This window comes from Drosophila ananassae, chromosome 3R (assembly GCF_017639315.1).
Source record: "Drosophila ananassae strain 14024-0371.13 chromosome 3R, ASM1763931v2, whole genome shotgun sequence".
In the NCBI taxonomy this organism is placed as follows: domain Eukaryota; kingdom Metazoa; phylum Arthropoda; class Insecta; order Diptera; family Drosophilidae; genus Drosophila; species Drosophila ananassae.
In genome coordinates, this window is record NC_057930.1 from 23,930,150 (window position 1) to 25,022,680 (window position 1,092,531).

Below are 1,092,531 nucleotides of genomic sequence, written 5' to 3' on the forward strand. Positions count from 1 at the left end.
GTTTTGTCAGAATTTGGAAAATCTTTTCTGGACAGGCAGCAGCAGGACATTTGTCACACGCTCGCTTTCACCAGCTCCATCATCATCTTGATTCGGGTGGCCATTCAGTCGGTCACTCATTCATCCATTCGCTACCCTTATCCAGATCCTTATGCTGATGCTGGTCCTGCTCCTGCTCCTGGACCTGTTCTTGGTTCTGGGAACCCCAAGTTTTTCAATATTAATTGCAGCGCCTCGGAGGGCAGACGAAGACGGATAAGATGGCGACGGGTCAGGTCTGGGGGTCAGGTCAAGTCGAAACCAGCACAAAGGACCCGCTGACTGACCCGTGTCCTTTGCTTGGCGTTTGACTTTTGATGAATGGACAAGAATTCGGCATGACATGAATGGGCATTTTAAATAAATTAGTTGTATTCGAGACGCATTTTCTTTGGCCTGATTGAGTCCTTTGATTAGCTGACTATAAATCAGAAGAAATCAGAAGGCACACTCGAAGAAAAGACCTTTAAATCCCTTTCGAGGATGAAATGTTTCTAAAATACGTATTAGATCTAATCCCAGGCAAGATGTATGGCTGTTATTAATTAAGACGATAAGGAGGCATAAAAATTGTTATAAGTTAATTAAGCCAAATGAAAAGCTCTTAAGCGGGGAGCTCCGAGGTATAAAAATGCCAGAGATACTACCAACATATCCCGACTGAGACGAGAGAAAGACAAATGTCTGGCAATTTGGCTAAATGGCAAACTTGGCCAAGTAAAACATGCACGGGAGCATAATCAAGACAATAATTATTATTGTCATGTGTGTATTTTGGGGCTGAGAAAACTTCTGGCCAAACTTTCGTTTATCCTTCTGTCTGGCACTCTGGCACTCCCTATCACTCCACATCGGGGCTCTCATTCGCTCTCGACCAGACTGACAACGTGTGTTAATTATGGCCATCTGCTGGAGGAGACTCCGGCCGAGCCGAGAGTTGAGTTTCGTTTCGCTCTGGCCCGAAATCGCATTAGGAAAATTACCCTGAACGGCGAATACCTGGGCAGACATAAATAGTTCTGTTGTTTCGGCCATTGTCTGTCTGGGAGCCGCTTAAAGGCTTTCCAGCTTATTTCCAGAGCCCGATACTTGGTCCTAGGTCTTGGCCAATTAGGCACTGGTACTGGCATTGTCTTGTTGGCGAAAAGACTTTAAGGAATTCATAACCGAATTACGTACACTTGGCCTGAAATTCTGATTAGCAGGATAATTGGCTAAATGCTTATTAAGTAGTACGTTAGTTAGCCTTCTTCGGTTGCCGAATCTTGAAAACCTTTAAGACCGACTTGGCCTACTTTGCTTTCGGTTTGCGTACACATGTTACCAATCTTAGCACTAAAGACCCGAATCGAAGGCATAAAGCCAGTTGTGGAGCTATAATTAAATTGATGTACGCACTGTCACGCCTCCGGCGTAATTGACTTGTCTTGACCCCAGAATCCAGACCAAACATCCACAAAACCAAAGCCCGGCACTTTGGCCGAGTCCGAGCCGCAGCCCGCCCCCACTAATTGCTATTGACAGTTATGGCTTGGCCATGGCCCGGATGATTAAAAATTTAATGAGTCTAAGTGAGGGCCAAGTGGAAGGGGTGTATCCTGGGGCTAACCACAATCCATCAGTCTCGGTCTCAGTTCTTCGAAAATCAAAGATTTTAGCCAAAACGGAAAATTGGCCCGAAGGCAGACCCATTTGACCCTCGTCGTGGCCTGTTTGATTTCCCATCTTTGGGGCAACTATGGAGATTTGTTGTTCAACTTGTTGCCAAATACACAAATATAATTTGATTACAAACTTCGCCGGAACAGCCTCAGAAGCTGTGTTTGCCGTGAAACTTGCCAAATTGTGAAATATCTGAAGGTGTTTGGTAAGTGCAGCCGCAGGCTATCCAAAATCTCCGGCCGACAGCTGCTCGAGTGCTCTTTGCAGCTTAATGAAAAGTGAAATGATATTTTTCGGTTGCAGGAGGTGGCAGGAGCATTAGCACAGGACACTGCCTAAAAGCCAAATATTTTCCCATTGTCGGTATAAAATATTTCACATTTTGTAAGCTCAATGTTGCTTGAAATAAGATTTGTGATACTCTTAAAAGGGGCATTCATATTTTGAGCTGGAACTTGGAGAAAGACTTCAATAAATATGAAATATATAAGGGTATCCTTAGTCTTTATCCTTCTGTCTCCACTTGAATCCTTGGCTGATGTTTGTAATTCGGGCTTAGTGTAATGGAATTTTTAAGCGAATGTCACAGAAATGCACAAAGTACAATGAGACAACAAGCTGCTCAAATATGCAAAGACTTTTGCTCCCGAAACCCACGCAGACACCCGCAGACACACGCAGGACACCTTGCAGCTTATTACGTTCGCCCCCTCAAGGACTCCCCGCAGGACTCCTTGCAACAACATGGGGAGCTGGGAGGAAAAAAATGGAACTTATTTTCGTAGACAAGAGCGAATCTTGTGTTTATTTGCGCTTATATGCACATCATCTATCATCTATCATCATGTTCGTGTACGAGTATGTGCGTCAAGAAGGGGAAACTCCCGGATCCCGACTGTCGACTTCCTTCCTGGGACTTTCGCTCACAGCTTTCGCAGCATCAATTTTCCCGTTGCCATTATTATGATTGTTATTAACTTAAATAGAAAATACTTGACTGTTTCATAAATCTCACCCACTCGAGTGGCCCGCTGGGAGGGAGAAGGGTCCAGAGTTGGGGCCATGCTGCGTCAAGTAGATTTATGTGGCTGCTGCTATTTTGTCGTGCGGTGATGAGTTCCCTTTTGATTTATTTTTGCCAAGAAAACTCACACAAAGGCGGTGGAGTTAACCCACGCAGGGCAGAAATGAAGCATCTGTGCAGATAATATTTAAATCATATAAGAAGTTGACTAGACTGAGCTGGCCAGAACACCAAACTATTTCCACACAATAAGTTTAGAAGCGCTTCCCTCAACCGTCAACCATCACCGCAAAATTCAATTAAAGCGTTTTGCGTTTCACCTCAGGAATTAGGCTAACTAATTGGCCGCAGTCTGGGCCAGAAACATAGCCGAGGACAGGCAGCCTTTTTCAGTCAGACAAAGAGTGTGTCTGAAGGCGCTGAAAACTTTTAATAAATCCGCAAATTACTTTATAAGCAACTCGTTTTCGGGTTGCTGCTTATTTTGTTTGCTTGGCGTCGGGTCGGCCGACTTGGCCGAGTTGGTTGGATGACAATAAGCGCGATAAGAACTTGGCATAAACAAGTCCAAAGCCGTAAAGTAGCAGCACCAGCAACAGCAGCAGGAGCGGGATGGACACAAAATTAAGGCAGATGGCAGGCGGATGAAAGGAAAATGCGTCCAGCCAGGATAACCCACACACCCAGCCCTGCCGCGTTGGCAATTTTTATTTAGCTTTTGTAAGTTAATTTGTGCACTATTGTCCTGCAGGACCCGCCAAATGAAACGTTTGCCTTTTGCACTTTCCTCCTCGTGGCTTCTCTCTTTTATTTATTTTTTCTTTTTAATGTAATTCAATTTCAATGAAATTTAATCGTCCGTACATGGCAGTGACCATCTCTCCAGCCTCTGCTCCTGCTCCTTCGTCCTTTTAACATTATTTGCGTCATTTTGTGGTGGTTAATTCCAGTGCAACGCTTTTACTATTCAATTATGTTGCCGCTTGTCGCTTCGTTCGCGGCATTTTTTATGCACTCTTGTTTATGATGAGAGCTGTGTTCCCTTCGAACTTCCTGCTCTATTGTCCTGCTAATACCGGCCCTGTCCTGTTTGTCATCCTGTGTGTCCTGCTCCGGGTTGCTGTTGTTCTTTCCTTCTTTTTTCATTGTTATGAAAAATTAAATGGGCATAAATCATGCTAATGGCGCATTCAAAATTTATTATGCTTTAAAGCCCCGGCCGGCAACACAGAATCCACCAATCCGCCATCAACTTATTTATGTATTTGCAATTATTTCTGCACGAGGGTGGAATCAGTTCTACTATTGAATGGCTTTTTTTAGTTTCCCGCTCCGACGTTAGTACGGTTGATCTCATCTCGATTTCAATTAGATGATTGTTGGGATGTGAGGATATTTTAATGGGCTTCCCCCTCAAAAAGCTGATGATGTCAGCGATGTTTTTTTTACTTAGGGGGAAATGTATCTAGTCCAATGTAGACTAATACAGAAATAATTGTGTAAAGTGCTATTGGGGATCAGCGTATCTATTTTATCTCGGTACCTACAGGTTTGAAAATATTTAAGATATCAACCTGGACCATCAGGTCCAGGAAACTAAAAAAAATGGTTTGAGGTAAACTTACAGAATCCATATCTTCCATTTGTATCAGATACAAGAATGTTATACCTTCCCGATCTTGGCTCTTCGAGTACTATCGTTTTCAATCAAAACCTGTCACCAAAAATTTGGACCCATTTTTCGAAATTTTTACAAGGGGTAACATCATGATTTTGGTTAAAAATTTGAGAAAAATTTTATTGTTTAATTAATTATGTCTTTTGATGCAGATTGAAGCGGATTGAAACTGTGATTCATAAATGGTATTTGGTTTTCAGATCTGTTACGAAATGGTTAAAATATTCACTAAAAAGTGAAGCAAAAGTATAGATTTTTGAGAAATAACGAATATCAGAAACTCAATGCCATAATTTTCACTTTTCGTAGAGGAAGAATTTGTATATCTCGGTTAATACTTAACAGATCCTAGAATGTTATGTCTTCAGGATCTTATCTTTTCGAGTCCCATCATCTAGCGCAAAAAAATAGCAACAACATTTTTGACCCGGTTTTCACAATTTTTCCTTTTGGAAATCTGATGTTTTATGGCTGAAATATTGCCTAAAATGTGTTTTAATCACATTAGATATGTATAATCTAACAATAGTGAATAACTTGTTAACATTTTCTTTAACAAAAGTTAAAGTTCATTCTTCTTTTTGTTTGCAATTGCACTTTAAATTAAAATCCCTAAAACAATGCGTAACCAGTTACCAACTAAAAGGCAAAGAATATGCGTATATATTTACCCACTTTTCCGCCATAACTAACTCGGCAATCTAAAATTTCATTCGCCACGCAGCTGGTAACAATGTGGCTCGCTTAATCCGCAACATAAAACGTGGGGCAGGAGGCAGGAGTCTGTGGGGCAGGAGAATTTGGGGCCAAGGACCGCCCCACCCACATAATGCAAATTGCTCTTATAATTTGCACAGCAGCAGCGTCATTCATCAGCCTTAGTGGGTGTGGGAAAATTTTTGGATGGAGTTGCGGAAAAGTCGAGGAGACAGGGTGGAAGTTAGACAAATTTCCCAGGGATTATCTGGAAGGATGCGCTACTGCCGCTCATGCAACATTCTCTTGCAGCTCAACGCTTTGGCGCTTCATTCCATTTATTATAACAAGTTTTTTCTTTTTTTTTGAGTGAGTTGGGGGGTTATTTTCATTGCCAAAAATATATTTCAAGTGGGTTCAACTGCAGAGCGCATTTTATTTGGTTTTAGGATTTTTCGCCAGGAAAATGCACGAGTTTGTTGCAAACTGTTTCACACACATATAGATACAATGGCAGTGCAGATACAGATACAGTTCAGCCATTGCAGTTGCAGTTCACAGATACAGTTACAAGCGTAACTCGACCTCCCGCAGAGAAGTTTTCATTTGGTTTTTAGCCCAGTGAGTAAAGCCATCAGGGAAAGTTTATTGTTTCAGCGGGGTATATTGGTGTCAGGAGATTGAAAACGCAACCAAAAATCTATTATATTTATAGAGTTTGTTATTTTGGCTTTAAAATTTGAATAGTGTAATTTGAATATTTTATAAAATTTTTTAAAATTCCTTACCATTTTATATGTAGTTCCTTTTACAGGTAATTTTTATTTCGTTCTTAGCTCTTGGTAACCACAATCATTCTCGGTCGATTTTTCTTTGAATTTTGGGATTTTCCTTTTGTTTTTCCGGCTGTCTCCCTCGGCCATTTCCCATTGCCCTTCACTGCCCTGGGCTAGCTCTCAGTGAACCCACCTAGTGTGTGTTGTTTACATGTTCATTCGCGGGATTTTTCACTTGAAATTGGAAAGTCGACCGACGTCGGCACAAAGAGTTAAGTCCTTACATGGACGGAGAAGGAATCCGGCGGGGGACGCCTATTGTCCTGCCCCACACATTGTTGCATTAAATGAAGGATTTTCCCTTTTTTTCGTTGGCTCTTTGCGGTTGTCTTTGCATTAAGCTTGTTATGGCTTTAATTTAGAGGCATCCTTCGCGGGAATCCCATCAACGCAGCTGGATATCGTTAAATAATTCATGTCAGGCCGCTCCGAATGCGAAAATCGGAAAGTGGGGCCAGGAAAAATGGCCAGAAACGAACCGAAGCAATGAAAGCCAAATTAAGCAGTGGAAAACGTTTAGCCAGTCTTGGCTTGGAGAAAAAAAGTATAAGGGGCGGAAGCAGGATAACCGGGAGCCAGACTGCCGGGGGATTCCCAGCTGGGCGCCTCAGGAGCGCCTGATTTACGTTGCAATAATTTTCATCTCATTTTCATTACGTTCTCTGGCTTATCCGGCCGGAGCTGCTTCTTTTTCGGAGGACTGTCTTCCCCTTGTGGTCTTTGCATAAGGCTAAAAGGTGAGAAGCTCGTTTGGCCTGCAGGTCGCCTTTTGCCGGGGTAGCCACTTGAGCCCGGCTATTTATCATTCCCCAAGAGCTTATACATAAGTTTCGGCTTGCCCATAGGCTTCTGCATTCGGCGCTCCTTGGTTGCCTCGGTAATCCTCCCCTCTGCCGTCCCACAACAGCTGGGAAGTTTCCATAAAGCAGATGTATTTTTTTTTTAGCTTTGCAAGGGCCATCAAAAGTTGTGAACAAGTTGCACGTTTTGAAACAACACCAGGAGCCGGAATAAAAGGATCAACAAGGCACTCAGCACCAGAAACACTAATGGGCGGGACTGTGACACTGCACTGTGGTGACAGATTTTCATCAATTATTGAACAGGTTCGGGCTAACAGGTTGTTCAGAAGAGAAAACCTTGCCAGGAGATTCAGTAAATAAAATACGAAGAGCTTTAACAGTTGTTGGAACTATTTTAAAAGTTAATAACGAACTACATATATTTTTGCTTTTATTTCGATTGAATATAAAGAACTATATTTAAAGTATTATGCCATTGAAAGAAAACTTAATTGAAGATTCTAAATCCCCCAATTAATTATCTCTCCTTCAAAAAAGATTAGGACCTACCCCCACCAAAAAGAACTTCAAGAATGCCTAACTTTTTGATTTGCGTGAAATTTGTTTGTGCCTTTTACAAAGTCCTCACATTCGCTTCATTAAGTCCTGAGCCCCTTCCACAGGCTTGAAAGAACAACGAAAAGAACAAAAACCATTTATCCCCAGAAACCAGAAAGGATTTGCAAATTCATGAGTCAGAGAGAAGTCCGGTTGCAGGCAACTCAATTAGTTGCACGCACCCATTAGATATTCCAGGCACAGAACAAAAGAGTGAGACGATTGCAAAACCATCAAATAGCCGAAGGCCGCATTCGAATCCTGAGGATCCCCCAAAAAACAGGGGGAGATGGGGACCAAGAAGGGATGGAGATTATTTTTTGGGCCACCCAGGAGGTCAAACCACAAACAAAGATGTCACGCAGTGCGTTGCCCAAAGGGATTTGGCCATTGGTACGCCCAAAAATATTATATATGACATTTTGCCATGAATACTAATGCCGGCTGGAGGGACGGAGGAAGGTCCTTTCGGATAGAGCAGCTTACGGCCGGGCTGAGAACCTTAAAAGTCCGTCCTAAGGACTGCTTTGCATAGACCAAAAATAAAATATTTATTGAAAAGTGGAGAGAGGTACCAAAAATACTCGAGAGCACACAATCCTTTCGGAAATATAACGAATTTGTATTTATGATTTTTATTAAGTAAACGCATTGCGAAAATGGCATAAGAGCTCTTAGTTTTTAGCAAAGCTCCTACCACATTCGATTTAATAAACCCCCTGCCTTTTTCTGTATTTTCTACCATTTGCTGGGAAATAATCAAATCAATTGCCAGACAGGGAAGGCGCAGACAGCTCGGCCAGCCAACTGCGACTAATGCGTCGCCATCAGATATGCAAACAATAACGGCGAAGAAGACGAATCTCTTGGAGTCAAAACGTTTATTAAGCGGACACTGTACGGAGGGGAATGTTATTTGGGGAAGAGTGGAGGTTAACAGTTGTGCTCCTTGGCGTGGGAGGATTTCCTGCAGGCACCGCGCAGGACATCGGGCAAGGGCCGCCCCGAAAGACTCATCACAGTACCCGGCTGGATGTTGCTCAGCAAATTGTAGAGTCGCTGGTGCTGATAGCTGTTCGGCGGTGACCCGTTGTAGATCCTATCGTCCACGTAGACGATATCGATGCCCTCGTCCATGACCCGGGCATGGTAGTGATGGTTGTGGGGAAAGAAGTTCAGCTCGCTCCCCAGCTCCTTGGTGATCAGGGTGTTGGTGTCCCTGGCCGGCTGCTTTACCAAAAAGACAACAATTTCCGAATCGCTATAGAGGCTCTGTCCAGCCGGCAGGGCTGTCAGTTCCACCACAGACTTCTCACAGCAAATGAACTCCGGTTCATACGGTTGCAAGGCATGAAAAGTCAGAAGAGTGGGATCCGGCTAACAAAGTCACAAGATTAATATTGTATATTATGATAAAGGCAGTCAGACTCACATTAAAACGTTTTCGGTAATTATGAAGAAGTTCTTCGGTGCTATAAATGGTGCCATGCCACTTTGGTGGCAAAAAAACCTCAAAGTCCGCCGATGTCAAAAGCTTAGTGCCATGCTTTGGGTGATATTTCGATTATTCCTTCTGGTTGCTTACAACCTCTTGAAAAACTTACCAGATCGTATGGGTATTCGTGGAGATTGTCAGGTGTCACTTCGATGGGAGTTCCAAAAGCGTCGAGAAACATGGTCTTTTACCTTTTTACACTTTTTTGCCTACAAACTCGAATACAATTTTGCACATTTATTGCTCTGCAAGCGTGTGACCGTTTCAGTGTCGACTTGACAGTCGAGTTGTTTTTTGTTATACAGCACTGCTTTTTTGTCTGAAATACATGTTACAAATACATATTTTAAATGAAAGGCTTCTCGATTTGGAATTTGATCAGAGAGTAATGCTACTTTTTAGTTGTAAACTCCTTAAAAGTTTTTAGTTAAAACTATCCTTAGTAAACAGGAAGTTAAAAATTATGCTGCCTTTCAGCACTGGTTAATATTCGATAATTATAACAGGGTCTGATTCGATTATTTTTATAACTTTCAAAGTTCAAAGTTATCGTTGCATTTTAGGAGACACTTCCTGCGGGAAGAGAGCTGCATTCTAATCCACAAAGAGATTCCGGTGGAGATGCTGGCAACCGTTTCCAGAGATACCAAGGCGATTATCTCGTTTTGCTGGGCCCATAAATTTGTCCACGCCCATAACTGGGCTGACAACTTAAGTGCGGTCATGTTTTTGGGGTCCTGGCTCCCCTCCATTAGGAAAACAATTACAGACGACACTGACAGGCTCGCAATGCCGGCCGAAACCAAGACCCCGGACATATCCTTGTGGCAGGAGTTGCAGGAAGAGATAGCATTCGGCGTCTGGCCGGGATATGGCCATAAATTATGAGTTTGTCGTCACATGCCGACGGTCTTAGCCGGTGGTCATGTCTATTAAGTAGCCTTTAGAGTCTCCCATTGTGGCTCTGTCCAAATTTTTGACACTGCTGGGCCGGGCTTAGTTTGAAAACCCTTTTCGCATGTAGATTTCACCAAACTGCATTTCTGGGATAACATTTGGTTGTCGTTTTGTTTGCGAATTTGTTTACTTTCCCTAGGTGTGCTCTGGGCTGGTTTGGTGCCCTCCCTCCAGTTATCCCCGAGACATAAATTATGGCCCCGCAAATTCCTTTGGTTTCAGCTCCATTTTCGGGCTCACGAACTAGAGAGAGCGTCACATGTGTGTCTAAGTGATTTTCAATAAGTTCTCCGGGTCCTGGGGGTTCGGTCAAAGTTTTTGGGGCACGATTTTTCACAGCTCCAGATGTCTATATATATACATATAGGAAGTAACATAATTTATGGCGCCTTCACGGCTAAGGACATGTGGATGGGTGCGTGTGGGTGGGTAGCGGATTTTCGCAGGCGCCGATAATGACGAGCGATTTCTCATAGCCTTGTGTGTGGATGGGGGTCGGCGGTGGTGGTGGGGGATAGACGAACTCATTTCGCCAAAGCACCAGCCATTTGCAGCAGCTGCGACCGACCTTTGACATCCCCCAGGCCCAAGTCTGCCACGTCTGCCCCGTCTGCCACGAGGGCCAACTAGGATTACATGGCACGTAAAAACAAACTTGATTCTCGGCCATCAAAAAACGCCATCCGTCTTCCAGCAAACGTTCTCGTTCTCGTCCTAGTTCGATATTCGAACCAAAGCAACTGCAAAGCTGCCAAGTACGCGACGTGATTCAATATTTTTGCGAAATTATTTTTTAATCATAGTTCGACAGAAGTCGGTCGAGGAATAGACAGTGGAGCTCACAAATAAAATATGAATTGGAGCGAAGGTCTTTATTTAATTTCCAAAGTGATTCTAGGGCCTGTAACTATTGTTTATTTGTAGACTGTCCCTTATTTAAATCTTTGAAATATCCTTTTCAATTTCTGTGTGCCACAACAAGTGTCAACCCCTCAGACAAAAGATGACAGCTTACATGTGTACAAATCGGAAAAGTCCCCCACATAAACCATAAAGGCAACAAAGTGAAAAAGTGGAAAAATGGCAGCGAAAACTTTTGCAATTTGAAAGATTTGCAGCTGGCCGCCTCGGTCGCCACCATCTCACAGCCATTAACGCAATCGAATGACGGCGTTTTTGGCTCCAATTCGGATTGGGATTCGCCTTTCTCTTTATGGTAAATGCCCGCAAAATGTTTGCAATGCTCCAATGGCGAAATGGTGAAATGGCAACCAAATCAGCGGATCCCATACCCATTCCTTTCGAAGAATTGCAATTGTGACAATGCTGACAATCTGCAGGCGACAGCCAGGACCAAAAGGAGCTCCAAACGGAAGTCAAAGTGAAAAGGGAAGCCACTGGAGATGAGGGGAAACAGACGGCAATGCCAGTTCCGTCTACATCTCTACCATCTCTTTGATACATTCAGAAAAAAAGAATCATTCTATCAGAAAGAATGGTGTTTTTCTCTTTAGAAGGAGATACAAGTTCTTATATCTTGTTCATGCATCTGGCTTTAATTTAATTTTGTTTATCTTATAATTTAGAGAATCTTCCTGAATTCCTTCTGTGTATTTCCTTCTCAGATTCGTCCACGTCTGGCGACGTCAAGAAAACGGCGACACTTACAATCAGTATGAAATTTACGCGATTTTCATTGCGGCAAATGGTTCGCTTTTTTCGGTATTAACATTTCTGGCCAAGATTTGGAAGGCAGTGGATAGAGGAGCGGTATCCATGGTGTGGGTGGCAGTGGCATGGGCAGGGGAGCTGCGTAGCCCAGCTGAATCTGTGCCAATTTTCATAATTCCTTCCTTTTTTCAAATGGGCATATTAGGATTAATGGAATAGAAAAAGATATTACATTGTTTAAGGTTTTATTAATTTTAATACAAGGACTAATTTAGTCTTAAATTGATCTTAGCCAAGGACTTTGATTTCTTCTTCTTAGATCAAATGCCAGACAACTTAAACTCGAATGCTTTTAAAATTGTAAAAGATTCTTCAGCTTATCATTCTTTTAAGATCATTGCCTTTAAATCCCCGGTGACCATTAGTCTGAGCGATATCCCTGAAGAGTGTAAAGCGAGTTCGTTGTGTTCCCAAAGCAATATGACTTTGCGCGCAGTTTGGTGCCTTGGCTCCATCCCATAACCAGGATAACAACAAACAGGCAAACAGCTCGCGGCTGCCACGAGCCAAAAGTGGCATCAGCTGCGGCAGTTGGCGCGGATATATCTTGCCACTCCCTCCCCTCTATCCCACTCATACCCGCCAGGACATTTATCCCGTGCTGACTGACTCTAGCCGAGGATAATGCAATAAGCGTTGCCAACAAGCACCCAACGTCTTCGTCCTTTAACTTTGCGCCTCACAGCGAACTGCGTTTCGTGGGTGGCTGGGATGCTTGCCAGGGAGGAGAAGAGGCATGAGGCATGGCAGGATATCCAGGGATATCCAGGGGGTTGCACATGTGTGCCAGACAGGTTATGCGCTATAAAAAATTTAAGAAATTGCTACCAGAGCCAGCGCCAAAAACGACAATACTTACGAGCATTTCACAAATCAAAATACTTTCAAGGGTCACCCCTCCTCTCCATATCCTTTGTTGTCTGCCACGAGTTGTTATTGTTATTGTTCTTAATGTTAGCTTTCTTGTTCAAGCGAGTCCTTTTCTTCCTCATTTTTTGTTAGTTTCGAGCAGCTGATGTCCCAAGGAGCTATCCGAAAAACAATGTGCTAAATAAATAAATTTGGCCATGATTGCAACATCAAAACAAGGTGGAAAAACTTGCAATACGGCTGTGAAAATGGTTACTTTTCATGACGTGGTAGGTGAACTTTTCCGATTTTTAAGATGTCATAAAAATAATCATAGCAGCAATAGTTATTAGGGGAAGAAATTGTGTGTTTTTCGATTGTAATTAAGAGTTTTTCTAGATAATTTCCTTTATTTCCTGGTGTAGCCTAGACTCGGCCATATCTCAGGTTTAATGGCTCGACTATACAAGGTCCTGGCCAGGGCAGTTTATGTGGCAGTTTGCGTGTGCAGGAGCACACGAGCAGTTGCTAATATCCTTGGAGAGTGGCATGCAAAAGGACAAGCAACAAAAGCGAGCACAAATTGCGTCATGTTTTGCAATTCCCACGCATTCTGTGGAGCTCCCCACTTCACTCCAGCAATCTTTCCCCCGGTTCCCACGCACTCACTTGGGTTAAAGGTCGCCGGAGTGTGTCTCCACCCACTTGATGTCGCTGCTGCTCCAGCTGTCCTCGCCTGAATGTTATTTAGCCGACAGTTAGTGTTATCCCCTCGGGGGGATCGGACTCCTTTTTTATGTCAACTGTTGATTGCAGCCGTCGCTGAACCCAAAACCCAAACAAACCCGAACTACAAGCCACCACAGTCCTGGACAACTGCAACAATAATCGGAATTAATTCAATTTTGGTTGCAGGCTTTAAAGGTAGCCACTTAATTAAATGGCCCCACGCATGCTCATGAATATATGCCGGCGTATCCTGTGGCCAGGACACTGATTTTTATGCATTGGGCCAAAATTTCAGTTTAAATCAAATTACATTCAACAAAATGCGCATAAAGCGAATGAATAACCGCAACATATTCGAGCACTTAAAATGGCCAAGTGATTGAATTGTGGGTAGCATTTCAAAAGATGGCACGTGAAAGGAATGTCATTTTTATTAAATATTTTTATACATTTTTTTATAACTATAAAAAATAATAAATTACACCTAAACCTAATATTAAAAAAAAATAATAGGTTGTTATTATCACAAACTCATCTCTAATTGTCACTTTATTTTTCCGACAAAATACAAAACAGTGACACCTTCCAATGGGGACTAACCACAGTATATATTAAATACTCCAACCTCCTGTGTAAATCAAATTTATAATTTAATGATGTTATTAAATATAAAATTTAAGAGCCTATGCTAGCAGGACCCTCCTGACAACTGCCACAAAGTGCAGCACGCCTTTGTTTTCGGCCAGAAACATATTTGATGAAAGCTGCACTTATGTCCTGTAATAACCGTCCGGCTAAGGATAAAGGCCGATGGCCAGCTGGAGGCTTTTGGCTGCCTTTGATAAAATTATCCCTGCAACAGCACCACCCTCGGGTATTGCACCTGTTTTTAAGCTCAGATGTCCGGCATATGTGTACATATTTTAAATTTAATTACTACACGCTGCCTGCAACAAACAGTGGCAGGAAGCAGTGGCGGCAAATCCAAGCCGGGGCCATCCATCCATCCAAATGGGGCAGACGGAATCCTTTCATGGGGAAATACGCTATAAATTCTCATTCCCAAATAGTTGGCTGGCCATTCAAAATCTGCGCTAGCCGCAAATATATAAAAACGTCCATATCTTCAAAGGGGTGGATTTTATTTTAATAAAAACAATAAATAAAAATAATATTTATTATTGTTAATTAAAATAAATTACCTTTAAAATATAGAGTTTAAGAAACATCCTCCGATTGCTACGAATTACTTAGTTGAACTTTTTTATCCACCCTCTCTGGAACATATATCACCTGACTATATGTACCTGTCTCTCCTCCATGTCCTTTCATTCAGACAGACTCTTTAGCGCTGGTCCTGCGGGCTTTTTTGCACATTTAACTCAATTTGTGGTTTACATTTAATTAATTTAATAATATATGCTGGAATGCGTTTTTCCATCTTCTGGGAAGCAACGAGAAAAACCACAAAAATCTTGCCGTTTGTCAACAATTTTCCTGGCCAGGATATATCCGAGATTCAGGTTAAGAGCCAAGGAAGACCCGAATGCTCCAAATTGTTTGTCCATTTAACATGGCTGAGACCAAAGCGCTCCACAGATGGCGGTAGCGTACAAGCGAGGAAGCCATCTCAATAGATGGCGCGCAAACAGAATCCACATGATGAAGAAAAGCTCTTCATTGATAAAAAGGTTTTGTTCCGAGTGGATTATATTTACAGCAATAAAAAATGTTTATTTTTTAACTTTAAACTAGTAAAAAAATATAAAAATACTTTGAGTTGATTTTTAAAGTTCTTAAGTAGGAGATACAAACAGTTTGTTGGTAATTGCAAATGCCATCAAAAGTATCTTTTGAGTTCCGAGGTCAAAGCCAAGAAAAAGATTAAGGTGGGCTTAAGCTAATTTTTATGGTCATTAACCTTGAATATGCTAGTTAGCCAGTTGTTTGTTTTAAATAAAAATTAAAAATTAATGGGAACTTAAATTCAGTTATAAATGAAATTTTTAAGGGTTGTAAGGTTAATAAGGTTTAATAGAGTTAAGAAGATGAGTAAAAATGAACTTATTTAATAAGCACTTAACCCTAAATAATTAAGAAAAAATAATAAATAAGTACAACTTCTCTCATAGTCTGTCAACACAAATTTTATAGCCCATTCTTAGGACATTGAACTAATTTTATAAACGATCTCTATAAATGCAATGTAAATATTAGCGGAAGCCCTTTTATCGATGGCAAATTATCGCGATGTGCATTCGTGAATTATGTAAATAATGCAATTATAGTCTCCTCGCACATATAGAGTTTTCGTTTATTTGTGCCTAGTGGGTGTAACGAGACCCATGGCAGACTTATCGGGGGCTAGGTGCCCCCTCCGCCCATTTCATTCAACTTTCATCCAGATCGTTTGGGCTTCACTTTGTTTACATTGGCAACTAGCGTCGGCGCAGAGCGAAAAAGCTTTAAAATAAAAACAAAGCTCTGGCAGAACGCTTATAAAAGATACAATGCATCTGCAGTCGGACCTCAGTTCTAGGCAGAAGTAGAACAGATTAAGTTTGGTTTCAGAGTACTTAGCAGTCAAGAATCATAATGAATCATCGCTCGGGGTTCAAGTAAGTAAACACTTATTTAACTCATTAAGATGTATGCAAATTACTTATTTTTCGTTGCAGTTTGCACTTGTGGCTACTAATTTTGGTGGCATTTAATGGGGTCTGGCTGGGAGAGGCTCAGGTGCCATTTCCCGGCAAGTGCCCGGATGTAAAAGTAATGGACACCTTCGACTTGGAAGCGGTAAGTTGAGATACGAATTATTAATTGTTATTATACAATATCAATATCATCAAATTAATTATTAAACTATTTTTCAATAGCCTGATAGTACTAAGAATCCAATTAAAAACTTTGTAAACAAAGATAAGATAGGTTGTAAATAATTACCTATCTTTCACGCGTGCAAATAACATACTCCTAACAAATAAAAATATTTTAATCTTAATTAAAAATATTGTTATATAATTCCAGTACTTGGGAGTCTGGTACGAATACTCCAAGTATCCCTTCGCCTTTGAGATCGGCAAGAAGTGCATTTATGCCAATTATGGAATCATCGACAACAGTACGGTCTCTGTGGTAAACGGAGCCATTAACCGATTGTTAGTATTTACTAAAATATATAAAGAATCATTTTAAAAACTCTAATCCATGCAGCACTGGAAGCCCCTCAAACGTAACTGGAACGGCCAAGGTCATTGCACCTGGCCAACTGGCAGTGGCGTTCTCACCAAATCGTAGGTTCTCCAAAACCGTATTTGCACAATTATTATTAAGTTTTTGCCACCCGTTTTAGAGCAATCAACAAGGGCAAACTACTTGGTCTTGGGCACCGACTATGAATCATACTCAGTTGTCTACAGCTGCACTAGTGTGACAACCTTGGCCCACTTCAGTAAGTAAACTAGGAAGCCGGCTCAAAACATTAAAAATTCACCCAGCGTAATGACTTGTCATCCATTTGAGACACAATTTATGCAAGTCTCCATAATAGTGTTACTTTTTCCATTTCAGAAGTCGTTTGGATCTTGACTCGCCAGCGTCAACCTTCCAACGAGACAATAGAAGCCGCCAAAAAGATCCTCGACGACAATTCGATATCGCAGACCTTCCTTATCGATACGATTCAGAGCAAGTGCCCCCAGCTGGATGGCAACAGCACTGAACTGATCGGAGACGATACGGATGTGGATGACTTCGTCACCACTGTGGTGCCAAATGCCATCGAGAAGGCATGAGAATGGCTGCGACGCTTCTACGAGCGTCTCTTCGATATTTTTATGAACTTTCTGAGTTACTAAACTTATTGTTAACGAAATGTACATAATGGTTGTTAATAATATCTAGTTTTTAGAAGCAATAAAAGTCAAAAGATGGCTGCGTTCATTCATATACGGTAAAAATGGTGTTTAAAGGAACTAAAATCTTTAAAGGGGGTTTTCGATTAACTCTTTTTGTACGCTTATTAAAATTTTAAGCCAGAACTTTATGGGTACAGGCATTTATAATTAAATTAAGAAACCCCTATTCCTATTTTTCATAGTAAGAGTCTTTATTTCTATTTTCGATTTGGCAGAATGATAAAGTGGAGCATATTCACGTTAGCATTTTTAACTAATAACCAAAACTAATACTTTTAATATCCTACTTATTTCAATAGAATTTTTATATGGATTCCATTTTCTGCTGCATTCAAGGCGGAACATGGACACTGTCCCAATATCACGGCCGTAGGGGACTTGGATATGGATCGCTTCAAGGGAATCTGGTATACCCACTCTATATATGCCCCTCTCTCTAGGAAAGTGCCCCGATGTCAGTCAACTGAATTCATCCACTACGATGAGCATTTCTACAAAATCCAAGCACGTGAACTGAGCAGCCAGTAAGTTATACAACCTATACTAATTTTGATAAGAGTTTTTAAAAACCAATTCCCCCAGAACTGATACAGTGAAGGTGAGAGAAGAGCTAATTACAAAAATATTTCCATCAGAGGGAAGGTATATTCAAGCAACACACAATAAAGGTAATACATACATATATATAATTAGTTTTAGTTTTAAATTAATTATAAAACTCTTGTTTGAAAGCTTTACCTGAAGGAGCACAGATCTATGTCCTGGAAACAGACTATGACAACTTTGCCATTCGGTACATGTGCTTTGATGCCGTTAAGATTTTCAGTTATCGTATGTATTTTAGCAAAAATGATAGATTTATAAATAATTTATACACTAATTTATTCCAGATTGGGCTGTTATTCAGTTCAGACATCGTTTACCCAGCTCTGGTATCATCTACGTGGCCCAAGAGCTGGCCAAACGGTCTGGAATAACTATTTCTGATATGAGCAAAGTTCCTCAAGAGTCCTGCCCACGAGATAGTTAGTTATGATATTAAAAATAAATCAGTTAAAAAAACAAAAAAAAATAACATGAAATCTTAAATTTCATGGAACAATTAAAGATGGAGACTTTTGAGATCAATCTTTAAACATGTGACACCCTTGAGAGTAGTATTTGAAATATCACGTAGTCGTATTATGTTAGTTTCGTTTAAAATATCCATTATTTCCTCAACCTTGGGTTTGCCTTTTGCTTCCAAAACAAATGTTGGCCAACGGGAGCTGGCATAAATCACAAAACCGCACTTGGAACGGATGCGCATAGATAAACTTCACCCACTGAACCACCCGACCTCCCAATCACCCTATCGCCCGACTACTCGGCTCCTTTTCATCTCATTCCCTGGACAGAAATAAAGGAAAAAGGACAATTGTAAAATTAAACAGCGAAAAGGCAGCACGGAGTATCCTTCCAAACAGAAAACTCGGAGCGTCCATTGGGGAAATTTTATGGTACAACGATTTTTAGAAGCTGTACAAATATGTATATGTCTATATTTTATTTGCCGACTTTTCTATTTTTGTTTTCCACCCGCGGCTGTTCGAGTCGGGTGTGCAACGTTTTGTTGCAAGGGTCCAAAGGATCCACATCCTCCATCCCTCCAGCCTCACCTCTTTTCGCCATCCTACCGAAAATCTAGCTAGAGACCCCGACGTCCACGACGACTACTCGCTATGCATACAAAATTTGTTTTGTAAACAAAGTAATGCCATTACAAACAAATTGGACTTTGTGCCCATGTTTTATTTCCAGCCACCCACGTTGCCGGCCCCTTGCCACATTGTTGCACTGGGGACCCGTTGGGAAATCGCTCAAGAGAACGTCGTGATGATTGAAGGAATATGTGACTGACATTTGAGCCTCCCATGCACATAGATGGATAGCATTTATTGAGTGCCAAAGGATGACTTTGCTTTGCAGTTTCTGTGGCCTGCCCGCCAGCTATTGGATTACTCTCCGGCAGATTATATCGTCTACTTTTTATTCAATTTGGGTGTCTCTATGGGTAGCCTGAAGTTTGGGGTCTTTGGGGAATTCTTTTAAAGTTTGTTTATCAATTTCAGTAATCTTATTATTAGGACACTACTACTTATAGTAAGGAAGAGGAAGATCTTCTATATGCTTACCTATACCTGTACCTGAAAGACATCCTTTTGGAAATTAACGTTCCCCCATCATACCCTACCAACTCATTCAATCGAATTTAATTTCTTGGTGATTGAATGGAAAAAGCTAAATCAGCTAAAGCAATTTGCTGTCAGCATCAGCAAGGTACAGGCGATAAAAGTCGCCCAATTTCAGAAGCTCCCACCACTGCCAGTCCTGCCAGAGCCCCTGCCAGAGCAGTGAGTTTCCCGCACTCCTGGCAGTCAATAAAATGCCTTTTAATTAATCGGACGAACAGTGTCCGGACGATGTGCGTCAGCTGTTGTGGCGAATCGAATGGGAAACAGGACTCGAGAACAGGACATTCGAATGCAGCGACGAATTGTGCGCATAAATTATGCATCCAACCATTTGGGATCCCCCTGCATTTATGGTTTCTCTCTTGTTTTTTTTTTTTTGGTTGTGATGTTCCCACTCCGTTGTCCAGGGACAATATGTTGTAAACGTTTAATTTGAACGCGCCTCTAATCGCTGTCCTGGCAACGTTCGCCTCCACCTGCCCCGAAATCTGGCTGCTGTAATTGCGTTCATTGAATTGTTAACCGGTCTGGTTGCCAGAATTTTAGTACCATCCCCGGAAAACCGCAAACTTGCAGCGACGGCGGCCAAAAGCCGTTGTTATCCTTGTGGTCCTTGTGGCTGAATGTGGCCAATGTGTGTGTGTGTGTCTCTGGGCTGATGTCCTGGTGTGTGTCGGTGTCCCCTTGAGCTGATTTCCACCGACGTGGACAGCGATTCGGTTGAGTCCGCCTCCTGTATTCCAGTATTCCGGTATCCCGGTCAATGCGCATCAAACTTTTTGGCTCTCCCTTTCGGCCATCTGCATTTGGCATTTATTGGTATTGTTCCAATTAAAGTTGGACTTGGTCATAAAATATGCAAGCTCAGCGAACCAGTTAGCCAGCCATTCAACCAACTTCTGGTTCTGGTTCTGGTTCGATTTTGGCGGCCACAGGACATTAATGCGTTGCGGTCAATGGTTTTGACTGCAGCAACTGAGGCGACGTTGCCAATAAAAGGTAATAAAAGTGCTCCACTTCGAGGGATCGACTTCGAGGGGATACTTTGGTAGTCATTCGATTGATGCATCCTTTGAATTTGGATTTTTGTGGGAGCTTTATTAGTATAACAAAGTTGCAATAAACCCTGTAAAAAGGTTCTTAAAGTCATACGAAAATTTTGGAACTCATTTTGACGAAAATGTAATCTGACTTTCGTCTTTGTTAAGATTTTCCCTTTTATCCCAAATATTGTCTTCAACTTTTTGGTAAGATTATAAAAAAGTTAACCCTTTCGGTGCCACCTTGATTCGCTCGCCTGTCAAATTCCGTCCGGATCAAGCATCGCGATGCATTCACCTTTGACCCACCGCCCCAACCATCTGGCAAGCCAACTTTGGCTCCTCACCCCCAAAGTCTTGTGGCACGTATTGGCCAAAGTCAAAGTTTTGGCAACGCGTCTCCTGCGGCCTGGCTGGCAACTGCTTAATCAATTACGCAACTTTGTAACAACAGGCGGTGGAAATGTGAAGAGCGGTGGTGCCCGGATGGGAGTGTGCACCGCATGCATTAGACTTAGTCAAATATATAAAAGTGCCACTATCCCCCCACCATGACAGCCAAGCACGAAACCAAGGAACTCTGAATTAGCTGCAACTTTTGGGTTAAAAGGGTTTTTTCAAAAACTGAAAAAACATGAAATCGAGGTAACTTTTCCTTAGCACTCTCCAACATCACTTCCAAAACACATTTTTTCCTTGGTTAATTTTTGAATTCCATCCAAATTATCATCAAAATTATGCATGTTTAATGGCAAGCACCAATAAGGATCTTAAGAATGGCTGCTAATCGGTGTTTCCGGCCAGTCACCCATGTCATCTTTGACTGCGACGGAACCTTGCTGGGTATTTTAAAATAATTACCAAAAATCAGACCAACCTGGCTTATGTTTTTAATATTTTATGTTTTTTTAGACACTGAAGCATTGTATCTTAAAGTCGTGGGTGACACCCTGGCTCCGTACGGATTTAGTTACACTCCGGAGGACCAGGCTCGTTACATGGGAAAACCTTCTGGGACGCTGGCCCAAGCTGTTGTGAAAGACTACAAGCTGCCCATTTCGCCCGAGGAGTACCTCGAGGTATTCAACGTAAAAGACCAAGAATACATGAAAAATGTTCCGCTAATGCCCGGAGTTAGGGACTTGGTTCTTCACTTCCACTCCTTCCGAGTACCGCTCGCCATTGCCACCAGTTCCAATAGGGATATATTTGATGTAAAGTTCGGACCGCACAAGGACATAAGAATGGCCTTCCATCACATCGTGTGTGGCGATGATCCGGACTTATGTCCCGGCAGGGGAAAGCCAGCCCCCGATATCTACCTTCTGGCCGCCTCACGATTCTCGCCTCCTGCAGATCCCAAGCACTGCCTGGTGTTCGAGGACTCTCCGAGCGGCTTAAAAGCCGGACGTTCTGCCGGCATGCAGGCTGTCTATATACCCGAGAGTGCCGTCACCAGGGCTAAGGGAGAGGATCCTACGCTGGTGCTGGGTTCGATGGTTGAGTTCGAGCCCGAGCTTTTTGGACTTCCTGCCTTCGACAGCACTTCCTTTTTTCAATTTGGCTAACTATAAATTCAGTATTTCATTAATTTTTGACCATTTTTTAAGACATTCCCAAGAAACATTTGTATAAATAATAAAAACCACCTCAAACTAAAACCAACCATTTGCAAGTCTATCCAACTGTTACCTTCATCAAAGTAACCTTTCCTTAGCCTTCCCTTACTAGGATAGTGAAACATACAAATTTTATTCTTTTTATTTTTCAAATGCATCGAAATTACAATGAAAATTAAGAAGTGGTTCTGGTAGAGGCCTATAGGAGTTATAGGAATGGCTTCCTGTCGGTGTTACTGCCCAGTCACCCATGTCATCTTTGACTGCGATGGAACCTTAATGAGTATTTCATGAAAATAGCCAGAAGTAGCAACGAAATGTCACCCTTTTTTTCTTAGACACCGAGAGCCTGTATATGAAGATTGCGATCGAGACCTTGGCTCCTTTTGGTAAAACCTACACTTTGGAGGATCAGGCACGATACTTGGGAAAATCGTCTTCTGTAGTTGCCAGGGAAATTGTCGAAGATTTTAATCTTCCGATCACGGCAGAGGAGTACCACAAGTCATACAGACAATCAAACTATACATACATGAAAGATGTTAAGCTTCTGCCTGGTGTTAAGGACTTCATCCTCCACTTGCACGAATTCCGAATACCCATCGCTATTGCCACCGGCTCTATCAGCGAAATGATCGCCCTAAAGTTTCAATCCCACCCGGATATCAAAAATGCCTTCCATCACATAGTGTGTGGCAATGATCCGGAGCTGGGGCCGGACAGAGGCAAGCCGGAGCCGGATATCTATCTACTGGCGGCCTCCCGCTTCCACCCTCCAGCAGATCCCAGGAAGTGTCTGGTTTTCGAGGATTCGCCAGTTGGCTTAAGATCCGGACAAGCAGCCGGCATGCAGGTTGTGTTCATACCCGAAAGTGAAAACTCCCGGGCAAGGGGAGAGGATCCTACGATGGTGCTGAGATCCATGACAGAGTTCCAGCCCGAACTTTTTGGACTGCCTGCTTATCCCAACTGTTCCAAATTTGAGTTCGGCTGACTATTTTAGGCTTACGATTATGCAAATTTCAAATATAGTTTTTTTCAGAATATGTTAAGGATCTATGTAATATCTATGGATATAAGAATCTATGAGAAGCCCTTCAATGAGCTGGCTCCTAGCTTCCGAATTCATCAAAGTAACTTTTCCTAAGCCTTCTCCATTTAAGATATAGAAATTCAAAAACATATTTTGAAATGCATCAAAATTATAGTTAAACTTGCGTCTTTTTTTGGTAAAGGTCAAAAGCGATCGTGGAATGGCGTCCTGTCGATGTTACTGCCCAGTCACCCATGTTATCTTCGACTGCGATGGAACCTTGTTGGGTATTTTAAAATATTTATTACCAGTAGCAGCGAAAATCGTACCTTACTTTTATATTCAGACACCGAACATCTTTATATAAAGATCATAAAAGAGACCCTGGCTCCGTTTGGAATTAATTACACCCATGATCCTCCACCTGCACGAGTTCCGAATACCCTTCGCCATTGCCACTACTTCGATCAGCGAAATAATCGACGTGAAGTTTCAGTCCCACACGGACATTAAAAGTGCCTTCCATCACATAGTGTGTGGCAATGATCCGGAGCTGGGGCCGGATAGGGGAAAGCCGAAACCGGATATCTATTTACTGGCGGCCTCCCGCTTCCACCCTCCAGCAGATCCCAGCAAGTGTCTGGTTTTCGAGGACTCGCCAACAGGCTTGGAAGCTGGAAGAGCAGCCGGCATGCAGGTTGTGTTCATACCCGAGAGCGAAGCCTCCCGGGCAAAGGGAGAGGATCCTACGATGGTGCTGGGATCCATGGCAGAGTTCCAGCCGGAACTTTTTGGTCTGCCTGCTTTTCCCAACTGTTCCAAATTTGAGTTCGGCTGACTAGTATTCTAGGCATCGGCTTTCCAAATAGTATTCTAAAAAATATATGTATAAAAATCCTCTGTCCAAACTATCAGATATGTCCGACAACGAACATGAGGACAGTCGCGGTTCTAGACACTGCTTCTTCCAGCCCGTGACCCACTGCATTTTCGAATTGGATGGCCTGCTCATCGACAGCGAACGGCTAAGAACCGAGTCCGTTCAGAAGATCCTTGATACTTATGGGCACACCTATAGCTTCGACATAAAGCTGCGATGCATGGGTAAGCCGGAGTCGGATCTGGCCGACGTGGTGGTGAGCAGTTTCAACCTGCCCATCGGACGGACGGAGTTTGAAAATCAACACGAACTCCAATGTCGTGGCAATCTGGGAAAAATAAATTTAATGCCGGGTGTGGAAAGGCTTCTGAAACATCTTCATGCGTCCAATGTCCCGATGGCCATCGGAAGTAACAGCTCTCGGGATTCATTTCGCATCAAAACCCGTCGTCATTCCAGGCTCTTCGACGCCGTTTTCCACCACGTGGTTTTGAGCGGTTCCGACGGCGAGGTGAAGAAGGCCAAACCAGCTCCGGATGTTTTTCTCGCAGCCGCTTCAAGATTCGAGGATCCTCCGGAGCCGGCGAAGTGCCTTGTTTTCGAGTCCTCACTGCCGGGCATGGAGGCTGCCTTGGCCGCTGGAATGCAAGTGGTCTTAGTCCCGGATCCTTTGGTCTCTGTTCGTATGAGTGCTGCGGCCACTTTAAGACTGCGCTCGTTGAAGGACTTTAAGCCTCAGTATTTCGGATTTCCTGCACTGTAGGTTTCTTTTAATATTTGAATAAATTTTAAGTGTTTCGATATTAGTTTTATGTTTACTTATTTAAAGATCCTCGTGTTCAAGGCGTATACGTAATTTGAGGGGAAAGATCACGTATCCGCCACGTATGTTCGCCGTCCTTTACCTGATTTCCATCTTCAGCGTTTTTGTTTAATTTAAAAAAATATTAAACTATGATTTTTAAAAAAATTTTGATTCAAGCAAAAACTTACTGCTTAGAATTTTAAGATCACCTTTCAAACTTTTTTGGGGAAAAGCCTCTAAAGTCATTGTTAGATCTAAATTCGGAGAATGCTAAACGTAAATTGTACAAAATTTGGATACATCTTCCAGCCATAGAATCCATTTCGTTTCGCTGAAAAATGTGCAGCCCGTCGTGTAAATCATGCAAAGCCCCTCCCCAATGTACTCGATGTCCGCCCATGTGCTGTAGCCCCGGCATAAGCTACTGTATTTTCGACCTGGAGAGTGCTGTTTTCGGTAAGGCTATGACCTCCATCTGGAGCACTTTTTATAAATTCTATCCAACAGATACCCGCCACGTCTACCAGAAGGCTCTCATTGATCTGGCCACTAGCTACAATAGGATAATACCGGAACTACTACTGATACAAATCGGACCCATGGAGACGGCAGAGATGGCGGAGCTAATCTGCCGGAAGTTGAACATGCCAGTCAGTTGGGAGACCTTCCGATTCCAGCTAAATGAACTCACCTCAGCGATGATCGCCAATCCGCCGCTGATGCCGGGAGTGGAGCGGCTGGTGCGCCACTTGTGCAAGTGCTGCATGGGCCTGGCCCTGATCACCTCCTGCTCGGAGAGCATGTACTGCAGCAAGATCAGGGACCGTGAGGAGTTCTTCGAGCACTTCTCCACGGTACTCTTTGGGGATGATGCTGAGGTGAGGGCTTCCAAGCCGCAGCCGGACGTGTATCTGATAGCCATGTCTCGGCTGGGCGAGGCGGGGACGGACTGCACCCTGGTGTTCGAGGGCACCCCCCAGGGCGTCCAGGCGGCCACCGATGCCCGCCTGCCGGTCGTCATGCTGGCGGAGAGCACGCTGCCCTGCTGTTGGTCTGAGCTGGCGACGTTGCGCCTGGAGACCCTGGAAGAGTTCGATCCGGAGGAGTTCAACATGCCGCCGTACAGCTGCACGGAACCGCCGCCCAAGAAGGTGAAGCGCAAGAGCCGCCGCAGCTCCCAGACCTCCAGTCGTCGCAGTTCAGAGGCGATGAGGGCGGCCGCCGAAGCCGCCGCCGCTGCAGCGGCCGAGGAGGGTGGGGAGGAGGAGCAGGAAGAAGCTGAATAGTGATTTTATGGAAGAAAAAGTTGGTGGATTTTACCATGTTGGATCTGGTATGAATTTGAAGTTCATTTTGAGACTAGTGATTTTAAAAGGACTAATAAATCTATGTATTATAGTAATCTTTGGTTTATAGTATTCTTTATACTTGAAAAGGTGCTATAATCAGGCCAATTCCATTTCAGTTCAAACTTATTGCACAACTCAACAGATTTGCGGTTGAATATTCACACAATCCATGCTAGAATCTAGGCAATCTGCCTAAAAGCTTTTCCAACTCACTTGAATAAAGCAATTTTTCCCACACCTTTCGAACCAACTTATGCAAGAACTTTATTATTTTATTTCGGAAAAAAATCTGTTGAAAATCATTCAATGAAAGCCAGGCAGAATCGTTTGACCCCAAAATTGATTCCAAAAACTTTGAACCGATAAGCCGGTTTAGAAAAGAGCATTGTTGCTTTATCTGCTGAATAATAAATATCGTTTAATTGAAAGCGTTTTCGTGATGACAAGGAAATTGAATCCTATCAGCGAGTAAATAAATTCGCCAGCATTCAATGACACAAACAAACAGCAAAAAAATGAAATGCCGAATGCAAATGCAAATGGAGATTAAAAGGCATTATAAATAATGCCAATTGTTCTGTCCATTGTTCGATGCTCGTTGGCATTTGGCTAGCTCATCAAGTGCTTTCAATTAAAGATGATTAAGCGTTTTCCATTCTATGGCCCAGGATATGAGGACACTGCAAGACAATAAATCCCAGTTACGTTCAACATTTTCTTGTCGTCATCTTCTCTCCGACTCTCTGCCAAAAGCCAATTGTTTGACAATTTAATTATTCAACACATTACGCATACGTGGTGTATGCCTGTCTGTCTGCCTGACTCCAGGACTATGTGAGAGTGTGTGGGTCGACAAGGATGTAGACATGCAATATGTTTGCCCAGATGCAGATGCCAACTTGCAACTTTCATCCAACTTCAGGGCAACTTATAATTACTTAATGTTAACTACGGAGAATGTGTCTTCAACCCCAGGACTCGGTTTAAGCTCAATTTTCTTTGAAAAAGATTAATTAAATAAACGTTCAATTCTTTCAACATATTTTAAAGGCCTGTTACCCTTTTTTCTGTTAAATAAAGGAATGAAAATAGTAATTAATTAAGGATAAAGAGAGTAGAACATTTTAGTAGCAAGCAGATCCTAAAAATGAAATTTTATACTCATTTAAAAAAAAGTAGACTAATAATACCCTCCTCTTATTACTTTATTATTGTACTCCCTATGCCTTCACTAACTTAGTATTTTGGAACTTCAAAGAAAGCAATTACAATCACAGGGATTAACATGTGTCGTCGAATCCTGAAAGGCTTTTTCTAGTCTCCAGCCGTAGTTCACAGGATTAAGGCTAAAATGCAAGGACATTGGCGACACTCCAGCAGGAGTTGTTCGGTGGTTGGCGTTGCCAGTCGGTGGTTGGGTTAAGTGTGGGTGTGCATTCAGAGCATGCTTTGTGCGAGCCTTGTTATAAAGCATTAATCAAGCATACCTGCTGGGCAGCCACGCCCGCCCCGCCTCGCCTCTCCCCGCTGCCGATGCGGCTTTTGCCTTTGCTTGTTTGCGGTGGCGACAACGCCGGACCACCTAACCAGCCACCCGCCACTACAGTGGCTCAGCCACCACCCATCCACCGCCATTCAAAAGGGCACTAAATTGCCGCTCATTATGATGGGCTGGCAAAACACGTATGTGCTAGTGGTGACACCATGATGGTCGTGATTAGTATATTTCCTTCCAAAAATTGTAGATTTTTTTAATCGTAGTCATCTTTCATTAAAAAGCCTTTTCTACTTAACATTTTAATCACACTGTACACTGTATTCTGACACAAGGTAAAAATTCGAAAGTATTAGCAATGTGCGAAAGCCTACCGGAAATAGATCCGAAAGACGTCACTTGCTGCTTGGGGGTGATAAATTTAATTTTTGGAATGGTGGCGACGCTCTTTTGGTTCTCATTCATAGTCCTTTACATATTTCGACTGGGTAAAGTTGACGCTAAAATCTATGCTATATAACTATGCTATTTTGGATTTATGTTTTTAAAGACCTCAAAGAACTCGAAGGTGGCAAAGTACCCTCTATAATCACCCTTCAAGGACTTGTGATTCTGATACTATGCTTCCAAGTTTGTGGAATCTTATCCGGTGCTCTGTTACTCGTCGGAATACAAAGGGTAATCTTATGAAAATATATAATAACAAAAAATACTATATATATATATTACCAAACCAAAAAAACATTTTTTACCATTTTGCAATATCTGCAGGAAAATCCCCTCTTGCTAGTCCTTGGAAGAATTTTCGGATTTGTATTCGCAATAGCTAACTTTTTTGTTGGGTATATAAGTAAGTTATACTCCTAATATATATCTGTACTCCTAATATATATCTTTTAGTTATATATGGCCTCCTCTCCATTTATATAATAAGATATAAACGAATTTTGGATGGAACTGCACCTATTTTGGCCTGTACGAATATTTAGTTTCTAGAGCGTCAAAAAATTGGTAAATTTATTTTTACTGTTGACAGCTGGAAAATTTTTAAATTGTTTACAAATAGTAAGAAAAAATTTACCAATGGTTTGATGTGAGGAATGATTCGGAGGAATAAAATTCACTCAATAGAAAAATATAATGAATAAAATTGAAAATAATGCCTTATTCTTTGGACACAATGTACTCATTATGGTTCAAATTATTTTCTATATTTTTTACCTTTCCGATCACAGTCAACTAAAATACTTCAAATAATAATACAGATTCTAAATTCTTACGATGTGTGAAAGCTTACCGAAAATAGATCCAAGAGGAGTTACTTGGTGTGTGGCTGTTACTACTCTAGTTTATGGATTTATTTCAACAATATTTTTTATGCTTTTCTTTGTGGTTTTTTTGGGTAAATTGGGTGAGTCTCAAAATGACATACTTTTTGTATAATTCTAATTTATAAAATTCTATAAGAGTGGAATAAAAATCATGACGCAACCAATATCGTACACATATTTATTTTTATATTATATCTTATAATTCAAATAACTGGTATTCTATCCGGCGGTTTCTTGATCTATGGGTTGATAACGGTAATGTAGAAAGTCGACGGTAGCCATTAACAAATTAATACATTTTCTAAACTAAAAAAGTTTCCATTACTTGGTGTGACAGTTGAAGGAAATGTATACTTAATTTATATAATATTATTTTATTTTTTGAACATATCCTACAGAGACTCCCTCGGATGCTTTTTATTGGCAGAGTTTTGGGATTTGTATTTGCATTTTCAAATTTCTATTCCCTTTACCTAAGTAAGTGCAATAATTTCGTTGTATGTGATTTATTAAGCTTTATCATTTTAGTTATTTACTCAATATTATCAAATTATACTCTAAGATATATAAAGTTTCTTAATTTTAATGAGCACCAAAAGTGATTTTAAAACAAAGAGAGTTATAACTTTCATCAGGATCTTGTAAAAAGTAAGTTATTTATTTATAAGGTTATGCTCTATTAAAATATATTTTTTTAAGGATATGAATAAAAGGACTTCATCACGTTACCATCTCTAGCTCACATGCCAATTGGTGTAGTTGAGTGTGTGTGGGGGCCTTTTGCAATTTTCCAGCTAAATGGCATACATTAATTAACGGTTTTGTGCGACAGACGACTCGGGTCCAGGTTCTGGTTCTGGTTCAGATTCGGATTCAGCTTCAGGTCCAGACCCCGGGCTTCACATTCATTTTGACCCTCACGCTCTTGGCTCACGAAAAAGATTAATGGTGCGTTATTAATGTGTAATGACAAATGTTAGTGCCCCCCCTCCCACTACCACTGCCCCTTCGGTATGCCACGCCCTCTTGCCCATCATGGCAACCGCCGCTGTGTATGTGAGATCTCACTTTGGCGCTAAATGGATTTACGTAGCTCGGCCATGGTGTCCATCCATTTGCCTGAAAATGATTGAAATAAATATTTAATTAAGGCGCCAGAGTGCAGCGGCAGTCGAAACAAAGAAAAACAGCAACTTTGCTCTAAATTTTCATAAAAAATTCAATGCCACGTTCCGACAACAGCCGACAACGATATGCAATAAAGTGCGGGCGGCAAAATGTGTCACCGTGTTATAAATAAAACCAAAGGATGGGTAACAGGACGAAAAGATGCCCTCAAAATAATTAAACTTAAAAAGTCATTGTAAGCATAAAAAAGCTATCATTTTGCACTTGGAAAGAGATTGTTTTTGTTAAAGTTTTTATGTATTTTTAGTATCCTTTCCAGGATCATGTAAATGCCAGTGTACTCCGCCATCCAAAAGAAACCACATCAACATCAGCGTCAAAGTGACAGGACCAGAAGCTGGCAAACACACACGAAAAACTCTGACCAGATCGTTTCAAGGGCCCGATAGATATGGCCCAGAAATCGTAGGTATTGGAGTGGGTATAGGGGCAGTCGGGCTTACCGGCTAAATGTTGTTGTGGCAAACAAGTAAATAAATGACAAACTAAAGCCAAATTAAGTAAATAAAATTGTTGCCGCTGTCAGGGGCATAAAGTGACGCCTGACACGGACATGGACACGAACACGAGCACAAACTTCCAGGCAGGACATGGGACATGGTAGCTGACAGGACACCGGTCCTGTATCTCAGAGTCAGGACTACAGGACTTCAGTTGAAGCGCCCTCTGTTGTCAGAGTCATGTGACAGTCCTGAAAATGTCAACAAGTTGAATGCAACAACATGGCCAACTGAAATGAGACGAGGCCCAAAGTGAGGTCAAAGATGAGGTAAAGGCCATAGGTGCGGGCCGACTTTAATGCGGCAGTATACCAAAATTGAAAAAGGTTTGATAACCCCGGAGGATTTTTTAGCCCAGCCTAGACGAGCCAAAGAGAGCTGCTCGCGTCGAGGACGAGGTCCTTCCTCGGTCGCATTGGGCAGACAAACGCTGACATGTGTCAAAACGAAAAGTGTACAATTTATCAAAGGCAACAATAACGAAAATAGAAGCAAGACCCGCCATTGAGCAGATCCGGAGTGGAGACAATGAAGCAACCAAAGAATAAAGGAACTTTTCGACTTTTAAATACCATCTACTGGAAAACAAATCTTTATTCCTTGTTCACTGTAAAAAAAAGTACAATAAGTACTAGAATTCTTTTTTAAAAATAATGCCTACCATAAGGTATTAAAAGGTAACCACAAAAAAATATAAGACAGCCATCAAAGCGTAAAGCTTTGGAGGACAAATAGAAACAAAGAGAGTTGCAGATGGACTCACAAATCCGTGTCCAAGCCAAGACAAGGGCTTAGAAGTGGTAACGAGAGGAAAAAGTGGCCAAAGGGCAGGTTCAGAGGAATGGGGAGACAGTGCCGTTGAGGACAATGGAATTGGTCAGGCAGAGATATCAGCCAAACGGAAGAGAGCGAACCGACATGAGACAAGTCCTGGTTGATGATACGTAAGCCAAATGAAAAATCGACTCCCAAGTGGGCGACTTCTGCATGTGCTCTTGTGGGGACTCATAGTCCCATTCATCACACTCGGCCTGGAAAGAAAAAAACCGAAAAATATGAAGTGGCATGCAACTTCCGCCGAGGAGCAATCCCAAATCTTCCTTTCATTCCGTACCTTCCGGCTTGTCTTTCTTGTGATTATTTTTGCGTAAGAGGCCGATGGAAAAACTATTATATTTCTAAATAGTTGTTGAGAGCTTATCTAAGCTCTAACCATTTAAATATATTTTGCCAATTGTAACACAAAATTTATATAAATATTTACAGAGTACATTTGGTGCGCTGCATGGGGGAACTTTTTCGTTCTAATTTTCGGTACAAATTCGTGACATTTATTTTTTGTTTAATGAGCATTTGCTCTGACTTTTTATACCGTGTGGTTTTTATTGTTTGTTTGCTATATGTTGGGTTTTCCGACAACCAGGACCCTCTGCCACCCCCGCCTTGTTTGTGTTTCATTAAGATTTTTTGTCATTGTCGAGAGTTCGCTCCTCTCGACTCGGTGCTGTGATAAAACTAATGTTGACTTTGTACTGACCCGTTTTTCTGGCATACCCTACATACACATATATTCATGTGCCTGAAGAGCAGCAAAAAATGGCAATAATTATAGCTGCTGAGGTCACAAAAAGTTTACATATCCATGTGCGTATGTTTCTGTGGTCGGTTTGGTTGGGTTTGGTTAGGTTTCGTTTGCTTTTCCTAGCCCTAGCCCTCTGTCCAAGTAAAATGCAATTACACTCGTATCTATTGCGTTCGCAATTGTTCCGCTGTCTGTGTGTGTTCAAGTTATGTTGTGCAATTTTATATTGAGGTCACTGCTGCTGACAGTAATTTATAAAAGTTTTGTTTATTTTTCAGCACCCCCATGGTCCCCCGCGCAAGAAAAAAAGGTCAAGAGTTTTGCTCATTTGTAGTCACTCGATGCTGGCTGCGGAAGGCGAATGAGATTAAATTGGAATTATGTGGCAACAACAAAAAGCTTGGAGTCTGCAGAAAATAAAAGCCTGAATTATAGACTCATATAAGTTGTATATCTCAGCGAAGATTTTGTGAATGGTTTAATTTTCTTTATGACAACCAAGATAAGGGTATTAAATTATAAGAATACAGAATGCTTTTCGCCTCAAAAAGTTATATCTTTTTCATAGTATATTATTTTGTGTATACTTTTTGGAAACTTAATAAAACTAAGAATCATAAGAAAGAAAATTGGGAGTTTCAAATACTTGCACTTTGTTTCAAATTTAAATAATAGGTTCAAAAACGTTTTCCAAATTAGTCGGAGAATCTTAATTTCAAACTTCTCGCTGGCGCCATCTGCCTACTCGTCGAATTGAAACTCCCTTTCGTTCTCAGTTTTCCATTGCGCAGACTCAACATATCTCGGAGTTGGAAATCCGCTTCTCATTCAGCCGCTGAAACACTGGATAGCCCTAAAGCCATTCACTTGAAACATGAAAGATGCGGGAGAAGGATGCGAAGGCGGCGCTTAAAGGCAGACGCATTTCAAAGGATTTCCAAACTCACGCTTTTGTTGGGGATTTATTTTTTAATGTACAAATTCATAAAAAAAATATTTTCCTGAGCACATAAACGTAAAAAATATTAATAAAGGTTTTGTTGAAGAGAGCGTAAAACTGATTGCGAGGCAGTTAAATATTTACGGTCGGCCTTATCCTTAAAGTGTGGCATTATTTTCAGCCGACTGTTTGTATCCTTCGGTGTATTTAAGCGGGCCATGAAATATGCATGAGAATCTGTCTGACTGACCGATCCCCATTGAAATGCGGATGCAGAAGTTCGGGAAACAGAAGCACCAGCTGTCGGGTAAATCGGGGGACAAGGCCAAAAGTCGTCGAACTGTAAAAGCGGCTCAAACCAACTATAACCACCACCCACAGGACCCAGCATTTTCATATGTTTGGCCCGCCAGCCAAGTGTGTAAATGTATTTTTCGCAAAAATATACGCTTTCGCCGGTTGCGAACTTTATTAATATTATTTTTATGATTATTATTGCGGCCCTGGACGTGAGCTGGCATAATTACCCCAACGATAACCTGTCCGAAATTGGCCAATCGCTGTGATAATAAAAACGCATGAATGCCAGGGAGACGACTCTTCTCTGGCGCACGGAAACGCCATGGACATCGACAATATTTTAATTAACTTAATTAAGCAATTTTTATTTGCCCACAGCCAGGTGAGGCTGGCTGCAACAGAAGCAGGACACTTGGCCCCATTGTTTGCCTTGTGATGAACTCGAAAGGATATTATGAATGCTGAAATTAACCCAAAAAGGCTTATATGATGTTTTAAGTTCTGTCCGAATGATCAGATAAAATGAAAGGGCTTGTTAAAGGGCAGCTTTTTTTAAAGGATGGAATGGGGTGTTTACTTTAAAATTAATGAGCATTTACTACCTGAAAGCTTTAAATTCACGCCAAAATCAATAAGCAAAGTGGAGAGCAATAAATTTAATAGAACATCGGAGTAGAGGAGTGTAGTTTAGAATTTGGAAAAGAAAATTCCAGCACGGTTTTGACGTCGTGTTTTTGTTTTTTAAACTGATTTTGGGTATTGAACTATCGAACCGAAACTTGTAAGCCGCCAGATACAACAGCAATATCGCAACGATCTATCCACCAGATTTAGGCACTGGGCCTCAGCTTGAAACAAACTTGCCATTTCAAATAAAATAAATACGGGATTATCGATGGAGTTTGGTTTCCTTCAATATTTTTGGTGGCGGGTCCGTCTAGCGACTATAGACTAGCCACTCTTGAAGAGGAGAATGGCCACCTGACCCAGATAAAAGTAGATAAAGTGACGCGTCTCATGAGTGACATACGATCCAAAATTGCGGCCAACAATACAGTGCCAGGTGGGGTTATACTTCTTATCGAACTCCTTCTTGACATAGGCAGCAATGTCCTTCTCGATATTGTACTTCTCCAATGCCTGGGTGGCGCAGTCAACAGCATCCTGCTGCATCTCCTCGCTCATGTCAGCATTCTTTATCACAGCCTTGCGATCCGACATCTTGGTTCCCTTTTTAAAGCAGGCCTACGTCCCCTTCACCCTTCAATTTGCCTCTGTAGAAATAATGATTAGTTAGTCCTTTTGATTTTAATCTTTTCATCACTTGCCCTTTAAACTTGCGACGTCCAACTGTGGAAGTCTCCCTTTCTCTTCATCCGTGTTTAGCTCTGTTTTAATTTTTTGTGTGACAACTCTGCGTTTCTTGTGTTTTGACGGCTAAATCATTCCTACATTCTCTAAATATATATTGTACATGTATGATTTATAAATGACACTTTCAAGAAGTGATGGGAAAGTAAGGTGTTATCGAAATGGCAGCAGTAACATAAATTTCCCAGCACTGTTTTTAGAATCTCATTGAACAGTTTGCTTAAAACTTGAAATATTTTCAATATAAGAAGGTGTAGATTACCCTCTAAAATAATCTTCTAGTAGTTGATATATTAGCTTCCCATTAGACCGATTTCAAACCCTGTCCCGCCCCAGTTCACGCGATAAAAATGCAAATGGCGGAGTATTAGGGGAAAAGCTTAAACTCTCCGAGCTTAGAACGCCATCAAATCACAATCGCATGACACGGGTTGGATGCCGGAATTTGCACTTAATATGAAATTCGTTAATTTCCTTTCTGTTCCTGTTTCCATATCCTCCCAGCAAAAGGTTGTTAAATTCGATTAGACATGCAATCAGCGCACGAGACTTTACCAGCGGAGGGTAAAATTTTAGATTGAATTTTAATAATAGCATTGCGCGGACACTAATCAAGTAATGCAACCAATTTGGTGAGGGATGGCTGCCTTAACATACACACTCATACACTTATGCTTATGTGAGCCAAAAACGACAACATTGTGAACAAATTTAGCTTGTTCTCCTAATGAAAACGCTAATTTAGTGGACACACGCTAACTTCCTGGCCGAGACTCTTTGGGGCGTTAGCCTTGATTGTCTAATTTATGGCATGACCGGAGTAGCGCTTGAAAAATGGGTTCAATCTACTTCCGGCTGCTTTTCTCAAATTTACACTAGGTTCAATGATTGCATACTTAGGTTTAGGTGAATAATTAGAATGTAAACCAGGATTGAACAAATCATTGTTTAAAGGATAAGCCTATGAGGTTAATCTGTTATTGCCGTGCTTTAAATAACTTTTAAAATAGCTCAGACTTTATTTGCAACACTCTCAAAGGCACCTTTCAAGTGGAATGCCTCTTCAGCTCCCCAATAAATACCCAACAAAAGTTGCACTCTCTGCCTGAGCTGCATTTTCTGACAGGCCTCAATAGCGAAAATGAAAAATAACTTCATAACCGCATGTTAAATCTTGGCCGCCCTGCCACGCCCCCACTTTCCTGCCATGCCTCCAGAGGCAAGGCGGGCTTTGTGCCACATCCGCAGAGCACAAGCAACACAATCGCACAATATTTCCGGGCAAAGGTAATAAATAAATTGCATACGTAATTAAAATCGACGACTCTGCTGCACAGGACTCTCTGTGCTCCTTCGACTTGGGCGACTCCTTCTTCTGATGCAAACGCCCGCCAATTGTTATAGCAATTACACCAACAGCAACAACAATACCAACAACAGGACAAAAGTTTTCCGACTTGGCTTAAATGTATGTATATATGTGTGCGAGTGTGTGCTTCCCCTTTAACGTCAACTGTATTTCTTTTCCTATTTTCCCACTCTGCTTTCTGGCTTTTGTTGCCGCTGTTGGCAGCTCTTTTGTTTTTTCCTCAAGTTGCATGCGAACAACAGGGAAATGGTTAATGGAGGTGATGGGGCAAATGGGGAAATGGGCTGGAAGGTAAGCAACGCGGCGTTGAGTTCCCTTTCTTAATCCGGGCATATCTCGGCTTATATTGGTTTCTTCAAAAGTGAGGTAAGAACGTCCTCAGCTAACAGCGTATTTCACGAGAATCTTGGTCTTGGTGTTAAATTTATTTTATAGATTTTATAGATTATTTTATAAACAATAGGGCATTCAACTTTTCGACTCTTAAACTTGTACCTTGTTTGCTTTTAATTTGCCTTCATGAGCAATCAACGTCACCGTCATCGTCCGTCTTGCTTGTTGAACAATTTGCATGACAAAAGCCACGGCTGGGCCCCCGAATCCCCACGTATGTATCATCCGCGATCCTGTATTGTTGTTCTCATATTTGACAAGGGCCGAGTAAAATTCAAAAAGAACTCTACAGATGATCAAAAGATTCGGTTACAACATGTTAAAGCTTCGGCTTTAAGATAAGAGTTGTAAAAAGCATAAATGCGCTTGTTGCTGTCGTCAGGCAAGCCATTAAAAAATCAAAACAAGTTAGCGGCAACGGCAACCGTACTAGCCGAGGCGATGGCGAGAGCCGTCCCGGAAACCGGAAGTGAGAACAGGGCTCAGTGCCGCAAGTTTGCGGTGGCGGCATGCGGTGTGTGCAGGAAGTATATACACACACACACACTCTCACAAAAACTCAGCAAGGAGCAAAACCCGGACTCAATGTTGTGGTTTCTAGCTTAAAAAAATTATTTCACTCTAACTATATATTAAACTAGTTAATAAGTGCGTCTAATTTAAAAGATAAAAAAGTGAGACTAGTGAGTTTTTATACATAAACAATTGTATAATTCTTTAAAATATTCTCATACATTTTGACTCATGATAATTAATTCAATATACACATAGCTATTAGCTTTTTAAAGGAAAAATGTGTAATTTAATTTGAGTAATTCTTACATGTAGTAAATATTTTTAATCTAATAATATCTACTTCAATTATTCATTTTACAAAATATAAAGGCTATCACAAAATATTTCTCATAGTGCTACATTTAATACATATACTGTGGCTTCATATCTACACAAAAAATAAATAAAGATTATGGGTAAAGGACTCTTGTGGTCTGGGGATGATGGTTGTTTGTCTGTTTCTGATTCTGGCTTCGTGTGGGACTTGTGTTGACATCAGTGACCCTTGTACGATACGCGGATCAGGACAACAAACAAGGTCCTGCCTGTGTCTCCTTTGGGGCAACAAGTCATCGACAAGCGGAACTGAGTAGCAAGGCCATATCTTCCTTTTAAAACCTTCAAAATTGTTGAGCCACTTCCCTTGCCCTTGGCCAACTAGAATGCTACTCTCCACTTGGCTGGGGCAGATGTCAGCGTTTTGGCATTATAATGCCATTAACTTTGCCATAATTCAGTGCAGCAACGCAGCTTCAGAGCTGCGACAATTTATGCATAATGAGCACGGTCTTGTCCCGCTTCTTGCTCCTTGCCACTTGCCACTCCAGTGCAACTGGCAACCCAGTGAACATTCTTCATGGGCCAAAACGATGTCTTCCACAATATAAATACAAGTTCACTCGAGCTTGATAGTTTCTGCCTGAACTTTACCTGTTGAAGCTCCGCCTCACCCGATTGTTGGCTGGGTGAAGCGGCTGTCCTTTGAAAATGAGCTTCTTGTTTGCAATGTCGCCCGCTGGGTAACTAACTGTAGTCAGCAGTAGTTGGCAGAGTCATATAGCCATGGCCATGTATAGCTGGCAGCCGCCTGACATCCACTAAGCCAGCCCGGCCATATTAGCAGGAATAAATGGAAGCAACTCGGTCCGTGTGTGCAGCTGCAAGGCAGGTGCAATTTCTTGGAAACTTCAAACATGGAGTAGAGTTCTGGCTCGGCTTGGTTACCTCATAAACTAGCACTGGCTGAAGGCTTAAATTTCCTTCAGCGGATATTTTTTTAGTTATTTGCATTTCATGGTTTTCAGGGTTTTTACACACGATTCCAAAAATTTATGACGCCACAGACTCGCACAGAGGAGGAGGCTACTGGGGGAATATATCCACATTCTGCATATTTGCATTGGCCAAATTAATTTTGCTGCCATATTTACATTTCCCTCTCGCATTTGGCTTGTTCTCTCTTTTCCTGTGTGTGTGTTGTAGATGTCTGCGTTGCTCACACACACAACCAAACATATTTGGTTAATTAAAAATGGCTGCAAAATTATTTGACTTTTATTGTAAAATGCCTGTTGCTGGTTTAGGGCCAGAACTCAGCTTGAGGTCTCGTGTTGATTAAATTAAACTCATATTTCTCATGCCGCACATAAATCATTTCTGTTTGCAATTGCATGGATTTGGGGTTGGATGTGAAAAATTAAATTATTAGATGCTTAAATTGAGGACCACCGAAGAGGAAACCTATTTGCTTTCCATTAGAAATATTTATTCCCCCTTTGACTCGGCCTGATCCAAGTTAAGAAGTTTAAGGGCTAAGAACGCATTGCCAGGCAAATAGAAGAAAAATACCAGCACATGCCATTGTTTGCATGTCCTTTACATACTTCGGCAAACTGTTTTTCCTTCTACTTTCGAGTGCATCGGAAAACTTTCACATTTGTCTCTGTCACAGAGGCAGCGATCAAAGTTTTCGGCTTAAATTTCTGCATGCACTTCAAACACGCAATTGGCATGTGCCGGCCAAACATACGATTCCCATTTTTCTTATCTTCCTGTGCTCCTCCTCTGTCCTGTCCTGGGATATGTGTATTTTTTTTATCCTGTTGATATTTCAATTTGAAAAGTTTGGCTCAGTTTTCTCGGTGTTGTCAGCTTTTCGATTAAAGTTTAGCATGCGGCAGATTAAAAACTTTCCCATCCCAAGTTGCATCAACTTTTGTTCTCTCTTGCATTTTTTCTGTGGCATTTTTAACATTTCTTGGCTACATTCGCAGGTCCTTGGTAGCATTTCGCATTCACTTGCCAAATGGCACAGAGACAGGCCGCACAAAGTAAATGTGGGCATTCAATGGGTTACTAGAACGCCCACAGAGTTCGCTTCTGCTTCAATTAAAGCCAACTTTTCAAATCTTTTTATCTCTGTCAAGCTTTAAATATACAAATTTTCAAATGCTGACACCCCAAGAAAAGCATTTTCCTTTTAACGTCATTTACGACTTGTTGGCGTTTACGCTTTTGTCGGCCCACAAAACGTTGAAAAGCTGGCTGGAAAAAATTTAAATTTTTAATGCTTTTTCAGCGTAATTTGGCAGTTCGTTAGTCCTGTTAAGGAGGCGCACTCACACACGTAGACGCATAAATATGAATAAGAACAAAAGGCGGCGGCAGGCGGAGGAAGCACAAAGTGCCATATTTGCGGGAAGCGCTTCTATGTGTGTGCGCCGCTTGACACATCGTTATGCCTTGTTAATGGACTCTGGGCCCGGCCTAAACAATGTGCAGAGCTATATTCTGGGTGGGGGCATCGTGCGTGGGAAGGCTGTCTCAGCCGGAAAAGCACATAAAATTATATTTAATTATTTAGATCACGGTAATTTGCATACATTTAAAAGGATGATGGCGGAATTCGTCAATTACACTTGGAAAATAGATTTTTTAAATGGATTTTTATGTTAGGTATTGGTTCTAAAAACTAATTTCTTCTTAACTATAGCCGGTCGTTGCCCAATTTTTGATGTTGTTTGGCTTAAAGCCACCGTCCTCCTCCAGCCGCCATCACAAACACACTCACCTAAGCAAATACGCCGAACATTTGGCCATGTCTGGATGTGCCACCCATTTGGCTCGGCCCTCCTGCCACAGATGAAATTCTAAAATGTAACTTTAAACTGCCAGGAGCGAAGGCAACAACATCAAACACTTTGCTTCGAAAACTGCATGCGTGTGTTTGCTTTGCGTTAATGAAGTTGTGCGCCGGCGGAGGATGAGGGCGAACGGATAGGGCTTGGCAAAGGGGATTGCCACGGGGATAACGGGGCGGATGGGTAATGTCTACGCAGGCAGACAGCTTAGCGCCATCAACGCAAAGGTAAATGGCAACTGTAACGTTAATACCGTTGCACATGGAGCGCCAATGAAATGAGACTCGAGTCAGATAGACAGAGATATATTCCAACACTCCCGGTCTAGCTCTCGCCCGCCGGAATCAGACATCAATGTCAGAAGCGTGTCTTCTATGCAATTAGTGCTTTTGTTGATTATGCTGCAAATGATGGTTTGGGATTTTCGCTCATTTTTGTGGGCCTTACCAGCGAGGTATCTGCGAATGTTGGCATAAAAATGAAATTGAAATTGCAAAACTAAAAGTTTAAAAACTTTAAAAAATGCATAGGAGAGGCAAGGAAGTAGATTATTTTCCGTCCAACTTCAGGCACCCTCACCAAAAATAATAACAAATTATAATAAATTGTTAAACAAAAAACATATTTATAAATATTAAACCTGAAACTGGAGAAGAACTGGAGAAGCAGTTAAAGGGGCGGACAAAAAATGGGAAAACATTAAACAGATTTAAGCAAATTTGTTTTGGTGCGTATGCCATCAATAACTTTGGCAGCATATTTGACTTGTTACCCTCGGTTTCCCTGCAGGCTCTTTTGGGGGGTTGCTTGCCAAAGGGTTACAAGAAATATTTCGAAATTTGCTTTGCTTTTTTTTTGGCGGCACCCACCCTGCAGTCGTTATCTGACTTGGGCTAATGTTTGCTCTTCCCCAACTCCAGTTTCATGCAAATGTGCTCCACTTCCATCGAACTGCGTTTTTCCGAAGGCAAGCGGTGAGCAGGATGTCATAGAATTATTATACCAGAGAGCTAGAATCCAAACATCTGGCCAGAAAATAGCTAAGGCAGCAACACGGCTGGGAAGGTTCTCGGGTTGCCCAAAAAAGTAGGCAACACTTGACAGTCTTTGGTAGCGACGTGGGCCGGGCCGGGCTAATTTTTTGTTTCCTTTGCAGAGCCTGGCCTCAACTACAAAGCATGTAATTTTCAAGTCGATAAGCAACAGCGTAAAGAACCTAGTTCCCTACCAGCTTCGCCTCCGTATTCTTCTGCTTTGGCATATATATTTTTGCATGGGAATCACGAAGTTGATGTCAAAAAAACATTTTCATACTTTATCGAATTTCTGCTTTGGCCCAAGCGGAAATTCGTAGGCAACACAAAAGTAATACCACAACGGGTGGGTGTGGGTGTGGTCGGTGTACCCCTGTTGCGGCATAAACAATTTCCAAAGTTGTCAATAAAAAATACAAAAAACCGTCAAGGCGGTTGCAAACTGCTTGAATATCTGAGCAGGTTGACTGGAAAGGCCGAAACCCTTAACGGGGTCTGTGGCAGGATATTTGTTGTACTCTACCTGACTTGTCACTAGCAGTGAGGTGAGCGACAGGAGCGACAAAGGATTGACATATTTCTGGCAGCGACGCAACCGCATTTCGTATTCATGAGAACGCAACTTTGGGGATACTTCTTTTTTGATTGTTTTGCATTTTAGGCAAGTAAAGTAATTGATTTTCATGTTATTATTAAATCCACCATCTTGAAATAATTTTTCCTTACTAGTTGGATTTGAAAATGTCGTAAAACTCATTTGAATTAGCTGGTTGGTTGGGTTTAAAGTTGCCTGCGTTTTAAAATGTAAATAGTCGACAATTAGCGGGAAAACTGCGGCATATGCAGGCTGAAAATGTTCCTGCAACATACATACAGTACACAGGAACACAGCGGCTGGCACGGACACACACGCACCTGCATAGTGCCGTCTGTCACCTGGCATCAATGCCCCAGATGCCGCTGGCAGTGTTTCCTTGCCCCCTATCCCCTGTGTCCCTCCGCGGTCCACCCTTAAACTGAGAACCAAACAATGCAGGCAGCCAAGTGGGAGAGCTCGAGAGTAGGTGGGTGGGTGGTGCAGTGCCATTGTGCCATTGTTGGCCACTTTTTTTTTGCCCCCACTGTGTGCGAGAGTGTGTGCCGAGGCCTGTGTGGCACGGCACGGGGGCATTGTTGAAAGTGATGCCCGACTCCGACTTGTTGCCACATCATCATTATCATCATTAACATCGTCGTCATCGTCAGTGCAGTCCAGTACTTGCCTTGTAATGAGTTTGCCATTTTATTTTATTTATTTGTCCGCGCTTTGTTTCTGACGACAAACAACGACAGCCGTGGAAAATTCTTTTCTGCATTTTAAATACAAATTAAATAATGATTTAAGTGCCCCAAGAGGCTTTGTCGGCACACAGACGCAGCTGAGTGTGATTGAGGATTTTCTCGATGGCCTCAGGTGTGCCATAGTCAGATAGTGGCGACATTCTTTTCCGGGCATAGTGGAAGCTTGTTGGCCAATTTAATCTTTAATCCTTAAAATTATTCTACAGTTATTTAATGGAGTTTCATAAACGCATGTCTTTGTTGGAAGTGATTGACCCAGTTCGAGTTATAAAGCTTGAATCGCGCTTATTCAGTTGCCAAATACGCAACTGACGGCTCCCAGGCCAAGAACCTTTCCGGCATGCGAATAGATAGATAGAGATAGAAGTGCTATTCAATTCGGTTTTAGACAGAGACGGGTATACACAATAGAAAGAGATAGATGCAGAGAGTTGGACAGTTGGTGGCAAAAGGCAGAAATCAAATTACAATTTCAATATGCGATGCGTACTAAATGTCTGCTGGTGGCAGTTTTGGCTTCCAGTGTGCAACATGCAACTTTCAACTTGATGTTAACAGTTTATAGATATGTACATATGTGTGTGTGCGTGTTGTCATGAGTCCATGTGAGTGTATCTTGTTGCTACATTTTGATTTGGTGCCATATACAAAATGGATTTCTTGCCTGTCCGTTTAAAACATTTCTATGCCAGGCCACTACAATTTAGAGATGGAAGCTCCCTTCTATGGTTAAATAGCTTCTTAAAAATTCAAAATATCAACTGCCTTACTTTCTGCCTCGAAGCAGAAGATATTAAAATAGTTGAAAAATATATATTTAAGTAGAATAGTGGCATATTTTTGGCCATCTCTATGTGCAAATACTGTTTACGTTTGCATTTTGTGAGCGTTTCTCTGTCACTTAATGGAATTTATCACATTTTAACTGCGTGACAGGAGGCAGGCTGCCAGTTGCAGGTTCAGACAGTTGCTCCTGGCTCACCCCGAAGGCTCCGTTTCCTGCCACATTTTGGGAGTCCTGGGCCAGCTCATCTGCATCAGTCACTGCCATCATGCATGGGCTATGCCGGACCGAGTGTCACAGTTATTGATTCGATCCATAAATAATGCATGACCAACAAGTGTGCCGGCCGGCTTGTTTATTTATTACATGATTTATTCAAGCAAACAACGCTCCAATTAAAAGCCTTTTTAGCCGATTAAGTATAATGTCAAATTCGCTGAACTATCCGGAGAAACTTTGCCACAACTTAACGTCTCCAGACAGCGATTATTAAATTAAAACGTGCTTCGAAAACTTTCATAGCCTACCAAAAGATGAAAAACTTTCAACTCTTTTCCTCGCTCATTTTCTTTTTTCTATAATTTAATTGAAGTTCCTTTTTTTTGGGGCACCCCACTGCGTCACATAATTTATTATTCGAGGCAGAAATCTGCTTCACCAAATTTGTCACATGGGATAAATAATAAGACGAAAACTTTTTCCGCAAAGTGCGGATTCAAAAAAAACTATAAAGAGGAGTGGAAGCTGTTTTCTTATTTTTTTGAGTAGAGAAGATTACTCATACGCCGGGCTGGCAATTGCCAAGAGAATTAGGTTTATTTTTTTACGTAGAAATGACCAATAAATATAAAGAAGAATAAATATATGGTATGAATAATATATTTATTTTAAAAATATATTCCAAATTTAGTACCGCAAGGTCCCCAGTTAAGCTTCGGGGAATAAAATTGCTACAAAATTTCTAATGAAATACTCGAAGCTTGGATAGCTATTACTGCTTTAGCTTAATATTCGTAAAAAAAAGGCAAAAACTCTTTATCAATTAGTAATATAGCCATACCATATATAGTACTTCAAGTTGATAGTTAAGTTTAGAGGAAATGTAGATTAAGCAAAAATTTATATTAAAATACCAAGAAAGTACTTTTTTTAGCTTAAAATACAAAATAATAATAAATATTAAGATGGCAAAAGAGACTTAAAATCTAACCAAAATCGTTCTCCCCTTCCAGCGGTCTCTAAATTTTTGTATCTATATGGCCATTTAATAGAGTAACGAGCAAATCTGAAAGATATTTGCGAGGTTTTTATCTCAGAGACCCTATTGTCTCAAGACAATCTCGGACCCGCCACTAAATATGTCAAAATAAGGGCAAATTTATACACAAACTGATAAACAGGAATAAAAGCCGGAAGTAGACAAAAAAAAGCAGTGACGAAAAAAAAACAAGAAACAGGGAACGACTTTTTGCTGGAGGGGTGCAAAAGCAAAGCTGCAACAATTCTTATCTTGACACTGTCATCTATCCGACTGAAACCGGGGAAATTGGCCCGACACCGAGGCTTTTCCTCTTCGAAGCCCCCCGCGCCGTCGTAACCGACCCAACCGCCTTCATCTCCGTTTCCATCTCGGGCCGTTTGTTGTTGTCTTGGCACGCCTATCACTCGAATTGAATCAAATTACCTTGTAATCTTAACCTTAAGGTTATTTGCCATTGCCCACAAAAAGCGCTTTGTGCCCGACTGCGTTTAGTTACTATTTGAGTGGAACTCTGGATGGCAGCCCATAAAGGAATGAAATCCCTTCCGTCCCTGAGACTTTCACCTTTCACACTTGTGCGAGTTTATATAAATGGAAATCTAACATTACAACCTATCATGATTGCAAAGTTTAAGTGACTTGTATGCCAAAGGCAAAGCTGCACGAAGTTCATGGTTTTTGTTAGGCTTTCTAAGATCTTGAGTATTTGAGAAATGAACTAAGTCATTCAAGGGTTGAAGTTGATGGTAGAGCTTATCATTGCTCCTCAGATTGATAAGGAGTTCTTAAGATCAGATATATTTTAAATAATTTTCAAAAAATTCTGTTGAAAACACTTGAGAAATTTGAATGCTCGTCACTAGCTAAAAACTTGTATTTAAAAAATTACTCAGAAGCCATCTTTAATAGCTTCATGAATAGACTTAAATTTTAAAACAGATTTACTCGTTCACGTCGTACAACATCCTCATCAATTCCGGCACATAATCATCCCACCTGGACTGGAAAATGTTTCCGGCTACAGGTACACCCAGTTCGTATTTCTGTGCGAATTTCAAAACATCGAAATTGCTGTGACCATCGGCATTACTAAGCTCGATTTTCTTCTCGTCAAAGTCCAGTTTATCCGATTGCTGGTAGACCAGGATCAAATAGCGTTGCATGCCACTATCCTTGGGTGGCAGAGGTCCGAAATAGTCCGATATAGACTGCCCTTTCATTACATCCAATCCAGGGACATTGACCACCAGCCAATGGAGCCACGACCTGTACATTGGGTTCTCGCGGTTCGGGGCATCTGGACAAATCATGACCACGGTGTAAAAAGATCCGGAATCTGCGTTCCAGTCGAGTTTTGGCTGGAATTTGAGTTCCTTTGGTGTGTAGGTTTTTCCCTCCTCAATGTCAAATGCATTGTCATACTTAATCTGTATTTTGGTAACAATATTTAAAAAATAAAATTAAAAAAAAGGAAAAAAATAGAAAGTAGGAAACTCACCTTGAGCAGCTCCTTTGGCGGCTCATCTAAAATCTCCGGAACGACTTCCATTTCCTTCATTATCCTTCGAACATTTTCGTTCTCGTCCTGACAGCGGGCGGTGGCAACGAAGCCAAGGAGCAGCAATATCAACCCGACCAATTTCATTTCAAAACTGGATAAAAACAAACTCACCACCGAAGACACCGGTCTTCTTATATTCGGTTTGTCAATAGAGGGATGTAATTACCATAATTGGGCACAAACTATGGTAATTTTCTAAAATAGTTTAGAGCTAAGTGACAGTCAAACAAATGTTTACAGAGTATTTTCGTTGATTGGTCCAACAATAGTTCTCTCATATGTACCTTCACTATATAATTGGCACTCTAGAATTTATATTTATTCGGCAAATATAATGGAAAAATAATAGTCACGCAGCACTCCCAGTTTCGGCTCTGCAGCGGAATTTATGACCTCAAATGCAATCGAGTTTGAGGTAGCTCAAGCTTGGGCAATTATTTCAAACTAAGTCTTAATGAGTTCTTTGTAATTCATTTGGCCTTGCTCACATGAAGAAAATCAAGGTAGGCCCGCAAAGTGTAATGCCCATGCTTTTCATCCGGAAAAAGCAGTTACATGCCAATTATAAAAAATATTCCATACCAAACTCAAGAAAAATAGCGATGAGAGGGAAAAACGAGCACAATTCAGAAATGGCTTTCGAATTGGCAACATGTGCGTATAATGTGCGCACATTAGCAACACAAATGCAGCCCAGAATCAAGGAAGAAGGACGTAGGAGTAAGCCTGGGCGGAAGCAAAAATAGGAGACGAGACATGAGACGAAGGGATCGTAACAGGAGCAAGGATTCGAGCTAGAGCCAGAGTCTGAAGCCAGGACCAAAGCCACTCAAGCAGACGAACGCACTTAATTTATGCAATTTGGTTAACAACGTTAAAATAGTAGACGAGGCCAAGAGGGGGCCAAGGATGCCAGACATAAATCAAAATGGGAAACAATAACCCGCCAGCGCAGAGCTAGTAAGATAAGTGCACTGAGGAAAAAAATGTGAGACATGTGATGGAAGATGTAAAGTGAATTGTGAATATTTTTTATGACACTTTCACCGATAGTTTCTAATCAAAATAACTTATGTATGATAAATGAAAGTAGTGAGTTAAATGATAAGCTAATGAAATATTTGTTTCAGTGTACACACATATGAAGAGTACGGCCTGGGAGATTGGGGGACTGTAGCGAAAGGAGTAATAAGGATAATGAAGCGGCAGCATTTGCGGCATGCAACCATAGGGTACTTGCCATGCAAACGATGGTGGGCACAATAATGACGGCGCTTTCAATGAACAAACACTCCGGCAACCGAGTATTTTCTGTCGCCAATGTCGCAATGTTAATCTTGCGTCAATATTTGCCCAAATAACATCTCATTATTCGGCATTATTATAGATTAATCATCTCATTGATGGCAGGAATGCCGGAATCTTTACACAAAAATTAAACATATGGTAAGGTAATGAAAAAATCATCGCAAATAGTTGTCGAAATTTAAATCTAAAGCCAAGAGTGTCTACTTTGTTTGTAATGAGCAGTAATGAGCATCCAGAAGCAGTCTGAATCCCGAGCTGGAAGTTATCCTATTTGAGGAAACTTTTCTTTAGCAGCCAGTAGCCTGTTACAGCTCTAATTTGCTTGATCTTTTTGGTAAAGGGACGAACTATCCATCTGAACTAGGTGATTAGTTAATAAGCTCGACTAATTTGAAAGCTAGTAAAGTCAATGTTGTGGGTTTTTATTCATTTTCTTAATAACAATTTCGAAATTTCTTAATAATTCTTTACAATTATTCCCATACACCATAATGTAATGAGTCATATCTAAGTCTCTCAATAATAATTAAGTCCTTATATAGGTGTTAATGTAATGCCTCATTTCCTCAGTGAGTAAGAGAAGTGCATCTGCACCTGGTGAGCATAGTTCGCCTTTGATTGATTCCGTCACTATTCCAACCATGCAACTATAATGATCATTTTTTTTGACCACTCCACTTCCACTGTCTCCCTTACAGAACTGATTGTCTGTCAGTATATTTATCTTGGTGCCTTCCTTACCGACTATTTTCACTTGACTAGCATGCACCTCCTTTAAAGTTCCTTCCGCGTTCCACGAACTTACTTTAATGCCACGGCTGTCGGTGGGATCCGTATCCTCATCGCATAAACAAATAGTCATGTGGTTTCGATATACCTCCCTCCATTTCTTCAATAAGATCATCCCCACATCGTTCGAATAAGTGTCATTGTTCTCAAAGTTTTCTTTAAAAAAGCTGAAAGACGAATTTGTTTTTGTTAGTCGTCGAGCCTTTTTCACACGAACAATTACCTATGAGGTTCCATTTTCGCAACCAAATTCTCGTCACTGACATTCTCAAGAGTCAATATGTGATTAGACTTATATCCAACAATCAAATCGGATTGCAATGATTTTTCAATGCAATGGGCAGCAGTCACCACAATGTCCTGCCGAACCAGGTTTCCATTGCAGATGAATTCCAGTGAGTTTGTGGTGTGGTTTTTTCGATAAATGGGCACAAGCCAAGGAGAATCTATTGAATCATTCGTTTCTTGTTGAGTTGATAGTGGTTGATTTTCTAGACGAACTTCGTTTTTGCAGTTGTATTCACAAATTCGGTACTGTTTGGTGATAATTTCATCAATTTTTGACCATTCTCCAGATTCCAAGCATTCCGAAGTTTGGATCTTTTTGCTATTTATGAATCCAGATTTGCAGTTAAATTCCACTGTCGTCCCTGGAATCAGTAAATTCTCGTCCAAACAGTTAATATTTTGTTTAGAAGGTCCGCTGCATTTCATTGAAATAGTATTCAATTCCGCCAACTTAGTGGGGCTGCATAATCCTGAGGGAAAAAATTATTTAATGTAATTACGAATAAAGAGAAACTTGATCTAATCAAAGAAGGAATATTGGCTTAGGGAGATATTTTCGTATGATCTTACAAAGCATATACTCCTTCTTTGAAGTTTGAATTTTAATAATTACTTGTGCAACTGGGTATCTGACCGTTTTGCCAAGTTTTGTTTGGAAGGCAAAGGGCCTTTTTGTTGCGAAAAGCACTTGGAACAATTTGGTAATTATCAGAGCACCTCAACTCCACCAGTTTATCAACAATCGGAGGTTGAATTGTAAGCATTGTACCACTTTTCTTAAACAAAATCGTCATGGTCCTATTATCATACATATCAATTGGGCAACCCTTGGTACCGTTTGTGTCTGGATCAAGATTTTGAGGCTTGTATGGCCTCTTATTCGAACAGAAGTCGTGAAGCCACATTCCGTTCTGCAAGCACACGTTCCACGACGTTTCCCCAGCATTGTAGCAATTAACTTTGGCGGCTTCATGGGCATACACGAATCGCCGTTGGCCGTCTGACTGATAGCTAGTTTCATCCGTAAATTTTAAGTTATATGGTTCGTAACATTTAGTTAGCGTTTTGTCTGAATAGTTGCACATTGTTGGAAGCTCGTCAGAGCCGTCGAAGCAGTCGATCCGACCGTCGCACACTTTCGTTTCGTCAAGGCGAACGCCGTTGACGCATCGCCAACAGATTCCGTTGTTAAATTTTTCTTCCTCAAGACAGTCTTCCCAACACGCCTCTAGGGACTCATCCCGGCCGTTGTCGCATTCGATAATCTTATTACACTTGGCGCTATATGGTACGCATTGGCCCGGATAACACTCAAACTCGTTCCTGGTGGATTGTCAAAGTGAACATTTGGATGCCTCCATGGTAATGAGTACTTACTCAAGGCACTGCCCTTGAAGTTTCTCGATCAGCAGCGTTTTGTTGTCAGGATGACACAGTTGGACCCATTCATCTGATCCGTCAGGACAATCGATCACACCGTTGCAATACGTCCCGTTTTTTATTATAGGACCGGAGACGCAGTGAATTGCGTCGGGGAACAATTGCATGCTACTTAGTTCCAGCTTACATTGCGGGTAGGACTCATCACTGCCATATTTGCAGTCTTTGAAACCGTCACATTTCATATAAGGTTCAATGCAGGTGTTGTTTTCGAAACACCTTTCAACACATTCCTTGGCTGCGATGAAAGGCATTATCAGAGCAAATGCCAGCAAAATAAAAAACCAACGCGAGCTACAGAAACTCATGATTATTGGGGTTCCGGCACTAAACTGACGGCAGGGCAGAACTTTTTAAGAATAATGTGGAATTTGTATGAGAAATACTTTCAGATAATACTAATTTAGCTCATTATGCTCTTTGAGAACGTATGTTTTGTGTTTCTTAGCATTATGTTTAGAGAAAAGTTGCTAAATGGATTATCATTTGAGTATTTCAGGCTCTCTTTCGTGAAATTAAGATAAAATTTTAAGTAGAAACTATTTTAGCGCTCATGAGCTGATTTGCATATGTGTGTATAAATAATAAATCCATCTGATTAAAAGCATATTCGTAAAGCACGATCGACTAGCCCACACTCTTTCGAGAAAATGTATAACAAAACGATTTTCCACTTGACATAAGCTCAAGTGGCCCACTCCTCGACGGGAGGAAACTCAATCTGCTGTTTCCGTTTAAACAATTTTCCAAAAAACTTGTTTATAACTCAATTTTTGCACACCAAGCACCAAGCACAAGCAAAGCGAAATAACACTTAAATAAATAAACACAAAAAGTGCTTACCCAATGCCAAAGTTGGAAAATGAACAATTCCATTTTGCGATTCTGAATGTGTTTGATTGTGAATGGAAAACTCAACCGGGGGAAAAGCTGGGCGATGGTGGTGATAGTGGTGGATGGGTGGAAAAGCTCTCTGTCTGAGTTCTGGTTCACACGCATGTAATACACAATGGCGGTACTTTTTCTATTGTTGTTGTTGCAGCTCTTAACATGGCACGCGAAGAATCCTCCAAAAACGAAATGGATATATCCAGGGGCTTTTAGTGTCCCATCCCCATGCCCATTCCCCCTTTCACTAACAGTGGGTTTGAACATTTTCAAATGGCATTGCATACATACCTATATACAGTGTATGCGTGTGTGTGTGAGTGTGTGTTACTTTCGGCAGGATTATATGAAAGGACACACTAATATCTCGTTGCAAAAACTTTTGTCACAGAGAACATACAAAATTTATTCAGAACATATCTAAATCAATTTATTTCACTTAACTCTACCTAAAATCTAAAAATATTACTAAACAAGAATATTACTAAAAAAGAATGTGTATCCTTTATAGAGCAATGCCTGTAAAAATATCATTATGCCTTTTCGCTTTCAATCATTCGTATTCATATCTGTTATTGACATTTTATGCATGACATTCTTTTAGTTGGGGCGGAGGATCCTCCTGCAGCACATCAGCAGAGCCGCTTCGTCCTCCCACTCCTGTCAACATCCTTTTTCCATGTCAAGAGAGGCGGGCAAAAAATTTGCCTGAAAATGACGCGAGTTGTCAACGTGAATTAAAATAATTGATTTATTTTAACGGAAGTTAAGCGAATAAACAAGCTGCCGGGTGAATCTGCTGCTGGCAAAAAAGGCAAAAACAAAATAAAGAACAAAAAAAATTACAAAAAAAGAAAAGAAAACCATGAAAAAGGCAACCGCACTTGAAGTTGTCAGCTGCAGGACAAAAACTGAGTCCTTTTTGGAGCTAGAGCGGGAAGATATAAATAAATAGAATTTTAAAGATGAGAGCCGGGTTAAATGTTCATTTGATGAAATTATTGGGGAAGCAGACAAATTAGGAAAGGGTTTCTTAAGAAAGGTCCTGCGTCCTTATCGCTACTGATGCGCAATGTTGTGTAAATTGTCAAAAATTATTAATTGCCATCGTTATTCTTGACTTGATGGCCCAGGGCTGGTTTTTTGGAGCTGGCCCCCTCCCGACCACTTTAATTAGCCAATAAATGCCGCTGCGAATGAGAATTAATGCCGCTTGTTAACCGTTTGCGATTTGTTATCGTTAACAGCAAAAATTTTCTTGTTATTATCGCTGAATGTTTCTGGGTCTTAGGCTCCACTTCTAGCAGGAGTGGAGGACTGTTGGGATCCTTCGGGGTTAATCGTTTTGTTGCCTGCTGGTTGGCAAATATTTTACTCACTCTTTTTATTAGTCGTCATTAATATTTTTATTGGATTTGCTTGGCAACTTTCGGTTGCGGTTCGTTAATAAAAACATAAACGCAAGTTATGCGCCCTAAAAAAAGGGAGCAGGATCCTTTTTTTTTTGTATTTATAAACAGGTACCTTTAATGTAAAAATGTGCAGTATCCTTCTTACCCCACTTGAGTGGATTAATGATCCAATAAATAAATAAAATTATATGACTTTAAAGTTGCTGACCAATTTCCGAGGAAAACCACTCTAAAAGTTAAAGACTTATTTGGCTTCGATGCCATATATTCAGTCAGACATTTCATTTGGCCATAAGCCTTGCCTATTGCCTTAGTTTTTATCTCGGCTTTGCCACAAATTGCATTCAAATGCAAGCCGCAGGAGTCACATTAGGATGCAAGGAGTCGTAACCCAATGCGGCCGTACTTTGTCTTCCAAAACCTCTCCGCAACATCCACACCCACTCCCCCAATTGCGCCCAATTCTTGGCCAAAACTGGAGCAGAGATGCAGACCGAGATGGGGAGTCTGGGTGAAAGAGACGGAGACGGAGCATTAGATAAGGAAAGCACTAGAGAGAAAAGCGAAATTTCTGTTTTATTGCGGTTTATGAAACGGTTCATAAATAAGTATATGTTCGGATGCATTTTCGGTGCATGTGTGTGTGGGATACAGTCCTTTCTGTACCATAAGGTTCATACATGATTTATTAAAAAAAATATTGAAGAGCTGTTCCCACAAAATCGACTCCCAATGTTTCAAGATTAAAAAATAGAAGAAGCAAGTGCTGTCTGGAACGCCTTACAATGCCGAAACGCAGTGTATGCGGTTAGGTATGTAAACCCAATTTACGTCAGCATAACTGAATTTCGGCGTGGGGAGCCAACTGAGGGGCAAATGAAGAATATGGCCAAAAAGTTGAACGTATGGAGCTGAAAATAGGTTACATTCGAAAAATGACTGAGATTCTGGTTGTGGCTGTTTCGGGGGCTATAGCCCAGCCTCATTTAAACTTTTTCAAGCAACAAATTTGCGGATATATTAAAAATTAAAGACCAATTTGGAGAATCCTTTTATCGGAACGAACTTCGAGCCAACAGGCGCAAAACAAAACTTTTCACCAATAAATAATGAAGAAAAAATTGAATCATACTTGCCCCAAAGACACAAACTTGGCCATTATCAGACATTAGCGAAAGTTTCTCTTTCAAATTTCACAACGAATTTAACATTAATTTGACAATTTACATCGCAGCCGCCAAATGGCCCGAGGGCGGCCACGGAAACCAAATAAATTGCCAAGAAAAGTGCGGAACCAAATGAATATTCAATTTCAACTTGATTCTGCAGCGGAAGTTGAAAGTTTCTGAAAATATCTACAGCATATTTGAAATTGTTTAAATTGTATCGTAATGACCCTCAACTTTAATCCATAACACTGAACCACTATCCATCAATAACCCTTCATGGCGGGCACTCAAAATATTTATCACTGCATAGCCAAAATAAAGCAGAGAAAAAATGGAAATTTGTGTGCACTTTCATTGATTGAACGCTGGGCCGGCACGACTGGACCTCTATTAGGGGGCCATTCACAGAGTTCTATATCAAATTTCACATCTATATTTTACCAAGCTCGCATGCACAATTCCCAAAGTGAAAAATCTCCCAAAAAAGAACCACACTGGATCTGAATAAAAAAATGAATGAAGGTAACGCCGGACCATAGAGACCATAAATTTTCCAGTCTGCCTACGCTCATTTGCACAGCGGATTAAAGGGTCTCGTCGGGGTTTTGCAACTCCCACCACCCATACCAGACTCCAGCCATCCAGCGAACCACCCAGACCCATTCCCTTGTCTCACTCACCATTTATTATGCCTTTGCGTAGGGATTTTCTTGGTTTTCGTTTCGCTATTTCCTTATTTTTTTCGTTGTTTGGTTGCTGCTCGGAGCGGAAAGCTTGCAAAAGTGATTAATGCAAAAGTCGGAGCACAGGACTGGGCGCAGGACCTGCCTGTCGATGGTTGTGTTGCGTCCGAATCCGAGGCACCCGGCAAATTTGCCAGCCCGAATAGAAAACGCCGCACCGCTCTGGCATTTTTATTGAATTGCGAGCTCTGGAATGCGTCCTGGCCCCTATGGCCAGTCCATTTACCTGAAATGCCGAACGACACCAAAGGGTTGTCCGGGGGTGTTGAAGTTGGGCTTTGACTACAGCTGCGCGGATTAAAGCATGAAATACTCCGAAAATCGGCTTTCGGCAGCAAAGAGTACTCGGTACAGGTGGCAGCTTTCACAATTGAACATTAAAGCTGGACAAAAAAGGAGAATAATACACAGATGAGAAGTGTACTAAAGGAGAAGATGATACTTAATATTTCTTAGCAGTTATAGATATAAGTCATTATTATTTTGTAATTCCAATTGCCAAGAACTTATCAACCATTATTAAATAGCTAGTGAAAACTTTACTCTCAATATTAAATGTATCAGAGTACTCCAGTTTAAAGCCTCACAAACAAACAAATTTTCAATAAATACTAAACGAGACGGAGACAATAAAATGTCAACCAAATCAGTAATCAAAGATTCCAGACCAACCACTCACCCTCCGCCCCAAAAATAACAAGGGATGGGCACTGAGGTCTGATGCCTATCAAGCCATCAAACTGGCAAACGAGTCCCTGTCGCTGGGGCTTAGACAAAAGTCAAAGGACCAAAGGACCGGGCCAAGTGTCACTGACATCGGAAATCCGAGGAGGAGCGACGACGAAATGGAAGGTGGAACCCGCCCCCTCAGAGCTCTGCTCAGCTACGTCCTGGCTGATTTTAGTCTGCATTATTGATGGTAATTTTAAAACGTGCCCTACAATATTTTACACATTTGCCGGATTTACAGTTTTCGTTCCGTCTAAAAAGGGAATCAACAAAAGTGGGTATGGGGGAGGATAAATATCGAACCACCCTCCTGATATCCACGTTCGATACCGTACACCTCGCCACCCAACCGCCCTTTTGTTTCGTTCGATTGACGCTTATCTTAATGGACCAAACATATGGCAATGTCGACCCTGGCGTGGAGCTTCGAGTTCCGAACGTGTTGATAATTTAAATAAGCTACTTTCCAGCTCCAATCTTCTTCACATTGCGCATACGCAGCGTTGGCCCGTCAGGCGACCTGACTGCCTGTCGTCGCTGCGATAAGCGACGGTAAATGATTTTTCGATTTCATATTAATTTTCGTTCGTCAAATCCCAGAGAGATTTGCCCACGGGGCGTGTGCCGGGCTTCATTAAAAAAATCTTTTGCATTTTTCCATGCATAGACACTCCTCTTGGGGGGGAAACAACATATCCTGACGGAATTTACACAAATTCCCAACATATTTGGATAGATGGGAGGGATGTGTTTTGATTTTTAATAGGGCTTTTGGAGGGTTAGCCTCAATTGATTGGATTTTATCAGTTATTAAAACATAAATGGCAATATTTAAAGGAATTTGGTATAATTAAAGATAACCACTTCAGTTATCGAAAACCTAATCCACCTATTCCTTCGCAAATTAAAGTTCTCTCCCCCTTATTAGCAGAAATGCCACAGATGCCGAAGAGACAAGCTGGCCCGAATATGTGCAATTTAAGCGTATTAGGAACGACCCAGTAGCCAAGGAGCTCACACACACACAAAAATCAAATCAATTTTAATTTTGGGGGAAAACAAGCAGCCAGAAAAGCGGGGAAAATGCCAAGGCATGCGAAAAGCAAAGGAGGGCAGCAAACAAAACCCAAGTCGGACACTGACAGGGACAGGGATAGGAAAAATCCAGACCATGGCCGGAAGTCGGAAGTGGGGATCAAACAACACCCCGTATCTGGAACCCAGATTCCAACCCCTCAAATGCCTGTACTTAGCATATGTGCATAAATCTCAGGCCAGCCAACCAGGGGCCAAGGGGCGATTCTGGCATTGGTCTTTAGAACAATCTAATAAAATGTCTAAACGCTTCAATGACAATTCGAGCATGTAAAGTATCCCCGCAGTCTGCGTGGGGGAGCTGGCAAGGAAAGCCAGCAAAGAAGGCATACATGTTGCATGTGGCGCTTAAACCTTGTTGTACACTCGCAATCAGCTTGGACCGCCTTTATTTCCCGGTTTTCCTGTCGTGCCCATCCCCCTGAAAAGTAGGCAATAATCGTAAGTGAAACTCTGAGGGGGAGTAGCCTGGATGGGGTGCAGTGGCAGTGGCTGCTGACCCCTCAAGTCCTTTGTCTGCTTTAAGTTGTGGCGCTTTGTAATTGAATTAAATGAGATTTCAATATGCGGGCTCATGCTTCAATGGATTTTATCTTAACGGAGGGAGAAATAATATCGAAGGGCGGAGCTGATTGCGTCTTAAAGTTACGCTTTCTCTCGTAAGGTAATCCAAGTCTGTCCCTCCCTTTGAAACATAAATTTCAAAAGAAGTTACATTCAGGTCACTAGTTGCGTTAATTATAATGTACTATGAACAATGGTTTTAACTATTGATTAAAGTCCATAAATTCAATTCGTTAACTGTCAACTTAAACAGAACTATTTAAAACTTTTGATTTCTTCCCCTGTTTTTCTTGATAGCCGACATGCAAACTTCAATCAACACCAGCAAATATCAACTGGGCAAATAGTGCCCAGGAATGGCCAGGAACTTGCCTCTTCAAACTGTAATTTTTCAACTTGAGACTGACAAAATAAAAAATGTAGAGAAGACCCAGGGAAAAGTTTTTGTGACTTCTTATCGTTTCTTCTCCTGTGGTAAAGGTTTATTTGTGAAGACAAAAAAGGCCAAAAAGGGGGGTGCTGACTTTGACCATTGTTTTATTTACCTGGCCACCAATTTTTTTGTCTCAGTGTGTGTGTTTGCTTATTTATATCGCATGATTGAATCTTGGCCAACAGCAACTTTTTCTATTAACTTTAATGCCAAGTAACCAGCAGGTCCTACTGGAATCAAGAAAAAAAAAAACACAAAGCAGGTGTGTCTATGGGTATGTCTGTCTTTGATTTTGTCCCTGACTTCAATTTTATTTTTTGTGCCATCCCCCGAAAACTTCGCCTCTTTCGGTTCGCCAAATGAACTTGATTTTTATCGTTTTCGTCTTGCATTTCCACTAGTCTCCTTTTCTTTTTCGCCAGGTTTGTGTATATTGATTTCCAACGTCTTCCACTTGACTTGGCCCGGCTCGTTCAAGTGGCTGTCATTACTTATACCCTTAAACGGGGGTAATTACTATAAACGCTTACTAGCCAGACTAAGAAGCAGTCTTGACATAATTAAATGTGTTTTTGATTCTGATACATTTCAAATTTAAGATTTTATTTAAAAATGTATATAGTTTTTTTTTCAGTACCCAATACACTAATTATTTCAAGTAGACCATCAGAAACTTTGGGAAATCCCCTTCAGTTGTTTTCATGCCACAAAAAGCTAATGAAAAGTAACTAAAAGTCAAAGCTTTTTTGCTGATTCCACTCTTTCCCGTTTGGGGGTTTTCCGGTTTTTTCCGTACTTTTGGACAATTTTCAATGAATTTCGCAGGTTGATTGGCAGCTCAATTATTGATGACTTGTCAAGTTTCGCGAACGAAGGAACCGCAAATAACTCGGGTACGAGTTAATTAACTTGGAAATGTCCCGCCCCAGTGCCTCTATAGGAACTGAGCGTTACGCAGAAGACTTTCAAGCTACTCCTTGGGAATAGAACGCAATTATCTCAATTTAATTGCATTGCTTGAAGCAGGATTTCAAGTGCATTATATAATTTACTCATTAAAACCATTACACATTTGCCTCGAGTACACAATGCACATGTCAAACATGTCTCTCTGGGTGTTTGTTTGGATGTTTGGATCTGTGTGTTGCGTGTGTGTTTAATGTAAAATATTGGCATTGTATGACAAGCTCATTAATTATGCTGCATATCGCAGTTTATCAACACAATCGTCTACTTTGAGGAGCCTAGCGAGGAGTCCGACCCTTTGCGTTTCCTCCAACCCCCTCCACTTTGGCCTGGTCTCGTATTTAATTTATAACCCGAAAACCCAAAGTTATACATTTTAACAGGATATGAATAAAGTTGAAGACAATAAAAGCAAATAAAGCAGACAGACAACTCAACAGAAACAGGCACAGAGATAGGCAGAAACAGGCAGGGCCCGGAGGGCCAAGAAGACTCGGAAGATTCATTATCTGGCACAATATAGCTCAGAGTGTGTGTGGCCCTTATGGTATCACGGTATCAGAGCCACTATAAAGTCGGAAAGGGGTCAGTCAGTATAAATTTGGGTGTTCTATGGGAGGATTTTCCGGTTAAGTGAAATGTCTTTATAAAGCAGCTACTTCTACTTAGTCTATTTATGCAACAGACTCTGCATCTCAACTGCATTTAAAGCCCCTTTCAAGGAGTCACCTGCGCCCCTGGCAGAGAACATCTATTCATTTCGGTTTTACTTCTATGCGTATTTAATGAGCAGACGTGCGTGCAAATTTCAGCTTAGACCAGCTGCGAGTCCTTACAGCGATGCTGTCCTGCAAGTGTTACATGTGAATGGGATTGGAATGGTGAATAGTGTGTATGTGTGTGTGCGGGTATGTGAGTGTGAGGTTGTGGGTGCAAATACGTGAACGGCTAAAATGAAACCAAAACTTTTCATGCTCGATCGCTGAGGAAACAAAATAAGCAGCAGAAAACGTGCATTCTTCTCCTTGGCCACTTAGAGAGCAAAGGACTACGTGCAAAAGTTTTCCATTTCCGCTTTGGCAAACATTAAAGCTGCCAGAACGAATTTACAACGAGCTGAGAGATACAAAGATACAAGGATATACAGATACACAGGCACAAGGACATACACGCACGCACGCCTGAGCCACACGAAGCTGCATTGAGATAATCAATGGCCAAAAAGGAAATGAGACGCGCAGATAAATCAAATGCGAAAGAGAAGCCAAATAAATGAAATACTGAGCAAGTTTAATTGCCACAAAAAAAAACAAAGAAATAAGATATTGGAAAGGAATTTGGGCAGTTCTGGGCAACTTAGAGTGATAAATTCTTCAAGATTCCTGATAGCTTAATTCCAGAGGAGAATTTATTCCTCACGCTTATTTATAATCTAAAAAATATTTTGTTCTTGGATTTTGATGGAGAATCGATCCACAAATCGTTTAAGGTATTCCACTCAAGAATCGGATGGAAATTGGGGAAGATATGGCCATCGCTGGGGGCCATATTGTCCTTTCATGCATTTCTAACAACTTTTGAAGGGATACCCCGTGATTTTTGAGAAAAAATATAATAAATTTTTTGTTCTTGGATTTTGATGCAGAACAATGAAGAATCGATCCCCAAATCGTTTAAAGTATTCCGCTCAAGAATCGGATGGAAATTGGGGAAGATATAGCCATCGCTGTGGGCAATAGGTGATGCTGAACTTAAATATATACATACATATACTTTTTATGAGATATATTTTTTACTGCGTTGCTCACTTCTGACCAAAATTCGAGTACCCTCTGCAAGGGTGTACAAATGTAATGGTAACGTATTGATACACCTAATCCCCTTTGATCCCTTTGTGTTTGTCTGGGCCCTTGGCTAATCTTCCGAATAAACCCTGCCCACCCTCAATTAGCGCCTTTTATTCCGCGGCGCCCCCAATTAGAGTCTTAGGACGCTAACCAGAATCCGTCGCCTTTCCGCGATTGTAAACAGTTTAGCCGCTGGCCCATAACTCTAAGCCAACATGGGAAAATAAAACAAAAACAGCGGCCAGACGACACACTTGACGTTGGGGGTTGGATCCCGGCTCGACTGGGGACTGTAAGGGGAGCAACTTCAAATTTTGAACAATAGCAAAATGAAGCAAACGAAGCAACGAAGCCACTTTAAGCCCCGCAAATCCATAAGGCAAACAAAATGGATTTCGAATGGAGGAGCGCGACCAGGACGAGGATGAGATGCCCGCCAGAGTCCTAGCAGCCATGGCCTATAGTGCGGGGAATTCGACATGGGTGCTGAAGTAAGCTTGGCGGTTGCCATTGTTACTCAAGGCACAGTGGTTTTTATTTAAAGAAATATTACTTTAAAATAAAACGTTAACACATATAAATGTATTAGCTTTTATATAAAAATAAAATAAGTAAAAAGCTTGGTAGTTTCTTAATTATGATAGTTAATAAGTTTTTAAGCATTTTGTGTCACTGTGCAATGTCGATAATGCCACACAATATTTTCACAGCGGTTACACCAAGAAGGCAAATTGCCATAGAGTCCTGGGAGGGCGGAAAACTGGATCGGAAAGGGAAAAAGCCGCCATCGGGTGTCAACATCGCCAGCAGCACAAAGTTTGTTTTCCACCGATTTTTTTTTCAATTTCTATATTTTTTTTGTAGCTTTGTTCTTTTCCGCATTTGTATTGAGCCAGAGGCTGTGTCGTTGGTCTGACATTTCTGCCAAGGAAAATTGAAAATTTTCTACTAATCGCAATCGATATGCCTTGCCAAATGTCACTCAACCGGGGACGGGGCGGCAAGTGGCATGGAACCGGAGTGGGCTTCTACTTGGCTGGCTGACTGGCTGGCTGTCTGAGATTCGTTTTTGTGCAAACAAATAAATTGAAGAATACTCGAAAATTAAATAAATATTTGGCATTTTTCAGCTGGCAAATAAATTACAATAATGAATGAGTCGCAAGCGAAGGAATAGAGCACTGTCTGATTCCGATCCGAGGAGTGAGTCAGATAAATTACAGTTGAGTTGACAAATTAAGTTGCCAGCAGCTGAGGCGCTTATAAATGGCCAGATAATAAGATTTCCGACTTGGCCAAGTTTGTAGTGGGTCCTAGGAGACAAAGTATTAAGAGAAACAGGATAAAGACCGTGTATTTGGACAGGAATCTTGATAAGTGGTCTTTAAAGTGGAGTTGGCAACACCTTTAAAGACCCAATCTCTTGAAATTGCCAACATCCGCTCTTTGGCCAAAAGTCACACACTCCACTGACGCCACAGCGAGGGCAAATTAAAATCGACGCCCAATAACGAGGCCATCATGCCACGCCCACCACTAACGTCACATGCGTCCATTCATGGCTGCCACTGCCACTGGATTCCGCCAGAAGGACCTCTGTCAAACAGGCGTAGGTTGAACTGGTGTAAAGGGGTTCAAGGATGCTATTTAAAATGGACATTGCCTTTGCATTTTTGTTAAAATTGTGATAATTTCATTCAAGTAAACTAAGTCAGTTACTGCATTCCATTGACCCCTCCTGGACACCGTCTCTGTCCAGAATTCACCCTTCAGCCGGTTCTCCTTGGAACAAGAACAACACTCCGCGTCGTGAGCATAATTCACAGCTGAGTGAATTTTAAGTGGTTATTGCAAAAGTTGGCAAAAAGGCGGCGTCAAGAGCGAAAGTGTTGGCCTTTCCTCCGTTCCTTACCGGGCATATTGAGCACACTTTTTATTGAGTTACATAAAAGAGTCGCAGGATGCGAGGGCGATGAGGAGTGCTCGGGGAAGGACTGCAAGGACTGACGTTCGTCTAGGAGAAATTAGGTTAAGCATTATAAATAATTTGATTAGCCTTAATTGGCATGAACTTGCTAGCTTCCTTCGATATGATTGGAAATGCCAATATGATAGAGATGACAGCGTGCCACGGGATATGAGTCCTTAATATCCTGTTGAATGTTTTGTGTAAAGTTTAAATCATGTTTTTTTACTACCAACTTTATATAGATTTTTAATAAATATTAAATTAAAAAATATTTCTTTTACTAATCAATCACTAGACGTCGTTTTACGCCAAAGTCTGGCAGTTATGATTGACAGGCACGCGCTCTCCGGGAAATTCTATGAAAAGTGTTCGAATCTGCGCCGCCAGACGGATGTGATTATTATTACATAATTGAAATTGATAGAGGGGAGTGGGTCACTGCTTCAATGGCTTGGCCCACTTCAATTATTCACGGAGGCTATGGAATCCCATTTAATTCCAATTAAAGATGCAAAAGCAGCTGTGCTCCCCGTTTAGTAATAAGCCGAAATCCGACATGGATGTCCTCGAAGGAACAGCTTTCACTTGTTCCAGCACGGAACCAAAAAGCCCCAGAAGAAGTAGAGCTGGAGAGAACGTGCTCAAGCCGGTGTTGGAAGAGCGCCAGTTGAGAGGGAAACCCTAAGGTTAAAGGTGACATCAGGGTGGAGAAAGCAAATAGGACACGGAATGCAGTCTAAAACAGAGTTTCAGAAAGTAATTGAACGAGCTCCACGATTATTAAATCCTAATCTAGAACTCAAGGTCTTTAAGGAGGTCTTTAAAGTTTTGAAGGTCCTATTACCTATTCAAGTCCAATTTCCGACTAACTACAGCATCTGTTGGACGCCAAAAACTCATCCGATAAGTAGTTCGAATCGGTTATTGCATTTCACTTGTCTAACCCATCAATAAGAAAGGCAGTAGCAGCTGCCCGGAGCTCCAGAACCCCGCACCACTCTATTTTTAGCCCCAAAAACAAACCCTGCCACCGGGAGGACAGAATTGATGATGCATACGGCAAACAGAGGGAGGCACAACTACAACTACGGGGCGGACAGATACTCCTTCGGTCGGCTGGGGGGAAAAGACAATGACAATTGCATTGACATTTCGACATAGAGAACTACTCGTACTGGAAGCCTCATCTCCATGGCCATCCCAGAGACATCTCCCTCTCGGTTCTCGTTTCGTCCTGGCAGTCAGACCGAAACATGACCATTTACTGTGGAAGCTATCGATTGCCATTGCTTGATTTTGTCATTGGGATTTGTTGTCAGTTTGATTTTTGTGGGGTCTGTTTCAAATGGATGGATTGGGAAATGCACTGAGAAAAAAAGGTTGTGCAAGTTAACATAGACCTATCATTTAAGCCAAACTATTTCTCGCTGTGCACCATAGAGTAAATTTGTAGTGCACTATATCTAGCATATTTCTCTTGGTTTTTGCCGAGTTTATTTAGTTGTCATTGCAAAAATGTTTGCTCATTGTTAGTGCGTTTTTGAGCCAATAGTTGCATCTGCCTTGAAGCTGCAGGGCATTTAATATCATCACTCTGAAACTTTGCCATTTTCCCAAAAAGCATTTTTCATTTCATATTCAATTTGGACAGGCTATACAAAAAAGTGCTTGCAGGCAGGCTGCATTTTCAGTTCACTTTCCTATGTAATTGACGACTGGCAATTGGAAATTTTACAAAAGCCTTACCCTAGCCCCTCCTGATACTCCGATTTCATACCACTACCACCACCACCACCCACATCATTCGATCCATTTCACATTGTATTCAATTCGCTGATCAGGTCATTTAATTTCTGATTCGCCAATTTGCTGGCCATTTTAAAGCGAAAAGTCTCTCACTGTCCGGTATCTGGTTTCATTCTCTGTTTAATGGTAATTGCATTGCGATTTAGTTGCGGAACTGCGATAATTAAAACGAAAATCGCAAATGTTTTGGTATTTTGAAATTGGCATCAAATTGATTTCAAAATAATCCAGTTAAATTAAAATAATCCATCACATCACATTTAAGCTTCAGGCAAACAAGGCAAATGAAAATGTGCTGCTTTTGAATTTGTATTTAATGCCAAAATAAGCCAAATAGTGACAAACATTGAATAGACTCTTGATATCCATACTACTTCTTATAATCTATCCAGTTTGATTTTATGCCATTTTATGCAAGGACACTGATAAGCCCAATTAAGTATCAAACAAACTTTAAACATCCAATTACTCAGACAACTTTTTAAAGCATTATCACTTAACCACGAGTGTTGCCACTGGCGGCAATCATGGGTTAAGGGATTAGTACGTCTGCAATGAAAACGAAAATAATTTTACCGAAAATTTCCATCGCCATGGTGACCAAAAATTACTGAATTGCTTGGCCAGACGCTGTGTTTTCCCCACATATCCTTGGAGCTTTCACTTTTCCCCCGCTTACGCCCCGATCCGCCATAAGCCGCTTAAAAATCCTGAAATGAAAAAAAAACCGTACAAAGGTGGGCATTCAAAAATCGCACTCGAAACTCATTACAACAAAAGGTGCTTCATCAGGGACAGGGACCTGTGCCGGAGCCGCTGACTCAGACCGCCCACTTAAGTCCGCCCATGGGGCGCTGCCATAATCAACTCGTTGCAGCTACCATTCTCTCACATTTTTATGCCCTTTCAACCCCACTGTCAGCTTTTTTTAACACCTTCAGATGCACTGAAGGGATAACTTTAACTTTAATTCATAATAATATTAATACTATTATTTGGTATTTATTTGGAATTTATTTTTAAGTGAATAAAAGTCAGATAGAAAAACTATTGAATACCGAAAAGTACATAGCGCTGCAGGGAAAACTGTATCATGCCTGTAATTAATTTAATTTAATTTTTTTTAGGTGCACAGGACTCCATCGAAGGAGCACCTTCATGTACACACAACAACTCCGGGCGTACTGTATGGAAGGGAAAAAATTGTGAAAAGAACAATGAGTGACACGACACTCCTGCAGCAGTCCTGCAGCACAGTCCCCGTCCGTCCAGCGCTTCAGGGACATCCCCCTGATCCTCCCCTCCGGACACATTCTGCTCCTGTCAGCCTCACAATGCCAGGGCACTTAAGCCATTGCTTTCTGATGCTTCCAGCCCGGCTCCGTTTTGGTTTGGCGGGTGTGCCCGTGGGCGAGGGCTGGGGCGGACTGGGGCTGGGCGGTTGTAAGGGCATTGGTTTCTGATTTAAGCGGGGTAGATGGCTATATGCGGAGAGACAGGGCGGAGAGTTGTGATTGTCCCAGTTTCCGGTGTCCTGCGGGTGGGGATTTTTCTCATTTTGCTTTGAGAGTTCAGCGTGTCAGGGGGCGAAGCCCATTTGCCTGTCTTCTAAAACGCCCCCACCCATCTCCCGGTCTCTTTCTCTGCCTCTCAGGCTGTCTCTGTTTGTGTCCCACACCTGCAGTCACTTATTCTCTTTGTGTTTGGGTCTCGGTCATGTGGACAGCTACCAATAATTCTGATAATGCACTGAGCGAAAAATAACAGTCTATAGTTGATGATTACCTAAAAATTAAATAAATAAAATATAATTATTTTTGGTAAGATTGGTTTTTATTTATAAAAACAATAATTAAGTGAAATAAATTCCTATTTAGAGTGTCCCTGCAGTCTCCAGCCACCTGCAAGCTTCGGCTCCGCTGACGTTGTCAGCAGGTATATGTCCTGGCTAGGACTCGACATTGTCCTTAGTCTGGATGCTGAGGCCCAGTCCTGTGTGCGACGGCTCCAAGACGTGTGTGAGTGTGTGTATCTATGACAATGATGGCGGTGGCATTGACGTCATTGGCATTGGCGTTGTTTGAACGCTGCCGTTTGGCACCCAACTCAGTGACTGGGGCCCGGGAAGAGGTCCTGCTGAAGCATACTGTTGAAATGCAGCCCCATTATTTATGCTTTTTAGGTACGTGCCATAAGCAGAGTACGGGATGGTAAGAGGGGTAGGCACCTGCTCGTTATCTGCCTAGCAGGTGCTGCTCCTTCAATAGGCTTCAATAGCTCCCTATTCCCAAACCCGAGGCCCAGTCCGATTATGTGTGCCTGCAAACATCTTCAATTTGCAGTTGTCGTACATTTTAATTGTTATTGTTATGCATCCCTGGACTGTCCTCAGTCCGATGCACAGGATAATTGTCCTTCGGATGCCTCTTAATTTGAATAGCCAGCATTTGAGGGCACCATTGTCCGGCAATTACTTAGCATCAGATTCTGGATTGGCAACAGGATTCAATAAGCCAAGACTATAGTTCCTTTTGGGATTCATAAAAAAATGAAAAACTTGGCCAATTAGACTCATAATTTTGGCCAAATTTTATCTCCAGTTAACGAAATAAGAAAAGAGCTAAGAAAGAATCCTTTTCCTTCCATAATTAAGCAATTCAATAATACAATGAAATATCCTCTGGCTATCCAGTTTTCTTTGCCTTCATTCAAATGATCCTTGAAAATGGGAAAGCAGAAAACGCAAATAAAAGGAGAGATAGTTTGGAAAATGAATAGAGAAGAATTATGGAGAAGGAGCAGGAGCAGGAGCAGGACGAGGGCCAGGACGAGGAGGATGCCTCAAAAACTTATAACAGAAATTCAATAGGGCATGCAATTCAAGAAATTATTGTGCAATTTCAATAACTTTTCAATTGGGTTTTCAATTTGCTGCACACTTTGCCCCCTAAAATTTTTGTGTTTTTCATTTTTTATTTTTGCGTAGTGAAAACTTTATTTTATCTGTTTCTGTGGCCCTCTTCTAAAGAACTTTAACAACTTCGCCATCTTCGTTATCTCGTTCATTGTGCGCTAGTGTCTATGAAGAAATTGACGATTTCCGTCCGATGGAGAGCTATTCGAGAGCTGGCCGAGAGGGTCAAGTTGGCCAAATTACGAGGGTGTCTGGTCCCGGGGTTATATCTGGTCGGTAATCACAGAATATGGCGCCATTAGGCAGCAACTTTGAGGAGCTTAACTAGGCAAACAATTCTTTCATAGTAATATGGCGATGCATAAAAATTGCATAAAGTATCTGGCCCGGCCACAAGCCGGAATCCAAACAGCCAACGTACTACCAGTCCTACCTGGCTAGGGCCAAAAGGCAAACAATGCAATTTCAATGTTCAGCGAAATCCACCTAGCTGCCCCGGCTCTCCACGAAAATATGCGGCATGGGAAAACTTTTTCACTGCCTCCTTCCATTACAAACATGAAAAACAGCCAACAAAGTTGCAGAAAAAAAACATGGCATAAAGCAGCCAGATACCTTGGCTGGATAATGCATGAAAACAAAGGACATGATATATCTGTCATGTGCATGGAGAATATTTTCAAATTTCTTCCAGGTTTTTATTTATTTGGAGAGTGCATTGTTCACATGAACTAAACATGATAGATACATCCTGGTCACAGTCTTCTGATTTTAATCGCAAACTTCATAGCTATTTCGATTTTTCAAGTGTATATCCTGTAGAGTCACGGATGTGTGTGGGATATTTGCATTTGGCCGGGTGCTGCATCGGCAGAGATACGTGAGCGTATCTAAAAGATACTCCTTCTAGGCCAGAAGTCTGGAGTTTGTCTGTGGCCGTTGGGTAAATGTTGCCGTCTTAAAAGGTAAGTTTCGGCATTGAAACAATATTTGCGCTTTACATTCAGCCGTGGGGGCGTCTGCGCCTTCCGGGGATGGGCTAGGCTTGAGATGGGTGCGTGGGTGGCTGGCTCAGTGGGTGGCTGGCCATGCTGGTGATGGTTCAGGGGTGAGTGGTGGCCATAGCCACTCATGTTGGCCAGCACGTGCCGCGGCTTTCGCAGTTTCGCTAAACCAAAACCATTAATCAAACAATTAGAGCTGCTAGAAGTTCGAAGCTACAGCCGGAGACCTTTTCCCCCAGCCCCTCTATACTGGGTAACCCGAAGCCCCACCCTTTCATTTGCATAAATTATGGCTTCATAATAACCGCTATTTATAATTTTCGACGCGGCTGCAAATGCGTCTATGGGGTGTTTGTCGGACACGCCCACCGTCAACACCCCCGGCAAACACTTGAAGTGCTTGAAAAGGATTTAACTTAATGCTAGTTGTTTGGTCAATTGTGTCGGGTGGTGGGTCTATTGTTAGAACAGGTGGTGGACTAATTCCACATTTTTAAAGAATATAGAAGGAATCGTTCCCCAACTCCTTAAGCCTTTCACCAACACACATCTTCCAAAACCAATTTAATATTTTGAAAGTTTATGTAACACACCATGTGTAATAGAAAATTATTTGAAACCCAATAAGCCTATCTATGATCCTTTTTCCAATCCAACCACAAAAGCCTCTTCAAACCTGTCATTTCACATCAATCTCCTTGCCAGCATGGCCCTTTCGAAAATGTGTTCATATTTTTTATGCAAATTGTTGAGTCATTTCAAAGGCAGCATACTCGATTACCTTGCTGCACATTTACAAGCCGAATGAAATTAATTCATAAATAACACGTCCTTACACAAATTTAGCCGAGCAGCAGACAGGCAGACAAACAAACAAATGTATGAGAATTATGCAAATGATATAAACGCTAAAATCAACTTGGGGCTTTTCAATGAAATTTCCACAGCGCACGCAGAAGGCCAAAAAGGATTTCCACATTCACATGGCATGGCCGCGCGAGGGGCTAAGGACGTTCCGCCCGTGAGTGGCAAAGTGGCAGAAAAGACGGCCCGAAAGTCTTTCGAGCGGGAAAGCGAAAAACCCGCAAATGAAATGAAACGAAATGTTTGCATAAACGATTTAATCGAATTCCAATGCAAATTCAGTTAAATTTCATTTCCCGTACGGCGAGACACGCCGCTGGAATCGGATCGTTGCAGGAGGCAACCGGAGGCAGAGGCCGGGGGTGGAAGCTGGCATTCCGGTTCCGGAAATTAGCATAACACTCGCGGTAATACAATAAAAAGAAAAGGATACAGATGCCTGAGATATCCAGGCCAGGCCAGGCAAGGCAGGCGAACGGAACGAGCACGGCGCCAGGCCAAGTGTAAAGTTCATTTTCAAATTGCTGATATACGAAATTGAAATAGGAAGCTGGAATAGGAGTTTTCCCTCCACAGGAAGGATTGCTGGGGTGCTGGGGGAAGGAGCAAAATGAAAGGAGCTAATGTCAATAGTGGGCTGACTTGGTATTTAGTATAATTTTCAGTTCAAGCTTAAGGGTATCCAGCAATCACTGCACCCCTTCCTTGATCCTTTCAAGCAAAAACCCATTTTCGGCACAACCAAGAACCGTTTATATTTATAGGAATTCTTTTTGTTTGTTTGAATTTTTTAATTGTTGTTTGCTTCTCCACTGGTCGCTGGCTGCCTAATAGAGCGACTCAATTAATGAGGCAAACTTTTTCCGGTCTTCGTTTCCCCGGAACTTGCCATTCCGACATGCATTGGCCGAGCTTTGCTGTTGGACAAGGACTTTAATGAAATCTTGACACGGAGTCGAGGTACCACAGGTCCTTTCTCCTAAAAAGGCCCCCTTCCAGCCAATTGTCGCGCAATGAATTTTATTTTGCTCTTTACAAGTTGTAAAAAATTAAGCAAAGAATGGAGGCAAAAACTTGGCTTTTTCCTGACTTTTTTTTTGGTGGTTGGGGGTTTATTTTTTTTTTTTTAACAAGTTGTTGGCAAAAAGCCAAGAACTTTATATGGCATGCCCATAAAGGGAAAACTTCCCCTTGAGGAAAATCCGTTAGCCGAATGGAAAAAAAAAGTGGGGAAAAAGTTTATTTGCCCGCTCCCGTTGCATATTCAAAGCATTCGTTCTCTTTCTGCCCGTGTCCATGTCTGTCTTTTTTGGTCCTTTTGTAGTGGGGCAGGCCCCCCCATTTCCATTTCCATTCCATTTTCTCTCTCTGGTCTCTGGTCGCGCATTTCCGTTACATGCCAAACACTTTTGGCCTTTGTCCCGGGACCACAAAAGTCACCGCCTGGCGCATACAAATTAATCATTCGGTCAAAAAGGTTTGAGTGCGAACGGAACGATTTCGCGAAGGACTTGCCTCCTCCCCCATATACTTATTTTTTTGCCAGAGCCCCGTGGCAATATTTTCGCCAGTTTTTGGATCTCATCTGGCCTTGGGATTCCCATCACGTACGCGACGTTTTTATGATATACCAATTTTGACATAATCCACGTGGATTACGAGCCAATACTCATGCATATATTGGGCCCAGGGGCGGAGGTTGGAGACTGGCAGTTCGTTATTCGATTTGTTTTTTGGCACTAGCTTCATAAAAAGTGCCTGTATAAGTTGATTGAACTATTTCCGCTCTAGCACTTTGATCCGCGTCCGGGAGGGAATTCTAACCAAGCTTCAAGATCACTCTAAATTTGAATACTCCCAGAGTTCTGTTCCTGCTGTCCAGCATTTAACCCTATCGAGTTAACCTTTTGCGATTTCATTTAGTCTCATAATTTTATTCCACCACTTGCCCCCGGCAACAGCAGTGCCAAAGGTTAATGCACCATTTGACTGTATCCCCCCTTTTGGCCGTTTCCAATGAACGTTTTCAAGTGCAAATGACCAGGGGTAGAAGCCCGGAAAATGGACAGTGGGGGTGGGGTGGCAGGAAGGTGTAAAGCAATGCCAAAGCCGGCGACGACAACGTCATCATCCTCATCAACATCATCCTGAATCCCCTGAAACCCAACCCCCATGTGGCATATGACAAAGTTTAAGTGCTTGCTAAATCCATAGATTTCATGCTGGCAGTCGTGGCAAACATGGCCACATATTGTGCGAGACAACCAACCAACAGCAACAAAAGGCAATAGCAACAACCAACAAGGGCAGCAACATCGGCTTCAAACACCAAACATCGAGGTGTTGGGTAATGTGCCAGGCAACAACAAGGCAACAATTGCTGCAACAATAGTATCGCATTTCAGTGTTTTTACTGTGGCATAAAAACAAAAGGCTAAAGCCACAGTCAAACAGCGAACTAACACCAACAGCAACAGCAACATAAGTGCAACTGCAGCAGCAACAACACACAGGACTCGAAAGGCATCAGCAGCAACAACTAGTTCTTACTCAGCAACTGCGGCGAATAAATGTTACCTTTTAATTCCAAAACCTTAAGATTAATACTATTTGATAAATAAGTCATAAGTCATAAGTCAAAAATAAAAAATGAAAAATTGTATTCTGGCTAGCCTTTTTTCAAGGATATTGCATGTTGCAAGTTGCAAACTCTCTATGATAAATAATATGCCCTGTATTACTTTATTTACCAGGTAGTATCAGAACCATTCTTGTTTTACTGTCTGGAAAAGTTTTCATACATTTTGCCACTCGTTTCTGCCACTATTTTTGTTGGCTGATGGTTGCACGTAATTTTGTTTTTGTCGCGACGCAAATATGTTGCCCATAACAAGGTGGCTGCCACCCACTCGCCACCTTACAGCCACTTTCTCTGTCTTACCTCAGCATTATGCAGGGCGCCACATCATCGCACTTGTCACTTTAACCTTGCAACGGCCTGTCAGTGGCACCCTGGCTCTGTCTCTGTTCCCTCCATCGCGCTCCGGCTCATGGGCTCTGTAAATTTGCGCAAAGCGGCGTGGAAAATGAAAAGAAAAGCCATAAAACCAAAGACGACGCGGCAAGCAAGCAAACAACGCCATGAGGAAAAAAAAACAATGACGGTGAGCGGAAAATGGCAAACAAAAAAATTTTAAAAAGAAAAACTTAAGCAACGACTATTGGATTATCTTTCAAGTATTTTATATAATTTGTAAGAGAACCAAATATTTAAATTTTTAATGCAAATATCAACCATTTTAATCACAGCTCAGTTAAAATATTTTTATATCTTTAATAATATTATTATCAATTTTTCTGAATACTCTTATGAATATCCTTTTTATCCAAGAGTATCAAAAGTAAGCTCGAAACGAGCGTAAATATGCCTGTCATCATTTTGACATCAGCTTCCTGTTGTCGGCAGGAGTACGGGTAGTTTCCAGTCAGGCCATTACCATAACTATAATGCATATTTCAGCATCGAAGTCAAACATAAGACTCGCTCTTCGTCCTCGTCCTTGTCTCGCTCCTCGCCGTCGTCCACCGCCCCCAGGATCCATCCCCATCAGCCGAACCGAAAAGTCTCCGCATCGTGTCATCATCATCATCAGGCAGAGTGACAGGACCGATTCCCGCTGTCTACTCTGGGCCTTCTGCCACATCGTGTTGCCGCTCTGGAAAATCCCGGTATCACTTTCGCTTGCGCCCCTGTTGACAATCTCGGTTTCAATGTGTGTCCACACACTCCCCACCACCACCTCCTTGAGTGTCTGGAGGCATGCCTGGGCATATTTATACCCGCTTTTCTTGCTTTTCCACAGGCTTTGAATGAATGACAAGGTTTTAGCATAAAAGTTTATTGAACTAACGCAGAAATAGCCCATAAAACAAAAAAATAAACAACAAGAAAGTAGCAAACAGACTGTATGGCATACAGGATAGATTCTTTAGGTAGAATTTAATGAAAGTCCTTTTATTTGAAAATTTTAATTCTTGATGTTTCGGACTATACTTTTTATTTATCTTTTAATATTTTATGTCTGAGGCTGATCAGGATAATATGGAAACCCTTTATTTTGTTTTATAAACTTTATACTCAGCAAGAATCACAGCAAAGAGTCACCTTGATATGAGGTATCCATAGTTTCCAGATAATTTAATATTCCTAATTTAAATTTGTATCCTCCAAATGTTGATCTATTTTTGCTGAAAAGAGCCTAATTCTTTTGGCTCCTTGTTCCAAAGATTTCAAACTATCTTTCATGAACTTGAATCCATTTATATTCATTTTAATTATAGACACGCTCCTATTGCATTAGTCAACTTGATCGCCATTTTTCTTCAACTGAATCTCTTTCCTGTGAATATAATTTTCATTAACACGAATAGCCGCAAAAATAATACACTTTTTATTTTGATACTCTAGTGTTGTGGAAAAAATTAATAAAATTAATTAAACGTCAGCTTAAACGACGTATCAGTGCAGCATTAATAAATTAACGGCAAAAAAAGGTTTAAACAAATATAAAAAAAAAAAATAGCCACAAAAAACAACATTAAACAGGAAAAAAGACAAAAATAAACAACTTTCATGGAAGCCATAAACAACAAACTAATTAAATATGCATGAAAAAAAAAATTATTTATTAAAATGAACATAAAAATATCGAATAATGAATGCTCTGTGGGGAGTTTTTATGGGATTGCAACAAAGGAAATAAAAGCAGTTTAAACCGCTTGATTGATTAAATAGCTGGAAAAGATAGCTCCATTTTTAATAATTTATCTACGTCCCTACATGATGAAGTCATAAAATACAGTGATTTGTCTATAAATATATTTGGGTTGCCTACTCATAGAGTTTTATGATTAATATTGTTAATCTCTCTTAATTTTTCTTTAAAAAAAATGCTTAATCAGTAAGTGTATTTAACATTCCTTCATCTAATTAGGAAATACTTATTGCTCCGCCCTTTGAACCGCCCAATCACTTTGGACAAATTAATTTGTCAATTATTGGCAAACAACCGGGCCACCGGGCAGCTACCATCGAAAGTCATGCGACCTGGCCCACTAAGTAAAGCAGCTAACTTTCGATAGGCCATCGCCATACGCGCCCTAAACCACAAAGCCCGGCATTTGTTTGCTTTTTGGTTGAGTGGAAAATATGCAAGCTTCAACCACAGCTTTAACCAGCTCCCGACGCATTTGTCATTCTTGGGGCCAGGACACCCGACCAGTGCAAACACAATCAAAAGTGCATCCGGGGCTGGGGGAAAAAGAGAGAAAGTCCTGCGCCAGGCATTCGCAACCGTTTGCCAATATTCAAATAGCAAAAAGTCAGACATATTCTCATTAACATAAAACATAAATATTTACTTATGCCACATTCACACACAAGCACACACCCACTCGGTTCTGGACATTTCTATTCGAGTTGGTCGAATGGGATTTCCCGCCACCCATAACCGGCTAACGAAGTCGAGCAGACATTTCCTTGCCTTTTGCATTTTTACGCCATTACGTTCTGTCTGAGGGGTGCCGGGTGAGATGTGTGCTAAAATGCCATTTCCATAAATGCAAATCAGTTTGTTTACTCCTCCCACCCTCCACGCCCCATCGCAAATATATATTATATATATGGATATACCACCAATAGTTATAACTTTTGAGGCGTTGCAGCTCAGCGAATAAATTTCTCTACTTCTTTCGTTGTTGGCCAAGTTTATGGTATTTTTATTCCTCTGCGATGGGGCGTAGCTGAAGTGTAACATGCAACGAAATTGATATTTACTGGTTAGTTATGGGTGGCAGGTAATTAAAGATGCCATGGATTGGCTTGATTTGGAAGATTTTTGGCTTCATTTAAATATTCCGCGAACTTGGCTTTCAAAATTTTATTCCGACTTTATTCCGAAAATTTCAACCCGATTACACTAACTTCCGGACTGGATTCAAAATTCTCAAAAAACTACATTACTCAAGAGGCAACTACTCAAGAGACAAAAAACTACATTACTCAAGATGGGTTTTATTCTTATGAGTTGCTCATTTTTTATAGTTCATTTCTGAGTAGTTTTGAGTGTGCGATAAGCATTTCTGAAAAAATATAAGCGCTCACATATATGTTCCCAAATCCATTTTTATTTTGATCTTCGGAAGCTACGGATCGTTTGTCGTATTATTTAAATTAAATTTTCATAATTTGAAACAATTATATCATAATGGTTAAAGAGTTAAATTGTTGCTTAAAATTCATTAAGGCTTGGATCCTATTATATTGCTTTGCAAATACTGTGAGTATTAAGGAACAAACTATCTAAATATTAAAAACAAAAAAAATTAATTAACTGGAAATAGTACTCTTCAATTACTCTTGATTCCTTATTAATTATTATTACTCTTTTAGGCTTTTGGCCTCATAGTATTATTCATTGGCGACCTAATTCGAAGTGTAATCCAGTTTATAACTGAAAAAATACATGTGGGACCATACATTTTTGGATGTCTAGTTCTTGCAATGTCTATAATTTGTGTTTATGGGATCATTGGAGACAATTCAATAGCTGTTTCAATTGTGAGTTGAATTATTTACAAACCTTTTTTTTTCTTATTCGAAATAATCCTTTTATTTTTCAGTTCGGTTTATACTTTTTAGTTTTCCTGTTCCTCTTCATATTTAGGGCTAACCACAAATATTTAGAAACTGAAGACATTGTTACTATATGCGCACTTCTGCTGGGAGGCAGTATTCCACCCTTCATATTAGCTTGTAACTTGTAATTATTATAATTTGAGTAATGTTATGGGTTTTATTAACCTTTTAAGAGAAAATTATGTCCTGATGGAGTATAATATTTTTCTATTGAAATGTTCCTTTTTATTTTAACTCTTTGGATTAATAATATATGCGCTAAACCGATTTTGTAATTAAGATGGTACGAAGAAATATTCACAAATAAAAAACTCCCTTTCGAATAATAAGAAAAGAAAATTTTATAAAATCGTTGAAATATTTTTTGTTAAAAACTTAGTTGTCACGACAGCATCAAACAATTTTTAAAAATAGAAACATTGCCTTCCAATCAAAACCACTGAGCAAATCATTTTGTTAATCAGTCTAGTAGCCCTGCCTCAGTACTCAGAACCAAAAAGAGCTCAACCTTATCATGAATTTATTTTCTGTAATCAAGACTTGAATTTTAATTGCTCCCTTCGAAGACTGATAAATGGGCTAAATGCTGCGAACAACGTCACAACGTATTTATTGAAAACGTCACTTTCGAATTAAAAATGTTCTTATCAGAATTTAAATAAAATCATGTTATTAAGTATATTTTTTCGTATGATTTATTCATTATTTAATAATTAAAATGATTATTTTAAACAACCTGCTTATTGAAAAATTGACTTAGTTGTTGTCACGACAGCATCTCCCCAAACAATTTCTAAAATTAGAAAAGTTCTCGCGCAAAAAAAACCACTGAGCAGATCATTTTGTTGATCAGTCTACGTTCTGCCGGCTCTGCCTCAGTTCTCAGAGCAAAGAAAAATTCACTGAAAGATATCGTAAATTTGTTTCAAATAATAATGAATCAAGACCTGAAGTTGAGTTGCTCCCTTCGAAGTCTAAAAAACGGGCTAATCGCTGCGAACATAGTATTCATCGTAAGTACAATTTAACTCATTGTATTGCTTCCTATCAAATAATATTTGTACAGTTTCATGTGCTGTGTAGGAGAAATATATAAATGTATAAAAAACAGCTGATATATAGAATTATTGAGCAGAGAGAACTGATTGTTATTTACAATATTTGTTTGTGTTTTTCAGTTTCTTGGCATATATTTTCTCTTAGGGCCTTGGGGCCCCCACTTTGTCTTCACGGGAACGGTTATGCTCGTAGTGGCTTCTTTGGGAATTTTTGGATTGGTGAAGCAATATGTTTTCTTCATTCATTTGGTGAGTTTGTTTTGGATTTATAAATACAATTTTATTTTAATATTACGCTATCAAAATAATTATTTGTAGTACGCACTGATGCAGTCTATTTATCTAGTCCTGGAGTTCCTCAGATTCCTCGAGTGCTACGGAAAAAGATTTTCCTTCAAAAAGTATTTCCATACTGTGGTCCCCCTTTTGGTAATAGCCTTTTTTCAGGTAATAGCTGTGATTTGTGCCATTATCTTGGCCAGAGCGGTGGAACGCCGCAAGTCATCCTGTTCCCAAGCTATTGATGGCGCCAAAGAGTTGCAAGTATAGATATTGAGAAAAATTGTTGGAAGAAGCCATTTAATCAATAAAATAATATTTCTACTAAATTAGCTGAGAGCCGACATACATACATACATGCATTCAGTATCATCCAGTATCTGAAACGAAAGTAAGTTAATTGCTTAGTTCGAGGTAATCGTTTGTTTATCATCGAAAACTATCGAAGGTACGCCCCGTACATTAACATTTCATTCGGATTGTGTCCCTCGGGGCTCGCGGACAAACACACATTCCCAATCACTCCGTACCATTATACGCTGCCATGTCTTCATTTCCCCAGACCAACTAAAAACCAAGTAAGGGCATTCCCACCACCGTCATTAAATCAGAAAGCAAACAAAATATTATAGACCAAAGTGAACAACTAACCGCACACTCAGACACACACACAAAATAGTTATGTTGGCAAAAACCGAGACCAGACCGGGACCAGACCAAGATTTTTGCAGCAACGCCCAAGTCATTAGAATTCCTTTTTTGAAAATTGTATGCACAAAACTTGGCAAAAAGGAGCGAGACCAAAAAGCAAAACGAATTTCATTAAATTAGACGTAACGGAAACAAAGTCGTTAAAACTTGGCAATCCCCAGCACCAAAGCCCCTCTTCCAGGACCTCCTTCCTCCTGCCACACTCTGCACTCTCCATTTCAAATGCAATGCTAACGATCTACCAAACGAGCGTTTGTCTTGGTGTGTGGTTCGGGTGTCCATGGTCGGCGAAAGGACCCAAAAGGGGTCCTGTCCTTCTCGGTGCGTGGCACAGTGCATTGTCCGTCCAAAACCACTGGCCAACCATCCAACCCATGCAATGGCATTTTAATAAAACTCTGGTGAAAATCCCTTAACTGAGGCACACTCACCCGTGCACACTTAAACAATTTTCCTGAGCGCATTTAAAACGATTGAGCGGGAAAAGTGAAATGAGAAACCTTTTTGACTTTTTTTTAATTTTAAATTTAAATATAATATATAAAAATTTCATGATAATGTGATTAAAATAAATAAATTGAAGCAAATTGTGTTATGACAAAAAATATTAATTTAAAAAATATAAAATCTGTAATTATAGTAAGGTATTTATCCTCAAGTAGTACCCTTTACTGTAAGTTTAATTCACTTTTGACCCCCATTCGACCATTGCCTTTGCTATCCTGTAACTAACGCCCATAACTACCTTTTCCATATGTATTAGAAGACAGTTTTGTTGGCCACGTTAGAGAATCAAACCAGAGCCAGTTTCGTTGCGATGCCCTCTTCTGTGTTCCTGGAGCCCTCCAGAGCATTGTCTGCTAATAGAGACTTGACTGAAGTGGGATTTTGCTGCTGTGGGCGGACTTCTAGCAGGGGTGGCCAGAAGGACACACCCTGTGCGGGCCACGCTCATTTCAGGCAATGGCAAATTGCCATTTTTAGTTGGCCATTCGATGTAACCGAAACTGGCGACCATTGCCATCCTACAAATTAGTATAATAAAACGTTTCATAAAGTGGAGCCACACACAGGGGAATCCAGGGAGTTTCTGTCCTTAGAGGGGTCACTGTGTTGGGATTCTGTCATTGGGCTGGGGTTACTGTTACAGATTTTGATTCCCCTTCTATTATTATACTTTTTTTGTGATTTTTCAGAGTATATCTGACCGTATATAGTGTTATTTGATAAATTAATTGATTTAATTTATATTTAAATGACTTAAATATATATTTTTTTGCAAATAAGATGTGGATTTTAAATACTTAAAACATCATCTAGGGTGCTTCTATAGTCCATATCTTAATCTTTAATCTTTCTTTTTTTTATGCTCATTTAATAGTTTTGTTTGAATTTTTGCGCTGGGAGCTCTTCTTCTCGACTGCCGCTAAGTATCCATTACATAACGAGGCGGGTTCAAGTGGGGTGGTGGCCCCTGCCACTCCCCCTTGGAGCCCTGCCGCCCGTCTGCTAGATATTTATTACAATTCTGCTCCGAAAATGTCATTCGAAATTGTATTATCCCCTGGCAGCCAGTCCAAGGGGCGTCAATGTCCTTAACTTCTTTGAAATTGTCGCCATATTTTGCAATTAGAATAGACGTAAAGTGAGTTGGCCAGGGGTAGAGTGGAAAAGAGAGGGAAAAGGAGCAAAAGAGACAAAAAATGACAACGTCGACGGCGACGTCTGACACATTCAAGAAATTACAACGCCAAAGGCCCGCGGCAAAGGACTCACAAAAGGCGTCCAAAATGTATTTTATGGCCTGTTGAAATGTCTCACGCTTTGTCTTCTCGTCCTTCCGGCCGCCATTCCCGTCGAGTGTCCAGGTTGTCATGTCGCCTGCGTCTAGGAGCCAAGATACTTTTCATCCTTCATCCTTTTCGCCAGGACAATGTAATGTGTTGATTGAATAAACGAAAAGTTGTGTCATAAAACCGTTTTATGTATTCGGAGAGATAAAGCTGTTTATTTGTTGCAGTTAAGTAAAGATAACTTCGTTATTGGATGCTTTGAATTCGGGATTATCTTCAGAATATAGAACATTTATTTTCCTTCTAAGCAGGTAGCTTCGCTTCAAGTAACTTTAAATTTTCCAGTCCTGCAGTTTTCCTCCTGCCCTCCTGCAAGCTCATTTATTTTAATGCATTTTACTAATTACTCACCAAAGTCAAAGGACGACGACGACGATGGCTAAACAAGAAGAAGTAAAAGTGGAAATCGCTCCAGACGGCCAGGGACAGGGACTGGGACAGGGGAAAATTAAACTTTTTGACTAACTCGACATGTAAGTTTAGCCATTTAAAGCCGAAGCCACGACCAGAATTTCATTTTCTGGCCAAAAGTTTCTGTTGGGGGCATTTAATTAGTGTGCGAGTGAGATGTTGGCCGAAACTTGGGGGCCAAACTGAAAGAGAAATGTGTAATCAACCCTTGAGACTCCCCCAACTAAACAGGACTGACCATTTTCAATTAACTTGAATGTTTGCTCCTGTGGAAAATTCCGAGCGAAAAAGTCAAAAAATCAAAAATAACATAATGGACAAATTAAAATGTTAGCCGGTCGGGACTGGGCCTTTACAATAAACGAAAATTCCCCACTAGATTTTCTTTTTTTCTTGGTTGGTTTGTTATTTGGAAATTCCTGAAAAGTTTTTTCTATTTCGATCCCGTGTCTGCGGCACTTAAATTCCGATTTTTTGTTGTTTTCCATTGGGATTGCCGAGGCTGCAAAAGGCAATTTACTAAATTTCTTTGCTTTGCATTCTGGGTGCGGAGGCAGAAACAATAGCAAAGGTCCTTTTAGTCAAAGGATATGTGCAGCCATTGCAACCCTTTGGACGTGCCCTGGCTGCCATCCAATTTTGAACTTTGATTTCTGAACAATCGGAAGATAGGCTTAACACATCTAACCCATCTCCTTGTTACTTTTTATTCAAACAACCATCCTTTTTTTAAAGAGTTCTTTTAAACATCCAATTATAAGAAAATTTCACCACTAAATGCTCTTGGCTAATCGCATTAAATAGCTTCTGCTCCATTTTGTATCAACAATCAACCACTGTTCCCCCAATGCACCCATATTAGCCTTGTGTTATCCTTGTGGTACGCAGCCGGAAAGGACACTCGAGTGGAGTCCATGGAGCATTTTTATGGTCACTCAAATGGGCATAAAACTTTGTCTCCGCATGTGAGTCCGTCGCTGTTTCTTTTACGAGCATTTTTTGCGATTCTGCCAAAAGCTGCTGATTAAACTTTATGGCAAATTTGCTGAATCAGTGCCTGGCAGGCAGCACCATCCCACCCACTCCTCTCCACACTCGACTGCCTAAATACAATCGAATCAAAAATTCCAGTCCTCACTTCCCCGCCCAAATGCTTTTATGATGCACATAGCTTTGGGGACACTAATTTGGCGCAAATATGGCTAATAGGAAGGATATTCATATTCACGAGGAGCGCAAATTGGGGGTTTTAGAGCCTGAACACTCACATTTAAAACATCCTTTGCCAAAAATTACGATACCTACTGGCCAAACATATGCTTTCCATTCAATAACAGAATCAATACAAAATTATTTACCAAACGCATTTAAATTTTATTTGTCACATGTGTTACATCGATAAAGAAGGATAGAGGAAACTTTTTAGTTGGGAAAATGGGAGAAAGCATTTTGCAGCATTATCCTGTATCATTGTCCGGTTCACTCGGTCCTCGGTCCTCGGCTCGGATCGGGCAGCAGCTGGCTAAACAAATTGAGAATTGATTCTTTATAGACCATTAGTTTTGATTATACAATAGTTGGTGGGTGTTTTGGGTCTGGTGGGCGTTGAGGACGACGAACGGAAAGGTCTTCGGCTAGACGACATTCAATTGAACGCTTCAACGCCTATCGGACAATTTTGTGCCAAAAATTATGAGCCTGCCATGGCTATTATAGTGCCACGATATATGGCCCAGTGTCCGAAGCCCAAGCCTCCAATGCCAGTGGGTGTGGGTGTGGGACTGTGTGCTTCATGTTCATGATAAATTTGGGCTTATTTATCGGACTGGCCAGTGGCAATTGGTAGCGGCCAGGGCCAACACGCACTGCCAGCGAGTGTTTCGGACACTGGGGCTATTTGTAGTTTCGGTTTGGCTGGCTAAGCTCTACATATATACAATATGCGGGGGCTGTCCATTTGGGGGTGTTGGGGCTAATGGCAGGGGTCCGGTCACTGATACATTACACTGAGCACTGACTGCAGCTGGTGTTATTCGAGCGGCAAAAGCTTAAAGTTCATCCAAGGGTAATAAGCTGGCAGTGCAGTTAAAGCCTTCAGCCGTGAAAATGCCAAATAAAATTTCAATTTCGGTTTAAACAGATGTAAGAACTATCCCAAAAACACAAAGCTATATACGCTCTGAGCCTGTCAAGGATATTACAACTAATTAGTGCAATATCACAACATTATTAAACCAAACAACTGAAACGATAAAGTGGGGTTCTCTCAATAATATCACGCTCCGTTTAATCAAATATATATATTTTAATTTCAATAGCCTTTATTTTGCCGCCTCATTTGGCCATATATTCGATGCATAAACTGTCAGTAACAATTTGCAAAATTGTTTCGCCTTGCCGAAAGGAGCAAAAAATCAATAGAAAACAAAAATAGGCAGGAAACTGAAATCATTCGTGTTTATCATGAATTTGCAATTGCAGCTTTTTGCATTTTGCAGCAGGATATGATGGGGGGATGATGGCCAAAACAATGCCTCAATTGGATCTATACATTAATGATTTTGTAGAACAAATTGGACTTTTGGGCGGGGCGACTACAAAGTGCATAATTAATTAGCTGGTCGGACTGGAATATTCCGCCGCTCGCCGGAAATCAGTTGAAAGTTTTGTGGCCCAGCCGCAAAATAGTTGGGTTTACCTGGTACGAGGCTCCCTTGGAATGGGGCTCAAATCACAAAATCCATGGAATTGTCCAGGACCATATAGGCAGAACTGTGTCGACGCCAAATGGTTCTGGCCGCTGAAATGGAAAATTTCCGCACAAATTAGAGCCAGTTTGTCCGCAAATATTCAGCTATTTGGGCAAGGAGACTACCAGCTAGGGGTTTCTATTAAACACTATTTGAAAGGGAATTTTTAACCAGATCTTTAAACGAATGTCTGACCAATTAAATTAGCCTTATTATACCCAAAAACAACACTTTTGCGGTCAGATATTTTTTCCATTTAGTATTTTGTTTTTATTTTTTGTCTCATTGCATAATTTTTCAATAAATTGATTAATTTAATTTATATTACCTTTTTTCAGCTATACGCATAGTGGTTGTAATCCCTTTACTTCCGCTTTATTCGATTTTTTTTTAGCTATTCAAACTAATTCTAGTGTCAGTAAATTACATTTTAATGCTTTAATTACACGGTTTAAATGTAGGTTTAGTCGCTTGGTATTGAATCATTTATGATATTTTACATTTAACAGCCTTATTATTAGCATTTAATTACCTCTTTCGTGGCGGTGACCTTCTGTTACCTTCTCTCAACTAATTATGCATCGTGCGTCGTATAAGTTAGGGTTTTGTTCGTTAGGGTTCGGTATTCTTGTTTGGCTTTAACATTTTTCTCATTTTTTATTCTTTCTTTTAAACTTTCAAGTTTCTTCTAAAACTATGCAAGATATCGGTTGGGGGCTCTAGGCTGTACTTACTTTAACTACTTCTGTGCTATTTTGACTCGGTTTCGGTTCGCGTGTAAATTAATATTAAGGTTTTGCTTGCTCGAAATGCAATATTATTAAATGCTTTAAGGGGCTACGATTATATATAGAGTTATGGGAACTGTATTTACAAGCCAATATTTTCATGTATCTCTTTACATACATTTCGTTGTTGCTTTTCCATTTGGGGGTTTTCCGGGAAAGAGTTTCTTGGAGACATAGCCGGGAGTCTATAGCTATAGTGAAGGATGGATTCTGTGAGGGGTTCTATGTAGGTAAAATAAGAAAAGGATATGCCTTCCTAAGCTACACCTCCACTCTTTGTGCCTCTGGGAAAATGTCACAAGTGCGTCGTTAATTTATTGAGCAACTCTCTGGTTTTAGTCAAGCTTTTGTCAATGGGTTTCAAACTAGGGCCTAGACATTGGAGCTAGAGCCGAAGCTACTCAGGAATTTGCTATCGCCAGCTAAGCTGTTGACACTAGCTAAGGACTTGTTGTTGTCACCTGAGCCGGCCAGGAATTGGTGGTGTTGCTGGTGCTGCTGTTGCTTAAAGGATTGGTATGCATCCGAGCTGACTGCCGACCAAGTTCCATCTTTGGCCTTCACGTACAAGTGCTGCTTGTTCGGCTGCTTGCTGCCGAAATGATAATCCCCCGGAGCCGCGATCGAGGCACTCGAGGCCCAGTCGTTCAGCAGCTGATTGGTGGAGTTGCACAGACCCAGGCCGGAGAAGTCTCCACCCTCCGACGGGGGACCGCCGGTCAGGAAATCCATAGTCGCATTTGCATTAGTGTTCAGTGCGTTTTGCCTCAAACCGGATTTTCCCAAAATGTTATTTTCGCTTTTGTAGAGCGTTTTCGGCTGCCGTTGCCGTCTCAGAGTCCCGGCCCCGCCGCCGTTCGCCATTTGGGCCACCAGTGTGGTATTGGCATAGGCGCCCAGACCCTGTTTCAATGCGTTGCTGGCCAAAAGTAGTTGCTGCTGCTGATTGAACGGATTGGTTCGCTCCGTTTTCACGTCCATCTGATCCATTTTGTTCTCGGTTATGTTGATCTTTTTCAGCTTGGCAGGTGAGGCCGTCAGAATGGCCGTGGATGCCGTGGAAGTGGTCATCACATTTGGTTGCTGTTGCTGCTGCTGTTTTTGTTCCAGGCACCCGTAATGAGCACTCGGTGGAGCCGAATACATCCCAGTCGATTGGTAATCATTGCCCTGCTGGTTGTTGTTGATGGTGTTCTGGGTCGGTTTTGTCGCATAGCGGTTCTGGAATAGCTTCACATTGGCCACCACATTGGTGGTGGCATAGGCCCCACAGCTATCGTAGAGGGAGGCCCCACCACCCACCGACGGCTGTGGTGCCCCATGGGTGGGACTTTTGAATGTCGAGCAGGCGACTTCCGCATAATCGGGCATGTTCAGGGGCGACAGTCTGCAATGGGAGAGAGGTGGCATAATACCGGTTAAAAATTGATTCAATGGAGAGATCAGTGTTGTGTGTGGGATGATTCTCATTATTTGGATACACTGAAAAAAACTACAAGCGAATCTAAGCCATAAAATAAATTTAAAAAAAATTAGTATGGAAAATGGTTGATTAATCTCTAAGCTTTTTTTCTCAAGGATAATTTTCTTGGCAACCCCAACTCGCCACTTAGCAACCAACTAATTCCTTTTTCAAAGTGTATATAATTTACCGTTCATTTATGCCTGTCTGGGACTCCCATCACTCATTTCATAAATCATTCGATGTTGTTGCTGATGATGGGAGGAAATTGCTTTTGTTAGGCTTGTGAATGCAACTCCGGAAATTGTTCCATCTCACACCTACTCATTAAAAATTTTGCTGCAATTTCCCTTTGCGATAGCAATTGCAATTTGGTTAAATACACCAAAATACAATACAAAAATTTCGCCATTAGCATTTCAACTTTCTAATTAGAGGCGCTCGGGTAGGGGGAGTGTGGGTTTTGGGAAAAGCGGAAAATCGGAAAAGCAGTAAAATGAGGAGCCACAAGAAGAAAATCAGAGTGGTTTGGGGTGAAAAAACAACCGGACTCTGAATTCGAATCAAACTTTTCTACATGCGAGTTTCTGGGCAAACAAAAAAACTTTTTATTGCGCAAATTTTTGCACACTAATTAGCTAATGAGATAATGCTTATCTATGGAACCGCGTTTTTTTCCAATGAGTTCTCGTAAAAATTTACTTGAATGTTTGTGGGTGGGTGGTGAAAGTTTCTAGAATAGTTTTGGCAGTTCAGTGGTGGTTTTTCCTAAATTTCTAATTTTTCTTATTAAATCTTTAAAATTTACTTCTAAGATTTACTTAAAATATGATTATTCTTCAAAAACAACCGCGCCAAGCCAATTAAATGGCGCTTTTAAGAATGACGCTCATAAGTATGCTACGGAATTTGAAAAGTTTCCAGCCATTAAGCTGCGGCCTTAAGGACATCAGGGGAATATGAAAAATATGCAGATCTGAGGAGTCTGTTTCCTCCCCGAGGACTATCAATTTTTAATTGTTAATTTAGCGGTGAAAATTGCGTTTTTCAGGAGGGCTGGGCTCTAAGAACTCACGCATTCGACAACAACCGGCGAAAGAAATTAAATATTTTAATTGGAAATTTTTGGTAATGACGCCACCGCCGCCCGCACGTGTTTCAAGTGGATTTGAAGGGCGGGGAACGGTGGGGAGTGTTTATGTAAACAAGGAAAATAAAAGACGATTCTGTTTTTGTATTTCTATCTGCTTATGTTATACTTTTTACGACTTTACAAGGTTGTTAAAAGTGAGCAACTGAGGAAAAAGTTCGCTTCGCGGGAACACAACGGAAAAATTGAATCGGAAATAATGAAAATCGCGTAACGGAAGTGGCAACGGCATTGAGAGGGTGGGGCAAAAGAGGGTGAGGCAGGAAGTGTTCCGAATTGTAAGTGAAGTGGAAGTGAGGGCGGGGGTTAAAGGTGGCGGATATTTCATCCAAACAGCTATTGTGAGAGGGAAGTCTAAACAAATAAATGCGTAAAATGCCGCAAATAAATACGCGAAAGTTTTCCGGGCTATGATGCTGGGAGGCTGTAAGGTGGGAGTGGGACAGGTGCACCGAGAGCAGGATAGCAATATGTCGCCAGCAGTTGCCACTTTTTATTGCGTCTTGTTTGGATTTTGGTTTCATTTTTGTTTTATTTTTTTTTGTAGTCCTTGCTGCGCGTTACTGTTCCTGTTTTATTATTGTTGCCGCAACGGTACATTAAGCTTTAAGGCAAGAAAGGACCAAAAAAAACAAAAGGACTTTTTTTCTGTACATTTCTGAGTAGAAATAATAAGGAAAATAATAAATAAGACGAGGGAGAAATGGCCAGTTTGAACATGGAACTGGGATTAGGCTCAATGGAATTAAGGCGATTAAGGGAAAACATTTTAAAGTTTGAAGAAACTTTGTTGAAATTTTTCAGGAATCATTTGACAAGCCGAGGAAGATTTCTTTTTGCGCTGAAAGTCAAAATTGGGATTGGAAAGTTCCCAAGAATTCACTCACAATTTAAGCCTCTTCAAAGCCGAGGATGTCAACAGAATTTCTGGACCATGTTCGAATTTGTCAAGTAAATAAGATCTTTTAAAGTTGAATATGCTTTTCTTATGATTTCTGCTTTTTAAACTTAATCCTCCTCCGAGAAGGAAAACTCCTCTGGAGTCTCTTTAAGGGAAACCCACAAACCCAAAGAACAACAACGGAACAAAGTAAATTCCGGATAAAACAGCCCCGGGAAATTTCGAATGAAATGCGTATATGGAAATTAAATAACGCTACCGCTGCATGTAAAAGAGTGCAGCCCCCCCTCGTGCCACGCCCGAAAACATCGACCGCCCCTCAAATAACGTAAACAGTTCCAGCCGGCGGTAAGTTACCATGGCCCAAAGTAAAACCCGTTCAAGTGTAACAATTTAATGGCGTTTGTTGTTGTTGCGGTGCTCTTGGAGGGGGTTGGGGATGGGGGATGATGTACCGAAGAGGGTGCTCCTGTCCTGGGGGTGGTTCACCATTGGCTGGGGGTAGGGGGAAGAAATTTTTATGGAGGCAGCGGTTGCAACTCCACAAAATATATTTTACGAGCCGGCTCGTAAATAGTGCCATGGATCTGTTTCTCGTGGCAGGAAAGCCTCCCACTGCCAACCCCCACTATTCTACCCAGCTTTTGACCAATTTAAGCCTTCTGCTTGCCAATTTTTATTGTAATTAAACAGTCACCGAAGCGTAGACAGGATATTAAGGCAACCAACCAACTTCCCGAGCAGATAAACAAACCGAAGGAGCAGCTTACCTCTCGTAATCGGGCAGTAGGGTGGGCGGGTGCTGTCCCTGCTGGGCGGTGGCCTGTGCGTATCCCGGAAGTTGCTCCTTTGTCGAACATGTGCCGCCACCATTGCCGGCTCCAGTGCTACGGTCGCCCTGTCGCCAAACGCCACCGGTGGGATCGATCCAGAGCCCATTGGGGCCAGTTGCGGCGACTGTCGAATTTGAGCCAACGGCACCGACAGCTCCGCCTCCATTTAGCGGCAATGTTGGAAACTTTCGCACGGTTCCGATTGCGTGATTGCCTGAAATAAAAAAATATGTGTTATATACCTTATGCCAGACAGAATATATCGAAATGGCAATGGTGCTGGGCCGGTGCTGTGCCGGTGCTGGGCTGGCAATGATTACGGCTCGTTAAAACTAAAACCCGACCAGACCACACCAGTTCAGAGGGTAACGTGCAAATAATAAAAGACGGAAATTACTTTTTATATTCAATTGGCAAAAGCTCTTGCCCGCCCTTTTCCAACAAGATTGTAAATGCCCTGGAGTTGTTAGACCTTAGGGGTATTCGCACTGAATGAGCTGCCTAACCAAGTTTGTTTGAAAAACTGATGAGAAATCCTCGAAATTCAAACAAATTGAAGAATCAGGATACCCACTAGCCCCTCTAGTATTTTATTTCTTTATTTAGAGTACTCCCAGCCAGACAATTGATGTGATTTTCACGTGAGCATTTGTCGTTTTTATGCTCTTCGCTACAAAGTTCCCATTTCCCCCAAAAGTTACCATTTTTTGGGGCCCCCAACTGGTGCTCTAGTTATCGTGACTTGTTTATCTTTTTTATAGTCGGTTTAACCTTGGCGCTGTGGCTTACTGCCAAAGATTATTACCCGCGAGTCTTTACAATGTTATGAGTGCGTGTCCTGATGGCTGCAGTTATTGTGGCTTACAAAATGGCAACCTAATTGAGACCGACCATAAATGCTCAAGTCATAAATCATAGATTACGCAGAGGAGGAGCTTGTGGAGCTAAAGGAGCTGAAGCAAAATGCTTGCATGTCCCGGACCGGAATGAAGATTGTCCTATCAAAGTAGGGGGAAAATAATTCATGATATAGTAGTTGAATAAAGCAAGTACCATCTTTATTCCACAAAACCCAGTAGTCTCTTTAACAATTCATTCAAAATTTAAAGAATATCCCCCATTTTCAACCAAATTAAACCTCAATGCACCCATAAATCCCCAAACAAAAAAGAACAAGCAATTACCAGACACCCTCCCACCAAAAAAAAAAAAAAGAAGAAAATAAATATAAATTTAAATTAAAGTTCACTCACCATGTAAACTGCCCAGCGAAGTCTGCTTGATAAATTGATAGCGCTTGAATAGAACCAATGCGCCCAATAGAAACACAATTATGGCAATGATGGAGCCCAGCAGGACGATAAACCAGGTCTGTGTTAAAAAGTCATCGGCAATATCACGACTGATGGGATATCTGCAATAGACAACACAATAAAGAGACCGGAATGGAGAACGGCTATCGGAGGATGGAGCTGGAGCTGGAGCTGGAGCTAGAGCATTGTGTACGTGCCCGGGCAGAGGCTTAGTTTAATGGTCGTTGGTCGCAAAAGTCGTTGGCCATTGTCGTTGGCCGTTAATGGATTGATGTGGACCTCGCTGCGACACTTGGCAGTCAAATGAGCAGCATCACAATGCCCCAGCTCCGCCCACTAACACAAAAGGGAAATCCACTCGAAAAAATATTTATTTAAATATTCAATATAGTTGTAAGAGAAAAACTTTTAAAGATATTAAAATAAAAGCTACAGAAACTTTTAAAATTTATATTTTAAATCAACATCCTACTCCCTTTTCTCCCAGTGCTTTCAACTCACCTCGTATAGCCCGTGTCCAGGGACTGGGTGCGTGCATCGATGCGAAGAACGGCGGGCTTGCTGAAGGGTCCGACTCCCACCCGGGTGGCCGCCGCCACGGCAATGTAATAGGTGACTCCCGTGGTGAGATTCGCCAGGAGCAGTGTGGGGGTGGCCGCATCTATGGTCATATTTTTGAATATCCGCGTCGTATTGTGCACGTCCAGGCCTTTGACGACCACATTGTAGCTGGTGAGGATTCCTGTTCAATGGAGGGTTGGACGGAAGAATGGAGTCAGAGACGGAGACACACGCAAATGAAATTAAATGTAAACAAAGAAGGAGAGAATTCATCCGCATCGCGTTGGTTTACTGGCGGTATTTTTACAATCAAATTGTTTGAGGTGGTGAGTGCGATAAATCAGAGAGTCCTGCAGGACGTTTCAGTCTAGCGCATTTTCAGCGCAAACTTCTCAGGGGCTTAGGTAATCGTTTTTTAAATGAAAGGCATAGCTCAATATGTTTATTTAAGGGATTTGAAACAAAATATTTATCCTCAGGACCTAATCATACCATTAATAATCTTAAGCTTTCCCCAAAAAGGACTCTTACTTACCATTGCGTGTCCGATTCGGTTGCGGTGGCAGCCACTTCAGGAACACTGAGGTGCGATTGAATTGAATGGCCTCCATGCCATAAGGTGGCGCCTCGGGGACTGTTAACGAAAATGGAGAACAATGAATCGCAATTAGTGGCCGGAATCCGAATAAGAAAAACGCAAAAATAAGTAACTGGCTCAGGAAACTAACTACAAAATAAACCTTACCATCTTCCAGGGTGCGGACACGTCGGGAGTTGGAGGGCTTTCCTACGATGCTCTTGTAAAATGGCACAAGAAAAAACTCGTAGGTGGAGGCTTTTGCCAAACCGGGAACCGTACAGGAACTGAGTCCTTGGCCCTTGTTCAGCAGAGTGAGCATCTTGTACTCGGTAGAGTGCAGTTCCCGAGCATACAGGTAGAAGCCCTCGATGTATTGGCCACTGTCGATGTCCCAGGAGAGTCGCACGGTGGTGGAGTCACTGGCATTGGCCTCCAGGATCTCCACAATATCGTTGGCCTGCAGCAGGGTTTCCACGTCGCTCAGAAGCAGCTGCGAGGTGCCAGAGTTGTCGCTGCCGTCCCGGACCCCAACCAGTTTTCCGGCCGTTATGGGCTCCGAAATGGGAGAGGGCGGGGAGAAGCCCAGGGAGTTCTCCGCCCGAACTATGAACATGTAGGCCGCTCCTTGGGTCAGACTCTCCACCGTGAAGATGGGCTCACTCAGCCGGGAGGCAATCGGTATCCACGTCTTGCTCTGGTTCGTACAGTACATTTCCACACTGTATCCGAGGAAGGACGAAGCTCCTGCCTTGTCACTCGTCGGCCAGACAATTGTCAGGGCCGAGGATGTGGCATTCAGGACCTTGGGCTGCCCGGGCGCCGTGGGGCATTTACTCTGTTCCGGGGCTCTGTAGAACTTAATGTTCGGATTGGTGGGCAGCTCGATCCGGAGGAAGCCACTCCAAGTGGACTTTCCCGCCCTCGAGCTGGCCACACAAGTGTATAGCCCCTGGTCCTGCTGCCGATCGAGGTCCGATATTATCAGATCCCCGGCCGTAGTGATATTCAGCTTCGAACTGGGCTGCACGGGAATTCCATCGCGGTACCAGGATATCGTGGGATTCGGAAGGCCTATGGCCTTGCACTGGAGCGTGGCCAAGGACTTGATGGGCAGGGTCTGGTTCACAGGACCTGCTATGATGATGGGTGGGGGGCGATCCTCCTGAGAGTCCAAACTCAATTGCACGCGGGACGTTATGCTGGCCACCTCGTTCATGGCATTGCACAGGATCACCAGGTCCTTGTCCGTTCTTTGGAAGCGAGTCAGGGTCAGAATGGAGTGTCCTTCCTCGGTGTTCAGACTGTGAAACCGATCCAGCGGTGGGGCTCCCGGAAAGATCAACGTACTATTGTTCTTGATGGTCCAGAAGATAGTCGGCTTTGGGTTTCCAGTGGCCCGGCACTCGAACGAGGTATCGGCGCCGAGCTCCACGGACTTGCTCGTAGGACGTTGGATGAATTTCGGGGGGGCTATAGTGTGAGTGCGGGGAGTAGGAGGAGCATGGGTAGACTAATTAGCTAACAGTGCTCGACTAGCGGTTGTCTAAACCAGAATTCTAGGATACTAGCATTTATGACTTACCGTAAACCGTCAGGGTTCCCATGGCGGTGATGGCTCCCACAACATTGTCAGCCTCGCAACTATACTCGCCCTCATCGGCGATGGTTACTCGCTCCAGTCTCAGACTTCGATCCTCCAAAACACTAACGCGATCTAGGATACGAAAGAAAACTTTCTTTTAAGGACACTCTTACTTATTTCTTTTCCTTTGAACTTACCCAATGGCATGTTGCCACCAGAGGCGGTTCTCAGCCAGAGAACATCGGGCATGGGGTCGCCCCCCACCCGGCAGGGAAAGGTCACCGAGGCCCCCTCCAATACCGTTTGATCGTGTGGCCCTCGGATGATGTACGGCTTGACTGCAATGGACATACGCAAACATGGCAATGATAAGCGGCAATTTAATCAAAAGCCCCAAACCAATAAGGGCGCCACAAACCAAAGCCCAACCCAAGTCACATTCCAGCAAATTGGACATGACACATTGATTGGAGGTGCCTGGCTTGGGTGGCGGTCCCTTTTTCTAACCTTTAACCCTAGAAAATATTTAAAGCTTAGAAATAAAAGTCTAAAATTGCTCTTCCCTCTTTAATGCCAAGTTTAATTTCATTCAAAATATTTTAATTTTGTATAAATAAATTTAAAATAAAACCCATCCCTTTGTAGTGCCTTTTTATGCCACAGTGGCTGAAAAGGGTTAAGGACTCACCGTGCACTTTGAGCGTGGCCAGCGAGGACTCGCGCACGCCGACAGGATTCTTGGCTATGCACTGGTATTGACCCTCGTCAGTCTGCCGGGCATCCTGGATGGCCAAATTGCCGCCGTCAACGATGCGTATACGCTTCGAGCCCTCCAAATCCAATTTCTGGCCGCCCTTCTTCCAGGTGACCGTCGGCTCGGGAATGCCCCGGGGCGGGGCGCACTCCAGCAGGGCGGTATCGCCCTGGGCGATCCGTGTGTTTTGCGGCTCCAGGCGGAACTCATCACGGAGCACTGAAATGGTGGACAGGGACATGGGTGAAAGGGCATGTGAGTGGAAGAAAGATGAGCAAATGATTATTACGAAGAGTATGTGTGTGTGTGTTGGAGTGTGCGGCTTGGCCCCTGTCCATTTGTTGGTGGTTATAAATTATCCCGGGGTTTTTGCATGATAAATGCCCCACGTCGGTGTCGGTGTCCTTGTCCCCTGGCCCTCACCATCGCCCTACTAGCTACTCCCTATCCTGCGGCTTTCTCTTTCCACTTTCACCGATGTGGGTATGAGCGCGTGTTTGCGGCCTGACAGCAAAGATAAATTGTTGGTAAATGGCATAAATGTGATTTTTATACGAGGAGCCACTGCAGGAGAAGCAGGAGCGGGCAAAAGGGGCAGCTCCCAAGAAAGATGGCCTTCTAATTTGTAAAAAATTCCAGAGGAGACACCATTTTCTACGCAGCTTTTAAGCTAATTTAATTCCATTTGTTATTGATTGTAGGGACAAAAAATAAGTGAGTATATTAATTTGATAAATGCCATCAGGAGCAAACGCTGATGAAGTGGAAAAATAAATGACAGCTGCTATCCATGTCATTACACAAATGTTTGCATTAGCATTGAATGAATAAATTCCATTTTTTACTAAAATAATATTTAAGAAAGTAAATGGAAAATAGGAGCTTTTTTAGTGTTTAATGAATAATTTATTAAATAAACACAAGGTGTGTATTTTTACATTCAAATAGAGTTTTTATTGCGGATTAATATCTATTAAAAATAAGTATTTTAACTTGAACAGCAATCTATTTCTATAGTAATATCTTTCTAAAGGACTCCTGATTCAACGTTGAGCCATTCTACTTTTCTATCATTACTTTCAGCCATTTTCCTGTCACAATCCGGCTGACTGCATTTATTCCTGAAACGGAGAGTCCTTTAGCATAGTAAATCAGAGTATTATCAACATTTTGCTTTAGCATTCGCAGATTTGGAGCGACTAAAGCGGAGAGCAGTAATTCAGCCGGCTCCTCCTTTTATCGTCCTTTGTAATGGTGTGGTCAGAGGGGAATGCCGTAATTTGCACACACCTCAGAGCTCTATTTGTCCTGTGTGCATATCACAGAAAGAAGTTTTCTTTTCCATTCACTTTTTTTCGGCTAAAAAAGAAGTAGTATAGAGGTAGAGGGCAGGCAGCTCAACTTCAGTGTAATAAATCAAGCAACTTTCAAGCACTTGAAAAGCGTAGCCAAGTAAATTCTCTGCTTTTTTCGACTCTGCTCCTTTTGGCCTCAAAAGCAACCTTTTGTGCAGCGAAAAAATATAGTATATATAGTACATATATATGCATGGATATTCATCGTATAAATCCATAGCGAAAGCAGCTTTTACGTAAATTAAATTTCGCTTTTCCTTTATTTCCCTGCTTTTCTTTTTTTTTTTAATCTACAAAGTGAATAAGCGAATTCTTTTACATTTTAGGGTGCTTTTTGTTGTCGGTCGAGATTTCTTTTTGCCGTGGCTTAGTTTTTGCCTTAGTGGTTATGCAAAAATGTGCTGAAACCATGACTTTTATTAAATTTAAAGTTGAAGCGTAATAAATCAGCATGAATCAAAGAACTCACGGAGCCAGCAACCATCCCGGGCGGACGCAATTAAAGTCGGGGCCAAAACTTTTAATAGAAGTCCGGGCCGAGCTGGAAGTCTCGATCCGAAAAACACACACAGCAGGAAACACGCCAACCATCAATAAATTAATCAAAGTCATAATCAGTGTCAGGTTCAGTGCCATTGGGCGAAAAGTTGTGTAGGCCTCGGCGTCGTCCTCGCTGCTGGTCACGGACACGGACTCGGCAGGCAAAAAAAATAAATAAATAGCTGCCGAGGAAAAGGTGCAAAACGCTCTCAGGCGTACCGATTCGGACAGCTCCCGATAATGAGTTAATAAATGACCGTTTATCTATATTTATCACGGCCGGTATTATGTGTGAGATTTATGATAGGAGGATGCCGGATATGGCAACTACTTCAAGTCTGCGACGTGATCGATTAAAGCTAATGAACAAACTGTCCTGGGATAATTGCGAGCCACTAAGAGAAAGTTATGCGATGATTACAATTAATTGGATAATTAAAGGTGCGATGAGGGGAGAATGGTTTCCCTTAAAAGGATGTAAGGTGTAGCCTTTTTTAAAGGCTCTGCGAAACCCTAATAACCATAATCTGAGCAAGCAAAGCTTCTAGAAAATAATATATATGGTTGCTAAAACGTCAGAGGAGATAATTCCCCACAATTTTTCAACGCCTACTCTGCATATGGCGGTTTTCGTTCCTCCCATTCTCCTGCGAGGGTGTCCTTTAATGTTGGGTCAGAAGTCTGCGTTGACAGCGTGGCTCAAAGCGAAATTGCGCTGACAACATCAAATATATATACTTAAACACACACAATGTGCAACTTATGTTTACTATTGACAAACCCCCAATAAAACCACACAAAAAAAAGGAATAAAAAGCACGTGAACAAGTGTGCCCGCCTACGAGCGGAGGTCCTGTTCCTTCAGCCGGCTGCCTCCTGGCTTCTGCCGTTTGCTGTTCGCTTTTTTATTGCCTAACCCAATCAATGTGAACGCCTTTCGCCTTCACCAAGTTCTCCGTATACTTGCTTTTTTTGTATCCACCCCAAGCCGCAATAACGACGTTTTAACCAAGCAAACAAATTTGACGTGCTTTTCGTGATTTACATGCAAATATTGAAAAATATTCCCCAAGGATATACCGCAAAAAGCAAGCCCCACTCGGTGTTCTGGCTAAACAAGACTCGCAAAAGGATCCGAGTGGGAGAAAAATACAATCCTAACATGAAGGCAAAATAAACTCCACGAAGCAATATCGATTTTCGTGTGGGAGGAGATCCAGGACATGACAGCCAGAAGGACAAACAGACAGACAGAAATGAAAAGGCAGCGGCAAATAAAAGAAATATTAGCCAACAAAAGACAAAGTGGCGGTCTCTATCGACAGGAGCGGAGAACACTCGGGTGGGGGGAAGGATTCAAGATATCCTGCTTCTTGATCCCAATATGTAATTGCAACTGTTGAGAGGACTTATCCCTAAAACCTTTGAAATGAGAGAGGCGAAAATATAATAATTCTGTGAATGCTAGGATTATTTTATTTTAAAATCCATCCCCGTAGGACAGGCCTTAATTGCCAAAATATTTGCCTCTGACACAGGCCATCAAAATTCTGGCCAGACCTATCCTAACTAACAATTTTTTATTTCGACCATATGCCTCAATAAATCCCCACATATCCACAAAAATACGGCCCAACCTCACTCTTGAGGGAAAAAAATGGCTAAGGCCATCCGAGTAAGCCTTTTTGACTTCAAAAACCAAAAAAATGCCAAAGCAAAAAAATCCCCAAAAAAAGTTGGGGGAAACTGACACGAAAACGGCAGTATTGGAGGCGGCAATAGAGCGTGCAGAGAGTGATAGAGATGGCCATAGAATGGGGGAGGGAGAGGGCACGAGTCCTCTGACAAGACAAGTGGGTGCGTTCGAGCGTAAAACTTGTAAACGCAGCAGCTCCACAGCTAGTTAGTTAAGTGGGCGGGTGCTGGGCGGCTTCAGCTGCTGGTTGGCAAAAAGGGCAAAGCTGGTAAGACCCCTTTTCCCCGCACCACTCTGGACAACAACAACATGAACAGCAGCAAAAATCAACATCAATTTAGAATATTAAAAACGCACACCACACATTTCAAGGATGGAGTGTAAGGACACTTGAAAAAAGTGATATAGAAAAGGTAGCTATAGTCGGGATTTTATAAAAAAATATATACACTGTAGACTTTAAGAGTAATTAAAGATAAATGGATTACCCAAAAATTACATTCTTTAACAAGTCTTATTATTTTAAAGGATATGTGTTTGTTTTTCTTTGTGTATTTTGGACTGTGGGTACTGGGGATTTAAGCTGACTTACCCGCTACTTGCAGCGTGGCATTCCGACTCCTTGCCACGCCCAGTTCGTTCTTGGCCTCACACCAATAGACGCCGGCATCTGTTTCGCGACGTGAATTGACAACCTGGAAAAAAAATATGGTGGCATAAGAATGAGTTTTGAGCTGCCAAGACAAGATGGCTAAGAGGCAGTAATGGCAAGTGGAGGTGGGGGCTTGAGAAATGAGTTGGAGTCAAGGGCCAAATGCGAGTAATTTTAATTGAAATGAGCAATTCGTATTCATAAAAGGATAAAAATTGGATGGAGTATGCTTATACATAATTAAAAACAAAGATAAAAATATAAATGATGAAGAAATTATATACTTTAAGGCACATTTTTATTTCAAATTTCCAATTCCCTTCAGCGTATAGTGTACTTTTCATTCTTATGAAACTCTTTCCAATTTGTAATTTCACAAATGGAACTGAAAAAGAACTCAAAACTACATCCAGATGGAAGCTTTCTAAGACGTTGAGTTGCTAGCTGCTGCTTCGGATGTTGTTCCTTCATGGAGGACCTCCCACTTTTGGCTTTTTCTGGCCATAAAACAGCCAGCAATCTGTTGTCTGTTGCGCGTCTGCTGCCTTCAAGTGCTCAAATCATAAAATGTCTCTGGAGCAACTTTATAGTTACTACATGTCCTGCCATCCCTTTTTGCTCCTTGGAGTTCGCTTTTTGCGAGGGCCCTTCCCCTTTTGTGTTTGTTGTCTACACTGTTTGTTTATTTGTTTTTCGGAACACAAAAGAATTCCCCAACATGCGCTTAAAATTAAATGTCAAACTAAGTGTGTTTGTGTGTGTGTGAGATGCTGTGCCATATTTATCTGGTCCTTGCAGCAGGAGAAAATGAAAGAGAAGCAGCCGGCAGTGGCAGCAGCAACAAAGTTCGCACAATTTACACAACTTCTGCTCGGCGCTGAGCCTCATCCAAGTGAAATTAAGTGTTGCGCTAAGTGAAGATGACAAAAGGGTTCTTCATCTGTATTATTCTTTCATTTAATCTTCCTTCCTCAGCTGAATATACACATGTGAGTTCGAGCCGCGGGTGCGCTTTATAAAACAAATAAGTTGAAGCGCCTCGGGCCTCGGGCCTCTCGATTGTCGTACTTCATATGTGCGGGTTACTAAGGAAAGGCGAACACAACAACCAGTCTGGCAAGAAAAGCAGAAATTACAGCTCAAAGGCAAGAAGATTACGTGGCACAAAGTAATAGTAATGCGCATTCTAGGACATAAATGCGGGAAAGTTCATTAAAGATGCTAGAAATTTCTAAATTATCAGAAACCATGCTATCTAGATAAAAACTAAGTTCTTAAATCAAGCAGGGCTTATAAAACCCCTAGGATTTATTTCATCCTAGGAAGCCTTCATCCTATTCTTATTTAAGAAAGCCGCAACCTTCCACCTCGCCCTGAAAAGGAGGCAACTTTCTTTCGTTTTGCCTTTAAAAGTCAGATTAAAGTTTTTAATTCTTAAACTTTTCGTTTGATTCTGCTCAGATAACTTTGAAAAGTAAGCCAGACTCCTTTAATAAACTCAATCCAACCACTGACCCATTTTGCAAAGTCATCAACTGTTGAGCAGAATATTACGCATACGCCACGTTGGCCCGGAAAAGGTAATCCTGACCTAAGCTTATTAGCTAGGCACAGGGCGGATTGCTATTAAAAATTAAAATGAATTACGAAGGGAATAGTAGATAAGGCTACCTACCTAGAAGCACTTTTCCCTTTGCCAGATTTTCTGAAAAATTTAAAGAAAAACTCTCTTCTCTGAGATAATAAAATTAATCCGTACTTTGTTCAAAATTCTAAAAATTTAAGAGATAAAAATAACTCCTGTGTATATTTCCCCCTGTTGCTGCAAATTTAATTTAGATTTTGCAAAATGTCTGACATGGCTGGCGGAAAAAAGAGCAAAAGCCGAGGAAGAAAACATGGCGAAAAGTCACATACATTTATTTATATCTTTAATGACTTGAGCCGGGCGATTCGCTGCGAATTGGTTGCGCTCAGCGGATTTGCTGTTTTCTTATATTTATTGTTGTTATTATAGCATCCTTTATTTTTGTTTTTGTTGTTGTTGTTGTGCGTGCAAACATTGGAACTGATTTGACACCAAAGAGCAGTAGAATCAGCAGCAGTAGCAGCATAAAATAAAAAAAACCCAAACCGAGCCAGCAGGGGAAAAATATTTGCCGTGTGCTACGTGCAACTTTATGGTGGGGAATTTTTTCAGAGGATGGGGCAAGGACTTTTCCACCGGCAAACAGGGGGGGAAGCTATAAAATATATTGGCTGTATCTGTGTGACTGCCACTGCTGGTGGATTCGCGGGTGTGTGTGAGTGTGCGAGTCTGCTGGAGGAGCGCGCTGAAAACACGCTTCCGTTTTAATTTAAAATACCCATAAATTTTCAAACATTTCATTTGGGAGCCATTCCCGTTTTCATGTTGTAACATTTTGTAATTGTCTGGTGCGTGTGCCAGAGGGAGATAGCCAGCCATTCAGCCATCTCTTTTCCGCCACTTGCCCCAAACTCTTGAGTGTTTTATAATTTGGTTTAAATTTTAAAGCTCGTGCAGAATGTGACGTGTAAATGGTTTTAATTGAGCCTGAAAACGAGTCTGGAACGAAATGGAATTAGGAAAATCTACAAAATGGGCTCTGGGCTTTGATGGGAGTTGGGTTCGAACACTTTTACTTTCTACTACAGGTGGCAGAGCAACAGGCAGCATAGGAATTCTATATTCTAGATTCTTACTATAGAATTTAAGCTATTAGGCGAGGAGACTCAAAAGAGATAAACTCTATAAATGATGTTATATTTCTTAATCCATAAACTTAAAATCCCTGCTACAAAAACATAAAATTAATTACTTTACTTTTCCTCTCGCAAAATAAAAAATAAATCTCTGTTTATTCCTTTTAATAAGAAACACTCCCTTCTTTTTTTTTGTTAATCTCCTCATTAAAAATCCTCTTTCCTTCCGCATATTTTAACCTCTGCTTCTCACTCCCTTAACTAATTCAATCATCCAGGGGGATTTCTTAAGCCCTGCCTGCCTCGCCCTCGGCTTCCTTCCGCCCATTCATTAAACGCGGCTCAAAAGCATGCCTCACTCACACCTCCAGTTAATAAACCGCCCCGAGGAAGCTGGCGTAAAAAAATAACATGACGCGAAAATCGTCGCCTCGTTCATAAAAACATAACTCATACGCCGTGTTGGCCCGCCAACTCACTCCACTCCACTCGGAGCATCCACTCAGCAAGGCTTAAGTCCCTGTATTTATTTATTTATGCATGCATATATAGAGAGAACGATTTTTTTATGGAGCCGCGAATGTGTCGAGCGTTTGTAAACTCATTAAAATGTGCTCATTGTACAGGGCAGTGCACAAAGTTATTTTTTCCCCGACGCTGGGTAGCTGCGGAGGAGGGAAATCGGCATTAACTTTTGAGCCTCGACTGCTTTTTAATTAAGATGCTGCCGGATAGCACCTCGAAAATGCAGCCAGCCCGGGCCGAAAGCCACGCTTTGATTTATTTTGCCACCCCCTGGTTGATTGCCTTTTTAAAGTTACCGCTTCCGCAGGATAAACGATTCTGGGGAAACAACTATTGCCAAATGTGGCAGACATTTAAATAAACGTTAGGGGGGAATTCAAGGGGGGTTAGCAACTCGGAAATAGGGGAAAAAGCATTGCGAGCAAACACTCGAGAGTCAGACATGGCAAATATAGAGCCGGGCTTTAGTCAAGGACATGAAAAAGGATGCTGTTGGTTGCCATTGGAGATGCGAAACGTTAAGCGATATATAGAATTTTAAATATTTTTAGGATAATAATTATTTAAGGTTCTTTATGATAAGAGAAGTATACATTATTCGCACTTTCTCTTCAATTTATCTTACCCAAAAGTAGATCACTTCTATGTAGGTGGAATCCTTCCACTTCGTGACTCGGAAAAAAGTGCGTTTATCAAGAGTTGAACGCCGGCTTTAAGGACTTTCCCGCCACACGATGGGTGGCAGGCGAGCCAAAGTGCTCCTCACAACTACACACTTAGACGCACACGCAAACATTTCCAGCAGACGTGTGTGTGTAAGTGTGTCTGCCTTGGCTTCATTTCTTTCAGCTTTCGCCTCCAGCCCCCAGCCCCAAATCCTTCTGTCGTGCAGTTACGTAAATTATTGTCTGTCTTCCCATCGCTCGCTCCTCCATGTCACTTTTGACTACGCTCCCACAGTTGGCGCTCCTTTTTTCGACCATTTTTTTTTTGCTCTGGCCCAAAACTCCTACACACTCGTCCTTTCTATGTACTTGTATACATTTTACATGCTTTTGTATTTTATTGCATATTCCCTATTCGCTTGTACATTTTTCTCCGCTTTTCTCCGCTCCCTCAGCACTTAAAGCTCCCCCGAAAGAAGAAAAACTTTCTTAAAGGGGGACTTGCGAGGGAGCAGCATTTGATAGTGTTGCATACTTTTAGGGACACCGCCTTTTTGGCAGGACTCCCTAGTAGTGAAGTAATAATGTCTGGTTGAAGTTGCCTTCGAAGTGGTCTGGCACTTATAAGTAAGATGAATTGTCCTTGGTGGCGGAGTGGGAAGGCGGCCGGAATTAGAATTTAAATTATGCCTCCGGGGAGCAATGAAATGATGTGAAATATATTTCTGTTTGAGTTTTGGAGGAACGTTTTCGGAGAGTTGTACATACAGAGAGTAAATAATGAAAAAAATACAAGATAGGTCAGGGACCTCACAACTGGAGTGAAATATTAAACACAAGACTGCCTTTTTTCGGGAGACTTCAGGACGGAAGTAGGTCCTGAACTTTAATATGATTATCCTCAAAAGCAATACTATTGCTGTAAAATATCTTCTTGAAAAAATACATAAAACAAAAATCCTTCTTGCTGTTTCTTTTTGCCACTAATTCCATCAAATACCAGGCAGCCAAGCCAAAGGACACATTAGGAGCCAGGATGTGGAGTCTCTAGGAGAGCCGTGGAATTAATTCATTTAAAAGTCGTTAGAGGGCGCAACAAAAAAAGAAATAGATGGGGATGGCAACATTTCGCAGACAGGCAGCGGAAACTGAAGTCTGAATATGCCGGAGGCAGCAGCGGAGGAAAATGCTGAAATCCCTTTTTGCACTTAAGTGATAAACAAATACAGTGGCATGCGGCAAATGTGCAAATACAAATGCATAAACACAGACACCAAACACAAGGCATGCCAGCAGATCGAGTGTGAAAAGTGGCAAGCTCAGAGAGTGCCCCCGCTTCATGGCGCCCTGGGTGGGTCCTTCGCAGTTGCCACCAGCTACCCACAATTGAGACTGCGATTTCAACTGCATCATCAGCATAATCAACGCGGCTCCCGTTGGCTTTTTGCGTCGTAAATTTGCTGAGTGCTTTTGCTCGGCTCAGGCGAGAGTCCATTCCGGTCCAGGGAGTCACTCATAGCAGTCACTCATACTTGAAACACTGTTAGAAAAAATGTCTGATCTTTGGAGGATTTAATTAAGAGATTTTATGACTCAACAAATAAATATAATGCGAATTAAGCATAAATAAATAATAATTTATTCTTAAAATGTTTCAAATTTCTCTCAGTGCTTAACTATCTCTCCCTCTCCTTATCAGAGCTCATCAGACTGCAGCTGACTTTTGCCAGATCCGCCTCTGCCAACTTCCGTTACGTCTTTATTTGTCTGTCAGTCTGTCGTTTTTTCTTTCCGCTCTCGCCTGTCTCTCTCTCTGACGCTTACTTTCTCTCGCGTTTATTTTTTGTTCATTTCTCCCTGCCTCCCTCCCCCGCTTAATGTTTGTTTACCTTGCGTTAATGAAGTTGTTGCCCCACCGCCGTCCCCCCACCACGAATTTTTGCAAAAATATTTTTTGCTCTCGAATGATACGAACAGAGACATAAAGGCCAAATGGGCGTAGCGGGAAGTGGGCGGACAAGAGTTAAAAATAAAAGCAATTAGTTTGCTCATCACTCAACAGATGGCCTGGCAAAATGAATATTTTTTTAAGCCCCAACTTCACGGTCTTCTCTTACTCTCTCCCGCTCTTTCTGACTCTCTGAGTTTTAACATCCTTCCGGGCGCTATCTCCTCCATTATGAATGGAAGCATGGAGCAGAAATAATAATTATGCATGCAAATAATAAAAAATAAAAGAATAAAAGAAGAGGAGGAGGAACTGTTAAAAATATCGCAAGCCAGGGAAAATAATGTAAAACACCGCAGGACATTCGGATAGTAAAGGATTAATTGTAGGATCTTAGGGGTGATGGGGTTTGATCTTAAAATTTAATATTTTTAAGCTTTAATATTATAATTATTATAACTACTACCTTTATTACAAATTTTTCTACCTTTATTAAATTTTTTAACTTTAAGAAGGATAAGTAACTTAAAGGACCTTATCAATATTTCTATAATTTATGGAAAATATGATACACCAACTTGCAGCAGGTTGCTAAAACTTTTCAATTTCCAATTTTTCAATTTTTCCCGCCCCGCTTACCTTGAGGAAAAACAATCCGCCAGCTGGCAGGGTTATGCGATGCGAACCCGGCAGGATCTTCAGGGGAACGCCGTCCTTGTACCATTGGATGGTGGGCGTGGGACTGCCCTCAGCTTTGCAATTAAGCGTGGCTGGCTCGTGGCGGGGCACCGTCGTATCTATGGGATGCTCCACTATTCGCGGCGGATGCGAACCTGCCGAAGAGAAATGGGGGGATGGAGACAATGTTGAAAGAAATGTGAAATACAAAAATTTTAGGGGGGTGGGTGGAGTGTACAGAGGGTCCTTCCGTTTTCAGTTTTCCGCTGCGTCAGTCGACATCATCATCGTCAGCGGTTTGTTGAAATGAACGAAAAAATTTAAATAAAAAAAAGGAGGGGCAGAAATGGAGGAAAACGAGGAACGCTCGTTTGCAAATGAAAACAATGTTAATGCGCATTGCCGTTGACGTTGCAAATGAAGTTGCAGTTGCAACTGCAGCAGATGGAGGCAGCATGGTTGTGGGCTGTGGGCTGGGGGGTGGAGTAACTACTGCCTTCTCAAAGGATTCAGCTTGGAATTAATTTGTTTAGATTTGCATATGCGGCAAAGGACAGAGCAGCCAGGCAGCCCTGCAGCCCAGCAGCCCAGCAGCCCAGCAGCTTAGCTGCTAAGTAGTTTTTTTCTCTGTATAATTTAGCTCTTTTTGTTTTGTTTAGCATAATGCAACGTTGGAAAATTAACTGGGTTGCAAAAGGTAGAAAAGGGCTGCCACGATGGTTTAGATAAGCCAGGGATTAGCATAGTCCTTTGTTCCAGCTTCACTGCTCAGGACTTGGCATTTTAAATGAAAACTTAAGCTTCGAGATAAGATTCTTTGGGTTCTATTGGTGCATTTTGCTTCTCAATTGTTATCCTTTCCGGGTGGCTGAATCTCGGTTAATCTACAAATGGAAGGCTATTGCCACGCCATTTACCAATCTCAATTGTTCAAATCGATCTGAGCTTGTTTCCTGTTCCGAGTGGCAGTGGCAGTGGCAGTTCCACCACCCACCCACAAATAGCCGAAAATCTATTCCGGCCCGGCAAGTTGCGTTCACAGCTCAACACCCCATCGAGGAGGAACACTCGCCATATCGCACAATCTTTATTTGTGAACCGCAAACCGACTTCAATGTTAGCTGCAAGCCATCTGTCAATGGCAAGGACATAAATTTCAATTTTCATGCCATATCTAAACAATTTTCTGTCACCCGCACACTTTCGAACTGGAGTAGTGGGGACATTCAAAAGGAACAAGATTCAAAACTTTATTCATATCGCAGCTGGAATCTATAAATATACAAATGCACTGAACATAATTTACTATGAAAATTTAATCTAGCTAGCTTCCAACACAAACCTATTTTCCTTCTATAGCAGATCTTCTTTGAAAAGGAACTTTTATGACTTTTTCTCAGTGTTATCCTTTCTATATCTATGCCGGCCATGCCGCGTGAAAATTGATATGTCAGAAAATGTTGGAATATTGAAACGTTATTTAATAAAAGGCAGTCGAGGCAACATTTGTTGCTCTTCGACTTTGTTGTTGTCGCTTGCAACACGACAGCAACGACAGCAACAAACAGCTCGGGGCAAAAGTTGCATGTCATCCAGCCAGAAAAAACAATAACAACAACATCGACAGACGTTGCAGCAACCCAGTCGCAAGCTGGAAATCGAATTTCGGATCGGAGTTCGGAGAAAATAGTTAAGGAGGTGGGAGCGGCAGACGTGTTGCATGTCCTTCCCTGCCAGAGGGTGGCGAAAGTGTCGGGGAGTTGGGGTGGCGGCTGGGTGGCAGGGTGTCGAGCCAGGGGCAGGGGTCAGGGGTCAACCAGCAAGACGGCATGTCAATGTTATTTCAACAAGAAAAATGAAAATAAAACATCAAAGTGGTCAGGGGGAATGGAATCGGAGTTATGGCAGTCGAAAAATCAACATGCAACATGGAAAAAAGCGAAAACAAATAACAACCCAACATGGGGGTGAAATTAAGGCATTTAAGAATCGAAACATTAATACCTCTTAGTTAATGAAAAGTTAAATATTTCTTTAAGGAAATAAACTATTGGAGAGCATAGAAAACTAAACTTTAATATTAAAGGTACTATATACCGATACTGCCAATGTTTCCTCTATTTTTGTTGGATCTCATAAATTTTTAATATTTTCACAACAAATCCCCAGCAAAGGGATAACAATTCGTGGGCAAGTGTAGAAATTCAATGTGTCCTGCGAGCACAATTCGAGGGTTAAATGTCGCATGTGGGGTTGTCCAAGCACCAAAAAAAAAAACAAAAAAGGATTCGGGGGTGTAGAGGGTGTTCTCACAACTGAAAGTTGCTCAACCATGGACACAAATTTTTTTTTCCCAGCTCCTGTTTGTGCATATCTTTGCTGACCAGGCACAAGGACCACGACCTGAAACAGGACCAAAGTTGGCTTGTGCGGTTTGGACCCTGCGGTGATGTTCAACACCTAAAAAAAAGGGTTTTCGAATCCTGTGAGGCTGTGGGCGGGACAATGTTTTGATTACGCTTCATTTTCCGGTTTGTTGGAGAACATCCTACGCCTCGAACTTTGGCGACTAGCCGCTGAATAATTCAATTAGTAAACAGGGAACCCGAACATCACCGATTGTTGCCGGGCAGATGTGGCCCAGAGGCCTACTAATTTAGTTTTAATTGCATGCCAACGAAAGTTGCAGACATTACAGGGCCAACACAAACACACAGACGTGCATGTATGCATTTATGGGCAAAACTAAAACACGACCAAGAATGTAACGACATGGAAAATGCAAGAAATTTGCATAAAAGCAGCAAAGGCATTTGCCCAGCGCTTATGCAAAATGCATCAAATAGTGTAGGGGGCGTGGACGTGAGTGAGCTCTGGAGTAAGAAACTAAAATCCAGTCCTAGGGTACCAGGACCAGTACCAGGACCAAGGACCAAGGACCCAAGACGTTGTCGAAATGCCTCAAGAAATTGCTGGGGAAACGTTTCGCCAAACTGGGTTTCACTTAACAAGCAAAATATTTGCTGCAATTTCCTTAAACATTTTCTTTTCCTTTTAGCCAGACAGAGGGGGAAGCCAAGGGGTTAAGGGGTAGTGGGTGAGTGTGTGTGTGTAAGGATAATAACACACATTTGCTTGGCTAGCTTTTGGGCAGCTCTAGCTCAAGTGGAGATGTATAGAAGTTCAAGTGATCAAATATTAGAGATCAGAGTCGGTCTTTTAGGAGAGAATTACTATTTTAACCTGTTCTTCAGTTAACCTTTATGCATTTTTATAATAAATTTATTTAACTTTAATGTATTTTATTTATTTATTTTTCTTAGCTAGTCAAGAGTATTAAAACTTCCCTTAGCTGTCTAAACTTTTCCCGCCGATTCGTTTTGTTGCTTCTTGTGGCACTGCATAGTTTGTTGCTGTCGTAGCCGGTGCCGGCGGGTCAAAAAGAAAACAAAGACCCATAGGCAGTGCACCACCCCCTCGCCCTTCTCCACCACCGACCACCACTCTCTGTGTGGCTTTGTGTGTATGTGTGTTACTTCAACGCCTTTGCAGCAGGCTTATGTGTTGCATACTTCAAGGAGTCGACTTTAGCCTTAGCTGCTTTTGCATCATCAATCAAAGGCAGCCCCATAAGAAGGAAGTTCCCTCCACCATTTCACCCCGGCCATTGTTGTTTTAATTATAGCCCCGCTCCGAGACTTGCTAATTGTTTTAGTAGCATACTTTCGACACACAACTTTTGTTGTTATCCTTGTTCCTTGTTCCAGCTGCCTCTGGCCAAGGAACTATGTTAGTCGGTCCCTCCACACTCTGCACTTCGCTTCCCGACTTTAGGCCAAAGTAGAACGGCCAATGGTATAATTAAATTTTAGCTATAATTTACGTGAAAAGCAGCACAAATGGCAACAGCTGTTACTACGAAATTTGTCTACTTGGAAAATAGCAACTACATATAATGGATAAAAGTCAGTAGGGCAGTTTCTAATGGAGAAGCTCTAACCAGATACACAAATTTGCAAAAATCTACAGAAACTTTGTATAAATTTAAATTGAAATAAACTACACATCAAAATAATAACCACTAATTAAAGTGATAACACGTTTATTGCCATATTTAAATTTCAAAAGGAAACCAAAAAAAAGGTGTTATTTATAATATTTTTTTTTCTATTTTTTCCAACCACATCATCCACAAAAAGTGAGTAAAATTAAACTTTTGTAAACGCCTCGTGTTCGTGTGCCACAAATTGTTTCCGGGGATGTTGTCGAGAAGTTCTTTCGTTGGTCTTGTTTAGTTATGAATCATAACGACGCACACCCAACAACTGCTATAACAACAGGAGAAACAACCCGAAACAACCCATAAATTGTACCATTTTATTCTCCTCTATCCCAGACAGAGGGTGTTTGGCAATGAATCACTTATATTTTTTTGGCTATCCTGTTGTTTTTTTACATTTTCGAGGGGGTGTGTTGAAGTGACACTCTTTCTAATTGCTGCCAACACCCCCACCATCCTTTGGATTTTGACCACAGAAATGTTCAAGAGTCATGATGCATTCAAACATTCCTGGATAACTTGCGTTTTTTTTTTAGCTTCCATTTTATTTTTGGACTTTATTTTTGCTTAGACAACTTTGACTTGTGCATATAGAGTGAAAATGTAATAAATAATTCAGGGCGCACGGGAGAGTGCACACATTTGCATCGAGAGCCGGGCAGAAAAGTTTTGTGCCCCATGGTAAATGCATTACAATACTACCACTAGAGTGGGGGAGTCTGGAGTGGCACACAAAAATGTGGTGCAAATACATGGACCTCAAGGAGCAGATATATGTTAAAAGAAAAATGACTATCAAAGAAGAAATAATAATAATAATGTAACTTAACAAATCATTCAAAACATAATCATATTTTTGAGACCTACAAAAAGTCTAACCTAAAACAAGTCTTCCTAAAATTAGTTTTTAAAGTTTAATTCAAAAATTGTTTAATAAAATAATTTACAGTGTAAGGATGTACATATCTATTGCTATTCCCACATGTGGGTTAGTTTGCCTAAAAAGAATCATTGCCAACTATTGCTCCACATTCGGCAGGCAGTCACTTCTACTCCCACTCCCATTACGGGCTACTCTTGTTTCCCTTTCTAGAACTTTCAGAAAGCATGTGTCCAATGGCTAAAATACATATGTATGTATGTACGAATCCATGTCGATGCAACTGCACTTGGCTCAGTCTCTGGCTCTCGTTGGAGCCTTAACGGCAGCTTAGTCTCCAGCCAGCCATTCCTGACACTGTGCCACCTGCCCCAAAACAAGCACACTTTCGAGCAGCACACATGGAAAATGCAAAGTTTTCACATTGAATTTTCCGGCGCATCGCATCCGGTGACAAATCCTTGGATGGGCTTATATGCCAGGATGTATGTGCCCGTGTTCCCCGAGTGTGCGTTGGTGGAACGATAAAAGTGTCAGTTTTCTCAGTTACAATTCCCATTTGGATCCTCCTAGTGAATTGATGCCGGAATTGCAGCTAGAAGATTTTAATTTTTAAAAGCATTTTGGAGCCAATATACGAAGTCTAAGCAAATGAAAATTTAATTGAAACCATTCGAAAAATTGGTTTTTATTTGGTAAATTGTTAAAATAGGCAGTCTAAGAAATAAACAAAACTAAATTGGACCCAATTTGGTAAGGGTATTTACTGAAGAACCAGATTTATTGTCAAAGGAAGAGTTCATATTTCACAAAATCACATTTTACAAGGGGCTCCATCAGTTTAAGGGGAAAAGTATCGATAGAAAATGTTGTTCTCATGTTTTGATGCAGATTGATTAGGAATCAAAATACAAATCTTTTAAGGTATTCCGCTCAAGAATCGGATACAAATTGGCGAAGATATAGACATGGCTTGAGGCCATATATGAACATCCTGGATTTTACAAGTGGTTCCATCAGAAAAATTATAAAAATTTCGCTAGAAAATTTTGTTCTCATGTTTTGATGCAGATTTATTGGGAATTAAAATACAAATCTTTTAAGATATTTCTCTCAAGAATCGGATGCAAATTGACAAAGATATGGACTCGGCTTGAGACCATATATGAATAATCAGGTTTTTCAAATTTAATTTAAAAACCAAAGAACCATTTGTGTAGCTCTTGAAATTAGTTGATTATCCTGACTCTTTAAAATGCAAACATTTCTCAAAGGATTCAATGGTGGGTAGTCTTAACTTTTCCCTAGTTTACGTTTAAGAAAAAAATGTTCTAGTTGGAAAAAGTTTAGTTTTCATGGCACCAAACTTTGTCGAGCGTAAAATGTTACGAGGCGAAGCTGCTGTATCTTTTTTCTTGCCCTCTTGTTTGCTCGGGACTTGCCACAAGGATATTTTTATTTGCACACGGGGACATTTGCAATTCGAGTTGTGTGATGGCTCATTAAGCAGGAGCAGCATCAGCGTCAGCACCAGGAGATGGAATGCTAATTAAAATCAAGCGCCATTCGCTTGTTCAAACACAAATCCCATCCGGGGACAGGTAAACCTGTGAGCTGAAATCAGGAGACAGGCAGGACACCCTGACCAGGCGCCATCATCATCATTATCCCTGTCATCGTCAACAGCAATCAAGATAAAAGATAAGTTAAATGCCACGGGGATGGCGGGGGCTGAGTAGTTGGGATGCTGGGATTCTGGGAGTTGTGGCTCCTGCCACACTGCCACACTTTGTTGCTTGTTTGTTTTGTAATAAAGTCCTGCAGGGTAACCACGCCCCACAACGCCTCCACGCTGTTCGCCCCTTTTTCATCAACCGCTGCCACGCAGCATCAAAGAAAACTTGGGCTTTTTGGGGCTAGTGATTTGAACGCTTGATTGCTTTCAGTCAGGAACAGGACCAGGACCAGGACCACGACCGGGACCGGGACCGGGAACGAAACCGAGACCAGATCGAGGACGAGGACGAGTACGTGCCAAGCACCCACGATGGCTCCTGGCCCATCCGCCCCAGGACTGTCTCTCCACCATAACAGTGTGTTCATGTTAATTTCTATCTGCCTGATTGCCGGGCCCTGTCCTCAGCCTCTTTTCCCAACACGTTCGTCTCATAATTTCGGAGTGAAAATTTTCAATTAAACTTAATTGCATTAAAAGCGAAGGGTTCAATCTGTCGTTACAGTCGTTGTCCCGCATCCTGTCCCCCCCAGTTATCCCTGTTTTCGTGATAAGGAGTCCCCCTTTCATTAGTTTGTCCCCGGCTTTTGTTGTCAGCTTTTTATGGTCTCGGAAAGTTTTTATGCTGCAATGCGTTTTATTTTTCGGGATCGTGTTTTTTGGAGCGAGAGGTTTTTCCCATTTATGGGGGTTGGTGGCTGTTGGGCCTGCCGGGGCTGCCAGGGCGTTGTGTGGGCGTGACATGGGCCTCTTAAAAATATGGGATAATTTAGTTTCGGTGCGCTCATAAGTCATTAAGTTTCTGTCCGCACGAATATTATTTTGAATTGCTCGGCTCGGCTTGGATGGGAATTTTTGATTAAACTTTATCGCATAATATGTTTCGGGCTTAATGGCGGCATTCAAAAATATTTACCAATAAAAGTTTAATGTTTCCCCGTCGAGGTGATACAAATATACGAGGGTGTGAATTTAGTTTTACTTATTGGATTTTTATAACTTGTGGCTTAATTACTCGAATAAAACCAATTTATTAGCTTTAAGTTTTAGGAATAAATCTTCCAAGCACTCAACTCAACACTCTGATGAATAAATATTGCCTAGGAAACAACCATTTCGGGCAGGACAATGCGAGGACTCGTACTAGAGCTGGCTGGCACTTGAAAAGGATAGACCTGGGAGTGAAAGAGAGGGTCCCTGAGTCCTCTCCAGTATTGGAATCCGTTTCAACACCTACACAGTGCCCACAAAAGCAACTTCCACTCAATCTAAGCGTCGGGCAAACATTCAGCCGCACTTTTTTCATGATTCCCCCGCCTCCCAAAACACACACTTTTTGTTTCTGTGTAAATTGCAACGCATAAATCTTTGTGACAAACAGACAGGGAGGGAGCGACCAGACCCGAAAGAGATAGAACCAAATGAAGAGGATGAAGGACAAACACTCAAAAACACAATAGAAGTGACGCGACAGCCATTTTTCAAAAACAAAACATGCATCACAAAACAATCTAGAACACAGAACATAAAAAAAAAGAAAGTGTCCTGCAGAAAATGGAAGATGGAGAAGTGAGAGTGGAGGCATTTCGAAAAAACACTTGGATTCACAAAAAAAAGAGGGGATGGGGCTAGCCGGGGGAGAGAGAGTACACATGATTGTCTTAATGGCTTCGACATGTTTGCAAAACGACTGTCAAAAGCAGGCAATGGCAGTGGCATTGGGCTTAGGCATCCATCTGCACGGTCACAGCCATGGCGAAGGACATGGAAATGGAAATGGCAAGGAGCTGAAGCTGAATCAGAATCAGAGCCCGAATCTGAATCTGAAGCCGTAGCTGCATCTGGATCTGGGGCTTCTCTACCAAACGAAGTAGGAAAGCTCCTCCCTCCATCACTGGGCGTCAAATCACGGATTCTAGCATTCACAGTTTCGCTCCAGTCACTCAAAGTCTTGTCCTCGCTTCGATTCCGGGTCCGGGTGTGTCTTTTCGATTTCTCGCTTCGTCTTCCACTCCTCGGGAGGATTAGAGATGGCAACTATAAAGTGGTTCTTTCCTAATTCATATCCTTTTAAGACCTTAGTTTTAAAACAAATATAAATAGGCCAGCAAGGATATCCTTTTTTGAGGCCTTAACAATTAAAATATATATAGAAATTTCCCAGATTCCTGACTCGAAATCAGCACCACACTTGAACCTGTCATCTGTACTCCTTTGTTTCCCCTTTTCGGTGGCTCTTGCATCACAAATCTATGTCCTGACAGCAAAGTCACTCAGTCATGCAGCCACACACTTGATATTTCCTATTCCCCGAGCCACGCACATCCCCCACCAATAAATCTTCGCCAAAATGGAGAAAAAGAAACCAAAGGAATCCTGCCCCGGCGAAACCCAATCACACACTTAGACATGTTCTGCCTGGCGGGCCTATATAGACGTTGCAAATTGAATTTTTCACCTGAATGCGTTTCGCAGGAGCGAGCATGGTGAGAGGGAAGTGAGGGACTCGGCCTGTCTGCATGTGTAATTATCGTTATCGATATCGCTCATACGCCCAGTTGGCTTCTGTTGCTCCTGCTACTCCTGCCACTGCCACTGCCACTGCTGCTGCTGACAAACTCTGACAAGTTGAGTTAAATTGTTGGAGCGAGACGAGCGTTTAACCCTCGTTAAGCAAAATCGAAATTAACGCCGCCACATTCGTCCTGGCCATGTGAAAAAGGACACTTTTAATGCTTGCCCGCCCACCCTTTTTTTAAGCCCACTCTATCTCTCTCTCCCGGTCGATGCCTATGAAGTTATTAAAAGTAAATTAGGGTTGCTAACCAGCAGAGACCGAAACCGAAACCGAAACCAGTTTTCCTCCACCTCACAAGTGGGTGGATGTCCTGGCCCCAGCACCCCATCCACATCCTTGTTTTATCCTGTTTGGTTAGGGTTGCGTGCCTTTGACGCATTTCAGTTGCCTTTGCTTTTGTTATGCCAGCGTCTGGTTTTGTTTGCGACTCTCTACGGCCGCCTTGTTGTGCTTTCTGCTTAACTTAATTGTCAACAAGGGAATTTTAAAAACTATGCCATAGTTTTCCAGCCAGACGGCTATGCTTGTTTTTTGGATTTATTCAGCAAAGTTTCAATTATTTTCAGATTTGTTTAATTAGAGTCCTCTAGAAATTGATTTCCAAGTGGGGAGCTGCCCAAATTGTCTAAAGTGATGTGTCAATCAGTGTCTAATTTAACATGCAACTGGGTTACGGACATGGTTTATGAATAATTCAAAGGATAAGGTTGAATACCTTAAATTGGGTTACTCAAAGGTTATTTTAGAGAGGGGTGTTGTGTGTATCTTTAAGGAAAGATAGAACCAGTTTCCGTATCATCTTCAAACATCTCTTTCCCAGGGTATCCTCGAATCTATCTTTGTTTCTTTGTAACTTTTGCTTCCATTTCTTTCCAATCAGCCGCAAAAACGCATCTTACACACCTTTGAGTGCAAATAAGTTTTGTCCTGACAAAGCCGCAATAGAAGGCGGAGAGGCGTGGCAATCCCATACATACACACTCCAAAAAGAGTCCCAAATACATAGACAGAAACCTAGAGACAGTGAGGTAGACAGGCACACCTTTGAAGTGCAACGCAGAGCCCCGAGCCAAAGTTGAAAAGTGCGCTTGTTAACATTCCTTAATTGCTGTTGTTGTCACTGCCGCAAGGGGCGAATAGCGGCGAGGCGAGAAGGACGGGGATATAGAGGTGCGAAAGAGGCAGCAGCACACCAAGTGACACGGGCGAAGGGCAAATGGATCCCCCCTGACAGCAATGTCGACGGCGACAATGACGAGTGCAATTATACAAAAACTACTTAGGCGCACATCCTGCCTGCCAGGAAAAGAAAGCCGGCGGAGTGGCGAAGGTGGAGCGACAGAGGCGATACTAGGCAGGACGAAGGATACGAGAAGGATGGGAGTAAGCAGTTCTCTGCGCTGGCGTTGCAACAAAATTGAAAGAAAATTCACTTTCGCGTTTGTAAATTTGTCAACATCCTTGAGAAAAGCAGTTGGCAAAGAAGAAAATAGCTGGGGGCTGGCGGTGACGGTGACAAGTGCAGGATGCAGGCCACAATGCAATTTCAGTTAAGTCCCTTATAATAGGAAACTCGAGCACTTTGGCTCACAAACAGAATCGGAGGAGCCCGGGCACTAGGAGAGCACAGGTTTAAGGAACAGGATAGCGAACAGGATAGACACGTTAACAAATTAAGAGGGTTAAGAGATAAGATTTTAATAAAATAAAAGAACATATCTAGCATATGTAGAGTTTATGCATATGTAAGACATGTATTATTTGAGATAAAATAATAATTTTTGATGCTAAAGTTTCTTCCAGTGCATTGGCACTCATTGTCCTGCCTAACTACATCTGTCATTAAGTCAATAAGCGCATTGTGCTTAAATGCACATAAAATAAAGCCTACAATGGTGAGTGCCGGGCCAAAGCCATAAAACGACCAGAACCTGAGAACCTAACGGAAAATTAACAAGGACGGCAAATTCGGAGAAGGAAAAGGTCCTGCCTGGCAAGGATCCATCTCATGTGCCGGCGACAAAGCCGATTTATGCCCAATTGGATTTGCTGCTAAGAGCCACAATTCATGTTTTTATGACCGGATGCCTATTACCCCAAAAAAACCCCGAAACGAAACGAAATATCTTCGTGTTGTTGTTGCTTCTGCTTTTTTAATAAATATAAAATGTCCTTCCAAACTGTCCATACAAAAGGTAAGTCAACAAAAGCGAGGGGCCTGAAACGGAATGGAATGCTTAGCTTAGACCATTGATAAGCAGCTTGGACTCGGGTCAGCAGGCAAGTCCTTTTCTTTTCATTTCATTTCTTTTCTTTTCGCATGGTATATAAATATATATATTTTTTCTTTTTGTTGGCTCATATCAGGAATATCCCTGTCGTCGTCCTTTCATTCGATTTGCTTGTTAAAAAGCTCAAATTTTATGGCCTTTTCCCATCTCCTTGTTGGCTTTTCTTTTTCGGTTGTTTCGGGGGCAACAAGTAAGTTTATCGATTCTCCGAAGAAGGACAATAAAATGGACTTGGCCGAGGGGAAAGGTTACAATCTGCTGTCCTGGCAATTTTCGAGCGTTCATCATCGGGCCAGCTTTGACATTGATAAATTATGCAGACTACTAGCAGGATATTTTCCAGCGCAACAAATGGCCGACTCGGCGGGCACTGTGATTCCCTTTTCCTCGAACTCAAAGCCAATGAGTTGGCAAAAATTATAAGTCATAAAACGACGGCAAAAGGGTTAACAAAAATGGCATTTAAAATTTAAGTGCCCTAGAGATGAAGCCGCTTAAGGATTGCCACTGGGACTGCGTCTTGGAGGTTGGGATTGGGGATTGGGATTGGGTAGATAAGAGTTTTCAAGTTAAAGTTTTATGGAGCTGCGTGGACAGCACAGCTTGAATGGGATCTAAAAAACCAGAGGGGGAATATTCAAGTTCATTAAAGCTGTAGTTAAATTTAAGAGGAGACTTGGTTTCGGCAAGGATATACATTGAGGAGGTCAGGCATTCGGTGAGCCCTCTTAAATTTCAATTTGTCCGCTGCATCCGCTTTTATTTCCCAGCTGCACTCTAAATTATAACCTACATTTAACATTTCCTCCACCCAAGTATAAAATGTGGAAAAAAGAGCTCTATAGAAAAGCAGCTTACCCTAACGCCCTGAAATTTTGTTCGTGAATTGACAACTTTGACATAATTGACTGCAAGAGCACTAAAGGACCTACATAAATAAAAGAGGAAAGCTGAAACAGAAAAATAAATAAAATTGCAACAACCCATAAACACCGCAAGTCCTTGAGTAGAAAAGTATGAAAAAAAGCACCCGCAATGCAATGACGATAATAATGGGGAAAATGGTATAAAAAAAATTACTAAGTGGAGCAGGGACAACGGAGGTCCTGGCCTGTCAAGCTGGTCATCGGCTACCGCCGACTATTTTTATAACAATTTGATTATATTATGAACTTAAGCATTTTTCTTCCGCTTTTTGGGGTCGTCATCTTCATTAGCACATTAAAATGTCAATGACACTTGGTCCGCGGGTCCGTGGGTCCGCAGGACCTGGTAACCTTTTCGCCAGATGCCTTTGCCTTTCGCGGAAAAGGGTAAGTATTTGAAAAATGCGCGAGAAATGTGAACAAGATGGATGGTCTGGGGGGCGGCCAGGGAGCCATGGAGGTGGAAGTGCCAGACATCATCACTGACCGCATGGCATTCTTTTCTTTTTTTTACCACACTTTTCCCGCCGCCTTTACAGTGCTTTATGATTCCTCGGCGGCGCCACAAAATTGGGGGCGGAAAGGTCTGGAAAATATCAAAGTTGTCATAAAAAATATGCTCGACACTTGTTTACGTCGCCATGTTCGGACACTCTGCTCTAGAAAGGATACAGTGGTCTGGTTGAGATTCAGGATAAGGGTTTATAATAAGGGTTTATAAAATAATAAATATTTATATCTTTAAGTGGATTATAAAATAATAAACTTTGAAATCTTAAAACCCAAAGCACATAATCATATTTCTGTTATAGATTATTATAGCCAATTTCCTATTATAATTTATTTTCAAAAACTAAAACTCATTTTTTGTTGAAAAGTTTTATGAAAATAACCGTGCCTTTTGTTGATGATTTTGTTTCTGGCTCCGGTGGCAGTGTTAATTTTTTCACTTCTTGCATTTTTAATGGCGAACTCAAGCACTTTAAAGTTTTGATGGCCGCCCAGCGCCTTGGCAGCTGCTTCAGCCACGTTTACTATGGCAATTCATTAGGCTCAATTGCCTCGCTTCAAGCGGAGCTCCTTGCTCCTTGTTGCCTGCTCTTAGCTGTTGTTATTTTTATTGCAGTTTTTTGTTAGTGTTCTGCCCGCTGTGCCCTATTGTTGTTGCTGGCCTAGTTCGGGGCCATAATGAAATGAATTATGTTTTCACATGGTAAACACTCGGAGCTCAGCGGGTAATCGCTGGGTGGATGGGTCGTCGGATGAATTTGTACAGAGAGGATTAGCTTTTATAAGCATTGTACGTTCGTTCGACATCGACGTCGAGCAATCGCTTAATTAACTTAATCAAAATACGGCGATTATGAGTGGCCAGGGAAGCGCCTACGCACACCAGGACATGTCGTCCTTTTGTGCCCATTGTTTGCTTAGTGCGTTTGCCCCACAAACAAATAAACAAACGCACTTGTATCTGCGTGTATTTTCGGACACATCTCTTTTATTTGTATTATGACAGCCGTTCAATTGATGCAGAAATTAATTAAAATTTTCCCATCGCCAGGATGTCAGTATGTGTGTGTGTGTGCGTGAGGGCTTTTGTAATAGGAATATCTGGCTGCATTGTCCTTTGGCCCAAGGCTAAGATAAATTACAATTTGCCAGGATCAACGTTTGTGAATACAAGTGGAAACTGGTAATTGCTTTCCATGGAAATTGTGTGTGCAAATGCAGTAAAAATTCGCTACAAATAGCTGAAGGCATTCAACTCAGAAAACTATATTTATTTTCTTTGTTGCATTACAAACTGGGAGCCACAAAATAAACATTTTGCTTCTATTCCAACACTTTACCCTTTCTGGACTATTTTTCCTTTGTCAATTACTACTGTGCCGAGTAAATATTTCAGCCTCGCCAGTGGCTGTCAATTTGCAAATATTTCTATATTTAATAGACTCGAAATTAATTCCATATTACTTTATTATTTGCCGGTCCAGTCCCTTTACCTTTGGGTGGAAATACCTCGGCCTTTTCAATTAACTTGCGGCCGGCCAAATAATACCTATTCTCCCGAGAAACCCGGCAAAGTCTTAAAGGCAAAGCAAAGGACCTTCTCCTGGCACTCCTGGAACGACTAAAATAATTCAACCCTTTTTCCTTTCTTTTAAAGTAATTTAATGCCTGAGCTGGAAAGGAGGAAACCCCTTTCCCTGCCACACACACACACACATTCCGCAGAGATGTGGAAAGTTCGGCTGTCTGCCATTGATGGCCGCAGGGCCAAGAAAGCAGAAATAGATTCGGAACCAGCAACATGGGGAATATTTCATGGCACTTATCAAAGGCAGCAACAATTTAGGTTAAATACTCATTAATATTCCGGTCTGCAAAACTTTTTTGCGCCCAACTCGGCTCGGCACAGGACTCTCCTGTGTTTTTGCCAAATAAATTTATGCCCTTTGCTGTTGGCCGCCGCCAGGCACGAGCCCCAAAATAAAAGACTAGAGAGTTGAGTCCCTTTCGTTGCTTTTCCCAGCCAAATAAATAAGCACACGCACATGCCCAAGAAACACACACACATTTAGGGATAGGAGGGCCCATACAGATACACCGCTATATGTAGAAATTAATTTTGCTTAGCCCACTTTCTTGGGAGCCGACCAAAAATGAGCGAGAGCCGCCCAACAACTTGCCATGAAAATGATAATTGCCTGGTAACGGAGTCTACCAAATGCATAATTTATAAATTAAGCAAAGTTAAAGAAAGTTGAAACGAAAGTATGGCAAACAACTGGGAGCCGTTATGGCAAGGATATGGCAGCCAAATTGGGCTAAAGGATGTAACAGATATGGCCGAACGAACGAGGCTAAAAGGAAAGCAAGGAAAATTATAAAATCATATTTAATAAACTTCTTGTTTTCAGGAAATTCTGGTAAAGAAAATTAAATATATTCAAAAAAGTAGCAAACTTAAACCTCTGACCTCTGAAGAACTCCAACACGATTCAATTTGCTCAAAGAGAAATCTTTCTGAAAAAGTATTTAATTTTCTTTTATTGGATATACCTTTCACACACACATACACACAGGCAAAAACGCACAGGACACGCTCGCTGGAGCAGCAGCCAAGCCACTAAAATGCCAATATATTTTTTGCTCGAAATTTATTGCATACTTTTGAGCGATCCTGACGAGAGGGAGCGAGTGTCCTGATGCGGGGAGCAGAGCACCGGAGCAGAGACACGCGTGTTGTCGGGATTTATTTATTTACTCCTCCGTATCCTTCATCCTGCAGTGGCGGATTTTGTGCGCTGATAAAAATTTTGACAAGCCAAACGAGCGGTGGGGATAATGGGTAGCCCGGCCCAGAGAGGATGTAACAACAAAATGACAGGATATTATTCAATTGAATTCGTTTACATGCATGAACTACATAATAAAAATGCCCTTAACCAAAAAAGCAGAGTCGAGCGTAAAGAACGCAAATTGAACAGCGGCAAAAGGGAAATGTTTACAAATACATATCCTACAGATACCCCAGGATATACACACACTGTACACTGCTCACTGTATATGTATGTATATGGGGAATATGAAATATTGTATCTTTTGTATCATTTGTGGCCGGGGCCGAAACGTTTTTTGTTGGCCACCATTTACATATTCATTTTGTTCGCTCATGGGCTGTGGGTACTCCCTTATTAAATGCGCATATTTTATGCAACAAAAGCGGCCTGAATACTGGCCCTGAGTACTGAGCACTCACTAGTATTCAGGCTCACGACTCGTATTTCGTACTCAGACTTATTTCGGTTAGTTAGCCAGCCCGGGAGGACTGAGTCAGCCTGTTTCTTGCCAACATTTTCCACTAATTTGTTTGCCCGAATATGGGAGAAGGGATCTGGAGCGGGAGACCGGAGACAGGGAACTGCGGAAATTGTTTTGCGTCTGGCGTAAAAGTTTTCCTCATACGGATTCCCATTTGATGGCAACAACTTAATGGTGAGATAAGCAAGAGTTATGAATTATTGTTGGCGAAAGTTTTTCGGTTTGCCGGAGTGGGCCAGACGGGAAAGACAGGAAGTAATCAATGTGTGATCGGGTGTGTGTGTTCTCCAGGAGGATGAAATGCCTTTTAGTTATTTGGAAGTTTTAGCCAATAAATGCAAATCAGGAAATATGATAAGTTGCCTAAATCTGAGATGAGCCAGAAAACTTACCAGACTTATTAAATAGTTGGAAATATGGATAGACTCCAAAAGAGTCCGACACTCTTTTAACCTAAATTTGTACACCTTTATGTTCCCAGGCACACCCAGAGTATCAATAATCCTGCACTCGAGTGCATCCAGGCATGACATCTCTGGGATGCTTCGGAAGCAAGCTGGAGGCTTGCTTGGCCCATTCAGCACCTTCCGGCCATCATCATAAATACTCAGGACTACCAAAACATCTCGGCCAAGTTAAATGCAACTCATTACGAGATCGCATTGCTACACAAATGTCCCATACATTCGCCGGCGAGCACTTCTCTCTGCTGAGCAATTTTCTATGGAATGGAATATTTGCAATTGCAGGCCGAGTGAATTGCACTTGAGGGAAGTCTCCTACCCCGGTTTCGCCCCCCGAATGCCAGCTTGTGGCAGCTGCACAAACAGAGAATGCCGGGCAAACACACACCCAGGATGTTTGGAAGGATGGCAAGCGGAGAAGGGAAATCCCTGGCCAGGGTGGGTTTTTATTCAGTTGGAGCTTGTATTTTTTTGCGCTTACCTTGTGCATGGGTCCACTTGAGCAGGAAAACGATGAATACGAAACGTAAATCCATTTTACAATTTTTTACAGTATTTCGCCTTAAGATAAACTGGCTAAAAAAGCGTTGCAGGAGCATTTATTTGCCCTGTCGGCACACACACAATCACACTTCTGGCCAACACACTCGCTCGCCCACTCGCCCACTGTTAGGGAGGCGAGTGACTCCCGCAGGGATATAGAAATATATATAAATTCTATTCTCGCACACAATCGCCACACAGTTGCAGTTTGTACGTCATTGTGCGGCTTAAACGCTTCCGCTTCCTTTCGGCCAGGCCAGGAACTTCTGGCCAGAGTCTAGCTGCCACATGTTCGTATATCAATTAGCAGGCCTCGAAAAATCGCACTTCGTTTGTTTATGTTTTCAGCCAATTGCCCACGAAGTTGCGTTGGCCAGGCCAACAACACACAGAGCCCTCTGTAAGCTCGGCACGCGCTCACTTTCGACTTGTTAACCGTTGGCGGCAGAAACCAAAACTCAACTGAACGGAGTCCAGCGCCCAGAAGACTGGTCCTTAACAGTCCACAGCAATGTTCGCAAGGGTGGTGAGTACAAGGACTTCGGCGGCACTCGGCTCTTCAAGTTTGTCTGGGGAAATGGTTGCTTTTTCGGAGTAAATTCCTGCAGGGAAAACAGCTGTTTTGTGCGGGGAAAGTTTTGGGGAAAGCTAACGAGAGAGAGTGCCTTTGCCGGGGCTAACTGATAAGGAAACTAAGGATATCATTATGATTTTCTAAAAGAAATAAGATGAAACTGTGACTATTAAATATATTTAAAAATGTTGTCACTACAACTTTGATTTGGCTTCTAAAGAAAAAGCTTAGAGAGGCTCAAAATACTTCAATACTCAAGAAACTTCTTATATCTTATTATATATTTCCTGAAATAAATTGTAAAATATTTCCAACTCCCTTTTTCCTTGTTTTCTAATCCCGGCTAAGTTGTTTATCATCAGGGTCCTGAACATAAACATTTGTTGCTGAATCCAGCCGGCAAAAGTGTTGAGTCTGCGCACTAAATGGAAAGTAATATTTTTCGGAGTTACAACCGAAATTCCTTCGCTCTCGATTTGCTTACAAAAATATTTAGGAGAGTAAGGATAGGAATTTCTTAAGAGAAACCATATACCATTTGAGAGTTACTGAAAGTAACGAGTAGAATTTGAATTTTAATACAGAGCCGTTAAGATTCCGATGCAGATTAAAAATATAAAATAATCTTATGATGAACTTATACAATATAGTTAAAAAAAAGTTTAATTTTTAGAAAGATATAACTTTCAAATTTTGTTAAAAAGGAACTTCCTTATACTTACTTTTCCTTTATAATAAAATAAGAACAAAGAACAAAAACTATGCCTGTCTATTTCTATTACATCTCATTTGATTTACATGACTCCTGGCATATGATTCAAATTCCCCCGCAGTCATTAACCATTTAAGCTTCCTACTAACCCGCATTTGAGGCCAATCTGTCGATTCGAGCCAAACATCAGTGGCATAGTTAATTAGCAGATGAGCTAGTCGCTCACCTGCTCTTTCACCTGTCCCAGCAGAAGCCGTTCGCATGCACCGCAATCGAAATTAGCTCGGTGGCTAGCGGCGGTAGTAGTGCTTCTTGTGCATCTTGTTTCCTTCTTCTTGAAGCCAATCAACTCACCCACCCATCCATCCATCCACCTGCCACTGAGGATCCCATAAACAACAATTAAAATGTTACAAATTGCACATACAAACAAATAGCTTGAAAGGGATGTGTCCTCCTGGTTTCTTTATTCTTCCCCTGATAAGTATTCTCCTGCTGCGGCAGCAGGTCCTTTCTTCCTTTCTTCATTTATTTCCGATTATTACCAGGAGGAAAAAAGCCGGCGAACCAAGGACTGAGGAACCTGGCTCTGAGGTGGATGCTTCAAAATCCATGTTAATTGCTATTTTGCTCCCATTGGCTTTAAAAATCCTTGCAAGGAAACTAACAACCTGGGGGTCAGATTTTCCTGATTTTTCATTCAATCTTGCAGTTGCAGCAGCCAGGACAATAACAACTCTGAGGGAATATCCTTGTTGTTCCCCTAATATACTTTCCTTTTGCTTTTACTCGTGTGAGTAACAGGGGGCAGCGTGAAAGCAAAACCGAAAGAGACGGCCAGACAGATTAAAAAGAGAGGCGGCTAGATGGGGAGAGTGAGATAGAAATTACAGTGTCGACCCAGTAAAGTAAGTTCCGAAGATAAACTGCAATCGAAGGACGTTGACTGAATGATAAATTACACTTGACAATGGCCACACACCCCACTCGGAGGACTTGCTCAGGACGACAGGACAGGCCGGCACGTGTATGTCAGTGTCTGTGTGTGTGTGTGTGTGGGTGTTATTCCGAGTCCTGTCCAGGATTTCATTTTTTCCTGCTACTGCTGCTTGTAATGTTTTTCCTTTGCTCGTTTGTCATAAGTTTACTTTTAATATAAAAGTTTCCTCGCTTTAGAAATGTTGAAAAGTGATCATCGTGATAATTACACGGCCTTAACGATAGGGCTGTTATACAGTGGGACGGAATCAGATGAAATGGGGATGGTTTTTTACTAAAAATAAGTTTTAAGGATGAGATAACTATTTAAAGAGAAAGGAACAACATTCTATCCCCAACATTGTATATTATTTGTTTTTATTTGTTATACTTTAATATGCAACTATGTAGTTTCCATTCCCAGCTTATTTTTCATTAAAAGTTTAATAAGTTTTCACACTCGCTGACACCTTTCCAACCACTGTGGTTGCAGGCGACGTCCATCAGGAGTGCCACAGCCACCGCCACCGCCACCGTCCCCGAAGATTTATGTGCTCATGTGGTCAGAGATAAGGAAAAGCAGCGGAACCCCCCGCCAGGAATTCGCAACTGTTCGTCCTGCTCCTCGGTTTCTTAAGGGCCAGAACCTCGAGTGTGTTTGTCAGCTGGGTGGGAAGGAAGTGCGTGGGTGGGAGAGAGGCTCATGATCCAGGGGGTGGGGTAATTATGATGGTTTGCTGCTCTTGTGGGTGGCAGCTGCTGTTGCTGTTGCTATCGTGGGGCGGCAGGACGAAGACGAAGTGAAAACGAAGAAGCAGTGGCAAACAGAAATAGAAGCGGTAGCCCAGTTTCACTCATTAAGGATATCCGTGCAGGAAAACAATGCCAAGCCCAGCACTCACCCACAAAAGCCGTTACACAGTAGCCGCAGAGGGAGAAAGGACCTCACCCTCTGCACTCCACACCACTCCACTCTCTCACGTAATGCATTTAGTGGCTGCGGTTTTTGAGCTCTGCTAACTCCCAGGCATTGTTTGCTCTTTGGCCTCGCCGCTCGCCCCCAGACAAAACAATACAAATTTATTTTGCTGCCACGCCCCCACACCTAACACTCGCCCAGACACGGGCCAGGGAGGAGCAGGACGCAGATTCCTTTCAACCGAAGCCAAAGCGGCGGCCCAGAACTTGAGCAGTGCACGGAAGTTCCGGTAGAACTCGGGTCTTTCCCCTTTTTTCTCTCTCGAGAAACTTTTCAGCCGGGAATTATATCAAAAAGTTGGGGGTAGTGGTGGTGGGGAGGGGAAGGATGCTGCGGGGGGAAGGAGGATCACAGAGTACCGAGGAATGTATACCCAAAAGTGTTAATTCATTTGCCTTGGCATAATTTTATTCATTCGGGTTTTGCTGTTGAATTAAAAGTTTGGCCAGCAACTGGCATAACAAATTATAAGAAAATTGCTCCGAATAACTGCCGAAATCCATTGAGAATTATTAAGGTAAGTCCCAAAATAAATGCTTAAATATGGAAAATCCTTAAATAGCAATTAGACAGTGGATAGAACTTTTAAGGAAGGACTTGGTCCTTATTTCATATTTATTCCACTGTGACATATTTGATATTTTAAGTCTCAAAGTCTCGACGAATAAAATCAAAAAGTTCATTTAAATGTTCAATACTTCAGACGAATGATCAATGGGAAAATCACTTAGCATAGTCCTGAAAAGGGAGGGAAATGGAAAATGTTTTTCCACTTTCTGGCTCCTAAAGGATGTGGAGAAGAGCTTCTCCAACTTTGAGTTTGATTGATTGCGAGGGAATCGTAATTGAAATGCCGGCGAGCCCTAGACAGGACTACAGGAATCAGAATAGACAGTGACAAAAAGGGAAAGTTTCCAGTCAGCTTTCTCCCCAGTGCCCGGCGGAAGTTGCGCCACCATAACCCGGCTAGACAGCCGGCAGACATCGCCTGTCATTGTGCATCCACAAGATGCATATCTTTGTATCTCTGGCTGGGCGTAAAATCATAAATAAAAGGTAGTGGGAATCCGAGCCGGCATGCAAATGCGAAATCAATCCAAGACTTGACATTAAAAATGCAACAGCATGGGTATCACAATGAAAGCGAAATCTCCACACTGAGACAAATCATAAAAATCCGTATTGGGGGCAATAAAATTGCCAGACATAAAATACATCTAGATTCGAGTGTCCTGGCAACTGGGGGACGGCAGGACGCGCCCGTTGATGTTGCCACTTAGCTGCAACAAATCGTCAAATAAGTGGAAAATATTGCAGGCCACAAAAATTGCTACATCTTATCTCAAGTCCTGCACAGGCAGGAACGGAGAAACCAATTCCGATGACCTCTTTAAATATTAATACGCTCTCCGTGATTGCACTGGGAATTGTGATTGACTTTTTAGACCTGCCCATCCACCCTTATGCAGTTGTCCTTCCTCCGTATCCTTGACATTTGAGCTTCCCCCTCGGCGTTTGAGCGGCTAAATGCACAACCCCCAAAGAAAACATCATAGACAGGAAGGAAGACTCCACTCAGGCGATACCAGTGGTCCCAGGAGATCCTTTTCCTTACGGCCCAAGGACTCAACTTTGCACTTCACAGTGTCTGGAGGGGAGACTCGCAGCTCAGAGTTCAGAGTTCGCCAGAAAAGGTGGCAAAGTTTTTATTTCCGATTGATGGGGGAGGCATTTCGAGTCCCGGCCCGATTCCTCGATCCATCCAATTAAAAACTTGGCTCATTGCACATGCAATATCCGTCCATACCTGTTGGCCACGTTTTCGCGCTGGTTCTCGCCCCGGTTTTGTCAATTAGCGCACTGAATTGTGTCGCAAAAAACACGAGTGCAACCAATTAAATGCAAATTTATTGAAATCAATGCCAAATTAGTTGCCAATAAATGCTCAATAAATGTTTGTTTATTTAAGCAATCAAGGCATGAAGTAAAAGTGTGCTAAATGACGTTTAAATTGTTGTTACCTTCAACTATCGTTCAGTAATACCAATTTCTTAAACCTGACTTCTCAGAGTTAAGCTCTGAAATGTTTAGCTTCAGGACTTCACTCAGGGCCATTAAACGAACACAAGCATTCCCCTAAATGCTGGATCTATGGGATTTATTAAGCCTCTTCTCCTGGTTTATATCTACAAGGAATGTTTTTGCATATTCCATTAGTCCGAGGGTCGTCCGACAGTAACAACAAACATCAACTGTCCCCGCACTCCCGATTCCTGTAACTATTGGGGGCGAAATTCCCATAGACCATAGCCAGTTTTATGCCCACTTAATAGTTTTGTTTTTGTGCTCCGAGTGTGTGGTTTAGATATTTGTGTGCTTGTGATGGGGGCAGGCAAATGACTAACCAGAAATGTGAAGATGGCCTCGGTGTACGGCCCGGGCCCTGCCAAGTGTCTGGTAATTTATGGGACTGAGCGTCAAATGGCAGACGCGGCGGCTACTTGACAAACCCCAAACTCAGCAGCAGAAGCGAGACAAATACCTCTTGATATACTATATAAATGTGTGTCTGAGCTGGTATGTGTTTAGGTTTAAATTATATTAAACTGCCAGCGTGGCATGTGTCCCATTTCAAATGGTGGAGACCCCCAAGTACTTCAAATCCGGACTCGAAATGGCAGCAACAGACCAGGAGGATTTTAGAAATTGTTTCCATAACGCTGGCAAGGACACTTAAAAAAACGTGGCTTTAAAAGATTAACTAAACAATTAAATAGAGACCTGTGAACAAAAAAATATATTAATTTCTGAGTTCTAATCTACTTTAGAACTAGAAGAAATAACATTTATCTGCTACTTAATAGTGCCTTGTTTATATTATTTTGATAATTTATATTTCTTCCATTTGATTTATTTTTTCTATCCAGAAAGCCCCAAGAATCATTTATCATTGCTTCGTTTTCCATTTGGACATTTTTCCTAATCCTGGCCAGAATTTCCATTTAGTGCAATGCAAATGTCAAAAGTTGATGCCAAAAGTTTTCAACACTCTATACCCCAAAGCCCCCAAATGAAAAACTGTGAGTGGGTGGATCTTCTTCCCCCAGCCCTCGCTAGGGGGTGAGAGGGCAGTCTAATTTAAATTGGTTTGTTTTTGTCTGCTGGCATTGCGCTTTTTCCCGGTCTATCTCCCGCTACCGCTTTTGCCAGGTCCCCAGCAATTACGACTGTCGCCCCTTTACTTACCTTCCATTGCGTTTTCTATGGTTTTTTTTTATTCGTCCTGTGACTCGCTTCACTTGGAAAACTTTTTAACGCTCTGGGGATTTTTTTGAAAATATTTTTTTTTGTTTGCGGAAGCTTGCGGGAGTCAGCGGTAAATGGTAGCGTTTACTACCTTTTCGTATATGCTGTCGCACATTTCATTTTTGCTACGTCGAGTGAAATTAAAATGCTTGTTTTCACTTTATGCAAATTCTTTCTTAAAAACGACCAGAAAAAAGAAAAGACAGGATAATAAAAAAATTATAATGGTTCGACTGGTAGAGTACCGTGGAGAAAAAGAGATATAGACATAAGCTATGATACTAAGCTAAGAGGTGGAATTATAAGTAACCTCTTTTTTAAGAAAAATACTCTGGGAATAATGTCATTACTAAGTAATATTTTAATGGAGAATTTAATGTTACACTTCTGATTAATCCACTTATATCCTTTCAACTCAATATCCTCGATAATGAGCCAACCTTAATCCACCATACCCCTCATTATATTTTATTCAATTACAGGGTGAATACAAAAACACAGCAAAGTTACATTGAGTGCCCAAATATACATTGAAACAAAAAGAAACGAAGGACAAAAATAAAAAGCTCGTGCTGCAAATAAAAATGGCGCGTATTTACGTTTGGGAATATGTAAATAAGCGTCCGTTGTATTTATTTTCTTTAGCTTGACGTGGCATCCGGACAAAGGAGGGTCCTGGCCCAGGGTCCTGGTACTGGTACTGGGAACTGGTGGCTGGGTGGAAGGTGTTCGGTTTGCTCAGCTTGCAGGGGGAAGTTTTTGGTGTTCTGGTGTACTCGTGGGGCTTACAAGCTATTAAAATGTCGCTGCAAGTACTTAACTGCTTGATGTTGTCAATTTAAATTAAAACCACTGCCGCAAAAGTTACGCAACCCGACGGAAAGGCAGACTTATAGACAGAATAGCCCCCCCAACCGATACCCGAAAGCTGTGAAGAGTTTGGGGCCAAATGGATATTGCACAGGGGCATGCGTGGATTGACAATAAAGGAGCGTTTTTTGGAAGGGGCAACGAAACTTTTCTTTATGACTGCACTCTCCCAGGACGAGTGCCAGGAAGAGTCGACTGTTCCGCCTTCCAGTCTATATGCTAATGGAGGCCGGATGGGCAAACTGGGAAATTAAAAAGTTGCCGGCTAAGGATCTGAAAATGTCTTGTCATTAGGGAAAGTGGCTTATTACGAAGGTGCCCATTCCATCCCTCTTACCCGTTTCGAAGGAGTTGCAAATGAAAATTTCTAACACTTGACGTAATTGTTTCCGAAAAAGTTTCGACTTCCCACGCATTATCTAATTGAAAGTTTTCCTTCAAGGATGACAGTTCATTTTGTACAAACTTTTCCCATTGTTATGGGAGTTATGATTCTTGGTGGCTTTTCATTCAAGGCATGTGGATTTCCAATTAAATCGCACAACAAATGGCTTATAAAAATCTAAGGCTATCGCCAAATATAAATACATTTTTATGCCGAAAGCAATTTCTAAGAAAAATGAAAATTTCTTCAGACAACCTGCCTTGGCTTCCATCCTGTCAACAACTGTCTACCCGCCTCTTTCTTGCTGGCCAGGACTATGGGCCAGGACTCTTCTTTCTCTCTTTGTGGCGTAATAAGCGATTCGGTTGAAGGCATTTTAGTGCAAACACACACACACACACATTGAAACCTCAAAAACACACACGTAATCACATAAAAGCAGAGCTCGAACGTGCTCTGATTTTGTAAATAATTGCAGTGACGATGTCTCCGCCCCAGGATTTTGTTCGTATTCCGCAAAAACAAGCTCCGGGCGCCAAGTCAACGCCAGAGAAGGCGACGACCAAGCACATGATAATATTAATAATAGTGGTAATAATCATACGCACTGTATGACGGCGTACACATCCATAAAAAAGGAACAAAAGAAGTGCGGAAGAAGTCCCCAGCCTCTTCCTGTTTAATATGATTAATGCTCCGAGCCGAGCAGACTTGGCAAAATATTTACACGTATTCGCGTTTGCCAGGACTGTTGGGGAAACGGAGGGAGTCGTGTTAGGTTCAGGCCCCTTTTCAGCAGTGAGCTTAGCGGGGCTTAGACCTGACAATGTTCAAAGTAGTTCTGAAATGCATTTTCAACGAAATTTCAAAGGAAATTGAGCCAGAGGGTGGCGCGAAAGCTTAACTCATAATAAAAAGGTGCAGTTAAATAAAATTTGAAGAACATCCTTCCTATCTGCCTTTTTCCCCACCCCTGTATGTATTCATCCATATCCTTTCCAGCCGATAAAAAAACCATCCATGAGCCCCAGACACCCCAGCATCCTTACAAAGTTTCCTACGAATTCAATGAACCAAGCAAAATTTGTCTGACAATTAAACAGCTTGAGATGCCAGAAAAAAGTAAGAAAGTGGAATATTTCATTCATTCCACGGCTGGCAAAGCAAAAGTTTATGCATCAAACTTGGGCTGTGTGGCGCCCCAAACTTGTGTAAGCGATGCGATCTGCAACTAAAAAAAACTCCACAAAAAATGCAAAGGAGTAGAAACCAATTGGAAAGTTTTCGCTCCAAAGGGAGATGAGATAGAGCTCTGAAAAAGGTAAATCTGTCTCCATTTTTTGGCCCAAACCCTCGCTTATTCCCAACTCTTTCTGAATTTATGCCTTTTGGCAGCGAAACGGCTGCATCGGGAAAAGTTGAAAGGAAATAGTAATGGCAGCAAAGGTAGTCGCTGCAAATGCAATAGCCCAGAAATTAAAGAATAATATTTTCTTAGGTCCGCCAACGAAATGCAAGCGAGCGTTAACTAAAGCAAAAAAAAAAAAAAAAGTAAAAGATAAACAGAAATTGGCAAGGGCGGTCTAGGAAAAAGGGGGAGGCTACTGCCATCCGGAAGGACTCTTTAAAAACGCATAAATTGTCATTGGATATGCCGAGGGGTGGTAAGTCCCAGTCCCCCACTTCCAGCCACATCTTTAAGTGTTATTCTTTGACAACTAACCCCTGTGAATGGCATTGGGGTTGGAGCCGTAATACGATATGTTTACTTAAGAAGAAAATACGGTTGCTCGAGACAGGTAAAAAGCTTTTGTCAATCAAAACACGGTCTGACAGTTGACAGAGTTTATGTTTTTAAAGGCTGCATAAATAAGCCATAAACGGGATGATCACAGGCATTAACAGTAGCAACAAAAACGGCATAAAACAAAGCAATATTTAAATAACTTGGCTGGAACATAAATCTGCATGCAAACTAAATGACAACATGCGTGGCCCGAACAACAATTGCATCATCAAGTCGTGACGTTTGACAAATGAGCCTTAACCTCCCCCATTTGGCAGAGTAAAATATTGCAAGTACCCCCGACACACACTTGTGCAGGACTCCCACTAGCAGACACTCGAACACTCACACTCAGATACTCAGTGAGTATTCAAGGTACATCGAATGGGTGTAACAAAAGCAAAAAGTCATCAGAGAAGTCCGACATTTGTATTTTGGGGATTCTAGACCTGAAAAAAATAATAGGAGACTTCAAAAATTCTTTCTTTGAATTAATATTATAAAATAATCAAACCCTTATTCATCTTTCTCAATTTAAAGAAAAGTTAATAGCTCCAACAACTTATTTTAAAATAATATGAATAATAAAATATTTATTTATTCAACCTCAACACTGAATCCCATAAAACTGATTCACGCAGCCAACACCAGTTGGGATACTTTTGGTGGCGATGAGGAAAAGTCAGCTCACCTCCATGCCCCCTACATCCTTAGCCAGGACTCATGGCAGAGTCAGCACAAAATTCAGACAGAATCCAGTGCTCTGCAGTCCTGGGTTGCTGTCGCTTTTTATGGCAAATTGTCAGCGCTGTCGTAATTTTTAAGTTAAAAAATTGTTAAAAAATTTTCGTAGCATTCATTACCATGCCACCGACTGCTACGCCTGCCACTCACTCGCTCAGTTCAGTTCTGGTTGAGTTTCGGTTTGGGAGTCGGAGTCAGAGTCGGACTCGGGCCCCACTGTGATGTCTGCGTGTTGCACAATAATTTATTGCCGCACAATTGCAGCTGCCACACATTCCAATGCACTTGGCGCCCTGGCAGCCGCCCAGAGTTGGGGTCTTGGGGGCCGGCAGCCTTTGGATTCCCATCCATATCCCAGTGGCGTGGTGAAATGGAGGCGCATCCCAGTCCACTCCTTGTCAGGGCACCCGCGGCGCTTGTAAAAGCAACTCACATTTGGCGTTGATTTCCAACGGAGGATGCCGGCTTGTCGTGCTGTCATGGCACCGCATCCCCACCCAGGACCTCCCAGGAAAATACCCATTCCTATTACACAAACGTAATGTAATTTTAAATTTATATTCCCGACTAGATTAAGGCACTGCTCTGGCAACGTGCACGGATGCAGGAAAAATGTATATTCTAATGAACTCTTTTACGAGAGGGATTGGAAGGGATAAGTATTTCCTGGAATTCCTTTTAAGAGGAAATAAATGACTAACAATTAATTGTAAGCTATGGAGTATTCAGTTTAAAATTTTAACAATTTCTTACCCAATAGTTCCTCGAAAAATACCCTTTTAAAAGGACAAATATCATGCCAATTTATAGAATTACATTGACTTGCTAAATTGATTTAATACAATTTATATTTCTGTCCATCTCGATCCGAATGTGTCTGCATTACATTTAGCAATAATCAAATGCAAATGTAATTGGATATTTTGCAAACATTGCGCACTCGTAGGTCTACGACTAGAAACTGCTGTCATATACTACAGAGCCATTAGGGTTGGATTCGACTCCATCCCTCTTATGATAGATGGATGGTGGGGGAATGGATTTCCTTTTGATAGAGATTGCGGTCTGACAGTGGCTTTTGCGGTCTGGTGTTCGGCGTCTTTGTCCATTAGAGAGCTTGCGAAAAGTGTCAATTACAACAGATGTCAGAAACAATCAGCCGCGTAAATAAGTCATAAGGCGGCTCCGGCCACACACGTGACATCGGATCAGAGACTCCTTAGCCCAATATCCTATTATACCTGGCCTTCCTTCAATAGTTTACCTATAGAAGGTAATCGATATCCACAAAGAAAACCAAATTGCGTGCGGCTAATTAATGGTTGGATGGGTGACGCGGGAAAAGGTGTCAGATACAAAACAAAGACATCGCGGGTCAAAACTGTTAACAGCCAAATGGTCGGAGGCCCTGGCGTGGTCATTGTGCGTGTGTGAGGCCAATCAATAGCCAAATTATGGTAATCAATTTTAATTAGAGAGTGGGTCTGTAAAAACGCACAGCCCTCGCGCACACACAACGCACAACCCTTCAGGCTAGAGCTTCACTCGCTCCTGTCCAAAACTCAACTGAACTGAAGTGGATTGGAGCTGAATGGACTTCTGAATCTGAATGGACTCGACTGCAATTGACGTAGTCAAAGCGCAGCTCATAATCCCATCATCATTTTGGGGCAACACTGAGCGAAAGGGGGCTTAAAAAGCTCTCTAATTATGTAAGCCAGAAACGACCTTTTCCGCAGTGCATGCAGCACAATTGGCATTGAGTATTGAGCTAGGATTTTTGCTTATGTCAAAATTCCAACAATGGCCAAGTGGTATGCCCGAAATTGAGGCTGACAGCCCTCCTGAGCACGAGCCTTACCCTCGACCATAAATCTGACGGACAGTCCTGCATGCAGAGGGGTGGGGTTCAGAAGCCAATTGAAGCTGAACAATTGCCAGAGGCGTTGGCTTCAAATTCCATTATTTGGATTAGACCAATTGTTGCTTTGAATTCGAAACTCTATGAAATATGAATGAAATTTCTGAAATTTCAATACCAGCACTCAAAGTGGGCTTTCGCAATGAGGCCGTAATGATTCTAGAAGGCTTAATCAATTAGGCCTAAATATAAAAAAACAAAATGATTTATTTTGGGAATAGTTTTCACATTCATGTCTTAAGCTTATCTTTCAAGTTAATTACTCTTACTCCTCTTTCAGGGCCTTTAAATATTATTACTGGTAATACAGTCCTTCTTGGCCATTTCCAAAAATTACAAACCAAATTGTAGCAGAGTCGGAGTCTGTCTTGGTTGCCAATCTGCTCAGGTCAGAGTTGGCAGTGCAGAGCAATTTGAAAAGTACACAACATCGGGCAACTGGAGCAGCTGCTGCTGCCAACTGCTATTAACAGTAAATGACTGGCCTAATTTATGCACCTTGGTCTAATCCACACACACACTAGTGCATAGAGGGGAGAAGGGGGAAATTACAATTGTATTGCAGTCAACATTTCCATTGCCATTTTCCATTTTGGCGGCAAGGGGAGAACATGCCGCAATGCCGTAACTTGATGGAATAGCTAAGCCAAAAACCAGCCACAGACAGGGCTAGAACTCAACTGAAACTAGTGCCCTCTTCTCCTCATTCATCACAGACACTGAGAGAAATATCTATCAAAAATTAAATGATTAGATTATAAGATTGGAAAAATTAAATGCAAGATGTTATAGTCAAACAAAGCTTGCCTTCTCTATAACTTATCTCTCTTTTGAAATATATCCCTTTTCTTATAAGAATAATCTTATATCCTCAGTGTAATAATTTTTTTTGTGTTCCTGCATCTAGAACTGGGGGAAATTGCTTTGCACAATCGAAACGCACGAAATGACAATATAAATCGAGGGGCGGAACTAATTTTGGCAAAAGACTCGAAATAGGCCGGGCACGACCACAAAACCCGAAATGATGATACTTCAAGGGATGGGATGGGCTTTGCCAAAAGTTCTGGAGGATGATGGGAGATGGGGGAGCTACGGCAGAGGGGTGAGCAATTTCAGCTGGTGCCCCCTTGGCCCGAAGTGAAGGTCTGAATTGGCCAAAATTAACGCAACGAGTAGAAAACTTTTTGTATACGGAAATTGCGTAACTACGCATTAATGAAGAAAAATTGCAGTACTGGATCGGCTGGATGGGATGGAAAACTACTAGGAGGGGTAGACCATTGAGAACAGTCAGAAACTTACTGGGGAAAACTTTCGGAAATTGGACGACACTTTAGGCCATAAAGGAGCTCTGATTTATGCCAATTGAAGCTCGTCCAGGTAAACTGCCACATAATGAACTGAAAGTCTGAAATGAATCTCCCCTGTTAGGGGGTGATTATGGAATCTCGTACTGCCAAGGGTGTGTACATGGGATTAGGAGACTCCTTTGATCATCACCGTCATCTAATCATTTATTATTTGCAGACCAGGACCAAGTCGGTTGGTAATTCTTTTATGGCCAGTCATTAAATCCAATGCCGGACAAATGGAGACATCTTCCATTTATGGCCTAGCAGGCTGCTGTCCAGAATACTACAGTTGTCGTTTATCATCTGGTGGCTAATTAATTGTAAAGTTTTTCTCTCCCAACTTTGAAGTCTTTGGCGCCCATTAATATTGTCACAGATGTCATAATTGCTGGGACAACAGTGCGGATGATTAATACATCAAAGTTTTGCAATTGTATTTGCGAAAAGGATCTCTCTTCCTTTCCTTCAAATTTTCGGTTTCTTTCCCCCAAAAGACTCTTTAAAGAATTTTCGGTTTGAGTAACGATTTCAATTTATAAAATTAGTTTTAATAACATTTAATAATATCATCACTTGGCAGCAGGCGGAATACTTTCCGGGATTGGCTTAGACTCCCACTCGCCATAAGCCGGCTTTGGTTTCGGCCCTCGACTTTGGCTCTGACTTGGCTTTAGCATTTTGGGTCATAGTTCAACGCGTACAAGGAATTTGCACAAAGGCACCAAGGCAACCAAGGCTCCGGCTCCCCGGCACAATTTTGAGTTTCATCATCACCAGCACCCCCGCTCCGGATGGGGCTTATGCCCATTGTTTGCACTGTTGCCAGTGCCAACCATCAAGAACATTATGCAAAAGGCTCCCGGGCTAAGATCTGGCCACAAGTTATAAAACTGCCTGGTGGGGACTACCACATCCCATCATCTCCTGGTGGTTGGCTACCCGCCCACCTCCTATCTGACAAATTTCTCTCGCTTTTGTTTCAATTTTGCGCTCCGGAAATTTGCTTATCGCCGCGTTTCAGTTGCGGCTCTCGATTCCAGCGGCGGCCGAGTACAAATGTGGCAAGGGGGGAATGGGCGTGGGATGGCCATGTTTTTAGAGGGGCAGCAAAGTCAATAGGGAGATTAGTGCGGCGAGCATTGAGCCGGCACAGAGCTGTGCTAATTGAGCGACGGGTCATGGCAACAGCTTAAATCAATAGGACCTCCCCAGGCTCATTCCACATGCAACTGGAACGAAAGAGAAACTTTTCCCGGGTTCATGCGACAGTTGAATTAATGATTAAGTTTGCCCCAAATCAAATTCTTAAAGTCCACTATTCAAAGAAAAATAACTATACTTCTATAAACTCTTATTTTCTTTATTAAAATATCTTCTTCAAAAATCATTAAATTTCAATGTAAGGTCCTCACAAAATCCCCAATCCAAGACCACCAGGTCTCTTGCCTTTTGCAGGACTACTTCCACGAGACCCACCTCCACCGCCTCCTCCGACAAGGCCGCCCAAGCCCAAAGTGTTACCCAATCCGCCCACAGTCTGACCCAATCCACCGCCCAGCTGGCCCAGGACGTTGCCCAATCCCTCACAGGTCGTGGAGCTCAAGGGCGAGAGGGAGGCACCCAAAACGGACAATTCGCAGAAACGGAAGTCATTAGAGGTCTCCAGCTTGGTGTCGATCTTTATGAAAGGAGTTGCCTTTCCCGTGACACTCTGGAAAAGGGATGACCCGCTCTTGTTGCCCTTGTCCTTGTCTCTGTTGGCAAACTGAACCAGGAGATCGATGAGGTTGTGGCGCACTTTGAGATCCTCAGAGCTGGTCAGGCGGGTCCCCTCCAGGGGATTCCCAAAAATATCGTTGGCATCGAACATGTAACCTATTTCGTCGCCATGAGCCACTGTCTCCGGCTTGTCATTCGCAGATTCCGAAACAATCGGCAGGCCCCGGAGGAAGTTGATGCCCTTGGACTTGGTGCCATTGTACTCGAAGCTGTACATAAAGGCGGGAGCCAGCTTGGACCAAACCTGGGTGGTCAGGACGGCGGGCAAGTTGAAAAGGACATCCGTCGTGGACTCTACCACCTTCGAGAGAACCTGATCCAAATTGAGGGTTTGTGGCACTTTCCAAACGTCTTGCAGTGTGGGAGTTAAGACACTAGTAAGTCCCGGAAGTTGAGGTTTAGCTATTTCCCCAGTTAGCTTGTCTATTTTAAGAAAACTGGTCAGCTTGTTGAGGGAATCGCTGAGGGAGCCCAGAAACTGCTCCGCCGATCCAAAGACTTTGTCGATTGTTTCCACCGACACCGAGTTGGCCGTCTCGTGTTTCGTGACTCCTGTCAGCAGAGGAATGCCTTTGAAGTTAGAGTCATTGAGCTGTTGCTCTGGCTCTCCAATGATAATACTGGGCAGTCCGCGACCATCGTCCTCCGACTCCACATGCGGCTGGAAGCCCACGTTGCCAGTGAGTCCTTTGACGAGAGCCCTGCCCGCCAAGCGTTCAGTCTGGACTTTGTCATCATTTTGAATGATTTCCACGGCACTTTTCTGGAAAGGATTGAGAGACGAATTAGTTTTTCTCTTATAGTATTATTACTCAAATCTCACCCCCCTCATGCACTTGACAATCTCCAGCTCATTGCCTGTGGGACATCCATTGATCTTGGCCACCTCCTGGACACTCTGGACCGGCTCCTTGTCCATAGCATACTGGGAGAGAGCTGTTCCCGACATGGCCACCACGCCGTGGACATCGCCACCGCTCTTGGCCGACTTGGACATGGACAGATACATGGCACTGGCCGCTCCCGAGCCATGGCCTATGGCCTGGACCTGCTTGGGATTGCCTCCGAAGTAGCTGATGTAGTCGGTGACCCAGCGGAGGGCAGCTGCCAGGTCGAACATGGCCAGGTTTCCGTCGAACTGCTTCGTGCCATCACCTAAAATTCCCAGTGATCCCAGCCGGTACTGGGGAGCCACCACAATGGCGCCCCTCTGGGCCATGGGCGTGGCGTCGTACTGAGCGGCGGAGCCGAAGCGATAGCCGCCCGGATGAATCCACACGAAGACGGGCAGACCCGTGCCCTCATCCGGCATCTGGGGAGTGTAAATATTGAGGAGCAAGCAATCCTCATCTCCGATGATTCTCTGGGGCTGCTGGGGATGCGGTTGGATGCACGGTGGACCGTGACGCGTGGCATTCATATCCCCAGCGAGTCGCTTGTAAACCGGACGGGAATACCGCAGCGGGCCGACCGGGGGCTCGGCGTAGTGGACGCCCAAGAAACTGTATATACCCGTAGTGGGATTCCGGAAGCCCTCCACCCGGGCATCCCGATTGAAGAGACGTGCAAACACCACCGGATCATCGACGGGCGGAGGCTTGGACTGCTTGCCGCCCACAATACGCTTCACTCGCACGTGGGAATCCTCACTTGAGTCACACCTGGCCAAGGTCACCACTAGCAGTAGTAATATCCCGAAGTTCCGCTTCAGCAGCTTTAGCATTTCGCTTCGTTCGATTGTCAACTGGGAACTGAGAAGCAATAGCAGAAGCTGTAATCCAAGCCCCGGCTCAAAACTGAACAGCGAGGCCGGCTACTTTTGCTCAGCTTGGCGATAAACAACAGCAAAAAATAAAATAATAAAAAACAAAAACAAAAAATAAATAAAAATAGCAAATGATAAAAAACGAGATGCGGCGTGCTTGCGTGCTTCTCCAGACTGGATAAGACCATGTTTGGGGGCATGAGAGACTCCTTCATTCTAATCACGTACTTTATGCCAGTTATAGTTCACTGAGTCACTCTGAATTTAGCAGGGTGGGATATTTGAATAACTTTTTAGTGAATAAAAACTGAAGAAAACTTAACAAAACTCAACAAAACTCTCCACATAAAGCCTAAAGTCGTCTTTAGAGTAGACTGGACAGAAAAACCTGTTCATGCAATTCACAGTCCGATTAAGCCCCAAGATTGATGTCTCTGCTCATCTTTTTGATTTGAATGAAGGCAATTAAATCGGAGACAATTCGCTATATTACCTTATTACTTTTGTTCCCAACGTGCTATGTATTTACCCCCCCTGGCCCATCGTTGTAAACTGGTCTGTTTGGTTTTTCCCATCCATACTATTGTTTTTGCTTCCGATGTTGCAGTTCGCAGAAATTCGATTGCATGAGCAAAATAATAATGAGACTTTAAAGACGACATTGGGCATTGTCTGTGTGAATTGGCTGAAAAGTTCAAAACACTCAGTGCCATATTTTACAGCTGTGCGGCACTATCTTTTTGCCCAGATGAGTTATATTCTTCAGCATATTTACAGCCAGCAGAGGAGAGCCAAACTAAGGCAAAAGGGCATCCCGGAAACGGAAACGGAAGTTGGAAAATATCATGAGGCAAACGCATGTTGAGATTTAGAGTTAGTGGGGGTACGGCGACGAGATAGAGGGTTCTCTGTCCAGGGACTTGGTCCGAAGCACGCGTTGCTGGCCAGCCTGACTCTGCGGCATGAATCTCAATGTTGCTGGACAGTCGCCTGTTTTTCCCAGTCTGGTCTAGACCCACTTCTTTCTCACTCCATTTCCATAAATTCACTCATTAAAACACTGAAAACTAAATTTATACCATGTATTTATAAATCATTTAAACTAGAATTATCATATAGTCACAAAATCATAAATGAATTGTCGTTTTATAGTAAAAATAAAAAGCATACCTTTTAAAATATCAGTCCCCTAGTTTGTTACAGTGTAATACTTCTCTCATGTGTCGCAGACAATGGCCAAATGACATTTAAAGTTACGGCAATATAATTAAGTATACAGCTGGGAGTTGACGCCATCAGAAGCCGGATTGGCAGTCAGGACAGAAAGCTCAGGGCAGACGCAGGAGCACTTGCCCTGGCCAAGGAATCATTATATATGTATGGAAAGGGGCCAGCTTCCAGCTTCCCTCTCCCTCCCATCCGTCTCTGAGAGGCATGCAACACGCAAAGTTCGTCCAGATGCAGCAAGTGGAGCCAGAGACCAATATCAGAGACCCATTTCCGGGCCTTCCAACTGCCCGGCACGCCTCAGCATTTAACGAGATTAATCTTTTTTTGCCCCGACTATCTGCTGCCATCCTGCTAGGATCTGTCCCTGTCACAGAGCAGTCCTTAAAAAGTTATTAATCTTAGGGCTATCGAGTAAATATTTTTCATTTAATTGAGTTTGAATAAGCCATCAAAGTGATTTGCATAAAAGTTGACACTGTATCTGGGAAGGGAGATGTACTCCAAAAATAGATTGTCCTTGTCCGAGAATTGAACATTTATCCAGACGCATCAGAAGCGATTACAAAGCTTAATTTAATTTTTAGCTAGACAAAGTATTCAGTTTTTACGCCAATCACTATGGGACTCCCTTGAAAATATTAAAGGCTGCTTGCCAATGCCACTGTGGCCCCCAACGGAAGCTATATCTTTGCTAATTATCATCCGATTCTTGAAGGGAATACCTTAAAAGAATTGCGGATCGATTTTCTTACAATCTGCATCAAAATCTAGAAACAAAATATTTTTTAGATTTTTTGTTCATTTTTCCGATGGGACCCCATGCAAAAGTTGGGGAAAGCATGGGAAAGACACATGTCGCCCACTGCGGTGGTTATATCTTGGCCAACTGACATCCGTTTCTTGAACGGAATACCTTTAAATAATTGTGGATTGACTGTCTTTCAATCTGAATCAAAACCTAAAATAAAATATTTTTTTAGTTTTTTCATTAATTTTTCTGGTTAGTCCCCTTCAAAAATAAACTTTTCTCTCTAGGTATTGGTAATCTCTTTAGATCTTTGTATTTCTTATTTATTTACAAGCAACGTTTAATTTGATCATCTGTCTTGTTGCCCTCGAAGTCCTTATTAATTATCCTGCTTATCATTTATCCAACTAACACATTTTGCTGCCTAATTTATCTTTATATTTTCGCTGCTGCGTATTGTGTGCCACACGCAAGCCTCTATGATTTTTCCAGCTGCCCCCCTCCCGTTCGATAGAATTTTCCTCATTTTCCCTGCCATATACTAAGAATTGCGTGTGCCACACCCATAAGTCGACGAACGCCTCCGTGGAAATTAGTGGCAGCTTCCCAGCTGCTGCTGATGCGATTTTGATGTGCAAAATATTAATTATAAAACAATAATTGAATTGTGCTCTTGTTCGTGGCAGCTGAAAGGTGAGTTCCTTCGACTTGGGCCTGAAATCCGCCACACACGCCAAAAGTTCATTATGCTGAAGCTATTTTTCTTCAGCCCCGACCCTAGCAGATGTTGGTATTTGTTTTGTGGAAAACAAATTAGTTTTCCATGATTGCTGTTTAATGGGATAAATCAGATTCTCATATTCAGGTGGGCAGGGATCTCATCTCATGGATGTATTCCATTAATATTTATTTGGCAACTTTTTACGCTTCGCACAGTCCCTGCATAATTTCCATTCGCAGTCAACTATAAAAACGCATAAAAGCGTAAGTAATACAAAAATAAAATTGTATATATAATAAAAAATATGGCCAAAGGAAACAATATAAAACATGGGGGTTCGCAAGACCAACACAACAAAAAAGTGGAGAATCGAAAACAAAACAAAGTTAAACCCAATACATTAATGGTATTTGCATTTGTACTGATTTTATTTGGTTTTTATTGAATTGATAAAATCACAACGAACGAGCAGGAACAAACAGGAGTTGAGGGCTGGTTCGATGGTAGGTTGGTTGGTTGGCTGGTTGTCCTTCGTCCTTGTTCTCTTCCTGTTCCACCTTCTCGTCCCCCCAACTGCCAATTTGATATTCCGATTGCAATTTATGTCCTCCCGCCAAAACACACGCATACACTTACTTACACATAAGCTGCTTGTCAGTGTGTGTTCGTGTGTATCTTTTCTGTAGATGTGTTTGTGTGTGTATGGGAGAGAATCTCTGTGATTCTTTGCCCCCTGCCCCATGTCGGAGGCTTTGGGTTTAAACATCTGCAATATGCTCCGTGTTCCGGGTAGCTGGAAACTCTGGACTGGGTCGAAAACGTTTTGGAAGCTCACTGCAGTCAGTACCAGGAAGCGAGTCCTGGCGATGTCCTGCGGGTAGTCAGTGTGGCTGCTACGTGACACGAACCCTTTCTAGGCTAACCAAAAAAAAAGGAAAAATATCGAACTAAAGGTTAGGTTTTTTGTCTAAGAGTATTCTTTGAAATGTCCTTTAAGGACTCACGCTATCATCTCCAGCTGGACTTGGGCGCGTGTTTATTTGGCACCACAAATGCGTTTCCTCTTCTGCGGATCGGAGTGGGTTAAGGGGTGGTTGCGTTTGGTGTCCTTTCGTGGGGCTTTCGGGTGGGTTTGGTTCGGTTTGGTTGGGTTTTCTCTGTGGCAGCGACGTCAGCGGCGTTGTGGTTGTCGCTTAATGGAATTCCGTTCTTGCATTAAATGTGACACACAGAGGGAAGCTGCCAATTGGAATGCCACACACTCGCACACTACACACCCACACACACACACACACACATGCATATAACACACCAAGAGGAAACCCCAATAGACAGTGACAGTTGCCGTTAGCAGGAACAGTTAACTGTTACGAGTTGTCCTGCGGTTTGGCTTGTTTAAGTGTTAAATTAACGTTTTAACAGTTTCGATTATTCCGCCAGTTAATTTTTAATGTTTCCCCTTTCGCAGGCGAAACAAAAAATATGCCATGTCCTGCGGCTGATCCGGACAACCATATCCTTGGGCCTGTACATTTTCATTAGTTTAATTAAAATTTTATTCGCCCGCACGCGTCGCCTTGCAGGATATTTCCTTTTGCAGTTTCCTTTTCAAATTGAACCGCAAAAGTTTCTGGACAAAGGATTATTTCTTTGGTCGTCCTGCGAGCTGCACTCGAAATTTGCTGTCCTTGCTGGCCGCAAAACTTTTGCCACACGCATTCATATCAATTTGCCTTTCTTTTGTCCTTCCCCCGCCTCTGGCCATGTCCTTGCTGCATGTCCGGCCGGCCATTGACATAGCTTCCTTTTATCCTGCCAGGCTGCTCAACGGCCACCCTTTACATATCCTTTTGTGGCTAGTTTTGTGAAGAGGAACTAAAAATAAATGTTGCCCGAACGCATGGCCACAGAAATTATTGCGGTTTCCATCGAACATCGACAGGAAGTTCGGAACAAAGTCCTTGCTTGGAAAGTTAAAGGACATTAAGCATTGATGTGAACTTTCGGTGAGTTGCAGGCCAAGCCTAGGGACTAGGAGTAAGGGGACTTATCGCATTAGAACTTGTGGTGGTCACCATTAAGCCGCTTAAAACATTGATAAATCTGGTCTATCAAAGAAGTTCAATTACGACTCCAGTTCTAGGTTAAAAACCACACGTTTTCTAACTAAATTTATGAGTTTTAAGCCCAAGCATTTCTCATCAAAATCTGTTCTTTATCCATCTCCTAAGGACATCACGGCCGAGGAGATAAATGGCCAAGTTGATAAAGTCCGAATGTGCTCACCTACCCGCATCAGTAGCCTAATTAACTCATTAGACAATGTCATCCGGATAAAAAAGGGAAAAAGTCCTGTGATCGCAAACAAAAAAAATGTTAAATGAGCAACATTTACACATTCGTTTGGAAAGTCCACCCCAATTTGTTGACAATCAAATTACAAGACGGATTTACTGCAAATTACGCCCAATTTTTCTACACTTTTTCCTTCAAATCCAAGCAAACAAAAGGATGCCCCGCAAGATATCCATTCGAGTTGATTCCCGGGAACTGGTCGAGAATAATTCGGGATGTGTACATATGTCCCGTGAAATTTAATTTAATCAAAGGCCAAACAAGGGCGCAGCCATCAAAGGGGGTCCCGAAAACCGACGCAAATCAATCTCGGCGATGCAGGCAAGAAATCCCCAAAAGGGAGAATCTTCTTTTCGCCAAAAAAAGGCAAAAAAGGACACTGAGTGAGGGCGTTCCCTAACAGGAATTGATTAAAGCGAAAAGGGGCTGATGGGCCGAACGCACAATGCAGGCCAGTGTCCTGCCGACCAGCGAGTCCTTTTTTACGTTCCTGATTGTCTGACCGTAACTTGTTTGCTCGCCTTTAATTTCATTTGCGCGGAGCATCTACCAGAGTCCTTAGCCGTCTTCGATTCTTCCCGTCGACACTGTCCTGCCGCAGGACCTCCCCTTTTTTGTGCCATTTCTGGTACTGCTTTCATTTACATGCTCGAATTGTCATTGTAGCGTTTAGCAATTTTATTGTCCTTGTGGGTGGGATTTTGTCTGGCCTTCCTTGGCCTTCTGATTTTTTTTCGGTCTTCGGCTCCTGCTGCTGCTCTCCCCTTCAGCATTGTCCTGTGATTTATGCGCATATGCTAAGCGAGATGGTGAGGGGGACTCACTCGCCTTCATCTCTTTACCCCCCAGCGAACTTTGACCCTGGGCCAAGGGTTGCTCCGATAAGAAGAACTACGTCTTTTCTTTTATTCCCTTTGATTTGGCAAGGGTTTGTCGCCTTGGCGAAAAGAGAAATGGAACTTTAATTTGCCGCTGCCGATTGAATTAGGCAAGGATGGCCAGGATAGCCAGGATCTGGTGGCAGATAGAAGTCCTAGACGGAAGTACAGATGGTTACATGTGGAGTCTGGGAAATGGAAACGTTAATGCATTTAGGAAACCCATTTGGTGGCCATAAATTATTAAAGTTGTATTTAAAATTGAAATATAATATATTTTAGATTCTCTAATATTTTGTAATATTTTTAAAGTTTTAAATTTAAATTTAAATTATCATTTTTACCCCACCTAGGATATCCAAATCCTGCGGTTTAGTCTCCCAAAGCACTCCCCAGAGCAGGACAATCGAGCGGAACTGCAAATCCCCCAGACTGGAGGAATGGGAGGGATCCGGGCTCGAAGGATGCACATGCATAGATAGCTCTGCGGCTCGAACACACCACACACATTAACCATATCCATTAACGGGGGTGTGGGGCAGTGACAGGCGACAATGGGCGACCCTTCAGACAGCGGATAATAAATGGCGTCGCGACAGTTTCCTTTCCAAGCAGCAACAAAAAAAGAAATACTGGAAGAACTTACCGTATCCGGAGCTAAGAAAGGTTCGTGTCTAGTACTTGGGGGCGTGTCGAAAAATAGAGGAAGTCCTCGGAGGGGGGAGTACAACACCTGGGTCCAGTCTCAAAGCGGGCACGCCACATAAATTCCAATGGTTCGCTTGCTCTCGGGCTTACAAGTTTGGCAAATTTGTGAAAATTACTTTTTGTTTATTGTGCTGAAAGCAGACTTGGCGGGGAAGATGGCTAAGCTTCAAGCTAAGGCCAAGGATATGGAGAGTCCTGCCCAAGGAATCGTAGCCACCCTAGTAAATTGCCACGCCCACCTCCCTTAAGCTCGGCCATTAACATTGAGTTGTTCTCGTTGAGGTTTTTCCTCTCCTGTTTTTTTTTCTGCTATCCTGCACAGTAAAAATATTATTTTATGAAAATAAAACAATAGGACTATAAGGACATCTTTATGAATATTATTTTGCTCAGTGTAATCCCGTTGTTGTTTTAATAATTTGTTCCTCAAGTCTCCACCTACACATGGCTCGTAAATATTCCCGGGAACTGTGCGCGTTGTCCTTTTTTTGCGTTGGATGGGAAACAATTGTTGTTTTCACACCATAATCATAAAAGGTACAAGCATAATTATTATTTTTATGTCCTTGGCACTTATTGTAAAGCAGCAAATTGCCTGACCACACATAAAATAGCAACCCCGACTGGATCCTACGTGGGAGTCGTCCTTTACGATGAGACCAGGCAATGCCAGACTCTTCCAGAGAATCTCAATTGTCTGGGAACACTAGCTCGGGAAAATTGCCCGGGAAAAATTGTAATTTTGGTCCTGTCCTCGCCGGCTAACTAATGTCCTCGCCCGGCACATCCTGCTCTCAGTTAGTGAATATTTATGATTGCCGGCCAGAGAGGAAACGGAAAGGAATACAAGAGCAGTCCCTTAACTCTTTTATTTTTCATTTTCTTGCAGTTTTATATTTTTTTGGAGCTCTTGGCTCTCCAAAGAGGTTTATGGCACAACTAAATTATGAAAGATATGAACAGAAAGTCTATTAAATGGTAGAAAAGATTTAAAGCCTTTTAAAAAGCTACTTTTCGCATTAAATTTAAGGCATTCCCCTTGAGAGTTGAAACCAACCACTCCAAGACCCCCACCTAGCAACTCCAATAATATTACTTAAAATTCTTTTTGCACTCCAAAAATAAATAAACTGCGCACCCATCACAGCTTTTATATCGCCCGTCCTGCGACCCACTCTGGGGCTTAGAAAATCATTCAATTGTGCAGGTAAATGGACTGCAAGCGACAGTCCAAGACCTCCCGTACCCAGTCAGACCCATAAAAAAGGGTTAAAAGTCCTGAAACGATTCACATACAATTGCACAAACATCACCGAAGGAAAAAAAATCCCTCCCAATGAAGAGTGAGTGCAAAAAAAAAACAAACCAAAAAGGACCAACCAACCAAAAAAAAAGGTATCCACGTCGTGGTCAGACTTAATCACTCTTATCCGGACGGGCCTTCGATGATTCGTAATCCTTTTAAATGCCCCTCTCGGGTAGATTTATTAGCTGCACGTGATAGTGCCCTCCTTTCCAATTCAGCCCCACACAAAAAATCGCTACAAAAATCATCAAAATCCACGCCCCGAGCTCGTTTAATGCTAATTTATGAACGGGGCTGAGTTCGCATGAGGAGAGCAACTTATTCATGAGCTGCCTGAAATATGGTTCCGAATAAATGTATATACATATATATATTTCCTTTCAGTGCATTTGCAAATCGTTGGGGGAATTATAAACTTTCGGCGAGGGAATGCCGCAGTGGCAGAGTCAGCGGAAAAACCATTTTAATTAGTAATCCCCTCCAACCAACACTGCGTATACGTAATATTTATTTTGGTATGGTCGAGCATTTGATGAAAAATTTTTGGGTGTGGAAAAGGAAATTAAAACGAATAGGTGAATTATATTCTTCTTTTGTTGGCTATTTGTGTAAAATGAAGTCTAATAAGTGGTTTCTGACGAATAAATATCATTTTCGTAATTGCCAAAAGTTCAAAATATTTTTTTTAATAATTTACAAACCTCCAAAAATTGCCTTTCTTTAAATTTGCATTATTTCAAAGCCCTTTTGTTTGGGTAGATTTTAAAAATAAAAGAGTGCAGTGAAAAAATTTGGCAAAATTATGGCAAAACTTTTCAACAGTTTCGAACAATAAAAAGCAAATGGCGCTGGATAGAACTTGCCACCAGGATGACACACCCACCTCCAGTGCCGTCCACTCACCTACCTCCAACTCCTCCTAGCCTCCTAGTCTCTCTGATATTTTGTGTATGAAGGGAACCGCACATTAGTAGTTAGTGCAAGCAGGCGGTGTTCTAACTTTTGAATAAATACAATAAGAGGCGGCGGGGCAGAGGTTCTCCCTGGGCGCCACTTTAGACAATGAAGCGTATAATGCTAAATATCGCTCTGGTAACCGCATCCAGCTGTCGTATGCCAGCACCACCCACGCTCCATGCCCCACCTCCCACTCCCCATCCTTGGCCATTTATGGTGTCTCTTCCAACAACTATGCTGAATAATTTTGTACGTTGCGCGGTTTGGCAACAATTGCTTTCATTATGGAACATTTTTTGTTCGACTGGAGATGCTGGTGGGTATGGTGGTGGTGGGCAGGAGGAGGCTATTGGATACTTTAGAGTAACAACAGGACGAGGCGGGGTTGGGCGAGCAAAGTGGTTAGCTCCACCTTGGGAAACCCCTTGATGTTGTTACATCTGCTCCTGCTGCTGCGATTGTTTGTGTTTGTGCTTGTATTTTGTATCCTGCGGCCGCAGATACATTATCCAAAATTTGCATAAAATAAATAAATTAAATATGCCAGACATGCGGTGCGCCGTTGGTCGCCAGGACCAACCGAAGTTGGCCAGGCCAAGACCACTTGGGGAAAAATAATAACAATAGAGTCTGGCCCTAAAAGAATGGAAAAGATTTCAAGTCTATCCTGGAAGTAACTTCGTCTTCTTGAAGTTTTTTTCTAACCTTTTTTGAAACTTTGTAGTATAGTGTAGATTTTCTCTCAGTGTCGACAATCTTTCTTCATTCCTTCACTTGGACGTTCAAAGTTTTCATTTTATTATCACGCTGAACTAGAGAGCGGGTGGCAGAAATAGTAGAATAGCCTGGATAGCCTGGGATATCCCAGGAGCTTCGAGTGGAGGTTTCGAGGATGTTGTGCCCATTGAACAGATGCAGCATTTTTGAAGTTGTCCAGGAGTCCAGGAGACTCAAAAAAAGGATGCTCGGGTCTGAGGCTGGAAACGTGGCAAAAAGGCAGCCAGGATGCGCTACGTTGCGTTTGCTTGTCATGCTCTGTTGCGTGATTTTTGTCCACCCCCGCCCTGTTCCGGGTCCAGGATCCACTCGCCCTCATAGCTTCATGCACGAGTTGTTGTCCTGGCTGCTTTTTGGCATCCGCTGCCTCATAGAGCCACATGGCCATAGTCTGCGGCATTAACTTCATGCCGCTTCATTTTGTTTTCCACTTTTTGTTTTCTTTTTTTTTTTGGTTATATTTCGGAGCTCCCTGACTCCCTGAAATGGCCGCTACAAAATTGGTTCGTTTGGTCGCCGAAGGCACTTAAATTTTCCCTCCAGCGGCATTTTGGGCGGCCTGATCCTGATCCTGATGTTGATGAGGACGAGGATGGTGGCGATGGCGGTGGGTTTGTTGTAGTTCAATTTGTGCGCTGCGGTTTAATGAAATTTAGTTGTTAGTTGCTGCACGTTTAGCTTTGCATAGATGCCCCCCCCAAAAAAAGGCACCAACCAGTTCAAACGAATGGGCGGTGCTCGGTGGCGTATACGTGATGTGGAATTTGTGTACGTTAAAGGGTAATTGTTGTGGGAAATGGGTCTACAATACAGATATGGAGTAGCCAGGGGCAGTAGCCAGCAGTGGCAGGGGCAGATTGGTTAGTTTGTGTTCTTTTCGAGCTGATTGAAAGGATTGTGATATATGAGCGAAGAGTCTTATATCGACGTGATGTGAAAGTAAATATGAAAGAAGAACTTTTATGCTTAATTAACGAAACAGAACTTTAATTTACCAACTTTCCAAATAATCTCAATTACAAAGAAGCCCCTAAAACTACTTTTAAAGCTTAACCCCTCAATCATTTCAATGGGATTATCAGAACATTTAAAATTTAATTAAACTTCCATATGCTCTGCAGTAATTAAAACAATTTTAGCTGACAAAGTTGTGGAGCTAAACCGCAAAAACAGTTTCCAAACCCCGTGTAATAGTGACTCTGTTAATCCTGGCTCTGCAAATCCCTCGGAATACATTTAACTCTTGCCTCGCACTAAGTACATTGTAACACTCACACAATCCCCAAAAAAGCCAGAGACACAGGGCACCAGGACTCACTGCGAGGGAAGTGTGGGGTAGTAGTTAGGGGGTGGCGGGCAAATTTCGACACATGTTGCCGCAATAAAAATGTCAACACACACATAAAACATCTTCTAAAATGGCATTTGCAGAAGGCAGCAAATTCCGAGAAACCAACGAAAAAAATGAGAATATTTTTGAAGCATAATAAATGGAGCTCTGTCTGATGTGGGATAGGAGGATGAGGGGTAACTCCAAGGATATCCCCATCCTCACGTGCTTAAAGCTGCTCCCACACACACACACTCACACACGTGCACAATGCCGGCCATTAAACACGCATTCTTTGGCCATAGAAATTTATAGACCAGAAAGGCAAGACGACGGAGAAAGTGTGAGAGAGCGAGTGAAAGAAGGGAAAGCGTAGCGAGAAAGTATGTACGTGTAAGTGTGTGTGTATGGGCGGGGAGACAGGGGGGAGGTGGTAGTGCGAAATGTGTCGCGCATGGAGTCGCGAGTTTTACTTTCACTTTTGGCAGAACTTTCATTCAAGGACATGGAGCAGACGACACCACGTCAGCCATTAATGGCAATACCCGGAAACTAAAGGATACTTTTTGGATATATACTCTAACTTGGGGTATTACTAATATCTTTTGAGGCTTAAGGATTGTCCTTTCAAGGCCAAGGAAGTGTATTTATTGTTCCTCCTTTGTCCTTGAATTATTTTCCTTTGCTGCCAACATATTTTTAGTTTGTCAGTTGAACTGATCTCTCCCACCATCCATCCATCCATCCCCTCTGTGAGCTGAATTTAAAAAAGTGGCCCAAAGAAAAAAAGCTCTGGTCGAGGGGGGCGGTTCGTCTTTAATGAGATAATCTGCGCTTCTCGTCGTTATTTTACGTAATTGAAGGTTCACTTGCAGACAAGCCCCATTCTTGATTACCAAGTTGGGGGCTTGGGGGTGGCAACTGGCCGTAATGATAGTGGTGGGCCTGCAGCCTGTACGTGCGTGTAACTCCGAGAGGGATGGAGGTTGGAAAGGACCCCCTCCACTGAGTCGTTGTCTGCATTTTTCGGTGGAGCTCCCTGGGATGGTAATCTGCAATAAATGAGGCATGTTGGAAGATTTATTTGATTGCTTTATTTAATATTTTAGAAAAGGCAGATGTTCCGCCCAGCTCCCGGCCGGAGAAGATTCTGAAGTGCTGGAGTGAGTTGACTTTAGAGTTGGCGTTGAGTGGCTGGCTATGAATTATGAGTGATATAATGAACAATATACGCATTGGGGGGGTGAAGGTGCCAAGGTGAGCATAGAAAAGGTGAAAAGCAATTGGGCTTTGCGTTGAAAGGGAGTGATATACGATTTGGATGTGCATGTTCCAAGGACGATAAGTTATGGCACATATGTCTGAGGGTTCTGCCATTTTAAAGTAATATACCGACAATTGTGCGAATTTTTGTAATTTATGCAAGCTAAGCTCTAAATAGGAGTTAATACTTTTTCTTTTATTGTCGTTTGCCTGAGACTTTCAGCGTAATTGAATATTTTAAGCCTAGTCTTAGCATTTTATGTCTTACCTTTAACAAATTTCCATTCATCAATTCTGATTAATCCCAGGCCAGGACGAGTAGACCCCATTTGCCAGGTGGCCCCCGAAGGACAATCCACAATTAAATGCTGCGCTCATGGCGACATCGTTTATCACTTCGCGGACTTCTCAGTCTTGGATTCGCTAGGCTCTCTGTCGACCATTATGGTTGCTTCATTACCAGCGATTAATTTTGATTGTTTCGACCAAGAGACGAGCAAAAAGGAAGCACTACAAACTCCAAATCTTTCCAGAGCTTCGCTGTTAATTTTTTTTTGTATATCCTCCCAAAAAGAGGGCCATATTTCACCCAACAGGAGACAGACAGTGCCAGGATGCGGAGTGGGAACTGTGACCGAAATTAAGCACACAGGACACAACTACACGAAAACGTAATAAAATCATAATCGTCGGATCAACACAGTCATCAGCGGTGTCACAACAGGCCACCAGGAGATGATGACAACAAACACACACCAGCCATCCCGCAATCCCGCCAACCGACTTCGGAGGACTCCGAAGGATGCCACAAGGCGACCCAAGGAGCCCCAGCCGTCGTGGCAGAAGCAATTGCCAGGCGAAACTCAACGGTAATTACAGTAATAATTCAAAAGAGATTTGCCCCCAACTCCTCCTAGTCCTCTTCCTCGTCCTCCAAAAAAATAGAAAAAACAAGAGCCAAGCTAAAGGGAAAAACTGAACAGGAACAGAGAGCTGAGAGACAATGAAGACGGCGTTGCAAGGACTAAAAGTGGCAATTGCCAGGACGAGGACAGAGACAGAGGACAGTGGTAGGAACTATATTTTTTTGGTAGTTTTCTTAAAAATAATTCTAAAGGAATTTTATATTTAAATCATAAACTAAAAATTACAACAATTATATCCTGTTATAATAAGCCTCTATTATAATTATACCTAGTACTCTTGAAAGCTAAGAAGTACCGGCTATCATGTACCCTCAAAAACTTATTCTTTCCAGAAACTATAGACCAAAAATCACTGTATCCCCTGAAAGAGACCCGGACCTCATCCGCCCACGCACATGAAGAGCTGATGTGCAGCTTCCGGTCCTAAGCGACGCACAGGTGCAGGCTAACGGTAAAGCTATAGCCAAAGCAGGGAATGAAAGAGAAGGACCAAGGGCTCCACTGCCAACCGAATCCAGCCAAGCACGGCGAGCCATAAAAACTTTGGGCTGGGAGTTAGGTTGGGCAACTGGAGGTGATGATGAAAAATGCGACAATGAAAATAATGCCCGGCACACGCATCTCCAGCTCCATCTCCATCTGAAATCTCCTTCCACATCCTTGACTACGTTCACATCCAATCCGGATACCAAATGAGGGCTGAGCCACCGCCGACGTCCAGCGGCGATGTGAAGCTATATAGAAGCCATTCGAGGCACTTAAAGACACGGCGGCGGGTCGATGCCATTTTTGGTGTCTGGGTGTGAAAAAGTTTAAGTGGCAACAAGGACAAAATCCCTGGATTTACTTTTATGCACTCTCACACTCCGACTCCCACTCACTCGCTTTCTGAGTGCAATCTGAGAGGTGAATGTCGAACAGTGTAAGCTTCCCCAAAAAGCAAGAAAAAAAAATAAAAATGAAAAAACAGAAAAGTGGAAACTTTGACTCCACTCCCTTTATGACTTTTTGGCGGCGTTGAAAGTCGTTGAAAGTGTCAATATTGCGTTATAGCATCACGTGGCAAGCTCTGCACCTTTAGTTACACTCAGAGAAATTATATTTAATAATTAAATTTTAATAGTAAGGCTCTCTAATGATGAAACTTGTTACTCAAGGAGCACTTCAAGTCCGACTATCATATAGTCTTAAACTGAAATCTTGATATACATTTTTCCAAGTGCACTCTCCACCTGCACCATTGTAGCCAATCCCAGCTGTGTGTTGATGATGATGGCTGTTGGCTGTCTAGGATTAGCTATGCGTGTGCCAGTCCCCGGTGGAAGGGGCAACCACTTTAGCTACTTATTCCCGCCTTGTGCACTTTCAAAAAACGCAACACGAAACTTTTTTTTAACCCGGCACGCTGCACTCCGTGGGGTGTACTGCCTCCCACCCAGCTATAGCATACACTCTCGGATCTGCTCTGAAAGTTTGGGCGCAAATGATACCAATAAACAAATCCCATTATACACGGTGTATCAGCTTTACGTTGGCTGCTCGCCGGCTACGTGAGATGACTTTCAACAAAAATGTAATACAAAAGATGCCAACCCCTAAAATTTTCATCAGGCTATTGTTTCACTTTTTTTTTCTGTCTATGAGTTTTGCTTTTTACTTCCCCGGAAGGCGTGAACATTTCAGATTTCAACAAAGAATGCCTGCACATGAATTCAGCTTCAGATAAGAATAGAATGTGATTTTCAAGTAAATATCCTTAAAAATAGTTGCCCAGATTAGACCTAAAAGGCTTTTGATTTTCATTCACTTTCCGAGGCAAAATGTGAAATGGAAACTACTTTGAGGAAAGCCAATTTTCGAGTCCATTATGGGCCAGGACCGGACAGCTCTTGGCTAATAACATAATCCCAACACTTAAGCCACTTTGCATCATGGCCCTGCTCGCAAATCCCTAGTTGAAAGCGATAAATGTTTTAAGATTCCAGCCGACTCAAACGAAAGTTGCCTTTTAATGAACTCGGTGCATTAAAAATATGTGCCCAACTAAGAGCATTCATTAAAAAAGTTTTTCCTTTAAATGCGAGCGCAAAAAAAAAAAGACCTAAACTAAAAGAGGGGCGGAAGAGAGGGCGTGGCTGCCACAGCCGTTACAGGCAGAAGAGCCGTAAATCCCCAAGAAAAGCTGCAGAAAGTTTGCGACTTTCCCCATTCATCTTACAAGTAATTTCTGACTGGACTCACGCACTCTGGACGCAGGATTCGGACTGGGGAGCCAGGACATTCCAGGCAGGGCCAGTAGTCCTTTTGGCTTTGCCACTTAAGTGCTTAAATATTTTTCTTTGTTATTCGACCAGAAGACACTTCAGTTAGTGGCCATCTCCGCTTTACGCTTGCCTAAATATTATTTAAGCAAAATATAACTTTTGATTGTGTGCCTTCTCTAATCACATTTCCATGAAGTCTCCGGTTCTCCAGCTCTCCGGCTCTCCCTCTGGTCAACTTGGCCAACTTTCTGCTGATTAAATGTTGGCCAAGTCCACTCCAAGCTGATAGCACACACTCGAAAGGCGAGTGAGACAGATTTTCTGGCCGAAACTTTAAAGTTGGCCAAAGCCTTTATCTAATTGCTTTGAAAAAGTTTTCGGGCGACTCGATGCAAAAGTCACCTTTGGCTTGTGGCCTAAACTTTGGCGATGGAACAAGGATAACGGAAGGATTTCTGGCCAAGCCAAGATGCTGGCCAAGCCGAAAGTAACTGTTCGCCAGGTGGGCTCATCCACATAAGTATGCTATGGCATTGTGTGTCGGTATGCATGAAATGATCCTGGCATGTCATCATCATCATCATCTCTTCACCCGAAACGAAAAGAAAGGCCGGGACTTAACCCGACCTCATCCATGACAGGCCAAATATAATTTCAATTAAAATGCTTGCCATGGTAACTGGAGCAGGGTCGAGTGTCAAAGGGCATGGAAAGCCACTGAAAGAAATGATTGCCAGTTGCCGGGAAGTGCATGGAAATTGATGAAAGGCTGCACACAATGGAAAGATAATACCGGAATACTAAAGCCCAGCAGGTTGTGCCAAAATGTACTGAACAATAACTTATGTGTGCAACAAAGGGATAAGGAAGAAAAAAATGACTGTCGGGGTATCCTTGAAGCCATCCCATTCCGATCGCCCGCTGGGATCTTTGTGCCCCGCGGCTTCCATTGATTAAACTTGAAGTTTTCGGCCACCCGCCGTTCGCTCTTTTGGAAGTTTCTTAATTTTCTTGTAATTTCCCCGACACTGTTGGAATTTCTATCTGCGAATTTATGAGCAACAGCGTAAACTATTTTTATTAGATTAAAAACACACAAACCAAAGAGAAAGCAGGGAAAAATGCGTTCTGAGTTTGCTGCGAGTTGTGAGTTCTGTCCGCCTGGCTGGCCTGGCTGGCTTTGCTTTCTCCCATAATTTGCTCTAACAATTTTAATCGCATTTACGCGAGTCGAGAAGGGAAAATATTAACAACAATGTTGGAAAAGCGCCCAGTAGAACCCAGTAGAAGGCGGGGTACTGCCAGAGCCCAGTAGCTCAGTGGGCGAAGCTTTTCATTACGGAATTGTTCGTGCGTAAGAATGTTGCAGGCGGCATTTTCAATTTTCCCCTCAGCCAGTGTTCTTTTATTATGAATTTAGCAATTCGTGTGCAAAAATATACTTCATGCTCAACAAAAATAAACGAAACAAAGAAAATGTCAATTGAACTTTTGCATAGCAAGCCTTTGTTTTTTCAGGCCCGGGAGAGAAGAGAATAAATGATTTATTTGATATCGAAGGGTAATTTGGTTATGCCACATAGCCTCAATATTAAATTATACAAATATTAACAAAAAATCAATATAGCCAAGCCAAGATACACAGAGTCCTTTCCACTCAATCACTTATTTACCAAGCTTTCGTTCTATGATTATATATCCTTTTCGGAGATGGCAGCTATCCATCAGGGTCCTGAGTTAAGGTCTCCGTCTGGTCATGACCGTCACTCGTGCAGAATTTTTATTGCTTGATTTAATTATTAATGCGACTTGCAGATGTCACGAACAAAAGTCCTCCATCCTCCACAAAAAGGATCCCATCTAGTCCACCTCAGCTTAACCCTTTCGTGCCACAACGCATTTTGATGCGTAAAAACAAAAAAAAATTGAGCCATATTTTGGAGGCAAAGGGTTCATTGAAGCGGCAACGGATTGCATTTTTTATTATTTATTTCGGCCAAAGGCTTGGAGGCGGCTAGGCCAAATGACTGCTAGATACCAAGAAATTCATAATGAAATATTTATGGTCATAAAGCAATGCGGAAGGCAAATGGTGGCCCCGGCTGCTCCCGTCCTCCTGTAACTCCAATTTTTTGCTCCTCCATCACCATTATCGACAGAAAGGGTCGCCGGGATTGGATTGTTTCTGGAGTGGGATCTGAAATAAAATAAGCAGAGTGAGATGGGGGCCAGTCTGGAAAAATCGTTGATGGGCGATCTGTGCGGTAAACGGAAGTCAACGCAGCTGCCTGGAAATGATTATGATAAGAACCCCGCCGAACATTGTCCTTCGTCCCATGTCCTTTTGTTGACTCGCATTTCTGGCGGTAGTTTATACAACGCCGGTTTATGGAGGTAGTTCTGCGGACGTTTTTATGGCAAATAAATTGCTTAGGTACCGGGATATGGACAACCGGGGAGCTCATAAATATCACAGCAGCCGAAAATCACGAAATTGAATACGAAAGGATGGGAATCATGGAAAAAAGTGTGTATTTTACATTCATGGAAGCTATATTTTTTATGGCTATACTTGAGACTTAAATTGAGATTACATGCTAATACTTTTTAAAGAAAAAAAGATATAAAATTAAATAGAATATCTTTTAATTCATTCTTTAAATTCTCTTGAAAAGCCAAAGTCCATTGCTTAACCTTCAGAAAACCTAGGTGGCAAGTCCTTAACATTTAATCCTCGCGCTCACGCTAAGGAAAAAAGGAAGAAAAACATAAATAATGAACAGTTTACATTGGGCATTAAAATGGCTGGCTGGAATGGCCACAATAAATATGCAACTAAATCAAGCTTAAATGTGCTTAACAATTTTGAACAATAATGTCCAGACCACAAGTGCGAAACCTGCCCCTAACGAGGACCTCTAACAGTTGGGTGAAACTCCAGTAACCGTAGTGCCATACACCTTCCCCATGTTTATTCTTCCGAAGCAGCCCATCCATACATGTGTCAAGGGTAGAGAAATATTACGCAGCCGGCGGAGAGCTCATTAGGAAAGGGCGGACGGACTTTGCGGATGTCGGGATGTTGGGATGCTTGCGTACGGAAAAGGTTTCATAGAAATAAATTTGCACCTTAACGCCTTTAAATGAGCAACACACCCGTACAACCGTACACCCTCACACACTTAGAACTGAGAACATGGTGTTGCCAATTACCCGGAAGTATGCGAAAAGCTTATGCGATAAATTCGGTAAAAGTGCCAAAAAGGTATGCATCGAGGAGTCTGCTGTATGTTTCCAGACGAAGGTAAAACCGAAAAATTCCCAACCCCAAGGCCCACTTCCAAAAGTCTGAGGTTCAGTCTGGTTCGGGTCTGGTCCGGACTCCGGACTCTGGAGCTGTGCTTTTGTGGCTTCTCCAAGTCGTCTTTGGCGTCTTTGTTGCCTTTCCACGCCGGCCACGTACCCAACACCTGCGTCCAAACCAAAACCCAAAGCCCCCACCACCGTGGACCATAACAAAAACTCGAGTGGGTGTTGCCGCAGAGTCAGAGCCAGGGGTAAAGTTTATGTTGTGCCACCATATTGAAGGTTAAGTTGAGGCTTTAATAAAATATCATGCGAACTTTCGCAGCTGTCCGGGGATTGGCCAAGTCATATATAGACTTGGCCAAAAGCATACGCAGGCATATATCAATATAAAGTTGTATTTACGATCTCCCCCCCTGACACTGCACTTTAAACATATTTCATTAAAATGTAGGCTCGATGGCAGGGCTTCTGTTTTTCGCGGCCTTCAGGTAATTCCCCGGCTTTTGCTTTATGGCTGAGATATAAAATTTTATATGCCGGCTTTTGGCCAGGTCTTGTTGCGTTGTCTGTTTGGATGAAGCAAAGCGTGAAATATGATTGTGATGCCCTACAGAGGATTTGAGGGGCTTCTTGGTTAAGTAAGATTATTTTTCAAACAATATATGATGACTATAGTTTTCAGTTTTCTGAGAAACAATAAATATTTTCGTACAATTTTATTTTTAGATAAAGCTTAATATTAAAGGACATCTGAAGACCTTAAAGGACAGCTAATATATCCCCGCTTTATTACCTGGGCATCATTTCATGCTAACGTAAGCGCGAATTTGCTACCTAAGCTCCCCCAGACACACACACACTCACTTGGCACACCCCCACAACCGGGGGAGGAAAATGCCTCAAGTAGGAAAACAAGTGTAGCTTCCAAAAAATGGGCAATCAACTCCAAAATGGCCCACCTGTCCTCCGTCCTCCAACTCCAAACTTGTTACTTTTTAATACTTTTTACGATTATAACAATGTGTAAGTGTCTGCTTAGTGAGACAAGGGAAAGGAACTCAGACAGTGCAAAATAACTTCTGTTTTCGGTGGAAGAACAACCCTCCTTAATGAAAGTCTAAAGGACCACCCCGGCCACCACGTGAATGTTTATCCCTTTTGCCACTTATGTTTGGTTGTTTTCTTAAGTTTACACTAAACAACCACCCAAAAACAAAACGCCGATGAAAAAAGAAGGACACCCAGCAACAAAAATCAACAACAAGCAAATATCATAACAACCCTTGGGAAGTGGAATTATTTATTTTATTAAGTATACGCAACGTATTAACCCGACAAAGCCGCCTCACAACCACTTCCACATTCTGATAGTCTTTTCGTGTAACTCCGTTTGTCGTTTGCCGGCTCCGTTTAATTGTTAACATTTCATTTAAGCCAACAAAGTGGTAAGTGAGGGGCAAGGGAAGCGGAGGGAACGGAGGTCCTGGGCAAAAATTCATTTATCAAAACGCTGCCCGCATTTCCGCGATGAAACCCCTCAGGATAAACTGACTGGCGCCAGCAGAAATGGCAGCCGAGGTTGAACCCAAAATCTAAATCGTTGTATGCAGAAGCACACATGCAAAGCGGGGGGAAGTGGGGCTCCCACACAGGCACAGTGCTTCGAGGACAACAGAGAGTGTGAGATATGAGATGGAAAATTTCTGTTGCCCACTTTGCAGGGCATTAAAGGAAGGGTCCTGTCTTTCGATTGTAAACTACTCTTAAATTGATTTTCCTATTCAATATTTTTTATAAAATATTTAAAAATCAAAAACTAGTTTTTGAATCCACTGTGTGTGTCTCCTTCCTTGCCATGACGTTTGCGTATGTCAAAGTTATCTAAATGAAAAATTGACTTTCATACAGAGCACAGAGCATGCTGGGGTGGGGGCGTGGGCGTAGAGCGCAGAACTTGTGGGCGGGGCAAATCATCAACGTTTCGTTTGCGCATCGCTTTCAGTCGAGTTTCCGTTCTGTAGGATTTCGCATTTACGCATTTCCTATTTTAGATGATATTTCATACTTTTTTGCTGACAGCAGCAGCGGTCGCGGCAGTGGCGGGGGAAAGTGGCAAAGGAAAGAAAGTGGGGCGCTTCCAATGCATGGGGGAGGGAGGAGGAGAGCGGAGGGGCGGTATCAAACCGCTGCCGTCGTTGATGATGATGATGTGCGTTTATTATTGTTGCTTTATGGCTTTGCATAGATAGATGCCAGTGAGTGTGTTTCCGCGTGTATGTGTGTGCCACTGACATATCCCTCCCCCCACTCACCCGCTCAGCTTTTTGCCATTTGTGTATTTGCCTTTGGGATTATCAACTCATTGTGTCAGCGGATGCAAGGATATATAAATTTTCTCATAGGGATTTCCCCTATGGATGCCCAATGCCCTGGTCAGCTTGACTTCTGACATTTGCCAATTTGGATGGCCAGACTGGACTCTATTCTAATTCTTTTTATAGACAGATCACATATAAATGGGCTATAAATAAATAGAAAATTGGTTAATTTCGTCACTGGAACTTATCAGTGTCTAGGCTACCCGAGTGCCTTCTCAAGCCTTTTGTTTATCTTCTAAGAAATTCTTCAACCATCTTTAAAAATGATTTAGCCATTTAAGCTTAACGGCTCCTACGTGTCTACTTAAGTGCCGCCCCATTGGCTAGCCTAAAAATTATGCTGCAAAATTGTTGCAACATCAATCATATCTCGCCGCTCCCATCTGGCCATGGCCAAGACAAACAGAAAGGGCCAACACTGTAACACTCAGCATCCTCGGCAGCACCCACGCAGAACGTGCCAATAAATTGCAGAGGAAAAATAAAATAAATTGAAAAACACTTTGATGCCATCAATAAACGCTGACAAAGCCAATGCCAGTCGACCAGCTGAGGCCAAGAAAAGTTCACGACATTACCGTGAACTAATGTTGATACTGGGCCTGACCCCACGTCGTAGAATCTACAACTTCAACGACACAAACAACTCAAACAGACATAAAGTATAAAAATCATTTTGGGGGCAACTGCATTCTGGCAGCCATTTCAAAAAAAAGACACTCGGGAAAATTATTTATGAAATATAAAAAATATTAAGATATTGAATTGAATTAAAATCAAATGAAGTATTTAAAATATTTTCCGTAACATATATTTACGTTATATCGCTTTTTTATTCAATTTTTATCAGTGTAACTCTGTAGCCTTTTTCCTTTGATTTTTTTTTATATTTTTCTTGGCAGCTGTTCCCTTTGTCTCAACTGTCTGTTGTTTTTTTGGCCTCTGACTGCTTTTCTATATACGGCTTTAAATTAGAACACATTTCTATGATTGCTATTAGGAGAGCGGAAGGAAAGAGCGGCAGGATAGGGCAGGCTCGTCATAAAGTGCGACAGGCGCCACTTTGTTCAATAGTTTTGTCCTTTTTTCCGTGTTTTTGTTGGCAAGTCGGCAATATGCCAAACTGGCAACAGCTGCGACTTTTCAGGCCTACCAGTCCGACCAGGCCGACCAGTTTTCTTCTTGGCCATTTCTGCTGGCCAAGCTACTGTTGCCATTGTTTGTTGTTTGCTGTTGGCAAGGATATTGGGTTGAGCCCTTTTTGCCGTTTGGCCTACTATCGGGCCTTAGTCCTGGCAGTAAATGTCATAGGGATATGTGAGTGGGTTAAGCTTCAAGCTGACTTTGGCTTTTGTCTTCCTAGTTTTTGCTGCGATTTACTAAAAAATCCCTTCCGTTGTGACCTTTTTTGCTATTCCCCCCAATGGCAAGTGTATGTAATGGGGTATCCTTTTTTGCTTATGACACATTTACATTGAAAAACTTTACCCTAGGCAGGCTAAATCGATGACAAAGAAAACATCATAAATTCCGGGGAAATATGGCTTGCATATATGGGTCACGGATTAGGAGATTAAAATACTTCAAGGTAATAATTCAAAAAGAGTAATAAGTATTAACTCTTCTAAAATTTGAAAAATATCAGAAACTACAATGAAGCAAGTCCTTTTGAGAAAACAATCCCTTTAACCCTTGACTAGTTCAACCAATTTCCCTTTCCCCCAGACACATTTAGTCCCAACACAGCTTCTGTTTTAGCCAAAGTGAACTTTGCACTCATATTGGTATTAAATATTTACGACAATGTTCTGCTGGCAGCGAAATTTCAAGAACAAAACCAAGAAAAAGTGAAAAATACGAAAGTGAAGTGAGCCTGGAAAAATCAGGCTCTCCGGCAAAGTGAAATCCAAGCTAAATGGAATTCACTTAGCCATGGCAGATGATGATGACAGGATGAGGATGAGGATAAAGATGAGTCAGTTCCAGGCTCTGAAGCTGAAATCTGGCTACTGGATTCTTGAATCTGCCAAGTAGCCGCCATTGGAAGAGTCTATTTTTTGCTTCAGCGACGCGGTTGCCACGAATCGTTCTGTTTGAGTATCTCCTGCAGGCGTCGTCTTTCCTTGGCGGTGAGTACCTGGACGGAGATATCCTTTAGCCTGGGCATACACCTGAGATTTAAACAGTGTCTCACCTGTTCGAGGGTCTCCAAAGTCGAGTTTATCTCCCGCTTCGAGTGCAATGGTAGCCACAGTGTTGTTATAGCGAAAGTTCTACCCGAAAGTGAAAATTAAATATTATTGAATATTATCAAAAGTATTTCAAAAGATTGATTTTCTCCCAAGGACTCACCTGTGCACTCTCATGGCATCGATGGCACATCGCTGCATCTCCTCGTGCTTGGCCATTTCCCGGCGGAAACGTTCGTTATATCGCCGGAAGGAGGCCGCGTAACGCTTACGACAAACATCGGAGCTATTCAGGTGGATCCGGGTGGAGATAGGGAAATTGTAAAATGTATTAAATCAACGGGAAATTGCAATTTTCACACAATTTGATTTGAACGAAGCGCCAACTTACTAGGTTACCTCCTTCTCATCCGGCGGCGGGCGTTGCCCGAATCCCACTCTCCTGGCCAGGAGGACGCGATACCATTGCTTCTGCAGGGCATTCATTGGCCGCTTGAAGGGATTCTCTCCGCCGGCATTGTTGGCTCTCAGCTTATCCATCCCGAATGGTAACAAGTTTTTCCCGTGTTTCCCGTTTTCCGATTTCCCGTTTTTATGCCGAGCACTTAGTCAGAGATTTTCCACAGAAAAGCTGCTACCAGGCTTCCCAACTCCACGGAACTGAGCCCTCGACCCAAGGGGTAGGAACCGAGCACTAGTAGGTGCAGCTGGGACTGGGATTTGTTTGGCTGTTGGCAGGGAGCTGAGTTTATCGAACCAACAAGAAGCCAAGTCAACAATGGCTCGAATAATAGGACACGAGACGCCAAGTGGGTAGACATCAGCAACTGTTGCATATGGGAATAGATGGCACTACACTTGAAAATTATATTTATAGAAAGGAGACTATTAAAATGGACAAATATTTACTCTATTAAATGTAACAAAATCTTTTATAGTATATATTTTAATCCTATATCTTATCCTTCTTGAAAGAGAATTCCCTCAGTGCATCACCCAATTTTCCCCCACTTTCCTATGAGCATTCGAAATGAAGTCGTCTAGCTGTGATTTGTCAGGAAGTAAGCTTCGAATGTGGGTTAAATAAGAGAATAGATTGCCAGGCAATCGCATTCGATGAGTTTGTTTCCACTTTCCAGCTCCATATCGAATGCACAAAGTGTGCATTTAGTTGATTAAACGAGATACGAGAGTGCATATTTGAAATTGAGATCGCAACTGTCATTCGCATTTTTCTAAGATCTAGGGAGCACACTTTAAAAAACAACATACAAGTGACTGGTATAGGAAGCTCTTGACTTTTGACATTTCTTTAAAAAATTAACCCATAAATATGAAATGTGAAAAGCCCGACCTAACCATATGCGGAATACATAATGGAACCGTCAAGACAAATGTCTTTCAAATTTAAACCCGCCTGCTGCTGCCGATGGCCTCATTATTAACCCACATTCCTGCATGGCAAATGCAAAAACCACACCCGCAAATCCACAGAAGCCCACGGCCCGGGCAATTTCTCATGCCAACCCAGATACGACAATGTCTATACATCATAGAACAGCCCCACTCCCGGGGAAAAACCTGGGCCACCCCTCTCTGGGAAGCGGAAAAGGGAAAACATCTTGCCGTAATGCGCGACGCTGAGAAAGTAGTTTCCATTTCCCGGCCCCCAGCCCAGCTCCGGAAATCTCCAGAGGGAGGAGCGCAAAAAAAATTGGATTATATTAATTTGAATTAATAACATATTTTCCGTTGCGGGGCCTTCCGTGGAATGTTGTTGCTATGCCTCGGTTCCTAGATGAGTTTTCCTCAATGGAAATTATTAACTCAGACTGGGGGGCGGGAGTAGAGTAAATAGAGAACGCCCAGCTACTCGCCCAGCATTTGATCTTTAATGAGCTTTTAATTTGAGTAAATTTGCAGTGGAATTTGGTTTGTTTGTGATGTGGGGCTCGATGGAATTTCCAATCGGAATTTTCCTTTCAAATGCCTTTGGACATTATTTAATCAAGTGCTCGGATGACCATCAAACGGGAATTGAGTTAACTTGGCCCTTCTCAGAGGCAACTTGGCCAAATTCCGTGGTTCCAGGAAGCACCTGTAAAGCCGGAACACTTCCTTTATTTGGCAATACAGATGTGGAGATATTAAGAGTTGTTTAAGTTTTTATTTGAAGTTTACTAAAATCACATACCAATCACTATTAATTCTCCGGCTTGTGTGAGACTCCATCTTTTAGAAAACCCCCTTCTTTTCCATTCTTTACCGCCGCCTCTGCCATTCTAAGCAGCCAAACGCCGCCGCAATTTATCGAGTGTATTGAGTTGGTCTACGTGCTGCACATAAACCGCACTTATCTGGCTGACTGACTAACTGACTGACTGACTGAAGGATGTGGAGTGCCCGTCCGTGTATCCTTTACCCCTTCCCGGGACTCTGCTTCCTGCCATTGAAAGGCGATAGCCAAGGGAGCGAGCCGGCAAAGAAAAATTGCATGCGGTTAGAGGAGCGAGCAGTAAAATTAATGTGTCTGTACCGGCTAAAGTTGCCTCAAGCTCCAGCTTCAGCTCCAGATTCAGGGAGCCTGGAGTCTGGACCTTGTCCACATCCATGGACAACCCCCATCGACTGGGGCATCCATCCTTAAGCAAATATACGGACGGAACGTGTCCGGGGCCTGATATCAAAATGATGCATGTGTGTTAGATTTGTTATAAATTTTATTTGCTGTTTGCTTGATTTCATCCCGCACCCTCCACCGCATCTATTGGAAATCAGCATCAGATGCACTCAATTATTAACCACTTGAGTGATTGCGTACTACTATTTTTAAAAATACATTTCCATAGACTCGTAGCATTTATGGACTTATTGGTGCATCCCCCATTGGGACTTCCATAACTAGCATAACATAGTTTAATCACAACCTGACTAATGCTCGAAAAGGTCTATCAACTAATGCGTATTAACCTTTTCCGATAAGATAAGACTTTCAGATTGCAGAACCTTATCGAAAAACACAAACACAAACCCCTGTTTACAACTAGTATTGACGAAATGATTAGTAATACTCGTGCTTTTAAAAATATAAATAGCTAATACATCTCTGATATGTTTATGAAATATTTATAAGCAATTTTGATGGCCGGACAATGCAAAGTAATCAATAAAAATTTCAGTTAAGCATACATGACATTCGAATAATGCGATAAACTATTTATCAGCAACAAATCGGATGATTGATTGATGGTCCTGATAGCTTGGGGTAGCCAACAAAATTACTATGCGGAAGATTTGAGTAATTTATTAGCTTCAGTAACATATTTTCAAACATAAAGACTTATAATGTATTCCAAAAATAGTCAAAGTTAGGAATAGTTATTCCCCAACGAGTATGACACCTCATTGGGGTGGGAGTGGGACTGCTATCTTTATGGAGTCCTATTGGGAATTCCGAAACACCTTATCGGGTGAGCCGATAAGCTTTGGGTTGTACTTGAAATAATATTCCGTATATTTCCGTATAAATGGTAAGCCAAAAGTGGCCAAGTTCAGTACACGATTGTGGTTTAACCAGTAAAGATGCCGCCGCCACCACCGCACCACCACCACCCGCCCGGACCTCCGCACCATGGACCTCCGCACCATGGTCCTCCGCACCATGGACCTCCGCACCACGGACCTCCGCACCATGGGCCGCCACACCATGGACCTCCGCACCACCATGACCATCACCATCATGGACCTCCGCACCACCATGACCCTCACCATCATGGACCTCCAATGCATCCTCGCTAAGGATTAGGTGCTGAAGGCCCGAAAGGCCCGAAAAGGAATTTAGATAACGACTGTTTAACTTTTAGTGTTTTAAATTATGTGTGACTGAAACCGTCAGTAAAAACCCAACAAAAATATAACAAAAAAATTAAAACCACATTGAATATATTCTTCAATTCCAAGTACATCTAAGGAGTTTCTAGTATCCCTTGCCGATCAAAATAAATGAGGTTTTTCTTGATCCTCTGACGCACCTCTTCGTTGGCGTACATGAGACCACGTTTCTTCAACATTTCTTCTGGATTTAAGAAAGTTTTGACATCAAAGCCATCGGTGGCCTCTGGAGGAGCCCGGCAAGTGGGGAACTCACAGACGGCGGAGAAGTATCCATAATACAAACAGCGATGCATCTCGTCCTGTAGTTGGCCAAAAGTGGGGAGCTGGCCTTTAAATTTACATTCTTTTAAGGTATCTGTGAAGTGTCTGAAATAAAAGTCCAGGAGTTCGTCCTGTCGGTTGAAGAGGTCCTCCGATTGCAAACTTGTATAGAAGAAGAAGTGCAAGTCGATGGCTGGGCTGCCAAAGAAACTGCCCTGAAAGTCCAACTTAAAAAAAAATTTCTTTAATTTAATTCCAATTAAATTTTAGTTTATGGATCTTACCAGGACAGCCTTTTCCTCTTTCCTGTTCACCATTATATTATTCAACCAGGTATCTCCGTGGATTATTGTATTCAAGTTGGACAGTTTTGGATCAACCACTTTCTGCATTGAATTCGAATAGATCTCCGGTATTTGGGCTTTCATTTTTCTGGAAATCTCCGGGAGTTCTGCGGCAAATAAATCCGCAACATATGTGGTGCCATCTAGTAAGATAGCACTAGTAACCGGATCAGAGATACCATTCGTGTAATGAGATGGTGAAAGTTTGGCCACCAAATCAGGCTGCTCCTCGCACAGGACCTTAGAAGCTCCATGAAATTGGGCTATCTTTTTGAGGCACACCTTGGCTTCTTCTGTAGACAGGCCTTGAAATCGGTTCAAAGATGTGTAGCCCAAGGCTCCTAGATCTTCAAGAATGTATATCTCCTTGCCAGGAGCTACATCTGCAAAAAAGCATCTGCAATGGGAGTTTTAAATAAGATTATTTAATATACATATCCCTCTTCATGCCACTTTTATTAATTCTCTTAAATAAACAAATTAACAATTCTTCTCTTTACTATTCTCTTAATTAAACAAATTGATAAATAAACTCTTGGATGTAAAAATATATCTCAAGAGAAACTCACTTTGCACTCAGTTTATGTTCGCCGAGATGAGCTTTTTCGAGAATGGATTCCATTTCTGGGAGTATTTTCTCAAACATGTACTGTTCTTTGGATCCCAAATCAGCTGCAACCGGGAGCAGGTCTTTGATTATATACTTTCCAGACTCCAGAGGAGAACCAGAAGACCGGCGAAACTCCAGAGCCACTCTATAAATAATACTGCAAAAGTTAGCCCCACTGGGAGTCACTACATTGATGGAGAATTCCTCAATGCTCAGATTAGGGCAACTGTAGGCTTTTGACAAAGCTCTTTGAAAGAATGCCGCATCGTAGCTCTTCCCTTCCATATTGAAGACGAGTCTGCTCTCTTCAACAGCCCGCCACGTACTGATTAGAATCGAGAAGTCTACATTTGAATCTTCTTTATTGGTTTACAAGCTAAAGCTTTGCCAGTTATCTAATTTAAATGAATTATTCCCAGGAATTTTGGTGGTCAACATAAATTTGTTCAGATTATCATAACTTTTTTAATATAAAAATATTTTATTTAATTTTTTTATGCCAACTTTTAATTCACTTTTAATTTAAAACTAAAAATACTTCACATCCACAATCTTATCGAGGATGCATGGGTGGTCCTGGGGCCACATAGCCTGGTGGGTGATGAGGACCGTGAGGAGGAGGCGGATTGTAGCCCGGTCCGCTTTCTGGGCCGTGTCCTGGCTCGTAATAAATAGGATGCACGGGGGTCTGGAACGGAGGATGTGGTCCCGGGTGGCCAGGAGGATTGTGGTGGTGCGGTGGTGGTGGCGGCATTCTGTCTTCTCTAACTACACTTTGGTACTGGAAACTACTAGGCTTGGCTATTTATTTAAAAATATTTGAAGTACGCAAAAATCTAATCAGCTGGCCAGATAAGGTATGAGCTCATAAAAGTATTGGACTTTCCGGCCAAAATCGATAATGCCAAGTTTGTTTACTGATTAATGTTTTTGTTTGTTGGACTATCTTATGCACTAAAAAAAAAGAAACCGTTTTTTTTAAATTATAAAATCCATTTAATTTAATTTCTTTGGCATTTTATTTGTGGAAAGAAGTAATTCCAAGGATATCCTCTAAGTTAGAGATCCGTAATGATCCTTGATTTTGATATCCATCCAAATATCTTAATGATGTGGCTTTGGTGGTCCGTGAGGTGGGTGCGGCTGTGGGTGGTGATCACCAGGACCATGATGGCCAGGACCCTTGGGTGGACTGTGAGGATGTTGTGGTGGTGGCGGCATCTTTTAGGTTTCAAGTATAGCTCTCGACTGAACTATGGCTTCGATTGCCACCCTATATATACCATGGCTAAGTCCTTATTGGTTTTGCCATAAAAACATTTTATCAACTTGCGAAACGATAAGGTTTTGGTTTCATATCGGATTTTCCCAGTGACACACGGTTGGGAAACCATAGAAATCAAGTTGGCTGTCACTGTTATGATACATTTTTCGGATTTTTTCATTAAAGCAAGGGGATCGGTTTCAGACTGTGTATATTTTCATATAATTTTGATTAAAATTATTTGTTCAAAATGTATAAAAACTGTGTTTGGGAAACGTTGCAGGCTGTCGAACAGGTCGAGGTGTCTTTCAAGGAAACGCTAAAAAACATTCGAAATATCAACAATCGGTACAAAATGGTATCCGCCCTCAAGAGGAAGGCCCAGAAGCGTCAGGATGCGTTCGAAGCTGAAATCCATGCGGCCATTACCCAACCGAGTTATTCAAAAGCTTCAAAAGTGTCCAAGAAGGCTTCCAAGAACAAGAAGCACAAGGGTATTAGCAAAGCCAAGCGAAACTCCACAACCAAGATATTCCAAGGTATGGAGTACATTGAGAGCCCCTTTCTCTTGCCACCCACCTCGTCCGAAGAGAATATCTCGAAGATGGACGCTCCGTTTTTGTGCGTTCAGACCAACTGTGTGTATGAGATTCATAATAGCACCACCACCCAGTTGGTCGCACGGAAGCCCTATCAGAATTTCATCCGGCGGCTTTATCGGGCGGCGCGACAGAAGTCCCAGAAGGACTCCAGGATGCGGGAGCAGGATCAGGCGGTGTGCCCGGATTGTTCCATCTCCTGCTCCTGCTCTTGCTCCTCCAGCTGCTCTGTGGCCACGTAAATTGTTAGTATGAAGTATGCATGTGAGCTTTTATTTTCTGCCGCATCAAGTTGTTGCATACTTTTTGGCATTAACATCGCAAATTTTCTTTAAAAATTGTGTATAATTTTAATAAATTATTGTAATGAGTAAAGAATTTAATAAGAACCCATGAAAAGGAATATTAAATGAAAAATCCGATGGATCCAAAATATGAATCCCTAGGAAGGATATATCTCGGCCAACTTTCATCCGATTCTTGAAAGGAATACCTTAAAAGAATTGTGGATCGATTCTCTTTCATTCTGCATCAAAACCTAGAAACAAAATATTTTTAAGATTTTTTGTTCATTTTTCCGATGGGACCCCTTGCAAAAGTTGGGGAAAGCATGGGATGGACACATATGGGCCAATGCGATGGCTCCATCTCGACCATCTTTCATCCGATTCTTGAACGGAATACCTTAAAAGAATTGTGGATCGATTCTCTTTCAATCTGCATCAAAACCTAGAAACGAAATATTTTTTAGATTTTTTGTTCATTTTTGCGTAGGGACCCCTTGCAAAAGTTGGGGAAAGCATGGGATGGACACATATGGGCCAATGCGATGGCTCCATCTCGACCATCTTTCATCCGATTCTTGAACGGAACACCTTAAAAGAATTGTGGATCGATTCTCTTTCAATCTGCATCAAAACCTAGAAACGAAATATTTTTTAGATTTTTTGTTCATTTTTCCGATGCAAAAGTTTGGGGAAAGCATGGGAAGGACACATATGGGCCACTGCGATGGAAGAAAAGATTCTTAAAAGAACTCCTCATTAATCTGCTTTGAAACTTTGGATAAAGTTTATCGATGGATATTTAACTCAATCGTTTTGTTAAATTTTATTTAATTCCCTCTCATACCTACTATATTTTTTCAATAACTGGCCGCAGCATCGATTACAAATTGCAATGACAACAACAATGACTAAGGTCCCAAAAAATTGAAAAAAAACAGAAAGGAAGCCAGAACAAAGGAGCTGCGACGCTTGCTTACTTACGAGTCGCATTTTGTATGGGCAACTTAAACGCTAATGGCATAAACATCCGAGACGTGATCGAAATGCTTAAAAGCCGCTTCAAACAAACAGGACAACGAGACGGAAACTGAGGTTAGCGACTGTAATGTGGTCGCCGCCCAAATCAAATCTCAAATCATGCACGTTGCCGGTCGAAAAAAAGGGGAGGGAGAGCAGAATTGTAAAGCGCCAGGAACAGAAACTGAAACCAGGACGCGGCTGGCTCTAAGCCCGAGTACAGTGACAAGGACGAGGATGGCAACTGCACTCTCGAAAGTTTGGGGGAAAAATTGTTTGAAAATTCAATTCACACATTTGCCAGTTGTCGATGATTTTCTGTGATTTTGAGTTGGCCCCCTCGGATTCCGGCCCGCAATGGTAATGGCATTGGCATTTTCTTGCTGGCTCATCCGCAGCCTCAGTTACGGCCTACGGTTTTGAGGTTTTCCCTCGAGTTCCGGGTTTTCCCTTAAACACTGAAAAAAATAACAATTATTTTAAAGTTCATTAATAAAGAAACATGTCGAAGATAAGCTAAAGTTACTTGGAAAAGCCCCTTCAAGTCTCAAAAGTTATTTTTGCTTTTTTTAAATTATTTTTGAAGTGCCAACTTTTCATTTCTCTTTTTGGTTTTTCAGCAAATAAGTGGAAAATTGCAACGAATTGTTACAGAGTCAGTGGCAGAGGTCTGTGGAGTGTTCCAGGCACGTGCAGATCGAATACTCGACGCTCGTATCCATGGCGCAGAGCTCATCCTGGACGCTGCTGATGATGCTTCTCCAGCTCCTGTTCCTGCTCCAGCTCCTGCTCCGGCTCCTTTCAGCGTCCTGGGCATGTGTTTGAAATCGGAGAAAGCGCTTGAATCTTCTTTTTTTTTTTGTTGGCCAAGCATTCCTTCTTGCTGTTTTGTATGCAAAGAGTTGCTCAAAATTTAATTTATTTACTTTGCCCTCCAGTTGCTGTTGTTGTTGGTAAAACAGGATGACTGTTTATTGTCTGAAAATGAAATGCGTCTATGTCCTGTCTGTCGCTGGCTTTCTTTTTAAACGAATTACCATTTGCCAGCTTTGATGTTGTGGCTCTGGTTCTCCATTCTTCAGCCGACTTTCTTTCCACCAAAAAATAAAAAAATGTTTTTTCCAGTTCTCCTCCTTTTTTTGGGTTAGTTCTGCTTTGAGGGAAACTTTGCAGACCATAAAGTTTTGACTTCATGCAATTTTAATGACTTAACGAGCAGCATTCCGTTTGACATGGGAGTCCTTTTTTTTTGGGTGCGAGGGCGTCTGACTGGAAACGGCAGCTAATTAGCCAAACGCTTTGCGATTACCAAACGAAAATTTCACTTTTGCCCAGGACTTTGTACTTTTATTTGTTGGGAAACACTTTGGCAATTTATAAACATGACTCTGCACTTGAAATTGGTAAACACTTCCCATACCCCATACCCCCAAAATATCAATCCATTAAATCTAGCTGGATATTTTGTTTCTCTTCCACAAGTATTTTGTTCTGTGTTTGTGTGTAAATTTATTAAATGTATCTTTAATTTAGACAAATAAATTAAGAATTAATGATATAATAACTATGGTCAACATAACATTCATGTTCGTGGCGCAGATGAGCAAAGCCGATGGGTTAGAGAAAAGATCCTGTAGTTGAAATGGGCAATTGTTTTCTTTTTTTTTCTCTGAACACAAAAACAAGCAAAGTGTGAGGAAGACCTTGATGCGATGTTAGGACCATGGATAGAAGAACATAGAGAGAAATATGGGTGCTGTTTTTAGTGATATGACTGACTATATCCGATGTTAGCCGGACTTTGTTTTGTGGGTGTGTGTGGTGAGTCTGAGTCGTTGCTGGTGGTGGTGGTGGAGTTTCTTTTGAATCCTCCTCATAACATATCCCTGAGGACTTCCTTTTGAGCAGCAGTCAGTTTCTCCGGGAACTGGATGTCGAAGGCCACCAGGAGATCGCCCTTGCGCGACGTGTCCTTGGGGAAGGGCAGACCATAGCCCTGGATTCGTTTCACCGTGTTCGGCTTGATGATCTCCTGCATGGTGCTGATGCGTAGCTTATCGCCGGACATGGTAGGAACTTGGAAGACAACGCCGCAGAGAGCCTGAAAATATACAATTTATAAAATAAATTTAAAAAACATTTTCATGGCTTTAAGACAAAAGCTCCTTTCCTTATCCTGCTTACTATCCGTTGTATTTATTTTAGTTCTTGCCTTATCAATCAAAATGCTCTGCAAATACCCCAGAAAAGAACTCAATTTTCTTTTTGGCCAAAACCCGAAATGAACAAACACAACACATGAGTCCTACTGTCGAGTGGGATCTATCAATCTTTTTTTCGCTTAATCCTGTTTATGTCCACCCTCCCCATAACACTGGCTTTTTTTGTCCCAGCTCCTTCGAGCTTCCTTAGTGCTGTGTTTGCCTTCGAATCGAACATAACATTTGTAAATCCTTTTTTATGTTGCCTAATTCGTGTTTAAACATCTTGTTGACACGCCTCGATGTCCTCCAATTGATTCCTTTGTTTGCTGTCCTTTTCCCTGAGCCGACATTTTGGTCGATACTTCGTCCGCTTCGATTCCTTCGCTTGACATACGATTTGTTTAATTGGCCCACTAAGAGATGGACATCAATCAGGTTCTGTCCGAGCTCGGAAGACCAGACACTGATGTGGCTTACTCAATTAATACGACCTGGCCACGGATTTGGCCAAAACTTGGTCCGAATCAATAGATTCTGCCCCCTGGGGGAAATCTTTCTGATAGGTTAAAGATGATTTAATTAAATCACGGCAAATGGGAAAAGTTTTCTGTATTATGGATGGTGAAGCCAACAGAAAGTATAAGCAAAGTATTGAAATATCTTCTGAGAATTTATGATTTTATTTTGACTCGACTTGTTAACTTGTCCTCAAGAATTCCAAGAGTGACAGATTATCTTTGGTAATCCTTTTTGGGATCGAATTCCAAACCTTCATTTTTCAGACAATAACTGGATTGTCAAACCCTTCCCCGAGTATGATTTATTATAGGCCAGAAAAAGGCTTCATCCAATTCCGAGCCAGAGCCAATCCCAAAAAGATATCCATCCATGGAACGAGTGATATAATATTTTCGTTATCCCATAACATGTCAGAAGTGATTTGTAACCAAAGAACTTGCCGGACACGTGTTAAATAGTTGTCACAAGTGTTCTGGGCCTCACCCAATAAAATACAAATAAGATATAAATACAAAAATCGAGAGAAATAAAAATCATTGCGACAAGACCAAAGTGCACACCTTATGAATATTTAAATACATATATATGTGTGGGGTAGATGTAAGTACATTTATATCGCGGATCGGACATTGGCGAATTTAAAGCGATGACAACATAAACTGATGACGACAGACCCAGAAACAACAACTACTATGTACATTCTGCGATAGCAACCTGTCCCCCCGATGACGACGACAATGTGGTCGGTCGGTTGGTCGGTCGACCAGCATCAATATTTTTTTTAATGGAAATGTTGAAAATGTTGTCGCAGCCAAAAAAAAAACGCTGTAACGCTTAAATACTTGGCTACCTTTTACGGAAACTGAGGCATACAAAAAAAATCTCCCCCGCCCCTTGAATCGAAAATAAAGGGAATAAAAATGCGATACGGCGCTTCGATAAAATTTTGCGAGCATCGCATCGGTATCTGGACCGAAACTCGTTTCCAAAGCTCGGATTTGGGCATTAACTATGAGATATTGCCGGCCAGATGATAAATTTGAATGCCAGCCTCGGCTAAAGGGAAAATGCCAGGCCGTGAATATAAATTCTACTTTTATATTTTCTCCCCCTCTGATAAAAAAAAAATAGAATCTGAGCAATTACTCTCGTTGAAAGAAGCGAAAACTTTGGTGGGGAAAAAAACAAATCAACAACATTCAATCGCATGTCATAAAGCATTATTCTTTTGAGTCTTATTTTTTTGCCCGGGCCAACTCACTCCATCTGACAACTGTCATCAAAATGCAAACGAAGTTTTCGACTAACCAATGCTTTTGTATGAAGCTTCCCCCCTTTTTTTCTAAACTAAAAAATAAAAAAAAATAGGGGAAGAGTCCTAGTACCAAATCATTTTGCCGTAGACCAGGACTACCAATCGAATGACAATACCAGTGGGCAGACATTGACAACTGAAAGTACAACAACGTCTGGCCATCAGTTACAACCAGTTGTCCTACGTCCTGTGTCCTGTGTCCTGCGTCCTGCGTCCTAGCCATGCTTGTACATCCTTGAATTGTTCATCAATTTTAGTTTGCTGCATTTGCTAGAATTCTGACGCAGACACTTGAAAACAAAACCATTGTCAAATCTGATACCAACCCACCACCGCATCCCAGCACCGGGTAAAAGTGAAATTTAAATTTCAAATATATATCACACTCTGAGTTAAGTTCATACATCACCAGAATAATGTAACACCAAAAACGTAAAGTCGAAAAATTAATTCGAAACTCATTGACTTTTATTTTTATCGTAAACGATGATGTAATTTATGGGTCGCATTAAATTTATGACTGAAAAAATTGAAATTTTTGTTCGCAATTATGTGTATGGACATATATGGAGCTTCAATTGCCTGATGGCGGCTATATTGCGGCAAACAAAGTGATACGAACGAGTATGTGTGAATTAAAATTAAGATTTATTGCCAATTCGAAACAGACTCAGACTCATCAAGTTCTATAAAGTCCCTAAAAAACAAACAGAGGCAAGAGGCCATAAAATCCCATCCTTGTCAGGACTATCAGGTTGCTGAAAATATTTCAATTAAATCAATTCCCAGCGTCAACAACATAGCCAAATAACCGTGTCAAATATTTCTATATAGAAAGAACAACATGACACTTTTAGCTCACAACCAAAATGGAATTCATAAATTCAAAACAGAGGCAGACACCAGCTATTTGGCCAACTATGCCATACGTGGCCAGGGGACCGAGAGAGAAGACCAAAAATATTTACTAAATTTGTCGCACTAACAAGCAATAAAATGTTAAAAATCCCCAAACGAGCCAAGTCAACTATTTAATCTACTTAATGCAATTAACAATTTTAACATGACTGCCAACTCAGTGGCGTGTCATTTCAGTTTGTTTTTTTGTCTGTTAGTTTTTGAGTATTTCAAAATTTTCTAATATTTTTTTTTTACTTTTTTTCAGTTTCTGTTTGGTTCGAACCATATCGGATTTAAGTTTGTTAATAAAACAAAAATAAAGAACGAAATTTTGTGCGAAGTTTTGCGCGCTGGAAACTGTGTAAAAATTTAACACCTCAGTGCTGGCCAGAAAACTCAATCGCCGAGTCTCTGTCTTTGTTAATTGAAACTTGACCATGTTGACCAATTTGGCTGGTCGATGGCTTGGCGGGTCATCGCGTATATGGTAAATTTTGCCATAACCATAATGCCCGCCTGATTTCATTACAATTTGATTTAGGCACTGGCTGCGCCACTAATTGGGCGCCATACGGTGAGAACCCAGCCCGCAGGTAGAACAGGTGACTATCAACTTTTGGCAACGATCGCTTTGGATCCAGTTTCATAAAATAGAAAGGGTTATAGGTGACTAAGAGGTGATTAAATAATCATAAGTTAAGACTTTAAAGGGCCCTTGTTCAAAGTATATATTAACTTCTATGACTCCCACTAGCCAGATTATTTTCCTTTTAATCTTCTATCATTTTATACCCATTCCTAATAAAATAAAAAATATTTTAATAAATTTTTCTCACCTGCTTTAGCGTCAATCTCGCCGTGTATCGCAAATCGCTGCCCTCGCGCTTGAACATGGCATGCGGCTTGTCCCGAATAATGAACACTATGTCGGCGGGGATTTTTCCTGGCCCCTGATCGCCCTCCTTTTGGAAGGTGACCTTGGTCCCGGACTTCCAGCCTGGCTTGATGGATATCTGAAGGGTCTTGTCCTCTTTGCGGGAGCTGCCATCTGGCTGGACGATGCGTCGGGAGATTTTCATTTTCTTAACACAGCCATGGTAGATCTCCTCGAGCGTCACATAGAGATCGTGTTCGATGGGCGGATCCTGTTTCTGCTCCTTCTTGAACGGCGTGTGCACATTGAAGGAGTGTGATCTGAAAGAGGGCCTGCGAAAGATTAGCAAAGGACTAAATTTTTATTTAAAATGGACCAACCTGAAGGCACTGCCAAGACCATGTCGTGAGCCTATGCCGCCAAAGGGCGATGAAAAGAAGTCGGGTTCCGTGTCCAGGTCGAAGACGTTCTTGTCGAACAGGTTATCGCCCATGTCGAAGAACGAGGCGAACGGATTGCTGTTGCCAAAGAACTGGGCAAATGTGGCACGCGGATCTCCATGGAACTGATATGTGAAAGTGTTGCTCGAAGGACCGCCATTTCGAGTGCCTAGAAAGGATAATAACATTATAATTGTATTACTAGAACATGGTATAAGACGTACCTCCACTTTTCAGGCCATCCTCTCCGTATTTGTCGTACACCTCCCGCTTGCTCTTGTCTGACAGGACCTCGTAGGCCTCTGCGACCTCTTTGAACTTCTCCTCCGCATTGGCGGCTTTGTTTTTATCAGGATGATAGCGCAGAGCCAGTTTTCTATAGGCCTTCTTGATCTCCTCATCGGTGGCAGTTTTTGGCAGCCCTAAGGTTTTGTAGTAGTCCTTAGCCATAGTGTGTGTAAGCGGGTTCTATATATGTAGGTAAAAGATAACTCTTGAAACGTGCTCTAAGATCTGAAACGTTAAGACAACAATCCTTTAGAATACATAAACAAATAATGGATTAAGTGTACTTACAAAAAGTGTGGTATATACATATATATCAATATCTTCTTAGTGGCTATGATACTGCTCCTAAAGTTTGTTCCCGATTTCCTCTATAATGGCACATGCATCTTGTCCTTCTGCCTCATTCATTTGCTTTCTCGATTATCAGCAAAGATCTGCAAAAATCAAATAAGAATTTATATATCTATTTATTTAGCTTTTGGCTGTTTTGGCAGTGCGTATATAATATAAAGTAGAAAGTTTCATTCGGGTTGGGACCATAAGACGCGTCACAGACCCTGGTCATGTTCAATGCTGAACTGCCCACGCCTTTCACTAAATTTAGCACTTTGCCTCGCTAGAAATATTTTTTTGGTCTTTCCGGAACATTGGAAATTTCTATGCGCACTTCTCACCCTTTCCAAATTCTAAGAGTTTGTTTTTTTTTCTTCTGCCAGCCCGTCCATTCTCATTGATGGACACTTTCAAATTAAGTATTCGCCGGACTCGTTCGAGATCAATTAATTCCCTATGTGTTTATCCCATTTTTTTCATATTCCCAAGCAAACATCAATGAACAAGATAAGTCCCATAAATATCTAAGAACATACGTATATATTTTAAAATTGAAAATTGTTCTCGAGCCAATTTGCATTGACCTTAACATTTCTGAGAGATCTGAAGATCGGGGTGCCCAATTGAGTTTAACATGAGCCACATGAATTAGAATTGACGATGACATTTATGAATATTTCTGTGACAACCCCCTTCGGGTTCGGGATCACTGGGGGTTGGAATACTTGGCTGGGGAGACCCATTGGGATGGCGACAAGTCGATTAGAACTTGATTAGTTGACATGTCTATCAAGAGGCGTTGGGCAAGATGTAATTCAAAACGGTTCCTGGTTCGGCTAGGAGTGCGGTTTTCCGAACAATCAGGCCGCAAGTGATAGACCAGACCTTTCATCGTAAAAAGTTAATCAAGTCGGGGCTTTGGGAATATTATGTGAGATTCTAGCCACAACAAACGGACCGCATTGAACAAATATATGCGTAGAAAGTTTGCTTTTTCAAATGAATATTTATTTTTCGCACATTGTTTTCAAATATCATCTAACATGCCATAAGCCATAAGCCATAAGCCATAAAAACATGGATATCGTTGAGACCCCTAATTGCACTGAAGGTCTGTCACGGATCAAGTTCAAGATCGCGTATCCCGAAAAAAAAAAACATTAACATTCAAGATGTCAACACTCGGGGCGGCAATCCATACTCAAAACAGTTTCCAGCCTTGGAACTAACTGATTTCATCTTGGAATATTATTTCAAACATATAGCTGAGAATACTTATACAGACTTTGACAAAAAAAAAATGATTTGACGCCAAATTGCCGCAAAATGTCTGCCTTGAGTTGCGATTTTGGGGGGGAGTATTGACAGGAGACGATTGATGCGATCAGCGATCGCCGTTCAGCGCCATTCCAGACATTAGTCAGCTGCAGTTTGCATATAATTCGCGGATCGTGATATCTATTCCGGGTCGGTTCATCGATTTCGTGCCAAATCTGTGCCACATTGAGCGCGTCGTCATTTCAAGGGGGAGTGGAAGCAAGGTTATTCGAAAAAAAAATAAAATACATATCCGCTCAAATTGAAATGTGCGAATTTTTCAACATTTTCTCTCGCCCGAAGAAAGTTTTTCTCTTTGCCGAAAAACAAGAAGAAAAACAAATAATTATTTCCATTGAAAATACAGATAAATAAAATATGATATATGTGTGTTACGCAAGGCGATTATGTTATGTTTTTTATACGATTTCTCTACATTCCTCCGATTAAATTGAATATTTTTGTTTCCGAGATTTTCGCACGCGTTTTAATAATTCTTTTTATGGTTCTTTATTGAATTATTGACAATATATTGCATTTTATCGTGCAAAATTACGAGCTTAAGGAAGGTGGAAAATAAATTCATGCTGAAATCGAAATTATTGCCTTCAATGTGCGACCATATAAAGAGGATTTTTTTATGACACCGCCCAGCCCAATTGACAGTTACAGCATGTTTTCCTGTTGTTTTTCGAATAAGTGGGCGGGCTTTGGAACGTTTTGGGTTGGACTTCCGCATGAATAATTTACCAGACACCGGCGGGGCGAGAGAGAGCTCATTTATTGATTACAGAATAACATTTGTTTAACAATTTATTGGAAACTCGCATATTGTGCATTATTAGTGGATTGCTTTTTCAATGTTTTCATTGTACTTATTCCAAAAATTTGCATTTCAATTTCTTTCTATTTCTGCGAAACATTATAAATTGTCGTAGGTCGTATGGGGGGCCAACTGAACGTGGAGGTTGGGGAAATGAAATTGTTTGTGTCGTCCCCGGATTGCACTAATTGAATTGAACTTGATTTATTAATGCCTCGGCCGGGCAAACTTTAATTCCCATATATGCTTGCGTAGAGATACAATTTTCATGTGAAATAAAAAGAAACAAATATAATAATAAACAAATACCAAGATGATTTATGTTGGGGCTATTTGAATGCGTTATTTATAGCCAAGAGATCAAAGTCAAGTGTCTGGAGGCTGGAAATTGCTGATTAAATCGGTTACTAACACGACAGACAGTATCTATGTCAATGGATAATGGTTTCTCTCTTTTTTCTAACTTTTTTTTTCAAGTCAACTTCAACTCAACTCTATTTGCCTTTAGTTTTTCAAGGTTGATCGACTGACTCTCGTTCAACTTCAACTATTTATTGACAAAGTCCAACCATTCACTCTCGCTCTCAAAGATTCAAAGCCCAAACCCATGAATTGTTTATTTTGTTTCTCTTTTTCAAAGTCAACAGCCAACATGTCATTCATTGTCAACCCAATCGGTTTTTTTTTTTTTATGGTTCCTATTCGAAATCTGATCAAGCACCATGAAGTTTATTCACCCACACTTGCCGAAAAGCTGCCGAAAAATGGCAAGCAAAATAAATAAATATGGAGAAAAACGAGTACGACAAGAATCATAAAGTTAACCCTGATCGTTTAGGCAAATCAACATTAGATGACCAAAAAAAAAACCATCAAGACCAAACCATAGGTGTTTCTAAGCCGAAAATCTTTTGCAAAAATAGGTCCAATGACTAAGCGTCTTTGCCGCAGTACAGTAAAAACTCCCACACAATAGCCCCAACAATTTGGATTTTGGAGAAATTACGTTTCATAAATGATTCATCAATTTCATTGGATTTTACATTCGATTGAATAATACCTTTTTTTGCAGATGAGCCACGACTTACTCTGGAATTTTATATCAATTTGTTAAGAGCATTGATTTCAAAGACTGAAAATATGTTTGCAAATATTTCATTTCCGAAACAAAAACACAAACAACGATTTGCATAGAATAACTATTAAAACAGGCATAGTGATGCGAAGATTTTTGAATTTGAATTTTAGTCTCGAACGAAATTAGCATATGAGAATGAAAATGAAAAACTTGTTTCAGTCAGATGGTTTAGAATAAATTTTTGTTTCCGTTGATGGGATGACTTTGTGCGGAAATTGTTGTTTATTTTTGTTTGGTAAATTGATTAAAATGTTGTCGAAAATGAAATTTAATTAAAAGGATAAATGCAAATAAAGAGCATTTAGGCAGATGCCTTGGGGATTATGGTTTAAACGGGTTCAAAAAATCTGAAATTTGAGTGCCCATTCTTAATTGGTTGAGTCGCTCTGCTTCCGGTCGTATTCGAATTATTCATTAATTTATATAATTAAAACGGTTTTGTTTTTAGCTTCACGGACAGTGAAAAATGAAATTAATCAATTGTAAAAACAAAGGCGCGAAAGTGTATTTCCTTGTGTTTTCTTTCTTCCCTCATAATTACTTTGTTTAATTGCCTCGGCTCTCGCTCTCTTCTGCCAAATGACGAATTTTGCATGTGTTTGCTGGCCATGCCCCCTCGTCTTCCGCCCACCGACCAGCTGTTCACATTTGAAGAGTTGGGCCCCCACTCCCCGAGAAGAATTGAGAAACGTGAGTGGCGCTCCGAATGCCTCTCTGCGGCTCTCGAATGTGTCATAATTTATAAATACAAATAAAGAAATAAATAGAAAATCCGAAGAAACGCTGGTGGAAGAGTCTTCTGGGCAGAAGACCAAAGTCTTCTAACTGTAGAAACAGACATGTTCCAAGTGTGACTATGATTAGCAGCAATCATTAAAGTTTTCTTTTATTTTCGTACATTTTTTTTTTGGCCATTATTTTAGTGGTAATTTGTTGCCATTTGGCTTTCTTGCTCCCCCATTTTTGGTATTGGCCATTTGTCGGAGACTTTGCATTTGGAGGCCAAAAAATCAAAACTTTGAAAAACAATTTTTTTGTCTTATTCAGATATATGCCTTCAATCATAATCGGCTGCCTTGGGTGTTTACTATTTATTTATGAATTGTGGCCAGCAAAATTTGAGTGTTTGAAAAATGAGGCAATTCACGAAAAAGATACCACAAAAAAATGGTCATAAAAAGCAGACATGACCACAAGAAACAGACAGCTTCTTCGGAGATTTCTTTTCGATTAGTCTCACGCCCTGATGAGTTAATGGTTCTTTAAATTACTTTAACAATTTGTGAATATAATTAATCCGGGGAAGAGGAAACTATGGAAAATCCCCAGAAGAATTCCTAGCTGCAATGAAGTATTTCCAACATTTATGCACCTTTTCTCTTAACCGAAAATTAAACACAAATCTTTTCACACTTTTCTCACACATTGTGTGTGTACACAAAGTGGAGCCCATGAATTGTTCCAAAGAATCGGCATGAAAATTTCGAAAAATAATCGGCCAAAACGCTGGGCAACAGCAAAAATGGTGAGAAACGAAGAACAAAAAAAAACATATACACAAAAATAACTAAAAATGCTAAAAATAAAACTTATTTAAAGAAATGAAACCATGAAATTTCAAAAACACACAGGCCAAAGCCAAAAACGATGGCAAATACAAAAATATAAATAATAAAGACGACGAGCCAGGAGGCAGTCAGGCAGGCAGAATGTGAAAAGTCGCTTTTGGACTTTGCTGATATACATGGCGTATACTTTATATAAGGGTCAAGAGGTATTCCAATGCGATCCTGAGGGCAGACAAAGGCGACAAACTTCAAAAACCATAAAAAGCACTTTAAAACGCACAATTGTTTATGGCCTAAGTGTATGGGTGTATCTTTATATATATACAAATTTATATATATATATTATTTGTTATTTGGCTTTGACCACATTTGGCAACGATATGCGACTATCACACACACACACACACACTCCAGCAGCCCCACACAAACACACACACTGAAAAGCACTGCAAGTCCGTAATTAATAAGCCAATAAATCGGGGAACTCCTTACAATTAACTGGCGGATCGGTGGCGTATACTCAATATGGATTTCCGATCCTCTGATTGAGGTTTTTGTTTTGTTCTCTTTGATTAATTGAAAGAAGTGTATTATTAGCGCGGACTCCTTGCTGTCAATTAGCTGCCAGATGCGATGCAGCAGCAATACCGTTAGACAACAAGCAACAAAAATTAAAACCGACAACCGATGACGGCGAAATATATCCACAACAACCGACAGAAATCAGCGACACTCGGGAACTCACTAAATTCGCACCACCTCACTGAATTCGCACCACCCGACTGGGCACCGACTGGCTCTACGACCACTGGGTACACCAGTTGCCCCACTTGCCCCACTCGTTCACTCTCCAACGATCTCTTCTGAGAGGCCGAGAGGCAGCCGCCACCACCGAAATATCAGTTCAAAAAAAAAAAAGAGCGTTCCGAGAGATCCGAAAATTAAAAGTGAGAGGGGTCTTAACGATCGCTTTTGTTTTTATTTTATTTATTTGTATATATTTTTTTTTGTTCTCCGAAGACCAACACGCCGCCACATGGGTGCCCTAAGTACTCGAGCAATCGAAAAAGAAGCGAGGAAAAATACGAAAAAGAAGTACAATTCAGAAACTGACTGGCTGGGTCGGTTGTTCCACGCAAAATCCACGATCGCTACCTTGCGCGTATGCGTCATACCGGCCGTATAGCTTTTTCCCATAGGTAAAAAAAAGAGCTTTACGCGGGGGAAAAAAACTTGGCAAAACAGAATCACAAACCAGTATTTTCTATACCCTCTAGGTGGAGGTATATCAGACAAGTACATTCTTAGGGGTTGCAAAATTATATGTTATGTATATTACAATTATTAACAAATTGTATTTTTATGGTGTTCATTTATACATTTTTCTTAAATTTAAAGGGTAAGGTGTCATATTTTCTTATAACTATATTTTTTGTGCTTTTAAGTTTTCAATTCATAGATATTAGTTAAGTAAATTAGCTGACAGCCCCTTCTAGCTAGCCTCTTTCTCTTGCTTCTTTTCTGGTCTTGACTGCTCCTCTTGCTCCGTTTTGTCCTGCACGGGATCGGCAGGCAGTTCTATCCTTACTGCTAATAATGACTCCCTTATCCAGGCGGGAATGGGTTCAGATTTGAAATGCCTCGCCATAAAGTCTCGCACAAATTGTGGGAATTCGTCCCGCTGGATGGCCTCCCGCATACTCCGCATCAATCGGAGCTGGTAGGCCACGTTGTGGATACTTAGCAGAGAGCAGGACACACTTTCATTTGTGGCAATGTGGTGCAGATAGGAGCGTGTGTACCGCTTGCAGGTGGTGCACTCACAGTCTTTGTCAATCGGTTCCATGTCCGTTTTGTACTTGGGCTGCTTCAGGTTCAGTTGGCCACTATCCACCAAGGCGCAGCCAAAGCGAGCCGTTCGAGTGGGAAAGACACAGTCGAACATATCGATGCCGAGCGCCACACAGACCACCAGATCTGCCGCAAATCCTACCCCCATCAGATAGCGAGGCTTCTCCTTGGGCAAGTGATCCGTACACACGTCCACCATCCGCCAAAAGTCATGTTTGCTTTCCCCACCACTCAATCCTCCGACAGCAAATCCTCGCACCTGTCGCTCCATCAAGGCGGATACGCAACGTTCCCGCAGAGGCACGTCCAATCCTCCCTGAACAATCGGAAACAGCGACTGATCATCATCGCGAGCATGTGCCTCGATGCAGCGATCCACCCATCGAATGGTTCGCTCCATAGCCTCCTCCACTCGCGGACCCGTTGTTGTGGTTTTCACCACATCGTCCAACTGCATCATAATGTCCGCTCCAATGGCATTTTGGATCTGGATCGAGTGCTCCGGCGTCAGCATGCACTGGCTATTGTCGAATGGTGAACGAAAATTAACGCCATTCTCATCGATATCGGCCAGCTGCAACAAGGAGACCATCTGAAAGCCACCGGAATCCGTCAGGATGGCTCTGGGCCATCCCATGAACTTGTGCAGTCCTCCGGCTTTTTTCAGAGTTTCAATTCCTGGACGCAAGCCCAAGTGATACGTGTTGCCCAGCAGGATTTGGCAGTTCAGCTCGATCAACTGATCCGGCAGGATCCCCTTCAGGGTTCCCTGAGTGCCCACGGGCATGAATACTGGAGTGTTTACCTCACTATGCCTGGGGAGAGGGGTTGTATGTGAATAAGTCTTGGAACACTATCACAATACTTACCTTAACGTCATCAGTCCTGCTCTGGCTTTGGAGACGGAGCACTCTGCCACGACCTTGTAGGTCAAAGGGGGTATTTTGGTGGGACTCATTAATAGTAGTATTATTTAAAATAAATAATTAGATGTCCAATGTTTACGCAAAATAAGCCGGTGCACGTTTTTTAATCGCCAGCAATGTGACCAGATACTCATAGCCACAACGGACTAGAAAATACTACACTACCCGCGTCTTTTAAAAATGTATCTTTAAGATTGTAGCTTACTTTTATTTATTAAATTAAAAAAACTAAACTTTTTAAAATGCCTTCTATTCCCTTAACTTTGTGACCTTCTTTATTATATATTTACATGTTAACTTCAAAAGACATTCTAAAATGAGCTAAAAGGTGAGGTAACCAATGCCTAAGTAATTCTATATCTAAGAAAATTAAAATAAGCCACTAAATTAAAAGGCCTAAGCATTATCATAGCGCTGCTTCATCATCTTCTTAATGTAGGATTTGTAGTCATTGCCAGGAGGCATTTTTCCGGACTGGTTTCCCAGGCCCACATTGTTGCTACGTCCCTCAGCCTGGAAATATTTAAAGTTAACTCAAGAAACTAAGGATAGAGAGATGCTGATACAGTACCTCTATTATTTGAGTACGCCCCTGGTTCTTTCTACCCAATCCCTGACCCTCCGACCAGCCCATTTTCTGCATCAGACGGCTACCCACGTTGCTAGAGCTGATGGGCACGGATGGAGTGGACGCAGATGTGGAGGACTGGAGAGTCTTCATCTGCTGCTCGAAGTGCTCTCGGCTGCGGTTTGGTGGCGGAGGATCACTCTCCCCATACTTCAATCTCCGTTCCTTGGCACGATCGCGGTAGCTGCAAATTATAATTTAAAATTTTTTAAATATTTTCATTACAAGCTTGAGCTTCAAGCTTACGAGAATCCCCCATCGTTGTTAGCTCCTCCTTGGCTTTGTTGAAGCTTCGCCAGATTATCCTTGTGAAGATTGGACATTTTTAAATGTTTCTGGAGTATATCCTGTGATTGAAATGCACGCTTGCAAAGCAGACAAGTAAGTTTTTGAAAATCAACGTAGTCTGTCTCATCGGCACCACCTCCCCCGGCAACAGCCAAAGTTTGCGAACTCTGGGTAGCTCCTGTACTATCCTCCTCCGAATCCGAAGCTCCCCCATAGGCATTCATCAGCTTACTTATTATAGGAGTTTCCGGGAGTGGACCACTTTCAGCGCCCTTGGCTCTTTCCTTCTTCTCGAGTATGGAAAATCCCACATCAGCATACACCCCTGCTGTGGATCGAGAAGTGCTGGGACATTCGGTCCCTTCTAGTATGGGTTGCGGTGCCACCACCGGCGTATAGTCTTTTTTCTGATTGAGTTGCTTGGCCCACTTCTCCATGTCCTTCACGATCTTCTTGGCCACCTTGACTTTGTCTTGCTTGCCACCCTCCTTGTCCTTCTCCTTCTCTTTGGCCTTCCTGGCCTCCTCCTCCTTGGCCTCCGCCTCTGCGATAACCTCTTGCAGAGCCGCCTGCGTAGAGGCTGGCGTAGCCAGAACGTAGGTTCTCCTCCTCTGATCCCAGTAGAGGTAGGCTCCCGTCTCATTATTGTAATAATACTGAGAGTGGGCGTCGTAATAAAGACCTGTAGTGGCGTCGTAATAGTAGCCAGAGGTCTCATCATACTGGTACTTGGACACATCGGGCGTAGCTGCTTGCGAGAAGAGTTATACATTTTTGAAACACTCCAATTGTAGGATACAATCACTCACGGTATACTTTTCCATCATTTCCCCTGGGCGCAACGATCGCTTCGGCCTTCGGCAGAGCTGGAGTCGAGGTCACTGGATCAAAGTTTCTTTTACGGTTGCGCTGCATGGCGGAGAGAGCCACAGCTGCTCCGGAGTTGGCCTCTGTCAAGTTAGCATCTCCACTGGTCTTTTTGATTTCAGCGGTATAGTAATCGGTATAGTACTGGACAAAGTACGTGTGCTCCGCCGGGTTAGTGGCATAAAGAGAAGCGCTATACTCCGCTAGCCGTGGAACATCTGCCATGGTGTAGTTGCCAGTGCTTCCAGAAGGAAGCACTGCCGCAGTGGGTCCAAAAGACTTGTAGGCATGGGAATTGGGATCAGTAGGAATTGGTTGACTGTTTTCGGTATCAATACAATACGAAATGATAACTGTAAGAAAATAAATTAACATAATTGAATAGGAAATGTAGTTCATCGCTCGTACCCGCTCTGTCATCCAGTTCCAGAGGCGGGTCCAACGCAGTCAGCCCGTTGTACACCTCCATCGAGTCAACGAGTGTGTCAAAGTGCAAATAACAGATGCCCCTAGATGCCTGGGTCAAGGTGTCACGACTGATCAGCACCTTGCTGACTGTTTTGGCCAGTTTGGGCAAGTGCTTTTGGAGGGCAGTGAGCACACCCTCCTCATTTGTTAGCGCGTCCAGGTTGCGCAGCATTATCTCTGCATTGGAAAGCGTGGCAGATTAGTGGGTTATTAGCTGATTAGCTGGGGGAAACGGCATGGAAAGAGATTTCTCTTGGTGGATATACTTTTTGTGAGGATGCGGCTGACTTCGTCGATGCCCTCGCCGGCTCCGGAGAAAGTGCCTTCGCTCTCAGATCGTGCCGAGCTGCACACAAAGCACTGGAAACGTCTCTTAAAGTTGCTAGCACCACACTAAAAAATCAGAAATGTATATTAAAAATGTAATATTAATTAATATAAATGACAAACCTTAAAGCAAGTCCAATCCGAGATTCGAGTGTGGCTGTACTGCATGGCTACCCGATGATCGCCCAACTGGAGCACGCCCTGACCGGGAGAGATGGAAGAGAAGGGAAACAACATAAATTAGAGGTAATATTCGTTGCAAAAAAAATAATCAAATTGTTCCACAAACTACACAGTCACCACAGGTTGCTTCTGTGTTTCGGAAACGCGCAGATGTTGCTGATGCAGTTGATTCGAAGGACCTCCTTTGTCTGTGGTCAGGAATAACATTAAGTTCAGTTCTTGCCATGGACTATTGGGAACTGCAGCTATTATGCTATAAGTGTGATGCCAAAAATGAAATATCAAGAACCAGAAAAGAACTGAACTTAAAGCCCTCTAAGTTAGTAACTGACGCGAAGCCAGAGATTAAGATATAAATCCATTTTTCTAATGGCCGATTCACACTTCTTGATGGTTGGTGGGGGCTACCTGAGTTAAATCCATCCATTGTTTCGCTTCCTCAACGGTTTTAAACTCGACAAATGCAAAACAGCGTGAGGCACCTAAATTTTAGATAGAAGCAGATACGAAAATGTTTTTGTCAAAAAATGTTGGTTGTTTCAATAGCATTGTAACGTTTTTTGGGGAATAGTATTTTTGTCTATATATATTTTGTAAATCTTTTTTTTGTGGAATTTTTTTTTTTGTTTGCTGATGTCGTATAAGCCAAGTATTTTATGATAATCTTTTTAAATCCTTTCCGAACATTTTTCTGGGCACACAATACTCACGCTGCGCTTTTAAAGCATATATTTTCGTAAAATTGACAGTTTTGTAACCCACCTGTAGGTTTCTTCCTCATGACACGTATGGAAGCTGGCTCCAGGTTAACCTTGATGAGTTCGCCCATTATCTTTTGGAATATAAGATTGTATTTTAAGCTTATTTTTTTAGAATTTGATGTCTTACGTCTGCCTCCGTGATGTGTTTCTTAAGACCGAAAATTATTATATTATTAAGTGCCTCGGTGCTATGCCCATTGTGCGGCCAGTTCCGATGAGGTGTTTCATCAGTGGCCTCACTGTCATCCGAGGAGTAATGGGATTCCCTCTCCTGGCCTCTATTGCTGTGGCTGCCACTCCGGCCTCTGTGACTGAGTACATATGTTTTTAAATACAACAAACCATTACTACTAGAGTAGAGTACTATTTTTAAAACCAGAAATAAACTTGTTCCCTTTTATCTTTCATGTACATTTTAGACACACCTAAGCTCCCCGAATCAATTAAAGCGTATCCAGCCCCCTTCTCACCTGCTGCGTTCAGACTCTTTCTCGTTATCTTCATATTTCCGATGTCTAGATTCTCCATCATGATTCCATTGCCGGTGATCCTGGTTGTCCTCATTATGATGCGGCCGCTCAAAGGATTTGCGAGAGTTGAAGGGACGCTCGTCGTCTTTGTAGTCGTCGTTGATGAGATCCCGGTAGAGATCACGGTCTGGGCTCTGGCCATGTCTGTGATGCGAAAACCTATCCCGGCTGTGGGACCGGGAAGTTCGTCGCCTGTAAGCTCCGCGCTCCCGGCTCCTTTCCCTAAAAATCGATACCGTCAGGAAGTTAATTAAACTGGCGCTATATGGCTACATGTAGCCACTTACCGAGATCGGGATCGAGAGCGACTGTATCCTCGGTATCTGGAATCGTTCCCATTGCCCCCTCGTCCGCGTCGAGAATCCATTCTGCACCTATCCAATGCAAATCGATGGTAATTATCTAAAATTTTCACACAATAGGACACGCTGGCCCATATAATAGCCCTTTGCCTAGAACGAGCTAGACTACACCATCTTACTTGAGTACCGCTTCCAATATGAAATCTCAGCTCGAATAGATGACAATTGAGAAACAAATGAGCTTCCCGTTCGAAGGTAGCAGCAAAAAAATATTCGGCCTCCTTTGTCATTCACCGGGAAGCAGGTATATCGATAACAGTTTCAATTCCGGTGTTGTAAAGTGCCAGGTAGGTGCCTGTTTTGGGGAAAGCACCGGAAATACAATTACCTCAAAATGTAACGTTTAATATTACACGAAGACTTTATAAAATTCCCCAAAAAATGAATTAAGGTGCAACTGCAGCTGCAAATCAGAAAACTTCCCCCAAATTAGACGTTCGTGGTATTTATAATTTTTACAAAATAATGAGAGTATGAATTTTACTAATCATAACTCAAACTATAACCTATTACATTATTATCTTAAAATGTATAAATGGAGAACCGCCTAGTGGCCCTAGGCGTTTTCATAACGTTGCTTCATCATCTTCTTGATGTAGGATTTGTAGTCATTACCAGGCGCCATCTTTCCTGACTGGTTGCCCAGGCCAACATTGTTTGTACGGCCATCAGCCTGTAATTAAAGCGTTGTAAGTTAATAAGGTGCTTGTAAACATCAAATCCGACTTACCTCTATGATTTGGGTGCGGCCTTGGTTTTTCCTGCCCAACCCCTGTCCCTCTGACCAGCCCATCTTCTGGAGCAGTCGGCTGCCCACGTTACTGGAGCTAATGGGCATGGCTGGCGCCGCAGAGCCGTCCTTTTGCCTGGACTGCAAGGTCTTGATCTCCTGCTCGAAGCGTTCCCTGCTACGATTCGGGGGAGGGGGATCGCTTTCCCCATACTTTAGCCTCCGCTCCTTGGCCCGATCTCGATAGCTAATAGGAAATAAATAAGTGAATCTCGGAATAGGCTTTATGCTGTACAACTCACGATAGTCCTCCATCCCCGCTAGAAGCAGCTCCGGAGTTTTGGGTGAGCTTGGCTAGATTCTCTTTGTGTAGGTTGGACATCTTCAAGTGCTTCTGCAGTATGTCCAGTGATTGGAAGGCCCTCTTGCAGAGCAAACAAGTAAGCTTCTGAAAGTCCACGTAGTCCAATTCGCTAGAGCCACCGCCACCAGCTACGGCTGAAGTTGAGTTGTTCTGGAAGTTTGGAGCACTTTCCTCTTCTGAGTCCGATGCTCCACCGTAAGCATTGACCAGCTTATTCATTCCGGGAGGAGCTGTTGAGGGCGCTATGTAGTCCGTAAGCTTGGCTCGCTCTTTTTTCTCAAGGATTGAAAAGCCCACATCGGCATAGGCCCCTTGGGCAGGACGTGATGTGCTGGGACCTTCATTTCCTGCCAGTATGGGCTGCGGAGTGGCCACAGCCGTGTAGTCTTTCTTTTGGTTGAGCTGCTTGGCCCACTTCTCCATGTCCTTCACTATCTTCTTGGCCACCTTGACCTTGTCGGGCTTGCCACCCTCTTTCTCCTTCTCCTTTTCCTTGGCCTTTCTGGCTTCTTCCTCCTTCTGTTCCGCCTCAGATATGACTTCTTGCAGAGCTGCCTGCGTGGAGGCTGGTGTGGCCAGGACATACGTGCTCCTTCGCTGATCCCAGTAGAGGTAGGCTCCCGTTTCGTTGTTGTAGTAATACTGCGAGTGAGCGTCGTAGTATAGCCCCGTGGACGGGTCATAATAGTAGCCAGAAGTCTCATCATATTGATACTTGGACACATCAGGAGCGGCTGCAAAGAGGAAACACATTATATAGCTTAAATGCGAACATTTTCTTCTATCGAATACTTACGGTAGACCTTTCCATCGTTGCCTCTTGGAGCAGTTACGTTCTTGGCGGCAAAGGCAGCCTTCACCTCAGCAGCTGCTTGGGCGGCAGCTGCTGCCGCTGCTGTAATCGTGGTCTCGATGTTGCTCATCTTCTTCTGCTTGCGTTGGATAGCCGATAGAGCCACGGCAGCTCCGGAGTTAGCTTCTGTCACCTGAGTGTCTCCCTTCTTCTTTTTTATCTCGGACGTGTAGTAATCTGTATAGTACTGAACATAATGGGCGTGTTCAGCAGGATTCGAGGCATACAGCGAGGCACTGTACTCAGCCAAGCGCGGCACGTCGGCTAAGGTGTAGTTCTCACTGATTCCGGAAGGTGACATTGGTTCGGGTGCTCCACTTGGATTGTCTCTGTCACCTGCCGAAGTCGCATTCGAGTCCTGCGGCAACTTTTGACGATCCTCCGAATCAATGCAATATGTAATGGCAACTAATATACGAATTAATGAAAGGTCGAAAGACCGTAATTCTAGAAAATGAAGCTACCATTTCTGTCATCCAATATCAGTGGCGGCTGCAGCGCAGTCAGTGCATTGTATGTGTTCATTGAGTCGACCAGCGTGTCGAAATTGAGGTAGCAAATGCCTCTCGATGCCTGAGTAAGAGTGTCCCGACTAATCAGCACCTTGCTGACAGTCTTGGCCAGGTCCGGAATATGCTGCTGGAGGGCAGTCAGCACGCTCTCCTCATTCGCCAAAGCGTCCAGGTTGCGCAGCATGATTCCTAGACGAAATCAAGTCAGTACTTTTTAATTAAAAATAGAGAGATTCTCTCGTTTACTTTTGGTAAGGATGCTGCTGACTTCGTCTATGCCCTCGCTGCCACCAGAAAATACAGCCTCTCCCTCCTCTCGAGATGTTTTACACACAAAACAATAGAATCGAAACTTGAAGTTACAAACACCACACTAGAACAGAAAGAAATTGCTTAAATTAAGAAAAAATGAATTTTTTAAAATAGAAACCTTGTTGCAGTTCCAATCCTGAATGCGTTTATGACTGTACTGCATGGTGAGTCTTTGATCTCCCAGAGAAATAACGCCCTGCGGCAGCAGACATGGAAAAAAGAGAGAAAGTTTCAAGATCAGTATGGCATCGAAAAATGTTTAGATTTTTTTTCACACTCTACACAGTCACCGGATTGCTTCTGTGCTTTCGTAACGCGGATGGTGTTGCTGCAGATGCTCATCTCCATGACACTTTCCGTGGCATTTATTACGAAATAATAGATTTCTAGTAAAGTTCCTAATCTTTGGATGGGTTCTCTGATTGTGAAGTAGCTACTTTTCGGTGCTATAGCTTAGTAACTATACTGAGAAATCCCAATATTTTCAAATAACTGCCACGGAAAGATCCTTAGCTGTTTGATGTTCAAAGGATCATAAGTTGATTGCGCTGATACCTGAGTTATATCCATCCATTGCTTTGCCTCCTCAACGGTGTTAAACTCGACAAACGCTATACCGCGTGATGAATCTAAATTTTCGGATAGAAGCAGATACAAAATGTTTTCGTCAAAAAATGTTGAATGTTTCGATAGGTTTGTAACATTTGTTGTGGGAAATTGTACGAGTATTCTTTTCGATTCTTTTTGTGGCCGGGTAATATTCGTTTGGTATACTTGTTTCCATTAGAAGTTGTACTGATTATCGTACACACACTTTTTCCGCCTAGCTCTCGCCTGGGCTGTAAGGGCACTTGCAAAGATTTCTTAACCCACCTGCGCCATGTTTCCGGATGATCCGAATGCATGCTGGCTCCATGTTCACCTTAATCAGTTCACTCATGATCTACAACAAAATCGTACGTTATTAAAATACATTTTCACCTTCTTTTTTGTACGACTCTTACATCTGCCTTTGTTATTTGCTTCGAGAGTCCAAAGATAATTATTATGTTGAGCGCTTCGGTCACATGTCTACTTTGATTCCGCCGCATCTGACCCTCATCACTGTCCTCTTCCGACGAACCTCTCCGGTCGCGCTCTCTGTCCCATTCGCGATCCCGTTCCCGGTCCCTGTCCCGTTCCCGATCTCGGCTGCCCATCCGCCCATTATTTCCACCACCGTTGTGTGACCGATTATCTCGGGAACGCCTAAAAGAGATAAATAACATGATAAATAATAGGACTACTTAGTAGCAAGGAGTTCCTTACATGTTCCTTTCGTTGCTCCTGCCTCTATCATCATGCTCGTAGTTTCTGTTCCAGGGACGGCTTTGCTCTCTTTCTGGAAACCTCTCCATGGGGCTCCTCTCGCGGGAATCTGCATCCCGCCAGCGATGCTCGTTCTCAAAATTGTTCTGACCTCTATCCCTGTCCCTATTCCGATGCTCAAAGTTCTCCTCGCGGCGGAATGGCCGATGTTCGAAGTTGTTTCGGGAGTTGAAGGTGCGCTGGTCATCCCGATAATCATCGTGGATCAGGTTCTGATACAGATCAGGGTCCCCGCCACCTCCAGCTCTACCACCTCGTTGGTCGTGCCGGTAGTTCGGTGACCGATCCCGACTTCGTGACCGGGAATTTCGGTGCCTGGATCCGGCATACCCGCGATTCCTTTCTCTGTTAATACGCACACAATTAGATTAAAGAAAAAAGAGGGCTTATAAGTTATAACATGTATAATTAAGGAATTACCGTGAGCGGGACCGGGATCTGCTGTAGCGCGACCGGGACCTCTGGTAGTTGCCCCTTCCCCCACAGTCACTTCCACCACCCGACGAAAAGCCTCGATTACGCGAGTCCATCAGTCCGGATATGGGGAATTTTTTGTTTTTCCAACAGACCGGAAGTCATTCAATGCAGGCGCGGTTATCTGTGGCTCGGCAGTTTCCTATAAATTATCTAATTAACACTTAAGCCCCGGTGCCCTAATCCGTGCGTATCTTTTTTCCGAAAAATTCTTGCCATTCTCCACGGGAACAATGTTATCGATAACTGCATAAATCGCAGAACTTGACACCTTTAAAAATTTGGTTTTTATATTTAGGTGAATAAATATTATTATATTTATTTTGTATTCTTAATATATATTGTAATTAATTTAACTTTAATGCATACAATTTTTATAAATACATAAAAAAAAGCTCTCCGTTTATTAAATTTTAAACTACCGTCTCTAAAACCAGTGCTGGAAAGGACCAACTACTGATAACTTGCAACACCGTGTGCCATTCCACGCTGCTTGTTTGGGGAAACACCAAGTTTTATTTTTTTGAGATCAACATAAACTGAGACTTCCCCCGTAATTGTTGACAAACAGTGGCATTGTATCGAGTCACTTCCTGGATTAGCCGAGCAGTATATAAGAGCTTTCCAACGATGAAGAAGGTTCTGTTAACGAAATCGCAAAAGGTCGAACGGATCGCATCCGGAGGGGAATTATTACCGAAGAACCCTCTAACGCCTCCACTTCCAATCCGGGTCATTGCCATGACCAGTTCGGCCCCTGTCAGCAGCAATACATACAACCAGCGAAAATCATTCAAGCCCTTTTTTGAGGACATTTTCAAGTCCCTAATGTGCATACCTGATAAGGCCCTCCAGCAACGCGTGATCAACGCGATCAATGGCCACAACAATAACAGCTCCGATAAGGACACTATCTCGCATCAAGGTAAACAATGTTCTTGCGGAGCCCCAAAAGTAGACGCCTCCACGCAAACACACTGGGAATCGGATGACGGGACGAAGATATCGCAGGGCCAATATGTGCCCCCAAAATCCGAGAAAAACCCAGCGATAAAAAATGAATCAGTCGAACCAATGAAGAACACTAGCCCCACGGATTCCAATTCCAATTCCAGTCACACTTCCACGCCCATTACGTCACCAGAGGTGCCCGTAAAAGTTCCTAAAAAACGTGGAAGGAAACGGAATACATGTGTGCCACAGGTGGTGAAGCGATCGGCAGCCGAAATGGCGCTGCAGGAGCGCGAGGAGAAACAGTTGACACCGGTGGTTACCAAAAAGAAAAAGCTGGAAGTTACGGTGAGAATTCATTTATATATAGAGTTGGTATACACTTCGAACGAAGACCTTTCCTTCAAGTTCTTATCGGAGAGATAAAAAGAGTGGGGATCATTATGATTATAAAATTTTGCATTTTCTATTGTTATTTCCCATCAAGACAAGAAAAACGTTTAATTTGTTAATTATACTTGATAAGTATAATACTATTTTGTCTGAAGAAAGTAAAGCCTCTCAGGGAATAAGATCGCGAAAAAAAAATGCATTACAGATTCGGTTTCGTTTTTTTACAGATAAGTATTTCGGTTACGGTTGCATTTACGGTTTTCAAAATAATTATATTTTATACGCTTACGGCTAATGGTAAATATATCCACCATCCAACCTATTAAACAAAAAAATAATACAATAACTCGCACTAATCCCAGAGAGTCAAAAAAGAAAAATTTGAAACTTTATTCTAAATGTTGTATTTTTTAATTTCAGAACATGGCTGAAACACAAAGCAATATGTTTATAAAAACTCCAGAACGACGAAACTCAAGCATGTCTGATATATCTCTTAGTCTGGAGGACATCGGCCGAGTCCAGGGCTATATAGACGGAACCAGTGCGGACTTAATACACAATGTGATGGCACAGGAATTTGTGAAAGCTAAAGTTAAATCTGAGGAGGGACTGTTGTAAGAATAATACACACTATTTGATGAGTCCTTTAACTTATATTTCTTCCTCCATTAGTCCCATCCATGATTACATATTGCGTGGCGATGTCTTCGGGGTGAAGCGCCAGGTATTTGTCTTTCCCCACGTTAATGCGGACATCAACGCTCTGCTCAGCACCGATGGCGAGGACTGCCTGCAACTGGCACTAACCAACAACGTTGATGCAGAGATTGTGTCCATTATTATCTCAGCGGGATGCTTTCTGGATCACTTCTACGAGAACTCGAACACAGTCATTCACCTGGCGGTGATCAACAACATAAATCTCGAATCCGTTAGAGTTCTGATGAAGCACATCGATTTAAATCTTCTCTTGGAGCCCAACGACGATGGGTACACGGCTCTGCATCTTGCCGTGCGCTACAACCAGTTCCATATGGCAGAAGCCATTCTAGATTGTATAGACGAGCGGGATTTGGGCGAGCCGATCTATAGGAGAACAGCAGAAACTCCAAATACTGACGGACGGGACGAGAAGGCCTTCTCAAAGTACTACGACCGTGCTTGCGACAACTTGGAGCAGACTAAATCAAGGCTAAAACCCCGCAGAATGAAGCTGGAGGTGATTAATGCCTCCGAAACGAGGGCGGGGAACACGCCTCTTTTCTACGCCATAGAGGGAGAGCTCGGTACGTTTTAAGATTGTGTTTATTTTCAGGGAATCCCCTGATTATTGACCTAAATTTCAAACTTATTACTGCTTCTCTATCGCAATGTATATATTTCTGTAATTTATTGATTAATAACAAGCTTTATAATCTTATCTATCGAATTACAGAACACTTTTGCTATTTCCTGCTAGCCCACCTCGCCGATCCCGACCAGGAGAACTTTATCGGGCATTCCCCGAAGTCCTACCACTACGATTATGCGCGTAACTTGCGCATTAGCTTGAAAGTGTCAAGAGTTATGGACAAAGTAATTGGATTATTGAATTCATAATATTTATTGTACATAAGTGTAGTTTAAATAAACTATTTTAAATAGGGCAGCTATTAACCCCAGTTGAGTTCGAAATTGCTTTTCTTAAGCAGGGTCAAGTTAATGGGTTGCAGGGACGGAGGAAGTCCTTTTTGGGATAGTGTCTTCCATGGCCACTTCCTGGGCTTCTGCTTTTTCCGAGACTCTCTTCTGTTTTGGGTTAAAACTGAGAATTGAAACAATAGGTTAATGCCTGAAAGTGGGTGAAAGAACAAAAACATTACCCAATTTTTCCAGCTTTTCCAACTGCTTTTTGGTGAAATGACTGTTTTTGCAAAACAATTCGAATTTGCAGTAGCCACTGAAGTAGCGCAGACAAGGCTGCTTGAGGCGTTCCTCCATCAATACAGTTCTTGGATCTAAAATTAAACTCATTTTAGAAGGCAGGCCTTGAATATTTTCCGGGGAAGTCCCTACCTTTCAAGCGCAGCACATAATTGGCTTTGCAAATTGTGTGGGCGATGCCACTGTTGTGCAGTTTCCGCACATTTATATCGTTTTTCATGAAACAACAACAATAGTCGCAAAAATAGCTCTTTCCACCCATTTCCTTCCAATTGTTTCGAATAAAAATCTAAACAATAATTATTCTATTAGAGATGGCACAAGCAACTATCGGTATCTACATATTGAAATTATTTCAATTTTTTTTTTTAATACAAAATATTGTAGGTTGTCTCGTTGACTTTCTTGAATAATCCATTTATCAGTTATCCTGTGGTTTTTGGAATGCAATTGATTGACCTTGAATCCCTCATCCCTACCTGAGTCTGCAAATTTTTTGCACACTATCGTTCGCTGTGAATGGCTAAATTATAATACTTAGTGGCATTTTTTGACAGCCGGCGAGCTAACACAAAGATAAACTTAAGTCTGATTCAAAGATTGAACAACAGCCAGACATGGAGCCATCACTGGATAATTTCAAGCTGAGCTGTGAACTGCTGGGGCACAGCATGGACGTGCGTGCGGTAGCAGCTGGAGGAGTGTCTCCCGAAGGAGGTCAGCTCATTCTCTCTGGATCCCGGGACAAAAGCACCAAGTTGTGGCGTCCCAGTGGGTTAGTATAATAGACTCTTTATTAGCTTGCCCCCTTTAATCCTGTATCACCTACAGGAACGAGTACATCGAGAGTGTGACCCTGCAGGATCACAAGAACTTCATATCTTACATCTACTATCTGGAGTCTGAGAAGTGGATATGCACCGCCAGCAATGATTCGACCATCTGTATTTATAAACAAGACGGTTTTGTTCCTCTGATCACCCTGAAGGGTCATGGGTCGACGGTGTGCGCCCTTGCTGGAGGATTAAAGCCCCGCAGCCTTGTCAGTGGCAGCTGGGACAAGACCGCCCGTGTGTGGTCCATCAGTGAGACGGGCGATGTTAGGTTCATAGCCCTGGAGGGGCATGAGGCGGCGGTCTGGGCTGTCGCCACACTGCAAGAGCAGCAAAAATACGTTACTGGGGGAGCGGACAAATGCATCTACTACTGGAACGAGAAGGGCGAAAAGTTGCGACTGCTCAAGGGCCACACGGACTGTGTTCGTGGCCTGATCGCCCTGGAGGCAAATACCTTACTCTCGTGCGGCAATGACGCCATTCTACGCTTTTGGAACGAGGACGGCGAGTGCGTCCGGGAGTTGAGCGGGCATTCCAACTACATCTATTCGATGGCCAGGAACAAAGCTCTGGGCGACCAGGTTGTGGTCTCCTGCGGCGAAGACAGCACCCTGCGTATGTGGAATGTGATTACAGGCGACCAGCTGGGTGCTCCTATTCTGCATCCGGCCATTTCAGTGTGGTCCGTGACGTGTTTGCAAAACGGAGACATAGTCACCGGAAGCAGCGACGGTGTAGTTCGTGTCTTCAGTCAGGAACCGGCGCGACAAGCCAGCGAAGGGATTAGAAACGCCTTCGACCTGGCAGTGTCCACAAGAAAATCGCAGATGAACGAGGAGATTGGGGGTGTGAAGAAAGATGAGTAGGTCTTATTATTTTCCATAATCTATATAATATTCAAAAACTGTTTCCTTTGAAGACTGCCCGGCCCCGAAGCACTGTTGTCCAATGGAACTCGCGAGGGCCAAACAAAGATGGTGCGCCATCCTGACGGCTCGGTTAAGTGCTACTCATGGGAGATGGGCAATTGGAACTTGGTCGGTGATGTCATGGGAGGCACTGGGGGAACACAAGCCAGCTCCGGCAAGAAGATGCACGAGGGTAAGGAGTACGATTTTGTGTTCAACGTAGACATCTCGGATACGGAACCACCCATTAAACTGCCCTACAATCGTGGCGAGGATCCCTGGCAGGCAGCTCAGTCCTTCATTCACCGGAACAACCTGCCGCAGGCTTACCTGGACCAAGTCGCCAACTTCATAGTAAAGAACTCGGAGAGTGCACCCGTGCTGAACCAGGCCCCCACCGGCTATCAGGATCCGTTCACGGGCGGCAACCGCTACGTCCCCGGAACGAGTAACACTAACGTGCGCAGCGGTGGCAATGTGGATCCATTTACAGGAGCCTCGAGCTACTCAACCGGAAACAGCGCCAACCAGTCCCGTGTGGATGTGAATTTCGTAAAGTCCGGAGACAAGCACTTCCCAATTAGTAGCTACCGCACTTTTGATACTTGTGACGCCAGCAAGGTGCTGGAAAAGTTAAAGTTCGTATGATTTTAAAAAAACATCATGTATTTGCGATCTAATCATCCTTATTTTCCAGAGAGTTCAACAACAAGATATCCACCAGCGATGGAAAAGTGGGAGAAGAGCTGCTTCTGGCTGTAATCAAATTCACAGAGCCCACACCAGAGCTGGACCTGACCTCGCTGGAAGCTCTGATCGTTCTGTTAAAGTGGCCTGCGGGCATGCTCTTCCCCGTCCTAGACATTCTACGTCTGGCCGTGAGAAACGAGGCAATTTTTAGTGTTCTGAACAACACCCACAACTTTCTTAGCATTGTGATTCCCCACCTGGCCGGATCAGCAGCCAACCAATTAATGGTGATCCGTTGTTTGGCCAATAGTTTGGGCCACACCACCGGACGGCTGCATATCGAAAAGCAGCTGCCGGAGATAATTGATTTGGTGGCCGGGATTAAGGCGGGAAGTGCCAATCTGCAGATCGCCGTCGCTACATTCTATCTCAACGTCACCATTTCACAGATCCTCGGCGTGGCAAAGGGGGAAGTGTGTCATGTTGTTACCTCGGGTGTTGTGGAGCTTCTTAAATGGGCCAAGGATCTGGAGGCCTGCTACCGCTCCATGCAGGCCATCGGAAACTTGACCACCACTCCCTGCGGCCAAGAGACTATCGCCCAGGTGATTTCCGTTGACTATGTGATGGATAAGCTGCGGGAGCTGACCAACACTCCGCAGGGTGAAAACTTTAGTAAGGTTAACTCAGTCGGCCAGGCCCTTTTGGCCGCCTTTTAGGATGCACTGTTTGTATCACGGTTTTTATGATCTGTCTAAATTATACATATATTGGAGAATGCTTTTTTAAAATAAACTTTCAAGTCTAATCTATATGAGCCTTAGAATACTGCGGTTTTTCTGTTGCCGTGGAATCCTGTCCAGATGGACGCTGTCGGTTGTTTATTCGGTCAAGCAGCTCAAGCTTCCAACGCTCCTCGGGAACTCCTTTGGCCCAATCAGGCACTGTGATGTTGGGCAAGGAAATGGTGGACATGGCCTTAAGGATCTGTAATGGCATTGAAGGTTACATCAGTTATTTCACCCACTTTGGTCACCCTTTATCTCACTTGCTCGGTTCGCGTTTTGTCCAGCTCTATTTGTAACTCCTTCGGCCTGGGCTCGTTCCAAACCTGACGTTCGATTTCCACATCTGCTGCCTCGATAGGCGGCATGTTAGGGTCTCCGTGTGTCACTGGAGCGTTGAGTAAATCAATATCCTCGTCCGCTGTCCCATCCCCTGTTTCTGGTGCCTGCACCCTTGCCTGCTCCTCGGTTGCTAGTCCCTCGTTTCCCTCATCCATGGCCAGTGGCTGATAGCCCTCGTACGCATCCGGGTCGTCGCTGTCCTCACTATCCGCTCCCACCCGTGGATGGTCAACTGCTGGTGTTGGGAATACCTCATGACCAGGATCCGTGGGAAGTTCTGGGCCACCCATTGTTATGTTTTCTTTGCAAACACAAATATTCTCTCCGATAACGATAACGATAGACGGGGTGCTCAGTGTTGTAAAGTGACATAAAAGGCATAAGATAATTCAAAACGATATAGATCTTCGGAGAGCAATTTTTTAAAATTATTCCTCCTTACATCTTACATGGGAATATGGGCTATTTAATTTTCAAACAACGATTTAAAATAAAACTTTAGTTTATTTAATACATATATCCGGGGGCAGGGGCGCTTCCCGCTTCGGGTGCTCCCTTCTGTAATGGAACAATCGTGGACTTTATGTCTCTATTCGAAGTTTTCCGAAGCTCTGTAGCAGCATGTTGCAGCTGCAAGGTGCACTCACTACTAGCCCCATTCATAGTGAGATGAGCACACTCCTTCTCCAGCAGCATGGCCAGTGCTTCCAACAATTCGACGAATCCCAGGGCGAGTGCAGCTCGCCTGATGCGATTAAGCTCCTTGTAGAAGTGCTGTGTCTTGTCGGGCATCTTTTTGGCATGCCGTAGAACCTTCTGGACATCCGACTGTAGGCTAGCTTGCCGGATCCAAACAACACTACTCTGGGAATATGACCGGCGATCGGCTCGCACTGGAAAACTGGCTGTCTCTCCTGGCGCTAGGTCCTCGGCGAACCCGAGTAGTTCCAGATCTCCGATCCACGGTATGACATTTGTTCCGGGTGGAAGTACGTTCAGCATAAGATTTGACTTCTTTTTGTTGTCAGTATAGGCATAGATGAATCCATACCACTTTTCACCCACTAGCACCAACGCGGCCATGTTTTCCAGTTTAAGAGCCCCATGAAGCAACACGCAGATGTTTTCCTTTTGCTGCTCGGTCGGAGGACCAGAAGAATGTTTCATTACAATGGTGACATCAGCGTCATCGCCACTTTCTTCCGTGTCCTTTGGATCCTTGGCGTAAAAGTCACGTATATCGTTTTCCAACTTTTCCAGCTCAAAGTTGGGATTGTTTGCGTCCAAAGTTAGCTTTGGTGGCTTGGTTGTGACACCTCCTCCTCCAGACCGACGACTTGCGTTCTTTTCGCGCTCCACCTTCGGCAAGACCCAATGACGACTCAATGTGGCTGGAGATCCGATGTCAGAAAGAGCCAGAAATCCGCAGACCTCAATCTTTTGGTCGATGTGACGAATTGTGGGATCTCGCCCAAAAACAGGAGAAGGTTGTTCGTAAGGAGACGTGGGTGGCCAGAGCAGCACTGGCGCCTCCATACGGAAATAGCTGCCGCACTTGAGAACCACCTCGGTGGACTTGTAGCTGGCTTCGCACAAACGTTCAACTAGCTCGAAGACAACGGTCCGCCCCAGTTCACTCTTGTGGCTGGAGTTCGAAATGGGATTTGATGTTCCGTCAGTGGTATCAGCTGCTTTCGTCGGTTTGGGCATAAACAACTGACCTAAAATATAGCAAAAACAGAATAGAATCGACAGAAACTGCATATCCTAGTAGTTCCTACCCTTCAAACCCGCTTTGTCCAACAGCTGCTGGTACACCGCTAATCCCCTGGTGAAGTAGTGATCCCCATGTAGACCGAGACAAATGAAGTTCAGATTATAGTTGGTCAAGGTTGTCAGCCAGGCGAACTCCGGCTCCTCCTCCTTGTCGGCGAGGGTGGTGTCCAGGAAACTAGATATCGAGGTGCTTCCAAAACCCAGGCCGCAGTCAGTGAACACAACCAGCTGGAGAATGTTAGGGGCTCCGCCCCAAGTGGCCATTATGGAAACTGAGGTTTTCAGCATGGTCAGCAGACAGGCCTTGTCCACTGGCTCCACCTTCTTGACAGCCTGCCGGATCTGATCGTAGTCCCTGGTAAAGTCCACCTTTAGTTCCGCTGTGGTTGTGTACGAAAGCAGAGCAAGGTGCTCCAGTTTTCCGGCGGCTGTGAGATTGTCCAGCAAGTGCTGGATTCCCTTGATGGCCAGCGATAGGTAGGTGTGATCATTTCTTCCTGGAACTGGACGCAGCATCGACAGCGATGCATCCAGGGCTATAAGCGTGGGCATCTTAATTTCAGAAATAAAACGGATTGAAGATTTATTTTGTTTTCCGCAATCCGGATTCCGGAAGGTTTTCTTTTGTTTACAAGTCTTCTTCTTTCATTCCAGGTGAAGTGGCAGTCACCACGAAACGTTGCATGAGTTTGGCGCCAAACCTATATTTAAAAATCAGAAGCACCCTGACTTCCTAAACTTCTATATTTGTTAGCAATAAAAAATAATGATAATTAATATTAAAAGAATTTTAAGATTTCATGTTAATAAAAATATATACAATTTTAAAGTAAAATTTAATGAATTTGTAGGAACTCTCAATTGAATTGTGCTTCTAGGTGTCTTTATCAATCGTTTTGAGATGCAACATATTTGCTTTTATTTTTTCCGCTTAGGATCATAAAGTTCGTCGTTCATATCATTTGTTTGCATTGCAATAAATGATTTTGTATTAGAATAAATTGAATTTTAATTCCCGCATGCAGGCCGGGAAGTGATCTCTTCTCTTTTTTTAATTACATTTTATTAAAAACATATGAGAGGCGCCGAGCATCTCCCCGGCAAACTCAAGAGACAAACGCAAGGCAGCGTCATTATCGGGGCGGAATACGGAGAATCCAGAGCCACTCCGGAATAGAACAGCCAGCATCACTCCAAGTTCTCTGCTCGAGCAGTGAAGACGTCCACTTAACTTGCTCCGGTTTGGAAAAAATAATAAGTTTTTAAAGTGTCGCCTAGTGTTTGACAGACTTTTTACGACTGGAAATAAAAACTATTCCGAGCCCAAGTGAGTACATATTTCGCCTGATTTCGCTATAAATATTTAATTAGATGGTGCTTACTATATACAGCTCAATTTATCAACCTTTAACCCAAGCCAGTGTCCTTATCATCAAACAATAACATATATATACCTAGACTTTTTTTATTGTTGATATTTTTATTCATTAAAGTGTTGTTTTTAATGGCCGTTAAATTCACTCGCATATTTCTGACCCAATTTCCCAGATACCAGATGCACTTCCTCTCCCTTTTGAAGGAGAATCTGGCACATGCAGTCCATTGGATATTTTTGCGTCATTTGTTTATCGCTCCAAGAACAATATCGCTCTATATATTTATTATTTTTCATCGAGGTCTAGCCGCACAATGGACAAGGAACCAATTTGCTTTGTTTGCAATTGTTTCAGCTGCCAATCTTTATCACTTGTTTGCACCCCCATAAATACTGGTCATTAATTCAACTCTATTTGTTTATCCTGTTGAAAGTTATTATAAACAGTCCTGATGTAATCCATAAGATTTTACCTTAAAACTAAAAATTCTTGGCGCAACGCCATTGCAGTTTGCAGTATTATTCCTTCATTTATTCGGTTTCCGTTCGACTTTCCTTCCACAGACTCGATAAAGATCAAATCGGATCAGAAGTGCACCATGGCCGGAGGAAGTCGGACACTCCAATTAGTATTCCTGGCTCTAATTGCCATCGCTCAATGGCAGACAATTGCGGCGGGACCCGTCTCGTAAGTATTCATTTAAAATGTTCCAGTTTATTCTTCTAATTAGGTATTCAGAACCCTTTAATTTGGGTTGGAGTTAAGTCTTCGTAAAGCACTTCATTGGGCCATATTTACTCTTCTAATCAGGTGTAGGAACTTCTGTGCTTTGTCTTTGTTTATGATAAAAATAAATCCACTTCAAATTCATTAAATTGTTTAAGATAAACCCTTAAAAACCATTAGTATTTCAATGTTTCAAGTATCCAATTACTGAATATAGAGGGGGAGTTGTAATTGAATGCTCAAACTCTCAAAAACCCCCCATAAGTTTCATTTATATTCAAAGGAACCATATTTCTAGTTCCTCCCTGAGAAGTTTTATGACTATGACACATGTCACACATTCGTTCGCACTTCCTCCCATCCTATCCAATTGGATCCAGTCCGATCCGATCCACTGGAAGTTTTTAGCGAAATGTGCGAGATCTCAAACAGTGAGCAGTTGTCGGCGCCTGGCCAGGCACCGCCTCATCCACATCCAGACCCACTAATGACTAATGCCTTCAAAGGGAAGCCAAGACGTTGGCTGTTCTGCTTAGTTGTTTGTTTATTTTGGGATAAGAGATGCAAATGGCAGGAGGGTGACTTGTACACGGAGTGGGAGTAGGAGTCGGAGTAGGAGTGTTAGGCATGGTGCAGCATGTGGTGTGTTTTCCCCATGTTTCCATAGTTCCATCCATCAACATCAATGCATTTCACACAACATACTTACATATTTCGAATGGGATTAGGGTTCCTGACCCTGACAGAGGGCCCATTATCCCTCTACGATCGTGATCGCGCCCCTCAATATTTATAGATGCACATGCACTCATGGCGGTGGTCCCACCAATCCGGCACCACCACTCCACCCCCCATCCGATGATTAATGGTCCACAACGAGGCTAATTTTAAGTAATCCCCTTATCTTTCGATCACAAAATTGTTTCCAGAAACGAGGAGCTGCACGGTACCATCAAGTCCCTGATCTACTCCTACAACCAGCTGGACAATAAGCTGGAGCGGCACGAGCACCGGGAAAGGGCTCTGGGAGAGCTCTTGAAGAAGGCGCTGCAGTCCCTCCAGAAGGGCCAAAAGAGCTTGGAGCCAATCAATGGAATATTTGCTCGTTTGGACGACAGGGTCAGCCAGATAGAAACCATGCTGATAACGGTACGTTTTTATATTTGATTAATGAAACATTTTCAAAAAAACTAAACAAATATTAACGGAATAACCAAAAGAAAGCTTGGGAAAATCCAGGCCCGTAGAACCTTCAATATTTTTAAATTTTTTGTGCTGTATTTTTTGCTAATCCACATTATTCACATTTGGCCCCAACCCGAGTCCATATCTTTGCCAATTTTCATCGGATTCTTGAACGGAATACCTTAAAAGATTTCTATTTCGATTCCCCATCAATTTGTGTTAAAACTTCACAACGAAATTTTCGATCGATATTTACCTCATTTTCGGGATTGTAAAATCCCGATTCTTCATATATGGCCCCAACCCGAGTCCATATCTTTGTCAATTTTCATCGGATTCTTGAAAGGAATACCTTAAATGATTTCTATTTCGATTCCCCGTAAATCTGCATCAAAACCTCACAACGAAATTTTCGATCGATATTTTTCCCATTTTTCTGATGGAGCTCCTTGTAAATTCCAGATTTTTCAGATATGGCCCCAACCCGAGTCCATATCTTTGTCAATTCTTGAAAGGAATACCTTAAAAGATTTCTCTTTTGGTTGCCCATCAATCCGTTAAATAGTATATCCAATTTATTTTTTAATCCAATCCGTAGCAAGAGGAGAAATATAATCTTCAGTCCGATCGCTACAATCAGGCCACGGAGCACATGTTCAAGTGGATGAGGGAGAACGACGAGTGCTTCAAGCGCCCACCGGTTAGCGGTAATCTGCTGGCTCCGCCACCTCCTCCTGCTCCCCCTGCCATTCCTGAAAAGTTCCTGCAAGAGCAACAGCGCTTGAACAAGCAGCTCTTGGAGGAGATCCAGAAGCTAACAGCTAGCGTGGCGGCCTTGAAGGAGAGCAGCCAGAAGGCGGCGGACCAGACCCAGAAAGACATCCAGAGCCTACCCAAGGGCAAGGAGCTGATCGGACAGATTGAAGCCAAACTGCAGGAGCACTCCGCCAGCGTGACCACCGTCGCTCCGCCCAAGAACAATGAGTTTGAGGTTCAGATCGTGGGCCTTCTTAGCTCCTTGGGCGGACAAGTTACCCAGTTAAGCGAAAACGTCCAGCGTCCTGCTCCTCCAGTTGGCCTCAACGAAAAGGATCGCGCTTATATCCAGGAACTGAACAACGAAACTCTCAATGCTTTGGCTCAGCTCAAGAGCGAGTCCTCGGCGGTGCAGAAATCTGGTAGGTGCCCCATTTCTTCCTCGAATTATAAAAACTAATTAAATTTTACGAGCAGCATTGACTGAGACCACGGAACGACTGCAGCAAACGGAGGCCAATATTCAGGCGGATGTCCGCCAGCTCTCAGCGGATGTTGGCATCCTCAACAAGTACTTCGCCTCGGCCAACGAGAGCACCGCCAAGCTGCACCAGGGACTGGAGGCTCTGGACAAATTCAATAACATAACGATGACCAATTCGGAGGTGGTCCTGGAGACCCAGCGGAAGGTTGAGTTCGGAACACTGAGCATGGTGCAACGGGTGGGCATATTGCTGGGCGAGCAGGTGACTCAACTGGTGGCCCTGCTTAAGGAGCGCTTCTCAGCTCTCGACACATCCGTGGTGAAGACCCAGCAGGAGGCTAGCAAGAACATAACAGGACTGCTGGATACAGAACTGGGCCAGGTTTGGCATCGCATCGAAATCATGGCCAATGAGATTAGCCAGAACAGGGAAATTCTGGGTGTGATCCAAGCCGGATCGGATGGCTATATCAACAGCACTCTGGCCACAATGATGGGACTGGGCAGCAAGGTGGAGGACACCAAGAAGCACATGATCGACATGGACGGCAATCTGAACTTCTTGCTGGGCAAACTGTCTCTCATGTCCGGGGAGTTTGCAAAGATCAAGATCGGTCTGGCAGATTCGCTTGAGAATCTGCGCAACTCCTTCCATGACCTTCACGAGCGGATGCCGACGGGTCCCGGGCCCCACAATATCGACAAAAATAAGTACGAGACCGATGTTAATTTGCTCTCCAAACGCCACGCCGAACAGGAGTAGAAATGGTAGCCTAGGATGGCCCTGAAAAAAAGAAATTACAATACTCCTAACAGTAGAACATAAGTATCCCACTTACTTACCTGTAATCCTTAGCTTGCGTTCAAAGTGCCATTACTCTCAACGCATTTCTGCAATATTTATACACAATGATCTTAGAACCCAGCCTTGAATACACCCACTATTTTATGAACAATACACTTTCGCAGTTTATTCTTACGTGCTAAAGGAATTCCTGGCCATAATTTACATACAGTTAAGGTAACTAGTTAAGATAGGGGGTTTCTCTTCGGGTGTACTAAGTACCCCAGCGCTGTTCGCATCGCGAGTACTTGGACAGGATGTTGGCAAACGATTCCACATTGAAGTAACGTCCACTTGGATGCGTGTGGAACTCCGTGAAGCGCACATGCCACGGCAGCACACCGTATGTGCATGTCTGCCGTGCAAAAATAATTCCCAAATCCGGTTCGGGTGCAACGTAACCCAGCCGCTTTGTCAGCATTGAGTTAATCTGCTCGGTTAGCGCTTCGCGCTTCTGGCTGAGCAGATTCTGCACCACTTCCGAATTCCTTTCCTCGTACAACTCCCGACAGACATCAGCGATGAGGGCATGGCCGTCGGCGGCGCTTATTTGATAGAGCTGATGGAACGGAAAAGCCAAAAACCCAATAAGTGGTTGATAAGACAAAGATTAGTTCCGGGAATTGCTTGAAATACTCTAAACATGGGGAATAGATCACTTGTTGTAAGGCTTTCTGATAAAATACCAGTAAGAGTAATAGAATTTCTTAACTTTCAAGTCTAATCAGAACTATTAAGGTTTCTTATCAATACTTTCTCATCTTCCGATCAGCGCTATGTAACCACTGCTTAACAGATTAAATTCATTGCCTTTAGAGTATTTCAAGATTCGTATTTTGTAGCTATAAAATAGTTCCTTCATATCAGTTCCCGCCACTCACCTGCAATTGATTAGAACACGAACTGTTGTCCCCTGCACCATTGACATAACCATTGGTTTTTTGTCCATTTATTGGCGCGCTCTCAGGCTTCTTGGGCTTCGCTGGCCACTTAAAGTGGCTGCCGGTTCCCTCATCATTGGATGGCTGACACAGCTCAGCCAGCTCCACATAGCCGTCTCCCTTAGGTCGCCTGTCGTATACGCTGACATGCTGGACACCAACCTCCAAGGCAAAGCCAAAGATTCGCCGCAGCAGCACCGAGTCCACGTAATGGTCGCTGGGGGAGATGACAAGCACTAGGTGCTGGGGCGTTTTTGTAAGCTGGGAACGGCATTCAGTGAGAACGCGCCGCTCATGAAGCTCACGTGCCGCGGCGGTACGCCAGAGGTCATATGACCAGTTTACAAATGCATTCAGTCGCTCGCGGAGTAGCCAGAGCAGCTCATAGCCTCCTATCAGGAGCAGCAGCAAGCGGCTCAGCAGAAGGCACAGCACCTCGATCATACTGGGGTCACGGGCTGGTGGAATGTGCGCTTATTTGGGCTTGGAATCCGCTCCTGTTGCTTCTTCGAGTCCCCTTCGCAGTGTACACAAGCTAACATAACCTGCAATGCCCGAAAAGGGAGGTGGATAGTGGGTCAACAGTATTTGAGGGAGCCGGTGGTCTACCTACTGCGTCCTAGTGTCAGTTTGCTTTCCGCTTAGTCACTTGGGAGCCGGGATCATCATGTTTTTTCAAGCTTATTCCTTTTTGACCAAAGCCCTCTCAGAATTAGAGGTACGTGTTTTAATGCAGTGGGACCAAAGCTTACAAAAATGTTCCGATACGTAATTGTTACTGAGTCACGAGTCACTATTTAACGTTATGGTTTCATACGTTTGCTTTTACGTAACTATCGATACCATTCCCCCTTAGGTGTGGGTGTAATAGAAAGTTCTAAGAAAGAAGCACAACCACTTCTGTAAACGCAGAGTGACTTACTAAATCCAAATGGGAGCGCGCGGCATGAAATATTTGAAAAATTTAGGAAAATCTCAAAAATATCGCACTATCGATATATAAGAAATATCCTTCAGACGATAAAATATATCTATTTCATACAAAAAATATCGATATATTGATACAACAAAACCCAACCTACTTGACCACTTGCCGGTTTCTGCTAATTTATGTCGTATCGTCGGGAAGTTCTTGTGGAGTGAAATTTTCGATCAACAGCAACAACTCAGGTGAGTAATGCACTTCTCGATCGCCGCTCTGTGTTGCATTTAGGCGGGTATTGCCTTTATTGTGTTTATTTATTGTATAAATCGCCGGCCAGGCTGTCTGGCGAATTTGTGGACGCGGGGGTGTCCCTGCTGCATCTCTGTGTGTGTGTGTGTGCATGCTGTGGGTGGTGGTACTTGTAGCGAAACGAAAAGACGAGAGACAGCTGTGGATTTTAGATACTTGGATGTGGCTATTTTTGTGTGATTCATCTTGTTTGTAAAATTAAATTCCCACAACCCATACAGTCGCAACGATGGATATATATCTTTCCCTCCCGTCTAATTGGGTGTATTTTGAACGATGATTTCATATCCGATTCCATGCTACGAGACAGCAATTAATGGCCAGCAAGTGTATGCAAATTAACCCCACCTTGCCAGCGAGGAGCTTCGTCTTAACCCTTGATAACAATAACTAACATACACTCAGCTGTTTTTGTTTTCTGACTCACTCCCACACACACACACTGGCAAGACCCATCCTATTTGTGTGTGTGTGTGTAAGGTTGGTGACTCAAATAGTTGGCCAAAATGCGCTATCAGCAAATATATATAAATAATAAGCACGCCCGGAGAGATTACAATGTATGTTCGATCCAGGTGGAAGAATATTTTGCCTTAAAAGGCAGCACAACTCCTGAAGTAATTCGAGCCAGTTACCAACACTAGCGCACACTACTAGTGCGTGTAAGATAACGGTGCCTCAGCTGCAGACATTTAATCTGCTTGCATTCTAGTTTCTTCTTCTTCTAGTGTTACTAGCACGCATCTGCCTCTGAAGAAACCTGGGCGAAAGTTGAATCTCAGCTTAGCTTCCCCCATTTCCCACTCTAATTGCCAGCCATTTGTTTTAAGCTACTTAAGATGCCAAGGCAACAAAAACAACCACTTGCCCGGTGCAATAAACTCATTGCATTGCATTGCAAAAAAAAATGTAACTTTGTAGTGCGCAGAGTTTGCTCTCAGAGAGTTTTTCCTTCAATCTTGAAGCTTTCTCCGCTGCACAATGTCCAAGATTTCCAAGCTTGCATTAAATCCTGGCCAAAAGCGAGCATTAATGGAAAGCCATTTTCATTGTCACTCGATAACTGGCCCGAAATGGTCAAAAGCGTCGGCTTGGCCAAAAAAGGAGGCTAACTTTTAACAGAAAATAAGTTAACAGAGCAGATAACAGACGAGTTAACAGAGTAGTTTACAGAACAGCTAAGAGCGCAACTTTTCAAATGGCATTTGTTTTTTAGAAAATTTCTTAAAAATACAAAACTAAAAAATAATACATAAAAATCTAAATAATTGAAGAGAAAAAATATTCTGCCATCTGAAGGGTTAATGTTAACAGAGGTAAACAAAATCGCAACTCCGAATTCGAGTCCGGAATCCGAACCCCAATCGGGCCGCCGGAGTGTGTGGGCGTGCGCCTCGTTCAGGGTGTGTTCTCTGGTGTCCTTTTGAGTATACACGGGTGCGGGTGTGCGTGCGTGTGCGTTTAAATCGCATTTCTGTGTCATTCGGCAGAGGTCCTGTTTTGGCAGTCACTTGACCCAGTTGGTGGTCCTCGTTCGTGGACCAACTTCCTTCGATTCCATAAATGTGCCAACGTTCGGGCGAGGTGCGGAACATACATAAATACCTAAATGAGCAAGGAGTGGCCTTCTAGTGGAGCTCCAGTTCCTGTTTCTACTCAGCGGCTTCTGCTAACCAAACCATTTGTATGGCTGCTGTTGCTACTGCTCCTGTGATGCCAGTGTTGTGATTGTAAGAGAAAAAATGTCAGAAAATGTGGACATAATTACATAATGTGCTTGGTTCGTATTTAAAGTGTTGAGCGTCCTGTACCCACAACAACTACGAAAACAACGCCATAATGTTCTCCTGCTGCCGAGCGACGCCCCGGACCGGAAAGAAGGAAAAGAAGAGCATCGAGGATGCCGAGAAGATTGAGGAGCCGACAAAGGACGATAAGCAGGAGCCCCAGCTTAATGGGAAGCAGGAGGTGCCGCCAGTCGAGGCTGAGCCATCCAAGGAGCCGGATAATCCGCCGGACACTGGTATTGACACTCTCCCCCAGTTACTTCACACACACAGCTTTGTGTACTCCGTGCCACCCCCACTACTGCTCCGGCTTTCAAGCTCAACAGCTGTGTTCTCTCCGGGACGAAATGCAACCCGGATTCCGGCCGGCTCTTCATGTCCGGCCGGCCTGAAAGCCAAGTTCCTTTTATTTTTTCATCACTGAACTTTCAGATGCTTCCAGTGCGTGGTTCAGTTCACTTTTAAGTTGTTTTTCCTGTACTCTCTCTTGGCTATTTTTATAAACACGAGTGATGGTCAAGGAATAGTGCCGATGCCGAGTTGATTAATGATACTTTTCTACTTAGTTTTAACAAAAAAATAATCAAGTTAAAGCCATCCATCAAGTGGACAAAATGATAAGAGACATGTCTCTCTAGAAAACACTAATTTCTTTGTAAAATTTAATTGAAAAAATATATTTTATGACGGCTACTGTGAGTCATGATATCTTACATCACATTAAAACAATCATTTAAAGCAATAATAGATGTTAAATCATTAAAAAAACAAGAAAGGAAAGCTAACTTCGGGCGGAGCCGAAGTTTATATACCCTTGCAGTTCAGTCGCAGTCCGATAGGTGGCGCCACGCATCTATATTATTAGATATACAGCGGATCGTATATAGTCGGCCGATCCTTATGAAATTTGGCATATCGAATTATTTTGACCAAAGAAGCATACAATCCCATCCTTCTAACTTGAAAAACAACGAAGTTATGCCATTTCCGATCAATCAGTTATATGGCAGCTATAGGATATAGTCGACCGATCTTTATGAAATTTGGCAGATCGTATAAGTTGGATCAATTAAGAATCCATAGAAAGTCCCAACCTTCTAACTTGAAAAACAACGAAGTTATGCCATTTCCGATCAATCAGTTATATGGCAGCTATAGGATATAGTCGACCGATCCCGGCCGTTCCGACTTATGTACTACCTGCAAAGGAAAGAAGGGTGTGTGCAAAGTTTCAACTCGATAGCTTTAAAACTGAGAGACTAGTTTGCGTAGAAACAGACAGACAGACGGACAGACAGACAGACGGACAGACAGACAGACGGACAGACGGACAGACGGACATGCTTATATCGACTCAGGAGGTGATCCTGATCAAGAATATATATACTTTATAGGGTCGGAGATGTCTCCTTCACTGCGTTGCACACTTTTGACCAAAATTATAATACCCTCTGCAAGGGTATAAAAACAGAGGAAGTGTCATTATGACTAAAGTGAAGTAATCAACTGAAGTATCGGCGCTTTCCTTCCTAATCGCTTCTGCAATTAAAGCTTCTTGTAGAGTAATCTTAAGCCACACTTCCACAGCCAAACCGACTCTGGCTGAAGCACCATCAGCAATAGCACCACCACCACTACCACTACCAGTACCAGTTCCAGCTGCAGAAACTGGCAAAGAAACTGAAATCGAAACTGTGGCCCGATCGACGCACTCTTCCACTTCCACTGCACCGCCCACCTCGATGACCAGCGCCGTAGCCGAGGAGGAGGGACACCATGTGACAGTGGCAGAAATAACACCCACCTCCCAGCCACCACCAACCAAAAGCTGCCTCTCCCGACACAACTCCACCCATCAGTCAATTAAGAAGAAGGTCAACATCAGCAACCGGGCGGAGATAATTGAGCCGGAGGATCCCCTGCCCCTGCTGGTACTGGCCAGCCAGAATCAGGGCTCTCTGCTGGACGACGACGAGGTGTTCTCGGACTCACTACCTCCGCCCAAGCGGGAGAGCATGTGTGCACCATATATCGAGGGGGATCTTGTCTCGGAGACGGTGGCGTTCGTCCATGGACTGCCCGCTTGGTTCGACGATGAGCGCCTGAATGAGATGTACGATGGATACAGTTTGTCCCATCCAGGGCCTGATCTGGTTATCATTCAGATTCCATTTAAAGCAACCAGATCAGGCCCTTGAGATAGTAACTCTCCCCTGTTGACCCACTGAGTACTGACCTGTGACCTCTGACCTCGTTCCATGTGCAGCGGCTGTATCGAACCGCCGGTGACGCCGGTCGGACGCGACGAACTGGAGCTGAAGCGCCAGCGCCTCTACACGGAGCTCCTCCGAGCAGCCCACGCAGCTGTGGAGCACAGCGTGGCCGTGCGGGGTATGGGCAGTTCTCCTAGTTATCTTAAGTGGTTCCATTCCAGATTCTTATTAGTTTCTTGGGGGCTGGCCATCCTGTCTCGAGTTTATTTGTTCAGTTTTGTGACGTGTTTGCATGTTTATTGTTACCAGTCTGAGTTCCAGGGCCCACCTATGTTGGCTCTTTGTTAATTAGTGTTTGGAGCACCAGTCCATGAAGGGCGCTTGTAGATCTTAATCGTTCTTCACCACTTTCTACTTATTTTGTTTCCAGTCCACTCGCAAGGGAGTCACTCGCTTTTATTTGAATACTTTCTCAGACTTATTATTATTTCTTTTTTTTTAAATAAAAATATTCCCCACTCAAGAACTCTTTTTAACAATTTCTTGTAATCTTCCCTTTCGCGTTCAGATAACGTGCCGGAAGCCAAGCCCACGACCGAGCACTTGGAAAGCATTTGCGAACGTCTAGAGAACCTCGTCGACCGCTTGGAACGGACTCTAGCAGCGCCCCATCCGCAGTCGCAACCACCGACGCCCATTCTCCCGCCCCCGCCAGTCGAAGTAGAAGACGTTCTTCCACCAACAGCTGAAGCAGAAACACCACCACCACCAACACCTCCTCCACCACCAAGCAGCAGCAGCATGAGTGTCCCAGGATTCGAGGATATTGTGGCGGGTCCACTGAGCCAGTATCTGTCGCTATCCGCCAAAATTGGCGGCGATGTGGCCCAGCATGCCGAGCTCGTGAAGAGCGCCTTCGGGTGAGTCATCCGGCATGAGTAATCCATTAAAGTATCCACTTAACTCGCTTTCTTCTTGGATAGTTCCCAGCTGCAGTATGTGACGCTGGCCACCCAAATCGCCCAGCCGGTCCAGCCCAAGCAGGCCGAGCTGCTGAAGCCAACCTCCACGCAGATCAGCGCCATCCAGGACTTCCGCGAGAAGCATCGCTCCTCGCCCTTCTTCAACCACCTGTCGGCCATCAGCGAGAGCATTCCCGCTCTTGGATGGGTGTGCGTGGAGAAGACCCCTGGTCCGTATGTCAAGGAGATGAATGACGCCGGCCAGTTCTACACGAACCGTGTTCTCAAGGAGTGGAAGGAGAAGGACGCCACGCATGTGGAGTGGGCTCGCTCCTGGATCCAGACCCTGACCGAGCTGCAGGCCTACATCCGGCAGTATCACACCACTGGCTTGGTGTGGTCCGGCAAGGGGGCTGCCCCTGCTGGCGGTGCTCCGCCACCACCACCACCCGGTGGTCTGCCCCCACCGCCGCCACCACTGGATCTGAATGCCCTTAAGCTGGACAGTGCCGGGGATGATCGTAGTGCTCTGTTCGCCCAAATCAACCAGGGTGCCGACATCACCAAGAGTAAGTAGCCACATCTCTTGAAAGCTTCATGCCATAAATCCAATCCTTCATCCTGCACAGACTTAAAGAAGGTAACTGGGGACATGCAGACCCACAAGAATCCCTCTTTGCGCTCCGGCCCTGCTCCCTTCAAGGCACCAGCTCAGTATGGCTCGGCTGCTCCAGTCGCCGCTGCCGCTGCCGCTAAGGAGCCGGTGTTCACCCGCGACGGCAAGAAGTGGATTATCGAGTACCAGAAGAACAACACTGGCCTGCTGGTCGAGAATGCCGAGATGAACAACGTGGTGTATGTGTTCCGCTGCGAGGGCTCCACGCTGACTGTCAAGGGCAAGGTGAACAACATCGTGCTGGACTCGTGCAAGAAATGTTCTCTGCTGTTCGACTCTGTGGTGGCCTCCGTGGAGTTCGTGAACTGCCAGAGCGTTCAGATGCAAGTGCTCGGCTCAGTGCCGACTGTGTCCATCGACAAGACCGACGGCTGCCAGATGTATCTCTCCAAGGACTCACTGGGCGTTGAGATTGTCAACTCCAAGTCCTCCGAGATGAACATCCTCTTGCCCCAGGACAATGGCGATTATGTAAGTGTGCAGATTGGAATTATGTACTTGGTTATTAATGATTTTGCTTTGCAGACCGAGTTGGCTTTACCGGAGCAGTATAAGACCACCATTGCTGGCAAGACCCTCAAGACTGTGTGCGTGGACAGCCTCGGCTAAAGTGGTTCCCCTGGCATGGGATTGGATCTGTTGCTTTTCCAACTAACATTAACATCTGTAGCAGCATTAGCCAGTTAGTCAGTCAGTCAGCAATCGTAATTGTATTTAGGCTTAAGCGCAAAGTTTTCGTAATTCAGATATTTTGAGATCAAACTTTTCGTACCCGAGTAGTAGCGATTGTAATGAGGATGTTGCCAAACCACGCTATCCTGGCTAGTGGCTAGAAAGTATTTATATAATTTATTTCGATGGAAAAGCGATGAAATCAAAAACAAAACTGAACCCAATGTATTTATGTCGAGAGTGTGTAACGAACCTGAGCACGAAATTCGAAACTTTTTTTAAGCAGACTCTTCACTCGATCATCAGAAGCAACTCCTTTTTATATTTCTATTTAAATAAAAATTTAAACATTTTTTATCAGATAAAAGTTGGATTAACTAAATCCTTCATCGGTCATTATTTTATTTTACTATTTTAATACAATTTCAGCACTTTTTATCAGATAAAAAAATGAGAACGACTTTAATTGCTACGTACATTTACAATTTCTTGAATAAAGCCAGGCTCAGAATGAGATAGAGATTGGGGATGGGGATCTTGGGTCTTAGGAGTTGATTGGAGGAGGAGGAATGGCTAAGCTCCTGGCTAATACTAGGCCTAGATCTTCTTGTACTCGATCCGCTCCACTTTGACCTCGTCACCGATCAGTTGGTACACGTATGTGACCACCGTGGTGCTCTGGATGTCCATGAGAACAAACGACGGCACCACATTCGTGTCCAATGGGTTGAAGGCTCCCGTGGCTGATCCCGGATTGATGTAGAACTTATTACCATGCTCGTACGCCTCGAACTTGTACGTGTGACCAGTTATCAAGATGTCCACGTCCAGTTGCCGCTGGATGAGGGCCAACGCCTCGGGATCACCGCGGGGCACAACCTGATGGCCATGGCACAGACCGATCCGGAACTGGCCCACCGTCACCACCTTCTGCTCCGGGTAGCTGAGGTTCTCATCGAAGTCGCCGCGCACTATGTGCACGTCGTTGGCCAGGGATTTGAGATAATCGTACGATTCCTTGGTGCAAATGTTGCCGGTGGCCAGGATGTGGTGAATGCGGCCGGGCACCAGCAGCTTCTTGAACTTGGCCGGCAGGCTGCTGCAGCGGTGCGGAATGTGCAGGTCCCCGAGTACCAGAACGAGCATTGTGTCCTTGGTGGTGCTTTGTTTTGTTTTTTTCAAAAAACTATGAAACGCCCTGGAAATCCCAATGGCTAGTGGTGACACCAATGCAGCTGTTACAAATCGGTATCGATATTATTATTTTCATTTTAGTCTTTGTATTTAAAAACAATTATATTCTGTGTACAATTAAAACACAGCATTTTATATAAAAAAAAACTCATGTCCTTACTATATAATGTTTTTTTATAAAATAAAATTGTCATTGGTTTTCTGCATTTATCGAAAAGGTCGCATCTCTGCCGATACCGATGCCGATAAACTGCCGGCGAATATGGAAGCAGAAACATCAAGCAAAGAAGGTATTTAAACGGTTTTTAAAAATCCCCAGATCTACATAACATTCAACATTCTTTATAGCCGAGTCGAGCATCGACTTACTGGTCATCGTGCTGGACACAAATCCATCGCAGCATATAGTTCGCCAGAACCCACAGAACCTCACTCAAATCCTGGAGGCAGTGATTGCATTCGGAAATGCACATCTCATGCAGAAGGCCCAGAATAAGCTGGCGGTTTTGTCCTGTTCCCACCATGCCACGTAATAGTCCCTTTTTTTAAATTCTTATATATATTAACGTGAATCGTTGCCAGAAATTTCCTGTATCCTCTGCCGAGGCGTCAAGTAGAACTTCGTCAAGTCGATGGTCAGTATGAAGCCTTCAGTCTCGTGGAGAAGACTGTGAAACAGCAGCTGGGCAGCATTCTGATGAACGCACCACGTCTAAATGGTCCTAGCGAAAGTCTCCTGGCTGGCAGCATGTCCATGGCCCTTTGTTATATCTCCAGAGTATGTTGGAATGCTTCAACTCGAAGAAAAAACTTACCATGAATTCCGATTTTGCAGCTCCAGCGCAACGTGACCTCAGGCGTAAAGATGCATTCCCGTATCCTGGTTTTGACCGGCAGCAACGAGTGTGCTTCACAATATATGACATTTATGAATGTATTTTTTACGGCCCAGAAATTGGGCATTGTGATCGACACCTGCGCTCTGGACAAGACCCTAAGCTTGCTCCAGCAGGGCTGTGATATTACCTCCGGCCAGTTCCTCAAAGTCACTCAGCTGGAGGGCCTGCTACAGTATCTACTCTGGGTATTTCTTCCCGCACCTCAGATGCGTCATAAGCTGGTTCTGCCGCCGCCTCCAAAGGTGGACTACAGAGCTTCTTGTTTCTGTCATCGTGAACTGATTGACATTGGATATGTCTGCTCGGTTTGCCTATCCGTCTTCTGCAAATACAGTCCTATTTGCACCACTTGCCAGTAAGTATGGTAATTTCTCTCTAAGGAACCTATAATACCGTTTTTATAATTGCAGCACAATATTCAAGACTCCTGGACCATTGCCTATCAAAGGAAAGAAGAAAAAGAAAACCGATAAGCAGTAAAGATACAAAACTTGTTAACTTTTCATCTTTATTAAAAAACATCAACAAATCAGTCAACAAATGTTCAAGAATTTCTCGTTATTTTACTGAAATACATGGGGCCAAAGTTGGCTGGGAGATAGGGGACCACCATCTGTCCGTACTTGAGCCCCTTAGGATGCTCGAACTTAAAAACATCGCTGAAGAGCGCTGTTTGCTGGCTCAGATCCTTGATAGTTGCCGTTATGTTATGCTCCGCAAAAGCCTTTTGCAGAGCCATGTGAACCACACCATCGTTCTGAATGGGCGATAGCGAACAGGTGGAGTAGACTAAGCTGCCACCAGGCCGAAGAAGCCGCAAGCAATTGGTTAGGATACCGGCTTGGAGTTCGGGGATGCGCAGACGTTCCTTGATTCGCGTGGGTTTGAAAATATTGTTATCTTGCTCGTTGAGAACGTGGCGATCCGTCGTGCAAGGCACATCCACCAGGATCTTGTCAAAACTGTCGTAATCGCCAAGATTCCGAGCATCGCTCTGGCTGAAGATGAGGCGCTTGCCTGCCCAGCGTTCCTTGAAGTCGAACAAGTACTCCTGCATCACCTTGCGCAGTTTGTTCAGGCGGGATTCCTGGATGTCGTTACACACCAACTGATCGACGTGCAGGGTCTGCAGCATGACTAGGGATTTGCCTCCAGGAGAAGCACAGGCGTCTAGAACTCGTTCGCCGGGTTGAACCTGCAGGAAGAGCGGCGGCAACGTGGACCCTCCGTCCATCATGAAGTGGGAGAGCACGCCGGTGAGACACTTTTTGGGTGCCTTGAAGTCGGAGCAGTTGCCCATCTCATAAGTATAAAGTGAGAGGTGCTCTGGGTACTGAAATGAAGTTTCCTGCTCAATTTTTAGTGGAAAATCCGCACTGGTTTGATAATATTTGTAGTGCTCCGATTCGGCCACCCAGTCCTCCATTCCCTTTATGCTGTGAGCGGGCATGTACTCGTATAAGCCGCCAGTGCCGAACTGGGGATCTACTAAACGGTTTTCATCTAACCGGACATCCTCCTCCAGGGCCTTGGTTAGGCTCTGTTCGAAAGGTAGAATTTCCTGAAGCTCATCCTTTGGCTTTTGCTCCAAGTTATCAAACTTTAGTTGCTGTGGCAATGTTCCAGGGAGACCATCATCTCCGAGACTTGGATATATTGAGGAGACCTCTCGCTCCTGTTGCTTTCGCAGCAAGGTATCTAGTTTTCCTTCAATCTCATGACGAGATTGCCCCTGAGCCGGCATGGGCTCGCTACTAGTTTCTTTTAGGCGTTCCTGGGCCAAATTAATCAGTGACTTCATATTGATAGCCCCGTCCATTTCCAGCATGCTGCAGGTCTGCTCCGTGTCCCCAAAGTTGTTCACCAAAGCGATGTACTTGTGCCGGGTAAGTAATGCTGCCCGCATGTTTTTCCACCGGCTGCCGTACACGGATCCGTAGAAGTCATCAAAGTTCTCCAGCGCCCTGTCGCAGTTGTTCTTCTTGTTCTGCAGGACATTCCATCGCTTTTTGGCCCCGCTCTTCCATCTTCTTGGCAGCAGGACGATGCTGCGTACCCTCAACATTTTAATTTTCTGAACTGTTTTGCAACTGATGTCCAGTTTTCAGTGGGGCTATCGAGCATCGACTATCGTGGCGGCAAGTTTATCGGAATTCAAAAATTGATAAGAAATTATTTAAGTCGGTCGTTGTGGAAATAGCGGCTAGAAATGGATTCTCTTACTCGGTATTACTCTTAATCTGTGGTTCTTTTCCCGATAATTTTACTATATAATTTGATATTATGATATTATACGTTATGACTTTTGTTAGATTCAAGCTCTTTATTAAAATAATAGTTTCTATATAAAGTTTGTAGTTAGAAGGCACATCTTTCAATTATAAGCAATGTTATATAAAATATACATTATATTTGTTGCAACTAATTTAACAAAATGATCAAGCCTCGCATTTCGGTTTGGTTGTTTCCTTCAGAGGAATCTGTTCCACTTCGTTTTCTTCTGTTATCTTGTTCCAGGACTGTTCTCTTGCAGAACCGAAAATAATAAAGACCAGGAACTCAATGGCGAACAATACTATGGTAACTCCGAAAACAATAAGCCAGGATCCAATATTTGTCTGGAATTATAAAAAAAATGTGAATAATGGATATGAAAAAATATACAGACATCTTCCTTACACTATCCGAGGTTATAACCCCCACAAAGATTGGCACCACAATGCCAGGAAGAGTAGCCACAGTATTGGTCAGCGCCACCAGGGTTCCGGCGAAATTGGGGGCGATGTCGATGTGGTTAGACATGAATCCCGGAATCTTGGCTCCCATGGCCACAATTCCCACCGTCATTAGGGCCACAACAACGTTTTGATTGCTTTTTACAAAGCAAAGGATGATAAGGCACGCTCCCGGAATTAATGCGCAAATAGAAGTGGCAATTTTGCGGGCACATGTGGCGCTAATCTTGCCATTGGTTTGGAGATAGTGCAACAGCATTCCGAGGAAAACCATAAAGATGATCAAGTTTAAATAACACATTTTATAATTGTTCTCTTCAAATCCTCGATCTAGGACTGATCTTATGAACCAAGGAATGTCGAAGAACATGGTCCAGCCAAAGTTGGTGCAAGTGTGAGCAATCAGGATGGCCCAGAATGGACTGGACTTGAAGATCTTCTTCCATGGTACCGCCCGGTTGTGTTCTTCATTTACTTCCGTGCCAAGAGATCTGTTTATCATTTGCCGCTCCTCAGGACTGATAAATCGCTGCTTGTTGGGATTATCCTGAATAAGTATAAGCCAAAAGCCCATCCAAATGTAGCTGGGAGTACCCATCACGTAGAAGACGGATTCCCAGCCCCACTGCTCGGCAAGAAACGTGCCCATTATAATGGAGAGAGCACTACCGACGTACGTTCCCACGTAGATGATGGTGGACATGGCCGTGCGTTCTGTGGGTGGTGTCCACGAGGCAATCATGACGTGCATAGCCGGGAAAGAGGCTCCTCCGCCGATTCCTTGTAGAACTCGCATCAGGATAAGGCAGCCGTAGTGCAGTTTGGCAAGAACCGGGGTTAGCAGGCAGGGGACCACATTGAATGCCACGGAGAAAAACATGAGCCACTTGGCCGAGAACTTCTCGGCGATGCGGGCAAGTGGAATCTGTACAAGATACCCCAAAAAGTAGCAGGTCAAAAGGTTTGCCTGCATCATTGAATGCCAATTAAAAGGGCCGTCTTTTGGACGATTGCTTGTCGAGTTTGTCGCATAAGCCGCATCTGGAGCTCCATACATTGCTGTGTAATTTACCATATAACGCATTGCCACATTGAGATTCACGTTTAGGCCAGAGATGATGGCCATGCCAATGGATCCCAAGACGGCCATCACGCACCGGGCGGGTACATATTCTAGAAGTAAATATGTATGTCAAATTTTTTATACTATATACTTCAACAACATTAATCTTGACTTGATATAAATATGTTGAAATTATGTTTAAAAATTTTTGAATCGCGGCGGTTTATTTTTGAATTTATTTTTCGATATATTCGATATATTGAATATATTCAATGAAAAAATACTATTCCAAAATTTTTTAGGGAGTGGAAATACTCACTGCCCAATATACTGCCTCGGGCAAAAACTTCCGCTGGCATCTTTGAGATACTTTTAGTTTAATCTTGATAATCAATTTACTTATTGTTTATTTAATAAACTTTAGATATTATTCACGAATTTTGTCTCACAAAATCCGAATACCGAAGCGTTGACCCGATTTGAACACGTGCGTTGCTCCAGGAGGTGGTTCTCTAACTAAAACGGCTAGCAGAAATAAAATAGATAGAAGTTATCGTTAGAAATTGAATTTGTAGTGTTTTTTTTGAATGAGTATCTATCGAAAAACTAAAATCAATAGTGATGATATCATTGTATCTTTAAATCCGAACTTATATTCCATTCCGATTAAGGATATAAGGATTAATCCCAAGGTATCCTTTTTATGTTATCCGAAGTCTCTTGATCGAAATAAATCATTAATAAAATCATATTTGTTTAAAAGCATTATATGCTACGAAATGCTCTTAGAAATATTTCTATATGCTCTTAGAAATTAAGATAGAAATATATATCTGTGATCTAGAAACCACGGAATACCCAGAAATAAAGTGCAAAAAGACTCCACTACGACATCGGTTTATTTTTAGACATGAATCAAGAGTGTTAAGTACATTGATCGGGCGCTGAGTTTTAAATCCGTAGAAAAGTCTGCGATTATCTCGGCCGATGTCGGAGGTCTCCCATAGCTCCGCTTATCGCTTTCACTCCAACATCTGCCTTGGGGTTTTAGAAAAACTAAAAAATTACATTTTGTAGTTGGTATATACAGTCTAGTGATGACCTCTCTATTAGATGCAAGCTGTATCCAAAAGGCTTCCAAATAAGCAGCACTTCTTAGAAATAATATTGTTAAGGGATCGAAACTAGGTTTTTAGCTTGGTTATGTTCTTCAGCGGGGTCTTCTCGTCCTTATTTTCGGCCTCTGATGTCTTGTTCCAGGACTGTTCCTGTCCTGAGCCGAAGATAACAAAGACCAGGAACTCAATAGCGAACAATACTATGGTTACTCCGAAAATGATACGCCAGGCTCCAATATTTTGCTGTAAATACAAGAAAAGTGTGAAAAAAGGATGTTTAAAAACGGACTGATGTTCCTCTTACGTTTCCTTTGGTCACATATCCCACAAAGAGTGGCACCACAATGCCAGGAAGAGTGGCCGCGGTGTTGGTCAGCGCCACCAGGGTTCCGGCGAAATTGGGGGCAATGTCGATGTGGTTGGACAGGAAGCCCGAGAACATGGCTCCCATGGCCACAATACCCACTGACATGACTGTCACGGCCTCGTAGTGGCGGCATCCAATGAAGCAAAGGACGATCAGGCAGGCTCCAGGAATTAATGTACAAATAGAAGTGGCGGTTTTGCGGGCAAAAGTGGTGCTGATCTTGCCCTTGGCCTGGAGACTGTCAAGCAGCTTTCCGAGGCAAATACTGAAGATAATCATGGGGAAGTATGGCATGGCACTCAGGGTCGCATTACTGGCCACGTTGAACTTAAGGACCTGCTTCATGTAGAACGGAATCTCGATGAGGAACATGTACCAGCCAAAGTTGCTGCAAGTGTGAGCAATCAGGATGGCCCAGAACGGAATGGACTTGAAGACCTTCTTCCATGGCACAGCCGGGTGGTGTTCCTCCTTAACTTCCGTGCCAAGAGAGCTGTTGATCATTTGGCGCTCCTCGGGACTGATGAATCGCTGTTTATTGGGATTATCCTGAACGAGAATAATCCAGAGAACCATCCAAATGCAGCTGAGAGCACCCATCACATAGAAGACTGATTCCCAGCCCCACTGCTCGGAGAGAACACCGGCCATCAAAATGGAGAGAGCAGTGCCGGCCGAAGTGCCCACGTAGATGATGGTGGACATGACCATGCGTTCGGTGGGTGGTGCCCAGGAGGCAATCATGACGTGCATAGCCGGGAAAGAGGCTCCTCCGCCGATACCCTCCATAACTCGCATCAGGATAAGTCCGCCATAGTGAAGATTGGTGAGCACCGGAGTCAGCAGGGTGCAGGCCACATTGATTGCCACGGAGAACAGCATCACCCACTTGGCCGAGAAGTTCTCGGCGACATGGGCCAGTGGAATCTGTGAGACCAGATAGCCCCAGAAGTAGCAGCTCAGCAGGGTGCCTTGAAGGGGCTCGCTCCAGACAAAAGGACCATCTTGCGCAGCAGGTGCTGCGGTGGAGCCTCCTGGCGGGAGGCACACCTCATATTCATTCGCGCTGGTCGTGTTACTAACAGTTTTATTTGACGCCAAATTGTGGACTGCTGTGTGGTTAACCATAGCCACCATTGCCACGCTGAGATTCACCTTTAGGCCGTAGACGATGGCCATGCCAATGGACCCCATTATGGCTAGCACGTAGCGGGAGGGCACACATTCTGGAAGGAAGTATGGGTTGATTATTTAACGATCATATGGAATATTGTTTTGCAAAATTGAAAAAGTCAACTCAATTTGATTAATTCCGCGATATTGATTGGCCAGTTGAATTGTTGTGCGACGAGTTTCGTTTAGCGTTGATATGGAATGCTAATGAATTCCATTTAAGCAAATTAAGGAATTAGGTTCCTGGTGGCTTCTACACTCTTCGGAATGTAAAAATAGCTATTGAAAGAAGTCCAACAAGCAATTACCATAAAAGTAACACGGTAGCTGGCAGAGACATGACACATTTAGGGACTGGCCGTGGCACGAGTTCCACCCAAAGTTTGGCCACTGATTAGTGCCAGTTGGGAAGGGTCAGTATATCAGGCCCCAGCACGCGCATCGATACCACTCCGATTGTAATCCGCCCTCCCATTTGGACAGTGGAGCCGCGGGGGCAGCAGCATGTCTGGCAATCATAAGAGCACGTTGCGATAACAAGTCGTATAAATTTGTGGTCTTTATTTTCAATTTCACTTTCACGGCTGTCAAGAGGGGGCCTTCGGAGCTGGCAACACGATTATTTATGTGGGATAATTGCTCTATTGAAAGTGATTGCCTTAAGGATACCCTAACAGTGTGAGCAAGTCCTTCCTTTCCTTAAAGCTATCAATCAAGTTAAGACTTTAATAGAACAAATTTCATAGAAAATAGGGCATTCTCACTTCGGTATACCTCTTATTTTCAAGCTTAATCTTTATTTACCTTGGCCTATTGGAAACTTTTAATAGCTATTCATATTTTTACGCTTCCAGACTTATTCACTTTTCTGATTAGGTGAGGTTCGATAGCAAAGATCAAGTGCTTGAGCTAATCTCTGGAGTGTTTCAATAGGAACCATTGATCCTGGATAATTTCTTCTTGTTTTTTCTGGCTAGAAACTCGTACTCGTGTCTGTGATGTGTGAAATGATTCACAATGGCTTGTAAATTGAACAGAAAATCATTGTATTTACATTGACTAATTTGATAAGAAAGTTATAGAACCATAATGGCTTGTATTTCGTCTGAACAACTAGAGGTTTCTAAACCAATACCTTTCGAATTGTTTACAGTCGCCACATGGTATTTATTCGTATTTTTTTGAAGAGTAAACTTTATTATTTACACATTCAAAAAAGCTTGGCAAGCGGGTTCTATTTTTGTTAGGATAGGCCACGAGAGATTCGTGACGTTTAGAATGAATAGAACACCGCGCCGGTATATCTTCGCAGTTGTTTCAGAATGAATATATGCGAATATTGTTTGGATATATTTGACCTTGTCCGGACAGCGGGCCCTGGACATAAAAATGCCAAAAACAAATCAAGTATGCTGCCTGGCGTGGGCGGCAGTCTAAAAAAAGCGACAGCTACCCAAAAGCATAAAGGATATAATACAAACACAAACGCACAGGACACAGGACACAACCACACGCACTTTTATTTCCTCCAAGAAAGATTTCTGGGTCTCACGCATACGAACGACCTTTGAGCCGGCTTTGAGGTCAAAGTCTTATTTTGTCCTTGCTTTTTTCAAAATTTCGCACAGTTGCCAACAATTTTCGTCACACGCCCACCCACACCCAATCCCACACCCACTTGTTGCACGTATGCACTCTCGCCTGATGCATCTGTCGGATGCAATCATGAAATAGTACCAGATGGACAGATACTATGCCAATTTATTTTTTGGCGCCGGCAATACTCACTGCCCAAAATGCTGCCTTTGGCGGCAACTTCCTCCGGCATCTTTGAGATACTTTGTTATTGCTCTTTGGAATTGTTCAAATGTTTAGTTAAAAAGATTAAAAAATCATCCACGAAGTTTGTCACAGAATATCCAAGAACCGAACTGATAAACCGATTCCAACGCGTGCGTCGCCACAGAAGGTTGTTCGCCAACTGAAACGGCTTGCAGGAACCCTCGCTTTTTGTGCGTCGGTCCCCAAAAAAAAAAATTCCCCATGAATTCGAGTTCGTTTGGAGAACTGGCTGCCTCGCTGTATCTGTGTATCTATGAGTTTCGGGGTGTTGGTGGTGGGTCTACATTTTTGGGATCTTGTTCTCTGGCTCTTGCCTGTCGGCCGGCGCGTAGTTAGATTCCATGGCTTCGTGTCTCGACGTACTCGGAATTCGTTCGTTTCGCAAGCCCGGTATCTTTGAAATACTTTCCATACCGGTAGTGCCCCAGTCGCGTGCCCCCCAGCCCGTCGTACTGAATAAATTTCATTTGGCTTTCCCTCGATTGCGTTGACTTGACCTGGGGCGAGGTTCGGATCTTGGTTAACAAGGTAAGTGTCCCAGCTACTCGAACTTTTTACATTTTTAGACTTAATAGGTCCTACTATTTCTGACCCACTTGTCACACCGCCCACGCACTCTGTGAGCATACCAATGCGCCAATTTCAAAACGATTCATGAATGGATAAGACATAACAATTTGTGCCTTAATTTATGACTCTAAAGCAACTCAGTATTTCATATGAATTCAAATTTCACAGGCTTTTTGAATTTAAAATTATAAAATTGTTAGGTCTTATTCCAAAGTCACAAAATAATCCAAAATAAAATAAAAATAGAAGGAAGACGAAGCCCCAATGTCGTACATTTGAATCATATATGTATATAGTTATATACATCTCGAGATAATAATTTTGAGAGCAAAAAATTCTTAATTATATATGTATGTATAGTATGTCTGTGTTTGAAATCGTCAAAATTCCATATTGTTTAGATGTGGTAATAGACCATCTACATATTAAAAATTAATTAAACATTCAAAACGCGTGCATAAAATTAGTATAACTTGGCAATCTTTTTTAAGAAAATTGGGTCTTTATTCATTTCAAATTAGATTTTATATTTAAGACAAGTAATTTTGAGCATTTACTAATACAAATTAATTTATTATTTGGGATGTTAATTAACGTTAAGCTTACAAATTTTTCGCTGGCTCCGATCTCATGATAAGAGGTGCGAAATCGTGCTGCCCGTGGGGGGAACATCTAAAACAAATGCCATTGAAAATTAATCACGAGAGTTAATCCCGAGTGCTTGAGAATGAAACGGAAACTTGTATGGAATTTATTCTCATTTATTATCAAAAAATATATATAAAATTGTTTGCTTTCTAGCTGGCGTTTTCCTCTCTGGTCATTGCTCATTTGCTGATGAAATATGCAAATGCCATTCAAGCCCGTATCCGTATCCCTCACTTTTCAGCTTCAGGCTCCAGTGCCTCTGCACTCGTTATCCATCCATACATATTAATGGCTGCTTTTTTGCCACTTTCTTTGTTGTTTGTACTTACTTAGTTTTCCTTGGCCATATGGAAAATTAGGGCTACAAAGGGCCAAATGGTAAGAGTGCAACAGAGGTCTGAGAAACCAAAAAATATATAATAGTAGATAAAATATACAAGTAATTTCTTTAATTCATGGTGAATAAAAACTTAAAGTGCCACATTTTAGATGCAATAAATAAAGGGTAACCTGCAGTCAGTTACAAATGCAGTTAAGTATCTGCACCTCACAGATACGTTATTCAATGTGTTTTGTTTATTTGCCTTACTGTTTATGGTGTTGTTTATTGCTGGCAAGGGTCTGAAGGTTTGTTTTTATTAAGCTGTACCCTAGTCAGTGTCCGGGACAGAACTTTTTGTTTTCAATTTTCCAGCAGATAGCCGCTTTTTTCCTGGCCACAATGGGAGACTTCATGGCTGCTTGGACATGCACCGGTGTCATTGGGTTTGCCATGGAACATTAAAGAAAAGTACCATAAAGACCAAATGCTTTCCAGTCCAGAACATACAACATCATAGTGATGATGAAACCCGGTTGAATTTCAGTCGATGTCAACGCGTGTGGGGAGGCCAATTGGTTTTTATTAAATTTTCGGCGCACACTTCGATGGCTGTCGCCTCTTTATTCTTTCACTTGGTGTGTTTTTAGTTGTTAATTGGCTTTCATTGAATTGTCTCCCAATTTTCAATTATTCAACTTTTCCCGGATTCGCTTGACAACCGACACTGGCGGAGGAATAATATATTTTATGAGTTTTTCATTGAGAAGCTGTTGCTGCGCCATTTCTAGCACTTCTTATAAAGCAATTCACTCTGTTGCCCCCCAAAAATAAAGCCACTAATTGTTACTTTAGACTTCTTGTAAGCCGAATTGACACATTTTATTGAAGGAAAACCTAATTGTACTGATTCCCCATTCAATCGCCTGTTCAAGTTTCAAGTTTCTGGCATTTTCCAGGTCAATGTCCTCTCCCCATCCTCTCCCAGGTATTAAATAGTACTTCAATTGGTTTCCAAACCAAAAACATATTTATTTAATGGTAAATCAGTTGTTGGTAAACAAATATATTGTATTTCAAGTTTCAAATTAAGCTCGCGAAGAACCTAAGGCGTAAAATGAAAGGCCAAAAAGTGTAAGGGAAATGATTCTTGTAAAATTACTTGAGTGTTTAAATATATTTCATATTGTATTGTATACACACACACATAATAATGCATTTTAAATACTTCTCAATTAGGTTTATCCATCCGTATAAGTAATATAATTTATTATATCCATAGTACATATGTATGTATATTTGATTATTACCAAAAACAGTCAGACAATGTCATTCAAATTAAATGTATGCCTCCCTTCTGCATCAAATATTTAAAATATTTACGCTGTGTACCACTTTTTAAATTTTATCGATCAAATACTCTTGCATATTGTATACATATAGTTATATATATTATTACCAATAATTTAGCTGCGGATATTCAGTATTTCTGTATAAGTTATATACGATTAAAATCCTCATCAAATGTCCATTTGATCGTCTTGTCCCCAAGTCGGCGTGTTGTCCTTAAAAAATGATTACCTCATGTAGCACAGAATAGGTGGAAAGTAGCGCGATGTCCTGGCGCCATTTCCAAGGGTGTTTAGAAAAAATATCTGGTTAAACTAAAGCGGATTAAGCGGACAATTGTCGCATATGAGCTCGATTAAAGTTTTGGCCACATATATATAGTTTCCATATCCTTTTTTGTTTTGTACTAGTCGGGAAGCCTCTAGTTCGATTAGTATTACACAAGTACATACTGATAGTTTCGGTTTCGTTTGGGTTTTCGTAATTGTACATTTAGTTTCCATAGATTTAGTTAGATAAGTTAGCTTAGGTTTCGTGGGACAAAATGGTTGCCTAAAAACATTGATTTGATTATGTTCGCGACGTACAATATAATGTTCATATGCATATTACATTAGTTTTTAATTATTGTTAGCTGTTTAAAATTGAAATTCTACACAAAAATTGCACACGAGTTGACATTGACTCTATCGCATTACTATAATTGAAATGGAAATTTCGGATATTTGTCTCTCCCTATTTTAATTCATTTAATTGGATTATGTTCAATGTTCAAAGAAAACGTTGATTATTCCCCGGAGGTTTCTGGGTATCTCGCCATTAACTACTACAAAATATCGATAATTATCGATATCTAGTAATATTTCTCGCCATTATAGCTGGAGCCACGATCGCCCACTGGCTCGTTCAGGAATTGGCTCTGACTGACCGAACGCTTCTTTTTGGCCACCATGTATCGCTGTTTCGAGGACCCAAATCCTATGGATTAAAATAGACATTCTTTCTTGCATATATTTTGGTTGAAGATTAGGATTAAACTTACGGCTGTTGACTCCGCTGTACTTGTGCTGCCGTGGCACATACTCGTATTTAGGGATCACTTGGTTCTGGGCTTCCAGGGGCATTCCGTAGTAGTCCACCAACGAGGGCTGGGCCTGCACGGGTGCATCTAGCCATGTTCCCTGAGGCATGTATTCCAGGTCGTCGGAGGCAATCATGGGCACTGGTCCGGAGCTCTCCACATCGCTCTCCTTGCGCGCTCGTTCTCCGGCTTCCACCAGAGCAACCAGGGCCAGCATATCGGCGGGATTCAGTTTGGTGGTATCTCGTTTCAGGCTAAAATGGCGAAAAAAGTCTTCATTGGAGGATTTTCCAACACTATATCACTCATACGCAACGTTGGCAATGAAGTTTATTTATTTTTCCTATAGTAAGAAGGAATTGCTATCCTTCTTACTTTCTAAACATCCATATTAACTTTTTGTCATTAAATAAATTAAATATTTCTTTTTAAAAGTTATTATCCTTAAGCCAAGACACTCACCGCATATCGTTGAAGCGACGGTATTTGCTCAGATTGATATTTTCGCTATTGTAGCCACTGCCACTGCTAGCACCACTTCCGGCAGAGTTGCCCAGGTTGTAGTAGATTCCGCGCTTGTTCCGGTCATCCAAGTTATAGTTCCGGTTGGCATAGGCCAGAGGAACTGAGAGGGGAATGCTCTCGAGATAGGCCTCGGCATTCAGAAGATTTTGCAGATTATCGTAGGCCTTGTTTCGACCCGTAGAGCCACTTACTGTATTAAAAAATATTAAAAATATAAAATAAATGTAATGATCGTAGAACAAACCTCTTCGCTCTGGCACATAGTCATCGATCTCCTGGAGATCACGCTCCCCGTAGCTGACAGGAACCGAAGTCTCGTAGTCGTCGGACCAAACGCCGCTGGGCACATCGCTGCCGTAGTCCGAGACAGTGCTGGCGGGCAGGTACGGGTTGTACTCATAGTTGATGCCCCGCTTGCGCATCGTGGAGCTGGCCACTGCCTCCTCCAGGGCGGTGGGCTCCTCCTGCAACTGTTGCTGGCTATTCTGAGCGGCGGCAGCGACAGCGGCAAGGATCTCTTCATTGCTGGGCAATGCATAGACTCCGGCGGGCACCTGTTGCGACGGGCTGGCACCGTTGCTGCTGGTCCTGGCTGCGGGGGCGTTGCTAAAGGATGCGGGCACAATTTCCGGACTTGACTTCTTGTTGGCCGATGGCACGGAGGTTGTCTCCTCGGCTGAGCGTTTCACTAGAAAGTCACAAAGGTGGAAGAACACAAATTGAAATTGAAATTTTCCGTTGCCTACTTTCAGGCACTCTAATTTCCCATTTCCCATTTCTCCGGGCTGATTCAATAAATTTGCAAGCCCCAAGTACCCAGTGACCGCAAAACCAATTAGCCGCCGTCCACCAAACGAGTTCCATAATTGTTTTATACACTCGAACATATTTCTCGGCGGGCGCTAATTGCTTTTAGCGTTCTGACAGCCGGCTTTATGTTTATGTAATCCCCATCGGAGCGGCCACCCACCGGCAGCTGTGCCCTTATCCTTATCCCTGTCCTGTCCTGTCCTGCCGGCCCGGCCCGGCGGTCCCCACTGGCTTGACCTTATTAATTCTAATCATATTTGCCACAGAAGCCAATCGAAAGGGGTGCTCTTTACGCAACAGCTGGCCTGCTAATTGGTTCGAGCTTAATTCCTCAGATTAGTCTTATGATGTTCCAGTTTGAGCCGGAATTGGATTGGGATCAAGCTCGGCCAGCTGCTGGCAATTAGATCTTGGTTAACACTTGACATGAGTCTGCCACATGCTGGCCAAGCCATCTCTCAGTTGCAGGCATCTTCGGCGTGACAGAAGTTTTGGGAAGCCCCCAGCAAACGGCTTTCATATCATATCGTATATGGGCTATCTATTTAGGGGTAGAGGCCCTTTAGATAATCGTTTATTGGGAAGTGAGATATCGGGCTGATAGCCAAATGGTTATGATTTATACAATCGCAATGATTAATGTGTTATTAACTTGCCCCATCAGGTGGTAATAGCACTGGAGCAATCAGGAAATGATGACTAACAGAAAGTATATTTCGTATTGGATGTAACAATTACAAGGAATAAGTAAACACTGTTTCCATGAAACCATATTTTTCAGAATTCAAAACCCATAACCCATAAAAACAAAAACCTTATCAGCAGAAGAGCTCCATAGGAGATAACTAATTTTAGCCACATTATCTGACGGACAAAACAGACTAAATAAACAGTCTATGAAATAATAAGACCACCTCTTGACCATTTATGTTTTTAGAGACCATCGAATATAATTATTCCCCAGCAATCTACAGAATTCAGTCTCAAAATGCCAAGTGCTGACTCATTATGGCACACATCTGGGACATATTTGTCTTGTGACTGAAGTTACTTCCAAGAACCAAGGTCCTGGCGCTCTCCATGAAACTCTAGCCGTGTTGCAAAATGTGTTGCTTTAATGTGACACCATTTGTGGATTACCCCGTAACCCAGTCAGCAAGTCAGCAATGCCCCAGAGTCCTTGGGGCCAACTAGCCGGTCCTGGTACTCTCACTGGCTAAATGATTCCAAGAACCAGCAGTTATTTTATAGGGACCAAGCCAAGTTTCTGCTAAATGTGTTTATACGAGTCCTGCTGCTCTCTGATGTCCATCAAAATGTCATGGAGGCGGAGGTGCTAAGGGGGTGTGTTGCCATAAATAAATAAAAAAACAACAACAACAAAAAAAAAAGAAAAACCCAGTCAAGAAAATTCCATGCTCTGACGTCGGCCTTGTCGTTATTGTGTTGTTTTTTTTTATTTGAGGTATAAATTTTCTTCCGAGCCGACATGAGAGTGTTCACTGAACTGTAAAAGTATCAACAAGTTGTTTGCTCTCCACACACACACACATGCGCAGAGATTAAGCCTTAGGCTGGGGGGACGGTGGGTGGATGTATGTAAGTGGGTGTTGGCCGGGTCGGTGCTGAGTCCTTTGAGTCCTCCGAGCCAGCAGCTGTTCAAAAAGCCGATTCGAGACAACGCGACATGAACATGAACACAATTAACGCCACGGCAAAGTGAAATGCTCCCTGGCAACCTTGAGCTCCCTGCTTCTTGCTTCTTGGTCCTTGCAGGCTCCTTCTTCCTTCTTCACCAAATAACTTAATAACAACGGCATATGGAAAAATTGTTGGGTTTTGTTTTTGCTGTTCGGTTTTGGGCGAGATTAATGGCAAGAGAGCCTGCGGTTGTGGTCCAGGGACTTGAATTGGAATTAGGATTGGGATCCAGGATTGCATTCCTGGAACTGGTAGAGATATGGCCAAAGGATCGGGACCTTTTTCTGAATATTTTATGGCCTGTCGATGAGTGACAGGCCGGGGCCAGCGCCATTGCTTTTATAAATATTTAATGTGCACACTTGACTGCCGCCGCTGCTGGTGCGTAAATTAAATGCCTGCCACTCCGGGGTGGACCCTGTACCCGCTTGGCTTTTGCATTCTAAAGAGTGTCAAGAGATGGACTGTTTGCCTTAGTCCTTAAGCTGCCATATGTAACTCAATCAACACCCACAGGACGACCACCATGGCACTTTATCCGCCGCCTTAATAAATCTATTTATGGCTAGCTGTAGGATATCATTTAGCAGCTTCCGATTCCCCAGAGATTTAGAAATTAGGACTAAGTATGTGTCTCTAAGTATGAAGGAATTTCGGAGAAAGGACTTAAGACACTTAAGGACTACATTCCTTTTATAAATCTTCTTTATTTTCCATCCCATCTTGTATACACAACTGAATAATAAAATTACAATAATTGCATTTCCTTAACATCGCAAGGACTAAACAGTCTATTAGTGAATAACGAAAAAAAGGACGATTTTTAAAGGCAGACCTTGCAACCATATGTTCGTTCTATTCACAAATTAATTGGATTAAAGTCAATGGCTGCCAGCCAACTGTCCACCCTAAACTCAATTTATTAATTTTTCCCGAAGGTCCTGCATTTGACATTTTGATGTGGCCGCCGTTCGCTTTGGGCGATTGACATTTGAGCCGAGAGCCTGTTTGGTTTTTGGCCTTTTGTTTCTGCGGTCTTGTGGCCGCCAAACGAACGTGTTGCACGTCCAAATCCTGAGGAACGAAAAGTTCACGAAATATCGGTAATGGCGGGGCTTAATAGATTCAGCCAGCTTTCAACTTAGAGGCTCCAAAATCCTGCGGTATTGTATATTTTTGGCTTGGTTTTGAATCAGGGTCGGTGGGTTGGTGGGATGATGGGATGGTGGCTCAACTTGGCCCAAGATGTGGTGAAAGGCGCTGCTAGGAAAGGAGCAGGAGGAGGAGGCTAAAAACTTTTGCTTAACTCGCTGTCTAAAAATAGAAATGAAATCGCGCGCACGTACGCACACTTTGCCAGCATTGAGGGCCAAAACACACACAAACACACATAAAACAGGCCCACACGTACGCCAAGTGTGTGTGAGTGTGTGCACAAAGGAGGCTGGCCGCCATTTTGTGAGGCGAACGCCTACGCGATGTTTAACGGCGATATATCCCCGTGTATGTGTGTCTGTATCTTTGGTGCGCTTCTAGCTGCACATGTATGTGTAGAAATGCACAAGGAGAAAAAATCAAGTGCCTTTTATATTTGAAAGTTATTTCAAAATTAGACCAAACATATGTCTGAGTTTATTTCAAGTTTTTCTTATGAAAAAATATTCCTTCTTTTCACCCACTTTTATACAATATGTTTGACTTCCATATATGTATCTATAATTTTTTCACAGTGTTTAGACAGTAATGATTCACTAAGCCAGTGTAAAAACAACAACCACAGGATGGAAATTTGTGAAAACATGCAGAAAGAGGGACAAAGGGCACCCTCCTCCAGGACAGGAGCAGGAAAAAAGCAGGGACGGAATGGAAGCGAGTGAGCGAGAAAAGACAGCGACAGCTGTCGTCCTGGCGCAAAACACCTACGCAATTTCCTGCCAAACGGCTAAGGACGAAGGCAGGCGGTGAAAGAAGGGCGACGGGAAATGGGAAATGGAAAATGCTAAATGAGATGAGCCCCAAGATGGAGCCACTCAAGCGGATGGACCCGAAATTGAGGCGAAAGAGCTCAACCAAAAAAATATGATAATCCTTAAATTGATAAATAAGGATACGGATCTTAAATCTATCACAAAATTAAATCACATTCTGTTATTTTTCACCTCTTAAATATTTCAACACTTTACATAAGATTTTTCCATATTTTTTTATTGTTTATCCTCTTACATCAGAGGGAAAAACTATTTCTTTCAGTGCAGGCAAAGCACCCACGCATCCTTATCCGGAGAACAAGAGGTAACAAAACATAACATGAACACATTTTGGCCTGGGGCCTGGGGCACATTGGGTGTATTTTTTCAAAACTTGAAATTTCTCAATGACCTTTAACATTAACTGCGTCGAGTGTGGGCGGAGCTCGCACGCCCACGCCATGGTTCCTGAACTTTCCCACCTTGACTTCACTTACCTGCTGCCGGCTGTTGCTGCTGCTGTTGCTCCTGTAGCTTCTCCAGTTGTTGCTGTTGCTGGTGCTTGTTGTTGGCGGTGGTGGAGAGCTCCGTGTTCTGGGCCAGCACAGAAGCGGGCACAGCCCGGATCTCAACGAGAAACAGCTGGCTGAGGCACAGGATCAGTGCCAGCTGCACCACCGGATTGCTGTTGTGTCGCATATTGCTCTTAACTGGTTAGGCGACTGTGTCCCAAATAGGATTCTTGACTGGGAGGTCAACTCCTTGCGGCTCCTGGCGGATTTCTTCTTAGAGGTTCGCGCCCTTCGACTGTTCTGAATGAACTGACGTCCTACTGCCGCAGTGCAACAGTTTTTAACGTTCTGGCCCCGATTCCGTGCCGTGCTTTGGCTCGTTTGCAGACCCAGTCCCGGTCTGCCCAGTCCCCAACCCCACGGATGTCTGCACACAATCTACGTCACTGTCATTGATAAGAATTGCGGCCCTCAGCAGAGCCTGCTTACGTATTTCCATCGTTCGGGCGGCCAATGGACTCCTCCAGTGGGCATGCGCCATGTCTGCACAGAGCTCGACTGCGCCACTACTCGGCCATGTCTCGGTGTCAGTGGATTATGCCCGTATGACACTAGTGCTCCACTATATTATTACGTAAAAAAAAATCAGTCTTATAATATGTTATGATTTAATTATTATTTTATAATTATTATGGAATGATTAAAGAAATTATTATTTCATATTTTATTATTTTATAATTGTTATTACTATTATTTTATTTTTATTGTTGCTGATCATACTATATTGCGTAAATAAAAAATTAAAACACATATATACAGTAGGGAGCAAAATTGAGTACATGTTGAAAATTTGATGTTTAGGTGCTCATAACACATAAACGCGAAAGTAAATGGTAACACCTTTTTTTTCTAAGATTATATATCTTATTCATAACAAAATGGCATATTTATTTTAACCATTAAAGAAGCCGTTTACTAGATATAAATTAAAATCAGTAGCAACATGCAATATACTCAGACTAAGATGATATGACACAAAAAGGAAACAAGATATTTTTAATACTTGGTCCAAAGACCCTGGTTTTTAATGACATTGTTTAGTCTCCTTGGCATGCTCTCTATCAGATTTTGGATAATTTCTTTTGGAATTTTTTTCCATTCGTTTTCTATACGCCTCCAAAGCTCGTCCAGATTGCTAGGGGCTGCCTCATATCGTCCTAGCCGTCGCTTCACAATTGCCCACAAGTTTTCTATTGGATTGAGGTCGGGACTTTGAGCAGGCCAATCCATAAGTGTAAAAACTTGATTTTTCAGCCAACCTTTAACGATTTTGGCAGTATGTTTCGGGTCATTGTCATGTTGAAAAATTAATTCCTGTTCGGGATAGGCGCATTTTTCTATGAAATCGGGTAGATTGTTTTTCAGGATTTCTAGGTAGTCTTCTTTATGCATTATGCCATCGATCTTGATAAGTTTCCCTGTGTTCCACCATGTAAAACACCCCCAAACCATAACATTTCCCCCACCATGCTTCACACTTTCCCTGATATGGGTTCTATTTAGCTTTTCCCCAGGTCTGCGCCAGCAATACTGCTTTCCATCCGATTGCATTCGATTAAATTTTGATTCGTCGGACCATATCACACGTTTCCACTGTTCTGTGGTCCAATTTTTATGATCTCGTGCAAATTTGAGGCGAGCCCTAGCATTCTTTTTGGAAATAGATGGTTTATTTTTTTTCACGGCTGCCTTATACCCTATTTTTTTTAAAGCCCTTCTGGCTGTCCATCGACTGACATTTTTTTGGATTTCCGTCGAAGCCTCTTTCGGGGTTAAATTTCTATTTTTCCTCATTCTTTGCATCATGAGCCTAGCATCAGAGTCCTTTAAAAGGCGAGGGCGACCACTTAAATTTTTTGACTTCACATTTTTCCTTTTATTGTACATATTGTTTATTTAATTGAAATTCATGTTGCCTAAAAAGTCAAAAGAGTAAAGAAATCCAAAGTAATTATTCAACATAATGCTTGCACAGCAAAAGTAATTCGAGGAAATTGCTGAAAAAATCAAAAATATATAATTATTTTATGTAGCTACCAAAGGCTGTTTTCAGTTATACACTGGACTCTGAATCAATCGGGTATAATCGAGTATAAGCTTCGAAATGCCATCCACCAAGTGGAGATATTTTTTCATCGCCATCTTCATCGAATTATCCCATCAACAAGTCATTAATTATGAAATGGACGACAAGCCAATGAGTTTTAGAGGATTCAACAACGACCTTGGAGCTTTGGTGGAATACGAAGGAAGGGCAGCTTTGGCCATGGAGGACTGGACTATCATCGCAACATTTAATTTAAGCAAGCACCTTGAGGCGATCAAATGGCTCCAAGGGCACAAGCTTTACGCTAGTCCCAAGAATGTACTTCCGGATTTGGATAAGTTCAAAGAGGCCACTCTTCTAAATGGTTTCATACAAAACATGGATACTTTGGACTTTCCGCTATCACCTTCACCAAAGGAAATCGCTGAGTTGTACAAGAACTATACGTCGGTGATCAGCAGCACAGTCAATATACTACATGGTTCGAGCTTCCAATCAATAATAGATGATCTCGAATTCGATATTTGGGCTTATAATGATAAAAAGGGTCCATCTGAAATGCCAAAAGGTGCGTCTCTAGATTTTAGTTTTCTGGCGGATCACATAAGACTTTCAGAGGCCGCCATTCAGGAAGCCTTAATGTCCGCCTATCAGGGGCAGCTGAGTCCCAGGGTCCTAACCCTTCAACAATTTGAAAAGGAAATCCTAAATATTCAGGCCCATCTTCCGAGTCGTCGGGGACTTTTCTTTGAACATTTCACGATGTCCGACATTTACCGAATTGTGAAGATTTCCACTTTTAGAAGAGACAACCACATAGTGTTCAAAATCTTGGTGCCTCTCGTGGACGTGGAGCAGTTTAATCTGTACCGCTTAACGCCCATTCCGCGAGTTCTTGAAAATGACAAGATCGAACTGGTGGACATGGAAGTACCTTATTTAGGGATTAACGATCACCTAGACAGGCATTTCCCGCTACAAGACTTAAGGGACTGCACCGAAATGATGCCAGAGAAATTCATCTGTCGGCGAATTCAAATTACTTACGGAAAAGATGATGCCAGAACTCCCTGTTCTCTAGCTGCCATTCGGAATAACACACCCGATGACTGCGAAACAAGGCAGAAGGATGGGAGGTCCCTTTGGACACCGCTCCTAGCAGCCAACTCGTGGATGGTGGCCCTCTCCCAGGAGCTAACACTAATAGGTGTCTGTTCCGACGATCGCCAGGAGCTAAAAATTAATGGAAGTGGAATCCTTCAAATCCGGAGTGACTGCATTGTTAAGAGCCAAGATATAAAATTACAGGGGAATTCGCTTAAAGGACATCCCTCACTTGCCAGCTATGCATATTTGTTTTTGCAAAGAAATAAAAGTGTTCCAAATGATCCATATGATAACTTCTATCAACTCCGAGACATAATCAACCACTTGAAAATTCAACAGGATAATCTATACCAGAACGAAGGAGTTAAAATAGCTATAATTGCCGTGTGCCCACTGGTGGTTCTAATTGTCCTGTTAACTTCCTTGGCCTGGTTCTATCGTTCTTACCGCAAAAAAATAAATATACAGAAAGCTACTCGAGTGGAAGATCCGCGCCAAGGAAACAAAAACGAAACACAAACCACCAACCTTCCCCTTCTGGAGAAGGAATCTGATCAATAAAATCCTGTTTTTATCAACTCAATAAAACATTCTTAAAAAAAATTTATTTCATTTAAATCAGTATGTCATTTTATGGGAAAGAACTATATAAATGGTAAGCCAGAGAATCAATATACAAAAAATTTCAGGTTTACCAGGTATCTGGTATTCCGCTCAAAAATCGGATGAATATTGACTAAGATATGGACATGGTTAGGGTCCATATATGGAAAACAAGGATTTTGCAAGGGGTACCATCAGAAAAATTTGAAAAATAGGGATTGAAAATTTCAATCCCAGGTTTTGACGCAGATTGAAGGAGAATCAAAGTACAAATCGTTTGGGGTATTCCGCTCAAGAATCGGATGAATATTGACCAAGATATGGACATGGTTGGGGTCCATATATGGAAAACAAGGATTTTGCAAGGGGTCCCATCAGAAAAATTTGAAAAATAGGGATCGAAAATTTCAATCCCAGGTTTTGATGCAGATTGAAGGAGAATCGAAGTACAAATCGTTTGGGGTATTTCGCTCAAGAATCGGATGAATATTGACTAAGATATGGACATGGTTAGGGTCCATATATGGAAAACAAGGATTTTGCAAGGGGTCCCATCAGAAAAATTTGAAAAATAGGGATCGAAAATTTCAATCCCAGGTTTTGACGCAGATTAAAGGAGAATCGAAGTACAAATCGTTTGGGGTATTCCGCTCAAGAATCGGATGAATATTGACCAAGATATGGACATGGTTGGGGTCCATATATGGAAAACAAGGATTTTGCAAGGGGTCCCATCAGAAAAATTTGAAAAATAGGGATCGAAAATTTCAATCCCAGGTTTTGACGCAGATTGAAGGAGAATCGAAGTACAAATCGTTTGGGGTATTCCGCTCAAGAATCGGATGAATATTGACCAAGATATGGACATGGTTGGGGTCCATATATGGAAAACAAGGATTTTGCAAGGGGTCCCATCAGAAAAATTTGAAAAATAGGGATCGAAAATTTCAATCCCAGGTTTTGACGCAGATTAAAGGAGAACCGAAGTACAAATCGTTTGGGGTATTCCGCTCAAGAATCGGATGAATATTGACCAAGATATGGACATGGTTGGGGTCCATATATGGAAAACAAGGATTTTGCAAGGGGTCCCATCAGAAAAATTTGAAAAATAGGGATCGAAAATTTCAATCCCAGGTTTTGACGCAGATTGAAGGAGAATCGAAGTACAAATCGTTTGGGGTATTCCGCTCAAGAATCGGATGAATATTGACCAAGATATGGACATGGTTAGGGTCCATATATGGAAAACAAGGATTTTGCAAGGGGTCACATCAGAAAAATTTGAAAAATAGGGATTGAAAATTTCAATCCCAGGTTTTGACGCAGATTGAAAAGGGATCGAAATACAAATCGTTTGGGGTATTCCGCTCAAGAATCGGATGAATATTAACCAAGATATGGACATGGTTGGGGCCATATATGGAAAACAAGGATTTTCCCATCAGAAAAATAAGGATCGAGAATTAGGAAACATTTTTTCTTCGATTATAATACAGGTTTATTGATTTGGTTTTAATTGCAATAAATATTAGTTACTCTCTTCATGTACACGTTGTAAGTCTCAAGGCGTCAGTTAAGGTTTCCTTTTCTTTGCACTTAGAATTTTAGAAAATCTGGGCCGAGGGCAGGGCATGCTAGCAGTTTGTTTTGGGACATTCACATTCTTCCCTTGGATTTCGGACATTGCACCAGTGCTCTATTTTACAATTGCATTGTGGCTTCTGTTTACAATAAGTACTACAATTTGTCATCTACTACAAGGAAAACATTGCCAATTAAAAACTAGTTACAGGGCTCTCACCCGCGCATTGCACATTTCTTTGTAATTTTTTTTTTGTTTTTCGTATTTGTGTATGAAATAAAGCTTTATGCGGGGCGGGAAACACGAAAAGCATTTCGGAGATGTGCAGAACATCTAATTGGCGTTATCCAGCACCTTCACTATGTGCTTCGATACCAGCGCCGTTGCCTCGGCAGCGTTTGGGATGAGAAAGCGGTCCATATCCGTAATGAGCAGGCCATCGCCATCAGGAAAGCCATACTTAAAGGTGATCAGGTCGCGATGTCGCTTCTTTGCCGTAATTTTAACGATGCTGGCTAATGGGCGACGCACCATAATCTGCGCCTGGCCGCGGCCCAGTTCCCGGAGCACCACCAGATGGCCGGGCGTGATGATCAGGTGACTGTCATACATATAGCCGCTCATGTGGACTTCCTGGCACTTGAACGCATTAATTATGTCCGCCGTCTTGAAGTAGTGGTTCAGATTAACGATCTCCTTGCCGTCGCCAGCCAATTGAGGGGCATCCCGTTCCGCTGGACCATCGAAAGCATCGTCGTTCTCGTCGTCGATGCTAAAAACAGGTGCTACGTTGCGGTATCGTTTTCCGTTTCTTTCTTTGGCACTGACATGACGCTCCTGAGACAATGTCGCCTGGGCGCCGTTGCTGTTGGAATTGGATCCGCTTGGAGCAGCACCACCGTTTGCACTCGGATTCACAATAATGTCCAGTAGTTTACCCTTCACCTCCGCTGACTTGGACTTCATGGCGGCGGAGAATTTGCTGAACAAGTCTGAGGAAGACGGCCCGCTTGAGGCCTTTAGCGGCGCGGATTTAGTCTGAAAAAATAAACTCAGCTTAGAGGGAATCCCAGGATACAGTCCAACTACTTACCTGCTGGACATTGTGCTGCTGACAGACGAGGCACTTGCGCACATTGTGATCCTCGAGGCAGTCGGCCATGTGGTCACCGAAGTAGTCGTGGATGGATGCGTAACCGCCGGTCAGCAGCGAGACGTAGTGTGTGTTCTTTTGCAGGAACGAAGCCACCACCATGTGCGTGTACTGATCCTCCTCGACACGGCCACTGCCCATAAAGCAGAGGTGCTCTCCACCAGCATTCGAATTGGCCTCGATGGCCTGTCGCTGGGCAGTGAGCAGGCCCTGGACGGCGGTAGCGAAGGCGATTGGCTCCTGGAGCATAAGGTTGCAGTCCAGGTGGAATGCCGTCGAGAGATGACCGGCGTTGTACTGCTCCGCCGGTCGGCAGTCGACAAGGAAAAAGCGCACTGCATCCGGCACTGGGAATTCGGTGGCGGAGTTTTCCACCAACTCGTAAACGGAAACGGGCAGACACAGGGCCTGCGACACCTTGCTGGCCTCCTCCTGACTCCGCGGTGAGTCATTCTGTTTGCCGTATAGCGCCTTAAGATAATCCGTTTTGAAAGAAGTAGGCGTTTTAAGGGCGTAGTACTGGGCCAGGGAGCAAAAGTCAGGCACATCGTCAACCTCCAGAGCAACAGGCATATTGCTCAGGAACTTGACAATCTCCTCCTTCGACGAGCTGCGCATCTGAAGGATCTGCTCCCTGCCGTTAATCAGAATTAACAGCGCTAGGAAAAACACCATGAAGGGATCGGCGTTCTGAAAGTACAAGTCCCACATGGCAATGATCACCGAGAGGCTGCTGCAGGAGGCGAACAGTGATTGGAACCATGTCAGCGAGTACATATCCGGTGTGATTTTCTTAGTATCCAAAATGGTGCATAGTTCGGGATCATGATAAAGCAACAACAGACGGAATACATGGAAGACATTGCCCTTGGGTCGACAGCCCTTGGGTATATAAGTGTCTCGAATCGATTCAAAAAGGTTGAAGGTATCCGATCTGTTAAGTTTTAAGGCAAAAAGAGGGAGCAGTAGTTCGATCCATCCATTTTCCGGCTCGTACTGCAGATTCCGATTTTTGCAATAAAACGTAATTATGGACTCCAGATCAGACACCACCGACACCTTGTCCTCTTCGTCGTTACCCATACGGTCGACATGCCGCTGGCAGTCCTCGCGCAGCTGGCTTTGGAAGGGCAGGTCGTAGATTTCGTTGAAGAGCGACATCTGATCGGATTTGTGGCGCACGTCCAGGCACACTTGCCACACATCCGGCCGGAGTGCCTCCGGCAGTGCCTTGCCCTGACAAATGCCATAGATGTCGTTCACATTGCAGTCATCCAGCAGCGCCGACTCCAGCTCTATGATCCTGTCCAGATAAGAAATAGGAATGTATTACTATCAACGGTGGTTTAAATGGGGGAAATGGGTCCGTGTCAACGTGTCTGGTTAACAAGCAGCTGTTTGTCAACTTCACTGATAAGGGGAGCGCCCACCTTGGTAGCTCCACCCCGCAGAGCCCCACTAATTAGGCTGCTGACTCAATCAGTGACAAACAGACACTGGTCACTATCGGGGAAAACTATGCATCTTACTCAGATCTGGCACAATCCCCGTCTGGGTATTCAGTGGATAACCTTAATTGTTGACGTAGCCCCCCAATACCCCACAATGTTTACTATTTACCACATATTCTCTTCCATTTTGCTGGGGATTGTCGCTTCGCTGGCACTTTGCTAGGCTTTCCGTTTCCAAATGCTTCCCTTAATGCACTCTCTTTAGCTGCAGTTGGCCAGGCAAATGCATTTTCCTATAATTCCAGCGGGGCGAATAAATTTTTATGATATTCCAAAATTATTTTGATCGAATTTTTTTTTGTGTTTAACACTGCGAATGTATGCAACGAGGGATGGCGAACGCTAGGTGTGGGATTGGCGCGTGATTTGTTTATTTCCCTTAATGTGTCAACTAGTTAAAAAGTTTGGAAATTAATTAACTGGTTCTACTTAAGCCCAATAAGTTATAATTAATGTTGAATTCTTATTTTCAAGAGTAGTGTTTTGATGGAAAAACTTAATCACGAATGCTGTTAACTAACAGAGTATGTTAACTAACATAACTTTTACCAGGGAGGAATCGTTATGGTAGCTGCATCTCCAGCTACTCATATAAAAATATTTATATAAATATAAACAGAAATTTATATAAATAAAGCTATGAAAGCTATTTAAATCATAAAGAATAAATATTAATATAAAAACAATGTAAAATTAGTATCCACTTATCGATTAGTGTTGCCAACTGCTTGCAACAACACTCTTCCATCTCTAGTTGCCAGCAATTTGCATGCAAAGTTTTGTTTTAATTAAAAATTCATTAATTACAGCGGCTGGCGCCTAAATTTGCAATAGACCCGTGTTCGAGTGTCCTTCGAGTGGCTGGCACCAATAAAAGTAAGTGAAAACCGTGCCAACCGTGCTGGTTTCCAACCCATCCACAAATCGCATTGGCAAAAACAAAAATAGAAGCAACAACAACCTCAACGGAATGCAACTGCACACGCACACCAACACAACGACGACGGTGGGCAGGCAGAGGCAGGCCTTCACCCAAATAAATTGCATCTTGCATCTATTGATTTTGCATATTGCACACCCAAGGTGTTGCAAGCCGTGAGGTGTGCACTGATATGTGTGCGCTGGCAGCAACAGCTGGCCCGCCAATACCCTCCCCTCCCCCTGTCCCAACCAATACCTGCCCCAACCAATACCTGGCCCCCCTTTTTATCGCCACCTCTGCCCAGTGGAGCCAAAGCCAAGACTGTGCATTTTGAGCCACGTGTGAGGTTCGCTATTTGCATAGAATCACGTACGCGAATTGCCCAACCTTCTTCTCTAATTGCGACTCTCTTTTTTTGTCTCCAAATACAGATGAAAACTGGCAATGGCAGCAGCAGCAGCAACAACAACAACACCACCATTCCCGGAAGCAACAACAACATACTGACTGCACCTCTGACCCAAGCTCGATCCTCGACTGTATCCGTTGCCGCTGCCGCTTCGCACATCGTCACCGAGTGGGAGGACGGAATCATCTTCGATGTGGATGATCCAGACTTTTGTAATCTCGCCGCCGACAAGCTGAACTTCATAGGTGAATACTTGAGGGTATAATTAGCCGCCAACTGTGCCACTGTATTTATAGTCTAGACATTAAACTAATCTATGTTATTTACGATTAGCCAAAGGCGACCAACAATCGGGAAACTGTTCTCCTTGAATAGAGGAATATTTTCGCACCTTTGTACCAGTTGCAGTTGGGGAGCTTATTGGAGGGCTTATCGAGCGTCGGCGGTTTTCCCGACTGGTCAGTTGACACACTTGTGGGTGGGTGGTTGCTCCACTCGAACGCCCGGCTGTTGTCTGATCGGGCGGAAACTGCCATACACTTTTATTAATGGCAATTGCGGGCCATATTCGGCTTTATCATCGAGTGCCTCTGATAATGGCCGTGCATATAACGCTCCAAACACAATGGCCATCAATTATACAAGTGTTCGAGTGGTATATATTCTAGAAATAGGAACGCTCTGTCTTCCCAGCGATTCCCCCAACAAAATTAGACCCGGTTTGCGCTGTTTTTAGAACGTGCATCCCACGGAAAATTGGGCGAACCATCAATTACCGGCGAAACAGTGGGTGTGGGTTAGCTAATTGTTATGTCGCCGTCGCCGTAGCCGTCTCCGTTTCAGTCTATTTATCTGCGATCTGATTAGAAGTACTAGGCGAGTCGTGCGACTAGCCTATTCACACGATCCTCTTGTCACCGGCAACCTCAACTCACGCGTCGGTCATGTGACTCCAAATCTTCGCTCAATCATCGGTGCCAAAAAAGCGTGCAAATATCATCTGTCATTCAAATCGAGTGGAATATTTCCCCAATTTTGGGCCAACAATAACAGTCGTCGTAGTTTATGGCTAGCGTGAGCTGTTTATTTTTTTTTTGCATGCATACTATTTAAGCGGCCCGGCACGTGTCGCTCGTTAAAGGCTTTTGGGGAAGTTCTATTACACATGCTGGGCCTGGTTGCTTCACCTCCCCCACGGATATTGCGTGTGAACTAAGCATGAGGGCAGGAAATTATGTCACAGATCCGGTCTTAAATGAGTTAGTTAGTAAAAAGGGTTCTTACGAGAATCTTTAGTTTATAGCTAGCCACAATTTGCAACTCTCGCCATAATGGAGTTGCAAGTTTAGCTAATCATTCCATTATCCATTATAGACACCCATGGGTAAATAACCCCTATACTTGAAAAAGTATTTAGCTTCGTCTACATATTTGCGATCGATTAGCATATTGCATCAGACTGTTTGCAATCAGCTTCGTCTGCTAGAGTTACGCGTTCCATTTCACGCTGGATGTTGTAAGTACTCAACTGTATCAGAACCAGAACCAGACGGTTTCAAGTCAATTAACAAAGTATTGGATGATTTATCTGGGCTATATATAGCTATATATAGGCAACTATAGGTTAGCTTTATCGGGTTATGACTCACCCTAACCAGATTGGATCTTTCTCCCGAAGTCCCCTTGGTTATCATGATGGATGTCGTGGAATTTTATTATCTCAACTGATCGCTCTTGTGGCTATCTTATTTGGTGGCTTGAGTCATACCCGTCTAGACCCCACGATTCCTTATAGAACATTAATTATATTTTTAATCGTTCCCCGTCCCCCGCTGTTGTGTCCGGTGGGAAAGCACTTGGGATTGGATGTAGAATTCACTTATGGCTCCCATGCCCAGACATAGTGCTTGCATAAGCGATTCGCTTGCATAAACTGCTTTGCTTATTAAAACGACAAACGTAATGACAATTTTTAAAAATAAAACGGTTTTCGATTTCGCAATCCCTCTCTGGCCTCCCCGTGTGCGGTTCGTGGTTTATGTTCCCATGCTCATTATTTTGTAGAACCAAACGCCACGCGCAGCCTGTTCGCTGGCGCTGTTTTGGTCAATTTGTCAAGTCCGACCAGCACTGGCTCGTCTCGTCTAGCGTCTCTGTCTCTGTCTCTGGCTGATAAGTTCCACGCCCGGTGCCTCGAATTGCGCATCAGCCCCTCTGCTCCGGCACTCGCCGGACCAACCACCCAGTCTCCCCACCGTAAGTGTGGTTCTGGTGTTTCAGTCAGAAAACCGATAACCCGCAATGGAGTGGAAGTGTGCTGGTCGGCACAGGTACGGAACATATGTCTTGCTGGGCAGTGGCGTGATGGAAAATGCCCAAATGCAATCCGATCGCCATCCATGGGGATTCAAGATCTGGCTTTGGGGCTGGGATTGGCTTGGCTTGGCTTGGCCGGCGGTTCGAGGCGGCTTCAGTTGACCGCCATCCGATTGGTTTCGGTCTTAACCAGTTGAAGGTGACTCGATCACGTTTTCTGGCTAATACGACACATGGAGAAAATATTTCAACTAATATACATATATTTTATTATCATTAATGTTAGTTCTGGAATTTCCCAAAGAGTCTAAACACCTTGTGCTTGATTGATTAATTGAACTATTGTTTGTTGACAACGGAAATCGTTGTGTTACATTTTTCTGGCTAATCCGTAACCCCTCCAAGTGCAGTACCACTCGACTTTGAGAGGCCTGGCCTGGCCTGGCAACGATCTCTGGCCAATCGATCGCTGGGTGTGTCCGTGTGTCGAGGATTGATTTCAATTCGAATTCCGCTCGTTCATTCATTCATTGTGCTGGCTTCGCTTCGTTCTTTTTTATTAATTTACAATTTTAACGCACACCACTGGGGTGGTAGTATGCCTGTACGGACTGTACGGATCGTATCCCTTGCCGGCCACTAGGCAGTAGGCACTACGGCAGTCGTAATCGGTTCAAACCGGTACCGGTTGTCTTGGTCTGTTTACACTGAACAAATGTTCCGTGCGACGCAAATCTAACAATGATGTCGACGCTACTGCTACTGCGGCTGCTGGGGGCTGGGACTGGGACAGCCATTGATGATACTATAGCAACCATATAGTATTCCCTCAACGATGCTGATGACGACGTTGTCAAGTCTTACGACGTCAGTTAGTCGCTCGCGCCACTTTATTGACTAAATTCTGTCCCCGGATCCCCCCTTGGAACCTGTTGTAAATTCCGGACATTAGCATAGCAAACAGTAGTTGCCGCAAAGGTAGATACCCTCAAAGGGTTGAGAACAAGTTTCCCCGGAATTTACCCACAGAATTTCAATTATTTTCGCTTATTTTTAGACTTATTAAGTAAATGGAATTCTAGGCTGCCTTTGAAATCCCCGGAACATCAAAATAATCAACTATCTTCTTGGGAAAAATGGTAATCAGATGTTCCCAGAATGAATCTAATACTAGTACATCTAGTTCTAAGTGAAGCGCTTTAAGCTGATAATTCTGATTTATATTTTTATAGCATTATTATCAAGAAGTCTGACAAAAACAGAAGCCTAAGCCCCCCATATTTTTTCCCAGTTTTTCAAGCTAATGAACTATTCCAGTTTTATTTTATTGACAGACTGCCACAAATTTGTTAATTAATGGACAGTCTGGGGCAGTCTGTGGCTTTTCCGGAAAAATGGATCACCCAAACCAGATTAAACTAAACTTTTCTTCGAGTAATTCATGATCTTTAGAACCTTTTGGGGAGTGCACGGAACCTGTTTGTTTGTTAGCCAGGCAGATGCTAAAAATTAATTAAATATTGGCCAAGGCAAAAACCTAAAATTCAAACTTTATAAATTCATTGAACAAATTGAGACCAGAGACCAGAAACCAGATTGAACTGAAATTAATTTTCGAGTTGGACGCGAAAACCACAACATCTAGGGACAGTTCCTCGGCCGGCCGGCCTCCACCACCACCCAGTAGCCCGTGTGGAAATCTCTCGTGTCACGTGTAATTAACAAACTGTTGCATTATGCAAATTGCTAATTAGGCGTTCTCCAGACTTCCACAAGTGTTAATTGTCTCCCTGGCCCTGTTCACTTTCCCTCCCAAACCTCCATTATAATGCCTCCATTTCTCCGGTGTGTTCTAGTTTTGTCGATTCCGGGGGGGATTGCGCACTTTGTCTGCGGTTGGGAATTATTTTTTTGATACCTCGATTTTGCGATTCAAACCTTGGACTAGTGTTCAATGAGTCGCGCTTTGTTTTGCACTCTAATCCCATGGGGGGGAACTCGCCGATCAATGTTCCTGACTTTCTATTACGCCCCATAGATTAGCTCTAGACCTCTACAGAGTAAACAATAAATAAATACTGTGGCGGTTCCATTACAATTCCCACTAACCGCACCTGATATAAGGAAGTTTTGATTATGGCTCTCAGATATAAACAGATATTTCAAATTAGTTCCATTTCACTTCCCACTAATTTCGGCGAACATTTGGATTTTCTGATCCCTGTTGTTTATAAATTAAGGGGAGTTTTTATTGCGCGGAAATTTTCAGTGCATAAAAGTTCAAAGTATTAAGGAAGTTTAATGGAATTCCTTAGCTTTATGATATCATCTTAATAGGAAGCATTCATCCGCATTTATGATAACCTTTTGGAAAGTTTTTATTATATAGTTTTGATATTTTTTTTATCTTGGAAATAGCAATGTAAACTGAGAGTTTCTTAGACTGTTTGGTAGTTTATAACTCTTACGTATTAATTTTAAACCTAATCTAAGTTTAGGGGCTTTTATCTTCCATCATTGCAATCAACTTTGGCGAAGGCTAGCCAGAAGTTCGAAGCTGACAACGCCATTTAAACCGAATAGAACATAATCTATTTTTAACAATTTTTGCAATTCGGCGGACTCCCCAAATTAGTAACTGTCGCTTGTTATAATTTATTGAATGGTATTTAAGGTGTTGTTTTTGCGACTGTATTGATTTAATAGCCTTCTTTATGGCAAACAATAATGGAAATTGTCAGCCAATAACTCATCGTGCTAGTTATCGAGTAATGCAGCTCCCAGAGACAGCTTACAGAGAATTACAAAATCCTAAGGCTAAGGTCGAGTACTCAAGATCGCAATGTGGCTGGCCCACCTGGTGCAACCTTCTTCGAGGCGATGGGGGTATTCAGTCATGGACGGGGACGTGACTTTGTAACAGAGAGTATCAGTCATAGCTGGGAACCCTGATCTAGAGTAACCCAGGGCTATATGGGGTGTATATTGCGAGATAAGCTGTCATCAGCCTATTTATAGGGCCTCTTCTCCCAGAGAACATTGAGAATATCAGTTTATCTTTCACGGTATGCAAATTCATTATGCGGAACTCTTACAAAACACAAGGGGAGCACAGAGGAGGCCAAAGGTCAGGGTCAGCCGGCGGCTAGCTGGCTAGCTATCTAGCTATCTAGCTTATCCAAACCGCGACAGATTTTTGCGCCATTCTAATAATTGCCCTTGTCAACAGTATTGTATCCGACGACCCCGAAAATGGGGAGCTCGTAAATCTTTCCATGCAGAGATACAAGGGGGGAGGTGCTCTCTAAGTGCACTATAGAACTTATACGTCTCGGTTTTAATGGCCACTTTCATTGACTGGCGATGATCAGACAGAGACACGCCCTGTTTTGGCAGTTTACCCAGATTTTCGAATGGGTACTTTTCCCCCATTAATTAAGTAAACGGTTTCCATAGTACAGCCGCAGGTTAAAATTCCGAATTCGGGTTGTTTACACTCGCAAGTCGATCTCGGGGCGGACGAGGAAATCCCGTGGAACGAGTTTGTCGCATTCAAGCGAAATCATTAGCATCACCATGTGATGATGGAAGCCCCAATCTGAAGTCGATGGAGTATTAAACTGAGGCGGCAGACTCTTGCCAAAGATTTGTAGATTCCCCGTAACAAGTATGAATGATTCAGCCGCCCACCTTACCAGCTCATGATCGATATTAAAATCGTAAAAAAAACAAAGCCAAGCTTCGTCGAAATCGTATTAAAAATTGGTTTATTCTTTTTTATTTTTGGGCTCGGTTCCTGATTTTGTTGGGTATTGACGTCAAAAGCGGCCAGCAGTGCCTTTGTTTTTGCATTTGACTGTGACGGATCCATCCACATGTGTGCTGCTGTATTTACACACCAGCCACAACATCCATCCACAACACAACAATTAACAGATACTTTCAGGAGCAGCTTTGTTTGCATAGCTGCGGAGCACCAACCAACAGAGATCCATTCAAAACAGAGAGTTGAAACCGAAGCTCTGGCCGGGGCCAAATCGAAAAGAGGAAGCGCATGTCTTTGAGCAGCACTCGACGAGTGGCTTATTGTAGTATATTATTTATTTGTGCATAATTCCAAGCAGTTATCTTGGCAAACAGCAACTAGCTGGCCTGGCCTGGCAGTGGCATTAGCGAACTAGCAATACCCTGATACCACACCAGCCAGACCAAGCTGGGTAAATAAATTGCATTTCCAACTGAAACAATGCCAGTTTTCCTGCTTCATGATTTCTACCACTTCTGTTTATCAAATAAAAATAATAATACAAATTAATTAATGGTGTTAGCAAGCCAACTCAAAAGTCATGATCCACATATTAGTTAAAATGTGCGTATTTATCTCCTCAAAGTTAATTAATTAATTTCCCAGAACACAGAACTAATGGGAGGTGTTAGGACGTCATTTTTTTTTAACTATCTACTTCAAAATATGTAGTAAAATAAAAAAGCTATGAACAAAACTTAACAAAACAAAGCTTAGCAACTAAAAAATAATAAAAATTACAGCAATGATGTTGTGTTGATTTATGTCTATTAAATCATGGGTTTGTTTTTCAAATTACAAATCTATTTGTTCAGTAACCACTAAATATTTTATATTTTAAAAACTTACTTCATCTCTAGCTCTCTCTATTATATTTGTTTGGCTTTCAAAAATGGATCAAATATTAGCATAACCCTATGAATTCCAAGAATTCATTCAAAAAACCCCTTTTAGATTAAATATTTTAACAAAATCCATCCATAAACATTTATTTGTTATATTGAATACTTGTAGTTTTTAGCAGCCTTATAAATCAAGCGATATCTTATCTTATCTAATAGCAATATAAACTAACATTTGTGGTCTTTTGTTCCAATAGATCATCCGGTTGTGAAATAATTTTTATTCGTACATAAACAAGAGTTTATATTGAGGAGTATAACTCTCGATATCTGGGCAGACGGTTGGGATATATGTTTAGCCGGAAATCTTTGATCGGGTCTTTGGGGTAGAGTATAAAAATATACACAAAAGCCGGGCCGCAGTACTTAATAAGTTTTTAAAAGGTTTGCGAAAAAATATTGTTTAAATATTGTTATTTTCGGACTAATATCCTCACGTTGTCTGACGCAATTTCCGCTGAGGTGGAACACTGTCCCTTGTCTTCGTTCGGTTCGCACTGTTTTTGTGTGAATTTCTCAGGCCATTTTTGCCCATCAATTGCCGTGCGACCTTCTCAGATGACAATGGTCCCTCCACACATACACTTAAAATCAAAGTTTAGCCATCTGACCCCCCCTATTATGCAATTTGCCAATATTATACAATTTAATATTTAAATTATAGCAGACGATCATGTAATATATTTGCATTTCTCATGGAAAAGTGCTCTCAAATGTAATTTGATCCGAGTTCTACACTTTAAACTTTGATCATATCAAAATCGAATAATCTGATGTAATTAGCTTATTAAATTAAGGAAGAATAGTAATACATTTCCCGCAGTGTACTTGATGGGCGAAACTGCGCCTCGACACTAAAGTTGAATGCCAGGGGAAAAGCGTGCCCGGATCGCGAGGGTTCTGTTCTTGCTTTCTAAATAAACATTAATTGTTTATAATATATGTGCCAGAGTGTGATTGCTGTCCGAGAATATACGAATATGAATATGAATATATATTCATATTCGCCGCTTGTGGCAGTTAAGTTGACCGTCGTTTCGGACGCTGAATTGCATTAATTTGGCGAGGGTCGTTGGGGGTTTTGGCTTTTGGATATATAGCCCCCAGTGGGCTTTGATTTTTTTTCGGGGTGTGTGCTCCCTTTTCGTTGGTCTGGCGAAATTTGAAACGCCTTTTGAACGACGCGCGCGCCTTCACAGCTCGGTTTATATAAATAAGTGTAGTCGACTCGACTCGATCGCCGTCTAGCTGCACTTTGGAAACCTTTTTTCCTATTAACATGCCTACGTTAGCAAAAATTTCCATTCTGTTCCCCCATTGGGGCAATGGGTTGGGGACTCTCCGGGACTTACCCTGTCTTTGTAATATGCATACCAAATGTGTTCTACCGTTACACTTTTTTTTTTAAATATAAAAAACATATGTACCTCAAAAAAGGGGAGGGAGGCTCTGCTGATAAGATTGGCGATCGATTGATAAGCGAGTGAGGTATGCGTGCATATGTACCGTCTTTCGCCTTCTATATTTATGGCGGGGAAAAAACCTGCACAGCAAAAAAAGGTTCTAAAATCTTAAAAAATATTTTCCATTTTAGATTATTGTGCTTTCTATGTCTAAAAAAAAACATGTTTTTATTATAAGTTGCTCTAAAAACAAATGGTGGCAGCTATTTTTAATAATTGGAATGGAATTTTCCATTTAGGATTCCCGGGAATAGGGATGTGTTGTTACCTGTGGACTCTTTTTGAGGATCACACCTTAGGCCTACCACCTACCTCTGATCTCTGCCCTTGGCCATTCACTCTTCTTTTCCACCTGCCCACCTTGTATTCACGGACTCTTGCCCGAGAACCCGAACCCGAACTATCCACGTCCCTGCCCGTGTCCCTGTCCTTGCCCGGCTCTTGCCGCTACCTGTCAAAGCGAGAAATGATTTGTTATTCAAATGAAATGCGTCCGTCGATGGTGGTGACGGTTGCCAAGTCGCATCTTGTTGTTGCCGTCTTCTTGGACGGGCCCGACGGGCATGCGTCAATAACCCTCCTGACGATTACACCTAGTCAACGTACTAGTGTCCGTCCCGTCCGGTCCGGTCCGGTCAATGTGTCGTATACGTACTGCAGCTATGCAGATAGGGGTGTAAGTGTAGGGGAAGGTGCCGTCCGCTGTGCTTGACCGTTAAATGTTCACCCCTCGCTGCCCCTCGCATCACTCACACTAGGGAAGTCCCCAAGATACTCTAAAGGTGAGGGGAGATCAGTTTCGTTTTTAATATATTTTATTAATAGAAATCTAAATAAATCGAAAATCTTTATAGTTCTATATTTTTTGACAACTAAACTAAAAGAAAACTATCTTATCTGTCGAGATACAAAAGTATCTGAACCTCGTACCGGGTATCTCACATTCGTTATCACTTGTCTTTCTTTCTGGTTTTGTTTTGATTTGTTATCACTGCTGCTGTCCCTCTCGCTCTCGCCAAGAGAGAGCCGCTCTTTGTCTCTCAGAGGCTCCAGCCTGTTGGCAACTACCGCTAATTTGGTCAGCATCTGACTTTGTTTTGGCTTTTGATTTGCCCCCCAAGCCCCTTTCACCCACCGCCCAACGACCCCCTGATCCACCCCTCCCCCTTGTTTCGTCGTGTGTGCACGAGTGTGTGTGCGTGTTGGGGATGTGGCAAGTTCGTTAGCTTCGCTTTGTCATGCGAGGCGAGCAATATCACTTGGCGCTCTCTTGTTCTCTTGCTCTCCCTCTCGTTGGAGGCCCCCCAACTCACGCCTGCCCACCACCTCACCCTCCCACTCTCAGCTCTCTCAGCTGGCCGCGGGGCCTATAAAAGCGGGCCGCACTCGGCGAGCGTCGTTCATTTGAGTTTCGCGGTTTGTCGTGCCTGCCACTTGGTCTTTCGGCTCTGGTGAAAATATATATCCGAATCTGGAGAAAATCAATTCCCAAGCCCAACTATAAAAGTGCGCTGTTGCCTCTGTCAAATCGAACACAACCTGGATACATGTTCTAAAATACAAAACAAAAAAAAAGCTGATATATAAACTGCATATTGCATTTTTCATGAGCTAACTGTCTCGCATCGCGTGTGAAAAGTTACTAACTGACTACTCTATACGGTTAATGTTAATTTCAACAACAATTATAAAGAGTAATTTTATTGTCTGGCTTACGCAAGGCCAACTACAAAAGCCATAACAACAAATCACATACATCCCAATTTGGATTTATAAATAGCTTAATTTTTTATTAAAAAAAATAAGCAAAAACAACGTTGCTGTAAATAAAAAAACAACAAATGTAAGTATTTCCGTGCCCCAAAAATAACACAACAGAAATAAAACAGAAAACAAGTCGCGCCTGTCTGTGTCTCGAGGGGGCTCTGGTGTATGAGTGCGCCCTTCTATAAATAAATAAAATCAAATTAAATGCAACTAGTTGTGTGCGGCACAGTCGGCTGCCTCCTTGCCCCATGCCTCTCGGATAAATTACAGCAATTTCGTATTTGCGCCGTGGCCTGGCAGCCTGGCCGCCGTTGAAATTGCGGCCAAGCGAACTGAATTTGCAGCCAAGTCCCCAACCTGGTCGTAATTCGCCTCCCTCCTCCTCATCCGATCCATCAGATAAATATAGAACGTTGAAACGGATGGCCGCATAACAACGCAGACTACTACTTATATCCTATATCTGTGATTTTATTTATTATGATGCCAAAAAGCCACCAGCAGACGCTCTAGGCAGTCATGTGCTCTTCATGGCATCACAAAAATATACATATTTTTTTGCAATTTTGCCAAAAATCGTTCCCCAACAATGTAGACAGGTCGTCTAAAACACACTATACATTATAATATAAATGAGATAGAGTGTGTAGAGCATGGGACAGTATTCCCCCAAGGAGATACACAGCCCCCGGGGCAATTAACGTTTCGCTTCCAATTCCAAATAATTCGCACATACTCGTCCGTATACTTTTTTTTAATTGCCAGTCCAAAAACAATTGAAACTACATATCTCTATGGAGATGACGCACTGATCATCTGAAGCTCTCGGCCTCGCTTCGCCTTAAGTTTATGGTTGTTTCAACCGGATTTTAGCAGTTGTGGTTGCTCCAACCCCTCTCCTTCCTCCGTGCTCCACTCTATGCTCCAATAGTTGTTAATTTTAGCCAAGAATGTCGTCCGAGTAGCTGCGGAAAAGTATCTCTATATCGATCGTATTTGAATGATCGTGATCTCTGGTAGTACACCAACTGTCGTACAGTCTACTACGCACCTGCACAACAAGCTCGTTTACCTTCGCCAGAAAATACTTAGCTGCTGGCCCCGTCCAGCATTGAACTCCTCGGCTTGCCGTGCAATCGATGAACTTTAACTGATTTTTGGTTTCCCCATTTTCTTGTTTTTAATTGCAGTGCCATCAACAGCAGCCAATATGTCGATCGCCAGCGTTCACGGTCCCCAAATCACCGACATCTGCAGTCCCCTGTCGTAAGTATTCAGATTTAGACGCCATCTATAGAGATCAGCCATCGCCATCATGATTCATTTTAGCTGGAAATACTCTGTAGCGTTTCCGTTTACGAATCCCAATTCGCAAAAATTTCAATGTAAACAATGTCAGGGTGATTTAGTCGCTGGCGTCGAACGGGAAAGGGTTGTGGGGCTCATTCATGATTTTTTTTTTTGCAATCTTATCGAAGGGGGCAGAGTACATCGGAGCCACAATAAAATAGAGAATCAAACGCGAAAGCCACACCTGCGATTTGGCCGCGAATTTGGCCCATTAATGAAAGGGGCCAGCACCTTCAGCTCAACAGTTCGGTCGTCAGTCTGTGTTTGTTTAAGTATTCGTAGTCGCTGTCGCCGCAACAGTCGCCGCCGCCGCATGTCGTATCATTATCATTTCGCATTTTGGGGCCGCATGAAATAAAAAAAAAAAAATAAAATAAAAAATAAACAACAAAAGCCCGTCGCCATCGCGATTGCTCACATGATCGGGCGAAAGTCTCACACCGCAGTCGGGGTACAGTTTGCCAATCATTTCTCCTCCTCCAGGCCCATCTCCTCCAATCATTATCATAATCACGCCAGCGCATGCCGCCACCCACTTGACAAGGTCACGGTTGTCAGCTCCCCCCCAGATTATTAATCATGATTTCTCCCCCATCCTCTCCGCTATTTCCAGGCACCACACTCTGGGTCTGTCCGCCTCCCTGCCGGACTTGGTCGGCAGCCCTCTGGAGATCAGCATGGACAACGTGCTGACCATCGAAGAGCTGCGCCAGCACATGGGCTCCTGTTTCACCTGCGGTGTCTCCTGGACGGACGATCATGTGTCCCTCGACTGCAGCGAGTGCGGCGGCTACAGCCTGGAGCGTCCCTGCCCCCTGTGCGACGGCCAGTGCGGTGTCCAGTGGAAGCGTGACTTTGCCATGGTGAGTTCGCCTTTCAGTCCCTCAGCTCCCAGCAAAAAGCTCATCAGTCTCAACTGGAATCTCTTTTTGTCACAAAATATAATTCACTTTCAAAAGCCGCTTGATAGATACTAACTTGTAGCGAGTATATTAAGTAATTTGATAATAAGTGACACCAGATAATATGCAAAGTACATTTGGTTGACACCTCCGCATTTTTTTCGATAAACTAAAGCAAACAAGCTGGTGCCAGTCTACCAGTCAGTTTGGAAATTAGCATTGAAGTTTTCCAGCCCCGCTGTTTGATCAAATTTTTCGAGTTCTTTGTCTCTTTTATCACAAAGTAGTTTTTTGCGCAACAACTCCATGCCGGAAACTAAAGAAACACCTTTTTCTTAAAACGCTGCAAAAGTTGAACTGACTCTATTATTAATTTTTATCAACTTCGAGGACTAATTTAACTTTTATTTGTTTTTCTTTACAGTCCCATGCCTGCAGTCAAGCCCGTTGGGTGGGCGTGTGCATCAGCTATCCGGAGGCCGTGGCCGGTGTCCAGTTGCCCGTCGGAGGAGCCGGTGGAGCTGCCACATCGTGTGCCGCCGCCGCTGCGAATCAATTGCGCCTGGCCCAGGAGCTGTGCTCCCGCCTGGAACAACTGTCCACGTCGACGGCGAGCAAAAGCGGACGCATCTAGAGTGCACCGAACGCATTACAGTTCCTTTCGACAGCCAGACTGCAAACCACGCCTCCACATCAGCCACCACATCAGACCCTCATCCGGATAGCAGATAGCTAATAGCCACCGCCACCTTCCACACCACCGCCTCCTCCACAGTCTCTCACCCGTAATTTAGGGCCTAATTGCTAAGCTTTTTAGTTGTTAGTTTTTATTGTTGTGTCGCGTTTTAGTCTTTTAATTTATGAGATTGTGTGTGCCTTTTTTTTTTGCACAAATTTCCATTAATGATTTCACCGTTTTCGTTTTCGGTTTCGGATTCGTTTTGTTCGCAGTGTGACTATGCATAGGTCTAGCGGCTAAGTTAGTTCCTTTGTTTACCTTTTAATAGCACCATTTTGTTAGCACACATGACCGACATATTCTATCCAGGAAAAGACTTCTTTCTGCTTAGACTTAAGCCGAGTTTAGGCATTGCAGTGATAACGGTGATATTAGCCAGAAAGAATCGTGAACAAATAGTGAATTTATAATGTTGTAGCGAATGTCTAACGATAGCTCTAGCGATATAACATACAATTTTTGTATCAAACACTAAAAAACACACTCTGAACAGACCGTGTAACCGTCGTGTAGGGATTGTTGTTAACAATTAAGTTAGTTGTTGTTGCTTAATGCCTTCTGTCAAAGCTACTACCCGAAGAGCACAGATCAGAGTTTATGTATGTAGCTCTAAGATGGTGCCAACGGAGTAAGCGTAACAAAGAATCTTCCAAAAAATGCAAATGCTCAACAAAGTAACTAAAAAGGATTGAAACAGTCTCTATGGGAAATCATGAAAGGATTAAAGGATAGAAACGGAAATAGAGAAGAGCGCACAAGGAAACAATTAAAAAGCATTACTCAAAAGTGTTAAGATTTTCTGTGAAAATCCATATGACATGTAGAAGTTTATACCTAATATATACACCTATATATTATATACCATATAAATCTGCATACAATATACATAAATCTATATATATATATATACATATATTTTTAATGTAGAGATATGTTTTGTAAAAGACAAAGGCATATTTTTAAAATTAAATACCTAAACTATGAAAAATCAAAGCAAGTGACTGTCTTTTGAATGACTTTTGGGTGAGGAATGTGTTGCCAGGCGGCATTATCTGTTTGTTGAGAACTGGGAGCTTCGCTCAACCCGGTTGCCATTGACCAATGACGACTGGGAGGTCGTCCGCATGCGGTGTAATCCGGATTCCGGAATCTAATCATCTTTTACGGCCCACCTGGTGGGCGCCGCTCCAAAGCCACAGCCACTGCCACTGCCACTGGCATCACCTGCCCTGCTAAGTGACTGGCTAAATGGCGAGTAAACAAAGTTAACGCTTCTGGGATTCTCTTTTTTCGACAAAAATATAACATCTTTCCTACACGTCATAAAGTGGAATTTCACCTGCTTTCCTGCCGTTAATTTATCGCCCTTTGTCCATGTAAGGAGTAAACACTTTGGATTTCATCATTCTCGAGTCGCGAACTCTCTCGATTTGTATTTTTGGTTTAACAGCCTTTGTGCTCTTTGATGTCCTACATTGCCGTGTTTATCGTTTCTGGGAATAAAATTTTATCGTCTTCCAAAGAGGTGCTCAGTTATCATTGAAGCAATTACATTCGATGACTCTTATATGGATTTGAAATCAAAGTTTCCCACTAACTTGTGCTTTATCGGGTACAGGTTTCCACTTCCTGGACATAGATACCAATTAACTAGTGCTTTGGTTCTTGGAACTATATGTTGGAAGGTGTTTTATTGCCACTTTTTAATCTCTTAATAAGTTTTGGCTCCATTGTTGGCCAAACAGCAGCACAGACTGCGACTACGGCTCTTGCAGCTCTTCCTCCGCTGACGGGCATACCAGGCCGGGGTGTTCAACGAGATCTGGCTACTTTCCGCTGCAAGATGTCCAAAATTAGTTACTTTTCAGACATTATTGGACTTAAAGAACCTACATTTCTGTGCCTGATCCCATTCAGAATCGGGAGAAGCCTCTGGGAGGGGCAAGTGCGATTGCAGCTCTTCCAGAAGCTCTCCTAGCTCCTGAGAGTCCTTCACGATGCTGCACAGCTCCTCCTGCTGGAAATCGGGATTAATCTGCTTGCACAGCAGAATCTGACTAATGACATTGCCCAGATTGGAGGGAGCAGTGCGGGAGGGAGCTGTGGCGATCCATTAATAGTTACCATTAAGCTGTAATTAGGAAACTGCCGACTCACCATAGTACTCTGTCATATCCAGAGGCACTAGTTGAATCAAGCGATAGCTCTTGATCAGTTCGTTCTGAAACTGCTGGGTGAGATGGAAGAGCAGGGTCAGGTGCATCCTTTCACTGCCCAGACAATGGCGGGGCTGGGGGGTGATCAGGTGAGCCGTGTGCTTGCAGGAATCCACACAACTGCGCCGCAGTTTCCTGATCTTCTCCCGCAACTCGGGGGAGTCACGGGACTGACCAATGAAGATGAGCAGCTCCCGGAACTGGGCCACATGGCAGTTGATTTCGGTGATGAGCTGAAAACCATTTAAGAGGACACTCTTTCTTGTGGGAACTCTTTAAAAAGGATTACTTTACCTTCTGAGGGTCACGGGACGGAAGGAGTAGTTGGGGCAAGTATATGGAGAGGCGATGGGCGATTATGGTCGAGTTCCGAATGGCCAAGGCTGTGCTGCTGGCCACACTTGCTGCTGGCTTCTCGCCCAGCACGGCTGACGAGCAAATGCCATCACCAGGACCGACATGGGCCATATTTGGATGCAGACTGCAGCGCCATTTTTAGCTCGCTGGCATCCTCGAAAGTATGCTACATAAAAGGGCAGGCAGGCAAGCAGGCAAGCCGCCAGGCAGGACATGCAACTGCCATGTGCAACTTGTGTGTGGTTTCCGTCTTATGTAAGCAAATTGCGGCTGTCCTGTCTCATTACCTTGTGTCAACAAGTCACGCCAGCTAACCAGCAACAAATGAGCCAAGAAGGGTGACCGCCATTCCACCTCCTCCTCCCACCCGTGCCATTTACCCTTGGTGCCCCAGATGAAGCTATTATGAGAAGAGCAGAGCGCCCATTTAAGCCACACGGAATGTTGGATTTTATTGGTTCGCAATCACCGCACTCGAGAAACACACACACAAAAAAATATACACAATCAATTGATGCTTCCCGCCTCCTCGACAAAATCCTCCGCCGACTGACAGGGAACGTCAATAAACAAATCGATGGTGTCCACGTTGATGGCATCCAACTCCGTAAAGATCATTTCATCATCAATGCTGCGATCCGGTTCCTTTCAAAGAATATTAGATGAGCCAAATAGGAATTAAATATCTTATGGATACCTACTATCTTGGCATACTTCCAGCACTCTATGGCCTTGTAGTTCTGCCCCATTCTCAGGTTAAGTAAAGCTAGGAACCCCCAGACATTCGGCACATGGGTCTCCGCCGTGGTGCACTTTGCAAAGCAATGCAGAGCCACCTCCAGATGGTCCCTTTTGTAGTAGGACTTGCCCATCAGGTAATCCGCCACGAGGGTGGTCATTTTGCCCGAGAAGGGATTGTTCAGAGCCTCGATGCACTTGTAGTTGTCACCCATTTCGTAGGAGATGTATCCCAGCCGCAGTTTGCCGAGCTCGAAGGGGTCGCGCTCATTCTCCTCAAATGGCGGCAGTGTGAGGCACACCTGGTAGTAAAGGGCGGCCTCCTGTTTTCTACCACGATAGTACTCCACATTGCCATTGACCTGGGCATTCATGGCGGCCTAAGAAATATAAATTTTTAGTTAAAAAATAAAAAGAACCATTTAATCACGAAACTAACAGCCCTATCCGCCTCGAGTCCCTCGCCAAAGTCATAGGATGACAGCTCAAAGTCATAGTCCAGTTGGTTGAGAAAAATGGCCAGCTGAGTCTTGACCATGTACCTGTCGGACTCGGCACAGATATTCTCGATGGCTCCAAACACAACCTGAGCAAACTCGTACAGCCCCAACCGAACGAACATCTTGAAGACCTCGAAGAAGAGTTGGCCCCGTTTCGAGGGGATATTCGGGTTGATGGCAAGGAACAGGCCCCACAGGCTGTGCGGAGCCGTTGGGGAAGTGGGTCGATTGTGTCCCTGATTGTCCTCGAATCGCCAACGGGCATAGGCACATCCTGGCTCGTACCTAAACAGCTTGTAGTAGCAGTAGAGCAAGATCCAGGCATCCGGCTGTCGGAGATTCCGCTCCGCAAAACTCGTAATGCTCCGCAAAAGACACTCCGTGCAGTCGGCTTCGGTTTCCGGATTGGCACGTGAGTCGTAGTAGTTGAGATACAACTTAATCCAGTTCCTGTGATATCAGTCCATTGACATGGTATCTATTTAGGTACGGAGTGACGACTAGATATATGAATGGGCCAATGCTTACGTATAGTACTCGTAATGGTTGGCCAGGTGACTCTGTCCGTAGTATTCCTTGGCCAAGTCATAATTCCCGAACTCCATGTGCAAGATAAGCATATAGAAGTTGAAGCGTTCATCGCTCGGATTTTCGGTTTTAGCCTGTTGGAATATAAAAATTGATTAGCCAAGAGATATCTCCGCTTTTCCGCATTGTTTTCGATTAATTATTAATTTCATTCCAGTTCGAAACGAGTAATACTTCATTGAAAAGTTAATCAATTAGAGAGATTAGGTCCAACAGTCATAATGAATAATGCTACCGAGAAAGGGACGACTGATTTTTTCATTCAAAATCTAATCAAATTAGCAAGACATCTGAATCACTATCCGGGTTTCTGATTAAACCCCTTCCTTCCGGTAATTCATTGTTTTTTTTGTTAAAATATTTAAAAAAAAAAGGTAAAGCTTTAAATATTCGAATGTGAGTAAACTTTCTAACAAACCATTACTCCTAGTTGAGTAATTTTATCAATGAATCACTTCGCCAGCGATTAGATTTCTGACCTTGTCGAGGAAAAGAGCCGCCGTCCGAGTATCGCCTACTGCTCGGAGCAACTTAATGGTGTTCAGGTAGTCCATGATACGATCCGACTGCTCCGCCCGACCACCTCCGAACGTCTCGAAGCCATCGTTCTCCGCCTGCTCCACCAGTGCGTGCACCCGCGGCTCCAGATCGTTGTAGGCCACGGCGCAGAGATTCTGAAAAGCGAATTAAAAGCTAAAAAGTGGAACAAAACGGCCAATCTTACCGAGAAGTCGACATTCGTGGAGGTGGGAGTGCGGGTGTTGTAGACACTGCCAATCACTTTCATCAGGATATTGGCCAGGTTCTGGACAGCACAACAAAAGTGCTGTTTTCGATCCTCGATCTTATTGACGCGCTTCTGAATGATGAAAATAATGCAGTCCCGGATGAACTTATCGAAGCGGGCAAACGAATCCGCTTGGATCTCCTCCAGGGGTATACCGACTTGCGGGACTAAAGGATGATCGCAGAACAGGAGACGATTTTGCCGGATGAAGCTGTCGCGGAACACCTGCAGCTCCTTGTAGATCTCCCCAATGGGCGCCAGGAGACACAGCTTGATGATGGCGAATGTCGGCGGTCGGCTGACATTGTTTTCGGTCCTCTGGCTGCTGGCGATGCTCACCGTTCCTTGCCTTTTCGGTGGCGGCCTCAACTTTCCCATATAGTCCAGCTGGACGGCGAATCTCATGTTTTGCACTGTTTCAAGGACACTTAAAGTTCCATGATAAACTCCTTATAATGTCATTCACTTACCTCCCGGATAGGCCATTATGGATGGATCCAAAATACCCTGGAATACCTTCTGGGGCTTGGTGTAGCCTATAGTTTGGAAGACCTCCACGGCCAGGACATACTGCTGGCAGGTGATGGCATACGACAGGATGTCGGCCATTTTCTGGGTGAGGATGAAGCGGTGGAAGGAGTTGCACACCAAGGCATCGTCCCCACCCTGGTCAATGTCCGAGAAATCCACAGTCATGCCATCGGTGCAGAGAAGTTCATCGAACAGACGGTACGTCTCCACCTCCATGGTGGACTTCAGACCAGTGACGTTCGACGGCTGGACGGCGCGACGAAAGGACTCGAAAACATGATGTAGCGGCTGCTGGGCGATGCACAACCGCTCCAAGTATTCGAAGTCACAAAGTGGGACATTCATGTCATTGCGATCGCCGGGTATCCTGGAGCGGAAGCTAATCACCACCCGCATGCTGGACGCGTCCAGGATGTACTCCTCCCTCAGGTTATAGATGCTCTCGAACGTCACAAAGGACATGTTGGTGAAGGTCAGTTGCTTGGCGATGGGCAGCAGGGTGTATAGGTGCCATTCCGTGTGGACAGTGCTGCGCAGAGACTCCTCCACATCGGGCATCGGATAGAGGTAGAGCTGCTCCCGGACCATGCTGCGCGAGTGGCCAAAAAGCTTGATCACATCCAGGTAGCCCACGCAGAGCAGGACCATCTTGACCGTCACCCTGGACGTAAACTGTTCCGGAACCGAGTTGTGATGCCGGTCAATATTCTTGATGATTACCTGGAGGTGACAAATGGTAATAAAACGGCAATATGGTGGAAGTCAACTTACCTCCACTGGGGTACTTGAATTGGAACTAATACCTATTTTGTCGCCATCTTCCTCCTCCTCACCCTCCTCCTCCCCGTAGGCACCATCAACACCAAAAATCGACCTAAATGGAGTTACCCGCATGAAGAGCTCGACTAGCAGTGGATTATCCGCGGCATGGTTAATCCGGTCCACATTGTCCTGCTGGAAGATTAGCGTGAAGGTGGGTCTCGTATCGAATTCCCATTGCGGGATAATGCCGTCCGTGTTATAGTGCTCTGTGCATTTCACTATCAGGCTGCCGCCCTGGCTGATGTGGATCTCCAGTGGGTGTCTCGTCGTCGGCAGGCGACTGATACCGGCCAGTTGGATGTAGAGGAATACATTCGGCGGCTGGGGGCCTATTTTCTTGGGCTCTGCTTCCTTGCCCTTCTTGCCCTTTTTTGGCGGCATTTTGGCATATGTGTTTTTTTTCGATTTGAATTGTAACAGTTAAGTCGGAGCAAGCAGTTTCTTCGACGAGAACATTCGAAGTCGAAAACAGTGTTTGAAAATACCGTATGTGGTCTACCAAGCAGTTTTTACACTGCTTCCCCATGAAACAGCTGATTTGCACTACAGTGTTACCATACTTTTAGGGTGTACCAACGACCCCACATCCCCCCTGCTCCATACCATTCACACGTGAAGCGAAATCAAAACAACAAATTGGACAGGGTCGGGTATTGTGTATTATGCAAGCGATTCCTGTGTGAAAACTGCCGAATACTTCGATAACTCGAGGCGATTTGCAGGGATACGAGTCAACAACATTGACATGTACCGTTTGCTGACCGCCAATCGAGCGGGCGCCGTCCGCAGGGCCATCCGAGCGCCACACACTGCCCATCCAACAACAACGCAAAATGCGGTGTGCTGCGACTGCGGCGGTTTTGCGCCTCAGAATTTCGTCAATTATCAGCAGTATTATCAAATGTTGTACCGCCAAACGCCGGCCGGTGAGTTGCGGGAGTAGGGAAGAGTGGTCCAAGACATTTACTTAACCGGCCATGTGCTTTCTATTTGCAGTCACTTCAGCTGCTCCCCCAACCACTACAGCGGTTCGTCCACAGACAACAACACCCACCCAAACAGATGCCCTGGAACAGGCCAAAAAAAAGAGAATGCGCAAGCCACGATATGCCAAATATGTGGAGCTTCTGGAGGGTAAGAGATTTTACAGAGTCCTTCTTACTTGTGTAATAATGTCCTTATACTTCTTCTCCAGTCACCGAGCAGGCCATCAGTGAACGCCGGTCGCGAGTGAAACGATTAAAGTCTAAAAAGCTAGCCGAGTTTATACAGAAAACCCAGCAGCAGATCCTGGAGAGACGTGCCCGGGAGGACAGGAAGGATAAGAAGACCAAGACCGCCATGGAGCTGCCACAAAGACAACCTGTGGAGTATCAGAAAATCGATATAGACACGCTGGACGGATCTCTCCTGGAGTCTGGCATTTATGACGACCGACCTATGCTGTTCTTTGGCAAGGACAAGTACACCAAGAGGGTTATAGCCAACCCGGATGAGGTGCAAAATATCCTCAAGAGCTTCCACAACTTTCGCGACATAATTGAGAGCATGGGAAATGAACAAATGGAAGCGGACTTTGGGTGGGTTCTAATCGAATGTAAAAGATTTCTTTGTTAATTGGTTAACTTCTGTTTCAGGCTAACAAATTCGAAAGCTTTGGCGGAGGAAACAGAACCGCACGATCCTTTCGAGGCCATTGAACCCTACATTAATCCCCTGGACAAAAGCAAACCCTCTTCGGTAACGGCGGTGGCTATGCCAAGCGCCACTTCAGTGACTACCAAGTCTAAAAAGCGGTAAGTTATAACTGAAATTGGATTAGAGCGATACTAACTTGCCCCTTCCTATAGTTTCAAGAGCAAGGTGCATGTCAACGAGGAGCAGGAGCGCCTGGCCAAGCAGCGAGCTCTACACATGAACCTAAACACCTACTTGAGTGTCTGCGTTTCCGCGAATATGTTAAGCCGGGCACTGTCCACCATAATGGCGTACCGAGGGCGGGTGAAAAAGAGTTCCTTGCCCCATTTCTCAGAGGGCCTCATCACCATCGATCTCTACAACATCCTGCTGCACGGGTACGCGGGCAAGGGATACTTTGAGCGATGCCAGGAGCTCTTTGGACTAATTGAGGAAGACGGCCTGTCGTTTAATGAGCAGACCTATGCAGCCATTTTCGAGTGCCTGGGTCGGGTTGAATCAGATGAGGAGAACCTGCAGCACATATCCGATTATATTAATCAAGCGGAGGCTGCAGGAATCAGCCTAAACCAAATCATGGATCGTTCCAAGTTTGTTGCCGATCAGCGGGATATAGCTCTGGATGCCATTCGTCGACTGCGTCCCGAGTTCACACCCGTTTATGAGCCACCGCAGCTGGGTTACGATAACGAGCTACTGAACCACCTCAACGAGCACCTAACTTCGAAAAAGGAGCCGGACTACGCCATAATGAACTCCAAGTACGGTTACACCAAAGAACAGTTGGAGCAGCTTGCTCGAGATCAGCTCCAAGTGGAGCTGGACGGCTGCATCACCATCAAATCAATTGAGAAATCGAAGGAGTTTGCCAATGCCAAGCTATGCGTAAGGGCTACTATTTTCTTTTTATTTATTTCTTGAAAATAACTAATTAAAATATCTTTCAGAGAGAGAAACTCAACGATCTGGAGCAGACATGGCGCAAACAAATATCCGCTGCCATTGTCAGAGATCTCAATACCCTTCGCGTTCAGGTTCGCTTCAAACCACACGGCTACATGAACTACTACACCTACCTGAAGACCATGGACACCTCGCACTTCGTGGATATTCTCATCAAGGAGCTGTACAAGTTGGCTGCTGGTTCGGAGACATTCAGTCCGACGGTGGGGCAGCTGTACAAGGAGCTGGGACAGAAAGTTCAGCAACGCTATCAGATCGAACAGAAGAAACAGAATGGGACGCTGGAAAAGATTGGCGAGATCTACAGTTCCTATTGCGATATATGGGACAGCGGGAAGACGCAGGACAACACTCGGCAGGCATGGCAGCGTTTGGTGCACGAACAGCGGACAAGTGGCCCCAGTATGGATCAGCCGGAGGTACCATGGCCATCGAATGTCCTCACCGGAGTGGGTCGGTTCCTGTACAACATCCTGATGCGCGACATTAAGATTGATTCTCACTTGATGCGCACCAAGAGTAAATCCAAGACAGCGTCACAGCCTCAAAACTTGCTGCCCGCCTTCTACACTCTCTTCCGGAATCAGGGACGCCTTGTCAAAGAGGAAGTTAAGCCACATCCGGTCCTGGCCAGATTGCTGCGCGCCTCGCGACAGCAGACGCTGACCTTTGACTCGAATCTGGTGCCTATGCTGTGTCCCCCGCAACCGTGGAGTACCCCGCACAACGGTGGCTACTTGCTCAACAAATCAGAGCTGATTCGCCTGCCCCACCAGGCGGTCCAGCAGTGGGAACGTATCCGTGCCTCCAATCCCCAGCAGCTATACCCCGCTCTGGACTCCCTCAACCAGTTGGCCAGCGTCCCATGGCGCGTTAACACTCAGCTATTAGATGTCATCATCAAGGTCTTCCAGAATGGAGGCGATGCTAAGCTGGATGTGCCCCAGCCGCCTAGTTCCCTGCCTCCACTGTCCAGTTTGCCGCCCAAGAATGCCGAGGGCAGTAATGTTTCCAACGCAGATCGGGCGAAGCAGTTCCGGGACAAGTTGGTGCACCGAAGAAGGCAGGCGGAGATGTACAGCTTGTGGTGCGATGCCCTCTATCGGTTGTCCTTGGCGCAGCATGTAAGTAATATTATTTTTTAACTTAAGAAAACAATATTTATTTCGTAATATTTTTAGTTCCGTGATAAAGTCTTCTGGCTGCCGCACAACATGGACTTCCGTGGGCGGGTGTATCCAGTGCCACCGCACCTTAACCACCTTGGATCCGATCTGGCGCGTTCCATGCTCATCTTCGACCAGGCTCAGCCTTTGGGTGTGGATGGTTTCAGTTGGCTGAAGCTGCACTGCATCAATCTGACTGGCCTGAAGAAGCGAGACTCGGTCAGAGAGCGCCTGCTCTACGCGGAGGAGATCATGCCAGATATTCTGGACTCTGCCGACAATCCCCTCACCGGTCGGATGTGGTGGGCCAAATCGGATGAGCCGTGGCAAACTCTAGCCTGCTGCATGGAAATCGCCAATGTCCATCGCTCCCCGGATCCAGCTGCATATCTCAGTCGCTTCCCGATTCACCAGGATGGCTCCTGTAATGGACTCCAGCATTATGCGGCGCTGGGAAGGGATCAGGCGGGTGCCTGCAGTGTTAACCTGGCGCCATCGGCTATACCGCAGGATGTGTACAGCGCAGTAGCCGCTCTGGTGGAGAAGAGTCGCAAAGCCGATGCTCAAAATGGTCTGCACGTGGCAGAAGCTCTGGCGGGATTCGTGCGGCGTAAGGTTATTAAGCAGACAGTGATGACGACTGTGTATGGCGTTACTCGTTACGGAGCTCGTCTCCAGATAGCCCGTCAGCTGAAAGACATCGACGAGTTTCCCAAGGACTGGGTGTGGCCAGCGTCTACCTACTTGACCACCAAAACCTTCGAGAGCCTGCGCGAAATGTTCACCTCGACCCGTGAAATCCAAGATTGGTTTACGGAGTGCGCCCGTCTGATTTCTGGCGTTTGCAGCCAGAACGTGGAGTGGGTTACCCCCCTGGGTCTGCCGGTAGTTCAGCCGTACAATCGCCAGGATGTAAAGCACACCGCTCGCACCGGACTGAAAGTGACTGCCAATTTGTCGATGGACATGTACGAGCGGCCCAACATCCTTAAGCAGAAGAACGCCTTTCCGCCAAATTTCATTCACTCCCTGGACTCCTCGCACATGATGCTCACCTCGCTCCATTGTGAGCGGCATGGCATCACCTTTGTGTCCGTCCATGATTGTTTCTGGACGCATGCCAACACAGTGCCGGATTTGAATCGGATGTGCCGGGAGCAGTTTGTGGCCCTCCACTCGCAGCCCATCCTGGAACAGCTGTCCGAGTTCATGCGACACACCTACAGCTTTAAGGAAAAGTGAGTTAAAGCGAAGTAAACTTAACTAACTTTTAATAATATTTATTTTAATCTTATAGCGACTTCACAAACGATGGTTCCGTGGAAGACTTGTCCAAGCGCCAGCTGAACCGCACCCTCAAACAAATGCCCCAGAAGGGAGACTTCGACCTGCGCAACGTACTCGACTCTGTGTACTTCTTCAGCTAAAAAGACACCTCAAAGAACAAGAACAGTGCCTATTTTTAATCTTAGTCATTAGTGTAACTTATCATAGCTGTTATAATTGTTGAACGGAGCTGCTTTTAAAACCAAAAAGATTTGAGAAAAAGCTTAAAAGGCGAAATGCCAATTGTGATTTTGTAACCATTTACTGCAGAAAATTGGTAATAAAAATGATTATTAAAATGTTTCGAAAAATATAATTTGCATTCATTTAAATTCTTCTATTTCTTAATGTAGATTGAGATTGGTCCGTAATTTATAAATGGTATATTATATTATTATAAAAATGAAGTGAAAAACTTTTTTTAAAAAATTAAAAGAATATCGTAAAAGCTGTTTCCATTTTTTCACTTTTTCTAGAGGAAAAAGTTCATAACTTTGCCAATATTTGTCAGAATCTGATATGTTATACCTTTCCGATCTTAGATAATCGAGTACTATCATTCTCTATCAAAATCTGTCCAACTAAAATTTTACCCTTTTTTTGCAATTTTTCAAAGGGGTAACATCATTATTTTGGCCAAAAATTGGACCAAATTTTTTTTATTTCCATTTTTCCATATTTTGATGTAGATCGATGGGGATTTAAGTTCTGATTCATAATTGGTATTCGGTTTATTAATCGGTAGCGAAATGGTTAAAATATTCACTAAAAAGGGAGTCAAAAATTTAGATTTTTTAAGTTAAAAGAATATTGAAAACGCTTTTCCAATTTTGTCGCTTTTCGTAGTGAAAAAAGTGCATAACTTTCCTTATACTTGTCAGAACTTGAAATGTTATACCTTCCTGATCTTATATCATCGAGGACTATCATTCCCTATCAAAAACTGGCCATCAAAAATTTGACCCGATTTTCGAAATTTTTCAAAGGGGTAATTTGGTCTAAAATCGATCAAAAGTTTTTCCCTCCCAAATTTCTCTTTTTTTGATGCAGATCGAGGGGGATTGAAGCCCTGATTCATAAATGGTAATCCCTTTCCAAATCGGATCAAAATCGGCTGAAATATTGGATAAAGGGTGTCTCAGTTCCTTCACTCCCGAAAAAAGATATGACCCTCAGTAAGGGTATCAGAACACCACTCCCGGATTGGCCCGGTTTGGTCCACTTTCGGCCACTTTCGTTTTCACTCAATGGCTTGCCTTTGAGTGCTTTTTGAGAGGAGCCAGCACACCTACACGGTGGGAATCCCTCCACCCCCATTACATGCTCGGTTGTGGTGCCTCTGCTACTGCCTCAGCTACTGGGGCTTCTGCTACCGGCGACCGGCGACGTCGTCGTCGTCATCCGTCGGCTTTCTTTGGCCACTCAGCTGTGCTCTCATTTCGTGGCTCGGCTGGCGATTCGCTTCCGATGTGCCGCTCAGTCTGAAAAGTGGCGCGTCGAGAACGCATCGTATTCCGTATTCCGTGTTTCGAATTCCGAGCTGAAAATCAAGCGTGCTCCGAGGGAATTCCACTAGAATCTGCATCGGTATCAGCATTCGACATCGGCATCTGCATCAGCTGCACCACTTGCACCGTGTCCAGGTCGCACAGGTGGATCGCTCAGGTAACGAGAGTGGCTGCGGTTGCAGCACCACCAGCAGCAGCAACAAAGGCCACTGGCTCGATTAGCATTTTATCGCACCTCTTCAGCATAATGGGTAACTGATCCGCGATGCAGGGAGTGAAGTGCTGCCAAGGGTGTGATGCATTTTGTTTTTTTATTTCAACCACAAAAGTGCAGTGCAAATTAAATTCGAGCAAGACACTAACCAGCCCCCCACACTAAATACTTTTCTGTTTGCTCCGCAATTCGTGCTCTTTGTTTTTCAATGTTTTTGTATTACTCAGGCATTTTCGGAAATTTTCCTCCTCCTTCTCAGATGTTCCTCAAGAGATATTGTATCTTTGGGATACGTTCGTGTGTGTCGCCTCTTGTTTGGGTAATTGCAAGTGAATTGTCCGAGTTGCAATTGATAAACGAGCTTCCATAAACGGATAAAGGAGCTATCTGGGTGTCGGTCTTATCACCACAGAATATCGCATTAAAACTAATTCAATTACAGGGCGAGTGTGTGATGTGTGTGTGTGTGCCTGGGCATGCAAATTAGAAGGCATAATAACAACACCAGGCCAGAGAAGAGCATCAACAGAATCAGGAGCAGTGGCAGTGTACACATATATATAGATAAAAAACAGTTTGTAATTGGGCCAAAGTTTCGCAACACAGCAAAGGGGGCTGGGTGCTGGGTGCTGGGGGTTGTCCAACAAAGTTGGAACTCAGTTTTCTGTTCGTGATAATGCCATAATTGACAGCCTGTGGACGGGTTTGATTGAATTTACATCGGCAAATTGAGTTGCAAATGAGTTTTGTTCAGGCAGTGACAAAATTGCTAAATAGTCTGTGATAAAACCTGATAAAAGCCCCAACACCATTCCAGTTAAAAGCGTTCAACAATCGGGGAAGTAATTGATTGAAGTGATTTGTTTCTCCAACAAGCAAGAAGAACAAAGCGTGAACCCCCGTGCGTATACGTAATATTTAAGATTTGCCAGAGCAGAGCAGGGCACACAACACACAAATGATACCTGTCAGCAAGTAATAACTTTTGATAAAGACCCAGTAGCACGATTTCAATTAAAAACAGTTAACAATCGCCACAAAATAGGGAAATGTGTTTTATGGGCCAACCGTGCGTATGCGTAACCCGAGCGTATGTGTGCGTAGCGCCATAAGTTACGGCCGTAAAAGTGTTCAAGTCCCGGCTCATATAATTCCGACCCGGGCACTTCCCATTTCCGATTTCCCTGCCTACCATCTTTAACCATTTAGGCCCATATTTTTCCGGTGTGCGAGCATCGCGCATTGTATTCGGGTTTAATGGAAAAAGTGTGTCCATGCCGCAGATGGGTTATTAACCATTTTGCCACACTGGAAATGGCCATTTAAATTTATAGTCCGTGCGGCCGGCCATGTGGCGTGCAGCACGATGTTGCAAGGCTAAGGATGGAGTGGTTAAGTCATCATGATTGCGATGCATACGAAAATGTTATGTGACCATATATTGGGTGTTAACTGTAGGTGTATAGTTTTATTTTATTTGTAAAGCTTTACGGGCCTTAAGAGCCTTAAAAAGAGATAAAGTTTGAGATAAATCCAGTGTCTGGATGCTCTTATTTTTCCAGTCTCTGATCTTGAAGCATTTTTGTAAACATCTCGGAAGCTCCATCTCCTACAAAATATTTACAAATACTATGGCCTTTATGGCCTGGAATAGTTTTTGGAAAAATGCACAGAAATGTACAAGTTATGGATCAATAATTTAGGCAATGTCAGAGCTGTCAATGCCAGTGCTCTTCACTCCATCACCACCATTTATCATAACCACTACGAGCTCTAGTCATTTATAATCCCGATCCCGAGTGGAACAGAAAAAGATGCCGTGACTCAGCAGTGCTCTGAATTCGCTATGCGAACACATTATTATTTATTGCATATTTAGTTGGAATGCTCTGTATTCCCGATAACTTTCCAATTCATTGTCAAAAAAGGATTTTCCCGAGCTGGCTGACACAGCCCTGGGGCAGGAGATAAGAAGTCAGTCAACTACAAGCCCGCCAGCTGTCAAAGCCACCTACCACTTGCCCCCTCCTCCAGTTTACAGCCCAACGACCCGGGCCGCCACCCACCCACCAGCCTTGCGTGAGCCGGGGGCATTATCGGGCACAGAATGTGAAAGCAAGTCAAGTGCGAGTGCAGCCAGAGATTATGCTGTTTTGGTAGCTCACTTTTGGTCAGAACTATGTACTGAGGACACTGGAAAAGTATACTATATAGTCCTTCCAGTATAAATATTCCACTCAAATGGTAATATTTCCTCACCATTAAAGGGATACCCAGAACTCTCATTGAATTAATATTATTTTTAATAAAAAAAACTTATCTGCAAAATTTAAATATAGCTTCCTTAATGACTCAGTATCAGTTGAAGCCCTTGTATTTATTCATAAAAGTATTTTTGGAATACTTTACATTTATAGAATGATATTTCTTTCTCTGTAATCACCACTCAGTAATTTCCCCATTTATCATTCGGTCGCCCAACGTGAGTAATTAGTAACAATACAAACAACAACAAAAAAACACAAATCAGACAATCTGAATCAAGAAAGCCTATATTGCTCCCCCCCTGGTCTTAGTTTTTTGGCCCTATTCCTGCACTCCATTTCGACTGCATTGATTTCCACTTTGCCAGGTGGCTGGCTCTATTTCTTTTTCGTTACTGTTATTTATGAATTCGAATTAATGTACCGTTAGCATGCACAACAACACTTTCAGCCAGGAACTGGGGACAGGGACTTGGCCAATGCCAATGCCACAATTCCACTACCAACCGCCTCACTTTGTTTGGCTAAATGCGGCGTTGTCGTCCATTTTGGGTGCCATTATTACGACCGTTTCCGTTTGGAGATTTCCGGTGATTATTTCCATGCTGGCTGCCACGGCAAGTGAAAGTGAATGGGAAAGTGAAAGGAGCTCCTAGGAGCGCTAGGATGGCTAGGATTCCGGAGAGGGCCACCCATTCCGGAGGGTGGTGGCTTGATTGAATTAAGCACGAAGCGATCCCGGCCAGCAATTCATAATGACACGCAGCCTAATTATGCTCCGCACAGCTTGTGGCCCAAAACACCTGCCCCACTTACCCTAATTGAAATTGATTGCGATGGAATACCAGGCTCTGAAGGTTCTCGCTCTGGGTCTGTAGTTCCTCCACATTCATACCGATTCGGAGACTCAAAATTCAACATGACAGCCAAACAATCAATGGCCCCGGAATGCACTTGTTATTGCCGCTGATGTTTCCAATCGATTGGAAGTAACACAGTGCCAAAAATTTATATTCCCTGCCCTCCGGGGCCAGAAGAGAAGGCAGTCTGTTTTTATCGTTTTCTGAAATATTAAAGGCATGTCAAAACAATGCGCCAAAGGCGGCTCAATAAATGATACGATACGACAGGGCAGGGCGAGTTTCAGAGGGCAGAGTGGAAGGTGGGATAGCCACGACCCGCACGAACATATGACAGAGCACAGGAATGAGATACCTCCGTACTCGGAGGCAGAAGCTACTAATGCAAAGCCGCAGAGAAGCCAACTGGCGGAAATACTAGTAGAAAACAAATAAAAGCAGAAACCAGAACAGGAAAGAAGACAAATTAAATTGTGACAATGCGAATGGCTAATACACTTGGCAGATCAGAAAGTAATACTTACTTTGTAGAGTTTTTAAGGGGAATTTCTCTTACATATCATGCTAATAATAAGTATTTTTTATCCTCCGATTTTTCTGCACGAAAAGATTTTCTAAGCCAGAAAGGTTACTGATTCTAGATAGTAAATTCCATTATATTATAATAAATTAAATTAAAAACAAATAAATTAAAAACCTTTTCATAAATTTTTGTTTTTAAAGGTATATTTGAGTTTTTAGAACTCTTCCATCATAGCTCATGTACCTTTTCTATATTTCTTTAAGTTTTAAAAGAATTTTCCAAGTTAGTAATCGTAGAAACTTTCCTAAAAACTCATACAAGCTATTATGGCTTGGCGGAATATTTGCATTTTATGTTTTATTTTCCCGCCCAGTACCATCTGCATGTTGACACTTTGCAACTTTCTTTCACGGCCAATGGAACAAGCTCTTACAGCCATGTTAACATGGTCACTGGCTCCCATCTCCCACCTTAGCCAAGGTCGGCCAGAGGTTGGAGCTTATGAATATGCAGATATAGCGATACTGCTCCGATAGTAATCTGCGAACATATCTCAAGTCTTCAATCTTTAATCTTCAATCGGCAAGTCAAGCAACTTTTTTTAGGGTATGACTGACTGACATATGAAAAAAAAACAACGGAGGAGGAAAATAAAAATTGTAACAAGTTGAACGTGCTGCTGAGCTGGGCATTAATAGGTTTTTGACTTGCCATAAAAACGACACACACATCCCCTTACCCAGAGCCACAACAGAGTTGTCTATTCTATTTTCTGGGGCATGATAGCCAAGAAAATCCGCTCCAGACTACATAGAGCTTAAATTGCTCGTTGGCCTTTAAAAAATGATTTGGCCAAAAAAAAAAACAAAATGATAGAAGCAGAAATACAAACACAGACGTAGATGTTCACGTAACTCGATTCAGTTCAAGTTGAACATTTTTTGGCAGGTCTTGGGCCTTGATTAGGTTCGCCAGCACCATCGCCTAGCCGGGCCATTGCCGGCCCATTGAGGGCCCATTGAAGTTGCTCTTGTAATTGGCCTGTTGCGGGTCTGTGGCTAATAGCATTTGGCCCGTAATTGGCCGGCGATGGGTTGGTTGGGAAATTAATGCGATTCTCCTGCACCGAGAGCGGACGTTGCCATGCCACTTAATAATTATCATGGGATTTCATCTACCCGAAAATAAAAAATATAAAATAAAATGAGACTTGACGCAATTAGGTTTGTTCACATCGTTTTTCAAACATTTTTGGAGACAATATTTGGTGGGAGCTTTGGGGAAGTTACGAAAAAGGTGAAACTCACTAAACGAACTCTTTTGTTTTCCATCCGCTCAAGCTTTTAATGGGAATTGAATATTTATGAAAAAATTAAAAGTCAATCAGAAGTTGTAGTTCGCAAAAAATAGTTTAATTGAAGTGTGAATCAATTAATTGATTTTAATTGAACCAAACCACAAACAAGAGCCACAAACACTTTTTCAAAAGAGTTCCATTAATTGTGATTAATATGCGTCGGAATAAATTACATTTTTCTATTTTTTTTGTGAATATTAATTTAATTTCCGGTGTGTACTTGATATATCCTTGGGTCCTTGGCTCTACCTGTTACATGTCCCTCGAGCTTCGCTGTCAGCCTTGAACTCTGAAGGGTAAACAAATTTGTTATCAGTTTACTTTACATTTTTCTATTTCTTGGGACGTTTGTGTATTTCCATTGAAGTCTATTCATTTGTTCATCAGATACTGCCATGTATTGGTATATTGACGAGATGTTTTTTGTACACAAGTTGGATGGAAGTATTGTTGGAAGTTCCATTGAGAATCCATTAACATTCCTTCGGCGAGCAATCAATTTTGTGTGCTTTCTCGTCCTTCACTTATCTATTCAATCAGAAAGTCGACCTCAGTCACAAGTCCCTCAACCTCAACCTCAACCCATCCCGTTTTCAATTTTCTATTTTTTTTTCCTATGCCCCGAATTGAACATTTTAAGCTTACGGTGACTCCTTCAACTTGTTTACCCGTTCCTAGCCCCCCGAAGCATACGAGCGTTTTTTTCAAAAATTCATTTTTCTCAGCATTTTTCTATTTGCCCAACTGCCTGGTACTGCCGCTGGTACTCTGGCACTTTTGGGGGGGAGTAGCCTGCAGTCTTTTTAAATTTTGGACTTGTGGCTATTTGCATTGCTACTCGTAGTTTCTCTGCTTTTCATTTCCATGGGTTTTCCATGGAATTTTCTTGTTGCTCTTCCCCCAAATCACTCTATCTGGCCGGCTCTATCTCCCACAAGCGTTTACTTTTTTCCACCGTTCGCTTGCTATTTTATTTGCTGATTTAATCGCGTCTTGAAGCTTCCTTCCTGTGACTGATTCCGGAGAGGGTTGGACCTGAGGAGGGATCGAGCGGAGCCATGTTTATAGGCTAGTGGCATTTTGTGAGGCGTAGTTGCCGACACGCGCACACAGTCTCATAATCAAATGTCGGGTAATGTGCTGTGAGGCAATCTATAACCACGGGCCATGCAACAGCTTGCCCCGGAACGTAGCAAATGGCAGGGGGCAGATGGCAGAGGGGACATAGCAAATGGCAAGTGAAAGATGAGAAAATGATTACGAAACTCAAGTGGCGAGAAAAAAATGAAGATGTTTCGAGAATAATATAAACACGAGTGTCTTATCGATATTGCACGGGGATTCTGGGAATTCATAGTTCATTTCGATAAAAGGGATCCATGAATATTGAGAGCTATTGATAAAGAGACGACACTTTTAATAAAGACCTGAATTCCCAGAAGATGTTAGAAAGGTTAGAATATAGAGGCATGTTTCATTAGATTCTTATCATGGGTTTAGGACTCTCTATTCCCTAAGCCGCATCGAGATTAGCCATTACATCATAATCACACTAGTTGGCAAACAATTTAAGGCTGAGCCCACTTAACCAAATGATGTAATTATCGCATCACTTGTCCAAACTGAGAAAGTTTGCTTCCGAATGCCAAGTTTCTTGGATTCTCCTTGAGGAAATGGGCAACTCATTAATCCAATTAAACAGATCAATAAAGCAAAGGGTTACTGGCGAACCAAACTATCCACTGACTAGTGGACAGAGTAATGCCATAGTAAGAACGTCTTGGCCCTGCAACCCGCAAGTGTTGCAAATTGAGTAAGCCGGACTCATGAGGCATTGACCAGTCGTGTGGCAGACAGCACAAGTCTTTGACTTGATCTCCTTCTCGGTCGTGGGCTTGTTTATTTGTTTTCACTTTTCACGTTTTTCACTTTTCTATTTGCTTGTCTGTCCGAACAGAAGCAGTAACCGAGGCAGTGACACCCACAGAACCGAATACATATGCCAGCGACCAGTGTTTGCTCAATAAGTCAGCCCATGAGGGCGTCGACGGGGCGTATACTTGATGTTCTAGTTGAGTGAGACGTATACGCCCTGTGTGCTGTGTGCGCCTGGATATGTCAGGGTGTGCGCCACGCGAACAGACAACAAGTCGGTGGAATGTGTCGAAACTGTAATAATCAGCTTCAAGGCGAAATGAGTTGACAATTCTGGCTTACTTCCTCGCTTTCGGGCAACAAGAAATGGAGCACGTTACGGCACAGGAAAATTACACGAAATAAAAGGCTGTTCGCTTAAGGATCTCCTTCATCCCATATCTCTTGCGTATGTGTTATATACTCACAGCTTCCATTGCCGGTGGCAGGTGCCATTAAACAAACATTATACGTAAAGTTTTCGGTGCATCGAGTTTTTCACAGCAGCTGACAAGGGTTAAGGGTACGACACTAAGCCTCTAGGAGATGCCTCCAAGGCCAGTCCCCAGCCCCAGCCCCAGCCCCAGCCCCAGCCCCAGTCCCAGTCCCAGTCCCAGTCAGTCTCATCCGTTACCTCGACGTCAGACCCCTTGTCGCTCCTCGAAGCTTCTTATCAACCGAATTGAGCTCTCATTCGCACGCAGAAAATGAATTCCAAGGAAAAACACAAACAAATCCGAAGGGGAAAGTACACTCTAAATAATAATAGAACAACAATAGACTATTTTCCCATTAAATATTGAAGGTCTGGACACTTTGAAGTCTGTCACTTGAACTGTAACAGCTTAGTGTTCGGTCCAGACACCTGGAATAACAAGAATACCAATTGACAGATGCCCGCATCCCAAAAATAGAAACGAAAACACGGCCCGACGAGATTGATACGCTTTTTTTTTTTGGTTGAAACAAAAGGTAGTCTGACAAATGTGTGCGAAAACGATACAGATAAGCTGGTGCTAAAAGCATTGGCAAACATTTATTCTTCAGGCTTATTGAACTTATACCCCCCGATAGAGTAAAGTACAGTAGCTATAGCAAATATTTGTAGTACACATGTAGTGCGAAAGATTACCAGGGGAGTGAGTCTAGCGAGGTAGGGAGACTGCACTTAATGAAGTCTTCCCTGTACCCCATACCCGTAACGTCTAAATTGACTTTATTGTTGTGCAAATAGGCGATCTCTCCTGCTCCCCACCAGCCTGTCGCACTTCTTGTTAAGTACGTATTATAATAATATATTTACATACTCCCCCCGGGAGAGGCCCGACCGGAGGCCTACATAAGCATTCATTGCCAGTGCGTGCGTCTGCTCATTGTAGTACTTAAACGTTATAAATAAATAAAGCACGGCCGACGCTTTCCTCGCACACTGTAAACGCTCTATAAATATTTCATGGGCTCCCCCTAGTCGCAGGCACTGCCGCTGTCATTTAAATAAATAATTTTCAATAAGGTTTAAATAAATTAAGTGTAAATTGAATTAAATTTTTCGCATGCAACCCTCCATGTCAAGCCAAACGCAATTATTTGCCTTTCAATGTCCCTCCCTATTTCACCTAAAGGGTGAAATATGTATATTCTGTGGTTTTCACAAAAATTTTAAATATAAATCTCAGTGGTTGTGTTGATGGTTATGGCCATTTTTAATGTAAACATTTTCTGAATAAATATAACCATCCATCTGCACATATACTCACCCAGTTAGTTATGGCTATTTTTTTATAGAGAAGTTCAATAACTCTTGGAAAGTGTATAAAAATAGGTGTGAAAAAATATTCAAACAAACATAACAATATTTATCCTGTCAAAAGCAGGAAATATATTACAAATAATGGCATTAAAATAATGAAAACTCAATGTAAATAATATTGAAATACGTAAACAAAGTATTCTAATGAGAGAAAATTTAATTAAAGATAAATATGACCCAAGTTATCATGCCCACATCCTAATCACTCAGCCCAGATATAGCCTGAATTCTTAATTTGGCATTTTTTTGGCAACCATATACCCAATCCGCCGACGCATATCTGATAAGCCACGTTTACAAGCCGCTTATCTAAACATAATAAATTATATGGAAGCGCGATTTGTGAATGAACTTTTTCGCAAAAACGAAAATAATAAACATGGGAGCACTTACTCCATCAATGATAGCCATTCATTACCCTGAATATGGCCAATAAAAACCACAATCGGATATCGAGTTTATTTGCATTAGATCGAAGTCTCATGACAGACAAAATGACTAAATTTCCGAGGAAGCTAAATAGAATTTTAATATTATTAAAACGGCAAAGATAAACATAAATTTGTTATGTTATTAAAGGGAAGTGGAGAGATGAATTTATCCTCCCAGATGATTAATATTGTGTAAACCAGCAAGCAATTTGAAACGTTTGATTAAACAGCGAAGCATAAATCCAGTTTTATTAGGATTACAATGAATCCTGACGCAGGGATACTGGGAAAAAGGTTAGTCGCCTTCACGTTCATGACCGGTCATTAATCTTCAGCATTTTAACAGAATTTTCACGCATTTGCACCCAGATACCCGGACTGCTGATACCAGAACCCACCCAAAACCCACATCACATCCGTAATCCAGGCGTGTGCGAATTTCTGCTACTCCTTACCCCTTTTCCCTGCAGTCTTAAAGCTCCAAGCGAAAACTTTGCGAATTGCTGAAATGATTGTAAGAGCCACGAGCGCGTTTAATTAATATTAATTTGCATACCATGACTCTGACACTGACTGTGACTCTGACTCTGACTGTGACTGTGACGACACTGGAACTCACATGTGTATGTGATTCTGTTGGTCCACTGAATCCATTGCCGAAGGTTGCCAGTTGGGGCAACAAAGTGATCAATGGACCCAATCAAAAGCTCTGACACGTCAGCGAAGCGAGGAAATGCTACTTTGTATTTGGTTAGAACGAAGGTCTTTAAACTACTCTTTCTTTTAGGGAGCTCACTATTAATTCTTCTCATAATTCTTCTCTATTCTTTTAGCAAAAAACCTTAAACATTCAATATCTTTTTATAATATTTCTAAACAAAAATGTTAAACTAAAGCAGACTTGTAGAGAATAGAGCTCAAGCTGGCGCTCCCCCGGCAATGATTATATTATTTTTATGAGGGTGTACATGGGTATGGGGGTGTACTCTACGATGGCTCTATGGGTAGACGGGTGTGCGCCTTTTAATCGCCTCAATAGATTTGACATTCAGTTAACAGAAGCGTCGCCACGACCCAAAACAACAATAAAATTCAGAGTATTTCGCTTTTCGTCTGGGGGATTAAATAAAATAGACACTGGAATGGACGGCACTTGATGGCGCTTAGCGGTGCGTGGCTCATAATTTAACTTTTCAGCGGAAATTCCCACAAGGTGTTCTCTGGCTCCTCCCCACCTTCCCCACCTGGACAGAAGTGGAACTCAGGTGAAACAACCTGGGCACAAATTGCACACACGAGGCAGCAAAGAAGACAGCAACCAAAAAAACTCAAAAAAAAAAAGCGAAAATAAAAGCAATTTAAAATTTACGACATTCCACACTCATTACACCTTAAGGGTTTTGTTTTTTTTTTGTTCTCATACCTATGCTATATTGGTATATATTTTTTCGGTTTTGGCCATTCCGGGGGAATGGAAATGGTGTTGCGGTGGGCCACGCCCCCTGCGTCCAAGTGCGCCCATGCGAAATTTCGCGTACAACTTCCGCGCGACTTTTTTGGGTTTTTGTATGCAAATTTCCGTTTCTTGGCTCTTTGTTTTTGTGCTGGGAAATTTTGCGCTGTTGTCGACGTTTATTCTTGACTTGAGTTGAGTTGACTTGACTTGGGCTTGGCTTACAGCTGTCCGTGGAAAGAAAAACATAAAAAAAACACAGGCGGAGAACGAAGAACTAAACAAAACAATAGAGGTTGAAGCAGAAATTTTCCTGCCTTATCGAAATGTTTGTATAAAAGTGGCCAAGAGGTATGTTCTGGCCATTTCACCCCCGCATTCCATTCCCATTACCCGGACCCAGGCCCAGACCGGCCCAGCCATTCTACCGAGGTCCAAGTATTTGCATTATTCCTATACCCTGGCTCTCGCTATGGCTCTGACTCTGGCATCGGGGAATTACCTATAATGACGGTCACTTTGGTCTCCGACTGATGGATGACTTCCTGCGAGTGAGAATTTCACGATCATTAGGCAGCAAACTTCGCCTTAAATTGCAAAATTAAATTTGACATTTCCCGAAATGTAAGAAACATCAAACTGAATGCCTCATTTAATGCCCAGGAGCCTGTGATTCCGAAGAAATCATTAAAATGAATAAACATTGCTGTCTCTCTGGCTTCTTAGGCAACTTTGAAAACTTTTTCCACTCAAGTCTTATGAAAGAATTCTTATGAAAGAAGGCTTTTAAAGTTCATAGAATTCTCCCTAACAAATGACTCTTAAATTAATTTAATTAGTCTTCCATTTTGCAATTTAATTTTCATTAAATAAGAACTTTAGTTACCCAACTGGGTAACTCGCAGTCACTATTTTCTCGTTGCAGTGCAGGACTCTTGTTCTCATTGTCCTTGTTATTTGTTGTTGGTCTTGTAAGTGGCTCAAATAGAGGAAATGGAAGGGGGGTTCTGTAACGACATCGTTCAAGTTGAAGGACATAACTGAATTTTGGTTGTTGTAGCTGGAGTACTCTATGAAAGTTCTTTATGAATTTCAAATTGTAAATGCGAATGGAGAACTGAGAAATGAGAACTGAGGAGAAAAAACAGCAAAGGAATCCGTAATGACTCCCCGACTTTATGTTTTACGTAGAAACTAATTAATTACACGTGGAAATTGCCATAAATTCCCCCTTTTGCCAGCACTCCTTTCTCTCTAATTATTCCTTTTTATTTCAATTGGGTTTTCCATAATTCCATTTACTTATGGGGACTCTTACAATGTAGAAGCTATTTTACCCATGCAGATTTTCATCGATTTCTTGGTGGGTGAGGGTGGCGGGTGTTTATGATGATGATGTTGCACTGGTGACCAGACCACAACAAGTGTCCTTGCACTAGTTTTCCGTCTCATTTTGGAGCACTTTCTATTTATATTCATTGGCCTCTGGGCGGTCGGTCACAGCTGGCCAACAGCCTCCGCTCTTTTTTTTTTTTAGCCACTCCCCCACTTTATAAGCAAATTGCATTATGCGCTGTTTTGTTATTTTTAATCACAACATCCACGCACGATGTGCGATGTCTAATTTTGAATTGCATTCAAGCAACAGTCTGAGAGATATTTTCATCCAAAGGGGCTTTTAAGATCTCATCTCATCCCATGGCATTTGAACTTGAGAAGCCAAACAAGTGCCAAGTCCTTATAATTAATGCCTGCAGTTGAGCTTGACCCCAAAAATAGAAAGAGAATAATATTCAGAGGCTGATGCCAGAGAAGATGCCAGAGGAGGCAATCCTCTTATCCTTTAAGAATGTGGGGGAGGCATCGTTTCCAAGGACTAGCCATGCCTTAAATTGTGAAACTCTAAACCGTTTGTCTGCCTGATTTATGGGATGAGAAGCAGGGCCCAAATGGGTCAATTGGAATCTCTTGAAAATATTACATAAATTTATGGCCTCTACTCGAAGTGATAAATAATACTGGCTATTTGTTATTAAATTTAAATAGATCCCCTCAAAAGATGTAGTGGGGCTTGTAAGTGCGTCTCAATTGAATATATTAATGCAAATATTTGTCCATTTAATTAACGCAAGTGTGTAAGCAGATAATGGTAATTGCTGTGATGGCTTAATGGAAATCAATGTGCTGGCATGTTTATTCAAATTAGAGTCCATAATGGGCATAATGGAATGTTTAAATATGAACATATCGTGTGATTGAAATTGGCATGTAGGAGAGCCTTGTTGATTTTATGGAAGTACACATCTCGTAATTGGAATTTCCCAAGAATCGATTTCCTTGAAAATTAAATTGCCAATACTCGGTTGTATGTTTCAGATTTCTGAATAGTTCCTATAGCTTATGCATATACAAGTTGATGGATTTTGTGTGAAATAGACTGTTTTCTGCCACCGAGTTGTGACCCAGTTATGTGATTCCTTTCAGTTTTCCAGCCGAACAGAAGCTTGAAACGCAACACTCTCTGGGCCGTGTCTGGGCTCTTTATTTTTTGCCATCTCTATCTTACTGCCATCACTCAAATGGCAACAAAGTTACCAGAACTGAGTCGCTTCTGCTTTCGTTTGATATCAAATGCATTCATGTTTAGTTTTGTAATTAAAACTGTAATGCCACACACAGAGAGATACAGGGAGTGGGTGATGGGGAATGGGGTTAGGGTTGTCATTAGCATGCATATGTATGCGTGAAGGGGGGAGGCCAAGGTAGCCCCAACTCCAGGCCCAACCACACACCCACCCACCACCAGAGTCTGTTTCGGTTTGATAAGTGGGAGAGTGTAAAAATTTCGTTGCATACTTGCGAGCGTCGAAATGAAATTGCGGCTCCTGCGGCAGCTGTGACAGCTGGCACGAAATATTACGTATACGTCATACGTACTGTGTGCGAATGTAAATGTGAATTTAATTGTGCTACCCACACAGCCATGGCAAAAATAATAAGACCGACTTTCCAAATATTTATTTTTCATTAAAAACATGCAAGTAATTTTGATATTACATCTTTAATAACCTAAGATTAAGGATGGTTAGGCTGGTACTTTAAAAATAGTTTAAAGTTGAAGAAAAACTATTAAATCGCCTGCCACTGTGCCTGCACGCTCAACCGCAATCCACATCCTCAGCATGTTAAAACCACTCGGAGGCGAGTTGCGGCCGTCAGTCAATCGGAGAGATGGCGTCGCCTGTCGCCGGCTTGCCCCAAAAGTTGGGCAGCTCCTGCGGCTTTTATAATAATTTCAAGTGTTTATAGTTGAAATATATATATATATACAATGGGTGTATGCATGGCATGGCAGAACACTTTGAAATGTATACATTTTATATGCGGGCACTTGGAAACATATCTCAGTGAACGGCTTGTCGCCTGGCCGGCTGAGTTCGAGCTTAGTCGAGGCTGCCTTCTGCCGGTTGCTTCCTTCCTGGCCGACTTCCTGTCACGCTTTTTGGGGGCGGCATGAGCCCGGCCCTCGGCCCGTCCTGGCCGATTGCTACATAAACATTGCCCCGATCCCTGGATCCTCCTCTGTCCGTGTTTGCCATTTCTGTGTTTTATTTTGACGTGCAGGAAATTTGAGCAACGCAGGCAAGAAGCAAGGAAAAGAAGGAAAATCCATTTACGTAATTACTTCGAGTTAACTTTTGCCGCTCCAAAAAGGATGCGCGCCGAGCGAGCCCTTTTCCTTATTGAATTATTGAAGAATTGCTTATTCGCTTATTGGAAATCTGTTCGCCTTCGCGTCCAGGACCTGCCACTAGTTGAGTTACAGCCGGTGCGGTAATTGGATGAAACAGGGTCCAGATACTTGGCTAGTATTGATTGCATTACGGCCAAAAGTTTTTGCCATTTTGCCATTTTCCTAGCACTCGTTAATTATATTCTGCCAGCAAACACTTTTCCAGCAACGTTTCGTTACATTTAATTATCATAATTCATGGTTTATTATCCAAAGTTGGTTATATGAGTCCAAAATCTATATTTACGTGGCTTGGGTTTAGTTTTTTGGGCGAAAAATTGAAAATGAATTGCCCGACACGCCAGTTGCTTGACCCAAAACTCATTAGGGATCATTTATTATTTTCATGCGAACCAAATTGCCAAAAGAAAAGTATTTATCATAATTATTACCCCAGGCGGTAATTTTTTTACATTATTATTATTTACGGCCGTGACTTACGGGCCAGCAATTTATGAGATTTTTTTTTAGGGAGTGTGTATGTCCTGCAAGGCTCCTGTAACTCATGAAACTTGCAAACTAAATTGACCGCAGAAATACGGAGGAAAACAATCCTCTTACATATCGAATTGTGCTGTAACACTATTTAATTGAATAAGAAGCTTACCGTCCAACTGAAGTCAACTGGGCTTAACTCTTCCTTTGTAGTTACCAACTTTCCTCCGTCTTTTGTATTTGCAGGCGTGGCAATTTGCGAAGCGAGTGCGCAGACAAGGCATTTAATAATGTAAGACTGCCCCTCTGTCTCTGTCCTGGAACTAAGACTTGCCGTTCTGTAATTATACACGAGTTGGGGAGCCAGGCGCGAGGAGCCAGGAATCAGGCCAGAAGTCAAGTGTCAGCATTCAGGGGCCACGAGCCAGGACAAAAGGACCAACAAGTTGCCAACCCAACCCAACCAAACCCGATTCCATTCAATTCTCGACTGCCCGGCACTCCGGCAGCCCGGACGTGAAAAGCAACAAAACGGCAGCCGTGGATTCGAACACGCGGCGCAGCTCAGCCACTGTGAAAGCGACGTCGGCGCCCCCACAGCCGCCCACCACGTCGCTGACAATTTGCCAACCGCCCCCGCCCACCCCGCCCTACCAGCGGCTAACCAAAGCGCTGCAATGCGATCCGCGCTGCGGCCACGAGGTAAGTGCAAATTGAAATGCTTGTGGGAGGCAAGAGTGGCGGACAAATCGGGGCGGTGTTTGATTGGGGGGGGGGGGGCTATCGCACTGTTCCTTTCCAGGAAATTTAACTGTTCTTTGAGTTGTGGCAATGGTTTTTTCTATTTATAGGTTTTTGTACAAAAAAGCACAATTTGGAATTAACTTTTTCACTTTTTACTTAGCTCACAGTGGAGCGACAGTGCGTATGAGCAATTAGAAGAACGATTCGTATTTCGATTCTCTGTAAATCTGCATCAAAACCTGGGATTGAAATTTTCTATCGATATTTTTCCCATTTTTCCTGATGGGACCACTTGTAAAATACTGGGATTCCAAATATGGCCCCCAACCATGTCCATATCTTGGTCAATATTCATCCGATTTTTCAACGGAATACCTCAAAAGATTTGTATTTCGATTCTCCATCAATCTGCATCAAAACCTGGGATTGAAATTTTCGATCGATATTTTTGATATTTTTCTGATAGGACCACTTGTAAAATGCTATGTTCCCATATATTGCCCCCAACCATGTCCATATCTTGGTCAATATTCATCCGATTCTTGAGCGGAATACCCCAAACGATTTTTATTTCGATTCCCCACCAATCTGCATCAAAACATAGGATTGAAATTTTCGATCGATGTTTTTCCTATTTTTTTGAAGGGATCCCTTTGAAAATGGTGAGTTTTCCATATGTGGCCCCCAACTTAACCTTTATCTTTCCCCTTTATAAAATTCCTCCGAGCAGTAACCGGAAGAATTTTAATGACTCATATAAAAAAAGAAATCTTTTAACTAAACGGGGTCGTCATGGAAACTCTCTCCTAAAGGAATCTGAAACAAATTTCCTGTTTTCGTAAGGAACACTCTTATAACTATGCAAATTTCTTGGAGCTCCACCCTCTTGGTGTCATATCTGCGAAGGTTGCAAATTGTTATGTTTGAATTTATCTCCGGCAGTGTCATGAACTCATTGTGCCAGATTTGCGTGTCCTTGCGGATGATGAATTGCATCTCGTGTGGGTTTCAGTGCAACCTGTTTGGCAGGCGGCAACAAACTAAGAGTGTTTGCCACCGAGGCTCTGACGTCACGGTGAAAGCCAACGCCAGCCCGAGCTATTGTCGCTTGTTGCCGTTGTTTCAGATTATATATGGATGGGTGTGACAGCGTGGGTGTGCCGGGGTGTCCGTGTGTGTTAGCTAATACACAAACCCTCTGCTGCAGCGCTGCAATTATGTCGGGGTTCAAGGCTAATATTCTTGTGCACCACTAGCACCACTGGAAGTGCCGTGGGGGTGGTGGTGACAGGCTGGGATTGCTTTTGTGTTTGTTTTTGTGGCGCTCATTCACCGCTTGTTTGGGGCTAACGTTGCAAAATGCGCGTGTGACCGAATGCGAGGCATCCGCATCACGTATACGCCGCGTTGCACCCACCTCGCTGCTTTCATTTCGTTCATTCCTTAATTAACGCTCGCTCGATAGCTGAAAAGGTGGATTAAGAACAAAACGAAAAAGAAGGTGAACTGGTGAACAGGTGAAGGAGCAACAAGCAACCACGTCAAGTGCAGTTGAAAGGGAAACAGCGGCACAGTTCAAATTACATTAACAAAAATGCACGGCACTTGACCTTGGCTAATTGCAAGACCGCCCATTGGGGTGCAGACGAGGGCATGAATTACGGGCAACTAGCCGGAGTGGTGGCCGGAATGGGCGCAGTCAATGTTAATGGTTAGAACATGTGTACATTGGAGTATCAAATAATCGCTTCATAGGATTGCCCTCTAACCTCAGGGGCGAGTCATGTCCCTGAGGGAAGTATTAGCGTGAGTTTCATAAAAATACAAGCCAAAAATATATCAAAGGGGGTTTATTTTTTGATGGTTAAGATAAGACTAAAGGTTTTAAATCTTTTTTAGGTAACCATCGGCCGGCGCATCGGCCTCTACAGATTTTGTGGCGACATCGGACGCGGCAACTTCTCGAAAGTCAAGCTCGCCGTCCACCAACTCACGCGTGGTAAGACAATCACAAGCTATAGCTTTCCTCGGATTATATAGAAACCATGCTAAATTTCAGACAAAGTGGCCATTAAGGTGGTGGACCTGGATCGGGCCGGTCTAGATGCCAAGGCACTTCGCATGCTGTCCAGTGAAATAGCCACTCTCGAGTGTGTTCATCATCCAAATATACTGAGGTATGTTCAGATATCCCTAGAATTTAGTGCGGCATTTAAATAGTATAATTTTTATAATTTATGGTTAGGCTTTTTGAGGTGGTTGAGACTTTGGGGAGGGTCTATCTGGTCACCGAGTGGATACGCGGAGGGGAACTTTATAATCACATTACCCAAGGAGGACCTCTGAGGGAGATTCATGCGGCTCCTTTGTTTAAACAGCTACTGCTGGCCGTTAAACATATGGTAAGTGTGTCTGCAGAATATAATCCATAAGGATTTAAGCCAAGTTTATATTGTTTTCCCTCCTTACAGCACAGCCTGGGCTATGTTCATCGAGACATCAAGGCCGAAAATGTTCTACTCCTCTCGGAAGATCGCCTGAAGCTAGCCGATTTCGGTTTCAGTACACAACTTATCAATGGTGCGTTGAAAAGTCCTTCCGTCGGCATCACACTCCCTTCACTGTAAGCTAATCAATTTCATCCTGGCTGACAGGTGCCAATCAGAAGCTCGACACTTTTTGCGGCTCGCCTCCGTACGCCGCGCCGGAACTCTTCTCCGATGACCATTATATTGGAGCGCCGGTGGATGTATGGGCCCTGGGCATTTTGCTGTATTTCATGGTGGTTGGCAACATGCCGTTCCGAGCCCCCACCATTCCCGGCCTCAAAGCAGCCATTCTCAAGGGCGACTACCTGCTGCCCGGGCAGCTCAGCTTGCCCTGCATAAGACTTATACGTAAGTTGGTTGTTTAGTTTTAGGTTTAATTATATAATTCCTTTTTTTATCGCCTTTTTAGAACGCATCTTGATCCACATCCCCGCCCAGAGGCCCACCATCGACGACATGCTTAACAGCCAGTTCGTAACCTGTCCCAAGCTGAGCGCCGACCTGATGCAGTGGGAGATCAACCAGCACAGCAAGCCCGCCAAGCGCTCCATCTTCTGGGTGCGGAGCAAGTCACATCGTCTGAGGAAGACCGCCTCGCTTAGGGATCGGTACGCCGAGGTGGTGAAGAAGCCAGCCATAAGTATGAACACCCGCCAGCAGGACGAGATGTTTGTCCAGAATTTCCTTCAACCAATTGAGCTGAATCACGAGCTTATGCTCCAGGGATCCGGTCAGTTGAAGGACACAGCCCAGCAGTCAGCGGAGCAGGCCAAGCGACCCACCAGACGCTATTTGCTCTGCGGTAGTCTCAAGAAGAAGGTCACACCCATGGAAACCGAGCCGGAGAAACAGTTGCCCAACGGTGGGTCGGCCAAGATTAATCCGTGGAACGTGGAGGTGGCCGACGACTGTCCACTCTTCAAGAACTATGACGCGGAGACGGGCAGCTGCATCATGTTGCCCACGAACACGGAGGATCTCAGTCAGCTGGGCGCCCTCGAATTTGAGGCCCGGCAAATTTTGGCAGATTTCGGTCTCACATCCGAAATGCTGATCAACTCGAGGCAGAGTGGACCCCGCTCCGACATCATTGGCGCCTATCGGATTGTGGTCAACCGACTGCAGAAGCAATCCTGGCTGGCACGCAAGCACGTGGAGATGGCCCTGCACATGGAGCCCAAGGCGGAGAAGCGAGTGGAACGCTCGTGTTGCATACTTTAAGTGAATTAGTCTTTCAGGATCCGGTTCCAAGTCCGCGGATAGTTGTTGAATGTTTATATTACTCACTTGGTTCTAGCGGGTCCTAGGATATCCCTTTGAAAGGAAAGGCAGACTTTGGTTTCTAAAGGCGCCTCAATAAGTCAGGCTCTCAAAAATGTTAAGTTAGACAAATGTTTCTTAAAGGACACCGAAGAAGATTATAATAGAAAAATAATAAAGAAGCTTGAAGAAGTTTTTAAAAAGAATTTGAAATGGCTAAAAATAACCAAATAGATGATCCAAAAAAAAGGACATCCAAACATTGTTAGCCAAGTTTGCCTTTCCGAAGGGATCAAGCCAGGACACCGCAGGATAAACCCAATTAGTGTCAATTTGCCAACTGCATAGGCGCGATTTTGCTGTTAACGTAGTTTCCAAAACATTTCCTCCTTGGTTACTCACTCGAGAAGTTCCTTATTTTGTGTGGATTGAGTTTGTCCAACTGTTGAGTCCAGATACGGATAGCGAAGTTAATATATATACATACATATATATAGAGATATATACATATAGTCCAAGTATTATGTATTTAGTTGTTGGTCCATTTTTGAACATATACAGACGAATTATACGAAAACGAATATGAAACATTATGAATACGTATTACGTACATACATATATACACACTTAGCAAGAAAGCGATAGATCGATCGAGTTTTAAATGTATAACGTTGCATAAAAATGTTTAATTGATCATCAAAAAGCTTGTGGGTCTGTCTGTATGTCCGTCTCTTAGTCGTCTTGTGTGTGTTTTTTGCCCAATTGTCTCCCGTGGAGTCAATCGCGTACAATAAAGCAGCATTATGAATCGCAATTGCATTCGTACAAATCGTAAACATTCTACAAACTAAATCTCAACCACTCGTCTAATTATGCACTTTAGCCTTAGTTTATTGCATTCGCAGCATCCGCAGAGGCGACTCCTTCCCTTCTCCTCCTCCTCCTCATTGCGTCCTCATCTCACACCCCTCGGACCACGGATGCTCCACTTTTACCTGGTCCGGTGTTGCTGTTGATGTTGCTGTTTCTGGTGCGGCGCAGGCGTTGCGAGAGGAGCACTCTGCCCTATTCTGCTGCCGGTGACCCTCTCAAACGGCGGTTCTCTCACTGGGATTTTTGCTGCTGCCGGCGTCGCCGCTCTCTTCTGTTGAGTGAAGGGATTGATAAGAAACGGGGTTTGAGTGAAAACGGAGTGGAAATGACATGGAAACATCTATTGACCTTATGCACGCCTTAACTTTATTAAAACACCAACAAATTTTAGACGTATCAGGCAGATATCTTTGAATTATTCTGTTACACATCAAGAAATATTTGTGTCCCCTCACTTACCCACAAAGGCAAACGAATCGGAATCCGACGTACCCGCCGGCCAGTCAATATCCGGCATAGTGGGCCACTCAATGTCTTCCGCCGTATCCCAATCGACAGCCCGTGTCTGGCTAATTTCAAAAAGCGCAGGGGAGCACAAGCCGAGAACTTCCTGTCGGAACTTTGTCAGGAGGGACTCAAAGCTATCACTGGTCTTGCACAGAAAACAAACAGCCAGGGAGGGATCCATTGCGGAGAAGTTGAGACGGGCAGCGTGCTTTTGATGATAGGTTTCGTCGTATTCCTGTTCACCAACGCCGGTCTTCTGACCCACCGTCCCGGTTCGTTGTGTTGTGTGTGGATCCAGGTAAAGAACTTCATCGTCCACATAACCTAAGAAGTACAGAGCCTGATTGGGGCGACCGCCAATCATTCCGCAACTACTATCGAGTTCAAGGCATCGCTTTAAGGCTGGCACATACATCGGGTTGATATCTGTGATTCCCAAACGCAGTGGTATGACTAGCAGAAGTGGCTTCCATGAATCGCCCTCGCGACAAAGAGAATCTAAAAAAAATGGTTATATTTTCAAAAACAAGCTTTGATTTCTCAGCCACCTACATATATCGTCGAGAACCACTGTGCTGTCCATGGCAACATGCACCGCCAGGGAGCACCAATCATCAAAGCGCACAAGTTTTCTGCAAAAAAAAAAAAAAATAAGTTATTTCAGTCTAAAATATCAGTTAGTTAGTTGCCTTGCTTACTTGAGGATCTGGGCTACTGTATTTGGTCCAAGCCACTCGCCTACGGCTTTATTTTGAGACTCCCCCATTAAGGCTATTTGGTGTATGGAATAGCAACTGTTCTTAACGTCCTCGAACCGATTCACAATCTTGAGGTAGGTAGCATCCCGACACTCCGGCGTCCAAAACCAGTCGCGACCCAGGTGAAGATCAATCAAGGCCTGAGCGAGGACCATTTGGCCACAACGCAGCATGCAGCCCCAGCCTTTGTCGGTGGTGAGCTGGACTTCTCCAAGTGGCGCGAATCCACATCGGTAGGTGCACCATAGACGGGACTGAATATCGCGACGGATGAGCTCGAGTTCTAGAAAAAAAAAGATTAAGCTTATTGATGGACAGTACTAGGATGTAAGTGGATGAGTGTTTAGAAAGCAACCACATGAGTCATCTTGTTCGAGATATGGTAATCGGTTGGCATAGATTAATAATAGTACACCAACTGGTTTCGACCTGTCTCCTCACCCTGTATGGCATTGTAACGCTTTCCCAGCACCCAGACATCTGTGTTCCGTCTGGGTATATCCTCCGACTCGCCTCCGCCAACCGCCTGGCCAACGGCACTGGCGAGGACACTGTCAGGACCCAGATATGCCTCGAATACGCTCTCCATGATCCGCGAAAGCTGATCGCTGAGCCCAACCAGCATCTACGGTGGTAAGGGGGAGTGGGGAATGGGAGACCAGCAACGCCTCCGCCTTCCGTTAATTGGCTGCCAATGACGTTTTGCGTTTCCGCTGGTGCGGGTGCCTTTGTTTTGGCCTTTGTTTCTATTTAGCTGGCAGTGCCTGCTCCTGCTCCGCCCCGAGGTCACAGCTTATACATTTGTTATTGGTAGTTGGCAGTGTCTGGTGCCGATTACAAACTAAGCGAAAACGTTGGATCAGTCTGTTGTGCTGATAGCTTCTTTTATTTTCTTTTATTTGTTGATTACAACGATAACAGAGAATGACGTCGAACAACGCTATGGACAGTGCTGCCAGACCATCGCATATTCTATTGACAGTTTTCGTGGTTTTATTTGTTTCAGATTAAAACCATTGAAAACATTTATTTGGAAGGAATTTTGTTTTATATACTCAAGGAAATTGCTTTTAGAAATTCCTTAATTTTTATCACCCTAAAAACCACGAGAAGTATGGCATCCTTGCGTTTAAAACTAAGACATTTGGTATTTTTTTGAATGTTAACATGACTGTTACCGTTATTTGACATACATTAGAATTTAAAATCTTCGGTTTAACTTAAGGGGGCAGGATGGTTTCAGGGGCTGGAAAAAAGCACATTTTTGCGATTTTTTTTCTCATTTCTGAGTGAATGAAATGATCCAATTTTTTTACACGATAAATGGCCATATTTGTAGAGTATTTAAGAATATTTTTTATTAAGAAATAATTATTATTTATTCCGTGACGGCAGTCGGCCGGAGTCGCTTCAAAAAATTGGTCTCTTGCGGTGCGTAAAGTCTGGCCTTACAGTGTTATCTAAAATCAAAAAATTGAATTGATTTACTTAAAATATTTGTTTCTTGTGCGGATGAACGAAACCATTTTGAAAAATATGCAATTTTGGATTTTTGGCGCGGTTTCAAAGTCAAAAGTGCCATTTTTACATAAAAATCCGCCCATTTTTGCCCCAAAAAAAAGTAAAAAAAATTAAAAAAAAAAAAAAGCGTTCGTTCATCCGCAAGTATTTATTGTATTAAAGATGTGTACAAAATTTTATTAAGATCCGAGCATTACTTTTTGAGTTACGTTACGCACCGACTTGAAAAAGTTGTTTTGAGCAAAACGCGTCTAAAGTTTTTAAAGCAATGGAAAGTATATGGAGAGAAAACAACTAGAAAATCGGCATCTCAGCAAGTTTTAGTCCGATCGACATGAAACTTTCACAGGAAATTCCTAAGATAATGTTCTATTATATAAAAAATTTCTGAAAAAAATTTTTTTTTGAAGTCTCAAACCATCCTGCCCCCTTAAAATACATTTTTTTAATCTTCCATTTGTTATAATTTTAAATTTAAACTAAATATATGTTGTTTTAAAATTTAAAATATTCATTTATCTTTCAACAGTTTTGAACTTTATAACTACTTAAAAAATTAAAACATAAGAGCTCAATTTTCTCATTAATAAAACATTATTGCACTTCCCTTCAACTTAGGCAACTTTTAGCCCGCAGAATTTGTTGTTCAAATCTAAAAAGTCCTCATCTGGCTCAGCAGACTTTACCAAGTCAGCATTGGGATCCGCAACTGGTTTCGATTCCGCTTTTCTAGCTGCCTGACGCTCTTTCTTTAGCCTCTTTTTTTGTTGGGCTTTAATGGCCGACTGATCGACTTCCATGGCCTTCCAATCGGGAATAAACTCCACACACCAATCGTATAAATAACAATAGAAGTCAAACATTAGCTTGGAGTCGGGCAGCAGGAAATGCTCTACGTGATAACGAACGTCCGTACGGTTTTTGAGTAGATCGTACATATTGTAAACGAAAGCCCCGCAAAACAGTTGATTCATCCTAGGATTCAAGAGGGGGAAGTCCAGAAGGGCGTTCAACCCACTAAGCTGAAACACAACCGCCTGAAACTCAGCGAAGCTATGGATGACCGTTGAAGAATACAGATCGAATTTCTTCTTAAAAATCTCCTGCATGTGAAAGTGGGGTAGCAGACGTTCCTGGGTCAAATAGCAGTCAGATTTCGGAACGTGAGGCATTCTGTCGGGGATGGGAAGCTCCAAGAGGGATGGTTTAATGCCACGCTTGACTCCTTCGGCCGCTTCCTTATCTCTCACGGATCGTTCCTGTTTCAGGATTTTTCCGAATCGTTTCTTAAATGATTTCACCTCTCTCTCAGCAGGTATGGTAACATCAATGGTACGGAGGACTACCAGGCTCAGCAGCAAGGAGTGAAGATGCAATTGATCGCAGTGCTCAGATCGATGTATCCAATAGATAATAGACAGAAAGTATAGCCTCAGATCCTCAGGCAGCTCATCCAGCTTCTTGAAAAGCTTATCCGTTTCGGCATGCGGTACAAATGATTTGAAGACATGCCTCAAATGCCTGGGATCGGGTGAAGATGGGTTGAATGGATAGGGGGGTTCCTTTTCAATAGGTATTTTGTAATACCGCACATTAGTCACTCGAAGCGCTCTTGTGAGGTAGGTAAACTCGATGGGTAAAGGTGATCCCTCTTCGTCCAATGCGGGCTCTGTTTTCTCCCCCTCAACGTTGTGGAGTAGGGAAAAAACGTAATTGAGGATGGGCAGAGCCAGTTCGTTGGAGTCAGCATAGGGAAAGTGCTCCATTTGTGGGTTGTTGATGTATTTTCTCAGGTGGACAAGATCCACAAAGAAGCGTGACAGGTGCGCTGGGTAGAGCTTCTTTAAAAACCATGGCGGGAAAAGTAGAGTCTTATCTTCCACTTCTAATTCTTCTTCTACCTCCTCGTCATCATCCTCATCTTCCTCGGGATCTTCTTCTTGTGCATGTTCTTCTGGCTCTTGATCTTCGACCTGTTCCTCTTCTCCTACCTCATCTTCATCACCTTCGGATAGATGTTCTCCAATTTCTTCTTCCTCCTCGTCGCTGAGTTCCTCTTCGCTTACAGGTTCTACGTATGGAAAAACATTCTCATACTGCTCTTCAAAGAAGTCGTAGGCATGACACAGCTCATTCGAGTAACCACAAATGGCGGCATTGACTTGAGAAGCCAGAGATTCTCGTTGGGCCTGCAACAAATATATAATCAGTAAAAATTGGTAAGGAAAAAGTCAACCCACTTACCTTTTTCAGCCTGGAGAGTACTTTTGCCAAAGCCGTCTCGGCGGTCTCCTCCTTGAGCCATTTGAGAGTAACCTGTATGCGTTTTTGTTGCTGTTTCAATTTGCGACTCCTGCCCGCTTTTCCCATACCACTAGCAAAGAAGTTTCTGAAGGCACTTCTGGCAATGTAATCGTTACCTAGGAGGGCAGCAAACAGCGGCAACTTTTCGGGGCTGAGAGTGCCACGACCACAGAGATGTTCCACTCGGTAGATGCAACAATCAAGGTATTTGTATGTCTTTATATTTGATTTTGGAGGTGTCGCTTTTGATTGGGTTTGTATGCCATTCAAAATTTTGTTTGCCTTTGTACGCTTCTCCACGTGTTTGGCTTCATTGCGTCGCAGCTCACGAGCCTTTATTTGAGTGCTCTTGTCCTTCACTTGCTTGGTAAGAACCTAAGAGTGAAATAAGCATTTAAAAATTGTTGAGGAATAGTGAATTGTAACCTACCTTCACAGTCAAAGTTATAAGCGGGATGTACTTCACATTGTGGATGTAGAAATCCGAATCGTACGAGAGTACCGGGCAGTTCAGTTTCCTGGCTAAGGCCGCCAGCTCGTCGTCTGCCTCAAAGACACATCGCATCACTGGGACTCCGCAATCCCTCACAGCATCCACAAAAACCTCTTTGAGGTGCAAGGGAAACAAAGTAATGGAGGCATTGGGGTTAATCTTCTTAATAACGCTGATTTTTCCTCTTAACCGCGTGCTGACCGTCCGAAGCTTTTTCTCCTCATATCCTCCGTCCATCAGGACATATGGACGGATATTACACTCCGCCAGAACTTGGAAAAACTGCACCACAGCCCGGTAGAAGTCATCGTAATCTCCTCCAAAAGCAGAGTAGTTCCCAGACACATCTTTGTACAAGTTGCAAGACAAATTGTCACCATCAATGACCAGCGCTGTGGAGTGGAGTTCGTAGGGCTTTAAATAGATCTCGGCGCGTTGGGCAATGTAGCTAGTAAGGCCACGGACTCCCATTTTATTCTTCCGGCACTTGTGGCTCCTGATTTGTTTATTTTTTGCAGCTAGCGCGTTGGCTGGCAGTGTTGGAAAGTTCCGTAAAATGATGTAAAAAAGGTATTTTTTAAAAACCATTATGTTGTTAATAGAGAAACTAATGTATATATTAAAATAATACAGATTTGAATTATTAAATTGAATAGGAATTCTGATTTAGGAATGGGTAAGAATAATAAGAAAAGTTTCCAAATACATCAACCAAACTTGTGCTGCCAGATAGTAATTCACCGATAAACCAAAATCGATAAAAAAAGTAACTTCCACCTCTAACTCAAGTCGCCCACTCTTTCTATTCTTCGAGACCACGTGGTGAAAGGTATTGCGATCCGCTTGGATCAGAGAATATTCCGAATTTCTTGAACTGTTAGTAACGAAATGTCGGAAACTTCAGAAGACGATCAGGACCTGCTGCAACCCAGCGACGAGGAGGAGGAATTGAGTGGCAGCGAAGAGGGAGAAGATGACGAAGAGGATGTTGAGGCGGCGGAAGATGGTTCAGAGGCTGAAGAGGAAGATGCACAAAATGGAGATGATGCCGATGACAGCTCCGAAGCTGAAAACGAGGACCAGGATGAGAACGAAAAGCTGACTTGGAAGGATCTCGTATGTTAAACCCACCAGATTTATTCGGAAATGTTCATAATATGGCTAATCTCTCCACCAGGGTCTCAACGACACGTTGTGTCAGGCCTGCGACGAGCTGAAATGGAAGGCGCCCTCGAAGATCCAGCGAGAGGCTATTCCAGTAGCCCTGCAGGGCAAGGATGTTATCGGCCTGGCGGAAACTGGCTCAGGCAAGACTGGTGCCTTTGCCCTTCCCATCCTGCACGCGCTCCTTGAAAATCCGCAGAGGTTCTTCGCTCTGGTGTTGACCCCAACACGTGAGCTGGCCTTCCAAATCGGCGAGCAGTTTGAGGCTCTTGGTGAGTCCATAGTTCATTTCATGTAAACTATTTCCCCCTCAATGATGTTAACCCTGTTTTGATTTTGTTTTTCAACGAAAACATGAAATTATAATTTCTTATTCGTCACTACCTCTGAGTTTCGTTCACAATCATCCTCATTGTGCTTGAAAAATGACTTGTACTGATTTAAGTTCCTTTCTTTAACGCTCCCTAGGTAGTAGCATTGGAATCAAGTGCTGTGTCGTCGTCGGCGGCATGGACATGGTGGCCCAAGGACTCCAACTGGCCAAAAAACCACACATCATCATAGCCACACCCGGCCGCCTCGTGGACCACCTGGAGAACATGAAGGGATTCAACTTGAAGTCCATCAAGTATCTGGTGATGGACGAAGCGGATCGAATCCTCAACATGGACTTCGAGGTGGAGCTCGATAAGATCTTGAAGGTATTGCCACGTGAGCGGCGCACTTTTCTGTTCAGCGCCACCATGACCAAAAAGGTGAAGAAGCTGCAGCGCGCCTCCCTTAAGGATCCGGTCAAGGTTGAGGTGTCCAACAAGTATCAGACAGTGGAACAACTGCAGCAATACTATCTGTTCATTCCGGTGAAGTACAAAGACGTGTACCTGGTGCACATCCTCAACGAACTGGCCGGCAACAGCTTCATGATATTCTGCAGCACCTGCAACAACACCGTGAAGACGGCGTTGATGCTTCGGGCGCTGGGATTGGCTGCCATTCCCCTCCATGGCCAGATGTCGCAGAACAAGCGTCTGGCGGCTCTCAACAAGTTCAAGGCCAAGGATCGTTCCATTCTCATATCCACCGACGTGGCATCCCGCGGCCTGGACATCCCGCACGTGGACGTGGTGCTGAACTTCGACATACCCACGCACAGCAAGGACTATATCCACCGGGTGGGTAGGACGGCCAGAGCAGGTCGCTCTGGCAAAGCCATCACCCTAGTTAGCCAATACGACATCGAACTCTACCAGCGCATTGAGCACCTTCTGGGAAAGCAATTGCCGCTCTACAAATGCGAGGAGGACGAAGTCATGGCTCTGCAGGAGCGTGTGGCTGAGGCCCAGCGCACCGCTAAGCTGGAGCTGAAGGATCTGGAGGACACCAAGGGCGGCCGGGGACACAAAAGAGGCGGCGATAACCACGATGATTCCGAGCACTTCACCGGTGCCCGCAAGCGCATGAAACCCATGGGCGGAGGAGGAGGTAGCGGCCCCAAAGGAGGCGGCGGCAAGAAGGGCTTTGGCCAAAAGAGCTGGAACAAGGGGGGCAAAAAAAGATAGTCTAGATAAGTTGTGTGATTAAGTGTACTTTATTATTTTATTTTATACGATAATACAGAGTAAAATTAAACCAAGGATAAAGTAGTTCTTTTAATTAAACATAACTTTGCTTGGGAAGTCATGATTTTGAATTTAAGAAAATGAGGAGCTCCTAGCCATCTATCAACTATTGGGGCTTAAACTGATTGAATGGCGCATCGAAGCGTCCTCCAGATGAAGTGCTCGGCACATTCGGCTGCTCCTGCCTTCGAGACTGATTCCTTGCCGGAAAACCACTTGGTTGCGGTCCCATCCCTGCTTCAGTAATCGGCCCGAAGCTGGAACCTGCAGCCTGACTCATGTTGGGGTCTGCTACATGGCCCATGTGGGCCACTGGTGTCGGACCCCTGCTGGAACCATGATTCGATCCCATGTTTACAGCTGAAGTCTGCATGTTGGCAGCTGGAGTATATCCCACGTAGGAACCTGGGGCTTGACCTACATTGGTAGCTGGCGGCGGACCCATGAAAGAGCCAGGAGCCTGACCCATGCTGGCAGCAGAACCTGGAGCCTGACCCATGTTGGCAGCAGGAGGCGGAACGTGCATGTTGGGAAGGGGTTGCTGTCCACCGTAAGAACCTGGAGCCTGACCCATGTTGACAGCAGGAGGCGGAACGTGCATGTTGGGAAGGGGTTGCTGTCCACCGTAAGTACCTGGAGCCTGCCCCATGTTGACAGCAGGAGGCGGGACGTGCATGTTGGGAAGAGGTTGCTGTCCACCGTAAGTACCTTGAACCTGACCCATGTTGACAGGTGGAGGCTGTCCACCGTAAGAACCATTAACCTGCATGTTGGTAGCTGGAGAATGTCCTCCGTAAGAACCCTGAACCTGCATGTTGGGAGCTGGAGAATGTCCTCCGTAAGAACCCTGAACCTGCATGTTGGGAGCTGGAGAATGTCCTCCGTAAGAACCCTGAACGTGCATGTTGGGAGATGGATGCTGCCCACCGTAAGTACCTTGAACCTGTCCCATGTTGGCAGGTGGAGGCTGTCCACCGTAAGAGCCCTGAACTTGCATGTTGGCAGCTGGAGGAGGAGCGTCGAACGAACCAAGACCCATCCACCGGTTAGATCCCGGAACAACACCTTGGTTAGGACCGGAAATCAGACTAGGGCTTGTTCCTGGGCGAGCATCTAGAGCGGCCCTTGAATCTCCATCTGACTGGCCGTTCTGATTAGATAATAGATGTTGAATGGATGGGAGATTGGCGGATGATGGACTGTTTTTGACTAACGTAGTTAGAACGGCAATGGCTTTCGGATTTTGAAGCTCGACCACAGATCTGTTAATCATCAAGAGCATGCCGGGATGGGCCAGTTCCTGGCGACTGTCTTTAGCAGCTTCTAAGATGAGATATACCAATTCCATGGGTATGCAGAACTTGTACTCTATTCCCAGTTGAAAGATTTGATCCACATAGTCCAGCCAGTTAGTTTTCGACAATATTTCAAGTATTGAAATTGTCAAGGGCCGAAACTTGTGCGCCTTGTTCGGCATCCAGAGATCGGTCATGAGCACGCGCGCCATCTCTTTCTCCATGCCACACTGCTGCAGGATACCAAAAATGGAGCCTATCAAGGGCCCGGCGACGTGCTTGTAGAAACGGCAATCGGATATCATTTGCAGAACTTGGCGGCTGTGATTGCGTCGCACGAATATCTCGGCGAACGAAACGAAATAGTTTTTGAAGATGACAATACTGCGGAGTGACAGGCAATAGGTTTTCTTAAGGATCGACTCGTCCATTTGCATGAGGCGCCTCTGGACTTCGCCCACGCTGCTCATCTCATGGCTGCAACCAACAGCTGTACACCTATCGTCTAAAAACTGCAGACACTTGATTCCATAAACATCAGTCATCCAATTGTTCGTTAGAACGCTTTCTTGCATTCTTGGTGGAATCTCTTGGAATGGTGCAGAGGATCCTTGCGATACGGGGGCGGTAGTTTGGTAAAGCGGTCCAAACACTGGAGTCTTCACCTTACTGTGGCGCGCAGCTGTGGCTTCCTCCCGTTGCCGGTTCACAGCTTTGGATGTCGATGGGACCGGTGGCTGCGTCGGTTCTGGCTTTCGAGCCTTCTCCTTTTTCTCTTTCTCCTGCTGATCATATAGCATCTTCATGACGGATGGCTGCGCTTCTAGCTGAGTCTGGCTGACCTTGGGAATGCGAAATGGCCCCTTCTGATTCTCCGTGGTAGCTCCTGACTTAGCCTGATCCTTGTCTTCTCCGGTTTTCGGTTTAGGTGGTGCTGACGTCTCCGTGGCAGAGGGACGTCCTGCTGTTGCAGTCGGTATGGCTACTTGTTTCTCATTGGGCTTCGGCTTTGCTGCTGATATCTTCGACTCTGAGGGATGAATAGCTGTTTCAATCTGAATAGATTCCGGCTTAGCATACTTACGTGTATGTGCCGATCGTGTTGCTGTTTCAGCGCTTCTTGTTTCTTGATTCTCCTCGGGCTTCGGTTCTGTAGCAGTGTGAGAATTGGTTGCGACCTCTACAGTTTCTACTTTGTTATTGGACTTTGTTTTACCCTTAGTAGGTGGCTGGTTTTGGAACATCTCGTCGTCCAGTCCGTCCCACGAGGTTGCCACCGATAGAACATCATCGTCATCTTCGTAGTCGAGCTCTTCCGGCTCAGCGGCGATCAGGCCCACTAAATGAGACTTATCCACCTCGACTGTTGAGAGCACCGGCAGTTTGTCAAAGAAGTCGGATGTACCAGCCATCTGCTGATGAATCTCGATGGGTGACTTGCTGTCTACGAGATCTACCTCAAGCATGGGTTGATCCAGGTCCATATTAAATACATCTACATTGTTGACCACGTTTTCCTCTGGGAATTTGAACTCTTCAATGATGGGGAATGAATTTTCAACGGCCGGATCTGCCATCACCATGGGATCGTCCAGCAATAGGTCCTCCATCTTTAAATCACAAGTACCCATGGCGTTTCCATCTATCAAGTTATAGTTGTGGTCGTTGAGAATGCTGTTGAAAAACGAAGACCGAGACTCACATCTCTCAGGAATATTTTCCGTCAAATGCAGGTTCTCGGCGGCGCATTCGTCGTCCTCCTCCTGCTTCTGCTTCTCTTTCTGCTGCTCGTTGTTGGGCTGGCATATCAAGTTCATGGGGGTCGGCGGCATGTGGGCGGGCATCGGCGTGCCCTCCTCGCTTATCTGTGGCAACAAATAGGGGTCGTTAACTAATGAAATTTCCAGACTGCTTACTACCATTACTAAGCCACTTGCTTGAGTCCGTTTCTTGGCTAGCGGCGAACTCCTGGCGAACTCATCTTCTCTTAGGTTGGCCGCCCTCTGACTACGGTTCGGTTGCATCCGCTGCGGAGATTCTTCTATAATTTGTATAGTCTTGCGCTGCTGCTGCGATGGTGTAGCCTTTTGGTGCGACGGTGTTGCCTTCTGTTTCGATGGTGTAGCCTGCTGCATACCCGGAGTTTTTGGAGACCTTCGATACTGCTGCTCAATTGCTTTCAAGTGTTTTTGGGACGCTCTGATCAACGGATTATGGTATACTTTCTCCTTTTTCTTAGGTTTTTCCTCAGAAAGATCATGTGTTACCAAGCTCGGATTCTTGGAAGAGCTTGGCAGCTCTTGAGCTTTGTACGCAGCCTGCAGCTGCTCCCTCTGGGCTTTCTCAGCCAGCGATGGACGCCCCCTCTTGCGTTTTATGGGAAAAATAACGGGCGCTACGGGTTCCTCTTTTCCTTTAACTTGGTTTTCCTTTTGGGCACGCTTCTGCCACTCAGCTAGGGGCAATGATTCGTCAAGGTCGTCGCCAGATTCATCTGATGAAATGATCTGTGTCCTGATCAATGAAGAAATCTTGCCGCGACTTGGCGCACTTGGCTCTCGGTGCTGGGAAAGTTTCGAACCAGATTCCTTATTAGGATCATGTTCAGAATCATTGAAATTGCCAGTCGAGGTGGGTGTTGCAATTGTTTCAAGGCGCTTCGGAATTGTACCAGTATATTTGAAGGCCTGAGGGGTCATAGGTGAAGCAGCACTGGCTACAGAGGAACTAGCAGCAGCAGCGGTTGGTAGCGAAGAAGAACTGGAAGGAGCACTGTTAAGGACGATGGGTCTTTGCTGCATATGATTTCGGAGTGGCAAAAGATCACTCTGCCAATGGAAAACCGTAATTAGACAATGCATGTGGCCATTTAGACAATTTTTAATTCTTACTCTGGTGTGCCGGATGTAGTAGGTCCTCCTCCAGCTACGCATATAGTCTTGGTAGGCATGCGCCCACTCCTCCTCCTCCATGGCATCGATCCCCATCGTTTCCAAGATCTGTTTCCAGCATCGTATCTTATCTCGTTCACGCATATTTTTAGTTTTCTCAATGAGAACACAGTCTTTTTTCGAAAATTCACTCGCGGAGCTTATTAGCGGGTTTTTACAAATTCACGCCATGTGCCGTTATTTTAAAGATGGAACCTAGCATTTCGATAAAAACTTTGATAGGCGGAACAATTGGAAGTGGAACAGGGCGGGGGAAACTCGAATAAGCTTTCGCTGGTTTTAACAGAATGATTAATCAAAAATACTAATACTATCCTTTTAGCTTGTCATTCCACCCCATTATTGACCGCTCGATTATTTTTTTATTTAAAAGTTTTTATTTCTCTTAGTACTCATACAACTTATCTATAGACATTATATACATAAACTTTTGAATCTAAAGTTTAGATAAATAAGTTATTTATTTTAATCTAAATTTAGGTAATAGATTTCCTCTGTCAAAATCTTTCTCTGTCTTTTGAAAATAAAGTACACTTAGTCACAAATCTAAAAAAGATCCTTTTTTAGAACGAGCTTAAGGAAAAAATCCATAATTTAATAAAAATCAGTTTATTTTTTATTGGTAAAAATATAAGTGTGTGCCTTTCGACCCAAGAGCACTTATAGCTTATTAATTTATTGTTATTTTCTGTAAGAATGCCAAAATTACATTGAATTAAACTAATTAAAACGTCTACATGGTATTAAGATGTTTAAAGGTCAAAATTGTACTAATCATAAATATTTGCACAACGCACGCGGCCAGCTTAAATACAATTTGTTATTTGTAAGTCCCGTCCCGCAGTTATGAGCATTGTACGTCAAAAAGTTCGCAGATACCTTCATCGCTCTTTAAAACAAAATTAAAATCATCTTGGGGTGGATTTAGCTGAACCAACGGAGGGTTTTCTAAAAAAATAAGAAGAACGTTTGTAAACATAAATTAATTAAATAGTTATAAGTTAACACACCTAAATTGGGATCGTCGGGGTAGAATCGCCGCAGCGAGTGCCCCGACAGGTAATTCTGAAAGATAATCTTCGCGGTCAGTTCATTCTCCAGCAGTTTCATCTCGTCCTTCATTTCGGGATTGCAAGAGTAGGTGTGTTCGTCGGTTATAACGTTACCCGAACCTGCCGGCCCAGAAGTATGGCCATCGTCGCTGGAGTGTGACGACGTGGAGGGTGAGGGCGTGTCGAGTCTGCGGTAGTCAAAGAACCCTCCGGCGTCGTGCGGATTGGTTGTGCTTTTACCTTGATTTGTCACCAGACGAACGTCGATCGTGCTGCCATTGTCCAGGGAGACACGCAACTCACTCTGCGAAGAAAAGTTTTTCAAATTTTATTTTTATTAGTAATTTTTTTAAGTTGTGAAAATAATTTGAAGTAGGACATCTTACATCGTTGCGTTGTATCTCAACCTCCTCGTCATAGTTGGGTATAGTGAAAACGGAGTCATCACCATAGACCTCCAACAGATCGTCACGTGTTAAATACGCATAGGATCTATTGGAAGGGTCTTGCATCACATAGCCCAAGTTACGTTGAGCATACTCCAGTTGTTTGTCCAGATCGTCCTCCAACTGTTTTAAGTGGCTGGTGCGACCGCGGGCTAAGTCGTAATCCTCTTGGTCCTTGGCATTGTTGAAGCCCCCTCCGCTTTAAGAAGTAAATAAGTTGGTAAGGTTATTAGAAAGTGGGGAAAGGTCTACAATTTATATAAATAAATATCTTCAAACGCATTATCGGAAAACACAACTAAATGAATAAAGATATGTGCCGTCATCTATCTGACTAAAACCTTCCATCTGAAGGCTACTTATTGTTCATTTCCTTAAAACTTAACATGGGAATCGAGTTGTACATATAAGCCCCCATAATGCAAATGAGCACCTACCGCCACCGCACTAGGGCGCTGTGTCTGCCTTTATCAATCAGGCCAATGCCCTCCAACACATTGGTGATATCGTATATGCGCCGCTTCTGAACATCCAGGATTTTGGTGGCCTGAACAAATACGGTAATATTATTAATATGAGGAAAAAACAGACATTTTAAGAGTCTTACCGCTTTGAGATCTATAGAGCCGCCGTTGGACTTCATCAGCTCCACGAATTTTTGGGTGAGCGAGACCAGCGAACCCACGGAACGTTGCTGGCTAGGCACAATGTGAGATTGCGAATGCGACGGGGACTTAAGCGGCGTGGGCGGATCCATAGATATTTCCATATGGGCGTCATCCATATCCACATCCAAGTCGGCGGTGTTGTTTCCACTGCTGGCGCTCATCGTGGTGGTGGACTGGCCTGCAACGGAGGTACTGTCCCTTTTCACAATACTCGTCGATTTGCGCTTGTACATCGCCGGCAGTCGATTGGTCCTCTCAGCTTTGGTTTTGATGACACTTCGAATAGCTGCAATACTTCAACACTTGAAGCTACTGTATGGTTGGTGCGAAAAATCCAAATTAAATCCAAATGTTGGCGCTTGAGGTTTCCGCCATTTATGTCACTTTTTTCATTCTCCCTCTATTCCGACTTCAGTTCAGTGTGGTAAAGTGACGCTGCCGCTGTGCGATAGTTATCGATCTATCGATATGTCTGTTCTTTGTAGCACTGCCTCTAAAATTCAAACTGTCATTTTAAAATAAGTGTATATCCATACAAAATAAGATAAATTAATAAAACTAGTCGAAATTAATCAGTTTGCATCAGTCGGATTACTTTATTTGGGTTGAATTTTTATAGGCTGCTTGTATTTGAGTCATCTGCATTTGTCCCTTCGTTGTCGCGAAATAAACGCAATTGTTTTAGTTGTGTGTCCCGCAAGACATCAAGGATTTTCCACTTGGCCTCGAAAAACAATTCATCACTGAACTGCTCCAAGTCAATCCGAATTACCTAAAGGGATAACTTTTGAATGAAATTGCTTTGGAAGATATACAGGAGTTATTTACCTCACACAGATTGGCAATGTGCTGGGCCTTATTATTATGTTCCAGCTCCTGGTTTTCAGTTAAGACCAATATTTTAGATTCAGAGTTTGTTTTATCACTGCCAGATCCCATGCGATCCTTTTGTCCATTGCTTTCATCCGTTAAAAACGCGAAATCCGGAAAATGCAGCATTTTGGGCAACGGAGACTCCTTTAAAGCTTCCCACTTATTTCTTAGAACTTGCACCTTCCGCTTCACCTCAACCACTGGCATGTTGACATCTATTGCCATGGCTATATTGCGCCAGACTTGCTCCTGATACTCTGCGCTCTTATAATCCGGACAGTTTGGATTCCATAGACATTCGTTCTGGCGATAAAGGTCTATCAATTGAGACACCACTTCCTTTTGTGCGAGCAGGAAAGGAAATTTGAGCCTTCGATTCAACTTCACATTGAATGCATTGGGTCTCTGAGGGATTCTCTCAGTGTCGGAATCGGATTTTGAGAATATATGGATCAGACTGTTGTAGTTCTTCTTCATGCTGCCCATGAAACTAGAGTGGGACATTGTTTTACATAATTAATTTTGACAGGATATACTTTGCCAACTAGTCAGCGAGCTTCATAAATTCGATGCCAAGTTCCAGCTAACAAATTTTTTTGAAGGTTCAGGAACTATTTGATCCGGTACGGTCTGATAATCACGATCAACTCCTCCTTTTGACCTTTGCATTATCAAAAGGATCTTCTTTTGGGTATGCAAACGAATATATGACGGAAGTTGAGAAAGTTCTTCCCTTAGTCTATTGCAAAATACCGTTAAATCATCCTCGCCCTGTGTGTTGTTTTTGGTTTGGAGATTATTTTCCGCCGTACTTTGACAAAATCCTAAACAGCTCTCCTTCAACTAAAACGTGAGAAATATAAATAATAAATGCTTTAAATTATTATTTTTTTCATTTTTTGTACCTGTGCATTTGGCATAAGGAACCAGAATTCATTCAGAAGGTCAAAGTTAGATTTTCCGGGCAATCCGTTTTCCTGACATCTATGTATCCTATTTAGTTCCTGCAAAGCTTGTTTGTGTAGAAACTTTGCCTCATATTCCACCTGGTGTCTGGTCAGTTTTCCGCCAAATTGTCGAGCAATCCATTCCCAAAGAGCTTGTTTCTTGTTTTGGTTAAAGTAGTCTTCGCTCTCACGATTCCATAGGCACTCGTGTCCTGCATAAAAGCGAATCAATGTAACTGCATTTCCTTTTTTGGCAAATATACTATATGGATTGGATCTATATCTTTGGCTGGAAGGATAAAGAGATTTCGCTACTCGGATAGATTGATGATTGCTAGAACGCTTTGATTTGCTCATCTTGAGGACAGTTTTTATTTTCATAAAGGGCCAAAAAAGAAAAACGGAAAAACGAAGCTTGCTTTTGTTATTGTAAAATGTATTAAATGAATATTTTTCAATGTTTATAGGACTCTTTTAGGAATTTAATTTTAAAAAATAAAAAAAAAAAAAATGTTTTAAGCTTTTTATAATTTAAATCTTTAAGTTGACTTAAAAATGTGATTATGGTTGTGAGCTGAATCATCATAAATTAAAAATAAATCTCAATTGATGTTTCCGATATTCAAAAACGCATTTTTAAATATTTATTTGAAACATCCACGTGCCGCCACGTTTTCTTTCCCCCACCACCGTCATTTTCCAACACTTTTTTGCGTTTGTTTTGTTCCCAAGTTCTGTTTTTACGAAAAACAACGTGCCTGGGCCAGATTGTTAGTGGAAAATACTTCATCTATAAGTTTATAAGTGACAATTAAAATGCCTTCCAAATCTAAGCCGAAACTTTCCCGCGGAGTGCTGGACATGAAGTTCATGCAGCGCACCAAGGCGAAAGTGGACAAAGAGACCGCCGATGAGCAGAGCCGGGCACTGTACTCCAATGAAATTAACGAAAAGATGCTGAACTCCAACTCGAATTATATCGTGGAGCCGAGTTACTCTATCTGCGCTGGTCTCATCGACGGCCGTCTGAGTTTTCGTGGAATGAATCCCGAAATTGAACAGCTCATGGAACAGGAGCAGACTGAGAAGCAGAGGCTTAAGAAACCGGAGCAACCCAAAGAGGTTTCGGACCAGGACATGGCCAAGACGTACTACGCCAACAAGGCGCCTGCCCTAACCAGTAGCATGGGCAAGAAGTTCAGCACTAAGAAGGACCTCAAGAGAAAGCAGAACGGCGACTCAGACAACCACCCCCATAAAAATCACCACAAGGCACAATTCAGAAAACCTCGTCCGGACGACGATTAATTTATGCACTTCCTATTTACTCTGTTATTCTGATCTAGAACTAGTTAAAGTTAACTAAAATATATTTGATTTTAATTACAATCGCTTAGCGGCTGCTTCACTGCGTGTAGGGCGTAGCACATCTGGGTGCTGTTTATCCAGCGCCAGGTGTTGCTCCAAAAGTCGTAGGTGCTGCCATTGACCAGTATAGTCTGGCAGTTCACTGGGGGTTAGTTTGGAATAAATTGAATACGTCTAGAGGATAAAATCTTGAGAAGAAGCTTACTTGTATCCAAAATACGCTGCACATCCAGGGGCGATATCATCTTGTCCCAGTGATGGGTTCCCTTAGGCGCCAAACTGAGCACATACTCGCCCAGAATAACGCCGCCAAACCACATGGGAAGCGTTTTGTTCAAGGTTGTTATAAATATTGAGCCACCCGGCTTCAAGGTTCGTACGCTGGCCTCCAGCAGTGCCACTTTGTCGTCCACGTGCTCCAGCACCTCGGATACAATCACAGCATCATAGCACTCGCAATTGGTCTTGGCGTGCTGGTCCACCGGCTCTATTATGTAGGCCACATTGTTGGTCAGTTCGGGACTGGAGCACTCGAGGTGGGTGCGAGCCGCTTCAATGAGTTTCTCTCCAAGATCTATGCCCGTAACCTGAGCACCGAGGCGCGCCAGTTGCTCTGTTAGCAAGCCGCCACCGCAGCCTACCTCTAGAATGCGCTGTCCGTTCAAAACTCTTGTGGTGTTTACGTAACCAGGTTTCACTGTCCCGCGCGCCACCATGCCATCGCGTATGAAGGGAACTCTTTAAGGAATTGGATAGTTAGTACTCTGAAGACTCCAGATCTTGTGGCTTACCCACCGTATCTCATTGAGAGCATGCAGAGCACTCATAGTGCCATTTTGGTTCCACCATTCTGAAGCATGATTCTCGTGATGTCGCACCTCTTTTTGGGTGCCGGCGTCGATTGGTGGCGGCGTCGCTGTGCTGCTGCTCTTTCTGGCGGCTTTTGTTGCCAGAATACTGGACAACGATTGTCTCAGCTTGCTGGAATGCCAGAATTGTAATTTGATATTTATATTTATTTTAAATTATTACCCATTGGCGAACAGCGAGCTTCGCAGCATTTTGAACAAAACACAAATGCTCGATAAAAAACAGCTGACTTTTGTTTTGTTGCAACTGTAAACACAAGAGGCGTAGTCAGAGTCCCCCTTAAAAAGCCTATTTTCTTAAATATTTTTAATTTTGTTCCAATTTTAGTTAAACTCTCCATAAGATAAAACTTTTTTTTATATTTTGTTTACCTTAACTTAAGTTTTTTCGAGATCTTTATATTATTTTTCTATTTTTACTTATTAAAATTCTATAAGCCTAATAGTATGCGCTTTTTTTTTTAAAGTTTGTTCTAATATTCCCATTAAATAAATATCAAATCCTACATACCTAAGTAGCCCTTGCCATAGTAGCCACATCAATCCTAACGTATATTACATAAATATATTTTCGAAGCTTGACTTCCTAGTCGATCATCCTAACCCTTTACCACCTGCGCCTCTGAACTAATATATACATACATACATACGTCGAGAGAGAGAGTGGATGGACTCCGCTCTCCAAAGTTTTTGAAAGCGGAGCTGCTCCGATCGCCGGTTCTTTGTCATTATTCTTTTTGCAGTTATTCAAGTGTGAACTACCAGCTTATCACCTATCATATCGATAAAGATAACACAAGAAAATTTACAATAATCGCGGATCGGACGAATTAACGCCATGGTGCAGTACAAGACCCTGGAAAACCAGGAATCAGATGTGGAGAATGCCGTTTCAACCCCCAAGGACTCGGAGCCGGAGCCGGTACGGCCGGCACCCGCCACAGCCAATCATCACCAGGCGGCACAGATGATGATGGTGACCATGTTTTTGCTTCTATTCCTCGGATCCTCGTTCTTTCAGCCGCGTCCCCGACTTCATCAATATCATGGCGGCAGGGGACATGGATTGGGCGAAAAGTTCGACTGTGATATCCAGCTGGTAGAGACCATTCCCATTGGACTGACCTATCCCGCCAACAGTCCGCGATTCCTGAGTACTTATGAAGCCTGGCAGCAATTGCTGGGAAACGCCAAAACTTCCCTTGATATTGCTTCCTTCTATTGGACCATGACAGCCGCGGACACGCCCGGGGAGACGGACAACAGTTCCCAGCCGGGCGAAGACATATTTTCTAAGCTGATGGCTAACGGTAATGGAGGCAGCCAAACGCCTAGGCTTCAAATTCGTATAGCCCAGAGCGAACCGTCCAGTGTGTCCCCCGACTCTAATACAAAAATGCTTTCCAGCAATGGAGCTGCTGAGGTGGTGACCCTCTCCTTTCCCAAGTATTTTGGCAGCGGAGTTCTTCACACCAAGTTGTGGATCGTGGACGACCAGCACTTTTATTTGGGAAGCGCCAATATGGACTGGCGAGCACTAACCCAGGTGAAGGAGATGGGTGTGCTTGTCCAGAACTGTCCGGCATTGACCCGCGACGTAGCAAAAATCTTTAAAGCTTACTGGTACTTGGGTACCCACGAGGGTTCAGGTGTGCCTTCGTCATGGGACTACGACTATAGCACCAATTATAATGTGAAAAGTCCTATGTCCATTAATTTAAACAGGAACACCAGTATGGAGGGGTATTTATCCAGTTCCCCACCACCTCTTTCGGCCTGGGGACGCACCCATGACCTGGACGCCATTCTAAACACCATCAACACGGCCATAACGTACATAAACATCGCGGTGATGGACTACTATCCGTTAATTATCTACGAGAAGAACCACCGCTACTGGCCATTCATAGATGATGCTCTACGTCGTGCGGCTGTGGAGCGTGGAGTAGTTGTCAAGCTGCTAATCTCATGGTGGAAGCACTCTAATCCTAGCGAAGATCGGTACCTCAAGTCCTTACTGGATATTGCCTCGAAAAAGGACAACATTGATATACAAATTGTAAGTCTCTCGCAACTTTTTATCCAAACATATTTAATAAGAGTATTATTTTAGCGACGCTTTATTGTGAATGGGACTGAGAACCAGGAAAAGATTCCATACGGCCGTGTCAACCACAACAAGTACATGGTAACGGATCGCGTCGCCTATATTGGCACCTCTAATTGGAGCGGAGACTACTTCACGGACACTGCGGGCATTGGCTTTGTGCTGAGCGAAACGCACGAGACGGAAAGCACAAAAAATCTGAGGAGCGATCTTCGCGATGTGTTCGAGCGTGATTGGAGTAGTCCCTATGCCCATCCATTTGAATAAACACCCATTCATATCGTTATTACACTCTTAAATTGTTGATTGTATTCTTAAACATTGATTGCCAATCAAGTCCTACAAATTCTATAACTTTATCCATTGCTTTTATTAACTTTTGATTATGCGTTAAATAAAAAATTCGTTTTATGATTGCAACAGAAAATACAATTCAATTGGTGTACTCTGAAGTGGAATATTTTAAGTTTAAATACTATTTACAGAAAATAAGTTGTTTGTTTTTAAATAAAATACGTTATACATGGATCGGTTAATAATTTGTACCAGCCATTTCCGATTAAGCTGTCTTGGTAATCACTACATTCCGATTTCAACTTTAACTTAAATACTTTTTTTTAGGCGGAGTATACGTCCCTTCCGCTGCGTGAGAGTCCTGCTGCAAGATGAGTTTAGTTGCAGATGATGGCGCCTCATTTTACGTTGGCGCCTCGCTTGAGAAAATTGTTGGTAGCGATGCTCTTCTCGATCACCTTGTTCAGCATGGGGATGCGAGCTTGCAGGGTTTTGAAGATTAGAAACAAGCACCGGGCGTCAATGGCTGTGAAGTATGTTTCAACATATAGATAGGAAAGTGGATAAAGGTCAAAGTTCGCACTCACCCGCATAGATTATCTGTTCGTGGCGCAAGGGTCGATTTGTCCAGTTGGAGCACTGGTTGGATTTGTTCAGCTTTTTGCCGAGACACAGAAACGAGAGATCCGAAAGTGCCCCACCGGCCCTGTTTATATTGCCGAAGGGCAACTCCACGCCGGTGTGCTGTTTTTTTAGCTGCAGCCAGAGGCTACGCAGGTCCAAGTAGTGATGCGGAGTATGCAGACGCAGTTGTAGCGGAAGGGATCGCTGCAAAACGCTAAGATCGCAGGCCATGGAGAAGCCCACCTTAAGGATATTCACATTGTTGAATACTTTGGATCCTAATAGGCGCCACTGCTCCGGTTGGATGCTCTCGCGAGCCAGACAATCAATGAGATAAACGAACTGATCGGTGGCGATCTGGAGCAGGCACAGTTGACTCTCTCCGCATATGTTCTGCAACCACTCCGAGTCCAGATATATGGTTTGCTGGCGCTGAAGATCGTTCAGCATTTCGTCGAACTTCACCGCCGTATCGATGATGATGAGCGACTCGACCGGCAAGTCAATGGTCAGGTACACTTCACAGCTGTTGGCTTCCGTTCCGTTCGAAGATGCATTCGGGACATGGTGGGCAACACCTCTTCCCATATTAGAAATGTGGGCTTTGATATCCGGAGGGCAGTCGCTCGGATGCAGTTTGAACTCTTTGTACCAATAGATGGCCTCATTACGCGCCTGGGCCGCGGCCACGTACCATACAAAGTCCTTGCGCAGAGCATAGTTGTAAGCGTGGACGTTCACCAGCTCTCGGAAGCTGGGTTGGTTGATTCGATCCTTAGCGTAATCTCTGTATAGAAAGTGCAGGTAGCCGCAAGTTTTGGTCAACTTGTAATTGGGGGTCACTGAATCGTCGAAGCCGTACTTCTTCGCCAACCGGGCCACAACTTTGGCAATCGGCCGGTATGTAAGCACCTGATGGGAGATCTTTATGTTCTTGTATCGGCTGAAAAGAGGACAAGTGGACTTGAAATAATAGTTTAGGGTAGTTAAGGACTCGTTTATTACTCACTGTAGAAAATGCTCGCACATTTCGATGACTGGCTTGTCCATTTGTAGGAGCGAGTCGAGAAACTTGACAAACGGCTGACGTTGCTGGACGGCTTGGTCCAGTAACTCCTCGGCCAGTGGCAGCTTCTCCACGGCTACAAGTGGAAAGGCCAACTCCAGCATATCGAACTCGTGCGTCAGCCGCAGGCTTATGGCCCAATGGGTGACTTCTTTGAGATGTCCTTCGCCAAGAAGTTCGCGCAACTTTGGCAGCAGCAGGTCACAAATCGTGTGCAGGCTATATGCCTCAATCACAGCATTGTTTAGGGCCAGCAGATTGGAGGTCTTCACAAAGTTGAAGGCCGTCATGCTGGTGTTCGGATCACACTTCTCCCCAATGTGCGGATAGTCCTTTTGCAGTTTGCACACTGTGTCCAGCACAAAGTGCGACAAGCTTCTGGGCTTGATGTGGCTGCTGTCCGGGCAGTTGGCGAACAATTTAAGGGCCAACAGTAGTGGATTGTGATGAACGAGGAGCGCATTCCCGAACTCCGGACCAAAATGCGGCGACTTGTTCCTGCAGTACTTGTTCCATTTCTCGCGGAACTCCTCAAAAAACAAATGCGCATCCAGGTCCAGCGATGCATCAAAGTCTCTACCGTTGATTCCGGCACCTGTTGTGATGTCCTCCAACTTTTTGATCTTTAAGTTACCCATCATGCCGTGCAACTCCTCCTCCTCCTCCTCGGACTCGAAGCCGGCAGGGATAGCTTTCCGCATGTGCTTCTTGTGCGCCATTGCACCGGGGGGCTTTCAAGCCGAAACGAGATGATGAAAAAAGTGCAATAATAAATTCGTGTTTTAATCGACAGATAAAAGTTTCGCAGCGACTTGCCGAGTCGCACAACAACAAAATCGGGGCTGGCAACTTGACAGAATTGGAGAGTGCTACGCGACGAGCTGTTTGATGAACTAATTGAAGTCCATATGAAGTTATTTTTATTTGACAGGTTATTCTATCTTATTTCTATCTATTTATAAAGTTTAATCTATTTATTTTGATTGCTTTTTCTCTTGTAATTGTATTTGTATTTTCCAATGTTTTGATTTTGTCGATACGGCAACACTGCCACCCAAAACATAAGTCTGCCTACCATATGGCAGCCCTACTGGCGGCACACGTGCATTTTTGTTTTAGTTCTGTGGCGTAAAAATGAAACTGTCTACGAAAAAATCAAAGGTTTTGGGCAAACCTAAGCCAGGTATCTCCAAGAAGAAGCTCCCCAAGGAAGCCCTTAAAAAGGCCGTATCAAAGAAGGCCCGAAACACTACCGAGGAAGAGGTGATCTCCAAGAAACCAAAACAGAAACCCACTTCCGTAGTTAAAAATGGAAAAACTGCAAAGAAAGGATCGAAGAAAACACACAAGGAGGAATTGGAAGGACTCAAGGACTTAGATCCAGAGTTCTACGATTTCCTTAAAAAGAACGACCAGCAACTTCTGGATTTTAACCTGCTTGATAGCGACGACGACGATGAGGAGGATGAGGAGGCGAAGCCGGAGACTGTTAAAGAAAAGGCTGATGAAAGCGAGGATGATGAGGAGGATGAAGAAAAATACCACAAGCCCAATGAGGACTTGGCCGTGGCCAGCGATGAGAGCGATTTTGAGGACGAGGCAGAAGATGACGAAGCAGCCAGTGGAGGCACGCAGAAAATCACTCTCAACCTGCTCCGCCAATGGGAGCAGCAGTTGGCCCAGCCCAACGTCTCCATAGACATAGTGCGCAAGGTGATACAGGCCTTCAATTCCGCCTTGGCCAGCATATCAGCCGATGGTGCTGATGGTGGCGAAAACCAGCCAAATGCCGCCGCGTTTAAAGTCGTCGGAGCATCCGCTTTTAACGGAGTGATTCAACTGTGCGTCCTCCACCTACAGCCCGCCATCATCCGGGTGCTGGGTGTGAAGGCGAACAGTAGCCTGCCCCTCCACAAGTATAAGAAGTGGGTTAAGGTGCGCGGTTGCCTCCGCTATTACCTTACGGACTTAATTCGCCTCGTGGAGCAGGTGTCGAGCGCCAACATTCTGGGTGTGCTTCTCAAGCACTTGCATCAAATGGCCGGCATGGTGACGCCCTTCACTGCCCTCGGCAAGACGATTTTGAAGCGTCTGATCGTGCTCTGGGCCACTGGGGACGAAACTGTTCGAGTTCTCGCTTTCCTCTGCATTTTGAAAATAACAAGAAAGCAGCAGGTAGGTGCATTCAAATTGATCCAAAGCTCGTTACTAATATGTTTTATGATTTTCAGGCCACTATGCTGAACCACGTGCTCAAAGCCATGTACTTGGCTTACGTGCGGAACTCGAAATTCGTATCCCCGAACACTCTGCCGGGCATAAACTTCATGCGACGTTCGCTGGTGGAGATGTTTGCTCTGGACCTGAATGTGACCTATCAACACGCCTTCCTCTACATCCGACAACTAGCCATCCATCTGCGAAACGCAGTCATCCTAAAGAAAAAGGACAGTTTCCAGGCAGTCTACAACTGGCAGTTTATTAATTCCCTCCGCCTGTGGTCGGATCTTCTGGGTGCGAGTGCCAACAAGCCACAGCTTCAACCGCTAGTGTACCCGCTTGTCACTATTGCGACTGGAGTGATTCGGTTGATACCCACAGCCCAATACTTTCCACTGCGTTTCCACTGTCTGCAGACCCTCATCTCATTGGGCAGGGAGACGAACACATATATACCGGTGCTTCCTCTGATTGTGGAGGTTTTAAAGAGCAATACTTTTAACCGCAAGCACACAGCAGTGTCCATGAAACCTCTGCAGTTCACATGCGTGCTGAGGCTTAACAAGGCGCAGTTGTCGGAGAACGGGTTCCGGGACGAAGTCATCGAGCAGGTTTGTGGCCTATTACTTGAGTACCTTGCCCATGAGTCCGCTTCTCTGGCCTTTGCCGATCTGGTTGTGCCCACCGTTATGGCCATTAAAGCCTATCTGAAGACTTGCCGGAATGCAAACTATACCCGCAAACTGAAACTGCTGCTGGACAAGGTGCAGGAAAGTAGTCGCTTTGTGGAGCAGCAGCGTGGCAAGAGCAGCGTAAACTTCGACCTTAAGGACTCCTCAGCAGTTGCTGCCTGGGAGCAGCAACTCCGGCTGAAACGCACTCCCTTGGACATCTACTACTCCAGCTGGCAGAAGACACACGAGACCAAGAAACGTCGCCAGGCCGCGCAAACGGATGAAATTAACGCCGACTACGATGTTCCGAAACTGAAGAAGCTTCCCGCCAAGTCAGGACTACCCATCCGCAATGAAAATGGCGAGGTGGAACTGTTCCCCTCAGATTCTGAAGATGAAGAAGAAAATAATTTCCCGGCAGCATCAGATGATGAAGATGAAAAGGAGGAGGTGGAGGTGGAACCACCAAAGTCCAAGAAGGCAAAGAAGGAGAAGAAGAAATCCGACAAGAAACCCCAACCAGTGGCAGAGGAACCTGCTGGCGATGACTACGACGAAGCTGGCGGAGCAGTAGACATAGTTAAGGACTTGGACTTGAACGATTGGTAAACATTTTAGGATCATTTAACTATATTTACACATTAAATTCTCTAAAAATACAAAGTACTGTGCGTGAATTACTTCTCGGGGGGCTCTCGGCCTGGTATAAACTCGTACTCCTTGTACTTTGGGTAGGTTCCAATGGTAGGCCCATCGACTTGCTTGGGTATTGCTTTGTCATCCTTCTGCTTGGAGTAAGTGGCCTCCAGTTCAGCGGCATTACGTTTCTTCATTTCCATGATCTGAAGATTCTTCACCAGCTCCTCGCGTGTTGGTGGCTCCTCCCGACGTCCTCGCAGCCACGCCTCCCACTCAGCGGTGAGTTCCTGATCAAAAGCTTCCTTGTCTGCTGGTTCGAACCAGCGGGATGCCTTTCGTTTTCCGATTGAAGGATTTGCCGGAATCTCGTAGTATTTGTTGCCAAAATAGTCCTCGCCAATATAGTTTCCACGGAACTGACGCGGTCTCAGGGACTTCCAAAAGTTTTGGAATATGATCCCAAGAACGTCTCTTGTAGGCTTATTTGCCATAATTTTGTTTATTTAATTTTATTCGAGAATAACTATAATTTAAACCTTATTTTAGCGAGAGAAATTATTTGAGGTTGGGATTTACTTTTGTTATGACATGAACAGCTGATAGCCGGGCAGTGTTGCAAAGTTCAACGTTTTTTGACAGCCAAATTCAAATTCTAAGATTTGGCTTTAATGGCAGAGCGAAGGGACTGAACCAATCCCTCTGGAAAACGGACAATAAGTCTGTGCGGAGGCTGTGGTTGGTGTATTCCAAGTCCTCCAGAAACAATCCTATTCCGGCTGCGTGGCTGAAATGCTCTCCGGACCAACTGGAAGTGCCAATAACAACGCGGTCGTCCGTTACCATGTAGGAGTTGCAGCTTACTCTTCCGCCAGAAATCTTCTCCAGCTCGTCTGTGGTGGGTACGACGTATCGGCGCTAAGGAAAAGGGTGAGGCTAGTTAATAAGCTTAACAAAGACTCTGGGATCTTACAATTTCTATGTCCACCTCCTCGTTCATTTTGTTAAGAGCTTGTAGCGAGCGTAAGAAGTGATCCTCGGTAGGATCGGAGTACTTCCACCAGGAAATGAGGAGTTTGATTGTCACACCTCTTTCCAAGGCAGCTCTCCGCAGGGCATTGTCCACGACAGGCCAATATTCAACCTTGCTACCACGTCTCAAAAGCGGATTGTAGTCCATTAGAGACAAACAAATAAATTCAGAGGCTTTTTCAATGGACCCCAAGATAGCATCCAACTCTAGAGTCCTACCCGAGGCCGAGATTGCTGGCGGGGAACTGGCTACAAATGCCCGCATCGTGAAGTTCTTATTTACATTCAGCAGAAGAGGCCTCTTTTGATTGATGTACGTGTGATAGAGCCAGGGCCAGTACTCGGGCACCTCGTTGCTTCCCAAATACCAATAGGCCTTGAAGATCTTGACCAGATCCTGGGCTAAATGCGGGCAGTTTAGGGCCAAGACACCTAGTTCCTTCCTCTGGGTAAGCGACCGCCAGTCCATGTCAGCGCTACCCAAATAAAAATGCTGGCCATCGACCAGCCATAGCTTGGAGTGCAGGAAGTTAATGGCCATAATCTCTGCAGCACCGTAGTTGGATAGGATGCGGGCATCCGCATGCCACATGCTCTGCTGGCTGCGGTTCATCACTATACGAAGACGCAACTTAGGTTTTCCGGCATCTCCATTAGACAGCAGGCGCTGGAATAAGTGATCTCCTGGCAGAGTGCTGCTATCGTTAACATCCAACCCCCGGAGTGTCCAGTGGGGGGCGGCAATGTCCAGCGACGTCCTCGCCTTACCCAGTAGCAGCTGCCAGGCCTCGAATGTGCTTCTCAGTCGGGGGTGGCTATAGTTTAAACTAGAGGGCAGGCTCTCCACCAATTCGAGTTGGCATGGCAACGGATTCTCCACTGGAGAGGGGCCGTTGGCATTCTCGCGTTGGTGATAGGTTTCCCAGGGCAACAGGAGTACAATCATAACCAGTACGAAGAGCACAAAAACTGGCACCATATACCCATGACCGCAGCAGCACACTTTCCGCTCATCGCGGGCTGCAAAATTGCAATTGCACGGTCGCCTGCAGCAGGATACGGAGGATGCTGGGGGTTCACCCAGTTGATTGGGCACTGGCTGGTATTCCACCGGTATTTCGTTTACGGCGCGTCGCTCGGACATGGCGAGGGAGTCGAGACTGACTCTAACTGGGCTTGGTCAAACATATTCCCAGCCAAAGCTATTTATTATTCGGGCAGTTGTTTCGAATCGCCGCCCGCCTACGCAAACAACCAGGCCAGTGCTGAACAGCGAACCAGTCACTCGAAGACTTCTGTTTATATTAGTTTTTATTAAGGTTTTCGCATCAATATGTTTTTAAGTAACTTTATTCAGAAATATAAAAAATGTTGAATATTTGAATTAAAAAATATCCTTTCCCCTTTAGCTTTTTATTCTACCGCTAAAAAAGCCAAAGTGGCTGCAATGGCGCTTTTTCGCGGCACCCTCGCACACTGGCAGAGCGTCGCAGCGGCCGTCGTCGGGAGCAAATAGAATCAGTCTGTATTAAAATCTTCCGGCTGAGAGGGCTGAAAATTTTGATGACGGCTTAAACGTTGCCTGTGCAATTCCAATTCCAACGAGTGTCAAACGTATTTGAGTTCCGTATCGCCTAATAAGGACGCGAAGAATGGCCGCAAGATTGATGACCGCCCAGGCACAGGTAATGGTCATATCTGGAGCCCTTTTCCGTGGTTGTGATAATCCAACGAAAAAGTATATATAAACGTGAGACACCAGCGACCAAATCAAAGCTGCGATAACGACTGGAACACTGCTCAAAAAAAAAAAAAAACGCGAAAAATAGTAAAAAACTATGTGAGAATTCGACAGGATGTGGGTGGCGAAAAATCGGGAACTTTTTGCATTGCGCTTTTCTAACCTAAAAACGAAATCAAAAGTTGTTAGGTAACCGAGTACATTGTGATTGTGATTCCGAACGGCAGCCACTAGCTGCTGCCCCCTGCATCCAGAAGGGGGTGGGATATGGAATGCCTTGCCAATCGGGAGCATCCAGCAATTAACAGAAATTTGCAATGCTCCAAGGCAGTTTTCCATTTACATAATCGCCGGGGCGAACAGTTATTTAACCAGGAGTGGTGGTCCCTAGCATATATCTTTGGTGGGAGGTCCGTCTTATCTGTGACAGGTTTACTTACACTGCGATAGGGTCGTACTAAATATAGCTTAATTAAGTTTATAGGCTGTTTTCCTCCAACTTGACTATCACGCGCACTCCGCCGGAGAGTGGGACGGAGTGAGTAGTCCATTGGCCCCATCGGTGGGGGTTTTTTCCATGGCTAATTCTCGGGCTTTCGAGTGGCTTCACTGTACTTGTAAGCTTGCCAACAAGTTAATGACCTATTTGACGTAATTGAACTGCCATTTAAATGAACTCGAATTGTTTGTCACGTGCTTTGGATAATTGCGATGCATTCTAGTAATTTGCAACTAAAGTGATTAGGGTTTAAAGATGTGGGATTATATTTAAATAAACTACAGCACTTCGAAGTTGTGTTAATATTTGAACAAATGTTTTCAACAGAGGTTGTTATTGCCACTGCCTGGCTTCTAAGATAGAACTACCTCATATTTAAAGACTTTTTTTCCACATTTTAATAGTTTTTGAATTAAAATATAGAAAGTTTTCGAACAAACCATGACTACCTCTTTTAGAAATCCCAGCTAATTAAGATTTTATTCAGTTCCTGATAAAGTAGCGCCAATCTAATTGAAGTTGAGAGGGCCCGTGACATGATAATCAAGTGTTTATTTCGCAACCTCTCGAATCAATCAAATCTGAAAAGAACAGTGTTCACTCCAAATAAAGGACTTCTGATAAAACATGCTTATGAAGAGCAAACATATGAGTCAACACTGTACCCAATATGACATCTAAACTATGCTCTGACACCATGCTAATTGCTTAATCTTGACTTGTTGACTTTATTTCCACACAAGAGATGCGAATGTTGATGAAACGACTTTTGTTTCAGGTGTGCCGTCTGGGCAAGCATGTGGCTACCGAGGGTGCCATGGTGCGCCAGTTCCATGCCTCCTGCTACTCCGCCTCGAAGGTGGCTCTGTCCAAGTTCGACTCGGACGTCTTCCTGCCCTACGAGAAGTTGAACAAGCGCCTGGATGTGGTTCGCAGCCGCCTGAACCGCCCCCTCACTCTCTCCGAGAAGGTGCTGTACTCCCATCTGGATGATCCGGCCAACCAGGACATCGTCCGCGGTACCTCGTACCTGCGCCTGCGTCCCGATCGTGTGGCTATGCAGGATGCCACCGCCCAGATGGCCTTGCTGCAGTTCATCTCCTCAGGACTGAAGAAGGTGGCTGTTCCCTCGACGGTGCACTGCGATCACTTGATCGAGGCCCAGATCGGCGGACCCAAGGATTTGGCCCGTGCCAAGGACCTCAATCGCGAAGTGTACGACTTCTTGGCCTCCACCTGCGCCAAGTACGGTCTGGGCTTCTGGAAGCCAGGCAGCGGTATCATCCATCAGATCATCCTGGAGAACTACGCCTTCCCCGGTCTGTTGATGATCGGTACTGATTCCCACACCCCCAACGGTGGTGGTCTGGGCGGTCTGTGCATCGGTGTCGGTGGTGCTGATGCCGTCGATGTCATGGCCGACATCCCCTGGGAGCTGAAGTGCCCCAAGGTGATTGGTGTCAACCTCACCGGCAAGATCAGCGGCTGGACCTCTCCCAAGGACGTGATCCTGAAGGTCGCCGACATCCTGACCGTCAAGGGTGGCACTGGAGCCATCATTGAGTACCACGGCAAGGGTGTGGACTCCATTTCCTGCACTGGCATGGCCACCATCTGCAACATGGGTGCTGAGATCGGAGCCACCACCTCGCTGTTCCCCTTCAACCAGCGCATGGCCGACTACCTGAAGTCCACCGGACGTGGTGGCATCGCCGCCGAGGCCCAGAAGTACCAGGGCAAGGTCCTGTCTGCCGACAAGAACTGCGAGTACGACGAGCTGATTGAAATCAACCTGGACACTCTGGAGCCCCATGTGAATGGACCTTTCACTCCCGATTTGGGACACCCCATCAGCAAGCTGGGCGAAAACTCGAAGAAGAACGGCTACCCCTTGGACATCCGTGTTGGTCTGATTGGCTCTTGCACCAACTCCTCGTACGAGGACATGGGTCGTTGTGCCAGCATCGCCAAGGACGCCATGAGCCATGGTCTGAAGTCGAAGATTCCCTTCAACGTGACTCCCGGATCGGAGCAGATCCGTGCCACCATTGAGCGCGATGGCATCTCCGAGGTGTTCGACAAGTTCGGCGGCACCGTGCTGGCCAACGCCTGTGGCCCTTGCATTGGTCAGTGGGACCGTAAGGACGTGAAGAAGGGTGACAAGAACACCATTGTGACCTCCTACAACCGTAACTTCACTGGCAGGAACGACGCCAACCCAGCCACCCATTGCTTCGTCACCAGCCCGGAGCTGGTCACAGCTCTGTCCATCGCCGGTCGCCTGGACTTCAACCCGCTTACCGATGAGCTCACCGGATCCGATGGCAAGAAGTTCAAGCTGAAGGCTCCCTTCGGTGATGAGCTGCCCGCCCAGGGCTTCGACCCCGGCCAGGACACCTACACCGCTCCCCCCGCCGTAAGTAAACAATAATCATTTTAAAAGAGCAAGTATAGAAATTAACATTTTATTGCAGAGCGGCGATGGCGTGAAAGTCGCTGTGGACCCCAAGTCGCAGCGCCTGCAGCTGTTGGAGCCCTTCGACAAGTGGAACGGCAGCGATCTGACCGATCTGACCGTTCTTATCAAGGTTAAGGGCAAGTGCACCACCGATCACATCTCGGCCGCCGGCCCTTGGCTGAAGTACCGTGGTCATCTGGACAACATCTCCAACAACATGTTCATTGGTGCCACCAACTACGAGAACAACGAAATGAACAACATTAAGAACCAGCGCACTGGCTCTTGGGGCGGAGTTCCCGATGTGGCCCGTGACTACAAGGCCAATGGCATCAAATGGGTGGCCGTCGGTGATGAGAACTACGGTGAGGGCTCCTCCCGCGAGCATGCCGCCCTGGAACCCCGCCATCTTGGTGGACGCGCCATCATTGTCAAGTCCTTCGCTCGTATCCATGAGACTAACTTAAAGAAGCAAGGTCTCCTGCCTCTCACCTTCGCCAATCCCGCTGACTACGATAAGGTAGGACTTAAATATTCATATTTTTCATTGAAAATTATAATGAAATTGTTTATTTTGAACAGATCCAGCCCACTAGCAAGATCTCCCTGCTGAACCTGAACTCTCTGGCGCCCGGCAAGCCCGTGGAATGCGAAGTGAAGAACGGCGACAAGGTGGACAAGATCAAGCTGAACCACACCCTGAACGATCTGCAGATCGGTTGGTTCAAGGCTGGCAGCGCCCTCAACCGCATGAAGGAGCTGGCCCAGTAAACCTGGGTCCTGGACCTACTTAAGACTCCCTGTCCAGAATCTAGAATCCTTGATCCCTGCCCCTGATCATAACCAAACACACTCAGACTCAAAAGGAGACACAGTCACGCAATGCAAGCAATCGAGTTATGGTATTGTTATTCAATTTTTTTCTCAGAATGTGTAGATTTTATTTCGAGTATACCGAGTGTGCTGTTTTCAAAGTGAATTATGTAACCTCTAGAAATACCGAGCAATTGTAAAAGTTTTATATATATACATATATTATACCCAATTGTTTTTAATTCTTGCTATGTATGTTGCCTTCGATATTGATTTTGTTTTTTGCGAATTTGTCCAACTGCTCTGAATTTGGTCACGACGATGAATATGATATAAAGTGCGAATAAAACTCAGAATGATACGTATTAAAGTCGTTTAATTTATTTACCAACAATTGAAAACCAAAAATCTGACAATAATGTTGATTATTTGCTTAAAAGCAGATCCCCTAGCACATCCTAGTTCCTTTTCTATGTTACCCGCGAGTAACTTAATTGTATCAATTATAAGATGTAAGACACGAAGTGAGTTGATATTACAAAGTAGAGGAAAATAAAGAATAATACCGATATTACTTTCTTGGTTTACTGGAAAAATGGAGGATCATAGCACTCACATGTCAAGGTATAAGTTTAAACAATAATAGCTCTAAAAAATTATCAGTTTTTACACAAAAATTAAAAATGAATCGCGGGCAGCAGGATTCCGAAGAGCAGGGCTCTCTATCGGAGTACACGTATACCTATGGTAGCTCCACCTCAATGGACAGGAGCACCATTACCTTCATTCATCGACCTGAGATCATAGCCAAGGCTGGAACCAAACTGAAGCTGATAGCCCTCTACGCCGATCATGAGTGCTTGTGGAATCAGTTCCACAAGGACTTTTTCAATCTGCCCCTGAAGGATCGCATTTGGGAGGCGATTGCTGAGGAAATGAAACCGGATTCACCTCCTGATTACTGGAAGCATATGATATACCGGCTTCGGTATAGTGTGTCACTGCAGCGCATCCAAGCGATGGCAGCGAAGCACATGGGCCAGACCCAATCGAAAAAACTGTTCTACTCTGACAATTTCCAGTTCTTAAATCACATGTTTAGTCGCGAAAAGAAGGAGCCTTCCAAGGATCTTGTGGGTCTGATAATTATCCATCCCGGCACCTCACTTATTACTTTTTTTTGTTAGTCTTTGTATGCTCCGTCGTCGGGAGTCACCCTAGAAAGGAAGTCGTCAAGAGGAGCAAAGCCCGTTCGCGAGCAACCTAAGCCGCGTGTCTCCATCATTAAGAAAATGGCAACATTCGATCAACTGCGAAATCACAGGCATTCCAACTTGGTCCTCTCCCAGGAGGCGTTCCACAAAATGCAGAGGGTAACCAGCGAAGGAGTCAAAGTATTTGGCAAGACGAAGGCAAAGGGCAAAGGCAACATTAAGGGGGTACATGGAACTCCAAAAGATCATTAAATAGCTTTTTCGTTTTATTACATTTCTTGTATCATCATAATCGTTCTTGTTTTTGCTTCTGGGTTCGCCATTTTCTTTTTTTTTTTTTTAAATATAGACGTTATATAACAATTCATAATTTTAGCTTACAATATTTTTGTTTCGTATTCTTACAATTTTTGTATGCCTTTTTGCCACGAAAACACTTTCGCACTCACCTGCTGCAAATATACAATTTTCGAACTTTTCTTTGTATTGTTTTGCAATTATTTAATATCTGTATGTATATATAATATATATTTTATGTATATAACTAAAAATGCGTAAATTAATTGTTTTTGTTTGTTACGTGGTTTGTGGGCACATTCCTTTTCACAAAAGGAACAAAACATGAAAATGTACATAAGTATAAGTGGCAAATTGTTTGCCGTCTGTGTTACAAATCGATTCGCTTAATTCCGCATTAATTACACATACACATGTATTATCGATATTATGAACCTGAATTGTTTTCCATTTCGAAGCGGCACTCCGGTTGTGTTTAGCGCCTCCTCAATTGCTCGTTTTACGTGTCTCTCTAAAAGGCTGGAGCAGCTACAACGCCCCCGACGGCTAGGATCGACCCATCCGCTAATCGATCTGACGATCGATCCGCTATTGTCCTCGTCTCGAGCGCCCGCCGCCTGCGATGGTTGATTGGTTATTGTTTATCTCATCTACTTCTATGAAATGGCTCTTGAAAGATTTGGTTTGAACGCATCATTCCCACTCGGTGGTGCCCGGTGGCTTGGCCGTCAAGTCGTACAGCACCCTCGAGATTCCATCTAATTTGGATATGTCGCGTACAATTTGATTTAAAACCTGCGAAATACCAACCTAGTCTTTAAGTATTCTTTAAAAGAAAGTTAATAATAGCTAACCTGCAATGGGAGTTGAGCAGAGCCAGGCTCTGCTGGAACACCAGTCATGAAGTCATTCGTTATGAACGGTCGCAGCACCACCGACCTTCTGCAGGAGGGCGTACGATTAATGGGATCTCGGTCAAAGTGCACGGGTATGAGAACAACAGGCATCTGTGAAATTTTCCGGTATAGACCGGCTTGCATAATGATCTAAAAACACATAGAAATAGTAAGCCAATAACTCTATAAATATTTAAACTAATTTTTAACCTCATTGGCTATGGCATCCGCTTGCCTCAACTGCGACAAAATCACCGTGTTCAATGTGGTGTGCGTGATATCCGTCACTAGATACTGCACGGGCTCTCCAAAGACGTAGCATACCCTGTTGACGTTGTGCAGAATTCGGGGTATGATCTTTGCAAGGAAGAGCAGATCCTGCCAGTTGGGCTCCTGACTCGTCGATAGGCCCACCACATAGCTGTAGGTGCGCTTGTCGCCCTGGACGCCAACGGAACGGATGGGCAGTAGAGTGGCCTGGATTTGCGAGTTGGCCGAGATGCGTAGCAGATCCTTCTGCTCTGATTCGCTAGTGGCTTCCGTTACCCTGTTGATCAGAGCATGATTCTTTTGCAGCTTGTTCTTGTAGTCCACGATGACTCGAGCAATGACCTGAAAGTATATCTTTACATAAGCAATCGAAAGCATTAATAATATTTTACTTGCCTGAGTTTCAGAATAGTCCTTTTCCATGTAAGCCTCCTCAGCGCAGAGAACGCGGATGGCGAGGCCAGGGCCGGGGAATGGTTGTCGCTCTACCAGTTCTGGAGGCAGTCCAAGATCATTTCCCAAATCCCGCACCTCATCCTTGTGGAAGTCGCACAAAGGCTCAACAACACGTCCCGCATTCCGAAGTTCCCTGTAAAGTAATTGGATTATTAATATTTTTATTTAAAATATTAAAAATTTTGTAATACCTGATCAGATCCGTATCGTTGTGATGGGTTTTGATTGTTTCTGCATTCGTACTGACCATGTTGGAGGCGGACTCGATCAGGTCTGGCCGGAGGGTGCCCTGGGCTAGTAGTACATCCTCGGGCTTCAGTTTCAGCTCAGCAACCACATCGTTTGTCACCTTGACGAATATATCACCAATTATCTTCCGCTTCTCCTCTGGGTTATAGGTCTGGCAGAGCATGGGCGTTTCCACCACGGAGTACTGGCCGGGCCGCTTGACTTGCGTGGTGCCCTTGAGGAACGTGTAGCCTTCCTTCCGGACGATCAATTCAATGCCGATCTCGCGCAGCGAACGTTCCACCTTTTCGCTTTCGTCCTTGCGCATGAAACCTTCAAGAATAATATTTAATTTTTTAATATGTACTCTTTTCTTATGAATATCATCCTTCTCATACCATTATCCACATGCACGGCTATTATCTGATTAGGATATAGGGCTCTTCGGAGCAAAGCTGCACACACACTCGAATCCACACCGCCGCTGACCAGCAGCTGAAAAAATAATACTTTATAATAGCTGATCCTTAGAAGGCATGAATTTTCCCACTCACCAACACCTTATTGCTTCCCACTTTCTCTCGGATGTATCGTATGCACTCCTCTTTCCTGCTGCCCATGGTGAAGTTGGGGGTCAGTTCGCAGATCTCGTACAGGAAGTTTGACAGCATCTGTTTGCCGTTAATGGTTAGGTCGACCTCTGGGTGGAACTGGACTCCGTAGATTCTAAGAACCTCGTTATAGATGGCCGTTACTATTCGGTTCGTGGACCAGCCACCCACCTTCAGGGTGTCGCCCACCCTTTCCACGCTGTCTCCGTGTGTTAGGAGCACGGATTGTGTGCGACTAAGGCGACTGTTGGAATACAAAAATGGGTATAAGTCTGAGGAATCTTAAACTTCATAAAAGACTACATAATTTTCAATAAATCTAAGTAATGTACGACCACGTGTAGTTCAGTTTACGGGCTAAAATAAACTGAAATGTTCTTGGCCCCGACTTCATTCTGGCAGCATTGTATCAGCACAGGGTTAAGCTTAGCCAACTGAAGTGCTTTCTTGTTGCTGCCTTGTCTGAGACTCCTCCGCTAATGCCACTGCTTATGCTCACCTAAAAAGCGGGCATGAAGTCTCTATCTCGATGTTCTGCTGACCATCCTCCCGCACATTCTTTTTGAGGACTGTTCCGCCGAATTCTTTGTTGATCAACTGCATGCCGTAGCAGATGCCCAGCATGGGAATCTTCAGCTTGAACAGATCAGGGTCGTAGCTGGGTGCATCCTCCGCATAGACCGAGTTGGGTCCGCCGGAAATGATGATTCCCCGATAGCCATTGTTCCGTATCGTAGTCGCTGGCGTGTCCAAAGGCAGGATGTCCGATTCTACGAGCAGTTCACGTACTTTCCGATCGATTACCTTTGGAAAAAATGAGAATATGAATATATTCTTCGCCACACACTTAGAAGAATGTATACTCACCTTGCCATACTGTGCTCCGGCGTCCAGAATAACAATCTTATCGTGCCGCAGGCCATTCTCTGCTGTGCCCAGAAATATATTTGAATTCATTTCTTTATCGTTGCAGCACTGAAAAGAGCAAAAAGTCGAGTGTCAGTTTAGCAGCAGCTAGCGGAGAATCTCGACTGGTCGAGGGATCGATTGAGCGGCTTATTTATGCTCCAATTGTGGCTGCAATCGAAGCTGGGAATGCAAGGCTATGAGCTGGGCTAAGAGGCAGGGTATATATTTTTCTTATCTAGTAATCTGGGGGAATAGAGTGGCTCACCGTACCGGCAGTATCTTGTGGAGCACTCGCAGAAACATTCAACATGCAGCCGGCCAGGACGCTCTACGGTAGACAACAAACATTGGCAAACATATTCGTCACGTCACAGAGGTGAAAAGTGCAAGAGGGCGAGGAGCTCCGAAGCGAGAAAAACAAGGCCAACAACAGGCGACGCCTACCAAATGTGTGTGTTTCTTTGGACGGGGTGGGGTTTTATTCTGATTTTAAATATGATTTTTCTTATTTTTTTTGTAAAATTAAAATTTGACCAAGAGCCTGGGAGGCGAATGCGGGGAATGGGGGCGCCGGCTACTGACCGCCACAGATGACAGGCGAAAACGTAAATGCGAAATGAGCGGAATAGAGAAAGAGAGCGAAAGTACAAGAGAGGAATTGGGTTGGGGGAAAACAGAGATGGGAAGGAAAATGCGCAAGGAGGAAAATAAATAACAAAAACAACAGTGTGCCAAATATTAAAGGCAAATTGTATTTTCTAAAAAATCTATGTTTATTATTTTTGTTTAATTTTTAAAAAATAAATTTAAGCATTCATGCAAAAAAAATCTAAAAATATCTAAAGTATCTAAGAGAACTCGGTCGGATGCAGTGGAACATCAAGGCCATGCCAAGGGTTAAAGTTGCATTAGGTCACTGATGCGATGCGAAGCCTGTGATGTAAGCTGGAGCATTGCTCTCCTTGCCGCCCCCCCTCACCAACCCCACCGCTGCTCCGCAAAAATGTTGATAAGGCCGCCGTTCAAGATGCGAAAGGTTATCAAAAACAACAATAGCAACAACCCGGGCCCTCGTGGTGGGATGTAACTCAATATGTGGGCACAACCACCAACACAAATGGCACAAATACACGTGGAAATAGCGGCCCGCAAGCGGCGCTTATAACCACAAAATGGCCACGAGATGTTTGCAAAATAAATCAGCTAGCAATGGGCAAAAAAGTGGCAAGAAAAAAAGGGCGAAATGTGGTTGAAGCAGATTGCACATGCACTTTGGGGCCAGGTGGGGCTGCGGCGGGGAGCGGCGTGTGTGGGTGGGCCATAGCCATAGCCATAGCCAGAGTCAAAGCCAAAAAGTGCTGAGCCGCATGGCAAAGTGCGATTCCTGTGTGTGCGAGCGTATCCTTCGTTCGCACTCTCTTACCTGCTGTGTGTCGTCGTCGTTTTGGCCGCGTAAGGCTCAAAAGTTGGGACGGGAAGTCCGTGGAAAGCCTCTGGGGGAAAACAGTGGAAAACTTTATGCTTAAACACTAGCTCGCGATCCGTTTTGTTAGCGGTCCCCGTTCTCTTCTCTTCTCTTTCGCCACTTTATCTGTTCTCTTTCTTCAGCTGCTTCGCACCGCAGTTACGCGTATTAGCCACAATTTCCGCAACGATTTACTTTCGTTACCCATTAACGGCTGCAAATTGGGGCGTTATATTGACCGCTTTTAGGCACAATTATCTATTTTTCTTCTATATTGCAATTTTTTCGTGAATTAAAGCCGAAAGATGACTTATTGACGAGCAGTGTGACCGTAACTTGCTACTGGAAAAAGTGGCGTTACTGAAAAATACTAAACGCGCAAAATTTCCCATTTTTAAATGATGATAGTTACCATAATATATATTGTAAAAGATTAATCTTTATCTTTATGATTAATCTTCTAAGGGATCAATAGTTAGTTTACAATTTAAATATAAGGATATACAGTTCAAAAATATTATATTGAAGTTATGGATTTGAGATCAGACTCGGATTCTTTAAAACTGTTTAAATAATACCCAATCTCAAGGTTAAATTACAAATTATTTAAAGACCACTTACAGTTATTTTCGTACTTAATTCAAATTTAATATTTAATTTTAATTAAATATTCAAAAATACCATCTCTAAAAATGCAGTTTCAAAAACAACAATAACATCAACGGTCACACCTAGCCCGCCAAAAGTGATTTGTTTTGCGCTCGTTGTGGAAACTCGCGGGGAAATCTCTATAATTGCATAAAATTCTTTGTATAAAACTGATCAAATGACTCCTGCAAATGTGTCCCAGACAGATATTAGTATCGAAGATGAGGACGAGATTATGGCCCTGGAGAAACTGCTGGGTGCAGCGGAAAACGACGATGCAGAATCAGCAAAACCGGAGAAACCGAAACCCGCACCCACTTTGGCGAATGCTGTTCCAAAACTCCGAGAAGACAGCACTTTTGCAGATGCCTTTAGTTACGAAAAGACCGTGAAACCGACGAAGGAGAAGCCATTGGCTATTAACGAACCGGAACTGGACTCGTCCGACGATGAGGAGGTCAAGAATTACCTGGAACGCAAGTATAATGAGTACGGAAGCAATATAAACAAATCGCTGAAGCAGCAGCGAGAGACTGCTCATGAGTCAAAGGTGGCTAGGGAGGTGGATAATGCCCTCAAGAGCAGCAAGATGGTGACATCCACTCCGCAGCCTCTCAAAAATCCTCACAATCCCATCAAGCGGCAGTCTACTGTTAGCAGCTCCTTTCAAAGGCCTCCGCCTGCTGCAGCAGCAGTGGCCGCCTCCTCTCAGCCGAGTGCTCCTGTGTCCGCTGTTTTTACGGATCCTGTTTTCGGACTGCGCATGATTAACCCATTGATCTCCAGTTCGCTCCTTCAAGAGCGTATGGGGGAACGGAAGGCAGTGCCCTTCTCCGGAGTGGCGTTTCACATTGAGCGTGGTGACCTGGCCAAAGATTGGGTCATTGCTGGCGCCCTGGTTTCCAAGAATCCCGTAAAGAACACAAAAAAAGGTGATCCCTACTCGACATGGAAGCTATCCGATCTACGAGGGGAGATCAAAACCATATCTCTGTTCCTCTTCAAGGAGGCTCACAAAGCGCTGTGGAAAACCGCTGAAGGCATGTGTCTGGCCGTCCTCAATCCTACCATTTTCGAGCGACGAGCAGGAAGCTCCGACGTGGCCTGCTTGTCAATCGACACCTCCCAAAAGGTTATGATCTTGGGACAGTCCAAAGACTTGGGCACGTGTCGCGCAACCAAAAAGAATGGTGAAAAGTGTACTTCAGTTGTTAACATAACCGATTGTGACTATTGCATATTTCACGTGAAACGGGAGTACGGAAAGATGTCGAGGCGATCAGAGCTTCAATCGGCCACTGCTGGTCGTGGCCTGAATGAGCTGAGAAACAAAGTATTGGGTAAGTATTATCAGAATTCATTATCCACAAATCTGTTCATTTATTTGTTATTCTTTCCAGGCAAAACGGAGGTCTTTTACGGCGGACAATCTTTTACGGCAGTGCCGGCCAAAAAGAGCTCAAAACTAATCAACAAGGAACGCGATCGGCTAAGCATGCTGGCTGGCTACGATGTGTCGCCTTTCGCTCATACAGCAGACCACGCCTCCAAGCCGAGATCAGCCACGCCGCAGTCTGTACCCTACGCTGAACGTACGGGTCCGATTTCCCGATCAGCAGGTGGCGTAGAAGCCTCTTCTAAACAAAGAAACAAGGATCTGGAGCGGTTGCGTATGTTGAAGGCTGAAAATGAACGGTTTGAAAAGGCAAACGAAGCCAAGGATCATGTATTGGGGGAAGCCAGTAAAGTGGAATCCACAGTGACACCTAGTACACCCACTACACCGGTTAACGTGCCGGACAAGTTCAAGAATCGGGGGTTTTCTTTTGACGCCAGTTTGACGCCGAAACTGTCTGGCAGCGAGAACTTCTCCTTTGATATCAATGTAGGAGCACGACAAGCTCAAAGTGCCAAAATGAGGGCAGCTGCACTGTTGAAGAAGAAACCCCTGGAAAAGGTCAATCCCAACTCAACCAGAGGCACTGAAACGGGCAAAAGGAGAGCTATCGATGAGCTCAATGACAAGTTCTCTAGCAGCGCTAAGCGGCAAAAAATAGAGGAAGAGGAGCGCGAGCTGATGCGTAAGTCTCGTATTGAGCGAATCATGGCGGCCACCTCGTCGCACACGAATCTAGTGGAGATGCGAGAGCGGGAGGCCCAGGAGGAGTACTTTAACAAGCTGGAGCGGAAAGAGGCCATGGAGGAGAAGATGCTGGGTACCTACAAGATGCCCTGCAAAGCCGTCATCTGTCAAGTGTGCAAGTACACCGCCTTCTCCGCCTCCGATCGCTGCAAGCAGGAAAAACACCCGCTTAAGGTTGTCGATGCCGAAAAGCGTTTCTTCCAGTGTAAGGACTGCGGAAATCGCACAACCACGGTGTTCAAGCTGCCCAAACAGAGCTGCAAGAACTGCAAGGGTTCGCGCTGGGAAAGATCGGGAATGATTCGGGAAAAGAAGGTCCTCACCGGCAGGGAGTCCTTATCCATTCGAGGCGATGAGGAGGTGTTCTTGGGGAGTGTGGCCAATAGTGCCAACCTCAATCTCTTGGTACCCGACGAGGAGTAGGCAGTTAATTTCCCCATTTTTGTTGGCGTAAAGTTGTTTCTTTATTTGCTTTATGTGGATTGTTTGCACAAGTTTACATTTTATTTATATAATTTAAAGTTTAATGTTTAATAGCATATGCAATACGTACAAATATTTACAGTCCATTGGTTGATCGCTATTTGGCAGTTAAAAATGAATCTTAGATAAATAAGTAAAAGCGCCCAAAAGCCTAAAAATCTAAAGTGCCTGTGAGATTGTGGGTGCAGGTTGCTTGTAAATTTAGTCAAGTACCAGGTGTACCAAATAAACCTTTTATGAATGTGAATTTTTTAATGTGATGAAGATGAATGCAACTCTTAACCTATGACTGAAAAATAAAATTCAATTTTAACCTAAACATTTAAAAAATCGCTTAATCACATTTTATAGAAGACTAACTAAAAGGAACACTAGGAGATGTATTAAAAAGTAATTAATTAAAATTAGGCACACTATAAGCTCTTGAAATTAAACGATATACGATCCCTATATCTAGATTTGTACAAAAAGTATTATTTATTATCTTAAAACTTTAAAATATTTGTTCACTGCATAAGCCTTGTTAGATTTTATAAAAATTGGCATAAAAAGAATGGATTTTTAAATGCATTTATGTAATTGAAGGTCAAAAGGTTATGATTTAATTGGAGTAAGTATTATTTACTTTCTTATAAATGCTTTGGAGTATTCGAAATCTAATTCGATTCGTTTTCAATCTATTTTTTGGCATTGGAATAAAGCTATAAGATTAAACGTAAAACTAAAACTAATCAACAAACACTTTGAACTGAAAAACAGGCGCCATTGAGACACTGTGGAACTTAGTAGGTGGGAGAAACTATACACATCGAAGGATGGAAAAGAATCTTGCTCTAGACAGCATTTTCCTCCTGCTGCTGTCCCGGAGATGCTTCTGTCGTCTCCTTTAGATTCAGCAAACTGGAGAAGCGGAAGGAGATCGTTTTCGAAAGATGCTTTTCAAAATCCCTGCTGTCCAGATTATCCGGAATGAGACTCTTGTTGGTCATGTCGAGATAGGAGTGATTCCTCTTAACAGGCACTGCATATTGGGGCAGAGCTGTGGCCACGGGAGAGCCACTTGTCATGTTGCTGTAGCTGGGAGTGCAGCTGGACTTTCGGATATTCAAAGGAAACCTCAAATCGTTCTCGTATCTCAACACCTGCTCCTTGGAGTTGGTGTCAATCAGGGGGCGTGGCAAGTCGTACCCAGGTGGTGCCATGGAAATGGTTGGCATCTCTGCCTCAGACTGGTCGTAGCTGGTTCCCTGATCGTGGATATCGTAGGCAACCTTGGGTGGCCACCACAAATGCTGCAGGGAGTCCGGCTCAGCCAAGTCGCTGGGGGTCATTAGTGCGGCATCATCGCCGCAATATAAGGGATTCGAAACGGCATTCGTCTCCAGGTCGATATACTTAGCATTGTTTCCGAGCAGTTTTTCGAACTCCGAGGCCAGAAACTTGAACGATGGTCTCCCATTTGGTTCGTCCGCCCAGCAGCCCCGCACAGTAGAGTATACTTCCTCCGAACAGTTCTCCGGCCTCTCCATCCTGTATCCCGTCTTCAAAAGGGACCACAAATTCTGAGGCGCTATGCCAGGATACGGAGAAGCTCCCAGGGTTATTAATTCCCAACAGAGAACGCCGAAGGCCCAAACATCCGATTTGCTGGTGTACACATGATCCGCCAGGGATTCGGGGGCCATCCACTGGAATCGATACAATTTATAGAAAATGAAAATTTGTGCGGGCTTGAGACACCTACCTTGACAGGAACCCTATCTCTGGAACGTTTTAAGTAGGCATCATCCTCGTAGACATCTCGGGTCAGGCCAAAATCGGATATTTTACAAATCTTGCCATCCGCCAAAAGGACATTCCGAGCGGCCAAATCCCGGTGAACCAACTTTTAAATAGAAATTGGTAGAATAATAGTTTATAATGAAAAATAAGCTAACCCACCTTGAGTTCCGTGAGGTAAGCCATTCCCTTGCAAATTTGCCAGGCAAAGGTAAGCATCATCTTGGCACTGACGGGCTCCACCCCGTCCGCGAAATCCACACCACAAAACTCAATTTTGCGGCTCAGCCGAAGATAGCTCCTTAGGGAACCATACCGGGCATATTCGATGATGAGAAGCGGTTCCGAGGATGTTGTGCAGGCTCCTAAAAGCTTGATTACATTCGGATGTGAGACCTCCTGGAGCAGCTGGAACTCGGACAGCAGAGCCATGTACTCCACGGAATTAGCGCCCTTCTTTAGCATCTTCACCGCCACAGTGGTTACATCCGGTAGTCCTGCTATCTCCGTGGCATAACCCTTCAGGACTTGACCGAATTCACCCTCACCCAGCACCACATCGAGGGTGAGTTTTTCCCGGGGAAACTCCCATTTGCCATCGGAGCTCTCAAACTTGAATCCACTCTGAAGCGGCATTAGGGGAAGATCTCCATCGCCAGGCTCTGCGGGAGCTTGTTTGGTGGATGGTGTCAAGGACTGCTTGCCCAGACGCCGCTTTATCATCTTCCGTTGGGTCAGGAGCAAGCAGAGGAGCAGGAAAACCACAACCAACGGGCAGCTTATGAGGAAAAACATGCAGGATCTATTGCATTCGAAACCGGCTACGTTTAGGACACCCAGGAGCACAGGATCCTGCATGGATTGATCTCTAGTGGCACTCTTTCTCGCCAGAAGGGTTTCCGCATCCGTTTCGTTCTTTCGCTTCCGTGGTTTCTTTGTCTTGGGCTCTTCGTCCAATGGAGCACAGGAGCACCGGCCGTTGTCCTCGCAAATGCAGGTCCCCGATCCACTAGAGATGCCCCGTTTGTTCTCATTCGTCGAATGGGGGCCCACTATCTTGTTCGCTGGTGTACAGTCTTGGGGGCAGGCCATCGGATTGAGCTCCTCTAGAGGATCGCACACACGATCCGGACAATATCGCGCCTCGGGAACACATGATCCATAGCGGATGCTAAACATTGCCGAGCTGGAGCCTCGCCACTGGCAGGATCCGCCGCCGGTGGCCAGGCCACAGAACTGATTGCACTGACTCCTGTACTTCACCTGGGCGCAGGTCTGCGAACGAGATTTAAGCTGCAGTTCGCAGCTAGTGTTCTCGGGCCTTCCCTGGACCAGATGCACATTGATCACCCGGACGTGGGCGAGTTGCTCCTTGTCCATCCAGGTCACGTTTAGGAAGTATATAGTCTCGGGCGCCTCCGCCAAGGCCTGGGGATTCCTCACATACACAATCCCCGCTGTCGGGGTGATGTCAAAGGCCCCGCTCCGATCCTCGACGATGTTGAATCGAATTGAGCGCATCCGCATCAGGTCCTGAAAACTGTCCGGCTGAGCCACCCTGTTATAAGCAGATGCAGTCCGGTACACAGAGACGTCCTTCTCGTAGTCCACTGTGACGGGACCCCGGCCACGAGACCCCGAATCCCCGTGGAAGTCATCATCGTCGAATATTCTGCGTACCGGGGATCGCAGCGGAAGGGCCTGGGGTAGCGCCGGGTGCGTCCCATGCAGGTTTCTCAGGTCGATGTGGATGCAAATGTCGGCAGTAGCTGACATTTGAACGTTGTGGCCTACGATGGTGTGATCCCGGGACTCCAAGGAGACGCAGTAAGGAGTTTCATGGAACACTCCACTGCGTGAAAAACGAAGTTCTGAAAAGAAAAGGGAAATCCTCACTGTCCTTACTCTGGACAGGATGTAAGGCCATAATTACTATACTCACGACAACTGACTATGGTGTGGGGGCGGCCTGTGTGATCAGCCTCGTAGGCGTGACAGTCCGGACGGAGCAGATCTTTGGTGTCATTGTGGACGGCGTAGACCAGTTGAGCATTCGCTGCCAGCGTGTCCTTGTCCAGGTAGATGATTTTCTCGCCCACCTCCTCGTTCTGGGATTAGAAATGGTGGGCAGGGGTTTTGAATTAGTGGTAGCTTCATTAGCATTTACTGACCAGTGCTAATTAAATTCCACTTGGCACCCCCATGGAAAATTGCAGTTCTGCCTGCCCTCCAAGGATGCGTTATTTCATTTGAGCGCAAGGTCAGGTTGGGGTTTCGCATCCTCGGGGACCTGACATTTCTCCCCTGCATGGCCAGGACATTCTCGAACCCCTTCGCCTTTTAATGTATCCCAGGGGCAAGGACATTAGCGAGGTGTTTTCTAGCGAGGACTTGGGCTTTAGTTGGAAAACCATTGTTACTCTTGTTAAGGTAGGAAGGACATATAATTTGAATAATATGTGGGTTAAGTTTCGGAAGAAACCCTTTTGGGACTTGGCTTTTAATTCTTTAATTTAATTAATTCTATGTCAGAGTTTCGAGTTGAATCTAATGACTTAAACTGTCTTTAAGAACTGTTATTAAACAGACATTCCAAATCCCTATTATCTATTTTTACTGAGGTATCTTAGGTGTGTCCTTTGAAAACTTATGTCCTTTTTATGGCCAAACATGTCGCCTGTAATTTTCTTCCAAATAAAATAAAATGTCCATTACACTTATTTAAATGTACCGCCATATAGAGCAATTTGTAATGGAGGGACTTTAGTGCAAAACCAATTACTCCACCTGGATGGAGGACGAGGAGGAGGAGGAGATACCACTATCTGCTGCCAAACTGACACACTTCGCAGATCCTTGGGGATAGGCTTGGCTTGTTTCGAACACGACAACATAACTTACTCTATTGTGGCAACTTTAAGGCACTGTGTCCGACTTCAACTAGTGCCGTCCCAGCTCCTCCTGCTCCTCTATCCTGTCTGTCATGCTCCAATCATAAAAGCCCATAAACGTTACGCGTTTTTAATGGCAACATAGGAGACGAGGGGCGAGGGGCGTGGCAAGGAGTCGCGGATGTGGCCAAGTTTATCTATTAGGCACTGAGTCTCAACCCCCAAAACAAACTCGGAAGGACCCAGACGCGGTAATGGCCAAATAATGGCAGGGTGACCGAAGCAGAGACTTCATTCTGACAGTGTCTTTCAATGCACTCGGAAATATTTTTAAATCTTTTTGGAAATAAACAATATTAATTTTCCTTCTATGGGATATCCTTTGAATCATAAAATTTGACTTCCTTTTTCTATATCATAATTTGAGAAGCAATTTATAAGTTTCTTTCAGTGCATGGGACTTGGTTGCGTGCTCTTGGGGCGTTCATCATGCCAGGATTCAATAAGCCCGCACCCAGTGAACTCCCAGACAGCCGGCAGACAATTGTCTGGGCAGGGTCTAGTCGGTACAGTCCGACTCCATCCCCCGCCAGGTCCTGTACCACTAAAAACCTGTGACCCCCGAACTCACCGCCTGGAAAAAGGGATGATCCATAAAGAAATCGAACTTGGAATCGCTCTCCTGCAACTTTGGTCCATTGTCGTTGCGATCGAGGAGCTTGATGTCGAAGGCGCGTGAGAATTTCTTCAGCTCCTTGTTGAACAGTTTGGCGGTGCAGGTAATCCTGGTATAGAGCTCACCCGCTTTGGCGTTCAGGCCGTTGAGTTCGTCGTGATCCAGAGGCTTCCGGGAGTAGAGCCGGTTTTGTTTCAGGATGAAATGGGAACTGCCCGTCGTGATGGAGTAATCCAGAGTCACGTGGCAAAGGTACCTGGCTGCTCTGGAACTTAAAGCTCCTATGAGCACCGGTTCGAAGGACTCTCGTCTCCTGTACTCCCCATGCGATTCCGCTATACTGTACTGGGCACTGCTCCAAAAGCAAACGTTCTCCAACTCTTCGCAATAGTCCTCCAGTGATTGCGGAACAACCTCCAAGGTGAGATGGGTTACGGGCAGCAGTTCGTTCTCCGGCTGCTCTCTGGGAAAGGCAGTGACCACATATTTCACGCTTCCGTTCAGGGGCTTGTAGTCCGTTCGCATGAATATCTCCCCAGAGGTGATATTGATTCGCAGCAGGGAGTTGTCCTCCAGGCTGTAGATGTAGTCAGTGGCCAGTTGGTTGCTCTCCATATGCAGGACTTGGAACTGGGCCAGCGGCATCTTCGAGAAGAGGCTCTCCGATTCCTCGTTTATGGGCAGATTGAGTTTCACCTCCTTGCTGGGAAAGTAAACATTGTCGGCTGCAAAAAAGGATAATAAAGGGTGGAAAAAGTCAGTCAATAGGAATGGCGTCATGTGGCACTGTATAGGGGTGGGGGTTGGCCATTGTGTGGGTCAGTGGTGTGTTTCCTGATGCTGCCACAAGTGGTTGCTGGCCACTCACTTCAAGAGGGATTCATTTCCATTTACAATAATCCACCCAAAGAGTCTGCTTTCAAAAAAGGAAATATACTTTTTGTATAACCTCAGGGGTTGTGGACTGACAGTCGCCATCAAATCCAATCAAATGATTTAGTTTAATAAGCCCGCGATGACCTTAATATAGTAGAACCCCCCAAAAACCAACCCTCTCCAACACTCAGCCTACACGGCGTATGCGTAATTTGATAAGATTTCCCTCCTAACGAGCCACGATTGTTGTCGGGCCTGTTTGCATGCGAGTCAGAGTCCAATACAGGCGATAAATAAATATAATATAGATATTAGTTATTAGCATATGGGTTATCAAAATGACGCCTGTCCGTCCCCGTCCAGGGTCCTTTGCTCCCCCTATCAGCTCGAGTGTCGGCGTCATCGAGTTGCGTATTGATTTTGTGATAGCGATAAACTCTTTGTGGTGCGGAAAAACTACAACCCCGAGCATAATTGGTTACAAATTTTCCTCTTCATATCCTGGGCCCAATTTTATGCCACAGAATGTAGAACAAATATTTCCGAAGGGGTATCTGGAAAACTCTTGTAATGTTATGGTGTGAATGAGTTTCAGGTTTTTTTTGTGGGGGTGATAGAGTAAACAGAAATTAAACGGATAGAACTATTTCTGATTTGTACAAATAGGAGTTCCCAAAATTATTTATGCTGTTTAATTAGGGATGAGTTTTGTTTTATTATTCTTATCGCAGCTATTGATTGTCCCTATAAAGTTTTAATGGGCGTTATATATGCCCAGTTTATGTGATAATTTCCAGCTCCCCCTTCCATCTAGATATGAATTCTTTCTTAAAATCTTTTTAAAATAAAGTTGATTAGTGTGCACAAGGATCGTATCCTTCCTCCTTTCCATATTTCCTTCCTTAAATGTCTTGCGAGCTGAAGGACTTGGCACTAAATCTCGAGCAAGCGTTTCTCACATAAACAGGACTGGCGCCACCATTTGCCAGGATGGCTTAATCCTGCGAGAGCCACACATAGCAGCCCCCCCTTCCGCTCAGTATATATTTCATTAGGAACGCTGACAGCATTAATATACTCGGTTTTTTGTGGGTGAGTCCTTGCCATGCCGGGCAAAAATCCCTCGCTGAACGCCAAGGACACGCTCCTTCCAGCATTTAAAATGCCATTATAAATGCGCGCTCCAGTATATGAAGACACCAGGAACCACATGCCTCATCTACATATTTTATCAGCATTTTTCGCATGCCTGAGCGTCAGCAATTGTAATGAACAATTTTTATTATTTATCATGTTTGCCGGGCCGGAGGCCATATCAAGGAGCTATTTTCCCACCATAGTTTTTGGTTGGAAGGGAGCCATGGAACCCTCTCTATGGAGTGTTTGTTGTCGAGGGGGTGTCTCTATTTGGTTAACTCTTGAAAAGCTTGGTCATAATTATGACAGGCATTTAGTTGAGCCGGCTGGAGGCTAGCCTACCTTTTGGGGCGTCCAATTAGCGGCTTTTTTATTCATTTATTCTAGGTGTTTACATTTCCCTGCCGCAAGGTGTGAGGACTAGATTCTAGACTGCCGACAGACCATGACAGCTATTAAGTGGAGTTTGGGGATGGAAAATAAATATTTTATAGGATTAGGACTAAATAAACTCCCCACTCTTCTCTGAGACCCTTATAAATTAAAACTCCCATGAATATAATATTTTTTTGAATGCCTCTGATAAACGGTCTTTAAAGTATCAACTACCAATCTGTACTCGATTTAATTCAACTTGACCCCGACTACTCCCCAAGGCCCAGAGCTCTATAAAACCAATAAAAAATTCCACTCACCCACAACCCAAACAGCCCACCAAGCCCAGGACGAAAGTCAACAACCGTAAAACCCAAAAAAGCCACAAAGGACAGGACGAATAAAAGCGTAAACAGGGAAGGACTAAGACTATTAGGTTATCTATTAGGTTGACAATTAAAAAACGAGCAAATGGCGCATTAAAAACTCCCACCGACAGTTGACAAAACATGACCTCAACAGGACATACTTTGTGAGGCGACTAGACTTGTTTGAAGTAGCACTTGAAAATAAAATTGTGAGAAAAAGGATTAAGTTGCCTTCTATACCTTTGCCTAAAGCTTCCAAAATTTTAAAAAATATACAATTAGTCAGTTGTTTTTCTCCATGTAGCCAACACGTTAATGACAGCACTGTCAACAATTGATGGGCGGCGACCTGGGCCCTGGCATTTGGCCATTAGTTGGGCCTTTGCCCTCTGAACTTGGTGAGCAGTGAGGACTGGCCAGGATACTGGCAACAGGACACAAAAGGTAACTGAGACTTCAAAATGAGGTGCGGCCGTGGCGGCGGATGAAATGTCAACTAGTTTCCCCATAAACTAATTAATCTGCTCGAATTAATTGACTTTGCATCGAATTAGGTCGACAGTTGTTTGTCTGTTTGATTATCCTGTCACCCCTCAGCCTTTGCAGTTTCCTGGGCAGGGTTTATTGTCCTTGTTTTTTAGTGTTTGGCTCGGAGGTCATTGGATGACTCATTTGGAGTTTTCCAGCATCCAAGACCCATTTGTCTGCCACCGCTGCGTAATGAAAACTTTGTCTTTGTTTGAGGATTCTGTTTTTTGTTTCTTGAAATTTTCCGACAATTTTCTTGTCTTTGTGTTTGTTGCACTTTGTTTTGTTTTATTTTCTTCATTACTCATACGTCGCGTATGCCAGACTTTGTTTTCTATTTGCCTTGGCACTGACATCCATTGTGTATGTCCTGTTCTCCTTCCTGTTCCTGCTCCAAGCCAATCTTCGGGCCTGGCTCTATTTCCTTAGCTGTAGTGGATTGGCAATATTAAATTCATTTCTCTTGGCTTTCTACTTTCACTCGACTGAAGTGTGTGGAGAGTGGAAGTGTCTTGAATGTTTTCCCATTTCCTCACCAGGCTGGCCCTGAAAATTTGTCTTTGCCGGTGCCAAAGAAAATTCAATTGAAAATACTTGGTTTGTTCAAGACATTACAGAGGTAGGATAGTGTATGCTCTTTTGCTTAAAGTTTAGTCCCAATATTCCCCTTTCTGATAGTTAAAAAAGAACTGAACCCCATCTTTGTTAGAGTATATCCACTAACCATAAAAAAACTGTTGTTATTGATTTAAATGTAATTTTCATTACAACTTTTTCTCCGGTCTGGTACAAAGAAGTGCACAGTCAGTGAATGGGATTTGAAAAAAGAGAAAATAAAAAAAGGAAATTGCAGAATAATCGCAGACTAGAAGTCACCAAGTTGACTTCAAAGACTCTGTCCATGGCAGGGGATTCAGGGTGAAATGAGGCAGACACACCCGTGTCCAAAAAGCCAAGAGCACGTCCACGAAAAAGCAAGTGACCCTCGGGGGTGATCGATGGGCTGCTCCTCTAATTGCCCCCTGTCATCACCACAAATAGCATTTGCCAGCCGGGAGAGCATTAGTCAAAGTCAGACCTTAAAGTATATGCTAATTAATGCTAATTAATAGGGTCTATAATTAGTCAAACTGCAAAGGACTATTTAGAATACTAAAATTTATAAAATATTTAAAAAGAAATCATATATTTATAACCATTATTCGACTGGGAAGGACTGTATCTTAAGCCGGAAAACGTTTCCATAAAAAGAGTCATCAAAATTAATGCAGATTGCAGACTAGAAGGTCTGCAACTGGTACTGAATGGGATTGCATTATAAACTCGATTTCTGGATCTGAATCATGGCAGTTCTGGGATCCCAGCCTGGGTGCGACAATCCTACAGACAGTGGCAGAGACAGATCTCATAAATGGATTTCACTTTTTATACCCTTGCAGAGGGTATTATAATTTTGGTCAAAAGTGTGCAACGCAGTGAAGGAGACATCTCCGACCCTATAAAGTATATATATTCTTGATCAGGATCACCTCCTGAGTCGATATGAGCATGTCCGTCTGTCCGTCTGTCCGTCTGTCCGTTTCTACGCAAACTAGTCTCTCAGTTTTAAAGCTTTCGAGTTGAAACTTTGCACACACCCTTCTTTCCTTTGCAGGCAGTATATAAGTCGGAACGGCCGGGATCGGTCGACTATATCCTATAGCTGCCATATAACTGATTGATCGGAAATGCCATAACTTTGGTGTTTTTTAAGTTAGAGGGTTGGGACTTTCCACACATGTTATATTTGACCAAAATATCTTGTGTGCAAAATTTCATAAGGATCGGCCGACTATATCCTATAGCTGTCATAGAACGATCGAAATTGGAATAACTTTGGTGTTTTTTAAGTTAGAAAGATGGGATTTGGTACAGATTATTCTTTTGGCAAAATAATTCGATATGCCAAATTTCATAAGGATCGGCCGACTATATACGATCCGCTATATATCTAATAATATAAGATGCGTGGCGCCATCTAGCGGACTGCGACTGAACTGCAAGGGTATATCAACTTCGGCTCCGCCCGAAGTTAGCTTTCCTTTCTTGTTTTGTTATGATTTTTTGTTATGCAAATTTAAAGTTCTCTGCAAGACAAGACAACAACCTTGGTGTCTGATAAATGTGTCAAGCCCGCTCATAAATCTATTCATGTGTGAGGAAAATATGAAATAACTAGCTGGAACTTTTGGCAAATACAATAATTTGTAGATTGTTTGTGGCACTCTAAGTGATAGAGAACTAAAATAATAAGTAAGAGGATTTCGCACGAGTACTTTTTATCTTTTTGGCGAATATCTGAAAGTACCAGTTACTGAACAAAATACTTTAATTGAAGTCATGGAACAGCCGGAGGCGGACTTGCGAGCCACTTAAATGTTCGTAAAAAAATACTGGAAATAAACTCGGAACGGAGGCACACACCTATTGACTTAATTGATTGCACATAAATTCTTAAAGTCCGCAGGGAAGGGGCTGGCAGGCCGCGACAGCTGGCAGGCATTTCGACACCTTTAACCCGGGTGACTGATTGACCGATGAAGGCGTCATTGGGCAGAATACAGTGCATTCAACTTGACGGGCAAAAAACAACTAAAAATACAATGCATTAAAGGACCATGAGTGTCAGCTGTAGAGGAATATAAGTAAGTCATCCCCCAAAAATATATATCATATCTGGCGTCTGCACAGCGGGATAAAAAGTGGTATTGGGTGTGTTTTGTGCTCACTCTGCACGTCATACACAAAGAGAAATATGTTTTATTTATCAAGTAATTATATAGACTATCTACTACCCTGTACTGCCTTACAGAAATATTTCTCCTCCTGTTTAAACTCTTAGTTTCAAGCCCACTTTTTTTCAGTATAGTCCCTGAGGCCTTCTCGGTAGTAGTTCCGTCCATCACCATCCGTCAGTCAGCCAGACAGGCACAGAGCCAGGCCCACATATCGCTTACCAACTTGTCAAAGCTGTCTGTTGAATAAAGCGTCAGTTCACACCTGTGCCAATCGAATAAACCTTGTGGGCTTCATAGAACGCACTGCAGTTGTAATTATGAGCTCAGCAGTGCATCATAAACCAGATAAAAGAGCTCCGATCTGAACTCCAGAGCTACTCCCTTTGAGGAAGGGTCATAAAAGTGGCCTGATATCTTCGTCTGGATTCCCACGCACCGCGATTGTTTGAATAAAAGTTATCTTTGGGGTTTGTTGGCTGCCACTCGATGCAAATAAGTGTAATTGCATTTTATGGCGTTTTTATTTACCCAAATACCTGGTGAGGGGCAGAGAAGGGGCCTAATGGGTGGACCATATACCCCAGATAAGTCGATTTTAATTACCAGACAATCGGGTATTAATTGGATTAGATAAATAAAAAGGGGAGCAGGGTACCTGAACTTTTATTACCCTTACTGAAAATGCAAAAAACTGGTTTTGGAAGAGAGTTTTTTTACGAAATATAATTTTAACAATTTTTTAAATCAATATGAACTCAACACATAAGACTCTTGCTTTCTAAGCACTTTATTTTCTTTAATAGTTTGGAGTCCCTGAAAGTCGTAAATCTTTCCCAAGTCTTAAGTGTTTATGCAAATATATTTATTGTAAAGGTAACACTAGAGTAGAATTTAAATTATTTTACTTGTTGAACGTATGACTCTATGCCAACAATTTATTTTATTATTCAATAAAAAGTAGAACTGCCTCGGCTTGAAATTTTTCAAGAATTACTCAATTCATTGTGGGTTGTATGAGTTTTTTGGGGCTTTGTCTTAATATTTTTTTTTACTAAATATTTGTCTTACTTACCCAAACAATAGTGTTGCCTTTGTTGAATGACAATTGTGAAAAGTGTCACAATAAGTGTACTAGTAGTGTACTTGAAAGCCATCTCAGTTGTGGTTGGTACTTTCGGGCTAAAAGTCTGTAATCACTTGGCCAATTTTGGCTTTTTTTCTTCACTTGTTTAATTATGAATTATTTTCACAATTATATAGTTTATTTTTATTTTTTGCCAAACCTTATACAGTATATTTTTATTCATTTTGTTTGTTGTTTTCAGTTTTTATCTGCGCTGGTCTTCTTTTTCAATGATGTCGGCAATTAGCCACGTTCGGGTCGTCAGCCAAGTTAATTACTTTGATCACAAATTGATAAGCTGAATTTTTCAATTAATGTGCGAAATGTGTGAGCCAAAGCCGAGCAGGAAATGTGAAAAAAATAATAGTAATAATAAAGAACAATGAGTACAAAAACCAGCCAACATCAAGTGCCCCAAAAGTCGTCGTGTTCTTTCAATTTTTGTTTGTTTTTGTTTTTGAGGGCCACTGGAGTATTATTAATAAAAATTCTTTTTATTGATAGCGGCGCCCACACTCCCGGCTGTTATTTAATTTATCATTCGGTTAATTCCGCCAACAAATTCTAAAATGCCTCGGGGTCTACGAATTTTGTGATTATTGCAATTCAAAGTGAGCTTCGAATTTTTTTTCTTTTTATGGAATTACAAATTTATCGATATTGTTATTAAATGGTGTTTGGTTTCTATTTTTGGTTACCGCCAGGTCTGAAAGCTTATGGTATTGACTTTCTGGGGAGTGGAGTTTTTTATCTATTTTTTTAGCAATTCATTTTGTTGCGAATCATTTGTCTTGTTTTAATTGGTTTTTAAATGGAATAATTTAATTAAGTTATTTGGGCAAGTAATTTGTTTTGTATTTGAGAGATTACTTCATTGTCTGTGGGTTTAGACTTAAAAAACTTAAGAAATTGGCACATTATTCTATGTAGATGTTTGCCAACTCTGAGCTAACGCACTTTAATTTAAAATACTTGACATGATAGTTAATTTGCCACTTGAAGGAGAATAAAAATCAAAGACTGACATGCGGCAAACCCAAAACTAACGAATTCCAAGCAAGTACCAGCCAAACACTCGAGGAGGACGTGCCATGAAAAGAGCCAAACAAAGTGGAAGTACGTGTACTCCATGGAGTACTCCACTATGCTCCACTCTACTTGCCAGACGAATAGTGTGTGTGTGGCGTGTGTGAGTTGTGCTAGGTGTGCGGTATCCAACGGTGCACGGCAGGTGTGATAAAAAGAGCCCGAAAGAGACAATTCCCCCAGCTCACCGGCTGGGGGAATAGGAATGGCAATGGAAGATAGCACGCATAATTCAAACGAGCCCCAAAGTCAAACAACGTGATAAGTAATTCACAAACACTAAAGGGAAAAGTTTGAAAAAACTGTGAGTTTTAATAGTAAAAAGAACATATTTATACCCGGTACTTTGAGAAGTTGTCACAGGGATCTTAGAGATCTTAGAGAATGGAGGGCCTAACTACCAGGTGTTTAGAACAGGTAATTCTTTAATTCCAAATATACAAATTGTTCTATATAGTTCCACCTTTCCCTCAGTGTACACAAAAACAGAGCCCGTCAAAGTGTCTGCTGTCTACTTTTCGTCTGCCCGAGCTCCTCGCCACCTGAGCACTTTAAAGTTCAAATTATTTGACACACTGGGAACACCGTCGGCGGATGCTAATGACACACGACTGACACAAAGAGGCTTAAAGCATTGCACGTACTACACCAAATACTCCAAAACTACACACTATACACGCCGGAACAGACTCAGGAGGAAGGCAACCGGTTGCCAATTTTAGAGAGAGTTTGAAAGGCCTCGTCGGCGGCGGTGGCAGTGCCTGTGTTTTATATGTATATTTTCCAATTAAAGGTTATGCGACCCAGGCCTGGATCGGGCCGGGATCGGCATTTAAGGTGCGTCCTGTTGCGCCTAAAAAGGCAGTTCAGAACCGGCAACTAACAGCCGAGAAACAAGCAGCAGCAGCGAACAACCGACGACCGCAGAAGTCAAAGTACGACTGTGGAGGTTCTTCAGTGTCAGTGACTGCCCCCGACTGTTTTTTGCTGCACTGCGACAAAAATGTATTTCTAAAATTAGATGTTGGGTTGTCACTTTACAGGAAAATGCAGAAATTTTCTTAGCTTGCGAGTCAAAAAAAGAAAAACACTTGAAAAATAGTTGAAATTCTTGGAAAGAATTTGGAAAAGTAGACCATTTTTCTCAGTGCTGCCCGCCTCGTTAGTTGTTTCGGTTTTATTATTTTTTTCCTTCACAGTTATTGGCAAATTGGAAAAGAATGCGACTGGGAGCATCAATACCTTTTTGGCCCCAAGAGCTTAGAATTCGTGTTTGGCTTCCACGAAAAAGGGTCTGCCAGCCGCTGTCAAGGTGGCGTATACGTGATGTTCTGCTGGACCAGAACAAACTGACAAAAAGCGAAACCAACTCTAATTGATCTCATTGTTGGAGTTTCTAGACCTGAACACTTGCCAAGTCATTTCAAATATGCAAATTAATCTTTTAATTATCATTTACATATGTTCACAATTAATCTTGTGTCAGCGAGGCAATTATAAAGAAATATATTATAATTACAATTATATTTTACGACTTGTCCAGCATTTTCCAATAAATTTATTAAAAGCCCGTAAAGCCGTCAACATTGGTATTTTTTAATGATGAGTTGGCTACTAAATGTTTAAGATATTTTAATTAGTAGTTGCTTAGTTGTCATTAGAGAAACATTAAGATGTTTCAAGTAGGTTAACTACACTTTGAAAATCGTTTACAGATTTTTTATAATTACAGGTATTGGGTATCTACAAATTAGCGTAGACACGCACACCTGAACCACAATTATCCGCCGATAATCTGAGCAAAAAATCTACACGTTTATATTGAGTTGTCTGAGACTATACTGTCCAGGTGATGTGAGGATATTTTCCAAACATGGAATTCCGACCAAATCTGGTAAATCCGACCATAATTGAGTAATAAATTGCAACACTCGTAGACACGATCTTGATTTTCCCAACTGCAATTTATGGATGCCAGGCAGCTGCCGCCAAAACTGGCCAAAAATCGCAGTCTCCTTAGTTTTAATTTTTTCCCGGGTGACAATTATTTATGTGACAGTTTAGCTTGGCAATTAATTAGCCACCTTTTTTGTCGCGGAAACCGACTGCTTTTGGAAAACGAATTGAACCGGCTGAGCCACCGAACGAACCGCTTTGCTCGGGCTCCGTTCGAAAAATGAAACTGAAACCACCAGCCGGGGACTCCAAAGCCTCAAAAGCCGCAGAAAACCACCGACGCCAGCACTTCGTATTTCCAACCGACGAAGAGTTTTCCTCACGATGACACCCTCACGAGGTTTTTCATTTCCCAACGCAGCAACAGAGCTGCTTGGTTATTATTTGAATTTTATTTTTTCGCCCTAACTTCCCCCTATTATCTACTAACTGATAGAGGATCTGGATATGACCAAATGAAATTGTGAGATAATCGCACAGATATGTCTGTCTGGGATGGTTCTGAGCTCTGTTTTCCATGCTGATGATTTCATTTTCCTTGCATCGGGGTTACCTTTGGAAATATGATCTCATGTCGGGCACTTTCCCTGACAGCCCCAGCAAATATTTGACCAAAATTGGGAAAGGGTTTCGATAAGGTATCTCTCGAGGGAGGCTGTGGGAAATGTTGTTAGATGGTAAACACATTTGTTTGCCAACATCCAAGAAAGTTCAGTGGCTGCATTCTAATTAAGATTATCACTTGTTTGCTGAAGCAGCAGATTGGGGATATCATGGAAGAGTAGAAGAGTAGAGATTGTCAAAAATCTAGAGGTTTCTGGGAAAAAAGAAGGAAACATCAACTATATCTCTGAAACCTAATATATATAATATTAAACCTTAAATCCTAGTAAGAATAACCAACAAATATTACCCTCATAATCAATAAAAACAACCCATCTTTTTATTTTTTTGGTTGTGTCGTTTTATTTATTTGTTTGGTTCGTAGTGAGTTCTGAGTGTGGTCTTAACATTATAAGTATCTCAAGTCTCTGTTTAGTCAAAATTGATTTATCTGATTGAATCGTTCCGAAATTCTGCCATTAACATACATATCCGCCGAGTTTTAACTAAAATTCTCCATACGCATTAAACGAGCTAGTGCTTGAAACTTCAAGTTGTGGGGTGTCGGTTTGTAAATAGATATTACCGAGCAAGTTGTTTTAGTTTTTTTTTTTAGGATCTCCTGACAGCTCTGACTGCATCTCTTCCATTTGCAATTCCCGATTTAGCAATTGCAGGCCGGGCACACCGGCTTATCCCCTTCGATGGTGAAGGTCTGCGTGGTGATGGGATTCTCGCATTTGTTGCAACGGAAGCAGTCGCGATGCCACTTGACGTTCATGGCAATGACGGCGCTGTCGGTGATCGGCTTCTCGCACTTGGCGCACCTGGCGGCGAACATATCCTCATAGTCCTGCTTGCAGTAGGCCTTTCCATCGCGCTCGTAGAACGGCTGATCGGCCAGGGGCTTCTTGCAAGCTCCGCCGCAGCAGAAGCATCCTTCGTGCCAGCTCTCGCCCATGGCGCAGATGGTCCGCTCAAGGATCGGCTTCTTGCATCCGGCACAGGTGTGGGTGTAGCGCTCCACGAAGCACTTGGAGCACACCGGCTCCCCGTCCTGGATGTTGAAGGTGGCGTCCTCGATCTGCTCCTCGCAGTGGCGGCAGAGGAAGTGTTCCGGATGCCAGGTCTTGCCAAGGGCGGTGATCATCCTCTTGGTGATGGCCTCATTGCACTTGTGGCACACAATGTTCTCAGACATCTTGAAGTGTTAGTGTTCTACAGCTGTGCTAACGAAAAATTAAAAGTAATGAGTATTCTATATTGTGGAATATTGTGAGCAGAGTGGAGGCGGAAGTAATATAACTAAACATTAGGATCAAGGCTAACTAAATTTATAAATATTTGAAAGGTTCAATTAATTGGCCTACTTGAAATAAAGTTATGGTTATGAAGAGCTACCCTCGATTTTTCCGTCACATAAATAAGAAAGGATAACCAATTGGTAATAGATTACCCTCTAGGATCCTTAACGTAGTGGTGTTCTTGCTCCTCGGTATCTCTGCAACTCACACGTAAAAGGTGTTTCTGTGTTTTATTTTTGCACTTAAATTGGTTTTTAGAACGAACACACAGAATGATTTGACAGAAAATAAAGGGAGCCGATGGAATCAGACGAAATTTACCACTATTTTTTTGTAGAATTTTGATGATTTTTTCAAATAAACGAAACGAATGAAAACGTATGAATTTTGCAAGACTCAAAAACTAAATGAGAAAATCCACGCACACAGTCCGGCTACAGTTTGACAATTTCAAAATTCGAGAATCAATGCTACTACGATCTTTAATATTATTACTTTATAAAAGTTATTCGACTGAAATACTTTCTCAATTATTAAGAGATACCTTCCCTGTTTTTGGTGGTTGATTTCGTTCTTACTATCTAATAGATCATCGTTTATAACTTTTTCTTTGAAATTCAAACTTTTGGATTAGTCACACCGGATGCCAGTCGCAAATTGCCTCGAGAATGGGGAACAAATGACTTCTAAGGGTGGCAAGCGCATCACATTTCTTCAAGGCGTTTGCAAAAATGTTTGCCATTTATAGACATTTTTTCGTATTTATTAAAAAATTTAATTAAAGCAAAAATTCTTAGAAGCTTCCGCTTCGCCGGCAATTAACAATCGCTACACATGCGTTGAGGTGGCAGGAAAAGGCGAATGCCTGGAAGGGGATTTTTGCTTCTTCAAAGGACCCGCCCATTACACTGGCAACAATTTCCGTATATGGCCCTAAATATTGTCCATTTCTTAATCAATATACATACTTCCGATTCTGGAAAGGTAGACATCAAACGACTTGCATTTCGATTCCCCATCAATCTGCATCAAAACCTAGGATTGAAATTTTCGATCGATATTTTTGATATTTTTCTGATGGGACCCCTTGTAAAATGCTGGGATTCCATATATGGCCCCCAACCATGGCCATATCTTGGTCAATATTCATCCGATTCTTCAACGGAATACCTCAAAAGATTTGTATTTCGATTCTCCATCAATCTGCATCAAAACCTGGGATTGAAATTTTCGATCGATATTTTTGATATTTTTCTGATGGGACCCCTTGTAAAATGCTGGGATTCCATATATGGCCCCCAACCATGGCCATATCTTGGTCAATATACGTCCGATTCTTGAGCGGAATACCTCAAACGATTTGTATTTCGATTCTCCGTCAATCTGCATCAAAACCTGGGATTGAAATTTTCGATCGATATTTTTGATATTTTTCTGATGGGACCCCTTGTAAAATGCTGGGATTCCATATATGGCCCCGAACCATGGCCATATCTTGGTCAATATACGTCCGATTCTTGAGCGGAATACCTCAAACGATTTGTATTTCGATTTTGCGTCAATCTGCATCAAAACCAGGGATTGCAATTTTCGATCGATATTTTTCTGATGGGACCCCATGTAAAATGGTGGGTTGCCATATATCCCAACCATGTTTTTTGTCAATATACAACATTTTCGATCGATATTTTTCATCTGAAGTTAAAATATATTAAAATTATTTTCAGTGTATTGCCACTTCCTTTCTCACATCGAAATGGCCGTTTGGTGGGGCACTGCAGCATTGTTTAAGGTCGCCAGCGCAGTGGGTGGTAAGTTGTGGGTGCGGGTGTGTCCTGGCGGAAATGAATTTGGAATAGGGATTGGGGTGATACTGGAACAGGACATGTCACAATTCGGTTTGCGCTTTGATGCGTTGCAAGGAATTCGAAATTGCAGCCCCTTTCGAGAGCTGGAGAGCTTGTTGTGTAAGTTGAAAGGGAATTTGTGTCAGCCAGTGGTGGCGACTGTCTGCGAATGCGAAGTGCGTTCCCATTTCTTAGCCACCACACATCCTCCCAAGCAGGTTCTAATTATTTGATTAAAATAACGCATATTTGCGGCATATTAGTCGCCTCAAATATTCTATAATTGCTTTCCGTTTTCGCACATTTTTAATTGCTCTAAATGGGGTCCTGTTTTCGGCACGTTTCTGGGACAAGTTCAAAGAGTCGCTCCTTGGGGCCACATTAATATCCTTCAAACTTTCCCGTAAATGCAAAACGCAGTTGCATGACCCACAATAATTTATTTGGCTTTCCGGACTGCACTCGGGTGGGTTTTGGTGAGTAAATTTAATTAGTTGCATGATTAGATTAGGCCAAGTGGGGGAAAGGGCTAAAATGGCCCTAAAATGGGGTAAGAGAAAAGCAGTTTATCGCTTACAAAAAATATTATGAAAGAGATAAACGAGTTGTGGGGATTATTGGGTCATTTTGGATGGTATCTGGGTTAAAAAAGGCTTTAAATTACTGTTTTTAGAGCAAGCATTTGAACTCCTTTTCAGAGAGACATCACCAAAAATCAGACACAGGAGCAGAAAAGGAACAGTATAGACATTAAATCCTGAAATCCTGGAATCTCTGTACCCAATTACACGCCGCAACTGAGTCTGATTAATTATAAATTGAGGGTTAAACATCCGGGACACAGGATACGGGTCAAAGGATGGCCGACAGGGCGCATTGAACTTTGATTTCGGAACCCATCAGAGTCAATTGAAAAGTCATTCGAATTGCAATTTTTCGTGTAAACTATTTTAATGGATGATAATACCGACTAGAACAGACTAAATGCTAAATAAATGTACAATTAGAACGAGGACAACGACTTAATTAGCTTTTGGGGACTAGGAGTTAGCTTAGGATCTAGTTTTTTTTCTTCTTCTAATCGATGATAATGACCTCCATTGGCGGGTTGTCCTGGGAACGGGTGTACTCATTGGTGGGCATCTGACAGTGCTTGTACTTGTCCTTCTTGCTGGGCTTCTTGGAGGAGATCAGGGTGCGGCGTTTCAAACGCTTCAGCTTCTTCTTCTCTCGCTTCTTCATCTTCTCCTGGGCCACCTCCACAATGGTGCCCCTGAGCGCCAAGCGATAGTTCTTCAAGTGGCACAGCTCTCGCTCCAAAACATCCTCAGCGCCCGCGGCCGGAGCTCGGTTCTCCTCATCTTCTTCGTCGTCCGACACTTCAATGGTATCGAAATTGGTCCAGGATTTCGTAGGGGGCTGCCGGTTATGTTTCCTCAAGAGCTCCTCGGTGAGTAGGAGCTTCGAGGTGGCCCACTTCAGAAGCTGGTGCTTCTTGCAGCCCATTTGCTGCCTGTAGCTGAACAAGTGGAATGTCAAGTTCGGAACCAACTCCTGGGGCTGTTTATTATTTTTCTTTAGCTCTGGATCCAACTTTTTCTCCTGCAAGGCGGCAGTTGGATCGGCGACGGAAAGGGGTGGCGGCGATCCGGCATTCACGCTTCTTGCCTCCGCGCAGGACACCTTGCGATCCATGACATTGCCCATGTTGTTACTGATCCGATGGTTCGATTCTTTCTGACAGCTGCAATTGCTCGCCCCTTAAACTTATAGGCCACGGCTGGAAGGGTTCACCGAGATCCAGATCGCGTTACCTGACCACGAGCTTTACCTGGGACTGGCCTTCTCGCAGGACTCGGGCGAGCAATTAGGACAGGTCCTTACGCTGGCTTAAACTTGTCGTTGCTTTATGGCCGCACACCTGGCATGGATTTGCAAAAACTTGGATTACACAAGCCTGCTCAGGTCCATATAACCATTCGAATCCCTTTCGGAATTTCTTATAGCCAAAAAGGGCTCGCAATTTCGAAATTACCTGGTATAATTGGAAAAAAATATATTTTTAACCTAGTTATATTTTTCAGAAGGGTTTGATTTCTTGATTTTAGTTTTGAAACTGTCAGATAAATTATTGGGAATTGACAGCCTTTAAATATTTCAACAAATGTCTCATGGCACAGGCTACTATGATGATCGGTTTCTTGTACAAAAGTAATTTCTTCAAAAATATTTTCTTTTTAAAATGTTTTTAATTGTTTTTTTATGTTTCTTATGCTATTACTTCTTTTTAAGTTTAGAGTACTATCTAAATAGGAATTCTTTTAAATTAAAATTATGAAAGTTATATTAGCTTTTGAATATTTATTAAAGAAAAATCTTTAAGAAACATCATCTAAAACTTTAAAGGTTGAGTCATATTCAGCAAATGGTATGAGAGCTTCAAAAAAATAGGAGTTTTATCGAATAGATATAGAATATAGCTAATAGGTATACAAAAAAGATGATATATGTAGATGTTTAGCATTTTCTTAGGTTACATTATTTATATTTAATCTCCGGACAAGTATAAAAACTTCATTGGCTTCTCGATAAATGTTTTATTCATGTTCGAAGGTAGATTGGAATACCAGTACTCTGCATACTTATATACTTTACTTACTTATAATACTTTAAAAATTAAATACAACTAATTTTCCATTTAAGTTTAAAGTCCTTATGGCTGCCCAATTAGTCAATTTATGCAAACTATTTAATTAGTTAAACTTGCGATAGGGGTTTGGCTAAATCCTCGGTGAGTAGTTACTAGTACTTGGTTTAGATAGCATGATGGGAAATTGGATTCAATGTAAGCTATATCTGTGAAAACTTAAATCCTTAGATCCTAATTATAACTAAGATCCTTGGTAGCATTTGCTGAAATTGAAGTCCCTTAATAGTTGGTAGGAAACAAGGCCAGGGCAAGTCTAGGCAAGACTCTCTTGAGCCTAGAGAACCTTTTGGAAAAAATATAGACCTATAAGTCTAGCTAATAAGGAGGTCAACTGTACCTACAAATAAAATGCAAATTGGTAGACAATATGGACGGTTAAATTTGCAATGTAACAGATGGTCCGTGTGTCGTATACCTGGAATTAAGAACTATTAGAATTTATAAGCTCAAGAAATCCCGGAAAATGTGACCTGCCAAAAAAGCCAACCGTTACGAAAGAAGGATTTCAAACGGACTCAGGTCACAAGTTCACAGGTAACCTTATTTCTAGTCCTCTAAAGCAAACTACCTGACTGATTATATAAACTCATCGAAGTGACCAGAACAGTATCATTCGGTTTTCAATACTCGTTGGACATGGACAAGCCTGTAAACTCTCAGAAGCTGCTGATGTTCCGTACTCCCAACGAAGAAGCCACCCGCAACCAGATCTTCATCTTCAACTCGCCGATCGACTACAAGGACCAGCAACTCGTCGTCTACCAGAAGCCCAGAAACCCAAACATGGCAGCCGGTGATCAGGGCTACAGCTACTGTGTGGTCTACAAGAGGGATCACTACGTCCTGAACAATCCGCCCAACTTCCAGAGCCCCACCAAGCGCAGCTTCCTCAGCGAGTGCATCCGCCAACTGTATCTGATGAACGGAATGGGTCACAAGATGTACTGGTGCACCTCCACAGCCACAGCCCTGTGCACCCAGAACGAGATCTGGCACCAGGTGAACAGCTGCCTTCGTCCGGAGAGACTCTCGCCAAGAACAGAAAGCCTGAAGCGGGTCAAGAGGCAGCTCTTCAGGGATCCCCGAGCAGACCGCAAGAACCCAAAGCCAGTGAAGGGAAAGGTCTGGGGAACCCAGGTGTTCAGCTTCAAGGCGATGCGTGAGAAGCTGGGCAGGAAGCACATCCGCCGCGGCTATCTGAGAATCGCCCGAAAGAACGCCCTCCACGAGATGGTCCGCGAGCATCTGAGACGCGAAATGATCACCACTCCGATCACCATCGGCAATACTGTGATCAGTGCCAACGATGGAATTTACAACACGAATGCCGGCGTAATTGGCGACATCTGCAACTACCACGACAACGCCGCCCGTCATCAGCCCGCCGTGGAGTGTCGCCTTACGGCCGGAGAAGCTCGTCTACGGAACAACGAGGCCTGCCGACTCACCCAACGGGCAAAGCGACTGGAGGCCATGTTCATCCATGAACAGGTGCGACGTGCCGTCCAAAACCACCAGCTCATCCTCGAGGAGTCCGTGCGATCTATCTACTATGCCAAGGAGCTGTTCCGCCTCATCGAGGATCATGAGGAGTTTGTCTACTCGGACAACAAGATCCTGGGGAAGGCATAGCCTGGCATATCCTTGAAATTTCTGATAGTTTTAATTTTTTTTTCATTTTTGTACATTGCATGATTTAATAACAAATGTTAAAAACATTTTAATAAATAAAAATCACAAAAAAATATATAATCTGTTTCCACAATTTGAATTTTTTAACTTTTTATTTTAAAAACAGTTCCCCCATCAATATCCAACAACTTTTTAAATATTATGAGGTGAAGGCACACCATTTATTCTTATAACATTATTATATATTTTCAAATAAATTTTTTCCAAAATTCGTATAAAGTTTATACTAAACTAACATTAAACAAGTTTTGATTTTATTTGTAAAAATTTTACTCAAGCAGCAGGTATGAAATTATTAGGCGAGTTTAGATGATAGATCCTTGATGGACTGTGGGTTACGTTGTCTTTTGTTGCTCTATCAACTTGGAGTGGACATCCATAAGGCTCTGAAAAGTAGAAAAACCATTTCTAATTAAAACAATTTGGATTAAATATTATACTAAATTAATAAGCGCACGTTTATAGTTCAAAATCAACCCAAATTCATTCATTTCTTTTACAAACATATTATTTTCTGATTTTCTTTTAAAAGTGTGTTCTTTTTATTTTATTTTATTAAAAATATCTCAGTTTATAGTTCTTTGTATAAGGCGTATATATAAAATCCAAAATAAAGCCGCAGGTTGGGTCTTAAGTCACTTCTCCAACATCCATTTCTCTGGAAGAACTTTTGATTTTGCTTTTGAGTCTTACATTTCATTTTGCTTAACCATCTATAGATCATTATTATTAGTTAAAACATTTACTTAAATATAAGAAATACATAATGAAAAAATAATATAATGTGCATAAGGAGTAATTCAAAACAATATTGAATATACATTACTCGAAAATCAGTTTGTGTAGCCCTCCTGAAGAGCGCCCTCGTCTAGGTCTCTTAGAATGCCCTGCGAAATTGTGGGAGTGGCCGATCAGCCAATCATTAACAGACTGTTCTTTTTAACTAAGCCTTATTTTCTAGCCAAAAACCATCAAGCCCCATGTAAGTTAAAAGTCAGCAAGTAACTCTACCGGTTAGACCTTAAAAATATTCAACAACCATTGAAGTGTAAACGAAGCTATTTTGGGGAACTATGTTGGAGTACCAGAACCTTTAAAAACCACTTAAGCACCCAGTGTTTAATATACTTAGATATCCTGAAGCGATGGCGGGCATACCTTAAAGTACTTCACAGTCTTGACGCGCAGCTCCAAAGTGGCGTCCTCGTCGCAGATCATCAGGGTATTGGCGTGCTGCTGGAAGGCACTTACAGTCCACATGTGGTTCACCCCCTCCTCGATGGCCTTGTAGAGGGCGAAGGCCTTGTGGGCACCGGTGATTAGGATCATTACTTCCTTGGAGTCCATCACAGTGCCCACGCCCACAGTCAGCGCCTGCTTGGGCACCTTGCTCATGTCATTGTCGAAGAAGCGGGCATTCGCCTCGAGCGTGTCCTGTGCCAGTGTTTTCACTCGGGTCCTTGAGACCAGCGATGATCCTGGCTCGTTGAAGGCGATGTGGCCATCAGGACCGATGCCACCGATAAAGAGCTCCACGCCGCCTGCTTCTCGGATCAGATCCTCAAACTTATTGCACTCGGCCACCAGATCCGCGGCATTTCCGTCTAGGATGTGGACGTTTTTGGGTTCGATGTCGATGTGCTTGAAAAAGTTGTGCCACATAAAGTAGTGGTAGCTCTCCTGGTGATCCCGAGGAAGGCCTAAGACAGATTCGATTACTAAGGAGCCTAGAAAAATAAATTGCGAACTTACCCACATACTCGTCCATGTTGAATGTCTTGACATATTGGAAGGACACCTTTCCCTGTTTGTAAAACTCAATGAGCTCCCTGTACATACCCAGTGGTGTGGATCCTGTTGGCAGCCCCAGCACGAAGTATCTGAAATATACATGTAACCTTCAGTTATCCGTCAGGGGAAAAAAATTATACTGTTTATATTACCTATCCGGACCCGGTTGGAAGTCATTGATCCTCTTCATCACATATTTGGCGGCCCACTTGCCCACCGAATCGCTGGTCTCCAATATCACCAATCTCATATTGCTGCTGCAAAGGATTTGATTTCAAAAATTCATAATTTTAAACAAATAATTTCTGTAAACAAAGAGCTAATAGATAAGTTATTACTGAAAATAAATGCCTGCTGTCGACTACATATCTATATATTTTTGCAAGTGTAAAACAAAGACCTTATCGCGAAAGTCCACAAAACCAGCTTGTGGCCACACTGCCAAGGATTTAGATTAGATTTCTGATATGCCGGATAAGATACATTTCAATCTGCACTGTTTTCGGGATATTTAAAGACGAGTGCGTATTTGTTTATTGTTGCACTCGACTGATAAGTCGCTCCCATTCACCAATTATTGACAATTAACCCATTTATGGTGTTGTGCCCACAAAAACTGAAATAACACTTTCGTTCTCACTTGGCAACACGGAATGTGTGTACTTGAACCTCACGGCTACTTTGGTTACTCACCTCCAAAACTAAATACCCAGGCGAATGCAAACAGCTGGTTGTGTTTGTTGTTAATATTACTTCCAGATACTTTAGCAACTGCTTAGCTGCTTCGGGCTTATTTTCAATTTGAGCTCCGGACTGAAACTGTTCAATTGTTCATTTGGGCTGGCAATTTATGTGGCGATTATCTCGGTTTTGAGTTTGTTTTGCGGTTCTGCGGTCGAATAACGCTCTCACTGATAAAGAGAATAATCGCAAGCCGGCCAACTGCATTCGACAGTCAGGCAGCAGAAGCAACCTTGAGATACTTTGCTCTTATCGCAGGTCTTATGGTCAGGGATTGCATCTGAGAGATACTTTAGGTTCTCCCCTTGTGTATCTCTTGGATGGATTCTCTTCTTCTGCAAATGCAGTTGAATGAACCCATTTTCGAGTGACTTTGTTTGAGTGATTTATCGACCAAAGTTGCCACATCGTTCGAGTAATGTTGTTGGGGGCGGGGGCGGCACTCGTTGGGGACACCCCAAAGTCAAAAGCCGGCTAGGAGTTAAAACACTCACTGTTTTTCTTGATTGATAATTCACTCAAAAATCAAATGTTGAGCTAAATTCTGTTACATAGCCCGCATCGCATACATACACAAAAGAATAATTTTCTTTTCTAAAATCCAAAAATAACTCGTCTTAGTGAAGAAAAACCCCAAAAAAAACAAGTCAGAAGGGCCGAGGGCGATGGCGAAAGTGATGGATACCCTACGTGACTAGAATACCTAAGGGCGTATGGGTTTATAGAACTGATTTGTCATCATTAGAAATATCTGAAAAACTCGTATTTTAAACATGGTTTTTATTAGTTTTTATTATCAAATAGCAATTACATAAACATAGGTGTACTTAAATTTTAGTCTCCCTTCTTCTCAACATCTTGTGTAAAATAGTTTGTGGGCGTAGAATTTGTTTGGCCGGCGTATAACGCGACCACGCCCACTCATAAAAATGCGACGCATCGCTGAGCCATATAGTTCTTAATTCCTTCTTTTTTTTGTATTGTTTAATTGTTGTACATGTTTTCCTGTTACAGTGTTTGTTTCAGTTGCTTGTCCGGTATAAAAAAAAGCGGCTGCAGGAAGCCCGAAACCGGTTGGGACCGGGTGAAAGCGTTCAGGGAGCTGGGGGCTGGGAGTCCAAAACCCTATGGCCATGGCTAAGAATCATACATATGGATATTGCTGGCTTTCTGTATTATTTGCGTAGGCATGTTTCTAAATATATATATAATGTATATTGTATTTTATGCTGATTGTACAAAAATACTTAAATAAATATGTCTGTTGTCAGGAGCATCTCTTTGTTAATTTTGGATAATCTTAACGATTTCTCATTGTTCTGCTCGTTGTTTCGTGTAATCTGTATGTGTATCTCGGATATTTCTTACAATTCTAATTTGTTTTCTTGTTTTTTTTTTTTAAAGGTGATCCGCAAGTCCATCAAAAATATTGTTCTTTTGCAATATTTTCAAAGTTCTTGACGGCAAAAATCTACAAAAGTGTTAGGGTGTGTAAGCTTATATGTGGCATCTACTGGGTAGATGGCCACCTTTGTATGCCACATAGAGTTTACAAAATGATCTTTAGCTTAACATAAAACGTGGAAAAAGTTTTGTCATTGAAACAGTAAATTACAGTGTTAATGAAAGTGCTTTCGGTTTAAAGGGATTAAGGGGCGAACAAAAGTGAAGTAGACGAAACTAGGATTATCGCTTGGCTGCTAAAGCAGATCCACACAAATATTTCGGTTTTGATTAAATTAATGCCGTTGCGGGCCACAAAAAATATCTTAACTGATTACTACTGTATCTGTATCTGTGTTTGTGTGAGTTGAGTTTTGTGGATTTTTTTTTCTTCTTTTTTGTTTTCATTTTTCTTGTTTTTGTGTCTGAGTTGGAAAAGAAACGTGGGATTACATAATGGCGCACTTTTCGCCGGTTTGTTGGGGATCACCTTGCTGGTGATACAGCTGCTCACTGCCATCAACGACACTAACGCTGCGACGACGACTTAGCCGTGAGGAGGAGACGTGTGTGGACACTACTCTCTTGACGCGATCCAGATTGGCAACAGCCTCGCCATCGGCATTCAGCAGCACCGTCCTTGTATTGTCGCCGGCGACCCACTTCTGCGACTTCATCACGATATTCGATGGCGGCTCGTGGGATGCCTTGGTGTCTGACGACCAGACGGTCACCGTTGCACCAGGCTCAATCTTCACCGACCGATGGAACTTGTAGGTGGTCGAGGGGCCACTCTCGTTGATCAGTCGCTGCAATTGCCAACCGCCGATGGCCACCTCATCGGTGCCCTTGTTGAACAGCTTCACGAACTTTCCCTCGGGATCGATCTCCTTGATTTCCACGTTGCCCTTGGCACTGGCCGACACATAGTAGTCCGAGACGCTGCGATCCTCGCTCTCATCCACCATGGCACGCTTGCGCTTCTGAGCGCCTGAGGGAGTGCGACGCGAGGGCGTGGCACGGGTGCTGCTGCGCAACGACTGGCTGAACGATTGTACGGTGGCCGAGTTTGCCGGGGTGATGTTCAGGCGTGCCTCCTCGCCGACCAGCAGCTTGTCGTAGGCAGCGATTTCCAAATCCAGAGACACCTACAAGAAAGATCATTTAGTATCCCTGTTAGAAACCGGCTTAGTGCATATTTACCTTGATGTCCATAAGATCCTGGTATTCTTGCAGCTGCGTTGCCATCTCATCGCGCAAACGGATAAGCTCCTTCTCGAGCAGAGCCACCTCCTGGCCATGACGCTCGCGATCGTTGTCCAGCTGCTGCTCCAGCTCCCGGATACGGGCGTTGAGCACGGCATTGGTCGACTCCAGATCGTTGATCTTGGCATTAAGACCGTCGATACGAACGCGAGTGCTGCGCAACTCCTCAATCGACTTGTGTGTGGTGTTGTGCGTGCGATTGGCAGCGTCCTGCATCCGCCGGATCTTGTCCTCGTAGAGAGACTCGATGTCATCGCGATTGATGCGCATCTGCTCCTCATACTGAGCGCGGAGCTCCTGGAGGGACTGCTTCAGTTTGGCATCATACTCGGAGCTAAGGCGGCCGTCGATCTCACTGTACTCGGTCTGGCGAATGCGGCGCGACTCATTGATCTCCTGTGTATGGATCTGGTCCTTGAAGGACAGCTCCTCCCGCAGACTCTGAATGGTGTTCTCCAAATCGACACGAGTCAACGTCTCTTGCTCGAGACCCTTGCGCGTATCCTCGTATAGCTTACGGAGTCGCTCCAGCTCTTTGATGGTCTCGTTCAGCTCATCATTAATCTTCTTCCGTTCGGCGTTTGCATCTTTGTATTTGTTTCCCAGCTCATTGGCACGCGACTCGTACATGCGGGCATTGCCTAAGGGGTGAGAAAATCAATCAATTGTAGCTTGGGATTAAAGTGGTTTTTGCCCAGGGTGGGATGATCATTTTATTAGAGGAAAGTGAGATTTTAGATGGGGATGGTTTTTTTTTAAATGATCATAATTCCAGCTCTGAAATATGCTCAAAGATAGTACTTTATATCTTATCTTTTTTTTCTTAAATAGCCTACAGATTACTTACCCTCTGCGGTGTTGCATTCCTTGGTCTTCTTCTCCAGCTTGGCCTTCAGCTCCTCGTTTTGCTCCCACAGCCGTTTGTTCTCGATCTCAGCACGAGCTCGGTCCCGGGCCTGCTCGTCCAAAAGACGACGCGTCTCCCCCAGCTCGTTCTCGAACATACTCTTCATGTTGGTTGTCTCCCGGGTGACGGTGTCCCTGGTGGTTTGAACCTCGATGCTGAGACGAGAGTTCTCCGTCTCCAGGTTGCGCACCCGGTCAATGTAAGTGGCCAGACGATCATTCAGGTTCTGCAGCTCCACCTTTTCGGCCACACGCGAATGGCGGGTGGGACTGAGGGGGCTGGCGGCTTGCTGGGACTGGGATGGAGGCGGCTGGTGGTGGTGCTGCTGGGGACCCGCCGACGGCGCCCGTGGGGTGGACGTGCCGGTGGGCTGCGGTGTGGCGGTGCCAGCTCGTCGGGATTTGCTCGACATTTTCACGCTTCAGTTAGGGGGAAGAGAAGAATTGGTAATAACACGTGAGCAGGCGGTTTTGACCTCGTTTCACTTTTTTTTTCTTATTTTTTATAGAATACGTTATTTTTGCGCGCTTTAGCTGACCCTGCCTGATAAAATTCCAAACAGAACAGAACAACCGAAACAGAAATACAAAAACCGCTCAAAAACAGACCCCAGCAAACGAGTTCTCACGCACACACCCAAACATCTTTCCACTCAAGCGACTGTACTAAAGCGGACGAAGCAAAAAGCGGGGTGAGTGAGTTTGGCGGCGTTTGTTTATGGGCGTGGGGCAAAAAGGCGCGGGTGCGGTCGCCTAATATGAATCTAATCAAATGGATTACTTAATTCCAACAAGTATCTTAATTACAGTAACTTGATTAATGTTTGGAAATTGCACAATATGGCGTTTTTCATTCAATATTTCCGGCATTTTCTCACAGAGGGGGCATTTCTCGTTCGAGTGAATCAACAGCGACATTTTCCGGACGCTCTTCTTCAACACTTTGAATATATTTTCCGCGGATTTTCAATTTCTTGCGATTGCGGCACAACTTACCTGTGTTTTGGTAATGAACGGAAGATTCACAAATCGGAAAATTAATTAATTCGCTGCAATAAAACGCGGCAGACGCCAATCTTGAAAAATTGTGCTTGCAGTGCTGCCAGATAGTGCCACTAAAATCTTACTAGCGCAAAGATACCAGATTTTTTAGGCCCTTTGTTGATGGCTTCCTAAAAACATACTAAAGACACCTGGTCTCACTATTTTCCGAAAACTGCTCTTCGTCACGTTAAAATTTTCGGCTCGACAAAATAGCTCTAAAAAATAATAAATAAAAGCGAAAAACGTGAGCAAAAGGTAGGTCAAACTCTGTGCAACACCCAGATACTAAAGAAATAACCGGGTAAAGCGATTCGAGGCATGTATTTCGAATTACAAGATGTGGTGAAAAACAAGATGGCGGAGGGTACGCCGGTTCCGCAAAAGCGGCATTTTCCACATGTAATTTTACACATTCTTTTTCCTTTGTGCGCTTCCCCACAGCATTTTCTTTTTAGTCCAGGTATAAGCAGACTACCCGAAGCAATGGCCGACAATGACGATCTTCTCGACTACGAGGATGAGGAGCAGACTGAGACCACTGCCGTTGAGAACCAGGAGGCACCGAAGAAGGACGTGAAGGGAACTTACGTCTCCATTCACAGCTCCGGCTTCCGGGATTTCCTTCTGAAGCCAGAGATCCTTCGTGCAATCGTAGACTGCGGTTTCGAGCATCCCTCCGAGGGTAAGTACGCATTACACCAGATTGCCGAAATTCAGAGGTACAGTTTGCATATATTGCCCTTCCAGTTCAGCATGAGTGCATCCCGCAGGCCGTCCTGGGCATGGATATTCTGTGCCAGGCCAAGTCTGGTATGGGTAAGACAGCCGTGTTCGTGCTGGCCACCCTGCAGCAACTGGAGCCCTCGGACAACAACACTTGCCACGTCCTAGTCATGTGCCACACCCGCGAGCTGGCCTTCCAGATCAGCAAGGAGTATGAGCGCTTCTCAAAATACATGCCCACTGTTAAGGTTTGTGATTGATTTTGTCAAAAAATTCGAATCGTTATATAAAAAAGTATCTGGGTTTTTGTAGGTTGCTGTCTTCTTTGGTGGACTGGCGATTACAAAGGACGAGGAGACTCTGAAGAGCGGTACTCCGCACATTGTGGTTGGAACTCCCGGACGTATTCTAGCTTTGATACGCAACAAGAAACTGAATCTGAAGCACCTGAAACACTTTGTTCTAGATGAGTGCGACAAGATGCTGGAGCAACTGGGTAAGTTTAAATTTTTTAAAAAATTCATTTGACGGTAAAACTCATTGAAAATTATTTATTTTGCAGACATGCGTCGTGACGTTCAAGAGATTTTCCGTAGTACGCCGCACGGCAAACAAGTGATGATGTTCTCTGCCACTTTGAGCAAGGACATTCGTCCAGTTTGCAAAAAGTTCATGCAAGATGTAAATATCAACGTGTTCATATCCAAAATGCTCGTACTTCTCCACCTCGCATCCACCGCTATCACGACAATTAGTTATTATTTTATAAACGCCACCCGATATACATTTTTCAATTTTAATTGCCATATAAGCCAACAACCATATTACAAATGGTTAAACGCGTAAACACAACCGTCAAGCGCTCTGTGGGCATAACTTAAACCGAAAACCTTAGTTGATAACTACCAGAAACCATTTTCTAAATGGTTAAACGCGTGAAAAGCAAACGTTCAAAAAAGCATAAACTACATCCAAACCCGCTGCACAACTCAATTAAAATCTCAATGATTTAATGCAAAATGACCAACAAAAAAAATACACAACAAAATAAATTCGAAACTGCGAAATTCAGCAAATCACGACGACTGGCCGAATGAGGTTAAGCGAATTCGATGAAAAATGGCGCTCATCCGTAAGCCGCACACTTCTCAGAGCGATTGTCGATCCTCGGGAGCTGTTCAGAGTCTAGTTGAGATGAGATGTGGTGGTAGCGTGGCCGTATGTAAAAAATTATAAACATAGTTTTGTATGTTCTGAGGCGAGCCTAGTCTAAGTCTGTCCTGTTTTCCCCCTCATAATTGTCCCCTTTAAAATACGCTAAATTCTATTTCCGAAATCTAGCCTATGGAGGTCTACGTGGACGATGAAGCCAAGCTGACCCTTCACGGACTGCAGCAGCACTATGTCAACCTCAAGGAGAACGAGAAGAACAAGAAGCTCTTCGAATTGCTCGATGTCCTCGAATTTAATCAGGTGCGATTATAATATATGCCTTTATTTGACAATTTTGATTACATTTTGTTAATATTACAGGTTGTTATTTTCGTCAAGTCTGTGCAACGCTGTGTGGCCCTGTCCCAGCTTCTGACTGAGCAGAACTTCCCCGCCATTGGTATTCATCGTGGTATGACCCAGGAGGAGCGTTTGAACCGCTACCAGCAGTTCAAGGACTTCCAGAAACGTATTTTGGTTGCCACAAACCTCTTTGGTCGTGGCATGGACATTGAACGTGTCAATATTGTGTTCAACTACGACATGCCCGAGGATTCGGACACCTACTTGCATCGCGTGGCCCGTGCCGGACGTTTCGGTACCAAGGGATTGGCCATCACCTTCGTGTCGGATGAAAATGACGCTAAGATACTTAACGAAGTTCAGGATCGTTTTGATGTCAATATTAGCGAGTTGCCGGAGGAAATCGATCTCTCCACATATAGTAGGTTTTTCATTCTCTTAAAGTGTTACTTTTAACTAATTTTCTTTTAAATAATCTTTCAGTTGAAGGACGTTAGATGGGAAATGTGCATGAGAACAAAATGGCAAGAGAAATGCACTTCTAATAGATATAAATAAATCTTTTATAAAACTCTACTTTATAACTAAATAAACAAAACATTCAGACAATGTGTTGACCTACTAAAAACAATTGATTTTTTCTTTCCTTTTAATTATTAATTACTCTTTTTTATACATTACATTATTAAACCAATTTAAGACATAGATCTAACATTGTTTCGAAAAAAGTAATGATTTATTTTTAAGGGGTTAACTACATAGTTTTTTTTAAATATATTGGAAAACCGGAACCCTTGGATAGTTTAGTGTGTCCGTTTCAGGACATGCGCAATAGCCGGGAGCTTCCGGCAGTAGCTCAGTCGAGGGAAGGGGATGATGTAGGGGTTGTCCTAGGAGAAAGGAAAAACAGAAGTGAAAAGCAAAGCCAACAACCAAACAATGTGAGAAAATGCATGCACGCGAAAATGCTGCTCAAAAAATACGTAAAAACACGGCGTAAGTTCAAGATTCTTCTGCTGCTGGCCATCGTGGGACTCCTGGTGATCACCATCATAGTCCTAGGCTCTACAGGACGCAATGCAGCCATCGAATTGCTCCTGGACGAGCGATTCATCGCTCGGGCCTACAGGCCAGGGGATCAGCCGGAGAAGTCCCCTCAGCCGGCTGCCCTGCTTGAGCCACAACGGGAACATGGTGTCATTGTGCCGGAGAAGTATGACGAACAGAAGATTAAGGAGCGCATCATCCAAAGCAAAATGGATCTCATGAAGCTGCAGCAGCAGCGCGACCACGAAGCGGAACAGTCGGTAACGTTACATTATTACAGAATTGTTTATAAATAGGACAAGATTATAATGACTTGTAATTTATAGTCCAGGACTACCTTGGATGTCATTACCACGGCTGTGCATATTTTCTACACTGCTCCGGTTCCGTGGTACAAGTCCAAGAAACCACCTCCGCCAGCGGAGCATCCAAACGATGTGCCATTAACAACTCCCAGGCCAGTGAGAATCCTAAACACCGCCTTCTATCCAGCATTGGGATTGTACAAGCCGAGCAACACACTCCTCTCCCAGCACTTTGAGAACATTAAAAGCTGCGGGGTTGGAGTGCTCATTCTGAGCTTTACGGGGGGAAAACCAGCGGAGGCAGCCCTAATCCATCAGATCCTGGACTTGGCTCCGCAGCATAATCTAAGCGTGACTTTTGAACTCAGCGTAGCTGGGAACCAAAGTGTCGAGTATGTGCGCCAGCAGCTGCAGGAGATTGCCACGTATGCCAAACTCCCGGGATTCTACAGGGTGTGGAGTCAGTCGAGAGGTGCCTCCTTACCGGTGTTGTATGTGAGTAATGCCTATAAATTGAGTGATAGCCTTGGAAGGCTGCTGTGTCGGACGCCTTCTCTGGTGGAACCAGATGGATTAAGAAGGATTCTCGATGCCTTCTTCATAGGACACATAAGGTGAGTGATGATCTTTATGGGTTTACTTTATGATTATGAGTTCCTTTCACAGGCTTAAAAGTCATGCTGATGTCCTGCGGCGGTTGTGCTTTGATGGCTTCTACAGTAAACTGCCCAGCAATGGAGCTGTCTTTTCCAGCACCTGGAAGAACTGGTCCTATCTCAAGTCGTTTGCACTATCCTACAAAATGCTTTTTGTACCCACTGTGGGACCAGGATTTGCAGAAAGGAACAAGTTTCCACGGCATGGAGATATCCAAAGGCACCGGAGCAATGGAAGGGTGAGGAACTATAACATTTCCTAAATGAAATATTCTAATCTTCTAATCTAACATAATTTTATAGTACTATGGAGTAGCCTGGAGGACAGCCATATTAAACCATGTGGGATTTATAAACATTGCCAGCTACAACAATTGGCCCGACGGCAGCCAGATCGAGGAGGTCATGCCGCGCGCTGGATTCCTGGACTACAATCCTGGCTCAAGGACCAAATATCTGGATCTCACAGCCCACTGGGTGGGCAACTTTCTCAAGACACGCCAAGAGGCGGCGGCTGCAGCAGCTCCGGCGTCGCCACAGAACTGCTACGAGCTCCTAAATGGAACCATTTGCTAAACGCACAGGGCGCGACTTCCGCGAGGAGATAATCCTAGTTACTTTAGAAGCAATAGCAACAATTGCAGGCCACAAAATTACTTTCTAACTGTTAACGAGTCTTCTGCTACATATTTATACACTCACATAACATATATCGTTTTGATAGTGATATTTTTTACCACTTTCGTTTAATTGCAAAATCTGAAAAATAACCTTTTTCTAAAGAGAAATTATGTCAATCAATTAATGAAAACTCTTGTAGAAAAAGTAAATAAGAAAGTATATAACAATTAAAAGCAATTAGAAATTTATATCAATTATAAAATAGTTATAGAGCCAGAAGTAATTTTTGACTAAATCTATACTAGCTTTCAATTACGTAGTATATAGACGAGAACAATATCATAACTTAATGCCATGCCATATTATGTAGACACCAAAGATATTATCTATGTTATAACATATATAAACTACACACTTGTTAAACAATTGGTACTTAACAAATTTTAAATTTATTATCGATACAATATATGAAAACTTTATCTAAGCTTTAATAGTTTAGTGCCAAAAAAAAAGAGTAGTGTTGATCTGGGTTATGTTAAAAAGGTAACATTCTGACCTTAGCAGTTGGCTAAGAATGTTAACCTTTTACCTCTTCTATGTTACTTTTGACAGAAGAATTTAAGGTGTCACGGGAGTGAGATCCCAAGGAAATTATAAATTATTGAAATGCCAAAGATGCCAAAAATGCCTAAAATTAATATCTACGAGAAGAGTCGAGCTTCAAAGAGCTCTAGAGATCATCATGGTCATGGCCAGAATCGCGGGCATGGTCAAGGGCAGAACCATGGAAACAACCAGAATCATGGACAGAGCCAGAGTCACGGGCATAACAGTGCTCTGAACCATAATCTTACCAACCTTACCATTAGTCACCACAGCGCGGGCCATGGCATAAACCATAGCTTGAACCAAGTCTTAAATCACGCCCTAAATGGCCAAAACCTTATGCCAGCCAATGCCCAGATTCCAGTCCAATGCCAGGCCACCATGAAGGGTTGCTGCTGCAAGCGGTCTCAGTGCATCAAAAACTACTGCGACTGCTATCAATCCATGGTGATTTGCTCCAAGTTCTGCCGCTGTGTCGGTAAGTATATGTTTCAAAAGGAAACCTTTAAGAACTATAATAAGTTTAAATCAGGTTGCAGGAACACAGAAGTGCGCAAGGCCGTGGACTCCAGCACACCAGCCAAAAACTCGAGTGCCGCCAAGCGAGAGAAGGCGGCTGCCATGAGCGCCAAGGCTGCTGCTGCAGCGGCTAAGGCTGGCATCCATGTGCCCATGAAGCATATTCCTGGATCCGGTCCAGGAGTACCCGGTAAACCTTTTGGCTTTCCACCTGGTCAAATTCCGGCAGCAATCCCAATGAATATTAACAAAAAATCACAGCAAGCGCAGTTGGTAGCAGCTGGTCGTGAAGGGATACCCGTTGCTCGTCCCCATTTAAATGGGCCAGCTTCCGTAAGAGCGATGAAGGCAGCAGGGCATGTTCAATCCGTGGGCATGGTCAATCCCGGCAAGATCGAACGTCAGCATCCAAATTTCTTCTCGCAGCCGGTCAATGCCGCTCTGTTGGAGTGTGTGTTGGTGCAGGCTACCGAGGCGGAGCAGATGGGATTCAACGACGTCCAGGTGGGACAGTTGATTCTCCTGGAGTTTATGCGCGGCGTGAAAGCAATCTATGAAGCTACATGTGAACATAACATAGCATCATAATGGTGAAATAAATGGTTGAAATGGTTGTAACAAAATTTATTAGTTGTATGTAACAATATCTTATTTCTAGGGTAGTTTAGGTTTTTAAGTACAATTTTCGGTGGTCTAAATATTTGAGTTGGTTTCCTATTTACAATTATGAACACATCACCAATCTGGTGGCTGGAATATTAGCTCCGTCACAAGCATATCGCAGCTGGTCGTCCTTTTGCTGAGACGGGAGCTCGTGGGTTTTGATTTGTGGCGCTCTAGCGGCAGCTCATTGTCGCTGTCGCTCTCTCCATCCGCCGAATGAGGATCTCCTTCCGGATCGCCATCTGCTTCCGCGTCTTCATCCATTCGCCTTTTCTTCTTTCTGCCTCCCTTTGGAGTCTTGGCAGAGCGGTACTTTTGCCAAAACTGTGCCGGCTGAGCAAACTCAATGTAATTGGGGAATCTCATAGCCAAAGACCGGCAAAAGGTGTCCATGGAATGCTGTAACTCCGAAGTCATAACGCATTTCAAATTGCGATGGGTTTCTTCCACATAACGTAGGCATCGCTCCAGTTGCTTGAGCTATAAAAAAATTATATAATTATATATATTTTGGATCACCAATGACGGATTTTATTTCTTACAGGTTCCTCAGAGGAATCCGCCTTTCTCCCTCTTCCCCTTGGAGTTGAAGCCTGACCTGCTGCAGCCGTTTCAGCGGCTGGCTTGGATGGTGCTGGTGATATTGGTTCATCCTCACCGACGTCTTCTTCACCTTCTCCGCGACTGCTTTTCTCCTTGCCCTTTCCCTTGGTGAGAAAGCAAATGCGACGCATGATAAAGAGCATATCCTGGACTATGGTTAGAGCGCCTGGCGAACTAACAAAAGCGTTGTCCTTGGTTTTTTCTAAGAAAAGATTAGCATTTCAATGTATTAACAATTTAATAGTTGATATAAAAACTCACCCGCTAGCAACTTAAGCTGCCCAAAGTAAAGTAACAACGTATTGTCATCCACAGAAGACATAATGTGATTATAAAGTAAGCGGCGACTTTTTTCCTTTTCAGGACCCTTTAGCGGCGACTTGTAGTTGGAATCCGATCGCACGCCTCGCAAATAGGCCAGGCCATTCAGATCGAAAGGACATTCCTTAAGGCAATGATCGAACAACAATTTGTTGTACAATCTTCTGTAGCGAATAAAGAAGGCATCCGCCTCCCGTGCTACTTCGGCGCTCTCATCCACCAGAGCAGACAGCATGGAGATTAGAATTGGACCCTTCAGCTTAATGGTGCCGGAGAGTATAATGTCCTTAACGCAGCGAAAGGTCCTTACCCTAGTCATGGCGAAATTGGAGTGCAGTTTGGACAGAATGCATTGGAAATTACTCTCTAGAATTGAAGGGTGCTTCTTTCCCAGATCATTTATGGCAATCAATGTAGTATTGATGATCTGGGGGCGATCGTTTTTGGTTAGAATAATTCTATACAACTTCGACACGCTATTGGCCAAATGGGTATCCCTGAGGCACAGACGCCCCGCTATCACAATCATCCAGTTTGTCATGCGCTCGTTGTCCGTATCGAACTGGGACTCACTAAGTCTGGTGCACTCCTGCAGATACTTGAACACAATCTCCACAATCCGATTGTCCACCTCCTTCGGCAGCATCACAATTATCTCTGTATAGGTTCCCAACAGGCACTGCAATCTGGTGTGTTCGTTCTGGAAATTCTCTGCGCTGTTTAAGATTTCAATGGTTAGATCCTCCAGCAGGCTCAGCTGCCATTCGGGCACCTCGGAACCCATTGACGGAGCTTGACTCATGGACAGGTGGTAGATCTGGTTCAGTAGATTGACAGCACTTGATATGAGACCCAGCCAAATGCTTCCAGTTCTGAGGGCGGTCAAAAGTTTTTGAAATAGTTGATTCAAAGCCGGTTTGGAAAAGTTCTTCAAGCAACCAATTATCAGCTGCAGAGCCAGAAATTGGTTTGACTTCATGTTGTAAGAAGAAAGGCTGTTGAAAATGCCGATCAAGGCATCCATGTTGTTGGTGATGCGGCTGGAAAGGAGCAGGAGCAATCCCCAGGCATCTGTAGCCATGGATGTGGACAAATGTGAGATTATAACATTGACGAGTTTGGGCCTACAAGGAAAATACTTGAAATAAGAGTGCTTTAAGGTTATAGATTTCGTAAACTTACGTAACTATGGACTCGCTTTCCATGAGGATGGAAAATCTTTCCTGTAGATAGGCTCTGGGTTGTGTCATTAAAAGAGTACTAATGATTCGCCAAGGCATAAAGTGTTTAGCGGCATTGGAATACTCCAAGGGTTGAATATTTTTTAAAACCATTCGATTGAAGCTCTGGAAATATAATGAATCATTAGTAGAGATACTGGAAACTAGGTTTATAAATTTTAAAATACCTGCAAAGCCAGCTTCTGCAAAGCGATGTCCTCATCGCTCATTAGGCAAGCCCAGATCCTGCAGTATACACAAATCAACGCAAAACAATTTGAATATGCTTCCAGAAGGGTTTCCATTGTTTCTAGTCCAGACTTCCTAACAGATGCCAGCCTGTCCACAGCCAGCAAGGAGGTTTCCCTCACAAAATTCGTATTATAAATGATTAAGGGATTAACTAAAACCAATCGTTCAAGCAGGGCAATTCCTGCTGTTCGGGCTAGACCATTATCTGCAGCCAGAAAACGCTGGTACACCATATGAGGAATGGTCTTGACTTCCTCTTCCAACATTTCATGGCCCTCGAAACTAAAAGCGTACTGAACTATTCCTGGCTTTTCGAATCGCAGCTCATGCTGCTCCACCAAAGGCTCGTGAAGTGCCTCGACGTTGGCATCCTCGAATTGGACAAACCGAATACTTTCGTCCAGAATTTTGGTGGTCATGGGCGATCCCTGTTTTAGAGCTAGGACGAGTACTTGGCAAGCTTTACGACGAACAGTGAAAGTCCTATCATTTAGGCAGCGTATCACTTCACGAAGGAGTAGCACTTCCCGCGGGACCTTGGACACATCGTACCGAAAGATAGTCCATTCTACTTCGCTCTGATGGAGAAGAATCTTCTCAATAAGGTCCAGTGCTCGAGTTTGAATTCCAACAGCATCGTCAGCCTTTACAGCCTCTAGGACGAAATCCGCACAGGACTTGTTGCACTTGGCAAATAGAATACTGTCATATTTGGCAGCGTAATTAATAGCCACCTTTTCATCCGTGCTCTTCCACTAAAAGAAAGGTGAATTCGAACAATATTCTATTATAGTTATTAAAGATTACTTACAGCCTTTATGGGGTTGGATACCACGCACTCAATGTAGAAATGCAGAATACGGGTAAGAATGTCTGGGTATTTCTCTATTAACTGGATGAACCAGTCTGATATGTGCTCTCCGGACTGCATAGCTCCTCCGCGACGGCCAGCGCCGACGTTATGAGGACTATCCGTGTATATATGCATGGGAAACGTCTGACGCATTATGAGATGAAGAGTCTCATATACGTCCCCATTGTGTTCATTAGCGATCTCTCCAAAAAGTTCATAACATTTTGTATGCAAGGCAGGGGCACCTAAAAAAAAAACACGAAAATGATAGTTAATTGATGATCTATTTAAAAATAAAAGGCAATCCATTCAAAAATACGTTAAGTCGATAATTAATCGAATTCCGACAAAAAACTTGCAATTTCTTCCCGATAAGTATCGATGCTAAAGGTTTCATCTCTAACCGCACGACGAAAAGAATTAAATAATTGTTTAACGAACGAAAACTTTGCATTTCCAGCAGAAATGCTTGCCTTTTTAAGGATACGCAGTGTGGCTTTGCCCGCCGGAAACATTCGTGTGTTGTCCTCCAAACTCTTGTCCACCAAAAATGGCACAGATTCCATCGGAAGCCGGTCGGAATCGACAAAAGCTCATTATGATATTATCATTGGCGGTGGAGGACTAGTTGGCACCACTTTGGCCGCAGCTCTGTCCAGCAATCCGACCCTGGCGGACAAGAAGGTTCTGCTCCTTGAAGGAGCTCCCGAATTTAAAGGCTTTGATCCAGCTGGGCCGTACCAAAATAGAGTTTCCGCCATCAACAAGAACTCCATCGAGTTGTTCAAATCCATAGATGCTTGGTCGCACATTGAGGCCGCCAGGTACAAGCCGGTCAAGCAGATGCAGGTGTGGGAGTCCAACACGGACGCCCTCATCCAATTCCAGCACGACAACTTCGCAAGCGATGTGGCTTGTATCATAGAAAATGATTTGATTCTGGACGCAGTCTATGCGAAGGTAAAGGATGCCCCTAATGTGGAGATCCAGAACAAGGCCAGGATCCAGTGCGTCCGCTTGCCGAAGGACTCGCAATCTCAACTCTCTGAACTGGAACTGCAGGACGGGCGTACCTTTTCCTGTGACTTGCTAATCGGAGCTGACGGAGCCAATTCTGTGGTGCGAAAGGAGATGGGCGTGGATGTTTTCTCCCTCAACTATGAGAGAATGGGTCTGGTGGCCACTTTGGACCTGGGAGATGATGCTTGTGATAACTCGGTGGCCTGGCAGAGGTTCCTGCCTACTGGTCCTGTCGCCTTGCTGCCCTTGACCGACAGACTAAGCTCTCTGGTTTGGAGCACCACCAATGAGCAGGCGAAGAAACTGCAATGTCTTCCTCCGAATGAGTTTGTGGATGCCTTAAACGAGGCCTTCTGCCGGCAGTATCCGAGAGTGGAGCTGGCCGATAAGGCAGTCCAGGCACTAAACACCTTTTTCGGGCATAATGCCACGCAGCACCAAGTTCAGTATCCCCCGAAGGTTTGTGGTGTCAAGGAGAAATCGCGAGCCACATTCCCTCTTGGATTTCTCCACGCATCCTCCTATGTTTGCAGTGGAGCAGCTCTCGTAGGAGATGCGGCCCACCGAATCCATCCACTGGCTGGTCAAGGCGTCAATCTGGGCTTCAGCGATGTGAGGTACCTTGTGGAGTGTCTGGCAGCTGGTGCCTATGCGGGATTCAAGCTGGGCGACAAGCAACACCTCATCAAGTATGAGCGTAAATGCCTCAAGAAGAATGTGCCTATCATGCTGGGTGTCCATGGACTCCACACCCTCTACTCGACGGATTTCAGTCCGGTGGTTCTGTTCAGGAGTCTGGGCCTGCAGCTCACGCAGAACCTACCGCCCATAAAGAACTTATTCATGCGCGGCGCAATGGGGCAGTAAAAGGTTGACACACAAGGGGGTTTACAAATCGTTAGTTTTTATAGTTTTTCACATTACTGGTGAATGGAATAAAGTGAGATTTTGTATCAACTACCGTGTTTAAAATATCCCTAAAAGTTAGCTCATTGCTAACGCTTATCTTAGATCTTAAGTTCAAGGTAGGAAGATAGGTTGACTATCGGCTGGTAATTAACTTTTATCTCAGTTTGTATCAGTTTTGGTTCTTTAGTTCCACTTTCATATTAAATTTAGTCTGATAGGAACAGTTTTGAAATAAACAATAAAAAGTATTCGAGCAAGCTCTTAAAATCGTCAAAATAACTCAAACTACTTAATGAGTTGAGAAAACGTAAGCAAAAAATATTAAAAACATACTTAACTACGGTTAAAAACTTATATCTAATTTGATCTTTCGTTGTCAATAGCTTTGGATTTGGATATGAAGGCACTTTTGGCATTTGGAAGAATTAGGCTAACTTAGTCTAATTAAATTTGGCATTTGGTATTTGAATGTTTCCATATATCAGAGTTCCTGGTGGCTCTTGGTGCCAGATATGCTCTCGCCCAGCTTTAGTTGCTGCTCCGAACTGTCCTCGACCTCTTTGAGAAAGACCTGCTCCCTATCACTTTTCAGCCTGGCTTCGCCTTCATTGGATTCCACATTAATTTGCTGGGAATCTTCCGTGTCGGAAATGTAGCCGAAATCTCCAGTGTAGTAAACGGGATACAACAAAAGCGGAGCGGCACTGAGAGCCACAAGATCTCGTTTCTGGTAGGCCTCGCTCCAGGTCTTGTTGGGATGACGGTTAAACATCACAGGCAGGAATTCATCTACAGGTATAAGTTTCTCCAGCGGCTTGGCTGCCAGCAGCTTGAGAGCACCTTCGTAGGATAGGACATATCCCAAGGTCCAATAGGAGTAGCCGGCATGGACCAAGGTGTCAGTATCTGCCACCCAGGGCTCACTCTTTTCCTTTAAACGTTTGCGTCCAAAGTAGATAAGGTCGTATTCCACCACATTCCTAGCCTGGTTCAACACTCGAACTGCATTGCTTCGGAAGTAGGGCTCGAAGCGTATGTCATCTTCCAGGATGAGAACCTCCTTTAGTTTTTCCTGCACCATCTTTACCCAGATTCGATAGTGACTAAGGAAACATCCAATCTCACCCATGGTCATGGGTCTATGATGATAAGGGTCCTCGTAGCCCGGCATGAACGTGATGCCCATTTGTTTTACCCGCTCGACATTCAGCTCCTTGCCATCCACAGCTGGGAAGTGTTCCACGTCCAACCCAATTTCGTCGAACAGCTTCTCCATTTTCTCCCGTCTCTCGGGACGCCTCTCCAGATTGATCATGAAGATGTGATCCAGTGTTAGTTTCGACTTCTCCGGCTTGGTCACCAAGTGCTGGTAATAGTCGTGTAATGGAGGCACCTCTCCCAGGTCAGTGATCATGCTGGCCCTGATATGCACCAGCTGCTGAATATCGTTGTCCAACGAATCACCTGGCTCCAACGGTTGCAGAATGTAGCCGAATGTGATCTCATTGCAGATGTGCAGTGGAATTCCCGAGCTATTGGCCGATATGGCGAACACGATAATGTCATCAGACGGACCGTCGAACAGTGGCTCCTGCTTCCTGTTTTTCTGCATTTCCTGCAACTTGCTCTTATCGAAGGTGAGACTTTTCACGCCCTTGTAGTTCATGTCAACCAGGACGGCTGTGTGGACCATGGGCACTGGGAAACTGCCCACCTTCTTCAGGTGGTATATCTCCTTGTACTCATCCGTGCGCTGGTAGTAGTATTCCTCGCTCATGCCGCACCAGAAGTTGGAGTACAAGCTCTCCGACAGCAACATGGGAGCCACAATTGGCAACCGAAGCTGGGTGAGCTTAGTGAGGGTATCTTGGGAGGTTAGCATGACGTCAGCGTCCAGGAAGAACACATAGTCTGCCCAAATATCACGAGCATAGCCGAAAGCCTCCTCTTTCAGACTAATCAGATTCTTGAAACGTGACGAGGACCATTCGTAAGGAGAGCTTTCATTGGGATAGCTCTTCTCATCCGTTTCGAAACTAAAGTTGACACTGTGATAGGATTCGGCAGAGTGATCCAGCCACTGCTTGAGAACATTTACGCTGTCATCTGCGTTGTGATCGGAACGCAGCCTAGGATTTTGTGACATTATAGCATAGGACTTCCTGTTTAAAGAGCAAATACCCACCAGAAGGCGATCCTCTGCTTGGGATAGTCCTGCTGGTCCAGATAGCTTAGAAACATTGGTAGAGTGTGGGCCTTGTTTCGGACCAACAAGGCCACCAGTATAGTTGGTGGTTCCCGGTCATCCGTCGCATCGTTACCAAAAATGCAAACCAATGCACTGGCTAGGAAAAGGCTGAGAAGCACTTGCTTGTTCATTTCCACGTCATGGGTTAAAAGGGGTCACTAGGACGCTATCTGGAGCGGCGGAAGCGTTCGCCTCTGTTTCTGAGATTGCCGGAGAATGAGTCTTATCTATTAATAGTCCGGAACGGCGTCCGACGGGGATGCCGGTGGTAGAGCTGGAGAACTATCGATAACCCTATCGATAACAAAAATCGAATTCTGCTGAAGGTTGGCGGTTGTTCAAATTGTGTTTGAATATCATTCCTAGTCTTCTGCCGGCTGTTCACATATTTAAACATTAAAATCATATATTTTTTTTTATCTAAAATGGTCTAGATTTATAAATGTCATCCTCTATCTCAGTTTCTCATTAAAAATTTTTATAACAAACATTTATTTCCACGTAATAAAGTTTTCAACATGTCATCATTTTTATGCAGCTGCATGAGGTTTTGCATAGTTGGGGAAGTTTAATTTCAAGCCCTCTCTTGCCTCAAAAAATGTGTAGGAGAGGGTGATGGTGTCGCAGTGTTCCAGCGCCGGATCTCCCGTGATTTCCGGATCAATGTAGAAGAAAACCGGCATATCGACCTCCTCGTGGGGGTTCAATTGCTGCTCCTCAAAGCAGAAACATTGAATCTTATTGAAATAGGCACCTGCTTCGAAGGGAATCACATTGTAGGTGCTGATGCCTATGACGGGTTTGTCCGTAGGATTGCGGGCTGTGTAAAAGGCCAGAGCGGTTTCGCCGGGAGCAACTTTGATCTCATACTGCTGCGGCTTAAAGTTCCAGCGCATGGAGGAGCCAATGTCGGCATTGAAACGAATCTTTAGTATCCGATCCTTGACTTTGTGCATGTGCTCTACCTTCTCGGAGTCGTGGCCCTGGGAGGTTGTTCCGCCATAGCTGTAGGCCTGACAGAAAATGCTATACAACGGCACCGCAGCATAGCTCAATCCCACAATCAGCACACCTCCGGCTGTAATGTAGTAGAGGGTAGACTTCAGTCTCAGTTTTCGAGCAGCTTCCTCCGGCGAATCAGTGGACTTCATCCGCCAAATCTGATTTGGTTTCTGGCGCGGTATCGAGCTCCTCAGCAGCTGCTGACACTGCCCACGAAGGGCGTTGAGGGTGCGTAACATACGTAATTAGTTACTTTGCGAATTCCGGAGATATTTTTCTCAAATTTCATTAAATAAAGGCTGTTTGTATAATCTTTCGGTAATAAAGTGTGTGCTACAGTGTGTACACACCAAGTTCCATCAGCTGTTGAAAAACTAAAAACAATCGAGTGCTTGGGTAATATATTCGATAAACATCAAGGATCGGCGCCGAATTTAGTGTTAAATTGACTCTTAATTATAAAATATAAAATAATTTTAATAAAAACTCACATGAATTTTGGTAGCCCATTTTAAAGTTCATGTAGAGAACTTCCATGAGACATCGAATGATCCTATCTCTCGCCTTTAGATGCTCCTTAAAGTGCACATAGCGAAACACCAGCTTCAGATCATCGCAGATCGTTAGAAAGAACATCCAGATGGTGTTGGCCCGAACACTTTTGTTGGCATTCTGCTCCAAGAGCCGAAAAATCTTCAAAACCTGCTCGATAACGTCCTCATCGAAAACCCCGTAGCTCTTGGATCCAGGAATGGTCAGAGTGAGCAGATATGTGCTCACAGCATTCAGCGACAGCTGAAGATTTAAATTATCGTTTAAAACAGAGGGAGCAGCTTGCCCGACATGTTCCGGAGGAACGGCCAGACCAATCAATGCGTAGATGTAGGAAAGGTAGGAACTGGCGGGGGATATCGTGATGATACTGGCCCAGTTGTCATCTGTGTTGCTATAGGTAGTCTGGTTTTCATCCCGCATCGCACGGAGAACTCCCGACAAATCTCGCAGAACCTGTAGCTGCGCCTCCTGTTTGTGAATCTCTTGCTTGCACATGGTCAGTGACCAGAACTTTCGAGCCCGTTCCAGAAGCACCTCTTCGCCAGCTTCCTCGCCATACAGCATCTCTTCCACATCCACCCATTGCAGACCAGGCACGTAGTTCCTTTTTAAATCACCAAAAATACGATTCAACTCGGACATTCTCACATTTTTAGCGTCCTCTTTTCCGATAACAAAAACAAACAAACCGATACCCAAACATTACTTCGATAAGCGATAGAACAAAAAGAGCGGGTTTTTCAAAATCGTACAAAATCAGGGCTGATATATTAATGCATTTACTTGGCTTATTATTATGCAATTTAGTTGTTTTTTCGTGGTTACATACGCGCACTTAATTTCTAATTTCGCTGATAGCTAGAAATCCAGCGAGGCCGTGGCATTGGAATTGCTCAAGATACTGGTACTGCAGCTATCCGGTTTGGGGGACTCCTGCAGCTCCGGTGGCAGGTGGAACTTCTCGATAACGAACTTCTTGCGGCGCAATTTGAAGGCCAAGTCCGTGGTATCCGGCATGTGGACAGCCAGCGTATTTAAGGCTGACATCTTGTGCAAGTGGAGTAGTCCGCTATACTCCTTGAAAGCTGGATGCGTTTCCTTTTCGGATCCAGCAAAAGATTCCAGCTCGATAGCATAGTCCACCAACTGACGAATCTTAGGCACCAGGCTGGCATCGTACTTGGCAATCAGATGCATTGGCATGGTGATGAGGCACACCGAGTTGCAGTTCCGAACACTCGCCATCAGAAGGGTGAGGAACTTGATCAAGTCCTCCCCAAAGTGCTCGTCGTACCATAGAGGCGATCCTAAAGACGTCAGGCACACTCGACACAAGTTCTTCTTGGTCCCGGCCACAAAACTCTCGTCCCGAAGCAATTGCTGTATGTCGTTTAATAGTCCTCCGTAGCGGGCGTTATGAAAGACCTGGGACTCCTGGCTGGCAGTTTTTGTGCTGCTGGCGACGGTTGTGCTACTATTGTTATTGTTGTTGGCGTTTATCTCTTCCTTGGTCTTCACTTCCTGGATGATCTCTTCTCCTGCTCCCGGAATGGGTGGATCGTCCTCCATGTCCCGAAGCATTTGATGTATGTAAGTTAATTGTTCTTCGCTTGTTTTAAGAAGGAACTGGTCTTCCTTGGTCTTCACTTCCTGGATGATCTCTTCTCCGGCTCCCGGAATGGGTGGAGCGTTCTCCACGGGCTGCTGCTCCAAGGAGCAGGAGGTGGGGGAGCTGCTTTTGGATAATTCATCGCCGAAGGCAATAACAATGTCGGCCTCCTTGTGGCTATCGTCCCACATGGTGGTGTTGGCATAGTACAGCATTATCGAGTCCATTTGCTCCATTAAATTGAAGTGGTGCCCGATCTTGGCAGTGGCGTGCTCCGAGTTAACTAGTGGCAAGTCATTGTACCTCCAGGCAATCCGTAATCCGTTCTCGGCCCCGGCACCTGCCGCTGCCTGTTCCTCCTCACGCTGCTCCACCTCTGACTCCAGATCGGTGAGAGGCTTTGGAAGACGGCGCAGCATCTCCGCAGGGATGTCGTCTAAGCTGCCCAGAAAGATCTCCTGCTTGGACAGCACGCCTTCGGCGAGAAAGTACTTGGCCAGCACTTTAGCATGGGTCATGAATCGATCCTCCTCGATCAGGCAAATAGATCCCATCGGCAAGCCGCCGCCAATAACCACATCTAAGTAAGGGTTCCCGCTGGAGGTAATCACCTGTGCCGTGTGCGGACTGGTGCGGGTGCCCCGGATGGGCTTCTGCACGGTGCGCTTGCGAAAACTGGTCATGTTCGTTTTTGTCGTCTCTGACTAACCTTTATTAATTGCCTTTATGCTTTTTATTTTCCTTTCCCGAAGCTCTTCAGTTTAGACAGGGCAAAATCCTTTCCGAAAAGCTGGCAATAGGCATCACCAGTGATGGCATTCCGATTAGTAAGTATCGATAACAGAACAGCTGTTCGGTCAGTGCTTACAAAGCCCTAATAAGAGTTGAAAAACGCGTACATCCACAGCTGTTACTCCCAATCGTACCAGTTAATTTTGGAAAATTAGGAGAAAAAACTAAAAAATAAAAAGTCTGGGATGGCCACGCACTCTGAGGTGTCGTCGCCGCAGATGACGGAACAACTCGACAACGAGGAGGTGAGAGAGATCCTGAAAAACACAACGGATCTGCGCCAGTACTCGCGACAGATTGAAAAGGAGTTCAAGGAGGTCGAAAACAAATCCATCGAGGGTAAAGGATCCCATTCCTCTTTCTGATGTATACATATGTATATAATATTATTTTCCCATTGCCAGACTATATCGCCGAGTCCCAGAACATAGCAAATCTCCACAATCAAATAAACGATTGTGACGATGTCTTGGAGCGAATGGAAAATATGCTTATGAGCTTTCAGAGCGTTTTGAACAACATTAGTACAGAGATAACCCAGCTACAGAGGAAGTCCGTATCCATGTCCCTCCAACTAACCAACAGGCAATCAGTCAAGGCTCAGTTGTCGCAATTTATCGAGGATATGGCTGTGTCCGAGGAAATGATAAATATAATCATGGAAACACCAGTCACGGAACGTGATTTTAGTACTCAGCTGAATGTTTTAAACCACAAGCTGTCTCTGGTCAAAGAGCTAAGCTTTAAGGAGTCCAAGTCCACTAGCGATGTGAGCGACGTACTCCAAAAGCTCCGACTAAAGGCCATGACAAAGATACGCTCGTATCTGTTGGAACAGATCTACAAGTTTCGAAAACCCATGACAAACTACCAAATACCCCAAAATGCCATGCTAAAGCACAAGTTCTTCTTCGAGTTCATACTGTCCAATGAGCGCCATGTAGCCCAGGAGATATGCAGCGAATATATCGATACGATGAGCAAGATTTACTATAGTTATTTTAAGGTTCGTAACTGGATATGAAACTGTTTTGTTAGTTGACTACAGCTTTTCTTAACTTTACAGAGCTATTCCACCCGTTTGACAAGTCTCAAGTTCGAGGAATCCTGCACAAAAGATGACTTAATGGGCATTGAGGACAATGCTTCAAAGGGTTTATTTTCCAAGACCACAAGTCTAAAGCACAAGAGCACTATCTTCACTATTGGAAAGAGGGGCGACATTCTCAACCAGCAATTGGAGGCAACTATAATAGTGCCACATGCCCAGCTTAAAAACAGAGTAAGATTTAACTGTTTAAAAATGAGTAGTTTGTTTCTAAATTATTTATTACTCTTTGCAGTACACTGTTGAGGCTCTCTTTAGATCGGAGCAGTATGCTCTTGTGGACAATGCCTGCCGGGAGTACCTATTTGTCACAGAATTCTTTATGGTTCGCGGCACCCAAGCACAGGATTTGTTTAACCAAATTTTGGGAAAAACCTTAACATTAATGATTGTAAGTAAATAACTTTAAGTAACGCATTAAAAACAAATTTTTTTATGTACTTTTAGAAAAATCTAGAGACTTCCATTCACGACTGCTATGATACCATAGCCATGTTTCTGTGCATTCATCTCATATTCCGGTATCAATTGATGTGCCACAAGCGCTGTGTTCCTGCATTGGACAAGTAGGTTTTTCTTGCATACATTTTTATGAGAAAGTCATTACCAGTTTTATTAGGTATTGGGACTCTCTTCAATCGGTTATTTGGCCCCGTTTGGAGCATGTTTTTCGTCTAAACATACAGAGCATTCATGATTGTGATCCCACCAAATTCAACAAGGAAATGGGACCGCACTATGTGAGATTTTCTAAACTGATCAGTACAAATACCAAAATCTAATGATGACTATTTTACAGATAACTCGTCGGTATGCAGAGTTTAGTGCTGCCATTGTAGGAATCTCGGAACACTTTCCCAATGAGTTAGTAAGCCGCTTGCTTCTGGAACTCCAAAATGAGGTTGAGTGCTTTATACTCCGCATGGCCGCTATATTCCCCACCCGCAAGGATCAGCTTATTTATCTGATTAATAACTATGATTTAGTGTTGGGTGTTCTGATGGAGCACACCAGGGACAACTCAAAGGAAGCGGAGGCATTCCGAGAGCAGCTAAATGCCCGTAGTGCTGAATATGTAGAGGAAATTTTGGCTCCCCACTTTGGCGGCATTATCCAATTTGTGAAGGAGTGCGAACACTTTTTCGAAAAGGAGCAGATGGACGAGCTAAGGAAACAAGAGCGAAGGAGCCTGGCCTTGGTGGCCAGCTTCTCGGCGAACTGGAAGAAATCTCTGGAGGAGCTGAACAGAGAGGTCCTTCTCTCTTTTCCCTCACTGCTAACTGGCTCTCAGCTTCTCCAGCTGGCTTTGGCCAGTCTTGTGCAATACTACCATCGGTTCCACAAACTTCTCACGCCCAATGCTCGCGCCCAGCTGACTAACATCCATGTGGTCATGGTGGAAATTAAAAAGTACAAGAGTAATTATTGAGCGGCGCTTTAATCAGACGTGTGTTTAGGCTTCTGTGTATTCCAAATTGAGTAATATTCCAAAATAAAAGTATATTTAAGTAAAAACGCCTAGTCCTCATCCTCGAACATCATCTCAACCAGATCCTTGTTGGAGCAGCGCTCGCCATCCAGACGCTGGGGTTGCTTCCAACGCAGCAGAGTGGGCAGAAACACCAAGTGAGTGTTGGGGTCCTTGCGGAACGGACAGTTCAAATCCTTCCAGCTGTACAAAAGAGAAAAATGAATTCATTGTTTACTGTGGTTTTTGATAAGCGGCAGCATTGGGGACAACCAGGGCCGTCGAGAAGCCATGTCGGGCCCCGGGGCATGGATTCCTCACGGGCCCTTTTTCGTTTTCGTCCCGCTGACGCCCCGGTCATTAGACCCCGCTGCCGGGCCCCTGTCCATTGCGGGCCCCGGGAAAATTACCCGGCTAACCCCCCCTCTCAACGGCCCTGGGGACAACACTCAAGAGCATTGTAAAGCACGGTCAGTTATCACTGCTTAATGGTTACTTTTTTATCATGAATGTTCTGGGTGTTTCAACCGGCACTCGAGTGTTTATTTCATCACACACAACTGTGGCTAAGATACTAGGTCCAAATTATTGCCAATTAGACTTGGTATCAATAAATGACGTCAGCTATGACATTGTACTTGTACTTGTATTATGGTTAGCCAGTATGTATTAATAGAATTTTAAAATCAAATATCCACTATTCCACTGACCGCAAGTGTCATTATATCTAAATGTTTGGACTTACAAAGCACGCTCACCCACATCAACATGCACAAAGTGGGAGTTGTCGGGGGCCTTCTTCAGGGCATCGTGTATCACAGGCTCCGCTGGAATCGGACACCAATACGTATACGTTATATGTAAGTATTAATGCGATAAAGTTGGGCAATCTGATACCCAATCGGGTAACCACAATGGGACCACCTCGACTCACCTTTAACGCAGTAAGGGCACCAGCTGAGGCCGTTCTCATCCTTGCCACCACTGAAGAGGACATGGACGGCTCCGTTGCCGCTCTCCAGTTCCTCCATCTTCTTGGAGAACTCATCATAGCCCTTAACGTTGTGTGTGACCACCATTATGTTGCTGGGATTGGGATTCACCGAGTAGAGGCGTCTCAAAAAGCGACCGAGTTTAGTTGGGAGCGACGTGATGCTGGGCTTTCCACGGAGTGACTGGATTAAAAAAGTTATGTTCGTTTTATCACCGGGTTTCGCCGACTCTTTGACAGAAAAAAATCTTGTTGTTGGCTTGAGTAGGGTTGCCAACCTGCGCGGTTTTGGAATCATTTTCAAGCTAAATCTGGCTTGAAATTCTAATGACATCTACACTTTAAAAAATATCTAAATTGTTACTAGATTATTATAAAGAATGAAAACTCTTTAACAAGCAAATTTATTTAAATTTCAATTGCAGAATTCCACGTTTCAAGTTTTCATCCGCCTGCCAGACACTTTCGCTTTGAAAGACATTTCCCTCTGTGATCTTTTCCACAAACTGATCGAGACCACCGCCCACGCCAAAATAGTAGGATTTTGCGGCAACTAACACGATGCCCTCCGGTTTCAAACGACTAGCAAAAGTGTCCAATAGCTTCTGCTGGTTATCTATGTTGTAGATAGTCTCCGATGTGAGTATAACGTCGTATTTCTCAGACTCCTTAGTCAGATCCGTAAAATGGCTCCAGTCCCCGGAATACAAGCTTGTCTTCTTGTCTAAGTACTCTAGTTTTTCAGTTTCCGTAAGTTCTTCGTCTAAATTTAGCAAAATGTTGGCATATGTAATATACTCCAAAACGTCCTTGTTCTGCAAATATTCAATGTTAAAATTATAGCATATCTGCTACACTCTTACCTTATTGATCGTACATAGTCTTGGAAATCCGAATGTGCACCTAGTTTCATGGCATATATACCCAGTAGTCCTGAACCACAGCCCAAGTCAAGGACTCTTTTGTCCTGCCAAAAAGAATCCTTAATCTGTTCGGACAGATATTGCAACAGGTCGGATGTGCCTTCCCATATTTTAGCGCCGCCCTCATACACCCCGGCTAACAGGTCGGAATGGCTGTCTTCAGATTTCTTTATATCCAGATTTTCGAGACCAGATTGGGATCTTATATCCTCGAGCAGAAAGCCGGCTACTAAATGCCGCAACTTTGTTCTTCCCACATCTAAATCCTTGGCGTTAAGTTCGTAGAAATCGAGTGTGGATAATAAGTTTTCCGGGGCCTTGACTTCAAAGGACTTGTACCAAACTATTTCCTGGGTGTCTTTTAATTCATCCTTATCTTCGGCATCCTCGTTTTGTTCTTCAAAAGGATTTTTAACGGCTACAGCATCTTCTGAGGGTTCCGCTTCCACATCGAAATTGAATTTAAACATAATTCAAGGGAGTGATGAGTTTTTGGCGCTGAAATTCAAAACACGAACTTTCTTATAATCAGAATTGTAATTGTTTAATTTTATTTAATTTGTTTATACCTCTTTTTTTATTTAATTAAATAAATAAACTTTTCAGATGAAACCACGTTTGTTTTGTTTATCGTAAGGATGCATCGATACTTTATTTGTTATCGATGTCCATAGTATTTTTTTAATTAGTTAGTATTTTTCTTCTTTTCTCATCGCTAAAATTGTTTTTTCGCTGGTGGATCTGAGGCTGTTTAACAATATTTTTATTTATGGCGGACCAAGCAAACAATGAGGTGAGTTATTGAAGTAAAGATGTTGCTGCTTCGTGCCTAAGTGCTTACTTTTCCAGGGCGGCCAACCAACGCCGCTGATGTCCATCCGCTTCGACCAGCAGCAGCACGAAAACGCTGCGGCTAATGGGAATGAAAATGGCAACGGCAACGGTGATGCCGGCGAAGCTACAGAGGAAAGCGGCAATGGTGATAAATCACCTGAAGAGTTGGTGCTGCCCAAGGCCCTGGAGGACGTGCTTGCTTTGAAGGATCAGCGCGTGGCCGAGTACAATGTAGACGGCGACTCGCAAGGCGGCAGTGGCGGCGGGGGAGGTGTTGACGGCGAGGACGCTGATGTGGGTGAGGACAGCGATGATGATGCCGAGAACCAAGTCAACGGCAGCGGAGGTGCCAAGCCCGGCAAACAGAGCAAGGCAGAGAAAAACAAAAAGAAAAAGAAACGCAAGAAGCAGAACAGGAAGATCCGCCAGCAGCTGGAGCACGAGCGTCAACAGCAGTTGGCTCAGGCGGATGAGAATGAGGCCACGGAACAGGCAGGAGAGGAGGCTAAGGCCCCAGGAAGTGATGATGAACAACCTGCTGAAAAAGATAAGAAGGAGAAACACAGAGAGAGCCGCAGCAGGAAAAAGAAGGATCGCAGTGACGACAAAGACAAGGATAAAAAGGCTGCGGACGCTACCGACGAAAATGTAACAATAGAGTAAGTGAAGAGTACTACAAATTATCCACTTTTATCTAATATTCTAAATTCTATCCACAGATATGTGCCGGAGAAGATTACCATTGCTGATCTAGCACCTATGTATCGTCAGTTCTACCGCGTCTTTGAAATATTTAAACTTGAGAACAAGCCGAAACCTGCAGAAAAGGATAAATCAGCTAGCGATGCAGATAATCTTGCCAGGGACAAAAAGGCCAATTCCAAGCTGGATGATGAAGACGATGACGGCGACGATGATGATGAACACAAGGAGGATAAAGAAAAGTTATCTAAACGAAAGCTCAAGAAACTAACCCGTTTAAGTGTGGCGGAGCTGAAGCAGTTGGTCTCTAGGCCCGATGTCGTTGAGATGCATGATGTGACCGCCAGAGATCCAAAGCTTTTAGTACAACTGAAGGCCTACAGAAACACTGTACAGGTGCCGCGGCATTGGTGCTTCAAACGAAAGTACCTGCAAGGCAAGCGCGGCATTGAGAAGCCACCATTTGATCTGCCGGCATTTATCAAGAAAACGGGCATCATGGAGATGCGCGAATCCCTGCAGGAACGTGAAGATGCCAAAACGCTAAAGGCCAAAATGCGTGAGCGCGTCCGCCCTAAGATGGGCAAGATCGATATCGACTACCAGAAACTCCATGATGCCTTCTTCAAGTGGCAGACCAAGCCGCGTATGACCATTCATGGCGATCTCTACTACGAGGGAAAGGAGTTCGAAACGCGCCTGAAGGAGAAGAAGCCAGGAGATCTGTCCGAGGAATTGCGCATTGCTTTGGGCATGCCTGTGGGCCCAAATTCTCACAAGATTCCGCCACCATGGTTGATTGCCCAGCAGCGTTATGGGCCGCCTCCCTCATATCCCAACCTGAAGATTCCTGGCCTCAATGCACCTATCCCCGAGGGTACTTCCTTTGGTTACCATGCCGGTGGTTGGGGCAAGCCGCCGGTCGACGAAAATGGCAAACCATTGTACGGAGATGTGTTCGGAACGAATATATTGGACTTGGATGTAAATGGACTATTCTTGTTAAGCTATTAAGATATTAATCTTTGCAAAACTAATTTCAGAATGGCATCGACGAGGCCGACATTGAGCGCAATCAATGGGGTGAGCTTGAATCCGAGTCAGAGGAGTCTTCCGAAGAAGAAGAAGAGGACGGCGAGGACCTGGGCGACCAGCAGGATGAGACTGGCTTAGTCACACCAGTTGAGGGACTTGTCACTCCATCCGGACTTACCAGTGTGCCAGCTGGAATGGAAACACCTGAAAATATTGAACTCCGTAAAAAGAAGATCGAAGCCGAGATGGAGGAGTAAGCGGATACATATTTAAACAAAAGAATTACCATAACAAATCATTTCCATTTTTTATAGCAATGAGACACCTGTTCTTTATCAAGTACTACCGGAAAAGCGCACGGACCGTATCGGCGCATCTATGATGGGATCAACTCATGTGTACGACGTTACCGGCAGCGGAGCCAATAAACAGCCGCCGGTTAGGACGACCACTGATCGAGAGGGCATCGTGGAGTTGGCACTGGATCCCAGCGAATTGGACATGGATAATGACGCCATGGCTCAGCGGTATGAGCAACAGATGCGGGAACAGCAGAACCATCTGCAGAAGGAGGATCTGTCAGACATGTTGGCAGAGCATGTGGCGCGACAGAAGTCGAAGCGCAAGCGTCAACAAACTGATCCAGCCAAGACAACCAAGAAGTACAAGGAATTCAAGTTCTAGTTGTATTGCAAGAGAAGCTTCTTTCCCATTTGTGCGATTGTCGGACAGATTTAAGTTGAGAATGTCATTAAAAATAGTAAGCTAAATGGAGTTTCATTTAATTTCCAATTACCAGCAGAGTTAAAAAAATTTCAGATTCGGAGGAAAATTTAGAAAAAAAAACTATTTTCATTGAATTAAATTTATTTATTCTGCTGTAGAGACTCAAAATAGTTTGTGTGTAATTTAAAACTTGACTTGTTTGCTTTAGTTCTCATTTATACATTCAAACTTATCGTTCCTAAAAATTACAATAATTAGATCTTAACAAAGCAAAGGAAATACAGCAGATTGGGACCAGGATAAGCTTGTCCAGCAACCTGGCCCCATATCGACTGATGCTCCTGAACCTCATTTATCGGGAGCTGGAGCTACCACACGTTGTCTATGTTGGCTAAGGTTCAGTGACCGTCCGATGGTCATTCGTCCAGTTGCTCGCTCAATTGCGCCAGAAGTGCCGCCCGCTTTGATTCCAGCTCCCCGTCACTAAGCGCCATTTCCTCGTTGCGTGATCCCGCCGAATCTATTGACTGGGTCGGACTAAGGGGCGTGGTGGAGCGATTGTGTCGGTTGTGCCGCTTGCCATCTTTATCCTTCTTGGCTCTTTTTTCTTTCTTCTTCTTTTTAGCCGGCGAATGCGAGTTGGGATCATTTTGCAGGAGAGCTTGAGTGCCAGGGGATTGATTGCCAACTAGCTCCGACTCACAGGAGGACTGAAATAAATTATTTTAATATAATACTAGCAGTGGAAGAGGGATCAGAAAGTACTTACGCTTCGCAGTTTGTTTTTGCGCTTCTTTTTCTTCTTCATAAGCTTCTCGCTTTCGATACTTCCAATAGAACTCAGGGAATGCTGTTTGCGAGAATAACATTAATATTATAATAGCTTAGAGCAGGGAGTGTTACTAACCGATCGCGACTTGGATCTTCTCCGCTTCGACTTCTCAACCTCCAGTTCGTTTTCTATATCCGATCTCGACGTGGAACGCACTCGCTTTTTGTGTTTCTTGTTTTTCTTTGACTTTCGCGATCGCGAGTGGTGATGACTGCAGGCGTCCTCGCTCTCTTTAATAAAGTCCTCCCAGATCTTTTCTACCCCGATTTCCTTTTCATATACTGCAAATGCTTCCAGGTGCTCCACTAGCTTCTTAGCACTCTCATACGGTTCAGCCACCGAGACATTCGCTTCCAGCCATTCGTTCTTAATTTCGTTCTCCAATTTTCGCAGCCTTCGGACTTCCTCCTTCATACGCTCCTTTTCGATGGCTTCCGCCTAATAAAAATTAATAAATAATCATATGTAAGATATGTTTGTATAAAACTACTCGATATGTATACCTTTTCCAGCAAAGAATTGTAAGTAAGCTTCACATTTCCCGCATCCAAGCTGGCGGATCGTTTGTCTTCACATACAATAGTTGCAAAGTCCTCGAAGGAAGTTTTTGCCTGGACTACAAAGGACTTCTCCTTGAGGATCTCTCGGATGATCTTCTTTTCGTCGTGGAATCGGGCCTTCAGATTCTCAACGTAGAACTTGAAAAGGTCCAGCGGTGTGGAGCCGCTCTGGCCAAGCATGGCAGAAAAGCGCAAGTCGGCTGATATGATCGGATACAGTTCCACCCAGAGCGACATGGACGTGAGTTTGCCTTCTTCATGCAGTGAATCGAGTAGAGCAAGGAAGGAGTCTCTGTTTTTCCGCTGCTGTCGCTTCATTCTCTTCTTCTCCCGTTCGCGCTCCTCCTCCTCTTCCTTCTCCAAGGTGCGAATGTGCTCCTCAAACACAATGAGAGCATCCTCCTTATCCATTCCAAGAAGGGTCACATCGTTCTTGAACGCAGAATTGTCCAGCAGCATGACCTGCGCCTCCGACCAGGTGGTGGCATGATTAATCGACGTCATCGACTCGAGAAGTTCGCCCAACACCTTCATGTTTCGCTTCTTCAACACTCGCGCCTCCTCCTTTTCCCGCTTCGCCAGGTTGAATATGCAATCTTCGTATATGTCCCTCCGATCGGGTTCCGGCACCACCGTCCACGTTCGATTCCCAGCGAAAACCTCCTCGCAGCGGAAGTACTTCATCTGTGAGTTCATTTTGTCGCTCGACATAAGGAACTGCTCAAGATCCTCCTTTGCTTTTTTTGCTTTCAAACGCGACTCTTCGCGTTCATCCTTCAGCTTTTGCGTTTTGTAGGCATTGAAGGTTTGCTTGCGTTCGTTGAGGTTCTTGAAGGCTGCATAGCGCGGGTCCTTCGAAATAATCTTCACACACTGGTCCCAGTTGGCGTTGGAGGGTACGTTGCGGTCTCTCAAAAGTTCCTTAAATGCCTCGATCGCCTCGCGCTTGTCCTTAAATACCATGGGACTGTCTGCTAACTTGTCGTCCTTCTTGGCTGGAATTAAAAGTAAAACACATTAGCGAAATGGTCAGGAGCCTACAAAAAGCACTCACCATTCGGTTGGGGAACCTCAATGGCCGCCAATGTGGCAGCCATAGCCTGATCTAGAGCAGAGGAGGAGTTCTCATTACTGCTGGGCGTTAAGGGAGAATGGATTTCCGGTGTGGGTATCCGTGGGGCTGCTGGCAAGGCAGCAGGAAGAATACTAGCTAGAGCAGCATGCGGTACCATGCCCGCCAAACTGGAGGATGTCATGGCCGCCACCGCTTTGGCGGCTGCAGCAGCTCTGGAAAAATACAATATATGAGTATACGCTTTACCAATTTAGTCAGAGATTAACTTACTCCTCAGCCTTGGCCTTGGCCTTCATGTCAACGTACTCCGGTGGGGGCTCCCAACATGTCTCCTTGGTAGCCACATTGTGATAGTATACCTTTCCAGTGTCCGATCGATACTCCTTCCAGGGGCACTGGTTGTGCAGCAGCTCAGCAGGTGTCATCAGAGCCTCTGGTTTCTCCCATGAACTCTGCTTCGTGTTCTGGTTGTAGTAGTATGGTCGTCCATCTGGAGCCTTGTGCTCGGTCCATTCCGTGTTCGATGGCAAAACTCCAAAAGCAGCCGCTAGCTCTGGAGGTGGAGGTGCCGCGAATCCCGGTGGTGGAAACTGAGGGACCATCCCAGCCGGCGGCGTGAATCCAATGCCCCTGCCGCCCCCCGCCACCACAGCGACTGCTCCATTTCCAGCGCTAGGAGGAACATTCATTTCACAACTGTTCTATATGAGTAGAGTGAAAGCAGTACTACGTCTACCGGTCTTTACGTTCGCTGCGCCGGCCAAAACACCGTAAGTTGGTCAAAATAATTAAGAAACTCGCAAATTCCGAATGCAAACGCCGCTTTCAACACATTTTGCTGTTATCGATAATTTTCTCCTCCCTGGCTACCTAGTGGTGGGTAACTTGTTATTATTTTTCAGGGGTGGTTGCGTGAAAGGTGTGTATTAATGTACCTTGGGAAATTGTTTTTATTTAAATTCAAAATATTTATAATTATTTTTTATAAACATAAGTTTGTTCGCCTGCCGTAGAACTTGAAAAGGTCCAGCGGTGTGGAGCCGCTCTGGCCAAGCATGGCAGAAAAGCGCAAGTCGGCTGATATGATCGGATACAGTTCCACCCAGAGCGACATGGACGTGAGTTTGCCTTCTTCATGCAGTGAATCGAGTAGAGCACGGAAGGAGTCTCTGTTTTTCCGCTGCTGTCGCTTCATTCGCTTCTTCTCCCGTTTGCGCTCTTCCTTCTCTTCCTTTTCCAAGGTGCGAATGTGCTCCTCAAACACAATGAGAGCATCCTCCTTATCCATTCCAAGAAGGGTCACATCGTTCTTGAATGCAGAATTGTCCAGCAGCATGACCTGCGCCTCCGACCAGGTGGTGGCATGATTAATCGACGTCATCGACTCGAGAAGTTCGCCCAACACCTTCATGTTTCGCTTCTTCAACACTCGCGCCTCCTCCTTTTCCCGCTTCGCCAGGTTGAATATGCAATCTTCGTATATGTCCCTCCGATCGGGTTCCGGCACCACCGTCCACGTTCGATTCCCAGCGAAAACCTCCTCGCAGCGGAAGTACTTCATCTGTGAGTTCATTTTGTCGCTCGACATAAGGAACTGCTCAAGATCCTCCTTTGCTTTTTTTGCTTTCAAACGCGACTCTTCGCGTTCATCCTTCAGCTTTTGCGTTTTGTAGGCATTGAAGGTTTGCTTGCGTTCGTTGAGGTTCTTGAAGGCTGCATAGCGCGGGTCCTTCGAAATAATCTTCACACACTGGTCCCAGTTGGCGTTGGAGGGTACGTTGCGGTCTCTCAAAAGTTCCTTAAATGCCTCGATCGCCTCGCGCTTGTCCTTAAATACCATGGGACTGTCTGCTAACTTGTCGTCCTTCTTGGCTGGAATTAAAAGTAAAACACATTAGCGAAATGGTCAGGAGCCTACAAAAAGCACTCACCATTCGGTTGGGGAACCTCAATGGCCGCCAATGTGGCAGCCATAGCCTGATCTAGAGCAGAGGAGGAGTTCTCATTACTGCTGGGCGTTAAGGGAGAATGGATTTCCGGTGTGGGTATCCGTGGGGCTGCTGGCAAGGCAGCAGGAAGAATACTAGCTAGAGCAGCATGCGGTACCATGCCCGCCAAACTGGAGGATGTCATGGCCGCCACCGCTTTGGCGGCTGCAGCAGCTCTGGAAAAATACAATATATGAGTATACGCTTTACCAATTTAGTCAGAGATTAACTTACTCCTCAGCCTTGGCCTTGGCCTTCATGTCAACGTACTCCGGTGGGGGCTCCCAACATGTCTCCTTGGTAGCCACATTGTGATAGTATACCTTTCCAGTGTCCGATCGATACTCCTTCCAGGGGCACTGGTTGTGCAGCAGCTCAGCAGGTGTCATCAGAGCCTCTGGTTTCTCCCATGAACTCTGCTTCGTGTTCTGGTTGTAGTAGTATGGTCGTCCATCTGGAGCCTTGTGCTCGGTCCATTCCGTGTTCGATGGCAAAACTCCAAAAGCAGCCGCTAGCTCTGGAGGTGGAGGTGCCGCGAATCCCGGTGGTGGAAACTGAGGGACCATCCCAGCCGGCGGCGTGAATCCAATGCCCCTGCCGCCCCCCGCCACCACAGCGACTGCTCCATTTCCAGCGCTAGGAGGAACATTCATTTCACAACTGTTCTATATGAGTAGAGTGAAAGCAGTACTACGTCTACCGGTCTTTACGTTCGCTGCGCCGGCCAAAACACCGTAAGTTGGTCAAAATAATTAAGAAACTCGCAAATTCCGAATGCAAACGCCGCTTTCAACACATTTTGCTGTTATCGATAATTTTCTCCTCCCTGGCTACCTAGTGGTGGGTAACTTGTTATTATTTTTCAGGGGTGGTTGCGTGAAAGGTGTGTATTAATGTACCTTGGGAAATTGTTTTTATTTAAATTCAAAATATTTATAATTATTTTTTATAAACATAAGTTTGTTCAGAGAATCTCATTTTTATTATTCATTTGACATAAAGAAAAGAGGTTTGTTCAATAATAAATGATTTATATTTTTAACATTGAGTAATTTAAAATTATAAAACTTATTTGGTGGCTTCACAAAAATGTAAATACGCCCTTAATTATAAATATATGTAACTGACGTAGTGAGATATCGGGTAATCTTAACACGCCCCATATTTACATACAATGTTTCATTAACGGCATCTGGTCATACAAATACTGTTTTGTTTTGGTCTGTTCTTAAAAGACGCTGTCGATTCTATGAGCCACTATATTTAATTTAATCTAGTGAAACGATGTGCTGATTTACACTTAGTTAAATAGCGGTTATTCGGTGGGTACCAAAATCTTTTTTCTTCCAGTTGAATTCTAAATAGACCCTCTGTTTGTAGAATCGTCATGCTCCTGCGCCTGCCTTTGTTGGTGGCCCGTTTCCTGCACAATGGAAGACTGCGTCTGTTATTTGTGGCCCTTATCGTTCTGCTGATCGTTGGCTTACTGCTGACCTATGGCAGACAGACTGACTACCAGCTCTGCTTCATGGACGGAGAAGGACGGTCGGCGACTCAGTCAACGGGTTCTGTTGGTGTCGACCTCTTGGATGATGTGCTGCAGGCTGATCCAAAACCGACGCCCGGCAAGACTATTTTCTTTCATGAGACGAGTTGCCACCAAAAGGAGAATAATAGATACAAGGTGCTGGAGCTGACTGCACGCCAAGCCTGCGCAATAGAATCGGCAGCATTGCATAATCCGAATTTCCAAGTTTTCGTCTTATTTGCCGGCCCCACATATCAAATCCCTACAGCCAGACATAACGATAGCCATCCGCAGACCTTGGTTGAAGCAATCCTCAGCTACAGCAATGTACATCTGCGTCGTCTTAACCTTTGGAGCTATGCTGCTGCCACGCCTATTGAGGAGTGGCTAAAGGACGGTCGCTTATTTCGTTCTAAGTGAGTAACTCGCTCGCCAAGTGAGGCGACTGATGTTGTTAAACACAATATTTTATTTGCAGATATTTGTTTTCGCACATATCGGACTTTCTGCGGTATTTAACGCTTTATCGGTATGGCGGACTTTATCTGGACATGGACGTCGTGGTGCTGCGCAGCATGGAAGAAGTTCCTCCCAATTATACCGGAGCAGAGTCTGATACCCACCTGGCTGCAGGTGTGATGAATCTAGAGCCGACTGGCTTTGGACATGGGATCGCCGAGTCCTGCCTGCGCGACTTTCAGCATAACTTCGACGGCAGGGATTGGGGCAACAACGGACCGGGTGTCATTACGCGAGTAGCTCAGAAAATCTGCCAAACAAATGACATACGTCTGATGCAGGAAGATCGCAAACGCTGCCTAGGATTCACCGTATTCGGTCGGGCGGCATTTTACGCTATTCCTTGGAAGCAGTGGAAGGACTTCTTCGAGCCGGAGAAAATGGAAGAGACGATGGCCCGCGCCAAAGACTCGTATGTGGTGCATGTGTGGAATAAACACTCTAGTAAGCTGCCCATTAAGCACGGATCTAGTAACGCCTACGCAAAATACGCCGAAAAGAACTGCCCTCGAGCCTACAAGGCGGCAGGAGATTTTTTTTAGGGTAATGGATGGGTTCTCAAATATTTTTTTGTATTTTTATATGTGTATATAGCGCTGCTTACCAAAGATATCCCCCATTAAAGGGGTATGTTACTGTTTTATGTTTGCTTCTCTACAATTGCTAATCTCAAAACGAAAAACAGTCAAAAGTCGTACAATTATCAAGGAAACGCACATCACTATCAAGGATATAACATCATTAGGACTTGTGTAAGCACAATTATTATTTTGAATATTTCTAAAAATGTGTGAACCCGTTTAGCATTTTGCAGCAGTTATAAAAATCAAAAATGTAGAATATAGAAAATCATACATTAGTGCGATCATACAATAGGAAACAAGTATTCCCTAACCAACGAACAAATAATTAAAAAATGGCTTAAATGTATTCCTCAACCTGTTTGGCCCAGATTGAATGTAAAAAGAGTTCCATATATCATTGAATACAAATGTATACTTAAACTCGCTCGAATAATTTATTCAAAATCGCATATCCGTGTACATATTTCAATTGAATAAAAAATACATTCTATGGATATTTAGGTAAACGGGTCACTACTAAAAAGTCTGTATGTATAAGATACTGAAATAATATAAGAAAATGAATTTGTGAACACTTATTATGAAACCTATTGACTACTTTTTTACACATACACTTTTAAGAATTATATTTTGGGTCTAGAATCTTTCAAAACTTACATACACTGTACCTGAGAATAGCGCAGACAGGCTCCCACATTATCCTCTGCATTGGCCTTCCCAGCTCCCATCCCATTACCGAAATGGACGCCAATATAAAATGGCGTAACAGTGCTCTCAATACGACATGGCCACGTTCCCGAGGAGCAGAACTGGGAGCCGCAATGGATGGGCTCGCAGCCTGGCAGCGGTCCCAGACCCGTCCCAATAAAATCCTCAATGATGCAGGGCATCGTTATTCTGTCCGTGCAGGTGCTAAAGAACTGCCGAGCTTGACGGCTGCGCCTCCTTAGTTGCAGATCGAAAGCGTTGCGCAGGAAACCGAGGATGTCAAAGCCGCCACTGGATCCTCCACCAACCGGACGGGGGCGTCGTGAGAAGCCTGGTTCCTCTGTGGTGGGCGGGCTTCGGAAGAACAGAAACCCGCCATCATCATCGTCATTTCCAACTTCCCCATCCTCACCTCCCGAGCCCTCCACATCGTCGCTGGCTGGTGAGGATGCAGGCGCCTCTGAAGAGGTGGATGTTGATGCCACGGTGCTGGACCGCAAGGGAGTGGGGGTTGTGGATGTGGTAGTTGCAGTTGTAGCTGTACTCATTGCAGCGGTGCTGCTGCTTGCTGCTGACGAATTGGAACTGGAAGCTGTGGTGGAGTTACCAGACATCATGGACATTAAGGTCGTGGTAGTGGAGTTGGCCATACTGGCCAGCATTTGCATTAGGGTGCTGGAGGTAGGGACAGGCGTAGTCGTGGCTACATTACCTGCTGTTGCTCCTACTCCTGCCATATCGGATTGTGCTGGTGGACTTCCTGCGCCCTGTTCGCTCACACCACCCCGTGTTGCCATCCGTCCGCCGCCGCCGATGCGAAAGGATTGCTGATCACAGGGCTGATACACAATGGAGCACATATCCAGTTCTTGGCGCATACAAATCCTATAGTTTTGGTTAGCCAAGTGGCGGCCATTTTCGGCAAAGTTAAAAGTCTGCAGGAGGCCCTCGGTTCCTGTGTGATATTGCAGGCATCCAGCCGGAGCTCGTTGGCTGAACGGGATCTGTACTACGCTAATCTCCCAAATGCGAAGTGGCAGGAATCGATTGGCAAGATTGAGATCAATGTTGATGAAGCGATCTCCCGTCGTGTTGCTGTTGCTGCTGTTACTGCTGCCATTCAGAGGACGCAGACTTCCATATAGTGTGGACTGTCTTGGAGTTGCTCGTGCTCCTACGTCGTAATACACTATAAGTAATAAGTAAATTAATTAGTTATAATCTTAATCTTACTTCTAGTTTAAAGACTTAACATATTAGGTGCAATCTATACAATCTATACCTACAATGTTGCCCACTGTTTTGACCACAAAGTGATATATTTCCCCCTGGTCCACCACCGATTTGAAAGGCATCTCCATCACAGACTCCTGTCCTCCGATTCGGTTGTCCCAAGGTGAAATGATGAAAATCAATCCGCACCTGACTGATGTCGTCAGTCATCATCTTGACCCGCAAGTTGCAGCCACTAAAGTTGCTGGGCATGAAGCTGGGGAAGCCCGGCGACACAATGTAGGTGATGTTGTTGGAGATTGTGGTGTTGCAGTTGGCCACAAAAACGCAGCACACTCCGAATCCCATGGCACATTCACCTCTGGCTTGACCATCCTTCTGACGGCACTCGTAGGCATTCAAACAGTTTCCCATCCGGCGGCCATCATTGGACAAGCAATCTCCATCCACGGGCACAGGAAACAGGTGGATCACTGAGAAGCCAATGGAACAAGGATGTTTATAGAATTTTAGTTAATATTTTATAATTTAAACTTACCCTTTCCCTGTCTGTTGGTGGTTTCATTCTGATAAATTGTTTCCTTTGGAAATGTTCCCTCATCCATCTCCATCTTCTCATCCATATTCAGTTCCAGTTGCCTCTGCAAGTCCACCTCTTCCGGCAGCAGATCCTCCTGCCTGTTGTCCGGCTGGGCAGAGTCATCGCCCCAGATATCGTAATGGCGCATGGGTGGCCAGGCGGTCTCGTTTGGCGGCGACATGGAGCGGATTGGAGGAACCAGGCTTAGCTCGAAGATCAGCATGCAAAGTGCGGTGACGAGGAAAGGCAGCTGCGCCAGGTTGCCAGAAGAACGGCAACAACCGGCTCCAATAACTTTCTTTTTTCTTTCAAAGCTGCTGGGGCTGCTGCTCCTCTTCTGTTTGATATTGCAATTGCACTTGGATATGCAGTTGAACTGGGACTGGTTGGCTTGATCTGCTTCGGTTCGGTTCGGCGATAGCATTTTTATGGCCTCCATGTCCATGTCCATATCCATGCCATATGTTCGCGGCGCCGACTCCTTCCACTTCGTTTTTTAGCGGACTCCGATTGTTAATATCGCGCGTGCGTTTCGCTGCGAAGTTGAATGAAAAGTGCGCCAAGATGTGCGGATGCTGTGGATGCTGGAATCTGGTGACTTTGCGGTTGTCGGAAACAGCTTTTCTCAGCCCGCTACCTGGTCGTCGTTTCTCTCCTCTAATCTCTGATTATTTGCTATTTTCGGCGGTGTAATGTTCCATTTAGACGGCTTTTAACAGAGGGGGACTGGATGTGTGTCAAGTATTAGGAGCACACAAATCGGTTCGACAGCGAAAGAGATCGAAACGCCACTATAATATATAACTTTAACTTTTGGCGTAGATCTCTGAGGAGCAACTGTTCATGCAGAAGATTCATAAATTATACCAATAAAAGCTTCAAAAGAAAAAACTAAGCCTCGTTTAGTAACCATTTATTTATCAGGGTGTCAGCATTAAAATATTAATTGTCATCGTATGATTATGCCATTTTTTCCCCTTCACTTCCCTCGATAGCTAATTAAAAACTCAAATTCATTTCTTTTCCATAAAATTTATTGTAAATTCAAACCTCTTAAAAAATATTAAAAGTAACTAAATGTTAAACTATTAAAACTAAAACTGCTATAACTAATCCTTAAATTGTGTACCCTCAGGACTCTGTTGTAATAAGTCAGGTGCGCCACAAGGGTAGCTGCTTCATTGGGTCCAATCCTATATTTTACTGCAACTTCCGGGACATCAGCTGGAGAGCACCTGCTACACCTCCTCCTGCTGCTCATCCTGCTGTTGGACCTCCAAGACTGTACCCAAGAATTTCGTCCTGAGAACAAAAAGGCCTAAGAGGCCTTTGTCATTACCATATCTCCGCCAATTTATGTCATATCGGCAAATGTTATACCATCCCGATCTTGTATCTTCCAGTACTATCATTCTCAATCAAAACCTGGTCACAAAAATTTTGACCCTATTTTCGTAAATTTTCAAAGGGGTAACATCATGATTTTGGCCAACAATTGGCCCAAAATTTGTTTCTTTAATTTTTCAAATCTTTTGATGTAGATCGATGGGGATAAGAGTCCTGATTCATAAATGGTATCCCGCTTTTAAATCGGTTGCAAGATAGTTGAAATATTCACAAAAAAGTGAGTCAAAGCTATGATTTTGGCCAAGTTGAGAATATCAAAAACGCACTTCCTATTTTTTGATTTTTTGGAATAGAAAATGTGTATAACTCGGCTAATATTTGTCAGATTCGCAAATGTTATACCTTCCCGATCTTGTATCATTCAGTACTATCATTATCAATCAAAACCTGGCCACAAAAATTTTGACCTGATTTTCGTAAATTTTCAAATTTTCATTATCATCATGATTTTAGCAAAAAATCGAGAAAATTTTATTTCCCCTATATTTCCGTTATTTAAATGCAGATTAATGAAGATTGAAACTCTGATTCATAAATGGTGATTTTAAATCGGATGCCGTATTCCTGAGATATTGGCTTAAAAGTGCTGAAAAGTTGGCTTGTTTTTTACAACGGCCTTCAAATTGGAAAAAGTGATTATTTTTACAGTAAACATTTCCAAAATCAGCGAAGAATCATCACTGACATATACCCATCAACAGCCTTTGTTCAATAATTGTTAAGAGGCTGTCCGCTTTAAGATTGGATCTCCCAGAGTGGAGATATATACTTCCACGAGTCCATTAGGTCCTCCGAAATCCATGAATTGAAAAAAAGAGCTCTCATTTGGCAATTCTGCAGAAAGATATCAAAAAATTATAATACCCTCTGAAAGGGTCTGAGTTGTGCCATTTGTTGCTACATCATCCTGTCCTGCAAGCGGCTGTCTTTCTGAATGAATGTGATACGGGCCAATTGGCCAACAGAAATCAGGTTAAACACCTCTGCGGTAACTTAATTTTGTATTCCAAAAAAAAAAGAGGCTACCTACTTACATATAAGATATATATATACCATGTAGTTGATCAGGTAACGTCCAGCAAAGCGTAGAAAGCGCAAAAGAAAAGGCATGTAATGCGCTTAGATGCCCATATTGCAGGTAAAGTTAATTATACGAAGGTAGGTTCGTAGAACCCCTGCACCAGTGACTCAGCAGTCCACATATCATACAAATTAATTAAAAACCATTTAATGAGTTTGGAAATATTTGTTGCATTATATTTTGAGTTAGCAAATTTTTCGTCAAAGATAGAATACACTTCTGTCTCTCGGCAATCAAAAATAACAGTCAAAGATTTCAATAAAGTACAAAAATAATTATGAGCATTCTCCATCAACCGATCAGCTGTGTTACAAACTAATTAAATAGAGTGATCCAATCAAATATTGTCCAAAATCGAGAATAAGCAACAATACCATTGATTATTTGATTTTGTAAAGTCATCGGGCAGAGAAATCGATCGATTCGCATCCAAATCTTTGAACTTTAAAACCAGTTAAAACTCAATTTGGATGCCGAATTCTGAACAGTTTTTAAAATATTTATAGACATTTAGTAAGCTATCTTTATAGTTAATAGATTAGTGATTAATATCAGATCAGTTGGTGGAGAAATTCAAGTATATTTTTTGAGTATTCTTTCGCTTTTTGTGGTGGCTTAGCTTAGGTTGTGGTTTGAACTTTGTACAATGTTTAGGGTTAAATATTACGGCATAAGTTAGCATTAAACATTAGAGTCTAGGGGTTAGCCCTTCAGGGTATCTCTCGGTTGCTGGCTTGGAGCTTAGAGTGGCTCCAGGGCCGTGGGTCCGTGTGGACTGCCCTCCAGCTTGCGCCACACCACGTTGCACATCTCCCGCACCAGCGCCTTCTCGCCGTCGTCCATCTGATCGATGGCACTACCGGCCAGGTTGCCCAATCGATCTCGTTCGAGCTGCTCCCGCACCTCCAGGACCTGGAGGGCCCGGACTACGGCCTCGGGGCGACCTGCAATCGGTTCCGGCAATTGGATCGCAGCAGCTGCTGCCGCTGCAGCGGCCACAATGTCCTGTTGCTGCTGGGCCGTCTGCTGTTGGTTGGCGAGGTGGGGCGAGGGCGATGATTTGGTGGCTGCTGCCGCTGCTGCTGCGGCTGCTACTGCTGCTGCTACGGCTGATGCGGATGTGGGCGTGGGCGTGGGGGTGGTCCTGGCCTGCGGCGTGGTCGTCGTCTGCTGCTGATGTGCCGTGGGCGTGGTTCGCTCCTCCTCCAGCTGCTGGATGCGCCGTTCCAGCGATCGCACATACTGAAGCGTCTGGTCGTTCAGCGAGTGGGCGTGACGTAGATCCTGGCAGGATAATAATTATTCAAATTAGATTCTAATCCTTGAAAGAAAAGCTCTCTCTGCTCACCTGGGGAAGCTGGCGCTGCTCGGCATAGTTTCTCAGCGCGGTGATGGTCTCATCAGCGTTGGTGCTTGAGCTGGAACCATCGCCGTCGTCTCGCAAGGCGTTTCGGGTGGCTGCTCCGCATCCGGCGCACAGCGCATTGGCCGCCACATGGGCGCGCTCCTCATCCAAGTACAGGCAGAGCTCCTTCAGCTCCAGGTTGTCGGTGATTAGCTCCTGCTGCTTATCATCCAGTTGACGTAGTTTGTTCTTCAAAAATAAATAATTTTTTAAATAAGAGTGTAAATTATTAATTCTGGCGGAGACCCACCTGGTAGGCGGCCACCTCCTGGCGCATAACGCTGGCGGTGTAGCGACCGAATCTCTGCCACTCCCGGGCCAGCTTGCGACCCTTCTGCCGGTCATCGTCGAGGAAACAGCAGAGGTCCCTCAGCTCTTGGTTGTCGTCCAGCAGCCGCTGGTTCTGCTCCTTGAGGGCCCGCAACTCGTTCACCAGCGACTGGAGCTGGCGGTTCTGCTCGGCCGTTAAACGACCTCCGCCATTGGCCGTGGGAATTCCCGTGCCGCTGGACGTGACCGAGGCATTGGGCGATGGATGCTCCTGATCGGGCTTCCGCACAAACTTCAGCATATCCTGTGCCGCTCCGCCCTTCCCCGTCGACTGGTGTGGCAGGTAACGCGAGTGTGGCTGCTGCTGTTGCTGTTTGATCGAATCGGGTATGTAGATGCTCGATAGCTGCGGGATATCCGGCGGATATTTAAGTGGCAAGTGTGGCTTGAGGATCCCGTTGCTTGGCTGAGGGGGTGGCTGGTATCTCGGTGGTATAGAGTGGGCTGGAGCCGGTACCTTTAGCTGTGGGCTGCGCAGAGATTGCTGTTGCTGTTGCTGTTGCTGCTGTTGGTGTTGCTGTTGCAACTGGTAGAAGCTGCGACGCTGTATAGGTTGCTGCTGTGCTGGCTGGTGTTGCTGCTGTGCTGGCTGGTGTTGCTGCTGGGCAGTGAGATTAGGTAATTCCTTGCTAGATTGCTGTTGAATAGGCAAGCGAGAAGTCAATGTCTGATGATGATGCTGCTGTTGTTGCTGCTGGTTTGAGTGTTGCTGATGTATTGTGGCCACAGTCTGCAATTGGTGTGATTGCTGTTGCTGCTGCTGCTTTTGGCTGCCTGGCGACAGCGCTGCTGGCGTTCCGCTTTGTTGTTGCGATGAGTGTTGCTGGTGCGTCGTGGTTGCTGCCGCTGATGTTGCTGGCAGTAAAGAGCGTCGCTGATGAATATGTTGCTGTTGCTGTTGCTGCTGCTGCTGTTGCTGATGTTTGTTAATTGCCTGCGTAGCTGTTGGGGCTTTGCCTATTATTTTGTCAACACTATTTATTTTTATCAAATTATTGTTTAAAGTGCTTGTTGCTCCGTTTGTAGTTGCTGCTGTTGTTGCTGACGATGTTGCTGTGTTAGTTAATGACTTCTGTTGTAGTTGTAGTTGCTGCTGTTGATTGCCGGACATTTTTGAGTCGGTTCCTTGTTTGCCTTGTGTGGTTTCGGTTTTTCTTTGTCATCCCCCTCCGAACACCGAGCAGTTGCCTTAATTTTGCGGTGCCTACGACCTCACCGCCATAATGTCAAGTCACTGCAAGATAGCAAGTAAAAAATGGGCAAGGCATTAGCAAAAATACAAAATGGAAAAACAGGCACAACCATAAAAAAAAGGAGAAAAAAAATAGCTATATAAACAAACAATAAATCAAGGCATTGCTGGGTGTAATTTATGCGACAGGCGAGGGCACGCCGCCAGCGTAGCATAATTAAACCTCCATTAGACTGCCGCGAGACGCTGATAGAAAGTGAAATGAGCATTTATCGCACCACTGAAGCCATGACATGCCACACGAGGCACATACGCCAATCTGCCACGGAATCGCTCAGCAAAATGCACCGAAGCGTCGCCAAAATGTCGCCGGCCCACAGAGGAAAAATATCATATCCTACCTGGACTTGGTTTATTAATATTTTTAATGTTTTCAGTTGCCAACTTAATATTTATTTTCTGTGTATGGCTGGGTCTTTGTGGTTTTGATTGGCGCTGAAGCGTCTAATCACCAGATGACGACTCCATAGACGATGGCCTAAACGATGGCTTCCGCTTCTGGTTTGGAAACCGAAAGCCAAGCCCGATGCACTGAATCGCATATCGCCACATTTGTATCTCGAAAGTGAAATTGTTCATGCTTTGATGGATGCAGACAGTCGCCCTCCGGAGGGCGGGAAAATTGAAATGTTTCAGAGTTCAGAGCCTGACATGATTATGGTTATTTTGAGTTGGTGTTTTACTCTGATTGCTTGTAATGGATGGGTTGCATCAGAACCATTTGGAAAAGTGCTTTCTAGGTCTTAGATATTCATCAGCTGTGTGAACAGCTTAGAGCCTTGAAAGTAAGAGCCTTGAAGCTTAATTCAGGCTAATCAATTTAATTTAAATTCTTCGCAGAGAACATCTGCATATCAGTTACTGATCCTAGGGATCTCTTCCCCCATTTTGATCTACTTAGGCTGTCAACTTGCCACATGGCTCAGCTCAGGTCCCGCCAATTTCCGCCTGAATACAAATATCTGGGGGAGAAAAATGACAACAGGTGTGAAATGTAAGATTCCCGCGAAAGAATTTACACGCAACGGGCCAACCAACCACTTCCCCCAAACCATTCAGATCTTTGGGGGTATGCAAAAATTACAACAACAAAAAAGGGCAAATAAAAACCAACAAATAATAAAGAAAAAAGTTCTGCGAAAATAACAAAAGAATGTGGCTAAGGTTGGGCCCTTCATTGTTGCACTCGCGTTGCACTGGGGGAACACAGATACGGCCGGACAGCGAGTGGGATCTGTGGCATTCTTTGGCTCTTACAACAAAAAGAAAACTTACAAAACACGGCAACAGTTGTAAATCATCGAATTACCTCAAAATAATAGCAATCGCCCTCTGCCCGTTTGGGGGGCCCGTTCAAATTGGCCAAAAGCGAAGCGAAAATGCAAAAACGAACAAAAAATGGTCGAAAGGGAAGGCCAAAGTTGGCAGAGGATAATGCAAATACACTGCCTTTAGAGGGTTAATAAAAAAAGAGGATATACTATTTAAAAAATTCTCCCTATGAAGATGATGTTTATGATATTTGTAGGCTTAGATTTGAAAAGAATAGAGACTTCTTTCAGGGATAATGGGTGTAGGGACCTCTTTTAGAAACTATTCACATCTCAAATATTTTATTTAAATTCTTAAATACCCTTTAAAAGTGTATGAAAACAATGCAATGCACCGGCAACAATAACAGCAACAGAAGCCGCCGAAGACACGGAGGAAGAATGAAGACTGGAGGGCGAAATCTTGAGTCACAGCCTCTGCCAGAAACAGAAAAAAAAAAAATAAGAGACCTCTGTCCCGTTGGCGTAGTTTTTTGGGGACTTGCGAAATGAAGAAACCCTCCAAAAAAACTTCGTGTGTCAGTTACGCTTAATGAGCACAAATATTGCTCTCATTGTTGCTGTTGCTGAGTTGATGTTGCTGTTGCTGGGTTGCTGTTGCTGCTGCTATTCTCGTTTTTGGTGTAGATTTGCTGGCTTTGATTGCCATGCCGTGTGCAAGTTGGAACTGGGATCGAGACTCGGTCTCAGTTTGAGTCTCAGCTCGATTTCAATGAAGACGAGTCTCGGCGGGTCTCCCGCCAGTCGGAAATGCCAATACTTAACCCTCAACTGCCCCATACCCCAGTGCCCGCCTCCTCGTCACCCCAGCGAGTGAATCTCCCTTTATTTTTTTTTTTTGTATATTTTTCGATTGGACCCTGAGAAAACAAGGGGAACAGCAAATGAAAAGCTTCGCGGGCAGCAAATAAAAATAAAGGAATGATATTCAACTTGAAAATGGTAGGCAGCACTTGGAATGCTCTTTCTTTTATTAAGTTTTTATTGTATATAGTTTATAGTACACGATATAAACCACATACGATATGGTTAATAAATACATACCATCTTTTATTTAAAGCTCTGGCCTTATGGCTAATTAAAAACCTTGCCAAGATCCATAATCCCCAAATTTATGACCAGATCCCTGGGCCTATGAGTTCGTAAGGGTACACCCATAAAAAAGCCTTCAATTTGTAGCTCATGTACATATACTGCGACTTAACCTTTTCCAACCTCCCTCTTCCAACTCTGAACCCTTCGCGAGAGTCTCCTGGCCGGCAAATAGCAAATCATCACCTGGTTCCAACTCAACTTCAAGTGGAATAAACGAAAAATAAATGGAAAGGAAAGGGGAAATAAAAAATAATATAAAAAAAATAAATAAACATTTATTTCAATATGCGTGTGTAAGAGCTTGTTTGGCCTTCGGCGATGAATGTATTCAACGCACTTAACCCAGCCTATTTATTCTTTTATATTTTTAATTTTAATATTCGTATTTTTTTTAACAACCTATGCGTGAGTGTTGCCGCCCTCCAGATTCCTACCTCTCTGCTAACAAACTCTTGATCTGGCTAATGGTTGCCATTGTGTAAGTCTTTAAAAGGCTAAAAAAAAAACCACTTGGGATCATAGGCGTTGGCCTCAGTTCGGTTTCGCATATAACAAATTGCCATAATTAGTGGCATTTTAATATGGGGTTCCGCAGCTCACAGCTCGCCGGGAAGACCTATGTATGTAAATCTTGGCTAATAACGAGCTGAGACAGATTTTCCCCCCGAGGGTTAGCTTCTGTTTTTCAAAGACAGAAGACGGCAAGAGGTGTTGGAGTGCAAAATTATGAAAATTACTTTTCCCATTCTTAGTGGGTGGCTTAGTTCCTCTGTCTGTCTGGAGCTGGGAAGCTCTCTTGAGAGCAGGTCCTATAACCCGACAATGGACAATAAAACTGGAGTGGCACACAAAAAAACATAATAAGTTTTTAATGGGTCCAGCCATGAATTTATTTGTTATAGATGGTAGCAGTCAGATATCCAAGTTAATGGAAAATAGCCTGGAACCTGAAGGGTTCCTCAACTGAAAGTAACACGCAACATGAAGACCTGACTTGTGCAGAATAATGCAAAAAGTTCAGAAGATCTAGTATTTCAATAAAAATATTAATATATAACATAAATGTAATGACTGGGCAACTTTTTAGTAATCTTGATAAGTGCTTGCCATCGATCATTTTTACATAATCTTTTATTTTCAACTATTTTTTTTTTGCCGTCCGATCATTATTTCTGCAAATGAGCTCCATCAACTTGATTTTTTGCTAATCTTTGCCATTTTTTTTATTGCCATTGGCCAGCAGATACCATTATTTTATAATACCTTTTCGATGTCGGCGTATTTTGTATTATTTTTTAGCTTATTCGCCTTATGAGATTGCCCAACGGACCGTGAAACAAGTGTTTAATTAAGGAAATGAGCGTAGAGTCAAGTACGCAGACACGCACACGTGCAAACAGTAATTTAATAAACCCAAAAAAATACAATCGGCGAACAAAAAATTGGTTAATAAATGTAAAGCCAAAAGGGAAAAAATAAATAAATATGGATGGCTAGATAGTACAAAAACAAAAAGCTCTCAAAGTCACTCAAGGTTAAGAAATCTCTTTGCGCACGCACACTAACATCACACATACGCACCGTGGTACCGCACCGGAGACACCAGATACCAGATACCAGATCCCAGGCAATGACAGCTTTTTTGGAAGCGATGACAGCTAAAGTCAGAAAACGGAGTCTCGACCGTGTTTTAACCCACAGCAAACGGCACGCAGCAGTGGCAAGTGAGCAGTGAGAAATGAGAAAACCGCAAGTCATGTGGGTTAAGTACACTTACTTAACAACAATCCAAAACTGACCGCGCGCCCAGACAATGAGGTCCGTAATGAAAAGGCAAACGGCGACCGATGCCTCCAAAATTTTGTACGGGTCGCACTGAATCGAATGTGAAATAGGATAGACCAGACCAGCAGAGGTGGCGAATCAACAGCGATATAAAAATAAAACAAAACAAATAAAGGAAGTGGGCTGTACGCAAATTAGGTTTACTTTTCAGATGAGCCACGACTGGGTTTACTCAAAGCTCTAACCAAAATGCCAATGGACTCTGTCTTTATTTATTGTACTCTTGGCCAAAAGTTGACAAAGCAGGAAAAAAATCAAAGCTACAGGTATGCGTTTGGGAGTGAGAATTAATTGGAAAAGATATACCCTTTGCGTAGGGAGATTTCGGAAAGGTTCATATATAGAACACAACAGGGGTCCCATTAGAAAAATAGAAAAAATATTCATAAAGAATTTGGATCTAAGGGTTGGATACAGATTCATGGAGAATCGAAATACAAATCGTTTGAGGTATTCCACTCAAGAATCGGTCCAATATTGGCCCAGATATGGTCATGGTTGGGGGCCATATATGGAAAACATGGATTTTGCAAGGGGATCAGAAATCAGAAATATTTGAGAACTATGGATCAAAAATTTCAATCCCAGGTTTTGATGCAGATTGAAGAAGAATCAAAATACAAATCGTTTGAGGTATTCCGCTCAAGAATCGGATGAATATTGACCAAGATATGGATACGGATGGAGGCCACATTTGGAAACCAGCATTTTACAAGGGATCCCATCAAAAAAATTTGAAAAATATGGATCGAAAATTTCAATCCTATGTTTTGATGCAGATTGATGGAGAATAAAATTAAAAATCTTTTGTGATATTCCGCTCAAGAATCAGATATAAATTGGCAAAGATATAGGCATCATAGCAAGCCATATGTATCCCCCATCTATATTCAAATTTATCACAGAGTCTAACAGATAAATGAACAGAAAAACCTTCAAGTTAACTTGCAGATTATATTTACTTACTATATCCCACACTTAAAAACAAGACAAGAAATAGAGACCACCCACACAGTCAATGGCGGCATATAGGAGATCCGAAAGTCGTCCCCGATCGAGGCTTCATGCTCCATTGCAGTTGGATTGGATTTGCATTGCACGCACCAAAAAACGCGTGGTATAAGGTGGTATAATACGACGAAAAAAACAGCGTATCCGCCATTTCCATTTCCATATATCGTTTTTCAAACGCTACTCGACAAAAACCGGAGAAAACCGAATAAATATCCAAATACGCCTTCACTCCTCAGATCGAATGACAAACGACAGCGACGCTGTTGCTGTTGCTGTTGGTGTCTCTGGCACCGTCGACGTTGAATTTAAGTCAGACAGATGGCTTAAAGTTTAAAAAATGAAAGAAGAAAAAGAAACACTCGACTCACAGTTTGGCGGAAGAGCGAAAAATTTTCATGAATGAACGAAATGAATGGAGGCCGCAGACAAAAGGATCCGCACATTGAAAAGACTCACCTCCGAGCCCCAAGTTCAATTTATCAACGGCTGGTGGAGAACGGCTGGAGAAGATTTGTAACCATCAAAAGACGATTATGTTGCACGTGACACTCTGATCTGGGATTCTTCGCGACTTCGAGTCTTCTGGGAATGGAACCCAAGCTATGATTGTAAATTGATATTCTTGAAATGCATATGCCATGTGATTATAGACCAAAATCAAAGCTGATTCGAGTATAATTTTCAAGCTGGCATCGAGGCCACCCACATCACTGGCTCTTTATGTTTTGGCCATAAAGCCAAAGAGCCATGTGTAGCACAGTAGGCTTCCAGCTAACCAAAAAACTCAAAGACAATGCAAAAAGCCAACCATAAAAAACAAAAGGCCTCAACTACACGGCGATGAGGAATTATAAGTGAGTGAAGGTTAAGTGATAAGTCAAGCCGGTGGTGAGAATTTAAGTGGAAGGTTTTGGGGCACCTGAGGGGTTAAGTTCATTACAAATGAAATGGCTTTTTCCTTTCAGCTAAACTAGAGCAGTAACTGTGGGAATTATTTTAGTTGTAGAATAATGTAAGCTATCCAAGAACATGTCTGAAAATAATTTAATTAAATTAGTAGCTGGCATACAAGTAAGATTTCATTTATTAACTTCCAAGAGTCGATAGAATTTTGCTCGCTTTCTACACTCGCTGGAAGACCAATCTCCGGGGGTCTAATAGCCACTAATCTGCTTAATTATGTGTGGAGCTAAAAAGAACCCAACAGCATCATCAGGGAGAACTAAATTAATATGTAGATTATTTTATGAACCCAAAATCCATGAAGGTTTCGTTATCTATAGGTGGACTTAAGACCTGAATCGATTTCCGTGACACTCCCCAAAGCAAATACAATGCGAGAAACTATAGCTCCGCCAATCCCTCAAATCGGCTGAATACAACTTCCATTTCTCAGCTTTCCGTTGTTATGGTTTATGGGTATCATTTGCGTCAAGTCTACGTCGCATATTTGATTTTTACGACAGTCGAGTAGACGAGTCTCCGGATCTCCCAGTCTACCAGTCTCCAGTCGACCGCCCGTCGATAGCTATAAACTTGGCCATTTCATGCCGCAGAAACCCCCAGCGACCAACCACAAAACCAGCAAACACTTTTGTGCAAATTATTTATGCATGTAAATTAACAGACTCTGGGTGGGTTTAGGGAAGAGCACGGATAAAGGGAGGGGTCCTCAAAACTAGCCAACAAATGAAACAACAACAAAAAAAAGAATGGTTTCGGTAACTTTCGAATTTATCGCAGAACGAGAATCTTTTTGGCAAAGAACTCATTACCACGCCCTCGAAAGAATGGAGGGAGGATCTAAAAAACAGTTACAACATCCCCATTAACAGCCACAAAAGAACAAGCCAACAAATTGTTGAAATATGCAAATTTTCAAGAGTCTCCGGCGTACAGAAAAAAAAAAAAACATTAATCTTGCGGCCGGGCAGCGAGTGAGTGGAGCGACTTGTAAACACAATTCTGGCCAAAAGCGAAAAGCACAAAAAGCCAAGATCAAGCCGGGCTTAGAAGCGTCTTCGGTTGCCCTCCTGCCCTTGCTATATGAGTATATATTTTTTTTTTGGTGGCCCGGTAACCCAGTAAAGTTCTCTGCCATATGTACAAATATTTAATTATCATCTGGCTGAGGGCGGTCTTAAAAAACATTCCTCATCAGACATAACTAAACATTTTCTCCACTTCTCCGGCCTGGGCCTACAATTTTTGTTTCATCATGCCTCTCTACACATCACCAAATATAAAAAAACAAAAAATTAATAAAGGAAAATAAATTCATGTATGCTAATGTTCGATTTCTACATCATTTCTATTCTTTTGTTATTACTGGCAGGCATTTCATTAATTTTTGAACTGCCGCCGAAATTCTTTTCGAAACCCGACCGGCTACTTTCGATTTTTTGTTTTGTTTGTCTAACTTTATTAGAAAATGTCTATTTGCTCGCAGTTCACACTTTTTCGAAAATATTTGAATAAATGTGGGCGGGTGATCTAAATTTTGAAAGAGTGGAGAGCACGTGCTTTATATGGTGTGATACTTGGGGATTACATAGGGAGTGTGGGTTTAATTTTAGACTTCTTATAATCGGATTTATAAGAAATTTATTTTTCTAAATATTTCTCTTAAAAAAATATATTTTCTATGATCTTTTCATAACTTTCCCAGAACTACCAACCCAAATTATATCAAATGATCCCTATTTAGCCCAAATATTTCCCAAAAAAGTGATTTATTTTTTTCAGGAACTTATCAAAGGCAATCTTCAATTATTTACCTTCAAGAATAGGCTGAAAATTTTGACCCTGGTCTATATGGGTTTATGGAAACGAAAAGAATAATTTATGATGCCCCAAATTGTCGTCATCGCTTACACCAATTTCTACCAAGTCGAAGACCACCTCACGTACAAAAGACGTGCAGGAGAGAGATAGAAAAAAAAAAAACAATAAAAGAAATCCGAAAACAAAGCATTATGTAAGCATTAGCACGCTTTAACCTCTCCCCCTCCCACACAGGTAACAACAGCAACAAAAAAAGAAGGTATGAAGCGTGAAGAGACCATAAAAAACAACAACAATTAGCGACAGGGGCAAAATAAAGTCGCGCATGCGCAATAAATGCCACAGCGCCTGAATGGCCCGAGCAAATAACCAATATCCCATAGGCTCCACAGGCCCACCATAGGTCCAATTAAATTTCTATTAATTTTCCACCAATAATAATACCCAGGCAATGCCATAAAAAGCGGAAACCATTAAAATTACTATGAGAATCTCGAATCTCTTTGGCCAAAAGCAGAAGAAAAGCAGCAAAGGGGGGAAAAATTCTATTTCCTTTCCTGGAGACAAAAGCCGCTTAGAGCAGCCAAAGGGGCGGCACTTCTTTTGTTCGGCAGCGCAACAAACTTCCGGAATCCGGATTGAACGATTTATTTGTAAAAGACCAGGACAGGAAAGGGAAGGGGAGATGGGTGTAAAAGAGAAAGAGAAGGGGAGCAGTATGGGAAGGAAAGTCTATCGACTGGAAGACTGGAAGGAATTGCGCTGCAGCTTTTTACATTAAATTTATGGACTAATTAAAAGACAGTTCGTAAAGCGGCGATGTCAAAGAGGAGGGGGTAATGTTGAGATTGGGTGTACCAGGTAACCCAATACGAATCTGAGATATACACAAGGAGAAATTGTTTCATAATTGATCTCTTGAAAAAAGATGACTACTCTTTCGTAACCCCCACCCCAGTATTAATTACAAATCGGATTTTGCACAGTGTATCTTTTGGTCATTGAGGCATGTCGAACGGTCTGTTGTCTTCCCAACAGCTGGAGCACAGAGTGGATAGGAGGCGAACCAGGAGGAGGAGGTGGTGGCGGCCAGTCTTCAGTCCATTGGATGCTGTGTTGCCGCTGCTCTTGTTTATAAATCAAGTCACATTAAATGTAATAATAAACGCAGATCGAGGCGAACTTGAAGCCGGTTCTCCGGCTGGTTGTTGCCACTTTTGGTGCGGTTCTCATACACGTACTTATATATATAAGAAATTCTTTTTGCGGAGAATTGAATAAGTCATAAACGGAGGGCGGCCAGCAAGGTGGGAATTAATAATGAAAATCGGACCAAATTAAGGCACCACAACGGAGGACACCGCGTTCTCCGCTCGGATAATTATGGAGAGCATGCCAAAAGAGAGAGGCCTCGAAAGAAATGTCAAAACTTACGCTTCATTGCCCGTCTTCCAGTCTTCTGAAGACTGTGAGGCTTTGAGGCTTTGCGTCTTCTGGTCTCTCACTCGCTTTGCTAACGATAACGACAACAAAATGCTGATGGCACAAATTATAGTCAAGCAAGAAAGAAAAGCGGAGTTGAAGCCGGAGACGGAGACGGAGACGGAGACAGAGCTGTAGCTGGAGTTGGAAAAAAAAAAGACACAGCTGAAGACCGGCAGTAGAAAGCTAGCCAGAAAGCCTCGGTCCCCAAGCCCGCTTTGTCTCGAGCCCCACAATTTCCGCCATTTATGACAGTCACAAATCGAGTTATACTCACATACCCACCGCCTAGGCTTTACCTTCAGCTTCAGCTTCGGCTTCAGCTCCGGCGATAGCTATGGCCTCAGTTTCAGCTTCGGAATCAGCTAAGGCCTCTCCTGAAGCCCGCGTACTTTCTAATTCCTAAGCGCACTTTTTTCTTCTCGTTGGCTTGCTCCCTGGCTGCCGTTTTTGATGTTTAATACTCTAAGAAAGTCTGGGGAGTTATGTGCTTAGAGAAAAGCCTAGAAAAACTATTCAAATCGGAACAATCCTATTTGGAAAAACATGTCCTTTTTCAGAAAAGAGTTCTAACAGTCTTTTTTGAGAGACTAGTATTTTAAATACTAAATAAAATCCTAAAAAATTCCCTCCCATGAAATAATTTCCCTCCTTTAGAGTATCCCCTAGTGGCTATCCTTGGAAAGTAATCTTTTGTAAATATTTTTTTCTGTCATTTAGTTTTTTGTTGTACAAACAAGTTTTGGTTTATTTTTTCTATTTTACCACGTACATCTCTTCACCGTCCGCCAAGTGTTAATGTTCATTTGTGCATGCGATATTCCCCAAATTGCATGCAATAGAAATTTGTTGTCGAGGTCACACTGTAGTGTGCCGCCAAGCGACCGTCAAAACAGTCACAATAGGTGCCCCCGTCCCGGGCCCAGCCCCAAAATGGGGGGCTCCTCCATAACCATAACCATTCACAATGCCAGAACCGCAACAGAGGCAACAAAAAATACAAAAAAAAAAATAAAAATAAAATATATAAAGAGAGAAAAAAATAGACGGAAAACTGTGCTTTGGAGGAGGTTTTTGGTAGCTAAGTGATGGGAGGTCAAATCAGTTACAGTTACGTGAGGCTCTTTTTTGGCCAGCAGGAGAACGTTGCCGGCCAGTTTTGGCCAGAAGCAGATCGAATGGAAAGTAAAGGAGGCTTTTGGCTAATGAACTTGAAGTGGAGCGTTTCGCAAATTGAACGGAAAATGCCGTATCCCATTTAGGCACTGATGATCTAATGGCAGCTCCAATCAGTTGTTGGTCTAATTTACATTCTTTTCTCATTAATGGAGAAACTCTGCCATTACCAAGATGAGCTCCTTCCAAGCCAAGATTTCATAATACCACACTTTATACAAATTTCCCAAATTACGAGCCAGTGAAATTCATAAATTATAACTAAAACCAAATGGCTAGTGGCAGATGCATCGTCTGATATAATTTTTTAAACATCATATGTCGATCTAGATTCCAGATCAGTTAACGTAATGCTCAACCGGTCCCATTTCGATCATGCATCCGAGGAAGAATGCATCCCGGCGGAGTTGGAGTTCTTGGGCGTTTTTTTTCCTTTTAAATTCTGATACAGTTATTCTGAATCAATTTAACCGAGAGAATGCTTAGAATATTTTTAGATTTCAGTAATTTAGTGGAGCTCCACTTGCGACGCCCCCTTAGCCACGACTTTGGTCCGCCAGCTCCCATGGCCGTTTGTCATTTCCAGAGGCGCGCCAATTGCAAAAGTGGCCTGCAGAGCATTTTTTGCTCTCTGTGTGAGAAAATGTGGCCAAACGGTTAATAACAGGGGAGTAAGTTGGCTTAGATGCCAGGCGGTTAAAAGGAGGAGGCATGTGGCAGAGGCAGGAAGATGCGGCAGCCGCAGTAAAGTCCACCTAACTGGGCCTAAAGGAATAGTGTTTTCAAAAACAACAAATTTTAATCTTTTGGCTTATAGATATAGAGAACTTTTCAAAAACTGTATGAAACTTTTAGAAAATTTCAAAAATACTAAAAGCAATAAAGATACTATTTTTTCAACCACAACTGTATGCACAAGTATGTGACTATGCGGAGGAGATGCAGTTGGGAGGAGATTCCAGCGATGGCTGTTGCTGTTGGGACAGGAAACTTAAACTAGTTCTAGTGCGAGTAGCTGGCTGGCTTCTAACCGGGCCATAAACTGGGACACTTGTTGCGGCAACTTGGACAGTCGATTGTTGTTGGACGGATTGGATCGCATCGGGGGCAATCAAGTCGCCAGCCCCAAAGATGACAAACGAAATCTTGGATCTTCCCACGCAGCTGGGGAGCGGTTGTGGTCCTTCTGTTGGCACTCCTCCTCCCTTTCACGGTTCGGCCCTATACTACTCCCTCTGGAGAAAGAAAACAAAAAGTAGCCAACCTAAATTGTCTTAATGGACCATGAAGAGCCGGAGGAGATACAGAGACCGAAAAACACCGGCCCGAAAAGCCAGAAACCGACGAAAATACCTGATATTGCAGATGGCGGCAGGCGCGTAAATCTAAAAACCGCCCAATTAAACAACGAAAAATGTGTATAAAAAAACAAAAAAAAATAAAAATAAATAAGGCGACACAGAAATACAAAATCACGGCCGGGTAAGAGAGAAATGGAAAGAGTGCGAATGAAAAGGAGAAAGAGCCGGCAGCGATGCTGGGTTGGATAAGCCCAAAAGAAAGTTTTCTTTCATTGACAAAAATTTTTTACTCGACGCGGCGGCAGTCTTTTGTTTTCCGCCGCAGACAACGAACTTGGCCGCTGGCAGAGATCTTAACCCCATAGAGGTTTTAATCTTAAAATGTTCTTATACAAGATTCATAATGAATTTAAATTTAAATCCTTATTTATAAACATAATTGTGTTAATTGGCAACTCTAGAAATTTGAAATCTTTAGATTTAGTATTATTTTAGTATTATGATAACGGTTTATTTTTCGTAACAGCTTGCAAAAATCCTTTTTGAAATCCTAGTTTATTTTTTAGAAAATGAAACCTTTGCATTTAATGGGTTAATGTTGATTATACCGCTGCTGACGCTTTGGCATTAGTTACAGTTTTCCGATACACGAAATTGACTTTACATATTTCTGGCAGCGCGCTGCAGCGGTCGATGTAACAGGTTGTTGTTGCTCCTCTGCCCGCTGCCTGGCTCTTTCACTCTCTCATACACACACAGATACACCACATTCGAAAGATACAGATACAAATGCAGACCATATCGATTGCTGAACATTTCGAAATGCGCATGCGCCCGGCGTCGCTGCTTTTACCTGTTGCTGCAGCAGTTGCAGTTGCAGCAGCAGCAGCAACAGCCGCAGCAGCATCGCTCGTTTCGTTTGATCTTGTGTCTTATTGTTGCGCGTTGTCGTGTATCTTTCTGCTTGTTATTTGTTGCCTTTCCTCTCTTTCTTCCCATCTCTCTCGGCATCGGCCGCCTGAATTTATTGGCGCATATAAATGCCTCAAAATTGATGTTATTGTCGCTGGATACCCCCTGTCTCCCAGTCATCCCGTCCATTCCGGCCATCTATTCTCCAAAAAGGCTTGTGTTTTTGTCCTGCTTGTTTTGAAAATTGATTTTTAGTCGGATTTTTATGGCCGTAGTGTCCGAGAGATAAGGCGGAGGAGGTAGGGAAAATGCTTGGGATTGGGAAAATCAAAGCAGAGCTGAACACATCCAGAGAGACAAAAGAAGAATAAACAAGGAAGGGTGGGCGTAGCGCTGACAAAGTGGGCGTTCCAGGGCCTCAAAGAGAATAGAGCAATTTTCGGTGCATTCGGTTGAAGGGTGAGGAGATTGGACCGACGAGGGGCAATGCAATGAGTTAATTTCGAGTGGGCTGAGCCCAGGTATTTTTACTCCAAGTTACGTGGGCAACTGGCATCGGCAGGGAGCAGCAGCAACGTGGGCCGGAAAATGGAAAATGCAATGGCCAAATCTAATGGCTAAACTTACATTTCGCGAAAATCTCTCAAAGGCTGGGGGTCTATTCCAAATTGGTCGCCTCCTTTTGGTTTCTCCACTTTCCTATTTCATTCTCCTTTCAAAACAAATCACAAATATTTGCGCGTGCGCAACTGCCGCATTCCAGGGATACACACTTGCGCACACAGATGCATCCACCAGATACATTCGCATTCGCAAACAGCGGCGTTTGTTTTGCGGCTAATTGTTTGAACAGCACAAATTATTTTTCACACTATGCAGTTTTATTTGTTTGCTTTACAACTCCGCACTCTGCACAACTGAGATCTTTTATCTTTTATGTGTATCTTTTATTGGCTCGAGTTTTCCAGCCTGCCCTTTATGGGATGCCTGTTTTTATTCCTTTTTTTTTTTGCAGCACGAATTTTTTTCGCCTTCTCAAGGAAGCTCAATGGAATTTGAAAGCTACGACAAGGCTTCTAAAGACTTTGGTCAAAAAAACACTCGCGACGCCAAAGCCACCCACTTGGCAGGCCGATGCCTCACCAAAACATTAGCTAATTTCGCAAAAAATTAGAATTTCAGTTGCCTCAAAGATCGGAGGACGCGCGCAGAGCTCCATCCGCGTCGGTTGCCCGTTGTACCTTACAGATACTCGATCTTACAGATACTCGATCTTTCAGATACTCGTTCGGCCAGTGTGGTCAAATAATAGTTGTAGACCCCCCCTAAAAACCAAAAATACCAACATAAAAAAACTGGTATTTTTTGCGGTATAAAATTTGAATGGTCTATCGATCTAAAAACATCTGATTTAAAATTTAGAACTCCCACTGAGCTGCGAAATATTTGTAAACGTTCCAATAGCATTAATAATTCAAAAAAGAACAACTATTACTGCTGAACAGAATGGGTCTCTGCCGCTTCTTTCAGACGGGCTCTTGCCGCTATGGAACCAAATGCCACAACGAGCACTTTGATGTCAAGTAAGCATATGAAGAAAGCCGGCAAGAAACCGATTTAAACAGATATTATTTAGGCAATACCTCAAGTCGGACATGGAGTCCGGTCTTAATGGAAAAATGTGGCCATTTTCCGGCTATGGACCCTTTAAGGATAAGCCAAACTTCCCCAACTTCATCGAGGACCAGTCATTCGAAGAGGTCCGTTTCCTTTGCTACGAGGCCAAACGGACCAACAACTTCGAGCAGTTCCATCAGCAATTCAACCGTGAGGTCATGGAGGCCACCAACAAAATGAAAGCCATGCTACAAATGTCTCCCCAAATATTAGACATAATGATCAAAATTTACGACACTCCCGAAGGGGCGAATGTCTCACAATCGCAACCCAACAATCCGTTTGCAGCTGTACCAGCTACTAATCAATCTGCATCCATTTTCGGAAAGCCTGCCCTAAGTTCTGGGAACATCTTTGGTGGCGCTACCGCTCAGGTGAACAACTCTAACAGCATCTTTGGAGGCGCCATGGGCGGTGGTGGCAACACCGGGAATGGGATTTTTGGAGGAGGGGCCGCCAGTGGAGCTAATCCCTTTGGAGCACCACAGCAACAACCGGCGGCTCAAGCTTTTCAGGGAGGAAACCTCTTCAGCCAGGCTCAAGGACCAGCCTTTGGTGGCTTTCAGCAGCAACAGCAGCAGCAGCAGCAAGCTCAGCCACCAGGAGTTTTTGGACAAGCAACTAATGCGAATCAGGGAATATTTGCCCAGGCTGTTCAGCAGCAGCAGCAGCAGCCACAACAGCCGCCCGGTGGATTGTTTGCACAGGCCTCCAATGCATTTCCAACTCAGCAACAGCAACAACTACAAATGCAACAGCAGCAACAGTTGCAGATTCAGCAACAACAACAATTGCAAATGCAACAGCAACAACAGCTTCAAATGCAACAACAGCAACCCCAGCAGCAACAACAACAACTGGCCCATTCCTCAGTCTTCAGCCGCATGGAGGATTTGAGTGCTGGAGAAATTGAAGCCTTCAAAGCCGAACAGTTCATGCCGGGTCATCTGCCATTCAATCCACCACCCCGCGAATTTTGTTAAACTAATCATTTTATTATTAAAACATAAGACTAAGAATGTACATAAGACTAAAAAGAGCTGATATTAAATAAGTATCAAGAATATAAACTAGTGCATCATCATGTTGAGACGTTCCATGTTGATGGAATAAACGGCATGGGAGCCGATCAGATTGCGATCCCTGAAGGCCAGCTGGCAGTCTTTCAGGGTGATCACTGTACGCTCGCTGGGGACGCTATAAAAAAAAATATATTATTAAAAAATGTCACATTTTAAATCAGAATTTTATACATTTCTTCGCAGGCTGACAGAAAGACCACATCATCGTTCTGCCTCCGCATAAAATTAGCGGTATTTAGCTCTTTGTCCAGCTCCAACGGAGTGTCATCAACTTTTTGCCGGGTAACAGTATTCCGCAGGGAAGGATCCCGAAGTGGAGCGCCCACGTCGTAATAAAAGTTTCCTTCGCCACTGGTTTTGTAGTGTTTGCGTTTCTTGATGATGGCTGACAATAGGTCCTTGAGCAGCACCTGCACGGCCATGGCCACATACTCCGCAACATTGTCGTCCACAGAGACGAGTCCAATCTCCCAGGCGCCAATCAGGAAGCGACCCATTATAAAACCGGCGTCGGGGAGGAAGAGCTCTTGGGCGCAATAACGCTGTGACGGCAGCTGCTGCTGCATGGGCTGCTGCTGATCACCACCAATACTTGGCGGCGGCCGAATCACCTGCATGTTGTCCTCGCCCACAAAGTCCAGCACTTCGCACATCTCAAAGTTAAGGCGCTCGGCAAAGGTGCGCGAGCTCCTCTTTCGTCTCTTGCTGCGATTGCCTCCAGAGCCGCTGCTGCTCGCCTGAAGATTGGCTTGCGGCGTAAGTTCGACGGGAGCAAAGGCATCGATCTTGTTGAGTAGGGCCAGCAAAAACTGATTGTGAAGATGCAGTTTGTCGGGCGAAAGAATTTTCCGAGACTCCGCATCAAACTCTTCCTTTGTCCATCGGCTGCGAAACCAGTTCTTCATGTTAGCCCGGTACCGCTCCCAGTTGTCTCCCAGCGCCACCACCAGCGCCTCCTTGGTGGCCAACACTCTATCCGTGAGCATTTTATTCAGAAATAAGGATAAATAGTCGACAGAGTGCAGTTTCGAAGACAAGATACTTTTTCCAGCTGGTTGTATGACCGTTTGATGAAGTTTAGAAAATACCACGGGTGATAGGAATTTATTTGTGCTGCTCTTTTTGCGCGCGATTGTTTCAAATTATTTAAATCATTTAAAAAAAATTAAAGCCACTTAAATACATATATATTTGTAGAGGATATGTCAATAAAATAATATATAATAAACTTACAAAAAATAAACCCACACAAAATAATACTTTTCTGTATTACCTAAACATAAAATACAAACAATAAATACCTTTAAGTGGTAAAATAATTTAAAACACTAATTAACGCGATCCCAGCGCCACACGGTGCTGTCATCACATACACAGACTAGAATAGAACCATCCTTGGAAAACGACGTCTGTCGAATCGTAGAGTTACTTTTGGGATGAACTAGCTGGCTGCACTTGGTCATGTTGGGGTCGTTACAGTCCAGTTCCCAAACAAATGTGGTTCCCTGCTGATTTCCCAGCGCTAGAACTTTTTGCCACGCATTGAATGCGAAGCGCACAAACCAAATCTCGCACATCTTATAATCGAAATGGTGTAGTACAGTAGTAGCCGTTTCCTGCGGCTGAATCTCCTGCCACGAAGCTGAAAGCTTGCCCGGCTTCCAACAAACTATAGAATTTTCACAAGACTTTGAGAAGACAAAGTCGCCGAACCACTGAACACAATCCACATAGTTTCGGTGAATGTCACGGGTCGAAAAGTCCGGAAAGTGCTCCTTGATCGTGGGAAAGGGACCTGTAGTCTTATTTGGACTGTAACCAGAACTTAGCTCAATGGCTTCCTTAATGTCCGGCTTGTCCAGCCGCCATAGCTTCAACGAATGATCCATTCCGCTGGACATTATGCGGTCTCCCCGCAAATCAAAATCGATTGATAGCACCTCGTCGCGATGCCCCTCCACGCCACCGAAAACGGCGACGCAGACATCTGACTGAATGTTCCAAAGTCGCAAGGAATGATCCTTGCTACCAGACAAAAGTAATTGCGGACGAACCGGATGGAATTTGAGCTCGTTGATGGCATGTCCGTGTCCAATGTAGTTTTTGGAGCACTGATTCTTGACAGGATTAAAGATTCGTATCACTCCACGATACCCAGCAGCAGCCAATACCGGATCACCGGTCGCGACGTCATAAGACCAAGCACATGTATAGAAACTCTCGTCAGTCTGTAAAAAAAATTGATTAGGAAAACTGAAATCGGCCAGTTTAATTCCTTACATCTGGATCTGCGTAAACCTGGAGTAGCCGGATGCCTGGACAAGATTCCTCCTCGCTTTCGCAGCTATAGTCCCTTGTACACTCGTAGATGGACACCCGGTCCTTGCCGACGGTTGCAAATACCTGGGGCTGGCCTCTGTCCAAAAATGGATTAAACTGCACCCCAAATATCTGATGATTGTGATCCTCCCGTACATGGCAGCTGCAAGAAATAAGACAGGACTAAATACTCAAAAAATTGTATTTTTTAAATCGTATACCTTACCCATACTTGTATAGTGGCTGCACTAACTTTGGTGCCCTGGCCCGGCGGCACAGTCGGTTCAGTTTTCGGGTGTTTGGCGATTTACTTCTGGTGGTGGTTGTCGTGGAGCTGAACAAACTGGCGGAATCTTCCCTATCCACTGAATTACAGTCGTTTTCATCCTCCGCATTGAAAGCACTACCGGCGTTTGTCCCAGCAGTGGCTTCAATTAACTCTGATGTAGATTGACCTGTTGAATCTTCCTCCGGTGATGGATTTTCCCCGTGAAAATCCGTTCCACCTGAGTTTGTCTCTGTCATAATTGATTTAATATTTAAAAACTAATTCCGAAGCTTCTTTTGTTTACAATTGGCGGCCGCGTTGCCAACTATTTGTGAGCAGAGCTGCCAACCTGGATTCTAAAAGCACTAAAAATTTAATTTTATATATTTATAAATTAAATTTTAATTTAAATATATTTAATTTAATGGTGTTATATTTGTTTATTAATCATCTCTAGTTCGACCTATTATCTATTACATATTTATGTTAAAAATTTGAGTTATGTTCTTAAAACTAATTGAATTCTATTTTTCGAGCTTTAGTTTTTGATTGAAATATTTTTTGAGGCCAGCAGCTCTTCCAGGTGCGCCTCTACCTCCTTGTGCGCCTTGACGCTGTGGTCGGTGATTGTGGCTGCTTGGTGAACAAAGAAACCGCGCAGCAGTTCCGCCTTAGTTTGAACGAGTTGCGCCTGCGCTTGCTGCAGTTTAAGTTCATTACTCAACTGTGGCCCCAACTTCAGGTCAGCAACACCCTTGAGAAGTGAGCACTTGCGTTCCTGCAGATCCACCAGCTTCTCCAGACTGCTGCGGTGCTCTTCCTCCAGCTTCATGATCTCCTCTTGGTCGGCACTTAGGTCCGCTTCGCGAGCAAAAGCATCAGGGAACTCCTGCCGTATTTTTTCGCCCAAATCTACAATTGGTTGCAGAGTGTTCCTAAGTTGGGCGGAGAGCTTAGTTCGAACCGCCTTACGATCGGTGTAGTTCAGAGGTGGGAAGCTGTTGAAGACCTGAAGATCTGAAGGCAAGGAAAGAGTGAAATTAAGAAAACAGGTAAATCGCCGTTCAGATGATATTACCCAGGAGATGCTCCTGACCATGGCTCTCGCCCAGGCGTACGTAATCACCAATAGAGATTAGTTTCAGAGCTCTTTTGATTTCAGGACTCTGTTGCGAACCCAAGTCCAAGCGGCGCAGCTCATCCAGGACGAGTTTCATTTTGAGAACATTCTTAATCTGGACTTCGCGTGCATCTCTCAGATCGTTGTTGTCGGGGGGAAGAAGCGTTGCAGATGGGTCCAAGTTATCCATAATTGAAAATTATAATTCCTTTATTATTATTCGAATAGGAACGCGTCCTCCAGAGTGCCCAGATTTCATGTATACTTTTCCAACCATCACGACTATCGATACATTTCATCGGAATGCATTCAAGTCTTGTTTAAAGTAAACCCGCTGGAATAAACAATAATATAGTATGAATTCGTTAATAGAATTTTTAAGACAAAACTCCACAATGATACAAATCGCCGTCGTCGCTGTGGCAACTGAGGCGATATGGATCGGTGTCAGGTTTAGAAAGAAACCCATTCCAGAGACGAAATGTCGACTTGATAAGATTTTGATTTTCAACGAACTGGGCGACAGTTGTGCCTTATTTCACAAGAGATATAAGGCACCGGGCTCCGCAAGAAAGTGCCCTAACAAGTACTGCTCCGTGGCGCACATGGACACAATTGTGGAGCACATTGACAAGGCAGTGTACTCCATTGACATATCCATATATACGTTCAGCTCGTTAACTATCTCGGAAGCCTTCAAACGTGCTTTGCTCCGTGGGGTGACATTACGGATAATCAGCGACAACGAAATGGTCTCATCGGCCGGATCTCAGGTCAAGGTCTTGGCTGATCTCGGGGTGCCCGTACTAGCAATTGAAACAACGTACATGATGCACAACAAATTCTGCATAATCGACGGCTTAGAGCGCGTGGAGGAGCTCAGACGCCAGAAGAACAGAAAGTTGGAGCATACTCCTTGCAGCATTGTAATCACTGGATCGATTAATTGGACCCGACAGGCATTTCATTTAAATTGGGAGAACATTTTCATCACCGACGACGAGTATGTGACAGCCCAGTACCAAATGGAGTTCTCTCGCATGTGGGAATTTTGCGGAGATCCTGCGAAAGTTCCCATTTATCAATATAGAAAGAGTTTTCTCCGCATTATCTTTGATTGGAGTCTTTACTGGTTTCAACGTATCTTTACATGGAAACTAGACGATGTTCATCATGAACAACTAATTCTACGTGATCCCAAAGCGTGTGAAGAATATCAAGCGCCTGGAGAATAGAAGGGACATTGGTTGCACGCGACTTGGAGCGTTTTCCGTGGTACAGGGATTATAGATGAAACAACCTCTTTTTTGTTATTAAATACCAAAGAACTACTTTGTTATTTTTTTTTTACAAGCCATAAAATACGTATAATGTGAGCTTTTCTCTTATTTCGAACTTAGAATGGTACATAAATCTTTAAAAGCTACTTGTCTTGTTGTTTTAATTTTTCCACTCGTCTCGTAAATGACTCCTTTAAGCCATTTAGTCTCTCAATCTCCCCTCGTATTTCCTGATATTCCAGGTATGATACTTCTGATTTTAAAAGGATCTCCTGTTTCAGAGCGAGCACGCGGGCGACTTCTTTCTGCTTTCGATGCATCGCTGTTAGTTTGATGGAAACGGCGGAATCCTTTGTTTGCTTCGATTTTTTGCTGCGTTTCGATTTTTTAGACTTCTGTGAATAGTGTGTTTAGTAAAAAGTCTAAAATAAAAGTTGTTTTACCTACTTTAGAGACTTGCATAGCTTGTTATCTTTTTGGATTCCTCGTGGTAATGTTATTGTTTACAAAATTGTAGTGTGGCCATATTGCCGTGTGATAAAAGCTGACAAAGATTTAAAATTTCGAATTTTTGATTTCTAATATATGTAAATAAAATATATAGTGAATAAAATTATAAATATATTTTGTAAATAAGGTTCATACTTTAAATAAGTTTATAATTGTATTACTAGTTTATTGATTTTTAGTACTTTTAAATACATTGTAAACAAACTAAATATTAAATATTTTGGTTTCTAGATAAACCTTCAGGCTTTCAGGTTTTATTTCTAGATAAACCTTTTATATTTGAAAGGTTTAAATTTTAAATGATTTGTTTTTTATCAGTTGGCAGACCTCTCAGCTGTGACAAGTTTTGTGCTCTAGCAACACCGGTTCCGCAAAACTTATCCATCACTGGCATACCAACGCCTCACAACACTTTCCCCTCACCTGTAAATAAATCGGAATATTTTCATCAATTTTTTGCCAAAAATTATTGAAACCAAAGTGATCCTCAAGCTGTTGAAACCGTTCCCGCTGGTGGCCCGGGCCCAGCGCCAATCCGTGTGCAACGGAAGTAACTGGCGGACGCTGCCCGCAGCGAGTCTAATTGCCAAGAAATGGCTCAGTGATTAGAGGCTATATTGCGATTGTGATGCCCGAAAAATTAGCATAAAGAGTGAGCAATTAAAATGCGAAAAATGTACGCGTTGCTGGCAACCTTGACATTCTGGACGCTCACGCTGCTTTTGCCTCTGTCGTCGGAGCAGTTGCACGTCCCGCCTCCGGTGCCGTGCGATCGGAGCCGAAAGGTCTTTACGGAGCCCTTTGGTGAAATCAGTGACGGCCCCTCCGGTCACAACTACACCCAGGATTCGCACTGCGAGTGGCTTATCAAGGCGCGCAACGACAGCCAGTTCATCACCTTGACCTTCCACAGCATGGGCACAGAGTGCTCCTACGATTATATTTACGTTTATGACGGTGACTCCTTCAACTCGACGCTGTTGGGGAGCTTCAGCGGGCGGACGCAGCCCCAGCGTCTGGTTGCCCGTAGTGGAAGTGTAAGTAGAGCTATAGGATGTTTTAGCCAAAACAAAGAGAATTAATTATTTAGTGTAGTAGTGTTTTTTATATTTTTTTTAATCGATTAAAAGGGTAATCTTTACATAAAAAGCTTTCTCTTATCAATTTAATCTTTTTGGCTTGACTGGGATGCCGATTAATACTGCGATTATTCCCAATTAGGCGCATTATTCTTAAGTAGAGCCTAGTCTATAAATAGTAAAGCAATCTTAATAAACTTTCTTCTCTTCTTATCATAACCATCTGCAGATGCTGATCCTTATGTACAGCGATACTAACTACGTGCTGGATGGCTTTCGCGCCTCTTACTACATATCAAATTGCTTGAACAATTGCCACAACCATGGAAAGTGTGTGGGCCATCAGTGCGTGTGCCACGGCGAGTGGGTGGGGCCGGACTGCGAGGATGAGGCCTGCCCCAAACGGTGTGGCGAGAGCCAGGGCCGCGGACAGTGCCAGAAGAGCATCTGCCACTGTTCACGGGGCTACAGTGGCCGGCTGTGTGACTTGAGCGACCACCCGGCGGGCAGCAGCTGGCGCTGGTTGGCCACCGATGCCGAGGGAATGACTCCTCGGGCTGCCCACACTGCCGTTTATATGGAGGACGAGGATGCTCTCTATGTTTTCGGAGGATACGATCTGAACAACGTGATCAACACACTGCAGGTAAGATTCGGTCTCTACACTTTTATATCACTTCTAAAAATGTTTCTCTTCTCAGATATATCGCTTCAGTTCCAGCCAGTGGGAGGACGAGTGGGGCATAGCCCTGCAGAGTCGCAGGCATTTCTACCATCCCCATAAGATAGACCACACGCTTCTCAAAGCTGTGCTGCAGCACAAGAACGAGGACGAGGCGAAACTGTGGGGTCTCAACAGCGATGTTAGCTTCTTCAGGAACATTCTGTACACACTGGCCGAGTCTAATCTCCACCAGCGTCGCACACGCTCGTCACTGCCGCTTACCATCGTAAATGCCAACTCAACGGACGAAGATTTGAAGGGGTATCTGGGGGACATACTGGGAGGGGACATCCTGGCTGGTGACATACTGGGCAGGGTGACGGATCACAAACCCAATGGTCGTTATGGACATGCAGCAGACCGGGTACCGGGCGGATTTGTGATCTATGGCGGCAAACACGCCAACGGCAGCTTCTACAGCGATCTTTGGCTGTACAACAACACTGAGAGTGGACAGAAGTGGAAGCAGATGGCCATTCGGTCGGTGGTGAAGCCGCCGGCGGTTGCAAGGCATACTCTGAACACGGCTGGCAAGTATCTGTACCTCTTCGGCGGAAGTTTAGAGACGGGCGAGTTCTCCTCCAGCGTCTACCGTATAATCCTCCCGCTGACTGAGGACTCACAGTGGGAACTGGTGCAGCCGAGGGGAGGAAAGACCCTGGATGTTCGCCTGGCAGCCCACTCCACAGTCTACTACAAGGCCACCAATTCGCTAATTGTGTTTGGAGGAATTATGACCAGCTTGGCACGCTTCTCAAAGCTCTCAGATCGAATATTCGCCTTTCAACTGGACCAATTCCATTGGACCGAAATCCTGTATCCGCGAACGGCTCTGAGAGACACGAATATACCCAGGGAGCGGGCCTTCCACACCGCCACCATCTCCGGGAACTACATGGTCGTCTTTGGTGGCTACACCCACCGCCACAACAAGGATGAGATATGCTACGACAACCAGATGTACTGGTACCATCTCAGCTGCCACATCTGGATCAATCAGGTGGTCTCCACCGAGGACAGCTTGTACCCCAAGCCCCAGGGAGTCTTTGCCCATGCGGCTGCACTTCGGAGGAATCATACGTTGCTGATTGTTGGCGGCTACCACGGGAACATGAATGCGGATCTGTTTGCCTACGAGCTGCCTCAGGTCTTGAGGGTGGAGGACACTCTGTATAACCCGGAAGTATCATGCCGATTACACGCCTCACACACCGCCTGTCTTTCGAATCCGGAGTGCGGCTGGTGTTCCGCGGACAGCAGCTGCTACGGCCGCACCATTGGGGCCAACTGTACCACCAATCTCCAGACGACCAGGTGCCCGGGAATCTGTCCCTCGCTGGGCGACTGCCACTCGTGTTTGGTGCACGGATCCCAGTGGGGCAAGTCCCCAGCCGCTTTCTCCGTGGCCAGTAAGCTGGGACTCAACGAGTGCACGTGGTGTGTGCAGAATGCGAGGTGCCACCATCGAGACGACAACTACGGCATATGCGGCGACAGTTCCGGCTGGTGGGGCGACCAGGGCACCGAGATACGACGTCCCTCGCTCTGCACCAGCAACGACCGACGACCGGGTCTGACCTACATCAAATACCACTATCCGATCAACTACACCATGCCGGACTATGTGGGCATTGTTAACGCCACCATGGTGGACTTTGCGTCGCCGCCGTTTACTACATACTTTGAGCACAAGCTGGAGGGCGAGATGCTGGCCAGGCTGTTGGGATTCGTCCGACCGCAACACCAATGGAACAACTCGGCGATGCAAGTCTGCACCAGCTACTCCACGGCTTTGCTGCGTGCCGGTCTGGGCCTCAACCTCGACGAACTCGTTAATGTCACCTCGCAGACCTCCAACCAGAGCTATTGCAGCAACGTGCAGCTCCCCACCACAGAGCAGCCGTTTCTTATTGACTTTCAGGTGAGGATTAATTATTTTTTTTTAAAAGAAGCAAAAATGATAACCCTTTTGACCCACAGGCTCGACGTAGGATTGGCGGTAATGGGATCTACAATGCCTACCAAAAGACCAAGATGGAGCTGCAGCACCTGCACAATGGTCAGCTGAACGCCTTTACATTCGAGTACTTGGAACCGTACTACTCCGGGGACTGCACCAAGTACGGCAACTGCTTGCACTGCCTGACGGACGCCTCCTGTGCCTGGTGCCCCCTGACGAGCCGGTGCCACTTGCGATCGGTTAATGAGACGGAGGTTTGCCGGCAAGAACCCGATCACTGGTCCTATCTGATTAGCCAGCCCAGCCAGTGCTCCAACTGCACCAACTACGTGAGCTGTGAAGCCTGCGCGGGCAGCAATGAGTGCGAGTGGTGGACGGAAGATGCTCGATGCGGCCGATTGGGAAAGTCGAACAGCAGTGTGCGAGCTGTGGAGCAGTGTCCGCGATCCTGTCGGGAGCGTCGTGGCTGCCAGGAGTGTTTGGGCGAGCGAGGAAGATGCGTTTGGTGCGAAGCCAGTGCCCAGTGCTTCAGTTTCTCAGTGTACACCAGTGAATACCAGTTCGGAATGTGCCGTGAGTGGATGGACCAGGTCATCAGTCGCCAGCCGCAGGACCAACAAGTGTCAGATGTGCAGAGGCTACAACCAGGACAGCAGCAATGCAAATCTTGCGAGCAGCATCGCAACTGCTCCTCCTGCCTGCGAACCTTAAGTTGTGGCTGGTGCTTCGACCGCGACAATCCCATCGAGGGCATTTGCATGCAGGGCGACTTCAGCTATAGTTCCGGCAACTGCTCTCTGGCCCTGAACAGCTCCTCGCACCACGATGCCGAGTGGGCCTACGCCCAGTGCCCGGATGTGGACGAGTGCGGACTGGGACTACACGACTGCCACAAGGAGGCCAAGTGCACTAACACCCAGGGCAGCTACAACTGTCACTGCCGGCGGGGCTATGTCGGCGACGGACGCTTCAGTTGTGTCAGGACCTGCTACGAGACATGCCAGCATGGGAACTGCTCCGGGCCACCAGACTACCAGTGTCGCTGCGATTTGGGATGGACTGGCGCCGACTGCGGCTTGAGCTGTGGCTGCAACAATCACTCGACATGCGTGGAGCGGCTGGGGAAGTGCGACCAGTGCCAGTCGTGGACCGAGGGCGAGAAGTGCGAGCGTTGCCGCCAGGGGAGCTACGGAAATGCCACCGCCCTGCAGGGCTGCCACCCGTGCGAGTGCAATGGCCATGGAAACCAGGATCTGGGTATTTGCAATGTCAGTAACGGCGAGTGCTTCTGCAAGGACAACACCCAGGGTCTGAGGTGCGAAGATTGTGCCGCCGGCTACTATGGGAATCCCCGGGACGGAGGCCAGTGCTACTACCAGTGCGAATCGAGGGGCATCCTGACCAACATCGGCCGGAGTGCCATCGGTTCTTATCAATCGTACAGGTCGCCGTGGGGTGCCAGCCTAGAGGTGCGCGAGTGCCTGTGGATCCTCCAGCCGAAGACCCTGCACGCCGAAAAGTCCTTGCTCCAGCTTGAGTTCCAGTGGAAGAACTTGGCCATGGACTGCGACGAGAACGCCGTGTACATATACGACAGTTTGCCGGACCTGACCGGAGCCACCCAGCAAAATCAGCTTCTGGCGGTGGTGTGTTCCCCCTACAGCTCGGCAAGGATCATCGAAGCCCGCTCCAGCCATGTCACTGTTTACTACAAGCAGGGCAGCGAGCGCCGCCACTTCGGCTTCAATGCCCTGTACTCCGTCAAGAACTGCATGGCCGGGACCTGTTTGCCGCCTCACATCTGCGATGACCGGATGCGGTGCGTCTGCCCATCCGGATATGTTGGTGCTCTCTGTGAGATCGAGATCTGTCCCAGCAACTGTAATGCCAAGCGGATGCAGGGCTACTGCGACATGGAATACGGCCGGTGCATCTGCAATGCGAACTATGCTGGCGCCGATTGCGGAACTTTGGTGCAGAGGAGTCACCTGGTGCTAACGGAGCTGTTCAATACGCAGTTCCTGAACGAGAGTCTCGAACACCTGCGGAAGACCATTCCTCGATTCGGGCACTCGGTGAACGCCGATAGAAGGGGCTCGCTGTGGATGTTCGGTGGCTACTCCCCCAACCATGGGCCGCTCAATGATTTCCGGCAGTTCGACACCAAAAACGGCACCTGGCTCCAGGTGACTGTTGAGTCCTCCACGCCGGAGGATCGCATGCCGCTGGGTCGCTACTTCCATGCCTCCGAAATCTATGTGAAGAAACAGATCATCTACATCTACGGAGGCATCAGTGTCAACTCGCAGCTTCTGCGCGATTTTTGGATGTTCTCGATACAGAACCAGCGCTGGAGCCAGATCAAGGTGGAGCTGGAGTCGGCTGGAGGTGACTACCAGGTGAGTTGATACTATAACCATACTGGTGCTATTGAATATCATTTATGTTGTTTAGGAGGAAGTACCGCCGCCATTGGCTGGCCATACCTTAACCCATCTGCGCTACCAAGAGCACGAGTCGCTCTTCCTCATCGGCGGCTTGACCCTAAACAAATCCCGACCGCTGGAGTTGTGGGAGTTCAACCTGGACACTGGCCGCTGGCAGCAGCTGGCGGCTGTGGGTGCTCGGATGCCCGTGCTGTACGGCCACAGCACTGTCTACCATGCAGAGACCAACAGTGTCTACCTGTTCGGAGGCTATGCCAGTGAACCGCAGAGCAACCTATACGCCCTTGACCTGCAGAAGCTGAGCTGGACAGAGCTCCCTAGCTTCCGGGAGCTGAATGCCCCGGCAACGCAACTACCCCGGGCTCGCTACTTCCACTCGGCAGTCAGCACGGAGCACTACATGATCCTCTACGGAGGGAGGACCCAGCCGTTCAATGGATCCGACGTTTTGATTGCCTATGTCTATGCCTGCAATCAGTGGGTGCGTCTGACAGAGGATGTGGAGCTCATTGGTCGCCTGCCGGCTTCCAGCTATGCCGAAGACATGGCCATCGATCCGGACACGGGTGTCATATTCGTAATCGGCGGATGGGACGGCAGCTCCACGCACAGCCACGTCACCAGGATAACATTGCCGGATGACATCTGCCAGTTGTGGAGTGGCGGAAAGTTCCAGTGCCGTCACTACATGGGCTGCAGCTACTGCACCATCCAGAACACATACAGCTACAGCAGCCACTGCTTCAGCCACGGCCGGACACCGTGCGCCAATCACAACGGTACCCTCGTGGTCAACAACGGTGCGGCCTGTAACGACGAGTGGATGGCCAACCGGAACTGCTCCATTTTTAACACCTGCGGCGCTTGCCTGGCCGCTTGGCCGTCGCACCAAGAGGTAGCTCCGGTGTGCCAGTGGTGCGATGAATGCGGAATCAGGGGCCGGTGTGTCCCGGCCGGTGTGGACTGTGGCTGGCGCAGTGCTTGGTGCAACAAGGAACTGAGCGTGGGAGTGCTGGGACTGTGCCCGCTGCCGCAGTGCTACCAACTGAGCTGCGAGAGCTGCATGCTGCAGCCGCAGTGCAACTGGGCGAGAAACGAGCTGGGCACCGTGGAGTGCATTGCCAGGGAGCTGGTGGAGAAGAACCAGTACCGCCTGGTGGAGAACTGTCCGGCGCCGTGCCACACTCATGCCAACTGCACCAGCTGTCTGAGCCAGACCCTCGTTCCCAACGAGTGCAAGTGGTCCACCATGTTGAATGCCTGCATGGCCCCGAACTCGCAGCCCCTGCTCTGCGCCGGCGGCGTTTGCGGCCTGGTGTTGGAGGCCAGCGAACTAGAGCGATGCCCGGAACCGTGTCACGTCTACACCCAGTGTTCCAGCTGCCTGGAGCACGCCCATTGTGGTTGGTGTGCCCGCGAGGGTCACAACGGCGACGGCATTTGCACTGAGGGGGCACTGGAGCACAAACAGGAGCATCCATCTGGTTCGACGTGCGATCTGATCTACTCCAGCTGGCGAAACGATTCCCAGCTGACCAATGCCGACGTGGTCTCGTGGCACTACGTTCAGTGTCCTGCGGAGAACGAGTGCATCAACGGGCACCACAATTGCGATGCTGTGTCGGAGCAGTGCATAGATTTGGACACCGCCGTTGGCTACAAGTGCGTGTGCGCCCAAGGGTACCGCGAGGAGCACGGAAGCTGTCTGCCCGTTTGCAGCCAGGGCTGTGTCCGGGGCAGTTGCGTCAGTCCGGATCAGTGCCAGTGCGACTTTGGATACGTGGGCGCCAACTGCAGTATTCAGTGTCTGTGCAACGGGCACTCCAACTGCGAGTCGAGCAGCCGGCTGGACATCTGCCTGAAGTGCCACAACAACACCATGGGCGAGCAGTGCGAAAAGTGCCAGCCCCTGTTCGTGGGCAATCCCCGCGAGGGCCACGCCTGCCAGCCGTGTCTGGACTACTGCCACGGCCACAGCGACGTGTGCGTGGCCTATGACGCCGATCCGGCCTTCTTCAACATGACCCGCTCCGAGCTGGAGAGGATACTGCCCGAGGGTCCTGCCCACAATGCCACCTGTCTGCGGTGTGGCAACCACACTGCCGGAGATCGGTGCGACACCTGCTTGACTGGCTATTTCCGGGGCAGCGAGGATCTGCAGAAGGAGTGTCGGCCCTGCCAGTGCCACGGGCATGGAAACGTCTGTGATCCGGTCACGGGCGAGAAGTGCAACTGCGCCAATAATACGGAAAGCGATGCCACCTGCACGGCGGGCGGGGGCAAGAACTCGGCCCAGCTGTGCTGGATGGTGCAGTGCTCCAAGTGCCGGGACTCCTACGCAGGCAACCCCACGGATGGCCACCAGTGCTACAAGCAGATCACTGTCGAGTCGCGCATGTGCTTCGATGCCAAGCCAATCGGTAAGTGTTTGAGGGATAGTTGATAGAACCTAAGACACCAATCCCATCTCATGCTTTTCCAGAGGAATGCAAATCGAAACCAGCTGCCCTGAAGCCCGGCCAGACGGTGTTCTTTGTCATCCAGCCGCGCTTCATGAACGTGGACATTCGCATCACCATCGACGTGACACAGGGGGAGCTGGACGTGTTCATGTCGCCGCAGGACGATTCCTTCATAGTGGAGACTAATGAGACGACCGGCTACCATGAGATCTTCCTGGACAATCGCTACAACTGGGGACCGAAGGTGAAGCGGGAGCATCCACTGAATGTGGCCCTGCCCCGACACGACAATGCCACCATCCAGAAACTGTTTGCTCCGGAGCGTCGCATCGGAGGCGGAGGGCTTGGCGTTGGCGGAGGAGGAGGAGGCGAACGGATTGGGTCCAATCCGTACTACGTTCCGCAGTTGCAGGACTGCAAGAGCCACGGGGGCCACAACTTCATCGTGAAGGACCAGCACGCCAAGGACCTGAGTACCCATGTGACACTCAACCACTGCAACACGCTGCTCCGGCTGTTTGGGCTGAGGAACCGCCTGGTTCTCACTCTGCCGCAGCATGCTCACAATCTCAGTGCCACCCGGTTCTTCATCGCCCTGCGAGCCAGTTCGGGGCCTGAGCCGAGCTATGGGTCCGTGGTCTTCCGCCAGGACCAACTGCACATCGACTTGTTCGTGTTCTTCTCGGTGTTCTTCTCCTGCTTTTTCCTCTTCCTCGCCGTCTGTGTGATCGTGTGGAAGGTGAAGCAGGCGGCGGACCTGAGACGAGCCAGACGGCAGCATGTGGTGGAGATGCTGCACCTGGCCAAGCGTCCCTTTGCCCAGATTTTTCTGGCCTCCGGCAGCCTCGACATGGACAGCCCCCAACCGACCGCCTCCTCCTCCTCGTCGCGCGTAATGCGCCAGCGCGCCCGCCAGGCTCTGCTCCTCCAGCAGACGGAGCAGGCTGGTGGAGACTTCCACGGCAATGTCGTAATGCATCACCCATCTAGTCGCCGCGGTCACGACCCCCACATCATGCTCGTGGCCATCGAGCCCACATCCGATAATATGGCTGCCGTGGGCACGGTGTTTGTCAGTCTACCCGGTCGCTCGAGGGCTCCGCTGAGCATCGCTCTGGGCTCCACCCTCATATCCTACTCCCGACAGTACCCCCTGAATGCCCGCCACTTTATGCGCGCCCAACGGGTTCAAAACGTGGCCAACCACCCAGCCTAAGCGGATGGCAGCTCCCAGCTCCCAGCAGCAATCTCTCGACTATGTATCGAGGTACATAAAGACATTCGAATAGATATTGGTGTGTATGTAATAGATTAGGTAATTTTTGTACATAACGTTTAGATAAACGCGATAAACGAATAACGATATTCCCATGGGTGTACATAAATGTGCAAAAGATATATGTGCTGAACGGATAGATACTAGCTACTGCTTGCACAGATCTTCTAGAATTATATTATTATGATATTTACTTGTCGATAGATAAAGATACAGGAAACGGAAACGGAAATGGATGGATAGGATTTTAAGCATACTCAAGCTCAAGAATATTTGGAATCGGAAATCTATATAACACAGAACAAACATTTGGACTGATACAATTTTTTATAAAAATTACTTTCGCTAATCGATTAATAATTATTTGAATTCTCGTCGTATTTGTTAAATAAGAACAGCAATCTCATAATCAAGTTTGAAGCAAGAATATAATATATATGTGTACTTCCACTAGAGCAACAGGAATTTAATATACGAATGGATATACTTTTAAGAGTGTCAATTTTTGTCGCACAAACTGGAAACTGGAAACATTTAAGAGCCATATGAAAAACAAAACAGAAGAAACTAAATCAAGATATACGTATTTATTATATAATAGCATACTGAATGTGTCATAGCAATTAGACGTTATGTATGTGTCGAACTCGAATATGTTTTCCTCGAATATGATTTCTATTCTCGCGTACCTAATATTACGTATATATATATATATATTGTATAAAGTATTAACGATATTCCTTCCCCTGTTGGTGGTCAGCATTTGCTCAATTAGTTCGTTAGTTCTCAACGGCGCACTCTTACGCACCCAAGTACCTACTATTTTAAGTCTAAGATACTATTTTTTCACACAACAAACAAACACACACACTCGTTATGTTTACACACAAAAAAGCTCCGGAACACAAGAGCTGCCGGAGAACGATAGATAGGATTGCTTCTCCGGCAGCTGGAACACTATAGACGAACAAATCCTACAGAAATAACTCAACTACACTAATCTCAGTAACCAAAAGGTTGTAACAAATTCTCACTACATCGCTTTAGTTTAAAACTCTCCCTCCTTACGTATATATGTGGTATTTTGTTTTTTTTTTAATTAATTAAATATATATACTTTTCGGTTTACGAAATTAGCAAAATTTTTAGAACTGATGTACATTTTAGTGATTATATACAAGTTGTCCCATTTTTTGCAATATATATATTTATAATTCGAGTTATTATTTTGTATTTGTGTTTGCAATAAAGATGAAAGTTTGACAAATAAAATATAAATGTGTTTAAATAATTAATTAGTTAACAAGGAAGGAAGAAAGAGATAACACCGAGGATTATTTTAATTCATTGTGCAAACGAATAATTTTTATTGATTAAATAGTTTTATGTGATAAATATATATTTATGCTGCATGGTTTTACATATAAGCACACCACTGCTTCGAGGAGTTCTAGGTGTTAGTTGGTTAGGATCTATCATTTAACTAGAGCTGGTTGAAGGCAGGGATGTGAGGATGTCCTGGATGAAGCTGTCCGGCTGTTCGATGAGATGTAGAAGACCTGCAAGGAATCAAAAGGGATTATTAATTATAGGAACTATTATTAAAATAGTTACTAAGTTACTAACCTGCCACATCGCAGAATTCACCGAAGGAGGTGCACGGCAGGAACTCATCCGTTAGGGTTTGCAGGATACTGTCAGTGGACTTCAGCATGGCCTCGTCGTTCTTGCGCAGATAGTCGAACAGCGACATCGGCCAGTCCTCCTCCTTGGGCGTGCTGACCGTCTTGAAGAGATTATTATAGCACAGATCGATCAGCGCCCACATCATAAGGAACGGCTTGTACACACTGTACTCCTTCTCCTGCCGATCGGCCGGGGAGAGGAGAGCCTTGCACAGAACCGAGGGGGAAATGTGTCGGGCCTGGGCCACGGCAATCAGGCGCTTCAGATGCGCCACCTTATGCTTGTTCCACAGATCGCGGCTGTGCAGGGAGAGCGACATGGTGCTCATGTAGAGTGGCCCGTCCACTTCGTAGGCGCACTCGAGCCACTTCTCGCTGGGCGGTGCCTGCAGGTAGGTGAGCAGGGTCTTGCTGTCTCTGGCCGCTGTCCGGGAGGACAGTAGGAGGTACACGGCGTAGAAGAGCAGATATGGCACAAAGTGCATATTGGACTGGGGACCGCCGCCTCCGGCGTCGTCGTGGAAGCTGCGCTCCCAGGCGAATCGCAGCAGCAGCAGCTTCAGGTCGTGAATGCTGCTGGGATACGAGATATCACAGCGCTGGGTGCTCTCCTGCATGTAGCTACTGTGACGGGTCATGCACCCGGAGAAGGCCGCCTCGCCCACAGCCGGACCCCAGAGGGGCAGCAATCCATTGCACCTGGTGTTGGCGTTCTGCAGACTGGCCCGCTCCCACTCATCACGTCCGCGGGTCAGCCGTATGGCCGAGGTGTGGCAGTCCACGTGCACCACATTGAAGTGCGTCACCGTGGTGTATCCTACGCTCTTGCGCGACTTCAGCTCGAACTCCTCCACGTTGCAGCGCTTCGTAAAGGTGTAGATGCCAAGGACCTTCTCCGGTTGGCAGGCATAGCCCTCGCGGCAGATGAAGCACGTCAGTCCGGTCTCATCTCGCAGCTTCTCGATCTTCTGGAGGATCGAGCCCTTGGCCGTCACCTGTCCCTTCTCGTTCGTACGCATGCCCAGGGCGTCCAACTGCTTCTCTCGGGTGGCCATCGCCAGGCGCTTCTTCTCCGCGCGCGTAAAGTCGCGAACTTGCTGGACCCGTGCCGCCGTAGCAGCATCGGTCGACAAAGCCTCCAGGAGGTTCTCGGCCAGGCTGCCGACGTGTTCGTCGCTTGACACCTGCTCCAGGCGATGTATAATCGGTATTATATCCTTGCTGATAGCGACCTGCGTGGCCTCGTGGTGATTGGAGAGACCGGTGAGGAAGCGCAGGATGTACTTCAAGCTGGGGCGAGAGATGAACTCCTTGAGCTCGTCGGAGTCAGTGCGCAGGAGGGTCGGCTTGACGCACGGAGCATGCTCGGTGATGTAGGCCAGCGATCGCTCCACAATTCCCATGCTGACGATGTAGTCCTTGAGGGTGCCGCCGATGCAGTTGTGTTCGATTTGGTTGGTCAGGACGCAGAAGAGTTCCATCTTGAACTCCTCCTCCGGAGTACGTTCAATGTCGAATCGCTTGAAGTTCAGAGTGTCCTAAAATATTTATGATTATAATTATTTTTTAAGAAAATATTAAAAAGAAAACAAAACTTACCTTGAAGTGCTCGCACAACAGGGCCATCTTCACCTCATTTCCGTACACCAGGGCGGCTAGGACGCGAATCAGATGACGGAGCACGGATGGGTTATTTCTCACATTGGGACAATCCGTGCAGGAGATCAGGGCGCTCACATACTCTGGGCCACCGAAGGTGAGGGAGAACTGCAGGAACGAGTCCAACGTATCGCTGGCTGCCTTGGATAGGATGGTCTCCATTATTTCCAGCAACTGCTCGGTCACCGCCGACTGTATGGAATCGTTCTCAGACTGCAGACACATCTGCAGCACCTTCAGCAGTGTGTTGATGGCTCCAATTTCCGGCTGGCAGAGCACCTCTTGACAGCGACGCACCTTGACGCAGATGAGGAAGAGCTTGAGCAGCACCTGGATGAGTTCACGATTGCGGGAGATGCGCTGCAGGCTGCCAATCCTGTCCAGCATGACGCGCAACCCATTGCAGTCGGCCAGAACGTTGGCCATGCGATACAGCTGCTCGGTGTCCACCTGCTCTTGGCTCTTGTTGTTCAGCGTCTCCACAAACTCCTCGGTGGCATCGCCAAGGAGACCGCGCATGCGATACACAATCCGCATGGCATCCCGATCGCCGCCCTCGGCCAGCCAGACCTTCTTGTACACATCCTTGACAGGCAGATCAAGGCTGATGATCTTGTTGTTGACCAACAGCTCCATGCCGTTGTCGTCCTCCAGAAGAGCTATCAGCTCGCAGTCCGTGCAGATCTTGTTCTTGACATCGCGCATCAGGGGCCCCAGACCCATTTCGCCGGACGGGTAGGGATTGCCAAGCATGCGGCCTTGGAGGAAGTCTTCCTGCTGCGGATCCTTCTCAAGGGTCATATAGAACTCGCTCTCGTCGTGCTCCTCCGGATGGATAATGGAGTACAGGCGCTCGAATATGAAGACCGGCGTCTTGATGTCGTTCATGCGGGTCTTCTCGACCGTATCGATGAGGATCTCCATGAAGGCACGCGTCTCCTCCTCGGTGCCACTGGTCATATCCTCGAGCATCTCCAGCAGTTTCTCCTGGGCGTCGTCGATCAGTCGGGTGCGTTGCACCACCAGGCTTCTTAAGGCCAAGTAGCTCTCCAGTACGGGGCCCAGCATCCTGGTCTTGTAGGTCCGGCGTATGTTCGGACACTCGAGCAAGAGCCACAGGAGCTCCACGTACTGCCTCAAGGCATAGCCCAGCGACAAGTCCGACGACAGCGAGTGCTCTTCCATGCGATGCACCTTGCTGATCTCAACGGCCAGCAGCTGGGATATTTGTCCAAGGACTCCCCTCAACACGAGGTACTGCAACCAGGGGCGTTCGGTGGCCATGCTCTTGTAGAGCATCAAGTACTCGGCGCTGGCCTCTCCGGCATCGCCCACGTGCTTCAGGAACGAGGTAAGCATGTTGAGTGCCTGCTGGCGCCTCTCGTTCGTCCGGCTCAGGCTGCTCAGCAAGGAACAGGCCAGCTGGCGTCCGAACCTGGAGTTCGGGTTGAAGAGCAGCGGCTGGATCCACTTGGCGTTGAATACCAGAGGCTTGACCACCCGTTGCTTGTCCAGCACTCGTTCGCGCCACCGTTTCCCGTACTTCTCGCTGAGGTAGAAGGCCCTCACCTCTCGCTTGCTCTTGGGCGGGGTTTCCGGCGCCGGTCCTGTTCCGGTGGCAGCCTGCTCCTTGGAGCTCTTCTGCTTGGTCTGGGCCAGTGGCTGTACGTTGTTTACCGGCATACGACTACACCAGGCCGCGTACTCGTGGTTTCGATCCGAGTTAAGCCAGGCCCTATAGTCGACAGTGTTGCCCTCAAGGACCTTCATGCTGCACAGGTCCTGGTGAGCCGCTGCTTTATCGTTGGGCTTCCGGGCTGGTAGAACGGGACAAATCAGATTCTGCATGATGCGCAAACAGGGATGCAGCACCGACGTCACTGGTCCGCGAGGGAGTCTGCGAAGGAACACCAAAGATCAGTAAGGAACACCCTAAAGGAGCTGCAACCCAACTCACCTGCAATTGCTGATGAAGAGTTCAAAGATGACCTTCAGCTTGTACTCCCAGCAGACGTCGTCCTGGCTCAACAGAACCTCCAGCAGCGTCATCTCCTGGTGCACTGCTGCCTCCATGCTGATCAATGGTATGGCGCCCATGAGAGCGTTCTTGACGCGCGTGGTCACCAACTGGAGCAGATGCATACAGGCCTCGGCATTGTCCTTGGTCAGCACTACGAGCAGGTTGCGCACCTCCTCCTGGATCTGGGGAGTGCCGCGGCGCAGATTGTGCTCGGCTAGCTCGCTGACTAGGCCCTGGCTGTACAGGCCCACCCGGCAGTCGTAGTTGTAGGCCATGGCCCGCAAAAGGGTCAGGCACTGCTCGGTGGAGGCAAGGGCGCAGCCATAGCACCGGTTCGTGGTGGTGTTCTCGGCCCCCGATCCAACTCCAGGGTTGGTAGGGGGCTGGTCCTGCTGCTGACGATCGTAGGCCACTAGCTCACTGGAAAAAATTATCAATTAGCGTCTACCCATACAGATCTTGGAGGAAGAACTCACCTGCGACAGGCCTTCACCTTCTGTACGATCTTGCTCAGCTCCTCGAAACTGGTACGCGACTCCACGCAGTACTTCTGGGCCAGCAGCTGGATGATCTTGTTCACCTGCGAGGTGCTGTGCACACTGGCCATGTTGTCCTCCACCAGTCGGTCGCTGCTTCGGTGCTCGGCCACCTTCTGGATAAGCAGCTCCAGCATCTGCTTGTTGGTCAGCAGCTGGCGGTAGATCCGATCGGCTCTCTCCAAGGAACTGTGTATGAGGGAGACGGTCTTGGCCCGATCCTCGGCCGACTCGATGGGATCCACGGCGCAGCAGACACGGGCGTGCATGCTGAAGTCGAACTTGGCGTACTTGCAGAAGCCGCACGAGTGACACAAGAAGGGATCCTTCTCGTCGTAGTTGATGGCTCGGCACTTGTGACACTGAAACACGTTCTCTCCACAGTTGCCGCAAACACCCGGATAGGCCGGCACGGCTGCACTGCATCGCGGGCACTGCAGGTTCTCACTAGAACCGCTAACAGTCTCGAAGAAGTCCGCAAACTCGATCATCAAGTTGCAGGCGGTGATCGGCAGCGGGAAGTCGATCTTCAGCTCGGTCTGGGCCGATTGCAGGGACACGGAGCGGGCCTTGTGCCACAAGGCTGGGCGATTCTTCAGCTCCACCACCGCCTGGACACTACGGTTGTTGTAGTAGACATTGATGGTGCGCACCATCTTGGTTCTCTTCAGGTCGGCGATCCGCACAATCAGCTTGGATATGGTGTGGCACTGCACCAGCTTGTAGATCATTGTGGTGGTCGTGTACTTGGAATCCGACTTGACGGATGGCAGCTTGATGTTAGCCATGGGAACCTCCGGGTTGTTGCACACCAGACACGGCTCCGATTCCAGGTAGTAGCCGTTCACCTGCAGTATGGACTCCAGAGTGGTGTAAATGGGCGCATTGGGATGCTTACAGAGCAGCTCATTCTGCTGCCGGAGGACGTCCACCGCTCTGGAAACCAGCTCGGGCAGACGCTCCGTAATGGTGCGGGTGCTCAGGGTTAGGTAGCCCAGCAGATCCACAAACTGGGCCGTGCGCCGTCCATAGGTGGGCACCAGGGGCCACAGGTTCCAGAAGATGTTGAGAAGCTTCTCGCGGTGGCGGTCGTTGGCGTGCTCGAAGAGGCCGGTCATGAACGAGTGCGCCTGCCAGCGCAACTGGCTGATGTTGTTCTCCAGCAGGAAGATCCTGACGAAGCGAGTGATCAGCGGATCGCAGGCGTATCTGAAGATCTGGTGCACGAACGTGCCGCACTGCGAGGGATCGAACTTGGAGTAGTAGGCGTCGGTGTCCTCGCTCTTCTCTCGTTCGCTGCGTACTTTCCCCGACGACGAAGTCGATGCTGCGGGCAGTGGTTGCACCTGCTTAGACCCGTTCGGAGCGGGAAGATTGCACACGGCAGCCTGCAGCAGTTGGATTATAATGGGAGACACCCCGTCGTCCAGCTGGTAGCAGGCAATCTCCATCAGCATGGCCAGGGCGTCTTCGTGGACCACGCAGAACTTTTGCCAGTTGCCGGTGCGCAGCTGGCTGATCTCCTGGCAGGTGCGCAGGTGCTCGGTGAGCTCAACCAGTGCGTCGTAGCTCAACAGCGGAGGATTGGCGTTGTACGGAGCTCCCGTCTAAAGAGAAAAATGATCCACATTTAGTTTCCAAATACAAACAATTACTAATCCTCTAAGCTCACCTTGCTGCTTACGATGCTGCACACCCGCTTGACCACTCGGAAGTGGGCGTCCAGGGAGTGACCGTCGCGGTACATGCGGAACTTCTCCTTGCTGCCGCAGATGTACATCAGCAGCTTGCGCACCTGCCTCCGGAGCAGGGTGTTCAGGTTGAGCATCATGTACTCGCAGAGGGTGAAGGTCATGGCCTCGCAGAAGCCGCTGTCATAGTTGTCCGGATGGGCGCTGCTCAGGCGCAGGATCTGGTACGGCAGTCGCACAATAATCTCTGTGAGGAGGGCGTCATAGGACTCAAAAATGTCCGGGTAGTTCTTCAGGTAGTTGTGCGGTATTAGGATAGAAATGTCTGGTTTCGGGCCGTGCTTGATGGGCTTCAGCAGTTGAACTCCCGAGCCGGATGACGGCTGCGCTGGCAGGGCAGCAGCTCCACCGGCCGCATAGGGATCTCCCAGTACAGTCTTCCAGTGGGCCAGTAGCGTGTTCAGTGCCTCCAGGGCATATACGAAGGCTCCGCTCTTACTAAGCACATTCGCCGTAGTGCTGGCCACAAAGGAGCTGTTGTCCTTGAACTGGTGCGGGGGCGAGGTGGTGCCCGTCTGCTTGGACTTGGTCTTGCCCATCATCACGCCGAAGAGGGAGAGCAAGGCGAGGCGCACCTCGTTGCCAGGACACTTGGTTTCCATCTGCAAAAAGGTTCTTTCAGATTAATAAGTCCAAACAGATGTAATGATGAAGTGGCTTACCCTGGAGGCTGCTCCTCGTTTCCCTATTTCCACGTACTCCACCAGGGCGGTCAGCAGATCCTGCAGCACTTGCTGATCCCGCTCATTGTTGCCATTCAGGTCTGTGGTCAGCATAAGGATCACCTGGATGAGTGGTATAGCCTGGAGGCCGTTGCACAGGTCGAAGGTGCTCAGGTGATTGATGATACTTTCCAGCACAGCAAGTCTAAAAGGAAAAAGGATCAGCTTATCCCCAAAACACAATTCTGTTCATCCTACCTTAGGTCGTGCAGCTTGCTGAGCTTCTCGTCCTCGTTGATCTCGTTATCCTCGCTGCTGCTCATGGCACTCAAGGCGGACACCCCGCTGGCGCCACTGGGGCCCGGCTGTTCCTGGTCGTCCTTAGCCGAGCTCTGGCGCGGCGGCGAGGAGTTGGCGTGGTCGCCAAAGTTGCTGCTCCTCGCCGAAGTGCCGCCGATGCTCTCAACTCCGCTGCCGCCGCTCTCGGAACCTCCGCTTCCTGCCGGCTCGGCAGGGGAAGTTCGCAGTGTAGAGCCATCGGTGGCCACGTTCGAGCCTTCGTCGTCATCCGAGCCGCCGGCGGACACGCTGGCCGTAACATTAGCCGCTGCTGCCATTGCCGCAGCCTGGCGGATGCCCTGCAAGTTGGCCAAACCCTGCTGGAGGCTCTGCAGCGCATTGGCGTCGCCGCCGTGCTGCTGGAGACTCAACGCGATGGCTATGTCCATGATGGCTTCATCGTCGGCGTCTTCCGGAAGCCCCAGCAGTCGGGGAAAGCCGCCGCCCATGAAGGCCTCTAGGTTGAGGAGCTGCTGGTGGCCCGCCAAGCCGGCGGCTCCTGCCACTCCAGCCACTCCAACGAGCTCTACTTCCGGGTGTGGATCTGGGGGCAACGCAGCTGCTCCAGCACCTGCTCCTCCCACTCCTACAGCAGCTTCCACAGCTGCGGCTGCAGCCTCCTCGATGATGTCGCTGGCTGCTGATCCGGCCACCGCCTGGAGGGCCTGGATGGCGGATGTGGAGGGCGTGGGAGTGGAACAGGCTGGGGGCGTGACAATGGCCACTTTGCGCCTCTTCAGTCTGGGACTGAGTAGCAGGATAAGCGCCTCCTTGGCGCTGTGACTGATCACGCTGGCGTCGTGCTTGAGAAGATCGATAAAGTACTTGGTCATGCGGCCGACCTGGCCGAGATCGGCGAGGGCAAAGCCGTACATTATCTCCACCAGGCAATGGACTATGGTCTCCGCCTGGCAGAGGCCTCGTCGCACGATGTTGGTTGGCTCGTCCAGATTAGGGGTGACCTTGTGCAGCTCCAGCACAATGGCCAAAAGCGACGGGACAATGTCGTAGTTGTTCTCCTGGCAGATCTTGGCCAGCGACTGGGGGCGCGCGTTGGCAATGCCCCGAACCAGGAGAATCAGTCGGTAGAAGGCCTCCGGATCAATGTCCTGCAGAGACTCTAACTTCTCCAGCTTCGGCTGCATGGCCTGCAGCTCTCCGTTGACGAACTGCAGGAGGACTCCGTCCTTGTACATGTGATAGGATGGCCGGCTGCCGTAGAGGGTGGCCAGCACATACCGCGCCTGCGTCTGGACAGGATTGGGTGTGGGCAGCAGCAGCAGGGCACTCGCCGTCTTCACCGCTTTCTGGCGCAGCGGAGCAGGGACTCCGGCTCCGAGCAGGTGCAGAGCACAGTCCATGACCTCCAGGAGATGGTTGACCATCCTGTCCAGTTGCGTGATGCAGTTGAATCCCTCGCCGAAGTTGGCACTGCTAGTCTGGGACGAGGCCACCGGCGGTACACTCGATCCTGGGGCAGTAACCTCCTCACTGTCGTCCGGCCAACCCACCAGCTCCTTGGACTTACCGTACACTTCAATCGAGTCCAACAGAGTTACGTGCTCCGGGTCTAGGGAGGTGGCAAACACCACCTTGAGCAGCTTGTCCGACTGCAACATCTCGTCGCGGGTTAGGGGTATGTCGAACCATCGGGCTCGCCTCACGGGAGTGGTCACCGTGCGTCCCAAGATGGTCACCGCCAGCGGAGCGCGCTGCACGTCCTGGGTGCCGATCAGCACACGAATGCCCACAATTACCACATTCGGGTCGTTGTTGATCACCTCCAGGGTGAAGCCATTCGCCCTGGTGCTGGCCACGAACATGCCGGTGGAGAAGAGGCGCGTCTTGAGCTTCTGTTTGTTGTAGATCTGGAGGAGATCGTTGCCGCCGAACTCCACGTCCGCTAACATGTTGCAGTGCTCGAAGAAGTCGATGGGGAAAACGTGCTGTCCGCCAGCCGTGAGTTGCTTCTGCATCTTCTGCTTCGGCTTGCCGCCTCCAGCTCCTGCGCCGGTCTTGGACTTGGCTGAGGCACTGCCTCCACCGCCGCTTCCCTTGGCCATGAGGGTGGAGGAGTACAGCTGATTGCCGAAGGGCTGCACCTGTGGCGAGAGCCAGAAGCTGGTGTGCTCTGGCTGGGCCGAGAAGATTCGCAGGCTTCCGTCCTCGCAGAGGAGCAGCAACGTGGTCTTCTCCACTCCAGCGACCGCATGCCGAATTCCCACCACGTCCATAATGCGTGACTTGGCCGACTGGGCCTTGATCTCCTGCATGTAGATCCGTTCCGGGGTGAGCATCAGTATGATCGGGTTGTTCGACGTCTGCATGCTGGCGTACACCAATCCCGGATGCCCTGCCACCTCTGTCCACTGGACGAGGGGCTGGAGCGGGCCTTTAGAGGCCGATTTGCTGGCCGAGTTCGTGTCCAGGTGGTAGATGCCCCTGACGCCCTCGTTGACGTTGGTCAGCGGCGAGAAGAAGCTCCGGCCGGAGGAGTAGCTGTAGAAGAGCAACTGGAGGGCGTGCGAGTAGTAGACGGAGACTCCGCCGCCGCCCACCTGTCCGTTTATATCCTTGATGTGCTGATGGCTCAGCTCCAGAGTGTTGGTCACGTAGAAGTCACCGTGCACGGCCAGGCTCTGCTGGTCCAGCTGCTGGGTGTATATGTAGCCGGAACTGGCGAAGCTCAGCATGTAGTAGTTGCCGTCCTGGTACATGAAGGTGCAGTCCCTTATCTTTCCGACGGCCACCAGGTAGTAGTACTTGGGGCTGTAGGTGTCCACGGCCAGGTCGTAGATCTTGACGTAGTCCGAGGTAACAATGGCCAGCAGGGTCTGAGATCCCGGCAGCCAGACGGCCTTCTTGATGTAGTTGCCGTTCTCCAGCTGGGGGCTCACCACAATGTGCTCGTTGGTGCTGCCGCCGCTGGAGAAGGTGAGCACGTGGCACTCCTTCAGTCCGCACACAGCCAGGCAGTCCTCGTTGCACGGATTGGCGGCCAGGGAGAGCACCGTGCAGGCGATCGGTGCGGAGCTGAGCTGGGTCAGAGTCAGCTTCCGCTTGGAGGCATCTGCCTGCTTGAGCAGCGCCGACAGCTGCAGGATGGTCACCTTGCCCTTCTCATGGGACACGGCCAGCTGCTGGCGACGACCGTGCGGCGAGGACAGGCAGCAGAAGGCGACGCGGCGGACCACGCCGGAGGATATCAGGTGCTTGATGGTTTGGCCCTGGTCGCCGGAGTAGTTCATACGCACGTTCTCGAAGGCGCCCTCCTGGGAGCCCAGCGTGGCAAACATCAGTTGATCCGTCACCTGGAAGCTCTGCTCCAGCTGATGCAGTCGCTCCAGGGCAACGGTGGCTCTCTTGTGGCAGCCCACGATGGAGTAGAGGGTGCAGTTCTCCTTGATCGAAGGCAGCAGCACATCGAAGTACTCCAGAATGCAGCGCACCACTAGCAGCCACTGATCCTGGTGCTGAAGGGTCTCACGGTAGGGCTCCAATAGTTTACTCAGCAGCAGGATGCGCTCGCTGGTCACTGAGTCCTTGCGGGCGGCAATCTGTTGGATCACCGGCGGACTGGAGCGCTTCTTGCAAGAGAGCAGGGGCAGGTGCGACGGCAGGTAGCCACCAGGCACACCCACTGCATCCCTGGCCTCGCTGCTGCCCAGCCGGCGGCTCAGTGCCTGGCAGGATCCGTCCTCCTTTGCGCCGCAGTCGCAGAAGAAATTGCCGTACTTGGCGTAGCTGACGTCGTGGCCCTTGTGGCAGACGCGGGCGCACACGGAGCACACTCCCACCGTGTTGATCATGTTGCAGGTGTGGCAGTGGTACCAGTGCTGGTTCATGAACTCCTTCTGGGTCTGCGAGAAGGTGCACAGCTTGTTGTTCAGCGTATCTTCGTCAGAGTCGTCCAGGAGCGAGTCCTGCTCCCCGTCCTCGGCCAGCTCGTCGTACAACTCGTCCATGTCGCTCTGGAACTCGTCATCCCACGGCGGGATGTGCTGGCGACTGCCCCGATACCCGATGCTCTGCAGGAGTTCGCTCAGATACCGGAGCAGGGCACTCACGTTCTCGGCGTGCCGGAGCTGCTTGTCCGGAAGCTGCAGCTTGGCCAGTTCCAGCCAGAGGAGCGTGGTGTTGAACAGCGCCACATGGCCGCGCGCTGGACTGGCATCCGCCAGGGTGATCATTATCTGCAGGACATCGGCAAAGTCACAGCCGTCCTGGGGTGGCGAGATGAGGGTCTGGCCCAGCTGGAGCAGAGCCTGGAACAGCGGAGGAGCTATCTGCGCCGCCTTCTGCTGATCCTTGACTAGAGATTTCACGAAGCTGAGCAGCAGTGCGCCATTTCGTTCCCCTCCAGGGGCGTCACAGGCCTGCGAGGACTCTTCCGAGAGATTCGGCTGGGCAGCTTGCCAGAGACTGAGGATCTGTGATCCGGTAGTGGCAGCTCCTCCAGCGCCGGTTCCCGCCGCTCCAGAGCCACTTGCTCCGGCGCCACCACAGTCGTAGTCTATGTCCATGGCATCCAGTTGATCGGAGATGCTCGGCATGGCCGAAACAGTGGCCATGTTCGTCGGCGTCTGGGCATTGCTGCTGGAGCTGCTCGACGGCTGCATGATGCTGGTGAGGAGGCGGCAGGTGGTGTCCATGGCCTCGGAGCTGCTCACATCGGCACTCACGTTCGGGCCGTAGATGATGTGCGTCAGCCAGAGCTTCAGGCGAGCCACGTCCACCGTGGCCAGTTCGGCAAAGCACTCGACCAGGTCCTCGTGCTGGAACTGGGAGTCGGTCTGGGTCGATTGCTGGAAGAGGCGCTCCACAAACTGCAGCATCTTGCGGGCGTAGCTGACGGGCAGGCTGGTGCCGGTGAAGGAGAGCAGCAGGGTGGTGAGGCTGCCCAGGTGCTGGTCCTTGAAGAACTGGCGCATGGCCTGCACCGCCGTCGGCTTCTCCAGCATCTTGATCATCGTCTTGAGCACCGCGAACAGCATCGACTCATTGAACATGGCGCGATCTTGGTCCACGGCTCCGCTTCCAGTGCTGGCTGTCCCAGCCTGCGGCTGCTTCAGGTCGGCCGCAAAGTCGATGAGCATTCGGTAGCAGTAGCCGATCATGTGCTCGTAGAGGAGCAGTTTCTGGGCCTCCAGCGTCAGGCCGCTGAGAATCTCCCGCAGGCACTGCTCGCTCTGGCCCTGCAGGTAGTCGGTTCGCATGTCCAGCATGGACGCGATCAGCAGCATCTTCAGCTGCGACTCCACCTCGGCATTGTTGGAGCAGAGTGGTAGCAGCAACTCAAAGAGATTCAGGATCGTTTTCAGGCAGTGCTTCACGGTGTGCAGGGTGGAGTAGTTGGCTCCATGCGTCAGCTCCGTGATGTGGGCATCAATCACGTTGAGGGTGTAGGGCTCCACGGGATGCTGCTTGCCGTCGAAGGCTGAGTCGTTGACTATCAGGCACTTGGGCCACTCGTTGGCTATAAGCTGCTTGTCCTCGTTCGGCAGGACCTTCAGGAAAGCGGCGTGCAGCTCCAGCATGATCGCCGGCTTGTCACTCACTATCGGCACAATCAGGTTGAGAGCCTGCTCCGGGGTGGAGCTGGACAACTGCTTCAGCATCTGGGCGCGCACAATCACAGACAGGAGTCGGTAGGAGGACATCAACTTGAGCATCAGCTCATTCACCATTTGGTTGCGTTCCTCCACTTCTACGGGCATCAGACCCTCATCCTCCTGCTTGGACTTCTGCTGATCTATGGACTCGTTCGAGGAGTATATTTCGGGCTCGTTTGAGCCGCCAGACGCCGAGGCTCCTGTGATGGAGGATTGTTCACTGGAGGAGTCATCGCACTCCTTGCGCGGCAGCTTGTAGTCCTCCTTGTGGGCCCAGGCCACGGCCTGCATGTGAGCTACCAGAGCATCGAACAGGATGAGGTCGGAGAGACGCGGTGTGCCTTTTCCGTTCATCTGGGTGTTGAAGGCCTCCACCCCCAGGATGGTCTGCTTCAGGCTGTACTTCATTTCGGCGGCTATGTCGCCCACTTGGGTCCACAAGGACTCGGCGAACTGGGTGTACATTCCCTGCTTGATGAGGCTGTTCACCACCAAGTACTGGGAGCTGGCCAGCGGGTAGCGAATGCTCCAGATCAGCGAGTGGAGATTGGGCACTCGATCCACCTTGATCGACTCCACGTGCGAGGTGGAGGGCGGCAGACCGAGGAGCAGCTTCCAGGCAATGCTGAAGCAGTACTGCATGGCGCACAGGTTGTGCATGCTCTCGTCCTTCTCCTTTTCCTTCGAGAAGGCTGACATGTCCGCGATGGCCAGGATATCGGTCAGGGCATCCACCAGCAAGGGATACTTCAACTTGTCCGGCGTGCACAGAATAAAGTTCCATGCCAGGCCATCCAACTTGAACTCTTGCGCCCAATAGGGCTTTTCCGGATCTCCCATGACCAGGGAGTAGAAGGTGGGGCGAATTGCTGTAAGGGATCGGGTGGTTGTTGGTCAATAAGTAGAATATAAATGTCAAATAAAGAAGAAACTCACATGATCCATAATCACCCGTTGATTTGCGGAACTTGTCCTCGATATCCTGCCGGCAATAGGAGTTCAACTTGGTGCGGCTGTTAAGGAGATCTGTGATCTTTTGAGTTTCAGGCATGCTGCTGACACTGAACAGGTTCCAGCGCACCTGATCCAGCAGCTCTGGTGGGGCGTTGTACAGGTGCTTCATGAGGTACTCCAGGAAGAGGAGCAGTCGCGAGAGCAACATCATCTGGCTGTTCTTCACGGGTCGCTCGGCAGTGATGCCGCGACAGACCTCCGCACAGCGGATTACCCCTCCGGCTGTGAGCAGCAAGATCGACTTCTTCTGCATGAGATTGAGGGAGTGGAACAGGAAGAGCAGCATCTGGGCATGCTCAATGTTCAGGTCCTCGTAGTCAGAGTCACTGGCAGCGTTCCAAGTGCATACCCCCTCCACCAAAGTGTTGATGAGGCGGTGCCACACGGACAAGCAGGCCGCTTCCTTCTCCTGCGTGGTCTTCAGCAGCAGGATCTGAACGAGCACTGACAGCGTGCTGGGATAGACTTGCAACGGCCAGGTGTTGGTATCGGTGGACCAGGGCGAGATGGCCAGGTGCTGCAGCAGATTCGACTGCAGTTGCTTCGAGAGCAGCGATGTGGAGATCAGATTGTGGATGTAGCGTCCAGCAGCTCCCGAGAAGCGAATCATCGAAGTCTGCCACTTGGTGGAGGCCCCAGCGGAACCGGCCGAACCGGCATTGGCCGGCTGAGCAGCGTTTCCAGACCCCTGCTCGCTATCACTGCGCATCACATCCCGGTCAAAGTCCTTGATTATGTTGGCCATCAGGAGCATCTGTTGGTCACTGACGCCGGCCTTCACGTAGCGCTGCATGTAGGCATGCCGGTTGGCCAGAAACTGGTCCAAGAAACAGAAGATGTCCGCCGCCAGATCCAGATACTCGTGTGGCTCATCCAGCTTCGGCACTAGAGCACTCTTCTGCTCGTTTCCTCGTTCTTGGGCAGATGTGTTCGCATTATCGTCATGGGTTTCCGGCGAGAGGGTCTCCTTGAACCAGTGCCCCAGATAGCTCTCGCTGTCGTCCTCCTCCGAGTTGTCGGAGCAGGAGAGCGAATCGTTGAAGTATGTGGTTGAGTCCGAGTAGCTGATCGGATCGCATTCAGTGCGATCCTTGGCCGAAGCTCGTCGCAGAGTGCAGGCCTTGCGATATGCTACGGTGGCCAAGAAAGTAAACAGTTGATGCAGGGTGGCCGTGTTGAGAACCCTCACAATTCGCTCCAGCGAAGTGTAGTTCTTCAGAATATCAAACTGGGCCGGCTCTGGGATGTCCCCGGATTCGGAGCTCTGCCCGCAGGCGGACTCGATCTTCAGGTCCTCGATTAGCTCTGACAAAAGCTTGATACTGTGGTTGGCAATAGCCGCGTTGAGTTCTCCGAATCCCTGTTGGACTTTGAAAAGATTTACTCTAGCGATGGGTGTGCCGGGTTCACTCCCCGTTGTTGTAGTCTTTGCAGCTTGTGGCTTCGATTTGGATGAGGAGTCCGTGGTACTTCCAGTGCTGCCTGAAGCACCCATGGCTCCCTGAATGCCGCTGATGAGCAACCAGCTGCCGTAGCAGAGGTGATTCTGGTAGACATGCATCCGGGCCGAGCTCTTGAACAGTTCACCAATGCTCGAGTAGATCTCCAGGGCCTTGCTGACAATGCTGCAAGCCTGTTCCTCGAAATCGTCGTGCTCCTTCGACGTCTGTCCACTGCTGGATCCGCCGCCTCCGGCACTGCCCTGGCTGGTGGACGCAGTCTGCTGCTTCTGGGAACTGCTCGCCTGGGACATGCTCAGCACACTGGTGGTGATCGAAACGAGCACTGCATTGTACAGAGCGGTGATGCCGCACATTGAGAGCTTGTCGATGCGACTCGGCGTCAAGGGCTGAGATGCGATCAAGCCCTGGGCCTGACTCAGAATAGATAGATCCGTCAGCATGTGATTCATGGTCGACTTCACTGATGTGGCCTCCACTTGCGTGAGTGGCAGATACAGTGGCTTGCCGCCGTTTATGGTCTCCATGTACTTGGAGCGGTATCGGTTCAAGATGGGCAGGCCTACGCACACGTTCAGCAAGGTATCGGCGCCGTTCATCTGCTGGAAGCACTGCAAGTTCACGGCCTGAAGTTGGTCCTGCAATTACACACAATTAGAAGACTATTGACCCAACCCGATTATGATTCATTTACTGTGCAATCGGTGACCTCCTCGCTAAGCGGCACCCAGGTCATCTTTCCCGGCTCCAATGGCGCCAACAACTGCTGAAGAATAACCGAGGAGAGGTCCGAGCGCGATCGCTTGATCTCCGACTTTGGCGATTCCTTGTCATTGCTGTTTCCACCGCCTGCCGATGTACTACTGCTCCCAATGATGCTCTTGTTGCTCGACTCGGGGTGCTTGCAGCTCTTCAGTACACTGGCCACGGCATTGTAGTCGAATTGCGCCGCCGAATTGGCGATGCTCTCCCGGCCTTCGCAAAGCATTTTAAGAGCCGCCAGCAGCCATTTGGTCTCGTACACCGAGACCAGAGGCAGCCGGTGGAGGATAAAGGAGGTGAGCACGGCGGTGGCATCGTGCAGCTGACAAATCTGTGTCTGGCAAACTAAGAAACGATAAACTTTTACACAAAGGACCTTGCTAATATGAATCACCCGATTTCTGGGCAAGCAATGATTTTTTTGCACTATTCGCTGAAAAAATCATCAGGGCGGGTGAAGAAGACTTACTCGACTTGATTTGGACAAGCTTATCCGCCGCCAGAGCCGCAAAGGCCGTGTAGAATTGCATGTAATTGCTTTCCTCGTCGAAAAATTCATGTTCGCTGCACGAAATAAAGGCAAACCGATTTGCAAAATTAAAAATTATTTGAAAAAGCTTTTCGTTTCGTCATTGGTCGGCCATTTTGCAAGTCACTTTTTTGCACTTTGCAGTCCCCAGTCCCCCGAAAAATTTTCACTGCGCCATTGAGGCAACAAAAGTTCTGGCCATCCCACTAACTTACCATCGATTGATCGCCTTCAGCAGGTTAACCACCTCGTTCTTATTGAGAGCTCCGGTGCGGTTCACTAGCAAAACTTTAACCACGGAGTTCCAGTCCGTTCCGCCGCTGTGGGCCGACATTATTGTTTAAATATACGTCTATTTGCCCCAATATTGCCCCAAAAGTACTCGGTCTAGGCCTACTGTGTGACCAGTTACATTAACCGTGGGATAGTGTTGCCAACTCAACTAATTTTATGTAGGAATGTGGATTTTTTTTAACCCTAGACGGTCATGCTTCGTCGATTCGACGACGCATGGTCACATTTGTTCGATTATTCCAGTATTTTTTTGATTCTTTTTCCTCGTTTTTCGTACAGCTGTTGTCGATGCTTAGACGCAGCTGTGTGCAAACGTACAAATCCGTCGGTCGCATGTAAGTATCATTTCTGAGAATTAGCGTCGTCGAAACGACGAAGCATGTCTTTAGTGTGACTTTTTGGTAATATTGCATATATTTTTCTGCAGAAAATTGGCCTAGAAAATGAATAGAGGCAATGGTTTAGACGAGATTGCGATTGCAAACCTTCTTGAAGAGGACGAATCCGATGTGGATATTGAAGATTCTGGTGAAGATCATCCAATTTTGGGCGAATTAGTTGAGGAACCAAGTTCTTCAGAAGACTCTTCAGATGACGAAAACACACCATTAAATGTGTTGTTTAATAAGTCCAGTATTATTACTTTTTCTAAAACTGGTCTTCGCGGAAAGGATCGTCATAAGTGGGCAACTCAAAAGTCAAAATCCCATAAATACGGGCAATCCATTATCCATCAACGTCGCGGACCGACAAGAAACTGTAAAAGCTTAAAGGATCCACTGGATCCTTATTCCCATATTGTTATTTATTCCCATAACATGTTAGAGTCGGGTAGTAAACCACTAAGCCGTAGAAATTATATGAAAAGCCTACACTCAAGCCTCATTCAAAAACAGTTAATGAATAGGCTAAGCCGAGTTACATTGCCCAATTTAGCTCGGGAAAATATCTCAAGCGGCTTAATTGATAAAAATGAAAACAATAATGAAAACCAATTTAATTTAAATGCAAAAAGAAAGATCTGCGCTTTTTGTCCTTCCGCAAAACGTCGTATGACCAAAACCATTTGTTCGAAATGCCAAAAAAGCCTTTGTGGAGAACACAAATTTGATCTGTGTGCCTCTTGTGTAAAAAAATAATTTGCAACATCTTGATTCACATTTTTGTTTAGTTTTAAGCCTTAATATTAAGATTCGACTGAAGTAAAGAAACTACTTGTGATTTTTGTTATCTAATTTGGCCAAAGAAACAAGGCCCAAAAAAAAAAACATGAAAAAAAGGTTGTTTATTATTTTTTAGTTTTTAAGTGTATTATTAATGTAAAAATGAATTGTTATTTCTTATTTTGAACTGATAACGTTATGAATAAAACGCAGTAAAAAAATTTTTTACAATATTGTTTGTTTTTTATCAATTATACTTATTTTAAAATTGGCGTCGTCGATTCGACGAAGCATAACCTTAACGTAGGAAAAATAAGCATGACCGTCTAGGGTTAATGACAGGTAACTAAAAGCCACCAAAGTTAAGAGGATATCATTGTATTGGCTATATAATTATTTATTATAGATTTTGTTAAACCTAGTAGCCTATATATAATAAATTCTTAAGATGTCAAAAAATACCGTACCGGCTTTTCTGATTTTCCCCGGTGAACATTACCCTTCGCCGGGATTAGTGTGACCTTACCAAAGTCCCATCTCCCATCCGCGAATCCCCCGGAACTGCTGACATTTGTTTATATTCCAACGACATGCAATTCCATTTTAAAGTCTCGGATGCTGAACGGGACAAGGGTACGGCGGCCACCAGTAGCAGTGCCGCCACCAACCCACATACTGCCCTCCAGCCCCAGCAGCCGGCGGCGCTGGTGGAACCCAAAGATGCCCAGCACGAGATCCGGCTGCAGTTAGTATCTGCTGGTCTGATGCAATCCGCAAGGAATAACTGAAACTCATTCGAAATTCACAGGAACATAGTGGCTACCTTTTCGGTGAACTGCGAACTGGACCTCAAAGCCATCAACTCCCGGACGAGGAACTCGGAGTACTCCCCAAAGCGCTTCCGAGGTGTGATAATGCGAATGCATTCGCCACGCTGCACAGCCCTTATCTTTCGGACCGGAAAAATCATCTGCACAGGTGCCCGTAATGAAATCGATGCTGATATTGGGTCACGGAAGTTCGCCCGCATCCTCCAGAAGCTGGGATTCCCCGTCAAATTCATGGAGTACAAGTTGCAAAACATTGTGGCCACGGTGGACCTGCGGTTTCCCATCCGCCTGGAGAACCTCAACCAGGTCCATGGCCAGTTCAGTTCCTATGAGCCGGAGATGTTCCCCGGACTCATCTACCGCATGGTCAAGCCACGTATCGTCCTGCTTATTTTCGTTAACGGAAAGGTGGTCTTCACGGGCGCCAAGTCCCGCAAAGACATCATGGACTGCCTGGAGGCCATTTCCCCCATCCTGCTCAGCTTCCGAAAAACGTAGGCGCGTGACACTCTACTGGCTCTAATTTATTTTAGCAATTTTTTTTACGAACAAACCGACAAAATGGAAAACTATTCCGCTATGCATTAAAAAATTACATTTTTATAAAGCATATGTTACCATTTAAGATATTAATTAAAACAGAAGACCTTTGTCTATATGAAAAAGAAGTATTTTTAGATAACTTTGGGCAACTATGGTATTTTCGGGCTCCCAAATGGGCTCCCCATGCACTGCTCTATATTTTTAATGGGACTGGACAAAAAATTTGAAATAAAATCTAAAAAAACAGTTGTTCTTATATTTTGATACAGATTGTTGGAGAATCGATGTAGGAATCGTTTAAGGTTTTCCGGTTGGGAATCGGATACGAATTGGCAAAGATATAGCCTTAGCAGAGCCCCCAAATGGGCTCCCCATGCACTTCTCGATATTTTGAAGGGGACTGGCCAGAAAAATAAGGAAAAAATCCTAGAATAAAAGTTGTTCTTAGATTTTGCTGCAGATTGTTGGAGAATCGATGTACGAATCGTTTAAGGTATTCCGCTTGGGAATCGGATACGAATTGGCAAAGATATAGCCATCGCAGGGTTCCCAAATGATCCCCCTCATGCACTTAGCTAAATTTTGAAGGGGACTGGCCAGAAAAATTGAGAAAAAATCTAAAAAAAAAGTTGTTCTTAGATTTTGATGCAGATTGTTGGAGAATCGATGTACGAATCGTTTAAGGTATTCCCCTTGAGAATCGGATACGAATGGGCAAAGATATAGCCTTCGCAGGGCCCTCATATACAAGATAGAGAGATATTTGTCTATATTTTGATGTGACTCCCCCGACAAAATATCCAAGGGAGGAGGAGGAAAATAATTTGATCTTGTTTTAAATCTTGTATAAATAAAACACCCAGATGGTTAAACATTACTTTTCATTTATTTTCATTTTCATTACAAAAGAAAACACGAGTTACAAAGAGATTCGATTCTTATGGTAGTGGAGGGATAATAGACTCTACTCAGTTATACAAACGAGGGCTGTAGATCCTCGCTAACTCCTCGTGGGCTTCGAGTACATGGCTGGGTGAGTGATAATACAAACTATTTGTGGTTTGAAGTGGGAGGGGATAAATACGTATAAAACTTACAGACTATGCAGATTCGTTAGTTGCATAAATTGGACGGTTCTCATTTCGTTACAAAAATATTCAAGATTAAGTTTAGATTTAGGTAATTTTCATTCGATATTCGATATGCAGATGCAGATATCGTCAAGATATGTTTGCTTAAGATTTCTAAAATCTATTAAAGGCATTTTGTGAAAGACACATTGGTTTGATGATTCCTCATAATTCCGCACTTGAAGCCCGCTCTATGATAAGGCGTACTTTTATTCGTTATAGACTTAAAATATACATTTCATTTAGGATGCTACATGCAGAAGGTTCTTTGTTCAGCGATATAAAATAAAAATATGTATGTTTAGCTGCTGCTGCTGCTTTGTACATTTCAAGTATACAGCGGGTCAATGGAGTACTACTACGCAAAAAGAGAAAGCCAAAAAGTTGACCAGCATTTTTGGACGGAATGCAATTTCGTTTGGCAAAAATAAAAACTACTACAACTCAAAAACTAAACGTAAAAAAAAACTAAAAACAGACAAATCCTAGCAATGCGTTTTCGTGGGTGACTCTCTGTTTCCTTCTGTCCCTTCACTATGTGAGCAAGTGCAACATGTTGAGGACCAGGTGCGTGCGACTCCTCAGCAGGTAGATGAAAACGCTGAAGAATAGCAGCGACATGGACATGGAGGCGCGCCATCCCATATTGTATATGGAACAATAGGGACACTGCGAACTGCCGCACACCTCGCAAATGTTCAGCAGATATGTGGGCAGGGCATCAAATATTGATTCGTTGAATCGCTCTGCAAGATACATAGATTAATTACTTATTTCGATTAAAAAGGATAGAAAATAGTCACTTACCCGGCGCATAGTAGTCGTAGACTCTCACCGGCAGATAGCGCGACATGTTGGCGACTGGATACCAGCGTTCAATTGTGAAATTAACGCAAATGTCTTCACGATCAAGCTGTTTAAAGATTACAATTAGTTTTTCTATCGTCTAACTTCTTGGAATTCTTATTAGTCTTACATAATCAAAGTAGAAGATAATCTTGCGCTCTAGGTACCGTGCCCTTCTCAGATTCCTGACTCGATTGCTGAGCACATAGGTGTCCAGTTTCTGCTGCTGAATCCAGTAGCCCGTGGGTATGGCCACGTCCAACACAGCCATGCCAGAGCGCTCCGACTCATTGGTATTTATCCAGCTAAGTTTTGGATAAAAGAAGTTTAAGAAAGAGCTAAAGTTTAAAACTATTTAAACACTCACTTCTGACAGGCCACATAGGAGATGTGCGACTGATTCCTGCCGTGGAAGATGGCCTTGGTGTGCAGGCCGAAGGCTGGCACTGGCGGCTTCGTCTGGAACTTCTCAATGTCCACGTTGTACTGGACATGCATCTGTAGGATGGCGTAACCAGCGCCCTTGGCTTGCACCTTGATGGTGCCCCATGCATCAGGGATCTAAAAAGAAAAAGAATAAGATATGAATAATTTAAATATTGGTAACAACTATGTCTTACCTCTATGCTCTGCAACCTGGCCAGGTTGGTGTCATCTATCATCAGCGTCTGGGTCTTGCCGCCTTGCGAGGAGGCCTCTATTTCAACAGTCAGGGCGGAAACCTCGCGCAGACGTGAGCGCACAGTGTACTCGACTAGAGCCTTCAGAGCGGCACTGGTGTCCTGGGTGGAAGCCCACCCTCCATCGTTGAGGCGCTGCGAGTTCAACCACCTCACGATTGGATCCACGAAGAACTCGCGCCGAGCCACATAGACCAACAAGGCATAGGCGGTCGTCTCTATGTTGAGGGAATCGTATTCGTACGGCAACCGGGGCAGGGAGAACCACTTCTGGTTCTCCAGCTTGCGAGGCGGTTGCGGTATCTCCTGGTTGCCCCAGTACATGAAGTCACCTATGTTGCGGGCATGGCGGCGCAGAATGGCAAAGACTTCCTCGGCGATTGGTGAGTTGCACAGCTGCAGGGCATAGGCCGTGATGGCAATGTCGTACGGTTCGGCATGGCGCTTCAGGAAGTCCATGTTCCGTTCGATGTAAGCCAGGGCCCGCTGAGTGGCCAGAGCCACTCGAGATCCCATGGTCCCTGAGATATCCTTGACCGTGGCCAGTGTGATGAGCACGTGAGATGTGAGCGTGATGTTCTTGTCGAAGTTGGTGCGGTTCAGTTTCCTATCCGGCAGCCATGTGACTTCGTAGAAGGAGCCCTGGACCGTCTGGTGCTGGAGCAACCAGCGCATGTTCTTCTCCACAATGTTGGCATCGATCCAGATGAAGTTCTCCCACTCGTAGAAGCTGGCCTCCTGGAACACCCTCAGGCAGTAGCTGGTGAGCCAAACGGAGGAATCGGAGTTGTTCCAGTCGGAGCGGAAGAGCGAGAAGCTGCCATCGGGCTTCATGAAGCTCAACTGGCGCTGGTAGCCAATGTTCATGTGGTAGAAGGCCTCCTTCTCCATCGTCTTGTTGCGCTGATTGATCAATCGCATGTACATGATGGTGTAGAGATTGGCGGCGAAGCTGAAGGCGTTCTGCTCCCCAGACTCCATGGGCAGGTACAGGAGCGAGCTGGCATTCACCGGCATGGTGGGGAAAATGGGTCCCACAACGTCTCCCACCACGGATATTCTGGCTCTGTTGGAGCCGTACACGAAGTAGCGATCCACCTGGTAGGGAATCTCGGGCGTTTGGGTCACGTTCACATGCATGTATTCCAAAACATAGGCGCGATTCGAGAGATCCAGAAGCACGGCCTGATGACGGTACTGCGGCAGACCATCCGACTCCACGTGCAGTCTCCTGGTAATCGTATCTGTGCCCAGCAGAGTGGCTACGTGCAGGGTGACATCCACATCGCCCAGCCGCTGCGGCACCACCGGGACATAGACCACCGTTGTGCCCTGAGCATCCAAGTAGATGAAGAACTGATGCTCGCCAGAACTGGTCCGGGGGTTGTACGAGCGCACGATTCCGTCCTCCTCCACATGGACGAACTTGTAGTCCGGACTGCCGTGCAGGACCACAGTGGCCTCAATTGGCGTCGTCATATAGTTGAATACTGTGACACGGATGCCCACCTGCTCGCCTTGGCGGCAGGCCTCCGGCATCTCCACGTTGATGAAGAACGGCTGCACGCCGACGTACTCCAGGGCCTTGTTGATCATCCCGAATCCCTTCGAGGGACTGACACTGAAGGCACTGACCATCCAGTAGGCGGGGCGATCGGGCACCTCTACGTTGAAGATGTACCGACCATGGGGACCAATGTTCACGTCCTTCCAGAGCCAGACGTTCTCGTAGTGGCGGAGGACGCGGTTGAACCGGTACTTGCGGTAGTTCAGTAGCTCTGTGTCATTCCGAACATGGCATCCAATCTCATCCGTACCGTCCTCGCAGTCGAACAGGCCATCGCACTGCTTCTCCAGCCGATAGCACCGCCCACTGAGACACTCGCCGTAGCCGAGGGTGCGGTTGCACGTGTCCTGCCGGCGGGGAACATAGCCGTCTGTGAAGACCACCAGACCGGAGTACTCGAAAGTTCTGTTCGCATCAACGCCGAACGATGAGGCCGGGAAGTAGACCAGCTCGTCGGGATTGCCCTCGTGGGAGTACCAAATGTGCTTGTACGTTCCGTTTGTTTGCTCGTCGAAGTTGGACATCTTGGTGATGATCTTGGCGTAGGTCAGTTCGTTGCCCGCCTGCATCGTGTAGAAGGCGCTGTCGATGCCCGAGAGTCCCACATACGAGCCGGGCTCTCCGAAGATGGCCACCTCCACCTTCTCGCCGGTCCTCGCCTTCCGGTTGTTGATGTACACGGTGAAGTTGTTCCTGGAGATGCCATTGACCGGGAAAGTCAGAGAATCGGCCACCACCTGGCCCTGCTGGGTGATCTTCCACACCACCAGAGTGGCCACGGGAGCCATCTCTGCACTCAGAACCACGGCAATGGTCTTGATGCCCTCCGTGATGGTCTCGCGATCGTTCACCAGGATGACACCCTTGGACATGATCAAGTAGTTGAACTCCTCCAGGTAGAAGTTGGTTCGAATGTGGAAGATGATGTATTCTCCGACAACTGGCTGCTCCGTGCTGGTGGTCACCTTGATGTGCTGATTTCTTGGGGAGTAGTGGGACACCAGGAGGAGATCCGTCTGCAGGCGCTCGCCTCGCGGATCCACAAAGTTGGCCTGCAGCCGCATGTTCTGGATGCCGTTGAGGAAGTCTCTGGACTGCGGCCGGTCGTCCAGGTTCAAGTCGTTCCGGATGTCGATCTTCACCTCCCAGATCCCGTCGCTCTGCAACGACATTTGCAGCCTCTGCGTGGGCCAGTCGCGGCGGCCACCATTCCGGCTCTCCACGAACCCGGAGACCTCCATCAGACCCTGGCGCAAGAGATTCGGATCGATGGGGGAGCCATCGTGGTACTCCACCACCAGGTACGTGGTAAACGGCATAGCCGGCTTGAAAACCTGCGGCGACTCTCCCAGGAATGCCACTCGCAAGCTGGAATTATAGACCCTGGCCACCGAGTAGCCGCTGATGATCTCGTCGTAGAACTTCTCGCCCACAGTGGCTGTGATGAGGATCTCCGAGTTGGCCAGATTCGGCACCAGGAGCTCCAGCTCCCGCAGTGGCCACTTGAAGTCAAAGGTGCCGTTGAAGAAGCGCAGGTATGGCAGCGAATTCCTGTACGAGGTCGTCCACGAGTTGTAGTTGTCGTAGTTCTCCTGGTACTCGGGTTTCTTCAACCAGAACGGCCAGTCCTCCTCGAACTGGTAGTGCCGCTCCACCACATACTGATTCCTGTACAGTATATCCTGGGAGAGATCTGCTCCATCCTGTGGCAGTTGGCCTGGCACATTGTACTGTATCTGGGGATTCTGGTTGGGATTGTTGTAGCGCCAGCGCTCGTTATACCGATTGGCCTGCTCCAGCGGGGATCGCCCCAGGCGGTACTTCTCGTTCAGCACTTGGTTGCTGAAGTAGCCGATGGGTCGAATGGTGGCTTTTAGAGTCAGGTTGCCCCTGACGGGCAGCCCGCTGGTGAAGTTGGCCATCACTCGGCCATAGATGAATGGATCTGTGGTGAAGAAGTAGGCGGGCATGGTCACGTTCACTTCGAACCGGGTCTGATAGTACTCCTCCACTGTAAAGTGGCTCTCCTCCTGCTGGCCCTGGGCAATCACCCGGATGGTCCACTCGCCGAAGGTGGGCTGATCGGAGAGCTTGTACTCCAGCGACACGGAGCCCAAGTTGGATTGCCTTGAAAGGAAAAGGAAGCATGAACAGGAGCCGAGATTAATGAGGCTATTATATACTACCTTGACAGCCAACGCTTGAGGATGTGCCTGTTGGGATCCAGCATGTAGACATCCACGGGATTGTCGAATCCCTTCAGTTCGGTGGTTATGGGAATGGCCCTGAACCGGACCGTCTCCCCCTGCATGTAGAGGGGCTTGTCCGTCTGCACGAATATCGTCATGGAGCGCTGGGAGAAGTCCAGTTTCGTCTCGTTGAGGAAGGCCAGTCCGCCGAAGACGTTCTGGAAGAAGCCCTCCACCCTCAGCTTGTACTTTCCGATCACACTCGTGGGCGGAATCCGCATCAGCAGCGTCTCGGGCACTCCCTCCTTCACGTCCTTGGAATCTCCGCTTATTTGGACGCCATCGCAGGAGATACTGGCGTGCACTGTGATCGGGTACTGGGCCTGGAGGATGGAGACGGACACCTGGTAGATGAGACCCGGACGCACCATTCGCGAGGCGACAATAAAGTAGGTGGGCTCCCGCGAGTGCAGCGACTCCAGGAAGGTGGCCTTCACATTGTAGGATGACTTTCCGCGCGTCAGACTCGGCTCCTCCTCCGGAAAGCCAACGCCCTGCTGCCTCTTCCCGAACTCATCCTGGCCAGTCAGGTCGTTGTAGCTGCCGGCATCCGTCCTGTAGGGCGGACGATCGTTGGGATTCGTCTGGGGGTTGTTGCCAAACTGATTCGTCTGGGGAGAGTTGCTGTCCAGACCGCCGTACTGGTTGCCATACTGATTCGTTTGGGGTGAGTTGCCCCACTGCTGGGTGGGAAACTGTGGATTCTGTTGTTGCTGCTGCTGTTGATTCTGGTTGTAGTAGGGATCGATTTGGCCAGCCGTCGGCTGCAGTGCGTCCAAGACGGCGGCTACCACGAGCAGGGAACGCAGCAAGTGCCACATCGTTGCTGCTTGGCTGCACGGAGGAGAAGTCGAAAAGTGAATGAATTAGGGAATCATTACATTTGGCTGCTCGCTGCTCTACGGACTATAAATAGAGGGGCTATGGATTTGGATGGCTGTCCATCAGGGTGGCTCTATTTCGGATTGAAATTTAAACAAAAAGTGAAAGGTGTGTCGGGCGAAGTGTAAACTAAACAACAGGCTATTGGGAATAGTTTTAAGAATCTTTGGATTTCTGTCATGGTCTGACTTGGTCTACCCTAATGCCCATAGATCCCCACCTGCCTGGATAGCCTTAGAACCACCCTGATACCATTTCTTGTTCGAGGATTGCTTTTCGGTTGATTTCCGGCGCCGATGTTTCGGTATTAATAGACCCTATAGACCCGATCTGGCAGGAGCAATGAACGCTTCTCTGGCCAGACAAGGGGGAGGTGGCGGACCAGCTCTATGGGATAGGAAAGTATGTCAAACATTAAGTAAAATGTCATTCAAGTGGGAGCGCAATTAGTCTTGGACGACGAGGAGATTTGGGTCTGGCAGGGATTTGGGGAAACAAAGTGTCTTTTTAAAGACTTTGTGATTTATTGTCGAATCGGAAGGAGATTATGAGAGGCCCACAGAGCAACTACTTTGATCTCTGATGAAATGTTTATGTTTTATGTTTATGTTTATTGAGTTATAAACATTTCTGGCTTGGTTATCACTACTCATAGAGTGGCCTAATTATGTTTTCTTTCTTTTATTATTAAGTTAAGAATATTTTTATTATGAACTCATTAAACATTCACTTTTAATTTATTCCACTGCCCGTTAGAGTCCATGAAGTTTATTGCCCGCGAAATTGCAGTTGCGGAATATTTAGACTCAAAAAGTGCTTAAAAATGCACATATTTTAAGAGTCAGGCCTATCAGGACACAATCAGCCGACCATACATCATTCCTGGAGGGACAAAAGGACCAAGGATCTGTGAAAAACTCTCTTTTCTATAAAGGCATTAACTCCGAGACCAGGTAAAAAGTCAACATGCCAAGGGAACCTTATAGAAGGGTCGGATCTGGCAATAAGGTACCGGTCTACACTTGACCCTCCTCGGCCGGGGGAAGGAGAGGTTTGAAAAGAACCTCTGGGATGCAGAGGGGAGTGCATTTGAAATGCAGTTTGCCGGCCAGGAAGGGTACATACATGGTATATGGTATATGGTAAGGTAAGGCAACACACTGGAACCGAATGGAACAAAACACGCAAACGAAACGGACGCCTACCTGACCATACAGATGCAGATACACATGTGAGCACAATAATAGTGCGAAGATTAGGAACTAAAGCGCTTAAAATAATACTTTTATTTCAAAATTAGACATTTCTTTAAACCGATATTTTAGATAGATAGTTTTGAAGTTAATATTTAATATTTAATTTAACCTTTGATGCTATTTTTTTGAGGGGGAGTGTATTTACTAGCGCTATTCTGTTCACTGAAGCAGCAGAAGTTACTGGCCTAGGGTTCTCCTCCAGCTACAGCTACAGCTCCAGGTCCGGGCCAGTGAAAACAAATACTGGGCGAGAAGACCTGGCCTGACAATTATTTCCAAAGCGACTTTTGTAATCCACCCTTCACACATTACACATCACACACACACACACACACCACAGAGACACAGTCACCCGCACAAGTGTTGTACGGCCGTAGACATGTAAAGTGGTCATTAATTAGCCGAAGAAGACCCATTCGAAAGTATTGGGAGGGCAAGAGTGCAATTGAAATGGCAGGCAGGACTTTTGGGCGGGCACAGGACCAAATGGCATTGAAATTTGAGTGCTTCTCGAAACAAAAAAAAACAAAAAAGGAGCGAAAACAACGCCGGAATCCAATTGGACAGCAGGTGGCTTCAAGTTTTTTCTTCATCAAGGAACTGATGCCTAAAAACGTCATCAGGACCTTTTAGCTCCTTCGTTTTTTTAATGAAAATATCATAGAAAATGACTAAAAGTGACGCCGCCGAGCGCACTTGTTTAACTTTTTGGTCAACGCCCATGTGCCAACAACAACAACGCAAGCAAAGACTCTGGCTTAGGCATTTTTTTGAGCCACCAAACAGACAGAAATTGGGCGGGTCGTCCGCCAGAACTCCTCTCACACGCCACACTCACCTCGTATTTAGTTTAATTCCTTTGTCTCGCTCAGCAGGCGGCGTTCATAGTTTTTAACAACAAAAGATGTAAATAAAACAAACCCGAGAACTTAAATATTCGAAAAAATGAAGCAACACAAAACCCAGTCCACACCCCGCTTTGATGACTTTTTTTTAACAGTTCAGTGCTGTAAAATACTCCATTTAAATTTAAGTGCTGTAAAGTCGTGCATGTTTATGAAACATAGGTGTTATCGATGTATGGTAGGGTCCTTTTGGGGCTGCCACCATACCCGGTTCGTTGGGTAAAGACTCCTTTTTACAGGATTTATCGCTTAAAAGCTAATATAATCAGAGATTATGCAAATATTCAAACTATCAATGCCAGGCAACCGGTAGCTTTTAGAGATGGAACCACCAAATTATCCTTGATTAGTGTTGGAAAGTTCGATAAGATCGATTTTCTGGTATTTTTTGTGCGGTATTGAAGGCAGCCAGCATTGGTAACACCGCCAGTTGTCTGTGTGTGTGTGTGTATCGTATGCGTGTGATGTAAGGTCATTCGCGTGAAAATATCAGCGAGGAAAAAATCGAATTTTTGTGTTTTGTGTGCTAGGTAAATGCAATAAAGAGTGCAAATCGAAGAGTTTAATACCCGTTCCGTGCGTCAGCGGTGAAAGTGTGAGGCCCCGCGGCCGGTGAACATGTGAAAAATCGCCAGGAAATCAAAGGTGCTAGGTTGCCCAACGCAAAAATTGTGTCGAAAAGCACACCACAGTACCTCTCTCTCTCTCTTACACACACACAAATTCCGATACTCTCGAGAACCCCGCACACACACACAAACACATATATGCATATACGGCAGAGGAGCTGGGAGAGCTAGGAACCTAGAGTTGTCAACGTTGTGCGAAGAATTTCGTCATTGAGCGGTGCATGTGTGTGAGTGTGCGTGTGCGAGCGAGAGAGGTAGAGTGCGTGCGGGTGTGTGTGTGTTGGTAGTTTGTTCTCTTCTTTGGTAGTAAAACACAAAAGGAAAATCATCGGGGAAAAATGTGAAAAATGTACATAATTCGTATCGTACACCAGCTCTTGAGCCCAGTGGCCGAAAATGTGAGATGAAACCGTGCACCGATCGAAAAACTATTACATAAATAGTGCAAAGTGTAAATGTTTTTGAAGACAAAAGCAGCGAAAAAAGCGCCGCCGCGCACGCTGTCGTCATCGCAGCTAAAAAAAAAAAACGAAAAGAAAGAATCGAAACGTAACGGCGAAAAACGAAAAGCGAAAAATGGGGAAAACGAGGAGTAGCCCCAACCTATCGCATCAAAAAAAAAAAAAAAAAATCGCGTTCCTAAGCCGAAAATTTTAAAATTCCAATTGTCAAGTGCCTGTGTTTGTGTGTGTGTGTGATGTACGATGAATGATGTATGAAAAATAACTGTAAATAAACTAATAACATTTAATGGTGCACGGTGGGTGGTGGGGGAGTGGGAAGTGAGGTTGTGCGGGTGGTGGAGTGCCTGTGTGAGTGACCTCGTGTCCATGTGTCGCGTGTATCTGCGAGTGTGCGTGAGTGTGCGGCGGCAAGGAGTGTCATGCGTATATTTTGCTACCTCCCCCCCCCTATATTACCGCTGACCCACTGGCAGGGCCTATCCTCACAATAACAACAACAAGAACAAGAACAACAGAAGGCGGCAGGCAGCAGCAGCTCCTTTGCTCCAACGAGTTTTATCTTGTTTTGCCGTTTTAATCATATGCGGGCGGAGAGAGTGGAGATGGAGAGTAGAAGAGTAGGAGAGTAGAGGAGAGCTGAGAGGAGACAATCACGTCATCCAGCTTGCCATGACACACCAACATCAACATCGATACAGTGAGCTCTCGGCCCTCGGCCGGCACTCGGCTTAATAAAACGTCTTAAATGGCCAGAAGCAGAACCAGAAGCAGAACCCAGAAGCAGCTGAGAGCTTTCTCCTGCCGTGGCAGTGTTGCATACTTCTAGGCTATTAGTACAGTGGTAATAGGCCTAAGAAGAAAGTTCTTCTCTGACTACTAATTCTATCTCTAATCGTTTTCTTCGATTTTAGCTAGGAAGGATGTCCTTTAAGGACTTGCTTCACTGTATCAATGACTACATCAACAAACACACACGCGCTGGCCATAAAGTCATTTGAATGAACTTTATTGGCCAGCCACGAAGCCGAGTTCTCCATCAGGCGCGCGTGAACTTGATTGTTATGGTGGAGGAAGAGGGCGGAAGAGGAGGCAGAGGAGCAGCAGCGCAGCAGAGCATATTCCAAAGGCTTTTAATTAAAAGAATTAAATTAGCGCCCCCCTATCAGTCTCCCCTTTATTTAAAGTCGAGCTTATTAATTTTTGTGATCATGATGTTTGCTGGCCAGCCGTTTGATTTTTTGCCAAAAACCCCAAAAAAAACAGCATCTCTCTGCGTGTCACTGTGTCAATGTTCTAGGGGGTTGGAGGGTGGGAAGTATCCAAGTGGGGGGCTGTCGAATGAATGAGTGTGAGTGAAATGCCGATTTTGAGTGCTAGTGCGAGTGTGAGTGTGTGTGTGCGAGAGAGCAAATAAACTGAGTCATGGCTGACGATGACGTTATGCTGCTCTTTTCTTTGCTGCTGCTGCGGTTAGGGCAATTTGTCTCCAAAGTGTTTATGCTCAAAGTTTGCCAATAAAGTGCGGAGGAAAAGAAAACTTTTTGCAGAAATGCTTGCAAAACACACATAGCGCGCACTCTGTGGCTGGCCCACAAATGCCATAACATTTAGCATTCGATTGACCTCGAGGCTCGAGTCTAGGCAGCAAATCGATAGCATTGTTTTTTTTTTTCTTGCTCTTCCTCCTCCACCTCCACAATCGATAACATGCCACTACGGCCTCCCATCATAAGTGCCATAACTGGTTTCAGCTTCTTCTTATGCTTCTTCATAAATCTGATTAGAAATCGATTGAACTAATCGAATATGAGATCGATTTGGGAAAATTGGCAAATATAGCAGCATAAGCATTAGAAACAGACAATACCTATTTCTTTTGTTCCGCCTCACCTCCGCCCCAGACCGAATTAGCAAAGTGTTCTGTTTAAATAGATGGATAATTCATGTGCAGACCGAACCGAACTGCCCCAAACTAGTGGTGGCCGGGTCTGAGAACGAAATGGAGGATCTGAGCGAGACAGTCGGATAATATTTTCGGGCCTCAAAGACTCCCCGGGCTGTGATAAAGAAATATTATTATATTTTAATCGGTACCCAGAAAGTATTTATTTAAAGTACTGCATTGAGGCTAGGGCTTTATCTAGAACCGGATCACCTCTACTGCCGTCTCCACACGTCGCCTAACGGTAAACAAATCACAGTGACTGCGACTGCGACTGTGACTCTGCTGTGATTTGGAAGCTGTTATCTCCAAGTATTTCCAGTCACGAAGTTGTGAAATCTTAAAATCAATAAAGCACATTTTTTGAAGCTTTGTTTGTTTCACTTTTTAGTTGAATTATTAACCTCACTGTTGATTGTTTTTCTGCCGCATTTGATAAGATTCGAAATAGTTGTGCCGTTCCTCATCCGCAGTACGAGATTCTGGAAGAGTATAGGATCTTATCACCCCGACTGTTGACGTCATGCAGCGAGATAAAGTCGAGAACTGGAATTGGAATGTTATTCTTTGATTAATTATCAATTAATTTAAGGCAATTTAAGCCTGGCAATATCAATTGTTTAGGTTCAGAGTTCGATTGGGGAATTTAATCCTTATATTCCACATCCATTTTAAAATTGAAAACTAAAAAAACCTTTCTAGTAATGTGTTTCCAAGCCATCTGCTTCTTGTTGGCCACTCGTAATCGGCCTGGTCAAGATAACGCCTCAACTATTTAGATAAGCCCTCTGGGTGTATATCACTTGGGTGTTCCGAAATCACTGTGCGTTGACTGCGCTGCTTGTGCGCCGACTGCGACGGTGGCAGCGACGGAGGAGGCTACTCTCGCCCACAGTGGGGTCGGTGTTCAGTCTGCTCGTCGAATTCGCTGTGTTCGCTCCGTTCGCTCTGCCTGTCTGCCTGGCCTGGCCCGTTCGCCGCTCGTTCCGTGTGTGTCCGCCTATGTTCCATAGATAGTAACTAAAAAAAAAAGTACAACCAACTAGCCTAGTAGGTCTTAGATTAGCAAAAAAAAAACAGTATCCTGGGGAATTGTTGCGCACATCTCCTCCACCTTGGGCTCTCTCTCTCTCTCTCGTGTCTAGCCAGAAAAAATAGTATTTTCGTCGTCAACGTGCCATAATTTCTTTTTCGGTTCTGCCAAGCAAAAAATAAACCAAAAAAAAAAAGAAAAAAAAAAAACATAAAACCCAAGAAAAGAAAATTTTTTGGACTGGGACAGAATTCTGGTGGATGCGTACATGTGGGGGTGTCGGTGTGGGCTTTTCCGTCAGTGCGTGAAAATAAAAGCTGTGAAAGTTAACGTTGAATAAGCAACACACACCCCCGCTCCCCTTAAGTGGCAAGCACGTGTGCGGCTAGCACAAAAAAAAATTGAGAGAAAAAAAAAAAAACAAAAAAAAAAATTAAAAAAAAAATCGTATTTAGTTGAATGTTATATGTTGTTCGTTCGGCTTTCGTTTTGCTTTTCGTTTTTTTTTTTGGATTTGTTGGCTCTTTGATTCCTCATCGCCCCCTCTCCTCTTTACCTTGTTTATTTTCAAATTTATGTATTTTCAAAAGTTTTCCTCTCTTGCTGTCTCTCTCTTCAATTTTCCACTGAATTTTCATTTAAAAATATTTGTGTTTTAATTTTTTTTGCAAAGAAAAGCATAAAATAAAAACCGAACGAAACACACACAAAAATAGAAGAAAATAATTAAAAATTGAATTTCCATTTTTATTTATGAAAAAAAAAAAAAATAGAGCTAAATGAATTAAGAGAAGAATAGAGCCAAGAGGAAGCTTGGATGAAAATTCGTATTCGAGCAAACACACAAAAAGGAAAACCAAACAAACAAAAGCAACAAACAACATCAGCCGCATCCAACTATAATATCAAACAAACAAAATAGAGTAAAGATTTCAACATCAATTTATAACTTAATATTTACCATAATGATTTAGTAAGTTAAGCTTAAAGTACAAAAAAAAAAAATTAAAATTAAATATAAAAAATAAATACAACAAATTAAAATCATAAAACGGAGTAAATTAAACAATAAATAAATGCAAATGACAAGAAAATAACGAAAATCCGACAACAACAACAACAAGTCACACCATACCCAACAACAACAACAACAAAAACATCAGCCAGCAGTTGCAGCAGCATCAGAAGAAGCAGCAGCAGTAGCAGCATAATTAATAATTACAACAAATACCCGACACCAACAACAACAACGGATCAATACCAAAGATGGAGGCAAAATTCTTGGCTAGCGCTCTTTCATTCCTCTCGATATTTTTAGCGGTTTATGCTCAATCACTTGGTAAGTACACCCACAACTAACAACAAACATAACATGACAAAAAACAACAACAATATCAATAATAAAAGCAACAATAACAACCATCTATGCACCAAGTACAATAAGCATAATAATAAACAAAAGAAAGCCCCTTTAACCTATAAGCAGACCCATCCCTCCCCTCTCTCTTCTCTCTTCAAAGCAGCCCCCTCTAGGGTGGCCCCAAACCCCAAAAACAATATTGAAAATGTATGTGCAGGACTGCAGCTGTGATAGCAGAAATTGCAAAACACAAAACAGAATAGAACAGAGCCCCAACAAAGCAAAACAAAAATGGATAAAAAAGAGGAATAAAAAACAAAAAAAAGAAAGACAGAAAGCAAACCGCAGATTGTATGTGGGGGGGTTTACTTTAACACCCACCAGGGGCCCCTCCCTTAAACTGAAGGTGCCCCTAATTGGCCCCTTCTCTCCCGAAAAAAAAAACAACAGCACCACCCACACGTGAGGGAGAGGGTTTCACGCTCTTGCACAGGCCACCTTCCCGCCCATCGCTAGCAGCAATAACGGTGGGAAATATTGAAAAATAGGTGTCCAGGTATAGGTCCAAAGGATAGTGGAGCCATTACCCAAATTAAATTCCTTTAAATTTTTAAACTTTGAATTATTTTTGTATGATAATAATAATAAAGGATAGGTAAGGGATTTATTTTTATAATGGATTTAAATAAGGACAGGTGAGGGAGAAGGGTTATCGTGTTCCTAGTTCACCTTCCCATCGCTAGCAGCAATAACGGTGGGAAACATTGAATAAGAGGTGTCCAGGTATCGTGTCACGAATCAATGGGGATATTCGGAATGCCTTTGGAGCCATTACCGTAATTAAAAAATATTTTCAGTCTTAAAATTTCGGCAGGTGTATGGAATTAGTAATTGATGCTAGGTAAGAGATTTCTAGTTATTCTGTATTAAAAAAATAACTATCAGGACATGTTTTCTTTTCTTAAAAAACCACACGTGCAGGAGAGGGTGTAGTATCGAGTTACAAGTCCACCTCTCGCCCATCGCTAGCAGCAATAAAGGTGAGAAATATTGAAAAAGAGGTGACCAGGTATCGTGTCACGAATCAAAAGGGATATTTGAAATTTCCTAGAGCCATTACCGTAATTAAAACCCTTTTAAAAGCCTTAAAATTTTGGCCAGGTGTATGATAATACTAATTACTGCTAGGAAAGGGATTTCCTGTTATTACGGATTAAAAAAAATAGCAGGACACGTTCTCTGCTCTAAAGGAAACCACGAAATGGACATCGCGTATATAGCTCCCCAACAAAAAAAAAGAAAAACAATTCTTTTGGCTTAGGTTTATGTATTCCCTTTTCATATTGCAAAGCACCCAACTACCACGTTGTTCCTGCCACCCACTGGGGCATGGACGGACGAGGTCTCGTCTTGTTTTTGGCCTTTTGGTTCAAGCGGACTTTGATATTTTCGTGTTGCTTTTTATAGTTCATATTGTTGGCTTGGTTAGACTTGGGATTGGATTGCCGGTCGGTCTGCCACACAATCGACAATGTTGCTTATGCTTTTTCCTTTCGCACTCGTGCGCTTTTCTTTTGCCTCTGCTTCTTCTTTAGCTTTTCCTCTTTCTCTGCCCGCGCTCGCATTCATTTGATTTTCAATTTTCCACACAATTGCAAGAAGCGAACGAAAAAGCTGAAAGTAGAAGCTCAACAACAGCGGCAAAGAGTATCAAGTTCATTTATGTGTGTGCCAGTTTTGGGGCAAAAAAAAAAAAATATTGAAGAATTCTCTTTTTCTTTTTCTTTTTCTTTTATTTTTATTTTTTTTTGTTTTTGTTTTTGTTTAACTTTAAGACGATTTTACATGCGGTTCAATAATTACGGGCTGTCTCTGCTTTTTCCAAACGATTCTTGTTTATATTAACTTCAGACCCGAATCGAAGCGAACCGAAACGAACCGATTAACCGATACAGATACACAGATACATCTATAGATATAGATACTCTGGCAGATACAGATACAAACCGGCGGCAGCGGCCTGCATTTTGTTTACATTTGGAAGGCTCTCTCCCCCTCTCTCTGTACCAACCCACCTCCAGGGGCTTATCTATGATGGCCGGGATGGTGATGTTCCATCTATTTATTATTCTATGCATACTATCCATTTACCTATTCTATACTTTATTCCATACATCCATCTATCCGTCGGATAGTCGGGGTCTGGCTCACTACCAATTCTTACGTATGTTCATGAATTTTAATTCTTTTTTGTTTTTTGTAGATTATTTAGCCCCATGCAGCTATTTTCACATTCAAGGTGTATTAATTGAGTTTTATTTTTTCATTTTTCTTCATATGCCCGATTTTATTCATAGTTGATTGAGGGTATTCGTGGTAGATGCACTGTATCTGTATCTGTATCTCTATATAGCTACCTCTGGGCATAAATTATTTAAGGCTATTTTCATGTCTTTATTAGGCACTCTGATTGATTTATTTAATTATTTATGCTGAAGTACAAGTGGGAATAATTGTTATGATTTTAAATCTTTAAAAGAGTACTCTTCTTTTAATGAAAACTAATGGGTTTTTATTTAAAAACACTTTGCTTAGCACTTTTAGTGATTTTTCTAAATTGTTTACGTAAATACTTTTCATACTAGAATTTCCCTCCAGGGATAGTCCAGTTTTAGAGCACATATATGTATCCACATGAATCAGTTTTGTGTCGGCCTGGGGCCTAGGGAATAATGACAGATAAAAAGCCAATATAAAGTAGCATTCCATTGTCTACCCCGCACTTTTTTTTTCACATGCCACTTCAAAGATATTTTGCTGTGGAGGAAAAACCACGTGTTGTCCAGGTGTTTATGCGAAAAAGTCCCAAAAATAATGCCCAGCCCCACCAGTAGTACCATCTGAGTGAGTACCTCCCCTGGCATTTTTTTTTAAATATTTTTTTGAGAATATTCCCTAGGCCATGTCACATGTAGAGCCGAAGCAGCAGCTGAACAGGTGCAAGTGTGTGTGTTTTTAATTTCGACTGTTGACTGGCGCACATTTGGCCAACCAGTTTCATTTCGGGCATGTTTATTTAATGACATTTTCATTACATTAATAAATGTCAAATATTTAAATTTCGGCTCACCCAGCCAGCCACCCGAAGGAAGCTAAGCAAACAATGAGGCCTTTTGCACAGTGTCCTTGGAGTTGTTAAAAAAGTTCAGATTCTTCCTTTAAGGTCTAGATTTATTTTTCATTTCTAAGCTATGGCAGAGATTGTCTTGGGTTGCTGCATTTTGCATTGGTTTCTGACATGATTTGTGATGAAGGCAGAAGACCAGGCTGTGGCAGGGGGAGAGAGGGAGTGGCAGCAGTTGCAGGTGTGAGGATGCTGGGGCTCTCTGCCTCTTTTGCAAAAACATTATTTTTATTAAGACAATAAACATGAAATGTAATTTCCCTTTCAATGTCCTAGGACCAGGACCAGAAAGGCTTGCCTGGCATTTCAGATTTCTATGGGTGTGGCGCCTCCTACTCCCACTGCCACTCCTCTGTTCTGATTGCAGCATTGTCTGGAGAACTACCAGCGAGCGATTGCAACGAAACTCTGTGTGCCTTTTGACTGCTTGTGGCACATAAACTACACGGCTGCCCCTTGTTGTTCCTGGCCCTGTGCTTCCGGCAAGGGGCCAGATAATAGGGCACGTCCTTAAAAATGTCCGTATCTATGAGGTATTGTGAGTGAGGGTCTGCCACACTGGAAAAAGATACTATTAACAGTCTAGATATCTAGTAATTCTCACTTTGACCTTGACTTTCTTGTAATTTTTCTCTCAGTGTATGCAAATGCGTGTGCACTGCTGCTGCACTGGCCTGCTAATTTACTGAATCATCATCAGGAATGAGGAGCAGGAAAACCGGGCCAGAAACAACCGAGGAACAAAGTTGTACTTTAGCGCTCTTATCTATTTATCGCTGAAGTCCCCCCTCTACTCCCCGCCTCAATTTTATGGCCGTGTTGCTCTTTTATTAGCAGGTACCCGATAAAAGCTTAAAGTTCACACATTCTACGAACCTTTCAGACCCCCCTCTCACACACTCGCTCGTATCTCAGCGTGAAAATATTTTGCCTTTGTTATAGGCACAGAGGCATTATATTTAAAAATAAATATATATAGTCTTATTCCGACCTGCGTGAGAACAATAAAAATATATAGAATGTGTGTATGGCCTTCTCTTGATTTCTGCTCTTAAAGATATATACTTTCTCAGTGGCGAGAAATGTCAAGTTTTCGTTCGATTGTTCGTTCGTTGTTCGTTGGCTGTGTTTTGTTTTTATTCGCACTTAGAGACAATTGCGTATTGCCCCACTGTGCATATAGTATATCTGGTATATATAGAGGGTGTATATATGGATATATATATATTGGAGAATGTCTGACTGTCTGCCAGCAGGCTTTTGTTGTTGCTGGGTGTTTGACTTTTCATCGGCAGTAGAGCAAAAAAGCAAAAAAAAAAGAGACTCTCCAACAACGTCACTAAAAGAAAATGCTTTGTGCCACAGTCCTCCACCTCCTCCTCAACCCTTACACCGCCGCCCCAATCAATCAGCCACCCCCTCGTGAGGCAGGAGGGGATGTTCTGCTTTTCACAAATATTTTCTTTTTTGAGTGACTGTCTGGGAATTATTGTCGCTATTTCCACGAAAAGCCACTGCAGACAACGAGAGAGTGAGGTATTTTTCCATTATGATTATAGCTATGATGTAGTGTATGTTATAGGAGGAATATATTAGGAATAAATGTAGCTATTAGTTAGTTCCTGATAAGAAATAAAGTCTCGTTGTTTTTTAATTCCAAGGTTCAAAAGTACAATCAAACTGCGATAAAAAGACGTCAATTTCTACAACAATTGTCCGAACAATTATCAATTAAAAGGCGTTTCAACATCCAACCGAACAAATATTACTTTACAGCCCCCCCATAAAAACATAAATAAATTGGCATCTTATGGTATATTCTACGTGGCTTGTACTGAGATACTTTTGTATCTCTATCTTCGACTGGGATATAGTTTTTGTTTCTTGCCATCAATTTGCGTTGCGTCTTGTTTCCAAAGCCAATTGTGCCAAAGCCAATAATAATTGACATAAATGGGGGAATCGAAAGCAGGGCATTCAAATGAAATATTTAAGCAAACTGCCACTGCCACATATATTATATATGCTGCGGAGCATATAGTATTTATTGATCGGTTGCGATGCCCAGTGACGTATGCCGTCATGATTTTATTCGCATTCTAGAGACAATCAAAAAGTATAAACAAATTAACGAGTCATTTATTTTAGATTAATGGCATATTTTTTTTTTGACATTTCAAAATGTGATGTGACATGTCTATCTGATGGATCGGGAGATGGATGTAATATATCCATATACTCTACAGTATTATGTCATTGTAGCAAGTATCTTTGTATCTATTAGTTGCCAAGTTCGAGAGCTTCTGTTCCGGGTTCCATGGCCACCGCCACTAGAGAGTCTGAGAAATTAAATTTAGACCATGTTTATTTCGTTTAATTAGACACACCAACTGCAAGCAAATAAAATATTAATGTACAGGCAGGCAGGCAGGCCCAAGAGGCAGATACAGATACAGATACTATTCCTTCTGTTATTTCTACATACTTGAAAATGTTAAACAAGTGTTTTGTTAATGTTTGTTTTCTTTAAAGACTCGGTCTAAATGTGCATTTGTTCGAATTCGACTAAGCAAATCAGAGCCAGAAGCCCAAAGATAAATGAATGAAGAACATTTTTCAAGTTCCTTTCATTTAAAAACCCATGTGCCCATCGAAATTGTGTTTTGTACTTGTACTCTTATAGTTTAAACTCAACTATAGGATCTGCGGTATATCAGCAATTAGGAAGGCTGTTCCACCTATTATTTCTAGTTAGATTAGATTAGCAATTAAGATTAGTTCGAAAAATATAATTAAACGAGCTTATTGTAAGTTATATATATAATCCTAATATAATTTGTGTTTTGGCTTTATTTTTAATCCATTTTTTCGCTAGATTTTGTATGAAACTTTACTACAAAATTGTGATATTAAATGGAGATATTCATAACTAAGGTTTATATAAAGTGTTTGTCCTTAAAGTTAAGCAAAACAAGTCCTGAAATTGAAAATAAAACTGTTGCCGGCTTCTGTTTTGGGGGGAGGAATATCTCTACATCCCCTGATGTCCCCAGCCAAAGCTCTTCTGTGGGGTTAAACTGCAACAAACTTTTGAACATGCACCTCGCATGCATGAGATACATATACTATATAGTATATATAGTACTCTATACGATAGTATCTAGTATAGAAAGAGGGATGAGAGCTACGGGAGCTCGCCTCGGCATTTTCATTTTGGTTGCTTTCGCTAATTTTAAAATAGACAAACAATTTTTTATTTCAATTTACAGCAGAGCAGCAGTCTCTGGCTCACACACACACACATTAGCCCCCAAAAGCAAACACACGCACACCGAGATCTATCCCCCAGCTAGACACATGACTCGCCGCCGCTGACATGGCGAGTTCCTCCCGTATACCCTCCCAATCCCATTGTGTTTGCTCTTCCTCGCGTAACTCGGCTGCGTATTTAAATATTTATTTATAAATCTCTGGCTGATTATGATAAGCATGATAATAATAATCACAATAATGGTTAGTTGGCGCGTTTTAAAAGTGACACTTTACCTTCTGTCCTCCATCCGGTCGGTCCGGTCGGTCCTCCCTTCATTATCTTTCGAGGCTTCTATTTCCCCATTTAAATTGCTTTGTTTTCGCTCCCCAGAACTGAGCTCCTTTGTTTGTCAAGCCCCGAGTGTGGCGAGTTCTTTGCATCTAATTGCCATTTACCATGCAATTTACTTAATGAACTTTTCGTATCGCCGGCCGTTCACTGACCCGTCCATTCCCGTTGCCCGTCGATCGGGTCGAGTGCGCTTCTCGACAAGACAATTGAATCAATCGGCAATCGGCCAGTCACTTGGCGTATTGAATTTTAATTTTTAAAAAGAAAACGATTACGTAATTGGTACATGAAATGATTGGGGGTTCTTTTCAACGAATAACTAATACAATTTTAGGCATTTTTAAAGGCTTGGAAGCCAGAAAGTATGGCTAAAAAGTCAGGTTTAGTTATTTCTCCTATAATTTCTGCCTAATTTTAGGGGGAGGATTCTATTATAGACCTATAACTAATTGGCAATTGTTTTCAATGCATAAAAATTATTAAAACATTCTTATTTGAGTTACAAGTCAGTTCAACTATCGTATAAGAGTTGTGGCTTTCTTGGTAATACCTGCTTAATTTTGGAGAACAATTATATAATAGATCATAAATTGATTAGAAATTGTTTTTAACTCATAATTAATAATATGTAAATTATCTCCAAGCTACAAAGTCATTAACGCTTGGGTACCAGTTAAACTATCGAATGAAAGTAGGGACTTACTTGACTCCTAATTCTATAAAATATTCAAAATTTTGTAGAAAGAGTATTGCATTTGTTTTTAAGGCATAAAAAGTATTACTATAACCTTATTAAAGCTTCAAGCAAAATAAAACTCGCACGCCATTTAAACTATCGTATAAAAGTTGTGGCTTACTAAGCTATCCTATATTAAGCTAACCTGCTTAATTTTGTTGAAAAATCTATATAATAGCTCATAAATCCATTAGGAATTGTTTTCAACTCACAACTAATACTATTTAAACCCTCTCTAAGCTACAAAAACTATTAAACTCAACCGCCAGTTAAACTATCGAATAAAACTCATGGCTAAGTTGGTTATCCTGTAATGTAAATACCTGCTTACTTTTTGGCTTAAACAAAAAGTGCAACTGTTAATTGCTGAAAATGTCAAACATGGTGTGAGTGGTGGGATACACACAACTTTCTATCCAAACTAGCCAAAAGTTACAAATCAGATTTTTGTAAAGCTCCTGAAGTTTGGCCCGAAATTCTCGACAAAACTCTCTGGATCTATGGGCAGTGCCTTAAAAACTATGGTTTCACGTGCACAACGTCCGCTAAAAATAAATAAAAATATGTACAATTAGCTCACAGGTACATATTAACAATTTCAGCTTGGTGTTAATTAATTTTGCTTACATATCCATGTCCCCCCCATCCTTGTAGTAGTATCTATTTTTTTTTTCTGACTAAACTGTAAGTATAATTCTCGTGCAGTTTGCGGTTGCTTTCGCGGGCTTTTGCGAATTCTCTGTGTAAATTTAATTTTAATTGCTTTCGGCTATTACAATTTGAACCAAAAACAACAGCACGCTAAGCGGCAATAAAGACAAGAACAGCACACTACACTCGGCACTGCAATGACATGACGGTCATTTGTTTATCCGAATGGGTAGAGATATATATGTAGAAGTGAGTGAGGTAAAAAATAATAAAAGCTTGTAGCTAGTGAGAAAAACAAAGTTGTTTTAAGTGCAATAATTAGCATTTAGACACATTTATGCTAATGATCTGGGAAAAAGGATATTTTTTTTTGTGTGTTTTGAGATTAAAGAAAGATATAATCTAATAATATTTATACAATCATTGTAAGGGGTATATAGAATATATTTTGTCTCTGTTTTTAGCCAATTTGTACGCATATAAAACCAGAGACAAATGCCTTTGTGTCACAAGTCTGCTATTTTCAGGGAGGAAGGGGGAAAGAAGTGTTGCACAGACTACTGGCAGAGTCCCATAAATTTGATTAAATAAAGTTTTAGTTTTGCGCTTTTTTAGACACAGCCAGACGGGGGGAGAATGCGACAAAAACTATGCTAGATGAACAAGCAATAAACCATAAATTTCTTGTCGGGCGACAGCAGCAGCACAAACAGCAATGGCATCGTGGCGTTTAAACGTTTTGGGCTTGCCGGGCACCGGGTACCGGGCCTGGGAAAACAAGCGATGCACAGTGGGCGATTTGGTCCCGCTAGCGGCATTTAATTAATAACTTCTAAACTAAAATAGATTTTTTCAGTCGGTTTTTTTTCACTGATCAGAAACAAATCATAGAATTTTTTAAGTTAACAAATTTTTTTTTTTAATTTTTTTTATTTTTTTTTTAATTAAAAATTTTTTTTTTAAATTTAAAATTTTTTTTAAATTTTATTTTATTTAAACTTCAATTAACATATTTCATAAATAAACTTTATCTAAAAAAGGCCATAAATAAACTTTGTTCCTGGCTTCAAGAGCTTCCTCGGGCATCATACCAATTGGAAGGCAAAAATGGCTTATAATATCTGCTCCATGAATTAAAATTCTGTGAACAGAAGATGGCATATAAAACCAGGAATATGATTTTACAAACAATTCGGCAGTTTGCAATGCGTAAGACCGGAATGCGACCGAATTTATTTCGTGGCAGCATGCTAGTGTTCGTAAGACCTCACTGAATCGATGTATTAAATTATAGCTTACTCCTGTTATACGAGCAGCCAAATTTGGTTGTTTGAAAAACCTCCTTGCAGTGTTTTTGTTATTCGTACTGCCAGCAGTAGCAATTGGTATATCTACCAGCAAATGAATCTCTTCCCTCAGCTTCTGCTGAATAATTCTTTTATTTTCATCGACAACATCTTTGTCAACACCACGAGCTTGCCACTTTTGAATCGGAATTCTATATGCAATGTGCAAAACACAGTCGAAAAACCTAATCCAGGCGTGAAGACTTGATAACCCATATTCAAAGAGGTTTCATTAATAGACAAGCTCTTCACCAAATTCAGATCGTTCATATTCTTAGGAGTTGCCTTACATATTCCGCATGTTTGCGAAGAAGATCCCGATATAACACTGAACGTTTTGCCATCAAGCATGGTCATATGGAATTGGTGATCAATTCTAAAGCCACTCAATAATGTTGGTAAAATATTTGAAATTTGGCTTTTAATAAAACAGTACCAAATACAAAGTTTTCCATGGCAGCAAACTTCTTTGTTGGGATGACTTCTGAGTGCCATACCATAAAAAGCACCCTTTTTGCTACTGACATTGTTCCTAAAAAGTACCATAGTTTGAAGGCTAGCAGGTAATAGCAGTTGATATTACACATTTTGGACGGCACTGAATCACACTTTCGGCTAATAAAAGAGTTAGACTGAATCCACTTGAATCCGGTAAGTTCTACTCCACGAAAGACAGGTGTACGCTAATCCAGGCTAGTTGTTAATACCCTGAATTACCACTACGTTTTATGAGCTACACATTTATAGACCGGTCACAAACATTGACTTTTTTTGTAATATATACCTTGAAGATAATAAAAAGCAAAACTTTTAACAAATTCACTAAAAATTGTAAATTTCCGAGGAACTCAAATTCAATGCGCGCAAAGAGAAAAAATTGTGTAAAGCTCTTTGCAAAATCATATGGTGTGTTTGACCGCTCACAGCATATGACCAGCTAATCGTACAGCATTTAAAAAGCTTTTAAAAATCTAATCAAAGCATTTGCTATCCATATGTGAAGAAATATTAACAGTTTTTAAATTTGAAAATTTTAATTAAATGCCGCTAGCGAGACCAAATCGCCCACTGTGCGATGGACCGATATAGACAGAGTGAAAAAAGGGCCTAGTGGTGAGATGGGTGCGAAAAGGAATTCTAAGGTGTGTTCCTCTCGAGACCAGGGCTGCAAGACAGTTCAAATTATTGGTGTTGCGGTTTTGGCTTTTTGAAGACTAAATATTTGCCATTTCTTTGCCAAGAAATTGTTTCAAATTCCCAGAGAATTACGTTAGAACAAAATATGTTAACATGGCGTATGCGTAATATCGCACACATATCAAGTATACGCCTAGCATGTCCAAGGAATAAATTATTTCCATAAATTACTTTATTTTATAACAATTTTTAAATTTTTTTTAGTATTTTTTTAAGTCCAAATTAAGACATTTCTCAACTGTCAACATGGCGTATACGTGATATCTCGCATACATATCAAGTATACGCCTAGTATGTCCAATGAATGAAGTCATTTTGATTCGTGACTTTATTTTATAACTATTATTCATAGTTTTTAGAATGTTTAATCAATTTTAAGACACTTTTCAACAGCCATCTTGGCGTATACGTAATATCTCGCCTACACATCAAGTATACGACCCATGAGCCCCATAAATGAAGCTTTTGTGTATTTTTTCCATAACATTTTGCTTAGTTTTCTGTATTTGAACTCAAAAATGTAAAACACTTCCTCCCCCCGCACTCCGTGTACTTGAAACATGGCGTATACGTAATTCATATCAAGTATACGCCCAGTGGCCCTCTGCTCGTTTCTTGAATGTTTTGAATTGAAATGATACCGTTTTGACTCTTGACTTTATTTGCAAATGTAAAACGTATCTTTTGGATAATTTCATTTGATTGTGAGGAGCCGGAAGCCCTGGCACCTGTAGTGGGGTAGATACACGCAGACATGTATGTAACATGAATGTGTCTGTGTGCGACAGTGTTGTATAAATTTATAATTTTCTTCAGCTGCGTCCGCTGGCTTCCTCTTCCTCGTTCTCTTTCTCTTCCTCTTCCTCTTGTTCTTGTTTTTGTGATTCTGTTTCTGCCGGCTGCAATATGCTCCATTTCGTTTGCCTTTGTTGTTGTCTGCATGTTTTGCTTTTGTATTCCTGTCTTTTTCTCTCCCATGTCCATTCTGTCCAAAAGTGACAGAAGCATTTTCGGCTAGCAAAGGGCGAGGTGGAAGGTGGGCGGATGGGTGGATGGGTGGATGGGTGGAAAGTGGAGAGATGGAGAGATGGGTGAGACTTAGCGGCAGCTCGACTCGTGCATGTAACATTGTTGTTTCTCTTCTCGCGCTCTTGTTCTCTCTCCTGTCGTCTCTGTGACGTGCCTGTTCGTGTGTCTGTGTATGCGGAAATAAATACATATCCCTGAGCTTAACCCATGGAGGTAAAAAATGATACGAATCAAAATACAATAAAATAATATATTTTTTAAATGAAAAATTTTAATAAAAAAGTGTAAGCTTAACTAGTAATAGGTAATATTTAACCCTAATAATAATAAAAAAAAAAAACAAAATTATCAAAAGTGGTTAATTATAATAGAATATGAATAATAACTGTGAAGAAAGCAACACAATAAAAAAAATAACCACCAGGAGGTTAATTCAGATGCCAGTGACAGAAGAAAAGACAGCAGCAGAGCAGCAGAAAGGAGAAGGAAAATGTCAGCAGATGGCAAAAGAGACGTAAACATAATTTAACTACACTTATGTAGGTGCGACTGTGTGAGTGCATGCATGTAGAGAGTACACTGTACAGTACACATGTGTTGACATGGCAGCGATAAGACTAAAAGATAAAGACATTGTCCGACCGCTCGCTGACTGTTTTAATAAGCTGATAAGATTGTGTGCTTATGCTTTGCTCTGTTCTGTTTTCGGTTTACTTTTTATCAAGCTTGACAGTCCATTTTGCAATACATCCGGCAGGCAGTCACACACATACACTATATAGTATATACCCTTTGGACATGTAGAATAACATGGGTATTTATGACACTGCCTTGTGTTATCAAAATGGTACTTGACGATAACCAACAGGCTTCGCGCCACCAAACAATTCAACAAGTATAGTCATAATGCCTCAAGGCCCCAAAGGCTTTGGAGAAAACAGGTCCCAGTTGACATTTGCAGTTCAAACCGGTGAACGCGGACGTCATCAATGCAGTCAGAACTAGTCCTTCAGCCATTGACGTCATCATTTGGAAGCTCTTACTGCTTTCGGGTGGAGCGACCCGGATTTCCATGACTCTCAATCATAATTATCTCTTATTTAGAAAAAAATATAACCAAATAACTGATAAGTCATGGTGATTAGAAATTAATAAGCCATGATTTGACATAAAAATATTTTTAAATTTTTTTAATTTTTAAGTGTCTCTGGCCAATACCAATTAAGTTACAATAAAACACCCCACTGACGTAAAAAAGATAACACTAACATTATGTATGAAAACATAAATTAATGTTGATTTCTTTCCATATTACGTAAACAACGAGTATCGGTTTTGTTTAAGTTTGTTTTTTCGATTCGTTCGGTTTCTTTGTGTTTTATTAGCCCACCCCTCCCCCTCTCGATAAATTATCAACATTTGATATATATTTTTTTGCAACTTGGCGCTGAAATCAAATAATCGAATCGCTACTGGATCAACAAATACCATATAAACGCGATGAAAACACACATAATATAAGCCACCACCACGTAGCCTTATTATTATTACTTTTTTTCTTGATTTTTTTGTTGGAATTTCAAGTTCTGTGTTTTGATTTTCAATCAATTGACATTGAGCTGATGAACAATGGATCAGAATTATTTTATTTATTTTGTTGATCAGATCAGATCAGATCATAAACTCATAGATTCTATCTAAGTAGTAAGTTTGTAGCATTGTATGACCCCTGAAAACTCTATAACTCTTCGTTTGCGAGAGCAGCCAATGACCTGAGCGAGGAGTCCACAGAGTTCGAGTTGACGCCGGCCATCTACTATGGCGATCGGGAGGTGATCGTGGGCGAGCCCTTTGCGATCACCTGCATTATCTCCATCACGGAGCAGATCCATTGGCTCAAGAACGGGGAGCCGATCACCCGCCACAATCTCCGGCACGGTCGGGACGATCACGCCTATGTCCTGGCGGAGAGCGCCATCGAGGGTGAGTATATGGCTTCATGTGGCAATCTCCGACTGACATTTGTGACTACTCCTGCTGCACTCTGAAAAGGTGAGAAGCACAAGATTGAGGCCCACCTGAGCGTACGGCACGCCCTCAAGGTGCACGAGGGCAGGTATCAGTGCAACCATCGCCGCGGGAGCTACCACATGCTGTACGTAAGGGAGACCAAGGGCGGCGAACCCACCGAGTCTGGCTATCAAACTATCGATGAGCTGACGCCCAACTCGGCGGATGATTTTTTCACGCGGACGTGGCTAGAACAGCAGCAACAGCAGCAGCAGCCCCCGGCGCCCCACCAGCAGTCCCATAAGCAGCACAAGTCACATTTGGCCTATACCAATGCCAGTGTATCCAGTGCCATGCCCTGGCATCCTTCGGCGGGAGGAGGTGGAGGTGGCAGCGGTAGTGGAAGTGGAAGTGGCATGATCCATCGGGTATATTCGGCAACACCGCCAGACTTTCCACCACCACGCTTGAACCTGCTGGAGCACACGGTGGCACCGCCAGAGCCACCCACCATATTGTACAATCAGACGCGTCAGCGTCCCACTGCCACCGCCAGTGATAGCATCACCACCACTGCCATTGCCAGGGCCACCGAACCCAGCCTGTTGCTGACGACGACGGCGCACCACCACGCCCACCACCAGCAGCAGCAGCAACAGCAGCAGTCTCAGCATACGCTGAACGCCTTCCAGCTGCCACTGCCACCGAGACCGAACCAGAATCTTGGCCAGAGCGAGAAATACCAGACATATGCCCCGCACTTTGTACCGCCCGCGGTGGGTGGTGGGCCGCCATCCGGCAGCGGGGAACAGACCACCATATCGGCAGCCACCAGCACAATAGCCATGTCTGGTCTGGGTGCTGGTGCTGCTGGTGGTGGCTCCGTGATGATGGGTGCTGTTAACCACATGATGATGGGTGGTGGTCAGTTGCTTCAGCCCTCCCAGACGCTCTTGCCTATCAAACAGGGTGAGCCACTCATACACAGACACACACACACACTACACGCACATGAAGACACTCTCACACCCACACACAGAGACACGCACTCAGACACACACTCACACACACACAATTACAGTCACTTATTAATGTTCTACTTGTAACTTGTCCACTTTGTTGTTGTTTGCTTTTTGGCTTTTATCTCGCTCGCGCCTCTTGAAAATGATAACGTTGTAATTGTTATCGTAACAAAAAAAAAACCATAAAAGTTGCAAAAAAAAAAAAAAAAAGAAAATAAATCAGCCTCGTTCCCATTTTCAATTGTTTGCCATAAATTTTAACCGGTTTTTAGAGCTTTTTTTAATGTTTTTTTTGGATAGAACCTAAATTTTACACCGGTTCTACTTGTTCTCTTTCTCTCACTCATTTGAGAGAGTTTTAAGAGATTTAATTACCAAAAACCGTTAGAATTGAAAATGGGAACGCCGCCATGTGTCATCCTGCTATCGTTGCTCCACCATTACCCCCACCATCGGTCTCTTTCGAACTGCATTGAAGACACCACACCCAGCTCATCTTGCTCGCTCTCTCATTATCCGTTACCCATCTCGCCAACCCACCACCCCCTATCCCCCCATTCAGCCTTGCGCCCTTGGTCTTGCTCAGTTCGTCTCTCTCCATTGCATTTCACCTCGCTAGTCTAATTTCGATGTGTTGTTGTGGTTTTTAAATTAAACGTTAATCGCCCGCCTATCTCTCGCCGTCTTCCTCCCTACCCCATTCGTTCAATCAGTCTGACTTTGACAGCTCGCTGTTGCTCTTTCTCACACACATAGCCACCCCAGCCACCCGAGCCACCTAGCCACCCACACTTTCACACACAAATACCAAATCAATTTAAACCCACACACATATACGGTCACACCTTTAAGTTGAGCTTGAGTTGTTTGCTTAAACTTTTCTTTGTCTTTTCTGCTTATTCTTGCTCTTCTTCTTCTACGATTTACTTTTTCTTGATTTCATTTGTGTTGTAATGCCAGTCAGTAGTAGTTGCCTTTGTTTTTTCGCTTTCCTTTCCTTCGATCTCCTTGGCTTTGTTTCTTTTTCTACTCCCAAGTCCCCCTTTGTCGCTTTGGTTGTTTACTCTGATTGTTGAAAACACACTGGCTGGCAGCAGGTGCACAGCAGCGGCGTCAATACCGATTTGATTCGACTCAATTCGATTCGATACGATTTCAATTTCAACTTGATTGGCAGCCAGTTGCGATGACGCATAACTTTATAATTGGCAGCGTTTGGCTTACGAGCTGATTACAAATCAGTGACTGTCGGACTGCCATATATGGCGAACAAAAAAAAAAACAAAACAATCGGCACGTGATGAGTCGCTGATTCTCATTGCCTTTCTTTCTTCTAGAATCTAGACTTTCTCGTTATTATTCTCTCCTTCTCTCTCACGCTCTCTTCGTTTTGCGATGTCTCTTTTTCAAAATCAGAGTTGCTTTTTGGCTTTTTGCTTTTTGATGTCGATAACATCGATAGTATCGATAACATATTGCATTGTGTAGCTTTAACTGTACATGAAATAAGTATAAACTATTGCTCTATCTTACATTGCAGCTAACTCTATGAATAAATTATCGATAATTATATAAAACATACCCAAACCGATGGAACATAATCGTAATTAATCAATAAAGTAATCTCAATTTGCAGCGTAATATGAAGTTTATTTGATTTCAGTCCAAGTTTCAAAATAGTTCTTACAAAAAAAATATATATAATGCGTTTTTTATATGCGTCAGGATCAATAAAATTCGATTGACACCAAAATGTATGCTCTTTTGTTTCATTTATACGTATTTATTTAGTTATAGTTTTTAGTTTTACGAATCAGTTTTTTTATCCTCCTTTGCTCCACTTATTATTTAGTCTTTTTTTTTAGCGTCCTTTCTATATTATTATTATTATTATTATTATTATTATAATTATTACTCTGCTAAGCAATTTAGAAAGTATCCAAAACAAAATTTCAAACTTTCATTGTTTCGCAAAACATAAAAAAATTTATCAAAAATTCTCAGCTCAGATTCTCAGCCTCCACCTTATACCTTTCATATTTTAAGCTCGTTCTCAATTTATTCCTATAAGCCATACATAATTTATCTCCATATACTAGTTTCTAGTTACTCTAGACATTAAGTTCTCTTTACCTAAACGTTTTCTTGTATCTGAAGATTAGAATGTTATTCCTTTCCACCAATATACCACTAATCCTTACCATCCGTCTATACCATCTCCAGATAAGCTGGTGCCAAACTATGACAACGTCGAGCAACAAATGAAATTCTACGAAATCAGAACTCCATTGGTGCTCAGCTGCAATGTGAAATCCGAAACGACCACTCCACTTATATGGTAAGTAACTCCCCCAACCACCTCTACGCCCCAAAAACCGGCCCTGGGATATGGGATGTGTCTGGCATAGTTAGTAGTTATAAGAGCAATCATTTTAATACGGCCCAGCTAAGCACTTTTGCTTAATTATGTTGGCCCGACTGCCTAACTGACTGCTTGACTGACATAACCTGGTAACAAGACTAAGGACTACCTCAAGCCGAATAGACAACTACCCTAACACCATAACTTTTAAACTATTTTTCAACCAAAAGGTAGTAGTATCTTGACTTGGATAGTTTTAATTATTATATTTTCTGAGAACCACTTTTTATTTTCCTTACAAACTTCTTGGAATATTTAATATACCCTAGAAAGAGTATAAAAAGGTCCTATTTTGTGCGAGTGTTTATGGTTGAGTGGGGTCGGATGGGTTTTGGTGGCGCCTCTCTGGGGGACGAGATGGTTACTGAAAAGTGCCTTCCTGTCTGGGACTGGCTAGTGTTAGTGGAAGCTTCAAGCTCTGAGCTCTGGGCCCTAGGCCTGGTAATGGTAATGACACTTTTGTTCATTCCGGGACCTGTCCGGGTCTTTGGTTCTTAGTTCTTGTTCCTGAGGCCAGGGCCAAAACTTTGCGTGCGGAATTAGTCTTTGAATAATTGGCAAAAGGAGCTCAGGCCGTGGGAACGTGGGAGGCATTGAGAAAGTGGCCCCTTAAGAACACTCTACAAGGCTATATCCTAACTATTATATTATTTCGTTTATCAGGAAAAAGAACCATACCAATGTGATGGAGGTTGATTCCCTGAAAGGTCGCTACAAAATAATTGAGGCCGAGAGGAAGTTCATCATCGAAAAAACGGATGCAAGCGACGATGGCACATATAGTTGTGAGATTGAAGGAGAGTCCAAGACTTTCAATGTGATTGGTGAGTAGAGTTTTCTTTACAACTATATTATATAATATATTAATAATAAAACCTCTATGATCTATAGCCAAAGTTGCTGTACGAGTGCCTTCAAATACAGCCGTTGTGGAGGGTGAGAAGATGTCGATAACCTGCGTGGTTGTGGGTACTGCACCACAATTGTCCTGGTCTTTTGGTGAGTATCTATCAGATTAATGGATTAAATAGATATCAATAATAATCTGAAATTTTTTGGCAATACAGGCAACTTAACGCTGACAAACAGCACAGGCCGCTACGTCCTGAAGGAGGACAACAATGTCCAGAACGCCATCCTGACACTGGAGAATGTGACATTAGAGGACAGAGGCGAGTACAAATGCATTGGCCGGAATGCGGCCAATGAATACGGAACGAAAATCGAAATCGCCACCGACGCCTCCACTGTGCGTGTTAAGGGTAAGTTTGGCTTTTAAGCCAGGAATAGAGGAGTGTCTTCAGGGCCACCGGAAAGACTAATGTCGCCTTGCTTCGTCGGCCGAAGGTCCTGGCCAAAAAAAAAAAAATGTGTCTAATGACTGGCAGGCCTTGTGACGAAGCTTGGCTGATATTTAGATTCGATTATAAATAATATATTTTTTTTTTAGGCAAATTTGCCGCCTTGTGGCCTTTCCTGGGCATCTGTGCTGAGGTGCTGATTCTCTGCGTCATCATTCTCATCTACGAGAAGAGACGCAACAAGAGCGAGCTGGAGGAGAGTGACACTGATCCTCAAGAACAGTAAGTTTGTGCCTTCACTCCAAAAAACTCAACCAACAAAAAAAAACACAAACCTACCAACCAACCAATCAATACCACAACCAACAACAAAACAAACAACATAAACTGTCAACACCAAATATTATTAAAGGAAAGAAAAGATGAACAAAAAACAAACATCCAAAAAATAGCAGCAGAAGAGTTGAAAAAAGTTGAAATTTTAGTTATATACTGCAAATTAAAGACGTTGAAGCTGCAGGCCCATGATGCAGACTATTATAGACACCATCATACACAAAATACGATGACCGGACAGATCGTACAGAAGATAAAGTACTTACGGACGGATAGGCGACACGGACACGGACACGGATACGGATACGGAGAATGAGCAGCAGCAGCTCCAACAATTAGTGAAATTTTCTTAGTTAACATTTTCTAATAGTTACCCCGAACTGGCAAAAAAAAAAAAAAGGAAAGGAAAATCAATGAATTTTTGTGTTTGACGCAAACGGATACGCGATAATTTAATGAAGTTAGGAGACTATAGTTTTTGATAATTTTTGTATTATAAAGAAATTGTATATGCCAATGCCTGGAGCGTCGCAAAACTCGTGAGGAGTTATGGAATAATCGTGAATAAAATTAACGAATCCCAGGAGAAGTGAAAAGTCGACAAAAAAAAAAAAAACATAAAAAGCTAAACAATTAGATTTCTAATTTCTTCAAACTGTGTGCTAAAAATTCGACAACAAATATATTAGTGATCTGCATATTTGTTACGTCGTCAAATCTGACAAACACAAAACGGAAACGGAAACGTAAACGTAAACGTAAAACGGAACCGCAACCGGAAACGGAAACACAAAACGAACGCACACAGACATAATACTATAATACTATAATACTATAATACTACATACAAACCCCTCAAAAAAAACACACACCCCCCAAAATTAAAACTTAATACAAAATATGTAGTTCTATAGCTATAAATACTATAATTATAATTCATCGTAAATATGCCTTATAATTTCTTGCTTTTCTTCTCAAATCGAAAATTCATTTTTTCGCTATGCTTGTTTCTGTTGCCTAAAAAGTAAAAAAAAAATAAGAAAACTATAAACACAAAATCTGAAGATAATATAAAAAAAAACATATAATTGAAACTTTTCTTCTATATATATATTATGTCAAAGTCCAGTCCATAATATTATTATTATTATTACTATCATGTAAAAGAATACGACAAGAAAATGTTATCAACTTTGTTTTTAAGTACTTATTGTTTAATAATATACATTTACAAAAAAAAAAAAAATGCAAAAACACAAAAACAAAAACACCGCAAATGAAGCAACAAGTTTTCATTTTGCTTTGAAAAGGAATATGAAAACAGATATAATCGTTACTTATGTATATTAAAAAAAAAAACAAAAATCACCTATATAAGCTTATTAATTTCTTGGCAGTGAGTCAAACATACATGCGAACACACATAGAAATGTTAGCTCAACACTTTTGCATTGATTTGGAATTATAATTAGAATTATATTTGTATATTGTACACAACAAAAAAAAAAGAGTATTTTACACCGCCCCTCCAAGAAAAAAAAAAAAAACAAACGCCCCTATTTGCCCCGCCCCCATATAATTTTGCGCACTTTACGTTTCATTTTTGTTCGCCTCCGTTGAATAGTTTTTTTTGCTGTGTATAAACCTGAATGATTTTTAATTCTTTGTATCTAGTATCTAAAACACTCTTGTGCTATTGTTTACCGATTATCTTATCCATTATGATTTTGTGCGTTTTGAGATTGATTTCTACCGAAATATAAAACCAACACCAGTAAAAAAAAAATATATAAAAAATAAAAAAAAAAAAAAACAAAAAAAGAACAAAACAAAGTATCAAATTGCATTTTTATTTTAGTATTTAATTTTTTATTTTAGTGCAAAATATACCAACCACCCTACCAATATTATTGTTTCCTTAGATCCTGGTCTCTATAAGTTACAAAATGCTTGCCCGCCTGCCTGCCTGCCTGTCTGCCAAAAAAAAGGATACACTATTGAATATCCTTCGAGTACTGTACATTTTGTGTTAATTTTGGTTTGCTGGTTGACTTTTGATTTGCTGAACTATAGACGGTATTTCTGGTATTTGTGAGTCGTGACTCGTTACTCGTTACTCGCCCAAGTCTCGATACTAACATGGAAAGCTAATCAAATGTTTTTTACCATTCTTTTCCTTTTTTCCCCATAAATACCTCAATATATCCACATATATGACTTCTAAAATGAACCAACATTTCTTTTGAGTAGTTGATACAATTCACTCTCTAGTTAAAACTAAATTGTTAGAGAAATCACTAAACAAGAAAATCACAAATGGGATAACCTGCCGCTTGATTCGTTCGATTGATTGGTTGACTGTTTTTCCGCAATCATCATTAAACAAAAAAAAATAAAATAAACACCAAACTAAAAAGAATATCCAGAAATAAAACTCGCCTTTGATCAAATCTCCATCAATCCGCCTTGACTTGAAAAAATACTGAAAACCGACGGCCTCAACAACCATTCTGACCTAATCCAAAATAACATCAACAACAACTACTACAACTCCAATTCCAACAACAACAATCACAGCAATAATTTATTAAAAAAAAAATATAGTAATAATAAATAGATAAAGAATCAAATCTAAGCTGCAATAGTAACAACCTACAGCATCTGTAACTGCAACCACCAAAAGTAGCCTAATATTTTTACTAACAGTGTACTTTCATTTATTATTAATCATAGTTTAATTTTGTATTGAAACATAGCAAAGTTTATTGATTGATTGATTGATTGATTGATTGCTGCTCTCCCTATTGAATACAAACTTTTCAGTTGAAATATTATTTTCCAAAAATCTGTTGATCTGAAATACCCAGAACATCCCCGTTTCAAATCACCAACATTAACGACAAAAAAAAAAGACCTTAAGAAACTAATTACAGTGATTTTTTGCGATTTATTCTTTATTGCAGGAAAAAGAAAAGGAGAAATTATGATTAAAATTCCTAAACAAATGAAAAACAACACACCGTATTACATATAAAAACGTAAAAGATAAAATCACTTTAAATATGAGCAAAGAAATAAAATTAAAGAAAGCGCATTGAAACATTAAATAAACTGAAAAAGAAAAGAACAGTCACAGGAGAAAAAGTTGTGTAAACTTCTCACCGCCACCCTACTCACTACTCACCACACAGTACTGTACCCTCTACTGTAATCCCCTTCGACCCAATCCCCTCCCACCCCATCGCCCCAGCAAAATTGCAAAACTTTCTTTAGTGAAATTGTATTTTAATAAACTAAAAAAAAAAAAAGAAAACCAAAAAAGATTAAGGGAAAACAAACAATTAATATTAACGAAAAAAAGGAACAAGAAAACTAAAATATTATTAAAATGGAAAGTGATAGCAGTTAAACGAACACTAAAATGGGAATATTGGTAAACGATAACAGAATAATGGAACTTTAGCAATTAACTATAAAGTCGCACATGCCACGCCCCTGTCTCCCACGCCCCCATCTCACAACTCCCCCTAACCTAATCTCCCCCCTGCCACTAAGAACAACTTCAAACAAATATTGTACATAACCTAAAAAGTTGAACAAGCTATACATAATTAATGGGAATTATCCTTTCCCAGTACTGTACTGTAAACGCAGCCAATACTCTGTCTCTCTCTCTTTCCTAGCAAAAAGGACTCTTTATAAAGATATGATTTTTAGGTAGCCATATTTTCAAGTTAGTTTTTATTTCATATTGGAAAAGAAAAAGAAAGAAGGAAATATAATAAAAAAAAAATCGGATCGGCGGCAGCAACTACAATAAGAGGATGATGGAGAAAATGGAGGAAAGGATAGTGATGGTGCAGCGCAGCAGCAGCGACAGCGGTAGCGGCAGCGGAAGCGGAAGCAGCAACATCGCATCTGCTATCGATATTTGTTATCGGAGATGATGTTAATGGAAATTTTGTTTATTTAACTTAGTTAATACGGAATAATGAAGAAAGAAAGAAAAACTGAAAAAATGAACTTTTTAAACAATTAAGTAGCGCGTTATGAGTATATTTTTAAAGGATTAATACCACAACTAGTAGCTGATGAACGATGATGATGATGAGTCGGAGTTGAAGTTGAAAGTGGAAGTAAAAAAGGAGCAAGAACACTGTATATTGCATAATTTAAGGAGGAAAGGACGATAAAGATCAGATGCGTACTGCCAAAACTTGTAAAGTTCAGTACTATTTGCTTAGCCTCATTTTTGGTAAACAAAAACTAAAAAACCAAAATCAAAACAAACATAAACATTAAAAAACAAAAACAAATTGAATACATAAGGAGCTCTGTTTATTGATTTCTGTTATTAATTTCGGTTGTTTATGTATAATGTATGTAGTATGTGTATAAAAAAAATCGAAATGGGAAAGAAGCTCGTAACTCGTAATCATACACAGTATATATAATTAATATATACATAGATATTATATTTTAATGTTTTCATTTTATCATTGTCTTGAAAAACAAAACAAAAAATCATAAATATGTCGTAACTGTAATTTTGTTTTAAATTTGATGTATATTATTTTTTTTTAATATTATTTTTTGTCATTGTGGAATTTTTGTTGATTTTTTTTCGCCGCCATCAAAGCTTTAAATATTTACATAGTAAACTGTGTTCTCAGTAAATGATGATGTATTAATATAATATCAAATTATGTTAAAGGATGCAAAACGAGACAATTTGTATAGTAAACTAAAAATGAGAATAATAAACGGAACCCTTGATAAAAAAAAAAACAACCCAAAAACTAAAAAGTTCTTGTTATATATAAATAAAAACAAATAAACATATATATATATATGAATATATATAATTGCTATATATATATATTTAAATCACGTGTGTGTGTGTGCATGTTCGATTACATAGTTATATACATATACGAAAATTATGAGGAAAAAAAACAAATTATGAAGCGAGGGAAGGTTTTTGAAAAAAAAAACCTACAGAGGAGACTTTTTGGAAACCGTCGATAAATTCTTGTGCATAAGTTTTTTATTCATGTACAATTGTTGTACAGTTTTTGTGGCTTATTTGTGTATAACAACAACAACAACAAACAACAAACAACAACTACTACTACTATTACTATAACAATATATAGATTGATCTATTTATGCATAAATGTACATTAAACTGGACACTCACTCTCTCTCTATCTCTCTTATTTAAACCTATCGTTTGAAAATTGGCAAACTCTATTTTAATTATGGTTTCGAATTCTGGGTTTTTTGGGTTCTATCCAAAAGTTCCCCAACAAACTTTTTTATCCACAACAAACACACTGAAAGATAAAAAATAAATAAATTTAAAAAAAAAAAACGAACCTCTCTGAACTGAAAAGCGAACCCAACAACAGCAACAAGAACAACAGCTACGATACCTATTTACTGCTATATTGTATGACGTAATGTTACCCACAACCACAACAACAACAACAACAACACACGTAACTAACTTAACAGCAAAAACCAAACCAAAATCAAGTTCGAAATTCGAATCACTCGTCAAAAAACTATTGCTATACATACATTTATACAAATAATACTAACGAAAAAAACGAACTTATACATATATATACACCTATATACAAGTAACTACATACGCAGTATTGTATGTCCTTTTTGTACAGATAACAAACGACAACAACAAGAACAACACAGAACATAAACAAAGCCTGACAAGAAACAAACAAAACAACAACAAACAACCGTGTATCCTAAACAATTCCTCAGATAACAAAAAAACAAAATACTGTCTCGTACGACTCCCTCATTTGTACTCCCATTTCTACGTTTTCTCCAACTGATTTAGGACTCCTCCTGGTCTCGTTACCAGTCTAACATGGCTTATCCAACAATTGTTGTTAACTATCGAACAATATAATCAGCAATACAGAATTTCTTGGCACACACGTTTGACTCTCACGCATTAGTCGCTTTTTTTGGGCAGCAACTAAAAGTGAACATCAAATGAAGCTATATAATTTATGTTACAAGAAAGAACCTTATATATATTATATATATAAAAGAAATATATACATAAATAATACTAATAATAATTACGCGTAATTTTAATTAGTCAAATAAGCCAAAAAAAAATATAAGTTACAAAATCAACATACAACATCACCCATACAGACTAAAAAAAAAATGGTTCATGTTTGGTGTTCCCAAAATGGCAGCCATCTTAGTTAAAATCTTTAAGAAATAGACAAGTTACTTATGCATTATTTCAAGTAATTTTATTTAATTAATTTTTTATTTTTTATAAGTTTAAGGAGCAGATATAATGTTGGTAATAAGCCTTAAAAAATTTGTAATTTAAACCATAAGCGCCTCTTTTCAAATTTTATCATAAAAAGTGCTTGAAAAAATCACTTTTTATTAGAGATTGCCATTTTTTCAAACATTTCCAATTACTAGACGACTCTACAGAAGATCACTGGCAAGTCACACCTTTCGTATGAGTTCCAGCTCTGGTTTAGAGTTATGACTTCCATTACAGAAAGGCAGTGTCTAAAAGGCAGTAAATTATTTTTATTTTTATTTTTTTTTTGGCCTATAAACCCGCATCTAAACTATTTTGTTTTCCGCAGGCGCGTACAGAAAAATTGTAAAAAAAAAAACAAATATGAAAATCAACTGTAGGAGAAACTGTAGGAAAACAGAAAATTGCCTTAGGGTTTCAGTAGAAATATTAAAAAAAAAAATGAAAAGAAAACATAAAAGAGAATTAACAAATTGTTTACCTTTTAAATCATTTCCCTTATCGGCGGCTTCGAGCAAAATGTGTGACTTTGCCTTAATATGGGGGTGTGACATCAACGCCTGCATGAAACACTCTATAAACCAATTATGACTACGGGTAAACACAGATCGCCATAAAAATTCAAGAACCGCAAACAGTTAAGTATTCTGTAATCCAAGCTAGTAACCAAATGTCGAAAAAATAAGAAAAAACTAACATACACACACACACTGTTGGAAGCTGTTGGAAGTATGTGGAATCTTTTTTGGATGAGCATAGCTATTAGGCTAGTCCCCTTAGGAGAGTTAGAGAACAAATAAATCAATTAAGTGCCAGTCCTCTCCCGCCCCTGCCTGCCCCCTAATCTGCCGAAGAATAGATCACCGGAAACGAGCTCCAAACAAATTCCAGCCCAAAAGGAAGATTCCACCTACTTTGATATGCTTTTGCGAAAAGTCTTCAACTAAAAATCTAAAAATAAAAAAAAAATTAAAACACAAAACTGTTTCAAAATGCTAATCGATAAACTATGATTTTTAGTAATTTATATAAATTACATATATACATACATATACATAGATAAAGATAATTAAAAAAATTGAAATTAAACTATAACTAAACATAAATCTAGACAGAAAACAAATCACAAACAAGTCAACAGGGCACAGCGCTTCTTAACTATGTTAATTTCGAAAAGCCGAACTTTTTCTAAACCTAAACCAAAAACCAAAACCAAAACCAAAAAAAAAAAGAAAGAAAAACCAACGCTAATCTTAAAACTATAACTAACTTTTTAAACTAATATTGAAATTGAACCCAACAAAGTGTTCATTAAACTAAAAAAACCAAATAATTGCATATATACACGAAATGTATATGTACTTAAAGTTAAACTTAAAAAAAAACAAAATTTTGTATGGCTATGGCAAAAATAAATCCGTAAAAAAATGCAAAAAAAAAAAATATTTAAGCAAAGGATGGTGAGAAGAGAACCCAACAATTTAGATAAGTAATTTAATGTAAAGAGTTTATTGAATAAATTGAAAAATAAACAACAAATCTTTCATCAGATTTCTAACGAACTTTTCGAATTTCCATTAAGAAGAAACAGCGCTCTTTACGCCTATCTACCGAACTTCTCTATACATAAACATTATATGATATAATTATAAATATAATGGAGGGAAACCAGCCCGAAAAAAATCGAAAATCGAAAACCTAAAAACCGAAAACCGATACTTGAATACCTACATAAGCATACACTTGTTTTTAGCACTAAATTAAATAATTTGCGTTACTTTTGTTTCAAAGACAAAAACTAATTAAACCAAAAATAAATGAATACATACATACTATATATACATACATACATAACATATATATATTAATATATATATATAAATAGAGTTTTTTAGATCGAAAACCCGAGAAAGAAAAGAAAAAATCCAAAAACCCAAAACTGAATTCTAAACACTCAAAATCTCGTCTCATCTCATGGATGTGCTACACTAAAAATTAGTAACTAAAACTAAAAAAACTAAAAACTACAACTAAACTATTGTTAAACCGTAAAACACACGCATACATACACACACACATAAAATCCATTAAATAAATAAATTACATACAACACTAAAAACCAAGTAAAACTTCGAGAATAAGTAAAAAAAAAAAAAGAAAAAATTTGAAGCGAAAGGCTTTCAGTTAGAACTTGAAAAAACAGCCAGGATGAAAATTAGGTAAAGTTGGTAGCTAATCCCACAAGAGCTAGGAAGAAAGAGAAATTTAATCCACGCGAGATCGTTAGTGCAGTATAATAATAAACAACAAATTGTATTATATCTAAGCCCGAGAAAAAAAATTTAAAAAAAAACGAAGTTAAACATAATAATACACAACAAAGAAATGGTTAATTACATGCGCTAAAAAAAAAACAAACTAAATAGCTAAACCAAAACGTGAATAAGATCCCAGGATGGCGGCTATTTAATAAAGTGATTGATAGGGCAGAGTTGAAATCCAACTTTCAGCTAATATAGATTAATAATAAAATCTGAGAAAAAACCCAAAAAAAAAATATTTTAAAGCAAGCGCTTGGATTGTACATTTTTACAAGGCAACTGTACATTAAGCGCCCACGGCATTAAGTAAAAAAAAAAAAACAAAAAATAAAACCAAAACCAAAAAGAGTTGACAAGCACATAAAAAAATATACATAAAATAAAAAAAAAAAAATATATATATATATATACGAGAGAGCAACAGAGTGTGCGGCCATGTGAGGAGCCCGACACACAAGGAGTTGCCTAGCCAGAACGGAAATGAGTTTATTAAATATATACATTTAAAAATTCATAAACAAAAACAAAAAAAAAATCATGAGAAGGAAAACCCAAAAAATTCGTTGCATAATATTTAAAAACGAAGGTAGTATTAAACTCGATTGCCTAATTCTAATATTAAAACCGAAAGAAAACAAAACATAAACTATAAAAACATTAACATTAACAGTAATAATAAAAATGAAAACAAGAACAACAAAAATGTTATTATACTTATTATACCGATTAAAATGAAAACAAAAACAGAAAACCGACAAAAAAAATGAAACAAAACAAATTAAAATAAAAATTTTATTTAGATTAAAATTTTTGGGTGCATTTTGATAAATTAGAATTCTTAAGGAACATCTACGGTAAGTAAAGGTTAAGAATATTACGTATACGCTATTACGTGATTTGTGTTACGTGATACATATCACGCATACGCCATGTAAAAAATGTAACATATCACGCATACGCCATGTTGTTTCAAAGAACTGCTGTTTCTTGGTTCTAAACAAATTAAAGCAAAATGCCAAAGCAAACTATTACCAAATACCCGCAATGGTTGCCGAGTCAGAAATATTTTGGGCCAGCTCCGGGTTCAAGGTGCCATTTTGTTTAATGCGGCGGTGGATGCGATAAGGCTAGCCCAACACGAGATGTGTGTGCTCAGGTAGCCGGCGACACAAAAACCTGTTGACAAGCACCCGCCCGTCCAAGTCCATCTCCATCCATCAGGTGGGCTGTTATAGCGGCAATCTGACGTCATAAATAAACTCAGCTTATCAAGTTGGTAATAATAAGTTTTGCTTTATTTAAAAACGTCACTACAAAGTTGGTTGGTTGCATCATGGTTAAATGGTTAATATTTGATTCAGATAACACGCAAGTCGTTACTTTAAAATGCGCTACACAAATAGATCGTAGTTAGATTTGTATATGTGTATAGCTATAGCTATTATAGTTCTTTGTCTTTGCGTCTCGAAAAGGTACTAAAGGAATCTGCTGTCTGCGTTTCCGCCGTCTGCCAAGCGTTTCATTGGGTTTTCTTTTTTTTTTATCTTGGTTATTTGGCCTCTTTGTTTCGGCAACGCCGAGTAGACGACCTATACTATATTCTTTATAGCTCAACTACAAAATACTTTTACAAATATATATATATATACGCATAGGTATGTGTGTAAGTACATAGATGGTGTCTCGTTACATCTATGCAGGGGAGGGGGCTAAGATTAACATATATAAATTATCCACAAAATAAATATATATATATATTCAAACGGTTCGCACTTAAATATCTAAGACAAAACATCGCACAGCTGCCTCCGGTCTGGATCCTCGATCCGAAACTGGCTTTGGATCAAACTTTTGGTCTCTGGGTATCCCTAGGCATACTTTCACTCTTGTCCATTCGATTGTATTGCGTTGTCGTTGCTGGCGGAGGTGGAGTTCGTGCCCGTGCAGGTGCGCGGTGCCTGCAGGAGATCCGTGTACTGGAGCAGGGCTTCGCGCAGAGACCGTGACACCTCCGGGGATGTGGTTGTAGTACAGTCCACCAAGTAGGGATACAGGCCAATGAGCTGATCCCAGGCTGGCTTGTTTACTGTTTTTGGAAAGTGAATTAGTTTAAAGATGATTTCATGGATGTATATTCCTACCCTTTGAGGCCGGAGCTTTCTTCATGGACACAACGAGGGTGGCAATGGCTTTCAGCACAAAGGATATCTCAGACAACCGGAACCTATGAGAAAAATGATTCCCATCAATATTGAGCGATAAATAAACATCAAGACATATACCTGGGCAAGGGACATTTCCCACTCTGCCGCTCATCGTCATTGAACCGTTTGAGAACCTCTTGGAAGCGATGCAGCAGGGCAGTGACCGCTAGACGGCCGGCAAAGTCCTTGCCCCCCAATCCTGCGGCACCAGCAGTCCCGACGACTGGCAAAATATTGGCATTAAGGCGATTGTTGTTGCTGGCCGAGGCCTGATCCTCCAAAAGGGAGAACTGCAGTAGCGTCTCGAAGCACGTCTTGGCGAAGATTTCCCGCAGCTTCCAGTCAGATTCGTAGCAGATATTCGTGTCCGAGGCGGAGTGGATGGAGCCTTTGTTCAGCAGCACCACGATCTGCATTATGAACTGATGGGGCATCTCGTGGGCATACGGCAGAACCTCGTCCCGGAGCAGTTCGATCACTTGACAGTCAATCGTTTCATCCAGCACAATCTCCTCCAGGCCCCTATCCTCCACGGTGCAGACGCTGGCCGGGAACAGGAATTTGTCCAATGTATCTGCGAGGTCGTCCCAGAGGCTAGTGAAATGCTGAGGCTTGGCCCGGGCCACTTTCAGACCCGTGTGCAGCACACCAATGAGGCTTGAGATGGCCAGCTTCCAGGTGCTGGAGGATAGGCACTTGTACTTCATCGCCAGCGGTGTGCGCAGTGCCTTGACGATGTCGTGTAGGATCTGCTCCTGCACCACCGGCTCCTCGGTGGCCGTCGTCTGATAGAGCTTCACGGAAATACTGATGGACTTCTCGCCGAACGGTATGTAGTTCATGCTGACCACCTCCACGGAGGCGTTGTTGGCATAGTGGCCCGAAGACTTGGCGTACTTGTGCTCGACGCTTTGCTGGAACGTAGGTGGGGCGCAGGCGAACTTGCTGAAGATCAGCAGTTGCCGGAAAATGGCGGGAATTAGCTGGCGGATGTGCGAGTCGGGCTTGGTGGCCTCCTACGGGAATAAATCAAAGAAAATTAGGTACTTCGACTCAGAACCCTTTAAGAGTTTCTAACCTTTTGTATTAGTTCCATGCAATCAAGGATGCCGTCGTGCAGCGGCGTCAGCAATGTGTCCGAAACTGTGGACATAATGTAGGGCACAGCATCGGTTTGGACAGGAATGCAAACGGCATTCGTCAGTACGGTGCAGAACTTGTCAAAGTCTTCCGCGCTGAATCTGCCAAAACATAAGCTCCAATTTAGAGATTTATCTTTTATTTTTCTAAAAGTTTACCCACTTGACTTGGATGTGCTGAAAGATGGCGGGGAAGATTTGAATCAAGGCGGTGAGGAAGGCCTGACTGGGAATGTAAAAGTCCTCCTGGTTGTCGGCTCCGTTGCTACTCTGTTGCTGCTGCTTAATAGTCGACGTGGACATTTTGGTGCTCTCAGTGCCAATGCTCAACCAAATATTCCAGGCAATCTGATCAGAAAGACATGATTCCATTACAAATAAACCCACATGCGTATTATTCTTTCTTACAGTCCAGATCTCATCGTCCTGTTCCTGTGACGTCTGAGGATCTTTCAGCGAGCGCTCTGCCCGCTCCGTGGTAGTATGGTACATGATCTCCTGCAGTGACTTGAGGGCTGCCAGCGACACCTCGCCGTTCTTGCTTAGCGCCGCATTCTGGATGAACTCCAGGATGAGAGACCAGGCCCGCTCAAAGTCGCCCAACATCTGGAGCAGTTCCCGCTTGGTGTTGAACACCCGACAGACCCCCGATAGCGTCAGCACCTGTGTCTCTGCCCATTGCTTTTGCGCGGTGTTGCGTGAATGATGGATGAGAATGTTGCCGCTGGCATCCACCTTCTCGTTGCTGGCCGAGCTGCTCAGAGCGCGGACATTATCCAGCAGCGGGAAGAGCACCTGCCAGACCAGAGCCTGCCAGGTAGGTGGATTTAACAGGCTGCCGTGGGCCGAGATGGTGGAGAAAAGCGTCTGGCCGGCCGACTTGCGAACCGCCGGACGCAGATCCACACACAGCTCGCCCAGTTTGGCGTACAGGCACATCCACAGCTTGTCGAACTGCGGCATCTTCACCGTGCCCGGAAAATCGGGCAAGATGGCCACGTCCTGCAGCTGCGTGGACATGAGCTTGTCCTGATTTTGATTGAAGAAATCCGAAATGTTCCACTGCCAGGATTGAATAAAAATTAGCGTAAAAATAAACAATAAGTTTCTTAAAATTAAAATCTTTTAACAGACACAGTACCATCAGACCAATAGCCGTAAGAGAAATATTCAGCTCCTGGGTTTGGGAACCGAACTTGGCCGCCGTGCTTATGCACAGGGGCAGACACCGCCAGGGCATCACTGTGAGGAAATCGGTGATGACCAACTGCAAGCACTGGAAGGCTGTCCGGATAAGTGGCTCGCCGTGGTGTTCGTTCACAGCTCCAATGATCTCGATGATAGCCGGCCAGCCAAAGGAGAGAATCTCCCCAGCGGTGTTCAGGATCTGGAGGACGCAGTCCAACTGGCGTTGTCGTACATCGGCGTGCAGAACAGTGGATAACTCAGATAGTGGACTCAGCAGCATGGTTTGCAATTCCATATTTTCCTTTAAGGGCGTTTTGTGCTTGAACTGAAGAGCAGACTTGACCAGGTAAGTGATGGCCTCTACACCCCATTCCCGCATCCGTATGTGTCGGTGCTGGCACACTTCCAACAAGTGGTTGGTGAGTGGCCGCCAGAGGACCTTAATTCGCGGCATATTCACCAGGCCCGTCTCCAGTAGCTTGGCCACTGCGAACAGCGAGGGCTCGCGATTGGCGTAAGCAAGTTCCATGGCTTCGTGGGAGAGCTTGCAGAGCGCATCGATGAGATGGTGGAGGGCCACATCGTCCAGGTACTGGCTGGACTCGAACAGCTGGCTCAGCATTTGCGACAAAACCGGCAGATCGGCCATCACGGCGGTTTGTATGCCCACATTCGCTTCAGCCGCCGGCTTCGGCATGGCCTGAAGACTGCCTCCGGTGGAGGGTTTCAGGCCCAGAATCCACACCAGATGCTGAAGGGTTTGCAGCACAATGTGCCAGGAGGTACCTAGAATTCCGCCGTTGTTGTGCGCCAGAAATAGGATGGCCCGCATGCACTGTAGGTTCTTATTGGTCAGCATCACCGGCGCCTGCATCACGCTGTGCGGAAGTGAGGCAGACGGGAGTGGAGTGCCCACTGCCACGACGTTGGGCCTAAAGTCACCAGAGTCTCCGCTGCAATTGTTTATAAACTGGCTGCTCAAGTCCTGGCTGCCGCTGCGAGTGTGACCTGCGGATATAAAAAGCAATCATTTATTAACAAAAAAGATAGATTAGTCATAGATATACTTACATCTCAGATCACCATCTGCCTGGGTGGTGTTGGCGAATATGGACATGGCATAGTGGGGCGGAAAGGAGGCTCGGCACATGGCCATTATAAAGGCATCACGTGGGTGCAGGTGCTCCAACATACCGCACAGAGCCGCGTAGTTCTGCATCGCCTTGAGAATGTTCTCGGTGGTGGCCTCATCAATGGAGGTCTCAACCAGCGGAATGAAGGCGCTGAGAAGGGCAGACCAGCTGGAATCGATAAGCTGCAGGCACAGCGGCTTGTGCTCTTCTTCCGTAATCACGGCCGTATTATGACTCGGGTGCAGTTCCGGTGTGCGCTGAATGACACCGCCAATGGAGCGGGTCATGTCCAGGAGTATGGCATGGCCCACGGAGATGCCATAGCTGTCCGGTATGTTTGGAGCATCCAATTTATCTAGCATTTCCAAGCTGGAAAAAAAGAAATATAAATTACTTGAAATGCTAACGAGGAAAGGGTTTCTGGATACTTACTATACTGCCTTAGGCACTCCCGGGGCGAATGTGGCCACCAGCGGCAAGTAGGCGCCGCGGAACATGAAGCCGCACTGGTTGTTCCCCGACAAAGCCGTCAGCGTGGAGGCCATTCCATTCTGTTGGCCATTCAGCATGGTGGAGGCGTTGAACAGGGAATATCGCACATAGCTGCCCATGGCGGCAATCATGTCGTGGACAATGTTAGTGGCATGATTCTTCAGGTCGTACGACTTGCAGAAGAAAGCTATCAGCGAGGAGCGGGTCACAAGTTTGTGGATAACCTCCAGGGCCAGGGCGCGCTGCCAACTCGGCTTGTCCGGATCCAGAAACTTAATGATCAGGGATAGGAATATCTCGCATTCGGTGACCAGGATAGTGTGGTACTTTTGAATAAGAACCGCCACAAGACGCAGTAGTCGCATACTGATCGGAAAATATGGTTTCTCTGCTGCGGCCGGTGCATTTCCGTTGCTGGGGGCCGGGAGTTGTCGGTGCTTTACGTTCGGGGAGAAGAGCTTGATGACCAGGGCGCATACTCTCTCCTTCAGCAACAGTCGGAAATCGTTGCTCTAGAAAAGGAAAGATAAGATTTGTAAATAAATCGCTTCCAGCTAAACCGTCTACAGTATTTGTAAATAAACATACCTCGTGGAACACGGCACTGAAGTTAGTAAGCACCGCCTCCAACAGCTCCAGGCCGAATGTTCGCGTCATCTCAGTCATGCCCACCAACCAGAAGGGCTGCTCCACGTTCACCAGCTGCACCAGGTCCTGGAACAGCAGGAAAGCATCCGAAGCAAACGTCTGGACATCCTGGCCACCGCTAGGACTATCGCCCTCGGACGATGGTTGCTGTTGCTGGTGTTGGAGACTGCTCACAGAATCCTTCTCCAGATAGACGCGTTCGAAAACCAGGGACACCAACTGCCGAATTGTGGCACCGGCTGTGTTCACAATCGTGGGATTCTTGTGGTAGTGCAATCGAAAGCACAGGACTAAGGCCTTGGCCAACGTGTCGCCATGCACCACGGTGTTAGTGGTCAGCAGCAGGGTGACTGTTTGCAGGACCTTAACCTCCTCGATGTTGTTCTCCATGAGCGTCCACAGAGCGTTGGTGATGTACAAGGCGCCCTTTTGATCCACCACCTGCTGGGTGATAAGACGCTGCATCATTCCAAGACAAAACTGAAAGGGAAGTAATTTTTTAATAATAAATTTCATTCAAAAATCGAATAAAATATTGTGCTTACCTTGATGATCTTGAGGTCCTTTGTTTCGCATCCTTGGACGAGGGGATAGAGTATCTGATTTACGGTGTAGTACACAGAGTTCTGCTGGCTGCTACCGGCGGTGCAGAGCTTGGAAATGGCCTCCTCGCATGCCTGCCGATTGATTTTCGGGGGGGGGAGACGGTGAAATAAAATGGAGAGAGTTAATGGCCATTTGAAAATGTCATAAAATCAATTTCATTTACGGCCGCTATCAGTTTCATAATTGCGTAGAATAAGCACAGGTGGAACCAGAGCAAACCAATGCCCCACCCCCACCTCACCGCCGCACCACCTTGCAAGTGTAAGTGGTATGGGGTGGGTGACACACACATCGTGAGACATAATAATATAACAAATGCAAATAGCACACGTCAGCAGGACTTGCGGGTGGCTTACCTCCTTGATCTGGGGATACTTTTTCTTGGTCTCCAGCGAAAGGGTCTTGAAGTCCGCCTGGAGTGCCTCGACGAACTTGTGGACATCCTGACCACCGCCCCCCGTGCCAACGAACGACATGTTTCTCTAGCTGACCCACTCAAATGGCTAGCACTGCGGCCCAATGACGAACGACACTCAGTGTACGGCAGGCATAACAATGCCCGGTGTAAGTACGGCGACCGATCAACGCATATGCATATGCTCAACTTCGGGAAAAGCTTGGAAAACTGTAACAATAATACCAAAAAGCCGTGAAAATTTGTGATTCGATTTGACAGCTGACGTACACAGTGGAGGACAGTGTTGGTATGCGTTGCAAAGTTAACAGCGCTGTTAACAGCTGTTAAACATGAAAACCTTCCACTGTTAATAAAGTGGGTCGTAGGACATAAAGGATAATGCCAGCTTTAAACGTTAAATACCATACAACTTTCAATTTAAATAAAAAATATAAGCTTAATAATAAATAAAGTAAATGAAAAGTAAAAAATGGAAATAGAAGAGTATCGAAAAGCTCACAACATAAAATATTTAAAAACATGAAAGTAGGTTGTCGAGTATGCTTTTTAATTTTTGATAAAATTATTGAAAGCTTGTGATCAACATGACTATTCGTTTTCCCACAGGTAGAAGGCCAATGCCAGATTATATCCTTTGGTCACAGAAGGGTAATCCTTCGGCAGGGAGGTGGCGCTCTTAAATATGGTGATGCGCCTATTGCGCTCCTTGGTTATCCTTATCTTCGTCAGCTTGATGGTAATATCATATGGATGGTATTCACTAAAAATCCATAAGATGGAAAAGCTCTATCCGACAAATCCATCGGAGCTCGATCTCCCCGGACTAAGCTTTGATAAATCAATGAATGTGAATCTGATGGAAGAATTTGGCGCTCTTCAGACAACTCAATTTAGTAAGAATATACTCATTGAATTATTTAAATATTTACTCAGTATTATACTTTCAGACAGCACCAAAAATAAACTGAATGAATCTTTGGACGCAACTTCCATTGAAAATAATATAACATATTTATTTAAAAACATATTGAACAGTTCCGAAAATATCCCACGGACGACAAAGCCTCGTAAGAATTAAAAAATTCTTTAAGTATTATTATTCTATAAATTTGATAAAAACTTCCATAATTCCAGGTGAAAATAGTGAAGAGCTTTTGCATTCATCACTTCAAATCAAAGGTAAATTAAACATTAACCACAAAACAGAAAATTATGAACTTTTCCATTCTAAATTTCACAATATCATTGGGCTATTATTAGCCCAATCCTTGAGGGGCAACATTTATCCCAACATATAGCCCCAAACCATGGCCATATCTTTGTCAATATTCATCCGATTCTTGAGGGGAATACCTCCATCGATTTGTATTTCGATTCCCTATTAATCTGCGTCAAAATCTGCACTACAAATTTTCGATCCATATTTTTCAAAATTTTCTGATGGAACCCCTTGTAAAATCTGGAATCCCCACATATGGCCCCAAACCACGGCCATATCTTTGTCAATATCCATCCGATTCTTGATAGGAATGCCTCAATCGATTTGTATTTCGATTCCCTATTAATCTGCATCAAAATCTGGAATACAAGTTTTCGATCCATATTTTTCCAAATTTTCTGATGGAACCCCTTGTAAAATCTGTAATCCCCACATATTGCCCCAAACCACGGCCATATCTTTGTCAATATCCATCCGATTCTTGAGAGGAATGCCTCAATCGATTTGTATTTCGATTCCCTATTAATCTGCGTCAAAATCTGCACTACAAATTTTCGATCCATATTTTTCAAAATTTTCTGATGGAACCCCTTGTAAAATGCGGAATATCCACATATGGCCCCAATCCACAGCCATATCTTTGTCAATATCCATCCGATTCTTGAGGGGAATACCTCAATCGATTTGTATTTCGATTCCCTGTTAATCTGCATCAAAATCTGGAATACACATTTTCGATCCATATTTTTCTAAATTTTCTGATGCACCCCCTTGTAAAATCCGGAATATCCCAATATGGCCCCAATCCACGGCCATATCTTTGTCAATATCCATCCGATTCTTGAGAGGAATATCTCAATCGATTTGTATTTTGATTCCCTATTAATCTGCATCAAAATCTGGAATACAAGTTTTCGATCCATATTTTTCAAAATTTTCTGATGGAACCCCTTGTAAAATCCGGAATATCCACATATGGCCCCAAACCACGGCCATATCTTTGTCAATATCCATCCGATTCTTGAGAGGAATATCTCAATCGATTTGTATTTCGATTCCCTATTAATCTGTGTCAAAATCTGCACTACAAATTTTCGATCCATATTTTTCAAAATTTTCTGATGGAACCCCTTGTAAAATCTGGAATCCCTACATGTGGCCCCAATCCACGGCCATATCTTTGTCAATATCCATCCGATTCTTGAGAGGAATGCCTCAATCGATTTGTATTTCGATTCCCTATTAATCTGCGTCAAAATCTGCACTACAAATTTTCGATCCATATTTTTCAAAATTTTCTGATGGAACCCCTTGTAAAATCTGGAATATCCACATATGGCCCCAAACCACGGCCATATCTTTGTCAATATCCATCCGATTCTTGAGGGGAAAACCTCAATCGTTTTGTATTTCGATTCCCTATTAATCTGCGTCAAAATCTGCACTACAAATTTTCGATCCATATTTTTCAAAATTTTCTGATGGAACCCCTTGTAAAATCCGGAATCCCCACATATGGCCCCAAACCACGGCCATATCTTTGTCAATGTCCATCTAATTCTGGAAGGGAATGCCCCAAATAATTAATGTTTGGATTTCCTCGCAATTTTTAATGAAACCTTAATGGTTGGATTTGTACATTGATTTAATTTGTATTTTCCATTTTCTTTTTACTTAGTAAAATTTTCAAATATCTTATCTAGATATACATTCTGAATATCGTACAATCAGATTCTTCCATCCAAGCGAATTTTGGGAGTATCTTAGATACAAAGAGCGAGCCACCGGGATTCCATGGGCAAGTGCCACCTATGAATCGGGTCATCAGGACAATGAGATTGATGCGGAGAGGATATGTCCCAAAAGTGGAGCTTCCATTAAACTCTTGGTGCTAATTGCCTCGGCACGGGATCATGAGAAACAAAGAATGGCCATTAGGCTGACTTGGATGCACTACGGCAGCAGGAGGGACATCGGTATGGCCTTTGTACTGGGACGTGGTAACGACACAAATGTAAATGAACGCCTTGACGGGGAAAATATGATGTACGCGGATATGATAAGGGGAAACTTTGTAGACTCTTACAATAATCTCACACTCAAGACGATCTCCGCCCTGGAGTGGACGCACTGGCACTGTCCCCTGGCAAAGTATGTCCTCAAAACGGACGACGATATGTTTATCAACGTGCCCAAGTTAATGGAATTTCTTGACACTCTCAAGGCAAAGCGAAAGATCTATGGTCGCAGAGCCGAGAACTGGATGCCAGTGCGGAATAAGCGATCGAAATATTATGTATCCTACGCCCAGTATAGCTCAAGATATTTCCCTTACTTCACGACTGGGCCCGCCTATCTGCTCACCGGCGATATCGTGGCCGAATTATATGCCCAAGCCCTGGCCACTGCGTTCTTGAAGTTGGAGGATGTCTTCATGACCGGCATCGTGGCCGACGTTTTAGGTATCGATCGGATTAATGTCAAGGCGATAGCCAACGTTAATACGAATCCGTCGGTATGTCGCATTCGTAGTAGAATCACGGTTCACATGGTGGAACCCAATGATCAGTTTGATTTGTGGAAGAAGCTGTTCGACACGGCCATTCGGTGTAAAGAGCAATGATTCATGGAATCTTTTCTCTAGTTTCCATTTGCTTTGTGAAATTTTCAAATATTGTATCCAGATAGAAATTCAAAATATCTTCCAGATTCCAGTTCTTTATAATCCAATATTGAGGTTCTAAATGTAGAAAACGTATATTTAAATAACAAAATTGAATTGTAGATTTAATCTTGTACAAATTTTTTTTTTTAAGAATATATACCTTTATAAAAACTGAATTTTCAGTTAATAGACTGTAAACAAATGGTACGAGCTATTAAAATATCATTTTGTTAACGATTTACAAAAACGAGTATTGTTATCCTTAGCTACCATTTAACAGATTTTCTGGAAGACCAACAGCTCTCAAAGGGCACTGGTTGCACGGTATGAATAAAACTTCTCGTTTTCCGAATCAATCAAGTTTAGTTTTCCCTCCTTGGCCAACTTACTGAGGTGGTGGTCTACATTGTAAGCGGCTGCCGGCCATAGGTTTTCGGGGGTTTCTTTGTACACCTCCCGAACAACGTCCATCGCTTGCCACCGATCTTTGGGACGCTGGACAAAGTATTGCAGTATTTGTGCCTCTCGCTGGTTGCGATGATTGATGTAGTACTCGATCTTGCCGATCGGTTCTTCGATGACATTCCCGTGGCCTGGGAAAATCCTCTGCGGTTTGATATCCAGTATCTTCTCCAGACTCTTCATGTACTCGAAAAGATCCTCGAAAACGGCAGTGCCCTCGCCCAGGATACAGTCGCCGCTGAAGAGCGTGCCCTCGCTCATGGCCAGCACTACGTGATCAGTGGTGTGTCCGGGGGTATGCACTACCTTCACTTTTGCTCCCTCGGTGGCAAACTCCTGGTTGTGGGCCAGTGGGTGGAGTTTGATGTGCGACGGGATTTCGGGACACACGTCGGGGGCATCGGTTCGTCCATACTTAAACACCCGGCAATCGTTGTGAGCCAAAGCTGTGCCCAAGATGCTCTTCACTCCGCCAACATGATCGTGGTGCCAGTGGGTCAGCAGGATGGTGTCGATGGAGGCCTTTTCCTGCTTTAATACGTCGTTCAGATGCTCAATATACTGAGGCACGTCTTCGTCGCCAGTGTCGATCAGGATTCGTCGGTTTCCACTTCCTAGAAGGTATGTGTTGGTTCCTTGGAGGGTCATCGGACTGGGATTGCATCCCAAAATCCGGATTACGGAGGAGCTGAGGCGTGTTACGGCGGGAATCAAAGCCATTTTGTCATTAACAGAACCTTGAAGAAATAATCTTAACAATGATTACTTGGCACAAAAATGGTGATAAAAATAAACAAATACTTAAAGTATTGAAATGAGTTATGTTGCAAAAATACATACACAAATGGAGGACAAGGACAATCAATTGTAGTGAGTTAATCTTTTTTATTTCTTGACTTTATATTTAATAGAGAAACTCTTAAAATTTTAATTTTAAACCTTTAATATTATGGTGATAGACTAAATTGAACTTTGGATGCAGCTTGTTTGCTTTAGATTTGAACAGCTGTAAGGAACAGTGTTGTAAATGTCGTGAAATAGAAATATCAAATATACCGCTATTAAATAAGCGTATTTATTTAAAATGATCAAGTAATTGTTGTTGTAAATTTAAACTTTTTATATTAATCTAAAAAATATTACTTGCTAAAAACTTTTTAAATTTTAAGGTTTTTTATTAGTAATAAAATGAATTACAATTTTATTTGTAATAAAACTGTAACAAGAAATGCTATTTCTTGACCCTCTTTCGATCGAAAAGATATAGAACATTTGAAAGTACGTGTGCTACATCCTTCTTAGGCCACTTGGCCACACTAATAATTTGTAATATTTTCCAGCACTAACCACTAGCATTCCCCGTACCTGGTCACTCTGTCGCTAATGTTGAGCTAATACAAATCGTTGCGAGTGGGAGTAATGCATGGCCCACAAAAAAAGAGGAAAAAAAAATTGGAATACGTGCGGGCGCTGTAACGCAGCCCCAAAAAGTGTGTGTGCAAAAGGCAAAGCCTCAAAAGTGTCATAAAACGGCAGTCGGAAAGGCCGCCACTCGTCGCGCAGAATAAAGTTTTTGCGACCGAAAAACTCAAATCGAATGCGAAAATAAATCAGTTTCTGTGGTTGGTCGGGGGTCCATGGGCAGCAGTAGCAGCAACAACAACATAAACGCGACTAGTTTAACGCATTGTGGAACGCTGAGGCGTTAATGCTGCTTATTTATTTATAAAACATGCTTCGCATGACTAATGAAACGGGTTGACGGGTTATTAAAAACGAAAATACTCACTAAAGTCGATAAAACAGAAAAAAAAAAACTCCCAAGGCTTACACATACACATCCGAAAATAATATTTGTGGTGGCGCCTGGGGTCCAACAATTAGCCATAAAAGGAGGATTACAGAAATACCAACAATATCAACAGTAAACAACCTACAATTCATCATTGTTAATTGTCAACAAAAGGCAAATTTATTAACGCTAACTAAACACTAAAAATAAACGCAGCCAGGCCAGGCAGCACCCCAGAGCCCACAACCCACAGCCCAGAGCCAGCAAGTAATTATGCTTGACCCTGGTCCAACAATAGCTATATCCAAATCCAAATCCGCAGCCGCCGCATCTCCGATTCCCGCGACGGAGAGACACCAAAGCTGAGGCGAACAAACAAAAAAAAAAATTCAAACTGAAAACTGGGAGGTAAGTCGTGGTTAGTTGGTCGCCCCGACAGAGACACCTAAAACCTAAAACCAAAGGCAACCGTAACAGAGACAACAAACGCAACGATGACGGTGCGTTGCCTAGGGTTTTGTTATTTTATTAACACACAGCTACGGTGGTGTTGGGGGTTGGGCAACCAACCACCAGCTAGCTAGCCTTAGCCAAGCCAACGGTCATCAGGCATTTCCAAATCCCACGGCCGGACATTGCACCACATGGCCCAGCGCAGTGAGATTTCATTAACACCAATTAACCAGTCTTTGGTCGGCCTTTGATCTTCAAGATCTCAAATAAATATTTATTTATTAGAAAAATAAAAGAAAGCTCCCCGGAAAGGCATGAATATTTAACATTTCTTTGCAATTTGTAAGACAGATTAGTCTCTTTCGTATCTCATGGATAGATAGTGAGAAGAAAAAATGACAAATCACATTCCACATTACTTTGAAAAATCAGCATAAAAATGTTACTTCCGCAATTAAATTAATATTTTGTTGTTAATAAAAATTATTCTCTTATTATTCTGTTCCTAATCAAGGTATCAAGACTAGTCCTTCAAAAAATATGTCCAGTTCAATAGACTGAGAGATGCTGGCATCTGTGATTGATAGGAAAGCAGCTGAAAGATAGTTTCGAGAGGCCCGAAAACCCGTTTGCAGACTAACCGGCGATTATCTCCGGTTCATTGTACTTATTAGCAGAGACGTCCAAGTGGGGGCCACGTACAAAAATACAGAAAAAAAGAAAAAAAAAAAAAAAACAAGCATAACCGACCGACCACCAGGCAGATTGAAAGCTCGAATCCACTTCCGCTCTCCCTCTGGGTCTCTCGTACTCGAGAGCAATCTCGACTTGTGGCCGCTTCTGGGGAATACGAGAGTTACAACGAGAGTTACTCCATCAAGTTACAAGCTCTTGTCAAATTTCACGGCTCTTTGGCCAATTTCGCGCACAATTACTAGGCAATAAAAAGCAGAAAATGTCTAAACAAGCAATTTAACATTTCATTCAGTATTGTACTTAATGTTTTAGTAAAAAATAATGATTTATAGTTCTATGAATTCCTAAAGGAAGTGGCATTCCCCCGATAAGCCCCATTCGGCCGATTATAATATAAAATTGTGTGTCAAACACCCCCACGAATTAAAAATAAAACAAAAAATTGGCATGACCTCGAGGGTGAATCATCTATTTGCCGATAAGGAGAGCACTTTCACTTTTTATTTAGAAAAAACAATGGGCTAATCTCTTATCAATCCGTTGCACGTCACGCTGCGGCTTCCAATCCACAATCCTCTTATTAGCTTTCGGGCTGTGCGTCTATTCTTTCGGCCCAACGATAAGCGTTGAGAAAAAAAAACACGATACCGCATCATCATGAGAGTAAATCTAAAATAAAAAAAAATTCCATTATAATTGTAGTCGTTTGGGTGCTTCTTTCCAGTTCCAGTTCCCAGAAGGGGCGGTTCACGGACCAGATCGACCGTCACGTCGATAAAGCCCCCGACGGCCCCCGCCGTCCGTTGATTACGTTTATCATCAAATTTAGTTGATTACCCCCAATCGCCTGGCCGAATATTAATGCGAAATTCTGTTTAATTAAACATCCTAATTATTTGATTTTTATAGTTATCTTTTGTTTTTTATAAATTTAATAAATTATTAATTAAGTAATTGGGGGTTTAGGAACCTTGTTTTAGACTCTATACCCCCCAAATAAAATATAATAACCTGAAAGATCCATTCAGATTTCTTTAGGATTGTCCCTTATACCTCCCAAGTGGCTGTCGAATAATAGCTATCTTATCGCCCGGCAATTAAGTAATTCCCAATGACGCATTTGGGGTTTTCATTGGGCAGCGGGTGATGGTTCGGAAAGCGCTTAAAAAAAAGTTATGAGGGCCTGTCCTTAAGTTTTATTGATTTCCATAGCGAACTGTCGCGCTCACCTATTTTTGGTTCTATTTTTATGGCAGCCCCGCAAAGGTAGTTTATTTTTTAAACAGCTACTACCCACTGGCTTGTATACAACTCCTAGCCCTCTTCCCAGAAATCAATGAACGTTGAGATTCCGATCGTCCGATATGCAATCTAATCGTCGGCCCAAGACCAAGACTTCACCTCAAGTGGCTCCAGGGCCCGCTGGTCAAGAGCCTGGCCGAAGTTTCTGCGTTGTTCTGTTCGCCTCTAAAACTTTTTACTGCCCGACGACGGTTGGGGGGTTTCTCTTCACATTTTCGGAATCGGGTCAAGAATTCTGTTGAGCATGCAAAGTGGTGGATACTGGGGGCCCAGAGCGATGTCGTGACAATTCTGGATGCTGTCTGTCCGGCCCCACTCCCTGGGTGCGTGTTCTCCGCTTTTGGGCCAATTCATTAGCTCCACAAAGTGTTTCCCCCATTCGTCAGTCAGTCTCATTACCATATAAATCACTTACCGATTTTACTGCCATTTTTTGTGGCTATTTTTTCAAGTGGCTTACTTAGGAGTTGAGTTTCTATATCGTGTGACTCTTTATTGCATTTTTGCCATTCTGTAAGTGTAGAAAAGTGCTATCTGTGGACGTAACTCCACCTTGTTCACTCTCTAAGCAAATATTTACATTTTTGCCACCTCCGCTCGAAGGTGAAAAATAGAAGCTTTTTCCAGCTTGAGCTTCGACTTTTCCATACCTTTAGTGGATCTATGGATCTATAATTTTTGCAATCTATCTATGGCAGTGTATCCCCTTCCAATGCCCTTTGAAAATAAGATATTTTGAGGGGTTACCCAATCCCTCCCATTTCCTCCCATTCCCTAGACATCTTCCTCAGTGCTCTGGGTATAGGAAGCACTTAACAAATCAGCAGAATCAGAATCAGTTGTTTACCATAATGTCTCGTCTGTTCTTCTCATTGCAGTCGCATCGCAAACGTTGCAAAGTTCGCAAGCGTTCCATTCTCAACCGTAATACTCACAGATCGGGGGGAAAAAAAAGGAACAAAATACGAAAAGATACAATACGCAAAAGAAACAAACATTTAAGGTAATAACAGATCGAAAGCAGAGTCCAGACTGAAACTGAAGACCGACACTGCGACTGAGATTCCGGAGATTAGCTAACGACAGCAATGATGGCCGGCAGTGTGCACAACACGCGCATGCTGCGCTTCCTCTTGGTCCTCATCGTGGTGATACTCACTATTTTCATCTACGCCTCGTACTCGGCGACGGGGAATCTAACGCCGAACCACATCCACCCGGCCGCCTCGCCTCCTCAGCAACTCATCGCCAACAATCCCGGCCAGCAAATACTCCAGACCGCCAACAACAGCACCGACAAGGAGTACGGCCACCGGCAGGCTGCCAAGGAGACTGCCAGTGGCAAGATAGTCAGCATAAAGGCGGCGGAGATCCATGAGATTCATCGAAAACACTCGCAGCACCGGCTACCCACAATCGACGAGGATGCCCTGCTGGATGGTGGCTCTGCCGGAGCCAGTCCCCAGGTGGGAGGCCCCGAGCTGACGCCCAACATCATGGCGGAGGAGCTGCTGGAGGAGCAGCAGTACGGCCAAAGCGTTGATGGCGTTACCGGTGAGTCTATTGGTCTAGAATGCCATGCGAGCTGTTATCATTCCCCCGCTAATCATTGCTAATAAATTGAATTGAATCCCATCTCCAGGTAACATCAACAGCAGCACCAACAACAACATCAACAACAACAATATCAACAGCGTTGGCAACAACACTGGCGACACGTTGCTTGTGAAACAATCAGTTCCTGTCCCACAACAACAGCAACCACCTCAGTCCCCATCCCAGTCGCAGTCGCAGTCACAACCGCAGGCCCAAGCCCCACAACCCGACGCAGAGATTCTCATTCCCACTTCCAATTTGCAAAAGTTCATCGAGAACGCCGATAAGATTCTGAAGAACATCACCTCCAACAGTAGCACGGGCAATGGAGCTTCAGCAGCCGCTGCAGGAAATGACCAGAATACAGGTGAAGCGTCTGATCAATTACAATAAATTAATTGATTTTTGAATGGAGTTGTCATTCTGCGCGTCGTTCCGTTTATTGCGCCACCAACGAGCTACGTAAAAGTCTAACATTTGTTTATCAAAAAGGTATTGCCGATGTCGCACCCAATTGGGGGTTACTCCCCGGCAGTGGGGCACAGTCAGCTCGTGTGCAGTCAGCTAATATGGTCTGGTATCGTCTTTCATTATGGCAGCGCTGTAAACAATCACAAGTACGGAAGCTATTGGGTTGCAGCTGTCCAGTAACCATCTGGCTACGGGGATTAATTAGAATAGGGTTTCGCTTTGTCATTTTTATTTACAAATTAATTAACAATTTTACGGCAGGCACTTAACGACTCTTGTTTTTGTTTCATTTGCAGAGAAGGGCAATCAACCGGAGGTGGTGCAAATGAACTTGGCGGACGGCAGGCTGGAGGTCTTTGAGGCCGAGTCCGAGAAGAAGGAGCAACCGCCGCCGTCAAAGGCGATCCAGGAGATCAAGGATACGAAGGGCGATGCAAAGTTAGAGAAGTCCGAGAAACCACCGGCGCCCATTGTGCGGACAACGAAGGGCGGCGCTGGCAGCAAGAGTCCGGCCAAACAGCCCGGTGCTCCAGTGGATCCGTCGAAGGGAGTGCCCACCGAGCAGCTATACGAGCCAGGTCACCTGGACGACGAGATCGATGCAGAGCGCATTTGCCCGAAGGAGGGAAAGTTTATCAAGCTCCTGGTTCTCATCAGCTCCGCCATGTCACACGAGGCGGCTAGGATGTCCATACGACAGACCTGGATGCACTACGGCACAAGGCGGGACGTGGGAATGGCCTTCGTCCTCGGACGGGGCAACAATGATACTCTTAACAAGGCCCTAACCCAGGAGAACTTCATATACGGAGATCTGATACGGGGCAACTTCATCGATTCCTACAACAATCTAACATTGAAAACGATCTCGACGTTAGAGTGGGCGTATCTGCACTGTCCGCAGGCCAAGTACGTACTGAAAACCGATGACGACATGTTCATCAATGTGCCGAAGCTGCTGGCCTTCCTCGACAAGCACAAGGACAAGCGGACCATATACGGACGGTTGGCCAAGAAGTGGAAGCCCATACGTAACAAAAAGTCCAAGTACTACGTGTCCGTGGATCAGTTTGCGGCGGGCGTGTTTCCATCGTTCACGACAGGACCTGCCTATGTCCTCACCGGGGACATTGTGCACGAGCTGTACGTGCGATCGCTGAAGACCGTCTACCTGAAGCTGGAGGATGTCTTCACCACGGGCATCGTGGCCCAGGCACTGGGCATCAAACGGCTGCAGGCCAACGAGTTCGTTAACCGGCGCATCTCGTTCAATCCCTGCAACATCCGCAACGCGATCAGCGTGCACATGATCAAGTCAAACGAACAATTCGATCTGTGGAAGAAGCTGCTGGACCAGACCACCAAGTGTAAATAGTATTTTAAGTTTAGGGTTTAGTTCTTCGGCTTAAACGAATCGATAAGAATCGGAAATGTAGTAAAAACAAAAAAAAAACAATAGGGAGGTCTGCAAATATATGTAATATGATACGAGTATAGATTGTTTAGCAAATGCAGCTATAGAATTATAGGAGATAGTGTAGCCTCTAAGTCCTAGGAATATCACAAATTTCGCAACCTGAAGCGTTGCGAATACCTTTTAAAAGATTCTAGTTTAATTTTAGCATTCTGAATGCCATTATTTAAATTATAATTACTGAGCGATAACTGTGGTTATATCTTAACACTGAATATATGTCTGTATATCGAGCGAAAATCCCAATTGTGTTTCAATTGCTGCGGCCCATTAATCACCCGGAAATCGGCATAAAGATCTGCGTAGTAAATTGGTGACTAAGCACTCCTATTCCTCTCCTATGCTTGTACCTGCCAAATGTTTATTGCGGTTATAAAAAAAAACAAAAACAAGTTAGACGGAATTCAAGTGCTCAACTTTCTTCGAATTGGCCAAGACGGGCAGGCCAGCTGGCTCCATGTTTTTCTTTTCGGCGGCTATTTAGATTTTTGCCTGATAAGACTGAAGTTGAGGGTCTCCCGGCTAAGCACCTAGACTATATTTATTGTTAAGAAGTGAATGGAATTTTTAGGAAAGTGCAAGTAAGTGCGAATATTTGGCATGATTCCCTAATATTGAAACGATTTAGCTGACTGTTGTTCACGTTGCTCCGGATCTACGTGACTTAAATGCAATTTATTTGATTTCAGGTTTTCGGTCGATTACTCATTTAAAATAAAAAACCGGCTAAGTAAATTATACAAGTTATTAAAGTTAATTGGCAAACTGGAGCTCTTTGGGATGAGTGCTTCAGTGTATTGAATAATATTTACGATGCTAATTTTTATTATGAAAAAAGTAATAGTGGGTATAAAAATATTTCGATTTGATTTTAAAAAGAGCCATTTTTCAAAAGAAAATGCATTTTTCTCACAGTTTACTCTATTCAAGTGGTTATTGGTTGTGTAAATAGTAGCCAGACACTGAAGTTCCTGTTAATTTAACAACTTTTTTTTATTAATCGACGAAGGTAAATATAATTATTGTATTTGTTGCTTCTGGTAGTACAAAGTTAGATAAGTAGTGACATCCGATTGATAAGCTTCAAGGGTTTGGCGGTTTTTAGCTAACGATCGTGAGTATGACAAGGGGATAATATATCTCAGAACGAATGGGGAGTGGGTTAGACATTGAACCTTTTACTACAGACGAATTATGGGAATCCCCAAAACCAGAAACTGGTTTTGGAGGAGTAAGATTGCCGAGGACATTGAAGGGAAATAGAAGGAAAGGAAGGGGATATAGAAGGGAATATAGAAGATATAGGGATGGATAGTGATTTCAGTGGCCAGAGGGGACTTGATATCCCTTACGATATTTATAGTTCTTTCAAGGAAACTCCTTCCAATCCACAAATCGTTCGAAACAAGACATGTTGCTCCTCTTCTATTTGCTTTACAAAGAATCTAGAGTTCGAATCACGGATTAAGATGACTCTCTGTGTCTATCTACGTCATTTTTATTAATTGATTGAGATAAATCTTAGTCCATACCTCTGTAGCTCCTGGTAGCTAACAAAAACGAGATAATTTGATAGCTTACATGTTGCTTAAATAATGACAAATGTTGAACAAGGTGATGACATCGGATTGATAAGCCCCAATTGGTTTCTTTTTCAGATAACAACCATAAAGGGGTTAAAGAACAAGTTATTTTGGGGAAAGAGCTACAGATCAGTGTAGTTTGAGAATATTTTTTGAATTAAACCGCCAAAAATTTCAAAAGATTTAGAAATATAACGGTCTAGACCACTATAACACTCGATAGACGATAACTAATTTAAAGGATTGTGATCGAAGCAAGCTTTTCATTAAAAACTAGCCAAGACAAAGCTGTCAAGTCATCTGCTCCTCCTGTCATTCAACTAATTATTTAGTCGAAGGACAACTTCTGTTCAGAAAACCAAATACTGTGAAAAACTAAATAAAATCAACAAACTTTTATTATAATTTAAATATATTTTTAATTCCAATCGCATCACCGTTATGAGTTCTAACGGCACCGGTTACGACTTGTCTGCCTCGCAATTCTCCCCGGATGGACGCGTCTTCCAGATCGAGTACGCCACCAAGGCGGTGGCTAAGAGCGGCACCGTCATCGGTCTGCGGGGCAAAGACTGCGTGGTCCTAGCTGTGGAGAAGATCATCTGCAGCAAGTTGTACGAGGACGATGCTGGTGGACGCCTGTTCACGATTGAAAGGAATATCGGAATGGCTATAGCCGGGCTATTGGCCGATGGAAACTTTATTGCTGACATTGCCCGCCAGGAGGCGGCCAACTATCGTCAACAATACGAACACACCATCCCATTGGAGCAACTGTGCGAACGGGTTTCCGGCTACATGCACGCATACACTCTATACAGCGCCGTCCGGCCCTTCGGACTTACCGTCATTTTCGGCTCCTGGGACGAGATGCAGGGACCCCAGCTGTACAAGATTGAGCCCTCTGGTTCCTTCTACGGTTACTTTTGTTGCGCCAGCGGAAAAGCCAAGCAACAGGCCAAGACGGAGATGGACAAGTTGAGGTTCAACATGAAAGCGGAAGAACTCATCAAAAGCGCCGGCGAAATCATCTACAAGATTCATGACGAGCTAAAGGACAAGGACTTCCGATTCGAAATGGGTGTTGTGGGCAAGGAAACGAACGGCCAACATTGCATTAATCCTAGCGTCTATACTGAGATGGCCAGGAACGCCGGTGATGCCGCCAGCAAGGAGGAAGATAGCGACAATGAGATTAATTAAGCATATCTTTCGGAGGAACTGACTCTGTGTATAATTATTCGAAAAAACAAGTTCTTTTATACTTTAGTTTTAACGTTTGACTTTCCACATTTTTCTATCGGATGGATTAATGGTTTATAAATACTAGAGAATATTTATACTTTCAAATCAATTTAATATTCCAAAAAATAAACCAGAGATGCATTTAATATTCAACTTCCACTAAGAATCCTACAAATAAATATTCAACTTTTAAATCTTTTTGTGGTGATCCCCCGTCGCGGGCATGATGAGCAAGGTTGCCAGACCTAAGAAATTAATACCAAATAAAATACTTCCTTAACAGAAAATTTACACATTCTTTAAAGAAATTACGCTTAAAAAACTTTTATTATTTCATAAATTATATAAAAAAAACCTACTTTTTTGTTAAAAATGTTATTTTCTGTTTTTGTAGAGTGACCAGCCGACGAGAGGCAGGAGTCTCATCGACGCTTAAACAGCGTTGGCCACACTCCGCGACCAATTCTATATCACAAAAAAAATTTTCTGCGGCCAAATTCGCGTTTTCGAAAACGAGGATTAACCGGAGAATCAACGCATGGAGAACGGATTAGAGAACGGAGCCCTGGCCGAGGGCGAGCCGGTGGACGAGGCTTCGGAGAACCAGGTGCTGAGCAGCTCAGACGGCGAAGGCGATGTTGATGACCGGGAGGAGGGGGCAGTTCAGCAGCAGCCGCCGCCGCCACAGCAGCCACAAACAACAAACGATTCAGCGGCTTCGAACCGGGAAGGGGGAGGCGAAGGTCCTGTACCCATGGATCTGGGACTTTCGGAGTCTGGGGCACCAGCATTGGATGCAGTTGCTCCAACGTCTCATCTGGAGGACAACCTGTGCGACAAAGACGTGGACAGCGATGCCGCCGACGATGACAATGATGATGAGGTGAGAGTTTTGAGGGTGAAGATGTGATTTTCAAAGAAATGGTTCATAACTAGCCGAGTTTAATAGATAATAAGATATTTTATCATAAAAGTACTGTTTAATGTGTATTTCTGGTCTCTTCCTACCAGACAAAGGAGAACTACGAGGGCTTCAACGGAACCGGCCGCACTGTCACCTTGCAGACGCTGATGGCCGCCAATGTGCTTCAGCCGGGTCTGGGTCTGATGACCATCGAGTACCTGGGCCAGAAATTTGTCGGCGACCTGCTATCCGATGGCAAGATTAAATCGCACGAAACAGAGACAGTTTTCCTGACGCCCAGCGCCTGGGCCATGCACTGCAAGCGGATCATAAATCCGGAGAAGAAGAGTGGCTGCGGTTGGGCCTCCGTGAAATACAAGGGCAAGAAGCTGGATGCCTACAAGAACACCTACTTGCGAAAGTGTGCTCTGCAAAAGGACATCTCGCCGTTGGACGACAGTGAGTTAGGTGAGTACTACTACCGCGTGTAAGTGAATTCAATTAATCATTCATTCGTCAACCTTTAAAGATGCCGAACGGAAGTCCGATTCCCCAGAGATTGTGATCAAGAGAACAGTATTCGCCCACAACACCGTTTCCAATCGCAACATAGTGCAGTAAGTAGAAAGGATTAAAGCAAAGGATCCTAGCAGGCAAATAACTGTTTTTTCTTCATAATCTCCTAGCGATGCCAACATGCTCATCGAATCGGTGCCCTTCACATCGGTGGGCAAGCTACAGCCCTTCCTCATCACCCTTAATTCTTCCGCCCTGCTGCTAGCCGACTTCCACAGTCATTTGACGGTTCGCGAAGTATGCGGCTACCTGGGCGGCACCTGGGACATGAACACGCACAGTGAGTCCGGCTCGACACGGCGATGGCCTCTTGGCTTTTGCATTCCTAAATCTGCCTTTTCCATTTCAGCTCTGTCCATAACAAAGACATATCCTTGTCGGAACACACGCTTCGATAGGCAACGGGCCGGGGAGGTGGAGCATGATATACAGAAGATGATGATCCAGGATCAGTTGCTTCTGGTAGGCTGGTATCATTCGCATCCAAAGTTCCAGGCGGAACCCACGCTACGGGATTGTGATTCGCAACTGGACTATCAGATTAAGATGCGCGGTGCCAGCGATTTGACATACACGCCCTGTGTTTCCTTGATCATATGTGAGTATTTTAAATGATAGGACATTTTTTGAAGTAAAGCTCATTCTATAATCTTAACAGCTCCTTATTACGACGAGAATCCCACACTGGAGTCGGTGGTTAAGTGCATATGGATCGTGCCCCCAGGCGAGAGTAAACAATCAATGGAGTACGGGCGGCCCATGTTGATGCAGTATTCGGTGTTGCCCGACAAGGAGATACCTGAGGAGGTGCGCTCTGAGATTCAGCTGTGCGTGGATTATTATTCGCAGTTCCGGGGTGAGGTGGTCCGCTTCCGGAACATCTACAACAACGAGGTCACCTACAACGAGAAGCTCAAGAACACCTTATACCCGAAGTTCCCAACAAAACAGAGTGACAAGGCACTTTGGAATTGGATTTGCGCGGTGCTCGACTGCGAGCAGGAGGACGACTTTATACCACCCAAAACCATCAAGATCATTGACAATGATGAGGTGGAGGTGAAGGAAGAGGAGAAGCCTGCAGCAGCACAGATGGATGTGAAAATGACCCCGGCGAAGGAGGAGACATTGAACGAGGCGGTGACCGCCTTGGAGGAGAGTGTCCGCAAGGCCGAGGAAGAGTCACAGCAGGCTCAGGCAGAGCAGAAGGCGAGCGAGCTGAAAGTGATGTCGCTGCAGGAGCAGCTCTGCATGCCCTCTGGCTTGAATATGAATCCGGTGCGAATGCTATCGCCACTGGCCACGCCGAATCCCACATCTGTGCTGCCGAATTTGGCAGCGCCGACTACTGGGTTGCTTCCGCCGCAAACCCCAGCCACCGCCAGTGTTCCAGCCGCCGCTATCCCACCTGTAACTACACTGAGTGCTTCGCCCCGCGACAGTCCCATCACCATTCAGTCGAACTCCGCCAGTCCAGCCAAGTTTGAAGTACCAGTGCGAGCATCTCCGTCGCCCGCCAAGTCCGACACCTCCTCTCACGCCTCCACATCCGCCTCGACGTCGCGCACCCGGAACTCGCCTGCCCCCAGTCCGGGCAAGTTTAGCGTAAGCGATATTGCGAGGAACAGTCCGAGCATCACGCCGAACAAATACGAGGTGGTGCCCTCAGCTGCTGCATGCCTGCCCACGGCCAATGATCTGATGGCCGCCAGTCTGGCCCAGCTGGCGGGGCAGCTGCCACCGAACTTCCTGCAGGGCGACTTGGCTGCCCTCTTCCAGCAGCAGCGGAAGGATTATGGCAGCTCCTCGCTCAATCAACTGGCTGCAGCGGCGGCCAAAGTGGGTGGCTCTAAACAGGGAGGCAACTCCAATGCAGCTACCGGCCTCAATGATCCCAATGTGGCGGCCGCCGTGGCTGCCTACTCGAATAGCTTCAACATGCCGCTGCCCACCGCCGGTGTAGGAGCAGGGTCTGGTGGCAATAGCAATTCGCACAGCAACAGCAAGTCCAAGTCGGAACGGTCGTCCAAATCCTCGTCTTCGTCCTCGTCCTCGAACTCCAGTTCCAACTCCAACTCATACAAGACTAAGCTGATGAAGGAGCTAGATGAGCTGAAGAACGATCCGCTGAAGATGAGTGAGTTGATTCGCTCGCCGGAATATGCAGCTTTGCTGCTCCAGCAGGCGGAAGCATTGGGCGCCACAACACTGGGAACTCTGGGCTTTGGCTCGGACTACAGCTACTTGACGGGAGCGGGCTTGGGAGTGCCCACACCTGGCGGCCAGCCGTCTAATTCCTCGAGCGGAAAGTCCTCGAAATCCTCGCCAGCTGCTGCGGCGGCGGCTGCCCTCAGTGCCGACTACAACAACTTGATTCAGGCCTCGAAGCTGCTCGGCTACGACTCCTACATGCAGCAGAGCAAGCAGAGCAACGACCTTAACGCTTTCCTGCAGCAACAAATGGCGGCTGTGGCTGCGGCGGCCATTCCTCCGCCAGTGTCAGCTGTGGGTGGCTCAAACAGCAGCTCCTCGAAGAAGCAGCAGCAGCAACAACAGCAGCAGCAACATCAACAGCAGCAGCAGGCGGACTACACCGCCCTCCTGCAGACCTACACCAAGTTGTTCGATCCCAACAACCAATTTGCGGCAGCGATGTCGTCAAACAAGCACATGGCTGGAGCCCACAACGAACTCTCCGCTCTGCTGTCCGCTGGCGTGGGAGTGCCAGGAGGAGCTGCGGGTGGAGGTGGAGGAGGGTCGAAGCAGAAGCAAAAGGACATTCAGAGCGACATGTTGAATCAGCTATTGCAGTTGGAGAAGCAAGACTCTGAGATCAAGGCGCTACTTTATCGTCAAAATAAGGCCGCCGCTGATCTGGACGCCCTCTTTGCCACGCCCACGGGAGCAGGAGCCCCGGGTAATTCCATGAAGGCTGGTGGTTCCTCAGCTGCTCCCGGAGCACCCTCACCATCATCGCTCTCAAATCCGGCTGCTTATTACAATGCCCTCGCCCAGGAGAAGATGCAGGACTATGCCGCCTTCTTCCAGCAGCAGCATGGAAAGTATGGAATACCCGACCCATTGTCCAAGTCCACCCTGGCGGCCAACAACATGTTTATGTCGCCGTCGGCGCTCTTCAAGATCCAACAAGAGTCGCTTTCGGCCATGATGATGAAGCCACCGAAATCAACGACGCCATCGTCGGCACGCACCCGGGAATCGTCGGCTTCGCCAGCTCTGGAACGGCTGACGCCTACCAAGTCGGCCAGCAGCGGGGGCGGCGGCAACAGCAACTCCAACTCCGGTGGCAAGTACAACTTCAGTGCCGTCGACTTGGCCATATCAAGTGTGCCCTCGAACACGCCATCGCCGGCACCTTCCGACGGCAGCAGCAGTTCATCGCATCGTCGCCCCTCTCCGGATTTGAGCCGTCTGTACGGCGAGCTGGCGCCTCCGGGAGCCCTTCTTGGAAGCGGTGGTGTTGGGGTGCCCAAGAAGCGCATGGAGTTTGCGTCTGTGGCCGATCTGGCCGCCCCGCCTCCGGCCAAGATGCCCAAGAACAGCATGGGCGATGATATACTCAACCTGTCGCACGATTAGGATGATCGGAGTGGCAGCATTTCCCCAGCAGTATCTATTTCCATACGTAATCCATTAATGTACCAGTGTCCGGTGTCATTTTAATCGCCCAATCAGTATCCATTCGGTACAAGTATTTCATATAATTTTCCTTATTTCCATAAGTTACTTTTCGCTAAGTGTAAAGTCCATTAATCAGAGTTAACCAACTGATGGCAAGTAATCGTCATTCGAGTATTTCATTTTGGATACATAGATGTATTCGTCGCAAACCCAGATATGCTGTGCATATCTCACAATCAAAACCACAATCATTATGATTCGAAAGAGATGTCGCCAGTCCTACGAGTGAATCTCCGCTTTTACTCACTTTACGAGCGCCGTATGTCCTTTAAACATTTAATTTAATGTACTCGTACTAATTTAGGTTTAATTATCGTACTTTAAGTATTTTAATATACAGACAGAGCACAACACATCAACTGTATTGTATTGCCGACAGCATTACCTATAACTTTGAATCTTTGCCGCAATAAATTAAACGACTAGTTACTTAGTTTACAAAATCCGGCGTTTTGAGTTCTACGGGATTACCTTTGAAAACATATAGCCCCCATATTCGAAAAAAACCTGTAAAACCTCTGTGCAAAACGTATCGGTTATAGCATCCAGAGTGGGTTCAGTGCTGCGGGTTAGTTGGTAACAAAATCAAAACAATCCCCCACCGCTCTCCACACGCATAAACAACAACTGGGGGGCAGGTGTTTGCCTCTCATATCATTTGGCACATTTTTAGGGGACTGGCCGAAGACTAGTTTCTCCGGCCAGTATTCAAAACAATCGCTATCTTGTTTGCCGGAGAACCAGTGGCCTGACTGGACCCGGTCTATATAAATAGAGGCTCTTGGTCGTCGTCGAGCTTCAGTGATACTTTTAACCAGAGCAGGATCAGACATCAGACATGGCGCAGTATAAGGTAAGCCTATCAACATTTCTGGAGAGGATTATTCGTGACAATAACGTGAATGGATTATATAAACTATTGCTAGAAAATGTTTTGTTAAATCTTTATTTCAAGATGAATTTTTTAATTAATTAATATTGTCTATTAAAATATAAAAAATTAAGCAAGTCATTGGATTAATCTTCTTCTCAGGGCGCGTGCCTTTCAATTTGAATATATATATCATCCAGTTCCGATATTAAAAACAAGTTTCTCCAGCATCATGCATCTTATAAGCTTCTGCAGATAGCTTTAGTTTAGTGTTTAATAAAAAAAGATAAAAATATCTTTCAGGCTTTCTAGTTATCAAGAAATCATAAAGATAATTGCACAACAAACTTATCTGTGGAATTTATTAATTGTGTACTTCTTATATTGCAGTACCTCTCCGGCTTCGGCTCGCACTTTTCCTCGGAGGATGAGCGCTGTCCCAATGCCCTGCCCGTGGCCCAGAACTCTCCCCAGGTGTGTCCCTACAATCTGTATGCGGAGCAGCTCTCCGGGAGTGCCTTCACTGCTCCCAGAACTGAGAATGTGCGCACCTGGCTCTACAGGAAGCTACCCTCAGCCGTCCACCTTCCCTTCCAGCCCTTCAGGGGAGCCAAATACTTTCGCCAAAACTGGGATGAACAGCCTCCAAACCCGAATCAGGTAAATATCTATGAAGTTATCTTTTTATACAACATTTGTTAATCCATTTCTTAAATATTAGATGCGTTGGAAACCCTTTGATTTGCCTGAGGATGGCAAGACCGTAAACTTTGTGGAGGGCTTGCACACTGTTTGTGGCGCTGGAGATCCCAGATCTCGTCATGGCCTCGCCGTGCACATTTACTCCTGCAATGGCTCCATGGACTCCTCAGCTTTCTACAACAGTGATGGGGACTTCTTAATCGGTGAGTGTAACTTTATATCATATGGAATCTTAAGGTTTCTAAATAAAGATTATTTCAGTGCCCCAGGAAGGAACCTTGAATATAACCACGGAGTTGGGAAGAATGACGGTGGCTCCCAATGAAATTTGTGTTATTCCCCAGGGCATTCGATTTGCCGTCAATGTGAATAAACCTTCCAGGTGAGCCCATTCTGATGAAATCTTAAAATATAGTAATTTAATTGATTGTTAAATCATTTTTTAGGGGCTACATTCTTGAGGTTTACGATGGACACTTTGTGTTGCCAGATTTGGGACCCATTGGAGCCAATGGATTGGCAAATCCCAGAGATTTTGAAACTCCAGTGGCTTGGTTTAGTGATAAAGACATAAATGGTAAGTAATAATCGGTTTAAATAAAACATCTAAATTAAACTAACCCCACTCTAACCTTTACAGATTTCCAAGTCATATCCAAGTTCCAGGGCAGCCTTTTTGTGGCCAAACAGAAGCACACGGTCTTCGATGTGGTGGCCTGGCATGGCAACTATGTGCCCTACAAATACGACTTGGCCAAATTCATGGTCATCAACTCGGTCAGCTTTGATCATTGCGATCCCAGTATTTTCACCGTGCTCACCTGTCCCAGTTTGAGAGCCGGAACTGCGATTGCCGACTTTGTGATCTTTCCCCCACGCTGGTCTGTCCAGGAGCACACTTTCCGACCGCCCTACTATCACAGTGAGCTCTCACTTCATATAGCTTTAATGTGGTTTTCAGAAACTTTTATTTATTAAACTAGGAAACTGCATGAGTGAGTTTATGGGCCTCATTCTGGGCAAGTACGAGGCCAAGGAGGAGGGATTCGCCGCCGGCGGGGCCACCCTCCATTCGATGATGACTCCCCACGGACCGGATGTCAAGTGCTTCGAAGGTGCCTCAAAGGCCAAATTGGTTCCGGAGCGCATAGCCGAGGGCACTCAGGTATGGGCCATAATATAGCTGGAAATCTTTAATATATTTAACAAATATTTTTTAGGCTTTTATGTTTGAATCATCTTTAAGTTTGGCGGTTACCAAATGGGGAGAAGAAACTTGCCAGAAACTGGATGCCGCCTACTACGAATGCTGGCAGTCCTTGAAAAATAATTTTAAAATTTCTGAAAACTAATAAGCGATTATATTTAATAAATTTATAGAAGAAAAAGGATAAAGTATTTTGAACGAGTATACAAAATGTTTGTTTATTGTTATACAAGTTTTGGACACTTATTTATGATTCTACCAACAGACTGAGTTAGGATTTATGTATTATTTCAAAATGAATACTTCTGAATCACAGTACAAACCTGATTGGACGGATAAATTGAACATTTTTGAGTGATATGGTAATAAAAGAAGGATGTCATTAAGCTAATGTTAACTATTATTCCTGGACGAAAAATCAAGATCCTAAATGCAGTTTCTTAAAACTTAAAGAACTCTTAAAATTCATTAAAACCTTTCATGATTATTATAATATTTTACAAGAACTTACTCAGTCCGTTGGTAAAATAACATTAACATTTAGAATTCGGCTTTATAATGCCAGCGGGGAAACCTTAAGTCTAATATAATTGAACTCTTATATCTTAAAAGTAATACTCGGAGCCGATCGTGGACTTCGATTATTAAAAACCTGGCTGCCATTTAATCGGCAAACGCACAAATTGTTGCAGTTCATCGGCGTGGGTTCGCTAATTTTTTGAAACTCCGGAGTGTTGTGGGAACTAGTGACATTATCGTCGGATCGGCGGCTATATAAAAATTTGGTGGCACAATTGCAGGAACTCAAACGGGAGGAGTTCGTGGCTGATCCGCAATATTGGTGTGGGGATGGCTCCAAACTAGCTCTGGTAAACGCACAGTAGCTGTCCAGAGTTTCTACTGTACTGATAAGATCCGGTGTCAGCTCCGAATGTTGTTGATTCGTCAGCCAATAGGTTCGCATGTCGCCTTTTCCCTAAAAAAAGGAAGGTGTTCTTTTTTCTAAATTTTCCGAGACCTTTTAAGTTACCTTAATGTTGGTTAGCCCCCTTTCGATGCAGACGTAGCCTCCAATCGTCTGGAGAAGTTGGTTAGTCGCTTCGGAAATATGAATCTTCATGGACTGTCCGGTGCTTTCCATCCTGGAAGCTGTATTCACAGTGTCTCCAAAAAGGCAATATCTGGGCATCTAATTGAAGGATTATACCCACTGTTTTCTGGGTTGAATTGCGGAGTAAACTCACCTTGCGACCCACAACACCAGCGGCACAGGGACCAGAGTGAACTCCAATACGTAGCTGGACAGTCTCCGTGGGTTTGTGTCGGATCTTTAGGTTTCCAACTGTCTCCAAAAGATGAAGTGCCAAGGAGGCTATTTCGCCGGCATGTCGATTGCCGTTTGGCAATGGTAGACCCGAAACAACCATATAGGCATCCCCAATGGTCTCAACCTTGTAAACATCATAGTTGGAAATAATGGAGTCGCAACAGGTGTACCATTCATTTAGCATTTCGACCACCTGGAATGGAGTGCTGGTGGTACAGAGTTCGGTGAAGCCCACAATGTCACTGAACAGTATGGTGACACAATCGAAGCACTCTGCCTCTACGGGATCTCCACGTTTCAGAAGTTCGGCTACAGGTCTTTAATTGATAGTATTTATAAAATTATTTGAATTTTTTCATGATTAGTTTAGTAATATTACCTGGGCAGCATTTGGTAGAGCAGCGTATCGGTTTTCTTTTTCTCCTCGTACAATAAATTAGTACGTTCCTGAACAAGACCCTCGAGATTATAGGCATACTTCTCCATTATAGACAGCATATTATCAAATATATTGGGTTTCCTTTAAAAAATAGTTGATTTTAAAAGAGAATTTTAAATCCACAATTTGTAAAGCTTACAAGCCTGCCTGGAGTTCCTTCAAGCGCATGCGAATTAGTCGAATATCTGGCCTGGCTTCCGGATCCTCATCCCAGCACTCACACAAACACTTGCGAATATATTCCGGTATTTCCAAGTGTGTGTGCGTCAGAGCCGGACGAAATACGCCGTGCTGCAGCAGTTCCGGGCATTTGACAAAATGAATTATCTCTAAAAAGTGTAAAATACAATTTTATTTCGGGACAAAATCATTTCTCAAGTGCCTAATGTCCTACCCTCCTTTGAGTAGGTGGTTTCGCCCCAAGGACCCTTGCGGCCAATCATCTCGTAGAGCAGTATCCCAAAGGAATAGACATCCCCCTTCTGGGTGCCACGAGGAGGTCGATAGTCATCCCGCAAAAGCTCCGGCGCCATGCAGAGGGCACGTTTTACTTCCAGTTCACTCCTGCGACACGGCATTCAGAAAATGTGATTATTTTTATCCATTATTGTAAAGAGCAGATGGAATACAAAATGGCAATAAAATGAGGTATATTTTGAGCTTACTTATTAGGCTCATCTTGTCCCGCCTTCAGTTCGTGAAGTCCAAAGTCCGAGATCTGACAAACCCACCGGGAGTCGATCAGGCAGTTACTGGATCTCAGGTTGCCATGGGAAATGATTTCCGAGTCATGAAGATATATCATGCCCTTCAATATATCCGCCACCAGCGAGGAGATGAACATGTGGTCTAAGTAGAGGTCCTCATTGGCCAGCACATCCTCGAGACTGCCCCGGGCACAATAGGTGGTAAACAGGATAACCGATCCATGATCCGTGGAGGCCCCAATAAAGTTAATAATGTTCTCGTGGCGTACCTTGATATTATTTAAAAGGTATTTGAAATTATCCATAAAAAGTTAGCTTTTGAAGTTACCTCTCGCATTAATTTGAGTTCCTTGCGAATGGATCGGGTTATGTCCACATTCTTTTTGTGAATCTTTCTCATGGCCACAATATTGCCACGAAAAAGAGCTACAAGATTTTAGATATTTAAAAATAATATTATAATAACAATAATATTTAACTGTAATCTCTACCTATATTTGTAAAGGACCTTTTGTTGGCTTCACCAACTACCAGAAGGCTTTGTCGACAAACTTGAAACTAAAATGGGAAATAATATAATTGATATAACTTAAATATGCAGGTAATTTCTTGGGGAATTTACAATATTTTTGTTGCTTGGATTATTGTATTCCCCTAGGTTTATAATTGTAACCTCCTTCATATCCACTTTCCACAAAAGTCCCGCCAAAGTTTGTTCGTAGCGGTAATGCCTTTAAAAATTTTTAAAAATGTTTAATATATTAAAAAAGCAACAATATTTAAAACCTACTTAATCAGCAACGCAATGGCCACCACTACGACCAGGGCACATAAAGGACCAGTTACCAGGTATCGCCAATCAAGTCCTTTCCTAGGACACAGCTCGCCATTAAATCCGCAAAGAGGCTCAGCTCTGGGGGGACGACCGTTAAGCCATTGAATAGGTCTGTCGTTTTTTATATAACGAAACTCCTAGGGAATATTTTAAGATATTTATTTATAACTTATACTTAGTCCTTTATGTTTAACCAACCGGTATTAGGGAATTCTTATCATATGCGAAGAAACCCACTGGTTGCATCGTCATCTTGGCCAGGGAACCACCTGAGGCGGCACCTACATCGTTTTGCAAGGTTATTACAGTATAATTACCCTCCGCATCGCCATTGGAATCAATATACACCTTTGCCAGAATCAAAATAAGATTTATTTATCCCTTAAAGAAACCATACTCACATCGAATCCTTGTATGGAGTGATAGGATCTATTGAAAATGCGACTCATTACCAAGTTTCCATCGTAAATATCTCCTCCAAATTGTAAAACTTCTGATATGGCGCGGACATAGATCATAACACTGTCGTACAGGTGCAAACCGTAGATTGGAACCTAGTTTATCATAAAAATGTTATAAAAATAAAATTTTAAATGTTACTCATTAGAGTTTGGAAAAGAAAATAATACCGATATGTTGTCGAACACACGTTGGTGATATGGAACCAGAAATGGAGTTTTCCGAGCATAGTCTTTTATTTTTGAACAAATATCGCTGTAAAATAAAAGAACCACCAAAGCTAAGTAATGGGTTTCGAAATATTTTTATTTGCATTTCATGCTAAATGACTAACGTTTCAAAACAAAGATAGGTTTTCAATACCATTTATAGATTTGAGAAGAATTTATAACAAAATGTTAAAGGTTTCTGTGATAATATTAAGAATCATGCTTTTTTAAAGAAAGGACAACGTCACTATTTAAAAATTCACATTAAAATTGAAAGAGAAAGACGCAACAAAAACACTGACAGTTATAGTTATAACTAAGAGTCAGATAAATTACCGAATATGGGGGTTTTGTGGATATGTCATGCTTATTTTTATAACTGAACGAAATGAGATTTTGTCCAGTGATTTGCTCTTTTCTTTTCTAATATAAGGATCTAAATAATCTGGAATAGATGGTGCATGCATTAGAAATCTAGTCCTGGTCCACAAGAGCCATACAATTCACTTACTACGTTCCATAAAGTTAACTCTCCGATTTGAATCGTAGATCTCATCATCCACGGACACCACAATGTAGTCCCCACTTTCCAGGAGTCGGCGATTCTGAAGACCCCGCACAAAGTCAACCATGGCGATGTGCTCTCCAATGAATACGTAAACTATTTAGGAAGTTTTAGTTAATTAAAATGTTTTAATTTCTAATAAAGTTCTTTAAGTTAAAGCACAATTAAAATCCTTACTGCGAGTTGTTAGGTATGTTTCTTCAATAATTTTATCGATTTGCGATAGAGTCTTCGTGGTTGGTATATAGTCGGATATGTATTTAAAATGGCTGATGGTGAAGTTTCTTGCCTCAGCCAGTTCCTGTTTCATTGTTGAAGAAAATTTCATAAATCCTAATTAAATAAAATTAATACCTCACCTGAATGGCCCGGGCTACGTCAGAACCAAAGATTGGTTTGGAACTGACAACGATGGAAAACTTTTCCCAATGAAAAGCACTCAGCAAACTTATGACACTTTTGGAAACCTTGGTAATTTTGAAGTCATACATAAAGTATTTTTTTTTGCAAATTAATACTCTACCTTTGAGGCGGGGGCCAGAGTTCGAGCAAAGGTATGAAATGTACTCTTATTGGAGACTATGGAGTCGGCGCATTTCTAAAATAAACATTTGTCTTAAGTTGTTTTAGTTTAAAGAGCTTTAATTTCGAGTGGAGTTTAAAAGTTTTATTGGTTTTGATATGTTTTTGCAAAAGTTTTGTAGGTTAAGCACTCAGGCAATCTTTAAACACACTTAATCCTGGAAAGAAGTGTTGTTTTGGCAGTTTGAGTTTAAGCGTCCATTAAAGAGTGAGTTTTTGAAATAAAATCCAGTTGCTTGTCAAATGTCAAGATGAGAAGCACTTTGAATTGAACCTATGTGACCCAGTTTATGGTTCACCTGTCATAGTACTCACAAATGATAGCATGGGTGTGTTCCATGCGGAAGCCAGCAGTGCCTCGGAGGTGCAGCTCTCGTCCGGTCCAATAAAGGCGGTCACCCCAGCCTCACGCATCTGCGTCATTGCCCTAGGAACGGAGTATTCATATGAGGCAACCATTTCAAAGGACAAAGGAGTCGTGGGTTAAATTGCATGAATTACCTCAAAGGCCTCACACGGTAGGCGCTCATTTTGTGGCCTATGTCGACGGGCTTGAAGGCCAATTTTTTTCCCAACAACAGTTTCGGATTCTTGTTCACATCCTCCACGGCGAGTGGCAGTCCTCCCAGCGTCACCTGTCGCAAATTGTTTGAATTTAAATTTAAGTCGCTAGCCTTGTTTCTTTTATAATTAAAGATGCAGTTGTGCGTGAAAAGATCCTAATTAATGCATGTTTTGGTAATGACAGTGCCAAAGACAAACACAGACCGACAACGTCAGTGGAGAAATTTATGCGGGGAGTTCATAGGGAAGTGGAGTTTAATTAAGGAATTTCTAATTTATAAATCTTAAGCCACAAAAGAATGCAATTTATGGCGCCATCAAGAGCATGAAAAAGGCTTTGAAAAAAATATAAACTCCACTGAAGTTACTAAAGAAAGGGAAGGAGAACATCATTAGGAAGCTAACATAGAAAGAGGAATTTAATGTAGGTATTTTTAATCAAGTCCCACAAAAGAATGCAATTTAAGGATGCCCTGAGGCTACAGAGATGGCTAAAAAATCTAATAAAATTTGTAAAAATAATTATAACATTTTTATTAAAAGAAAGTTAGTTGATCACCAGCATTTCAAAGCCCAGAAGTTCGTTAATTCCTTGGGCATAGGCTCGAAGTTCGTGGTCGCTGCGACCGATGGTCCTGGCGCACAACAACCGTATATTAAGCCGCATGGCCAGGATGAAGCTGGTAATGGCCAGTGTCACGATATACAACCAGAAACCGATGGCCAGAAAGGCGAGCAACACAAAGTAATCGGCCTGAGGTCGATTTTCGTTAAACAGGCACATCCACAGGCAGACGGGGAGCTTACAGAGGCCTTGGACAATCTTAATGCACCAGGGCAGGATCATCAGGGGACTGCACTGCTGCCACACAGACAGTGCTGAGTTGCGGAGTCTGGATAGGAAGCCTTCGAGGGGCCCCTTGGAACGGAGATATATCATCCCGTAACCGTAGAACATGCCACCCATAGCGAACCCGGAATACAATGGACTGTATATCAGGGCCATCGGATCCAAAAACACGAACAGCCGGGTCTTGGATCTCTGCTGCCCTGGCGTGGCCTCGATTTCTATCCTCATCTCCAGCAGCGTCAGCATCATAGTCACTTGGAGGATCATGAATATGAAGCCACAGCGATGGTAACGAATGTATCTGGATATGGTTTCAAACATTTTTTAATATTATAAAATTTAGATTCGGGTCAAAAGTACTGCTTGAAAAATAACTCAATAAGGTGCCTGCCTTGTTAGATAGAAGTTTTTACTTTTATGAATAATAATTACTAATTATAATTAGAGAATAATTATTCTCAAAAGCATTGATTATCGTCCACATCATTTTGGTCTTTGGTTTTTGCCTGAAATATTAAATTATATTTGCTCGTATTGGGCCTGAGGCTCGTGATTGTTATTTGTGGCCTAATTTCATAAATGCCAACATAAATGAATTATGGGAGGAGAATGGTTATTTGTTTTTGAATGGACCACACAATTTTTGGCTAAAAATAATAATGCCATGATTTCTATTTGCTTTTCATGACATTTGTTGAATCCTGAACATTCCATGAAACTTTTTTTTGTAAAGCTTTAACAAAACGTTCCAAATTGAATCATGATTTCTCTTTGTAATAAATGCCGGAAACGCTGCAGACTCTTTCGTATTAATAATATTTTAAATACTTGAACATTAATTGGAATTAAATGAAAAAATGTGATGTCTATAAATAGCAGACAAGGAGTTCTTTGTTTGCACTTTGGAGCTTTAATGAAAAGCATGGTAATTAACTTGACGGAGGACAAAATGGTAATTAAAAAGCAGCCTAGGGCCGTCTTAATTATAATGTGATTACAATAGCTATTCAGATCAAAATTTATGAGAACTACGAGCAATATATTAATTACCACCAGGGCCACAAGCCGGGCAAAAAACAGGGCCACAACCAGGGCCACAAGTCATCAAAAAGGCATGTTGGCATTCATAATAAATTATTTAATAAAGCTTAAATCAGATTTTAAATGTTCTGTGAAGTCAAAAACCAACTAAATTAAAGGTTATTTTTCTTTATAATTCTCCTCTTCAAGTTTTTTTTCTCAGAATTCTCTTTTAAACAGTCTGCAAATTTCAACGATTTTTGGTTTATTTTCCCTGTTTCTTTAAAAGAAATTCAGAGCAATTTAAAAGGATTGATTTCACAATAAACTGAACGGTTTTCGTCTTCTTATTTCTTTTTCATATTTTCTTATGGTGTCCACTTGAGTTAATGATGTTTTCACAAAGTCAATTAATGAATTCTGGACATTTTCATTAAAAGACTTAACAGCCAAATATAAATATTTGTTTCCAGGATATTAAATAGATTCATTACACAATTCTGTGTGCGAGTTTTCAACAATTTACTAACGAAGCACATCGTTTCTAGCTCCTAAAACCTCAAGGGAAAACTTTGGCGGGAACTCGATGGGTCATTGGGGAGAAATAAAAGAAAAGCAAGGAAAAGTGAGGCGATAACAGGCGGAAATGGAAAATATAAATATGTGTGACTAGTCAGTATTGCATTTTTATAGTCTTTTTAACATAAAATTGCATTCATGCATTTTTTAAATGGTCTACATCGACACAATAGTTCGAAGCAAATAATCATTCCACAGGGATCTTGTGCTGCCAACGTTTTGTGTTGTCAATATATTTGTATGAACCAAATAGATTGCTAAATTCCACAGATAGAGGGGAAAAGCCAATAACTGGCACTGGGACTTGTTGATGGATTTGCTGTTAAGCTTTCTATATTGTTTGGCAGTCATTCAAATAAATTGTGAACATCACTCATACACTCAGAACTCATACATATAGGCTGAGTACCCAAGGGTGTTTGGGTTTAGTTTTGGTTCCAATTAAATTTGATCCAATATTGACTAGTGCCGAAGATTGTGTGGGATTACCATCCACCTACCAAGGATATCCAAATCAGCATTGTTTATCTCTAGTAGGCTTAGCATTCCATCAAAGACCAGATGGCCATGTCAATCCCTGTCGGGAAACATAAGGAAAATCAAAACGTGATGGGAAAAGCTGAAAGGGACTCTGATCGAAGCAGAAAACACACTGACATGCCTCAAAGGGTTTCCATTAATTTTCATTTAAATAGTAAACGTTTTATTTAAATGCCATGCAATTAATTGAAACTTAAGCTCAAAATAATGTCGATTTAGTCTTCAAAATGTGCTCTTTGTAGTCACTAAATATTCTATACCATTTTATCTACTTATTAGGGTAGTCTGTCAAAGTATGTGACACATTGATGCGTTTGACGAGGGACAATTTTCCTGCACCTTCCCCATCATATTTTTGCCACAAAAAAGCTATAAATTTCATGATATTTTTCGGGACAATATGCGGTGACTTGTGGGCCAAATGAGTTTGTGATTTGAATTGCAAATGTGCAGAATTGATGTATTATGCATGCACATATACAATTAACTAAGCACTTTCTTTATAATACCATTTGGAATGTTTAAAATTTTTTGTGAATAGTCTTTGTGTGAAAAACTAACATTGATTTTACAAATTTTCTCAGAAATCTATTTTTGTTCTCTTGTATCCTGGGTGGCTATATTTTTGTGAAATCTAGGCTACTCACTCGCATCTGCGAATATTCAGCAAGGAATCCAATATTTATCGTGTCCGACAGGCGACGCGAGGAGGCAGCGGATCCGGCGGCCAAAGGATTGCCATGGATCCGCTGACAGCCGAGTAGGACGAAGTAGACGCTACAGAGTGCGACTGTGGCTGTGGCAGTGGTGGTGCAGTTGGTGGCTCGCATCCTTAACGGCATCAATGGCAATAAAGTTTTATTTTCCACGAAACTGACACCGAAACAGAAGCGGACGCGGATACAGAGGTGCTGGCGGGGACGGACCAGGACTTAAATCCGGCCACTGGTTATCTCTCAATCTAACAAACTGTCTTTTGATGCACTTGATGGTCACTAGATTTCACATCTTGGCCAGGACATGCCACTGAGATTTTTTTAGCGAAGTCTCATTTTCTCCAACAGGTGTGCCAGCGCGATATCCTTAACCTGTTCCGCTCCAAACTTCCGTACTTTGTTCCGGCAATTCAACACGGCCGTAGTCCGCCAGAGACTGTGGCTGTTCGTTGTCAGGCATCCGTGCTTTTATAGCCTCCGTGCTTCGTGTCCTTTCAGAGGGACTCGTTTCGGCTCCTGGCTCGGAAAGTGGTGGGACGCGACAAAATTAAGTGGTCTATGAAATGGTCCGGACACTAGAGATCAAAACGGGACGAGAGGTGTATCCCAGGGACACTTGCCGTTGGTCAGTTGGCCAGGATGTGAAGGACTTTGTTTATTTGTTCCTCTTTCTGAGCCGAAAATCATTTGTTTTTTAAATTTAGAGTGACCCAACGATGACTCCTATAGTCCCGGAGGGACGACTAATCCTCCTTTCGTCGAGGACATTTTTTTTGTTCCTTCCTGATACTTGTCGCAGGAAATGGTTAACCTTACAAATTGCAATAATATTTCTTTACGTAATCAAATCGTCTGACAGTCAATTATGAGGATAATCTTATTCGCATTCTGTCTGTTTATGTAATGGGTTTTCCGGGGCAGATGATCTTAGACGGGACTATTTTAGGACACAAGGTAGTCGCTTGGGGTTAAATGAAATCCCCAAAATGGACACCCTTTATCCTGTTGCGTTTCAGGTATTCAAGTTCAAGGCCATTAAGATTTGGGTAATGTTTTCGTTTCAGCGAAATCCGTACTTTGGTTGCCACAGCGAACGGTTTTTGGGGGACTTTCGCACCGGAAATCAGAATGCAAATATCCGAAGGATACTATTTTTATTATGTTCGAGGGAATTGTGGCGAAAAGCAACTTCGCGTGTATTCCCATTAACATGAATTGCGTTTTACAATTATTGTCATTTCTTTGGTTTCGATTTCTAATTGAATTTCCTTAGGCATATCAATTGGCATCGCATAACATGTTACTAATAGCATTCACATTTGTTTTTGACGCCTGTCTGGGGTTTTTATTTTCAATTGCTATGTCAAGAGCTCGGTTTCATTTAATGGAAGTTTTTATTAGGGAGGGGTACATGGCCTGCACATGTTTTATTAAAAAATGGGAGAACAAACTTAGAAAAATTTAAAATTTCAAGCTAATTAATAATCTTTTGTACTCCTATGAACTCTTAAAGACATAGTCATTTCGTAATTCACATTCCCTTGCCAGATAACCGAATCAAAGACCCAAGTTCAATTTTCATGCTGGCTCAAAAATGTGATTCCAGTTAAGCTGATTGGTAACAAAGGTAGGCCAGACCAGGTTGGAGCCGAAATTGAATTTTAACTCTTGCTGTGATGATTCCTGTGTCCTGTTTTCTTCGCAACCAAATGAATCTCCCCACTCCTTTGGGTGGATGGTATACACATTTGCGACCATGACGAATCCGTTTTACCTTTTGAGCAGCTTAAAAGGAAGTTTTTTCGTTTCTACTTGTCAAATAATAATAATACATTCGACAATGGCTGGGAAATGGCCAGCAAGTTGAAGTTTCCTACAAGCAGAAAATGTGAACTGGCAGAACGGAAGCCGGTGGAGATTAATATGATAATGTGATAAACATTTTATAGAATGACACATTTATTTTCGTTCAGACGTGAAATCAGAATTGTCAGAATCCGTCCACATGCAGACTTTTCTATAGCTTTAAATACGATTCAAATTTAAATTGAGAATCTGATTGGATTTTATTGAATGTGGCCGGAAACTTTGAATCTTTCAAGGGAGTTTTCTTAGAAATATCCGTAGATGGCAGATAATAAATTTAAAATATCTTTAAAGCTTTTCCAGTCATTAAACCCCACTTAATGGATGTTATAGAGCGCAGGAAAGTTTAATAAAACTATTGGAATGGAAAATTCTCCGGCAATCACCAGCTGCATGGTCATTTTCTACCTCACCTGAAAAAACAGAATAATTAATATTTAAGTTTGTGAGAATTCTGAATTTTATATAAATACATCCACATAACAACATCCACATAAAAACATTTACACAAGACAATGAACTGCAAGCTGCAAATGTTGGTGCGGTTGGAGGGCTTGGCGGTCGCTTAAGGGTTAAGTAAACAGCCGAGGGGCAGGAAAAGTTCCATGACTGACTGTATTTTTCCATGGCTTGCAGTAAAAACACCACATAAAAATATCTCCCAGAGGCTAGTTGTGAATGCCAGCCAAAGACCTTTAAGGGATCTACGAATTAAGAGGAATCATGTTAATGGAGTGAGTATTCAGGTGGGAGTTGTGAAAGTGGGAGCTATCCCACCTGTCGCTTGGCTAAAAATATCCAGCTACAAAAATAAACACTTTCCTTATAGTTTTCAGAAGCACTCAGAATAGTACCCTTATCGTTTATTTATATACAATGGAGCTTGTAAACTTAGTCGGGTAAATTCTGAACTATTGGCTCTATTTTCCAATCTTAATTAAGTTTCAAAATTCGTTATTCCCTACTGGTAGTGGGCCAGAGCATCCTTGTTGATGACGCCGGCGGTGCTGGTGTACTGGGACGATGTTCCGTTCAGGGCAATGAACTGCTCCGCCACCTCCACAGCCACACGGACCTGAGCCTCCGCGGTACTGGCCCCCAAGTGGGGCGTGGCCACCACCTTCGGATGGCTGATGAGGGCCTTGGTAACCGCAGACTCTGGCGGCTCCTCGGGATAAACGTCGAAGGCAGCTCCAGCCACCTTGCCAGACTCCAGGCCGTCGAGAATGGCCTGTTCATCGATGATGCCTCCACGGGCCACGTTGACAACCTTCACGCCATGCTTGCACTTGGCCAGGGTTTCCGAGGATACGAGATCTGTGATAGAAAATGAATTACGTTTAAACTTTTGTATTAAATTTGTTGCCAATGGAGAACCATACTTGATAATACTATCAAAGAATGGACATCATTGCAGTTATTAATATTAATTCTTACTTCTAGTGGCCGGAATCAGCGGCGTGTGCACCGTGATGTAGTCCGCCAAGGGCCAGATCTCCTCCAGAGTCATTTTCTCGATGCCTGCCGCCTTGGCCTCCGCCTCCGTGGTAATGGGATCGTATCCAATAATCTGGGAAACACTCAGTCGTGATTTAGGGTTACACCTGGATTAAATAATCTCCACTAAGGAGTGTGGAGCTTGCGGACTCACCCTCATGCCCCAGGTCTTCATGCGAATGGCCACCTCACGACCAATCCGTCCCAGTCCAAGGACGGCCAGTGTTTTTCCGTACAACTCGGTGCCGCTGTATAGCTTCCTGTCCCAGCGACCCTCCTTCATGCTCTGGCCGGCGGGAACAACGGGGCGGGCCAGGGCGCCAATTAGGATGCACGTCAGCTCACAGGCCGAAATGGAATTGCCACCCGGAGTGCTGAAAGCGCCGAGACGAGACTTTAGTTAAACATTCCCTAAATACTCTGTGATAGACAGTGGCTAAAATGGTGTGGCAAGGGGTGTCGTTTGTTGTGACTAGACAGCATTATGCAAATTCTTTTCCCAAAAAAAAAAGAAATACAAGAGCAGCTAGAGCGAAAAATATGGCAATTTTCGCGCTCGCCGCCCGTATCCTTGGCAATGAGAGTGGGGTGTCAGCATCCTGCATCCCGCCTGTGTATTCCCTTTGTGGATATTCGGGAGTCCCTTAATTATGCGTGTCAAACGACGTCAATTGACCCAAGTCATGATTCTGGACAGAGTCTCAGGCTGCGATGCGATACCAGCAGCCAATCCCGCGAATCAGAATGCGCATAATTATTATATGATATTGGGAAATATAAGCTTAGCACTGTGAAATGAATTATTAACTATTTAGGATGGAAGTTCAATTAAATTCTAGATAGTTTTTGGCTAAAATATAAGTCTATGAATATTATAACTATCTCTTATTTAATATAGGCTTTCTTTTAAGAAATATATTTCAGTAATCACAGTGTAGCTTAAAATCCCTTTGGTAGCCTGAGTGCACAATGGGCTTACGTGGGCACTTACTTAAGGACAACGACATTATGCGCCGTCGCTGCAGGGACATCGATGTTATCCACGCCCGCCCCGGCACGGCCCACCACCTTCAGACTGCCAGCTCCGGCGGCCAGGACTTCCGCGGTTATTTTCGTATCCGAGCGAACAATGGCAGCATCAAAATTCTGCAAAATGAATAAATTTAAACAATTAGCAGCTGCTTCAATGAAAATATTTTTGCAAAATTCATAGCTCTAAAAAGGTTTTTTTATTATTAATGGAAGGGATAGCATGGTTGTTTATTTCTCGGAAGAGAGTGGGTCTGCCTTATCAACACAAACTTCCAGTTTTATTAGAGTTCAATTACCAATTCGGTTAATAAGCCATTTCCAGAAATTTGCGGTGACGGTTAGAGCAACACGGTTAATATTGAGCAAACATCGGCTGATGAACAATTGATTTGATAAGAGCTTTTCAGATTACTTCCATTATAAATTGGTGATAATAATGTCTAGCATCTCGTGTCGTGTGTTTATCGCTTTGGGTTGAATGGCACACATTTTGTTTGATTTGAATTAGTGATTTTAATTCTTCAGCCAATATCAGTTTCATATTATTTGAATTTCAGAATTCCAGTTTATATATTATGTCTGTCTGCTTGTTTGGTGGTTTGTTTGGATATTCAATAAAATTGGCGAAATCAGGTCAATTGAAAGTAACCACAAATATAGCTGAAAATTTGCTGAAATGTGTTTGTTTAAAGTTTAAACATTCAATGGAAAAAAAGCTAAACCTTTTGGGAAATCACTAAAAAAAAGTTTATCCATTTCTTTGAGCATTTAATTCCCTTTTATTACAAATCATTATTACCCTTCCCAATAAAATTAAAAAAATATAATTAGAAACAGAATTCTGGCTGTGGGATGCAGTTGAATTTTAATTAAATACTCATCGGATTATGGCCATTGATGTGTTTATAATTATTAAGAAATTGTTGTTTAAATGCCTGGACAAATAAAAACTGCTGATAATGTGTAAATTGTATTTCTGCCAAGTTGCTATGCCGGTAATATTGGGTAATCACTTTTCACAAACAGATATTGTTGTTCCTTTTCTCACTTGCAGATTACAGAATCTAAAGCCGCACTTGATTGTGAATCAAAAGCTTTCAATTACACAGGATTTCCTCTTACGTGTGCATTCTTACATATTTTTTTTGTGCTCTTGTGAGAGGTATCCTTAAGCCACTTACCTTAACTTCCTGGCATAGCTGCTCCACGGGGAGTTTCAGTTTGTAGGTAACCTAGTCGAAAAATAAATGGTAAACAACGTTGATTAAATTGTGCAATCAATTAAATGCAAGTATGTATGCATATTTCATTCGTCTACCACCTAAGCACCTTACAAGATTACTAAGTAGAGGACAGTGAGGACTTGGGGAATGAAATTATAAAAATTACATTTTCAAATGTTTTACTTTTATATTTAAATCCTTTAAAGTTAAATAATAAAATGTTCTTTGTTAGTATGAAAGTTTAACTTCTTGAGAGAGCACTGTACTATCTCGCACTTGTATGGGTGTAATCGTTTTTTTCATTCCTCACTTGTCGCCTGAGGGAATTGCTGTAACTTACATTAATGCCATGCTGTTCCAGCAGCTCGACACACGACTTGTCCACCGCATCGCAGACCAGAACATTCTTAATTTTCAGAGGCATACTTTCGATTTTATGATGGGATGATGTACTGGGGACTTGACTTTAATAATTTGAACAATTTTTCGCCAATCACTTTTTACACGTTTCGCACTGTTGAGCAAACAAATGGAAGTGACTTTGCGAGCGAGCACGACCGGCCATCGAACCTGACTTTGAATGCTTCGGGCCCCAATGCATTGCGATCGTTGGTCGTTGTTTGTTTTTTTCGGTTGATAACCGCCTGGAATGAGCAGGAAAGAGAGTCCATCATGCCCCAAAGCTCCAAGATCTCCCTCTCTTGGGGACTCTCTTGCCCGGCTATAGGTCTTATTTTTGTGAGTGTGTCTGTCCCCCGAGTTGTTTTTCAAAACACGATTCGTTTTGGCATTAAAAACAACAACATTAACCCATTGATATTACTGGGGTAAATAGCAGACCACTTTTAATTTCAACTCCCCCATTAATAAGTCTTTAATTATATATTTTCAATATTTTTATTGTATTTGCTTTTATTTGCAATTTAGCTTTCATTTAACTACGTATTTTCCAAAAACATACGGAGAACAACAATCGAAGGCGGGAAATGAAAACCAAAACAAAATGGCCGCAGAATATCTTCTGATCCATTCAAAATAAGAATATTACAAAGTTCATTAACTAAATATTTTCATAACAAATTGAAATATCATAAACTATTTACATACAACTCTTGGAAATTGTTGATTGGATTTAAATTACTGGTTTTCACATTTTTTTTTTTGGTTTTTGTTTTTACATTATTTATAATTTTTTTTTGCATGTATAAAATATTTAATATAAATTGGGATTTGGATTGACATTTCCACTATTATTTTGTGTTCGGCTTTTGTGTTTTTTTTTTGTGTTGAGGGTAGGGGGAACTTCTTGGTTAATCATAATATTTTCCATTAGAATTATTGATTAGGGAATTCTCAGGTGTGCTCTCGTCAAACAGATTTTCAAATTTCTTCTTCAGTTTAACATTTGGAATTAGGCGAAAAAATAAAGGTTTGCTTCAACGTTAATTATACCCTTGCAGAAGGCATTAAATTCAAAAAATTATCTATTATCCTTTCATTGGTCTGATGATTTCAACAAGTCTTTACTATTGGCATTATAGAATCGATCAAGGATTTAATAAAAATGCAAGGGTATAAGAACTTCGACAAGCCGAAGTTGCTTTACTCATTTTGTTTTTTACTTAAGTGGCTTGAAAAGTAGAGAAGTTATTACCGCTAAATTTAATTATATATAGGCGTATTCTTTTTAAGATTTCGGTATTTTTGCTATAAAATTTGCTTGCATTTTTGTGTTTGAGTTTTTTTTAAGAGTGTCTACAAATTTAAATTGATTGGCTTTAGTATTTTTATGTTTTATTAAATGGAAATAAGAATTGATTATTACAAAAAATTGCTATATATTATAAGCAAACCAGTTTGTTTTTGTTTTCATTGTTTCAATATTTTTTTTTTTTTGGTTCAAAAATGTATGCAGGCTGCGAGCCCCGGGACCTTTTTTGTCCATCTGATCAGAAGGTTATGTACTGGAATTTTCGAATTTATCAAGTTTAACTTTCTGAAATTTTATAAAAAAAAAAAATTTGAGTTTAGAAATTTAAGGCATCGTATAAAATATCATCAACATATTCCTATCAAATCTGATGAAATGTTTGTGGCAAAGTTCGCTTTACATTTCCTTTAACTGGGATTATCTATTAGTTTTATAGTTCACATTATTTAGTATTTGGTTTTTCTGATTTTATGGTTTTCTGGTTTTTACGCTTACAAAATGCCGGCTGATGTATCTGTATCGGTTTAAATTTTGTTAATTATGGTTAGAACGCACATATTCATGTATAAATTTCTATGTACTTTTATATATGTGTGTATCCATTTATTTTAATATATATATATATATCGAATTACCAGTTCTGTGAATTATGTGCAATTTTCTTAACTACACACTCGCAACTGTTGTTGTTCTTTAACTTAGTATTCCGTTTACCTCCTTCCTAACACCAAAGGATCGTATCTAGTTATGTTTCTCAACTTTATGCTAGTATTAAAAAGTAATATTTCATTTAGGTATAGCTAATACATAGATCATATTTGTTTTCCACTTTTTACAAGAAGTGCTTGCGTATCGTATGTTGCTTTTCGTTCTCAGGTTTTTATTTGTAATATACTTTTTCTGCTCTTTTTTTTTTAAAGCAACCCCAGTGCCTTGACCAACCCCATCCCTCAATCCATAGGCCCAAGCTCTAGGTCGGCAGGGAAGATCCTAAATAAAATCTCCAGGAATACGAATACATTTCGAAAGATAGCTTCCCAAAGGAACAATTAACTGACAACATATTGAAATATATTTTTACCAATTAGTATGATAGTCACCTTTTTTGATTTTCAAAATAACCTGCCTGATTTCTGAGCATTTTCACTTGTGGGTATCAGTTTCAGATACTTTTGAAATATTTTTTAACAATTCTATGTATCTGTATTTGTCGTGTGTTGTCCAAAAATTGTAATTATATCACCTTTTATCTCTTATATCAAAAAGTACTAGATTCTTTTAAATATTTGTTTCTCGGGCCATGGCCAGGCATGGTCTATCTTCTACGTAGGAGTGCTCCGTTTTATCGACTACGTTACCCAGTGATTTCTGTTCTTCTATCTGTGTAGTCTTTGGACAGTAGGATGGGTTCTGCAGGAGTGCTTACAGATCAACTAGCTATACTCTTCAATACATACTCCAGGTGGTGGCGATCGATTTGAATGCAGTGCGGTTTATCGTTGTAGGGTTCGACATAATTTAGCATGGTGGTTGGAATTGTAAAAGGATTGCTCGTTCGGAATGGGCCAGATCAACGATTCTCGTCTCTCGACATTACGATTTTTTTTACTAACAACAAACCTTGAACAATAATTTTGACGCATACGATGTGGGGGTGTGTTTCGAATGATCTAGTTTCGGGATCTGGTAGATATCCTGGGAGGAGTGGTGTGTGCTTCTGAGATACTCGATTTGATGGTTTATAAGGCACTGGTAGTTTAAATCGCTATACCTAAGCCGGGGTCATGATTTGCTTTCTTGTATCCTGACCCTGGCTGGAGGCTTGTTCGCGGGCAGTCCAACATTGGAGCTGGGACTTGCCACCGCGGACTGTGCGCTTTTTGGCAGGTGTGTGGCATGATATGGTGCAACAAGGTATCTAGGTCGAAGGGAAGTATTGCAGTTGAAGAAGTTAATGATTTAGGGACAGTGCTATTTAAGATTTAAAATATAGAAAATGGTATAGAAATATTAGATTATAACTACTTGAAGGTTTTGAACTTCTGTGATATTCTATGGCTATTTCAAAAATATATAATGGACTGGAAGATGCTTTCTTAAAGCACTGTTCCCGATTCTGTAGTGAAATATATAGCATTAGGAATTTTGGGCTGAAGAAATGTTTACATGATTGATTGCATTCTAGCAAGGGTTTTAGATTTAGATTGGGTGTTTCAGACATCGATTTGAGATTAAAGAGATTTCAATCGGTTCACAGTCAACTGAGTGTGTGAGTGTAGTGTGTTCTTGTGGGTGTGCTTGTGTGGCTTGACTTAGATTAAGACACGTTCACTAAATTATTAAAGCTGACACTTATGTATGTACTTAGTCAATCGATTGCATAACAAATACAAGACCCATTGTGGGTGCCAACAAATATTGTTGGGTGGCTGCGGGCTGCTCTCTTTTAACCATTAACTTTTCATTAACGTTCATTAACGGGACCTGTCATCTGTCACTAGCTTAACATTAGGCTTAGACCATTTAATTTAAATTCACATTATTTAAATAAAATCTGATTACACTTAGCTATATAGCATTTAAGACACATAAGGCCCCACTTGGCATTGGGCTGCTTCTGGTTTCTCCTGGCTTTCAACGCTCGCATTTCTCTCTACTTTCTCGAGTGTTTCTTTTTTTGTCAGTGTACTCTTGTGTGTTTCGTGTGGTGGCTACCGAATGGAACATTTACAAATGTGTGTTTGTGTTTTGGCACTGCTGCAATTTGCATTTTGCTAACCTGCCCTGCCCCCCCAAACAAAGTCATCCATAATTGAACCGAAGCGGGGTGACTGGGGCGGACTGAAATCTCTTTAATAGAACCGATCCGTACTCAGGATATCCTCCTCGTCCTCCTCCACGATGATCTTGTTGCGAATGGCGTGCGTGACTGCCTCGACCTTGCTCAGGGTGGGACTGAGGAACTCCTCCCTCAGCGAACGTGGCGGGTGGGCGAAGGAGGTGTCCTGCACGGTGTAGCGATACTGGGACGGGGCGTGACCATGGGACTGGGGATCGTACCGCGGTGCCGGCATGTACTGGCTGTGGGACCGGGTCTGGGTGAACGACTGCGGCTGGTGGCGCAGCGGGAAGAGCTCTCGCCGAGATCGGGGCTGACCCATGGCGGTAGCACCGGCGGAGGTCGACGAAGAGGACAGCCACTGCGGATCCAGGCTGTGCTGGCGCGGCAGGAACGCCATCGAGGGCCGGCTCGTTGTGGTGGTGCTGGGCAGCGACGATTGCCTGGGCAGGGACAGAGGCCGGGGCTTGGCTCGGGAATAGGACATGGGCATGGACATGGGCAAGGAATGAGGGTGCGGGTGGGGCTGAGACTGGAGCGGAGGTTGAGACTGAGACTGAGGCTGGTGGCGGTGGTGTATCGTGTCAAGATCAAAACTATTGTCGCGTGCTTCCATCAAACCTGGCACTCTCGCATCGATCTGATCCCACCCCTATATCCACGATTCCTACATGGCATTCAGCATTCTCCTACTACTCCCACCACCTCTGTGCGGACTGTATTCATCGCGATCGACAACGGTGGCGCCGCGCGGCAGGTCCCTCGGGTCATCGATCCGCGTCGAGGGTCCGTAGCGGGAGCTGCTCATCCTGAGGTGCGCCTCCTCGCGTTCGAAGTCCTGGTCGTCCAGCAGCCGACCACCCCGGGACAGGTGGCCGTGGTGGGAGGCGCCGCTAGGACCGCTGCGCATGGCGGGATACTCGAAGTTCCGTTCGTCCAGCAGCTCGTCGCTATTGAGGTCGTAGTGCATGAGGTCCCGTTCCCGTCGCTCGTAACGCTCTCGCTCCCGCTCTCTTTCCCGTTCCCGCTCGCGATCTCGTTCGCGGTCACGGTCCCGTTCGTAACCGCCGCCGCCGGCGCCAACACCACCTCCACGCTCCTGGTGGCGCACCGAGGTCGGCTGACGGCGGCTGTGATGGTAAGAGGTTCCTCCTGCAAAACGGCCAATATGGATAATTAGTCAAGATGTTAATTAGGGGCGGTTTATTGCAAAGTGTAACGAGAAACCAAAATAACAGAACCAGAACTAAAGCATTCAAATAGGTCAGGGGGTCATTAAAGGCGATAAAAGGGGGTCATCAGGCCAAGGCAAACGGGGCCATCAGAAATAGGGCTGCATATAGATAGAGTGGGGTGTAGAGTTTTCTTAAATACCTGAAGCTATAGGTTTCATTTACAGGGATATCGTTATTTATTTCAAATTATAAAAATATGATTACAAGTTCTTTATTTTCTTTGAGTGGCCTAAGATATGATAGAAACCTACAAATCTTTTTAAGACTGACTACGAAATAAATAAATAATATAAATAGGTTGAAGCTAAAACCTTTTATAAATTTAATATTTAAATTAATTGCAGAACTTAAAGTTCTAATAAAAAATAAAAATTGTTTAACAAAGTCTGTTCTGTAAAGTTTTCATAAAGACTGAAATATTTTAAACTGACATATTGGCAACTAAAAACTTTATATTTATAATCTAGTATCTTTTACCTTAATTCTTTTTAATAAACTTGACCTACTCTATATGGTTTTTTAATTTCGGATGATTATCCAACAAGAAAAAATGCAAAACAAAAGAAATCAAAAACCCTAGCATACTTTTTGGGTGGTATGGGTTCAAGGGTTTTTGGGGATAGTTTCAGGACGGCATTATTAGAGTTAACTAAAATGAAAGAATATGTAACACAAGAACACATCACGGGAGGTGTAGTACTCACTAAACCAGATCTAAATTATTGGATGAATATTTTGTTTTTAATTTCTATTGGTAACTTGATATGATGAAAACATAAGGATCGACAACAACGGAACACAACATGTAAATCTATTATAATTGAGTTGAAAACACCCGGAAGAATGTGAAAAAAACGAGTAGAAGAAGGTGGCGAAGTTCGCGGCAGTTTAGAGGCGCACAACACCCGGAGTAACTACAAAACAAGTACAGAGTACAGATCAGTCGGTGAAGACAAGCGAATAGATGTATTCGATTGGTGATCGATTGTTTCGATTGATGTCGGATGTTCGATAGAAGCGCTTGGGGTCTGATATCGTTGATATCGTTATTAGTCGGTTAGTAGAACTCAAACAGCAAAGTGGAAATCTTAGTCAGCTAGAATTAGGGGGATTCTAAGTATTTTCTTCATCTCAACTGAGATTCTGGGCAAAGAGTTGTACTTGTGGAGATCGTCGGAGATGGTCGGTCGGTGAGGGCTTTACTTATTCCATTTGATTTGGTTTTTCAGATACGATTTTTTGTCTTTGGCTTTGTACTTTGTACTTTGTTGAGTTGATGTCGCTTTTAGTGTTGGTCTTGTTGGTGGTTGGATTTGAAATTCGATTGGTTTATAGCATAGTCGTAAAGGGACCGGGTATGTCGCGTGCTGTGAATGCTGTAAAGTGTGTGGCCACAAAAGAATAATAGATGAAAAATAAAATGAAAGTTTAGGATACCGGAGTCGCTGTATATACAGAAGGTGTCTCTAGAAAGCGGGAATTGCAAATACAATGTACATTATGCCATGATCTGTAGCTACATACAATCGATGGATGGAGTGGAGATGTGGGAAACAGAAGCTACTTTTCGGTGACTACTTCCGGACTCATAGATACACTTCTAATTGTTTATTATGCTATCTAGACTGCAAGTGGAAAGTACAGGACCCATACAAGTTTTCTTTCAAATACAATTTCCAATCTTGAGGCATGAATTTACAGTTAAAATAGTATTGGTAAAAACGGAAACGAAAAGAAAGGAAAGCAAAGAGTAGAAATGAAATTTACCTTGGTCCCAATCGAACTCTCTATCCCAATCTCGTTCCCGCTCTCTCTCCCACTCGCGAGCCCTCTCCCGCTCCCACTCCAGATCCCTTTCCCGCTCCTTGGAGCTGCGATCCCGGTTGAACTCCCGATCCCAGTAGTCTCGCTCCCTGTCCCTTTCCCTCTCCCGTTCCCTGCTTCCGCGATCCCTTTCTCGACTACCCTCGCGTTCTCCGCCGGACATCCCCATCCTGGGATCCTGCTCATCGATAAACTCCTCGCCATCTACTGCTCTCACCCAGCGAGAGAGACGGATATTGAAACGGGGGGGAGAGAGAACCAGAACGAGAATCGATTGGTTTAACGGTACAGTCATGGGAATTTGAATTTGAGAAAGACACATTTTTAGAATTGTATTTTGTATAATTGTGTTGAGTAAGTATGTTTGAGAAGCAAATGAAAATCGTTTTACGCTGATCTGATATCGGACATGTATATTTGAATATACATACAAAATCTATGTACATATATGGATATATACACGATAAATATGTGTGTTATGGGTGGGGTTTTGGATCATCTTCAATGGGGCAATGGGTGACTCTGATTTCGATAACGATATTGATTTCGTTGAATTTTCACATGGTATCGGGGGGTCTGGGTGGATTCGCGTTTATGAGAATGGCAATGCGACCTTAAATGAGCCCGAACGGGCGGGCAGGTGTGGCTTTACCTGGTGGCGTCGGTCCCAGGCGCGTCGGATCGGCGGAGGGTGAGGCCTCCTGCGGCAGGGGGCGGGCGATGGGCGGCACTGCTCTTATATCCGGATGGGTGGCCTTCCAGTAAGTCTGCAATGGAATATTTTATATTAATATCTAAAACTGTTTATTTATTTAATGAAGGAAACTTATTTTAAGTGGGAATATTAGCCAACCATGCGTATACGCAATTTACAATGGCGCTGCTTTAAAATTACGTATACGCAATCAGCGTTACTAAGAAATTAGTTGGTAATTCAAATCGTTTCCGCTCAAGAATCGGATGAAAATTGACGAAGATATGGCCATGGCGTGGGGACATATGTGGGTATTCCGGATTTTGCAAGGGGGTCCATCAGAAAATTTTGAAAAATATGGATCGAAAATTTTTATTTCAGATTTTGATGCAGATTGGTAGGGAATCGTGGTACGAATCGTTTAAGGTATTCTGCTCAAGAATCAGATTAAAATTGACGAAGATATGGTCATGGCTTGGGGCCAAGTGTGGGTATTCCGGATTTTGCAAGGGGGTCCATCAGAAAATTTTGAAAAATATGGATCGAAAATTTTTATTTCAGATTTTGATGCAGATTGGTAGGGAATCGTGGTACGAATCGTTTAAGGTATTCCGCTCAAGAATCGGATTAAAATTGACGAAGATATGGTCATGGCTTGGGGCCAAGTGTGGGTATTCCGGATTTTGCAAGGGGGTCCATCAAAAAATTTTGAAAAATATGGATCGAAAATTTTTATTTCAGATTTTGATGCAGATTGGTAGGGAATCGTGGTACGAATCGTTTAATGTATTCCGCTCAAGAATCGGATTAAAATTGACGAAGATATGGTCATGGCTTGGGGCCAAGTGTGGGTATTCCGGATTTTGCAAGGGGGTCCATCAGAAAATTTTGAAAAATAGGCATCGAAAATTTTTATTTCAGATTTTGACGCAGATTGATAGGGAATCATAGTACAAATCGTTTAAGGTATTCCGCTCAAGAATCGGATTAAAATTGACGAAGATATGGCCGTGGATTGGGGCCATATGTGGGTATTCCGGATTTTGCAAGGGGTCCATCAGAAAATTTTGAAAAATATGGATCGAAAATTTGTATTTCAGATTTTGATGCAGATTAGTAGGGAATCAAAATACAAATCTATTGAGGTATTCCACTCAAGAATCGGATGAAAATTGACGAAGATATGGCTGTGGATTGGGGCCATGTACGAGTAGTCCCTGTTGTGACCGATTGTGTTGTGAGTAACTGAACTCACCTCCAAGTACTCGGCAATGTGCTCACAGGCATCTTCCAGCTGGTTTTCATCTAGGATTACATCGAACATATCCGGTGGACATTGGGCTAACTTCTCGGCGGCAACCATTTGAACGGAGAGGTTTTTCGCCTGCGACTTGCCGCGTGATTTGATCAAACGCTGTAAAACCTGTTTGGATAAAGCCAATAATGAATTGGAGATCTGGGATTAAGAAGGATCTGAAAGCTTACCTTACTACTGCTAATCTTTAAGTAAACTATTGTTGGCGCTAATGAAGTTTTCGCTAGTTGTGACGGATGATTGATTGTATCACAATCGAGCACGACCAGCTGAAGGGAGCGGGCCAGCTCGAAGATGCGCTCGATCTCCTCCTGCACCTTGCCGAGGCAGTCACTTCGGCTGGAGGAGCGCTCCATGATGGCTCGCTTCGAGGGATTGTTCATGATGGAGCGCTTGGCCAGCGAAATGTCGGCCATAACCCGGGTGATGATGATCCGGCCCTCGAAGCGGTGCTTGAGGAAGTCGAAGAGGGCCTTCTGCATCATGTCCGTTACCTCGTATCCTTTCAGGCTGGGTCCCACAAGGACAACGGGTCGCATCGAGGGTACCACATCGTAGGGACTGGCCGTCTCCTGTTTCTTGAAGAACGGTTTGCGCTTCTCCTTGTTCGCCGGCGTCGCCAGCGGAGTCTTGCCATGTCGTCCTGGTCCCATGGAATCTGATTCGTCACCTGAGCGTTAGTATCAATGGCAAACAGGACGAGATAATGGCAACGGATGAGCGAGATTATGATTGGTACGAGCCAGTGCGATCGATCAGTACGAATTGCTAGGCCAATTTATTATTTATTTATAATATATATTAAATACTAAAGACACGTGTGGTTTAGTAAGTATATACAGATTGTCCGATCAGCGATCTGATCGTCGGTGTTTTGGTGGAATTTGGCGTGTGTTTTTGTAGTGCCAGGTTGGTTAATTTGATTTGAAAATTTTTGGATTGATTTTGAACTTTTTTTTGGATCTGCTCTACGCACCATTAAATGCTGTTCTCGAGGGTGAGGATTCTACCTAGAATGTATCTTATCTATTCGAACATGATAATCTAAAACATATCTCTATGACTAAGTTAGTTACTTTGCTAACAACGGGTTCTAGTTACGATTCTAGCAATGGGTTCTAGTAATATTTTGATTATTTGGAAGTTACATAAGCGAGGATTTTACACAACATACAGAACAATGTGATTTTGGATAAAATTTAAGCTGTGTTTCCTGTGTTCAGACTTTCTTTCTGCAGTTTTCTGTATCAATTTATCAATTATTTTAATTTTGAATCGATCTAATGGGCTCAAAACTGCCTCAAATTGTTTACCAATAAAGTTTTCTTAGCTTCCTTATCCTGCAACCCTGTTAGATTAGCTGGACTAGCGGTAGGATCTGCGATTGAAATGGATTTCTGAGGATCTGATCTGATGAGAGACATTGACAAACCTGTTTTCTTCTTGCGCGGTGTTGTACTGTAGGGATCTTTGGTCGCATTTTGTGTGTGAGGTGGTCAACCGTTTGTGTGTTTAGACGAGAAGAGATTTTTTTTGAGTGCAGTTAATAGTGTTCACATTGGCTAGGGATAAGTTCACAAGCAGACCATGAGGCGAGGAGCTTTGATTTTGGACGAAGGAAAAACGTGCCTAATTCAAGCTATGCAAGAGTGTACTTTCGTGTATTGTTTTCTTTTGTGGTTTTTTTGGTTTTCATATTATATTTGGAAGGGGTGCCGATATCCTGGAGAATTCGACTGTTCGACATGCGGGACAACTAGGTCTAGCTCTAGGCCGATATACTCTGACCGTTTCGCTGGACTAGGTTTTCTGTTTTTTTGCAGCGAATTGCCAGGTGAACTCAATAAGCATACAAATTGCAAGTTGCACTCTTTTTATGGATGTCGCATGATATATAATAATTAGATCAAACACAAAATTACGAAATTACGGGAATTTTGATTCTGGCCCACTTTTTGTTCTCTGATTTTTGGTTCACTTCAAATGAAATCAAAAACATAAAAAACACGCCTCCAATTACAATATTACAGCAATTACATCGACTCGGGCCCGCGACTCGGGCTCTGGATCCTTCAGATGGACCTATGCGGAGTACAAACTCTCCCGAAGGACTTCCTCTTGATGAGGAAATGCCTTCGCTGACGATTTACAAAAGTATAAAAACACATTACATTGAAGACAGCGATTAAATAAAATATACAGATTGAAATTAATTCGATTCACAGATAGATAAATAGATACGAAATAAAACCTCACAAAAAAAGAAATCAGGAGAATGAAATGTGTGTCATACCAGGTGTGGGGGGTGTGCTACCTCGAGATGGCTCCGCACCTGCTTGTCCGCCCGCACCAAGATTCCCGCTCGACGAGCCCTTTGTGCCATACAGTCTTGAGGGTCTGGTTTGGTTCTAAACAATCATCAAAAGTAACATTAATCAAGATAGCTCAGATTTGGTGTATTATGGTTTCAGTAACCAAGTACAACCTGCATGCGAATGTTGTCTAGCTTAGCGGGGCTGGGTATGAAGCCCACATCACAGCCCTCCTTGACCAGCCGGCCGATCCACCAGTTATTGTCGTACTTCTCTTTGATGTGCAGGAACTCCCGGATCTCGAACGAAACAGCTCCACCCTGAACGGGCGAGTCGTCGTCAATGGTGCCATCGTATGCTACGTTGGTTCGCACAGCGAACGCCACTGGTTTGCTCTGAAATTGTCAATAATTTAATAAGTACAATATTCCGGAAAATTACGAGCTATAGGTTGCCAAGTAACAAGTATGAGATTATAGCTTACCCTCGCTTTATCCAACTGGCTTAAGGCCTGACGTTCCTTTTCTCGCCGAAGCGATTCCTTTTCCTCGTCTAGCGACAGATCGGATGACGGTTGTGAGTAGTTCGAGTCGGCAGAACCCTGAAAAGAGTAGAGTAAATCAAATAAGGTCAATATTGAAGATTATTTGGCCCCTTGATGGATGCATTAGAGAGAAATTAATTTTTCCGGCCATCTGAAATCTGAAAATCCAAACAAATTAAATTGGCCTGCTGCCAAGTAGCCGAAATGTCTGGCTTTTATGGCCTTTTGCTTTTGTTGGCCAGAACAACGCAACAGTTGGTGGCAAATATTTGGACCATATTCTGACCATGGAGAAGGCTAAATAATTTGGCATGAATCAAGACCAAAAATTGATTATTTAAATCAATTGGGGAAGTAGTTTTGATGGATATATTATGGATGGTTTGATATTTAAATGGTAGTGGTGGTATAGAATAGAAATCTTGTGCCATAAAATAAAAGAAAATTAATAAAACCCTTTGAAATGATCCCCTTGATTTCTTAAATAATTCGTTGTCAGCACCTGTGTGAATAGTTTGTTGTATCCACTCTGATAGGAGGGGTATCCAAGGCCAAATCGAGACTCTCGATGATGGCCGCCCTGAACGGAGGGTGCATCCGAGGAGGATGCGCGCTGCACCATGGGCCTGTCAGCCCGGTAGTCTTCTTCGAAGGAAGATATCTTGCTGGTGTTTGTGACGACACGGTGCAACAACAGCGGCGGCACGACCAACAACCACCCACACCAAAGTCTGGTGGGATGATTAGGGATTTTCCGGTGGCGGTGGTTATGGTGACAGCGGTGCTTATGACGGTGAGCTGGCAAGACTGTTACGTATTTGCCAAAAAGGTGTCAGTTACTTTGCTTTTAGTTTCTTTTTCTTATAAAAATATCGAAGACGACACTAAGACTATCCTATCAGTTGGATTGTGATCAGCATTGATTTTTTTGTATTTTTTTTTTGGTGTAAAATTAATTATAAAATCACTCGCGCACTGACAACTAACTATTTTTGGCAGGAGATTAGCTTGCAATTATTGTTGCACCGTATTGATTCGAATGGCTGTTAGCATTGACATTGGCAATATTTGATTTAGTTAGACAATAGTAATCATCGGGCCAAAACTAACCCGATTTTGACACTGACACAAAAACACCGACACCAACACACTCGAACACAGACACACACACTCTTAGCACAGAGAGGGGCGATTGTCAAAAGATGGTTTGGAAGCCACGGGCCAAGAGAATAAGTTAAAAACTGTTAACTGGAAGGGTTTTTCGCACAGGTCTGCGGGCTTTCCTGGACTAATTTCAGCACAATTTGCATACGCCTGGCGAATTGATTCCGTATCGGTCGGAATCGGGATATCGCCGCAGGGAAGTTAAAAATAGGAATTTATGTCAGTGGCGTCGAGTCGCGTTCCTCGGCTCTCCGCTCTGCTCACATCACTTTTTTTTTCTTTCTACACCTCTGTATATGCACACACACAGTGTCTAACTGGAAAACTCGGGGCGGAGGACGAGTGGAGGTGGTCGCGAAAAGTGATTTCAGTCGAGCGTGGCCGTGTTTTCCTTCGATTTCTAACGCTTATCCCATAAGTTTCCCACTATATCCTTTTTTATATATTCAGATTTCACAATTAACTACAGCTGGACATCACTCGATTCAGATATCCCTTATTTTCTATTCTGAATTCTATAAAAACGCCTTTCCGACATTCAAACGGTTCTACTCCGCACGCAAACTGAAAACTGAACTGAATCGTTTCTGTATGTGGAAGGCGAAAAGTCTGCTCCGCCACGGGAAAATCGTGTAGAGTTTTCTCGCCAGTGCTTCCAGTGCGTAAATGCTCCACTCACAGTGTTCGATGTTGTACAATATACATTCTCCCTCACCAGCACCCACACCACCCCCTTTTCAGGCACTGGCAGCCTGGCGGAAAATCAAAAACACACACAGACATTCGAACCGAATGTAAACAAATTTTGATTTCAAGTGCAGACACTCGTCTTGGGCCCACTGTGCGCCCGGAGTTGTTTGTGCCACTAAAGGGTCCACCGCCCACTCCCCGCGGTAGTAAAATGAGCGCGCTGGTCAGCGATGTGCGTCTGGAAAATCGATAGCACCAAACGCTTTTCCGGACGCAAAGGGTGGAGGGCGGTGGCCTATGGGGTGTCCACCTGTTGGCAAGCCCGCCAGTTCCAAAAGGGTTACAGCTGTTGGGCCAAATACTTGAATGCTCTCGGAAGGGCTTAAGTGTCTTATTGGACTTTTCCTTTATTTTATAATCTGGAGAGTGCTTGGCATTCCTTTTTTTAACGCTTTTGGGGCATGAAATTGAAAGGAACTGGGAAAATCATCAGCTTGATGCTGTCACTGTATGGGACCACAGGGCGTATGAGTATTGGAAGGACTTTTATATTCTTGTTTGTTAATTGGAAATATTATTAATTCTTTAATAGTTTATAGGGGATATATAATTAATTCAAAAGAGAGATTTTTTTAGAAAATTGTTAAAAAGTGAAAAAAGATATATTAACATCTTATAGATTTAAATTTATTAACTAATAAATCATATTATAACTGAAGAGATTACAATCTTTAATTTATCTTTTTTAATTTTATTAAAAAATTAGTCCTTACTGTAAACTCGATTAATTAAAATAGGGATTAACCAAATTCCACTGTGCCCCGCAACGTAAACATTCCGTTTTCCATTTCCTCACTCAAAATGACAGCGGAAGAGGCGAGAGGCCACATGAGAGAAATTACTTCCAGCCCAGCGGAGAGAGATGACATGTCAAATCCCCGCAGAGAGACGGCCAGAGAGAGAGAGAGGGAGCATGCGCAGGAGCCAATTCTCCACATATGTCCTGCGCCTGCGCCAGATTCTACAACCTTACACTCACCCACCGACTCTCCCACTTTTACAGTTAGCAGGGAAGGTCGCGGGGCAACGGTCCGAATTTGCGTTTACACATTTTCAAAAGGCAATTCCAAAAACAAAGGGTTTCCCTCCCCACTTTATTTATTTTTTTTTTTTCAGCTTTTCTTATTGTTGGTTGTGGTGCGAAGGGTGGGTTCATTCGGTTCGGGTCGATTCTTTGTTTACCTTTCGCCGATTGCCCAAAGACCCCATCAAAGCGCCCCACAACTAGTAATGAACTTTGCTTGCCCTTCCATCCCAACCACCACCACCCGTTTCTTGCGGGTGGGTCATTGCTCTGCTCTGCAAGATTCCAGTGCAACTATTCCGCCCCACCCCCACCTGGCAAATATTTTTCATGGTCAGCCCGTTTCCTTCCCGTCACTCTCGATGACCGCCAGTCAGCAGAATACGCCTCACCTGCCATATCGACGGTGTCAGCGGTCTCTAAAATGGGGTTTTCAGGTATTTATTGTTTATTTTTATTGACCTCTTGGGCGGACAGAAGTCACAGATTGTTGTTTGATTTCTATTATTTGAAAATTTTATAAATCCACCATGTGCTTGGGCCATAAAAACATTTATATTAAGAACGAAATGCATCATTCTAGCCAGAGAAGAAATCTAAACAAATAACGAGAAAATGCTTGGGGAAACCCGAGAATCTTGCAGATTGTTTACGAGAACCGCAAAGTATCAACATTGACTGGGTTTTCGCAACCATGCCGTGCAGATCTCACAGATGAGTAATTAGAAACATTTCGGTCTAGTCTCTTTGGTCTAGGCCCCTTTAAGAGTCTGTGAGAGGCGAGAGAAATAAAATTAAAAAAGAAACAACATAAAAGTACAGTGCTTGACCAAAATTTAGGCTTGATATGTTCTCTTTATAGATATTAGAGTTATTATGCAAAGAATGCCAACTAGGCGTATGAGTAATAGAAAATCACTCATCCGCCTAGTAGACACTTCGGTCTGTATATTACTGATACGCACTGTAGGCACTGCCTTCACATTTATTTAAATGGTCTCGACAACGGACTGACAGGCTGGGCGAGCAGTCAGCGAGCGATCGAGTGGATAAAAATATACGAAATCGTCCCGGGCCGGGGGCAGGGCCGCGACATTAAAAAAGGGGGATTCGAATTAGGGGGTCCAAGCAGGGGGCTAGACAAGCTGATCTTACCCGACGATTCTTGTTCCTGAAGGGCTTGTAGGACTTGCCCTTGTGCTTGGCACCCAGATGCAGCTTCTTCATGGCGGCGACTTATCTCAAGATATTTTTTGGAATCACAAACGAAATAGGAACCGAACTTTTTGTTGTGCGTCTCGCGCGACTAAATTATGCAATCATTTTTGGAATCGTTTGGTGCTGTGGTCGCACAGCAAAATAAACAAACCACTCAGCCGTTATGGCCACTAATCGTAAAATGTGGTCAACCCCCCGAATTGGGTCACCATTTGTGTCAGCAGATTCCGACTCGGACTCCTCCGGCACATGACAGCGATTTGTAGAAAGTGGAAAACACCATTACTGAAAAAGCTGGAAAATGTGCACAAATATCGGAGCTATATGGACGGATCTATATGCGTTATCCACTTGGACAGAGCGATGTGGAGCAGATCAGACCGAATCACTGAGGAGGAGGCCAAGATAGCCGACCAACCGACCGCACTAGAAAACAATTTCGACTGACAATATTTTTGGCACCCGCGCCGCATCCCATTGACAAAAATGCTTGAGAGAGCTTGGGAGAGCGGCGATCGGAAAATGGGGAAAACTCAAGAGGTGAAATGCTCGGGAAATGGCTTTCAATAATCTGTTTAATGGCGTATATGCAGTGGAAATAGCATAACAGATGACAAGTCCGATGAAAATGTCCCCATATTGTTTCGAGTTTAAAATAAAAGATAAAAGTGTTTGTTTTCTTTTAGAAGAATTACTTTATTTTCGGTGGAAGTGTCCGTTCAATATACGTTCATGGTTGCCTAGTAGATCCTAGTATCTAGTACTGCTGGTCCTGGATTCCCTGAGTCAAGCCACGAAGTCCATCGATGAGGGCCGCCCTGGCAATCCTCTCCTGGTATTGCTCCACCTGCTGGTGGTTGGGGTATCCAACATAGAAGGGAATGTGCTCCGCGTAGGCTCCGGCGGATCCATAGGAAGCAGCTTCCTGGGCACAGGGGGCAGGCACCAGATTCGGCTGGCAGCTGAACAGATAGTTCTTGGGGCAGGGAGGAGCGGCAATGCCACCCGAGGAGTATGGGCAGGAAGCGCCGGCAAAGGCCACACACACAGCGACGATCAAAGCGATGAAGTGCATATTGAATATTGGTTTTCAGAACTACCACTTGACAACCGCCAAGAGCCACTCTTATAGGGTAAGCTCTGGGGTCTAAAATGAAAGTCTGGCATTTTTCACACGCTTCGCAAAAACTGCAAGTTCAGTAAACTAGGTGACAGATTTTTGTTGTTGCGGAATTAATTGCGGATCTGGGTTGCAAAGTACGCCTCCAAGGGGTCTTTCATTTTCACACAAAACAATTAAATAATTGGACGCAAATTCGGTTGATTCATCACATTTTTGACCCAAAACTAAATGAAGAGTGCGAATTCTATGAAGTGTTTCAATAGTTTTTAGTTAAAATCAGTTTTTAAATTCTTCTTTGGGTAATTATTTTCCTACCTAAGACCTAGGTTGACAATAAAATATCTAGAATTAGTTAAAGAAAACAAATTTAATTAACAAACTAAGAACTGGTTGGTTCAATTTATTATACACCAATTTTACATGAGCCTCGATCGACTAGCCGAGACACAAACCATACAACGAAAAATACCATACACTTTAGTATTTTTTTAATTTAATAATTCAATTACATTTATTTTCATTATAAGGTGTTGAATAAGTCAGTTTTCATTAGAAATAGATCGATTATACCTTATAAAACGATTTAGAATTAGTCAGAGTCTTTTGAAGATTGATTTCAAAAGTATATTTCTAAACTGGTAACTAACTAAAGGTCCTTAAAAACCTTCTTTCTTCTATCCTTTAGGTAGAACAGGTTTTTGCTTTTATTTTTTATTTATGATTTTTAAAAATCATAAGTCGTCTTTGATCGAAATCCAGTTATTATGGAAATTCTAATTGACTAACAATATGCACTCGTAAATTGTGAAACAGAGTTCATAAAGTATTTCAAAATTGGTTGCATGCAAATTTCGATTACTTCCAGGAAATATTCCTAAACTTTTGGAAGTTTTCAGTAATTGGCTTTATTAGTCGGATATGCGATTCATGTTTTAAGATATATATGATAATCATATGCTGAGTAGATTATATTATTCACTACTTAGAGTTTTTGGGTTTAAAAGTAATTGGTCAAGTCTGTCTACCAGATTACTTCAGAATAGAAATCGAAGTGGATTAAAAGTATTCGAAAAGTATTCCTTTCTTGTTTTGAATCTATCTTTGGCCTCGGGTAACTTTTGCCCCCCAAATCACTCATAGAGGGGAAGGAGGTAAACTTTAATTTGAGAAGGGATCGCGATCTCTGGATTGGAACAGGCAATTACGCACATGCACCACATATCACAGGCCACATACTCGGACACACGGACACGATGATGATCCATCCACCGAGTGCGAGAGTATCAGACCTAAATTTTAATCATAGGGTTCGTGGGGATCGCCTGCCGCTGGCCTTCAAAGTGGGGCACCTTTTCGGAGTGAATCGGAGTTGGTAGGAGAGTCGAGCCGTTTTGATTGCCCCCTAACGGTAAACAAATAGTTGGCCAATATGCCTGTGTATGTTTGTGTGTGTGTTAGTGATCCAGACATGGCCCGAAGATATACATCTTAACTGGAACTCCAATTGAAGATGCACTCGCAAGGGATCGATATAAAAAAAAATATTTTCAAATTCTTTAATGAACTTTTTTCCATTTGGCCTTGGGACATATAATAATAAAAGCTTAATTTACTTCACTGGATGATCAATGAATATTAAAACTTCATCTCATACATTCTTTTTATTCTTTGCTTTATTTTATTTTTTCTGGAGCCGCTTTCTGGCCTGATTGCCTGATTTTTTGTTAGACAATGTCCAGCGATCCGGTGGAGAAGTTAATAGGGTTTGGCTCGAGCCACCTGCCTGGGCTTACGATTAGACGTCCAACTAAGACTGACCCAGCTGCTCCTTGACTTTAGGTCCTGCGGCTCAGGAGGAGGATCCAAAGCAGGCAAAACACAGCACACACAGAGGAAGGCCAAGGGCAGAAAACAGACAAGCCAATAACATGTCTCGGTACTTAGCGGAAGGTCCGGCGCCGGATCCTCCAGGGTCCTATGAACAATATCCTTTTGTTCTGGCACTGACAGAAAATACAGCGCATAATATCCTCAATGTCTTAAAAGCTTAAAAGAGTTGCTACTAAGATTATTTCTACCAGTGTCAGTCCTCTCGATTCGCTGTCTGCACTCTAACATTTTTTATGGCATCTAATTTGATCAGCAAGGAGCAAGAATCCTGGAGCCAGGACCCAGAAGCCAGGCACCACGCCAAAGTGTTTCTGGTAATTTAAGACTCTGTTCGCTTCGGCGGCAGGTCGTCAATTATAAGTTAGCCGTGGGTTGGTTCCAGCCAAGCGATCCTCCACTTGCGAATGTTGACGAAATGCCGAGCTTTGTTTTAAATTAAATTTAATTAGCGGCAGCTCTCTGGCCAGGAACACCTTTTGGCCAAGGAAGCGCGCACGTCTGTATAATTCATGCCTCCGGAACATGGCACGTGTCTCGTATTTTGGCCAAAAAACAGCAGCTGCTAAAGCCCCAACACTCATGGCTAAAAAACATGGCTTAAACCAGCAGTAGGGGATTGGGGAGGGATTTGTGTGCAACCAGCGCTAACAATGCCGTTATAAGTGGCCCATTAACACCGTGTCAACCGCCATGCAACAGCAATTTCCGTCGCCATTGCCGTTTATCGATTTTCAAATTCCATTCAGGGCGCGAGTGTCGAGAAGAACGGGAGGAAACAGGATTACAAGGATACAGAGGCATTCAATTCGATTAATGGTGCCAACGAGATGGCGGATGCACACTGGCAACACTTGTTCCAAACAAGGATATTGGGGTTAGGCCACTTGTGGGTCATAGATACAGTCCTTTGAGGGATTCCAATTAGAGTGAGAATTTGTAATATCCTACCTTTCGGTTCCGCAATTCTCACGGCGTACAAAAGTGTCAACTGGAGAAACGTTTTGAGTTTAAAACTCAAATTTAGTTTCTTGTGGCGCTGGACCAATCTTCTAGGATCAGTTCGGAGTCTTTTGGCCAGCTCTCATCTGAAAAAAAAAGAGAAAAACACATTGAGTTACCAAAAACAGGAAATTGCAAAATAAAAGCAAGAAAATTTTATATTTTATGTACATTCTTCGAAGTTTGCAATGAGAATTTCAAAGTCAAGGTTAAATGAAACATTTGCCTGATACTTTTTTTTTTCTCTGGTTTGTCTCCGTTTCGTTGCCTTCGTATTTTTCGGGATCGCTTCTTTCTTTCCCACTATCCGCGGGCAGTGCAAGTGCTTTTCGAGATACAGATACGTTTGTATCTGTGTGCGGTGTGTCGGGTCTAACAGCTACGCATGCGCACTGCGCAGTTTGCACTGCTGGAAGTTGTTTTGGTTCTTCTGTCCGTCTGTTTGGCCTTCTGTCTGTCTTATGGTTTGTCTGTCTTTCTGCCTGATTCCAGTCTGCCAGACTATGGCAACAACAGCAACAATAACAACAACAGGATACCGTATCCGTCGGCAGACGTCGCCACTTTCTGGTACACTTGATCAAGTCCAAGTACAGAGCTGCTCGGGGAATTCTTTTCAATGTGCCTGCATATCACTGAGAAAAATTTCAGCGACTTGTATTTAAGGATATAAGCTTAATAAGAGAGGATGACAAGGTTTAATCCTTTCAGTTCTTAATTATATAAGCCTATATAAGTCCAGTATCCCTTTAAGTCCTACTCCCAAAAAAATGCCACTTGTTGACCAGTGCAGTCTTGGAATTCGCTTTTTTACCCAACTCTCAAATAAAAATAAATAAAAAATACATTTTGGAAATAAAGTAAGGGACAGATAAGGCCAAAAACAAAAGTAAAAGGATGCAACTTGTACGATGTGGCAGACAAGTCCCAGACATGTACAAATGCCTGCCATTAGAGGCTCCTGCAGACGCTCTTTCTTATTCACTTTTTTTTTTTTTGGCAATTGCACTAGGGTTGTCACCTGCAGAATAAAGGTAAGTTCATTAACCTGCCACACGCTCCCCACTCCCCACCCACAACACTAATACCATCTCATTACGCCAAATTCCTTGTAAAGAGCCATGACTCGCCGAAAACCCGGACTTTTGAGCGGAGCCTTCCAAATGCAAAAGCTGTCGAAATCGATCAGCCTTGATGAGGGTCAAAAGTATATATAATACAAATGTATATTAAGGAAGGTACAGAGCAGAAGGTACTGGACTTTAAAGCCATTATTACATTAACAAGGATTACTTTATGCTTTCTGCATTTGAAGTTAGTTAACGATTTAATAAGGTTATAAAAGTCAGCTACGATTTTGACTTAAAAAAGTATTATTTGCTTGAGAAAATATATTTAGATGTTTAAATATGTTTTATTACAAAAGTGGAGTTAAAACCAACAAGACAATAAAATAATAAAGTTAATTTAAAATACTTTGAAAATGACAAGAAAGAAGAGTCTCAAGGGACTACTCTCCTTCACAGATCTGAGATCTCCCTTTTTGAATTCACTTTACCAGAGTTCTCTGCAATTAAAGTTTTAGGGTCCAGACCCAACCTTAGCTGTCGAGAAGAAGGTTTCAGAAAGGTGGATATGACGTGTCTGTGGGATGGATGGATTCGGTCAAAAAATATTTCCGCTGCCTTCGCGGTCGCTCCTGCATGTTAAGTGCGCTTTATATTAATTTTATAATTCATAATTGCATCATGTTGCGCAAATTTCTGAGCCAAAACGCAATGGAATTTAATTAAGTTAACCCTGCAGGTGCCGGCCATCCTTTGTGTGCAGTTTTTATTAATATTTTTTGTATTTTTTGGAGGCCTCTTTGTACTCGACTTGAATTCTGATTAGTCATGGCCATCAAAAGGCACAAAAATCTTTCGTTTGATGTTAATGTTTTCCATCCTATAGTTTAAAGTTCTTAAATATGAACATATAACTTTGTGTTTCTGGCTTTGTAAATTGAAAAATGGCTCTGTTTTATGACCTACTTTTAAAGGCAATCTAATAGAATTCTGGGCAAAAACAAATCAAGTTAACCTTGGGATCCTGACGCCCCCCTCAACTGGCTTCCTGGCGAGAGTTTATGGCCAAAATGGTGGCTGGCATGTAAACATAACACTAACCCAAGGAAGGTGCAGCAGAAGGGCAGGCCAAGTCGTAGCAGGAGCAGGAGTATGAAGGCATGGCCACAGGCATCGTCCGCCATCGCATGCTGAGTCAGATGGGAGTGCACTCTGGCGGAGCTGGAGGATGGATGGACGTGGATGCTTGCACTTATTAATGCTTAATAAATGGCATTTCATTTCTTATTATTCCCGGACTCGGGACGAAACGTGTTGGTGGATTTTATTGCACAGACGTTGCTGCAGTTGTTGTCGTTGGTTAATGCGAGTCGATATATTGGCCATGACTAAGGATGCGGATGCACGAAGGGGCACAGAGCCACATCCCAACCTCGAGTCCGACTCCGAGCCCGAGTCAGAGTCAGAGTCAGAGTCAGAGCTGTGCGCTAAAGTAATTATTTCATTTGAGCCAACAATGAGGCTGCAACTCTGACTCTGACTCGCGGCCAGATTCGCGGCGTCGGAGATGGAGATGGATGATTGACGAGTGGAAATTAAAGAAGCTGGCGGCTGGAACTGTCCAGTCCAGTTTCAGTACTAAAGCCCAAAGTCCCTAGCAGGGACTTTTAACGATCTTCGTTCGCTTTTAAAGTACTTGGAATGTAAATGAAGCGGGTGCATCTCGCTGCCCAACTCCATCTCCACGTCGAGATCCATTTGGCCAGTTTCGAGGTCATTTCAGTGGTCGTTGCACCCACGCACTACATTTCCAGACACCTGAAAGCTCTTATGTCGATTTTATATGCAAATTATTTATTTACTTTTTATTTTAGCTCATTTTTAAGACCTAACAATAAGAGTTATCCGAAGATCCAAGATACTTAAGAAACTCCTCTAGAAAAAGTAAGTACCTGGGCGTAGCAGAAGCCTTGTATTATTAAAAAGATATACCATTGGCCCTTTTGATTAATAGGTTATTGGGAAATTGTTAAATAACCAGTTTTTAAGCTCTAGTTTTTATACAACTTAGAACTTTCCCCACAGAGACTTTCAAATAACGCGGTTTCCCGCCTATCGGCCTATCGACATGCGCAATCGTCTTCGTATTTCTTTGGTATTTTTCTCTTAGTGTGACCACAACAAATACGACCGATACACGAAATCCGATAAAAATACCAATGTTTTGGCGGAAAATCGATATAAATAAATGTTTTTACCCAAGCCGCTAATTTTTGCAAGAAAATAAAACAAGTTTAAATAAATAAAAAAAGTGAAAGAACTCGAAAATATTAACAGGAACAATAGGTGCTGCTACCAACGTTTGAACATCAAAGCTTGCGTCACTACAGGTCTCACAGGATACACTCGAAATGCAGCAACCCAATGCGGGCGCGCCGGGAGGCGACAATTTGCTACCGTTGAAGGCCTGCAGCACCGCCGGTTGCAAAGTGGCCAACGTGGTGGACAAGACGAAAAGGAAGTGCTCCCAGTTCGTGACAGCACCGTACATTATGGCCAAGCCACTGGTCGTCAATGGCCACACATCGATCTTTCAAGTCAGCGGCGAGATGGCAAAGATGGGCGACATTCCTGCCCTTTCCGGCGGCGTACCTGGTGAGCTGCCCATCTATCGAATTAAGCCTGGAACCCATGCCCATGTCATCAACTATGTCCTGGTCGACGAGGGATCCGATTCGCTGGAGAAAGCCAAATCCGGCGACCAGGAGGCAATGCGTCTGCTACTGGAGTCGCAGCGAGAGAGTGCCGTCTCCAAGCTGCAGAAGTTAATAGCCAGCCACCGCGGCACAAACTCCACCGGAACAAATGCAACACCCAATACATCGCGTCCGGGAACCTCCACTGGAGTAGGAACTCCCGCACAGGCGTCGGCTTCCTTGGCCGCCACCAGCAGCCATGTGACTACGCCTCAAATTCATCCGGACTTCTCGATTGCCAGCGTCGAGGGTGCCGTGAATTTCGTCTCCGGCATGTCCCCAGCCGCTTCATCACCCCTAGCTTCCAACACCGCCACTGCCTCATCAACTGGAACTGCTCATACGCTATCCGCGTCCGAGGTGGACCGCCTGCAGGCAGAGATTATGGAGCTGCGGCGCACAGTGGCTTCGATGAAGGAGGGTGGTCGCTAGGATTAAGTAATTTAAATTATAAATTATTCTTATTTGACTGCGATGTTAAAAAACCCATTCATTTAAAACCATATTATATTTTCATTGATTTGAAAACAACTAGAGACACAAATGCATCATTTGACAAAAAAAAAAAAAACTAATTTGGCTCAAGGTCATGGTAGCCCTTAGATTTTAGAAAATAAAACTAATTCATAGACACAATAAAGAACCTCTGCAAAACAATTATTAAACCCATACTGTTCCTTGGGCAACCTTGGCCATATCAGTAGCAAATATGATATTAATGTCGGCCAGACAAGCTGCTCAAAGCTGGAGTTGCCGAACAGCAGACAGCCCGCTGCAAACATCAAGATGTGTGCGGTCGATCCCAGTTTTCGATTCCTGGAAAGGTTTCGCATTCCCCCACCTCGTTGGTCCATCGTTGCAGGGGATATCACGAAGGTTTCAACAACCAAATGGCCAATATTCTGCAATGGCGGTTATTCTCGGTGTTAGTCCTAAAGTTAGGCAACTAGTACGCCGGCCGGGTGAGCAACTTTGAAAGATTGCGCAAGGAGAGCGAGAACCCAAAACCAAAAACCCTGTCCCTGATACACCGAGCCCTGAACCCCATCATTTTTTGAAGTGAACATTTTTATGTTGGTCGCGGCACGAAAAGACAAGAACTGAGTGGAGTCTTAAAGGGGCCGTAAATGTGGCATTTTATGTGTCATCAATGGAGGCACTGGCGGTGGCGGCGGCGCTCTCGATCCGAGCGCGAAAACCTCGCAATCGAACGTAAATTAAATTTTATAGGTTGCAAATACGAAGAGCCTGCCCCGGCTCAGCCATCAACTTATCCACAAAAAAAGGAAAGCCTGCCACATGAAAGGTGACCCGAAAGGAGGTCCCTCCAGGAGGTGGGGTTACTTTTATGCAAAAACCATTGGCCAATTTCAAGTGATTCGTCTGTAACTAATTATAATTAAATTAAAGCTACCTAGAATTTAGAATTCAGAAGGCCACTCTTTATCTCTCAAAATATATTTTTTAAAATATTGATCTCAAAAACATCTCTTTTCAAAATCAAAATTAAAATCCAATAAAATCTGTTTTGAAATTCTTGAGATGTTGGCCACCAATCCCGAGCTGCTGGGTAAGTAAACATCCGAAATTTATGTGTTTGTATAGGTGGTCAGCAGGTACAGGGCCAACTACTTAGCCGGCTGAGATCAGGACACAATTGTGGGGACACGACGGCCGAATCAAATTCGATACGCCTGCAAAGGTCCGAGCAAAGTGATCCTCGCCGGGGATGTATAAAAAGTAACGAATGTGCGCAATAATAAAAATCATTAAAATAAAAATGTTTATGAGAAGGCATAAACACGGCTTTATGGAAGGGAGCAGCGTTAAGGGGGGGAGCGCAGGAGTACCAGAAGGGATCAGGTATGGAGTTGGAGCTGAAGTTGGGGTTGGGGCACTTGATGGCGGTGGCCGTGGCGGAGTCAGAGTGTCAATGGGCATTTGTTTCGGGGAGCGAAGGGTTCCTCACACACAGACAAACACGCGGGGAGACACCAGGTACTCGCGATCGGGATGCTAACTCATTTTGGCGGCGGCTTCTGCTGGATGGAGCCGGACTGCTGAAGCTTCAGGAGATCGGAAGGCCGAAGCGGAGGAGCAGGCGCAGGCGCTCGGCTCAAAAATAATTTGCAATTTCTTGGAAAAACTCACTTCGGCGGTGCCTGCGCGGACTTGGCTGCTGTCGTCGGAGGCGCAGCTTCTCAAGAATCTTTAGTGGTTATAATGGGGAGCTGTCAAGGGGGAGGGTAAGATACACTGTCCAAAAAGAAGGGGCTTGGTTTTTGGCTTAATCCTATCTTTAATCTTCTGGCATATCTCTTCTACAAAATAGTCGAAGAATCCCTATACCTCATAGATGGATGAGACTCCATGGAGCTCTGCATCCTGAAATTCTTCCCAAATTTTCTCTCAGTGCAAATCCGGATAAGTCAAGGTGGCCGTAATGAAAATTAAAATACGAAACACTCAGCCAAAGGTCGGCTGGGAGAGCCAGGAGCCAATGAGCGGGTACAGGGTATCCCCTTCCGGACCAGCCCCTCCCCCATCCTACCGATCCTGGCCAACTGACTACTGCCAACCCCCTGCCCTGCCCCCTGTCCCAGCCTCAATGGTGAGTCGCTCGGTCGGATTGCTTGTCGTTATCTTGTCATGTCAAAATGGTCTTACGAAAATGTATCTTTTGTATTCCAAGTGCAAATGAGCAGCACAGATACAAAACAACGTGCTGAGCAGCGACTGCCCCACCGTTCCAGCTCCAGCTCCATCTCCAGCACCATCTGCAGCCCCACCCCCGCACATCCTTTTGGCCTCTTAGTGGTCAGCATTTTGTATCGCATCTTTTTTTTGTATTTTGCGCTATCCCTCGATTTTTATTTGTTTTGCTCACTCGCAATTTTTATGCCTTTATTGTGTTTACTTTCTGGCCGGACCGGGCCTTTGGGCTGCAAATGCTTTTAAGACTTTAAGACTTTTTAGTTTGTAGTTGAGCGTACAAATTCGCATCCCAGGAGCAGGAACAGGATCGCCAGCGAGTGTATGAGTGTGTGTGCTTGTGTATCTGTATCTTGGGAGCCGGTGGAGCCGAGATGCTGATGATGACACAACATGAAAAGGTAAAACACGCTGAAAAATATTAAATACGCTACGTCGCTGCCTCTTGACAGCGGACGTAAATTTGCTTTTGCCTCCGCTCCTTGCACCGTGGCCCGTGGACCCCTACCCTGTCTCATCCCCCATCCCGAGGACTGTTTAATTGCACATGAGATCGGCGGAACCCGGGGAACTTGGTTTAAGAAAGTCTCTGGCCGTCTCTGACCAGATCTCCCAGCCCATGCGGCAATTAAAATAGAGTGTAAGTTAAGGATGCATAAAACGCTCATCTTTATGGAAGCCCTATATTGTCATTCTCCCCATTCCCCCTTTGGAATGACTCTCCTCCGGTGGGATGTAATGGCCCGATTTGCCAGAGGCCATAATGCATAGTTGGGGTTCAGGGAATTCAGATTTAAAGATAAGTACCTGATTGCTCCAACTTTGGGGATGTGGCTTGCAGTCTAGACTCTCAAAGATTCCTAGAAAAAGGATGCATCCTATGATACCTTTATTTGAGAGGATTAGTCATCCTCCTTAACTCAAAACTTCAATTCAATTTCTTATTAGCAAGACATGTTCTGGACTTTGAAATGTGTCAAATTTTTGGGCAAAATAAATGAAGTTAATTAAATTTTGAATGTGCGACCCGGCATGAGTGGGTATGTGAGGTCGAAAATAACAAATCTGGCATATCGCCGCCCTCACACAGACTCAAGCCGGAATAACAAAAGTTAAACATCATATGCCGACAATATTAGACATATAACTTGCTCTCATTTCCCACAATTGCCAAAATCTGTATCGAGATGGAGTCACAAGTACACTGAAAAAAATGAACAAAACTCTAATATGAAGACTAAACTTTACTGCCAGAATTATAAAGCATTTCTTGGAGTGCCTTTTTATTGGACTGGAGGGGATCGTTTCCTGCAGTGCCCCACAAAAGGAAGCCACCGCATGAGGAGGAATAACAACAGCAGCCACCAGACCCGAGAACCGAGACTCCAGACTCCAGATTCCGTCCCGCATCTTCGCCTTCGTCCTACCGCATTCTAAGTTCTATTGGCACAAAGACCGAGTTTTGCTTTGCGGTTCTTCGCTTTGACTTTTCCCAGGCCCCGTATCTGTATCTGAGTATCTGTGTGTCGATGATGGTGCTGGTGCTGTTGCGGATGTATCTGTTAGATACGCTCCGCATACAGATGCACTGGCTATGCCGGCATCGAAACTCGTTTTCCGATCTGGGACCGGGGACAGTGCTGATAGGACCTCGGTTTCCCTTTCCCTTCCATCGAATGGCCCATCACTTCTCTGTAGCGCCTTCAGTCGGCATAGTTTGCATTTTCAAGGTCGATCTGCCTCCACTCGTGGCGCTGATTTCTTCTGCAGAATTTCGCCATGCGAGCGAGCTACATATACCCACCATGAGTATCTCGGCCGTATATCTCATGTGGTCTAACGAGCGCGCCTTGATATTGCAATCTGGTGCCAAGTAATCTTACTTCTGTGCTCATTGCAGTTGAAATTTGTTCAGACATTTACTCTTCTGATGTCTGTGGCCCCGGCAAATGAAATAAAAAATGTTTTTTATTATTGCGCTTCGCCCCCTCCGGCCATCCTCATGAAATCCCTGAGATATGCTCAATCCCAGCATCGGGCTTGGGTTGCGGCAAGCGGAGCTTTCGCATGCCCCGGCATGGTGCAACATTTCGCGCTGCAGGCACTCTTGCCTGCTCCTCCTCCTGCTCCTGAATGTTTCCTGTTTACCGATGCGATGCCCTGGCTGACTCATTGCCGTTGAATGCCCGGGAACTGGCTGCCAATTCGGTGGCAGTGCTTCCTTTTCTCGAGCCATTTTAATTTGCTACACAGCCCGAATAAGAGATGATCCACTTGTATGGCTTAAATAAATGCAATTGTGGCCTGAACCAGGTTTTTCTCTCTGCAAACTATTTGTGAGTTCCTTTCGCCTTACTCATGCATTTCATTGGAAAACTTTTGGTGAGTAATTCGGGCCAAAAACTGGAAAATTGGCAATATGTGCCAGAAATTGCCGATCCAAAGTTTGAATCATACGTGGTATTGGATTTGTTCTTCCAAGAAATCTAATTACAAACAATTGCCTATATCTTTTTGCATCTCATCCTTCAGACACACTTACCACATGTTTTTTTTTTCAGCAAACTCTGAAAATTACAGGGAATTTAGAGAGCCCAGAATTGTATTCATTTGTGACCAATTAGAGCACTTGCTTGCATTCAGGACGATTCGCACACAGCTGAATGCTTCTAATGCTGATGATGGCAGGACGCACGTCCGAGGATACGTGGCGAACAAAAGGACACCGGCAGACGGGCCGAATCGGGGAATGCAGGCGAACAATTGCATTTCCCAGAACCGAAAGGGGCAAGCGACAGGGGCGGGTGCAACAGTGTCCTAGATGCAACTATCTTGAGTGCGAAATCACGTTCGGAAAATGCGATATGTGGCATAATTGGTCTATCCCAGGACCTAAACACATGCTGATTACATTCCCGAATATACAAGAAACAAGATCAATTGTTTAAATCCTTTCTCCAGGAAATTCCAGGAAATCCGACTCCTTGGCAACGTGGAATCAGGTTCCAGTTGACGTGTCCAGTGCAATGAACTTTCCAAGCCGAGTAGAAATTTCTACTTTTATTCAAATTTCGTTAGTGGGCATTTATTGCCTCCGAAAGGGAACAATAATAATAATAAGCGAAATAAGAAAACTGGAAATAAGATAGAAAAATGCTTTGCGCGCTCACACAAAGCCAATCAAACGATATATAATTTTATACAGAGAACATGTCTCTCCACCGACTGCCCTCCTCGGGGCCCAGCCTCTCATCCCGATTAGCATAACATCGACTGGACTTGGTCTGGGATTTGGTGTTCGGTATTGGTCTTGGAATACAAATGAGGATGGGAATGACCGCAGATGGGCACCACAACTAGCACCCAAGACAAGCGGAGGGAAGTCTCATACATTAATTAATAACTCCTATGAAATTAGCGACAACACATTATTTATTTACGTGGCCAAGAGCTGGGGCATATACCGATATAGTGTTTGTGCCACAAATGGAATTTGGCAACGGGATGTGCCAGTTAATGGTATGTATTTCTTTTGTATCATGATCTATTACTGTTCTGTGGATTTCTTTAGATTTCAGTACAAAATCTTGGCCAGTTTTGGCTTCAGGTTAGTCTTAACGTCTTCCGCAAAACACCTACACTTTCTGGCCAGGTTTATTGACCTTTTTCTGGAATAAAGTATCTGTCATCCTTGTACAGTACTTCTGGCCCCAATAGTCCCTCTGATTCTCCTCCATTTTAGCCACTATCTACGGATAGTATATAGCATTAAATCCCCAAATTAACATAATTTGATCACAGCAATGGAGATGCATTTTTTATGGCCCAAGTTCTGGCGGCTGGGAAATTATTACGAGGAAAACGATACCTTTTCCGAACAGATAGATATTCAACCCCCCAACTACCGACCGAAATAATGAACAAGATGCTTTCTTTCCATTTCTCCATTTATCTGGCAGGAGGATCTTGGAATTATAGTAAGAGAAAAAGAGAGGGACTAGACAAATGTTATTACCAAAAACGAAAAATAAAAACCAAAAACCGAAAAACGAAAAAAAAAAAAAACGGAGACAACGACCGACCCCAAAGATCTCTGACTAAATTTATTCAAAAGCGATTCGAAATACGTCGCATTGCGTCTCATGTCTCGCCCCTTTCTTCGTTAATTTGAAACAGTTTGATACTTACACACAGACATGGATATGGACGTGGACATGGACCTCCAAATGAACGTGGATGTGGATGTGGATACCTAGGCACCCGATTCGTAAGGTAATTCTAATGCGTGTGACTGCCATTAGAGGGAAGTACTTTGGAGAGCCGCCGCTCTTGGGTAGGAGGGACCCCTATCCCTATCACAGTCACTATTTCTGGATGACAAAGTCCCCAGACCCAGTCTCGTGGATGCTAAGATGCTGGGTCCCTCCACCTTTCTTTCTTTCACCTACAAGATTTATCGCTTTGTATTTGTATTATTTTTAGTTGCTTTATGTCAGCCACAGAAACACGGCGTGCCCCGCTGAATTATTCCAACATCTGCACACAATCGTACCTGGACGCATACGCATGTAGATAGTTAGCTTTTGAATTGGTGCCATCGAGGGATGACAAATTCGATGGGTTGGGGCAACCCGAGAAACTATAGGAAGCGAAGAAGCTATAAGAAAGATTTATACTTTAATCTCTCAATTTATTTCAACAGTGTGTTCAATACTGATGATTCAAACTTTCATAGTCCTATGGAGTATGAATGTTTTGTAATTTTATAATTTAGATTCCATTTTTATGCCCATGTCTATCATTATTTTTTAATTACACAAAAATATAAAACCCGTATTTAGCCAGAGAAATAGTTTGGTTCCTGGTCCATAAATGAATCCAATCGCTTCCAGCTGGGTTTGCCGGAATATTTTTGTAAAACCAAAATTCGAAACGAATGATACCTGTTCCAGTTTAGGAATTTTTTTTTTGTCATTGTAGCCCATGTATCCGAAAAAGTTTTGTCTCATATTCTATGTATAGTTATGTGGCTGTGAGTGTGGGGGCTCCTACACACAATAAGCAGACAAACTATAAAACTTGAATCAAATCGGACAAAACAAAAATAAAATTTTATTGCATTCCAGCACTAAAATCGTTCGATCGTGAGTGCCGAACGGTGGTGTATGCGCGTATCTGTGAGATACTCTCGCCATCGCACCGAGGAGATGAAGTGAGCAAAGAGGCTGAAGAATTCTTCGGCCCCAGCCTGGGACTCCTGCCCCTTTGGTCGCAGCATCAATCGGAGTGTCTGTCTCTCAGTGTGTCGCATGTGGCATCGTGGCATCTCCCCTGCCGACGAAACGAAGCGAAACTCTTTGCCTAATATTCCATTAACGGGCTTATTAAGGCAGCACGTAATACTGATGCTGCTGCTTCGACAACCCACACACACGAACAGTCCAAAGATACAGATACACACGCACGCGGAGCAGTTTAATAAAAGGTACTGATGCATAAATGGGTGTTTGTATCTAAATTGATCGAATTTGGGGACACACACAAGACAAAACCGGGGCAAGCAGATGAGCAGCCAGAGTAGGAGCAGGGCCAGGGGAAAGGTAACAGCGGGGTAGGGGGCACAAATGGGCCAAAATGCTGCATGTACGGACCAGGTAGAAATTCCCTTACTTGAAGGTAACTATACAGAAAGAAGTGAGATCAATAGGGAGTACTTTTCAAAGTACCTTTCAAAGATCAGTAATATTTTTCGGTTTAATAAATTTTGTTTAATTTTTTAAGAGTTGGAAGAAATAAATACCTATTATCCAAATCAAAAATTGTTAACCTTTAGTAAGTCTATAATTAATCCAAAACTGATATACTCTTCTCCCAAATCGAATACCAGGTATTAACCCAGTACCCATACGATTCCAATTTCGAATTGAAGTTGAACAGCATCGGCGGCTGCTAAAGCAGGTACAATTTTATAATTTCGTTTCGTGTTTAATTAAAGGTGAAGTTTTAGAGAAATAATAAAGAATTATCTGGAGCCGGGTCAGCCCGGCCAGGGCCGAGAATTGAACATTGATCGTAAAGCGATGAGACGGGTATTGGGAACCGAATAAAAAGAGTGGAAGGGCATACATTTCCCTTTTGCTCCAACTTAGACTGTCGGCGATCATTATGCCATAAATAAAGATTCGTTCCATGGCTCCGATGCACAGCTATGGGAAAGATGTATCTTATAAGGCATTTATTGCGTCTACACATAAACTGCTTCCCTAAGCCCCTAAGTCTAGGCCCTGAGCTGGGATTTGGGCTCAATAATTATGGTTTGGTTATTAAAGTTCAGGTACTACAAGAGATAAAATGATAAATTGCATTTTAATATTCACCGACTGGAGCTCTCTCTATGCAAATGTTTTATTTATTTATTTGAAACAAATTGAAAACCATCAAACAAATTTCGGGATTTGTCAAAGATTCGATTTCTCAAGCGAAACTGCTTGGACAGGCTAAATGACAACACTTGTCAAAATGTGACAACACAAACTAATCATTTTCATTCCGGCAGCAGATCGGCGAAGAGCCAACGCGTGCCAAACAGAGGCCCCAGCCCCATCCCCATCCCAAAGAACGAACCATGACGACGTCTCTAAAGATCCGATGACGAGGCATCTCTTCAAAAAATTTAGACTTTTGTGGAATATTTTTGACCAGAAAGTAGCATTACCAATTGGTAACTCCTTGGTAGTGAACTTCAGGCACGAGTCATGCTGATGTTATCCGGCTCTTAATGGCAGAGACCATGGGCAAAGTGCCTGGACTTTTATCACCAATCCGCCTGGCCTTTCACCCGGCGACCCATGGACTGCAAACACTTTTACGACACATTGACAACGGCGACGAACAAACAAACAAACAAACAGTTAAGAGACAACACTCCGGGCAACACAATTGTGTAGTTAAATCGAAGGCAATAAAATTCTCTAATTGTTTTTTTACTTTTTCGCCAAAGCAAACAATTGAGAGATTGAGCCCAGAGGTCGAGGCTAATTGATTCACACTTTCTTTTTGGCCGTAAAACACCATAGTATGTATCGAGTGTCCCATACCGAAGGCGATGAAGTGCTCGTCCTCCAGTTTATGACCCTCCCCCGACTCCCATTCCTCTCCAGACACTGGTGTAGATCAACAGTGATTAAATTTTTACTGCCTGGGCCATACTATTCGAGTGACATCTAATTGGTTTTTGCGTCTTGGAACTAGGGGATCTCCTCCCCCAATGGAAAATCATTCTGGCAGCTTAATTGGCCCGATTCAGAGCTGTCAGCCAAATCAAAAAACAAACTGGCCAGCAAGTACTTGGCCCTCTTTCAGCCCAAAACTGAAATATAATATTCCCCATTAAACAATTATAGAATAATTACACAGGGATCGGTGGCAAAGAATGTGTTTTCTTTGGGTTTTCCACACACGACCTCTTAGATGATGATGATGAGGCACATACCACCTCTGTCAGGGTCGGAGTTGAAGGGGGCACGGGCACTGCCGTCGAGTTAGACGAGTAGATAATGATGTTGAGATGTCAAAACATCAACCTGACGACGACGACGACGATGACGATGAGAGTTGCCTGGCTAGCGGGTGACGGATGGCGCGTGAGGATCACCGTGCCACTTGTGGCATTGTGTTCTTTGGTTCGCCCTCGCTTTTGGGTTTCCATTTCATTCACTGTCATCCACTCGCCCAAGAAACCCATTATTCAAATGCCGATCAATCTTGGCGCCAAAGGATTAGCTGCATTTAATAAGAGCTAATGACGAGTCGGCTTCTGTTGATGTTTACCCTTTTTCTCCAAGTGTGTGTGGGAGAGTTGGCAAACAGTGGCGCAGCTGTTGACTCTTGGCACCCAACGGGATGCACTGTACCCGCGTGCCCCGAGGGTGTCAGGTGCAATGTGTGATGAAAGGCAAGGTGCCAGCAAACAAAAGGGACCATCAGCTCCTGGGGTAGTAGGTCGTATTCAATATCTAGTCTTTAGTTATATCCGATGATCCAACTATTAATTGCAGATTTCATTAATCAACTTCAGCCATAGTTGGCCGGGGCCAACTTCCCTTCCAAGTGGCCAGTAAATTGATATTCTTCCACCCAGTCTCCCCGCATTTGAATATCGCTGGGCGTAGACGTCACTTATAGACCCATTACTCAAGTCCCGTCGCGGACTCGCCGCCGACAAATCCATCAGCAAAACTCAACTGGCACCGAATTTGGGCAGATGCGAGGGCGGCCCCGAGTCAGGTTAAATAATATACGAATTACGGAATGTAAAATAATTCATTTAAAATGTAGTTTCTGTTTTTGGGAAGCTCCGTCGGAGCGGCCGTAAATGCAGCAGTTTTCCACTGAATTTAATTAGCGACCTCGACAAATTAACGGAGGTGGATGCGGTCGCTTGGACGCTTCGCTGGGTTTCTTCAACTCTGAATTCTTCTTTTCTTCAGCTATGATACACTGCGGACAATCCCACTGAGTGAAGGTTAAACCTTCCTTAAATATTATTTGATATATTTCGAGCAGTGTCTCCCCATATGGATGAAAGTTGTTTCCCGGGCATTTCGTCACCGATCGCTGAACAACCTCCCCTCTGGTCTAGTACCCTTGGGGCTATCTCTGGCCTAGCATCAGCCAGAGTGAGCCAAGTGAATTATTTAAATTAATAAAATATGCTAAAATGTGTTACAAGTGTGCGAGAAATATGTTTGTCCGCATATGCCCGGCCTGGACCTAATGTAATAGATCATATAATTAAAAGAATTATGGTGGAAACCCCATAACGCACCAACAATTGCGTTTTCCAGACAAAAACCCCAGCAGACAATGGCAAATAATTTTCCAAGATGTGTTGGCCACGTTTCCCCTATCCGGTCAACAACTTTTGGTGGCTAAAAGCCGAAAAGAGCGAGACTACCAAGCTACCAACATGATTTAGGGCCAATTGAGGCGCGAGTTTTTCCTCTGGCTTCCATTTTAGTTTAGTTTTTTTTTTGGGAAAGTGCGTTCCAGTTTTGAGCCCAGCTTGCAGGCCAGGCGATTTGCATAATTTTGAAATAATTTTGATGAATGCCAGGCCGGGCCGAGGGAATTGGAAGTTTCGAAAGTAAATATTTTCCAAAATGTTATTCTTCAAGAGGGCGTTGCTGTCGTTAATCAGTGTGAAAAGATGTTACAGTAATTTATAATTTCCGTTCAATCTGAATAATTTCATTCTCATCTATTCTATCTAATAATGAATAAGAAAATTCACTTCCCATCAATTCAATAAACACGATTTATTCTTTAACGAAGTCTCCATCCAATTGAGTTTTAATTAAATTGCATCCGTGTCTGACTTTCTGCCAGGAATGTGGCTTAAATATTTCACTACAGAGTCCTACTTGAGTGCATGGAATAAACACCAGAAACTGATTTCCTGAATATCCTGCCAGCCGGTGCCTGTGCCTGCCTATCTGTCCTTCTCTAATCTCAAAGCCGGAGTGCTGGCGGAATATAATGTTTCAGTCGGCATATTTGCAGTGCATATTTGACGGGGCCATAAGTACATATGCACAAGCCGGGGCCGGGGCCGGGAGGAGGATAGGCTAGAGAGACAGAAGGATGCGCCAGGACCTCTTCTCCGCTCGGCACTGCTCGAGTGTGTGTGCAAACAAAGCAAACTGGGAAAGTGCCACTAATTACAATTCCCACACGCAGCCACCCCCAGCCCCGCGCTGGCAGAAGAGCTGCCACCGCATTTGCATCCGTTGCAAGTGTTTGCTGCTCGGTGGGGCCGCGGCGAGCGTCTGTTGACCGGCCTACGGCTCGAGGTCCTGGCTCGTCCTTGGCTGTTTGCTTTGGCAGTCAGACCAGCAGTCAGATCCTGCCTCCCAGTCGGCATATTGAATTTCTCGTCGCTCTGTGTGGACACACAATCTCCCATCCATTTCCTCGCCAACTGACCTGACCTTTCGTGCTGTCGACACGGAAATCGATTCGTACCCAAAACTAAGGGTATGGAATATCCTTCGACCGTGACCACAGTCGATGTCCTAGCTCGATGATTTCATTTGCGGTTACTCTGTCTACCTGTAGTCCTTCCCGGCCAGCAACAAAGCTATTTACAGAACTACGAAACGAACACGAAGAGGCCAAAAAAAACGTCACAGGGGACAACTGTCCCATTCACACGCACCCTGGAGGAAATCGAGAGGGTCGCAGTCGTAGTTGGAGTCGGGGGATAATTCCACCTGCACTACCATCACCATCACCTTCGCCTTGGCCGCCGCGGTGGTGGTCAGTGTCATCATCTTGCAAGTCGGATGGACAGGTGGAAAAGCGTCACCGTCATCTATCGTCACCGTCGTCTTTGGTCTAATTCCGATGCGATGGCCGAAACAGCCACGAAGCGTCCAATTTGTGGCCATTTAGCCGGCAGCCCAATTAACCTGCACTCGCATCTCTCGCTCCTCCTTTCGTTTCTGGCCAATTAATTTTCCCTCCTCGAGGCCAGTGTCTCGAAAGTGTTAATCAGGGGGGCGGTTAAAAGGCTAAACGAGAAGTCCACCCAGAAATCGCAGAAAACGGGGAATTTAAATCAGACAACAGAAATGTTTACCATCCGGAAGAAAAGGAGAAACATTTTAATCAGAGAATTTAAGAGGTTTTCTTGAGTTTCTTTCAACGATTTTAAACCTACTTAGCCCAGCTCCTTTGATTTAATTTGTAGCGACCGAAGGACCTCTTGGCTTCGTGACCCGACAGCGGAAGTCCTTCATGTTGGCTGGCCCGCAATCGATATGTCTCGGAAATGTTGAAAGGCGCCTGGCAAGATTGATGATGCTTTAGAAGCTAGCAATTCACATGAAATATCTGCGAGTAATTTGCCATGCAACCAAACAATTAAGCTTCGAAATTGGTGCGCTTGCAATTCCCGTTTTCTGGCTGAGATCTTGAGATCTCAAGCTCTTCCAGCGCCAACCTCAATTAATCTCTTTGCCAAAAGCCGACCGACCGGGCTTGACCCGAAGACTCCGACTCAGACTGAGACTTTAAAATAAAAATAAAAATAAAAATCAAGAAACAGCTGCAGAGGGAAACGTCACACTTCAATCAGACAATAAAAAATATTGAAATGAGCCTGGGAGGATGGAGCCAAAGCCGCGGCGGCGAAATAAAAAACGAATTTCGCAGAATCATTTTAAATGAAGTTCATTTTTCGAGCTGAGCTGAACTGAGCTGAGCTGAGCGCTTCTCAGGTAATCCGGCAAATGAATAATTGATCCTGCTATATAATTAACGGATCCACTCAATTGCCAACATTTTAGTGCAGTCAGCCAGCCGAACAAAGCCCGACTCTATGCGAATACTATATATTTTTTATACATTTCATGGTCGCTTTAAAAAAAAACACTATCTTATGTGCAATTTTCATTATTTTTCATCCACCGATTCTGACGACGGAAGCCATAAAGGCAACCGACATTTCAATGAATTTATTTTAATTTTAAAAACAGTTTCAATACTCTTTCAAGGGGTGTTACAAATTATAGTTTAACGTGGAATTTAATCCAGAAGTTTTGCTATTTTTAAGGTAACTAAAACTGAGTCACTCAGGTAGCTATGGGTAACACTTGCAATTAGCTTTTCTAGGAAATCCTGAGCTATGGAACTTCAACAAAAAATTAAACCCCACATCAGATCCCATTCAACAGCTCATGATGGAAAAAACTACACAAATAAAATAAACGAAAATATAATTGATAATTTATTCATGTATAAGTTGAAATGTAATTTCTAAGGCTATTATTAATTTGATTACTCAACGTCATAGTCAGCGACAAAGAGCCCGAAGGCTGGCTGCTATAAGCAGATACAAAGATACAGATACAAAAGTTTCCCCCTCCCTAGTGCGTGTATCTATGTATCTTATGGTCTTAGACACCTGTACCTGAGGCCATGTGACATTGCTTCATGGATCGACTTTAATTAGAGGGACTCGGGTTTTTGGATTGTACCTTTGTAGTTGTATTAAATTTCTCCTATCATAGATCGATCGTTCTTTGAACTCCCTCCCGGAGACCCTTTCGGACATGATTTATGGGAGTATCGGAGTCCCTCCCGACCTTCGTCCATTCCCCGGGTATGATCCAATCTAATTGAACAGAATTTAGTCAACCTTAAATTTATTGTTGAATAACGATGCTCGTGGCCGAAAACTGGTTTAGGCGAAGGCGTTCGCACCTCGGCGATTTCAGTTAAATAATGCCCCCGATGATGATGATGATTGTTCTGGTGGTGGGTACTGGTTTTTTGCGTATTTACGGAAGTGTTTAAGCCCCGTCGAATGTGGCCCACCACCTGGCCCCGCCCCAAGCCAATTGCCGAACCAGTTATCTCAGCAGCCTCTTAGCCATCGTCATTAGTCGATTTCTTCAGTAAGTCTTTTCTTAAACCAATATTATTATAAAAGTTATATATTCGCTAATCAAAGATAATCAAAAGCAATAATCAGTTTGGGAAATTTCCAATAGTTTTCTGGAATGTGTAGAATATTTATTAATATCAAAAATCAACCGCAAATCAAATCTAAATCAGATTAGGATAAAAGAAAAAATAAAAACAATTACAGTGAGAACGATAAATGCTAATCAAGCTGCCTTAATTCGTCCGGAGAGTGAGAAGTCCGAGTGGTAACTATATATGGATCATGATCTCATTGGCTGTTACTTGCGCATATAGCCAGTGCCCATTCCGATACCATTCAGTTCGGATTTCGTATTTAGTGTTCGACTTCAGTTGCCAATTTAGTGACAAAACAGAGATAAAAGCGATTCAATTTGAATATTGCCAGTCCATCCGCCTTGAGCTTGAGCACCCCGCCACCGCACCACCTCTGGCGTTGTCTCTGGCGTTCTCTGTGCGCGTAAGCTGATCTTAGCCAAAATAGTAAAACCTATTAAAAATTATTATTGTCCCATCTTCATTAGCCGGAGCCACAAAGCCGGAGCGGGCCAATCGAGGCGAAAATACGATTCCATATGCATAAATTTCGAGTTGCCAGAGTCTGAGATACATATTGGACTCAAAGTACAGTGCGTTTGATGAGTATAAGGAGGCTAGGGAAATAGAAACTATAGACTATAGACTAAATAAAAGATATAGATTTTTTTTTATATATTTCTTTAATTTTTTATTGTATAGTATTTACTTTTATGTTACAAACTGTCTCTCAGCATAAACGTGTACCAATTTATAGGCAAGTTTTGCTTTAAAATTCGTACTTTCTTGAAATTTATTGCTGAGACCCTGGCAAAAAGCCGAAAAGCAACTACTAGACAATACAAACGACATCATATTTACATAGAAATCTATTTTGGCCACGACTCTTAAATAAGCCACATAAAAACAAGTCCGAATTGAATGGGCTAATCAGAGTGATGTTCTTACCTGATGGTCCGATGGTTGGTGGTTGCTTTTGGCTCGTTTCTTGCTTCTTGTAAGCCAAAAAAATATTCTTTTCTCTTCGGCGGACTGACGTAATTCTATTTTGCACTCACATTGGAGATCGAGTTCGTCGCGAAACTTTCACGGCAACTTCGACGAGATCATCGCACAAATTGCATATGATTTCGGGGATTTTTATTTTTGACACTTTTGCTCTGAAGGGAAAGGGTTATAAAGTTCAGAGACCAAGCAAATACGAAAAGATGTTTGTGATTTTAATATTTTCTAGTACTTTTTACCGCAGCCCTATCTGGGAAACTTTTCCCTTGGCCTTCTATTTATATCGGAACTTTTTGATTACTCTCCGGGCCAGGTGGAATGACGTCTCTGGCTCATCAAATATTCTTCGACAAACTTTCGCCATTAAACATTTCTTTCACCTTGACTATTGATTGCTTTATTTAGAATTCCATGGCCATAAAGTTGGCCAAGCTGTTCGTCTAAGGGAGGGGACAGGAGGCCTGAATGCAATCCTAATTGCCACTTGCAATTGCAGAATTCTATGTGGTTTCCGTTTCCCTTTGAAAAATGTTATGACACGCCCCCTCGAGCAGTCAACCAGCTGATCAAGAATCTTTCATATTCCGCAAAATGTCCAACTTTGGCTCAAAGAAGCTGAAGCAGACGGCGCTTGGCTTTTAGCATTATGCCGGTGAATATCCACCGCTAAGATGACGGCCAACAGCCTCTCAAAAAAGCACGGGAGGTAGAGAGGTGGGTCTATGGCTTGGAGCATCATGTAAACACTACAAAGCGTGGCAACTATCTGAGCACCGCTGCTGCTGCTGCCAAGTTGTCACTCGTCTTCGTCGGGAAATGCAACTAAAAGCGACACTAACCCAATTTCTGTAGGGCCTAATAAAATTATAAACTTTTCACCAGCCAAACCGACGATGTCGTCGTCTCGCGAACAACAAAACAAACAACACACACCCATGACACCCCACGCCCAAATGGGAGGCAGGGGGCGTGGTAATTGCTTTGCACTAGCCGGGGTGGAGTGGAGCAACCTCTCGAGGCAGCCAGCGCACGGTCACGACATCGACGACGGGAGATGGCAGCCAGAATGTGTTACAGATACGGAAAAGAATACTTGCCCCTTCTGGCAAGGAGCTGAATAAATAGGAGCAGTGGGCGTGGCTCCAGCAGCACCATCAGCAGGAGTGGCAGCAGCAGCGGCAGTGGCGTAGTTTTGTTGAAACAATGGGCATAAATGCATGGGCTTCGCCACCTCTTCAAAACGGGGTTAATAAAGTTGCGCATGGAGGAGTCTGAACAGTAAGGATGTCTACACTTGAAAAAAAACATAAAAATTATCCTTTAACTTATTGAAAGGATTTTAACCACATAAGTATGCTATGATTTTTTTCAAAGCTTTCTATGGCTCAATTTTGAAGGATTATCTGCTCAGAAATGTGTGTATTTTTTGGACAGTGTAAAAGCCCACACCACAGGAGCCGCAGCTGCAGCTTGCATGCAATTTGTGCGGTAAACAAAGTGCCGTAGTCACTGCCGGAGCCGCAATCGTAGCCCCGTAGTTGAGACCCCGGGCGGGGTGCCCAGTCGAGTGCATGCACCGAGAAGTGCACTGCTGCCCTGCAGGTGAGTTGGTGGTCAGGTGAGCAGAAGCGACACCTGCAGAGGCACCAATTCATATTGTATGTTGCAGCCACTGCTGCTGCCACTGCCGCTGCCGCTGCCTCTGCTGTTGCTGTTTACTTTGCCCTGATTTACCATCATTTTGTGTTTGTGAGTTAGTGTGTGTTTTTTTTGGTAATCCCTGGCTTTTGGCCAAAAACTTTTCATTTCTATTCCGAATCCATATCGGTTTGCTCATTATTTGGCACTAAAGCTGCGTAAGCATCGAAGAAGTCAAGGGAAAGCCAGAAACTTGACCCATTTGGCAAGGATAATATTGAGATTACAGATGTTATATAACAGACTATTCATAAAGGATGAAAATATGAATGTTTCTGAACAAAAAGTACTTAAGAAGAGTGGAATAATAAACATTCCAATCACTTTCTAATCAAAGTCTTAAACCTTGACTTTAAATATAATAAAAAATCAATCTTTTTAATTGCTTTTTATTTGTACAACCTAACATGTTTTTTATTTTTATTACTCTCTTGGTAGAAAGGTAGTAGTAGACCAGTTACCAAGCTATCAGCTACCAAGATCTCATCAGCTCTGGCTGCACAACTAGTGCTATTTAAACTGGCTCTTGTTTGGTCTTCGTAATCAATGTTTATTTACTTTTTAATTTTAATTGCAGCACAAACACACTCACACTCGCTCACACACACATACGCGTGCAGCGAGGGAATATGGCGCACGGGCAGTTAACGGGTTTTTTCCTTCTTCTGTTTTTTATTTTTTTTTTTGCATTATTGCTGCTGGCACACGACGAATTCCAAAGCCACTTGGCAGCATCATTGATTTTTTTTCTCTGACCTGCTCTTTCTCTTTGGTTCCCTCTTTGCTTTCCTTACTCTCGACCCGCTTGTATCTTTCTTTACCTAATATTTCATCGCTCTGTGCCTCTGCCTATCTTGCTCTGCTCTCCACCATTTTGTTATGTTTTTTTTTTTTGTGCTTTCTTCAATTGTGTTTTCTGTAATTTCTCGTGCTGTTGTTTTTCCAGGTTCGTTCTTTCGTTTTTTTTTTTTTGCCATTTTTGCCAAATTACTGTGGCAGTGCTTGGCTCGACAAGCACGTGCATGCAAAGGATACGCTTTGCATACTGGCATGAGTGTGATTGTGTGTGTGTGGCAGGTCCTGTCTCTGTCTTTCGGAGTGACTCCGGGCAGCTGCTGTAATGGCAGTTACCAACTCTATGTGGCACACACGCGGCCTGCCTCTCTGCTTTTCCTTTTCCCCACCTTACGTGTGTGTGTGTGTGTGTGTGTGTGCGTGTGTTTGTCTCGCGTGCCACACAAACAAAGGCAACAAAAAAACATGGAAGGGCTAAGGGAAAGGGGTTCAGAGGGCAGCTGGTAACCCCACGGATTGAGGGGACAACAATTTAATTTTAATTGCCGCACTTTTCACTCGCTTCTCCTCCTACCGATCGATCATACGCACCGTGGGCCGCACCGCTGAGAAAATCGATCATACGCACCGTGTGCCGCCGGATGCCCCAAAACAAAACAAGAAAAACGGAGGGCAGGCCAGAAAAAGGAGGAGGGGCGAAGGAGAAAAAAAAATCAATTTGTATTAAGAATGAATTTTCGATTTGCGTCCAACTTTATTTGACCACGAATCAGGGGTGTTTGAATAAAATCCAGTAAGATAAAAATCCTTGCTTTCTCTCTGTCTCTTTCTGTCTCTGTCTGTGTATGTGTGTTTGTGTTTTATGCTTGTATGCGTGTCCCTGTATATGTGCTAGTGCTGTGGCTTTTACATAATTAAACGGCGGCACGCGTTGGCTAGGCTTTAAAAACCTGCCGAGAGAAAAAAAAATCATACTGCTTTAACGGAGGCACTCTGCCCATTTGCTTGGACTCTGACTCTGACTTGGCAAGGACAAGAAGAAGGATGTCAGGATAAAAGGAGCCGACCCCGGAGCCGAGCCACTCGGCCATGATTTCCCCCGGGGCTTTGTTTTGCCTTCACTTATCACCATATCAGTATAGGACTTCCGTACCTCCTCCTCAATGAGCCCTTCGCACTCGCACACTCACTGACCGGGTCAGGATCCGGGTGGATCAGGATCAGCAGCGGATCAGGATCGCTCGGCTCGCCGCCACCTCTTCACTTGACTTTTTGCGGGCGGAGCTGGGCAATGAAATCCTGGCTTTCACAAAAACACAGACACTGTGGCACTCACACACACACACTCACACACTCGGCAATCGCACGGAGGGACAAGAAGAGAGACTCACACGCAAAGGCGAAACTCTGGCAACTAATTTGGGTGACTGGCTGCCAGCCTGCCAGTCGTTGGTGCTGCTGCACTCGAGGTGTCCGCCTCCGAGTCGGGCTTCCAGTTTCCAGTTCTAGCCGGGTTCCGAACCAGCCTTTACGGCCGTAAAGCTTACCATTGCCATGGGTTACGCCGGGGCCCAGGACACAGCGAGAATAAAGGACTTCATTTTGACTTAGGGACTCCAACAGCTGGAATTTTTTTCTTTTAGAGATCTAGTAGCTTAGTGTCTAATAAGTTAATATACAAAAATTTATTTTATCCTTATTTTTCTCACTGTAAAGGCCTATTCAGAGAGGTCGCAAGCTCTGAGCACGACCTATCCCAAAGCTTTCCGCTCACACGAGTTCCACACGCGGCACCTTCCAGTGCGCAGTGTTGGCTCTGCGCAAGATTGGCGCCAGCACGTGCCACGCCGCAGTCCAGCTGTTGGTTACCAAACCCACCTCGCCCCCTGACCCTGCCCAATACACCGCCCCTGGCCCACCACCCAGCCCTCGGCATCGGCCTCGTCGCCCTGCGCCCATCGCCCACCCTCGGTCAGTTGCTATTCAAATCAGAGCCGAGCTGTGGGTTGACTTTTGACCATTGATGGCGCACGCAGGCGGGTTAAATGGGGCCGCTGCTGTGGTGGACAGTCGGGGTCGAATGCACTCGGGCATGGGCCAGGACGGCCAGAACTGGAGCTGAGTATCTCCAACTCCGTGCTCCGGCCCTTCGCCGAAGCATTCTTTATTGACTTTAGCTTTGGCTTTCCAATTGGGTTTCTGGGTCATCCTCCAGCGCCCTCAAACACTCACACACTACCATCGATTCGGTGCAGCAGCCAGCAGCCCACAACAGCTCGGACACACACACAAATATGTATTCTCTGTTCATCATCCACCCATCATGACCAGCTACGAGGAACACGCATACTTATTGGCCAACTGCAGCTGACACTTGTGGGATGTCCCGCAGATCGATGTGGCTCTTTGGGGCTTTTAAATTAGCCAGGATTTACTTTCAATGGCTCTTATTACTGTCATAGAGAAATTAGCCATCAAGAGGTGCAATGTTGTCTTAATTGTAGGAAATTATTCACACTTTTTTACAAAAGTACAGACAATATTAAACAAAATATGGTCAAATGATGACAATTTCTATAGTTCTGGATAGGACCATACATTATCTGAATATTTTCTCAATAAAGGGTTTATGAAGACAGTCTGAAGAGTTCATCATCTATTATTTAGAACTATCTTGGCTAGTAAAATTGTGTAAAATATAGTAAAATAAGGCCATTAGGAACACGAAAAGATACGAATTGGTCAAAATGGTAACTTTTCAGCCACTTTTTAGCCAATATCTCAGGCGTTTTGCATCTGATTTGAAAAAGGGATACCATTTATGAATCAGGGCTTTTATCTCCTCCGATCTGGATCAAAATATGGGAAACAATAATTTTATCGATTTTTGGCAAAAATCGTGATGTTACCCCTTTGAAAAATTTCGAAAAATGGGCCAAATTTTAGTTGGGCGGATTTTGATGTAGAATCATAGTACTCGAAAATCCATGATCGGAAAGGTATAACATTCATCGATCGGGTAAATATTAGCCAAGTTATGGTCATTTTTCTGGGATAAATAGAGCCGGAATGTATTCATGACCAACTTAAGAACAGGGTGGCCAAAATGGCATCTTTTGAGAAACATTTTAGCCAATATTTTAGTTATTCTTCGTAGCATTTGGAAAAGGAATACCATTTGCAAATCAGGGTTCCAATTGCCGTCGATCTGCATTAAAATACCACGAAAATCGATAAATAAAATTTTGAGTCGATTTTTGGCTAAAATCATGATGTTACCCCTTTAAAAATTTTCGAAAATGGGCTCAAATTTTAGATGGCCAGTTTTTGATGTAGGATTATTCTACTCGAAGGTCTAAGAACGGGAAGGCATAACATTCGTTGATTAGACAATTTTTAGCAAAATTATGGCAATTTCCATTCAATAAATTGACGTCCAGAGCCTTGTTGACCAAGTTAAGATCATAGTGGCTAAAATAGCAACTTTTGAGACACATTTTAGCAAATATTTACGCCATTTCGTGTCGTATTCTGGAAAGGAATACCATTTACGATTCAGCGTTCTAACTGCCTTCAATCTGTATTAAAATATCTCGTAAATCGATAAATAAAATTTTTGATCGATTTTTTGCCAAAATCATGACCCCTTTGGAAATTTACAAAAATCGGGTCAGATTTTAGTTTGCCAGGTTTTAATGGAAATTGGTGATACTCGAAAATCTAAGATCTGGAAGGTATAAAATTCACCGATCGGATAATTAAAAGCGAAGTTGTGCCTATTTTCCTGAAATAAATAGAGCCGGAAAGCCTTGATGAGCCATGTTCCCCATCATAAGTGATATTTTAATTCAGATCAACGGCAATTGAAGCCCTTATTCATTATTGGTATTCCATTTCCAAATACGATTAAAAATAATTAAACTATTGGCTAAAAAGTGTCTCAAAAGATCCTATTTTGCCCACCCTGTTCTTTGGTTGGTCATTAATGCTTTCGGGCTCTATTTATTTCAGAAAAATGACCATAACTTGGCTAATATTTACCTGATCGATGAATGTTATACCTTTCCGATCATGGATTTCCGAGTAGTATGATTCTACATCAAAATCCAGCCAACTAAAAGTTTACCCATTTTTCGAAATTTTTCAAAGGGGTAACATCATGATTTTGGCCAAAAATCGGTAAAATTTTTGTTTCCCATATTTTGATCCAGATTGGAGAAGATTGAAGCCCTGATTCATAAATTGTGCGCCTCTTTCGAATCAGATGCAAAATGCCTGAGATATTGGCTAAAAAGTGGCTAAACAGTTATCATTTTCACCATTTTCCATCGGCCAACAACATAAAATAAAACATAAAAGTGTTATTTACAAACTAAATTCAGAAACTTTAGTCAAAACTATAAGCCTCCAAAACACTCCCTTTAACAAAAACCAAAAAATATGTCCTGGAAAGTCCTTAGACAACGATTAGCATCTAATATGTGTGCCATAGAGCTTGCCTTGGCTTATTTATTGTGCGGCTGTGAATCATCGAATGAATGGATGTTAGCCAGGCTAAAAGAGTAGGCCCTGTGTCGGAGGACGGGTCCGAGGACTGAAAGCTTGACGCATTTTCGAGCTTATTGTTCCAAATTCGATGCCTCGGGCCGAGTACTCATCGGGCATAATTCGTTGGATCCGTTGGATCATCACAAAGGAAAGCGATGTCATCGGCCAAAATGCAGTACAGCTTTCCAAAGGACACAAGGGTGGCAGGCAATGGGGTGGCAATGGCTGGGCAGGATTCTAAACAATGCCGAAACAATTTCCAAAACAATGTCAGCGTGCGCAATTTTAATGATTGCAGATATTTTAATGCGGCACCAAGTTATTGTTCTCACAATGCTGATATACACTCTGAGAAATATTGAGTAATAGAATATAGGACATTATTAGATTATTTATAAAGGTCTTAATGATAAAATGAGCTTTTATCTTAGCTCTCTAAAATGGTATAAAATTTCTTATAATAATTTTAAATTAATAATTTATTAAATTTTTTGGGGAATCTCATACTCATAGTAGCTGCATCGTCAGCAATGGGTGGCCGAATTGCTTTGAAAATTTTCTATAAAATTAGTCCATCCAGCTCTCCCATGGCTATGCAGCATCCTCAGTGGACTTGGGCATAAATGGATAGATGGATGGGATGGATAGGATGGATGGGATGGATGGTTAGATGTATGTAAGTCTTTCTGCACTGTGAAAACTGTGTATTGGCCAAATGCAAAATGATTGATTGACTCCCAACATCATTATTATTAGCATTTTTTGGTTGGAGTCTCCGTTTTGCCTGCGTTTCTGGCTAATTAACAGACCTGACCACCGCCGGACTGTTGTTGTTGTTGTTGGGACCCCCGGTTCATTAAACTTTAGTGGCTGATGGTTGAAGTACAACCGTTGGAGTCCAACACACACGACTCCCAGCCAGGTTGGTCACTAATTGAACCTGCCGAGGAATTACTAGATAATTTTAATGTGTTACGGTAGCCCCGGCATTAGTCCAAAACCAATTTCCACTTTAATATCTTTGCTAGCGGTCTTTTGGTTTCTTTTTCTGATGCAGGGTTTCTATTTTTGCACTAAAAATAATTGGTGCTTTGATGAAGAAAATGCTTAAGCAATTTAAAGTTAATTTTCAGACTCGAAAGAATAGATCTAGCCTCTTAGCAAGGGTCTCGATGAAGAAGCCCTTACCAAAAACGTTAATTGACATTGGATCTTCTTCATTTACATGTCATTTTGGCCAAATAAAACCGGCAGCTGTAATATAAATTCCATCTGGCAATAGGAGACTGCGTAATACGATTTCAAGTCGCTTTTTAAAGCCCTCGGAGGCAACTGTACCCCAAGACGATGCCCACCAGGCCGCCTTGTGCAATGTGATCGACACCATTTTGGATAATATACAGTGTATATCATATGTGTATGTGTATGTGGCTGGTATGTGTGGAGAGGAGGTGGAGAGGCGAGTAATAGAGCCAACGGCACTTAATTCGTCGACTACGATGGCTGACATACTTACAATCCATGCATATAACTACACACATCAAAATATACCCACTCAGATACAAATACACAGATACAGATACACTTGGATCTCTTCCAGTCGCTTTCCAACTTAGTTTACATAATAAGCACCTAGGCCAGAGTACCCACACACACTACACTACACTACACATACACATACACACACCAATACACTCACCCATCTTTATTTGCGTGCTTTGTTGACTATAAAATTGTATCTTTTTTTTTCTCTTTATCATAATTAAATTCATGGTTCGTGTATCATCTTCAAAACACCGAAAACCGAAAGAAATACCTACTACACTCACTCTCTGCATCTTTCTCTCCCTCTCTCTTTTGGAATTTAATTCGTGAGCCGCAAGGTGAGTTGAGCGGTACAGATATAGGTATGTATAGTACACACATATGTACAGTCATATTTACCTTGATCATTTCTATTGTCCGCGCACGTTTGCCAGAGAGGGACGGAGAGTCGACTGTCAGTGTGTGTGTGGGTAGATGGGGGGGTCTAACTAGTATCTATAAGATTAATATACAAAATAATATAATTTCAGTAGATGGCTTTCCCCCAAAAAAGTATCTACAAGTATAAAGATTTCACTTGAATCTACTCCCCCACTAAGAGTACTGATAATTTCATAATCATGTTTCTATTTTTCACTCTGATAACTCAGCTATAGGAACTATATAGACATGGCCCAAACCGAGTGCCAATAACTCATCGCCGACAAGGAATGCTGGTCGCCAACGCATCGGAAATAGTGGGGAAATGGAAAACCCGCTTGGAGTTACTCCACGAGGTGCAAGATAAATGAATTGTCATTCGGTGTCTCAGTTCGATTTCAGATTTATTCCTCTATTAGGGCACTGAAGATGACTACATTATAAGGGAGAATCCAGAAATCCGATGAAAAATTGGAGTAAACTGGGGACTGGGGGATCTAGTCTTTAGGTAATCCCTGATCACTGACATGATTTTCAATAAATTCAGAGATCAAAGAAGGAAATAGAGTTTTTTATTTAATATTTTCAATCAAAGGCAAATTATAATCTTATGCAAAATGGCCAAGAAACAAGTATTATACATATAATCCAGTCATAGGAAGAGGACCCATTAAAAACCATCTGAAAATACTTTTTTGTTAATAAAAGTAAACCTGAACCACCCACAGGTCCAATTGTTGTTTCTTCGACTATTGAAATGCGTACAAAAATCATTTAGACAGATCGTGGCATTAAAATATATGTACGCCCGAACATGGCTACTATATCTACTATATAAAAAAAAAAATATATCAAGCGCAAAACAAACGAATATTTTAATTAGAGTATAGATAAAAAATAACAAAAACAACAGAAACAAAATCCAACAAATGAGAAAAACGGGGCAAGATCTTGCAAGAGAGAGGGGTTATCCGAGGGGGTGGTGGCAGCAACAAATATTAACAATAATTATACCCAAAATATCAAGGCGCGACACCTATTCCATATAAATTTTAGCTTTTCGTTCACTCTCGATAAAAATAACATTCCACACGTACACACTCAAGTGGGGTAGGAGGATGAGGTGGGTGGGTGTTGGTGGCAGGGGGATATAGTACCGCCCAGCCTCCCCCTCGGGGCAGGGACTAGGGAGCCAGGGGCCTGGGGCGGGGGCTGTGGGTAAAAATAAATACAAATGTCGCCGGCATCAATAAGATATAAATTAAAAGTGTACTACAATCCCAATGTTAATTAGCGACGCACGCGGAGAGGAAGCCATGAAGGAGAAGTGGAACGAAGAATTAAGATACAAATACACTGAAAGAAAAGGAATAAATGAACCTCAGAGATCTAGAAACAAATCTAATAAGAGTATTTCCTTTTTAAAAATCTTAAGAAATCATCTAACATAATTTTTTAAAAATTATTTCTTTTTTATAGAATATTTTTCCCTGCACCCATGTACTATGAATCCAAAACTTTTCCCCCTAAATCACAAAACAATATTATACCTTCACCTCCCCGACCAATTTCATACCTTCGCCCTCTTGCCAGCCTCTTGCCGAACTTTACTCGCTCCACTGGAAGCGTTTGACATGCTGTCGTGTATCTATTAGATACATTAGCTACCGCATGCCGCTGGCTAGAGATCCCCAGATACTGCATCTTCAGATCGTTGCATCTTTGGGATTGTGCTGCGACTACTACAATTTCGATGTTTTCCTATTTGGAGTGTTTTTACACGTAAATTTATTTTGTTTTTGTCGCGTTTAATAAAGTTGCATCTGTCGTGGGGCGCCTCCCACCGTATAAGTAGCTTTCACGTAGGCAAAGTGGGAGGAAAACTTTATTTATTCCTGGCCCTGGGAGCTTAATGACTTCCTGCAGTGGGCTGGCAACTGAAAAAAAATGTTGGGGGGAAAGATGAGATTATAGTGCGGTAGCAGCGGATAATATATCTCATAGATGGCAGCCAGAAAAATGCCATAAATATCTTCAAAAATATGATTTTGTGATATATTTAAATCTTAATATTAGAGATCTTACTTAGATATTTGTTATTTCCGTTTAAAGTTCCTTGTGTGCTTCATCTTTTTATTAAAATTTCAAATTAGAACAAATGATTTACTTAAATCCGTGTGAGAACTGCTCCTCAGGTAAGTATTCTAATGACTAAAAAAATCACAATAACCGGTAACAAGTATTACTGGTAACTGGTAATGTGACTAATTCGAATAGTATTATTTTGAAATATTCTATCTTAACCTAAAATCCAAAAATAGTTTATTATTTATTAAATAAGATTAGTTCTCTAATAGTTGCTATAAATTAGCAGAAAAAACAGACACACTTAGCACCTTATAACTTAAACGCAGACATGAATCCAGCTCTCTTCGCAGACTTATTTTGGCCAAGTTGGAGGGCGAGGAATTCTGCAATTCAATTGGTCGGCCGACTGGCAGCTTCTTTCTTCGTTCTCCGGTCTTCTCCGAGCTCTCTGCAGTCTTCAACTTCAATCTTACCACAGTGCCCTTGCCTAGTTGGAAAAGTAAACACAATCCGATTGTATGGCTTAGATAATGGTCAAGAGAGTGCCTCAGTATGTGTGAGTGTTTGGAGAAGGGGCTTAGAAATTTCGAAAAAACCGGCATACCGTGCGGGTGGGCAATCCAACTTGCACGCAACATGTTTGCTGGCAACTCGAACTCGAACAACGAGCACTTGGGGGCACTTCGGATGTTACTTGCCGCTTCGAAAAATACGAAAACAGGAATTCGTATTACGCATACGTTCAGTTCGGCGAAGAAAGAATACCGTTCGTACAGGCAGAGTCGTCTAGTACGGTGGCGACCATTACGGCGTCGTTCATTACGTTTCCAGCAATCAGACGGGCAGCAAGTGTCGTGGTTCAAGTGCGGCTAACTCAGTAATTTACTAACTTGGCTTGTTTTGGTTTCTAGTCGTATATTGGCTTATTGACAAGTGTTTGTTTTGGACACAAAAAAGCAAGACATTCAAAAAGAGAACTATTAAATATTAAATAGAAACATAAACTATAAACAGTGCTATCTGTGAGATTAAAAACTAATTAAAATTAAACTGCAAAACAATTAACTACGGGCTGTGCAATTGCCATTCAAATAATTCCTGGCTGGAAATTTAGTGCAAAACAATAAACACACAGAGAACTGCAGCAACAATGAGTTGAAAAATCAGCGCGTCGGCAAATTGGCATAAATAAATAAAATCACAGCCCTGCCTGGCTTGCTCTTTTTTTACAACCTGATTTTTATGAATGAATGCAGCTACAGATACAGAGCTACGGGAGCTACAGCTACAGCGAAAAAAAAAAAAAAACCGCAACATGAGAGCGAGATGGTTGATACGAAGTCGCGTGCACAGGAGCCCCAAGTCCAAGGGGGGCAGAGTGGCGGGTGGCTAGGCGGGAAAAGCGGACAGGTTGTCAAAAGACCGATTCCGATTCTCCCGCCGCCCACCACCGCCCACCCTTCTTTATTTATCTTTTATTTTTATTTTATTTTTTTTTTTAGTAGTATTCTCCTAGGCGACACACGCTCATCGCCTGTCACTCTCATGTTTTTGTTGCTTTCGTCTGTCATCGCGATGTCGCACACACACACCCCCAAGTCAAGTGACACTCACACACACACACTCATGCAGCTGGGCAATTGTTGTCGTTGCAAAATTAATAACGGAAGTTGTGCATTTTATTAATAAAACGAAATTCACACAGAACCCGAATCAGAATCAGAATCAGAACCAGATTCACAAACACAATCAGACAGAAAAAAAAAACCAGAACACGAAACTCAACTCGCTGCGAAAAGGAAAATACTGTCTCTTTTTCGTTTTGTTTTCCGCTTCTCGGAAAATCCAAGAAATGCTCAACACCAAAAATTATATTAAATTTCCCATTGTTGTTGCAGTTGTGCAGTGTTTGTCCCCTCCAGCTTATTGAAGTTAAAAAAATTCAAACTAAATTCGAAATCGGCCAAGGAAAGTGCTAAAGTTCATCCCCTCACAAAACAAATTACATAAAAGGGAGTATTGTATGTGAAGACCCCCTTAAATAACCCTCGAAAGTGTTTCAAAAGTGTTCAAATTTTACAATTGTGTCACCAGTCTTCTCAAAAAATATAAAATAAACTTCCCACAAAGGAACTGTAAACATCGTCACTATTATTACAAGAAATATTTACAAAGAAACCCCTATCCAGAGGTAAGTTTTTTGTTTTAAAAATAAATAAGTAACTGGTATACTCCCAAAGATTTTCAACAGAAATGAGAATTTCTAGAAAATATGCGAGAGAGCTGCGCCAAAAATTCCAAGAAATTGCACTGAAAACTCAAGGCGTATACTTAATATTTAATATTTTAATAAAATTACTTGCTGTGGACTGAATTTAGGCGGTCTTGGTAGAAATTTCTATGACTTTACATAAATTAGGTTAACTAATTTTTAACGACCATGATCTTTATTTGCGATCTCTCCCAAAGATCGTAAAGCTATAGTGTTTTTAAACGCTTTCAAGAGCCCTCGAAAGATACATAGTTAGTGTCCTCTTCGGCTTTTGATAAATGAATCTTGGGGGGGAATTTTTTTCGTACAGTAATTGCCAACTTATTGGAGGCAGTGGCAGTATAGTATAGCATAGCTCACTCTGGCCAATAAACCATTATCAGTAATAGCAGCTAATGAACCCGGGTCCCAGTTGGAATCTGAGCCAAAAAACAGCAAGCGCGTAAGTGTAGATTCCTCACCGCGCCGTGTGTTACTTTTTTTGGTGTGTGGCTGGCTCTGTAAGCGTTGAAAATAAATACAAATAGAAGTTGAAAACCCGGGGAGGCTGTGAAACAAAAACAAGCGGGGAAACCGAATGCAGAAGAGTCCGAACAATTAACGCGTCGCTGTAATTACAGCAAATGGTAAAAAAAAAGACCCGTCGAGTTGGAAGAAATACCAAAATATTAATAATCAATGGCTCGCTAAAAGGCATCGGCATCGGTCGAGTTGGTCGCGATGGTTGAGGCAATTTTATCGGTCATTGAACGACCAAGACCAAGAAAGATACAAAGATACAAAGATACCTAGAGTTGTTAGAGAAACCCCCCAAAAGCTAAAAAATTATGCCAAAAACGGCAGACTTTCTGTAAGAAGCGATCGGTTTTTGGTTAATTACCCGGACTAAGGCCCCCAATCCGTTAACCTCCAGGGAACTGGCTAAAATGGAGAGGGGGAGGGAGGGACCAGGTGGAAGGGGGCAGCAGGTTAATTACATAAAAACAAGTGATTTGCGTGTGCGCCGGCTACGGCTGCTGCTGCTGCCCACCGGCATTGATTCTACCAACCTAGCTTCTAAGCGTTTTTTTTTTGTTGTTGGGTAATTTTCAACTCGCCAACTTTCGGCCTGGCTAATTAGCGGAGAAAATCTTTGGCAGAAGCCGAAGAAATACCCATTCGTTGGTTGAACTCTCGAGTAGCTATCCCAGTACAGGTGACCTTTTAAAAGTCGATACTTGATTTTTTCCAAATTTTTTACCTTAAATTTCTACTCGCAACTAAACCGCATTTTTTGATAATATTTTGCTTCTGCTTATTATGACCCGATTCCTCTGGTTTCTCCTTTTTTTTTAACTTGGCTTTCGGAGTGACCTTTGGGTGGCGCCATTGCCTTCAGCCCACTTCCTGCCCTCTCCTTGGCTCTCCATCCTCCGCACAATTTATCATAAGAAATAAAAGTTTTTTGGCTTTTTTTTTGCGGACCCTTTCATTGGGGCTTGTGCACCCCTGCGGTTAGCCGTTGGGGTAAAGGGGTGGACACTCTGGTGGACAATCGGCGCCGTGACTGCGTTCTAGATAAATAAGCATTCTTAATTATCCCTCCGCCAAGTTCTCCGCCGGGGCGGCAAAAATGTTATAAACAATGGAAACCGCCGCGCACTTAATGCGTTTTCTGTTTTTTTTTTTTTTTTTCACAAGAAAAGCCAGCTAGCCAGGAGCGGGGCAAGTATTTTTCTTCATATTATTCATTATTTTTGAGGGAAAAGGAGAATGTTTTTATTGCCTGTGAAAAAGGGTATAAAATACCCCATCGCCATTAGCCAAGGACCCTCCTAACAGGACAACAACAAAAACAAGAACAATTCCAATCAAATGTGAAGGAGCAGCCGAAACAGAAACACCAAAGAACCAAAAGAAATAAAAAGAAAAATTTCAAAAGTGGCCAAAAAGGCACAAGATATGCAATGAAATGGCCCAATTGTTAGTAGAGTGGAGGGGGGGGCACCGAAGGAATACCGTCGGTAGATGAGATTTGGATTTTTTTTGGCTCATGACAGGCCAGTGACTTTTCACTTTTCACTCGTGTGAGCAAATGTGTAATTGAAGTTCCGCTCGAAAAAAACGGCCAAGAAGGCCGAGGAACAAAGCAAGTAAGGACTTACTCCTCCTTCTCATCGCGGAGGACCTTTTGCCGACGGCGCCTTGGGCCCAAAGTCGCGATTGCCACATGAGTTGGCACAAAATCCCAAGAATCAGACTAAATCGCTCACCGAAAACTGCACGAAAAAGTGCAACGAGAATGAGAATGATGTGGCACTTTCTCATTCCTCCTCCACTACCTGCCCGCCTGCCTGCCTGCAAATATCCTTCGAAAATATTATTGTAGGAGCAAAAGGATTACGGGGAAAACACATCTCTGCATCGATTTGTACAAATATTCTCATCATAATATTTGCAATAATTCTTGTCCTTCTAGTCCTGGCCGCCCTCCAGGAAGCCAGACAACATAAACATTATTCTTCCAGTGTGACATACAGTAGTCCTTTGCAGCAAGGACTCCTAATGATTTGTAATTTGTAAAAAAAAAAAATATCAAAATCATTAACTTTTAAATCGCTTGTAGTTTCAAAAGCTCCACTGTTATGGAAAGTCCTGCAATTGCTTAACCCCAAAGGACTCGTAACGTAAACGAAAGACGTAAGGAGTACCGTTGCAGGTTTCAGGCTGCAGACTAGCGGATTATTTTGCTTTCTTGTGCCGCCCAGCCCACGACCTAAAAAAAACCGATTTCTATTTCTATGTGTCGGTATTGGAGTATCTGTGTGTCTGATGCGGGTGCCCAAGTGTGTGTGTGTGTGTGTTTAGTGTATTATCAAATGCAATTTTCTAACGCAGTCGCACTTTCAACGATGACAGCAGCGACGCTGACGGTGGCAGCAGCAGCAGCAGCAGAACAAAATCGCAACAATGCCGCCCCCGCCCCCCTCTGAACAATTGCAATTTTAAGTGAAAATAAAATGCATGACAACAGCAATGGAAAAATGGAAAAGCAGCCCCAACAACAATAACAACAACAATGCATGCCTAAAACCTAATAAAAATTCAAATTAACATTTGAAAGAGCAAGCCAGAAAATCTAGCTGCCCCATTGAAAGCTTTGGGGTGCAACAGAGAAAGTAACAGTAGGCCAGAGGGAGAGAGATGGTCAGAGCGAAAAGGGGGGGACGGGGAACTGGGGATGGGGTGCCCAGCCGAGCGAGACAGAGACAGTCGACGCAACCGAAAAAGCTTATGAAATTCTATTAATTTTTGAACAAAACGGAATGTAATCCCTGCGAATGACCCATCGCTACTGCCACTCCACCACCCCCCACCCCACTCTTGTCAATAACGAAACGCCCAACGCCCCCTTTCTAATCGCCCATCGACCGAATGGCAACCGAAAGTTTCCGATGCGCTGATGCATCATCCAAATATTGTTTTGTTGTTTTTGCGTATTTTGTTGCACTTTGTTTTTGCACTTCTTTCTGCTCGGCTATCTCTCTCTCTGTCTGTGTGTGTTGTGTGTGCCTGGGGGGCATGGGGACTTGTGTATTGTTGTTGTTATGGTTGTGCAGATTGCAGACACTCGCATAATAATGCAATTTGCCATCTGCCATGGAACGGCGTCCAATTCGACGTCACGCGCCAAAAAGACGTCGACGTTGTTGTCTGGCTTTTTGGATGTCTGTTTGTCCGATTGTCTGTCCCTGTCTCTCTGTCTGTGTGAAGCTCCCCATCGCCCCCAAGCACCCACACAAGCATACATTCCGCTGCAGAGATACAGTACAGTGATGCATCTGGAAATGCCAAAAGATAAATGTTATTCTTCGAAGAGAGAGTACTAGATGGAAAGTATCTACAAGATACATTTGAAATATTAAATCTATGCAGTTCAAAGGTTAGCTTCCATCATGCAAGAGTCATCACTGTAGCCATAAAAAGGTCCAAAGAATCGCAATGTGCAATGTAGACTGCCACCTGCAGGCTGTTTGTCTTTTTCGCTCACACAGATACTCACACCGACACACACACACAGACAACTCTTGCCGTTTGATATTTGGGGCTCTTTTTCTGCTCTCTCTCTTTGCTCCCATTTTTGCAGTGCTCCCCTCTGTCCTCCCCTTTCGCCTTGACTGCAGCTGAGGGCCCCAAAAAACGCCTTCGGCTGTCGTCGGCTGCAGAAATCGCGACGCGTCGCATTCGCGCTTCTGATTCTGATTCTTTTTTTTTTCCCCCCCCAACTGTCTCTGTCTCTGTGTGTGTGTGCTTTCATTTTGCGATTTTTGTTTTTGTCCTTTTTTTCGCGCAGTTGAGAGTTTTCCGCAAAAACAGCTGCAAAAAAGCACGTGTCATCGCTGACTCGCCCATTTCAGCGTGTGCTCCACCGCTTTTCCCGCATTCCCTTCCTCCCACCGCTGAGCGTCTCCCTTTTCATGGTCGTCAGTTTTCTTTCCCAACCCCCCTCCCCCCACGCCCCTTCCTTTATTTGATGTTTATGCTTGCGGATATTCTTTTGATTCGCTGTTCGCGATGTTGTTTCTGTTGTTGTTGTTGGAATTTTCGTAGACAGGACAAATCGGGGAAACCCCCAATGCCAATGATGATGATGATGATTGTGACGAGATGATGACGACGCTGTCGTCTGTTTGGCAGGAGACCGACCGGAAGTAGTGGTAGTGTCCCTCAATCGTCCTTTTTCGGAATGAACTGCATTCGCCATTTCTTGCCACAGCCAAATTATTGATTCGATTTCTCGATTTGGCCAGAAGCCAAGAGCCGACTTGGTTAAAAGCAAACTGCGAAAATACTGCCTTAAGATACCACACACATACACAGACATAGAAGAGCCCTATAAGGACTCTCACGTGCTCACAGACACAGTGACCACTCTGCCCAGTTAATGGGATCTCTAGAAATATTTTCAAGTAAAAAATGAAAAAAATAAAAAAAAAACTGCAGCCCGCCATCTTTGCGGCCAAATCGAAGCTGCAATAAATAAAGGACATCCCCAAGTCCTTTGGGGGGGGTGGTGGGTGGTGGTGCGGCGGACTACAAAGAAGTCGCCGCTGGGACTGGCCTCGCGTGCTATATATCCTTAGCCGCTTCCTTGTGTTGGTGCAACTTGAGACTGCAGTCTGGGATTCTCGCTCTCGACTTCTCGGCTATCTCTTTATCTCTCTGGCAGTGACTCTGGTGCTCTTTGGCACCACTTTTCCCGCCCCCCTCCACCCCCCCATCGAAGACTTTCCCAGCTGAGGTTTGTTATTGTTTTTCTTGCGATTTTGCCGGCTGGCGACCGAACGACCACATGAATGAATATGAATATGAGCGCCCTCTCTTTCTGGCCCTGCCCCCTTGCTTCCGTCTCGTTCGCTCAGCTCCATGGTAACTTCGGGTCGCATCGAACTTGTTCGACGCCAGACCCAACAGCCATGGCGTGTGGTGAGAGAGTGAGAGAGCGGGGACAGGGCGGAAAGTTGGCAATGGCAATAACCGGAAACGGAAATCATATTTGGGCAAGTTCTAATGTCCGCCAAGCCATTGCAATTAAATGGCGAAATGTCAATTGTTTTAAGCTGGCGACAGAGACGGCACTAGCACTAGGGGGGCAGTGAAACGGGATGCCATGACAGCGAGACACTGCCATTAACCGTTAATGCACGGATCGTAAATCGAACTCGAGAGAGGTAGGTGTGTCTTACCTGGACTTATAAATAAAATTAACAACCCGGAGAAGAGGTTAAAGGCGGAAATATTTGCGCGACTTGTCGTTATTGTTACTGTTGTAATTAATGGCAAACAATTACAAAAAAGGAAAAGAAAAAAAAAAGAGGGGAAAAGAAAAGGAGAGACACAGACAAATGAACGAAGTGGAGGCCGAAGAATGAGAGGCCCCGCCGAGTGGAATTACAAAATAAAATGCGAAGAGCAAGTTAAAAAGTGAATTACCTGATAAAGGACAAAACGCGATTTGAGGTGTGTTTGCTGGCCGGGTCCCCACCCTCCCATGCCCCCATCGCCTCAGGTCAACCCATGTCCAATCCATCCGGTCAGCAATGCGTGTGTCTCAGCATGGCTCCAAAACAGTGGTTTTCAGAAGAAAAATAAAATACAATTTTTTTATATTATATTTTTTATAAAATAAAGTATTTGTTAAATTATAAAATGTAAAACTTTTATTACTATTATTTTGTTTAAAACTATTTCTATTAGAAATATATAATTACTAACCACTGTACTTATCCTTTCGGATAACTGCTGGAACAACTCCCCACCACCACCTCCTTTAAGCGGTCAGTGTCCAGCTGACGCGCTTAATTAATTACGCGATTGTATTGGTGACTAACTGGCTACGGTTCCCACCCTGCTATCCCTCCACCCCCACCCCCACTCCTTTCTGGGCCCAAAAGTTTTGTGGTAATGCAATCGCTTGTTGTTTGTTAAGAAGAAGTGTGGGGCGAGTCGTGAGGGGCAAGGACGTCGCGTCATTGAGGAGAAATTAATACCCACTTAAGCCCGACTGGACAGATGTTTCTTCCTCCCAAATGTGGCAGATTCTTTTGGTGATTTTTCGTCTCTTCGAAGGTGAATCACAAAGCGCATAAATATAGCATTCCGGGAACTGCAATATTTTATGCCAGTTGTCCAGTTTCTTGAGGTCCTCTGGAGCGAAACACCTCCTCTTCCACTGGAGTCCTGCAATTATCCCTAAGTCTAGCTAATGCAGTCGAAAAATTATGAAGTCAAAAACGTTTTTATTACCGAAAATTACAATGTGCGAACGGAAGCGAAGGCGGCTAATAAAGGCCGAAGGGGTCAATGGCAGTACACTTGGAGAAAAAGCCAGTAGCCGGCAGGTCCTCCGGTTGGCAGCTGGCCTTCGGGGGTCAAGCTGTTTTGCGGGATGGGCTGGAGGATAGTTGTGGGCCCGTCAGCAAATAAACACCCTCACATAGCAGGAGGTTAATTTCATTAGAAATTCATAATTTTTTTCATATTGGGTCGAAGGGGGTCAGGAGGGTCAGGAGGGGCTGTCTCAAAGGGCGTTGCTTCGACATGTGTAAATGTGAGCAATAAAAAATACATTTCGTATTATCCTGGCCGCCTTGCTGTTGTCCTGGCCTCCCGTTAGTTGTAGTTGCTCTGTTATTATTGTCGTAATTTGTTTATAACGGTATTTATGAAATGGTCGCAAGTCAACGCGTTCCAAACAACAGGAGCCGCAACCCTTGGACACGCACCGCCAGGACTCTCTCTTGATCCTGCCCCCCCCTATCACCAATTATTCTTATTACGCCTATTACTACCATTTTTTTTTTAGCCACTTTCGCTAGTTTTTGTTGGCCGGGCTTTTGGGTTCTCCCACAGCGTTTGCTGACCTTTTATGTTAATCGCATTTGGCTTGTAAGTCTCGGCCACAATGGGCCACCGGAGAATGGGAAGACTTGTAGCCAGTAATTGATATGCGTCCTAATCATGCAATCCTTTGGCAGTGCCCCCAGCCTTCCCCCTTCCGAGGGACAACAACTTTGGTTTGTGGCGCGGAGCTTGTTAGTTGAAGGAAAAGAAGTAATTACAACTCGAATGACGTCAGTTTGAGTTCTCCAATTAATGAGGAGGCAAGCTGTTTATTTCCCACCCATTTTTAGTTAATACTACTACTCTAAAAGGTGAATCATATTCTTTAGTTTTGGGGATTAAATAGCTCCAGCTTCCAGCTTCATCTTCTCACAGAGATCTGGCATCTCTTGGCTGGCTAATTAATAAACTTTCACATATCTGATTTCGGAAATCTTTTCACTTGAAGCCGCTTGAATCGGAATCTAACCGAAAATCGTTTTATGTAAATTATCATCGAAAGAGCTGGGATTTTTTTCTCTCTATTTGTATAATTTATTGCATTTTGATAGTTGGAGTTTAATTACAGCATTTCACCGCGATGTTTTGGTGTTTGCTGGAGTGAAAGTGCAAGTGGAATATTTTTGTAAAAATAGCCACACAAGAGTACCAAACCAATGGGCTAACTAAACCCGAAGCCGTATCGGTTGCGATTAACCTTTGACCTCTCGCCGGTAGCAGGTAGGAAAAAAAAAACGGTTGCACTTTTCCCGCTGCTGCTGGTCGTGACCCCTCTGGAAATCATAAAACAATAAATCTTTTTAATATCTCTCCTGGTTCTTTGGACCTGAATTCTTTTGGCCTCTTTTTTTTTTTGCTTCTCGTGGGCGTTCGTTTTCCTTTTCTTTTCATTTCTGGAAGAGTTTCTCACGTCCTTCGGAGGCTGCAGAGGGTCAGCTGTGGAGAGGGCGTGGCCATTACTCAAGTTTGTGGATTTGAAGTAATAACTCAGTGCGTCATAAAAATTTTAATTGCTTTGGGTTTCTTCTGTGCGAAAGCAGTTCGGGTAATTAACATTAACCCAAAAATGTCCAAAAAATAAAAAAAACAATGCCTGGAACAATGCAAAGCACCCACAACACCACCGGCAACATCAGCAACATCGGGCCACATTAGCGGCAGCAACATGCCACGAACAATGAGGCAATAAAAATTGCAGCGCATAATTTTCCACCACCGAACCCTTTTTTTTCCCTCCAGCTGGACGTTGTTATTGCTCGAAATTTCCACGCGTATCAGTAATTAGTTTTCTTATTGTTATTCTTATTTTTAGAGGCAGGAATGGGGGCTTGGAACTTGGGGGATGGAGCTACTATCCCTTAATCAGTATAAAGTATAAAGTATAAAGGTGGCTGGTCAAGAAGGGATCGCCAAGATCTAGTCTTTCTTTCCAGGCCAGACAAAGGACCAGAACCTCCTTGTCAAGCTGGAAATTTATTCGTGGGACCTTCAAGGTCCTTTAAAAATCAACAGCAATTGTTCTGGTGTTCTAGTATTCGGGTGTGTTTTGTGTGTGCCTGCTAAGTGGGTGCAATTAGACTGGCTAGATCCAGGTAAACAGGTAGAATTCGGTTTCAACTTTGATCCCGAAATGCATCGAATTGAGCCACGCATCCAAAATCGAAAGGTGGCAATAAATTCTGATTGCAATTGACACTTTTATCGCCCTGCAGGAGGGCGGGGAATTCAATTTAAAATATCTTCTAATGGTAGAATGTATCTTTTGTTTGCAGCTGAAGCATCTCAGAGACCGTGGTTCCAGTCCTCTACCATCAGAAGTATCTTTCCGAAAGACAACTGCAACTGCGAGGCATTAAAACAGCGGCAACATGTGAGTACTCGTTCCACTCAAATTTCCATTAAGGCGACTTGGGCAAATCAATTCGCTAATTGAATGTCGGGCAATTGAAAAGCTTCTTAATATTGTTAAATGTGAACGAGTTGGCATCCCTCGAAGCGGGCATTTTTCCCTCCGGAGACTGGAGACTCTCCTGTCGCCACTGCCCGGTTAACATTCTTAATAGAATCAAAGAGCGACGCAATATAACTTTTAATTTGGCGTAATTGTGTCGGCCTCAGTCTACTCCTGCTCCCTGCTGCCCCCACGAGTGCCTAAGCTGACACAGTCACAGGCCCCCTGCAGGTGCAGAGGGAGAAATTTTAAAGATTTTATTAAATGAAAATAATTAAAAGATATAAAGTATCTATAGACTAGTATCTTTCATGGTAGATTATATTTTATGATAGTTTGTAAGCTAATATCACTTTTGTAGCTTATTTTTCTCTGTGCACCCTTGTTGTCCAGTCAACAATCCAGATTTTCTGCTGCCCCCCGCTCTCTGGCCACAACAATAAAACACAAAATTCGAATTGGTCAAAGCCAACGCCAAAAAAAAGTGAAAATAGAGGGCTGGGGGACGAAATCAATTAACCAAATGGCGCGAGTACTCGACCGACGACTGACTTTTGCATTGGTTAATAACCGCTTGCAAAAAATCAACGACACACAACTAGAGAATTCAATTCAAAATCGAAAAAATATACAAATATCTTCTATATGTATGTATCATCCCCTGTACCGCAGTCCAAAATATTCTTTTGAGGAGCTTCAATTGTCTGCACTTGAGTTCAATTTCTGTGGGCTGCCCAAAAATCCGAAAAAAATGCTTTTAAAGCTCGCATGCCGAGCGGACAGAGTCTTGGGGACTGTGGGATGTGTATTTTCGTCATAACTATAAATTTTATTGAGATTCAAATGGTCTGCGTTCAAATTTAGACACAATTATTACTTACTTCAATGACGCCAGAGAGCTCCGAAGGGGGATGGAGAGCAACCGAACCGAGTCGAGGGGGAAAATCACCCCATGGGGTGCTCTCTACTCTATAGGAAAAGAATCTAGAACTTCAATTAGAGTTTAATACGTAAGATGTTATAGTTTTTCTGGCATATATGGCAGATTGATAAGTGAGAACCCCTCTACCCATCATATCTCTCCTCCAGTAACTAGACAGTTCGTCAAATGACAATTACAACGACTTAATTACTTTTAATAAAGACGTCCGTATGCAGGCCGGCCATCGGATAAATACAGCTCTTCATTAGCGAAAAAATATACTCGGGACTTTTTTGCATAATGTCTCATTATGCTTAGCCCAGAAAAAAAGGGGGGTACGAGTTGGGGGTGTGGGTTTGGGGTCTTGCCTTAATACATACAAATTGAAAATTGATGAATTTTTCCGGTATGGAGACCGAGGCTCTGGCACTGCAGCTGGCCCTCCCTGGGATCGCACTCGAATATCAATTAGGCCACTGCTGGCAGAGGGATGGGGTTGTGATGGGGCAGTACTACGGTTTACCTATCGATCGATGTCTTGATCTCTAGAGCGATCTAACAAACAATCAATAGACGAACAATCAATTGCTCCAGAAGGGAAATTACTAATAATAATGACTTTAATTGAATATTGCGCACTTCATTCACTCGCCGTTCTAAATTTACAAAATTGTGAGTGCGAGTGTGGGTGTGGGTATGGGTATGGGTATGGGTATGGGTCTGTGGACTTGTGGGTTAAGGGGGTGTAAGCATATTATCCATTATAAACTTCCAATCGACCATAAACACTCAGGGAGTGAGGGGATCGATCCGGGGCAATGTCACAAGCAACAACAACATGCTTTATATTTGGAAACGCCGGCGTAATGAAGTTCGCCGATTCTCAGGCAGCCGAGTACTCAGTAGTCATCCCCCCACGCCTCTGGACCTCTGAGCAATTCAAGCATGAAAGCAATTTTTAATTTATTTTGGTTGAGCGCTTCACTTTTTCCTAAAATTATGACATAATATAGCAGCTAGCAGCTCGCAGCTCGCAGCTCACAGCCAAGGCAGCGAACCACCTAATAATGTCATATGGAAATTTACGAGTACCGAACCCGATCCAAAAAAAAAAAAAATCCGAGCGGGGGAGCATACGGAATGGGGGACACTGGGGAACTCGGGGGCAGATTGTGTGAACACCTCGATGGCAAAAGGCAGTGTGGGAAATGTATATTTGGATGTGGATGGCAAACACCTTCACCTTCCGCTTCACATTCGATTACTTCTTCCATCGCAAACTGAGTGGAGGACCGACCGCGACACTGGCTGACCAGTTGTCAGTTGGTTAATGTTATAATTAACCTGGCCAACTGGCAGCCAGCCCAGGTATCGATCCGTCAGACGACCTCCGAACCCAATCAAAGCTGGCCTGCCCAGATTATCCCTGACGGGGTTTGAAAATCGGATTGACACTTTTTGGTCTATAAGAGTGTTGGTCATTTTTTGGCTTAAAAGAAGAGCTTATTTTATTAATTGGTAATAGAGTTAACAGAGTATATAAGGAAGAAAAATATAAATAATTGTTTTAAAAACAACAAGTCTTTCGTCCTCTAGTTCTTAGTCTTTAGAGTTCGACATATTGCTTTAGGGAGCAACACTCTTCCTCGTATTATTTTACTCTCGGATCTCGGCAGGTTCCGTACATTATGCGGCAGCGCCTGTCAGTTTCAACTTCAAGCTTCAATCTCTGCCCTTAAACTTGGTTGAAAGAAACATTTAATTAGTTGGCCTAGATCCCAGGTATCTGGTCTAATAACAATTTAGACCAAATACCGTGGGCGAGAGAGATGGCCAGAGTATGTAAACACGATCGTTAAATAAAAAATTAAAACAAAAGGCGAACAAGAAACGAAACAATCAAATAAAACTCACACACGCACAAAGTATCTGTACAGAGTATCTGCAAAATACAAAAGTGGGAGAGAGAGATAGTGAGGAGGAGGGAAATGGTGGAATGGAAACAAGTTAACCAATGAAATAAACGCAAATTTAATGACAACAAACGCGCCACGCACAACTTGGCCAATACGCGTTTTCCATTATGCCCCGCACTACCAACAACAACAACAACAACAATAATGGCCAAAAGCAGACACGGCTACGGCCAGAGATGCCGAAGAAGAAGAGCTAGCCAAAAAGCACTTTACAACAAGAGATCGAATCGGTTTTGGGGAGCAGAAAACGAAAACTACAAAATGGAATACATAATACACATAAAACACACAAATAGTGAACAATGAATTAAATGTTATAAGATGTAGATACGAGCCATGGGAGCGACAGAGAGAAGATTCCCCGATCCCTCGACTATTCCCCCCCTAGACTTGTGAGATACATTCGTGTATCTGTGTATCTGTGCGATCCACTGGCTGTGATCTCTCCAGCTTTAACTTTGAATTCAACTTGTTTTTTTTTTTGGACTTTTATTGCTTTTCAATACCGAAAGTCGACGGCGGCGGGCATACCAGAGAAGGAAAATTAATGCCAGTATATGTGGTGTATCTATAAGATACGTTGTAGACATTCTTGTGGCGGTTGCCGCATCTATTGTTACTGCTATTGGTGTTGGTGTTGGTTTGGGTGTTAGTGTTGCTGTTGTAGTTGCTTTCTCTTTGTGTTAATTGTATTCGAATAATGATGATGTTGGCCTGCATCTTGTATCTGGTGGATAGTTGGACTCTCTGGCTAATTTAATTTATGGCCAGTTTATGTAAATTTCGAAAATACCATTTGGTCTGTTTGGTTGTTGTTGTTGTTTCTTTGTGTTTTGGGCCATTCTCGGTCCATCTAGCACCCATCTTTTTGGCCGACCAGATCAATTTCTGTCTCTGTATCTTCAATTTCTACTTCTACGCTTCGGTTTTAAGTTCTTTTTTAATATTAACCATTTTTATTGAAGCCGACATAGCAGTTCATTGACATTATGTTGTATATAAACAGCAGTATCTATCTGTATCTGTATCTGTGTATCTTTATGTCTCTGGCTTGGCTTCGAAAGAAAGTTGACGGCATCTCCGCACTGGCCTTTATTTTTTTTGGCATTTGCATAAATTTTGGCCACACATTTCTTGGCCATGCGAAACTACCAAAAGCAACTACCAACCCAGCCACAACAACTCCCAGCTAATTGCGGCCCATTGAGATGGCTATCTGCGAGTTGACTCGACCCATTAAGAGGGCCATTTCAGCGGAGTTGGAAATTAATTAGGACAGGTTGCTCACAGAATGGCTCACATAGTGGGTGCCAATAAAAACGCACTGCAAGTCCACACCGCCGATCCATGAGTAATGGTCTCTCACGCATCTGACGGATGCCAGATCGCCAGCGACCTCCACCCCGCCCCACTCAAGCCCCACTTTAAAGGCCATTTCAGGTTTAAGTTTCGATTGCGTTCGAGATTATTGCGCGTTTTAAAAAAATCTGTCTTTGGCATTTTTTATTTGCTCATTTAATTTCTGAATTTCTGAAATTACTCAATTAGTTTAATTAGCAGCTCGATTCGAGTGTCTATCCATCCCCTCCATCTCTAGCCATGAAATAGATCGCAGATTTTTCTAAGCCACCATACACTGCGAAATAAATCAGCGTTGAGGGTGCCGCGATACGAATCAGAGTGGCTTGGTGGGAAATGAATAAAAAAAATAGCTTTTGGAATAATTTCAAATGAAATAGAGATAATAAATAACTTTAGTATCATCAGATACTATATCGAGAATTGTGGAAAGTGTGAGAGGCTTTATTCCCTGTCTCACCTTGATTGATTTTCCGACTGGGAGATACTTTTTCTAGATATAGTACGCTTTTGATATGGCCTCTCATCTGCAGCGAGGCGACGTCAAAGTCAAAGGCGACTTTGGCGACGGTCATTTGTCAAAATCATTAATGCAATTACGCGACCAGACTGCGACTGAGACTCAGACTGAGACTGCGAATGCCGGCTCTTCTCGACTCTCCTGCCTGCTAATTATTTTGAATTATTCAATTTCATGTCTCAATTTAAATTCTCGAAGGCAATTAGGCAAAAGTCGCTGTAAGTTCCTCCAACTCAGAGTTCCCTTATCGTTTTTTTAGTCGCCCATTGAGTGGCACTTTGATGCGTGTCGTCCATCCAACTTTTCAAGGAGGATGATATGGTAGTATATCTAGAGCTACTAGAAAGCCTTGGAATCTATCCAGAAATGCAAATGCGAAAATAAAACCATTTAAATAATAGAATATCGAACAAATCGCGCTGCTGCCAGCAGAAAAACACAACACAATTGGGGGATAACATGATGAATAATAAGGAAAATGGTGATGGAATGGAAAATTCTAAACAAAATGGTTCTCCCAACAACTACACTCAACTATGACGTCCATAGGTGTTCTTGTTTGTTCATTTGTTTGTATTGGTTCGTATGCAAATTTCTAAATTCCACCTTTGAAAAAATATCCGAAAAAATAAATCAGCTGAAAATGCAAAAATTCATTATTGTATTTTATTTTAAAAGTTAAATTCTCTTCGACATTCACGACTAAAAGTCCACCACTAAAAAGTTCTATCTATTTCAAATAGGAAACATGGAAAACACGAATAAATAAATCCGATATGTGTGTATACATGTTAGCCAAATGCGTTGTAGATTGTTGATGTGCAAAATCTAATTAATTATTTCATTAAAAACGGCATTTTATTGACATTCTAATTTGGATTTTTAGAATATTTGCTCCTAGAATTGTATATAAGCTGCCCAGTATATAGAATTAGCGCACGTTAGGATTGCCCTATATGTATGGGGATAGGAGGTGTACAATGTACATATGTATACGGCCACCTCCCGCATGGCCAACGTGGCGGATGAGCGATTTTAATTGGTTTTTAACTAATTTGCTTGCATTCAGTGTTCGTTCCCCGCACTTCCCTTTGAAATATAATCAAATAGGAAAGGGTTAGGCAGTCGAGGATATTTGACATTTTGGGCCAGGACAATGGCTAACGTTTAATTGAGATTTTTTTTGTCCATAATTCATAATCAAAATGTTAACTCGTATTATTCAGAAGACTACCCCCGAAAATGGTGCCCATCCTGAACCAGTTTGAGTCAATTTCCTGATTTTATATTTATGCGTGAATTTTGTTTATGGTTTTTTCCGAGTCAGGACCCTCGCTCACGCCTCGCCATATGAAGTCATAAACGTCATAAACATAACTGTAAAAATAATGAGAGATACAACCAAAAAAAAAGGGTCTCCCCAAACACACAAAGGAAGTTACTTGTACCTCGGACCTTGTGTGTACAGTCTAGGATTCTCCCACTGACAGCTCAAATGCAAATCGTAAAAATAACAATCATCATCATAACGCGTCGTTCTCCCCCCTCCTAGTTGGTAAGGATATGGAGTACAGGACATGCCATCCAGCAGGCAGCAGGGCCATAAGAGGGTTGAAGGGATAAAATATTTACCAAGGAACTTAGTTCACTTGCCAAGGCGCCGTATCAATTTACCAAAAATAACAAGTAATAAAACAAAAAGGACTATAAGGACTCTCTATACCCTGTACTATGCTTACAGATTTTATGAAATATTATAGCTATATGTTATAATCCTGTTACAGGATATCAAGTATTTTGGTTGCACCCATAGTTAGTAGCAATTGTATAGTGCCCATGGCCAACAGCCATTTCCGTGGTTCTAGATTCTAGGGCCAATAGGCAACCCCCCTTTTTTGGGCCTACGCGTGTTTGTTCTGCCATATATGCGGATCGTTGTATATATATCCTGTATCCTGATATTTGTACATACCCGAGCCTAGATATCTGCTGTGTATTTGCGGATGATTGTATGTTGTTTAGTAATTCGTTTTTTATTTGCCATTATCATTTACATTTATTTGTTATTATGTTACGCTTCAGTCCCCCGATTTCCCACGCCCTCCCCCTGTTCAGCTATTCCTTTCAATTACACACACAAAATACAATATACAGAGGGGAGTGAGAGGAGGGAGGTCCTTTTTTGGGTCCTGGCCGTGTTTTTGTTTAACGCAAATTTTGAAATGTTTTGTTTTTAGGCAGTTACCTCCTCCTAGTTCCGCTGCCTCTGGTGCTCCTGCTCCTGCCATTTGAAAGTTGAAAGTTGAACATTTGAAGTGTGGCATGCAAAATGCAATTGCGTTGTTGCAACACTCACACACCCACGCCTACACACATCCTGCTGATTACATGTGAATGGCGTATTTGTTGCTGTTATTATTTGGGTTTTTTTTTTTTGGCTCGTTTGTTTCTGATTCGTTGGCCCTTGCCTTTCATTTACATATTTTTCGGTTACCAAGCCGGAAACTATCTGTTGTTTTATTTTGTTGTGTCTTGGCCGGGTTAGTTATTGTACGGTCCCAGTCCATAGTCCCCTCCCCTCGAATTTATGCGAGTGCGAGGCAAAAGCGAATGTTTGTTCAATAAACGAAATAATTGCCAGCAAATGTGTTATGATGAAATTGTTTTGGGTTACTTCATAAATTAGCGCAAACAAATACACGCAGAGCGGCCCATTGGAGCGAAAAGCAAACCCGAATCGGGGGTGTCTGACAGTACTCCTTTTTTGGGACTCAAGGCATCGAGGCCCATTCCCCTCCTTCCCATTCACTCTTTTTTTTTAAAGAAAAAAAATAAAACCTTCTCCCTTACCAATTACTTTCCAAATTACAAATTAAATGCGTGCCTCCCTGATAGTCGTCTGGGTTTGTCTTAGTCACGGCTCAAAGTGATGGCTATAATCGGGTTTGAATTGTCCGATCATTAATCACATAGACTCGCCATGAGTCAGAGTAAGTGAGCAAGTACCCATGGTACCCGATGGTGAACATGATTTTCTGGTACGGAGCATGAAAAATCACCAAACCTGCAACTGCACCGCCAAGCGCCAATTGCAGGCCCAGAAGAATTTTGTGAGAGTTCCGCCTCCCGCTCCCGCCAAAGACTCGGTAATCCGAATCTCCAGAGGATGAGTAATCCGAAGCCGAAGCCCTGGCCAGATGAATCCGTTTATAAATATTTTGATGGTGGTACATCGATCAGGTTCGAGGGCTAGCGAGGGGAGCTCCCTGAAGATGGATGGACTGTTGGTGGTTGCCGCTTCTAATGATCTTGTACAATTACTTTGCTCGGGTGCACTTGGAGAATTAGATTACTTCATTTTCCACTACTATAAGCCATTGAAAATGTTAGGTTTAAGTTAAAACTTCAAGTGTAAGCCGGAGATCTGTGGTGTGGAGCGGGCAACTTCAAGTCTATTGTCTTGTGGCTTGTAAACGGTTAAATTAAATTGATTTGCGTCTAATGCCCCCGACAAGTGGCCCGCTCTTGGCAGTCCAGCTCTCCGGCTATCCGGCAGTGTAATTAATGGTTTCATTAGACCCACCACCGATCCAGCGGCAGTCCCGCTGCTTATGTATGAATAATTGGTAATAATATTTAATGATTGGCCCACCTGCCCGAGCAATTGTATACCAAAAACTAACTCTCTTTTTCCCTTTTTTTTCAGCTTGTGGCGCTCTTTTTGGTTGTAGTTTGTTGTTGTTTTTGGAGGTCCGTCCATGGGCGCCGCGGCATCCAGAGTCCGGTGAAAATGGACAAAGGCCGTGGGAGGCTGCCGCCGAATTAGCAGTGCTGGAAGAAAGTCCACACACGACGAGTGCAAATATTTGCTCCGAAGACGAGCTCCCCTAGAAGGAAAGGAAAGAAAGGAATCAGGACAAAGCCTTGCCGGAATAGTGAGCGGCAATAGGAAAGGAATTAGCCATAAAAGCAGGCCATTAGGACAGCCAGTAGATCCCGCTCCACGGCTATTGACTCTTGGTCCACTTAAATGACCGAGTCCACCCAGTTGCAGACGGCGGAGAACAACAACGCGGGCGTGGTGAAAATGGAGCCCCCGCCGCCGGCGACCTCCTCCGCCTCCGCAGCTGCCGCCGCCGCCCACGCCCTCTCCTCGCTCTCCTCCTTGTCGATGGCGGCCACCGGATCCGCCCTGTCGCCAGCCACGCCTCCACCCTCATCGCTTAACCTTTCGGCCCAAAATCAACAGCAGCACTACGCTCTGAAATGGAACGACTTCCAGTCCTCGATACTCAGCTCGTTCCGCCACCTGCGGGACGAGGAGGACTTCGTGGACGTGACCCTGGCCTGCGACGAGCGCTCCTTCACCGCCCACAAGGTGGTGCTGAGTGCCTGCAGTCCCTACTTCCGGCGGCTGCTCAAGGCCAATCCCTGCGAGCATCCGATCGTTATCCTGCGGGATGTGCGCAGCGACGATGTTGAGAATCTTCTGAGGTAGGGATATTGGACTATAACTTATTGTTTTTATTTTTATTTATTATTTTGGACTATTTTTTATTAGCTTTATGTACAATGGCGAGGTGAATGTCAGCCACGAGCAGTTGCCCGACTTCTTGAAGACCGCCCATCTGCTGCAGATTCGCGGCCTGGCGGATGTCAACAATGGCGGGTATCCCTACTCCAAGGCCCTCTCGGCTGCCTTGAGCCACAACAACAATAACAACAACAGCAGCAACAGCAACAACAGTCTTAACAATAACAACAACAATAACATTAATGAGAACAGCAATCAGACCAAGATTGGAAACTATCTTCCGGCCTCTCAGTCGCAGAACAGCAACAACAACAGCCACAACAGCAGCAGCAGCAACAACAACGGCAGCAACAGCAACAACAACAGCAGCAGCAACAACAACAACAGCAGCGGATCACTAAACAGCAGCCTGAACTCGCCATTCAACGCGCCGCAGGTGCCCCCTGCCGTGGCAGCAAACAGTGCTGCAGCGGCCGCAGCAGCGGCTGCCTCACTGACCGCCGCTGTTGCAGCAGCCGCCGCCGCCAGTAGCGCGCCCAGTGGTGTGGGCGTGGCAGGAGGCAGCGGCACGCCCGCCATCCAGGAGCTGAAGGCCTCGTCGGCAGCGTCGCCCGTAAGAAAATCCAATCCCAATCCTGTCAAAGTAAAGTGTCGCTAGCACTCGACTTGCTGAACCCTTTGTGGGCATCTCCTTAACCCGTTCTTGGTATTTCCCTAATCTCTTGCAGGCCAATAGCAACCACTGGGACCTGGGCGAGATGGAGGGCAGCCGGAAGAGCCACCTGACACCGCCGCCCCAGAAGCGCATCAAGAGCGCCGACCTGTTCCGAGCCCAGCACGGCATCAGTCCGGAGCGACTGCTGATCGATCGCGACTTTCCGGTGGCCGGACAGCATCCTCTGACCCGGAACCGTAGTGGCAGGGACACGTCCAAGGATCGAGAGCGCAATATGGAGCTAAGAGAATCATTGCTGGGACAGGCACTGGAGAATAGCAATGGACAGCAGGCCAATCAGGTGGGTTTCTCTGTCTTCTAGACTCAGAGAATCCTTTTAATTTTTGTCTTTTTTGTTCCAAAAGAAACACGATCTCGGACAGAGTGCCGGCGAGGACTCGAACAGCAGTGATACGGAGCCCTCAGATCGGGGCGATGGCCAGCACGATGGCACCCTCGACGGCATCGACAATCAGCGCTCCCACTCGTTCCCCAATGCATTCCTCGGCCTGCAGGGCATACCCGGCCTCCTGCCGGGACCCTCTGGCATTGGCAGTGATTTCGGTGAGTAGAGGACACTCCATTATCCTTTATCCTTTTATCCGTGCCATGATATCCACATTGAAAGCTTGCATTCGTTTACACTCTTAATGTACGGAACCAAAATTGAATATTTGCCTCTTGTGTATGATTTATAAAAATCGAGCGAGTGTTGAGAAGAAATTCGAAAAGTTTACGTCTATGATTTGCATTTTGGAAAGTAACTAACGGTCGATTTATCGATAAGAAGAGAATGTACCACACGGCGTATACGCAATCAGAAACTAATTGGCATACAAAATGAGAAAAAAAATGTGTTATTTTAAGAAAAAAAAATATATAAAATTGGCTGATAAAAAATTAAGATAAAAAACGAATATGTTAGGCCACATTATCGATTAATCGAATACTTGCCTGTTGTATATTATTTGTGAATCATGAAAACCAAACAACTTTTTATATAATTTGCGTATTTTTATTAGGAAGTAACTAACTTGAGAACCAATAAGCCGATAATCCGATAAGCAAATTGGTTAAAAATACAAAATTGTTAAAAATTTATCAAAAATTGTCAAAAATTATGTAATTATCGGTTTATTTTCCAAACATTTATGCTTCAAACTATATCCTAAGTCGTAGTTATAGATTTTCATTATAAGCCACGGCAGTGAAACTCACAAATGGCCTCACAATTTTACCAATCATTAGGCCGGTCTGGTCCAGAACCACCAGTACATACCCCGAAACCCATTCCCAATCCTGTCCAGAAGGCCAAGAAATATGCGCGGAGCACGTGTCGCATTATAGGATATGTGTCGATGTGGGATGTGGGGATAAGTAGCAACTGTTGGGCGGAACATTCGGCGTGTGATTATAAACACATTCGGGGCCAGCAAGTAGGAGGCTACATAATGTCCTTTGAAAGGACATTTACGTATGTGCAAATGTCCTACAAAACGGTCAACAAAAAATGATTATTGCCATTGCCGAAACAGCATTGCTATTGGCATAACTATTGCTATTACGGTTATTGTGATTATGATTACCATTCGATTGGGAGGAAATGCGGAAGGATGTTGTGTTAAGATGCACTGCGAGAAGAGTCTGGAAGGCATATGTCCTAGCAGCTTAGAGAACTAGCATCCTATTCTCAGTGTTGGAGAAGGCGTTACAAATATGATTCGAGCAGATCCTTATTCCTGCCTTCCTTTCGGAAGGTTGTTTGTTGTGTTCTTAAGCACATGACACGCACTTTGTCCAATGTCGCAAATGTCGCATTTAACGCGCATTAAAATGATAATAGCCAGGGCATCCTGCCTCGGAGTCAGGCTAAGCCTCAGAGTCAGAGTCAGAGCCGGACCGGAGCTCCTGTTGTTTAATATTCAGGACACATAGATCATTGCAACAAATGTTGGCCGGCACTTGTCCAGTTTAGTTGGACAGTTAGGGCTGGGCTGGGCCGTGGAGATGAGAAGAGAAATCAAATTTAATAAAGCATAAACATTCAATAAGCTTCGGATCGGGTCGGAGCCAAAGTCATTTGAAATTCCGAGCAGTAACGGTAACGGACCAACCAAACGGGGGCGGTCCCGGCTGCCCGAGTCCTTTTTGGCCATTTCGAAATCCGAATCGAAAATATTAACGGCCGTAGCCAAAAAGGATAAACTTTTGCGCAATGATAAAAATGATAAGTTTTTTCCTTTTTCGTAGCCTGCCCTGCCTTCTGTTTTCCGTGTTCATGTCCGCCCCCCCCTTTTGGAGCAAAAAAGGAGGCGACACTCGAGACAAACACACACACCCCCACACATCCTTACATATTTAGATTTTATTTCGTTTTATTGCTTTTTTGTGCATTCGATTTATTTGGTGGGCATTGGCAATGGCCGAAAACGGACTTGGAAATTGCGCACATGTGTGCGCAAGGACTTGAGAGCTGAGTTCTGCCAGTCCTGCCCGCTTTAGTCCTCCAGACTCTCCCCGCCCAGTAATATGAGTTGGGTTTGCATTTTAATATATTTACTTGGGGCCCCACCCCCTCTGATGTGTCACACACTCGCAATCAGATGCGGGATGCCCTCGTCCTGGCTCGTCCTGCCCCCGTCCTGGACAGAAAACTACAAAAGACGAAGGAGAAAATAAAGGAAAAAGTTTACTTTGCAAAAATCCATTGCAGAAACATTTATAAAGTGGCCCAAAAACCAGGACCTAGCTAGAAATCGTCTTCAAGGAGCTGGCTGGTTGGAAAAAAAAGGACTAGAATAACACGAACGAACATATACTGAAAGAAATTCTGTTTTCTTTAGAAAGAAATACAAGGATAACCCAATCGAAACAAATAAAATATGAATATGTTACGATTTTGTTTAGAAACAAATGCCTAAATATGCAATATAAGCTTAAAAAGATATCCTTAAAGTGAACATTTTTTTTCGAGGTGTCCCTCTCAAGAGTCTGACTTAGTCCTTAGTGGAAGGCGTCTTTGCTGTCGTTGCCGAGGACATTTTAAAATGAAAATGATAGCAAGGAGACAAGAAAGAAAGCGGACAGCCAGGCCGGCGACTGAGGCCTCGGCAGGTGGAAGGGCGGACGGGGTCCAAACATTGACAGCAAATAAATGGCAGCCGAAATAATAACACCAAAGGGGAGGTGACAGGCCAAAAAAAAAAAGGGGAAAAAATAAACTAGATGCCTTACTGAAAATAAGCAAAAATCCAAAGGGTTAGTAGATACTCGGATGGAAAAAAGAATTCTGGCAGCGAGTGCAGCTGCAGCATCAGCAGCAGCGCCATCTGGCGGTGGAGGTGCGAACACTGCAGTCGGCGCCGTCGCTGGCGGCGTGGGCGGACAAAACACAAACAATTTTCGAAGACGGCCAAAACCCAAAAGAAATCATTGACATATGAGGCCAGTTGCTCATTTCTTGGCCGAAACCGAAAATGCAAAAGTTTGCTAGACGGGGGCGGGGCGGGCAGCCAACTTGGCCGGACCAACTGGCGCTGTCTGGGTTTTGGCCGGGAAGCCAATGCGGAAAGTTTCCTTCCATCGAAAGATACCAACAAGCACACATGGCCACAAATGCATTTAATTCGGAGTCTCCCAGAAAGTATCTTACGATCTAATATCATTTTCTGCCAATGCATTGCAAGGATATTAAATATCCTTCTCATTAAAATTTAGTCCTAGACTACTCCCTAAATTATAGTTCTATGCCAAAGGATTACAATCTGCACCGTAGATAATTCATTTAGTTGGGTGTTGTCTGTCTTTGGTTTTCGATTTTGGCTTCGAGCAGATCCTGCAATAGAGACATTTAATGACGCAGGCTTTCCAGGACTCTCGGAGCTGCGTGAAATGCGTAAAATTAACAGCCGGAGGCCCGAAGGCAGAGGCAGAGGGCAGAGGCAATAAGCATGCGAGAAACATTATTTCTCAAGCCAAACAAAACGCACCCAGTCAGGACATAGAAGGGGGATGGCCGAAAGGTGCGTGTTAGCTATACACACACACACATACACACATACATATATATGTATATCCTTCGTCCTGGTTCCTGGTTGTTGGCGTGTTTGCATTTAATAAATTCGATTAACAACGGAATAAATACGCTTAAATGCGGAAAATAATGAAAACTAACGAAAAGCGTTTTGTTAGCCGGCTGCCCTTTGTCGGCGGCGTCGCCTGGGCGCCGCTTTCATTCCATCCGGCATTCAATCATTCATTCCATACCATTCCATTCCATTCAGTTATTCATTTTACGAGCTGTGTTATTATTGTAAATATGTGAGGTCCTTGCTTAGTGTAGTCTTGTTGTTGTTGCTAGTGTTGTTGCTGTAACAAATACAAATACATTACGTGAATAAACGCACCCATTATTTCATTTCATCAAGAACCATTAACGCCAACACGCCGAACTAAACCCCCACACTCCAGCGATACTGCTCCTCCTACTGATGGTGGAGAGTCCTGGCAGGACTTACCGCGCCTAGTGTGGCCAGCTAGCTTCCAGCGCCTCTGCCTCTGCCTCTGCCCCCTCCCCCTACCACACACCCATCTCCAGCTGCTGCAAATGAGCGAAGGACATGAAAATGTTCAAGTAGACACACATACTCATGGGGGCGCAAAACTTTTGCCAGGATAATGAGTAAAATGATTGGAAATACATTTGCAGTGCGTGCGTCTGTCGCATGTATCTGTATCTGTATCCGTGTCCTTGTATCCTGGTATCCTGGACCAGCTTCAATAGTTTAATGAGTCCAGGACATTGTTGGGTCATTGATAAAATGAAAGGAAATGTAATAAAAAGTGGTGATGATCCACTGCCGCCCCAAGAAGTAGGCAACAGAATTGTTACTCTGTGATCTTCGCTATTAAAATGTCTTTTCAGCAAAGTATTCTGGAACTATTGCAGATAATTTTCATATGTATGAATACAATATATATAGTTTTAGGTGACAGCTTTCGTGGGCAGCCGAATGCCACGCCCGGCTTCGAAAACTAAACAAAACAAAAATGTTATCAAATTAATTTCAAAAACTCCATCTGCTGCACGTCACACTCAAGTGAGTGTTGGTGAATAGATGGGTCTCCCCATGAGTTAGTGTGTGTGTGTGCGTTGGAGTATATAAGTTGGGTATCCCCTGGCCTACACGAGCTGATATATATGGACGGCAGGAGCAGGGCAACAAAGTGGCAAAAGTGCCAGGACACTTTGGGTCCTGACTGCGGCTACGGAGGCTGGGCCGAAATTGGGGGATGGACCGAAAACGAAACCGAAACTAAAAACTTTTGAGTTAAATTCCCGCTTTAATGTTTATGTAGATGAGGGATTATGTCATTGTGCCCACCCAGTCATGCCCCCGCTCCCTCCTCCCTCCTCGTCGCACAAGAAAAGCCCAGAAACTGGAAACCCAACAACGGACAACGGACAGGTTTTCCACATATGAGGGTGGGGCAGTGGGATGGGAGGGGATAACCCATTGCAACACTTGAAAATTCTAATTTTCTGCTTAAACTTCAAATGAAATTGTTTTGCACGCACACACTCTCCACTTTGAATTTTTGGAAATAGTAGATGTGAAAAATGGAAATGAAAAACCATTATTATTATGTATGTAGTGGAATAAGTTTCCATCTCGGTTTCTATCTGGTCTCTTGCCTCTCGCTCGCCTCAATGGATAGAAGTGTGTGGGTGGGTGGGTTGATACTGACTTGGTTGGGAGAGTGGACAAGTGTTTGCTATAGAAAATACATTAAATTTAAACAAAATTCCCTCTGCTACTACTTGAGCTTAACGCACACAGACATAGGAAACAGAAACACAGAACAGCAAAAACAGACACAAGTGGCACGGTCGGGGGGCAAATGCAAAAGTTTTAGCTCAAAACTATTTGGTGTCGGCCAGGGTTGAATTTCGTTTGGTCTCGGGTTCTCGGGTTCCCAAAACTCAGACTCTACTCAATCCCTATCCGAATCCCAATCCCAATCCCAATTTCCAAATCCAAGGGGTTGAGGCGAAGCTGGCTGGCCCTTTTTGCCACGTTGTATTTTAAATTCAAGTGGTCGTCGTATATGGCAACAAAGCATCCTTCCCCCCTCCTGACACACACACACACACACACACTCCTCCTGTATGCTTAAGGATTTCGTTTACCGAATCCGAATCTGAATCCGAATCCGAATCCGTTTCAAATGCGAATTTATTTCCAACGAAAATATTACAAAAGTCAAAGACGTCCTCTCTCCAGCTTCCCCAAACCCCAGACCTTACCTTGGCAAAAAGGTCATTTTTGGGCATAGAATTTACATAAATCCATATGGATGCCGGCTCCATGCGAGTGTGTAAGTGGATGTATGTGCCTGTGTGTGTGTGTGTTCAGTCCCCGGCCGAGTCCATTTGAAGTCAGTCCTTGTGGCCTTCTTCTCGGCGCTTGGGTTCTTCGGCTTCGCTTCGTTTCTGGCGACTGCAATCTGTCGGCATTTTCCGCTTATCATCCGTAGCTTCGTTTTTCCTAGGCAGCTTCTATTGATAAGTGCACAGAGAGAAAAATATGGAGCTATCTTATAAGCAAACTTCAGAAGAGGCTATAAGCCATGAGATCTTAATGACTTTTTGAGTTAGGAAATTGGAAATTAAATGGAAGGACTTTATATTTATTCTTAGCTGTGAAAATAGTTAATCTTTAAAGTTTAAGGATATTGTTTTAGTATCTAATAATTTTTTTTTTACCTGCATTAAGATTTTCTAAATTTTCTCTCTCTGTAAGTGTGGTTTTAGAAACGGAAGACAAGAACTTACTTCGGCTCGGCCTTTTTCCATTTGACCCCGTTGCTTTCTTCTTTCTCCTTTCCCCTTTCTTCTCTCTTTCACTCTCTTCCTTATAGTCTTGTCTTTTGTGGAGAGGTCCCAGCTTGCCCGTGCCACCCCCCCTGAGCTCCTCCGCCTCTGACGCATTGATATCCCTTTTAATGGATGAATTATTGCCGCACATGCGAAAGTAGTTGCTGCCCAGGACTCGACCGTTCCCGCCCCCGCTACCGACCCCTTCGAAAAGGAGGGTTTCCACTCAGCGGCTCTTCTTACATATCCTTTTCACACAAATACACACACCCCCGCACACACGCACTCGCTCACCAACACACACACTTCCAGAACGAAAGGCATTTGTTTGCATTTCATTTCCTTCAGATCTCTGTGTGTCTTTCACATCCCAATGGGTTGGATTTGGTATTTTTGTGCCATGGGTGGGTCGGAATGGCCGTGACAGGGAGGATGGAGGGTGGGGGGGGGCTAGTTGACAGGCCGTTCTGGAGGTCAGTTAATTAAGGGTGGACGCTGAAACAGAAATAACTCTTTTGCGGTGCCCGGTTTCCGCCGATCCGCCTCCCTTCCGTTTATGCAATATCAAAATTAAACTGCGCTGGAATGCGCCAAATATCCATAATAATTGAAGGATATTACATCAATAAACCGACACGTACTCGCCTACACACATGTGTTTAGGGGGTTGGGCGGCGTACGAGTGGGTGAGCTTCGCATTTTAATATTTCCACTCGATACGGACGCGTCGAACCCACCCATCGGCTCACACATTCGCATATAATTTAGGCTTTGACAGACGGCCACACACCACCTACAACGAGGTTAAATGTAAGAGTGTGTGTGTGTGTGGGGGGGAGGGGACTGCACAGAGGGTGTCAGTCAGGCGGGCAGTCGAGCGCCAACAGCCGACGCCATAAACTAAATTTATTGCAAATATTTCCTCAGCAATGAGCAATTTGTGCGATCGAATCCAGCTCCTAAGTGGGGTAGGTGGTGGGGTCAAGGGGTCAAGGGGTCAAGGGGTGTTCGTTATGCCACCCTGCAAACGTGTCGATGATGTATTTCCCCAGGTCCAGGTCCTTTCGGTGTCCAGTATTTGACCCAAAACGGTCGGACATCCCACCACCCTACCACCCCCCCAAAAAAAATAAATAAAATAAATTCCATCTCCTGATAAAATCTAGAATTAAAATCCCTTTTTCGTTCAGTGCATTTATTGATTTAGTTTCTATATATTTCTATATTATTTTGCACTATTTCGAAAAAGGACTAAGCTCCTACAAAAAAAAAGGAGTTGTGTTGGGTTTTTGTCAGAAAATTACTCGCAAAAACCAAAAAACCAGAGCAAAGGCATGCGAATGAAATTACTCATACGCCCTGTGTGCCGCAATGAAACACACACACAAACACATACAGATGCAGATGCAGAGATAGAGATAGAAAGAGAGGGCTAGACAGGCCGACAAAATGGTTGGCCAACGACAGCGCAACAACAACAACATAAGCACAACCAACTAAAACAGCAATAACAAACATGAATTTTAACAAAATACAATTTCAATACAATTCAAACTTTCTAACACACACTAACACACACACACACACACAGACAATCAGCCAGGACACACGGAAAGCCAACCACGCATAGCGCGGTAGGGAGATGAAGAGAGATAGAGCTACAGCATGCCATCCTTAGCCCCCCTAACCCCTCTAACCACAGTGCCAACACCCGCCCATCGCCCAGCGCCCAACGCCAAAAAACCCCCACGCCGCCCCTGGTACCGTGCGAATATGAAACTAAAACTTCCTCTACTCATTTCCTGTCCTGCTCCCAACCGCATCGCCTCCTGATGAATAGAAAAGGCTTAGGAGGTGGTGGTGCTTCGGGAGGGGGAGTAGGGTAGAGTCCTGGGGCAAAAACTATCTCGCCCGGCTGTCTCGCCACTTTTCAGTTGCGTTCTAAATTCATACATTCATTACCATCGCATTTCATTCACACCATGGCATATACAACCATATCGGTTGCCCCAAAACCTCCTGCCACCCACTGCCTCCGCGCCCCTCCTCGCCCCACCCCTCTCTCAATGAAGTTAAATACAATCGTTGGTCCGTAAACAAAGCGTGGGCATGGCCAGGAGTGGTCGGAGGAATATGGAGGGCAGTAGTGGGTAGTGGGTAGTTCGCTGCTCATAAAGTAATAAATTGTACCGTAAATAGTGCGGAGCAAGTGTTCGATGGAAGGACTGATGGATAGTTGGAAGGATAGACGGATAGATGGGTAGTCCTGTAGTGGGATAGATGGTTAGATGGCTGGATGGATGGATGGATGGGTGTATCGAAAGGAGCAAGGACGAGCAAGGCGGGGGGGCAGAGGAGAAGAAAAGGTCCAACCGCCGACTGAAGCAATTCATCTTTGACTCGACTTTAGTTTCCGGGTGAGGAGCTTCTTTCATCAGCTGCTCCTGGCGAAAACCGCAAAGGATTCACAATCAGCCGGCAAGCTGGCAAGAGATTAGCATCATTCACAGTGAGTCCTGTTAAGGGTCTAGCAATATCCTTTAATTAAAAGGATAGTTTGAAACATGCAGATATCTTGAATCTATAAGATACTTTGGAAATATATTTTAAAATTCCTTGAAAATAGTCTTATTAGCCAGTGATCCTTCCTCCCCTCTCCACTTTAACCCCCTCCCTAGCAAGAAAGGATGGAGCTCCTTGAGCTATTTAAGCTATTCAGTGAATGCTCCGAGCAAATCGCCTTCCACCCACTCCCCCACTTCTGCCCACCTATCAGCATAGATGGAGCAAATCCCCGAGGCCCCCTGGCAGCAGACATGGAGCAGAAAAAGTTACCCCCCACCCCCCGATCCTGGCCGGGCTTCCTCCTTCCCAACCCATCCCATCCCATCCCATAGCATCGCATCGCATCGCCTAATCCCCGGCAACGTTAACCACATACGACCGCATCGTTCATCATTTGGCCGTGCGTGCTGACGCCTTTTTCGGGGGGTGGTGGGGGTGGTGCGATAGAGGAGGGGTGGGGTGGGTGGGGGTGAAAGAAATGATAGGGTGGCTGGGCATCAGGCTGCAGCCTGTACTAATGAATTACGCAATCTAAAACTATGTACATTTAATTCAAATTCACAAAACTGTACGCCAAACTAACCGAGACGAACTCACACATGGACACAAGGATTTTCCACACACACACACACACACACACACTAGCACACACACTCACACATACAGAGGCTGAGGAAAACTTTGGACAAACTTTTTTGCTGCCTCGGCCTCGGCTAGCAGCGCTGCCAACAGCGACTGAGGCTGCGGCTGCTGTATATTTTGGAATAATTCAAAGCGAATACATTTCGGACTTCGCCCGCCCACCCATCCGCCCATCCGAACATCCATCTTCGCTCCAACCCCATCAGCAGCTGGCCGGAGTCCCGCACTCGCCACCCTTCCCCTTGACCGCCCGCCCCCCTGAGCCCACTGAGCGGCCTAAGCATCGCCGCCCCCCTGGCCACCATCCCATCACCCATTGCCATTCCATTACCGACACCATTGGCGTCAACGTCAGCATCCATCGCACATGTCCTTGCAATTGTTCCGAGTCCACCACCATCCTGCCCAGTCTTTTGACCCCCCCTTTGTCCCACCGCCCATGTACCCCCCGTTATGGCCAACAAGCTGGCCAGAGTTTGCCGGAGGAAAACACGAGAGGAAAAGCGTGCGCAAAAAGCAACAACAACAACGAAAGGCTCAACCTCAATAGCAATAACAACAATAACAGTAAGGGGAAGAGCAACAACAACAACAACATGTTAGATTCCCATATAATATTCGTACACACTTTGCAAACATGTTTGTCGATGATGTATTATACAAAATGCCCATAAAAAGGCCCGCATGAAAGAGATAGAAGAGATCCCCAAAAAAGGGAAAGAGAGAAAGGTTGAGAGTGTATGAGTGTTTGTGCCAGAATGAGAGCAAGTGATGGCGTAATCATCGTTTGTCTCTCCATTCCATGCACGTGTGTATGTGTATGTTTGTGTGTGTGCATGTGTGTGTGTGAGCCACTAAATCGAAATGCCAAAATGCCCATTTCTATTCCATTCCATGGCTATAGGACCGTTAGAACCCCGCATAAGCGATACAGACATTTCGTTTTTTGGGGTAATACATCAAACTAGCCGCATCAATAGCACACACACACACATATATAGAGTGTGTGTGTGTGTGTGTGTGAGTGTTTAGTTGCATGAGGCAACAAGGACAACGAAAAACAATGGCCCCAACTTAATATATATGTGTGTGTGTGTGAGATGGAGAGTGTATGGAAAAAGAGTAAAATACTTCATGCAGAACCGAGCCAAAAAACCGAATCGAATAGAACAGACAGCCCAGAAGAAGAAGCACAAGATGTGGCAAGAGATGGGGTGCACGACCACAGAGGAAGGGGTGGGGGGGCAAAAAGTTCTTGCCACCAAAAGTAAAGGAGATAATCTTGGCCAAAGACGAAGTGAGGAGCGAATTGCTTGCCAAGAACCAACATCGCTCACCGCCTTCCTGTCCCAGCCTCCATTCCTCTTTAGCCCTCCTCCCCCCTGGAAACCCTTCTCCCCTTCCCTACCCCCCCACTGGCGCCCCTTCACCTTGTGAACTCCGTTCTAATGACCGCCAAGATAGAATGACATTTGGGGCTGTCAGCTTTCATTGTTGGGTCCGTTCTTGTATTGTGTCTGCATGTGTGTGTGTTGGTGAGTGTCCTGGCGGGCTATGTATGTATGTGTGTGTGTAGTTGTGCGGGTAAGTGAGTGTGCGGATGTAGAGAAGAAAACTTTAAGTACACAGGACCCAGGAGTCGGGTTCGGTTTTAAACCAAAAGGACAGTGGATCAAAGTGGGAGAATGGGACAAGTAGAGAGAAGGACTTAAGTTTTGATTAATAATGACACATTTTAGTTAGTTTTTAGTTCTTATTTTAAATTTTAGACCTCTTATAAAAATAGTAAGTATGATTTAAGGAAATAGTATCCTTATATTAGTCTTAAATACTTCGCAAGTTTAGAAAACGTTTTTCAAAAAAAAACTTATAGTTTCAAGTAGCATTTTTAGACTTCCATTAAAAGTTTTTAATTATAAAATAAACTATTTAAAATTAGGCCTAAATAATATAATTAATCCTTAAATTTTCCCCATTAACCGAATTAGTTTCGAGCCACTGTATTTGGGCCAAAAAGGAAAGATGGCAAAAGGCTACATTTCGGCAATAAGACGCCTGCTTTGGTCCAAACCGACACACAGACACACCCACACACCCACACTCGCACTCGCACATATTTTGCGAGCCCCACAGTCCTGAAAGTGGGCGGTGAGGGGGGCGTGCCACAGGGAACAAGACAGGAGCAGGTCCAGGGGCAGGGGCAACTGCGGTCCAAGTACGTGAAAATTGATAGATGAGTTATGGGCCGAGGGTGAGAACGAAGGGTTCGCTCGCATGCATATGTCCTTACACGCACACCCACAGCCCACAGCCCAAGAGGGAGACGGCAAGATAAAGGACCTTTCCTCCGGCCTTCCCTCTCCCCCCCTCGATGAGCTCGTGTAGTTGAATCTGTCTGTTTGTATGTAGTTGAGTCTTGCAAGTGGCAATGAGTCCGAAGACGTTCATGTCCGTCCCAGCTGTCCTTTGTCGGTCGGTGTAAGTTTGAGTGTGTGCGTGAGTCCTTCTTGTGCTTGATTGTGTGTGTGTGTGTTTGGAGTATCCATGTGTTGGTGAAGGCAAAGCATTTTTCAACGTTTGCCTCGGCAGCCGGGGGCATTAAAAGTTTTCGTATTTATTTTGTAGTCGGTTAACAATATTCCTTTGCTGTCTTACCCGAACCACCCCCAACCCCAACCCCTTCCACTTCCCTAAGCTTGGCCATTCGACCCACTCATGGCACACACACACACACACACTGACACGTTAGGGACACACGTACGGGTAACAGTTTTGTAATTGTATGCGTGCGTTTTGTTTGCGGACGTGGATGTCTTGGACTTCTTACACACATAGATAATATATAGTACATGGATGCTTGAGTGTGTGCCTGGGTGTACGGGTGAGTGTGCGGGTCGAGCTGAAAACTTTTATGTGTAATACATCAATTGCAAAAAGATAGCCAAATGCTGTTAACTTTATATACAACTCATACATGAGCCCTTCGTTCCTTCTCTGTGTGTGAGTGTGTGTGTCGAGTGGGTATCTGTGTGGGTGGGCGGTTGGATTTCAGTGTCTTGGTGGTTCACGGGGAGTTACTTACGCTCCTCATGCGGCGCAAGTAAAAGATACATTTATTATGTGCGAAGAGCGATGAACACAAGCGATTTATCCTTTTTAACTTGCTCGCCCGCTTTATCTCTGCACTCGTGTGGGTGAATAGGTGTATGTGTGTGTGTGTTTGCGTCCCAACTGGACCACCCACATCTGGGCCGAGTGACTAATTTATGGCCACCACCAGCTTGGCTATATGGCCCCTTAAACCAGGCTAATTTCGATTGCCCGCCTAAGTAGGCAACACTTTCTGCTCGCGCTGCAGGACTCACATGCCTTGGACTTCCGATTATTATTATTACTTTCTGGTTCTGTTTGAGCACACACACTCTGCTCTCAATCGTATTAAAAACACGTTGCCGCACTAAAACTTTTCTCATTTCAAAAGTTAAAAAAAAAAAGAAAGTCAAAAACAGACAAACAAACGGCATTATCGGACGGGGCCATCAACATTCGTCACAGGCCAAGGAGCAGCTTTCGAGCATCCTGGAATGCCCGAATCCTGCCACTGCCACTGCCTCCCACCCCCCATGCACACACAAAACTTCCCGCCTTGATCTTGGCATGTGTCCGCCTTGAATATGCATTCGAGGCGTCACTTACCATTTTTTACTTTTTGTATACTTTGGGGTCCAAAGCTGCGACTCGATGGCGATGTCAATGCTGATGTCGGTGTTTCGGCAAATTTCAGGGAAGGAGGAGGAGGAGGAATTGGAGGAGATGGCCTGCCAGTTCATATATCACTCGTGTCCCGTAAGTCCGTGCCCGCGTTACGCCCCCGCCCGGAATCTCCACTGTCGTCACACATGCTCAACGGCAATTTCGCTTTCAATTTCAAATGCTATCTATGAGGGAATGCGAGTCCAAAACACACACACTCACACACTTACACACACACACCGGAAAAGGCAGGGACAGCAAAGATAAAAATGATGCAAGAAAAGGGTACCGAATGTCCTTAATACTCTTACAGTCCTTTGATTACCTTATGGTAGTTGTAGGTTGATTACTTCTAAGGGTTTTAATTGCTATTACTTTTGAAAAGTGTTTGTGGAAGAGATTTCTATAAAGGATATGCAAGGATTATTTTCTACATACAAGGACATTTTGTATCAGACCCAATGCCATATTGGTAGTACCTCCTTTAAGGGTATATCAAAAGAAAAGTGGAAGAAAGAAAGCGAGCTAGCAAAACTTGTTTGCAAAGTTTAAACAACATTTCGTTTGGCTTTTGGCTGGCTGGCTGGCCTGGGATGGGCTGCGATGGGCGTACGTGCCGCCGCCCCGCCCCCTCTTTGGCGGACAAAACTTTGCCATTTTTTTTTTGCTTCCCAGTTTCCTAGTTTTTGTATTTTTTGTTTCTTCTGTTGTTGTTTGCTGTTTCCTTTGTGGCTGCGTTTTATTTATAAGATAAACAAATGCAGAGATGGATTGTCCTGGCGTGTGTCGTCTGACATCTGGGCAGCGTTGGCAATCTAAAGTGGGTTTTCCAAAGATAAATCCGGTATCCCCATCCCCATGGTCCATCCTTGGACCAGATAGGATAGCTAATTAACTGCGACCAGAGCAAAGTGCGTATCTAATGAATTCGGTCAGCGATTTTACGACACTTGCCGTTCTGAGTAATCCACTTTATCCATAATTCAATCACAACTATTTCGTCGGCGGCCGGAGATCGTAAAACTGCAGGACGACGGGACTGCTGCAGGACGTCTGCTCTAATTTGTATCCTTGAGATACTCGAGTCGTCCGCATCTATTCACCCGTTTTATGGCCAAAGATTCGCAAATAAAACGGCACATAAAAATTAATAAAAATCCAGTTGTTGGACCGGCGGGTTTATAGTTTTATTATCCCAAGCCTAGATTTCTGCCGGTCACTCTGAAAAATTCAAAAGCAATGGAAATATTGCTGAGTGAGCGGTCGTAAAATTCCGAGTGGGTGGGCCAGCAAGACAAGAGGCCATTCCATGTCCATTTTCCAACACAAAAAATAAATGTATTAAGTAATAAATTCCAATAAGAACAAAGGGTCGGGATGGAGTTATAAGAGAGGGACCCAAAATATGCATAACAGCAATAATAATAATAATAAGCGAGGTGATAACGATCGCAAGACATCGAGAAATGACCGTTAAACACACCTACGACGCACCCTTTGCCAGGACAATCGTCCTCCCTCTCCCGGCTGGCAGGACAACCCTTTCGACCCCTCGGACAGAGACAAAGCGCCGCTGGAAAATGTTTACACATCGGACCGCGAGGCGCGAGAGGCCAGAGGCCAGCCATAATATCAATGGGCCAGGCCCATTGACGCGAGTGATTTATATAGAAAAATTCATTATTTGCCGCCTGCCCTGCCCCACCTCCCTCTTTGCAGTTCATTTTCGAAATGCAAAACGAGTCCTGAGGCGGGAGGAGGATGAGGAGGACTCGCTGTAATGGCTCCTTGGCGCGAAAGGAAATGTTACACGGGTCGCGTCGCCGCTTTATCTTTAATAAAGCTAATTTCTATTGCCGCTAACAGGAGCGCGACATGCAAGGAATCGGAATCTCAGAGAACCACGACTGCGACTTGGACTTGGACTTGGACTGATTGCCGTCGTCCTGCGATTGAATGCTCTGCTGGTAATTGATGTGGGTGCGGAGGCTACCATGTCCGAGACCGATTTCTTGCATAACCACGCGCTCGCATGCGGCTATAATTGATGGGCCATTGACGGTGCCAGTTGTGGAGCACCAAGCCCAGGTCTAAGGATATCCTGCCCAGGGTGCCCACGCCCATAGTCCTAGGGGAAATTAACAATTACAAAACTAAATCAGATCATCCCCGGACATAAGGAAGAAAAATCCTTACCCTGTCAGCTTAGAATCTAAATTTTTACGATGCATAATTATTTGCGAAAATTGAGTTTCGCATTTTATATTTCATTAATTATGCACAGCCACCGAAGGGACTAGGAAATTACGCACAGACCAGAGCACACAAGAGGTGAGGCCCTGCTCCTTCCGGCCAGGACATCCTCGCACACATCTGTGACCGTTTCGGAAACGCATATTTCGGAGGCAAAGTGAAAAAAGCAATGCACCTGGCAGCGTTGGGGCGGGAAAGGGAAAATCTTACGCCTGATTTGATCCGGGCCACAGAGTGTCCTGGGTCGGTTCTTGTTCTTGTGGCTGTCAGTACGAGGACGAGCTTCCTTTCGGTTTCCTCAAATGTGACAAATTCGAAATGTGCTTGGCTGGTCAAAGGCGATCGGCGGCCTAGCCTGCCCTGTCCTGTCCATGTCCATGTCCGTGTCCTGCCCTCGTTGTCCTCTCCGGCCAATCGACGAGGAGCTCAGAGCTCGGCATGGGACAGGATGCTCTGCTGCTGCTCACTGAAGAAAACTGTGATGCGGCCATGCATGTTTCATGTGCATCTAAGCATGCATATGGCAGCTCATCCGCCAGAAAGAGCCAGCTATACAACTGCATCTATATCCCCATATCTATATATTTATATACATGAGCGGGAAAAAGGGCAATTGGGCTGGAGGATTGGAGGATTGGAGGATACTGGAGGGGGTAACTGCATATTGTAGCTTTGCATTTTATTCGATTGGATTTTATTGTATTTTTCACTTGATATATTTATGCAGCCGGTTTGTTTGGCTTCTCCCTTGAGTTGTCACGCACAAAGGCAGAACTAAATTGTTTAATTTGATTTGAGTTTTTTTTTTGGGTCGCCTTGCGTCATGACCTGCACCCTCGTATCAGTCCAGCCCCCCCTTTTGGAAAATGACTCAATATTGGGCATGGACCTTGGCAATTTTGTAGACATTAAATTGCGTTTTATTTTTCAATATTTATTATTATCGAATATTGAAACGAAAGCCCGAAAGAGAAATCAAATGAAAATGGCGCTGCAAATGGGAGCGGACGAAATGCAAAAGATACTCCATTATGGGGATGGGGATCCGGCTGGGTATGGGGCTGGGTCAGGTGTGTTTCTGCACGCCACTAGGCTATAGGATATAGGATATAGGATATAGGATATACAGGATACACATGCACAATCGCAGCTCGCATAGAGAGTTGTACGAGCGACCAATCTGGCAATGGTTCCCCGACACGCGATACGCCTTTATCCTTTCTCTCAATAGTCCTTCCCCCGCCTCTGGTATTAGAACAAAATCATTTAAATTTTAATCAAACTAAAAATATATCCTTGTGAGTTTCCCTGCCATAAAAGAGACCATAAAATTAATATTGTGTGTAAAATATATGTTGAAATCTTTAGTTCTTAGAATGTTTGCACTTTCAGTAATATAATTTGAACAATTATTTGCCTGCCCTGCCTGTCCAAAATCAGATATTCATGTAGTAATTTTGTATTATATATTTAAGTTAAAGGCTCTATGTTACATGCAATATCTATATCCATGTGATTGGCAAAACAATGAAGACTACAAATAAGAAAAATTGGAACTAGTGTGTGTGTAGTTGAAGAAATTCGTATCCTGAACAATTGGCTCAAAATCAAATCTGAAGGACATCCATTACACACACACATTAGCTGCACACGAACATCAAAATTTGAAGCTGTTTATAAACAAAAATTAAATAAACCCTTTACATAGCTTCTGATTTTCGATATTGACTTTGACTTCCTCCTCTCCAAAAAATCTAAATCATAAAACGAAATCGGTGGATCGCAGGCACATTTCTGAATGCCAAGAACAGCATCAAGCAGGAGGTGATCGAGCCGGAAACGGGGGAGGATCCTGTCCAGCAACAGCAGACGCAGCAGCCCCACGAGGCGCACGCCGCGGATCGTCGTCCGGCGGCCTGCAAGCTGGCCAAGCTGATGCAACAGCAGCAGCAGCAACAGCGGCAGATGTTCGACCAGAGACGGAGCCACCATCAGCCGCACCACCACCACCAGCCGCATCATCGCCACCACCACCATCATCACCACTTGAACAACAACAACAATAATAACAATAACAACAGCAAGAAGAACAGGTCCGCCAACTCCTCGCCAACGCCGTCGGCTCGCTCCTGGAACGACAGCGACGACGACCAGGACATGGACTCCAGCAACAACAACCAGCAGCAGCACCAGCAGCAGCCGAACAACAGCAACAACAACGACGACGAGGACGACCGGTCCTCATCGGCCTCCTCGGCCATATCCCTGACGATGAAGAGAACGCGCCAGGACAGCGAGTCCACGCTCTACCAGACGCTCCTGATGAAGCAGGAGCAACACCAACACCAGCAGCAACAGCAACAGCAGCACCAGCAACACCAGCAGCAGTACCTCGACGAGCTGCAGCAATCGGTGTCGGTGTCGCACCAGCAACAGCTGACCGCCAATCTGTTCATGGCAAGGACCATAGCCCTGAGCCGCTCCAGAGACTTTCCGGAGCTCTTTCAGAACACGATTGCAGCGGCGGCGGCCAACGCCACAGCAGCATCGGTCAGTCCGGGCAACGGCAGCGGCCCGGGTCCGGTGGCAGGGACGGGAAACCCAGCCGGCGCTGCTGCTGGAGCCGGAGGGAGTGGAAATGGAGGCGGGGCAGGAGTCGTGGCAGCAGCCGTAGCCGGAGCCGGAGGCAGCAACTACATGTTGCCATGTCCGCTGTGCGAAACCCCGCTGGAGCAGCGGGTTTTCCGGCAGCACCTGGACCGCCACTACCCGCGCGACAGTCCCGTGTGTCCGGTGATCGAGTGCGGTCGCCGGTTTGCGCATCCGAACTCCGTGCGGAACCACATGCGGATCAAGCACACCCTGCAGTGGGCCAAGATGAAGGCCATGCGCTCCTCCGGCGGTCCGTTCGCCGGCGGGCCGGACTTTAAATGAAACTGCGAGGCCGTGAGCTAATGATCCTCCCCAGCTTTCTAGGTTGCTGATTCCCAGTCGACAATAAATCGAATCTAACTCGTAATCCAAGGAAACAGAACACTCGCATCTATCGTAGATAGCCAAAAGTAGTCCAGTAAAGTAACCGGAGTCGCGGTCGGAGTCCAGTAATCCTAAAGAGTAGTTGTAAGCGCACAAGGTCCTTGCCTGTAAGCCAACTACTAACTGCAAACGCTTCCAGTCCGCCAGTCCGCCACTCAGCCATTGAAGTTTTCTTTTCCAAGACACATATAGCAGGTTTCAGTCTGTTTTTTGTCCATCAGAGCGTTATAGTTTAACCTTTGGCCTAAAATTTGTTCATGATTTGTTAGGAAAGTGTAGAAATAAAGAGAAATGTAGCGTTCGGAGAAACTCCTTGGCTGGCGACGGTAGAGTATCGCTTCTGGGCTAGAGGATTTAGGGTAGAGGATACCTAAAACAATTATTACGTTCCTATATGCGATAAAGTAAATACGGCTCCCATACCACAATACAGAATAAATCTCAAAACTATGAATTCCTTAACACTACTAGGGCAAGCAAGTGCAGTATTAAACTGAAAAGTAATACACATGAGAATAATAATAAATAGAGTTAACTGAGCAGAATACGTATTATTTAAGCCATAGCGGATGATGGTCAACCATGTAGATAATGAGCTAAAAACGAGCAAACAAAGAAAGTAAATATATATAGAATTATATAGAGTAGTTATTATGAATATTGATACTGAAACAAAATAGAATGTGCCTGCGTAATATATTTTTAGCCAAAAAACCAAGAAATTAAATACGATAAACACAAAAACTAAATCTAAACTGAAGTTGAGCATTAAATGAGATACGAGAGGTTAACCGGAAAGCGATTCGACTTAGAGGAAAAGTTCAAAATTGGAAAAGTATTATGTTAATTACTCCTAAGTTCTATGAAATTCTATTCGATTGGCAGTCAAACACTCCAAGAGCAGACATACGTAAAAGGTTCCTATAATGTTAATCATAAAAACAGAGAGATAACTAAAAATAAAAGAAAACCGAAACTCCAGCAAGTCGAGACTAATCGACTTTCGACTAAATATAAATTCTATTTCGAAGCGGACAATTTTACAAACGTAGTTATAATGCCTAACAGCCATAAGTACATGTATGCCATTTTAGTTTGCTGAATTGTTTGAGGGGCGAGGAATGTATCTAGAACGTAGAGAGTGTCGAGTATCTGTATCGGCGTCCTGCCAGGTCGAGATCTCGATGGAGTGTGTCTGAAGACGACGGCAGATCTATTTTGGTGAACAATAAAGAGCAAACGAAGACGAGCTGGCTTTTCACTGGGCTATCTGATGGATACTTTTCTGGATAACATAACTAACCTTCCACTTGCATTGCAGTTTCCCGACGCTCCCTGGAGATGCGCGTCCGCGCCACCGATCCCCGTCCCTGTCCCAAGTGCGGCAAGATCTACCGCTCCGCCCACACGCTGCGCACCCATCTGGAGGACAAGCACACCGTCTGCCCCGGCTACCGCTGCGTCCTGTGCGGCACCGTGGCCAAGTCCCGGAACAGCCTCCACTCGCACATGTCGCGCCAGCACCGCGGCATCTCCACCAAGGACCTGCCCGTCCTGCCCATGCCCAGCGCCTTCGATCCGGAGCTGGCCTCCCGCCTCTTGGCCAAGGCCGGCGTGAAGATCTCTCCGGCAGAGCTGCGGGCCCGTGCCTCGCCCACCGGCGGCAGCGGCAGCAGCGGCGGAGGTGGCGGCGGTGGTTCCGGCAGTCAGAGCAAGCTCGATCTTAGCAACGCCAGTGGAGGACCCCTGGACGATGCCGAGGACTCTGACGACGATCCTGAGGACCTGACCACGGGCAACGGACTCTACGGCATGGGCGGCAGCAGCAGCGATCTGAGTCGCTACCACGAGAGCCTGCTGAGCAACTTCGGCCACGCCCGGATGCGCAACGAGGCGGCGGCTGCGGCAGCCACGGCAGCCGCCTTGGGCCAGCAGCCCAAGGACCTGGGCGTCCAGATCCCCACCAGCAATGCTGCGGGCCAGTCCCTGCTGGACACCTATCTGCAGTTCATCACAGAGAATTCATTCGGTAAGTCGATATTTTCTCTCCCAATCCTGGGCATCTACTAATAGCTTGTTCTTCTCACCTTCAGGCATGGGCATATCCCAGGAGCAGGCCGCCGCCGCTGCCTTGCGCGCCAAGATGGCCCAGCTGAATGCCATGGGCCACAGCCTAGAGAGCCTGCCGCCGGGCCTCTTGCCCGGACAGTTCGACCTGAGCAAGCTGGCTGCGGGTAATCCGGCCTTTGGCCAAGGCGGACCCGGATTGAGCATCGAGCCCATCCTGCGCCACGACCAGATCGCCGGCAGCCTGTCCCCGAACGCCCACGGCCCACTGGCCCTGAACTCCGGCACCGGACACCGGATGCAGGGCCATGATGAGGCGGCAGACAACGATGGCGGCGAGATGCGACGCGACGGCTCCGAGCCAATGGATCTGGGCCTGGACAACAACCAGTCGGGCAGCAATCACGAGGTGGCCAACTCCGATGCCGAGGACAACTACTCCGAGGACGAGGGTGTGCACAACACATAAGAGAGCACGCCAGTGATGCCGAGGACGACACTAAGACCACGGACATGAACCAGGACAGCACAAATGTATACCGATTACCCATGGAACACATGTAACGAGTAGCCTTATCCTCATGTATACCAGTTTTTGTGTACGATACGATACGAAACAATACGATAGTGAAACCTAGGACTAAACCATATATTGCGCTAGTAGAATTCAATGTTGTGCTTTTTAAACTAAACCTATACGGATATACATGATGGCCTGTAGGCCTATATGGTATGTTTACACATACACGAGTACCTGCTGTTTATACAGGTCGGGGAAGGACAACAGACAGGAGTAAAGATCATTAAAAGCTAAAGCCTAGATTGTTAAGTTAGATTTCACATTGAAAGCGAAGCCTGTAAATACATAACTACCGAGTTTAGAAAGGAGCAGCAGAAGCCCCCAAACAATCCGTCGCATTTAAAATAGAAAGGGCAGTGCGGATAATTCAGATGTGCCATGATGCATGCCACCAGCCAGACAGCAGACAGCAGACAGTAGCCTTCCAGTTCCAAGTCTAGCCACTCCAAACACTCTCTCTCTCAGGAACTCACGCGGTCAACCGAACTACCTCAGCCTCAGACTCGCAGGAGCTGAAACCCTGAAACGATACCTTCCACGAGTTGTCCCATCCTTGTCTCCGGAAAACTTGCCAATTTTCAAATAGCACATCATACGCGTACGCGTATGTGCCTAGTTTTAGGGATCAGCATAAAGGAATACTATACTTGATTATTTATACAACTGGGAATGCCTGTACTTATTTGTCAGAGAGAATTGAATACCTCAGCATACTCAGCATTCGGTCATGGATCCATCCCGTTCCATCCGCTATCCAATGCGAATCACATGCATTAGAGTACATATACTACCTATATAATATATTTAAAATAATTAAAAATATACATTAATTAGAGTTAGGTAAGCAAGACATAGATAGATGTAACCACGCGTTTCCTGTATGTATTTAGTTTGAATATGCCTCAGTTTATCCTAGGTTTATGGTTAGCTTCAATCGAAGATGAGCAGTTTGACGGACGGACAGACCGAGAGACTCTACAAGAGTCGCCTACCACTTGCCTTACGACCAACATATGTGTTACTTTAGTAATTTTCTACCTCAATTAATTTAAATGTAATTTACCTGGATATTTATTTGTAAGTCTTGCAATATCGCTTGCACTCTCTGGACACTGTATGAATTCATTCAATAAGGACCTATCTGTTATCCTTTTGTCCAGTCACCAGAAAAATGAAATATGTATGAAATAAACATGATCCTAAGTACATGCGAGTATGTTTAGATTTTAGTTTTTAATCCTCGGTTCTAGACACTTTTCCCTCCTCCTCCCACACTCTCGCCCAGATTTTCGGCGCAGGGGGAGTGCAATAGATTGCATTTTCCTAGGCTTGAGATGCATTTAAGGCTAATGCAATTCGGTTAAGACGTTAGTTTAAAAATGAAATGAAAAACAATTAGTTAAAAGTCGTTACATAAGCAATATAAGTAGACATCCATGTGCTTAGAAAGTTATAAATATTTATTGACACTACAATAAAGCCGCGTTATGAAGAACAATATAAGGTGTTTTCATTGGGGGTTGGGAAGGACGATGGAGCCAATAAAGTGCTTGGATATCCTGTTTTAAAGTCTCTCAAAAACTCTAATAATGATAATTATATTTGGAATATATTTTAAACTGCACACAAATTACATATTTTTACATTTTAAAAAGTTTTACATGAATTTTACACCCATGCAATACAATACTTAACACATTAAATACTTAAGTACATTTTTTAAATTATGATTAGACAGTAGCTTGTAGCTTCACTAGCTCATCCTGGATTATTCTGCAAAGGTCTGGAATAGTTCAATAATCTAGAAAACTTAATAAAGACATTGCCTACCTTCTTTGATGAATTTGATTGATGAATTTTAAATATATACACTAAACAAAAAAAAATATGTAAACTCTAGCAAACTATTTTAAACTTATTTGGCTGTTTGGCCAGAAACTTTTGCCCTTAACTCAAGAATCTCATCCTTGCGTAGCTGAAGGACCTTTTTAGCAGCCTCGTACTTCTCTCTGAGAGTGAGCATTTCCTTTTTCTGACTTTCGCATTGCGCCTGGAATAAAACCATTGATTATTAAAGCTATTAAGTGAAAATTTCTACGCTTACTGACCTTCAGGGAACTAATTTGGCCATTGGTAAGGGAGCAAATGTTGGAAGTGTCAACATTTTCGTTTTGCTTTAGCTTCTCCTCCAGATCCTTTATGATACCGGCTCGGAAGCGGCATAAGCGTACAGTTTCCTGGTATTTCTTGGTTGTCTCCTCTATTACCTTTTCCAGTTCAGATTCGGTTTGAGTTTGAGTGGAGACCACAGAGGGTTTCGCGCTGATAGCTTGGCCCGTAGCGGATAGCCCACACTTTTCAGAGAGATCATTTATTTTAATGGTAAGATCGTGGATCTTCTGTTTTAGCCGCCTTTGCTCAGTGCGCGCCTTTTCCTGCTCCACCATTATCCGCTTCTTTAGCTGGGCATTTTCCTCCTTCAGCGGATGATGCTTCAACTCCAAGTTGAGGGCAGTCACTTGACTCTCCCGGATAAAAAGTTCCCGCTGACAGGTCTCTAATTTGGAGTTCAGCTCAGCGCAACTACAATTACTATCTGAAAGGTGGAATAAGAATTAGAGAAAAAGTTGCAATCGTTCATGAAGCAACACTTGCCCACGGGATCCGTCATGGTGGATGATTCTCGGACATCATTCCAGTAGGAGTGTCTGCGATTCTCATCATGGACACTGATACGCCGATTTCTGCGGATCTCTAACTCGGAACTCATGGATTTCTAAGTATGATGAGCAAGGTTAAAAACTGGAAAGTTTTCTTCAAAAATAATACCTACTCTCGGCAAGGGGGCACCTGTATTGCGATCTAGACTCTTTCTGGCTACTGGAGCCGTAGTGGATGCCACCGATCCAGTAGATGCATTCGAATCGAAGGACAAGTTGCTTCCATTAGCTTTCAGTCCAGATGCATGGACAATCGCCAGTTCGGCCTCAAGTTTCTTCAAAATTTCATTGAGGTTGCAGACTTTTTCCTCCAAATTGCGCTTGTCCTCCAGAAGACTAGAAATTGTACCGTCCATGCGATCCTTTTCCGAACGGAAACTTGACTCCTTAGTTTTCTAAAATTATACATTTTAAACACAATCAAGTACAAGTTTCATACACACTCACCAGAGCTGATCTCAGCTTCTCAGTTTCCGAAGTGAGTACTTGAGCACTCTGATTCATTTCGAGTAATTTTTTCTTGGCAACCTCAAGTTCCATAGAGAAGGATTCCCGGATGGACTCGTTATCAGCAATCCGTGTTTTCAAATCATTGACAAGTTTAATATTTGCATTATTTGTCTCCTCCAGGCTCCTCAGCTTCACAACCATCTCTTTGTTTTCCTTGGAAAGTTTTGTTAAATTCAAGTCCATTTTCTCCTTTTCCTTCTCGAAGGTACTAGTTTTGGTTTCCTGAAAACGAAAATGAATTAATAACCACATGGAGGAAATGTATAGAAGAACTCACGAGTTCCAAGCGCAGTTTTTGATATTCCTGGGTAAGCTCCCCAAGAGACCGACGACCCTGTTCCATTTCCTGACTGATCTCCTTGGATCTGTGGCTGATGTCAGCCTCCTTGGCTCGCAACTGCTCTTCAAGCTGCATGTGTGATTCTTTTAGTTGGGTAACAAGCTTGCGCTCCTCTGCTATCTGGCTTTCCAAAATCGATTTTGTTTCCTGCTCAATCAAAAATAGATTAATCCTCAAAAAGAAAACAAAAATGAAATGTAACCTACCGTTTCTGCCCTTAGTTTCTCGCACTGCTGACCAAGTTCATTGATTGTCTGCTGCTTGACCTCCATTTCCCTCGAAAACTCGTCAGATTTTGAAGAAAACTCGGCATCCTTAGCTTGAAGCTGCTTTTCAAGCTCTAGACAGGACTCTTGCAACTGAACAATTATTTTCCTTTCCTCTTCCAGCTGGAATTGCAAGTTTTGGGAGTTCTTTAGTTTCACTTTCATCTCCTCGTTCCCAGCCTCCAGTTCGTCCTTCTGCTCTTGAAGGCTTTTCATCTTCAAGTTGAGCTCGCCCACTGAGCCTTCCAAATCAGATACCTCTTTTTGGAACTTGTTAGCCTGGTTGGTCATCTCGTTTTCCAATTCCTGTAGTTGCTTCAAAAGCGATTCTTTTTCTGAGCAGATAGATTCCCTCGCCTGCAGAGCAAACTCTAGTTCTTTGCGAAGGGACTCGACATCAAGATCTCTTCTGGTCACTTCCTCCTGGGCAACCTCCAGTTGTGACTTCAGGTTATCCACCGTTTCCTCCATAACAGCGCCAGCTTCTTGCGACGCATCAAAGGATACTATAAGGTCCTCATAACGATTAAGAAGCTCCTTCTGCTCAATATCCTTCTCCTGCGCCTTCTGGAGCGATTTTTCGAGGTCACTTATTTTGGCTTTTAAAGTTTTTATTTTTTCTTCCATTTCACTTTTTTGGGACTCCTTCTCTTTTACCAAAGATTCAACTTCCAACTGCACCTCCTGGAGACACTGCGAAGTTGAAGCTTCTTGTGCGACCGCATCTTCTAGCTTTAAGATCAGCGCCTCCTTCTCCTTCATAAGGCTCTCCAACTCGATACTCTGGGTTTGATTCTTCTCCTGGAGCTCTGCTATTACTCGGTCGCTGTTGTCCTCTTCGCGAGCTTTTAATTGAGTCTGCAGTTGCTCCACCAGTTTCTGGCTCTTTTCCAACTCCCGCACTTCTTTTTTCAGAAGATCTACAGCCACGTCCTGCTCCTTCTTCAATTTTTCCAGTTCAAGAATTTTTTCATATTTTTCATTCCTCTCAGCGACCACTTCCGTCAAAGTGGATCTCATGTCTTCCACCTCGGCCACCTGCTTTTCCCGATCCTCTTCAGCTTTGGTGCGTTGTTCCTTCAGCGCTGTTCGAATAGTCTCCAGTTCCATGGCATGGATAACGTCCACCTGTGCTTGCTCTTCGCTTCTTTGCTGTAGGATTCCTCTGATGCGCTCCAACTCAGCATTGTTTCTTTCAGCCATTTGTTTCTGCTGCAACTCAGCTTCTTGAAGTTTTATTTCGAGGTCACCCTTGATACCCTTTTCCGTCTGGTAGTTGTCATTCATTTCAGCAAGTGCCTGTTCAGTCTGCTCCAGCTGCTCCTTTAATGTGGCAACGGTGCTCTCGTACTTATCCCTACTCTCCTCCCACTCCAGGTTGTATCTGCGGAAGTTGGCACGGTTCTCGCTCTCGCAGGTTTCAAGCTTCTGCAAATATTCCAACTGAAGATCATTAATCTGCTCCGACTTGGATTTAAGGTCTTCCCTTGTTTTTAGAAGCTGTTCCCGTAACTCGTTTAGTTCTTTCTCCAGTTCTGCTCCGATAATGCCTTGATCTTGCAAGCTATCGGATGCACTTAAGCGCTCTTGAAGTTCCGCCACCGATTTCTCTGCCTTGATACTGCGGTCCAGAAGATTTGCATTCGATTCCTGCAGCTTGTCGATGAGAGTTCTATCCTCGGCCAGCTTCAGTGCTTGGCGATCGAGTTGCTGCTGCTTCTGGTCGGACTCCAACTGTAGTTCCACTTGCCTGACGTCCATAGACAGGCATCGTTCGTTTAGCTCCTGGATCTCAGCCTGCAGCTGCTCGATGTTCTCATTCTTCAGCTGCAACTGTTTCAGTTGATTGTCCAGCTCTCCCTGGAACTGAATCACCTTGGCCTTCAGCTCCTCGAGGGATTCTTTCAGAGCAGTCACTTCCTCGGACTCCAGTTGGGCTGGCATTGGAAGAGTATCATCCGCTCGAAGTATACTCTCGCATAGTGTACTGTCCCTGAGAGCCTTCTCCTGCAGTTCCTCGCACACCAGCGAGATCTCTGCATTCTGCTTCTCAAGACACTCAATCTGTCGCTGATAGTCCTCCACCTTGTTGACGATGACGCTCTTCTCGAGCAGAGCCGACTCCAGGGTAGTAATCTGCTCTCGCATCTCGTTAATATTCATCAACTCGTCCTTGAGCAGATCATTCTTTTCTTTTATCTCATCCTGCAGCTGGGAAATTATCGCGAGGAGTCGCTCCACTTCCGCCGATCTTTCTTCCACTAGCTCCTCGCTGGATCGAATGATTTGGAATCGGTGCTGTTTTATCAATCCCTTGAGAACTGTAGAGTCGGCAGAATCCGTTGGAGAACCCACATCCTCCACGTATTTCGCCGACTCCATACAAAGCTTAAGCCGGTGCAGGCCCTGATCTTGCTTATTCTCCAGTTTCATAGCTCGGAAAATGCGACTAGAACCAGAATTAAGTTGCACTTCTATTTGGTGAACAGATTCCGAAATTCTAGCAAACTCTCCTGAAAGGTCCGGCTCATATACACTGCTCTCCATGCCCACTCCCGAGCTCTTCATCGACTCCATTCCGCTTAATGGGCGAAGCTTAAGCTCTTCCCGCAAGGCATCGTTCTCCTGGACACTTTCCATTAGCTGATTGGAGAGGCAGTCATATTCCCGCTGGATCTCATCATAGCTCGCCTGCAGCTCCGTGATTTGTTTCTTGAGAGACTCATTCTCCGCCTTGCAGTCAGCTGCCAGCGATTCTAACTTTGAAAATTCAGTTAGCTGCCTCTGGGCCACCTCGAAATTCTCTTTCAAACTATCCATCTCCGCCTGGAGTCGCTTGTTGTCGGCCTCGAGTTGCTGACATTGCTTCTCGAAGTTGCTCGACCTAAGTAGGGTCTCTTCAAGCTCATCGCACTTGTGGCAGACCTGAGACTCTGCTGGTTGGCACATGGAGCGCATGAAATCTTCCTTGCTATTGCGAAGATCCAGAGTCATTTCGTCAAGAGACTTTTTAAGATCCTCTATGGCCGCGTCCTTTTCTGAGAGGGCTGACAGCAGGTCCTTTTCCCGCTGGGCGGATCTTTCCTTTTGCGACTTGAACTGGAATTCGAGAGTGACTGCATCACGGTTTTCCACCTCCAATCTGGCCATTGTTTCCTTCATAGCTTTTAGTTGCTCCTCGTAACCCTTGATCTTGTCGCTCGCTTCCAGATTATCCGTCTTCAGAGCGCTGACCTCAGTCTGCAGGGCCTCGCATCTACAATAATGAATAATTATTACTAAATTTATTGAAAAAATAATACCTCTATGAGTTTCTAGTGCGGATGGGCATGATAAAGCGTCACCTGAATACCTTTTTAACCTTTTCTTCTCCAGAACTCTCAAACTCACCGCTGCTCTTTGGTCAAACAATCCTGCTCCAACTGATCTTTCTGGGCCGTGACTTGGTCCAACTTCTCCTGCAGCACCTGCGCCTTCTCCCACTCCACATCAAAGTGTTTTTCTAAGTTTGTAAAAGTCTGCAGCTCCTGGATCTCCTTCTTGATCCTCTCCATACTAAGATAGCGTTGCGGATGAGCGAATGGATTTGTAAGATGAGGATGAGGATGGCATGAGGGATGAAGTGCAATGCAAAGATGGAGAGAATACTTACGTTGCGCCTTTCATCTCACTTGCGACAGGGGTCAAAGGTAGCAGCATGCTGTGCAACTTCGCTTTCTGGACAGCCGGTGGAACTGCGTCAAAGTCGATGCAGTCTGCGGGAAGGAACTCCTCGTCGATTCTACTCTCATTGGCGCCCAAGGCCAACGATTGCAGGATATTGATCGTCTTTGGAGCCTTGTCCAGTCGACCGGAAATATGGGAAGTGGGGAAAAACGTGGGCTTCGGTAGATGAGAGAGCTTCGAAAGGGGAGGAAGGTGGGAGCTCTCTGCCAGACCAGCACCCGTCTCCTGTTGGGCTTCAGCATTTTTTTCCGGCCCGGGACACCAGGTACGCCGACGTTTCTGAAGCCGCTTGTCGCTAAGGGATGTGCTGGAGATAATCTTGAGCATATCCCGCTTTATGCAGCGCTCCAGCTCCTGCACTTTCAGTTGGCTCTCATTCTTGCGCTCCTCCTCGGCAAGCCGATCTTTCAAATCCTTTATTTCGCGTTCGAGGCGTTTCATCATCGTTGCATCCGACACCATCTCGTTCAGCTGGGGCTTGGTCTTTATCTTCTTGGCCCGCATGGCGAAGCTAAGGGTCGACTGGGACTCCTCCAGGATCGAGGGCTTGATGGTACAGATGATGGAAGTGAAAGCATTGCCTCCCAGGGATGCTTGAAGGATGCGTGTGAGCTTGGAGTCCCGGAAACTGATGAACTTGTTACTCGACTGCTCAGCCCCGCTCTCACTCTCCCGTTCCGCCAGATTTTTGATGACATTGCTGAGGAAGAGCAGGCTCTTGTTGATGTGTCCTCCTTCCTTGAGCCTAGCCCCAGTGGCACCAGTTTGGTCAGCTCGTTCAGAACCAGCCAGATCCACCAGGTTCAGAACACTTTGATTCACGGCATCGTCTTCGGCGCGGTCTGACTTGCGCGACTCGATGATCTATAATATTTTCGGAAACTTCATAGTTAGAAATAGTTCCAAAGGTAAAAAGTCCGGAACTTACTATGCGGAAGATGGCATGCGATCGGCTGGAGCGCTCATTCATGTTAGTCTCGCCCACGGTGCGCTCTTTGTTGCCCATGCTGAGGAGGCGGAGGAGGTCATCTTCGCATGTTATGATGCACTCCTCACAGTTCACGTTCACCATTCCGTTGCCCAATTCGTGTATCTTAAGGTCCTGGTTCTTCTTGTCCAGCAGGTCGTAGATTTTCTCGTTGTAGATTTCAATATAGCCCACTCGCAACAGAAAGTCGCGATCCTTCTCCTCGGAGATCTGTCGGAAGATTTCTTTGGCGGCCAGCACCATCACCCCCGGGTTTTTGTTGTCGCCCATCATGGTATAGGTTTTTCCTGCGACGAGGATCAATCCAGTATAGAAGTCAGAATCAAAAATCATGCCATGTAGATGTACTCACCCGATGAGGTCTGACCGTAAGCGAAAATGGTTCCGTTGAATCCCTGCATGCAGGCGTGGACAATGTGCTTAGCCATCCGATCGAACACCTCCTGGTTGCTGGCACCCTCATCGAAGACATAATCTGTATAGAAGGCAGAGCCGTGAGCGCTTAGGCAGGTGAGATAGTGGGCAACAACTCACCAAAAACACAGGGCTCCGCATGGCTGTCGGTGAGCTGGATGGAGCGTCCCTCCTTCACCAGCCAGAGCCGCGAGAGTCCTGGCTCGCAGGGACGCACTTTGATGGCCACCTGGATGGAACGAGATCCTTTCGCGGACATTTTCTAGGCTTCAACTTATTAATTCTCGAAACAAAAATACAGAGCACACAGTCACGAACACAAACGACTCAATAACATTCAGAATTAAAACTTTCCAGGTCAAATGCTGATCGCCATTGGCGTTTCTAGGTCCGCTCACTTTTCTATTTTCTATCTTGATTTGGACTTATTGGAAATGTTAAATTTTTAGTATACGAGTTTATATTTCGCAGCGTTTAACCGCTCACTTTGTTGTTGAATTCAAAAAAATGCCGCTTCTTAACTGTTTGGTCGGCAGGGGTAGAAAGCGTAAATGATAAAGCAAGATCAAAAACAAAACAGCAAATTAATCGGTTAGAGATGGGATCTGCCGAACCAGTTCTTGGATACAACATGTAATCGGAACCAGAATCAAATTTCCGTTAATTTTAAAATTTTGAAAAATATGTAACGAAAAATATAATCCATGATTTTTAAACGGATTAATTAAAAAATTATCCACAAATCCTTTACCGTATTCAGCCTTAGGATCTGATCACAATTGGGGAAGATAGACACATAAAAATTGTCAAAATACGAGTATCCACGATTTTGCAAGGGGCTCTATCACAAAAATCTATATGAAAATTTGTTTCTGGCAAAGCTATAGACATAGCAGTGGGCCATATACGAGTATCCACGAAGGGGCTCCAACATAAAAAATTTGAAAACAAATCGATCGGAAAATTTGTTTCTGGCGTTTGATATAGATCGATATAAAATCGATCTACAAATCGTTTAAGGTATTCCGCTCAAGAATCGGATGTGTATCGGCAAAGATATGGCCTTCGTTGTGGGGCATGTTGCCCCACACAGGCATTTTCAGGATTTCGAAGGGGAGCCATCAGAAAATTTGATGAAAAATCTAAAAAATATTTCGTTTCTAGATTTTGATGCAGATCGATGGGGAATATATCCACAAATCGTTTAAGGTAATCTGCTTAAGAATCTGATGGAAATTGGCAAAGATATATACATTTCAGTGGCCCATATACGGGTATCCACGATTTTTCAATACATGAGCAATAGTTTTTCTTTATTCCTTTATTTAACAAATACATTTTTGTACAAATTTTTTTTCTAACTAAATTGTTTAAAATGAAAGCCACAAAATCTTCTTTAAAGGTATACGAATATTTTGTAACTACCATTTTAACCAATTCATTAGAATGATATAGGATAGAATACTGTTGCCAAATGATCCCTCAAAAGCTGCTCCTTCTTCTTATTGAATTAATAAGGATTGATTCCTAAATACATTAAAATTAAGAACTTTTTAATCTTGTTAATGTTTGTTATATTTACCTTATTTGACGGAAAAAGTCTATCTTTTTTCGATCTTCTGGAACAAGCTCGGTTTTTAGGTGGTCGTCCATAAATTTGAACCTGCTTGAAGGAAGCATATAGAACACGTTGATGGGACGTCGACAGAATTCTGGGTCTGGCAGAACATCCTCTACCTTGCAGGGAGGCTTCATCTTTCGCCTAAGGTGACAGGAGTAGTCATGGGAGTAAACAGAAGTCGGATGGTCTACTTTCGGGGGTGGTATTCCGGAAGCCGCCATTTCAGGATATCTGTTAACAGGATAGCAATCATCCAATAAGTAGCTTGAGCGACAGCAGAGTACTCACTGTTTCGAGGATAACGACCGGAAATTGACTATCTTTTTGGAAACATGTCGGTGTCTTTCATAGGTTTCCGGCGTCTTGGCACCCAATTCTAATGCTTCTTTAGTTGCTGACTTCAAACCAGCCATGCAGCTGTTCACATCGTCGATAAAGAATACGTTCGACTTTTTCCGGCATTGCATGGTGCAACTTTCACACAAAAATATAATGCGAACAACAAATTCCTAAAAACTAAATAATCTCGGAATAAAACACTTGACAAGGAGTGTGTGGACTTTAAAGGAAATTTAATGCTATGCTCTAAAGATTAAATAAAGTAAAGAATAGAAAAATACATCAAGTTTCGTAGCATTAAGAGCAGCGAAAGCACAACTTTCATTAATTCGAATAAGCCGCCAAAAACCATGCATAAAACATCAATGATGGAACGTGGACTTTCCCTTAAACTATCGATAGTTATAACAGCCGATTAAAAAAAATGCCAAAAATAATAAGCTTAAATACCTTTTTAACTCTTTTAAAAATAAATATCAAAATATAATTGGATTAGGCAGCAGAATATTATTGAAAAAGACTTTTTAAACAAAATGTTCAAAATGTTATCGATCTTCAACACACTCTCACCCTCCGATGTATATTTTGTTTTGGCCAGGTTCATCAATTCCACTTTGCCATGTTCATCGAAACAACAGTTAAGGAGGCGGGTGTTTTTTCAAATTCAAGAAGGTCTGAATGTCAAGGGAGATATATAAGTATATCATTTACTATTATTGTAACGTGATAACTGTAAGGTTGTGTTGTGATTCTCTGAATTATTCTGTATCGTTTTTTGAATCGATTTTTTGTGTCGCTTTTTTGAGTCGATTTTTTGTGTCGCTTTTTTGCGTGGTTTGTTTTTGAGTATAATTAAAAATAATGTCAACAATAAAGGCATCTCGTCACTTCTTGGTGGGCGTCAGAGTATGTCCATGCGAACAGGGACACTCGCGGCTGTGGAAGGTGAAGGAGAAGCGCTGCATCCAATCCATCCACCAACAAGAGCCCTCCGTCTTTGGTAAGTGTCTGCCATGCCCGGGCCTTCCCTCATGCCTAAAGCGCTTCCACAGACTATGTTTTCGACGAGAAGACCACCAACCAGGAGGTGTTCGACAAGATGGCCAAGAAAATAGTTCAGTTCTTCGTGAAGGGAGTCAGCGGCACTATATATGTATATGGCCAGACCTCGACGGGTAAGTATTAATACTTTGGAGCGCTCGGGAATATGCTGATGCCTTGGTATTTGGTCGGTCCGTGGTGCAGGAAAGCGGTATACCATGGAGGGTGACGGCTCGAATGTGGGACTGATGAAGCTGGCCGCCAAGGAGATCTTCCAGATGATTCCGGAGGAGAAGGATCGCACCTTTCTGCTGCGCGTCAGCCATATCGAAATTTATAACGACAAGATCTACGACTTACTGGATAAGAAGAAGCAGGACGTTAAGATGCAAGAATCCGGAGGCATTCTCCATATGAGTTGTGAGGAATGCTTCATATCCTCGGAGAATGAGCTCCTGCAGGTGCTGAGGACGGGCATGAGACAGCGCCGCATGAATGGCCGACCTAACCGTTCCCATGGCATTTTTCGAGTGGTGAGTTATGTTATAGTTTCCAATGACGCCTCCAGACACCTGTTCTTTAATTCACAGCTTTTGGAATCACGCAAGAGCGACGGTACCGAGGACAAAGCTGTGAAGCTTAGCATTCTGAACATGGTGCAGCTGGCTGGTTCCGAAAAAGGGGCCCAAACGGGCGCCTCAGGAGACGAGTGCCAAGTCAACAAGAGCCTCTTCCATCTTAAAACCGTAATGAAAAAAGTAGTTGACCTGCAGAACCACTCATCAGAAGAGCTCATTAGCAAGCACATCAGTTTCCGCGAGTCCAAGCTAACTCGCATCCTTCAGGCATCGCTCACAGGCCATGGACTCACTTCCGTGATCTGCACCATCAGGCCTTCCGTCTTGACAGAGTCTCAGTCCACAATCAGCTTTGGTTTGACGGCCAGGTTGATCAAGACAGATAGTTCCGGGCATGAAGTGGCATACAAGGATACGGCGATGCGACGAATTAACAGCGACATCGATGATCTTAAATACCAGCTTAATCAGGAGCAGCGCAGGAATAACCACTACAAGGTGGCAGAGATAGAGCGTTCCATTGAACGGGAGTCTACCAAGATAATTTCAACCACATCGCTGACCGACAAATGCCACCAAAAGCGACGACGCACTCCATGCCCGAGCTCGCCTGATAGAAGTAATGATACGGACTCAGTTGCCGAGAAGGGCGGACTTTCTCAACCCACATCGAGGATCGCGAAGATACAAATACCCATTCCCAAACTTACTCGCCTACCTAGCCGGTTTAATTTTGCTGCCCCGACTTTCCATTCTGCGTCACCGGATGTGACTCCGGCTCCAGAAGAAAAGGCCAAAGTCAAAACCCCAACAAGGGAACAGAAGGACTCGAAAAAGTGAGTAACAGAGAAGGTCAATAACTTTTCACTTGTCTTTCCATTTGTCTTTCAGTCTATCTGCATAGTCCTCTAAAAATAATCTATCCATTAAGAGTCATTTATTTTTAGTCATGCAGGCTGTTTAAAGGAGTTCTATTTTAAGCAAAAACAAGGGTGTCATTAGTTTACTCCCTGTGATTATTTTATTCAAGTTTATTGATGTAAACTTTACATTATAACAAAAAATGTATTCCTAGGCTAAGAAATATTCTATAGATAGATATTCTATATAGATAATATTATGATATAAGTAAGCTCTTATTTGTATTTGATTTCTGATAAATAGTCCACTGGACTGAAGTAGTTTGAATCTTGTTATCCACCTCTGTTGGCCGCTCACCTGGCACCTGTGTGGGCAAAGTGGTGAACAGTGCCGTGGCACTGTTCTACGCGGCTCACGCCCGAGTCTTCTGGTGCTCACTCTCCGCTCTTTCCTTATTTGGATCTCAGTCGTTGGGGAGCAAGCTCCACGCTCGAGTTGCGGGTGCAAGTCACGAAGAAATCGAAATCGAAAACGAAAACAAAAACAAACGCCAACGCAAACACTCGGAAAGCGGAGAGAGGGCTAGGGCTAGGGCGACCGGGAGCGGAGCGGGCAGGGAGGATGGGTAGGTAGCGTTTATTGAGCCAGTTTCGCCAATGGACTGCGGACTGTAGACTGGGCTGGAAGCGATGACGCCCCACTCGATCGTTTCGCGTCTTTGACATTGGGAGCGATAAGCCACGGCAGGCCAGGCCAGGCGGGCAGGCAGGCAGTTACCTAGCAGCTATAGGCAGTCGGGAAGCCAGTTACCTAGCCAACTTCTTGATAATTTGATCGCTCGAATTCCGAAATGTTCATTGTGTTTATTGCCGTCCATCAGCCAGCACGCTCCCGCTTCTCCGACTTCGATTCCGATTCCGACGAAAGTATTCGTCCCACTATTTTTCGACTTGGGTGATCGGTGGCGTACATACGTACCTATTCCCACTCTTGATCCCATCGTGATACCCTGTGATGTAATGAGCTAATAGCTTGGCCAACTGCAACGGTCTGAGAGAGTGAGTAAACGAGTGAAATGACTTGAAGGTCTATAATATAGACTCTATATAGTGTTTTATAAAATGTTGTTTACAATAAGCTTAGCACTCGAGGGCAGAGGGAGTCAGTGCATCCAAATAGAATACAAAATATGCAATTGCCAGTGGTGTTATTTGGAGTGCCAGCTATATCTGTCGCAAATCCCACACAGCTTGCCGCCTGGTGCAACTTCAACTTGAACGCCGCCAGCTGCTGCTATTTTTAGTGGGCCTTCCACCGAGTTCCCGTCTTCCATTTTGGGGATTTGTGTAAACAATTTTCTTTCTAGGAATCTTCAGTTTTTCATACAAACATTTTTGGGGATTGTCATTTGTTTAGATCAAGTTAGTATTGAAAGGTCTTTCAGTTCTTATTGATCATGATCCCGTTCGAAACTGTATCAAATGAACTAACTCAATTTTCTCATCCCCCGAATAGCGATGCCCTGCTGGCCGAGATTAACGCCCTCGCTGTGTCCAACCAGTCAGCGAATGTGAAGATCCAGAGGTACGAGGACCAGGTGAAGGCATTGAAGCAAACCATCGCTAAATTGGAGATGGATCGCTCGGAGGCATTGGGCCTGTCACGTCGCCTCCAGTGCCGCGAGAAGGACTTGCTGTCTCAGATCACGGATAAGGATACGACTATAGAGCGTTTGCAGGAGACCCTCGACCAGCTGTCGCGCGAGGTGCTGAACCAGAGCAAGGAGGAACAACTGCGCTCATTGTGCCCCGATCTGCAGGCCTGCTTCGAGCGAATCTGCCGGAAATGTCAGGAGCTGGGACACCTGCTGCCCGCCGCCGACGCCAAGGGCATGGAGGTGATTGCCTGCGAGTGCGACAAGCTTCGTGCGGAGATCTTTGCCAGTCGTTCGAAGCTGGAGAGTGTCCAGGCCCAGCTCCGTCAAGCCAATGACGAGGTGACTGAGAAGTCTGACTTTTGCCAGAAACTCTCGCGTTCAATATCCTCGGCGCAGGATGAGTACGGGCAGCTGCAAAGCCGGTACGATGATCTGGAGCAAAAGTGGAAGCGTCAGCAGGAGGAGATTAAGGCCTTACAGGGGGAATACGAGAAAATCCAGAGAAAGTATCAACAACTGCAGGTGGATTACAAGAAGGAAAAAGGGTCTGGGAAACAAAGAAGTGAATTGCAGGCCAAGAATACACAGCTTCTGAAAGAGATCGAAACTCTAAAGACACGAGTTGAGGAAACTCAACAGCAGCTCGACAAGTCCATGAACTTTGAAACTGTTGCGAAGGATTTCAAGGCGGAGAATAGGAATCTCAAAGACCAACTGGCGAACCTGAATACCGAATACGATAACCTTCAGAAGGAATTCGAATGCCTCTCCACCCAGCTGGTTGATAGTGTCCAGGAGAACGACAGCCTGCAGCAGATGATTAAACAGCAGTCGACTTGCAGTGTGGAATTGGATATCGAGGATGAAGAGGAGTTTAACGTAAGGCGGGAGTTTGCCCAGCTTGCCGACGTGATCTTCCAGATCGAGCTCCATGCAGAATCCGATTTCTGCTGCCTCTTCACTTCCACCAAACTGAAAGGGAGTCAGAACAACAATCTTATGCGCCTTAAGCTCTACTTGGACTCAGCCAAGTTCACTGAGGATAAGGAAGGTGGTTTCGGTATCACCTCTGCTACGGTCTTCAACGGCCTGATAAAGCAACACAAGTTCAGTTTAGTTCGAATGAGCCAAAAGCAACTTGAGGAGGAAACTGGCGAGGAGGTGCACCTCTTGAAAATGGTGTCCAAGCTGGAAAAGCAGATTCTTTGCAAGAATGAATTGTTGGCGGATAAGACGTCCCAGGTGAATGACTTACGAAAGCAGATACGAACAATCACAAAAACATTAGAGGAGAAACGGGAGTCCGGTGGAGGCAATACGCCTAGTCCCGATGAGGTGACCACTCTGAAGGAATCCCTGAAAGAACTGCAAACTAAATTGTGCCATCTGCAGGAACAGGTGGAGAGCCAGTTGAATCAGATGCTGGAAAAGGACAAGAACATAGAGAAACTTAAGGCTGAGATCGAGGAGCTGACCAGTAATGCCCAGCTTATTGAGCAGTTGGAGAAAGTGAATACCGGCCTCCTCGATCGGGCAACCAGCGCTGAGAAATCCTTGGCAGAACTGCAACGAAGCATCAATCTTTTGCGAATCAAGGAGGAACAGTCCTCGGCCAAAAACGAGAAGCAACTCAGCGACCTCCAAGAGGAGCTGAAGAATACCAAACTGAAGCTTCGGATGAAAATAGACAAGATCAATGCCCTAAACCAGGAACACTCGCAGAAGCTAGAGACAAACAAAAGCGAGCTGGAGGAGGCTAAGGAGAAGCATGAGAACGAACTGGCTGCCCTCATCGAGCATCTGCGGCTGTCCGAGAATACTGTCGCGGAGGTAACTGGTGCCTACACGGCGGAACTGCAGGAACTGAAGGACAACCTCCGGAAGGAATTGGGCGAAGCTGAGAAGCAGAGCAAAGAGACTGTTTCAGTTCATCAGGAGCAACTGAAGGAGATCAAAGATTTGCTAAGCCAAAAGCTGCAGGAATCTCATTATAAGAGTCTCCAGGTGGCCGAGTTGAAGGAGAGGCTGCACAAGGCCGAAGCGGAGCGGGACAAGCAATCGGCCAGGGCGATACAGGAGAACTTGTCCTTTGAGGATATGATGCGGCAACGGGACTCGGAGAATGCAAGAGCTGTGGAATTGGAGAGATCCAAGGGCGACCTTGCAGTGGCTCTGGAACAAATGACGAAGGAGAAATATGAGCTGCATACTCTTTACACGAAAAGCCTAGACTTTGTGGAGCAGTTGCAGGAGCAGCTGGGGAAAGATGACGAAAGAAGCAACCATAAGTTTGAAGAGCTCCAAACCAAGTATCAAAAACAGATCCATGACATGGAAAAACTAATGAAGGAGAAAATCGCCCTGCAGTCAAAGATCGAGGATGCAAAGGCTGATCACTCGGTAACCTTGGAGAGACTCTACCAACTCGAAACCGAAATGGAAGACTTGGCGGCCAAAAAAAATGTAGAAAAAATTGGTCTTGATGAGAAGGTCGAGACACTCGGGGCCAAGGTGACTGATCTAACCCAAGAAATGCTCAAAGCCCAGGAGAGGGCCAAGGACTACGACCAACTCCTTTGCACCCACATGGAGCTGAAAACCTCGCTCTCTAATGCCAAAAACTTGAGCACCGAGCTGGAGCGAAGAGTCGACCACTTGAAGTCCCAATTAAATGTGGCCCATGAGAAAGTCTACAAACAGAACAATGAAATAGAAAAGCTTCGCAGAGATCTGGATATTGCTGTCGAAGAAAGGGAGTCTGCTCTTTCGAAACAGGAGGATCTGATGATGCAAGTGGAGGAAGTAGAACAGCGGATGTCTAACCAGGCTTCGGAACACAAGAAGCAGATGGCCGATTTCCACGGCTCGATAGAGGAGCTGCCGCTGAAGATAGAGTCCCTTAATAAGCAGAAACAGGAACTGGAGGCCGTAAACGAGGAGATGAAGTTGAATTTAAAGGCATCTCAGCATCTACAGGCCCAGCTGGAGGAGGAGCGAAAAGTAGTTGCTGATCTACAAGAATCCTACTCCAATCTGAAAACTAAATTAAAGGATATGACTCGTGAGCATGCTATGTCGAAAGTGGACATAAATCTGGAAATGGAACGCATCAAGCAGAATCTTCGGAAAGTCACCGAAGAGTGTGATATGTTGCGGACCGAACTTGTAAGTTTCCTTCCTAAATTTTCAGTTTCCCATGTACTAAGCCGTTTAAGACATTTTTCAGGAAACCAAAGAAGGTTGCGAAGCTCAGCTGGAGTTGGAACGAAACCTTGTCATCGATCTGAAGAGTTTTCGGGCCGATCTCGAGAAGAAATTGATTATTATGAGTGCCAATGAGAAAAAGCATAATCAGTTAATGGCTGACGCCAACGAGAAATGCGAGCAGCTCCGCAATGAAATTGTAAGGATTAAGCCATGTACATGAATTCTTTACCAAATTTAATGGATAACTTTATTTTCAGGAAAAGTTCCAGCAGGATAAAATCCAAGCTGACTTGCTCATCTCCAACTTGTTGAAAGACAAATCGGAAATGGAGGAAAAGCTGGCTATTCAGAAGGATGTAGACGCAAGTAAGGTTGAACTTGTGGCTCACTTGAGAGCCAAAGAACTAGCAGAATTACTAGAAAGACAAAAGTTGGAAAGTGATCTGGAAGAGGCCAACGACAAATGCACTGAATTGGTCCAGAGGATCGATGCAGTCAGTGCAGAGTGTGAGCAGTTGAGAACACTTCTTGTAAGACTTGTGATATTTGTTATTTCGGAGTGTAAACTAATACTTTTTATTTCAGAAAACCAAAGAGTCCTTGTTCCGGACCGAAAAGGGACGTCTGGATGCTACAATTAGTAGTCTGGTGAGTGACAAGCGCAACTTGGGCGAAAGTCTCTGCACGCTCACAGATCAAATCGAAAAATTGGAGGCCGACCTGGCCGCTGCCCGATGTGGCTTCAAAGTACGTGGAAACACTTCACCACACTCCCCTTCCGGGTCGCCGCCATACGCTACTGTTCCACCGCACCGACATGGCTTAGATCGCAACTCAGCTATAGCTTCAAGGGTAGGATAAAAATCATAATTGCATAATTAAGGAACTAATACTATATTCTTTCTGCAGAAGCTATTCAACTTGGATTCCGAAGTGCGCAGGAATCGAAGAATTTTGGCCCACGACCAGAATCGTATGCAGTCGTGCAGGAACAACATTCAGGATTCTGAAACTATGACTGATCCAATAGGCAAGTGTGTTCTCTTCGTGTGGTAGTCTTTATTTCTAATTATTACGTTGTAGATATGAATTTGAATGGCGATGTTGACCATGCTCCTGGTCAACAGAATGGGAATCATCCAGTAAAGGACGAATCAAACATCAAATATCAGGAGACACTTCGACTGTGTCGTTACCGTGCCGAACTCCTTGAGGAAATGGAGAAAAAGTTAAGGGAAATGAAAACTAACGATACTTCCAAGGATTGGGAGATTTCTTCACTTAAGGTCCGTAAACTTAATATTTAGCTTTTTTTTTAATAATTCCCTTAACCCTTGTGATTTATTTAAGGCAACATGCGAAAATCAGGAAATTCTAATGGTCTCTCTTCAAAAGAAATATGAGGCCGCGAAAACAGACTTGCAGACACTTAAGGACGAGGTTGCTAATCTGCGGTCAAATATCGCAAAATTAACTGGCGGGCCAGCCGCCAATTAAGTCAAGTCGTGTATTCAAGTATTAAGTTCTTCCGGATTAAGTGTACATATTTGAAATTAATATTTATGTTTAAATGTTTATGTTCACCCTTTAAGTGCTAACTAGTTGGCCGCCAAAATAAATTAATGTTAAATTAAAATCATTCTGTAATTTATATTTTTAATCAGATAAAATCCTAAAAGGTTTAAACAAAGCGATATAATTTATATCAGATATTTAAATTTAAAAAAGACGTTCCACTGCGAACTAGACTTTAAAAGTCGATATGTTATCGATTGTAATAGATATGAATTTTAAAAATAAAATCTTTTTTCAGAAAAAATGCTACTGTTCTACATAAATTAATATATCCCAAATATTATATATTTTAATTTTAATTTTATAAATATTAAAAAACTTAAAAGTTGCGCAAAGAGGAAAATTTGAAAATTAAGCTAAGTCACAAACCAACTTGATAGTTGTGCATATATACAACGATTATCGATATATCGATATTTTCATACATTGTAAACAACCCTAGTGAATAGTGTTGGCAAACACCATACAAGCTTACGCTGAGGCAAAACAGAAAATTACGGGCAAAAAATAGCGCAAACGCCTCGCAACGCCATGAACTCGGCTACAAAGGTAGGTACAGGTGCTCCGCCCGGCCCGCCTTCAAGGGAACATCTTATTCCGCCGCCGGAACTCCAATAACTCGTACCGCAAAAAAAGGCGGCGCGGGAGAGAGTCGATAGTTGAGAGTCGTCTTCGTTTGTCTCACTCCTGCGAGTGGGAAATTTGTTGTTCCACCGGAGGGTTAAGGTGTCGGTAGAGGCGGCGGGGGTTGCGTTTGTTTTGAATTTGCACGCGGGCCGGGAGCAACAACAACAACTGTCTAACCGATTGCATCCGAATCACGGAAACTTGCAGGTTGGGGAGATATTCACGGCCGCCGGACAGGCGTTCAGCAGACTGGGCGATCTCACCATGCAACTGCATCCCAACGCCGAGTCGCCTTCGGGGTAAGTAGAGTTGTGTAAGGAACGCCCTGACCCTAGCTAACATGTTCCCTCGCCACCAGGAAGTGGACTGACGAGGAGATCGACATGCTGCACTCGTCGATTATGCGCTTTTCGGACGACCTGAGCAAGATCAGCCTAAGCATCAAGAACCGTACCGTGTAAGTGAATCACTGGCGAGGGAACATGGCCCACTTGGCGGATCTCAGCTAATTAACTACTTCTTGCAGATCCCAGATACGGCAGGCTCTGAAGAAAAAGGCCTTTGAGGACGCCGGCATACCCGCCAAGCAAGTGCCCGTCCAACAAGTGCAGCAGGTCCTCCTGACTCAGCCCCTCATCCAGTCACAGCCCCAGCTGCAGCAACAGCCACAAACACAGCTACAGCTACAACAGACCCAGCCACAGCAGCCTTCCCTGCCGCAGCAACAACTGCAGCCAACTCAAGTATTCAAGCATGTAGCTTTGGTGGCACAACCGAAGCAAATCATCTTGCAACAACCACTCCAGCAGAACACAGGCACCACTGTCACAGTAAAGCAGTATCATCAGATGCAGAAGGCGGCGGCTTTGGCGGCAGCACAAGCGGCAGCAGCAGCAAACACACCCACAATCACGGAAAACATCATTATCCAGCAGCCCACTTCAACTTCCACAACAGCAGTAACAGCAACAACCGGCGCTGCTGTTCTGCCCTTAGTGCCTGCTGCTGTCACAACAGTCCTGGCGCCGGCGGTTGTGATTGCGGAGGATGTGGTAAGCACCACCTCTAATCCTCCGGCAGCGGGAACTGGAACAGTTGCCGTAGTGACTTCCGGGGCGACGATGCCAACGGAAACTGGAGCACCGGCTGGCCTTAAGTGTGGGCCAGATGTATCGATGACCCTCAACCGCATCAACGTTCAGGAGAATGAGGTCGATGTCGAGGAGTGCTTGCCCGCGGAGGTGGTCAAACTGGACTTTGTTAGCGAGGAAGTGGCCGGGTGAGGGCTGGAATTCTTCTACTAGCACTGTGGAAGAAGAAACGCCACACACCTAGATCGAGAACTCTTTAAAACAAACGGTTGAGATGCCGCCCTAGCCCTAAGCATAAATTGTTAAGTGTTGTCATTTGATATACCTTGAAATCACCTTTGTTCCCGGCCCCCGAAACACGAAACAAGGATGTTGCGGAGAAAATAGAGAGGAGTGAAGATACAGAGCATAGATATTAATATCGGAGCTAAAATGCTGCACCTAGACTTAAATAAACGCAAGACACAATAGTGCAAAGTACGTAACGACGATCGTGTAAGTTGAGAGTGAATAAATGAGCATTATTTTAAGTTCTTGGACAATTGTTTTTATTCTAATGAGATCCTTATTAGGATTGGGACCAAAAACTTGTATCTGACGCCCTTCTTAACTTAACCGCCACGGAATTGACAATTAGTTCGTTGAGACTAGAAGCCACCATTGGTTGGAGGCTTGTGGGGATAGATGAGGGCCTCCTTTGGATTCTTTCAACTGGAAGCTAGCTCTCAGCCCGGACTCTTGCATCTTTTTTAATTTTTGAATAATGATAGCGTTGCCGGATTTCTCCGCTCACTCAAAAATCGGATTTATTTAGAGTTTTTCAACACTATCTTGGGTGTTATCGCTATCTTGGGTTTCCAACTTTAATATTTCCAGCTCTGATTCAGCTGATCTTTGTTTATTATTTAACTTCGAACGACGCACATCTATAGAAACGATTAAGTGAACAATAATATCTTCGTAATCTAAAATTAGTTTCCATATAAATAAATTATCCACGGGTATTGCGGTAACCCACAGAAAAAAAACTATAATTGTGCGAAAATGAGGCTTGCGCATCTGCTGCTGGTAGTAGTTGCATCCTGCTCAATTATATCCTGTAGCCTGGGATACAGACCGGTCGTGATTCTGCATGGAATTCTATCCGGGGCCGAGTCCATGACCTTGTTGGTGCAGGAAATCTTAGCGGTTTGTTATTGGAATCCCCTTGTTATTGTTTACATTGCGAAAGAAACAAAAACAATGCCAAGGTCAAAGTCGAGGCGCAATTTAATCGATTACGATTTATAGGCTCATCCTGGTACTATTGTTTACAACTGCGACAAGTTCAACGGGTGGTACAGTCTGGAGAATGCGTGGCGTCAAGTCGACCAGATTCGGGACTACCTCAATGAAGTCGGAAAACTGCATCCTGAGGGAATCATTGTTCTGGGTAGGTTAAATCAGCTTTCTCTCATGAAAGGTAATCTTTTTAACTAAATTCTTACATTGTAGGGTACTCTCAAGGTGGCCTTTTGGCCCGGGCAGCCATTCAGAGCCTCCCAGACCACAATGTGAAAACCTTCATATCCCTCTCTTCCCCACAAGCGGGGCAATATGGAAGTAAGTTTCAACGTGCGGAATTCGATTGGATTTAACAGAATTATGTTATACTTTTAGCAAGCTTTTTGCACCTTATTTTTCCCGATCTGGCGGCCAAGACTGCCTTCGAGCTGTTCTACTCCCGGGCGGGGCAGTACACCTCCGTCGGTGGCTACTGGAATGATCCGCACAAGCAGGAGCTGTACATGAAGTACAGTGAATTCCTGCCGCTGATCAACAACGAAAAAAAAACCTCAAACTCCACCTCATTCAAGATGGGAATGGTGCGGCTCAATAGGCTGGTGATGATTGGAGGACCCAACGATGACGTAATTACTCCTTGGCAATCCAGGTTAGGCTCATAAATAATAATTATGTTGTATGATACCTAATCCTTTCCATTTACAGTCATTTTAGTTACTATGATGAGAACTTGGACGTGGTACCTTTTACCAAACGAAAGTTTTTTACTGCCGATTCGATCGGTGTTAAAACCCTTCAAGAGGCTGGCAAACTCATTATAGTGATCAAGCCCAATGTCCATCATCTGGCCTGGCACAGGCGGAAGGATGTCATTCATGAAGTAATCTTGCCATACTTGGACTGAACAAATATCACCTGACGCTTAGGAAAGGCTCATGGAATATTTCTCATCAATAAGCATAAATGTGAAGACGCCGCAGAAGTTGGCAGACTGGGACAAAATGATCTTTTCTATATTTTAAATAGCTAATACCACAATTGTAGCTAAACGATTAAGTTTAAGAATTAGTGATTGCAGAGATTTATATGAACAAATATTTTTTACCTATGCTCATAATATATGTCTGGACGAATTTATACTTATTTGTTATTATTTATTGATTTAGTAGATTTTTTCAACTATGTATTTAAATTTAGCGCCCCAATATTTATCGAAGCACATTCGAGTTGCCAGATCGTTCATCGATGAAAGAAACTGATGGATTTGAACGATTAAAAAGTTGGGTAAGGTTTTTAGACTCCTTATAATGAATAAAATAAAATGATAAATATAAAGTTTACTTCAATTTCTATCTGAGATTAATAAAATAAGAATCCACAAACCACCAGACTGCCAGAGAAAGTCTGGCCACACTGTATTCAGGCACCGTCAGCGGTCGAATCCGTGAATTTCACAAAGGTGGCGGCAAACAAATTGGAGGCTTTAAACACCAAATTACAACCATGGCGGACAACAGCGGTGCAGAACAGGATACTGATGATGTGATCCGCATCATGGTGGCCACTGACAACCACCTTGGCTATGGCGAAAAGGATGCTATTAGAGGCGAGGACAGTTTTACGGCCTTTGAGGAGATCCTGGAACTGGCTGTGTCCGAGGACGTGGACATGATCCTGCTAGGCGGAGACCTCTTCCACGACGCCGTTCCCAGCCAAAATTCCCTGCACAAGTAAGTTCCGACTTCCTTAAATTCTTCTATTATCGCTTCATCACTTTGTTTTTTTTAAGATGCATGGAACTGCTGCGCAGATACACCTTTGGAGATCGGCCCATTTCCCTGCAGATTTTAAGCGATCAAGCGGAGAGCTTCCACAATTCTGTCAACCAGTCGGTCAACTATATGGATCCCAACCTAAACATTTCCATTCCGGTCTTCTCCATCCACGGCAACCACGACGATCCGAGCGGGTTCGGAAGGCTTAGCTCTCTGGATCTTCTAAGCACCACTGGTCTGGTGAACTATTTCGGTCGCTGGACGGACCTGAGCCAAGTAGAAATCAAACCCGTCTTAATACGCAAGGGCGTGAGTCAGCTGGCACTCTACGGGCTAAGTCACATCCACGATGCCCGGCTTGCACGTCTGGTTAGGGACTTCAAGGTCAACTTTTTCTGTCCCGAATCTACTAAGGAAAATGAGGAGGATGAGGACGACTGGTTCCACCTTCTGGTGGTGCATCAGAACCGAGCGGATCGCGGGCCGAAAAACTACTTGCCTGAAAACTCGCTTCCTGCATTCCTACACTTGGTAATCTGGGGTCACGAGCACGACTGCAGAATAGAGCCGGAGCTGAACCCCAAGGGCTTTTACGTCTCACAGCCGGGGTCGTCGGTTCCAACGTCTCTTTCACAGGGGGAGTCCATTAAGAAACACGTTGGTCTGCTGGAGATCTACAAGAACAAGTTTAAGCTTAAGGAGCTGCCGTTGCAGACAGTGCGTCCTTTTGTCCACGAATCCGTGGTCCTTTCAGACTTGTCTGATGAGCTGGAGTTGACGCAGGGAAACGCGTCTGCCAACGTGCACAAGTATGCCAAAAAGCGCGTGGAGGCCATGATAGAGCAGGCAAAGTCCCAGCTCACGGGGCACCCCCAACAGCCCACACTGCCCCTTATCCGGCTGCGTCTGCTCTATACGGATGAGGCGTGTATGTTTAATACCATTCGCTTCTCGCAAATGTTCAGCACTCAGGTGGCCAATGCCCAGGACGTGGTGCTGTTTAGCAAGATCGCCAAGCGGAAGACAGAGAAGGAGGGGCCGCAAAGTTTAGACAAAGAGGCCATTCGAAAGGCCATGGTAAGGAAACAAAATCCTTGAACATTTTATTCAATTTTGATCCTGGCATACAACTTTTAGGAAGCGGAAAATGCTACTCATGTAGAAGAATTGGTAGCTCGCTACTTCGATGGGGCCAATGCGAAGAATCCCTTAAAGCTGTTCCACTCCAAGGCTTTGTCCGAGATGACCTTTCGTCTGGTGGAGCGTAAGGATGCTAATGCGGCCGATCATATTGTCAAGTCCGTCCCGAGAAAATTAAATCTCCCATGACACACTTTACTTTTAAATTTTTTCAACCTTCAGGTTCTACAGGGAAAAGGCGGTGGATCATTTAATGGAGACCATGCCCTTTGAGGAGAACATTGGCGAAGAGGTGAACAGTTGGATGCTTCGCAGCAAGCACGAGAGCCTGTTGAAGGAGCTAGACGCGCGGGGCGGCAGTGTAAAGAAGGACAATAAGTCTCCTAACACCAGTGCACCTACAACCAGCGGACGAGGGCGTGGCAGTCGTGGTGGAGGTCGTGGACGAGCTGCGTCTACAGCAGCCACGCGGGGAAAGGGTCAGTTGGATGTCACCGTCAATACCACTGTAAGTAATGAATAGAATTGAACCATAAAATATTTAATTTCGTTTTTTTTTTATCAGCGCACTTCGTCGAGACAAACTTTGTTGAACAACATAAAGCCTAAGAAAAATACTCCTACATATTATGTAGATGATTCGGATTAACTCACATTCCAGACCTGGAGAAGGTTAAACACAAAATGGATATATTTTATTAAAAGTTTACCCATTGTTTCTATGTATGTAATAAATCTTATAAAAAAAAAAGAATTTTACTTCGTGATCGGTTAAACAATAGTTTTAAACTCAATATTTATTTTAGATATAATTTCAAAACCCCTCCACGGTTGCTTCAACGTCCAAACAAATTATCCTATGACTTAAGGACTACGATAAGGTAAACGGACAGCTGCCGGGCTCCACCTGGAGCGGCTAAATGTGGATCGTTCTTTGGTGGCCTAGCTGCTTCAGAACTCCGTCCGACGTGGCCAGAGATTTCTCCCGACACAGGCAACAGGCGTTACTGCTGGTGGTACTCGTAGTAGTAGCGATATGGATCCACCGAAGAGCTGCCACCTGCGGCGGTTACGCCCACAGTTCCGGCTGCTGCCCCGCCATTCGTTTTCGACACTGGCCGGATCACGTAGGTGTTGCGTCTGCAAAAGAATGGGATATAGATTTGATTGTCTAGGCAATTTATGGGTTTCACTCACCTGTTGTGATCACCGGCGTGCACCTGAAAACTGGTCTCCTCGCTGTGGTCGTGCGAGAAGAGCTTCTTTAGTGCAATGATCCCTGCTATGGTCAGGGCCACCTTGCTGATGACCAGCGCCTTGCCGGCAATCGCCGCTAGAGCCTTGAGACCTACGGGACCGGCGATGCCCATGGCGGTAAGCAAGGCTGCCACCACGTACTTAATGTGGCCGCCGTCCTTGTGCTTTTTCTTATGTCCATGTTTGTGTCCTCGTCCTACGCTGGCATCCTCGTCCCCACCGCTAGCGATGTCGATCTTAAGCGTGTGCGTCCTTATGAGCTTATCCGCCTTGGACAGGAGGGCCCGATCGATGGGGGCCAGGTTGCCGAACTGACGGGCATCCGTTAGAGACCCCAGGATGCTTTCCGCTTCGCTGTGGTTTTGCTTTTCGAGCACGAGGCCATCGGCGATCTTAATGGAGTCCTGGTCCAGGGCGCGAGTAAGGGCATGCAGAGCCTTTTGTTTGAGGCAACCGATGAAGTCGTTGGTATCCTGGCACTCATCGTACACCCTTCTCACGAGACTCATCTCCGGGCCTAGGCCGAAGCTCCAATCGGTGGGACTGGAGGTGGGCGATTCCATTACTGTGCTGTGACGTCTCCGCCTTGGAGCCACTGCCGACGAGGCGGTCGCCACGAACGCCAGGAGAAGCAGCCACTCGGGACGCCTCATGGTGGTGTGATTGCAAAAGGAGGCGGCTGTGCTGGATGTAGTGTCCTCTTTGAAGATGTTCGAATTCCACGACCACTCGGGGGTAATCTCGTGATGCTACTGCAGCGAAATCGCTGGGCGGGAGGAGCTTTTATAAATTGTGGCCGCCGATTGCGGAGCACTCGAATGGAAAGAACTGGCGTGCCCGCTGGGAGGCAGACAGATCTTGGACTTGCCGGTGGATGGTGGCTGGTGGATGATGGGTGATGGATGCAGCAGCCACTTGAGGAGGGGCCAATTAGCATTGGCGATATTTTGTTATGCGTTCGACTGGCGCTGACATGTTTTCGTTACTCAAACCACGGATGGATGCCCATCCATGCCCAAGTCTTGAGATCTACGGAGAGCTCGCCAGCCAGAAAGTGGCACTTTTCGATTTCTATAAACATGGATTTAGGTAGGTTTTTGATTAAAGCTAACTATTTTCTTAAGGTTTTTAAAATTGTAATTAAATGTTATGAAGATTAAAAGAAAATTAAAATATTTATGTCATTACATTTTAAAAAGACTCTCTGGAAAGGAGATCCTTTTCTTTAGGATTGTATTGTATATTTTCAGTATTATTTATTATATTTTCATGTTAAAAAATGGTTAATAACAATATATTTTAAAACACACTAAAAAAGAGATCACTGGGGCATTAGAACTGCCCAGATCCCGTTCCCTGATCTCCAGCCTTGACTTGTTTAGACCATGTTTATTAGCACATTAGTTCTTCAAGAAGAGAAGCCCATCTGTATGGCGTTAAAATGGTTATTATGGAGCGCAAAAAAGCAACATACATGTCTTGGAAGGCAACAACCGCTCTGCTCTGTACACGATATCTTGGTAATAAGTAATGAATTTTAACGATGCGTGCAGCCGAGTGATTAAGTCCATGCCGGCGGCTACTGCCCCTTGGACTTGGACTGGGGATCGTCCGCAAATTGGTTATCATAAATCACAAATGTTTTTGGCGGGGCGGAGGAGCCGGGCATGGCAAGGGGATTCCTCGTCGATGCCGTGCAGTGATCGCTGCACATTTGGCTCACTGGTCCACTGGGTGAAATTGAGTTGGATACAGTTAAGAAATTTTCTTTTCTGCGCATCAACTGTGAAGCCCAACACCCCATCCCCCAGGCCCATTTCCACAGCCTTGCCATTCGCTTTTGAAGATCGTCGTGATCCATTATGGTGACAGTTGGCTTTAAAAAGTGTCTAAGACACTTTCGTCTGGTATTAATCAGTTAATTGTCTCCTTTATCCAGATCACCTTAATCACTCTCGTTAAGAGCAGACATAGTTTCTAGAGGATTGCTGGTTATAATGGAGTTGGGGTGAAGTCAGTTGTGCATTCGAAATATTTTAAAGACTATTTAAGTCATTCGAAAATTACAGGATGCTCCTTTAGACCTTTCTTTTTCTAATAAAAGTCCTTCCCTTTTCAATGTAATTCTGGGAAAATTCGTATAAAAAGTTGAATGTTTTTAACAAAATTTTCTTTCCTTATCCAAACTGAATCTAAAGTTTGTATCTTCTGCGAAATATATATAGAAAATACCATGTAGCAACATAGCAACATAACGAGACGCACAACATATGAGTGCCACGCACACGAATCCTCTGCTCAAGAGGGCGTAAATAATTTAATACATCAAGAAAATTGGAAATGAAAGTTTCTTTGTTTTGGTTTGGCGTGGCCGCAGCTACCATTTAGTTTCGACATTCGCAGATACCCGGCTGACTGGCCACCCAGCCACCCACCACCCCCAACTAGTCCAAAAGCGGCACCCACGGACGGACAATTGTGCGATTTATTTGCACATTTCGGCCGGACAAGTGAGATTCCTGAGGGCGGACGGTAGCCATGTTCATGGGTTTTTGGACACTCTTATCGTCAATAATCATCATATGCTCAAATTTTTGGTCGCTTAATTGGAAAATTGTTGTTGTTCTTGCGATACGCCTGAGCGATTGCTGGATTGGATGGCTAGGATCTGAGCCAGGGATCCTGTAGTGGGATAAATGGATGATTGGTTTGGCTGCCGAGTGCCATTTGATTGATGGGCTTCGTACCATATACTGTTATTGTTTTGCGGCCTTGTTGTGATAATATTTGGCCAGAGAGGCCAGTTTGATTGGCATTTCGGCCCAGAGCCTTGTGGCTGGCTTAAGGATCCTGGCCACAGTTCTATCTACACAATAAAATCCATTAAACTTTAATAAAAGAAGCAAACAAAAGCACTGACCAATGGGCGGAATATTTTTTCTCCATTGCGTGGCAGCGATTGCGCAAAAGCAGAAAGTCCTTCGAGGGTGGAATATGAGTTCATATCTCGTCATATTTCATAACACCCACTTCCTGCTCCGCTTTTGTGGTTGTGAGCGTGAGTCGGTTGGTGGGCGTGAGTCGAGTCCCTGTCCAAAATGGCGTCCAACTTCCTGCTGTGTCCAGGGGATGCACTTTCGGCTCTTTGAAGTTTTACTCGAATTGGCAAATGACAGACCCCGGGGTGGTGGGGGCCATAAGTTCTCTTGAGTGTGCACCTTGTTGGAAAATGGTCTCATATCAAAAGAAGTCGAAACCACAAAGAAAATCTCAGCGGAACATTTTCAGCTACATCAAATCATCGAGTCCCGTATCCGTATCACTAGCCCGTATCTCCGCCCTGTTTGCACCTGGCCCCCCCTGCCCCCTACACCATGTCATCTCCCGTAGAAGGACAAAGAACTCGTCCCCCTTTAGTCCTTCCGAAGAACTTTTCCACCTTCATATTTTCTGTCTCTGGCGGCTGCGGTTCGTTCGCCTGAACTTTCAACTACTTGCCAAGTTTTCACATTTTAAATTTGTTGGCTTGTTGCTTGTGCTGAGATTTTTTTGTAGCTACCATTTTCTTTTACCTTTTAACAAAAGTTTCTTTGTTTTTCTTGGAGATGTTCCCGAGACTAGCAGTGGAAATCTTCCCTAGATAGTCCTGAGGGCTAAGGATAGGTGTACTTGTAGGATCTTATTTTTCCAAGTGCATTTACATTTTAAATGTAAAAATCAATCTCACATCCTTCCTCCAGTTATGTTGCCTACTTATGTACATATTTGAGAGGCGAGGCGGGGATTTGCGAAAGCCTTCCATTCGGTTCATGCTTGCACGGAGCACTTCCAGGACACAACTCAAATATGGAAGGATATGGGCGAACTTTGTGCTGAACACTACTTGGGGCCTGGCCACAAGCTGCGGTCTGTGCCCCAAAATTTGCTTACACTACATATTTTTGCAGTTCACCTTTACTTCAATCTAATAAGCTTCGTCCTGGCGATGGCTTCTTTGTTCCTGGCTCTCACATCGTTATCGATGGATGGCACAGCGAGTTGAGTTGGAAAAATGTTTTAGCCACCCGTCCTTGCTCCAGTGGGCGTGGCCAGAGCCAGGGCGGTGTGCTGTGGGTGGTGGGCGGAGTGGAGTGGAGAGAAAAATAAATTGTTGCAAACACAAACAGAAATATAATTTTTGTTGCCTCGCATCTACATGGGCCACACATATTTATGGCATGCCAGCACGTACGCGATATATTGCAACCCAATCGCTAGACGGAGGAGGGGTGGGGGTGGTGTGCTTTTATTTATTTGGTAAACTTCGTTTATATCGCACACAATCCGAGAATCCCCAGGAAGGAGTCGAGTCGAGTCCCCCCCCAATCCGAGGAAGCCGAAAGGGACGCCATGTTGAATGCGTCGTGCTATGGGTGGGTGGCTATCGTTGGGTGCTGCCGGTTCTGAGGGGGTGGGTGGTCGTCACCATCATAAAAGCGTGGCTGAGACCCAGGACTCAGAACTCCAGGACCCGGCATCCAGGACCCATGTAGCCTGTGTTTGTTATGCTTGTCAAGCATTTTGCGCGGTACTGTCTAACGATATTTCGATTTTGATATCTTTGGGTGTTATCGTTAAATGTCTGTCTGTTTTGTTGGCGGTGGGTGGGTGTGTGGGTGTGTGGGTGTGTGGGTGTGGGGTGTGGGTGCTGGTTGGTGTTTAGGGGAGGTCACAAAGTATACAATGTGCCATGTTGATTATGGTCTCATTTTTGGTATTTACTTTTCATTTTACTTCTTTTGGACACTAAAAGAAATTGTATTTCGAAATTGTGAAACATATTTAAGGTCGTTCTTAGTTTCAGACTAACTTTTAAAACGAGAGCAGACCTTTTTTGTGATGTGCCCTTCGAAAAGGGGGAGCAGGACTTTACGACACCTTCCTTGAACATTCCATAATCGGTGCATCCCTGGTCATGGTCATGTGCGAGACTTTTAAATTAGCACTCAAATGTGTCAAGACACCAGCATCATTATTCCACGAACCTAAGACCCTCGTCTTTAAGTCGGCCTCAAATTATGCTTGTACGGTCTTTTTGACATGGGTCTTGCTTTCGTTGGGGAACTGGCTTTCGTTTTCGTTCCGTCATATGTCATAATTATAGCTACTCCAGTTCGAGATCCTGCCTGGAACCGGCTCTCCTGCCCAGTTCCTGCCCAGATATTGATAATTGGCCAAGATGTTTGACCTGCGGCTCCACAAGTCTAGACGAAAAGTGTCGGTTTTTGAATATTTTGACATTTGGCACTTGATGGGCTCAATCGGACATAGATTAAATAATTTGGATACATCCTAAGGGCATCTGGCAGATTATTCTTAATATATTAATTATATGTACAAATATTTATAATACCATGTTCCTCTTTATACCTCTGAGAGGTTAAAACACCAAAGAATATCTATCTAAGTTTTTAATGAAATCACTTTATCCAGTTGCAGGATAACCATGTGGTAGAACCGACAGCACTTGCCTTCCAGAGTCTTATAAAAATCCATTAAGCGGCAGCCAGCAGGCGGATAAAACCCATTCGGGGCACGCGATGTTTCGGCCTGGTGTGATTTATGTGGCTTTTAGGATATTTTATTAAAATGCATATTCGTTGCTTCGATGTCACCGTCGGCGTCCGGCGTTCAATGTTTATGATTTTCATAAGCTCGCCGGCCATTGGCTGGCCAGTGCCGGCTACTGGCCACAGCATCCAATTCTGGCCACTCGGGCGGAGGACTGCAGCCGGCGGAGACCTTGTCCTGGCCAGGTTGTACGTCATAAATTGTCACCGCGCAGACACGGCCAGGCCGCGCGCAGTGTCAGGTGAAGATACTGTATCTGATCGCTGCGACCGTTGCGGGTCATAAACAAGCGTCCCGGTCCCGCGACCGGATCTGGGTGCCTTTGGAGCCACCATTGCACCACCGCTGGCTTCTTCTGGGGCTTTAATTAAAGCAGTTTGCTTGTCTTCATTTTTGTATCTTTTGCTTGCGCGTTGTATCTTCTGCTCCTTGGTGGGGGGATAAAAAAAAGCAGAAACAAAACAGAAACAGTCGTCAGTCGTTGGCCGGGGCTTAGTGCGGATTCGTTTATCAGTTTATTTAAATTTTTCTTTGCATGTGTAGTGGTTGGGCAGTGGGGCAGGGGGATGGTCCTGGGGATGGCGGGTGTGTGGCTCGTATTTATGCCCATAATCAGGACGCACGGAATCCCGTTAAGTCGCGTCATAAGGCGGTTCGCCATTTTCGCTTATCGTCATCTTCTCGTTCCTTAGCCAGGCCGAATGTCTCAGATTCGGTTACAGCTCCAGTCTCAGCCCCGCCCACCAAAAAAATAAGAGGCTGTGCAGAGTTTTATTGTTGCTGCTGAGAAATTGGATTCGTATCAGTGGCACATATACCAACATTCAGACAATATTAAATGGGAGATACATAAGCCCACACCCACACACGCTCGGTTTATGGCAACTCATATCTGGCAGATATAAAAGTGAACACCCACAATCGGAATAAGAAGACACAAAGCAAACGAGGAATCAGTAGCAAAGACACTGAAAGAAAATTCTAGCATATTATTTTTCTAAAAAGATTCTATCCAAGAAATAATGAAAAAAGCTATTTTAGAGCTGTAAAAGCAATACTTTTCAAGCAAGTGTTTCTTAAAAGAGGGAAATTCCTATATTCCTATAAACTAACAGTGAAAATAAGCTCCTTGAACAAAAAAAAATCCCTCCACGAGCCGCCATTTTGTGAGAAAGCGAACGTCGAAGAAAAATGATAATAAAATAACACAAATATGGCAGAGGGAAATGCTCGTTATGCGAGGATTTTGTTCTCTTTCTCCTTCCTTCCGGCTCCTCCACTCTCCTCTTTACTTTCCATTTTATTTTTATTTTATGTATTTGCCACATAAGCAGCTTAAGTGGCAGCAAGGACAGAGACAGACTGAGAGTGGGGCAAGCAAAGGGAGGATGGAATGACAGAGCTTTGCCATATACGGATTTCCATATAAACATACTCATGTGTATATGTTCATATATAGTACACTCTGCATGCCATATCGAAGGCAAAAGGATCAGGCATAATGCCGTCGTCGCCGCATGTGCCATAATTTGCAGAAAAGTGCCAGAACAGCCACCCAACCAGCCACCCACTCCATCACCCATCACCCATCCAGTGGGCTCCAATCCAATGCCATTCCCAACCCCAAGCCGGCATTAAAATGCCTTTCGAACAAGGATAACATTTTGCCTCGTTTCTTTTGCTGAATGACGAAGGAGCAGGACGACGGGAGCAGGCCAGGATATGGCACATGGGGGCGAAATGGGTGCATGCCATAAAAACAATAGCGCACATAAATTTTGCACAAATATATAAAGTATGCAAAAAGGCATAAAAACGAATAAAAAGGAGCATGGCGCGGGGCTTTCCCACCAAATGAGCTGGAGAGGATTGGGGTTGGAGCTGGGAAAACCAGAATACAATACACACTCGTATAAACACACATTCACAAAAATCGTAAAACATAAGCAAGGATACGAAATATTTGCGAGTTCGTTTGTTTTATTTTTGCCATTTTGTGCTTTGTATTCATTTCATTTCGCACTGATTTCCAAGGAATTTTAACGAGGCTCTATATTTTGGGGGAGCACAAAAAATGGTTAAAAAATTTCTGGGGCACAAATATTACGCCGATCGGACGAAGTAGGGAAGGAAGAAGTGGCAAAGATATGCTAGATGGCAAGAGGCCATGGATGAGTATCCACGAAAAATGACAAAAAATCAAAAAAATATTTTGCTCTTTGCTTTTAATGCAGATTGATAGAGAATCGATCCACAATTCGTTTAAGGTATTCCGCTCCAGGATCTGATGAAAACTGCCAAAGATATCATCATCCCTGTGGGCCATATGGGGCCTTCCATACACCTTTCCATTTTCGTAGGGATCCCATCGGAAAAATGAAGAAAAATCTAAAAAATATTTTCTCTCAGGTTTTGATGCAGATTTATGGAGAATCGATCCACAATTCGATTAAGGTATTCCGCTTCAGGATCTGATGAAAACTGCCAAAGATATCGACATCCCTGTGGGCCAAAAATCGGACCGCCCAATATCTAATATATGTTTAAATTTTACGTACTGATTTTTGTGAAAATCTATCCGAACAAAACCTTCAATACTTGTTAGATAACACAGGCCAACAGCAAAAAATCTCCACGCATAATTTTACCTGCTCCATAACCTTTAGGCTCCCCTGAACCAAAGTCCAGAACAAACATAGGTTCTATCACCCACCGTTTCCGCGGTACACCTAAGAGAAGAAATTGATCAAATTTTACCATATATTGAATTATGTAGGCCGTGAAATGGCTACGACCATCCTTGTTTCCAGTACATATCATTTTTGAAATGTATGTGTACCAACTAAAATTAAAAAATGGTATCTAACAGTTTTACCATATCTTTGGAATACTCATCCAAAGTTGAAATCTCAGATTTTCTACGTTAATTTTGCTGATAGAACCTATGTTTGTTCTGGACTTTGGTTCAGGGGAGCCTAAAGATTATGGAGCAGGTAAAATTATGCGTGGAGGGAAAAAAAAGTTGGAAATTGTCGGCCTGTGTAATTAAATAAAAAGTATCTTTTCTGAGGCATTCGGATATCGGTCGCATCAATCTTGTGAATTAGACGAGGCACTCGGAACGAATGCAGTTGCCGGAGGGCATCCATGCATCTCCGACTCCATTCCATATCCATCTCCATCTCCACGGGTCACAGATGTTGGCATTTGTTGGCATCATAGTCGTCACCCGTAATTGGACATCGACAGCGGTTCAAGTGGTCCGCCCCGCCCCACCCACTGAGTTCACCCCTCGCCTCTCTCCATATGGGCGCACGTAATTGTGATTTTCCGTGTTTTCCGTTTGATTTTCCATTTCTTTATCGCCTTTTGCTACCAAGTGCATGAATTTGCCGTTTTGAGAAATTTATGCTTTTTAGTTTATTGCTGTTTCGGCTGGTGGGGTGAGTGCAGGGTGGTAAGGTCAAATATAATGGAAGAGAGGGGTGGGGTGGCAGTGGTAGTGGGAGGGTGTGCCTGCATAGTTTTATGAGTGGACCTTGTGTGCTGGCCGTCAGATGTCCATGGCCGGGCCCTGGAGAAAGTCCATGTGTAATTGGGAATTTATTAGTCGCTGGAGACTCATTTACATTTTCTCCTGCTTGGGGTAGCAGCTGACGGAGTGGGAGGACAGCATGGATATGGAGTGGCGGCCGAGTCCAGGACCTTTGAACACAGTAGTAATTATTAGCCATTCTTTTATTTATGGCAAAGCAAGTTTTGATTTATCCGGGACTCGAGAGAAATGCGTAGAGCTTGCCACATAAATATTCCGAAATTGTCTATCGCTCTTCGACGGACAACTGATTTATTACTAATTGCCAGTCATAAAGTTGGAGTCACACCTAAGTTCACGGCAGTCCCAGTGTTTCCTTCTACGCTTAAATACATTTTTTTTAAGTGGAGGCATGACCTTAATCCGGTGATTCTGACTTCTTAATATGGTAAATTGGTAAAGCCTACGGGCTCCCCCGAACTCTAACAAACCTGCGCTTAACTTGTCCGTCATACGATTCATTTAAGCCTCGAATTCGTGAACTGCTGAATGTCCTTGTTAATGGAAACCGTGCTTGTCGGGTCACACGTAATCTTATTACGCCCTGGAGTCCATGGCCCTGGGTCCGGGCCCTGGTCGATTGAAAAACAGAGAAGAAAATTTCAACAACGTCACCAATTTCCGGCAATTATTTCGACTGTCGGTTGATTTAATTTATTCGTTGCTCAAAATTAAAACCAAACCAAAACAAAGAAATCCCCTTGTCCAACTCGAGCGACATTGTAAACAGGCCGCATCGCATCCCACCAGAATCCCCTGACCCGCCATTATCCTGCCAAGGATCCCAGCCCGCCCTCGCACTCTTCATTGCCTGCTGGGTTTGTTGGCGCGATTTCTCATTCCTGGCGCAATTGGTTTTCAATTCAGGGCCATGTAATCCCCCCCAGCTCCATGGGATATTTCTGGGGATTTATGTTGTTTTTTTTTTATCTTGGCTAGCCGAAGTGGAGCTGGGTTTTTTCTGGGGTCTCCCTGCATATTATTAGCGAGCGCCGCGTGACTCTGCGTTCAACTTTTAATCGAATGCACATAATTGCCAAAATAAATCAATCAATTCGGCTCGGCTGCCCCCTTATGAGAACTGACAGGCGCCCAGTCATCCCCCCTCTCAGGACCCAGCTCCGTGTAGGTCCTTTGCATAAATTACACTAGACAATATATTTGGTGAGTTTCCATATAAAGCAGACTAAGAAATGTCATTCCAAAAATGCCATTAAACAGTAAAGTTTCAACTAATAATGGGGCCTTAAAATAGGAGATAATATATGGAAAACTTTCCCAAAAAAAGGGGAAAAAAACTTAATCCTCAGCAGGAAATTTGTGGCCCAGTGTCAGAATGATAGAATCTCTTCTAATCCCAATTCTGATTCAAATTTTTCATAAATCAGGGTCATGGGAGGAAACCTTAACGACTTGGTTTACGTGTCATTTGAGTTTGGGACTCAAGGCCCTTGGCTAATGCCAGGTCTTAGGTGAACATAAATATCCGTGTTCTGTTCGATAATGATCTTGAGCTGGAGCACGTGCCCCTTCGGAGGCAACTCCGTGACTCCAGTTTTGTAATCCATGAGATATGGCGATGATGACACGCTCCGGCTGATTTTCTGAAAATGACAAATGTAGCGCAACTGTCCGGGATACGGAAAACTCTCTACCGTAAACAGAACGGGGTAAGAACGGAAAAGATCCCGGAACGCGTGGCGGTATTACGTGTGAAAGGATTAGCGATAACACGATATGTTCGGAAGTATTGGAGGGTTTCGGAAGCTGTTAATGAGAAGATTCTTATCCTAATTCAATCGGAAAATTTGATTAAATTTAATTAATCGATAGGAGAAAAATCATTGATCAGTCATATAGTCCTTAAAGCTCCTTTAAAGGATCTCCCGCTGTGCTGAAAACACTAAAAAACAAATTTGTTTTAAAATTTTCAACCATAATTTACTGCCGACACCAAAAAGCACAAGCAGGATGTAAAAAGGCAGGTTCTGAGCTGCCGGAACTGACGAGGACATTATTAGCCAAAAGGGGGTGGTCGGCTCTCAATGAAAAAAGCCAAATATACCTCCGAAGGGGTGATTTTTTTTTTAGAATTACTCCGCTGTGGCAGTCCACAATTGAATTTCGAAAGAATGAAAAAAAAAAACTGCAAAACGCATTTTTCAAATGACAAACAAACCCAGCGAAAAGTGAAACGGAAATGAAAACAAACAATAGAGTCCAAGGAAAACAAAGTAACCTGAGAACGACGTAGAGTTCAAACGGATGGCGGCGATGAAGATGGTAATAATGATGAGGACGACTGTGATGATGATGATGATGAGGTGGTGTTGGTGGGGTGGCTGTGACGGAAAAGGAAAAAGGCCAAGACCTGCAAGGGGGTGTGAAAATGAAATAAGTATAAACAAATAGAAGCGCACAGTAGGCAGCTCAATTTGAGGAAAGTCAAATGGTCCGGGGGAGGCGACAAGGGTTCACTTCATCGCAGGACATTGCAGGGGGTTGCTCTCGACTCCACAGTTTGGCAATTATATTTCCGAAATACCCGGGACTTTGGACAAATAATAAAAGGTTATCAATCAGTTTTACATATGTATCGAAACTTACACCTTTAAGGGATTTGCGATATTAAAAAGGGAAGGACATGTTTTCCTTTATCATATTTTGGAGGAGTCTGATAGCTCATTTTTTCTTGTTAAGCGGTCTCCGAATCGGAACAACGAATACTGGACCGCAGATGTCTGGCCACTGGAGATTTCCATTCGCCACGGGACACGGGCAGCCTCATTAAGGAGCCAAAGTGCAGGACAATTGCACTGGGCCTTGGGCATAAATCACGCCTTTTAATAACTAATAAACGCCATCGCTCAAGTGGCAGCTGTCAGCTTGTCAGCGGTAGCCGAAGACCGTGAAATTGTTGCAAGAGGACAGTGAACAGGAAACATGGCCAGGGGACAAGGGACATGAGACGCGAGACCCGGGACACGGGTCACAGACAGCAACAAGGACCGAACAGTGCTCTTGTCAAGTAAAAAACACCCCAGAGGAATCCATCAGTTTTCGTGATTTCCGTATATTAAGTCATCATTTTCGGTCCCAGGGGAGAAACTTTAAATTGAAGCTGGACAAAGTTTATATAAGAAAAACGAGAGTTAAGTGCTTCCTGTTCTAGGGGTTGTATATTTTCATTAGTGGTTAATGTACAACAAAATGAGGCATTCAATTCCATGGATTCACATTTTTAGCAATAGTTTTCTATTCAGTTTCCACGAGGCTACCTATTTCCTAGACTCCCAAAAAGTATGCTAAGAATTCCGCGAACGATGGAGAAATATTGCATAGACAATAGGAAACTATAATGGATTCCCAGATAAAATGCTGTCTCGAAAAAACCTCGAAATCTTAGCTCCATCTGAGGTGGGTAATTGAAGTCCTCTACCAGTTCTCGACAACGCACCATCCATTAAGATGAGCTACAACAAATGCATTCATTTGCTTGCAGGTGTCCGTCCCAGTCACCTTAACCCTCGGTTGCCCCGGGGGGAGCACTCTAATGCGTCAAAATCCTTCAACTTTTCGCAGCTTTTGCGTACAATGCGGTGGGCCACGGGGCGGATTTGGTGGGAGGCGTGGCTGCCGGTTCTGCCGTTGCTGAAGAGCCCTTGCCTTCCAATGAAAACAAAAACAAAGGGGGAAAAAACATCAGCAACGGCAGCAGGAGCAAAAAATTGCAGAGAGTCTGACAAAAGTATTTGAATTGACAAGTGCCATCAAAATAGAAGCGGAATTAAATTTATCATGGAAAGTGCGGGGGCGGGAGGGGCAAGGTGAGACGGAATCTGAGAGAGCTATGACATTGTGCCCCGGGGGATGAACCCACCCAGTTGGGATGGGGCATCCGAACGGTTACATCGGAAACATCATGAAGAACATGAGCCAGCAGCGGCGTCATCGATCAACTCGAGCGTGAGACAGTTCCTCGCCAGCCGGAAGGAAGACGAACTTTTAAATATTGAATAATATGTTTTTCTTCCTTGCCAGAAAGCACCCATCCTCCTGGCCAATTTCTTTTTGACTTGGCCCATTGGCTTTTTCGATAAGTTGGCATAATGATGGGGCGAATGATGAGCGAAATCCTGACAGGATGGCACAGTGGGTTTTCTCTAAGAGTCTAAAATTTGTCAGGTTTTCTTTTCTTATAAAATCTATAAATTATATTGCATAATTAGTAATAAATAGGCCTTTATTATGTGGCAATTCTTGGCAAATATTAAGGATAATTGAACCATTTTTGTTCTATTTTATATCACTGTAGTAAGACCTTGTTAAATCGATCAGCTCACTCCAGATGCCGATGATGACGACAATGACGAAACGCTTTCAGATTATTATGCAAACATATCAGCCCGGAAAAGTTTTGGCTAAATGGTTTCGAGGGGGAAATCATGGCAACCTCGACAAGAGGATAAAATGGTTCTGGTTCTGGTTCTGGTTCTACATTTGAATCTCTGACAGCTTTTGCCACTTAAAGCCGCCTCGGTGTGCTATTACAAAATATTTTGAATGGGATTTTTAATATGTATTTAATTTCATAATTAGCGCTGAGCCCCGACACGTTTCTTGGCAGCTCGGATTACGGAACACGGCACGCGACTCCGGCAACGGGCTGGCACTCCGGCTTGCATTTTTTACTCCAGACACCCGACCTGTTCGGCGAGTCGTGTTAAATGTAATCCGATTAGCGTTCATAATTTCTGCTAATATGTTCCCCAACTAATTATTCCCAGGCAGATTTAATGCTATTAGAAGTTGGTGTCCTTTAAAAATGTTATTTTACTCCCTGTGACCATTTTGGGATTGAAATGTGTTCCCTCACCGAAAGCCTTTCAATGTCAGCATCCTGCGAGAAGTGGACAAATCGTTCAGCTAAAAACGACAGCAATCAAACAAAATTGAATATCAGCGGAAGCCGAAACGACAAAAATCGACAGCAGCCACTACCATGGAAATCCTGGGAGGACGAAAAAATTGGCATTTTGTTTTGCGGAACAGAGAATGGGGATTGCGGAGGCTCACGGCAATTGTTACGTGTCAATAACTGCAATAAAAAATCCTGGCATGGCTGGCACGGCCGGCATGGCCGGAGCCTCGCTCTGCTCCTTCCGTGTACTGTTGGAGTTGCGCCTCAATAACTCTGCAACTCAAATCAAAATCAACGTTGCATTTCAATTGCGAAATAGCCAACTGCCAAACGTCCGCATCCGCTCATCAATCCGAGTCCTGGGGAAGCAAAAAGGACTTTCGGCCAGGGTTCTATTTCACCTCGTCTCGCTGGAATATTAAAATAAATGTTCTCCAGTTAGTTGTTTCGGGGAGTTATTTATTTTGTTTCGAGATTAAATTAAACTAGGCCGTGAATTGGCTGTTGTTTGTTCAAATTGAAATTTTTTGTCCGCTTTTTTGGGAAACAATTTAAAAATATATCCCATATCTCCTGATCAATTTAAATAATTCGTGTAGAAATAATTTGCAGAACAAAGCCCTCATCGAGTATCTATGGCCATATGTCATGGTATCTGGATGGCAGATCTCAATAGTTAACTGGATGATAGTCATAGGCTAATCTGGAGGGAAGCATCTGCAGTGATCTATTGAGATGTCATCTCAGTCCTGCCGCCTAGTCCTGACAATAGAAATTGCAAATGTATTCAGTTTTTTGTGCCCTTTTGTCGGGGTTGTGTTGCAGTTATTAACACACTGGTAGCGATTTGTCACAAAAAATGCCTCGTATGACATGTGTGCAAACAAGACCAGAACACTATGACAATCCAAAGCGCCGAGGGTTGCATCCTCGAAAGAGGTTCCCCTAAAAGCAAGGATCACATCCACCCCGCTGGCAAAAGGTGGCCAGCGATGCGCGATTAATGGCTATGTTGTTTATTTTTAATTTGACAGAAAATTTTAAATATTGAAGCCGTTTTCATCCATTTTTCATTTCAACTATTTATGCATGTAAGCCGAAGTTTTTAATTAAAATCACATCAGGCTGCAGGCAGTAGGCAGCAGGCTCACAGGAATCAATCACATTTGCCAATCACCAAAATGGCAGATATGTAAAAAAGGATTCGCCAGGATGAAATGAAAAGAATTTTGCACTGACCAAAGGGGAACCAGGCAAGTGACTTGCCTCGCCAATAAATTAATTAAAAATTCCAATAAAAACGATACATTTTGGGCAAGTTGTTCTGATTATTGCAGTCTTTAACTTTAAGCTAAAAGGAGCAGGACTCACTACCAGAAATTGCTTCCACTCGACTGGCCTCATTAAGTGGCAACAAAACGAAAGTCGACCACAACATTTCAAATCAAATATAAAAGTCAAAAATCCATCGAAGCCGAAACGAGGGCAACGCGAGGCGGGAACAAGGACCTGCATGCAAATGGCTTGGGGGTGGCCTAGGTCCTGGGGCGACCGCAGGCGAGGCACCAAGACGCCGGGCCCTGAATGAGAATTTGCCTTTGCGGAAAAACTTAAACACCGGAAACAATTAATTCCACTTGAATTAACATATGCACAGATTGGCCTACCGGGGGGCGGAGGGTTGAAGTGTCCAAAGGCGGGGTAGGGGTGGCCAAAGGACCTCCGAAAGTGTTGACTGAGGTGGTGGGCCAGGGGCATCCTTCCTGATTGATCGCACTTCTCGGCCAAACTTTCGCCAGCCATTCGTGTTTATGAGCCAAAACTTTTGATAGTCTCGCGGCAAAGGGGTTCCAACTACACCTAGAACATAAATTCAGCCTTTAAAACATCCATTAATAGTGTGGCCTGAGAGTTATCCTGCCCTTTTGTCTAGTGTACTAGTGAAGCCTCGGAGGGTTGAGCGAAATAGTTTGGCGTACCGCATTGCGAGCAAACAGCTCCTGAAATGAGTTAAAAAGTTAATTGCCAGCGGACAGGTAATTTCTGGCACACTTCAAGTGCAAATGCCATTAAGTAATATGCAAACAAGGGTGGCTATCCTGGCCATCCCACCCCCGAGTCAACCCTCCCCCGTGATGGCCCGGCCAAGTCAATCAAGGAGCTGACAGGCTCGACTGCCGCGACACGAAAGCCATAAAGTCACGAAATGCCTCCAACTTTGGGTTTTAACTCTGGGACCCTCAATGGTCCCGTTTCCATTGCGTGTACCTTGCGGTTTAGTTATATAGTTAGTTCCTTAAAAAGTAGAGTTATAGACTGAGAAAAAATAAAGGGTTTTATGGGAGTATTTATGACTAAGTTTCTTTATGTTGTTAGGGGGATGTTGTTTGTATTAAAATAAGATTCACCATACCTATCATTACCAGTATTTTTTCAGTGTAGCTCTAATAAAGGTGAGGAGCTGATTAGGACCGTGAGGTGAGGTGACCGCAGAGCGCGTGCTCACGTTTAGGCGTAACAAATTGCCATTAAACTGCCTCCGCCCCTGGGTCCCTCTGGTCCCATCCTCCCTTGGCCAGGTTTATCCATCAACCTGTCTGACTGATTATTATTTAATGATGGACTCGGGCCGATTGTCCCAATAAACGGAAGTCTGCTACTCAAGTTTTGCCTCATTATACCATGAATTGGAAACCCTATACAATAGTTCACCCACTTTTTCAACCAGTCGAGCTTATAGAGCGTGTTTCATATCGGAAATCCAATTCGAATTGGCAAAGATTTGGATAAGAAACAGGATATTTGAAACATCAAACCATTATATTTTCATTTTGGCAATAAAAAGATAGTAAACTAGATATTATAAGCGTATGCCAGGGCAATCAGCTTTATTCGTTCATCAAGAAGATATATTTTCCACAAATAAACAATTATATAAATGAGACCTTTGTGTGTTTTCGTCTGCACTCGGTGACTAATTTCATCGAAGGAATGCAATTATTCACGTGCTGCCAGCCAATTCTGGAAAATGCCAAAAACAGCCAACCGAATTTTCCGCACCGTCAGCAGGCAGCTCAGGGCAATTTTTTAATTTCTTAATTTTTGCGAGCTCATTTGGCCATTTGGCCACGTAGCAGCCAATATGTCTCTTCTGGACGGACCAAAATCCAAAAACTCGGTGCCCCACCCTCTGAAAAAAAGGGCGGTAATAATTCTCTAATCTCCAGTCCGGATGCCAATGGAGTATGAACATTATTTTTGACACCCATTATTGGAAGATCTTAATAAGGGTTTAGTTAAAACAAATATTTATGGAATAAAAGTTTTTTTAGGTGGTTCTTAATGGCGTAAATTTAAATAAATTTAATCCTTTATGAACCCTAGTACCGGGTATTTTATAGTCGCAATCTCTGGCTTATCATTTTCTTAATTTTTTTTCTCCAATCGCCCTTCTTTGCGGGATTTGTCTGCTGGCAAAGTTTATTCATTTAGAAAATTTGCTCATTTTCACTGTTCGTGGGGGCGAGTTATTGTTGCTGCCTTGCTGGACTCCAGGACTCTCCATCCAAAGGGGGTTAATGTGGTACGTGAGCACAGTTTTCATATAAATTGCGGCCAATAACATTTTTCAGTTGGCAGGACAGGAAAAACGCGCACAAAGCAGAAGAGCAGGACGGCTCGAATGCCTGGAATGGCTGGCCAGGACTCGAGATGAGAGAAAAAAGATGAACAAAAGCTGCTGATGATGGCTTCTTTTTGGTTGGGTGTTCCTTGGCCCCAAATCCGGCTCATTAAGCCTTGGGTGGTGGTCATCGCGGGTGTTGGATTCTGCGGTACGACAGGGTGCGGGTGGAGTCGGGGTGGATGGCCAAAATCTGGACACTTGGGCCGAGTTTTTCGTGTCTTTCTATTTTCTTCTCTTTTGGGCCATTAGCTGAGATGCGATGGACGAGCAAATTATTCCCCAAATACCCGGGGGTAATTATAAATGTCATTCCACGCTCGGCTTACGAAACGGACACAGACAAGGACGAAGGACGTGGACCGACAGGACAATAGAGAGAGAGAGGGAGAAGGGACTAGAGACAAAGACGGGTGCAGGACATCAGATCAGGCCCCGTCAGGCGGACGCCGTGTTTGTCTATCATAATGAGTGGCAGTCGGACATTTGGACATAATTGTTCAATTATTTTGTTACTTATGGCCTGCCAGCACCACTGCCCCACCACAGCCACACCACCACCCACAAATACAAGCGCTATACTATTTTTTCTCAGTGTAGTATTTCGTTAATTTTCTTGTTCTGTCATTTGCCATACATTTCGGATATTTGTCAATTAGATATTTGCGCTAAATCTCGGACTCCACACGGATCTCAAACATATATGTGTTTGTGTGTGTGGATGAGTGCCACGCCCTCACCACTTACCGCCCACGGCCTCACCGCATGACAGGAAGTCAACTGGAGACACCCGCAAATGGAACACGCGACCGTCGAATGTCAAATTCAATTACAAAAGCCAGGTCTAAGGGGAATTACTGAGGGGGCGGCAGGACGACAGGGTGGCGGGGCGTGGCCGAGCCTCAGGTGTGCTTTGCCATTCAATTATAAATTTTCAATAAAAATTTGTGCCACTTGGTTCGTTCTCTCTGCTCCTCTCCTCATCCAAGTCGAAAGACGAAGTCCTTTATTGTTTTTGACATTCGCTGCAAATAAAACGAAAAGAGGGCGATCTCCACCCACTTGATTCGCCCATTTTGCAGAATATTGCATAATGGAACCCCATGACGTATTTAAAAGTTTGTCTCTTGCTCGTTTGGTGGGTGGGAAGTCCTCCGCTTGAGAATATACCCCGAAGGCAAAGGAGTCTCGTCCTGCGATTGACAGTCTCAGCCGAGAAAGTCAAACAAATCGAACGGAGCTACTGGCAGGATGAAAAGAAAGTAGATGGGGTGTGGACATAGGCCACGCGACTGCACACGTTATTATTTAATCATACCACAGGAAGAAACCGATTTCCAGGTAACTGCTCCTTGGAAAGTAGATATTAACCAGTCATAACACGACACATTCTGTGTCTATCAAATGGATTCATGAATTCCACGAAGTCCGGCTTGGCATGCAGATTTATGCAGCATCTTCCGAGGCCTTTGTGTCCGACTCACTCGATCCGCTCGAATCATTCAAATCCCAGCCAAGGGTGACAATTCCTGGTCCGAGTCCGAGTCCAGTCCGAGTTCGTGTCCGCCTTGGAGAATGCGTGTGAATCGCATTGAATCGCTGAATGACATATCGGTAAATCAGTGCCACAGAGTTGGTGGGGCACGGAGGGGCTGCTTGCCGCATTCCGTGGCACATAAAGCAAAAGTTCGACCCGGACAAGGACCCAGGGTACCCACTGCTGACAGATGGACACTGGACAAGAGGAAAAACAAAGCAAAAACACAAAAATATCGCAATGATCATAAATATTATTCCGTTTTGATGTTCCCTTGGCAGCCCACAAAATCCTGGCCTGTGTAAGTGGTAATACAGTGGTGACTCCCTAAAACGGACTCTCTGTTAGCTGATTTGGAGCTTTAACTTCTGAGAGGTCGGACTGTAGAACTGGGTGAACTGAGGACAGGGACATCATCTGGAATTGCCAAAAAGGGCTTTCCATTTTTCGCACAGATGCAGATGCCGATGGCGATGGCGATGCAGATCCCCGGAGCAAAATCGTCAAGTGGTGTCCGTCGGCGGCAAAAAAGGTGTCGAAGAAATTGTTGAACAACAAAGCTGCACAAAACCGAACCAAAACCAAAAGTCAAACTCAGAGATCCCAGTAAGAGGGGCCTTCGGTTCGGCGATCTGCTGCATAAATGAGGCAGCCAGAGACACGCTGTCTGGCAATTCGCGACAGTCTCCTCCTCGACGGCAGCACAGACTCATTCCGATTCCGATCCGGGGGAAAAAATGGAGCCCCAAGTCACTGGGGAGCTCGCTGTGGAATCCGCACAGGCGTCGCATTGTCTTCCCTTCGGCTTCCATTATTAGCTGAGATGTTTGTTAAAGCAACCGCGACGATTTGAATTTCAGCACATTCGTCCGGGGAGCTGGGGAAATATTAAAATAGTTCACTCACCGATCGGGTATCGCGGGATCGGGATAGGGATTGGGATTGGGAAGATGCAATCATCGTCACCAAGTCGAGAATCACGGATCGGACATTCTGCAATTTGAGCATTCTATGCAAAATATGATAGAAATCTGAGGCAGTTGGGTTGTCTTCTTGTTTGGCATTCGGTGCGAAAAGATTCCGAATCATATGGATTTCTAAGTCGTCTCAAGTTTATCCATATAGGGATACCATGGGACTACATGGTGATTTTAGATGACGTATATAAGAGTTTCATATTAATAACTTTTGAATTTAAAAAGTTGTTTTTCAAAATAAATTTCTGTATGATAACATTACTTCTTGGAATAAAAGTTAGTATTTATATTGGAGTATTATCTTTTTACTTGAATTTTATATTTAGTCTCCCACTGTATCCTACTGTTTAACCCAAGGAGGTATACTCGTTTCTAGCCTGAAAAATATGATTGCTGTTTGGCAAAAACGAACAGAACTGAAAACTCCAGTTATCGTGTGGCAAACGACACTCTACAAGATACAAACAACAAGGAATGCCACAGGGATTTAATACTCTACAGAGAGAAAATCCAATTAATCGAAATAATATATTTTATAAAAAGTATATTGGGCTCTTAAAGCTATTAATTCAGCTTGAACTGTTAGCTGTAATCATAGAGCAATAGAGATATCCCTTGAGGTATGCAACACATTTTTAAAGACTTTCAGCGAAAAATGGCGACCCAAGAAATAGTTTTCAGTGATCCTTTCGGCCACTGGGCTTCTGCCTGCGCTGATCTTGTTACCGATTTCGATTTTGATGGCGATTTTGAGTGGCCGGCGAAGCGCTGACAATTCCCTTGAACTGAGACTGAGACGGATGTGGGGTCGGGCAGGGGCATCCTGACTGCCGGGGATAAGGGGGACCGAGGCATACATAAATCCCCCGAATGGTCAACATCGGCAGGCAGCATCAGCATCAGAATGTGTCGAGCCATTGTCACTGCATGCCGCTCGCATCCACGATACTTTATTCATTTATTCCAATAATAATAATGCAATGCAAACATTGATTGTCATCGATTGTCAGCCGAAGGCTGCGCACGCGCATTCGTCCCCAAACCGGATTCGATTTTGGCACCAGAGGGGGGTAGAGTTATGCCCTTGTAGGGCATTTTTGATAGGTGACAGATTTTGTGCGCTCGCCGCGCGATTTGTGGCAAAATTTATGAGTTGTTGTCAGCCAGAATGTCGCTGTCGTTATTGTTGATATTCGATTCGTCGTTGTGTGCTGCAGCTCCTTGCTGGAGCTGTTGAGATTTCCTGGCCATATTTACATTTAATTTCAGTTTATTATTTATGCCCCTTTGAGTTCCCGGCCCCGGCCGGTCAGGCTTATCCTGTTTTACATAAAAAATTGTTTCAGTTTTTATTTCATGGCCCTGGCGCAATCTCATTGCCAAAGAGACGAGGCGACACAGAGCCGGTTGTGTGTCGTGTAATTGCTTTTTGCGTTGGTGAATTTAAATGAAAATGAATTCAATATTGCATTTTCACGCCGAAATGCTTCCAAAAACAGATTTTTCATTTACACTTTCTGAATGGCGCAATCCGGATTACGTATCCCACGGGCCCAAAGCATTGATTCTGCTCCTGCGCATCGAATGGACCCCCATCCGGCCGCCCATCCTGGCAGGACTGAGTCAAAGGATCCCTCCGGCGCGCCGTCCCTTCGTCGCCCCTCTGTGACGGACACTGGCAATACTTGTCGATGCAAAGGCTCTTCGGATTCTGAATGCCCTTTGTGGGACAAAGGACTACGTTTCGCACACTTTTTCATTACCTTTTCCTGCTGAAATTAATCAACAACGTGCAAGAAATTAAAGGAAAATCAATTTGGGTAGTGAAAGGATTTTCCTTAGCACCAGGACAGTCAAGAGCGAGTGATTTATTCTTAATAAAACGAGCAAGATTATATCCATGATTTCCGCATCTAAAAATATCCCCGCCTGGGCCTGACGTACCTGGAGTTTTTGATATTTTCTCTATATTATGCATACAGCGGCGTGCTAAATTTATTTATTGCCATCGAAATTATGGGGTTTCGTACCCCCAATGACGAATGATCTACATTTTGATGGCTGTCGCCAGTTTTTTTCCTCAAAGACCATTTTGTCAGATACGGCATGACTTTTTAATGTACTCCTCAGATACAGACTCGATTCGTTGCGATTCGTTTTTGTCATTTTAATGTGAATTGAATTTTAATTCCTTAAAAAAATCAAAACACTTTCTGAAAAAAAGACGGAGGCAACACGATCTAGATATACGACGATTACGGAGCACCAAAAGTTTGTCAAAAATTTTTAAAAGGCTGCCTGCCTGGCGGCCTCTCACAATTTATGCCAATTTTTGGGTCTCCGTCTCTGGCCCATAAAAACAGAAATACTTCGCCATTCGATGGGGCTCTTCGGGCGGAAAAAATGATCTGATTTATATTTGACACAATGGTCTGACACAGACGGCGTGTTACAATATATATCGCCCTGGCATACAGGTAGCTACCTCTATATATATATGCATTTATACATAACTCAGTTGCTCGCTCTGATACATAAAACATAAGACGGATACGTGGGTGGAAAGGGAGTGGATCGAGTGGAGCAGCTGGGAGATTATCAGGGGGCGTACGGTGCGGAACGCAGCCGTAAATCCACTCCGAACGACATATGGCGGCCATTATGATGCGCAATAACTCGAATCGTGAAATAAGAGCCAGCAAAAAAAATACGAAAACCCGGCTCATACGCCACTTGAGGCCCAATTATATCGCAAAAGTGCTCGTAAAATATTGGGGAGTTGACAAATTATGGCAACGCCTTTGGCCGATCACGACTTGCAAGCTAATCAGTTTGGGTTTATACCTCTCGAAGGGGATCTGGTTTCGTTTCTGGTTCGATTTGTCATTCTAATGGATGGACAATGGAATTCAAATGGAAAAGTTGTTGTCTTGGTAAAAGAAATTGTGTCAATAAGAGTTAAAAATTATATACAAAATAATTAGTAACTTATATACTTATAGACTTTAATAATGTAAACACCACTCCACATAAAGGATGTCGAAAGAGGTCAACAATATAGGCATTAGTTTTTCCAACCCCTTAAGAACCAACATGTGTATAATGACATTAGGCTTATCGGGGTATTATTTATTTTTTTGGGGCATGTGGAACAATTTCCATTAGCTCTGGCTCCTTTTCTCTTTTGGTGGCACAGCAGGAGGCAACCTCCAGGTCGCGCAGGTTCGTTGCGCTTCTAATTAATGTGCGCACCTTAAAAGGTGTTAAAATGACAAACAAACCATAAAACTCTGATAGCCGCTTTTTTTTTTACATAAAATATGCTGCAAACTGAAACAGCAGGCGTCGAATGACACAAATGCACAAACGCAGAGGCTCAACCACCGGGAAATGAAATATGTTTAAATTTTATGGAGAAGGGAAGATAATGCTTACAACTTCGATCTCACCCACGAGCAATGCGGAACAGGTGCTTGATATGAAAGGATCGCAGGATCTTGGCGAGGATCCTGGGGCTGCAACGCAATGTGCGTTGATATACACTTATCGAGTTGTCATTGTCCTGAACGCGTAGCCTCCTGCCAATTAATTCCCCAGGATAACGCAAGAAATGCACAAACATGGGCTTAATTAATTTGAGCCTGCAGCGCAACCACATCTCCTCATGTCCTGTATCGTCCTGTTATTTCCGTTTTGCCAGCTTAGAAGCTTCGGGTCAAGATCCCTATCGAATCGAGCATTTGGCATTTTCGTCGTTTTCGCGCTTGTTCAAAAAATATTAAGCGGGAGGGAGCCGCAAGTACATGGCTACTGGCGTTTAAGCCGTTTAGTAACAGTTGATTTATGGCCAGATCCCCAGAGAGTCGGAGTTTAAGCCAAGTCGAGCAGGTGCTTTTGAATGAAAGTCTTGAAATAATGATGCTTTTTATGCATATTTGCTGAATATTTTTATTTGATCGTGAGTATCCAAATGTTCGGTTCATAAAAGTCTGGCCGAGACAACTAGCCCAGAGTCCAAGGCCCGGCCTATCAGTATCTGTGCATTCATAAATCAAGAGCCTAATTAATGGAGTCACGATAAGGTGCGCCAGAATTAGAACCCGCCCGAGTTTATCAATTATATTTTCCCCACTTAATTTGCCAGCCTTTCATGGGCCGGCATGTAATCTGCATGAGTTATTCCAGCAAATATTTGCTCCAGAAGTCTCGGCCTTTGTGGCCAAGTGGCCAACTGGCCAAGAGAGATGGTGGCTCACACTGTGGTGTTGGCCATATCGCTGCCTTGGCGAAATTCCGCAGTCAATCAAAGATTAGGGCGCCACATTCAAAAGAGAAATATTTCCCAGTTGCATTGATGATACTGAACTGTTGCGTTCCACTTAGGCATTTGATGTTGCAAATTACAGATTTCTTGAATTCCTTTAGGATATTTTCCATTTATTTTCTGATATTAATTAACCTTGTTTATGCTCGTTAAAAAACATATGGCCATTCTGGCTGATTTACATTTTCTGCGTAAATACTTTCGAGGGACATTCTGAAATTCTAATTCGAGTTAATTAGACATGGACCCCGAAAAACTCAACAACAATCAGATACAACGCACGAATGCAGTCCAGAAAGGAGTCACTTCTCCGGACTGGTTTCCATTATCGCAGCCATCGGTTTTGAGTGTGTCCAGTGTCCTTTCCCAGCTCCTCATCTCTCTCCAAAAAATAACAAAAAAACACATAATGAATTAAGGTTTCTTTTTGGGAATAATCATGAATAAAGAATACTCTTAGGAAAGGTCCACAATCTAGATAAAAGGTATCTATCTGCATTATATCTTCTGATAATCATTTTAAGAAATAAGAATACTTTTTTTTAATTATTTAAATATAATTAAACACCTTGAAAATCCTGAATATTAAAGAGTAAGTGCCAAGAATAAAGGCACAGACTCTGCCTGATCTCAAACTGATCGTTTCGATTCCCGAAGAATACTCTGGCCCCAAACTCGGTTCCAGATCAAGTTTCGCTTGGGTTTTTGTGATTTTCTTATTTATTGATTTTCTACAATAAATTTCGCATGTTTGCATCCAATTTAAATAAAATTCGACAATTCTAAATCACCTCGTTTTGACGTGGGGCTACTGTATCCGTATCTGACTCTGGCTGGCTGGACTTCTCGGACGTCGGACCTCGAACCTCGGATCCCGGACCCTGGACCTGTTTACCTGTTTGGTCTGGGCTTGCGTGTGTGGGGAAGCAAATCGAAGCCAAAACCACAGAAGAGGATGACTGCGTTTTTGTCTCTGTTAGCGGAAATGCAAAACAAGGCCAGAACGGCAGATTTATTGACATCTTCGTTGGCCGTCTTTTCCACTGCTTTGCATATGAAATGCCAAGACATACGGGGACGGTTGCAGATTTCCCATACAAAACACATAAATATATTTAGTCGGTCGGTCGTCTCTGGTCAGGAGAGGGGTTTGGATAGATAGATCTGAATTATCGGCACGCTCGGCTACCGATCCGTTGACATTTGCTGACTTTGTCGAACCAGTTTCATCATCATGACTCACCACCTGCCCGAGATCCGATATCGTTCCGCTGGATTTTCGATTTCTAAATCACCGAAATGCCAGACGAACTAGAAATTATGAATTCCCCGCGGCGAGAATTGCGTGCGAATAAGCTGATATTGGCTTATTTCGATTTTGAATTAGCCAAAAATCCAGAGAGACATTTATTTTCCGGCTATTCGTGGGAAGCCGTTTATTCAAATCAAGCCGCAATCTTTGCTATGCATAACTCTTTTGTTCGATTCGTTTTTGTTTCACCTCGTCATTATTAATTAAATGTAGTTATTTGTATGTTAAAATCAATAGATATGAATTTTAAGTTTTTAGCGATTCGGATGATTCCCATGTCATGTTAACCGAATTTATTGCTCTCAATTAGAAAAAAGCCATTTGGAGAGATGTTTATGTTTATGCGAAGCACTTTGCTGCCGTTGAGTTGGCCAAAATATCCATTTGAATTTGTCACCTGCTGATTTGATGGGTCATTCCCAGACTTTTGCTTGCCAGAAATATAGCTTCTACTACCTCATGGGGAATTCTCTACTTATTCTATTATTTTAGAGCTATAATTCTCAATTGAAGCAATATTTTCAATTAGTATTTGGTTTGGCCCATACTATCCACTGGTTGGATGGAAATCCTGTTTCTGGCCAGCTTCCCTTGAGTGATTTCATTAATTAAAATCGCTGTTAATGCGAATAACGGATTATGACATCGCCATGAGTGTTTGTGGGAGTATCACTCTGTTTGCATACCACCCACCCACCCACTTTTTACACCCACTCCCAGTGCCACTCGTACAAGCTATCTTTGTCTGGCAGCTGGTGCTTTATTATGGCATATTATGCGGTTGTCAGTTGTATTAAAATTGTTAATTGGTTTTGTTTTTAATCTGTCAATCAATTAAAAAAACAACTGCGATTTAATTAATTAAATCAACAAAGGCCGCAATAATGCAGCGCCAGTGGCGGCAGTAACAACGAATAAAAATGTATCTCAATTAAAGATAATAAATAATAATACCCACAGACTCTACAATTACAAAGTGGAAATATTAAAGAATTGAACTCGATATTTAAGTACAATTTTTGATGAAATTCTGTACAATTATTGATTGATAAAGTAAATAAGTGCCTGGTGGGGGCGTGAACCCCCCCAAAGTCGGCCGAAAGAGATGGCGCGAGGGAGCCATGAGTGACAGGGACGGTGCGAGTGTGGGAGTCACCTAACGGGGCAGCAACCTCAACCCCAATCGGGTGCTGGAGAAAGAGAGGGTCGGCGAGAGGCAAGAGGCAACGCCATTTGAAATTCGAAATTCGTATGCAAATTTCCATACATTTATTTTCCACACTTTGGCCAAACAGCGCCGCCAGCTAAAAATGATAAAGCGACTTCATTTTTTTCCCGTTGCCGTTGTTGTTCGTGCCTCGTTTCGTTTTCGTGCACTCTTTTCCAGCTCCCCTTCCAGTGCCCCAAATCCCCTCCATACACTGTGAGAAAATCCTAAACATTTTGATAAAAAAAAACTAGACAGATAGTCATTACAAAGTGTATGTATTTTATCCCTATCATATTTATTGTATGTGTATTACTAATTGTAATTGTATTACTAATTGGAGTTCAAAGACTCCTATTTTCTTCAAGTGCATCTGCCATCACTCAGCTCTCCTGCATTGGCTGTTTGTGCACCATGATCCAACCACCCGCCCCCTGTTCTTTTTTTCTCTTGCCCCACTCCAACGTAATTATGCAAATTAACTCTTTTTTCGGGGCCTTTGCTCAGCGGCTCTGCCTACCTACCTGGCCACTCTATTGCCGTTTCCACCTTTATACATCGTATATACTCCGCTATATATAATTCTGCTTTATGTAAAATGTCAGTCCAACTTTATAGCTGCGACTGTGGCTGTGACTGTGCCCGGGACTGGGTGTGGGGGTGCTTGGGGAGTGCAATTTGTTGTTTAGGCGGCAACAAATTTTTCGCTCAACCCGACCTCAGGTCTTTGTTCGTGTGCACTCAATATGACACGACTTCCTAGACCCCTCGGAGCTGGGATTTCGGATGCCGATTGCCCTTGGGGTTACGCCTTCCCCGGAGTTACGGAGTTACGCATCGAGCCACTTAATACACCCGGTTCTGCTGCTGGGATTTTAGTGGCCAGTTCCGGCAGATGCGACTCACTTCCTCGGAAGTTCAAAATCTAAACTCTTAACTGAGTAATTAACCTTAAAATATTGAAATCTTTATAAAGAACAGTCAGTCTGCCATCATTATGATCGCTTCTCTATTTTCTCTCATAAATATTTATACAGAATGTAAATGCGTTGAACGACTTGTGGGGCCAGCCGGCGAATTACGTATTCCGCTTGCCACAAAAAAGCGACCAGGTCGGAGCCAGAGAGGCAGTTCCTCATTTGGTAAGCCACCAACTAGGCGCTCCACCTCCTCCGATATCGAATATATTGGTGCACCGCTGGGCGGCACAAATCACCGCAACCACAGTGGTGGAGTGGGGGCAGTCTGGGGGCGGCATTATGACGGCTACTTGGCTTCAAAGGAAAACGCGTCGCATAAATTGGCCCGGCGGCTTTAATAATTCACCTCGGAGCGGCCAATATGGTCAAGAGCTTGCCAAGTTGCAACTTGCAACAGTCGCCGCAGTGGCTGCCCCAACAGAGTCATACAAATCACAGTTATGATTATTGCCGCGATTAAAAACTGTCGCCCGCCAAGTCGCCCGGCTGTCAGCGACGACTCCAAGTAGTATCCATGAAGTATATGTAGAGACTACACTTTGAATAAAATGGCTATACTTTTGGAATAATTTAGGAAATAGGGATAATTAGTATTTTAGATGTATGATACCTGGTACTAGTACTCCCTAAGAGTAATTTTTAGACTCTCTTTAAATATGCCTTTTATAACGACCCACTTTTGTTGTCCTGTGTACCTTATTTGTGGTGGCCATCTCTGGTGGTGGTCACTGCGCGTGCGGCACTCAATCCCGGCCAGAAGCACTGGGAATGAGTCTATCGACATGTGCGTTGGACTCTCTCGTCCAGTTAACTTTGGTTCAGTTCATGGAGCTCTGTCAAAGTTGCCATAAATATCATCTTTTCAAAAATCTCCAGCTGAGCACTTGCAGGGGCCGCTTTGGTGGTTTCGTGATTTTGTGGCCTGGTGGCCGGAACGCTGGTGGTGCAGTTGCAGTTGCAGTTTCAGTGTTTCTGTTCGCCGGCAGTTTGAGCTTTTTTTGTGCACCGCTGGGGCACAGCGGTGATTAATTAAACCGACTGCAGCTTCAACTCATGATTTATAATGACGAATTTATTTAAGCCTTGACGCAAACGCAATGCAACGCAAGTCGGCTCGAATCGATTCCGATTACGAGTATGGCCTCCATTGGCGGCGCCTTTCAATGCACTTTTTTAGCTCCGGTTCAATCAGTGGTGGTCACAAACCATAGACGTAGTTGCTACCTGGTCAGGGGAGAGCAGAAGGCCTACCACACAACGAAATAAAGATTTAAATTCAAGCTGTGTTTTCTTCAAAAACCATTTTGCATATTGGCAACTTAAAAAACATTTACCATAATCCTGGTGGCTGCCTTCATTTCTAATGCCGTCCCACGAGCTGGCTGGAGTCTGCCTGGTTGGAGTCCCCTCCCCGAATCTCGGGACACAATCTCACATGACCGGGAATCCACTCCTCCTCCGCCTCCTCCAATGGTACTCCTCGTATGCAAAGCATCTCTCAAAAGGCGAACAAAACGATTCTGGCTGGTGGTTGGTGGCTGGTTGGCTGGCTGGCCGGTGCCTGGCTGGTGGTTTAGTTAGAGCTAAAATACATTTGTTTATGCTAAAATCGCCCAATTAGTAAGATTGTTATTTCTTGTACAGTCCGCAGATGCTTCATCGCTGATACGAGAGGAGCCAGCAGCCTCCACAGGCTCCTCCGACGGCCGGCAGGCAGGAATAAAAGCGAAAAAATGGAGGAGGATCTCTGAACAAGGCTGGGAATGCGACGGCGACTGGCATGCCCATTTGTTTGTATTTATGCATCCGAAACAATATCAATTGTAATGAATTTTGAATATCGTTAAGCGTGAGTCCGAGACTAAGCCTCGATCCTCCATTCCCGATCCTTTCTGCAAGGCGGAAAATGTCGCAAAACGGAATGTTTTGGGCTGGTAGATGAGCGGCGATATGAATATGGTTCCCAGGCTGCCTCGCCAGGTGAGCCAGAGAACCCTTCTTCGCTGGAACACTTCTGCATTCCCGCCAAAGCCCTGATCCCTGTCCGTGTTCCTGTCCCTCTGTTTGTATAGAAATTATAAATAATTATTTGGCGGGGCCCAGAGCAATCAAGCAACTGATAGTAAGGTACATGGTTTCCGCAGCAAATGCTGCACTTCCTTGTAGGAAATACTCGTATCTTTTTGCCCTTTTTTCTCTTTTGAACTTCATCAACGCCAACGCCAGCTTTGCAGATCCATCCATCCATCCATCCAGTCGGCCAATCATCTGCTCCGGCTCTCGAGAGCCCCGTCTCTGGCAATTTCCCAACGCCATCGCCATCGTTTTGTGTGTCATCGTTTGATTTGTCATTATCATCGCGCACTTTTCGTGTCCGCCGTCTCCCGGCCCCCATCCCGTCCAGTCCCTTTCCCGGAGAGCAGTTACAGAAACACGAAAATTACAATACAGTAATAACCGACTTGTAGTGGCTGTGTGGGACCCTTTCATGACAGGTTTCTGGGGAGGATCGGGGGAGCGGAGCTAGAGCTCACGAACTCCGCCTGGAGAGACCCGCTTGTTGTGCAATTTCCAGCGAAGATCCGCAATGGAGGCTCTATTGTAAGTGAAGCTTGTGGATTTCTGTTTACTTCAAAGTATACTTTGAAACAAGTTCCGAACACACAACCTCTCGAATAATAATTCCCAGGGATCTCACATAATTTTACCACCTCGGAAATTATACACCGAAAAATGAACCACTCATCCGGAATATATATTTACGATAATTTAGCGAAAAGACTCAAGAAACTGCCAGAAACAGCCAGGAAATATTCGTGTCAAACGAGGCCAATCTTCCTTTCATGCCGAAAAAAAAAATGCTTACCGGCCTCCACCGGGGGGAATCGCAATGAAAATGCTAACCAGAACGAGATTGGTCTAAGACAAGTGTCGGACAGCTCCACGGAGAGTGGCCGAAAGGAAGACGAAAGCAAATCAAAGCTGGCCAAGGGGATGTGCAACAGAATTTTTAATATAGACAAAACTTGACATTTAAATTATGGGAACAAAAGATCACAAGATTTGTGCGAACCAACGAACAAAAAAAGAGGCAACTGGCCAATAATTTGAGGCACTGCCACCTGCAGGCTCGTCCGAGATTATTGGTACAGTGCGAGAAAAAAGGTGTTCCTTCCACCATTTCACTTACCAAAACTCACAGCAATATTTTTGTTTAATTCCCCACTCCTTCGCGGGCTATTAATTCTCCTAATTGACCAAAACAAAATACCCATCCAGCAATAATAATTCTAATTGCTTTTTAAATAAACAACAAATCGAGGAACAACTTTAAATCAATAAACAAAAATGGAAGGAAACATTAGGCGGCCGCAGAAATAATATTTACGGCTATTAGGCGCCCTATCAAAATAATATTAAAGAGATTTATAAACGTGGCCCGGCCCGGAGACTGGGGGACTGAGTGAATTATGAAATTATCGTCCGACAGGGACCCCCAACGGAGCGTGGAGCCGGAGCTCCATGGAGGTGTAAATGCCCAGAAGCGCCAGTCGACGACGGCTACCAGGCTGTGTAACACCACTGTCCCATCCACCGACTCGCTTTCTGGCTGGAAGCAGCTCTTCCCTCCCAGCGGGTGGGATCCAACCAAGTGGGATCCGACCGGATCAGCCGCCCGCTGAGCTAATCGGCCGCTTAAAGATGTTATAATCGCTTATTACATTCGCAGCGCCTGTCGTCCCGTCGAGCTCTTCGGAGAGATAAGTCGATTGTTTTTCTGGATCTCAGATAGCTACTGGTTTCCTCTCTTTAATCGGGTTTGGAGGTACGGGAGTACCAAGTCTGCAGGTCCTATGAAGTGGGCTTAGATCGGGCTTATAAATGATTTCCCCTGCATTTCATTGGTAAATCAAAACCCGTCAAAAGGCAACCTCTTCCAAACGTTGGCCAACAAATTGAAGCTAAATCCACAAGCTTCAGCCTGCATCCGGTTGTGATATTTTCGCGTGGGTCGTCGTGCCTGGAGCCCAAACATGGGATTGGGATGGGGACTCAGATTCAGATTCGGGTTTAAACACCTCCATCGACCAACGGTCGTATGCAAAGTTGTACATTTATTTGTTGCATGAATTATGATCATATTCCAGCGACAAATTTGCATCTTGCCCCGGGCCCTGCTCCCTCCCGGGCCGGAGCTCCCATGGCCACTAAATGGCCATCAGACATGGCTTATTCCCCCTGGCGGTTGTGCTCCGCGCGTCGGAGCTGCCATATTTTTATGCCATTTCTCGCACATGTTTGTCGCGAATGCAAAAGTGTCGAAATATTTATGTTCCGCACCGAGTTAGCAACACCAACAACTCGATGTCGTTGTCGTGCATTGAACATTGCTCAAAAAAGGCTTAAAAGTTTGGGGCAAGGGGCAAGGGGCCAGGAAGAGTGGGGCAGGCAGACTCCTCGTGTTTTATTGAATGAAATGGCGAGCTTGGCGTTGATTCATAAATGTGCTTCAAGTCCAGCATAGTCACAGTGGAGCTCATGAAAGTGGTAATTTTTTTCTAAAAACTTAAAGCCATACTTTAAGACAGATGTGACTTTTCAAAGCCCTCTTTTAAGCCTTAGACTAAAAGGCCTACCTTTTAATTGAAACCAGAATCTTTAGAACTATATGCGTACCTGCCATTGTAACCGCCATTCACTCTGGGATTGGCTTCGCTTCGGATTCCTGGCCTGGAGTCTGCAGCAGCGGCACATATGCAAATGGGGATTCGACCTACGCACGGGCACTTTGAATAAAATAAGATTTGTGGCCTGGGCACAGAGCGAGGTGCAAATGATTGCCACAAAATAGCGCAACTCAGCTGCAGCTCTTGGCCATTTTCTGGCCGTGGCTATCGGATTTCACATGTAGAATTTATGCTGGGCCCGAGAATTACAAATCAATGAGATGCGCTCCGTCGGATTCTGCAACTCGGGATCACAGGAAGATGGCCGCCCCGGCAAAGTAGACAACACTTAGGCCTAATTTGAATAGCCTTGTGCAGATCCCAGAAGCGGACTGGATATGATCTTGACTGATATCTAGGCGTACCATCTAGGCGTTCATAATTCTAAATAACTCGTTAAAGGTAAACAGAATCGACACCGCATCATATAAACAAACAAATAACCAGAATTATATTTTGGGTTCGTTTTTGGTGGAATGCGCTGCCGTTCGGAGGCCTCCATTTCCATATCTCTTTCGAGTTCAAAATTTTTGGGGTTCGATATATTTTTATTGATTTTTGTTGCGGCCTCATAATGAGCTGCGTTCTGGTGTCTGAGGGTCTGGCCGTTTCAGACCCGGCTTTTCAGAGTCGGGGTCAAAAGGAAGCCATAAATTAGCTCTATGAATCAAAGAGATATCTGATTTCTGGCCACTGATAAAATATTTATATACTCATTTCATTCAAGGCATAACTCTTTCGATGGATTCTCTCTCTCTTAACCATTTTAATGGCCAGTATACCGAAGTGATTCCCGGCCAGACATTCGGTCTCGAGTGCATTCCCAGCTCCAGACCCTCAGGAGACATTGATTTCTGGCCTGGAAATCGAGTGGTTCGAGATGATATCATGTCATAAATATCCATAGGGGCTAATTAGTTGAGTTTGGTTTGCTTGAAGAGGAATTATGGAAATCAACGATATGGCGATCATCTGGATAACATAAACTTTGTTGAAGCTATCTCTGGAATATCGATATTACAGTTAGAACACACACGACCAGGTTAACTTTCCACCTGGTGGTGAGTCACGAATCTAAGCTTTAATCAAAGATCGTAAGTTTTATTGACTTTAAGAGAGAAACCCCCAACGGGGCCACTATCTTAGCGGCCATTAGAGTTCACTGCCAAAAGAGCAAACAGAGAGCTGGAAGCCGGAATCTGAAATCTGAAATCTGGAGGCAGACAAGTGAGTCGCCACCCGCTGGCAACTGCAATTAGAGGCGAAAAAGGCTGGCAACTTGGAAACATAAGCTATAATCCATTTCTACACATAAATCCAATTAGGATTTGGGAAGGACTTGCCACTTTTGGGACGGCCCCCAACTCCCGACCGCCCGACTGCCTTCCTGCCGGCCTGACCGACCGACAGATAGCATCCCACCCACGATATGGGGAAGAATCAAAGCAAATGAAGGCGGCGGAGTAAGACAAAAGTAAAAGTAAATCACTCGACGCGATTTTCGCTAATAACAAAAATGATTTGGCCGAGTGCGGAGGACGGATTCCGGCGAAAGCTCCTGGGAGGCATTACCGTATGTGTACTGTACAGTGAACAGTGTGTGTGATGGCACTTGGCAGATTCGAGATAAGGAGCGAAATCCTACTAGACTCCTCCTGGCCTCTAATGAACTCAATCAAAAATCGATTTGCAGAAATGGATAAGTTCTCGGAACAAGGGTGTGTGTGCTACAAGATGATATGGATTGCACGTACTTCAAATGGAATCTCTACGAGATAAATTGGCTAACAGATTGACCAACTCGGAATGGGCCGCTTATGAAAGGGAATTATTGATACCGTCATAAGCTGGGGGGTTTATTCCCTCACATCCCACCAATTTCCACATCCGAACGAACTTGTCAGCTGTCAAATGCCAATGCTGGGCCATTAAGTATCGGACGGGTCTCGGAAAAATATTGTCATCATAAAGCGAGGCAAAGAAGCCGTTAAATATTATTAAGGAGACCATTTAAATTCATTAATGAGCCCCGGGTCTGTGGCCCAAACGAGCTGGGATTTACATGCGACCTGGGAAGATCCAACTTAACTCCAGCTACAGGTCCAGGCCCAGTCAACAGCTCCGTTGCTCCTACCTGAGCTCCCCATTCCGGGGACGACAGTCACGAAAATGAAAGACGAGCGGACCGGACTGGGTCTCAGGTCCAGACTGTATACCCCGTAATACACTTCCAAAAAGGGGTTATTTTTAATGGGAAATAGTTATTAAATAACTTTCCAAGATATTCTAGAAATGGCTATCAAGATAATGGCTAGTTCTGAATGATTATTTCTAACACATTTCTTGTTAGGAAATTATCTATAGTATTTCTTCCAGTGCATCTCCATCCCCAAGATTGGATTGTCTGTTTCTGTGCCCCGGGCACATCCTCGTTAAAACGTTAAAACAAATGAGAGACGCGACAAAATACAAAGAGACGAAATTAAATTAAGCAAATGAAAGCCCACGTTGACAATTTTCATATCTCCTCGGATGGTGAATGGTCCTCGGACTGGGATTTGGGTCCGCGATTCGGTGTTTCGCGCTGGCCAGCGAATATTGGCGAATATTGCTTAAAAACGTCAATAATTCATTTGTTATGCCTGCACATTGAATGTCTCCACGAACAAGCTCTGAGATATGGCCAGGTCCTCCTCTCATCCCCCAGACACCAGATCCCTGTCCCCAGACCCTATCCCCTGCCATATATTCCTCCAGAATCCGAGTCCGAATCGCGTGTTGAATGTGGAGCGCGGATTTGTGCGCGGCGCTTATGCAAATTAAGATGAAGAGTTGGGAAGGCAGGCCTACATTTTGCACTGGAAAGTCAACCTGTTTTTGTTCTGGTTCCTCGGACTTAGTATTACTTAAGTAGAGATCATTTTATTTCCTAAATTCTACTTTTTACACGCTCTGTTTTAAAACTTCCCCTGAGACAAATGCCTTTCCAGCGTGTAATCGCAACAATTTATCATTTTTGAACTTTTTGGCGCGTCAGCGACTGTCAGTCTGATTCGGATTCTGATACGGCGATTCCGTGTCACTTAGCCAACAAATTCATCATTAATTTTCCACATTATGTAAACACACGCTGCGACATCGAGAAAAAAAAAACTGAAAACATTTTGAAAACGCCAGCCGAGCGCTGAAAGGCAAGCTGACATTTTGATTTCCGTAATAAAGTAATTAATGATCTCTGGCCAGGCAATCGGAGTCACAATCGGATTCGGAATCGGATCACCGCACTTTATCCGACACCCCTACCCTCTGCCGCGGCGCCACTAATGATGACATTCAAATGCAGAGTTTGCACATGTAATTAAGTCACTCCTGTCGTGTCCTGTACCTGGATCCCTCAAAGGGTTTCGAGTGCACCCCGGAGGCTACTCATTAATCATGACCCCAGGTTGCGAGGTTCCGGGCGTGATTATTTTGACATAATTTTTATTAATGAATCACACGATCGGTAAGCAAATAACGGATCGATGAGGGTCTGTTCTTAGTAGAGTCCCAAAACCCAGTGACCGACACTGCAGAATTTCCCCCTTCTAGTTGCAAGAACATTTTTGCAATAATTGTATTCAAAATTCATATTACGGCCAAGACTGTGCGTAGAATAATTTAAGGCCAAGGCCCCTGGGAGCTGACATCTAAGCCTCGACGTGAAAAACTCTGACGGAATGACATTTATGGGACAAACGTTCCACTCCTTCGACAGAGTACAGTGCGGTGCGGTCTTAAGAAATGAGTATTGGTAAGAAACTATACCTCAACTTCATTTGTTCGTCCAGTTTTGGTCATTTTTTCCAACCGTATATATACACATGTTACTGTTAATGCTAATGCCTAACTCTATGATACGCACTGTCTTTCGACCAACTTCTTGCCATTCCCAGGCGGACTGGCAGCAGAGCTTCTTGAATTTTGGCGCCATCAATTTGGCTGCGGAATCCAGCGGAATGCGCACGAAGCCGCAAAATAAAAAATATATATGTATATAAAAAATAAAAGCTAAAAAAAGCAGAAAGAAGTCAGAAAGTAACTTTTCACGTTTTCGGGACGGACGTTAAGTAGGCGCCAGCAAAGCAATTTCCAAATGCAACAAAAAAATGCGACAGCCGCCGGATGAAGAGGGTGGCCTGGCCAAAAGCGGCCAAGACAACAGATTCGTCAATGGAATTCCGGCAGCGAATTAAAAATGCGACATCTCAAATATGATTTACGTTGGAGACCAGTCTCGACAGAAGTAAACTTTACTAATTTTATTCAGTTGAAAAAGGAGGTTCAATAAATATGCATGAATAAAGTTAAGAAGGAGTTTAAGAATTACTTTTTTTAAGCCTATAATGAGCCATTGTTTAATGCTTCACCTACACCTTAAAACTGGAACATTGGCCATAAAATAATGAATCTTAAAAGCCAAATAGGGAATAAACTCTTGCAGCCTATCTAAAGCCACCAAAGTGAGCCGGGCTCTGAAGATCAAACTGGAATAGAGCCTACGAAAGCCCCCACTCCTATACATATAGCTCTTGGAGACTAAACGATCGTGTGGGTTGGAGGCAAGTATTTTCTCGGAGCTCCCCAGATCGGGAGCTTTAACAGCGTTTACTTCCAGTCTTCGATTTTAGATAAAGCTGGCGGAACAAAAACACCATTTGCATTTTGTATTTTGCATTTGTTTAATAATTTAGTTTATTATTTTCTGTTATTACTTGGACATGCTTTATTCGTGCCTGTGCCTGAGTTTACATTGCATATTTATGCATATTTTATATTCATAACTTGTCGCTTGCTTCCCGCAAGCTCAGCTGCAGTTGCAGTTGCATTGTCGATTGCAATTGCAATTGCAATTGGCAAAGTCGTTTATCGAGCAGCGATCGGAGCCGCTCGTTGTTGCCGTTGCTGCTGCCGTTTTAGCCTGGCTAACCAATAAATTGCCAAAGCAGAGACAAAGTCATGCGGACACCTTGACATCGTCAAAGTTGAAAAACAAAAACACACCGCCCCCCGCATCGATGGCCGGTTGAGTTATGTCTCGACATCGAGAGTTATGACTGCAATACGAGTCGGATTGAATGAATATGAATGCCAAGTGCTCTGGAATAATTTCAATATCTAATTGGCCGGGTCATAAGCATTACGTGGCAGTCGGAGTTGCAATTGTCACTTGAAAATATATACTGATATTGTGGCTTCACTATGGAGGTCTTGAACAAGCAAAAGCTTTTAAGAAAATATTAGTTACAGGCGGGCTCTTTAACCCACATAATACCCCTTTCGAAATCATAACCATTCTACATTGCAAACCTCCCCACATTGCAAACCTGTTAACAACAAAATTCCAGAATGGCTTTTAAGAGCTAGTAACTTTTGGAGGGCAATTAGTTCCAAATCAGCGGCTTTCCATAATCGAAATATATCGCATTCACAATGGTCGTGAAGAGCTCTGGAGTTGGCCGGAGCCTGGGGTCCTTGGCAGCTGTAATCGAGTCATAAAGCTGGCCAAACATATTTAAAAATCGGTTAATTGCCTGCAAGACGTCGGTCATTTTTAGTGTCCATTTCGCCTCAAACCCATTCGATCTGGTAAAGAGTGCTAATGAAGACTACTGAACGGAGCTGGAATCTTACATTACAGAACATACTTTGGTTCTCCAAGACATTGGAATTCTTCAAGCCACCCACAAAAGCCTTTCCTTTCGCTTCGATCCACTGAGTTTTACGATAATGTCAGTGGTTACGCCTGGTTATGACTTATCGCCGCCATTCGGGGACTTTCAGGGATGTTCAGGCTTTATAATCTAAAATTTATTTAAAACTCAACCTGGTAACTGTAAGGCTTAGTTCATAGGCCAGTATGGCCACTGGAGAAGTCTTGAACCTTGGACCCATTTTAAGCAAGGAAACTTTTTGTTCCTCGCACGATGATTTATATTCGTCAGAGTATCTTTTATATTCCACAACGAATCGGGACACGGACCGGTGAACGGTGAACGCTGATGAGATATTCCCCAAAAGCGGAAATTGCACATGGCCCGATTCGTAATTTCGGTTTCGGTTTCAGTTTCACAAAAGAAAGTCAAAGTCAAAAAATTGTAATCTGTGGGAACTCAATTTCGTTGCAATTACCAAAGCTTCAGTGTTCAGTGTTTTGTGTTTTTGAATTCCAGTTGATTAAATGGCTCAAATGCTGGTAAACATTTTCACACGATATTTCGGCCAAGATACGGGCCAGTGCTTAGTGATTAATTTAATTTTCGTCAAAATTTTGATAGCAGATTAGAGAGCTATGGAGAGACGCCTTTTATGGCCGGGACGTGTGCGCGAATTCGAGTAGCTAATCGGCCCAGTTAGTGGTAAAAAAAAAATACAACACCATTGCCGTTCACTTGGTCACTCTTATGTCTTTCAGATATATTATAAACACTTTAAAAAAATATGTTTTTTTTAGGAGAAAATATATTTTCAGGAAAACTTGAGGACACAAAAAGAGTAGGAACTTGAATAACCAATGAGTTAGGTCTGGAGGACCTATTTCTATATTTATTTTGTAAATTTCTCTCTGTGCATTCCCCTGTCGATGGCTCTGTCCCTCACATTTCATTTATGAACACTTTTTTTTACATATTTGCTGCCGCTGCCCGCACGAAATTGGGGTAATTTGAACGTGTGACTGCGGCATGTCTGGGTCGACATTAGAATTATGGCGGGTGATGGGGCTGGAGGCATGGCCAGAGGGGGGCCTGGGGCACGGGGGAGTAGGTGGTGCGGCGGTGGAGTGGTGGTGAGTGCGGTACCATTACCGCCGTCGACTGAGTAATTGTTATGCGCAACGCGGCACTGCTGATTATTGCCAACTAAAATGAAATAAAGAAACCAAATTAAAATATATACATATGTAACAGTGGCAGACACGTCGCAGCTTAGTCCGACTGTGGGCCAAATGAAATGCTAAACGCTTTTCCAAACACTCACGAACCACCCCCTTCCAGCCCACAGCCCACAGCCCCCATCCCTCAGCCCTTTCATGCGATCTTATGCTAATTTCCCACAGGCTTTCCAAGAAAGTCATGTAAGGTTCATAAAACATAATGAATAGTAAGAAATTCATAGCATTCCTGATTAAATTCAATTTCCGAAAAAGTAAAGTCTATCAAGGTTAGTCTCCTACCTATCTTAAGGTTCTATTAATCATTTATTGATCAGAAATCCTTTAGAAAGTATGAATCAATGCCTTGTAAACCTTCTCGGTTCAATGAGATGGCTCCCAAAATAACCACAATCTCAGCATAATGCCAAGCAGAATGTCAACGAATTTAACAAATAACAAGGTTTAAATTGATTTCACAAAAAATACAAAAAACCACCCAGGGGACCACAAAATGGTATAAAGATATTCGCAATCCAACTTGACAACCTGAAGGCGAATAAAATCCGAAGAAATAAAAACAGAACTAGATACAAATGAAAGAAATTCAATCACAAATAAACTGATCGAAATAATTGCTGTATAACTGCCGTTTGGCATTTAAGCGAGCAGGATGTTGGGATTTAAAAATAAAGCAATAAGCAGAGATGCTAGTTAGTGGATGAACTGAGGGATACCCTGTAGTAAAAACTTTTGTTTGGATTGCCTATTTCAAAGATACAAAGATTCAGTTTGCCGACTACAAAGTGATTTATGCTGATTGAAATTTTCCCCTTAATCATTGAGGAATGCAAAAGGAAAATGGTGCAGTCTGAAAATGCTGAGGAATTGGAGACTGAATCGAATCGGTTCCTGAACTGCTGACAGACGACCTGGGGCGACAGAGAGATGTGGCTGCTTTAGTGCAATTGCAATAATTATATTTTTATCTCTTAATTGCCGCATCAGTGGCCCGGCCCGTCCCGGCACGGCCCGGGCCCGGGCTCGTCCTCGTCTCTGTCCATTCCTACTTTGGCAGTGTTCAAAGAAACCAATGAGCTGTCATTACAATTACAAAAATAAAAAAATAAAATGCCAAAAAAAGAAAAGTAAATGAAATGAAACAAGAACAAGTGTCGAGCGGCCCATCAATCCGAATCGATGATGCCGCCGCAGATGCACAGATACATGGATACTGAGATACAGATACACAGATGCTGCAAAAAAATAGCAATAAGTAAAAAAGAGATTCATCGCAAATGCAAATGAAATGCCTCAGAACCAACCCGAGCCGTCGTCCGCTGCATATTTTGGCCAATATCCAAGGAATGTTTTTTAATCAGCACATAAAAAATATTGCGCGTCTACAATTTTTGCCCGCTTTTTTTTTATATCGGTTTGTTCTTTATTTTTCTGCAACAATTTTCACCCTTTTTGCGATCCGATTGAATTGGATTGGACCCGACCCGACTCGCCTCGACTCGACTCGACTCTACTCGATGCGATGCGATTCGAATCGCTGCGGATTCGTTCGATTTATTTAATTGCATTTTAATTTATTTGAATTATTTTCGTTGGCATTAATCGCCGCGCGGGAATTTCAATTATAATAAAACTTGAAAAAGAGCTGAAGCATTTTTCAATAGTGCAAGTGTGCAATCGAAAACCAATTATAAGAAAGCATTTTATAGTCGGTTTCGCGGGTTACATTTGGCAACAATGAAGCGAATCATCCAATCGAATCTGAATGAAACGGAATAAGAAATACCAAAAATAAAATTCTTGTTTTAATAAGATAAGTTGGCCGGCCACCATGGCGGCTACTTGATTTTTTATCCCAGATATCTGCATACAATTTATTGATTTTAGAAACCTTTTCATTTTCGTCTATAATATTTTTTGACCGCTCATTCAAGGCCATAAAACCACTTAACCTAAAAGCCTCACAACCCCTGCCAATAAATCGCACAATTTATAATTCATATGGAATCATTTTTATCCTAAGACTTCAAACCACATACGGTCCAAGGACTCAATTGCATAGCCAGCAGTGCCTGGAATCACGTACATCCCGTATTATGGCAAATAAATGTGCTCAAGGATACATGATATTGGGCAGGGGAAGGGGTGGATTATTGCGAAAAGTTTTAAAATTGATTTTCATCTGGCAAATGCCGCAGCATAAAAGGATTTTTCCTCATATTGGAATTGATTTTTTCTACGTAAACATAAATAAAATATGAACTGACTGGCTGGCTAGATGGCTGACTGGCTGCCTGGCTGGTTGGGTAAATATTTTCCCAGCAGCGTCTCCTTTGAGCACTTGGGTCCGCATCAAGGTGTCCTGCCCACCCCCTGCTGTAGTTCATCAGCAGTCTGGTGGTGGGCTGGTCAAATAAAGCCGTTAGTAAGTATTTCATAAGTCGCTGGAGAGGATGGTCGGGCGAGGATATAGGAGGACTTGGGCAGGGCAGGTCAGATAAGTAAGCAATAAGCCCCGAGCTGATGGACAGCAACTTTCCGAAAAGCGAGAGCCAAGTCTTCATTGGCACACGTCCGCCTAATACAAACAAGGACATGAGCTCGAATCGTGACTGAAAAGTTTCCTGCCCTGGCGCATAGATTCCAGCTATGACCAGGAGCAGGACTGCCACGACCAATGCCAGTCCAAGGACTGGAGGCAGGACCTCTCGTACTTTTCGTATTTTATTTCCATCATTTTTACTCGAATTTCGTATTTTTATTTTCATTCTACGCTCGGTCGAGCAAACGTCCAAAACTTTGGCGTTCACCTCGCTCGCCGGCGAGTGTTTCAGATAAAAATTTGTTATTTATGGCTTAAGGTTTCAAACTGAAGAGTTTCGCTCAATTTGCGGGCCCCGATGAAGAAGTAAATGTTGCACAAAAATGAAAATCCAATAAAAGTTTTTAAGCCCCAATAACTTTAATTTTGTAAGAGGTCTATGGGCTTTAGATTCTCTTCAGAGCCAAAAGCTGAAGTCACCTCGGTGTAATGCAACCGCAAACAAGTTCTTGGGAAGTGCGTTGGCTGGCTGTGAAAGCAAATCAAATTCTTAATTCAAATTAAAACGTCGAGCGATTAATTGCACACAATTAAAACCAACGCCTAGTCGCTTGGGAGATTTCTGAGTTCAACAACTTCTCGCTGCGAGGTAACCCATAAAAAGCTAAAGACCCAACCAAGGAGGGGAAGGCTTTGGATTTGAAAAGGAAAGGAGCAGCAGGAGGAGGAGACTGGGCTGGAACCAAAATCAAACCATCAAAGTGCCGGTAATAGTTTCGGGCTGTAAAACTCACACGAACAATAAGTTAATCAATCTCAAATTTTAATTACAAAGTAACAACTTCCTTTAGCAATTTCAGGCGCGATGAACTCGCTGCTGTCTCTGTCTGTGGCCCTGCCCCTGTCTCTTTCTAAGACTCTCAGCCCGTCTCTGTCTCTGTTGGTTAATGGGCATTCGGCTGTCTGAGCCGGCGGCGCAATTTACATAAAAAACGCAGCCAAGGTGTGGGCCGACACATCCAGCAGATACAACACTCGCAGATGCACTAACATATTTTATGTAATTTGTCTTTGTTTCGTGTAATAAAATGAAAATAAAATTGTGAATTGCCAGTCCGGAGAAAGGGGTGAAGGGGCAGGAGCTGGAAGTCAAAGAAATGCTGGGGACCAGCACCCGGAAAGTGGCAGAGCCGTCCGACCGACAGACCGACCGACCGAACGTGAATGGGAAAGATAATGCCGCGCTTGGCGTTGCATTGCACTAAATGGTAATGTGCTCACCCCCATTGATCATGAAAAATGGAACTTACGAAGCCAACTTCCAGGGGAACGAGTTGGAAATTTATTTGAATTTTATGCGCAGGCGTCCCCGGCCCCAGGCACTCCAGCGTCCCGCCCTCCAGGTCATCCCCTATTCATAACTTGATGGGCAGATGCACTGCCAGGACCCGAGACTGCGTAATCCTTTGTCCAGCGAGCAGGTGTTGGCAGAAATCGATTACCTGCAAGCCCCCATCAAAATATGTCTTTTATAAATATTCACTATAGCCTGAATTATAGATCTCTGGGCCCTGGGGTAACAACTTTATTAACTTGTTTGTGGCACGCAGAAACCAGTGGCTTTAAGCCAGAAAACCCTACTCATACCCCTCCGCAATTACAACCCCCAAAAAATTTATGAATGCCGTGGAAAACCGCCGACTGCTCCTTGGGGGCGTGTTGCCTTGTCTGGCAGGAATATTTCTGGTCAAAGTTTCGGCGCGATTTTCGCCACAGCCGAAAGTCAAAAGCTTTTGTCAACAAACCCCCGGCAAGGACCCCGCCTCGAAGGTGCGGTGGCGAACCCTTTCGGTGGCGCGTAATCCCCCGAGGCCTTCCGCCGGATACGTGAGCATTGAGCTGGAGCTAGAGGTGGAGCAGGAGGAGGAACAGCCGTGTGGCCAGAATTTTGATGGGGTTCTGCGGCAAAATCTGCGTAAACTTTGTCTTCATCTCGGTGCGTTTGTGTCTGGCATAAGGGAGTTTACTTTGTGTCTTATTTGCTTATGAAATAAGATATTCCAACAGCCAGCCACAACCCAATCCCAGTCCCAGGCCACGATTTATGCATAGGTATTGAGTCCCATTGCCATTGCCAGGCAGACTCGATTTTATGTGCTGTTTATGAGATTGCCTGACACTTTTATGCAGCTCCCTGGTTTACGGCCAAAGGGTTGGCCCAAAACCATCAACGGGCTTCCTTTTCCAGTCAATTCGAATGAGTTATGGAGTGGATTGGATTCTGGTAAGGAAAGCTTCAATATTCTGCCATTGGGATATTGAATATGAGAGGGGTTTACTACCAGCATCTATTACGAGTATGAAAATTTAATATCTCAAAGCCAAGAGTTGATTGAAAAAGGTAATATATGATATGTAAGAGTTTGTACAATTTATAAATAGATTGCAAAAGGGGTTTGGTTTGGCTTTTATATTTTACTTTGCATTGGAAAGAAATTTAAGACTTTAGTGTTTTGATAAGTTATTCGTCTCTTAGCGTTAGGAAAGTCTACTGAGTGTTCTGCTACTACATATATTATATTAACACAAGTTAATTGAAAGGATTAATTGCAATAAAATTTGTTAAATTCATAAACTAGTCGCATTTTTTGAATGAATCTTTAATTTGAAACACCCTATGAAAGGACATGAACATGTAGCATTTTTCTTTCAAATATCCCTCATAAAAGTGTCTGTCCTTCCGCCATTCATGGATGAAATGGTCAAGATTCGACAGAGTCATCGCCACGTCAACAACAAGAGTGCTGGCCATTGTTATTGATTGTTTCTTTTTCTATTTCTATTTTTATTTCTATTTCAGTTGCAGTTAGTGGCTGGCAATGAAAAATCGATGCACCCAAAATAAAACTCAATCAAGAGCAATTAAAGGAATTCACAATGGAGAACCGTAAAAGCGAGACAATAAGGAATTGTACACACCAATCGATGATCAAGGGCGTTGTCCGGCTCGGGTCAGGGTGCACCTCACCCACTCGGACTGGTGGCTAGGGTCATAAGGGAACACCTGGCTGGCTGGATGGCTGACTGGCCGGCGTCTGAGTCGAGGATTTATTTGGGCGTCAAAGCCGCTACCAATAAAAGTGGAAAACAAAGGGAAAACTCCCAAAAAGATTGGAAAGTGGCGCGTGGCTACACTGTGGAAAAATGTGTGTCTACAAGGTACATCCCCCGGTCCCAACTGACCTAGAGCTGCTTTGTCATCTTTCTCTCAGTGCTGACCCTACTCAAACCCGGCTGCTGTCCCTCCGTCTAGGTGCCAAAAAAGTGTCCCGAGTCCCGGGGTCGAGTGGCACACGCACCCGTTCCTGCCTCGTGACATGGCCATTGTCCATTGTCCGGTGGCCGTTACAAATTGTTGTGGGCGTTCCAAATCCGCTTAGGAGTCGCCTTTCTCCAGCTCATCCATCCAGCCATCCCGCCATCCATCCCTTCTCTTGGAATTTAATTTTGTGTGAGTTTTGATTTCGTTTTACGGAGCGAGTCGCATTTCATCTTGTGTTTGGTTTTTGAGCGTTAAATCGCACAAATCCTTCGTTAATTTTGACGTTTGTCTTTCTGTTTTGTTGGAGTGTGTGAGTGAGGGTGTTGCCGTCGATGACCAACGGTCAGCGGATGGATGACCCGTACTAAGGGTGAGACCGGAAGAAGCCCGGCATGTGGGTGGACTGCAATTGCTCGTCGGCTGAAGAGATTAAAAATTTAATTCGAAATTAGCGCAATTGTTGGCTCTGCTGCCTTTTTCTATCGATTCGAGTGGAAAAACAAACAAAATCGCTGCCAGCTGTCCTTCCCCCCGGTCCCAGTAATGGCAACAATTTCCTGATTACTTTTGAGCCCTTCAGTTGTGTTTTATGGTCATCAAGGAATGTCGGTTTTGATTCTCCACCGAATTGATTTGAAGTTCTAACTCTTGGATAGGGGAGTACGGAATTTGGATTTATAAGCTTCCAGCTAGTACTTTGCATAGTGTGGGAAAATCTGGTTCCTCCAGAGTAGATGGACATATCCATCACCTCCCAAGAAATTGGATCGCGGATTTGGACTAGAGATTCTACGGGGTCACTATATGGGGGTGGGAAATGACCATAAAAGCCAAACAATGGCGTGTTAATGGCCAACTTTAAACTGACACCACGCCACGCGAAGGTTAATCGCTTCCAGGCCGGACAACGGACAGCGGACAGAGGACACCGGGCACCACCCGCTGATATCTGGGTTCGATTTTCGGGGGCTGGGGCTTAGTAGCGTGATAAATGCATCAAAACCCAGCGGGTGGACAGCGAATAGAGTTGTCAACTTTAGGAGTTATGTCCACCAATTGGGACGTTTCGATGGCAGCTGGAATTACACACACGAAACATGAAAAATGGCCCCCAAGGGGTAGGGGGCTCTAGGAGGTAGGGCGTCTATGATTCAATTACGCTCAATGGAAATGTCACTAAAAAGTTTTGCATATTAATTGAATTGAAGCCGAGTGAGGAGCGAAGAGAAGGTACTAAACTGCCGCCCCGGGACACTTGAATCGCGAATTGATTTTTGCGGTTTTTCAACAAAAATGTTGAACAAATTGCATGAAATTTTTGCCGTTTTTATTGGCCCTGGGACACGCCCTTATCAACACTATACACCCTCGAATATCTGACCAGTGGCAGAGTTTTTTATTTTCCACTTTTTGCCAGGTGTGGCTAGTTGCTGTCGCCTCCTGTTTGTTTTGCATTAAACGGTTTGTTTTGCTAACCAAAGTGTTGATTTTATGGCCGACCGCCGCCACGCCGCCGTTTTTTGTCAACTCGAAATCAGAGCTACTGAATCAGCCAGTTAACTCCTAACAGATATGGCCAGTTGCACTTTTATCTAATCACTTCAACCTCTGCAATTTGCCATTATTTGGAGATAGCTATTTGATTTTTTTGTCTGGCAAAGCCTAATCAAGAAAAGGGTTCTTTGGAACCAAATAGTTTCCAATTTTTAATGGGCCCTAATCTCAGCCGATGTCAATTTAATCTCCTGACGCGGATTGATTACCTTGAAGCCCTATAAAGCGAAAAGCAATATATAAAATATACAGTCCTCTGCTTTACTTAATATATCTTTTTGTTTGTAGTGCCCCATAAACCCTTCATTACACGGCACTAAAGCAGTGGCAATAAAAGCAACTACAGCAACTAAAACCCGAAAATAAAAACTCAATTTGAATTCAAAAACCACCAAAATGGTGCGTGCTTATCGCCTTGGACGTTTCCTTTGGACCTAAACCCTCGAATACGAATTCAAAAAACCAAAAAAACCGAAACACCGAAATTAAAACCTGAACCCGATGAGCTCGATAAAGCGACAACAGCGGACTAGAAAATAAATTAAAAATACATTTTTACGTAAATGTGGCACATTAAAAGGCGACTTGAGGAGAGCACATAATAAATATAAAAACACAATTAAATTAGTGCATAGAAAACAAATTCAAAAACAAAACAACATTAAGGGAAAAAGAAACCGAGGTAAGAGAATAGAAATACGAATTAAAATAAAACCCAAGATGTATTAAACACAAAATGTGAAAGGTTTATACGGGCAGAGTGGATACTCTATAAATTGTGATTACTGGATTAATATACCTCCTCATAGGACTGATAATTCTATATAAAATTTGTCTAAATATTCTTTTTTTATTCCTAACTAAAATAGTTCTTAAAAGCCAAGATCCCCAACTTTACACTACTTAAGCCGACAAAAGAGGTGTAAAGACTCTAGCTCTCTGACTCTGGGCTAGAGAAATGTTAATGTAAATTTCAATTGTTTTAATTTATTTGTGACCCTTTCGCCACACCGTCACGGACTAACTTAATGCTATATACACATATATAACACGGAATAACAAAAAAAAAACTGAATTAAAATGAAGGCGAGAAGAAAAAAAGTGGAGTGACTCTATTCTTTGGCCTATCTGTCTCTCCAAGACGTGACTGGCATTCAGCCGGGGATCGGGATCCGCAAAAGGGTCCAAGGGGTCTCTCCAAAGGGGAACGGAACCAACTGTCCCCCCAGTATTTGGAGCACAACGAACGGTCTCATAACCGGCGCAACTCCAGACAGTTGACTGAACTCCCGCCACTGAACTGGGGCTGCCTACAAATAAATGTGTGCTTCCGAAAAAAGCAAAACGTAGAGAAATTCCGCTTGTAAAAAACAGAAGACAAAATCGGGGGAAATGCATCAGAATGTTCGATGAAAAATGTGTTCGGTTTACCATTAATCCGCTGCCCTGATCCAGGGCGACAGATCATTACACACGCGCGCGGATTCGACTGAAGGAGCTCCACTCCTCCCGCATTCAAAGTCGAAATGTTGGGCCCCCGGAATCGGTAACTATATGTAAATTTATTAATAAAAACTCCCGAAAAAAACGGATGCACATCTCCACATCGGAATCGGAGGAGGGTGTGCGCCGAGCAGTTGTTGCCTGTCCGTAATTTATAGACCCGCTGCCAAATGACATGCTAACTAATAGTATCATCATAATTTATACATACAAATACATTGCATTTGTTATTTATGCCCGTGCCAGGCACAATGTCGGGCAACCCTCCCTCCCCCAGTGATTTCCATACAGATCCCTGATGACAGAGGTCACAACACCCCAACAGATCCCTGGCGAAAGGTCACCCCGTGCTAATGGGTCCTTCCGACCCTCGGCAATATTTGAATATCGATTACAATTAAACGGTCAGCGGTTCGAGAGAGATCCTGATTTATTTGCCAAATATTTCACGATAGTTTGGGATAAGCAATTATGAAAAAGTCGTAAATTAGATGTTCTTTTTGCTTTATTACTATTTCCTGCCAAATTTGACATATAAAACTCTTGTCCAAACTAATGCCGAAAAGCCATTGAAATGAATATAACCGATTGATGGGGACCACTTGGATTATCTAGAACCAGCTCCCTTGATGAGCTTGGGGCAGGTGGTGATCGTTGAGACCTGCGCAGGATCAACATTTATTTCTGGATCTAATCCGAAACCATGTTTCTTACCGTTTCTGCCAGCAAAGCCGCCAGCTAATCGACCACGTCTAGAGCGACTACTCATGCCACCGCCGAGTCCATTATTTTGCATGCCCGAGTTCGAGAACTCGCTCATGCCCATGGATCTGTTGTAACCAGGACTTGGCGTCGGGTTTTGGACCATTGATTCACTAAAATTACTTAGTAGAGTATGATCTTGTGGTGATGCAAGGCACTTACAACATTTGGGAACTTCCGTAGTTTGGCTTGTAGTTCGAATACTGATTCATTATGGATTGATTGTAGCCGGAGAATGGATCGGAGGGCGAGGATTGGGGGTGGTTAGACATACGCGGGGAGGCATCCATGAAGGCTTGGGTTTGAGCCTGGTTCGAGTGCAACCACTGACGGCCACCGCCGGCATCAGCGCTCAGGCTCTGAAAGGAAACCGAAGGATGAAGTGCCTCGCCTTATACCTCTGGAAATAACTTACCTGTCGGTAAGGACTCTGCTGAGCTAGGTTTCCACCATGGCTGTATTCCCAGTTGAACTCCGGTCGGCTCATTTTGCCAAAAAATTTGTAAGTCCAAAAAAAACTTTTTTAAATTTTGAATATGGGAATTTTGTAATTTTTTCTCAGCTGGTGTTTTTCTCCTACTAGGAACCTAACCAACTGACTGCCGGAGTAGTAATGAGGAATTCCAGTGAGATTTCACATAGGTTAGTCTGACATTTTCGATTACAGACTACTTGGTTCTACTTTTTTCTAACAATTTTATAAGCAGTGTAAAAAGAAAACATTTACCATTAAATGTTAGTAATAATAATATTCAAATACAAGTCGTAAATGCATTTTTTATTGTCGGCTGGGGTAATCGCTGCTAAACGATTGAAACGTGATATTAAAGTTTATGGAGGCAGTCATTAAGGTGTCTTAATTGCTAATTTATGGAACTAATAGATTAATAAATGCGTCACTGTGACAATAAATTAATAAGAGATTTTATAATTCATTTTAAAACGACTCTAGAACGCACTTATTTCTGTACATATTACCTGTTTCTGTGCCAACTTCCACCTGTGTTCGCCGCATGCCGCACAGCTGTGTCTTGCGCCTGGTTTTTGGCCAAAAAGAAAACCAGTTCCCTATCGATGCAAGTATTATTTATGTGTTTTTGTCGAACGGCATCGGCGAAACAAAGGCCGACGGATGACCTACAAAGGAGCTGCAGACAATGCCAGATGACCTCATAAATTGGCTCGTTATGAGGTTCATAAAAATATTATTGCTTCATATTCATAATGCTGGTGCGCTCTTGAGGCCAAGTGTTGGCGTGTCCTTGGTCCAGGCAAAGTATCTACAAGATGCACTCGTGGATGTGCCTACCTGTCGTCCCTGAACTTCTAGAGGCCTAAGATTTATGGGCTGGAGTGGCCGAGGAGACGAAGGCACGTTAGCTCTGCTTTTTTAGCAGCAATTTAAAATGCATAAAATATTTGATGGTCCCTCTAACTCAAAACAAGGCATCAGAAGAGAGACGACTCCCAAATCCCTAATCCCACTTTATGGCATTCGTGTGGTTTTTGTTCCTCGACCGTAAAATTGTTTTGTCACCTGTTGAAAACATTTTTTATTTTTAATTGAAAAAATGTGGAGCCTCGCGGTACACAAAAATTTCATATATTTCCCCAATAGATGTTTTTCTTTCATTTTGTTGTTCTTACGAGTTTCTGGTCTATTTTCGGGACTGTGGGGAAATATGATTTTCAACCGCTTATAGTCTATCCTAATTGCTACCAATTAACACCTTCGATATGCCAATGCCCCGGCTTATTTGTCAGTTCCAACGGGGGCGTTCAGACAAAAACATTTTGATTTATCAACTCTTTTTACATTCCCAACACGAGTGCATCGATCAGAGAGGCGGAGGACACGAAAATAGCTACTCCATCGGTCCATCGGTCCGTCGGAGGAGTCATCGGAGTCATCTGCATTAAGATCCGACAACGACAACACTCGAATCGATTTAACTCTTTGACCCCACCCACACCGGGTCGACCCCCGAAGATCCCATCGAAATGAACACATGCGAGTGGGCCTATTAAAAAAATTGTTTATGAAAACAAACATTTTCGGGGCAATTAATCATCGGGGGATTGGGGATCGGCACGTGGGGGAACGGCCCCCATTTTTTTGTTTTACCCCTTCATCCGATAATGATGATGATGATCATCTCCATTTCCCTTTCCATCGAGGGCCTCCAATTTTCATTTGAAGATCGTTTTATGGCCTCCAAGTTTGGGGAGCATATGGAGCAGGCGGCGGACCGGGAACTGGGATTGGGGGAGTGTTAAACGTCTGCCAATTAGTGATGCTTGTTTGTTGGCAACGTTCTCCTAATTGGCTAAAATATGAAATGCTTCTCGGATCTTTCATTTGGAGCCCCCTCCACCTTATAAACTAACTATTTAATTACAACGAGAACTACGATTTTAGATTACTTAATCAATAACTTAATCTTCCTAAAAGGCTATATATCTAGTCATTTCTTTTTAAACACCTCTGGGAATTCATTGCTTTGCTGTTTTCCAAAGGATATCCATTTCCACACATGCAATTTTATGTATCTGTCTAGTTTAGCATTTCTTCATTGTTGACATTTTTCGATATAAAAACTGATGTCCTGTCCGGCAAATAACCTCGGGGGATGACCGGAATGGATGGGTATGGATTTCAGTGTGATTTGATTGTGAAAAACCGAAACAAACAAAAGTAATTTTTGAATGAAAAGCAATAAATTTGAGAACATTTATTGGTTTTTGGGCTGTCCTGTCATGTGCCAAAAGCAGAAACAACCGAAGGGGCATTGCTTGCATCATTTAGCCCCGGCTTTATGAGACATAAATATATATGTATCTATACAGGAGGACTCACAGGACACGACGAATACAGATACATCCACCCACAGATGGATAGATAGTTGACTCCTTGGGAATTCTTAGGGGTTGCGACTGGGATGATGCCAAAGTGCACTGAAAGAAGTGGTTTTAAATCTGGAAAAGTATCTTTAAACATATTTTATTATATTCATCCTTAGTCATCTACTTTCAAAAATCAAAAGATTTATTCATCAGTGTATCTGACAAGTAGCACTTCATCGAATATCCGCCGTTCGGGCCTCGCCCGGGTTTTACAATTCTTCAATGGGTCCCAGGTCCTAGATCCCCGAATCCTGTCCCATCCCGCAGCAAAGCCGTAGAAGTGCAGCCGACAAAAAGGACGAAACACTTCCGTTCGTCAGGCAGTTGCAGGCGGAACACTTTCCTTTAATAACAATAACAATAAACCCGATTCGGGACATGCAGGACTTGCAGGACAATGCCAGCGGACAATGGAGGTGGTGCCCTGTGGTGGCCACTGTTGGCCAGGTCTAATGAAAGGGGGTGGACCCGGCGACCAACGGTCAGAGGTCAGGGGTGAGGGCAGTTTAAATTGTGTCATGTTCTCCCCCTAGTTTTCCATTTGAGCAAAAATTGAAATATTACACTTTTCATTCGAAAACTGCGCTGGGTCAGCAGCAATAACTGTGAAACCTTTTGGCGACCTTTTGGCCATTGTGACAGATGACCCGAAGGACCTCAATGCGTTCGCAGGACATTAAATCGTTGCGATTTCCAGTGAAAATTAATGTCCCATCTATGACGCTTCAATGAGTGGGTTCTATAATTTCCGATTCTCATAAATGTGATCCTAATGATGCCACTCTATATATTTGATGCCACAGATTAATAGTTCAGCAAACTTGGTTAAGGATGGGATTTTGGTTTTGAAATCTTTTGGTTAAATAAGTTTAACAATTTCCAAGTTCTAGAACAATTATTTATTTAACAAAACCATGTCATGGCTCAATAGTTGCTGGAATTTGGCTGGTATCCTGTGGGCCACCCTCTCCCCCTCGTCTAGGGGTTTTCCCCCTCCCCTTTTCCGTTCCACCATCAACGAGCCAACTGTCAACGCATTGTCAATTCTATTTTTATGTTTTATGTTTTTTATTTTGTTTCTCATTTATGTTTTCCTCTGTTGTTCTTGTTCTCGTTTTGCGTGGCTTCCGCTGCGCTTCGATTCGTCTGTCTTTGTGACCATGTGCCCTCCTTTTACTCTGCTCCCAACCCCAACCCCAACCCCAGCCAGCTAGCTACCCCCAACCCTTGGCCCTTTTTGTTTTTTTAATATTCGAGTGTAATATTTCAGTTTTTTGTCTGCCCTCCTTTTTGGTCTCCGGGTCTTGAGCTGCCTCGAGGTTGTTTGTGAATGTGTGTTGACAATTTGTTGGTTGTTTTGGAGAACCGCTAAATAGCTACAAATTTATGAGCGTAAATAGCCGGCGTAAATCAATTTTTAATGCATTTCCATTTCCATTTCGGTGGCCGGGCCAATGTCAACACTAAATTGATGAGCCGACGGTTATGCCTCCGAGGGAATGTTTATCGAACGGAGTTCCTACTTCCTTTGGCGGCCTAGGCCCCAAGGATATGTTTATGAAATAAACCATTTTTCCAATTTCTCGAAGATATAACAAAAAAGTGTCGATTTAAGAAACTTTTAAGGTATTCTGATCAAGTATATAATGAAAATTGTTTTAGAAATGTTATTAGTACCGACGACTTTTCAAGGAGCTCCATCAAAAAAATTACAAAAAAAATCGATCGGAAAATTTGTTTCTGGATTTTGATGTAGATTAGTAGAGAATCAATCAACAAATGTTTTAAAGTACGCCGCTTAAGAATCGGATGAAAATTGGAAAAGATATAGATATGGCAGTGGGCCCTATACGGTTCTCCACGATTATCCAAGGAGCTCCATCACAAAAATTTTGAAAAAAATCGATCCGAAAATTTGTTTCTGGATTTTGATGCAGATTAGTAGAGAATCTTTTAAGGTACTCCGCCTAAGTGGTAAAACTGGTATAGACATAGACATGACTTAAAATGCCCCCATTGACTTTTCTTGACTAGCCGTTGGTTTTTTTTTAATAGTTTTTTAAGAACATTTCAATAAAGACTTTATTGATCGTTCTGAGGATTGGTTTGCAGATAATTTATTTGGGCATTCATGCATCACAAAATGCAAATTTATATCCCTTATCGTTCAATAGTGAATCTATACACATATTGTATATGCATGTGTGGAATTTGTCCCATGTTTGGTAGCAACTCTTCCATCAAATCCAATTTAATACGCTTAAGTTCTTACTTTTTGTATGCCTCCTTGCTTTTTGTATGAACGGATAAATCTATATATAAAATTAAAATACACACTACAGTCCCCATACCGGTCCCAACACCTATAGGCTCGATTTAACGATATCGATTTTTAATTTTCGCATTTGAACTTTTTGCTTATTTGCAGACTTGGAGAATTTTTCGTGTTGTATGGTTTTAATGTGAATTACACAGTGACACCCCCCTTAAACATGTTCCCCCACAGCTCACACCCTCTGCAATAGTTAAGGCTTGTAATTTAATCGCATTTGTATCGATGCTTTTGTGTTTTTGCTGTCGCCATTGTCTCTTTGCAATTTAGCAACTATTTTGCCTCTGTTTCTGTTTCTGGTACTGTTTCTGTTTCAATTCGAATTAAATTCAAGGCGCGGAAAAATAGTCGCACAAATGTTGGATCATTTACACATATACCGCCAGGGTACACTACGGTACAAAATGATATACATAAGCAGTCATTTATATGGGAGGGAAGCCATAGAGATGATTCGATGTAGTCCCGAACTGAGTTTGCATTTTCATTTGTTATCCATATTGTTTGCATTGCTGTTGTATTTTTATGTGTGTGGGGCTGCAATTAGCGCTCAGTGTTCTCCCTCAGTTGGAAATATCAAATAAATACCTTTCTGGAACTTTTCGAGAGGTAATTGGATTTGCGGCGACTAAGACCCCAAAGACCCAATATCCAAGAAAAGTAAGCCACGTGAAAAATATTTAGAACGTGGCTTAAAGTTCTCCCGCTATTGGCCTTCTTTAAATCCCCTTCCATAAATTAAAATTAATTCTGGGATCGGGGAATGCTCATTGAACTTATTGCCATATAAATGACGGCCAAAAATATTTCACGTAATAATTAAAAATCGAAATTGAACTGCCAATAAAATGTTTGTTAACCAACATAACCGCATCTGTTAATGTCCGCGGCAAGGGAGCGTATCCGCATAAATGTATCTGTATCTGTAGCTGTATCTGTAATTGTAGCTTTGTGCAATGGAGGGAATCCGGAGTAACCGACATCCGTGACGAGCTCGCTCTCCTCCTCTTTTTATCAAATTTTGATAAAAAGCCGCGCCAATAAATTAAATGTATAAATTCATTAAATGAATTTAATTTTTATTGTTTCAACTGGAGGAGACCAAACCCAGAACCCAAACCCAGAACCAGATGACGTGGTCGCCTTTGTTTCTCTGTGTGTGTGTGGGTCTTTGTGTGAGTGCTCTGAGTATCTGTGTGTGAGTGTGTGCATATTAAAAAACCATCAGCGTGTCAATATGTAATTTGTGTCGTCAATGCTGCCACTGCTCGCAAATAGAACATAAATTAAATATCAATAAAGGGCCCATACATATATAGCACATATAAGCCCACACCCCCGATTTTTCCGATTTCACCCCCGGCAGCTGTTCTCCCGGCAGAGATCTGAGGGCCAGGCCGAAATTGATTTGCCTCTTAGCCGAGCAACTTCTCAGCTTCTTTAGATGACAAATTTCCCAAAACACAATGCCCGGCTACAGTAGCCTTAGGGCCCAAAGACAATTACCCGGTACTCGTGGAAAGTTAGTTAAAAGTGCCCCTGAAGACATCCTTCGGAGGTTCGAAGGTTTGGAGGATCGGAGGATCGCATGATGGGAGGATCGTGTGCAATCAACCGCAATTTCTTAAACAATGAACCCAAAGGCAGCGGATGACGGATGAGTTGTTTGTGCAACCTAATGAAACCCGCTTTGTCTCGAGGATCAGCAAGGATCGCTGCCATTGGCAAGGAATTTGTCAACCGAGTTCATTAAGCCCCCGGCTCTCCGTCTTCCCAGATCCCTCGGTATCCCCGAACCATTAAATTCCAATCCGTCGTCGCCGCTCTCTGCCTTTGATGGCTCGGAAATTATTAGGGATTTATTATGATTATTATATTAAGAGCACAGCAGCCCCGAACAATGAATGAATGAACCGAATGGAAACCTGTACCTGGCCACCATTATGAGGGGCTTACTTTTGTCATCGTCCAAATATTATTTTACATATCAATTATTCCATTGTCCTCCGATTCCCCGGCAATGACAATCTTGGAAAATTGCACACCAAGATGGGAAATCACTGGGAAATGTGATATTTTCCGTATTTAATTTATGGTTGGAATACGGGAAATTTGTTTTCCACATTTGTCGCAGTAGGGCCGGAGAAAGAAAAGCGCAAACTCTGATTCAAATCTCCGAATATCGATTACAGATTCCTATAAATTCTGAGTTCGAATAATTGGTTTACAATAAACGGTTTGTCATTTAATTTACAGGGCTGGGTGGCTCATCTAATGGATGACTAGGATCAGGTAGGCTTCTACGGATTATTTATGGGGGAGTCTTCCCGCTTCCATCAAACGAACATAGGAAAATCGTATTCAATCCGAGTAAATACCAAATTCAGGTGACGTCTTTGACTCGTTTAATGAGAACATTAAAAAGATTTCAGAAATGCGTCAAAACTCGTCTTTCTCCCACCTGGAAAAACACCCACGAATCGAAAGAAAGGCCCAGACCCCTGGGAACATCCATTGAGATTCTTTTATTTTTCCCTCATTAGCCATGCAAAGCGTGTGTCCGAATTTAATTTCAATCAAAATCCAAATTATATGAAAATCCAATAAAAATGTGAAAAAATGGAGGCACTTGCTCGCATTCTAAGTATTTTCTGTGTGAATCCGGGCATAAACTATTTCACATTTCTTTGTCGGAGGATTAATGACGGTCTCTGTACTTTCATGATGGCTTCGGAATTATGTCGGAAAAACTCTTTAGAAGTAGTAACTCTTATAAACCTTTCGCTTATTGAATTTTGATTATCCTAGGTGTTTAAATTATTCACAGAGCCTCAGAAGGCTCAGAAGGTGTTTATTAAATTTATAGAGCCTCAGAAGGCTCTAGGCAGGAGGCCAAATAAGTTATTTGAAAACTGTTTCCTGGATTTATAAAATCCCCCATTTCTCAGTCGATAAAGTCTGCATATGGATAAAGTTTCATATGAGTCGAAGTGCCCCTTTACTGCAAGCCCATGAGCCCTCGCATTAGGCAAATGAATTGCGTTTCCTTTCCCGCTCCTGAATTAGCTTATGAGGTACACTCCTTGGAGCAGGCTTAAGACCTTGCCACAGTCCTGCCACACTCCCCATCCTCTGATGAAATGTCGCCGCCCCTGCCTATTGGCTTTGTCACAACACCCCCCTCGGAAAGTTTATGGCGGGCCGTAATTCGCGGGTGCGAGGGTGGATTGCTTTCTTTTTTATCGCACACCCCCGAGGACGAGGCAGGTTGCAGGGTGTCATGCGTGTCGGCAAAACATATGCATAATTATTTAATTGAATTAAACAATTTCGTAAATGGTAAATGATGCGACAATATGGCAGCGTCACTTTTGAGCCACGCTCCACCGGAAATTTGCATAAATACATAATTATGAACTTTCCGGAAGATGTGGGGATATAATAAAATTTGCATGGCTGGCAGAAAAAAGCTTTTATATGTGGAGGCTCTGGAAGGAGAGCAGAATGGAAGTTACACGTCACTCCAATTGGGGGTGAAAGTTTACGATTTAAATCCGCGAGTGTCTGCCTCATTAAATCTGTTAGTTCAAGGTATAAGTTCCCGCTCAAAATCAATATTTCCCAAGGATATTATTGCTCAAAAATTAATAGAAATATCAGTCTCGCTCCTGCGACAAAGAATTACGAAAGGAATTATTCTTTTTTTTGCAACAACATGTATAATCTCCTTATAATCCGAAATGAAAAACCAACTTACTTTTCGAAATTGTCACATCAAAGGATCGCCCATAGAGGGAAGTTGTATCGGGATGGACGAAAATGAAATCATAACAGGATCTGCCTTGACAATGGACGTCCTTGTGCGTGTTTTGTTTACCTATGTGGTTGGTGTGTTTGATCGTCCTGCCTAAACAAATATCTAGCTCGAGAGGACAACAAAATGTCGAGATCGGCTTTATGAAAAAAATAGAGTTAAGTTTGGTTCTCCATTATGCGTCCAACCCTTTTGTATTTGTTATGGAAAAACATGGAAACAATTTGTTAAAGACCTTGTTTCACAAAACTAAAGCTTTGTGTGCTTCCATTTTAGAGGACAACACTACTGGCCCAATTTTAGCTTGAGCATAGGAGTTTGGGGCTTTCGACGTGCCATTGACCTGATTAACATAAAAATGCCCGCAGTTTTCCTCTCCTCTTTTTTTTTTGTTGGGTTTTTTCAATTTGCAGCTCTCAGTGGCAGCCCCCGATGTGTGTCTGGATATATAGAACGGCTGTACATAAGACTCTTCCACCCATACGCAATGGAAATTTGAGTGGGCGCTGGGGAAATAGCAGCTGGCAAAAAGTGAAACTGCGAGACGATGGCGACAAAAAAGCCAGACCCAGACAGTCAGTGGAGGCAGCTGGAAGGGGGTCCGGAAGGGGTTCATCGGGCAGACAGTTGGGGGCGTGGATGGACAACTTTTTTTTGGCGGGAGAGCAGGAGCCAGAGCCAGAGCCGGAGCAGGAACCGGGCAATTGGCAAGGACTCTCGGTTAGAAGCCACCGGAAATTGTAGCAGACAAGGAAGAGGGAGTTGGCTGTCACACTCACACACGGGCAGGGCCTACAGGACACACCACACACGACAAAGGACACAGTCTGAACACTTTCATCACTCTTCGACGCATCCTGGAACGAACCAAGCGATTCTCCCTCATAATGAAACCAGCTAATATATCTTGTTGACGTCGCAGGAGCAACGCAGGAACGCAAAAAAGGAAGGCAAGCCAGGAACTTAAAGCCCGAAACTGAACAGACATGTCTATTTTGGACCTTATCGATTTTGTCGGGGCCCTGAATGCGGGCGGCACTTGGGGGTTGGCCAAAAGGGGTGGTGGCTCCGAGGGGCCGAAGGAGCCCGGCAAAATGGGCCAACATTTAAATGCAACAATTGTCATTAAATTTTCATGGCAGGCAGGCAAGTGGTTTGTGTAAGGAAAGAGCTTAAAGACACCAACTTGAAGCAAAGAAATATTTGGAATATAAAATATTAGTTTCAAGGAATGTAAGACTCTCCAATTATCTGTTTGAATTGCCACAACTAAGACTGAAAGAATATTTGCTTGAAAGACTTTAAAATATGATTCTCATAATTTATGACTGGCTGGAAATTCCTCCATATGTGCCCTCTTGGGGCGGGACTTTGGCGATCCCAGAAAGAACTCCTCCGATCTGAACATGTGGCTGCCACGAGCCAAGAAGACACATTCGTATATATATAGACCTCCTCCCCCAGTCGGCATTAATGTTTTATGTGGCTTTATTTTATGAATTCCATTTTCATTAGGAGAGAATGCATCGCCACATAAATTTGCCATTAAGTATTCGGAATGATGATGGTTTGCCGAGGCGGCACGGGACGGTGGGCGTGTTAATTGCCAATGGCTGCCGCAAAAGTTGAATTATGAATCGACAAACTTTCCATTTGGGGCTCTAAAAACACTCTTGAAAAAACAAAAAAAAAAAAAAAATCGATGGAAGCACTTTAAAATGGGTGCTGAACAAGGACAAAGCTCTGCCACTCGATGTGTATCCAACAGATACATTCTGCAGCTCTCCCTCGCACAAACAAACTGTGGATTGTGTCTGACTATTTACCTAAGCGAAAAAGTCGCCCCCAGGACGAGGAGTCGGGAGCTGGAGAAAGGAAGTCCTGCACTGTCCTGGGACAGTGTTTCCTTCCCTCTTTGCACTACAATTTCTTAGTTTTCTTTTCGATATATAGATTTTATGCCAGGAACTGAGCCAGCCAGGCAGCCAAGCACCCAGTCACCCGGGAACCCCACAAGGAATTCTTTTGCTTTTGCTTCGTTTAAGTGTGTAAATGTTTTCTCGCTCGAAAGAAGCAAATTTCGTCGGCTCCTTTTGCCAGCCAGGAATTTGTTTATTTGTGTGAATGTAGTATCCGTATCTGTATCTGTATCTGCAAATGTATTCGTATCCGTATCCGTACATGTATCTGTAACTGTAGCTGTGTGTTGCGAGGCTGTTGACATTGGTTTCCAGTTTACAAAGAAATCGATTAAACGCAATCGGGTAAATGGCCCAAAGTGCCGTAGCCGTAGTCAGTCGTAGCCGTAGCCAAATGCCCCGCCCCCATATCCCGCCCACCATCCGGCCCGAGACAAGGTCAACTCTTAAATGCTTGGCAGCATCGCTTTCGGGTTTTGTCTCTGTGTTTTTCGGGCAAATTAAATTTGCTTTCAATTGGGCAAAAGTGAGAAAACCATACGTGCTGGTTCTGCCACCCAAACCGTTTGCATTAAAAATAAATAAAAATAGATTTTAAGGAAACAACATAAATTTATATTTTCTATAAGCCGAAAGAAAAATAGAACAATCTAAGGCCAGGGAATACACAAATATTCATGTATTTTCTATAAATCAAAATGAAATAATAACAAAAATGAGATATTCCTACCAAACCAGAAAACAAAGAAAAATAGAACTAAACCAAGGCAAGGAATGGCTTAAAAATACAGGAATTTATGACCAGAAAACTAAACTAAATTTAAAGTAAACCCTGTGAACCCCAAATTAACCCGAGCCAGTGTCATCGTCAACATAAATCACTCAGAACGTATCAAAAACCCATTGAGACCCACACACCGCGTCTGGGAACCCTTGGTACTGCCGAAGTACTTAATTTTACGGCAAATGAGAACAAATAAAAATAAAGAACTTTTCCAGCTTTAACTTCAATTTCAATTTATTTTATTTCTTTTCCAGCCACACGTGATATATTGTAGAAAATATATTGAAGACCCACCAAACGATCTTGATCAGCGACCAGAGACGTGCATATCACATTTTATTGAGACTTTAGAATGGGTTAGAGTTTCGAATTTGAATTAGGATGGAGGGCTTAAACTTTAAAGGTTCAGATAGTTCCTGAATCAAGGTAGAAGAATAAATTGTAAATAGCTGAATTACTGAAGTATTCAAGTGTTCTAAGTTTATAATTTGTTGTAAAAAGAAACTCCTTGATTTCCCTCCATTTTTATTTTACATAAAATATTATTTCCCTTAAAAACTTGATGTTAAAAATGGAATGACTTTGGCTCTCTGATCGCACCGACCTCTCCCATAACCTTTCCTAACTTCTCACGTTTTCTTATCACAAATGGTTGGAAAAAAAAATGAAGGAAACCGAAAATTATAAAAAATGTTCCAAGAGGTTTCTACGATTTTTTGATGTCGAGGGTCAAGCGAACATTTGTCGCATTTGCTGCCCAAAATGTGTGGTAATAATTTATTCCAAAATTTAATTATGTTCTGTTCGGGAAAAGTCTTTGATTTGTTTTTCTTCTCCGCTGGCTTCCTCAATATTTCTTTGTTTTTCCTTGAAACTTTTCTGTTTTTTTGGTAACGATCTTTATGATTGTGGAGACAAATCGGCGTCATCAAAAATTGTTTGAAGGAAAACTGGTTTTTTGGATGATTTGCATAGAAATGCCACTTGCTGTCTCGCTCCACTGCACTGGGGAAAGGGGTCGCCGCCATGATTATGAGAAAAAATAAAAAAAAAACCCAAATGGGTTACGGGTTCGATTTCATTTTTTGTGTTTGGGGGAATTCTTTTGTGATAAATGATATCAGGGGATTGCGGGAGGAGACTTCTGAGACTTTGTGTCTGTGGAGGCTGCCATCTTTTCAGATATTTTTTCAGAAATCTATTCCCCACCTCCTTCGGGAACAGTTTTTTTTTTAAACCCAATCCCATGTACAGGCTGCTAATTTGCCAAAAGGCATAAGTACCGAGGGTTAGTTATTATTTGATATCAAATACACATGTATAGGTGTATAGGATTTATAAGTAGGGATGGTCCTGGTGGTTGGGAATTCCAACAACAAAAAAGGACACAATACTGTTTGCCTTGTGTGAGTCCTTTGTTTGATCTGTCTGTCTATTCGGTTTGCATTTCGTTTTCATTTTTCAATTCATTTTTTATATCAACCATTTTGAATTTTTGTTGCCACCGATTTGGTACTTTAGTAACTCATAAGTGGCAGCTGTTAACCCCCTACTCCTCCGTTGTTTCGAAAATCCACCGAAAGGGTTGTCATATGTATAAGGACACACAGGACGAGTATATAGACACCATGTAAATTGTGGATTCATGCTGTACGTGACGCGATCCCAACAATGCACTCAATCGAAAATAAACCGAAATGGAATCAAATCAAATCGAATCGAATAGAGTCGCATCGAATCGGATGAAATGAATTGCAATTGGCGGTAGCCGTGTAGCATTCCATATGCATAATTCATGGGAAATTGGGAATTATAGCCGAAGTATTTTTACATTTTTATTTGAATGCAAATACCTGGAAACTTATCATGATTAGCTTATCTTTAAAATATTTAGTTTTATATTGGAACCTAAAGTTATCAGACCCTTTTTCCTTGCCAAATTCCCGTCGGCAAACCGAAATCCTTGCTGGCAAATAAAAGGACATTCGGCTAAGATGCCGCAGAAGCAGCAGCAGCAGCAGCAGCAGCAGCTTCATGAAAAGCCAACATAAAAGAAATATGGATAAATAAAAGGAGCAGCGGAAGACACTCTCTAGCACATAAAGGAAATATGATTGAGACTGGGGGAGCCAACGAGGAGTCTGAAGGAAAAAACAAAAATTGGAGCCTGCGCTGCCGTCGACGCCAGCGTAGCCGTTGCTCCGCCTAAAGTTGTCATAATTTGCTATATGTATGCGTTTTTATTTATTTGCCGATCCGATGCGCACGTTCATAAAAAACGAAGACGCTTTCTAGGGGATTTTTCTTTCTGTTTTTCGTCCCCCACCCCCCATCCAAGAGAGTCGTTTTTGGGGGGGCCAGAGGGCTTGCTCTCTTTCTGATTAGAGGAGCACAGCTATAGTGGCGAGGCCCTAACAGAATGTTAACGGGGCAGTTAACAGTCTTATACGCCACTTCCCCAGCTGTTTAACGGTAACAGAGCTCTCTCGCGAGAGAAAGCGAGTGAGGGAGAGAGCGAAGCTTTCGCTGCTGCGAATTTTGGCGGCGTTAGTTGGCTCCTGCGTGGATTTTTTTTTTACTGAGAAAGATAAAGTCGCGGCAACCACTTCGCTTCGGGAAGGACGTAGCCGTAGCAGTCGCAGTCGCAGTTGCAGTCGCTGCTCTGCCAACAGTCTCTGCCGGCGTGGCGGTTCTCTGCCCGCGATAAGGACATACTGCTTCGTATTCGCATTCGGATACTCGCTTTCGGATTGGGATATTCGGATTCAGTCTGAGATTCCGACTCCCGATTCCGATTCCGATTCTTGCTTGGCCAGTCAGTTAGCCAAAAAGCAGCCTGCCAGTCGAGAGCGCCTTGCCAGCTAATTTTAAGGCCAGAAAAGAAAAAAAATAGCACTCATAACCAGGCCCAGACCTCCGTCACAAGTAGGAATATTAACAGTTAACGGTAGTACCGCAAGTGCGTTTTCATTTCCGCCGCCTCCGCCTCGCATATCCATGTGCTGGTGTATCAGTGTGCGTGCGAGGGGGCGGGGGGCTGACTGTGTGGGCGTGTGTGTGTGTGCGGGCCGCGTGCGTGCGGGTGTGTGCGAGAGAGCGGTCGCGCGTGTTTAATTAATCATAAAATCCACGTCAAAATGCAAAACCCGCCAAAGTAAAAAAACAAAAACAAAAGCAGAGCCAAGAAGAGAGCGCCAACAACAACAACAACAAAATAAAGCCTCGGCTAAGGGGGGAACGAGGGGGAGCTCTAACAAAATGTGCAATAAACTTGATATTGTTGGCATCGCAACTTTTTGGCATCTCAAGTAAACACTGTGGGGCTTTGCCGTCGGCATCCGAGAGATACTTTCCCCACGCGCCTGCAGATACAAAGATGGTGGCAGCCCAAGGATAGCCAGAAAATATTCAAAATCAGCAAAAGGATCAAGAAGACGGCGCCTCAAAAGGTGAGTTTATTAATTTTAATAATTTCTGAGTAATTATTTAAGTTTTGAACAAAAAGTCTTAGTTTTTAGCTTTTTTAGTTTCCATCACAAAAATATCCTTGAGAGTTGGATAGTATCTTCCAATATTAGTCCTTGAAACCCACCCTTTAAAGAATTCATAAATAAAATGAAACATTTTTTCAGACTCTAAACATAATACATAAAAATTCATCAAAAACTATAGAAAAAAGGTTCAATTTATTGGAAAAAGTTTATTTCCATTTCTCCTCTAAGAACCAGTTATGGTTTCAACCCCTTTTTGGGGAATAATATCCAGGAAGAACCTTTCTCTAATGCCACTCTACTGTGATTAGTTTTATGTTCAGCCGAGTGTAAGAAAACTTTAATTTCATAGATGTGTTTTGTGTTTTATGATAAAAATGTAAATTTTGAGATTAATTACATATGTGTTTAAGTAGTTAATTTTAAATGAAATTCTCCTAAAAATCATATATCTTTTTCTGAAAATATTTCCTGTTGGAGTTGACTTTCTGAGACAAATACAGAGAGTCCTGAGTTCACAAGCACACTTCCCATCTGAATAACCAACAAATTTGTGGAGTACATATTGCACAAGATCCCCATAGAGCCTAGGGCTACTTCTCCACAGGCCCCTTGCTCCTCCTCCGACTTGGAGTGGCGAGATTATTTAACTTTGACACTTTATGCGAGGACATGCAACTGCAACGGAGCAGCCCGAAAGTTGCATGTTGAGCTTATGTCAAAGTTAACATAAATACAACTATTTTGTGCCCCAAAGGTGGTCAGGAGAGTGGGGCGGGGTGGGTCTGAGGGTCAAGTGACAGGGCGACTCGGCCGACATGGGCGTAGGTCGATGCTCGGCTTCTGCCGAGATGTTCCGTGTCTGTGCCGCAGGATATGACAGGGGAGATGTGTGCTTGCCTCTGTTTCAGAGTATCTGAGCATCTGTGCATCCGAGTATCTGTTTATCTGTGGGTGCTTGTTATGCAACGACAACAACACGAGCAACTCGAACTTGCAACTCATGTCAAGAATAAAATGAACAGGGAACTGGCAACATAGATCCCTGGGATATTGCCCATCTAAGGTCGAAACGAAAAGATGACAGGTGTCAAGTCAGTGTGTCAAAGATACAGAGATACAAAGATACAAACTAGAAGCTCAACAGAGAACGAGATGCAGTTCTACGTCCAAGGAAATAGAGTTCAAGTCCCCCACTCCCCACCAAGTACTCGGCCCTCTGCCACTTTATTGTCTTAATTAATTTATGAGTCGTGCGATTTCATTTCTGAGACACCCAATGTATCTATCCATCTGCCTTGTTCTGTTGGCCGGCTGGGCCATAAATTCATTTGTAAAAATTCGAAGCGCTTTTCGGGCGGTCAGTCTATTTCTCATTTTTGTCGCCAGCCATTGGATTCTCCCACTGGCCCCCCAAGGCCTGCCCGCCATCATATATATTTGATATAAAATTTATTTTCATTTTAATAATAAATACGCCAACGGAGGGAGAGGCTAAGAGGCGGATAAAATATTTCTTTTGTGTTATGACAGAAATGTGTGCAGCCATAGTATCTATCTATCTATCTATCTATATCTATCTGTATAAAAATGTATCTATTCCCTGGTAGTCCCTCTTAGAATGCGAATATTTGGTGAAAATGTTTTTATTATTCGCAGAGCGATTCTGAAATTCTGTAATTCTGTAATGTGGGCCGTTGAAGTCGCCCCATGCGAATCTATCTATCTATCTTTGTATCTATGTATCTGCACCTGCGAATATGCAATTCTGAAATTTCATTTCATTGCGCTCTGTTCGCTAATTCAATAAACCGCAGAAATTGAATTTTTATTGCTTATTCGCGGCCAAAATTTATTAGTTGGATGGCGATTTCAATTCTAACATTGTTAGAACCAGCCCAGAGAGTTGGCTTTTTATGGTTTCTGCCAGTTTTTAAAGGCAATAAACCAAATTCAATTCATATTCATCAAAACAGAGCTAGAGCTGGGCTTGGCGTGGCACTTTTAAATGGCGGAAATAAATAATTCGAATTTCGTTTCGAGTGATTTGACTTGAATTCTCGAATCAATTAATATTGTAATGCGATATTGTGAGGAGAGGCCTTCGACCATTGTTTCGTATAATTGCCAAAAAAATATGCCAAAAAACAGAAAGACCCGAAAGCCAAAGGGGGAGAGAGGTAGCTACTTGAAAGCAATTATTCTCTTCGTTTATGAGTAATTAAAACGAAACGAGTGCGGGCCAAGGATTGGCAAAATATCAAAAATGGCCAGCATAGGTGTAGGAGGAGGGAGCAGGGGCGGGGGCTATAAACAAGTGTCCGGACCAGATACTCGTATGTGTGTGTGTGTGTGTGTGTGTGCCCTGGTACTTTGCATAGATTGTCCACTTTAGATTAAGCCATGAATAATTTATGTGCGTCTCTTATGATTTTAATTGTTTGCAATGGCAGCTTAACAACTCCACCAACCCTCCTTGCCAGCCCACTCCCCTCCGGCCACCCCCCCCACCTCTACTCCTTTCAAACAAAAACGTAAAACCCAAGAAGGGGTCAGGAGCAGAAGGAGAGGAAGCCGGCGAAAGCAGAGGCAAAAACAAAGTAGCGCCCCAAAAGCAAATGCAAAACAATACAAATTCATCTACAAGCCGGACTCCTCCAGACCGGACTTCTCCGGTCCCCGGCCGTCTGTGTCTGTGAGTATCTGTGTGTGAGTAACTGGGCTCCCCCCGGTGCCGGCCACTTGGCATTGGTCTGCTTATGTTTCAGCCTTCTTCCCAGGCTGCTTCATTCATTCACTCGTGGAAGTCCCTTCCACAACTACACAGGCATTTGCATTTCCCGGCAACACTCACACAGATACTGTTCAGTGCGAGTGTGTGTGGCGCTTAACCCCCCGCGTCGTCTGGCAGCGTTCCATTTCGCTTCTCTCTCAAAAATTATATGAAAATTATACCAATTCAACTCATAAAATTTTTTCAGCTTAATAAATTTGCAGACATTTTGTAAGGGAGAGCACGACCGGACCGGGCCGGGCCCATTGGCCAACAGAGACAGACCCTCCTCATGCAAAATGGTCAACTGAAGAGACTACTCCGCTTTTTCCCAGTCCCTAAAGAGGAACACTTGGGGGTTAACTTATCCGGACTTACCTTCCCAGTGAAGCTCATAAATTAAAGTCAATTTCCACTTTTTTTTGCCGCTTCGAGGGTTTTTTATTTACTTTGTGTTTTTAGGTTGGAGTTCTGGTCTAAAATATAAGTGATACATGGAACTTCCAGGAGAGCTGTCAGAAATGGCACAAGATACTCAATTATGTGATATCCGTCCATGGACTGACAATCATTTCTGTTCGGATCGACGCTTGAAACAACAGACTTCAATCAAGATCTCACATCCCCATTTCCATGTCCAAAGTGTCTGTTTACGTTGGGCAGCGGGTTCATTCATTCGATGGCTTCCAAAACAGAGCACTCCGGATACACTCTGTAGAGATAGAGATACCGGACTAGTATGTGCGTTCGCCATCAATCAATCAGGCGAATTGCAATGAATTTTGATCAATATCCGCTGCAGAGGGAAACACCCTATATATAGTCCGGCATAATTCACGATTTGGGCGAATGATTGACGAACTTCGGGGCCAAAGATTTAGAGTTCCTTGGGTGGGAGAGTCGGCAGCTGGGAGCTGGGAGACCACCTGCTGACAGGAAACTTTGGCTATTCGGAATCTTCTTTCGGCTTTTTCGACTCTCCTCGAGTGGAGTGACAAAGGAAATGAAGGCTTGAAACTTTTCCAACCGGGTGGATGGGTGTAGTGGGTGGGTGGCTGGCACCGCAGACTTGTGGAACTTCTTGGAGCGCCTGGCAATTGCGGAAGTTTTATGTTTTTGGCTGTGCGTAAATCGCTCAAGAAAATCAGCTCAAGTGGAATAAGTTGTGGCCCGGTTTCGGTTAACACCTTCTTCGTCCAGGCTCCGTCTTAGGCTCCGTCAGTCTCCTTCCTCCCTTGCCCTCTCCCCGCATTAGGAAAATTGATTTCGGATGAGCCCAACCCCATTGATAGGAATAGTGATGGTCGATGGTCGAGAGGTCGGAGTGTGTGTGTGTGTGTGCGCCACGCACTCGTGCTTCAGATACAGATACTGTATCCAGACTCGCCGTGGCACAGTGTTTACCTTTGCCAATAAATTCACTTAATTGCCGGGAAATAATCATAAAGCAATCGCCCGTAATGCGGATGGTGTACAAGCCTTATTTTCGGGACGGAGCGGGCCGGAGGGGAGCGGATATTTGTGGGCCTGTTGAAAGTGTAACTCAGAAATGGTTTGGAATTATGTTGAAATCGATTTATTCTGGAAATTTATGTGCCGCATACAAATCGAACACTTTAGTTGGGATTTCGAAACAGCCCTCCTCGCAGTTGGCCATTCTCGATCAGATCGTATTCAAGTGTTCAAGAAAATGTACTCCAATATATTGAAAAGTTAATTTAAATCCAAAATGCCGGCAGATAGTCCAAAGTTTTGGAACAGTTGGATGTTTTTGAGTTTGCGTCTTGGGGTGTTCCTCGCAGGACGAAGATACTTCCCGATGGCGCGATCAAATACCCGACTGTCCCAGGACTTTCCCAGCTTCTCTAAATTTTCGACACAACACTTGTATGAGTTGTGCTTCAAGGACTCCCGAAGGTCGAACTAGAAAGCCAGAGGATGGGTGTGTTCCGGAGTGGGATCGCCCCTAAAGATCGGGCGAGACTGGCAGGTCGATGATAGTTATATAAAGTAAATATTGGCCAAAGAGCGATAAATTAGCCGGGGACGGGAATTATTCGACGGGTTCGGGTTCTGGGCACAAATTCAATGAGCCGGCTAGCCGGAAAGTTATGCTGAGTGATTCGGAGTAATAAATCAATAAATTACCCACTCTCGCGACTCTCTCATGCAAAACTCTATTGGGTTCAGAGGAGTCCACGCCAACTCCGAAATGCCCAAGAATCCGATGCCGTGATCCGAGAGGCGTGATTTCCAGCCCAGAGGCTACCATTAAGTTATACGCCGCTAATTTATTCGACGTCTAAAATTGCGACACGCCGCTATTCATATATTCAAAAATTTATCATAAAGTCTGACCGGCTGCTCCTTACGTGACGAGATCTGGTCATATGCATAGATCATGGCAAATTCCACTGAACGACTTACGACTTACGAAAGGTGCTTCGAAAGTGTCCTGTTGCCTCCAGTCCAGAAGTAGCCTTCGACAATTGTGTTTCCATTCAATCCGTTCATACTCCCGTGTCATCTGAAAGTATCTCAGTTTATCAATAATTTCATAACCGATAGTCATAAGTTTCTAGAAAATCTCCAAAACAAAACAAAAAGTATTCCTAAGCGTTGTTTTAATTTTTTTTTAAATAATTTTAAAGTCATGTAAGTTCTTACTCCGTAGAAGTATTTTTCACAGTGTTCCTGTCCAGAAAATGTGCGTAAATTACAAGATCTCCCGTATCTTCTACCCTCTTTTTTTTATTTTTTTTTTCTAACAATACAGGGTGCGGTCCATGAGCAGATTTCAGTGAGCGTTGTGATCAGGAGGAGATCGGGAGGATAATGTGTTCAATATTTCGCAACCGCATCAATTACCGCGGAACAGGCGCCACCAGGAGCGGCAGTGGAGAGCGGGACAGGGACAGGGAACGAGAGCGAGACAGGGACAGGGATCGGGATCGAGACAGGGGGAGAGAGACGCTGCTGGCCAAGGAGCTGGATGCGGACAGTAACAACAATGGCACTGAGCCGGCACTGGAAATGGACACGGTTCCCGATTCGGAAATGGCCGACGAGCAGGAGCAGGAGCAGGGGCAGGAGTTGGTGCAAAATCAGGACCAGGATCAGGATCAAGAGCTGGATAACAGTAACGAGGCCCTGGACCTGTCGGTGATATCTTCGGGCGGGAGAGGGGGCGCACTTCCGGGCAGCGGTCACGTCTCCCTGGAGGCCCTACAACATACCAAAGTGGCGGTGGCCCAGTTCGCGGCCTCCGCTTTGGCGGCCGGATCTGTTGGCGGGTCCGGTTCCCAGTCACAGGCCGACCTGGCCATGGTGCAGTCCACCATCTTCAATGTGCAGCGGCAGCATCTGATGCAGCTGCAGCTCATCCAGCATCTGCAGAGTCAATTGAAACGAGCGGAGGCCGCCGCCCTGGGCAGGAGGCAGTCCCAGAGCGACGAGGAGGACGATCATCCGGATGATCAGGAGCCCAAGAAGCAGCCCCTGAACGGGTTGAAGGTCAAAGAGGAGGAGGCTGAAACGGAGATGGAGATGGGGGAGCTCGAGTCGGAGGAGAACTCCAAAAAGGAGGAGAAGCGCGAGCGAGAGGTGGAGCCGCAGGAGAGTTCAAAGACTGACAAGGAGGAGAGCAAGTCAAAGGAGCAGGGGGAGCAGGCGGCGGGCTCGGACTACCACCAGCCGCTGATGTGCGACATTAGCTCCAGCCTGGCCTCGAGCATCATCACCAACCACGACCCTCCGCCGGCGCCCAACGAGCCCAACTGCCTGGAGATGCTGCAGCGGCGCACGGAGGAGGTGCTGGACTCCGCCTCCCAGAGCCTCCACGCTGCCCAGCTGCAGGAGGAGTACTCGGAGTACGCCTCCAAGGAGGCCCAGAGCCGGGGCGAGATCTTCAAGCACCGTTGCAAGTACTGTGGCAAGATCTTCGGCAGCTACTCGGCTCTGCAGATTCACCTGCGATCCCACACCGGCGAGCGTCCCTTCCACTGCAACGTCTGCGGCAGCAAGTTCACCACCAAAGGCAATCTCAAGGTGCACTATCAGCGGCACACCCAGATCTTCCCGCCCATGCTGCTGCCGCCGGGAGTGGGCGTGGCAGCTCCTAGCCAGGGCGAACAGTTCCCGGTACGTCTGCCCTTTGCTCCTCCAGGGCCCCTGGCGCCTCAGGAGCAACAGGGTCAGCAGGATCACCAGGGCCACCAGCAAGAGGTGCCAGAGGAGATGCGGGCAGGAGGAGGGCAGGTGGAGCAGGCTCTGCCGCAGGCGGAGGATCTCAGCAGGCCCGTTAGGGAGCGGGAGAGGGAAAGGGAGAGAGAACGTGAGCGGGAGCGGGAGAAGCCCAAAGAGCCGGAGAAAATTTCGCGTAGCTCTCCGGAGATAACCCCGGAGATCAAGCAACCGCCACCCGAAATCCCAAAGCCCGAAAAGGACACCTCCAAAGGACACCCATCACGGCGAAATGGTTCCGTTCGAAAGAGGCAGGCCAGCAGTGCCGCCGGAAGTCCTTCGCAGGACGAAAGGGATCGTGAACTGGCCGAGCAGCTGCAGATTGCCAAGCTGGTGAGACGCTCCTCGTCCTCCTCCTCGACCAGTCGCGACCAGCAGCCGGCGGCGGAGTACTCCCTGGCCCAAATGGAGCGCATCATCGACAAGTCCTGGGAGGACCTCATCGAGATCGACAAGACCTCGGAGACGTCGAAGCTCCAGCAGCTGGTGGACAACATTGAGAACAAGCTGACGGACCCGAATCAGTGCATCTTCTGTCAGAAGGTCATGTCCTGTCGCAGCTCCTTGCAGATGCACATAAGGACTCACACGGGGGAGCGTCCCTTCCGCTGCAAGATCTGTGGCCGGGCGTTCGCCACTAAGGGCAACCTGAAGGCCCACATGAGCATCCACAAGATCAAGCCGCCGATGCGGAGCCAGTTCAAGTGCCCGGTGTGCCACCAGAAGTTCTCCAACGGAATTATCCTGCAGCAGCACATCCGCATCCACACGATGGACGACGGCAGTGGCGGCCAGGGGGCACCGCCTCCTCCGTCCAACGTCGGCGAGGCCGAGCGCCTGGGCATCGAGGACCAGAACTCGAACAAGTCGCTAGGCACCTCCGACACCTTAGACTTCTCCACCACCATCTCGGATCACTCGGGCCAGCGGTCGGAGTCCTCGCAGGGCGGCGACTTTGACGAATTCATGACCATGGACAGCACCGACGACTCCAGGGACAACTCCAGTGCCGCCACGGCCACCCCACATCCGGGGGACAGGAGGTCGGGCGGAGGAGGAGGCCCTCCCCATGATGGCTCCGACGAGAGGTCGCGCTCAAATCCGGACCTCGGAGGAGGACGAAGCGAGAGTGGAGAACTGCCCGCCATGGATCTCTCGTCGCCGTCGTCGGCGTCGGGAAGAATTTTCGGATCTGGTCTGTCAAATGGAGGAGGAGGTCCTGGTGTGCCCGGAGCAGGTGCAGGCCTGCCCATGCTGGGTATGCCCATGCCACCGAATCTTCTTCTTATGGCCGCCGCCCGGGAGGAGATGCATGCCCTGGGCCAGGCCCACGCCAAGTTTCCGCTGCTGCCCTTCGGACCTCTAGGATTTATGGGTGAGTTTCTGGAATTTATTTAAAAACCATTCAAGACCAAAAACTAGATGCTCTGTTCTCTGTACAAGTTCTAGTATCTTTTCTGCTTTGTCAAGTGCAAGAGATATATATAAACTGTACACAGATACACCCGTATATATCCCATATATATCCGCCAGTTGTCTGAATCCACTTTGCGTTCGAGATGACAAAGCCTCTTTGTCTGCCACCTTTGACCCCGTCGCCGTTTGCCAAGTTTGCGATAAATCTGCGATCTGAGCTGGTGAGCGCAACATAACTCAATTGGACCGAGACAAAGCATCCGCCGAGCACTCGGAGTACTCCATGTCCGAGTCCCTTGCTCCGATATGCTCCGAATTCCGCAATTTATTTATAAAATCATTGGCGCATTCCCGACGCGAAGCGATCGAGCAGCGATCTGTCGCCTCATTATGTCACAACCTCTTCCCGGGGATGGATATTTATTATACCATATCTCGCTCCCAGCTACCAGCTCCCAGCCAGATCTCAGACAGCACGTGGCGGAAATTATACCAGCGAGTATGCTGGTGCCTCTGGTACTCCTCCCCCACTGACCCCAACTCTTTGTCTCGTTCAGGTCTGCACCCGCCCCCCAATGTGTGCAACCTCTGCTTCAAGATGCTGCCCAGCCTGGCCGCCTTGGAGAGTCATCTGCAGAGCGAACATGCCAAAGAAACGGCGCCAGGGCATGGTCATGGCCACGCCCCCGCCTCCACAGTAGCAGCAGCAGCCGCCGCTGCAGCCGCCCTACGCCCAGATGCCAGTGAAGCAGGATCGCCCTACGGAGCCAAGGTGAGTTTTTATAAAAATCCTTTAAGTTCCTTAAAGTTCCTCTTAAAGTCTATAGTTCTATTGCTAATCACTTGAATGCCGCTTTATGAAGTAACATTCCGGTGGCCCAAATACGGCAGCACTTACACCACAACCACATATCCTAATCCCACCTCCCAATCCAGTTCCCGGGCCGAGAACTTATGCCATTCTGCCATATGGAGTCTCCAGTCCGGACCTGCCTTGGTCATGATTAATTAAAATGTTCACGGGTCCGGACCGTTCCCGAGGGCTGTCTTGATTTGGCCAAATATGGTGGGTTGGTGGGTCTCGGCCCGTTTAGTCCGCGACCATACAAATTATGAGCACATTATTAATTGCTCCGGGAGCCGGGCTCTCCTTATTATGAAGAAATTGTGGCCAACTTGCATAGTTCTGCCTTAATTGTTTGGCGTTCCGCTTTGCGCCCCTTATGGGGCGGTGGCAGGCCGAGGGTTTGGAGCTTTAAGTGCCCGGGACTTCAATGCCCCAACAATGCCAATTATTTATTAAAGTGCTTTCCCCACTGCGCTTTCTGGCTGCTGGCAGCTCATGATTTGGATACAAATTGCGAGTATTAATATTTATTTCGGGGCCGGCATTGTCTCTATGACTAATGACATCGTTCATTATGGCTCGCATTCTTGGAGTATTTCCAAACTCTAGTACACAGCCTCTAGTACGCAGTGAGATTAATTAGAATGGTTAAATATAAAACCGAAAGTGTCCATTAGTTTGGGTTTAGTTCTTGCGATGGCAGTGCAAGTGTCATAATACTTTCACTCGGTAATCAGCGGGTGCTCCCTTGGCTATACACACTCCCTACATGGTCGCCCCATCGGCGGAGGAGCAGCCACGTTCCGTTGCGCTCGATTAGCACATTGTTGATGATCTAAACCAGACGAGAATAGGGCAAGGGATCGGCATCATCTTTAGGGCTCGAAATTTCTAAATGATTCAAAAATCTTAAGTAATTACGAGAATGCATTATGATGATGCGAAATTTACGACTCCGTCTGGCAAGTCTGGCGAAACTGGCAGATCCGGCGGGTTCCTATTCCTCCTCTGGATACCCATGGGATAGATAGATAGATGTAGTCCCTGTGCCGGATCGGTGGCGGTCTGTGCAATGCATTCATTGCAAATAAATTATGCTACGCTTTATGCAAAATTATTTAATCTTTTGTTCGTCGCGTCTGCCGCGGGACACTTGGTGGCATGTAGATTCTGTCGCCCCCTGGGCCGCCCTTGCCCCTTTGGCGAACAATTGTTTTGCCATAAAAATATGAGAGCCGCCGCGGCATCGTCTGCCCGAGATAATTAGTTGGCATTATTACACGCGATGGCATAGAAAAATTGCAAATTATGTTTTTGGCGAAAATGAAGAGCAGCCGGGAGGCGTGAGTCTGCCGCGGCGGAGGGTGGTGGGCAGGAGGTGGTGCTGGCTGGGGGATTAACGGCACATTTAACTGAAAATGCGCAGAAATTAGCGCCCGAGCCAGAAAGTACCGCGCCCTATAACTTTGTATCTCTCAACGCATTTCAGCTCACTCTCAATCCCAATCTGTTCGCAAAGAAGTCTTCGGGTGACAAGCAGCCGCAGCCGGAGTCGAGCGGCTCGGATGGGGGGGCTCCGTCCATCAAAGAGGAGCCCGATCAGGAGCAGAACGTCCGCGAGGAGGGTGCCTCTCCGGCGGAGGGCTCTGGAGTCGGTGCCGGTGGAGGCACCGCCAACTATCCCCAGGACGCGGTCGACGCCGAGCAGAGTCTGATGAAGATGCAGCTTCGTAAGTGATTGATCTTCTCCAACTCCATTCGAGTTTCCCCATCATATTCCTCTCATTAGATGCCCATCGCTTCCCGGCCAGTCCGCTCGACTTCCAGCAGGCTCTCATGTCTGCCGGACCGCCGAGCTCCAGCCTGGATCCGCCGGTGAACAACAAGCACTTCTGCCACGTCTGCCGCAGGAACTTCAGCTCCAGCTCTGCCCTCCAGATCCACATGCGCACCCACACGGGCGACAAGCCCTTCCAGTGCAATGTCTGCCAGAAGGCCTTCACCACCAAGGGGAATCTGAAGGTGCCTGCCAGTCTGGAACTATCTTTTCTAGTCGCTTTTTCTGACCAGGGTCCTCCCATTTGCTATGCTTTCGTTATTTTCTTTAGGTGCACATGGGCACCCACATGTGGACGAATCCCACTTCGCGACGCGGACGTCGGATGTCCTTGGAGTTGCCCATGCGTCCCGGGCCGAACTCGGGAGCCGGTCATCCTGGATCCACCGCCGAGCAGGAGTTCATGCAGCGACGGCCAGAGCTCTTCTTCCCCTACCTGCCACCCTTTTTTAACGGATTGCCGCCAAAGGTGAGTTTCAGAACTGAAAGAATAGCGAGTATTTAATTAGTTTAATTATTAATAATATCTCAACCTAATTTCATCTCATATTCTCACTACTTCTCCAAAATGTATGGTTTCAATTATTTTTCAGCCTGGGGAACTGAGTCCTGGCGCCTTTCCCAGCATTCCCCCTCCGCCTTTCGCCAATGGCGGCAAGTATCCATATCCGCCCGGACTTCTGGGCTTTCCGGGATTCCTGGGACAGCATCCCTACGCAATGGAGAGGAGGAGCAGCAGCAAGTCACCCACCCCAGAGCCGGTGCAGAGTCCATCCTTGCGGGAGGACGAGGCGGCAGGTGGGAACATTTGGCATCCGCTTAGCCGGATCAAGGTGGAGAGCAATCAAAACGAGGTAATGGGCCACGAATTGGAGGAGCCTGTTCCGGACCAGGCGGAGACGGAGGCAGGAGCTGTTGGTGGCGGGGATACCGAGGAAACCGATGACAACTAAGTTGATATACTTGACCGGGGAATACCGATGGTTTTTGTGGAGTACATATCTTGAGCATACCCTACTCTAAGCTTCAAAGTAGCACCGACACAAACACCCATTCCTACACACACCACCCGCTCACACCACCCACACACCACCAACACACACCCCTACATATACGAATATATCCTTTGTGTCTATACATATATATAGTAAAGTTAAATGATAGCGATCTTCAAGGCATTTAAATGCATTAAGTTTAGCCGATAAGTTGTAAAAAAAAATAGCGGATTGAGAAAGAGAGAAAGTGGAGCGGGAATGGCTTTCTCCCGAGCGGATCAGGCAGGCTGCAAGGTCGGAACTTGACTAATTTTATGGCTATATAATAACTATACATAACTGATAAATTACTTAATGTAAACTGTGGTAGTTGCATATAAAAAATTGAAATCGAAAGTCGACGAAACTGATCAAAATAGAGTTTTGAGCCCAGAGTTTTTGTTTCACGTTTCCGGGAAGTGGATGGGATTCCATTTGGAAATATCGTACTCACGATGGGTTCAATAAATTCATGCAAATTGGCAGCTTTGGTAAGTGGCAGGAGTCTGCATCGGCATTTGTGTCTGCCCCGGCCCAAGAACCAGCCTCAGCCCCGGCTTCGATCGTCGTGCCACATGCCACGCGCAGCCCATTCATCATCCCGTGCCACTCCCCATCAAAATGCCCCAACAGATGTTGTTCTTTTCTTTGGGCTTTCTCGATACACTTGCCCAGAGAACCAGAAGAATGTGTAAGTAGTCTCCTCGTAGTCGCAAACTTTTAATTATTCCCTTGTCATTTGGGGCTGCCGCAGTGCTACAAATAATAATTTGTAGACCGCAACAACTTGATGTCGCCGCGAATAATAAATGTTTCGCCGAATATGACAGGCGATGTCTGCCAAAAATAATAGAGACAATGGATGCCACTAAATGGGGCAAGTGTCTGGTAATCTGCTATGAAATATTTTCATTAACATTTATAAATTCAAAGTGCGCAGTGTCTATGTCTATGGTTATGCCTATGGCATCTCAATTCAATGCCCGAGATTTATAGCGAATTAATCACTTTGAAAACTTCCCATAAAGAACTTTTCCGTCCTCAGAGCCATAAACACCAGAAACTATTTGCAACACCGAATGTCGCACTGCCGGCAATTGCATTTTCCATTTTCCACAATGTTGCACTTTTCCCGAGAAATTTAGCTCATTTCATGGCCTCACATATTTCATATGCAGCCGTTAAGTGTCCCTGGCAGAGGAGAGCTATTAACAGCCGCACGGGTGGAGCCATTAGGACCGAAGTCCGACCCGGAGTGCCAGCACGGCCGGGCTAACGAATCCGGCCTCCTGCGTCGAAATGAGCGATGAGAAATTATGCCATGTCTGGTCTGAAAATTTCAAGATCACGCCGGTGCGCAGACATCAGTTTCATGATCATAATCATAAGCAGCCGTCGGGCAACTTAATAACCCCATTTCTCTGGCCCTCGCAGCCTACCCAGCTCCCCCAGGACCCTGTCTATACAAATATATGTGTGTGTCTTTGGTGGCTGCATTATATTTATTTTGCGTGCAATTTGTTTGATCTGCTCGCGTAATTAACTCTGTCTGCATGCAGCCCACCATCCGAAAACGGTCTATGAATAATAACCCAGGCCCGACCTGTGCATAAAGAATCATTTTTTGGCTGGGAGTGGGAAATTATGAGAAGTCGCGGATGGCATTTGTTTGATGGCCACCGAAGGAGCTTGGCGGGCATACCGTGGCCTCCTTTGAAGTGTGTCTAATTGGGCGCCAGTTTAGGGAGCTTCAGGTTTCCCGATGGTATAGGAGTTGCTTGTGGTTTTTAATCCGAAACTCCAAGAAAGTACATCTAATTGCACAGCTCCGTTACTTGCACTGCCATTGACACTGCAATTTTTATTGATATGAAAATGAAAACGGCAATGGCTTTCGGCAATTGCAGCGTCCGCCGGCGAACAAGCGGCCATCGTGTAGCGCGTTTTATGGCACCCACAAATTCCGTGCTAATTGTTGCACTGCGAGTCCCGAACTGGTTTCTTGCCCCGGTGCCCGGTGTCGAGACCTTGCCGAGTAGTTTGCTTCAATTTTGCCTCAATTATTTCGCTTGTTTGTTTATGGAGGAATCTTTAATCTCGGCGCTGGTGTTGGCTGCTGCCATCCAGCCTTGACTCCTTGACTTCAGCTTCAGCTGGAGCTCCAGCTTCCAGCCTCGAGCTCCTGCATGCGTGGCCAAGATCTAGACAACACCTACAAAGAGCTGGAGGATGGGCTCCCGCCTCTCCATCCCTATCTATGATCTCCCAGAGACGGGGCCTGGTGCTGGACAAGTGTTTCGAAAAATGGATTATTCATGTTGTCCTTGCCAGGCACTCGGCGTTCGGCGGCTCTTCTGTTGCTGTGTTGCAAGCTCCCAAGCTCCACTCCCTGGGCTGCTGGTGTCATTGTTATTGTTCGATGTTGAGGTTGCCATAAACACAGCCGACTGGTTCTGTTCGCCCCAAGATGGAGTCCGCAGATGGCACAAAAGTATACAATTTAAATGGAATATTTCCTTTAAATGTAAATGCCTAAACATTTTTATTAAAAGAATTCTCCTCGTGTGGATGATTGCGTCTATTTATCCAACTGGCTAAATATATCCATCCGATTCCCTGGCACTCACCTATCTGGCCCTAATAAATTTATAAAGCCCAGCGATCGTAACTCACTCCCCCTTCTGGCTCATGTGCATCCGAAGGAAGTGATGGGATGGGCGGAGATGGTGCAGCTCTCATATCCTCCATAATGATGATTTCCAATTGCAGCTCCCAAATCGATACCAATTCCGATGCGTTAAGGTGTGAAAATACCTACAAGGCAGCCGCCGGATTGATGGGGGCGCTGAAAATGTGGACTCCCCGTCTCCACACTCCATACCCATCCCCCACGCTTCCCTTCAAGACTTCAATCTGCCTGTGTGCCAGTGGTGTGTCTGGTGTGCCACCCAAAAGATACTGACGATGAGTCTGGCTGTCATTAGCGGTATCCAAATCATAACATAAATACACTTGTCGTCTGTCGAGAGCTCTTTTCCGTGAAGCAGATTATGACAGGGCCAGAAAGGGGCAGGAGGTGTCTGCCTGTCTGTCTGTTTCTGGCTCTGTGGCTTTCTGGCCCCGTTCTGTTCGGCTCTGTTCTGGCAACTTGTTGGCTGCATTTCATTTTGATAACTTGTCAAAATAGTCTGGAGAGCATGATAAATGCGGCCAGACAGCGCGAAAGCCACTGACAAAGTGTTGAATGCCTGTGCCACTTTATTATTGCCATTAAGTGGTCTGCTCAATGCTCACCCACCGCCCCACCCACTCAACCCCTTTTGGGTCGGCCTTGCCACCGCCCCGGGTGCGTCAGCTGGCTTTACGACCCGCCTGCGGCCAGGGGGCGGGCGTACATGCAACTGAGGTGGCATAAACTTGTCAGGCTATGTCATAAAATCGCAGACCCTTGCACGAAAATCGAACATCATCGCCATCCCTCTCTTGGAAGGTCGGAAGGAATGGGCAATTCCCTCACGGACAGGTCACAAAATATTGTTGTAATATTTGCCAGAAATAATTTGCAACGGTCAAGGGATATCGATTTGCCCAAAATGTTCGGCCACATCAAACTACACTTTAAGAAAAGACACAGACTCTGGGCTGAGCTCTCTAGAGACCTCTCCAGAATAGATAACAATAGTGTGAGGAAGCTCTTTCCAAAAATGATATAAAAGTCAAAGAAATAGGTCATAGTTTTCTCTCAACATATTACTAGTTCTCCTGCCTTTGTCTTTATTTTCTTTCAGTGCATAAAGTTATTCTATTCCAACCTTCGCCACTTACCTTAATGTGCCGGACTGATTGGAATATGATATTGGGCATCGGGTTTTATGGCGAATCAGCTTTTATTTATTTACAAGTTGAATTTCGACCTCTCAAATCCCCCGGGTAGACCCATCCCTCGCATCTGCCTATTGATTCCCCGCCCCATATTGGGGTTCAACTAATAAAGTCCTCCCGTGCCGATGCTCCTGCTGCCGGGACATGGCTTAATTTGTTAGACGTTATCGCTTCCGCTCAAAGCCAACTGCCGGCGAGTGCAACAAAATGCATTTTCCAGTTGCAACAGCCCCAGCCAGAGGAACTGCAACTGCGGCAGGTAACTCGTTTGCTTCTGAGAGGGGGGAGGGGGGGGGGGGGAGGGGAGTGGGTATTGGGGCACAGTCACGTGCAGCGAAACATATTCGCATGTTGCCCCGATCGGCCGTGATGCACTATCGATATTTGCGTGGCCTTGGCGAACTTGAAGATATTGATTCCGACACGAAGCAATAAAGAGCTCTATTAAATATTTCGAATATTTTTAGATTTTCGAATATTCAAGCTGAAACAAAAAGGATGTGTCAGTCAAAAGGACAACAAGCCAATAGGTTGACGTGGCCCGAAGCATAGGCTTTTTCCCCCAAAAAGGAGGCAACTGTCACTGAGAGAGAGAGACAGGGGAAATGGAGATGAAAGAGATGGCTGAAACAATGAAAGGAACATAAATTGCATATGAACCTGCTGCCAAGTCGCAGTTGGCTGCACTCCATCTCGCCGGCGACTCCTTCTCGTTAGCTTGGAGTTTCTGCTTTTTTTTTCCTTCGCCTTTTCCGGCCATGCTCCACTTGTCGCTGCTGCTGTTGTCATTCCTTTTAATTTCATTTATTTTGCAAAATACAATTTAATTTGATGTGAATGCAACTGACAACTGGCAGCGGAGGAGCCACGGCCAACATACAACATACTATACAAAAGCAAAAAAATAAAGACGAACGACAAAAACGGCAGAGCCGCTTGCGAAATGGCCATAAGGCAAATATTGAACTGCAATAATCATCATCGGGATCGAAATCGGAATCGGAGTTCGAGCTGGAACTGAAGCTGAAGCTGGAGTCGATGGAGCGGCCATATCAGCCGCCATTTCGTTTCCCATCATCATCATCTTCCTTAGCAGCGACATGCTTATGTTGCAGCTACAGGAGCAACATGGAGGGGAGACTCCACCAGATACATATATCCCGCAGACAGAAGACAATCAAGCGCAAAAAGCGAACGAGCAATTGTGGCACACGGATGAGCCGGGCCAGTGATTGTCATGAAGATAACAAAAGTTGCCTTTTTGCATACCAAACATCGCCAGTAGTATCGCTGGTTGTAGTCAGCGTCGCAGCATCGGCAGTTGCTCCACCGCAGCAACATGTTGCTCAAAACTAACAAAGTATTGATTGCGCCGATTGCAAGTGGATGTGGATCACTCGTCGTCGCTGTCGCGTTCAACGACAGCTACATGGATTGTCATCCAACTGCTGGATAAAGCAACAGCAACAGGAACAGCAACATGAGCTGCACCACAGCAACACACAACATCCAGAAGCGCCGTCTGCAATCATACATCCTCCGCATGAAACAAAAGTCATTTAGTTATTGTTGCCGATTCCAGTCAATGCCCAGATACAGATACAGATACAAATGCAGATACAGATACTCCAATGCCGATGCCGATGCCAATGCCGATGACAGTCCCATCCGCTTATCAAACTTCAAACAAATCATTTTGTTGGCGGCCTTGTAGGCCTTGCTGGCTGAAAAGTTGGCCCAGGACGAAGTGAAAGGAGGCGGTGGGTAGATGGCTTTGAAGAAGGCCAGCGGAGGATAATCTGAATAGCTGATTGGCCGCTGAAAAGTGGCATTGTTATATATTATACATTTTAAAATATTTATACCATCTATATATGATTCCAACTTCTGTTAAAGTTTAATGATTTTTCCACAACATGGCTGGGTGCCATCAGCCAGGTTCGTGTCGTCATTTTGCCCCAAAACTTCCCCCTTCTCGGTCCGTCCGAGTATCTAGGACGCAGATCCCATTGCATTCGCTGGATGCGGATTGGCAAAAAAAAAAATGGAAGAATCGCAAACAGGAAAAATGAAGTGAACATCATCATTATTTCTTCGCCGTCGACGTGAGCGCAGCAAAAAAATTATTGAATTTGAATCCGGCAGCTGCCATTCGCGTCTTGAGGCATCTCCAGCGATGCTGTGTGGCAGGGGTTTGGTTGTGTGGCAAGAACGCGTTTTGCACTTTGCGCTGATTGGAAGAGATCTGAAAGGAGCCAGAGCCAGCACGAAATTACAAAAGCCATAGTGCCGGGGAGGAGCGACAATGTGGGCAAAGGAAGCGGCTCCTCTTTAATGGGGATAATATATTTAACAAGCCAATCAGGGATTTTTATTAAGCGGGTAGTGGGTGTGTACGGGTAGACCTACCTGACTAATTTGATGAGTGGACATCGAAACCGGCAAGGCCCCAAAAATTATTCATATTTACAGTGTCTCGGTTAACCGACAAACCAAATGACAGCGAACATTTCGTCCATTTATTATTTGTGGCCTCCGTGCGGACAAATACGGCGAGGACTCGCCCCTCCACACACCCCCCAGGAGCCCAGGACCACCACTAAACAAATGAGCATTGCAGTCCAATTAAAATAATAATTACATTTCTAATGTAACTGCAATTTGTGTTTGCGAAAAAGTGCGCCCATACCCATACCATGGCCCCAGTAGCTCGAATAGCATAAATATTAATGACGACGAAGAGAAACAGGGTCCCCAAACAGAGAAAGGGTATGCCACTATATGTATATAGTAGAATATATAGTGGTAGGTAGGGTTTTTGGATTTTGTTGGGGACCGAAAAAGGGCAGGGGCTCCGGCAAATGTGCGTGCGTGTCGATAAATGTTTGCTTTTCCCAAACCCACACACATTTTCGCACAAATAAAACTCAGACGGACGGGATGTGTTGGCTCTGTGGCAAAGTTCGAATAAAATGGCTAAAATACCTGTGTCTGTGGTCAGCTCTGTTCATATTTACATTCTAAATAAATAATATTCTAATTTGACAAAGCAAACGGTAATTTATTAAAATTGTTAGTAGCCCGGCGCTAGTTGCATTAATCCTTAACAAACCAAAGGCCAAAGTCCACACAGAGGACATCGGGGTTGAGTCGATTACAACCTTAGTTTTTGCTCCGCACTGTACCCAAGTTGCAGGGTCAAAAGCAGGGTAACAAGAATAATGGCCAGGACTAAAGTGAGAACTTGAATGTAAGACACTGGCTGCAGAGTCACTTAATCTTGTGGGTTTTCGAGTAGATCTTCGACAGCAGCATTCATTTTAAACAATAATTAAATCATAAATATATTATATTACAAGTTAAAGTAGTGTATCAAGAAATAGAGCACCACGCATTCTGAATATGTTCCGTGCTCCTGCCAAAAGGAGGAAGGGAAGATGCCAACATTTCATATGCTAAGCTGGATCCGGAAGGGAGGTTGGGCGCCGTCTGTCTGAGGGTTTAAAGCCCAAAGCCAACCACCAACACGGCCAACCGCAGGACCCCTGGAACCCAGACATGTTTTGGGGGCTGTCGGCCGAGCATGAGCAATTTGCATTTTGGCCATAGGACTTGGATTGGCTAGCTTGGGTTTGGAAGGACTTATGGGCATCATATTTGCAGCAAAAAATATCTATAAAACTATAGAGATAATTTAATCTAAATTGTACATTTTATTTAATTTTTTTAGAAAAGATTATAGCTTCTTATAGAAGTAAAAATGTAATATCCTTTTGATTTTCTCTCACTGTAGACCCTGCTTGTGTTCTGTGGATTGAAGAGATATTAAAATGAATATTTTGCGGATAACATGAAATTGAAATTGCCTGCGACTCGACTCAACCTCAACCTCAACCTCAATCGTCTCGGATGACGATGGCGATGACGATGGCGGCCTGTTTAACTCGACTTGGCCACTGGCCTGGTCGTTGCTCGTTGCTCGTTGCTTATGGCCCAGCATTCCGATAACAATGTGGACTGGATGACGACGGATGGGGGATGGGTGTGGATATACCCATACCCTCGTATTGGTATTGGGAATATGGAGATGACGTTGGCTCCCATTTGCTGCTATCGTGTAATGTGTTTAGCGGGGCGACTGAAGGGGACAGGAGTTCGGGAACAGAAGCTCTGCCACTGCGGCTTCTCTGTAGATTTCCATATTAATAAATGGCCACGGCTGCCGTTGCAACTTTCAACGCGGGACGGGGCTATCCGGGGGCAGAGTTATTTATTGGCAGGCGTGCTCTCAATAAAATTATGGTTCATGCAGATTATGCGAGTGCAGAAACTTGTTTGCCACAGACACAGGAGGAAGGAGGAGGCAGCAGTCAGAAGGGGGTTAAAGCCAAGATTATTGTGGCCATGTTGCAGAACAGAACAGAACAGGCAGCAAGGGAATATGTAAAGTGGACTTATCAAAATGGAGATGATGCCGCATGTCGGGGATGCTATGGAATGATTTTGGGCACATCCCTAATGGGATTATGTGGAGATGTAGGTGTGCTTGTATACTCGAGCAGGGAGTACCAGACTTTGGACTTAAAAAGAGGGCTCCTAATGCCTATAAAAATATACTCTCAAACTGTAGAGCTCATTAAAGCCTTCATTTCATCCTTCATGCAATTGGCTCCACTCTCCACATGTCAGTGCAACTGGTTTCCATCTTCCGATGCGGCTGCCAACACTTGGCGACTAATTAACCTTGGTTACCCTGCAACTACGATAAGTACCATGCACGGGAGGACGGCGTCCAGAGACGACTCCTCTTTCTTGGCTCCTCAAAAATTTGCATATCAATTTGTACACACAACGACGGGGTTATAGCCGAGAAAAAAGACCCCAAGTAAAATGGCGTATAAACTGAAAATCGCTTCGAACCACAAAACCGCAAAGCGAGTAGAACTGCACAGAGCAGAAATCATGATTCTCATTATTTTGCTAAAAACGCCAAACGGCAAACGGGGCGACTCCCACCTGGCCACCACCCGGCCCCCTCTAGTGGAGCATTTAAAAGCGGCAGACTCAAATGAAGATATGCAGATTAAAGGAGTGAGATGGCCGCAGAACCAACAGCAACAGCAACGGCAAAAAGCTACCAGCGTCAATGTGGAAAAATTACGATGAGCATTACCAGGCGCATTAAAAGGCTCTTGGTAGCCCCGCTCCGCCGACCATCCCCTCTGGAGGTCACAATGGGGACGTCCATGGGCAACGGTAGCCGGCAGCAGCCGCAGACCAATTCTGAGATATGAACATGGCGTTTTTTTGAGAGCCATATGAAAAGACCACAGCAGCGGCAGCATCAGTGCCAGGAGCAGAATACTTTGGCTCCTGGGTTCTTGAATCTGGATTTTGGGTTCTGGCCTCTGAATTCTGTATTCTGGACTGGGAACCCCGGCCCAGGTACTCTTGGTTTCCAGTTGAGCTGGGCGCGCATCTCGAGGAGACGATAACAATACATGCGCCACGACCGCAGTGGTTCACAGGCAGGCACAACATCATTTACCCTGGTATCAGGGTAAAATTCTTCAAAATATTGTTAAATATAACAATATTTAAATAAGAGTTTCAAAACGGTAGTGGGGTTAGTTTTTGGGTTACATTTTAAATCATTGTAAGCTTAGAATGAGGCTATCTTTAAGGTATTTAATATAATTCCCCCAAAATATATACTGAGACACTGTGGCAAGATCTACTTCACAACTGGATGGCGGGGGCGACTAACTTGGCTCGATGCCGGCCTCGTTTGCTCTGGCAATTGTTCTCGCCGCTTGGGCTTTTCCTTTTTCCGTGTCTAGCATTGAACTTGGACTTGGAGCCGCGGCTGGACTTGGACCTGGACTAGAGCTGGAGCTTGAGCTGGAGTTGGAATCGGGCGATAAGCGTCAGCGCGCCAGTTAATAGCAACAAATAAATGCAACTAAATGCTCAGCTCTCGGTTGGAAAAAGGAAAAGGGATGGAAGCGAATCGAATGGTTGGATGGAGGCTTTCGGTGGAGCGACCGCCATGGCCATATGAAGATATCCAAAACAACGACACAATGCGGTAGTTGCCGTTGGCATATCGTCGCCACTTGGTCCACTTGGTGGCACCACCACCGCTACTGCCACCGCCACCAGAACCACCACCCCCGCCCGTTTTGTTCCACTGTCTATTGTTGGAGCCGCGGCCATTGTCATCGTCTCTTTTGGCCAACAGCAGTGGATTTGTTATTCCTTCTGGCCATGGCCGGGGCATTGTCTCGACTCGTGTAGTCTTTTGCATCTCGTGGCTGTTCTTTCCGGGATCTGGCCAAATTTGGTCTGGGCCGCGTGATATAATTCATAATTCATTCGCCCGCGACATCTTTATTTGAATGTCGCAAAAGGCATCTAATAGAGTCAGTTGCAGGCGTGAATTATTGTCTATCCTGTTTACATTCTATGTAAATAAATTGGCGAAATTTTCCAGGAAGGCATGATGGGTATAACTAGAAGTCAGTTTTCGACAAGCGATAGGGGCTCCGTCGATCCTCTAAAAGATTGAAATTTGAAACATTTGACATAAAATAAATTTTTCTTGAACATAATTTGGTTTTATGATGCTTTCTTATCGGAGGCTCATTGCTGCCTCGATCGCAGTCTTACATAGCCTTCAAGCCCCCAGGCATGGGATTTTTAATTAGCCAACACGCTAAGTAGCCATTCATCAAATATCTTTCAACACATTTCAAGCGCCTGCGCTAATTGCCGCATGGAAGTGGCACCGAACCGGGGCGTGTGTTTGGGAACCAGTCACAAAGTGGCAGTCACCGAATCCAAATCTTATCTGTGCATCTCGAGGCAACGCCAGGTTGTCGCCAACTGCCAAGAGTGGTAAGTGGTAGTTGGCTGGCGGGCTGGCGGGATGGCAAAGTGGCAAGGTGGCAAGTGTGGCATTGCATGTTCAGCTTAAAATTTAATAAGCGCAAACAACTTCATAAATTCAGGCCCAGAGATCGCTGGCCGTCACCTGACACCATCACTGAGAAATAACGCTAGGCAACTTGGAAAGAGGGCCATGGGGAACTGGAACTGGAAGTAGCCCTCTTTCTCGCAGTGTAGCTCCGCGGAGCATAACGACTTGGGGCGAGAGGACTCCGACAAGATCGCGTCGCACAGCACGAATACACATTTAATATCTGACCGTTTATAATGGACTAATCCTGCCCAGATCGAGTCTATCACCCAGAGCTAACAACCCAATGGTCATTCTGCACAATCTTTCTTTCTGCAATGGTATGTTCTGCCCGTATTTATTTATTATATTTTAATTGAAACAATGTGTTTGAAACATGAATATAGTTTCTATTTTCTAGTTTCTATTTTCCCAATAAAACATGCTGTTGAGGAAATTGATACAATCAAACTTCTTTCCGCCGACCTGTTAATAAAATACATAAGTACGTCTTTTGAAAATTATTACTTGAAACTTACAATCTGCTCCACGCGCTCGAAACTTTTGTTGGGAAGGACCAGGACAATAGGCTTTTCGCTGGTGTAGCCATTACTCTTTAAAATGTCATTTACTTTTCCCACAAACTCCTTCGATATGAATGACTCTATTTCCATTTTCAAGTGAAAGTCACGGAGAAATTTGCACTTTTTAATTATTTCGAAGATGTTGTCCTTATTAAGTCCTTCGACTGCAATGCTCACTTTCTCCAGGGTAGTGGCATGATCGAAAATCCATTTGAATAAAATGCTCGACGGACAAAAATTGCTCCAGAACCCAATTTGCTTCAGCTTGGGGCAAACAGGTAAATCTATTTGACATATGATGGAATTGCAAATGCAAAACGATTCCAGAGCGCCAAACATCTCGGTAGTGGGTAATTGAGGCATCTGCCCCAATCCGACAATCTTCACTTTGCGCAGATTTTTGAGTGGCAGCAGCACATCATATATGTTTAGTCTAAATTGAAATGGTCCAAAATCGAGTTGCAAATCCTCCAAGTAGGTAAAACGTCTAATAAGATTCCCTGAAACGATGGACATATAATTAAAGAGGGCACCCGCCTTAGATGAATCACAACTCACCAATACGGCAATCCGCATCTTTAATATGTAATTCCTTTAAGTTCCCAAGTTTTAAAAATGAATTTACAAGCTTTGAGAAATTAGAGCTCGACGCATTTATTCGAACCCTTAGAGTCTGAAATTTCTTTCCATGCAGAAGATATCTTTTTATATATTCCACCTCCTGATCATCTACGGTTATATTTATGGATTGCAAATTGTCGAAGCAATCATTAATTAACTGGTCAAGTATTATGAAATTATTAAAATTATCTTCTAAATCGATGTGAAGAATCTTTGAACCGCACAGAGGCAAAATACGTTCGAGGAACCAGTCTGAGTTATAGTGGAGTGTAACCGTTGCATACGCATCTTTAATATGGCAAGCGAATGCTTTTCCCAAATAGTCATGAGCCACAGCCAGGGACCATTTATCCCATTCATCTAGATGTTTGAATATTTCGTCCAGGACTAAAAATGGCAAGTCAAGAATATTCACTGCAGTTTCCATTATCGAGAGTCGAAGTCTGCAACGATAAAAATTCAGCCACAGAGAGTTAATATTTTACCTGTAGATTTCATTTTATATTTCACTACTTTGCTGAATCGCCTGCTTTGCTGTAAAGGAAATTAATAAATGTTTCATATATATTCCGCATTTTTTAACCATTTTTTTCCACCAGTTCACTATAAATGTAATAATAATTAATGGCAAACACATATTTGCACTTGGCCATGGCATTAAAATTCCAGCCGGAACAATCAGCGCCATGGATTCTCTCACGATCATTATCTGGGGCCTGGAAATGGCCTGAAAGAGCGGAGTGGGCTATTTGGCGGCTAAATGAAGAGGCTCTTGGCCAAACGAATTGCTTACAGACTAAATGTCAGTGACAACAACAAGAACCAGGTCTCGCAACAACAGCTATTGGTCTAGTTAGAAATTCTATAACCGAATTCTGAGCAAGATGGGATGCACGGAAAAAACTTCATACGGATTTTCGTTGCAATCAATTAAAATTTTGGAATATATTTTCAACTTTTATTTGTTCCTATTTATATATTTCTTGTAAGTATTGAAGTACTTTGATGTTTTAGGATTTTTATTATTTTTGTGTAAGTATTGCCTCGTGCGGCAGCAGGGTGTTGAAAAATTGCCGGCACCTTCTGGTCCTTGACAGGTCGCTCGCCCCCTCCTCGCCCCTAACAGCCTCGCACTTTTGTCACGATCCTTTCAGTTACCCGTTGCAGCCACGGGCTGCAACACATCCACATCCACATCCATTGTTGCATCTTGGCTGGCGGCTGATCTCACAGAGATTGCGCTGGTGCGCGGCACTTTTTGGGTCTGGTCATCGCGACATCATCGCGCCAAGCAGGCCGAGCAGGGAATTGATGAACGCCTAGTTCCCGGTTCCTAGCCTACACTCCACGAAATTCCCCACGCCCCAGAGATTTTCCTCATTTTCCAACTATCGACTACCCGCAAATAGATGAAAGTTCCCCTGAATTTGTCGCTGTGCAATTAGAGCTTCGGCTTCATCTGCATGTGAGTGTTGGCTGGCCGGCTGGTTGCAGTTGGGGGTCGCACTGCGTCTATTTAAGGCCGAGATTTGATTGTCCGGCGGAGATATGCCAATTTCTCAGTCGGTTCCTGGCAGCTCACAGCTTGTCGGACATTGTTCTAGCTATGAGTGTTGGGTGTTGCAAGTTGCTATGCTGCTACGATGCAATGTTGCATGCGGCGGCGATCGCAGTCGCCTCGATTGATGCCGATTGCCGTTTGGCAATGGTCAAGCGAAAGTGTCAATATAATTGGCCAAATTGATGTGGCCAAGCTTGGAGCATGAAGCCTGGGGCCCAAATTAGGCAAACCGTTTTCAAGAAACATTCCGAGAAGCAGAAACTCCTTCGAGAAGTGCCACGCTTCTGGACACATTTCAATCAGTTTTCATTCGGCAGTGGAAAAACGATAAATAAATGACAAAAACCATTTCATAAGAGAGTCGCTGACAGTGGCATCTGCTGGCAAACACTTGCAACATGCGGCACTCACTTCCTCGACTGCAACTTGCAACTTGCAGCTTGCATAAATAGGAGCCAGAGGAGAGACTCGTTTGCATGCCGCCGCAAGACTTTCACATTGTGACGTATTTATGGATATCAAGTGCCACAATTTCTGCACTCGCGGATTCATCTTTGTCCCACACTCGGCAATAGAACAGCTCCAAGCTGCAAGCTCCACGATCCAAGCTCCAAGTTGCATTTCCTTTTCGAACTGACAGGCCCAGAGAAATCCAGTTAGTTATGTGCGATTCCCCCTGACTGAGATATTTGCATATCCATATTTGCAGCACTCGCATATTGATGGATGCATTCACCCGGCAATTATTTCGGCCTGGGCACTCACTCGGCTTTGGCTGGCCAAATCCCAGGCTGGCCTTTTAACATAGCAGAAGCAGATACCAAGATTTAAATTCCAACATCAAGTTGGCGGACTTTTATCTTAACCAGAAGATATGCCAGCAATTCTGAGCCAGTGCATAGGTATTTGTAATAGCTGGCATTTCAATCAGGCATTTGTGATCTGTCAATAATGATGAAGTTTGATTTAAAGACAGAAAACTAGTAGTTATATTAAAAATAAATCCTTAACCACCTTTGTTTTGAAGTGCATTTGTGCATTGACTTGTCAGCGGGCATAAAAAACCAATTCGAAGGACTTTGTTTGGACAGGGGCTGAGAAATGGCCATCGTTTCGCCATGGCCTCAAAACTAATTAATTAATCAATTATGGAAAACACACTCACCGCCCGACCCGATCCCTTGATTACGATTCCTTGGAAACGAGCTGCATTTTTTATGTGTGCAGTGCTCGTTAAAGTTTTATTGGCCGCCGCTCCCGATGGGATGTGAATCGTACATTTGTACACCTTCTGGGCCTTATTCCAGCCCCCCCCACCCGGATATTCCTCAAAGTATGAAAAATGCTAAGTCTGTAATGAAAACAAAAGCTAAACGCAGCTGGAGGCTTTGATAAAAAGTCGCAGCTCTTGCTTTCGAGTGCAGCTAATTAATTTTGATCCGCCAGGTGGGTTGCCACCCAGGAGGTGGAAAAAAAAAAACATCTATCTGGGCGATGACTCACTGGGACAGCTACCAATCCCTGCACCATCAGGTGAATTATAGCCGATTGTCAATCCAGCAACACATTCGCCATTCGATGACCTGCCAATAGCCCTTGTCCTTTTCATGTTGCTCCCCCAGGGCCACAATGAAAGAAACATTTCTAAGGTTTGCATGTCTTGGTCAAATTTCAGTGCAATTTTGCTTTTTTTTGGCTAATGCTCGTCCATCCAGAGAGTTCGGGCAGTCCCTGGCGTATATTATTTCGGCATAAATCAAAACTTTCACTTAGCACGCTCATTTGTTTCAATGACCCTGCCTTTCCCACTCGAATAGTGATAAAAATCTATTACATGCTCATATCATATTTTATTTTCCGCTTCTTGGCACTTCCTGGGCTGAAGGGAAATTATGAAAAAGCTTTTTTTATGGCCACTGTCCATCCGCTTTTTACGATGATGACACCACGCTCTCCGGCTTTCTCGACTCACTCTCCGTCTCCGGCCAAGTGACATATTAAATTTAATGGAAATTGATGAGCGCTTATTATGATATGAGATAGCTGGCATAGTCCTTTGTCCTGCCATCCCATCCTGTCCTTTCTTTGGGGGTTGCTTGGATGGATGGATTTTTTGTTTGGGTCCGGAGTTCGCCGTCCGTAGTCCGGAGTCCGGACTTTAGTATCTTTTTTATCATAAAAGTAATTTCTGCTGATGGTCGCACTAAATTCATTGATTCAATTTCCTCGCTGGCTTTGCGTGTATAGTGCTCCCTGGATCGTATTGCTTTCTCCCGACAGACAGCTCCAATAAATATGGATATAATATTTCAATATTTGTGCAACTTTCTCCTGGCTTGAACGTAAATCACGATTTGTCCAAATACTTTTGTGACTGGTTGGGTTTTTCGCAAAATAAAAGAAGCCCCACAAAAAAGACAAGTTAATGGGGAAATGATTTCAAATAAGTTGACAGAGATTTGTACCAGGTAGGCATTAAAAGATGATATTAATATGTGGCTGCGATTACTCAGCTCCTTGACTGGCTCGCCTCATTGCTTAGTACGTCTGATATACCAGTCGGTTGTTTCCAGGAATATCTCCATTCCCCCCTCTGACGCTCCACTAGCCCCCTTCGATGTTATGGCCATTGTGCGAGGTCATAAATACTCACGGGCCCTGACAGTCATCATAAAAGCGGGCATGATTCATATGCCAGGCTCCCCGGCCGTTTAACGACACTTTAATAATTCTCTAATTGCAAAAAATACGGCGAAATGTTGCACACAGGCCCCAAAACACACGATCGGGATCGGAGGGTTGCGTCGTTTAATGGCCAGCGAGTGCCTTTTAATTGGGTGGCGCCCAGTGCCATAAAAGCAGCACGAGGGGATCGGGTTTGGGGTCGGATTCGGACTCACCCCGGGATCACCTGGGCTGGGTTCAGTTTACAGGCCCGGCGGGCTCCAGCTCTGGCTCTGGCTCGTCCTCCACCTGCCGGGAATGGTTATTCATAATTTTTTGTGGCCCCCAATGTTGGGGCGCATAATTTAAGGCGACACTAAAAGTTTTTTGTGACTTGCTCAGAGCATCGAATACAGGGATACCCTTAAAGGACAGACAATACCCCACCAGAGGTCTGGCATTGGAATCCAAAACTCAACTGACAACTGACAGTGAAGGAACTGCCTGCCGAGTAGACTTAACATCATAATTTTCTGGGCATTTGAACTTGGGTCTTGAAATGGGTTTCCTTTTGCTTTGGGGTTTCCTTTCTACCACCCCGTTCCCGGTAATAAGTTTCCGCTTCGTCGCCAAATTTCATTACCCCCCTCCGATGTTGACATATCGGATTACGCACTAATTATCCTTCTAATTAACCCTTCTGTCTTAATGTTTTTTCCGTCTCACCTTCGCCGCCGCGTCTTGTTTTCCGCCAGCCGAGGGGTTTCTCGACCATGACCCTCTTCATCCGCTGCCGTTTTTAAGCCTATTAGGGAAAACTCTCATAATTACTTTGTTACACTCGCTGCCACTGGCAGTTGTCTCTTGGCCCGGCTACGAGCCAACTTCGCCTCTTACCCGCTCCCAGAGCCAGAGCAAGCATATCGATATCAAATCGTGGCATCGATGACACTGACAGCTCAGTGGAGCGGTCTGTCTCCGGGGCTACCGGAATTTCAGCTTTCAAACAGTGGACATGGAGCTGTCGGACTTATAGCAGCTTAGTTTCGAGTGGGTAACCATTTTTTGTCCGATATTTTCTAATCCCTCATCCAGAGTTTAAATAATCAAGTGGCATAAACGGCAAAGCCAAACCCTAGGAGTGGGAGTGAGCGGCGGGAGCATTTAAATATTGATTGTGATATCAATGCATCACTATCTAAATTTGCATATCATCAGCCGCAAGCCAGCTTCACCCACGAATTGCGAATGTCACTAATTTGTCCCTAAAATGGGCGATGTGTGGGCGGGTGTTTTGGTCGGCAAGGAGCTGGCCAGTCGATGTTTATCATTAAAAACCAGTCTCAGTTTTCAATTCCCTCCAACATCCATCCCCCGGCCGCCCAGTCGACAAATAATAATCTCCTCGTTGGGGGCGTGGCACATTATTATGGTGTGAAGGTGCAGGACAAAGGCCACAATCAAGCAATCAGCAGCAACAGCCCCAACAATTGCAACTGTATTGCAGCACTTCCATTTATGAGTGACTCTGCACCCGAACTCTTCGTCCTGCCTCAAATGCCAACGATTCGCACACAATTTCAATTGCAGATGAAACAAATACAATGCTCATATGAATATTTATTTTGCAATAAAAATAGCAAAAATCGAAATTCGAGATATTTTGCTTTGTCTTGGAAAAATAAGAGCTTGGGCAGTTTGATGAGTTTGTTGAGGAAAGAAAATAGTAGTTTCTTTTGTAAGAGATGGGTTTTGCAATTCAAACTATGTCCTTTATTCCTATATACCTTAAAAGATTTTTCCTTAAAGAGCTTATAATATTTGATTACTGTTCAAGCAGCCCACTTCCAGCCAAGACAAAATATTATATTATTATTATTTTTATTACTCTGTGCTGTGTAGAGATGTCATGTATGCAAATATATCTTCATGTCTTGTTTAAGCACTGTCGATTGTGTTTGAGAGCAAATATTTGTGCAGCACGAAGCTGCAAGAAGCCAAGATGTTTGATACCTTGGCATTGACTTATAGATGGCCAACACTCTCCCCTTTGGCCCCCAGCCGATGCCGGAGTTGTAGGCCAAGTGCAAATAGCCGCCTCCCCCTCGCAGAATGTGGAAACTTTAGATGTTGTTGACCGTTGTTTACAATCGACGTTGATTATACAGACATATGGTGTATGTGTGGAGGAAATTGATATGCTGAAATCAAAGATGTTGATTTCCGTTGGGAATACTCAACTCACTCACTCACACCCGCCGGCCCGGAGTACAATTGCCAGTTGACCCCTGGATATTGACCACCGACTGGAGCTTCCTTTTGACCCTTCACTGCACTCGTCACTCGTCATATTCAATTACAGGGCTCCGGCTTTAAGTTTTCAGCGTGCGACTTCCTGTTGTGAAATTAATGTGTGCTCTGATTTACATCGACCGCACCCAAAAGGTCTTCCCAACCGAAAGCCCACCTATATGATATGTTAATTCATACCCGGTGGCGAAAACAAAAGGCCAAACGGGTAAACAATTGCATTCATATCCGTCCCGCACTGCTCGAAAAGATTCACATATATATTCAATATATCTGACCGCTGACCGCTGACCAGGGCAGGGCGTGGCCCCGCCTCCCCTATACCGGATGCACCTGAAATCGATCGCCGTGGCGCGAATCGATCCCTTCGAGAGGCCTCCTCAATTATTGCATAATGAGCTGTTGCTGTTGCTGGCAGGGAAGCCCTCGCTCGCCGCCTCGGCTGACATTTTCACACATTTCAATTTCATAATTGATATGCGGTCAATTTGCTTAAACGCCGGCTAAAGCACGAAGCCACAATTTGTCGACATTCCCAGAGATGTGGTTATAAGAGTGCGGAATACTTATGAATTGGACTCGATGTTTTCCCCCATCGGTTACCCGATATGGGGTACAGGCCTGGGGCAGAACGGGAAGTATCGCGTTTTGGTCTTTGGCAAAACATAAAAGGGTTCGGCCAAGGCAATAGCATTTAATAATTCCAGAGTGCTTGTCCAGCACTTTGGTGACATCCGATCTATCAGCCCCTTCAAAGACGCATCACCCGATTGGACTTTACTCAGAATTCACACAGTAAAATTCATAATATTATTACGACGATGACAGGGCCGACACTTCATGTGAATAAATACGTAAATGCATATATAATCAGAGTAGAGTGGCCGGCATATTATCATTTTGGCACGGAGGCCAAGAAGTGGTCGGCTACCGACGACAGATGTCCCAGAAACCGCGAAATCGTGTCGGGACTCCTCCCCCACAAGGCCCCCATTCCCGAAGACTGGGCCAGAGAGAAAATGCGGATAAGATCTACGAGCCAAACAATTCGGTTTTGACATTTATGACGAAATTTCTTAAATCAACTGTCATGTACGGCTGTCATATTGAATAATTCGGGGGGTTTATGGAGGTCTATGGAGGCGGTCTGGCCTGGCAGGGGGGATCGCAGCACTTGCTATGCATAATTTATGGCCAAATTATGGGCAACTCTCCGCAGCGAGTGAACTCATTCTAATTAAGTGGCCCAGAGCCCACAGTCTACTCCACTGAGAAATAATAGGAGTGGATAATTCGTTTGTTGGGAAACTATGTATGCTTCAATTCATTTATTTTTTTTCGAGTGCATCCACGGGGTATGGGGCCAAGAAACAAGGCCCAGATGGGGCCAAATACGTGAGCAGGCCGAACGGGGAAATTAAAATGCGCACACACGCATTTAAAATGCCAAACAGGCACAAAATTTAATAATTTCGCTTTTTGCACAACATCATCAACACTGGAATCGCTGTCGATTGACGATTGCCCGACCTGGTCCGCTCTGAGTTCCCCCGTATCCGAATCGGACCGGGCTTTATGATTTTATTATTCTCATTTTTAATGACAACGACGATGATGACCAATAAAGATATTAAAACGGCGCATGAAATGTGCCCCCGAAATGGTTTCATAAATGGCTCTGCGCACGCCTTGTCCAGGAGGGGGGCAAGGGTCGGGGGCATGGTGTACACACCAGGTGTATGGGGCAGGAGGGGATCAGCTGCAGGGGCTTTCCCCGCATATGCCACGAATACAAATTCGTTATGATGGTTTTTATGCCCTGCCCTGGCCACAAATGAATATGTAAGAGCATACGCATTCACATTCACATTCGTTTTGGCCCTTTTTGGCCATTTTGGCCAGATTCAACCTGCATTTCCAGACGACGGCGTGTGGCGCTCAGTTCGCCGGAGATTGCATCTCGAGTTGCTTCGAAAAACACTGGAAATAATACAATAGGCATTTGTACCTTAATCATATATTGCGAGTCTGTAGGTTTTGTCTTTTATTGAAACATTACCGGACTAATGGTTTTTAATATAGTTTCTTAAGTATTTCCTGGCAAACTTTAATGCGCTCGCGACTTGCCCTCGCCCATCCCACTCGAAAAAGCCAAATCCCTGTCCCTTCTCCAGGGAGATTCAAAATCGTTAAGATCTGCTGCGTGGCCAGGCCTAAAATCAGGCTCTGATCTTGGCCTCCTGCTGCCCTCTTTCCCGATCTCTCTCTCCTGGTCCCTCGTCCCTCGTCCCGTCTCTTTCTGTATCTGTATCTTTATCTCCGATGCGGCGGGTTCACTGCGGATTGGGGGCCGCGGTGTGTGTGTTTTTACGAATCACGGATTCGATGTTTCGCATGAATACGTAATTAAATCTATAAATCGGCCAATTAAAATGCTTTGATATCGTGACAACATAACATTGGACATCGCCGTATGTTGCGCGATAGTCTCCAACTGCGAATATTTACTTCCCTTTCTCCTCCTCTGGCGGATGAATATCCCTTCTTTATTCTCCTGATTTGCTGGCGATCGTACAAGTTGGGGATTTACAAAAAAAAAAACAAGACAATATTGGGCGAAGACGATGCCTACATACCCTTTCAGTAAGATGTACTCTTCTGTTCTAGGGAAGATATACGGTAAAGCTATGGTTTATATTTTGTCGAAGCCCTATTGCTACCTATTTTCGAAATTGGATGCAATATATATGAGATATTGGCTTGAAAGTGTGCTTTTCGGCCAAATGCCAAGAACATGGTCTAAACTTGGACAACGCGGTAACTAGTTCTATGGAATTCCTCATAACTTCCTTAATACTTCTCAGATTTTAAAATGTTTTACCTTCCCAATCTTGTATCTTCCAGTACAATCATTATCCATCAAAACCTGACCACCCAAATTTTGACCCATTTTTCGAAAATTTTCATCATGATTTTGGCCAAAAAAATGGCTCAAATTTTGATTGTTCGATTTTTGGAATCTTTTGATGCAAATCGACGGGGCTTAAAGCGCTGATTCATAAATGGTATTCCGTTCTTTATTCGCATGCGAAATAGTTAAAATATTCGCAAAAAAGTAAGTCAAAAGTTACGACAAAAAATTTCAAAACCGTGCTCAATTTTTTTCACTTTTTTGAATGGAAAATATGTATAACTTGGCCAATTCTTGTCAGATCAATGAATGTGATACCTTCCCGATCTTATATTTCTGCGTAGTTTTATTCTTAATCAAAACCTGGCAACAAAAATTTTGACCCATTTTTCGAAATTTTTTAAAGGGGTAACATCACGATTTTAGCCAGAAATTGAGAGAAATATTTTTTGGCCGAGTTTTCTAATTTTTTTATGAAAATAGATGGGGATTAGATCACTGATTTAGAAATAGTATTCTGTTTCTTAATCGGCTGCGTTATAGTTAAAAAATTTGCTAAAAATTAATCAGAAGTTACGATTTTGTCCAAACAAAAAATCTCAAAGTCAAATTTTTCACTTTTCTGAACTGAAAATGTGTATAACTTGGCTAAAACATTGCGGATCGATAAGTGTTATACCTTCCCAACCTTATATCTTCGAGGACTACCATTTTAAATAAAAAACTGTTGATATTACCCTTTGCTAGAGTATACCATTAAAATGAAATTATTATACAAAAACAAAGTGGGCGGGGACCTTCAAGGAGGAAAACCCTCTTGGTCCTTGTTAAGTGTACTTGCTAAGAGGATATTGGACCTGAATCGGTATCTGGACGATCGATCTCTCGGGGATATTATGTTATAAGCATTCTTTTAAAGATTGTGACAGTTCAATGCTCAGGGCAAGTTTTTAATTGTGAATGAATTTTCAAGGGCTATTCAGGGATCCTTATCTCCCAGGAGTACAAAATGGTTAATGGCAAGCTTTTCGTGGGAGAAAATATCTTTTAAATAAACTTATATTAATTAAAGGCTTCTCCAAGGACTGCCATTTATTGTTTGCGATAATAAATTCATCTTAATCCTTCTCAAAGCCATGTAGTTGTTTTTCGCAGTTGGCTGAAAACCGGTTAGCATTCGTGGCTAATATGCATATTAAGTTGACCATCTCGAAACGCAGCCACTGACCACTGGCCACTGAGCTTTAAGCAAATGCCCGCCTACGGTTGGCCACAACTTTGGATACCCCGGCGTGGTGACAAACTATCCAATTATAAAATGGACAACTCCCAACTGATCGCATCGACGACATATGCAAATGGGCAAGCGCCACCACCACCGCCATAGGCACTGCCACCTCCATTTCCTGCACCACCTGGAGACCCAATTGCGACTCATAAAAGTTGTGGCAATTAACTAAAACGAGATCAGGCCCGGGGCAGCCACATCCAGCTTGCCACCCACGCACTCGGCGCCTGTTGCATCCCGACTGCGGTTGGCAGGAGTTAACTAAAGCGTCGATCTAGCGATTAATCTGCAACAAGTGGCAGAACCGGAAGCAGGGGGTTCGGGAGTCCATGCAACAGCCAGTTGAGGAATAGCCAAGGAGGTACTTCTTAGTGGTTGCAAAAATGAATATAAAATTCTAAAAAAGCTGGGAAAATTTCAAACTATTTGTATTATTTTCCTAAATTATCAAGAAGAACTTTAAAATCCAAAAAGATAAATTTTAGATTTTGTAATAAAGAGGTTCATAAATCAAGATAGACCATTTTCAATATACCCCTTCATACTATTGAGGCGGTAAAAAAATTTTCAAATTAGATTTTTGACTTTTTCGCCAGCTTTGGGGGAAGTTCGGGGATCTGGTCTAGTGCTGGGTGCTGCACATTATTGCCGTCTGTGGCGCCGACTCGAATGCCGGGCCCAGTTACAAAGCCAAGAACATAGCCAGGATCGAGAGCCGAAAAGCCAGACTGCGGGTAGAGGTAAAGGGCCCGGCCACCAACCAATCGAAAACACATTTGTCGCCGGCGAAACAGCGACGACGATCAGTTCGTGGGCTGTTTCGGTGAATTCCCGGCATTCTGCCCTCTGTTAGCCCCCGTTCCCTGGAACTCCCGACCAGCGACTACTACCAACTTCCAATGCCAATCGTCCGGATCGTGAGAGTTTCGTGCGCAGGCAGGCTCAGGCTGAGGCTGAAGCTCAGTGAGCCCGGCTCTGCCATCATAGCCTGTTGTTGTTATTGTCATCATTTTATAATTGTCGTTGTAAGCTCTTCAGCCATGCTCCATGCCAGTTGTTGGGGGCTCCCCGCCTCGCCATCTAGTGGTAGCTATTTGCAATTGTTGTTGCCGATCCAGAGCCATGGCCCAGACCCACAGAGAAGGCCCAAAGGCGAAGCCAAAGCCAATCGCATTGCCGCCGAACGGAGATGGAAAACAACAACAACCAACAACCAAGAAGACGACTGCCAGACGCCGTCCAAGTTGTTAGCTTCATTTGTTGCCGCGAGTGTAAGCTCAGCCAGGCTTAAATTGCAACAGGAGCGGAATCGGGAACACACTACGTCTTTAAAACCTATCAAAGTTATTCATAGCGAAGCCTAATCCAACAAAAAAATATTAACTAAAATAAATAGAGACACTAGAGCACTCAATATCAAAAATAAAATTTTTTTAAATATTTCTTAGAATGTTAGTAATTTCCAAGAATTTTAGTTCTTAATACTCACTTAATACTCACTGGTTAGTTCTTAATACTCACTTGAATATTTTCTGCTTTAGAAATTATGAAATTTACCACCAAATTTGTTTTACGTTCTACACTCCACCACACGCGGCCGAATAATGAGGGAAATGTTCTGATTTCCTGACAAATGCCAACTACTGTCGGGGAAACCCCGGAATCAATGAAATATGAAACTTTTGCGATGGCACTTTTGACACCAGTGTTGATAAATGCCAAACATAGAGATGAGCCACCCACAGAGATGAGCGATTTATAATTGTAATCGGAGTTAGGAGCTTAGGCGCCAAAAAAAGCTTAGTCACTTCAAAATTTATCATTTAATACCAAAAGAAATCCGATTTTCTGGCCCCGTTCTACCTTGTTTAATACACCCCTGGCATTGGGATTCAGGAGAGTTGTATTGCCTCCGCTCGAGTCGGAGTCTCCTGTTCTGGCTTTTGTTGCAATGAGCGCGAATGCGAATTCTTCTGCGTCTCTGTTCGCTAAATCCCCCTGCCCCCAAAAACCCATCAAGCCCCCACAACGATCATGCAGCAAATGTTGTTGCTGGATTGGAGCATTCTGTGGCACTCACTGTAGTTGCAGCTCGCCTTAAGCGGCCTTTAAGTGGGCTCTGCTGCAAGTTATTTTTGTAACTTGTTGGAATTTTTGATTTTGTTCATGTTCGTCGCCACAGAAATGTTCGCTTATGTTTTCCATAATTTAAGTATGGTTGAAATTCTACATCGGCCATGGGAGTGACTATAGCAGCCATAAACTGGTCGGAAAGGACGTGATCGGCCATGGAAATGGTGATCATCTTCCCTGTCATCCTGACGGTGGCCATAATGAGTTCCATAGTAATTTACTAGTTGCTTTAAAAACTTTATACAATTTCTTCAGATATCGCTTATAGTTTTGTTTATATTTCGTAAATGTAGCCTATTTAATTTAATAAGTATTCGATAGAAAAAAAGGCTGGGAATTTTTCCTACACCTTTCAATTGAAGCAATTTTTACAATCTTGCGTATCTGACACTTGTTCTGGATCGGCACTTACAGAGGCGATAACCAATGCAGCAACAACGCACACACAGCAACAACTGCAACACCAGCAGCAGCAGCAACTGCGACAACAACAAATAACATTGTCTGGAGGTTGTCTTGTCGCAGCAATGTGCAATGTGCAACTGCAACAGCATCGGCACAAGTTGCCACCGGAATATTTTTGGCGACTTAAGGCTGACCGTCCAGTAGCAACATCCAAACCCGGCCTATGATGAAGTGGCAATGGGCACAAAGTCCAGACACCGATATCGGCCAAACGGAAAATTTGAGAAAGAGACATTTTGGAAGAGGCACAAATCAGGGAAGCAGCAACTACTGTGGGCCAGTTGGTTTGATCCCCGGACAGGGAATCGGGGCACTTTGAAGTTGGCCAAGTATAGTTCTTTTTGCTACTGCTGCTGGTGTTCCTGCAGGTCAACAGGTTGCCATTGCCATTACTGTTGCAGTCGCGGTCACAGCTGCAGTTGCTGTTGCTGTTGTCAGCGATATACAACTCCCTGAAATTCCCAACATCCCGGGCATGTTCCGGCTGAAGGAGCCGGACTTGAGACTGCAGGACATGACCAGCCGGTCCCCTAATCGATTGTTGTAGTTGTGCCTTTCGGTTGTGCACAACACGCACCGAAAACCAAGCGAAGCGCCACCGAAAGTCACAAGTCGCCAAAGGTTGTGCGGCTCCTGTTACATCGCGACTGTCTCAGTCGGCTGTGGAATAAACCAAAAAAATTGTGTTTCAAATCATGTTCATTTGGACAGAGTACAAACAGCTTGGACAAACTGCGGAAACGTCTATGAGATTGTCATTAGCAGGCGACTATTGCTGCTGCTGTTGCTGCCTTTCCAAGAGAAGCCCAAGAACAATGCCTACACGAAGAATAAATGTGGCTTCGATTTTGGCCAAAACCCAATATCGGGACTATAACTCTTTGCTTTCTCAACGTTTCCCATTTAGAAAAATCCAAAGACTTTATATATAATACATTTCTGTGGAACATCTCTTATTTTTCTCCCTGTAACTGCAGTTGCAAGAATTGCAAAGCCAGCAAAAAGTCGCCAGTGGCAAACGAAACGTAACAAAATACAAGCCGTGAATTTCATTCGAACAACTTCGTCTACAAGACAATCGAAGGCGAGTTGCCTTTTGGCGTTGGCGATGGCGATGGCGAAGGCGAAGGCAACTCCGGCGACATTGGCGACACTGCACCGAACAATAGCTGCAATTTCGGCCCGTCCAGCACTTCTTTCTCCGGTGTTCCTTTGCTGTTCTATTGCAGCAAAAAGCTACAGGCCGGCTGGGTCATCGAGCATCCAGTAAGCCAACTGGCCACCTCGGGGCCTTCTTTAATCATGCCAGCAGCATCGGCGGCAGCTTAGCGGCAATTATTGTCACCGGCAACATGTTGCCAACTTGTACAAATTTACGCAGCAATTTTCGTTTCAATGTCACACCGACATGTTCGTCAGGTGGACTGGCGTGCGATTATGCGAGAACTTATAAGCAATTTCATGTTCTCAGATTAGTTAGGCATCTGCGAATCAAACTCAATATTTTAGAATATGCAAGGGTTGTATGGGCACAGCAAGGTCATCCGACTGTTTCATCTGTTTTATGTTGACTTACAAAACATATTGAATAAACATGGACGGTTTCAAAGAACCATCATCCGATAATGGCAATTAATATTGCTCCGATATGAGCAAAAGTCTATTTGGCAACATCAAAGGCGAAACAGTGCTCTGTCATCGCAAAAAACTGTTTGGACAAACAAATGGAAAACAGAGAAGAGCAAGGCCCATTCATTAAAGTCAACAAGGCGGCGGCGAAGGCATCTGGAATCCGGAATACTAAATCCGGAGTGAGTCCGGCCGTAAACAGAATAAAACAAATTTTCCGTAATTATCCCAGGTGAATGGTGCAGATCTGGGGATCGTTTTGGCGGCGGGGATAGTGGAGGTGAGTTTGCATAACTCATCTTCAAATGGGAATGGGTATTGGGTAATGGGGGGAAAGGTGAGGCTAGGGGCATTAATCCATCAAATGGCTGGAAGGCAACTGCCACGACGGCAATTATTCATTCATTCATAAAGAGATCGGCCATAAATAAACAAACAAATCGGCCAGTCGACTGACAAATAATTGATCTATGCTATGGTGGGCCTAGCGCCCCCGAAGATCGGGTCCGTGGTCTCCAGACGTCGAACGGACGTGGGCGGTGTCGATGTGTCCGGTTGGAGAGCACAATGAATGAAAAGATCTGTTTATAGATCGACAGGAGAATGAAAACGAAGGAAATCCAGCAGCCAGGAGACCTATTAGCCAAATGCTATCGGTGCGTTTCTGTACAATTTCAAGTTATTAACTGTGAAATTGTTTGTTTATTGTGATCGAAGCTCATTGAAGCGGCCGGCGTCGGCTCCTACACCTCAGTTTCTGACCCAACCAAAAGCCAAGACAGGGACAGGGATACCCGCTGACCGAGCGAGAGAGAGCACAGCTTCTTAATGAAGCCAAAAGCATGGCCAACACATATCAGAACGCGACTTTCAGTTGTCTCCCATATCGATACATCTATATGGATATATCTGTGGATATATACGTTCGCCGGTGTCTGTGTGTGGGTGAGCATCCGGCCAAGCCAGTTCGATGATAAACAAACACAGATACAGATACATTGCCTTTGAGATACAACTACAGGTGGCTCCACCAAAGCGCGTTTCCGGCGGCATTTTGCATGGAACACAATTTAAATTTTCATTAATTTTATGAAAATCGAAATTCACGCGAATCGAGAGCCAAAACTGTGTGTTGCTACTGTGTGCCGCAAGTGTATCTGTGTTTGCTGTGTATCTTTGTATCTTTCTATCTGCTAGCTTCCACTTTTGTTTTCGATTTGGCTTTGTATTGGCTTGAATTCAATAAAATTATTGGGCGCGTCTCTATTCGAGCGTTAACAAATATTATTGTTCATTTTGCTGTTATTGTGATTATAAATTTCGTACGAATTGCTTGTGTAAACAGCGACAACAGCAATAGCAACAGGAACAGCAGCAGCAGCAAACATCACCAGCAACAGCAACATCTAGCTATACAACGACAATGGCAGCAACAATTTAAGGTGCAGCCTGTAAATTATTGTGCAGGTGAGTCTTAAATGCTTGTATTTTGATTTTAATAACGGAAATACTAAATTAAATATAAAAATTCTCCAATACCCAGGCAGTTGATTGATTTACATTGTTGCGATTGTTCGGCACTGCAGCAATGAGAATGGATTTCGGATCGACCCTGGGACCGGAACACACCCATAGATAGGTCCCGAATAGATAGATTCCCAATAGATGTTTTTAGTGGAAATATTGAACGGGCCACTTTTGCCGTGGCATCTGGGGGCCATAAACAATATGGTCACATGCGATTTACATATCAATGAAGCGATCGCTTTTGAAACAGGCCTCCACCGTGTTCCGACTGAATGGCTAAATGTTTGATGTCTCGTTGACAAATTGTGAATAGCCCGAAAGTGGATTTCCATACGACCATCATAACGCTCCTACTAAAGATAAAGACAATCCTATCTATGAAAGCCTATCTGAACATCTCCGGATTCAAGCCAATTTTCATAGCCACTTTCCAGAACTTTTTGGCAACCTCATTCGCCATAAACCATCGACGAAAACACTGCTGGCCTATCTGCCCTGGCGATCGTTTGGGGCCTGGCCGACACAACTGTCGTATAAGTAGCACTTGGCGCTTATGAATTTTATTCATCCGTGGCTGAGCGGAGCGGATCGGATCCCAAAATTGTTTTGCCCAAAAGCGGCAAGAGGCGACAACTTCCGTTCGAAAGCCGATGGCTTACCACCGATTAGCGGAGATGCTTTATAATAATTTCAAATATGCTGGGGAATGGAAAAATTAAAATAAAAGAAGCAAAAAACATTAAAAAAACATATACGAACCAAAAAAAAAAAAACGAACATGGAAATTATTGTCGGGCTCTCACCGACCCGGAGACGATAAAAGTTTCTCGATAGTGGCAGTGAAAATGCCACAAACAGCTCATTACAAGCGTCAAAACAAATTTATGCAAATAGTGAGCATATAGCCGGAGATATATCCGAAGATCGGGCTTGCGAGCGGGACTTTGAGCGGAGTTTGGAGCGCTGGCAATTAACATTGCGCCGTGCGTTGAGCATTAATCATTTTAATCGCAATTTATGTGTCGTCGACGTCGTCAACACGAGCCGACACGACAGCAGCAACTGCTAAAGCAACAGAAGCAGTCTCAGCAGCAGCAGCATCAGCAACAGTCGCAGCAACACCATCAGAATCGACACTAAAAAGTACAGTAGAAACTATGAAGATCTAACTATTATTAAACTTTATAATTAACTCTTAAAACCCAATAGAGCTTTAGACTCTATGAAGTACAATGTTGCAACTTATAGAGTTGTGTTGCTATGTAGTTAAGCTTGAAGGAATTGTAGTGAGTGTCTACTGTACACCATATTCGCTGCAAATGAGCTCTAAACGAGCCCCAAGAGCCTCCATGAGCAGCACGACTTTTGGGGCGGCCAGAAGAAAGCCCGCGCGGAGTTTTGATTCCGCAGTTTTTCGGGGCGGTCTTTCAAAGCCATCGTCGCTCTTCCCCATTTTTCCCGCCGCTCGCCGCCTCGTTGCCCCTCCTCGCTCTGCTCCCGTTATCGGGACATCTTGTCAACCCGGTGTCGACGTCAATGCCGACACTGAGGCATTTGGCCCGATCAAATTATGTTTCATAAACGCTCGCATTTATGGCCAGGAGAACGGCCAACAGAAACGGCAACAGCCACACCGGCTTTGGAGCAATGATTTGTTATAATTCGCAAGTTATTTGAACTTTTTCGGAATTCCTCTGGATGTCACCGTCCGATGGCAATCTGCTGGGACGTCAGGCTTTTTTCCGGATTTCGTGCTAAATGCCTAATTATTTTTTATTTGTCAGCCAATTGGTTTGAGGCTCCAAGTGTTGCAAAAAAGTAACCGGCAATTGGGGTTTGGAGACCCAAGTAATCGATCACCGATCAAAGGGTTTTAAGGATAGGTTTTTATTCCAGGATCGCCAGGAAGTTACACAAAAGTATATATAAACCTGGCTATAAACATGCCAATTGGCTTTCGTTTATTAAAAGTCATTTCTGGGATATTACACCAAATTAAACTAGCTCCGAGAACCAACACACCTTGCTGGCTAAATTTATTCGTTTTTAACAAGACAGCCAGCACTCTGACCATTCTCCCTGATTCTCGATCAATATAATAACCAACTACATATCTGGATGGCCTGGATGGTCTTCCAGGCAGGTTTAGTGCGATTTCTATTCAGCTACTGCCATGAAGACCCGCGGATCCTGGAGTTCTCACAGCTTCGGAGCTAGAATCACCTGGGAGCTGGGATGAGACGCTTTTTACGACTGCCAGCGGCGGGGATGAACAGCACTTGTAAATTTGTAATAATTGCAGATATTTTAACTCCACTTGGGCTGGCCCCGATTTATGGCCAACTAATTCGCTTTGCATGTCAATCGAACTGGCTGTCTGGCCTGGTCGGCCCAGACGTTCGCATGATTTTCTAAAAAAAAAACTTTTTTTTATATTAAAATTTAACGAGACTGCCATAAATCTTTGCTAAAAAGCAGACAATTCAAATTTTGCAAAGCCTGCTGTCGGAGATCGGTGGTGAGGGGACAGGAACAGGTTGACGGAAGACGACAGCGGCCACGTTAAACGTTTCGCAACTGAAATTGATCCAGTTGCTGTGGCAGTGGCAGTGGCAGTAGCAGTGCCTGTGGATGCCTCGCATCGCTGCAAATGCTTCCATCATTGGCCATTGGAAGGACAAAAGGGTTAAGAGGGGTGGGGCAACCATAATTCTTGCGCTAAAGGCCAGACAAAAAGCGCTGAGCGATGGCCATGTCAGCAGTCCGACTCCAGCTCCAGCTCCAACTCTCGATGCTCGATTCCCTGATTCCGAGACTCCAAGGCGATTTAACCAAATGGGCAAACGGATCCGGGACTGGCAGGCAAACTGGTCAAAAGACCGCGTGCGTCGCCGGCCTGACAATAGGCGAAATATCATCGAAAACCATAAAAAACTGACAGCACAAAAAGAGGTGTTGACACATTGATTTATCTGGCATGCTACTGGGCACAGCACAGATGAGATGAGGCCCAAACACTGCTCACTGCTCACTGGACACTGGACAGTGGACACTCCGGCAGAGGCCGGAGGATAAACGGATGGACCAGGGGCTGCTGTTTTGGATGGATGGATTCATATGCGGATATGTTGGAGGACCACAACAAGGGGGACAATAACCAGAAGGCCAGCAAAGGCGGCAACAATATCATAACCATAACAATGAAGACACTGGAAGAAAATAGTAAGCCTCTACAATAGAGATATCGTAAGGAAAGGACTTTCCATTAATGTGGATATTTTCCAAGGTCTTATGGAGAGTACTTATTTATTAATAAACAGTCATACCTATAATGTGTATAATCTTTTGAACTGTGCAGAATTTCAAAGAATCCACCAAAAATACATTTCGAAACATATTTTTCCATACAAGTGTGGGAGCACAGGCCCCGCCACTCCCTCTTTATGACAATCTTGGCTCGATCCATTTAAGCCACTTAACACGCACACACACAGGGCCACAGACGAGACAGAAGGAGATCCCGGAGGTAGGGAGGACAGAAAGATATCCGCTGGAGTGATCCTTTGGGCCTGATGGGTCAGCGCGATATGTGCCCGAAAAACGTTACCAATTTAAAAATTCCAAATAAAATATAAATTGACCAAATTAATATTGGGAATACATGAAACAATTCTGGGAGAAAAATGTTGATTTTTTTGGTTGTTGTTTTTGGTTTTTGTTGGCCAGTTCCCTTTCGGTTTGATCTTCTTCGGGATTTTTAGGTTTTTGGCTCTCGACTCCGAGGAGCTGATCAGGGGAGAATGCTTATCCACTGGCTGTTTCCAGTTTTGGGAGAACAAATCAAAGTCTTGAAAAACTTTCAAAATGCTCGAAGATATACAGACTCTGAGAGATTCAGAGAAGAAATCGGCTTTTGGCTTCTTTTAATTTTATTTTCGGTTAAGAAAAAGGAGGTGTGGAGACGGGAATGGATCGGAAAATGGAAAATGGAAAACTTTAAAATGGGATTTGGGAAGGCTGCGCGCTTTTCTCTTTGCTCAACTTTGCGGTCGAAAGAGGCGACAAGGCATGAAACCGGTAAATTAAAGCAAAAGGATAAAGTTTAATTGGAAAACTATTTTTTCCCCGCCAACTCCCCAGAACGCCCCCTTTATTGTCAAGCCACCGCCCCACCACCCCTCGATGGTTCTTTAATCTGCTTACCTTTAGTTTTCTTAATTTCATCCATTCTGTCGTGGCATTATATCCACGAGTGTGAAGACAAAAGTTTCGCTTCCATTTCCGCTACCAATATGACTGCCTATCCCCCCCAAACACACACATACCCCACAGGACAGCCCAGCCTCTCTTTCGTTCGTTCGGTGAATGAATTTTAGGAAATGAATAGAAATTAAGTTTCGTTGCCGCTCGACTGCTCACCCAACTACTGCAATGCCCCAGGGCCCAGCCTGCCAGGCCCCTTTCCAGCCAGGTGAGATAATGCCGTTATTGTCGAAAAAGTTTAAAATATGCCGCCTTTTATAAAATTTAATGAGAAAAGTTGGTGTTATAAATTTTTGTATGCGGTGGATTTATTTGCTCATTGCAGCAACTCGGAAAGGCACCCAAAAACGGTTGCGACACTGCACAATTCAAAAAGTTTGGACCCATCTCAAGACTGATTGCCATCTGAATGATTCCTGAATGGCATCTACGGATGAAAACTTTCCGATTATCCACTGAGCAGAACAGCATAAATAAGTCTGGCTGGAACTTGAATTAATCCCCTCATCATACAATATTTTCCTATAAAGAGTGATACTCTATTGATGGCATCCAGCCAGCCGCGATAATTGTCATCTGTTTTGCATTATAATGCAGGGCCCGGCCGGCCTGGCTGGACAGATTATTGTGCAGTTACTGGGCCTTTGATTACCGACTGCAATGAAAATACATAAATGAAAATTTCATTTTCACAAAGCGGACAGCAATATTTGCCACTAATATGCGGCCAACACGACGGCACAATGGAGCCAAAGAGCCGCATCTGAAATGCATATTTATGAGCCCGTTGAGTGGCATCAGTGCCACATATTGTGGCCAATATATGTAGCTATAGCCTCTATGTACAATCTATTGCCTATGGGCACGCATCAGGGAGCTCAACCGCTCGAATTTGCATTTTGCATTTTGCAGTTTTCAGTTTTGCATTTTGGCCGAGTGCCTAGCCTAGACACAATTCCTCATAATTCGAGCTCCGGGCAAAACTCTCTCTTTTTGCCACATTTTGCGGCACGTACGATTCGCACAACCGAATCTGAATTGAAAATGAATTATTCTGAAACGAATGCAAAGCATTTTATCGCAAAACGGAATCTATAAGTCATCCACCCGCACAGAAAGGGGTTCGAACAGGGTCATCAAAAGGGTTAATTTTAGTCAAAAACGAGGCATTCGAGGTGTGACAAAGCCTTTCACTCTTCATTAATTACTCTTGCATTCCGAATTGTAAAGAAATGTCATTACAAGCGTTTAGAATTTATGGAAAACGCATACTTTCGAGTACTAGGCACTAGACACGAATGTGAAATCTATGCTTCGACAATAACATTAAGTTATACCTTCATAAATTACACACTCATTACATGCCCCACACAGGTATCAGGTGTCGTGGTTTCGCGTACTCATAACACGACACATAAAAGCCATCAAATCAAATTTCATATTTCATATCGCGGTGCCACGATTAGCCTTTCCCGTCACGTTGCCCAGGTGGGCGCAGGCTGGCGCAGGTGCCACACCCACCCCGCCAACTCGGTAGCACTCGGAGGGTCATAATAATCACGCATTAATATCATAAATTCATGGCTCTAACTACCAAATTCATGGTAGACATGGGCTGGGCCAGAAATCATAACAATTTGATGTATTTCGAGATAGATATGACCATGCACCATGCATATAAATGGGGCTTGGGTTTTCCTTAAGTCAAAAATAAAGCTATATCATAATTGGTTTTGAATATTAGAAACCAAGCTACAAGCTACAAGACTCTATGTGATGAATTGGTTTCGTTCCAAAGGGCCTTCCACACATCGTTAAAGGGTCAAAGCCAAAAACCATAGAAGGCTTTCAAGAAACGTCGGGATAGTCGAGGACAATGACTGAAAGAACTTTTACGGCGGCCTCTTCAAAAGTGTAATTGAACTCCATTGACCGACCGAAGGACTTTCAGTACGCAGGACCCGCAATAAACATAATGGTCCGCCCGTCATCGGCCCATATGGAGTATGAAATTGCCGGGCGACACAATGCGAAGAAGGTCTCATAGTTTGAGGACGAATATGATATTCCACCCACCCGGTTGACATTTCAATTTATTTCGCCATAAATAAAGCAATAGACTCGAACCCTTTTTGCCTTTTTGCTAGACTTTCTCGCAATTCACAATATTTTTGGACCATTGATGGAACCCCACCACAGTCGGTCCATTAATTATACGCCCACTTGACAAAAGGCGGGCGGACGGGCAGGAAAAGTCAAAATATTGACAGCTTAAACTTGTAGAGATCCTGTGCAATTGCCAGGACTTGCAATTATTCAACGACAATGCCGGCGCTCGCAGCAATCGGAAGAAGGAAGCAAAAAATATCCTTTCCTCATATCCGTTTATCATTTTTGACCTTCTGCGCAGATTGCAGAAGGACTCTGATTTCTATTTCGCCCATTGTGGTGGCCACTTTGGGTGGGGGGTGATGGTGAGGGCGAGGCTTCTATTTAAGTTATTGTTCCATTTATGAGGAGGTCCAGGTTGGGCGAGGAGCTCGAGACGACTGGCAGGACTCGCAGGACTAATGAATTATTATACAAGGCAGCGCCAGCGCACGCCCCTGTCCTGAATAATTCCTGTAACTCGAAGCTTTGTTGCGAAAATTATTAAATGGCCCGGAATGAATGATTTAATGACCCTGCCGATGGATAATTGCAGGTCTGCGGAGAAGGGTTCAAGTTCCTCCATAAAAAAGGGGTTGACCCTTAAAGTTATGGAACTCGTACAGCTTAAAGCCTCTCTGCTGTTTATTTCCGTTTGCAGGCCAGAAGTCACGAAGTGCCCATAACAGTTCTCGGGCAATTTTCCGGGAAAGTGGCAAAACGGATTTCTTCACACCAAAGATGTCTTTGTTTCGTCCTGGCTCGTCCTGTGGCATTCATAAAGTCATATGCCATGAAAACTGTTCTCCGCTTTTCGCCAGGAAATGCAAGGCAAGGAGCCACGATGTCCTTTGGGAGATATCACAATCAAACCGTTGTGTTCTTTACTACCGCTGGGCCGTATCTAGGACTGCCAGGACATTCAGGGCGTGGCAGGGGTCGGTCGGGGCAATTCGCCAAATGGAAATATTATTGGTCTGCATATAAAGTGAATTTTATTCCGCTCACCATGCAGGAGAGCTCATAACTTCTGGCCAGGATAATGCACACGTCCGCGCTCCTTGAGCCATTGGTTTGTTTCGCTTTTTTTTATGGGAATAAAGCTGTTTTGTACAACTGGAGTATTGACATGAAAAGCCAATGACTTTGGCCAGGAATGTTGACGTTGCAAATGGGCAACGACTCTAGTGCTTGTTATGCCCCAATAACTTGTCTATATCCAGCCAGTTGATGGGGATTTCGCATGGCTTGCCAGAGTTTACCAATTTGATTGACTTCAAGCTGAAGTCTGCTCTCTACTCCTTTAATTTTCTTTTTCCCCAACTCGGTAAGAGCAAAAGTAATGAGTTATCCCCCCCAAAGTCAGGACGCCCAAAGGTATGCTAATTTTTCCAATCATTAATTTTCACAAAATATGCAAATAGGTAATTCAAGTGAAAACTTTTTCGCCAATAACGACGATGATGAGACATAAAACCCAGACGACTGCATAACCAACCAGGAGTTGTAAAATCGAGACGACTTCCAGGACCTTTTTTCACATCTCAGCGATTCGATCGAATGACGAACCTGCGCATTTCAATTGTTATTAAAAAACGGAAAAATGAAAAGCTGAAAAAATGAGAAGGGAATGGCCAGTCAACCGGAAAATATCCTTAACCCCGACAGAATTATCTGCGTGACTGGGTTGGGTTGTTGGTATTCCGGGTTCGGAATCAAAATGAAAATGAAAATGCTCCTGGTATGGGATCCACTGCAATGGCCGTCGTCGTGGCCCAATCGCTGTGAGAAATTATCATAAAAATCGCGCAAACTCCGTGTCTGACTTTAAAGTTGGCAGAAGGAGGAGTACCAGGAGCAGCATCCTTGCTCCCGGGGTGACTCTGACACTGCTGTTGCTTGTCCTGGCTCCGGTGGTAGCTGCTTCCTTTTTAATATTCCCGTCATACGCGTTGTCATTTTTGTTGTATTTGATTTTAATACGAATTTCACATTTTACAATCAAATTAATTGGTCACGCTGCCGCAGAATTACACCCGTCGAAAAGGGATACAAGGCTGCAGGGCTTAAGCCAACAAACAAGTTCCTGTAAGGGATGTAGATCCACAGACTTCCTTGGCCCTTGGAAGGGGGATGGTGCCAGGACCTTATTGTCATTGTCGGCCCAGTGTGCACGTGAGGTCTGCTGAGCGTTGCTAATTTATGCAAATATTGACTCAGTATGAATTCAAAGGCAGTTCAATTAGTTCCGCGATATTTATTATTTTGTTCTCTGAATTTTGAATATTCAATTTTGGGCGCAATTTCATGGCTGCCGCCTTGAGCCTCCTAAATTAATTTGTAATTCGTTGGCAATTTGGCGGATGAATTATCATCGTTTTATTTCGAATCCGATCGTATATCGTATTATTCACGCCCGCCAAAGAGCTAAATGCCACGATTTATTAGAGACTATTTGCATACACAGAATGGATGGATGTATATTCCCACAACGATCCGTGAACTGTGTGAACTCTGGGCATGTCATCATTTCATATTTCATCCAGCGATCGAAACGACGGGCGGTCTCCCGTCAAATCGGCGGAGATTAAAGATGGCCAAGAGGAGCTGGCCAAGCTGGGCGGCCCCATAAATCGCACGGATTCCTCTCGAAAAGTTCAAAGTGAACTTGACTAAATTTAGACACCGGCTGGCGTTTGATCAGCGGCGGTCGGAACAGTCGGGGCGTCGGATTCCAATGAAGATGTATCGCAAATCCCAGCACGACACCAATCAAATTTGGAGAAGGCTTATGGCCAGGTTAAGCTAAAACTTATTAACCAATTAAGGGGTGTGTTTGTGGGGGCCGGAGATGATTATAAACAAAGGCGAGATATGATTTTGGGCTTTACAAATAAATACAAGAGTTCTTTAAAGAACACCTTTGTGTCAAACACGTGACCCCAATGCTAGTGCTTGGGAAAAAGTATTTTTCAGATACCACTCGTGCCACTGCAATGTATCTGCCTGTTTACTCTTGTTTGGGATGCATCGGCAGCATAAACAAAGACCAGTCTGCAGATGAGAAACTACACGCCTCCAGACCCTCCATCCACTCCAGAACAGATCAATAAAATAGGAAAATAGAATCATAAATCAGCAGATTAATATTTTATGAAGTGTACTGTAGCCGACTCGGTTCGAGGAGTTGGGAATACTCTGTAGTATGGACTCTATACCACGTTTCTGGGCCCGATTTTCGAGGGTCTTGGAAAAAATGACTTCCCTTTGTTTACCATAAATTCGTTAATAGACGCTGCCGCGTGTAAACAAATCACTTAAACATTTTCCAATTGACGCCTGACATGATTTCTTCCTCTGCTCCAGTCTCCAGAACAGGCCCGAGATGAATCCACATCGATAGATGAATATTTATTTAGTTGTTGAAGTACGGGAAGTATCACAAATTGTAAATCTACTTGTTGTTACATCGGATTTTCTTGTTGCCCGGCTGCCTGAAAAAAGCAACACCATTTCGGCTGCAGGCTGGGGGCTGGAAACTGGCTTGGAGGTCCAGCTTGTGTCGCAGCTGCGAGGTCGGATTCAAGGAGACTTAAAGTCTATTCAGATCTCTATTGCCAAGAACTATCCTATCGACCCTCGGTGCAATTAGTAATCAAGCATCGGGAATGACCAAGTGAGACATTGGTCATCGAGGGGGAACTGGGATACCCAAGCCGAGTATCTCGGCTGCCGTGTCAGATACAAATGCTAGTGGTGCACAGAGATACGGAGCCGACAATCTGTCGGATAAGGTTTTATGAAAAGTTCAATTAATTAGCGGCGATTTTCCCCTGCACTCGCATAAATTTATAATCAATGCATTTATTTGTGAGTGCCTTTTTTTCAACACTGCCACCGAGGAGGACGTCGCGCCGTCTGCCAGCTGCCAATACAATTCATTTGCGCCACATCACATGGCAGCCAGCCTGCTCCTCCCCCACCCACGCCCCTGGCAATACCATACCCATGCCCATCTTTAGACAGGTCGAAATACCAGCTCGCGATGGATGAAAACAAATTGTGGCTCTGGCTCTGCAGCAGAGTTTTCCTCCAGCTTCCTCCCGGTTCGATTCGATTCTGTCTGACAGCACACGTTCCTTTTACTTTTTTATGGTGTGTGTCTTCGCCTCGTTGGGCTTTCGTTTTTTATTTGTAAACAATAATTTTTTACAATATATTTGAGACAGAGCTGCAGATGCAGCTGCAGCATCAGCATGAGCATCAGCATCTATCTTGTGGATGCTACTGCCTCTCGCTCGGCCCCAATTTTATGCTGCAATCTGTTTACGTTATTAAATTTGTTCGGCAATTGCCTTTAAGCACAAGGTAAATATCGTAAATTTTATGCATTTCGAACTCCAAATTCCTAGGCTCTTTAACTGCAAGACTTTTTATAAAAAAGTGGAGGGAAAGATCCGCATTGCTTTGGAATATTCTAATATTTGTAATTGAAAATTCCCAACCTTCGTCAGAAAACCAATAAACATTTCAAAAGCTAGTTGACAATATTCTGCGCGTGTTTATCAGTTTGAATGGCCTACCGAGGGGTGGCTGGGGGGCCTTTATGAGTGAGTAAGTACTGTACTTACGGCCATTTAAATATGCCCCCATGCGGCATGCCGCTAATTGGTATTGAGGACTGCCCGCTGGAAGCACGGAACCCACGGGACCGACGGCGCCAGCGGCGGCTTTTGACAATTTCATCGAGTTCAGCGGATGAGGAGGCACCTCGGCGAGAGATACGTTGCGATAAGTCAACTCCAGTCAGAGCTTTGACAATTATTATGGCCCGAGTGTCAGGGACAAGCTGTTAGAAGTCGAGGTATCCGTGAGATACGACCTGCTTGAAGTACACTCACAGAACCGAAGGCTAATAAATAAATCTCCACCACTTTCCCCGCCGCCAATTACCTGATATTTGTTCTCAGTGCAAGAACCTGGGATTCGGCTGCGCATGCGCAGACATTTTCGACATGTTGCTGGTGTGATATGTCGCCTGGCGCTGCCAGCTCTGCCAGTTCTGTTCTCACAGATTTCAATCACGTTCCCAATGATTTTTATGACGGAAAATTGAACCTTTATTTATCTATCTATCTGGTCGGCCAACCGACCATCTATCCATCCAGCCATCTATCTGGCCATCTATCGGATGTCTATCGGTTCTACCTGCTCCAATGTTTGCGGGTGTAATTTTAATTTGAGACTGTCGCCAATCCTCTTCTAATTGCGCCGAATAACTCCCCGGATAACCCATAAAGCAAAATTTGTATGTCCCATAGGCCATACACACACTTAATTAATGGGTTTGCTTCTGCGCGAACGTGCTGGGAAATTGTCGGTTATTTGCATGTTCAATTCGATACGACACGGTCCGGCCTGGCGCGGCCGAAAAACAAAAAAGTATAGTCCGGACAGGGGGCCAAGCGATTCCCGGGTGATTTGTGCCCCCGCCTCGGTCATGGGAATTATTTCTGCAGCTTTATGCCAGCTGAATATCAAATGGCATTTATAAATTATTAGTTTATTACAACTCGTTCAAACTGTCGTCATTTGCCGGGCTGGCTGGTCAGTTGCTGGGATTGTTCCCAGGCCGAATCGATTGAGGTGCTAATTTGTTTTATCGTCCACGGATCGGAACATGATGACATGAATTTTTATGCCCCCCAGCCGACCTACGCGGAATTCTGCGTAATCCAACCAAGTCCGGGCTAAGCACTCCGGACTGCCTGCCCTTTGTTGTCCGATCCGATTCCCATAGTTGGCGCATCTTATCAGCGATCTCGGAAACTAGTTTGGCCAAAAGGCGATTCATATTGCCAATATCCATATTCAACGAATATGAAAACAAGTCTCGCTCAAAATTATTTCAATAAAGTATAGCTGCTATCGTAACTTTCCATATCTGAATCATGATGGGAAATATATTTTATTTAAATGCGATTAATACAAGTTATTGGCTCTTAACATGAGCTGGTAGAAGACTACTGAAAAGTATACTCTTCATATGGTTTCATTCTATCAAAAATATCATACTGAAACCCAATATTTCTCATTCATTTCAAAGCAGAATAAGGCATCGTCCTATCGGAGTTCTTATCGAGCAACGTAGGCCGGCTTACCTGTCCCGTTTAACTCATTTCATTTGGGTCTTCACCTCTAACGTTCTGCCTCGTTGTTCTTCCCTGTTTCCTGTCTCTTTCTGGGACATCCTTATGGATGACGTGCGTCATCTTTGGCGACAATGTCGAGACGACGACGTCGTCGGGCTATAAAAAGCAGCAAGGCCACCAAGCCCCGGATGGATTTGGGAACCGTCTCCCTCTCTCTCTCTGGGCCACCTTATCAAAATTTTACGTCAAGTAATTTATTGTATTTCTACTCATTGCTTCCTTGTGGCTCATCCTTCGTCCCGAAAAACCGAATACTCCGTCCTGGGCGATACAGCAAGTGCATAAGATATGTGTCTTCGTGGGCATTTGCTTTATGTCCGCCGTATGGCATCGATTTTTATTATTTTTCTACGGATAAAATAAATATTTACCCATTTTATGATTAGCCAACGGAGAGGGCTTGTGCCCCGGCTCCATTGTTTGAGCCATTGTATTTAATGCATTTTTAAAGAACCTCAAATTTAATAGACTCGAAGCCAGATGGAAGTGGGAGATATCCGTCCAGCGGTTCGGGGAGAGACAAAAAAAATGCCAGCGCCCTAATGTCGTCGCCTTGGTCGGTGGTGTTAATGTTACCAAAACATTTCTGGGCGCATAAAACTCTTTTCATTGTTTTCAATTAAGAAAGTTAATTATTTGATTATTATCAGCATTAATTGCACGGCCCGGTTGGTCGCTCTAAGTTTCGGCTTTTGTGCGGGCCACTGGAACATTCTGATTTATTTCCATTCCGTCGCTTTGCATTTGGGAACATGGCTCAAATAAATATATATTTGAATGCCCGCCTAGATGGTTGCATTGATTTCGCTCCCTTTCCCTTTGATATATTGCTTTTACACGGAAATCGGGGCCAAGACTCGTAAAATAGCATTGACTTGATGAGATTGACAGGGCTGGGGAAAAAATTTCATTGTTTATTCGATGGTTTATGGCCTAAAAATAGGCATTAATTGGTAAGCCTAGAGCCCTTTAATTTGGGCAAGAAAACGATGATTCACTTGGAACTCATAAAGTTCTTTACAAGTCTTTCTTTTTTCCTCAAAACCACTTGCCACCCCAATAAGCCAAAATCGGAAGCCACTCCCCCTGGTAAATATTTCACTTGCCGGCGAACAATTTGTCATAATCATAAATCATTTCTGAGCGCTAAATCCAGCGCCTAATGCAGACCGAAACCCGGCTGGGCCGAAACACCAGCCAGGAACAAAAGGACTAAGCGAAATCACCGCATATTTCACAGCAGGATATTGGCCTCTAAATTGCCCCGCAAAACATAACGCTCTCAGTGTTCCCTGGCAAAAAGGGGAAGTCAAAAAATATATATTTTCCGCAGGAGGAGAGACTCCTTGGAGCGTGTATATGATTTTCAATTATATCAAGCACCGCACAAAAGTTGTTTGCACATATGTCGTATCTCATCAAACCGTTTGCCAGGACACAGCGAGGCGCATCCTTTTGTGTCGTCTCTCGTCGCCCCCGTGGCTCATTTAGTGGTGACAAAGTTTTTCAGAAAAACTCCTGCAAATGTGCAAGAGTGTTTCGGGCCAGTCGCAAAGTTTCACGAGGGTTCAGTGTCCAAGGATGAAGTGCAAGGATGTGCCGGGGTCATCCACACACCCGCAGACACAATTCAATTAATTGTGACAAATAATTTATGAAATTTCTCGCATGGCTCTGCGAGTGTGTGTTTGTAAAAATGAAAAAGCCATGTATCAAGGCGTATGGATGACGGATATGACAAGCATTTCCAATTTGATGCCCCTGGGGTGGTTATGGACTGACTCCTCCTGGTCCTGCCACTCCCTCTCCCAGTCGACCTTGTCAGTTAACCCCTTTTTGCTGAGTGGCATTTGAGCCTGTTTCGCACTCTTGGCTGTCATCGATGCTGAGATTGGATACAACAAAATATTGGGGGATATCAGATATCAGGATATCAGATACAACCACAAGGGGAAATTTAGAAGTCCTTAATGCATAAAAAGTCTTACTCTCTAAACATTGATTTCAAACCGTAACCTGTTAGGGTTTTGACAAAAAAACCGGTTACCAACCACTTCTGTTCACCGACTTCATTTACAACTCCATTCTCAGCTGTGTTGAAAATCTCTTTATGACACATTTTGATATTTATTTATTATCTTGTCACTCTGATTTAAAAAACACCCAAGCCACCCCCATTTTCAGGACATTTCATTCAGAAGGAAGGAGCGGCGCTCACTTGTCGCGTGTCGACAGAAACAAAGCAAACAAATAGCTGTCAGCAAGTGCTCTCGAGGACATTCTTTTTTGCAGATATATTTTTTTTTAAATACACTTGAGCAAAATTAAATGCACACTTATGTTGGGAAAAAAATAGGGAAAACCTGGGGAGGGATATAGGCGTTGGAATTATGGCAAATTGTCGAAGCGAACACAAGTGGATTCCAGGCCGGGTCGTCCTTTGCTATTGTCAGTGCAAATATTTGACCAGATGCGGCACCACTTCGGTGTGGGTCCTGTTTTGTCCTTGCCCAGATACACAGATAGCTCCTGCTACGGATTCACTTAATTTTTTATGACATCCATATGGGGATCAAAGCGGATTTGGCGAGTTCGATGCTTTTGAAATTGCTTCCCAGCTATCGACCTGCCGCTGTCTGAGGGCCGGCTTAGCTGCACGAAATATGAGCGAAAGTATCTATGAGATACGATACCCGAGATAGGCCGTTCTCGGGCTGCCTGGCTTATATTGATAATTTATGGCGGAGCACTGGAAAAAACAAGCCCTGAAATATGCCTGAGATACACATCTCTTTTAGTTTATTATTTCCCTTGCTTTGAGGTCCTCTGAACAGAAACTCCCCTATATTTTCCTTCAGTTTCCCCCCCTCATTTGTGCAAAAATCCACCGTCTTCTGCGTGCAAAGGTAATCTAATGAGCTGGACGTTCAATTAGCTGCATGAAACGGGGCTCGAAGAATTTTTCGGAAAGGAAAAAATATATGTACTTAGTGGCAATTAGGCGGATTGCTTTATATTTCAGACCCGCCCCGGGCTCCGAACCCCGTCAGGAATCATCATCATTTATGAGCTCCAGCTTTTCCAAGAAGGGCGCACGGCATCCAGCTTCCACCAAACTAATTGAATTTTGACGTTGGCCCGTCCATCATTAGTCCTGGCGGCATGTAAAAAAGGATACTTAACGCAAATGACTGGAATTTATCAGTCGCCCAGACAGATAGATACATCCCCAAATGACTGCAATAACTGCAATCGATGGAGGGCGGTGTGGCAGAGTAGGAGGTGGAGGGAAGTGGTCAGCTAATTTCCTGCAGTCCTTGGTGGAAAACGCTTTTCCTTTTTTTCTGCCTTCGCTTGGTTTTTCCTTTATTTTTAAGCGCGGAAATGCCGAAAGTGCATCTGATTTATGTGCGTTGCAAACTTTCAACTTCGCAGCGATTTCGTTTCGATAGTCGGGGTCACCACCCACACAGATACAGGACTCACACAGATACACCACCCACTAATACACACAAATATTACACGCACGGCACACGAACAAAGGAAACAACAACAGAAATGGACGCAGAGCCAAAAGTTGGCGTTAAAACTAAAATTCCATAAATTAAACTCCTGGCTGGAAGGCCCAGGACCTCGGCCGGCTAAGGGCGAGGGTGGAAATAAAAGTTTTCCTTTTACCCCCGACTCGGTGATAAATCACAGATCTTTTTACATAAATTTATGCTTTGCCATTTGCTGCGGAAAGTTCCCCCATCCCGTGGCAGCTACTACACCTACACCTAGGCCACTGGCTAATGGCTAACACTCGGTGGGTGTTTGGGGGGCGGTATCCCTGCAGTCGTCTAGCTAAGTGCACGCCATGTCCTCACACAGATACACCCACCAATACTAATGCCCTTCCGTAGGAAAACCCACATGAAGGCAACTGCTTATCGCCAGAAATATGAAAACTACCTTTTTCGAATGGGCGGACGTGGCTGCGAAATCGGTGAGCCAAAGGATATGGCGCACTTAAGCAGCAAGGACCTCACAGTCTGCTGCTCCTTGTGCAACTTTTGCACTTGTGTGTGTGTGTGTAACACGCTTGATAAAGAAGGAGCTGCATAAAAAGTTTCAACTGCAAACGAAAACTTTTGACCTTTACGAGTATCCAAAAGGGTCATGTACTTTCATATATGTTTTAAAAAAGGATAAAGTACATATCATAATGGTTAAACGAATTATTAATTTTAGTATTTTTGCCAACTAAGGACTAATTATTTAAATTTTGCATTTAAAATGTTAAACCTACGATTTAAGTCTAGATTGAACCTTTTCCCCTCTAATCCCTATATTTTTGTTACAAACTGTAGACTCACACACTCCCATCTTATGTACATAGCTCACATACACTTCGGTTATATATACATCAGGATATATCACATATATAAACTGCACTTTCCTCATATCCTGATGCTAGTTTGTGCTGAGTTTGCAACGCGTTATTTTAAAAACTTTAAGAACTGATATACAAATATACTTAGCAGTGTGTGTTCGCAGGGCTTGTGTGAGTTGTGCGAAAAGAATGAGAGTGACTGTGCCTGAGTAAGTATACTTCCCCACACGACTGTTTGAGCTCGTACTTTTATTTATCATGCCAGTGACAGGATTCTAGTTCCGACTTCAGCTATTTAACCGAAATACTTGCAAACTACAACTATTATTAAATGTTTTATAAAGTATTTCGGGTAATTTGCTATTAAGTTCGAAAAGGGAAATAGCCCATGTAATAACATAGAATTTAAAAATTGCAATTTTTTAGTTCTGGGTGGCTTCTCAATCCCTAATTGAGAAAATGGATCCCAAATTAGAGGTCCATGCAAATGTGTCAGCGACCACCTGCAGCAACTGCAACTGCAATTGCAATTGCATCTTGGTGGCCAGAAGGCCAGCTGCTCCAAGATCATAAAAAGGCAGCCAAAGTCCCTGGGATGGATGCACTTCAACAGCAATGCAACTGCAACTAAAACTGCGGGACTGGAATAAAGTCGTAAATAAATAAGCCTAGAAAATGTCGCGTCGCTGTCCGAGACTTGCAGAGTTGCTGCTGCCGCGGCGCTTCGTGTCCGCATTTTGGTATTCAAATGAGTCTAAATGAGTCTCTACACGACGTGGACTGGCCAACTGTTTTCGCATTTTTTCCCCCATTCCCCATTTTTTATTTTATTTATTTATGTTATTTTTGTGTTGACTTGTTGCTGCTGTTGGTGCTGCTTCTTGGCTCGCATATTTCATGAATCAAGTTGCTGGTAATAGCGTGTGTGAAATGCGCGACGTTTGTTTAATTTATATGTGAATGCGCACGCGCAGTCACTTGCCCCCTTTGCCACTCTGCCCCAATCGCCCCCTGATACCCCCCGCATCCACTCCTTCATAGATGGCAGCAACACGCAATGTCCAAATATTTTGCATATTTTTTATTCGCTTTCCAATACCCAACTCACAATATTTATGGCCCACGCTCGCCGCGCCGTAAACTAGATCATTTTGATGATCTAACTGGCGATCGGAGGAGTACCTAGTACTCGTATTTCTGCAATTGGACTTTGGAGCAGGCGGACCTCCATATCCCGGACCTCCAGAGCGGCGGTGGCGCCACAGATTTGGCCTGCTGTAGAGCCCTGTTTTGGGTGGAAGTCGTGACTAATTACAGAAATTAAAACGCTGTAATTTAATTATGTATCTGCGATTTGTTATCGGCCCTGGCGTCGCCCATTTCAGTTGCTCACCCCCTTCTCACTATCGCAGCATCAAAGTCAATATGCAAAAAAGCACTGCAAGAAATTATTAGGATTCTTTTCTGAGATTCTTTACCGGATCTACAAAGTAACTATATCGTTGCATCGTAAGGCTATTTCTCATTTTGAGTTCTAGAATATGTTGATTTTGTTCAAGTTTGTTTTTAGTGCACCTTCGAATAAAACAGGAAAGGAAAGCTGAATTTGGACTAGTCGAATCATGGATACCTTAGCAGTTAATTACGGGATTTCTTAAGAATCCACTTTGTGACCAAAATATTTTAAATACTATTATTTAGCCTATGTTTTTAAAAATGCCGACTTTCAACGGCCATAAGTCGACTAATTATTGTCCGATCAACGAATTTTATACCTTTCCGATCATGGATCTTCGAGTTCTATCAACCCAAATCAAAACCTGACAACAAAAATTTTTACCCATTTTTCGAAAATTTTTAAAGGGGTAACATCATGATTTTGGCCAAAAAATGGGGCAAAATTTGATTGTTGGATTTTTTGAATCTTTAGATGCAAATCGACGAGGATTAAAACGCTGATTCATGAATGGCATTCCTTTTTTGATTCGGTTGCAAAATAGTTAAAATATTCGCAAAAAAGTGACTCAAAAGTTACAAAAAAAAATTTCAAACCCCTGTTCAATTTTTTTCACTTTTCTAAATGGAAATTTTGTATAACTCGGCCAATTGTCAGATCAATGAATGTGATACCTTCCCGACCTTATACTTCTGCGTAGTTTCATTCTTAATCAAAACCTGGCAACAAAAATTTTGGTCCATTTTTCGCAATTTTTCAAACATCATGATTTTGGCAAAAAATTGGTTTTTTGGTCAAAATTTCTTATTTTTTTATGCGGATCGATGTAATTAAAGTTCTGATTCATCAATGGTATTCTGTTTCCGAATAGGATGCGAAATGGCGAAGCTATTTGCTGAAATGTGTCTGAAAAGATATTGATTTTGATTTCGTAGTTATTCGACAGATATTTGACATATATAGGGTATAGGCGACTGCTCCCAGCCATAGCAAACTAGGCAAAGTTATAATACCTTCTGCTAGGAAATAATAATAGTCAATAGTATAATGGAAGTAAGGGTATCCCGAGGGGCTCTCGCCATGAACTCTAACAAACTCAATGGACAGCCGAGAAGCAGGGGGCGGACAAAGTGCAATTCATTTGGCCAAATACAAATACGCTAAGAGTTCACAAACGCCCAGCAGAAAAAATTGTATAAAAAACAGCGGACATTGGGCATCGGATCTTAGGACCTGACTTGCAGCAGAAATAGGAGTAGGAGTTGCAACGAGGAGTGGCAAGTTGGTGTTGGCGTATTCCAGCCCCAGCATCAGCGCCATCGATATGCACTGATTTCCATATTCAAGCGATTTCGGTTTGTTCGTTTTCCAATTCAGTGGCGGATATGGAAGCTCTGAGCCAACTGACTAACTTGGCTTGTTAGATAAAACGGCAAACAAATTTGTGGTGCGATCCAGGTTTAAGATAAATGGGGAAAGCTTATGAATAGAAAAGATGCTCTCTAAAAAATCATTTCAAAAATCTAGTCTAGTCTAGTGTGTAGTGGCTCTCGTTGCTTATCCATCGAATTCCTTACAATGTATTGCCTCATAATATTTATCGACTCGGTTAAATGGTAATTGAAAACTATTTCCAACGATAATGAAGCGAATTCGATGAAAAGTGAAAATTACTGCAGCGACGATAATGAAAACAAACAAGAATTCGCACAGGGCAATAAAAATCAGTGCACCGATCGCAATCTGGAATATATATGTATATGCTGGCAGTTGCTCTACGTATGTATATAAGGTGTATGGGATAAAGATATTGTGCCGACGACAGGGTGTAATTTAAATTGTATATTTGGGCATGTGAGCAACTTTTTGTAATCGATTAAAATGCATTTCGAACTGGAGGTTTTTTGGGCAGCGATTTTCGATTTTAAATCCACATAGAAATCCGAGCAAGTGCCATTAGGTTATCCATACATATTTATGGGATACACCATAGCTTCGATAGCCGATATCGAATTAGCTCGAAAAAATTCAAAGACCGGCGAGGCTGGCGAGGATTTTGCAATTTGTGAATGAAACACAAAGTGGAAAATTTCTGAATTAAATTCCTTTCCAGCTACCAACCGATGGCGATGGCGATTTGCATCAGATCCGGAGTCCACCACTTGACCACTTGGGATCCAATGCAAATGCGATGCCATTTTCCGGAGAATCGATTGACAACTTTTCGGACTGTCTAATGCATCTCATTTGGCCAACTTGTGAATATTTCGAGAGCCCAGCAAAGATTCTTGGCTACTTTTTATTAATGGCTACGGGGAATTCATAACAAATGTTTATGGAGCAAGGAAATTCATTTTACACTCAATGGAATCGATCTAAGAAACAGCAAGGCCAATGCTTGGAAACATTTTATATACTACCAAGTTATATATACTATATACTTACTTACTAGTTACTTACTAACTTATATACTTATATACTACATACTACCAAGTCCCCAGAGTTCACAGCTGACAATGGTTTTAGCCACAAGCCACTCGAGCTGGCTAAAAACAAACAGCTCCAATCACGTTTCTCAAAGCGGCCGAAAAACCCGACTCATAAGAGCGCGAAACATTTTGTTGTTATTTTGTAGTTGACACCCGAAAAGCGCCAACTGCTGCTCGCCCACCGCCTCCCACTTCTGCCCTCCGGCCCGTTCTTCGCCAGCAACTGGCGCTCACCTGGGCTCGCACCTGTGAAGTCGGCGACGGTCGCCAATCGATGGCTAAATGCTGGGCTAGGCTCGGCTATTAAATGGTGAGTACATTGAAAGAAATGTCTCAAGTCAGATGTATGTTTCAAGTCATGAATACTTGTTTAGTTTGTTTCAGTGTAGGCATCCGAGGGGGTCTGGCATATGGTCTTTTGTATCTGCAGACCATGTTCGATGGCAGACAAATGTTTCGCACTGTTTGGGCCAATTCAATGAATTTTCGGCTAACTGTTGATGTTGCGGTTATTTTCCAAAGTCGGCTCGCACCAATTAAGAGGTGTGCACGGGCCGAGTCAATTAAGCTGCCGGCACTTACCCTTCCCTAGCCCCCTCTGGTGCTGGTGCCCCCTCGGAAAATACCCCTTCCGGCTAGACAGACATCTTCCATAATGCCGCACGATTGCCGATAATCGGTCGAGATCCCCCCTCCCTGCACGTTGATGTTGCTGGTTTGCTGGCAATTTGCTGCAGCAATTCATAATAACTGGGCCCGCTACCACCCACAGGGCGGTTGTTAGACCGCAGAAAGGGGGTTTTTTCCTATGGAACAGCAATCAGACCCAAGACCCACCAGAGCTGCCTGCCTGCCTAGCTGGCTGGCTGGCTGGCTGGAACCCCCAGCTCCACCCGTTGCCAAAATGGAGTTCGCGTCGTCGACTCCAATCGAGGCGAGTCATAGAAAATTGCTGCAATTTTATATTTACAGCAATTGGGCACAGGGAAGGAGCCAGGGAGCGAGTGAGACGGAGCAAAGGCAAATGTAAAAACATGAACTTAAAAATACATAATTGCATATTCCACCCGGGACCAGCCAACAAACCAACCAACCAACCAACCAGGCTAACAGCCAACGGACCGATTGAGCCAACGTTTTTTTTTTTGTTTTGTTTTGGATCCCCAGTATCTCTCTCCCCTGTCCAGGCTCAGACCCAGACTCAGACTGAGTCTCAGTCTTGGTTCCAATCCCAATTGCCAACCCAAGTTGGACACACAGAAAGCTCCGAGCTGACAAACAACCAAACACTCATACGTCACGTTGATTGGAAATGCGGTACAGTGGTTTGAGATCAGGGATTTCTGGAATAAAAATATTTCAAGATTATGCGATTATATACTTAGAATGTTCATATCAATATCAAGAATCTATAGTATTTTTTAATAGTTCAGAGTCCGCTCATCCTTTCTTGAGCGATATCTTCCGACTGTATCATAGAAACTATAAAGACTATAGCTCTAAAAATACTTCAAACTCTTAAAAAAAAAAACTATTTTATTTATAATTAAAATAAATAAAACCCCCTCTTACCTCCTAGTCTTCAAAGTAAGCTTTACCCCTTAAGTTAATGTTATTTGATCTTAATATTTTAATATTTAATTTCTGGCTACCCAGAAGGGTAAATAAATTGCCCAGTGTCTGGCCCCAAATAATTTGATGTAGCGGAAGGCGGCCCACTGACTGTAAATTCAAATTATACATGCACAACAACAAAATAAGAGCCCCAAAACTTTGTAGAAAAAATACAAAAAAAAAAAAAAAGAAAACAACCTCCAAAGCACATGAACACTTTACACTCTTCAGATACTTCTTCCTTTTCCAAGGGGGAGAGGATAAAAAATAAAATAGCAAACCGTTTTGCATCCGCAATACTGCTAAAAAAAAAGCAAAAAATAAAATAAAAAATCAGGAAAGAAGAAAACAAAATCGAGGCAAATTTCATGACAGGCAAGTAATTTTGTTGTGATTTTTTGATTTGACCCAAACACTCGCTTTTGGAAGAAAAAAGAAACAACCATCCAACAAGCCAACCACACCATACACACACACACACACACACTCTCCTGCAATTCGGGTTGAAACGTGCAATTTGTATTTGCGGCCCCTCCCCCTTTTCCAGCCGCCCTCTTTTTTCCCCCCAATTTTCCATTCGTATCTCCCGAACAAAACGGCAATTATGCCGCGTTTCTGCTCCCAAAACGAGGGGGAAATATATTTGAAGCGCTTAGATTTGGACAGTGGGTGGCAGGAGTTGACTGGATTGGATTGATTGGAGTTGGGCTAGCCAAGGGGGAGGTGGTGCTCTGGACAGGAGACAGAGAACTGATATCCGGGTCGGGTCGGATTGGGTCTTTGTCCCGTTGATTTACAGCACAACACAAAACGATGAATCGATGATTCCAGCATGAGAAATTAGATCGCCTCGCCGGCGAACTCATCATCAGCAGCGTTGGCAACGTTGGCCAGCCCCAAGGCACACCGCACAGCATTGCCAACATTCAGAATCAAACAAATCACTGGCTTGGCTTGGCTCAAAAAAAAAGGGTTAGCTTTGGAAAGATAGTTAATGTCCTGACGAGGTCGAAGATTAAAATACCCTTGAGGGTAGAGTTCTTTGAGAGTGTAGTTCTTAGAGGGTTTATATTATTTATTTATTTGATTTATTATTAATTTAATAATAGGTTTTTATCCTAAGTTAATTAGTTAACTAGCAATTAGTTATTCTGTTCTGCCTATAAGATGACTCTGATTTTAAATGATTTATAATCAAAATGCCATATATCCTTGCTTATTCATATCCACTCTAGCACTAAAGCTAGACTCTCATAACATATTATCATATTCTTAAAATAAACTTATTAACCTTAAAAATTAGTTACCAAATCCCTCATACTTCTAACCCTTTAATCTCATACTTCATACCCTTTGTTAGAGTATAACTAGGGAGCAATGGGATTGAAATTTTGAAAATTGCTGCTGGGATTGCGGGATTGTTGTTTGCCTGTAGCCCCCTGCTCCGCCAGCTCCACCAGCTCCACCAGCTCCACCTCTGGCTCCACCATATGGATATATACAACGTATCTGTATCGGGAGTATAAACTGTAGTAATTTTCTACTTGGCTCTCCGCTTTGCGCTGGGCTGCCGCCTGGCAAAAATTGGTTTGAAAGTTGACTCGCTTTTCAGTGTTTTTCATGTAATCACATGGCCATTCCTCACAAACCCACCCACTTGGTGAGAGGTGGCTGGAAGGGGGTAAGCAGCCAAGCAGTAAATCGCGCTGACTGCTGCAAATGTCCGGCATCAGCATCCCGCTTAGAATTCCCAACCCGGGCTTTGTCTTTACCAGATTGCTCCGTTCTCCGTTCCCAATCCTCGATTCCGTTTTGTTTCGGTTCCTATCCAATCCACGCCCCGGGGGCAGGGCCGATCGTCCCGATTAATGCCTCATCATTTGCAGCGGGGGTGGGCAGGAGAGCGGAAAAGCGGGAAAACAACGCAAATTATCCGACTCTGACAGGGCGTTGCCAGCCAAGTCAATCGCCTTCGATTGTCCCTGCAAAGTCCCAGTCTCATTTGGCCTAATGGCTGCCAGGATGCGTGTTGGCCAAAAGTTGATGGCACTACAAGCCTTTCCCGAAGTTATTACCTCGACCTCCTTTTTCCAAATAAATCATCAGAATCGGCATCGGCCAGACTTATAGATGGTTTGTATTGTTTCCAGCTAATCCCAGAAGTGCTTTGGGGGCGTTCCTCCCCGAAATCTAAAAGAAAAGCTGAAGCCACCGCAAGAGTAAATCAAATATATATCTTAAGGCCAATTAATCTGGCAGTGCAATATTATGATGGTGTCGATTACCCAAACAGACAGCCACGAGCCACTGACACGTGACCAGGGGATATGGCTTTTTCTAGCGAGGATCCTGCCAGCCTGTCAACTAATCCTGTGCATAATGTTGCCTAAATGCGAGCTCATGTCAGGCTCAGGTCTCAGATCCGGCCTCTTGCTCAGATTATCACTGAGAAAAAATAGGCTGTCCTAACTAACTTAGCCAAGTAAGTAACTAACGTCTTAGTTACAGAAAGTAATGTAGTTTTTTCTCCCGTGCATTATTGATTCCCCAGCATCGACTGGAGACTGCTGATCTCTGGAAGCCTTTTCCTCCGAATCTGCCGACGTCAAAATGCTGGAGATCCGACTCTTTTCTCAGAGGCGGCTCAAACGGAGGCCGCCATTGTGTGTCGGGGCCAAATGATGTGCCAAACTGACACTTGCCGATACACAGATACGGCCACTCAAACACCATTAAGGCGGGTGTGCGGCTACGCGGCGACCACCATAAGGAGGTAGTACTGTAGAGGGGGGCATCGCCATATTCCTGTTGATATTTGCCGGAATGATTGTTAGTTTTATTTTATTTTGTGACAATTTCAGCAACAGCAGAAGCAGCAGCAATAGCAACAGCAGGAAATAATAAAAATGCAAACAAATCGTTAGATTTTCCTATTGAAGTGTTTTAGCCAAAGCCATACTCCCCACCCACCCCGCACACTCGCTTGTTTGGATGTGTGTTGCTGGTGTTATTGCCTTTTGTTGCTGGTGTCGTTGTTGCCGGTTGTTGGTAGTGTTGCTGGTTGTTTAGAGGCACAGTGGGCTGGTTTGTCTCAAATACACTCGCTTATTAAAACATGTTTTCATTAAATTCAATCCGTGTTTTATCGACTTTATTCAAAACTCGAAACTCAAAAGCAGTTTCCATTAATTGCGCCGACCTGGTAATGTAACAGAGATTAATGATATTGATTAGCAGGTACCGTGTGTCGTATAAATAAAATTCTAATATCGATCGGTAATATCAAAGTAAGCGGAAACAATCAGGAAGCAATCATTAATTAGCCAGAGCACTTGTGAGTCTGATTTTTTATGCTTCGAAACCCCAATCTGGCCCACGGTTTGCGGCGATGATGATGATGAGGCCGGGAGCTGCGATATCAGAAGGCTGAGACGACGATGGGATCCGAGAGCTGAGAACCAAACTGAAGCCCGGCAATTTGTGCAATTTTTCTTGTTTAGATTGTTTTCGGTGTTTTGGTGTTTGCGTTGTCGCCGGGCTGTGTGAGTTTGGTTTTATGCCTGCGATAAGCCCGCACACTGGCCCATAACCATTCTGGCCCATTCTCATATTATTTGTAAGGATTTTTGCATTTATTGCCATCGCTTTCAAGGATTTACCTCGCCAGCTGGGAGACCCAAACCCTAAACCCCCTGACTAAGCCCCAACCCCAAACCCATACCCGATCCGAATATGGTTGCAATAGTTATCTTAATAGTTATCAGCGGATTGTTGTTCTCGGTGCAGTTAGTGCGTGGAGCGGCCACTTTATTTGATGCCATTTGGCCGGCGATGGAGACGTTTGCCCTCTCGTGCCGTAAATCCATTAAATTGCCCCAAATTAAACTAAACTAAAAAGCCAGTGAAATGGGTTATAAAAAACGGAACGGAAACAGAATAGGGACGGGGACTGGTACCGGGACCGGGATGTGCGACAAAACTGTTGAAAACTTGTAAATAAACTGCTGGAATGAGAGCGGCAATTACACGCCTCGAATTAACATCCGCATGGAACAATAACTCAACTTGTGTAGCAACCCTCTGGCTGCCAAGGGTTTGTATCTTCAGGTCCCTCCGAAAACGCATCTTAAAGGTGCCGCTGACAGATACAGGACTACCTACAGCAGACCGCTGCCGCTGACTGATGGCGGAATGAAAGAAATGATATGCAGTCCAGATCCGATCCGATCTGTAATTATTCTCCTTTCATTCCAGCGATGACAGTTTGTCAACGAGTTGGCATATTAACAGTGTTAATTACTCACCATCGGCATAGCTGAGTCGTGTAAGTGGAGCAGATGTTGCATTTAATAATAGAGTGATGAAGAAATTAATTCACCGGCAGTTTATAGCTCGTTGTCTAGGCTGAGAGAGGCATTAGCATTGCTTTATGGCCACATGGTCAACGGGAAGATGTAAATGACATTTCCAAATCGAAACCAGTCCAAACATCCATCAGGGGCCACTAGGAGACAAACAAACAAGCTGCCAAACAAATAACAATAACCCAAAACAAAGCAACACACACTCAGAACTCAGCGGGTGTCCGTCATTAAAAAGATGACAAAGCGTTGTCAACAAGAAATTTTTTGATTAACGACTAAAATGCCACAGCGATCGGCCGCTGCGATCTCATCGAATACGTAGTCCCCACAGACCCCAGACCACTGGTCACAACAAAAAAGTTAACCAGAAAAAGCTAACGATATAAAAAACAGACCAAACCAGGCAGCAAAAATTTGTTGAAGGTAAAATATCAATTTAAAAGGCAATAAAAATATTTCATTGCTATGGATCAGATCAGGCTCTGCGCTTGGTACGGATCCAGCGCGATCCGATCGGTTGACTCTGTCGATATTCCGTTTCGATTTCGAATTAAAAGATTATGACGATAATAAACTTGACTAATCATTTTTATTACAGCCAGCGCCATCTGTTACCACGAAAAATCTTGGAAATACGATTTTCGGGATTTTCCCAGAACGTCCATCTCGATAAACCCCGAGCTGGTGACCCCAACCAGACCCCAGAAGAAATGCCACGGTGGTTTATTAATTTTTCATAACTTAAATACATATATTTATTTGTTCTTGTCAATAAATTTACTTTTATTTGCATTTGTTTTGTTTTGTTTTGTTTTGTTTTTTTTTTTCTTGGTTTTGCATAATAAATTATGAGACTATTCTTAATGCTTACGAACAGATTGAGATACATTTGTATCTGTGTATAATTTAAGTGTGGTAATCAATACATGTACTTAAGTCTAGAGGTTAATTCTTCCAATGAAGTGAAATTAGAGAGTGTGTATGGTGTGTGTGTTTGGGTGTGGTTCGTGGATCGGGGATTGTCCCCTGGGCTAACAACTAAATTAACTATGAATGTTAGATATCTTTTGTGGTTCTCTCATCTGTGATATGGAAAGCATTGTGCTGGAGCTTCGACTGGGTTTCCCCCTCTGCCAACCAGCAACTCGTAATTTGTATTTTCTTTTTTTTTACATTTAATATCACAATTTCTCATATATATTTTTGTTTGTTTTCCTTGTTATTCTTTTTTTTTTTTTTAATATTCCTAACCCGATCTCGAAAGCAAAGAGTTTGGATTTCGAAATTTATGTTCCATAATTAATAATTAATAATGATAATAATAGGTAGCAATATAGAGTGGGTGTGTTGTATACGAAGTATGTACAAGAGGTGGAAAATAAATCTAATTTACGAGTAGTAGGAAACAAAAGCCTGCGCTCGGCGTTCGCATCTAAATTTATAGCATGTCGTATTATTGCACATTCCAAATAGATTATTAACATATATGTGTCTCAGTGTTTTAGGGGCTTTTGGTTATAATATATCATATATATGTATGTACACATATCTGCTTGAATCTTGCTTAGGTACCTATCATATTTACTTTAGCATATACCTTAAGATTTGCTTTAAATTCGAATTTTGATTTTACTACGCCTTCACTGTCCGCTTCAGCTGTTTCTGTTTCAGGCACAGATACAGATTCAGATACAGTTGCAGAGATACAGATGCAAAGATACATCCGTGTGCCTGCCCCTGCCATTAGAGGTGTGTGGTGTTGGTGGAACACGAAACGCTATCAGTCTCTTCATACCAAGCAGCCTTTGGTTCCATCTCCGCGTTTTTCGATTTTCATATTATTCATTTTTGTTTAGCTGGAACACAAATCGCTTTTGATGCATCTTTGGATACGTTTCATGATCCTTCCTCCCCGGTATATCGGTATATTGGTATATCGGGAGGCTATACGGTTCTCCAGATCGCCAGATCATAAAAAATTGTTTATGAAAGCTGCTCAGAGCTGCCGCGGAGCATAATCATTCTATCGATCATGGATCAGCCCCGTTTGTTGTTAGCAACTTTTCGTTTTTCACTTTTCTTTTTGAAACAACAATCAAATAATATTTTTGTGGGCAACATTTTATAAATATAAAAGATTTCTGTGTACTCGAGTGATCTTTACCAGACTCGGCCTTTATATATCTCTCTCTCTCCGATTTTGCTCTATATGTTGAGATCATTGGGTTGCGAGAATCGATTGCATCTGACTGATTCTGATTCGGGGCTGCCATTGCCAGCCATTTTCTGATGGAGCAAGGTCATCTCCACCCCATATGGGTGGCGATTATGGGAGGGATCGTGCTGGCGGTAACTGAGATTATACTTATTCGCGATCGGCGTTCAAGTCACTCATCTGCAAGAAAGGATAACAAAAGGGAAAGTCTTGGTAAGTCAAGGAAATTTGAGGGTTTTTTTTTTTTTTTGAGAAAATAATAGGGAAAGTGTTAGGGATTTAAATAGAACTAAGATTGATTAAAAACAAGGATACTACAAGGATATTTAATACAATTACAGGGAATGGGATAAGGAAAATAGTATTGAAAAACTTACATACTTTACGGCACGATTTCTGAAGGTCTCCTGCTCCATGTCGCGAATCTTGTGGGTCAACATGTGTTGCTTGAGATTGCCCTGAAAAAGTGGAAAAATAAAGAAAACTCTTATTAAAGTTATGTCTTTATGGAAACAGATAATCCCCATCTAAAATATAATTTATCCCCCAGAACTTGCTTAAGTAAGTAAATAAAATGAAACCCACCTTGGTCGTGAAGCCGCGATCGCAGATGCTGCACTTGAAGGGCCGCTCCTTGGTGTGGCTCCTGTAGTGGATCTCCAGCGCCGAGTGGCAGGGGAATGTCTTGTAGCAGATGCCGCACGTGGTGCTGCCCCGCACCCCGCTCAGCGCCAGCGGATTGAACGGAGCCGCCGGCATCACCGACTGGGCGATCTGGTTCATGGCGTTGCACATGTTCTGGGTGGTGGCGGGCGGGAAGAGCGGCAGGTTGGGGAACATGCCGAAGGGTGGTCGGGCGCCCATCAGTGGATTAGGTGGCTGGCCTACTCCCCCCTCACCTGGCCGCTGGGGCTGAGTGGGTTGCGGGGAGGTCTGGCGCTGAGCGGCTGCTGCTGCTGCTGCTGCCGCCGCCGCTGCTGCCGCTGCCGCCTTCTGCTGGGCCTCTGCCGCCTCCCGACGGAGCTGCTCCTGGTGCTGGTGGAGTGCCGCCATCTGCTGGTGGTGGTGGTGCTGGGCTGCCGCCGCTGCTGCCACCGCCGCCTGCTGCTGCATGAGGTGCTGGTGCTGCTGCTGCAGGTGGTGTTGCAAGCCAGGAGGCAGGCAGTCGATGCCCACACTTGGGGGCAGAGGGGAGGTCAGCAGCGAGGTGGGGGCGTGGCTGGGACTGCGTGGCAGGCTGGGCGGACTGCTCACCGCGGGCTTCTCCTTGATGGCGGCGGGCAAGGGGGACCTGGAGGCAGGCTGAGCTCGGGGCGTCAAGTCCAGAGCTCCTTGGGAGGTGTCCGAGCGGGCGGGCGAAGCACTGGGCTTCTGCACCACCGCCGACGTAGTGGTGGGCGAGGTCGGGGCCGAGGTGGAGCCAACAGAGTGGCCACCATGGCTGGAGGCCGACGACCGCGGCCGCACGGGATTCGTGTTCACCACGCCCGTGGCATCGATCCTCAGCTTCTGCTCGAACAGCAGGGACTTGAAGTCATCCCCGGATCGTGGCCTGTCGTTCTGCTCGTGCTCCTGATTGCTGTTCGACAGATGCTCCGAGGAGACATCATCGTCGTAGTCCTCGCCACAGTCCATGTTGTCCTCCAAGTCGCCCTGGGAAGACTCCGAGCCGAGGGCTCCGTTGTGCATGCTGTGATTGGGATTCGGAGGACCTCCTGCTCCGGGCAGAGCTCCGAAGTGGAAGGCGGCAGCCGCGAATGGATTCATGAAATGTCCAGGCATCATGGAAGGCGGCGGATCACGGATCTCTGCCGCCTGGATCTGCTCCGGCGTCAGATCCGTGGGCTCTCCGGTGTGCAAGCGGATGTGCTGCTGCAGGACGAGGGCGTTGGAGTACTTCTTGTGGCACACTGGGCACTGGTGGAAGTTGCGCATCGGCGGCCGGATCTTGTGCACCGCCATGTGGGTCTTCAGATTTCCCTTGGTGGTAAAGGCCCTGCCGCAGATGCGGCATTTGAAGGGGCGCTCCCCGGTGTGGGTGCGGTAGTGCATCTGGAGCGCACTCTTGCAGGACAGGACGCGGTCGCAGACCACGCACTGGTTGGGGTCGCTGATCTTCTTGTTCTTCATCAGCTCCTTCAGCTTCATGGTCTCCGAGGTGTTCGACACCTCGATGAAGTTCTCCCAGGAGTTGTCGTTGCTGTGGGGGCGTGGCAGCAGGGCTGCCATCTCGTGCTTGATGGGATTGAAGAAGGGCGACCTGGCCATGTGGTGGGGATGGTGGTGCGGAGGTGGAACTCCAGGTGGTGGTACTCCAGCGCCCGCAGGTGACCGCACTGGGGAGTGGTGCTCCGGCGACAGGGTCTTGGCAGTCGTGAAGTTGAGCGGGAACCGATCGGCGAAGAAATCCTCGCGAGGCGGCAGCTGTCCAGGGGTGGGTAGGTGGTCCAAGTGGGAGCCCGGAGAGGGATGAGGGTGCATCAGGGCGGGGGGCTGGATAGGCTGCACCACCGGGGGGTAGCCAAGGTGGCTGGGTCGGTGGTGGTGGGGCGAGGGTTGCTGTGGCAAGGGGGAAGGGCTCCTGCGGTGCTCTTCCTTCTGAACTTGCTCCTGTTCCGGCTCATCGTCCACGCGCTCCTCCTTGATGCGCACCTCAAGAGGCAGGGGCTCTGGCTCCGGCGAGGAGTTGCGGTTATCCTGCTCCTCTTCTCTTTGGCTCATTGCCTCCTCTTCGTGGTCAGCCTGCTGCTGCTGATGCTCATCCTTCTCCTCCTCCACGATTTCCCTCTTCACCGGAACAGCTGCCACCGCCTCCTCCTCCTCCAAGCGCGGCGAGGGCTTACGCAGATCCGTGGGCAGGTCCTGGGGGAAGAAGGGATGCGGAGCACCGGCCCCCAAGCTCTTCAGAATCTCCATGGGCGGACGATAGAGGTTCTGCAGTCCCGGGAAGGCCGAACCAAACGGTCCGGATGGCGGCGCCGGCGAGTGGGTGGGCGAGCTGTCGGTGGGCGACATCTGGTCCAGCAGGGGTGGGTGGAACTTGTCCATGTGCTCCGGGATAGGAGTGGCGTTCATCGGCACGTGCGGGAACTTCTGGGCATGACGCTGGAAGTGGACCTTCAGGTTGCCCTTGGTGGTGAAGCGACTGCCGCACACATTGCACTTGAAGGGACGCTCGCCGGTGTGAGATCGGATGTGGATCTGGAGGGCAGAGTCCGAGCCGAATACCTTCCCGCAATACCGGCAACGGTGCTTGAAGAACGGCTCATTGCGACCCTTACCGTCCCCGTTCTTGTCTCCGAAGGCAAAGTCATCGGCCATGTTATTAGCCAGGATGCCCTGCGACGCGGAGTCCAGGACCTCCTGGGCGCGCTTCTGGAGCATCTCCAGGGAGTTGGGCTCCGGCAGGTCATCGTGGTGGGTGATGATGCTGGAGGCCAGGTCCGAACCGAAGGGCAGGGGAGTGTTTTCGAGATCTTTCAGCTTGGAGAGGGCGTCCTGGTGGGAGTGGTTCTCCTTGTGGATAGAGGCCTCCGAGCTCAGTCTGCGGCTGGGCTGCGACTCCTGGTCGTGCTCCCTCCTCCGCTTCAGGGTTTCCCCCGGAGAACCGGAGGTCTCTCGCAACGGAACTCCGGCGTTGATCAGATGCTGCCGGGCCTTGGCTTCCACCATCCTGGCCTCAGCCTTTTGGCGAAGCTCCATGTCCGCGATGCGCTCCTCCTCCTCGTATGTGTCTGTTTCCAGCTCTTGATCTTGGTCGGTCTCCTGTTCCGGCTCCTCCTCCTGCTCGTCCTCCGACTGCTTGGCCTGGTTGAGGGCCAGCTGCGACTGGAGCTGCTGGATGAGCTGGATCTGAAAGAGCTGTTGCTGCTGCAGATTAAAGAGGGTCTGCTGCAGGAAGGCGAGCTGCTTCATGGCAGCCTCGTTGTCCGCCCCGGTGGATCCGTTGGCAATGGTCTTTGCCGCGAACTGGGCAATGGCCATCTGCATGTTCTGAATGGCCTCCAGGGTCACTGGAGCCCCGCCTGCTCCTGGCAGACTTCCCATCTCCGTGGCGGGGAACACACTGCTTGCCTCGTCTCCCATCTCCACATCTACCTCGATGTCCTTCTCCTTTTCCGGAGCTCTCTCCGTGGCCGCCTCTTCGGCACTGGCCTCGGCGACCGGGGAACTGGGCATGGAGCCACTGGCATTGGGCTCGTGCTCCCGTTCCCGGTCCTCTGAATTTGGTTTTGTCATTGTTACTACCTTATTATTGTTATCCTCAATGGGTTCAATTTCTGTTTTTTCCAGTGGCTTCTCTACCTGTTCTTTGATGGAGGATACCTGTTGATCCTGATCGTTGTCGTGGTGTTCCTCTTCCGGCTCGGGACTCCGGCTGGGACTGGCCGTAGTGGTGGCCGTGGTCAATGGCGAGCAGCCACCATTCTCCTCTTGATCGCTGCCTGTGTCTGGAAAGAAAGAAAAATAAACATTACTTTTACATTTTTGTTTCAAAGTTTTAACAATAAAAGTTATCACTAATAGCGCCATTGTTCGGCCAATTTAAATCTTAAATTTAAATAGTTTTTCCTCAAAAACCCATCACGCTTGTGACTAATTACAAAAGTTACAATAAATCGCAATGGAATGCGCAATTTTTTTCTGCCGCAGTCCCTGCTGCTGTTGCTGAGTAACTTGGAGTTGGAGCACAAATCCAAAATAGTCGCTGGCTGGTTGGGATTGTTGGCCATTTCCCGATAACTTGGCTACTTGGCTACCTGTTAGCTGTCTACCCTGCCACCCCCTCCACCGCTCCGCTGCATATGACTTAATCGCCGGCAATTGTTCGTTGCAATGCGTTAAAGTTGCTGGCGGGTGTGGGGAGATTGCTCCTAGCTCCTAGCTCTTGGCTCTGGCTGCCAACTGAATGCAATTACATTTCTTGTTAAAGCATGTGTTCTCTCTCCTTTTCCCTCTACCTCAACCGCAGCTGTTTTTTGTTTTTCCTTTTTATTTTTATTTTTTTTTGTGCTGCCCACAATTAGTCTTGAAGTCGATCGCCGGCAGTTGCAATTGTTGCTGATGCTGCTGCTGCTGCTGATGCTCGTGTTGCTGCTGCTGCTGCTTGTGCTGGCCAACTGATGCACACTTGTTGCCAGGTAAGCTGTCCAAGGGGAGAAAGCAGTTGACAGCCGTTTGGCCTGGTCCAGTGCCTCTGACTAATTAATCGCGGCGAGCCTAAAAAGCAAACCAAGTCACAGATTGGCCCGCCAGCAACACCAGCAACACTGGCAACTTTTGCCGCACACGCACATAAAATATAATTTATGATAAGTTAAAGCCAACAACGAACTCGGGCCAACACACCACATCGTTCGATATATATAATAAAACATATTTCTGCACAAATCAAACGAGTTGGGCGAGTTTTCTGTTTTCGACCACAAAAGATACTCAGATACAGTACAAAAAAATAAAACAAAGATACACAGATAGACGGGGCCTGGCGACTATCAGCGCCATTTGCATATCGATCGCATTAATATTATTTTTATTATTACTTTTCGCTCGCAAAAATTCATTTTTCAAGAAATCGCTTCGCCTTTGTGAGATATTTAAAAAAAAAGTAATTGTTCTTTTTTGGTTGAAAGTTAAATATTGTTTTTCGTTACAATTACAGTTCAAAAACGAAACCGCTCGAGCGAGGAGTTATGATTATGATTGCTGATAAGTGAAGTGTATTTTAATTAATTGAAATTAATTATAATGTTGCCATAAACCTTTCAGACATCGGCAGTGGCGGCGGCGGCGGCGGCGACTCGCAGCTCACAGGCAAAATAAAACAACTTCCAATTATGACGAACATAAAATTGTCTCGAACATGGTTAAGTCATTTTGCAATTGGTAATAAAATTGTTAAATTTACAATAACAATAAACGCAGCTTGTTTATTGTGTTGGTGTTGGAGGAGGAAGGAGGGAGGGATCTGGAAGAGGCCATTGCCTTAGCGGCCCGATTCGATTTCGATTTTTAGTTTGCGCGTATTTTAGTTCCTCGGACGCGTGGGCGCCCAAAACAAAATATCCAAACATTTAACTTAATCTATATGGCGTGTATGGGTATGGGATGGATGGATATGTGTATATATATCGATTCTGAGGCGTGTGTGTGAGCCGTTTAAAGATTTATTTTTTTTGTCTACCGAAAATGTATTTTGTTCTACTGACAACTCGCGGACTAGGTTCATTCCGGCCATTCCGTGCGTTCTGTATCTATGTATCTGCCAGATAAATAAATATGAAATTGTGAAACGAGACGCTGTCGGCAGGAAATTATATTTCTCATTGTTCCTCCATATAAATTAAATCGCGCCAGTTTAAAGGTGGATTAAGTCAAGCCATAAATTCAGCAGTTCGGTCTGTTGGCTAAAATCGAATGAGTTATCTCCGCTCTGCATGCGTAACTAAATCGAATAAATCCCACCCTAAATGAAACCCCCAGAGCACCACTGACGAATACTCATAATTGCTAACCCCAGTCTGTCCATCAACTCATTAACCAATGTCAACTTTTTGGCATTTTATGTGTCCAAATATTTTCAACAACATTTTCGCAGCTTTTCCGTTTTCCATTTTCCATTTTCCGACCCGTCCTGTCATGCCTGTTGGCTCATAAATTTTGTTTCGGTTTATTTTAGCTTTCAGCAAATCAATTTTTTATCCCCACCAGAGAGCTACTACTAGGGAAAACTAAATTAATTGAAATATATATATTTATTCCTGTTAAGAGTGGGAATTTATTTTGGTAAATAGCGCTTCCTGTAAGGAACTCTGGGCCGGGGTGGGCTGTGAGAATTCCCTTGAATTAGTGCCTCCACCTCGACGCTTTTGAGTTCATTCCTCCTCTAACCATTGACTTTTGCATACGGCTCGGGTTTAGTTCTGGGCTGGCTTTCAATTATTCCATCGTCATATTCAATATGCAAATCGCTGCGAACCAACCGTGAGCCCGCTGGCCTGAGGTGAAACAAATGTTCAGCCAATTGGAAAATGCAAAAAAACAAAAATCAAAAAAAAAATCGGAATACGAAATAAAAACTACATAAAATGTACATAAAGTGTACGAGTTGAAAACAGCAGAAGCACATCGAGTATATGGCATAATTGAATAATATATCGAAAGTCCGGTCTGATCGGATTTCGCAGCCATAGGTCAGACCAGAGACCATAGGGAAGGGATATCAATTGAATTTCATATTCAAGTTTTTGGCCCAGCATAGGGGGGAGAACTAGAGACCGAAAAAATCGTATACGCCAAATCGTATAAATAAAAATAATTAAATAATTAATGTCATTAAGTTATGCGATCCCGACATTGATTGCAAAACAAAGAGCGACGCAAATCGAGGAGCATTTCCATATTCGCAGACAGCGCCTGCATATATTCGGTATGGAATACATCCTTGAGGGTTATACTCCATATAAATCATATGGAAATAAGCAGCAACTCTCTGCGAATCTGCTTCGATTTTCATTTTTTGCGATATTAATTTAATTTATTGTCCCGCACTAATGAGTTAACATTTATTAATCCCCGAACCAGGCACAGGCACAGCCAGCCAGGCGCATGAATATATAACTATATATAGCTGGGATGTACATATATGCCATCATATGCGGTGTATAAATAAAAACCGCGCCAAACAAATTGATAAAATTAAATAAAAAACCATCCCCACTCACACAACCAGAATGTTTATCACCTTTTTAAAGCTTATGGCCAGCAATTTTCAAATTTAATGTGAACTCATTTGTAATTATGTGCCTGAGAGTTTAACAGCAACTATTTACTGAAAAATATGTTAAAGGATTTTAGTTCGAGAGCCCTTTTGAAAAATTCAATAAATATAATTAAGTTTTCTGGCACTGGCACTGGCACTGGTATGCAAATGCCCGAAAATCAAAGCTTTCAAAACCAATTAAAGAAACACGCCTGCCGCGAGGCCTCCAAAAATATATACTCGAAACTCAGTCAAGCCGATTTTTGGTGCTCTGGTGCCTTTCCCAAAAGTCATTTCTGCTTCTATGAGCCGAAGCCATATTTAAATCATATAGTTTTTAAGTTGCTCCATTAAATCGAAATCGATTTTTGATTTATCATAAAAAACAAGATCGGCCGGGGGACGCGGCGCGGGGCTGGCCAATAGCAGCTGTTAACGTTCGAATTAAAACAAATCAGAAACTGGAAATGCAAAACCGAAGAAATATAATTTATATGTATAAATTAGTCCATAAAATCGGAGGGGGGGACTCGGAGTGCAGTCGGACCTGCAGAGCCATGGGTTTCTAAATGCTTGTTGGATTTGTGACACATTTAAAATGCCTGCCTACCACTTTTTATATTTTATTAAGCTTCCTCTCCCAAAACGCCACAATTATTAATGTTTGGCCCCAAGTTTTCAAAGTCTTATCAATAAAATGGAAAACAGTCCAGAGCCCGTAGGTCGAAAACGATATTATGGAAATAATAGATTCAGAAAATAGAGAAAAAGACAATCATGACAAATTTGTTAAACATTTTTAAATGGTTCAGTTACGTATCGAAATTTGTAAATTTTGTTTTATGTTCCGCTGATAGGGAACTACTTTCTAATTTTGGTTTTTCCTTTTCCAAAAGACTTTTTGGTCACAATTTGTAGCGATTTAATAAAATGGCTTTCCAGCTCACCTTTGTCGGCGCTGCGAGCGCGATCCTTCAGCTGTTTGACAATGCCATATTTCACTGTGCCAAATTGTATCATTTTATTGATGGTCTCCTGGTGATTATCCTTGAAGTCACTACGCATCGCACACAAAACGTTGGACAGGTGATTTTTCATCAAGAGAACTTTTTATCAAAAAACGCACGCTTCAAGCACTTTCTTTTCTCGAGGATGAGGATGTTTTGGTTTCTTTTCGTTTAGCTTTCCCGCGACTCGTTAACTGTTGATCATTGCACCATGTTTATTATTTCATTATATTGTTAGGGGGGACAAAAATAATTCTTTAATTATTTCTTTCTGGCTCATAGCGCCACCTGGCTCATGGAAGTAAACACTTTTACGTTTTGCCGTCGGCAGGAGGAATCGCGCGTAGCCAACGGCACTGTCTGGCCGATTTAACTTAATTCGTATTTGTAATTACGACTACTAGTTGGCTAGCTGGCCGGTGATTGTCATCGTTCTGCGGTGGCTCTTGTTTTGATTTTTTCGCGGCAGGGACTCCGACTCGGACTCGGACTCGAACTCGTGGAAAACTGTGCGAGTTACGCATACGCAGCGTAGTCATACGCAACGTGGCCCAGCGCGGGAGAGAGTGTAGAGAGTATGTCGAACGTTACGTTCAGCGCGTCGAAATAGCACTGACACAAAATATTTATCCGTCAGATACGTTCCGAAACAAATACAGCCGCCCGACCCGAGACTTCTTTTCCGACTCGGGTGTCGTTCGGCTCGCTGCTTCGTGGGCCCCGCGACCGGTTCCGGTGCGTTGGTGTGTGTGTTCGTGTGCGTGAGTCTCTCTCTATGTGTGTGTGTGAGTGCTGCGATATTACAGAAACTGACACACAGAAACAGACACACACACGAGGGCGCTCTCACTCGCATTTCATATAATTTTTCATATGCGCTCTCTCGCTCCCTCTCATCATAATTTTTATTAAACTGCGATCTGCCTCTCGCTTGCTCGTCGCTGCCGCCACTGTTACTGTTACTGTTGCCAGCCCTCTCACTCACACTCAGGTGTGTCGTGTTCTCCTGTTGTTTTACCTGAGAACTGGAGAGACGTTTATGAAACTTGTTCGGTAAATTATGAGCTGCTCTCTCGCTCGCACAAAAAAAATCACAAAAAAGGGGAAGAAAAATGTTGCGCCGGCAGAGGCGCTGCTGCGACGTCCGCGACAGTGGCAACTTCCTTCCGCCTTTTGCGGCTCACCTTTGCGCCATTGTTGTTGTAATAATCTTTGGGAGAGGTGCGCTGACTGGCTCTCTCTCACTCTCTCTGTCGTGTGCTCCAAGGCTCCAAAGCTCCCTCGCTCGCTCGCTCGCACTCTCGATTAATAATTTATCATAATTCATAGGGGGCCAAGTGCCCTGCCCTTGGGCAGCCGGCCATCTCGCTTCCACTCGCACAAAATGGCGCCTGCCATTTGTTGCGCTCTCTCATTCACGTGTGCGCCATCTTGCTCCCTCGATAGCGCTATCTCCGTCGTTGGCGCAGTTATGAGCGTTGTTGTTGCCTTTTTTAATTTCGGTTTTATAAGATTTTCTGTTCTTCGCTATTGTTCGTATTGTGTCTGCCCCAACGCCCCCCCACCCACCTACAAACCCAAATCTGACTTGGGTGACTCCGCTTATTCGTCAGTTTTTATATGAGTATAAGTATGAGTATGAGTATGAGTGTGAGTGGGTGAACGTGTATGTGTGTGTGAATATTATGAGCCATTCATCAAAATGTTTTTGTTGCTTGTTTTTGTTTCTTGTGACTTTTGGGCAACTCCCACTTCTTTAATTATTTTCTTATGGCTATCGCCCTCTCGTTCCCTCGCCAAAGAATTTAATCCAGCATTTTAAGCTTTTTTTTTTAAATCCTTTCGTACCAGTTGCTATTTTAATTGCAAATGTTCTTTTGTCTTCACACCTGGCGATAATAACGATTTGCCTAAATTTTTAATTGCAATTTGTTTCTTTATAGAAGCATCTGACAAATGCGTTATGATTAATTGAGTGATTAATAGAGTGACGAATAAAGTTGGTCGATTTTTAATTAAAAAGGTGATTAAACAATTGCGATGTTAACAATAGGGCTGTAAGTTGGGGAACTATTTTAGTAGTTCTTTATAAACTTAAAAAGTACTTGAAATATTTAATCATTCAGTTTGAATTTTTTTGAGAAATAGTAAGAGCTACTTACCCTGATATCCGAAATCCTCCGCACAAGTTGACTTTATTACAGAACCGCGCCGGGAATGTGATAAATTCGGCTGGGAAAGAGAGAGAAAGAACTTGCCAGGACGAAAAAAAACAACAATGAGCTGGAATAAAAGGAGGCATTAATAACGCTGCCGGCGTCGACGTCGCCGTCCCCCGAAGGGTTCTGTGGGGGGGGGGGGGGCAGAACTTTCGGTGGGGCTGTCATAAATTTCGGCCAGCGAGAGAAGCCCGAAGAGAGCGCCAATAAAATGCTGAAAACGGGAGGAGTAGAATAATATTACATATAAAAAAATGGAAAAGAAAAACTGAAGTAGGGAAGAAAAGGAAGTAAAGCTTGGGGAAGACGGCAGCCCCCAGAAATGGGGTGTGGGGGCCAGCCACCTTGCGCACCAGTAAGAAAAAGCCACCAACACCAGCATGGAACTGCGAGAGTATGAGTGTGTGCGAGAGGGTTTGTTTATGTACAAGGCAAATACATAATTCATAACGCTCATATTCCCTCATTTTACGCCAGCGTCGACCAACGAAAAAGCCGAGCACCGGATCTGCCCTTTTCATATCTGCCATCATATTCACACCCATACTACGGCACACACTCTCTCACACACTATGGCACACTCATACAGCGGCAGCGCAGACAAGTTTTTGATAGACTCTCATAATCATAACGAAAACAACAACAGCTATACTGCCTACAGGTTGCCTTCTCTCTCTTTTTTCCCAAATGTCAGCTTTTATGCGCTGTAACTCGCCATTCGCTCTCCTCTGTTAATGTTAAAAGTCTTATACGCGTGTACTGTTATTTTCAAAAATGTTAAAGCCTTCGAAGGGGTAATTACTTCTGTTAATGCTATGTTTTTGAAGTTCGAGAATTTCGAATTTCGAGCTTTGAAAATATATAAAACTATTTAAATTTTCTAGTTTTTTGGTTGATTTCCTATACATGATTTTATTTAGTTTATGGCTATGCAGATATCCATCATAAAAAGTTCCAGATAGGCATGATATATGGCGAAGCTATGAATAAACAATCTGCAAAATCCATTAGCTTCATAACCATAAACAATGGGTATAAGTTTTTTATTTTCTGGCCAAAAACTTAAAAAGGTTAGCTCGAGGATGGCTTAATTAAATAAAACTGTGACATCACTGGGTCGTGTTTTTATCCAAAAACGTTAAGCACCGTGAATGTTTTTATTGTTTATATAATTTTTAATTACCTATCCGGATTCTCTATCAATTATTCATCGATTGAGCCTTTCGAATACCGGCTGAAATCAAAATTCAATCGACAAGCTCCGTTTTTGTCACCCTACTTCTCAACCCCTTTCAACCCGTCCCTCGTCCTTATCTTTGGGCTATAATCTTCTAGCCGAATTTCAATATAGTGTTCTGCGGTCTCTTTGTTGCCCTACATTAAAATCCAAAACGAAAAAAACAACTGAAATTAAACGCAACTGAAATAAATAAAAAACGGAATTGCTTCCGTTCGGCTCGGATCGGTTTCTTGGGACACAATTTATGGGGCAAGGCACTCAGACGGTCGATCCTGCCGTGTGCGGTTCCCTCAAAGTCCCTCAGGAGAAATAGCAAAGGAAGTCCCGAGGCGGAGGAAATCGACTTAAAAGTGAATGTGAAACGAAAATGCGGCGAGCATTTCAAATACCCGACGATCGGCTGCCGTAATTATTGGTCATTCTAGGAGCCGAAAACAAATTTTCCAGTGTCTCAGGCACGTTCCTTTCTTTGCTAACCCCCCGGCCCGGCCCCTACCCCATCTAGTTCCTGGCGTGTCCTGGCAAAAAGGATTCGCTGTTCGTTTGTTCTGCCCGCCAGCGCTTTTCACACTTTGCCTCTCATAAAAATTATGGCAGTTCCAGTAATTCCAGGGGATTATTTCACGATATGTTTATGGAACTGTGAACTGAAAGGTCTAGAGAAGCCTTTAAAACTATTTTTTTTTTAGAAAATAAAATAAAATGTTTATATATTACCCAAACATGATAGTTTTTTGTGGATTTTTTAAGCCAAGCTTCAAAATCTTCTACAGATTCGGGGACTTCTTATCACGAGGCCATCTCTCGAAACCCAAAATCCAAAGCGCATGCGTGACTCCATTCTAGGGACGTGGACGCGGACGTGCCCACTTCGCGGCCAGGTTCTCTGGACTGATGGAGAAGTTAGGAGCTGGGCTTGGGGTGCGTTTTATGGCTTGAATAGAGCTACCGTTTTGGAATTTTAACAATTTGAACAAAATTTTATTTGATTTTAATGTTGAGCATTTTTGCCGCCTTTGTGGTTCACTTGCCCGCCCATTAATCCCCCCGAGAGCCATTTATTGTGTTAATTAAAAATTCTGATCGCATTCGGCTGAGAAATTTTCTATCAAAATGCGAACTCATTTAAATCGCTTCGAAAACGTTTGATGTTTGGTTTATGAGCCCCATTCCAAGCTCATTTCTCCATCAAATCTGTTTTTGTTTTGTCTTTGTGGTCGGGTTATAAATGAAATTATTGTCGGTATGTGCAGGTTTTGGAACTGAAATTAATTCATTGAGATTGGAGCTTAGATAGGGGTCTATGGGTAGTACTATGATGGTAAGACTTGGTGGTTCTGGAACTCTAGTCTCTACTGATGTGATCTATCGGGTAGTATTGTAAGTATTTCTTTCAATATTTCTTTAGAGTAATTCTTGTCGTAAAATCCTTGTCGTTTCCCAAGAATTTGTTTAATTTAAGTTATGTTCTTCACATCATCACTACCAAATTACATCCAGTCTCATGTCAATCACTCGGTAGTTGAATGCTGATTTTAAGACAAATCCAGAGAAGATCATAAATCTCTCGAACCTGGGTGGACACCTGAGCATGGAGAGCTAATAAAATGAGAGGTGCCCCTTCGAAAAAATGCATTTATGGAGTCCTTTAATAAACTCGACGAATCGGGAGGCGAGTTCATCGAAAGTTTTACAACCGCCAGAGTCGATAAAGATTTTTATAGAGCGACATTTAAATATTCCCCTTGTCCGGGGGGAACTGGACTCTAAACTGGGTTCCAGGTATAATTGCATATAAATCAAAGCCAGAGCCGGCCAGAGCGAAAGGTAGATGCATAATGATATCTTCATAGTCCGGAGGCCCCAGAGTCGATCAATATTTCATTGATAGAGCCGAGGACACTGCGGGCCAGGGAACGAAAGGAAAAGCGAAAGGAAAATTCGAAAACCGATAACGAAAATGTCAACAACTCCGAGTCTTGGCCATAAATTTGGCCCGCCACCCCTCCCCTCAGTTAGGCAATATTAAAAAAGGATTTCCCTTTGTCTTAGGTAATCGTAAGTATATAAAAACAAAAAAAGATACAACATAAACGTCTGGCAATAATAATTAAAATCAACGAAGGAAAAACCTTTTTTTACCTGACCTGATTTTCATGTACATGTTCAGGGTTTCGTTTTCGGTTTTGGTTTATTTTATTTAGTGTTTTTTTTTTGGTGAATGAAATGCAGACAATTGGCGACAAAAGTATCGAGCGAGTTGACAAAAACAGAGTTATGAACTCGAACACAGGTACAGGATAAAGATCCCTGATCGTGAGGCGCCTTGAAAAGTCTGGGCCCACTCATAACTCTCATGCGACTGGGTGCGATAAGGTCCTGTGGGTCCTGGTCTGGCGCCGCTGTCCTTGCGGATGTCCTGTCGTCGAGCGGCAATGAACTGCAGGTGGTATCCTTGATCCCCTCCTCTGTTATTTTTTTTAAAAAAACCTCATTGAGAAATTGCGCAAATCGAATCAAATCAAAACTCATCAAATATTTGACATAATTCGATTTCGTTAAAGAAGGACCGCAGATGATGGATGGGAGGACTTTAAGTGTTGTCAAGGCAATGGGAAAAAGTCTTAGTGTTCCTGTAAGGATACACAGGAAGAACTTGGAGTTAGAAAAATATCTTTTTAAATAGGACAGGGTTCTTGTTCAATATTTTCTATCCATATGGACTAAAATCTTTATTTTTACACCCTCCATCTAATTATAAAGAATATATTTTTTTACTTTTTTTTCCAGTGTCTCCTCCTCACGCACGCATAATTTCTGAAGAGCTTCTTCAGCCCCTCAGCCCAGAACTTCCACACTCCAGAGCAGAGCCTCTCATTGTTGGCTTCCTTTTGTCAATTGCACTCACTTAACGCGATTTCTGTGGAACCCCTCCCAGGCCCAGCCTCCGACCCTGGGCTGTTACACATTTGTTGCATTTATTTATTTATTTGCTGAATGTTGCGAAAATTATATTTGCCCAGCCCACTCGAAAGTCGTTCGTTTTGATTGCGATTGCTTCTTGCGGCCAGCCGCACAAATCACTTCAAAAATTTGTCGAGCACATCATCCGTGGATGGATGGTTGGATGGATGGAAGTGGAAAATCTTTTGTATTTCCCCATTCGCGTGTGCAATTTCACAGCCACAATAAAAAAAGATATAGCAAATAGTGAAAAAACGAATTATGCTGTCAATTAAGTTGTCTGCAAAGTTAAGGGCTTTTCATTAACACATAGCCGGGTGAGAAGAGCTCTCGAAATTATTAAATTCTCGTATTTACTCAAAAGTTAATTTTCAGCTTAAATTATTTAAAGGTCTGCATAATCATTTAGTAACATGCATTAAAATCTATTCAGAGTACAATATTAAAGCCTGTTACGTTTTCCTTTATCTAAAATAGATCATAAATGGGTCATTCGCTGCCTCCATTTCACCCCTAAGAAGGGGCTTTATTTCACTAATTGTGCGAAAGGAAGATATTGCTTAGTCCAATAAAAAATCTTTTATGTTTAATGGCACTAATTGTGCGTAAAAATAAAAGATGCCGCCTTATGTCTCCTTGAGTAAACCTATTAAAAGTATAGTCCTGTGAAAACAGAGAAAGTCGCCATACCTTTTCCCTCGAAAAAGAAACAGTAGCTCATCCGAACTATAAAATGAAATCCAAATTAGATCTTGACAAAAAATTAGGCGCAATTAGAGACAAATTTAGTATAGTTCCAAGTGCGATAAGGCGGGGATATAATTGGGTTTAATTGCACAAGACTCTGGGATATAAACAAATGATATCAGATCGATCCGCGGCGAAAGGGTTTTTACGAGCGCGTGTCAGAGTCTGAGTTCTTCGGTGAAAGCAGGCCCCGAAGATCCAGAGGGACTATGTATTATGTACCATGCTACAGGTACAGGTAGGTCCCCCGGAGGAGATCCATTCGACGAAAGGATAAAGGAGCTGCAGGGCCATAAAATTGAGTCCGCGCGTTGAAACAATGTTTATGTTTACGACCTCGCCCCGACGCCCATTGTCGATCGCTGATCGCGTTCATTGTGCCCCGGGCTGTCTGCTCTACATATAAACCAGACGATTTATCTTTTATTGTAGGTAAACACAGGCCTCGTCCGACCATCCTCCCTCCGCCCAGGCCGAGTCCAAGGCCAAGGATGAGCTGCCACGGAGGAAAAATCAAATTTTTATGATCGCCCAACGAGCTGGCGAAGCGAGCGTTGCGGAAACATTTGAAAAGCCATAAAATTCCCAAGTGCAACCCTATGACTACACAGGAAAAGAAAGTAGTCCTTATGGAATAATAATATTAAGAAAAATTTATAAAAGTGGAAGTATATTTTTTCAAATAAAATATAGGTATAATTTATATACCTTACTTCTTAATATATGGAAACAGGAGGTTCTCCAAAGAGATGTTATAAGATACTTTCTCTTAACTTTTTCAAAACTTTTCAAACACATATGAAACATATTTATTTCAGTGTATACTGAGGTCGCGACCTGAACAAGCCATATATATTTACTATGGCCTATGGCACATAGTTGATCCATAAACGCGTTGCCAGTTGCGTTTTCATTTCTTCATGATTTTATGGCCGGTGCATTTGTTTTCCTTTAGCCCAGAATTGCTTCAATTTTTCCCAAGTTTTATGGGTTTTCTATTGAAACAATGCCACGGATCTCCATGTCTCACTGTCTCCAGCCGAAACAATTTCTCTCTGTGTGTGTCTTCGATCTATTTGTCTATTTCCAGCTCTCACAACATTTTAATTTTCTCTTTTATTATCTATCACCCGATTGCGGTTCATTATCCTCCCTATCCACCTTTCTCCCTCTTTTGGTGGCTACCGCATTTTCATATCACCTCCTTCTGGGAGAAAGATGTAGAAAGAGTCGGGGGTCCAGAGCTTCTGGGGTTTACGACTTTTAATTGATGTTAGTTTTTCCATAATTTATTGTTGCATTTTACGGTTTCATTTTAACCCTTTAATGGCATCGTTCTTCGCTGGAAATCAAAAATTATGATATTTTTGAAAATTTTTATGGCCTGCGCCTTCGGCTTTTCCAGCAATGGGACCACAGAACGTGCCTGTCATCAGCAGCCGCCACATGCTCCTCCTCTCGTCCTCATCCGGCTGGATCATCCTCCTCATCACCATCATCTGTTCGATTTATGGCTTTTGTGTGGAAACACTGGCTCCGCAAGGAGGGGGGCTGCTTTACGACTCCAATCATGCTGGGAATGGGAACTGATATCCCAAAAGTTATGGCATATAGTGGGAAATCATCTGGCGACTTGTGAAAACTTTATTAATTGTGTTAGCTGGAATTGAGATTCCAGATAAGAGCCTGGATATGCCATGGCTTTCACTTTTATGGGACTAATATTGGTGGGATTTCCTCCTAAATGGTATAAATATTTGTAAAAACTTTTTTAATTAAACAGGAAACCCCGACTCCTGCTCTACTTCATAATTCCCCGTGGTTAAGTTTGATCTACTTACCCAGGAATTTGCCAAAAGTTCAATGGCAAATAATTCGCGGATGAATGGCGCCCACCACGGTAAGGTTCTCTGTCCAGAAGCCTCTCTGAACCCTTTTGGAAAAAATGTCCAGATTCCTTAAAACCTGTTCTCCAAGTGGCGCTTAGACGGCTCCACTGTCCAGACAATTTTCGGGACATATCTCAGGAGCAATTTATGTTGTTTTCCGTATTTTTTATTTTGGGTTCTGCTGCTTTTTTAATAAGTTATGCAACTTTGTTGGCCAAAAGAGAGACTCGAGGGGGCACGGCCGCCTTTACCTCCATTTGGTTAGCCATGCTCGATGTCGTTTTATAATGTGCCCGTCTTAATATGATTTTTGTCCCCGTCCAATGGACATACGCCGGATTCCAGAAAGCAACTTTTAATGCTGCCAATGGGGATGGGAGGATGGGAGGATGGGGGCTTGGGGCATGCCTCGTCAGCGGCTGTCTGCCGTTTGTCAAACTGTCATATGCTTGTCGCACGCTGGCCCAAGACGGAAGAAAAAAACTGAAGCTTCAACCTCAATATATTAGCTGAAATTTTAATTACCAACTGCAGACTCAAAACTGGGATACACAAGGAAATAATATGGGTAGTTCTCGAAGGTTTTTCTTTTTTAAAATATAATTTAAGGTGAGAAGAAGTCTAAGCATGAAGAATGACCATATCACCTTTATAAGAAACTTCCTTTAATGTTACACTATTTTCTCTCAGTGCCAATCTGAACCTGGTCCTGCTGACGCCACTCAAAACTTGCCTCAAAGCCCTTGGCTTTTTGCCTCTGGCATCGCAAATATTTTCCATGCGGAGCATTATAAAAGTTTAATTGATTGATTTATACGTGGGGAGTTGTCAAGAGGTTGGCCCGGCACTCTGCGGTAGTTCCTGGCTTTTTATGAAGACGCTGCAGCCATCGGGGTCCTTAGGTAGGTGGTCAATGGAATACCTTGGCATCCCGTGCGGTTGGATGGCTGACAAATCAATTTCGTATTGCTGAGGAGATCCTTGGAGGGCGCATTGCAGAGCGGCTAAGCCGAGCTAAGTGTCCTGTAAACTGTCTCAATAACAACGCCCCGGCAATTGTCCTTTCCCGATTGTTCTGTCCAGTTGTAAGCCGTCCGCCCAGCTGGAGATTGTAGAGCGGACGGCTTGAAAGGAGCCGGGGACAATGGTCAGGAGATCTGCTTTCTTTATTTCGGGTCACCGCACATCGGGCAAACAGGATCAATCACCGGAATCGCTCCCTGATTCCCTGATCTCCAGGATCATGCGCGAAAATTGGTGCAAACTCTCCTCGGGACACGCCAGGTAGCCGGGAGCTGACCGGAAAATCCGATCGAAGGGATTATAATTCTAAGGGGCATGCAGGCAGGCTAGGATATCCTTAACTCGCAACCGTCCTGTGTTTCCTTATTTTGCGACAATTAAGGCAAATATTTTGCGTACTAATTAAGCACGGATCTCGAGGACCCTGAAGGAGGAGGATTTGCATATGGCGCGACGGATTTGCAGCCATTACCCTTTTGTTGGCAAAAGGATTTGCCCGGGGGCGTTGCGTTTTCCTCCGGCTTATCGGGGACTGGGCCGAAGGACCTCCCGTCCTTTCCCGGAACTGCGTTCCGCATCCGTCACGCACCGATCGCATCTCTGGCCCTGGGAAACTGAAAATGATATGCAAATATTGACACCCATCATTTTTCAATATTTGAGCGTGAAATGGTCTACATCCTTTAGGTGTGGGATCGGTTAAGCAAAGGAGTGTCCGGCCAGTGGGAGAAATTGCGCTCAAGGTTTCCAAGGATAATGGAAAAAAAATGAATTGCCGTTTCTACAATATTTCGAGGTCATCGTTTTGCGAGACGAACTGTTCAAAGGGGCGTTTCTAAAGTCGAATGTCCGCTGAGCGAAGCGAATTCGTTTTCATAAATATATGCAATTTTATTTAAAAATTATCCAAAGGATTCGATTTATAAATTTCTACCAAGTGTCGCTTAGGGATCGACTAAGAATAGGTAAAGGAATAGACATGCACAGAGGCACAGATTTCTAAAGAGGCTCCATTATTAAGTTCTTTTGATGGCCATGTCCTGACTCATCATTTTGGGCTCATATCCCAGCCCCCACAGGATTCACTTGCTAATCGCAATGACTGGCCAGGGGGATGAGGGTTTGGGTGACCTAATACTCGACCGAAGCGAAACTTGCCAAGGAATATGCGCAACATTTCCGCAACCAAACTGACACCCAATCTGCCCCAAAAGATCGAACTGCTTCCGCTTCCGGAGGCGAGAAATCATCTTCGGGGCGGGGCGGGGCAGGCGGCGCTGACAGACGGACAAGGCTGACTGGCTGACAGGATAACAGGAGCCAGGACACCGAATGCGCAGACAGGACATGGGGCATATGCTGGGAGGATAATCGACGTTAAATAGCGGCACGCGACCAACATTTTCCGGCAGTCTATGAGTATGAGTATGAATATGATTTTATCGAGTTCGGGACAAAACGCCGACTTCTCGCCGGGAAGCCGCCAAGGCCTGAGGGTGAAATGCCAAGGGCTCATTATGGAAAATAATTTCATAATTCGTGGGGTTGCTTGTCACCCCTCCGCGACTCGGCGACTCAGCGACTCCGAGACTCGACGACTCCTTGACAATGTGCGAACTGTGAACAGAAGGGGGTTGTTGGTGTGGCTATAATTTTATGAGCGATTTCGTTTATTAATATGTTAGCCAATGTTGGCTGGCACGTGGCAGGAAGGCGTTATGTTTACATATTCCCCGACCACCGACTACCGACCCACGACCTCTGAGCCCCCACCCAGCCACCGTCTGGTGTTATGAAATGATTTGCTTTTTGTGTAAATATTTGTCCTGCCGAGGGCGAGGGATTTGCTCACCCAGATTTGCACATTAATGTGCAATTATTAAGGACATTCCTCCTAGAACGGAAGTAATATAAATCACTCTTCTTTTTGGCTTTGAACTTTTGAACAAATAAAAAAAACTGAATGCATTTCAGTTGTTATTTATAAATCAAAGTCACTGCAAAAAATAATAGAAATATGCTCCATCTCCTCTATATTTATTGAGGCAACATCTCCCCCAAGAAACACATCTGTTGGCTCTACATTTCCATTTCGAATCCATTTCAAGTGGAGTCACTTTCTCCGCCTGCCTTTTTCTTTCTTCGACTGCAGCATGCAACAAATTGTGGCAGGAGTGTAAACACGAGAAGCCTGGTGTAAAATGTCGCTGGTGGCAATTGAGACCCGGAATCCCGCGCCTGGGTCAACAAACTTCCTCGCAACCCCCAGCACTCACCAGTTTCATTTAAAATCATCCCCAAAACTGGCTCAGTATCCTCTAAAAAAAACCTTATTTCTTTAAAATTTATATAAAATAACTTACTTATATCTCTGATTGAACCTCTTCAGGGTCAGAGAGAGCCAATTAACTCACAACCTATAAATAACCCGCCTTATAATCTTTTGGATCCGCGTTCCCCAAGTAAATTAGTCATTTCCATATATCCTCCGGAATTAAAAACTCCTCATTTAACCTGCCAATAATGCATTAGTCGGCACGTAGAACCGTTCCGGGGGAAAGGATTAGTCTTCTAATATTTTTGGGCAACCAGATCGGGACATTAACACGGATCAGAGTGCGGCGGGGAGGAATATAGAATATAAGCTCGTGCCAAAAATAGGTACCGTCATTAGAGACCCAAATTTATTGGAGTCTCAGAAGAGCGAGAGAGAGCAGCGGCACGTTCCAAAACAATTTAGAAAATAATAAATAGCAAACATAAATTAAATTATTGTAATATAGTTTTGGGTACAACTCGCCGCACAGCCCGCCATAAGCTTCCCGATGCCCGATGCGACTCCTCCGGCGCATCGGAGGCGCAATTAAGTTAAGTCTCAATGGGGCTGGCGGTCCCCTCTGGATGCTCCCCGTAGCCCGAATTATGGAATATCCCGGGACGGGGAATGTCAAAAACGCAATTATTTATACAAACTGAAACATTTTAAAATCAATTAGAAAATGTGGCGACGCATGGCGCATGACGAACCAACTGGATTTCTGGTCTCCCTTCCAAGTTTCGGCTTTTATTCCAATTTTGTTTATCCAAGCGGCACAAATGAAGTGGCCTGGCCTGCACCACTGCCACTACCACAGCCACTGCACCACTTCAGAGGATCTGATGGTGATGGTGCTGCAGCCCGTTTGTCTGCCGCCTAAGACTATCCACCCGGGGGAAAGTCCAACAAAGACACATCCACATAGAAGACTATAATGATGTCAATGACAAATCACGGGCGCACGTCAAAAATCTGTCCTGAAATATTTCCAAATGTCAATTCGATGCGACTCGGGCGTCTAAAATTAGTTCCCAAATATTGTTACAAATGTGTTGAGTCCAAACAACTGGAAACAAACTGGAAGATCCTCAAGTGGATGCCACATGAAAGACAAAGGCCCTAAACGCCATGCAATTGAAGGGAAAATGCAATTTACTTGAAAACACAAATAGCTGCCAGAGAAATGTTATGAGGAAAGTTATGAATAAAAACAAACAGTTGTCCGGAATTCTTAATATTTATTTTAATATTTACTTTCCTATCTGACCTATCTGCTCCGGAATACTTAATAAAAAAGTAGAGTAATGTATTCCTGAGGCGACAGGCAACTCGAATCGCAAATTTCCCAAAGCATCAAATCCTGTGACAGTTGACACGAAAATTCGCTTTTTGGCACAAACCCTTTGTGCCGAATCGCGAATATGGGGTAATATTAATCTCGGGGCCCTCCGGCGTTAGGAGGATGATGCATCAAACAAGATTGACAATGCCTCATTCAGATCAATAACTGGCTGGCTGCCTGCCTGTAACTGTGCGAGAGTCAACCCCCAAATGAATTTTTTTTGGTGACATTCACGCATTAAAAAAGCGGGCAGACAATTTTGCAACCCTTTTTTAGGGCGGTGTGGCATAAAAAATTGCGCCACTCGAGGGCAGGCATGACGAACAAGTGCTGGACAGTGTGCACTGAGAGAAAATAAAAGGTTCAAGGTAGCTTCTAAATAAATTCTCCTAAAACCAAACCTTAGAGTTTCCTTTTAAGCTAAAATAAGTTTATTTAATAGCTCTAACCTAGTCCTAGTCCTCTGATTTTTCTCAGTGTAGCGTAGCAGGAGAATCGTGGCCTGGTAAAAAGCGGAAATGAAATTAAGCGAAAATATGTTCTCGGCTAGCAAACCCCACACTATTTTTTGTCATTCTTTTATTCTGCTAACTCTTTCTCTCATAAAATTAATCAATTTAAACAGCAGCCGTGTGGAAAAAACGGGGGCTAAACGCGAAGGAGGCGTGGCAGTGGTTCCGATCGAGACATAACCATTAGCATGATTTAGTGCGGCGACCCCGCAGCTTCATTAGCATAAAACAGTTCTTATGGCCATTCTAGGAAACGGAGGCCACCACTTTTCTCAAAACACTCCCGAGTCCGGACTTCAGAATGGAGATTTCAAGTTGGGTTTTCGGTGAGAGCGGTTACTGTATAATTTTTATGATATTACCCGATTCTTTTCAGATTTTTTTTTCCTGATTTTGGTTTAAATTTATTTTTACTGTCGCTCACCTCGTCCGAGACATTTTATACTCAATTAATTCATCATTATTCGAGGTTCTCCGTTCTCCATTCCTCCGGTCTGCTCCGATTGGAGGCCTCCGATCGGTTTACATCGGAGTTCGGGCCCCAAACAGTCCGTCAATCTTGTCAGTCATCAAAATGTTTTGTTTTTTATACGATTTCGGGCGAAATTCTTTTTTGTTTCATCTGCGTCGTCTTTCTCGTATCGTCTTTGTTAATTTTAATTTATTTACATTGAAATTCAATATTTGGTAAATGTATTTTTAATTTTACTGCTGTTGATTATTATTGAGCGATCTGATGAAAAGGAATTTACGTAGCCGTTAAAATCCATCACCCAAATGGAATAGATCCCCCTACCGAGATATGGCCAGTGGAGTGTGTGAGTGCTTTTTGGTACCTTCGGAATATGACACATGGCGAACACCTCGTAAGCTTTTCCAATTTTATGGACTGCGAAGAACTTTCAGAGAAGTTCAATGACTTTTGGACGAGGGGGATATCATTTAAATATTTGTGATAAGAGGTATTCCTAATTAATCTCAAGATCTAAGAACAGTTTAAATTATAATAAAGTGGTAGTAGCATTTGGAATAGGCTTTTTGGAGGTTATCTGATATGGGGACTCTATTGCATCCTGCGATTGTGGGCTCTATCCCCAAATGGCAAAAAGCTTCCGATTAACCATTCGATTGTCCTTCTCAATTGGGCAACTCGATAAGTTTCTGGCCTGGTATGGTCTCTGGTCTCTGGTCTCTGGTCCCTGGTCTGATTTCATTCCATCGTAATACGGCAAACGTTCCAATCTGGGCCCCACAAAAAGGGAATAGACAATGCACCAGATGCCTCCATCATAGGGCCCCGAAAAAAGCAAAAACCCCAAAAACCCAAACTCAGTTACAGTTCCGAAAAGGAGTGCAAATATGTGCAAGGTAAAAGGGGGCGAGCTGGGGGGGTGGCGAATGCATTTGCGGAAATGTGTGCACAACATGCAACATAAATGGAAATGCCGTTTGGAAAACATATTGTTTTTGGGGCTCCACCAACCATTCGCCAGAACCCCCTCAGAAAATGCACTAATTTTCCTAACGCGCCCCATGAGGCTGCCCAAATGGGAGGGGGCTAAGTGGGTGGGTGGCCTGGATGGTTTGGGTGGCTTGGGTGGTGGGTGGCTTGACTCAGAAGCTCCCGTTCGTTGCAGTAGCGGCGTACATTTTAGAAATTGGACGGCATTTTTCGTTGAATTGTGTGCTGATTGTAATTCATTCCATGTGTGTGTGGGTGTGTTTGGTCAGTGTACACAGTCAGCTAGCTCCTCTGTGTGCCATCACCCTGCTACCCTACCTCCCTACCCCCCTTACCCCCTCTCTAGACACACACACACACTGACACTCGCAGAGGGAAAATTTGAAAATTTTGATTGCATGTTTCGATACAAAATGGCGCTGCAAAAACGAACTCGAACTGATGATGAGGCATGCCAATCCTGACGAGGACGAGGGATCCTTTTTACCCCGACAAGGACTGACCAGTGGTCAAGGGGGGAGGCCGGCCAGGACGTGGGAGTGTACACTCCATCCTAGTCTGGCCAAATTGCAGTGCGTTCGGCGTTGTTCTGAAGCCCAGGACGCTGGACTTTTGTGCGTTCGGCTGCGCCGGGTGCAAATGTGCATTTTAGATCGTCGAAGCGTAAATTAGGATTTCAAAATGACATTTGGAATATTTACGACTTTGCCGGTGCATGGGGTCTAAACCATGCCAGCCCCAAGCCCTCCCTTTTGGCCACCCTCTGTTGGCCCTCCAACCGTTGTTGTTCATGGTAATTGCGTAGCCGGTTACTCGATGATGTCCCGTCTGTTTGCGAACACACCAGCCCAGGTAGTACCTACTACCTACCACCTACCACCTGGTAGTGGGTAGTGGGGCAGGTTAGATATCTTCCAAACGAAACGAAATTGCCAAAAAGCTCCCTTTGTTGAATTATGCAACTTAAAATTTGGCACAAGTCCGTCTCAAAATTGCCCAAAATGGTAGCTTTTGATTGGAAAATTGTTTGATTGGTTGCAATTTCGTGTTTAAATATTTTCGCAGGCCCTCACTACCCTTCCCCGGGCACAATACAAAGAAAAGTACTGGGAAAATGGTTTAATTTTCCCTTTTTTCGGCCAAAATAACATGCAAAACCACTCAAAAATTCCATCTAGCCCCGAGATCAAACTTGGTTTTTTGCGGCCAATCAATCTCATGGATGTCGATTTCATATAAAAGTCAAACTTGTCGCTGCGCCCAGAGCGCAAAAAATGAAATCGAAACCCAAAGTCCCAGGATCCTGGGCTTTGGGATTCACGGGATACGGGATACAGGATCCCCATCATCGTCACCGTCGCCGTCACCGTCACAGAGCCATCAATGTCTCTACCGACTTCAAAATAGACTCTCGTCAAACGCAAAACAGGCATAATAAACCAACAAAAGCAAGACACTGAAAAAAATACGTTTAATTATAAAATATATTTAGTAGATAAAGTATAATAATATGCTAAAGACTTTGTTATGAACTCAAAATCAGTTCTAAAGACCCTCTTAATCACTCTTCGCTACAACCACATATCTTTGACTAACCAATACCTACTCCTTTGTTTCTTTCAGTGCACATATGGCATACCTACACATATATTTTGTATATTTTCCATTTTCACCGAAATAAATAAACATCATCAATGTCAAATGGAAATCACTCGCATTGGCAGCGCACTCCGGGAAATGAAATGGAATTGGGTGGCAAGATGGGTGGTGGGCTGGCTGATGGCAGTCATTGGAGGGGGTAGACCAGGGGGAGGTGGCCACCAGCCGGTCAGGCAGAGGAATTTGCTTTTTATGAAACTATTTCAAAATGTGAAACCAATTCGCATAAAATTTTGTCAGCAGCGAATGTGACAAGCAGAATAAAACCAAATAAGAAAGTTACTATATGTCAGGTTTGGCTTACAGGCGAGGCGGAGTGGCGGAGGGGGTGGTTGGATTAGGGGGTGGTGCGAGAAATAGAATATATAAAAATAAATGTCAATATCAGAGATGGACGGACGTCCATCGGGTGTTTATTGACATTTTGGCAAACACAAAATCTCGCCGCGCCTGAATATTCGCCAGGGAACTCGTCACCGTCGTTTTCGTTTTTATTTCCATTTCACTGTTTGCTTGTTTTTTATATTTATTATTTTTATTGCAGGATTGCTTTTTTTTAACAGGACAAACATATTTGCAAGCATATTTGCAAAACATGTCCTTATGAATGAAGTGATAATGGAACAGAAGGACGTTTTGGAGGGTGTTTGATTTTATTTTTAGGGGTTTTATTAACTTGAAAGTTCATAAAATATAAATATTTTTTAAGTTGAATTGGGTATCACACATCGTTCTTCGCAGGCCTTCTTGGACCAGAATCTATTGGGATTACCTCCCAAACCGCCATACAAAAAACCTTTGCACTCATACGTGTCGGGATCGAAGGTGTACATGAAGAATGCCGCTCTGGTAGTTTCTCCCTGGCTATGAGGTATTAGACATTCACCTAAAAATAACACATTTAAATATATACTTAAATATATATTTAGTAAATAGTACTTACTGGGAAGTTCAGCCGCATTAATTCCATAAAAGATACAATTGAATAATGGTAGGATCAAAAGTAGTAGCATGACTTCTAGTTTGAAGCTTAAAAGTAAACTAATTTCCCCGATTGCATGTTATATTATAATTTAACCATAAAATTAAAGATTTAATGGTGATTTAATATATATTTTCCACTCTCACTGATCTCGATTACAGACCCGCTTTTCCCTCCCACCGTTTTAGGGCAATTGTTGAGCGCCACTCCCTCCATCCTCGAATCCGGCCAGGAATCGTATGAAAATCAAAACCTCCCTGGGGCTGCATAAATTAAAGGCTTGCCTTGAAGAGAAAGAAAAAAAACAAATGGAAAATAAAATCTGCAATGGAGGGGAAGGCCCCACTCCTCGGAGCACCCGCGACACAAACGGCGAGCAACAAAAAATCGCTCAGGGACAATGACAGGCCCCAAAAGCGACTGCCAGGACACTCTGGCCCCTGCTTTCCCTTTCTCGCTGTCTCCCTTGCTCCCTGTGTAATGGCATATCCTTGGGAGAATGCTGCACCACAGAAATTCCAAGAAAATGCGACAGTTTTCACTTACAACGAGGGGAGAGGGGCTGTTTTTTTTTTTTTTGAAGAAACGCATTTGACACGCGGCGTGCGACATTTATCAAAAAAAAAAGAAAGAAAGAAAAGGTAGAAGTGGCTCTGGATAAAAAATAGAAACTGAATTGGAGACAGGAATTGTGATTGATCGGCGGGCGAGTGTTCCTTAGACTGGGTTTCTGGGAGTGCCTATTACGGTTGACCTTTGACACGTGTGCCTTTTCCATAACCCTTTCAAAATGCGGCCTACCATTATGGCCTTACTCTGTTTTTTATTTCATCGAATCAATCATTACGATGATTGATTTTGGCTTAATAAAAAATTCAGGAGATTCAGCCCATTTATGACGAGTGTTCAGTACAAGGACTCCGAGTCGGAGTGGAAGTCGGGTCGCAATTGAGCCACATGCTGCGATTTATTGGCCGTGTCGTCGCCAATGATTCTCCCTCGGCTGGAGTTGCAATCAAAATTGAAATCGAACGGGCCATCATTATCTTTTCGCCAATGCTCATAACTCAGGTGAGGAGCCTGGCCAGGAGAGCTCCATCCATTGGCGACAAGTCCAGGTCTCCCCGGGCTGGGATCCATCCCACTGTGCCGCGTCATAAAACTGCATTCATTCATTTATAATTTAATATCGATCGATCGGTGTCGACTCGCTCTGATGGATGTGCCGTATTCCTCGGGTTGCATTGCCAACTCGGCTATTGTGGCCAGCTCTGGCCATCGTAAAATTTTATGCCGGCCATCCAGCCATGTAGCCTTATAGCCGGCTTGCCAGCCCCATTGCCACGTTTATTTTATGGTCGGCAAAAGTTTTCCTCAACGCCGCGGCGTTGCATGCAACCCAGTCACTGAGCGACTCATATTTTTGTGGCCTTTATGGCGTTTGGCAAATCGAAGGCCATAATTCACAATTTAATTAAGAGCCGCAAATAAAGCGAACTGCATTCTTGGGGGCCGTTTATCGCCCTGACTCTCTGTCCCAGACCACAAGCATCAAAATCCTAAAAGCGGATCAAATGTCCAGGTCTCAGGTTAACCAGGTCTATGAGTCATTTACTTCAAAAGCAAGCTTTTTCATTTTAAATCGTATAATATTTTCAATAAATTCCCTTCGAGATCCTCGCCAAGGATACAACTTTTCACCGCACCCACACATAAGGTTGGGAAACTTAAAAGGAAGATGCGTAAAAGTAATTTTAATCGAAAATTGATTTATAATTGAAAAATCTCATTTGCAGAAATTGATTTACCGCAGCATCCGCAGCACCAGAAAGGAATCTTACTCTTCATCGCCTCCCCAGGACCCTTTGGCTTCGTCCTTAATGCTTTCCGGGGGAAATGCGTGCAATATTTTTCTGTTCAAAGGCAATTCTTTTGGGGAAGAGGACCTTCCAGGGGGCAGGGACTGAGGTAAGCGAGCGTCAAGTGGTTGAGCCAACAAAACTTTTGTAAAGGAACTGCAGGAACTTGGTGGAAATTCAATACACTTGGAGAAAAAACTGGGGAATTTTAAAAGACAAAGGAAAAGTAATATGCCTAAGAAGATAATGGTTACTAATCTCTTAGAAATATATTAAGTCTCTAAGAGCTGCATCCAAGAGCTTGTAGAATTTTTCTCTGTGCCTTAGTGGTTGGGGCTTCCTTGGCATCCTTTGGCTGCCCCCCCCCCCCCCCCCCCCCTTATCTGCCGCCGCTTTGTCATCATCAAAGAAGCTGCCACCACACACCGCCAACTTCGCCCATTGACTTTGCTTACGTTTAGATTTTTCTAGCTATTTTCCAGCTGCTGCGGTAAGCGGCACGCTTGTGGCAACATTGTAATTTTGAAAATGAGTAAAGTTTGAAAAACCTTGTGGCAAGCAAGAGCCCCAGTGGTGGGGCCTTTTCCTTTAGCCAAATCAAATTCTTATAGAAATCTTTTGGCCCGCCTAGGAGCAGTAGGACCACTAGGACCAGGGCCACTTCCGTTTCCGCTTTGACACTTGTTTTGAGCCGCCCTCGGCCACTAATCCAATTATGCAGCGAGTGCAGGAAAGTTTTTAAATTATTTAGCAAGTTTAGTCCGCCCCACTGCCCACTACACTGCCCGTAAATTATATCCGAGTCTGAGTGCCATTTCCACTGTCTCAAGTGTCATCTTTCTTTGTCTGGGGTCCTGGGACAGGACCAGATCTGGCTTTTGCCAATTATTGCAATGCGCATTGCGCACGCACCTCGGGCAATTAAAATTAATTTCCTAGCAGACGCCATTGTCTGGCGCAAGAGACAGGACCAGCCAGGACGAAGCACTGTCTCCTGCCTGACTGATTTATCTTAAGTTCCGTCGGCGAGCCATGCTTCAGTGATCTCTAACCTGAAGCACTTATTAATCCATCAGCGAGTCAAAAATTAAAAACCCAAACCCCCCAAAAATAATTCAATTTATTTGTCTGCCAAAAAACAATGAAAAATTGTGACCAGAAATGGCATGCATCAAATAAATTCCAAAAAGCCAAATCGAAAAATTGAAACATTAAAAATAAACCTAATCGCTTTTGTGTATCCATCACGCAAATTTTTATAACGCTAATAAAAAGTCGAAACTGAAAATGCAAATTCGTCCGTAGAAGGCGATTTGAATGACAAAACAAACACCCATCGACGACGTAACTCAAATCGAACTCCAGTCTCGGCCTCTCAGCATCTTAGCCTCCGAGCTGCTGCTGGCCAGGCCAGGCCAGACCTGTCTGGCTAATAAGCTAAATGGTATGCGAGCCAAAGAGATATGGCTTGTTTTATTTGGCTCGATTAGCCGCTGCCAATATGCTGTCCAAACGAGCATTAGGCCATAAAGACTTCAACTTCCGTTGGACGCTTCACTTGGCCGGGTTGACGAGTCGCTTGGAGTTCGGTTTATGCGTGGGAGATGTCGGGATGTTGTGGCTGTGGACAGATGCACGACTTCACGACTTGACTCTCTGGCCCGATCATTACCGCATGTGGCACGTTCGGGTGCACGCGCAATTCAACCAAATTTGTCGCATTGCGGCAACACTGCGTATGCGCAATCCGCTTGTTTGGATCTCGCGCGATATAAATCATGTTGCCATAAATACCGAATACCGAAAAACTGCAATACACATGTCCATGTCTCGGCAAATCTGTATTTAGTGCGTCATGTGTTAAATTTCCCTAATAATAGTCAAATGTGCTCAATAAAATGATCACGTACCGCGCCGCGAGGCGATCGATCGAATCCGTTTTGGACACCGACGGGTGACACAAATTTTGAACTCGTTTTTGATTTATAGCCAAGCCACTCGAGCCAAGTCAGCCTCTTGCCTAATTCAATAAAGTCAAATCAGTGCAGGCCTAAGCTCGCTATATCTCATTATATATTTCTCGTATTTCAGTCTGTGTATCCCAGCGGACGTCGGGCCAGATGCCTTTATGATCGCAACTATGTCAATATTGTCACGCCATCCGCACCCCACTAACTCAAGCTTAAGCTCAAGCTCAGTCGTAACTTAATACTTAATACTTAGCCGGTTGCAGGCTTTTTAGCTTTTTGTCAACTGCATTGTGGCATTTCCATTTCTGACCGACAGCCGTCAATCAATTTGTTAGCTTTGCCTGCGATGCTCAGCGATTTTTTTTGACTGTGACCTGTCATTAAACAAATGACGGCTCATTTCCAAATTCGTAGCGAGCAATTTTGCTTAATTTGTAATATTTTTTGCGTGCCATTGGCTATTTAAATGGGCTTTTAACAAGCACTTGGACACACATACTTTATAAAGCAAATAGTGGAGATACAGAGCTTAACTAAGGCTTTAGGAGAATGTAGCTCTTTCTTCTTTAAGGGAAATATTTTGAATATCATTTTCTCTATGAATATCCCCCTTTTCTAGCGCCCCAATCAGTCAGTTTGATGTGGAAGACCACACTGCAAAGCCAACTCCAAGTCCAGCCTAGCTCTTGACAGCTTTTGATTCGCCCTCCCCAGAGGGGCTCTGCAATACCCAAATCGCCCGTTCCGCCGTACGCCAATCCGTCCGCCAGTTGGCATTTGATTTGGCCAATTTATGGCACGTTCCGCCGCCCGCCGTTACCGCCACAAAAGACAAAGAAGAAGCAGAAGAATTTGGAGCGAGCTGGCGCAGCGCATGACCATAAAGCTGTGGCGGTCGGCGGTTGGCGGCAAGCGGCAAGAATGCCGCTGTTGGCCAAAACGGCGGGCAGAGTTGGTCAGAAATTATTGCAATCAATGCGTAGAAACAGTGGTTGGAGGTCCTTTAAAAAGGGGGTTTTAATTAGGAATTAAAAAAGGTTGAGAGGAAAGTCTAGCAATCATCTCAAGTTATCCCAAGTGATAAGAAAATGGTTCTTACTCTTCTATAAGCTCTTGTGGATTAAGCCCATTTGACAGCCGCATGTTTATAAATCTTTACCATATTATTTCTAAGCCTTTAAAGTATAAGACAATGAACATGCAACCACTGTACTGCTGCAGTTGCAACTGCCGCCTGTGCCCGGCGCATGTCAACATGGGTTTCATAAATGGCAGCGGACAGCGTTTTGTCAACGCGTTATGTTCTGGCGTGTTGCAGTTGTTATTGCAATGAATGTTGCTGCTGCTGTTGCCGCCGTTAATGTTGCTGCTGATGCTGTTTGCTGTTGCAGTTGCCGCTGTTGATGTTGCTTATGCCTTTATGTGTCGCCTCGGTATTCAGTTCAATTTTTTTGCTCATTTTTTCGTTGATTTTTTTGTTGGTTTTTCTGCTTATTTATTTAATCTCTTTTTTTTTTTTATTGCACCGCATTTGGCAACTGGTTATGAAGTCTCATTTTCGTATTTCTCTTAATTAAAAACTGCACTAATTTTTAATTAGGCTTTTTTCAGGCCTTATTGGTCCGGCGGCAACGAGTTTTGTGTTTGGTTCGATTGCCCGATTTGTACACTCACTTATTAATTAATAATTTATTTTGGCCTGAGTGCCAGTCGATTTATGTAATGCACTCACAGATCACTTTAAATGCGTTTGATTCGTGCAAAGTATCATTTTCCTAGTTCCCCTTATTAATAGAACTTTTCCTATTTGACTTTGAAGTAGGAACTGAAAGCCCCAAACTTTGGCATCATCAATTTTGTTTCCATTTTTTTGTGTTTGTTAGATTTATTAACTTGAAACTTGAGATGTACAAACACTTGTATATCATTGCATTGTACTTGTACCTTTCCCGGGGCGGAGAAGTCCCAAAAAATTAATGGCCCAGCGATGGAGCACAACGCTTATAATGATTTCGACCCCAATTTATCAAGCGATTTTCCCCACCGGGAAAATGAAAAGTCCTTGCCATCCTCCATCCTTCAGGCCAAAATCCAAAACAAAAATATACAGTAAACATGAAATATAAAGCACAAGCAATCAAACAATGATGATGCGCAAGAATTCACATTTTGAAAATGAAAATGAATGAATAGCCGGGGCTGAGCTGGGTGCTGGGCTGGGCGGCGAATGAATTATATGGAAATATATATCCTGGAAGGGCGGATTGGTCCAAGGATGCGGTGGTGGATGCGTGGAGCGAGGCATGTCAAAAAGTTTCTGACTTGGGAACTTGAGGCATGTTTGTTATCATTATCATTAGCCAGGCTTCGGGGGTTCTTGGGGGTGCCGTGAATTTTTCAGCGTCCTCCAAAAAGTGGGCGGTGCCACCCAAAACAGACGGCCACGACGCCCATGAATTATGGCTGTCAGTTTTTCTTAAGGTGGCCCAAAGGCTGGGAAGCCAAGGAGGCACTTTCATTAGCTTTAATTTGCCGGAAATATTTTTCAGCCCACTTTTGGGGGAGACTCTTCTTTTTGCGGCTAATCTGTTTTTATTTTTTTGGGGAAGTCGACCCTTGGGGTCGTCCGATTTGCTTTGTTGTTTCCTCTCGGACGCCCCTTGAGCTGTTTTTAATTCGGTTTACAGATTATTAGCTGCTCATCGCTTAATGCAAATTCGATTAAGGAATTTCATCTAGGCCCATTGGGTTTCTTTTCGTGTTCTGGAAACCCTGAATTATAAATTAGAATTTCTAATCACCTGGATTTTGGATTTTTAATGCTTTTCTGAGTGACATTTCTTGGTTTATGTAATTTCATTTTAATTTTGGAAACGACAATGACATTTTAATGCGGCCCCCGTTCACCTACGTGTGATTTAAGGGTCACGATAGTGGATGTCATATTTTAGTATGCCAGTGAACCAAACCCTTTGTCTTTACACTGGGGAAATAGGTCTGTAATCATTAATATCAAAAGCGAAATAGTATAGTATAGAAACTAGTTTTTTCCTCAGTGCCTTGCCGCAGTCTATGGCACGCGTGTGCTGTGATTCCTGGAACAACAAGTCCGTCCAACTGCCGTCGAACGTGTTCCACTCCTGGAGGGGGTTTGGTAATGGGAATGGGATCGAGACCCGCTTATGACATGTTCACTGACTTCGCTCCATATATGCCATGCCCACTCCACACTCCAACTCCGTACGACATAAAATTTTCATAATTTTATCGCTTTTCTTGTAAATGTTTTCCCGACGCACGTTCCCACCGGCACTTGATTATGAGAAATAACTATAAAAACGTTGCCCCCGCTTTATGACTTGAATGCATAAAATTACAAGGTACTTGGATAGGGTCGAGCCTCGAAATGTAGTAGTTTAGCCCCGATAAGCCTCCAGGGCAAGGTGGAAATCGTTACTTCTGACAAATTCATAAATTATGCACACGAATAATAAAATCAAGTGGGGCTTTATCTTTCCAAAAGGTTGCTCGACATATGCAAAATATTTCCAAATGGGGTATGCGAAAGAAATTGTTACCAATTGTGGCCAAGATAGGCAAATTAAGGTGATGTAAGGCCATAAGTTTTAAAGGGGTTTTGAGAAAGAAAAATATAATAAACTTAAGGCCAAGTAATGTCAACATAAACTCTTAATGATTTTCAAAAAATACTTTGTAAAAAGAATGAAACAAAATATGTAAGGGAGGTTGGAAATAGCCCCTGGACTTTATTTTTAACAGACTCACCGGGGTGGTGACTTGGTCCATGAATCACTTTTTAAGTGAGTGCCCTTGTGCCGGCTAAGGACAAGGGATGGTGTGAAAAGGACAAGTGCCAGTGCGGAAGGACAAGCCGTTATGAAAATTCAATTTTGTGTCGAATTTATTAAAAGCAGCTTAAAAATGCTAAGCGCATTGAAAAGTAGACATTTGGGAATTCCGACAAGTGTAGATTTGAACGATTTTATTTCAGCATTATTCTTTTTTGTCGGGGGGGCGGGTTTTCGTGTTAACGCCTCGGGGTTACTCTTAATGGAATAATTTCGGGCCTTAAGTTAATCGAATGAGTGTTGGGATCTGATAGGTGAGGAGAGCTCCCTTTATATGGGTAGATATCGCAGATGCCATTAAAGGGTGTATATGGTTTGCAAATTGAGTTTAACGATGGAAACTCAATTAGAATTGTGTTTCCAATAGCAGTGATAGGAGGTATTGGAGGTAGTACTTGGATTCTATTAAGAGGTATTAGAAAAAAAATAGATTTACGATTATACAGATAATATACACTAAAGCACATCTATATTATTTAAAGAAACTTCAAGCCCAAAGGTCATATTTCTCAAAATTCAACTCCCAAATTCCTCTCCTATCCAAAGTTAATCCCCAACTTTGCTCACTTTTTACGCATTATAATGCCCTCTGACATATTTTCCCATTTTATGTAAATCTGCCAACACAAATGGCCAACTGCCCCGGGGCTTAGACCGACCACGCCTCCACCCATAAGCCAGAGCCAACCCCCAGAAGTTTCCAACACTTTGCTGATTATTAAAAGCATACTTCCGGGCGTCGGAGGACTCAGAACTCCGAATTTGGAATAAGGACAAGTGCATAATTTTCCAATTGCTTTGTTTTATGTGTGCGACTTGCGGCGTGATGTCCTTCCTTTCATCCGGCCCGGAGCTGCGTCCTTTATTTCCGTACAATGTAAACAACAACACAGCCACAAGAGATCTCTCGAAAGCGTTTCAAAATTTCATTATTTTAATTTAATATGCAAAAAGGGGGAAACGACAACGGCAACGACAATACCAACTTGCCGGGGTTGTCCCTGGCATTTTGACATATTTTCATTTTCATTTTCTCACTTACCATAATTTCCCTTTTCATTGTGGAGAGATTTTAGAGCCCATTCCTCGAGGTGTGGCCGTGGAAGTGCGCAGCTTTGAACGCAGCCAGCAGGTTGACTTCCGCACCACCGACCAGCGGCGGGTGGAATGGGTGGTGCGGTGGCTGTGTATCTCCATGGCTCGGCGGTGGTGGATTTCGCTGAGCAACCCCTTTTGCGATGTCTCGCTTATGATTATGATATTATTTGGAAATTATCCGCTTAGTTTCACGGAGTGGAAGCGGGCCATATGTGCGGCCATTGTGCCGGAAAATGGAATCATCTCACTGTTAATAATGATGACATATGATTTTCATTGTCAAATTTGTTAAGTGAATTGGGCGCTTTGTCATCTTTTTTATCGAGTTCCGGCCAAGTGAAGTCAAAACGGGGTAACCGGTTGCGTTAAATTTGTTGGCACATCATTAGTCAGGGCCATGACAAGGAAGGTGCACGGAACATGAAGGCGACAAGGATTCTATCTGTTCACGCATCTGTTTTGATATTTTCCGCTTTCCTCTCAAAAGAATACATGAGGATATGAAAGGGTTCGACGCAGTTACAATCGACAATGTTTTGGGTAACAAGAAGTGGGCGGGTCGTACATTTTGATTTATGATTTCTGGTCTTAATGTCTTTCATTAGCTAAAATTAAATCTACAAATGGTTATTTTGGTTATTTTTATTGAGTTTTCATATTAAGGCCTAAAATTATGTTTACAAACTAGCCACTAACTAAAAAATATAGCATACTTTTTGACTGAAAGATGGGCTATTTCTAGACCTCTTAGTTTTCAATTTTCGATGTTGATTTTGTGGATGTATAGTATATATATCTCATTTTTAAATAAAGAACGATTACCTTTTGTTATAAAAATAGTTTTTCTAACTATTTTTATAATTTTTGTAAGCCATTTGAACTCAAAGGCTGGACACAGTTGACTGCCTTTATACGCTTTTATTTTAAATCTTTTACATCAAAAGTGTCCTTTTTTCCAATCCTGCATCATTATTTAAGCCCCTGTAGTAATTTTTCATTAAAATTCATAAAAGTTTAGTTGGTTATTTCGTCCGAATCACGTTCGGACCATCAATCACATGACTGGCCCGACGCGAGAAAAATTTTTAATGGCCGCCAATCAAAGCCGAGGCTAAAATTACGCCAGAAAGTGACACAAAATCGCCGCTACAGGAGGTCCTTCCTTCCACACAGGACCCTTTCCACTCCCACTCCCACTCCCACGCTCGAAGTCCTGCAGTCTAGTCTGTTGGCAATTTCCACCTGCTGTGCGGCAAATTGTTCCTTTCGCCTTATTGAAAAACGCAAACGGGGACTGAATGTGGAAGGGATTACGTTCCTCCGAGCTCCGAGGGGATGCAGAGTTATTCGAGGCAAATTAATAAATGGTCTGAGCCCTGAAAGGGGCTATCCTGCCGGTGGGTGGGATAGGTGATGGTGTGGGTGTGGGTGCCGCAGTCGAGGTGAAAGAACAGCAACCGCTTGACAATGGACATTTACAAATTTCGAGTGATTTGTTCCAGACTTCGCCACTTCCTGGATGTCTTGCCATGGCTTGGAGCTCGGCTGGCTCCTTGACTGGCTGGCTGCCCGCCTGGTCGACGGGATTATAAAAATAAAAACTGCCTTTTGCCATATGCCATTTAAATGATAAAAGGATTTCGCTTTACCTCTTTTTCGCTACCACCACTCCCACTCACACACAAACACCCCCAATGGCCGCCCCAAATGGACACGCACACGTGGTCAATTGCGTTTGGGGTCAACCCTTTCGCACCAGCGCCATCATTCTGCTGTCCAGTGTCCCATTCCCCCATTTTCCCCACTTCCAGACCTTTGCATTGGCTACACTGAACAATAAACAAGGTTGAATAAAATTATAAAAATCAAAAGATAGGTTTTTAGTTTTTATACCTTTCTCTTCCTACCTTTTTATTATAAAATCATAGGATAACCCCTTGATTATTATCCTTTTTTCTGTCAGTGTAGAGCTCCTGCTTCGACTCCAAGTGTCAGCACATTTTTCAAAGGCGCATATAAAATGGCAGTCATACATTATGGCCATATCTGGCTGGCCAAGTCCAGAAAGTCCAAGAGCAGACCAACCGTTGTCAGCGAACCCGTTAAGAGGTGTGGGCGGAGGGGCAGTGGAAGGAATGGGGTCAGAATGGGTCCCCGAGAGTAACCCCTCGTTTTTGTGTGTGTAAGGCCTCGGTACAGATTATGCATTAAGCGCTTATTTAGCATTTTTCTTACATAATGTCGCTTCCACTTTGCAACGACCCTAACGTAGGAATATCCCAGCTGGCCACATCCTGGGGTTGCAAATGGGCAAGATACGGCTGGAAAGGGGGGCTCTATGTATATGGCCATAAAAAGTGGACAATGTTATGTGCTTTCTAATCTGTTTATGCTTATGTTGCTGTTGTAAAAAGGGGATGGTCAACATCCAACCTTAAACGCTTTTCCAACAAATAGGAGTGTGCAGTTAAAAGGACCTTATTTTTTGCAAGTTTCATTTTTAAAGTCAGCTCAAATTTTCCATCCAAAATGTCATTTCCTTCCAATGGTCTTCGAGAAGAAGAAATAATTGCTTTTTTGCTAATTAATTTGTTATTTTGACTTGCTCCTCATCTACTTTTTTCCGGCCTCATTTCTTTTTCTCCGACCGGGCTTAGTTCGCTATTAGCCCCGAGCCCTGGTAGGCTGATGGGATAATTAAATAAAGCGAACACTGGCACCGATTTAATGAAAATTGCATTTTAATTTCATAAGCAAGTGGGGGGCAGGCGGCAGGGAATGGGATGTGGAAGTTAATGGCCCAACCCCAAGGCCAGAACCTTCATAATTTCCATCCCCTCGAACCAAATGACCGATGCGGCTTAAAATAATTACCCAGTTGGCTTAAAGTGGACACACGAGCATTTCATAGTTAGGACATCGTCCCAACCCCCACCAAAAATAAAAGAAAGAAAAAAGTCTTCGTTTTTTATTTGATTTGCCTTTTTTTTACTTTTATTTTTCTTCATTTTTTTTGTTTCGTTTGGTTAGCTGTCGCTCACGTAGGCAGTGTCCATGTAATTAAATTAAAATGGAAAATTTACTCGTACTGTGGATTAAATTAATTTTCATTTGCATTTGCATAAGTTCGTCCCTCCCCATGGCCCTTTCCCGCCGTCCCCCACTCCCTCTTGGCCCATGTCCATTCATTAATTCCTTCATTATGCCATTTATTGCTGAGTTGGCTAGAAAAGTGCCTTGGTTTTTTATTCTTTCTGGGTCCTGTTGGGGCCTTTAAAAGATCCCTCTTTCTCCAATTTACTTAAATCAGATGAATATATAAAAAGTTTTTACATTAAAAGTAGTAATATCAAAATATATAAGAAAATAGTTTCAATCAATAGACGATGCTTTGATTCTCAAAAAGTATCCTGTTTTAAGATTAAATGTCTTTAGGGGACAAATAGCTTCTCTTCTAACTTCTCTCTTCTTATTTATTCCCATCAATTTCCCATCGTTTTTAGTATAGGTAACTTTTTTTTCAAATAATTCGATCACTATATACTCGAAAACTGAATCAACATATATATAATATAATAAAAAGATATAACATACAAATATACTTTCACATATCATACAATGATAAATACACTGGTAAAATAAAATAAGCACCTGCCTAAAAAAAGTTGGGAGACCAAGTTTATGATGTCCTTGTTAGACAGGCGGTTATAAACATTCCACTTCCCTCTTCACACCCTGCGTGGGCTGACAAATTTATTGTGCGTACAATGTTCAAATTCCAAATTAAAATCCTTCAACGAAAATTATTACGTTTCATTTAAACCCGAGCGAGGAACTTAGGGCACATCATAATTAATCCCATTCCAGGCTCAGACCGAAACTGACAAACTGAGGATCCCAGTGGCATAGGGTGGATGTCGTATAAATTCCATAATACGATGTAATTAAATGTGAGTCAAACTAACGTACGTAAAGCTCCCCATAATTGAGCGACATCATATGAATGCCAGAGACACTGTGAGAAAAATGTGTGTTCTTAGTGCGGTAAACAGTATTTGAAATATAATCTCTGTTGCTAGGGCCAGGACAACCTCAGTGCAAAACAGTCTCCGCATGAGTTTAATAAACAAACTGTGCAATTATGTAAGCCTGCGGAACTGACAGGACCTAACCATTTTTTTCTGGAGGAATTCCCTTGATGCTCGGTTAAGCTTATTTTTACAATTTTATTGTTTATAATTTACGAGACTGGCCTCAAGTTAGAGACGCGGACGTGGACGCGGACACGAACACGACGACATGGCGGCCAAATGCCAACCTTTGTCCACTGACAGGAGTTGCTGGTCTCAACCCTCCGCTGACCCTTCGTACTGGCCTGACCAGAGGTCAAAGGCCAGGGGCTGTGGGGCCTCATTACAAAATGTTAGCCTCGGCTGTCAGCCGACACATGAAAATTGCACAACTTTTGCCTTATTATGGAGAATTCGGAGCAGGCGGCATCCTGGAATCCTTCCTCTTGGAAGGATGGCTTGGCTCCATCTTTTTTTATTTTTTCAGCTTCTATCTTTTTTTGTTAGGTTTGGTTGTGTTCTGTTCAGTTGCCTTTGCTCATTTCATTTTAATTTTGTGCTCTGCTCTCGCCTCTGCCTTGCTCTTTTTATTCTAATTAAATTTTTTTCAGAGTGGTGAGGGTCTGTGTTGGCGGCCCAACAAGGCAAATTTATTCTTCTGTAAAAACAAGAAAAATTACGCAAAATAAATAAATTTACATAAGCTCCGAGAGCGTGAGTCGAGCAGTAGAAAAAATAGCGAAGAAAATACAAAACATTTCTACATAACAATAAATAAAATTGCATTTACATTTACGCTTTGTCTTCTTTGGAGGCTTTTTTTTATTTTCGTTTGAAAGGAAACAAAAAAAGGTCCTGCCTGGTATTTGCCTGTTATTCGAAAGTAATTAAAAAAATAAGCCTTTAAGTCGTTGCATCACTTTTTATGGAAAGTTCTTATAAAGTACTTAATTAATTAAATCTATTCGCTGGGCTTTATTATCCTTTATCCCTTATCTCTTCATTAAATCCATTTAAAGTTCTAATACTTAAATTTTTTTAGAATTGAACCCTAAAAAGGGGGTTACACACATTTTCCAGCATTTTGCATTTCACGGCAATTATCGCCTGCTAATTCAGCTGAAAAATGCCATTCTAGCCAAGTCTACCACAAATTGGGATTACGTGAAAGCCAGGTTAGACAATAGGAAACATTTCGACTCCTACGAACACAATATTACGTATACGCAATGGGTACTCACACAATGGGATTAGAAATCATTGGTGAAGGCGTCACCTATACATTTTAGGCCTCTCTAAAATAAAAACGAAATATCTCTTCAGTTAATTTTCATAATATTCTCTTTTTAATTTACTCAAAAATAAAACCCCCAGTCGAGGCCTTCGGGTGAAACTTTTCTACTTGTTTTAGGTTGGTTGCCTCCATTGTGTGAGGTTATTTTAATAACGTGCATGCTGCGCATTTAGGATAACATCTGAATTTATGTTACGGCGCCAGGACACAAACAAAGATGGCAGCCAGACGGGCAAAACGTGAAAATGGAGGTCGCGGTCCGGGAAAATGCAAAGAAAATGGAGTCGGGGGGACGGAGAACACAGCGGGAAGGCGAACGGCGGCGAGAAGAAAACTCAAATGAAAACTGATGCGGATTAGTATTTAAAATAATGTCCTGCAGGGATATAACTTGTATTCAACCCCCTCTACTTTAGCCCATGGGCCTTCTACTGTTTTCTTTTCTGTTTTTTCTACTTGATTTTTTATTTGGCATTTCTTTTTACTTTTTTCCACCATTTTAATTCCTCTGCAGCGATTTTTTCATTCGCAGAATGTTTCATAAAATTTATATTTGCAGATAAGTGTGCTCAAGGAGCGTGGGAGATCCCAGCCAGAACCCAACGGCCAGGACATTTTTATTACGAGACAATTTACATATTTTTCTTGTTAAAATTCCTCAACATTCCCTCGTTCCTTCAGTTCTACGTGTCATATGAATTTTCTTCCATTTCCTCGCTTTCCGAATTAATGTTAATTTTTATGGTACTTACAGATGTCCTTCTATCTCTCCCCTCCTTGCTCCCTCTTAATTTAAATTCAAGTTTGTTTTGTCTCAGAAAGGACAAGAAAAGAAACAAGTGGAGATGAAAATGTTAATAATATAACAACAAAATCGGAACGAATGCGTTGCAAATCGAAAAATAATAAAAACCAAAGACACATCCTGTCTGCAGGACATCTGGAGGGCATCGTGGAGGGCCGCCAATGGCTCATTAGGTATTCCCTGGACAAATTCTATTAATTATCGTTATGTCCCTGTGATAGCTGACTCCAATTGAACAGTGTCCTGCTGGTTTTCCTTGTCCTCTCTTTGTATTGGATTTCTTAGATTGTAACTTTTTTTTTATAACTTTTAAGTTAAAACATATCTATATTATATAAACCAGGTTAATGTTGGTTTCCTTTCTCATCCCTGGCGAAATCCCTTTACTGAATTATTCCAAGTTCAATTTTCCACGAACAAATAAAATCAGAGCCCCAATGCAGCCAAGGAACTACTTCTTGTCCACTTGCCAGTGGCTGTCATAGAAAATTCTAAATGTTTTCATGAACAATTCGTCGTATTAAATATTAACATGGAACTGGAGAGTAGTTGGGGCCATTCGAGTGACCCTTTCAATGTTGAACCCCAAAAAGGTCATCATGTGTCATGCACAAAAATGCACAAAGAAAAAAGTATCTATATTTTTAGTTAGCCCTTTAAACTGCCATACAAGATTTTCTTTATAAGATGTCTATTATTTTCAGTGTACATTTATACACGAGCAGAGATGCCGGTAAAAGTAATTTTGGACATTTTTCATCATAAACGCCTGCAACGGGGCGACTCAACCCCTTCTGGGAGTCTCGTCCTGGCCAGAAAAGCAGCTTTGATTTCGAATTGGATTTGAATTTGGAATTTTTGGCTTTCAAGGACCGTCGGAGGTCCGCAGGCAGCAGAGTCAGGCTAGGGCAGTGGGGCTTGGGGAGTGGAGTCCGAGTTGGTCAAGTTGGTCAACGCATAAATATTTCTCTTTGTCCAGGCATCGGATTGGAGCCAAAAAAGACCATTCCATATATGTATATACTTTGTATGCATAGACATAGGTGTGCAGGTGTGTGAGTGCGACACTGGAACTCTTCCTTCCTCTGTCTGGCACATCCTTCTGCTTCCCACCAGCAGAAACAAACAAGGACCTGGTTGTGTAATTGCGGAGCTGGGGGTTGGAGAAGAGGCCTCCCGAATGGCTGGTCAGATATGAGCAACGGTCGAATGGTCAAGTCAAAGTTATTGTCATGTCATGTAAGTGCCAGCCGCCTCAACCCATATTCCACCCCGTTTCGGCCCTGTTCCTGTTTGTATTTTCCAATTTTATCTTTTACTTCATGCACATCCTTCCCATTTCTTTTTTCTTTGGAAGACAAGTAATCAAGCTCTTGGTTTGAAAAATATTTTTAAAAGTGTACACAGCATGATTTTCAGAAAAAAAAAAACCTGCACGAGAACATCATCAAAAATGTTCCAGGACGTTTCATAAGTCAAAGGATGTGCCTTGGGGAGAGAGTCATACTTTGAGAAAAAAAAGGTTGAAAGTTTTTGGGCAAAATGTAAATATCGGTTGTAATGGCCAACGCCCCAAGAGGCGGCCAAATCAACTGACCAGCAACTTTCCAACCAACTTTGATGGCATCTTGCAAAAGTTGAAAGTGACTTAAGTGAAATTTCCACCTCAGGCCCTTTATTGCCTTCGGATGCTGAAGGATCTGGAACATGAGTAAAAATTAAATTGATTTTTCTTGGACATTTTTGGGGTCCTGTTCACTTTTCGTTTTGCCTCTTAATGGTCTTTTGACAAGCCAGTGGATCTTGTATGGCATATTAAATCGATGAACAAATAGTTTCATTTTATAAAACTTAGTTTTTAAACTTTCCCCCTCAAATACTTTTCACCCCCAATCGATTTAATCCGCCTCCACTCGACTTGAGCGACAATTTCGTTTCAATTAAATTATAATTATATCTTCAGTCGGCCCACCCGTTTTCACTCAAACAAACAAAACAAAAAGTACAATTTTCATTTTCACCTTTTGAGAAAGACGAAACGGGCGTTGATAATTTCCCAAAATTGTTTGACACTTCAAAGTCATTATGAAGATAGCAATCACTCCCCACACTGCTTTCATTACCATCCCCTGATTCCACCAGGATCCAGGCATTTCCTCACGCCCCAGCGTTCAGGCCCGGGCCTCTCCCTCCACCACTTGGGCAATCCTTCAGGCCCATCCAGGACTCCTTTTCGCCACTTTACCCAATCCAGAGATGGGCCTCGCCACGTCCTGTCTGCATACCTACATACCCGCAGCGCTTTTTGATGTAATTTTGGCATAAGCCAAAAAATGTTTCCTTCCTTGAGATGTCTCTGTCTCCCGAATCCGACACGCTCTGACAGACTCTTCGGGGGAAATTAAGAAAATGGCTCTGGAATTAAATTTTGGAATTAAAATTTTGCGTTGTGCACATAACTTTATGTCACTGGGGATTTCGCACTAAAGGATAAGGATTAATGCCTTTCGCAGCAAAGGATGTTTTAATTATCTATATATTTTACCCCTCCCAGGCATTTTCCTTACTTTGAAGGGGACCCATCAGGAAATGGGACGAAAAATCTAAAAAATATTTTGTTTTTAGATTTTGATGCAGATCGACGGAGAATCGATCCACAAATCGTTTAAGGTATTTCTTTCAAGAATCGGAAGTGTATCGCCAAAGATATGGCCTTCTCTTGGAGCCATATTGCCCCTCCCAGGCATTTTCCGGATTTTAAAGGGGATCCACATCAGAAAATGTGACGAAAAATCTAAAAAATATTTTGTTTCTCGATTTTGGTGCAGATCGACGGAGAATCGATCCACAAATCGTCTAAGGTATTCCGTTCAAGAATCGGAAGTGTATTGGCAAAGATATGGCCTTCGTTGTGGGCCATATCGCCCCTCCCAGGCATTTTCCGGATTTTGAAGGGGACCCATCAGAAAATGTGACGAAAAATCTAAAAAATATTTTGTTTCTGGATTTTGACGCAGATCGACGGAGAATCGATCCACAAATCGTTTAAAGTATTCCGTTCGAGAATCGGAAGTGTATTGGCAAAGATATGGCCTTCGTTGTGGGCCATATCGCCCCTCCCAGGCATTTTCCGGATTTTGAAGGGGACCCATTAGAAAATGGGACGAAAAATCTAAAAAATATTTTGTTTCTAGATTTTGATTCAGGTCGACGGAGAATCGATCCACAAATCGTTTAAGGTATCCCGCTCATGCAGGAATGTAGCCCGTTAGATCTGTTCGTTTCAATGGAGTCTTCAATAAATTATTTTGATAAAACATATACTCTAATGTTTGGAGCCCTGGACTGGCAATCGGAGAAAAGGCTGCGCTGTCGGCTGCTCCCCAGCGACATTTTCTGGCCACCGGAACTGACAGAATTGAAAAATAAGCGACGACCCACCGGACAGTGGGCGTCGGTCTAGAGGGGCGGGTGGTGGAGTAGGAGCCAGAAGGTGAAAAATAAAAAATGGCGTCCAGTCGAGTGCTCAACCTCAAGATTTATAACAAAGGAAAAAAAATAATACCAGGAGAAGGAGAAAAAGCACACGTTAAAATAATGCAAAAGCTAAAAAAAAGGATGTGGGGGAACACATACTAAAGCAGGAAGAGGGAGAAGGAAGAAAAACCGCACACAGTGATACACGCAACAACGGAAATGGAAAGGATAAAATTAATTTTTCTCTTTTTTTTCGCCATTTACTTCACCTGCTGCTTTTCTCGCTCCGCCACTCCGCCACTCTGCCACTTGCGTTTATTTTTATTTTATTTGTGGGGAAAGGTGGTGGGGCAGGTGGAAAGGGGCAACATTGCTGGTGCCACAAGCACATTTAGTTTGCGGGGAACTTGTTGTTGCCTCGCTCAGATCCGCCACTTTCCTTAAAATGTGTTATTTTCCGACAATTCTTATAATAAATGAATTAAGAAAATACAAATAAATAGCAAAAGGGATGAAGTTTTATATTTATTTTTGGGCTTGCCAGAAGTACTGCAACCCCTATAATAGTTAGACCTTTCTGGTAGCATCTTTTATCTATAATATATCTTATTTTATAGAAAAAAAATAGAACTGGATATCGGACTCACGGAAGTCTCGTCACATAAAAAGAGAATTTAATAAAAAAAAACTCATGTGGGTGGTGGACAGAAAAACAAAGTGCAAGTCGTGTCCAGTTCAAAGAGAATAAAAAGTGGAAACCAATAAAGCCAACAACAACAACAAGAAAAACAAGGAGGTCCCAGATAATCCTCTGAAACAGGAAAGAAAGGGCAACGCCGAGAGGTGAAGCAATAAAAATGAAATGGGAGCAGTTGCTTTGGATGGCGCAGTCTGTCAAATGGGAAATATTATGTGTCCTTAACCCCTTATCCCGTAACCAGATCAGATAACCATGTAAGTGGGAGTGGCAGTGGGAGTGGGAAATTGGAAAGAAGATGACCTCACCTTCTGGGTTCGTAATATCAAATATTGCGCATACGCACTGTGCCCCAACGCCGCCATCTAGAGGGTGAAGAATTATGAAACTGACCGCAAGAATTATGAATTTTTCCTTCCGCTGCTGGCCAATCAAAACGGCCAGCCAACCACATTCGAGTTGCCCCGATCCTGCGCTTATTACATAAAGTTATGTGTATCATAATCCATAATGCTGCAAGTCACCCCCACAACCAACCACACGCCCGGGGAATATGAAAAACGAAAACAAGGACTCGCGTTTGTTGTCTTTGGCTTCAAATTGCAACCACAAACAGAACGGAAACTGGGGGAAAAAGGACTCCAGGAGCCGTGCCACCCTGTCAGTGGGGGTGGGGAGGGCAAGGAAAAAAAAAACCCGTAAAGGAAGCAATTTTTGGGGGTGAAATCCGAGGCAGCACCCTCAATGCCACCCAATTATAACCGTATGGGTAGGGCTGTGTATCTGTGTGTGTTTGGGGCGGGGGTTGTGCGGGGGTGGGTGAGCTTATTTGAGCAACGTTTGTTATTGTTTCATTTTTCTCGTTTTCCTTTCGATTTTTCTTCTATTTATATACGTGGCAGGGTGTCTGTGTGTGTGTGTGTGTGTGCGTGTATTTTGGATACATCCACAGGAGTCACAGGATACACGTACGCAAGGAGCTATCGGGGCAAAGTTACTGCGATACGTGCACCATCATAAAAAGGACAAAACAATAACAATAAAAATCATATATACTCATAGACAGGCCACGGCCCCGGTCCCTGCCCCTGACCCACCACCCACTATTTCCGCCCCGCACGTCCTGCGAAACGCACTATATATTTATGTCCTTGTATGTGCGTATGTTCATATGAAATTAAATGAAAATCTTCAAGATATGAGCGTCCGCAAGGAATACAGATAGAGGACTCCACCCTTAAGTGATTTTTCTGAGGAGTTTAGCCATTAATAGCCCATGTTTCCTGTGAGAATACAGTGAAAAATAAACTTTAAATACATATTTTTGATAATTAAGAACAAATAAGGACTACTAACTTAACTTAAGATTAGAAATAAGTTCCTATCACCGAGTATCCTGCAAATACTTCCCAGAAACCCCATGTCAGCGCCTTTTTGGCTAGATGGCATCGATTTCTTTGGCCGACAAATGAAAACACATTAGAGGAGCTACAAACCCCATTCATGAAGAAGGAAAACAAAGAAGGACGAAAGCCGTGCCACCCAAGGATACGACGTTCGCTATTTGGCTTGATAAAATGCGTTAAAACGAAAATTAAGCAACACAATTAATGGACCCGCTTTATCATACAATTTTAATGGCTCAAATAAATTGGCCAAGAACTAGCTATCCTGCCCCTGGCCATGGCATGTTTCTGCAGAACACACTCTCACAGGATATACATACACATACATATGTCCATTATATGGCTGGATATTTATATATTTGAGTAGCTTCCATTTTCATGATTCAATTTGACCCTAAGCTTAATTAGTTTCAGGTTGCCGTTCGCAGGACATTCTAGTTTTATGTCTCAGATGATCTGAACCCCTCTAATGGAGTTACTTTCAGCCAGGATTATCCTATTGATAGTCATCTATTCTTGGGTGGATCCTTGGGTGGATATTATATACTGATTGTATATTCCAATAAACCCAGAGCTGGCTGCTGAAGTATGACATCATATTTTAGGTGCCCCCATATATACCGACACACACATACATATAGAAACCACAGGACATGGCCTAAGCTCCGCCTGGCCAACATTGTTATAAAAGTGCAAACAAACATGGCCGGCGGTGGGTGGTAAAGATGGGTGCGTGGGTGGGTCAGAGGAGCCACCTAAACCAAAACCAACACCAAACCGAGCCGAACCCAACCGAACCGAAGGAAACTAAACAAAAACGAGTCCGCTGCTTGACCAGAGCGCGGATTCCAGGACTCAGGACGAGTATTCGGAGGAGGAAACGCGCAATTTTTTCCCAGGACCACCCACTGGGGCGGAGAGAGCGAGCCAGAGAGAGAAATTATGAAGCCAAAGATGCGGGAGGTTATGAGAAGAAAGCGGGTGGTAGGGGGTGGCTTGGGTGGCCAGGACACCGGTGACCTGGCCGAAGGACTACAGAAATAACAAAAGGAAAATCGCCACAAACACACACACACACACACAGCCAAGGACTAGCTGGACGAGGAAAAAATGAGAAACCGTGTGGTCCGCTGGCTGGGAAAAATAAATCGCTGGACATAAAAGCACCAAAGTGCAAGGGGGACAAAAGAAAAAAAAATAAACTTGAGCAAGAAGGACTCTATATCCGTGCCTCTGTCAGAAAGAGAAGGAACGAGCGCCAACAGGAATAAAAAATTGAATGAAATATTTTTATAACCACACACACACATACACACAGACACATGGAGAAGAGAAATAAAGGAAAAGAAAGAGACGGGAAGAGGTGGCTAGAAAGAGAGAGGCAGATGGGGAGGGAGTCCTGGGCTGAAGGATATTGATGGGGCGCAACAGTAAAGGAAGCCAAGGAAAAAGCAGCGCCAACTTGCTTATCAAATATGAAGGAACCGAAAGTGGGTCGAGGCTCGGGCTTGGGCTGGGGTGGGGGCGGTATCATAAAAGCCATGAGCTCACCTGCCCGGCTAGGGCATGGAGAGGGAGAGGCGGGGGAGGTGGACAAGTGAAGGCGGCGCACCCAAGGGTAGTTGGGTCGAAAGTTTTATGGATGCCCGATGCCACGACAGGTGGTCAGAGCACGCCCACTCATATACCTCCTCGTCCTCCGTCCTCCTCGTCCTTTTTGGGGTCTTTCACATATTTTCTCTCTTCCTTTTTTTTTTGCAGTCATAAAAACAGGGGGCAGAAGGGGCAAGAGGGGCAGGAGTATCGAATGGGAGCTGCCACACGTGCGGATAATAAAAAATGTTTTACTTTTCAATCGACCAATAATATGGCGTTCAATGGACAGGCCAAACGTGCTAAACCCATAACAAAGGACCACCCCCAGGCCACCCACTCCCCCACACATACACTCACAGGACCCACACACACACTCACACACAAAAAAAAGGAGACACACAACCACGTACGTAGTTCAATCATCGTTAAAAAGAATTTCATTTTGAAAAATGCCAGAACTTCAATAAATTATATTGCTCTCGGACCACGAAAAGGAAACTATAGAGTAGGGTCGAGGAGTAGTAGGTTGAAGGATAACAGCAACAAAAATGGTGTGGGGGTGGTGGCTATAACAGGGCTGACCGGATCCTGGAGGGATGTGGCTTTGCTATCATAACCACAATACAAAGAAATTGGGAGGGCAAGTCAAACAAAAATGAAAAAAAAAAAAAGCGGAGATGCGGAGAACAAGGAGAAAACGGAAACCCACAGAAGCATCCGCTGTCGGCTGTATCCGTAAGATACTCGGGTGCGGACAGGTGAATCAGGTCAGCGGGGATCCGTTCGTGGACGAGCAGCAGCTCAAGGATGGGCAGCCGGAGCCAATGGCATTCTGAAGCGTCAGCGTCTCCAGCTGCCCGCTCGATGGTTATTGGTTCGCGTTGCAGTAATATAATATACACAGATACACACCAACACACACCACGGAGCACGGAGATATGTGGAATAAAAATTGTGAAATGAAAAGAGAAAACGGAAAAAAGCTGAGCTGGAGGAAGCCATAGAAAACTATTGGAAAATAGAGGTTGAGGGCCAGCAGATTTTTCCTCAACTTTGTTGCATCGTGACATTTTTTTCCCCCTCCCTAGCCTCAACAGGGGGAGGTGACTGGGTGGACAGGGTAGGTGACCGGTGGCTGGTGGGTGGTGGGTCCAAGAGGAGCCGGATGGCCATTGTCATAATGACGCGCATTCCAGTGCACTTGGCTGGAGTTCCCAGCTTTTGTTCCCGGCATTCGCTAATTAAGTCATACCAGGGAACTAACTACACTCAAAGAAACTATAAGGATAAAGGGCTATATCCTTATAACCTATAGCACTAGTTCTAACTCCTTTTCAGATCTATAAACCCGAGCTAAAATCTCTTCTTTATTTCCATAAAAATATACCACAATCCACATACAACCCCTTCGTTCTGGTATCCCCCGAGTGATATGACAAGTGAAAATCTCTCCCCAGCGCCACCGGGAGATGCGTGTCTACATTTCCCCGAAGCTAATCAGGCAAGCCTAACGAAATTTGCCAACAAAATCCGTCAAAGTCACGGGCGCTTGGCCCGCGGCAGCCATCGCAGGCCATTAGCCCGTCAGAGCGCCCACACATGTCAGCCTGAAAGTCCTCGAGGGGCACTCCACTCCTCGCATTGTCATCGGTGTCGGTGTCGGTATCGGTATCCACAGGATATCAGCATCATCATCATTTTAGAAGCCAGAATATGTCTCGAATTATGCTGGCAACTTGGCTGCTTTTTAGCAAAAAGGACTTTCAAGCACATCCTTTTATTTATTTGGTTAGATGGGAGTATCTGAAAAGAAGACGGAAAATTGGCATCACTCGCCTGGGAGCCTTGGAGGGGAAAAAAAAAAGGAAAATCTGATACTCGCACGAAAATCGCGTCAAACTTTTGGCAGCCGGCTCGGATCGGCTCACCGGGGAGGGTGGATTTCTGAAAAATGTGATGCATGTTTATTTGAAAAATCGCTAAAGGATAACTAAAGGATTCCCCTAAGGGTATTTCGCAAGCTCATGTGATTTGTTTGCGAATTTACATACCCCCACTTTGGCATTTCCCTGGGTGTTTTCCAACTCGTTGAGCATCAGCACCGCCGCCGACTTCTTTTTTGTCCTCCACCTTCATTCAGGACCTGATCCGTTGTGGCAATAATTTTGCATAACGAATAAGTTGAATAAGTAAATGTATCCAAATTGAATCAGTGCAGAATCGAATCGAAAAGGAGCTGGCTGCCTGGCTGGCTGGCTGGGAGTGTTAAGTGGCGAATTCAATTTGGGTTCAGAGTTTACAGCTCCAAGTTGACATTTATGAGCCACCATTTTTGAGGGCATATCGATTTCCAGACTCCTTCCCAGGGAGTCCTTTCTGAGAGGGTCGGACGACCACGTACAATCCCCAAATGGCAACATCATTAACTAACCTGCCCCGGAGTCGTCAGTAAATAATGTAATTTATGAATTACAATTAAAAATACACACACACACGGAAAGGGCAAAGAATAGAAAATATATATATGTGTGTTCAGGCTCCGGGCACATGTGCTAGCCTTTTGGGGTGGTGGCCATCCCCCTCTCCACTCCGGCCGGGTGTCTGGCCATTTTTGTGCTTGGCTCATCAGTTCCCCCCCGCCTGGGCACTGGGCACTGGGCAGTGTAATAAAACTCCCCATTTGGTCATTTGGCAATTATCCCGATAAATTAGCAGCCGGACAATGGCACAGCAGCGTCGCGTCCACCCACCACAGCCCATCCCCATCCATATATCCTTTATTCCTGAAAAATAGCCAGGGGTTGGACATGAACATTTCCTGTCCTTGCGTTTAGCGATTTTATGCGGTTTATTCTAAGCTCTTTTATATATTTAATATATAATATAATACATAAAATAAATGTTTTAAAAAAGGTATTAAACATGTATGAGGATCGCTGAAAAGTACAAGGACTTTGTCAGCCTCCCATGTAAGTAAAGTCCTTTTTTGTTGTACCTCTTGACCATTTTTTTGTTGGCAACTTTTTCAGGTGTGGAAAATCGGCTTTTCAGGTTAACAAAATCAACTTGGTAACGAATTAAAACGAACCGGCTAGCGAGCGGCCAGCAAAAACAGACACAAATGCAAACAGAAAGGGTTTTTTGGGGCTGGGCGTTGCTGGAAGGATAAAAAGGGGTGGGGGTGATGGGGATAGAGGAGGGGTACTTTCAAAAAATGCAAAATAAACGAGAGACTCGCAAAAACGAAGGCAGCGAGCGTGTAAAAAGCCTCACAAACTCAATCAATCAACGGACAGAATAAAGCGCGTATACGCAGTGTTGTCCATGCCAAAGTAACAAATGAACACACACAGATACACTCACGCCCACACACATGCACTGCAAACACAGATACGGACAGGGACACACACATAGAGACTCAGGTTGTTAGTCGCTTGTTTCGCACTGCTTGCCAAATACCACAAAATCTATTTCGATTCGCAATCAAAATCCCAAATTCCATTTGTACTATGACGAGTCCGGCACCGGACACCGTACCCTGGTCTACGGCCGTACATGCGTATCTGTATGGGTTGGCAGTGTGTATGGGTGTGTGTGTTGTATAGGCCGGAGAGTCCTGCGATTGGGAAATCGTGGCCAACTTGTGCTTGAGTGCTTTCGTTTGTATTTAGTGGTGGACTTAAAAATACAGAGGCCCCCGTCCAGGATCCTGGTGCAGTTCTAGGCTTTGGGCTTAGTTCTAGCTCCTGCCACTCCTCCCTCTTCCCACACCCCTCTCTGGATAGCGTTGCACCCACAAAGGCCGTGGCCACAAACGCATCCGGCGCTGACGTTGAACGATGAGTCCCCGCCAAAAGCTGAACGCTTTCAGCCAATGCCCATGTCCATGCCACGGTATCCAGGATGCACTGGAAGGATATAAGGGGAGCTAAGGTTCTTATCCTTTTTAAAGGAGTTTATATGAATAATACCAAATTCTTGCAGTGCAGCAGCTTGTTACCTGCCTGCCACCCACCACTGGTTGTCCATTCAGCTGCCATGTTTTCCAATTTTCGGCGCACTGCGTTGCATTCAGATTCGCTGTGGATGCAACGGTGGCAGGAAGAAAAAACAACACCAAGGGGCAGGACACCCCCCTCCACCCCACCCGTTTTTGCCCGAAATTTGGTCATTGTTCGCGGAATTGCTTATAAACGCGGCCCTCGACTCCATGTTCTGGCTTTGACTGCTTTTTTCCGCGACTGCCTCTGACCGAACTCAATCTGACCTGCCATGTCGACGCTTTAGTTAGGATATATGCACGAGGTGGAGGCACCATTGGGTAGGATAGAGCTGATTGCAATGCTTTGGCTTTCGCGTGGGCTTTGGCTTTGGCGGTGGTTGGACAACCGCAGGGAGCCGCTTTTTGATCGTCGGGTGGTGCAAAAGTAAAAATATTATTGCACTCTCGCGACCCCTCGAAATAAACGGTGGGTTCCCAGTGGGTCAGTCCACAATCAGGCCTACGCCGCCAATTTAGTCACTTGGAAATTTTGTTAAATTTACAGAACGATTGAGTGGAAGAGCCACCAAAGAGAATTTATACAAATGGATAGTACGACTAAGGATGGACTTACTTCTTGCCTTTGAAAAAGGATTTATTTGGCTTACCAGAAATACAATTATAAGCAATACAATGTATAAGCATTGCCTTTGTATACGAGATACATTCATGTATCTATAGAAAAATATAAATATTGGAATTTTTAGAGCCTACTACTAACAAAAATACACAGTTTATAGTCAGATGGCATCAACCCTCGGCGGCTACAGCAGAAGCAGCACTTGGCTTGGCTTCCGCGGAGGGAACTTCCGAAGCCTGGACTTGCGATTGCACGAGCACCTTAGTGGGTAGCAGGTGCTTCAGGGGCTCTAGAATCCTCGCCTGTTGTAGGTACGTAAGCTGTTGCTGCTCCAGCTGTAGCAGGCTGATGCCCAGGTGAACGGTAAGAGCCTGTGGCGAAAAGACTCCATGAATGCAGCGCTGAACGTATGGAACCAAATCGTAGGCCAAGCATGAGCACAGCCGGATAAAAGCCTCTCGTTCGCTTCCTGCAAAGGCCTGCTGTTCCTGGCGATAGAATGCTAGAACCCGCTGGGCAGCTAGATGCAAGGAGCGCTCCAAGCAACGCGCCACATCAGTGGCCAAGGCCAACGGTGCGCACAGGCGGAGCTCGTTGAGAGCGCCCAGATACCCATTGCACAACGCGGCCAGGGGATAAAAGTCCAGCAAGGTTTCAGGTGGGGCGAAGGACTCCTGATCAGGGTCCACCTGCTTACGGGAGTGCAGGTGCAAAGCCACCTTGTTGATTAACGTAAAGCGGTCCAGCTCCCTCTCAAACTGCACATTAACTTCATCCACACTAGCCTCAAACCGGCGCCGGATCACATCGACAAAAATAGGGGCCATTAGAGCGCGAAAGTCAGCGCCAACACGACTGAAGGACAGCCCAAAGTACATGCACTGGCCCAGAACAGTTTCTACAGATCCTACGCCAAGCTGCAAGTCGCGTTGCAGAGTCTCCAAGAAGGCATTGATCTGGAAGATAGTTAAGGATTAAATTGGAGCTTGTAGATTTTTCCAACTACCAACCTTATTGTGCAGCCAGGCCTGAAAGAGGCGGTCGCCATTGCAGCTCACGCCTTGCAGCGGCTTAAGAGGAGCCTGTGCCACTTTGCTAGCCGGCTCATCCTCCGGAAAAATAGCTCGATACTGAGTGATGATATTGAACAAATTGATCCGTGTGATCTCAATAGTCTTAATCAAGTGTTGTTGTGCTGAAAGAGAATAGTTAGTAAAGAATTCAGAAACAATACAAGGCCAGCAAAACTCACCATCACTCTTGGGAATGGCTTCCAGACAGGAGTTCAGCCAAGCATCGCGAGCCTGCAGGAACTTGAGACGCAGCTCGTTGTCCCCAAAAGCCTGCATTCGTCTCAAATAGCCCACGATTTGCAGGCACTTTGGCAGCTGCAAGTCTGTGCGCAGTTGCGCCACCAACTGCACGAGCATGGTGTGCCACAATGCCTCCACCGAACGGACAATGCTCTGAAAGCCAAAGACATTTAATATAAGGAATAGTTCATCCATCAAGACTCACCTTAACCACGGGTATGTGACCTTGATGCTGGCCTAGGCGGGTGGCATAAGCGGCCAGCTCCAGGGCCTCCTCGTAGCGACCCTCACGGATGCACCGCTCCATCAGCTGCGGCAGCTCAAGCACTTCCAGGAGCTGGGCATTCTTTTGCAGCGTAATGGAATTGAGGCGTCGCTGTTCGCTCAACTCAGCCGAATCCTTCAGGAAACCCTCACACCGCTCGCTAAGCGCCGGCAACTGACCCACGAGGGTAGCCAATTGCTCCTCGGTTCGAAGGAATTCGCTGAAAATCGAACGCGAGTTCTCCGCCGTGGTGATGAAGGTCTTGTAATTCGAGATGGCCAAGTCCTGCGTCTGTTCCAGGATGCTACGTGCCTCGTCGGCCAACCGGGTTTGCTCCTTCTTCAGCTGCTCCACCTTGCAGGTGCCCAGTTTGGACAAATAGTTGTCCAGCTCCGGATTGCCACGCAGGTTCTCTGTGGGACGTGTCCAAGAAACATCAGCTTTCTCATTTTCAAGCTTAGAGATGTTTACCCACCTGGCACTCCATCAGGGAATATCAGCTTGAGGACCCTCTCGTTCTCCAGATCCATTTTATCCGAGAACTCCATTAGTTTCTGTTTATTTATAAAAATCCTCGGGGCGACGTTGAGTGTTCAATGAGTGTTGCCATATCGCCAAAATCAGCTGGTTGAAAATCCAGTGTTGATAAACATTACGATAATTTGAATATGTGCGCGAGACATTTTAAGATTTTTATTTAAATATATAAAATTTGTTGTTTAAAACCAAATATGGTCTATTAATGATGTAACTTTAACCTAATCCATTGCTTGGCGACCGGACTAGTGGATTTTGTTAAATTTTCATATATAACTGATAAAAACGAAAATTAATTCTACACTGCAATCTAATCGATGGAGACACTGGATATTTCCATTGAACTTCCATCATCCGAGGGCTGCTGCTCCGCGCTAGGATTTTCTCCGCCACTTGATGTTCTGGGTGTTTCATCCGCGGCATTTGAAGTTTCCGTTGCCGAGGAGGTCGTGTTAGTTGCGGTACTACTGGCTCCTGGATTCATGCTTGACCGGTTGGGCTGAGATCGACGCAGTCCCTCCGCCAACGAACGACCAGACCGAGTGGTGCTGGACGTTGAAGAGCTTGGCCCAGCCACATCGGCTGTGGTCGTGGTCGTTGTGGTAGGCACGCGAGATCGCACGTCCGGATTCTCCCACTCCATCTCGTCCTCTGAACTGGTTTCTGCGTTGGCGACAGTCGTGGCTGTCTTGGATTTCGTCTTTTTCCACTCTGCACTGCGCTTCCAGTCGATAGTCTTGAGCAGGGCCTTGGCCTCCGTCTTGCGCTGGAAAGAAAGTTTATTATTGATATCCACAATTTAAGAATTTCAATTTGAAAGAGTGCAACTCACATCATCCGAGTCCAGGCACTTGTAGGCGTAGTAGGCCGCTCTTTCGTAGTCGGCCTTTTTCTCGTAGTAGTTTGCCAGCGTGATGAATCCCTGATAGAGGCTCTGCTTGTCGGTGGCCGCGCGTTCATCTTCGCAGTACATGATGTAGCAGTGGACTGCTGTTTCATGGTCCCCGAGCTTCTCGTGCAGACTGGCCAGCTTGTACATGGCAATGCCCTCGATGTCGCCCACGTCGATGGCCTTCCAGTAGCACTTGACCGCGTTCTCACACTTGTCCAGCTTCTCGTAGGTTTCGCCGAGTGCCACCAGCATTCGCGAGTCATAGGGCCGCAACTGGTGCGCAATTTTGAAGTAGTACAAACTGTAATAGTGCATCTTGATGATCTCGTAGGCCTGGCCTAGGCCGTACCAGGCGCGATAGTCCCTCTTGTTGACCTCTACCGCCTTCCGGTAGCTCTGAATGGCAGCGTTGGTATTCTTCAGCTCCATGAACTCGTGACCCATCAGCGTCCACGCAGCAAGATACTTGGGATTTAGTTTGAGGGCACGCTGGAAGTAGGATATGGCTACCTGGTGATCACACCGAATACTGTAGTAGTTTCCTGAAGAAATAAAGAGGAAAGTCATTTTGAAATATAAGTAGAATGATTGTAAAGGCACCACCTATAACACAACACGTTTCCGGGCGGTACTTATTGATGCTCACAGCCTTGTGGGCCAGCTGTGCCATCTCGGTTTTCATCTCCTTAACAAAGAGAAGGTTGGAGTAAGTGTCCACGTTGTCAAGGCGGTAGGGATCGCTGTCCAGCAAGGCCTGATACAACTCGATGGCCTTGTCCACATCCCGCTTGTTGTGATAGACCAGCGCCATTTGGGCGATGAGGTAGATGCTCTTGCTGAAGCCCGATGCCTGCAGATCCTCGTAGATCTTCAAGCCGTCGTCGTTCAAGTACAGCTCCAGGTAGGTGTGGGCCATGAAGAAATGACGCATCCAGTGCCCGCCCAGCTGCAGGCTGAGCAGCTTCTTCTTTTCCATGATAAGCGGCGAGAGCTCTAGGTAGGCGCTCCACAGCATCGGCACCAGGCGTATGGCATGGATCAGCATTTGCTCGGCAGCCTGGTTGAGATTCAAGGCTTTCAGCACGACTCCGTACAAGTAGATGCCATATCCGTCCAGGCGACTCTTCCCATACTCTGTGCGCAATGTGGATAGTAAGTCTGCTAGGTCTCGCATCTGATTCGGTTCGTTGAGATTCGCCTGATCGGTGGTGGAGTCCAGCCGGCGCTTTTCACGCGCCATGTATGTGGAGTAGAAGTGTAGGAAGCGCGGGACACTGGACTCACAGTTGCGAACCGCATGAGCGGCCCTATCGTATTCCCTCACGTCGTAATAGCTCTTGGCCAGGAAGTAGTCACTGTACTCTGCCGGAGCGATGCCCTCCAGCTGGCACTCGCTGAAGGTGCGGTCCTCCTCCGTGGCCTCCTCGCCATCAATCTGCACGTCATTCAGTCCGTGATGCATCTCCGCCAGCCACTTGGTGGTGTGCAGCAGGCCGCGCTTGGAGCACTCGACGATGCCGCGACGCAGCTCCTTCTTCACATCCGGCAGCAGCACGCTGAAGAAGTCCTGCATTTCGTTTGTTTGTTGGGATCGGCGGACTGATAGGTGGGAAAAACAATTATATTTGCCGGTCGCGCTTCACTGTTGGTGGACTGAGCCAAATAATCGAAAATCGATAACGTTTCGAAATTTTCGCAGTATATTTGAAATATATTTGTATTCATTAGAGAGCATGTGCCTGATCGAGGTCTGGATATATACTGGGGATTTAATATATCCGAACTTTGCATTTTAAAGTTATTGAAAGTGACAGCGTTAAATCAGAATCAAAAATAAAGTCACAGGTTCCTGCCTGAGCATCTCTATCGAAGGTAAGACCATGCGCACCTGGTCACACCATTCGGGCAGGTGGAAAGGGGACACCAAAAACTGCTGAGAATAACAAACTGTGCAATTGCGATAAGAGGAATAATAACAATATGACGAAAACAGATTCTTTGTTTGAAGTTTAAACGGGAAGACTCACTAGGGGGTCTGCGACAGCGTGAGCCCACAACATAGCTGTGGAGTTCCGTAAATAAATGACGAGCTCCTAAGGTCAGCAAATCAGCTGATGGAAACTGCGCAGAGAAATAACCATCGTACCATCCATTGAGTGGAATAACAATTATCATAAAGCTCTGTAGGCTGATTCACTTGTTTGTGATTGACAGAGACCATTATCTGGTGATAACATATAGCTGCGCCGACACTCGCGCTTTGTTTGCCCCCAAACGCACATCGCACAATGAGGCTCCGACACTCGGGTATCCTTCTGGGGCTACTGGTGGCCACTTTTTTGGCACCAGCTGAATGCTTTTGGCCTTGGCACACAACTAGCACAACTCCTCCCCCACCACCCCCACCTTCTGAGCCAAAAATATCGCCAGTGATTTTTGGTAAGTCTATTGATTTTTATTTTGTCAAGGCTGACCTCTAAACTTTGAATCATTCAAATTACAGTGCCTGGTGATGGAGGATCCCAGCTGAACGCCCGTCTGAACAAAACCAACTCGCCGTACTTCGTGTGCGAGAAAACGCACGACTGGTACAATCTGTGGCTGGACCTGGAGCAACTGGTCATTCCCATGGTCTACTGCTGGATCGACAACGTCAAGTTGTACTACGACAAGGCAACAAGGACGACGCACAACACACCCGGCGTGGAGACCAATATACCTGGCTGGGGTGATCCCGAGGTGGTGGAGTGGATCGATCCCACAAGAAACAGCGCCGGAGCCTACTTCAAGGACATAGCCAATGTACTGGTGGATCTGGGTTACGTCCGCAAAATGAACATCCATGGCGCGCCATATGACTTCCGCAAAGCGCCAAGTAAGATAAGGTTTCATTATTTTTTAAATCTCTCCCTTCATTGAGTATTTTCTTTTTAGATGAAAACAAGCAATTTTTCATTGATCTCAAGCAACTGGTGGAGGACACATACGAGGCGAACAACCAATCGGCCGTCACTTTCATTAGTCACAGCATGGGCAGTCCCATGACGCTTATCTTCCTGCAGGAGCAGACGCTGGCTTGGAAGAACAAGTACGTGCGGCGCCAGATAAGTCTGGCGGGGGCCTGGGCGGGCAGTTTCAAGGCGGTGAAGGTGTTTGCCATGGGCGACGACCTTGACTCCTTCGCGCTCAGTGCCAAGATCCTTAAGGCCGAGCAGATAACGCATCCCTCGACCGCCTGGCTGCTGCCGTCGCCGCTGTTCTGGAAGCCGTCCGAGGTGTTGGCCACCACACCCACGCGCAACTACACGATGGCACAGCTGAAGGAGTTCTTCAATGACATAGACTATATGACTGGCTGGGAGATGCGAAAGGACACGTTGCGCTACTCTAAGAATTTCAATCCCCCAGATGTAGAGCTACATTGCCTCTATGGGGATGGGATAGACACGGTGGAAAGGTAATCTTAACCAGAGAAAGGATAAATAGAAACTAATACTCTCTCCAACAGGTTGCAGTACAAAAAGTCGGCTATTGCCGATGAGACACCCAAGCTGATCATGGGCCTCGGCGACGGAACAGTTAACCAGCGATCCTTGCGAGCCTGCCAGTATTGGTCGGGCTACTCCAGCGCGCCTGTGTCCACGCTGGCCCTCCAGGGCGTGGACCACATGAAAATCCTGTCCAACGGGGACGTCCTCAAGTACGTTCGCACCGTCATGCAGCAGCCGTAGTTTTAGAAATAGTTTTCGTTCTAATTTGACTAGATTAAGACCCAATGTCTCTTATGTGTAGAGTTCGAAGCTATCTCTGTAAAATGTTACGATCAAACCAATGCCAATTATAATGTTCAAATAAATGTAATTCGTTAAGTAGCACAAGTCATGAGTGGGTTGCATTTTCTTGAATTTATTCTTTATTGTTATCTTATTGATTTATGCTTATAAGATGAGATATCGAATCACGTGTGTCAATGTCAATGCATAACGCTTTTTATTTACTCAATAGTGTTTCACTTTCCTTTTGGTTTTTATTCAATTTTATTGTTTTCTTTGTTTTTTTTTAATAAATTGTTTATATGTATTTTACAAAGCGTTTACTTAAATGTATTTCCATTTTAATTATACCGAATAATTTGTTATTTATTGCACTAATATTTAATTTCATTCGCCTTCCGCCCACTCTCTTTGCTTTCCACTTTGCTAAGTTATTGTAGCTGACATTGTTTCATGACTCTTGGTATAGTTTTTGCATTTAAAGTTATACTCTCGCTTATTACTCCGATATCTGGGTTAGATATAGAAAAAGTGTCTCATGCTAGTCGCAATTTATGAGGAAGCTGAAACACTCGCCCCACTTTTCGATTCGCTTGCAATTTTAAGATAGAACTAAGGATTCCCAAATGATTTTATATTAGTGGCTTAGGGGTTTTCATTTTAGATAAAATCAAGAAATATATATATTTACAAATCGGTTGCTCATACAAAAAGTACTGTCGTAGGCAAAATTTTGGTTTTCGGATAGAAATTTTTGCTGGCTGCGGGTCATTGTTTTCGATTCGATTTGTGCAGGTGTTTGTTTTTAATTACTCGATCCCTAAATATATACATTTTTTATATATTTAGTATATATTTGATTTAATGTTGCTGCATGTGTGTGGGTGTATGTGTAAGTGTGTGTGTAGGTGTTGAAAATTGGACTTAAAAAAGATTTTCTTCGGTTTAGTATTTGATTTTTGGTTACACGTTTCATCTGCTTTTTGTTCAACAAAATTTGTGCTCTCGTTCCATAGTTGCAGTTAGGGTTTACATATATAATCAATATATATATAATATTATATATATATTCAACTATAATTATGTTATTTATTTTCTTTATCCTGAAATGAAAGCGATTCTGTAATCTCGATACCTCAAAAAATCACCAACTTCAGTTTTTCGGGCTGTCTTTTTAACTTTTTTTTTTGTTTCAAAAAGTTCCATTTATGTATGTTTAGTATAAAAAATCATTATATCGAAAGTATAAAAATCGTATTTAGCCATAGTGTCTTCTTGTCCTTCACTTCGGATTTTGGATTTTATTTCTTTAGTAAATCTTTTCTTTTAAATTTCTTTTCTTTTCGTTTTTTTTTATATTTTTTCTTAGCAAAAGCGGGTGTATCTTCTTCAAGCAGGTATTCGAATGTTACTTGGCAGGATTATTATTTTCCATAGTATATATATATATATATGATTTTTGTTAAATAGTTTTTATAAAAGCTTAGTGTTTGAGTTGTGTCGAGTGTGTGTATGGTGTGTGGGTGTTTTTATTTAGGCATGTTCTGTTTTTCTCTGTTCTCTGTTCTGATTACAATTAGTTGCGATTTGTTTGGTTTACAGCTAATTATGCTCTCGGTTGTTATTTTTTAATCTGATGCAATATATAGAACTCACATTAGGCGACATTGACGACTCTTAGCGGACTAGTTAATTAATTAATTACGAGCTGCTCAATAGGTATCTACAATGGAATCCTTCTTCTTTACGGCAATGGGAATGATATCAAAAATGATTATTGTTAAATATTGTAGTAGATTTTTATATTTTTTCCATTTTTATTTATTATTTTTTTGTAATTAAATTAATTAAAGCTTTTTCGTGTATCTGTGTCGGTCATTTACTTTCCCCATGATAACATATAATTGTCGGAATGATAACCAAGTCAAGTCGAATCGTAAATGAAGACTCTATTTACAATTGAATATATTTTCGCTACTTAATCGCTTAGTTACACTTAGTATTCATTTTCATAATCAATTTCTTTCAATAATCAATGACTCCTCAGCTAGGCTCCTACAATGCACTCACTATTCGCTAGCTCGTCAGATTTATCAAAGTCGTTAATACAATTGAATTGCCTTGAATCGAATATTCAATATTGCTAATAATAACAGCTCCTTCCAGATCCTAGTCCGGACTCCGGATCATGTCCGGATCATGGAGGGTCCTGGAAGGAGCCCTGATTGGTGCTTCGGCTGGCCGAGACTACTATAATTAAATATTATTGCATAACAACTGAGAGCGACTGATGCATCCGGTTATCCTTCGTATCCTTTTTCTTAGAATTTAGCTAGCTTTCCATTTTAGCGCTACATTTTTTTCGTTTTCTTTTCATTATTATTTTTTTTTTTAATTAGTTTAAATATCTATGGCTAGGTTAAGGTATTAATTATCTCCCGTTTGTGGCTCTAATTTATCCAAATCATCATCACATATCAAAAAGTTTACAAAAATTTCACATTACCTACAGTTTTTCTTCCGTTTTAATTACGATTTAATTACGATTACGTTAATGTTTATTTAATTTCGTGCGCTTCGAATAAAACATACAACAATAGGTAATTTTACTAACGGCTTCAGCTCCCTTCGTCAACGGTATCCACTATTCTTAATATTCATTTTGTAACTTCTTGTTAACAACTTATTTGTTATGCCATTCGTTTCAATGATTAACACAATCAACATCTTGATATATATGTTTCAAATAAATTAGTTCACTTTCGCTTGCGATTATTGACTAACTTTCGTCACCTCTCTGGATGCTGGTAACTCGATTCTACTACGATTTCTTTCTAGTGTACGTGTGGGCATGTAAAAGGCATTTATGCGGTTTCTTGTTACTTTCTCCCTCAGAGACAAATCTGCACTTTCTGTTGGAAGAACTTAGCTGAAAAATCCTGAAACCGAGTCGTCGTCTCAGTTCGTAGTTGAGCAGAAAGAAAAATTGTTTTTTTTTTTTTTGTGTTGCAGATTGCATTTCCAATCGGATATATATTTTATTTATTTTTATTTTTTTGATAAACCAAAGCGTGATCTCGAGGCTTAGTTATGTTAGTGATATATTTGATTTTTAGTTTTATTTGCGTATATGTTTTCAACAAAATTGACAAATCGAAACTGATTTAAAACTAATATTGCTCTTGGTTGGTTAAGAGTTGAATCGTTTTGTAATTTATACTTTGCTTGTATAGCAGCATCTCCTTGTGCCCTAACAACAATTCCTTAAAATCTTCAAATTTCGAAACGGAATATCCACAATTTCCAATTCAAACAGCAACGACTTGGATCGCTTAAATGATAATTCAACAAAATACGAGTAGTGTTCTCTAATTGATATAACAATTGCTTTAATCCTTCATCCTTTTTTTTTGGTGTCTATCGGCGCACACGCTTTTAATTTCGAAGGAGTCCTTGGAATCGGACTCGAACTGGGACCTGGTAGAAGCGGAGGAGGAATCTAGATTGGAACAAAAGTGCTGGCGTGCGCGCCTTCTTCTCATCTATGTGACTGGATATTATCAACATGATCTTTAATTATTTTACCAACTTACTATACAAGCTCTCGTCTTCTGCCCATTTCTGTCTACATTTTAGGTTTATTTTTTAACAATATTCTGTCGAAACATTCTCGGATACATTTCTCGGATCTCGGCCCAAGTTGAGTTCAGCAAAGGGAAATGCCTTCCAGATTATCTACGATCACTGTTTCAAAATCATTTTTGAAACACTGAACTATACATTCTGCTAAGCATTCCATTCGAGTGCGAACAGATCTCAAGTCAGATCTTTTATACAAAGTTTCCAATTCTTTTCTTTTTTTTTTTTTTTGGTGTATTGCAAAGATGTGCGAATGTTGTGTGTTCGTGTGTGTGTGTGTGTATTTATAAAAAATTGTTTACTAATATTTGTTAATTTTTATGTTTTAGCATATATAAATTGTACAGTAATGAACTCTCCATCGAATGATTAGGGTACGCGATACGAGTGTCGTGTGTCGACTGTCTTTCGAAATGGAATCTCTTGTTGATATCGCAAATGAGAACAGCATCCCAAGTAGCAGGGATGCACCAAACTGTTCGGATTTCCTCCAATATTTTCGAGTATTTATATTTTAATCTTTTGGAATGTGAAAAAAACTAGCCAAAAACATTGTTTTGAGATGAAATTTAAGTGGAAAAAAATGCAAAGAATTAATTTTTGCTCATTTACTTTCAAAAAATATCGCAAGAAATCCCCAATCTGGTTGCATCTCTGATATGGGTTAGCCAGGCACATGTTGGATCTCCGAGTGGCAGCCCACACCCAGTGTCAGACGTTCTTCGGCGGCGCCGAGCCGGATTCGGGGGTGGAGGAGCTCTTCTGCTGACGCTTCTCCCGCCATCGATCGATGGGCGTGTAACAGCACCGGAAGAACGGGGGCGCCCTCGTCGATGAGGAGCTAGTGCTGTTGCTCAGCTTGGCCAGCGACTCGGCCGTGAGCTCCGTCTGCACACCGCTGGTGGTCAGCCGTGTCTCCACGGAATACTGACGGTATTCGGGCGGAGCTGCCGGAGGTGGTGGTGGCGGCGGCGCCTTGCAGATGACACTGGGCGGCTCCATTTCGTGCAGCTCGAAGCTGTTCGAGCTGCTGTTGGTCGAGGGCCGGAACTCGTGGGAGCTGCTCTCGACCATGGCAGTGCGATAGGTGGCGGCAAAGTAGTTTGTCTCCAAGTAGTGGCAGGACTCGAACAGGTAGTCGTCAAACTGGGGCTGGTGCTGCGGCAGGAGCAGCGAGCTCACGCCCAGCTTGTGCGACTGCGTGGATGGTGACGCGGGCGTGGGCGAATTGGGCAGCACCATGGTCACCAGCGAACTGGATGCCATCGGCATTGGACGCGTCTGCTCCGAGCCCTGCCCCTGCCCCTGGCGCTGCCACTGTCGCTGCTGCTGCTGCTGCTGCTGCTCTCTTTGCTTCATATCAACAATTTCTATTTCTTCTATATCACTAAAACTATTTAACTGTTTCAACAAATAATGCACATCATTTCGTTTCATTTGATTATCCTCGTCGTGGTGGGGATGATCATCGTCGTTCGGGCCGTAATCCTCTCCTGCTGTCTCGTCGAGAGGATGATGCCCCTGTGGGTCCTCCTCCCGGCGAGCCACCTGCTCATTCTCCTTCGCCGTTGCTAAAGATTTGTGTGCTTTAAATGTTAATGGAGTGCTGGCAACGGCGCCTGAGCCACGATCTAATCTCTGGTTCCCCTTGAGGCTGCTGTTGTTCTGCTTTCCCGCATCATGCAGTTGGTGTGGCTGGTGTTGTTGTTGTTGTTGTTGTTGGGTCACCAACTCCGGATAGGCCAGGTTGAAGCGCTGCTGCAGTGTGGCACTGCTCAGCTGCGGCAATGTGGCAACTGCCGTCGCCGATGTCGCCTGTGGCCTTTCCATCGTGGAGTCTATGATGCGGTTGAATTTAGCTAATGCACTGGATGCTGCTGCTCCTCCTGCTGCTGAAGATGATGAACTGGATGCTGCTGTGGTGGTGGTGACCTTAGCTTTAAGTTGTTCATTGGTTTGAGGCACTGTTGTGACGGTTTGTAGATTATCACCGGTGGCCACGATGCTGAGTTGCTCCGAAGTCGTATTCGTCGTCGTATTCGTTGCCTCCTCCTCATCGTCGCCGACATCCTCGTCCACATCATCGATATCGACGCCATCGCGCAGCGTCTCCTGCACATTCAAATTGAGATTGAGGTGCAGTTGCTGGCGGAGCAGCAGGCGGGCGGTCTTCGTCTCGACACCGGGGACATTAGGTGGCGCCACCTTCGATTGGCATCCGCCACCCAATCCCCCCCGCCCGGCGGCAATCACCGCCGCCGCCCGCTGCTGGGCCGTCGCCCTAGCTAAATTATTCTGCAGTATCAGCCGCCTCGACGAAATGATGGCATTATTGTCGCTCCCCCGCGATTACCGGCTGTCGCGGGTGGAGCGAGGCCGCCCCTAACTGGACGTACTGGCGATCGGCGAGACGGGGGACAGCGGGCTGCGCACCTGCTCTCGCGGACAGCCCGTCAGCGTGATCACCAGCTTCCTTGAGCCGGCCTGGTCGCGGTGCTCGCACAGCCACACGCCCTGCCACGTGCCCAGCGAGAGCTTGCCGTCGGTAATCGGGATTGTCAGTGAGCTGCCCAGGAAGCAGGCCTTGACGTGCGCGGGCTATGGATGGAAGAAAGTGGGTTATAAGGCTCATAGTCATGGAATCATGAGGACACTCACCATATCGTCGGGTCCTTCGCACGAATGCCTGTAGGGCAAGCCTTCGGGAACTATTTTATTCAACATCATCTCCATGTCGTCTCTGGAAGCGGATCGTTTAGTTGATTTGGGATTATGGTAGCCGAGCTGGCCATTCTACTCACCTGACGTCTGGATCCCAGCTTTCGTTTAACGCTAAACTCGCCGAGGTGTGAAGAACTGAAAGAGGCGCAGAAACAAAGTTAATTAGTTGTCTGTGGGATTAAAATAATGGTTTTTGAATTGTTTCCAAACCCCCTCTCGGTTGGAGAATTATTAGACCAGGACGGTGAGGCGTTGGCCCGGCCCGACTCTATCTGCAATTGAGTTGTAGCGCCAATTAGTCAAAATATAATGCCAAGTGTTCGGGCATTTAATGAAAGTCAGGCATGGGATGCAATGTTGTTGCATTGATAACGTATCATGGATAATCCCCATAAATTATATGACAAGCCACGATATGGCCAATTAAACGTGGGGGGGAATGGCTCATTTTTAATGAGCTCGAGTGGAAAAGTTATAAACTCTTTTAGTTTTTATTGGTCGATGGGTATTGCAGCTTACACCATAAAAGTTTGCGGAGAAACATCGGTTTCAAATCCAATTATTCATTATTTCTAATCACTTTTGTTCAAACATATTCATGTGCTTTTTTGCTGACTTTCAATTAGCAATTTTGTTAACAAATTACAAGCAAATGCCTCGCAGCGACTGGCTTTAATTTTATGCCACAACAAATAACAAAACCATGGAAAACACAAGCTCCGCGACAAATAAATCCAACTAACAATTCCAAATTGTTTGACAAATTTATGATACGACCCAGGGAACCCATGCCCGAGCATGGCTAGAACTGAAAATTGAACAATAATTGCCTACATTCGAGGGCCGCAGCTCCAAATGCTGGCCAAATGCCAATGGCCAGTCGCTGAAAATGTCAAACGGAGGCAGAGAGAGAGCCCAAATTGAATATTTTACTCAAAATGCATTTAGTATTAATAATAGATACAAATATAAATAGCGAAGCGGCACGGGCCTCCGACACTTAAATTTGCACACTAATTGCGTATTCATGAATAAAAGAGAAAGCTCTTGGTTCTTAGTCCTGGCAGTCGGGGCATCCGAGTGAAAATTAGTTTATTATCAAATCCCTGAGATGTAATTTTTGGCCCCCGAGCAGAGACTTCAAGTGTGCCAGTGTGTGTCCAATGTTTATGTCCAAGTTCCGATTTTCATTTGGGTGCCTCGTCCACTGCCTCCACTGCCAGAACACAGTTTCTTTCTAAATAATTTCAGAGCCGATTATGTCATGTTGAACATATGTAAATGGCATCTGGAATTTAAATATTAACCATCGAGCTGATCAGGGGAAGCTGTCCCGGCCAGAGCCCGGCTCGGACAATGCAAATGAAAATGAAACCAAAGTGACAGCTGATGGGGGAGGCAGAACAAATTTGCAAATTGATTGCAGGACCAGATGGAGGACAGGACGGCAGAGGGTCCTAGACGATGGACTGCCCTTAAAGAAAATTAAATTTAATTTTTGGGAAGAGTCTTCTAGGTTGTAGATCGACTCATTGCTTGGAGAAATATTTTCCAAAGAGTATCCTTCTATGTTAATGGCCCAAACATAATTTTGTGCATGTCTGCTATGCGGATTTTGAGTGGCATAGTAGAGTAGAGCCTTTGAGCAGTTCGTCCTGTCCTGTGTGTCTCTTTTTTCACTCGCATTCCATGCACATTTATGTCCTGGCACCCTGCACTCCTCGCTAACTGGCGCATCCGCCTGGAATACTCGACTGACACTTTTGCCGTGGCCACCGTAAATGGAACGCGGGCCGCGGTGGCCACGCAGAGGACGTCTGTAATATGATTTAGCCATGGGCTTTGTGGTCGCTAACAGGCCTCAGTTAGAGGGTTGGGGGACTCTATGTTGGCCTATGACAACGACCTGGCGTTAATAAACGTTTATACGCTGGGAAAAAATTGTCAGTCCTCTAAAACACACTCCAGTTTTATGTTTTGTAGTAAACGCTAAGCCAGAACTAGTTACAAATCGGGTAATAAATCCCAGAAACTATCAGTTTTTAATGCCAGTGTAGTAGGCATCGTTAAGTAGCAGGTGGCATCGTTTTGGCCGACTGTTTAGCTGTTTAGTTGGCCGTGTTAGGACCAGGGAGTGGGGTGATAGGGAGCCGAGTGTGTCCTGGCCACATGTAGCAGGCGTTTAGGCACTACAAAAGTTGCTAATGTTTTTAAAGAGGCCTTTTTATTATACAAAGTCAAACATTCTGACAGCACAAACAAGCTCAAAGCACAGTCACCAGTCACCCCCCAGATGTATGCATATCTATGTATGTATGTACAACCGCAATGCCCACACAGATACAACCCACACCCACACCCACTCATACCCTTATCCAGAAGCGTACCCCTAGTGTTTAACAATGGACTCGACACAACTCAACTTGACTCAGCTCAGCTGGCTGTGTTCATTCATATATTCATGCAAACACGCACTCAGACACAGATCCTTCTGAACACTCGCGGACAGGAGACTAAGATTGCCAGCCGTACATTCCGCGGCAGCGCCCCTTTTTTCTCTTTTAGCTTGTAGCTTTTCGAGAGATAGAGATGAGAAAGTTGGAATATTTTTGGTAAGAAACTTAAGATTATTAAAGAAAATAATATCCTTGTGTCCTATTACCTTATCCCCCACTGTACCTTGGCACGTGAGTGTCCTTTAGGTGCGTCTGTGTGTGCGTGTGTATTACATAAGGTAATGCTGAAGGAAATGCTTAAATTCATCAACCTTCTTATTACATAGCCGTTGACTTTTATGCTTATCCCGAGACTCCCGCAAACACTAAGAGAAATTTAAGGACCTAAGACTGAGACTGAGTGGCATGTTGCCGACCATAACCATATACCAGTATATAGTGTGTGTCCTTTATTTTTGGTGTCAGGTGTTGGTGCACCGGAACGAAATGGAACTAGTTCAAGCACACGAACGATACGATTGGAAAATTGGAAAAGCGGGCCAGAGAGGCCGGCGGAATGGCGGTCTGACAGAATGGCGGACTGGCAGACTGGCGGACCAAAAACCTTTGGCGTGCTCGTTTTGCATAAATAATATTGATTTATTGGGTAGCGCAGCATTTTGCGGTTCATAAGCGAGCAATTTTAATGCTAAGCAACACAGGACACAGAGCACAGAACACAGAGAAGGAGAATGGAAATAAAAGAATAAGGTCCTCCGTTCGCACACAACGGAAGCCGAAAGTATGACACACACATGGCACGATTTGTTTTTCTTTTTCTTTCTCATTTTTTTTGTTTTTTTGTTTTGCCTGTCGCCCCGCCATCGCTTTTCCTAGCTTTTCCGTTTGTTTTTTCCTCTTTTTCGCAGTTTCCCTGTCGTCACGAAAGTGTAGCCCAGCAATGTGGCAAGAAGGAGGCAAGAAAAATGGCCAAAAACGCCCACACAAAAATATATACTTAATGTTAAAGGCTCTCCCCAAAAAAAAAACTCCCAACTCCCAAACTCCATTTCTCAGCTCCAGCTCCTCCGCCCACAATTGGTTTCGCTTTCGCTGGCTGTTGATTTATTTGGTGTTGCTCCTCTCCACACACACACACACACCCTCCAAGGACTAGGGACATTCTAAGAGAGTCCTTTTCTTTTTGGCTGAAAAATATGCTCGGGTTATAAATTGAAGTTGAGCCATTTATATGATCTTGCGATTATGCAGCAAATTGCTGCCGAGGGCGCTCCTCCAATCCTATCCCAGGCAAGGCCATCCCCCGGCTCCAAGGAGTCTAGAAAGGAGGAGCTATAGAGATCCTGGCTGGCATCTTTAAATGTCAACTTGAGTCAGTTTTCAAAAAGAAATTAAATTTGACTACCAAGGACAGGATAAGAGCATCAAGTTTAAAGGATAAGAATATCAAACAATGCAAGGATAATGGGAATGCCTTGTATCCTGGAAGTGAGAGTTAGTGGCAAGCCCCAAATCCTATATCCTTATCACCTCCACTTCCTTGAAATCTAACAAATCCACTGAAGGAATGGCCATTACCCGAGTGGTCATGGGGACTTCGATCGGGGGCTATGAGGAGCGACTCCCCATGGGCCGTTTTGGTGTTTCTAAAATTGACCTTCTAGCCGCCACATATGAATATTAATATGAAAAAAAAAACAGGTAAGTAACCAAGTCGAGGGGAAATATTTGCCTAGGGCTCAGGTGAAAAAAATCGGAGCCCCGGTGGATATATCATATTTTTTTTTTCAGAATTTCCTCCAATTCCGTTTTATGTCTGTCTCGTTTTTGTGTTTAACAAGTTACCGTTACATTTGGCTTATATTTTTGGTGTATTTGTGATTTGTGTGTCCTTTTGGCCACTTTTTTCTCTCCACCCGCTGCACCGCCCCCTTTGTGTGCTATTCAGGTCAATAGTAAAAGACAACAACATATGGCAAGGTTGCTTTGAAATTATTTTTCCCTATTTCTCTCTTTTTTTTTTGTTTTTGTTTGAAATTAACTTTTTTGTTGCTTCTCCTTGGGATCCTTTGAGCGGAGAAGATTGAAAAGGGGAGGGGGTGGCATTTATTTCCCATTTTTTGCATGAAGGAGGGTACTAAGCTTAAGCTTCCTTTAGTAAAGTGTGTCTAATTGGGAAGTCCTTTTAAGAAAATCAATAAACATGTCTTGACCTCAATTAGATTCCGCTTACAGTTCACAAAACAATACACGTACAGTGAGCACCCCAGACAACAAACACGCATACAGTACCGGGGGGAGGTGGTGGGACACATGTGCTTTTGATTTGGCAAAAAAATCAAGGAGAGTGGAGAGGGGGAGGGAAGGACGCAGGTTCGTAATAATAAAGACTTGCCTGCAATGTGCTGGCTAAGACGATTTCCTAGCCCTACACTGGGAGAACACTAAGGATACTCCATTTCCATTCCATTTCATACAATTTAATTCAAAACAAAAGTACGGCCAACAAGGCGTATGAGTGATATGTACCAGTTCAGGGGCCTACATGGCGTATGAGTGATATGTATAGTTTCAAGGGCAAACATGGCGGATGAGTAATATGTATGGAATTTTTTATGAAAAAATCAACAAATTAAAAGAATTTATATATTTTAACCGTAGAAATACGATTAAAAAATAATTATTTTAAATAATATATTTTTCTTAAAATACTTAAATCAAAAAAAGCCAATTTCTTTTCTAAAAAAATAAACAAAAAGTAGTAAAATATTATTTTTTTCTCTGGAGGACCCTGGTAGAGGCCTTTCTAGGGAGGGAGATGGGTGTTGACTGGCAACGGTTGGAGGAATGGGAGGGATGAGGGGCCTGGAACTGTTCGCCTCGAGCATTCACACGCCATAGCCACAGACCATGACATGCAGACATGAGCGACGACTGCGACTAAGACGACGATTGCTTTTCACTTTAGTCAGGCCAACTCCCAGCTAAGCCCCTGCTCCGTGCCTCATGCCCCATCTCGGTCCTGCCTCAACTGGCGTTTTATGATACGATTTTATTTATTTGCCCTGGCCCGAGAGAGCGAGAGGGACGAGGAGATGGAAAGCCGCAGCTTGGAGGAACGCGTCCTGGCATTGTAATGCGAACTGTCAACAAGAAGCTGCCTCCAAGGCAGGCAGCTCTGGAGGTTGTTTCTCTGTTTGCACTGCCTTCACGTCGTCTTAGTCTCTTCGTTATACACAGAGACAAATTAAAAGTCAATTTAATAGAAAATAATAAGTAGAAGAAGGTTCTTAACACATCCTATTGCACCACTTACTTTATTCTTAAATATTATTTATTTAGCCATTAGTTTAAAGTTGAAACACATTATTTCCCTCAGTGAAACTGTCAGGAAGGACATTCCATACGAGAATTAGTGTGCTGAGTGCAGCAGTCGAGGCAGCGTCGAGGCACGAAAAAAGGAATACTTTGGAGAACTGCAATCCGGAGATTATTGCGAATGCATTCCGAAAGGAGCGGAGTATAAAGCTTAAAAAGCAGAAAGGACTCAAATCGTCCTGCCTGTGGTGTTAGGAGCCATGTCACAAGGTATATTGCCAAGAACCTCCTTTTTTTAAGTTGAAAATAAATAAATAAAATACCTTAAAGTCCTGTCACATGTCAGGCGACTCCCATTTAATTTCGGAAGAAGTCCGTCTCCATTTGGGTCATCGGACTATCCTCGCCATTCGAATCGCATCTCGAATGTCAATTGCAATTCTCGGATCGAGTCTGGAGGACTGACCCACCCGGCCCAGCAAGTTGGCCAGCAACTTTATCCGAACAGTTTAACCCAGTTACCCGGCTGGCCCGGCTAATACAAATGAGCTGGTGACCCCTCCTTCTCGCCACTCCGGTGGCAGTGGCTCTGGCGCTCCTTGTTGCTCTGATTTGGTATGCAAGCTCCCCGTTTTGTTGTGTGTCCATTTGTGTGAACTTTGAACTAAATGCAAACGCCTTGGCCGTCGCGAGATTCCCCCAGAGAGTGCCCAAAATGAGTGGCAACTGGGAGTGGCAAACTTTAGGTTGGCCCTGTCCAAATACCCCTATGGATGACTTTTCCAATTGAGTTTATTTGCAGTTTCGGAAACTCAACTCCTCGGCCGAAAATAAGATGGATGATGCCCAGGGAGAGTGGCCAGCTGTTGCCCTCCATTAGCTGACATTTGAAACCACATTTTTGGACTAATCTTAGAGGAAATAAGTCGAAGTCCCATCCCCTGACTATGGATACTCACTTTGCATATGACATAATCCCACGGAAAAGTGCGCCAGCTCCGGCATTTGGCGGAGTATCTCCTCGGTGACCAGATGGACGCCACGATGCTGCGGCCTCAGGTTGATCTTGCGCTGAAACCAGGCGGAGCCGATCTGAAGGCCAACAATGGCATTCCCATCGGCACCGGCACCGGCGACGGCGCCACCGCCACGTCCGCCGCCGCCGCGGTGATTCGCCGAGGCCATGGTGCTGTTGGAGCTGCTGCTCCGAATGTTGCTATTCCGGCTGACGCTCTGCTTGACCCCGCCTCCGCCTCCGCCACCACCTCCTCCGCCGCCACCGCCTCCTCCGCCGGCGCTGCCAGCTCCACCGCTGCCGCTGGTCGCTTTCGTTGTGCCGGCGTGTGGATTACTGCTGCTACTACGTCGTCGCTGGCCGCTGCGTCCGCCGCTCCTTTGATGGCCAGCAGCAGATCCTGCTCCCGATCCGGTTACTTGTCCGGCAGCAGCAGCAGCGGTTGCAGCGGCGGCAGTCGACGTCGATGGTTTTGTGGACGACGTTGTGGCTTCTCCGGAATCCGGACTGACTTCTACAGGATTCAAGGACTTTATATCTTCTTCAATAAGCACTTTTTATTGTTGTGTTTTATTTTTTTCACTGTAGATTCGCTTTTGGAATGGCTCAAGGATGCCTCTCAGCCAAGTTACTTTATTCTATGTTATTGCCACTGGTTTACGTTATCAGCAACTGAAAGAGGGAGGAGAGATTAGGATTAGTTAGTCAGTAGTGGATAGTTAGAGCGTAAACTATTACATTAAACACACACATTCTCTTCTTGAGTTAGGATTACAATTGGAATCTATTTGGAGAAGACTGCTTTTATAAATGTCTGGACAAAAGTGATCAGTCTTGATTCGGATCTGTGGCAGAGACACCTTTTATGGTGGCCCCCTTTTAGGAGCTCTAACTAATAAAAATAAATCAAATATTAGTGTTTGGGCGTTGCATCACAATTAGCCCTTAGATTATGGAGGAAACTGGAGGGCTGCCCACAATCAACAAGTTTTTAATTGCCAAGTACGGAGCAAGTAGCTTGTTATGGTTATCAGAGGTGACCCCCAGATAGAGGCATGTGGGGAGCAGTGTGGAATGAATCAGAATCAAAAACAATTATATTTTAAATGAAAAGCCAAGTAGAAGCCATTAATATTTGATGATTCCTATGCAGTTTCTGGCAGCCGTGGAGTTAAATTTGAAGCGGCATAATGAGCACGTGTCGCCCAAAAGTGGGCCAGGTCCTGGTAGCAGGATGGCATAGTGGCAGGGTGGCAGGGTGGCCGAGACGGGGTAACAAGGACATGAGATTGTTGGCCCGGGAAAGCGTTCGTGCGAAATGGAAACAGAAGCTATGAAAGGCACGAAGCGGCTCAAGATAGACACCCCTTGCCTGGCCGACACATGGAATCAAGGAAAACGCTGTTTAAGAATCCTTCTTCCTTCACACACACACACACACACATACAGTTTACAAGTTGACTGCACTCTCAGAAAACACTAAAAAAAAATATATTTTTTTTTTTTGACTAAAAATGGGATTGAAGTTCAACTGAAGTAAAAAAATATTTTTAGTTAAAATTTGGATTTTTTTAAGCTTTAAAATTTGTTAATAAAAACTCATAAATTTCTTCCAGTGCTGGCGCATAACGAAGCAATCGAAATGCATTTGAATCCAAGGGATACAGGAGCGGGAAAATGGAAGATTGAAGCCACAGCTGCTGCAAAGGAAAAACCACCAAGGGTGTGAGTGTGAGTGATTTCGGGTCTTGGTATTTGGGTAAGCAGTAAAAAAAGGCTCAGGCACACGAACTGAACCGACCCCAAAAAAAAAGAGCCAGCACTCACCACACAAAACGATTTACAAGACACTAAAGCGGTGGAGAAAAAGGAAAAAATATCCTCTGGAAAATAGAGATGAGACACGGCAGGGAAGTAGGTGTTGAGATCTCGGGATTAGGAATTCTTTTTCGTAAAATGTTAAAAAAAAAAACTTATAAAAATAAGCTTTAGATAATTTTCTAGAAAAATAAAAGCTTAAATTTATAAACAATCACACTTGTTTAGAAAAATAAGTTTAATTTCAAGTTTCAAGCAAAATTTAAACTTCAAAACTTTTGAAAACACTTCAATAATTAACCGTTAGGTTGGGGGAGCTTATGCTCATCTCTAGAAAACAAAGAAATCAGGAAAAGGAAAAAAATATCCTCTGGAAAATAGAGATGGCAGGGAAATAGGTGTTGAGATCTCGGGATTAGGAATTCTTTCTCGTTTGTTTGAAAATTTAAAAAAAAATACCTACAAAAATAAGGTTTAGATAATTTCAAAGAAAAATTAAAGCTTATAGTTTTAAAAAAAAAAATAGTTTTAATTCAAATTTTCAACCAAAAATTTTAGACTTAAAATACCGTTACTTTTGAAAACACTCCAATAATTAACCGTTAGGATGGGGGAGCTTATGCTCATCTCTAGAAAACAAAAAAAAAATCAGGCAAACTAAAGGTGTGTCATCTGGCAAGTTGGATGGGGAGAGGGGGAAACAACACCAACAACAACAAGAAGAATAAGAACAACAACAACCACAGGAAGCAACAACTACTGTAAGAATCGCGCTGAGGCCGCGGCCAGGTAGGTACTTTATTTCTTTTACGGGGCCACTGTTCAAAATTGCATATGCTTTAAATATTTAATGTAATTCAAAAAGAGGAGACAAGTATCTCAGGAAGGGGCTGGAGCGGAAGCCGCAACGCGAGCAGCGCGTAAGCAATTGGACAGAGTCCACATGGCAGGGCAGGGCACACCTGGAGCAGAGCCGGCTTCTGCCGGACGGGCGAAGAAGTCCCCAAAAAAATAAAGAAACTAATGTTCTCGCATTTGGCAAAAAATCAATTTTTTTCTTCTTGTGATTGCCAAATGCAAGTCGCAGGGGGCAGGACATGCAAAGATGAAAAAAAGGACCAATCTGACACGCTTTGGGGCAACACCTTCACGCAGTTGCGGTGTCTTGTATTTCGGCAGTCCTTTCGGCCTGGCCTGCTAATTATTGACATAACAAATGTGGAGCTCCCATCACGCCTTCCTCAGAAGCCAGAAGCCCCCGAAAAAAAAGGGAAAATATTCACTTGGCCCGGATGACGACAGGGCCGAGGAGCCGAAGAGCCGTAATTTGCCACGTTTTGTTTCGCTCCTCTCACGCACACACCGACACACACACACACACACACGAACACACGGCACACGTCAATCACGTAAGCATAAAATTTAAATGCACTTAATTACATTTAATTTGTGTTTTGCTTTTGTTTTATTTTACGAGCTCTGGTATTTGCCAACAACAACAGCAGGAACAACAACAACGTTTCTCGGCACCCTGTTAGGCCCCATTAACAACAACAAATAAAACAACAAAAGCTTATTCTTCTGTCAGAGAACAACAACGGTGCGTATCAGTGATGCTTTTATTGGGTGGGCCCTGTGGAGGAGCATTCGTTAGTGCACGAGGCGCCCTGTTAGCTTGAGCGATACCCACGACAGGTTGCAGGTATCCAAAAGTAACGAGTCACAGTCACGAGTTTCAGATACTTTTTTGAGTTTTCATTTTCATCAATTCAATTTGATTAATATTTTAAGTTTTTGAAGTTAAATTAATTAAATTAAATCTTTACATCTTTGAAATATATATTATGGGTTACATTTTTCAAAAGTTCTAGGTTTTTTTTTAAAAATCTACTAAACTTTATAAAATAATTGAAATGTAATACTATTTACAGGATATTATAAGCTTATAACTTACAAATAATAGTATAACTTTTATAATAAGATTTTAAGAAAAAAAATAATTATAAAGGAATAGAATGTCCTTTAAGTTTTTTTACAGAAAAGTAAAATATGTATTTCAAGAAGAAAAGCTAGCTAAGTTTTATGATAACTTAAAATCACAAGACTTTTTTGAAAAATATCGATAAGATATCGAAAACTATTTAAAGACATTTAAGAAATGTAAGAAAAATCAAAAGATTTGTCTCAAAATAGACACAAATAAAGAATATTATTGACTATATTATATACATTAAATATATTAAATACATATATTTGCCTTATATTGTAAATTTGATCTATGTGTTATCGATTATTGGCGGCGATAGGCGTGCAAAGTTTGGCGGTCAAAACAAAAGCGCTTGAACGTGCATCCCAGGCTAGGAGGACTATAAACTTGGCTAATGGGCTGGGTTGGCGTGTGTAAGTGGGTTCGAAACAAACGAAAAGCGGTGCTTACTTTGCTTTGGTGATTTTTTATTGATTTGTGGATTATATGCGTCTAATTGCTGTGCCGCTGGCGCTGCAAGGTGCGCTGCAAGTCGTGGGATTCAGATACTAAATCGCAATCGCTAAATTCACAATCGCAGCGTGGGGGGGCGCGTTGTATGCTGGTAAAAGTGCTGATGCTGATTCAGATGCTGATGCTGCTGCTGCTGGCCGGGAATGTGGCCAACGCCGGAATCGACGGAGTCGGAATCGGAGCCGGATTCGAGATATTTGTGCATTTTGTGGGATTATCTTATATATATCTCTTATATATATTTTTTTTTCGTATTAAATTTGAATAGTATTTTTATTTCTATTGCAACTGCAGTGGGGGGTGGGGCCGGGTGGGGGGGAGCAGCGACCAAAAACAACAACTACGAATCGGGTGAATCGGCAGGCTCTAAATATAACGTTAGTCGTTACACTCGTTACTCGTTTTTTTATGTGGCCAATTCACAGAATGTACATTTTTTACACCTTTCACACACACCCACGCACTTTACCCTCACGCTGCCATATTTTGGCCCGATTTTCGCTTTGTTTTTTGTTACTTTAAATGCTTTCTTTCCTTTTTTTCTCAAACTTTTCTCTTTAAATTTTATTTATTTTATTTTTTATAATTATGTATATTTTTTGTAGGAATTTATTTAATGTAGGTTAGCTTTGATTTTTGCTCAACAGATTTTTTTTTTTTTCAGCTGCACGTTACCAAACGGGTGACTCCCATTTGGAGCCACATGGGCACAGTTTTTGCATGGGGCATTTTTCACAGCTCCTCCGATTTGAGTACGGGTGCATATACGGGGGGGAGCCACTACTGGGGGGGTCGGTCGTGTGCCTCGAATCGAGTGGTGGGGGCAGCTGCTGCCTTGTCTCTGCTTCGTTTTTCAATAAAACTTCATGGCCCTATTACATATGTACTCCGTACACACTCGCACACTCTCGCACACACACACACACACAATTAACACGCACACACACCCGAATCTGATTTCGAGGAGCGTTTCAGCACGGTTTCTTCCTTTTATTTTTTCCTATTTTATCCTGCTTTTCCTCGGCCTGGGTTGTCTCTGGGTTTTCTCAACTTTTTCCAACTATACTGCCTTCTAGGTTTTTATTTTCTCTGCATGCCTTTTCTGCGACGAGCGCCCAGCAATGTGCCACCGAACGAGAGCCTGAACTGAAACTGAAACTGACTCGGATTCGGATTCGGATAGGATATATTTTTGTTGAATGAGTAGCCCCACTCGGTGCCTATTTCCGGCGCCTGCGTACAAACCGGCGAGTGATTTTTGGTTTCCGTTGTGAACGGATTACGATAACGCTCGATATGATCTAACGCCAAAGATAGGTGGCGCCACCAATCGATAACTTTGTAACGTTTATTTTAAATTATTTCTTGATTTTAAAAACCTAAATTACACAGTTTTTATAGATAAAATTTAATTTAAATTATAAATAATATATAACATATGTTATGAAGAACGTTAGTCTAAAAGTATCTACAAGTAATTTATTATGCAAATTTATTTCTCTAAATTAGCACCCGCAAGGACATTTCTTATTTTTCATAACAAACAGCCCCGACAACAGACAAGTAATTGCAATCACCTAATTCCTGGAGCCATCCCTTAAATGTCACAGTCATTAGTCCGTATACGGACGCCTCCGAATTCCGGCCCAGACTTTGCAGCTACTATCTCAGCGAGCCACCGAACTAACCGATCCAATTGGGTGTGACCAGCAGGGCGTCTAACTAACCATATGCATGTTGTCCTTTGTTGGGGGAGGACACGACTCCGGGTCCTGGGTCCTATCGCTGCCCCAGCTACTTTCGGTATGCCAAGCGAATGGGACTTTATCCAGAGGCACGCGGCACCGCCGCACCCAGTTTCTTGGATTCGAGTCGAGTTTGTTGTCATTCAAAGCCACAATGGACTAAGGGCTGTCCAGGAGCGGATTAAGGACTAAATTGGTCCAAATCCATAAATATTCTATTAGGAGTCTCAGATGTATAAATTCCCATAAAATACACTTTATTTCTATTCAAAAATATTAAAAAATGTATTTTGAATTTCTAAAATCCTTCCAAACTGAACTTGATGGCAAATCCTGTCCTGAAAACACTAAAATATGTATCATTACATTTTCACTTTCCAGCCGTGTCCTGGGCAGGGGGAGGACTCCTTTGTTTGTTATTTTACAAGTTTGCCATTTTGTCCGCCACATGGCTACACCCCCGTATTACATTTTTTTTTTTTTTTGGAGGGAGTGTGTGGGGCCACGCCTCCCTCACCAACTAATTTGCGAGCCACGGACCAGCCAGGAGGTGAGCCAGGCCAGCTAGCAGTTGAAACTGGATTGGCAAGGTGGCCACACGTACCACGGGAGCAACTCCGCAGGATCCGCAGGAAAAAAATATGGACGACGATACGGACATCTTCGACATCGACCCGAAGGAAGTGTGGCTGGAAAAGGAGGCCATTGCCGGATTCCGTGTATGGCACATCATCGCCACCGTGTTGGGCATTCTAATGGGAATAAGTGAGTGGCTGGGGAGTAGGGACCAGGGACTACAGAATAATATAACCTAACCCGGTTATGGTTCTAACCAACAGCGGTTATGGTCTGTTGCTGCATGCGATTCCGGATTCCACGCACCAAGCAGGAGATCGAGGCGGACTACCAGCGCAAGCAGATCACCAAGAAGTTCCGCGAGAAGCTCCAGCAGATCAAGAACTCCGAAATGGACGACATGGACCTGCAGAAGGGTAAGGGGAGGAATAGAATTATTAACCCACTGTACATACGCATACACACCGTGTAGAAGTTTTGTGTACCAACTGTCCCAGTTTCGCTGTCACCCTAATGCGAGCCAAGCCCTTTTCCTGTCTGGGAGCTCCTCCTCCTCCAGCCCCCATCCCACCCACACAAGCCACCCACGCATTTGTATATAAAAAAAAAAAAAAATGATAAACGACTCCTCCAGCTGGCTACTCTTGTTGCACGCTAGTTAATGCCACACTGAGGAAAAAGAGTAGGGATAACAAGGGATACTCCATTAGAAGTAATCATTTCTCACTGTTTCTATCCATCCTGCCCGCCACTTCTCTGTCACAGCACTTGCTTATATCAAATTGGAGCAGTACGATGATCCCTAAGGGCCATCACTTTCGCAAGAACACTGCCACTGTAAGTAGCACTCTCCACAACTATCAGACCTAAAAGTTAGTCCTGGCTATGCTCCTGATTATCCTTATCCTTCATCCTTTCAGTTTGCGCCCACATCCAGAACGAGTATCTGAATCTGCAGGCCAGCATGGAGAGCATGAACGAGAAGCAGAATGTTAAGTTTAAGATCTAAGTGCCTATAGTATTGTGCCGTAGTTTAAGGACCTGCTAATAAAATAAATTAATAAATTATACACACAAACGAATAAGATTAGTTTTTATATTGCAATTTGATTCAATCGTTTTTATTAATTCCGTTTTTGGGATTGCTTGATGTATCAAAGGTTGGCTTTTAAGTTTTAATTTCGACTTTTACGTTTTTTTAAATGCGTTTTCTACACATATAGGCTAAGTCTGGGGATCGGGATTGCAACTATATATAACAAGTTGGTTCCATTTCGCTTTGACATGGTAGGTAGGGGCTTATTATAATTCTCATGTTTCACTTAAGTTTAATATTAATTGGTTTCCAATGGTTATGCTGCTGGGACTCTGACTTGGTTAGTGACTTTAACAAATTGGCGGAGACACGGATTTGGACGCTGACTGGACAACAACACACACAATTATTCAATTATTAACGCGTAACTATTAATTCTTTTGTTCATTATGATGCTGAGCTTACATTTTAGCCTTAATTTTCTGTTTTGGAATACTTTCTTTCTTGTTAATATTATTATTATTTGTTGATCTAGTTTATAATTGTTGTCGGATTTTCATTGCTTGGCCAAATTGATGTTCGGATTTCGCATTTTAATACATTTTTTGTTTATTTTTGTTTTGTTTTTTAAATTTATATAAAAGCAACTAAGTATACTGAACACATCATTCAATGCGTTTGAATGTTCTCCCCCTGTAAGATAAAATATAATTAGCAAATCATATTTTATAATTATTTAAACTATCTCCACTTACGTTATAGTTTTCTTCTCCGTATTTTTGGGCTCTGGCCTGGCACGGTTTAGAACCTTCAGGAAGTCCGAGGTTTTTGCACGCATGCGCGAATGAATATAAGCCTTTGAACACTACAAAGAGATATTTACTTAGTTATTTTAATTAATTTAGAACCCAAATACTACCAACCTTGATGTGGTAGTGCAAATAATCTCGGAACATGTGTATTAGGTTGATGGTATTGTCCCTTGTTTCTTTGTTGGTGTGTCGTGGGAAGAGCACTGCAACAAAGTGGAATTATAATTAATAATCATAAATAAGAGACTTATAATTAAGCACTTTAAGAGCTAAGTATTGTACACGAACACAAGTCATCTGCTATAATATGATTATTATTCAGGATGCCGTCCGTCTTTGGGATTACTCTTGGAGCACTTGAGACATAAATCATAGGAGTTCTCGAAGCATGCCACTTTTACTCCCCAAAAACTGGATCTAAGGGTACTTTGTAGACAAACACAAGTCGTCTGGGGCAATATTTGCGATTGCCCAGGATGCCGTTTGTCTAGCATTACTTTCGGAGCATTGTAGGCACAAGAAAGACTCGTAACTTTAACATGTAACATGTTAACATGTACCCTATCTCCCCAAACCCACCAAATGTGACATAGCCAATATTGTCGCCCACTCTGGCATCCGTATTGGCCAATTCCAGTGGCGGTTCCCGATGCGAGAAGAGCACCTGCGGCGCCGTATGCGAGGCGCGGCGACCTTCCCTCAATTCCTGCATGAATACTTTGCCGATAATGACATCGTCCTCGTCGCGGAAAATGGTGCTGAAGACGACGGTGACACGATCGGGCTTCGCCTCCACATACCTGAAGATAATCAGATTATAAGCTATTTTTTCTCATAAAATCTGATTCAGATTTCTTACAAAGTCTCATCGTTGCGATAGTTAATTACGGCCCGCTTTTGGCCCTCTTCGCCCTGCTCCTGAAAGTCGAAATACTTCTCAAAGACGCTGGCAAAGCAGTTTCGCTTCAGCAGACCGATTCTCTTGGCAATTTGCTCCCAGTCTTCTGGTATTTCTTCCAGATTGATAAGTACAGACACATTGTAGCCTGCAGAAGGTAAAGAGTAATTAACTTTTTATAAAGTATAGCGGCTGTGGGGAGCACACCTTCTTCCGTGTCAGTCAGCAGACTACCATATTCACGCTTCAGCAACTCGTCGGCTCCGTGCTCTTGCAGCTGTTTGTAGAACTTCAGCGATATGCTGATCTATAAATGGAAGAGGTAGGTATTAGAGAGACTTACCAGAAAGTCAATATTTTTAAATACTTACTCGCACTTTCGTTTTATCGCCATTCACGTTGGAAATGTGATAGAGCACCCCGTCAAAGTCTGCTATTCTTATGTCTATCGACTCCGGCTTCAGTCTGCAAAGAGAATAGGATCGGTTATTAGTCATTTTTGTCCATTGCTGTCATATCTTATCGCAAAAGCCCGTAATAACATGATTAGCTCAACGAATTCAACATATACTACGCATATAAACAAGGGTCTTTAGTTATTTCTACCATTTTTTGAATAAATTTCATTGTTTGCAAACAAGTTTTTGTTCAAAAATGATTCGAAGCTAGTTTGCCGGATATGCTTTTGGGAGAAACTCACACACATCATAGGGAAGTGATCTAAAATATGCCATAAAATAGCTCCCTCACTCTGATAATGACAAGAGTTGTAGTCGAACACAAGTCATCTGATATAATATGGGGATTATTCAGGATGCCGTTCGTCTAGAAACTTAATCTGGGAGTTTTTGAGACACAGATGAGAGGATAATGCGCAAATATGCCACTTTGACTCCAGAATTGTATTTTTTTTAATCATTTATTAGAGTTCTGTACGCAGACACAAGTCATCTGACATAATATGAATAATTATTCAGGATGCCGTCCGTATTTGGTTTAGTTTTGGAGTTTTTGAGACACAGATCGAAAGGGGACTCCAAAATGTGCCACTTTGACTCCAGGACATACTTTTAGGGATAATGTACTCAAACACAAGTCGTCTATTGTAATATGATTCATTACAGAGGATGTGCCGTTCGAGTTGGGGGCTGTTCTAGGAGCGTTGTAGACACGAGGAAGATTGTAAGGACTTCAACATGTAAACTTTGTCTCCACAAAGAGATCTTAAAAGGGGTAGAATGTAGACGAACACAAGTCATCTGATATAATAGGATACATTATTCAGGATGCCGTCCGTCTCACTAGTTTGTTTTGGAGTATTTGAGACACAAATCGGATAAGAGTTCCCATAAATGCCACTTTGACTCCAGGATACAGGATATACCTTAAGGATAATGTATTCAAACACAAGTCGTCTATTGTAATATAATTCATTGCAAAGGATGTGCCGTTCGTACTTATTTTTAATCTTGGAGCGTTGTAGACACGGAGAAGATTCTAAAGACTTCAACATGTAAACTTTGTCTCCCTTGGGGAGGATCTCTAGAGTATCGGATGTCGGCGAACACAAGTCATCTGATATAATACAAGGAACTATTCAGGATGCCGTTCGTCTCACTAGTTTTTCTGGGAGTTTTTGAGACACAAATCAGAAGGGTATTCCGAAAAGTGCCACTTTGACTCCAGGACATGCCATTGGAACTGTTGTACTCAAACACAAGTCGTCTACTGAAATATAATTCATTACAGAGGATGTGCCGTTCGAGTTGGAGGCTGTTCTAGGAGCGTTGTAGACACGAGGAAGATTCTATGGACTTCAACATGTAAACTTTGTCTCCAGAATGTGGTCTGAAAGGAGTAGGATGTACACGAACACAAGTCATCTGATATAGTACGATGATCTATTCAGGATGCCGTTCGTCTTGGTTGTTATTGGAGTATTTGAGACACAGATCGGATAAGAGTTCCCAAAAATGCCACTTTGACTCCAGGATGTTCTAGGAATTTCTTGAAACTTGTACGCAGACACAAGTCATCTGAAATAATATGAATAATTATTCAGGATGCCGTCCGTATTTAGGTTAGTTTTGGAGTTTTTGAGACACAGATCGGAGGGGTGTTCCGAGAAGTGCCACTTTGACTCCAGGACATGATACCTTACCACTTTGACACCTTAGGGATATTGTATTCAAACTCAAGTCGTCTATTGTAATATGATTCATTACAAAGGATGTGCCGTTCGTACTTATTTTTAATCTTGGAGCTTTGTAGACACGAAGGAGATTCTTAAGACTTCAACATGTAAACTTTGTCTCCCTTGAGGAGGATCTTTAGAGTCCTGGATGTAGTCGAACACAAGTCATCTGATATAATATGAGGAACTATTCAGGATGCCGTTCGTCTTGTGGCTTTTCTTTAGGAGTTTTTGAGACAGAATCGCTACAAGTTTGCAGATTCTGCCACTTTGACTCCAGATATCACAGCCTAAATATATATATTTTTAATTTTAAGATAATAAGACTGAAGTGGTGTTTAGGGGAGCCCTAGTTCCAAGTCACTGCAGGCCAGAAGATCGAGATTTGAGCAACTCCCTGGCTTGGGGGTGATCCGCTTGGCTCTCCAGCGCTAGGCGATGAGTCAATTACGTGTATGATGCACCAATGATGCGATAAACGAGCTGCGATAATAAATTAACAAACGCCGGACGGGGGGTGGGGGGGCGAGCGAGAGAGAGAGGCCGCCGACGACGAGGGCTCCACACCCGAAATTTATCCCCACAAACAAAGAGAGAGGGAGCCAGAGAGAGCGGGAGAGAGAGAGTGGCAGGCTAAGCTGATAAGGAAATCGACGACCTGTGATAACGGTGGGGAATGCAGGCAAACTAGATAAAGCAAAATGGTGGAGCTAACGGGTCACATTTACGGTACTTAAGTTCGAGGGCTAAGAGAGAGGGGGAAGGAGTACTTACCCGGCTTTAGCGTTGCGGTACTTGACCAGGAGCGTCTCCTCAATAATCCTGTTATTGATTTCCAGCAGGATCATGGTGCTCTGATATAATTATGGTTTTGAAAAAAACCAAAAAACCGATGACAAATTTTATGACGTTGCCGTTGACTTCTTCCACCGCTCCCTGCGCTCTTTCTGAGCTAACTGTTTCTTCTGGCTGGCTGGCTGACTGGCTGGCAGTGGCGACGTGCGGGAGCGAGATGGGGAGCTGCTCCAACTCACCAACACTGGCGCATCGCTGGGGGCCCCTCTGTGTGCGTTTTAATGAATCAACAACAAATATGGGCGGTGATGTCGGCTTTTTTGGTCGTCCGTCACACGCACACACACATTCTTCTCCTCACACTAGCGAATTCCAACACTCGCATGCACTCGACCACCGCAGGTTCCGGACAAGCTAAAAATTCAGTTTTCCCCTGTTATCCGCTTCTCCCCCGATGATTTAGCAATGCCTCGTATCACTCTCTTGCCGGGGACGCCGCAAAAAATAGGTCTCGGGCCGCAAATCTTATTAAATTATAACAAAAACGTGGGTGGAAAAGTGAGGCTGGATATCGATATCGATAGAATGCGGCAGAGGCAACTCTGGCAACGGCATGGCTACCTTTAATAAGGAGTGCTACCAGATCTGGCTCAGTCAGCTGTTGGGCCTATCGGTATTTTTTGTTATCGAAGAAAATAATAACAATTGATAAACAAATCGTTTACCGGCTTTAAGGCTTCAAAAAAAAAAAACCAATAAACAATGGACCGGCATCGAAGAGAAAGCTCTCCCTATAGGGAAAGGCGCAGGACATCAAGGAGCTCCGCTTTGACTTATAAGAAGCTCCAGGCAATGCCGACCAATCTGCGAAAGAAAGCCGTAAGACAAGCAAGGAACAACAACGAGAAGATCCTGGGCAAGCGGAAGAATTCTGGGCGCCGTAGAAGCGTGCCCTCAGCCCGCCGAGTTCGCAATGACTTTGACCAATCCGAACACAATGCCATGCTGGCCAGCACTTCCCGGGAACTGAGACACATCCTCGAGAACTTCAGCACTCTCTCGGACATTCCGCACGACATCACTTCAACGGAGCTTCTGGGGGAGGTAAGTTTGGAAAGAATCAGGGGGCTTATGAGTTGGAACTTCCCAGGCTGATTATCCATTTGCAATTGAAGTGCTAATCTAGATTGACACAACTAGACCAATTCCACGACAATGCCAATATAGGTTACTGCACTTGACGTCATTTGTTTGAAATCCAATCTAACCCAATCCAATCCAATTGAATCGGCCTATGGAATCAACCAGAACCGGCTGCAATTAGCACCTTGAGATGGCTCGTTCTGGCGATTCTTTCGTCACTGGCCACTGACCTACTGCCGATCATCTAGGGGTGCTAATTGACAGACATCTCCGCTACCGTTAAGCGCTCCCAATGCACACAACTTTTATTATATTTATCAATTTCGTAATTCTAGATAGCCATCGCCGAGGGACAGGCCACAACGATCCACGTACAGCGGGACGGACTCAGCACTCTTACAGTGGTGGTATGCATCCACTCTCCTCCCAGTAACTGCACCTGTTTTCAATCACCCACCATGACCCCGGCAATTAAGCAATTGATAAGACAGGAATTTCAATCCACAAAGAGTCGAAAGGGCCATCCAGCTCTCTTCTCCACATAGTCAGGCTGCTCTGAAATCAATAGTCAGTCAATGTACATAGAGCGTTAGGAGAAAGTAGGTCAGGCAGCCAACCTATGTGCGCTTTTTCGTCTTGCCACTTTTTCCACTCCGAATTAAGGCTCCGCCAAAGGAGCATGCACTGAGACACCGACAGCACAGCGTTGCATGCCAAGTAGCTGTAATTTTTTGGCTTGATGACCAACGACCATCGCGACCAAAGGACACCGCTTAACGCCAGGACAAGACTCTGTTTCTGGGATATAAGATGTGGTGGTCGCGCAAGGACATCGATCAATCCCGCCAAAACGACACACTGTTTACAAATTGCAGGCAAAACCTGAAATTAAAATACTATTTCCTTTAGAATTAAGAAACCTACCCATTTCATAGCAGGTCCCCAGAAAAAAACAGTTCGCGGACCTGAGAAAAGATTCAAAATTATGAATGAATACCGCTGGATCATTCTTACCAGTAGCTGATAGCCACATGGGCCTCATCATGCCCGGAACCAGTCTGTCGGCGTGCCGAATAATGTCGCCATAGATGCGAAAGAAAGGTCTCATAACTCGAATTTCGACAAAGGAATACTTTCATTAATTTTGAATATTTTTCCAAGGTCAACCCTGATCTGCCTAAATTGGAATTAATGTTGGCAGGATAATTAGTATATAGATTGAGTTTGTTTAGTGTAAGTTACTCTGCTCTCTAATCTTTTTTCATATTTTGATTTGCAGCTCCACCAGCCAGAGCCGACGATCGCTCATTTGAAGAGGGCTATTGCCAATATCTCTCTGGCCCAGCACAGGCGCAAGCATCGGGAGCGGCACGAAGAGCGTCTTAGGCGTCGTGGAATTACCGAAGACGCCAAGCATGAGGAACATGTTTCCACCAGCTCCACTGGCGAGTTAGTTCACTCCGCTCGGCGCAACGGGCACGATCACCGCGCGTTCGTATCGTGGCGATTTCTATGGCGCTGTTTCTGCCTGTTCAACGTGGACAAGTCTCAGCCGATTGACGATCGAGGATCCAAGGGCAGGACCACCCTTCGAGAGCTGGGCATTGAGAACGCGACCACTCTTAAGTTTGCCCATCGCGTCAAGTATTTCGGGCGCCAGCGGCAGAGTTAATGCCATAAAATAAATGAGCAGTGACCGAAATTCGGGCCGGATTCGGGGCCAGTGCATTATGGATCAACTGGTTTGGCTTTCGCTTTGCATTTCGCTCCTGATCACTCTCTCCGCCGGCTTGCCGTTCGAGGATGGCAACAACAATAATGTCAAGATCACCCGCCAAAGCCTGGAGCTGACCCAGACGATCAACATCCAACGGCAGGAGTTCATGCAGCGGGAATGCGAGCTCCTCGGCCAGCATCATCAGACGGTGAACGATCTCACCGACCTGCAAATGGACCACATGATCGTGGACAAGGAGCACAAGTTGCTCTACTGCTACGTGCCAAAGGTAGTAATCCAGCATGGCGTATTTTATGAAAAACTCAGTGAAGCTCAGTAAATTAAATAACCAGACAGTCGGGTCACTTTTACATATTCAGCACAAAGTTTAGATTAAAGTTGGCCTTTCGAGACGGGTCTTAATTATACGTTGCAACTGCAACTGAGTGGTGATCAGTGATCACCAGTAATCTGTTCTAGGTAGTCGTTAAGGTGTAATTAACTAGCCACACAGTTAATCTGTATTATTAGTATTCTAATTCCTCAATTAAAATCAATACTGTTTGACTGTTTGTGTTATTGTGATAACGGAAATCGAACTTGTAGAACGACAAATCAAACCGCAAATCTTATTGTTCAACAGCCACTTCAGGTCCATAACTATCAGAAAATCAAATCTTCTTAAAAGCTGCCTCGGTGTTGGCCGGTTACCATGTGCTGTCCCAACAAACATAAGTCAAAAATCGGCATCTGTGTCATCCTAATGTTCTGAGATACTTTGTTTATAGAAACTCGTTTTGGCCGCTCTTCTGCCCTGCGTTGGCAGCACATGCTGAGCTTATGTAGTGGATCGTGCCGCCGTTTGAGGCAACAACATGAATTTGTTTACCTAACCAGCACTTTGAGAAAATAACAAATTGAGTACCAGGTCGTATACCAGACAGGTGCTCAATGAAATGCAGTCCTCAATAGTGCGACTTATGAGTTTAGATTTATAGAGTGGCTTCCAGGGCGAGGGAATTTGATAGCTAAGCCCGCACTTCTGGGCTTATCGGGGCAGACACTCTGTGCACATGTCAGCGTTATATACCCTTATATATATTGCTGATTTCAGGCGATTTAAGCGCTCCATTATGTGGCGCGACTCCTAGCGACCCATCCACTTTTAATTAATGCGCAAATTTGTTATTCCAAAGTTGATGGCCAAATTCTTCAATCTGGATTTTAATGGCACTTGGGGTCTAATGTTTCTCTCCCTTGGACATTTCTTGATAAGCTTCATTTAAATATAGAATTTAATGGCATGGAGATTACTTTCTGGGCCCCGAGAGGGTCGCTCTCGAACGTCATTTCAATTAATTGGATTAGGAAATTAAACTCTGGAGGAAATCAGGCAGAGGAAGCGGGCCTTACAGGCTTTTCCTTATCAGCCAATAAGTTATTGGAGACCATCAAACCAAAAACTATGAGATTAGATTACCAGGTGCCGGTTCCCCATGTGTTTGAAGGTGTGCTGGGTGAAGTGGGCTTCCAAAATAGCTTGGTGTTTCATGTTGCCGTCGACCTTTGAACCCATTTCCAATTGGGAATTTGTATAGATTTAGATTGCCAATCATTCTAAGTACTAGTATCTGTCTTGTGAAAACTTTTAGTTAATTATAAAGTTCAGCTCCCACTCCCATTATCATAATTCGAATGGAGGACTCTACTAGCGAGGTACTCCACGGCCTTGGAGGGGCGTGTGCCTGGTGAACATGCCACCCGAGTGGCTCGTCACCCATTATCTTGCCATTTCTTCAATGACTACTATGGGACATGGGAGTAACTGGTTTCGATTTCACCGCCCATTAGAAGGGGGGATTGCTGGAGCAGTTCCATTCTCGCTAGTCCCTCATCAAGATCACGCTATAGTCCGGCATTTTCTCAACTCGTTCTTCCATGAAGTCGTAAATGGTATATGTTTACCCTTGGCCAATAGCCCCGGGAGCACTGCCGCCCCTCCTACTCTGCCTCCTAAGTGGGGGGCTCGCCACTATGGGTTGGAATTTTATGCCTCCATCGCGTGTTGCTTTAATGGTCATCATGAAATTGCGTTACGTTTTGTTAACTTTTAATATTGCTTACGCATTCAAATACTTTTGAAATAATATCTCGAAAATCTTTACCTAAAGAGGTGCTAAAGCGGACTACCTTTGATCCTAAGTCTTGCCCAAAAATAAATAAACAGTATGACTAATTAGATCCGCCCACATCCTTAAAACTGATTGAAAGACTGGTGTTTTCTTTTAAAACAACAGTCTGTCATTTCACTCCAAACCAAAAAATTCGACATCTGCCAACCTTGTGGCTTTGGGGTTTTGTATATTTATGTGTTTTTCGTCACTTTCCTACCTACCTAATTCATTCCAAAATGTTTGCTTTTGTAATGTGAAATGTTTTTGCATTGTTTAATTACGCTCGGCACATTGCCCGTCCGTCCAACTCTATGTATTCACGTATCTGTATCTATGAATATATATGCCTTCAGATACATACGTTTGTTGTTTCTAGGTTTTCTTAGTTAACTTCAACGACTTGACCTCCGTTGAGGAGGAAAATCAGGGGTAGATTTTAAGGCGAAATTTATAATTTACTGCAGTGGCCAATTAAGACTAAAGTGATTCAACTCATCGCACTCTCGAAAGAGATTTCATTTCACGATTAAAACTCGCCGAGTCGCAAAAAAAAGTGTAATGAAAAACTCATTTTAATGGGGGGTCACTTGTCTCATGTGGTACTTGACCAAGATATCAGAGAGCTTATGTTTCAGACCCGACTCGGGTTTCTTCAGCGAACCTCCAACCGGTCTTTTTTCGTCTTTCATTCGAGCTTAACCCGATACTGGACTAAATTTGGAAAGAAATTTCACATCGAAAACATTTTTAGATTGATTTTATTAAATTTAAGGAACTTACAATCCCACCTACTTTCTGTTAATCAAAAAATCACAACGAAAGGCGTCAATGATAAGAAATAGTTTTCAAATGAGTGTGCAGGATGACACCTGCGTAGAACTTCGTCAGAAAATTATCTAACCATAAAGGGCTGATACGTCTTGTCGCTCGGTGGTTTTCGGCTTTTAAGGCCTCATGCCAGTTCCCCAAAAAAAATTATGAATCACACAAAAACCTCATAATTCATTGGTTTCTTGAGCAAATTTAAACATTCCTCACTACTTAGAATATTAAGCAAATTTTTGTGTATAAGTTTTGGTGCAGATGGGCGGGGAATGAATGTACATTCGCTTAAGGTATTCGGCTCCAGAATCGGATGGGTATCGGCAAAGATATGGCCTTCTCTTGGGGCCATATTGTCCCTCCAGCTCCCTTCTGCTGGATTTTGAAGGGGATACATCAGAAAATTTGACAAAAAATCAAAAAAATATAGCGTTTCTAGATTTTGATGCAGATCGACGGAGAATCGATCCACAAATCGTTTAAGGTATACCGCTTAAGAATCGGATGTGAATCGGTAAAGATATAGCCTAATCTTGGGGCCATACTGTCCCTCCAGCTCCCTCATGCTGGATTTCGAAGGGGACCCATCAGAAAATTTGACAAAAAATCTAAAAAATATTGCGTTTCTAGATTTTGATGCAGATCGGCGGAGAATCGATCCACAATTCGTTTAAGGTATTTCTCTCAAGAATCGGATGGGTATCGGCAAAGATATGGCCTTCTCTTGGGGCCATACTGTCCCTCCAGCTCCCTCATGCTGGATTTCGAAGGGGACCCATCAGAAAATTTGACAAAAAATCTAAAATATATTTCGTTTCTAGATTTTGACGCAGATCAACGGAGAATCGATCCACAATTCGTTTAAGGTATTCCGCTCAAGAATCGGATGGGTATCGGCAAAGATATGGCCTTCCCTTGGGGCCATACTGTCCCTCCAGCTCCCTCCTGCTGGATTTCGAAGGGGACCCATCAGAAAATTTGACAAAAAATCTAAAAAATATTTCGTTTCTAGATTTTGATCCAGATCGACGGAGAATCGATCTACAAATCGTTTAAGGTATTCCGCTCAAAAATAGGATGTGAATCGGCAAAGATATAGCCTATTCTTGGGGCCATATTGCCCCTCCAGCTCCCTCCTGCTAGATTTCGAAGGAAAATTGACAAAAAATATAAAAAATATTTCGTTTCTAGATTTTGATGCAGATCGGCGGAGAATCTATCCACAAATCATTTAAGGTATTCCGATCGACAATCGGATATGAATAACCCATTTTATATACTTCTAAAGCTGGCACATGTGCAAAAAAATATTCTATATATTCGTATAGTATTCTATTATGTTTATGTTTTTAAATTATCAAAATAAAAAATTATCATATATTTAATATTTTGTTTACAAATCTGCGTTTTCCAGGTTGCGTGCACGAATTGGAAGAGGGTTCTGATGATGCTCATGGGCAAGTGGAACAATGGGACGGATCCGCTGGCAATTCCGGGTTCCCTGGCCCACTCCGAGGGCATGTTCACCAAGTTCTACGATCTAACCGAAGCAGAGCAGCAACAGGTCCTGAGCGAGGACTACACCCGCTTCATCCTGGTGCGGCATCCCTTCGAGCGATTGCTCTCCGCCTATAGGAACAAGCTAGAAGGCGACTCCCCCAGCGCCCGATACTTCCAGACCCGTGTGGGTCGCCAGATTGTGAAGGAGCTGCGACCAGGCGCGAGCAATGCCTCGCTAGAGAACGGCGATGATGTGACCTTTGGAGAGTTCATCCAGTACCTGCTGACGCCGGAGCTGAGCCGGGCCAATCAGTCGGACTACAACGAGCACTGGGAGGTGATAACGAAGCTCTGCAATCCCTGCGTGGTTAACTACAACGTCGTGGGTGAGTCGGAATCATGGAGGCATGGTTTTTGTATCAAAAGTAAAATATTTTTTAATCCAACAGGAAAATACGACACCTTACTGGACGATTCCGCGCTGGCATTATACCTGGCCAGAGCCCGCAACCTGATATTCCCCACTGGCCACAAGCCATCCAGCACGAAAGCCAATCTCCGGACCTACTTCGATCCTTTGCCCATCGGATCCATCCGCCGGCTGTACGAGATCTACGAGGATGACTTCCGTCTCTTCGGCTACGGCTTGGACGATGTTCTAGGCTTCGAGTTCGGATGAGTCTTCCCAGTTCCGCAATATCTATCTATATATTTCCAAGTCAACACCATAGCGCTTTCCAATTGAAAAGATTGTGATTTGTTAAACTTAGTTTACCTTAATGCGAATATTGAAGTACTTATGTTAACCGCCACTGGCTAGTTAGGCTAGCAGCAAGGAATTAGTTAGGATCTAGAGAAACTCAGTAAGCCCTACTCACTATGACACTGTGAAATTGCCATGACAGATCACAAGATGTCATTCAAATCGTACTCGTTTAAGTAAATCAAAATGCATACTTTTAAGCTTTAAATAGAATATTATTCCAAGTTATTGTAGCTGTTTGATGAAAGATTTCCGAATTACAATACACTCTACTTTAATTTAAAATTTCTCTCCGAAATATTTGAATTAAATCCCAATCAATTCCCATCAATAAAACAATGAATATTGATCAGCCTTGGAGTGCCATTCCACTTGCTAAGTATTCCTTGTTCGAGAAGCACCAGACTTTAGATTCTAGAATCCCGCCGCCATTCAGAGGAAGCCTACGTCAAGCTAGATTTCAAAAACTATCTACTATGAGCTTGCGGTTTTCCCAATGACACCACTGCACCCTGTTATCAGTCTCAGAGCTGGCCGATAAGACTCTCAAGTATTTATAGTCTTTGCTGAAATGCTAAATGCCCTTTAATTACGGCGAGCTTTCATGTTTTTCGTCAGAGTGAAAAAAGCTCATGCCATTCGACGGCGTCGCGGTTGTTTATCAACAAAAACATATAATATATATACGGGGGCGACCCACGATCATCGGTCAGATGAATTTAAATACGCAATATTGCCAATAAGCGACGGCAAGAAGGCGCCCAACGCATTGGCAGACGTGGCGAATATCTGATAGATACTTTTATCACCAAATTTAATACGGATATAGATAGATAGCGGGCAGAAATATGTGCTTGACGGGCCCCTTCCCGGTCAGATCGGTTGAAGGTCGCCACTTAATGCCTTAACTGCCATTTTTCTCAGTGCATTCAATTAATTTGGGTTGCTTTTTTTTGGGTATTCAATGACTGCTTCGTTTATTTGCTACGTCCGTTTTTCGTTTTTTTTTTAGCTTTTTGTTTTGCATCAATAACAACTTTAAGTTAGACATTGACAAGACATTCGAAAATATTACTGCTTATGTATTTTTGCGTGTGTTTGGGTCGAGTTAGCTTTGGCCAAAGAATATGCATATATGTACGTTCGTACGCGACAAGCAAGGCGACCTCATACTCATATCATATTCCCACATTCCTTTCGCTCCACCTGCTTGCCTCCACCTCCTCGCCATCAGTCCTTGAATTTGCAAGCGATTTCCGCATCGCCGCCACTCCTCCGGCTCTTAGTCATTGTAGCTGTAGCGCTGCTTCACAGTGCGATACTTCTTCAGAGAGTAGAGGGCCTCCACCTCCTTGGCCAGGTAGCGTCCCTGGGCCAGCAGGGCCACGATCTTCTTCGGGTCCTGCTCGTCCTTGTGATTCATGAAGGCATCGTGGATCTGCTTGCGGAACTTCTGGGGCCCGTTCAGGCCGGGATATTCGCGGCCCAAATACTGCAACTGTGCGGGAGAGACAAAGAAGTGGGTTTCGTTAATCATCGGGGATTTAGTTTCCAGAAGATCGAGCAACTGGATACCCAGCCCATTTACGTCATTTGAAAGGCAGGCAAGTGCACTTTTTGAACGCCGACATAATGTTTACGCAACTGCAGGTGGGGGTGGTTACATTTTTCGGGAATTTTGGGGTGGGGATGCACGTGGGGGAGCTGGAACTCCGCCGGGGCAACCGGTTCCGGTGTTCAGGAAACTTACGTGCTTGTAGAGGCTAATGACTTTCGAGCGCAGCTGTGACATCACCAGTGGTCAGGAGGTTTGTTTGTTTGTTAAATGCAAGGTAAGAAATAATTTTCGGAGAGCTACCCGCAGCTTTTAAGGTGAATCAAAACCAGTGATGCCGTTCTAGCTAGTTTGGTATATCGTTTATCAGTATACCGATAACGATAAGGAAAATACCTTCTTTGCAGTACATTGATTTTAGTATATACCATCTTGATTTTTGAAAACAGCTGATCAGAGATGTGTTATCGAAAGGATTCTCGCATGCGAGAAATACACCCCTATCGATAAACGGCAATCAGCTGTTACGAAAAAGAAGAAGAGCGATGGGTGTTTTCGTCCGAGGCGAAATTATTTTCATTACTTTCGCGCTAATTAGCAGGAGTTAGTGACTAATTGTAGATTAAAACGTGACCTAAACCGTTAGCAACTCTCGCTGTGATAAGGGCAAGCGCGCTGCCCCGATGAAAGCGTGCGAACAAAGGACCTCGAATCAGAACCACCCGCGACCTCCGAAACAAAGTGGGAAAAATCGAACCTTGCGGTGGTGTGTGTGGAATAATAAATTTAATTTGAAGAGTCTAATGTGCGGCTCTGCCATTAGTATATAGCCGAAAATGCCAATTTGTATATGTACGAGTGTCGGATCAATGAGACTGAGTGCGATCGATAAAAGAAAGTGCGCAGCTTGAGCAGGAAGGAGCTGCAACAACAAAGGCAGGAAGGCAGGCAGGCGGGCGGGCACACCTAATCCGCCCCAGCCCCCACCCCTTAAGTAGCCGCACACACACACATCAGCAGCCACGAAATCATGGAGGCCCTGGAGGTGGTGGAGGAGACCAGCGACGACAGCTTCCCGCTGGGGTTTCCAGAAGTGGGCACCTGGAACAGCACTCACAATGTCGCCTTCAACGACATGAATCTGGATGCGCGCATGGTAAGAATGCCAGTGACTGTGACTGTGACTGGGACCTGGGATTGGGACTGGAAGGGCGCATAATTTGATTAATACGTTGTGGTATGCCGACGACAGTGAATCAACCGGCCACTTGCTTTATCTCCACTGGAAGAGAGGCGGACACAGGCGGGATTTGGTCATTGACACACGCTGCCGTCCCCCAACCCGCCCTACTTTTAATTGATAACAGAGTGCCTCGGCTTCTCTAGCTTTGAATGCTGATTGAGGTATAATCGGAGCCCTCTGGCTTCCAGATACAAAGCTGATGAGCTTGCAGTCATGTAGTTTTTAAGTTTCTACTCAGAATTGTGTAATAAAGTGTTTAAAAAACAGACACAACTGCCTTCAAGGTTACTTCCCACGATATGGGCAGTTAATTATCAGGAAAAGGAAAGGGAAGTAGGATCTACGAGTTCCACAATCTTTAAACTGCGTATTTGAGTTCCATTCCATTTAATATTTTTGCAAAGCTTGTAACTACAGTGTTGATTACTCACCAGGCAGGCACACCTGCGGATTTGTGGATTGGTTTCTTTCCAACGACTGCCGGTAGCCTATCAGGTGGCGATACTGAAACCACTTTTCCCTAATCAGTGGCAGGCCAGCAGTCCCCTGATAGCTCTGGAAGTTGAAGTCTTTTTTCCTCTACGATCTGGAGAGCAATAAGTTGTATTTGTTTATCGGACTTTGTTTTCTTAAACAACCATGACCTGCCATAAACGAAATAATAAAAAGCAAACAGATCTTTTTAGTTCAAAATCAAAAGATGTATCATTAAGGAAAATACTTTGAATCGTTCGTGCTTTTCGGAGTTAATCCCACTTTCTAATATTGTGTTTTTGTTCTAAGGGAGAAGTAGGATACCTAGTAGCCCGATGTAAAGCATTCGGACCTGGGCAGGAGCAGTTTCAAACCAGAATCGCACACGCACAGAGGAAAACTGTCAACGAGACAGAGCTCCAAATCGGCCAGTCACATTCTTTACCTAGATTTTATCACAAATAGTCGAACAACAAATGATCAAAATTTATCCAATTCTATAAGATTTTATGTGTACAGTAGTAGTAGTTGTCGTGGTCTGCGGTCTCGTCTAAAATTTCATTTAAAAACAAAAATATTTATTTATTTTTTCTTTTTTTTTGGAGAAAAATCAAACGAGCAGAAAAGCCTTTTCCGATTGTAGGATTCTAGGCTCAGGACACACGACACACGGTTAAGAGTAGAAAGGACATTGAAATGCATACTCTGCGGACGCAGGTCAACAGCCTGGTGATGCGCCAGGGACTCGTGCGGTGCCAATTGCGCCGCGCCAGTGGCAGCAGCAGCTTCCCCGAGCTGGCCTTCCCCGAGGACCAGGAGGAGATCGAGCCGGAGGACGATGAGAACGCAATGGAGCAGCATCTACCGATCCTGCGCAGCCGTCACACCGATCTCTTCTACATGCCGAATTGCGTTGGCCCGGCCTACCAGGGACTCATCTCATCGGCCGAGCAGCCCTATGCCACCGCCTACTATCCGGAGGAGAAACACATCGAGAACTCGCTCGGAGTCGGTGGCATTCTGCCGCCCACCGACATGTGGGTGGTGGCCTGCCCCAAGCTGCTGGCGGCCTACATGCGACGTTTGTTCCAGCACCCCTATGCCCGTTTCTGCAGCGCGATGAACTTCAGCATGATCGGTCTGCGGTTCCACGGCATGGACACAGAGAGCGCCCTGCGCTCCTTCGTTCTCCTCGCCAGCTACAATGCTCGCGAAATCATGTACAATGGCTACTGGGCCGACTTCATCAATCCGTTGACTGGACGCGCCCACTTCCGGGCCTCAAATTCCAACCGGAAGAAGAACTGCCCCGAGGCGGAGATCCTGCGCAAGGGCATGGTCCTGTCCAATGCCAACGGGTGTACGGTGATCGAAGAGGCGAAGGACGACCAGTTCACCGGCTGCATCTTCACGGACACTCCACTGAAGGTGCTGGAGTCGTGGTGCGTGTAGAGAGTCGAGTCGAGTCGAGTCGAGTCGAGCCGAGCCGCTGCTGCTCCTTTCCATGTCTCTGTTGTGTACGCATTAAAAGTCCGTTTTGAGGCCGAGGAGAATTTCGGAAAAAATTCACGTAGTAAAGTTTTGAATACCTTTCGATCCTGCCCCAGTAAATTTCAAGTTATTTTTCTATTCTATCCACACAACCTGGAAGAGAGTACCTGGAAGGAACAATCCCCCGGTTGCTATTCTATATTTTTTTTTGTATATCTGAGCGAGCAACTGAGGACAAGGAAAGGATGCGAAGGACCGTCGGATATTCGTATAAGAATTGTTTTTGTAATTTTGGATAATATATGGAGCAATATTACAAATTAAAAAGGGCAGGACTTCATTCACTTAGTTTCGAACCGAATAAATTGAAAGGATAGTCTGCGTACTTGTGGTTTTTGGTTTTAATGGGAGATCTCACTTGATATCTATTATTTCTCATTAAAATGACTGCGACTGATGATCCTCCTTGTTTCCAGATATGGCTCCTCGCATCCCTGCTCACCACTATCACCTGGGTGACCTACATCACCTTCTACAACTCCCGGGTGATCGGCATGCTGATCACCAAGATCGCCAATCGATGGTTCATCAAGGGGGCCTACTTCAAGATCGGTTCGGTGGCCCTCAATCCGCTGGCTGGGAAGATCATGTTCCGGGACTTTGTGTACATAACCTACGACTACACTGTGCGGGCACAGGACGGATACTTTATATTCCGCTGGTGGCGCTCCTACGTCCCCAAAGATGTCTCAGAAGGTGAGCTAACCGGATCCTATAATGGAAAGAATCAATCTCTAATCCTAATCTCTTGCAGATCTCTCGCACTCGGACACTCGGCTGTCGGTGCAGCTGAATGGCTATGAACTCCACATCTACAACAGATCCGATCTGTACGACACGCTGGAGAAGACCTTCGGCCTGGAGCCCTCGCTGCTCATCCCCACGGACGTGGCCAGTAACGAGGAGCGCAACAAGCTCAAGGAGCACCACATGAACCTGGAGAACGCACGCCAAAGCCAGCGCATCCAGAACGTCAAGAACTCGGAGGCCATGCAGGCCACCACGTGGCGGGATCTGATACCCGTCATCAAGATCGACATCTGCTCGGGACGCTTCGTCTTCGGCAACCGGCTGACGCCCACAACTCTGTCGATATCCGTGGAGGAGGCACGCTGCACGTACAGCACCAAGCCGGCGGTGTGCCGACTGGACCACTTCATGCACTTCGTGAAGGCCAAAGTGGAGAATGCCAAGGTGCTCTTCTGCCCGAGTCCCAAGTACACGGGACTGATCGACGAGCCGCCCCGCTACATGGGCGAGGGATTCGTGGTGATGATGTCCAACCAGATGGACCTGTACTTCTACATGGACGAGCCGGGAGTGGTGCCCGAACAGCCCGTACAGATTGTGCTGCCCAACGGGGATGTGGTGGAGCCATCGCCACCGGTTTGGGGCATCAATGCTAGGTGCTTGAAGGGCACGGACTTCAGCTACGGTCCCTGGGCGGATCGGCAGAGGGATCACCTGTACAAGTACTTCTACCCGTCGGACTGGAAGGAGGCGGAGGTGACACCCACTCCCCAGCCCGGAGAACTGCGCAGCTACCAGTCGTTCGATGTGACGCTCTGCGTCCTGAACGAGGCCACCATCGATATACTCTTCTCCAAGGAGAAGGAGACCAATGCCATGCACATAACCGTGGGGCCCGCTTCATATGTGGAGGTGACGATACCCTGGGTCACCCAACCGGACGGCTACACCTCCAAAATCCAGGGACAGCTCTTCCACGTGGAGGCCACCACGTCTCTGCAGTACCGCAGCCTGGCGGAGTTCGAGTCCCTGGAGTACAAGGTGCGCATCCACTATCCGACCAAGTGGAATGCGCCGCAGGACTGGAACATCTCGCTGTCCGGCTGCAAGACGAGTGCGTTCATCGTCTACAAGCACAAGTGCTTCTTCCAGGACCTCATCGAGGATTGGGCGAACAAGGCGCGGCCGGACATCCTCAGCTTCGTCCCATACACCTGCAACTTCAGCATCCGGCTGAACGAGTTCGAGATCCTGATGCTCTGCAACGAGTACAACTGGATCGACTGCAGCAGCGCCAACCAGGAGAACAACCACCTGGCCTTCTGCGGCGACGTCTTCGAGATGAGCTTCGCCCTGCCCTTCGATGACTTCCTGCCCAAGACTGTGACGCTGAAGTTCTGGATCCACGGCGAGGGCTTGGACCTCAGCCTGTACGTGCCGGAGGTGTCGACGGTGCGACCTATTGTTCTGGCCATTGACGAGAACGCAAGACTGCTGACCCGCGAGGGCAAGCTCATCCGGCGCCCGGAGCTCTATGCGAAGAAGTGGCGCAAGATCTGCCAGCGCTCCGCCGGCTGGATCGACTGCTGGGCCGTGCCTATCCTGGCGCTGTCCATTCAGTACGTGTATCATCCAGTTCCGCCGCTGGGTCCTGATCCCCAGGCAGATATCACCACGCCGGAGAAGGAGGAGATACTTTTGAGTCCCATGCGAATACCGAAGGTGAGGAAATCCCCGGTGAGCAGCTGGCAACAGCCTCCGGAGCAGTATAGCAACTTTGATCCGGGAACCTTGCCGGCGGATCACGTGACCGTGGAGCTGGAGATCGGCAGTTCCGTGCTCATGGCCTACGGCAATGTCCTGCGCAACTTCATCAACCTGAAGGAGAACATATTCGGCGAGGACCAGAACTTCACGGACATGGAGCAATCGAATGTAAACACGAAGGAGCCCGGGGCCACGCAGCTGAATCCCAAAGACCAGCTGCTGGCCAAGGAGAAGGAGCTGGCCAACAAGTCCATTTCGGAGACGCAGGCTCCGGAGGAGAAGCGGAAGCCCTTCGACCCGCGCCTGTACCGCCCGCTGGAAGTGATGGTCTCTGTGATCGTCCACGACATCCAGGCGCATGTGATGAAGAACTGCAACGACGACGATCCGCCCTGCCCGGTGGTGCTGATCGAGCGGTTCGGGTTCGAGATGAACAAGCGGTACCACGAGACCACCCTCCAGGTTCTGGTGAGTCCCTCGTACCTGCTGGCCTCCGACTGTCTGCAGCGATCGCAGCGGGAGCAGCACATCAACCAGGGCCACCTGCTCCTCTCGGCTGTCCAGGTGCGCGGTCATGCCATGTTCAGCAACGAGGGCTGTGCGCTGGACGAGGACACCCTGGAGTACTCCTGGCTGGTGGAGGTGCAGCTGGGCAAACTAACTGGAAAACTGACGCTGCCGCAGCTGGTGAATGTGGTCACCGGGCTGGAGACACTCATACTCCTGGCCATCGATCCGGAGAACTGCCTGAAATCCCCGAAAACAGTCAGAAACTGCCACCACGGAGTGCCGAGCAACCTGTGCCCACAGACCAAGGAGGAGAAGAAGTACAAGTGCCCCTCCTCGGAGGACATCAAATACAAGATGACGCGCGTGTCCGTGGATGCCGTGGATGTGTATCTCATCGAGAGCGGCACTGCCCTGCATGCCTGGATCTCGCCCATCCGACTGGCCAACTGCAACCTGCACGGCCAGCGGGTGAAGTCGGGAATCTCTGGCCTACTGCCCTCGATCCTCCTGCGACTGTTCATGCTACACACTACCAATTCCTCCTTCAACACCAACACTACGGGCAGCAATCGCTCCGGAAAAGTGAGGCGGGCTCAGGACCAGGACTCCCTAAAGTCCCAAGACGCGGGGGGATCTCATCACGCCACGCACGGCAAGCCGGGCAAGCGCAGCTCCAACTCCTTTTCGCGCCGAGACTCCCGGGAGGATGCCACACGGAAGTTGAGGGACAGTTTCTCGGAGGCGCATGCCAAACGCACTCCGGATACCGCCGAGCTCTGCGAGAACTGGGTGGAAGTGGGATGCACTTCCCTGGGACCGATTCTCCTGGAGGGAGCCTCCGCGCTGCCCATTCCCGATCACGAACTGCATCTGGTGCAGCACAAGTAAGTAGAAGTGGGATTTGCTTTTAATATTTTGTACTGATGATGATATGTTATGATTCTTTAGTTTCCTGCGGGAGCACGATGCCAAGTTCAAGCGCTTGTGGTTCCTGTGGTCCCACAACGGCAGTGCCTTGTCCTCCGGAAGTGAGATATCGCGGTGCGGCTGCATTGGTGGCTGTGTTTTCTTCGGCAGCAATCGGAATGGCCAGAAGTTCTTCAAGCCCACGGCCCAGGACGTCCACGACAACTACAACATAGCGCGATACTTGTGAGTACTCAGGATTCTCAAGGAGTCTTGAAATTAATCGATTCCTCCCTTTAGCATCATCAACAACAACAAGGACTTTGGCTTCGGCGAGAGCATCCTGCACCAGGGACAACTGGTCTTCCACACTCCGCCCTACAGCCTCCACTGCGTTTCGCTCTACGACACGGCGGACTTTAACGGCAAGGGTCGCCTGTACAGGCCGGCTGGCGATCTACGGAATGGCAGTCTCAAGAAATCGGAGCTCTGCTCCCTGCCTGATGGCACTAGGTTCAAGATAGGAGCCAGTGGAACGGGTGGCGTGGAGAAGCCGGAGATGAGCAGCCGCAACAAGTCCCGTGAGAGTATTGGGTCGCCGAATACCCTGGAGAGGAGGAGTAAGCGGTATCCCTGCTCACGACAGACCTCTGTGGAGGTGCCGTATGCGCGCCTGCTGGACAGTCCCTCGAAGAAGCTGCAGATGCAGCACGAAGCTGCGGCTGGGGACACGGGAACAGGAATCCGTCGCGGATCCGACTCGAATCGACTGCGCGTTTCGCCGCCAAAGACCAGCATATCGGACTCACGGCTAACTGGGGATGTCCTGGACGATGACCAGGAGGTGAGTCGTTGGATCAAGCATCAGGAGTATTTTGTATAAACCTTTAAACTTTAAACAGATTCCCGACGAGATGTCGCACTCTGCCCCTCACTCGCATCCCCTGGAGTTCGAGATCGCAGACATTGCCCTCCACTCCCAGGGATTGTGCGATCACCTGCCCAGAGAGGTGCAGCGCACCATTTCGCTGACATCGGAGAACCCCTCAGAAATGTTCTTCTCCGCCGAGGAGGACATATCGAACGTGATGTCCCAGCGGGGATCGATGAAGCAACGGAACAGCGCCAACAGTGGCTCAGTAGTGCTGTCTGGCAAGAAACGCTTCTCCTCCGACTTGAGGTGAGTCCATGAATGACATCGAGTGGGTTAAATGATACTCAAAAGCATTGGCCTTTCAGCATTGGTGCCCAGAACGAGAACGGAAGCCACACTCTACCCACATATCGCAGCGACCTGGAGATCCACGCTCCAGATGGCAATAAGACGCTTCCGAAACGGCCGCAGAGCACCACAGAACTGGTAAAGCTGACAGAACTATTGGGAGGAATCCTCTTTTTTGTGTTTCCACTACCTGTACTCACCTGTTAGGTCGACTTGCTCATATATCTATGTTAAAGACACAACGCGTTTAGCTTTGCCGCTTCTGAAGCCAACTTTATTCCACACTATCTTACTAATAGTCGCCCCAGAGGTGACCAACAATAGTCCGATATAGGAAGAATCCATTCTACATTAAGTGCATGCCTCTTTGTATCTAAGTCTATCCATTCTTTAAATATGTATAACTATAATCTTTGGGGAACGATGTCTCAGTGTCCCGAAAGACTACCCGGTGGATACTGGGAGATCGCTGCCCAAACTCTTAAACTTTAAAGCCACACCTAAATTCTATTCCTTTCCTCAAAACTCGACTCATCTTAAAATGAAAACTAACTAAAAACCAAAACAAAAATCGATTCAAAATCAAAACTCATCCAGAACGAAGACGCGAGACGCATTCACGGTCTTGCCACACCAATAAGAAAAATAACAAATATCTCATCACGACCCGAGTATCGACATTTTGTTCATGATGTGAGTAGTTCTTAGTTCCAATCAACAACCAACCAAAACCTCTTCTAACTAACTAACTAATTAGCTAAACTGTAGCGCCACTAAACCCGAAACTTAAACGCTAGTCCACTCTGGACACTCTCAATGTTCCATGTAGATTTTTCTTGTCTTAATCTTGTGAAGAAGTTCCTCCCCGGAAACCAATTGACTTTTGCATGGTTTGTGGAAAGTGAAGTGCATGTGGCGGTTTATTTCTGGTTCTCTGCCAATCGGATGTTAGTTTTAAGGTTTAAAAACTTAATTTATTATGTTATTTTTTAAGTTATATCTATAGAATAAAAATTAGTTGTTCCTGCACATCTTTACATTCAAATTTTCTCACATTTTTCGTGCTTGCGCCCTTTGGCCAGTGGCTCTAACTAGCAGTAGCAGCAAACATCCTTGATCTTCTGTCCATTTGCGAGTCCTGATCCAAAGATTTAATCTCTTTTCACAGGCGGACTCACGAGGATCTTCGTCAGGCACCCCGTCGCTGTCTTCCAACTCCTTCATCTCGGCCATGTCCTCCCAGGAGGACGTGGCGCTCGTCAATCTCCACCAGCAGGTCAACCGGCCGATCATCGACTCGCCCCTGCTGATGGCCAGCTACCTGAACCACCTCTCGCAGGTGAAGTGCTTCAACTGGAACGGCTGCTCCTTCCCCCTGGGACCGGACGTCTTCTCCACGCCGCTCTTCCACGAGAACGAGGACGGCGGCCTCACCTACATCGGCAGCAAAATGCTGCCCCACTTCGATCTCTACTCCTGTTGGCGGGAGATCAAGGTGGTGCCGCGCTACGAGAATGCCACAGGGAGCAACAGTTCGGCCACGTTTATGGGCGGACCGAAGTCGCATCCGTGGGATCCCAGTGTCCTGCTCAAAGAGGAGGAATCGGACAAGACCACCAATGGGTTCGATGACGGCGAATTCATGAGCCTGCAGGCGGAGGGCGGAGCAGCCTGCACGTCGGTGGTGGCCAGACTAAAGGGTCAATTGAATGTCTTCCTCACCCCGCTCCTGCTAGAAGGACTGCAAAGGTAAACACTAATATTTTATTATTTACGAACTAACAATTTTCCGGAGATACATTCGTAGAAAATATACAGAAACGAAATCCAATACAGAACTCAACTTCGCTTGATGCGCATGTGGGCCAGATTGGAGGCCCTGAGAGCCACATTGGCATTGATGTGGCCGCCCTGATCCCTCGGAAACGAGTCCATCAGGTCCTTCAGATACGTTTCTTTGTTGGTCTTGTTGGATGGAAATATGTATTCAGAAAGGAGTATTCCGTGTTCGTCCACTCACCTCCGGGGCATCGTCTGTTTCCTTGTTCTCTCGCTTATTCCTCTTGTATTCGGTCTCCAGCTTGGAGTCCTCCTCGTAGAAAGGACTGGCCTCTTTTACGGCCAGTTTGTCCAGGTTCAGGGCTTCGCTCTGACTGCGATCCGCCCGCAATCGACGCTCCCCGGGATCATTGTCGCTCCGAATGAATCCATCCTGCATTTGGATGAGGTATCGAGGTGGATCCCGAGCATTGTTTGAAATGAAACTGAAAGGGATGGGTGAGGAGGTGGATGAAGGATAACCTAGCTTTGGGTAATCAAATACCTACCTATCCGCATCGAATGCAGGTGCCTGCTTTCCCTGATCCGTCTTCAGAGGCACTGGCTCCTCCTTGCCCACCAATGGCTGCTTCTCCGCCAAACGAGGTAGCTGCTCCTCCACTGGCTTCTCCGCCTCCGCTGCCTTCTTTGTACGCAGCGAATCTCTGGAGGAATCCAAGGATTCCAGGAGAGCTTGTCCCTCTGATTCCTGGCTTCTCATTTTGTCACTCTGTTCCACTCCGACTGGTTGTGTCTGCTCCAAGCTGGCCACATTCCCTAGCTCCAGATTAACTGGAAGCTCCTGCTCTAGGTTGGCCTGATTACCCGTCTTAAAGTTGTCCAGGTTAACCTGGTGCTCCTCTCCCAAGCTAGCCTCGTTTTCTGGATCCTGTCTCTCTATACTGGGCTGGTGTTTCTCCTCCAACTGGACCGGATTCCCCAGCTCCAAGTTAGACTGGGCCTCGGCTTGCAGCATCGGTTCTTTTAGGAAGTCGAAGGAGTCGCCTAGGAGCTCCCCTTGGTCATTTAGGGGTGGAAAAATATCCTCGTCTATTTGTTCTATTCCGGCTAGCTCTCTGCCCGGCTTGTACTCTGCTGGAGCCTCCAAGGGCGCCACTGCATCCTCCGAGTCCGCCCCCGCCTGAATATTGCTGCTCAGCTCTCTCATCTTCTCTTTTTTTCTGGCGAGGCACAGGAAGTCATCGGCCTCGCACTCTTCATCCCTTGGAGTCTTGCATTTGGACTTGGGCTTTGCAGTCTTTGGAGCTTCAAAGTCATCAGAGCACTCCTTCGGCTTCGGGGTTGGCGGCTTGCAGGTTCGAGTGGTTTTCGGGCGCTTACTGGAGGGCCTTTTGGAGCAACGCTTGGTGGTGCAAACGGTGGTGGTGCAAACGGTGGTGGTGGTGGCACGCCTTGTGGTGGATGCTGGCTCGCAGTCGGCATCATCGACACAGCTATCGTCCACGCTCTGATCCAAATCCTTGAAGCTGGAATCTAACTTGACCTTGGACTTTCTACCCTGGTCCCTTAGACTTGCTTGCTTTGAAAGACTTCAGTTGATGAAAGGATATCTGTTATGGAGGAATCACTCACCTTCTCTGTCTGCGTCCTCGTCGCGATTGCTGTGCTCGTCGAGCAGCTCCTCCAGCGAGTTGAGATCTTCCAGACTCAGATCCTGTAGCGTGGCCTGGACCTCTGCGTCGGTGAGGCCATTGGTAAGATCGGGATATTCGGAGGGGTCAGCGAGTGGAGCAGCTGGGACTTTAGTATCTTTTAGGGAATCCTTGAAGCTGCTCAGAGAATCCCTGAAGCTTTCCGGAGAGTCCTTGAAGCTGCTTAGAGACTCCTTGAAACTCTCCGGGGAATCCTTGAAGTTCTTCGGAGTATCCTTGACACTGCTGAGGGCATCTTTAAAGCTACTCTGGGAGTCCTTAAAGCTCGCTGGGGAATCTTTTGAGGAGCCCTTGAAGCGGCTTGAAGATTCCTTTAAGCTACTCGGGAAATCTTTGAAGCTGCTAGGGGAATCTCTTAAGCTGCTCGGAGAATCCTTGAAAAGAGTATTTTCGGTAGGATTTTCTAGGATCTCTTTCTTTTAAATTCTTACCAAAGGATATGCTCCGAGTAGGACAGGATACAGGCTGGCGATCAAGCATATTCCAAGCAGGAACATTTTCTTTACATTAAATATCATTTTCGGTGCAAGTGGCTGGAGTTGATCATGATTCCAGAGCACTCTAAGTGAGACTTCCACAACGATGTTTAACTTGTTTCCTTCTCCTTATTCAGAATGGTGGAGGCTGCAATTCCAACGATCCAGTCGATGCATCTCCTGTCGGTGGTGAACTTCATCCACACCTCGTGCATCGCCAAGGTGAACAATGACAACATCCTGAAGCGGGACCAGAGCCTGAGCTACTGGTCGCAGGTGCACTCCAACTCCAAGCGTTCCACTACGGAGAGGCACCTGCAGGGACCCGGTGACTCCTTCTTGAGTGACGTCTACGAGGAGAGCATCTCCACCAAGACCCAGGGCCTGATAGTGCTGCCCAAGGTCAGCATCACCATGCTGCAGTCGTCCATTGTGGAGGAGGTCATCTCAGTGGCCGCTTTGGATAATGTGCAGGTAAGGATTTTTTATGTCATCAGGGGATTATCAATATTTTAAATGTTATTTGAACCAAACAGGACCTCAGCTGTGTCTCGCTGCTCACCTTCTACATGGAGGGCATCTCCACCAAGTTCCACCTGGGCAAGACCACACGCGCCTCCATGCACAATGTCTACATCCAGCAGACAGTGCAGTCCGGCAGCAGCCACAAGAAGGGTGGCATCATGAAGGGCACTCGAGCTCTTTTGGCCCATCTCTCGTCGCAGACGCGGCCGGACAATGTCCAGGGGGAGCCCATCCTGATCGAGACGTCGGAGAAGCAGCTGGAGGAGCTAGTGATCACGCTGGACATCGGCCGGGCGCATGCTCAGCTGCGGCGCCTGAAGACCGAGGGCCAGTCCTGCGCCCAGGACTCGCCGATCATAGTCACCGCCATTCCGGAGCACAAGAGCAAGGTGCTCTTCGAGTGCCTGAAGATGCCGGAGAGCACTGGAATCGAGAGCATTGGCTACATCATGTTCGAGTGCGGGTTGGAGGGCGTGGGAGTGAAGATCGTGAAGCGGTCGCACTTCGAGAAGTCCGAGAACAGCAAAGAGGAGCTGGCGGAGATGGCAGGAGCAGCTGCTGGAGCCGACGGAGGACCAGCTACTGGTGGCTTCAATCTGAACGACTTGGTGGGTCAAGCTGACGGTGCTGGAGGAGCGGGAGCTTCGACTTCCGGAGATGGTGGAGCCACCTCGAAGGCGGAGGCTGCCTGGCGGTTGATTACCAAGAAGCCGCCAACTCCGAAGACCCCCAAGGCCTCCGATAACGCCGCCGGGGAGAGCTCCAGTGGCGACCAAAGAAAATCCACACCGAAACCTCCGGATGAGGACGTGGAAAAGGGAGCTAGCACCGCCAACAATCAAGGAGCTGCCAATGCCCAAAAATCCTCTGGAGCTAACACCAAGGATGGCTACGACAAGGTGCTATCTAATGTGAAGGAAACGGATAAGACTTCCTCCTGCGTGATTGAACTGAAATCCGTGTGGTTCAACTTTGCTGCCCCGCCCTGTGTTCCCATCACCCGCAAGATCGATCTGACGCGGTTGGACTGGAATCTCCTGAGCACTGCCTCGCCGGCGATTACGGCCTGGATGAATCCCAGCAATCGACTGGCCATCAAAATAGTGGCTCTCATGAAAGCCCTCCACACGAGACAAACGGCGGTGGCTGCCTGCCTCATGGCGGAGGCAATGGACAATGAGAAGATCCAGAGGAATCCCAAAATTAAGAAGGTAGTGGGGTCGTGGGATCAGAAAAGAGTTTGGAGAAGAATAATAAATATTTTAATAATTTCCAGAGTCGCTATGCCAACAACTACACGTTGCTATCGAAGACTCTGCAGGAGGATCCAAGTTGCCAGCTGTGCTACATCATGCAGAAGTTGGTCCTGGACGAGGGAGTCCAAAGGATTGAGCCGATATTCAGACAGGCCGATGTTCCGCACTTGAACACCCTGCGACAGGTGAGCTATTCCATTAAGATGCTACCACATCTAATAATATAATCTATTGATCAACAGGGCATCATTGTGCTGAGCCGGCAGTGGAAGAACACGCTGTACAATCCGATTCTCTTCGAGCATCAGTACAAGAACAAGCTGGCCAGACCCATCAACGTGACATTCTCGTTCCCGCAGAACGAGGAGGAGGCGGAGAACGACGAGTGCGAAGGTGATGTTGAAATGGGCGCCTTTGCTGGCGTCGGCGAGAATCCGGAAGAGAGTGAGAATGCATTATTACTTGGGCAAACACAGCATCATCGAACTCACATTGGTATTTTTTTGATTAACGCTCCTGGTTATCTCCTTGTTAACCTAGTTATATGTATAGTTCTAGGCTCCTACTCTACTACTCTCTACTTCCTGCTCCTTTTTTGATGCATGTGTTGATTGTCGTTTCTTCTTATGACTGTGCCTGAGTGTGTGGATCCTTTATCCTTTTCCCGCCTACCTTCCTTTTCCTCTTTCTATACAAAACTCTAAAAAGAACACTCCATACTATATATAAACACACCGCTTTAAGTGTCCATCACTTCTCATCGTTTGATGTTTTGCGTTTGCATTTTAATACAGAACAATACAATACAATACAACTCTTCTATCCTTTCCGGCTATAACTATATCTATTTCTATGGACCTAAAATTACTTAACTTGAGTGTTTTGTACATTAAACGAAGGACTTTCTGCTCTGAAATTCTTTAAACTTAAAGTATACTGTTCTAAAAACTGTGCTCATCTTGTTTCATGTGTAGGTAGTATCTCTACTTCTCTTGATATCCTTTGAAATGTAATCCTTCTACATCAGATTGCACAACAGTTCGTTTAGTGTACAATCCCCTCGGAAGAGTGCTTCTTCTGAAGAGTACTTGACTGAAGTTGAACGTTCTTTTATTAACCATTTCTTCCGGCTACGAATCTACAGAAAACAATCAGTATGGCGGACTCTCGTATGGAAACCACGAAGCTGGAAACCAGGGCACTGCCTCCCAGCGTTCAACCTCCACGTCTCCGAACATTCATCTCCCACGGAGGGGGTAAGTCTAGAGCACTAATCCTAATCCGCTTGCTTAGCCCATCTATCCATCGTACACCTCATTAATTCCGCGCTTGTGATCTGTTCTTCTCTCCCACCAAACCGAACCAAACCACAAACCACGCATCAGCCTGAGCAAAGTGCACAGCAAAGCCTCGAATTATTCACATGGCAATTCGTCTCGTTCTAGTATTCAGATGCTGCCCATTATTTCTGGGCTGGTGGAGAAGCAAGTTCCAGAATTTGGTAATATCCATAGACTCCATACCTTTATCCACAAGTAATACATTGTACTTCTCTCCCTTCCAGAATATGGAGCTCTGCAGGAGGGTTCTCTGAGTTCCACCAACTCTGTCAACAAATACTGGCTGGACGCCGGGAATAATAAGGAGGACTTCTACTTCTGGATGGCCAAGCAGCAGGACAACAAGAAGAAGGAACACTTTGCCGCCAAGGAGCATGCCCGTCCCGCTCCACCAAAGATGGCCGGACACTTGGGACAGACTCGGAGTGGCATCATGCAGGATTCCATCAAGCTGCTGGATGCCCATCTGATCTTTGAGCCACTGCTCACTTGCCTGGGCGTGATGCCCCAGCAGATGATCAACAAGTTCTCCAACGCCGACATCTCCTCGCTGGAGAACCTGGGCACCAATATGTCCCTGATCGGCACCTTCGATTCCATTCGGGTGGACATTGTGGTCAGCGAGGCGGGCGACAAGAAGAACTCGGCCCAGAAGCCGGCAAAGATGAGCAAGAAATCGAATGGTGGACGAGCCTCCATCATGATGGACACACCCCTCTTCCTGTGCGAGCGGGTGGGCGTTGAGCTGGAGGTCCTGAAAATGTCCGATGGCATGGTGGACCAGGCCCGCCAGAATGTTATCTACATGTCGCGCCGCCAGATGAAGAAGCACACCAGCACTGTGATAAACTTCAGCCTCAATGTGCGGTTCATCTCGCAGCAGGTTAACATGCCGCTCCTGAGGCTTCTGCACCAGATCTGCAACATGTACCAGAATGTGAAGGACGCCCAGAATGAGTTCCACGACCAGCCCGAGCTCAGCAAGAAGAGTCAAACCAAGGATGAGTGCAGTTTGGGTAAGTAACTCTTAAGAATGATGGTTCAGGAAACTAATTCTCTTCCATTCTAGCCTCGGAACCCACAGATATCCTGCCCTTCAACTCGGTCTCCGAACGCTTTGGTCATGGGGAGAACTACTCGGACGAGCGGTATGACAAGTTCAATGAAACTATGCCCACAATGCCGGCCAGGCCGCGTCCTGGGGGCTTGGGGCCCATCATCCAGCTGACACCTTCTCCGAATGCCAAGAACCGACCGCAGAGCTTCGCTCAGAAGCTGCGTTCCACCGGGAAATCCGTGAAGGGAAAACTGGGCTACACCAACCTGAACGAGTCCAGTTCGTCGCCTTTGAGGGACAGTCCTACCATGTCGCTGCACGAACAGCACATCCTCAAGATGGCCACCGAGTCCAAGGCCTCGCTGAACGGCGCCTGCGCCACCAGCGTGAGTGGCGACTACCAGAACACTCTGACCAAGGCGGGTATGCCGACCTCGATGGCCCCCATGCTGGAGACTCCGAACTGCTGGAAGACCATCTACCATCTGCTGGAGCTGTACGGCACCATGCCGGAAACCAAGACGGTGGTTCAACGAAGCTCCCTCAACGAGCACAAGAGCAAGCAAGCCGGCTTCGCCAACGACGAGGATGACCTGGCCAGTGCTCCGACTCCGCTGCCCCAGCACAGGGAAATGCTTCTCGTGGATGGTCCCTCGCAGGAGCGAACGCGCCTGATTGTGTTCGGGGTGGCCAAGATCCACAAGACGCGGTTGTTGGCCACCCTTTCCGGACTCAAACTGGAATCCGAGATCACTACGCTTAACAGCACGGCCACCTGGAGGAAGAAGGCTCGTCCAGTGTCGCTGGAGTGCTCCCTCACCGGTCAAGTGGGCCGAGCTATGATAGTGCTGCTGGAGGGAGTGGCTCCCAGCCAACAGTGAGTATTGGAACTCATCATAATAACGAATCAGCTATTTATAATCCTTTTGTTTCCAGAACCGTGGTCAAGGTAACTGTGGGAAAGAGCCAGACCCTTTACTCGAGTCTATCGAAGCGCGGCAAGGACAAGAACAGCGGCCTGCTCTCTATTGGCGCCGTCAACATAGACATTCCGCAGCACCCGGTGGCTCTGCACGGCATGATGACTCGCAGCTCCAAGCAGTTGTCCTCGACGCTGCAGGAGCTGAGGGTGAAACGGAACTCCGGACGCTCCACTCTCCGTTCGCACACTGCCGAAGAGCCCGAGTCGCCGTTCCATGCCCGGCACTCTGGCGGAGCCAGCAGTGGAGCCGGCGTGGCAAGCGAGATGCGGGAGCGAACAGTCTCCGGCGGTGGGGGAGGAGGTGGCGGCGTTGGAGGCGCCTTCCACCAGCAAACGCAGCAGGCTGCTCGTCGGGCGGCTCACTTGGCACAATCGAAGACTGGAACGGCAAGCCAGCACCAGAACGGCCTGCTGCAGCCCCTGGTCATGCAGTTCAATGTCCTGCTCCAGAGCCTGTCCATCAATGCGGCGTTGCTGCCGTCACTGCAGGCCCAGTACCGGATGAACCACGTCAGCTCGATGGGAGTGACCGGGCAGAGGGCCAAGTTCGTCATCGACCTGCCCACGCACACGCTCAGCTTCAACACGAAGATTCAGGTGAGTCTGGGGGGGATCTTCCTTAGTTAGTTGCTTTCGGAGATTAGTTTCATGTTTTATTTATTAATGAAGACCTCAAATACTTATTGTCAGTATTTAAATTCTAAAAAGTTTACAAAAATGGCGACAAATGCAGGATAAGAAGGATGATCAGGATAACTATTTAAAAAAGTTGTACATTTATATTTTTTATAAAAAAAGTTACAATCGGTGCTGTTAGCTCTTGGTTCTTTAGGATGAAAAGATTACTTGAGTGGAGAACATGCAGGATACAGTGATTACATTTAAAAAATCAGGATAAAATACTTGAATCCGGCTTTAGATCGGCTGCACCTCCTTCTTGAGCCAGGCCAGTGTGAACTCATCGCCCTCGCGGCACAGGATCGGCGAGAGGGTGTCCCACACCTGCTGGTGGTAGCTGTTCAACAGCTTGATCTCCACATCGTTCAGCAGCTCCTTCTTGATCATCTTCGTCTGCTTGGGGCACATGGTGATGGTCTTGAAGGTCAGGGCGCCCCGGTTGGCGAAGTTGTGCTGCGACTGGGCGGGCACGATTTGCACAATGTCCTCCACCCGGATGCCGAACTCTCCGTCCTGGTAGAAGCCGGGCTCGTTCGAAATGAACATGTTGGCCTGTAGACCGGGATCATCGGGCATCAGGCGGATGCCCACGCCCATGGGTCCCTCGTGGACGTTCAGAAAGTGGCCCACTCCATGGCCCGTACCGTGTCCGTAGTCCAGACCCACGTCCCAGAGTGCCTTGCGCGCTAGAGTGTCCAGAACCTGGCCCTTGACTTTGGCCGGGAAGATGGTGGAGCCAAAGTTGAGCTGACCCTTGAGGACACGGGTGTAGGCCTCCTTTTGGAAGTCCGTGGGTTCGCCAAAGTGCAGGGTCCTCGTCACATCCGTGGTGCCGTCCAGGTACTGGGCCCCCGAGTCGCACAAGTAGACCTCCTGGTCCGCAATCTTGCGCTTCGTGTCGTCGCGCGGGTGGTAGTGGATGATGGAGCCGTTGGGGCCGGACGCACTGATTGTAGTGAAGCTGAGTCCCATGTACTTGTCCTTGGAGCGGCGGAAGGCCTCCAGTTTGTCGGAGCCGGAGATTTCGTCCACCTCCTCGCCCAGCTTGACTTGATTCTCCAGCCAGGCGAAGTACTGGCACAGGGCCACTCCGTCGCGGATGTGGCTGTTGACGAAGCCCTCGATCTCCACGTCGTTCTTGATGGACTTCAGCACACAGATGGGAGTGACCTCCTGGAGGCGACGGGACTTGGGAATCAGAGCGGACAGGTAGTAGCTGCTGGTGGGAGCTATCCAGATCTTCGACTCCTTGGCGGCCACAATCTTGCTTATCTCTACTCCGATCGAGGCGTAGGGGAAGACGCTTATCTTGACCCCGTTTTCGGCCTGATGCTGGGCAAAGTCCGAGGGCAGCTTGGCGGAGTCCACGAAGAGCAGCAGCTCGTCGTTGGTCACGATCAGGTAGGAGAAGAAGACGGGATTGAAGTCAATGTCCGAGCCGCGCAGGTTCAAGAACCAGGCAATCTCGTCCAGGGCACTCACTACCAAGGCCTCCACGTTCTTCTCCTGGAACTGCTTCTTGACCACCTCCCACTTCTTGGCCACCGGGATGCCGGCATGCTCCAGCTTGAGGTTGATGATCTTGTTGCTGGTCTGCTTGGGCTGATCCTGGCCCCAGACCTCGTCGATCAGGTTGTTCTCGATCGGCACCAGCTGGCACTCCGACGAGGTTAGCTCCGTTTCGATGGGCTTCCAGGCCCGGAGCGATAGCAGGCGGGGATCCACTCCCACCGAAGAGCCCTTGGGCAGGTTCTTGGCCAGCCAAGCTCCAATCGACGGTGTGGTGGTCAGGCCGTCCTTCATCAGCACCCAGTTCTCGTCCAGCTGCTTCTCCGCTTGCTGGTAGTACCGTCCGTCGGTCCACAGCAGGGCGGAGTCGGTGGTGATGACCGCCGTTCCAGCGGATCCATCGAATCCGCTGACAAAGGCTCGTCTCTCGTCGTGGGCGCACTGATACTCGGACTGGTGGGCGTCGTCCGAGGGCACTATGTACGCCGCCACGCAGCTGGTGGTGTCCCCCACCTTGACGCGCTGCATCAGCTCCCGGAGCTTGGCCAAAATCTGGGTGGTGCTCTTCATCTTGCCGGCGAAGAAACAACTGGAAAAAGGCCCAAGTTTAGCGAATTGCCACGGAAAACAGTTAAGTCCGCGGAGATAAGATTATCTTACGTTTTAATCTGAACCGTAATCAGGCACTATCTTGTCGTAAATTATCGGCTAAATAACTCACAATGACAGTCAAAATTATTGTTCAATTTTTATTTTGTTTAACAATTTGGGTTGGGGTGTTGGGGTCACACTAAATGTTTTCAGATAGGTGGCGCGGTTGTATGGCGATGCTGGTATTTTTCTGACACGGCTGTAAAATGGTCCCTTTGAATGTTAACTATTCTGTTAACTGTTAACAGAATCTAAAATTTCCCTTTCAAGGGGCGCTGTTAATGATTTAAAAACATGGCGCCAAATTAAAATCTCACATTTAAGTCTAAATAAAAAATATTCATTAATTTCTTATTTTAGAACGAAATGAATCTACCATCGGAGGCCTGCATTGGCCTGCCGCCTGTCCACGTCCTGGCCGAATACATTCCCGACCATCGCCAGGATCACACGGAGAACATCGAAGGCATTGTCCTGCGCCAGGGTGGCTATGTGAATGCCAGTGCCGAGATCGGGGAGTTCGAGCGCTGCCTGACCACCGATCTGCTCAACCACCTGGTCTTCGTCCAGAAGGTCTTCATGCGCGAAATCAACGAGGTGCTCCAGAAAGTCTACGGCGGCGAGAAGCCAGTGCCTCTGTGGACGGAGGAGAGCGGGGACAGTGCCAGCGGCGTACAGGAGTCCTCCTTGAAGCGCATCCTCTTCTCCATCAACATTTCGATGAAGCGCATCCAGCTGACGGCCACCACCCCGTGCTCCTCGGCGGTTCGCTTCGAAACAGGAACCCTGGAGCTCCAGCTCTCCAATCGCGTCAAGAACCTGGGAGACTTGAGCAATAGGAAACTGTTCTTCAAGGCGCACATTGATTTTAACTTGTCGCTCGGTCAGATCATCCGGAATGTGATCTTCGACGAGGCTGAGCCGGAGTTCCAGCAGTACGCCTTCTTCCACACCACCATTGGTCTGAGGAACGCCTTCCAGGACGAACTGCTCAACGAGGACAAGGAGCTGATCCTGCTCACGCTGAAGAGGCCCCTGGTTTATGTCCAACCGATTGCCGTGGACAAGGCCATCCTGGTGTGGCTGAACTACAAGAACGCCTACGAGTACTGGGCGGAGAAGAGAGCCAATCTCTGCCACGAGCATGTCCAGCACAGCCAGTATGGTCAGTACTCCGGCGCCGGCTCTGCCTCCGCCCAGCAGCAGCCAAATCCGCAGGTCTTTGACCGCGTGGCCTTTGGCCAGATAGCCAGCTCCAATCTGTCCACCTTGTTCCTGCAACTTACCGTGGAGGACATGGGAATCTGTTTGCCGCTCAAGCAAGTTAATACAACGGTAAGGGATTAGGATTCAAATCTTTCCAAATTAAATTCTAACTATGTATTCTTCTTTCAGACCTTCGGCTCTCGCTCCTACCAGGACTTTGATGCCAAGGGTGCCGTGGTGATCACCTTGGAGAACACAATAATCTCGGCCTGCAACTCCGGAGCTTTGGTATCCAAGGGCAAGTTCCAAGGCCTGTGTCTACGCTTCGCAGACGATTTTGAGACGAATCTGGACGACTGGAAGCCCAACAATGGGGAGCCCATCATGAACGTGTGCGTGGTGTCCGAGGGAACCTTCGAGGTCTGTTCCCGGACGACGGCCGCCAAGAAGGGCGAGAACGCCAAGTGGCTGCTGAACGTCAAGTGGCAGATGGAGGGTGTGGACATCCACTTGGATGTCAACATTGGCAAGCAGCTGAGCTCGCTGGGACACACACTGACCATGCTCACCGGGTTCGAGGAGGACGAGACTCAAATGGAGTCACCCGACAGTGACGAGGGTGACCAGAGCTGCCGGGACACGTTTGTGCGACGTCGTGGGGACTTTGATAACCTGCCGGCCTTCGTCTTCGATCCCACCATCGACTCTAAGAAACGTTCCTTCATGATGGAGAAGGAGATGGCCGAGCAGCTGAAGATCATCAATGATTTGCGGACGCTGGGAGCCTCCCACAATACCGTGGCTCACGAGGAGCGGCGCCTCCAAGAGCTTCAGGCCATATGCTACAAGTACTTCCGGAGGGACATGATCCAGAAGTGGAAGAGGCCTTCGCTGAGGAGATCCCTCAAGAACTACAGTCGCTCGCATTCCTACATCGGAGCAGGACCACCGGGATCCGTGGGCTCTGTGGGAATGCCTCAGTCACTGGACAATGGCAGTTACGCCGGCCGACGATTAGACACCATAGCATCCAACGATGAGATCTCTAGCTTGCAGAGCACTCCAGCATCGTGCCATTCCCGTAGTGCTTCCCTCAAGCAGAGTGGTGGAGGAGGAGGAAGCGTGGCAGGAGTTGGACGCGGACTGAATGCCCTGGGAAGGGTGACCTTCACGGAGGCCATGCGCCAGACCTCACTGCCCAATGCGGATACCGACACGGAAACCGCTGATAACGAGCTCGACTGGCGCGGCGACATCACGCCCAGCGAAATAGACGTAGATGGCACATCCGTGGAGATGCGCCGCAAGCACGGACACAACCAGAAGCAACCGGAACCCAATATCGACTTCGAACTGGACATCAAGGTGCTCGTGAACTCCGGCAAGTGTGTGCTGCACACCAAGGACACAGGCGAGGAGCGGGCCCAGGGCTACGGAGGTTCTAGTGGAGCAGCGCCCGCCTCGAGTGTAAAATCCCATAAGAGGGAGCGGAGCATTGGAAACGACTGGGGCAGTCCCACGCCTTCGAGAAGGCAGCGGGACAAGAGCAAGCTCCGCTACAATGCCAACGCCTTGCTGGCGGATCTGACCATCTTCCATATTCCCGGATTGGATGTGAAACTCCACTACCAATCGCGAACTCTGGCGGAGCAGTTGACTGGGGAGCAGCAGGTGCCTCATGGTCGCCGGATGGGCAGCAAGCGGGCTACATTGAGTGCCTGGATGACGTTGCAGAGTATCCCCGAGGAGACCATCATCTCGCCGCACATCCTAGAGTTCCTGGAGCAAACGCTGGAACCCATTCCTGCTCGCCAGCCCAGCAGCGTGCCTCCTACCCCGTCCCACAACGCCGCCGTTAACCTGGACATTCTCCCCGCCAACTATGTGACCTACGCCTCCTTCCCCGTGGACGTCATCGTCTACTTCCACATGCAGCCCTCCACCTTCCGGTTCAGCTGCCTGCCCGTATCCCGGGTGGAGTGCATGCTGCAGCTGCCCAGCTTGGATATCGTGTTCAGTTCGAAGCGCAGCAGCGAGGAGGAGAACACGGGGAATCTGGGTCACTCGGGGCATCCGGAGCAGCCCTTGCCCACTGGCGGACTAAGTGTCACCGGCTGCCTGGCCGACTTCAATGTGTTCATCTTCCACCCGTACGGAGGCAAGAAGACCTCCAAGGAGACTCAGTTCTCGCCGCTAAGCGACAGCGAACGGAAGGACTCGCTGAGCATCAACGTGGAGTTTGTCAAGTTCCACATCACGCGCTGCCGGAAGGTCTACATCGAACCACTGCCCAGCTCCAAGAGGTCCCTGGACCAGTCCCGAGCAGTCATACGCTTCTCCACCATCGTGGACATTGGCAGTGCCAGTTTCAAGTATGATATGCGTCGGCTTACCGAGATCCTGGCCTTCCCGAAGGCCTGGTACCGCCGCAGGATCGTGCGGCGCTTGTTCCTGGGCGATCTCAGTGTCCACCAGCAGCAGCAGCAACAACAGCAACAGCAGGGTGATGCTTCTACTCCTGTGACACCGACTCCCAGTGAAGATGCCAGCAGGGCCAAGGATAAAATGCGACTGGATTTCGACGCTCAGCCGTCGCAGCAACAGTTGGGCCACTTTGGCGCTGTAAGGAAGCTCAAGAACCTCGGGAAATCCTCCAGTGCCGAATCCTCGGGCACCCCGCCCTCGGAGAAGAACCAGATCACTGCCTGGGAAACCCTGGTGCTCTTCGCCGTCAATTTCACGAAGCTGAATGTCCAAATGAACATCGGAAATGTGTGCGGCAATGTAGTGTGGCTGACCAAGGATTTCCGATCGGACGGACGGCTCTCCATCGGAAGCACCGGCTACAAGAACATGTACGCGGGCATATACCTCGGGGGATCCGCTCTGGACGCCAAGGGTGGCATCGTGGGCGGCAGCTTCGAGGTTAACAAGATCAACAAGCGTTTCCACATCAAGGAGGAGGCGGGCATGGAGCCCTATCACACCATGGGCCTGAGTTTCATGGCCATGGAACTGCGTTTGGACTACATGGGCACTTCGGTGCTGATGACGAGGATAAGCAGCTTCTCCGCCGCCATGAAGGACGAGTGGCGCACTGCCGCCCAGGCGGCGGCGGCTCCATCTCATGGGAAGGATCAGGCCCGAGCTCTGATCTTTATCCACGGCGACCTCACGTGGGACCAGCTGCAGATCATGATCAGCAAGTCCACGACTGCCGATCTCCTGAAGATGTACTTCAAGCTGGAGGAGTTCTTCACGCAGCAGTTCAAGTCCTCGAAGCGGGTCTTCTCAAGCCTGGAGCCGCGCCTCCAGGATCGCTCCGCCAGCATCAAGCGGCGACAGCAGTTCAAGAAGAAGGCGGCGGGCAACGGGGAACTGGCGGCTCCGGTGCAGATTCAGGGCTTGATTGGCGAGAACACGGATGCCCGGCATCACCGCCACTGGCAGAAACCTCTGGCCCACGCCGTGGGTTTGGTGGTGCCTTCGCTGGTGACCCGTCTGCCACGTCATGGCAACGTTCTCGGCGGCACCGTGGAGCTGAGAGGCCAGAACATCTCACTGGCTTGCTTCCACGGCATCAACTTCAAGTCCAAGTCCTGGGCTCTCTTCAGTCTTAGGTCGCCGTCCATCAACTTTGCGACGGAAGCTCGGCAAGTGGACGACGAGGTGCTCGTTACCCAGACACTCACCTCCTGCCTGGGCCAGACCACAGAGGTGCAGCAGCAACAGAATCACTCAATGGCCATTGTCAGCCGGATCAGCCGGAATATCATTTTTCCGCCGCAGTTCAAGACGCTCAACGAGTGGTTCCACTATGCCTTTGCCAACAGCGAGATCGATGGTGAGTTGGGAGTGGATGGATCTATTCCTGACATGGTATATTAATAATATTTTTTCGTCTAATAGCTGTGGATCGCTTCCCCATATTGGAGTGCGAGCGTGAGATTGCATCCAATTCGATCGAACGAACACGTGCCTCTGGAAGCAGCAGTGCCTCCAAGGCGCAGGAGCATAACCACAATCGGGAGGTAATCTTTGCCCTGCCCAGCCTGCAGCTCCACTTCAAGACTGAGCACAAACAGGGACCAACCACACCAGAGCCAAGTGGTGAGTATAAAAGGATAAGGCTTTAAACTATGTATTTAATATTTTAATTTTACAGAAAACAAGCCAGAAGTCTTGTGCAGCTTCATCACTGAGTTCGATGACCACATCTTTGTGACCGTCGATGCAGATGCCTTTTTCTTCCTCCACGATCTCATCACCTCCTACGTGACTGAGAAGGAAAAGGTGGTAAGTAAAAGATACATACTATATTTTAACTTCTTTTACATGAACCCTTTCTTTCCATCAGATTGGAGCCCAGTCGGCGCGAGCCGCCTCACCCAATCTCTCGCAGAAGGCCAACCTCAAGCCCTATCTGACCGAGGAGATTCTCAAAGAAAGGAAGGCAGGAGCCTCTAATACGAACCTTACTGCCCATGGCCAGCAGATGAGCGCCAGCAAGAGTAGCCTTGATCCCCTGCAGGGAGGCAGTCACTCGAGTCTATCGAGCACGGCTGCCAATGTGACAGGAGCAACGGGAACTACCACGAACACGACGACGACGACGACTACGACAACAGGAGCGACAGCGGCAACGACAAGCGGAACAGGCACTGGAACCGCAACCGCTACTGCCGCTTCCACATCATCGACCACAGCCACAGCGACTGGAGCGACAGGCTCGACACATGACACGACCGATGGCAAGCAGCCGCCGGAGAACGCCCCGCCCAGCTTTGATCTCGAATCCTTTGTGCGCGACTGGCGGCACTTTGAGTGCCAGACCTGGCACCTGGAGCCCACGGTGCGCCTGCTCTCCTGGGCGGGCAAGTCCATTGAGCCGTATGGCGTTGACTACATCTTGAACAAGCTAGGATTCAGCCACGCACGCACCACCATACCCAAGTGGTTGCAGCGCGGATTCATGGACCCCCTGGACAAGGTTCAAGCACTGATGATGCTGCAGCTACTACTGATGGTGCGTGAGAATAAGATGGAGCAGCGGGATGGTGGCTCAGGAAGCGGAAGCGGAAGCGGAAGCTCCAAGCAGCAGAACCATCGGCCACCAACGAATTAGTAGCAGCATGGCAGAGCAAGCATCTATGACAACTGACAATTACCCGAGAAGTCTTTCAACTTAGTTTAAGTAGCGATTCAGATATTAGGGGTTTTGTCATCCGTGTAAAGTTTTCTATATTCTATACATTATTTATTTGTCCCGGCTGACCTGGCACCCCTTCTACGTAGGCCAGATATAGGTATTATTTGGCCGCTATGGCACCATCTTATCTAATGTAAATGGTTTGCTCTCCTTCCCATAACTTTAAGCGTATCTGTATCCTTTCCCCCATTTTTTAAATACTTAGGTGCAATCAGTGTGAAGTGCTTCGTGTAATTTGCTCAATTTTTGGCGCTTTGTAAACAATGATTACATGGATTACATTTTTTTGTGGTTATTTCTAGTGTTTACTATGCAACAATGAGCCAAGCAATTGTGTTTAACCTTTAAGTAGCTCTAATCTACCAGATTATACATATAATATAAATACAATCCAAAATGTATATCGATAAGTAACTGAATAAACTTTCGGAAGTGCATACCAAATAAAAATTAACAAATAAATATGATGTTTCTTTGGGAGATTATCAAATCACTATCTGAGAGGAAAGTTTTCTTGGAATTTGTAATAACCTTTTGGCTTTTGAGATCCTTGGGAAAGGACCTCCATCCCATCTATTTAAATCACGCATTGCGACATTTCTGGCTGTTTTGATGTTTCTGGGAAACGTTCCGGTTAATTTGCCTGCTGCTCGGCATCCTTTCGACTCCTTGGGTTGTCCTGGGCCTCGCTCTATGGGGCGGAATCTGTTTTTTTTTCTTATTTTTTTTGTGCCCGAGTAAACTTTGCATCCGCAGCGTGTATCCGTTCATGTTTTTCTCCTCCCGGAGCAGTGTGCAAATGTTTTCCTCGACTTTCTTGGCGCCTTTCACCGCCGCTTTCACCGCCTTTCCTCCGCCTTCTCCGCCTGTCACACAGAGCCTTCTTTTTTCCATTTTTCGGAGCAAGATACCCGAGTCTGGCGCTGTGTCTTTGTAAACATTTCATTTTCCATCAAGGTTGCGTTTTTAATTATCTTTTCTTTCTCTGGCTGCTCTCGATGTGATGGGTTCCTTCTTCTGATTTTTTTTGTGATTTTTTTTTAGCATATTAGGCTCAGAGTCAGCCTTTTTTTTTGCTTTTCTACATCATTTCGCTGGGCCAAGTTGATGAGCTTTTCACGCATTGTAGGCGCGGAGGACTAAAGAACTGCCAGAAGGATGGGGGACCTCCAATAGCCAGGGTCTTGCCAGTTTTCAAGCGAGTGGTTTACTTTGGAGATTAGTTTATCTAAAGTTAATGAGGGTTAAAACTAATAGGCGAATGGCTTAATTTTTAATTATGAGACTTGCTCTTCTTTTGCGGTCGGCCTCCCCCTTTTTTTGGTTTCTGGTGTTTGGTCTCAGCTTGTTTGGGCTTCCTTTGGGGCCCCTTTGCCCTTGACGGGCTTGGTGGCACTTAACTTAAACCGCCAGCAGCTAAATGGCTTTTTAAAATGGGCTTATTGCCAGTCGGTCTCTGCCAAGATTCGCTTTCACTTTCTCTGACATTCTTTTGGGAGTCACCTTTGGACATCCGATACACGTTTCGTTATTAGTTTTCATCTGAAATGGCTTGCGGAAAGTTTTCCAAATCATTTTTGTCTAGAATTTCGGTTGGCAGCTGCTCCATAAATCCCCCAAGACCCTACCTCCCGATGTCAAGATGTTCCAGACACATTTTTCAATTAATTGGCCAAACTTCAAATATCAATTGTTTTCTGTTTCGTATACTTTTTACTTTCTGGCAGCCCTTGGCTTGAATTACACTCATCGTAAATTCTGTGATTCTGTGAAATATGAGAGCAGTGCTGTCATAACAATCACACATCCTGGAAAGGTACAAATAATTTCACATATGGAGTGACTGGATATACAATGTGCCATTAAAAAAGGTATGAGTTTGATGATGGCTATGGGGTATGAATGGGGATGATCAATGTAGTCTTTAACTATAATAAAAATTCAAATAAAATATGCTTAGAAGTCAATTGAATCTGTTTTTTTAATAGGCCCATAGATGCCTAATAATTTTTTTAAAGTTCCAGGGTATTAGGACTTCTTTAACTCCATGTTTTGTAGCCAACAGCTCCAGTTTTATTTATTAGACCAGTCACTGGCAATCAAGCACAGACTGTGCTCCGCAATTTATGCCCCACAACCCTTGAACCCCGGGCTCTAAATTATTTTTTAATTTCTTCGGCTCGAGCCTACGAAAACTTTTGGCTGGCCGAGAACAACAAACAACATAATAATCAAGTCAATAAAAAAGTCATAAAAAAATAGAACACACAAAAAACAATAAAAAAGCAGCAAGGAAGCAGCTAGCGAAAATTTTCTCAAAGGCCCAAGGATATCCAGAAGTCGGGGCCGTGTCCTGTGGCTAGGACTCTATCTGCCTGTATTTGTGTTTGTGCGACTTGTGGCATGACCAGAACATGCCATAGACAAATATCAGACAAGACTAGAGAGAGACAGGAGCCGGGATCTGGGAAGCGAAGAGCTTGTAAGGACGATAAAGCAGACAATAAAAACCACGAAGCCTAATAAAAATTACATTTTATTTTATTTCCTGTCACCCCGCCCCGGGTCCTTGTCGATTCCCCTGGCTTTGCCGAACAATTTTAAATAGTCGGAGGCACGCACGTCAACAGGACAACAGCAGGCGCCAGCAGCAGCAGCAGCAGCAGCCTTGTCCTGGGAGTCTCTAAATTACAGTCAAGATATTCGGCTACCAGATAGCGTGGGCCAGGCCCAGGACAATCTGCATCCGCCACCCCATCCTCCACCCTCAACTTGGTGCCGTTGGTAATGTAACTAACGACTCCCTCGTGTGCTGGCCAGTGTACAATTTGTGGACATTTAACTGTTTCTAATAATTATGTAAATGTCCGTCACTTGATGCGGCACTTTTGTGGCCAGGACCTCCACTCCCACTCGAAAATTTTCAACTTCCTTCGCGACTTGGCGGCGGAGGACATTCATTGTCCGTTACGGCAATTCCTCTTAGTACAATTATATGAAGTCCTTGGGAAAATAAAATGAAAAGCTTCACGGCCAAGGGAAGAACTCCCTCTCTCCACATCCTTGCGTCAACTTTAATGATGTCCTGGGGGCGTACAATTGGGAATGATGCTAGAATTACTCTCAAGTACATTAAATTGCAATAAATTCCAAAATAAAAAACAGCTTCTATTTATAAATGATAATTTACTAAACCTATTGAGTTTCAGTTTTAATTTGGTTTCAGTTTTAGGAGAGAAGGTTGCATATTTTATTTCAGTTATAAACTTTAAATGATTTATATTTAATAGATATATATTTTAACTTTTAAGACATCATAAATACCTAAAAAAATGTATAAAATCTCAATAAAAGTTGGTGATATAGTAGGTTTCTCGCCAAGAAACCTGCCGGCTTTACGTCTCTTAATGGCCACCAACAATGCTTCCTTATTCCTATTCCACTGCAGCGAACCATAAAATTATTATGCAAATACGGTGGGGAATGTGCGGGGAAGGGGGAGGAGGAGGAGACACAAAGACCAGGAGGCACAAGGACCGGGAGTGTGCACATATTAGGGCTACAAGCCGTTAATATGCAAATGGCACCGCGACTCATTCATAAAAGGGGATTTCTCCACAGCTACGCCGCCTAGGTCCTGGGAACAGGATGTGCCGGCCATTCATGGCCATCACGTCGGGAGTTAGAGTCCTGTGGTGCTGCGGAGGTGTGACGCCCCGAAGAGCAGGACAATGGCGAAGTTCGCATGTGTATAGTTTGTAAGACTAATGAGTGGTTCGAGGCGGAAAGGGGGATTTAAAAATGAACATTAACTTGGAAAGTAATGCTATGCAAAGAAAAAATAGGATTATAGGGGGCTGAAAGTATTGAATTTTAGCTTCCTATATTAATTTCTATTCTTGGTTTTTTTATAAAACTGAACTATCCAATTGCTAGTCCCAGGACACGCTTCCTGGTCATTATGCTGTAACCTCGAATCTCTTAATGCACTTGCATGAAAAATTATACAAAGCACAGCTGAAAGAAGGCAAAGAAAGTGTAGAAAGCAGAGCCAGAGAAAGTAGGACCGGGCCAGGTCCTGGCCACTGAGAAGTCCTGACTGTGGAAGTGCGCACACAAGAATTTCGCCACTCGACTGTGGCAGAGTAATTTCATAATTATGCAAGCACAAATGCCATTGTGTGACCTCGCCACCCTCTCCATATTTCCATTTACCGCCTCACCCACCCACTCCCTACCACTCCAGACCACCCGCCACTCGCCATTTTCCATTTTTCCCAACCAGCCGCAGTATGTGGCAGCCTCAAGTGCAGGGGCAAAGTGTATAATTATTTGTTGCCTTGTAATTTTTCACTTAATTTCCATGGTCCGGGGCGTGACATCCGCTTTCTTCTGGACAAAAAATATAAAATAATACAAAAGGATTGCAATTATTTTAAATAATCCTCAAACTGGCGTAGGAAATGAAAGTCTTGAATTTTCGGTAGTTTATGAAATTCTCCTTCCATTTTCCAGGCATCCACTTGATTTTCAGTTTCCCAAAAACACTTAACGCTAATCATCATATAAATGGTTTGTAAAATATTAGATAAGAGCCGCAAAAAAAAAAATAAACTGTTAAATGTTTTGGAATTAAATGCGTGATTTACCCCGTTGCTGGCTGGCTGGCTGGTAGGGGTTCCCCTCCAGCTTTTCCCGCTTTTCCAGCTCCACCACGCCGTCCCGAGTGGCTCAGTTTTTGGTTGCTTTTTCGCTTTTCCTCAGCGGGCGAGCGCCAACGCGATTTTCCATTAAATCCTTGAGCAGCTAACGCGCTTAACTCTGCTAACCAACAAACCTCAGCACCCACCTCCTTTTTTGGGGTGAAAAATGGAGGCGGGGCAGCCCCGGCAGAGCTTATGCAAAAATTTTGTTTTATAAAATTTTCAAGTCAAGCGCCTAATCCCAACACTTATTCTTATACACTTCAATGTCTGGCACTAGAAGAGGGGCTTGGAGGGGGCACAGCGGGTGGTTTAGAGTATGGGTACTGCACTGAAAGAAATCTTATGATATCTAATAGAAAATATATAATTTATTTAATTTATTTCCCAAAAAAGTTGATAGCCTTGACAGAAAATCTGCTCCAAACTTTTAATAGGTTAGTCTTCAAAATGTTTACTAAAAACTATCCCTTAATTTAATAATTTCTCTCAGTGTATGTGCGTTTTGTCGTCTTGGCGTAGGGCATTGGAAAAGTTTTTCTTTTCCCAACCAGACAATATTTTATGACAAGTGCCAGAGGAGAGGGAGTTGAGCGATGAATGGGTGGTGCGTCTTTAGCTTCTAAGATGGTTTCCTTGGGCTGTGGTTAGGGGCTCTGGTGTAAAGGAAGGGAAGCGGGGAAGGTGGGGGCGTGGCAACACATTGGCACATTTTGGGATTATGCCACTGAAAAATTCATTCATTTCCTGCTTATTTTTCACGACAAAACGGGCGGGACCGAGAACGAGAAGGAGCCTTCCACTGCCACTGCCACAACCCAAAATACTTTGTAATATATAATTAAGATTACAAGCTTTTTGGTTTTCGAGAGGCAGTTTTAAAGGCAGTGAGTGGTAGCAGTGGGTACTGGGCGGCTTTTACGACTTTGACTTGACTGATAACCGAAGGCGCGGCCGCAGGAATTTATTCATGGCCAGGGTCCAGGGACCCTGTATCCTTTTGGATCCTTGGGCTTACCGGGTTGTTTATGTCCGGGCGCAACCTCTCGCAGATTAATTTATGCGCTGCGTAATTATTAAATCAAAAGTATTAATGCCCGAGCCGAGCATCTTATCGCTCAGAACTGAATTGGCCTGAAAGGCCAAGGCGCTAATCAACATTTAAGAGTTTCATGGCCTACTTATCGGGGCAAAGTGGTGGCGTAGGACGTTGATTCCGTGGAGTGCAGTCTCTGAATACTAATTGAATTAATAAGATAAAATAAAATGCCATAGTGGGTGCATCGCCTACACACTCCTCTTATCCCACTCTGATACCCACTCTCCCCAATGGCGAAATGTGGCAAATTGTCAACCATTTGACAGGAGGCATTAACAAGCCTCGCTGGCGGTGAAAGACGATACCACTTCAGTTTCAATTTGCATGACGCATTAATCAGCATTCGATTTGAATCTCGTTATCTTGTTACCAACCAACCAACCAACCCCACTCGATAAATTGGAGCATCAAATGGTGAGTAATTTCTTTATGCCGTCGGTGTAATGTGCCACCATAATTTAGCCAGGCCAACAACGATAAGGGCGAGTGCCTGGAAAAGAGGAGTACTACCTGCCACCTGAATGAAATTAGTATGCCAAGACATGAAAATCATTAGGCCAAAGACAAACCGCTCCAACTGCGGCTGCACACTCTGCTCTGGCTGGGTGGGTGTCACTAATTAAATTATATTCCGGAGAAGACCAGGGCCGGGTTAGCAACAATCAGAGTGGCTCAGATTTTCCTTTCCGCCCACAGCAGGTGTAATTAAAGAGCTGCCATTGTCAGTCGCAGGGTGTTTTGACCATTTTCCCAGTATGGTTTGTGTTGGTTGAGCGGAGAGACTTACTAGTTTTAATGAAGTATGTTATGAAATAGACAAGCATTGTCTACCTAAAGTCACACCAAAAAAAATCAAGCTGTTTCATCCGCAAAATTAGACACTTTCGGAGAACCCCGCGGGAAGTCAAGCTACTCAACTAATTAAAGAAACCCCAAAGGGTCTCCGACTGAAGCGTATGAGATTGTTTTCGATAAAGATTATGCACAAGTTGTCTCCTGGCCCACCTCCTCACACCCTAGAGCTCTTTTTCTATTTTATTTTCGCTTTTTAATTTGATGCGAGGAAACAACAGCTCCAGGAATAAAAAAAAAGGAACCACAATGTTCCAGGAGGAGAAAAAAAGGAGAATGGTTCCATTTCTGGGGCCCTTTGGCAACGGGTTAAATCGCTTGTAATTACGCTACATAAATTTTAAATAAAGTATCCGTTTCTTTTCGCCGCTCTTTCCGCCTCCTTGCACTGAAAGGATCTGCCCACAAAATTATATACATTCATTCAGATATATATGTATGTATGTGTGTGTGTACGTTTGAAATTCCCTTTGTGTTAATTGCGCTGGTTAGCGGAGCTTGGCGCAAAAAGTCAGTGCCCAAGTCAACCTCGAGTTGACCTTTTTCCCCAGCCATTACGACCCCTCCGCTCCCAGCCATCCCAGCCAAACTGAACCAACTCAACCGTCTCAGCCATCTCAACCATTTTAGCCGAGCTTACATGCTAATTGTAACCAAAAATCCTGTTTATTGTGCGCACATCAAACTTTTAGTGTTGGTAAGCGGCTTTGAATGTAATACATTTGGCCAAATTGCATGCGAGTCCTGGGTCTTGGCCCAAAGTCCCCGGATTCCGGCTGACTTAAGCTGCCATTGTAAGCGTTTTTGGGGTCGGGGCACTGCGATTTCCCAATTCTCTGGAGGGGTTGGGTCCCTGGAGCCCTCCTCCCCGGACTCTCCCAAGGACAACCGACACACAAAAAGGTCAACGGGGTAACGAGCACCCTTGGATATGATTACGCTGCGGTGGGTCCAAGTTTTTTACGACCGTCCCGACAAGTTGGGGAAAAGCTTATGTGCCGGGACATAATGCTAATCGGCATTATAGTAAGGCGCTCGAATGCCCAAATCGGGTGTAATCGTCGATCCTTAAATCGGGTAATGTCGGCCAGGTGAGGGCTTATGGGGGATTGGTTCAGAAATTACCTAAAAACCTATTAAAGGACACCTCCTGATTCTTTAGATTTCATCAAATTTTAAACTAAATTATTGAAGAACTCGCAATGCCTTCTTTCAACTCACTGTGAGTTAACAGCTTTTGGCACTTTCCGCCGACATTGGAATTTGAGTTTTCATTTAATGGATGTAGCTATAAATAAACTGGAGATGGTGGCCCTCTGCCTGGAGTCCTGGAGAATGGCACTCAAGGTTAATAAATGCACCTGTTCCGCATCACTCTGAATTTCTTCATATCATGACCGATATCCGGCTTACACTCCCAACCAATAAAAATGTTCAAAATAATCACATTAAATAATATCCCCTTCCCAGTGGCATGTAAAGCGCATCAATTTCATGCCTTGAATAAGAGCGGAACCGGAACGGCAAAAAGTAAGAAAAAATCCATTGAAAGGCATTAAAAATTGTAACGTGGATACATGGGTGAAGGATGGGACTGGAACTGGAACTGGGAATGGGGCAGTGGCAGTGGCAGGAGAAGGGTGTCCTTGCCACTCACCGCGGGCGGCTCTTGTCGTTGTACTTGGCAAAAGCGGATATTGATAAATTCACGGCAATCAATAAAAAGTGATAAATGACAATTGCGTGTTCGCCGAAATAAAAAACACAAAATAAGAGAAAAATTAAACAAAAGAGGAACCGGAAGAGTGCAAAAGAAAAACATGGAACGGCTGAGGGTTATGAACGAGGAATTCAAACATAACGAGACCAGGACTTGCACCCTTTCCTGTTGCTCCAATTAATGGCCAGTACAAGGTGAGAAAATGTTCATTTCTTTCTTCAATTTTTCCGCCTAGAGGCCTTCTTCTACTACTAATTGCCTGCTAATATCCATTTCTCAAATGAATACGTTTCCATGTTCGGACTTTTGTCATCCTTTTGCCATTCGACTGGATACAGCAAAGGATACTATACACAAAATTGCAACAAACAAGACAGACAAGACAGAAATTACTATGGCAAATAAAACTGAAGTAAGAGCGAAGTTGAGTCTGTTTTTTGCCATTTTACGGCATATTGCTACTGGGCCATTGTTTCTCATGCCTGAATGCACTAAAATAAGGGTGAAAGTTTAAAAGGATATACCAAGAAAAATTGGTAATTATTCTTGAAAAAATAATATTGTGCATATAAAGAAAAGCAATATAGTTTGTATGGTAACTAACTCCTTGATTATTTCCAAACGTATTTTTTCTACCCACATGTCGTATACTTTATTTTCAGTGGCTTGAAAAAAATTACACAGGATCCCTGATTGCTCCAGGACAAAGCAACAATGCAAAAATCTAAAGAAATACTCGTTTGTCGCTCTGCTGACACAAAAAACCAGTTTTTATCAAATTGTTAACTGAAATAGGAAATCTTAGTTATGCAATTGTTCCACATCGTTTTGGCCAAGTGGTGGCCATTTGAGATGACCAACCAGTGACCTTCAGGCAGGGTTTTAGGGGCTTAAAAAAAGTATTTGAATAATAAAACTAAAATTTAAATACTTAAGACTTCTTTTGCTTTCATTTTTTATATTTCTATTTAGACAGCATAGATAGAGTCTCTATTGAGTTCATCATTAAGTGAACTCGGTGTGCCATTTCGTTCAACTATCACATCGACTCCTATCCCATTCCCATTGTTTTTGTGTTCAATAAGCTTGTTTCTGCCACGCCTCCTTGTGTCCTTTCTCCCACATGGCCATCATTGTTGGAATAACACAACAATAACACACACAATTATGCAAGAGAGTTCAAAATAAAAATGTTAGTCCTTCCCCAAATTGCCGCTCATTTATTTGATTTTATGTGGCCACCATTTTCCATGTACTCGAAATACTTGTATTTGTTTCCATATATACTTGGCTATAATGGCAACAAACAAAGTCGGGTTGGAATAATCCGATAAACGGCCAACGAAAGAACACACACTTGAGTGTTATGTGCCTGGCCATTGCCATTTTGCCGGTTAGTTTGCCATTATTATGGCCGGGCTAAGCTCGGATTTCTCTTTTTGTATTTTGTTTGAAAGGTATCCAAAGGGATCAGCTCAGGTTGAGGTGATAAAAGCTCTCTGATGCGTCTGGAAGAGGCGGAATAACATCACAGTATCATCGGAAGATTATTGGGAAATTCTTGAGCTTATTTAAAGAGTTAATAAGTTTATGATTCAAATAACAAAGAAGGTTGTCTTTTGTGTTTATTCTCATATAAATGGCATAGGAAACTGCTACCACCAAAAAACGTAAAATGTGTAGAACAATGAATGAAAAAAAGTGCGAATAAAGTCCTTATTTTACGAAACGGCTGCGTATGCCATTAAAAATTCAAGTGGGCAAGAAAAAATGGCTAGAATTCTAGGCAGGTAAAGGGAATTCAGAATCAAAGTATGATGAAGATGAAGGAGGAGATGGAGGGAATACCTGGCAATGGCAGTGGTAGAATCAGTGGCCTCGGGAGTCCTCGGACAGAGTCCTTTTTGCAGAGTCCTGCCACTGAGGCGTAAGCTGTCAGCTCCTAGCCGCAATGCGGCCTCAACAAGGGGGAAAACGAAGCAGGATTTTGGGTAAAGAAGCAAGGACAAAGGACGAGAGCCAGGACAACAGTACAGCCGCAGCAGGCCCAGTCCATTAAATGTGTCAAAAGACACGGATTTCAGGCTATGAATGCACTGCAACCTTAGAACAAAATGGTGTAGTTGGTGAAAAAATTAAGAAAATAAAATTGTTCTTTAAAAATTAAATCTCTATACTTTTAAGGTATTCTTTTTTGATTATCCAACTTTTCCAGTCAACATCTCAATCTAAACAGTCAACATCTATTTGGAAAGCTTTGACACTTTTTATTTTTAGTTTAAAAGTTTATTAGTTCTGCAGGACTTTCTGTGGACTGAAAGTGCCAATCGAAAGTGTCCAATTAATTGCTATAAACCTAATTGGCATTAGCGAGAAGCCAATTAGTTTGATAGTTCTAATAATGCGGTTTATTTTAAAGGAAAATAATTTGAAGAGGACGTTTATAAATTTAAATTTAGGAGAAAATTTGTTCAATATTTTCAGCATCATGAGAGTTAAATAAAACAAAACAAGAGAAAACCTCAACGTCTGCGGGTTACTTGACATTGGGAGATAAGGTTGATGGGAACTGAGACACATCCTTGTGGCATTGCCGCACGAGTGGCTTCCTGGTGGCACGTAATCACACATTCTGCATACTGAGACAGTATTTTGTTTTCTTCTAAAATAAAATAACTTATTCCAGGCTCAAAAGCAGAGTTCCAGGACTAAGCTAATGGAAATAAGTCACAATGGCATATCCCTTCAGACTGATTTATGGCCATTTCTTGTCGCCATTAAATGTCAATTGTCATTGAACTGTACGAGATATATTCGATTTGACTGTTGCAATGACGTCAATATTTGCCAGACACCATAGAAACCAGTTGAAGAAACTTCCTGCCAAGGATGGACATTGCAAAATACACCTGTGGTTAGCAGAATAGGAAGTTATTCGATGCACACAAGATCCAGCACTAGAGTCGCCACCTCAGTTGTTTCTAAACAGGAACCTAATGCACTTCACTGATTTGTTGTATTCCACATATCCTGTTTCCTCCATTTTGTTGACTTCCGTTTCGCACTCGACGTTGTTGCAGCTTCTTCCATTGTTGCCACCGAAGCCAGTCAAACCATTGTCATCATTGCTGAGAGTCCGTGGGATGCCAGGGTGTGGCTGGCTACTTCAAAGCCTGGTAATATCCTTGTCTGGCCAAAAGCGTTGATTGTCGTCGCCTGCTCATCGTCACTTTTACTTGCACTTTCTCTGCCACCGCTTCTCCATCGTGCTTTGGAAAAAAAGGACGAAACAGCAGCAGCACTTCGACCACTTGCCCACTTTGTTGCGGCCTTTTCGGTCATCCTTTCGCCATTACGGCGTAATTGACACTTGCTCCGCAATTTCAACCGCCACCATCCATCCTTTTTGTGTGGCGACTTTAGTCCTGCAGTTGCAGCTTGGAACTTGCTCGCTAAACGAGCAGTTCATTGAAGGAAGTGCCAATCGAAGTTCCCTGACGAAGCGGGTTCATTCAAGTGAGTGTAAGCCTTCCCATATCACATTATATCAATTACTTATCAAAATCGAAAGAGAAAACTTCGGAGGTGACTGTTGCCAAACCAGAAGTTTTTCGGTTCCATAGACAAACATAAATAGAATTTGAAATATAAACAACTCACAGGAAATGCACTTTTAATAGTGAGTCTGGGGGTTAGGTTTAAGGATACCCTTTAAATATATGACGTATCAGGGTGGCACGACTAATTCCTATCAAAGAAAGCCCTATGCCTTACCATTTAATTTTAGTAGTTTTTCAATGCATATCTTACTTCAAAACAATCATACCCTTTGCAGGGCTGTTTTCACAAAAAATATCTCCAGGAAACATAAAGGGATTTTCGGTGTATGGTGTGTGGTAAGTTGCACACATCAAGGACATGCGGCAGGCTCCCTACTCCATGCTCCGCCCCAGCTGATGCATTGCAAATGCATAAACACAGTTTGATATTATTCCATCGCCAGCTGTGCGCATTCAATCCTCCTGCTCCTCCGGAACCTCCTCTGGCTGTTCCTTCTGCTCTTCTTAAACCCAAAAAAAAAAAGATAAAAATAGAAAAACAAAAAAGGGAGCAACCATCGAAGGCGGACAGCGCGTTGACATCGTGCCACACATCTTGCCACACACACATCGTATGCCGAGTAAAATTGCATTACAGTCAGCCGCCTCCTGCACATCCACATTGGATGAAAATCCACGGCAATATGACAGCCCGGAAAAACAGGATGGAAGGATGGCAGGCACAGCCATCGAACATTTGGGTTACCCTTGTCCTCCCTACCATCTGCCATCCCCCCTGCTGGGGCATAAAATATTCAAAATATTGTAATCGCAGAATGCGGGCAAAAACTGGGTGGGGTGCCCGTTGGTAGCTTTTCATCGAATCGACAGTCGATGTGCATAATTTCCAGTTGAGTTTGGTTTGGGTCGATGCAGTTCGTTGCAGTGCAGATAGACAGTGAGAGAAAGTTATGTATTTAAAGTTAATAACTATCTATAAGGTTAGTTCATAAAGAGAGACATTGTCTTGGATATACTATAAAATAAATCACATTAAAAATTAAAGTAAATTAATTTAATAACAACTTATTTTTCCTCTGTATATTGCTAGTACTGCTCTTATTTGCAGTTCCCCATTTTCTCTTCACTTGTGAATTATTTATTTGCCAAGTTCTGTTTGCTCGGCAAATTTAACAACTTATTAATAATGCATTTTTCTGCTGACTCCGCTTGGCTAAACAATTTCTGCCATCGAAACAAAATGTAACCAAACCGAAACCGAATCATCCTCAAGCCCCCATACCCCATCCCTATCTTTGACGTTATTTTGGATCTCTAATCGGGCAGACAAAGCGTTTAAATATTCCTTGCATTATGCTATTTTTGACTGTCGCTTCCATTTCGATTTGCACCATTATGATATTCATTATTATTATTATTGCTATTATTATTATGGTTGGTGCTGCATTGTTCGCATCGAGCGAAATCCGAGCCCAAAAGCTGTCAATGGCTTGGCGTGATTATCTACCAGCTGTCTGGATTCCGATTGTGATTGCGATTCCAAATTTTGATTTCGATTCAGATTCTGATTCTGATTCTTATTCCGACTGATTGGCTGACACATGTTCGGGCTTGGCCTGGCTCAGCGTAAATTTACAAATTTCAACAAGAAGTCAGCACAAAATTATTGTGTTCAGTCGCTTGTCGAAAGCGGACGAAACATTTATGAGCCACTGTTCTGCCCTTCCGTCCTCCCGTCCCGGCATATCTCATTTTTTGGCAGAATGTCAAAAAGAGCTTACAGTGGCTGCTATTTGTATACGGTCGTTGAGTTGCATATGTATTTAGGGGATTTTCCGGCTCTCTGTCTCTGTAAGACCTCTGTAAGAAGTCAGCACAAAATTATTGTGTTCAGTCGCTTGTCGAAAGCGGACGAAACATTTATGAGCCACTGTTCTGCCCTTCCGTCCTCCCGTCCCGGCATATCTCATTTTTTGGCAGAATGTCAAAAAGAGCTTACAGTGGCTGCTATTTGTATACGGTCGTTGAGTTGCATATGTATTTAGGGGATTTTCCGGCTCTCTGTCTCTGTAAGACAAGTTATTAGAAACAAACTGAAAACGAATATTTTCTGAATAAATTACTCATACGCCCTGTGTCCAAGGTTAAAAGTGTTGTGAATATTTAAAGAATAGAACCTTTAACTGTTTTTATATGAAGTTTAATTTTTATTTGCCATCCACTGTATACTGTATAGTACTTGCCAATATTTTTTGTTTCAGCCATCTAAGCAACTTGCCAACCAAAGAGTCTCCCATCCGCCGTCACCCTATCAGTACTTGGCCATAACTCACTCACGCCAGCTAGCTGCCAACTGCCTCCGCCGGAACCCTACCCTACTCCCTGATATATATATCTTCCCCCACTTCCTATTCCATCCCCTCTTACCCACCAGCCAGTTGCAAATCTTCAGTTTGAGCCTTCGTCTGTTGTCTGGCTTGTGCGCTTTTCTGATTGACAGGCTGAACAGCGCGAAATCGTTGAAAATTGCCGAGTTTTGTATTTTCTAACCAAGTTGTGAGAAAAAGTAAAAAAAGGAGGCTCGGAATAAGGTGTGGCCCAGAGGGGAATTGGTAGAAGGAACTTTAGCATACTGGTGTGTCTTGCTTGGGTAATTGAACTGTAAGTACATTTGCAGCACAGTCTTAGCTACTTTTCTGCCACTTCAGTGACTAAATATATACTTTTTTGCACCACGCCCCCTTTGGCGGTAGGCGTAACTGTCTTGCACAGATTTAGAAAAGATATAGCAAGTAAAGCCAGCTAGGTAGAGATGAGCGAACAGTAAATAAAGTTTAAAATTCAATTACAAGGCAATGGATCACAAGTTGATTGTCAACTGGGTGATCAACTGAAAGAAATTTCTACTGAAAAATTATGGGAAAAATATGTCATGACATAAGGATGAAAATTAACTAAAATAAATGGGCTTCTGAAGTTAGTATGTAATAAAAAAGGTTTTAAATAGTTAAAAAATAAATCGAATATCAGTTGTAGGACTTTCCTTTATTGCTTACCTCTTCAAGTTTTTAAAAAACTTTACCTCTCTTCCAGTGTCGAAATTAGAATTCTGATGGAAAAAAAATAGAGGAGAAAGGAAAAGGGATTTAGAGTGGGGAATAGTGTGAGTTGTCAAATGAAAGAGTCCTGGCAACGAACTACTAGCTTTCGCTGTCTTTTGTGATGCCGAAAATCAAATCCTTTATTGCCGCTTGCTGTTGGATCAATTAACGTTGAATGTGTGTGCAAAGGCAATACCGCAAAAGCCACACTGGCACATACACACACCCACACATCCACACACCCACATTGGTGTTACCAATCGCTGACATCCACTCAACTGCCTGCACTTTTTCGGTTGACAATTTTGTGTGTCTGCGAGAAGTGCATTGCAATTGCAACTGAAATTGCAACTGCAACACTGCCTTACCCGTACCCTTACCCTTACCCCTGTTCATACCAATACCCTTACCCTTGCCACGTCCTCTCACCGTTTCCGTTCCCAGATCCGGATACGCGTACGGTTTGAAGTGGCTCGGAGCCCGGACTGCCGAACATTTTTGCGGTGAAACGTTAATTTCCCAGCGACCACTTTTCAACAGTTTGTCAACAGAAGCTGGCCAAGTGCGTCCAGATTTGGTTTACCATTTGCCAACGATGACAACGATGGGCAGTGTTTTCTAGTTCTAGTAGATACCTTGATAAAGTTCTAGTAGATACCTTGATAAAAATATAAGGCTTACTTTGGTCATAAGAGTTCTTACACATGATTACTCTGAGAATTGCAGAAAATTTTTACACTCAATGGTTTATAAGCAATTATTTCTGAAGAATAATATTACTTCTTCACCTGCCAGTCAAAATATGAACATCCTTATCCCTTTCCCTCTACAGGATATCTAAAAGCAAAACGTATACAGTAAAACCCTAACCTATTTCAATTTCACAGTCAAACAGAAAACACACAAAGGAAAGGTATTATTATTTTTGCTTTATTTTACTATTTTTGCAAGCTTCAATTATTGCGCAGTCTTAGCCAAAAAATGTTTTAAAAAGAGGCATGTGGAAGGATGGGTGAATGGCAGGAAAAGCGTGGAAATCTGGCTCGAGAGACGCAAATGGGAAAGTGTTTGCTTACACGAGCACTTTGGTAAATATCAATTAAAACTGATTTACTACCCTAGCTAGTAGCTACAGTTGTTTGCAAAAGTATGTGCTTTGCCGGAAAGTTTTCGTACCTCGGCAGCCGCTTTGATTAATCCAAATTCAATCTGTAGCATTTGAATGAAAATTTGGGGCTTGTTGCCTCGATTCTTCTACTTGAAGGTACGATTTCATTTTGTTTTCCTTTTTTCCCCTTTTTTTCCCAGTCACCCTCAGTTTTTCTGGCTTAGAAACTGTGGCCTCGTAGGTGAGGGTGCATGTGAGGGTGCATGTGAGGGTGCAAAGGACCAGCCTTCTGCTGGCTGGTCCTTTAAATTAAGTATACGGCTCGTGTGCTGCAGCCCTTTGGTAGAAAACAATATGAAATGCAAATTTTGTAATATTCGTTTTGGATATAATTGAGTTTCTGTAGCCGATTGGAGACTTTGTGATTGCAGAAATTTTAATTATGGAGAATTAATCAAAGTTAGTTGCCATAAATTTAAGCAAATTTTGTTTAATGCATATGCCAAATAAATCGATTTTTGCAACGCAGTCTTTAACTGAGGGAACAACAAATAACAAACAATATGGTTTCCTGTTATCCATTTCCACTTTTCGCCATCTTTTTTTTACATAAATTCGAGTTGTTTCCATTACATTCTGGTAGGTCTGGCTGTTATTGTATGATACTCTAGCCAAAGGTATCCTCATTTTTACATAAACTTTCATAATGATTTAGATGTACAAATCAAACATCATATAATATCATATAAACATCCCTGTGGGCCATTTGGCGCCCTCCATACATACATATTCCCATTTTCGAAAGGGTCCCATCGGAAAAATGAAGAAAAATCTTAAAAATATTTCGTTTTCAGGTTTTGAAGCAGGTTGATAGAGAATCGACCCACAAATCGTTTAATGTATTCCGCTCCAGGATCTAATGAAAACTGCCAAAGATATAGACATCCCAGTGGACCATATGGGCACTTCCGTACATTTCCCCATTTTCGAAGGGATCCCATTGGGAAAAATGAAGAAAAATCTAAAAAATATTTCGCTCTCAGGTTTTAATGCAGATTGATAGGGAATCGATTCACAAATCGTTTGAGCTGTTCCGCTCCATGATGTGATGAAAACTGCCAAAGATATAGACATCCCAGTGGACCATTTGTGGGCTTCCATACATAAGTTATTACTTCTTTTAAAATCCACAGAAAGGGTATAAAAGTATCTGCTCTGCCTTGCTGTTCGGTTTCCCTTCTTGTTATTATTTTCGTTGTTGTTATTGTTTTGCTGCGGTGCACCTGAATGTTCATGGGCGCGGTTACTCTTCCCCTTTTCCTCTCTCTCCGTAAAGCCCCTTTCCTTAACCATGAATGAATGAAAAAAACCTTAAAAATAAAAGCGAATAAAAGGCCAACGAACATTGAACTAGTCAGTAAACTGCATACATACATATGTGCACAACGAAGCAGTATGTGAAATAAAAGATAAGTAACATAAAAATATGTGGAAGGTACACAGAGGAATATTTTGTGCAATAGAGTATTTTTCAAAAGTTACATGAAGGATAAACTAAATATGGAGGCTATTTAATAAAAGTGGTACTTGGAAATCTAATATTAAATAATTATTTTAAGGTAAACCCTTTGAAATGCTTATATTTTTTGCGAATATCCAGGTGAGCCATGGTAGCCCCTTTTTATCCCTGTACCGCAAACTGAGCATGGTAATGGCTCTGGCCAGTCTATTATACACCTCACTAGCCAAGGCAGAAATGGCGAAAAATTGAAATTAAAGAAACCAAGTGTTACAATGATAGCAGGAAGTAAAAAAAGAGCTGTAGAGGAATCCTCTTTTAAATTTTCCCCGAAATTAAAACCATTCCAGTCTCAATTGCTTGCTCAATCCATCGAACTTTGACTCACCTTTTGAAATTCTCCGAAACGAAAACATGGCATAAACACCGAAAACGCACCTCAATTTATATCAATTTGGAAAAGCCCCGGCTGGGGAGTGCGGCAGCGTGTCAGTTAGTGTGGTAATAGGGCGACGGATATGAGAGAAGGCTAAAACATGCAGCTAACCAAAACCGCTAAGCAGCCCTCCGGCCGCCCTGTGAAAAATCCAGTGGCGGGATTTAGTCCGCAGGCCGCAAAAAGAATAACACATCACGCATACGACATGTAAGCCGCATTATGAATATTTTGTTAGCAGGTCACCCCAAATAGCGCCCCCGCACTATTTTTGGGTGTTTTGTGCCACGTTTGCAACAACATTGAAAACGCATTTTCGTTTATTTGATTTATGAGAAAAAAGCTTGACAGATGACAGTTCGCTATGTGGTGATAGCGGGATTGTAGCTTACAGAAGGACCTACAGCCTCCCACAGGACTCTACATAGCTAATGCATCAATTATATTCCTCACACTGCATTAAAATGCGTTCGACTGGATGGGCAGGGAGTTGAATTGTGGCCAAAAAGGGGAACATGGCACTTTGTGGCTGTCGCATTTTAATTGCTTGGCCAAAACGACACAGATGCAAATAGGAATTTACTCTATATGGATGCATAAATGCAGGGGAGGTACTGGCGGGGCGACACAGAGCACGATAATTATCGATATTGATATTGATTTTGATTCGTTTGAATGCGAAATGCATTAGCCAGCACAAATTCATTCTCTCTCTTACTTTTCTGACCGCACTTTCAATGCGTTCAATTCAATTCACAGCGGTCGATCGTTAATAACCACAAATATTTTGATAATGCACGCTTATGAAAATTTCACAAAATTACCAACCAACGGAAAGTATTTTCTATTTCGTACACATGGCTGGGCGACGCAAAGTCAGCAAAAAATTAAATGAAATGAGTTGGAGGTCATGGAATGGTTGGGTGAAAAGCATTCTACAAGGGGCATGTTTCTATTTTACAGCTTAAAGGATATACTTTTCATGATAATCAGAAAATTGGTATAATTTTTCAATAGATATGTTATAGTGTATATCATTTTTTTCATTTAAATAAAATAGGAATTTTGCTATAATTGGTAGAAAATTGTGAAAAATAGCCAGAGGAAAAATAATTCCATTATAGAGCCATGCATCTGGCTTAATTAAATGTAATATTTTGATATTTGGCCGGGAATTAGATTTGATTTATGTGGACCAAACATTGGGTCTAAAAATCCAAAATTGTAACGAAAAACTAACCATTAGGTAATTAAGTATAATTTGAAAAAGAGATAAAATTTAAGGAATATCGGGTGAGGCATTCAGGATATCTCAGTGGGAATTGAAGGCAAATTGCAAATTGAATGGAAAAGTGGAAGAGTGTCAGGAGAAGATGGCATCAGTGTCTGGCTTGCCATTTGACTTTTGTCGGTGGTTGGCGGCCGTAAATCAATTTTAATCAATTTTTTGTGCTCAGCCACGCCCCGACCCGTTTGCCCATTGAGTGCTTAGAAGTAATTGATTTCCCCGCCATTAGCGATGCGAATCGCAGACAATCAATTGCGGGAGTGTCCTTCCCCCAACTCCACACTCAACCTACCGAAGGAAGAATATTTAGGAGTAGTCCTGGGCAGGAGGTATTCGGGTGGTACGTTGTCATTGCTCTGAGGCACAAACAAATTAAGGACAATTATTTCAATTAACCAAATGCAAATAAATCGAACCGCGTTAAGCAAACAAACATTTACGCTCGATGCTTTTGCCTTTGCCGTTGCCTTTGCGTACGTCCTGCGAAGGACATTCGGGATTCAGGGAGTGGCCGGGTAGATTTTTCACTTTGCGAACGGCTCTGGGTTGGATTGATAATAATTTAGCTGGAGTTTATTTAGGCTTTAATTAATAATGAATTGAGAAACTCATTACGCGGCGGCAAACAAACGAAATAAGGTAAGAGCGAGGGTTAACTGAAGAGTTTGTAATGAATAGGAACTAATAATGTTATACCACATATAACTGGCATCTTAAATGTATGTCTTTTTGTAGTATTTATCTTCCATAATATTTTCTCATTACTGTTTCAAATGAATTTATTCCACCTTCGCTGACATTTACCCTTCGAGCTGAGTAAGCGTTTTGTACCGCTTGACGCTAATTACAATGGGCCAACATCCCGTCCTCGAACGCTCTCCAGAACTCTTCGATGCCCGTTTGTGATTTCATGAAGGATGCAGGATCGGGATGTAGATGATTTCGATTTCAAGGAAGGTTGTCGAGTTGCCGGGACAACGTAGCTACTTAGTTAATGAACCTGTTGAGGTTGAGCAGCGGAGAGTTGCTCGTCAGGCCAGAAACAATGCATGCCATTTCGATTGGCCATCCCACTCACCTCCCTCCCGGATGCCACTCGAAATGTTGTTCTACCAAATGTGCTCCTCCAATTGCCACACACACACACATACACACGTCTATGTAAATAGCTCCCCGAGTGGGCTCGTGTGTGTTTGTCTGTGGTTTATTACGCTGCTCTTGGCAATTATATTTGTTACCCAATTAGCGTAAAATTGTGTTTATTGGCATACGACAGAGGCAATGGCAGAGGCAGTGGCAGTGGAAGCGGCAGCGGCAGCGGCTTACTACTGGGACCGCATCTGGCCTCCCTTTCCCATCTCCAGGTCCCGCATTGAATTAGCTAATGAAGTTGTAGTTGTTGCCGGCCGATTTCCCCGCTCAAACACTTCCCAAAAACACACACTCGCACACACAGTACCCACCTCCCTGCCCATCTGCATGCCGGCGTAGGAGTATCTATTAGTTTGTTAACCTAATTTGCTAAAAACACCCACCAAGATATATAGATTCTGCTTGTTGCTCGAGGGGGTGTTGCAAGAGTTCCTTTGAAAAGAGCGACACAAGGAAAAATAATTAGCTATCCAGTCAAGATAGGATACAAAACTAGAGGAATCTCCTAGTTACCAGATCTAACTAGAAATTTTTCCAAGTGTCCTGCTGCTATAACTTCTTGGCTTGCTCAACGCATTCTTACAGGAGCTGTTCCTCTTATCCTGGCGCTCACTCGGACATACATATGTAGGTGTTATGGCTAATGCTTAGATAAAATATCTCATTACGTGTGTTGCCACTGCCCAGTGGAAGGGGAAGTGGAAGCGCCACTGCCCCATCGTCTGTTATAAATCGCTTGTGGGCTAAGCACTGTCCGGCTAATGTGTGTAGTTGCACATCTTGGCAGAAGGCCCTGAATTATTCAATTAAAGTTGATGGAATCCAGTCGACTTCCTAAACGAACAGGCCGGACCGGCAGTCCAGGAAGTAGGTTAGAAGAGAGTACAAGTCAGGGATTAGGGCCCTTTTGCTGGAAAATTAAGAAACTTTCTTGGGTAAACAAAAATAAGAGCTAAATAAGCCAGGAAATGTTCTCGTTTGGCTTTTGCCAAATTTACAATACAATTGAATTTAACGTTAAATTAAGTTACTGCCAAATCGGATATTGTCTGTCCAATTTCCAATTGAATGGGCCCGGCTAAGAGAATTATAAATTAACGCGATTGTTTGCTTCTATTTGCGAGCGGACTATTTGCTCTCGAATTGCAAACAATCAAGATATAACTGCTTAATTAACCCTTTGTTCGGGCCATCTTAGATGATAGGCACCCATGGAATTTGGAATGCGAATTGCAATTTGATTCGAAATTATGCTCACGTTCGGATCGTCTTTAATTTTAATTGAATTAGACTTTGTGGCTTCACTTTTATGGCCTTTTCTGAGGCATATTTTCAAATACAATTACAAATTCTATAATCCCATTAAATTCTATGTCAGACTATAGCATTCAAGTCCTTGTGGTGATGTGACTTTTTTTTTGCCAACCCATCCACTTGAAGGATCCCACCCAAGGGACAATTATTTATTAGCTTCTTCGGTGTGCACACATTTGGCTGGCACTGTATTTGTGTGTATTTTTTGTTATCCTGCCTGTTTAAGACAGCTTAAGGAGCGCACATGTTGAAAAATTCATTCTCATGTTTAGATGCAGCTTAAGCAATTTCTCATAACCGAAAGCAGAGTTTTCTTTTTGGCCGAAAACGAAAACAAAAGAGAAATTTAATTTGAGCTCCTTATGCGTGTCTTGGCATTCGGGTAAGCTGCTTAGCATATGGAACACGACATATGGCAGTGACTTTGCCACCCTGCCCCCCCTGCACCATCAATCCTTGGGATCAATCCTTGGCCTTGGTCGACAAGAAAGAAAGTATTTAAAATGCCAATTATATGGGAACGTGGACAAAAGAGCAACTCTGGCAAGGCGTCTGTAGGCGTTTAACCAACCTCGTGTAGTTTTGTGTCAAAGGGTATTTAAGGAATAATGTTGCCCAGTAATGGCACACAAATTATTTTAAAAAAGAAGGCAATCAAACACTTATTATTTGATTGGAGTTCCCATTTTCTTATTAAAGTTTTCTTAATTGTTTGATTACTTATATTGGCATATCAATGTCCTCTTTACAAGCCGACCATAAAACAGCTTTAATGGCGGTCGTTTGGCCTGAGCCTGGTTGGTTCCTTTTTGTCGGCATTTAACTCTTACGCTCATTTATCATACTTTGGTAGCCTGCAGCGCCCGATGAACTTCATCTGTGCGTGTATGGCTTGCATTTAACTCTTATATGTACTATATATATATGCATACGGGACCATATATTCACTCGATATTGGTTGGCAAACATTTTGCGCCAAGTGCGGCCGAGTTAAGCGTTCGTTTATTCCCACATATTTTTTTATTGGCCATATTGCGAGCATTTCATTTCAATAACTCCCGCCACCCTTCGTCTTACTCTGAGCCACCCAGCCCCCGTCGATCTTTTCCCTTTCTACCACAATTGCTTAAGTCGTAATCATGCTGCAGTATTGCCTCTTAAAATGATGGACCCAATATACGTATCTTTATGTGTGCGAACTCATATATCCATGTTCCGTATTCGTGTCGGTGTCCGTGCCATGACATATTGTTGAATGTTCGCTCTGAATTTATGGCCGTAAATTAATTGCTCATACGTCATGTATGACATACTCATTTGACTTGAGCCGAAAGCTCGTTTAAGTGGAGTTGTAATGGAGTTTCATGGGGAATGTGGCTCAAAAGGTTCTTTAATACTTTCTGATCATTGTTGGCTTTGAGCTTTGTATTAATTAAGAAAAATAAATTTTCTTTTATCCTAATAAGATGTATTTCCTCTAAAAATGTTGTAAGAATTTTTACAAATTCGTTTGCAATGAGAAAGGAAATTTCATTCCGAATGGGGGTCTATATATCCGAACAAATATTGAATTTATGCTGACAATGCTTATTCATAAAATTGAAAAAATAAAAGGAGAAAAATTGAGGGAAAATGAATGAAATTTTGTTCCGCAATAGAATGCGGGCTAAATGTGTTACGAGGCAACTGGAAATCAACAAACAGCCAGCAAAATGCATTCAACGAGATGTTCCACATACGCATCATCAAAGGCACAAATGCAACTTCCGTTTCCGTTTACAAAACAGCCCGAAAGCAACGGGAAGTGGAAGTGGGATGGGGATGCTAGTGGGAAAGGGAGAAAGCATAGCCCGAGCAGTGTCAAACACAATGCTTGCTCAACACTCAGCTCGGCTGATTGCAATTGCTTTTCCATGTTTGCATTCAGCATCTCAAACACCGGGCACACCCACACCCATGCACACTCCACTCTACACACAATCTACACACTCGCCTGTTTATTTGTTTGCCCAGCCCGGAACTGTATTTGAATATTTCATAATTTGCGAATATTTCTGTACGTTTTGGAATATAGATACGTATACCTAAACTCATATATATGTATGTATATCCTTTCATGCCACAACCGCTCATCAGCTAGGCATGATCTGTTGCTGTTGGTTGTAGTACGTGTCTGTGGCTTAATTTGTTGCAAATGTAGTTTGTTTTTCAATTAGCAAACACTTCCACACCACTCCAACCGAAAGCTGCCTAGAAGAGCCACTAATTGGTATTTTATCTTTTAATTTCTAACACATTTTCAGGCGCACTCACACAGTCGCACTTTCAGTGGCAAGGGGAGAGATATAGACAGATATAGAAAATCCCAGCTGTATAGCTCAGAGACACTTGCTACGTTTTAGTTTTCAATTGTTTGCCGGGGGATTTTCCAAATGCTCTCACTCTTCGTTCCATTAATTTTCCCCAACATCCCCCCAACCATGGATTGCCGCACTTCTGTTTTTTGTTTGCACTTCGGTGAGCCGCATAAATTATTTTATTATTTAGTTTTCGTATTATGGCCTATTGAAAATGTCTGATTAGGAATGAAATCGACGATGGAGTGCGGAGTGAATTATTGTATGGAGTTTATAGTAAAAATGTTAATTGCTGCAAGTACTTGGATGATTAATTAAAGGTTTTCAATGGCCTTCGGTTGACAAATTATTTCGCAGTATGATAATTAGTTTAGACAAGAGTGCATCTGCCTAATTACGGCTCATTGTTTTTGCTGGCTTGTACAATATAATTATTAAATTATTAATAATATTTTTTGTGCAAAAAACCTGGCTAACCAGCATCAGATGCCCTGCCCTTTTTTCGCCACTCTCTGCAGCGACTGCAGTTGCTGCGTTCACATGACAAACGATGTGACAATTTAAATCTATTGGGGCAAGCTGTGTGATAAATTGGCCTCAGCCAGCGGACCATCGCTCGCCTGACAACATAAAAAAAGTTGAGAGATAAACAAACAAAATGCACACAAAAAATTAACAACAAAAAATGGAAATGCGAAAAATGCATCAGTAGAGCGAAATAACAACAAAGAAACCAGGTTTCGGTGCCAGCAAGTGCAACACTTTTGTCTGACACTGTCAATTTGGTATTAAAATATCCTACAGAGCTTTATTAAACCAGACAGTTGATCTGAGAACTGGAAGGACACGTTTAATTTAAAGATAGAACTAAAATTTTGGGTGAATTTCTTTCTAGTCCCTGGCACTTTTAATCTGATAGCTATCATAAAAACTATTAAAATTTCCACTAATTTCCTCCGCTAATTGGCCAAAACTCACGCCAATATTTAACCTCCTCTATCTGGAAGCTATTAGTTTGTTGCCTTATCAATGTCAAAGTACAAACTATTTATGAACAAATATGGGGGATAATAAAAACAAGTTTAGTTTTGTTAATTTTGGAGTCCACCCAAGGCCAAAAAGGAAACTGAACTTCATTGAATATCACGCAATGCGTGATGTTGTTCTAGGGGGCTTTTCGGTTAGTTAGTTTGTAATTATTTAAATGGTACAAGATGCTCCATAATGATAAAACCCAAGAGTCGGCACGTTCCAATGGCTTTCCTTGATATTTTCATGATTTTTTTTAGTTTTGGAGTAGGGGGGAACAAAATTAATTGTCGCTGTAGTTTGGCTTCGGTTTTCGGTTGCGGCCGGGCTTGTCTTTCACTCCGGCTAGTTACTTTTGCTTACTGCCACTCAGATACTCAGATACAGTTCGGCTTGCAGTTGCCGGCAGTTTTGTTTTTGTTGTCGCTGTAAGCAGTGGGGGATTTTATATGGAAAAGTTTTCGCACTGCCAGAGCTGCTTATCGGAAGCAGCAGAAAAGTTACCGAAAAGCCCGCAAGTGTGTGGTAATAAAAAGTTGTCCTCTTTTTGTGTCTTTTTTCCCAACCATCCATAACTACCCAAAAAACGTTCGTTATGCGACTTAATTGTTAGCTGTAAAGATTTACACAAACGTTTTTTGAGAATGGGAAGGAGAAGGAGTAGGAAGGATATAGAGGAGGAGGTCCTTACGCACATTCATGGCCCATTGTTTATGCTTAATTTTTAATGGCTTGAGAGAAAACTTTCAAGTTTGTCGTATGGGAGATGCCCTTCGGCTAGGAACGAGGAGTTTTTAAATCTAATTTTCTCTGATATTCTTGATATTAATAATAAAATTCCGCGTTGCACACTTTAAGCTTTCGGTTTGAATAATATTTGTGCAGTCACCACAGAAAAACAGAAAGTAATAACCAAAACAAAGCATCCCGGGCACCCACAAACACAGATGACAAGGAAAAACCTTTCACGGCTTGTCAACGCTTGTTTGCTTGTTAGGGATGTCCTTTTCTCCGTGTCCCAAGGAATATTTTGTGCAGCTGCACTTAAACGTAAAGTAGCAAAGGTAAACACAATATTAAAAAAACACAGGCCACGAAAAAGAGATCAGGCTACGAAAAAAAGAGAAGACTTGATGCAGGCTGCTTTGGCGAAGGATGTGCTACCAATAAAATATACGGGAAATGGCAAGGAAAAAGGTGAAAAATTAAATATGCATTATAGGGATAAATATATTAGGCACTGGAAGAAATATTTAAGTGCTGGCGTTTTAAGAAAGTGATGCAAACTATAAAGTTCTTCGTAAAATAATTTATTTCGCTGTTTTGAAAGAAGGCAAGTAAAAGTTACTTTTAAGAGCCTCCTTCATTTTTATAGTGCATGTCAGCTAATACTTATATGAACACATAGACGTAGGCATACCAGGTGCACTTTTGTGCGGCAGTGTGAGCGTGTCCTTGCCCAGGACTCAGACGGCGAAAGGTGAGGTACATCCGTTTAGGTTCTCGGCCCAGCCAGGAGCACCCAAGGAGGCAGCACTCAGCGCCGGGGCTACCCACGTTAATGTTGTCCAAGTGCTGTGCTAAATAATGTATGTGCCCAACATGTGTGTCTGTCTTCCCTTGCTCCTTCCCCTTCTTGCCACTGACTTTCCATGTGAAAATAGTTTTTCAAAGTGCATGGACGGAGAGCGTGGAACGCGTGCCGCCAGACACCGCAACTGTAATTATGTTGAAAGTAAAAAGCTTGTAAAATATTAACTACTGACTTGCTCTTGCCATATGCTCCATCAACCGTATGTGTGTGAGCAAGTGTTGGTTAAATATTAACGGCATTTGCAATTACTGGACGACTTTTCTGATACATAGCCTCTAACCTACTTTGGAGGAGAAAATTAATATAATGTCTAGTCTGAAAAAAATATCATATTTCTACATCCAAGTTCGATCGCTTTACACGTCAAATATACCCTGTTCGTTACGTTTTCCCCCCACCAGCCATGCATAATGAGTCCTTTTGTTGCGATGACCAACAAATTCTGGCCAAGAGCGATTTGTTCATTGAAAAAAGTCGTTTATTTTCGCAACGACGACTCCGGGGACAAAGTCCCGCCCACTTGCAACTTTTCATTTAGCCAGTGGACCAAGGCAGTCTGCTAATAGAAATAAAAACAAAAACTGCACACAAACTAAGCCGGGCTAAAAGCTCAAAGGCGGCTGGCTCAGAGGACACCCCCCTACACCCCACACTGCCTCTTCCACTGCCTGTTTTATCCTCGGCCTGCAATGAAAACAAAAAGCGATTTGCAAGTTTTCTATTGCGCATAAAAGTATGCTATGGATCCTATTTTTCCCCTGCCAGCTTGTTTTTTTTCCTTCCATGCTCGTGTTCTTTTTTCTGTGCCCCGCCACAGCCCCCTCTGCCTGCTGGTTTTTCATTTCTACCACTTGTTTTTTTGCTTTCATAAAACCAAACTATTAAGCCAAGTGTTAAACTCATTTAGCGCGGATTTATGCGCCCGAGTGCCTCATGCATATGTGTGTGAGTGCGGGCGTATGTGAGTGTGAGAGGTAGTGCATGTGTGCGTGTTTGGTGCATGTGCGCCTGCCGTATGTGTGTGTGTGTGTGTGTGAGCCTGCTTTGTAAACGTGCCGTTTTCTTTTATGCGTTTTTAATAAGCCTTTTGCCAAGCGTGTCGTAGTTTGTTTGTGAGCTACACTCCCTCTCACTCGCACCTCGCCCGCCCACTCCCATGAGCCTTTTTTTCCTATTTTTTCTCTATTTACAGCTTTGCATTTTGATTGCTGGCATTTGTGTGCCTCTAATATTTGCTGCTGCAGCCGATTTTTCTCCGTTTTTTATTTCGTCCTTGTTGTTTTTTGTACCCTGACTGAACTTGGAGCGTAAAAAATTGAGTAGCAACGCAGGCCTTTTGTATTTTAGATGCCAGTGTGTGTATATGTGTGTGTTTCTGTTATGAGAACAGCATGGGATTAATTAGTACATCGAGTTTTGACAATGGCCATGCGACAAGTGCAAAGAAAAGAGGATTATTACTTCCCAGAATGGGGACACTTTGTCGATGTTTATTCAAGTTTGATTATAAAATATTTCTTTAACTTTAAAGTAATTTTTACACCCACCTGAATACGTCTATTTATCACAGAAATGTGATTAATTTTTGGAAATTTCAAATTTTAGACAATGTCATTGATTTCAAATGGATGCCATTTGCAAAAATTGCACCAAAATGCATCATTTGCCATTGGATTATTGTTATTATCGTAAAATTTGGTCTTTTTCTGTATCGCTTTGTGTAACATAAAACTCCGTATTGCAGGCTATTGGTAAATTTTTGTAATGTCAATGTTTTTGTTATCCTTAACGTGTTTGTCTGTTGTCGGTTGTTGTTGCTGTTGCAGTTGCAGTTTGCTTATTTCTGTGTGTTTTGAGCTTGACATGGCTTGCTGATGCGGAATTACCGAAGCAAACAACAAAACCAAAAGGCCATGTTACAGATGGTTGATGGTTTTAAACAAGCACTTGAAAAAATTATTTTTATATCCTTTACATAATATTTGTTTAAGAAATTGTATATATAATAGGCTTACTAAAGCCTTGATTGTCACTAAAATATTTAACAAACCCTACATTCTTTTTAAATTAAATATTTTCCCTCAAGTGTAGTTATATATATGACAATTTTTGCCTAAAATAGCCTAGTATAGACTGCCAGTCCATCATTTGAATACCTCAATTCCCTTGACATTGCCTTCTGGTTCGGTTTCGGTACTTTTCCGGCTCCTTCGCTTTTCTTGCCCTCTTGCCGTCTTGCCTGTCCCTGGCTGGCAGGATCAACCGCAAACATCCAATAGCATCCATCGACTGAAGGACTCCGTGCTGTAGAAGGAAAAGTGCCAATCAAAGTTAATTGAAAATTCATTGAATCTTGTATATTTAAGTGAGCCATACAACATAAATCTATGCAAGATGTGTGTGTCTCTCTGTCTGCCTTCGGTTGTATTTATGTTTGCCTGTGTGTCTGTGCTTATCTTCTCCTGATTTGTTTGGTGTAATCGTGTCCTTGCTGGCCCGACTATTGTTGTTGTTGTTAATGTCCAAAGTGTTTGCAGTTTGGCTTACAAGGTAAACAAATTTTGGATCAATGCATAAGTAGCAGAAATTGCAACCCAAATACCAACATGGCTTTAATTTGTTTATAAATAAAATGCATGAAAAGCCAAAGCTTCGTTTTATTATTTATTAAATACTTATTAAATCCCAGAGCCAATAAAACTGTATTAATAAACTTTTATTTATGTTTGCTTGTCAACTGAATCACTATGCGAAGCGGTTCGCCAAATAAAGAATCGACGTATCCACTGAGTGCTCCTGCTTCTGACGTCACTACTTTTTTGTGGGCTGTGTGTGGGTGGACTGGGTTCCGGTCCCCGCCCCTTACCAGTTGGCTGTCATTTGCATCGCGTACACCACACTTACAGTTACAGCTCGCCAAATGTTTACCTTTTACTTAAGAAATTACACTCGAGCAAACAGAATTTGCGTGCCCACAAAATTCTGAGTCGGAAGTCCGACTCAAGTGGCCGAGCACATTATAGGCACCATCCCAGGACCTTCGCGCACCACGAATCAAATGCCAGTGATGCTTTTCCAATGCTTTTTCATTTTTTCCCCGACCCCATTTTCCATTTTCCCCCTTTGGCCAAAGCAGCTGCCTACAAATTGAAAAGTTTTCTTGGCATTACTCGGCGGAATTTGCTCTTGTACCTCGTAATCGATAGGCTTCTTAGGATTTTTTTTTGAAATATACAAAAAATATATAAGAACACATCCTTATAAACCACTAAAGCTTATTTAATAGCCTATGTTTTTAAGCATCTATCTCTAGTATCCTTTTTTCAAAGGATATCCTTTTATTCGTTACCTTTTTCGTTCTGCTTACTTTTCCTGATTTCCTTCTTATTTTCAAGAGGGCCCTGGATTGGACGTCTTTGGCTTCCAGCATGTTTGTTGACTTTTGTGCGCTAATAGCAAAGAGCTCACCATTGTGCGGCCATGAGGTTTCAGCCCCCAGAGCAGCCCAAAACCGCCCACCACCCACGCCAAGGACCTTTTCAGTGGGAACTGGCCCCTCGCCTGGGCGGGAAGTTCAAAAGTTTAGCGGGCCAGACAATTTGTGGGTCTCGAAGTTTTTAATAAGAGGTCATTGATTTACATTAGCCAACCAAATTGGTAAAATTTTCCTTTCGAGAGTGAGAAACCAAAAGTAGGATCAAAATTGGTTGCCCTTGCAGTAGAAGCTAGCGAAATAAATAGCGAAATAAATAAATGAATGGAGGGAGTCGTAGTGGGCAGCTTTTATGGCGGCAGGACCTTTCGACCAATTCGATTGATTGGCCAGTCACCGCAGTGTTCATGCATGTCAGTCATGAATGGAATAGAACTAGAGGAATGGCAACTCAAAGGACCTCAGGCACTCAATATTTATGACCAGTCGAACCGCAAACAATTGAAGCTTAAAAGCCAAACAATGAAATTTAGAACTTCCAATTAGGAGTTGACCAAAAACAGCGGCAACGGCAACACGACAAAGCAATAAAAGCCAACTTTATGGACTGCACAAAAGGCGTGGCCGACGACGACAATAACAAGCTCATAAAATGTTTTTTGTTTGTTAGTTGGTTTTGGCCCACCTAGCCGCCTAGCCATCTGGCTACCTGGCCTGTTGCCTAAAACCAATAAGCAGCCATAAAGGACACGAACGCACACACACTCGAACCAGCTGGGCCAAATCAAATTCAAACTCAAAAGGCACAAAAAATGATTGAGGTCTTCCAATCGAGACTCAAAAACTATGCTTACTCCTGGGCCTCCCCTCAGAAAGCCGCAAATTGTTGCACGATTTTTTTTTTGTAGAGTGGATGAGGTTGCATTTGATTTCCAAAAAAGAGGGATGCTCCACAGAAAGCCTACAAGAGTCATTACATTCAAATCAGAGCTACCAGTTAGTTAGTGTCCATTGTGTCCAGTTTCAGGGTTACAGATGTCCTGCCTGCGTTGGTGTTTGGTTTTCCTAAAGGTTTTCGGTTGAAGAGATTTCGGGAGGACACACTTTAAGAGCTTAATTTTTCAGGTGGTTTTTTAGGAAAAGAAATCTGTCTTCTATGTAATTTTATAAAATATATTTTAAACTAGCTTTTGGTCAACTAGTTTTTTCTTTAGTTGCCACAATTTGTTGTCCTGGATCACGCAGGCAAAGTCTTTGTTCATTTTCGTTGCATACAAATTAAGCATACGCAACGTGGGACCAGTTTATGGGCTGGCTCAAAGCTTTTATGCCAACATTTTATTGATGCACATCGAACCACAAAAGCGGGCAAGGGATGGGAGCTGTGGGTTGGGGAACAAAGCCAGACTGAATGTCCATCTACACCAAAAATTGTCAGGGATATTCCTTTCTTGTTGTGTTGGTGTTTTTGTTGTTAATGTGCATGTGGTGCGTGGGTCAGTGTGTGTGGGGGTATGTGTTCTGCATTTTGGGCAAGAAATTAAGTTGCATTTTCATTATTTTCGTATAGCCAGGCAGTCGTTTGGCCATTCGATTCGCTCGACTGGGCCACAGTTCAATTATAAACTGCCCAAAAGGCAGTGAAAAAAATATCCTATTTAAAAGAAATAATTGAAATATATTTTATGATTGAGGGGGGAAATTTTTTTCGATGGGTCGAACGTTGAAATGTATCTTTATTTCAAAGAAACGTGAAATACTATGCTTGCTATGCAAATAAGTTTTTTCGCAGTGTAAACTGGGTTACTGGCTGGGCTTCGCTGCTGTCTATGTGTTTGTTAGCATGTTGTTTTTCCTTTTCGGCTTCAGTGCATCTTTGTTTGTCAATTTGCTTGGTTTTCTTTGCCGTTTTGGCAACTCGGTTGCATCTTTAAAGGTCCGTGTGCCAGGACACGAATATGGTATGCACACAAAAGTGAAACGAAATTCCCCCCAAAGAGCCCCAAAACAAATGCCCAGTCCCTGGGACTACGTCTGGGACTGGAAATGGGAAGGGATTGGGCTAAGGAGCGGAAAGCTGGGATGCCTGAAAAACTATCCCATTGGCAAGCGGAAATGCAAATTGTCGTGTGCGCATGTTGTTACAAATTCAAAATGACAATGGAGACGCTCAGCTGCGGTCTGGTCCGCTCCACACGAATCCAACTAACCGTGCAGTCAACTTGGTAGCAACTCGAGGCGCCACAAACCATTCACCCACAATCTTTTCCCCACTCACCCGAAAGATACGATGGCCTGGCTGAAGGAAAATGAACACTGCATTAGCCTGGCTCTTAAAGACACCAATTGCTTTAAGCCGCAAAAGTTTATATCTTAAAGTGGGAGCTTCTAGGTCCTAAACAGGGAGTCTAGAGGGCTTGGGAATCATTTTTAGATCCATTGTATTCCGGCACTTATGTCGGCACTTGTCAGAAACTAACATACCATATATGCACTATTTTTTGTCTATTTTCTATGCGTGAAAATTTCCATCAGATGCATTTTTCATGCAAACCCAGTCCCCTGAATTTCTGAATTTCCATCTATATCCACCCGAGGACATGCATGCAAAAGTCATTTTTCTTATTTCAAAACTGTGGCTAGCTCTGAGGATAGGTGCCACGCCCCCCACATTTCCAATGCAACTTTTGGAAATGGTAAGAAGCTTCCGTATCTCCTAAGATATCTTAGAGTACGTCTGGTAGGAGAATAGTTTCTGGAAAAATATAATTTCTACAATATATAGAGCAATTAAAGTCAGTACAGTTTCATTTTAACAAAATGAATTAATGAATAAATGTAGGTATTAAAAGTACAGGGTATGAAGAGCATCGAGTTAAAGGACTTGGCCATATCAAGCTAAAACGCACATCCGTTTCGGGGCGGCACTCTGCTCAAGTCAAGGCTGTCCGCGGCAGGCAACTTTCAGAAGCTTGCCAACACTTGGCCTCGCCTTGGGGGAGAAAAAATCCCATCCAGAAAAAATCGTGGCTAAAAAAGAAAATTGTGGAAGGATCGGAAGGACATACCACTACCAGCGAGTACATAATTCGACCATTTAATGAAACTTGCTGCATTACTATGTAGCAATATTTTCATTTTATTTTTCTGTTTCTTCTGTTTCTTGTTAACTCTGGTCTTTGGGCCAATTTCTTTCCGGCTCTCGTCGCTGCTGGATTTCGTCGGACGTGGACAGTAATTATAAGGCCATTAGCAGGGCGTCGGCAAAGAGGGCTAGAGGGGGGCTCAAGGCATGGTTATTGTGTAAACGCATTAAGCGTAATGCTCAGCACAAAATTAAACAAGTGGCCACAACCAGTTACACAGATTCGGCCAAAGCCGCTATTGTTAAATGAAAATTAGAGTTCTTTAAAAGGATGCATTACAATTTTTTATTTAAATAGCTTTACTTCTAAGTCATATACTAAAGTTCAAAGATAACAAGGCTCCTGACTTGGCTTGAAGAAAGCTAAAACGTGAAATCATAAAAGTTTACCTTATTCCTGATTATGATTCTTTGCCATATTTACCTGCTAAACCCCATTTGGCCCAAGGACAGCATCCAAATTTGCACCAAAACCCTCGAACATCAAATTTCTAGTGTCATTAAAAATGTTATAAACAGTGGAAAAATATGTGGAAAAAATAATCTAAAAATGTAAGAAGGATATTGGTTTGAAACTAAAATATGGAGAGAAATTCAAGAAGCAAATCACTTTAATTAATATATTTTCTGTGGCATTTGGAGCTAAAACTTAAAAATATTCTCCAGCTCTCCTATTATTATTAATAAAATGTAAAAATATACTTTATTGATTACGAAAATATAGTTCTGAGTGTATTAATATGTTGATTCCTGTGTCATCTCCCTGCCGGTTGCTGTGACGGCAGCCATATGAGATTGACTTACCAAGCGGATCCCTGGAACAGAAAACTTGATATAATGACCGCATTAAGCGAAAATAAATGGAAAGCGACTAACACCAGGACCAAGGACATTGGGTGTTGTGTTCGCATAAATGGCAACTGGCATTGAGACTCACCTGGAAAACCTGCGCTTGATTGTAGTTTTATCAGCGCTTAAGTTTTGGCTGTGTCCCAATTAAAACGAACACATATCTTAATGAATGGCGGATAGGTAATGGAGATAAATAGAGCACAAGTTTCCTGGAGTTATCTGGCAGAGATTTGTTTTGTTTTGCGGGAAAATTAAACCAAACCCATTTCATGTTTCCATCTTGCCAGCATAAGCGAAGGAAAACTGAGCTGACAGAAGAAGATGCGGCGAAAACTTTTTTAATGGGCCCTGGGAGGGAAAATGAGCTGGGAATATTCTACATTTTGAAGATTGTAATTCAAGCCCCTTGTTCTTCGCTCCAAGCGCGCCAAACATCCTTTTCTTTTGGCTTGTCCCATCCATTGTCATTTTGTGCTACATCATTGAGCAGATGGTCAATAAAATTTGTCGCATCCGATTGCAGGCTCATCTTTAAGGGGTCGCCACTCGCTTTAATAGTTATCCCGATCCCTGTCAAGGGGTGGTCTCCACCACGGAGATCTGTATGTATGCACTCCTTGGCTGGGAGAGTGTTTGTGTGTTTGCAGCAGGTTGATTTATGCGTCGGGCCCGGGTCCGGACAGGAGGCAAAAATAACACAGTCAAGTGCATGGCAAACACTTGGCCCTAGACGCCGTGCCGTCTCTGCGGCTGTGGCCACTTTCTTGTGCCCTGCCCCCTCCCAACTCCTCCCCAAGCTCTCAGCCTGGTTTCCCGCCACTTGGCCACTACTACTTGCTGGCTTTTTGTAATTTTTCACATAGGCAGCCGGGCAAATGCATAAAAAGCCAGACAGCTGAGCATAAAATATTGTTGTTATATGAAAAGCAGCCGAGGCACAAAGGACCACCAAGTCTAAAAGGAGCAGAATGCAGCGAAATAAGAAAAGGAGACTGTCTTCAGAGTATCCAAGGCTGTGAATACTCTTTCTTCCAAGGGATATCTGAAATAAAAGTTACCTCTAAAAGTTTTCATAAATTATAATACTAATTGTTACATGTTACAAATTTTCTTATTAGTTTTCGTGTTCCTTTAAGGGTATTTGGATTGTTTTTAAAGGCATATCCTTGTGGAAACAACAACAGCAGCTGCATTGCCGCTGTCTGGCTTGCTTTGAATGAATGAAAAATGAACTGAAACTGAACTCGAACCGAACTTACTGAACCCAACTGAACCGAACCGAGCTGAACTGAACTGAGCTCGCCAAGTGTCGCTTGCCAGCCAGTTAGGCTGCGTTTTGCCACGTCATAGTCGAAGGATGCAGAAGACCAGCCAATATACACTTAAAAAAATTTATTGATTTTATTCCAAAATTTTTTGAGACTGTATGATAACCGGAACTCATCATTCTTACTTGAACTGGCTTGAAAACTTCAGTAGTTTATTATTCTAAAATTGTTTAATAAAAATGTTTGAAAAAATGAGTATTGTGCCAGTTTTAGGTTCGATCTCTCGAAATTTTTTTATATTTTTTGTATAATTTTTTTGTAATAACCCCTTTTAAATTTCTCAGTCTATGGTACATATTACGCAACGTTAAAATTCTTCTACAGCGTCTTCGGCTGCCATAGAAACTTGCCAACTGGCTGTGAATGTTTGATAAGAAGCATCCATTGATAGAGCCGGACAAAAGTTGTTGCGATACTTTGGCGAAAAAAATACAAACACATGCATAAAGGGGGCGTCGTGCGGGTGGGGGCGGGGCAGGATGCAGGACTATTTGATATGCAAGGTGTTCGTTCAAGTATTCAAAGATTCTCGCTGCATTTTGTCAATAACTTCAATGAACTGTGCCAGCTATTCAGTTTCGCGAGTAATGCAAAGTGATATGTACACATCATGATGGGAGTATATTGTACAATAAATAATACCTTTGTTTTGGATACAAAATTAAAGTCCTTCGAGTTCTTAATTCACTTTCCGCCAAAAATCAGCTTAACCACAAAAACTAATATTAGCTGGAAAGCAAACCGCCTGACGAATAGCTGGCAGCTGCTGATGGATGCCATTATGCTGCCATAGTCCTGGTCCAAATTGACACGCGCCACTATTTAAGGTTCCTGTACACGAAGTCCTGATGGCAGTGGGATGGGGTGGGGCTTCTCCTGCAATGAGCCCATTGTTATGGCTGTGAAGCTACGAAGCTGACGCTCCAAATGAGCGGCATAACTCAATGAAAACTGTTGTGATGTTGCTGCTGCCGCTGATCCAGGCAACCGTGCACATATTAAATAAGCAATATAAACAGCCCCGGATCCCCGGTAGTCCGGGGATGGTGGAGAGGGTGGTGATGAAAAGGTAAAACGGGTCAGAAGCGGGCGAGGGGTAAGGGGTAAGCAGCAGCGTAGCAGGTTGGCGGGGCTTACCGCAACATAAATTATGGCAAACGCTTGGCTGCCTCATCACTCAGGCATCGCATAGTTTGTTGCGTATTTTATTAGACGCGTATTTGCGTCGACGGCAACGGCAACGGCGACTGGCATAATTTCACAGCAAATAGCTTGAAAAATTTGCATACACAAATATGTGCTGGTTGGCTGAGTGTGTGTGATTGGGTGCGGAATGAATTAAAGGCGTGTGCTGACAGGTGGTGGGCCGAGGAGGCCGAGGTGGCTGGCAAGTCAGACATTCTAGAGTGGGGGCGGAGGTAATCGTCAAGGCAATGTGCAATGTGCCTAATTGAAACTGTGTGGCTGCTCAAATTGAGACAATTAGAAGCTGCCAAAGGAGCAGGAAGTGGCAGGACCGGAAGCGGAAGGAGTACGGCTTGTTATAGTTCCTAAGGCCTCATAGACATGGACATTTTAAAAAATAAAAAACAAGGTTATTGTTTATTATATATGTTCTCTTCACATTCTAATAAATAAAACTATATTATGTTACTCCTAAGAGTAAGTGTAGTTTGTAGTGTCATATCCCCTTAATTGGTTAAAACAGAAACTGAAACAACTGGAAAGGACAAAGAGTTGCAATGCAAAGAGCTCTCTCTTCTTTCGTTTCCATCTTGATTGCTGAATTTTCAATTTACATTTCATTTACGGCCTAGATGCGGCGTGTGGGTGTGCTAGAAGATGTGTGCTTTTCGTTTCGAGAGGAAATTAAATAATTGAAAAATAGAGCAAAAATAAATTACACGTCAAGTCAAAAAGCACAGAGATGATGCCGGAGGAAGTGTATCTAAGATTTAGGGCGTTGTATATCTTTAGACTAGAAGCCAGAAAAAAGGATCTAAGGATAAATAAATCTGTTACCTAAAAGGATATTTACCAAGAGAAGTAATTGAGTTTTTCAAAAATCATTTAAGTTCTTTAAGTTTCATCCATATTACGTATACGTAATTTTTAAGTTGATTCCTAATATTAAGTATACGTGGATATAGATACGTAGATATAGTTGATATAGGAAATGTATATTCTATTGAATTTATTAGATGCTATTTTCAATTGTATCATCTCTCATTTTATACTAAAAATTAGCTCCAAAATTGTTCTTCCTGCAGAAGTGCGTTTGGTGCAGTCTTTGGTTTTTACGGCCTCTGCTCCTTCGAAGACATTAGCATAAAAGCGTTACTAATACACATCTACAGGGAGACCAACAAGAAACACTTAATGAAGCAATTTTTAGCAGGCTGCAGGAGCAACATCGGGGGCATCGGAGGCACCGGAGGCAGGCAATGCTGCAGATGTTGCATAAAAAGCAACAATTCCTGGCTAAAGCCAGAAAGCTCTCAACATGTGCTGCACCTTCTGGCCACCAGCCCCCTCTACATGCACACCTGCGTGGGAGCAGCAGACTGTACTGTTTGCTTGTGCAAAAGTGTGTACAGGTGACTTAATCAACATGCAACTCATTTTGTTTTCCATGCAGGTGCATGGACTATGCGACCATGTGGGCATGTGAATGTGTGCGGCTTGTTTGCTTAGGCATGAAATGTCAGGAAGGGGTTGGGGGCGGGGGTTCCTGCCAGGAGGCGGCAGAAGGTTGCAGTGGCAGGTATTTAGCTAAAGCTCTTCCTAGTTGCAGGTGAAACTGCACACTGGCATCGGCAACGGCAATGGCAACAGGAACAACAGCAACTCGGGTCGCATGTTTAAGACACTAAATTGTGTTGATATCAACAATGAGCCCGAAACACAGCTCATACACGAGGCAAGGTCCTGAATGGGTCGGGTCAGGACAAGGACTCGAGGTCTCCCAGGAGCCAAGACAAAGATACTCCACTCGGATGCACTGTGAGAAGCAAATACTTGTTCAAGGTGGATAGAATGAACTGAAGAAGATAATTTCTCTCAGTGCCTTTGCTCATAGATCGAGGAACGTGCTTAGAGCCGGGCTCAGTTAGGCAAATGCATACAAATGGTATTTTCCCACTTACCTGCCACTAACACAACCCCCACTCACCTCTTGGTTTTCCCGGCCAAGTTGTGGAAATTATGCACATGGAGAACACTCTGTGAGGTGTATCCTAAGCTGGGCAATAGATACTTTTTGGGTGTGGACAACATATTGAGGATGACGGTCACCTTGCCAGCCCCATGGGTGTGATGTGAGAGGAAGGAAAAGAGGAGAAAGGTAGTAGAAGCTCCTGTGTGGGGGAGGATACCAAGTGCAGAAGTCACTTAAAGGTGAACCTCGTGGGATTTCCCCCAAATTGTCAATTGCACATCGGCACTAAGTTGGCTTCAATTAATTGGAGTTTGGCCCGAAATGTATCTGTGTTTTCTGGGCGAAAATTACAGGTAATGAAAAGTTACTTTCGATAGGTGGTTTAAGTGCGGAGAATGCTAAATAGGATGTACAAATTTTTATGAATACCTGGAAAACTAATTGGCTCGGTTCGGGTTTCCACTCCTGGGTTTTCTAAACTCACCATAAATCCTCTTCCGCCGGGCAATTTGTTGCTTTTCTGGTTTTCTCGGACCGGTAGTTTGAAGCAAACTCCATCAAATAAGTGCTGGCATATTAAAACAGTCGAAATGTAGAGCGTAGAGCTAAAAAACAAAAAACAGAGTCAACGAGCTCGACTCGGGTCAAGTGTGACATGGCACATTCTGATTCTGGCTCGTTGCCGGCTGTCTGCCCTGTCAGGTGCAACACTTTGGCTATTAGAACGCAAAATTTAACAATGTCGCCCTCGATTCCCCCTGTTTGCCACACACCTGGCAGGTCCTTTCCCCCAAAGAATAGCTTCTCAGCAAGGACTATGTGTGTGTGAGTGTGTGTAAGTGTAACGCCACAGGTCATAAATTCAATTTGGCTAACAAACACGTTGCACACACAGACAGTTGCAAGTTGGCCAACTGCAACATGTGCGAAGTTGTTTGCCAGAGCAATTTTTCATCCCAGCAAGTGGCAGCTGGAGATTTAAGACATAGGTCTTGGTTTTTGGGATACCCTAGGATCTTGATACCATATATTTATTTTATGAACTTAACATTCTAGAAGTATATCCTTCAAAGTGTTAATTTTGAATACTTCTGTAACTACTTTATATAATAAAGTTTAGAAGAGGTAACTCTCTATTCGATCCAAGTACTCTCCGTAAACTTTTTATTGCATTTTTCGGTTTCACTTTGTTCCGTTGGGGGGAAATCAGAACCGTAAACTAATTAAGATGATTAAAATCTTTTGTTTTTCTCCGCATGCCATGACCGTAACAAAAACTAAAAGTAAAAATAAAAATGTGTCGTATTTTGTGGGCAAAATGCTTCCCGCAAAAAGCAACGTAAATTTGATTTACAAAAATTTTCCATTTAGTTTGGCTTGTCAAATGGAATCTGTAAAAATCTATACTGAAAAAATCCTACAAGGGGGCGGTTGGGGTGGTGGGCTAAAAAACTTAAATAATATAAAACTGGCAAACGGAAGCAGGAACTGCAACAAATATCCGATTAAATTATGCTCAAAGTCAAAAGCGCAGACAAAACTGGCCAACAAAACTGGCCGAGAAGCACTTTTGGGGGGCGTTGGGTCCTGGTGGGTGGCCCTGGTCCTGGTTGCCTCAAATAAGAAAACTTTTCGACTCTATCTGCAACTCCATGGCTGTCCCCCTTTAACCCCATCGCCGTCTCTGCCACCCTATCCGGCCAGTACGCTTCTTTCTCTCTAAAAATAAATCAAATAATTCAATTTTAAGCTAAACTTATTTTCGTATTAAAAATGAAAATCAAATAGAAGATAAAAAAGGATCAAGCTGTGCTGGGAAATGCTCTTATGTGGCCAGCAGCTCCTCTCCGCCACCGTCGCCGCCCCCTTTGTGACAGTGGGCGTGGCCGGGAGTCATGCCAACGCATAAAACTGCAACCGCATGTGAGGCTGTCTGGTAGTTGTGTGTGCGAGTGCTAGAGAATGTCAATATTTTTCAAAGGATATTTGGAATACTCTTAAGAAGAACGATGCTGAAATTCCCGTTTTAATTTTCAAAATCTAAACTAAGTTATTTTATTTAAATTCAGAATTCTGAAACGTGACTTTCTTTAATTAAAGAAAAACTGAAAAGGATATCCAAGTATGCTGCCTAATATTCAAAACTCTTAGTGTCCTGGATATCCTAGAATTCGTTGGAGTGTCCGAAAGTCATATCCTGTTGGCCGGCCACCAACCTCACTCATATGGCGGTGAGTGTGCAAAAGTTGCAAGTGTGGCCCGGCGAGGTTGCATGTGGCCGGCACAATAAAATTGTTTGTCGTTCAGCGCAGTCTAAGCAAAAGGATCTCTGGCACTCGCTATCTCCTTCCCGCAGCCAGAACCTGAGATTTATGCGGGCCAAAAAGTAGTCGCCTTTTTGTATTTTTGGGGGTTCCTGCAAATTGCATGAAAGTTAAGCAGTTCAGAGCTAATGCCGCGCCCCACTGCACAAAAGCCACAATAATCTAAAGTGGACAATGGGACGAAGTTAGAAAGGATAAAGGATTGCCATTGCCGAGTGTTCGCCTGGCGACTTGGCCCCAGCTAGGGACAAAATCAATTAACAGTTTTCGGCTGACCGCAGGAGGTCTTTAAAGTTTTCCACCCACTATTTTTTTGGACCGCCTTCCCCTCTATTTGCAACTTCCCTCTATTTGCTTTCCGGCACTATTTTCTGTGGCAATTGTCCTTTGTCTGCGGGTTTTAAATAATAAATAAACGTTTCAGTGCACCTACAATCAACGGAAAAAACCACAGGGGAGGCGTACAAGGATATGGCCAAAGTAAAGGAAAAAGAATATATAGAAAATAAAATTTTTCATAATCGAAAACGTGACTGTAATTTTTGAGCTGCCTAGACCAATGCCACAATATGATTGGCATTCCACAAATCAAATTCTTTGGAAAAGCTCGGCGTTTTTATTTTTTTGGTAATTATTTTAAGAGGCTCCAGATTAAAGTATTCTTTTAATTCTAAAAAGAAGTAATATATTATCTAGAAATTCCCAGATTTTTAATTTGTAAAAGAAAGAACCCGTCAAGATTTTCCTTTCTGGAACACCCCAAGCTCCCTAGCTTTTTCCTTCAGTTTCGATTTCTGGTTGGTCGGCTTTTGTTCGAATGAAAATGCGATTTGCGCTTTTTATGATTGGCATGTGTTAATAAATTTTCAAGGCTCATGGCGATGAGTGGCACGTCACGTTGTCCATGAGGTCCCCCTTACAGTACACACCCCTGTGAAAGAAACCTCTCTATTTTTCAGGATTCACATAGTCCTTCGAGTCCACATCCTTCGAGTCTGTAAATTAGCTTCGCACTAATTTTGTGCTTCGGTGAGCAAAAATATTCTTTGAAAAGTAAGAGCAGCGAACGAGGCGGTTAATGGTGGAGTCGTGTTACTGACACGATGACAGGATATCTTCTCCCCAATAACATAAATAATTCAAGTCAAATGTCAATAGCTCAATTTTCGATCTAGTATAAAATACATGTACGCCAAAGTGAAAAGACCGAATGGAAAAAAAGGAATTCCTGGTTTATGGCTATCGCCAAAAACTTCATGGCAAATTAACTTAAAACGTTTTTTGCATACGCAAATAAACACGACAAGTGGCAGGGTGGAGTATTGCAAACATTTCCCTGATCTATTTATGGCGAAAAAAAATATCTAAAAAATTCAAGCCAAATAATATCAAATGGAGCGGGAATCCAAACATTCGCTCGCACATCCAGTAGCATATATAAATAAATTTTCATTTCGTTTCGCATTCATCAAACATTTTGACAATTTTATCTCCATGGGCGTTCGAGTGTCCTTTATTTTGGTGTATTTTCCTTTTTTTATTTTTTAGGCGCCGACTAGTCCTCCTAAGCGAGGACCGTTGGGCAGCCAAAAAGTAAATTTATGTTATGTTTTTCGGGCCCGGAGCCATTCCCTTAGCCGTTTCCATTGGCCATTGGGCATTGCCATGCAGGAAATGCGTGTTTAGCAAATGTTTTTAAATTGTATAACGAGAATTTATGACGGACATCGCAAGGTGCCCAGCCTGAAAAAAACAACTAAGCAACGGCACGGCCAACAAAAATTGCATGTTTCAAATTCGTTTAGCATTTCATTTTATTCCTTTTCCATTCCTGTTGCTTTTACTGTTTTGGGTGTTTTGGTGAAAATGTGGCATAAGTATTTTCATTCATCTGATTAGGAAGAAAGTTTATTGAATTTGAAGTATATTTGAGTAATTACTAAGGACTCTTCCAAAAAAGTATTCTATGTTTTTTCTTAAATAAATTATATTCCATATACATATTTATCTGTTTTAAATTTTATAAAAAAGTATCTATCATTTTCTTGTCTTAATAAAAAGGTCCCTGAACATTTTTCCTATTTTCCTAGGCATATTGGGTTAACCATTTTTTCCATTTCAAAATATCCTTGAGCCACAAAACGATATCCTTCGTTTGCCCCATCTTTGTCCCGATCCCCTTGATTGTCATTTATTTGAGGCTCGTGGCGAGCTGGGTTTGTTCAGCATTTCAATGAGCCAATGCAAATAAATTATAAAGAAAATAAAAAGAACAGAAAAGGGAGACAGAATTCAAATAAAAATATTGATGCTGCTCTCGGCTGCCGGAGACGTGACGAAATGTGTTTCGTGTTTGTTGTTTCTATTTGTCGAGCACTTAAAAGAAATAACCGCCACGTTCTATAAATTAGATGGCGTTTCTCGCTTTCAGGTTTTGGGTTCCGTGGCTAACGAGGCGTATGCGCTATGTCCTGACATGTGAAAAATGTCCCGCCCATACATATCCCTGCCACTTCTTAGCTTGACACGTCTGTGTGCGAGTGTGTGTGTGCGCCAAGGAGACGTGGCAAAGGAGCCCCACAAGTGCGAGTGAGTGGTTGCGGTTGGCTTGAGCTGCTTCTTAATCCTGGCAGCGGCAACCGCTTAATTATTCATTGAAGCCAATGCATTGGAATGCCGAAAGCCGCAGGCTTATAAATAGCATGCGAACGGCGGAACCTCACAATTCTGCGGCCATCACCCTCGACATTAATCAGTTTATGGTTGGAGTAAGAATTTATTGAAATAAATATATTCCTTCGTCAAGCTCTCTCTAGGGAGCACAGATATTAAGCCCATTTTTTTTTACATTTTCAAATACCTTGTTTCTGGGAGAATAAAATAAGTAACACTGCGTTTTTTAAATAAATATTATGAACGTGGATTGTTACAAAGCAAATCTATAAATCTTTGTGGGTATTCTAATTAACAGTGGATAGTATATGGATTGGAAATAAACTAATATAGACATCCCTTTTGGGTTATATGGGGCCTTCTATACATTTCGAAGGGATCCCATCGGAGAATATGAAGAAAAATCTAAAAATTATTTTGCTTTCAGGGTTTGATGCAGACTAATAGGGAAGCGATTCACAAATCGTTTAAGGTATTCCGCTCCAGGATCTGATAAAAACAGACAAAGATATAGACATCTCAGTGGGCTATATGGGGCCTTTCATACGTATTCCCATTTCCGAGGAGATCTCATCGGAAAAAATGAAGAAAAATCTAAAAACATTTTGCTCTCAGGTTTTGATGCAGATTGATAGGAAATCGATCCACATAGGTATATGTGGATCGATTAAGGTATACCGCTCCAGGATCTAATGGAAACTGCCAAAGATATAGACATCGTTGTACTAATATTTATACAAACCTGCATAAAAGTAATAAAGGGATTGAAAATATTTATTGACTTTGTTTGTTTTTTTGTAAAAATTAGCTGGTTTCAAATATGAAAACTATTTTAATTAACATGGAATGCGTTTAAAGCTTAAATACTTCTGACGTTTTCTGAGGCCTGAACTGCAAACATTTCACACACATCCTATGGGTGTGTGAGGGAGTGTGTGTTTATGGTGTGCGTGATTTCTCGTTGCACTCCATTTTTTCCAGTTTTATTATTTCGTCTGGTTTCATTTTTTTTTTTCTTCTATGGCATTTAGCAGCATGGGGCGTGCTTTTGGCTGCGTTTTGTGCCCCAAATGACCGAGTTCTTTGTTATAGTTACTACTTGTGATTCTGTTTCTTTTGCTTGTAGTTGTAAATGCATTGTATTCGTGTGTGTGTGGGGCTGTGTGGGTGTGCTGGTTTGTTGGTTTGCGGGTGTGCGTGTGTTTTTCTGTCTGCAATTTCATGCGGCCGCATTTATGAGTTTGCATGTCGTGTTTGGCCACCCAGGATCTGCCCCTCGGCCCACCCTTATCACCATTGCACACACTGTGTGTGCAGCTGCCACAACACTTTCAATTGTTTTCAACACTAAAAATCCTCGACAATGAGCCTGAAGTGAAGTCGCTCAATGGGGGCTTTCTTCAGTCTAAATTGTGTTTTTCCTGAAGCAAATATTTCGTGAAAAGTGAAATTTTTCTTTCGGCAGGTTCTTAATTACTGAAACCACGTCATAAAAACTGATGAATACCATTTATATTTTATGGGCGATATAGTAAAAGGTGGCCAAAAAATAATAAACCAAAAACTTTAATTTTCATTCAACACAAAGGACAATTAGAGATTGAAAGATCTAAGAAAAGATTCATTTTGTAATCAAATGAAACATTTGCGAAATTATTTTCAAGTCTAGCTCGCATTCGCACCATAAACATAAAGAAAATCCATTTGTATGCAAAATAGATACTGTCTCTGACTAAAACCGAGGCTCCGACTCTGCGACTCAACTATTTGGCACTGACTCGCATTTACATGCTAAATAGTCTCTGCCCCGGGACTCAAGGACTCTGGCAAAAGGACCCTCTATCTCCGCACTCACATGCCAGCTTCTGATTCTGAATTGGACTACTTCTGTGTCTCTCTCTGTCGGCTTGTAATTGAAACGTTAAATAATAAAGCCGCCTGTGGAGCGTAAGAGATTCAATCAGTCCATCGAGAAGGCGGGCAATTAGGGACAGGATTTGCCTCACAAAGGAGCCAACTTGCCAGGGACATGCTGGTGGAAGGGACATAACTTTCTCACCTACAAGAAAATTTCAAATAATCAAATTTATGCAATTTGCAGAGGAAAACAGAAGCAAACAAACAAGTTGTCGCGACCAAAGGGTATAAGGAGTATGATGTTGAGAAAATTGATACCCTAGAAGATGGCTTAATGGCTTTTATATCCTTTTATATAATATTTACAGTTTAAATTAATATATTTTTTAAATTAAAAAATTGTAGCAAAATAGTACTATCCTGTAGATCACAGTCCTTTAATGCAAATACCCTTTGAAACAAAGCAGAGCTTTTTAAAAAAAAGTTGAAGCAATCAGTAACATTATTTCAATCTCCTCTTATCTCTCAATGTCTCAATTTTTCCATGCCTCACTGTCTCAATGTCTCCTCTTCCCAGTATCACTTTTATTTTCTCAATTTGCGGCAAAGGAAGCAAAATTAGTTGGCTGCAACCTGCAAAGAAAAGTTTTACGCTTAAGTAAAAGTGCAAATGCTCGCTATTCTTTTCCCAACTCCACGCTGGCACTGTTGGCTCTTTCCTTCGCAATTCGGTCATCTCTTTCTCCATTCATTGGCTGTATCTGTGTGTTCCAGTGTATAGCTTTGCCCTTACTGTTTCCGACGCCTTTCTTCGCGCAAATTGCGCACAAATTAGTTCAAGTTGAGGCGCATTTCAGCGTTATGACTGTCAATGAGCCGAAGCCAGAAAGTGCACTGTAAACAATTATGTCTCAATAATATTTATCTAAAATCAGAATGATCAAGATCTATTAAAAAGGTTTTTTTTTGTGACTGTTAATGTATAGCTTTAATCCTTGAATAATTTCCCTTGTTATCCTTATTGTTGCTCTGTGTAGAAAGCAGGGCTGGGTTAGAAAAGAAAAACCTACTTGCCGTTGGCTCAACTTCAAATTGCCAGCGGGGCATGTGCAGCACGAAGGCAACAAAAATACAAAAAAAAAACTTAGAACCCCTCAAGCTAGGGTTACGATAGAACAGTAAGCCCCGGGGAAAGAGGGAGTTGCGGCGGATCGACGGGGTAAGAACTCTCTTCACCCGATTTGCTTGCTGGCATTGTGCCCCAGTCAGCAGTTTTTGTTTGGGCTAATGATGCGGAGGATGATGTCGATGTTATTGGTACTTTCCATTGATGCCTCACTGGGCCAGAATCTCTGTGTGCTCCGATGTTCTGCTGCTCGCTGCTCCAAGGAGCCAAGCAAGGAGTCCTCCTTGTTCTTCCGCTTGTTTCTATTGTTTTCCTTGTTTGCCAAAGTTGCGTCGTCCCTATCAATGGAAATGCTGTTGATGCAGGCTCCGTGAGGACTTAACTAGGCATTTGACGAACAACATGTCCGGGTTATTACGAGGGGGGGTGGCCATTACCAACAATAAAGGCCTTAGAAGTTTGCCTAACATTTATAAATAGGCAGGTAAACAATTGATATATGTAAGTAATTTAGCGTAATTAGCAGCACTTCCTTTGATGATTTTTGACGATTTTTGTAGATTTTGACTTCAAAAGAGGGATATTTAATGAAATTGATTTATCAGGCTTCATGTCGTATATTTCATATTGTATAATGAGCTTAAAATACTTTACTTGAAGATTAAAATCGTTATCTTTCATCTAATCCTTTACAATATCCTTCTGATAACTTTCAAAATAATATCTTTAACATTACCGTTACTCTCCTGTTAGCCTAAAAATTCCCACTATTTTCTGGCTAAAACTGCCATTACAGACAAGTTACTGTTAACTTTGCTAACAGACGAAAGGACAATGGAATTGAAACAAACAAAAGCCGAGACGATTTTTTCACCCGAAGGACCTCTCTCCCACGCTTTCTCTCCCAGAGAGCGAATAGCATACTCTCCCATACTCTCGCAACCTCAGACAATGCGAACCAGTTTGTGCGTTTCGCTTCGGTTTCCTAATATCCGGTCGTCGGGCAGGGTCCTTCGTGCAGGGTCCTTCGTGTGTGCTCCACGGCAGTGGGCGGGCTGGGGGTAGGTGGTGCGTGCGAGCACGGGTCTGTGTGTGTGCGGGGCGCCAAGTAAAAACCAGGTAATAAGGAGAGCAAAGCTTTTAGTCTTGGTCGGTTATTGGTCCTGTGTGGTTGGCGAAAGCGACAAAACTCCGTGAGCTCTGCTCGACGACTCCATTCTCCATTCTCGATTCTCAATTCTCGATTCTGCACTCCGCCATCCAATTTGGCCCAGTGCCGACGAGGACTAGAAACGCGATTAAACCGAGGACATTCGTGCGTATGTCGGTGATAGTGGGTGTGTGCGTATGTGTTTGTTCTGCGTACGTGTGTCTGTGTGAAAAACGGTGAATAATTTTCTAGAGCCTCAAGCCAAAAACTATTCGCACTTTTATTCCAAAAGAAAAGAAAAATTAAAACTAATCTTGGTAGAACTTTTGAATTTTTTCAATTCATTTTCATCAGTGGTCCTTTTCGCACTCCCTCGCCCCCGCTGTCCCCCGCTGTAGTGGTTTTGACAAATTAAAATGCATAAATTATGAATGAAAGTACCGTTACGTGCGTGACAACCAATCATTTGTTATTATTATGCACGTGGGCCAGCCAGCGAGCGAAAACAAAGTGTGAGAGCAAGTGAGAAGGCAGGCACCAGAGGGCAAGAAGCTAACTGGGCTAAAACGTCCTGCCGGCTGGCAAGGAGTCTTCTCTTCTTTAAAGTTCCACCCAAAAAAATAGAGCAGCGAAGAGCAAGGAATCGTCAGGAGCAGAAATAGCAGCAATAAGTGAGTATTATGCGACATACAATTTTCCCTCATATTTCTCCGGGGATTTTCTAGCATTCGGTGGAAAACGGCTGTGGGATAGAAGCATGGCGAGGGGCAGGACCCAGGCCCACCCACCCACACACACCCACCAGCACACAAATTGTAACTTAAAGTTTTATTAACTTGGCGCGGACCTCGGGGCCAGTTCAATTTGTGCACACGCCTCAGGTGTCAACATAAATTATTATAATTATGAAATTCTATAGCTCCGGATACGAGCACACAGCCATTTACAATAAACAACCAAACAGCCAAGGACACTGATCTAGGATAGCCTTGAAGATATTGTTTCTGCTAGGCAGAATCTGCTTAGAGCTTAACAGAGAAAGGAGCCTTTAAAGTTTACTGAAATAATGCTTATTTTAATACTTTATAATAACAAATATGAACAAGATGTCTTTCTTTTGAAGACTATTACTCTACCCCATGCTGTAGAGACACCTTTATTTTCCGCAGAACACACGTATATATGAAATTCCCGTACAATGCCAATTAATTTGAGTCGCTGAGCTGGGACACTGCCTGGCCTGGCTTTGAGTTATGGCCTTTCATTAGTCTCATTTAGTTCAGGAGCTGCCAGAGGATAGGACAGGCCCTCCACAGCCCGCCAGCAGATCGTTAAACTTCTAAACTGGCGCAGAGGTCAGCTACATGGCTGACTGGCCTTTATGGCCTTATCAATCGACACTAAAAACTCAAACATCGAGATGAAAACAGAGACATTTTCGGGGCCATTATTGAGCAACATATTTTAGAATTTCCGGGGCTTCAATTTTGAAATTTATTTCATTGGTCAGGACATTAAAATGGTCGCTGCCGCTGCCGCGGCCCGCCCGTTTTTATTTATGAGTCATATTTTTTGGCGAGTATTGTGTTCATTCAGCTGCAAGCTTTGAGCAATTTATTTGATTATGGACAATAATAATTGTTTGTCAATGAAATTGCAGTGATTTGTGAACAGTAAACGATATTGCTATTCAATTTGCATTTTTTTTAAATTTATATTGTGATATATCTAAGGTAGCTAGTAGATACTAGTTGGGCTTTAAGTTCAAGCACTAACATCAAGGGCTATTCAAGGCTTCGAACACACAATGGCATAGTACACACACTTGCCCCACAAAGGTACAGAGGGCAATGCCAGTCATTCATTCATTCAGTCAGTCATATAGAGACTGCGGCCCCAAGGTTCAGAGTCTCTCGGAGAACATGACCTTTTAGGTAAAAATGCAGATTTAGTCGAAAAATTTAAAAAGAAAAGCGAGAGAAAAAGATGTAACTGACCTGGAATGGTCCAAGTCGCAGCTTAGACCTTGTTTTCCGAATATTTGCATATTTAACAAGCCAGTGCCGTGCTTGCCACATAATTAATTATGCAAAAGACTCGGTTCTGGAGCCAACATCAAGTATACGCAGCGTGTGTGCTCAGGGTCCGTCGCAACTATTTTACATAAGCCACTCACCGTTGTTCGACATGTGGCTCTCTATGAGAGTGGGTGTATCTGTGTGTGTGGATGTCTGGCCTATGGATTTCTGTATGTGTGTGCGTGTCTCTTAAAATAGATGACAACAAGGTGCTAAAATTATTCATGGCCTCTAATTACAGGACATGATTTTGGAAAACTTTTGCCCAAAAGGCTTTCACAGATTTCTAGCCCCAAGTGCTTTACTGCTTTGCTGCTGCTGCTTTTGCGGCAGTTTTCGGTTTTAATTGATTTTATGCAAATTTAATTCAGCCTGCCCTAGAACAATTACACAATCGCAACGATGTTATTGTTAATTTATGCCTTTGCTCAATGATTTTTGAGTTGTCTGTCCCGGAGCTTGTGCCCGGGCTCCCGGAGCCTGGGGGCTTTCGGTTGGAAGAGCATTTAAATCACATTAACAGTTATTGGCCATAAATTGTATGATTAATTCAGTTGGCTATTGTTTCTAGCGAGAGTGTGTGTGTGTCTGAAGATTGTCAAGCAATTTCCCAACAGAAGCCCCTGGGACATCTAGCCAGGATTCGAGTTTATATTTTAATAATTCTCACGTGAATCGGAAACTATCTCGAAACTATTCAGATGCCTTTAAAAATGACCTGAAACATTAATACGGATATTGTCCTAGCTAATAAATAATACGAACTGTAAATAACCGAAATCCCCCCACCTAATACGGATTAAAATAGATCCTGTCGGCCATAAATAATACCCACCCAAAGTCGTATCAAAAATAGAAGTCTAATGATTGATGTCCTGTCTCCGAATACGTAATCAAATTATTACGTGAATCAACATCAAAGACAATTCGGAACAAGTTCGGGACTAATTCCAAAACAAAACATTTTAAAGCTAAACCTTTTCTGTTTTCTTGTCCTTTCAGACTCTTGTTTCAACCAAGTTTGGTGCTTGAAGTAAAGGAAACTAAACTCGACTGGAAATAAAGGAAAAAAATTGGGAGGCAAACACAAATAGTGGAGACAAAGTACAGACAGGATATAGCATGTAAATGCGACTGCCTACACACGTATTGTCCTGTGGATGTGTGCTTAATAGGAAAAGCAAATAGCAACGAGCTCATGGAAAATAAATATAAATAAGCCAACGCCGACAACAATAGCTGGGAAAAGCGACAAGGAAAGCAATTGGTTGACGCTTTCCCTCGTCGGCGGTCAAGGAAAATTTATTGCATTGCACAAATGAGACAAGGCGAAAACGCAAACGAAGCAGAGGCGAACATGGACAAGAAAAATAACCAAAATTTGAGCAACAAATTGAAAAATTAAAGTTTCGCAGAAAGGAAACTTTTGGTGGAAAAACTCTAGACATAAATCAAGCACCCACAGTATGGATTCCGGACATAGAAGATACTCGTTCGCCTATGGCATCGCGGCCTGGCTGCTGCTCCACATTTTCTTCGGTAAGATAAAAGTCAAAACTTTTCATTAACCCGAAAATATACACAACTTTCGCTGCCTCCGAATATAATTCATACGCCATGTGGTCCCGCTCGGAGATAACTCATTGAAAATTCATTCAATAATCGATAGACGAGGACTTGGCCCACAGAGTTGATAAAGTCAGGAGCCAAAGTCAGGGGCTGTCAGTTAAAGGGGATAAGTCCCTTCCCGTCTTAGGGCTCCAAGGACCTCTCGCTAAGGCATTAATAAACAAGTTTGCCACTGCCTCAGCCTCGGCAGCCTCTTGTTATTTATTTTTAATTAAGTTCAACAAACTGCTGAGCAGAAAGTAACCAAAATTAACTGGCAAACATGCGAAAGTCGCGGCTAACCGCGATAGGGGGTTAGAGACTTTCAAGGATAACTTTGAAGCTGAGGGAGAGGGGATAGGATTTAGATGGTGGTTTGCCAAAGGACCCCGGGCAAACACAATTAATCGAAAAATAGTCACACATAGTATTTCGAATTGAATTCATATTTCCGTTCCATTTGCTTTAGTATTTATTCCGCCCGAGTTGCCTTAATCCCGACTGATTATGAGCGCCGAACTTGATCCTAAATAAAAACTTGGCGTGCCGCCTAACCCGATTTATAATTGTTATTTGAGATAAAATTAATTGCCATTAATTTGAGCTTTTAATATCGAGTGAGAAGTGAGGCGTAAACAGAATTCAATTAATTGCACATCTTTCATTAGCGGAAACCGTAATTAATATATTTTATTAATATTAATTTTTTGTCCGGGTCGACCGCAGAAACCTTCAACTTAATTAGCCTGATTGCCTGGCGGAGAACTAAAATAGAAAACACTGCGAAACTTGCCTGATGCCGCATTTAATTAAATAAATAAACATGCTCAAGTTTTTTTGCCATTTCCGTTTCCGCTTCTGGGCCCGTTTCCTTTTGCGCCAGAGTTGTCAAAGCAAAAAAGTTTCTGTGGCAGATCTGTGTTTACTATTTAACTGGCAGTGGTAGTAGTGGCAGAGGAACTACCTCCCGAACCTCGTTATATTTCCACGCTCAATTGAGAAGGAGACGGCGGAATAATAATAATGACTGACAAATACAATTTCTGTCTGGGGTCTAGACTCTAGACAAACGGGGGAACAGAAAAATGATGATTATTTGCTGGCACTTAGCCGTCTTGGACTCTAGTTTGGGGGTTCGCTGCCTGAATTATAGATAGAAATCTTATTTTCCTATTATGAGGTCACGTACACATGCCCCACACACACTGCCACACACACACTACAGAGTCCCTTTCACATTCCTGAAGCAACAAATAATGAAATTAAGTTAACGTGGCGCACACTTTCGTCCGAATTGTAACTAACAAAGAGCCAGCACCGATGTCCAGGGGAAGTACACATTTATTGGCAGCACATGAAACTAATGTTGAGCGACACGCACTCGGTTCACCCCCTTTCGATCGCCTTAGCCGCCACTGTGCAGTTAATGAAAGTTCCCCCTTCGAAGGCAAACACTTGAAGCTCCATCGAGTGGAGTTTATTAAAGATTTTCGCCGGCTTGTAGGGCATCATAAATACCAATAAGTAATATTAAGTGCCTTTGCCGGCGATTAGGTTGGGTTAAGGACCCATCGAGATGGCCTGCTAGTTGGTAGGTGCGAACAGATTGCGATATTCCGAGAGGGCTTATGTAAACAAGTCTAAGAGGCTTCCAGCTCATCAACTAGTGAGAGGAATAGAGATTTCAGGTTTAAGGAGAGTCACACTGCCTTTACTTATGAATTAATAATGCATTCAGCAGTTGGCATGTTCAGGGCCAAAATGCCATTAATAATAATGCGTTAAAATTGATGTTTTAATTTTAATCGAATTAATTGATTCCGGTTGATGGGTGATGGGCTTTCGGGGAGAAATCTTGTTATCCAGTCATGTCTTTGACATCACTTCGAAGTGAATTTTAATTATGTTATTACAGCTGCTCCTCTGTGTGCAGTAATTTAATTGATATTCTAATTAAAGAAAATACTTTTGAGGCGAAATTAGTTGGGTTTGACTGATGGCCTGATTAACTTCCCCTCATTTGTCACTCCCAGCACAATTTGCGGTAATTTCGGATAATAATACAAGTTTCTGGGAAAATTCTAAATGTCAGTTGTCATAACATGTTCCCATGGATCGCATTCAGATAATCAATCATCCTGAAAAGTTCAAAAGCCGACTGTGACATGAATATTGCCACAATGTTCCAGGCATTATCAAAAATATGTAGAAACTTGCGATTAACCAGCTAACAAGAAACCGTCTCAATGGGCCCCGATCGATTATTGCCAAGTCGCTCGACTTTTTTTTTCGCAACCAGACTCTCATCTTTCCTCCTACTTTATGACATATTTTTGTTTTCTCGGTTCAGTTTTTTCCTTTTTGCGAAATATGCAAATGAAAGTGCGCCTGCAATGCAGCAAAAACAGAACTGAACTGAGCCGGGCTGACAACTGGGAGCTGTTGGCTGTTTTGTGGGGCTCGGACGGGGCGGATGGCAGGACTTTCTGGGCAGACGTGCTCCCGTTTTGCGGCTGCAATGACAACGACCAGGACAACTCGTGATGCACTCCCTGTCAGAGGAGATACTCTCACAGGACACTTGCATTTTAGAGGGCTTGCTAATTGTAGAATCCTAAAAGTCATGGATATATTTTATTAAAATATCATCCGTAGATGGATTGTAAATTTCTGAAAAACTCTTGATACTTTTCTCCGGGACTGGAACGGGGACAGGCACGCCGGAATGGACCGAAGGACCTCTAGACCGACAGGGACAATGGAGGCAATGGCGACTGGGCTGGGCCGGGGGAGCAACTTCCGCCTCTGATTGCAGATTAAGCACGTTCTAGGCGTCTGCCTGGGGCGTGGAAGGGGTTGGCATGGCAGGCGGGGGCAAGGGGTCACTGGGATTGATGCGTATTGATGCTGCTGGCGTCTGCGAAACATCCAGCAGAGAAGAAAAACCTTCTTATTTGCTCAAGGCTTGGCATCCGGTCTAAAGTCCTTCCCCCACTCGCCCATTTTTTCTGTGCTTCCCCCAAGAGCCCATGAGTAAGCTCTCCAACTGAGCCGCATCATAATTTCCTAGTATCCCCTGCCCCCTCCTGGCCTGGCCTGTCTGGCAAAAATTTGCATTGCAGTGAAGCCTTGGCAAAAGCCATAAATTCTTGGCCACCCCACCTATCCCTCGTAGCCAGCCAGCTAGTGAGCCAGTCAGCCGCTTTTGTAGCCCGTTTTTCCAATGAGTTTTCAATGGACTCTAATAAAATTAATTGCATTTTGCATTTGCCTGTCGAGCTATATTGATCGTGGGGGAGCCAGGCGGACCGAACTCCTGCGGGCTGAGCCGGGCTGAGCTCATGTGACAGTCAGATTTGGATTCGAAATTGCAATTGCTCTGTCGAGGATACTCTGGCTCTGGCTCTGGGTCTGATATCCCAGCTGCCAGAATGTCGGGGAGAGAAAGTAGCTCTGAGATTGAGAAATACTGTTTGCATTGTGTAACTAATCCAGTTGGGTAAGCTACTACTGCTGCCTTTGTCAGGCTGTTTCCAAATGGGTTTTCCGGACAAATATGATTTTTCCGATTCTATCTTTCCAAAAAAGGCATACATCTCTAATTGATTGAAGTAAAGGGCTTCGGCTACGATATATTTAAATATTTTATACGCCAGGAAATGGTCTGAGAATAAACTAACCATAAACTTTGAAAATGTTCATTAGTTGTTTATGGAAGAGGCCAACCCCTTGACGGTTTATTAAGATGGCTGGAACACCATTGCACACCCCATTAAAAAGCCATAATGATATGCAAAGCTAAACTTTGCTCGGCAAACTTCTGCATTTGACACCCAAGACCGGTCTTGGCTTGGTCCTGGCGCCCCTGGCTCCTTCTCCTCTGTTCCTTGCCATTGAATTAGATTTCTAGCACCACTAACCCCAAAAAGAAACTCATTTTTCCCTGGGAACGGGAGGCGGGAGTGCGAACGATGAAGGCAAACTTTTGTCTGCGACTGACATTTCTTGCCCTCGGGCGGCAAATGAAATCATTTAAAAATCAACAATAATTAAGTAGCAAACTTTGGTCGGTGGCAGCCAGTCAGCAATTTGTTCTAAGGTAGAGCTCTCCGCAAAACCAAAGTCACTCGAGAAATCCACTCTCGACCATAACTATGACGGTTACACGACATCAAATGGAAAACTTTCTATTTTGGCATTTTCTGGCATTGGCTCTTCTTAATTAAGCTCAGGTTTAGATGACAAAACTTTGCAATTTCTGGCTTATTAATTAGCCGCCCGGAGTGGGCGGCACTCGACATTTGTATAAAAAGGACCTCTTTTCAACGCGACGAGGAAAGGAATTAAAATTTAATCAGATATAGTTTCAAATGAATATATTAAAGCTGTCCCGGGTCCTTCTGCCCCTGAGGTGTTACTTAAAAATTCTCTTGCTCCGCTTAGAAAAATATCCGTAAAAAGGAGTCTTCACGGCAACTGGGGACTGAAGACTTTTGTTTGGCGGAAGCCTTTTGGCAACGCACTTTGTGTTTGTCTTCCGCCAACGAGCAAGGCAGCCCGGCAGCCAGTGGAGAGTGGAAAATGCTAAATTATACTTAAGCCACACACTCCTACACAACACAAACAAACAAAATACATTCCACAAAGTGTCCGCCAAAGCGGAGCCACGCACCGGCCGGAATAAAAAGGATTCAAACGACGCCGCCGCCTCGGCTGCCGCAAAGCGGAAATGCACTCAAAAGGAGCAAAGCCCTAGGAGGGCTGAGTAACGCCCACTGACGCCCACCTGGTTCCACTACCATTTCCGCTGGCCCCCGCCAGTCCTCCATCTAGGACACCGTCATCAACCTCGTCATCGACTTCAATGGCGGCGGTGCTTCTTTTTGCTGCCTTTGTGCATTGTGCTTTCAATTTGTTTGTTGGCTGGTTTGTTTGTCGCTTCGGTGGCTGGCGGGTTGAACAAAAAAGTAAGGAAAAACCTTTAATACATAGTCGAAGTTATAACTACCTAGTACTATCAAGTACCTTAGATGGCCAGTGCTATAAATACCCATTCCTATAGCCAGAGATATGCCCACAAGTCCTTTGTCGAAAAATATGCAAAGCCTTACAAAGTGACTTTATTTTGGACATATTTTTAGACATCCTCATTTTTCATTTCCTATTTCCAGCCCACACATCACTTCGGGTTTATTTTTAAAAGGTTTTCTTTAACTTTTCATTAACCTGTCCAAAAATAAACGCCCTGACGGCTCGTCGGACTTAATGAGATGGACTTTGGGATGGCAAAGTGGGGGATTGATTTCAATTTTATGTGGCTTTGCTTCTATTTCTGACTTGACATTCGTTTGTCACTCTAATGCACCATAATTGCGGTTACTAATCAGGAAAATACTCAATGTCTAGGATTGAATAATAAGGGCTCATACTAGCCTTACCATTAATTTGGACTTTTGTGACGCAAGACTAAGCCTCAAAAGTCAACCTAGGGACTTGGTTAGTGTCCATTATAGGTTTCTTTGAGTGACATGGCCTTTAAGAGCCTTCCTTAAACTTGAAGCCCTTCTTGCCACAAAAACAAATCATAACTGGCAATTGAGATTTCCCAAATGACTTCTAACTCGCTCACGGATTGGCCCACTTTTGGCCAAGAGCTGCTCATTTCGGGCCTTGTAATATTAATTTCATATCTCGATTTGCCTGACCCAAATTGCCCTTCCAGTGGCCGGGGCCTACACAGTTCCCGTCTTTGTCTCGGGCCGTTAAATAAGTTGGCAACTTTTCATTTCACTACGGCATTGTGCACTGTGAGTTATATTCCCCATCCAGCACCCGGGGAGCATCGTCTCATCCTAAGAAAATTCTCCAACCAGGCCACGTTCCTCAAGTTAGTTGAGTTCACCTAACCCCCCTTCCCGGCCATTGTGTTGCCAAAACAAAAGCGCATTGTTCTAGTCCCAAGAATGGCGGGATGGGGGCAGGAAGGGCCTGCCTCCTTCGATTTCCTTGACTTTTATGCACTTGCTGCAAGTTATTTATGTCCTGCCACTGGCATTGAAACCGCGAACACGACTAACACAGCCCGAACAGCTAAGGGCTTATTAAAGCGCCACTCACTCGTCTGACTGAAAATTTCTAACAAAACATCCACGTATTTGCAGAAACCGCCGAATGCCTGACAATGACCGAAATTAAAATCCCCAAGCACATAATGCGGCACGAGGACGCGGTGCTCGGTTGCAAGTTTGATCTCGACGGGGAGTCGCTGTACTCGGTGAAGTGGTACAAGGACGGATTCGAGTTCTACCGCTACGTTCCGAGGGACATGCCGCCGGGACAGGTCTTCCCCCTTCCAGGAGTCGACGTTGAGGTAAGAGATACTACATGTACTATTTATTCCATCAAGTCTTCCTTCAAAAACTCATCACAGACCGTTGGAAAAATTCAAAGTTCTCTAGGAAATTTATTTAGTTTCTTGATTTTGGCCCCTAAGGACGATGATAGGCAGGAAGTCCAAATTGTTACAGTCACTGGAAGAATCAGTGATGCCGATCGACCAGGAGGACACCGTTCGAATGATCGCCGAGCACATCCGCCAGCCCCTGATGGATCCCTTCGAGCAAAGCCGGCTTCTGGCCAGCAGCAAGGATGAGAATCTCAGTGTCCTGCATCTGGCGGACGCCATCAAGTTCAGGGACACCATGAAGAGCTTCAAGATATCGCCCACTGCCGAGGCCCTCGACGAAGTGATGCCCGTCAAGAACAAGGACCTTGACGAGATGCTGGAATTGTTGATCGATGATGAGGACGAGGACGAGGACGACGAAGAGGAGGAGGATGACGAAGATGAAGATGAAGATACTGAGGGGGTTGGTGACGATGACGTGGAGGACCAAGATGATAGGGCAGAGGTCACGAAAGAACCCCATATCCTCAGGAAGTGGTTGGATCGGTTTAAAATGTCATAGTAAAGGATATCTAGGAAGTGTAGTTTCTTGAACAGCTATTTTATATCGCGTCCAAGTAAATGGTGGCAATGATCAAGAATATCTTTAGGCTTTAAAATAAACTGAGCTTTAACTTAGTGACCTCCATTATTGGTGTTTTCTCTCCATTTCCTTCCAGCTACAAAACTCAACGGAATACGCCGTCGTCCTGCGCTCTGTGAGCCTTCAGTCCACTGGCCGATATCGCTGCGAAGTGTCCGGCGAGGCGCCTTCGTTCCAGACAGTTTCCGGTCACGAGGACATGATTGTTGTGGGTAAGTGAAAGTGGGTAACAAAAAGCATGCACCCACAATGTTGGCTAGGACACGAAAAAAGGCCAAAGTTGCAGCCACTACAGCTACATTTTAGTCAAAAAAGTTTAAAAGATTTAAGAAGAGGTTTCATTTTGATTTTTTTAAACTATAAGATACTAGGTGCTCCTTATTATAAGGCACATATTTTAATTATTTATTTTTCAACTATATTTTAGCTTATTTTTACAACTTCTCTTGGCATCACTATTGCAGAACTGGCCAGAATAAAAGCGCCAAGATTAATTGCACCAAACGGACTAAGCGACGAAAAGTAATCTGTTTCTGTGGGTCTGTCTCTGTCTTTTGGCCGCAGCCCGTCTCTTTCCGTCATTTGGCGCCAGCTTTCTCCTTTCTCCTACTTTCCCTGGGCCCGTCTCTCTCTGGTACATGTATAAAATATTTCACATTTATTTAGTTTATGCCTGGCATTGTTTCTCGCTGCGATTTACAAATTCTCGAGCAGAAAACCTGTGCCAAAAAAGCCGGCGGGCCGAGGGCGGCATAAGAAAGAGACAGAGTCCGGGGAGGAGAGTGAGATGGGGCGAACGAAATGGCCATCCTTTTCCCGGGCAGCTGTGTGTGTGTTGTTTGTATTGTATTTCCACTGGCAAATTGCCCATGTACGTGATGCAATTCTGTTGCTCACTTACAGCCCGAGCTTTCTCCTCCATGGCCGCATGGAGACTTTCTCTCTCTATCGTCCTGGCCGCCTCCCGTCTCTTTCACGCGCTGGCCTGCAACTTAATTTGAAATTTTTGCGCAATCCAACAAAACATGGCGCAGAAATATGACCAAGAGCAGTGTAAAAAACTGCTGCGGAGGAAAACTTAGAATAAACGTGTTTAATAACTGCCAGCAAGGGGCTGGAGGATCCAGAGAAAGGCGGGAAACGTAAAGTATATTTTAAGAATTTAATATGTCCTGAATCTCCTGAAAGATAAGTCTTAAATCAGATCCCATTAATTGTCTACGCGTGGGTTGTGGAACTTTACTTTATTGGGATAACAGTCTCCTATGGTGTACTTAGGATGGAAATATATATTTTCTATTAGTTTTTAACTATATAGAAATATAAAGAAAGAGGCAAAAACTGGCTCAAAAAGTCTGGGGTACTTCAAGGAACAAGGTCCTCGACATAGTCGTCATTTATAATGATAGAACTATTAATATAAACTAAAGTCCACTTACCCACCAAATAAGCAAAAGCCAGTTGTTTCATATCAGAGAATAAAATAATATTACCGGAATATATCGTATTTAAAAAGCAAATATAATATTTCATCCTTTGATTGGATTGTAAGCGGCTATAACGTGGAAAATGTATTTACAAAATAGCGTAGATGTAATTTTCTAAAGCCATCATTGATGCCACCCAGATAGGATGAAGTTCCATCCATATTTGACCCAAATACTTCCTCGAAAATGATGTTTATCGAAAACATTCGGCGGCGCAATTATATAGGCCAGGCCAATTTCAGCCTTATTTCCGCTGCAGGGAGGGGAGGTAATCAAAATTGGTATATCGCATAATTAGGCTAACTAAATATTTCCTCGGATGGGGGCTCGGAAAGTCAACGCAACACACACTTCCGCCTTCAGTTGGAAATTACTCAATTACGCTCAGACTTTAATGGGGAAAAATGCGACGATGCGAATGGAAGAGCCGTCCTTCGGAAGAGCTCGTTCAGATGTAAGCGGATTAAATCTGAGGCATAATGACTATGACGATTTGCGGATCAATAAACTTAATGAATTCCCGAGCCGGAAAAAAGAGCACAGCCCGACAGGTGCCAGTGCCATAAAGTGTTGGCCAGAAGAGTCAGATAGACTCGGAGATATGGCGATGGGATGGCTTCAACTGGCTTTTAAATTAAGGATATATTTAAATTAATACCAAGGACCTCCCTGTCCCTGTGGCAGGCGTAATTGAATGCAATTACAGGGACATGTCTAACCGATGAACAGCAAATGGGTTCGACCCAGTTCCTTAGATTAGACGGCTTCGGACGACAAAGCGATAATTGCAGTGTATGCGCGGAAATTGAAAATGGCGGATGAAGGGTCGGGTGTGGGTGTGGGTGTGGGTGGAAATGGCCAGGAAATGGGCGGAAAGTAGTGTCAACCGGCGCAGTTGCATATGATGGGTGCATCCGGCTGGGAAATTTGGTTCAACGTAATCCCTGCGAGAAATGCGCGCCAGAGTTGCACGTGCGGAAAAAGTTTTAGACTACAAACTGAAACCAAGGGCTTAAATATTTAATATTGCTTCTAAAAATATCAACCAGACATAGATTCTAGATAATCTGGTATCATCATTTTCAAGAATTCCTTTGACTCCCTTGTCCTTCACAATTACCACGACCTTCCCCAGGGCCAAAAAATAAAAGAAAAGTATCAGGGCCATCGGGGACCATAGCTCCACCAAACCAGAATCTATGCCAAAGTTTGGCAACTCGTTTCCTTTCAATCAATTGTGGGGCTTCTTTGACCCTTTTGTGGGGCAGAGCCATTAAGGTGAAAAATTGTTAGTTTATTTAGGCATCCGATTTACTTAGATATTTGTTTCAGTTGCTCAATTGAATCCATTGTTCGGCCGTCCGGACAAAGGACGACCCACGCAAAAACATCCGGGCCCATGTTGATCCCTTGGAGGCAAACAAAGCCGGACAAGAATAAAAATGTCCGACAATTATTACCAATTGGTACTAAGCCTGGTCATAATACACAACGTTGAGCCCAAACGACAAGAGAAAAAATGTCGAGTATTTTGGCAAATATTAGAGGAAATACAGTCTTAACACACAAAGGTCAACAGCTTCATCAATGTCATTAAATTAAGACATTAATTTTTCACAAAAAAATGAATACAAGTGCCTTGGCTTTGGTATGCTCTCCCAGGGCCAAGTTTTTGCCCAGTTATTGGATATTGCCATTATTAAGTGGCAGAGGAAAGTGCAGGAAAAGTATCCTTTTGTGCCATAAACGTTAAAGTTTTTCTCTGCTTTTGGAAAACATTTCATCAGTGCGAAACTATCGATTATGTTTAATTGAAGTTTCGCTTTAGTTTTTGTTCGATTCTGCCAGTTGTTGACCCAATTGGCAGACAGCCAGGTCTCCGTCCCCCAGCTGGACAAGCACACACTGACCCACAAAAAGCAAACAACAGCAACACCACTACCCCCGAGAAACAAATCAAATGCAACAACGTTGAACAATTTTTGCAGCAAGGAGATGCCTCCGACATTCCTCAATATTTATTATGATTCTATTTTAGTTTAAGCTTAAATAAATTGCATTGTTCATTTTGTTGTTGATTGGAATCGATTTAATTGCCCAACTGACGGCCAGCCAGCCAGCCAGATAGCCAGCTAATGGCAGTGGAATAGAATTTTTGGCTAAGCTCTGGCCAACCGAATTAACCATCAATCTTGTTTTGTGGCCGAAAAAAATAACTTTATTTCGAAATGGCAATGCAATTATCCAATGCCGAAGCGACATCTTTCTTGTTTTGTGGTTTAATTGCCGAAAGAGTTCTGTGACTTTATTGTTTTTAGAGTTATTATGAATTTGGAAATATTTATGGGACGTTCCATGAATATAATTAGCAAGGGAATATGACAATTAAACAAGATATTTTGTAGAAATTTAAGTAATTGCCTAACTCCTAACCTCTTTAGTTATAGCCTAGTATAAGCTTAAACCCTATTCAGTATTGGCCACTCAGCTAACCCTCAATTGCCACATCTTGTGCTCTTGGCCAATTGCAGTGACACCGAAGCACGGACCACAAATCACGGGCGGACAGCCCCGATACCAAATTGGCGACATGGTGCGCGTCAATTGCACCTCGGCGGCCTCGAAACCGGTCTGCCACCTCAGCTGGCAGATAAACGGGATGCACGCCAACCGCTCCCTGCTCCGGCCCTACGAACCGCTGGTGGTGGGCAGGGAGGGTCTGGAGGTGGCTCGCCTGGGGCTGGAGTTCCGGGTGAGAGGATGACATTTTAAGCACGGCGACATGAAGTTAAAGGTAAGCTAATGAACACGAGAAGTATTGGGAAATGGAAAATATATTTTTAATAAAATGGCCTTCATGGGTTTCTCGCAAAGGTGCATATATTTTGTAGCTTTCGAGATCTTTGCCCCTTTTTCTGCGCTGTTCATAATCAGCTTATACCGCCCGGATAGGTCATGAAAATTGATACAGTCATTCATCCGATATCCACATCCCATACATATTTGCCAGCGTTCTGTTGCTCTGATTCAATTTGCGACAACATAACATGGCAGCTCATGTTGATTATTATCCATTCGGACCCAGTTGGCCGGCCACCACCTCTCCACTGACCACTCGCTCCACAGAACCGCCCAACCACCCAGCTACCCGCACCACTGCGAGTGCAAATGTATGTTGAACAAGCCACAAAATTTGATGAGGACACGGGTGGAGGAGGAACTGCCGCTGTGACGTGGCCAGTGGGAACAGTGGTCACCATAGATGTGTAGTTAAAAAATAGTCAGGAATTACCATAAATATTTAAATAGATTTTTACAAAAGCAAAAATCATGAAGCCATTATAAAACCATCATTGCCAAAAGTTTTTTTTTTCAAAAATCTCATTCATGTGGAGAATAAATATGAATCGGATCATTCCACTGTTCCGGCGACCATTGGCGGCCACCTTGTGGGTCACTGTCCGTTTGCATATGTGGTGACCGTGGATGTGGGTTGTGTGGGTGTGTGTGCATACATATTTGTGTGTGTCCTGCGGAGATGTATGCCGGTCATTTTTGGGTTATTTGCCGTGCGGGAGGAGTTAATGAAAGCATAAAACTTTTACTGCACCGTCAAGAGAATGGCCAATCCTTTGCCCCCTCTGTTGCCGCCCCACAAATTTATCAATGTACACAGATTTGATGAAAGTTCTTTTCCCTCCAACTCCCCCTTTTCTGATTCAACTTGCATCTCGTGGCCATAATCCCTACCGACCTGCAGTGTGTCGCCAAAATCTCCTCCGTGTACTGGCAGAGCAACGAGGAGAGCGTGGAGAGCGACAAGCACCAGAGGATTCCGGTGCTAGAGTCCCGGGAGACGGTCATGTCCAAGTCCCGTCAGTCGCTGGACAAGGCCCAGTCCACGCTTGAAGGTGAGTGATCATCAATCATCTGTTAGCTGGATGCGGTTAGTTGGGAAACACTTGAAAAAAAAAGGATTATTATTTCATAGTTATATATTTTTCTTTTTTAATTAAGAAGATAATATCCAGACTTTGCAAGCTTTTAATTTAATTTATAAAAGTATTTCCTTTTTGAATTATTTTTTTTGTATTTTCCCCGTGAGTGCATCAGCAACATTTGCTTTTATAAAAGTTCTCCCTGGTTGGGCATCCATCTAACCTGTCCATCCCCTATTTTCGTCCCATAAACCAGACAAACAACTGAAGAAGAGCCGACGCCCTGCAGCAGCCACCTCTTCAGCGGCAGCAGCAGCAGCAGCAGCCGCGGCAGGAGCGTCGTCCAGTGCATCATCATCCACCATGGCGCCATCAGGGCCGATCTGGGGCTCATCTGTGTCCTGGTCACGCATATTAGCTTCCAAATCAATTGCACGCATTTCCCTCTACGCACTGCCAGTCTTAATAGCATTTCTGTGTAGCTGTCGACCTCCCGTCGCTGGGAGTTGCTGTCAAAGGCGAGGCAACACCAGCACCACCACCATCAGCAACAGGGACAGAAGCAACAGCAACATCGGCATCAGGAAGACAAACAGCAGCCAATTAAGCTGCGAGTCAGCTGCCCAGCGAAGATAACAATTAACCGGGAAGAATGGCCCGCACAGCCTTGGCAGAACAAGAGGCAAATATAATTAGGTTCCACTGTAAATATTTGGAGTTTTCGGTCACATCAAGTATACGCCGCGTGGGCGGCCATCAGCAACTAATTTGTGTACATATCCACAATGTATTTTTATTATAAATTAATTATTATAATTAGTGAAGCATTGAAATGTCGTTGTTCCTCTTTGGGCTTTTTTGCTTGTCGTTCTTAGGAAGAAATGCTCAAAGATGTTGGCTAAGTAACCAAAAAAGTAAAGCTTGAATGTGTAAAATAAAAACAAATCATCTATTAGCCAAAAATCTAGTTGTTAAGAACCTAAAATAAGAAAGATTCTTAATGTATTTGAATGCTAAGGGCAGAAATTATTAAAACTAGTTGAATAGTAATAGTGAATTAAGGTGTTAAGTGTAATAACTTGATTTTAATCGGTCCTTAGGAACTTGAAAAGTTATTTAAAATGTTTTCTTTCTCAGGGTTCTGAAAACCATTCGAATTTGTTAATATTTTATAAGTTATCTATGTATATAGAGTGATTAACTTTTATTTTAAACATCCTGAGATTAACTTATTTATGAATATTATCGAAGAAACCCCTCATATCGGATACACTTTTTAAGAAAGAACACAGCATCCCGGCATTTCTTTATTTCACTGCCCCTATATGTATGACGCACACCTTACGGCATATCTCCACTAAGGATAACTTTGTCTCTCTCTTGTACGACGAACAAATTGTTAAATTTTACTAGGATAAGACCTCCATTAGCAGATTATAACCAAGTATAGAAGGTGTAAGCCGAAGTCCCTGTGTAGCAAGCAGTCTGTAAAAAATATGCGGATAATGAATGTTATTAAGTCTTAAAAAAACAATAAAGAATGCAGAAAAAGAATACCAGAATGCCTGATTGTAGTTGGCGGAGCTCCAAGATAGAAACTGCCAACATATTTTCAGAATTTCTTTACTCCTTTGACACGGTAAGTGAAGGTATATGGAATTTGAGGTTATCTGAGGTTCAACTAGTAAGTATTATATAATGATAAAGATTTTTTTAGAGAAATATAATACCATTCCTCCCACATCAGATCTCTCCATTTTTTATTTATATTTTTTCGCATTTTTCTGCACTGCCTCCATCATCCTTTTATTCCGAGCGCTCTTGACCTGAAACAGAGAACTCGGAATGGCGGACGGAGAAAGGAGCACAGACGTTGCCTGCCAGGACAATTGTCCTTGCCAGGCATTCTTTTCGCTGTTCGCTGCTGTACTTTTTTTTATTATTGCCGGCAGTGTCATAATATCTCGCCTTGACGCTGGGATGGCATTCATGTCGTTGCTTCATTTTATTGTTATTATATTTACTTGTCGGATTTGTTGTGTGTGCGCCCCCAGAGCGCCTCATGTGGCCCCCCAACCTGTGCTCTCCTATAGATTTTGTCCATATTTTGATGGCGGACGACCGCCGCACTCCTCCTCCGAGTTGGCGATGCGTGTGCCATGCACTTAAACATTTGATTACGTGTCATATATCAACACATTGTACGATTGAATTTTCGCTACGCATGCGGTGGAAGTCCATGAGGAGGAGCTCCTCGTGGAGTCGTGATTGGGGGCCATAAAGGGCCGGGAATCAGAGCCAGGACCCGCTCAGCCGGCCATGCCTGAGTAGATGCAGTTAAAGCCAGCCAAGAACATCGTCGCTATCGGTGGCCATAAATGTGAGCAGCTCCAGACTGCCTTCCTTATGGCGGGTTAATGACTCGAGAGTACTCCAAGCCGGCTCCAAGAAGTGCGGAATATTCGTTTTGATAAGTTCCCAAGGATTCGGATAATATTTATGACTGGGAATTAGTCGTTTACTAACTGGAAACTTTGAAGGTTCATTCCGGCTCACAGGGGGATCGAATACAAATATGAAAGTTTCCCTTTCCAGCTGCCCTTTAAAGCCTTGGCAGCAATTAAAAGTTGCTGGCAAAATCTGGTCATAAGGGTTTTGGTTGGCTCTGCAAAGTTACATCGGTTTTTTTCCCTCCTTTTTCCGTTGAACCCATTTTGCTTTTTGCTCGTGCTTATTTGCTTAATTTCACAGCGCTTGCATCGCATGCACAAAGGACGAGCAGAAAGGACGATACCGAGGGCAGATACCGAGTGGAGTGGATGGGGGGACTCGTACAGTGACATTCACTGTAGAGTCGGAGGCCTGTCGGGGTTGGGCTGTTGCTTTTTATATTTATCACAGCCACTTGCATCGCATTTTGTTTATATGCTTTTAATGCAATTAGCACGCTTTTCACTTTGATTTACGCCCGGACGGAGACTGAGAATCCGGATCGGAGATACGAGTGCCAGCCAGGAGGAGCCGGAGGGGCCACAGAGGGACAGTGGCTTGACAAAAGGGACAAAGTGACTGACTGCCAGACCACACACACACCCCACTGGAGTGGAGTCGAGTGCATTCCCCCTCTGGTGCGCCACGCCCTTCGCCTGGTTCGGCTGCCATATTTATGAGAGGGCCGCTTTCATCCTTTGTGCTGTCCATTTTAGCATTTGTGTTTGCAGTCGCATTCTCAATGCGCCACCATTATCCTCATTTGTCCTTTATTTATTGTAGCCCTCTTTCCTGTCGCTCTTTTTGACACCCGTTCTCTCTGCACTGCAGTTTGGAGTTTGTTCTTAATTAAAAATAATTAACAAATGATATTTAGTAGAAACTTTAAGGCAACCCTTACAGTTATAATTGCAATGCTTATGCCAAAATAAAATCTTGCAATACGTGTGCAAAATGCAATATATTTATTTGTAAACAGGAAGTTAAATGTGGAATAAAATGGAGACAAAAAAAAATGGAGGAGTCCAATCAAATATGGAAGAGAAAAGTATTGGTAAACGTGCAGATCCTCCATTTGAAAAGTCTGGCAATACTGCAATATCGATGTTATCCCAGCTTTATACTTGGTTATCGATAAGGATCGAGATTAGTGTTGGAAACTGCGTAAAATAATCGAATATTATAAATGGCTGCAACGTTTATTTAAAGCTTTGATTTTAGGCGAGATTTTAAAAGTATTAAAAGGTGAATGTGAACGATGTTAAGGTTAGGTGAAATGCGTAATTGAAGAAGACATGTATCTGCAACAACCAGGGCGATCGTTGCGAACATACACTGCAACCTCGCACAACAAAAAAAAAGATCCTGCTGGCAGTAGCCGAATCTGTCCTTTGCATATTGAACAGAAGTTGAAATGATAATAAGGCGTTTCTATGCATTTTTCAGTGTTTGATCTGTAATATAACAATGAAAGATTTATTTATGATCTGCAGCAAGGATGGTGTTCAAATTATGTCTGTCAAATGGATTGATTGGAAGCTTGAACACAGGATTCTGTAAAATATATGAAGATTCTGAATGAAAAAATATCAAAAAAGTTTACAAAGGTAAGTTATTATATTACTGCAACCATTCCTTTTGAAAAGCATTAGCATTAATTAATAGAAATGTACAAAGTTAGCGAAATCATAATTGGGAAGACGCCCCCATGCTTTATACTGGCGCAGGACTCCCATTTGCAGCGAATGTTTTCCCTCGACTGCATCTGCTTATGCATTTTCATTAGCGTCTCGTCTCTGTCAACGTCATTGCCACCATCCGACAGTCGACAGTAGAGAGTCGAGTGCTTTGACCCAACCCTTGCCACTCCATCAGAGCTCCCCTCGGGTGAGCCGCTGTCTTTGCTTCATCATCTTGTTCAGCTCTAATGCATATTGTTTGGGTCCTCGAGCGTAATTTGCTGCCTCGTTTGTTTTTGTTATTGCTCCGCTCCGCTCCGCCTCGCACTGCTCTTAGCTGTTTTGTTTTTCTCGGCGCTGATGGGCGCAATTTTAATTACGATTTGCTCACTTACATTTCATTCTGCTTCTAGCTGCTAATACATGGCCCGCAGCTTCCTTCGATTGACTGACTGAGTGAGTGACTGACTCGCTGACTGACTGCCTGCTGATTACACTTCAATCAACCGGAGCCCGTAAATATCAATCAGGGCCGCATCTCCGGCAGGAGCAGGAGCAGGAGTTCAGGGGTCGAAAGGGTGAAGCGGAGCGAGTTAGAAGCGCCGTCAGCAAAACTCATTTAAAACTAATCAACAAGCAGCGTGAAAATTGAGCAAAGGACCAATACAAACAGGATGTTAAGGACCGGATAGAAGGACCGGATCGGAAAAATTACCCTGAACTAGTAATTGCTATTGTGTGGACATATTTTGAAGGACTAATCGCATCTTATCACCAAATAAATGCACATCAGTGGCACTAGTAATTTAGAATCGAACCAAACAGCCTGTAATTCTTCCCACACGATTTCCTCAAACTCCTGGCTCAGTTTAAGCGCTTTACAACTTGTCCCAGAGCCCACAAGATCCCTGAGCAATCAGTGTCCCAGCTTCGCTCAGCTCCTTCGTCTCGAGTCCTGAGCACTGGACCCATTCACAGATAATTCCAATTGAATGCAGGTGGCTGGACTGGCCCTGGACCAGGACATGCAACAATTACAGGGACTGGCAGTGGAAGGGCTAGTTCCAGTTTGCCACTTGCCAGCCTGGCATTTTGTTAATTTTTTAATACCCCCAACCAGCTCCTCCGATTGCCTTGTACCTTGTGGAGAGCAATTTCCATTAATTTTGTGTGCAACTCAACTGAAACGTAAATGAACAAAGGATCTTGCCTTCAGGTGAACACCCATCAGGATGTGGAAGGGCAGTGGCGGGAGGGGACTCCCGAAGAAATGTTTGCCATTGATAAAATTGACTAAGCTGCCTCTCTGTTTCTGCTGGCTCTTGGTTCTGGGAACAAGCTCGGGGTCGGGCGACCCTATATCCTCAGCAAGGCTAAAACAAAGACTCAGGACATGGGGGATAGGGGATGAGGTGCTATCAGTGGCATCGGGTGTTGATTGTGCTAAATAACTGCACAACAATGGCCTAAGTACGTTGATAGAAAAGTAATGAAAAGCCAGCGGCATCCAAAAGGGGGAACCGAACAGAAAAATACCAGCCACAGCTCCACAGGCAAAGCCAAAGCCGGAGCCAGTGCCAGTTGATTGGTTGCCCAACAAAGGCTAATTCGCTGGCTGGCCCCGGCCCTGGCAATAATTGGTAAAAGTCAGGGCTTGAGCCAACCCAGAAACAGACAAAAAAAAAAAAAAAAACAGAAGAGTATCTACGATTGCAGAACAAGCAGCGAAATCAAAATGGAAGAACATTGTGGGGCAACATAGTTTTTAAACTAAAATAGACACCTAAAAAAAATCATATATTAAGTATCTATATTAAGGCTATAAGCATATAGCCTGCCTTAAAACCTTAACCGCAAATAGAAAAATATTTAATACAGCTTAAAAATCAAACACAATAACATAGTCTATAGTCCTTGGAAACCAAAAAGAGCATCCTGGTAGTCAGAGAAGAAACTGCCGCAGAACATGAAGAAAATCAAAAAACAAAAGACGAAAATTGTGTAAAGTGGTTTTATGGGGCAACAAAATAGAAAAATAGGATTTACCACACTTACATATAGACACACACATACCGAAGTTAGAACAGGCAGTTGGGAACTGGACTGGGTCTGGGACTGGGACTGGGATTGGTGCGCCTTAAGGTTAAAGTAAAGATTGCAGCAGCGGCTCAAATGGATTTACGTGTTGCGAATTTTAATTAAACGATAAAAAAAAGCAAAAAAAGGAAGAAATTACGGACAGCAGACGTAGACACATCTCTCAGGCCAGAGAAATAGATGACCAGGCCAGAACAGTATGGAATAGAAACCAGCAGAGCCCAGGCCGAGTATGGCCAAGAGAGCACTGCGTGTGCTTAGTAAAAATTTATGGGCCTAGTCTGGCAGAAGAAAAAGTTAAAGGGCAGCCAAGTAGCGGCATCATTTGGCCATTGTGAGGGGTTCTATTTTTCACACCCTTCCTGTCAGGGCATGATGGGGTTTTATGTGTGTTTGGTTGGCTAAAAATAAGAAATATTAATAATAAATACAAACAAATAATTTATTTAAGGAGATAGTAATGGTTAAAGTTAAAATAGTAAGGCTTAAAGAGGTAAGTAAATTATGATTACTATTTTTACTATTATTATTTAGGCTTAAATAGGCTAAGTATGCCTTCTAACTTGAAGCACATAGTGACCCTACTCTTCTCTTTCTGCCTTTTTGCTATTCATTGCGGTCCACTGGTGTAAAATTTAATTTACGAGCTTGTATTTTCAATATGTTGGCCCTCCCTCCGCTGCTCTCCCGCTCCATTTTATCTCCTTCCCAGGGCCCCCCTTAAATGTGATTAACATTAAATCATATAGATGAGGGGCACGGTCATATCTCTAACAAACACCTGACCACGCGCCCTCGGTGAAATGGCCGAGACCATCTTCAATCTCTTTGGAACCGCAACCATCTCGGAAAGGCATTTCATCTCCCTCCCTCCACCATCCCAGAGCTGGACAATTACACTTGGCCCCTGCCATTCATTTTCACGCACGTACGATTTTTTCGCACACAATTTTCACCTCTGCGGAAAACCCGAAATGAAAAACAATAAATGCCTCTAGCCACGAAGAAGGGAAGTCCGGCAGAGGGCAAAGGCAATGGCATTTAAGACTACGCACTTTGTTTGCTAATTTTCTTAGCTGGCGAGATCGAGGCGGCTTATCAACAAGCCAAATGCCATTAGCCAGGACCTCGGCCCAAGCCTCCTGCCACTTCCTGCTGGCCGGGGAACTTTCCAGCAATTTGTTTGATTTGCCGCTTATTGGACTTTGCGTTTTGCATAAGCAATAAACATAAATTATGAATATGGAGGAGGCTGTTTCAGGCTGGCCCAGAGGAGGGGGCTATCCTGACCTCTGGAATGCTGACATTTATTTATTTATGACACTTAGCTAAGAATGCATAGATGGAATCCTTTTAAAAACCCCCCAGAAAAAAGGAAGTCCTCTCTGCAGAGTATAGATGTTATAAATTTATTAAAACACCCGCGATTTCCGCAATTAAATAAAGACTTTATTAATGTTTCGTTAATAATTAACCAGCGAAAGTGAAAATTTAATTGAAACGGGGTTTCACCCATCCATCAACCAAGAAGCCGCGGAAATCACGCACGGAAAAGCCGCACGAACTCACTGTATGGCTGAGCGGGTTTCTAATAAAAAATGGCAGCGATAAAGCGCAGCTCACAATTCGAATGAATTAAAATGCGAAAATCCGACATGCTTAGAGCCAGAATCAAGCGGATTAACGTCAACGACGAGGCGAAATGGGTTAAATGAAAAAAAAAGAGAGTGCAAAACCAGAAAACAACAACGCGAAATCCAAACAAAAGCAAAAGTTGCATCGATATTTGGGAGTACGCCTCGTCCACCCAGAGCCTGTCCATGTGTGGATGGCTGTGTGCCTGTGATATGTGAGCTCCTGTGATATACATTAGCACTTTCTAAACTGCTTAAAATATTTTGATGAAGCTTAACAAAAACAAAATCAACGAAAACCCAAAAGTTATCCCACCCGATCCCACTTCAGCCATCCTCTATCCCCGAAAATGGCTTTCAAGCGTCTAAACGAGAGGTATCGTTTTCATATGTGCTCTAATCCACTGTAAAAATTAATGGGTAGATTATAGAGATGTATTATATTAGAAGAGTATATAATAAAGTATATATAAAAGTTTCATTCTTTACAAGTTTCTTTTTCAAATATTAATTTAGTAAATAAATATAATAATATAATAAGTAAATAATGTCTTTCAGAAAAGAATACCTTTTTTTAGTGTAGAATTTAGCTGCACCTGTACGGTGATGTATCTTTCACTTTTCCTGCATGCGGCAATGAACCGTGAAACCGTAAAATGTTATGTTCTGAAAATCTGAAAATTTTTACCGCGCTTCAAAGCGTTGCCTCCGCCTCTCCACTTTGCCCCCTACTCCCGATGCCACTCCCGATGCCTTCTTTTGGAGCTACTTGTATGGCTGCCGTCGCCAGGACTTTCCACCTGCCAATAATGTTGTGTGCGCTGCGCTTCGCTTGGCATCTGCACCTGAACTTTCCCGAGTTCGGTGGCTGAAAGCCACTGGCTCCACCTACATCTCCGCTTGCGGTATCTGGCCCATTGGGTTTAGTTCCTCCCAGGATGCCCCTTTTCCACTAATATGTATCGTAGCACTTATGGCTCTTTAGAGGATTTGATTATATGGATTAGGACAAAGATCTATTAGTCAGTTACAAGGGGAATTTCTTCAAGACTCAGGTATTCAATATGATTCATATCCCAAAACATCAGTAAGCCGGTGAAAATAGATTCCCCGCTTGCTGTGGCTTCAAATGCTAAACTTTCTTGAGTTTAAAGTCTTTAAAGATTTAACTAAGGCTTCCCAACTTTTCCAGCCGCCTGTACAGGTGCTCAGACATCACAGACCCCCCCCCATATCTTACCAACTGCTTTTAGGCCAAGGGAAAAGTGAGGACTCGTGTGGGTGTTCGGCCTACACGGAGTGTAATTTGGAGAGCCTTGTTAAATAAATTTAATATGGCCACGGCAATCGATGGACATGACCACTTAGGACTTGTACATTTTTAATAAACACCAACGGATCGGTGTAGCCCAGGCACGTGTCTAAGCCTCATCCGCATCCACCTCACCGCATCCTTGGAAGGTGCATTCGCTCTAGCGAAATCCCCGTTGGGGTATCCTTTTTGGCCAAGTTAGCCAGCGATTTGCTTTCGAAACTTTCAAAGAGCAACAGCCCCAGCACACTTAATTTACGAATAAACGCGCATAATTTTATATCCACACAAGACTTGCCAGGAATCCAAGCCCCAAGCTCCAAGCACCAACCCGAACCCGAACCCCTCCGGCTTTTCGGCCCCACCGCCCCTGTCTTTAGACGCTGTCTAAAGTTGTTGGCATATGAAAAGGCTGCCAACGTGGCGTGTTATAATAATTTCTCAGGCTACGCATGTGTGCTAACGCTAACGTGCCACTGTGTGTGCGAGTTGGTAGTTGAAAAGTTTGTTAACCAATGTCTGCTTGCGGGTGAGGCGCAAAATTTGCCTCAAGGTGTGCCTGGCACGCAGCTACACTGAGAGAAATGGTAGGTAATATGATATTACAAAATTATATGAATAGGTAAGCTAAAATACTAAATAACTAAGCACACCTAGAAGATAATGGAGTGCTAGAAATATATTTTTCTGTATAATATTTTCTTGCTAGTATATTTATTTCTCTCAGTGCGCTACACACACTCACACACCGTCTATGCCTGTCTGACTGCTGGTCTTTTGTGCAAGTTTTTGCGATTTCCCTTTGCCAGAACCGCTACTGTTGGCGTTACTTTGCCGCCTCGGAGCTGTCACGCCCCCTTTTACCTCTGTCTTTTGGTCTTTTGCTTGGTATATATGCTAAAAACTTAAACCAAACTTACACACACACTCCGCACTCCGCTCACCCACTCGCTCCCCGCACACACACACAGATGAGTGCACCTGCACGCATGTGGAACCCTTTTTCGCCTCCACTGGCATGTGCAGAGCAACTTGTTTTTCGGGCCAAAGTTTTCGCCGCGCTCTGAAATTGGTTGTTCTTGGCGTTGTTGTCTTTGATGATGATGAAAGCGGTAAGGAGTGGGCAGTGGGGAGCGTGGGAGGAGGCAAGGTGAAAGGTGAAAGCAGGGGCGCGTTGAACCGCAACTGGGGAAAGCGCGAGCAGCGCAAACAATGCGCAATGAGGGCAACAACAATACTAAGAACAATGGCAACAAATCAAGTAACAATGCCGGCTCGCAGGAGAAATAATAAAACGCTTGCCAACCGAGAGGAATTCCAACAATCCAGAACAAACTGAAACAAAAAAGTTCAATGAATTGGCGGTAGCAATTTTTTTTTTAGCCATCATCCTTTTTTAAACTATATTACAAACATTTTTAATAAAGTTAACAAGTGCATCCTTTTTGTTGAAAGAAGATAATCGCCATTGAATAACGAATCACAGATGATATTTTGAGCCTTTTTTCACTAATACTTTGTCGTTTTAACTTTAATGGACATAGCGGGATAAACATAAACCACAAACCACAACTATGTCCAGAGAGATAAGAATAAAAAATATATTTTTCAGTTATTAAAGTTTATCATAAACTCTAATTAATCGCAGCTTAATCTGCATTTTCAGTTGGTTATTTATTCAATGTTCCAAGAGAGTTTTTTGCCCTTTTTGTTTCAATAACTGATGGACTAGTAGGTCTACCCACCTCCTACCTCCTTTTGCATTATTTCATTTCCGATCCATCATTCAATTAATTATATTATACAAAGCCTCAGCTCAAGGGCACAGGAGGCTGGGAGAAATGGCCGGAAAGGGCTCTTCCGGAATTATCCCTTTGGAGCAATTACAGAGATGTCAGTGTTGACAGCCTCAAACGGGGGATATGTGGGGAACTATTATACAGAATATGATATATTTTAGCCAAAAACATGGTTAAATTTAAAAGCAAAAATTTACTTGTAATTAGAGTTTCTTTACCAATTAGTTTCTTCTTCCAATACCCCTCATCCTTAGCTCTTAAACAAAGAAACCTTAGGGAGGGACACGTGGACAGATGTCAAGTTCAGCTTCAGGAAGCCGCAATACCACACAAAAGCCAACGATTGAGGAGAACGGGAACTGGAATCTTTTTTGACACACTGGCAGGCGGTAGTTTCAACGTCAATTAGATGATGTTTCCTGCATTTGCCACAAATTGACAAACTCGTCGATGGCACAAAGGGACTTTCCCACTCCCTGGCAGAGCCGTAACAGATCCCTGGCAGGGCCACCACACGAGAGCCAAGCTCAACGAGAAGGTATAAAAATATGTAAAGCAAAGACAAGGGGAGTCAAACTGAAAATTCAAAGCAAAGGAAAATATGCCAAAGCACTGGGATCTGGGACTGGAGAAATTGTTGCTATTTCTGGTTTGCGGCTATGTTCAATTCTGTTGACGTTATCAAAAGCTGCGGCACAAATAAAAAAAATAAAAAATAAGAACATGCCGGGGAAATATATACAATATATATATAATACTAACAAAAAGGAGGGGAAAAAAACTAAAAGGAAGAAAAGGATACAAGTAATTTGCCAAGGGCAATGTGGGCACAGCGGAAGTTAACATTGAAAAGGATTACGGCGTGCCAGAGACTCGTCTTTTGTGTCCGACTTCCCCTCGGCCTGAAGTCGCTCGATTTCTCAGTTTCTCGCTCGACTTTCTACTTTCTCCTTGGCTCCGCCGACATCCCATTGTGTATATGTGTGTCAGTGTTGACAACAACCAGTTAGCATCGCTAGCTATTGGGCCATTTGTCGCTGCCCCTTGGGTCCTTGGCAGCTCGCTCCTCCTTTGCCTGCGTGTATCTCAGCCGTCCTCTGGTGCGGATTCCCCGCCATATCCTGCTGGATCCGGGACTGCCAAGTTACCTTGTAAAAAGACAAAGATTTTCTGCAATTGGGATTTCGTTATTATAAGCATTGTTAACTCCTACTTTCCCACTTCCCACATGCGAAATAAAAGGATCTACATTGTTGTTAAATATTTAAAATTTTCTTTTTTAGAATGTTGATTATAGAACCATTCTCTTATTTTTTAGTAAATTCTATTACATTTTTCCATTGAAACTTATGCATTGCATTGTACTTCTTTGGCAAAATGAAATTTGCATTTTGATTATCCGACGCTCAATGACAGCCCAAGGTGTCCTTCCCCACCATCCCATCCCATTCATTTCCATTTGCCCGGCCCGGGGAAAGTGTCAGGAGGGCGAAGCGGTAGCTGAGGCATATGTGACCGTAATGACTCCATAATCCCCTTTCATGCCCAAAGCCCTCTTCCAGAGACTTCGCCAAATTATGACATTTACTTACTAATTTCCTTCCTAAATGCATTCTCTCTGCGAGATGTCCTGCGAGCATGATACCGAGGAGTATATCTCTACAGCCGGCATAAGTTGTTAACTTAAGCCCTAACAGCAGCTTTTGCTGTCGAGAGCTGTGAGAGTGTGTGTGCATATTCCTGCTCCTGTGCATCCCCCCGGATCCTGGCCAGATTCTCCACTCGATTTCCCCCTATCCCGCACCACCTTTATCCGTTCGTTGGGTTCCCGCAAGTGGTGTGAGTGTGCGGCAGGAAATGTGAAATTTTAAGTGAACTAGGATTTGGCTTCAAATGGAGACAGGCCCTGGCTCCTGACTCTTGACTTCTCGGTCCGGATTCTGGCTGTGACTACTGACTACTGACATTGCCAACTGTTTTGGGGTTTTCGGGGATTCGGCAAACATGAGTATCAGGCAATACAGGTTGGCACCTGACAACTCATTTCCCATTCACACCCATTCTACCATTCCGAAAGGGATCGAAACAGCATTGATGACTTTGTTTAAAGTTTAAGGTTTAAAGTTAAATTATTATTGATAGCCATACTTTGTTTTTTAATTGGGTTTCGTAGAACCATCTTAATAATTTCCTTCAATCAACAAACAATTCCACGGAATTCCACAACTTGAAGGACCTCGAAGTATTTACTTAGCTTCCAATTACACAACGCAATCAGTTATTAATTCGCTTCTTGGCCTTCTGCCTCTTAAAAAAACATTTATGCATTTTTTTAGAGGCTCGCCTCGGCCTGTTTATAAATTTATTTGGGCTTTATTTACTGCGGTTCCCGTTCGGGGCTCATTAATTTGGCAATTTGTATGCAAAATGCACACGCAGAGACCAAAAAGCAAGCCCACAACTGTCCGTTGGCTGTCATTGTCTGGTGTAATTAGAAGGCTGTTAATGAATTTCATTTGTTTGTCGGCCTGTCGACGGAATTCCGTATTTTTTCGCACTCCGTTTCGGTTTGGTCTGTGCACTTGTGCTGTTTGCTGTTTTGTCCACTTTTGCTTTCGTTGCGTATACGTAATATTTTCAATTCCCGAAACGACAGTTTTTTATTCAAATATTTAACTCGTGTTTTCTTTCTCTATTATGGAGATATAATTAAAATTTAAAAGCTATTCGTTAGAGTATTGAACAATTCTACTTTTGTTTATTTTGTGCGGCATACACATTTCTTTTGCTTGGTGGCCGCTCTTCCATCGCCTCTCGGTTGATAGTTATTTAATTTTTAATTACTTATGACGGTCGAGTGGCGGGGACAGCGTCCAAGTTCGGGGGCCTGTTCGGGGTATCGGTTTTTTGGGATTGGCTGTTTGTGCATTGAAATGTGAAATTAAATTTGCTGTCGCGCACTTTTGTGCGGCACCCATGTCTTTGGCAATTAATTGTTTAATTTTGTTATTTAAAATTAATGATATGTTTTTCATATGTCATTGCACATCTGTACGTGTATTTTATATAAATTCGCATCAGGTACATGCGTTTTTTGTGCCGTTTTATGGCCATTTAAAACGGCAAATAACGTTGAAACATTCATTTCAATTATGCAGATAAGCGCAAATGTAATGAAAGCTGAACAAGAGGATTAATAAGGCCAAAGCGACACGCGGCTTAAAGTCAACTTAATGAGTGCCAGTGCCAGTGCCAGGCCAGAGCTTGCAGTTCATTGATGGGATGTCCGCACAAATGACAGGAGTTCATAGTTGGCTTTCCAAACTCATATAATTATTGTTAAAATATTCAAAAAATCTATTTTCAAACACAAGTATTAGGTTCGAAATCATAGTTTGTTGTTTTGTTAATTAACTTAAGATTCAAAGACACCTTTAATGGTTTATCCAAAATACTCATTTTCACCTTTTTCATTGATTTTGCGACCGCATTCAATGGATAATTATCATTTTTTGTGTTTATACTTTCAAATTGTTTTAATGCCATTATTGCGAAATACCACTTGACTAACCAATGAATCGAAAGCTCTCGCAGCAGGATTAATGAAAGCAGATTACGAGTTTTTTAATGGGTCACAAAAAAGCAAATGAATTAATTTAGAACCACAGCTAGATTGTTAAAAACTTTCAAATTTTAAATTTCAAGCCATAAAAAAATATATATTTTTATTTTTGTATTGGTTTTTACTTTTGCCCCAGTACTTTCAATCGGATTAATCCGGGAAATGCAATTTCCCTTGACAGAAAGCCCCATATGGCGCACTGGGATGTCTATATCTTTGTCAGTTTTCATGGGATTCTGAAGCGGAATACCTTAAACGAATTGTGGATCGATTCCCTATTATTCTGCATCAAAACCTGACAGCGAAATATTTTTTGGATTTTTTTTGGAACAAACGACAAGTTTTCGATGGGATCACTTCAACACCTACATTAAAAGCTTGCAACTGTTTTAGCCATATCTTGTTCATTTGTTTAAGAAAAGTCCTTTTAAAATGGGGAAAAGAATTGTAGGTACTTTTATTCAATTCTCGTTTTTACCTTTGTAAAAAATATGTTATTATCGTTTTTGTTAAAGAATTTTCGAATCGTATTTAAGCCTTATGGGCTGACATTCGTTGATCTTTTATGGCCATTTCCATTGCCAGTGCCATTCAGACAAGTGTCTGAAAAAAGCAAACTGCAAAAGCCATCACACAGTCACTAACAATTGCGGCTTCACTTAATGGAAAATGTTTCTGTTATTGTAATACATTTATTAAACATAATTTGAGCGCATGAATTTCAGCATAATTCAGAGGCAGGCGCTGCGGCAGAAAGAGATGGTCTGTGCGCTCGTTGCAATTAACATTCATTGTCATGAGCAATTTTTTTCCAGCATTTTTCACCATCGATTGGAGCTGAGCCATTTCCAGGCGCGATAATTATGGCCGTTCAAAGGTTTGAGGTGTGACCGAGTGGCAGCGGAATGCACGTATTTAAGAGTATTTAAGTAGCATTTAATGCAGGCCATTACACAAACTAGCAGACAGAGTCTCTGCAAACAGTTGCAGGCCAACAGGCAGCCCATAAAAGTAGGCAACATTTTTGGCACACTGATTTCAGGCCGCAATCTCCGTGTTAGGAACGCACTTTTTTTCCCGGAACTGACGTCAGCTGACTGGACTTTGATGGGTTGCTAAAGTGCACACGTAAACACTCAACATGACTCCGAGTACGTTGTGGAAAGGGTCAGAAACATGGCGTTGTATGCTGCTGATGACTGACTTAATTTTTCAAGTGGAAACGTGGGTGAGGCGGCGACTAATTTAAGAGTGAAAATCATTTTCGGCGCTTTTCCTTTCGGGCTAGTTGCCAATCAGGTCACGAACTGTCGCTTCAGTCCGGCGTTTGGTCCGGGCCCTGATTTTTCATGTTCTCATGGTGGCAGGTGAAAGGGTCACAGAGAACATGTTCATAATGTGCGCTAATGTGCATAATGTATGCGAGCCAAAACCAGACACGCATACTTGCACACCAACTGTACAGTGTACACGTCCCACACACACAGGACACACACAGGACCTGCCTCATGTACAGGTAAACACGTGCAACAATAACAACAACAGGAACAAGGCGAAACAGGCAATTTAACAAGCCATCAACGCTGATGGTGCTGACAATGATGTTGATGATGGGATGGAATCGCCAGCAATAACAACAAACAGCTGGAATAACAACAAGGCCAAACAACAGTCAGCCGAGTCAGTCTGGCAACAGCAACTACAACAATCGGTGACAATACAGCAATACTTTGTTGCACCAAACCGCACACACCTGCCATAACATTTATCATTTCATAAGGAAAGAGTTAATTGGCTAAACAAACTCAAGTTGAGGAAATAGAACACTGACTCCTTAAGGTCACCTTCTAGTTGGTCCAGGGAAGCTGGTCCAAACAGTAAAGTTGGCTACCTGCACTCTGGTTAGTTACTTCACATAATAAATACTGGAAAACTCTGGTCGGATGCAGTTTTCCAAGAGCAGAGTGGAGTAAGAAGCCTCCTTTGCCACCTTACTTATGCCACTTTGCAAACGGACGCGGAAGCATGAAAATTAAGGCAATTCTGTGCGGGCTTTGCTGCTCGTCACGTCCTTTTCGAAGGATCACGTAGTGACCCACACGCTTGAGCCAAAAAGGGAATATTTGATGCAAAACTTTGCCTTTGCCTAGCAGCGCTTATCTTTGCTGCTGCTGCCGCCACCGCTGCCGTTTCAGCTTGTGCCTCGGATTTAGCTGCTGCGGCTGTTCAGGTTGCACATTCAATATTTATTACGCATACGACCGGATGACACGCTCGGCTAGAAGGGAGCCAAGGCCGGGCCGAGGCACACCTATAAGTGGCTTAATTAGTGCGACAAAGTGTTCGCCAATTGCTGCCCCTTCAAGTCCCGAAACTTGCGGTCTTTAATCGGCTTACAGGGCCGAAGGATCCTGTAGGATTTGCCAAGCTAGGCATTCCCCACTGAAAGTGGCCTAGCAATAAGGCAGCCATGTGAGATGGCACTACTATCTAGTAGGGTGGGTCGAATTCCAACAAGTTGTTCAAATCGAATTCTAATAGTGCGGAAAACTTGCTACGGAATACTACAAGCATTTTGCAAAAAAAAATTTTGAAATCGGTCAATATCTTCTGTTCGCGCATCGCACTTAAAGTTTCGAAAAATTTTCGAAAATACCGAATTTTCAAAACTTCTTGAAAGTACGATTTAGTCGCAATTTTCCAAAGTTTTACTTATTATAATATTTATTTTGAATCATTTAAAAGGTTTTTTCGTAATTAGGTAAATCAATAGTGGTTTTAAGAATTTAAAATAAATAAGTTTTTAGTACAAATTTCATGCATTACGATTGTTTTTCACGCTCAGCTTTCCCCAGGATCAACGACGAGGACGTAGTGAAAAATCTGATCCCATTTTTTTATTGCTATTTTTTTATTTGTTTTTAATGATTTTTTTGTATTTTTTTAATGATTTATATATTTTTTTTTTTATTTTTTTTTAGATTTTTTAAAATTTTTGTTGTTTTTTTTTTAATTTTCTTTTTGTTTTTCGATTTTGTTTTATTTGTCTTTTGTATACTGGGACTTGTTCTCAAATTTAGGCAAACTGCAACGAGAATATAAAGTTGAGCGTATGTAACCATCCCTATTGTGATAACCACATACCTTCTTCGACGCTTCAGTAATAAGCTTAACAGTTCGCTCTACTGCTTGAGTGTGGCATGGAAAGCTTAGCAAGTTGCTTTGACCGATTGATAGTTGGTTATCAATGGAAGATACCAAAACTGCATTTGACACATTCCTAAGTACTGGAGGAGGTGAAACTACTGTAGAAGACCAGTCGATCATTTCATAGTACTTAGTGGCATTAGATTATACATATCGAGTGAAGAGCCCTCCGAAAACTTAGTTCACATAGTTACATTTATAATGAAAGTGTATTTACCTACTTGGTTTCAAATAAAAATGAGGGATTCAATAACAGATGGTGCGAGACATGTCTTCACTATGATTAAAAATTCTCGATACTTGCCAAAACGTCTTTTAAAAGTAGTTGATCCTGTAATTCAACACAATGCTTATTTCGCGCATCCTGAAAATTTGCTTTTGTCTATGCTCACAGATGAAAATCTTAATTTACGTAAGATCGGGTTGCAAAGAATTTTAAAAGCCAGAGAGAAGACTCCTACTGCGGAGACTTCGGTGCGCTCGTTCCTTTTGCCAAAACTAAACTTTAATGCCACTAAGTACTATGAAATGATCGACTGGTCTTCTATAGTAGTATCACCTCCTCCAGTACTTAGGAATGTGTCAAATGCAGTTTTGGTATCTTCCATTGATAACCAACTATCAATCGGTCAAAGCAACTTGCTAAGCTTTCCATGCCACACTCAAGCAGTAGAGCGAACTGTTAAGCTTATTACTGAAGCGTCGAAGAAGGTATGTGGTTATCACAATAGGGATGGTTACATACGATCAACTTTATATTCTCGTTGCAGTTTGCCTAAATTTGAGAACAAGTCCCAGTATACAACAGACAAATAAAACAAAATCGAAAAACAAAAAGAAAATTTAAAAAAAAACCAACAAAAAAATTTTAAAAAATCTAAAAAAAATAAAAAAAAAATTTATAAATCATTAAAAAAATACAAAAAAATCATTAAAAACAAATAAAAAAATAGCAATAAAAAAAATGGGATCAGATTTTTCACTACGTCCTCGTCGTTGATCCTGGGGAAAGCTGAGCGTGAAAAACAATGGTAATGCATGAAATTTGTACTAAAAACTTATTTATTTTAAATTCTTAAAACCACTATTGATTTACCTAATTACGAAAAAACCTTTTAAATGATTCAAAATAAATATAATAATAAGTAAAACTTTGGAAAATTGCGACTAAATCGTACTTTTAAGAAGTTTTGAAAATTCGGTATTTTCGAAAATTTTTCGAAACTTTAAGTGCGATGCGCGAACAGAAGATATTGACCGATTTCAAAATTTTTTTTTGCAAAATGCTTGTAGTATTCCGTAGCAAGTTTTCCGCACTATTAGAATTCGATTTGAACAACTTGTTGGAATTCGGCCCACCCTACTATCTAGGCTTAAAGTATACAAATTATTTTTAAATAAACAAACGATTTTTAAAGAAATTTAATTACGTTAAAAGTGAAAAATCAGAGATTCATCCACTCTGAAGGATCCACGGGCGGTGGAACGAATAAAATGTAACAATTGAGGCGCCAGACACGCCCACACTACGCCCAACTGGCCACCTCCCCCTGGGCATCCACATAAAACCGAGCTGTTGATGGCTTTCAGTCAGCCCGGGGAGTTCGAGGACTCGCATTGTCCGGACACACATAACTCAGCGGAGCGACTGGCAATGAAGGCAATGCATCCGGAGCCTCGTGGGCTGCCGACAATTAACAGCATAAATTTAAATATGCAATTAACGCAACAGCTTGATGCCCAAAAAAGTCCAATAAAACACGCAGCGTCTGAGTTGCAGAGGAGTAACTAATGGGGCGGGAAGGCTGAATCGAATGCCAGGAGGGGATGCTTCAGGACAGTGTATTGAATTACAAAAGTGGCCTAAAAAGAAGTAGGGCTAAAAATCCTACAGTCCTGGGAGTGCAATACTCCACTTAATATATCGTATCATTTCGTAATAAATCCCCTGGAATATTTTAATTATTTAAGGTATAATTACAATAACCACTGTAATGCGAGCAGTGAGTCTGCGAAATGTAAAAAACACTCAAACTAAGTGCGAAAGGACTCGACTCCTCTCTCCGGAGTGGGTGAAATGAAGGGAGGGGGAAATTCAAACAGGAAAAACAGCAACAAAAAAAGGACTCTGGCGACAATAAAAGCCAAAGGTCATTTTAACACATGCACGAGCGTACACTGGACAGTGAAATGCATTTGATTGTTTGTGTATTTTTTTAATTCTTGTTTGTTTTTGTTTTTTTGCCGGCACTCGCAGCTTTGGAACACGCAAAAAATCGAATAAAAAATACAATTTTCCGCTTTATTTGCGCAATGCTGGCCAAGCCACAACAACAGCGAAAATGACAAGGGAAATGTCTGTACGTTATATGATACTGGCACTGCCGCCCACTCCCCACTCGGCGGGCTTACTGTGCAGCTTGCTGCCTGCCACTACCACTATAACTGCCCCTCAGCAGTCGTTGCCATAGCCACATGTCAATATTTTTGCGCTTCGGCCTCAGTTACAAGGAGCCGCAGGGGATTCGTCCTGTTAAATTTATTTCAGTGCAGCGGGAGACCCTTTGCTGATGTGTAAATTGCTCGCTCGAACTGCCCATTTAATGAAATTAAAACAAAATTTCAGCACAAATTTAATATTCAGTAGTAGCCGAGTCCGCACAGGAGGCAATAATATAATAATAAGCATAATAATGGTATTAAAATTATTGCACCTGGCCGCTGAACCGGACAGTAACACCGGACAGGAATATCATGAAAAATTGCCCTGCTCAATTACGGGAGTAAAATGGCAAAAGGCGACTGCAAAAGTCAATGAATTAATGTAGTTGTCGGTCGGATCGGGTCGGCTTCTTTCCCCTGGTACATATATGATATCATTCCGTAGGAGTGGGAATTATTTTTATTATAATAGAGAATTGTTGGAACTCGAAGAAACTGAATGGGAATCGAACAAACAAGTATAAACTAAATCGCAAGTAGAAACACAATTAATAATCAACAAACAAGATGGGCTAGTCGCAGAGAAACCCCAGTCGGGTGGCAGACTCCTGAAAATCGGGCCTTTCGAGCTGCTCAGGTTGGGGCTCAAACTTCAGCAGTTGATCAATGGTATAGCGTTTCACGATTCTGCCAATTTTGTTGATGAGCGTCTCCATCGGGCCCTGGGGAGTGGGTCGGGGACTCCAGTGGGGAATGGGACGCAGATGGGTGAGGTTTCCCTTGCGTTTCTCGCCCTGGAGGAGCTTGGACGGCGGACAGTATCGCGGCGTCCCTGCGGCCTTCGCGTCCTCCAACTTTATGACCTGCGTTGGCAGGATGTTGTACGATGACGAGGAGACCAGCGGCTGCACCAGCCTCGCATGTGCCAGATTGGGCATCCGGTTCTCGTCCTCCGAGTCGTTATAGTTGTCGGCGGCCTCTATGTCCGCCAGGTGCTTCACCCGGCACTGCTCATCCCACTCCTTGGTTGTCGGAATATATCTCTTGGTGGATGCCGTACTCTTATCCGGATCCTTCAGTCCGCTGTTCCATCGACTGGTGGTCTTGGGCGGGGTGAGGCTCTTTTTCTGCTTCTGCACCTGTTGCGTCTCTAGCTCTGACTTCATCTCCCGCAGGACCCGTTCGATCCGCTCCTTTTTGGCTATTCTCAGACGATCCACGCGGAGGCGCTCCTCAGGGCTAAACCGAACGGGCGACCGTGAGAGGTGTATGATCAGCTTGGCCTTTTCGGGCGCTTCGCTGGCTTCTTTGGGGCTGATCAGGGGGCCTCGTAGGCGCCTTTGTTCCACCAACTTCAGCGCCTCCAAGGCAACTTTCCGCTCCTGCTCGCGGCGCTTCTCCTCCGCATCGATGCGCTTTTCCGCCGTCAGGGCACTCAGCAGGGCGGCTGCCGTCGGAGCTGGCTCTTCATTCTTGGCCGACTTGGCCTTAACCTCAGCGGGTTTAGCCTCGCCCGACGCCACCTTACCGTCCTCCTTCGTCTTTTTCACCCGCTTGATGCGGGGCACTATCATGTAGTCGACATCGTTGAGTAATACCACCTGGGCACTGCGAGAAGCTACAAAAATAGAGTTTAGAACGAGGTGTCACTCGCAGTTACAGGGGTTACCTTTCTCGCATTTTTTGGGGAAACCCTTCCAGGGCAGCGTTAGTTTGGTCTTTAGTTTTTGCTCGTTACATTTCTTAGAATTTAAATCGGCGGTCACATCAGTTCCTTCGACTTTCGGTGACTGCTCTCGCTTGCTGCGCGGAACGAACTCCTGGGCGTTGACATTTAGCTGTTTGGCGGCGCCTCCTGAGACCTCGGACTCCGGCTCGTCACCCTTGGCAAAATGGAGACTCGGAATGGGCGACTTAAGGATCTCGAAAAGGGCATGACTCTTTATCAGATTGTTCATGGTTGGTCAATATGGAATAATATTGGATCTGCCGCCGCTGTCTGTGACTGTGGGCTGCTCTTGGAGAGTAGTTGCGGAACAAAATCTGTATATATATGCGTATGGACGCAGCAGCTAGGTGATATATGGAGTTTTCGAGAGATATTTGAGGGATGTGGCAAGGCCTGCCAAGACGGGACGACTCTTTACAGATCGGTAATTAGGCTTTTTCTGGGTGTTATCTCTGGGCCTTTGGGCTTAAAGCGAGGCTGGGATTAAAGGTTCGGGCAACTTGTTGAGAAACTTATCGTCGGCAAGTTCAAAGAAAAATAAATATCCAATCACTCCCCTTCCAAATCGCCAAGCAGCCTCTGTACATTTTGCCATTGTTGACATTTATTCGCACAATAAACACAAAGCCAAGGCAGCCAAGGAAGCATGGCTAAAATAGGTGCAGTCCTCAAGGAACAGAGTCGGCAACCCAGGCAACCCATGCAGGCGGTAAACGACATTCAATAAAACGTTTGAGAATATCCTGGCCAGAGACCCGCCAGAGATGGAGACTGAGTTGGAGGAACTGTGCGAAATGAAATGAAATGAAAGAAGCGCACAGAAATATGCAATTTCACCTCAATCAGAGTTGTAAAAACAAACAAACAATGGCCAAGTGCAGTGAGCTCTACCTGGGCCTGGATCTCTCCCCACCAGCCAGATGTCATGTGAGCCACATGCTGCGTCGCTGCCTGAATCCTCGTTACCAACCTCGTTACCCACTCCCATTCCCATTGCACCTCTCCCATATCGTTTTGCAAGCTCTAGCGAAAATGCAAAGAGCAGAAAAATGCAATAAGTAAAACGTAATAACTGGAGCTCAGGAGCCGAGAACGCTTGCCAACATAATCAGGTAGCTGACAGGGTCTACTGCGAAAGGACTCTCGCTTTCAGTGGCCACTTGCACTCAAAACTATTACCTAAAAACCCGGATAGACGCAATTATTGTAAATAATGTATATCAATTAGAAACTTGCAAAAATTTCAACAACATTGTCCGACAACTTGTAGGTCGTTTGGGGATTACCGCAGAGATCGGCGTCCGCACATTCCCTTATTTATCTATGCATGGCATGGAGTTGGGCGCACTTTTTGTACTGAATGTGACTTGGGAAGTGGGTGAGAGTACTGTCAGGCCAGTAATGCATTTGTGGTCAATTGCCGGACCGTGGGACGGGGGACGAGCCGAGGCACTGACATCATTTTAATAATAAAATTGTTAACAGAATTGCTGTGCTTTGTGGGGCACGGCCCAAACACAAAAACATGTGTTGGTCTTGTTACCAGCCAAAGCACACACATGCACTGCGAAAAATCAAACAAAAATGGCTTCTATAATGAGAAAAAAAATTCCTGAAAGTAAGAGCCCATTTTTTCCCGGTGCCAGCAACAATTTTTGAGGGCCCCTCGACGACGACCTCAATGTTGTCGGTGTCGCTGGTCCTGTTCCTGTTTCGGTCCTGGATCCGTTTCGTTCTCCGTTCGCAATCTAAATAAAATGGCCGACGTGTGTGTACGCACAACTTTTGCCATATTTAATCGTATTTGGCCAAACAACAACCTCCCCAGCAAGAGGGATATGTTTTTTGTTTGGATTTTAGTGTTGTAGTCGGCAATTGTAGCCGGCAGTGGAACAGGAGACAGCCCCAACAGGAGCCCAGTGCCGACTGCTCACTTTTGGGCATTTGCTTATTATTGTTGGAAACTTTCTGCATTTCGCAACAAAAAGAGCACACTTCCCACACAATTGGCCTGGCCTGGATTGGCCTCTCCTGTCCTGTTCTGTCCTGTCCTCCTTGTTGCGTGCTGTGCGAATGTGTTTTTAGAATATTTTGTAGCACAGAAATTGCCTCAGAAGTGACTGGGAAACAAATGGAACTAGAGATGGCAGGTAGTCTATAGAAATTACTTATATATTCGGATATTATCTATATTCCTCCTTAATGGCTTAACAATAAGGATTAAAATTGTCAAAAGCTTCTAAAAATGTTTTAAAAATTCTTAAACAAATTCTGAAATCCTCACTTTGATCATTTCGAAGCGAATATATCATCTCGAATTTAAAGTTTTCAGCTCTCCGGCCATTATGTCGTTTTGGCTTTATTCAGATTTTTAAGCTTGTTTCTGCCGGAGAATCTGGTGGGGCAGCTTAAAACGTGCAACAGAAAGTTTAGCCCTGGCCAGGTAGAAAGTTTTAAGACACAAATTTATGCCAGCGGACGGAGTGGACGGGACGGCTCGAGAAGTGAGCATGTGTGCTGGGAAAGTGATTAAAAATTGGGTCAAGTGTCTCTATAGGGAGGTATGTAGGTGTGCGTGCCCAGGGAGATTAAGCAATTTGGCATTGGCACGCACACAAATCAAAGGATTTGTCCGATTTTTTCCCGTTTTTGTTGTTATGATTCCCCAAGCACTTAAAGTTGCTCAACCACAACGATTTGTCATTTATGCAGAGGGCGGGGAGGCCAAGATTGCATTAAAAGGGCAAACTTTTACTTAATTACACAACGAGACCGCAAAGACAATTTTTGGGGAACAGTGAGGCAATCGCAAACATCAATTGCCCCACAACCTCGATGGTTTCAGGCAGCCTGAGGCACTGGAAAAAAGGACATTCTGAGCTATACTTTCTGGATTGTATGCCATTCAGAATTAGCTTAAAATTTCTTCCTGTTTAGTTACTCAGTAGAAGCTGCTTGTTACCGGTTGTGTTGTTCTGGTTGCTTTTCATCTGCGGTTTCAGCGGCATCACAGGCAGCGGCACAGACACCACACCAGGGCACCAAGGCATCACAGCCACAGGCGAGAACAACAACTGCCATTGCCACTTGGACTGAATCGACTCGGAGAGGGCTCCACCCAAGGCGGCATTCCTGACATAGTCCATCTCCATTGGCCTGCTGCAGTATCAGCAGCGGAAAACGATTTTCCAACCAAGGAACCCAAGTCGGAGATTTCACGTCAATCTCCGATTTTGGCTGCAATTTCCGCAACTGGTAGTACACGCTTGCTCACTAGGAATTCAGCAGTTCAGCAGTTTAGAAGTTCCTGCAGCCGAAATCTCGTAATGATTTTCAAAACTGCCCCAAAAGGCTGATCGCTTTTCGTCACAAATCACAGTTTCAAAACCTCATTTAACATTAGCCATTGTATCCTTGTTTGATTTTCCTTCGCCTTCCTGGAAAGTATTGTGGTAGCCCCATGAAAGTTGACCAGTTTAGATTGGAAATTTGTGGGGCGTGTGCCTGCATATTTTATGGCTTCCAAGGAGTCGTAGGAGGCGGGCGGACAGTAAAGTGGAACTGCAGCTGACCACAGCTCATGGCTCCACTTAATGTCCGTCCGTCTCTAAATTGTTGTTATCTGAGCTTTGATTGTAGACCCGAGGATCCGTCCGCCCTCCGACAGGTGCACTCGGGTGCAGTTGTGTGTACTTAACGTGCCTTAAATCACATTCGGTCTGTAATCAAGCTAAACAAATATGGTAGCATTTGATGGACGGAGGCTCCCTTGTGTCAGTATTGGGTAAACTTAAATCTGAACCAGGCTATGGATGTGCAGGCCCCTATCTGGGTCGATTACTGAGCTTATTTTGGCCATAATATACACTGCGGGCAGCACTTGTAGGCGAAACTGATGATGGGTATTGGAGTCGGAATTGGCTATTCAATCGCTTGGATTCATTTAATAGATAATCAAATTTCCATAAAACTGCATGATACTCATGGCACGCAGTGTTCATGCAGCCAGTGGCATGCATCCGCGGATACATTTTACGGACACGGTCGGTGATGGGCACTGCGGACATTTTATTGTCACATCGTCACGGGGGGTGGTGGTTTGATTTTGATTCCGATTTGGGTTTTTTATGCAAAATCAATATGAAACTGACATTTGCCGCTGCTAGAGGATTGAAGGGAAGGGAGACAGGATATAGTTGGGTAAAAAAAACGGAAATCTGATTGAAAAATTGCCATAAATCGACGTCAATTCAATTAACATAAATTGCGTGATTAATGATTGACAAATGCTAAGCAGACAGGAGGGGATGGGATGAGCGCCGGTTGCTGATGACTCCCGCAAGTAATTGCCGCATAATTCGATAACGATAACGATGAATGATGTCCGCACCCACGCTACGCCCACTTTACAAATCCTGGCCCCCCCGGCTCACTCGAATAATTTTTTAATTCCTATGCCCCCAAATCCTGGGGGCAACAGCGTCCAAAAAAGACTGCCCATGTCTGCAGGTCATTAATCATGCATTGTACTTGCGAGTCCCAGACCGTCCACTCAGTCCCACACTCAGTCAATCAAACAATTGAATACATTTCAATCATTAATGGCCGTGGCCCGGCAAAAGGTAGAAGAGCACTCGAGCCGGCCGCCCACCTGACACAATGCGATCTGACTGGCCGTGACTTGACTCTGGGAAGTCCGCAGACGAGGCGGAGCAGCTTTCGGCACATGTCTAATTGATGGACAGTCGCTGAAGTTCGCCCTAATGATGGCTAGTAACTTATTGAATTATGATTGCGGGAAGGTCCTTCCATCTCCTGATTGAAGGGAGAAATAGTAAGAGTATTAGACGCAGTAGAGAATAGTGAGCTATTAGGTATTAGCTTTAAAATCAAATCTAATTTTACTATTAGTTGATGAACAGGCTCTCAGAAATTAATATGAATGAGTGGATCGATAGCTGGGCCACCCAAAAGGTCGGTAGAAATAACAATTATTTAGCCACGACCTGTTTCTGAGGTCGTTAATTTGCGAAACATTTTAGTGGCGCTCTAATCGATGTCCATTCATTGTCTGCGACAAGAGTCCCCCGACCGGCCAGCCCTCGTCCTGCCCGGCCCTCGAAATCCATAACCGCCTATATTGCGAAATGGAAATATGTGGAAATTTATGCGTATTGCGAATTGGGTGGAAAATACTTTGCAATGGGCCGACAAACATGAGATATTTTCACTGGCTTTTGGCCAAAATGTTTTTCGGAAACATAATTACTTAGTGGTGGTCCTGGGCGAGGAGCCTGGGGCCGCAGTGGCGAGGGGCGTTGTAATTAGCTCCTACACTAACCCTATGAATTATTCGAATGTTCAATCGTAATGTTCAAACGCACTGCTGGCCAATATTCTGTAATAAGTATCACAGAATCAGAGCGCTACATTTCTATTTAAATATCTAGATGTATGTAAGCCCTCAAATAGAGTATTTAGAGTTTCCAAAAGAGAAGGGTTCTGCATTCTAGTCCTTTCAATCAGCGGGAGTTTTGTTTTTCTTGCCCTTTTCCACTAATTTCCTGCACTCCTTTGTCAAATTAAAAACACACAGGCCAAAGTTTCGCCCCGCTCTCAGTTTAGTTAGTCCTTTGCTTTCTGTTTGTTTGTTTGTTTGCTGGTTGGGTTCATTTATCATGATTCTGTTTGTCGAACTTTGTCGCGTATGTTCGGAGTCTTGATAGGCGGGAAAGTGTCTCCGTTGTTGCTCGGTTGCTGAACGCTGATGTGAGAATGCCAGCAGCAAATGGCAGCTGCTGATGGTGGCAGGCAGGACTCATCCCAGGCCCACTTTCACTCGCTAACTCCCTGGCGCCAGGCTCACTTTCTGTTTGTCTTTTGCGTCCTGCGACTGCGACTGAGGCAGGAACCGAGGGAAAATTGCAAAGTGATTACTTTTGATTAGTTGCAAAAAGAAACGTAATTTGTTTATCGCCGTTGCTGCCGCTGCTGCCTTGATAAATGTAATTCCATCAAACTCGCTGATTACAACAGAATAATTTGTGACGAAAACAATGGCTAACGAGCGGGTGTTTGATGTGTGAGAATTAGAAACATGTTCACTTCGGTTCTGAACATTTTCCGCAACATGCATTCCTTCCCATTCCTTGGATTGATGCAAAATTAGCATAAAATTTCAGTCGAAATATGGAAGTACTTCCGGTGGAGAGGATACTATTCAGAGTATATGATGGCTGAGCTAAGAAAAGAGTACTCTCTTGCTTGAAGAAGAAACTGGCATAGAAACAGAGGCAAACTTAATCTAGAAGCAACCGAGCTTACATTTTTAAGCAGCTGTCGCTGCTTGCATGCAAAATTATGACTTAAAGCGCAGCTGGGGCTGGGATATACTATATGTATATGTATGTATGTATAGTGTTCAGCCCATGGACCTCCTCCCCACACACACATACACACACGCACATCTGCATAGAAGCTGAAGAGCTGGAGCACGAAAGGATAACACAGAAGTAAGTTATTCATTGTGCACGCAAACATTACGGAAGTCATATGTTAAAGGCACAGAGGGGAGGCCACGGCACATTCGAGGAAGGAAGAGTCCTGGCTAAAAGGTAGCAAAAGGTAAAACCAGCAGGCAGCCCGCTCCACCCATTCCATGGTCCTGGCCAAGTTTTTGCCGCTCGAAAGAAAAGAAATATGAAATATGACTCCAAGTCGAATTGTGAAAACTTGCAGAAAGGTAAGAATAAGCATATCAAGATCATAAATAAAACACCGAAGCGGTAAGAGCGCATAGAGACGGAGCCGGGAAATTAAATTTTCGACTAGAAGGCTAACCGAAAAACATGCCTTCCTCTAAGCTCCCAGCTCCAAGGGCCACCTCCCAGCCCAAGTCCATGTATACTATATATGGTGCACATTGCTAATATACGCAACGCGCTGCCAACTTTGATTTGCAAATAAATTATTACGTTCGCTTTGCTCTCTGGCCCGAAAATGAAAATACTGCCGGAAAAGGCAGAAGGACCAGAGAGGTAACGAAAGACTGAAACAAAAACAGGTGAGGAATCGCCGGTAAGCGAGCAATAATTTTTTCAAACGTCATGCCAGGGTATCCTGGTAGGGTATCCTCAGCATAACAGAGTGTTCTTATTTTCTAGTGATTCTCCAGTTTTTTATATTTAATATTTTGTTAAAAATTGTATCACTTACTTCTAATCTTGACCTTCTAGCTAATTTTTTCCACCAAATACTGCTCTCACCACGCATACCCAGCCCTCGGAATTCTAACCAGAAAGTTAACTCGAACTTAAAATAAAAGTTTGCTCGCCTTTTTCGGTTGGCATTTTTTGGTTTCGTTCCGTTTTATTTTTACGGTTTTTTTTCGGAGAATTTTTCTTAGCGTTCCACAAAGTCAAATATCATAAAGTTCGCTACGCCTTTTTGCATATTTTATTTGCGCTTATTTCCAAAGGGGGGCTCGGTGTTAAGGGAAAACTTTTTTTCCTCCAAAGCTGTAGGATGTTGGGAATTTTTCTTTGGTCGGCTTGGCTTATGCTTGTTAGAGTAACTTTATTTAAGGATGCATGGTATAATAATATAATAAAAATTCTTAAATAAATAAAATCTAAAAAGGGCTTTTAGTTTTATTTTAAAAATGTATTATTCCAAATTATTTTAGTCCTAAAAGATCTAAATCACCGATTTGAGTTTTAGCCATATTTGGCTGATGTAAAGCCAAACTTTGTTAGGAAAAACCCGCCAGAAAGATATCATTTTCAGCCCCTCCACTCACCCTCCCGACTGCCGCACTTTTTTTGGCGCTCTCTTTTTGGCAACAATTAAATTATTCAACCGAAATTTGTTGAAGCTCCCGAAAAAGTCACGCGCACTTGACGGCAACAACGCCAGCAACAACAATAATAATACCAGTAACAACAACAATAACAAGTTGGAAAAACTTAGTTTCCGTATTGTTGTTGTTGGCTTTGGCGCTTTCAGTTCCAGTGTCTTTTATGCGTTGCCTTTGGGTTCAGGTTTTATTTTCCAAATGAAATGAGTTTGAAGTGCATTTGACGGCGGTCGCCAAAGTTGGCCGAGCGCCTTCTTTTTACCAGTGGGCGTGGCACCCACTAAGCCCACAAAGCACACAGCCTGTGCAACTTTTTTCGGGGGCATTATTGTTGTTGTATTAAGCATTTTAATGGAAAAGTTTCGCAGTTAAAGGCGCTTTTCCATCAATGATATTTTAAAAGCTTTCACTTGCCAAAGACACAAAAAAAGGGACACAAAGTTCCGGGCGCAAAAACTAATTAAAAAAATCTGAAACAGGTCATCATGGGAAATCAAAAATATTCCGTAATTATTCCGTAAAATAAAATGGAAAGTTGCTGGAAAAGAAATCTTTAATCACTCCATGTTCGTTTTAAATCAAACTATTGAGGATTTTTTTATCTGGGCTCATCCTTCTCCCAAAGTCCTGCCCCATTCAAAATTCAATTCAATCCCGGTCGCCTCCTTTCGCTCACCTATTTCTGTCCAGGTCGTGAAAGGATCTGCTGCATGTGTCACTCGATTCCGGGCAACGCTTTCCACTTGCACTTTAGCACCAATTTACACACAGAAAGCCGGGGAGAGTGCCATACAAATAGGGGCCGAACGGGCTGCCGGGAGGGGCATCCAGACACTTACATGTTTCTTCATCTTCATGTAGTTTTCTAGTTCGCAGTCTCAGCCTTTCCCGTTTCATTTCCTGGCCTAATGGCGCATAGTGTTCTAGGCCCCTCAAATCGGACCCGTCACTCACTGTCCCGCTCTCTGTCCTCCTCTCCGGCTATCTGGTCGTCTCTGTTTCCCATCATCCGGTTTCAAGCTCCGCTTTTTACAGATTTAAGCCTTTTGAGGCAGGACTTACGCTTATAAAGTGCCACTCTGAGAAACATGTGTTCATATTTAAGAGGCTTTTATTCTATTTTATTACCATACTTCTCTGGCCAAGCACCGGCTGTTACTCACTCCATTACGACTCTACTTGTGCAGGACTTTCTATGAATCGCACGAGAATTAATAAGCAATCGATCTATTCTGTCTACAACCAAAATCCAAAAATTTGACACAGAATGTGGAATATACTTTGCACACGTACATAGAAAATCATTCTACTAATCGTTTAAGATATTCCGCTCCAGGATCTGGCGAAAACTGCCAAAGATATAGAGTCTATATTATAGACATCCCAGTGGGCCATATGGGGCTTTTCGTACACTTCCCCATTTCCGAGGGGATCCGGAAAAAATGAAGAAAAAGCGAAAAAATATTTTGCTCTCAGGTTTGATGCCAATTGATAGGGAATCGATCCACAAGTCCTTTAAGGTATTCCGCTCCAGGATCTGATAAAAACTGACAAAGATATAGACATCTCAGTGGGCCATATGGGGCTTTCCGAACACTTTCCCATTTTGCGAAGGGATCCCATCGAAAAAATGAAGAAAAAGCGAAAAAATATTTTGCTCTCAGGTTTTGATGTAGATTGATAAGGAATCGATCCACAAATCGTTTAAGGTATTCCGCTCCAGGATCTGATGAAAAATTCCAAAGATATAGATTGATATGGTATGATATTTGGATCCAATCAGCGAAAATAAGACAAATAAAGAAATATTTTTACACCTTTATTAAAATTAACCTCTCAGTTGAAGAACTGTTTGAAGTTTGTAAAATGTGGCTCTTCCTGGGGGAAGGTCAATCCGACTGGTTATCTTAATTATCCGCACTTTTCCGTGATAAACTCTATTTGATCCATTGATTATTGTTTATCAATATGCTTTTTAAATCTTTGTTTCCTTTTGACCCGCTCTCCGATGGGCGGACAAATAAAATGAACTTTATTTGCGAATTTTATTTATGCGCTTCATTAAAACTTTAAGTCGCCTTTATTTATAGCTGGGCCGGGGCTGGCAACATTGTTAATATTAATATTTAATTTATTTTATAATTTTTGCACACACAGACTGCATACATGTGCGAGTGCATTTTCAGGACAATAACTTTGGGTTGATGATGTCCTTGTTTACTGTTATTATTGCGCACATATATCTCTCTTTGTATTGGCAATGAATTGGCCGACTCCGTCCGATGTCGCCTCCTGTCGTATAAATCGCACTCAATAAACCATATAGAAGGCATAAATTATATTTTGCCTGCTCGGAATTTTCATTAAGCCGCGCCAGACAGTCGAAGAATGAGATGAAAGTCGAAGGGGGACTCGGAAAATTAAAGCTCTTGAAACTTTAATGCAATTCCAGAGCCATAGCTTGGCATGGCTTGGCTTGGTTTGGGCTTCAGCTTCGGGTTCGACTTCTGGCCGCTGCTATTTCAGATTTTATTGTGTTGGCCAAAACAACCGAAAGCAGCCAAACAGCAACAAACCAACAACTCTCCAAAAACAAGCGAAAAATTAATGAGCGCAATAAACATTTTAAGTGGAATTGTTGGTAAAGTTGTTAATTTTTAGTGCAATTTATAATTTTATTTTCTGCTGCTGTGTTAGAGGCAGTCTGCTCCTGCCGCTGCTGCTGTGTGGCAAGTGTAATAAAATTGCTCTCGAAATTGGCAACAGTCAGAAAGCCACTAACTCTTTTCCAGGGCCCTCGATTGGCATCATAAATAATCTGTTTACAAGTTAGTTACGCAGTTAATTTTGGCTCTTTCCGACAATTTCTTGGCCGCCGCCGTCTTCGCTGACCTTTTAAACTAATTTCCCTGAAGATTGGCGACCGGAAAAGCAGTGAGGTCGCTCCTGGTCCAATTCCCAGGCACGCAGCCGGTTAACCCAGCCCGAAGCTTTGTTTATTGTTGTGTAAGCTGAGCACGACACCTGTCCACCCATTCAATGGCACAGGTAGTGCGGATCCCCCTCTCTCTGCGATATTATTAATATTTTATTTGATGTACCCCGACCCACTCTCGGCTCTAGTCTAGCCATTTATTTCCTGCTTCAATTCTATTCCTTACTCGATTACCTCGCGCATTGCATACCTGATGAGGCTTTCATCTCGTTAAGTGGCTTAAAGCCTTTCCCGGCCGAGACTGCTGCTCTATTCAGCTGCGGGCAGCTGTCCGTCATAATAGTGCAGCCTGTTCGGGGCGTTTATGGAATTAGTGGTTAGCGAACGACCAGCGAGATTGTCGTGGAATTGAATTTCGATGTGCAGACATTCACTACGGAGTGGCTAATGGTGGATGTGTGCCTCCGAGGAAGAGTGTTTGCTCAAATTTCCACTGAAGATGGCTCACAGATTGCCTCCAGAGAGCGGCTGGTACTTCTCAGCTTTTCATCCTTTAATGAAGCTCTCGAATACATTACAAAAAGTGAGCTGCATGAATATGGAAAGCGGGAATGCAGCTACCTCACAACCACACAAAATTGCATGCCAAACATGTGTTTTGTGGGAGAAAGTTCTCGCTCTCGTGTGCATTCCTGCGCTGCCAGGACATGAACTTTAAAAATGAGCGAAGCATTAAAATAACTTGGAATATGCATGACGAGGTGAAGGTATGATGGGTGGGTGAATAAAAACGGCGAATATTTAAATGTATAATGAGCAGCTGAAAGCTTTTTAATGGCTTTTCAATTAGATGAGGTCAAGTCGGTCCACAGTCTGCTAGCGGGTGACTTTTGGCTTCTGGGAGTGTGTGCGCCTGGACTTAATATTTGCGCAGCACCTGCCTCGGGCTAATTAGATGCCGGCTGACACAAAAGCCAACATTTGGTAAAATATAACCATACTTACTAATTGCCATTTAAGAGCGATCTCAAAGTTGTGTCTTCTTCAGTTTTTAACATTTCCATTTCCGCAGAAAACACTCACTCTTTTAATTTAAGCAAGCATTCCAGTTTTTTATCGTTCATGCCTTTTTCTCCCTTATTCCATGCTTTTTATGTTGCTATTTTAAGGACTCGTGGCTGCGGTTTGTCATTTTTTCCGCAGGACATCGGGTGTAAGGTGTAAGAACACTTTGCCGCCCAGAAGTTGGTAATTAGAATGGACATGGTACACAGTTTCGCACTTCACCTTGCGGTTGGTAATATGAGAATGCCACCAAAAATGGTTCAGACAGTCTCCACCAGTCAATAGATACTCTAATCCTTTCATTTAATTCAGCATATCCTGTCTGCCAGGACGATGGCAGAGGACCCACTAGGACGAAATGAATTTCCGAGGCTTTTGTGCCATTTGAGCTGATTTTCATGGAGGGTCCATCGCCCCTGTAACCGGCCCCCAATGAGCAGAGTCCTTGTGAAATATAAACAGTGGCCATTGTGCCATGAGTAGGATATGTGGTATATGTGCTATATGGCATGTAAAAAAGCAATCTCCCCGAAACCGAGCCAGCAACTACCAGCAGGAACAGTACTAGAATTTCTGCGTGCGTCAGGATTTTGCCGAAAATATTTTGCAAGTACAAATAAATCCATTTCAATGCAGCTGCAATACATCCAGGAGCGGAGGAAGCAAAAAACACACCAGGGGAGGCCATGGAAGCTGGGGCATAGCACTGGTATTAGTGGATTAGTGGGCGTGGGGTGTGGGTTGTGGGCACCCAAGGCATGGCGGGGCAGTGGCAGTGGTAGTATGCGAAAACCGCATAAACAACAACGTAAATAAATCAATGTAAACAATCGAAACAGTTGTCGGTAAATTGAAATTTGAAATGCAACGCTGCCGATTCCGATGCCGATACCGATGCCAATGTACTCAGATCCATTCAATACGCATACGAGTCTTTTTTTTAATTCTTTGTACAGGGACTGCCATAGCCCAGCATCACCCACACAGCCCAAAAAAATAAAGAGAAAAATCAACTACAAAATGTGTTGAAATAGACAACGAAATAAAAAGAATGAGAACAATCCCTATGACATATGAAGTTTGGCATTCGAACGCCAAAGGACTGCGAAAAACAATATGCAAAATATCCTTTTTTTCGATCGAATACAATAAGCGTTAATTAACAAAACACAGGAGCAGGCAATAAACAAGAGAAAGAGACAGGCAGTAGCACAATGAAAGAGACAGGTAGTAGGAAAATGAACAACCCGAACCACTTCGAACATAATTTCAAGCTTTTGGAAGACAGTTTTGAAACAATTTAAATTGTAAACAAGGTAACTTCTATTAATTGTTTATTTTTTAAGCTACATGTGTCCTTCTATTAGCTAATTAGACAAAACCAATAACAGTGGCTTGAAAACCTTAGAAGAGGAATAAGAAAAATGGTGTCTTACTGCCAGGAGCTAACTTAATCATTACAGAAATCCATTACCATTGTCTTCTTCGTACGAAAACTTTCTGGCTTATCCGGGAGTTAACTTTGTCCTGGATTCCAATCCCCAGCCCCCAGCCCCCAGTCCTCCCAGCCACCCCCTCCTTCAACAGCCTCCTGATGATTCCTGGGACAGAGACCCAAGGCTCAACCCTTTTGTCACGACACTCCTTGCTTTTGTGGTCGCAGCCTGTGACACGTGTCATGTGTTGTTGTTATTCGGGCTCTAGTTGGTCCTGCTGCGTCCTGTTAGAAATACAAAGGACGAGAAAAGGAAGCTGGAATGCCAACGCATGTTTCGTTGAGGAGAACAAGAATGATGATAGACCACACCAGAATGAACTGCGCCCGGTGGCGAGAAAACAAAGGAACAGGACGACCGGCTTCCGCATCCCACAATACGATTGCAATGATGAATATACTGAGATAAATAATGATATGTTAGAGTTGGATAATATTGTTTCAGCTTAGAGATAGACAATGTGAGGTTAACCATTTCTTTAGAGATCTATCAAGCCTACTTCGTCCTAAATCCTTTAAGTCATATCACATTTTCTCACTGTGTGCCTTGATTTTCCATCTGAGGCTCGGTGTGGGGCAATCAACAATGAATGGATGCCACAACTCTCGCCTCGGACCATGTCCGAGTGCCATGTACAACACATTGTTGGTCGCTCCGTCTGCCGCTCATTTCACACCACATAGATTTTATGTACTGAGGAAATCTTTGCCCGAAACTTGGCCAATAATATAAAGTAATTAAAAACCGCACAGATAGCCGAGGGAATCGGGCGGAGATCCGAAAGCTAATCTGGTTGGACTTTTATTGAGGAAATTGTACAAGTGTAGGTGGAAAGCGAATGTTAATGTTTCTGGCCACAGGATATGGCGGCACCTGTTTCCTTTTCCTGCTCCTGCTCCTGCTCCTGCCCCATCCCAGTCCACTCCCCTCATCCACCTCCAGCAGCTCATCCCGCTCGCTCTCGCACTCTGGTTTCCGTCTTTTCTAGAACAAACAAATTTTTATGATGGAATTACAAATTTTAATGTTTGCTTGCTTGTAATTAAATTTTCTACTGCCGTTGTCGTGTCCTCGCTGATGTATCCTGCCAACGGGAGTGATGATTCTGTAGAGATCTGCAATGTCCTCTGAAAGCGAAAATATTTTAAAAATTCTTATAGTTTTTATGGAAGAATAGAGATAGAGAGTTTCTAGAATAATGCATTACCTAACAAAGTTCTAGGGTAGTTTCCATGTCGACCCATAAAAGTCCTAAGGACTTCCCCCCCTTCCCCCCCGTTTTTTGTTGTTTTATGTGTGACTTTTATGGGCGTGACACGTGAGCTATTTTTATTACCCAGCCAGCGGAAGCGGAAACAGGAGACCAATGCCAAAGGAGACCGGAAAGGATGGGGCACGGCGAGCATGGCTGGTTCGCAAAGCAGAGCAAGGACAATGGCTGTGACCTTTAAACTTTTAATTACACAACTGCCCAAGCAGTATACTACATTTTTAATTAAACCAAATCGCCACAAAATTGAACCTGAAGCTAATGGATGAGTTCGGGTTGCCTTAAAGGTGTCTGGAAATGAATGGGATTTATTGGCACTGTTCGATGCCCACTTGTTTAAGTGAATTATAACTTTTGTTTTCTCTCCATGTCTATTTTTTATGTCCGAGTGTGGCATGTGGCAAAGTTTGTGGCCACAACTTATCCACCGAATCAACATTTGTATTGGAGCTTTTGAAGAGGGAAGACGGCTCAAAGGTTCAATTCAGCCAGTCAACCGTCGAAGCCAGGCAGAAACTTCTACAGCTTCCATAGGAAACTGTCAAAAGTTTCCTTTTTTTGTTAGGGGTACAATAAGTTAAACTTATCCCGGGGATATCCCACAGAACTGTGGCGGCGAGAATGTAAGGAATCCACAGATTCCAGAAGCTGGAAAGTGAGACAACCTAATCGACTGACGGCATAGCTAAAATATCTGAGTAGTTGGATGGAATGGAGAGAAAGGAATTGGAAATAGAAGGAAAGAATATGCTTTAAATGGTATTAATATTCCTTCTTCTGTGAAATCCAGACCACCCATAGTAACTGCAATAACCCGCCAATTATAATGTGAATTTTTCATGACTTTTGACCTGCCTGACCACGCTTTCACTATGGGCCGTTGGTCAAGGATATTGGTAGAAGAAAAGAAAAGGACATAACGGCCTTGGCCTAAGAAACAATATTGAAAGTACCTCGAGGGAGTGGGCGCAGAAACAACATGCAAATGTGAAAATCAACAAAAGCGAAAGGACATTGAAATTGTTGAGATTATAAAATCCCTACATGACAATCATCATTACCAGCGACATCGATGACAGCGACAGGATTGTCAGCGATGACAGCGACAATTGTCAGAGGCCAACGAGCAAGGACATGCAGCTGAAAAGGACGATGGAAAAAGCAGGGAAAGTCCATCCGCCATCTCATTTGCTTTCGCCGCTCGTCCCGCCCTGATGGGCGCCAATTATGAGTGGCTTCCTTCGCCCAGTCGGCAGTTCGTTCGCTCGATTCTTATTCAAAATTAAAGGCAATTATCCCTGTGCAAATAGGCAGAGCGGTGGTGGTGGCAACCTTGAGTGAAATCCTCCCTGCGAGGACATGCCAAAGGAAATGGGGAAACGATGTAAGAACAAATGGGAAAATTGTAAATGAGTATGGAAGCGTGGTGATCAGAATTTAAGTTCATTTTCGCGACTTAACAGGCAATCAAATCAGAGAATTGTAAAAACTTTTACAGGGCCTTTAAAATTCATAAAATACAAATTTTATCCATTTTAATAAAAAAATCTCTTCATAAATATGCCATAAAAATAATCAGCTCATAGTTACTTGAAAGGAAAAAAGGATAGTGGCTTAATTGAATTTTTGGCAAAAAAGAAAGAATGAATATTTGGGAGAAAAAGTTTTACTTTCATGTGCGTCGAGTCAAGCGTTGAAAATTAAATTTTCTTTGACTTTGGGCCATTAGCACATTCTGGTCAGGGCCACGTCTGAGTCGGACACTCTTCCGCCCTCCAGATAGTAAGTTTTGTTGCCCTTTTTTCCTGCCCACCGCAATGTATTATACTCAAATAAATTTTGTTTGTCTACAAAAATATGCAGCATTTCAGCTTGTATATGTTTTCTGGCTCTTGCCTTTGATTTTTAGCCACAAAACCGCATTATTTTGGTTTTCAACTAGCTGGGCTGTCCCTTCCAAGGGCCTCGGCCCGTCCTGCTTTCTTTCAAGTGACCAATTGCAAAAGTTTCAACCCATCCCAGCACCCTCTCGCAAAATTTCAAATTCATTTATCACACACGAATGCATGCGAGATGGCAGGGAACTTGGCCATCAAACAAATTATAAGCCAGTTTGAGCAAATTACTCCATTATTAAGTTTTTGTTAATTGAAGTAAATTTCAGTAATTGATGTAGTTTGACAACTTGGTGTTTCTTTCCTCGGCTTATTTATAATTGAATGGTTGGCCTGGCCGAGTCCTGTCAAAAAAAAGCCAACTAGCCTTCAAAATAAATGGCAATTTTTGTCTATAAGGTAGGCTTGTATGTATTTACTTCCTCGCACATACAACATAGCACACACCAGAGAACTGCAACGAGTATGATTGAGTATGATTTAATCACCTTTTGACAAAATAGGATCAAATCAAATCACATCATCAGTTATAACATTTCAAATCAATTAATGTAAAAACTAACTTCAAATCAGTTGATGTGAGTTGTATCGTATGGTTTGCTCGGTTTGAATCAAATCGCTTCAAACCTATCGTACAGTATGATTCACTGACTTTGATTCAAAATTTTTGATAAAGTAGGCTACGATTTAGGCATGTGATTTAAATCATTGAGGTATACTCGAGTAAAAATGTATGATTGAAAGTTTTAATTCGAAACCTGGGACTTGAAATAATGATGAACTGTACATTTTCAATTTATAACAGCTTGCAGCTTATATTATATTATAATATATATATCGGATCATATATAGTTGGCCGATCCTTATGAGAATATCACCATCGAATCAATTTTCTAATAAAAATGTTGGAAACAGCCCCAAGCATCTTTAAAACTAGCAGGGTTTTGCCATTTCCGATCATACAGTTATATGGCAGCTATAGGATATAGTCGGCTGATCCTTATAAAGTCATATAGCACCCGATATAGCCTCAAAAGGCTCCCGTTTGGAGCCTCCCGAATCAAGCTCGTTAAGCTCAGCAGGCGGATCAGAATCAATCATATATGTTTAATTTTGCATCATTTTCGGGTATTGCTTTGCTTTTAAAAAATCAAAACAAATCATTCCCAATTGATGCTATAGTGATTCAAAATTGTTCCAAATCATTGACACGAAGCGTATGGATCGCTCTGTTCACATGAATCAAATTTTAAAATCAATCAGAGTAACCTATCATTACTCGAGTATAAACAAAAAAAAAGTGATTCGTGCAGTTCTCTGGCACACACGCCCCGAAAACCTCAAATTCTGATTGCATTACTCCTTTGAGCTGCCTGGGGTTTTCGGCTTCGAGTCTTCGGAGCATGAGGTGGTTTCCTTAATTAAAATGTCGTCAAAACAATACGGATTTTGTCAAATGCATTGCTTGCTTGCCCTCTCGGCCGGCTGTGACAAGCTGTGGGCCGAATTGCGGAAGGTGTGAGGATGGCTTAGGGTTGATTGTTTACCAGAGTTTGGGCTTTGAGATGACGAACAGTCGCCGCCTTAAGATCCTGGCAGGGCCTTGCCTGCAAAGGCAACCGCACATTGATGGTTTACTCAATCAGACCGGCAAGACGGATACAGCAGCAGCACTGTGTGTGTCTGCCCTATAATTAGCTCATTTATGTTGATTTCCTTTGACAACGAATCGAAAATATAAATGGCCTCTATTAATTCGGCTTATTCATTATGCAAGGCCCGTCCACTGCCGCTCCCTGACAACCAGAAAACCAAAGTCATTCATAAATTTGTGGTCAGAGTGTTATCGAGCAAATTTGAAACGATGTGGTTAGCAACTGCTAAGTGCATTCCACACACAACTCCGCCCATAAACGGCTACATTCAGTATGCGGACATTTGCCGATATTTGGTGAATGGATTTTCATTTGAATATTCGGGATGAGGCATGTAATTATGAGCTAATGGCCGAGTCGGCTGTGACGCTCGCCATGTGCTAATTAAAATTAGTAATACATCACCACTCCGGGGATAATGGACGCTCTGTTGTTTAATTTAGAGACAGATTTTCATGCAGTTTAGTTTCTCCCAGTTGAGCCATTTTTTAAGTGGCTCTTAGTCGGCCACCTGGATCTGGGGCGCTTGAAAAAGACTTCATTAGTCAGCCTTCTCCTTAAATATTTCGAGGAGCTAGACGCACTTGAAATGCTTTAAAAATTGCAGCTCTCTGGCGTGAGCAGCGAAAGTGGCTAGATGGAACGAGGGAGATAGCTGGCATAGATTTAATTAACATTGAAATGGTTTCAATTACGATGGGGAATTAGTTGAACTTTTGTGCTGCCTGGGACTTGGGGCGAGGTACCAGGAGATGGGAGGACACTTGTGTTTTTGCTGAATTTTGAGCAACTTTCGGGCTCTTGAATGGAGTGTGTTGATAGGGCTTTGGGTCTAATATGATGGGTTTTAATATTCCTCAGCTTAAGTTTGCTTTTAGTTCTAAGCTGGCTCAAGTCTTGGCTTTTATCTGAAAGTATGTAATTGTTTTTTTAATTTCTCTAAATAATCACAGGCAACCGAATAATCTCATTCAGTTCTCCATCCGCTTGTAATAAATACAAAATACTTGAATTGCAATTTTGTTGCTCATACGCCATGTGTGCCACGTACGCCGCCAACTTCCTTATCATCATCATCGTTCCCATTTCCACACCCATCATCATCATCATCATCGTCGTCGTGGTGGCAGTCTTCGTCGCTTGTTCCCCTTTCGTCGCTGCTTGAAAACAATTAGAAATGCAACATTGTTTTAATCTCTTTCGCATTTAACGCAAATTGCTTAGCATTAAGGCGCTTGCCAAAAACACCCGCAAATGTGCAAAAGAAACACGCAGACAGGAGACAGGAGACGCAGAAAGTGAAAGAAGGAAGAAAGTCGGGAAAAGCGCTCTAGGTTCCTGGGTGCTTTCTCCTCGTGCTGCTTTTGGGGTAGACGGACAGCGAATGCAATAATTCGAATTTAAGCATTTTTTATGAGCTGCACAGCTTGTTTGCCTTCGCTTTCTCCCTGTGTGTGCTTCTCCCATTCAATTCTAGCTTATCTCACTTGCCCTCTGTTTTCCAAAGTTTTTTTTTCTGAATATATGCAGATTTTGGTACAAGGACTCGAGTTTCGGGTTAATCAGTTGGGTTTGTGGCAACGAAAATGGAGGAATAGTAGCCTTACAAATGAAGATTGTAAGGATTCTCTCGAAATAGACTCCCTATAGGCTATAAGTTTCAACGTTCATACCCTTGTCATTGAACTCCCGCCACAACCTCGACCTGTGTCTCCAGAATGCGTGCTATTTTCGCACCAATTAGTGCTAGCCAAATGGCGTTCTGGGAGCGATCCAAGAGCAGATTCCGACATTACTTAGCACGGCCTTTGATTTCGTCGAGCTTGATGGATTTCCTTCCATTCCGCTTCTGGTTTTGTGCTCAATAACATTTATTTATACATTTATTGCTTGGCACAGCAATCAATTGCTGAGGCCGAGAATAAATAAAGCTTAATTGCGTAGGAGGCGCCCACACAGAGGGCGCAAAAACGAACCCCCCGAGGGTGGGGGGTGGGCACGTCGAGATTTGGTATGCGGGCAACACACAGGGAAAACCATTTAAAGGTTATCCCAGGCATTATTTTATCAAAGGGAATTAACACGCATAACAACAACGACAACAAAACAAGGACAACGCTGCTTGGGGTCTCTTATCAAAGCTTGCAGCAGTTAAGCGCACGCAGCTACACTCTAAAAATTTATTTATATTTCGAATAGAAAAACTAGTCAACCTAGAGATAAGATGACACTCCGTTTTTTTAGAGTGCAGCGAGGTTGCCCGCATTGCGTGTGCAGCGAACGCAACGCAGATTCCGTATTCCGAAACCAAAGCCCCTACCGGAGGGTCCGCAATAAAAGCTCAAATAAATATTTGCTTCCCGCCGCCCAGCTTCGTCCTTTTTCCCGGGCAGTGCCACCTGTCAGGGAGCTGCTTTGGTTCAATGGATTTGTCTTTGGCTTAAACACTTTGTAGTTTCGGGCTTAGGAATCAACGTCAAACACACAAATGTCCGAACCTGGATCGAAACGTGTATTAAAGGTTCAGCAAGGTATTAGAATAGTTTTGGCGAGGATATTGGTTAAATTATCGTATTTATTGTATTTCACTTAAAGGGCTAACCTTTTAGATGATTGTTTATGCATGAATTTATAAAAATGGCATGTTTTTCAAGATCATTACTCATACGCCCCATGACTAGAAATAGTTGCGATTTCATTGCTCATCCGCCCTGTGGGACAGGGACAGGGGCAGCAAGAGCAGGACTTAATTTTTAAATCAACTTTATTTTCATTTTTAAACTAATTACACACAATTCTCTTAATTCGAAACAATTCATGTTATTTATGTATCCAAAATTATATGCTTATTCTAACTTTCCTGTTTAGAAACTTTTATTACTCATACGCCCCGTGACCACGTGGGACACTAAAGCTTAGATATAGTTGATGCGAATAAAAAGCTCAAACTGACCAAACTATTACTTTAAATATAATAAATACATCTTCATCTTATTATGCAGTAATTGTATAATTTGCATTACTCATCCGCCCTGTGGGACACGCCAATCGGCAGTCAATTTGCCACAATTTATCACACATCCCGAACAACCTCTCCATTTCAAGGTTTTTTTTTATCAACTTTAGATCATACTTAAGATGTCATAAGCAGATGCCTTGAGCCTCCGCCCCTCCTTGTCTCCGTCAAGCGCCAGGCCGTGTGGGCGTGGCCATCAAGGCCACTGGGCATGTGTTATGGGGATATCCTTGTTTCGGTCTCCGGGTCGTCGGCTCCGCTACAAATTGATCATAATCTGTAAGCCATTTATCTTGCCAACACAAGCATCGGGAATGGATCTGAGTTTGTTAGGCGGGGTGTGGATTCCGGGTGGTGTAGGGGGTGGAGGAGGTCGGAGTAGTGCCGAGGGGGGGCTGACAGCGGCGGCTCAAGATGAATGACCAGAGATGCTCCTCGCACGATTGGGCAGCGGCATCACTGCCATGAATGACACCGTCGGAATGGATGGCTTTGTTTGAATAGATGAATTGCTCGGCACACACCCCGTCTGGCTACCCTCCCTTCGCCTCACTTCCCTTTCCATCAAACTGTTCCCCTCCTCTGACCACCCCAACAGATTCGTTTCAGTTGTTGCTTCTTTTTTATTCCTTTGTTGTGGCGGCAGAGTGCTAATTTGGCCATTTGTTTATCGATTTTGTTTCGGGATGTTTGTGCTCCGCAGCGTTAAGTGGCCAATAATCAAAATCACTTGAGCCAAATTGCCTCGGCTGGTAAAGGACCAACAAGCCAAGGACATATCGGTGATATTTATTACGGAGGTGTAACATTTTCGGCTGCCAAGTTGGATCAAGCTACTCATTGCTTGAATTTAAATTTGAATTCCAATGTGTCATATTGAGTTGATGCCCCAAGGATCTGCCGCATTCTGCCATTTGCGCTTTGCCACTTTAAGTCGCAGCTCCTTGACCCGATCGCGCACTCCTTGCCACATTCGCGACCCACCAATTTGTGGGCCAAGAAAACAAAGTAATAAAGGAAGAGCCGGAGCTGAGAGGCAGGGAAATCATTTTATGAGCACGCCATCCACATATTGATCAAGTGACAGGCTGGCTGAGTGACAAACAAACTGGGTCTCCCCATGCTTATTATGCAAATATGCAGGCCAAATTGATTTGCTGCCGAGGCGGTGGGTGGTCGGAGTGGGTCGGCTCTTCCATCCACTTCCCAGCACTCCCAGCACTCGCAACTGTGTCAGCAAGACGGAAAACAAAACGCGGCGTATGCGCAATTTCCCTCAACAACAAAATTCACCGTAAAATGTATGCAAATATCTGGCACACATACCTAGGAAACGGGCACCATAAGCCACGTAAACAATATAAGGAATCGGTAGGCGGAAAAATTGAAAAGAAATTGAAAAAATATACGTATAGATATCGCACAGCCGGCAGGCATCACCTGAGTGAATATGTGTAGGCTGAGAAATCTCAGATTAAACTAATTTCGGGCTTGTTGCACCGCTGTAGCCGCAGAATTTTCCCCTGAATATTTAATAAGCCCCAAAGAAGCTGTTAAGCACGAAGAGAACAGTTTCGGAAAAGTGGTCTAAACAAAACGATACGGGATATACACTTTCCCATCTTTCGCGTAATCATGACTGTGGGTTACTTCAGTGGCATTCCTCCAGTATTTCTCAGGCGTTTACAAAATACTCGACGAATTCTCGAGTTCAGATTTTTCGCAAAACTTCAAAGGGAAAACGCTCAGCCAGAAACTTGTAGAGCACACACACACAGGCACACACGAATGTCCTGGGGGAAATATGAATGAGCGCGGCGGAAAGGCGGAAAAAACCAAAAGCCAAGGTGAACCCAACTTCCAGTTGCAGGTCGCGGTTGTGGGCTGCCTCCAGTCATGGCCGTGGCCCTCGCTCTCGCCGGGCTGGCTGGCGTTTTCATGGCCATAAAGGGACTCCGGTTTTTTCTCGAAAAGAATTTGTACACAAATTATTGAACGCACAAACGGGTACAGTGCGTTGCGGGACTGTAATCAGAAGTGCAAAACATACTGATTCGATAGTGGGACTTTGACCTTAATCTACGGGATACAGTTCCATAGGCACTGCTATGATCTTCCATGATAATATAAATTAATTTCCTGGCTCATAACTTTCTGAAACGCAGCTTGAATTTGCTTTGGCGAAAAAGTTTTCTTGTTGTATATGGGAGGACGCGACCCATAAATAAATTTGCGACAAAATAATTATAAAAAAGAGAAGGAAAGGAAGGCGCAAACGTGGCCATAAAACTAGAATCGCACAGACACTTTTTCGATTACAACTTTTTCGGCTCGCTTGGAAATAGAAATAAAATTGGGCAACCATTGTCCACACACGCACGCTAAACCACGCCCCCGGCTACAGGCTACTGACTACTGGCTATGTCCTTCCTGTCCGTCTCAGAGCTCGTGTCCTGCGACCACCTACACAATTTCAACTTAATGACACAACAATCACGAATGCCATAAAACATTTCTATGCTCGTGCAGCCACGTCTCCAAATACATGTATATATTTTGTATTTTCAAAACTATTTCCGTTGAATTCTATAAGGCCGAAACGCAGCGCATTTGGTTGCCGGGCCGTTTTTGGCTTCTATTTCTGGCCAAAAATGCTCTCACATTGTTATACAAACTGACTTTTGACCATTTTTACCGTTGAACAATAGAATAGTGAGATGTATTAGATAGGAGGTGGGTTTACAAACTAATTCTTTACTCTGAATAAATTATAAAATATATTTTTAATAAATTGTGATAAATTTTTTAACAAACGATTGTATTAATGTTTATTTCTTAAATATTTAACAGCATATCCCAATATTCGACTACAGCTCTCTAGTTGAAATATTTTTGTTTTTCCCCAACCTGCGACCTGTGGAAGTTTTTCTATTATATTCAAATTAAACTTTGGCACTGCCGCCTGTCTGTCTGGGAAGGTGAGGGAGGACGTGGGCCGGGCCAGGCCTGCCGCAGGCAAACGAATTTGTTTTATTGCAATGCGAACAAAATGTTGCACACGTTAGATATTTGATGGGCACCGTCTGAGAGCAAATAGAAAGGAGTCCGTGACTTGTGGCACGTTCCGTCATTAAATTCAGGCAACGGGCCGGGCCGGTGCTTAAAAGCGTCATTAATACGTGGCCGCAGACCTCGCCCTCCAGCTTCGCGCATTTATTTTGTTCATTTCATAATAAATTTCCCGCCACCTGAGCCTTGTGCGCCTGGTGCATTTTAGCAAGTTATCAAGAACTTGACTGTAATTCTATTTATTGCCGCATTTGCCATGCCAAACGGCTTCTTGGCCGGAAGAGAGAATGGCTAAAACAGGACAGGCCGACAGCCCGTAGCCCACAGCCGCAGAAGCAGAAGCTGGAGAAATGAAAGCGCAGCGGTTCCGTTGGGAGCAAGTGCGCTTCTTGGCCGGGCATCTGGGGAATCGAATTGCCGGAAAGGATGGCGGAACATTCCATAAGGAGTTGTCCGCAGGAAATTAAAATAATTAAATTAGGAAAGTTCGCAGGAGGTCTGAACGAGTTGTGGGGACTTGAGTGGGGAATTCAAGACTATGACTATAAAAATATAAATTGTTATTAAATAAATAAAGAATAAAAGGATAATCCTACATGTTTTACCATCCTCGAAAGGTCCTTTCTACAAGATTAAATACTCGTGCACAATTTTAATGAATTCTTGAATATATGGCGCCACTTGAAATATAAATTTCCGTAAACCGCTGCAGGGGATACCTTCTGTGGGCCAAGTCTATGTGGCAGCCACAAGGCCAAGAAGCCGCAGGCTGTTAACGTGGCCCATGCAGCTGCTGATGCTGAGGCTGCAATTTTAACTGCCTTTTTCTCTAATTTCTCTGCTGTTGGGCATTTTCCGGGTGCAGGCTTAGCTCCACCGATTTTCCTCAACGGCGCCGCCAGAGGCTGCGAAAGAGGGGCTGCCACTGGCAGAATGGAAACATAGACATGGACGAGTGGCAGTCAGAAGTTTATTTAGTTGGTGGGGCAATGCTTCTTTGCTGTCCCACTCGCACCTAGAAAGAGACGGGACTATTGCGAGTGAGAGAGAGAGTTACACTGACAGCCATCGTCCATATTTCTTATTGATTTATCTGTTAATTAAAATTCTTAGCACGTAAACGGGTGTGTTTGGGCTGGGCCGAGGAGCCCGAAGATGCTTCACATCCACATATACACAACATAAAGTGCTGCACCAACCCACCCACACACCCACCCACACTCACACATGCACGGAGCGAGAGAGACAGGCAACACGAATTGCATTTCAACTGCTTGTCTTCAAATTGCAATGCCAATGTCTCTGCATTGGTATTCGAGTATACCGGCGTGGGTGAGCAAGACATACGGGTTGCCTTTTAATTTGATCAAATCCTGTACACCCACACATTCACACACACATCCCTCCCAACTCCCATTCCGACTTCGTTGTCGTCGCATTTCATTTGATTGATTTCTCAAAAACAAAAACCCAACGCAACAATAAATAACTTTGCAGCACAACTTTCATCCTGCTGACAATGCAATAGTGCGATAGTATTCAATTTTTAGGCATTCGAATGGCTGGATACCCTAAAGATACATTCCGGCAATTGGTAATGAATGTCCTTACAGGACTATTATAGAATGGGATTATAGAATCCTTTCACCTTCGTCAAGCACTGCCGACCAATTGTAAGTTTCGACAAATTCTAGACTAAAATCTAGATCCGCAACACGTCCCGCACCGAATGTGTTCCGGGCTATCTATGAACGTATCTACGGCCGAGATGCTACCAAAAAAAAAAAATGACACAGACAGCCAGACGACAGAGACATAAGCATATTACAATATTACACTGTCACCGGAAATGGCTGTAACGGCAAAAACAAGCTGCAAAAAAAATGTCGTTGGGGAGAATCGGGGAGAAAATAAAAGAAAAGGCAAGCAGATTGTATGCGACAAATGGGAGATAATGTAGCTGGTGAGTGGGGACTGAATTTCGGTATGAAATGGGACAGGGACTGGGAGTGGGATAGGGAATGGGATACCTCTGAACCGAAACCAAATCGAAAGTGAGAAGCAGAGAGAGAGAGACGGAAGCATTTGGGCAAATAAAGACGGCCTGTCTATGTCTGTGTGGCATTATTTTAACATTTTATGCTGGCACAACGAAAATCTGACAGTTGACTAGCGCAGAAAATATGCTCACAGGGATAGATCTCTGTCTGTGTGTGGGTGGGTGAGGGCCATGTAATACGGAAAAGACCGGAAACGAGGACGAAAAGTGTTAAAAGAAGCCGACGAGGAAGCCAGTACATGCATGAGGAATTCCTCTTGGGCCCGGGCGTTGATATTCAATCAGCGGCACTCATATATTCATCATCATCATCAGCAAGGGCCTCGGCTATGCCTTCCCCCACAGTCACAGTTACAGCCATAGCCATAGTCCCCGAACACATATATCCCTGCTGGGATCCACCTAGGCACCATCCACAATCATAATTGACAAACCAGCTCACGTAGTGAATCAGTGATGAATGTTTTTATGCTTATTGTAGAGTTCACTGAGCGAAATGAGTTGTTTGTCTGTCCGCCGGTCCGTGGGCTCACGTATGTGTCAATGTGTGGGCATTAGCCCGCCCTGCGACCTGGACTAGCACCACCTGCACGTGCCGCGCTCGGGGGCAGGGGCAAGTACGCACAAATATTGATGTAAGCCCAATCTGTTCTGCATTTTCAAGAGTTTTCAGAGTAAACATATTTTGACAAGAGCTGCTAGTTGAGGTTTTTAATTACCAGACAAGTCCACTCTCGCCCCAAAAGTTCAAGTTTAAAGCTCAGATTTCTATGAAAAATATCTGCATATTCATGATTTTATTTAAATAGTCTCGCTGAATAATTTCAATGGCATTTGATATGCAATCTAGTGGCATAAAATGTATATTTTTTGCTCCGACAGAGACTCAAGGGCTTCGGAGTAGCCGAGAAAGTAACAAAACCGCAGAGGGACTGCCAGGGCTCTCATATCATGCCGCCATTAGCCGCAACTCTGTTATGGCTGTTGCATATTGCAATTGGAATTTCGCCAAACGGCAATTGAAATTATTAACATTCATAGATGCATGACAGTCAACGGCGGTGTGCGGTTCGGGCTTCCGTGGGTTTCAGGGTTCATAATAAATTAGGTTGATTGCTGTGGGGATTCGCACGTATGTACATATGTACATATAAGTACGTTTTTATTCGATGGGAGGGGGCGGCCCACCCAGGAACTCCTCAATCACTTCGCCTGATTCGCCCGGCAGACCGCCCCCGTGAAATTGTTTGTTTTGTGGCCACTCGAATTTCTCAAAAAGCGAATCAACTCTTTGGGTATTTGATTACCAGTCTGGGTCGCCGGCCCATCATCAATTATTCGGTTGCAGGTCAAGTGAGAACGCTTCGGGGCTGGCAAAAGCGAAACTCAAAAGGAGCCGGGGCCGGAGCCGAGGCGGGATGGCGACTCGCGGGCAGGACAAGGAAGGACAGCAAAGGAGAGCAACAATTGCAATAATTAGCGAATGATTTAAAACCGTCAGTAATCATCATTACCGTTGTCGTCGTCGTCTGGGTCTCTTTGCCTTTAGACACTGAAAAAAATGACAGCATGAGGATGAAAATAAACAGAGATACCAGGCACTTCTGATGCCTATTTCGAGAAATATATTGCCTACTTTTGTGCTGCTAATAGGACGAGGGCCTTAATAAAACTTTTTCCTTTTTGGAAGGCGTATTTTCCACTGTGCAACCATCATTAACAATGGCAAAGGCAGTCCAGGAGCAAAACCAAAACTGAACAGAACCGAACCCAGCCGAATGAACCGCCGCTGACGAGACCGACAGAGCACCGCAGGCATTTTCATTTGAGCTCGTGAAAATTTCAAGTGAAAATTTCGTTTGCGGCTCCCGCTAATGACGATAAATTGCGTCGCCATCGCACGGGCCACTATAAATAAGTTGCGCTCGGCTTGGCCCAACTTTTGACCCCGATTTAGGCCAGGGAAGGGGCCCCGGATAATGGCTGGGCCGGCCGGTTGTCATCAACCTGCGGCTTAAAAATGCTGCGCAATGCGTTTCAATTCCACGACTGAATGAAATTTCGATTTATCAAATTTCAGCCGGAAAGGGTTTAGCTCCTCGGACCAGAAACCCGAATGCAGTCGGATTAGAAAGGGTCTCTTTTTGATCTATAACTCCAAGCACCATATACTCTGCAATAGTGCTAGAAATGAAACAGTCTCTCATATGAATTAATTGTGTTAAGTGTCGAATCCTTTTCCCTCTGAAACTGAATCAAGTTTGTCAGGGACTCTGGGTGTATCAATTAAGCCCGACAAAAGATGACTGAGCGCAATGACAACCTTTGTTTTCATCAATTCCAGTTGGCCAAGTCATTCATCCAGACAGTCATTGAGGCACTCATTCAGTTGGGATCTGCTCTTTGCCGTTTGCCTTCTGTCTGTCCGACTGTCCAACTGTCTGTCGGGGTGTCCTTCTGTCTCTTTGTCTCTGTAGGGCTTCCCTCGCAGTTGTTGCTGATTTTATATATTCAAATTAGTTCGCTTTGCACGAGTGGCCCTCGAATGGGAGAGCATACTACTGTGATATTTCCCAACTACGGCTGACTGACCAGCCAACCAACCAGCCAACCGGGCACACGGCGAGCCCCTGGAGTGAGGGGCAACCGGGGCTATCAAGTTGCCTGTGAAGTGCTTATCCTCAAATCAGTGACACTTGAATGTGCAGCACAAGTGACTGACCAAGTGGGTGACTCAATGCCTGTTCGACTGTCCGACAGTGGGGCTAAACCGTAGAGTTTCTTGGGCAGTTTTCCGCTTAAAATTATAATTTTCTTACTGAAGATGTGGGTTTAAAGTTATATTATTAGTATTTCCCTATCTATTTTCTATTATGTTGATACATATATTTCCCAAAGGGTATCTCCTGTCACCTCTGACAGACAATCCAACAAAAGTGCCAAGACTTTATTTATTTACCTTGCCCCATCGCCTGCCATCTGGAACTCGAACTGGAACTGGCCAACAACTCGAGTGCTGTTTGCTTCTCTGATTGAGTAACTAAATAAAGTTGGCCCACAGCTCCTCACCTCTCCGGGATGGTTCTGAGGATTTATGAATTCAAGAGGATCATTAAATTGATTCCTCTTGCCATGAGACTTAATCGCATCAATTAAAGACCCAGAAAGAGCCACGCTTGTGGAAGAGATGCGAGAGCTTGGAACTTGTTTCCTGCCAGCTTTGTGTTTCATCGACCGTTTGGTAAGTCTACATTCTATATTGCATTTTAATTAACATGGCCGAGAGTATAAGCCCCGCGATCGAATCCGCAAACAGCCATTCAGGGCTGGCCAATAAATTAGCGCAAGTAATTTGCGCAATTAACTAAAAATAGTTGAAACCGCCATTAGTTGGGCTGCAGCGGCGCAAATGCAATGAATTGGCCATAAATCCTCGATTGCGAATAACTTGGCCGGCCCTTTTCACTAATTTGTACGTGATTGTGTGTGGGAGTGTCGCCGGGAGCGGGTAATTTATGTTTTAACACACTCGCACATGCAAATTAGCACGCACCAAACAAATGCAAATATTGTGGGCTTAAAAGGGGTCAGGAGGTCGGGATGACGGGATGGCGCTGGCGCCCATAATGAGCTCAAGTTGGGCGGCAGGGCCTGAGGTTTTTCCGGGTTCTTTGCGGTTCATCTGGCAGCAACTGTTGACAAAATGAAATCAATAAATTCTAGCGCAAATCAATTAAAACACACCAGGTTCTGTTGCAGGAAGGCTTGCGAGTGTAGGCTTCGACCGCGCCCCCTACGGCTCTCTCGGTTTCGAGGGGGCAAATGAAAATATTTGTCAATTTGTGGTTTTTGCGAAATTAAATTTGTCACACATACGTACAGACAGAAAGAGACGGGAATGCTGGCATAGAGAGAGACAGAGCCAAATACCAGCATGAGTTTCGGGAATTCCTCCTATTTTTGTGTGCAATTTATTTTAATTTATTTATACGGCTTATTAAAATTGTTGTAAGGTCTATTATTTAATTAAAATTCTGTCAAATTTGATTTGTGTCCCGCTCGGCGCTGGAGAGTCCTTTAAAAGGATGAAAGGCATTTGTCAAATCGAATTAAAGGATTGAGATTGAGCGGCTTACGCTACAGAACGACAAAGATATGTGCAACTTAATCTGATTATCGACTAATCTGTATTGAGGATAGTAAGTCTTAAATAACATCAGATAAGCAAACCATCTTCTGGACCATCGTAGACCCATCCCAGTAGCATTTCCGTCTGTCATCAAATTAAATTCGGACAATTCAGGGCACTTTCACACAAAAACAAACACAATTGTTGATTAGCAACTGCTCGACACCCTTGGAAGGGCACTTGGAGAGGAAAACACGAACAGTGCCGCACTGGAGTTGTATCAAAATTGTGCAAATAAGTTGAATTGAACCGACGGTTCCCGGAGAGTCCCGCCAACTCCCAATCCCACTCCCACTAGCCACTGCGAACCGTCCGGTTTGGATTTGTTGAACTTTCGTTAACGAGTAGCGTACTGAGATATTTGTCAGATCCTGTCGGCACACAACTGCTTGAACAAACTCCTGACCGGTCGAATAGAGTCAAATGTAAAAGTGTGGAAAACATTCTGAGCGTTACCAGTTCCGCATACGATGTCAAACGGTGGCGATCGCAACTCCTTCAACGAACTCGAGCGGGAGGTGGGCGGAGCGGAGTCGCCGCCTCCCGCCGAGCTTCCGCGTCCGCCCCCCCACTCCCGTCGCCTGGCTACGGATCAGGAAGTGGTATCAGCAGCGTTAACGCCCCCAGCCGCCGGCAGTCGCAGTCGTACGCTGGACACGCGCCTCAACCCCAACGCTCCGATTTTTGTGCCAACGTTCAAGGTCGATCTCATGGCCGGCAAGCTCTACAATGACTGTGAGTATCCTTGCTCCTCCTTGTCCCCTGCTATATTCTTTCTGTGCCTCGGCAGTGGCCCCCTACACCCGGTGGAGTACTGCCTCGTCCGAGGACCTCTCTTACGGACCCCGCTTCGAATCGATTTGGCGCGAAAGCAGCCTGATGCATCAGGACATGGTGATGGGTGATGAGGAGGAGGAGATCCTGCAGCTGCTGGAGGAGGACGAGCAACAGGCCATGAATGTCGGGGCCGAGTCCTACGATCCCAAGCAAAGGAGAATAACCCTAACGCAGACGAACATCCTGGATGTGGTGGGGGGTCTGCCACCGCAGCTGCCAGAGTCACAGCAACAGCTGGATCTACTGGCGGAGGAGCGGAGCGGGGAGGGCCGTGCCTCCAGATCTGGCGGAGGATGCTGCGCCGCCTGCCTGCTCATGTAGCAGACTAAAATACATTTATTCATTCAATTACCATTCACACTTAAATACAGACTTGCTAAAATGTTACATTACCCGCTGCCGTAATTTAATCTCTTACCAAAATAGTTGCACATTTAAGTCGGCTTCCAATCGTTTAATGATTAAATTCGCTGAGAAAAATTCTTAAACAATTCTAGAACAATCCTCTCGAGCGCTGCAATTAAGACTCCTTTCAGAACTTTGTAAATGCACTCCTTTCAAGCCCACTTACGAGTGGCAGGGGGCGGGCAGGAGCAGGAGCAGGAGCAGGAGCTTCATGAAGAAAGGTCGACTATACCTATGACATAATTTATAGTCTACATTTTAGCGCCTTAAACGGGTTTGTTTTACTTTCGACGAGGTCTTGGCTCATGCTGCCTTGCCTTCAGCTACTTTGTCCTGACTTACTTTCTAATGATGTTGAATATGCATGGAAACTTTTGCCGCACGCAGAATTTACCTTCCCGGGATGGGTGGTGAGGACTTGATTCACCTGTCTATGAGGTGCAAGGCAGGGCTCTGATCCTACGCTTTTAAGCCACACTCGAAGAAAAAGTTGGCTAGAGAATGGCAGTTGCAGGGATAAAGGAACTACAAGTCTGGCAGTTTCTGGTAGTACACATATTTCCTATTATTAAGTAAGTGATGAGAACTTTTTCTCCGGTCCCTGATTATTTTAGTTTTCCATTTTTTTTGGGACAAGAAAAGAATCTTCAGAGATTCCCTGCATGGGTGGCATAATGAGAAAAGTTACGAGTTACGAGTTACGCTTTGAGTGAAGGCTCTGTCAGGGCCCTGTCCCATTATGGCCCAAAACGCAGATGTCCGCGACTTTTGAATGATTAAAATGGCCAAAAGTGGCCGCATCTGCAGTTGCACAAATGCCGGGCGGAAACAATTACCAACTTGTATGCAAAAGTGCCAAATTGCCAATGGAGGGGAAAACTTTCACGGCGCTCAATGTCAGAGGACGGGAAAGGACATGTGAGCCTGAGCCGAGGATGAGTCCTGCGACACCTGGGCCCCTTTTGTCCTTCCTTTGGCAAAAGGATGCCCTGGCAATTTTGTGCCAATTTTCTGCGCCTTCTGTTTGTTTATGAAACAAGTCACGTAACCGACGAAACCCGTTCGCTCGCCGGAGTCACCCCATGCCCTTTGCCCCCTATGGGGGGCGTTGAACTGACAGTTGGCTAAGTGGGCGTGCCATCACCTTGTTTCTGGTTGCCAATGCTTCCATACTGTTTTTGTTTTTGCTGTTTTTGGCCGGAGGCGATTGTCATTGGAATCGAGAATTCGACAGCAATTGGCAAACGTCACGAAAGCAGGTAAAACTTTTCACGATCTTTCGCGCCCTTTTCGCCTGATTGTTGATTTGATAATCTTTTATTTTAGCCCTCACTTGGTATTTTTGTTTTAAATTTTTTTCCGACAGCAACTTTTTACTTTTCCATAACGGGCTTTGTTGCCTTTCCTGGCTGGCTGTTTATTGCATAAAATTTATGCTCGTATATTGTGCAATTGAAAAAGTTTGTCACATTTCTGTGATTTTCCGGTCTCTCTGTCAGCAGTACAGTGCGTTGCGAAAGTGTAGGGATACATGGGTGATAGACAATTAAAATTAAAGGGAGTTTATATACGAAGTATACTGTCTTTTGTAGATATTTCTTAAGTAACACCAATATAGATAATATTATTTATTCAACTACCATCTTTAGGTAATGAACTGTCCTTTCCCAAACAGATCCTTTGCAAAAATGTGGAAATAGGGGAAACCAAAGCCGCTGGCATAAGCCATTATTTATGCATCGATTTCAAATCACCAAAAACAAAGCGGAGCGGGCCAGAAAAAGAAAGTTGCAAATAAACACTATGGCAGAGCGGAAGGCGGCGAATAAATAGACAGCACAGGGATGTGGCCAAACAATGCCTGCAATAAATATCCTTACATGTGTACCCTGGTCGCTGTGCGCATGGATGTACCTATAAATAAATTCATTTTGTGATATTTATGCCTTGATATGGCAATGGCAACGGCATCGGCAACGGCTAAAATGGCAATCAGTTCAATGACCAACAAAAGTTGTTCTTCTTTCTATTCTAGTTGGGGTATTTTGTTGGTCTAAGAGGGGTATATAGTGTTTAATAATATCCATAATTTAATCATAGGATCATGTATCTTAAACCTTAAGACTGTACTACTCATAAGATATTCATATTTTTCAATTAAAAAGAAAGCCTGAACTCTGTAGAGCTAGGGTACTACAAGATTTCCACTTCCCATTTCCAATATCCTTTTTGTCTCTACTCCGACTACTCTTTCAGCCGCCTCTGTCCTTTTTGGCAACAAATGAAAAGGAAACAAGAGAGACAGCTGCGAATGTTGGCAGCACTTTTAGTTAAATTGAGCAACAAACACGTTTGGCAATAAAAATGATTCCACTTCCACTTCCAGTTGCTTTTGCTTTTGCTTTTTGGTCTTGTTGTTGCACTTATTGTTGCTGTTGGTATTGCCACGCCCCCTAAGCCCCAACCTAGCCCCAACTCCTATCAGATACATCCACTTTCGACTCCAGTTGGAAAAATGCAAGCCGCAATGCGCTGGCAGAGGAGTTTTTCACATTCCAACAGATTTATTTCACTCGAAATAGTTTCATTTTAGTTGCATTATTGTTATTGTTTGTTCGTTGTTATTGTTGCTGTTGTTTCTGTTGCTTTGCTTGCTTTATTGTTATAGTTGTTGCTGTTTGCCAGAGTGACTGTGAAAAGTTTTTCTATTATTTTCAAATTTAACTTTGCCATTTGTTTGAATTTCAGGGATAACACGTATGTCTCTGTGTGTGTGTGGTTGGGAAAGTCTACTACATATATGCATGTATGAGTGTATGTGTGTTTGTGGAAAAGGGTTTAAGGCTCTGAGTTTCCAGTATTTACCAAGTTTTCCTTCGGGGTGCATTTCTTTGCCAGTCCAATATGAGATATATTATCGATGGGCTTAACTTTCCCAGCTGCTTCATTGCCATTCTGCGGCTGTCTTTATGAAGGACTTGCAGGATCTTTAGCAACAGGTTAGTAGTATTCTTAATCTTAATAGTTAGTTAGTTATAGGAACCTGCTAAAGTCAGTCTCCAGTTCATATTCATCCTAGTTAGTGGCTCAAATCTTTCATTCACCTTTCGCCCATCCATCTAGTTTACCTGTTTTTCATTTAGACCCTGCCTCCTGACTCCTGCCACCTTGCCCCATGCCACCCCCTCCTAAAACAAACACTCATGGACAAGGTGCCCAAATTACTGCCGGTTGTTGGTGTTGCCGCGTGTCGGTGTTGCCACCTTGTATCCAACAGGAGCAGCAGCAACAAAAAACAGAGCCAGAGAGAGAATGGCCGGCGAAAGAGCAGAGCAGGACAGAAAAACACGGCCGCACAAACAGTTGCAAATGTTGCATTTGCATGCATGGCCAGTTGGCTGCAAATTTCACCCCTCCCCTTGCCACCTGCCCCCCCACAGTGTTGGCCAGTTCAGGTGCACGTTGTCGCTGCTATTTAGACAAGTGACATATGCGCTACGGAGGAGGGAGCAGGAGCAGAAGCAGGAGCGGGAGCAGGAGAGACAGCTCATGCAACATGCAAAATGGTGTGTCAGAAAGGAAAGCCGCCTCGGTTTCTGTTTGCCCCCCGGCACCTCGCACTTCCCCTCGTGACCCCAGCTGGAGAGGAAAAGGATGCCGCCGTCGCCACACAGCAAGCACACTGGATGCAGGATTCAGGATTCAGGATTCAGAATAAGTCATTGATCTTTCAGGGGAAACATTTTAAAGGGGAATTCTTTTTACATTAAACTCTTAAATAAAAACAAAATCTATAAGATATATAGTGTATTATTTTAGTAAGTTTATCAACACCTACATAGTACCCCCTTTGGAGGACACTGTTTCTCACCTGGCCGCGTCCAACACCTGCGTCCGGCGCTTAAAGAGCCGCCTCGGCAGTGCACAAATTGCAGGAAGCCACCGGCTGGGAGCACGGCAGACAAACAAACGCAAAAACAACCAGAACTAAACAACAAACCCGTGTGTGAATCTTTAGTTTTGTATTTTTTTCATTTTAGCCCTTGTTTTTGACACAGTTCAGGGGAGCAGTCGACGTTATTTTCGTGCTGCTCCTCGCCTCCTTTTTTTTTTGGCCCGGCTCTGTTGCCGGCTTCCGCTTTTAGTTGCAATTAAACAAGCCAGTGCACCGCACCGACCGACAGAAAGGACATTCAAAGGCAGACCGAGGGCACTGCTCATCAGTGCAATGTCCAATTTGCATGCATCGCTCCAAGGATCTCGGTCCTAGCTCCTGTCGTATAACTCACAATCAGTGGTGTACTGCCAGAGAACCTCTTTCCCACCGATTCAAATTATTCGGCTCTGACTCAATTATTTATGAATTTAATAATTGCTCCCCGGGATCATCGGTTAGTCATCCATCCGTCGTTAGGGGTTTATCAATTACGTCATCAGTCAGGAGACCCCCCCCCACGCCGAAACTCAATCAAAACTGACGTCTGTCGATTAGCGGCAGGTTCAGCGCCGGGCTTAACTTGGCCGACAGTGGCCCGAAAATGGATGCGAAAAAGCCAAAAACGGAAAAGAACCAAAAATATGCAAGCGCCAATATTTACCTATAAAAATTGTTTAAGCATTTTATGTTGGCACAGCAGTTGCCATGACAGAACACACACAAGCAGCCGCACCCGGGACCTTTCGGGGCAGAATGTTAAGGCGCCCGTCCGCCACATGGATATATGCATATGTGTTTATGTATGTAAATTGTTATGCACATATATACATTTTTTTTGGTGCACCAGAAATTAAATTAAACATTTTTTATGCCTTCGATTCCCAGGGAGCTTCGAGTGGCAAATAAATTTCCGTATCGCATGACATATGCATCAAAGTGCGGAGTGTGTGGAGTGGTGGGGCCAAGGGGCGTGTCACATGCCTGTCGCAGCTGTCAATAAGTGCGTCGAGTTGACGTTAAAACTCGGGCATTAAAATATGCTGTTAAAAATGCAGATCATCCACCCAGTCGCCAGTCTCCAGTGGCCGATGGACGATGGCCGGTGGCCTGGTGTCCCCTTTGTTAATGCATTTCATAAGCCACAGCTGCCGCTGAAGCGGTGCCACTTGCATGTGGCAAGTGAATTTAATGTGGTACAAAGCAAACTTTGTATCGATTCCGGGCATCGATATGCAACGGACCTTCGACCCCAGCCCTTATGCGCATCCGTGCGTCCTGAAAGGGAATGATCTGAAAGTTTTGGCTTGAATTTAATTTGTTGCAAAGTTCGCCATGATCTGAAGGATGAGCTGGGCGGGGAGTCCTTAAATGTGTGCTTGCATAAGTGCATATTTCCAGGCGAGGGTGGATGGAAGGGTTTCTACAAGCATTAGAGAGTAGTTACCTAAAAGTTTATTAATTAAATCATTCCACTAAAAGGTATTGAAATATTTTAATTGATTAAATCTGTTTTATTTTGATTTATGACTTGAAATGGTATAGCTCCCCCCACCGAAGTCTAGTTCGTAGTGAGAGTGTGTGGGGCTCTGGGAAAAGTTTTTAAATAGTTACACAAACTGCAAAACGCTTTTCATTTTGTGTTTGGTCCGGCGAAAACGGATTTACGGAACATTCGGGCCAAGCATTTCAGCCACTTCCACTGCCACTGTACTTGGATTTCGATTTGGCTCCACAAAGTACACAGAAGTTTTATGAAAGAAAACGAAATGAAAATCCCGATGCAGCTCCGGCTCTCCCTCAAAGCTTCCCAAACTCGACAAATCTTCAATTTTTGGCTTAAAGTTGCGGCAACAATTAAACGGGTATAAGCTTGACGAAATCCTTTGGGCCAATACCGTCGGGGTGGAAATCAATTAGCAGCTGGGGAGAAAATTTTCCACATCGAAAATTGATTCGGACAGGAGTCGCCTCATTAGGACATCCACATTGTGATTAGAGCTAACTAAACATATTAATAAAATAATAATTAATTGTGTCAAAGTTTCCGAAGAGTGATTAATTATAATTATATAGACAGAACTTGACCAACACCCAAACAACAAAGTGGCACACATGTGTCCTTAAAATACAGTGATTCCTAGAACGTCCTGGAAGGGCTTCAGGAAATAGAGATTAGGTTTCAGCATAAAGGCTAAAAAAAACTAATGTGCTGAAGAAAATAGGAAAAAAGGAATACCTGGAAAGTTTTCTAAGAAAAATTGTTCATTTTTTAAGTTTTTACTGTTTCAAAGAATGCTGAAAGTTTTCGTTCCTAAATGTTTAATGGGCCTGGGTGACAAGGCACCTGGCCTGCTAAGGACATTACTACTTATGAAAATATAAGATAGCAGAAAAAGAAAGTTATTTTGACCCAAAAATTATATAGTTTTAAAGTCTTATAAGCTATACAAAAAATTAGCAAATAAAGGTCATTAGGGCCTTCTGATGTTCGTGTCTGGTAAACTTTTCTCACCCGAAACATTGGGTGGAAACACCCAATCCATCAGTCAATAAAAATATGACTAACCGCACGGGTGTCGGGGGACATAGATGGAGAAAAGTGACCACCCAGGGCGGATTGAAAAATAATAAATCATAGATGGAAACTAAAACTTCAAGGCAAGCCATAAAGCGCACCTGTGAGTGAGCTGCTCTGTCTGGGGGGGCAGCTGGCAGCAGCTTGCTACGTGCCTTGTGTGCTTTCCTGTAAACTATTGTCCTGGTCCAGAAGTGAAGCCAAGTTGCGAAAGAAGGCACTCATGTGTGTGCCAAATGAGTTTAATCACCTTGCTGAAAGTCCAAAGAAACTAAAGATACAGGGATTAACAGTGGGCCCTGCCTAGGGGCTATACAGGATATCCTAAATATTTAATAAGAACTTTAAAGAGAGAGGAATATAGTTTAGTATTTAAGACCTTTAAAGACTATTTCCCATATCATGCATATAAAATTATATCACAAAGTATGTGTGTTGTGTTCCCTGTACTTGTCTCCTCCTCGGAGAGTTTCCTTCAAGGAATAGTTGACATAGTTTTTGAAGGCGTTGTAATTGAAGTGTTGCTTAAACAAAGGCTAAAACTTAAATTGCTGGGAAATTGTCTGTGCCGAAAGATGCACACCCGCCGCACTCCTGCCACCAAAAGTGGCAAGCGTTTGCCATTTTTTGCTGCTTTCTGCGTTAGGTACTTGTTGGTGCTACTCGAGTTGCACAAACTCCAGAGGAGCAGAAGGATCCGGGAGTTTGCGTGGCAGGAGTAACATTTATGGCGTCGGCATCGCTTCTTAACTGTTCCGAGGGCCACTTGGCCGACGCAATGCTTTGACCAAGTAGCGGGTGACAAGCCAAGCGCCTTTGTGGCTGTCAAGTGCTCCTACCCACCCACTCTGCTTTTTGGCTCTTCTTTTTTTTTTGGCTCTGCAGCCTCAACTCTACACATAAGTGCACTTGCAACGCGCCACAGAGACTGCAACAAAGTTGCTTCTGCAACAAATACAGTGGTAACGAATTCGACTTTGGTTGCCTGGTGTGGAGCTTGAGCTGTTGACCTTGAGAGGGATGTTGAAGGTGGCAGTTGAAGAGCTTATTTGTATTTAAAAAGGGGATTACTCTGAGAAGAGATTCTTGATGGCAACCAGAAGAGTTGTTGGAGCTATTTTACTGCCAAAATAAATAATACGAGCCCCTTTCTATGACAATCAACCACTATGCAATTGTCGAGACTAAAGCGACAACATTGGCGATGGGCACTTTGTCAAAATGTTGCCCCGTCCCTTTTGCTGTTTGCCAAATTAAATCTAAACCATCGGCCACAAAAGCGCAACATCTTACCCGAACTGGGGCATGGGCATGGGGCATGAGGCAGGGTGTACAGTTGAGCTCGCAGACAACTATCGATTGCCCCGGCCTGAGGCGTAGCTGTAGCCAAGTCAAAGATGCCGCTGGGGCGGACCGAGGCGGGCCAAGGCAGCCAGGGGCGGTGGCTAAGGAAAAAATAAACTTTTGCTAATACAATAATAAAAAGTTACTACGTGCAGTGTTGCAAAAAGAACAGAGGAATGTACGGCAAACCGAGGCAAAATAATATAAAAAATTTAAGTAAAAACTTTTGCTTCGCTTCCACTCCGATGCCCCGACCTTCTCTCGGCCACCGTTCACGTGAAGTTGGCAGAAACTTTTACTTAACGTTAACCTTTAAGGTAAGCAGGGAGAGGGGTGGCAGTGGCAGTGGCAGTAGTGGGGCGGCGGTGGGCGTGACAGGCTTGGCCACGACACTGATTAGATTTATCAGCGAGTCGAGTTGCACATGACAGAGCGCAGAGGCAAGTAGTCGCACCGGCAGTGGCAGCGATATAGGAATGCAGATATGCAAAAATCCAGTGCAACAATCAAAATTCAATCAGACAGCGATACCGCAACAGTTGCCACCACTTGCGGCAGCAACAGTTGTCACTTGCTTACATGTTGACACCCGTGGCGTATACGTAATGTGCAGAGAGAGAAAGTGGCTTGGTTTCTTTACATTTTAATAGGTTTTTAACTTATAACTTGTAGTGTTTTAAAAGGTGCAGATATTCTTAAGCCTATATTTCTTAATTTATGAATAGAATAATATTTTTTTGTGTAATAACTTTGTGAGCTGTAATCGAATGACAGCCCAACGAGAGCAGTAATGAGCGCAAAACTGAAGTTCGTTATTGGATTAAAATCAGAAATTGCCAGAAGAATGGCATTGCCCTAATTGGATTTGAAGGGTATCCATGGATAAGGCTCAGCACTCCGCACGGGATGTCTCCCCCGGGGGAGTGGAAGCCCTATACTCGTATTTTCCATTTTCCATTACACACATCTGCAATCAAAATGCAAAATGCTTCGAGCCAAGTGTCGCCCTGCAGAGGGTACCGGACCCAAAACGATTGATCTGCCTGGCATTTTACAATATCTCAGAAATATCACGCGTCCAAATCATAAATGAGCCATAAATAACACATTGCCACCGACTCACATAAACGCAAACAAACAAAGGATATATATTGTCGGAAAGGCAAATGGCAGCTGGAGTGAATGTTGAATTACAGGATACCCTAGAGACTTAAGAATCAGGATAGATTTTGGAAGTAAAAACAAGTGCTTGAATTCCAATTTCTAGCTTGATTCAGAAATGGCTTCAAGTGGAAGCCCCTTCTTGTTCAATAACTAGTTCCATCATGCTCTAGACCTTCTATAATTTAATGGGAATCTATATATCGGTACTTATGACCAGGGCCCATACATTTATAGATGACGAAGCTGGCTGGGACGTGGCTGGAACGGGAGTGTAATGCCGATTCCTGCATCTATTTTGTTTTGTTTTTGCTGCCACAAGCTTCGCCCCTTCCTTGGCCCGCCTGCCACCCTCGGAGGCGACCTGGAAGCCTTGCTTTTGTTGTGCCCTGGCACTGGCAGTTGCTTGTTGATAAAATTTAATCATATTACACATATTTCGCTCTTTACGGTCTGTTACCCCAATATGGCCCCAGGCCCTCCATGGGCATGATAGGATGTCGGGTGATGGCTCACGAGCTCGTGCTCGTACAGGCTGGCAAGTATTTACTCTTGTTTACAGTTGTGCACCGCCGGCGAGAATGGCCAAAAATATCCAATTTGAAAATTAATGCCTTTAGGATATTATTCATAAACTCGTGAATGGCTGTACGAGGGCTTGTGTATGTGTTTCGGGGGGCGGAGGAGTTGGCCATTTGCTAAAAAAATAAACATGGGCAGCAAATTGGTCAGAAAAAAGCAAAGCTGATGCATGGCCACCATAACGAATCTTTCCAGCAACCCTTTCTCCGCTTTCTTCATATTTATGGATGTAGATTTTCCGGATACCCCCTGTGTTGTAATTGCCTGCGGCATTTGGCGCGTTGAAGTTGTGCCAGAAACCGCAAAAGTTTATTGTGCACTATAAATTAAATGCAACAAACCATTTGACCGAATATCTGACAACACAAGAGACCAGAAATTCCACAAATCCTTACTACCTAGTTCCATTGCCCTGATTTCTGCAGTTTTCTGTTGAATATTTAAGGAATTCCCGAAAACATCTTCGAACAGAAGAGCTCCAGAAGGAAGAGGGGGACAGACAGGAACCATGGGATGTCAATAAGTGGAGCGTCATAAAATGTTGTCGGAAATGATTGCGGAAATTACACTAAAACGCAAAAAATCCCACACATGTGTCGCCCATATAAGAAAAACAGATTGGAGGGGAGTTGAGTATATTCAAGAAAAAGTTAAAGTAATGCAAATATTTAGGGAGCACTTCACGCTCTCCAAGTTATTTTTCCAAAAAAAAAAAAAAAAAAAAATCTTTAACTTAAAAGGAAGGAGGATAAAATAAAAGATTAAAGTTTAATTGTTAAAGGTGTGACTGCAGCTCAACTTCTTTGGGGACTGGCGCTTATGCCAGGTGATTGGTTTAATGCCTTCGCCGGAGCCTAGGTAGGAGTTGAATTATTTCGATCGCGTGTGCATTTCAAAGCCCCTGGGAGGTCGAGGCACGTCAAGTGTGAAAGGGCCAGTGCTCCAGAGGTATTAACAGCTGCCTTACTAATTATACCAGGGTAGGAGTGGGGCATAGTGCATAAAAATTAAATAAAAACTTAATCAATTAAAAACCCACTGAATATTCAAAAACCCGACACTAACATACGCTGGCTATTTTGGTAATTAAGTAACTCCCTCCGTAATTCCGCACTCCATCGAACAGAGCCATTTATTATTTTAACAAATAGCGAGAGCAGTTTTTTAATTGCCAAATATTTGCCACGAATGTACATAATTTGTAATACATTAACTAGAAACAAAGAAAATCGGAGAGACTAGTGCGATGGGCCGGGGCGGGGCGATCAAACAATGGGGGAAATATTCCGAAAATGCAAATTAATTATGCTACACATGTATTTGTTTAAGTTATCTAATTAGAGTCGAACGCAATTCGTTTTCAATTGTTTGTCGTCATTTGCATTCCGAAATTTATGGTTACACTCATTTAATTTAATAAACTACAAATTGCAATCTCGTCCCTGGATGTTTTTGTCAACCACCTTGCAGGGCGATTAAATGGATTAACGTAGTTTTTTGGCAAATAAATTAATTAAAAGGTAATTCTTTAAAAAGAGACTCAATTGCTGAATTATGTTCCCCATGATTGAGCAAATCCTTTAAATACTAGGGGGCTAATCGATTATAGATTTGTCCAATTAATAATTATGAGCCCCCCCAATATTAAAGCACTCCTGCTGTCTAATTACCATTTGTTAAAGTTTAAATACAAATTTTGGCTATGCCGCTGCATAAAAAATGTCCAGACCCATAAATTTAATTAGTTTGAGCCACGCTCAGTGCGGTCTGGAGGTCAGCAGCAAGCTCTTGGCCAACAGCTGCCAGAGTCAGGGCCACAAGCACACACACGGATACGGCCACGGACACAGAGCCGAAACTTTGCCAAATTAGTTCAAAGTTCAAAAATGTTCCAGTCCAAGGAGGCACCAGCTATAGCTACAGCTACCGAGTGGGCTGCCGAGAAGAAAAAAAAATTAGCAAACACCCAGTCAATTATTAAAAATAATTACTTTAGCCCAAGTTACCACAGAGAATATTTCTTATTTGTATACATATTTATATAATTTTTTCCTTGCCAGATTCTGCTCCTGGAGCTCTGGCTTAAGCAGAATTTGTTTCGGACAGGAAGGAGCCATGAACTTTTCTGGTTATACTGGCCAAGCAAACTTGGTACTTCACTTTACTTCCAGAACTTGTTTAAGTTGAGAGAAATAAGCTAGAACTGGAAACACATCATCTGAGTCATGTGCGTGTTAATATTTAAATTTTAAAATAATGATTGTAGCTCTGTTGCTTTCTATTGCCGACTTTTGCGGTGCGGGCCGCTTTGGCCGAAACAGAGCCGGATTTTAAACCGAAATACCTAAAAACCCAGTTGGCCTCCGGCCACACCCCCTCCATCGGATGCCCATTCCGGCAAAAAGGCAGCCAACTTACGCCATTTGTTATTTATAAAAGATTAAACCGCAAAAAAGTCAAAGGGAGAGCGTTGGCGGGGAGTGGAAGCGAGGAATGCTGGCAGAGAGATGGGCAGGTACACTGAAACATGAGTATTATTTTTCATAGACATGTTTTCATATCCAAAGTATCATATTCTACAAGTTCTACCCTCTTATTTCGCAGTGTCGGGAATCGTTTTATCTGCTCCATGTGGTGGCCAACCGCAAACGGCGAGGGCCAAAAAATAAGAAAGAGAAATTATAATAATATTTAACTAAATATGCCCAAAGTGGGCGGGAGTGGCCATCCCGCCTCGCCTGGCATCGCCTACCAGCCTTTTTTATGTGTGGCTTTATTTATGGTCGCGTCCCTAATTGAATTGCAGTTTATTTGAGCTCGAGCTGGGAGCTACTTGGACAAAATGGACAAAAGCCCGGTCCTGCCACTCCCGCGCTCTGGCCACAATTTTTTAATTAACTTTCTCGGCGGCCGAAAGGTAATTTTGAGCTGCTGCGTGGCAAGAGACAAGAGTGTGTTTGTGAGCTGGCCAAAATGATTTATACGAAACAATTATCAGTTTAAATGGCGTATTGAAATTTCTGCACAAAAGTTCCAGCCACTTTCTGCTCTGTTCTGTTTCCTTCCACCTGAATGAAAAGTGCCCTGCCAACGGGCCTTAATTTTATTATGCCGTCCCGGCTAACGAGATTAAAAAGTTTCGCCAACGCCTGTCACAGCTGCTGAAAAAGCTGCGTACTAAAGGGGGGGCGGTGGGGGCTAACTCCGAGTGTTAGCGATAGTTGCATCTGAAAGCTGCAAGCTGGGCTGCATTAGCCGGGAACGGGGCAAAACTTGTTGCTGCAACGAAATGGCAGCGACCATTAGGGAAAGTTCCCAAAGAGCCGGAGCAGGCCACAGGGATGGAGCAGGGGACGGAGCAGAGCCTGGGGACTTTCCGGCACGACCACAGCAATAAATCAAAGCTGAAATATGCAAACATCCCATACAAATCAAATGAAAGCTAAAGCCAAAGCAAATAAAAGACAAGCGCCAACCGAACTAATAGAAAACTCCCTCCCAGCCGCCGATGGAACCCAATTGGATTGCAACTGCCAAACCGAAAACGAAAATAGCAAAAAATTGGTGGCAGGGCGGCAAAAAACCGGGCGGGGTATACCTCCCAGTATATCTATATGGATATACATATATGTGTATTGGGGAAAGTAAAAACAAGAGCGGGCCATAAAAACGCCCATGCTCCGATGGGGGGCGTGGCTGGCAGCAATCGGCGTAAAAGGCAGCCAGCAGACTATTCCTCCCTGGCAGTAAGCGGGATGAAGAAATCAATTTGGTTTTGATATCATACTCAAATTAAACCGTTTTATAGGAGCAGTGGTTCTGTGAGCTTCTCCCACCAGGGCCTAAAAGTCTTTAATGTACATTTTTTTGAGGAAGATTAACTATTTTGCGTCCAAATTCAATAACACTCGCCGTTTACACAAATCAGTGGGCGAGCTAACAAGCGACATCAGTAAATTGTTTCATTTTTAAATATGCCATTTATGGCATTATTTATTGATTGCCCTTCCAATCGATGGCCACTAATAGCAGTCCTCAAAGCTCAATTCCATCATCAATTCCATCCGAAATGAAATGGCGACTAGCTGCCAGGGCAGCATTTGTGAAAAAATTCGAAACAAATACACGCTCACTGCGGTCAGCTAAAACATGCAAAGAGAATGTTGCCCCCCACAGCCCGGCTCTGTACTGTTTATTTTTATGTTACAATATTTAAGCCAAAGTTTTCATTTTATAAATATTCTGTGTATGCGTTTACACAAAATTAAATGCCATAAAATGCAGCCGACAGGGCGGGAGCGAATCAGATGGATCCCGAAGGGGATGGGGCTGCAGGGACCGAGTCCTGGGCATTGGGAGAGAGGCAGAAACATATTTTAGCGACAAAACAATTAAAACTGCATGCTGAGCGAGCTGCAAGAGGCCACTCCCAGTCCCCAGCTCCCAGTCCCTCAGTCAGGGGCGAAATGAGCAGTTTCCGCAGAGTTCGAGAGGGTTACACTGGAAATAATGAACAACAAACAAAGTAAATTCCTAAAAAAGCTAAGCTTTAACCAGGATTCTCTCCTTGTAATACCTGATATACTCTATAAAATTTGTGGTCAGTTTTTTCCCCAAGTGCACCAGAGCAAGAACTGGTAGCTGCAGCTTTGGGCAAGGAGTGTCACGTTTGCGAGCCATAAATTTCGCATTATTGCGCGCGTATCCGTGCATAGATTTTCATGCACATTTGCTTAATAAAACCGTGACCCCCATACCCCGACGACCTACCCATTACTCCCAAATCCACAGCAAAAGCAAAACACAGAAAAAACAGCATGAAAATCATATGGAAAAAAAAGTGTAAATCAAAAGCGCGCCAGCGCCAGCGAACGAGCGCCGAACGCCGAGGCAACAAAAACAAAATTTTGATGGCCCACATGGCGTATGCTTAACCACATCCGACTACACACTTCCGCGCATTTGGCGCTGGCCCTGAAAACCGCCACCGCTCTGGATTGTTAACAAATGACTCGATGTGGTTGCCAAAAGGGTTGACGGGGTTGCCGGGGCTGTGGGTCTGTGGGGTGTTTGTTTTTTGGGGTTAGCTAGGCGGATGCTCGCCTGATTGCCAAACCATATCTGTAATGACTCATTTCGCATGCCCATTTATCTTCCCTCCCACCGAGCATGCATGTATTTCCGTGTTTTTGGTGCGGAAAGTGCCGAGTGGGAAACGCTTGTAGAAGTTACATTAAATTAGTCTGCAATAGCTCTGAAACCGTTTATTTTTAGTACTCTTACTGTTTGACTTTCGCGATGTTGCAGCTGAAGCTGGTCAACAGTTTCGAGTTGCAAATCTCAATGGAGTGAGCTGCCGCAGCAGAGCGGGAGTGCCTTTTGACTGCTCCATCTGCGGCATCTGTGGCATCTGCGGTCAAAAGGCGGCCATTAGTCGTCCGCCAAAAATGAAATCTATACGTGCGATGCCTTTAATTATACGTGACTCCAATGCAGGAAGCTCCCCGCCTGTCCTCCTGTGGACTCAAATAAAGCAAGGGATCCAGTTCCCCGTTGGCTGAATTCATGGCACATGAGAGTTGAGTACTTCAAAGAGTTGGTTATCACATGGCCCTCGGCATTGGCCGCATGACAGTTCACTCCAAAAAAAAGGAGATTACCTCCCTAATGAGACTAGATGCTAAAATGGAAAATAAAGCGTTTAAGGACAGGAATTCAGTGTCTCTTTTTTGAAGAGCTGTTCTTATATGCTTGAAAACAACCTAGAACCTTTTCTCTGAGTGGATCGACTGCTACGTTTAATTGGAGCAAGTAGGCCGCCATCGGGCATTCCGGCCGGGCACCTAAGGGCCACGTTAGCTCTGTGACAAACACAAACACGCACAAATCCCGATCTGGTCCGGGCAGTGGTAGCTGCTCTATTGGCGCCACGTTTTCTTTATGCATTGCAGCTTCCATCGCAGGGCAGCAGTCGGGGCCCCGGCCATCCATTAGCCAAGGGCTCACTATATTGGCACCCAACAGAGGGAGAGCCTTGTCAGACAATCGATTCTGGACTTTAACCAGGTGACGTTGGCTCACATAGCCCTAAGAAATAGCTTGTCGTTCAATTAATTTTCTGATTTGAAGGAGAAATTGAAACTTTTTCGATGGGATATCTGTCTTAGGAAGATGTTTGGAAATCATTTTAGTTTTTATGCAAATTGCATCTGTCTAAAGACTCTCTAAAAGTAAAACTTAAAGACATTGCGATAGAGTTTGTCATGAAATTGAATTTAACCTTAACTTAGGGTCTGGAAAAGTTTTCAATTCGACGCGCCGCCCTAATTTGCAACAAAAATCTATAGAATTTGAAAATGTAGAAAAGTTTTGGGGGAAATAGTTGAAGCATTTGTGCCCGAGGCAGGTAAAAAAGGTCTAGAGTCAGACCGGGCATAGAAATTTAAAATATTTTGCGTGGCCCGCAGCTAATAGTTCCCTAATGGCAGCAACTTTGTGCCACCAACAAGGTCAACTACATGTGCCAGATAACCCCCGAAAAAATCTGCGCAAAAAGCAAACTTTTATTTTCCGCTGCTCGTTTTTCGAATGGAAAATGCTGACACTTGCAGTCGCGTCCAGCAATGGCTGCCAGCAACAATTTTGAGTTTATCACACGTGCCAAATTGTGCGACCACCTCCTGCGGCGACAGGACGCGAAGAAGAAGTAGCACCAGCAGCAGTGGCGGCAAAAGCAGGACCCAGAGCGGGTAAACGTGCAGCGGTATACGTGAGCTTAAACTATCAAGCGAATCGCCCCCAAAAACTGTTGGCCGACTCTCAACTGCACTGTGAAGAAAATTATGGATTTTAAATTAGATATTTGATTTTAAGATTAAAATATTAAAAAGTCTCAAGCTTTAAGGTCTAAACTAAGGATAAATAAGCTGCGAGACTAAGAATTAAAAGTGTGTCTAATAATTACATGAATTCCCTCAGTGCCCTAGTCGATTCCAACGCATTTCTAGTTTTGATTTATGCACCAGAGTTCAATGCAAAAAGTCAAGTTTTGCTTGGCCTGGTGTGGCCATAAAGAACATAATTTATGTCATTTCTCTGATGGCTTTCCATGCGCTTAGGAGTTGAGTGCTTCGATGGGGTGTCGGCCAGTGGCCACCCCCGGGCGACAGCCCCTGCGGCGACTCTACGGTTTCTCCCTTCCCGGGACAGAATCTGGCAATTCAATTGTTGGGTCCAAGGCAGGCACAGAGCGAATTGACCGGAAATGCGCCTAATTGACTTGGTTTTCTTATACTATACCGCATTTTTTGTTGGGTTTCTTCAATGGGATATTTAAGTGCATTAGCCAAAGTCGTCACAATTATTATTACAATGGGTGATGACTTGACTTTGATGGAAATGATCTTTCAATGTGGACACTCTATCTTATGAGGCTTTTTATGAGAGGTATGATAAGTCGTAGGAGAAAGTGAAGTCATTCTTTAGGAACTATACATATTTTATTTTTAGAAATTATTATGAAATAGTGACAGAACTAGTCGAAATATTCTTTATAAATTATATTATAATAATTTTTCCTAAAGAGCATTACCAATTTCATAGAAACTTTACATTTTTTGCTCTTTCTCCGGCAGTTAGGTTCTTTTTGAAACGAGTTTCTACTATTGTTGTTGCCTTTTTATTTAGCCATTTTCATTGTTATGCGATTTTGTGGGCCATATTATTGTTACGGTTGCCGCTTGACGGGTTGCCCTAGCATCCTCTTCCTCCGCCTCCACCCAGACCAACGGCTACACCCACATGGCTGGCATCTTTGGGCTGCCATCTCCGTCGCCCATCTTCGTTTATGTAATTTAATTCAATGTACCGTTTCAAATTGAATCTGTGAAAAGCTGCGCAAAGAAAAATAAGCTCCGCAACGACGGACTAACGGAAATTTCCATTAGCCGGGGAAAAAAGCAAAATATCACAAAAGCCAAAAACCCGAGATGGAAGACAGGTGCGGTCGAACTTCTTCCCCCGGCATCCGATTTAATTGAGCAACGGGCCGGATATATACGTATTTCAGATTTTCTTTGCCATTTCTGAGAGGGGGAATACTAAGAAGTAGAGACGTGTCTCGGATGGAGTGTCTTGAAAGCCTCAATAGACAATTTAACACTTATAACTTTTTGAATTTAAATCATTTGTTTACTGGGCATTGCTGCAGATGGGCTATACAACCTATATTGGCTGTTTTAGTGTCCTGCAAACAGTGGGGAGGGTGGGACAATCATAAAACCCCCAAAATTACCCATTTTGGGCGAATCCAAACGCCAACGACCCACACACACGCTGGAAGCACTTAAAACTAAAACTGAACTCAAGGAAATTAATTGCAATAAACGTGGCGAAGAAGTTTTCGTTGAACGTGGAGGAGGACAGAGGGTCGGTCGTAGGTGGCGGACGAGACAGTGCCGGAACATGAGGAGCCAACAGGACGAGCAGGACGAACAGGAGGACTTGGCCGAAACTAATGAAGTGTCGCAATGGGATAATTAAGCTTTTAATCGCCGTGTCTGCAGCGGTGTTAGTAGGTGGCGGCTAATTCCATCCGAGCTCTGGGCTTTGGAGCGAGCGTGTTAACGTTCTTAGTTCGGGAAGCGTAATTAGTGTTTTATGATCGATTTGTGTTCACACATAAAGCCATAATTCAATTTGCCGGCACTTTAAAATGTTAAATGGATGGTCCAAAGTGGTGGGGCTTTTCGGTCTCGAGCAACTTGTCTGGATGGATGCGTGTGTAAGTTTTTGCGGCGGGGCTCGGGGGCGGGCTAGGAGGTGAGGCCAAAAGAGCCAAGTTAAACAGTTGGCCAAACAAACAGGCAACCAAAATACACAAACACTGACACAGCCAAACACGCTCGGAGATTTCCGAGCGACTGGAGCAAGAACAACAACTTGGAACAAGACCCCAGAATCGAGAATCAGGCTCCCGGGGTTGGGGCATCTTTCTTGGCAAAAGATAAACAGCAGTAAGGTGGGCGGATGTCCTTAGAAGGAGAGTGGGATAATCCGGGGGAGCCGCCGTGCAGAAATGGCAGAAGCCGCAGGTTTGAGGCTGTTAATCCTTTGAATCCAATCGGGGGGACAAGTCGAGCGTGGCAAGAAATCATGGAAAGTAAATGGGGACTTAGAACTAGCTTAATTCTTAAATACATTTTATTTGCAACATTTATTGAATAGCTTCAGTTTCGCCATTAATAAATTAGCCAAATAGGCCATGCCCCCAGAGGTGATTTAAGATTTTCCCTGACAAATGTAACCCGTAATAAATCTTATACCTTCATCAGAGCCAAAAATCAGCCCTCTCATTTCGTCTTGGCCACAAACACTACTTGGCACACACTCGCAAAAATACGGCCATTGGCTCGGGCTGGCTTGAAGGACATTAAGCTGATTGTTTTGTTTGGCTTAACATTGAAATGTTGATATAAATTAATTAGCCTCAAAAAGGTCAGCCGACAGTGGGTCCTCCGACTGTTGAAATATTTGCTAAGCACCAACACATGGCCTAAACACACACACACACCCGAACAAATACTCTAGTTTCTGTTTTGATGATTTTCTTGGTGACTTAAATCAAAATTAATAGAGCTGAAGTTTTTACTATTTTCTCAAATTTTCACCAAAAATTCAACTGAACCCTTTGGCAATAATTGAATAAGAACCATAAAGCATATGCACATCTTTATTGTTATTTTAATTGATAGTAATACATTTTACTTCTTTGTTTGAGCTTTCTCTGATTCAATTGGATTGGTTCGTTCCTTTTCAGACATCTTCAGTCTATTAACAGTCTATTTACTTTAAGTAAAGTAAGGAAGCCGAAAGGAATTTAAGCCGAACAAAAAACATTCATACAGGTTAGCTACATTAAAGATACTGCGGAATAAAAGGGGGTATATAGTGGGCATATGAGACGAATCCAACAATTCTCAATTTGTCAAAGGGGGGCCATATGGGGCCTACCATACATACTCCCGGTATCGAAGGGATTCCATCGGAAAAAATAAAGAAAAATTTAAAAAATATTTCGCTCTCAGGTTTTGATGCAGATTGATAGGGAATCGATCCACAAATCGTTCCACACATCCACAAATCCACAAAAAATTGGCAAAGATGTAGACATGCCACTTGATGCCATTCTTCGAAGGCAACCATTCATTCATAATATTTTAATTTTAAACCCCTAGTGCATAATTATGTGTTTATTATTCAAATGGAACTTTATAGAGAAAAGTACTAGACCATTTAATGTTATTTTCCATACACAGTGCAATCGCTGCTTTAATGTTCCTGCAAAAGATGTGACAATTAGCCAAATGTGGGGGAGACAAGCGGGACCCAAACGATTGGCAGTCTGCACCCTTTTCGAAGTTCGAACCGGTCTGAATAAACAAATTATAACTGAGCAAATGGACCTTAATTTATGCAATTAAAACAGATTTTGGATGTATTATGGGCGCTCCGCAGTCCCTCTGATGTGCTTTTCCCCGCCTCGCTCCGATTTCCAGCAACGGGATTATTTAACTCGACCCGTGCGATGCTGCCTTTGTTTGCCAAATGTGGCCAAATCAATTAAAAATTACGCATACGCACTGTAAATATTTGAACGGGCCTGCCGCCTATTTGCCCACAAAAACGCACACACACAAACACAAACATAAACACGTTGTTTCGTTTTCCAGAATACCCTGCCACGAACCGGGGTCAGACCGGGTCGACATTAATAATGAGCGGCAGTGCATTGAGAAAAATTAAGTACTCGAAACAGTACTTACTTTTTCAGTAATAACGGCAATGCCAAAGTTAAATGATTTTACTCATTTCGATAGCCGTGCAGTGATGAAGATTGCATTAATTAACGTGGAACATGTCCCTGTGCTGCCTTTTCCTTTTTGCTGCACTCGGAATCAACTGAAATGAATCTCGTTCCGTCTAGAAAGTTTCTGTGGTGCAGGAATGTAAATGCCAGAAAAAATACTGGAAAATATAAAACTTTCGCAGTGGCAACAATCGTCGAAGGTGTGGGTGGAGGTTGTTTGTTTGCTTAAATGTCACAACTTTTTCATGTCTGAGTCAAGCTGCAAGTGCATCTCCGACTGTGTCTATCCGTATCTATCTCACAAGGCTCTTTCTTTTCCCGTTCATGTCCTCCCGCCGCCACTGTCTCGCTTTCATTGCTGACACAAAAGTTAAAAGCAAATATGCCATGCGCTTGCCAAGCCAAGCCAAGCTTCGTGGCATGCAGCAAACATCAACAGCATTTTCCCGCTTTCCATGCAAAGCGGAAGCGGAAAACAAAAAAAAGAACTTCCCCACCCATCCTCCATCCAAAAAAACAAGCAAATGAAAATGGAAATTAGGCAGCTGCAAGTGCGGAACGACTGCAGATGCACTGTAGAAGAGCTGTTTGGCTTAATTTCATGGTGCCATTTATTCCTTTGTTCTTAAATTAGGTCGATATAAGATCCAATTTCCTCAAATGAGCAACAGACACCAATAAACTGAGTCAAGAATCATATTCCTTCTTGCATTTTTTATAGATTAAAGATCCATTAAGCCTTTAAAATAATCTTTTTGATATTTAAACAACATTCCTGCTATTTTCCCTATTTTTTAGGGCAACTGACTTAAACTGAAAATGAACTTGTGCATTTATCTTGACGCTCGGCGCCAGGGCAGGCAAGTTTGGCTGGCTGATTGCAGCCACCGAGCAACTCGCAGCGGGACAATGCCACCCCGTGGCATCATAGGTCCTATGTCTTTGCCCGACCGGGGCTGTGGTGGAGGGGCGCCTGAAGGGGCCACCGAATGAATGGCAAAGTCTTGCAATATTTTCAGTGACATTTATATCTCGCCCGCCATGGCTCACCTCCTCCGTCTCCATTGCCATCTCCGTCTCCGACTCGGTGGCATTTAAAAATTTATGCAATAAAGTTTGTCCTGCATGTGTGTGAATACTTTTCAGACTCTTGGCCCGGAGATTTTCCACACTTTGCCAGGGACAACTTTGATGAAGGTCAAGTTAAGCGAGAGAGTGAGCCGAGCCAAAGAAAAGTCTTCAAATTCCTTAATTATGCCGGGGAAAATGGAAATAGAAATGTGAAGTGGACTGGGACAGGGGCTGGAGGAGCTGGATGGAGGACCTGGGTGGCTGACTGGTCATTTGGCTGGCCTGCCAAATAAATCAGCCAAGCACTTGACAGACGCACTAAAGTTACTAATTTAATTTACATTTTTAATTTATTTTTGCGCTCAGCTTTTCTTTCTCTTGGCTTTCCGCCGTCAAGTGAATAAGTAATGAATTTACAACTTCTCGGGAATTCTCAAATTAAAAACAATAACACAAATGGGAGTAAACCAAACAGTGACTGCGCCGCAGAGTGGGCGAGGAGCTGGAACAGGTGCTGCCTCTGCATATAGATCCCAGCCAAATGACTAATTAAAAACTGTTGGGGGCGGGCCGCCGTACAGTTAGTCAGCAGAAACATAAAACAGGCAGGAACCGAACGCGAGGATATTGCAGTTGGAAGTATCCAGAAGGGAAACGCTCAAATCATTTTCCAAAGCTCGCCTGGCAGAGTTTCCTGAGTCCTGAGAAATATTTTAAAATTTATCCAGTTTCACTTTCAGAAATGAATGTTAGTTCCCCCAAGGAACTTCAAGACCCCAGAGCACTTTACGCAAGGACTTTGCATTCCTTTTCCCTTCGGTCTCTGTTGTTGCTGCACAATCATGGCTGTTGCAGCGTGCTGCGTCCTCAGTCCTCTCCCGCCTCCTGGTCACTGTCATTTGCACCTCTTACACTTTACACTTGCAAAAATGTCGGCCACAGAGCTTCATGCATATGCAAATTGCATTTGCCCGGCACTTTGGCTTGGATTGCGGTCCCTGTCCCTGTTCCTGCCCCACCACAGCTTACCCATGTCCGAGATGCAGCTGAGATTGAGGCCGGAGTCCACCTGACTTGATCGGTGCAAGTGCAAGGACACATGCCATTCAGACACTCACTGGGAAATGGGTGTCGGGAGGACTTAGTCGCGATGATTTCGAGTTGGGGGAATCCTTAAATGGTTGTGTCCTTTTAAAAGACTAATATCTAATATCTAGCTTGGAATATAACGCATACGCGGTGGTGTACCCCTCGTTATGCAATTATTTAACCAAAAACGAATTAAGCCTGAAGCACTCTTGCCTTTCCCGGAACCATTTCCTTCCGGCCGTCCAGCCAAAAGGGCGACCTGACCTTTACCTTTGCCATTTTGACGACTAAAAAGCGCTTTTCGGGAAACAAAACCTTTGATACAATCTCTGCCGTTTGATTGCAGCAAACTCTACACAAAAACAATAGAAGCCAGGCCCCACAGAAGGCAAGGGAGTGCGTAAAATCAGAAAGCGGAGCATAAAAATTAACTTTGTTAAAAAAGCACTGGAATTTTTCTGCTCAAATGTCCATTGGACGGCAAAAAGGTTTGTAGCAGCGGGGTGGCTGGGTGGCGCAAAGTTCGCGGCAAGAGTGGCGAAAAGGGCGGAAAAAAGTTGGCCGAAATGAAAATTAAACGATGCTTAAAATTACTTGTTCGTCAAACTCTTTACGCGGTCCTGGACTTGGCTTCTGTTTATTTTGCTCCTTTTCTCGTCCACTTTGGTAAATATTGTTAGTCAGTTCTAAGAATACCTTAAATATTCAATTATTGAAATCATACAATTATTGCTTATAGAGATGACTGGCCAATAAAAGCACCAGATCCTTGCAAAGAATTATGTTATTTGGCTGGCTTTGTTTTTCTTTCCATTACCTTGGCGCGTCCTCATTTACTTTTGTTAAATTACATTTTTTAATTAAGCGACGATTCTGGGTTTGCTTTGCTGGCCTTTACGGTTTTTTCTCTCTGGTGTTATTTTATTGGGACCGGCGACATTAAAATGTTAATGAAGCCGCATTAACATATGACGGTCATAAAAAGGTATTAGCTCGGACAAACACACGGTGCCCGGGCGTGAGTGTGAGCTCATGCAGCTAGTGCACAAATGAGTGGCAGGGGGAGGGGGTGGTTGGAGGGGAAGGACACACCTGAATTTAACGGGAACTACCCGCTGACCGCTTGATTCTGTGTGAGTCGTTCCTTCCCTGACTTTCCCGGCCCTGTCATTTCCCTGTCCTTTCTCAATCCTCTTGCCTTCATTCGACCTTATGCCGCATAATCCCCTCAAAAGGGCACTGAAAAAAATTATTATTTTTATAAAGTAACATGAAATATATAAATTATACAACAAATTAATATCTCTGCCAAAAAAAATTAAGAATACGCCATGTGAGCTTCTATGTATCTCATTTTTCTATATTTTGGTTTGTATAATTGAAACCTATGTTTCTCAGTGCACAAATTCCCAGTGAATAAGACAACAGGGGACTGACACGAGGGGCGGTCGAGCTTAGGGCCCGCACACATGCTGACAGACCCCACTTACCATCCAATGGTCTCCGAATGGCATAAAGTTGAAATAAAAGTTGACTGGCTGCGGCTGTGGTCCTGCTCCTGGCCCTCAATCCCGAATCCAGAATCTGGCTGCTCCAGCCAGCACTCCTGCTGGATATTCCACCTTGGCATTAGCATAACCATTGGCATTTTGTGTGATGTAGAACGAAGTGTTTCTGGCCCCGGTCATGTCACCGCAATAGTTGCCACTCCGTCCGCCAGACTCCCGCATTGTTTTTGGGTCTGTTTTAGGGATCAGCGTTGTCAGGACAACGATCAGGTCGGGCATATTTCCAAGGACCTAATACACATTTGAGAAAAAAAGGCAATTTAAATGCCGGGAAGAAATCGTTTGAGGAATTACAAAGGATTAAATGAAACTATAAAAAAATTAAAGACTTAGCGGCTGTCAAAAGGGTATTATCACTTGCAGATACCTGGAGGAGAATTAGCGTGATATGGGATTCTTTATATCAAATCTGAGGACTTTGCTCTTATATCCTTGGATATCCTGGTCTGAAAAGTTCATTTGCGGCTGGTCCTAAGCCGAAAAATGCCTCGCATATTTGTTGCTTTAGGAGCTGGACAAAAAAGCGGCTCTAGCAGCACCATCATAGGAATGCGGTAGTAAAAATTTACTTTATTTTTCCCACTCCCAATCCCTCTCGCTCACATTTATATTTATACGCACATAAATTTTCCTGGCCCCGGCAGAGCTTACATTTTTATGCATGGGAAAATGGCGGGCCAAAACGCCGCTAATAAGTTGCCCCAGAACGGGAACGGGAATGGGAGCGGGAACAAAGCCCCAGTGGAGGAGTAGTATTCCATCCAGAACTATTCCCCATATCGTACCTCGGCGCGTTCCCATCGTTTTTGCACACATTTCACGCATTTTGATATGCAAACAAAATGCACTGAATAAAGCAGCCGCACATGGCACAAAAGGTGGACCAACAAAGGCGCGGCTAAAAAAGGAGAAAATTAAGCCAAAAACTAACAAAAAAAACATGTATGCCGAGTAAAAACCGTCGAAATTTGCACTTGAACACAAAGAAGCAATTTAACAAAAAGCAAATGGCAAATAGTAGTGAGCAAAAAAAGCGGCAGTGCGAGAAAAGAGTGGATAGAACTAGTTCTATATAATGAATCCTTAAAAATTCAGTTGGTTTTGATGGGAAAACAGTGCTATTCTTAGGGTGTTTGTTCTTGTACATCATAATTATTCAGATTTCGCGATTTTTGTAGCTGTGCTGGCAGGTGCAACAGGGCGGCTTCGTAATGCATATGCAGCTCGTGAATCGGGAATCCCTGCCTTCCCTTTCTATCTCCGGGCTGTTTATTAAAAGTATAAACAAAAGCCCTCTCCCAGGGAGCAACAAAAGGCAGGACTCGGCTTGTGTTGTTACTTTTTAGTGCAAACTGCATAATTTATAAATGTGTTGCCCGCCCTGATGGATGGCTGGATGCGAGGCAACGCATCAGGATGTTGGAATGTAAGGATATGCAAATATTGTGAAACTACTTAGCAGAAGCTTCTCCTCTATCAGTTGAAAGGATATAACCTAGTACTTTAACCCCCAAAAAACAATCTATTCAAAGACCACTACGTAGTTTAAGGCAATCGCTGTTGTCAACCCACGGAAAACTATTGAAAATATCAATAAGTGGGGAGGACGATGTACAAGGCGAAACAATAACAAACAATATTTCGCAATAAACAAGCAAAATCAATTTTCGTTACTAGAACAGGCAATCAAAGCAGCACGAACACGCGACCCGGACACGCCCCCCTTTCTCGGCGACAACTAATATTAGCCCCGCGCAGTGTCCTCGCTCCCTTCCGTTCCATCTCCCTCGGTTTCACCTTCAACTAAATCCCTATTTTCCTCTTTGGGTTACACACCACTTTTGGTCGGGTCATTTGATGCACGTTGCTGGAGCTGTTGCTCTAGCTGGAGGGGAGCAGTGGCAGGTTCAATTTTCTCCAGAGCACGCTCCTGGCAGAATTGGCCATTTGTGAATAAGCCACTTCGATCAACTGATGAAGGGCTCACACACTTGTTGCCAATTTCGCCTCTTTCAATTCCAGCCATTTCCCAGCCTTTCCGCTTTTCCGTTTTTCCGCTTTTCCATTTTCCTTCTACTCATTAGCCCGGCGAATTCATTAAAAGAGCACTGACAACTGGCAGATTCAAATAATAATAAAAAAAAGTGTCGCAGGAGGCAAAGCCAAAAGCCAACTGACACAGAAGCGACGGCAACAAATTAAAAGCCATAAAAGGCATCAAATTATGTGACGCACTCTTGGGTGTTGCCACAAACGGATGAGTGGGGCACAGGGACAGGGGCAGGGACTAGGAGGGCGGAGGGAGCGGGCTGAAGGCCAAGCCAAGGCAGCCTATTTGTTAACCCCAGCGTGCCGGCAAACAAAGTTTTTCAATTTCAGACGCATAATAAGGCGGCGCAGAGAGGCAGGAGGCAAGGTGGGCGCAAAGTCGGGGGAGTGGGAGTGGCGGAAATGAAATGGAAATACTTGAATCCTTTTTGCACATTTTGCTACTCTTTTTAGGATTTTTGTAATAATATTACCTGAATATCATGAATCCTTCCTCTAACTCAAAACTTGTAGAGAAGTGAAATATCATAATTGATAATTTTCTGCTGGAGGCTTCCAAGGACACATGTGAGTCTCATAAATACTTTCTAGAAGAGTAGAATAGAAGAAAAAGAAAGCAATCAGGACGAGGAAAGAGATGGAAAGTACAAGGGCAGAGCAAGTGCCGTCGCGGTCGGCGTTGTCTCAAAGGAAAATGAAATTATGAATGTGCGTTTGCCAACAACCGCACCCCAGACACCTACACAGACCCACCTCATCTGGCATCCCACCCTCCTTAACAACCCCCCAGCACCTTCGCCCCTCTGCCCCTGTGTGCGGTGTGCTCATTTTTCTGTCAAGGTGTCATAAATGACGCGACGTTGGCGGCATCGCCATCGCCATCGCCATTGCCAGCGTGGCATGCGTGTAAGTAAAATAAATGAGGCCCGGCACAATGGCAGAGGCAGTGGCAGTGGCAGTGGCAAGGGTGGCTCGCCAGGTGGAACAAAAGCCAAATGAATGACACAAACCACAGAGCAACAGTGCCAAAAAAAGGCTAAGAATACAAGTAGACCGTGACAATACCCTGTGGAAAATCCACAAGTCATCTAGCAATCACAGATAAAGATCAATTATTTCCTAAAATAATACTTCCTATTATTAAGAATATTTAATTTATTTTGATTCGCAGCTTTGTCTTTCATAACAAACTTAAGTCCTGGGCATGAGTGTCAAAGGTCACGGCGCACAGCCATTGTATTTATGACTTTATTTGCATACGCTCAAATAAACGACTGGCATTTCTCAATCCAAAAATAAATGTGCAAGTAAATTTAATTAAAAAGATTTTGGCAGCCCAGTGGGAGTGACAGGCTTAGGAGTTTATTTTTAAACCACAATAGAAGGCGATTAGCCTGATTAAAGGAATAAACTCGTTTAGAATCAAAGCCAATACCATTCAAACATTATATTAACCTTTTACTTTGTTGGAAAACACTTGAAAATAGACTCTCCAAACTATGCTCAGAAAGAAATCCATTTTAATGGCTGTAAAGCAGTCCCGGCAGGACCTTTAGAAACGGAAATCTTTAACGGTGGCAGCCATTATCCGATGACTTTTGCCAGACACTGAAAGGAATAACTAGTTTGGAATAAAAACAAATAAAATAGTAAGGAATTAAGCTTCAATGCTTATTTATTTAATAACTTATTTATATATTCTTATTCTTAAATCAGATATTTAATTTATTGAATAATAAATAATCCACAGTGCAGCTACTTTTCTTGCTCCCTTTTCGATTTGAAAGTCCGCGTCTTTGTTTTCATTGCGGCTGTCACTTTGGACACAGAGCCACGTTAATGGCAAGTGTAAAATGCTTTAAGCCAAGACCAGGACCTTCATCAGACCCAGGACTAGGTACTCGGAGGAAGCAGACCAATGTGAAGAGCTTTCGGGAACAAAAAAAGAGTTTAATTAACACGAAAATGGTTTCAATTACATAAAATTACGTTTCTTTGCAGTGACGGCGATGGCGTGGTAGTTACCATCGCCCCCTTCATCTCTCCCTTTCTCTCTAATTCTGCTGTCTCTTTTGTGCCAATAAGCATAAAAGGCGATGCAGGGGGTGTGGACTTACGGGCGGCAGGGGCGTGGCTCAGTTGATTTGGGCAAGAAGATTTATTGGGCGTCAGTCGAGCAAATTAGTTGAAATTGTCAGTTAAGGGCAAGTTGGGAAAGTTGCGACTTGAGTTCTCGAGGAGTTTTGCGACGAAGGATACTAAGTTCATATCAAGGAAAAGAATCAAGGACATAACCACTTTGGTCCTTTAAGAATTATATCATTCACTTTTTATAGGAACTACTTGAAATCAGCGATAGCACACTCCAACTCATCGCCTTTTCACTTTAAAAGTTAAAGCTTTAATCTTCCAAAGCACTTAGTCCGACATTCTGAACTCCCATGCCTTATCTGAAGCATTCCGGGTCGCGGTCCGTTCGCCATTATTGACACATTAATCAAACAATGGACAAGTACTTTCAATTTATTTTCCACCATCGCTTTAAAGCGCTTCCCTTTCCGTGGAGAGTCAAACAAAGCGTCCGCCCAGCTGGCTGGCAGACATGCCACGCCACGGCAAAAGTTCAGAGTGCTCCGCTTGACCTCTGCCTATGTCAGGGGGACCGTGACTGTCATTCCTGCAGATTAGCCATCATTATAAATATTGACCGACCGGCTGGCGAGCGGATGGAATGAACTGCAGACATGAGCCGGGCTTCGACGCATTGCATACTACAAATTAGGTTGATTGCTCTGGGTCCAAGTACCTGCCACTTTCCAAGCTCCTGACACGCCCCCTGTCAGCATTTCAATTAGGGCCGCCCGGCCAAGTTGGGTGCATTTTTTTTTATTTTTATTTAAACAGATTCTTCTGTGAAAGCAGGGGCCGTGGAACGATAAAGTGGGCATAGAGTCCTGCATATTTTAGCGCTATTTTCGTCGCATAACTCAAGGATATTCCACATCTCGGAGCGTGTGCAAAAATAGCAAGAAATGTCACATTCCTTTGGGTTGGCGGTCATAAATTTGCTTAGAGCCTTTTGTGGGAATCAAGGATAGCAAGAGACCTTTCCTTTTTTAGCTTTTTTTGACTATTTAATCTTCATGCTTCCCGTTGAAAGTCAAGGTAGCTTATTACTCTTGTAAGCTTAATAAATAAATACAAAATTATATATTTTAAGTTACTTACCTTTCCTTGTTGGCACTAGGACCCCCTCAGGTAGGGCATATTATGCTAATTTTCATTTACTTGACTTTTGTTTACCCTCGACAAAAATTTAACGCCACATATTTTGCACTCCAACATTCATCACGTAGCATTGCATTTCAGTTTGCATTTTCCGAGCACATAACACGCTCCACTCACCTCTTTATTTTGAGCCACCACCCACACAGAAAACATTTAATGGAGGAGTGCCCCAAAATGCAGGCAACACTTTTTGCATTTACATTCTAATCAGCTATTAAATTACAATTATTTACTGCACAGTCCACACAGACACACGCACATTGTTGCTATCGTTGGCCCGTAGTTTAAATCATTGCGCTCTGACCTCGGGGGCGTGTGTAATTGATTTTGAATGACCACGCCCTCGCCTGAAGTTACGGTTGCCGCCCACTCGAGTTCAACAAGTTTTCATATCGAAGTGCGGTAATCGCCAGAATATTGAACAATATTTACGTGTTTTTGCAGTAGTCCAGGTTATTTGCATCTAATAACTTATTTACGCTATGTAATTTTTTTTTAGCGAAAACGGCTCCTTTAATTATTCCAAAATCTGCAAAAAACTCGATTAATTATGAAAATTAAGAATTAATTGGCAACATATTAAATTGTTTTCGCTCTAAGCTCTATCTGTCCGAAATAATTGGCATACCAGGACTGCCATGGAGATGGCCGACCTGGACAACACACGCACTTTTAGAATTTATGGAGGGAACTGGGAAAGAGGACGGAGGAAGTAAAAGTGTGGGCTGGAATTCCTTGGCGCTTTGTTTCCCCATTGGACATTCTCGTGGGCATTTAAATTTTGTGAAGCAGCCATAAATTATGCGCTTTATCAGCGATAAAAGTAAATACAGTTGTTGCTACAAACACGCCTATTGGGAGGCGGCTATACCTGTCCTCACCCCCCGCCCCAGCCACGGCTCTGGGGGCCCACCCTCCTCAAATCCCCCGGCCGCCCGGCAATCTTTAGCTTTCCCCATCGGGTCAACTGTCCCCAGGATTGCCTATAAAAGGAGCCCTCCTGGAATGTATAAACTTTTTAATATCCTAGAAGAGGAACAGTCCTCAGACTCTCTCCCTCTTCAGACTATAGCTAGTTAATAACTATTGTTTCCTTTGAAAACATTTTCATTCCAAAGTTATTTTCAAGGATCCTAGTTTCCAGGGTACGCAGGACAACAGAGACAAAAGAATGGCGGCATGTAAATGAATAATTCAAAGTGTCCTGCAACGTTGTCCTGTGTCGAGCGTAATGCGTAAAGCACGCAAAAGATTACGCATACCAGAGCACCTGACTGAGCGTGTATCTGTGTGTGGGTAGGGGGGCGTGGCTTCTGCCTACATGCCTGTGTGTGTGTGTGTGTGTAGTTAACGCTTTATCTGAGGGGTGCCAAACCAGAGACACCATAGCCCTACGCTGTACGCCGTACAAAAGCAAAAACAGCATGCGACAAATATTTAACATTGGCATATTTTTCACACACAGTTCCCTTCCATTTTGCCTGCCCCCCGTCGCAGGACTCGACCGCCCCGCCCCCTCGCCGGGCTTATGCATGTTTTATCTTGCCCACGTGGAATTTGCGTGCGTTTAAACGTTTTCGATAAGGTTTCGCTTTTAACCCGCAGACGTTCCCCCAGCCCTCGCACACACACACACACACACGGTCTGAAGCCTTGACTGGTTTATGTCGCTCTGCGAAGGACTGCATCCCTGTGTGTGCGTGTGTGTGTGTGTGCGGCTGGCATATTTGTATATGCGTGTTAAGACCTCGGCTGATAAAAATGCCTTTGGTTAAACATTTTCACCCTTTGACCCCTTGGGGTAGGCATGCATAACATACGATCCCCAGCCGAACTGCCTCGAACCGAACCGGCCTGAACCAAAGCGAAATATTTCCCTCGGCGGGCCTTTGGAGTGTTAAAGATTTTTAAAAGATTTCGCCGCATTTTATGGGGTTTCACGTTGGCAATCGCCACTGATTGGGCGGACAGGTCAGTCCTTTAACTTTATTTTGCATCGCCATTAAACCTTAAAGTGGTGGAATTAAAGCCGTAAAACAAAGGATTTTCGGAGCTATCTTAATTCAGCTCGTTATGCAGATTGTAAAAGAATACTCCAGCTCAGTTTATTAGTTTATGGGTTAAATTTTTGGTTTATAAGTAGGTAATACTTTCGGTTTATTGTTTAAATTTCTACAAGAGCTCTGCCCGCGGGCATTAAACCATAAAACTCTTAAAGAAATGGCTATCGACATGCAGCGTCTGCGATGTATTTTTCATGCTACCGCACACAGTAATTCGTATCGCATATCAGGATCAGGAGCAGGGTGGCTTCGGCTTCGTGTTATTAAACGCGGATTAAGTGGCAGGCCCGCAAACCGAGCAGAAGCCTGCCAAACCACGCCACGCCAAAAAAAGCCGGCCAGACGACCCCGGCCAGACTCCATCGGCTTGCATGTGCATAAATTATAATGCGACGCTTCCTGCCAAATACGCCCCTCTTTTCGGAATGGGATTGCCGGCTCCATCGCTATAGCCATCGCCATCGGCAGCTCCAGCTCCATCTGCAGGCTCTGCTTACTTTTAGTCCAATTTATCGTTACTTTGTTTGGCGCACAATTTTATGCTTAATATGTGTCGGCGGCACTCGCATATGGGACTTCACACAGAAAATAATACTTTCTGTTTATTTAAACAAACAAGCAGTCATTCATCTGGCTGAGAACCTGCCGAATTTTCATTGAGGGACACCCCTTTATGGAGAACTGCTAAGTCTAAGCCCCGGGTTGGGCCAACAAGCTTCAAATTCCCAAAAAAATAATTCAACAACAAAGAAACCAAAATCGCATACAGAAAATTTTACAAGTGACTTCATGGCTGCATCAGGCTGCAGGCTGGAGGTCCTGGCGTGTTCCTGTTCCTCGTTTTTCGGGCTGGTCACGGCTCTCCCATGCTAGCACATGCAATATTTAAATTGCAGTCATGGTCGTAGCTACTCCGTATCCATAACCGTATCTTGTATCTGGTATCTGGTATCTGCCACCCATCCCATACATCCATACGTCCATATATCCATGCCAGTATCGCTCGTTCCGTTCGTTGACATGGCCCACGGCCCTGGCATTGATCGGAGGAGGCCAGGACACCAGGACACCCGACTGTGCAAAGTCACAATTGCATAAATTTGCCACCAACTTTGCATTTATCATAAGGGTGTAAGAAGGTGGAGGAGCCTGTCATCCGCAAAGGATATGCTCGAAACAAGAAACTTTTATTCGGGGGGGATGGTCTTCAAGGCTAAGCACCCTCTATGTGCATAAGCATTTCAATTAAATTTACCGCAAGGACCCTTTCGGCCTTTTAAAAGCAATTCAGAGTAAATGAAAAGCCAATAATATAATCAATAAGCAAATACAAGCATGTCAAGAGCCGAAAACCCTTTCACTTTGCTCCGAAAGCTTGCACCTCGACGGGCTGACTGGAAATACATTTAATTTACAACCGACTAAGGACGGACAGGACATCAGCAAACCCTTCAGTGGTTAAACAATGGAATCCTGCTACTGCAGTTGCATAAATTTCGATTCCATTTCTGCCCCCAGCTCCAGCACCAGCCCCCTGCCAGCTGCATGTCACAAGCGCTAAAACAACATGCACTTAAAAAAGCCAGAAATGGCTCCGCCACCACCGCCACCCTGCCACTCGCTTTCAACTCTAATAGCTTGTGCGAGCGAGTGTGTGTCCGGGTCTCTGCTTGTCTGCCTGTGTCGTTTTTGTTGAGAAAATAAACAAAATGCTTGTTGATATTTTGTGGCAGCCAATGAAGCAAACAACTTTCTGTCCATCCGTTTGTCTTCTGTGTCCATAGCATCCATTGGCCTGCAGCGAAATCGACAAAATCAACAAGACCCCGGTTCCGGAGTCGTACTAGTGGCTGGGTCCGGGTCTGTGTCCGGGTCCGGAAAGCGAGACAGAGTGCTTGCAGCCGGATCAGCCATCTCCTTCACTCGATCTGGGAATGAAGTGAATGCTGGCATTTGCAAACAATAACTGGAAATATGGGTGCCAATGGGTCGAGTTCGGAAAAGAATCCTCAGCTCAATCCAACTTGAATCCGAGCTGTGCGTGTAGCTATCACGTTTCAGTTGCTTAGGAGGCCCTCATCCGGAGAATCCTTCGCGGTGGGACGCGCCATTAAAAAAGTGTATCAAAGTAACCAAAAAGCAATCAAATCAAAGCCAAGGTGTCCGATAACAATTCATTGAAAAATCAGATTCATTTAAAGTTTGATTTTAGGGACATGCATGTATTGAAGAGATTACATTTAAATAAAACGAAATGGACAGTAAAATAGGATGGACTCTATGGTTAATATACATTAGGGGATCTTCCAATCCTCCAGGACTTCTCGTACCTCTAACCCACATCAAAGAAGTGTATGTAAAGCTCGAATCAGATTGACATTTTCCCCGGTCATACCCCGCCCAGCGTCCGCCATTGTTGGCGACAGATTTTAGCCGCTTGTTAGTGGCTAACAGTGGCGTTCATAAATACCCCGTACACCCTGACACATAACCCATCGAATCCTTGTCACCTGCTGGGCTGTACCTTGAACCCATCCTTCGACGGATATTTTTCTGGATAGAGGATTTGTGCCACCGCCACCGCTTTGGCAACAAAGCAACGTTTACGCTAGAAACCGCAGCGCCAGGATGAAATGAAGGTACAGCAGCCACACATCCCGGGCAAACCATATAAATAAACAAAGCTCTGGTGGCTCCCTCATCCAGCGTCCTGACTCCTGCGTCCTTCGTCCCTACGCACTTTGTCGTGGAGCGAGAAACGAGAGGCAACTGTCGAAACTGTCAGGATGTCAAATAAGCGACAGTGGGTGGCAGACAGCAGGAAGTGCGGACCAACTGAAACAGAGCCAGGACCAGCAGGAGTAACAAGGGCAGGAGGGGAAGCCGGACCAGAAACAGGACCAGGACCACCCTAGGCATATTTATTGGAAATCTGAAACAGCTCAAATGTCTACACTTTAACAAAAAAGAGAGTGAGTTTCTTGTTGGAAATTATTAATTATAGAGACTTCTGTACTCTTACTTCTCCTCCTAACTCGCTCTATCTTTAACTTATTTTATAGAATTTTTCTCTCTGCATTATCCACCCAATTTGTGGGCAGCCACTCCTGACCATGTATCCATGTCCGGCATAAGGCACAAAGAATTTGTTACATGAAATTGTTAACGGGCTGCAGCCGGAGTCGTAGCCGGAGCGGTAGCCGAAGCTAAAGCTGAAGCTGGAGCGGATGCCTCGACCCGACTGCGTTTGATGCCTTTTGCTGATATATGGCCAACCTTTGACATCCTTTAAACGAGCAACATGATGCTCTAGATTATGGCCAGGAGATTGGCTCGACATCTCCCCGCTGGCCACTCCACTTGTATCCAGGCTCCCCCCACGAGTGCCTGCCGGGCCCTGGATATCCCCCGGATTGTCTCACTTGGGCGATACGTCAATGTGACAGTTTGATAATTTATTTTGTTCAAATTTTGTTTTTCCTCCGTTCGGGGAAGGCGCTTAAATAAGTTATCAACGAGAGGACCGAGGCCATGTAAATGGCAGCACGTAAATGAATGAAATTATTTTGCAACAAATTAAGGCAAATTTATGCGTCAAGACAGGACAGTACGAGGTGGTGTGGTGTGGGGGCGGGCGGACGGCGCTCTTATTGTTTTTTGGCGAGCTGGGGAGCAGGATGGGAGGGGATATCTGGTAGCCTTGTAACAGGAAACACAATCCGCAAGCAAACTAACAAAAGCGAAAACCGAACGGAACGAAGCGACACGAAACGAAACCAACAAACAAACAAACAATGAAGACAAGTGAAAAGCGAAGAGTTTTCCTTCTGCGAAATCTGAGCAAGGCTTTGTGCAACAAAGTGAGGAACTCACTTCGGTTGCCCCCGGTTGCTCCCCCAAATGGGGGCTAACGGGGCTCACTTTGCAGTCGTCCACATCCCCGATATATATTCTTTTATTCCCTGCCTCGCTCGCCGAATCAAATGTCAATAGAGAGTACATTTCATTCAGTCGGGGCGGTTGATGCTTTCCATCCAACAACCCACCGCCCACTTTGCAGCTCCCCGCGTTGTAGCTGTCACAGTGTTTGTTTGCGGATTTGAAGCTTTTTCCTCTTTGGCAACGCGCTTTTTTTTTACCACGCCTGGTGCCACTTATTCCTTGAAGGGGTAAGCTGATTTTCCAAGGAGCTATGCAACGCCTCTGAGAAAGGGTTAGAATCAAAGATGGTGATGGTTTCCTGTTAAGTATTAGCCATGCAGATTGATTATCACATCAATTATAGCTCTTTTTAGACTTCAAAGAGCATCCCAATTTCGTATAGATCCCTCTCGGATGTCTAATCTGCTTTTTGGTCCTGATTCTGGTTTTATTTCCGGCCATCTCCTTGATGCTGGCCTGCCTGTGGGTGGGTTGCGAGGAGGCGGACAGGCTCTTGCTTTGGTTTTTATTTGCACGGAAATGTATAATTTTTCCGAGTCAAATGTAAATACTTTTAGCGTATTTCTGTGGGTTTCATTGGGTTTAGGCGGCAGCAAGAGTCCGAAGGCGTGGCACATGCAAATGACACGCCTGATGCTGCGTAAATAATTTTAGCGCTCTCTCTTGGCATAAAATGCAAAATAAACATTTTATTTCAATGCCTGAGCTGCCTGGGCGCCTTGGCTGGCTGGGCTGCCTTGGCTTGGCGAGCTCCTTCTTCGAATGTGGGTCAAATGGTGGCCAAACAGGCAGAGAAAATAAATAAATAAGAAAGCGCCACTTTTATCCCAAAACCAGATGCCGAAAATACAGTTTAATTGCAAGTGGCTTGCGGTTCCGTCTCAGTTTCGGGGAAATGTCACGTTTCAACAGCTCAATTTTCGGTTTCGCGATACACGATACGAGATACCCGACTTTCAGAAGAAAACTTTCGGATCCAATTAAATTGGAGCGGTGCCGAGGATCTCGATTTGACAATTTATGCATCCTTGTGAGACGTCGGTCGCATATTTATTCCCATCGACGGCTAGACAATGACGCCTGCGGCCCAATAAATAACGCTCCCTTCTGACACAATCGAAATTGGCTGGCAAACAAATTCCTCCAGCGGCGATAAGGTCTGGGCCCCCAATTTTTATTTATACCGATGTCGGGTCGCGAAAAAGGTCAAACACTTAACCCGCATTGAGGGAGGCCAACCAAAAACCTGACATCAAATTATGGAATCGGGGGGAATCCTTTGGAATAATCTAAACAAATCTGATGGCAAGCGTCTGCCACTGAAGGTTGGCATGAGAATCTTTACAAAAAAGTAAGCCCTGCTTGGAAATGTCATGGGAAAAGTCCAGTACAGCGGGGTAACAATATCAGTCAGCACTCAGAACTACACCGATTAACACCCACAACACAACCCAAAAAAAAATACTAACACAATAAAAAAACATAAGACAAAAAAGTGTTTATTTGCTCGTTTCGTTTTTGGGAGACTTACGGTCACAACCACATTCAAGTTTCACTTTATTTTTTTTAAAGATCAAACCCCATATAAAGTAGAACTATATACACCCAGTATGGCAGCCAGAGAGACCATCAAGAAGGTTACATTCGATCCCATGAGTTTCATGCACTCGAATATGGCGGACAGGGCATCCGTGGAAACAACCGGCAGTAGGTCGAGTAGACTGAGCAGCAAGGCACTGGCGGAGAAGCTGACCTGGCAAGAGGCCAACCCGAAGTACAACTTCTTCGAGAGGGACCTCTTTCCAGACAGCTCGGACAGTTCCTCGGACGAATTCGACTTCCCGGAGACCCTGGTGGAGCGGGTCCATCGCATCTACTTTGCGCGCCGTCGGAAGCAGCACTACAATGAAGCCGCCAACCGGGCTCTAGCCAGGAAGTTGATTCACGAGGAGTTCGGCAGCCAAACGTTCAGTTCGCAAGGGAGCAAAAAGGATGAAGAGGGCATTCCTGACGAAGCGATGACTGAGTGTTCCATGTGTATAGATGAGTCATCGGAGGGCTCGTACCCCTTCTTCCAGCAATTAGATTCGTCCAGTGTGTCGACTGTGGATGAAGCAGAGTTGAAGGATGAACCAGAACCCGGATTCCAGCCGTCTCATCGCTGCTACGAAACACTGACTGGCTATAATAATACTGTTACTTCGAACAAAGTCGTCGCTGCACCCAAATCACCCGAGCCATCTCACGATCGAATACCAGATGACCCAGTACCTGAAACGACAGATCGACCACGAGAACTACCAAGCGCTCACATACCAACCTCATTCACCGATTCCCGAATGTTGGCCGACAATTTTTATGATATGGCTGAGGACAGGAATAATGTGCTCACTGCCATGGAGCATTGGTTGTCAATGAAGCATACCCGCGTGATGGACAAGGGCAAGAACTGGGACCTCGACCAGTCCCGCAATAGTGAGGACAAAAGAAAGGACAGAAAAAGTCGCAGTATCAACGTTTCTCGCGGGCAACTCTAAAGTGCAAATATTTCCCGCATCATACTGCAAAATATTTCTTTCAATAGCATTAAAATGAGAAAAAAAAGAATAATTTGAAACTATAATCTATTTTGTTTTGTTTTTCATACAATCCGGGTTGTTATTTTGGCCATCCATTTCCGCCCTAAGGATAAAGGATAATTCTTTTAATGAAGCATCTTCCACACACCTTTCCCCTGTAAATAGAAATTGTATCTCCATTCCAATTTAGACACCCTAATCGCCTCTGATATCAAATGGCTCCATAAGGATACTCCCTAAAGGCTTGAATGCCAAAAATAGTTTCCTCAACCCAAAAGACCGCACAATTATTTCGGCCATTAAGGACCCCAAGCCAACCCACACACATTGCTAAAGGAAAAGTGAGCCAAAAGGATAATGGCACATTACGAGTAGCCATACAAAAAATTATAAAAATAGCGAATAAACCACAACCATGCCATAAGTAGGCTTTACGTCTAAACTTCAAAGTGATAACTATTCAGTCACTTTTTCGAAACAGGGATCCTCAGTATATGCTTTGAGCTACACAGACCTACAACAAAATATATATCCACTGTATTAAGGAGCCAACAGGTATTTTTCACATTTAACATACACTCTACATCCTAATTTAAAGACATTTCCTTCTTTCCAATTGCGGATGGATGAGAAAAAAATAACCTTTGACCAAATGAACTTGGGCTCCCCCGTGCACTCCGATCCATATGAACATCACTTCGACCCAAGTCACATTGACAAATCAACGCCGGCACAAAAAGTAAAGACTGTTGCAGTGAACAATGAAGATCTGAAGAGGCAGCTCCGCAAGGAGGCGGTACACATTTTGCCCGAGATCTTTGTTAAAAACCCCGATAGCTCGGACGATTCTGACGATTTCGATATCCCAGAGACCATGCAGGAGAGGGCGCGCCGCCTTTGCTTCGCACGGCGCCGGAAGCTGCATTACACGGAGTTCACAACAGTGGCGCTGGCCAGACGCCTAATCCACGAGGAGTTCGCCAATTTCTCCGAGAGCGTGGAGAGCGAGGACATACGCTTGGAGGCCGCCATTACCGACGAGGAGTGCCCGCCATGCGAGGAGTCGACAAACACGTACCCCGTTATCCAGTACTTCCGCTCCACGCTTCTGTCCCATGTCTCAGACGATAGCCTTGTGAAGGAAGAGCCGGAGCCGGGCTTCGATCCGACCCATCCCTGCTATCAAACTCTGACCGGGCAAAACAGAGACCAACCCGAATCGGACCCCGATTCCGAACCGTTACTCCTCCGTAAAGAGCCATCAATGCCAGTTAATTTGGACAGTCCTGGGGATCTGTTCCCCGCATTCGCCACTTTACCCAAGGCCGAAGGGCGCACCCCCGCCTCCTCCGTGGTGGTGGATCGGAGTAGCCGACCGAAGCACACTCGAGTCCAAGAAGGCGATAAGACCTTCGACCTCGTAATGCGACAGTTGCCAAAGAAGAATGATAAGTCGAAGAGCAAGCCGAAGCTCAAGGACAATGTGTTGAGGGCGTCAACGAGAGTCAATTCTGTACAGATTCTTTAGAAACTCTGCCCTTCTTAAGAATATAAATAACTGTCAATGTAGCAAGTGCGCGATCAGCAAAAAATATAATTTTGAAGGACTAACCGCCTTTAAAGTCTCTGTGTGTATCATTGTCCTTAAAGCCTCCTCTGCAACAACTTTAATTCAATTCGCAAATACTGTTAATGAACGTTGCTTGGTATTTTCTAACTTAATGCTCCTCTTGGCCATGAAATGGAAATAAATATCATGTCATACGATCTGCAGCGAAAATCCTCACTCGGCTAATAAGGACTTTGTTGTCTGAGCAGGATAATGCCATTCCCTAAATTGTCTAGACGTTCTCGGTTGCTTGAACCTCTCGTGTGTTTGTCTTTTTACGATGCAGTCCCAGCTGCCAGTTCAAGTTCCCAAGTTCAAAGTCAAAGCCAAGAGATTTGATTATAACATTTAATTGCGGTTGGCTCCACACATGTGGAGCTGCTCATGTCCTATTAAAATAATTTAATGAACTGAAAACGATTCGGGGAGTAGAAGGCAAGGATTTTGTTACCAAAAAAATATTCCATTTGCTTTGCAAATGTTGGCCAACCCATGAATTACAGAGAATATTTAAAGACCTGCTGCGAGGAGCCCTTTGCAATTGTTTCAGGCATCTAATTTCCGTAATTTTGTGTGCTTTTTTGTGGGGGGGCAGCGAAAGTGACTCGTCATGCCGACGAATCAAGTCGAGTGGTCCCCAAGTGCCTCGTCCTAATCATCATCCAAACATTGTGGCCAGTCATTGTGACTTATGTCAACCCGATCAAGTGTGTCCTTGCTGTGAGTGTGTATGGGCATGTGTTTGCTTGCCCGGCCAGGATACAAAGCGATTGTTCTCCGAATTCGGAATTGTTTCAAGTACGATCCGGGCTTGGCCGGACAATGGTCGAGTACAATTGAAATTTCTGGCAGTGGGTGGGTGCTTCGGCAAATCGGTAACGAGGGGTGGTATGTTTGCCGGACACTTGCCGTCGAAGTAAATTACAAAAGGGGTCTAGTGGAGCACGTGAGATAGTCCGAGGCTGGGACTCCTTGGAAAACAATACAAATTATCGGTCAATGTGCCCCTTTTCCAATCAAGACTATTCCATTCATTAGATCCCACCAGGTCTTGGATTGATTGATCGATTGCCCGTTTGTTGTCCGAAGGACACTTGGCCTTTTTTTGGCTTGGCTAAGCCACTGGAACGCGTGAACCTGTCACAACGAGGGCTATCGCTGAAATCGAGCGTGGGATAAGCGCCACACGCCCATAAAATATTACTTAAAGCCGGCGGTCACGTGCCACGAGTGCTGACCCCAAAGGAAACCAAAAATCATAACTCAATGTCGGGCTAACCAAGTGCAAAAGCACGAAATTAGTTTACACTTGAACCCCGGTCACCTGGCCTGGCACTCTCACCTGTGCTGCCCCATCCCCCCGTTGGCCCCCTTCGTCGGACATATTTTCGCTGCAGTCGCAGTTGCAGTTGCAGTCGCAGTCTCAGTCGCAGTGGCATTCGTGTTCATGCATAAACAAAATGGCTGCTGCAACAACCGGAAACTGACAGCAAACGACATTTGCGATATGCATCATATGTCTGCCCCCTCAGCGCCGCTCCTGTCACTCTCAAGGATGCGGGGGCGGTGGTGGTGGTGGCGAGTCAGCTACTTGGCATATTTCTGTCGTGTCATTGTTCCTTGTGCGTCTTTTTTGCAGCTGCTCGTGATCCTTCTCCTATCGCCTCGCCTCTCCCCTCTACCCTGCCGCATGCCAACGCCACTGTCTGCCACTGTTAGCCTTGCAGGTGCAATTATGACGGCGGCATCGCATCGCTGGCACGGGTCTTGCCTGGCGAGGCAGGAGGCGGTCGGCGGGAGGCGATGGGGCATAGTATCCGCGCGTGTGTGAGTGTGGCAGTGTCAGCGACACATACACATTACATCATCAGGCAACTTTTTGCAACTGTCATAAAATGCCAGCAACAGCAAACAGAGAATGCCTCGTAGCTCATCAGTTAACGGCTGGGATACCCTTTTGGAAAAGTAATATTATAATAAAAAATAATATACCTTAAATTAAGCTTAGTTTATAAAATATAATTGTTTACTTACCTCAAAAACAAATACTTTCCTGGAAGAGTATTTTTTTGGCCATGAAAAACAGAATAGATAGCTCGAACAAGCTTGAAACAAATGAATGTTGAATGAATAAAAAACAGAAGCTAGAAGAGCAGGACATACCATTTCAAACTTCAGCTAAGGGCACAGTATTAATCAAAAAGAGTTTCTAGAATGGAAAAATAAAGTCAAGACTATGATGAGTTTAATATTTTAAATTAAAGTTTAGTTTGAGATTTTGAAACTATGATCCTGCAGAAAACTCATAGATAAAGTTAAAGGATCAAGTAGGAGATTCTCTACCAAGTCCTTTTCTAGACAGCTCACTGTACTATTTCTGTTGATTCTTTTGGTGCCTTCACTGCTCCTGTAGCTGCATTTCCGGCTGCTGCTCCTTCTGCTAAGCCGGAGTGCTAAATCCTTAAGCCACCTTGCTCCGCCCCGGCACAGCCCACTCCTCCGCCCACCCCGCGCCATGTCATTTCTCTAATGAGCTGTGTGTGTGTGCACGAGTGTAAGTGTGTTGCATTGTTGTTGACGTTTCAGCTGGCATATGATGCTTGTTAGTGACTTTTTTCTCCTCGCCGTTCAGTGTTGCTGTCCTGGCCGTTTTGTTGTTTGTTTCTTTCGTTTGCGGATGTGATCCTCCGGCCTGAGCTGAAATATTTTCATGAGTTTTGACAGTAATGTGTCGCAATGTTTGTCACAGTGTCCTTTTTTTCCTCTCAGCTCCGGCCAGGCGTCATCTAGCGCCGGAATGTCGGCCCAGTCATATGCATAGTGGGGGAGAGTAAAGGATATAGTGGGGAGGTCTCGTTTTCAGTTTCGTTTTTAACGGTTAAGATCTCACAATTTATAGTTTGAAATAAATTCTATATGAGAGTCAATCAACGATTTTATTCATAACAATTTTTCTTAATAATATAACCTCTTAGGAAAGCAGGAACACTCCTGGAATTGGATGCAGGATTCAGGACAAGAATCCGATGGGAAAGGATATAGGGGATAAGGGCCCTGATAGGGAATGGGGCCTGTTGGAGTCCCCTCGCTCGTCGCGAGTGTTTAAGCGTTGATTACACTTTCGTGTTTTGGCGTTGCTTGTCACTTGTCTCTTGTTCCTGTACAAGTTACTCGGCTCCATTGTTTTTCCGGCTGTTGTTGCTCTAGTTGCGGATAGTCGTAGTCGCAGTTGCAGTCGCAGTCGCAGTGCCACAGTGTTGTTCATTTGCCACATCTGTCTACATTTGCATGTTGTCTCTGCTCAACGAGTCTGTTGACTTCGTCCTGCGCTGGCAGCCTCCATTTTTTATTCCATAGGCAGGCGGATGTTTCTGCATGTGTGGGTCCTGCAGATCTTCCCATCTATGTAGTCCTTCGTTTTTGGGGAAATTACCAAACAAAGTTTTATTGAAAGCGGCCGAAAAAAAAATAAATTAATTTCCCAACGACAATGCCGGGCTGCAGTGCATGAATATTTGATATAAATAATTGCATTTTGTTATGTGCCAAATTAAAACGAAATGCCGTCATCATTTTTGATGGCATGTCAAATGTTGGGCATTAAGTTTTCAACCGAACCGAACTCCCCCGACTGGGGATGACTGACTGACTGACTGGTGGGCCACAAATCTTGCGTCAGCGTCTGGTGTTGATTGCCACAATGGGCATTCTGCAGCCTAGCCTACACTGGCAAACCCGAATACTCCCACACACACACACACACACACCCAGCAGTGGCCCATAAACACCCAGGAAGAGAGCCAGAAAGAGAGAAACAGTCGTAACAAGCGATATTTCATGTACATGCCATATATCAATGTCACTTTACTTTGGCAAACAGTTTCAGTTAATACACAATCAATGTACCAATGTGTTATCAATAATAAATTGCTGGCGATTTATCAGTCAATGCAGCAACAGCAACAACCTCAATGGCGAAAACAGGAGCCGCAGGAAGAGTACCAGCTATAGTGCCCGGCAACAAACAGAGCTTGCTGCCCAAAGTCTTAACTTGGCCGGAGAGAAATGATTCCCAAACTCCTTCCTTATGCGAACTCTGATACTCCTTACTCTAAGGATAATTTAATCTTCAAATCATTCTCTAACAGCAATCCTGCAATAGTTAAATTTTTTTAACACTTTTATTTAGTTTTGTGTATTTTTTATTTAGAATCTGAGACTCTATGCGATCATCGACTCCGCCAGAGACATTCTATTCTCCTGGCGCCTGAAAGGGTAAACGTGGAATTTGGGAGGAAAACTTTTAAATCCGCCCACCCCTGCCTCTTAACCGCTGGCCGCACACGAAAGTCAAACATAAATCGCCCCCGCCCACTCCATCTCCTGGCCAGGGCTGGCTCTTCGTCCTTTTCACTTTTTGTGAAAATTATAGCTTTGCGTGCAAGTCCAGAGAAAGAAATTACGGCCTTAAAATCTTCTATAATTATAGTCTATTTAAGTTAGCCATTGCCCCACTTAGACCCTCTCTGAGATTACTAATTTAATCAGATTAATTTCCATTTTCTAAACATTTTCTCTCAGTGCATTTGTGTGTTTCTTTCGGTGTGTGCGCTTTGCAAGTTATGCGCAGCATGCAGAACTATGCACGTGCTCGGCTGAAGTGTATAAATGTGCTAGTGGCGAACGGGTCCTGGGTCCTGGCAAATCCCCTGGCACGCCCCCATTTCCATACCGCCCGCCGCATCCCTCGACTGCCGCCACGGACCTTCGACAATGCGAGTCATGCGGTGGACTCATATCGGATGACAATTAGGCCCTGGTCATCAATTCCAAGTGCACAAGCGATAAATCTTTGGTAATTTGTATCTGTGTGTGCGGTGCTCCATCTTTCGTTCTCCTTGCTCTTTATTTTCTATGGAGAAGTGGCAGGGTGTATCCTGGCAGGTTAAGTGCCAGAAACTCTAACTAATGTTAACTAAAATTGTAAAATATTTTAAGATTTTTTATACAAGCCATAAGTGATTATATTTCGGCTACAAAGTTACAAGTTACAAAACTCCAATCAGCTTCCATTTCGGCGATCCGAGTTGCAAAAATGTCATGCATTTGGCAATCTCCTGCATCCTTTATCTGTCTATTTACACACGGCCGGCCACAAGGCTTTAATTTAAATAATTAATAAATTATTATGCTGGTCCGACTGACTGACTATTCTCCGCTGGGAGCGGATGTTGGCTAAAAGTTTCTCATTAAACAAATATTTTCACAGCAGTTAAAATTTATGTTGCCAGCCAGAGACGCAAACATTGGATAAATATGTATGGGAAATTTATGCGATGGCGGGCCTGGGCCTGGGAGCTGAGTACAGAGTTAGGTGAAAACTGCAGCAGAAGTAGTGCAGTGTAAACAGGAGGCGGGCCGGGCCGGGCCGGGCTTAGGACAAGGACATGCCAAAGGACACACACACACGCTCGCATGGCGGGAGGATGGAGAGGGCACATAATGCAAACATGTGACTTCCGCATGCGGTGCAAACACTTACGCACACTCCACCCCCTGTGCATTCATAAAGTTGCTCCCATAGTTGTTAACAACTCGAGCCAGTCTGTGGACGTTCTTGTGTCCTTTCCGACCGCTTGTAGCTGGTGTTGTTGGACCCAACTCCCCTCCCAGCACTCTGAGCCCCCGAAACCATACTGAGTTTGGGGTTAAAGCAGCATAATGTGAAATAACTTATTGCCCTTAAAATGTCATTTATGTCAACGGTAAGATAAGTTACACATACGCACTGTGCGCCCCGGCCCGGCCCTCCCATTAACCCCACAGCGCCCGCTGGTCCGGTTGGAGCTGCCTTGTGTTATTCTGTCTGCTTGGCAGGCTTCTGACAACAATTAAAGTCAACAGGAAATGTGACACATTTACTTTCGGTAATATAATATTTTCAATTATTTAGCATAAATGCATTACACGTCAGGCACGCTGCCCCAAAGCGAAGCTCAACTCGCAGATACCCTGCACTTGTACTATGTAGTACTTGTTTTGTATTTGAAAGACACCCATCACAGTCTGCTGTCGAAAGTACCTCAGTCTGAGGCCTTTTTAGATCAAGTATCCTTGCTTTCGCCCGTAATTTAACACATGTTTTGTGTTATACCATTCGAAATATCCTGCGGCAATTTCCAAAAACTAATTAGCTGCCTTGTTACAGCTTCGTTCAGATACATTCGCACAATAACAAGATTTTCCGTTTCCCCCTCAACTATGCTGTCTTCAATTTTGAATGCAATGTAAGGAGCGTCCTTCGGTTAGGCCCTGATGAGCACAATAAACATTTTCATTGGAGTGTAACTTTTATGCCGGTAGTTTGCTTGCCTCACATTATTATTTCATTGACTCGCCCCATGTCTCAGTCTGGCATGTGTTCTGGCACTCCATTAAAAGGCTGACAATAGCATGCACTTTAAATTCAGAATGCAATTTCTAAGCCATGGTTCTTGCATGAAAATGAGATGTATCATATTATTTTTCGGTCTCATTCAGCTAGTCCATGGCCCAATTAAGATAAGATCCACTTCGGCCACCAATCCGTCCAGATACTTATCGCCCATTTAACCCAATGAATATGTAAGCACGCATATCCGAAAGCATTGTGTGCTTAGCCGCGCCATTTAAATATCCACACAGAATTCAGACACAAAAACGAGTGGCAGCCAAATAAGGCAAACATTTGCCACGTATTTTGTCAAACCAGAAAATGGCCAAAAAATAAAATCGAGACACATTACCCACAATTAGGTGGGCTAGGAAAACTGTGGATAGATAGCGGATAGTGCCTGAACACATGTAAAATGCGGACAGGAAGCGGCTCTGATAGAGGCAATTAACAGCTCGACACGCTATATTTCCTCTATATGGAAAACAATATTTATTCCTGCCACGACATAGCACGTGGGCTGCGAGAAACGTTGTCCGTAACACCAATGAACAAATTTTAATATTATGTTTATAAAGATTTCCCTATTCAATGCATTAATTACGCTTTAATTGGGTCGAACACACTCCTGCTGCTTGAATCGCCAAACAGTTTTTTGAGTGTAGACCAGGGAAGCGGAAGGAACAAGGTGAGGCAATATAAATACGAAAAATTTGGACACATAATTAAAAATACAAAAGCATAAAGAGAGAAGGCAGAGGAAACGGCCGGCTAATGGCTGTCGATGGCGATTAATTTATTGTTATTGCTTAGGTAAACAAAAGACGGCATCAGTATCGGAATTGGATTCGAGAGCCCGACCATCCCGGGTTCTCGTATTATTAGTAAACCAAATGCGTAGCCATAAATTACCACTCAGAGCGATGCCCGAATGAATCTTGAGAGCAAAAACTCGGACCACAAAAGCAGATATGTAATGAAAATGCCTCAGACACAGGACTTGAGGTCCTTGAGGAGACGGCCGAGCCAGGGATTGGTCAGACGTGCGTGGCCAAGCCGAAAGAATCCTCACAAATTTGCGGAACGAATTGATCGTGCGCTGGCATATTTTATTCGGTGAATATTTCCCTCCTCTCGCCTCAATCAGGGCCGGAAAGGGCCCTTCTAATGCGTTTCCGTTTCCTCCGGTTCCAGCCAGAAGGTGGCCAAACTTGAAAAATCTATAACCGATTCTGTATATTTACAACCCACTGCGAACAGCAGTTCAAGTGGCAGCTCAAGTGATGCCTAATTATTCCAGCTAATCTGGTTTCATTAAGTGTTGGCTTTTATGTAATTCATAAGCAAACCATACAATAAACCTCAGCTCTGGGCAATCCCTACAAATGCTTTCAATGTTAAACCCTTTTTGGAACTCTTTTCCTTTCAGCGACCAGCCAACAATCGCCTTAATGTGAGTTGGCTTTTAATGCTCCCTTTTGGGAAAAGCCATCTATTTCAGGAACGAACAAAGTTAGTTAAATTCTCCCCCTTTCGAGTATGGAGTCGGTGTGTCAAAGGTGTTTTAATTAATTAGCTTTTTGTTTTCATGTTGGCGCTCTTTCTGGCTCGGCTTGCGCTTTCCTATAGCATTTTTCTCCCTGTTCCTAACCCTTCAGACCGCCATCCTGCAAATCGATTGCGTTTTTACGACAATGCGCGACTAATTTGTGTAAATTAAATTTATCGACCAGAAAATGGCACAGCAGCCCGCCTTCCGCTTCCGACCCCTTTCCCAGAGCCCACTCACTTAAATTAATCATACGCAGTGGGGTACCGGCGCAATGCAGTCGAAATTTGGGTCAGTTTCCGTCTTTGTTCGGCGTTTTCCAGCTCGCTTTCCTTCTCGGCCGACTCTATTGGCAGATTGGTTTGTTGTTTTTGCAGCCGCTTTCCTTTTCGATTTCGATTTGGGTGCGTTAAGCATACGCAATGTGGTCCGGCTGCAATTGAGGCTGACCCGTGAGTGAGTCTAGTGGCCATGTTCCATGTTCCCGCCATCATCGCACCACCCCTGACCCGCCCAGCCCAGCCTGCTTTTGGCCTTCTCTCCCGCTTTTGGCTTTTAATGTCCGAAACCGTAAACAGGCTACGCTCCGAAATGGCCTGCCAAGTGCCCACTAAAGCCGAACTTCTTTCCATTCTCACCTTGTGCCGGCCTGGCCCATTGCCAGTCCATCCCGCCCCGCCACTCCTCCCCCAGACACTCATGCACTTTCATTAAGTTTAATTAAATTCTCACTTTGTAAATGTCAATGCACAAAAACACACACAACTACCGGAGAAGGTCTATCCACATGCCAGAGGATGAGAACCTCTAGGAGAGTGAAGGCGAATACTCGATACTCAGCATGGAATGGAAAAAGTATAACCTGAATACCTGATAACCTGAAAAGCCAGAGCTCTTTTTTTGTAAAAGGATAACAAAGCCTAAGTATGAATACTCCCTCCGATACCCTCTACTTTTACGCTGCGACAAGCTGAGCGAATTTATAGTCCTCGGGCATGGCGACAAAAATCTTTCGCCAAGCAGGCACAAATAACAACACGTTGTGGATTTTTTCAGTTTCGTATGGCCACCTTATATTTTTTTGTTGTGCTTTATTTTTGGTTCATTTCGCAGACATTGTTGGCTTTTAATTTGGCCAGCACGCGAAGGCAACAAAAGGTAACGGCTTATTATGCAACAAAACTTTTCTATTTCCATTGGCACTTCTCTCCCATTCTCCAGCTTTTCCCATAGCCCATAGCCCGGGGCCAGGGCCAGGAGAGTTTTATTAATTCTTGCGCATTTTTCATGGGAAATTTCCCAGCCAGCCAAAGCCAAATAAATTCAAGTCAAAAATTCTGCCATAAACTTAACCATAAATAATTCAAAATAAACTTGAGCAGTGCAAGTACAAGTGCGAGTGTGCGAGTGTGAGTTTGGGTTTGGGATGTGTGTGAGTATTTTCGTGCTAGGATATTAACCCCAATTGCGCTTGGCACTTGTCGGGCCTGCCCCAGGCTGTTTTCTTTCCTGTGTTCCTGCCCCAGCCCTTCTTTCCATCGCCTCCTTTTTTTTAAGTGTTTTCCTTAAGCGCCGTAATCAGGCGCAGCGCGGCAGACAGAGAGCGGTTGAATGGAAGAGCAGGGCAGAAGGCACGCAAATATGCAAATATATGTGCCACATTCGTGTCTGTGTGGGGCCTGTATCTGTGTCCGTGTGGAGTATAAATTTAGTGGAATGTTTGTGCTTCTTCAGAGTTGCTGGTTCCGCTTCTGCTGCTCCTTAAGCTGCTCAGAGGCCGCCGTGGGGCAAAGCAAACAACAAGCACCGACTACAAGCAGCATACCCTGTAAACTATGGCCATGCGAGGGATTCATCAGCTACCGGGTTGGGTTTGGGGATCGGGGCTTTGACAAAG

At 43.9% G+C, this 1,092,531-nt stretch overlaps 138 protein-coding genes, 11 long non-coding RNA genes, 1 other non-coding gene and 1 pseudogene across 248 annotated transcripts; 68 read left to right on the forward strand and 83 right to left on the reverse strand.

Moving 5' to 3' along the window:
- Positions 1-8,201: 8,201 nt before the first annotated feature.
- On the reverse strand, positions 8,202-9,201 carry LOC6497995. Its single transcript, XM_001961826.4, has 3 exons — positions 8,940-9,201; positions 8,768-8,881; positions 8,202-8,712 (listed from the first exon to the last, which is right to left on the reverse strand). Exons 1-3 carry the CDS (start codon positions 9,009-9,011, stop codon positions 8,269-8,271), a joined length of 630 nt encoding a protein of 209 aa, XP_001961862.1. The 5' UTR covers positions 9,012-9,201; the 3' UTR covers positions 8,202-8,268.
- Positions 9,202-15,601: 6,400 nt separating this feature from the next.
- Positions 15,602-17,058, forward strand: LOC6497543 (apolipoprotein D). The gene is made up of 6 exons (XM_001961825.4): positions 15,602-15,714; positions 15,775-15,895; positions 16,127-16,257; positions 16,313-16,392; positions 16,452-16,550; positions 16,670-17,058. Exons 1-6 carry the CDS (start codon positions 15,692-15,694, stop codon positions 16,891-16,893), a joined length of 678 nt encoding a protein of 225 aa, XP_001961861.3. The 5' UTR covers positions 15,602-15,691; the 3' UTR covers positions 16,894-17,058.
- Positions 17,059-17,196: 138 nt separating this feature from the next.
- Positions 17,197-18,206, forward strand: LOC6502435 (apolipoprotein D). The gene is made up of 5 exons (XM_001961824.3): positions 17,197-17,255; positions 17,316-17,540; positions 17,599-17,684; positions 17,749-17,847; positions 17,907-18,206. Exons 1-5 carry the CDS (start codon positions 17,233-17,235, stop codon positions 18,044-18,046), a joined length of 573 nt encoding a protein of 190 aa, XP_001961860.2. The 5' UTR covers positions 17,197-17,232; the 3' UTR covers positions 18,047-18,206.
- A 2,718-nt stretch (positions 18,207-20,924) lies between these two features.
- On the forward strand, positions 20,925-22,955 carry LOC6497544 (probable pseudouridine-5'-phosphatase). The gene is made up of 3 exons (XM_001961823.4): positions 20,925-21,133; positions 21,203-22,192; positions 22,248-22,955. The coding sequence occupies exons 1-2, from the start codon at positions 21,067-21,069 to the stop codon at positions 21,856-21,858; spliced, it is 723 nt and encodes a 240-aa protein (XP_001961859.1). The 5' UTR covers positions 20,925-21,066; the 3' UTR covers positions 21,859-22,192; positions 22,248-22,955.
- LOC6497545 (probable pseudouridine-5'-phosphatase) lies at positions 22,265-22,903 on the forward strand. Its single transcript, XM_032451551.1, has one exon. It carries the CDS (start codon positions 22,265-22,267, stop codon positions 22,901-22,903), a length of 639 nt encoding a protein of 212 aa, XP_032307442.1.
- Positions 22,956-23,162: 207 nt separating the features above from the next.
- LOC6497546 lies at positions 23,163-24,628 on the forward strand (annotated as a pseudogene).
- LOC6502436 (probable pseudouridine-5'-phosphatase) lies at positions 23,827-24,628 on the forward strand. Its single transcript, XM_032451633.2, has one exon. It carries the CDS (start codon positions 23,827-23,829, stop codon positions 24,583-24,585), a length of 759 nt encoding a protein of 252 aa, XP_032307524.1. The 3' UTR covers positions 24,586-24,628.
- A 217-nt stretch (positions 24,629-24,845) lies between these two features.
- LOC6497547 (probable pseudouridine-5'-phosphatase) lies at positions 24,846-26,029 on the forward strand. Its single transcript, XM_001961819.4, has 2 exons — positions 24,846-25,083; positions 25,135-26,029. The coding sequence occupies exons 1-2, from the start codon at positions 24,966-24,968 to the stop codon at positions 25,911-25,913; spliced, it is 897 nt and encodes a 298-aa protein (XP_001961855.1). The 5' UTR covers positions 24,846-24,965; the 3' UTR covers positions 25,914-26,029.
- Positions 26,030-27,724: 1,695 nt separating this feature from the next.
- Positions 27,725-31,398, forward strand: LOC26514120. Of its 2 annotated transcripts, XR_001408591.3 has the most exons (9): positions 27,725-27,959; positions 28,022-28,149; positions 28,243-28,321; positions 28,372-28,882; positions 28,939-29,057; positions 29,201-29,279; positions 29,331-29,450; positions 29,502-30,165; positions 30,238-31,398. XR_001408591.3 is itself a non-coding variant. In XM_014906922.3 (4 exons), the coding sequence occupies exons 1-4, from the start codon at positions 27,830-27,832 to the stop codon at positions 28,458-28,460; spliced, it is 426 nt and encodes a 141-aa protein (XP_014762408.1). In that variant the 5' UTR covers positions 27,742-27,829; the 3' UTR covers positions 28,461-28,627. The 2 variants fall into 2 exon arrangements, 1 of the variants encoding a protein (XP_014762408.1); XM_014906922.3 differs by lacking the exons at positions 28,939-29,057; positions 29,201-29,279; positions 29,331-29,450; positions 29,502-30,165; positions 30,238-31,398 and having other exon boundaries at positions 27,742-27,959; positions 28,372-28,627.
- Positions 31,399-33,953: 2,555 nt separating this feature from the next.
- LOC6497994 (dynein light chain 1, cytoplasmic) lies at positions 33,954-34,841 on the reverse strand. Its single transcript, XM_001961818.4, has 2 exons — positions 34,641-34,841; positions 33,954-34,586 (listed from the first exon to the last, which is right to left on the reverse strand). The coding sequence occupies exon 2, from the start codon at positions 34,531-34,533 to the stop codon at positions 34,264-34,266; it is 270 nt and encodes an 89-aa protein (XP_001961854.1). The 5' UTR covers positions 34,534-34,586; positions 34,641-34,841; the 3' UTR covers positions 33,954-34,263.
- A 10,563-nt stretch (positions 34,842-45,404) lies between these two features.
- Positions 45,405-46,239, reverse strand: LOC6497993 (putative odorant-binding protein A5). Its single transcript, XM_001961817.4, has 2 exons — positions 46,059-46,239; positions 45,405-45,987 (listed from the first exon to the last, which is right to left on the reverse strand). The coding sequence occupies exons 1-2, from the start codon at positions 46,203-46,205 to the stop codon at positions 45,502-45,504; spliced, it is 633 nt and encodes a 210-aa protein (XP_001961853.1). The 5' UTR covers positions 46,206-46,239; the 3' UTR covers positions 45,405-45,501.
- A 2,076-nt stretch (positions 46,240-48,315) lies between these two features.
- On the reverse strand, positions 48,316-48,685 carry LOC123257398. The gene is made up of 2 exons (XR_006507435.1): positions 48,442-48,685; positions 48,316-48,385 (listed from the first exon to the last, which is right to left on the reverse strand). It is a non-coding gene; the product is annotated as an uncharacterized LOC123257398 (long non-coding RNA).
- A 25,846-nt stretch (positions 48,686-74,531) lies between these two features.
- Positions 74,532-76,712, forward strand: LOC26514766. Of its 2 annotated transcripts, XM_014906882.2 has the most exons (5): positions 74,532-74,687; positions 74,801-74,968; positions 75,031-76,059; positions 76,225-76,353; positions 76,423-76,712. In XM_014906882.2, the coding sequence occupies exons 3-5, from the start codon at positions 75,982-75,984 to the stop codon at positions 76,651-76,653; spliced, it is 438 nt and encodes a 145-aa protein (XP_014762368.2). In that variant the 5' UTR covers positions 74,532-74,687; positions 74,801-74,968; positions 75,031-75,981; the 3' UTR covers positions 76,654-76,712. The 2 variants fall into 2 exon arrangements, with proteins under 2 accessions (XP_014762368.2, XP_044571963.1); XM_044716028.1 differs by lacking the exons at positions 74,532-74,687; positions 74,801-74,968; positions 75,031-76,059 and adding an exon at positions 76,091-76,144.
- Positions 76,713-82,069: 5,357 nt separating this feature from the next.
- LOC6497992 (roundabout homolog 2) lies at positions 82,070-120,612 on the reverse strand. 3 transcript variants are annotated; one of them, XM_044716027.1, is made up of 13 exons: positions 120,056-120,612; positions 102,777-102,970; positions 96,216-96,318; positions 91,967-92,251; positions 91,476-91,616; positions 91,279-91,410; positions 89,862-91,166; positions 89,652-89,750; positions 89,057-89,297; positions 88,496-88,656; positions 87,180-87,456; positions 83,358-84,283; positions 82,070-82,158 (listed from the first exon to the last, which is right to left on the reverse strand). In XM_044716027.1, exons 1-13 carry the CDS (start codon positions 120,171-120,173, stop codon positions 82,085-82,087), a joined length of 4,056 nt encoding a protein of 1,351 aa, XP_044571962.1. In that variant the 5' UTR covers positions 120,174-120,612; the 3' UTR covers positions 82,070-82,084. The 3 variants fall into 3 exon arrangements, with proteins under 3 accessions (XP_044571962.1, XP_001961852.2, XP_044571961.1); XM_001961816.4 differs by lacking the exon at positions 82,070-82,158 and having other exon boundaries at positions 82,338-84,283; XM_044716026.1 differs by lacking the exons at positions 82,070-82,158; positions 89,862-91,166 and having other exon boundaries at positions 82,341-84,283.
- A 14,449-nt stretch (positions 120,613-135,061) lies between these two features.
- LOC6497991 (liver carboxylesterase 1) lies at positions 135,062-137,271 on the reverse strand. The gene is made up of 2 exons (XM_001961815.4): positions 136,330-137,271; positions 135,062-136,269 (listed from the first exon to the last, which is right to left on the reverse strand). The coding sequence occupies exons 1-2, from the start codon at positions 137,227-137,229 to the stop codon at positions 135,136-135,138; spliced, it is 2,034 nt and encodes a 677-aa protein (XP_001961851.1). The 5' UTR covers positions 137,230-137,271; the 3' UTR covers positions 135,062-135,135.
- A 12,506-nt stretch (positions 137,272-149,777) lies between these two features.
- Positions 149,778-169,529, forward strand: LOC26515225. Of its 3 annotated transcripts, none has more exons than XR_006507369.1 (3): positions 149,778-150,413; positions 150,462-150,614; positions 169,507-169,529. It is a non-coding gene; the product is annotated as an uncharacterized LOC26515225 (long non-coding RNA). The 3 variants fall into 3 exon arrangements; XR_001408586.3 differs by lacking the exon at positions 169,507-169,529 and adding an exon at positions 150,803-151,556 and having other exon boundaries at positions 150,490-150,614; XR_001408587.3 differs by lacking the exon at positions 169,507-169,529 and adding an exon at positions 150,803-151,549.
- Positions 160,120-161,377, reverse strand: LOC6497990. The gene is made up of 4 exons (XM_001961814.4): positions 161,002-161,377; positions 160,774-160,896; positions 160,616-160,694; positions 160,120-160,558 (listed from the first exon to the last, which is right to left on the reverse strand). The coding sequence occupies exons 1-4, from the start codon at positions 161,148-161,150 to the stop codon at positions 160,484-160,486; spliced, it is 426 nt and encodes a 141-aa protein (XP_001961850.1). The 5' UTR covers positions 161,151-161,377; the 3' UTR covers positions 160,120-160,483.
- On the reverse strand, positions 164,536-166,031 carry LOC6497989. The gene is made up of 3 exons (XM_001961812.4): positions 165,679-166,031; positions 165,050-165,506; positions 164,536-164,992 (listed from the first exon to the last, which is right to left on the reverse strand). Exons 1-3 carry the CDS (start codon positions 166,002-166,004, stop codon positions 164,576-164,578), a joined length of 1,200 nt encoding a protein of 399 aa, XP_001961848.1. The 5' UTR covers positions 166,005-166,031; the 3' UTR covers positions 164,536-164,575.
- LOC6497549 lies at positions 167,130-168,036 on the forward strand. Its single transcript, XM_001961811.4, has one exon. It carries the CDS (start codon positions 167,234-167,236, stop codon positions 167,822-167,824), a length of 591 nt encoding a protein of 196 aa, XP_001961847.2. The 5' UTR covers positions 167,130-167,233; the 3' UTR covers positions 167,825-168,036.
- Positions 169,530-170,378: 849 nt separating the features above from the next.
- On the reverse strand, positions 170,379-181,776 carry LOC6497988 (dnaJ protein homolog 1). 3 transcript variants are annotated; one of them, XM_044716171.1, is made up of 6 exons: positions 181,720-181,776; positions 175,715-175,860; positions 175,363-175,651; positions 175,079-175,307; positions 174,661-175,030; positions 170,379-170,987 (listed from the first exon to the last, which is right to left on the reverse strand). In XM_044716171.1, exons 3-6 carry the CDS (start codon positions 175,586-175,588, stop codon positions 170,760-170,762), a joined length of 1,053 nt encoding a protein of 350 aa, XP_044572106.1. In that variant the 5' UTR covers positions 175,589-175,651; positions 175,715-175,860; positions 181,720-181,776; the 3' UTR covers positions 170,379-170,759. The 3 variants fall into 3 exon arrangements, with proteins under 3 accessions (XP_044572106.1, XP_001961846.1, XP_014761918.1); XM_001961810.4 differs by lacking the exon at positions 181,720-181,776 and adding an exon at positions 181,098-181,672 and having other exon boundaries at positions 174,661-175,018; XM_014906432.3 differs by lacking the exon at positions 181,720-181,776 and adding an exon at positions 181,098-181,670.
- Positions 181,777-181,910: 134 nt separating this feature from the next.
- LOC6497987 (queuine tRNA-ribosyltransferase catalytic subunit) lies at positions 181,911-183,517 on the reverse strand. Its single transcript, XM_001961809.3, has 2 exons — positions 183,326-183,517; positions 181,911-183,271 (listed from the first exon to the last, which is right to left on the reverse strand). The coding sequence occupies exons 1-2, from the start codon at positions 183,412-183,414 to the stop codon at positions 182,098-182,100; spliced, it is 1,263 nt and encodes a 420-aa protein (XP_001961845.1). The 5' UTR covers positions 183,415-183,517; the 3' UTR covers positions 181,911-182,097.
- Positions 183,518-183,634: 117 nt separating this feature from the next.
- LOC6497986 (RNA-binding protein 5-B) lies at positions 183,635-188,041 on the reverse strand. Of its 2 annotated transcripts, XM_001961808.4 has the most exons (13): positions 187,916-188,041; positions 187,722-187,808; positions 187,375-187,656; positions 187,032-187,215; positions 186,906-186,975; positions 186,552-186,625; positions 186,084-186,161; positions 185,900-186,026; positions 185,574-185,810; positions 185,108-185,518; positions 184,257-185,046; positions 183,954-184,194; positions 183,635-183,895 (listed from the first exon to the last, which is right to left on the reverse strand). In XM_001961808.4, exons 2-13 carry the CDS (start codon positions 187,799-187,801, stop codon positions 183,779-183,781), a joined length of 2,691 nt encoding a protein of 896 aa, XP_001961844.2. In that variant the 5' UTR covers positions 187,802-187,808; positions 187,916-188,041; the 3' UTR covers positions 183,635-183,778. The 2 variants fall into 2 exon arrangements, with proteins under 2 accessions (XP_001961844.2, XP_014761915.1); XM_014906429.3 differs by lacking the exons at positions 186,552-186,625; positions 187,032-187,215; positions 187,375-187,656; positions 187,722-187,808; positions 187,916-188,041.
- Positions 188,042-188,241: 200 nt separating this feature from the next.
- On the reverse strand, positions 188,242-192,660 carry LOC6497985 (RNA-binding protein 5-A). Of its 2 annotated transcripts, XM_001961807.4 has the most exons (12): positions 192,356-192,660; positions 191,876-192,280; positions 191,572-191,815; positions 191,441-191,510; positions 191,123-191,196; positions 190,686-190,763; positions 190,502-190,628; positions 190,208-190,444; positions 189,687-190,151; positions 188,829-189,624; positions 188,527-188,773; positions 188,242-188,469 (listed from the first exon to the last, which is right to left on the reverse strand). In XM_001961807.4, exons 1-12 carry the CDS (start codon positions 192,463-192,465, stop codon positions 188,353-188,355), a joined length of 2,970 nt encoding a protein of 989 aa, XP_001961843.1. In that variant the 5' UTR covers positions 192,466-192,660; the 3' UTR covers positions 188,242-188,352. The 2 variants fall into 2 exon arrangements, with proteins under 2 accessions (XP_001961843.1, XP_044572105.1); XM_044716170.1 differs by lacking the exons at positions 191,123-191,196; positions 191,876-192,280; positions 192,356-192,660 and having other exon boundaries at positions 191,572-191,625.
- Positions 192,661-192,849: 189 nt separating this feature from the next.
- LOC6497550 lies at positions 192,850-195,417 on the forward strand. The gene is made up of 4 exons (XM_001961806.4): positions 192,850-193,708; positions 194,174-194,370; positions 194,429-195,042; positions 195,192-195,417. The coding sequence occupies exons 1-4, from the start codon at positions 193,040-193,042 to the stop codon at positions 195,353-195,355; spliced, it is 1,644 nt and encodes a 547-aa protein (XP_001961842.1). The 5' UTR covers positions 192,850-193,039; the 3' UTR covers positions 195,356-195,417.
- On the reverse strand, positions 195,336-196,079 carry LOC6497984 (zinc finger matrin-type protein 5). Its single transcript, XM_001961805.4, has 3 exons — positions 195,812-196,079; positions 195,619-195,753; positions 195,336-195,560 (listed from the first exon to the last, which is right to left on the reverse strand). Exons 1-3 carry the CDS (start codon positions 195,939-195,941, stop codon positions 195,409-195,411), a joined length of 417 nt encoding a protein of 138 aa, XP_001961841.1. The 5' UTR covers positions 195,942-196,079; the 3' UTR covers positions 195,336-195,408.
- Positions 196,080-196,183: 104 nt separating this feature from the next.
- LOC6497551 (phospholipase A-2-activating protein) lies at positions 196,184-198,939 on the forward strand. The gene is made up of 4 exons (XM_001961804.4): positions 196,184-196,454; positions 196,511-197,377; positions 197,435-198,061; positions 198,121-198,939. The coding sequence occupies exons 1-4, from the start codon at positions 196,297-196,299 to the stop codon at positions 198,830-198,832; spliced, it is 2,364 nt and encodes a 787-aa protein (XP_001961840.1). The 5' UTR covers positions 196,184-196,296; the 3' UTR covers positions 198,833-198,939.
- Positions 198,840-199,604, reverse strand: LOC6497983. The gene is made up of 2 exons (XM_001961803.4): positions 199,162-199,604; positions 198,840-199,100 (listed from the first exon to the last, which is right to left on the reverse strand). The coding sequence occupies exons 1-2, from the start codon at positions 199,528-199,530 to the stop codon at positions 198,918-198,920; spliced, it is 552 nt and encodes a 183-aa protein (XP_001961839.1). The 5' UTR covers positions 199,531-199,604; the 3' UTR covers positions 198,840-198,917.
- Positions 199,605-199,724: 120 nt separating this feature from the next.
- LOC6497982 (integrator complex subunit 14) lies at positions 199,725-201,700 on the reverse strand. Its single transcript, XM_001961802.4, has 2 exons — positions 201,022-201,700; positions 199,725-200,961 (listed from the first exon to the last, which is right to left on the reverse strand). Exons 1-2 carry the CDS (start codon positions 201,566-201,568, stop codon positions 199,748-199,750), a joined length of 1,761 nt encoding a protein of 586 aa, XP_001961838.1. The 5' UTR covers positions 201,569-201,700; the 3' UTR covers positions 199,725-199,747.
- A 479-nt stretch (positions 201,701-202,179) lies between these two features.
- On the forward strand, positions 202,180-206,501 carry LOC6497552 (golgin subfamily A member 2). Its single transcript, XM_001961801.4, has 5 exons — positions 202,180-202,343; positions 202,956-203,079; positions 204,048-204,267; positions 204,902-205,481; positions 205,537-206,501. The coding sequence occupies exons 2-5, from the start codon at positions 202,991-202,993 to the stop codon at positions 206,304-206,306; spliced, it is 1,659 nt and encodes a 552-aa protein (XP_001961837.1). The 5' UTR covers positions 202,180-202,343; positions 202,956-202,990; the 3' UTR covers positions 206,307-206,501.
- Positions 206,488-208,100, reverse strand: LOC6497981 (dehydrodolichyl diphosphate synthase complex subunit NUS1). Of its 2 annotated transcripts, none has more exons than XM_001961800.4 (3): positions 207,942-208,100; positions 207,269-207,873; positions 206,488-206,946 (listed from the first exon to the last, which is right to left on the reverse strand). In XM_001961800.4, the coding sequence occupies exons 2-3, from the start codon at positions 207,770-207,772 to the stop codon at positions 206,602-206,604; spliced, it is 849 nt and encodes a 282-aa protein (XP_001961836.1). In that variant the 5' UTR covers positions 207,773-207,873; positions 207,942-208,100; the 3' UTR covers positions 206,488-206,601. The 2 variants fall into 2 exon arrangements, with proteins under 2 accessions (XP_001961836.1, XP_014761913.1); XM_014906427.3 differs by having other exon boundaries at positions 207,938-208,093.
- Positions 208,101-208,360: 260 nt separating this feature from the next.
- On the forward strand, positions 208,361-215,261 carry LOC6497553 (adenylyl cyclase-associated protein 1). Of its 3 annotated transcripts, XM_001961799.4 has the most exons (8): positions 210,050-210,292; positions 210,357-210,585; positions 211,937-212,462; positions 212,616-212,740; positions 213,131-213,482; positions 213,546-214,093; positions 214,154-214,671; positions 214,726-215,261. In XM_001961799.4, the coding sequence occupies exons 2-8, from the start codon at positions 210,402-210,404 to the stop codon at positions 214,807-214,809; spliced, it is 2,337 nt and encodes a 778-aa protein (XP_001961835.1). In that variant the 5' UTR covers positions 210,050-210,292; positions 210,357-210,401; the 3' UTR covers positions 214,810-215,261. The 3 variants fall into 3 exon arrangements, with proteins under 3 accessions (XP_014761723.1, XP_001961835.1, XP_032307686.1); XM_014906237.3 differs by lacking the exons at positions 210,050-210,292; positions 210,357-210,585; positions 211,937-212,462; positions 212,616-212,740 and adding an exon at positions 208,361-208,498; XM_032451795.2 differs by lacking the exons at positions 210,050-210,292; positions 211,937-212,462; positions 212,616-212,740 and having other exon boundaries at positions 210,383-210,585.
- On the reverse strand, positions 214,848-216,124 carry LOC6497980 (vacuolar protein sorting-associated protein 29). Its single transcript, XM_001961798.4, has one exon. The coding sequence runs from the start codon at positions 216,016-216,018 to the stop codon at positions 215,470-215,472; it is 549 nt and encodes a 182-aa protein (XP_001961834.1). The 5' UTR covers positions 216,019-216,124; the 3' UTR covers positions 214,848-215,469.
- Positions 216,125-216,242: 118 nt separating this feature from the next.
- On the forward strand, positions 216,243-217,507 carry LOC6497554 (general transcription factor IIH subunit 3). Its single transcript, XM_001961797.4, has 5 exons — positions 216,243-216,356; positions 216,415-216,595; positions 216,649-216,844; positions 216,902-217,320; positions 217,376-217,507. Exons 1-5 carry the CDS (start codon positions 216,329-216,331, stop codon positions 217,443-217,445), a joined length of 894 nt encoding a protein of 297 aa, XP_001961833.3. The 5' UTR covers positions 216,243-216,328; the 3' UTR covers positions 217,446-217,507.
- LOC6497979 (5-methylcytosine rRNA methyltransferase NSUN4) lies at positions 217,443-219,119 on the reverse strand. Its single transcript, XM_001961796.4, has one exon. The coding sequence runs from the start codon at positions 219,028-219,030 to the stop codon at positions 217,510-217,512; it is 1,521 nt and encodes a 506-aa protein (XP_001961832.1). The 5' UTR covers positions 219,031-219,119; the 3' UTR covers positions 217,443-217,509.
- A 181-nt stretch (positions 219,120-219,300) lies between these two features.
- Positions 219,301-221,314, reverse strand: LOC6497978 (sialin). The gene is made up of 3 exons (XM_032451796.2): positions 221,083-221,314; positions 219,645-220,873; positions 219,301-219,583 (listed from the first exon to the last, which is right to left on the reverse strand). Exons 1-3 carry the CDS (start codon positions 221,120-221,122, stop codon positions 219,404-219,406), a joined length of 1,449 nt encoding a protein of 482 aa, XP_032307687.1. The 5' UTR covers positions 221,123-221,314; the 3' UTR covers positions 219,301-219,403.
- Positions 221,315-221,644: 330 nt separating this feature from the next.
- LOC6497977 (sialin) lies at positions 221,645-225,427 on the reverse strand. The gene is made up of 3 exons (XM_001961794.4): positions 225,210-225,427; positions 222,186-223,474; positions 221,645-222,124 (listed from the first exon to the last, which is right to left on the reverse strand). The coding sequence occupies exons 1-3, from the start codon at positions 225,247-225,249 to the stop codon at positions 221,948-221,950; spliced, it is 1,506 nt and encodes a 501-aa protein (XP_001961830.3). The 5' UTR covers positions 225,250-225,427; the 3' UTR covers positions 221,645-221,947.
- Positions 225,428-227,807: 2,380 nt separating this feature from the next.
- On the reverse strand, positions 227,808-235,071 carry LOC6497976. The gene is made up of 5 exons (XM_001961793.4): positions 234,732-235,071; positions 230,001-230,444; positions 229,694-229,946; positions 229,193-229,485; positions 227,808-229,128 (listed from the first exon to the last, which is right to left on the reverse strand). The coding sequence occupies exons 1-5, from the start codon at positions 234,931-234,933 to the stop codon at positions 229,004-229,006; spliced, it is 1,317 nt and encodes a 438-aa protein (XP_001961829.1). The 5' UTR covers positions 234,934-235,071; the 3' UTR covers positions 227,808-229,003.
- Positions 235,072-236,857: 1,786 nt separating this feature from the next.
- LOC6497555 lies at positions 236,858-238,567 on the forward strand. Its single transcript, XM_001961792.3, has one exon. The coding sequence runs from the start codon at positions 236,911-236,913 to the stop codon at positions 238,519-238,521; it is 1,611 nt and encodes a 536-aa protein (XP_001961828.2). The 5' UTR covers positions 236,858-236,910; the 3' UTR covers positions 238,522-238,567.
- Positions 238,568-240,046: 1,479 nt separating this feature from the next.
- On the reverse strand, positions 240,047-243,324 carry LOC6497975 (TBC1 domain family member 23). The gene is made up of 3 exons (XM_001961791.4): positions 242,922-243,324; positions 241,242-242,604; positions 240,047-241,186 (listed from the first exon to the last, which is right to left on the reverse strand). Exons 1-3 carry the CDS (start codon positions 242,936-242,938, stop codon positions 240,482-240,484), a joined length of 2,085 nt encoding a protein of 694 aa, XP_001961827.1. The 5' UTR covers positions 242,939-243,324; the 3' UTR covers positions 240,047-240,481.
- A 212-nt stretch (positions 243,325-243,536) lies between these two features.
- On the forward strand, positions 243,537-258,380 carry LOC6497556 (protein pinocchio). Of its 2 annotated transcripts, XM_032451723.2 has the most exons (5): positions 243,537-243,688; positions 244,166-244,388; positions 255,587-255,662; positions 256,360-256,609; positions 257,073-258,380. In XM_032451723.2, the coding sequence occupies exons 2-5, from the start codon at positions 244,166-244,168 to the stop codon at positions 257,280-257,282; spliced, it is 759 nt and encodes a 252-aa protein (XP_032307614.1). In that variant the 5' UTR covers positions 243,537-243,688; the 3' UTR covers positions 257,283-258,380. The 2 variants fall into 2 exon arrangements, with proteins under 2 accessions (XP_032307614.1, XP_032307615.1); XM_032451724.2 differs by lacking the exons at positions 243,537-243,688; positions 244,166-244,388 and adding an exon at positions 254,030-254,472.
- On the forward strand, positions 244,395-254,254 carry LOC116654940. The gene is made up of 2 exons (XR_004310101.2): positions 244,395-247,437; positions 247,517-254,254. It is a non-coding gene; the product is annotated as an uncharacterized LOC116654940 (long non-coding RNA).
- On the reverse strand, positions 257,492-260,071 carry LOC6497974. The gene is made up of 4 exons (XM_001961789.4): positions 259,898-260,071; positions 259,545-259,836; positions 259,281-259,487; positions 257,492-259,223 (listed from the first exon to the last, which is right to left on the reverse strand). The coding sequence occupies exons 1-4, from the start codon at positions 260,069-260,071 to the stop codon at positions 259,099-259,101; spliced, it is 798 nt and encodes a 265-aa protein (XP_001961825.1). The 3' UTR covers positions 257,492-259,098.
- Positions 260,072-260,386: 315 nt separating this feature from the next.
- Positions 260,387-264,366, reverse strand: LOC6497973. 2 transcript variants are annotated; one of them, XM_001961788.4, is made up of 8 exons: positions 263,876-264,364; positions 263,044-263,824; positions 262,511-262,986; positions 262,266-262,460; positions 261,727-261,860; positions 261,138-261,648; positions 260,662-261,078; positions 260,387-260,605 (listed from the first exon to the last, which is right to left on the reverse strand). In XM_001961788.4, exons 1-8 carry the CDS (start codon positions 264,305-264,307, stop codon positions 260,468-260,470), a joined length of 3,084 nt encoding a protein of 1,027 aa, XP_001961824.1. In that variant the 5' UTR covers positions 264,308-264,364; the 3' UTR covers positions 260,387-260,467. The 2 variants fall into 2 exon arrangements, with proteins under 2 accessions (XP_001961824.1, XP_014761912.1); XM_014906426.3 differs by lacking the exons at positions 260,387-260,605; positions 260,662-261,078 and having other exon boundaries at positions 261,492-261,676; positions 263,876-264,366.
- Positions 264,367-264,454: 88 nt separating this feature from the next.
- On the forward strand, positions 264,455-269,392 carry LOC6497557 (DNA-directed RNA polymerase, mitochondrial). The gene is made up of 8 exons (XM_001961787.4): positions 264,455-264,852; positions 264,923-265,060; positions 265,122-265,506; positions 265,564-265,722; positions 265,777-266,509; positions 266,572-267,711; positions 267,769-268,991; positions 269,051-269,392. The coding sequence occupies exons 1-8, from the start codon at positions 264,672-264,674 to the stop codon at positions 269,178-269,180; spliced, it is 4,089 nt and encodes a 1,362-aa protein (XP_001961823.1). The 5' UTR covers positions 264,455-264,671; the 3' UTR covers positions 269,181-269,392.
- Positions 269,393-285,968: 16,576 nt separating this feature from the next.
- LOC6497558 (CBL-interacting protein kinase 15) lies at positions 285,969-291,030 on the forward strand. The gene is made up of 7 exons (XM_001961786.4): positions 285,969-286,343; positions 288,285-288,384; positions 288,445-288,562; positions 288,631-288,787; positions 288,857-288,965; positions 289,040-289,282; positions 289,344-291,030. The coding sequence occupies exons 3-7, from the start codon at positions 288,507-288,509 to the stop codon at positions 290,153-290,155; spliced, it is 1,377 nt and encodes a 458-aa protein (XP_001961822.2). The 5' UTR covers positions 285,969-286,343; positions 288,285-288,384; positions 288,445-288,506; the 3' UTR covers positions 290,156-291,030.
- Positions 290,861-293,303, reverse strand: LOC6497972 (cysteine protease ATG4B). The gene is made up of 5 exons (XM_001961785.4): positions 292,774-293,303; positions 292,273-292,615; positions 292,127-292,206; positions 291,527-292,072; positions 290,861-291,338 (listed from the first exon to the last, which is right to left on the reverse strand). Exons 1-5 carry the CDS (start codon positions 292,955-292,957, stop codon positions 291,283-291,285), a joined length of 1,209 nt encoding a protein of 402 aa, XP_001961821.1. The 5' UTR covers positions 292,958-293,303; the 3' UTR covers positions 290,861-291,282.
- A 989-nt stretch (positions 293,304-294,292) lies between these two features.
- Positions 294,293-297,218, reverse strand: LOC6497971 (protein asteroid). The gene is made up of 3 exons (XM_001961784.4): positions 296,588-297,218; positions 296,098-296,532; positions 294,293-296,042 (listed from the first exon to the last, which is right to left on the reverse strand). The coding sequence occupies exons 1-3, from the start codon at positions 297,119-297,121 to the stop codon at positions 294,468-294,470; spliced, it is 2,544 nt and encodes an 847-aa protein (XP_001961820.1). The 5' UTR covers positions 297,122-297,218; the 3' UTR covers positions 294,293-294,467.
- A 161-nt stretch (positions 297,219-297,379) lies between these two features.
- Positions 297,380-299,454, forward strand: LOC6497559 (probable ATP-dependent RNA helicase DDX47). 2 transcript variants are annotated; one of them, XM_044715960.1, is made up of 4 exons: positions 297,380-297,479; positions 297,555-297,766; positions 297,828-298,086; positions 298,283-299,454. In XM_044715960.1, the coding sequence occupies exon 4, from the start codon at positions 298,324-298,326 to the stop codon at positions 299,371-299,373; it is 1,050 nt and encodes a 349-aa protein (XP_044571895.1). In that variant the 5' UTR covers positions 297,380-297,479; positions 297,555-297,766; positions 297,828-298,086; positions 298,283-298,323; the 3' UTR covers positions 299,374-299,454. The 2 variants fall into 2 exon arrangements, with proteins under 2 accessions (XP_044571895.1, XP_001961819.1); XM_001961783.4 differs by having other exon boundaries at positions 297,417-297,766.
- LOC6497970 (protein deadlock) lies at positions 299,380-303,987 on the reverse strand. 5 transcript variants are annotated; one of them, XM_044715959.1, is made up of 4 exons: positions 303,620-303,987; positions 301,945-303,556; positions 301,813-301,878; positions 299,380-301,758 (listed from the first exon to the last, which is right to left on the reverse strand). In XM_044715959.1, exons 1-4 carry the CDS (start codon positions 303,761-303,763, stop codon positions 299,540-299,542), a joined length of 4,041 nt encoding a protein of 1,346 aa, XP_044571894.1. In that variant the 5' UTR covers positions 303,764-303,987; the 3' UTR covers positions 299,380-299,539. The 5 variants fall into 5 exon arrangements, with proteins under 5 accessions (XP_044571894.1, XP_014761909.1, XP_014761911.1 ...); XM_014906423.3 differs by having other exon boundaries at positions 301,813-302,593; positions 302,654-303,556; positions 303,620-303,985; XM_014906425.3 differs by having other exon boundaries at positions 301,813-302,593; positions 302,648-303,556; positions 303,620-303,985.
- Positions 303,988-304,422: 435 nt separating this feature from the next.
- On the reverse strand, positions 304,423-306,285 carry LOC6497969 (transcription factor E2F2). The gene is made up of 5 exons (XM_001961781.4): positions 305,785-306,285; positions 305,615-305,724; positions 305,118-305,376; positions 304,690-305,035; positions 304,423-304,627 (listed from the first exon to the last, which is right to left on the reverse strand). Exons 1-5 carry the CDS (start codon positions 306,076-306,078, stop codon positions 304,524-304,526), a joined length of 1,113 nt encoding a protein of 370 aa, XP_001961817.1. The 5' UTR covers positions 306,079-306,285; the 3' UTR covers positions 304,423-304,523.
- Positions 306,286-306,413: 128 nt separating this feature from the next.
- Positions 306,414-308,091, reverse strand: LOC6497968. Its single transcript, XM_001961780.4, has 3 exons — positions 307,624-308,091; positions 306,674-307,561; positions 306,414-306,617 (listed from the first exon to the last, which is right to left on the reverse strand). Exons 2-3 carry the CDS (start codon positions 307,220-307,222, stop codon positions 306,459-306,461), a joined length of 708 nt encoding a protein of 235 aa, XP_001961816.2. The 5' UTR covers positions 307,223-307,561; positions 307,624-308,091; the 3' UTR covers positions 306,414-306,458.
- A 256-nt stretch (positions 308,092-308,347) lies between these two features.
- Positions 308,348-309,054, forward strand: LOC6497560 (M-phase phosphoprotein 6). The gene has a single exon (XM_001961779.4). The coding sequence runs from the start codon at positions 308,482-308,484 to the stop codon at positions 308,971-308,973; it is 492 nt and encodes a 163-aa protein (XP_001961815.1). The 5' UTR covers positions 308,348-308,481; the 3' UTR covers positions 308,974-309,054.
- LOC6502448 (ubiquinone biosynthesis O-methyltransferase, mitochondrial) lies at positions 308,944-310,212 on the reverse strand. Its single transcript, XM_001961778.4, has 4 exons — positions 310,066-310,212; positions 309,829-310,014; positions 309,239-309,771; positions 308,944-309,175 (listed from the first exon to the last, which is right to left on the reverse strand). The coding sequence occupies exons 1-4, from the start codon at positions 310,092-310,094 to the stop codon at positions 309,045-309,047; spliced, it is 879 nt and encodes a 292-aa protein (XP_001961814.2). The 5' UTR covers positions 310,095-310,212; the 3' UTR covers positions 308,944-309,044.
- A 209-nt stretch (positions 310,213-310,421) lies between these two features.
- Positions 310,422-312,441, forward strand: LOC6497561 (5'-3' exonuclease PLD3). Of its 2 annotated transcripts, none has more exons than XM_001961777.4 (2): positions 310,422-311,961; positions 312,016-312,308. In XM_001961777.4, the coding sequence occupies exons 1-2, from the start codon at positions 310,741-310,743 to the stop codon at positions 312,274-312,276; spliced, it is 1,482 nt and encodes a 493-aa protein (XP_001961813.1). In that variant the 5' UTR covers positions 310,422-310,740; the 3' UTR covers positions 312,277-312,308. The 2 variants fall into 2 exon arrangements, with proteins under 2 accessions (XP_001961813.1, XP_044571896.1); XM_044715961.1 differs by having other exon boundaries at positions 310,447-311,561; positions 312,216-312,441.
- LOC6497967 (exonuclease mut-7 homolog) lies at positions 312,356-314,890 on the reverse strand. The gene is made up of 3 exons (XM_001961776.4): positions 313,937-314,890; positions 312,891-313,870; positions 312,356-312,829 (listed from the first exon to the last, which is right to left on the reverse strand). The coding sequence occupies exons 1-3, from the start codon at positions 314,710-314,712 to the stop codon at positions 312,702-312,704; spliced, it is 1,884 nt and encodes a 627-aa protein (XP_001961812.1). The 5' UTR covers positions 314,713-314,890; the 3' UTR covers positions 312,356-312,701.
- A 145-nt stretch (positions 314,891-315,035) lies between these two features.
- On the forward strand, positions 315,036-317,550 carry LOC6497562 (nucleolar complex protein 2 homolog). Its single transcript, XM_001961775.4, has 2 exons — positions 315,036-316,168; positions 316,225-317,550. The coding sequence occupies exons 1-2, from the start codon at positions 315,128-315,130 to the stop codon at positions 317,494-317,496; spliced, it is 2,313 nt and encodes a 770-aa protein (XP_001961811.1). The 5' UTR covers positions 315,036-315,127; the 3' UTR covers positions 317,497-317,550.
- Positions 317,500-318,017, reverse strand: LOC26514427 (NADH dehydrogenase [ubiquinone] 1 alpha subcomplex assembly factor 2). The gene has a single exon (XM_014906841.3). It carries the CDS (start codon positions 318,015-318,017, stop codon positions 317,565-317,567), a length of 453 nt encoding a protein of 150 aa, XP_014762327.1. The 3' UTR covers positions 317,500-317,564.
- Positions 317,951-319,937, reverse strand: LOC6497966 (5'-3' exonuclease PLD3). The gene is made up of 2 exons (XM_001961774.4): positions 318,497-319,937; positions 317,951-318,441 (listed from the first exon to the last, which is right to left on the reverse strand). The coding sequence occupies exons 1-2, from the start codon at positions 319,697-319,699 to the stop codon at positions 318,172-318,174; spliced, it is 1,473 nt and encodes a 490-aa protein (XP_001961810.2). The 5' UTR covers positions 319,700-319,937; the 3' UTR covers positions 317,951-318,171.
- A 114-nt stretch (positions 319,938-320,051) lies between these two features.
- On the forward strand, positions 320,052-324,431 carry LOC6497563 (probable aconitate hydratase, mitochondrial). The gene is made up of 4 exons (XM_001961773.4): positions 320,052-320,240; positions 321,574-323,211; positions 323,270-323,773; positions 323,836-324,431. Exons 1-4 carry the CDS (start codon positions 320,208-320,210, stop codon positions 324,022-324,024), a joined length of 2,364 nt encoding a protein of 787 aa, XP_001961809.1. The 5' UTR covers positions 320,052-320,207; the 3' UTR covers positions 324,025-324,431.
- A 145-nt stretch (positions 324,432-324,576) lies between these two features.
- On the forward strand, positions 324,577-325,572 carry LOC6497564. The gene is made up of 2 exons (XM_001961772.4): positions 324,577-325,199; positions 325,254-325,572. Exons 1-2 carry the CDS (start codon positions 324,750-324,752, stop codon positions 325,530-325,532), a joined length of 729 nt encoding a protein of 242 aa, XP_001961808.1. The 5' UTR covers positions 324,577-324,749; the 3' UTR covers positions 325,533-325,572.
- LOC6497965 (GMP synthase [glutamine-hydrolyzing]) lies at positions 325,534-329,013 on the reverse strand. Its single transcript, XM_032451841.1, has 9 exons — positions 328,906-329,013; positions 328,538-328,842; positions 327,982-328,282; positions 327,826-327,922; positions 327,391-327,760; positions 327,140-327,332; positions 326,684-327,085; positions 326,432-326,623; positions 325,534-326,372 (listed from the first exon to the last, which is right to left on the reverse strand). Exons 1-9 carry the CDS (start codon positions 328,993-328,995, stop codon positions 326,271-326,273), a joined length of 2,052 nt encoding a protein of 683 aa, XP_032307732.1. The 5' UTR covers positions 328,996-329,013; the 3' UTR covers positions 325,534-326,270.
- LOC116654984 lies at positions 328,363-328,498 on the reverse strand. The gene has a single exon (XR_004310150.1).
- Positions 329,014-331,113: 2,100 nt separating the features above from the next.
- On the forward strand, positions 331,114-334,005 carry LOC6497565 (protein MCM10 homolog). The gene is made up of 2 exons (XM_001961770.4): positions 331,114-332,400; positions 332,461-334,005. Exons 1-2 carry the CDS (start codon positions 331,239-331,241, stop codon positions 333,624-333,626), a joined length of 2,328 nt encoding a protein of 775 aa, XP_001961806.1. The 5' UTR covers positions 331,114-331,238; the 3' UTR covers positions 333,627-334,005.
- Positions 333,643-346,423, reverse strand: LOC6497964. The gene is made up of 6 exons (XM_001961769.4): positions 346,166-346,423; positions 338,988-339,757; positions 337,408-337,573; positions 335,628-337,336; positions 335,431-335,571; positions 333,643-335,374 (listed from the first exon to the last, which is right to left on the reverse strand). Exons 1-6 carry the CDS (start codon positions 346,245-346,247, stop codon positions 334,520-334,522), a joined length of 3,723 nt encoding a protein of 1,240 aa, XP_001961805.1. The 5' UTR covers positions 346,248-346,423; the 3' UTR covers positions 333,643-334,519.
- Positions 341,622-346,625, forward strand: LOC116654939. Its single transcript, XR_004310100.2, has 2 exons — positions 341,622-342,232; positions 346,419-346,625. It is a non-coding gene; the product is annotated as an uncharacterized LOC116654939 (long non-coding RNA).
- Positions 346,626-350,198: 3,573 nt separating this feature from the next.
- LOC6497963 (transforming growth factor beta-1-induced transcript 1 protein) lies at positions 350,199-351,593 on the reverse strand. 2 transcript variants are annotated; one of them, XM_001961768.4, is made up of 2 exons: positions 351,318-351,593; positions 350,199-351,085 (listed from the first exon to the last, which is right to left on the reverse strand). In XM_001961768.4, exon 2 carries the CDS (start codon positions 351,060-351,062, stop codon positions 350,526-350,528), a length of 537 nt encoding a protein of 178 aa, XP_001961804.1. In that variant the 5' UTR covers positions 351,063-351,085; positions 351,318-351,593; the 3' UTR covers positions 350,199-350,525. The 2 variants fall into 2 exon arrangements, with proteins under 2 accessions (XP_001961804.1, XP_014761907.1); XM_014906421.3 differs by having other exon boundaries at positions 350,199-351,090; positions 351,318-351,588.
- Positions 351,594-353,938: 2,345 nt separating this feature from the next.
- LOC6497962 lies at positions 353,939-355,139 on the reverse strand. The gene has a single exon (XM_001961767.3). The coding sequence runs from the start codon at positions 354,717-354,719 to the stop codon at positions 354,090-354,092; it is 630 nt and encodes a 209-aa protein (XP_001961803.1). The 5' UTR covers positions 354,720-355,139; the 3' UTR covers positions 353,939-354,089.
- A 1,158-nt stretch (positions 355,140-356,297) lies between these two features.
- On the forward strand, positions 356,298-357,433 carry LOC6497566. Its single transcript, XM_001961766.4, has one exon. The coding sequence runs from the start codon at positions 356,359-356,361 to the stop codon at positions 357,352-357,354; it is 996 nt and encodes a 331-aa protein (XP_001961802.1). The 5' UTR covers positions 356,298-356,358; the 3' UTR covers positions 357,355-357,433.
- A 110-nt stretch (positions 357,434-357,543) lies between these two features.
- On the reverse strand, positions 357,544-360,274 carry LOC6497961 (glucosamine-6-phosphate isomerase). 5 transcript variants are annotated; one of them, XM_044716145.1, is made up of 5 exons: positions 359,899-360,273; positions 359,358-359,459; positions 359,167-359,294; positions 358,573-359,114; positions 357,544-357,800 (listed from the first exon to the last, which is right to left on the reverse strand). In XM_044716145.1, the coding sequence occupies exons 2-5, from the start codon at positions 359,453-359,455 to the stop codon at positions 357,750-357,752; spliced, it is 819 nt and encodes a 272-aa protein (XP_044572080.1). In that variant the 5' UTR covers positions 359,456-359,459; positions 359,899-360,273; the 3' UTR covers positions 357,544-357,749. The 5 variants fall into 5 exon arrangements, 4 of the variants coding, with proteins under 4 accessions (XP_044572080.1, XP_014761906.1, XP_001961801.1 ...); XM_014906420.3 differs by having other exon boundaries at positions 359,358-359,462; positions 359,899-360,271; XR_006507415.1 differs by having other exon boundaries at positions 358,241-359,114; positions 359,358-359,462; positions 359,899-360,271.
- Positions 360,275-360,720: 446 nt separating this feature from the next.
- LOC6497960 (lamin Dm0) lies at positions 360,721-364,698 on the reverse strand. The gene is made up of 4 exons (XM_001961764.4): positions 364,558-364,698; positions 363,503-363,981; positions 362,593-363,296; positions 360,721-362,537 (listed from the first exon to the last, which is right to left on the reverse strand). The coding sequence occupies exons 2-4, from the start codon at positions 363,972-363,974 to the stop codon at positions 361,839-361,841; spliced, it is 1,875 nt and encodes a 624-aa protein (XP_001961800.1). The 5' UTR covers positions 363,975-363,981; positions 364,558-364,698; the 3' UTR covers positions 360,721-361,838.
- Positions 364,699-364,720: 22 nt separating this feature from the next.
- Positions 364,721-367,471, forward strand: LOC6497567 (ATP-dependent RNA helicase WM6). 2 transcript variants are annotated; one of them, XM_001961763.4, is made up of 8 exons: positions 364,721-364,860; positions 365,047-365,287; positions 365,353-365,576; positions 365,641-365,824; positions 365,891-366,009; positions 366,670-366,801; positions 366,862-367,264; positions 367,327-367,471. In XM_001961763.4, exons 2-8 carry the CDS (start codon positions 365,089-365,091, stop codon positions 367,338-367,340), a joined length of 1,275 nt encoding a protein of 424 aa, XP_001961799.1. In that variant the 5' UTR covers positions 364,721-364,860; positions 365,047-365,088; the 3' UTR covers positions 367,341-367,471. The 2 variants fall into 2 exon arrangements, with proteins under 2 accessions (XP_001961799.1, XP_014761724.1); XM_014906238.3 differs by lacking the exons at positions 364,721-364,860; positions 365,047-365,287; positions 365,353-365,576; positions 365,641-365,824; positions 365,891-366,009 and adding an exon at positions 366,035-366,546.
- Positions 367,472-367,694: 223 nt separating this feature from the next.
- Positions 367,695-369,990, forward strand: LOC6497568 (glycoprotein endo-alpha-1,2-mannosidase-like protein). The gene is made up of 4 exons (XM_001961762.4): positions 367,695-368,150; positions 368,217-368,809; positions 368,862-369,090; positions 369,155-369,990. The coding sequence occupies exons 1-4, from the start codon at positions 367,797-367,799 to the stop codon at positions 369,425-369,427; spliced, it is 1,449 nt and encodes a 482-aa protein (XP_001961798.2). The 5' UTR covers positions 367,695-367,796; the 3' UTR covers positions 369,428-369,990.
- A 72-nt stretch (positions 369,991-370,062) lies between these two features.
- LOC6497569 (protein tesmin/TSO1-like CXC 7) lies at positions 370,063-371,220 on the forward strand. Its single transcript, XM_001961761.4, has 2 exons — positions 370,063-370,556; positions 370,611-371,220. The coding sequence occupies exons 1-2, from the start codon at positions 370,139-370,141 to the stop codon at positions 371,183-371,185; spliced, it is 993 nt and encodes a 330-aa protein (XP_001961797.2). The 5' UTR covers positions 370,063-370,138; the 3' UTR covers positions 371,186-371,220.
- LOC6497959 lies at positions 371,201-380,952 on the reverse strand. Of its 2 annotated transcripts, XM_044716144.1 has the most exons (8): positions 380,892-380,908; positions 380,180-380,483; positions 374,468-374,754; positions 373,593-374,411; positions 373,367-373,530; positions 372,125-373,308; positions 371,803-372,065; positions 371,201-371,740 (listed from the first exon to the last, which is right to left on the reverse strand). In XM_044716144.1, exons 2-8 carry the CDS (start codon positions 380,322-380,324, stop codon positions 371,333-371,335), a joined length of 3,270 nt encoding a protein of 1,089 aa, XP_044572079.1. In that variant the 5' UTR covers positions 380,325-380,483; positions 380,892-380,908; the 3' UTR covers positions 371,201-371,332. The 2 variants fall into 2 exon arrangements, with proteins under 2 accessions (XP_044572079.1, XP_001961795.1); XM_001961759.4 differs by having other exon boundaries at positions 380,180-380,952.
- LOC6497570 (ubiquinone biosynthesis monooxygenase COQ6, mitochondrial) lies at positions 374,881-376,486 on the forward strand. Its single transcript, XM_001961760.4, has one exon. The coding sequence runs from the start codon at positions 374,891-374,893 to the stop codon at positions 376,394-376,396; it is 1,506 nt and encodes a 501-aa protein (XP_001961796.2). The 5' UTR covers positions 374,881-374,890; the 3' UTR covers positions 376,397-376,486.
- LOC26514190 (glycosyltransferase 25 family member) lies at positions 376,417-378,950 on the reverse strand. The gene is made up of 2 exons (XM_014906817.3): positions 378,624-378,950; positions 376,417-378,567 (listed from the first exon to the last, which is right to left on the reverse strand). The coding sequence occupies exons 1-2, from the start codon at positions 378,815-378,817 to the stop codon at positions 376,920-376,922; spliced, it is 1,842 nt and encodes a 613-aa protein (XP_014762303.1). The 5' UTR covers positions 378,818-378,950; the 3' UTR covers positions 376,417-376,919.
- LOC26515375 (cytochrome c oxidase assembly protein COX11, mitochondrial) lies at positions 379,144-380,199 on the reverse strand. Its single transcript, XM_014906942.3, has one exon. It carries the CDS (start codon positions 379,925-379,927, stop codon positions 379,217-379,219), a length of 711 nt encoding a protein of 236 aa, XP_014762428.1. The 5' UTR covers positions 379,928-380,199; the 3' UTR covers positions 379,144-379,216.
- Positions 380,953-380,979: 27 nt separating the features above from the next.
- LOC6497958 (putative elongator complex protein 4) lies at positions 380,980-382,535 on the reverse strand. The gene has a single exon (XM_001961758.4). It carries the CDS (start codon positions 382,533-382,535, stop codon positions 381,102-381,104), a length of 1,434 nt encoding a protein of 477 aa, XP_001961794.2. The 3' UTR covers positions 380,980-381,101.
- Positions 382,536-382,604: 69 nt separating this feature from the next.
- LOC6497571 (vacuolar protein sorting-associated protein 52 homolog) lies at positions 382,605-385,267 on the forward strand. Its single transcript, XM_001961757.3, has 8 exons — positions 382,605-382,679; positions 382,735-382,983; positions 383,049-383,650; positions 383,711-383,926; positions 383,988-384,143; positions 384,200-384,318; positions 384,372-384,492; positions 384,552-385,267. Exons 2-8 carry the CDS (start codon positions 382,830-382,832, stop codon positions 385,179-385,181), a joined length of 1,998 nt encoding a protein of 665 aa, XP_001961793.1. The 5' UTR covers positions 382,605-382,679; positions 382,735-382,829; the 3' UTR covers positions 385,182-385,267.
- Positions 385,172-386,531, reverse strand: LOC6497957 (thioredoxin domain-containing protein 17). Its single transcript, XM_001961756.4, has 3 exons — positions 386,155-386,531; positions 385,966-386,047; positions 385,172-385,424 (listed from the first exon to the last, which is right to left on the reverse strand). Exons 1-3 carry the CDS (start codon positions 386,507-386,509, stop codon positions 385,271-385,273), a joined length of 591 nt encoding a protein of 196 aa, XP_001961792.4. The 5' UTR covers positions 386,510-386,531; the 3' UTR covers positions 385,172-385,270.
- Positions 386,532-386,599: 68 nt separating this feature from the next.
- LOC6497955 (histidine protein methyltransferase 1 homolog) lies at positions 386,600-387,789 on the reverse strand. The gene is made up of 3 exons (XM_001961755.4): positions 387,704-387,789; positions 387,089-387,632; positions 386,600-387,026 (listed from the first exon to the last, which is right to left on the reverse strand). Exons 2-3 carry the CDS (start codon positions 387,602-387,604, stop codon positions 386,616-386,618), a joined length of 927 nt encoding a protein of 308 aa, XP_001961791.1. The 5' UTR covers positions 387,605-387,632; positions 387,704-387,789; the 3' UTR covers positions 386,600-386,615.
- A 24-nt stretch (positions 387,790-387,813) lies between these two features.
- LOC6497572 (splicing factor 3B subunit 2) lies at positions 387,814-390,475 on the forward strand. 2 transcript variants are annotated; one of them, XM_001961754.4, is made up of 5 exons: positions 387,814-387,927; positions 387,984-388,627; positions 388,688-389,654; positions 389,714-389,958; positions 390,020-390,475. In XM_001961754.4, exons 1-5 carry the CDS (start codon positions 387,904-387,906, stop codon positions 390,387-390,389), a joined length of 2,250 nt encoding a protein of 749 aa, XP_001961790.1. In that variant the 5' UTR covers positions 387,814-387,903; the 3' UTR covers positions 390,390-390,475. The 2 variants fall into 2 exon arrangements, with proteins under 2 accessions (XP_001961790.1, XP_032307643.1); XM_032451752.2 differs by having other exon boundaries at positions 387,827-387,927; positions 388,029-388,627.
- Positions 390,476-390,554: 79 nt separating this feature from the next.
- LOC6497954 (pre-mRNA-processing factor 40 homolog A) lies at positions 390,555-393,778 on the reverse strand. Its single transcript, XM_001961753.4, has 6 exons — positions 393,169-393,778; positions 392,878-393,110; positions 391,767-392,818; positions 391,339-391,701; positions 391,201-391,281; positions 390,555-391,141 (listed from the first exon to the last, which is right to left on the reverse strand). The coding sequence occupies exons 1-6, from the start codon at positions 393,585-393,587 to the stop codon at positions 390,848-390,850; spliced, it is 2,442 nt and encodes an 813-aa protein (XP_001961789.2). The 5' UTR covers positions 393,588-393,778; the 3' UTR covers positions 390,555-390,847.
- Positions 393,779-393,830: 52 nt separating this feature from the next.
- LOC116654946 (pre-mRNA-processing factor 40 homolog B-like) lies at positions 393,831-395,736 on the reverse strand. The gene is made up of 3 exons (XM_032451754.2): positions 395,121-395,736; positions 394,830-395,062; positions 393,831-394,770 (listed from the first exon to the last, which is right to left on the reverse strand). Exons 1-3 carry the CDS (start codon positions 395,537-395,539, stop codon positions 393,881-393,883), a joined length of 1,542 nt encoding a protein of 513 aa, XP_032307645.1. The 5' UTR covers positions 395,540-395,736; the 3' UTR covers positions 393,831-393,880.
- A 311-nt stretch (positions 395,737-396,047) lies between these two features.
- LOC6497573 (lactosylceramide 4-alpha-galactosyltransferase) lies at positions 396,048-398,095 on the forward strand. Its single transcript, XM_001961752.4, has 3 exons — positions 396,048-396,208; positions 396,267-396,830; positions 396,893-398,095. Exons 2-3 carry the CDS (start codon positions 396,274-396,276, stop codon positions 397,473-397,475), a joined length of 1,140 nt encoding a protein of 379 aa, XP_001961788.1. The 5' UTR covers positions 396,048-396,208; positions 396,267-396,273; the 3' UTR covers positions 397,476-398,095.
- Positions 398,096-398,131: 36 nt separating this feature from the next.
- Positions 398,132-400,604, reverse strand: LOC6497953. Of its 2 annotated transcripts, XM_032451753.2 has the most exons (4): positions 399,997-400,604; positions 399,512-399,931; positions 398,938-399,414; positions 398,132-398,817 (listed from the first exon to the last, which is right to left on the reverse strand). In XM_032451753.2, exons 1-4 carry the CDS (start codon positions 400,493-400,495, stop codon positions 398,171-398,173), a joined length of 2,043 nt encoding a protein of 680 aa, XP_032307644.1. In that variant the 5' UTR covers positions 400,496-400,604; the 3' UTR covers positions 398,132-398,170. The 2 variants fall into 2 exon arrangements, with proteins under 2 accessions (XP_032307644.1, XP_001961787.1); XM_001961751.3 differs by having other exon boundaries at positions 398,132-399,414.
- A 2,072-nt stretch (positions 400,605-402,676) lies between these two features.
- LOC6497952 (centrosomal and chromosomal factor) lies at positions 402,677-419,750 on the reverse strand. The gene is made up of 4 exons (XM_001961750.3): positions 419,081-419,750; positions 404,182-405,495; positions 403,875-404,120; positions 402,677-403,810 (listed from the first exon to the last, which is right to left on the reverse strand). The coding sequence occupies exons 2-4, from the start codon at positions 405,370-405,372 to the stop codon at positions 403,268-403,270; spliced, it is 1,980 nt and encodes a 659-aa protein (XP_001961786.1). The 5' UTR covers positions 405,373-405,495; positions 419,081-419,750; the 3' UTR covers positions 402,677-403,267.
- Positions 419,751-419,841: 91 nt separating this feature from the next.
- On the forward strand, positions 419,842-421,200 carry LOC6497574 (ras-interacting protein RIP3). Its single transcript, XM_001961749.4, has 2 exons — positions 419,842-420,036; positions 420,090-421,200. The coding sequence occupies exons 1-2, from the start codon at positions 419,960-419,962 to the stop codon at positions 421,111-421,113; spliced, it is 1,101 nt and encodes a 366-aa protein (XP_001961785.1). The 5' UTR covers positions 419,842-419,959; the 3' UTR covers positions 421,114-421,200.
- Positions 421,105-422,216, reverse strand: LOC6497951 (transcriptional adapter 1). Its single transcript, XM_001961748.4, has 2 exons — positions 421,384-422,216; positions 421,105-421,327 (listed from the first exon to the last, which is right to left on the reverse strand). The coding sequence occupies exons 1-2, from the start codon at positions 422,196-422,198 to the stop codon at positions 421,201-421,203; spliced, it is 942 nt and encodes a 313-aa protein (XP_001961784.1). The 5' UTR covers positions 422,199-422,216; the 3' UTR covers positions 421,105-421,200.
- Positions 422,217-422,382: 166 nt separating this feature from the next.
- On the reverse strand, positions 422,383-424,145 carry LOC6497950 (polycomb protein esc). The gene is made up of 3 exons (XM_001961747.4): positions 423,758-424,145; positions 423,493-423,694; positions 422,383-423,440 (listed from the first exon to the last, which is right to left on the reverse strand). The coding sequence occupies exons 1-3, from the start codon at positions 424,054-424,056 to the stop codon at positions 422,541-422,543; spliced, it is 1,401 nt and encodes a 466-aa protein (XP_001961783.1). The 5' UTR covers positions 424,057-424,145; the 3' UTR covers positions 422,383-422,540.
- Positions 424,146-424,219: 74 nt separating this feature from the next.
- LOC6497949 (augmin complex subunit dgt2) lies at positions 424,220-425,190 on the reverse strand. The gene is made up of 2 exons (XM_001961746.4): positions 424,878-425,190; positions 424,220-424,816 (listed from the first exon to the last, which is right to left on the reverse strand). Exons 1-2 carry the CDS (start codon positions 425,107-425,109, stop codon positions 424,338-424,340), a joined length of 711 nt encoding a protein of 236 aa, XP_001961782.1. The 5' UTR covers positions 425,110-425,190; the 3' UTR covers positions 424,220-424,337.
- Positions 425,191-425,275: 85 nt separating this feature from the next.
- On the forward strand, positions 425,276-426,345 carry LOC6497575 (mitochondrial cardiolipin hydrolase). Its single transcript, XM_001961745.4, has one exon. It carries the CDS (start codon positions 425,276-425,278, stop codon positions 426,152-426,154), a length of 879 nt encoding a protein of 292 aa, XP_001961781.2. The 3' UTR covers positions 426,155-426,345.
- On the reverse strand, positions 426,027-426,743 carry LOC26513663. 2 transcript variants are annotated; one of them, XM_014906770.3, is made up of 2 exons: positions 426,647-426,743; positions 426,027-426,594 (listed from the first exon to the last, which is right to left on the reverse strand). In XM_014906770.3, the coding sequence occupies exons 1-2, from the start codon at positions 426,659-426,661 to the stop codon at positions 426,343-426,345; spliced, it is 267 nt and encodes an 88-aa protein (XP_014762256.1). In that variant the 5' UTR covers positions 426,662-426,743; the 3' UTR covers positions 426,027-426,342. The 2 variants fall into 2 exon arrangements, with proteins under 2 accessions (XP_014762256.1, XP_014762255.1); XM_014906769.3 differs by having other exon boundaries at positions 426,027-426,591; positions 426,647-426,729.
- A 325-nt stretch (positions 426,744-427,068) lies between these two features.
- LOC6497576 (multiple epidermal growth factor-like domains protein 8) lies at positions 427,069-437,929 on the forward strand. Its single transcript, XM_001961744.4, has 6 exons — positions 427,069-427,746; positions 428,018-428,434; positions 428,490-430,433; positions 430,493-432,871; positions 432,927-435,339; positions 435,402-437,929. Exons 1-6 carry the CDS (start codon positions 427,375-427,377, stop codon positions 436,595-436,597), a joined length of 8,721 nt encoding a protein of 2,906 aa, XP_001961780.2. The 5' UTR covers positions 427,069-427,374; the 3' UTR covers positions 436,598-437,929.
- Positions 437,930-437,991: 62 nt separating this feature from the next.
- Positions 437,992-455,122, reverse strand: LOC6497948 (protein purity of essence). The gene is made up of 12 exons (XM_001961743.4): positions 454,902-455,122; positions 454,627-454,721; positions 454,090-454,502; positions 451,858-454,033; positions 445,229-451,790; positions 444,971-445,175; positions 444,230-444,910; positions 442,498-444,164; positions 441,959-442,441; positions 439,942-441,898; positions 438,284-439,880; positions 437,992-438,216 (listed from the first exon to the last, which is right to left on the reverse strand). The coding sequence occupies exons 1-12, from the start codon at positions 455,018-455,020 to the stop codon at positions 438,137-438,139; spliced, it is 16,035 nt and encodes a 5,344-aa protein (XP_001961779.1). The 5' UTR covers positions 455,021-455,122; the 3' UTR covers positions 437,992-438,136.
- A 1,450-nt stretch (positions 455,123-456,572) lies between these two features.
- Positions 456,573-457,632, forward strand: LOC6497577 (TBP-related factor). The gene is made up of 2 exons (XM_001961742.4): positions 456,573-456,888; positions 456,952-457,632. The coding sequence occupies exons 1-2, from the start codon at positions 456,734-456,736 to the stop codon at positions 457,469-457,471; spliced, it is 675 nt and encodes a 224-aa protein (XP_001961778.1). The 5' UTR covers positions 456,573-456,733; the 3' UTR covers positions 457,472-457,632.
- A 751-nt stretch (positions 457,633-458,383) lies between these two features.
- On the reverse strand, positions 458,384-467,157 carry LOC6497947 (CD109 antigen). Its single transcript, XM_001961741.4, has 7 exons — positions 466,965-467,157; positions 463,926-464,822; positions 460,113-463,866; positions 459,860-460,053; positions 459,623-459,797; positions 459,454-459,559; positions 458,384-459,392 (listed from the first exon to the last, which is right to left on the reverse strand). Exons 2-7 carry the CDS (start codon positions 464,807-464,809, stop codon positions 459,181-459,183), a joined length of 5,325 nt encoding a protein of 1,774 aa, XP_001961777.1. The 5' UTR covers positions 464,810-464,822; positions 466,965-467,157; the 3' UTR covers positions 458,384-459,180.
- Positions 467,158-467,443: 286 nt separating this feature from the next.
- LOC6497578 (neuroplastin) lies at positions 467,444-498,949 on the forward strand. 14 transcript variants are annotated; one of them, XM_044716281.1, is made up of 8 exons: positions 467,444-467,561; positions 471,873-472,438; positions 489,462-489,576; positions 490,324-490,484; positions 490,552-490,659; positions 490,728-490,922; positions 491,111-491,243; positions 494,261-498,949. In XM_044716281.1, the coding sequence occupies exons 2-8, from the start codon at positions 472,366-472,368 to the stop codon at positions 494,286-494,288; spliced, it is 813 nt and encodes a 270-aa protein (XP_044572216.1). In that variant the 5' UTR covers positions 467,444-467,561; positions 471,873-472,365; the 3' UTR covers positions 494,289-498,949. The 14 variants fall into 14 exon arrangements, with proteins under 14 accessions (XP_044572216.1, XP_014761726.2, XP_044572220.1 ...); XM_014906240.3 differs by having other exon boundaries at positions 467,446-467,676; XM_044716282.1 differs by having other exon boundaries at positions 467,451-467,561; positions 472,074-472,438.
- LOC123257400 lies at positions 470,210-470,879 on the reverse strand. Its single transcript, XR_006507443.1, has 3 exons — positions 470,761-470,879; positions 470,471-470,612; positions 470,210-470,405 (listed from the first exon to the last, which is right to left on the reverse strand). It is a non-coding gene; the product is annotated as an uncharacterized LOC123257400 (long non-coding RNA).
- Positions 477,761-479,308, reverse strand: LOC116654924. 2 transcript variants are annotated; one of them, XR_006507442.1, is made up of 2 exons: positions 479,190-479,308; positions 477,761-478,033 (listed from the first exon to the last, which is right to left on the reverse strand). It is a non-coding gene; the product is annotated as an uncharacterized LOC116654924 (long non-coding RNA). The 2 variants fall into 2 exon arrangements; XR_004310073.2 differs by lacking the exon at positions 479,190-479,308 and adding an exon at positions 478,129-478,242.
- Positions 498,950-501,208: 2,259 nt separating the features above from the next.
- LOC6497946 (protein MON2 homolog) lies at positions 501,209-508,077 on the reverse strand. The gene is made up of 12 exons (XM_001961739.4): positions 507,707-508,077; positions 507,290-507,421; positions 506,685-507,224; positions 506,037-506,608; positions 505,543-505,973; positions 504,425-505,479; positions 503,692-504,345; positions 503,447-503,631; positions 503,223-503,385; positions 502,223-503,160; positions 502,082-502,164; positions 501,209-502,026 (listed from the first exon to the last, which is right to left on the reverse strand). Exons 1-12 carry the CDS (start codon positions 507,824-507,826, stop codon positions 501,821-501,823), a joined length of 5,079 nt encoding a protein of 1,692 aa, XP_001961775.1. The 5' UTR covers positions 507,827-508,077; the 3' UTR covers positions 501,209-501,820.
- Positions 508,078-508,339: 262 nt separating this feature from the next.
- On the forward strand, positions 508,340-511,982 carry LOC6497579 (beta-1,3-galactosyltransferase 5). The gene is made up of 4 exons (XM_001961738.4): positions 508,340-508,661; positions 508,716-508,835; positions 508,903-508,947; positions 510,691-511,982. The coding sequence occupies exons 1-4, from the start codon at positions 508,451-508,453 to the stop codon at positions 511,608-511,610; spliced, it is 1,296 nt and encodes a 431-aa protein (XP_001961774.2). The 5' UTR covers positions 508,340-508,450; the 3' UTR covers positions 511,611-511,982.
- On the reverse strand, positions 511,688-513,141 carry LOC6497945 (beta-lactamase-like protein 2 homolog). 2 transcript variants are annotated; one of them, XM_014906416.3, is made up of 2 exons: positions 513,054-513,141; positions 511,688-512,851 (listed from the first exon to the last, which is right to left on the reverse strand). In XM_014906416.3, the coding sequence occupies exon 2, from the start codon at positions 512,832-512,834 to the stop codon at positions 511,956-511,958; it is 879 nt and encodes a 292-aa protein (XP_014761902.1). In that variant the 5' UTR covers positions 512,835-512,851; positions 513,054-513,141; the 3' UTR covers positions 511,688-511,955. The 2 variants fall into 2 exon arrangements, with proteins under 2 accessions (XP_014761902.1, XP_001961773.1); XM_001961737.4 differs by having other exon boundaries at positions 512,955-513,135.
- Positions 513,142-513,459: 318 nt separating this feature from the next.
- On the forward strand, positions 513,460-520,138 carry LOC6497580. Of its 2 annotated transcripts, XM_001961736.4 has the most exons (5): positions 513,460-514,173; positions 514,229-514,314; positions 517,236-517,911; positions 518,000-518,320; positions 518,721-520,138. In XM_001961736.4, the coding sequence occupies exons 3-5, from the start codon at positions 517,446-517,448 to the stop codon at positions 519,797-519,799; spliced, it is 1,866 nt and encodes a 621-aa protein (XP_001961772.1). In that variant the 5' UTR covers positions 513,460-514,173; positions 514,229-514,314; positions 517,236-517,445; the 3' UTR covers positions 519,800-520,138. The 2 variants fall into 2 exon arrangements, with proteins under 2 accessions (XP_001961772.1, XP_032307456.1); XM_032451565.2 differs by having other exon boundaries at positions 513,460-514,314.
- Positions 520,139-521,766: 1,628 nt separating this feature from the next.
- Positions 521,767-522,872, forward strand: LOC6497581 (proteasome subunit alpha type-3). The gene has a single exon (XM_001961735.4). The coding sequence runs from the start codon at positions 521,923-521,925 to the stop codon at positions 522,682-522,684; it is 762 nt and encodes a 253-aa protein (XP_001961771.1). The 5' UTR covers positions 521,767-521,922; the 3' UTR covers positions 522,685-522,872.
- A 267-nt stretch (positions 522,873-523,139) lies between these two features.
- Positions 523,140-528,351, forward strand: LOC6497582 (MPN domain-containing protein CG4751). Its single transcript, XM_001961734.4, has 6 exons — positions 523,140-523,609; positions 523,738-524,098; positions 524,160-524,247; positions 524,317-524,486; positions 524,556-524,804; positions 524,865-528,351. Exons 1-6 carry the CDS (start codon positions 523,265-523,267, stop codon positions 527,804-527,806), a joined length of 4,155 nt encoding a protein of 1,384 aa, XP_001961770.1. The 5' UTR covers positions 523,140-523,264; the 3' UTR covers positions 527,807-528,351.
- A 283-nt stretch (positions 528,352-528,634) lies between these two features.
- Positions 528,635-530,890, forward strand: LOC6497583 (homogentisate 1,2-dioxygenase). The gene is made up of 8 exons (XM_001961733.4): positions 528,635-528,761; positions 529,170-529,439; positions 529,501-529,684; positions 529,743-529,863; positions 529,928-530,058; positions 530,122-530,403; positions 530,465-530,646; positions 530,702-530,890. The coding sequence occupies exons 1-8, from the start codon at positions 528,747-528,749 to the stop codon at positions 530,831-530,833; spliced, it is 1,317 nt and encodes a 438-aa protein (XP_001961769.1). The 5' UTR covers positions 528,635-528,746; the 3' UTR covers positions 530,834-530,890.
- Positions 530,885-540,814, reverse strand: LOC6497944 (guanylate cyclase 32E). The gene is made up of 22 exons (XM_001961732.4): positions 540,012-540,814; positions 536,313-536,446; positions 536,127-536,238; positions 535,753-535,827; positions 535,589-535,696; positions 535,407-535,530; positions 535,176-535,325; positions 535,001-535,109; positions 534,626-534,710; positions 534,398-534,550; positions 534,195-534,344; positions 533,952-534,133; positions 533,784-533,892; positions 533,653-533,719; positions 533,490-533,587; positions 533,120-533,430; positions 532,849-533,018; positions 532,594-532,783; positions 532,395-532,535; positions 531,933-532,332; positions 531,719-531,877; positions 530,885-531,664 (listed from the first exon to the last, which is right to left on the reverse strand). The coding sequence occupies exons 1-22, from the start codon at positions 540,204-540,206 to the stop codon at positions 531,287-531,289; spliced, it is 3,600 nt and encodes a 1,199-aa protein (XP_001961768.3). The 5' UTR covers positions 540,207-540,814; the 3' UTR covers positions 530,885-531,286.
- LOC26514904 lies at positions 536,884-537,637 on the reverse strand. Its single transcript, XM_014906899.3, has one exon. It carries the CDS (start codon positions 537,544-537,546, stop codon positions 536,923-536,925), a length of 624 nt encoding a protein of 207 aa, XP_014762385.1. The 5' UTR covers positions 537,547-537,637; the 3' UTR covers positions 536,884-536,922.
- Positions 540,815-542,769: 1,955 nt separating the features above from the next.
- Positions 542,770-546,260, reverse strand: LOC6497943 (D-3-phosphoglycerate dehydrogenase). The gene is made up of 6 exons (XM_001961731.4): positions 546,039-546,260; positions 545,657-545,707; positions 544,435-544,589; positions 543,598-543,817; positions 543,384-543,516; positions 542,770-543,263 (listed from the first exon to the last, which is right to left on the reverse strand). Exons 1-6 carry the CDS (start codon positions 546,120-546,122, stop codon positions 542,908-542,910), a joined length of 999 nt encoding a protein of 332 aa, XP_001961767.1. The 5' UTR covers positions 546,123-546,260; the 3' UTR covers positions 542,770-542,907.
- Positions 546,261-546,579: 319 nt separating this feature from the next.
- Positions 546,580-562,784, reverse strand: LOC6497942 (voltage-dependent L-type calcium channel subunit beta-1). Of its 23 annotated transcripts, none has more exons than XM_032451431.2 (10): positions 562,266-562,784; positions 558,113-558,229; positions 557,802-558,023; positions 557,631-557,724; positions 555,487-555,974; positions 555,257-555,424; positions 553,960-554,074; positions 553,251-553,514; positions 550,918-551,400; positions 546,580-550,713 (listed from the first exon to the last, which is right to left on the reverse strand). In XM_032451431.2, exons 1-10 carry the CDS (start codon positions 562,335-562,337, stop codon positions 550,262-550,264), a joined length of 2,475 nt encoding a protein of 824 aa, XP_032307322.1. In that variant the 5' UTR covers positions 562,338-562,784; the 3' UTR covers positions 546,580-550,261. The 23 variants fall into 23 exon arrangements, 17 of the variants coding, with proteins under 17 accessions (XP_032307322.1, XP_032307321.1, XP_032307324.1 ...); XM_032451430.2 differs by lacking the exon at positions 562,266-562,784 and adding an exon at positions 558,675-559,944 and having other exon boundaries at positions 555,487-555,986; positions 557,610-557,724; XM_044716442.1 differs by adding an exon at positions 556,749-556,784 and having other exon boundaries at positions 550,600-551,400; positions 555,487-555,986; positions 557,610-557,724.
- Positions 562,785-562,999: 215 nt separating this feature from the next.
- Positions 563,000-563,423, reverse strand: LOC6497941 (vitelline membrane protein Vm32E). Its single transcript, XM_001961728.3, has one exon. The coding sequence runs from the start codon at positions 563,401-563,403 to the stop codon at positions 563,086-563,088; it is 318 nt and encodes a 105-aa protein (XP_001961764.1). The 5' UTR covers positions 563,404-563,423; the 3' UTR covers positions 563,000-563,085.
- Positions 563,424-569,612: 6,189 nt separating this feature from the next.
- Positions 569,613-570,820, forward strand: LOC6497584. The gene has a single exon (XM_001961727.4). It carries the CDS (start codon positions 569,819-569,821, stop codon positions 570,593-570,595), a length of 777 nt encoding a protein of 258 aa, XP_001961763.1. The 5' UTR covers positions 569,613-569,818; the 3' UTR covers positions 570,596-570,820.
- Positions 570,821-585,455: 14,635 nt separating this feature from the next.
- LOC116654888 lies at positions 585,456-590,301 on the reverse strand. Its single transcript, XR_004310036.2, has 3 exons — positions 590,049-590,301; positions 586,346-586,557; positions 585,456-586,014 (listed from the first exon to the last, which is right to left on the reverse strand). It is a non-coding gene; the product is annotated as an uncharacterized LOC116654888 (long non-coding RNA).
- A 7,889-nt stretch (positions 590,302-598,190) lies between these two features.
- On the forward strand, positions 598,191-642,399 carry LOC6497586 (protein abrupt). 8 transcript variants are annotated; one of them, XM_032451886.2, is made up of 9 exons: positions 598,193-598,518; positions 599,395-599,687; positions 608,924-609,021; positions 617,586-618,373; positions 618,441-619,056; positions 619,142-619,429; positions 619,494-619,692; positions 639,576-640,283; positions 640,348-642,399. In XM_032451886.2, the coding sequence occupies exons 4-9, from the start codon at positions 617,910-617,912 to the stop codon at positions 640,788-640,790; spliced, it is 2,718 nt and encodes a 905-aa protein (XP_032307777.1). In that variant the 5' UTR covers positions 598,193-598,518; positions 599,395-599,687; positions 608,924-609,021; positions 617,586-617,909; the 3' UTR covers positions 640,791-642,399. The 8 variants fall into 8 exon arrangements, with proteins under 8 accessions (XP_032307781.1, XP_032307777.1, XP_032307779.1 ...); XM_032451888.2 differs by having other exon boundaries at positions 598,193-598,373; positions 599,465-599,687; XM_032451887.2 differs by having other exon boundaries at positions 598,193-598,359; positions 599,419-599,687.
- A 59-nt stretch (positions 642,400-642,458) lies between these two features.
- On the reverse strand, positions 642,459-650,599 carry LOC6497939 (kinesin-like protein KIN-7I). Of its 4 annotated transcripts, none has more exons than XR_004310143.2 (13): positions 649,986-650,599; positions 649,804-649,926; positions 649,392-649,738; positions 648,390-649,327; positions 648,128-648,292; positions 644,678-647,993; positions 644,409-644,618; positions 644,069-644,353; positions 643,735-644,016; positions 643,557-643,677; positions 643,010-643,497; positions 642,732-642,951; positions 642,459-642,674 (listed from the first exon to the last, which is right to left on the reverse strand). XR_004310143.2 is itself a non-coding variant. In XM_001961723.4 (12 exons), the coding sequence occupies exons 1-12, from the start codon at positions 650,122-650,124 to the stop codon at positions 642,817-642,819; spliced, it is 6,549 nt and encodes a 2,182-aa protein (XP_001961759.2). In that variant the 5' UTR covers positions 650,125-650,599; the 3' UTR covers positions 642,459-642,816. The 4 variants fall into 4 exon arrangements, 2 of the variants coding, with proteins under 2 accessions (XP_001961759.2, XP_014761901.1); XR_004310142.2 differs by having other exon boundaries at positions 642,459-642,684; XM_001961723.4 differs by having other exon boundaries at positions 642,459-642,951.
- Positions 650,600-651,157: 558 nt separating this feature from the next.
- LOC6497938 lies at positions 651,158-652,098 on the reverse strand. The gene is made up of 3 exons (XM_001961722.4): positions 651,775-652,098; positions 651,448-651,717; positions 651,158-651,392 (listed from the first exon to the last, which is right to left on the reverse strand). The coding sequence occupies exons 1-3, from the start codon at positions 651,951-651,953 to the stop codon at positions 651,368-651,370; spliced, it is 474 nt and encodes a 157-aa protein (XP_001961758.2). The 5' UTR covers positions 651,954-652,098; the 3' UTR covers positions 651,158-651,367.
- A 573-nt stretch (positions 652,099-652,671) lies between these two features.
- Positions 652,672-660,805, forward strand: LOC6497587 (paramyosin). Of its 4 annotated transcripts, XM_032451878.2 has the most exons (11): positions 652,672-652,825; positions 652,878-653,000; positions 653,071-653,399; positions 653,457-654,280; positions 655,821-659,127; positions 659,189-659,365; positions 659,427-659,699; positions 659,755-660,021; positions 660,079-660,199; positions 660,253-660,455; positions 660,520-660,805. In XM_032451878.2, exons 1-11 carry the CDS (start codon positions 652,687-652,689, stop codon positions 660,664-660,666), a joined length of 5,910 nt encoding a protein of 1,969 aa, XP_032307769.1. In that variant the 5' UTR covers positions 652,672-652,686; the 3' UTR covers positions 660,667-660,805. The 4 variants fall into 4 exon arrangements, with proteins under 4 accessions (XP_032307769.1, XP_032307770.1, XP_032307772.1 ...); XM_032451879.2 differs by lacking the exons at positions 652,672-652,825; positions 652,878-653,000; positions 653,071-653,399; positions 653,457-654,280 and adding an exon at positions 654,449-655,363; XM_032451881.2 differs by lacking the exons at positions 652,672-652,825; positions 652,878-653,000; positions 653,071-653,399; positions 653,457-654,280 and adding an exon at positions 654,451-654,930.
- Positions 660,806-661,160: 355 nt separating this feature from the next.
- LOC6497588 (uncharacterized protein DDB_G0285291) lies at positions 661,161-662,992 on the forward strand. 2 transcript variants are annotated; one of them, XM_001961720.4, is made up of 4 exons: positions 661,162-661,293; positions 661,579-661,670; positions 661,730-661,828; positions 661,898-662,992. In XM_001961720.4, the coding sequence occupies exons 1-4, from the start codon at positions 661,276-661,278 to the stop codon at positions 662,652-662,654; spliced, it is 966 nt and encodes a 321-aa protein (XP_001961756.1). In that variant the 5' UTR covers positions 661,162-661,275; the 3' UTR covers positions 662,655-662,992. The 2 variants fall into 2 exon arrangements, with proteins under 2 accessions (XP_014761729.1, XP_001961756.1); XM_014906243.3 differs by lacking the exon at positions 661,730-661,828 and having other exon boundaries at positions 661,161-661,293.
- Positions 662,993-663,300: 308 nt separating this feature from the next.
- Positions 663,301-664,885, forward strand: LOC6497589 (lysosomal thioesterase PPT2 homolog). Its single transcript, XM_001961719.4, has 5 exons — positions 663,301-663,650; positions 663,753-663,894; positions 663,957-664,064; positions 664,122-664,395; positions 664,452-664,885. The coding sequence occupies exons 1-5, from the start codon at positions 663,507-663,509 to the stop codon at positions 664,648-664,650; spliced, it is 867 nt and encodes a 288-aa protein (XP_001961755.3). The 5' UTR covers positions 663,301-663,506; the 3' UTR covers positions 664,651-664,885.
- Positions 664,886-665,130: 245 nt separating this feature from the next.
- Positions 665,131-667,437, forward strand: LOC6497591 (double-strand break repair protein MRE11). Its single transcript, XM_001961717.4, has 5 exons — positions 665,131-665,476; positions 665,536-666,598; positions 666,659-666,819; positions 666,884-667,169; positions 667,227-667,437. The coding sequence occupies exons 1-5, from the start codon at positions 665,250-665,252 to the stop codon at positions 667,308-667,310; spliced, it is 1,821 nt and encodes a 606-aa protein (XP_001961753.1). The 5' UTR covers positions 665,131-665,249; the 3' UTR covers positions 667,311-667,437.
- Positions 667,429-668,953, reverse strand: LOC6497937. The gene is made up of 2 exons (XM_001961716.4): positions 667,859-668,953; positions 667,429-667,801 (listed from the first exon to the last, which is right to left on the reverse strand). Exons 1-2 carry the CDS (start codon positions 668,569-668,571, stop codon positions 667,666-667,668), a joined length of 849 nt encoding a protein of 282 aa, XP_001961752.1. The 5' UTR covers positions 668,572-668,953; the 3' UTR covers positions 667,429-667,665.
- Positions 668,954-717,129: 48,176 nt separating this feature from the next.
- Positions 717,130-718,032, reverse strand: LOC6497936. Of its 2 annotated transcripts, none has more exons than XM_014906414.3 (4): positions 717,820-718,032; positions 717,570-717,763; positions 717,357-717,517; positions 717,130-717,303 (listed from the first exon to the last, which is right to left on the reverse strand). In XM_014906414.3, the coding sequence occupies exons 1-4, from the start codon at positions 717,889-717,891 to the stop codon at positions 717,254-717,256; spliced, it is 477 nt and encodes a 158-aa protein (XP_014761900.1). In that variant the 5' UTR covers positions 717,892-718,032; the 3' UTR covers positions 717,130-717,253. The 2 variants fall into 2 exon arrangements, with proteins under 2 accessions (XP_014761900.1, XP_001961751.1); XM_001961715.4 differs by having other exon boundaries at positions 717,567-717,763; positions 717,820-718,030.
- A 13,688-nt stretch (positions 718,033-731,720) lies between these two features.
- LOC6497592 (homeotic protein spalt-major) lies at positions 731,721-744,931 on the forward strand. Of its 3 annotated transcripts, none has more exons than XM_032451884.2 (7): positions 731,721-732,606; positions 738,198-741,038; positions 741,637-741,851; positions 743,416-743,656; positions 743,716-743,948; positions 744,035-744,232; positions 744,357-744,931. In XM_032451884.2, the coding sequence occupies exons 2-7, from the start codon at positions 738,257-738,259 to the stop codon at positions 744,714-744,716; spliced, it is 4,029 nt and encodes a 1,342-aa protein (XP_032307775.1). In that variant the 5' UTR covers positions 731,721-732,606; positions 738,198-738,256; the 3' UTR covers positions 744,717-744,931. The 3 variants fall into 3 exon arrangements, with proteins under 3 accessions (XP_032307775.1, XP_001961750.1, XP_032307774.1); XM_001961714.4 differs by lacking the exon at positions 731,721-732,606 and adding an exon at positions 737,170-737,431; XM_032451883.2 differs by lacking the exon at positions 731,721-732,606 and adding an exon at positions 738,078-738,128.
- An 11,032-nt stretch (positions 744,932-755,963) lies between these two features.
- On the reverse strand, positions 755,964-757,373 carry LOC26515323. The gene is made up of 4 exons (XM_032451746.2): positions 757,356-757,373; positions 756,780-757,285; positions 756,177-756,721; positions 755,964-756,123 (listed from the first exon to the last, which is right to left on the reverse strand). The coding sequence occupies exons 2-4, from the start codon at positions 757,267-757,269 to the stop codon at positions 756,055-756,057; spliced, it is 1,104 nt and encodes a 367-aa protein (XP_032307637.1). The 5' UTR covers positions 757,270-757,285; positions 757,356-757,373; the 3' UTR covers positions 755,964-756,054.
- A 43,601-nt stretch (positions 757,374-800,974) lies between these two features.
- On the reverse strand, positions 800,975-811,946 carry LOC6497935 (homeotic protein spalt-major). 2 transcript variants are annotated; one of them, XM_014906413.3, is made up of 4 exons: positions 811,176-811,946; positions 803,052-806,917; positions 802,848-802,924; positions 800,975-802,646 (listed from the first exon to the last, which is right to left on the reverse strand). In XM_014906413.3, exons 1-4 carry the CDS (start codon positions 811,324-811,326, stop codon positions 802,643-802,645), a joined length of 4,098 nt encoding a protein of 1,365 aa, XP_014761899.1. In that variant the 5' UTR covers positions 811,327-811,946; the 3' UTR covers positions 800,975-802,642. The 2 variants fall into 2 exon arrangements, with proteins under 2 accessions (XP_014761899.1, XP_001961749.2); XM_001961713.4 differs by having other exon boundaries at positions 802,844-802,924.
- LOC123257325 lies at positions 807,510-808,375 on the forward strand. Its single transcript, XR_006507364.1, has 3 exons — positions 807,510-807,607; positions 808,129-808,179; positions 808,236-808,375. It is a non-coding gene; the product is annotated as an uncharacterized LOC123257325 (long non-coding RNA).
- A 17,314-nt stretch (positions 811,947-829,260) lies between the features above and the next one.
- On the reverse strand, positions 829,261-829,677 carry LOC26514356 (male accessory gland serine protease inhibitor). Its single transcript, XM_014906835.3, has 2 exons — positions 829,553-829,677; positions 829,261-829,495 (listed from the first exon to the last, which is right to left on the reverse strand). Exons 1-2 carry the CDS (start codon positions 829,620-829,622, stop codon positions 829,314-829,316), a joined length of 252 nt encoding a protein of 83 aa, XP_014762321.1. The 5' UTR covers positions 829,623-829,677; the 3' UTR covers positions 829,261-829,313.
- A 26,667-nt stretch (positions 829,678-856,344) lies between these two features.
- LOC6497934 (conserved oligomeric Golgi complex subunit 8) lies at positions 856,345-858,560 on the reverse strand. Its single transcript, XM_001961712.4, has 5 exons — positions 858,408-858,560; positions 857,873-858,345; positions 857,607-857,820; positions 857,365-857,549; positions 856,345-857,310 (listed from the first exon to the last, which is right to left on the reverse strand). Exons 1-5 carry the CDS (start codon positions 858,478-858,480, stop codon positions 856,525-856,527), a joined length of 1,731 nt encoding a protein of 576 aa, XP_001961748.1. The 5' UTR covers positions 858,481-858,560; the 3' UTR covers positions 856,345-856,524.
- Positions 858,561-858,601: 41 nt separating this feature from the next.
- On the reverse strand, positions 858,602-861,119 carry LOC6497933 (cell division cycle protein 23 homolog). Its single transcript, XM_001961711.4, has 3 exons — positions 859,965-861,119; positions 859,302-859,903; positions 858,602-859,235 (listed from the first exon to the last, which is right to left on the reverse strand). Exons 1-3 carry the CDS (start codon positions 860,932-860,934, stop codon positions 858,780-858,782), a joined length of 2,028 nt encoding a protein of 675 aa, XP_001961747.1. The 5' UTR covers positions 860,935-861,119; the 3' UTR covers positions 858,602-858,779.
- A 112-nt stretch (positions 861,120-861,231) lies between these two features.
- Positions 861,232-863,239, forward strand: LOC6497593 (phospholipase A2 group XV). Its single transcript, XM_001961710.4, has 4 exons — positions 861,232-861,800; positions 861,865-862,236; positions 862,296-862,818; positions 862,870-863,239. The coding sequence occupies exons 1-4, from the start codon at positions 861,650-861,652 to the stop codon at positions 863,090-863,092; spliced, it is 1,269 nt and encodes a 422-aa protein (XP_001961746.1). The 5' UTR covers positions 861,232-861,649; the 3' UTR covers positions 863,093-863,239.
- A 1,413-nt stretch (positions 863,240-864,652) lies between these two features.
- On the reverse strand, positions 864,653-877,161 carry LOC6497932. The gene is given in 5 exon segments (XM_044716069.1): positions 864,653-869,371; positions 869,432-869,513; positions 869,575-869,629; positions 876,228-876,955; positions 877,022-877,161. Coding segments are annotated over 4 exon segments (2,250 nt in total). The 5' UTR covers positions 876,454-876,955; positions 877,022-877,161; the 3' UTR covers positions 864,653-867,484.
- LOC116654945 lies at positions 877,158-879,951 on the forward strand. 4 transcript variants are annotated; one of them, XR_004310105.2, is made up of 4 exons: positions 877,158-877,285; positions 877,900-878,890; positions 878,967-879,510; positions 879,579-879,951. It is a non-coding gene; the product is annotated as an uncharacterized LOC116654945 (long non-coding RNA). The 4 variants fall into 4 exon arrangements; XR_006507382.1 differs by having other exon boundaries at positions 877,283-877,319; XR_004310104.2 differs by lacking the exon at positions 877,158-877,285 and adding an exon at positions 877,331-877,819.
- Positions 879,952-882,867: 2,916 nt separating this feature from the next.
- LOC6497594 (transmembrane inner ear expressed protein) lies at positions 882,868-884,004 on the forward strand. 2 transcript variants are annotated; one of them, XM_001961708.4, is made up of 4 exons: positions 882,868-883,111; positions 883,186-883,338; positions 883,688-883,759; positions 883,843-884,004. In XM_001961708.4, exons 1-3 carry the CDS (start codon positions 882,988-882,990, stop codon positions 883,726-883,728), a joined length of 318 nt encoding a protein of 105 aa, XP_001961744.2. In that variant the 5' UTR covers positions 882,868-882,987; the 3' UTR covers positions 883,729-883,759; positions 883,843-884,004. The 2 variants fall into 2 exon arrangements, with proteins under 2 accessions (XP_001961744.2, XP_032307785.1); XM_032451894.2 differs by lacking the exon at positions 883,688-883,759.
- Positions 884,005-884,009: 5 nt separating this feature from the next.
- LOC6497931 (actin-related protein 2/3 complex subunit 2) lies at positions 884,010-889,273 on the reverse strand. The gene is made up of 8 exons (XM_001961707.4): positions 888,637-889,273; positions 886,040-886,133; positions 885,876-885,975; positions 885,630-885,816; positions 885,350-885,570; positions 884,882-884,973; positions 884,714-884,823; positions 884,010-884,651 (listed from the first exon to the last, which is right to left on the reverse strand). The coding sequence occupies exons 1-8, from the start codon at positions 888,708-888,710 to the stop codon at positions 884,624-884,626; spliced, it is 906 nt and encodes a 301-aa protein (XP_001961743.1). The 5' UTR covers positions 888,711-889,273; the 3' UTR covers positions 884,010-884,623.
- A 36-nt stretch (positions 889,274-889,309) lies between these two features.
- LOC6497595 lies at positions 889,310-891,472 on the forward strand. The gene is made up of 3 exons (XM_001961705.4): positions 889,310-889,761; positions 890,136-890,207; positions 891,080-891,472. The coding sequence occupies exons 1-3, from the start codon at positions 889,420-889,422 to the stop codon at positions 891,470-891,472; spliced, it is 807 nt and encodes a 268-aa protein (XP_001961741.2). The 5' UTR covers positions 889,310-889,419.
- LOC6497930 (mitochondrial pyruvate carrier 2) lies at positions 890,075-891,015 on the reverse strand. 2 transcript variants are annotated; one of them, XM_032451893.2, is made up of 4 exons: positions 890,815-891,015; positions 890,725-890,765; positions 890,418-890,658; positions 890,075-890,350 (listed from the first exon to the last, which is right to left on the reverse strand). In XM_032451893.2, the coding sequence occupies exons 1-4, from the start codon at positions 890,906-890,908 to the stop codon at positions 890,346-890,348; spliced, it is 381 nt and encodes a 126-aa protein (XP_032307784.1). In that variant the 5' UTR covers positions 890,909-891,015; the 3' UTR covers positions 890,075-890,345. The 2 variants fall into 2 exon arrangements, with proteins under 2 accessions (XP_032307784.1, XP_001961742.2); XM_001961706.3 differs by having other exon boundaries at positions 890,075-890,355; positions 890,815-891,008.
- LOC6497596 (carbohydrate sulfotransferase 13) lies at positions 891,259-897,155 on the forward strand. The gene is made up of 3 exons (XM_001961704.4): positions 891,259-891,806; positions 895,928-896,399; positions 896,463-897,155. Exons 1-3 carry the CDS (start codon positions 891,486-891,488, stop codon positions 896,690-896,692), a joined length of 1,023 nt encoding a protein of 340 aa, XP_001961740.2. The 5' UTR covers positions 891,259-891,485; the 3' UTR covers positions 896,693-897,155.
- Positions 897,156-897,723: 568 nt separating this feature from the next.
- On the reverse strand, positions 897,724-898,696 carry LOC6497929 (electron transfer flavoprotein regulatory factor 1). Its single transcript, XM_001961703.3, has 2 exons — positions 898,527-898,696; positions 897,724-898,274 (listed from the first exon to the last, which is right to left on the reverse strand). The coding sequence occupies exons 1-2, from the start codon at positions 898,566-898,568 to the stop codon at positions 898,059-898,061; spliced, it is 258 nt and encodes an 85-aa protein (XP_001961739.1). The 5' UTR covers positions 898,569-898,696; the 3' UTR covers positions 897,724-898,058.
- Positions 898,697-898,818: 122 nt separating this feature from the next.
- On the forward strand, positions 898,819-925,596 carry LOC6497598 (transmembrane protein KIAA1109). Of its 5 annotated transcripts, XM_032451892.1 has the most exons (23): positions 898,819-899,487; positions 902,016-902,295; positions 902,354-905,510; positions 905,575-905,778; positions 905,833-906,376; positions 906,435-906,712; positions 906,772-906,892; positions 907,352-907,447; positions 907,923-908,503; positions 910,859-911,195; positions 911,258-912,457; positions 912,523-912,687; positions 912,745-912,997; positions 913,647-913,758; positions 913,888-914,003; positions 914,067-914,858; positions 914,912-915,776; positions 915,836-916,478; positions 919,080-920,054; positions 920,115-923,769; positions 923,835-924,035; positions 924,091-924,221; positions 924,283-925,596. In XM_032451892.1, the coding sequence occupies exons 1-23, from the start codon at positions 899,362-899,364 to the stop codon at positions 925,048-925,050; spliced, it is 15,600 nt and encodes a 5,199-aa protein (XP_032307783.1). In that variant the 5' UTR covers positions 898,819-899,361; the 3' UTR covers positions 925,051-925,596. The 5 variants fall into 5 exon arrangements, with proteins under 5 accessions (XP_032307783.1, XP_014761731.1, XP_014761732.1 ...); XM_014906245.2 differs by lacking the exon at positions 907,352-907,447; XM_014906246.2 differs by lacking the exon at positions 907,352-907,447 and having other exon boundaries at positions 913,948-914,003.
- On the forward strand, positions 900,281-901,924 carry LOC26515406. Its single transcript, XM_014906945.3, has one exon. It carries the CDS (start codon positions 900,745-900,747, stop codon positions 901,498-901,500), a length of 756 nt encoding a protein of 251 aa, XP_014762431.1. The 5' UTR covers positions 900,281-900,744; the 3' UTR covers positions 901,501-901,924.
- Positions 908,505-910,830, reverse strand: LOC6497928. 2 transcript variants are annotated; one of them, XM_044716070.1, is made up of 5 exons: positions 910,677-910,830; positions 910,166-910,619; positions 909,082-910,108; positions 908,775-909,018; positions 908,505-908,709 (listed from the first exon to the last, which is right to left on the reverse strand). In XM_044716070.1, exons 1-5 carry the CDS (start codon positions 910,761-910,763, stop codon positions 908,698-908,700), a joined length of 1,824 nt encoding a protein of 607 aa, XP_044572005.1. In that variant the 5' UTR covers positions 910,764-910,830; the 3' UTR covers positions 908,505-908,697. The 2 variants fall into 2 exon arrangements, with proteins under 2 accessions (XP_044572005.1, XP_001961737.2); XM_001961701.4 differs by having other exon boundaries at positions 908,505-908,719; positions 910,677-910,829.
- On the reverse strand, positions 916,522-918,883 carry LOC6497927 (xaa-Pro aminopeptidase ApepP). The gene is made up of 2 exons (XM_001961699.4): positions 918,729-918,883; positions 916,522-918,657 (listed from the first exon to the last, which is right to left on the reverse strand). Exon 2 carries the CDS (start codon positions 918,636-918,638, stop codon positions 916,797-916,799), a length of 1,842 nt encoding a protein of 613 aa, XP_001961735.1. The 5' UTR covers positions 918,639-918,657; positions 918,729-918,883; the 3' UTR covers positions 916,522-916,796.
- Positions 925,597-973,004: 47,408 nt separating the features above from the next.
- LOC6497600 lies at positions 973,005-990,729 on the forward strand. The gene is given in 7 exon segments (XM_014906248.3): positions 973,005-973,682; positions 976,092-976,628; positions 982,859-983,067; positions 983,823-983,958; positions 987,765-988,027; positions 988,994-989,144; positions 989,428-990,729. Coding segments are annotated over 6 exon segments (1,212 nt in total). The 5' UTR covers positions 973,005-973,682; positions 976,092-976,555; the 3' UTR covers positions 989,808-990,729.
- LOC26514514 (nonsense-mediated mRNA decay protein 2) lies at positions 983,095-983,791 on the forward strand. The gene has a single exon (XM_014906856.2). It carries the CDS (start codon positions 983,195-983,197, stop codon positions 983,663-983,665), a length of 471 nt encoding a protein of 156 aa, XP_014762342.1. The 5' UTR covers positions 983,095-983,194; the 3' UTR covers positions 983,666-983,791.
- Positions 990,730-1,006,852: 16,123 nt separating the features above from the next.
- Positions 1,006,853-1,007,085, reverse strand: LOC116654970. The gene is made up of 2 exons (XR_004310131.2): positions 1,006,949-1,007,085; positions 1,006,853-1,006,889 (listed from the first exon to the last, which is right to left on the reverse strand). It is a non-coding gene; the product is annotated as an uncharacterized LOC116654970 (long non-coding RNA).
- A 500-nt stretch (positions 1,007,086-1,007,585) lies between these two features.
- On the forward strand, positions 1,007,586-1,007,855 carry LOC116654969. The gene is made up of 2 exons (XR_004310130.2): positions 1,007,586-1,007,722; positions 1,007,782-1,007,855. It is a non-coding gene; the product is annotated as an uncharacterized LOC116654969 (long non-coding RNA).
- A 2,040-nt stretch (positions 1,007,856-1,009,895) lies between these two features.
- Positions 1,009,896-1,011,578, reverse strand: LOC6497926 (serine/threonine-protein phosphatase 4 regulatory subunit 2). Its single transcript, XM_001961696.4, has 2 exons — positions 1,011,123-1,011,578; positions 1,009,896-1,011,071 (listed from the first exon to the last, which is right to left on the reverse strand). Exons 1-2 carry the CDS (start codon positions 1,011,409-1,011,411, stop codon positions 1,010,026-1,010,028), a joined length of 1,335 nt encoding a protein of 444 aa, XP_001961732.1. The 5' UTR covers positions 1,011,412-1,011,578; the 3' UTR covers positions 1,009,896-1,010,025.
- A 30,189-nt stretch (positions 1,011,579-1,041,767) lies between these two features.
- LOC6497601 lies at positions 1,041,768-1,042,915 on the forward strand. The gene is made up of 2 exons (XM_001961695.4): positions 1,041,768-1,042,421; positions 1,042,477-1,042,915. Exons 1-2 carry the CDS (start codon positions 1,042,157-1,042,159, stop codon positions 1,042,842-1,042,844), a joined length of 633 nt encoding a protein of 210 aa, XP_001961731.1. The 5' UTR covers positions 1,041,768-1,042,156; the 3' UTR covers positions 1,042,845-1,042,915.
- A 37,159-nt stretch (positions 1,042,916-1,080,074) lies between these two features.
- LOC6497602 lies at positions 1,080,075-1,081,001 on the forward strand. The gene has a single exon (XM_001961694.1). It carries the CDS (start codon positions 1,080,075-1,080,077, stop codon positions 1,080,999-1,081,001), a length of 927 nt encoding a protein of 308 aa, XP_001961730.1.
- A 463-nt stretch (positions 1,081,002-1,081,464) lies between these two features.
- LOC6497603 lies at positions 1,081,465-1,082,654 on the forward strand. Of its 2 annotated transcripts, none has more exons than XM_014906249.3 (2): positions 1,081,465-1,081,598; positions 1,081,642-1,082,654. In XM_014906249.3, exon 2 carries the CDS (start codon positions 1,081,666-1,081,668, stop codon positions 1,082,569-1,082,571), a length of 906 nt encoding a protein of 301 aa, XP_014761735.1. In that variant the 5' UTR covers positions 1,081,465-1,081,598; positions 1,081,642-1,081,665; the 3' UTR covers positions 1,082,572-1,082,654. The 2 variants fall into 2 exon arrangements, with proteins under 2 accessions (XP_014761735.1, XP_001961729.2); XM_001961693.4 differs by having other exon boundaries at positions 1,081,480-1,081,598; positions 1,081,666-1,082,654.
- The last annotated feature ends 9,877 nt before the right edge of the window (positions 1,082,655-1,092,531 follow it).

What these genes read in the sequence shown, in the direction of transcription:
- LOC6497568 (XM_001961762.4), top strand. Translation starts at nt 367,797, where the DNA reads ATGCACGCGAAAATGCTGCTCAAAAAATACGTAAAAACACGGCGTAAG. An exon ending in ACCACGAAGCGGAACAGTCG is followed by an intron (nt 368,151 to 368,216) that starts GTAACGTTACAT and finishes TGTAATTTATAG; the next exon opens with TCCAGGACTACCTTGGATGT. An exon ending in GGCACCGGAGCAATGGAAGG is followed by an intron (nt 369,091 to 369,154) that starts GTGAGGAACTAT and finishes ATAATTTTATAG; the next exon opens with TACTATGGAGTAGCCTGGAG.
- LOC6497550 (XM_001961806.4), top strand. Translation starts at nt 193,040, where the DNA reads ATGAAGAAGGTTCTGTTAACGAAATCGCAAAAGGTCGAACGGATCGCA. An exon ending in AGAAAAAGCTGGAAGTTACG is followed by an intron (nt 193,709 to 194,173) that starts GTGAGAATTCAT and finishes TTTTAATTTCAG; the next exon opens with AACATGGCTGAAACACAAAG. An exon ending in CGCCATAGAGGGAGAGCTCG is followed by an intron (nt 195,043 to 195,191) that starts GTACGTTTTAAG and finishes ATCGAATTACAG; the next exon opens with AACACTTTTGCTATTTCCTG.
- LOC6497571 (XM_001961757.3), top strand. Translation starts at nt 382,830, where the DNA reads ATGGCCACGCACTCTGAGGTGTCGTCGCCGCAGATGACGGAACAACTC. An exon ending in ATGCCCAGCTTAAAAACAGA is followed by an intron (nt 383,927 to 383,987) that starts GTAAGATTTAAC and finishes TACTCTTTGCAG; the next exon opens with TACACTGTTGAGGCTCTCTT. An exon ending in TGTGTTCCTGCATTGGACAA is followed by an intron (nt 384,319 to 384,371) that starts GTAGGTTTTTCT and finishes CAGTTTTATTAG; the next exon opens with GTATTGGGACTCTCTTCAAT.
- LOC6497575 (XM_001961745.4), top strand. Translation starts at nt 425,276, where the DNA reads ATGAATTCGTTAATAGAATTTTTAAGACAAAACTCCACAATGATACAA.
- LOC6497957 (XM_001961756.4), bottom strand. Translation starts at nt 386,509, where the DNA reads ATGATTCCAAAACCGCGCAGGTTGGCAACCCTACTCAAGCCAACAACA. An exon ending in GTGCCCTTACTGCGTTAAAG is followed by an intron (nt 386,048 to 386,154) that starts GTGAGTCGAGGT and finishes GTCCGATTCCAG; the next exon opens with CGGAGCCTGTGATACACGAT. An exon ending in GATGTGGGTGAGCGTGCTTT is followed by an intron (nt 385,425 to 385,965) that starts GTAAGTCCAAAC and finishes TCTTTTGTACAG; the next exon opens with CTGGAAGGATTTGAACTGTC.
- LOC6497986 (XM_001961808.4), bottom strand. Translation starts at nt 187,801, where the DNA reads ATGGATTCTCGACGCGGACGAGGGGGCAATGGGAACGATTCCAGATAC. An exon ending in AAAGAGTCTGAACGCAGCAG is followed by an intron (nt 187,216 to 187,374) that starts GTGAGAAGGGGG and finishes ATATGTACTCAG; the next exon opens with TCACAGAGGCCGGAGTGGCA. An exon ending in AAATGATGGAAAAGTATACC is followed by an intron (nt 185,047 to 185,107) that starts GTGAGTGATTGT and finishes TCTCGCAAGCAG; the next exon opens with CTACGCCCGATGTGTCCAAG.
- LOC116654946 (XM_032451754.2), bottom strand. Translation starts at nt 395,539, where the DNA reads ATGAATGTTCCTCCTAGCGCTGGAAATGGAGCAGTCGCTGTGGTGGCG. An exon ending in GCCAAGGCCAAGGCTGAGGA is followed by an intron (nt 395,063 to 395,120) that starts GTAAGTTAATCT and finishes GTATTTTTCCAG; the next exon opens with AGCTGCTGCAGCCGCCAAAG. An exon ending in TGAGGTTCCCCAACCGAATG is followed by an intron (nt 394,771 to 394,829) that starts GTGAGTGCTTTT and finishes TTTTAATTCCAG; the next exon opens with CCAAGAAGGACGACAAGTTA.
- LOC6497974 (XM_001961789.4), bottom strand. Translation starts at nt 260,071, where the DNA reads ATGGCCCATGTCGGTCCTGGTGATGGCATTTGCTCGTCAGCCGTGCTG. An exon ending in GGATATGACAGAGTACTATG is followed by an intron (nt 259,488 to 259,544) that starts GTGAGTCGGCAG and finishes GGATCGCCACAG; the next exon opens with CTCCCTCCCGCACTGCTCCC. An exon ending in ATGGGATCAGGCACAGAAAT is followed by an intron (nt 259,224 to 259,280) that starts GTAGGTTCTTTA and finishes GACATCTTGCAG; the next exon opens with CGGAAAGTAGCCAGATCTCG.
- LOC6497574 (XM_001961749.4), top strand. Translation starts at nt 419,960, where the DNA reads ATGGGTCTCTGCCGCTTCTTTCAGACGGGCTCTTGCCGCTATGGAACC. An exon ending in AACGAGCACTTTGATGTCAA is followed by an intron (nt 420,037 to 420,089) that starts GTAAGCATATGA and finishes GATATTATTTAG; the next exon opens with GCAATACCTCAAGTCGGACA.
- LOC6497593 (XM_001961710.4), top strand. Translation starts at nt 861,650, where the DNA reads ATGAGGCTCCGACACTCGGGTATCCTTCTGGGGCTACTGGTGGCCACT. An exon ending in AATATCGCCAGTGATTTTTG is followed by an intron (nt 861,801 to 861,864) that starts GTAAGTCTATTG and finishes TTCAAATTACAG; the next exon opens with TGCCTGGTGATGGAGGATCC. An exon ending in GGGATAGACACGGTGGAAAG is followed by an intron (nt 862,819 to 862,869) that starts GTAATCTTAACC and finishes TCTCTCCAACAG; the next exon opens with GTTGCAGTACAAAAAGTCGG.
- LOC6497557 (XM_001961787.4), top strand. Translation starts at nt 264,672, where the DNA reads ATGTACCGTTTGCTGACCGCCAATCGAGCGGGCGCCGTCCGCAGGGCC. An exon ending in ATATGTGGAGCTTCTGGAGG is followed by an intron (nt 265,061 to 265,121) that starts GTAAGAGATTTT and finishes CTTCTTCTCCAG; the next exon opens with TCACCGAGCAGGCCATCAGT. An exon ending in TTGCCAATGCCAAGCTATGC is followed by an intron (nt 266,510 to 266,571) that starts GTAAGGGCTACT and finishes AATATCTTTCAG; the next exon opens with AGAGAGAAACTCAACGATCT.
- LOC6497968 (XM_001961780.4), bottom strand. Translation starts at nt 307,222, where the DNA reads ATGTCCCACTCTAGTTTCATGGGCAGCATGAAGAAGAACTACAACAGT. An exon ending in ACATTGCCAATCTGTGTGAG is followed by an intron (nt 306,618 to 306,673) that starts GTAAATAACTCC and finishes TTATCCCTTTAG; the next exon opens with GTAATTCGGATTGACTTGGA.
- LOC6497938 (XM_001961722.4), bottom strand. Translation starts at nt 651,953, where the DNA reads ATGCAATGCCGGAAAAAGTCGAACGTATTCTTTATCGACGATGTGAAC. An exon ending in CGGTCGTTATCCTCGAAACA is followed by an intron (nt 651,718 to 651,774) that starts GTGAGTACTCTG and finishes TCCTGTTAACAG; the next exon opens with ATATCCTGAAATGGCGGCTT. An exon ending in GACTTTTTCCGTCAAATAAG is followed by an intron (nt 651,393 to 651,447) that starts GTAAATATAACA and finishes TAATGTATTTAG; the next exon opens with GAATCAATCCTTATTAATTC.
- LOC6497577 (XM_001961742.4), top strand. Translation starts at nt 456,734, where the DNA reads ATGCAATTCCATTTTAAAGTCTCGGATGCTGAACGGGACAAGGGTACG. An exon ending in CAGCACGAGATCCGGCTGCA is followed by an intron (nt 456,889 to 456,951) that starts GTTAGTATCTGC and finishes CGAAATTCACAG; the next exon opens with GAACATAGTGGCTACCTTTT.
- LOC6497595 (XM_001961705.4), top strand. Translation starts at nt 889,420, where the DNA reads ATGGACCGGCATCGAAGAGAAAGCTCTCCCTATAGGGAAAGGCGCAGG. An exon ending in CAACGGAGCTTCTGGGGGAG is followed by an intron (nt 889,762 to 890,135) that starts GTAAGTTTGGAA and finishes TCGTAATTCTAG; the next exon opens with ATAGCCATCGCCGAGGGACA. An exon ending in TCAGCACTCTTACAGTGGTG is followed by an intron (nt 890,208 to 891,079) that starts GTATGCATCCAC and finishes TTTGATTTGCAG; the next exon opens with CTCCACCAGCCAGAGCCGAC.
- LOC6497952 (XM_001961750.3), bottom strand. Translation starts at nt 405,372, where the DNA reads ATGTCCGGCAATCAACAGCAGCAACTACAACTACAACAGAAGTCATTA. An exon ending in AGGAGGTGGCCGCCTACCAG is followed by an intron (nt 404,121 to 404,181) that starts GTGGGTCTCCGC and finishes TTATTTTTGAAG; the next exon opens with AACAAACTACGTCAACTGGA. An exon ending in AGCAGCGCCAGCTTCCCCAG is followed by an intron (nt 403,811 to 403,874) that starts GTGAGCAGAGAG and finishes TTATCCTGCCAG; the next exon opens with GATCTACGTCACGCCCACTC.
- LOC6497572 (XM_001961754.4), top strand. Translation starts at nt 387,904, where the DNA reads ATGGCGGACCAAGCAAACAATGAG. An exon ending in CGGACCAAGCAAACAATGAG is followed by an intron (nt 387,928 to 387,983) that starts GTGAGTTATTGA and finishes TTACTTTTCCAG; the next exon opens with GGCGGCCAACCAACGCCGCT. An exon ending in CGAATATATTGGACTTGGAT is followed by an intron (nt 389,655 to 389,713) that starts GTAAATGGACTA and finishes AACTAATTTCAG; the next exon opens with AATGGCATCGACGAGGCCGA.
- LOC6497598 (XM_032451892.1), top strand. Translation starts at nt 899,362, where the DNA reads ATGGAGGCCCTGGAGGTGGTGGAGGAGACCAGCGACGACAGCTTCCCG. An exon ending in TACAACATAGCGCGATACTT is followed by an intron (nt 905,779 to 905,832) that starts GTGAGTACTCAG and finishes TCCTCCCTTTAG; the next exon opens with CATCATCAACAACAACAAGG. An exon ending in GCATCATCGAACTCACATTG is followed by an intron (nt 912,998 to 913,646) that starts GTATTTTTTTGA and finishes ACGAATCTACAG; the next exon opens with AAAACAATCAGTATGGCGGA.
- LOC6497545 (XM_032451551.1), top strand. Translation starts at nt 22,265, where the DNA reads ATGAAGATTGCGATCGAGACCTTGGCTCCTTTTGGTAAAACCTACACT.
- LOC6497936 (XM_001961715.4), bottom strand. Translation starts at nt 717,891, where the DNA reads ATGAGCCGACCGGAGTTCAACTGGGAATACAGCCATGGTGGAAACCTA. An exon ending in TACGGAAGTTCCCAAATGTT is followed by an intron (nt 717,518 to 717,566) that starts GTAAGTGCCTTG and finishes AAGTAATTTTAG; the next exon opens with TGAATCAATGGTCCAAAACC. An exon ending in CGGCTTTGCTGGCAGAAACG is followed by an intron (nt 717,304 to 717,356) that starts GTAAGAAACATG and finishes GATCCTGCGCAG; the next exon opens with GTCTCAACGATCACCACCTG.
- LOC6497945 (XM_014906416.3), bottom strand. Translation starts at nt 512,834, where the DNA reads ATGGCTTTGATTCCCGCCGTAACACGCCTCAGCTCCTCCGTAATCCGG.
- LOC6502435 (XM_001961824.3), top strand. Translation starts at nt 17,233, where the DNA reads ATGATAAAGTGGAGCATATTCAC. An exon ending in TCAAGCAACACACAATAAAG is followed by an intron (nt 17,685 to 17,748) that starts GTAATACATACA and finishes CTTGTTTGAAAG; the next exon opens with CTTTACCTGAAGGAGCACAG. An exon ending in CGTTAAGATTTTCAGTTATC is followed by an intron (nt 17,848 to 17,906) that starts GTATGTATTTTA and finishes AATTTATTCCAG; the next exon opens with ATTGGGCTGTTATTCAGTTC.
- LOC6497601 (XM_001961695.4), top strand. Translation starts at nt 1,042,157, where the DNA reads ATGTCAAACGGTGGCGATCGCAACTCCTTCAACGAACTCGAGCGGGAG. An exon ending in CGGCAAGCTCTACAATGACT is followed by an intron (nt 1,042,422 to 1,042,476) that starts GTGAGTATCCTT and finishes GTGCCTCGGCAG; the next exon opens with TGGCCCCCTACACCCGGTGG.
- LOC6502448 (XM_001961778.4), bottom strand. Translation starts at nt 310,094, where the DNA reads ATGCTGCGAAGCTCGCTGTTCGCCAATGG. An exon ending in AGCTCGCTGTTCGCCAATGG is followed by an intron (nt 310,015 to 310,065) that starts GTAATAATTTAA and finishes CTGGCATTCCAG; the next exon opens with CAAGCTGAGACAATCGTTGT. An exon ending in CATGCTCTCAATGAGATACG is followed by an intron (nt 309,772 to 309,828) that starts GTGGGTAAGCCA and finishes AATTCCTTAAAG; the next exon opens with AGTTCCCTTCATACGCGATG.
- LOC6497990 (XM_001961814.4), bottom strand. Translation starts at nt 161,150, where the DNA reads ATGGATAAGCTGAGAGCCAACAATGCCGGCGGAGAGAATCCCTTCAAG. An exon ending in GATGAGAAGGAGGTAACCTA is followed by an intron (nt 160,897 to 161,001) that starts GTAAGTTGGCGC and finishes CCACCTGAATAG; the next exon opens with CTCCGATGTTTGTCGTAAGC. An exon ending in GATGCCATGAGAGTGCACAG is followed by an intron (nt 160,695 to 160,773) that starts GTGAGTCCTTGG and finishes ACTTTCGGGTAG; the next exon opens with AACTTTCGCTATAACAACAC.
- LOC6497942 (XM_032451430.2), bottom strand. Translation starts at nt 558,794, where the DNA reads ATGGTGCAGCGCGCATCCTCCTCGGATGCACCCTCCGTTCAGGGCGGC. An exon ending in ACAACAAACTATTCACACAG is followed by an intron (nt 558,230 to 558,674) that starts GTGCTGACAACG and finishes TACTCTTTTCAG; the next exon opens with GGTTCTGCCGACTCGAACTA. An exon ending in TAGACAACATTCGCATGCAG is followed by an intron (nt 557,725 to 557,801) that starts GTTGTACTTGGT and finishes ATGATTGTTTAG; the next exon opens with AACCAAACCAGACCCTCAAG.
- LOC6497978 (XM_032451796.2), bottom strand. Translation starts at nt 221,122, where the DNA reads ATGCCAGCGGAAGTTTTTGCCCGAGGCAGTATATTGGGCA. An exon ending in CCGAGGCAGTATATTGGGCA is followed by an intron (nt 220,874 to 221,082) that starts GTGAGTATTTCC and finishes ATTTACTTCTAG; the next exon opens with AATATGTACCCGCCCGGTGC. An exon ending in GGGTTATAACCTCGGATAGT is followed by an intron (nt 219,584 to 219,644) that starts GTAAGGAAGATG and finishes TTATAATTCCAG; the next exon opens with ACAAATATTGGATCCTGGCT.
- LOC6497962 (XM_001961767.3), bottom strand. Translation starts at nt 354,719, where the DNA reads ATGGGCAATGTCATGGATCGCAAGGTGTCCTGCGCGGAGGCAAGAAGC.
- LOC6497561 (XM_001961777.4), top strand. Translation starts at nt 310,741, where the DNA reads ATGGTGCAGTACAAGACCCTGGAAAACCAGGAATCAGATGTGGAGAAT. An exon ending in ACAACATTGATATACAAATT is followed by an intron (nt 311,962 to 312,015) that starts GTAAGTCTCTCG and finishes GTATTATTTTAG; the next exon opens with CGACGCTTTATTGTGAATGG.
- LOC6497556 (XM_032451723.2), top strand. Translation starts at nt 244,166, where the DNA reads ATGAAAACTGGCAATGGCAGCAGCAGCAGCAACAACAACAACACCACC. An exon ending in CGACAAGCTGAACTTCATAG is followed by an intron (nt 244,389 to 255,586) that starts GTGAATACTTGA and finishes TTTTAATTGCAG; the next exon opens with TGCCATCAACAGCAGCCAAT. An exon ending in GACATCTGCAGTCCCCTGTC is followed by an intron (nt 255,663 to 256,359) that starts GTAAGTATTCAG and finishes CGCTATTTCCAG; the next exon opens with GCACCACACTCTGGGTCTGT.
- LOC6497941 (XM_001961728.3), bottom strand. Translation starts at nt 563,403, where the DNA reads ATGCACTTCATCGCTTTGATCGTCGCTGTGTGTGTGGCCTTTGCCGGC.
- LOC6497576 (XM_001961744.4), top strand. Translation starts at nt 427,375, where the DNA reads ATGCGAAAAATGTACGCGTTGCTGGCAACCTTGACATTCTGGACGCTC. An exon ending in CGGCTGGAGGTGACTACCAG is followed by an intron (nt 432,872 to 432,926) that starts GTGAGTTGATAC and finishes TATGTTGTTTAG; the next exon opens with GAGGAAGTACCGCCGCCATT. An exon ending in CTTCGATGCCAAGCCAATCG is followed by an intron (nt 435,340 to 435,401) that starts GTAAGTGTTTGA and finishes ATGCTTTTCCAG; the next exon opens with AGGAATGCAAATCGAAACCA.
- LOC26514190 (XM_014906817.3), bottom strand. Translation starts at nt 378,817, where the DNA reads ATGAACAAGCAAGTGCTTCTCAGCCTTTTCCTAGCCAGTGCATTGGTT. An exon ending in AAGCAGAGGATCGCCTTCTG is followed by an intron (nt 378,568 to 378,623) that starts GTGGGTATTTGC and finishes ACAAAATCCTAG; the next exon opens with GCTGCGTTCCGATCACAACG.
- LOC6497551 (XM_001961804.4), top strand. Translation starts at nt 196,297, where the DNA reads ATGGAGCCATCACTGGATAATTTCAAGCTGAGCTGTGAACTGCTGGGG. An exon ending in AAGTTGTGGCGTCCCAGTGG is followed by an intron (nt 196,455 to 196,510) that starts GTTAGTATAATA and finishes TATCACCTACAG; the next exon opens with GAACGAGTACATCGAGAGTG. An exon ending in GGGGGTGTGAAGAAAGATGA is followed by an intron (nt 197,378 to 197,434) that starts GTAGGTCTTATT and finishes TTTCCTTTGAAG; the next exon opens with ACTGCCCGGCCCCGAAGCAC.
- LOC6497603 (XM_014906249.3), top strand. Translation starts at nt 1,081,666, where the DNA reads ATGGATGAGAAAAAAATAACCTTTGACCAAATGAACTTGGGCTCCCCC.
- LOC6497543 (XM_001961825.4), top strand. Translation starts at nt 15,692, where the DNA reads ATGAATCATCGCTCGGGGTTCAA. An exon ending in AATCATCGCTCGGGGTTCAA is followed by an intron (nt 15,715 to 15,774) that starts GTAAGTAAACAC and finishes TTTTCGTTGCAG; the next exon opens with TTTGCACTTGTGGCTACTAA. An exon ending in AGTGGCGTTCTCACCAAATC is followed by an intron (nt 16,393 to 16,451) that starts GTAGGTTCTCCA and finishes CACCCGTTTTAG; the next exon opens with AGCAATCAACAAGGGCAAAC.
- LOC6497954 (XM_001961753.4), bottom strand. Translation starts at nt 393,587, where the DNA reads ATGAATGTTCCTCCTAGCGCTGGAAATGGAGCAGTCGCTGTGGTGGCG. An exon ending in GCCAAGGCCAAGGCTGAGGA is followed by an intron (nt 393,111 to 393,168) that starts GTAAGTTAATCT and finishes GTATTTTTCCAG; the next exon opens with AGCTGCTGCAGCCGCCAAAG. An exon ending in TGAGGTTCCCCAACCGAATG is followed by an intron (nt 392,819 to 392,877) that starts GTGAGTGCTTTT and finishes TTTTAATTCCAG; the next exon opens with CCAAGAAGGACGACAAGTTA.
- LOC6497552 (XM_001961801.4), top strand. Translation starts at nt 202,991, where the DNA reads ATGGCCGGAGGAAGTCGGACACTCCAATTAGTATTCCTGGCTCTAATT. An exon ending in TAGAAACCATGCTGATAACG is followed by an intron (nt 204,268 to 204,901) that starts GTACGTTTTTAT and finishes TCCAATCCGTAG; the next exon opens with CAAGAGGAGAAATATAATCT. An exon ending in CTCGGCGGTGCAGAAATCTG is followed by an intron (nt 205,482 to 205,536) that starts GTAGGTGCCCCA and finishes TTTTACGAGCAG; the next exon opens with CATTGACTGAGACCACGGAA.
- LOC6497992 (XM_001961816.4), bottom strand. Translation starts at nt 120,173, where the DNA reads ATGCTCCTGCAACGCTTTTTTAGCCAGTTTATCTTAAGGCGAAATACT. An exon ending in GGCCACGCTCAAAGTGCACG is followed by an intron (nt 91,617 to 91,966) that starts GTGAGTCCTTAA and finishes TGTCCATTGCAG; the next exon opens with TCAAGCCGTACATCATCCGA. An exon ending in GGGAACCCTGACGGTTTACG is followed by an intron (nt 91,167 to 91,278) that starts GTAAGTCATAAA and finishes CTCACACTATAG; the next exon opens with CCCCCCCGAAATTCATCCAA.
- LOC6497567 (XM_001961763.4), top strand. Translation starts at nt 365,089, where the DNA reads ATGGCCGACAATGACGATCTTCTCGACTACGAGGATGAGGAGCAGACT. An exon ending in AATACATGCCCACTGTTAAG is followed by an intron (nt 365,577 to 365,640) that starts GTTTGTGATTGA and finishes GGGTTTTTGTAG; the next exon opens with GTTGCTGTCTTCTTTGGTGG. An exon ending in CAAGATGCTGGAGCAACTGG is followed by an intron (nt 365,825 to 365,890) that starts GTAAGTTTAAAT and finishes TTTATTTTGCAG; the next exon opens with ACATGCGTCGTGACGTTCAA.
- LOC6497983 (XM_001961803.4), bottom strand. Translation starts at nt 199,530, where the DNA reads ATGGGTGGCCCAGAACTTCCCACGGATCCTGGTCATGAGGTATTCCCA. An exon ending in ACAAAACGCGAACCGAGCAA is followed by an intron (nt 199,101 to 199,161) that starts GTGAGATAAAGG and finishes ATGCCATTACAG; the next exon opens with ATCCTTAAGGCCATGTCCAC.
- LOC6497555 (XM_001961792.3), top strand. Translation starts at nt 236,911, where the DNA reads ATGCCATCCACCAAGTGGAGATATTTTTTCATCGCCATCTTCATCGAA.
- LOC6497578 (XM_032451671.2), top strand. Translation starts at nt 486,357, where the DNA reads ATGCTGTACGTAAGGGAGACCAAGGGCGGCGAACCCACCGAGTCTGGC. An exon ending in CTCCACTGTGCGTGTTAAGG is followed by an intron (nt 490,923 to 491,110) that starts GTAAGTTTGGCT and finishes TTTTTTTTTTAG; the next exon opens with GCAAATTTGCCGCCTTGTGG. An exon ending in GACACTGATCCTCAAGAACA is followed by an intron (nt 491,244 to 494,260) that starts GTAAGTTTGTGC and finishes TCTTTATTGCAG; the next exon opens with GAAAAAGAAAAGGAGAAATT.
- LOC6497594 (XM_032451894.2), top strand. Translation starts at nt 882,988, where the DNA reads ATGGACGACGATACGGACATCTTCGACATCGACCCGAAGGAAGTGTGG. An exon ending in GGGCATTCTAATGGGAATAA is followed by an intron (nt 883,112 to 883,185) that starts GTGAGTGGCTGG and finishes TCTAACCAACAG; the next exon opens with CGGTTATGGTCTGTTGCTGC. An exon ending in CGACATGGACCTGCAGAAGG is followed by an intron (nt 883,339 to 883,842) that starts GTAAGGGGAGGA and finishes TCATCCTTTCAG; the next exon opens with TTTGCGCCCACATCCAGAAC.
- LOC6497570 (XM_001961760.4), top strand. Translation starts at nt 374,891, where the DNA reads ATGCTAAAGGTTTCATCTCTAACCGCACGACGAAAAGAATTAAATAAT.
- LOC6497566 (XM_001961766.4), top strand. Translation starts at nt 356,359, where the DNA reads ATGGACAAGCCTGTAAACTCTCAGAAGCTGCTGATGTTCCGTACTCCC.
- LOC6497580 (XM_032451565.2), top strand. Translation starts at nt 517,446, where the DNA reads ATGATGGCCGGCAGTGTGCACAACACGCGCATGCTGCGCTTCCTCTTG. An exon ending in AAGCGTTGATGGCGTTACCG is followed by an intron (nt 517,912 to 517,999) that starts GTGAGTCTATTG and finishes TCCCATCTCCAG; the next exon opens with GTAACATCAACAGCAGCACC. An exon ending in AGGAAATGACCAGAATACAG is followed by an intron (nt 518,321 to 518,720) that starts GTGAAGCGTCTG and finishes TTTCATTTGCAG; the next exon opens with AGAAGGGCAATCAACCGGAG.
- LOC6497961 (XM_001961765.4), bottom strand. Translation starts at nt 359,455, where the DNA reads ATGAGATTGGTGATATTGGAGACCAGCGATTCGGTGGGCAAGTGGGCC. An exon ending in TTCCAACCGGGTCCGGATAG is followed by an intron (nt 359,295 to 359,357) that starts GTAATATAAACA and finishes TGTATATTTCAG; the next exon opens with ATACTTCGTGCTGGGGCTGC. An exon ending in CAACATGGACGAGTATGTGG is followed by an intron (nt 359,115 to 359,166) that starts GTAAGTTCGCAA and finishes AATCTGTCTTAG; the next exon opens with GCCTTCCTCGGGATCACCAG.
- LOC6497931 (XM_001961707.4), bottom strand. Translation starts at nt 888,710, where the DNA reads ATGATCCTGCTGGAAATCAATAACAGGATTATTGAGGAGACGCTCCTG. An exon ending in TATCGCAACGATGAGACTTT is followed by an intron (nt 885,571 to 885,629) that starts GTAAGAAATCTG and finishes GATTATCTTCAG; the next exon opens with GTATGTGGAGGCGAAGCCCG. An exon ending in ATTTGCACTACCACATCAAG is followed by an intron (nt 884,824 to 884,881) that starts GTTGGTAGTATT and finishes ATCTCTTTGTAG; the next exon opens with TGTTCAAAGGCTTATATTCA.
- LOC6497939 (XM_001961723.4), bottom strand. Translation starts at nt 650,124, where the DNA reads ATGTCCGCGAAAGGATCTCGTTCCATCCAGGTGGCCATCAAAGTGCGT. An exon ending in CGCATGCCATCTTCCGCATA is followed by an intron (nt 649,328 to 649,391) that starts GTAAGTTCCGGA and finishes AAAATATTATAG; the next exon opens with ATCATCGAGTCGCGCAAGTC. An exon ending in CAGGTGCCCCCTTGCCGAGA is followed by an intron (nt 643,678 to 643,734) that starts GTAGGTATTATT and finishes CATCATACTTAG; the next exon opens with AAATCCATGAGTTCCGAGTT.
- LOC6497955 (XM_001961755.4), bottom strand. Translation starts at nt 387,604, where the DNA reads ATGTTTAAATTCAATTTCGATGTGGAAGCGGAACCCTCAGAAGATGCT. An exon ending in ATTCGGATTTCCAAGACTAT is followed by an intron (nt 387,027 to 387,088) that starts GTACGATCAATA and finishes GAATATTTGCAG; the next exon opens with AACAAGGACGTTTTGGAGTA.
- LOC6497544 (XM_001961823.4), top strand. Translation starts at nt 21,067, where the DNA reads ATGGCTGCTAATCGGTGTTTCCGGCCAGTCACCCATGTCATCTTTGAC. An exon ending in CTGCGACGGAACCTTGCTGG is followed by an intron (nt 21,134 to 21,202) that starts GTATTTTAAAAT and finishes ATGTTTTTTTAG; the next exon opens with ACACTGAAGCATTGTATCTT.
- LOC6497591 (XM_001961717.4), top strand. Translation starts at nt 665,250, where the DNA reads ATGGCGGACAACAGCGGTGCAGAACAGGATACTGATGATGTGATCCGC. An exon ending in AGCCAAAATTCCCTGCACAA is followed by an intron (nt 665,477 to 665,535) that starts GTAAGTTCCGAC and finishes GTTTTTTTTAAG; the next exon opens with ATGCATGGAACTGCTGCGCA. An exon ending in ATGTCACCGTCAATACCACT is followed by an intron (nt 667,170 to 667,226) that starts GTAAGTAATGAA and finishes TTTTTTTATCAG; the next exon opens with CGCACTTCGTCGAGACAAAC.
- LOC6497973 (XM_001961788.4), bottom strand. Translation starts at nt 264,307, where the DNA reads ATGCCGCCAAAAAAGGGCAAGAAGGGCAAGGAAGCAGAGCCCAAGAAA. An exon ending in CCACGAATGTCGACTTCTCG is followed by an intron (nt 262,461 to 262,510) that starts GTAAGATTGGCC and finishes TTCGCTTTTCAG; the next exon opens with AATCTCTGCGCCGTGGCCTA. An exon ending in GCTGGAAGTATGCCAAGATA is followed by an intron (nt 260,606 to 260,661) that starts GTAGGTATCCAT and finishes ATTCTTTGAAAG; the next exon opens with GAACCGGATCGCAGCATTGA.
- LOC6497979 (XM_001961796.4), bottom strand. Translation starts at nt 219,030, where the DNA reads ATGTTGAGGGTACGCAGCATCGTCCTGCTGCCAAGAAGATGGAAGAGC.
- LOC6497987 (XM_001961809.3), bottom strand. Translation starts at nt 183,414, where the DNA reads ATGAGTCCCACCAAAATACCCCCTTTGACCTACAAGGTCGTGGCAGAG. An exon ending in GCAGGACTGATGACGTTAAG is followed by an intron (nt 183,272 to 183,325) that starts GTAAGTATTGTG and finishes CCCTCTCCCCAG; the next exon opens with GCATAGTGAGGTAAACACTC.
- LOC6497963 (XM_001961768.4), bottom strand. Translation starts at nt 351,062, where the DNA reads ATGTCTGAGAACATTGTGTGCCACAAGTGCAATGAGGCCATCACCAAG.
- LOC26514427 (XM_014906841.3), bottom strand. Translation starts at nt 318,017, where the DNA reads ATGGCAAATAAGCCTACAAGAGACGTTCTTGGGATCATATTCCAAAAC.
- LOC6497563 (XM_001961773.4), top strand. Translation starts at nt 320,208, where the DNA reads ATGGCCGCAAGATTGATGACCGCCCAGGCACAG. An exon ending in TGATGACCGCCCAGGCACAG is followed by an intron (nt 320,241 to 321,573) that starts GTAATGGTCATA and finishes CTTTTGTTTCAG; the next exon opens with GTGTGCCGTCTGGGCAAGCA. An exon ending in ATCCCGCTGACTACGATAAG is followed by an intron (nt 323,774 to 323,835) that starts GTAGGACTTAAA and finishes TATTTTGAACAG; the next exon opens with ATCCAGCCCACTAGCAAGAT.
- LOC6497972 (XM_001961785.4), bottom strand. Translation starts at nt 292,957, where the DNA reads ATGCTGGTTGGGCTCAGCGATCAGCTTTCGCGGATCATGGAGAGCGTA. An exon ending in ACAGTAGCCCAGATCCTCAA is followed by an intron (nt 292,207 to 292,272) that starts GTAAGCAAGGCA and finishes TTTTTTTTGCAG; the next exon opens with AAAACTTGTGCGCTTTGATG. An exon ending in AGTGGTTCTCGACGATATAT is followed by an intron (nt 292,073 to 292,126) that starts GTAGGTGGCTGA and finishes CATTTTTTTTAG; the next exon opens with ATTCTCTTTGTCGCGAGGGC.
- LOC6497960 (XM_001961764.4), bottom strand. Translation starts at nt 363,974, where the DNA reads ATGTCGAGCAAATCCCGACGAGCTGGCACCGCCACACCGCAGCCCACC. An exon ending in GGAATGCAACACCGCAGAGG is followed by an intron (nt 363,297 to 363,502) that starts GTAAGTAATCTG and finishes CTCACCCCTTAG; the next exon opens with GCAATGCCCGCATGTACGAG. An exon ending in AGGATCTTATGGACATCAAG is followed by an intron (nt 362,538 to 362,592) that starts GTAAATATGCAC and finishes TCTTTCTTGTAG; the next exon opens with GTGTCTCTGGATTTGGAAAT.
- LOC26515323 (XM_032451746.2), bottom strand. Translation starts at nt 757,269, where the DNA reads ATGGAAACTGCAGTGAATATTCTTGACTTGCCATTTTTAGTCCTGGAC. An exon ending in AGATGCGGATTGCCGTATTG is followed by an intron (nt 756,722 to 756,779) that starts GTGAGTTGTGAT and finishes CCATCGTTTCAG; the next exon opens with GGAATCTTATTAGACGTTTT. An exon ending in TCGAGCGCGTGGAGCAGATT is followed by an intron (nt 756,124 to 756,176) that starts GTAAGTTTCAAG and finishes TTTTATTAACAG; the next exon opens with GTCGGCGGAAAGAAGTTTGA.
- LOC6497582 (XM_001961734.4), top strand. Translation starts at nt 523,265, where the DNA reads ATGGAGAACGGATTAGAGAACGGAGCCCTGGCCGAGGGCGAGCCGGTG. An exon ending in TCCAATCGCAACATAGTGCA is followed by an intron (nt 524,248 to 524,316) that starts GTAAGTAGAAAG and finishes ATAATCTCCTAG; the next exon opens with CGATGCCAACATGCTCATCG. An exon ending in CTGGGACATGAACACGCACA is followed by an intron (nt 524,487 to 524,555) that starts GTGAGTCCGGCT and finishes TTTCCATTTCAG; the next exon opens with CTCTGTCCATAACAAAGACA.
- LOC6497984 (XM_001961805.4), bottom strand. Translation starts at nt 195,941, where the DNA reads ATGGGTGGAAAGAGCTATTTTTGCGACTATTGTTGTTGTTTCATGAAA. An exon ending in TTATGTGCTGCGCTTGAAAG is followed by an intron (nt 195,754 to 195,811) that starts GTAGGGACTTCC and finishes GTTTAATTTTAG; the next exon opens with ATCCAAGAACTGTATTGATG. An exon ending in GGAAAAGCTGGAAAAATTGG is followed by an intron (nt 195,561 to 195,618) that starts GTAATGTTTTTG and finishes TTCAATTCTCAG; the next exon opens with TTTTAACCCAAAACAGAAGA.
- LOC6497553 (XM_001961799.4), top strand. Translation starts at nt 210,402, where the DNA reads ATGTTCTCCTGCTGCCGAGCGACGCCCCGGACCGGAAAGAAGGAAAAG. An exon ending in GATGAGCGCCTGAATGAGAT is followed by an intron (nt 212,463 to 212,615) that starts GTACGATGGATA and finishes TTCCATGTGCAG; the next exon opens with CGGCTGTATCGAACCGCCGG. An exon ending in CTCGTGAAGAGCGCCTTCGG is followed by an intron (nt 213,483 to 213,545) that starts GTGAGTCATCCG and finishes CTTCTTGGATAG; the next exon opens with TTCCCAGCTGCAGTATGTGA.
- LOC6497943 (XM_001961731.4), bottom strand. Translation starts at nt 546,122, where the DNA reads ATGCCTCTGAAAATTAAGAATGTTCTGGTCTGCGATGCGGTGGACAAG. An exon ending in AGCTATGCCAGGAAGTTAAG is followed by an intron (nt 544,590 to 545,656) that starts GTAAGTGGCTTA and finishes TTCATTTTGCAG; the next exon opens with AATTTTGATGCTGCCATTGT. An exon ending in CATAATGTCGTTGTCCTTAA is followed by an intron (nt 543,818 to 544,434) that starts GTAAGTGCCCAC and finishes CGGCGCTTTCAG; the next exon opens with CACTCCGGGTGGCAATTCCA.
- LOC6497988 (XM_044716171.1), bottom strand. Translation starts at nt 175,588, where the DNA reads ATGGCTAAGGACTACTACAAAACCTTAGGGCTGCCAAAAACTGCCACC. An exon ending in GGTCTTGGCAGTGCCTTCAG is followed by an intron (nt 175,031 to 175,078) that starts GTTGGTCCATTT and finishes AATCTTTCGCAG; the next exon opens with GCCCTCTTTCAGATCACACT. An exon ending in CGAGATTGACGCTAAAGCAG is followed by an intron (nt 170,988 to 174,660) that starts GTGAGAAAAATT and finishes GTATATTTTCAG; the next exon opens with GCTCTCTGCGGCGTTGTCTT.
- LOC6497993 (XM_001961817.4), bottom strand. Translation starts at nt 46,205, where the DNA reads ATGAAATTGGTCGGGTTGATATTGCTGCTCCTTGGCTTCGTTGCCACC. An exon ending in CGCCAAAGGAGCTGCTCAAG is followed by an intron (nt 45,988 to 46,058) that starts GTGAGTTTCCTA and finishes ACCAAAATACAG; the next exon opens with ATTAAGTATGACAATGCATT.
- LOC6497596 (XM_001961704.4), top strand. Translation starts at nt 891,486, where the DNA reads ATGAGCAGTGACCGAAATTCGGGCCGGATTCGGGGCCAGTGCATTATG. An exon ending in TCTACTGCTACGTGCCAAAG is followed by an intron (nt 891,807 to 895,927) that starts GTAGTAATCCAG and finishes TGCGTTTTCCAG; the next exon opens with GTTGCGTGCACGAATTGGAA. An exon ending in GGTTAACTACAACGTCGTGG is followed by an intron (nt 896,400 to 896,462) that starts GTGAGTCGGAAT and finishes TTAATCCAACAG; the next exon opens with GAAAATACGACACCTTACTG.
- LOC6497602 (XM_001961694.1), top strand. Translation starts at nt 1,080,075, where the DNA reads ATGGCAGCCAGAGAGACCATCAAGAAGGTTACATTCGATCCCATGAGT.
- LOC6497970 (XM_001961782.4), bottom strand. Translation starts at nt 303,763, where the DNA reads ATGCGTGAACGAGATAAGATACGATGCTGGAAACAGATCTTGGAAACG. An exon ending in ACTACATCCGGCACACCAGA is followed by an intron (nt 303,557 to 303,619) that starts GTAAGAATTAAA and finishes TTCCATTGGCAG; the next exon opens with AGTGATCTTTTGCCACTCCG. An exon ending in AACACGATCGGCACATACAC is followed by an intron (nt 301,759 to 301,812) that starts GTAAGTATGCTA and finishes TTCATCCCTCAG; the next exon opens with AGTCGAAGATATCAGCAGCA.
- LOC6497967 (XM_001961776.4), bottom strand. Translation starts at nt 314,712, where the DNA reads ATGGCGCACAAGAAGCACATGCGGAAAGCTATCCCTGCCGGCTTCGAG. An exon ending in ATGTGCGAGCATTTTCTACA is followed by an intron (nt 313,871 to 313,936) that starts GTGAGTAATAAA and finishes TCCTCTTTTCAG; the next exon opens with CCGATACAAGAACATAAAGA. An exon ending in CGAACAGATAATCTATGCGG is followed by an intron (nt 312,830 to 312,890) that starts GTGAGTGCGAAC and finishes CATACTTCACAG; the next exon opens with CCATTGACGCCCGGTGCTTG.
- LOC6497946 (XM_001961739.4), bottom strand. Translation starts at nt 507,826, where the DNA reads ATGTCGTTCGTTGGCACGGGGGGCGGTGGTCAGGATGTCCACAAGTTC. An exon ending in TTACGGCTATTGGTCTGATG is followed by an intron (nt 504,346 to 504,424) that starts GTACTGTGTCTG and finishes CAATCCTGGCAG; the next exon opens with TGGAACATTTCGGATTTCTT. An exon ending in AGGACGATGAGATCTGGACT is followed by an intron (nt 503,632 to 503,691) that starts GTAAGAAAGAAT and finishes CTTTCTGATCAG; the next exon opens with ATTGCCTGGAATATTTGGTT.
- LOC6497947 (XM_001961741.4), bottom strand. Translation starts at nt 464,809, where the DNA reads ATGTGGCACTTGCTGCGTTCCCTGCTCGTGGTAGCCGCCGTCTTGGAC. An exon ending in TCCTATGTGGCCTGTCAGAA is followed by an intron (nt 459,798 to 459,859) that starts GTGAGTGTTTAA and finishes TCCAAAACTTAG; the next exon opens with CTGGATAAATACCAATGAGT. An exon ending in TTATCTTCTACTTTGATTAT is followed by an intron (nt 459,560 to 459,622) that starts GTAAGACTAATA and finishes ATCTTTAAACAG; the next exon opens with CTTGATCGTGAAGACATTTG.
- LOC6497559 (XM_001961783.4), top strand. Translation starts at nt 297,539, where the DNA reads ATGTCGGAAACTTCAGAAGACGATCAGGACCTGCTGCAACCCAGCGAC. An exon ending in AGCTGACTTGGAAGGATCTC is followed by an intron (nt 297,767 to 297,827) that starts GTATGTTAAACC and finishes TCTCTCCACCAG; the next exon opens with GGTCTCAACGACACGTTGTG. An exon ending in CGAGCAGTTTGAGGCTCTTG is followed by an intron (nt 298,087 to 298,282) that starts GTGAGTCCATAG and finishes AACGCTCCCTAG; the next exon opens with GTAGTAGCATTGGAATCAAG.
- LOC6497586 (XM_032451886.2), top strand. Translation starts at nt 617,910, where the DNA reads ATGACCGAGTCCACCCAGTTGCAGACGGCGGAGAACAACAACGCGGGC. An exon ending in TGGCATTGGCAGTGATTTCG is followed by an intron (nt 619,693 to 639,575) that starts GTGAGTAGAGGA and finishes CTTGCATTGCAG; the next exon opens with TTTCCCGACGCTCCCTGGAG. An exon ending in CATCACAGAGAATTCATTCG is followed by an intron (nt 640,284 to 640,347) that starts GTAAGTCGATAT and finishes TCTCACCTTCAG; the next exon opens with GCATGGGCATATCCCAGGAG.
- LOC26514356 (XM_014906835.3), bottom strand. Translation starts at nt 829,622, where the DNA reads ATGCTACTACTTTTGATCCTACCATTATTCAATTGTATCTTTTATGGA. An exon ending in TAATGCGGCTGAACTTCCCA is followed by an intron (nt 829,496 to 829,552) that starts GTAAGTACTATT and finishes TGTTATTTTTAG; the next exon opens with GTGAATGTCTAATACCTCAT.
- LOC6497930 (XM_001961706.3), bottom strand. Translation starts at nt 890,908, where the DNA reads ATGAGACCTTTCTTTCGCATCTATGGCGACATTATTCGGCACGCCGAC. An exon ending in GGGGACCTGCTATGAAATGG is followed by an intron (nt 890,659 to 890,724) that starts GTAGGTTTCTTA and finishes ATTTGTAAACAG; the next exon opens with TGTGTCGTTTTGGCGGGATT. An exon ending in AGACGAAAAAGCGCACATAG is followed by an intron (nt 890,356 to 890,417) that starts GTTGGCTGCCTG and finishes TATTGATTTCAG; the next exon opens with AGCAGCCTGACTATGTGGAG.
- LOC6497959 (XM_001961759.4), bottom strand. Translation starts at nt 380,885, where the DNA reads ATGTCCGAGTTGAATCGTATTTTTGGTGATTTAAAAAGGAACTACGTG. An exon ending in TATCCAACCCCATAAAGGCT is followed by an intron (nt 374,412 to 374,467) that starts GTAAGTAATCTT and finishes CCTTTCTTTTAG; the next exon opens with TGGAAGAGCACGGATGAAAA. An exon ending in TGCAGAAGCTGGCTTTGCAG is followed by an intron (nt 373,531 to 373,592) that starts GTATTTTAAAAT and finishes TTATATTTCCAG; the next exon opens with AGCTTCAATCGAATGGTTTT.
- LOC6497935 (XM_001961713.4), bottom strand. Translation starts at nt 811,326, where the DNA reads ATGAAAAATCACCTGTCCAACGTTTTGTGTGCGATGCGTAGTGACTTC. An exon ending in CGCTCGCAGCGCCGACAAAG is followed by an intron (nt 806,918 to 811,175) that starts GTGAGCTGGAAA and finishes CTTTCTTTCCAG; the next exon opens with ACACAGGCAGCGATCAAGAG. An exon ending in ATCGCGGCTTCACGACCAAG is followed by an intron (nt 802,925 to 803,051) that starts GTGGGTTTCATT and finishes CCACTTTTTCAG; the next exon opens with GGCAATCTCAAGCAACACAT.
- LOC6497562 (XM_001961775.4), top strand. Translation starts at nt 315,128, where the DNA reads ATGAAACTGTCTACGAAAAAATCAAAGGTTTTGGGCAAACCTAAGCCA. An exon ending in AAATAACAAGAAAGCAGCAG is followed by an intron (nt 316,169 to 316,224) that starts GTAGGTGCATTC and finishes TATGATTTTCAG; the next exon opens with GCCACTATGCTGAACCACGT.
- LOC6497944 (XM_001961732.4), bottom strand. Translation starts at nt 540,206, where the DNA reads ATGCCGTTAAGGATGCGAGCCACCAACTGCACCACCACTGCCACAGCC. An exon ending in CTGAATATTCGCAGATGCGA is followed by an intron (nt 536,447 to 540,011) that starts GTGAGTAGCCTA and finishes AATTTGCGACAG; the next exon opens with GTGACGCTGGGAGGACTGCC. An exon ending in GGACAAGATGAGCCTAATAA is followed by an intron (nt 533,019 to 533,119) that starts GTAAGCTCAAAA and finishes GCCGTGTCGCAG; the next exon opens with GAGTGAACTGGAAGTAAAAC.
- LOC6497547 (XM_001961819.4), top strand. Translation starts at nt 24,966, where the DNA reads ATGTGCAGCCCGTCGTGTAAATCATGCAAAGCCCCTCCCCAATGTACT. An exon ending in CCTGGAGAGTGCTGTTTTCG is followed by an intron (nt 25,084 to 25,134) that starts GTAAGGCTATGA and finishes TCTATCCAACAG; the next exon opens with ATACCCGCCACGTCTACCAG.
- LOC6497564 (XM_001961772.4), top strand. Translation starts at nt 324,750, where the DNA reads ATGAATCGCGGGCAGCAGGATTCCGAAGAGCAGGGCTCTCTATCGGAG. An exon ending in AGGAGCCTTCCAAGGATCTT is followed by an intron (nt 325,200 to 325,253) that starts GTGGGTCTGATA and finishes TTTTTTTGTTAG; the next exon opens with TCTTTGTATGCTCCGTCGTC.
- LOC26514766 (XM_014906882.2), top strand. Translation starts at nt 75,982, where the DNA reads ATGAATCAAGACCTGAAGTTGAGTTGCTCCCTTCGAAGTCTAAAAAAC. An exon ending in CTGCGAACATAGTATTCATC is followed by an intron (nt 76,060 to 76,224) that starts GTAAGTACAATT and finishes TGTGTTTTTCAG; the next exon opens with TTTCTTGGCATATATTTTCT. An exon ending in ATGTTTTCTTCATTCATTTG is followed by an intron (nt 76,354 to 76,422) that starts GTGAGTTTGTTT and finishes AATTATTTGTAG; the next exon opens with TACGCACTGATGCAGTCTAT.
- LOC6497583 (XM_001961733.4), top strand. An exon ending in TGATGGGGACTTCTTAATCG is followed by an intron (nt 529,685 to 529,742) that starts GTGAGTGTAACT and finishes AGATTATTTCAG; the next exon opens with TGCCCCAGGAAGGAACCTTG. An exon ending in TAGTGATAAAGACATAAATG is followed by an intron (nt 530,059 to 530,121) that starts GTAAGTAATAAT and finishes TAACCTTTACAG; the next exon opens with ATTTCCAAGTCATATCCAAG.
- LOC6502436 (XM_032451633.2), top strand. Translation starts at nt 23,827, where the DNA reads ATGTATAAAAATCCTCTGTCCAAACTATCAGATATGTCCGACAACGAA.
- LOC6497927 (XM_001961699.4), bottom strand. Translation starts at nt 918,638, where the DNA reads ATGAAGAGCACCACCCAGATTTTGGCCAAGCTCCGGGAGCTGATGCAG.
- LOC6497964 (XM_001961769.4), bottom strand. Translation starts at nt 346,247, where the DNA reads ATGGCTTTCAAGTACACTACTAGTACACTTATTGTGACACTTTTCACA. An exon ending in ATCATCCCTTTTTCCAGGCG is followed by an intron (nt 337,574 to 338,987) that starts GTGAGTTCGGGG and finishes TTCTAATCCCAG; the next exon opens with AACGAGGAGGTGGGCGAGAA. An exon ending in GAGATAGGGTTCCTGTCAAG is followed by an intron (nt 335,375 to 335,430) that starts GTAGGTGTCTCA and finishes TATCGATTCCAG; the next exon opens with TGGATGGCCCCCGAATCCCT.
- LOC6497995 (XM_001961826.4), bottom strand. Translation starts at nt 9,011, where the DNA reads ATGTTTCTCGACGCTTTTGGAACTCCCATCGAAGTGACACCTGACAAT. An exon ending in ACGAATACCCATACGATCTG is followed by an intron (nt 8,882 to 8,939) that starts GTAAGTTTTTCA and finishes TATCACCCAAAG; the next exon opens with CATGGCACTAAGCTTTTGAC. An exon ending in ATTACCGAAAACGTTTTAAT is followed by an intron (nt 8,713 to 8,767) that starts GTGAGTCTGACT and finishes TGACTTTGTTAG; the next exon opens with CCGGATCCCACTCTTCTGAC.
- LOC6497589 (XM_001961719.4), top strand. Translation starts at nt 663,507, where the DNA reads ATGAGGCTTGCGCATCTGCTGCTGGTAGTAGTTGCATCCTGCTCAATT. An exon ending in TGGTGCAGGAAATCTTAGCG is followed by an intron (nt 663,651 to 663,752) that starts GTTTGTTATTGG and finishes TACGATTTATAG; the next exon opens with GCTCATCCTGGTACTATTGT. An exon ending in ACAAGCGGGGCAATATGGAA is followed by an intron (nt 664,065 to 664,121) that starts GTAAGTTTCAAC and finishes TTATACTTTTAG; the next exon opens with CAAGCTTTTTGCACCTTATT.
- LOC6497558 (XM_001961786.4), top strand. Translation starts at nt 288,507, where the DNA reads ATGCTGTCCAGTGAAATAGCCACTCTCGAGTGTGTTCATCATCCAAAT. An exon ending in CATCATCCAAATATACTGAG is followed by an intron (nt 288,563 to 288,630) that starts GTATGTTCAGAT and finishes ATTTATGGTTAG; the next exon opens with GCTTTTTGAGGTGGTTGAGA. An exon ending in TGCTGGCCGTTAAACATATG is followed by an intron (nt 288,788 to 288,856) that starts GTAAGTGTGTCT and finishes CCCTCCTTACAG; the next exon opens with CACAGCCTGGGCTATGTTCA.
- LOC6497929 (XM_001961703.3), bottom strand. Translation starts at nt 898,568, where the DNA reads ATGTCACAGCTGCGCTCGAAAGTCATTAGCCTCTACAAGCAC. An exon ending in TCATTAGCCTCTACAAGCAC is followed by an intron (nt 898,275 to 898,526) that starts GTAAGTTTCCTG and finishes TCTCCCGCACAG; the next exon opens with TTGCAGTATTTGGGCCGCGA.
- LOC6497928 (XM_001961701.4), bottom strand. Translation starts at nt 910,763, where the DNA reads ATGATATTTAATGTAAAGAAAATGTTCCTGCTTGGAATATGCTTGATC. An exon ending in TACTCGGAGCATATCCTTTG is followed by an intron (nt 910,620 to 910,676) that starts GTAAGAATTTAA and finishes ACTCTTTTCAAG; the next exon opens with GATTCTCCGAGCAGCTTAAG. An exon ending in CCTGCATTCGATGCGGATAG is followed by an intron (nt 909,019 to 909,081) that starts GTAGGTATTTGA and finishes CATCCCTTTCAG; the next exon opens with TTTCATTTCAAACAATGCTC.
- LOC6497969 (XM_001961781.4), bottom strand. Translation starts at nt 306,078, where the DNA reads ATGTACAAGCGCAAATCGACGAGTATTGTGAAAAGGGACAGTACCTCC. An exon ending in TTGAGATACAACGCAACGAT is followed by an intron (nt 305,036 to 305,117) that starts GTAAGATGTCCT and finishes TTTTCTTCGCAG; the next exon opens with AGTGAGTTGCGTGTCTCCCT. An exon ending in CCCCGACGATCCCAATTTAG is followed by an intron (nt 304,628 to 304,689) that starts GTGTGTTAACTT and finishes TTATTTTTTTAG; the next exon opens with AAAACCCTCCGTTGGTTCAG.
- LOC6497581 (XM_001961735.4), top strand. Translation starts at nt 521,923, where the DNA reads ATGAGTTCTAACGGCACCGGTTACGACTTGTCTGCCTCGCAATTCTCC.
- LOC6497926 (XM_001961696.4), bottom strand. Translation starts at nt 1,011,411, where the DNA reads ATGAACAATCTGATAAAGAGTCATGCCCTTTTCGAGATCCTTAAGTCG. An exon ending in CCCCAAAAAATGCGAGAAAG is followed by an intron (nt 1,011,072 to 1,011,122) that starts GTAACCCCTGTA and finishes CTATTTTTGTAG; the next exon opens with CTTCTCGCAGTGCCCAGGTG.
- LOC6497958 (XM_001961758.4), bottom strand. Translation starts at nt 382,535, where the DNA reads ATGACCAGTTTTCGCAAGCGCACCGTGCAGAAGCCCATCCGGGGCACC.
- LOC6497976 (XM_001961793.4), bottom strand. Translation starts at nt 234,933, where the DNA reads ATGCGACACAACAGCAATCCGGTGGTGCAGCTGGCACTGATCCTGTGC. An exon ending in GCAGCAACAGCCGGCAGCAG is followed by an intron (nt 230,445 to 234,731) that starts GTAAGTGAAGTC and finishes GTGACTTTCTAG; the next exon opens with TGAAACGCTCAGCCGAGGAG. An exon ending in CTATGTGCCAGAGCGAAGAG is followed by an intron (nt 229,947 to 230,000) that starts GTTTGTTCTACG and finishes TTTTTAATACAG; the next exon opens with TAAGTGGCTCTACGGGTCGA.
- LOC6497588 (XM_001961720.4), top strand. An exon ending in AACGCCGAGTCGCCTTCGGG is followed by an intron (nt 661,671 to 661,729) that starts GTAAGTAGAGTT and finishes CCTCGCCACCAG; the next exon opens with GAAGTGGACTGACGAGGAGA. An exon ending in AGCATCAAGAACCGTACCGT is followed by an intron (nt 661,829 to 661,897) that starts GTAAGTGAATCA and finishes TACTTCTTGCAG; the next exon opens with ATCCCAGATACGGCAGGCTC.
- LOC6497953 (XM_001961751.3), bottom strand. Translation starts at nt 400,495, where the DNA reads ATGGATATGGACATGGACATGGAGGCCATAAAAATGCTATCGCCGAAC. An exon ending in CACCAACAGACAGGGAAAGG is followed by an intron (nt 399,932 to 399,996) that starts GTAAGTTTAAAT and finishes TTGGCTTCTCAG; the next exon opens with TGATCCACCTGTTTCCTGTG. An exon ending in TCAAAACAGTGGGCAACATT is followed by an intron (nt 399,415 to 399,511) that starts GTAGGTATAGAT and finishes TATTACTTATAG; the next exon opens with TGTATTACGACGTAGGAGCA.
- LOC26514904 (XM_014906899.3), bottom strand. Translation starts at nt 537,546, where the DNA reads ATGTTTGAAACCATATCCAGATACATTCGTTACCATCGCTGTGGCTTC.
- LOC6497980 (XM_001961798.4), bottom strand. Translation starts at nt 216,018, where the DNA reads ATGCTCGTTCTGGTACTCGGGGACCTGCACATTCCGCACCGCTGCAGC.
- LOC6497975 (XM_001961791.4), bottom strand. An exon ending in AGCAGCACAATGTCCAGCAG is followed by an intron (nt 241,187 to 241,241) that starts GTAAGTAGTTGG and finishes TTATTTTTTCAG; the next exon opens with ACTAAATCCGCGCCGCTAAA.
- LOC6497549 (XM_001961811.4), top strand. Translation starts at nt 167,234, where the DNA reads ATGTATAAAAACTGTGTTTGGGAAACGTTGCAGGCTGTCGAACAGGTC.
- LOC6497950 (XM_001961747.4), bottom strand. Translation starts at nt 424,056, where the DNA reads ATGACAGAGACAAACTCAGGTGGAACGGATTTTCACGGGGAAAATCCA. An exon ending in CAGCCACTATACAAGTATGG is followed by an intron (nt 423,695 to 423,757) that starts GTAAGGTATACG and finishes TATTTCTTGCAG; the next exon opens with CTGCCATGTACGGGAGGATC. An exon ending in AGGTTTACGCAGATCCAGAT is followed by an intron (nt 423,441 to 423,492) that starts GTAAGGAATTAA and finishes TTTTTTTTACAG; the next exon opens with ACTGACGAGAGTTTCTATAC.
- LOC6497981 (XM_001961800.4), bottom strand. Translation starts at nt 207,772, where the DNA reads ATGATCGAGGTGCTGTGCCTTCTGCTGAGCCGCTTGCTGCTGCTCCTG. An exon ending in CGTGTTCTAATCAATTGCAG is followed by an intron (nt 206,947 to 207,268) that starts GTGAGTGGCGGG and finishes CCGTTCCATCAG; the next exon opens with CTCTATCAAATAAGCGCCGC.
- LOC6497554 (XM_001961797.4), top strand. Translation starts at nt 216,329, where the DNA reads ATGGAAGCAGAAACATCAAGCAAAGAAG. An exon ending in AGAAACATCAAGCAAAGAAG is followed by an intron (nt 216,357 to 216,414) that starts GTATTTAAACGG and finishes CATTCTTTATAG; the next exon opens with CCGAGTCGAGCATCGACTTA. An exon ending in CCCTTTGTTATATCTCCAGA is followed by an intron (nt 216,845 to 216,901) that starts GTATGTTGGAAT and finishes CCGATTTTGCAG; the next exon opens with CTCCAGCGCAACGTGACCTC.
- LOC6497579 (XM_001961738.4), top strand. Translation starts at nt 508,451, where the DNA reads ATGGTGATGCGCCTATTGCGCTCCTTGGTTATCCTTATCTTCGTCAGC. An exon ending in TCTTCAGACAACTCAATTTA is followed by an intron (nt 508,662 to 508,715) that starts GTAAGAATATAC and finishes TTATACTTTCAG; the next exon opens with ACAGCACCAAAAATAAACTG. An exon ending in CCCACGGACGACAAAGCCTC is followed by an intron (nt 508,836 to 508,902) that starts GTAAGAATTAAA and finishes CCATAATTCCAG; the next exon opens with GTGAAAATAGTGAAGAGCTT.
- LOC6497592 (XM_032451884.2), top strand. Translation starts at nt 738,257, where the DNA reads ATGTGTTCAATATTTCGCAACCGCATCAATTACCGCGGAACAGGCGCC. An exon ending in GATCGCCCTACGGAGCCAAG is followed by an intron (nt 741,852 to 743,415) that starts GTGAGTTTTTAT and finishes AACGCATTTCAG; the next exon opens with CTCACTCTCAATCCCAATCT. An exon ending in TCTGATGAAGATGCAGCTTC is followed by an intron (nt 743,657 to 743,715) that starts GTAAGTGATTGA and finishes TCCTCTCATTAG; the next exon opens with ATGCCCATCGCTTCCCGGCC.
- LOC6497989 (XM_001961812.4), bottom strand. Translation starts at nt 166,004, where the DNA reads ATGGAAGGGAAGAGCTACGATGCGGCATTCTTTCAAAGAGCTTTGTCA. An exon ending in GAACATAAACTGAGTGCAAA is followed by an intron (nt 165,507 to 165,678) that starts GTGAGTTTCTCT and finishes CTCCCATTGCAG; the next exon opens with ATGCTTTTTTGCAGATGTAG. An exon ending in AAGAGGAAAAGGCTGTCCTG is followed by an intron (nt 164,993 to 165,049) that starts GTAAGATCCATA and finishes TTTTTTTTTAAG; the next exon opens with TTGGACTTTCAGGGCAGTTT.
- LOC6497573 (XM_001961752.4), top strand. Translation starts at nt 396,274, where the DNA reads ATGCTCCTGCGCCTGCCTTTGTTGGTGGCCCGTTTCCTGCACAATGGA. An exon ending in GGTCGCTTATTTCGTTCTAA is followed by an intron (nt 396,831 to 396,892) that starts GTGAGTAACTCG and finishes TTTTATTTGCAG; the next exon opens with ATATTTGTTTTCGCACATAT.
- LOC6497949 (XM_001961746.4), bottom strand. Translation starts at nt 425,109, where the DNA reads ATGGATAACTTGGACCCATCTGCAACGCTTCTTCCCCCCGACAACAAC. An exon ending in TGGTCAGGAGCATCTCCTGG is followed by an intron (nt 424,817 to 424,877) that starts GTAATATCATCT and finishes CCTTGCCTTCAG; the next exon opens with ATCTTCAGGTCTTCAACAGC.
- LOC6497985 (XM_001961807.4), bottom strand. Translation starts at nt 192,465, where the DNA reads ATGGACTCGCGTAATCGAGGCTTTTCGTCGGGTGGTGGAAGTGACTGT. An exon ending in CATCCGGAAACATGGCGCAG is followed by an intron (nt 191,197 to 191,440) that starts GTGGGTTAAGAA and finishes CCGAAAATTTAG; the next exon opens with ATTCATCACGCGGTATAGCG. An exon ending in GATATTGGATGACAGAAATG is followed by an intron (nt 190,152 to 190,207) that starts GTAGCTTCATTT and finishes TTCGTATATTAG; the next exon opens with TTGCCATTACATATTGCATT.
- LOC6497584 (XM_001961727.4), top strand. Translation starts at nt 569,819, where the DNA reads ATGCAGCAACCCAATGCGGGCGCGCCGGGAGGCGACAATTTGCTACCG.
- LOC6497569 (XM_001961761.4), top strand. Translation starts at nt 370,139, where the DNA reads ATGCCAAAGATGCCAAAAATGCCTAAAATTAATATCTACGAGAAGAGT. An exon ending in CAAGTTCTGCCGCTGTGTCG is followed by an intron (nt 370,557 to 370,610) that starts GTAAGTATATGT and finishes AGTTTAAATCAG; the next exon opens with GTTGCAGGAACACAGAAGTG.
- LOC6497565 (XM_001961770.4), top strand. Translation starts at nt 331,239, where the DNA reads ATGACTCCTGCAAATGTGTCCCAGACAGATATTAGTATCGAAGATGAG. An exon ending in GCTGAGAAACAAAGTATTGG is followed by an intron (nt 332,401 to 332,460) that starts GTAAGTATTATC and finishes TATTCTTTCCAG; the next exon opens with GCAAAACGGAGGTCTTTTAC.
- LOC6497948 (XM_001961743.4), bottom strand. Translation starts at nt 455,020, where the DNA reads ATGTCGGCCCACAGCGGCGGAACGGACTGGAACTCCGTGGTTAAAGTT. An exon ending in AGGAGGTCACCGATTGCACA is followed by an intron (nt 454,034 to 454,089) that starts GTAAATGAATCA and finishes GTGTAATTGCAG; the next exon opens with GACCAACTTCAGGCCGTGAA. An exon ending in TGAATTCTGCGATGTGGCAG is followed by an intron (nt 438,217 to 438,283) that starts GTTAGTAACTTA and finishes GATTCCTTGCAG; the next exon opens with GTCTTCTACATCTCATCGAA.
- LOC6497560 (XM_001961779.4), top strand. Translation starts at nt 308,482, where the DNA reads ATGCCTTCCAAATCTAAGCCGAAACTTTCCCGCGGAGTGCTGGACATG.
- LOC6497982 (XM_001961802.4), bottom strand. Translation starts at nt 201,568, where the DNA reads ATGCCCACGCTTATAGCCCTGGATGCATCGCTGTCGATGCTGCGTCCA. An exon ending in GGACAAAGCGGGTTTGAAGG is followed by an intron (nt 200,962 to 201,021) that starts GTAGGAACTACT and finishes GCTATATTTTAG; the next exon opens with GTCAGTTGTTTATGCCCAAA.
- LOC6497587 (XM_032451878.2), top strand. Translation starts at nt 652,687, where the DNA reads ATGTCAACAATAAAGGCATCTCGTCACTTCTTGGTGGGCGTCAGAGTA. An exon ending in CCCATGGCATTTTTCGAGTG is followed by an intron (nt 653,400 to 653,456) that starts GTGAGTTATGTT and finishes TTTAATTCACAG; the next exon opens with CTTTTGGAATCACGCAAGAG. An exon ending in ATATGTTGCGGACCGAACTT is followed by an intron (nt 659,128 to 659,188) that starts GTAAGTTTCCTT and finishes GACATTTTTCAG; the next exon opens with GAAACCAAAGAAGGTTGCGA.
- LOC6497994 (XM_001961818.4), bottom strand. Translation starts at nt 34,533, where the DNA reads ATGTCGGATCGCAAGGCTGTGATAAAGAATGCTGACATGAGCGAGGAG.
- LOC6497951 (XM_001961748.4), bottom strand. Translation starts at nt 422,198, where the DNA reads ATGCTCACGGATAGAGTGTTGGCCACCAAGGAGGCGCTGGTGGTGGCG. An exon ending in CTGTCAGCCTGCGAAGAAAT is followed by an intron (nt 421,328 to 421,383) that starts GTATAAAATTCT and finishes TTTTTTTTATAG; the next exon opens with CGTCCCCAGCGAGCGTACAG.
- LOC6497991 (XM_001961815.4), bottom strand. Translation starts at nt 137,229, where the DNA reads ATGCTAAAGCTGCTGAAGCGGAACTTCGGGATATTACTACTGCTAGTG. An exon ending in TTGTCAAGTGCATGAGGGGG is followed by an intron (nt 136,270 to 136,329) that starts GTGAGATTTGAG and finishes AATCCTTTCCAG; the next exon opens with AAAAGTGCCGTGGAAATCAT.
- LOC26514514 (XM_014906856.2), top strand. Translation starts at nt 983,195, where the DNA reads ATGATAGGCAGGAAGTCCAAATTGTTACAGTCACTGGAAGAATCAGTG.
- LOC6497971 (XM_001961784.4), bottom strand. Translation starts at nt 297,121, where the DNA reads ATGGGAGTCCGTGGCCTTACTAGCTACATTGCCCAACGCGCCGAGATC. An exon ending in TTATAACTTTGACTGTGAAG is followed by an intron (nt 296,533 to 296,587) that starts GTAGGTTACAAT and finishes TTTCACTCTTAG; the next exon opens with GTTCTTACCAAGCAAGTGAA. An exon ending in TACTCTCCAGGCTGAAAAAG is followed by an intron (nt 296,043 to 296,097) that starts GTAAGTGGGTTG and finishes TATTTGTTGCAG; the next exon opens with GCCCAACGAGAATCTCTGGC.
- LOC6497977 (XM_001961794.4), bottom strand. Translation starts at nt 225,249, where the DNA reads ATGCCGGAGGAAGTTGCCGCCAAAGGCAGCATTTTGGGCA. An exon ending in CAAAGGCAGCATTTTGGGCA is followed by an intron (nt 223,475 to 225,209) that starts GTGAGTATTGCC and finishes ACTTCCTTCCAG; the next exon opens with AATGTGTGCCCTCCCGCTAC. An exon ending in GATATGTGACCAAAGGAAAC is followed by an intron (nt 222,125 to 222,185) that starts GTAAGAGGAACA and finishes TTGTATTTACAG; the next exon opens with CAAAATATTGGAGCCTGGCG.
- LOC6497965 (XM_032451841.1), bottom strand. Translation starts at nt 328,995, where the DNA reads ATGAATTCAAATATATTTCTGGGCACAGCAGAGAATGGCCTGCGGCAC. An exon ending in ACTTCATGCCCGCTTTTTAG is followed by an intron (nt 328,283 to 328,537) that starts GTGAGCATAAGC and finishes GTATTCCAACAG; the next exon opens with TCGCCTTAGTCGCACACAAT. An exon ending in AGGACTATTCTGAAACTCAG is followed by an intron (nt 327,086 to 327,139) that starts GCAAGTAAAATA and finishes ATATACTTTCAG; the next exon opens with GTCATTGCTCGAGTCATCGT.
- LOC26515375 (XM_014906942.3), bottom strand. Translation starts at nt 379,927, where the DNA reads ATGTTACGCACCCTCAACGCCCTTCGTGGGCAGTGTCAGCAGCTGCTG.
- LOC26515406 (XM_014906945.3), top strand. Translation starts at nt 900,745, where the DNA reads ATGCATACTCTGCGGACGCAGGTCAACAGCCTGGTGATGCGCCAGGGA.
- LOC6497934 (XM_001961712.4), bottom strand. Translation starts at nt 858,480, where the DNA reads ATGGAGTTCTCGGATAAAATGGATCTGGAGAACGAGAGGGTCCTCAAG. An exon ending in AGCCATTCCCAAGAGTGATG is followed by an intron (nt 857,550 to 857,606) that starts GTGAGTTTTGCT and finishes ATTCTCTTTCAG; the next exon opens with CACAACAACACTTGATTAAG. An exon ending in AGGCCTGGCTGCACAATAAG is followed by an intron (nt 857,311 to 857,364) that starts GTTGGTAGTTGG and finishes ACTATCTTCCAG; the next exon opens with ATCAATGCCTTCTTGGAGAC.
- LOC6497933 (XM_001961711.4), bottom strand. Translation starts at nt 860,934, where the DNA reads ATGCAGGACTTCTTCAGCGTGCTGCTGCCGGATGTGAAGAAGGAGCTG. An exon ending in GGAAACGTGTTGTGTTATAG is followed by an intron (nt 859,904 to 859,964) that starts GTGGTGCCTTTA and finishes TTATTTCTTCAG; the next exon opens with GAAACTACTACAGTATTCGG. An exon ending in AGTGCCTGGACTCGGATGAT is followed by an intron (nt 859,236 to 859,301) that starts GTGAGTTGCACT and finishes CTTTCTTTCCAG; the next exon opens with CGCAAGACGGAGGCCAAGGC.
- LOC6497966 (XM_001961774.4), bottom strand. Translation starts at nt 319,699, where the DNA reads ATGTCCGAGCGACGCGCCGTAAACGAAATACCGGTGGAATACCAGCCA. An exon ending in AGGAGGTGGACATAGAAATT is followed by an intron (nt 318,442 to 318,496) that starts GTAAGATCCCAG and finishes CCTTTTCCTTAG; the next exon opens with CGCCGATACGTCGTACCCAC.
- LOC6497937 (XM_001961716.4), bottom strand. Translation starts at nt 668,571, where the DNA reads ATGAGGCGTCCCGAGTGGCTGCTTCTCCTGGCGTTCGTGGCGACCGCC. An exon ending in CACGCCGGTGATCACAACAG is followed by an intron (nt 667,802 to 667,858) that starts GTGAGTGAAACC and finishes ATTCTTTTGCAG; the next exon opens with ACGCAACACCTACGTGATCC.
- LOC26514120 (XM_014906922.3), top strand. Translation starts at nt 27,830, where the DNA reads ATGTGCGAAAGCCTACCGGAAATAGATCCGAAAGACGTCACTTGCTGC. An exon ending in CCTTTACATATTTCGACTGG is followed by an intron (nt 27,960 to 28,021) that starts GTAAAGTTGACG and finishes ATGTTTTTAAAG; the next exon opens with ACCTCAAAGAACTCGAAGGT. An exon ending in CTTTTTTGTTGGGTATATAA is followed by an intron (nt 28,322 to 28,371) that starts GTAAGTTATACT and finishes TATATCTTTTAG; the next exon opens with TTATATATGGCCTCCTCTCC.